We start from the raw sequence: 1,153,433 nt of genomic DNA on the forward strand, positions 1-1,153,433 counted from the left end.
TAAATTAGAGTTTTTGGTAAAAACGCCAAGACGTGTGAAATCTTAATAGTTTTCATGTTCTGGTTGAGCCAGACTGCCTTTAAAAAATCAAATAGTTTTTAAAGTATATTGAATTTTTTCTAAATCCATAGGTGTAGTGAGTGTTAAGTAATGCATTCAGTTCAGTTCAGTCACTCAGTCGTGTCCAACGATTTGCAACCCCATGGACTGCAGCACACCAGGCCTACCTGTCCATCACCAACTCCCAGAGTTTACCCAAACTCATGTCCATTGAGTTGGTGATGCCCTCCAACCATCTCATCCTCTGTCATCCCCTTCTACTGCCCTCAATCTTTCCCAGCATCAGGGTCTTTTTCAATGAGTTAGTTCTTCGCATCAGGTAGCCAAAGTATTGGAGTTTCCAGCTTCAACATCAGTCCTTCCAATGAACACCCAGGACTGCTCTCCTTTAGGATGGACTGGTTGGATCTCCTTGCATTCCAAGGGACTCTCAAAGAGTCTTCTCCAACACCACAGTTCAAAAGAGTCCATTCTTCAGAGCTCAGCTTTCTTTACAGTCCAACTCTCACACCCATACATGACTACTGGAAAAACCATAGCCTTGACTAAATTGACCTTTGTTGGCAAAGCAATGTTTCTGCTTCTTAATATGCTATCTAGGTTGGTCATAACTTTCCTTCCAAGGAGTAAGCATCTTTTAATTTCATGACTTCAGTCACTATCTGCAGTGATTTTGGAGCCCAAAAAAATAAAGTCAGCCACTGTTTCCCCATCTATTTACCATGAAGTGATGGAACCGGATGCCATGATCCTAGTTTTCTGAATGTTGAGCTTTAAGCCAACTTTTTCACTCTCCTCTTTCACTTTCATCAAGAGGCTCTTTAGTTCTTCTTCACTTTCTGCCACAAGGGTGGTGTCTTAGTTTTCTGAATGTGGAGTTTTAAGCCAACTTTTTCACTTTCATCAAGAGGCTCTTTAGCTCTTCTTCGCTTTCTGCCATAAACGTGGTGTCATCTGCATTTCTGAGGTTATTGATATTTCTCTTGGCAATTTTTATTCCACCTTGTGCTCCATCCAGCCCACCATTTCTCATAATGTACTCTGCATAGAAGTTAAATAAGCAGGGTGACAATATGTAGCCTTGACGTACTCCTTTTCCTGTTTGGAACCAGTCTGTTGTTCCATGTCCAGTTCTAACTGTTGCTTCCAGACTTGCATACAGGTTTCTCAAGAGGCAAGTCAGGTTGTCTGGTATTCCCATCTCTTTTAGAATTTTCCACAATTTGTTGTGATCCACACAGTCAAAGGCTTTGGCATAGTCAATAAAGCAGAAATAGATGTTTTTCTGGAACTCTCTTGCTTTTTCAATGATCTAACGGATGTTGGCAATTTGATCTCTGGTTCCTCTGCCTTTTCTAACACCAGCTTGAACATCTGGAACTTCACGGTTCATGTATTGCCTAAGCCTGGCTTGGAGAATTTTGAGCATTACTTTACGAGCATGTGAGATGAGTGCAATTGTGCAGTTATGTCTAAGTTATGACCAACTTAGACAGCATATTAAAAAGCAGACATTACTTCGTCAACTAAGATCCATCTATTCAAGGCTATGGTTTTTTCAGTGGTCATGTATGGATGTAAAAGTTGGACTAAAGAAAGCCGAGTGCCATGTATGGATGTAAAAGTTGGACTAAAGAAAGCTGAGTGTCAAAGAATTGATGCTTTTGAACTGTGGTGTTGGACAAGACCCTTGAGAGTCCCTTGGACTGCAAGGAGATCCAACCAGTCCCTCCTAAAGGAGATCAGTCCTGGGTATTCATTGGAAGGACTGATGTTGAAGCTGAAACTCCAATGATGGATGAAACTTCAACCTGATGCAAAGAGCTGGCTAATTTGAAAAGACCCTGATGTTGGGAAAGATTGAGGGCAGTAGGAGAAGGGGACGACAGAGGATGAGATGGTTGGATGGCATCACCGACTCAATGGACATGGGTTTGGGTGGACTCTGGGAGTTGGTGATGGACAGGGAGCCTGGCGTGCTGCAGTTCATGGGGTCACAAAGAGTTGGACATGACTTAGTGACTGAACTGAACTGAACTGCTTCTGCTGCTGCTAAGTCACTTCAGTCTTGTCCGACTCTATGCAACCCCACAGACCGCAGCCCATCAGGCTCCTCTGTCCCTGGGATTCTCCAGGCAAGAGCACTGGAGTGGGTTGCCATTTCCTTCTCCAATGCATGAAAGTGAAAAGTGAAAGTGAAGTCGCTCAGTCATGCCCGACTCTTCGCGACCCCATGGACTGCAGCCTACCAGGCTCCTCCGTCCATGGGATTTTCCAGGCAAGAGTACTGGAATGGGGTGCCATTGCCTTCTCCGATGAGTGCAATTGTGCAGTAGTTTGAACGTTCTTTGGCATTGCCTTTTTTGGACTTCGAATGAAAACTGACCTTTTCCAGTCCTGTGGTAATGCATAGAAAACTGAATATGTTCCATTTAGGTAAATTCTATTTTGTAGCTTTTCCCCTGATTTTGGTATAATAAAAGCACGTGTATTTACACAGTGGTATATACATAGTGCTGAATAAAAATTTGAAGTGGCTTTAAACTAGCTCTAATATAGAATATAGTTTATATATCAGAAATAAAGCATCTCATTATCTACCTTTTTTGTTATATATTAAGATCTATTTTTAGAATTATTAAGTCTATAGTAGAATTGAAGCCTTAGGCTCTCCTCTGAAACATAGTTACTAATTTTAACACAAATCTGTAATGGGTTGAGCTTAACCTGAAGTTGTCTATAGTTTTCATTCTATATGACAGACTATTAATAACTCAAAATTTAGGCCTTTGTCATACCTTGCTTATACATATTCAGATTAATTTTGGTTTTATAAAACTTCGAGCGTGAAGACACTTATAAAGATTGCTAGTTTGAGATACCTGCACTAGGTCTTTAAAAAAATCTGAAGTTAGAGTTGAAGATGCCGCTGTGCTACTTACTAGCCTTGTGAACCTTTCTATGCTTCATTTTTTATTTAGAAAATTAAGATACTAATGACTTCTTGGACTATCTTAGAGGGTCATTGTGATGATCAGATGAGATAGTGTATCAGAGATGTCTATTAAAGTGTAAAGCAATAAACAATTCTTAGGTAATCTTATGAGTTTCTAAAGCATAAATTGTGGGAGCATATTCTAAATGCAAACAAAAAATGATAAAGGCTTATTAACACTTAGGAATGTAATAAGGGAATCTGAAAATGGTTTCTACTGTAATTCATATCTAAACTCAGGTGACTTGATTTTGGTAGGTAGTGTGCAACCTAGTGATTTAGAACTTCTTGGGGCTTCTTAAAGTGTTTGTTTATAAGGCAAGATCCAAAAAGACTTCCTACTAAGAGAAGACACTTTGGGAAGTCATTGTGGAATGGCAGATGAAACAGACAGTGCTTGAACTAGAAAGTTACAAACCTAGAGACATTGCTTCCCTCCTACAGGCCATGACCCTATGAAGCTGATGGCTCTAGTTTTAATTAAAAGAAAAACAACAAACAACAATATAAAAAAAAACAAACCTGATAATCTGTGTGGCAGGAAGAATTTTTTTTTAAAATCTCAAAAGCAAATAAACACTGTTTAGAAGTTGCTGGCTTCAGAGTTAGTTTTAAGTCCCAGAATGCCTAATCTTAAGTATTTACTACCTATCTCACTTTCAGCACAAACATGCTACTTACAAAACTGTATTGCAAAGAGGTTTTCCACATCTGTCAGTTATTTATAGCTACTAGCTAATCTGGTAGTTTAGATCAGAGAAAATTAATCAAACTAGCTTGTTTATCATGGTATAGCTGAAGCTTCCATTTTTAGGAAAGTGTTTTGTACTTCTGAGTAACCATCAAATCACCAATTCCACCATTTTTACTTTATAAAATATTTTTGAGCTGTTGGATATGTAACTCAGTCATTAATTCAGAGTATCTGATAAAGGATTTAGGTGTTTTTTTTTTTTTTTTTTTTTTTTCTCTACACTTTCTCCTGAATGCTTTTGAGAATTTGATTTGGGGTATTGCCTTTTTTCTTTACATTGAGTTGCTGTTCATTTGGTTTTTTGCTTTCCAATTTGTGGATTTATATGGGGCAGATATTCCTCATAGGTTACTTTTCCTTGTTTCCTAATAAATAAAGAATATAATAAAATAAACTTTGAGGTTATTTAAATTTTGATGTTGTAAAGAGAGAAAAATTATGTATATCTGTATTTCAAAGTAAAGCATAGTAGTCTCTTGTTTTTGTATCTCTTAAAATGTACATCTGCCTTAAATAGAACCAAGAGGCAATTAAAAACTACAACTTTAAAGCTTTTGAAAATGATGAAATTCAGAGGGTAAATATTATATTACTGATATTTATTAGCCAGATATTCCAAATGAGTCAGGCTAAAACTCTGCTGGTTGAAAATTTCTAGACGAATGTGTTCCATTCATTTAGATCCTTCTCACTGTTTTAATTGTGGGGAAAGTGAAAGTGAAGTCGTTCAGTCGTGTCCAACTCTTAGTGACCCCATGGACTGTAGCCTACCAGGCTCCTCTGCCCATGGGGTTTTCCAAGCAAGACTACTGGAGTGGACTGCCATTTCTTTCTCCAGGGGATCTTCCCAACCCAGGGATCGAATCCAGGTCTCCTGCATTGCAGACATGTGCTCTACCATCTGAGCCACCAATTGTGGGGGGTGTGTTTCAAAAACTTTATAAAAAATGTCTCTGTCTTCAGTATTTGCCTCTGTTTCACTTAGACTCTGGTCTTGCAGTCTTTAATGGTGAGATTAAGTGGGAAAGCATGCAGTTCTGTAACATGGGGACTAAGTTCCAGAGCACACATTTAGTGTGGAGGCCTCTTCTGCACTTGTGGGGTACTTTGTATTTTGCTTTGGGTTCTTTTTACAATTTGCTCATATAAGGTCTACCAATTGGCTAACTCTTAGGCTGTCTAATGGTCAGCAGTTGTGGTGGCAATAGGTAATTGACCAAAGGCATATGTGTTAGTATTTATAAAAACTTTGCAGAATATTGGTGGTTTTTAAAGTAAGCTATTAGAATACAGAACATGCAGTTTTAAGCATATTCACTGCTGACCCTTTTAGGTTAGGGTTCTAGTGGCTTTTCTTTTTCCTCCTAGTAAAAATTCCCAGGTGACCCTAGTGGTAAAGAACCTGCCTGCCAATGCAAGAGACATCAGAAATGTGGGTTTGATCCCTGGGTCAGGAAGATCCCTGGGAGGAGGGCATGGCAACCCACTCTAGTATTCTTGCCTGGAGAATCCCATGGATAGAGAAGCCTGGTGGGTCATAGAGTCGGACACGACTAAAGCAACTTAGCATCCAGTAAAACTTTAAGTATAGGAAAGTGCTTTATTACAAATTGGGCACTTTGAAAGTAAATACTATATTTGATTCCAAATGTTCACAATAGTTATTTCATATCTTTTAAGTTCCATGAAATTTGATGGATAAAGTACCATTATTTGTCTTCCAACCAGTACTACTGTTAGGTCTACAGAGAATATTATAGTTTAATTAGCATTTTGTCTCTAGAAAGTATAGCTAAGCATCTGGGGGGAAGGGAGAATAAACTAAAGATAATATCACACTGAAGTTTAACCTATTTTGGCTGCCTAGCTTTTGTATCTGTTGCTCAATATGACTGATTTGTTTTTTGTTTTTGTTTCTCAAGAGAAAACCAAAGCCAAAGTCTCAGCAAGTTTAAATTATAAGTAAAACATCTCAAATTTTAGAGCATTTCTTTCTTACTCTTCTCCTTGGAGAACAGGAAAATATTTAAAGTGCTAATGTTGGTAAAACATCTTGTCTTAAATTATCAAAGAGAAATGCTAAATAGTTATCTATGAATGACTAAAATAATAGCAGGAATAACCAAAATTTCATTTAAATTACACAAACGATGAGTTGATTTTTTTTCCACTTGGAAAAAAATTCACAGCAATTGCACTGTAGAAAATGTTATTATAGTACTTTTAGAAGATTGATCGGTAATGTTTTGAATTTATTATCTATGAATGTATAAAAGTAAATCATCAGAATTACAGTGTAAATAAGGTGGATTTTAATAGACTCTTAGTTCCAAGTACATTTTCACTCCATTTTTGATAAAGAATTTGGGAAGTGAGCCTTCACTCAAGGTTGAATAGCAAGGAGTTTCAGTATTTTTTTGTTGGTTTACTAGTATCTTGATTTTCCATGTTAAGCTACTATTATGGTGAAGGGAAGATAAACATATTAAGACCACAAAAATTAACTAATAATCTAGCAAAGTAAAATATTTTATGGGAAAAATAATATTAAAACAAGTACTTCTAAAGAATTATGATATATTTCTTTGAATAGATTTCTGTATAGACCATTGAAACAGTTACCAAAATGAAATTGAAAAAAAAAAAGAAATGAATCTGTTCCAAAATGTTCAAAGCCAATATCAAAGCAAAAAAAAAAAAAGAAAACTGAGAAACTTGACATAGGCAGTTTGAATTAACTGATATTTTCAATCAAGCTACAAAGACATTGCAATTTTGTTTTCTTTTGCATTTCATAAGGTATGCCAGCACTGGATATATTTTTATATTTTATAATTTGAAATAATGAGTTATGTTTAGACAAAGTAACACTGCATTTGGAGTTGGACCTTTACTTTTTATTTTCTTAGCTGCATTCCATCTGTTTTGTCTAAGGCATATTCCCAGCATTTTCATGATGTCCTTTGTACACAAAGTTCTTTGATGTATGTGAATCAGAGTAGATTTGTTTTGTATTTGACTTACTTTGGAGTCAGTGTAAATAGGTGGATTTTAATAGACTCTTAGTTTCAAGTACATTTTCACTCCATTTTTGATAAGAATTTGGGAAGTAAGCCCTCACTCAAGGTTGATTATAGTAGTAAAAATGTGTAACTTTGAGCCAGAATAGTTGTTTATGAACTATTTGATTTAATTAATTATAATAGATATGTAGATATGACTTCAGTTTTTAGGACTATTAACCATTTTGCACAATAGATATAAGCATGTAGTGCTATGTTAAGCAGACTTTTTTAAATGAAGATAAATCAGAAAAAATATTTTGAGACTAATTAAAATTATTTTATTGTTTTCTAACTGTAAGTATGATATATATACTCACTGTAAAATTCAAATACTAAACATATAAATTAAAAAAAAGAATACAATATCTCATAGGCAGACTGGGTTACATTTTAAAATGGTAAAAGATTGTTTTTAACTTTGTTAGATCTCATGGAAATAGTGTAGATTTTTAAAATGTATATTGTTGATTTCACTATTAATGAGAAAAACGACTCTGATTTCAGCCATTAAAATTTAATATGTGAACATATTTGTGTGGAACAATGGAAGTTTTCCAGTCTTTTATGAAAGAAATTAGGGAGCGCCATATCTTGAAGTTACATTAAATGAGTGCTGAACTTTTACTAATTTATTACTAAGAGAGAATATTTAAGTTAGTTTTAATTTGTAGCATATTTTTTCAACCAGAAAGAATGATCTAAATTATTTGGAATTGCTTTATTTCTGGAAATAATCTGGATTGTTTTGGCAAGATTTTACCTAATGCATTCTAACATGTATGCTCGGTTAAACTTTTATGAGAGGAACATTTATGGGTAGAGGTGCTTCTTAGCGCTTCCCAGGTGGCGCTAGTGGTAAAGAACCTGCCAGCCAAGGCAGGAGATCTAAAAATGTGAGTTGGGAAGATCTTCTCCTGAGTCTGGAAGATTCCCTGGAGGAGAGCATGGCAGCCCACTCCAGAATACTTGCCTGGAGAATCCCATGGACAGAGGAGACTGGCAGGTTATAGTCTATAGGTTCGCACAGAGTCAGACACGACTGAAATGACTTAGCACACAGGCAAGGTGCTTCTTATGTGGAAATTGTTTTTCATTAGCCAGCTTGGTTACCAATAAATTGAAAGAAATACATTTTGAATGATCAAATTCTTTTCCCAAATAAAATTTTAAATATATTTTTATTCAAAATTTGCTCAACTCCCCAATGCATCAAAATGAGAGGGCATAAATAATAACTTAATTTGGTTAGCTTTTTATAATTTACAAAATAATTTTCAAAATATATAATATAATTAAATAAAATTATTCAAAAAGACTTTGTGGAACCAGAAAGACAATCCATTATTTGACACTTTTGTTTAATCATGGTAAGTGCTTATATTGACCTAGTATCCATATCTTTGATTAAAATAACTTTCTTTTATAATCTTGAGTGAATTAATACTATTTTTGTGAAATTTACTTTCTACTGTTAATGTAATGGATGGAAGAGTTTTGCCAAGTTTGTTTAGGTTTTTATCCATTAAAAGAAAAATAATTGTTTGAAAACTTGTTTGCTTATTTTTTCTCTTCTATAATTAAGGATGCTATAGAGACCTGTAGTTGATACTATACATTGTTTCTTATCTTCTGTAAATACTTTTTTATTCTTAATAGGCGGTAAAAGAAATCCTCATATTAGTGTCCAGTCTAGCAGTATGTCTGTACCTTCACAGGTTTTCTTAAATGGAAACTCCATGTATATTACCATTATTATTTTATATTTTATAGTTATCCTTAGTCTTTAAAGCAACAGAAGATAGGTAATGCACTTAATCTACTTTCAGAAAAACCTTTTTAACTTAAACTCTGCAATTTACAGTTGGTAATCATGTGAGTGGAAGTTAGTGTTTCTTAAGGGAGAGTACTCATGAATAATTTATATAATATTATTTTAGTAATATTTGGAGAAGGCCCTGGCACCCCACTCCAGTACTCTTGCCTGGAAACTCCCATGGACGGAGGAGCCTGGTGGGCTAGAGTCCATGGGGTCGCTAGGAGTCGGACACGACTGAGCAACTTCACTTTCACTTTTCACTTTCATGCATTGGAGAAGGAAATGGCAACCCACTCCAGTGTTCTTGCCTGGAGAATCCCAGGGACGGTGGAGCCTAGTGGGCTGCCATCTCTGGGGTCGCACAGAGTCGGACATGACTGAAGTGACTTAGCAGTAGCAGTAAAGAGCTCATTGTGGTGTTGGAGAAGACTCTTGAGAGTCCCTTGGACTGCAAGGAGATACAACCAGTCCATCCTAAAGGAGATCAGTCCTGGGTGTTCATTGGTAGGACTGATGTTGAAGCTGAAACTCCAATACTTTGGCCACCTGATGTGAAGAGCTAACTTATTTGAAAAGACCCTGATGCTGGGAAAGATTGAGGGCAGGAGGAGAAGGGTACGACAGAGGATGAGATGGTTGGATGGCATCACTGACTCAATGGACATGGGTTTGGGTGGACTCTGGGAGTTGGTGATGGACAGGGAGGCCTGGTGTGCTTGCGGTTCATGGGGTCGCAAAGAGTCGGACACGACTGAGCGACTGAACTGAGCTGAACTGAACTGAAAGAGCTCATACAACTTAAATGAACAAGGAACATGACTGTTTCATAATAGAGGAAATACAAATGGTTAAGAAACATATGAAAAAAGCCTCAACCTCAAACATCTGAAAATTATGAATAACAGAGTAATGAGATTATTTATTGCTCAAATAAGATTAGCAAATCCTAAAGATATGTCATGCCAGTAAATGTGAAGGTCATTGTACTCTTGCTAGAAGTAAAACTTGGTTCTACTTTTAACAATATGTAGCAAACAAGCTTTATAAAATGTTTATAATGAAGTATTTTCCCTTTTTGTAGTCTGTGTAAAGAATATAATATAAAAATTTTCACTAAGGCTTATACTCTAGGATGTTTAGCTCAGCCTTTTGTATATAAAGGAAAAATTGGAAACAAACTAAATTCTCAGGGACATGGTTAAGTAAATTATGCTTCATTCAAATGAATGAAGCTCACCACAATGAGCTCTTTACTGGACAAATTATCAATACTTTGTCACATTCATTGCAATTTTATTTTATTAATGAAATGTAGTCATTAACAATAAATAAAAATGAGTTTATTGTCTTATAAAAAACTTCTGATATGTTAGATGAGAGAAATTGGATGCAAAAGTAAATATACAAAATGATTTATGTTATAATGAAAGAAAAAAGACTGGAAGGAAATTTGACACAATGTCATTGCAGAAGGAGAAAAATTATGGGTGTTTTTTCCCTACTGCTTTTTTATTTACTACTACTAACCAGTGAGAAATATCTTATTTTTAAGTTAGGGAGGAGGGACCTTAAAAAGAGCCCATATCCTTTGCCTCAGCTATGTCTATGTCATATCTAGAAATCTGTTCTGAGGAAATAAATATTGACTCAGATTTGTACAACAGCAGTATAGCTTTTTTTTGCTATTTATTAATAATTGCTATTTGAATCAAGCAAGATATTCAGAATATATGAATAATTAAGATATGGTATTTATTTCTATAATGGAATATTATATAGTTATTAAAGTTGTTTTTCTGAAGAAGTTTTCAAATGGGAAGATTTTATGATATATTATGATCCTGTCACTGATTCAAGTTGATGTTCGGCAGAAACCAACATAATACTGTAAAGCAATTATCCTTCAATTAAAAAATAAAATACAACAACAACAGCAGAAAGAAGGCTAGCAAATGTGCCTGTCAGTATGGTTTCATCCTTCTCACCAAATCAAATTCCATCATATCATGGATAACTTTTTAAAATAGTCATGACTATCAGAGATGAGTCTTATTTTGCGTAAAAGTGCAGTCTCATGGGGGCAGGTGTAGAAGGTGGCTGTTTCAGTGTCTTAACTCCATAACACATGGAGATATTAGTGATGTCTACTGTGGTGTTAAAAGTATAGCAAACTCTATTTCAAACAATACAGGATAATGTTGGACCCTTCCTGGTAAATAGGTAGGAAGATAGACCTACCTAATAGCTTCCATAGGTTGCAGCTAGTTACAGAGTCTGAAAAATTTAGATGTTCTTAATAAAAAATAATTCTTCTACCCATCTAACGTGCCAGGGATGGCTGACAAGATCAACCTTTCACAGCTTGTTCACATTTCTATGGTGACAGAATTATCAGAAGTATAATCTTGGAATGTCAAGCACATTAATAAACACATGATTTTCAGAATGTGTCAGTGGTCATATTTAAGAACTAAAATACTTGTGTTTTTGAAAAGATTTAGAAGGGAAATTTGGGCAAAAGGAGTACATAAAATAATTTTGCTTCATTTTAAAAATCCATTTCAAATAAAAATATATAGTACTGTAATAAGCAAGAGGCATCTACTCACATAAAATATCTTAATTTGAAAGTACTATGTCCCTACTTCTTTCTTTCTTAGTCACTCTGTTCATAGATGAATAAATGTATGCTATAAACATGTGTTCATTTAAAATATATAGTCACATAAATTCACATTAGCTAATCACAAGCCATATCTTCCTATCTCATTTCAGAAACATAAAAAAGATTTAAACTACCCATGTTACCTAAATCAACTTTATTTCTTTTTAAAGGAATGACAGATCTGGAAAAGAAAACGTGGTTTCTGATAGGGGGGAACCAAGATTTTTGAGAGCTCACAAATATCTAGTGGGGGAACTTAGAAATACCTGTTATTACATGTCACGGCAATCACAGCATTTTTTTTCTCAAATTTAGTTCCATTTTCTTTCTTTCTGCAAAAAAAAAAAAGAGAGGCCTGAATCAATGTAAAATGTAAAAAGTCCCATCAGTAACTCACCAAAAGCAAAAAACAAAAAAACAATTTTGTTCATATGATATTTCCCTTGAGGTCTTAATCGGTTTAGTCTGTAGGATTTCCTTTTTGGGTGACATTATCAGAAGAAATTACCCTGTACCATTACCTTTGGTCAACGAGATTTGACAGGCTTTCCTTCTCTCTCATCTGCATCTAAGTGAAAGTTACAAGCAATTCCCTGAGACAGGAAGGTGTCGTCTAGACGTGACCCTTTGAAGTTTCTTTTACTTCCATCTTCAGCTCACTGCAGTTTCATTTTGGAGGGTCATCAGCCTTAAACACTCAGAATCTGTGGACGATGCTGCTTTATTTATTATAGCCATTTACTGTAGTACTCTGTGCTAGAGAATAAGTGAGGCTAGCTGTAGAATTTACCTGGAATTCATTCAGTATCACCCTTGCTAACCTTTACTCGGGCAGTGGCTTCAGGTCAGGGAAGAATACAGGGAGAAGCTGGGAAGAGAACTTTGCAAATTGGGAAGGTCCAAGAGAGGGCATCTCAGTCATGCAATAGTAATTTTTTGTTCGTTTTGTTTTTCTGAGGACAGAGCATTCCTTGAAAATTTGCAGTTTAAAACTGGTAATAATAATTACAGAAAAGAATGATGCTTCAGCCAATTTCTTAACTAATTTTAAAAGCTTGCGTTGTTTGTTTGTTTTTCTCCTTACATTACTTCCATAAAGCAATATAGTTAAATTCTCTTGATTCTAGTACATTGGACAAAGTTTCAAAAAATTTGTCACTTTAGGAAAAAATTGCTTATTTCCTACAGTGTACCCAATTTCCGATGGATACAGTAGATTGTGCCTAAAGGGTTGCACAGTCTTCAGCATAGTCCTTGCCTTCCTTGTTCATTGTTAGTACAACATTAAAAAAACGGTAACCTTAATGAACCCTGAGACTCCTTTAGACTTTTACCTAGAAACTAATAACAACTTCTAGAAGTCAGTCTTGCAACTGAACAGTACTTATTGTGAGGGATGGGGGAGACAGGGGTAGCATGGAAATTCTAGACTTTTCTTTTACTGATAAAAGGATTAACTTTACTGTTTCATATTACATACCTATTCTGTTTGTTTTAATATCAGTAACTTCCCTGCCTGTATTCCTCCTACTGTAGGAAAGAGTTTTATTCACTTCTAATTTACATCTGTCTTGTCCGAGTTGCAGTTTTAGGAAAAATGTGGAAGTGGTTAGTTTTCCAAAACCTTTTGTAAGTAGGGCTTTACAGTTACTGTGCCAAGACCTTAATTCCAATAGGGAAACTTGCTAATAAGTAAGACAACATGGTAGGAACAGGTTCTGAGAAAGCTCTGAGAAATGTTCTTACGTTTTTCAGGTAGTGATCTGGGTCTCTTAGTATCTCATAGTGGAATTGATTCCTAAAAATTAGAAAGATGATGTTTTGGATTGATTCCTATCAAAGGGAGGTTGAAAGGAAGAGAGGTTGCAGCATAAATACTGCTAAGCCAAGGAGAGCAGTCTTACAGAGTGCTCTATAGTTTGAAACAGCATTTTACTTATGTATCATCTCACGTTGATTTTGATCCTAAAAATACTCCTTCTTAAATAGGCCATCATCAAATGGCCATTTTCAAATTTCCATTTTTCAAGGTATGGAAACTGAGGCTTTTGCTTAGTAACTTTCTTAAATTCGCATAGTTAATAAAGAACACAATATTAAAACTAGGTCTTCTGATTGTGAGATCTGGCCGCTACACCAAAATTTAATGAGGATTCCTTGGTAAGAAGGGAAATATAGAAGAATTTGGTTTCTTGAGATCTTCCAAAGGCTAAACATTTGCAAGCATCATTTAGCCGGAGAATAAGTAAAATCTGCAAAGTACAGAGCAAATATGCATTGTTTTAAACACCCACAAATTGATATATGAATGCTTTTTACATTCTTTTACAAAGCATTTTACAGTTGTTCAGTTTTAAGTTGACAGACTTTTCACACATTTTTACCCTTCAGTATGTCAAAAATATTCCCCCTAAATTACACCACGTATATTTAGGAAATGGTTTTCCAGCTATTTTTCAGAACCATTGACATGGAGTGAAGGATCAAGTAAAGTTTTAAAATCTGATATGTATGGTTGGGGGACTGAGAAAAGTAGATTCTTAAAGACTCCTGAAAGATGAAAAATTGCACATTATAAATATCTGAAAGAGTTGCTAAAATTATTTTCTTTGTGATTCAGATGGGTAGGTGTGTTTTTATTGTAGATACAGTCATAGATTGAGTCTTCTATTTTTATTTTTTTAATTCATTAGGGCTTAGAAAAATTATTGTATATATACTTTTAAAAACTTACCCATAAGCCCAGTAATGAAGTTTTAAAAAGTAAAATTTTATTATTTGTTGATTAGAATATTATATACCAATACTATGTGGTCACAAATATTTAAAAATAAGACTAAAAAACTGGAAAAAAGGATTTAGTCAGTGGTGAAATTATGTGATTTTTTTTCTTTGAAGAGTTTTCTTTCTAATGTTTTCATAAAATTACTGTGCATAATTTTTATAATAATTTTAAAATAAAAACAAAACACTGGGAAAATAATTTAAAAGCTGGTATCCTTTGTTTAATAATTCTCTTTCTAAATATTATTTGTTTATTTAATAATTTCTTTTCTAGTCATTATTATAATATTTCTGTCCCATTACAACTTACTATTTTCTGATTTTGAAGATTAATGGGATTAGTCATTAGTGCTTTATTGTCTAGCAGAATCAGAGGATTTTCACCAAAAAACAAAAAGAAGAAAAGGATCTCACTGTAAACCTGAATCATACCAGTAATTTTATTCGGCCTCAAAGTGTTCTGAGTCTGGAGGAAACACTCTGTAAAACTTGCAGACTCATCTGGTAGTGATTTGTCCATTTACTATGTTTTGGACTTGCGTCCAGGTCAGCTGTTGCCAAGAGAAGGCAGACAGGGGAATAAAATTATTATCAAGAAAAGGCTTGGAAACACACTGAATGAAGAAAACTGAGATAAACTCAAACAAAATTAAGGATGAAATGGATTCCAAGAAATAAAAGGGGTTAGAAAAAGAAGTGGACTCAGTCCCTCTAGGATAGTTTTCTTTCTTTTTCTTCCTGCCCTTGACATATCAAGTATTAGTCTTTAAATTTATTTAATTAATTGGACAACTAGGAATAGATTTGTCTCTAATATTTTAGTCAAATATATTCTATGTCCTGAAAATTTGCCTTTGTTGTTTTAAAGGCACCACTGCTTTAGTAGTTTTAAATGTAATTTCTAGCAGGTTTATCTTATGAACTCATGATTTCTCAGATTCAGTTAATAAAATATGTAAATAATTAATGTAAAGAAATTTAAGAAAAAGATATAGTTTAAATATAAGAAAAAAACATTATGGGCCAAGGACTTTAAGTGTACTTGTACGTCAAATGAGACCTATAGTTCAAATAAAAAGATAATGAAGATAGAATTAAGTAGATAAATCCCTGTTATATGCAACTCAAAAACATTTGTAACACACTTGAAGTGTTCATAAATCTTTGGATATGAAATGCATCCTTTAGGAGCTCGCCAAACTTCATTAGATCTTTTGATACTTTTAAGTAGAGTAATTGTTATAATCACTATTATTTATTAGGGTACTCTAAGTTGATAATATTTACTAATAGACTGAAGATAGAATTTGTGCATTCAGTCAATAAATTGCAGTTGAACCTTCTGTCTTTGAGGAGCTGTTATTATAAAACAGACAACATTGATGATGACCAAGAGGTAACAAATAGAAGACATTTAGATAATGTGTTTTTTGGTAATTTGTCCGAAATGTACAGAACTCAGAATGATGAAAACAGTTTATATATGCTCAAGTGAAAGTGAAAGTCACTCGGTTGTGTCCAACTCTTTGTGACCCCATGGTCTGTATAGTCCATGGAATTCTCTGAGCCAAAATACTGGAGTGGGTAGCCTTTCCCTTATCCAGGGGATCTTCCCAACTCAGGGATGGAACCCAGGTCTCCCACATTGCGGGCGGATTCCTTACCAACTGAGCCACCAGGGAAGCCCAAGCATACTGGAGTGGGTAGCCTGTCCTTTTTCTAGTGGATCTTCCCAACCCAGGAATTGAACCAGGGTCTCCTGCATTGCAGACAGATTCTTTACCAGTTGAGCTACCAGGAAGATACCAGTAAAATAATTTAGAATGTCAGATTGATTCCTATGTCTAAAATAGTAGTTTGTATGAAATGGACAAATATTTGAGAGAATTGTTTATCCCACTTAAGAAGGTATTGTGTAATACAAGTGGAAAGGGCACTCTCTTGGCATCAGGCAAACCTGGGCTAGAATCCCAACACTACCACTTACAACCTGGATGATCTTGGGCAAATCATTTAAACAATTTACTTATATATAAGTAGGTTATAATTATATCTTACTCACAGAATTCTTGCTGATAATGTAGCTATGTTGTTGCTGTGTCGCTTCAGTCGTGTCCGACTCTGTGCGACCCCATGGACTGCAGCCTACCAGGCTTCTCCGTCCGTGGGATTCTCCAGGCAAGAACACTGGAGTGGGTTGCCATTTCCTTCTCCAAATGTAGCTATAGTGCCTAGAATGACAACGGATACATGAAGGAGTTCAGTAAACAGTGGCCACAATTTTTATAACAGTTCTAGTGATTACTTTATTCTAAGCTTTTAAATTCATAACATTTCATAATTTTAAAAAATATAAGCTTCTTTTGCTTTATTTTTCATGTAAAGTTCTTCTAGGATTTCTTGATCATATTATTGTGCCTAACTTCATCTTGAAATAGGTTGGAGAATGGTTTGGGATAAATTAAAAGAAACTGGAGGTTGGTGTGCTCAAGTTTACCATGCTGACTCTCTGCTATTGAAGTCACATTTATACCTCAGGACTATTGCTACTTGGCAAAAGTATGACCCACTCATAGGAAAGAAAAAGAAAAAAGTGCAACTCATGAATTCCTAAACTGTTCCAGGAGTTAGTACAGTTATTGTAGCCACTGCAATCTGTGGGGTAGGCATGTTTTTTGTTGCCAAAGCCATCTGTCATGGATCTGTTAATCCTATTATTTAGGAAAGAAAAGGAGTAGGAATTTGATGGTTATATTTATAATTTTTATATTAACAAAATATTTTAGAAATCTGTTATGTAGCAATCTTTTAGGGTTCATCAGATCTTACTATTGTTTTCTTAACTGTTCATTAAATAAGAGGTTGTCTTTTATTGCTTTGCATTTAAAGCATGGTGCCTAAGTTAGGGGAGAAGGCAATGGCACCCCACTCCAGTACTCTTGCTGGGAAAATCCCATGGACGGAAGAGCCTGGTAGGCTGCAGTCCGTAGGGTCGCTAAGAGTCGGACACGACTGAGCGACTTCACTTTGACTTTTCACTTGCATGCATTGGAGAAGGAAATGGCAACCCACTCCAGTGTTCTTGCCTGGAGAATCCCAGGGATGGGGGAGCCTGGTGGGCTGCCATCTATGGGGTCGCACAGGGTTGGATATGACTGAAGCGACTTAGCAGCAGCTGCAGCAGCCTAAGTTAGGGCCTTGCATGTTTTTAAAGTTTTTAAATAAAAGTTGATTTATAAATTCCTGTTTCCCCTAAGGCCTTGTCTTTTTCATGAGTTTTTTTTTTTGTTTGTTTGTTTAGAAATGTAGCAATATGGAAAATGGGGTTGTGTAAGTTCTAGGTTAAGGCTTTAAAAAGCCTTGCAGCATTATCTTATCCTGAGACACCCAAACTCAATTGCTTAAAATAACAGTGAGCATTTTTTTTGTCTCTCACAGCTCTTTACTAGGGTTGGAGTATTTACTTCCCAGATGTCTTGCTCAAGAGACTGACAAGTTTATCCCTGTCATTGGTTGGAAGCCTCAGTTCCCCCCTCTCCACAGGACTGGTTGAGTGTTCTCAGGACATGATGGCTGGCTCACCCCCCATCATGTGACCCAAGAACTGAAAGTGAAATCCTGCAGTGCCTTTTATGACTAGCCTCAGAAGTTATATACTGTTACTTCTGTAGTATCATTTTAGTCATTCTGGTCAGCCCTATTCAGTAATATATGTATCACCTTTGCTGAAATATAGAATGATATAAATGACCAGTAGAAATATAATGACTATAATAAAATCTGACAGAATATTGAACCAAAATGGCCATAGGATTAAAATAGTTTTATTGAAATATAACCTTAGGACTTGAGGATTGTATAGCTATGCAAAACAAGGTTTATATGTTCTGTTTGGAAGAAAATTTTGATTTATAATTAAAAATCATCAATGGTGAAGAATAGGTTAATAAGTGAAGAGATTAAGAAACTAAGTTGGATTTCAGTATTTTAGTGAAATGATATATTAAGAAAAATCTTCTGCCATTGAGTTAAAAAAATTCTCTGTTGAAGATTAAGTTATGCAGAAAGCTGAGCTGAAAAGTAACTTAAAACTATTTTAAAAAGCAGTAACATTGAGTTAATGTACATAGTATGAAACTACATAAAGTGAAGTAGAGTTGAGATATTTTCTGATGGATAAAATTAGTTTATAATGTAGATAATCAATCTGGAAAATGCAAGTATTTTCAAAGAGTTATTGTTATGTTTTTAAGTAACAGTTTTCCTTTGTTGCTTTATCCACAAAACCAAAACCGGTTCATGATATCCTGGTAGACTAAAACCGAAGAGTCTTCTCATAATACAATAATTTCTTCCTATAGCTTTTTGATAGATATATATCTTATACTTGTATATCTCTGTTGGGCAATTGTAATTTTTTAAATTTTATTTTTAAAATATTGAGTCAAAATGTAACACGTTAAAATCTATGTATTTCTGTCTTTACAATAGCAAATAGTTTTTTCTGCTTCTCCATGACAGCCTTCAAGTGTCTTCCTTCATCTTGCTTTTTGATGTCATATATACCAAGATCTAGGTTATTCATAGGCAGCATTTATTGTCACTGCCCACTTCTTTAGGACTTCATTTTCCTCTCTGCCATTGTAAAAGCAGTCTCAAAATGTGACTAGAAAATACAGATATACATTGATCTGATAGAATTTAATACTTTACTAGAAGTATAAACCTCATGAAGGCAGGGACTGTATATTTTTACTCATTACATACCTACCACTTAGCAAGTTGTCTAGCACATAATAAACATTTGTTGAATCAATCAATGAATGAATGTGGCTCAACTTAGCATATGTGTCTTTTTGCTAGATCCTAGATTTGTTCCTTTCTTAAAATTTCAGGGTTACTTTACTAGTGGATGATAGTACTTTGTGGAGAAGGAAATGGCAGCCCACTCCAGTATTCTTGCCTGTGAAATCCCATGGACAGGGGAGCCTGGTGAGCTACAGTCTGTGGGGTTGCAAAAGAATCAGACGTGACTTAGTGACTAAACAACAACAACAGTACTTTGCACTTTTTAAAAGTTTATTCCAACATTTCAAAATATCTTGTGGATAAATTAGTGGACCATCCCTATATTTTGTACAATGTCTATTTTCCATTGCACTAGTACTACCCTAGTGCCCTAAAAGCATTTTTTTTTTTTAAATCATGAAAAGGACAAGTACATTATGCCCAGTGGAAGAGGAAGTTGGACAAGATCAATTCTGTGAATTGAAAAAAGATCACATAACAAGGATAGCCTCTTTATTCCTATAAGATTCAACAATGGAATTTTGTACTAATGCCTTTTTGAAAATAACCAAAAAACAAACAAAAAAAACAACCGGAAACCAAAGCACCTCTTTCTTGCATTTGGAAATTATTAGATTTAGATCTGGCTCAGAATGAAGAGCTCTTATTCATCATCTACACATTTGCATTGTCTACACATTTTCTTGAATTTACTGAGGCTGTTTGTCTTAAGTATAGACCTCGCTTGGTTTTATTAAACTTTTAGTAACTGACAGAATCAATGTCAAAGTTAAGAGGTTTACTTTAAATTGAAGCTGTTTATTGAGATAAGCTGGGGTAATTTTTAGCTTTCATGTCAACCTTAAGTGGAATCTACTTACTTGCTCTGGTCATTCAAGAATTACTGTTAAAGTTGCCAAAACACTTGCTTTAGAAAGCACCAACTCCAACTAATCAGGTGTAGTTAGTTTGTTGGAGCAAAATAAGGTGACCCTAAAACTTAGAAACAAGACTACTTTCTAAATGTAAGACAAAAATCATTGAGTTTTATATGAAGTTAGGTATCTGTAGAAACTGTTAATGTGTGCCTGAGGTTGTCCGTGGTTTAGATAAAATACTCTTCCAAACTCAGTTTGCTCAGATTCTTACTTACAAAACTATTTTATGATTAGCAAGTCAGTCTTCCAGATGTTTTGATTTGGAAGGTCTACTTCCCTGAATAATAATAATAATAGATAGACCCGTGTCCATGGTTACTGGAAAAAAATATTCCTCATTATAAATGAATGTGTTGCTCCATGAATCAGCCTCTGGTGAATTTAGCTAACCTAAATCAGTATTTAAGAGCCTATTCAACTCTAGGTGCACTGAGAACACCAAAAAGATACAGGTATTATAGTATTAGCTCTTTTTACATCTGTGTGGATAGCCAACACCTTTCCTTTTATTTTATCCCTAATTTCTCACTTTAAATATTCTAAAGAATTCGATTGTAGTTATTAATATAGTCAGTAGATATCACCACCATCATTATTTGTTAAAATTCTAATTTGAGCAAATAATTTTAGCAGTATGCAAAGTACTAATTGGCTCAGCTCATTAAAGTTTTCTGAGATGTGAGCTGAATTTGACGGTAATAAAGGCTGACTTGTCAGATTGTGTGTTTGCCTGGTATTTTGGCACCATCCACCCAACAATAACTATGTAACAGCATAGTTATCATAATGTCTGTAAAGAATATTTCAGAAGTGTAAAAAATTATCCAGCTCAGAATGTGTATAAGAGATTCACTTTCTATGAGTGAAACATGAAATGTAAGCATTGAAATAGAAGTAGGACTACCAGATTTTACATGAAAAATTCTGGTGTCCTCAGTAAGGAATTTTTGCTGTTTCAAGAGAGTTCCTAAGAACTACTATAATCTATTTATAGAACTATGAAAACTAAAAATATAAATATTTATTCAGATAATATAATGGTGGTAAATTATAATGTGGGTATGGTAGGCAAAAATGGCACCCCTAAAGATATATTCCCTCCATCACTGCTAGATCCTTGAATGTTACCTTATATAGCAAAAGGTATTAAATATAAATATTTAAATATAAAAAGATGTAATTAAATTAATGATCTAAGAGGAAGAACTTATCCTGAATTATCTGCTACTGCTGCTAAGTTGCTTCAGTCGTGTCCGACTCTGTGCCACCCCATAGACGGTAGCCCACCAGGCTCCCCCATTCCTGGGATTCTCCAGGCAAGAACACTGGAGTGGATTGCCATTTCCTTCTCCAATGCATGAAAGAGAAGTGAAAGTGAAGTTGCTCAGTCGTGTCTGACTCTTAGTGACCCCATGGACTGCAGCCCACCGGGCTCCTCCGTCCATGGGATTTTCCAGGCAAGAGTACTGGAGTGGGGTGCCATTGCTTTCTCCGATCCTGAATTATCTAGTGAGCCCTAAATGCAATCACATATTCTTATAAGAGAGAGGCAGAGGGAGATTAAACAGACAGAAGAAGAGAAGATACACTGAGAGCAAGGCAATATGAAGGCAGAATAGAGAGAGATGTGGCCACAAGCTAAGGGATGCCAACAACCCTTAGAAGCAGAGTAGGGAGAGAGCAAATTAGTCAAGATGGCCTGTTCAGGCTCTCTCATCCCGTGTTTTTGTAAATAATTACTATGTAATAGTTGAGATCATTTATGGCACTGCACATGGGCTTCAGGAGGTACTGGCTTGGTACTTGCTACTTTGTGCTTTATGCATGTATGCTGCTGCTGCTGCTAAGTTGCTTCAGTCTTGTCGGACTCTCTGCGACCCCAGAGACGGCAGCCCACCACGCTCCGTCGTCCCTGGGATTCTCCAGGCAAGAACATTGGAGTGGGTTGCCATTTCCTTCTCTAATGCATGAAAGTGAAAAGTTAAAGTGAAGTTGCTCAGTCGTGTCTGACTCTTTGCAACCCCATGGACTGCAGCCCACCAGGCTCCTCCGTCCATGGGATTTTCCAGGCAAGAGTACTGGAGTGGGGTGCCATTGCCTTCTCCGTATGCATGTATGAGCTCCTCCTAAAAGTGTAGTGGCATTACTGCTGAGTCGGCTGTATCCGTTGGGTCAGTCACAAGAGGAGAGAATGTAGTATGTCTGCTGCTATGGCTGCTGTGTCAGCCAGGAGAGAATAAACGGGTCTGCAGTTCCTATGACTCCTTGAGTCTTCTTCCAGTCTCTCAGCTCATGCCTTGCCTACCCTGGATTCAACGAACAGTGTGCACAGTGAGATACAGCAGGACAACTGGCGTACAGGGTCAGCAAAACAAGCTGGAAAAGGCAAAGAATGAATTCTGTCTCCAGAGATCGTGGGGCTTTATGAAACCTTGATTTTGGACTTCTGACCTCCAGAACTCGAAGAGAATAAATTTTTGTTGTTTTAAGTTAGCAAGTTTGTGGCAAATTGGGATAACAGTCAGGGGAACCTAATACAGTAAGTGTAGGTTTGAAGAAGTTTTGTTTCCCTCTCTAACTTAAAAATCATACTACTATTTTTGGTGGTGAGATACAGGTGCAAAGCAAACAGTTAGTTGTACCTTTGATGAAATGCATTTTGGTCTTCTTACACGTTTATATGATATTTTGCTACGTTAAAGTATTTTCTTTCATTTTTTAATAAGGAATGTATACATACTTTTGGCTTAAAAACACATTTGGCTGCACTGATAAACATGTTTATCAGAATGATAAACATTAGGTTGTAGTCTACCTCAACACAATTTGTTTGTCATGATTTGTTGATATGTTAATAAAACCACAATGACAGCACATGATGCTTAGTTTTCTTTGCTCTTTGACTTCCCATGTTCAACAGTACGTATTCTTATGTCAACGAAAGGAGCACTTATCTATTAATAGGGTCTCTGCTTGAGTTTTTGCACTTACAGACATGTCACATAGAGACTCTTTGTTTCCTTTTGCCTTCATTCTCTGAATATTTATTAAGTTTCTGTTGGGTGCCACGTGACTCAGAATGCTAAGAACGTGGCGGTGGTTGGGTCAGAGAGGACCCTTGTCTCTTAGAGTCACTTCTAGCCTGTTAATGCTTTTGCACAAATTAGTAAAAGGTCCTTTCTGCAGTCGCAGCTGCGAGGATACAGGATTTGTCCAGCTAAATAAAGCTGGGTTTAGCCTCACTTGCTCCCTTGGCTGGGTACTTTTGTACCCAACCTGTACTATTATCAGCAGAACCCTGGCTTTGTCTCAAGAAGATTGGTGCGTAGCCATAGCAGATGGTTTTCTCAGTACCTCCAGCACTTCTTTTTACTTTGAAAAAGAGACAAAAAAGTTTCTGGGTGACTGAATAGAGCAGGCTCCATTTCCAAATAAGGTTGCATATACCTATGAACTGAGAAACTGAGAAGGTGAATATTGCTAGTTTCTGCTCCTGTATGCTTTCTCCCATAGAAGCTGGTAGATTTATCTTGACAGGTTTTCATGAGTTTAATTCTGTCCCACAGGTCAGAGAATTTGTTATGTTCTGTGTTTTCTAGAAGGTAAAATGTCGATGAATTAGAGAAGAAACCTACTCCTGTGATGCTGAGGATTATTCTGTGGGCCCTGGACTGCTAAAATTTGTGGAGAGGTGCTAATAGGCTATGAGAAACTATTTGGAAGGATGATATATTGAATGGAAAAATATTACAAGAACAGAAGTGACCAGAGCTACACCATAGATGTGTATGGAGAAAACACTGCTCTTTTTGGACTGCACAAAATTATCGCATGACAAGGATGAAGAAACCTCTTGAATTCTCAGTATAGTCTGTCTTCTTTTTAACAGCAGCAAAGGTACATGTGGATAAGTGGTTCATGTATTTTCCATAAGTAAAGGTAATATTTGCATTGTTCAAAAGAGGAAATTATTAACCACTGGGAAATATGAGAATACTGTGGGATCTAAGGTGTGTGTGTGTGTTAGGGGGAATGTGTGTGTGTGTGCATCTGCGCATGCACATGTGTACATGGTAATTATGTGTCTTTTGCTTTAAAAAGATAATGGGAGATGTTTTGCTTTAAAGAGATAATGGGAAAATAAAGTTTCTTCATCTTTCTCTATCATAGCATAGGGATTTAGGGACAGAAAAATAACTGATAAGTGATCCTTTTTAACAAAAAAGAAAAAAAAAAAAAAAAAAGCCTGAATCAGTAATCTAGCTTGCCAAATGAAGTCTGATATGTAGAAAGATTTGTATTTTAAGGATGGGGCTGAGTGGGAGTGAAGGAAAAGATGTGAAGGGGGAAAAAGTAACCAACAGCAGGCTGCAGATAGTTAGGACAGAGCCAAGAAAGAAAGACAGAGCCAATATCTGGAAGATTCATTCCATTCTAAAATAAGTATCTCTACTGCTTAGTTAAGTGGAGAGAATGGTTTATGTTAAAATTGACTGTATGTGGGATAGCTTACTATAAATATTCTCTTAAGATGACTGTACTACTCATTCAGTTATAATTAAGTTGGTCAAAATATATAGAGTTCTTTCTTTGAGTTCTAACTATTCAAATAGGTTGGTACTACATCTGTACAATTGAGTGTGATATAAAATTGCACTTGACTAGAAAGTGAGGTATCTTAAAAGTAGCCTGATTTTTTTTACTTACTTTTATTTTTGGCAAGGAACAGAAAAATCCCTGTAAAGAGTCATTCCTCTTTCCTTCAATCCATAATTGTATTGAACATGAAAAGCAGAGTGTATCTTCTTATACAGTACCCTCACAGATTAGATAAGAAAGGCCATAAGGTTAAATGTCTCTCATTTATATAACTCTAGTTGTGGACTTGGAACGCAGCTATAAACCTCAAGTGGGTTCCATCCCAAGCAAAACTGACTTTTTTTGTTTTCAGGTACAGGACAATAAGTTTGCAAATCAGACCTAATCTCCTGACTATAACTGACAGCAGATAGATCTGAAAAGACACCAATTGAACCAAACAGAGATATACTTGACCAATGAGTTTTCATTTGAGAGAATAGCTGCATGTGGCAGTGTTGGCTTCAGTAATATACACTATAAACTGTATCTTCCATACCACACAAAGCAGTGACATCCTTCTTTCTTGACTTCTCATGAAGGCCTGGTTCTGACTGAGTCTTTTGATGGTCAGCCTGCATTTGTATTTCCTGAATGCTGACTCACAGTCTCCTTGCTCCCAGCCCACCCAATGGGCATCCTTATAAATAGAAAGATGTGTTCACAAAAGAGGAAGTGGTAAGACCCAGGGAAAGCATTTTGCTGCTCTGGAGAGCTCTTTTTTCTCTGGGAAATTTCTGAAACATGCCAAACTATCAGAAACAATTCCCAGATCCCAGCTTAGAAAGAGTTTAGTATCTACTGGAAGGCAGCATAATGTAGTGATTAAAAATACTAATGTCATATTTCCTGGATTTGCATTTTAGCTCCTACAAGACTACAGAGCTTCAGACTAGTTAGCTAACTTCTCTCTGTTCCTCATTTTCCTCATTATAAAGTGGTGATAATAACAATACCCATCTCATAGGGTTATTGTCAGAATTCAGTTAATACAAAGTGGTCAGAATAGTAAGCAGTCTAATTCTTTTAAAATACAGTGAGCATTGCCAGCAAGATACTATTAATATTTGAAGGGTATAGAGTGATACCTCAAATTATCTGCCCAGTAGAGTTTCCTAATGCTTTGCATTTTGTATTATAAATCACTCTATAAAATATAGTACAAAATTAAGACATATTTGTTACAGGGACAAGGGCCATAAATTGGAAAAAGACCAGTGTTATATTTAATTGTCTGTGATAAAGGGTATGGGTTGCAGGACTCTCTATAGCTCTCCTGATTAAGGGCTAGTTTTGTCTCAGAATTGAACTCAAGACTGAGTTTTCAAATGAGGACTAAAGTTGGTTGGTCAAGCTTTGGTGCTAGGTCTAGCTGCAGTGCCATCCAACCAGGTTAGTTAACCCAAATGACATCATGATGGCAGTTAAAAAAAAAAAAGACTGAAGAAGTATGATTTGGAAGAAATATTGGACTCGTTTATTTCCATAAGGGAAGTAAGGTGAGTGACTGGAGTTTTCATGAAAGCAACTTGGGCTCCATATGAGGAAATAGTTTTCAACCACAACTGTTTTAAAATAGAAAAGGCTGCCTTAGTAGGTAATAAGCTTTCACACTAAAAATGTTCCAGGAGAAACTGGCCTGCCACTAATCAGAAATCTACCTGTATGTTCGTCTGTAAAGTGAGGATACCCAGGGTTGTTATAAGGATTAAAGGAAATAATATGCACATGGCAGTTAGCATGGGGCTCGACACATTGTAAATATTCCATGAATGGTAATTGCAGATGCTACCATAACCGCCGTCATTGCTACTATCATTATTATTATTAATTAGAATTTTAAATTTAGCAAAGATCCTGGACTATATAATCTCTCTAGTTTTTATGAAAATAGATGGTTGGCTTATGCTAACCATTTTAAGGTCTTCTTCCACTCAGGAAGTTTAAAATACTTAGAAATGGGAGACATTTTGTGTTGTAGAATGTGGTGTTACTCTTCATGTGTTTATTATGCTAGCTCCTTTGACTATTCTATTTATTATTCTCTACTTTATTTAGAATGGTTTAACCTGTGTGTAGTTCAGCTGTATTCTTTGTTAGTATAGTAATTATAGACTTTCTTCTGTTTATAAAGATGAAAAGGAGATGGGATAAAGAAACGAAAGAAGTTTCAAGTTTAAATACCAAGGTCTTTTGTTTCTCAGCTGGTGAACAGGTTAGATGAGAATTATTTTAGAGAAAAAAAATGGCACCTTGTTTATTTTCTCCTGAAGGATTCATTTTGTTCTAAGCTCACACTTTGAAAGTTTTAATACTTTTTTTTTGGTGATTGTGTCTTTTCTTGCAAAAAGAAATTGAGTTAGAAATAAAACAAAAATCAGCATATTTCCTTTGAAGGCGAAGGAGCAGAATTTGCAGAAGCAAGATTAGAACAAAAAATTTAAATGAGGTGCATGTTTAAATGAAGGAAAAAAAGTGAAAACTATTATTTTTTTCTTTTGCTCTAAGTATATTCTCTGATATATATAGTATTTTATATCACTACAGAAACCACTAATTGTTCTCATTCTGTATTCATTGATGGTGAGGTAGGGCTCCACAGGACAAATGAAAGATTTTGGATTTATCATATCTACGAGGAAATAGGGGACAAGAAAAAGGAACACAGATAGTGAGGTTATAAAGGGTTCAAAATCATAAACGGTTTTGCTCTATAATCCCTACTCACTTAGCAGATGATAAATGGAAGCCCTGTTGGGGTTTGACTTCATTTTTATTTTTTCTGTCTGTGTGCAGTTTACTTAGATTCTCTTCTCCTTCAGGGATTTTTTTTTTCACCCTTGCCTATAGGCCTACAGAGGCAATCAAGACTGAACAATAGGTGCCTTCTTATTTCAAGTGGGTAATTTGCATTTCTGAGGATCTCCTGACTGGATTAAACACATTTCCCAGAGGCTTCTGCAACTGGGGGAATGCTCCTTCTAGAAATTTACTTCATCTTTTGCAGGGTAGGGTGTTGCTCAGCTTTCACACTCCTGAGAAGCACAAAGCACCTGAATTTGCACAAAGTAATTGTTTCATTTCTGCTGTGATTCAGTTATTCATAAATTCAGAAGGGTTGAGTACATACTCTTTCCTAATTTTCATACTGTTTACTTGAGTGTTTTGCTTAAAATGAAGCAGGCAAGGTATGAAAGAGCAGGAAACTAGAATTTTGAAAACCTGTTCTTGAGTTCTGATTTTAGGTCAACTGCTTTGCCATACTGAGCCTCAGTTTCCCCATTTGTAACTTGAGGGATTGCCACCCTTTAGAGCTCTGAGAGATGAAAAGTCTATGCAATAGATAACACTGACGGACCTTCTTTCCTTTCGGCAAAAACAAAGTACTTTGGGAGCAGGCTTTATAATGGAAGTGGTATCTTAGTTGGTCTAGAATGGAAAGGAAATCAGTAATGAATAGTCCATACTATAATATGAATAGGCCAAAGAGGAGAGATTGGAGCTCTGGACTATTTAGAGGAAGCAGGACTATACAGAAGAAGCAGCACTCAAAATGGAGCCTCAGGGAGGTTGGAGAGATAAGAGGAAAAGCCGGAGAACAGAATCCTGGAGGCAAGGAGGAGGTCATGCCAGATGTCACTAAGGTGAAAATGAAGGTCGCTCAGTCGGGTCCAACTCATTGTGGGCCTCATGGACTATATAGTCTATGGAATTCTCCAGGCAAGAATCCTGGAGTGCATAGACTTTTCCTTCTCCAGGGGATCTTCCCAACCCAGGGATTGAACCCAGGTCTCCTGCATTGCAGGTGGGTTCTTTACCGGTTGAGCCACAAGGGAAGCCCAGGAATACTGGAGTGGGTAGCCTATGCCTTCTCCAGAGGATCTTCCCAACCCAGGAATTGAAGCTTGAACTGGGGTCTCCTGAATTGCATGTGTATCCTTTACCAACTGAGCTATGAGGGAAGCCCCCAGATGTTACTAAGGACCCACTTAAGGCTCACATCTATTAGAACATATAACAGCTGGAGACTTTTTTCATAAAGTTTGTTGCAATAGTGGGACAGAATATTGTGTTGGATTTAATAGTAAATGTGGAGACAAAGTATAGATTATTATTTACATAATAATAAAGAACTATAAAGAAGCTTGGCTATTTGGTTGGGAAAAGAAGGAGAGATATAGGAATAGATATAGAAACATAGGGTCAAAAGATATTTTCTTTTTAAAGGAGGAGAGATATTGATATATTTATATATTAAGGGAGTAAAGACAATAGTGAAGGGATAGTAGATGCAGGCCAAAAAAGATGCCAGCCAAAGCCCTGCTTAAAATTCTCTGGTCTCTTGGGACTGACATATACAGTCCTTTGATTTCTGACTGTTCTTAACTTGCTGGCTTTAACTCTAATCATCCTCTGCATGGTCTTGAACTAACCAGTACAACTGAACGAAGTATGATACTTCCTTTATATCATTGCAGATGCTAGTCAAAATAACCTTCCTTTTTCTCCTTCTCCTCCTTTTTCTTTTTTGGCCTGGCTAATTTTCAGTTCAGTTCAGTTCAGTCACTCAGTCGTGTCCAGCTCTTTGCGACCCCATGGACTGCAGCACGCTAGGCTTCCCTGTCCATTGCCGACTCCTGGAGCTTGATCAAACTCATGTCCATTGATGATGCCCTCCAACCATCTTATCCTCTGTTGGGCCCTTCTCCTCCTGCCTTCAATCTTTCTCAGCATCAGGGTCTTTTCTAATGAGTCAGTTCTTTACATCAAGTGGCCAAAGTATTGGAGTTTCAGCTTCAGCATCAGTCCTTCCAATGAATATTCAGGACTGATTTCCTTTAGGATTGGCTGGTTGGATCTCCTTCCTCTTGGGTACTCTCAAGAGCCTTCTCCAACACCACAGTTCAAAAATATCAATTCTTCAGTTTCAGCTTTCTTTATGGTCCAACTCTCACATCCATACATGACTACTGCAAAGCTTTGACTATATAAACTTTATCAGCAAAGTAATGTCTCTGCTTTTTAATAGCTGTCTAGGTTGGTTGGTCATAGCTTTTCTTCCAAGGAGCAAGCATCTTTTAATTTCATGGCTGCAGTCACTATCTGCAGTGATTGTGGAGCCCAAGAAAATAAAGTCTGTCACTTTCCATTGTTTCCCCATCTATTTGCCATGAAGTGATGAGACCGGATGCTATGATCTTAGTTTTTTGAATGTTGAGTTTTAAGCCAACATTTTCACTCTTCTCTTTCACTTTTATAAAGAGGCTCTTTAGTTCTTCACTTTCTGCCATAAGGGTGGTGTCATCTGCATATCTGAGGTTATTGATATTTCTCCTGGCAATCTTGATTCTGGACTAATTTTCACTTATCCTTAAAGCTTTGTTCAGATGATCCCTTTCTCTGGGAAATATTTCCTGTCATCTTTGTCCTCCACCCTCACCTTAGCCAGGGTTAGTCACTTCAATTGGAATTCCTTTAAAATTCTTTGTAGACTTTTATGTTATTGGCTGGCCGCCTAAGTCACTTCAGTCGTGTCTGACTCTGTGTGACCCCATAGACGGCAGCCCACCAGGCTCCCCCATCCCTGGGATTCTCCAAGCAAGAACACTGGAGTGGGTTGCCATTGCCTTCTCCAATGCATGAAAGTGAAAAGTGAAAGGGAAGTCGCTCAGTCATGTCTGGCTCATCATGTAATATTAAGTTTTTTAAATTTGTCTGCTTCCTGTAGGTGGCCATGAATTTCTGAAGGTCAGACAGCACTACTTGAGAAGTAAGTGCTCAATAAACGTTTATTAAACAAGGCAAGGAGGACAATACTTGAGAATCATGGTGTCAAAATGAACTCTGCTGTGTTTCAAAGATTGTTGATTAAATGTCTCTTTGCTCCCCAGTTCTACTCTAAAATAATTGCAGCTTTCTTGATTGTGAGAAAGAACTACTAGTAAGGCAGATAGTTAGTAGCCATGTTGCCACCTGTTCTAAGGCCAGGACAGAATCCATTAATCAATAACTATACTTGCTCACACAGCTTGAATGTTGCCTCTTTACATGGTAATGGATCAGTGTTGACACTTGGGGAAAAACCTATTTGCTGTTTTGCAGTCTCTTGTTTTTCTTAAACCTTCTCTTTGTTCTTGTTATTCAGTTGTTAAGTCACGTCCTGCTCTTTATGATGCTATGGACTATAGCATACCAGGCTCCTCCCCTCCACTGTCTGCCAGAGTCTGCTCAAATTCATGTTCACTAAGTTGGTGATACCATCTAACCACCTCATCCTTTGACATCCCCTTCTCATTTGCCTTCAGTCTTTCCCAGCAGCATGGTCTTTTCCAATGAGTTGGCTCTTCACATCAGGTGGCCAAGGTATTGGAGCTTCACCTTCAGCATCAGTCCTTCCAATGAATATTCAGGACTGATTTCCTTTAGGATCTACTGGTTTGATCTCCTTGCATTTCAAGGGACTCTCAAGAGTATTCTCCAGCACCACAATAGGAAATTATCAGTTCTTTGGTGCTCAGCCCTCTCTGCAGTCCAGCTCTCACATCTGTACATGACTACTGGAAAATCTATAACTCTGACAGTATGAACCTTTGTGGGCAATGTGATGTCTCTGCTCTTTTTTTTTTATTATTATGCTTTCTAGGTTTGTCATAGTTTTCCTTCCAAGGAGCAAGCGTCTTAATTTCATGGCTGTAGTCACCATCCACAGTGATTTTGGAGCCCAAGATAATAAGATCTGTCACTGCTTCCACTTTTTCCTCTTCTTTTTGCCATAAAGTGACAGGACCAGATACCATTTGATCAGAGTCATTTATTGTTGAGTTTTAAGCCAGCTTTTCCGTTCTCCTCTTTCACCTTCATCAAGAGGCTCTTTAGTTCCGCCTTACTTTCTGCCATTAGAGTGGTGTCATCTGCATATCTGAGGTTGTTGATATTCTCCTTGGAATCTTGATTCCAGTTTGTGATTCATCCATCTTAGCGTTTCATATGATGTACTCTGCATATAAGTTAAATAAGCAGAGTGACAAGATACAACCTCATCATACTCCTTTCCCAATTTGGAATGAGTCAGTTGTTCCATGTCCAGTTCTAACTGTTGCTTCTTGACCTGTGTACAGGTTTCTCAGGAGATAGGTAAAGTGGTCTGGTTGTATGGTCTTCTAAAGAATTTTTCACACTCTGCTGTGATCCACACAGTCTAATGCTTTAGTGTAGTCAATGAAGAAGAAGTAGATTTTTTTTTTTTTTTTTTTTTGTGGAATTCTCTTGCTTTCTCCACGATCCACCGAATGTTTGGCAGTTTGGTCTCTGCCAGATTCCTCTGCCTTTTTTAAACCCAGCTTGTGCATCTGGAAGTTCTTGGTTCATGTACTGCTGAGGCCCAACTTGAAGGATTTTAAGCATAACCTTGCTAACATGTGAAATGAGCACTATGGTATGGTAGTTCTTTGGTGTTGCCCTTCTTTGGGATTGGAATGAAAACTGACCTTTTACAATCCTGTGGCCACTGCTGAGTTTTCTAAATTTGCTGACATATTGAGTGTAGCCCTTTAACAGCATCATCTTTTAGGATTTTAAATATCTCTGCTAGAATTCTGTCACCTTCACTAACTTTGTTCGTAATAATGCTTTCTAAGGCCCACTTGACTTCATACTCCAGAATGTCTGGTGAGTGATCACACCATCATGCTTATCAGGGTCATTAAGACCTTTTTGTGCAGTTCTTCTGTGTATTCTTGGCATCCCCCCTTCTTAATCTCTTCTGCTTCCGTTAGATCCTTACATTTTCTATCCTTTATTGTGCCTATCCTTGCATGAAATGTTCCCTTGAAATCTCCAAGATTATTGAAGAGATCTCTAGCCTTTCCCATTCTACTGTTTTCCTCTGTTTCTTTGCATTGTTCATTTAAGAAGGCCTTCTTATCTCTTCTTGCTATTCTCTGGAATTCTGCATTCAGTTAGGTATATATCTTTTTCTTTCTCTCTTGCCTTTCACTTCTCTTCTTTCCTCAGCTATTTCCACTTTGCCTTCTTGCATCTCTTTTTCTTTGGGATAGGTTTGGTCACTGCCTCCCGTACAGTGTTAGAATCTCTGTCCATAGTTCTTCAGGCACTCTGTCTACTGGATCTAATACCTTGAATCTTTTCATCACCTCCACTATATAATCATAAGGGATTTCATTTAGGCCATACTTGAATGGTCTAATGGTTTTCCCTACTGTCTTCAACTTCAGCCTGAATTTTGTAAAAAGGAGCTTATGATCGGAGCCACAATCATCTCCAAGTCTTATTTTTACTGACTATATAGAGGTTCTCTATTTTTGGCTGTAAAGAATATGTGCTTAGCATGTCTAATTCTTTGCAACCCCATGGACTGTAGCCTGCCAGACACCTCTATCAGTGGGGATTCTCCAGGCAAGAATACTGGAGTGGGTTACCATGCTCTCCTCATAAAGAACATAATCAATCTGATTTTGGTATTGACACCTGGTGATGTCCATGTATGGAGTCGTCTCTTGAGGGTTTGCTGTGACTGGTGTTTTCTTTTGACAAAGATCTGTTAGCCTTTGCCCTGCTTCTTTTGTACACCAAGGCCCAAAGTTGCCTATTTTTCCAGGTATCTCTTGATTTCCTACTTTTGCATTCCAATGCCCCACGATGAAAAGGACATCTTTTTTTGGTGTTAGTTCTAGAAGGTTTTGTAGATCTTCAAAGAACTGGTCAGCTCAGCTTCTTTGGCATCAGTGGTGGGGCACAGACTTGGATGTTGAATGGTTTGTTGTGAAAATGAACTGAGATTATTATGTTATTTTTGAAAATTTACCCAAGTTCTGCATTTTGGACTTTTTTGTTGACAATGAGGGCCACTCCATTTCTTCTAAGGGATTCTTGCCCACAGTAGTAGATATAATGGTCATCTGAATTAAATTCACCCATTCCCATCCATTTTAATTCATTGATTCCTAAGATGTCAACATACATTCTTAATATTTCCTGCTTGACCACATCAAACTCACCTTGATTCATGGACCTAACATTCCAGGTTCCTATGTAATGTTTTCTTTACAGCATCAGACTTTACTTTCACCACCAGACACATCCATCACTGAACATAATTTATGCTTTGGCCAAGATGCTTTATTCTTTCTGGAGCTATTAGTAATTGCCCTCCAGTATTCCCCAGTAGCATATTGGACACTTTCTGAGCTGGGGGCTCATCTTCTGGTGTCATAGCTTTCTGTCTTTTCATACTGTCCATGGGGTTCTTCAGGCAAGAATAATGGAGTGGGTTGCCATTTCTGTTTCCAGTGGACCATGTTTTGTCAGAACGCTTCACAGTTCTGGTAAGACCTTTCCTAGAAATGTAATATAAAATCTCCCACTGCTCTAAAATTATGTTCCCCTTCTCCAGGAATCTATCTGGCCAGGGCATGTATATGTGACCTTCTGGCAATAAAGCTCAGATGGATTTTCATTTTCCTTAGTAATTTATTATAGGAATTATACTCCTATAAATAAACAGTGAGTGTTAAGCCCACTTTTTAGATGAAGGAGCTGGGAATCGTTAACATTTTTAAAATTATAGTAGGGAGAATGTTGAGGGGAGAAAGGTGATATCTATCTATATGGAAAGATTCCATCATATTTACACAGGAAAAAATATGAAAAAGTGAGGGATTCACTGTGATTTTTATATATTTCTTAATCCCCTTTTCTCCATTCCTTACTCCACACCCTATAATGTAGTTTAACAAAAATTTGCTGAGTAAGGATGGCATCACCAACGCAATGGACATGAACTTGGGCAGACTTCAGAAGACAGTGAGGGGTAGGGAGGCCTGGCGTACTGCAGTAAATGGGGTCAAAAAGGGTCAGACATGACTGAGTGACTGAACAATGAATAACTTGTACTAAGTATGCTAAATATGTTCTAAGAATAGGAGATAAAAAAATGTATAGGACAAATCAACTGTCAGGGAGTTTACAATCTTATTAGGGAAGGTGTTAAGAAGTAAAACAGGGATATATAGGATGGGGGTGGGGACTTTCCTGGTGGCTCAGCTGGTAAAGAATCCTCCTCCTATGTGGGAGACCTGAGTTCGATCCATGGGTTGGAAATATCCCCTGGAGAAGGGGAAGGCTACCCACTTCAGTATTCTGGCCTGGAGAATTCCATGGACTGTATAGTCCAAGGGGTCACAAAGAGTTGGACACGACTGAATGACTTTCACTTCACTTCATTTCAGTGGAAAACATGCTAATATGACTTGGTCTGCATTGTTCCATTTATCCAGCCATTGTTGTTAGATGATTTACTAACCTTTTAATTTTAATCATCAAAGTCACAGAATTTTTCTTAATCTTGAATCTTGTTTCTATAAGGATATTTCCTTGAATAATGGAAATTGTATGTGGATAAGAGAGTTTTATGCTCCTATGGATAAAACCATTAAGGAGTATTACATTATAAACATGGTGTATACTTTTTTTCTGGATCAGAAAGTCAGAATTTAGTAAGATGAAGAAAAAAAAAAAAAACCTCAGTAAGACTTAAGAATTAATCAATTTTTTTTTAATGACTCTCCAGACTTTGTTGAGTCTGTAGAATTAGTTTGTTATAAGTGGCAAAAGACAAACATTATTTAGAAAATTAAACACAAAAAAGACATATCCCCCCCCGCCTTGTTTACTTGACTCAAATTGCAGCACAAGCATTAAAGAAAGCCTTGCTAAACTTACTGTTTCTCCAGGGAACATTGAATTAGCACCCATGTGAATATTATAAAAATAAGGAACAGAATGTTCACAGTAAACCTTAGGAAGATTCTGAGGCAGATAAGGCCAAATGTTTAATTTTCATTTTTTAATGTAATGCTGTTACAACTTACTTGCAATGTTCCTCCCTGCATGGCGGCCCCATAATTATTTCATCATGCAGCAGGAAATCCTGGTAGGTCATATATAAACAGCCTGAGGCAGGAACCTCTTCATCTGATAGAGTATGACATCTGACATCTGTGCAGCCGGCTGCTTGCCTGCCACAATTAACCAGGAAGCCTGGGCATTAACTAATGCAAAGGCCACTGGGAGCTTGGGATAATGTGGAGTAGCAAAGGTCTTTCCTAATCCAATAAATTCCTATGAAGATGAAAAAGTGACAGCAAATAGGTGACAGTTTTCTCTGGAACTGAATCTTTGTGGTCTTTTTCCTGATTGTTTTCCAAAAAGCAGCAAGCCATCTTTCTTGTCTCCCCTCCCATTCTACTTCTCATGTATGCATAATTTCCCTTGACTTTGAATGAGACTTAAGTGCACTTAGAGGCTGCTGAATTTTGCTCTTGGTATTGTTTATGCTCAAGTGGGGGTGGGAATCCCTTTCTGGGTTTCACAAACTAAAGGAAACCCAGAATGGAACCTCTGTGTAAAATGTGTTGAGGGATTGAGCCAGCACCTGCTTTACAAGCTAATTGTTTCTACCAGCCATTTATTGTTTGTTATTCTGTTTGGAGGCAAATGGTAAGAACCGTAGATGATTTGCATTGCCAGGAGTTTAACTGGCTTGCCTCCTTTAAAATAATGCACACATATATATATACATTATATATGCGTGCATATATAATTTTTATATTTTATTTCCGTGTTTTTATTAAACAAATACTTACTGAGTACCTACTATGTGTGAGACACTATGCTTGACCCAGGGCTAAATAAGATTATTTCTAATTAGATCTGAAGATCATCTCTGCCCATGAACTTAGTCTAATGAAGGAGACTACCACATACATCAACATACATACAGCAACTAATATGCAATTGTGGTTAGTGGCTTGTAATATGAACTAAGAATTGATAAAGGAGGAAACAGATTCCTTAAGAAGAGAACAGTCAGAAAAGATAGCATGGAGGAAGTGATAGTTTTTCTACATCTTGAGTGCTGTTTTCTAGGTTTTCAAAGTGAGAAGGAGTGTTATAGAGTGAGTAATGAACACAAAGTCACTGAGATATTGAAGATCCAGGGATCTTTGAGAGAATTAAGGGAGGATTAATATTGTGTGCACATAGGATGTGTGGAGGGGTGAGGAAGGAGATCAGGCTAGAAAGACAGGCTGGTACCTTGGGAGCCATGCTAAGGAGTGACTTTGCAGGCAGTAACTAGCTTGATTTTCTTTTAAAATTAAAGGAAAATTATTGCTGGAATGATGTTTTTGGAATCTTGTTCTGGCAGAAGTGTGAGATAGATCGGTGAGGGAAAACATATTTGAGTCAGGAAGCCAATGAGAAAGCTATTTCAGTAGGGACTCTCCACACTTCATTTGTTGATTCCTTCAACAAGTAAATGCATAAGAAGATTAAAAAAAGATACCTTTGAGTTTTCGTGTCTTGGTATTTTACTGGTATGGATTCATAATTAATTTCTCTGCCCTCTCTTTATCTTTACTCCCCTACCCCATTTCCAATTTTCTTTTTTCCATTTCTGAGCCATCTGAAACCAGAAATTACTGAAATCATACCCCTTTGAGGTTAAAGCTCTTGGCCAACATTCCAATCATTTCAACACTATCCAAGTTGAACTCTTTGAAGTCAGTGCCTTGCTAGTAATGATATAGCAGATATTTGTCCAAAATAATCACTAGTTGGTTTATAAGAGAGAAAGAAGCCTAACAGGCAAGTGTTGGAAAATACATATGGTCAATTACAAACTGACTTGAAAAGTAGGCTGCAAGAATCTGATAAGGAGAAATCTGTGGGATTCAGAACATACTGTATTAATTATTATTATTCATTCTATATTGCCACAAGTGTGCAAAATGTTATATAAGTGGTTGACAGTGCTGGAGAAAGAATAATAGCCCAGGCCTGGAGTGCTTATAATTTATGTAAACACATCCTTTTATTTTGTTTTTCTAAGCCATATCTATGAATTGTTATTCGACTTATTTTGCTCATATTTATATTTCATCTCTGGTTCTCATATAAACTAAAAAATAAGTTGTGTTAAGAATCACACATGTTTTTACAAAATGATGGTTCTCATCCATAGTATTGGAACCACCACATTGGGAATTCTGAGTACAAAGCAACTCCTTGGTTGGGGTTCCATGTGTTTATGAAATGAGAAAAGGAGAGTATATTTAAGGCTCTCTGGAGATGAATGGGACTAGAAGACTGTAGTATTATTAGGAGCTTTTCTTAATAGAGTATTAAAAATCTTTGCCTTTGAAAGTGTTTTTACTACTAGGAAAACAGAGGAAGTCGTGTAGAGAAGATTAGTATCAACATTTATTATTACCCTAAATTTCTTGCTAGTTCTGCCTCCCGATCATACTTAGTTTATCAGGTTCATTGGTCTCCACCAATATAAATTCATGCCATCTTATTGCTCTATTTTACCTTGTTGAAGAAATTCCTTAAGCTGTCTTAGTTCAGAAGCAGACAATGATTTATACAGCCTCGAGTTTTTGTTGGATAGCCATAAGCGACTTATGGACAGGCAAATTCAGTAATGATATGAATGTGATAGTAGGGAGACATCTATTTTACTGCAGCTATGCATATTACTTATTTTACTATTTAAAAATATTTGAAAGATACAATGTAAACATTGATGCAATTTGTATTAGCCTCTGAAAAGCTTTTCCTTAAAGTCAGAAATAAAACTTATGACAAGTTTGGAACTTCTAATTTGAAGGTCCTATAAAATATGATTTATAAAATTTGTCTATCTTCTGATATGAAATAACCCCCATCAATAAGAAAGAAATTAATAAACCAATAAAATGACTATTTTAATTTACTAAAATTAATTGAGTCCTCATTGTGTGAGCACTATACTTAGGCACTATTGATACCCCGGTGAATAAAACAGATATGTTCCTTGGTGGGGCGGTCCTAAGATGGCAGAGGAATAGGGCAGGGAGACCATCTTCTCCCCCACAAATTCATCAAAAGAACATTTGTACGCTGAGTAAATTCCACAAAGCAAATTCTGAATGCTGGCAGAGGACATCAGGCACCCAGAAAAGCAGCCCATTGTCTTTGAAAGATGTTTTATCATCAGTGCTGTATAGATGGAGAAGTCTTGAGGCTACTGTAAAAATAAGACTGAAAACCAGAAGCAGGAGGCTTAAGTCCAAATCCTGAGAACACCAGAGAACTCCTGACTCCAGGGAACATTAATCAACAGGAGCTCATCAAACGCCTCCATACCTACACTGAAACCAAGCACCACCCGAGGGCCCACAAGTTCCAGAGCAAAACATACCACGCAAATTCTCCAGCAACACAGGAACATAGCCCTGAGCTTCAATATACAGGCTGCCCAAAGTCACATCAAACCCACTGACATCTCGTAACTCATTGCTGCTGCTGCTAAGTCACTTCAATCATGTCCGAATTTGTGTGACCCCATAGACAGCAGCCCAACAGGCTCCCCCATCCCTGGGATTCTCCAGGCAAGAACACTGGAGTGGGTTGCCATTTCCTTCTCCAATGCATGAAAGTGAAAAGAGAAAGGGAAGTCACTCAGTCGTATCTGACTCTTAGCGACCCCATGGACTGCAGCCTAACAGGCTCCTCCATCCATGGGATTTTTCAGGCAAGAGTACTGGAGTGGGGTACCATTGCCTTCTCCGCATAACTCATTTCTGGACACTTAATTGCACTCCAGAGAGAAGAAATCTAGCTCCACCCACTAGAACACCGACACAAGCTTCCCTAACCAGGAAACCTTGACAAGCCACCCATACAACCCCCACCCACAGTGAGGAAACTCTACTATAAAGAGAATTCCACAAACTGCCAGAATACAGAAAGGCCACCCCAAACACAGCAATATAAACAAGATGAAGAGACAGAGGAATACCCAGCAGGTAAAGAAACAGGATAAATGCCCACCAAACCAAACAAAAGAGGAAGAGATAGGGAATCTACCTGACAAAGAATTCTGAATAATGATAGTGAAAATGATCCAAAATCTTGAAAACAGGTATGTTCCTTGACCTTTTGAGTGTGCATAATGTAAACTAACAATCACAGTACTTTGTGGAAGTGTTTTTATAGGAGAAACAGAATAAACTGTGAATCTCTTTTATGGCTCTAAACTTATACCTAATTATCAGAGAGGATGTCCCAGAGGAAATGATGTCTAAGTAGATGAAAATTGGGGTTGGGAGTCTGGAGAGGATTCCAGGTAGACAGAGGAGAAAAGTCTAGAAGCAAGTGAAATTCTAGTAAGAGTCTATAACTGAAGATAATCTGGTATGGTTTGAGCTTAGATTACAAGGATGGAAGAGGGGGAGGAAAAACTAAAAAGCAAAAATATTCAGATTAGTGTAAGTCAAGATAATACATTAGGACCATATACTAAAAAGGAGGTTCTAAACTCAGTCCCATGGCCATGTGGGGAGTCATGGATGAGCTTCAGGCAATTGCTTGAGGAAATTTTTTGCATAAATATATTCTCAAAGGGTTCCAACCAGTCATTTTTGTTAAGAACAAAAATTTCTTCCTTGTTGTCCCTCCCCCACCAACACATAATAACTATTTGTGATATGTTAGCAATTGGACCTTGGCAACTTCATTCACTCATTCACATATCCATATATTTAACAAATATTTATTGAATTTTTTTGTAAACAGGGGGTACAATGGTGAATAAGAGATGACAGACTTCTAAAGGGGAGGACAGGAAATAAGCAACAAATGAATGAGATTTCATAGTAATAAACATTATAAAGAAACTAAAATAAGAGATGTTGATAGAGAGGAAGGCTTCCCTGAGGAAATAACAGTTGAGCTAAAACTTGAATTGGCTAGAAACTGAAATAGCTAGTGAAAGACTCTGAGACAGAATTGATTTGATATATTTGCTGAATTGAAAGAAGGTCATTGTAACTGCAATATAAATAGTTAGTGGGAGAGTAGTACAAAATAGGATGTGACATTGGAGAAAAGGATAGGAACCAAGTCATATCCATTGTGGCCAGGAATTTGAATTTTATTCTCAATACCATGGGAAATCATTGAAAAAATTTAACAGTAGTATCACATAATCTGATTTATGTTATGGGAAAAAATGTAGAGAAGAGTAGAAATAGGGAGAGACTAGTTAGCAATCTGTTGCAGTAGTTCAAATGAGATGATTTCATTTTAGTAATGGAAATGGAAATTAGTATATAAATTTGAGATTATATTTTGGACCAATACCTAGCTGCCTGTGCATAGGCATGAAAAGATGACTAACTGCAATAGATGAAATTCTCCAAACACAAATACCTTTTATATGGAAAATACTAAAGAAATTTCCACAGAATTTCTTCACAGATCTGACAGACAAAACCAAGTCAAGATATGTGAGTTCAAACTTCAACCCTGTCATTTGTGACTTTGGGTCAACCAGTGATGTACCTTCTCTTGGTCAATTTTCTTATATAAAATGTGAAGTTAATAAAATATGAAATCATCCAATACTCCTGGTTCCAAGTGAATTTTGTTTAGTTCTAAAATGAGCAATAAATACCTTCAGCAACAACCAAAGGATCCTTGAGAATGGATAGCTGAAAAAGGGAGAGAAGAGAATCCTGAGGAAAAACTGTATCATTTTTACCAAAAGCGAAATTGCTACCTTTCTGGTGGTGCTCCACATTGAAAACTTGCTTTTAGGATCCCATTAAACATGGTCTTAACTGGCTCGTTTTGTTCCTGTATTCAGAAGTGTACACACACAGGCGAGGCAGTGAGATTTCCAATGCTAGGTAAACAATGTAGTCTGGCTTCTGAAAATTCATTCCGCATATATTACATGCATTGATATTCAAATATTCACATGAACTTCCCAGGAAGCTCATAGTGATTATGACCTCCACAATCACCTTAATTAGCCCAGGCACTCGCCAAGAGTGTGCCCAGGAGACACTGAGGATGAGCTCAGACTTTTGTGGCTGTGTACTTATAAATCTTCTCTTCCTTTCTCTTTTCTATACACTGTGAAAGCTCTGCAGTTAAAAATAACTCTAGGAAGCAGGTTTGGTATGGGGGGTGTGGAACAGTCTCAAAAGCTTTAATTAGATACCTCCTTCCTTGTGGCTCAGCTGGTAAAGAGTCCACCTGCAGTGTGGGAGACCTGGATTCAATCCCTGGCTTGGGAAGATCCCCTGGAGAAGGCAATGGCTACCCACTGTAGTATACAGTCCATGGGGTTGCAAAGAGTTGGACACAACTGAGTCACTAGGGAAACTGGAAACTAGGGACTAGGATTGTTTATATATATATATATATATATATATATATATATATATATATACATACACCAGTCCATTCTGAAGGAGATCAGCTCTGGGATTTCTTTGGAAGGAATGATGCTAAAGCTGAAACTCCAGTACTTTGGCCACCTCATGCGAAGAGTTGACTCATTGGAAAAGACTCTGATGCTGGGAGGGATTGGGGGCAAGAGGAGAAGGGGACGACAGAGGATGAGATGGCTGGATGGCATCACTGACTCGATGGACGTGAGTCTCAGTGAACTCCGGGAGTTGGTGATGGACAGGGAGGCCTGGCGTGCTGTGATTCATGGGGTCGCAAAGTCAGACACGGCTGAGCAACTGATCTGATCTGATATATATATATATATATTTTTTTTTAATTATTTGAGATATCTTTTGCTCTCTTAAGCAGCTAAGTCAGTGTTAAGTAAAAGTGTAGCTTAGTTAATGTTGTTTGTAGAAATGGGAGTTCTTTGTCATATTGCCATACTGGTATAAAACCAGATAAACACCGTGTGCCTTTCTTCATCCCTTCATATAGAAACAAAGCTCATGAATTGGGGTATGGAGGCAGCTTGGGTGGGAGTGCAGGGACGGAAGGTAGTTGATGGCATACATAAATTTGCCAGTTGGAAAGTTGTTATTCTCACTCTGCACCTAGCATCCTGTAAATGGAGTTAAAGCTTCACTACTATAGTTGATCTGGAAGAAACTTGCTAGAAATAAGCCAATGTTTCAGAAATCTTAAAACAAACGGTTTTAAGATTTTAGAAATCTTAAAGAAAACATGCTTTTAGGTTGTGCCTGTGAATTTTATGGCTTCCCTGGAGGCTCACTAGTATTTGGATGAACTAGGCTCTAGGCAGTGCCTCTGTGGGTAAGAAAAGAGCTGTTGAATTCTAATTTTGATTGTTCTCCATATTGCTGCTCAGCTATCACCCCTTCATTCATGTTGATATATTTTAAGAAAAAAAGCCCTTGAATTCAGACATTTGAGGTTTCTACACTGCTAAAATATTTATTTGAATAGCAGGGCAGGAAATCTTCCTGTCGAGCAAACTATTACAGTAAATGAAGTTTGTCCTAAAGGGGATGTCTCTCCTGCTCTTTTGACATATCCTCTTTCATTTTTTTACCCTACTGAGTTCTAAAAGATAATTAAAAAAAAGTAAGATCATGACTCTTCTACATGATATAAAAATGAATATGTGTTAAAGATTTTATTTAACACATTCAGTGAGGGAACCAGGCAGATGTTATAACTGGTCAAAAGAGAATCTGTAAAACAGAAGGATTTATATAAATTTATTGAAACAAACAGGCAAGTCAAGGCAAAGCTGGTTTCTTTTTTCCCCAGAGTTGGGAAGTCCATGAAATCTAACAGGACAGAATTTGCATCTTTATCAGTTATGTACATTTTACAGAGTTGTAAAATAACTCAAGGACGATGAGGACTAAAGTCAGATAACCTGAAATGGTTTCTTTTAGAAGATGCATAGTTTTCTTGTTGTTGTTGTTTAGTTGCTAAATTGTGTCCAATATTTTTTCTGACCCCCATGAACTGTAGCCCGCCAGGCTTCGCTATCCCTGGATTTCCCAGGCAAGAATACTGGAATGGGTTGCCATTTTCTTCTCCAGGGGATATTCCTGACCCAGGGGTAGAACCCGTGTCTCCTGTTTGGCAGGTAGATTCATTACCACTGAGTCACTTGGGAAGCATAGTTTTCTACTGAAGACCAAAAATTCTTGTACAGTTCTTGTATAAATGTATTAATATTACAGAACAAAGTAAGCATCAAGTAAATATGGCAAGTATCAATTGGAGTGCAGTCATTGGTCAGTTGACAATGCCTGGAGCATTCTCTGAGAAGTCTTTAGGTTCAGCAGGAAAGAGTGTAACAATGGAGTAGTAAATAATGGTATTTGTGGTAGACATTTGATCCTCTGTTATGGAAGAAAGTCATCTGTAAACTAATTTACCCTAGGATATCTTGGACTCATTGTTACTTCTCCCAGAGGATTTACATATAAAAAGAAGAAAGGCACTATGAAGGAAAATATTTAATTTTCTTTTTTTCATATGTGTTACACATGTGAAATTACATAGTTTGGAAAAGTTCAAATGGGAAAAAAAAAATGAAAGCATTACAAAATGGAACACAATGAAAAGTCTCCCACACCTGCTTACTGGTTCATTTCACTGTTTTTCTTAACAAAACAACTGCTGATTACCAGTTTCTTGTGTATCGTTTAAGATATATAAAAAGGCTGAACATAAAGTATATTGCATGTTAGTAGAAATTATTTGTTTGGTCTCATAGTTACTTTTAAGGTCTTAGCTATTAAGTGGAGTTCCTACACATGCAACCAAAAGTGTGAAATTTCTTATGTGCCTTTATTTTTTTTTCTTAAAATGTTTTGCTTTGAATTATGAAATATTATAAGCACATAGAAGTTCAGAAAGTAACATAATAGACATCCATGCACCCTTCACAGATTATAGATTTAGAAATATTGCCAGATCCTCAGAAGAATAGATAAATGTTACTGAATTAAAGTTCAACTCTTCTAGCATTACCTCTTCTTTCTTGCACCAGAGGAAACTACGATAGTATTCTCAGGTTGACATTGATCATTTCTATGCATATTTTCCCTACATATGTATATATGTAGAATACATGTACATAAATGCCCATACTATGCCTGAGTGTGTATGAGCTCAGAGGCATACACACACACACACACACACGTGTATTAACACACACAAACACTATATGCTATTATATTTGTGCAGAATTTACATTATCCTGCTCAGTCAGTTCAGTTCAGTTACTCAGTCCTGTCCGACTCCTGGCGACCCCATGGACCACAGCACACCAGGCATCCCTGTCTACCACCAACTCCCGGAGTTTATTCAAACTCATCTCCATTGAGTCAGTGATGCCATCTAACCACCTCATCCTCTGCCGTCCCCTTCTCCTCCCACCTTTAATCTTTCCCAGCATCAGGGTGTTTTCAAATGAGTCAGCTCTTTGCATCAGATGGCCAAAGTATTGGAGTTTTATCTTCAACATCAGTCCTTCCAATGAACACTCAGGATGGATCTCCTTTAAGATGGACTGGTTGATCTCCTTGCAGTCCAAGGGACTCTCAAGTCTTCTCCAACACCACAGTTCAAAGTCATCAGTTCTTTGGCATCAGCTTTCTTTATAGTCCAACTCTCCTATCCATATGTGACTACTGGAAAAACCACAGCCTTGAAGAGATGGACCTTTGTTGGCAAAGTAATGTCTCTGCTTTTCAATATGCTGTCTAGGTTGGTCATAGCTTTCTTTCCAAGGAGTAAGTGTCTTAATTTCATGGCTGCAGTCACCATCTGCAGTGATTTTGGAGCCCCCCAAAATAAAGTCTGTCACTGTTTCCATTGTTTCCCCATCTATTTGCCATGAAGTGATGGGACCAGATGCCATTATCTTAGTTTTCTGAATGTTGAGCTTCAAGCCAACATGTTCACTCTCCTCATTCACTTTCATCAAGAGGGTCTCTAGTTCTTCTTCACTTTCTGCCTGTGGTATCATCTGCATATTTGAGGTTACTGATATTTCTCCTGGCAATCTTGATTCCAGCTTGTGCTTCATCCAGTCAGCATTTCTATGATGTACTCTGCATATAAGTTAAATAAGCAGGGTGACAATATACAGCCTTGATGCACTCCTTTATCTATTTGAAATAAGTCTCTTGTTCTATGTCCAGTTCTAACAGTTGTTTCCTGACCTGCATACAGATTTCTCAAGAGGCAGGTCAGGTGATCTGGTATTCCCATCTCTTTCAGAATTTTCCACAGTTTATCCTGCTCTATGCATCTTTTGGAAACTGCCCTAATAAATATTACTTTTTGAAATTTATCCCTAGTAATACAGTGCTAAGTTGCCTTGGTTGTGTCTGACTCTTTATGACCCCATGGACACTAGCCTGCCAGGCTCCTCTGTACATGGGATTCTCCAGGGAGGAATACTGGAGAGGATTGCCATGCCCTCCTCTGAGGGATCTTTCTGACCCAGGGATCAGAACCATGTCTCACATCTCCTGTATTGGCAGGCAGATTCTTTACTACTATTGCCACCTGAAGTGATACAATAGATGTAATTAATTTATTTTTATTGCTATATAGTGTTAAAAGATTAAACTGGGGCATATTAAAAAATGTAAGAGTTTATTTGAGCAAAAATTGATTTGAATTGGGCAGCACCAAACCAGAAGTGATTAGGAGCACTCCACCAACAGGAGCTAAGGAAAGACCTTTATAAGGAAGAGGTGGAAACAAAGCAAAGCTATTATTTGATTGGCTGCTGCTTAAGTGGTTGCCTTATTTGGGAAAGCTTAGTTGTCTGTGATTGGTTGTCCTTAGGTTCCAATTTCTTAAGTGTTGACTGAAAAAATAAAATGCATAATGTGAGATTTGTGAGTTTGTTTTATTTGGGACAAAAATGAGGACTGTAGCCCAGGAGATAGCATTTCAGATAGCTCTGAGAAACTGCTCCAAAGATGTAGGGGAGAGGTCAGTATTATACGTGATATTAGTGAAGGAGGCATATGTGCAATTAAGCAGTCATTTTGGCAGAGGCTTGTTGCTCAGTCATGAGAGGTAGGCATCATCAGTAATGATTTTAATGCTTTCCTAGATATAGGAATATGCAGGAATTGGGCTCATAAAATCTTCTCCTGAAAATATCTGTCTGAAGGCCTGTTCTGCCAGTTTTTCCTAGAGTATGGAATGCCTCATTCCTGATCTCCACCTTGAACTTCTTTCAGGGTGTGTTAAAGGTCAGCAGCTTCAGCAATTGTGACTTAATCCTTGTAGAGGTAGACGGCAAGTTCTAATTTTTAGTTGACATCACCTTGAGGCATTTCAGGCTTAGGTCTTGGTTTGCTTAAGTAGGCTACTAAGGCACTGCAGGCAGCTCACTCTAATGGCCACTTTGTTTAATTAGTTTAACAATAGTACTCCATTGTATGAATAAACAGTATATTTTCTGTCCCCAAATGATGGACTATTAGGTTGATATCACTTTTTTGTTGTCAAAAGTATTCCAATAAACACCCATTTTAATGTCTCCGTGTTTTCTATGTCTAAGGAAAAGCCTCAGAGTTTTCCTTCCTCTGTGGAGAAAAACCCAGTTCTTCCCTCTTGTGTGTTCTTCCTTGTGTGTTTCTTTACTTTTACACAGAACACCTTACTTTTGCCATTTATGGTCATTAAATGTGTGGAAGTTTTCCTTCCACAATAAACAGCTTTCTGTGGCACCAGCTGTATAAGTGAAAAGTCGCTCAGTCGTGTCCAATTCTTTGCGACACCATAGAGTCCATGGAATTCTCCAGGCCAGAATACTGGAATGGATAGCTGTTCCCTTCTCCATGGGATCTTCCTAACATAGGGATTGAACCCACGCCTCCTGTATTGCAAGCAGATTCTTTACCAGCTGAGCTACAAGAGAAGCCCAAGAATACTGGAGTGGGTAGTCTATCCCTTCTCCAGCAGATCTTCCCAACCCAGGAATCGAACCAGGGTCTCCAGCACTGCAGATAGATTCTTTACTAACTGAGCTATCAAAGATGTCTTATCAGTTCAGTTCAGTTCAGTCGCTCAGTCGTGTACGACTCTTTTTTTTAATTATTATTTTTGTTTTATTTTTTAACTTTACAATATTGTATTGGTTTTGCCATATATCAAAATGAATCCACCACAGGTATACATGTGTTCCCCATCCTGAACCCTCTTCCCTCCTCCCTCCTCATACCATCCCTCTGGGTCGTCCCAGTGCACCAGCCCCAAGCATCCAGTATCGTGCATCGAACCTGGACTGGCGACTCGTTTCATATATGATATTATACGTATTTCAATGCTATTCTCTCAAATAATCCCACCCTCTCCCTCTCACACAGAGTCCAAAATACTGTTCTATACATTAGTGTCTCTTTTGCTCTCTCGTATACAGGGTTATTGTTACCATCTTTCTAAATTCCATATATATGCATTAGTATACTGTATTGGTGTTTTTCTTTATGGCTTACTTCACTGTGTATAATAGGCTCCAGTTTCATCCACCTCATTATAACTGATTGAAATGTATTCTTTTTAATGGCTGAGTAGTATTTCATTGTGTATATATACCATAGCTTTCTTATCCATTCATCTTCTGATGGACATCTAGGTTGCTTCCATGTCCTGGCTATTATAAACAGTGCTGCGATGAACATTGGGGTACACGTGTCTCTTTCCCTTCTGGTTTCCTCAGTGTGTATGCCCAGCAGTGGGATTGCTGGATCATAAGGCAGTTCTATTTCCAGTTTTTTAAGGAATCTCCACATCGTTCTCCATAGTGGCTGTACTAGTTTGCATTCCCACCAACAGTGTAGGAGGGTTCCCTTTTCTCCACACCCTCTCCAGCATTTATTGCTTGTAGACTTTTGGATCACAGCCGTTCTGACTGGCGTGAAATGGTACCTCATAGTGGTTTTGATTTGCATTTCTCTGATAATGAGTGATGTTGAGCATCTTTTCATGTGTTTGTTAGCCATCTGTATGTCTTCTTTGGAGAAATGTCTATTTAGTTCTTTGGCCCATTTTTTGATTGTGTCGTTTATTTTTCTGGAATTGAGCTGTAGGAGTTGCTTGTATATTTTTGAGATTAGTTGTTTGTCAGTTGCTTCATTAGCTATTATTTTCTCCCATTCTGAAGGCTGTCTTTTCACCTTGCTTATAGTTTCCTTTGTTGTGCAGAAGCTTTTAAGTTTAATTAGGTCCCATTTGTTTATTTTTGCTTTTATTTCCAATATTCTGGGAGGTGGGTCATAGAGGATCCTGCTGTGATGTATGTCGGAGAGTGTTTTGCCTATGTTCTCCTCTAGGAGTTTTATAGTTTCTGGTCTTATGTTTAGATATTTAATCCATTTTGAGTTTATTTTTGTGTATGGTGTTAGAAAGTGTTCTAGTTTCATTCTTTTACAAGTGGTTGACCAGTTTTCCCAGCACCACTTGTTAAGGAGATTGTCTTTAATCCATTGTATATTCTTGTCTCCTTTGTCAAAGATAAGGTGTCCATATGTGCATGGATTTATCTCTGGGCTTTCTGTTTTGTTCCATTGATCTACATTTCTGTCTTTGTGCCAGTACCATACTGTCTTCATGACTGTGGCTTTGTAGTAGAACCTAAAGTCAGGCAGGTTGATTCCTCCAGTTCCATTCTTCTTTCTCAAGATAGCTTTGGCTATTCGAGGTTTTTTGTATTTCCAAAGAAATTGTGAAATTATTTGTTCTAGCTCTGTGAAGAATACCATTGGTAGCTTGATAGGGATTGCATTGAATCTATAAATTGCTTTGGGCAGTATACTCATTTTCACTATATTTATTCTTCTAATCCATGAACATGGTATATTTCTCCATCTATTAGTGTCTCTTTGATTTCTTTCACCAGTGTTTTATAGTTTTCTATGTATAGGTCTTCAGTTTCTTCAGGTAGATATATTCCTAAGTATTTTATTCTTTTCATTGCGATGGTGAATGGAATTGTTTCCTTAATTTCTCTTTCTATTTTCTCATTATTAGTGTATAGGAATGCAAGGGATTTCTGTGTGTTGATTTTATATCCTACAACTTTACTATATTCATTGATTAGTTCCAGTAATTTTCTGGTGGAGTCTTTAGGGTTTTCTATGTAGAGGATCATGTCATCTGCAAACAGTGAGAGTTTTACTTCTTCTTTTCCAATTTGCATTCCTTTTATTTCTTTTTCTGCTCTGATTGCTGTGGCCAGAACTTCCAAAACTATGTTGAATAGTAATGGTGAAAGTGGGCACCCTTGTCTTATTCCTGACTTTAGAGGAAATGCTTTCAATTTTTCACCATTGAGATAATGTTTGCTGAGGGTTTGTCATATATAGCTTTTATTATGTTGAGGTATGTTCCTTCTATTTCTGCTTTCTGGAGAGTTTTTATCATAAAATGGATGTTGAATTTTGTCAAAGGCTTTCTCTAGTCATGTCCAACTCTTTGCGACCCCATGAATCACAGCACGCCAGGCCTCCCTGTCCATCACCAATTTCCGGAGTTCACTCAAACTCATGTCCATTGAGTCGGTGATGCCATCCAGCCATCTCATTCTCTGTCATCCCCTTCTCCTCCTGCCCCTAATCCCTCCCAGCATCAGGGTCTTTTCCAATGAGTCAACTTTTCTCATGAGGTGGCCAAAGTATTGGAGTTTCAGCTTCAGCATCAGTCCCTCCAAAGAACACCCAAGACTGATTTCCTTTAGAATGGACTGGTTGGATCTCCTTGCAGTCCAAGGGACTCTCAAGAGTGTCCTCCAACACCACAGTTCAAAAGCATCAATTCTTTGGTACTCAGCTGTCTTCACAGTCCAACTCTTACATCCATACATGACCACTGGAAAAACCATAGCCTTGACTAGATGGACCTTTGTTGGCAAAGTAATTTTTCTGCTTTTCAATATACTATCTAGGTTGGTCATAACTTTCCTTCCAAGGAGTAAGTGTCTTTTAATTTCATGGCTGCAATTACCATCTGCAGTGATTTTGGAGCCCCAAAAGATAAAGTCTGATACTCTTTCCACTGTTTCCTATAGTGTAACTTAATTGTTGCACTGTCTACCCCAGCCCCTTCAGATCACCTGTTTCTGACCTGACTGGTATAGATCAGAGGATCCAATGACCTCCTCCTCAGGTCCCATTAATTTGCTAGAGCTGCTCACAGAACTCAGGGAGACACATTTACCAGTTTGCTAAAGGATATGATAAAGGAAGCAGATGAACCAGCCCAGTGTGTACACAGAAGAACTATACAAAAAGATCATGACCCAGATAACCATGAAGGTATGATCACTCACCTAGAACCAGACATCCTGGAATGTGAAGTCAAGTGGGCCTTAGGAAGCATCACTACAAACAAAGCTAGTGGAGGTGATGGAATTCCAGTTGAGCTATTTCAAATCCTAAAAGATAATGCTGTGAAAGTGCTGCACTCAATATGTCACCAAATTTGGAAAACTCAGCAGTGGCCACACGGCTGGAAAAGGTCAGTGTTCATTCCAATCCCAAAGAAAAGCAATTCCAAAGAATGCTCAAACTAGTGCACATTTGCACTCATCTCACACACTAGTAATGTTCAAAATTCTCCAAGCCAGGCTTCAACAGTACATGAACTGTGAACTTCCATATGTTCAAGCTGGGTTTAGAAAAGGCAGAGGAACCAGAGATCTTATTGCCAACATGTGTTGGATCATCAAAAAAGCAAGAGAGTTCCAGATAAACATCTACTTCTGCTTTATTGACGATGCCAAAACCTTTGACTATGTGGATCACAACAAACTGGAAAACTGTTAAAGAAATGGGAATACTAGACCACCTGACCTGCCTCCTGAGAAATCTGTATGCAGGTCAAGAAGCAACAGTTAGAACTGGACATGGAACAACAGACTGGTTTCAAATAGGAAAAGGAGTACGTCAAGGCTGTATATTGTTGCCTTACTTAGTTAACTTATTTGCAGAGTGCAACATGAGAAATGCTGGACTGGATGAAGCACAAGCTGGAATCAAGATTGCCTGGAGAAATATCAGTAACCTCAGATATGCAGATGACACCACACTTATGGGAAGAAAGTGAAGAACTAAAGAGCTTTTTGATGAAAGTGAAAGAGGAGAGTGAAAAAGTTGGCTTAAAACTCAACATTCAAAAAACTAAGATCATGGCATTTGGTCCCATCACTTCACGGCAAATAGATGGGTAAACAATGGAAACAGTGACAGACTTTATTTTTGGGGGCTCCAAAATCACTGCAGATGGTAACTGCAGCCATGAAATTAAAAGATGCTTGCTCCTTGGAAGAAGATTTATGACCAACCTAGACAGCATGTTAAAGAGCAGAGACATTACTTTGCCAACAAAGGTCCATCTCTTCAAGGCTGTGGTTTTTCCAGTAGTCATGTATGGATGTGAGAGTTGGACTATAAAGAAAGCTGAGTGCTGAAGAACTGATGACTTTGAACTGTGGTGTTGGAGAAGACTCTTTAGAGTCCCTTGGACTGCAAGGAGATCCAACCAGTCCATCCTAAATGAAATTAGTCCTGAATATTCATTGGAAGGACTGATGCTGAAGCTGAAACTGCAATCCTTTTGCCACCTGATGGGAAGAACTGACTCATTTGAAAAGACCCGGATTCTGGGAAAGATTGAAGGTGGGAGGGAAAGGGGATGACAGAGGATGAGATGATTGGATGGCATTACTGACTTGATGGACATGAGTTTGAGTAACCTCCAGGAGTTGGTGATGAACAGGGAAGCCTGGAGTGCTGCGGTCCATGGAGTCACAAAACAGTCAGACACGACTGAATGACTAAAATGAACTGAACTGAATGTGTATGTTTGCTAGTCAGGAAACTCCCTGTCCCCAGAAATACTGGGATTTTATGGAGGCTTCCTCACATACATATGATCAGTCATAAACTCCATTTCCAGTCACTCTCCACTTTCTAGAGGATTGAGGGGAGAGCTAAAAATTCTTAACATCTTATCTTGACTTGATCTTTCTGGTGACCAGCCCTATCCAGGAGTCATCCAGGAGTCCATCTAGAGTCAACTCATTAAACAAAAGATGCTCCTAGTGCTCTTATCAGAGATTTACAAGGTTTTTAGGATCCCTGTGTCAGGGAAAGTTAGTTGCTCAGTCGTGTGAGACTCTTTGAGACTCCATGGACTGTAGCCTGCTAGACTCCTCTGTCCATGGGATTCTCCAGGCAAGAGTACTGGAGTGAGTAGCCATTCTTTTCTCTAAGGGGTCTTCCCAACCCAGGGATCGAACCTGGTCTCCTACATTGCAGGCAGATTCTTTACCATATGTGCCACACATATTAGAACAAGAGACGCTCCTAGTTTTCTTGTCATCTTGGAAATTGCAAAAGTTTTAGGAACTCTGTGCCAGGAACCCAGTGAAAAATTGCTGTGTTCTATAGTGTATGCAACTTCACATAAACTGAAATTCGCTTTTTCAGAGTGGCCGTACCATCACACCCTTTAACAGCAATCTATCACTAATGCTTGTTTTCAGGTTTACTGTTTGTTTGTTTTTTTGCCAGGCTGGAGGGTATTGTTATTTAATTTTTGTTTTCTGGTATACTAGTAAGGTTGATCATGTTTTCCTTGTCCATTATAGATTTTCCTTCTCTGAATTGTCTATCCATCTGTTGGGTGACTTGGCTTTTTCTTATTGATTTGAAGAAACTTCTAAAATATTAAGGTATGAATATTTTTGTGATTACAAAATTTCAAATTTCTTTTAATATTATGAGATTTATCTTTTAACTTTATCACACCTTTTGACATGTAGAAGCTTATCGTTTTAATGTTGATCTCTCTTTTCTTCTATGGTATGTACCCCTTTTTGGGGTGATCATAATAAATCCTTTCCTAACTGGTGGCATTATAATGTATCAGTTTCAGCAGGCTGAGGTGCATTCCTCAGATTTTCCTTCTGTGTTTTCAGTTAAGGTAGGCCACATAAAGAGATTCTTGTGAGAGATTTGGAGACTGAAGTGAAGCAACAGGCATTTTGTAGCTCAGACACTTTTATTGCATATCTGAAAGATCGCCTAATTGGCATGAAGCAGCAGTCAGGCTGTAACTGCTCTGCCTTTTCCTGAATCTTTCTTTAGTTGCTCTAACGCCTGGGCCGGATGTGTGTGTTTTATAAGCTTCATGAGGAAGAGCCCCAGTTTCTATAGGATACCTATATGTTTCTCGCTTCATGCTTATCTTGCCTTCCCAACTTTCTGCCCCACGGACTTAAAGCTCCAGCATCACATGGGAAGACGCAGCAGGCTCAGGGAAACTGGGTAACCAGCTCCCACAGTCACATAAAGTCAAATTCACATGACAAATCACAAACCATGTGTGCCTATATGATTGAAACTCTGACTGATACAGTATGTTTATGACATAAAGAAAGCCTCCTATAGCTTTTTGTAATAGCTATATTTTTCCCATTTAGGTATTTAGTGCATCTAAACTTTACCTTTTTGTGTGGTGTTGTACACAGACCAAAATAATATTTTTTTAAAATGTTGTTTATCTTTCCTTATTCCAGCAATTTCTCTGTCACAAATAAAATATCCATATGTCCACATCAACTTTTTAATTTATTCTCTTTCATTAGTCCACTTACATGTAGATGGCACACCATCAGAATCACTGCTGCCTCACAGTGAGTGTTAGATAAGCCTTATTTGATTCTTTCTTCCAAAATCATGTTGGTTATTTTGGCTCTCTATACTAACATAGGAATTTTAGTAGAAACTTGCCAAGTTTCACGAAAAAAAAAAAAAGGAATTTTGTCTGTAGTAACCCTTGCTATATAGATCAAATTAGGGAGAATTGCTTTATGTTCAAGACCTCCCATCTAAGGACATGATATATTGCTCTCCCTGCACTTAAAGTCAATAGTCTTTATTTTTAGAGCAGTTTTAGGTTTATAGAAAAATTGAGCAGAAAATAATGAATTTGTTACAGTTTATGTGCCAGTACTTACATAATATTAACTAAAGTCTGTAAATTACTTAGGGTTCACTCTGTGTTGTGTTTTCAGTGGGGTTTGACCCATATATAATGACATGAATTCACCATTACAGTATCATGCAGGGTAGTTTCACTGCATTAAAGATTCTCTGCATTCCACTTATTCATCCCTCCCTCCCATACCCTGCCAACCACTGAGCTTTTTACTGTCTCTACAGCTTTGTCTTTTCCACAGCGTCATATATTTGAAATCATATGGTATATAGTCTTTTGAGATTGGCATCTTTCACTTAGCAATATGCATTTCAGTATCCTCCATGTATTTTCATGGCTTAAAAGTTCATTTCCTTTTATTACTGAATAATATTATGTTATATGCATGTATCAGAGTTTGTTTATCCATTCACTGTTGAACAATATCTTAACTGCTTCAGGTTGTGGCAATTATGAATAAAGCTGCTGTAAACCTACATGTTTAGGTTTTTGTGTAGATGTGAGTTTTCAACTCATTTGTATAAATACTAAGGAGCATGATTGCTGAATTGTATGTTAAGAATATGTTTAGTTTCATAAGAAACTGTCATGTGGTCTTCCACTGTGACTGTACAGTTTTGCATTCCTCCCAGCAATGAATGAGAATTCATGTTGCTCCACCGACTCTGAGGTGGCTCAGTGGTAAAGAAACTGCCTGCCAGTGCAGGAGATGCCGGTTCAATCACTGGGTTGGGAAGATCCCCTGGAGGAGGAAATAGCAGCCCACTCCAATATTCTTGCCTGGAAAACCCCAGAGACAGAAGAGCCTGGCAGGCTATAGGCTATGTGGTTGCAGAGAGTTGGACACAACTGTGCAGTTGAGCTGGAGAAGGCAATGGCACCCCACTCCAGTACTCCTGCCTGGAAAATCCCAAGGACGGAGGAGCATGGTGGGCTGCAGTTCATGGGGTCGTGAAGAGTTGGACACGACTGAGCAACTTCATTTTCACTTTTCACTTTCATGCATTGGAGAAGGCAATGGCAACCCACTCCAGTGTTCTTGCCTGGAGAATCCCAGGGACGGGGAGCCTGGTGGGCTGCCATCTCTGGGATCACACAGAGTTGGACACAACTGAAGTGACTTAGCAGCAGCAGTGCAGCTGAGCACACACACACACTCTCTTGGAGCTGTGTTTTGGATTTTAGCCAGTTGGCATCTGGTCCCATCACTTCATGGCAAATAGATGGGTAAAAAATGGAAACAGTGAGAGACTATTTTTTTGGTCTCCAAAATTACTGCAGATGGTGACTATAGCCATGAAATTAAAAGACATTTTTCTCCTTGGAAGAAAAGCTATGACCAACCTAGACAGCATATTGAAAAGCAGAGACATTACTTTGTCAACAAAGGTTCGTCTAGTCAAGGCTATGGTTTTTCCAGTAGTCATGTATGGATGTGAGAGTTAGACTATCAAGAAAGCTGAGCGCCGAAGAATTGATTTTTTTTGAACTATGGTGTTGGAGAAGACTCTTGAGAGTCTCTTGGCCTGCAAGGAGATCCAACCAGTCAATCCTAAAGGAGATTAGTCCTGAATATTCATTGGAAGGACTGATGCTGAAGTGCATCAGCAATACTGCAATACTTTGGCCACCTGATGTGAAGAACTGACTCATTTAAAAAGACCCTGATGCTGGGAATGATTGAAGGCAGGAGGAAAAGGGGATGACAGAGGATAAGATGGTTGGATGACATCACCGACTCAGTGGACATGAGTTTGAGTAAGCTCCAGGAGTTGGTGATGGACAGGGAAGCCTAGTGTGCTGCAGTCCATTGGGTCACTAAGAGTCAGACACGACTGAGTGACTGAACTGAACTGAACTGAATATATGTATGCTGCTGCTAAGTCACTTCAGTCGTGTCTGACTCTGTGCGACCCCTTAAACAACAGCCCACCAGGCTCCCCCGTCCCTGGGATTCTCCAGGCAAGAATACTGGTGTGGGTTGCCATTGCCTTCTCTGGAATATATGTATAGTGGTATGTTATTAGTTAATTTGCAATTCCATGGTGATATATGATCTGAATTTTTTTGTGTGTATTCATTTGCCATCTGTATATCTTTGGTGAAGTGTCTGTTCATATCTTTTGCTCATATTTTAATTTGGTTATTTGTTTTTTTATCATTGAGATTTAAGAGTTCTTGTATATTTTGAATACTAGTTCTTTATCAGGTGTTTTGCAGAGATTTCCTACCAGTCTAGTACTTGTTTTCATTCTCTTAGTGTCTTTCATACAGTCAAGTTTTTAATTTTAATGAAGTCATGTTTGTCAATTATTTTTTTCATCAATCACGCTTTTGATGTTGTATTTAAAAAGTCATTAACAAATCTAAAGTCATCTGAATTTGATCCTATATTATCTTCTAAGAGTTTTATAGTTTTACATTTTGTATATATCTATGATCCATTTTGAGTAAACTTTTGTGAAAGATGTACAGTTTGTACCTACATTTATTTATTTTTTGCATGTTGATATTCAATTGTTTCAGGACCATTTGTTGAAAAGATTATGGTTTCTCATTGAATTGCCTTTGCTCCTCTTTTGGTCATTTCGAGGCTTTCTATTTTGCCCTACTGATTTACTTGTCTTTTCTTTTACCAATTACTCTACTGTCTTGATAACTGTAGCTTTCTAGTAAGTCTTAAAGTTGGGTATTATCAGTCCTCTGACTTTGTTCTTCTCTTGCAATATTTTGTTTATTTTGGGACTTTTACCACTCCATATAAACTTTAAAATCAGTTGTCAGTATTTACAAAATAACTTGCTGTAATTTTTATTGGGATTGTATTGAGTTTACAGATCACATTGAGAAAAACTGTCATCTGGACAGTATTATGTCTTTCTATCCTTGTACAGGAAAGTCTCCATTTATTCAGATCTGTGATTTCTTTCATGAGAATTTTGTAGTTTTCCTGATATAGATCTTTTATATATTTTTTCAGATTTACATCTACATATTTCTTCTTTTTTGGGGACTAAGTTAATGGTATTGGTTTTAATATCAAAATCCAATTATTCCTTGCTGATATTTAAGAACGCAACTGACTTAAAAAAAATTTTTTTTTAATTGAAGTATAATTACTTTACAGAATTTTGTTGTTTTCTGTCAAACCTCAACATGAATCGGTCATAGGTATACATATGTCCCCTCCCTTTTGAACCTCCCTCCCATCTGCCTCCGCATCCCACACCTCTTGGTTGATACAGAGCTCCTGTTTGAGTTTCCTGAGCCATACAGCAAATTCCCATTGGTTATCTATTTTACATATGGTAATGTAAGTTTCCATGTTACTCTTTCCATACATCTCACCCTCTCCTCCCCTTAAGGGATCCCTGTCTTCTTAAGTCTATTCTCTATGTCTGTTTCTCCATTGCTGCTCTGTAAATAAATTCTTCAGAACCATTTTTCTAGATTCCGTATATGTGTATTAGAATATGATATTTCTCTTTCTCTTTCTGACTCACTTCGCTCTGTATAATAGGTTCTAGGTTTATTCACCTCATCAGAACTGATTCAAATGCATTCCTTTTTATGGCTGAGTAATATTCCATTGTGTATATGTAGCACAACTTCTTTATCCATTCATCTGCCGATGGACATCTAGGTTGTTTCCATGTTCTAGCTAAGCAACTCTGGTATTCTTGCCTGGAAAATCTCATGGACAGAGGAGCCTGGGGGCTATAGTCCATACGGTCGCAAAGAGTCAGGCACGACTAAAGCAACTTATCATTTACATATGTAAAGCTCAACATTCAGAAAACGAAGATCATGGCATCCGGTCCCATCACTTCATGGGAAATAGATGGGGAAACAGTGGAAACAGTGTCAGACTTTATTTTTTGGGGCTCCAAAATCACTGTGGATGGACTACAGCCATGAAATTAAAAGATGCTTATTTCTTAGAAGAAAAGTTATGACCTACCTAGGCAGCATATTGAAAAGCAGAGACATTACTTTGCCAACAAAGGTCCATCTAGTCAGGGCTATGGTTTTTCCAGTGGTCATGTATGGATGTGAGAGTTGGATTGTGAAGAAAGCTGAGCACTGGAGAATTGATGCTTTTGAACTGTGGTGTTGGAGAAGACTCTTGAGAGTCCCTTGGACTGCAAGGAGATCCAACCAGTCCATTCTGAAGGAGATCAGCTGTGGGTGTTCTTTGGAGGGAATGATGCTAAAGCTGAAACTCCAGTACTTTGGCCATCTCATGCGAAGAGTTGACTCATTGGAAAAGACTGTGATGCTGGGAGGGATTGGGGGCAGGAGAAGAAGGACGACAGAGGATGAGATGGCTGGATGGCATCACGGACTCAGTGGACATGGGTTTGGGTAGACTCCAGGAGTTGATGATGGACATGGAGGCCTGGCGTGCTGCAATTCATGGGATTGCAAAGAATTGGACACGACTGAGTGACTGAACTGAACTGAAAATGGTAGATGGTGACTGCAGCCATGAAATTAAAAGATGCTTATTCCTTGGAAGGAAAGTTATGACCAACCTAGATAGCATATTCAAAAGCAGAGACATTACTTTGCCAACAAAGGTTCGTCTAGTCAAGGCTATGGTTTTTCCTGTGGTCATGTATGGATGTGAGAGTTGGACTGTGAAGAAGGCTGAGCGCCGACGAATTGATGCTTTTGAACTGTGGTGTTGGAGAAGACTCTTGAGAGTCCCTTGGACTGCAAGGAGATCCAACCAGTCCATTCTGAAGGAGATCAGCCCTGGGATTTCTTTGGAAGGACTGATGCTAAAGCTGAAACTCCAGTACTTTGGCCACCTCATGCAAAGAGTTGACTCATTGGAAAAGACTCTGATGCTGGGAGGGATTGGGGGCAGGAGAAGAAGGACGACAGAGGATGAGATGGCTGGATGTCATCACTGAATCGATGGACGTGAGTCTCAGTGAACTCCGGGAGTTGGTGATGGACAGGGAGGCCTGGCATACTGCAATTCATGGGGTCGCAAAGAGTCGGACATGACTCAGCAACGGATCTGATCTGATCTGAGTGACTGAACTGAACTGAACTGAAAATGGTATGGTGATATTGGATATACATTTCTCACTCCTGACTATTTTAGTTATTTCAAGCACAATTTAGAGCAAATAAATATATAAGAGCCAGGAGTTGCTGAGTTTGCATATGAAACTATTTCTCACTTAATCTCTCCTGGCTAAAAGCTCTGAAAGTAAGAAGTGAATTGTTGCCATTAGTACAGTAATTAAACAAAGATGCTGTGGAATCTGCTGGCTCTTCATCAGATTATCCAGAGGACCATAATTACTGCTTCACACAGGAAGTTTGAAAATAAGGTTCCAGAGAAAAAAAGGATGTTTCAGGAGGATAATGGAATTCCAGTGCATCTGAAGGGTGGGATAGCTGATGCCTCCCTGTATAGAGCCACCATGATTCTTACAGTTGGTGGAATGGCATATGCCATATATCAACTGGTTGTGACTTCATTTCCCAATAAGCAGGATTGATTCACTTTATCCTTCCAGCAATCAGTTGGTTCTGTTTCATGCAGCTCTCTGTGGACTGATAAATAGCTAGGTTCTTGGGGATCAGTATTTATTGATTTGTACTAACTGCCACCAATAAAGCAGTCTTTACCATAAAAAAGAAAAGAAATGGTCTTAGGACAAAGGTCAAATTCAGGCAACTACCAGTAAATTTCAGGGTAAAAACCAGATCAAGGGTGTAGCTACAGGACCCTTGTTTAAACCTAAGAAAGAATAAAAATGATGCCTCAGAGACCTTCACAGCTAGACAAAAGAGCTCTAAGAATCTTTTTTTTTTTTTTCAGAAGTGTGTTTATTTTTTCTATTTATTTATTTTATTTTACAATATTGTATTGGTTTTGCCATACATTGACTTGAATCCACCATGAGTGTACATGTGTTTCCCATCCTGAACTCCCCTCCCACCTTCCTCCCCATCCTATCCCTCTGGGTCATCCCAGTGCACCAGCCCCGAGCACCCTGTATCATGCATCGAACCTAGACTGGTGATTTGTTTCACATATGATAATTTACATGTTTCAATGCCATCCTCCTATATCATCCTGCCCTCGCCCTCTCCCACAGAGTCCAAAAGACTGTTCTATACATCTGTGTCACTTTTGCTGTCTCACATACAGGGTTATCGTTACCATCTTTCTAAATTCCATATATATGTGTTAGTATGGGAAATAGATGGAGAAACAGTGGAAACAGTGTCAGACTTTATTTTTCTGGGCTCCAAAATCACTGCAGATGGTGACTGCAGCCATGAAATTAGAAGACGCTTACTCCTTGGAAGGAAAGTTATGACCAACCTAGATAGCATATTCAAAAGCAGAGACATTACTTTGCCAACAAAGGTTTGTCTAGTCAAGGCTATGGTGTTTCCTGTGGTCATGTATGGAGGTGAGAATTGGACTGTGAAGAAGGCTGAGCACCAAAGAATTGATGCTTTTGAACTGTGGTGTTGGAGAAGACTCTTGAGAGTCCCTTGGACTGCAAGGAGATCCAACCAGTCCATTCTGAAGGAGATCAGCCCTGGGATTTCTTTGGAAGGACTGATGTAAAGCTGAAACTCCAGTACTTTGGCCACCTCATGCGAAGAGTTGACTCATTGGAAAAGACTCTGATGCTGGGAGGGATTGGGGGCAGGAGGAGAAGGGGACAACAGAGGATGAGATGGCTGGATGGCATCATTGGCTCGATGGACGTGAGTCTCAGTGAACTCCGGGAGTTGGTGATGGACAGGGAGGCCTGGCGTGCTGTGATTCATGGGGTTGCAAAGAGTCGGACATGACTGAGCGACTAATCTGATCTGATACTGTATTGGTATTTTTCTTTCTGGCTTACTCCACTCTATATAATAGGCTCCAGTTTCATCCACCTCATTAGAACTGATTCAAATGTATTCTCTAAGAATCTTAAGAGTGTTCTCCCATAACACCCTGAATCTCAGCTCACGTTAGAGAGAGAGCTGTTTCAAAAAGACAGGTGGGTATATTGTTTGTTTAACTGTTGTTCTGTTGCTCAGTCATGTCCGACTTTTTGCAACCCCATTGATTGCAGCACACCAGGCTTCCCTAACCTTCACCATCTTCTGGAGTTTCCTCAAACTCATGTTCATTGATTCGGTGATGCCATCCAACCATCTCATCCTCTGTCATCCCCTTCTCCTCCTGCCTTCAATCTTTCCCAGCATCACGGTCTTTTCCAGTGAGTCAACTCTCTCTTCAGGTGGCCAAAATATTGGAACTTCAGCTTCAGCATCAGTCCTTCCAGTGAATATTCAGGATTGATTTTCTTTAATATTGACTGGTTTGATCACCTTGCCATTTGTGGGTGGTACTAGATACTGTTGGCTTCAGGAAGTACAAGCCTCATGCCCTTCAGGAGCTGAGCACTACAGAAGTCATCTTAGAGGGCACTGAGGGAAACCATTCACAGGGACGTGTCACATGCATCACACATTTCACATGTGTAATTCTTTAAAAAGACAGAAGGGAGGGAATATATGTATTCTTATAGCTGATTCACTTCACTGTACCACAGAAACTAAACCAATGTAAAGCAACTATACCCCAATTAATAAAAAAAAAACTGTATGCATCTCATTATATATACACTAGATCTGTTTACCTGCCATGATTCAAAGAATCATTAACCACATTTATGTAAAGCTTCATAGAAATATTTTTTAAAAGACAGAAGGGTTTTAGGTGACTAACTTCAAAATTAGATAAATGAAAGAAAAAGGAAAAATGTAGACAGATTCCAGATCCAGATGTCAAACTTATTTCATCTTTAGAGATTCCTCTGGTAAAATGTGCCTTTTGAAAATTGTGAATTAACTTCAGGACTCAGAGGAAAACAGTTTAGTGACTGATTACCGATGTCTTCCATGAGTGTGGGAAGGGGCTATGTCAAGAGAGATAATGGCTTCAACTTTGCCCATTGGCCAGTCAACATTTGTGATATTATGTTCTATGCTGGAAATCACATTAAAGTGTTACATTGAAACAACTGTTTTTAGAGTTTGATGAAAGTTATGGACTTTGATCAAAGAAAGTCCCAGAAGAATCCCAGAAGAATGTACATTGCATATATATGTAAAATTTTGTGTGCAGTTGCAAGAGATTCATGGCATCTAGATTAAGAATTCTTGACTTGGAGGATATGGGGAAGTATACCGTAATAGTAATAGGAGCTATCCTTTAACCATGTGGTTCTGTGTCTCAGAACAGCTCATTGTAAAATGAGAGATAAGATAATGAAAGGGGTAGGATATATATTGGAGTGATACAGTCCACTTTGGCTGGCCAGATAAATGAAGATATCTATTTAGGTACTCTAAATCATTAATTCAAAATATATCCTCTCTACTACTGTAAAGGGGTTCAGAGGTGTACAATTAAACATCTTGCTGCTGCTGCTGCTGCTGCTAAGTTGCTTCAGTCGTGTCCAACTCTGTGCGACCCCAGAGATGGCAGCCCACCAGGCTCCCCCGTCCCTGGGATTCTCCAGGCAAGAACACTGGAGTGGGTTGCCATTTCCTTCTCCAGTGTATGAAAGTGAAAAGTGAAAGTGAAGTCGTGTCCGACTCTTTGTGACCCCATGGACTGCAGCCTACCAGGCTCCTCTGTCCATGGGATTTTCCAGGCAAGAGTACTGGAGTGGGGTGCCACTGTCTTCTCCATTAAACATCTTAACTCTTGAAATTATTTTATGTGGAATTTTATAATTTACAGAGTTCTTTCAAATACATGATATCGTTCATATACATGGTTTGATTTTCAAACCATGCTGCTTGCTAGGCAGACCAGACCTTGTTTATCCTTATTTTAGAAATGAAGACATTGAGGTTCATGGAGGTTGGAAGGGTTCCTCTAGTCACACAGCCTTATGTAGTAGAACCAAGGTTTAAGCCACCAGCTTTCCTGCCCCTTTCCATTAGTAGAGCTGAGAGAAGAGAGTCCAGTAAGTACAAATTAGAATGAGCAGCAGCACTGAAACATTTCAGGATGACTTGCATTTGTTTTTAGAGCTACCTTCGGTCTGTGTTTTAGGACTGTCTGTTTACCTGTTCTGGTGTGGAGCAATCTGATTTTCTTTACTTGTGTTTATAACTTCTCTTAAGAAAAGATAAGGGGGATAAATTGTTCTCATGACATGGGTTTTCGGATGGACCCAGAAATTGTTTTCTGAATCTGTCGAGTGCTACCTATGATTGGGATCTTGGTTGGAGACACTTTTGGCAGTTTATTCACGTGCAACCTTCTTACTTTTCCTCCTTCTGCTTGTTTTTGTCTAGTTAGGGCCTAACTAACATAAGTCTGACTATTTGTTAAGGTCAAGAGTGGAAGCAAAACATGGCATCTATTCACATTTTCAAAAGTAAACCACACCCTTTTCCCTTTTAAAAAGGATTGAAATATAATTGACATAGGACCTTATATTAATTTCAGGAATATAACATAATGATTCAACATTTGTACATATTATGAAATGATCACAACAATAAATAGAGTTAACATCTCTCCCCATACCTAGTTATAAAAATGTTGCTTCCTTATGATGAGAACTCTTAAGATATCTCTTAGCAACTTTCAAATATGCAATACAGAATAATTAGCTATAGTAACTGTGCTGTACATAATATCTTCATGACATTTATTTTAAATGGAAAGTTTGTACCTTTGTTACACTGAGGAATTTCTCATCTATTCCTTGTTTGTTGAGTATTTTTACACTCAAAAAAAGTGTTAAATTTGGTAATTACCTTGATTGATTTTGGGGCTTCCCTGTTGGTTCAGACGGTAAAGAATGTGGGAGGATCCCCTGGAGACAGGAATGGCTACCCATTCTAGTATTCTCACCTAGAGAATTCCATGGACAGAGGAACCTGGTGGGCTACAGTCCATGGTGTTGCAAAGAGTTGGACACGACTGAGCAACTAAAACTTCTATTACTTTTTAGATATTAAAGCAGTATGGATTTCTGAAATAAATCTGACTTGATCATGGTGTATAGTCCTTTTTATATGTGGCTGGATTTAGTTTGCTAGTATTTTATTGAAGAGTTTTACCTGTTTATTCATAAAGGGTATTGGCCTATATATATATATATATATTTTTACTTTTGATGTCTTTTGTCTGATTTTGGTATCAGGGTAATACTGATTTCATAAAGTAACTTGGAAAATGTTCCCTCTGCTTCTTTGTTTGAATAATTTTTGGAGGATTGATATTAATTTTTTGGAAACATTTATAGAATTTACCAGTAAAATCATCTGGGCCTGGGGTTTCTTTTATGGGAAATTAAGAAGTTATGAATTCAGTCTTATTTGCTGTATATTTACTCTGTGTCTTTCTAGGAAATCTTCCATTTTCTCTAAGTTATCTAATTTTGAGGTATACTGTTATTTTTCCTGTATAATTCTTTTTATTCTTTTTTTCCCTTTAATTCTTTTTATTTATCTAAAGTTGGTATAACAACCCCTCTTTCATCTATAACTTTTATAATCTGAGCCTTCTTTTTTATTTGATTATTCTAGCTAAAGTTTTGTCAATTTTTTTGATCTTTAATAGAACCAAATTTTGGTCATGTTGATCTTTAAAATTGTTTTTCTACTCTCTGTTTCATTTGTTTTGCTCTAACTTTATTATTTCCTTCTGTCTCCTTGCTTTGGGTTGAATTTTCTCTTCTTTTTCTAGTTTTTTAAAGAAGTTTAGGTTATTGATTTTAGATCTTATATCTTAAAAAAAAATACTGGCATTAACAGTTTTAAATCTTCCTCTAACCACTGCTTTAGTTGGATCACATAAATTTTGGCATATTGGGTTTTGTTTTCATTCATTTCAAAATTAAATTTACCCTTCTGATTTCTTCTTTGACCCAATGGATATTTAGGAATGTGTGTTTAAATTCCACTTATTTGTACATTTCCCCAAATATCCTTTGGTTGTTGATTTCTAATTTCATCTTCTTGTGGTTGGAGAATATGGTCTATTGTGGAGAATTTTCCATATGCACCTAATAAAAATGTATATTGTGCTGTTGAGTAGCATGTTCTCTTGTTCTATAGGTATCTTTTAGGCCTAGTTGGTTTATAGTATTTTTCAGGTCTTCCATTTCCTTGCTGATCTTCTATTTATCCTATTTATTATTGAAAGTGAAATACTGAAGCCTGTTATTGTTGCTCTATCTGTTTTTCCCATCTATCCTGTGCTTTTACTTCATATATTTGGAGGTTCTGCTGCTTAAGTACATATGGGTTTGTAGTAATTATGTCTTCCTGATGGACTGACCCATTTACCACTATAAAATCTACTTCTTTGAATTAGCAGACATTTTTATCTTAAACTCTGCTTTGTCTGATGTTAGCTTAGTCACTCCAGCTCTCTTTTGGTTATTGTTTGCAATGTATATTCAGTTCTTTTAGATGCAACTTATTTGTATCTATATATTATGAAAGTCTTTTCTAAACAGCAGATGTTTGGATTATTTTAAACTATTATGCTAATTTCTACCTTTTGATAGAGTGTTTAATCCAATTATATTTGATGTAATTTATAATGAGATGATTTATGTGTGACATTTTTCTATTTGTGTTCTATGTTTTGTGACTTCTTTATTCCTTTATTTTTCTATTTTGTATTAAACAGATATATTTTATGCCAATATATTTCTATGCCAATTTAAATCACTTGTTTCTTTTATTATATATATATTTAAAAATTTGTTGCCATGGGCATCACAATTCTCATTTTGTCTTAAAACAATATAGTACAACTTAATACCAACTTAATTTTGATGGTATACAGAAACTTTGCTCTAATAATGCTTCATTCCCTCCTGGTCCTTTGTGTTATTATTATCAAACACATTGCATCTTTATACTAATAAGCTCTTTAACATATAATTATTACTTCATGTAGTTGCCTTTTAAATAATAGAAATAGTTACAAACAAAAATACACTTAATGATCTGTTATGCTTACATATGTAGTTACCTTTACTGATACACTTTATTTCTTTATGTGGATTTGTATTACTATTTGGTATCCATTTATTTGTGCCCAGAGGACTCCTTTTAATATTTCTTGTAGGGCTAGTAACAAAATATCTGTGGTTTTAAAAAATCTAGAGTGTTTTAATTTCTCCTGCATTTTTGAACAATAGTTAGGTGTTTATAGAATTTTTGGTTGGCATTCCTTTTTTTTCAGCGCTTTGAATGAGTACTCCTACTGCCTGCTAGGCTCCATAGTTGCTGATAAAAAGTCAGCTGTTAATTTTATTGAAGATTCTTTGAATGTGCTGAGTGTTTTTCTCTTGCTGTTGTGTTTTTGGTTTTCAACATTTTAACTATGATGTAGTTAAGGGTAGATCTATTTGAATTTATCTTATTGGAGTTCATTGAGCTTCTTGGATGTGTAGATTAATGTTTTTCATAAAATTAGAAACTTTTAGACTTTTTTTCCTTCAAACCTTGTTTTGTTGTTTTCTCTTCATCCTCCCATTGTATGCATCTTGGTTTGCTTGATAATGTCCTGTAGGTCTCTGAGGCTTTGTTAATTTTTTTCCTCATATTTTTTTTTCCTGGTTCTTCAGATCGGATAATTCAATTGACCGGTCTTCAAATTTGTTGATTCTTCCTTTTACTAGTCTTTCCAGTTTTGTATTGAGACCCTCAGTAGATTTTTTATTTTAGTTATAATTTTCAACTCCAGAATTTCTATTAGCTTCTTTTAAATAATTCCTATCTCTTTATTGATATTTTCTTTTTGGTGAGGGATTGTTCCCATAATTTTAATTTCTTTAGTTCTTTAGACATCATTCCTTTAGTTCTATGAGCAGATTTGGTATCTTATTTATAGTCTTTGTTTAGTTAAGTCCAACTTCTGAACTTCTTCAGGTATAATTACTGTTTATTGCTTTTTTACCCCTATGTATGGTCCATACTTTCCTGTTTCTTTGCATGACTCCCATTTTGTTCAAAGCTAGTCTTTTAAAATAATATGATAACTCTTGAAATCAGATCCTCTTCTCTCTAGGATTTGTTATTGTTGTTATTAGTTGTTGTTTCTTTGTTAACTGACTTTTGGGGATGAATTCCCTAAAATTTGTATTTTTTATTGTAGGTTGCCACTCAAATTTCTGTTGACCTGGCTTAGTGGTCAGTGGAAGTCAGTGTGGTTTTTTGTTTGTTTTTTAAATAAAGTCTCCCTGAATTGTTGCAAGCCTTTGGTTAATTTTCAGAGTTCTGAAAAAGTTGATTTTGGCAGGTATTTCCCGTGTTTGCATGATTTTTATAGAAGAGTAGATTATTGGAGGTCTTTACTTCATCATTTCAGAAATGCTCCCTTTTGCATTATTTCCTATTCACTTTTACCAAGGCTGTTGGGAAAATGTAGCCCCATGAAGATGCCTAGCTCTAATTGCCTCACGTCATTTTTTTTAGCAATACTCTTTGAAATCTGTGTAGCTGACCATCAGATTGTCTTCTTGTAAGCAGAAAATCTTATTTTTAATTCATTTTTTATGACATTATTCAAGGATACTAGCTGTTAATCATTAAAAGCAACATTAGACCCAGTGACTAAATCTTATTCCTCCCATCTGTTCTTCTCACTAATATAAATATGTCTCCTCAAGTCTCCTGGGTCACATTGTGTGTGCATACTAAGTTGCATTGGTCACGTCTAGGTCCATGTGACCCTAAGGACTGTAGCCCACCAGGCTCCTCTGTCCATGGGATTCTCCAGGCAAGAATACTAGATGGGTTGCCATGCCCTTCTCCAGAAAATCTTCCTGAACCTGTGTCTCTTATGTCTCCTGCATTGGCAGGCAGGTTCTTTACCACCAGTGCCACCCGGGAAGCCCTGTGGGTCATCTTATAAAGGTAATAATAGAATCTAAATGTAGTTACTATTCAGTTCAGTCATTCAGTCATGTCTGACTTAGTCTTTGCAACCCCATGGACTGCAGCATGCCAGGCTTCCATATCCATCATCAACTCCCAGAGCTTGCTCACACTCATGTCCATCGAGTTGGTGATACCATCCAACCATCGCATCCTCTGTTGTCCCCTTTTCCTCCTGCCTTCAATATTTCTCAGCATCAGGGTCTTTTCTAATGAGTCAGTTCTTTGCATCAGGTGGCCAAACTATTGGAGTTTCAGCTTTAACACTATTCCTTCCAATGAATATTCGGACTAATTTCCTTTAGGATTGACTGGTTTGATCTCCTTGCAGTCCAAGGGACTCTCAATAGTTTTCTCCAACACCACATTTCAGAAACATTTCTTCAGTGCTCAGCTTTCTTTATAGTCCAACTCTCACATCCATACATGACTATTAGAAAAACCATAGCTTTGACTAGTTGGATTATTACTTGTCAGCAGTTTTATTAAGTAAGTGCTTCACTTGCATTATCTTATTTGATGTTCACAATTACTTTATGTGGTCAGTAGTTTCTTTAGGCCAGTTTACAGCAGAGGAAACTGAAGTTGAAAAGGTCAAGCAACTTTTCCAAGGTTATCCAGGTAGTAAGTAATAAAGCTGGTCCTCAAACCCAGGAAGTCTCATTGTAGAGATCATATGCAATGACTGCATTGTGCTGATTTTTATCTCAAAGGGGGCTTCCCTGGTGGCTCAGACAGTAAAGAATTTTCTTGCAATGCAGGAGACGTGGGTTTGATCCCTGGGTCAGGAAGATCCCTTGGAGAAGAAATTAGTAACCCACTCCAGTATTCTTACTTGAGAAATCTCATGGATAGAGGAACCTGGCTGACTACAGTCCATGGGGTCACAAAGAATCAAACACGACTAAGCGACTAACACTTTCACTTTCTTTACATCAAAGAAGTGTGAAGAAATAGGAGGGTCTGGAATGTGAAGGTAGACGTTTGACAGAGACTTTGGGGCACTGTAAATCTATATTCTTTTTCACTTTTGCAAATTTTTCCTTCATTACTGCTGTGAGAAATGTTTGGAGCTGCTTTTTTAATTAATCTGACCATTTATAGAGAGAAACATAGACATTCTGGGCAGATGGACTAAATTATCACATGAAGTTATTTTAGAGATTTAAATGTTAAGATGGAAGGTTGAGGAATTTGTAGACTTAGAATATTTCTATTGGATAGAATAGTTACAGTGACTTTTGGATAAAGAGAATTAAAATGCCAAGTATATACCTTTTACATAATGGATAATATGCTATATGAATGAATGAGGGATGTTTTATAGGGATTTTATAGAGAATATTTTAAATAATTAAAAAATCAAGGTAATTATATTTTCTTGATTTTGTGACATAATGTTCATAAAAAGGCAGTTTACTTTTCTCTAAGAAATTTATCATTTTCTTAGTGATGCTTATACTCACATATTTCTCAGCTTGGAGTTACAATGCTAAATGCAACTATATTTAAATTTTTGATGAAAAATGCTGCACTGTAGAAACCATATAGAAATTTTGTACAAATGATATTCTTTACATTCACTTCAAATAAATAAAGCTAATTTATGTAGCTGAGAAGTCATAAATTGAAATCTGTTGTCCAAGCTCAAGAAAGTAAAAGACAATCATGCAAATTTCATTTCTAATTATATAATATGAATTATATATATTTAAACATAGCAACAAATATATTTTCTTTATTAATGAGTGCATTGATACCATATAGTGGTATTTAGTACTTCAAAGAGTGGCATTCTGAATTGAAATCTTCTCCTATTGATGTTCTTATTTTTCTTTTCACTTGAAGGAAAAATCACATTCATTTTATAGAGAGTTTCAGTTTTCCACAGATGAAGATATTAATAATATTTTATTTAAGGCATCTGTTTTCAGTTGTCCAAGAAGCTTCTCAATAGCTAATGGAAAAGGACCAAAGAGTGAAAGAAATGTTCTGATATATTTCTTCAGGTTAGAGTCACTGGACATTCCACCTGTGGTAGCTGGTTTGTGGTTGGCAATCATACTTCTTGGTCTGGCCACTATGCAGAGCAGAGGAAAGCAATCCTTATAGTCTGGCTGTATGTTGCTACATGTTTGGAAGTCTGGTGGGTGTGCATTTTTGTAAGCAATACAATCCAGCTCGTAAGCTTAGGTACAAGTTGCTTAATTGTTCTCCTTGTCACATGTCCCCAGCCAGTTGGCCTGGAAGTGTCTGGAAAGGCCTTTGAGAACTGCTGCTGACCTTAGAGCATGGGGCAGTGTAGTGTGTCTACTGTGTCCCTCCATAAAAGGGAGATAGTAGAAATCTGGCTACCAAGAAGCAATGCTGCACAGCTGCCTCCCATCAGAACTGCAGTCAGCTAATCCTTCTGCAAGATTAGCTGTTAGAGACAGGCAGGTTATTGGATCAACATTTTCTGGCTTGCAGCCCTGCCAGGTGTTTCAAACTTTGCTTCATTTAGCCAGATTTAACCAGAGATTTTTTTCTTTTGGGTGTTATACCGCCTGTTTAGCTCTGGGGATATGGACTTTGGAACAATATAGCTTACTTCTTATGCAGCCTGTCAATTGCAGGTGTTTTTCTGTTTCAAGCCATAACAATTGGTATTCAGAGACATGGGTCCGTATATGGGAAGGTTTTGTGAAATAGTCAGGAGTATCTGCTGTGGAGTTAAACCAGACTGAATTTGAATCTTGGCTTCAGCACTTTCAAGCTCTGTGCCTAGTGTTCTCTTTTGTAAAGTGGGATAATATCTTTTTTATAGGTTGTAAGGTTTTAGCTAGTCGATACAGAGGAAGAGTTTAATATATTATCTGGCAAATGAAAATCCAATTTGTTCTGGAAAGTTCTAACATGTCCTAGTGACTTGAGAAACAGTACTGTTTGGGATAACACATAACATTTTATCAAAGCTGATGATTAATCAGAATGCTTCATTCCTGATAAATTCCAGTCTTTGAAATTTTGTTTATCGTATCCTTTGTTCAAGCAATAACTGTCCTAGTCCATTTGGGCTGTTATAACAAAATATCATAGTCAGGGTAGCTCATAAATACCAGAAATTTATCTCTTACAGTTCTGGAGGCTGGAAGTCTGAGATATGGGGGGCAGCATGACCAAGTGAGGGTCCTTCTGGGTCACAGACATCTTGTTTTATTCTCACGTGGTGAAAGGGGCTTGAGAGCTCTGTAAGGTGTGTTTTATAAGAGCACTAACTCTGTTTATGTGGGCTCCATCCTCAAGACCTAACCACTTCCCAAAGGTTCACTCCTAACACCATCCACATTTGGCATTAGGATTCTACCATGTGAATTTGGGGAGGAAATAAATCTTCAGATCATGGCCATAACCGTTTGGTAAATTTGTAATGTGTCTCTTGCTTAGGTGTTAGTAGACATACAAAAGAAGCAGAAGAAGACTTGCACTAGAAGAGACTTTAGTCTCTTTTTAGCTTTGTGTGAAAAGTCAGTTAGCTTACTTCTAGCATTCTTTTGGTCTTGAAATTTGGAGCAGTACTTTACTATTACACTGAACTTAAAGCATTATACTTCTCTTGGAGTTATGATTATATATAAAACTTCCACTGAAGGTCTGCCATTCATCTTATGATATCTAAAATATGGGTCTATCACTATGGTTTATTCTTTATTGAAGAGCACTAGAGTACCTTCTAGGATATCAAAATATTTCCTGTTTCTAATGTGACATTCTGAATAGTTACAATCTGTTAAGTTTTCCTCCTCTCGTATTTCTAAAGCCATAGCTGGTTAATGGAATAATGGAATAATTATTGGATAATCCATTGTCCAATAATGGATTGGATAATGGAACATTACCAGACACAGAATTTTTTTAAATAATGGTTAGTGTGTGATACTAGAAAGAAGAAGGAACAATATCTTCAGATTTGTCTCTTTTCTGAGAAAGTGCTCAATTTTTATAAATGCTGACTTTTAGCTTTTTCATTTTGTTATAACTACAGTTTAGTTGGAAGGTGCTATGGCCTAAATGTTTATGTTCCCCCCTACCAAATTTATACATTGAAATCCTAATGCCCATTGTGATAATATTAGGATATGGTGTCTTTTTTTAAACTGAAGTATAGTTGACATTACTTTGCCAACAAAGGTACGTCTAGTCAAGGCTATGCTTTTTCCTGTGGTCATGCATGGATGTGAGAGTTGGAATGTGAAGAAAGCTGAGCACCGAAGAATTGATGCTTTTGAACTGTGGTGTTGGAGAAGACTCTTGAGAGTCCCTTGGACTGCAAGGAGATCCAACCAGTCCATTCTAAAGGAGATCAGTCCTGGGTGTTCATTGGAAGGACTGATGGTAAAGCTGAAACTCCAATACTTTGGCCACCTCATGCGAAGAGTTGACTCATTGGAAAAGACCCTGATGCTGTGAGGGATTAGGGGCAGGAGGAGAAGGGGATGACAGAGGATGAGATGGCTGGATGGCATCACCGACTTGATGGACATGAGTTTGAGTGAACTCCAGGAGTTGGTGATGGACAGGGAGGCCTGGCGTGCTGGGATTAATGGGGTCGCAAAGAGTCGGACACGACTGAGTGACTGAACTGAACTGATAGTTGATTTACAATGTTGTGTTACTGCTTTATAGCACAGTGACTCAGTTATACATACATATATATATATATATATACATACATACATTCTTTTTGAAAATATTCTTTCCCATTATGATTTATCATACAATATTCAATATAGTTCCCTGTGCTATACAAGAGGACCTTGTTGTTTATCCATTCTGTTTATAAAAGCTTACATCTGCTAACCACAACCTCAAGAGGTTATGAATTGGGTTAGTGTGCTTAAAAAAGAGAACCCACAAGCTCCCTGGTCCCTTCTATTAGATGAGAGCACAGAGAGAATACAGTAGTTTGTAACCCAGAAGAGGGCTTTCACCAGAACTTGACCACACAGGCATCTTGATCTTAGACGTCCATCCTCCAGAATTGTAAGAGATTTCAGTTGTTTATAAACTACCCAATCTGTGCTATTTTGTTATAGTACCTCAAACGGACTAATGCGACAGCCAAGTTTTCAGTAATGAAATGAACCAGGGGAGATTTACTGGGACAATGATGGTTGTGCAAGAGTGCTCAGGCACATCCAACTCTTTGTGACTCCATGTACTGTTGCTGGCCAGGCTGTCCTGTCCATGGGATTATCTAGGCTAGAATACTGGAGTGGATTACCGTTTCCTCCTCCACGGGATCTTTCTGACTCAGGGATTGAATCTGCCTCTCCTGCATTGGCAGGTGGATTCTTTACCACTGAGTCATTTGGGAAGTCCCAGCAATGATGGTTGAGTTTCTATGATCAGAAAATCTTGAAGCAATGATCAGAAAACATCAGACTTGTATAGAAGTTGTTAACTGACAGTGAGATTTTTTAGCCTGGTTTGAATGTGGCCGTCTAGAGATTTCCACGTACAAATGCTCCACACTGTTTTGTGCTGTATAGACTGGTCTTAGAAGAGGAAAGGTCTGCAGTTATCCATATGATGTTGTACCTCAATCCTCAAACTGAACAAATTATTGAATTGTCTATAGTATGTATGCAACCAAAGATTCTTATCTTGAAATGCCTAGATAATGATAGTAATTATCTGTGTTTATTTGAAAATTCCAATTTTTCAAAGTGTTCCCCACTTAGCTTATCTTATTTATAAATTAACTTCACTTGATAATAGAAAAAAAAACAACCATGAGAAATTGGGATACAAAGAGGTTAAGCAACTTCCTTTAGGCTGCACAGCACATCAGTGGAGAAAAACTCAAATTTAACTCTGTCTGAAGATCCAGCTTTCTTTGCATTATATAACCCAGCTCAGAAAAGGATTATAGCCACTTCACTCACTGTAAGTTAAGCTCCATTTAGAACATGACTGATTAACACATGCCTTTATAGTAGAATTTTAAAACTTGAACTATTCACTTAATCAGTCTTTTGCTTGGCTGATGCAAAATTCATAATGGAGTTAGCTTGCCTGTCATGTGGAATATAATGGGGACAAATACATTCCATGTTGCTAGGCTTTTTACAGTATACTTAAACTTTATTGGCTACAGATCTGTCTATGAGAAAGGGGGATGTGAACAATACAATGCAAAATGCAAAACATCTGTTAGATTTTCTTATCCCTAAACAAGCATTGTTCAGTGAACATTTTAAGATAAAAAAAATTCTAGTAACAAGTTATGGAAGGTAGAAAACTAACAATTACATGGGTTAGCTTCTGAGGATTGGTTGGTTTTGTGTACTTAAGCTTCTAGATGACCCTTGCATAAAATATATCCCAACTTAATCTAACTTGACTGTGGCTTTTAATATCATGTACAAAGAAAAGTTTAGGCTAAAAATGAATGACTGTAACTTACAAATGGTATAATGGGGAAGCACACAGAACCAACATACTGAAGTGTTTTCTATTATTTATACTAAACAGTTATAGAAATTATATAGATGTAGGATATAATGACTCTAAATTATATACTTTCTGTAATAGTCTTATTCAGTAACCTTTACCCTTCACTATGAATAGATCCTTTTCCAGAAGTGGGATGGCAGTAGGAGAGGAACCAAAACTTAAGCTAGCCCTCAATTAGATGGTACTGGGTACAGCTGAGTAGCCCCCTTATTTTGAGGAAATATGCATTCTTATTCTGCTGTACTAAGAGAGGATGTTTGTGTACCTTACTTTCTCTAAGCCATCTTTCATCATTCTGAATAATGTGAAATTGAATATCAGATCCCCCCCCCAATTCCTTTTTATAGATGGATTGTTATCAATTGGTAGGATGTTTGGAGACCACTAGGATATGGTAAGCAGCTATCATTCCCTATAAAATAGATACTACACACCTTATTGTAAAGCTTGAATTCTATTTGACATATGCACTTGTGAAAGCACATTTATAAACATGCAAGAGGAAAAAAAAATATTTTTTTAGCTTTTTGCAGTCCTTTCGGAATTATACTGATTTTCATATTCCTTGTATAAGGGAACTTATAAATACTGATTGTAAAATAACTCCTAAAGATAAGTAAAACGTAGGTGTTTGAATTTTTAGGCCTACCTTATTGAAAAAGATGGAGGAGAATTGTTGACCAATTTCAGCACAAGTTTTTCCTTTCTTTTTTTCTAATCATGAATTTATACTGCTCATAAATTTATGAAGACTTATGTTTATGTTTTTAGCTAAATATTTTTCATAGGGTGATTTATAGAGTTAGCAATTATCTAGTAAATTTGGGCTTTGCAACCAAAATCATTGTAGGCCAAGATCAGAAACAAAACTAAAAGCACTCGGCTATTTAAATAAGCAAAAGAGTACATACTTGATTTAGCCTTAACTAACTTAAAATTCTGGAGTACTTTTACCTGATTTCCTCAGTAATCTTTGTGAAATCAAAATAAGCCTCTTCCTATTTATATTAAAGGCTTTACTTAAAAATGATGATGAAATAAAGACAATTTTAAGAAAAATATTTTTCATATTCAGAAAGGAAAGTTTAAAGACAAAATAAAAAACATTATTGGCTCATAATAATTTTGTAGGAATAGCATGGTTATGTTTTCACTCAGTCAATGAGTAAAACCACTGAAGCCTGGGTTTAATAAGATGGGTATCTCAGAGCTCAACTGATCGACAGAAGTACTCTCTTTTCCTTATGTATCAGCCTTCAAAGTCCAATGGCTCCTGTACTTTTCTGTACTTTTAAAAAGGTACAAACATTGCTTGAAAACTACTTTTACTACCCATTGTGTCATGTCAAGTTTAAGTCAAGGCATTATTTGTACCATTAATTATACCATTTGGAACATGGTTAATTGTTCAGTCACTAAATTGTGTCTAACTCTTTGTGACCTCATGAACTGAAGCACACCAGGGTTCCCTGTCCTTTGGTATCTCCTGGAGTTTGCTCAAACTCGTGTCCGTTGAGTCGGTGATCCTATCCAATCATCTTATCTTCTGTCATCTCTTTCTCCTCCTGCCTTTAATCTTTCCCAGCATCATGGCCTTTTCCAATGTGTTGGCTGTTTGCATTAGGTGGCCAAAATATTGAAGCTTCAGCTTTAGCAACGCTGAATATTCCTTGGAAGGAACATGCTCAGGATCTATAAAAAATGTAAAATAATCTGAAGACAGTAGTTGTCATCAGCATTAATAAAGATTGATGATCTTTTCTTACCAGTATTATTTAACCTAAAGTCTCAGACAACCTAGGGATAAGTGACAGAAGAGAGAGTCGTCACTGTGAGTGGACTATAACAAGATGGTTGTTAAAGAAGGTCTAACACAACATGTGAGGAAGAAGAGCAGTGCTGTCATGGCTCTGAACATAATTATCATTCTGTTCCAAAATCTTTTCTAGAGGAGCTTTTGTGGTTTTTGTTGCTTGTTTCTGGGTTTATAAAATTGGAATAAAAGAGATCTTAGTTTCAGTCAGCTCTGCCAGCTGTGTGGTCATGGAAAATATATCACTGAAGCTCTCTGGGCTATGATTTTCTCATCTATAAAAATTTGAGATTAGGATTGGAACTCTACAGTCTTTTCTAGCTTTAAAATTCTAGGATTCCAGAAAATAGAAAAGAAGAGAGAAACACATAAGGACTAAAATCGGTTTTTGAGCAACTCTTCAAAACCCCTCCCCTGAAATATCCATTTTAGAAGTCGTGATCTTTAGGTTTTCAAGGTCCTATACATAATAAATGTGTGTGTAAGAGGGAGGGAATAACTATTGAGCACTTGTAAATGTTAGATGTCACTTTCTCCAGGAAGTTTCTCCTAAATACCCACCCTCGTGCACACCTTTTAAAATGGATATTCATTCCCACCTATATGTTTCATTTGCATCTTCTGCTTGCTTCTATTATTATTGCATTGTACTCACTTAAATGCCTGTTATTGCTACCAGATTTTTAGTTCCTTTGATAAAGAACTGTGTTTTAGTGTCTTACTCATCTTTTATTCACAATTTCTCACACAGACCCTCACACATTAAAGGCACTTAGTGATAAAAATCTTTGGGATAAATATTCACTGTTTTATATATGCTATCTCACTGAACCTACACAATATAACCCCATCTCTAAGAAAATGAGCTCAAAGTGGAAACATAAATGTCATACTGCTAATAAATGATAAAGCAAAGATTCTACTTTGGAACTCTCTGACTCCAAATGTGAGTCCTTTCTGCTTGATCAAGCTGCCTTCCATGCAGAGTAATGAGGCCAGTAGAACAGAATTTGGTTCACAGCTTGGAGAGGATAATCTGGTCAAATTTCACATTGTTGAACAACATACATATTTCTTTTGTCTTTCAGTATGGCTGATGTACCTGTTTTCCCTAAGGAAACAGGGTTGACTTGAATGCTTATTTTGTATTTTTAAAGTTTGGGTACTACTGATCTTTGCATTTAAGAAAAAATCAATTTAGCCATAGTTGGGGTTGTTGGAGACCAAGGGGAAAGCAGAATTCACTTGCTTCTCTTCTCAGTCTACGCTCTACAATAGATTCCACATCCTCTATTCTCCTTTCACTTCCACTTATTATTTCACTACCTGTTTTGTTATGTTCATAGGCTATCAGCATTCCCAGAGAAAGTCACAATATCCTTCTCCCTGACTCTACCACAAATCCTTGCTGGATCTCATTGCTGCTTTCATTCCTGTCACATTGATTCCTTATTGCATTCCCTACAACACCAATTGCAAATTTTTTGTACTTTTTCTATCCTCATTATTCCTCTTTCATTTTCCTTCATCCCTTTATCTTCAATTTTGTTGATTTAGATTTGCAATTATTATATAATGGGATGACAGAGGGTGAGATGATTGGATGGCATCACAGAATCAATGGACATGAGTTTGAGCAAACTCCAGGAGATAGTGAAGGACCTAGCATGCTACAGTCCATGGGGATCACAAAGAATCATACACGACTGACCAGCTGAACAACAGCATATACTGGAAATTTGAGCTTTGCTGTTCTTCGCCTTCAGAGAAGGCAATGGCACCCCACTCCAGTACTCTTGCCTGGAAAATCCCATTGACGAAGGAGCCTGGAAGGCTGCAGTCCATGGGGTCGCTGAGGGTTGGACACGACTGAGCGACTTCACTTTCACACATTGGAGAAGGAAATGGCAACCCACTCCAGTGTTCTTGCCAGAAGAATCCCAGGGATAGAGGAGCCTTGTGGGCTGCCGTCTATGGGGTCACACAGAGTCAGACACAACTGATGCGACTTAGCAGCAGCAGCAGCATTCTTCACCTTAATCTTTCACTTTTCCATTTTTTAACTCTATGCCACTGGTCACTGGCCTACCTTCTTCCTCTTCTCTTCTGAAGAGTGACATTTCCCAAGGCTCTGTCTTCCATTGTCCTCCCTCTCTCTCTTTTACTTGTTACTTACCTACTTTATATGTAGTAATTTGCATCTGTTAATCCTATATCCCTAATTTGTCCCTCCCCCCTTGTTGGCTGTTGGTTTGTCATAAGTTCCATTGTCTCCTCCTGACTTGTGCTTTTGTGATCTTGTGTGTCCCATGACTTAAACTATCATCTCCAAAGCCACGACTTTCAAATCTACATCTAGCTCTGATCTCTCAAGTCAATTCCATCCTTATCTTTAAAATGCTATTTGGAAATCTTCACTTAGCTATATTTTACTCAATTCAAACTCAGCATGTCTTTATCCTGATCCTAAATCATCTTTTCCTCACTTTCTTATTTCTGATAATGAGAGTTCTTCCTCCTTTTTTTGAGACTCTTCTCCTAGAGCATAGTTATGATCATGTCATTCCCATTGCTAATTCTGTATTTAACCTTCCTAAGCCTCAGTTTCCTCATCTGAGTGTGTTATGAGTCTTTGGATTGTGGTGATGAAAGTATACACTCATATGAAATAGGCCAAACTTGGCACCTGATTTATGGAAGGCATTCTCTGTTGGACTTTCCCTTATTTAAACACTGCTGTGGCTCTGTATTAAGAAGAAGAGCTAGTGCTTCTCAGCCTGACATGTAAACTCTTATCAAAGTACCTGCTGAAAATGCTCCACTTTTTCTTAACTTTTGCTTATATATTTTTTTTATTTGAAAGTTCACCCTTTACAATTTATACCAGTTAAAATCCTAACCCAGTATAAGTACTTTCTCTTCCACAAAAGGCTCCCTAATGCTTACATTTATAAGTCAACTCCTCTTTTCATTATCAACCTTTTCTCACAATTTACAAATTCTGTCTTGAATTATAGGTAAAGATGACATTTTTCTGTTAGAATTTTACATTCATCATGAAGGTTAGTCTTATTTTTAACTGTTTTTTATAACCTTCACAGTGATAATAGAGGGCCTTCTCCATAACAGACCCCCAAAATATTTTTTGAATAACTTTTGATAGATCATCAGTGTGTTTTGTTTGTACATTCGGATTCCCAGATGCTTCAGTGGGAAGAGCTGATTGTGAAATATGATAGAGTCACGGGTCATGACACTGCACAAGTATGCTAAAACTATATTTGATTAGATTATACAGTAGCCTGATAGCAAAAGCATATATGGTTTGTTCACTTTATGTGGTATTAGGAGAATGGGAACAGGCCTAGACTAAACATTTTCATAATCTTTCGTCGACCTTCCTGGAGATAGAATGCTCAGTCTTTGCCATCTCTAATTATTGTAATTTTGGACTTAGAACACGTGTGTTATATGGAAAGCTTCCTTGCCTGTCCTACTTCCCCATGCCTTGCTGAAGCAGTGTAGGTAGTTGTTGAGGTTCATTTTTGCAAAACCATAGTTAAAGCCATTTTGTAGAGAATTCATGGATCTACCCAAAGTAAAGGGGAAATCAAAACAAGTAACATATCTTATTCATGAAAACAAATTTTCAGTTCAGTTCAGTCACTCAGTCGTGTCCGACTTTGCGATCCCATGAATCGCAGCACGCCAGGCCTCCTGTCCATCACCAACTCCCGGAGTTCACCCAGACTCGTGTCCATCGAGTCAGTGATGCCATCCAGCCATCTCATCCTCCATCGTCCCCTTCTCCTCCTGCCCCCAGTCCCTCCCAGCATCAGTCTTTTCCAATGAGTCAACTCTTCGCATGAGGTGGCCAAAGTACTGGAGTTTCAGCTTTAGCATCATTCCTTTCAAAGAAATCCCAGGGCTGATACCCGTAATATAGCACCATCACTATTGAAGACAAGAAGAAGAGAGTGCGGAGACAGGGATGTGAAACATGAAGAGATGAAAAAAAAAAAAAAACAAAACACTCTTCCAGAAGAACTCTCTACTCTGTTTATTGTTTCTCAGCTCTTAATCTCCCTTTCCTTGGGTATATCTGGCCTTGAGTCACAGAGCCCTTTTACAAAATTGGTGTGTTTGTGGTTTGGATGAGACTTTGGTATAGTGGAAACAATGTTGGCTTTGGCATCAGAGAAACGAGGTGCAAGTTCTGGCTCCGGTGTTACTGTGTGACCTCACTTCACATCTCTGGTGCCTTAGTTTCTGTCTGTAAAGTGAAGCCGTTAGTACCTGCTTCCTGTAATTGTGATGAGGCTTGAGAATAATATTGTAATATTGTAAAAACTTCCAAATTATAAAGTGTTTTGTGAATAATCACTCAGTGAAGGAGCTATGTTGACTTACTCCTGAAACAAGAACAATGTTTGAAGCTTTTAATTCTCACCTCAAGGTGAGAATTTTTTCCCCATGGGTTCAAAAGTGCCTAAGTATATGATTACAAGTGGAAAAATATGGGACAAAAATAAGGCATTGGCAGTTTTTCCATTTTCATTTGTGTGTGAATTTTTAATATAAATTCAGAGACATAAAGCATTAATGAAACTCAAAATGGTGCCGTGAACAAGTTTCAGCAGTTCAACTTTATAACAATTAAACCTGTTAAATTTTTCTGAACAATGCCAGCATTTGGATTTTTTGTTTTTTTAAACAAGTAAATTTCTTATTGACTGCAAAAGTCAATAAAGAGTTCCTCTATTTGGAGCTCTCTTCTATTTTTGTCAGTCTGCAAGTCCTAACTTTAAATATACTCACTTCAAAGAGAGCCTTTCTTTGATCACTGTATTAGTTTTCTTTCTTTCTTTTTTAGTTAGTTTTCTAGGACTGCTATGGGATTCCCTGGTGGCTTAGACGGTAAAGAATCTTTCTATTATACAGGAGACCCAGGTTTGATCCCTGAGTCAGGAAGATCCCCCTGGAGAAGGGAATGGCTACCCACTCCAGCATTCTTTTTTTTTTTTGTAATTTATTTATTTTTAATTGAAAGATAATTGCTGTACAATATTGGTTTGATTTCTGCTATACAACAATATGAATTAGCCATGGGTCCCCTCTCTCTTGAACCTCCCTCCCAGCCTTTGCCACCCATCTAGGCTGTTGCAGAGCCCCAGTTTGAGCTCCCTGAGTCATGCAGCAAATTTCCATTAGCTATCTATTTTACATATGGTAGTGTATATGCTCCTATGCTACTCTCTCCATTCATCTCACCTTCTCCTTCCTCCTCATTGCTTGTCCATTAGTCTGTTCTCTATGTCTGCATCTCCATTCAGTTCAGTTCAGTTCAGTCGCTCAGTCGTGTCCAACTCTTTGGGATCCCATGAATCACAGCACGCCAGGCCTTCCTGTCCATCACCAACTCCCAGAGTTCACCCAGACTCACGTCCATTGAGTCAGTGATGCCATCCAGCCATCTCATCCTCTGTTGTCCCCTTCTCCTCTTGCTCCCAATCCCTCCCAGCATCAGAGTCTTTTCCAATGAGTCAACTCTTTGCATGAGGTGGCCAAAGTACTGAAGTTTCAGCTTTAGCATCATTCCTTCCAAAGAAATCCCAGGGCTGATCTCCTTTAGAATGGACTGGTTGGATCTCCTTGCAATCCAAGGGACTCTCAAGCGTCTTCTCCAACACCACAGTTCAAAAGCATCTCCATTGCTGCCCTGCAAATAGGCTCATTAGTAGCATCTTTCTAGATTCTATATATATGCATAAATATACAATGATTGTTTTTCTTTTTCTGACTTCACTCTGTAAAATAGGCTCTAGTTTATCCACCTCATTAGAACTGATGCAAATGCATTCCTTTTATGGCTGAGTAGTATTCCATTGTATACATGTACCACAGCCTCTTTATCCATTCATCTGTTGATGGACATCTGGGTTGCTTCAATGTCCTAGCTTTGTAAATAGTGCTACAAAGAACAGTGGCACTACAGAGGAGCCTGGCAGGCTATGGTCCATGGGGTCACAAAGAGTCAGACACAACTGAGCAATTAGAATACTGACTTATCTGGGACTGCTAAAACAAAGTACCCCAGGTTGGGTGACTTAACAGAAATTTATTTTCTCATAGTTCTAATAGCTGGAAGTCTGAGATCATGGGATGAGCAGAGTTGGTTTCTTTTGGAGCCCTCTTTCCTTAGCTTACAGAAGGCTATCTTCTTCAGATATCTTCACAACCTCATCTCTCTTTGACTGTGTCCTAATCTCTCTTCTTACAAGGACAACCAATCATACTAGATTAGTTCCCCAGTCATATGACCTAATTTTACCTTAGTGGCCTCTTTAAAGGCCCTGTGTCCAAATGCAGTCACATTTGGAAGTATTGGGGGTTAGAATTCCAACATATGAATTTTGAGAAAGACACAGTTTAGCCCATAACAACCACTTTATCAAAAGTACTTCCCCCATTTTTATTCCTTTTGTGTGCTTATTTGAAATTATTTTATTTGTTTACTCTTTTTGACTGACTTTTTCATTTGAATATAATTGTCGTAAAGACAGGATTAGATACTATTACTTTTGTATCCTCAGTCTCTGGCAAAATGTCTTGCACCTGGTAAGTAGCTGGTTTTATCACTTACCTTGTAACTTTGGGAAAATAATTTAACCCCTTTGTGCCTCAGTTTACTTAGGTGGAGGCGGAAGTGGTGGTGGTTTAGTTGCTAAGTCGTGTCCGACTCTGCGACCCTATGGACTTTAGCCCACCAAGCTCCTCTGTCCATGGGATTTCCCATGAAAGAATGCTGGAGTGGGTTGCTGGTTCCTGCTCCAGGGGATTTTTCCAACACAGGGATTGAACCCGTATCTCCTGCTTGGCAGGTGGATTCTTTACCACTGAGCCACCTGGGACGTTCACTTAGGTGGAGATCTTATGCGTTATCCACTTCCTATTATGTTATCATTTTTCAGTGCTTAGAACAGTATCTGACACATAGAAAATGCTCAATAAATGTTAGCAATTATTCTTACTTTTCCCACACATTTGTTGAAAAACAGAATGAATGAATCAAATGCCTTTTGAAAAACTTAAATATTTCTGAATGATTTCCACATGGCAGTCCACAAAGCAGCTTTTTTTCCCAAGGCAGATTTTTTTTTTTTTTTCCAGTTCAGAATGTGTTATACTTCACTGACCATAGTAACTACCATAATACCCTTTTGGTGTTGGAAGATTGTGATTCTAACTGCATTTTCAGTGACTTCTGCACAGTCACTCTGACTACATGTCTTGGGTCTCTTTGGCGGGTGTGTCATTGTATACTTGCCTTGATTGATGGTTTTTGCGTGTCTGTAGTTTTTATTCAGAGTTAATGGGAAGTGAGAAAACAATCATGTTATACAAAATTAATGACTCTAGATTCCAGGAGAACTAGAGATCAAAAGCATAGCTCCAATGGAAGGAGACATAAATTTGTAAAAGTTGGGTTGCAGAGAGCTGTTGAGCAAGGAACTAAAGGAACAGGACCTTGGCCTAACTGGGCCTGAGAGCTCAGAGACGGCGAGATAAAAACCACTTCTTTAGATGTCTAGCTTGTTCCAGGAGAGACACAGCTGGAAGCTCAAAGAGCTTATGTGATTCTTAATTGAACTTAGACCAAGAATGCCTATACACATCCATGCCAGGATAGATGTATCCAGACTGAGAAATCACAAATGATCTAACAGTTCAGAGATACTCTGTAATTTACTAGTTTTTAGGACTCTATAATTCTCAATTTATACAATACATAGAGGGTCTCATGTCAATCTTCATTCTTATAAGAAAATAAATGAATCTTTTCACTGATTTTCCTGAAAGTGTGCTAAAATATGCTGTCTATACAAGCATTCAAAAAGTAATAATAATAATGGCTAATATATAGAGCATTTTTATCACATTTAAGTATCATATATTATGAGTTAGGTAATATGTCATTCCAATTTAAAGGAAAAAAATTGAAGCTCAGAGAAATTAAACTGGTCAAGGTTGCACAGTTTATAAATAGTAGAAAGAAATCAGGTCTATTTGCTTACAAACCACTGTACTCTATTTACCTTCCAAGTAGCATTTATTGTTTATATTCCCACATAACATTTATTGTGTATATGCTAAGTGGTATGGGAAAGTTATAGCCTTTAATCTTGGTAACATTTTTTGAGTGTGTGGTAGATATTATAATTCCTAATTTTCCAATGTGAATTCTGAGGCCTAGAGAGATTTGCCTAAAGGTTTCACTTTGGGAGATAGGATCATAAGCAAGAATGTCAGGCTTTCAAGTGAAAGAAGAATGATGAGAACTATCATACTTTTAACTAATGTATTAAAAAAAACATATTTGCAGTCCAGATGTAGTTAAAAAAATGCACACATACACTAAACACAGTTCAGTTACCATAAATAGAAGGAGGAGGGGGTCTTTGGATTAAGTGGTAGTAAATACCGCATATTCAGTAGGAAGCATACAGGCTTCCACATAGGAATGCTTCCAACATTAATATAGCACCTGTGCCTCCGAAGCCAGTTCTTTTTCAACAACACCTTTTTCAGAAGAACAAGGTGGCAAAAAAAAAAAAGAAAGAAAGAAAGAAACATACATATGTAAAACAGAGATTTGGCAAATGAACTGTCCAGTTCTTGACATCCTTGCAAATTTATCCTCATTAAAAATAGAAGTTGAGACATATAGCTTTCCCCTTCATTTCTCCTAGGATAAATCTCTGAATTCCCATGTTGAGTAGAAAATGCTAAAATATCACCATCTCTATGAATCACTACCTTATCCCAATAAACCCTGAAATCCAACCTCAAAATTATATAGTTGCAGGCCCACAACAGGAGTGTTTCTTTTAACACATGACAGTATCCATACACACTAACACTGTATGTTCATTCTCTCCAGAGATTGTAAATAACATTATACAATATATGTGGCTTTTTCCCTTCTCTTTCTTTTTTTAGTAACTGCATAAATAGACAAAAAGCTTGGGGAAAAAAGTATCTGCTTTCTTCCCCCTTTACAAAATCTTTAGTCTGATTATTATACCCAAGATAAGCAAAACCCAAGTGTGTTTGCTCTTAATTAAAGCTTTTTTCATAGTGTACCCAGAGGCATCACTTAAGAGTGTGCAAACCAGATGAGATGAATAGTAAGCATTCTGATTTATTCACCAAAGGATTATCTATGCATTTTTGTTTTGAGAAATTGATGTTAGGAACTTAAACAAGAATCCTTAACACTTAGGAGAAAAGTAAGTTTGTATGTCAGTCATTCTCATGTATTTGTGTTTCCATAGTGAGGGCTCTACAAAGAAACTACCAAATGGACTGGGAGTGAGGGAAGGAATAGGAGAGTGTTCTCATCTACCAAGAGGCAAAGCTATGACTCTTGTCTCTTAATTTCCTTACCCTCTCTCAGTTCTCCTGGTTTTCTTGTCATCAAAACACGTGGTTTATGTTCCAAAGAGATTATAAATTCCTAGTCATTTGTTTGTAGTGTGAATAAATGAAAATAGAAAGTTGATAGTGTCCATTCCAGAAAATAGGACACCTCAGCAGGATTTCATAACACTCTAAAGAAAAGTTTCATTTTGCTTTTTTGGATTTAAGAACAAATGGAGGAGGAAAAGCTGCTTGTCTAGAGTTAGTTTCAAGAACAATCAGTATAACACAAATAAGCAAATCATCAAGCATCAGGCTGTAGATTCTGTATTCTAGCCTGCTCTCCTTCTATTTTATAACCTGTCTGTTTGACTTTGGGTTTTTAACTCTCTGATTCTTAGTTTCCTTACCTAGATTAATGCTATGCAATGTTTGTTGTTTGTTGTTCAGTCACTCAGTCACGTCCAACTCTTTTTGACCCCATGGACTGCAGCATTCCAAGCTTCCCTGTCTTTCACTATCTCCTGGAGTTTTCTCAAACTCATGTCCTCTGAGTCAGTAATGCCATCCAAACATTTCATTCTCTGTCGCCCTCTTCTCCTTTTGCCCTCAATCTTTCCCAGCATCAGGGTCTTTTTCAATGGATCGGTTCTTCACTTTAGGTGGCCAAAGTATTGGAGATTCAGCTTCAGCATCAGTCCTTCCAATGAATATTCACGGTTGATTTCCTTTAGGATGGACTGGTTTGAAGAGCCATTGTGTAAAGCTCTTCATACATTATTTGTTTTAATCTTGACAGTAATACCATGAAAGAGAAATTATTCCCTATTATACAGATGAACACCTGTATACAGATATACCAGGCTTCCCTGGTGGCTCAGAGGTTAAGGCATCTGCCAGCAATGCGGGAGACCTGGGTTCAATCCCTGGGTCGGGAAGATCCCCTGAAGAAAGAAATGGCAACCCACTCCAGTATTCTTGCCTGGAGAATCCCATGGATGGAGGAGCCTGGTGGGCTACAGACCACGGGGTCACAAAGAGTCAGACACGACTGAGCGACTTCACTTTCACTTTCTTTCACTTTATACAGATGAGGAAATCTAGGTTTAGAGAGGCAAAATACCTTATCCAATTTGATATAACTAGTAGAAGAGTTATTAATAGTATCAGACTCACGACATTCTGATTCCAGTGCCCAAGCGTTTGACCCCAAATGGTTGTAATGATATACTAAGATAATGGTTACATAAAAAGGGATTAATAAATGATTTATTAATTCAACAAAGGTTTATGGATGCTTCTGTTTTTTGTCATGTACTATTGTATGCATTTAGGTTATAGCAATTAATTATAAAGACAAAGTCCATGGACTTATGAAGCTTACATTATGATGAGGAAAACAAATAATAAAAAATTAATATTCCTGGTAGTGATGACTTTTATGAAGAAAAATGAGAGAAGGTAAGAAATAGAGAGTGATGAAGATGCGATGACTATTCCACAATTTCTCTGCTAAGGTGACATTTGAACAGACACTTGAATAAAATGAGGGAGCAAGGTATATAGAATTAATTGGGAAGAATGTTTCAAGCAGAGAGTAAAGCTAATATAAAACCTTGAAGTAGTCAAGAATCACTACAGAGTTTTGTCTGGCTAGAGTGGAGTGAGCGAGAAGAAACATACTGGGAGATGAAATCAGAAATAGGGGCAACATTATGAAAGGCTTTGTAGACTATAGCAAGAATTTTGGACTTGATTCTGAATGAAATGGGAAGCAATTATAGGATTTTTAAGCAAAGGAGTGATACTGTCTGGTGTAAATTTTAAAGTAAGCCTGCTTATTGGATTGTATGGTAAATTATTAAAATGAAGCCAGATTGAAAGTGGAGTTAATAAGACTTGCTTATGGATTAGATGGCCAAGAGTGGTGTGAGAGAATGTCAAAGAAGTTTTTGATCTGAGCAGCTGAAAAAAATGGAGTTGCTACTTACAGAGTTAATGGAAGGGTGGAGGCAGAGGGTAGAAATAGGAAAATAGGAATTCAGGTTGGGAACTGTTATTTGTGAGATACCTCTTAGGCAGCCAAACAGAGGTGTTCAATGGGTTATACAAATCTGAAATTCAAGGAAGAGGTTGGAGTTCGAGATATACACTTAAGAGCTGTTAGTCTCTACATGTTACTTAAAGTACAGAAGTGGATAAGATCATTAGAGAAGGGAGTTAGCTAAAAGAGAGATCTGAGCCCTGCTGCTGCTGCTAAGTTGCTTCAGTCGTGTCCGACTCTGTGCGACCCCAAAGATCTGAGCCCTAGGGCACTCTCAAAGTTCTGGAAGATTAATCAGAACCAGTAGACAAGATTGAAAAACAGAGCTGAAAGAATTGAGAGAGTAGAAGGAAAACTGAGAGAGTGCTGTTGTGGTTGCCAAGTAAAGAAAATGATTCAGAAAGGAAAAAATGGTCAACTGTGTCAAATGCTGTTTAAAGGACAAGTAAGATGAGCATTGGATTTGATAACGAGGAGGTCCTTGGTGATCTTGACAAAAGTGACTTTCAAACAGGGCCTGGAAGCAAAACAGCTCAGTAGTGTGGCTTCAGGAGAGAATGGGAGGAGGGGAAGTATGGACAATGGGTACAAACAGGATTTTTTTTGGGGGGGGGCGTTGCATTGAATTTTCATTGTGGTGCAGGCTTCTCTTCTTGCATCACACGGGCTCTCTAGTTGTAGTGAAAAGGTTTAGTTGCCCTGTAGCGTATGGGGTCTTAGTTCCCTGCCCAGGGATTGAACCCACATTCCCTGCATTGGAATGTGGATTCTTAATCACTGGACCACCAGGGAAGTCCCTCTAAACAGGATTTTGAAGATTTTTGTTCTAATGGGGAGCATAAAGATTGAGTGATAGTTAAGTGGTAAATGTTCACAGAAGAGTTATTTTTTAAATGAAGTATATATAACAGACTTGATGTTTATGGTATCACTTCTGTAGAGGGAGCAGTAGATGATCAGGAAAGAGAGGGAGCAGTTATTATTGCTATTTTACTGATTTATCATTATTGCTACTAATTATTATTGCTACTGTACAATGGGAACAGATATTTAAAATTCATATTCAAAAGCTCTATAAATGTCTCAATTATACTAATAACAGATATTTGTTGTTTGCTGTATGATTGAGACTCTTTCAAACATTCCAATTGTCATTTCCTTATTTATTCCTCTCAGTGCCACAATAATCATCCCCATTTAACAGATTAAAACCAGTTTAGCAGAGTTAAGAATTTCTCCACAGTCACACAGTCAGGGTTCAAGCCCAGACCCAGGTTTGACTGCCCTCAGACTAGGTTGCTAATCTCTTCTAAAGTGCTTCTGGTCAGTTACTTACTATGCTTTACTCAGGACAAATATTAGATTCTCTGTGGAAATTTCAGCAAAATTGATTATTCTAATCCAGGAATTTTATATTTAGTGAGGCATGGTCTTTATGAAGATTTCCCACTCTATAAAGTTTACTTTCCACTTAAACATAACTATAAATCTGAAATCTCTGTGAGTGCTTCTCGACATCATGTAAATGAAAGGGTTGTTTTAGGACAGCAAGACAAACGGTCACCTATTATTATTGGTGTCTTTAAGGCCAATGTATGGGGGAATTTTAAAGGATCTCTCAAGTTTTGTGGCCTTGGGCAGAATATCTCACACGCTAGTAAAGTAATGCTCAAAATTCTCCAAGCCAGCCTTCAACAATATGTGTACCGTGAACTTCCTGATGTTCAAGCTGGTTTTAGAAAAGGCAGAAGAACCAGAGACCAAATTGCCAACATCCGCTGGATCATGGAAAAAGCAAGAGAGTTCCAGAAAAACATCTATTTCTGCTTTATTGACTATGCCAAAGCCTTTGACTGTGTGGATCACAATAAACTGTGGAAAATTCTGAAAGAGATGGGAATACCAGACCACCTGATCTGCCCCTTGAGAAATTTGTATGCAGGTCAGGAAGCAATAGTTAGAACTGGACATGGAACAGCAGACTGGTTCCAAATAGGAAAAGGAGTACGTCAAGGCTGTATATTGTCACCCTGCTTATTTAACTTCTATGCAGAGTACATCATGAGAAACGCTGGGCTGGAAGAAGCACAAGCTGGAATCAAGATTGCTGGGAGAAATATCAATAACCTCAGATATGCAGATAACACCACCCTTATGGCAGAAAGTGAAGAGGAACTCAAAAGCCTCTTGATGAAGGTGAAAGTGGAGAGTGAAAAAGTTGGCTTAAAGCTCAACATTCAGAAAGTGAAGATCATGGCATCCAGTCCCATCACTTCATGGGAAATAGATGGGGAAACATCTATTTTTCAGGTTTATGGCAAAATAGATAGTGGAAACAGTGTCAGACTATTTTTCTGGGCTCCAAGATCACTGCAGATGGTGACTGCAGCCATGAAATTAAAAGATGCTTACTCCTTGGAAGGAAAGTTATGACCAACCTAGATAGCATATTTAAAAGCAGAGACATTATTTTGCCAACAAAGCTTCGTCTAGTCAAGGCTCTGGTTTTTCCTGTGGTCATGTATGGATGTGAGAGTTGGACTGTGAAGAAAGCTGAGCACCGAAGAATTGATGCTTTTGAACTGTGGTGTTGGAGAAGACTCTTGAGAGTCCCTTGGATTGCAAGGAGATCCAACCAGTCCATTCTGAAGGAGATCAGCTCTGGGATTTCTTTGGAAGGAATAATGCTAAAGCTGAAACTCCAGTATTTTGGCCACCTCATGTGAAGAGTAGACTCATTGTAAAAGACTCTGATGCTGGGAGAGATTGGGTGCAGGAGGAGAAGGGGACGACAGAGGATGAGATGGCTGGATGGCATCCCTGACTCGATGGACGTGAGTCTGGGTGAACTCTGGGAGTTGGTGATGGACAGGGAGGCCTGGCGTGCTGCAATTCATGGGGTCACAAAGAGTCGGACACGATTGAGTGACTGAACTGAACTGAACTGAACTGAGTCTCAGTTTTTCTTATTAGTAAAATGGAGATAAAAAGTATACTTTTCAGGTTTATGGCAAAAATTATATACACACAAGGGATATTATGTGTCAATTACTTAGCACAGTGCATGGCCCAGAGTAAGTAAGCACTTAATAATGCTCACTATTGTTTTTCTTCTTTCAGTAGCTTGGAAAAAGCAATTCTTCATTTCTAATTGAATTCCAGAGAGCTTTGAAATTTACAGGGCCAAGGTAATTTGCTTAATTAGAAGAGAATATTTGGGGGATTGAGTAGGAAACTATATTTAGAATGAATGCTGAGTTCCAAAGAGACTGTCTCATGCTCCAGTTCTACTCAACCCAGTTTTAGCTGGGCACCACATGAAACATGTCCTTTCTGTTACAAGGGTAACTCACCTAGACAGCTGGTTCAGTTTATGTTATGAAATCAACATCTTCATGAAGCAAGCATTTTGAATTGTGCTATGTTGTCAATGACCTAATTCCCGTGTTGTTTAAACTTCCTGTAGCAGTAAAATTTCTTCTTATGAATAAATTTTTACATGGAATTACAAAATAATTTTCATTAGTCTCCCCTCCCCCTTTTTCATTCGTCTCCCCTCCCCACCTCCGATGGTCCCTCTGGCACAGCAGTGGAACTTTAGGATTCTGTGAGATCTAGTTTGAAAACCACTCACCTAAATTGTTTGGATACTAAAAAGTGATAGTTGCTCAGTCGTGTCCAAATCTTTGCGACACTATGGGCTGTAGCCTGCCAGGCTCCTCTGTCCATGAAATTCTCTAGGCAAGAATACTGGAGTGGGTTGCCATTTCCTTCTCCAATCTGGGTACTAAGATTATCAATAAATATATTTTTCAATAATATTTATCATTCAAAAACTATGTTAATGGCACTGTGCTGAGTGGTGAGAAGGAGGATATGGTGAGTAAATCAAACCCAAATTCAAATTATGTAGGCTTTAACTATAGGGACATTTATTGTACCAGATGACTACAAGTCCAGAAACTAGAATGCGGCTCCCTCAAAGTGTCTGTGTAGCATTTCCCCCAAACCTGTGAAATGTTATGTTATGATGCAAAGGAGAATTAAGGTTGCTAATCAGCTGACCCTGTATAGGGAGATTATGCTGTGTTTTTTTGCATGTCTGGTGTAATCATCAGAATCTTCAGAAGTGGAAGAGGAGGCAGCAAAGAGTTAAAGAAGGAGACATGAGGATGGAACAAAAGTTAGAGTGATAATGTGAGAAGGGCTTGATCTACCTTCACTGACTTGAAGACAGAAGAAGGCCTCAAACTGACTTTTATAGCCTTTGTTTTTCATTCTGTATGGTTTAAAGTTCAGGCAATCTCCACTATAAGCAAAGGTTCTGATGGGCAGAGGTTGAGTGGATTCATTCAGTGATTTATGGCTTCATTCAGGCTCAAAGTCATGATGATTAGAGGGCAAAATGGTATATTCTCAGATTGATTAGGGCCTTTGGGATCTCTGGAATATATAATTCAAAGGTTTGATTTTCTTGAGTTACTTGAGAGCCATGATAGTGTCTAAGTCTTAATCCTTTCAAGCAGGATATCTATTATGGGTAAGAAACCTTTGTGTGGATTAGAAAAATGTGTCCGAACTACTGAGTGAGGCAAGCCCCATGCTAGGGCACAAAGCTTGTTGAGCAGAGTTCAGGCTGGATTTCAGTCCCCAGTCAGTTTTGGGTGGGCATCTTTGTGTAGTGAGCAACCTGCAGAACCATATAGGATAGCTGCCTGGCATTTAGAGACAGGACACGAAATTGATCATGATTCACAGATTTTGACAAATGGCACCCCACTCCAGTACTCTTGCCTGGAAAATCCCATGGACGGAGGAGCCTGGTAGGCAGCAGTCCATGGGGTCGCGAAGAGTCGGACACAACTGAGCGACTTCACTTTCACTTCTCACTTTCATGCACTGGAGAAGGAAATGGCAACCCACTGCAGTGTTCTTGCCTGGAGAATCCCAGGGATGGGAGAGCCTGCTGGGCTGTCGTCTGTGGGGTTGCACAGAGTCGGACAGGACTGAAGTGACTTAGCAGCAGTAGCAGTGCATGAAGGAGTACCAAGCTTATCAACAGAAAGTGTTTTGATTAGTTAAATTAATGAAAACAGACCTATTTTTGGAATCCTTATTTTCTTTAAAGTGAAAGTGTTAGTGGCTCAGTTGTGTTCAACTCTTTGCAACTTCATGGACTATAGCCCGCTAAGCCCCTCTGTCCATGGAATTCTCCAGGCAGAAGACTGGAATAGGTTGCCATTCCCTTCTCCAGGGGATCTTCCCAACCCAGGGGTCAAGCCTGGGTCTCCTGCATTGCAGGCAGATTCTTTACAGATTATTTTCTTTAGTACTGACCAATTTTAGAGGCAACATTACTGTGTCCTGGGGAGCATTGCTTTTTTTCCTCCTATTACTATGTAAAATTGATATTTTATTTCAAACTGTTCTTGTTTTATTTCAACTTGTTCAGGTTTCTTTATAAAAGGGGTATGCAAGAAAGTTTTAATTTCTTTTTTACAAACTAACACCTTAATACTTGTTATGAGGCTAGGTTTTGGTTTTTCTTATGCCTGGACAGCCTTAATTTGGGGTAGGTGGGAAGACAAGGAGAATTTATGTGTGGGAGTGGAAGGACAAGTTGAATTTATGGTCAGCTTGGAGCAAATATTTATATCGACTCAGTATTAGGATAAGCGGCTGGAGGAGTTTGTGAAAAATAGAAATCTCCAAAAGAAGTATCTAAACAGATTATAGCATGTAATGCTCAGTTTCAAATAGCATTACTGTTTCTTGCCACCACAGAAGTTTAAAGATGCTCTCTTTAGATGAAGAGTTATTATGACCTCTGCCTGGTATTTTGTTTTTGTATTTTTTTTCTTTGCCTCCTTCAGTTGTTAACTGCTGGTTCACTGATACCATACGTTAGATTGGCAGAATTTATCTTGTTACCGGAAGTCTGTACCCTTTGACCAACAACTCCCCATGTCCCCTTACTACCACCCCATGACAACCATGTCCTCAGGGTCTGACCATGTGGGTGTCGCAAATGGTAGCTTTTCCTTTTCTTATGACTGAATACTATTCAAGTGGGTGTGTACTATATTTTCTTTACCTACTCATCTGTGATGGACACTTAGGTTGTCTTGGCTATTGTGAATAACGCTGCAATGAATGAGGGCGTGCAAATATCTCTTCAATATATTGATTTCGTTTATTTCAGCTATATACCTAGAAGTTTGATTGCTGGATCAAATGACTCATTTGATCCAGCATTTTTGTCTAATTAGAAAAACATAATCTGTCCAGAATCTGTCAGGTGTGTAGTCCCCACGTCATACAATCCAGCCCAGCAGTTAAATATTCATTGCTTGCATTCTCTCTTTGAGGCAGGATGCTAAGAGCTGGAAGTACAGAATTCATCAAAAAGACCAAATTAAGCAAAGAGGAAGCTGCAGTATGGTATTTGTTGCTCTTATTATAGCGTCTGCAATAGTATAGGAGTGGGGTACCAAGCCCAGGTTAGGGAATTGGGAAGCCCTCTTTGAGGAAGTGAAGCAGTAGTACTTAGCCAGGTAAAGATGTTCCAACCCCAGAAGCACGAGGGACCATGGCACATATAGGGAGCTAGAAGTAACTGGGGGAGTGCTCGAACACAGACTACAGTGGATGTAGTGGCAAGAAATGTGGATTCGTTAGGGTAATGATGTCCTGAACTAAGGTAATGACAGTGAGGATGGAAAGAAGTACAAATTCAAAAGACATTAAGGATATAGAACAAAAGCACTGGTGTTTGATTTGAATATAAGAGGGTGAGAGAGGGAGGCATCATATATGGTGCCTTGGTTTCTAACTTGGGCACTTGAGTGGAATTTGGGGATTAGTGACAAGAGGGTGAAATAGGGGAAAGACAGGAGTTTGGGGGCTTCAGTTTCTACATGGTAGCCTGCTTGGTTACTCTTCTTAGTACTCCATTCAGGTCTCCTAGGCATCTAGCACTCACCTGAACCTGGGCTATTGTAAGGTCCTGATAATCTCATTTATCTCCTTGAAAGCTAGAACTGTGTCCTTAGAGATAACCTCACAGTCACCAGTTCCATTGGCTGGAGACCTCTCAGATGTGGACAAAATTCATTGGATCACAGTTATAATATACCAGGCATCAGTGTCAATTCCTGCCTAGATCCCCCTCTGCAGGGCTGAGTCTTATACATGTGCCCCTGGTTCTAACAATAGACCTTCTGTTACCAGGCCGACAACTCCAATAATGATTTTTTTTCCCATGGTGATGCAATACCACAGGTGACCCTGTAGCCTTGTGCCAAACTGGCCTGTGGTAACACTGTGGATCATGCAGTACGGAAGCTTAAACAGCACCCAAAATTCTACTTTGCCAGCACATCTGCCTTTGACAGACGAACTAAAGTTGAATATCAGTGGAGCTGCAGGGAGGGCATGCTTTCCCATTATTTCTTCCAGAGAGCACATAGGCTGAAGGGTGGGCCCTCTGTTAAATATCAGTCACTTTCACCTTCTTAGCTATGATCTGAAGCTAGTTCTGGTCCTGCAAACTTAAAGAGCAACCAACCAAGGAGAGACCTAATGAGAATTAGAAGGTTCTCAAGTAATTAGGTTGCCTCTTAAAATTCTTACCTGTGGTGAGTACACAACATTCAACACCTTCGCTCTGTGTGTAGCCTCTCACTAGGCATTTATAACCAATTACCTCATGTATGGATTTGTCAGAGTGCTTGAGTTAATGCGGCTCATTAAAACCTCATGGAGAGGAGTGATTCACAGATACCTGCTGGCCAGAACATCTCTTCTCCTCAGGTTTGCACTGCCGACAGGTTGTTGACTAAACAGCAAATTTGACAAGGTTTGCTATAACTCAGAAGTTTAAACCTGCACAGGCATTTTATGAAAACCTCATGGGCTGAAATGCTGGAGCATCAGGCCTTTTCCCAAGAAAACGGACATGTGGGGAGGTATTAGAGGTGGGAGGAGCAGAAAGAGAAAACTTGAGAAAAGGAAACTTAAAGAGAAAACTTTGATCATTTTTCTGTATGGAATTGTGATATGTTTCTGGGAACTCTCCCACCACCCTTTTCCATCTCCTTCCTTATACAAAAGTTGGAGGTCATAGAGAGGCAGAGGCATGCCCCCCAGATAAGACAGCATGAGTGGTTGGTGGGAAGGGGCTGTCGATGTCCGTTCTCCTTTCTCAGAGATGATGGATCTGAGTGTTGGAGCTCTCCTGAATGGCTGTTCTGAATGTCTGCTCTATGGGCTGTGCTGCCTCCAGCCATGGCAGCGTGGATGAGTGACGTGCTAGAGCTGAGAGGTACTTGAGAAAGAGCTATGACTTTTTTTTTTGGAAGGCTGAAAGCGCCCTACACTGGTAGTAGAGGAGCCAACTGGATTTTAATTGGAAAAGGGAGGCTCCTGTAAAGTGTTGCTAAACCTCAGTTAACAAGAGCTGAGTCATGGCATTCCCTGCTGTTAGACACAGGCAACTTCTAACTTGACATGTGCTAGAATGGTTCCAGTCTTCAAGTAACCATCATGACATCGCACAAGCCACACACCCTGAGGTGGAGAGTTGCAACTTGTGGTGGAAGTGGTTCCAGGTAACCTCTGCCAGGTGTGCGAGGACCATTTATTATCTCTATAGGGTGCTTGGTGAAGCATTTATCACATAATCTGGAGAGAGATCAGAGGGACTCATTTTGGGAAGGGTTATAGATGGTGACACAGTCTGGCTCTGACTGGTTTGTTGGAGAAAATAAGTATTGAGTATATGAATATACTTATTTCTTATTGAATAGTTATCACTTATTGAACATTTATTCCAGGCACATTACATACAACTTTTCACTCTGTACTCACAATGACCTTGTACAGTATTATTTCCCCAGTTACATAGAGGACATAAAAAAGACTGAGAGAAAAAGACATAATTGGTTTGCTATCCCCAAACATATGTTCCGAATCACTTTTTATTCGGTCCTCCCATTCCTTGTAGTTCTGTTAGGAGCTAAGGACTTCAGTTCTTAGTATTATCAGCTTAACTGGATGAGGAAAATATAACTCTTTTTTTTCAGTTGACCTATTTGTCTCAGGCCATTTATTGTAAACAGACTGATAGCTCAAGGTGAGAATAAAATTGAGTGAAATATGAATGCCTTGTGAGTTCTGTGCATAGGGGGATCATAAGCTGGATTTTGGTGGGATTGAATAAAGAAATAATGCATGTAAAAGTATCAAGCACAGTGCCTGGCACATTGTGGAAGCTTAGAAAAAAAATGTTAGTTTACTTTAGTCTCCATCCTCGAGTTGTATGAATTAATCTTTAACTAGAAAGAGACTTAAAAGGAAATTATATAGTCTAAAGAATATTTCAGATTTTCTTTAAACCTGAAAGACTTTCTGTTTAAACACAGATTTAAAAAATTTATTCCTCTCTCCCTTTTTTTTCAATCACCTCTAAATTTAGGTCTAGACATTTTACCTGTAAGCTATTTGTGTGCTTATACCCTTCCTTATATTAAGACCATAAGCATGGGATAGGGATGAATTAGGGATGGGTGAATCCAGCTGTACTCTTGAGTTCACTGAACATCTCAGATGAGTTTTTGAGTGTTTGGAGCTCACTGAAATCCAAAACAGCTTTCACCCATGCGTATTCTCTGCAGTTCAGAGCATGTGCAATTTAAGGGAAATTTAATCCATATGTTTCTGATTCGTTTACACTTAAATAGTCAAAATATTGTTTTTAATAGTTATTTGATGCCCAAGTAGCCTTTTGAACCATTACAATAAGCTTTTAGAAGCCTGCATTTCTCTTCAAAACAGGAAATCATGTCTTCCCAAGGAGGCAAACTAATTTATACATTTGAAAATTCAGGTTCAGTTGAAAATATCCCAAACCACAGGTTTTTAATGGCCTGTCTGCTTGGCAAATGAACACTCAGCATTAGACTAAATTTTGTTTCAACGTACCTACCTCTGGATATATATTTGGACTGAACATCCATTTCGGTTGATGTTGAGCTGTTTTGTGGGTAGATTTAGCATCCTGAAGCTTGGAATTTACCTGGCTTTTGTTTTGGTGCTATTATTTTCAATTTTTTTTCAAGTTTTAATTCATTTCAGCTCTCATTGTTAATTATTATGGCTACTATTTTCCCAAATATTTCACATGTGATGAAATCTTTTTGTGTTTTTTCTTTTTCTTCACCAGTTATTTTAATAAAAAAATAACGGAAATAGCTGATTTTCAATAAAACTATGATGGACTTCAGTAGAGATATTAACACACTTTTTCAAGTGCATGTCCAGAGACTGACTAACACCTTGCAAAAGAAAAGAAAAACCATAAGGATTAGTGGGGGAAAATGGATTTGAAATTTAATGGATTTAAAAATCCATTTGAAATTTAATGGATTTAAAATTTACTTACTCTGAATTTGTTTTAAAGGGATAAGATACTTGCTTAGAGAAACTGAAGTATGGCTACATGATTTCCATCTCCTACCACACTCTCTTCATTAAATATTTGTTGAGTGAATAAATGAGTATAGTTTTTAGTGTACATATGTGTTTTCTCATGCAGCCATTTCTACTTTGACTTTTACAAATGTTTATTGTTACTAATATGTATGTAGCTTGCTGACATCTGTTTAGTTGCTAGCTGTGTGAACTTGTGTACATCACTAAACCTCTCTGTTCACCCTTTACCCATTTATAAAATGTATATTACTAATAATAGTTTTTAATTCATAGGGTTTTGTGAGGATTAAAAAATATACATAAAGTCCTTATTATTCAGCCTGGCAAATAGTAAATCCTTCATAAATGGTAGCAAGAAAACAAAACACATACACACACATTAAGCAAACTTTGGAAAGAGGATACTACTTACTGTGTATGAGGCTGAGAGCTGTTCTGGAAACACAGTTATATTTCTTCTCTTAAGAAGTTCATCACTGTTACTATATAATTTTAGAAATACTTGAACAGAAGTTCACCTACAATGATACTCAAATCCAGTTGAAGGGCATTTACACTTGGTAGGTCAGAAAAAGCTTGAACTCCCTTGTTTAGGCAAACAGAATTTATTAGCAAAGAAGAAAGGATAGAACAAAATGGTGTGCCAGACTTGGCGGACAGCATGCAGAAAGGCATGGAAGCATGAAAAAGCATGACTTAGGTAGGGTGGTGTAGTAAACTCTGGGTGGTCTGCTATTGCTGAGTCACTGGGCTAAACTAAGATGCTTGCATTTTTCTTGAGTTTCTTATTGAAAATACTAAAAAGAGAAATAATGTTATCAGATTTGGGTTGTAGCTCAGCAGTCATTTGAGAGTTTGAGAGTCAAATGAAGTTTGCTGGAAGTTCAAGGCACAAGAGGAGGAAGTTCTGCGTCTTTCCCGATCTTTCTAGGAATTTGGTGGAAAACCAGGGGAAGAGAAGGGGTTGTTGAATTTCTTAGGCCTTCTGGCTCAAAGTGTCTGCTTCTGCTGAATTAGCTCAATGTATGCATCCTCTTATTCTTACACGTATCCTTAATCTTTATCTTGTCCAACCAAATGCAAAATTTAGCTCATTTCTTCTACATTGTTTCTCTCCTTTTCTTTTAGGAAACAACCACTTCAAATTTATCCTATTTTACCACACATACTATTTGTGGAAAGAGAGAACATTTTTTTGCTTCCTGCCCAAACAAAGTCCTTTGGTGGAAGTGTGGGTAAGTAATGAATTGGAGAAGATCAAGATAGGAGGAAAGCAGACCAGGTGAAAGGCTGTTGTCAAAGAGCAAAATGCTGAGGGTATGGCAGTGGCATTGACAGTGGAAATGGTGAGGGAAGAATATATTTGAGGTATATTTATGAAACAGAATCCACAGGACTGGACTCATGATGGAAACAACCTGGAGCGGTGGTATGCTGCTGCTGCTGCTGCTGCTAAGTTACTTCAGTCGTATCCAACTCTGTGCGACCCCATAGATGGCAGCCCACCAGGCTCCCCCATCCCTGGGATTCTCCAGGCAAGAACATTGGAGTGGGTTGCCATTTCCTTCTCCAATGCATGCAAGTGAAAAGTGAAAGTGAAGTCGCTTAGTCGTGCCCAACTCTTAGCGACTCCATGGACTGCAGCCCACCAGGCTCCTCCGTCCGTGGGATTTTCCAGGCAAGAGTACTGCAGTGGGGTGCTATTGCCTTCTCCGGGAGCAGCGGTATAGGGGAACATAATAGAGGAGAGATGCGAACGGGAATGGTAGGGAATGCAGGCTTCTGTTTATAATTTGGGATTTTGTATGAGTCAAGTGAACAGTTTGGGATGACATTCACTGTTGTTCAAAATATAAAAAGAAATATATATTTGGGGAGAAATTTGAGTCCAGTTTGGCAAGTTTGAGGTAATAAATGGAAATATTACTAAAGTACTTAGTGTCCATATCTAAAATTTAGAAGATTGATCTGGACTGGATAAGCTAGGCTTGGGAGTGAATCATTTAGGGCCTGTGCTCAGGTACAAGTCTGAGAAACCCAGCTATAGGAGCTTAAACAGTCAGTTATTTTTCTTACTAAATAACAAATCTAGAATTAAATAGTCCAGGATTAATGTGATAATCCAAGATTTCACTGATGTTTCTGGCTTTTTTTTTTTTTCCTTTAATCTTTCTGTTTTGTCATTATTAGTATCTTTGGTCAGGTTTTCTAGAAGCTGAGTTGACATGAAAATTCAGGTTATGAGATTCATGAAGGGAATGATTTTCAGGAAAAACCTTCCAGGAAAAGTCTGAGACAGGATAGAGAAAAGGACAGAGCAAGCTGTCTGACCACCTAACTAATTTATTAAAAATGGGCCATGCATGAAGTAATGATGAATGTGTCATGAATCAAGGGTTATGATTAATCTCACTCTGTGAACATGTGGTCCAAGGAAAACTCAAAAGAATGGGTGAAGAAAGGAAGAGAGTCAAGAATATAAAGGTTTTCTTTCAAGTAGCTTAACTTTGAAAGGAGAAGAGTGAAGGGGAGGGGTAGTTAGGGGAAGATGTGGGTTAAAAGAGAATTTTAAAGAATAGGGAATGAGCTAAAGAGGAAGAGCCAATAGAGAGGGAAGATTGAAAATTTAGAAATGGGAGGAATTGTTTGCTGGAGTAATATCTTAGATGTGGGAGGAAGTCCAGAGATAAAAAGATTAGCTTTAGACACAGATAAGGACATCTTTTTTACTGATCCAGAAGGTAAAGACACAGAAATAAGTGGGTTTACAAATGAATTCATGATGGTGAGGAGCTAAGGAATTCCTACATGATTGCATTTAAATTTATTTTCACAGCAAAATACAGAAAAGGTCATCTGTTGAGCATGTGTGTGTGAAGTAGGAGGTGTCAGTGATGGTAGGATGGGGGAGAAGTATAGAAGACTTCAGAGTGGTGAAAGTTTAAAATAACCACTGAGAGAAACAGAAGAGTTATCTGACTGGAGCTTCCTGGCACATTTCAGGCCCAGCTGAGGTTGAAGATAATCATTTTGTAGTAGCATCCCCCTGGTTATGTGATTTTTCTCCAGCAATGCTTTTTAGTTGTGGATAGCATCTGGGTGGGGGGATGAGTTGGGCTATTAAATCAAGAGGCATCACACATGTGATTCAATTTTCTAGCGGTTAAATACCTTTCAGTCGTAAATCACAAAGACATTATGGATATATGTGAATGTCTACACCTACATTTAGGCAGTGGAATGTAACGCTTTTTAACCCAATGTAAACTATCGGTTTAGGAGTCAGCCTAATTTCAAAATTCAGTTTCAAAACTGGTAAAGGAGTATGTGAAGTCTGTATATTGTCAGCCTGCTTATTTAACTTATATGCCAAGTACATTATGCAAAATGCTGTGCTGGATGAATCACAAGCTGGAATCAAGATTGCCAGTAGAAATATCAACAACCTCAGATATGCAGATGATATCACTCTAATGGTAGAAAACAAAGAGGAACTAAAGAACCTCTTCATGAGGGTGAAAGAGGAGAGTGAAAAAGCTGGCTTACAACTCACCATTCAAAAACTAACATCATGGCATCTGGTCCCATCACTTCATGGCAAATAGAAGGGGAAAGTAGAAACAGTGACAGATTTTCTTTTCTTGGGCTGCAAAATTATTACAGACAGTGACTACAGCCATGAAATTAAAAGATAGTTGCTCCTTAGAAGAAAAGCATGACAAACCTAGACAGTGTATTCAAAAGCAGAGATATCACTTTGCCAACAGAGGTCTGTACAGCAAAAGCTATGGTTTTTCCAGTACTCATATATGGACATGAGAGTTGGACCATAAAGAAGGCTGAGCACTGAAGAATCAATTCTTTCAAATTGTGGTACTGGAGGAGAAAGACTCTTGAGAGTCTCTTGCACTGCAGTGAGCTCAAACCAGTCGATCCTAAAGGAAATCAACCATGAATATTCATTGGAAGGAATGATGATGAAGCTGAAGCTCCAGTACTTTGGGCACCTGATACACAGAGCTGACTCACTGGAGAAAACTTTGATGCTGGGAAAGATTGAGGGGAGGAGGAGAAGGGGGCAACAGAGGATGAGATGGTTAGATGGCATCACCAACTTAGTGGACAGAAGTTTAAACAAACTCTAGGAAGTAGTGAAAGACAGGCAAGCTTGGTGTGCTGCAGTTCATGAGGTGGCGAAGATTCGGACACGACTCAGTGACTGAACAGTGAACAAGAAAGAATCAGTTTAGTGGGTAAGAGCATAGGCTTTGCATTTGTGTTTGAATCCTAGCTTTTAAATTACCAGCTATGAGATCTTAATAAATTTAACTTTCTTTGTTCTAGTTTTCGTACCATAACATGGAGATGACTATATATACTTTATAAGATGATGAAGATTAAATGAAATGTGCTTAATACAGTGCCTGGGTTACAGTATATTTATAATATTTCAGTTCTTTATTTAGTTAACTCAATTTACATAGTGTTTTGACACTGTTGTAAACTCATTTCATCCTTATAACAATCCTCTGAAATAGGTAATATTATCCTAATTTTACAGATGAGAAAAGTGAACATAGGGAAATTAATTAATTCTTAGCAGCTGTAAGGTAGTAAAATCATGTTTCAAACTCAGGGAGTCTGTCTTTAAATGCTATGCTTTTAGTCACTAAGACATGTTACCTTTCAATAAATGGCAACTATTAATACCTTACTTATTTTCCCCTAAACATGTCATGTGTATTTCTACTTCCTTGTTACTATTCATATCATCTACCATGCCAAGAAAGCCCTTCCTCCTTTTCTACTCAAAATTTTTTTTAAGTCCATGTTAATGTCTACACTTTCCATCAACCTTTCATTGATTCCTTAGTTATCAGTGATCCTTCTCCTCTCTGAATCCTTGGCAATTATTGCCTACATAATTTAATTGACACTTAAAATATTGTTTAGAGTGTCTATTTTTGTGTGTATATGTTCTTTAATCTGTCCTTGGTTTTCAACTAGATAACATTTGTGATGGTGGGAACAATGTGTTGTTCTGTGTCCTTCAGTTCAGTTCAGTTCAGTTCAGTTGCTCAGTTGTGTCCGACTCTTTACGACCCCATGAATCACAGCACACCAGGCCTCCCTGTCCATCACCAACTCCCAGAGTTCACCCAGACTCACGTCTATTGAGTCGGTGATGCCACCCAGCCATCTCATCCTGTGTTGTCCCCTTTTCCTCCTGCCCCAATCCCTCCCAGCATCAGAGTCTTGTCCAATGAGTCAACTCTTCTCATGAGGTGGCCAAAGTACTGGAGTTTCAGCTTTAGCATCATTCCTTCCAAAGAACTCCCAGGGCTGATCTCCTTTAGAATGGACTGGTTGGATCTCCTTGCAGTCCAAGGGACTCTCAAGAGTCTTCTCCAACACCACAGTTCAAAAGAATCAATTCTTCAGTGCTCAGCTTTCTTCACAGTCCAATTCTCACATCCATACATGGCCACTGGAAAAACCATAGCCCTGATTAGATGGACCTTTATTGGAAAAGTAATGTCTCTTTTTGTCTCTGCTTTTGAATATGCTATCTAGGTTGGTCATAACTTTTCTTCCAAGGAGTAAGCGTCTTTTAATTTCATGGCTGCAGTCACCATCTGCACTGATTTTGGAGCCCAGAAAAATAAAGTCTGACACTGTTTCCACTGTTTCCCCATCTATTTCCCATGAAGTGATGGGAACAGATGCCATGATCTTCGTTTTCTGAATGTTGAGCTTTTTCACTTTCGATGTTCAACTTTTTCACTCCCCACTTTCACTTTCATCGAGGCTTTTTAGTTCCTCTTCACTTTCTGCCATAAGGGTGGTGTCATCTGCATATCTAAGGTTATTGATATTTCTCCCAGCAATCTTGATTCCAGCTTGTGCTTCTTCCAGCCCAGCGTTTCTCATGATGTACTCTGCATATAAGTTAAATAAGTGGGGTGACAATATACAGCCTTGACGTACTCGTTTTCCTATTTGAAACCAGTCTGTCGTTCCATATCGAGTTCTAACTGTTGCTTCCCAACCTGCATATAGGTTTGCCCTTAGCATTGTTTAATGAGAAATTCACTGAATTTTGCATTGGAGAACCTAAATTCAAGTTACAGCCCTGACACTTAATAAATCTTGTGACCTAAGACGTATTGACTTGATCTCTTTGAACCTTAACTTCATCAGCTGTTAAAATGGGGTTAATAACTAATCCATCACAGAGATTTATTGTGGGGATTAAATGAAAAGTATAAGCAAAAAAGTTATGGGAGTCTGTACAAAAATCAGAAGTTTTGTGCATAGTATTCTTTCTCTAATACTTATTAAAGACATGAATAAATGAATTAATGGATGTATAATTGGTGGAAAGAAGACAGAATACCAGGGAATGAACTCTATAACTTTAAATCTGTATTATCTTAAACTAGTCATTTAATCACTCTGACCATTCTTTTTCATCTGCATAGCAGAGATAAGAAGCTAGGTATATCAGTTCAGTTCAGTTGCTCAGTCATGTCCAACTCTTTGTGACCCCATGGACTACAGCATGACAGGCCACCCTGTCCATCACCAACTCCTGGAGCTTGCTCAAACTCATGTCCACCTAGTTGGTGATGCCATCCAACCATCCAACCATCTCATGCTCTGTCGTCCCCTTCTCCTGCCTTCAATCTTTCCCAGCATCAGGGTCTTTTCCAATTAGTCAGTTCTTTGTGTCAGATGGCCAAAGTATTGGAGTTTCAGCTTCAGCATCAGTCCTTCCAGTGAATATTCAGGACTGATTTCCTTTAGAATGAACTGGTTTGATCTTCTTGCTGTCCAAGGGACTCTCAAGAGTATTCTGCAACACCACAGTTCAAAAGCATCAATTCTTTGGTGCTCAGCTTTCTTTATGTTCCAACTCTCACATCTGTACGTGCCTGCTGGAAAAACCATAGCTTTGGCTATATAGACCTTTGTTGGTAAAGTAATGCTGCTGCTTTTTAATATGCTATCTATGTTGGTCATAGCTTTTCTTCCAAGGAGCAAGCTTCTTTTAATGTCATGGCTTCAGTCACAATCTGCAATGATTTTGGCACTCAAGAAAAATAGTCTGTCACTGTTTCCATTGTTCTCTGTCTATTTGCCATGAAGTGATGGGGCCAGATATTATGATCTTAATTTTTTGAATGTTGAATTTTAAGCTGGTTTTTTCACTCTTCTCTTTCACTTTGATGCTGAGAGTAATGAAAAAACCTACCAACCTAAAATTCAACCCATAAAATCACCATTTAAAATGAAGGAAAAATAAAGAAATTTTGACAGAAGTAAAACTGAAATTGTGAGTCACCAGAAGACCCACTGTAGGGGAATAATAGAGGAATTTTTTTTTAAGGCAGAAGGAAAATTATCCCAATTAAAGTATGGAGATGTTAGGAGGAAGAAAGAGCAATGGGAAGAGTAAATATGTGGATAAATAAAAGCAAAAGATAACAACAACAACAAAAAAAAGAGGCTCTTTAGTTCCTCTTTGCTTTCTGCCATAAGGCTGATATCATCTGCATATCTGAAGTTATTGGTATTTCTCCCTGCAATCTTGACTCCAGCTTGTGCTTCATCTAGTCTGGCATTTTGCTTGACGTACTCTGCATATAAGTTAAATAAGCAGGGTGATAATATGGAACCTTAACGTACTCCTTTCCTAACTTGGAACCAGTCCATTGTTCCATGTCTGGTTCTAACTGCTGCTTCTTGACCTGCATACAGATTTCTCAGGAGGTAGAAAGGTGGTCTGGTATTCCCATCTCTTTCAGAATTTTCCACAGTTTGTTGTGATCCACATAGTCAAAGGCTTTAGTATAGTCAATGAAACAGAAGTAGATGTTTTTCTGGATATTCTTGCTTTCTGTGATCCAATGGATTTTGGAAATTTGATCTCTGGTTCCCCTGCCTTTTCTAAATCCAGCTTGAACATCTGGAAGTTCATGGTTCATGTACTGTTGAAGCCTAGCTTGGAGAATTTTGAGCATTACTTTACTAGTGTGTGAGATGAATGCAATTGTGTGGTAGTTGGAGCATTCTTTGGCACTGCCTTCTTTGGGATTGGAATGAAAACTGACATTTTCCAGTCCTGTGGCCACTGTCAAGTTTTCCAAATTTGCTGGCGTATTGAGTGCAGCACTTTCACAGCATCATCTTTTAGGACCTGAAATAGCTCAGCTGGCATTCCATCACCTCCACTATGTTCATACTGATAACTTCCTAAGGCCCACTTGATTTTGGACTCCAGGATGTCTGGCTCTAGGTCAGTGATCACACCATCATGGTTATCTGGCTCATGAAGATCTTTTTTGTATAGTTCTTCTGTATATTCTTGCCACCTCTTCTTAATATCTTTTCCTTCTGTTAGATCCATACCATTTCTGTCCTTTATTGTGCCCATGTTTGCATGAAATGTTCCTTTGGTATCTCTAGTTTTCTTGAAGCAATCTCTAGTCTTTCCCATTCTATTGTTTTTCTCTGTTTCTTTGCACTGACCACTTAGGATGGCTTTCTTATCTCTCCTTGCTATTCATTGGAACTCTGCATTTAGATGGATATATCTTTCCTTTTTTCCTTTGCCTTTCACTTCTCTTCTTTGCTCAGCTGTTTGTAAGGCCTCTGCAGACAACCATTTTGCCTTTTTGCAATTTCTTTTTCTTGGGGATTCACCTCCTGTACAATGTTACAAACCTCCATCCATAGTTCTTCAGGAACTATGCAAATAGATACTCTGTTCATAGTTCTTTATGTAGGTGTATATGATACTTTGAAAGAATGTGGGCCTTCATGGAATTCAACTTTTGACTGAAGTATGAAGAACCTGGTCTTGAGGATAGAAATAAAGGTAAAGGAAGACAGGGTGCAGATGTACAAGAAATGGGAGGTTATAAAACACTAAACTTTTTGCTAAAACTAAGCTTTGTGCCTTTAGCATATGAAAATAGAATAAAATTCTTTATTCATATTTTTATACATGTATATGAATATTTCATATTCAAATACATCACTGACTATCTAAAGTTCCTCTTTTGATTCTAGGGCAAGTAATTCTAGCCAATTTCTCCTCATAAAAATTCAGCTTGAACTTAAATTCCCTATCCACAGGACAAATCTGTCTAAAATTTCATATGACCCACATGTAGCATTTTAAGATTTCTATAACCACATAACCATGAATTTCTAAATAGTAAATGAAAATTCTTGATTCTTATTAGACTTGTATAATTCCAGCCAATTTTCACATTTTTCCCCTTTCCAAAAATTCTTCCAAAATAAGCTGCCAGTTGCTAATTTCTTAGAATTTATGATATGCACTTGTATCTCAGGTATCTGCCACCATTCCACAGTCAGAGTATCCACCACCTAATCCTCCTGTGGTTACTTACTATTTTCCTATCTTATTCTGATGTTACACTTTGTTATACTTTGTTTCCTTCTGGACTCTGTATTATTATGCTTAGAGTCTGCTCAGGTCTTTTTTTCCCACCTTTCCCAGCCCTAACACAAGCAAATTATGTAGGCCACGTGTTAGGGAAATGAAATGATTAATAAGAAAAGACCTCAGCTGCTAATGGAAGAGTTGGAGGTGAGGTGGTTAAGAAAAGTTTTAAAAATAAAAGACATGAAACCACCTCGAAAGAAAAGAATTTGAAGCTGTGGGGAAAGAGTTTTCCAGGTAGCACTTGGCTCAGAAGAAATACTACTATCGTCAGGACCTGCCTGCCCTACTTTCACCCATGGTCTATAATTATGTATGCCATTTGCAGGCTCATCACAATCCAGTGAGATTTAGACTCCCTCCCTCTCTTGCCCTCTTCTTACAAATATGAGATGAAGCATTCCAGGCTTTCTATTACTGTATAAGGGCCTGGAGTATAGTTTGAGGTTACTGTGTTCTGCTTCAGTACCCTGTGTGACCTCCATCACATGTAACTAGTCTGCTCATACTCTGATACTTGGATATTCTATCCACTTTCTCTTTGCTTCTCCTCTCATGGAATATGAGGTCTAACCTGAAATTCCAGCCAGAAAGCTAGAGATTCTGACCTTCTTATTGGGTTTTGGCTAGGTACATTCTCTATAACTGAGTTCTAGTTATTCTTAAATTATTTAATCCCTGAGAGTGACATCAGCAAGATGATGGTATAGGAATTTCTATTACTTGTCTCTCCCAGAAATATAAATTTGAGTAACTATCTATGCAGAAAATACCTTCATGAGAGCTAGAGATTTCAGGCAAGGGTTGACAGAACATGAATGGAGCACAGAAATAAGAAAAGATTCACTGAAGAGAATAAGAATGACATTTTCGCATTACCCCATCATCCCTTCACCAAGCCTAGGCAGCCCAGTGTGGAGAGACACGTTTCTGTGGGGGAAAGAGAGTAAAATGTGTATCTGACATCACCATGAACATCAACACTGATCCAAATCAGCACATGGCCCCATCCCATGGCTCTAGACAGCTCTCATGACCTACTGCAGCACCAGAACAGGTCTATTGGATCTGGACTCCAAAACAACTACTGTGGGCTACTGACCATCCTCAGCAATGGGCTGGGTATCAGAGTCCCAGGCTCCTGGCAAGCCCTAGAACCACAAAGATCATGACTACTCAAAGAAACATGATAGCAGTGAAAGTAACTAATAAAAAACACTTCAATGATAGGCCCTAAAGAAATGATAATCCATGAACTGTCTGACAAAGAATTCAGAATATTCTTCTTGAAAAACTTCAGTAAACTACAAGGAACACAGAGAGACAATCAAATAAAATTAAGAAAGCACTGTTTGAATAAAGTGAGAAGTTCAACAAATAAATAGAATTTCTTATAAAAACCAAACAGGAGTACTAGAATTGAAGAATGCAATGACTGGAGAATTCAGTAGAGAACTTCAACATTAGACTCAACCAAACAGAATTAGGGAACTAGAATATAGGTCATTTAAAATCATCCAGTTAGAGGAGCAAAATGAAAAAAAGAAAGAAAATGAGTAAAGAAAGCCAGTGTGAATTATGGGCTACCTTTGAGAGAAACTATCTATGTATTGGAATCCCTGAGGAGAAGAGAGCAGAAAGCTTGTTTAAAGAAATAATGGCTGTGCATTTTCCAAATCTAGGCAGAGATTTGGACATCCATGTTCATGCAGCTCACTGTCCCCCTGAAATTTCACCCAAAATGGTCTTCTCCAAGACACAGTACAGTAAGATTGTCTAAAAAACAAAGCATTTAAAAAGTAGCAGGAAGAAAACATCCTCTTACATACAAAGGAACCATCATAATGCTATCTGTGGATTTCTCAACAGAAGCTTTGGAGTCTAGGAGAGAGAATGATATATTCAAAGTGATAAAAGAAAAAACTGCCAACCCAGAATACTCTTCCCAGCAAAATGGGTGTGTGGGTGCATGTTCAATTGTATCTGACTGTTTGTGACCCCATGGACTGTAGCCTGCCTGGCTTCCCTGTCCATGGGATTCTCCCAGCAAGAATACTGGAGTGTGTTGCCATTTCCTTCTCCAGAGAGTCCTCCTGACTCAGGGATTGAACCTGTGTCTCTTGAATCTTCTGTATTGCAGGCAGAACAAAACAGTCCTTCAGAAATAAAGTAGAGGGAAACACTTTCCTCAGCAAACATACATCAAGGGAGTTTATCACCACTGGAAATGCCTTACAAGAAACAATGAAAGGAGTTCTTCAACCTAAAATGAAAGCATGCTAATTAGTAATATGAAAACATAATAATATAATTTTCACACAAATAATAAATACAACAAAACCAAACACACACACATAAAAAATTTTCAATCTTACAGTACCTTGAAAAGTACAGTAGTACATTACAATAGCTAGCATACAGGAATTGGCACATATGTTTCCATCTTTGAAAGTCTGCAACTTGAAGGTTTGTATACAGGGAACTTACTATATAAAAAGGTAAGTTGTAATATTGAAAATAAAATAGAGGGGGAGTAAAATATGAGAGAGAGATTTATATGTGATCAAAGTTATCAGCTTAAACAGACTATTATATCTATAAGATGTGTTATCTAAGCATCATGGTAACTTCAAAACAAAAACCTGCAGTAGATACACAAAGTATAAAGAAAGAGAACCAAAACATACCACTAAGGAAAATCATCAATTCAAAAATGAATAAAGTAAGAAAGAAAGAAATAACAAGAAACTCTAAAACAACTGGAATGTAAGAATGATATTATAAAAGATGTTTGAAATATGGCATTAATAAGTTCTTTACCAGTCAATTATTTCTTTAAAATTAAATGACCTGAATTGTCCAATCAAATGGCATACAGTGACTCAATGGATAACACAAGACCCAACTATATAAGAGACTCACTTCAGCTTTAATGACACACATAGACTTAAAGTGAATGAATGCAAATGATATTCTAGGCAAATGGAAACCAAAAGAGAGAAGGAGTGGCCATACTTACATCAGACAAAATAGACCTTAAGTAGAAAGCTATAACAAAAGACAAGGTCATTATATTATGATAAAGGGGTTGATATATCAAGATAATGTAACCATTACATACACACATATAGCATCAGAGCACCTAAACATATAAAGCAAATATTAACTAATCCAAAGGAAGGAAGAGAAAATACAGTAATAGCAAGAGATTCTGCTTACAACGATGATCCTTTAGCAGAAAATCAGTAAAGAAACATTGGGCTTGAACTATATTTAGAGAAAATGGACCTAATATGTATATAACATTCCATCCTATAATTGTGGAATATACATTCTTCTCCATTGAACACAGAAAATTCACAGGTATATATCATACATTAGGCCATAAAACAAATCTTAGCCAATTTAAGAAAATTAAAATTGCATGGTATAAAACTAAATATAAATAGCAGGAGGAAAATTGGAAAATTCACAAATATGTAGAAAGTAAACAATATGCTTCTGAAAAACTACTAAGGAATAACTCAAAAAGAAAAAATTTTAAATATATGGATAGAAAGATGGAAACACAACATACACAAACATATGTGATGCAGCAAAAGCAGTTCTAAGAAGGAAGTTTATAGTGCCTACATTAAAAAAATTAAAATAAACAACCTAACTTTACACCTCAAAGGGCTAGAAAAAGAAGAATAAACTAAGCTCAAAGTCAGTAAAAGGGAGAAAATAATAAAGAATAGAGCAGAAATAAATGAAATAGAGAGACCAAGAATAGAAATACTCAATAAGGCACAGATAGTTCCTTCAGTAGAAAATGTTGGAAAAATTATTCCTTCATGTAAAAGAATGAAATTGGACCCTATTTTATACTATGAAAAAATGTTAACTCAAGTGGTTTAATGATTGAAATGCAAGATCTGTAACCAGTACAGGAAAATATAGGGGGGGGAAGTCCTTGACATTGATTTTGGCAATGATTTTTGGGGTTTGACACCAAAAACACAAGCAATAAAAACAAGAATAAACAGGTGGGACTATATATCAAACTAAATAGCTTCACACAGCAGAAGAAATAATAAATGAAAAGGCAACCTACAGAATGGTAGAAAGTATTTGTAAATCCTATATCCTTATATGATGGCATCACTGACTCGATGGACGTGAGTCTGGGTGAACTCCGGGAGTTGATGATGGACAGGGAGGCCTGGCGTGCTGCAATTCATGGGGTCGCAAAGAGTTGGACACGACTGAGTGACTGAACTGAACTGATAAGGACCTCATACGACCCAATAGCAAAAAACTCAAATAATCTGATTAAAGAATGGGCTGAGGACCTGAATGAATATTTTTCCAAAGAAGGCATACTAATGGCCAACAAGTACAAAATGAAAAAGTGTTCAACAATACCAATCATTAAGAAAATACAAATCAAAACCATAATTATATGTCTTCTCACACATATTAGAATAGCTATTATCAAAAAACAACCAAATAAGAAAACCAAGAAAAATAACAAATGTTGATGAGGATGTGGAGAAAAAGCAACCCTTGTACATTGTTGGTGGGAATGTAAATTAGTACAACCACTATGGAAAACAGTATGGAGATTTTTCCAAAAATTAAAGAGAGTTACCATATTATTCAGCAATCTCACTTCTGGATATATATCCAAAGAAAATGAAATCATTATCTTAAAGAGAAATCAGCACCCCTACATTCTTTACAGCATGATTCACTATAGCCATGACATGGAAACCACCCAGGTGTCCATCAGTGAATAAATGGGTAAAGAAAACATGGGAGATACCCACACACATACATTGTAGAATTATTTAGCCATAGAAAAGGAAATTCTTTTTCATGACATTTGTGACAACATGAATGGGCCTTGAAGGAGAAAGACAAATACTATATGATGTAACTTACACGTGAATTCTACTAAAACCAAACTGACAGAAACAGAGTAAAATAGTGGTTGTCAGGGGCTGGGGGCTTGGGGAAATGGGAAATATTTTAGAAGAGGTAAAAGTTTTGAGATATAAGAGAAATACGTTCTGGAGATCTAATGCACAGCGTGGTGACTATGGTTAATAATACAGTAGGTACATACTTGAAAAGTTGGAAAAAAATGTGGGAAAAAAGTTAAATCTCAAATTTAAATGTTAAGTGATTATTGACTGAGAGATTTTTGCAGGAACTAACAAAATTTTGGCCAACAAAATTAATTCTGTTATTTCACTAACAATTTGAGGGTTACACCTGAAACATCTGAAAAGTCTTCTCCAGCATGAGTTTCACTTTCACTTTTCACATCAGAATCAATCACTAAGGTGCTTTTTTGTTGTTGTTGGTCTTTTTTGTTGGTCTTTATACAATCAGCAAAAACAAGACCTGAAACTGTCTGTGGCTCAGATTTTGAGCTCTTTGTTGCAAAATTCAGACTTAAATTGAAGAAAGTAGGGAAAACCACTATACCATTCAGGTATGATGTAAATCAAATCCCTTAGGATTATGCAGTGGAAGTAGACAAATAGATTCAAGGGATTAGATCTGATAGAGTGCCTGGAGAACTATGGACAGAGGTTTGTAACATTGTAAAGGAGGTGGTGACCAAAACCATCTCAAAGAAAAGGAAATGCAAGAAGGCAAAGTTGTTGTCTGAGGAGGCCTTATAAATAGCTGACGAAAGAAGTGAAGGGAAAGGCAAAGGAGAAACAGAAAAATATACCTAACTGAATAAAGAGTTCCAAAGAATAGCAAGGAAAGGGAAGAAGGCCTTCTTAAGTGAACAATGCAAAGAAATAGAGAAAAATAATAGAATTGGAAAGACTAGAGATCTCCTCAGGAAAATTAGATACACCAAGGGAACATTCCATGTAAACATGGGCACAATAAAGGAAAGAAATGGTAAGGAACTAACAGAAACAGAAGATATTAATAAGAGGTGGCAAGAACACACAGAAGAACTGTACAAAAATGATCTTAATGACCCAGATAACTGCAATGGTGTGATCACTCACCTAGAGCCAGACATCCTGGAGTGTGAAGTCAAGTGGGCTTTAGGAAACAAAGCTAGTGGAGGTGATGGAATTCCAATTGAGCTATTTAAAATCCTAAAGAGTGATGCTGTTAAAGTGCTGTACTCAATATGCCAGCAAATTTGGAAAACTCAGCAATGGCTGCAGGACTAGAAAAGGTCAGTTTTCATCCCAATCCCAAAGAAGGGCAATGCCAAAGAATGTTCAAACTACCACACAATTCTGCTCATTTCACATGCTTAGCAAGTTAATACTCAAAATCCTTCAAGCTAGACTTCAACAGTACATGGACTGAGAACTAGATGTACAAGCTGGTTTGAGAAAAGGCAGAGGAACCAGAGATTGAATTGGCAACATCCATTCGATCATAGAAAAAGCAAGAGAATTCCAGAAAAGCTTCTGCTTCATTGACTACACTAAAGCCTTTGCCTGTCTGGATCACAACAAACTGTTAAAAATTCTTCAAGAGATAGGAATACCAGACCACCTTACCTCTCAGGAGGCAGGTAAAGTGGTCTGGTATTCCCATTTCTTTAAGATATACCCAACTGGTGAAAAGTGAGAGTGAAAGAGGAGAATTTAAAAGCTGACTTAAAACTCAACATTCAAAAATGAAGATCATAGCATCCAAGCCCCATAACTTCATGGCAAATAGATGGAGAAACAATGGAAACAGTGGCAAATCTTATTTTCTTGGGCTGTAAAATCACCGCGGATGGTGACTACAACCATGAAATTAAAAGACACTTGCTCCTTAGAAGAAAAGCTATGACAAACCTAGATAGCATATTAAAAAGCAGAAACATCATTTTGCTGACAAAGGTTCATATAATCCAAGCTGTGGTTTTCCCAGTAGTTGTATATGGATATGAGGTTTGAACCATAAAGAAGACTGAGCCAAAGAATTGTTGCTTTCAAACTGTGATGCTGGAAAAGACTCTTGAGAGTCCCTTTATCTGCAAGGAAATCAAACCAGTCAAACCTAAAGGAAATCAGTCCTGACTACTCATTGGAAGGACTGATGCTGAAGCTCCAATACTTTGGCCACCTGATGAGAAGAACTGACTTACTGGAAAAGCCCCTGATGCTCTGGAAGATTGAAAGCAAAAGTAGACGGTTGTGTCAGAGGATGAGATGGTTAGATAGCATCACCAATTCAATAGACATGAATTTGAGCAAACTTTGGGAGATAGTAAAGGACAGGGGAGCCTGGCCTGCTGCAGTCATGGATATTTGCCCCACGAGGGCAAAGAGTTGGATGTGACTTAGCAACTGAACAACAAATATTGCTAATGTGAATACCTTGTTAATGAAATATTTCTAATTCCTCCCTCCTCTCATTTGTAATATTGTTGTCATTCATTTTGAAATGGAACAAGACCCTGTGGGATCCTCCCAAGTATAAATCCTTTCTTTGTCCTCTATTTCCTGTATGTAGGAGAAAGGCTTCATCCTCCTTGACTTTCTCTGAGTTCCAAAGTATTAGTTGTTCAGTTGTGTCTGACTCTTTGTGACCCCACGGACTGTAGCTCACCAGGTTCCTCTGTCCATGGAATTCTCTAGGCAAGAATACTCAAGAGGGTAGCCATTCTCTTCTCCAGGGGATCTGCACAACCCTGGGTCTCCTGCACTGTAGGCAGATTCTTTACCATCTAAGCCATCAAAGAATCCCAAAGGGTTCCAAAGGGCAGATTCGAACAGTTTTATTTGCTTATCAGGGAAAGGAGGGAATGAAGAAATAAAGGATGAGCAGTCAAGAAACAATAGTGTAGTGATGGGGCAGCATCTTGGTTCTTCCTCAAGGTATATACGTAACAATATCCTTGATTACATTTGTAGGAAGTAAGGCTCTCATCCAAGTAGAGGATAGTAACTTCAGACTGAGAAGAAGATTCCTGGAACACTGGCTTGTTACCTTACTGCTAACCAGTTGAAGAAAGTTTGCAAACAGTGAAAGATAACAAAGACTCTAACCCCTTTCTTGAATGATTTTCCCTTTAAAAACTGTAATGGTGGAACAGAATCTACGGACTTGGTTTTTGGACATGAGTCCACCTTCTCTCAGATTACTGGCCTCCTGAATAAAGCTTTTCTTTTCCAAGCAACATATCCTCTTAAGTATTGGCTTTGGAGCAGCCAAAGCTGAGTTTGGTAACAATTTCGCTTATACAAAAGTGAAATGTATATATGTTTATATGTATATACATAAATTAATTTATATAAGTATACACAATCAAATCTTAATATTGTTGCTATTACTGTTTTGAACAAATTGTTTACTGTTGGATCAACTAGGAGAAGGTAATAGCACCCCACTCCAGTACTCTTGCCTGGAAAATCCCATGGACGGAGGAGCCTGGTGGGCTGTAGTCCATGGGGTCGCTAAGAGTCAGACACGACTGAAGCAACTTAGCAGCAGCAGCAGCAGGATCAACTAAGAATAAGAAAAATTTTGATTTTATTGATACTTTAACTTCCTTCTTTAGTTCTCTTCCTTTATGTAGATCTGAGTTTCTGACCTTTATTACCTTCCTTCTCTTTAAAACATTTCTTGAAACGAATTTCTAGTAGCAACAAATTCCCTCAATTTTTGTCTACCTGAGAAAACTTTTATGTCTCCTTCATTTTGAATAATGATTTCTCTAAGTAAAGAATTCCAAGATGGTGGATTTTTCTCTCAACACTTTAAATATTTCACTTCACTTTCTTTTTGCCTGCATGGTTTCTGAGAGGTTGGATGTAATTTTTAATCTCTGTTCTTCTACAGGTAAGGTGTTTGTTTCCTCTGGCTTCTTTTAGGATTTTTTTTCCTTTACCTTTGATGTTCTGTAATTTGAAAATTATATTCCCAAGTATTTTTTTTTTCTGACATCCTGTTTGGTATTCTCTGAGCTTCCTAGATGTATGGTATGGTTTCTGACATTAATTTGGGGAAATTCTCAGTCATTATGTTTTCAGATATTTCTTCTGTTCCTTTTTCTCTTTATTCTCCTTCTGATATTTCCATTACACATATGTTACACCTTTTGTAGTTCTTCCACAGTCCTTGGATATTCTGCTTTTTTTTTTTTTCAGTCTTTGTTCTCTTTGCTTTTCAATGTTGAAGGTTCTATTGATATATCCCCAAACTCAGAAATTCTTTTCTTCAGCTGTGTCTGGTCTACTAACAAGCCCATCAAAGGCATTCTTCATTTCTGTTACAGTGTTTTTGATCTCTAGCATTTCTTTTTGGTTCTTTCTTAGTATTTTCATTTATTTACTTATATTACCCATGTGTTCTTGCATTCTGTCAAATTTATTCATTATTCATGTTAATCACAATTGTTTAATTCTCAATCTGATAATTCCAGCATTCTTGCTATATCTGGTTCTGGTGCTTGCTCTATCTCTTCAGATTGTCCTTGTCTTTTTATATATCTTGTCATTTTTTCTGGATAGTGAAACATGATATATCATGTAAAAGTAACTGCTATCAATAGACCTATAGAAATGTGTTGGTGAGGTTTGAAGGGAGGATAGCATTTTGTAGTCCTAGGATTGGGATTCAGTCTCTTAATGGGTCTGTACCTCTGGGCAGTGAACTTCACATGTGTTTCTCTAGTTCCCCCCTACCCCTCCTTGGGTGGGAAAGGACGGTTGGAGTGGGCTGAAGGTGGGTAGCTTCCTCTCTCCTGTGTGGAATGCTAGATCTGATTTAAGTTGGATGTTTTCCCTTTCCTAAGTCAGCTAGGCTCTGATAATATCCAATCAGGGCAAGCCTTGTTGGGAAGAACTGAGTGCTCTGGTATATTTCAAAATGGTTTCTTTTTCCCTTTGCCTGCCAGAGGCCCAAGGGGATTTTTCTGATATTTACTGTGGGAATCTGGTCCAGTTTCTGGAGGTAAATCTCACAGTATCTTGAGGACCTCCCCATAACTGGGTCCCTCTGGGTTTTTTAACTCCACAAGTTGTCCACTTTGAGCTGTCAACAATTGATCATAGTTCAGGTTCCCTTCCCCAGTGCAGGTTCTTGAGACAGTTTTTGCTCATGAGTTCTATTGCTGGCAAACTGTGATGCCTGTATTCTCATGTCTCTTCAGCCTTGGGGCAGCAGCTTGCCCTGTGTGCTCCTATCTGTGGATCCAAGAAGTGTTGAGTTTTCAGTCTGTGTAGCTTTTTACTTGTTGTTGGGACGGAGTAGCAACTTCCAAGCTCCTTACATCAAGAACTGGTTAACTTCGAAGTTTCCTCCTTCTCTGATATTTAAAAATTGTTTCCCTGCTTTCTAATTGTTCCATGGTGGTAAGGTTGACCTGAACAGTCTTCTCAGCTGTTGCCATAATTGTAATTCAGCTATACTCTATCATAATAACCCTACTGTTTAACTCCATTTTCAGCCCTAACCTTAACTTTAATCTTGTCTGTTGATACTTAGTTTGGTTCCCTGGTTTGATCCTCACACTTTCTAAAATCAGTGATTTCAATTCACATCTCTGTTCTTCCAATTCTTCCCTGCCTTTAGTAATATACGCCTTATCATCACAGGCATTTCTAGAATCTTTTGATTGATGTTTTTCTTGTCCAACAAAGCTCTTCTTTTTTTATTAATAGAAAATACAAGCCCATTCAAGATGGCCCAAATAAAAGAGTATTGTTGTAAGGATATAATAGATAGTGTTCCGAAGATTTAATTATATGAAATGAGCAACAGCCTGCTTTTATATGTCTTAGTACTGGAAGAAGTATTCTTTTTACCACTGTGATTTTTATCACTGTGCACATACATTCTCTGTTTTGGTTTCTGTCTCTGTTTCTTTGTCCTCTTTGTCATGGTTTCTCAGTTAACATAGGGCAGACAATTCAGTTTCACACTTTCCCTCCTTCTTATATTGTTCATAGAACTTTTAATTTAGAGTTTTAATTTTGCACATACCAATTTTTAAACCTTTAAAAGGAAAGGACCTAGTAAATATTTAAGGATTCAGTTACCTAAAGTCTTAAGGGCTTCCCTGGTGGCTCAGATGGTAAAGAATCTGCATGCAATGCAGGAGACCTGGGTTTTGGAAGATTCCCTGGAGAAAGGAATGGCTCCTCATTCCAGTATTCTTGCTTGGAATGTTCCATGGACAGAGGAGCCTGGTGGGCTACAGTCCATGGGGTCGCAAAAGAGTCAGACACGACTGGCGACTAACAATTACCTGAAGTCTATCCTGCATTTTTTTCTTCTCTCTTAAGAAATTATATAAAATTAATGTTAGTTAAATGAGAAAGTATAAATATATTAATTTTTCTGTAAGTACTATATATCCTTAAATATAGCTTAAACCACACAGAGGCACACGACTGAGGCTAAAGGCCAAAGTAAGGCCCTTGCTTCCTTTTCAGAAGTCCTTTATTTAAAAACAAACTTTTAATTGGAGAATAATTGCTTTATAATGATGTGCTGGTTTCTGCCATACAACAATGTAAGTCAGCCATAAGTATACATATTTCCCTCTCTCGAACCTTTTTCCCACCCTCCATCCCATTCCACACCTCTAAGTTGTCACAGAACACTAGGTTGAGCTCCCTGTCTTATACAGCAACTTCCCACTACCTATCTCTTTTACATGTGGTGATGTATGTTTCAGTGCTACTCTTTTGATTTTCCTACCTTTTCCTTCTCCTTTTGTGTCCCCAAGTCTGTTCTTTATGTCTGAATCTCTATTTCTGCCCTGGAAATAGGTTCATCAGTACCATTTTTCTGGGGTCCATATGTATTCGTTAATATATGATTTTGATTTTCTCTTTCTGACTTACTTTACTCTGTATAACAGGCTCAGGTTCATCCACCTCCCTAGAATAGACTCAGGACTCAAAAACATTCCTTTTTATGGCAATCAATATTCCATTATATATATGTACCACAGCTTCTTCATCCATTCATGTGTCGATGGACATCTAGGTTGCTTCCATGTCCTAGCTATTGTAAATAGTGCTGCAGTGAACATTGGGGTACATGTGTCTTTTTGAATTATGGTTTTCTGCCTGGAAAATCCCATGGATGGAGGAGCCTGGTAGGCTGCAGTCCATGGGGTCGCTAGGGGTCGGACATGACTGAGCAACTTCACTTTCACTTTTCACTTTCATGCATTGGAGAAGGAAATGGCAACCCACTCCAGTGTTCTTGCCTGGAGAATCCCAGGGACAGTGGAGCCTGGTGGGCTGCCGTCTATGGGGTCGCACAGAGTCGGACATGACTGAAGTGACTAAGCAGCAGCAGCAGCAGCAGCAAGGTATATTGAGAATTGAGGATTGCTGGGCCATATGGTAGTTTTATTCCTAGTTTTTTAAGCAATCTCCATACTGATCTCCATAGTGGCTCTATCAATTTACATTCCCAGCAACAGTGCAAGAGGGTTCCCTTTTCTCTATATCCTCTCCAGCATTTATTGTTAGTAGATTTTTTGATGATGGCCATTCTGACTGGTGTGAGGCGATACCTCATTGTGGTTTTGACTTGCATTTAGCTAATAATGAGCATTTTTGTTGTTTTGAAGAGCATTTTTTCATGTGTTTATGAGCCATCTGTATGTCTTCATTGTAGAAATATCTGTTTAGGTCTTCTACCATTTTTTGATTGGGTTGTTAGTTCTTCTCATATTGATCTGCATGAGCTGCTTGTATATTATGGAGATTAATCCTTTGTCATTTGCTTCATTTGCTTTTATTTTCTCCCATCTGATAGCTCAGTTGGTAAAGAATCTGCCTGCAATGCAGGAGACCCTGGTTCGATTCCCAGGTCAGGAAAATCCGCCGGAGAAGGGATAGGCTACACATTCCAGTATGCTTGGGCTTCCCTTGTGGCTCAGCTGGTAAAGAATCTGTCTGCAATGCAGGAGACGTGGGTTCAATCCCTGGGTTTGGAAGATCCCCTGGAGAAGGGAAAAGCTACTCACTCTAGTATTCTGGCCCAAGAATTCCATGTACTATACAGTCCATGGAGTCACGAGGAGTCTGACATGACTGAGCGAATTTCATTTCACTCTCCCATTCTGAGGGTTATCTTTTCACCTTGCTTATAGCTTCATTTGCTGTGGAAAAGCTTTGACATTTAAGTAGGTCCCACTTGTTTATTTTTGTTTTGATTTCCATTACTCTAGGAGGTGGGTCATAGAGGATATAGCTGTGATTTTTGTCATAGTGTTCTGTTTATGTTTTCCCTCTAAGAGTTTTATAATTTCTGGTCTTACATTTAGGTTTTTAATACATTTTGAGTTTATTTTTGTGTATGGTGTTAAGAAGTGTTCAAATTTCATTATTTTACAGGGAGCTGTCCAGTTTTCCTAGCACCACTTATTGAAGAGACTATCTTTTCTCCATTGTATGTTCTTGCCTTCTTTGTCAAAGGTAAGGTGTCTGACAGAGAATGAGATGGTTGGATGGCCTCATGGACTCAATGGACATGAGTTTGGGTAAACTCCGGGACTTGGTGATGGACAGGGAGGCCTGGCATGCTGCAGTCCATGGGGTCGCATGACTGAGTGACTGAACTGAACTGAACTGAAGGTGTCTGAGTCCTTTAGTTTCCTGAAACTTATCTATTCCTTCTCCTTCCTTCTCCCCAAACTGAAGGTGGAATATTTCTTTCTAGAGCAATGACATACATTCTTCAAGATTTATTAATACTTTTTGTTTCTCTTTGCAATACCATGACAGGCTCCTCTGTCCATGGGGATTCTCCAGGCAAGAATACTAGAGTGGATTGCCATGCCCTCCTCCAGGGGATCTTCCCAACTCAGGGATGGAATCCAGGAGTCCCACATTGCAGGTCGATTCTTTGCTGTCTGAGCCACCAGGGAAATCCTTTGTTTCTCTAAAGGTATCCAATTAATTATTTCCTCCCTTTAGCAACTGGCTTTTTCTCTTACTAATTTTTCACATGGCCCAACATGGCTGTCCTCACCTTTCTTATACAATTAAGGTTCTGTCACTAATGACTATAGTCTCAATTTTTTTTCATTATTCATTTTTTCATTAGTTTGTAGCTAAAGCAAAAAAATTGGTCTTGGACCTGGTGTCAATTATTGTCTAATAAGCTGTGGCCATGGTGGTAGTGTCTTGTGGCAAATAAGAATGTTCCTTCCAGGCTCTCTGGGAGATTTATGCTTTCATAAATAAGATTATTTAATTTGGTCTTATTTTATTTTAATTTTAATAGAAGAAAGATTAAGTCGAAACTCCAGAGCCACTACATTTAGTTATTTAGACTATAATATAAATGGTACTCCCTAGAGTTGGGTGGGGAAAAATCCATATAACTGTATGTTGTAGGTCCCTGGACTTCAAATAAATATTTCTACTTAGTAAGAACTATTATTTCAAAAAAACTTCCTCAAAAGTTAGGTATAAAGCTTATGGAAGATAAGTTTTGAATGACATGTTTTCATATTTCATATCCTTCCTCACACTTTCTCTTCTTCTCATAACTTGTATATTATTGCTTATTCATTGTCCAGATTAATAACCTTTAAATCAACCTTCAGTCTTTTAGAATGGCTTCTCCCTTCCTGAATTCTTGATTGACTTACCTTCTAATGATCTAGAGTTTGAGCGATATTTAAACCATGTTACTGTATTCTCTGAGTTCTTCATTTTTGCAAATACCTTTTTATTTTTGAAAGATATCTTAGCTGAATACAATATTTTTGGACCATATTTTCTTTCTCTCAGAACTTTCCAAAGTGTTTTGAAAATCATTGTTGTATGAAGTTTAAAGCCACTGTGGCTTATTTCCTTTTATTGCAGGGAATTCCTGAAGAAGTTTTTCTTCATTCTTAAAATTCAGTAACAATCAGGATATATCTTTATGCTGATCATTGCATTTTATTTTTCCTGGAGCAGAGTATTTTTTGATATGCAAATTTGAGTTACTTCATATCTGGATAGTTGTGTTATATATTTGGATATATTTTGTTCTTCATTTCTGGGGTTATATAATTCAAAACCCCTCGTTATATCTTTACTGTGGTCTTGCCTCATCCTTCAAATCTGTTATCTTTTCTTTTACTGCTTTGTTGTGACTTTTTCCTCTGCATTTGCTCTAATTACCTCAGGCTTTTTCTCTCTGACAGTAATTATGTTTTGTTTCTCATTTCCTCTAATTTATTTAGTTGTTTTTTTTTAAGTTATTTTTTTACTTGATGCTGCAATCTACCATTTATGTCATATTATTGCTTTTTCATCTCATCTTTTAGGTTGATGAAGAATCTATATTATTAACCCTTTTTATTATGCTCCTCTATAGCAACACGCTTACAATGAATTTTTTCCTATCCTTCAGGTTTTTGTTCAAAAACATTATTGAACTACATTTTGTATGCCTTATTATTTTCCCACTGTTTTGTTTCTATACTGCAATATCTGTAGTTGCTATGCTATTTCCCTCACCCAGAATGTTGCTTATGTTTAACATAAGTATCTCTTTTTTAGACATTCTATTCACTTTAATATAGATAAATGTATCTTTATTTTGGTTTACTTTTCCCTCTAAGCTAAATTTTTGGGCTGGATAATTTATATTTTGTCTATTTTTCTTTAAGTTGAGGGTATGCGAGGATTTCTGAAGTTGGTTAGAGGTCAGAAAAAATTGTATGAAGTTTTATTGTAATACCCTGAGCTTTTCTCACCTGAGTTTTTGTAAACTATAGCTTACCAAAATTCACGTCTTATCACAAACATATACCATTCCTTAAGGCTTTAAGTAACTCTCTTAGTTCAATTAGGAGCCCCATAGGCTTTGTTTCAAATACATAACACTAAACACTTCTCTAATTTCACCAGTCTTTAAACCATCCCTCTCCAAATGTACCTCATACCCTTTCTCTCAGCTAATCAGTTAAAAGAGAGAGAGAGAGAAAACTATGTCTTCTCATCTTAGTTTTGTCATTGTTGTTTAGTTGCTCAGTTGTGTCTGATTCTTTTGTGACTCTATGGACTGTCTGCCACGCTCCTCTGACCATGGGATTTATCAGACAAGAATACTGAAGTGGGTAGCCATTCCCTTCTCTAGGGTTCTTCCCAACCCAGGGATTGAACCCACATCTCCTACATTAGCAGTCAGATTCTTTACCACCAAGCCACCAGGGAAGCCCCATTTCATTTTACTTATCTCCAAATTTGGGATGTTTAGTACTCTTGCCTGGAAAATCCCATGGACGGAGGAGCCTGGTAGGCTGCAGTCCATGGGGTCGCTGAGGGTCGGACACGACTGAGCGACTTCACTTTCACTTTTCACTTTCATGCATTGGAGAACGCAATGGCAACCCACTCCAGTGTTCTTGCCTGGAGAATCCCAGGGATGGGAGAGCCTGGTGGGCTGCTGTCTATGGGGTCGCACAGAGTTGGGCACGACTGAAGTGACTTAGCAGCAGTGAGAATTCTCAGAAATTTCCAAGCCACCAGAACTTCCTTTGCAGCATTAGAAGACACCTGGTGCTAGAAATTCACAGTATGTACCAAGACTCCTTGAGGACCTCCACTAAAGAAAGCTATTTGATTTTGCTAAATCCAGTGTTTTCTATATTTATACAAATTCTTTTCTGTAAGACAGTTGCCAGTATTATTTTGGGAACCCTGACTTTTGAAGTCCCCTGAGTTCATATATCCTAGACAGTGATTTGACAGCCAACCAGTAGAATGAAGGTCAGTCCCAGTGTGTGGTTGACCTGAAAATATGTGGGTTGAGGAAGAAGCACACATGGGGCATAAGCCATACATGGGGCATCATGGAAGATGTTCCATGGCTGGAGCTTCACTAACATGATTTTTCTGGAACTGGTTGAGAGTAAGGAAAATCAAGGAATCAGTTCAAGTTGTGTTCTCAAAAGTATAAAGGGTTGAAACTAGAAAAACCAAATTCTCAGGACTAAATTTTCAACCAGGAAGAGAAGTTTAAGCCAAGAAGATTTAAGTGTTGGGTAGATGCAGGAACAGAATAAAGAATGAAAAGCAAGGATGGGAGATAGGAAGTATGAAAAGCATAAAGGATAATTGCCTGGTCTTGAACTAGGGTACCCAAGTCTGATGTCTCTGAGGTCAGTCTATGGTAGAGGCTCTGGAATGTAGTAGTATTGACTGCTAATGGACTCCATTTCAAGTATAAGTTCTGTCTCTGTCTGATGAAGAGGACTATTTCAGTTAATTCTTGGGTATTCAAGCAATATGAGGTTGTCTAATCACTAACTGACCCTGGATGTAACTGTCAGTTGCATAAAAAAGCATTTTCAGTGGCCTGGCATTAATACAGTGAGTGTATATATATAGAGTCACTGGCACAATGCTTTGCCAACAGGAGATTTTTCAGTAACTTTTTGATGAATTCAAGATATTTAATGTTCCTGGAAGCTATGATATATTCAGGTCTCACTCAAACTCATGCAACAGTAAGTCAGAGTCCTCATTCTGTAAGAAAATATTGGTCTAGGTCTTATGCCACATTTGTGTCAGGGTTTTGAAATACACAGTTAAAAAATATACAGGTCCAGCCCTTAGAGAACTATTTTAAATCCTAATGGAGACCACTGTATTGATTAGTTCCATCAAAGTTAATGCCCAGCTCTCCTTATCAATACTTTAAAAAATTTGCTTAGAATTACACCTTAAAGCAGCAGTTCTCAAACTTGGTTTCACATTAGAATCACCTGGGTAGCTGGTGTCTGTGTTCTATTCCAGGCCAATTAAATCAGAACACTTGGGTTTGGACTTTTCATCAGCAGTCTTTGAAAACATCCTAGGTACAGACTGTGTTGAGAACTCATGTTTTAGGGGGAAGACACAAGAGTCAATTGGGAAAAACTAAAACAATGAGGGGACTGTGTACTGTGTTTTAAACACTTAAGCATATCTATAAGTGTGAATACAACAAATTAAGACTATAACACATATAGGTCTTCAGTTTTGTTCTGGTGTTAATTACCAATCTCCATTATGGTAGTGGTAAAAACCAATAACTAGTTTTAACTGAGTTAATGTCTTTGTTCTGGCTTTGTTATTGACTTTGATCCAATACTTTTCTGTTTTCTATTTCTGTTTCTTTTTTTTTTTTTTTTAACCTTTATCATTTCCATTGGTAAGAAACTTTTATGACAAAGTTTTCTCACTTGCTTATTCTACAGCTATTATAATTCAGTCACCAGGAGATATAGCAGTCATTCTTAGATCTAGCTGAATTTTAATCACCTGGAGAACTTTTAAAATGCTAGTGTTTGGGCTTCACTTCAGACAACTTAAATCAGAATCTCTAGAAGTAAGCCCCTGTCATTGTTAATTGTTCAGAAATATTCCAGATGATTCTGTGTGAAGGGATTAAAAATGCGTAGCTGTAGCTGTGCTTAGTCACTCACTTGTGTCTGACTCTTTGTGACCTCACGGATTGTAGCTCTCCAGGCTCTTTTGTCCGTGGGGATTCTCCAAGCAAGAATTCTGGAATGGGTTGCTACGCTCTATTTCAGGGGAATTACCATACTTTTCCGAACCCAGGGATTGAACCTATGATGTCTGCCTTGTGGCTCAGCTGGTAAAGAATCCACCTACAATTTGGGAGACCTGGGTTCATTCCCTGGGTTGGGAAGATCCCCTGGAAAAGGGAAAGGCTACCCACTCCAGTATTCTGGCCTGGAGAATTCCATGGACTTTATAGTCCATGGGGTCACAGAGTCACACACAACTGAGCAACTTTCACTTTCACTTTCACTTTCACTTCTACTCCTGCATTGCAGGCAGAGTTTTTACCATCTGAGCCACCAGGGAAGCCAAAACTCTAGTGTGATTGTTAGACATATAATGGACACCAAAGAGTTATGTCTTTCTGTGTCCACAAACTTTTGCAGTGTGACTTCTCCCATAAACAGGTGGTCTGTTTTCACACCTTGACCACAGGCCCTTACATGACTCTCCAGGTGAATACAGAACATGGGTGAGAAGAGAAACTACCCAACCAAACCCTCCAGAAGAATAATAAGAGTAAGAATTTTTAAAACCACTAGTTTAGGGATGGTTTGTTATGCAGCAAAGTCTAACTGAAATATAGTATATAGGGGACTTTCTATTATAAGTTAAGACAAAAAAGCATTATTCTTGATTTTTTTTTTTTAGTTCTATTTTTATTGCTGTTGCAGGAACCACTCTACCACTCTTTCTGTTCCCTAGGATTTTCCTTCAGACTCTTTTACTTCTGAAAGAATGAGATTTAGACAGAAAAAGAATTTCTTGTCATTGTACAAATGCCTTCCATTTGTCTCTAGGGTACTTCTTCAGTCTGATTACCAAATGTTTCCTTTAAAACTATAAAGATCAAAGGAACCACCTGCCTCAGGGGCCATAGTTTAGGCAGACTTTCATAACACTGCATGTGGATTGCATCAACACGTCCTGAAATTTGTCAAGACTCAGTTTCACAAGTTAAGGTCCAGAATAAAGAAATTCCCTTGTGTTAGCAAGATGGTCACACTTTATCCAGGAACAAATTGAAGTCTCCAATCAATTTGCTTAGTGTGGATCACAAGAAAGAGCTGGAGTTGGTATTTTCACTATACTATCAGTGATGAAAATTACCATACTTCCGCCTTAATAATAGTATCAACTGTTTTAACAAGTCTAGTTAGAATATCTGTCTTGTAAAATCATCAGTGAATGAAAATGAGTTGTCTTGTTACTTGCTAGTTTGGTGGGATGAAATGTTATGTCAAAGACATGGGTTTGACACAGTTCTACCACTTATCTATTATGTAACCTTGCGTAAATCACTAAACATTTTAAAATTCTTAGTTGCCTTATCTATAAAACTGAGATGAAATAAGCATTTTCAGAATATATCTAAGGATCAAAAAAGATCACATATATAATATCCCTTAGCAATCTTTAAAGCTTACTTTAAATATAAGATGTTATTACTCATGGTATAGGTAGCACCAAGAAAGAAAAAATATGGAAGTTTTCTCTGACAACAGCTGAGAAAAGTCATTCATATTCTCACAGCATTAGGGAAAGTAAATACTTTATATGGCTTCACATTTTTCTTTAATCTCTGAATCTCAAAGTACCTTGCAGCATACTTTCATTAATTTATAAGACCCCATGAAATACATTTGTTCCCCCTTAAACTTCTTTCTAAACAAGGTACCTTTTCTAGAATATATAAATTTAAGCCTCACCCACAAAGGGCCCTCAGATTTGAGAATGAATACAGGGGTTCTGATCCTTTTTTATGTTGTAATTTTTTGTCTTATTTAAAATCTGCAAGTCTCTTGATCTTGTCTGCCTTCCCTTGAAGTCTGTCCCTTGATGCTTTGATGTAGTGAACATGCCTATGAAACTCAAATCCTAGACAGGTGGCAGTCTTTTCATTCCTTACATGTTAGGGATAGGGTTTGGAGATAATTTATTAATCTATTTCTTCCTTAAGTGTTTGAAAGATATCCACTAAAAATATGTGAACCAGATTCTTTTATATTGCCCAGGTTGAATTCTGTTTGGAATTCGAGCCCTTGCAGGCTGCATTTGACTCTTCAGCTCCTTGACTAGCATGTAGGATTTTTTTCCTTACTGAGTGGTAGTCTGCTGATGCAAATGAGCTAATAGGGCTTTCAGTCAAAACTTATTGAGAACTAAAAGATGTGGCTATAATTACTCCCTGTATTTCTATGGTTTCTTTTTCAAATAGTTCAGAGAGCCCTGCATGTATTATTGAATCTTTCTAAAGTAAGGTGAACCAGATAAATTATGTTCTTTTATTAGAAAAATTTACCTTTGCTCCAACTTTTTTATTGTTATATCTTTTGGTATCTTTACTTATCTTACTAATATTCAATGATTAGACTTTTTCCATGAACGTTCCAAATTGTTCCCTCTACCTGTTGAAATAAACTTGATTTCTGTCTGTTCCCTCAAACACTGCTCTTGAAGGAAGGGATATGGATGTTTATAGGTGATTAACATATATTAGGGTCTAGTTCAAAAGAAGGACCATTAATGGTGAATTTCTTAGTTTGGTGGCTTCCCTTGTAGCTTAGTCGGTAAAGAATCTGCCTGCAATGCAGGAGACCCGGGTTCATTTCCTGGACTGGGAAGATCTCCTGGAGAAGGAAATGGCAACCCACTCCAGTATTCTTACCTGGGGAATCCCATGGATAGAGGAACCTGGAAGGCTATAGTCCATGGGGTTGCACGAGTCGGACACGACTTAGCAACTAAACCACCACCAGCAGTGCATGAAAGAGGATGATACATTTTGGGGACACACGAATCTTTTGCTCTCCCTGAAAATAAATCACATAGATATTTGTTTATGCATAAAGCTTATGCTGTTTATATCCTCTTTTCGACAGAAATTACTTGTTACAAGCTCTATTTTAGGGTGAGGGAGACTGAAGTACAGTACAGAGTGATAACATGAAAAGAAAACACAAACCAATTTTTGGTAGGTTATGATTTTGATTATTAATGCTTATAGCCTGATAATTGCTTTGACAGGATCTCACTTCTAGAGATTTCCAAAGCCCATGCTGAATCTCTGATCAGATTATTAGAGCACTTGAAATCTGAGACTGTTGGAGGTTTATCAAACTGTTTCTTCTTTATAAATTTCCCTGAATGATTTTCTCTTCAATTCAACACATTTTTATTGCAGAGTTTTCCATATCAGGCCAGTAGAAAGATGAGCTTTTTTTTGAAAAATTTTTTCTGTCCTGAAGATGTACTTTAAAGTCTTGGTTTTGAACTCTGGTAGTTATTAATTCAATGGTGTGAGCAATGTACACGTGCAGGTGATATGAGTGGTTAAAACACCTATACTGTTCACTTACCAACATAGGCTCCTTTCCTCCAAGTCTCAGATCAACTGTCTGTCTAATCACTGAAGGATTGTTTAATATCATTTAGAATTGCACCTCTATGGACATTTTCCAGAACTTATTCAGAGGAGACTTAAGCAGAGGTCATGCTGGCTTTTCTAAATAACTTTCTAGAGGAGAGGAGCCTAATTGCCTCCTTCCAGGAAACTAGCATTCATCAAGAAAGGCTTGCTTTTCATGTCCTCCCTGGTGGCCATCAGGGGGATTTTTCAGGATGTTTCTCAGTCTCTCCAACTCTGTTCTATGTGTTTTGCTTCCTCCTATGCCTTCCTTTGTACTTCATTTTTTCCTGCTTGTTCACACAGGAAGGAAATAAACATTTATAATGAAATGACCCCTTAGCAAGAAAAATAATTTCTTATAATATTGCTATAAAATAAAATCTCTAAATAAAAGATATTTTGGTGTTTGAACTCAACTGGCACTCTTCTCCTTTGCTGGAATTGTTAATTGTAATGAAAACACATGTACAATGGCACAGGTACACCCCAAGAGAAGTTAAAGAGAAGTTTCTTTTGACAGATGGATGTTGTTTAGCAGCGTGATTACATTTTCCTTCAGTGGTTTGATATACTAGAAAGAATATGAACTTTGAAGCGAAAATGGCTTGGGTTTGAATCTGTGTTCTGCCACCCATAATTTTACAATTTTAGGCAAGTTAGTTAATATTTTCAAGGCTATGCTTTTTCTCTATTAAAAGGACATCAATAATATCCACTTATCAGAGTGCCATAAGAAATAAAAGAGACAATGCAAATTAAGACATATGACACATGACAATTTTAGTGAGTTCTAAATAAATACTAGTTACTTTTCCTTCCTGTCTTATGTTGGTCAGAGAGTAATGTGGTATTGTGCTTATCAAGATAAAATTTAAAAATGTAAAAAAGTAAAGGAGGCATTCAATTGTAATGAATTTTTAGAGCCATTTTGTACTTTCCAGGATACTTAGTTAATCTTAGTCAGTTCACTTCAGTTCAGTTGCTCAATCGTGTCTGACTCTTTGTGACCCCATGGATTGCAGCACACCAGGCCTCCCTGTCCATCACCAACTCCCAGAGTTTACCCAAACCCATGTCCATTGAGTTGGTGATGCCATCCAACCATCTCTTCCTCTGTCGTCCCCTTCTCCTCCTGCCTTCAATCTTTCCCAGTATCCGATCTTTTCCAATGAGTCAGTTCTTCACATCAGGTGGCTAAAGTATTGGGGTTTCAGCTTCAGCATCAGTCCTTCCAGTGAATGTTAAGGACTGATTTCCTTTAGGATGGACTGTTTGGATCTGCCGTCCAAGGGACTCTCAGGACTCTAAAGCATCAGTTCTTCAGTGCTCAGCTTTCTTTATAGTCCAACTCTCACATCCATACACGACTACTAGAAAAACCATAGCTTTGACTAGATGGACCTTTGTTGGCAAAGTGATGTCTCTGCTTTTTAATATGCTGTCTAGGTTGGTCATAGCTTTTCTTCCAAGGAGAAAGCGCCTTTTAATTTCATGGCTGCAGTCATCATCTGCAGTGATTTTGGAGCCCCCCAAAATAAAATCTGTCACTGTTTGCACTGTTTCCCCATCTATTTGCCTTGAAGTGATGGGACCGGATGCCATGATCTTAATTTTCTGAATGTTGAGTTTTAAGCCAACATTTTCACTCTCCTCTTTCACTTTCATCAAGAGGCTCTTTAGTTCCTCTTTGCTTTCTGCCATAAGGGTGGTGTCATCTGCATATCTGAGATTAGTGATATTTCTCCCAGCAATCTTGATGCCAGCTTGTGCTTCATCCAGTCAGGATTTCTCATGATGTACTCTGCATATAAGTTAAATAACCAGGGTAAATATACAGCCTTGATGTACGCCTTTTCCTATTTGGAACCAGTCTGTTGTTCCATGTCCAGTTCTAACTGTTTCTTCTTGACCTGTGTACAGATTTCTCAGGCAGCAGGTCAGGTGTTCTGGTATTCCCATCTCTTTAAGAATTTTCCACAGTTTGTTGTGATCCACACAGTCAAAGGCTTTGCAATAGTCAATAAAGCATAAATAGATGTTTTTCTGGAACCCTCTTGCTTTTTCGATTATACAGCAGATGTTGGCAATTTGATCTCTGGTTCCTCTGCTTTTTCAGAACTTACACAGGACTGGGGGAACAGACTCTGGGAGGGCACAAACAGAACCTTGTGTGCACCAGGAGAAAGTAGCAGTGACCCCAAAAGAGGCTGCCCGTGAGTGTCCAGCAGTCTCTGGCAGAGGCTTGGGTCAGCGGTGGCCTGTTGCAAGGTTGGGGGCACTGAGGGTAGCAGTGCGTGCATTGGACCTTTTGAAGGAGGTCACCATTACCTTCATTACCTCCACCATAGTTTGGCCTCAGGTCAAATAATAGGGAGGGAACACAACCCTGGCCCTTCAACAGAAAATTGGACTAAAGATTTACTGAGCATAGCCCCACCCATCAGAACAAGACTCAGTTTCCCCCTCAGTCAGTCTTTCCCATCAGGAAGCTTCCATAAGCCTCTTATCCTTCTCCATCAGAGGGCAGACAGAATGAAAACCACAATCACAGAAAACTAACCAATCTGATCACACAGACTACAGCTTTGTCTAACTCAATGAAACTATAGGCCACACCTTGTAGGGCCACCCAAGACAGCCAGGTTATGGTGGAGAGTTCTGACAAAATGTGGTCCACTGGAGAAGGGAGTGGGGAACCACTTCAGTATTATTGCCTTGAGAACCCCATGAGCAGTATGAAAAGGCAAAAAGATAGGACACTGAAAGATGAGCTCCCCAGGTCGGTAGGTGCCCAGTATACTACTGGAGATCAATGGAAAAATAACTCCAGAAAGAATGAAGAGACAGAGCAAAAACAACACCCAGTTGTGGATGTGACTGGTGATGGAAGTAACGTCTGATGCTGTAAAGAGCAATATTGCATAGGAACCTCGAATGTTAGGTCCATGAATCAAAGCAAATTGGAAGTGATCAAACAGGAGAGGGCAAGAGTGAATGTCAACATTCTAGGAATCAGTGAACTAAAGTGGACTGGAATGGGTGAATTTAACTCAGATGACCATTATATCTACTACTGTGGGCAAGAATCCCTTAAAGAAATGGAGTAGCCATATAGTCAGCAAAAGAGTACGGAATGCAGTACTGGGATTCAATCTCAAAAACAACAGAATGATCTCTGTTCATTTTCAAGGCAAACCATTCAATATCACAGTAATCCAAGTCTATGCCCTGACCAGTAATGCAGAAGAAGCTGAAGTTGAATGGTTCTATGAAGACCTACAAGATCATCTAGAACTAACACTCCCAAAAGATGTCTTTTCATTATAAGGGACTGGAATGCAAAAGTAGGAAGTCAAGAAATACCTGGAATAACAGGCATTTTGGGCCTTGGAGTACAGAATGAAGCAGGGCAAAGGTCAACAGAGTTTTGTCAAGAGAATGCACTGCAAACACCCACTGCAAATGCTGTGCAAACATAGCAAACACGCTCTTCCAACAACACAAGAGAAGACTCTACACATGGACATCTCCAGATGGTCAACACCGAAGTCAGATTGATTATATTCTTTGTAGCCAAAGATGGAGAAGCTCTGTACAGTCAGCAAAAACAAGACTGGGAGCTGACTGTGGCTCAGATCATGAACTCCTTATTGCAAAATCCAGACTTAAATTGAAGAAAGTAAGGAAAGCCACTACACCATTCAGATATGACCTAAATCAAACCCCTAATGACTATTCAGTGAAAGTGAGAAATAGATTCAAGGGATTAGATCTGATAGACAGAGTGTCTGAAGAAATATGGATGGAGGTTAATGACATTGTACAGGAGGCGGTGATCAAGACCATCCCCAAGAAAAAGAAATGCAAAAAGACAAAATGGTTGTCTGAGGAGGCCTTACAAGAGCTATGAAAAGAAGAGAAGTGAAAGGTAAAGGAGAAAAGGAAAGATATACCCATCTGAATTCAGAGTTCCAAAGAATAGCAAGGAGAGATAAGAAAGCCTTCCTCAGTGATCAATGCAAAGAAATAGAGGAAAACAATAGAATGGGAAAAATTAGAGATCTCTTCAAGAAAACTAGAGATACCAAGGGAACATTTCATGCAAAGATAGGCACAATAAAGGACAGAAATGTTATGGACCTAACAGAAGCAGAAGATATTAAGAAGAGGTGGCAAGAATACACAGAAGGACTATACAAAAATGACCTTCACAACCCAGGTAATCACGATGGTGTGATCACCCACCTAGACTAAGACATCCTGAAACGTGAAGTCAAGTGGGCCTTATGAAGCATCACTACAAACAAAGCTAGTGGAGGTGATGGAATTCCAGTTGATCTATTTCAAATCCTAAAAGATGGTGCTGTCTGTGAAAGTGCTGCACTCAATATGCAGCAAATTTGGAAAACTCAGTAGTGGCCATAGGACTGGGAAAGGTCAGTTTTCATTCCAGTCCCAAAGAAAGGCAATGCCAAAGAATGCTCAAACTACTGCACAATTGTTCTCATCTCACGTGCCATTGCCTTCTCCCAGTTAATCTAGGGAACCAAATAGTTAAATATAAAAATGCTACCATATTCTTGTAAGATAGAAAAATAATATTAAGAAATTCATTCATTAAATATCTATTAAGTGCTATTTATTTTTTAAGTACTATGCTAAGTTCTAAAGATACAGTGGTGAGGAGCATAGACATTGTTTTTGGAGTTGGCCCGCTAGATTATATTCAGTTTTTAAACAGGAAAAATTAAGAAGGAACTGATTTAAGGAATATTGATTTTGATTTCAACTGATACATAATCCCTGGTGCATGTGTGCTTGCTAAGTCACTTCAGTTGTCCACTTACTCTCTGTCCATGGAATTTTCCAGGCAAGAATACTAGAATGGGTTTACATGTCCTCCTCCAGGGGATCTTCCTGACCCAAGAATCAAACCCACATCTCATGTCTCCTGCATTCTCAGGCATGTTCTTTTCCACTAGTGCCACCTGGAAAGCCCCATAATCCCTGAAATCATATCTCAAATATGATTTACTATCATCCTGTAGCCAATTTACTTCTCTTATTTTCAGTCAGTAATTGAGAATTTTTCCTTAGACTATGCATGAAAACTCTATGGATGTGAAGGTATTCTAGGTATTTCAACCATTACAAAGAACTTTAACTGATGTTTAGGTCAGTTATAATTCTGGGACCACATAATACAATATTAAAAGAAAAAATTTCCTTTTTTTTCCCTCTGAAGAAAGCAACATTGACCAAAGCCAGTTTAGTACTCCCAGAAGAGAGACAATTCACCATTTTTGCCTCATCCTGAGCCCTGTGAGTAAAGTTTGTCATGAGGGTGGGTTTATGTTTTTTGTGTTACGTTTTGCTCCCACTGGCGCAACGTGCCCCAGCCTTTGGAATGATGAGAATGACATACACATCACAATTGCGGCTTAATCATGATGCCTGTGGGCGATGTCTTAAACCAAAGGATACTTGGGAATAGCCACCAAAGTGATTTTTCTCCCCTTTATGTCTTCTCTCTTCCTTTCATTCTCTCTTCTTCTTTTTTTTTTCATCTTCTTTGTTACTCTCACTTTCTTTCCCTTTTTCTCATTTACTTTCTCTTCACCTCTGATGCCCAGCAACTCAGTTTGTTGGCGTTTTGCTGTTATGTGAGGTTTAATCATGTCCCCAGGAAGAGGGACAATTATTAAATCACTGGAAATTTAATGATGGGTATTTATTCCCCAAGCTTAGTCATTTTGGTGTCTGGGGTTTGGCATACTAGTCACTGGAAACCAAAGTGGATAAATGTCATCAAGCCGCATGTGACTTTCCAGTGATTTACGTGTGTTTGTTGTACAATTGAGCAATTGCCTGATGCCCTGCTCTGGCCTTTATTTGCAAGCCTCTCATGATCAAAATAACAAAGACTTTAAGTTCAGCTCTCCACAGTGGTAAAAAAACAGGTGTCAGTTTCTTCAATATGAAGTCAGTTTCTGAAACTTCTGCTGTCACATTTTCTCTTGGGGGTGCTTAAGTCAAGATCCCCTGAGCTTCTTTTTTTAACATTAGAAGTTGCCCTTCCCTCTGGTTTAAGAATTCTGATTCTTAGAAAAAAGGTTGGATTTTATATTTTTTAATGAATTAATGTTAATCTTCTAACATATGTATTTGCTTACTTATTATGTTTACATTTGTTGTCTATTTCCTCCCACTAATATTTAAATGCCTCAAGGACGGGAATCTTTACCTCTTTGGTTCATTAATGTATCCCATGTGTTTAAAACAGTGCCTGCATGTATTAAGTGCCCTGTTAATATTTGTTGAATAAATGCTGAATGAATGAATACTACTAAGTCCTTAGTGGAAGACTTGCCTGGAATTACCAGTCTCATAGATGGCAGAAACTGGTGTTAAATTAGCCACTTTTTCTTCATATAAGCTTAACAAGTTAATTAACCTTTCTAAGTATGTATTTCTTAATCTTATAGTGTGGATTTTTGAAGATTAAAATGGATTAAATACATAGGATAATGCATGAAAATTTGTTCAACACAGTACCTGGTGTATATATATGGTTTGTGCTCAAGAAATTGTAAATGTTATGAAGGTGTTGCTCTTCCATTTAATGTTGTGCAGTTGTGAGAAATATATTACTGTGCTCATAAAAGAAAATTTTTTTATGATATTTATTTTGATGATATTGATATTTGATGATATTTGTTTTGAAGCTCCACTGGAATATAAATTTAATAAAGTTAGAAATATTGCTTGTTTTTGTTCCTTGATGTATCTTGACAATTAGAATGGTGCTGGGAATATAATACGTACTCAATAAATATGTGTTGAATGAATTATTGAATGTTTAAGATAGGAATTATCTTCACAAGTCTAACCTTCTGAGTCCCTGGGGTAACTAATTGAATTAATGGCAGAGATGTCAAAATCCTGTTGTTAAATGCCTCAGCTTTTTCATTCTGTGGAATGAAAGACAAGAGAGGAGCGTTCTGAGAGCTAAAAGTGAAGGGGAGGAGGAGCTGGAAATTATCTAGATGTTCGGGCCATGCAGAATTACTTTAAGCAATTCAAAATCAAATGGACTTTTAATTTTCTTACTATTCCATTTGACTTTCTGAAACACTTGGATCTACAGCACTTAATTTCAATTCATATTTATAGCTCTGTCTGAAACAGAGCATTTTATTTAATTTTTAGCTTCTTTTAAATAACTGTCTTAGTGGTAGGCATGTCTGTTTAGCAGAAAAGATACTGCAGCCTCATGAATAAATCTACCTTTCTGGTTCCTGCTGCAACCTTGTTCTCAGGAAATGCCGCAATCCAAAGGGCGTACTGAAATGTCGATCGTCTATGAAGTGAAAACAAAACGAATTCTTGAGCCTGTTTCCCATCCTGCTAACTCAAGTTGTTCTGCTAAGTGACTAACTTCTGCTATTATATTTTCAAATGAATAAGGGGGGTCTTCGGTGTTCTACTTATAATTGAATATTTAACAATTGCATTTAAATATTTAATAATTGTATTTTGTTAAAACAACATTTTATAGGATATGAACTAAATTTCTTAGAAGAATCTATGTCAGGCAATTCACATCTACATCATTTTGACATTTTCATGTTTTTTTAATGTCCAAGTTTTGGTTTCATTGTTTTGTATTCTAACTAGTATAATTTTTTCCTATTAAATTTTAGCAATCATAAGTATTTCTATTGCTATCCTTAAAGTATTTTAAATGCATGCTACTGTTTTATTTTTATTTTTTATATATTATTTTAGAGGATAAAGCATTATATATTGAATTTTGCAACTGCTGAAATAAAGCCTGAAACTTTTCCAAAAATAAAGATTCTAAATAATTTAGGTTTTAAAATATGTTCATAACTGCAATTCAACACAATACAAGTTGCACATAACTTTAAGAATACCACGTCCATACCATGTGGATACAGTTAAATAATAGAGATTTATATAGTTTGGGGAAAACCAATATTTTAACAAAAATTTTTTAAAATCCAACTTCTTTTGTAATTGTAGGAAGAATAGTTTCACCAACACCCCAACTGTTAATTCAGTTCAAACTAACTCCTAAAAAACTGAGCCACCAAATATTTTCCAACACTTATATGTTGAGTTTTTTCCCCCCAAAATATATTTGCTTTTAATAAGTACAGGAAAGCATGGAGTATCTCTTAAAAATTTTCAATATATGGAACTGGAGCAGACACAGAAGTATAGAAATAACAGAATTACACTACAGAGATATGACAGTGCATGTAGTTTTGGGGAATATTAATCCTAGGATCAGATACAGTGTGATTATAGCCTGTGATTCCACCAAACCCTTAGTCACTGTCCGGTCCTTATCTTCTGCATTGACAGAAAAAGCAGACAGTGTAGTGACAAGGAAAACAGATTTGTACTTATAAAGTTTGAAAGTTGTTTTTTAAGGAGAACATATCAGCTTTTCTGCCCACCCCCCCACCCCACCCCTTTGCTCTATAAATAGCTCCTGGCAGGCAGAAACAGCCCTGATTGCACCAAGATGAAGGAGAACAAGCAGCAGGCTGTAGTGCGGAATCAGTGGCACAGTGCCAAGAGCTTCATCAAATGAATAATAGCTTCCACTTGACAATCAGTAAAGTGCCTCTTCTCCTACGGATTTAGTTTTTAATGATGATTAGAGAGGATGGGCCCCTAAAATTTCTCTGGTAGAAATGACCTCCTATTAATTTCTATTCCTTGAAATGCTGAATTTCAAAGCTATTTTACAGCTGCAAAACTAAAGGCACTGACATAAAGGAACTATTATCTTTGTAATTGTAGCAACAAGTACTAAATTTGTCATTGATTAACAGAGACTTTTTAACTTTATGATCCTTTGTTGGTTAAGTCCCTTATTTGGACCTTGCTGGTTTACTTGCTTTGATAGTCAAATGTTACATTTTAGATCCAACAGCTATCAGAATAATGTCCTTTGTTTTAATATAATGAACACTTCCTTATAACATCTTACATTGATTATTATGCAATAAAGGTGAAGGTCATGTCAGAGCTTATTAATTCTATATAGTGTTTTGTTTTCTTTGTGGATAACAAAATAGTCTAATCAGATATGCTTAAAATATATGCATAGAAACATGTTATTATGCAAAAAACTTTTTCAGAATTTTAAAATTTTCTAACACATTTTCATCTGTGTTTGTGTATATACGAAGTAGATCTTCCAAGGGGAATTAAATGTAGAAGAAAGCTTATTAAAGAGCAGAAATGTTTATACTAATATTAGGTGATAAGACTATAGGCTTACTTTGTCAAATTAAGTCATTAGTTATGAAGCAATGTCATAGGCATTGGAAATAACCTGTGTGTATCTTAGTCATTTAATATGTGGCATTCTATTTTATAAATAAAAGTTTTGAATGTAAAAATTCAAGAGAAGAAGACAATGGCACTTTCTGTATAATGTTATTAGTAGTTTTTTAAAAAGGCATAATTAAATGCTTACTTCAAAGGTTTTTAAATTTAGGATGACTTTGAAAAGCCACAGAGTCCATACTCTTGAATTTCATGTATTGTCATACATAGAAGATGATAAAACTTGCAGAAATGTTTAAAGTGGCTGAAAAGCTTAGAAGGAAATATTTATTAAGAATTTAAAAATGTTGCCACACTTCTAATTCAGGAGGCTGCTTGGTGATGTTCTTTGATGTTCTTCTTCAGTGTTTCCCAGAGAAATGAGAATGAGTGAATTTGTTGCTTAATTCATTCAGTTAAAAGGATTCCTTCAGAATTAAAATGTTCTTTCCTTTATGAAATATTGTTAGGGAATTTTACTTTTAAATGTCTTTAATTAATAAAAAAAATTGGCAATCATTTGTAGGTTTTATCTTCACTTTAAAAAATATCCTGTAAAATCCAAAATTTATGCATCTACTAACCTAAGAGAATTTGGAAATGAGAGAGCAGACCTTTGCCTTTTATTAGAAAAGCTGACTTGAAAAGTCTGTTATAGCCACAGGTCAACCAATTGCATGAAGAAGAAATGTGTGGAAAAAAAAAATTACCATGATTCTGCTGCTGCTGCTAAGTCACTTCAGTCGTGTCCGACTCTGTGCGACCCCATAGACGGCAGCCTACCAGGCTCCCCCGTCCCTGGGATTCTCCAGGCAAGAACACTGGAGTGGGTTGCCATTTCCTTCTCCAATGCATGAAAGTGAGAAGTGAAAGTGAAGTCGCTTAATCGTGTCCGACACTTCGCGACCCCGTGGACTGCAGCCTACCAGTGAAACCCAAAAGAACAAGAGTCATCAGATACTCCCATAATTAGGTCATACATTTCAGAAAAAAATCAATCAGGAATTAAAGAGAATATAGCTTTTAGGAATAGCTGAATGTCAGAGCTCCAGGAGGAAGTTTGAACACATTACTTCCCTCTGATACTTCTGTTACTTTTTTAGAGAACCTGTAGAACACATAGTCATTTTGTCAGGAGAGTGTGAAATTTCCTTGATTCAGTCTCGGCAACAAATACTTGAAACCTCGACCAGTGTTACAGCTCAGAGCTTTATTTGGTAAATAAAGGATAGTACACCCCAAAGGTGTGAGGGCGGGCGACCCTGAAGGAGTGGTCTCAATACATCTTGGCTCCCTCTTTTTATACTTTTTGTCTCTCGCTCCACCCCTCCAGCCGGCCGTATGCAAATTAGGAATAGTACCCATCATAGATCAGGAAGGGGGTGGTGTTTGTTTCACCTCAATTTCCTACTCTGGGGTCCTCGGATTTTCCCTTTGTTCCCCTTTTGCAGGCTTTCCCCCTTTCTTTGTCTTTTAGCTGCTACCATTTTGGACTCCACTAGGGAGCAATACGTTTGCTACTATATCACTTATTTCCCAGCATAGGAATGAAATAATTTTGTACTTTCTTAAAATATGGCTATCCTTATTTAGTGGGCCTACCAAGCTAAAACTTTTTTTTTTTTTTTTTGAGGAGGTAGTGTTTCCTTTGAGGTATAACTTGATTCCTGGTATTAGTCTTCCAGGGATGAGAGAGGTTTCTTTGAGAGAAACCTAGGAAAATTTAAAGAATTAAGGGCGAAAACAAAACAAAACAAAAAAGTCTAAAAGGCAAGTTTGTGGGGAGGTGAGCGGAGTAGAATGGGCTGATGTGTGGCATGGTTGAATCATAGGTGTCCTAAGAATAAGTCTGCTGTCCTAGGACTATGGTCTTTTTTCTGTCAGATGGACGGTTTCTATTCCTTATGCAGTCTGTGTTTATTTTTCCATTTTCTTTACTATTTAACAAATCCCATTGGAAATTTCTGGCTTGGTTCTGTTGCACTAAGTCACGTAAACAGAACTGCTTGAACCTGCAGAGTAGTGAAGGGCAAAGTATACCCCAGAGGCCAGTGTGTTGTGGCTCTAGGATCCCCAGTGGGAGACCAACAAGAAGATCAGACTCAGAGGAACAGAGTCATATTACTTGGTCAGCTTCTTTTTCCCACCAGGAAGGTTTCCCTTCTAGTACTGATCCTGGAAGGATTTTGGCAGAGATAGCTGCATAATTGATAGGGCCCAGGCCACAGTGAAAGTATGGGACCCCAGCTGGGGTTAGGGAAGTCAATCTCCTTTTCATGCAGAGCTGCTCCTGCCCACTTTACTGTAGATGGGTCCTGAGCCAGGCCTCAGTTGATGCCTGGGTGCGATTCAGAGAAAGATCCTGTGGAGTCATCCATTGAGTGCACTGTCACGCTGTGTGTAGGGTGGTGCATGGCTGACCTGGACCCTGTTGGGGAGCAGGGAGAGCAGTTGGAGGAGGGAGATGTGTCCTCCTCCCGCCAATTCAAACTGTACCTCAGAGAGAAAGTGGCAGCAGTGGTAGACCAGAGCTTGAAGAACTTCAAGATGGCCACTCTAGGGCATTAAACCCCCATCAAAGACCATTAAACCCCCAGCAGGACTTTTCTGGACATGAGACCCCCAAGGACTGCACTAGTTGTAAAGCTGTGCAGCAGACTCTGAATGTAAGATACATTTTATTAAGGAAGATATTTTATAGTTACTCTGTGGTGTTTAGCCTCTTTCCCCTAAATGGTTTGTTCTTGTTGCTATCATTGCTTACAATTTTATACACTTGCTCTAGTAAAGTGAAAACATCAGTGCTTGTTCACCTAAAGCAAAGATTAGTTTTAGGTTTTCTTTTATCAAGGTGAGTGATAGAGCACTTGGCCATTTTCACGGTTGTTGTTCAGTCGCTAAGTCATGTCCGACTCTTTGCATTCCCATGGACTGCAGCACGCCAGGCTTCCCTGTCCCTCATCATCTCGTAGAGTTTGCCCAAGATCATGTCCATTGAATCGGTGATGCTATCCAACCATCTTCGCTGTAGGAGAACACAGATCCCTGCGGTTCTCTAGAACAGAGGGCTTGGAGGGTGCTCTGTTAGTAAGCCAAAGCTGTTTTTTATACTAAGCAACTGTTAAAGTGAGACGCAAGTAACAAGACCAGGTCTGTTTTTGAAAACACAACTGTGGATTCATTTCTGAAAGGAAATACGGTGCTGCTGAACATGGAGACAGTCAGCCAATTTTGACTTGCAGCCATTGAGAACTTTACAGAGCAAGAGTTAGCTGGCTAAGGAGATAGAACATGAAAGGATTCTGATAAATTTGGGGGTGTTTCAGTGATGGAAAGACCGAGCTCCACACTCAGTTCTTTCATTTTCTTAACCCTAAAGACATAGGAGTCTACAATGAATAGGAAAGGTTGTATGTATTACTAGTCTTTTTTTTTTCCCCCAACTTTCTTCTGGTTCTTTTTATTCTCTTCCCAATTTGATTGCCATTTCTTTTTTGGCTTGTTCTTGAGTCAAGGTAAGTTCACTAGAAACAAGATTTATGTTCCTCTGCCTAGGTGATGAAGGAAAATAATACTAGGAACTGATATTAGAATAACTCACATTTTCAGAGGTGATATGCATAACACTTAAACTCCCTTCTTCTCTATCCTCCATATTCCTACTACCCTTACCCTCTAGTCAGCTTCCTAGATTACTAACCTGTGAAAACTAATTTTCGTAGGATTCACAGCATTGCCTATTATATTAGAAAAATACCTCAAGGAGTATGAAAAAGAAGCAATTATATATACATATATATAATAAAGAAAGGTATATTTAATTTTGTAGCAATTTATTTGTATAAATTTTATTATTGCTTTTCTTGGACTTAGAGTGCAGAAGACTAAGTTAGTTATGTTTAGTGCATGGAACACTGTTAAAATTAGTCTGTGCAGTGATCCTTCCTGTTTGTTTATTTATTTTCCCTTTTATCCTTAATCCTCAACCATTTTAATGTGGGGTCCTTTTGTGTGTTTTTGTAAAATACATACTTATTTTACTATTTATTACGCATGTGCACATGCTCAGTTGCTCAGTCATGTCTGACTCTGTGACTGTAGCCTGTCAGACTCCTAAGTCCATGAGATTTCTTAGGCACAAATACTGGAATGGGTTGCTACTTCCTACTCCAGAGGATCTTCCGAACCCAGGGATCAGCCTGTATCTCTTGTGTCTCCTGCCCTGGCATGCAGGTTCTTTAGAAGCCCCTCTATTTATTATAAATGTATATTATTTTCATGTGAATGTATTTTTATTTATATAATCTACTACTATAAATCTCATTCTATTTTTTGCTTATTTTATTCAGCACTCTATTTGTAATAGTTATGTGTCATATGTATTAGAAATCCTTTTTTTCTAATGGCTAAATAGTACTTCACAGTGAACTTACCTGTTGCTTCAATGATAGAGCTCTACAGTGTCTCCATTTCCTTACTATCAGGAACAATCCTGTAATAAACAATCTTTTATGTGTCACCTTTTGGATGTGCATGAGGATTTCTTAGGCTGTCTACTCAGAAGCAGGATTGCTGGATCTAAGAGCCTGTGTATACCTAATTTAATTAAACTTTACCAGATTATTTTCCAGAATGTTTTCTATAACATACCAAAACTGCAAGAATATTCCTGTATTCTTATGTTACATCCCTATATCCTTGGTCCCTGGCATTACTTGGTGTTGGCCAATTTGATGGTTGTAAGTGATATAGCATCGTTTTATTTTTTATTTCTCTAATTACTATTTAGCATCTCCTAATAAGCTTTTTAGTCTTTTGGATTTTCTCTTATGTAAATTTCATGTTAATAGCTTGTGATCATTTCTGATTTCCATTTTTTGTTTATTTGTTTGCTTTAGTTTTTTCCTCTCCTATGTTAAATATTATGCCTTTTGCGTTTTAGATATTGCTAATATATTCTCCCAACTTGTCATCTGTCCACTAATTTTGTCAGTGGTGTTTCTATTATTTAGGAAGTAACTTTGGCATTTGTTATAGAGCCCCATATTAACAATAGCTCAAAAAAGAGATTTATTTACCTCTCAAGCAACAATGTGGAAAGAGGTAATTCTTCTGTCTTCTCGTTTCACCATTTTCAGAGTATTGCCATTTTTAACTTGAAGCAGGGTGACTCTCACCAGCCACAGAGAAAGGGAAAAGAGGGAGAAAAGGATGGTGAGTCCCTTTGTTTTAAGGGCATGAAGTTTGGGAGTTTGCTCACATTTCATTGGCTAGAAAGTAGTCACAGGGTCATATCTAGCTATAAGGAGTGCTGGGCAATATAATCTTTTACCCAGGTAGTCATGATCCCACCTAAAATTTGGGGATTCTGTTAGATTTAGAGACAAGGGAATTTGAACTTGAGGGACATCAACAGTTTCTGTCCCAGTGTCCTTCATTGAACAGAAATCCTTAATTTGTATATTCTCAGATTAATACTTTTGTCTTATTTGTGCTTTTGAAGTTTTGTTTAGGGAAACTTTTACTGCCACTGGATAACTATCTTTTAAAACATTTTAGTTATACCTTTTTAATTTAATGTTAACCTGTCTGCAATTCACCTGCAATTTTGGTATGAGAGAGGAATGCAATTGTGTTTCCCTTATGTGCTAGTTGCTCATTCGTGTCCGATTCTTTACGGCCCCTTGGACTGTAGTCTGCCAGGCTCCTCTGTTATAGAATCTTCCAGGCAAGAATACTGGAATCGTTGCCACTTCCTACTCCAGGGGATCTTCCCAACCTAGGGATCAAACCCTCTAGGAGGTGTAACTTTGGCATGTGGCTGTGGAGAGGTCAACAGTTAACTATGTTTCTCCAACAGAAACTCTGAGTTACACATTTTTATGACTACCACAGTTGGTAGCAACCAACTTTATTATACATAATGTTCTTATATTTGCATGTGTCTGTTCTCTGTAGTCTGTTGATCTGTTTGTCTCATATTGTATCATCTTTTTTACCTACTCTTCTTTTCTGAAGTTGTTTAAACAATCTTGTATTTATTTCAGGAAACTAATTTTAGAGTTTTATCATTAAAAAAAAACTCTTTGGAATTTCAACTGCAATTGCACTTAATATATAAATTAATGTGAAGAAAAACTGGATCTTTAAACTTTTATCATCTCTTCAAGCATATAGAATATCTGTCTACTCACAGTTTTCAATAGAGCTTAAAATTTATCTCTATAAAAATTTCAGTACTTGTTAATTCATAGAAATTTTATGCTATGCTGTATCTGACTTTTTGCAACCCCATGGACTGTAGCCCACCAGGCATCTCCGTCCATGGGGATTCTCCAGGCAAGAATACTGGAGCGGGTTGCTCTGCCCTCCTCCAGGGGATCTTCCCAATGCAGGGATCGAATGCAGGTCTCCCGCATTGCAGGTGGATTCTTTACCATCTGAAACAGTATTGACTAGTGAGAGATTTCAGTAAGGTTGCCAGATTCAAATTCAATACAAAATCAATAGCATTTTTCTATGTCAGCAAAATCAACAGCATTTAACTTTGCTATAACTCTAAAGAAATTTTGTAGAGAAATTTTATAGTTATGGCAAAATCAAATACTATTGATTTTGCTGACATAGAGAAATGCTATTTTATAGGGAAAGTTTATAATTATAGCAAAATCAAATGCTATTGGTATTTATATGCTATTGATTTTGGATCTGGCAACCTTACTGAAATCTCTCACTAGTCAATATGGTTTATATATTGATTTTTGTTTTTACTATGTAGAAGATCTTCAAATAATGAAAATTTTGTCTCTTCCTTTTTAATACCTTACTGTACTATGTTAAACAATAGCAGAGAGAATGGGTATCTTGGTCTTGTTCCTAAACTTAAAGAGAATGTATTGAAAGTTGAGGATTTGTGAATATAATCTTTACTTGGTTAAGTAAATTTTTGCAAATTCATAGTTCAATAAAAGGTTTTATTGTAAGGTGTTAAACTTTATCTCTTTTCTATATTTATTTAAAATCTTAGATTTTGTTTAGTCTGCTAATGTAGTGTATATCATTGATAAAATTTTCTCATGTTAAATATCATTATATTCCCAGAGTAAATTCTACCTGATAATTCTATAGCTAAAAATATATCTAAAGCTGGATTCATGTAGCTAATACTTTATTTTAAATTTTGCACTCATAAGTGAAATGATATATAATTTTCTTTTCTTGTATTATCCTTATACAGTTTTTGAATATTATGTACTGGTCAGTCATCTTTCTCTTTCTACTAAGAGGATTAACAGATCTTTGCAAATTTGATAGAACTCAACTAATAAAACAATATGGACCTGAGACTTATTTGGAATGTCTTTGCTCACCACTAAGTTTTTTAAATGCCAATTTGTCTATTCATATTTTCTATTTTGTCTTATATATAGGTTTGCATTTACATTTTTCCAGAAATTTGTCCATTCCATTTAGGTTTTCAAATTTAGTTGAATAAAATTTTTCATAATACCATTTCATTATTATTAAAAATCTATGCTGAGTTTATAGTTATATCTCCTTTTTATACTATATATTGTTTATTTTCAATCAGTATTTCCCAAGGCTTATCTGACTTATTGATCTTTTAAAATAATGAGCATTTGAGTTACAGTAGGGGAGCAACCCCATGTCCAAGCAGCGGCAGCTGCACGGGTGCAGGAGGGCCGAGAGGAGCTACTCCACGTTCAAGATCAGGAGGGGCGGCCATGAGGAGATAACCCTCGTCCAAGGTAAAGAGCAGCAGCCGCGCTTTGCTGGAGCAGCCATGAAGAGATACCCCACGTCCAAGGTAAGAGAAACCCAGGTAAGAGAAACCCCAGCAAGAAGGTAGGTGTTGCGAGAGGGCATCAGAGGGCAGACACACTTAAACCATAATCACAGAAAACTAGCCAATCTGATCACATGGAACACAGCCTGTCTAACTCAATGAAACTCGGCCATGCCTTGTGGGACCACCCAAGACGGACGGGTTATGGTGGAGAAGTCTGACAGAATGTGGTCCACTGGAGAAGGGAATGGCAAACCACTTCAGTATTCTTGCCTTGACAACCCCATGAACAGTATGAAAAGGCAAAATGATAGGATACTGAAAGAGAAACTCCCCAGGTCGGTAGTGCCCAATATGCTACTGGAGATCAGTGGAGAAATAACTCCAGAAAGAATGAAGGGATGGAGCCAAAGCAAAAAGAATACCCAGCTGTGGATGTGACTGGCGATAGAAGCAAGGTCCAATGCTGTAAAGAGCAATATTGCATAGGAACCTGGAATGTTAGGTCCATGAATCAAGGCAAACTGGAAGTGGTCAAACAGGAGATGGCAAGAGTGAAGGTCGACATTCCAGGAATCAGCTAACTAAAATGGACTGGAATGGGTGAATTTAACTCAGATGACCATTATATTTACTACTGTGGGCAGGAATCCCTTAGAAGAAATACAGTAGCCATCATGGTCAACAAAAGAGTCCGAAATGCAATACTTGGATGCAATCTCAAAAACGACAGAATGATCTCTGTTCGTTTCCAAGGCAAACCATTCAATATCACGGTAATCCAAGCCTATGCTCCAACCAGTATTGCTGAAGAAGCTGAAGTTGAGTGGTTCTATAAAGACCTACAAGACCTTTTAGAACTAACACCCCAAAAAAGATGTCCTTTTCATTGTAGGGGACTGGAATGCAAAAGTAGGAAGTCAAGAAACACCTGGAGTAACAGGCACATTTCGCCTTGGAGTATGGAATGAAGCAGGGCAAAGGCTAATAGAGTTTTGCTGAAAGAACGCACTGGTCATAGCGAACACCCTCTTCCAACAACACAAGAGAAGACTCTACACATGGACATCACCAGATGGTCAACATTGAAATCAGATTGATTATATCCTTTGCAGCCAAAGATGGAGAAGCTCTATACAGCCAGCAAAAACAAGACCAGGAGCTGACTGTGACTCAGATCATGAACTCCTTATTGCCAAATTCAGACTGAAATTTAAGAAAGTAGGGAAAACCATTAGACCATTCAGGTATGACCTAAATCAAATCCCTTATGACTATACAGTGGAAGTGAGAAATAGATTTAAGGGACTAGATCTGATAGACAGAGTGCCTGATGAACTATGGATGGAGGTTCGTGACATTGTACAGGAGACAGGGATCAAGACCATCCCCATGGAAAAGAAATGCAAAAAAGCAAAATGGCTGTCTGGGGAGGCCTTACAAATAGCTGTGAAAAGAAGAGAAGTGAAAAGCAAAGGAGAAAAGGAAAGATATATGCATCTGAATGCAGAGTTCCAAAAAATAGCAAGGAGAGATAAGAAAGCCTTCCTCAGTGATCAATGCAAAGAAATAGAGGAAAACAACAGAATGGGAAAGACTAGAGATGTCTTCAAGAAAATTAGAGATACCAAGGGAACATTTCATGCAAAGATGGGCTCGATAAAGGACAGAAATGGTATGGATCTAACAGAAGCAGAAGATATTAAGAAGAGGTGGCAAGAATACACAGAAGAACTGTACAAAAAAGATCTTCACGACCCAGATAATTACGATGGTGTGATCACTGACCTAGAGCCAGACATCCTGGAATGTGAAGTCAAGTGGGCCTTAGAAAGCATCACTACGAACAAAGCTAGTGGAGGTGATGGAATTCCAGTTGAGCTCTTTCAAATCCTGAAAGATGATGCTGTGAAAGTGCTGCACTCAATATGCCAGCACATTTGGAAAACTCAGCAGTGGCCACAGGACTGGAAAAGGTCAGTTTCATTCCAGTCCCAAAGAAAGGCTATGCCAAAGAATGCTCAAACTACCGCACGATTACACTCATCTCACAGGCTAATAAAGTAATGCTCAAAATTCTCCAAGCCAGGCTTCAGCAATATGTGAACCGTGAGCTTCCAGATGTTCAAGCTGGTTTTAGAAAAGACAGAGGAACCAGAGTTCAAATTGCCAACATCTGCTGGATCATCAAAAAAGCAGGAGAGTACAAGGAAAAAACCTCTATTTCTGCTTTATTGACTATTGCAAAGCCTTTGACTGTGTGGATCACAATAAACTGTGGAAAATTCTTCAAGAGTTGGGAATACCAGACCACCTGATCTGCCTCTTTAGAAACCTGTATGCAGGTCAGGAAGCAACAGTTAGAACTGGACATGGAACAACGGACTGGTTCCAAAGACGAAAAGGAGTCAAGGCTGTATATTGTCACCCTGCTTATTTAACTTATATGCAGAGTACATCATGAGAAATGCTGGGCTGGAAGAAGCACAAGCTAGAATCAAGATTGCCGGGAGAAATATCAATAATCTCAGATATGCAGATGACACCATCCTTATGGCTGAAAGTGAAGAGGAACTAAAAAGCCTCTTGATGACAGTGAAAGAGGAGAGTGAAAAAGTGGGCTTAAAGCTCAACATTCAGAAAACTAAGATCATGGCATCTGGTCCCATCACTCCATGGGAAATAGATGGAAAAACAGTGGAAACAGTGTCAGACTTTATTTTTCTGGGCTCCAAAATCACTGCAGATGGTGATTGCAGCCATGAAATTAAAAGATGCTTACTCCTTGGAAGGAAAGTTATGACCAACCTAGATAGCATATTAAAAAGCAGAGACATTATTTGCCAACAAAGGTCCATCTAGTCAAGGCTATAGTTTTTCCAGTGGTCATATATGGATGTAAGAGTTGGACTATGAAGAAAGCTGAGCGCCAAAGAATTGATGCTTTTGAACTGTGGTGTTGGAGAAGACTCTTGAGAGTCCCTTGGACTGCAAGGAGATCCAACCAGTCCATTCTAAAAGAGATCAGTCCTGGGTGTTCACTGGAAGGACTGATGCTAAAGCTGAAACTCCAATACTTTGGCCACCTCATGTGAAGAGTTGACTCATTGGAAAAGACCCTGATGCTGGGAGGGATTGGGGGCAGGAGGAGAATGGGATGACAGAGGGTGAGATGGCTGGATGGCACCACTGACTCGATGGACATGAATTTGAGTAGACTCTGGGAGTTGGTGATGGACAGGGAGGCCTGGCATGCTGCAATTCATGGGGTCGCAAAGAGTCAGACACGACTGAGCGACTGGACTGAGCTGAACTGAACTGAACTCTATTTTTAAAAAAAATCTGTTTAGTTGAATTTCCTCTTATTTTCATTTATTATTTTCTTACTTTGGAGCATATTTTCTTACCTTTTTTCACCTTCTTGCTTAGCTATATTTTAATTCAATATTTCTTATGCCCAAATAAATATATTCAAAGCTGTGTGTCTCCATAAATATTACTTCAGATTACCTCACAAACTTTAACACATAGTATGAATTTCATTGTTCAATCTAAATACTTTGTCATTTCTCTTATAATTTCCAAAGGTTGTTTGATGAATATTTTGTTGATTTGCAGGACTTGCCTGGTGGCTCAGATGGTAAAGCATCTACCTACAATGCAGGAGACCTGGGTTCAGTCCCTGGGTCGGGCAGATCTCCTGGAGAAGGAAATGGCAACCCACTCCAGTATTCTTGCCTGGAAAATCCCATGGATGGAGGAGCCTGGTAGACTACAGTCCATTGGGTTGCAAAGAGATGGACACAACTGTGCAACTTTACTCACTCACTCACATTGTTGATTTAAGGCATGAGATTGAACATTTTATTAACTTCTAGTTTTATTGCACTACGGTTAAGAAATGAGAACTTTATCTTATTTTTCTGGATCTATGTATTTCAGAAGGTATATGCTACAGTTTTTGATTTATCTATTTTTCCCCCACCCTGCTGTCTATCTATTGTTAGTTACATTTATGTTCATGGTGACTAAATCTTGCTTATTGTTCCCTTTATCAGGCTAAAATATTCCTCATTGTCCTTTATATTTTTCCCCATGGACTTTTGCTTTGTCAGATGTTAAGAGTGCAATTCTAGCTTTCTTTGGAATTTTGAATTGCCAGATTTCCTTTTCTTATCCTTTCTGTAGCCTCTTGTTTGAATGACCCTTCTTATGAACAGGAAGTTATTGGATCTTTTTTCTTTTAATTTAAAAACTAGTATGGGAATATCTGTCATTTAAGTAATGCTAAGCCCATTTACATTTATTCTAATCACTATTATATTTGCATTGTAATAGTTATTATATATTTTAGGATCTATTTTTATGGAACATCTTAATCAATGCTCCATCTTGCAAATACTTTATATTTCTGAGCAGAGGTAATCCCCTTAGGTTATAATCCCACCAGGTGGGAAGTAGGTTAGATAAGGAACAATTCTAGGATTGATTCATGATATGTGACTGGTTGGTGGGAATATAATTTCACTCCAGTAGGATTTTTACCTTAACTAATTACCTCAGTCAAAGTCATGCATTGGAGGAGGAAATGGCAACCCACTCCAGTTTTCTTGCCTGGAGAATCCCATGGACGGAGGAGCCTGGTGGGCTACTGTCTATGGGGTCGCACAGAGTCAGACACAAATGAATCGACTTAGCAGCAGCAACAGCAGCAGCAATTACCTTAGTATTATGCCATGTCAGTGACCTAGACTATTATAAATTCTTTGGTAATATGCAGACAGTGCCTATCCTCAGATAAAAACAGAATTTAAAAGCTTTCCCTAAGCCAGTCCTTAATGCTGTGACGCAGTAGCTTTTGCCTCATGCTGCTGCCACCTTATTGGCTTCCACAGTTTTCTCTGTAGAAGTTTATTCACTGTTTTTATTAGTTATTCAGACCCATATTTCTCTATCAAGCCTGTAGTTCCTCCAGTATTGACTTTGGGAAATGAGCTCATACTCTGTGCTGATAAACCATTGTTAGAAAGACACAGACATATTTTATGAATACTGTATATCAGTAAGAGTGGTAGTACAGAGATATTTTAGGAAAAGTTATTATTATAAATTACCTAAACCCCCCAAACAAGGTGACCTTGGCAAATCATTTAATGAGAATATTAGAAAAGCCCAAGTACTTCACACCTACACCCAATATTTTCTTCAGAACCAAATCGATCACTCCATAATACCCCTAAGTCTTGTAAGATAGCTTTCTCATCCTCTTTCTCCCTTTGAAGATTTCTCTGCATCTATTTCTTTATGATATCCCTGTGACTCAGAATGTTTTTGAAGCTCATTCTTGATACTGCGTCAGTCTCTGTAGACTGTGTGCCGTTCAACTTCCCAGATGGTGAGCTATTTAACAGGTTGAGATTGCCTTCTCTTACTACCAGCAGGCAGCACTGTTAACAGCACTAATCCCCAAGACCCGTTCGTTTGCCCTAATGACACCCTCCTGCACTCGTGTACTCACACGTGTTAATGGATGGCATAAAGGGATATCTAGCCTGGTAGGCTCCAGTCCATGGGATCGCTAAGAGTCGGGCCAGACTGAGCGACTTCACTTTCACTTTCATGCATTGGCGAAGGAAATGGCAACCCACTCCAGTATTCTTGCCTGGAGAATCCCAGGGACAGAGGAGCCTGGTGGGCTGGCGTCTATGGGGTCGCACAGAGTCGGACACGACTGAAGTGACTTAGCAGCAGCAGCAGCAGCAGCAGCCTGCCCCTACCTTTTCCATTAAGTGATCCACTTAACCAAAGACAAAATCACTGCTTTTTTACTGCTTTTCAAGGGAATAACTCTTGCCAGTATTTCTAGAAAAAATTCTTATAGTTCTTCCTCTTCTGTGATAAAGGGATGGCATTGCCAGCCACAAATGAGCAGGGATGCTAACCATTTCAGTTAAATAAGTTATGAGGTGTAATGATTTGTTTTAGAAAGACAATCCTTAGAGGACTGGTTGTATTACATTTTAAAAATGTGTTGTGGTTGTTCAGTCATAAGTCATGTCTGACTCTTTGAGACCCCATGGACTGCAGCACTTGGGCTCCTCTGTTCTCCACCATCTCCCAGAGTTTGCTCAAATTCTTGTTCATTGAGTCAATGATGCTATCTAACCATCTCATCCTCTAACATTCCCTTCTCCTTTTGCCTTCAATCTTTCTCAGCATCAGGGTCTTTTCCAATGGGTTGGCTCTTCGAATCAAGTTTCCAAAGTATTGGAGCTTCAGTTTCAGCATCAGTCCTTCCAATGACTATTCAGGATTAATTTCCTTTGGAATTGATAAGTCAATGTCCAATGTCCTTCTCAATGTCCAAGAGACTCTCAGGTGTCTTCTCCAATGCCACAATTTGAAAGCATCAATTCTTTGGCACTCAGTCTTCTTTATGGACCAGCAGTCACATCCGTACATGACTACTGAAAAAACCATAGCTTTCACTGTCTAGATTTGTCATAGCTTTCCTTCCCAAGTGCAAGTGTCTTTTAATTTCATGGCTGCAGTCACTGTCTGCAGTGATTTTGGAACCAAAATCTGTCACTGCTTCCAGTTTTTTCCCTTATATTTGCCATAAGGTGAGGGGACCATATACCATGATTTAGTATCAGATCCTAAATTCTCCATCTTATTTAGTTGGTTAAGGAATTAGAAACTCTGTGTATAAATTATATTATTTCTTTAGAAGACTGAAACATCAAGTGCTTGATACCATGGATTTAAAATGATTGATCAGGAACTGAAAAATATAAAGATTCGTTCCAGTGAAATGACTAAGTAGCTATGTGACCTTGGGGAAATTAGACAACTTCTCTGGGAATCAGCTTCCTAATCTGTAAAATAACCTTTGAGGTCCCATTCCTCAAAAATCCAAGATTCTGTGAGTATAATATTCTAAGGCATTTAAGCTGAGGACACTTTTGCACCTCTACAGAAATATTAGCAATTAACTTAGGGTTATAAGTGAATGCAGGTAAGTTTTCATAAGAGATTATGAAGAATGGATGTATCCGAAGCTGGGTGGTGGGGAGAACAGACTCAGGCAAACTACTGCTCACTAGAAACTGAAGATCTGGGAATTGCGGAGGCACAGGGGTTGAAAGGAAGGGGCATACCTATAGGAAAGTGAGACCCTCTGCCTCTTACATGCCCAGGACCATGCCAGAGTCCCTGAGACAGATGAGAATATTTTGCATGCTCCTTATATGTAGGCAGTGTATAAAACTCCCTACCACAGACTGATGAAAGACATACACACATGATCTGTAATGTTAGATTTTTAAACTGTAAATCTGCTTTGTTACAGATTTAATGAGTTCTTTTTAGAAAAGAGTTTTCATGGAGAATCTCATTTGCTACCCCCGTCATACCCATCTATTTCCACCCCACCCCCTGCTTCACCTAAGAGTCACACAGGAGTGAAATGAAGTGGTCTAGACATATTTTTAAGATTGGAACATTTTTTCCAGACGGTGATAGGACAGCTCCAAATGCGATGCAGCTGGATTTTCCTTGGGTGGCCTGTGGTGCCTCAAACCCAACCCTAACTCTCTAAGCAACCTAAAATTCATGTTTTTTCAGGTCTTTAATTAAGAAGGATAGAGACAATTTTATAACCTTGCTTACATGAAGGAGAAGTAGTCTGACTCTGTAGAAGAATGTTAAAGGGACTTACCTAATGCTTTTGGTTTTTCAGGACCCCAAATCAGATTTCTAAATTCTCCCATCTTTTTACCTTTCTCATAGCTTAGCTAGGAATAACTCAGAACAGAACAAATTGGCTCTCTGCCTTCCTCAGTTTGCAGTGATTGACTAGTAGAGTCGTAAATGTCTCTCTGAAGTAAGTATGTAAAAATATAAACAAAAACAAGCCCATTAATTGTAAAGTAATGACTTACATTAAATAGTAATTTGGGAGTTACAGAAAAATATTTGGGAAATATATTAGAGGTATAGAAAAGGAAGACACTTTGAAAAATAAATACATTATGACACAACAGACAAAGTCTGGTCTGTCATATTTTAAATAATATAATTAGGTGTTCGCATGAAGATAACTATATATACCTTTAGACACCTCAGCCTCTGGCACAATCATAAGGGGACAAAAATCAACAGCAAATATACCACAGTTCTTTTTTAATGGAATTTATTTATTTAATTTAGATTCCACTCAGTGAAAATAATATTTTAAAATTCCAATCAGTCCCAGAAGGCAGCAGGAGATCTGGGGCCTCCTGCCTAATGATGTAATTAAGCTTAGCTCATCATTATCCAGACAGACACCACACATGCACACATCCACACATCCACACACACTGCTGTGAATTGCAACTGCATTTGGAAGATTATGGGGGTCAGTAAATGACTGGGGACATGTTGAGGCTGAGGAACAAAAAGTCATAAGGGATCTTTAGTTTTTGGACTAAGTACATGTTGATGTGCGTTTACAGTAGCTGGATGAAGGACAGATATTTTGGTGTGAGAATACTGGGAATCTTTATAAGAGACACAATAAAATATGCAATGCTTATTGTTTACCACAAACATATTTACATAAAAATGAAGATTTTATGTACTTAAAGAGTGTGTATCTTTTTAGTTTTCAACTTTTATTGTTTATATTTTATTGTTTTATTGTAGATTAATGCAGAAAATACTGAGTTTCTTTGGAAACTAGAGATTTTAGTTGTCTGATAGACACCTCCTCACTCTTGGCCATGATAAGGAAATATTTCTGTCAAATACTATTTTGGTTTATCTTATAAAGAATTCATGACATAAGAATAAATATGGTATAAGTTATTGGATAATTAAACTAGATATGCCATTGCACAAGAAGATCATTTATCAAATAAAGTTTATCCCTCCAAAGAGAAATTATTTTGAACATAATTTCAAATTTTTTTGAAAAATTAATTATTTTCAAAATAAGGTTTTTAACTGCACGGAAATCAATGTCACTTAATACCTTTAAACACATGCACAAAATGCTCAAACACTAGCCAGTGTCTGTTCTGCACAGTTTGGTTTAGCTTCTGTCTCAGCACATGTGAGACTTTTTAAAAAACATTATTAAAATATGATAACACATTTACAAGAGACTTGGAAAATACAGAACAAAGTTACATATAGTTCCACTATATATTACAATTATTTTTAAAAGTAGATAAATTAAGATTTTTAGTTGGAGTTTTAATACCAAACTCTCAAAAATAAATAGAATGACTATACAGAGAAGTAGGGCTTTCTGGGTGGTTTAGTGGGTAAAGAATCTGCTTGCAGTGCAGGAGATGCAGGAGACTTGGGTTCAATCCCTGGGTCAGGAAGAACCTCTGGAGAAGGAAATGGCAACCCACTCCAATGATCTTGCCTGGAGAATCCCATGGACAGAGGAGCCTGGTGGGCTATAGTCCATAGGGTTGCAAAGAGTTAGACATCACTGAAGCTACTTAACATGTAAGCATGCATAGAGAAGTAGAAGGATATAGTAGACCTGAAAAGCCCTGTGAACCAATTCAACATAATTAAGACTTAGATAGTTTTCACACAACAGTAGGATATAAATTCTATTCAAGTTCAAGTTATTCTAGACTATAAACTAGGAGACACTGAAACATATCCAGGGACATAAGACCAGGTACAAAACTTCATGGCCTAAAGGTATTTGAAGTCATATAGAGTCTATTCTCTTATTACTGTGGAATTATGTTAGAGATCAATATCAAAAGATATTTGAAAATAACTCACATATTTTCAAGTACATCATGACATTTACCAAAAGACATCTTTGACTTAGCCACTGAAAGCCTCAATAACGTGAGATTTTTTTTTTTTAAGCTATTTTACCTGATGGGCACAATGGCTAATTTTTAAGGGAGTAGGACATACAGAAAAGGAATTTCTTACCCAGCTATAAAAAAATCCTCACCCACATGAGTAAAACTGTATTTTGTTTCATTGTTAGATGATTTCATGTCTTAAGGAACCAATTTATTCAGAATAAATAAGGTGCTTTCTAATCTTTTTTTTTTTTTGCATTTCTAAGCACTCCTGAGACACCCTTTTAATACCATGGCTGCAAGTGAAATGACTTTGGGGAGGTCTTGAGGCCTTGCCATTGGCTAACAATAGCTACATTATAGTAGCAAATAATTTATAACACAGAGTGCATTATATTTTAGCTTGCATAAAGGGTAGGCCATAGTATAAACTTAAATCTCTGGACAATTGAGGTGGCATTGGGACTTCATAGCTTTTGAGGTCAAAGCCTTGAAGGAAAAAACAAACAAACAAAAAGAACTGCAGGAACATGTATTATGTGTGACCAGGATAACAAGATGTGGCATGGATTAAAAAGCTAGAAAACATAAGGTAGGATGGATGGCACAGGCCATGCTAATTCTATTTCCCCACTGTTTCCTTTATTCCATTAATAAAAATTTTTTGAGTGACTGCTACCTGCTAGATGTACTGAGGATATAGCAGTACAAACTGATGATTTTCCAGTCCTCATGGATTCATACTCTAGTGAATGAGAAAGATGGTGAACAGATAAATACACAGATACGCTGCGATAAGAAACACTGTATGCAAAAGAAATGTTCAAGTATTACTGTTGAAATGTCCAATTATATTCCTTATGTTTTAGTCTAGCTTTATTAACAACTATGACTTCCTTTGAATATCATATTCTAGACATTCCAGTTCAGTTCAGTCTCTCAGTCGTGTCCAACTCTTTACGACCCCATGAACAGCAGCACGCCAGGCCTCCTTGTCCATCACCAACTGCTGAAGTATACTCAAACCCATGTCCACTGAGTCAGTGATGCCATCCAACCATCTCATCCTCTGTCATCCCCATCGTCCCCTTCTCCTGCCCTCAATCTTTCCCAGCATCAGGGTCTTTTCAAATGAGTCAGCTCTTCGTATCAGGTGGCCAAAGTATTGGAGTTTCAGCTTCAACATCATTCCTTCCAATGAACACCCAGGAATGATCTGCTTTAGGATAGATTGGTTGAATATCTGTGCAGTCCAAGGGACTCTCAAGAGTCTTCTCCAACACCACAGTTCAAAAATACCAATTCTTCGGTGCTCAGCCTTCTTCACAATCCAACTCTCACATCCATACATGACTACTGGAAAAGCCATAGCTTTGACTAGACAGACCTTTGTTGGCAAAGTAATGTCTCTGCTTTTTAATATACTGTCTAGGTTGGTCATAACTTTCCTTCCAAAGAGTAAGTGTCTTTTAATTTCATGACTGCAGTCACCATCTGCAGTGATTTTAGAGCCCCCAAAAGTAAAGTCAGCCACTGTTTCCCCATCTATTTGCCATGAAGTGATGGGACTGGATGCCATGATCTTAGTTTTTTGAATGTTGAGCTTTAAGCCAACTTTTTCACTCTCCTCTTTCAGTTTCATCAAGAGGCTCTTTAGTTCTTCTTCACTCTCTACCATAAGGGTGGTGTCATCTGCATATCTGAGGTGATTGATATTTCTCCCAGCAATCTTGATTCCAGCTTGTGCTTCAGCCAGCCCAGCATTTCTCATGATATACTCTGCATAGAAGTTAAATAAGTAGGGTGACAATATACAGCCTTGACGTACTCCTTTTCCTATTTGGAACCAGTCTGTTCCATGTCCAGTTCTAACTGTTGCTTCCTGACCTGCATACAGGTTTCTCAAGAGGCAGGTCAGGTGATCTGGTATTCCCATCTCCTTCAGAATTTCCTACAGTTTATTGTGATCCACACCGTCAAAGACTTTGGCATAGTCCATAAAGCAGAAATAGATGTTTTCCTGAAACTCTCTTGCCATTTACTACCAATTTAAGTTCCACAAACATTGATTACTTTTCACACTTTGGAAAATTTGAAGATATAGGTGCTTCTTGCTAAAATCCACCTCTTTTGTCTGCTTAGAAAACACCTCATCCATCTAGTTTCAGTAGGGCTAGGATTCTTTCCTCCTGTGTATGTTCTCAGTGGCATCTGACTCTTTGAGATCCCATGGACTGTAACCCGACAGGCTCCTCTGTCCATGAGATTTCCCAGGCAATAATACTGGAGTGGGTTGCCATTTCCTTCCTCAGAGAATCTTCCTGACCCAGGGATTGAACTCCCATCTCTTGTGTCCCCTCTATTGACAGGCAGATTCTTTATCACTAGCGCCACCCGGGAAGCCCCACTAAACGTGTTTATTTCCTTATTATACCTTTTGTTGGCAAGCATTGTGTTTTCATCTTTGTAGCCTTATCTAACACCTGGTTGGTGCTCAATACATATTTGTTAAATGAATGAAAGTTTTTTGTTTTATTCAATATATGTAAGGCCAACATATCTCTGATTCTTTTCTGTTCCTGCAACTCTCGTGGTGACCTCTCATTTCTAGCTGGTAGCTCTCCTTTTTCTTTGTATCTGCACATTTGTGCATTATGTTTGCAGGGCCACTCTCTTCCTCTCTTCCATACACCCTCAAGGCTGTATGTTTTTTAGACACTTCTCCCATAAGTAGAGGTCACAAATCACCTGTTAGGGATTTTTGCTTGGTCCCAGTGTCAGTCACTCAACTCTGCTTTCTTCTGCTTACATGGACCACTCTGGCTGTAGAGATTATATTTGTCCATCTGATTCTAAGGCTTTGCTAGTCACCCATGAACTTTCACATATCTTGAGCTTACTAGTTTTATTAATCACAGTTTTCTCTGAGTCCAACCATAAGTATTATGTCTATCTACAGATACCCTCATTTGAGGCAATAAAGTGTTAGCTTTCTGATAAAGTTATAACAAGTAGTATTTCCACAGGAAATAAATTAATACTATATTTATAAGGATTTCTGTTCCCCTAGTTCACAAACCTCTTCTGATATAATGACACAGCACATCCCCAGTCAGAAAAAACTACTTCCCGTTGAAAAAATAATATAGAACTTTGGGATGCTTTATTTCCCTTCCATTACACAACTGAGCGACTGAACTGAACTGAACTGAACTGATACTTGTTATAGACTTATAGCAAAAAGGAATGGGTAAAAATTGACCAAACTCATTTGAAGGCCTGACATTCTACTACTTGCTTATCAAAAGAGGAAGTAAGCAGACTATAACAGCAAACAAAAAGAAAAACAAAAGCTATTTATTTTATTTCTCCAGCTTACAGTGAGTATGATTTTAACTCTGTGTACTGAGATGATACACTCCTGGGACCGTGATCCTCCAGAACAAGATCAAATTAAGTCTCAGTAGTGGCTAAAGTGGCTCTTTGAATTTAAAAAAGGCACACTATGAAAAACTGACTTTGGCTGTAGACTAGACAAAGTTACTTGGTTCAAGAATGGTTTATTTTGTTTAGTGTTTACTGCTGCCACTTGAGTTGTTTAGTGTTTACTAAGAGGAAGGGAAATGACATTTGGTGAATGCTTACTTGACCAGGCACTGAAATAAGGTTTTTGAATTTCGTGGCTGCCTAGTGAAGTAGACATTGTTACCCTAATTTTGTAGATGAGGAAACTGAGCCTCATATAATTAATACTTTTTTCAAGAATTTCACAGCTAGCAAATAGAAGGCTAAGGAAGAAGCCCCGTTCTATCTGACTTCAAAGCCTATACTTTTCCTACTATTTGGTGAGGGTATAGTTGAGTTAGTCTGGATATTTCTGCCTTCCTCTGTAACTTCTAGGGAAGTCTGGTTCTAAAGTCTGTGCTGTTAACGCCTAACTTAGACCTAGGTGTAGGGGCATTATCTTGGAGAGTAACTGCTGAGGATAAAAGATGGTTGGAAAACTCCTCCTACAATAGGCAGTATTCACATGAATGTTCAGGCATGCTTTTTTGTTTTGCTATTTTATTTCCCCATCTCTATTATCCCTATTTAAAAAAACAAACAAACAACCAAACAAAAATGCTAATTTCTATTTGCTCAGTCTTTATTCTCGGATCTGCCATTGCATCCTCCTTCATCCAACCTTGGTTGATCTTTTTACTTCAGTTTCTTTTTATTTTTCTCTACTTCTTTTTTTTTTTTTTCCTTTCGCTCATCTTTGGGTTATTTAAGCCTATGTCCCTCTTCCCATTTGTAGGACTGTGGTTCCAGAACTCCACCATTCCCACAGGAATTTCCAGGACAAGAGTGAAAAAAGGTTACCAAATTGCAGAGGTTGGAGACAGTTGGAAGCAGAGCTCAATCAAGGGTCAGAGAGTTTAACTCTTCTTTCCCTCTACCCTCTACCACTGCCTCGCCTTGTCATGTCAGTCTAGCATGGCCCACATGCCAGAATGATGAGAGTCCTAAAGAGAGGGTGCCAGCCTCAGAGCCTGTGCCAGGATAGGTTTTGTCTCCCCTGCAACAGTTTTTGTCACCTGGCCAAGCACAGCAGTGGACAGGAGGTAAAAGCTGCACAGGAGGTAAAGCCAAGAGAATCTGGGCATAGTATTCTGGCAGTCTTATCTTAGTTTTCTGGAACTTGAAACCCGAACTTGTCTAGAATTTTTAACTAGGTATCAGAATGGGTGTCTTTGAGTCTAAAAATGGAAGAAAAGAAACAAATAAAAAAGCAATTTCTGATGGAAATGGAACCACTAATTTCAATCCAAGGACTCTAAGTTGGTTGGAATTGCCCAGGTGGTTTTTATTATGTCTCTTTCTGATTGCTGGTTGCCTCCTACAGAAAGAAGGTTAGAGAAGTTTTGTATTATAGACATTGGTTGGGTGCCCATCATGTGTCTTCATTTTACGTAGCACTGAGGAAAAGTATAGGGGGAGATACAAGACTAAAAACAAACAGTCCTAAAATGATATATAAAAATAAGTAAAGTCTACAACAATGTCAAAACAGTAGGAGGCTGAAAGTTACTGCACTGGAATATTTTGAGAAGCTGTTTTTTCAAGAATTATATTCAGAATGATTTGAACTACAAAAGTCAGTCTGACTACTACCTTGCTTACTCATTTAATATAGTACTAGATTTGATGACAGCTACTGACTGTTTTGAAAGTAAATTTGATTTTCAAAGAAAGAAAATTCTTTATTTCTGAGGCTGTGCAGAAGAATGTGCCATAGGCTTCATAGCACTATAAATGGCAGCAGTGTTGAACAGGGACGAATCCCAGAGTGAGTACTTTGAAGAGAACTTTCATCTAGGCATACTGCTTTTTGCAATGCTTGTTCAAAAATAAAGTTGTGCTATTTTGAGGTTATCCTGTGAACACAAGTTCACTGACATTAGGTAGATTAAAATTTTGTGAGACCTATACATTTAAGACTTTTAAAGAATAACTAAAGGCAGAAAAAAAGAATTGTCAGTTTGGTATGTATACACACACACACACACACACACACACACACACGGGATAATATTAACCTTATAAAAGGAGGAAATCCTGCCATTTGCAACAACATGGGTGAATCTGGAGGGCATTATGCTAAGTGAAATAAACCAGACAGAGAAAGACAAATACTGCATGGAAACACTTATATGTTGAACCTAAAAAAGGAAATTGAACTCATTGAAATAAAGAGGAGAATGGGGATTGTGAGGGCCTGGAGAGTGAGGGAAGTGGGGGGAGGTTGATAAAAGGACACAAACTTTAAGTTATAAGATGAATAAGTTCTAAGGTTCTAATGAACAGCATAGTACTACAGTTAATAATACTGTTTTGTATAATGAAAATCTACTAAGAGAGCAGATCTTAAGAGGTTGCTCCAATATAAATAAATAAGCAAATAAAGGTAACTATGTGAAGGGAAGCATGTGTTAATTAACCTCATTGTGGAAATCCTTTTACAATATGTATGTATAAATATATCAAATCATCACATTGCATATGTTAAATGTGTGTAAACCCATTATAATTTCATCAACTATGCCTCCATAAAGCTGGAAAAATTTGTAAAAGAATCTATTATACCAAAAAAAAAAAAAAAAAAAAACTCACAAGAAACAAAACCAAACTGCTAAAATGGTAGTTAAGTTCAAGGAAGGAAGACCATACAGTCTGGAATTCTTAGTAAAGACCATAGAGAAAATGAGACATTTTATACATAAACTTTGGGAAGCTGGAACATAAAAAATTAAGATGTGAGGCTTAAAGCACAGGAGAAGCTTAAATATTATCTTTAAATTAAGCAACTCATTGAAATAATAACCAAGGATATTGGACAATGTTACAGAAATCCTCTAATCAATGTTACAAAAATGATTTACTTAATCCTTATTTGACTTATAAAATAGTGCTAGCTCTTGGTAGAAGTCTTATGAAATAATGTTGGAAACTGCCTAGAACACATAGATGCATTTTCTTGAGGTTGTTCACTTGTCTGGCTAACCCAGAGACTGCAGATGCCTTACAGTGTTGTATTCCTAAAATTCCATAGAATGCAGTGACTAATTAATCTTGCAGAAACAGCTAGGAAAGTCAGTCAGTCTTCCACAGTAGCTAGCAAACTGATTATACATGGTTATCTGTCCAGAATATACTCTCAAATAGTAAATGCAGATTAACAGACAAATATACAGGAAAAAATAAGTTCTGAAAATAAGCGACATATTTGTTTCTCTATTGTGATCTGAATATTAAAAAATACCTAGATGGCTATAGTTTTACTGGCTTTTTGCTTTGTTCCAAATTTGACTTTATCTTCACACAATCATGCAGAGAGCCTACTCAATATATTCTATGGATTTAAGAAAAAGGAATGTAACTTAAAACTTGTCACTAATTTCCACTTATAACCTTAAAGACTTACCTGAAAATACACTATGAGGAAATAGAATCACTCAGAATCAACTCAAATTTCTTGGCATTTAATATAATAATTGGCTATATTTATTGAGCATCAGTTAAGAGCAAAACACTGTGCAAAGAGGTCTCTTTAATCCTTATAACATACCTATGAAATGGGAACTATAATAATCCTTATTTCGTAGATTGAAAAAAAAGGGAGGCATAAACAAGTTAACAAATGGAAAAAGTAAAAGTCAACTCAGTCGTGTTTGAATCTTTTCAACCCTGTTGAGTATAGCCTGCCAGGCTCCTCTGTCCATGAGATTCTCCAGGCAAGAAAACTGAAGTGAGTTGCCATTTCCTTCTCCAGGGGATCTTCCCAACCCAGGGATTGAACCCAAGTCACCTGCATTGCTGGCAGTTCTTTACTCTCTGAGCCACCAGGGAAGCCCTTCCATATCCTAGCAGTTACCATATTATATTGAAACTTGTCAGAATACTGTGTGCTAGAATACTAAGTGCTGCTAGGCTTCTCAAGGTCAGGGTTCATGAAAGTCTGTTAACAGGGCCGGTGCCTGGTATATCATCAGTTCAGTTCAGTTCAGTCGCTCAGTCGTGTCTGACTCTTTGCAACCCCATGAATCGCAATATGCCAGGCCTCCCTGTCCATCACCAACTCCCGGAGTTCACTCAGACTCACGTCCATTGAGTCAGTGATGCCATCCAGCCATCTCATCCTCTGTCATCCCCTTCTCCTCCTGCCCCCAATCCCTCCCAGCATCAGTCTTTTCCAATGAGTCAACTCTTCACATGAGGTGGCCAAAGTACTGGAGTTTCAGTTTTAGCATCATTCCTTCCAAAGAAATCCCAGGGCTGATCTCCTTCAGAATGGACTGGTTGGAGCTCCTTGTAGTCCAAGGGACTCTCAAGAGTCTTCTCCAACACCACAGTTCAAAAGCATCAATTCTTCGGCGCTCAGCCTTCTTCACAGTCCAACTCTCACATCCATACATGACCACTGGAAAAACCATAGCCTTCACTAGAAGGACCTTTGTTGGCAAAGTAATGTCTCTGCTTTTGAATATGCTATCTAGGTTGGTCATAACTTTCCTTCCAAGGAGTAAGCATCTCTTAATTTCATGGCTGCAGTCACCATCTGCAGTGATTTTGGAGCCCAGAAAAATAAAGTCTGACACTGTTTCCACTGTCTCCCCATCTATTTCCCATGAAGTGATGGGACCGGATGCCATGATCTTCGTTTTCTGAATGTTGAGCTTTAAGCCAACTTTTTCACTCTCCTCTTTCACTTTCATCAAGAGGCTTTTTAGTTCCTCTTTACTTTCTGCCATAAGGGTGGTGTCATCTGCATATCTGAGGTGATTGATATTTCTCCAGGCAATCTTGATTCCAGCTTGTGTTTCTTCCAGTCCAGCGTTTCTCATGATGTACTCTGCATAGAAGTTAAATAGGCATGGTGACAATATACAGCCTTGACGTATTCCTTTTCCTATTTGGAACCAGTCTGTTGTTTCATGTCCAGTTCTAACTGTTGCTTCCTGACCTGCATACAGATTTTTCAAGAGGCAGGTCAGGTGGTTTGGTATTCCCATCTCTTTCATAGGTACTTGATAAATCCTGGTCTACTAAATGAGTGGTAAAAAAATTCTCTACTAAGAATACAGTAGAGAAGAAGTAGAAGACTTTGAGTCAATACTGAATTTGCGGTACATTTATGATATAAGGTATACTGTGTTTGGGGACCTGAAATACACTTCCACAACATTATACTTTTTTGCATTAAATATTGTAATATTTAATTACCAATAATTACAGTATATGGGCCTTGTTTGGATCTTGATTCAGTCAAATTAATAAATTTCAGACTACCTGGGAACTTTAAGCAATGACTAGATTATTCATGGTATAAAGAAAATATTGTTCACTTTTAGGTATAATGATATTACTGTGGTTTTTAAAATTTTATTTTTAATTGGAAGATAATTGATATACAATATTGTGTTGACTTCTGCTATACAACAACATGAATCAGCCGTATATATATACATATGTCGCCTCCCTCTTGAACCTTCCCCACCCCTCTAGGGTCACAGAGCACCAGTTGAGCTCCCTGTGTTATCCATCAACTTCTCATTACTATCTGTTTTACATGTGGTAATGTATGTTTCAAGGCTACTTTCTTAATTTGTCCCACCCTCTCCTTCCCTCACTGTGTCTAAAGTCTCTTCATATGCCTGCATCTCTATTTCTGCCCTGCAAATAGGTTCATCAGTATTTTTCCAGATTCCATACATATACATGTTAATATACAAAACTTGTTTTTGTCTTTCTGACTTCACTCTGTATAACAGGCCAATCAGAATGACCATCATCAAAAAATCTACAAGCAATAAATACTAGAAAGGGTATGGAGAAAAAGGAACCCTCTTGTACTGTTAGTGGGAATGTAAATTGATACAGCCTATATGGAGAACAGTATGAAGATTCCTTAAAAAAAGAACTGGTAATAAAACTACCATATGACCCAGCAATCCCACTACTGGGCATATGCCCTGAGAAAACCATAATTCAAAAAGACACATGTACTACTCATGGCAGCACTATTTACAATAACTAGGACATGGAAGCAACCTAGATGTCCATGGACAGATGACACATAGAAATTATGGCACAAATACACAATGGAATATTACTCAGCCATAAAAAGGAACACATTTGAGACAGTTCTAGTGAGGTGAATGAACCTAGAGACTGTTAAACAGTATGAACCTAAAGACTGTTAAAAAGTATATATCTTAATACTCAGTAATATGATAATAAAGTAGAACATATAACAATGGGTCTAGACTGGTGTCTTTCATGCATGCATGCGTGCAGTAAATATGTGTCTGATATGGAAAATAGAGATAGAGGTAGGCCTTATTTAACAAATATTCTAAAAATTCTTCGTGTTTTGGATTAGGGGTTGACATGGGATGTGGGAATGATGGCAGCAGTGGATGCTTTGTTTATAGTTCAATAAAATTTTGAAAAGTCTCTAGATTGAATAGATGAATAGAAACCTCAATAGAGAGATTGAATAGAAATGATGGGCTTCATTTTGGCAAACCTCTATTTAATTAAATGGCATTTTCTTTGGTTGTGTCTTGACTTTGTTACAGTAGTCTAACTTAAAAAAAAGTTGGACATATAATTCTTCAAAAAATATACAATTGCTAGTTCAGTATTAATTAGTGATTTTCAACCTTGCTATCACAAAGGGAAATGTGCAACTAGAGTTAGAGAGATAATTTTGAAAAATTATCAACAAGTTTCATTGGAATCAACAAGTTTCATTATTCTCTTTCCTGGTCATTGATTTCTTTTATGTTTGAGTGAGCACAACTGTCTGATTTTGTTTTAGACACTCCTGAGTGAAATATATGCTGAGCTGTGGACTGCTTTTACTTGTGAACATAATTTCTTCCTTCCATAGTTTTCTAGGTTTTTTCTTATTTTCTACTCATTGCTATAGTGTTTTCCTTCCCTTTTCAATATGCTGCATCTTATTAAATTTAACTCAATATGCTGCATCTTTCCCCAAAATTTAACTCACATTCATTTTATAGCAAAGAAAAAAAGATTCTTATCCATTAAAAAATACATTTTTTTCCTTTTTCATTTCTTCATATGAACGCCTTATTTAATTCCATCACTTTGGGCTAAGGTGTTACGAAGTTGCTTACTTAGACTGTGTCATTCCTTTTTGACTATCAAATGTGTAGTTATTTTTTCATCTACTCTGGCCCTTCAGGCACTTTGTGCATTACTCCAGTTGTGGCCACTGTACTCTCCTCAGCCTGAGTCAGTGCCTCTGTTAGCCACTTCTTTTGCCGCCTCTCACGGGGGTAGGGAACAGAGCCCTGGTGGTGGCCCACACACAGAAGTGGGGCCAAAACCAAAACTGAACTCCAGGGGCAGTGAGACTAAGAGGAACAGAAATTTCTGGGCAGCTGTGCAAGTCATGGATTATATCCCTGTGATCTGCTTAGTAACTACTACACCTGTAGAACATCTGAATAGACGAGTATTCCTACAAAAGAGGCTGGTCTAGCTTTAGCAGCAGTGGACTTGGGGGAAAGTACATGTGGGACTTGGCCAGGTCAGAGCCTGAGTTGCCCCCACAGTGCCCACAGAGACCTACCTAGAGGTATTGGAGGCTCACCTGGAGAGGTGAAGGTTGGCTGTGGCTCACTGGGGACAAGGACACTGATAGCAGAGGCCCCAGGAAAATATTCTTATTATTATTCTTTTTATCTGTTTCATTCAGTTGTTGTGATAGTTTTTTATTATGTATTACTTTTTAAATATTTTTTTAAAAATCTGTTTTTTTTTTGTTTTGCTTTGTGGGTTTTTTTTTTTTTTTTTGCTTTGTTTTTGCTCTGTGATTTTTTGTTTGTTTGTTTTTGTCTGTTCTAGCTTTGCTTTTTTAGTTTGCTTTCCATTCTTGTTTTACTATTTTTTTGTTTTTGTTAGTTCAGTTTTGATTGATTGTTTTCATTTTTAAGTTCTTTGTTCTCTTGTTTTTTCTATTTTGTCTGTTTTTTTTTGTTTGTTTCTGTTGGTTTGCTTTTGTTTTCATCATTTAATTGTCTTGGGATTAGTTTGTTGGTTTGTTTTCTTTTTTCTCTTTTTGTGATGTTTGTTTTTCTTTTTGCTATTTGTCCTATGTTTTCTTTGTCTGTTTTTCTTTTCTTTTCTTTTTCTTTTTGCTCTGGCCCTGCTGCACAACTTGCAGACTCTGGGTTACGTGGCCAGCGGTTGGGCCTGGACCTCTGGAGTGGGAACAACAAGTTCAGGATGCTGGACCACCAGAGAATTCCTGGGTCCATGGAATATTAATTGCTGTACACTCCCCCAGAGATGTCTGTCTCAACGCCAAGATCTGGCTTCACCTAACTGCCTGTGGGATGGTGCCAGGCACCTCACACTGAACAACGAGCAAAACAGGAACAAAGCCCCACCCATCAGCGGACAGACTGTCTAAACTCATACTAAACTCACAGACACCCCAAAACACACGACCTGATGTGACCCTGTCCAGCAGAGGGAAGAGTCCCAGTTCCACCCACCATAACACAGGCACCAGTCCCCCACACCAAGAAGCCTACAGAAGCCCCTAGACCAACCTTACCCACAAAGGGGAAGACCACACAAGCAAGAGGAACTGTGATCCTGCAGCCTGTGGAAAGTGGACCACAAAGACAATAAATTAGACAAAATGAGATGACAGAGAAATATGTTGCAGACTAAGGAGTAAGGCAAAAAACCAATAAGACCAAATATATGAAGAGGAAATAGGCAATCTACCTGAAAAAGAATTCAGAGTGATGATAGTAGAGATGATCCAACATCTCAAAAATAAAATGGAGGCACAGATTGAGATGATACAAGAAATGTTTAACAAGGACCTAGAAGAAATAAGGAACAATCAGTGATAAACAACACAATAACCAAAATGGAAAATACATTAGAAAGAATAAATAGCAGAATAACTGAAGAAGAACAGAGAAGTTAGATAGAAGATAGAATGGTGGAAGTGACTGCCACAGAGCAGAATAAAGAAAAAAGAATGAAAGTAAATGAGAACAGTCTCGATCTCTGGGACAACATTAAACACCCCAATATTTGAATTATAGGGGTCCCAAAAGAAGAAGAGAAAGTTAAAGAGTCTGGGAAAATATTTGAAGAGATTATAATAAAAAATTTTCCCAACATGGAAAGGAAGTAGTTACAGAAGTCTGGGAAGCACAGAGAGTCCCATACAGGACAAACCCAAGAAGAAACATGGTGACATGCAAATTAGCAAAATCATTAAACTAAATTTAAATTAATTAAACCAACAAAAATTAAATACAAAGAAAAAATATTAAAAGCAGCTAGGGAAAAGCGACAAATAACATACCAGAGAATCCCTGTAATGTTATCAGCTAATTTTTCAGCAGAGACTCTACAGCCCAGGAGGAGTGGTAGGATATATTTAAAGGAATGAAAAGGGAAACCCAACAACTGAGGTTACTCTATCCACCGAGGATCTCATTCAGATTTGATAGAGAAATCAAAAGCTTTATAGACAAGCAAAGGCAAAGAGAATTCAACACTACCAAACCAGCTTTACAACAAATGCTAACAGAACTTCTCTAGGCAAGAAACACAAGAGAATAAAATGATACCAAGAAAAAAAAAAAAAAAGCCAGAACAATTAAGAAAATGGTAATAGAAACATACATATCGATAATTACTTTCAGTGTAAATAGATTAAATGCTCTAATCAAAAGGTACAGATTGGCTGAATGGATACAAAAACAAGACTCATATATACTGTCTACAAGAGACCCACTTCAGGCCTAGGGACACATACAGACTGAAAGTGGAGGGATGGAAAAGATATCCCATGTAAATAGAAATCAAAAGAAAGTCAGAGTAACAGTACTCATATCAGACAAAATAGACTTTAAAATAAAGACTAATATAAGAGACAAGGAAGAGCAACACTACATAACGAGCAAGGGATCAATCCAAGAAGATATAACAATTGTACATATTTATGCACCCAGTATAGAAATTCCCCAATACATAAGGCAAATGCTTATAGCCATTAAAGCAGAAATCAACAGTAGCACAATAATAGTGAGGGACATTAACACTCCACCTACACCAATAGATGGACCATCCAAACAGAAAATTAATAGGTAATCCAAGCCTTAAATGATACATTAGGCCAGATAGACTTAGTGGTTATTTATAGGACATGTCATCTGGAAGCAGCAGAATATGCTTTCTTCTCAAGTGCACATGGAACATTCTCCAGTATAGATCACATCTTGGGTCACAAATCAAGCCTTGGTAAATTTAAGGAAACTGAAATCGTATGAAGCATTTTTCCAACTGCAATACTGAGATTAGAAATCAATTACAGGAAAAAAAAAACTGTAAAAAAACACAAGCATATGGAGACTAAACAATTTGTCCATCGACAGAGGAATGAATAAATAAGATGTGGTACATATATACAGTGGAATATTACTCAGCTATAAAAAGGGATGACATTGTGTCATTTGTGAACATGTGGATGGACCTAGAGACTGTCATACAGCGTGAAGTAAGTCAGAAAGAGAATAAGTTTATCATATATTAATTTGTATGCTTGGAATCTAGAAAAACAGTATAGATAATCTTACTTGCAAAGCAGAAATAGAGACGAGACACATGTAGAGAACAAATGTATGGATACTAAAGAGGAAAGTGGGCAGTGGGATGAATTGGGAGATTGGGACTGACATATATGCACTACTGTATATAAAATAGATAACTAATGAGAACCTACTGTTTAGCACAGGGAACTCTACTCAGTGCTCTGTGGTGACCTAAATGGGAAAGAAATCCCCAAAAGAGGTATATATGTATGAATAAGGCTGATTGACTTTGTTGTACAGCAGATACTGACACAGCAGTATGAAGCAACTATACTCCAGTGTTTTTTTTAAAAGGAAGAAAAAGCTAGAATACAGTGAAAGCTGGAAAACTGTGTCTATGGCGAAGAAGATGTAGTGCACATATATAAACCAATGATGTGCAATATATCTGTTGCTCATTTAAAACTTTGGCATTGCCTACATCACCTATATGTTCTATACATCTGTATAAAATCATATTGAGCCTGTATGTAATATTTGGCATTGATCTTGCCAAAGTCCTGATTTGAATTCTTTCCAGAAATGTTCAAGTTTAAGTTTATTGTTTCAAGTTAATGAATATGCCTTTAACTCGAGGCAAAGACAAGGGTTGAAAACAGATTATGTGGCCTTAAACCACACAACTGTTTCCCTTGTGAAATTTTTTGCTGTTTGAGTTTAGTTTGTATAAAATAATCAAAACACTCTGTAGGAATTATAAGCTTCTAAAGTGTTTTATCCCCACAGAGAAGTTTAGTTCATGTGTGGCAGTCCAGAACTTGGAAAGTGGTTGACTTAATTTATTGTAAGCATTAGAAATCAAAATTAGCATTAAAAGTCAACCCCTTGTGACTTCCCCCTCTCCCTAAATTGAGCTTACATAAAGCAATCTAATACACTATAGATTTCATCAGCTTTTGGTGAACTTTTTTTTGGTTGTATAATGGTACAAAATGGTTTGGAATCAAATTTGAATTGCTTCTAGTTAACTCTGGAAATTTTTGAAACAGAGATCTGTACACTTTTATTGATAAACATTTTGATTGCAATTTTATTTTAGAGAACAGTTCTTAATTTCCATGTTTGTGTAATTGTTAGCTTCCAGGAAGATCTTATCAGTCATCTTAATCAGGGATAAACACAGATTTTAAAGTTTTTGTTTTTTTAGTTTTATATTGAGAAGTGAATGTGTTCTTTGTCTTTTTCAATATAAACTTAGTATGTAAGAAACTTGTATATTATGTGAGCATTTACATGTGCTTTGTATATGCATAGAATAATTTAAACTTAAGTTAGCATAGAACAGTGGAAACTTAAAAAGGATGTTTCCTAATAACTTTAGTTTATTCAAAAGACCACTACTTCAAAAGCAAAACAAAACAAACAAGTAAAAAACCTGATTTTATTTCCTACAGTTTTAAAATACCTCAAATCCTCTATAGTAAATAAATTGTATTGTTAGTTAATAAATCATAAAACAGAAGTGACATACAAATGAAATTTACACATCCATATGTGTTTTCGTTTTCTTCTTTGTACATCGCTTTTTCCCCAGAAAAGTAAATAAAAAGACCATCTTTTTAAAAATAAATTGTGGGGGAAAAAATAAGATTGATAACTATAAAGTCAATGAAATATAACTTGAGATGAAAGTGTCTTTGCTTAATATTGATCACTTTTGAGGATCAACTGGCTATTTTAAGGTAACAAATTTAATTATTTTTGGAATATTTTGTTTACTCTATGAAATCTACAACCATTTCTATTTTCCTCAGTACAGCAGTTTGGTGAACTATAATTTACTTCAATTTGCATAAATGAAGACTGTAGATTATATTCTACTATTAATATTCTCAAATACAAATTTATATAAACAAATCCAGAGGTGGCATATGTCCAAATTCAATGACTGATGCTTAAGAAAACAATCGTTAATTATAGTTTTAAAAGGTAGTATGTGTTCCAGCCATTCAAAAATAAAACAGCCTTCCAACAGTAATCTGGGGTTTGTACCAAATGAAAGCATCTTGCTGAAATGTCTGTGGGACCTCTTGAGGCTTAGCTCATTAGGATATACATACAAAACTATTTGGGCTTCCCCACTGGCTCAGCAGTAATGAATCTGCCTGCAGTGCAGGAGGCTCAGGAGACAAGGGTTTGATCCTTTGGTTGGGAAGATCCCTTGAAGGAGGAAATGGCAACCCACTCCAGTATTCTTGCCTGGAAAATTCCACAGACAGAGCAGCCTGGTGGGCTGCAGTCCATAGGGTCACAAAAAGTCGGACACAACTGAAGAGACTGAACACGCATGCAGAGCTATTTATTGTTCAGAGGACCGACTAGAACAGTGTGAAACCAAAGCAGTCACTAATGGCTTAGCCCCTTGAACCCATCTGCCCTCCTCAACAATTCAGACTCTGTATTTGCTAATAGGTTGGGGAGGATAAATGTTCATAGATACACACATTAAATTATGTAACTACAATATGGAGTTAGAGGAAAGAAGAGACGCTTGGTTTTAATGTTTGTTTAAAGGATACAGAAAGGTCATCTCAGTCTCCAGATTGAATCCTGTATCTATTACCTGAATCACCTGACAGTCTTATCATAAAAATCCATCCTATAGGCTAAAACATTATGTCCATAAATAAGAATAACTTTTAGAGGTTTTGAATCACAAGTCAATAATATTTTATATATTTTCCCCAGTACTTTATAATTTACAAAGTTCTTTATGATAATTCTGTTGGCCATTGTCCTTTTTCAGAAATTCTTATGGGGCTTATTTATGCAATAGGGCTTATTTATCCAAGAAAAAGATATATAACATTCTGCAAGTACTCTCTCTGTGAATGGCCTCAATGATATATGTATGAAATTCTGCAAAGTAGGTATTTTCTAAGTTAGAATTATTTCATTATTATCATTAATAAGTACTCTCTTAGAACTGGAGAATCTGAAGCAGATCCTGGTTTAGACTCCATTTCTTACTAGTTCTGCTACACTGAGCAATTTCCTCATCTGGAAGATAAGGCCTTCTAGGTGGTGCAGTGGTACAGCATCTGCCTACAATGCAGGAAACCTGGGTTTGATCCCTGGATTAGCAAGATCCCCTGGAGGAGGGAATGTCAACCCATTCCGGTATTCTTACCTGCAGAATCCCATGGACAAGGGATCTAGGAGGGCTAGAGTCCATAGGATTGCAAAGAGTCAGACATGACTGAGCAACTGAGTATGTGTGCACAAGCTGGTGAGAGTATCTACCTTGTGGATTGTTGTAAGAATGACATAAATACATGTCAAGATCTTAGAACAGTTCTTTGTCAGAGTAAGAGTTCAATGAATTTTTTAGTTATTATTGCAATTTACAGAAAGTTATAATCAGGGCATGCCACAGAAAGTGTAGATGTAATTGAAAGGACTGCCCCAAAAGTTTTGAAGTTTTAACCTATAGTAACTATTAATATTTTTATTAATGTGTACCTTTTTTATTTTATAGTTAATGAATAAAACTTTGGTGAAACTGCTTTTTCTGTCTCATCCTTGAGTAAATAAAAGACAACTCTTTTTGTTTTAAAGACTACAGAATCCCAAGAGAAATATTTATGTAGTAAACTGTTGGAAAGACCAGATATCAGGAGATGTAGGAAATAAAACAAAAGCAAGATTTGAGAGGACAGTTAGAAAAGGGACCTTTGGTCTAACAGAAGGTTCTGGGAAACTCAGACATGAGAAGAAAAATTATCATATTCTTTTGTTTATTTGTTTGGGTCAATTAATTTATTTCTCATCAATATTATATGAAGATAATAGAAGCTATTTAAAATTAGCTAAGAGAAAATAATGCAACTGCCTGGTGCTTATTTATCTGAATTTTTTTTTTTCTGTCTTTCTCTTCCTAGTTGTTTCTGTTTCTTGAACATTTCATGCTCTCTCTTGCTCTTTGGGTACATACTGTGCCCATCTTGCAAAAAATCTCCAAAACAGACTCATCCTTTGCCAGGTTAGCTTCTCCCATCTCTCAAGTCTTTGTGTAAATGTCTCATTCTTGGGATACTTGATATTATCCCTAGGTCGGTTAAATTCCATGTTATATGCTCTCAAAGAACCTTCTGAACCTTCCCTTTGTCACACTGTATTGTGACAAAGTCTTATTGTATGGTACTGTACCTCTCTAATGCTGTCTTCCAGAGAAGGCAATGGCACCCCACTCCAGCACTCTTGCCTGGAAAATCCCATGGATGGAGGAGCCTGGTGGGCTGCAGTCCATGGGGTCACGAAGAGTCAGACACGACTGAGCGACTTCACTTTCACTTTTCACTTTCATGCATTGGAGAAAGAAATGGCAACCCACTCCAGTGTTCTTGCCTGGAGAATCCCAGGGACGGGGGAGCCTGGTGGGCTGCCATCTCTGGGGTCTCACAGAGTCGGACACGGCTGAAGTGACTTAGCTGCAGCAGCAATGCTGTCTTCTCTTTGAGATTGTGAACTCCGTAAGAGTACAGTCTTCATCTCTGGGGTTCTGGAAAATGTACTGTATGTTGATTTGGATAAATCATAAAAAAATTCATTGAGCTGTACATCTAAGATCAGTACACTTTACTCTGTGCAGGTTATGCTCCAGTAAATAAGAATAAAAAAATTAGGCCCTTATCTGGTTATTTAATCTGCACAATACCAAACCTTGAGGTTAAGTTGAACAGTGAATTAGTAGAAAAGTTCTCCCTTTACTTAGAGTTGAAATATGCATTATTGTAATTTTCATCTGTTGACCATATATCTCTTCTCTGAGTCAAAGTTAAATAATACAATCTCTCTTTTTACATGATACCTTTAAAAATATTTGATGAGAGCATTCGTGTTCCAGGCTAATCTCAACCATTCCTCTTCTGACAGTTTAATTTTCTGATCATCTTGGTCTTTCTTCAGTTTATTAATGTGCTTTAAAATATGGTACCTAGAACTGAACACAGCATTCCTAGTATTATCTGACCAATGCAACAAACAGCTTGCCATCACTTCCCTTGAAATGCATATTTTGCTACTATTAAACAGACTAAAAGACTTTCATTAATCCTATTTAGCATTATCTCTTTGCATATTAAGACTCCTTTTCAGCTCCATTTAAAAAATTACCATTAAACTAGATTTCTTCCATTTGTATTTACATAATTCATTTTTTAAACCTGATGCAGGCCACTACATCCTGTTGGCTTTAGGCAATAATAGGTTCCAACTTATTCCACCCCAAATTACATTTTCTCTTCATTTCATAAGTTTGTTAAAAAGATTAAATATAATTATGCCTATAAAATGTTTTATAAAATGCATATTATATGCAAATTTAAAGAAAAATAACTGGAAGATAATTTTAAAACTTAAGTCTTTCATTATTTCATTTTGTTTATTAAGAAGATTAAATGTAAAAAGTGCAGGGACAGAGTCCTGTAGCATAAATCCCTTTCAATTTGACATCCATTAAGACTTTTTGTCTGTATTTGTTTAATCATTCTTAACAGAAATACAGCCTAATGCCATATGAAAAATAAAAATATATTATGAAGAATATAGAAACAAGACCAAGTTGAACAGTTTATGTGTTTTGCTGTCATTTCTTAACATATAATTAACTCCTTAAGCAGTAATCCTATACAGTCCTAATTGCTACAGCTTTATAAGACATTTTCCTATCCAGTAGATCTTTGCTGTTCTTGGCCCTGTGATTTCCATACACTATTAGATATGCTGTTCTAGTCCTGCACATGTGTGTGTACATGCGGATGTGCACATACATACCAACCTATTTAGGATTTTGACTGGGATTGGTTTGAGTCTATAGATCAATTGAGAGAGAATTGACATCTTTAAAATAATTTTCCCAGTTTATGATCAGTGTGTCTTTACATCTATTTAGATTCTCTTTGTCTTTCAGTGAAGTTTGTAATTTTTCTATAACCGTATTTCATATTTTCCTATGTATGCTGTATTTTTGTACTGTTTTAAGAGATATATATGTTAAAGTATATTTTTCTAACTTTTGGCTGCTACTGCTGCTGCTGCTACTGCTGCTAAGTCACTTCAGTCATGTCTGACTCTGCGACCCCATAGACAGCAGCCCACCAAACCCTAACCCATCTACTTACTCTCCCTCCTCCAGACTACCACTCTCCTGAATCTTGTTTTAAATAATTTCTTTAATATTTAAAGATTTTGTTTCATCATTTGTGTATTCTTTTAAAAGAACATTTAAATTGTTTTTAACTTTATAAGAAAAATACTGTATTGTATATAGTATTCTTGGGCTTATCAGTATTGTATTACTTCACATTACTGTGTAAATAAAACATAGGTGAACACCTCCTTGATCTTGGTGTAGGAATATTTTCAGTATGACTATGGAAAAGTAATATCTCTTTTCATCAAAGAAACTTTAAATAAAGTAAAAATATGTATTACAGAAAGCAGGGACTTGAACAGATATTTGTATACCAATGTTCATAGCAGCATTATTCAAAATAAACAAAAGATTGAAATACATTACCATCAACTGATGAATGGATAAATGTGGTATGTATTCAGTGGAATATTACTGAACAGCACGAATGAACCTTGAAAACATTATGACCCATGTACTAAGGCAAGCATAAAAGGAAAAATGTATGATTCCATTTATATGAGTTATCTAGAATGAGGAAATTCATAGAGACAAAAGGAGAATAGTGGTTAGGAAGTACAGGAGAGGAGGGGACGGGGAGTAACTGTTTAATGGGACATAAGTTCAGTCCGGGATAATGAAAACGTTTTAGAGATAAATAGTAGTGGTGCACAACAGTGTAAATATACTTAGTGCCACTTAATTGTACATTTAAAATGGCTTTAAATTTTTTTTTGGTCACCAGTTCCTGTACAATTCATGAACGTCCATCCGTAGTTCCTCAGGCACTCTGTCTACCAGATCTAATCCCTTGAATTTATTCATCACCTTCACTGTACAATCATAAGGGATTCGATTTAGGTCATACATGAACGGTCTAACAGTTTTCCCTACTTTCTTCAGTTTAAGCCTGAATTTTGCAGTAAAAGCTCGTGATCTGAGCCACAGTCAGCTCCGTGTCTTGTTTTCACTGACTGTATAGCACTTCTCCATCTTCGGTTGCAAAGAATATAATCAGTCTGATTTTGGTATTGACGTCTGGTAATGTCCATGTGTAGAGTCATCTTTTGTGTTGTTGGAAAAAGGTATTTGCTAGGGACCAGTGCATTTTCTTGGCAAAACTCTGTTAGCCTTTGCCCTGCTTCATTTTGTACTCCAATGCCAAGTTTACTTGTTTTTCTGTGTATCTCAATTTCCTACTTTTGCATACCAGTCCCCTGTGATGAAAATGAAATCCTTTTTTTGGTGTTAATTTTAGAAGGTCTTGTAGGTCTTTTTTAAACAATATTTTTATTATGTAAAATCCATGAATTATTTAATCTTTATTTTTCAAAATTTATTTATTTTTAATTGAAGAATAATTGTTTTACAATATTGTTGGTTTCTGCCATGCATCAGCATAAATAAGCTGTAAGTGTACACATGTCCCCTTCCTCTTGAATTGCCTTTCCACTTCCCATAGCATCCCACCTCTCTAGGCTGTCATAGAGCACTGGATTTGAGCTCTCTGTGTAATACAGCAATTTCCCACTGCTGTCTATTTTACATATGATAATGAACTGTTCAGCTTCTTTGGCATTAGTGGCTGGGGCATAGACTTGGATCACTGTGATGTGGAATGATTTGCCTTGAAAATGAACTGAGATCATTCTGTCATTTTTGAGATTGTACCCAAGTACTGCATTTTGGACTCTTTTGTTGACTTATGAGGATTTTAGGTTATACATACGTTAGTATAAAAAATATGTTTCAAATTGGGATATGGTATTTACAGCAACTATAACTTTCAAAGCATTAACATCAAGAATATAAAAGAACTTATAAGAATATTAAAAAAGCTATAAGAAAAGGATAAACAATAGAAGAATTAGCAAAACCTGTGAACAGGAACAATTATGGCTGATACGCACATGCAGAGATATTAATCCTCAGTTGTGGTAGGGAAATACAATTCAAACCACAGTGAAGTGTCATTTCATATTCACATGTCACATTCACTTGCAAATATTAAAAAGTCCGACAACCCAAATGTTGAAGGGAATGTAGACTTTATCTCTTAATCATTGCTGCAATATAAAGAATATAACAACTTCAGTTGTTCACAAACCCAACTCTTTAACAAGTCTATCCTTAAATATTTACCCAATAAAACTCTTAAATTTTAGTGCAGAGAAATGTATAATAAAGTCTATAGCAACTTTATAATAAAAACTAGAAAAGTCCAAATGCTCTCTGAAAGAGACTAGATAACAGTATTTTTGATATATTCAGTGACTATCATTTGGCAGTCAAATTAAACAAATTATAGTAACCCTAAAGTACAGATTCCCAGGCACAGTGGTAAAGAATCCAGCTGCCTACACAGGAGATGCAAAAGATGTAGGTTTGATTCCTGGGTTGGGAAGATCCCCTGGAGTAGGATATGGCAACCCACTCCAATATTCTTACCTGGAGAATCTCATTGGCAGAGGAACCTGGTGGGCTACAGTCCATGGGGTCACAAAGAGTCAGACACGACTGAGCGCACATACATGAGTTTTTAGTACTTCATCTTATTTAATATTTAAATAATTAATAATTAAATATACACATTTAATATGTGTATTTAAGGCTATAAATTTCCTAAGTGAAATTTTAGCTGTATCTCATACATCTTGTACTTTTGTTACTGCTTAATTCAAAACATATTTATAATTCTTTCTTTTAATAATGAATTATTTAAACATCTATATCTTCATTTCCAAGCAGTTTTTTATACTTTAAGATTAGCTTAATTGCAAATAACATTGTCTATATGGTTCTGTTCCTTTGAAATGTGCTATGATGTGGCTTATATCCCATTAAACGATCAATTTTCTCAAATGTTTGAGAAGAATATATATTTTGCAGGTCTTTTATGTGGCATTTTTACCTTTTTTTGTTTAATGAAGTGTGCTTGATTTTTTGTTCAGATGACTGACTATACAGCCTCAAAAATCTATTACTGCTACTGACGAATAACATACTGCTATTGATCTTTTTATAAACATAAATATGTTTGCTTATATATTTATAATTTGAATTTTGAAAACTTTAGCTCGGCTCTCAACTTTGGAAGAAGTATCCCAGCTGGTACTATGTTGAGATGATATTGTGTAGAGATTAACAGCCATATTGGTCTGCTGCTGCTGCTGCTGCTGCTAAGTCGCTTCAGTCATGTCCGACTCTGTGCAACCCCATAGACAGCAGCCCACCAGGCTCCTCTGTCCCTGGGATTCTCCAGGCAAGAATACTGGTTGCCATTTCCTTCTCCAATGCATGCATGCATGCTAAGTCGCGTCAGTCGTGTCCGACTCTGTGCGATCCTATGGATAGCAGCCCACCAGTCTCCTCCATCCACAGGATTCTCCAGGCAAGAATACTGGAGTGGGCTGCCATTTAAGCAAATAAAACCCAAGAAAAAAGTAAAATTCTGTTACTATTGTGGTATCTGCCACTGTTTTTTAATCAATTTCTCTATCATCATCTGGAAAGAAAACAGTCCAGAATAATGTCATTAAAAACAGCGCTGACAAAGCACTATTACTACTGTGTATCGTAAAGCAGGTACATGCTATTTTACATTCACAGAGGTATGATACTGTAATGTCTTTCATCTGTAATACTAGAGAATACAATTCAAAAGGCATTATTTGACATTTGATTCTACTTTTGTAGCAGAAATCTCCAAGGATGGTATGACATAGCTCTGTGAAAGAAATGCACCATCTTAGATAAGATTTCCTTTCATTATTAGTGGCACAGTTCTAGGTATTCCTTGCTCTTTGTGAAATTCAGGTAAAAACTATTAAAAACAAACAAAAACAATTACTGAATTTGGACACTGATTTAATTTTTCAAGATTGCCTTAGTCTTCTGTCTTGACTTTAGCAACATTGGCTTTGATATATGGAGACAATATTTTACAACTTTTTGAGGTTTATAATCTTTTTCAAAATTCTGTAATTCTGTACAAGGTCACATATTAATGAAATATGAGAGCAGAATAAATAAAATTTTTGAAAATGCACAACTGTGTAGGAAGTTATGAGGTCCTACAACAAAACAAGGAACAGACCAAGTAATAAAAAATTGTAGTACTCAGGGACTAGTGTACCCACCATAACCATAGGAGAGTTGTGTAAGGAAGCCTCAGTATAATATGGAGTATCAGGCCTAGAAAGTAACCAGTCCATATTGATGGACTACAAAGAAACTTAACTATATGAAAGAAAATGTGTAGCCATCATTTACAGAGTCATAATCATTAACTAAAAACTGTAATACAAATATGTGTGGAGGATAGAGAAGGGTTGATGTATTACATAGTTGACATATTAGATAGCTGCCAGAACAAAAAATCAATGGCAAAGATCTGAATGTGATAAACCAAGAAATCGTAGCATTACTCTAGGGTGAAGGAAAAGAGTCTGATTAGATAAGCAAGAATCCTCCCTTCACCAGTGTCCATGTGTCTTCCATTATGGTCTAGCTAGTATCGTTTTCTGAAGGTTTATCAGTAGGTCTGGATTTGCTCTCATGAGGCAATGTTTGATATCAATTATATAACTCCCATGACACAAAGTGTCTCAGTCTCTTCTATGTTACATTTTTCACTCACTAACTTGATATTCATGTTGATTTCTTCTTCCCTCTCAGAATAATTTTTTGGTGTCTTTCCTGGAAAATTCACTGTATCCTGTAAGAATGCTTCTATCTATATGTAACAGGAAGCGATTTATAGGCACTTAAGCAAATAAGCATTTATTTTCCCCACATTATAAGATATCTGGAAATAAGCAATAGCTTACAGTGGTTTCAAGGTTCTGCCATATCTGTGATGCTCTTGACCTCTTTCTCATGCTGTTAAGATGGCTTCCCAGTTTTAACTCCTGTGCAAGTTCCAGATACTGTATCCCTTTTCAAGACACATAGAGAAGAGTAGTATTCTCTGTTTCTTTTAACAGAAAAGAGAGACTTTGCTAGAATTTATCCCATTCCCACAGACTTCCAGTTCCATCCTAAATGGATAAAACTATGTCACATGGCCAGTACTAACTGCAGGGGAAAATAGAAAGCAGCTAGAAGGCAGCAAGGGCTAGGAATGGATTTGAGATCAACTATTCAATCTTGGAACACATCAGTGTTTTTTCTAAGTAAAATGATAGAGGAAAAGACATATTGGAATGGCAAAGATATCCCTTATCTTTAACCCCTTTTCATCATCTCCCAAGTTAGAAACCAGTTTGCATTGGTAGTACATATAATTGACAAGTCTCTTACACTAAAACAGTTGTATATCACAGTTCTGATATCTTTCCTCATTTCAAGTGCCACTAGGTCATATAGTTGTTCTAAATTACTTTTACAGGAAGCAATTCCTCCTTCCTCTGAATTTTCATATTTCCTTATATGTATTTCTTATGGTACATGTCTTCTTTAACCTTGTATTAAAAAATAATCTTTATATCTATCTGATTAAAAATTAACATTCACAGCATTTTTTACCTTTCTGAAAATTCAGAAGCATAGAAAGAAAATAATAGCAATCCTCAGGTACATGCTTATAAAACATAGTATAGAATGTAAAACATTCTTCACTCTTTAAATTACTTGCTTATTATTTGTATTTTTTATAAACACCTTGAAAGATTCTATTGTCTTATTCATTGCAGATATCCAGCACAGTACCTAACACATAGTAGACATTTAATAAATATTCATCCAATGACTAAACTCAGACTACAATTAATACTTTGTGTATCTGTTTTATTTTTTAAGTGATTTTCATTCATGACTATAAGTTCCTTAAGAATAGAATCTGTCTATCACTGATTACTTGCCCTCCCCCAATCATTAAACATAGGGCTTAATACATAACAGAAGCTCAACAAGTAAATATTTATTGGATGAGTAATAATCAGCCCATTATATGAACCCATAGTAACAAATAATATCTTGTTCCTAGATATTAATTCATCTTCCGCTACTCTTTGGCCCCGTCTCAGAGTAGACCAAGATGTTATAAATCTCTGGCAAGAGAGTCTTCATCACCGTGATTCAGGCTCTAGATCAAAATTTTGAATTTAAAGTAAATCTCTACAATATTCTAGATGTGTAAATTCAGGGCAATCCTTTCAACTATGTGAGCCGATACTTTTTCACTTCCAAAGTGGGAATAATAATACTATTTCACATGATTGTTTTGGGAATTCAGGAAGAAATCATGAAAAAGTACGTCCGGTGCTTTTATAGTATATAGTAAGTAAGCATCCGGTCCCATCACTTCATGGCAAATAGATGGGGAAACAGTGGCTGACTTTATTTTTCTGGGCTCCAAAAATCACTGCAGATGGTGATTGCAGCCATGAAATTAAAAGATGCTTACTCCTTGGAAGGAAGGTTATGACCAACCTAGATAGCATATTAAAAAGCAGAGACATTACTTTGTCCACAAAGGTCCACTAGTCAAGGCTATGGTTTTTCCAGTAGTCATCTATGGATGTGAGAGTTGGACTATAAAGAAAGCTGAGTGATGAAGAATTGATGCTTTTGAACTGTGGTGTTGGAGAAGACTCTTGAGAGTCCCTTGGACTGCAAGGAGACCCAGCCAGTCCATCCTAAAGGAGATCAGTCCTGGGTGTTCATTGGATGGACTGATGTTGAAGCTGAAACTCCAGTACTTTGGCTACCTCATGCGAAGTGTTGACTCATTGGAAAAGACTCTGTTGCTGGGAGGGATTGGGGGCAGGAGGAGAAGGGGACGACAGAGGATGAGATGGTTGGATGGCATCACTGACTCAATGGACATGAGTTTGGGTGAACTCTGGGAATTGGTGATGGACAGGGAGGCCTGGCATGCTGCAGTTCATGGGGTCACAGAGAGTCAGACATGATTGAGCGACTAAAATGATATAGTAAGTACTCATATAATTTTTCAGGAAGTTCAAAAATGTAATTTTCATTTAAATGCAGTCTCTACATGTGTATATGTATGTATAAAGATTTAGCTCATTAATAAGGGAGTCAGCAGGAATAAAACCAATTCAAACAGCACTTGAAGAATTGAGTACTTACAGACATTGAAGAAAGAATATTGGAATAAGATTGCCCAGTCATATCTAAAACTGGCTAATGTCCTGGATAGCGTACCCCTAATCTTTGGATTTACTTTTTACCCTAGACAGAAGTTATTTGAAGTTTTATTGGATTGAGATATGTAAAATAACATGAAACTTCACAGTGTTGGCCGCTTAAAAGAACATGCGCTCTTCTTTTTGCTTTAAGCTTTGGACAATTTCCTTAGTATAAACATAATGATATAATACAAGATATGTTAGAAGATTTAATGAGGAATGAATCCTTTCTCTTATGCAACATTGTATTTTTCTATTGATCCCAGGTTTCACTCTTCAGGTAGAGATGTACTTTTTCTTCTTAATCCTTGAAAGATCAGAGTTAAGGAAAAAAGTTTTGTGAAAGATATGAGATTGCACCTGAATCCTAAAGGATAGATTGAACTAAAGAGTGGGACATTAGAATAAAATAATATAGATCACTATTAGCTGAAATGTGTTAATTTTGTTTTGTCTTAATTGAACTGTCTCATAAGACAAGGTTAGATTTAAATAGAGAAAAGAGCCCAAAGAGAGCAGGGCTGTGAGAATCAAACAGTTAAAGAGAATGGAACAAAATGAAACCAAAATCTAATCTGCCTAAAGGGACTCAGAATACAATATTCATTTATTCAAGATTCAAGAATACATACTCATTTATTCCCATTCTAACAGTATGTCTCAGGGCTGGAGATGCTACATAGGACAGTTCTGTTAGTAACCAGGCACCATGCTGTCCAGTACCCACACTCATGCTTGTTGTCCGGTCTTTCTTAATAGAGGTGCTTGAACTTGATCTGGCCTGAGAAATGTGATCTCTGTGAACAAAGGCAAAATTCAAGGATACCTTAGGAGCATAAGCTTAGTAGATAGAACATGCTGGTGAAGGAAAACAGTAAATTTGTTGTATGAAGAACTGAATGTAAAAATTAACTTTGTCAGTTAGCGGCAGTGATGGCACTGGGCAAGTGACTTAAGTGTTCAGGGTCTTATTTTCTTTATCTGCAAAATGGGAGCCATAATACCTGTATCACAGAATTGGAGTAATAATTAAAGGGAGGTGTCTCAGTCCATTCATGCTGCTGTAACAAGATACTACAAACTAGGTAGCTTATAAGCAACAGAGGTTTCTCACAGATCTGGAGGATGGAAGTGTAAGATTAGAGTGCTAGCATGATCGGGTGAGAACCCTCTTCTGCTTACAGACTTCTCATTGTACTCTCAAGTTGGGGGAAGGGACCAGGGGACTCTTTTGGATCTCTTTTATACGGTCGCTAAATCCCATTCATAAGGGCAGAGCCTCCAACAGGCCCTACCTTCTAATGCCATCACCTTGAGGTTGGGTTGTCAACATAGGAATTATGGGGAGACTCAAACATTCAAGCTATAGCAGAAAGTATGTGAAAGTACTTTGTTAATGTTTAATATAAAGGAAATTTATATAGGTTTTCTTGATCTTACCCTCTATTGGTCAGGAGATGTCTTTTAACCTAATGGAGATATTTTCCTTTTAATCAGATTTATAGAGCACAATGACTGAGGCTTAGAATACCTGTCATTTTCAAGCATCAGACAGGTGCTGCTGATGTTCTCTAGGCTCTGTGCTCTGTATTGCCTTGTAACTTTCACTAAGAAGTTTCAAGCAGCATTCATGAAGAAGTTGGAACAGATTCCTGCCTGTACCTGTGGCTGTTTTATTTTATTTCGTGTTTTAAAGGTCAAGCCCAACACATCTGGACTACGGTGGGATGTTTAGAGACATATCACTTTATGAAAGTCTTGACAGCAGGATTTGGAGCACATGTTGCATGTACTGTCACTTTTTACTTCCATCTGGTAAACAGAAGCCTAGCTGGGGCTCACAAGGGAGAATGATTTATACATTTTAGTGGAGACCCCATTTATAACATTTATAAAACAAGATCAAGTTAGTAGGTTATTTTATTTATTTAAATGCTTTTACTCTGCTTCATTCCACAAAAGATTTAAGAGAAGTTAGATCGGAGGGTTGATTGAGAACTAGTCTATTACTTAGAAAGGCATTAACATTGTAATGAAAATTGAGTTGTATTTTTGAAGTAGAATTTATTTGAGAGAATATATGCTATAGTGGCTATATTCATACGGGGAAAAGTATATAAAGAATTTGTGTATAATTCAAGATAGTAAGGACTATTCCTTTTGTTTTAGTATCTTTGACATATAAATAAATGTTTATGTGTATATGCGTGAATATATACACATGTATATATACATATATGATTTTTCTTAAATTTCCTGAATTTTATGATTATTCTGTTTACTGTGCTCAGCATGAGCAGTTCAGTGACAGGAAATTAGCAGAAAAAAAATTGTATCAGGCAATTTTGTCAGGTATATTCCATTAGTATACAACTGAATAATGAGGACTGTCTGTCAATAAAATGCTTGACCAGAACTTCTCATTTCTTTACTGTCATGTCTTTCTTAAGCAGATGAATTTTGATGAATCAGTACATTCTGTTTTATGTATATGAAACCAGTCTGATGTCATATCTGGTTTTGTGTGTATATATATACCCTTTTTCCTGAGTGGGTTACTTCATCTGCCCTTATTCATGTAAGCCAGGAATCCTTTTTCACTTAGCTCTGTGGATATTTTATCATTTCCAGGACTAGTTTTAATCAACAAGCAGTAAATTTGGGGCAGGGGGGAATTGATTAAGGCCAGGTATTTTTTACTTTTCATTGTTTAAAAAGAAACTGAATTTGGAATACATTGATAAAATGGTCATTCATTAAATATTTCTCAGGAAATAAAGCACAGTTGAAATTAATTATCTTAACATTTGGGGTCTCTATGACATGTTAATTTCTATCTATAATTGTATTTCTTAATTCTACTTTCATTATTTCCCTTCCACTTATCAACTGTGGTGTAAAAGCTTTGATTTTTTTAAAAAATTAGAATAAATAAATTTAAATTCTATTTTGATAGAATTCCAATATAAGTCTTAAAATAATTGGATTATTCTTGACTGTTTAGTCGTTTTTCTTTTCACCAGATATTAATGAGCTTCTACAATGTAGCAGGCCCTTTGATAAGGCAGAGATTTATCAGAGAACAAAATAGACCCAGTCCTTGCCCTTATGGTTTTTACAGTTTAGAGAAGCAAACAAGAGAAAACTCTTAACCACAAAAATATGCAGGTATTTAGGAATTGAGGTAAGTGCAATGAAGGAAAATCGCAGGGTTCTATGACTGAAAATTAAAGGGACACCCAGCTTAGACTGAGAGAAAAGGAAAAAAACTTCTCTGGAAATTTCAGCTAAACTGGTAAAATACTGAAGGATGAGCTGAAGTTATCTGAGGAATAGGAGATAATATGTTTGAAGTATACTGATGGAGGGAGAGAGTGGCAGAAATGATAGATTCAGGTGGATTATACAGGCACCGGAGGCCTTTTTACAATTTTATAATTTGATCTTAAGTGCATTGGAAGTCACTGAAAGGTTTTAAAGAGATCCAAAATAAGCTTAGTATTTTTAATAGATACTCTGACTTCTGGTTGTGTGGAGAATAGATTGCAAAAGAACAAAAATGAAGATGGATGGGCTTTTCAGTGGGGGATATCCTTCAGGAGGTTACTACAAAAGGATAGGTGACGGATGATGGTGATTTGGACCAGGTTAATGGCAGGCAGGGGAGACAAAATAAAGTGGACGTGTATAATGAAGATAGTATAAACTGACCCTGGAGAGGACTTGGGAGACTATGAATGAGTTATTAAGAACGACTTACATTTTCTCTCATGAGGAATCAGGTGAATTGAGGTACCAGGATGTACAGAGATCGAGAAGAATGGAACAGGAGCAGCTTTAACAAAACTGAGGATTGAAAACCCAGAGTTAGGAATCAGTGTTCTAGAGGAGTTGAAAGGAAAGATACAGTGAAAGACAGACATTTGGAGCAGCAAAGAAGTAATACTGAAAACGACAGACCCCTTAATGAAAGTTCAACAGGGATAGATGTTGAGTCTTCCTAATTTAGGAGAACAATGGACCTGGGTGCTTGGTAAGAGCTTCAGGAGAAGACACAAAAAGTCTCGGTTATGGACAACTTGTTTGCCTTTGGACAAATCACTTAACCTATTGACCTCTATTCATTTATCTATTAAATGAACGTGTTGGATGAGAGAAGGTATCTTTTTATTCTAGCATTCTATTAATATGATACTATGCAGTGGGAAACAGCTGGAGTTTTGGAGTCACAAAGGTGAAGTTCAATACTCCAGTTCTCTAATTTCCACATCTACAAAATGGGACTAATATTAATGAGATAACTTACATGTTGGAAATGCCTTTTTTCCTTTATTCCTCTTAATGCTAATCAGAAGTTCTTACATATTTCATTTGGGAATTAGCCATATACTTTCCTAAACAATCTTTTCTAAAAGCTGAGAAAAAACTTGGAGTAGAATACCAGATTGATACATTTTTATGTTACTTTATTTTTGTCATATGATCTTACTTCTCTGAAGCTCTATTTTCTCCTTTGTGGAATAAACATAGTAATATTTAGCTTATCAAGTTGTTATAAGGCTTGCACAAAATAAGACACACTAAGGGCCTAGCCAAGTACCTGGAACATAGTAGGCTCTTGCAAGATTTGAGATTTAATCCTTTCTCTAGATTCCATTCTAAGGCAAAAGTAGGTAAGAAATCTTTAGGCCAGAACTACTTTCTGCAGTTACTGGATAGCTGGTCATTGATATTTATTTCTATATTCAGTAGTTATTCAATTTTTCAGCCGAGCCAGTAAGCATGTTGTCAATACTTTATTGTGACCAGAGGGATTCTGACTTGCTCATTGATGAGACAAAGCTGCTGCAGGAGCCATGAAAGAGCTTCCCTAGGCCTAATTGGCATCTATGGAAGCTTTGTGATATATGTTGTTTAATGCCAATGAAAGCACAGTTTGTATTTTAATGGCAATAATGACCTTTCGAATAAGTAAAAAGATCCTGGAGTGCTGTGTAAAAGAAAACAGCACACATGCCCTTTGCTTTTAAAAATGCAGGAAGCCTGATTCTGGAGCCATTATAATCAGTGAGCTACTCAGTCCTCTCACAGACTGCCCTTTTCAGTTGCATCCACTTTCATACTTCTTAGACCTCAGGTCACCTTAAACGAATTGCTGAAAAGAAGACAAAAGGTGCCTCATGTAATATGCCTAGGATACTTAGGCCAGGTTAAATGGGATCTCTAGCACCTTTGTGTTTCAAGCTCTGATTTAGCTCACAGGTAGCTGTAATTCTGTCTGGCAAGGCCAAGAGCATCTTGAAACTTTGGCCAAAGTGCTTTCTTCACCCAGCCTTTGAAGTCCAGGCATTGGGAGGTCAAAAAATACAAGTTTAATATTTCATCATTGTAGGCTCTGGCTATTACAGTAAAACCCTAACTCTTAGCTCTCCCTCTAATCTCTCTCTGCCACTAGTCTCTCTCTTTCCTTCAGTTCTGACTCCCTTGGATTAATCTTCCTAAAACAGCCTTTGGAGTCTCGCATCATCTTAAAACTTGTCACTCTCTGTTAAACAAAGTGTAAACTCTGTACAGTGGCAAAATCTGACCCTAAGCTACCTGCCTAGATTTTTCTTTTATTATAATCTTTCATAAACCTGACATGCCAGGCATATGTAATTTCTTGGGATCTTGCCAAAGCCCAGTGTTACTGCCAGAAGCAAGGTACACATCCCATTTGATTTTGAGATCCAGGTACTTTTTCCTCATTTCTTCTTCCCTTGCAGGTGGGAATCCTTATATTCTATGCTAAAAAACATTTTGTTTTCATGCATCTTCAGGATAGCTTGTACTCATGAATTCCTTTCTCCGAACTGCTCTTTTAAAAGCAAAAGCCAGTCATTGTTATAGGATCTTTTTATTTTCTCCCCCAACATGTGTTGCTCCCTGCACTAATGCTCTTGGAGGTGATTGTCAACTTGCTAGAAAGTAATTAAAGAGGAGAATGCAGGGAAGGGAAAAGTACACACACACACACACACACACACACACACACTCACTCATCTAGACATCCATTAAATATCTCATTTACTCTTCAAGACAAATCCTAGGAAGTGAGTTTCAGTAAAATACTTTAGAGATAAAGAAACTGAGGACATTAAGTGACTTGTCCAAACATACATATTATTTAGGGCCTTTGTGGCTCAGCTGGTAAAGAATCCACCTGCGATGCGAGAAATCCAGGTTTGATCCCTAGGTTGGAAGATCCCCTAGAGAAGGGAAAGGCTACCTACTCCAGTATTCTGGCCTAGAGAATTCCATGGACTGTATAGTCCATGGGGTCGCAAAGAGTTGGACATGACTCAGTGACTCACTTTCAATTTTTCATACATTATTTAAGGGTGAAACCAGAATCTAAAAGCTGGTCTAATCTGACTTTGTAGTATAGACTTTCATTCAAGAGCATTGATAGCCTCTAGGCATGAATGATATAAAAAGGTCTCTATAGGTTTCACTTGAAATCCTACAGGGAATCAAAATGTGATTCCAATATTCTGTTTTCTGGAAGCTGAAAATTAAAATTTCTACTTTACCACAAAGAGGGTAGGATGGGAACTAATATTACCAGGTAGTGTTACGGATTCTAACTCGTGAAAGTGAACACATAAAATATTGAGAGACCGACAGCTCACTGTATACATTCTGAGGTTGGACCAGAGTGACTGTGGGACTTCAGAGAGCAATGCGACTCTTGAGCACTGTTGGTGAGTTAGTACCTACTGAGGTAATTCAAGTGCAATGTCAAGTGGAGTAGAGAGCAAGAAAGCCCAAATGCCAGTTAGAATTTAGGGATGTTGGATTAACTTTAGGAAACTTGGTCTAATAGCTTCAAGGCAAGCATAGACTAAGTCAAGAACATGGGTGCAAAACAGGTCAGAAAGTCTATATTCAATTAAGGAAAATTTGGCAAAATCAGCAATTATATACCAAGATATAAAGTAGCAAGTGGTTGGAAGATACTTCTAGAATTGTCAGTAAAAAAAAAAAAAAAACACAACTGATGGAGTAAAAGTTGGGCCAGCTAGATGTTTATTTTATCAACAATATCTATGGATGACTGTTGCTTTTATTTTTAAAATAAAATATCAGGTTCCCCTAGACCTCTGGCCTTAATGAGATTAAATGATATTCCAGTTTCCAGTTCAGTCGATCAGTCATGTCCGACTCTTTGCGACCCCATGAGCCGGAGCATGCCAGGCCTCCCTGTCCATCTTCAACTCCCGGAGTTCATCCAAACCCATGTCCATTGAATCGGTGATGCCATCCAACCATCTCATCCTCTGTCGTCCCCTTCTCCTTCTGCCCTCAATCTTTCCCAGCATCAGGGTCTTTTCCAGTGAGTCAGCTCTTTGCATCAGGTGGCCAAAGTATTGGAGTTTCAGCTTCAACATCAGTCGCTCCAATGAACACCCAGGACTGCTCTCCTTTAGGATGGACTGGTTGGATCTCCTTGCAGACTCCTTAAGAGTCCAAGACTCTTAAGAGTCTTCTTCAACACCACAGTTCAAAAGCATCAATTCTTTAGTGCTCAGCTTTCTTTATAGTCCCACTCTCACATCCATACATGACCACTGGAAAAACCGTAGCCTTGACTAGATGGACCTTTGTTGAAAAAGTAATGTCTCTGCTTTTTAATATGCTATCCAGGTTGGTCATGACTTTCCTTCCAAAGAGCAAGGCATCTTTTAATTTCATGGCTTCAATCACCATCTGCAGTGATTTTGGAGCCCAGAAAAATAAAGTCAGCCACTGTTTCCACTGTTTCCCCATCTATTTGCCATGAAGTGATGGGACCAGATGCCATGATCTTAGTTTTCTGAATGTTGAGTGTTTAAGCCAACTTTTTCACTCTCCTCTTTCACTTTCATCAAGAGGCTTTTTAGTTCTTCACTTTCTGCCATAAGAGTGGTGTCATCTGCATATCTGAGGTTATTGATATTCCCCCGGCAATCTTGATTCCAGCTTGTGCTTCCTCCAGCCCAGCGTTTCTCATGATGTACTCTGCATAGAAGTTAAGCAGGGTGACAGTATACAGCCTTGATGTACTCCTTTTCCTATTTGGAACTAGTCTGTTGTTCCATGTCCAGTTCTAACTATTGCTTCCTGACCTGCATGCAGGTTTCTCAAGATATTATGATATTATAAATGATATAAAATATAAATGATATTATGATGATATAATACAGAGTGAGAGACCTTTGGAGTGAGACAGGGCCAATTCAGATCTTAGTTTGTTCACACTGCCTGTTTATGTAAATAGACATGTTTTGTGTTCATTTGCATATTGTCTATGACTGCTTTCAAGCTACAATAGTGTGTCGAGTAGTTACAACAGAGCCTATATAGTCTCCAAAGTCTAAACTATTTACTGTCTGGCCCTTTATAGGAAAATTTTACTAATCCTTGGCTTAAAAGAGCAGTCATTTATTCTTGTTTAGTAGTTGGTAGGTTGGCTGGAGTTGTTCTTTTCCATAGGACTCTAGGACATAACCTAAATAGAACAGTCAGGTAGGGGGAAGACTTTTCAAGGTGATGAAAATTCAAGGAGCAAACTTCTACAGTACTAGACTCAAATAGTCCTACTGTTACTTCTGCCCATATACCATTGACAAAGGAAGTCAAATGGCCAAGCATAAAGTCAGGGGTCAGGGAAGTATGTTTACCCAGGATGAAGCAAGAATATGGATGTATGGAGGGATAAAGAATTGAAGTCAGTTATTCAATCTACTACAAAGTAATGGGCTGTGTGATTATCTGGGGATAATAGCATATCAGGTAAAATAAACAGCCAGTATATACACTCTAAGGTGAGAGCATCTCTGGTATATCCCTGGTATATATGAGAAATATAGATACTAATCAATCCTAAAGGAAATCAATCCTGGATATTGATTGGAAAGACTGATGCTGAAGTTGAAACTCCAATACTTTGGCCACCTGATGCAAAGAGCACCCTCATTAGATAAGACCCTGATGCTGGGAATGATTGAAGGCAAGAGGAGAAGGGGATGACAGAGGATGAGATGGTTGGATCGCATGACCAACTCAATGGACATGAGTTTGAGCAAGTTCCAGGAAATGGTGAAGGACATCTTGGGAAGGGAAGCCTGGCCTGCTGCAGTCAATGGACTCACAAAGAGTCAGACATGACTGAGCAACTGAACAACAACAAAATATTTGAAAAATGGTCCATAATGCAGTGAGTGAGGGGGAGAGTAGTTAGAGTTAAGAGTGGCGACATAATGGGGACCAGGAGTGGGGAGAGGATAGCCATTTGAGTGAGATGGGAAGTCAATACAAATTTATAAAAAGATGACTGATTCATTTTGGCTTATATTTTAAATGAATTACTGTGACTCCTGTGTTGAGAATAGACTTGAAGAGAAAAAATGTAATCAGAACAGTTAGGAAGCTGTTTTAATTAGTACATGTGAGAGATAATGGTGGTGGGTGGCATCTGTGGAGGTGGTGAGAAAGGTTAAATTTTGTATATATTTTGATGTCAGAACCAAGAAGATTTTCTGACAGATTGGATTAGGAGTGTAAGAAAAACAGAGGAGTCACAAATAACCTCAATATCTTTGATCTGAATCGTAGAAGTGATGTCAGTTCAGTTCAGTCGCTCAGTCATGTCCGACTCTTTGCGACCCCATGAATCACAGCACGCCGGGCCTCCCTGTCCATCACCAACTCCCGGAGTTCACTCAGACTCAGGTCCATCGAGTCGTTGATGCCATCCAGCCATCTGATCCTCTGTCATCCCCTTCTCCTCCTGCCCCCAATCCCTCCCAGCATCAGAGTCTTTTCCAATGAGTCAACTCTTCGCATGAGGTGGCCAAAGTACTGGAGCTTCAGCTTTAGCATCATTCCTTACAGAGAAATCCCAGGGCTGATCTCCTTCAGAATGGACTGGTTGGATCTCCTTGCAGTCCAAGGGACTCTCAAGAGTCTTCTCCAACACCACAGTTCAAAAGCATCAATTCTTCGGTGCTCAGCTTTCTTCACAGTCCAACTCTCACATCCATACATGACCACAGGAAAAACCATAGCCTTGACTAGATGGACCTTTGTTGGCAAAGTAATGTCTCTGCTTTTGAATATGCTATCTAGGTTGGTCATAACTTTCCCTGTAGGTACTAGTAAATAAAATGGAAGACTGCAGGTTGAGTAGTTTTGAAAAGAGGAAGCTTGGTGAGGGATACTTTGAGTTTGTGATATCCACTGGACACTAAAGTAGACATATCAAATAGGCAAAAGGATACACAAGACTGAAATTCAGGAGAACATTTGAGAAACATTTATTTGTTAATGATATTTAAAGCAGTAAGACTGGATTCATTCACTAAATGAGTTAGTGTAGATGGAGAATAATGCTTAAGATTGAGTGTTAGGGAGTCCAGTGTTAAGAGGTCTAGGACAAGAGGAAGAACAAGGGAATAAGACTGAGATGGAGCAACCAATGAGATAAGGTGAAAAGCATGGGTGATTACATAGGTATTTTATGGAAAAGGCAGAAATCAAACCTAAGGTGCCTCAGCTGCCTCATTTTCAGATAAGGCAGTTTGGATTTCTCTTCAGCACCACCACTATCTTTTCAGGTGTGCCCTGGTTGTACCGTCAGTACAAGCTGAAGTTGAAGCTTTGACTTAAGAGTTACAGGAAATTTTAGTAATATGCTGTCCCAGGCACTTACTTCCAAGAGCCATAGGTTGGTATGCGTTGAAGAGATAGATTAATTTGATTGTTAGCTTTTCCTGATGAATCTTAATTTCAAAGTTCATTGCTTTTGTTTCTCTGGTGGCTATGTCAGAAATATGCCTTATTGTAAATCTTATATAAACACGAAATTCCTACAGGTCAATTATTTCATCTCACAACTTGAACTCTTCAAAATAATTTCAAAATTTCTTCGACTAATATAAAGGAACCTTAGCAATCTGGGTTCTGATCTTCTCTTTTCCATCATCTTTCATCCCTACTCCCCACCTTCTCCTTGTTCTAGCCGTGTTGACCTACTGTAATTTCGGTTTCCTGAGTGAGACATGCTCTCTTGCCTTCCTGCCTTCATGTGTGACCTGTCCTTGGATGACTTTTTCTCGACCCATATCTGGTTGCTACTTGTTCATTTTGAGGTCTCCATTTAAATGTTTCTTCAGTCTTTCTTGATCCTCAGAATCTGCTATGGAACTGCAAGATTCCCACGTCTTAGCTCTAATTACCAGTATTATAACTTCCCATATACTTGTCAACTTATCCCTCTAGATCAGAGGTTGGCAACTGTTTTTTTTCTGTTTTGTTTTGTTTCTTTTTTCTGTAAGGGACGGGTAGTAAATATTTTAGACTCTATGGGCCAAACATTCTCTGTCACAACTACTTGATTCTTTCATTGTAACAGTCATAGCAAACCAGTCATGGCCAATACATAATCAAATGACTGTGTTTTAATACAGCTATGAAAAAACAGGTAGTGGATTGGATTTGGCCCAGGAGGGTAGGAAATATACTTTTGTTGTTTGTTATGTCCCTAGCACCTAGCACAGTCTCTAAAACACAGTAAGAACTGTACAGACGTTGTTTAAAAAATAAAGGGCAATGTGGGAAACCTGGCCAAGAAAATGGTGTCACTGTGAACATGCAAGAGTTGTGCAACTTAAGTTATTTTATGTGTATTCTTTCAAAGCAGTGCTCCATCCTTAAAATCTTTTCTCCTTTGCTTCTGTCTAAAATTGGCATCCATTTTACTGTTCTGACTCAGATTTCTGAATTTATCCTGGCTGGTGAAGCAGTTTTTACACAGACACTCAAGGGCAGCTGTTGAATCTGCGCATTTCCAGCCACAACCAGGAACCAGCTTTCTCTTTTCATGTAGCTGAGATGGAGTTGTCTCTGAGATTGAATCTGTGTGTTGTGGTTATTGGGAGTCTGGTATTTATTGACCATTCCTGTCTCTCTGCAGTGCATGGAATTTGGGTAAGCACTGATTCATTTGCAGAGATATCATTTATTTAGATTCATTTGTTGGAGTTTCATGTGGTTTCTCGGCCATGGTTTACTTCCCCAAATTATGAACGGGAAATCAGGAGGTTTACGAGAATTTTGGCTTGTACCTTTGCCAGGTAATGAGTAAAACATGGTGTTGGAGATGAGAAACTGTGTTTGCGGTGGTCACATCTTTTAACCAGACATTGTCAGGATGTTGAGCCAGATTTGGTCAGATGAGCAAGTTAATTCCTGGGAAGTCTCATTACTTCTGGGTAATTTAAATGAAGAAGAAAAATAATAGAAAAGATGCTTGTATTTTTAAAGTGGCCTCACAAAACCATAATTATTTCCACTTTTTTTCCCCAGATTTTACTGTACATTACATAGTACCAGGGGATCTTTAGTTGGTTTTGAGCACCATCCAAACCTAGAAGAGAAGGGACTTTAAGACTACATCCACCCTTAGCTGGGTATGTAAGATGCGCGTAGTCTGCCCTAGGTACAGAGATCTGACACGGCTTGTAAGCATGTGCAGAAACTTGCCACTTTCGTGGACTGAAATATTACCTTAGGCCAAAGTGGTATTTCAACTATGTGTCAATTGTAATAAAAGTCTTCCACATTTTAAAGTTAAATACAGACTGAAGAGAGATAAAAAGGGGTTAACGAGAGGTTAGAACAGGAGAGTGAGGATTAGAAAAGAGACCATAAACAGGAGTAAAAATGTTTTAAGTCCTTTTATATTTAGAAAGTGCTTTATTGAGAAAAATTCTGAAAAAACTTTTACATTTGATTCCTTCAAAAGCCCTCTGAATTAGACAGGATTAAGTATTTCCTTTTTGCAAATAAGGAAATTAACTTCAAAGAGATTAAATGATTTGATCATACCCAGTAGAGATCCTCATGGTAAATAAGGGAAAGGGCCATGCTCACTTTTATTGCTACTCACCTGTTCAGTTCTCTGCTTTCTTCCATAGTTGTATTTTGTTTCGTGTTCCCCAATTCTAAACCTTGGGGTTTCAGGGTTCAAAGACTGAGTTTCTGTTGGCTAACATTTTTCCTTTATCCGCAAAGCTGGCTAGGTTTTTTCTTCCATTGTTTCCCATAACTCGTATGGCCCAGTGAATCAGCCTGGGGAGAGATGAGTACAGGGAACAGAGACTTGGTGAAATGGTGGTTAGGAGTGAGGAAAGTTATGTGTATTGAGTTTAAGCAGAGTTAAAGTGAAAACTCTAAATGAAAGGAAGGCCAGCAGTTGCTGTAAAAATATTAATTTCCCAAATAGGAGGAATTAAATTTTTTCTCCTTCTTGATTGTTAGTATAATAATTGGTATTATTTGTGCAGTGGTCATTTTATAAAGAGCACAAAGCACACATCTAATTTATAGTGGTTAGTTAAAGGTATGTAAATGAATATCTTAGTGAACAGGATCAGTTGTACTTTCCATTGAAATTAAAATGTTACAGACATTTTTCTTTTAAGATGGGCCTATGAGCCATATGAATAGATATTTCTCTCTCTCTTTTTTTTTTGATATTTCTCTTTTTAAGTTTTGGAGGTACTTTTGTTTCTACAAGATTTAGTCCTTAATGTTCTCGGATGGCATATACTTCTAGGTGGAAGAAATCTTACATGGAAATATTATCTGCTTTAATTGATGTGGCCTGACATTGTCATCACATATTAACATTGTGTTTGTTTATATGTGTCTTTGAAACATTTAAAATTTATGTCCATTTCCCTCACTAGCAGATTCTCACTCGGGATATCCTACTGAAAACTACCACCTTACATTTATGTAAACAATGATCTAAGCCTGCAGAATGTGTTAGATATGAATCCCAAATTCCCTTGTCTGTGCTGGAGATGGTGCTTCAGAGCTCACTTCAGCCAGACCCAGTTAAACTTATACATATGGAAATGCTGCTCTTTGTTTGCATAATACCTTTGTACTCACATTTTCTGTTCTGTTTTAACACATGGAGTTAGTTCCTCAGACTTCATATCAATCACTGAATAAGGAATTCTTTCATCTAGTGGCAGATATTTAACATTTGTCTTCACATTTTTTTTATGCTGTTCCTCAGTTTCAAAAGAAACTCTAATCCTATAGATGACTGGCCTCTATAATTGCTATTGTCATTGTTATCATCATCCACATTATTTTCTGCCAGTTTTTTCAGGTCACTCCTGGTTCACTATCAGAAAAGGAATCAGACTACAGGAAGTTAAAAGTTAAGTAAAATTTGAAAACACAGATTAAATAATTTGATGCGTTCACATGGAAGAGCAGGGGGAAAAAAAGAAAGGTACAGTCGAGTCCAAGAATAACAATCAGGTTATGGAATGACAGAACTCTGAAACAAGTTTTAAAATGGTCAGGTGGCTACTCAGTTCACCTATTCTTTGGCCTCTGTCATCACCTCCCCAACATCACCACTGTTTTTTCCTTTCATAAGCCAGTGGCTATGGATGTGAGTATTGAACAGGCAAATGGACTAGAAGCCAAGAAACCTGGATTCAAGATCTGACTCTGCTGCTTGGGTAAATCACTTAAAGTCTCTGAGTTTGTTTTTCCAGCTGTAAAATGGAATCAATAACATCTGGCTGCCTCCTCTATGGGATTAAGGTGAAGTAAATATAAGAAAGTGTGAAAGAATTTTTGAAATTCTATACTTTTACATCTATATAAGGAATTTTCACAGTGAGCATTATTTCTATACTCGGTTACTTTAGAAACTTCAATAACTTACTTTCTTTAAAAATCTCACAATTTTTTTAGAATAAGTACTTTACCTGTAAGGGTTATGGACTCAGGGGGACTGAGGCTGCTGTTTTGCAGCAGAAATGTTTAGATTCTGTATATTCATGAGCAAGCACTGACAGAACATGCCCGATTAAAAAAAGAAGAAGAAGAATGGAGGCAGATGTACAAAGTGGAGAAGGTGAGGAACCATGGGATTCCAGAGAATTCTTGATAAAGCATAAACTGAATTTCTTGGCGTAGAGTTTTGAGAATATCCTTGATTCTTCATTATAAATCTCTCTTTACTAAGGCCAGCTTAAATATGGTTCAGTTTTTGTTTTGTTTTTTCTTTTTTTTAATCAGCTCCAAAGGACCTGACTGTGAAGAAAAATGATGTTGGTCAGAGACAGCAGCCAGAAGCAAGGCCACCGACTGTTGTTGCAGGAGATAATAGTTCACAGTGCTCTGGAACTGACACTTAACACTCTTGATGAGTGTTCTCATCAGTGTATCGTCTTTGGTGCCATCTCAATAAGGCTAGTGGAATGCCAAAATTGGCCACTGATTATATTATTTCGAAAATTATTTTGAACTAAAAGGGAAGATCCTCTGCCTGGGAAATCTCAAATAATTATTAAACATATTTCAGTCTCTACTGGAAACTTGAACTCAGTGATATCACAGTGGCATAGTGTCACGGACAGAACATGGACTGAGGACAGAAAACCTCTCATTTTAGCCTGAACACCACATGTGTGATGTTGGATATGAAGCTTCATTCATCAGGGCCTTGATATCCCTTAGAACCCATTTTATTTCTACAAGGTTGTCCTCATTTATTTTTTATTTTAGTTAGTTTCAGTCTTATCTCTTTTTTTCTCAGTTTCGCTAAAAATCTGTCAACTTTGTCACTGGCATTACCTCCTGAACCATCCCTCGCCCCCCACAACCGGGTCTGTGGAAAAATGCTCTTCTGCTAGATCTAGTGCCGAAATGGTTGCGGGCCACTAGTCTAGAGGATATAATCAGTTAGGTTCATATGCTTAATAAGAGCGCTGTGACATACGTGAAGCAAACAGATAGAATTGCGAGAATAAATAAACAGGGAAATCCTTAGAGTCTAGAGCACAGATAGAAAACCTACAGGAATTTTATACATTAGAGCAACAGTACAACCAACTTTGGAGAAGAAAAGGGCAACCCACTCCAGTATTCTTGCATGGAAAATCCCACGGATGGAGGAGCCTGGCAGGCTACCGTCCATGGGGTCGCAAAGAGTCGGACATAACTGAGCGACTTCACTTCACTTCACAACTAACTTTAACTTAACTAACATTTATCAAAGATTCCATCAAACAACAGCAGAATGCACATTGTTTTCAAGTGCATGCAGAATATTTACCAAGATACATTGTATTTGAGTTACAAAACAGATCTTAATAAATTTAAACAATTTAGTTCATACAAAGCATGTTTTCTTACGGTGGAATAAAATTAGAAATCAGTAACAGAAAAATCCCAATCAAAATTTCAGCAGACTTTTTTTTTTTGGTATTTTTGTAGAATTGACAAATTAATTACAAAATTCATGTGGAAATAAAAGGACATAGAATAGACAAAACAATTTTGAAAGAAAAAAAATAAAAGAAGCCCACACTTATATGGACAACTGATTTTTCATAAAGGTGCAAAGCGGTGGAGTGGAAAATAATAGCCTTTTCAACAAATAGTAGTGGAACAATTGAATATTTATCTGTGTGTATGTGTATGTAAAAGAACCTGGATACATATATAACATTATATATAAAAATTAACTCAAATGGATCCATGTAAAACTATAAAATTTCTAAAAGAAAACATAAGAAAAAACTGTGATCTTAAGTTAGTCAAAGATTTTTTAGATATGACACCCAAAACACAGTCTATGTATATAAAAGAACAAACTAGTAATCTGGTCTTAATTTTTAACCTTAAAAAGACTGGAGAAAATAAGCCAAAGCATGGAAGACAATGTTTGCAAATGATTTGTCTAATAAGGGACTTGTATTCAGAGTATATAATGGACTCTCTACGTTCAACAATTTAAAAAACAAAACAAAATTAGTAAATGGGCAAAAGACTTGAATAGACACTTGACCAAAAAGATATCCAGGTGGCAACTACTGAAAAAAATTCAACATTATTAGTCAGTATGAAATTGCATATTAAAACTACAATGGAATGTCATCACAACATGCTTAAATGTCTAATATAAGAAAGGCTGACTATATCATAGTGGAAGTGTATGGAACAACTGGAGCTCTTATACACTGCTGGTAAGAATGTAAAACTGCTACGACAGATAATTTGACAGTTTTTTTACAAGTTAAAAATACACTTAACCATATTGCCCAGTTATTCTATTCATATATATCTCCCCAAGAGAAATAAAAATATTTTTCCACAGATAGAATCAGTCCAAATGCCCATCGAGAAGTGAGTGGATAAAGAAATAGTGGTACAGCCATGTATTAGAATACTGCTCTCAGTAGAAATGAACTATTGATACATGCAACAACATGAATCAATCTCAAAAAATGCTGTGAAAGTCAGACAAAAAGTACATATTATTAATATATGATTCCATTTATATAAAACTTAAGAGAATTAAAACTAATCTATAATGACATAAAGCAGAACAGTGCTTTCTTGGGAATGATGGAACTGAGAGATTACAATGATGCACCAGGAAATTTTTGAGGCGATGGATATATTCAGTATTTTTATTGTGATCCTGGCTTTACATATACATGTGTCAAAACTTTTCAAATTGTACCTTTTAAATATGTGAGGTTATTGTATGTCTTGGCCACCTCATTCGAAGAGTTGACTCATTGGAAAAGACTCTGATGCTGGGAGGGATTGGGGGCAGGAGGAGAAGGGGACGACAAGGATGAGATGGCTGGATGGCATCACTGACTCGATGGATGTGAGTCTCAGTGAACTCCGGGAGTTGGTGATGGACAGGGAGGCCTGGCATGCTGCGATTCATGGGGTCGCAAAGAGTCGGACACGACTGAGTGACTGATCTGATCTGATTTGATTGTATGTCAATTATACAGTAAAGACATTTAAATATATGTGCATAGATATATGTGTGTGTGTATCATATATAGCCTATGTGGTATAAAAAAATTATTTTGGGCACCCTAGAAGCTACCTCAAAGAAACAGGCAGTTATCCTACTGAGCAGCAATAGCTGTTGATTAGTAATCCTATTATTTATCCTGTTATCCTGTCTATATGGGTACACCACGGAGAGTAGCAGCATGAATATATTTAACAATGACATAATTTTAGAGCAATGCCTGAAAGTTGTTGCTGTTCAGTTGCTCAGATGTGTCTGACTTTTTGTGATCTCATGGACTGAAGCACACCAGCTTCCCTGTCCTTCACCATCTCCTGGAGTTTACTTAAACTCATGTCCATTGATTTGGTGATGCCATCCAACCATCTCATCCTCTGTCCCCTACCCTCTCCTGCTCTCAATCTTTCCGAGCATCAAAGTCTTTTCCAATGAGTTGATGGATACTTCCCATCACTTGGCCAAAGTATTAGAGCTTCAGCTTCAGCATCAGCCCCTCCAATGAATATTCGGGGTTGACTTCCTTTAGGATTGACTGGTTTGAACTCCTTGCTATTCAGAGGACTCTCAAGAGTCTTCTCCAGAACCACAATTTGAGAGCATCAACTTTTCGGCTTTCAGTCTTCTTTGTGATCCAACTCTCACATCCATACATGACTACTGGAAAAACCATAGCTTTGACCATATGGACCTTTGTTGGCAAAGTGATGTCTCTACTTTTTTATATGATATCTACATTTATCATACCTTTTTTTTCTAAGAAGCAAGTGTCTTTTAATTTCCTAGATGTAATCACTGTCCACAGTGATTTTGGAACCCAATAAAATAAACCTGTCACTGTTTCTGTTGTTTCCCCATCTATTTTCCATGAAGCGGTGGGACTGGTGGATACCATGATCTTCATATTTTGAATGTTAAATTTTAAGCCAGGTTTTTCACTTTCATCTTTCACATTCATCGAGAGGCTCTTAAGTTTCTCTTCTCTTTCTGCCACTAGTGTAGTATCATCTGCATATCTGAGGTTGTTGATATTTCTCCCAGCAATCTTGATTCCAGCTTGTGATTCATCCAGCCCAGCATTTTGAATGATGTAATCTGCATATAAGTTAAACAAGCACGGTGACAATATACAGCCTTGCCGTACTCCTTTCTCAATTTTGAAAGTAGCTTGTGTGAAATAATAGATATTAACTGATGAGTCTTGTTGGTCAGTTTTAAGGACATAACTGTTATCAAGTGATCATCCATAATCACTTTTTCGTAACATATTATATCTGGAAGTTTTAAGAGAGAAAATGTGAAGAACAGAATTACCCCCCTTTCTCCTCTCTCTGTTTATCATATTTACCTAGAAAAATCCAATTCTGGTTAAACCCAACTATCAACCTAATCATTTCCTATTCTGGATCAACTGCATGATTTTTGAGAAAATCATACAGCCATGCCCATGGATTTTCTTTAGAATTTACATTTTAAAAAAATCAAGTGGGTATTCACTAGAGTCAACAGTAAAAGAGTGCACTGGTAAATGCACTTTCCTGCTTTTCACAATGACCATTTTATATCTTGCCTTCTTTTTTCTCAAATGTTTTGCTTCTACCTCTCTGACCAGTAATGATTTTACTTAAAATATCACTGAGCATATAGAAGCAATCAGAAAAGAACGTCTATATTTCTCCTACCACCAGATTTACTAATCTACCAGTTTATGGATCATGAGCTCTGCCTTTCCTTCTTTCACAGTGGTCTGTGCACCCATCTATGGAACCCCTGGGATTCATTTTTTCCCCTCCTCACATTTAGATGTGAGAACCCCCCAGAGTTCAGTCTTTGGCTACTTTCTCTATCTTTACTTTTAACCTACACCTTTTCTCTGGGTAATCTCACCCAGTTCTATGGTTTTAAATACCATCAACATGCTATCGACTCCAAAATTGTAGCTCCAGTCAAGGCCTGTGCCATGAATTCAGCTACATTTCACCTTTACTTTCACTGCTTTAGTTCAAGCCACCTTCGTATATTGTCTGGACTGTTGCACCGGCCTCCTGTTCCCATTTTTGCTTCTCCTGTTCATCCATTCTCTATATAGTAACCAAAGTGGTATTTTAAAAAGCCTGAGTAAGATTATTTTGGTTCTCTATTTTAAAACTACACAAAGGTATGTACTTCTGTTAGAATAAAATCCAAATTTCTGGCTATGAGTTAGAACATGGGTCAGCAAACTGCAGCTTTACCTGCCAAATACAGCTTGACACCTGTTTTTGTAAGTAAAGACATATTGGAACACAACCATACCTATTTATTTACTTATTGCTGATGTCTAGTTTATGCTACAAGGGCAGAATTGAATAGTTACAACAGAGACTATGTCTTGCAAAGCCTAAAATATTTACTATCTGTCTCATTAAGAAAATATTTGCCAACCCCTGATTTATGACATCTTCATAGGATGGAGAGAAAAAGAAAGGAAAAAGAAAAGGAGCAACAGTTTAAAAAAAAAAAGTTTGATGAGAATATTTCAATTCCGAGTTAAGGAATTTTGAGTGTCTTTGGCTTCATTGGTGAATCTTTAGTTCTGCCAGGGGTTTTGCAGGTCACATGGCAAAATATTTGCTAATAGAACATCTAAGTTTGTGCCTTTTTTCCACTTTATTTTTTTTAATGTAAAGATATTTGCTTTACAGAGTTTTGTGGTTTTCTGTCATACATCAACAAGAGTCAGGCATAGGTGCATGTTCCTTCCCTCCCGAACCTCCCTTCCATCTTCCTCCTTATCCCACCCTTCTAGATTGTCACAGAGCCCCTGTTTGAGTTCCCTGAGTCATAGAGCAAATTCCCATTAGGCTATCTGTTTTACATGTGGTATTATAAATTTCCATATTACTCTCTCCATATGTTTCACTCTCTCCCCTTTGCCAAGAACTTTGTCAATGGAATAGATGCAATTTTGAAACACTGCACATGTAAATGTAATTAGAACACTACTTATGTCTCAGGATGTTTTTCCATAAAAATGATTTTACAATTTTTAAATGTAAGTGAAAAAATTCTTTGCCATTCAAAATTTTGCATTTAAAACAATTTTTTTCAGGAATGCATCTGCTTTTGTACATAGATAAACACCAAATTGAGGGCTTCCCAGGTAACTCAGTGGTAAAGAATCCACCTGCTAAGCAGGAGACGCAGGTTCAATCCCTGGGTTGGAAAGACTCCCCTGGAGAAGGAAATGGCAGCCCACTCTAGTATTCTTGCCTGGAGAATCTTATAGACAGAGGAGCCTGGTGTGCTACAGTCCATGGGGTCACAAAGAATCAGACATGACTTAGAGACTAAACCACTACCACTTAGAAACACCAAATTGGTCTTTCTTCCTAGAATTTGTCTGAGTGATCTTAGGCCATGCAATCCCTATCCAGCTATTTTAAGTTCCTCTTCCTGTGTTGTTGATGCTTCTTGTAAATGCGTTGGCCTTGCAGTCAAGAAAATTGTTTAAAGTGGGGTGTTTAAAGTGTGCATAAAGGCAAGAGGAAGAAATTGACACAGACTTTTCCCAGAAATAGAGAGCATTCCTTTTTCAAGTATTTTTTAGGGGATAGGCCCCAGAAATATGTTGCTATATTTCTAAATTTTACTGTACATTATAATACATTTATTATACATTACCAACTCTCTAGTGTTATTTGCTAAATAAATACCGCCAAAATACTAAATCTGAACATTATATATTATGTAGTAAGCATATAAGCACATTTGTTGAACAACTATAAGCAAAGGAAAAAGGATTTTTTTGTTTGTTTGTTTGTATGTTTGTTTTTTGGATCTTTTTATTGTGTTAAAAATATGTAAAAACCACCATCTTCACCATTTGTAAGCGTATAGTTCAGTAGTGTTAGGTATATTTATATTGTTGTGAAACAATCTCCAGAACTCTTTCATCTTGCAAATCTGAAATTCTATACGCATTAAACAATTTCCCTTTTCTACCTGTCTCTTGTAACCACCATTCAACTTTCTGTTTCTATGAATTAGACTACTTTAGATACCTCATATGGGTGGAATGGACTTACCCGATGGCTCAGCAGCAAAGAATCAGCCTGCAATGCAGAATTCACAGGAGACTCTGGTTTGGTCTTTGGGTCAGGAAGCTCCCCTGGAAGAGGAAATGGCAACCCACTTCAGTATTTTTGCTTGAAAAATCCCACGGACAGAGGAGCCTATTGGACTACAGTGCAGAGGGTCTCAAAGAGTTGGATATGAAAAAGTGAATGAGCAACAATGACAATGAGTGGAATAATTCATAATTTGTGGGGTTTTTTCTTTTTTTTTTCTTTTGTGGCTGGCTTATTTCACTTAGCAGAATGTCCTCAAGGTTTATCCATGTTGTAGCATATGACAGGATTCCTTATTTTTTAAGGCTGAATAATATTTCATTGTATATACATGCCACATTTTGTTTATCTATTTATCTATCCATTGACTTTTGGGCTGCTCCCACATCTTGACTATTGTGAATGGTGTAGCTATGAATACTACTACTACTACTACTAAGTCGCTTCAGTCGTGTCCGACTCTGTGCGACCCCATGGACTGCAGCCTACCAGGCTTCTCCATCCATGGGATTCTCCAGGCAAGAGCACTGGAGTGGGTTGCCATTTCCTTCTCCAATGCATGAAAGTGGAAAGTGAAAATGAAGTCGCTCAGTCGTGTCCGACTATGAATATAGATGTTCAAATATCATTGGAACTCTCCTTCAGTTCTTTTGAACATATACCCAGAAGTATCATAATCCCAGAAGTGGGATTGATGCATCAAATGGTAGTTCTATTTTTTTAATTTTAACAAGTGTTTTTATATAGCAAAATTTAACTTAATAGATTAGAAATTTATTTTCACATCTGTGTGCTTTGTTTCCCAGTTTAATTCAATGAAGACTCTGAGCAATAGAGAAGATAGAAATAGTTTTACGGTAAGTAGAAGAATGAGGTCACAACAGAAACAAGTAAGATCATACTAAAAATGCTAATAAGAGTTGAAACCCCAGTTTAGGTTGGTGATCAGAAATGCATAATAGTAATGTAAGGTGGGTGCTGTATTACAATTTCTACAACGACCACTAACTACTACTACTACACTATGATATAGATTGAGTTTCTTAAAATTTATTTTTATTTATTTGACCATACTAAGTCTTCATGTGGTATGTGGGATCAAGTTCTCTGACCAGGGATCAACCCAGGCCCCCTGCATTGGGAACATGGAGTCTTAGCCACTGGACCACCAAGGAAGTCCCTGGATTGGCTTTTGAGTTGATATCTGGGGCATTTTATAGTAGGCAAGGAGCCTGTACTGTATGAACCATCAAATGTTGAGTTCCTAATTTGAGGCACTTTCTCTGAAATGTACTTCTACTGTTTAGTCACAAAGAACAACAGGGCCCCAGAAGCGACCTGCTCAGAACCACCAATTGAAAATAGTAGTTAGGGAGGCAGCCAGCAGTTCAGGCCTTGAGGTCGTCATCATGTGTAGCCTTTTAAGTTTCTTTCTTAGAGTTCAAAGTCATTAAAGTAATTCCTCAGCGGGGTCTCCACTCATCATGCTTTGTTTTGCAGAGGTAATTACCATCAACACTAATGGGAATTCTGTATTTGACTCCAAAAGTAAGCACAGTACTAGCTCCTGAAACAGAATACAAGAGTTACTGAACTCCATCTAAATTTTCTTCCAGGTTTTCAAAGGAGAGAGAATTCAGTTGGCATTAGAAGGGCACTTAAATAAATCCTTCCTTTCCTTTGCACTTGTTTATATTTTTCTAGAATTTACAAGTGCATAAAAATGTAAGATACTGTTTCCTGAGAATAGAACAATAATCACAAAAGTGCTTATTGTGTGCAAGGAAGTATGCCTAGCATTTTATTTATTTTATTATTTTACCTATTTTTTTCCTCACAGAAACCTTCTAAGTAAGCGTTAAGTGAAAGTCACTCAGTCATGTCTGACTCTTTGCAACCCTGTGGATAAATCATGGAATTCTCCAGGACAGAATACTGGAATGGGTAGCCTTTCCCTTCTCCAGGGGATCTTCCCATTGGCCTCCTTTTAAAAGTGTGGAATCTGAGAAGAGGGACGATCAGTAGTTTTCTAACATTTAGCACGGGTTCTCAACCCTGAGCTAAGGACTATGGGAATACATATAGAGAGGACTCCTTTTAGAGTCTCATCTGAGAAAAAATAAATCTATGTCTGTTATCAGAGAAGAAGGAAGTTATGACATTATGAACAGTGATGCAGTCCTGACTCTACATCTCAGGGTCCCATCTCTGAAAATAAATATGTCTGATACTAGTATCAGCATGTTCAACAATGTAGGCAAAAGTCTACAATTTTCAGGGCCTCGAGTGGGAGTATACTTGGAGGCCCACGTGCTTGTTGTTTAGTTGCTAAGTCGTGTCTGACTTTTTTGGGACCCCATGGACCATAGCCCACCAGGCTCCTCTGTTGATGGGATTTCCCAGGCAAGAGTACTGGAGTGGGTTGCTATTTCTTTCTCTAGGGGATCTTCCTGACCCAGGGATGGGACCTGTGTCTCCTGCATTGGCAGGTGGATTCTTTACCATTGAGCACTAGGGAAGATCACATAAATATAGCTAAATATTTAAGTCAAGCCATCAAACTGTTGATTAAAATATATACTGCCTTCTTATTTCAATAAATGTACTTTTATAGTAACCTGTAAGGCTGGCATTAAATTTAGAGCTCTGACCCTTCAGATTACACACCGAAATGTGACAGAGTGGAGAAAACCACTAGCTTGCAGCTTGCCCTCATTCTCTTCCCACGCTGGTTCTGTCTCACTCTGCAAAGGGCCTAGCCCAGGCGTGTGTGGGTTCCTCACCCCAAACTCAATCCATAACCCTTCCTACTTCACATTCAGCCATCCCTCAGCTATGCACTTGGCCTGAAAGTATGTGCGTCAATAATCTGGCCTACTCTTAGAAAGATGGACATCTATATAGACCATGGGAATGGATTTGGGGCATTTGACACCAAATCTCAAAGTCTTACATGGAGAAGGATCTAGAAGAAGAGGCTGAGTGATGTATCATCTTGGTTCCTTGGAAGCCTCACACTATGGAAACCTCACATTATGACAATGAGTGTGGCCAGGAGAGGGCCATGCCATGGCCCCCTAAAATATGGGCACAGTGAATGGATCTAAGTACTAAACTTGACAAGAAGCTTTAGAGAAAAATTAGCATACAATAGAGAAGTTCCCTCTTAGCTCAGTTGGTAAAGACTGCCTGCAACACAGGAGACCTGGGTTTGATCCCTGTGTTGGGAAGATCCCCTGGAGACGGAAATGGCAACCCATTCCAGTATTCTTGCCTAAAGAATCCCATGGACAGAGGAGCCTGGTAGGGCTACAATCCATGGGGTCACAAAAGTCAGACATGACTGTGACTAAACCACCACCAGAGAAGTTAAAATTTTTCTAGAATCCCTAGTCTTTGGGATTTTCTTCCCAATGGCTTTTTTTTTTTTTTTTTTTTTATCTAGTCTTCACCATCTGAGTAAATGATGTCACTAACCTTACAGTTTCTCTGGCTGAAAACATTGAAGCCATCCTTGATTTCTCTCTTTCACTCATAAATCACATCCGGTCTCTCAGAGCAAATCTTGTCAAACACCATCTACAGAAATTATCTAGAATTTGACTACTCTTCAACACTTCCAGTGCTACTACTCTGGTCCAAGACATCATCACCTCTCTTCTGGTTTAATTTGTCACTGTGTTTCTTGCCTCATGCCTGGTATGTTTGCAACACAGCAGCCAGAGGACTCTGGCACTTACTGTTCTCTGCCCAGAATGTTTTTGTGCAAATATTGGACAACTTGCTACCTTACCTCCTTCTTAGTGAGGCCCTCTCTGTTTGCCCCACCTAAAATTTGATCCTCCTGGTAGTCCATAACTTGTTTCCCTTCTTTATAGTTTTTCTCTTTGGACTTACCACATTCTGACATAAATATATTTTACTTACTTTGGGTATTTTCTATCTTTCTCCCCTATAATATAACTGGCTTCCCTGGTAAAGGTAAAGGCTCAGATGGTAAAGAATCTGCCTGCAATGCAGGAGACCTGGATTCAATTCCTAGGTAGTGAAGATCCCCTTTAGAAGGAAATGGCACCCACTCCAGTATCTTGCCTGGAGAATTCCATGGACAGAGGAGCCTGTCAGGCTACAGTTCATGAGGTTGCAAAGAGTTGGACGTGACTGAGTGACTAACACTTCCACTATAATACAAGTTTATGAGAGCAGGAATTTTTTCTCTGTTATACTTACTGCTGGGAACCTTTGAAGGAGGATCCATGATAATCTGTTCTCTATTCTTTGTTTCTGCTCCCTGGAATACAGATATGATGGCAGGAGTTCAGGCAACCACTGCAGATACTGAGGCAATGCATTGTAAACAGCATAGTAAGACAGAAGAAGGAAGACATTATGAACTATCATACTACTCTTGGACTACCTATCTATGTAATGTTCTTTTAGCATGAAAAATATATATCCTTCTATCTTGTTTATTCCACTGTTATTTTTGGATTTTTCTATTACAGTGTATTCAGTCAAATCCAATTCCAAGTAACAAATGACTATCCAGTAATTTAACATATATTTGCCAATATATTGTATATTGTACAAGAATACATAAGCTATGCCCTCACCCTATCATGCATTATATCTATTTCATATATTCTGTATGAAATTACTCCTTACATTTGACTTCAACTGATCACAGACAGTGGCTTCCTAGGTGGCTCAGTGCCAATCCAGGAGATGTGGGTTTGATCCCTGGGTCAGGAAGATCTCCTGGAGAAGGGAATGGCTACCCACTCCAGTATTCTTGCCTGGAAAATGCTATGGACAGAAGATCCTGGTGGGCTAGAATCCATGGGGTCTCAAAAGTCAAACACAACTGAGCAACTGAGCATGCAAACACATCACAGTAAGGTGAAAGAACTGAAAAGCAAATGATAAAAAAATACAAGTTATATCAAAATGTCTCATCAGAGTTTTAAGAGATTTAAATAGTCAGTATCTCAGAATTGTATACTTCAGAATGAAATTCCACTAGTAAACGATGACTTTTGGATTCATGCCACAACAAAATGTATAAGTGGTACACCATGTTGCTTACTTTGGTTTAAGGGGGGGTGGATGATTTAGGAGAATGGCATTGAAGCATGTATAATATCATATAAGAAACAAATCGTCAGTCCAGGTTCGATGCAGGATATAAGAAGCTTGGGGCTGGTGCACTGGGATGGCCCAGAGGGATGGTATAGGGAGGGAGGTGGGAGGGAGGTTCAGGATTGGGAACACGTGTACACCTGTGGCGAATTCATGCTGATGTATAGCAAAACCAATACAATATTGTAAAGTAATTAGCCCCTAATTAAAATAAATAAATTTAAATTAAAAAAAAAAAAGTCCCATTTAAGAATGTCTTTATAGAAATACAAATGGATGCATTTTTCTGAATCTATCTCAGGACTAGAAAGGGATGAATATGAGCATACAAATATGTATAAGAACAGATCATTTGTTTTGCCATCATTATGAATTCATGCTTACGTATCTGAATAAATCATTTGAAAATTTGCTTCAGGATGGATCAAATATTTATCCATTCAGTGGTATAGGTATCTTAGGAAATATTGCTTCTTAAAGAAAAAAACATTTTATTTTCATATCCTGTCAGTGAAATTTAGATTAAAAAGAACTACTTCAATTCATAATACCTCTGCCTGACCCCAAAGTGTTAATTTTATTTTCACTGTTCATAACATTTTGCAGTTTTTTTAACTTCAAAGTACAATTCTCAGCCTTTCAATGTGCCTAAAAAAATATGTTTGCAGGCCCAGAAATGTCCCCTTTCCATGTTATGTTATGTACATATTTTTTGTACATATTATATATGCAAAAGAACTTTTTGGATGTTAAAAATTAAGAGTTTGCATTGTAGGCTTTGTGGTAAAATTTCATTGGCAAAGAAACACTTCTTAGAAATGCAGCCTGGTGATGAAATGGAAAAGCACTGACTTTGAAGTAAAAGGGGCTTCCCTGGTGGCTCAGACAGTGAAGAACCCACCTGCAATGCAGAAGACCTGGGTTCAGTCCCTGGGTCGGGAAGATCCCCTGGAAAAGAGAATGTCAACCCCCTCCAAAATTTTTGCCTGGAGAATTCCATGGACAGAGGAGCCTGGCAGGCACAGTCCATGGGGGCCTTGAAGAGTTGGACACGACTGAACGACTAACACTTTGAAGTAAAAAATAAAAGCAAATGAACAAAATCCTGAGACTGGGTTCAATCTATTCTTTATAACTGTGTGAACTTAGATAGGTTATTGAACTCCTCTGACTCTTACTTTACTAAGTTGTGAGGAACTATTATTCAGAGGTTAAAATGATAGACATTGAAAGTGTCTAAAATCCAACTGACTGGATTTTAATCCTAATCCTCACTGGCTGTGTAATTTGGGGCAAATTACTTAACCTCTCCAAATGCTTTATGTGTAAACTGGCTATAACAATAGTACTTGTTTCAAAGAGTTATTTAATATTTACATGAAAAGTATTTAGAGCTGTGCCGTCATAGAGTAATTTTTAGTAATGGCTATTCTTATATCTTAATAATTGCTCTCCCCTCATTTCTATTTCTGTCTATAAAATGGAGAAAATCATATTACTTTTTGGAGGATTAAATTAATTAATATATACATAAGAAACCCCAAATGAGGAAGAGTAGCTGCTCAATAAATATCAGCTATTATCTGTAAAATACTATGTATTTTGTAAAGAATGACTGAGAAAATACATTTAAAAGCCCAGCCCAGAGAACAGAACAGAATACGTGCTCAATAAATTTTAGTACCCATATGGAAAAGTATTTTCTTTTTCCACAGATTTAGCTATGAAAAGATACAAAAAAGAAATACTAGAAATGGATCCCCACTTGTCAGGAATACCCCTGTGACTTCAGTGTAACGACATTTTAGGGACAAGTCAGTCCTCATTCATGTTGATGAAGAGAAAACCACCTCATGTCAGTTATGTAAAGAATTACCTACCAATGAAAGGGTGAAGCTGACCTCCCATGCTTGTGATTTTTCCAAACTCTTCTTCATTCTTTGACATCAGTGAGGGGCTTAAAGAGATTTCACACTACGCATCCATCTTCCATGTGAGAGTGCCAATGCTGTTTGCCCCTGAAAGAACCCCATTTCTGCCTTTGGACTTGCAGCAGCCAAAATCACATCACTCCCCAGTACGCCACCAGTACCCTTGAGATATAATCGCTATCCACCTGAGCAACAAATACCTCACCTGGTTTCTGCAAGCATTTAACAGGGAAAACCACATTTGGGACTGAGAATGCTGAGTTATAAGGCCTGGGGGTCAGATGGGGGTGCTGGAAGAGTTCCAGGCAATCTGTTTATTTTTATTTTTTATTTTCTATATGAAAAGCATGTACCTCCCTGTACCACAGGGTAGATGCTGCTGCCAAAACTACTTATGCACTAGCCTCATTTCCTGGGCTGAGAGTCATATTCCTCCATTTACAGTGATTATCAACATTCTTTACACCAAACTGCCCTCAGAGCAAGGGACTTGGCAGGACTCAGCAGCCATGTCAGCAACTTCTCAGTTTTGGGATTTCAGTTTCAGAAATGGAAAGTTTCAGAGCCCAGAACTATGGGTATTTTGCTTGACATCTGCTTGCCTCTGCAGGGGGCTAGAGGTAGACTGAAAGGAGGGCTGGGTGTCTGTTGTGAGTCTTTCTATTGGGTGTCTCAGATACCCAGGGAGGCAGTAGAGTCTAAATGGAAAGAGTCCTGGCTTTGGAGTTAGTCAGACCTGGGGTCACTTCTCAGCTATGTCCTTATGTGTGTACTTAGGCAAATCACTTCAATCTTTCCAGGACCCATTTTAGTCATCTACGCAATGAGTTTCCTGATTACAAAACCTACAGTGTTGGTGTGGATATTGAATGACATTATGGAAAGGCTTTCAAGAGGTTTTTTTTTTTTTTTTTCCCCTTCAGTGGTTGCTTAACCATCATGAGACAGATACATACAACTCTCTTGGCTGCTGCGGGAATGGTTTTCTGGCTACTTCCTGGTGTCAGAAAGCTTGTGTCTGCCCAAGAGCTGTAAGTGAAGTAGATCATTTGCCAATTATCCTTATTTCTACAGGTCACACCAGCCTTGGTGACTTCAGAGGATAAGAGTCTGACATAGTGGTTTTCAGCTCCAAACCCCAGTTTCCTTACTCCCCATAACACGCCACCTTCCTACCCCTAATGGAGGTTGATGACTTCTGGCTACCCGTGATGCAGTAGTCCTCATTCTATCTACTCCTGGCTGTCGTGTTTTGTTGCAGTTATTGCTACTGTCAGAACCCATCAGAAATAACCAGCTCTGATGCTTCAGGTGCGGTTACCCGCTTCGCTGGTGGCCTTTGTCATCATGACTTTTCCCTTCATGCTGCTACCTTTATTGCAATAACTTTTGTCATTCCCACCACCCAGGTCATCTCAGACATGGAGGCCTCTCTCCCTGCAGTAATTACAGGTCTAGTCTAGCCCAAGTTTTCTGGGCTCTGCAGAGAAACCTAAAACCCACAGATTTTCAGAGGTTGGGCTGGTATTGTATGAGAGACTGCTTAGGATCGTGTGTGAACATAGTGTCCCTGAGTCAGATTTAAGAACTGGGCCTGAGCAACTCAAATCCAGGTCCTCTCTATCAAAAAATCTTAATGGTAGTGTCCAAGAGATGACTTCAGCCTCCAAATATCTTTTCTGACTCCCTGGTGCAACTAGTCCATCATGGGCATGAAGAAGTAACTAGCAAAGGTCTCATCCACACAGCAGTGTATCCTGGGTGGACAGCTTTGTACTTTATTCTTGGAATTGTTTTAATTATATATAATTTATATTGCTGCTGATGCCTTAGAGTGGGGGAGAATTGCAAATGAAGGCAAAAATAGAGGGAAGTTATTTTGAGTGATGGTGGAGAGTTTTCAGGCTGGTAAATGTGTCCCCAGATCATGGAAGCTTAGAGTACATTACACATTTCACAACTGGAAGAATTTGGGTTATACACATCTCAGTGATAGCAATTAGTAACTGAAATAAGGCCTAAGACATGTACTTTCTGACCCCTTTAAGGGAGAGGAATAAATATTTATAAGTATATTAATATTGTTACCCAGGAGGGCCAGACTAGTATGGGCCAACTAGGGAAAACAAGAAAATAAGAGAATTCAAATAGATCGCTAGCGGAAAGTTGTTGTATAGCACAGGGAGCTCAGCCAGGTGCTCTGTAGAGTGACCTAGAAGGATGACATGGGGGGAGTGGTAGGGAGGCTCAACAAGGAGGGAATATATGTATCAGTTCGGTTCAGTCGCTCAGTCGTATCTGACTCTTTGTGACCCCACGAACCACAGAATGCCAGGCCTCCCTGTCCATCACCAAGTGCCGGAGTCCACCCAAACCCATGTCCATTGAGTCAGTGATGCCATCCAGCCATCTCATCCTCTGTTGTCTCCTTCTCCTCCTGCCCTCAATCTTTCCCAGCATCAGGGTGTTTTCAAATGAGTCAGCTCTTCACATCAGGTGGCCAAAGTATTGGAGTTTCAGCTTCAACATCAGTCCTTCCAATGAACACCCATGACCCATCTCCTTTAGGATGGACTGGTTGGATCTCCTTGCGGTCCAAAGGACTCTCAAGAGTCTTCTCCAATACCACAGTTCAAAAGCATCAATTCTTCAGTGCTCAGCTTTCTTTATAGTCCAGCTCTCACATCCATACATGACCAATGGAAAAACCATAGCCTTGACTAGATGGACCTTTGTTGGCAAAGTAATGTCTCTGCTTTTTAATATGCTGTCTAGTTATAGCTAATTCTCATCATTGTATGGCAGAAACCAACACAAAATTGTAAAGCCATTATCCTCCAATTTAAAAAAAGAAAAGAAAAGAAGAGAATTCATGCTAAGAGACACCATATCAACCATCTGGGGCTTAAGTAATGTACCCATAAGATGTGTGATCCAAGTTGTGACTTTTCTGAGAATAAATGGGGCACCATTACAAACAAATTTCCTCAGACACAAAATTAGAATGTAAGGTCGCTCCAGGCTTAGGGCCCCACCAGTTGCTAGTGAGGACTGATCAGTAGACACACTGAATGTGGGCCTGCACGTGGCTTATAATTTACTGTGATTGTTTATGCTTACATTAACTGTTGGTGAACTGTTTCGTGCTCACCCCAGAGCAAGGATTCAAGGCATTTGGATTAATCTTATTGTTGTTATAAGTTTTCATGTTAAAAGAACCCCTTTAGGGATTGTTAAGGAGAGGTACTTGATCCTATTTGAAATTTGTAGTCCCTATATTTATGCTCAAAGAGGGCTTAACATTGATTTTATAATTTGAAATGCTAGTTAACCACCAACTTCATTTTACTTCGTGCTCTAAAAACTAGAATAAATGCTGATGAATGACTGAGCTGTTCATTGGGGTAATATTTATATTTATTTTTTAAACATATTTTTTAAACCTATTGCTATTTAAATAGCAATCTCTTTTTTAAGCCTGACGACTGAGATTTAATTCTTTTAGGGTTCTTTTAGTTATGACAGATTTTAATATCAAGTTTATTTACTTATTTTACATGTATTATGCTATCTTGGAGTTAAAAGAAAGTACATTCATCCTTTAATCTGAAGTAGAAAAGGAGCCAAGTTTTGATAGATTTTATAGGTCAAGATGGAGGAGGCAATGGCACCCCACTCCAGTACTCTTGCCTGGCAAATCCCATGGATGGAGGAGCCTGGTAGGCTGCAGTCCATGGGGTCACTGAGGGTCGGACACGACTGAGCAACTTCACTTTCACTTTTCACTTTCATGCATTGGAGAAGGAAATGGCAACCCACTCTGGTGTTCTTGCCTGGAGAATCCCAGGGACGGGGGAGCCTGGTGGGCTGCCATCTATGGGGTCGCACAGAGTTGGACACGACTGAAGTGACTTAGCAGCATAGGTCAAGAAGCCTTACTTTGACCCTGTAGGTTCAAGACAATGCTTATGTCCCTAAGGTATGTTATTTGCTAATATCTACAACATCATTAGGAGAAGGCAATGGCACCCCACTCCAGTACTCTTGCCTGGAGAATCCCATGGATGGAGGACCGTGGTAGACTGTGGTCCATGGGGTCGCGAAGAGTCTGACACGACTGAGCGACTTTGATTTCACTTTTCACTTTCATGCATTGGAGAAGGAAATGGCAACCCACTCCAGTGTTCTTGCCTGGAGAATCCCAGGGACAGTGGAGCCTGGTGGGCTGCCGTCTATGAGGTCGTACAGAGTCGGACATGACTGAAGCGACTTAGCAGCAGCAGCACAACATAATTTACTTAGAAATATTACATTTGGCCTTAGCCAAAGGCATGAGAAATGATATTGCAGAAAGGGCTGGATAAAGGCACATTGATTCTGACAGCATATTACAAAATAAAATTTTGCTGTTGATTTTGAAAGCCACTACTTCTTAAATTACTCAGACGTTGAGTAAGTGAATAAAATGTTCCAACTTTCTTTATTTTCTCAAGTCAGTGGAAAGCTTCCCTGCCCATCCTATTTCAAAATCAATCATGTACTTTAAAGAAATCTTTACCTGAAAGCAGTAAAGATAAAACTCTGCCCATCTCTCCAGGTACTTATAGCAAACAGTGTATGGCCTGCTTACCTCTACCCCTTCTTTATAATTTGAGAGAAGTCACTCTCCATACATGTCTGTGGTTGGCATCCTGACATTCCTTACATTGAATAGATTACTTAACTTGTGGGGCATGTCCTTTTCCCTCTCCTTTCCAGTCTGATTGGCTTCCTGGTAACCTTATTCTTGTATGTGTATAGCTAAAATGAAGGCCTGCAATTCCTCTCTTCTAGCCACATTGTATCTTTAAAAAACTAGAATTTTAAGAAAAAGTCTCTCTCTCTCTCTCTTTTTTTAAAACTAAACACAAGTAGAAAGGAGTAGTTTTCTAACAAAATGACAATCTCTGCTGGTTATTTGCGATGTATTAATGGTTGGGTCGTTCCTGTTCATATCACATTATCTGATGTTGCCTACAACATGTTAGTGGCTAGTTAGTTTCTCTGTCCTCGAGTTTTGTGAGGAACTGAAGAGCTTATTGTTGCATAGTAGTGAGGAGCCTGGTGGGCTGCCGTCTATGGGGTTCCACAGAGTCGGATACGACTGAAGCGACTTAGCAGCAGCAGCAGCAGCAGTGAGTGAAACAGCCTGATTTACCTGGAATTAAGATGAACATATAAAAACGTTCTTATTCCTTTAGCAGGAAATGAAGAGGGAGGGTTCTGTTTCTCACTTATCACTAGTCAAAAAGAATTACAATTCTCAGGAGCAAATTGAAAAGTTAGGAGGAAAAAATATTTTTAAGAGTAGAAGTTCTCCAGGTGCTGAAGAGATTGAGCACATCAGATCTGATGGATAGTATCAATATTGACATTTGTGAAAATGTGCATGAAGAAATATGCATTGATTTTAAAGTGCATGCCACAAAAGTCTAAAAAATGATGCGTGATTTTCCATTTTCTAACTTAGATGGAAAAACATGTGTTTTGCTCACAATTTTGTCTAAGGGAAATGTGAACTTGCAGCCAATTGCATTCACATGCAGGCCCTTTTCCTGAGATTGCTTTCAAATGTAAGCATAGCATATGTTGTTCTCTAGAAAAACAAAAAAGTGAACTTTTGAAATGTGAATTACTAATATATAAGATTATGTAAAAGAGCCATGTTGTTTAAAATAATGCATGGTTTTACCTTTTGGTAAATTCATAGAGATGGGGGTGTGGGGTAAGTGATTTTAACCCTTGCATGTCTTACGTTAAACCGTGGTGCATGCAGGTATGTCAGAACAACTTTCCTCCATCGGGGTATAGAAAGTCAAACTCAATAACCATATTAGGAAGAATAATAAGCCAATGGGAAATGTGTTGACAGATGTTTTTTACCCAGTGGAAAGGAGATAGAGGAAATCAGATGATGGATTGTAAGGCCTGATGCAAACATTGTAGTTTTTTTTTCAAATCTTCAAGTATTATGTTCTTCCTGAGGTCACCAACTATGTGTTGGCTGCCTTTGGTGACACTGAAGAGTCCTTAGAGTCTAAATGAATGAGCTCTGGAATTGCTCCCATGATGAACTGCTAACCAATTTGTCTCAACTGGCACTTGAATGCAAAATTAAAAATGAAGGTCTTCTGGACTGCACTGTGGCTTTATGGAAGACTCTTGAATGATTTATTCTCACTCATTTTCTCCACTTTCCATGCTAAAATATTTTCACATGGTCAATAAATTATGACGGCTGACATTAACATAATGAACTGTGGATGAAAATATGTGAACCTGAATATTTATAAGAATGTGGAATTGATATTTTACTTTTTCTCCAACCAGCTCTGGACTTGTGGGAGTTCCATTAAATGAGGGCATCTAACAATTCAGATTAGTTTAGTAAAAGGCCCCAGAGACTGATGGATCATGGATCATTAATAATGGAAAATGAAGTGCTTAAATACTTAGGACATTTTAATGAAAGAAAGTGACATATTTGGAACAAGTAAGATGAGGTACTCTTGCTCTCTTTTGGGGAAGCCTTTGACACTGGAACACTGAATTTGATTCTGACCTGGGGCCATACATAAGTTCTGATGTGCCAATGATGTCTACTTATCATCCAAAGGATCAGGTTAGCATTTGGCAGAGTTTGTTGAGAGCTAATATTGCAAGCTGTTCCAGCTATGAAGACATGTTCTAAGAAAAAAAGAAGGGAAGTTTAATTCAGGCGTAGTCATTCAGACATTGGAGAGAAGGTAAAATGTTCTACTTAGAGAAGATTCTGACTTACTGCTTAAAAGAAATATTTTGAGAAGTCTAAATAGTGCAAATAGATCATTAAGAAATGAGTTTTTAGGTATATGGCAGGAATAACTGCTAGCGACTAATATTTTGAATTTTATAATGTAATGGGTTTTCTATCCTGGTTATTTTATTTCAGTTAACTCTCAATACACACTATGATATGTGCTTGTCTTAGGGCCTTTCTAGTTTTTGATTATGCACTTTGTCATTTGTAACAGTATTAACAAATATGCATTAAGCCTCTGTAGGGCATCTTATATGTTTGAGCAGGTGACAGCAGGTAATTAAGAAAAAATCAGAAGAGAAAATCATTGCTAAATTTTTCATACTATACTGATTTATACCCAGAGTTCTCATAATCAGTAATTTGAAAGTGCCATGTGTTTTTCAGTTCTGAAGGGGGAAAACCTATTTCCTGGAAACCATTAGGATATACATATTGACTTTTTTTCTTGAGACGCCAACTTCTTGAGCTCAAAGGGACTGACATGACAAGCCCTTGGAGTATATGAGATGCTTGTGACCTCATGAACGTTGAAATGAGAGATGAATAAGCTTATTTTTAGCAGAGTATTTAGAGGGACCTCATGGGCTAATTTTTGCTTAGGGCTGCTCGTATAACGGTTGAAGATGTGCTAACAGGGCATGCTGCCAAGGTCTGTGATTGTTGTTATTTAGCACTTTATTTTAAGAACTTTAAACATCATCCAGAAATATTTATTAAGTGCATGTATGTATAAGGCAAGGCTGTTTGAATGCTGGACAAGCTTTGTAGATCTAAGTAGTGAATAATTTCAGCCTTCAGCACATGATGAGGAGTGGGGCCACTATCCCCTATGCCCTGTTGAATAGAAGAGAGCATGATTTGCTTAATCATTATCTTTTGTTCCACACATGATATCAGAGTTTTGAAAATTTGGAATTAAGCTTTTTATTCAAGTTAACTTCTCACGCACTCCATATTACATATGCAAAATTGAGAAATGAAGAATGCTGCTGCTGCTGCTGCTGCTAAGTCGCTTCAGTCGTGTCCGACTCTGTGCGACCCCATAGACGGCAGCCCACCAGGCTCCACCGTCCCCAGGATTCTCCAGGCAAGAACACCGAAGTGGGTTGCCATTTCCTTCTCCAATGCACGAAAGTGAGAAGTGAAAGTGAAGTCACTCAGTCGTGTCTGACCCCCAGCAACCCCATGGACTGCAGCCCACCAGGCTCCTCCGTCCATGGGATTTTCCAGGCAAGAGTACTGGAGTGGGGGAAATGAAGAATAACTGCATTAATTTAATGAGTGTGGAAAGATAATCTGTGTCAATGGAGGACAAACACCCTTCTTTGCTCTATACAGGTTGTTTGGTGGGTTTTTTTTGTTTTGTTTTGTTTTTGGTGAGATTTGTTGGGTTATATGGGTAACTTTTTACTTTTTAATTTATCTGTGTCATTGTGTATTGTAGGATTTTTCAAATTTGGAGAGCTATCTTATATGAACAGATCCTATTTTGATTCTTTTGATCAGAATGGGATAAAATACTAGGTTGTCCAAAGACAGACTGATCAAAAGATATTTTATATGCATTTAATTTTTTATCATATTAACAGCCTGCAGTATCCAAATAAAATCCATGTTTCTTTCAGCAGTCTACAGAAATGTGGAAATTCTCAGTCATCAGAGTGACATGGATCCCCAAAGCTGATCAAATCCATCAATCCTGAGGATGGGGAAGAAAGGTTTTTAGCCTTTTATGAGCCAGAACCCTGTAGAGTTTATCCAGTGACCTGTTCAAAAGGGGTGGGGTGTTCTGATCACTTGATGATTTTTCCTGAGGAAAAGTGTGAAAGTCTGTGGAAACATTTGATTATAACTTCTTTTTGCCATATTTGGACAGAGGACTGGTTTCTTCTCTTCTATCTGTAATTAAGAACATAACTAAAAAAGAGATAGAACAATTCATAGGCAAGGAACTTTCAGCAAGTTATTTATAGATATTGCTTCTTTTTCTTCTCTGTAAATAACACTTTAAATTTAGAAAAAAAAAATGTAATGACTTCACTATACCCTAAGAATAATGATCTTAACCTAATTAGGCTATGCATTGCCATGAAAAGACAAACTCATGGTATAGGAGTGCCCGGGGTTTAAGGTCCCAGATCTTTATTCACTTCATCTCGTAGGTGTCTCAGCTGAAGTTCAGGTACTTTCTAGTGACCAACAGCAATCAATAAAAGAGTATGTTGCCCTTACTTGATAATTTATTTTTTTTCATCCAGTGATTTAGTTAATTTTCTTCTAATAGAGATTCTTAAAACAGCACATACTGAAAAAATATATATTCCCTGGTGATTCCCAGACAGTAAAAAATCTGCCTGCAATGCAGGAGACCTGAGTTCAGTCCCTAGGTTGGGAAGATTCCCTGGAGGAGGACATGGCAACCCACTCTAGTATTCTTGCCTGGAGAATCCCTGTGGACAGAGAGGCCATGGGATTGCAAAGAGTCACGAAGAGTCAGACACGACTAAGCACATAGCACATCCAATAATTAGCCATGTGAACCAAAAATAAGTATAATACAAGCTTGCATTATTATTTTGCTTGACTCATCTGTTAGTACTATACAGAATTAAAACCAAAGCCATGAATTAAATAATTACATTAGATAATTTTTATAATGGTTAAATAAGATATTTTTATAATCTCATGCATAGTGCTTGGCATATATAGGCACTTAATAAATCTTTAATAGAATGTTTTTTGAAGAAACTGTTGATCACCTAGTAAGGAATGATGAGCTGTTTCCCTTGCACTTTAACATCTATGTCTTCATATATCCAGTACTCTCCAAAGTTGTTTTTTGAAACTTCCCTTGGTATCACATTCTGATAGTTTGTATCAGAATGTATCAGTATATAGAAATGTAACTGACATTTGTATACTGATTTTGTGTCCTGTGACTTTATTGAATACAAATCATCTTAAGGTGTAATATGGGACAAGTAGATATTTTGAGATTTTAATTTCAAATGTTTTTATTCTAGTGTTTTATTCTTTTATTCTAGTTAATATAATTTAATTGGGTAAAGAATTCTAGGTTGAAAGTAATTTTTCTTGTTGTTCCATGACTTTGTTGTGTTCATTCTTTTAGACCTGAGTTGTATAGATGTTTTTTACAAGGCATTTACCGGTATCTTCTGGTATCTATTTACTGATTTATTTACTTCTAAGGTAAAAGAACTTGTCATTATTGAAAAGATACTTTGGTACCATTGTCAATTTGATAGGAATGGGCTTAATCAGCATGGAATTTATCATGTAATCACTATCTAGAGATATTAAACTTCTCAATGAATTTTATACCAAAGCAGAAAGCCATGGAAATTTTGCAGTCATCTTGAACAACTGAGCAGTGAAGTAAGAGTTAAAAGACCTGGAATCCAGTCTTGGATAAGCAGATAACTCCCAGAAAGCCCGAGCTAGTCATTTAGGCTCCTTTGTTGTTTTGTCCAGTTACACAGTAGTATCCAACTCTTTGTGATCCCATGGACTGTAGCCTGCCAGGCTCCTGTGTCCATGGAATTCTCCAGGCAAGAATACTGGAGTGGGTAGCTATTCCCTTCTCCAGGGTATCTTCCAGACCCAGGGATCGAAGCCTGGTCTTCTGCATTGAAGGCAGATTCTTTACCTTCTGAGCCCCCAGGGAAGTCATTTAGACTCCTTAGCAGAACTTCACCTTTAATGAGTGATGCGACTGCTGTACACCCTAAGAGCCTGTCAGCTCTTAAAAGAATATTCATACATCCCACCTTTCTTGCTCCACAGGCTATATACTTTTTTTATTTTATTTTATTTTATTTTATTTAACTTTACAATATTGTATTGGTTTTGCCATATATCAAAATGAATCTGCCATAGGTATACATGTGTTCCCCATCCTGAACCCTCCTCCCTCATCCCTCCCCATACCATCCCTCTGGGTCATCCCAGTGCTTTTAGATAAAAGGCCCACATCATAGATCAAAGCACCACTAACATTTGCAAAAGTAACCAAATGCTACAATATACTTATTACAGTCGCTTCTTTATTATCCATGTTAACAGAAAAAAATAGAGGACAATCTTTTTTATGCAGATGAGCTTTAAAGCATGTACTTAGCTTGAGGCAGCCTCATGCTTAGTAATATTTATGTGAGAATTTTCTTTCCATGTTATGTTTTACTTGGTTAATATAAAAATTGGTGGATATTTCCTGAGAACATAGCAATTTCGCATTGGAAAAGACAGACTTAGAATCAGATAAGTACAAAATGTTTTACACTTCCTGATCTACACCTGGATAAAATTAATAATTAACAATACCCACACTTAGTAACAATTTATGGTGGTTTTAAAAGATGCCTGCAATTTGACATTCCGCCTTTGAATAGATGGAGTGTATGTCCCTTCCTACTGACCTAAGGAGGACTTGGTGACTTTGATGAACACTACGTGACAGTAATGATGCTGTGTAACTTCTGAGTTTGGCTGAGGAATGGTTATGCCTCTTCTGCTGGCTTTTTTGGGAGAGACTAGTGTTTGGAGCTGAAGCCACCATATAGGGAGTCTGACTATCCTAAGGCTGCCTCCATGGAATGAGAGCCTACCTGGAGTGATGACATACGGAGAAAGAGAGGAACAGCTCTATCCCCAGTACTTGTGTCTTTCCAGCCTAGGCACTGTGAGTGAGGAAGAGGTGACTGAACTCCTGATCACCGTCTGACTTCAGCTGCATAAGAGACCATGGGCAAAACTGTCTATCTGGGCCTTATCAAAACCCATATTCATTACTGAAATGAGTAACAGTTATTATTTTAAGTCTGGTTTTAGTGGGTCGTTATGCAGCATTAGATAACTAGAATATACTTTTTTTCTTATTTTTTAGTGAGCCTGTTCTGTTAGGCTGAGCAGGTCAAAAGCCTTTTTTCTTTAAATAAAGTAGTTGATTTACAAAGTTGTGTTAGTTTTAGGTGTATAGCTAAGTAATTCAGTTATTTAGATAGATAGATAGATATGTATATGAATATACATATAAGAATATATATATTTTTTTCCTTAAAGGTTATTATAAATACTGAGTAAAGTCCCCTGTGTTATACAGTAGGTCCTTGCTGGTTATTTATTTTCTATATAGTAGTTCAGTTCAGTTCCGTCGCTCAGTCATGTCCAACTCTCTGTGACCCCATGAACTGCAGCATGCCAGGCCTCCCTGTCATCACCAACTCCCAAAGTCCACCCAAACCCACGTCCATTGAGTCGGTATGTATGTGTTAATCCCAAACTCCTAATTTATCCCTCTGTATGCATTTCCCCTTTGGTAACCATATTTTTTTATATCTGTGAGTCTATTTCTGTTTTGTAGATAAGTTCATTTGTATAACCTTTTTTAAATTCCACATATGTGTTATCATATATTTGTCTATGTCTGGCCTACTTCACTTATTATAATGATCTGTAGGTCCATTTATGATGCTGCAAATGGCGTTATTTCATTCTTTTTATGGCTGAGTAATATTCCACGTCAATGGATTTTTAGGTTGTTTCCATGTCTTGGCTATTTTAAACAGTGCTACGGTGAATATCAGGGTGTGTATATCTTTTCAAATTATGGTTTTCTCCAGATAGATATATGCCCAGAGTAGATATATGCCCATGAATTATATGGTAGCTTTGTCTTTAGTTTTTATTTTTTTTTTTTTATTTTTTATTTTTTTTTTTTATTTTTAGACTTTACATAACTGTATTAGTTTTGCCAAATATCACAATGAATCCACCACAGGTATACATGTGTTCCCCATTCTGAACCCTCCTCCCTCCTCCCTTCCCATTCCCTCCCTCTGGGTCGTCCCAGTGCACCAGCCCCAAGCATCCAGTATAGTGCATCGAACCTGGACTGGCAACTCATTTCATACATGATATTTTACATGTTTCAATGCCATTCTCCCAAATCTTCCTACCCTCTCCCTCAGGAACCTCTATACTGTTTTCCACAGTTGCTTTACCAGTTTACCTTCTCACCAAAAGTATAAGAGGATTCCTTTTTCACCACACCCTCTCCAGCATTTATTATTTGTAGACTTTTTAATGGTGATCTTTCTGACTGGTGCGAGGTGATTGTACTACTCACTGTAGTTTTCACTTGCATTTCTTGAATAATTAGTGATGTTGAGCATTTTTTCATGTACCTGTTGGCCATTTGTATGTCTTCTTTGGAGAAATGTCTATTTGGAACTTCTGCCCATTTTTTCATTAGGTTTCATTAGGGTTTTTTTTTTCCTTTAATTGAACTGTATGGGCTGTTTATATTTTTGGAGATTAATCCATTGTCAGTTGCATCATTTGCAAATATTTTCTCCTGGTCTGAGGGTTTTCTTTTCATTTTGTTTATGGTTTCTTTTGCTGTACAAAGCTTTTAAGTTTAGTTGAGCCCCATTTGTTTATTTTTGTTTGTATTTCTATTACTCTAAGAGATGGACCTCAAAAGATATTGCTGTACTTCATGTCAAAGAATGTTCTGCCTATGTTTTCCTCTAGGAGTTTTATAGTATCGGGTCTACATTTAGGTCTTTAATTCATATTGAGTTTATTTTTGTGCATGGTGTCAGAGAATGTTCTAATTTCATTCTTTTACATGTAGCTGTCCAGTTTTCCTAGCACCACTTACTCAATAGGTTATCTTTTCTCCATTATATGTTCCTGCCTCTTTTGTCACAGATTTTTAAACTTCTGTTTAGTTTTTTATAAGCTTAAAAAAATTTTTTTTGGAGTATGTTTACAATGCTGTGTTCATTTCAGGTGTACAGCAAAGTGATTCAGTTATACATATAGATACATATACACTTGCTTTTCAGAATCTTTTCCCATATAGGCCATAAACTACTGAGTAGAGTTCCCTCTTCTATACAGTAGGTCCTTCTTGTTTTTGTTGTTCAGTTGCTAAGTTGTGTCCAATTCTTTGTGACCCCATGGACTGCAGCATGCCAGGCTTCCCTGATTTTCACTATCTCCCAGAGCATACTCAAATTCACGGGCATTGAGTCGGTGATGTTAACCATCGCATCCTCTGCCACCCTCTCCTTTTGCCTTCAGTCTTTCCCAGCATCTTTTCCAATGAGTTAGCTCTTCAAATCAGGTAGTCAAAGTATTGGAATTTCAGCTCCAGCGTCAGTTCTTTCAATGAATATTCAGGGTTGTTTTCTTTTATGATTGACTGGTTTGATCTTTTTGCTGTCCAACGGACTCTCAAGAGTCTTCTTGAGCACCACAATCCCAAAGCACCGATTCCACAAAAAGTTGAACACAACTTAGTGGTAAAACCACCACCACCACCACCAGCTTTGTAGGATAGTCTGAAGTCAGGGAGCCTTATCCCTCCAGCTCTGTTTTTTCTTTCTAAAATTGCTTTGGCTATTTAGGGCCTAAAGTTTCCATACAAATTTAAAAATTTTTGTTCTCAGTAGATGCAGAAAAAGCCTTTGATAAAATTCAACATTCATTTAGGGTAAAAGCTCTCCAGAAAGTGGGCATAGAGGAAACATACCTCAACATCTAAAGGCCATATATGACAAAGCGTCAGTTAACATCATACTTAATGATAAAAAAACTAAAAGCATTTCCCCCAAGATCAGGAAGCATACAAGGATGTCCAATCTCACCACTTTTATTCAACATCGTCTTGGAAGTCGTTGTTATAGCAGCCAAAGAAGAAAAAAAAATAAAAGGAATCCAGATTGATAAGGAAGAAATAAAACTGTCACTGTTTGCAGATGACATGGTACTATACATAGAAAATCCTAAAGATGCTATCAAAAAACTATTAGAGCCCATCAATGAATTCAGCAAAGTTTCTGGGTACAAAATTAATACACAGAAATTTGTTGCATTTCTATACACTAACAACAAAAAATTAGAAAGAGAAATTTAGGAAACAATCCCATTTACTATAAAAAAGAATAAAATATCTAGGAATAAACCTACCTAAGGAGGCAAAAGGGGCTTCCCTTGTAGCTCAATCAGTAAAGAATCTGCCTGCAGTGCAGGAGACCCGGGTTTGATCCCTGGGTTGGGAAGATCCCCTAGAGAAGCAAATGGCAACCTACTCCAGTATCCTTGCCTGGAAAAATCTCATGGATAGAGGAGCCTGGTGGGCTGCAGTCCATGGGTTCACAAAGTGTCAGGCATGACTGAGTTACTAACACTTACTTACTTAAGGAGGCAAAATACCTGTACTCCAAAATCTATAAGGCACTGATGAAAGAAATCAAAGATGGAAATATATACTGTGTTCTTGGATTGGAAGAGTCAACATCGTCAAAATGACTATACTATACCCGACATAATCTACAGATTCAAGCAATCCCTACCAAATTATCAATGGCATTTTCCACAGAACTAAAACATGCTTATTTATTTATTTATTTAAATATCTATCTGTTTATTTATTTATTTGGCTGTGCTGAGTCTTAGTTGCTATATGCAGGAAGTTTAGTCATGGCATGTGAACTCAGTTGCAGCATGTGGGTTCTAGTTCCCTGACTATGGATCAAACCTGTGTCCCCTGCTTTGGGAGCACAGGATCTTAGCCACTGGACCACCAGGGAAGTCCCCAGAACACATTTTAAGAATCATTTTATCTTTCAGTTTTCCTTTGAAGGCAAGCTTATACTCACATGTGAGGAAATTGAGACTCACATATGAGGAAATTGAGACTCAGAGAAATTAAATGGGTAATTGCATTAGCCTAATTCAAATTCCTCTTTCCATCAGTGTGGAAAATGAGGATCAGAGAAGTGAGATGACTCACAAAAATCATAGACCCTGTCAGTGGAATCTCTGAGACTGTCTCCAATCCTCTTTACAGTAACTCTCTACATGTATGTCCTCTGTTCCATACTGACCAGACTTGCTTCCAGGAAAATAGAAATGTACAGGCTCACTTTCATATTCATGTCATGTTTTCCTTGGACCCATAGAAAGAGTAGAAAAGTATAGACTTTTTGGTGACAGATGGATTTGGTTTCAAATCAACTTCTTGGCTATATGCTTACAGTTACGTTATTTAACTTCTCTGAATCACATTTACAGCATCTGTAAAATGGAAATCAAAGTGTTTCTTTTGAGTATTGTTAGAAAAACAAGATATAATGAATATTAATTGCCTGGAAAAATATAAGTACCCAAAAGATACATCTCATAGAAAGTCTCTTGTAAAATATCTTTTCATTGTCATCATTATTGTTTTTCAGAGGGTCTAAAGTGAGGAAAGTGATAATATTATAGTATAGTAATAATAGTACAGTAAAAATAGTAACTGGGGCGTCCCCAGTGGCTCAGTGGTAAAAAATCTGCTTGCAATACAGGAGATATGACTTTGATCCCTGGGTTGGGAAGCTCCAATGGAGAAGGAAATGACTTCTTGTCATTCTTCCACTTCAATATTCTTGCCTGGAAAATCCCATGAACAGAGGAGCCTGGTGGACTACACTCCATGGGGTTGCAAAAGCGTCAGACACGACTGAGTAACTAAACAACAACTACAAATAATGGCAACTATAGTTTAGCTTATTTAATCCTCATAGCCAGCACATGAGATAGGTTAATACTATTTACACCTTTAGGTGAGGGAATGGGCATGAAGTAGTTAAGTAATGTGCCAATGTTAGTTGGGATTTGGACCTTAGACGATCAGGAAGGGAGAAGAAAATAATTTATTAGCCTGGTGATGAAAAATATATATTGTTACTATTTGACCTCCCTTTAAGGCCCTTTAGGGGAATAAAACTAAGTGTAGTATGTCTGATAACAGCCAAGTCTCCACCAAGCCAGATCATTTCCCAGTCTTGCTGGAAAGTAAATCAGATTCTATATTAAATTCATCTAATGTTAATGTTGCTTTAGAGAAGGTCTTTCTGGGATGTCTGGGATTCATTGTCCAAGGTCTTCAGTGTAATTTTCATGCTCCAGATAAGGCCTCCTCGCCTAAAATATGCATGCTCTAATGATGCTATGCGATGTGTTTACAAACTGAATCACAAAGTACCACCATTAGGGCTATTTTAGTCTCAAGGTGACCTAAAATGTTTGTCTGAATTGCATTATAATGATCAGATTCATGAGTTAAGATTTTATAGCAACTTGTCTTTAGTATAAAGTTACATCTATTCAGTACATGTGGATTTTATTACTTTTTCCAATCTTGCGGTTTTTGTGGTATAAAGAGCCGTATTGGTTATTAGTCACATTGTTCTTTAGCACATAATGTAATACAATTACTACACTGGTACTAATTTCTAGTGTGCAAGTATCTTGTGAAGTTGCATGTTGTCACAAAGTGATTCTAATAGCTGTGATCATTTCTCTTAACAGTTCACTAAGTATTTCTCTCTCAGGAAGTGTCTAGAGAAACATCTCAGATGTTAAAGGTACAAAGGCACATTAAACCTGCAACTTCTTGATTTACTCAGAACTCAGACTATTACAACAGTCAGCTCATACTCTATACTTTTGCTTCTGACATCTGTAAGCATCTTCAGGACCTTTCTTAGCATTGTCTCAGCTCAGATTGTAAATGGGAATGTTTTGCTTAACTAACACAGTGGCTTGTATGCTTTTGAATCAGGAGAGGGGAGCTGATGATTTAGCATCAAGGCCAGCCTCTCACTTTGCTAGAAATGGTTGGTGCTTACATTCTATCATCCAAAAATAGTAGGAAGCTGTGTCCACTCTAAATTTTTTTCCTCCAGCTTTGGTAGTCACATCTAAAATTATACCAGTGGAAATGAGTTCCCTTACTTTTGACAATTCAAGGACATGGAAACACTGAATAAAGTAACTTAAATACATAGACAAGCAAACAAGGAAAAGAACCTATATGTGTTAGAATGAACAGTGAACAATAGCCATAATCGGAGAAGGCAATGGCAACCCACTCCAGTACTCTTGCCTGGAAAATCCCATGGGTGGAGGAGCCTGGTAGGCTGTAGTCCATGGGGTCGCTAAGAGTGGGACTCAACTGACCCACTTCACTTTCACTTTTCACTTTCATGCATTGGAGGAGGAAATGGCAACCCACTCCAGTGTTCTTGCCTGGAGAATCCCAGGGACGGGGGAGCCTGGTGGGCTGCCATCTATGGGGTCGCACAGAATCAGACATGACTGAAGCAACTTAGCAGCAACAGCAATAGCCATAATGATAATCATGTGAGTTCATGAAACCATGGACCAGGGAGACATAGCACTTCAGTTCAGTTCAGTTCAGTTCAGTCACTAAGTCGTGTCCGACTCTTTGCAACCCCATGATTCACAGCACGCCAGGCCTCCCTGTCCATCACCAACTCCCGGAGTTCACTCAGACTCATGTCCATCGAGTCAGTGATGCCATCCAGCCATCTCATCCTCTGTCATCCCCTTCTCCTCCTGCCCCCAATCCTTCCCAGCATCAGAGTCTTTTCCAATGAGTCAACTCTTCGCATGAGGTGGCCAAAGTACTGGAGTTTCAGCTTTAGCATCATTCCTTCCAAAGAAATCCCAGGGCTGATCTCCTTCAGAATGGACTGGTTGGATCTTCTTGCAGTCCAAGGGACTCTCAAAAGTCTTCTCCAATACCACAGTTCAAAAGCATCAAATGGACTTAAAATTTGCTCATGCAAAAAAAAAAAAAAAAAAAAAATTTTCATCAAAAGGTAGAGAAATACAACAAAAAAGAATAATTTTCACCAAATAACTAGAAATGATACAACTACCCAAGAGACATTATAAAAAATATATTTAAAATTGATTAAAGAGATAACATAAAGAAATAGAAATTTAATGAAATTATAATGGATTATAAGTAAAGAACAAGACTGTATGAAAAGGACACTTTAGAAATTAAAGTTAATCATTGAAATTTAAAATCTAATGACCATCCTATAAGGAAAGTACTATCATCGTCTTCTCCATTTAACAGATAAATAAACTGAAATTCAAGTTAAATAATTCATTCAAGTTCACGCAGCTTTACAAATGATGGAGTTGGACTTGAACCCAGGTATCTCTGATTCCAAAATTTAGCTTTTTAACAATTACCCTAAACTGCCTAAGAAAAGTATGAATGCTAAACCTACAATAAGGATATGTGTGTGTGTGTATATATATATATATATATATATGTTTGTATGTGAGGGTGTTTATCTATATAAAGCATATGTATACAAACGGAGGGATATAGTAAGATTAATAGTGGTGAATTATGAAGGCTGACTTATTTCTGATTTCCTCTGTACCCAGAATTTTCTATATTCAACATTATGATGGAAAAATAAGTATACCTTTAAGACTTTGGTAATTACTTTAGATGAAGCAAAGAAAAATGTAAACAAACAAAAAATCTCAATGATAAGGATGAGAAGCAGATTAGACTCAGCTAAAGAGGGAACATAAGGTATGAAACAAGTAGATCTAAAGAAGTTACCTATAATGCAACAAAAAAGAAGTTATACATTCTATCTATAATTTTTAGTGGTTGCCTTTGTATTCTTCATAGGTACATCTGATTTTACATAATTTAAAGTTAATCAATATTTTTAGAATCTTACCAAGCAAAATAGTTTCCAACTTTTAATGTTGATCATCTTTTTGTTTCACATATAATTTTTGCTAGTGTTGCATTTCCATTTGGTTCATATGGCCTCATTATTACTATTATTTACATTTCTTATATATCAATGCTTGTTTAGAGTTTATCATTGACTTTTTTTATATCTCCAGTTTCCATCTCCTTAAATTACACTCTATTAGTATTCCATGGAATTATACCAAATCACCACAAAGTTAGTGGTTTAAAACAACATTTATCTCTATGTCTGTGGATGAGGAATCCAGATACAAACCTTGGGCCCTCTGCTTTCAAAAGGTTGAAATCAGATTGTCAGCTGGGCTGCATTGCTTTCTGGAGGCTCTAGGAAACGATTTACTTCCAAGATTATTCAGTATGTTGACAGAGTTCTGTTTTTTGTGGTTATAGAACATAGATTCCCGTTCTATTGTAGATGTTGGCCAGGGAGCATTCTCAGCTCCTAGAGGCTTCCCACAGTCCCCTGTCATGTGGTCATCTCTCTATTCCTTTACATACTTTGAATCTCTCTGATTTCCTCTGTTTCTGACCCCTATAGCCAAATTTAAAGGTCTCATAATTTCCCTGTCTTAAGAGCAACTTTTTGGGAATGTCAATACATCAGTAAAATCTCTTCATAGCAGTACCTAGATTAGTGGTATACCTAGTAGAAGGTGTGTTTACCACAGGGGTGAGTATCAAGAGGCCATCTTAGAATTCTTCCTAGCACAGAAACTTCTAAAAATGTTTTTTTAAAGAAATTATAAATGATAAAATCTCTCAATATCTTCTTGTCTTAAAATCTTTATATAACTTCACTCTTGAATGATTGTTTAATGGATATAGAGTTTTATGTTGACAGTAATTTTCTCAGCTTGAGATATTATTACATTATGTTCTGACTTCTGTTGTTGTTGTCAATAAGTCTGCTGTCAGTTGAATTTTCAATCTTTGTACCAAATCTGTCCATTTTGTATAGTTTGCGTGCATGCATGCATGTGTACTAAGTCATTTCAGTGGTATCCAATTCTGTGCAACCCTGTGGACTGTAGCCTGCCAGGCTCCTCTGTCCGTGGGATTCTCCAGGCAAGAATACTGGAGTGGGTTGCCATGTCCTCCTCCTCCAGCGGATATTCCCGACCCAGGGATCAAACCCACATCTCTTATGTCTCCTGAATTGGCGGGCAGGTTCTTTACCACTGCTGCTACTGCTGCTAAGTCGCTTCAGTCGTGTCTGACTCTGTGCGACCCCATAGACGGCAGCCCACCAGGCTCCACCGTCCCTGGGATTCTCCAGGCAAGAACGCTGGAGTGGGTTGCCATTTCCTTCTCCAATGCGTGAAAGTGAAAAGTGAAAGTGAAGTCGCTCAGTCATGTCTGACTCTTAGCGACCCCATGGACTGCAGCCCACCAGGCTCCTCTGTCCATGAGATTTTCCAGGCAAGAGTACTGGAGTGGGGTGCCATTGCCTTCTTTACCACTAGCGTCACCTAAATTTTCTCTTAGTTTCTGATGTCCTGCAATGTCACTAAGGTCATGTAGTGTGGATTTAATTTTATTTACCCTGCTTGTTACATTTCCTGAATCTGATGATTCATGACTTTTAACAACTTTGGAAAATTTTCAGTCACTATATTTGAAAGTTACTTATTTCCCTTTTTCCTTCAGAAATAATAATCTTATGTTCTGAAATATTAATATTTATTAAGCAGCCATAATTTTCTTATTCTTTTTTCTACTTCTCTTTATTGTCTTTTAAAATTTTTATCTCTTTATCACATTGGACTGGATTCTGAATAACCAAAGATCCATATTCTAGTATATCAGCTTTTTCATCTGTGTTTAATATGTATTTAATTAATTCATTGGCTTGGTAATTTTGATGATATTGTCTTTCATTTCTAGTCATTCTCTTTGTTTTTCAAATCTGTATTTTTCCTAAGCCCCTCTCTTTTAATGTTGTCACTTCTTTATTTTACATATTAGTTTATAAAAATATACTAATTTACTATCATTTGGCAACTAATGCAGTAATACTATTTTGTGAAAGAATAATCAGTGAATTCTGAAACTAGTGAGTTAAAGTTTGACAAGAAGTAAGGATATTTCCATAGTCTCAAAATACTTTCACACATGAGATTTATTCTTTACAAAGGATAAATAGAAACTTTGTAGTGAAAAATCTGGTACACATTACTTTGTGCTCAAAGTTAACTTCCACAGTGATAGGAAAAATAGACATAATTTTCCTCCTAATATGATGCACTGAGAAGGGTATCTCCATGGTATTTCTGCCAAAAATGTCTAACCTGAATCCATCCATAAGTCTTTGTTACCTATCATTTGTAATTTTCTTTTTAAGAGCTAACAAGTTTTATTAATCTATCATGATGTAATATATATTACCTACTTAATCAGAGTACAGGATTTATAGTTATATATATCTGACTTTGAGATCTGGCGCCATCATCCACCATAAAGATTTAAAAATTTGAAGCCAACGTGGCTATAAGAGGATTATTCTGAAGAAAGCTGTTGATGTTTTGTGTATGTCCACTCCTGTGAGATAAAAGGGGTACTTCCTCCTCCCCCTGATCTAAATAAGAAAGGAGCTCCAAGGAAATTACTTACAGGGCTTGACCTATTATTTCATAGTCTGGAAGTGTCAGGATGGCAAGAGAAGCTGAGACAGATTGGCCCAAGGCAGTGAAACAGAAGAAAGAGGACAACCTTGGAAATAAAATATTCTTCTGTCAACAACTTGATAGGCCAAGGATGCATGAGTCTTTGTTGTGGATCAGATATGGACCATATGGGAGAGAGGCAATACAGAACCACTTTGAATTCCACTCTCCTCCCCCAAGAAACTCCATGGATGGAGATGTAACACCAAGGAGAGATATTACTTCTACATGTTCAAAGGCTGAAGAAAGAATTTTAATAAGCCAGCAGGTGATAAATAAGCACCAAAAAACTTGTAATTGGAAGTATCCAGTGGGCTACTATTGGTGTTCAGTTGCTAAGTCATGTCCAATTCTTTGCAACCCCATGAACTGCAGCACACCAGGATTCCCTATCCTTCACTACCTCCTGGAGCTTGCTCAAACTCATGTCCATTGAGTTGTTGATGCCATCCAACCGTTTTATCCTCTGCATCCCCTTCTCCTCCTGCCTTCAATCTTTCCCAGCATCAGGGTCTTTTCCAATGAGTTGGCTCTTTGCATCAGGTGGCCAAAGTAGTGGACCTTCAGCCTCAGCATCAATCCTTCCAAAGAATATTCAGGTTTGATTTCCTTGCTGTCCAAAGGGAAACAATGACAGATTTTATTTTCTTTGGCTATTATTGAGGAACTCACTATAGCACTATACAGAGGGAAGAATTGGCTTTGGAACACTCGCTGCCACCCTCAGGAGTTTTCCTCATAGATTATTTCCATGCCACTCAAATAAGATCTTTTCTATTGCTTACATTTCCTCCCTCATTATCCCACCTAGAAGCCTGATGGATTCAGAGAAGACCTGAAAATAGTGAGAGGAAGAAAAGATGGAGAAAAGTAAAGAGTGCCCTTTCTGCATTCTGGACTCCAGGTCTAAAGCAATACCAAATTCAGGTAGAAGGATGATGTAAGGGATAGTGGCAGTGATAAGAATAGGGAGCAGTGATTATGACATTTTAGTCTTGTAATAAGATTATGAATATTCATAAAAGCGACTGGAGTACATGCATATCTAAGCATACTTGAAAGTTCCTGCCAAGATTTCACTGTTTATGGTGAGAAAGAAGTAGTCCACACAGTAAGTCTGAAGAGAGAGCAGTAAAAAATAATAAAGTTATCTTATTTGCTTTTTGTTTCATTTTCCTTTTCTGCTTATATCCTATTGAGTTCAGCCCATTCAGCATCCAGGTTTCATGCACAACTTGTCCTAGCTCATCTTGGCAGTTAACTGAAATTCAGGTTCTATTTATTCTATATAATAATGACTTTCTTAAAAGAGAGAGAGGAAGTGGTGGGGATGGGGAGAGAGAATGAATATTTGGTACTTATTTGCATAATTAGAAAGCTTAGTGTTATCTTTGGCCCAAAGGACAAACACATGCAAAGTGCTGAATCTGCAAAATCTTCTCTCCAGGAAGGACAAGTCAAGTCTTGGCTGGTTTGGGTATGGAATTTCCCTGGACATGAGGCTGAGATTTTGAGAGGTCAAGCTTTCCCTGGGGATCCAATGCTCATGGAGAAAGCAGATGGTTTCCAAAGTAAAAACTAGAAAGAGAGCTCCCCAAAGGGGACCAGATCTTAGATTTTTGGCAGAGAAGAGGTTGTTTCACTAGTAGAGTGAAAACATCCCACCCCCTAGTTCACTTCCCTCCATACACACACTTGTAGAACATTTTCTACATCATGACAACACATAACACTATATTCACCACTGAAGGATGATTATATCTTCCTGTTGAACACAGTGGGCTTTTCAAACAGATTATGAGGAGCCTGTGTTTTGTCGATAAACCTCTAGTAAGACCCAGAGGGAAACCAGAACACAGGCTTGGGATGTGACACTGTAGCCTGGCTAGTGACAGGAACCAGGCCTGGGCCGCCCTCCACTGTAGAGGAGCTGGCAGGGAAGGGGGAGGGGAAACCAGGTGCAGAAGAAGGAAGGGGGTTTTGTACAGAATCTGCTTTCAACTCTGCATTAGTAGGAAGCATCACTCTCACTGGAACCTTGTCAATGAATGGCAATTGAAGAACACAGGGTATGCTGTTTTATAATACAGAATTTGTTTCCCAGAGCTGCTGGACCAACTATTTTCATGAAATTTGTGTTTTAATACAGTGTGACCCCAATGTATTGTAAGGGGTAGGACACAAAGCATAAGTTAGATATGAGTTTTCTGCAAGCATTTTGCCGACTCTAAAACTCTGAAAACCAACATATCAGTCTCCAAGCAAAGTATCTGAAGCTGACTGGAAGACTCAATATGGACAGAGACTTTGAAGTTGGATTTATGGTTCCTCCATCTTTTTCTTTTCTTTTCTTTTTTTTTTTATAAAGTAAAAGGTACATATCTGCCTCACTTCTCCAAAAAACACCTGCAAGTAACTTATTTACTTGTAGATATTAGGAACGAAAGAAAGTAAATAGGTGTTTTTTGAAATTTTTGTTTGAAATTTTAAAGCATTCTTCAAGAATACATTATTCCCAGCAATCATTCTTCATTGATAGCAGCTTTAATTATTTGGACATAATTTGTTAGAATTCAATGTTTAACTAAAAATGTTTAGCAATAAAAATGTTAAATTATGAAAATAGAAAAAATTGAAGCATAGGAAATATTGTACTAAATGATAATAAAAATTTTTCTCTTTGAATAATGACCTAAAGTATATAACCTACTTAATCTCTTTACATGCACTTTCATTTCCTGCATAGAACAGAGAATCACCTATAAGAAATATTGATGATATGCTCATCCTTTTTTCCATCCCTGATTCTGCTTTTAATATTAATGTTGATAGTCAAAAATTAATATTCCAATTTATTTAGGTTTAATGTATTTAAAACAGGAGGCATAATGAGGAGGTAGATTTAGGATAATTCCACTGAACTATCCTTCTCTCTCAGACCTGAATTTGGTCTGAACATTGCATAAAACTAAGCACTTATATACATAGAATCACAAAATAGTAAATGTAAAATCCATTTCTTTTCCTTCTCTTCTTCTCTTAGTAATTCTTTGAGGATGTCTACTCTCAGTGGACTGGCCTTCCCTAATTATAAGAGAAATCAGAATAAGTGGCATGCTGATTCAAGAAAATATCTGATGAGAATATAAATTATTTTAATATAATGGGAGATGTAAACACACATAGCTAGCTAGTGAAGTGAAAGTCACTCAGTCGTGTTGGCTTTGTAACCCCATGCTCTGTAGTCCATGGAATTCTCCAGGTCAGAATACTGGAGTGGGTAGCCTTTCCCTTCTCCAGGGGATTTTCCCAACCCAGGGATCAAATCCAGGTCTCCTGCATTGCAGGCAGATTCTTAACCAGCTGAGCCACCATGGAAACCCAAGAATACTGGAGTGGGTAGCCTATCCCTTCTCTGGTGGGTCTTCCCAACCCAGGAATTGAACCAGGGTCTCCTGCATTGCAGGCAGATTCTTTACCAACTGAGCTATCAGGGAAGCCCCATAAAAATGCATACTATTATATAATTCAAGCAGTATTTTTCATTTATATATTCTTTTTAAAATTAAAGCATAATTGATTTACAGTGCTGCATTAATTTCAGGTGTACAGCACAGTGGTTTCAGTTATATATTCACTTACATACATATATATTCATTTTCATATTATTTTCTCTTCTAGGTTATTGCAAAATATTGAGTACAGTTCCCTGTGCTATACAGTTCCTTGTGCTATACTATTTTAAATAGTGCTACAATGAACAATGGAATGCATGTAGGTTTTTGAATTATAGTTTTCTATGGATATATGCTCAGGAGTGGGGTTGTGGGATCATACAATACCTCTATTTTTAGTTTTTTGAGGAACCTCTGTACTGTTCACCATAGTGGTTACATTCCCACCAGGTGTTGAGAGAAAGGAGTGTTCCTTTCTCTCCACACCTTCTACAGCATTTATTATTTTTCAGTCAGTTCAAGTTCAGTTTAGTCGCTCAGTCATGTCCAACTCTTGGCGGCCCCAGGGGCTGCAGCAAGCCAGGCTTCCCTGTCCATCACCAACTCCCGGAGCTTGCTCAAACTCATATCCATTGAGTTGATGATGCTATCTGATCATCTCATTCTCTGTCACCCCTTTCTCCTCTCCACTCTTTATTCTATACCAGCATCAGGGTCTTTTCCAATGAGTTGGCTCTTCGCATCAGGTGGCCAATATATTGGAGTTTCAGCATCAGTCCTTCCAATGAAGATTCAGGGTTGATTCCCTTTAGAATTGACTGGTTTGATCTCCTTGCTGTCCAAGGGACTCTCAAGAGTCTTCTCCAGTGCCACAGTTCAGAAGCATCAATTCTTCGGTGCTTAGCTTTCTTTATGGTCTGACTCTCACATCCGTACATGACTACTGGAAAAAACCATAGCTTTGACTGGACAGATCTTTGCTGTCAAAGTTATGTCTCTGCTTTTTAATATGCTATCTAGGTTGGTCATAGCTTTTCTTTCAAGGGGCAAGTGTCATTTAATTTCATGGCTGCAGTCACCATCGGCAGTGACTTTAGAGCCCCCAAAATAAAGTCTCTCACTGTTTCCATTGTTTCCCCATCTATTTGCCATTAAGTGATAGGACCAGATGCCATGATCTTAGTTTTCTGAATGTTGAGTTTTAAGCCAGCTTTTTCACTCTCCTCTTTCACCTTCATCAAGAGGCTTTTTAGTTCTTCTTCACTTTTTGCCATAAAGGTGGTGTCATCTGCGTATCTGAGGTTATTAATATTTCCCTGTGCGATATTATTATTTTTAGACACAAAAATTTTCAACAAAAAACTAGCACACCAACTCCAACAATTGATTAAAAAGATTATACACCATAATCAAGTGGAGTTTATCTCAGGGATGCAAGGATTTTTCAATATCTGCAGATCAATCAGTATGATATACCACATGAATTTGATAAAATTCAACAATGATTTAGGGTAAAAACTCTCCAGAAATTTGTCACAGAGAGAGCATACCCCAACATAATACAGGGTATATATTGACAAACCCACAGCTGACATAATACTCAATGGAAAAAAGCTGAAAGCATTTCCTCTAAGACCAGAAACAAGACAAGGATGTCCACTCTCATCACTTTTATTCAACATCATCTTGGAAGTCCTAGGCACAGCAATCAGAAAAGAAAAAGAAATAAAAGGAATCCAGATTAGTAAGGAAGAAATAAAACTATCACTGTTTGCAGATGACATGATACTATACATAGAAAATCCTAAAGGTGCTATCAGAAAACTATTAGAGCTCATCAATGAATTTGATTAAGTTGCTGGATACAAAATTAATACACAGAAAGCTGTTGCATTTCTATATATTTACATGTTTATATATTATGTATTTCATCATATTGGTTCCTGACACCTATTAAAAATAGTATGCCACTATCAAATACTTAAGGAAGAAATAATATCAGTCCAACACCATTGCTTAGAAAACCAGAGGTGGGAATATTCTCAACTCATTTTATAAGACTCACATTACTCTGTTTCTAACAGCAGGAAAATAATTAAAAGAAAATCATAAAGCAATATTCCTGTAAAGAGACTCAAAAATCCTTAACAAAATATTAGCAAAAAGCAACACACAGAAAGACACTATACCATGGTTTAGTAGGTTTAATCACAATTATGCAAAGTTAATTTAACATTTGAAAATTAATTTATGTAACTAGTCATATTAATTGAAAATGAAAATATTTTATTAGATACAGAAAAAGCATTCGACAAAATCCAATTTCCATGATTGGTTAAAAAAACTCTGGTTCTTTAACTCTGGCTTAAAAAAAAAATAAAACCTATTCAAAATAGGAACAGAAAAGAAGTTCAAGCATTTGACAAAGCATATTTACAGAAAATCTATAGGTTTTCATACTTAAGAGTGAAAGAGTGAATGCTTTCCTCCAAGGTTCTGTTCAACATAGTATTACAGTTTCTTAGTACAGTAAAGGCAGGTAAGAGCAAGGATTAAAAAGAAAGAAAGAAAACTGTCTTATTTGTAGGCACTATTATTGGGTAAACAGAAAATCCTAACAAAACCAAAGAAAAACTCCTAGAACTTACACATAAGCTTAGCAGTTGTTGGATGTAGTATTCTATAAATGTCAATTTGTGCAGGGTTTTTAATAGTGTTGATCATATCTCCTATATATTTACTGATATTTTCTCCAAACTTTGTTGAGAGGGTTGATGCAATACATATAAGCTGCAGAATGATGCTTAACATGTAGTATGAGTTCAGTAATGTAAGCTGCTTATATTTTCTTTGGAAAAAGGCAAAACTGTATAACCTGGGATGAATATTAGTTCATTTGCTTATTTAGCAAGGAAGTATACATTGATATCAGTCCTAGCTCATAAGGTTGTTATTCATTTATTCACTCATTCATTCAAGAAACATTTACTTAGCACCAGCTCTTTGTGGGAGAAGGCAATGGCACCCCACTCCAGTACTCTTGCCTGGCAAATCCCAAGGATGGAGGACCCTGGTAGGCTGCAATCTATGGGGTCGCTAAGAGTTGGACACGACTGAGTGACTTCACTTTCACTTTTCACTTTCCTGCGTTGGAGAAGGAAATCGCAACCCACTCCAGTGTTCTTGCCTGGAGAATCTCAGGGACAGGGGAGCCTGGTGGGCTGCCGTCTATGGGGTCACACAGAGTCGGACACGACTTAGCATGGAAGTGACTTAGCAGCAGCAGCAGCTCTTTGTGAGCACTATGCTAGATAATGAGGATGTAGTGGTGAACAGGATACAAGTTCCTCCCTTTGTGGGAGATATGGACAACAGACAATAGGCAATAAACATGTAAACAAATAAAGATATATAATTTAGGGTTTCCTGGGGGGAAAACAGCAGGGTAAGAGCATGGGAAGTGACTGAGAGGTACTGGCATAGTTGGAGGATGTCCCTGGGAGGAGGTATCATTTAAACAGACATATGAATGAAGGAGGGGCTTCCCATGTGGCACTATTCCCACCTGCTACTGCAGCAGATGTAAGAAATGCGGGTTCTATCCCTGGGTCGGGAAGATCCCCTGGAAGAGGGCATGGTAACCCACTCCAGTATTCATATCTGGAGAATTCCATGGACAGAGGAGCCTGGCAGACTACTGTCCATAGAATCGCGAAGAGCTGGACACGACTCAAGTGACTCACACATGCATGCATGAATGAAGCAGAGGAGTCAACCATGCCAGGAACTGATGTAAATACATTCTAGGCAGAGAGGACACAAATATAATGGTTCTGAAGTGGGAACAAGCTTTAGGAACAACAGCATGTCAGGGACAGAAAGAAGGTCAGTGTGTCTAGTGAAAGACATGAAACTGGTAGCAGGAGATATTAGAGAGGTAAACAGACCATATAATACAAGGACTTGTAAGGTATTTCTTTAAGAGTGCTCAGTTCCATGTGTGGTTGCACCATTATCTTATTTACAGTGTTAAAAAGAAGTTCATCAAGAGTAGAATGCAAGGAGACTAGCATAGAAGCAAGAAGACCTATTAGGAGGCTTCTGCAAGGAATCCAGTTCAGAGATGATGTTGGCTAAGGATAAATATTATATTAACAATGTAAGTGAAGAGAAAAGATGAAATAGACACATATTTTGAAGATATAGTTAGCAGAACACAATGAGAATCAGGTGTAAGGTGTGAGAGAAGACGAGGAATCTAGAATTTCTCCTCACTTTCCACCTAAGAGGACTTCCCTGATGGCTCAGTTGGTAAAGAATCCACCTGCAATGCAGGAGACCCCAGTTTGATTCCTGGGTCAGGAAGATCCGCTGGAGAAGGGATAGGCTACCCACTCCAGTATTCCTGGGCTCCCCTGGTGGCTCAGCTGGTAAAGAATCTGCCTGCAATGTGGGAGACCTGGGTTTGATCCCTGGGTTGGGAAAATCCCCTGGAGAAGGGAAAGGCTACCCACCCCAGTATTCTGGTATGGAGAATTCCATGAACTATACACAAAGAGTCGGACATGACTGAGTGACGTTCACTTTTACTTTTTCACCTGAAAAATGGGCTTACTCTGATGCCATTTCCAACAAAGAAGATGGGAAAAGAACAAGTTGGAGTGAATAGTCAAGAGTTCTGTTTGGACCTCTTAATTTTGAGTTGCTTACCAGAAATAAAAATAGAAATGTAAATATCTCTTTCAGGAGTCAGAAAAAAATGATAACTTTGACTAGAAAGCTATGGTAGTGGTGATGGTGGTAGTGAACTTGTGAGAAATAGACTAACAAGAGGCATTTTTAGAAGTTGATAAACATTGGTGATATATTGGATGCCAACGTGAAGGATACTGAAATGTCATAGATAATAGCAGTTTCTGGCTTGCAAATCTAGATGGGTAATGGTGCTTTTGAATGGAGAAGGGCAAGATTTGGAGGAAAATCATAAATCCCATACTAGATATTTAAAGCTTCAAATACTTGTGAGATATCCAAGATGTGATGTCAAGCAGGCAGGCAGCTGTGTAGGTGATTCTAGAGATATAAATCTGAGTATCACTGAAATGTACAAGATAACTGAAACATTAAAAGAAAATGTGATCATCTAGAGAGAGAATGTAAATACAAGAGAAAGAGGCCTAGGACTGAGCCTGGAGGGATTTCAGGATTAAAAATTAAGTAAAGTAGATTTACCCTAGAAGAGAGGATGTTGAGAGGCCCAATTCATGTGGAAGTATTTTACAATTCATAGCGGTCCAAGCAAATGACAGTTTTAATAACTAAATTAGGCCAGTACCTCTCAAATGGGGTTAAGAGTACCCCCAGATATAAGCTGATTGAATCAAGGGACACTTAAAACCCCAGGATAAATGATGATGTTTTCCTTGAACATGAATTTTACTCAAGGATAAGTAATTTTAGATATTATTTCTATGTGGAAACAAACAGCTATCTATTATGGAGTAAAATGGAAATTGAAGTCAGTGAAAGATTACAACATAAGAATTCTAATAAATTTCATACTTGACACAGGATAGCTCTGGTTATATCCTCAGAAATTCCTTCCACTGCCTACCTCTTCCTCATCTCTTGTGTTTATAGAGTTGTTTGGTGGGAATGTTTGAGAAACACTAGATAAGTTAGAGGAAAGAGTCTTTATGGCAACGAAGTCTTTGATCACTCTCAGTTCTGTGTGATAGTAAATAAGAAGGATATTGCTGAAAATACACTGTTTTTTTAAATTTTGTACTTTAAAAAAATGCAAGCAATAAACAGAAAAGTGCAGAGGAAAGCCAAAATGAAGAATTCTTACTATTCAGAAGTCACCAGAGTTAATGTTATATAAATATTATTTCTAACAACTCTCTTTGCAAGAATGCTAATAGTAAGGTAAAGATTTAAAGGCAATTATTTTAAAAGATGATGTTGTACACTAAATTTTATCCTCCCAAAATTCATATGTTGAAGCTGTACCTGGAAATAGAATCTCTGAGGTTAAATGAAGTCGTAAGAGTTGGGCCCTTATCTGTTAGGACTGTGTCCTTGCAGGAAAAGGAAGATCTCTCTCTCTCTCTCTCTCTCCTTCCACTCAGTGTTATGTGAAAATAGGTAAGATTTCCATCTGTAAGCCAGAAAGAACCCTCTTCAGAGAGCAGCCATGCTGGAATCCTGATCTTGACTTCCATCCTCCACAATAGCAAGGAAGAAAATTTCTGTTGTCTCAGCCACCTAGTCTATATTATTTGTTATGACAGCTTGTGCTAGCCAAGAGAGGTGAGCTGACATATACTTAGAAAACTTTTTATTACGAGTATAAATTTAATTTTATCTGAATTTAAGAGGAAAAAAGAAAGCATATTGAAATAGAAAGGAATTTTTGAAGTTCCTAGAGGAGGCATTACCTGTTTCTTTATACACAGTTAAATTGTTTGTACAGGTTTACAGTCCCTTCACAAGGAAATGAAAATTCACATTTCACTACATCCTTGCCAAAAATGAGTATGGTAATTTTTTTAATTGCATTTTTTTCAGTGCAATTTTCAGTGCAATTGTACTTTCTCATAATTTGCACTCCTTTGATTCTAGGAGGTATATCACAGTTTTCATTTTGGGAATTATTTATGTTTTTTCTTTTAAATTGTATATACACTCTATTTTCTCTGTTTTGTTATACTGGGGTGTTAGAAATATGTAAACTAAAGGAATGAAGGAATTGGAAAACCTCCTTTCAGCAGCCATGGTAATAATTATTTCTGACAAGACAAGACACATTAGTGGATGCTAAAATTGCTCTCTACTAAAGGGACTGCCTGGCTCAAGGTAATCCTCTCCCAGGGGACAGTCCCCATCCAAAAGCCAGGAGAGTATGTATGGGATTGGATTTTGAGGATGCTGAATCTAGAAGACAGAATACAAAATTGGAGAAAAGAGAGTTTAGAGATAGCACTAGTATGCCTCTAGAATGGTTGTTGAAAGCTTGGAAAAAGTGATAGCTCACATGAAATGAATGAGAAATGTCCAGAATTGCCATGGCAGGTGGTGGAAGAAGAGATTAAAAGGCTCAGAGGTGAGCAGCTAAGGTGCTAGTCAAGTGTGTTTGGACAGCAGATACTCTGTCAAAGCAATAAGGTGAAGGGGCATTAGGATCAGTGAGAAGATCAGTGTTGGCTGTCTGCTGCAGTCTTGGGCTATTCTAGAACTGGGCTCCCTAGTGGCAAAGGGTGGGCTTCCGCAGTGGCTCAGTGGTAAAAAATCCACCTGTGGTACAGGAAGCACAGGAGACATGGGTTCGATCCCTGGGTCGGGACAATCCCCTGGAGGAGGGCATGGAAACCCACTCCAGTATTCTTGCCTGGAGAACCCCATGGACAGAGGAGCCTGGTGGGCTACAGTCTATGGGGTCACAAAGAATCAGATACAACTGAAGTGAATGAACATGCATGCACCAGTGGCAAAAGGTAAGAAAGAATTCTGAAATAATAGAGGCCAAAATGGCAACACGTAACCAGCAGAAGCAAAATGAATACAATGATCATAATGAGGAGCAATTTTAGAGTGACAGCCAAGGGACCTGATCTGCGCAGAGCTGTATAGAGAGTTAATAGAACACGCTATTCTTACAGGCAAAATAATGGGCAGCAAATAACAGCATGCTTTTTAACTGAAAGAAATGCAGATAGATGATCAGAGACTGAGGTCCTCAGCTCCAAACCACAGTTCATGATTTGGACTTGAACTCAGCAATTTTCAGAGTTGCTGAAAAATGAAGCACTGTCCCCATGAAGATCATAGAACAGTATGGCAAGTGTTTATAGTAATGATTCCCCTTATCGTTTTCCAAAGGGGCTTAGGGATTTGTACTTAGGTGAGCATACACTGGGGAAAAGGGAATTTGGAAGACTATTGGACATTGGAAAAAGTGTCACAGTAGCCCCTGCCATTAAAGTCAGTAGGGGCCAGCAGTGAATGGAATCCTAATCTTGGTGTTTTTCACAATGGATCTGCTATGTTCAGAACCCAAAGCTATCCAGTGGCCAGCTCTCCAGGCCTTGAGTGTATAATTGAAATGTATGTACTTGGTAACTGGCAGAACCCTCCATGGGTTTCTTGGCCTGTGGAATAAGGAATAGAACAGTGAAGAAACACACATGGAAACTTCTCAAACTGGCCCCTCCTTTTAGTCAAGTAGTTAAAAATATCATAATCTGGGTTGGATTTGTAATGGCCTGAAAAAGTATGAAGTAATTTTAGAAACAGTGACATTAATTATAACAATATTCCTTCAGTTCCCAGAGAGGTAAATATGCCTTTCCAATTTTTGTTTCTTTTATATTTCAGTAAATGTAGTTTCCTACATGTAAATAGCACATTTCTTGAGAAAGTTATTTCTAAATGTCTTACACATTTAATTTCCATTGTGAATAGGAATGTTCATATATTTTCTGAATGTTGCTGGTTTCTGAACAGCTATTCAGGTGCCATTCTAATTCCTTAATCCAGGATGGGATCATCACCTCCATGATTCAGAAAAACACTCAGTGGAGGGATTTACATAAGGACAAAGCAATTGATTCAACTAATTATTTATTCACCAAGATTTACTGAAGGATTGAGCTTGGTGATTTGTAGGTATACAAAGATGAATAAGTGGGATGTGCTCAAGAAACTTGTCAGTTTGAAAGAGATAATCTCCATATCAATAATAAATATGGTACAACAATCACAACAAGAAGGGTAGAAGGAATTATTACAGCAAGAGGGAAAGAGAGGGAGGAAGGAAGGGAGAGTAAAGAAGAGGGACTGAGAGAGGGAGGGAGAGTGATGGGAACTGGAGGTGGAATTGCAGATGGTGTCTGTGCACAGGGCATAATGTCAGCCTTGGATAGAAGGTTCTCTTTCCCCTGATAAAAAGAGGAGTGGTGTAAGGATGAATTCACGAAAAAAAGAATAGCAAGAGACATTCTAAGGTTATCTAAAGATGGAAACTGAATAAATTCAGCTCAGTTCTCTTGTTATCTGTAAAGAAATATGCAAAGTCATCTGTGGATGGTAGATTTGGGGGTATAAGAAGAAAAAGGTTTTAAATTGGTAACAGGGGAGGTAGAATAGAAAGTAATAAAAGATGATCGAAAACAAGATTTCAGAAGTGTGATCTTAAAGAGCACCCACATCAGAATCACCTGTAGGTGTTTGGTAAAAATGTATACCCAGTCCCACTGTAAACCAAGTGCTCAGGAAACATTAGATGACTTGAATTTGTATGTGAAACAATCAATTAATCTGAATTTTATATTAAGACCAAGGAATAAGAAATAAAGGCAGTCTTCACCAAAAGTGGCCAGTAATAAAAATATATTTGATACTGTGACAAAGGCCAGTTGATGACTTGCGAGAAGGTGACAAAAAATGGGCAGGGGGAGTGTGGATAAGATTGAAAAGTTAAGGAAAGAGTGAGAGAAGAGAAAAGAGAAAAAATTGGAGAAAATGAGAGAGATACAAGATAGAAGAAATTTGAAGCAGAAGGGGAAGAGAAGTATATATTTACACAGGAAGAAATTAAAAATGTGAGAAGGGCCTAAGTAGATTTGGGGGTTGATGTTATAATGAAAAGTGTTTAAGTGTTAGTCGATCAGTCACGTCTGACTATTTGCAGCCTCATGGTCTGTGGCCTGCCAGGGTTCTCTGTCCATGGAATTCTCCAGTCAAGAATACTGGAGGGGATTGATGTTCTCTTCTCCAGGGGATCTTCCTGACCTAGGGATTGAACCTAGATCTCCTGCATTTCAGGCAGATTCTTTATTGTCTGAGCCACCAGGGAAGCCCACTATTAATAGTACTAGTGTGTGCAATCAGTTCAGTTCATTTCAGTTGCTCAGTCGTGTCCGACTCTTTGCAACCTCATGGACTGTAGCCTGCCAGGCTCCTCTGTCCATAGAGTTCTCCAGGCAAGAATACTGGAGTGAGTAGCCATTCCCTTCTCCAGGGGATCTTCCCCAGCCAGAGATCAAACCCAGGTCCCACATTGCAGGCAGATTCTTTACAGTCTGAGCCACCAGGATTTAGCCTTCAGAATAAATTATCACATAGTTTCCACCTTCTTTGGATTCTGATTAGCAACTTTGCTACTCTTTCTCACAGTTAGGTATTTCAGCTAGCAATGTGTTGGCTAAATGGATTATCTCAGGGGAGGATGTTTTTCTACAACATGTTATTTTTCCCCCACAGGATAGCAGATTATACCCAGATCTGATGCTCTTGGAGATTTCCTGTTCTGACTAGCTCTCAGGGCTCAAATAACAGGGAAGCCTGGAAAAATCTGACACAGGGCTGTAGACGGTTATCATGGTTATTAACCTAACCTTTGGTCACATACAAATCATCAGGTCAGTACTTTTCCTGTTGTTAAATAATTACTTATTACCTGGGTAAGCAGTCAACTAACTCTCTAACCTGAATGCTGGATTCCTAAATATATTATCACACCTGATTTATATTCCTCTATACAATTAATTGAAACTAAACTCTTTATGATTACAAGCCCAGCACTCCTTTGTTAGATCTATAGCCTAATAGTGGTTGATGCTCATCACAGAGAACTTAGTACATAGTTGGCCAGTGGAATGGTGACTTTCTTGCAAACTTGTAAGTGAGGGTTTGAAGAGCACAGGTGAAAATAATGAGGGAGAATTATTTTTTCAGGTACTAATATTTGATAAAAATAAAACTGTTTATGTATGTGATGAGCTTCATGGGAGTTGGCTGAGATTTGAAGAGCCATCTATTAGCAGAGAAAGAGGAATTTCTTTCAGCAAGAGCTGGAGGAGGCCAGTGGCTTCTATATGCTTCATAGTCATCTCAACAGTCTTACCCACTCTTACTATCTCCATGACCAACAAGACATTCCCTTCCTGCCCCAAGCCATCATGATGTTCTTTTATGAATTTTCTTCCTCATTTTTATTCTCACTTGATTTAATGAAGATAAAAATGCTTCACATAGAATGGAAAAGATAATGCATTTCTTTTTGTCCCAGAGATGGCTGTTTCTTAGCAGCCCCAGAGCAATGTACTCTGTCAAAAGCTTGTTTTTAGACAGATGAAACACTAAACTATTGTTGTAACTTCATGAAGGACAGCAGTCTTGGACAGAGCTAGATAAATTTTTTTTAAATGAGTCCTAATTGTGTATTGCTATAAAGTTTCTAGGCTTCCCTGGTGGCTCAGATGGTAAAGAATCTGCCTGCAGTGTGGGAGACTTGGATTCGATCCCTGGGTTGAGAAGATCTCCTGGAGAAGGGAAAGGCTACCCACTCCAGTATTCTGGCCTGGAGAATTCCATGGACAGAGGAGTCTGGCGGGCTATAGTCCATGGGGTTGCAAAGAGTCCGACACGTCTGAGCTTTCACTTTCACATTCATAGTTTCCAGGTCTTCCCAGGTAGCTCAGATGGTAAAGGACCCGCCTGCAATGTGAGAGACATGGGTTCAATCCCAGGGTTGGGACGATCCCCTGGAGAAGGGAAAGGCTACCCTCTCCAGTATTCTGGCCTAGATAATTCCATGGACTGTAGAACCCATGGGGTGGCAAAGAGTCAGACACAAGTTAGTGACTAAACAACAACAATAAAATTTCTAAGGACAATTTGAAATTGTATCAATATCCTCAGATCACATTATATGTAAAAATAAAGCTTATAAATAATATGAAACCATAAAAGCATGCATAAGCTTTGGTCTATCAACTCTGATTCTGAATAACTAATCACTATCCAAAGAAAAATGGTATACCACTTTTGGTATACCAAAAATGGTATGACTATGTGTTTACCAATCCCATATCTTTTTCTTTCAGGGCACATAGCTCTTATCTCCACCAGTTAGGTGGAGTTATGTGAGTTAAGTTCTAAAATGAAATGTGGGAAAATGTGATGTAGACCACTTCAAAACCCAGGCTATAATGAAATCTTTGTAGAGGCTCTCTTCAGGCTCCCTCTCTCTCTCTTTCAAGCTCTCTCTCTTTTTCTATGTAGCTAAATTCTGAGGAGAATGAAGTTCTAGAAGATGATTGAGCTATGTGATAAAAGGCACCTGGGTCTGAACAAACCCCCACCAACTAACTCACACAAGAATTCAGTTTTAGAAAGCCACTGAAATGCCTCATTTGTTTACTACTGTATTCAGCCTACTTTCACAAATACACGTACTACCAACATTTTACAACATGGAGGAGGAGTGCATAAAGACTAGAAAGTAAAAATGCAGTGGTTATTTTTTTCTGGTGTGGTAGTCTGTCTAGAATATCCAAGAGAGTGGATAAAAGTATTAGAGAACTGACGAGGTATTAGACACAGCAGCAGAGCTCAGTTATATTGCTTGAAACAAGGTCAATAGTCAAAATTAAATTATGTGACATCTATACTCAAGCATCAGATTGTAAAATAAAATTATAAGAAAGGTATTTATGACACCAATAAAATTATATGATATTCAAGCATGAATCTAATAAAAGATGTAAAAGGAAGACTTATATTGAGGAAAATTAGAAAAGATGACCCAAATAATTTGAGAAATGTGCCATGAGTACAGTCAGAACTCCCCAGAGAAACAGAATCAATAAGGTATATATTAATATGTTATTATATACACAAACTGTGTATATATTATAAGGAGTTGGCTCCACAGTTATGGAAGGGGCAAATCTCAGAATCTGCAGAGTGAGTTGGCAAGCTGGAGACCTAGGGGAGCTCCAAGTTGAGATCTAGTCCAGTGGTTGCAAACTCAAAACCCAGGAAGAGTCAATGTTCAGTTCCAGTCTGAAGGCAGGAAAAAAAATTGATGTCCCAATTTGAAGGCAGTCAGGCAGGAAAGAATTCTTTATTACTCAGGAGAGAGTCAGACTTTTTGTTCTATTCATGCTTTCAATTGATTGGCTGAGGCTCACCCACACTGGGGGTAGTCCACCAATTTAAGTGTTAATCTCATCCAAAAGCACCCTCACTGAGACACTCAGAATAAAGTTTGACCTAATATCTGGGCGAAATGAACACCAAACCATGTTTACGGATAGGCATGGAAATGGCAATTCTTGCCAAATTGGCTAGAATTTAATACAATTCTTCCCAAAATTTCATTTTCCACACAATTTGATAAATCCTTTTAAAAATTCAAGTAGAAGACTGAAGGGTCCAAAATAACTAAGATAAGCTTTAAAACAGCATTTTCCCAGGTGGCACAGTGGTAAAGAATCTGCCTACCAGCACAGGAAACGCAAAGACATGGGTTCAATCCTTGAATTGGGAACATGCCCTGTAGTAGGAAACGGCAACCCACTACTCCTGTATTCTTACCTGGAGAATCCCATGGACAGAGGAGTCTGGCAGGCTACAGTCCATAGGGTTGCAAAGAGTTGGACACGTCTGAGCAACTGCACACACAAGCACGTGTGCACACACATACACGCATGCACAAGCTTTAAAAAAGGGAAACAGTAGAAGAGAATTGCTCTTACATTTGTATTAGTTTTCTATGGCTGCTATAACAAATTACCACAAAATTTGCGGCTTAACTTAACATTTATTTTCTTACATTTCTGCAGATGAGAATGAGCCATTTATCACTGGGCTAAAATCAATGACATATATTAATATTCATTCACATACTCATTATTAGAGGCTCTAGAGGAGTTACTTTCTCCCTCTCATTTTGATGTCAGTGGATAAAGGTTCTCCCCTTTGAAGATTTGTGAATTAGATTGGGCCCAACATAATCCAGGATAATCTCCCCATATCAAGATCCTTAATTTAATCATATCTGTCAAGTTCTTTTTGTCATACAGGATAACATATTCACAGGTTCCAGAGATTAAGATATGAACATCTTTGAGGAGCCATTTTTCTAACTATCACACTACTTATCAAATTTAGAATTACATTATATAAGACCATGTGGCATTGGTAAAAGTCTATAAGGATAAAGATGTAGAAAGAGAACCATGTATATTTTAGAAGCTTAGGCCTTTAACTTTTCATAGAAGCATTAGGCCTTCTATGAGAAAGGAGATTTGCAAATAATAGAGTAAAAGATAAGTTATCTAGTACTTGGCACAGGAATATGCTAAAAACAGATTCCCATGTTATATTTTCTTCAGAAATAAAATTTTAAAATAATATAAGAGGAGAAACTAAACATTTTAAAAGAAAACATTAGAGAATAATTAGAGAGTATCTTTAGGAATCTTTTAAAAGAAGCATTTCTTTAACAGGATTCAAAAAGCAAAAACCATGAAAGACAAGAATGATAAATTAGAGCACTTTAAAATTAAAGCAGTTTTGTGAAAAAGACACTGTGAGTAAAGTGAAAAGACTGACACAGACAGAGACATATTTTGCAACCTGTATCTTAAAAACCAGTAAGAATGAAAGAAGAGAAATGGGTAAAGGATATGAACAGACAATTCACAGAAGAAGTGTAACCAGCTGATAAAAATATAAAAACAGTCCCCAAATCATTAGTAGTCAATGATATAAGAATATTCTAAAATAATTTTTAAAATAAAATCCTGTGAGATATAATTTCACAACCATTAAATTGACAAAGATTAATTAGTGATATTACATCAAGGGTTAGTGATGATGTAAGGAAACATAAATTCTTCTTTATTGCTGATGGTAGTATAAACTGCTATAGCCATTTTAGAAAGCAATTTGATAATACCTGATATGGTTGAAGATAATCATTTCATAGCATCTAGCAATATGACTCCTAGATTTCTCCTCTAGGAAAACTCTTATATATGCTTAGGGGTACATGTGCAAAAAATGTTTATTTCAACCGTGTTTGTAATAGTCAGAAACACATGTGCTACCAGGAGACACATCTTCCTGTTAACTCTCATACATGTGTGTATTAATAAAAAGACTTGATTGAAAAAACAACTTCCCATCCTATTAAGCTGGGCCAGTCTAGCAATTTCTAAGAACTTGGACTGGTCCCTCAGGTGGAAATGGATTACATACACATAAAGGAATGCTATTAAATTGAATGAACTAAGTCTATATATATCAATATGAATAAATCTTTAAAAACTGTTAATTAGAAAGCTGTAAAAGGATAAATACAGCATAATGCCATGTATGAAAATTGTTACATGAAATGATAGTACATAGTATCCAGGAACGCCTACTCCTGTAGTAAAAGTACGAACCTATGCAGAAAAATAATACAAAGCAATTTTAGATAAGTTTTACTTCTGAAAAGGGGTGAGGATAAGAGGATGAAGGGATGAGAATATATCTAGACAACATTTTTTGATTATAAAAGAGTGAGGTATCAAGCATGTGTTGAAAAATGTTAGCATCTGCTTAATCTTGATGGTGGAAAACAGAGGTCTGTTGCATTATGTTCTGTACTTTACTACATGTTTTATATTTCATATGAAATGTTTCATAATTTTTATAAAGAAAAAAAAAAACAGAGATGGGCAAAAGATGAGGAAATGACCAAGCAGTAAAACAAAGCAATTTCTTGAACTGAACATCATTCATTACCTTTTCAATAAGCGTTTATTACAGATTTGCTATGTGACGTGTTTTTGTACTGAGAATTTGAACAACATCCTATTTTTTTAAAAAAAAGACATGCTCTATTAATTATGCCAGTGTTACTTAGCAGTGGAGCACTATGCCTTTTGACTTCGACTTCAACCCAGCTTTGTTTGTTTCCAATAATACAGACCAGTCCAAATCTTTAGTGCCTGCTAGGTTGTTCCTGTGTAATTGGATGGCTGCTGAATCTCTTAAGGACATACTGCTGCTCATTCACTCAGCTTCTTCCTCAACATTCAGTGAAAACTAAACCATCTGTTGTAATGAATGTAAGGCTTCCTGCTCTCAATTCTATCTTCTGATTCCCCCAGTAAATGCTGGTTGTCACTTTCAATTTAGAAAAACATCATTATACTCTCCAATTCCTCCTTTAGAATTTTCCTGTGAGGATCTCAAAGCACTTCCTCCCATTCAAGGGAGGCATTGCAGTTTGTCCAAGGGACTCAGTAGTGGTATTAGCCGCACTTGATATTCTAGACAAAAAAGAGATTTCAGCGAGCTCCAGGATTTTGTACCCGTCAATTTGAAAGTTAGTGCCAGTCAAGAAGTATTAGCTGTTACTCTTAAACTAAAATGTCAACATCGGGCAGTGCTCTGTAGAAAAATTAAAAAAAAAAAATGTTCACAGCATTAGAATCTAACCTGATGGACCCTGCGTCAGCTGCAGCTGACAGGTTTTCAGCACTTTCTCCCTTATAGGCTGTGGGTGGTCTCCCGGTTACGGACCCTGGTAAAGCTGGTTAGTGAATCGGATGGGACCAGTGAAGGAAAAAAGTAGTTGGGGAGGAGAGGGTTATGGATGGTGAACTATGGTAGGAAAACTTTTTCCCAATGAAACTAGACATTAGAGTGGAAAATGTAGACTTTAGAAGGGAAAGTGTAAAATGAGCAATTAATTATGGCAATGTTACTTAGAACTGTCATAGAAAAGGCAGAACTCTTCTTTGGGGCATGGGAAATGGGAAATTTCACCTTAGTAACCAAAAAGCAAAGAGTTTTAAGTATGAGTTAATCAGTTTCCCTAATATACTAGTTTCCTTTCCTTGCATGCTTTCTTCTCCTCTCCTTTTCTTTCCTCTTTTTTTAGAAGCCTCTCCAATATCCATTAAAGATGGTCCAGGGATTTTTGTTTAGAGACAGTCCAGCAGTCTGACCTTCTCAGATCCTGAACCATGAGATACTCTCATTGATTACTTTCTAAGGCTCCATGTAACACAATTAATTTCACTCAATTAGGATATTTAAGTTTTCATTTTCCACTCTGTTGAAAGAGAAGAATCAAGTTTTGGCCATCTGGTATATACTTGGATCTTGAGCACCGAATGCAGCTCATTGTGTGTGTTTGTGTGTGTGTGTGTGTGTGTGTTACTGAGGTATAATTGACATAGCATTATGTTCAGGTATACCACATAAGGACTTTCTATATATTGCAAAATGATTCCAGTAAGTCCAATTGACATCTACCACTGTACATAATTAAATTTTTTTCTCCTTGTAATGAGAACTTTTAAGATGCAACACACTTTTTAAGAAATATAACCTTTATATCATGTTTAGTTGTTAGCTTGACAGAAATGATTAATAATAAGAATATATTAAAGAACAAAACAATTAGTGGTTTCACTGTGGAAGCACAAACTTCTGATTTGTTAATAAAAAAACTTCTTATTCTAAATGACCAAAAACACCACCCTTCTTGTTTGAAGAATATATATTAATCTGGTTTGGGCTCTAAATATGGCCACTCAAAAGAAATGTATGAGGTTCTGGCTTGTCCATTTTATTGACAGATTCAGATCTCAATTTATATCAGGCCTATATCTTAAGTCTCTTTGTTAGGGACCAGCAATAAATTACCTGAGGTCAAGTTCTGTTTATACAGTGGACTGTTCTGAGAGAATTACCTTCTTGACTTAATAGCTTCCTTTTGGGTGACATTTCTCCCTGAAAGAAGACAAATTGTCTAAGGTCAGCCTGCAGATCAGCTCCAAGTGTAGGAGGAAATTGTAGTGGATCAGCCAAATTGCACCATCTCTACCCGCCAGCATTAGGCAGCACGCCGCCAGTCAGAGGCCTGCCCTGAGGGACCCCAGCCACAGCAGCCTCGGGCTGCTCTTGGAAGAGCAGAATTTTCAAATCTTTCTCTTTAGGCTGTTCTTGAATTTTACCCCCCAACCCTTACCCCCAACCCTTTGATTTCCCTGCTCTTATCAACAATGAAATGGTTTAAAGCTGAATTGCTTCAAAAGGTCTTTCTCCATCTACTGTTTCTTCATCTAATTAGGGAGGAAGATTAGAAACTGAGGGTGAATCTGAGACTCAACTTGAGCTTGAATCTGCTTGGTTTCAGCCACTGGAGTGATGGAATGAACTCCAAACCGTCGTTTTAGTAAAATGGAAACTTTAGGAGTTAGAAGTAGACTCAAAGCAATGAGTAGGTTTCAGGACATTAAAAACAGAGCAGTTCGTTCTTAAAGATGGTTGTCTTCTACATGAAGAAATTCAAAAAGATAATTTTTTATTATATATTCACCTTCAAAGGAGCTGGTGACTTTGCCAACTGAGTGGGCATTTTACCCCTCCTTTAAAGGAAAAACACAGAGAAAGGGAGAAAAATAGAAATACAAGTCTCTTTTTAATTAAGCATTTTATCCTTTGAAGTTATTCTGATTTTTTTCACATTGATGATGTAATTTATGTAAATAATCATCTATCTATGAAAGGAGTGTGTCTGTCAAAAGCTGAAATAAAAAACATCCGTCATTTTGAAGTGATTAACATTCTCCAGATGTTTAAATCATCAGATTTCAGGAGTTTCTCTTTGTTGTGATAATGATATAGTATCCAGAACAAGAATGTTTACTTTTTTGTATGGGTCAAACGCAGATTTTTCACAATCCTATTAAGGCATGCAGTTCATTGTAATTGTATGTGCAGATGAAAGCATATCCAGTTATTATTATTCCCCTTAATTGTAAACTGCTGCTGGTAATTTTACTGTAAAGCTCAAACAAAAGGAGTGTACTTGAAAGGACCACCACTGCCCACTTATGTAATCAATTTATATATGTCAAGTTTGTACTGGGATGGTTATCCCCTTCTGTTACCAGACATGTGACATGCTACCACCCTGTAGCTTGGGGCCATGCACGCATGCCACTGGCTCCCTTTGCAGGCTGCTTGGAAATACAGTACATGTCAGTGATAATGTTAAACGACAGTTCCAAACTAGTTCCCTTAGGCCTGTTTGACCCTTGGGTTCAGGGTAAAACAGGAAAGGTTCCGCTTGCCTTGAAGGACTGAGCATCCTCACCACTGGCAGATTTAACTCGGAGGCTTGGAGAAGCTCCCTGGAGGCCCAATTACCCTTGTTAGAGGACCTATTGAAACATTAATGACATGTAGGCACTTCATTCATAAAGTTGGGCTCAACTCATGTCTAGCATTACCCCCCACACCCTTGCCGGCTTCAGATCTGAAATGCTTGTAGGGATTTATTAAAACCGCTTGACTAGAGCACAAACTGACTACACGCTTATTATGTGCTACCTAAATGCAGACAAGGCTGAGAGGGGGGTCTCAGATCCCCATGTGCCCAGCTCAGTTTTGTAGAACTGCACTAATGAAGAACAAGAGATTCAGAATAATTTCTCAAAAGCTGTACATAAGTGATAATGTTTTGGGTCTTTCTTGCCTCTTGGAGCCTTATACATAAGTTCTGGAATTTAATGTGATTTTATTCCATCAATGGCCACACAGTTCTTCTGTGCTGAACATCACAGATTTCTCTTGGCATCAACAGAGGGAGGAAATGTCTTCCTTTACTGTTCTTACAAGAAATCAAAGCATTACAAGGGTTAGATGATGATAATTCAGACATAGAATACCTTCCTTCTTACTGGACTGAAGCCTTGGTAATAGGCTAATAATTAATAGTTACCATCTGCTATCCCTTATGCCCAACCTTCAAATCAGTCTTCATTTGTATTTGAACACACACATTCCTTTTAATCATTCTGTGGCCATTTAAGTACTCTGATAAGCCATGGGTTCCTAAAATGTTTCCAAATCATCCCCATCTGACATAGACCCTTGAATTAGAACTTTATTAAAGAGGAAGTATGTATAATAAGCAACCAAGAGCTGTAGCATTGGGCTGGGAATTGGTAACTTGGGCTCGTTTCCTTGTTATGTTCAAGCATCAGAGCAAGTGCTGGAGCCAGTTCATTAGCGTTCTTGCCCTTACCTTTTCTAAAGAATTTTGATAGCTTCTTTTGTCACATGAAGATGAGTGTTTTTCAACTCTTCTCCCTATATATCCCTCATCTTTCCTTCATTTAGAAGAATTGTTCTTTCTCTAAATTAGAGGAAAAGATGTGCCTCCAGATTTTTATACAAGATTCAATTCTGCTTGCTGTGAACAGCCAAAGGGTCCAAATTTTCCTGGGTAGAAGAAAAAATGTGCAAAGAAATCTGGGGAAATCACAAAAGCATTTTGTATTCATCACCATTATCATGAAGTCAACATCACTAGACTTAGTATTGATAGAGAACATTTTATCTCTTCAAATCAAATTTAAATGAGAATATTATTTATTAGAAATTTAAACCTTGATCCAGATAGTATAAATGACTTACCCGAGGCCCTGTAATTATTCATTCATCTACCCAGCAGCTACAGTTGCTGGTCACCGACCTTGATGCTTGTAATAGAGCAAGAATAAGATCCTCTGTCCTGAAAAAGGAACAGAGCCAGGACTAGAAACTTCAGAGCAGAAAAAACCACCCCTGCTTCCACTTTCTGCATTTCTTTCTGGCACAACTTAAACAGGATTTTATGTTGTGCTATTTTGACAATTAATCCCACGGTATAGATGATAGCCATACTTCTCCAGGCTGTTCAGGGTAGGTGATAGCCATATAGAAGAAAGAATACATATTTATTTTTTGAAAGTGTTATCCTGCCACATAATGATAATTATTTTGCCTGAGATCCACAATTAATATCTTTGTTGGCACTAAAAACCAAATTTGGTCATTGCCAGAACAGCTTTCTTTTAATAAGTCAAAATTTTCTAACCCAAGTTTAGGCTCATTGGGAATTTTGTGACAATTTTCAGAATAGCTCTAAAAAGGCTAATGACAAACTTTTCTCACCAACAAACTAGTATCAGATACCAACAGATCCTAAGGAGCTTCAAAATTCATGAACAAGAGAAGTTAGACAAACAACGGGGAAATTATCAACAAGATGCTCTCAAGACTGGTCAATCCTTCTTGATTTTAAGAAGAAAGGTAGAGAGAGACTGAGACAAAGTTGTTTATTGTTATATTTACATATATTAAACACATTTCTTACCCTAACCTCCGGCTATTCGCTTCTTTGGTTTTTGAAGCTTTTAAATTAATGTACTTGGCATCTTAGGCAAATCTTTCCTGTTTCATTTCCTTGATACAAAAAAATGGCATGTTCAGTTTTAGCCTAAGTATTTTTAAAATTCCAGCGTAAGTAACTGCAGCCTGTTGACAGAATGTTTTTGGAGATTTGTTATGCAAATGAAATCTAACAAAATCCTCTCTCAATCTTATTCTTTCCCTTCCTCATCTTTCTCTCCTTTCTTCTTTTTCCTGCCCGCCATTTGGCTTCTTTGATGTATTGATGTATCGCTCATAGGATCCACTGCCTCTTCCTTCTATATTGGACCTAATTGTTTTTGTTTTCATACCTAAGCCCTAGCAGACACTTCTTAGCTCATACCTTTAAATTCATTTTTTCATCCTCTGCATCACTGTCACATTAACCTTTCACATATTCCATTTTCATATTAGTGAATATCCACTGCTGCTGCTAAGTCACTTCAGTCATGTCCGACTCTGTGCGACCCCATAGATGGCAGCCCACCAGGCTCCCCCGTCCCTGGGATTCTCCAGGCAAGAACATTGGAGTGGGTTGCCATTTCCTTCTCCAATGCATGAAAGTGAAAAGTGAAACTGAAGTTGCTCATTCATGTCTGACCCTCAGCGACCCCATGGACTGCAGCCTTCTAGGCTCCTCCATCCATGGGATTTTCCAGACAAGAGTACTGGAGTGGGGTGCCATTGCCTTCTCCGAATATCCACTAGCTATTATAAAATCTAAACTCTTTTGCTTGATCTTTACAAAGTTTTCTGTTACTTCATCCTCTCAGAACTCATTTCTAAGGAAGTATTATGTAACACCTTACTGTTTCCAATGCATTTTACAGCTACCAGCCCTGAGAGCCTCATAAAAATGTAAATAAAGCCTACAGAAATTAAGCGAGAGTGGGAAGTTGCCTTAGGCCAGAGCATAGGCTCTCTTTACCCCATTTTCTTGAAGTCCTAGAGAAAGTCCTAGGAAATCAGTCCTGAATATTCACTGGAAGGACTGATGCTGAAGCTGAAACTCCAATACTTTGGTCACCTGATGCGAAGAACTGACTTTGGAAAAGACCCCGATGCTGGGAAAGATTGAAAGCAGGAGGAGACGGGGACAACAGAGGATGAGATGGTTGGATGGCCTCACCGACTCTATGACAGGAGTCGATGACAGGGTTTGAGCAAGCTCCGGGAGTTGGTGATGGACAGCGAAGCCTGGCGTGCTGCAGTCTATGGGACTGCAAAGAGTCAGACACGACTGAGTGACTGAACTGAACTGAACTGAATTTCATAGGAGGACTTCCCCAGGGAGTCAAGTCAAGATCTTGAGCAAGGTGGGGAGGGCATTTCTGTGAATGGGTATTCAAACATGAGGTACAGAGCACCAGTGGTATAAGGAGGGTCAGGGTAGGGGTGCGCTGCACTTGGGATTCAGAGCCTTATTGGGACAGGATATTGGCGCATACAAATCATACAAATAAATGTATGATTAGTCATACGAATAAATATATTAAGAATGGAGGGAGCAAAGTTTCTCAACATCAGGAGAGGGATTTGCAAATACAAAAAGGGAAAAAACTATAAAGAACCCTGCGATATTTGATTGGAATTGAAGACATTCATATGGACTCATAAATTTCAGTCACTATAGATATACTAGTAAATATAGATGTAAATATGCATTTAGATACATATATTCCCCAGCTCTGCACACTGAGATTGCCTGAGAACAGACATACCGGTAACAATGAGCACATCTAGCTCTGAGATCGTAGCTTTTAAATATCATTCTCCACTAAAAGGAACCAGGGGTCCTTAAAACAAAACCAAACAAACAAACAAAAAAAAAACCGACTGATTCTAGGAGTGGAGCACAGGAAGTAAAAGATGTGCCAGAACATCTTGTGACAGAAAGCGAAGAAATGACAGAAAGCAATACATGATGAGGACATACCCTGCAAAATAAGAATGGAAGGAAGGAAGGGAGAGAGTGGGAGGGAGGAAATAAAGAAAGGAAGGAAGGACACAAAAATGAGATTAAATAAGCTGCCATTGTTCAAATAGGAGACAAACTAAGCATGAGAATAAATAATATTATTAATGAATTAAAATGGGAATCTATGAGTCCTTAATTATATAAATTTAAAAATCAGAGGTTGATGTAGAACAGGATATTTACATAGTCCCCAAATATCTGCCTACAAAAAAATACTTCCTAATTACAAGTGAGAAAAGAGTAACTTTACAGTGGAGAAACCTGGGAGACACAGCTTTAATAAAGTGATCAAAGTGAACAACTATAAAGCTGACAAATCAAAATCATGAGTTATACTATAGGATGCAATAAGGGGAACACATCACTTTTTGACATTCCTGGCACAGATGCTTAACCAGAATCTAATCATGAAGCATACCAAATGTCAGTTTTGAGAGAAACTCTACAAAATTACTGGCTTATAAACTTCAAAAATGTCAAGGTCACGAAAGCCAGGGAAAGACTGAGCAACTGTTCCAGGACAAAGCAGACTAAAGGGACATGAGAACTGAATTTAACATGTGATTCTGAACTAGGTTTATTTTGCTATACTGTGCATTTTGTGGCTGTTTAGTGGAAATTGAATGGGATTGAGGATTAGATGGTAGTAATGTATCGATGTTATTTTTGTGATTTTAATATGTTATTGTGACTGTGTATAAGAATGTTCTCACTTCTAAGAAATAACACCCTAAAGTTTTCAGGGATGTTGGAGCAAAAGGTTGACAAGTGATTCTCAAATGGTTCAGGAAATAAAATTTCTTTGTAGAGTACTTATAACTTTTCTGTAAATTTGAGACCATTTCAAAAGTAATAAAATATTTTTAAGTTAAAAGAACAAAATCACTTGTGAGTTCCCTGTCTAGAGATATATACCCACTGATAACCTTGTTTTATAGCTTTTCATCTTTTTTTCTGTATAGATATTTTAAAATATTATTTTATTATTTTAGTGATCGCAATTATACATTCTTCGTATTTTATAGTTTTCTTTTTTCACTTAACATTAATCATGAAAATTTTCTTATTTCATTTAATGCTCTTATTACTAAACAAAGTAAACTGCATGCTAGTGTTTCATCTTTTGGATTATAGCAATTTATTTAATCAATTTCTTATCATAGAACATTTACGTTGTTTTCAGTTCACCTCTGGTTGTTTCCTAATGGAAATCTATAGAAATAAAATTACTGAGTTGAAGAATATGGATAATTTTAAGGTTTATGATACATAATGAAAATTATCTTCCAGAAAAATTCAACCAAATTACATGACCACTATCCAATATTTGCTGAAATAATCTATTTTCCCACAAGCCTAACAGTGACAGGTATTTTCTTTTAAAAAAGAATCAAAATAAAGTATCTGGGTTCTCATTTTGATTTTAAATAACATACATTATATATATATATACACACACACACACACAATGGAAGTAAGATACCTACAATATAAATGAAAGAAAAAAAGGTTAATGACATTCTATACAAAGATAATATATAAATATATTCAATCAAAAAGAATAGTGTCACAGAAAATAGAAATAGAAAAGGAACTTCTTTTAAACATTTCCTTTTCTATTTCTATTTTCTGTGACACTATTCTTTTTGATTGAATATATTTATATATTATCTTTGTATAGAATGTCATTAACCTTTTTTTCTTTCATTTATATTGTAGGTATCTTAGTTTCCATTTATATTGACATTGTTTCTGTTTTCATTATTATTAGAAAACAAAAAACTTTTCAATTGTGATTTGTCTTTTTCTGTGTTGCCAAACATATTTATTTTATTTAGAAGTATTTAAATGTATTCTTATTTAGTCAGGTTTAGGAAATCATTTACCACCTGTAGACCATCTATTTATATGCATTATGTTTTAAAAGTTATTTAGTCTGAAATTCTCATGTGATGTAGGGATGTAGCTCCCCGTGCGTGCGTCCTAAGTCATGCCAGTCATGTCCAACGCTGCAACCCTTTAGACTGAGCCTGCCACGCTCCTCTGTTCATGGAATTCTCCAGGCAAGAACACTGGAGTGGGTTGCCATGCCCTCCTCCAGGATAGCTCCCCCAACACCCCCCACCACCCCCCCGCAAAAAAAATCCCAGCAATTGTGAAGGTCCATTGTTAGTCTCAGAAGACAACAAATCTACAATGAGTTTTGCTCACTTTGGTCAGCTCCTCGTCTCTGAGGCTTTCTTTAAGCCTAGGATAACCCTTGTTTTTAGGCCTGGTTTCTTGGAGCTAGAAGAGGAGCAGTTGTCAAGCTCTAGATATAGAGTGTGACTACTCTTGCCTGGAAAATCCCATGGACAGAGGAGCCTGGTAAGCTGCAGTCCATGGGGTCGCTAAGAGTCAGACATGACTGATTCTTGCCTGAAGAATCCCGGGGACGGGGGAGCCTGGTGGGCTTCCGCCTATTTGGTCGCACAGAGTTGGACACGACTGCAGCGACTTAGCAGCAGCATACAGTATAGGGGCCCAGCAGGATGCAATGAGGCTTTTCCGCATGATGGTCCTTGTAGTTTCTGTTTGTAGCTTCTCTCTTGAAAAAATAAAAAGTTATGCTTTTTGCATTATAGCAGAACAAATAGAATTGCAGCATTTACATTATAAAAAGAAAGCATCTATTTAATAAAATACCTGAGGTACTAAGAGGCAAAGGTTTCTAGGTGTATCTACAGTATATTGAAAAATCAGTGATTTACTTTACAAAAACTTACATCTGAATGAGATTTAGAGGAGTCCTAATTTCTGAAACAACTTCAGACAATAATTATGATTAACCCATTTTGAATCTAGATGGCACCTTATTTTCTTTCTTTAATTTAGTTTTTATTTTTATTAAAACATGTCCATAGACTGAACTGTTAGTGTTAGTCACTCAGTCGTGTCTTACTCTTTGTGGCCCCATGGACTGCAACCCACCAGGCTCCCCTGTCCATGGAATTCTCCAGGCAAGAACACTGGAGTGGGTTGCCATTTCTTTCTCCAATAGACCGAAGAGTCAAACACTAATACTAAAAATAAAAAGTGTAGCATCCTTTTTGGCAAACATTTCTATTTCCACTTATGAGTATATGATAAGATTCTATGGCTTTGGTTCCCTTATACTTGCATGGAGCCAGTGGGTGGTAGCAGAAATGGGATGTGTCACTTGCAGGCTGCAGCATTTAATTACTAAAGTGAAACTCTCCAAAATTTTTTTCACTGATACAGTGACAGGCAACATTCAAGCTGGCAGCTCTATCACCCTGGGTCTATGAGAACATAATAAACAGAGAACTGTAAGCAGTGGACATTTAATGTAAGCAAGAAATAAACATTTGTGCTTAAAGTCACTGAAATTTTGAGATTTCTTGTTTTTGCAGCATAACCTAGTCTATTCTGATTGATATAATGATAGCAATATACTATTTAAAAATTATACTGTATATCATAACTGTCTATATTTATATTCTTTCATTTTATTATTTTATATTATGTTAGTTTATATTATTTATTCATATTTACTAGCTTTCATTATTAGAACTACCATAATAGCAAACATATAGCTCTTATTATATGCTAGGCACTATTCTAGTGCTTTATATATATTAATTCATTTAATATTCATAATTATTCACTGAGTACCATTATTATCCCTATTTCATACATGATTATGTAACTTGTTCAAAAGAGTGGCAAGACTGAATTTTGAGTCCAGGCAATTGTTCCCAGAGTCCAGCCTCTCAACCACTAAGGCAGTTCTGTAAAGCTTCTTTAGTTTTCTATTGTGGAATGAATTACCAAAACTTAGTGGCTTTAGTTTTAAAACAACATATGTTTATTATCTCACAGTACCTGTGGATCAGTTATCCATGCTTGACTTAGCTTCATTCTCTGCCTCAGGATCTCCGTAGGTTGCAGTAAAGACTATTGGTGTGGAGGCTTGACTGAGGAAGAATTCACTTCTAAGTACTTTCAGGTCTGTTGGAAGAATTTCTTAGCAGCTATATGATGAGGAATCTGGCTTTTTTTCTGGTTGTAGTCTGGTGGCCGCCCTCAGGTCCAAGAGGCCACCTGCAGTTCCTTGTTGTGTTTAAGGCCAGGAGGAGAGTATCCCTAGTGCGTACTAGCAAGATGACCATAGGGTCACAAAGAGTTGGACACAACTGAAGTGACTGAACACACACACACACATATATTATACATGTAAGCTTCATTTTGCCAGTCTCTCTTTACACGTGTATATGCACGTGATAAAGTAACCGTAGGAATGACATCTTGCTACCTTTACCATATTACCTACCTACTTATGGAAGTGTCAGCCCATCCCCTTTGCCATATTCTCTTAATCAGAAGCAAGTCAACATTCTGCCTACACTCAAAGGGAAAGGATTTTATAGGGTGTAAACCTAGTTAATTTGAGGTCTGTCTCTACAGGTAACATGAGAAAATGGAAGTGTAAGGACAAATAGAAAATATCCATTATATTTTCCAAGTATTACATTTACAGAATTATATAAAAAGGGACAAGATATTTAAAGAATAAAAAGGACCCCTGGATTCAAAAAATATGATTGATTGATAGATAGGTGCTGCTGCTGCGGTTGCTGCTGCTCCTGCTGCTGCTAAGTCGCTTCAGTCGTGTCCGTCTCTGTGCGACCCCATAGATGGCAGCCCACCAGGCTCCCGCATCCCTGGGATTCTCCAGGCAAAAACACTGGAGTGGGTTGCCATTTACTTCTCCAATGAAAGTGAAAAGTGAAAGTGAAGTCGCTCAGTCGTGTCCAACTCTTCACAACCCCATGGACTACATCCTACCAGGCTCCTCCGCCCATGGGATTTTCCAGGCAAGAGTACTGGAGTGGGGTGCCATTGCCTTCTGCGATAGATAGGTGATGAATAGGTAAATAGATAATGGATAGATAGAGACACAGGTAGATGGGTAGATAGATAGGCAGAGAGATAGATTAGGAGATTATTACAAAATATCCAGACAAGAGGTCAGACTCATTTCAACCAGGATGGTGAATGGCAGAGAGAGATATCTCACAGTTCAGAATGCTGGAGGTATTTCTGTAAAGCATAAAGAGATCTCAGGAATCTCACCAGGGCCTAACTGCTACTGATGGGAAAAAAATCTCAATCTTATCCTCAAAACACTTAAAATTAGTCATGAATTGAATTAAACTAATGCTGTAAAAAGACCACAGAAGTAGCCTGGCAGGAAAACAGATGTGTGCTCTCTTCTGGAGGTAAATATTATTTATTTTATTTCATTTAAAAATATCTAGAATACAATAAGATATTACAAAATACACACAGAAGCAAGCAAGTGTGCTGGAGAGGAAGCAGTCAATAGAAACAGACTCAGAGAAGACCTAGTTGTTAGACTTGTCAGACTACAACTTTAAATAACAGTAATACAAAATATGAGAGGATCTAATAGAAAAGGTTAAAAACCTGTATGAAGAGATGATAATCCCACTGCTGGGCATACACACCGAGACCAGAATTGAAAGAGACTCGTGTAGCCCAATGTTCATTGCAGCACTGTTTATAATAGCCAGGACATGGAAGCAACCTAGATGTCCATCAACAGATGAATGGATAAGAAAGCTGTGGTACATATACACAATGGAGTATTATTCAGCCATTAAAAAGAATACATTTGAATCAGTTCTAATGAGGTGGATGAAACTGGAGCCTATTATACAGAGTGAAGTAAGCCAGAAAGAAAAACACCAATACAGTATAATAATGCATATATATGGAATTTAGAAAGATGATAATGATAACCCTGTATATGAGACAGCAAAAGAGACACAGAGGTATAGAATAGTCTTTTGGACTCTGTGGGAGAGGGAGAGGGTGGGATGATTTGGAGGAATGGCATTGAAACATGTATAATATTATATAAGAAACGAATCATCAGTCCAGGTTCGACACAGGATGCTTGGGGCTGGTGCACTGGGATGACCCAGAGGGATGGTATGGGGAGGGAGGTGGGAGGGGGGTTCAGGATGGGGAACATGTGTACGCACGTGGCGGATTCATGTTGATGTGTGGCAGAACCAATACAATATTGTAAAGTAATTAGCCTCCAATTAAAATAAATAAATATAAATTTTTTTTAAAAAGAGATGATAAACTTAAGTACAGACATGGAAACTATATAAAATAGATTCAGACTTATAAGATAGAGAAGCAAATCTGAGTACTAAGTGTGTTAGTTTTTGGCAGGTAGATCCATACCTATCTCCATGGAGAGAGGACTATAAATTAAAAAGGTGGGGGAGGAAAAGGAGGAGGAGGAGGGATAGTGAAGCTTGGTGTACACTTTGGTACCTCATAGAAGCAGCAGTGAAGTCAATAAATGTGCTAACACTCCATGGGAACAGTAAAACAGCAAATATCTCAAGATTACACATTCAGTTTATTCATAAATACATATCTTCTGAGAACTCTCAGGAACAGGGACTGAGAACTTTCTAGAGTCTGAGGTCTTACAGAGCATGTGGGAGCAAAAATCAATGAAGCCTGCATGACTACTGTTCATGTTACTCCACCTATAAAATAAGCTGCTGAGGCCTGCTTGAACTTGGGTTTTGATGAATGATAACATCTATTTCCCTTCTTCTGGAATTTTAATGATGGGGAGAAGTGGATTATTTCCTTCTTGTATAGAAAGTTGCTCGGTTGACATAATGCATTCATGTAAGAGATCAAAGAATATTCATCTTGTTTTAGAATAAATCTTACTAATCCAAACAACAGATGCTATTCTACTAAAAGTTACATTTGTCCCTAGGAGAAACCAACATAGTCTTTCTCTTCTCTTCCCTTCCCTTTCCTTCTCTTCTCTTCTCTCCAGAGCACAGTTTATTGTGTGAGACTATGTCTTTTCTATTTTTATTTAATAAAAGCTACTAAAAAACACTGTAGTTACCTAGCATTTATTAGACTATTTCTTGTTCTCAACTCACTTGTTTTTATTTCCAGTGAAGCTTGACTATATTTAATATACATTTCTATTTTAATTAATTGCTTATTAGCACTGCATAATCAACTAGATAGATTGCAATCAATAGTTATAATTTCAACATCCTTCAGTTCAGGTTTCAGTGTATTAATTTGAACAAATATACCATTTTGTCAAAAATGGATTTTTTTAGACTCAGTGATAGTCTGAGTCTGAATGGAAAGCCATTTTTAAGAAGTCATTTTTTAAAAAAATGAAATCCAGGTGACACATAGTACTATGTTGAGTATAAATATAATAACAAGGATGACTTCTTCTTACTTTTGTGCAACTAATTTGACAGAAACGTTTAGAACACATAACAATTGTCATTTTTAACACAATTTTTGCAACAACATTTATATCTATAAGATAAAATGTAACAATGGTAGTTACTGAATTCTTAGTTATATCCAGAGTTTTGGTTAAAAAACACTCTGGAGTTTACCATAAAGTCAAAGAAGAGTACTTCTCAACATTTTATGCAACTGTATTTGCTTTGTGTGTGTGTACTGGTGGCTAAATCCATGATGGTACAAAGGTGGGGAAGAAGTGAGAGGCACCCAGGGCAACCAGACTGCACAATGGATGTAATATGTTAATCAGATCAGATCAGTCGCTCAGTCGTGTCTGACTCTTTGTGACCCCATGAACCGCAGCATGCCAGGCCTCCCTGTCCATCACCAACTCCCGGAGTTCATTCAGACTCACGTCCATCGAGTCAGTGATGCCATCCAGCCATCTCATCCTCTGTCGTCCCCTTCTCCTCTTGCCCCCAATCCCTCCCAGCATCAGAGTCTTTTCCAATGAGTCAACTCTTCGCATGAGGTGGCCAAAGTACTGGAGTTTCAGCTTTAGCATCATTCTCTCCAAAGAAATGCCAGGGCTGATCTCCTTCAGAATGGACTGGTTGGATCCCCTTGCAGTCCAAGGGACTCTCAAGAGTCTTCTCCAACACCACAGTTCAAAAGCATCAATTCTTCGGTGCTCAGCCTTCTTCACAGTCCAACTCTCACATCCATACATGACCACAGGAAAAACCACAGCCTTGACTAGATGGACCTTTGTTGGCAAAGTAATGTCTCTGCTTTTGAATATGCTGTCTAGGTTGGTCATAACTTTCCTTCCAAGGAGTAAGTGTCTTTTAATTTCATGGCTGCAGTCACCATCTGTAGTGATTTTGGAGCCCAGAAAAATAAAGTCTGACACTATTTCCCCATCTATTTCCCATGAAGTGATGGGACCAGATGCCATGATCTTCATTTTCTGAATGTTGAGCTTTAAGCCAACTTTTTCACTCTCCACTTTCACTTTCATCAAGAGGCTTTTGAGTTCCTCTTCACTTTTTGCCATAAGGGTGGTGTCATCTGCATATCTGAGGTGATTGATATTTCTCCCGGCAATCTTGATTCCAGCTTGTGTTTCTTCCAGTCCAGCGTTTCTCATGATGTACTTTGCATATAAGTTAAATAAACAGGGTGACAATATACAGCCTTGGCGAACTCCTTTTTCTATTTGGAACCACTCTGTTGTGCCATGTCCAGTTCTAACTGTTGCTTCCTGACCTGCATACAAATTTCTCAAGAGGCAGATCAGGTGTTCTGGTATTCCCATCTCTCAGAATTTCCCACAGTTTATTGTGATCCGCACAGTCAAAGGCTTTGGCATAGTCAATAAAGCAGAAATAGATGTTTTTCTGGAACTCTCTTGCTTTTTCCATGATCCAGCGGATGTTGGCAATTTGATCTCTGGTTCCTCTGCCTTTTCTAAAACCAGCTTGAACATCAGGAAGTTCTTGGTTCACATATTGCTAAAGCCTGGCTTGGAGAACTTTGAGCATTATTTTACTAGCGTGTGAGATGAGTGCAATTGTGCGGTAGTTTGAGCATTCTTTGGCATTGCCTTTCTTTGCGGTTGGAATAAAAACTGACACACAGCAAATGCCAGGTGAAAATCTGAACTTGCAAAATAAACCTATCAACAGTTGATTACTTAATTTCTAAAAGATCCTTTGTTGAGTGAGTGAAAGTTGCTGTCATGTCTGACTCTTTGAGACCTCATCGAGTATAGCCCACCAGGCTCCTCTGTCCATGGAATTCTTCAGGCAAGAATAGTGGAGTGGGTTGCAATTTCCTTTTCCAGAGACTCTTTCCCACCCAGGGATCAAACCTGGGTCTCCTGCATTTTAGGCAGATTTTTACCCTCTAAGCCACCAGGGAAGCCCAAATATAGGAAGTGAGTGAGGTGCGCTTTTAAATTGTAGGCCCTGGAAAGTATTGAGTTGTTTGCTACTTTTCCGGCTAAAAGCAAGGTACGTGCACCTGCCCTACTCTGAGCTGTGTGTTAGTCACTCAGTTGTGTCTGACTCTTTGCAACCCCATGGACTGTAGCCTCTGTCCATGGAATTCTCCAGGCAAGAATACTAGAGTGGGTTGCCATTCCCTTTTCCAGGGGATTTTCCCAACCAAGGAATAAAACCTAGGTCTCCCACATTGCATGCAGATTTTTTTTTTTTAAACTGTCTGAGCCATCGGGGAAGCCCTATTCTGAGCTGATCTGTGGGGTATTATAAACAGTTTCTAGGTCTGACTCACAGGTAGGTTTCTTTCTTTCTTTTTTCTCCCCACAAGGAGTTTCTAAACAGACGCATTGTTTGCTAACAGTTTATCCACATCTCTACCAAATTTGCCTGGACAACTTGGTATTCAACAGTGGTTGTAAAGTTGATGCTGCTACTAATCTCTTATGTGGGTGTACCTGAGAAGGCATTTCAAAAATAAGGTAATGGCGTGGGCCTGGGAGGGCAAAGTTCAACATCTCCTGCCTGAAAATAATCTTCTTGTATCCTGATTTTTCTTCAGTCATTTGTTGTTACTGAGAAGTAGAAGCACAAAGAGGAGAGATTGTGGCATCAGGTTCATTTATATGTGAACTTTCTTCATGACCACTTCTGACCTGGGCAAGGGTGAATTTTGCATTTCTGTTACCCCAGTTAAGAAAAGATTCAAATGACCCCCACAAAGTTAGCAATAAAGAGTTTTTTAAGAAAGCAAAAATACTTATCCTTCTAGTGAAAGCTTTTATATTATTTTAAAGGAAATGGATTAGTAAACTATTTCTTCTTTTCTTCTTTCACTACCCAAGTATAATTATTGATTTTATGTTTAACCTTTTACATCTCTTTCTCTCTCTTTAAACAATTACATTTCAGAGCTGATGGAATATTGTGCTCCATTAAGAGTTCAAAAGAGATTTGCTCAAAATTAAAAACTTGTGTTCTTCAAAAACACTATCAGGAAAGTTAAAAGTCAACCCACAGATTGGGAGAAAATATTCATATATCATATACCCAATAAGGGACTTGCATCAAGAGTATGTTAAGAAGTCATACACGTCAATAATTAGAAAACAGCTCAATTTTTTTTAATGGGCAAAGGGTTTGAGTAGACATTTCTCCTCAGAAATGTACAAATAGCTGATATGCACAAGAAAAGATTGTCATCATCATTAGTCATTGGGGACATATAAGTCAAAACTATAATGAGATCCCTTTTTCACCCACTGGAATTACTATAATAATAAAAAAAAGATGGTCAGTAATGTGTGTTGGCAAGAATTAGAATGCATACATTGCTGATGGAAAATGGAAAATGATGAAGCCATTCTGCATAACAGTTTGGCAGTTTATTACATTAATCATAGATTTACCATATGATTCGGCAGTTCTTGCCTGGAGAATTCCATGGACAGAGGAGCCTGGTGGGCTATAGTCCATGTGGTTACAAAGAGTCAGACATGACTGAGTGACTCAGTCCACTTCAGTTCATTCCAGTTCAGTTGCTCAGTCATGTCCAACACTTTGCGACCCCATGGACTGCAGGACACCAGTCTTCCCTGTCCCTCACAAACTCCCAGAGCTTACTCAAACTCATGTCCATCGAGTCAGTGATGCCATCCAACCATCTCATCCAACCTTCTCCTCCTGTCTTCAATCTTTCCCAGCATCAGGGTCTTTTCCAATGAATCAGTTCTTCGCATCAGGTTGCCAAAGTATTGGAGTCTCAACTTCAGCATCAGTCCTGCCAATGAACATTCAAGACTGATTTCCTTTAGGATTGACTGATTTGATCTCCTTGCTGTCCAAGGGACTCTCAAGAGACTTCTCTAACACCACAGTTCAAAAGCATCAATTCTTCGGCTCTCAGCTTTCTTTATGGTCCAACTCTCACATCCATACATGACTACATACAAAACCATAGCTTTGATTAGATGGACCTTTGTTGGTCATGTCTCTGCTTTTTAATATGCTGTCTCTGTTTGTCATAGCTTTTCTTTTAAGGAGCAAGTGTCTTTTAATTTCATGGCTGCAGACACCATCTGCAGTGATTTTGAAACCCAAGAAAATAAAGTCTGTCAGTTTCCTTTGTTTCCCCATCTATTTGCCAAGAAGTGATGGGACCAGGTGCCATGATCTTAGTTTTTTAATTCTACTCCTATGTATCTTCCCTTGTGGCTCAGCTGATAAAGAATCTGCCTGCAATGTGGGAGACCTGGGTTCGATCCCTGGGTTGGGAAGATCACCTGGAGAAGGGAAAGGCTACCCACTCCAGTATTCTGGCCTGGAGAATCCCATGGACTGTATAATCGATGAGGTCACAGAGAGTCAGACACAACTGAGTGACTTTCCCTTTTACTTTCCTATGTATCTAGCCATACAGTTTGAAAATATATATCCATACACAGACTTGTACACAAATGTTCGTAACCAGTGCCAATAAAAAGTATCCCAAAAGTCTAATATAATAGACTTTTTATATTTGAATGAATGAATAGACAGTCTTTGAATGAATGAATGAAAGCTGTCTTTGAATGAATGAGTAGACACGATACAGTATATCTATATAGTAGAATGCTATTCATCAATAAAAAGGGACAGCATGCTTCAGCATGGGTGAACTGCCAAATCTCAGAAACAGCTCAGTGAAAAAGCCTAACATAAAAGAACATGTATTATTTCATTTAAATGAAATGTTCAATAAAAGGCAAACATAGAGACAGAAAAGTAGATAATAACTGGTCACATTAGGCTGGGAGTAGGAATGAGAGTGATTGTTAGTGGGTGCGTTTCTTTTCAGGATTTTGGAAATATTCCAAAATTAGATGGTAGTGATAGTTGTACACCTATAAATATACTAAAATTCATTTAATTGAATATTAAAATGTGTAAGTTTTATGACTGATAAATTATATTTCAATAGAACTGGAGGAAAAAGAAAGATTTCTTATGAGTTCTGATCCAGATCCTAAGGGAGACTACTACTTACCAGATGGTATTCTTAATTTTGGGAGCCTCACTTTATCTTACAGGTTTGTTATGATCCCAACTAAGTGTATTTAGAAAGATAAAAGTATGGTATTTATTTCATGGAAGTTTTCTGGGCATTTTGGTTTGGAGAAACAGGAGCAGAACTAGGATGTTCACATGCATTATTATTTGCCTGTGATTGACAAGATCCAGGAAGTTGCCCACGATAATCAGCAAATTCTAATTTTGAAACTCCAGTTTCTTCCAATGAGTTCCAAGGAATGAGATGTGCTGAACTTTTTAACTCCTAGCAAAAATAATCCTTCACTGTCAACAGCAGGAATAGACTGTGTTAAATTAGAAGAGGTATTAAATAATTTTTAAACCTGACAATAGGACTCCACTTTTAAGAGTTGTTAATACTTTCTTCCTATAGACCTTAAGTCTGGTGAAAAAGTTATGAAATGCTCCCCCATGCCCCAAAGCAAAGAAAAAAACCCTTGTTTCTGTATCATTTCCCCAGAGAACAAAGAGTATGCTAGTACACAAGCCACACATGTCTTCAGATGCCTTAGTATCAGCATTGTACCCCATACCTATTTCCCCCATCCCCCCACCCCAGTGGGATAAATAAAGAAATGGAAAATGTGCTCTCACAAGTTTCAAGTCTCTGTCCAAACTTATTTATTAGGTGTAGAAATCCAAGTTCCAACATTGTTGTTATTCTGAGTGAAAAGTTCTCTCTGAAAATGTAAAATAGGCACATTAAGAAGCCAAATGTACATGAGTTACCTGCTCCCATCCCCCACTCTTTTTTTTTTTTTTTTTAAAGGAGATATTCTGCATGATGGAGGCTAAAAGGTGGCAGCTGTGCCAGAGTAGTGGACCCTAAATCACTGAGCAAAAATGAGAGAGGGGAGGCTCTGATTGCTCACAGTACAGGAGTGAATACGCACTCTCAACCACAAATCAAGCAAGCTAAAAAAAAAAAAAGGCCCAATCAAGGCAGTAATGGCCTCCACTTCACAATCAGACAAGTGCTTCTTACTTGAAAAATCCTACCATTTATAGCTGATTGCTAACCCTGGCCTCATTTCTAATCTAAAGGGCGAGTAATAATTTGGAAAAGGAATTATAACAACTTCCCAACAATTTAGCAAATTGTTATTATTTCAGGGGGAGGGGAGGAGGGTGGAAAGGAGTTGCTTTTGTAATGTGTTTCTCTTGTGGGCTACCATTTACCTGACATCAAATCCCATTGCTGCCATGCTAGAATAGCAACTAATATATATTGGAAATATTTTTTTAATGGTGATATCTTATGCCATGTCACGTGTTTCAATATTGTCAAAGTTATAGGTCTTCAAAGAAAAAGGGAAGAAGAGGAGTTGTCAATTCTTTTGTATACATTTATCTACAATACTCTCAAATAAGTTTGAGTGAATGTCCTCGAGTATCTTTGTTTTAGAAAGGATTTTGACCTTTTGGAGAATTTTATTTCATAAAAAAAAAAAACCACTGTTAAATACTCCATGGGCTTTTTCATTGAGTGTTGCAGTGTTGATGGATTTGGCTCAGATAAGTTATTGCTCATGGAAATATAGTGATATATGGTCACCTTCTACACTTTTATTTTTGAATTTGTACATTAGAATGGATATATATGTAGCAATCATTTCATTAACCTTTTACATTCATAAATGTGTGATACCTTTTACATAGGTACTATTTAGGAGACTAATGTACTAATGTAATTATTTTCTACCAAACAAGACACACATTTTCTTCAGAAAGCAGCTAAGCATACATATTTCATGTAATATTATATGAAAGAGATTTAGACCATGCTGCATTCTGAGAAAGAAAATTATTAGCCTATAAGAGTATGGGACAGAGGAATTATATATATAATCACAATGGCAAAAAGATAGTGGAGTTCACCCTATTCGGCCTAATTATTATGCAAATAAGGAGACAAAGGCTGGGAAAAGGCAGTAACTTCCTAAAGTCACGGGCTACTAAGTGACATTAAATTGAGACTTGAATATCCTTACTCCCACCAATACACCTTTTGCATTATATCTTATTCTTTCAATATCATTCTTCAAAGTGGCTCTAAATTATCTGTTTTTAGTAAAATATGGCATGTTTGCCTCATATAGTACAAACACCAGTGATTTTTGTAATAGGATATGCTTAACATCAACATGCAACTTTAAGCCTATCGTGTGAGCAATAATATTGTTTCTGCATGTTTCTTCATGTTCCATTATCTTTGTAGCAAAACTTCATTGTAGGTTAGAACCCTTTTGTTCCTATGACATAAGATGATTCAAATACCATCAATTGAAAATATACTTCTTTCTCATTTATTCCCCAAATTAAGACCAGTTATCCAAGACAGAATAGAGAATTAGTAGCAGAACCAAAACACACTATTGTTCTTTCATTTCTCTTTCCAGGTGGTAGGCAACCAGCAGAAGAATTCTGTGGGCACAATACAGGCCTTTGCAGCTGTACAAAAGGCAATTGACATGCCTGGAAAATCAGGTCATCATTTTAATTTTAAGTTAGAAAAAGTGGAACTCCCTACTGTTTGAGTCAATGTAAATATAAGCATTTTAAACTTATTTATTCATTTCAGTAGAAAAAAATAACTTCCTTTGGTATTTTCCATATGTCTGGCAAATGCTAGGTATAAAAAAATATATCCAGTTTTTGAATCAAAGGAAATACTTTGATTTTAAATGGAAAATGTTAAACATAATATACTATGTTTTCTGAAGAACAATAGATTTTAAGCAGATCTAAAAAATTAGCTTTAGAAAAACAAATACAACTATCTTTATTTATGTGTATAACTAGAGTAAGAAGGCTAAAATTTTTGGATACCCCAAAATGATTTATAGCTTGCAATTACCCACTCCATTCAATATAAACAGGATCATAATTCATATTACATAATCTGTATCACATTCTAAAATACATAATGCTACTCTGAAAAAAAATTTTTTTATATCATCTCTCACACCCAGCACCATGGCCTTAAAATGAATTTTCTAAAAGAAATAAGGGATTGATATCATTAAGTCCCAGAGTGGGAAAACAAAGTACTTTAGAACAGAGCTTGAAATTTTAAAACTTTTAAGAGTAGGAAATCTGAGATATTGTAGTGAAAGGCATTCATTTTGTTTTGGAAAGGATATCTTCATTCTAATGAATACATTTGCTACACTTGAAAACAGTTTGAAGATTAGCAAAAAGTCAATAAGACTTTTACTGTGGCTCAGGAGTGTCAGAATGTAAAAGCTTGAAGAAAAAGGCCAAGCAAGCCCCAAAGCTGACACGATATGAAGCAGTGATCACAGGCAAAACCATGAAATGAAGCATCATGCTTTCAAAAGTAGCCAAAACATTTTAGTAGAATTAGCAAAAAAGAACTTTAGATAAGAAGCTCAAACCATATTTTTGTTTTACAGTTCTAAAGTTAGATAAAGTAACAAAATCCATTCACAGTCCAACGAGGGGAAAAATTAGGGATCTGAGCCCAGGGAAATGTTTTTCAAGGACAGCACTTTTTTAGGAAACTTCATATTCCTAACCTTCTATTTTATTAAAACTAAACATTTTAGAATATTACAAGCTAAAATGACCCCTGCTGCTGCTGCTAAATCGCTGCAGTCATGTCTGACTCTGTGAGACCCCATAGACAGCAGCCCACCAGGCTCCTCTGTCCCTGGGATTCTCCAGGCAAGAACACTGGAGTGGGTTGCCATTTCCTTCTTCAAAATGACCCCTAGTGCTAGGAAATAGATTCCTTAGGGTAAATCATAAGCACCAATCTTATTTATATATACAGTAATGGTAGCACATACATCTTATCACTGTAATACAATAAGCTGCTTTAGCCAAAACAAAGACATAAAGCATACTATAAAGGCAATCTCTTTTCTTTTGCATATTAAGTATAGGAATATCTAATCCTCAGATCCACCCAAGGAACATTAGATTTTTGTCATTCAGAAGGGACATTTTTCTCACTACAAAATATATGTTTATACTTGTTATAGCAGATGTAGCTATGAAGAGAAAAAAATAAAGAATTTTTTAATAAAAATTCTTGTAGCATTGTCAAGGAGAGTGTGTAGAACAATTTCAAGGCAGGCTTCTTGAGTGGTACAGTTACCTCTGTAGAGGAAATCCTAGCTTATATGGACTAAATGGGAAAGTACTCAAGCTATTTTAGCTGTGTAAATCATTAGGCATTATAATGAAACTTTATAATTTTTAAGTATTTAAACACATTTGTATCATTAAATCTACATGAATGAATCTTGTAGACATTTAACAGTTAATTTTTATATCTTAAAGAGCAAATTTAGGGGGAAAATATAATATTAAGGAATAAAGTTCCCACAAGGTAGCAAAGAAGTGCGACACACACTTTGTAAAGAGATTTCTTTACCTTAGAAAAACAGTACTGAAAGAGGGTTGCATTGATTCAATAATGAATAATTAAACTCTATTATGACTTTCCTATGTTTGTGGCAAATAAATAAAGCTAGTAAAGTCCAGCATGATTTAGAGAAGCAAGGAGGGATTAAAACAAAAATTGACAAAAATCCTGCACTCGTGATAAATAAGTAAATGCAAAATGAAACGAAATACAAAACATAGACATATATTTAAACTTTTTAAAACCTATTGACTGTAAATGATAGATACTTATGTTGAAATAAGAGATTTCGTTTGCACTGCATAATTTATCAATGAACATTAGAAAGAAAGTAAAAGAGCTAGTAAAATACAGATTTATGATACAGATTAAAAAATCAAAATTACTTACCTAAACAACCAAGCACAATGTCATTAATTTCAGAACAAGTTAATATTACACATATTTTGCATGTTAAAAATACACAAGACCACTTTCAAATATATATTCTGAATTTTGTTCTGAGCTTAATTTGAGACATTTCCTGAAAACACCATGCTTCTTCCTATGTGCTTATTGCTGCTGGAATAATTATCTAAGAAGAATATGCCATAATGATAAACTTCATTACTCAATAACATCAGTAAACATTAAAATATTTAAAGAATATTGTGCTGCATTATGGCTTATTCTATTTAAATCTCACAATTATAGCAGCCTTTTCTTCTTGTCTTTGTGGGTTGAATTGCCAGGATTTGATAATCTGCTGCTAATGCAAGCTGATATTACAGTCATATGACCTAATTAAACATCAAGATTCATACTTAAAATACATAATTACCAGAGCATCATTTTTAAAAATGTAATTACTAGTTTCTACTTTAATAGCAAAAATTGATGTTCATGTCAACAGACTGTAAAGTTTTCTGGAAAATGTTTTTCTTCTCTGGTTGTAAAGAAACAATGAAAAAGATCTGTGTTGACCGGCATTATTAATTTTATTTTCATGGAATAAATTCTCTTATCTTTCATCACTGTGGAAATTTCTGCTTCCAGAAGTATATTAGGTATCATTTCTTATTGTCACTTTGGATCCATTCATCATTCTTTATTCATTTTTCTTTGTAGGAATATATTTTCGTTTTCAGCATTTGAGAAATCCATGCACAACACTAGCATAAAAGGTAAGTGAAGCAACAAACTTCTATTATTTTAAAACAAAATAGATGCGAAGATTTGGGGCTTTGAGGAGGAATTTTTCATTTCTGAATTGCACAAAATCATTCATAATTACCTCTTAGTGATTTCAATATCACAAATCCCTTCTGATTAGCTCTCGTTAAAAAAAAAAAAAAGAGGAACCCGCTTCAGAATTGTTTGGCCCTGTTGGAAGCCTTGTCTTAGAGAACAGCAGATTATGTAATTAAATTGAATCGTGTATTTTCCATAGAAACAAGGCATGATACTGGAACTGATGCAAGCTATACGCTCATTTCTATATTTAGACCGCTCAGTGTCCACAGTGCAGCAGTCCCGTGACTGATCAACCAAGAGTTGAAGCATCTTATGTAGATTTCCAATTTAAAAAACATGGAAAGACAGAAAAACATAGTGACTATAGAAATGGTTGATGAAAAGTAACTCCTTTAAGGAAATTGTGCTTCGTTTCTTGAGTGAAAGAATTTCCCCACAAAGAGTATTTTCCTGTTGAGAGGTCTGACTTGCTTAGAGTGCAGTATAGAGAAATCTGGGGAAACGGTTAAGTTTCGGATCCAAAAAGGAGATTCAGGCAAGAAAGCAAAAACGTAAGTTCGCCGAGGAAACATGCCAAGTACCTCCAGAAGTTTGTAAGTGAAAATACAAATGTAGTATTGAAGAAAAATGCTCCTTTGTTTTTCAAATGCAAAGTGTAAATTAGAGATTATAAGGACAAACCAGGTGGTATCAAGACTACATCGAGCATAAAATAGTGAGAAGGAAACAAATCACTGAAGATTTGTCAGCATTTGATGAACTTTATAAGGATACGCTTTCATACTGGGTTTCACAACCACACCACCCACAACTGAGGTCCTAAATACTCAGCTGAATTTTGGAATCCTCAGCACTATGCTCTAAATCGAAAGTGTACCTTTTATATTTTACCTATACATTCAGGAAGAAAATTCAGTGTCACAGAAGTCCCTCAAAATCAAGACATCAAAAAACTCGGTCAGTGCCTGAAAAAAATCTAGAATATGTTGTCATCAGGAATCAGTGAACATCAATCTTAGAATGATTGTTTTAAATCAACAGCAATGGATTATTTATAGACTTAGTGATTGAATGCAGATATTTATATTTGGTAACTGATGCTGCTGTTTAGTTGCTAAGTTGTGTCCAACTCTTTTGCAGTCCCATGGAATGTAGCCCACCAGGCTCCTCTGTCCATGGGATTTCCTAGGCAAGAATACTGGAGTGGGTAAATTTGGCAACTACTTGTTGCCCAAGTATTGAACATTATATTTAATATAAAGAATAAACAGGATTTCATGAGGAATAGTAACATTAAAAACACAAAAGAAAAAAAATTTGACATGGAAATCTATAATCCTGCTGAATTTCATTATAATTACCCACCTTTTTTTCTAGAATAAGTGTATATAGAATACAGATCCACAGAGAGACAGCAGTTTTCTTTGGAGCTTATACATATATAAATATATAGATTTATCTTTTGAATTTGTTAAAAAAAATGTTTATTATGGGATTTCCCAGGCAGGAATACTGGAGTGGGTAGCTGTTTCCTTCTGCAGGGGATCTTTCTGACCTGGGGATCAAACTCAGGTCTCCTGCATTGCAGCCATATTCTTTACCATCTGATCCACCTGGGAAGCATTTTCTTTACACATATACATTACTTATATGCGTGAAAAATATTTAAAGACATGAAGATGATCTTACAATTCTATATAGATTTTAGATTCAAGCAGATAAAAATTTGAAATATAGCTTGTTCCCAGTATTTATTTCATTTTTTGCCTTAGACATAATATAATTGTAATAGCATACTGAAACAACAAAGGTGAAAGCTTATGGATATTTGTTGTTGTTGCTGTTAATCGCTAAATCATGTCCGACTCTTTTGCAATCCTATGGACTATAGCCCTCCAAGCCCCTCTGTCCATGGGATTCCCCAGCCAAGAATACTAGGGTGGGTTGCCATTTCCTTCTCCAGGGAATCTTCCCAACCCAGGGATAGAACCCAGGTCTCCTACATTGGCAGGCAGATTCTTTACCATCTGAACTGCCAGGGAAACCCTCTGGATATTTATCTTCTGTTCTTAAAATACCATATAGTAAAAATATCATTTGACATTATGTGATTTTATTTTTTAGAAGAGTAAATGACAGAGTTATTTTTCTTAGTACCATTGTTTCTTAAAAACAAAAACACCAAAATATTCTCAATTGGTTTTATAAAGAAAATAAAGCAGAGCAAAACTCAGACTTCCCACTTAATTTTAAATGATGCTCCAATGGCTCTGCTTAGCTCCACTGTGTGTGGTACTCTGCCACCTGGTGGCAGCTTGTGAAACATGTAGACCGTGTGCTTGCACCTTCTGTTTCTTTTTCCCTTTACCCTCTCCTTTACAGAACTAATGATTAAACTTCAATTTGACAATATGCCTGTTGCTGTGGGAACACTGGCTACTTCATGTGACTTACTAATTTGCTCTTGCCTCATTTGAAAGCATCAGTACAAATTAGCTGCAAGATTAATAGGAGGCTTGAATAAATTATTGGCAATTGTTAAGTAAAATGAAGTTAGTTAAAATTTCTCCATCTCTGCATAGTGCTTTTCTCCAAGGAGTGAGGAACCGCTTATTTAAATCTTACCATATTCCTCAAAATAGGTAGGGGTATATATTAAATCATGAAAAGCCAAAGAACAAAGGAATTCATTAAATGAATATAATGAGACAGCATTTCCACATATTAATGTGAACATTTCTGCTGCTACATCACATAGAAATGACCTTAGCAGACAGTTTTAGATGTCATTTCTGTCAACACATCTCATGGATGGGGTAAACTGCTAGATCCAACCTTTGAATAATGATCACTTAGTGATTATTATACACTGATGAGTCATTTCATTATTATTTTAAAAAATAGCAACTTTCTGTGATGAACACATGTAGGGTTCAGAATGTAATTTCTAAATGCCAGGAAATCAGATCTCTTTGACTGAGAATGTCACACACACACACACACATACGGGACTATTACTCAGCCATAAAGAAGAACAAAATCTTGCCATTTGCAACAATGTTGATGGAATTTCAGGACATTATGCTAAGTGAAATAAGTCAGAGAAAGACAAATATTGTATGAGCTCACTTATACGTGAGCTTTCCTGGTGGCTCAGATGATAAAGAATCCTCCTGGAATGTGGGAGACCTGGGTTTGATTCCTGGGTTGGCCAGGTCCCCTGGAGAAAGGAATGAATACTCACTCCAGTATTCTGGCCTTGAGAATTCCATGGACAGAGGAGCCTGGCAGGCTACAGTCCATGGGATTGCAAAGAATCAGACACAACTGGGCAACTTTCACTTTCACTCATACGAGAAATCTAAAAGCAAAAACAAAATCCCTCAAATCAAGCTCATAGGTACAGAAAACAGATGGTGGTTGCTAGAGGCAGGAGGTAAGGGAGGGGTGGAGGAAATAGGTGAAGGAGATTAGAGGATACAAACTTCCAATTATAAAAGAAATAAGTCATGGGATGTAATATACAGTATGGTGACTATAGTTAACAATACTGTAGTGCATATTTGAAAGTTGCTGGGACTTCCCTGGTGGCTCAGTGGTAAAGAATCCACCTGCCAATGCAGGAGACAATGGTTCGATCCCTGATCTGGGAAGATCCCACGTGCCACGGAGCAACTAAGCCCATGTGCCACAACCACTGAGCCTGTGCTCTGCAATGAGTAGTCACCACAATGAGAACTGTAGAGTAGCCCCAGCTTGCTGTAACTAGAGAAAAGCCTGTGTAGCAACAAAGACCCTGCATAGCCAAAAAGAAATGTATTTTTGAAAAGAAAGAAAGTTGCTAAGACAGTAAATCTTAAAAGTTATCACAACAACAACAAAAATTTTGTAACTATATATGGTGATGCATGTTAACTAGACTTATTGTTATCATTTCACAACATATATAAATATATAACCATCATGTTGTACACTTGAAACTAATGTAATATGTCAATTAGACATCAATTAAAGGAATCAACTATATTAAAACAATTGGGAACATATTTGTTAGAAACCAACAATGGGCATTAGTGTTTGGGGCATAGACTTGGATTACTGTGATATTGAATGGTTGGCCTTGGAAACGAACAGAGGTCATTCCATTGTTTTTGAGATTCCACTCAAGTACTACATTTTGTACTCTTTTGTTGACCATGAGGGATTCTCCGTTTCTTTTAAGGGATTCTTACCCACAGTAGTAGATATAATGGTCATCTGAATTAAATTCACCCATTCTGGTCCATTTTAGTTAACTGACTCCTAAAATGTCCATGTTCACTCTTGCCATCTTCTGTTTGACCACTTCCAATTCACCGTGATTCATGGACCTAACATTCCAGGTTCCTATGCAATATTGTTCTTCACAGCATTGGATTTTACTTCCATCACTAGTCACATCCACAACTGGGTATTGTTTTCACTTAGGCTCAGCCTTGTCATTCTTTCTGGAGCTATTTCTCCACTCTTCTCCAATAGCATACTGGGCACCTACTGATCTGGGGAGTTCATTTTTCAGTGTCATATCTTTTTGCCTTTTCATACTGTTCATGGGGTTCTCAATGCAAGAATACTGAAGTGGTTTGCCATTCCCTTCTCCAATGGACCATGTTTTGTCAAGGCTGTATATTGTCACCTTGCTTATTTAACTTATATGCAGAGTACATCATGTGAAATGCCAGGCTGGATGAAGCACAAGCTGGAATCAAGATTCCCAGGGGAAATACCAATAACTTCAGATATGCAGATGACACCACCATTATGGCAGAAAGCAAAGAGCCACTTGAAGAAAGTTAAAGAGGAGAGTGAAAAAGCTGGCTTAAAACTCAACATTCAAGAAACTAGGATCATGGCATCTGGTCCCATCACTTCATGGCAAATAGAGGGGGAAACAACAGAAACAGTGAGAGAGTTTATTTTCTTGGGTTCCAAAATCACTGCAGATGGTGACTGCAGCCATGAAATTAAAAGATGCTTGCTTCTTGGAAGAAAAACTATGACCAAACTAGACAGCATATTAAAAAGCAGAGACCTTACATTTCAGACAAAGGTCCATCTTGTCAGAGCTATGGTTTTTCCAGTGGTCATGTATGAATGTGAGTTGGACCATAAAGAAAGCTGAGCACCGAAGAATTGATGCTTTTGAACTATGATGTTGGAGAAGACTCTTGAAAGTCCCTTGGACTGCAAGGAGATCCAACCAGTCAATCCTAAAGGAAACCAGTCCTGAATATTCACTGGAAGGACTGATGCTGAAGCTGAAGCTCCAATACTTTGGCTCCTGATGTGAAGAACTGACTCATTGGAAAAGACCCTGATGCTGGGAAAGACTGAAGCCAGGAGGAGAAGGGAATGACAGAGGATGAGATGGTTGGATGGCATCACCGACTTGATGGACATGAGTTTGAACAAGCTCTGGGAGTTGGTGATAAACAGGGAAGCCTGGCATACTTCAGTCCATAGTGTCACAAAAAGTCAGACACAACTGAGCGACTGAACTGAACTGAACAATGGGCAAGGCATTGGAGATACAAAAATAAGGGAAATATCACTTTCTCCTTCAAGCAGTCAAAGTTCAGTAGGGTGATGGTGGTGGATATGTATGTGTGCGATTAATACATATCAAGCTTCCCCCCTCTCCTTTTTTTAGAAGATATGGTAACTATATATAATGAAATATTAGCCATAAAAAGAAAAAAATGATTCCATTTGCATAAACATAGATGGATCTAGAGACTGTCATACTGAGTGAAGTAGGTCAGACACAGAAAGACAAATGTCACGTGGTATCGCTTATATGTGGAACCTAAAAAAAATGGTACAAATAAACCTATTTACAAAAGAGAAATGAAGTCACAGATGTAGAAATCAAACTATGGTAGCCAGGGAGAAAAGAGTAAGAAGGATAAACTGGGAGATTCGGATTGACATATATGCACTAGGTAATCAGTAAGGACCCTGGGTCAGGAAGATCCCCTGGAGGAGGGCATGGCAACCCACTCCAGTGTTCTTGCCTGGAGAATCTCATGGACAGAGGAGCCTGGAGGGCTACAGTCCATAGCGTCCAGAGAGTCGGACGTGACTGAAGCGACTTAGCACGCACACATGCAAAGACCTACTGTATAGCACGGACAGCTCTACTCAACACTCTGTGAGGACCTACATGGGAAAAGAACATAAAGAAGAGTGAGATATATTTATAACTGATTCACTTTGCTGTACACCTGAAACTAACACAACATTGTAAATCAACTATTCTCCAATAAAAAAAGTTATTTTAAAGGTAAGTAAAGAAAAGTTGTTCTTTGATATGTATTATTAAAGAGAGGAAAACAAAGTGCTATGTAATGTACAGCATTACAGGGTAGTATAGCTACGGCAAAACAGAGATGGAAGGAGTTAATTCTGGTATGGGCTATCTAGAAAGCTTCTCAGAAGAGGCAACACTTGAGCTGGGCCTTGATTGATAAGTAGGATTTAAAGAGCACAGAAGAACCTAGCAACCGCACAACAGTGACCATAACACAAAGTCTTTAATAGTGTTACTGGAAGGAAAACCCTGCGAGGAGAGGGACTTTGTTTTGTCTTTATGTGACTGACACATAGTAGGCACTCGATGTTTTCCAAGTAAATAAATAATAAAACCATTGTGCAGTTGTTGTATACATGTATGAATGGCAAGTAAACAATTTGGTCACTGGCAAAGATTTCACTTTTCCTCTTGAATGACATATTTGGAGGAAGGACTCTTTTCAGTTATCCTTGGAATAGCTAGAGAAAGTAGGCCATTTCTATGATATTCAGCTGTGCGAAAAGTTTTGACAGAAATATCTGGAAAAATGTATATAGGAAAAGAAAGAAATTCCTAGAGTATTTAAATAATCTGCTGCTTATTTCGGAGAAGGCAATGGCACCCCACTCCAGTACTCTTGCCTGGAAAAGCCCATGGATGGAGGAGCCTAGAAGGCTGCAGTCCATGGGGTCGCTAGGAGTCGGACACAACTGAGCAACTTCACTTTCACTTTTCACTTTCATGAATTGGAGAAGGAAATGGCAACCCACTCCAGTGTTCTTGCCTGGAGAATCCCAGGGACGGGGGAGCCTGCTGCGCTGCCGTCTCTGGGGTCGCACAGAGTCAGACACGACTGAAGCGACTTAGCAGCAGCAGCAGCTGCTTATTTGGAAAATGAACCAAAGAGAACATTCCAGAAATAATAAAAATATAAATAAAAATAAATTAATTAAGAATACATTTGAATCAGTTCTAATGAGGTGGATGAAACTGGAGCCTATTATACAGAGTGAAGTAAGCCAGAAAGAAAAACACCAATACAGTATACTAACGCATATATATGGAATTTAGAAAGATGGTAACAATAACCCTGTGTACGAGACAGCAAAAGAGACACTGATGTATAGAACAGTCTTATGGACTCTGTGGGAGAGGGAGAGGGTGGGAAGATTTGGGAGAATGGCATTGAAACATGTAAAATATCATGTATGAAACGAGTTGCCAGTCCAGGTTCGATGCACGATACTGGATGCTTGGGGCTGGTGCACTGGGACGACCCAGAGGGATGGTATGGGGAGGGAGGAGGGAAGAGGGTTCAGGATGGGGAACACATGTATACCTGTGGTGGATTCATTTTGATATTTGGCAAAACTAATACAATTATGTAAAGTTTAAAATAAAATAAAATTAAAAAAATAATAAATTAATTAAAAAACATAGTCTTTAAAATATAAAACTTAGTGGGGCAAGCTAGACTGTAAATTAGAAGTAATTAATTTACTGAAAGATAACCTGAATACATGACACAGAATGAAGCACATAAAGAGATGGGGTGGGAGAGGAGGTAGATGAAAAGGGTGAGAGAGATGGGAAATAGATAAAGTAGGTCCAATGTGTATGACTAATAGCAGTTTCATAAGGAGAGAACAGAGATGAGGAGCAGCATGAAATCCAGACTTTAGTTAATAATTCTGTTTAAAAATTGGCTCTTCAATTGTAACTAAAGCAACACAATAATTTAAGTGGGAAACTGTGCCCGGGAAGGGGGAAGTGGACAGATATATATGAGCTCTCTCTTTCCTTTTTCTTAATTTTTCTGTTAACCTAAAACTACTCTAAAAAAATAAAGCATATTTAAATAAATAAACAGTAACATATGCAATGGGTTAAAATTAAAGTTTAAATTGAACCATTTTAGAGGTGAAAAGAAAAAGGACTGAGAAATAAATACCTAGCAAAAAACAAATACATAAAAATCCAGGACATTGAACATAAGCATGTGTAGGTATTAAAATTCTTTTGCAATAAGAGAGGATGCTAAGGAGAGGGTGGGGTTTCCCTGTGGCACTAGTGGTAAAGAACCCACCTGCCGATGCAGGGGACGTAAGAGCTGTGGGTTCAATCCCTGGGTTGGAAAGATCCTCTGGAGGAGGGCATGGCAACCCACTCCAGTATTCTTGCCTGGAGAATCCCATGGACAGAGGAACCTGGTGGGCTACAGTCCTTAGGGTCGCTAAGAGTTGGATGTGACTGAAGTGACTTATCAAGGCATGGCAAGGAGGGAGTGGGATTCAGTGTCTTCTTGGGCCCAGGGCAGCACCTGGTCTCTCTTCTCTACTAATCTAAAAGGTCCAGGGTAATTCTGTTTCCTTAGATAAAGCAGTTAGGTAGCAATTGTAGACTCTCTTCCAGAGTCTTATGCATATACTGTTTACTGAATCTTTATTTTGTTATTGAATATAGTTGATTGACAATGTTGTGCTAATTTCTGCTGTATGGTAAAGTGACTCAGTTATACACATATATACATTCTTTTCCATTATGATTTGTGCCAGGATATTGAATATAGCTCCCTCTGCAATACGTAGGATCCTGTTGTTTATCAAATCTTTAGAATACATAGTTCCCTCAGGGGGCAGGTTGAATAAGTAAAGGAAAGTCAACGGATTACAAGCCCTTTAGAGAGATTTTTGAACAAGAGAACACATAGTCATTCCACCCCAGGCTGCTGTTCTCCATACACACAGCCTTTTCCTACAATTCCTGTGCATGTAGGGATTATTTTTAAAAATTTGTTTCTCTTCTCTTTCCATCTACCTGCCTGACAAGTATTTCCATATTCTACTCATTAAATTAGAAGAAATGTTCCAGATATTCTGAGGCCGTACGTTTTTTTCTCCCCAAATTCCCTCCTGGCAAGACTGCTGTGTGTGTTAGTATATAAGAATGTGTACTGCGCAGCTTCAAGGAGCGCCATTCACGTTGTCAAATACAGGGAATGCCTCTTCCTCCCGGAGTTTATACAGAGTTCAACTTACACAGCTGTCCATGTGGCCGTTCCTCCTGGCAGCTGCTTTAGACCTAAGGAAAAGGACAGTGACTTAACTAATTAATATATTGGAAACACTGGTCTACCTCCATGCTAGCCCACAAGGCCCTCCACATTTGCTTTTCAACCAGTTTGACTCATTTCATACCACATGTTGTATCTCAGCTTTAATGGAATATTTACCATCACTGAATATATCGTGTTCTTTGGTGTCTCAATTATACAAACATTCCTTCTGACAACAGGAATTTTTCTTGGATTTTTTCTTTCAAGTGAACTTGTTTCTTGGCCTTTAAGACCTAAACAAAATGGTATCCCCTTGAATTGGACTTGTAGTATTTCCTTGCCTAGAATCCATCATTCTTGTCTCTAAGTTCTTTTTTTTTTTAATATAGGATTTAAATTTTTCATTTAAATTTTTATTGGAGTATAACTGATTTATATTTTGTGTTCATTTCAGGTGTACAGCAAAGTGAATTTATACATATATCCATACATATATATTGGAGAAGGAAATGGCAACCCACTCCAGTATTCATGCCTGGAAAATCCCATGGACCGAGGAGCCTGGTAGGCTACAGTCCATGGGGTTGCAAAGAGTTGGACACAACTGAGAGACTTCTCTCTCTTTTATATATATATATATAATATAGAGATATACATGTATCTATACATATCCACTTTTTTAGATTCTTTTCCCATATAGGCCATTACAGAATATTGAGTAGAGTTCCCTGTGCTACACAATAGGTCCTTATTAGTTATATATTCTATATATAGTAGTATGTATGTGTCAATCCCAGTTTTCAATTTATCACTCTTCTCCTTACCTACCAATAACCATAAGTTTATTTTTTACATCTGTAATTCTATTTCTGTTTTGTAGATAAGTTAATTTGTAGCCTTTTTTAAGATTCCACACATAAGCAATATCATGATATTGTATTTCCCTTTGTCTTACTTACTTCACTCTAAGACTTACTTCACTCTAAGTTCTTATAAGAGTATGTATTATAGCAGTGATCTTCAAATATTGTTGGCTAGATATTTACCCCCAAAGAATTTTTAAAACTCTGTACCTAATATAAAAAATTTATTTGCATTGTATAAGTTTAAATCACTACCAATGATATAATTTCTAACACATTAAAACATCAGCTCTTTATAGTAAATGTATGCCATCACTTTCTAAAATATAGCCAAAATACTCCCAATATCTGTCTTAGGTCAGGTTCTTGCAGAAGACACCATTCTGGTGCAAGTGATTTATTAAGCAGGAGCTCCCAGGAGAAATGGGGAAGGGAGTGGGAAAAATATGATAGGGTTCAGGTGAAGTCCAAACCTCAGCCTGATGGGAAGCTTAAATGGCAATTGCACATCCAAGTTTATCCCATTTCTGGGCAACAGAATTGTCTTTTGAAACTCTGCACTTGTCATTATTGGCTGTGAGACAGGGAGTATGTATGTGGTGGGGGTGGAGGGTAAAGGACAGGAAACAGACTTCCAGGCATTTTTTTCCCTCTACTTTAGAATGAAGAGGCTGCAGCAGCCTAAAGCAAGAGCAGTAAAGCATACAAACTGGTAGACAAGGGGCAGTACCAAGTCGAGGGAGATGTGGCTATCTGGATGGGTTCCAAACCTATCCTCAAGAATACCCCACGGTGTGGTATCATCATTAATTATAAAAATACATTAGACTTCTGATTCTCAAAGATAAAGTAGATCCACTTTTCCCTATTCCTTCCATTAAATGCAGCTAAAAACTCTGCACAGGGAATTCCCTGGATATCCAGCAATTAGGACTCAGCAATTTCGCTGCAGGGGCCCCAGGTTCAATCCCTGGTCAGGGAACTGAGATCCCATAAGCCACACAGCATGGCCAAAAAATAAAAACTCTGGACACTACATATAAAACAAACATAAGAAGACTCTGAAAAGTGACAAGGGAAAGGTAGACCAGCTAGGGATTTGGGAACCTAAAGAACAACACAGTCATGAGTTCCCCGGCTTTTCGCGTTACCTCACATATCCCAGACTGGGCACTAGAAATGCCAGCAACCTGGAAATGCAGGTGGGCACAAACAAACAAAAAAACACAACAAAAGTCTGCTTTCTCTAGCCAAAGAACCAGGAAATAGTCAAACAAGAGAAAACTTCTGAAAAGTAATAGCTGTACTGGAGAGGCCCAGCAGTTATTCAGAGTGTAGGAGACAGACCAGGCCAGGAGAGGCAGGAGTCATTGTCTCAGAAGGTAAGGCTCCTGGGATGGACGAGTTTAGCTAGGGTGCAGACAGGAATACAAGACGAAGGCCAAAGACAGAAACTTGGGAATGCCTACAGTGTCACTGGGGCTTCCCAGGCGGTGCTAGTGGTAAAGAACCTGCCTCCCAATGCAAGAGACATAAAGACATGTGAGTTTGATCCCTGAGTCGGAAAGATCCCCTGGAGGAGGGCATGACAACTTACTCCAGAATTCTTGTCTGGAGAATCCCATGAACAGAGGAGTCTGGCAGGCTACAGTCCATGGTGTCACAGAGTCAGACACGACTGAAGCGACTTAGCACGCACACATGCACAATGTCATTATCCTTTGGTTTCCAACTAGAGAACAACTTGGGAGCTTTAAAAAAAAAATGTGCTTATCCCTGGACTTTCTCAGGTCTTTCGTGTTTTTTCAACATTCTAAACATGATTCTAAGGTGCAAGAAATGTTGGAAAATGTTAAAAGTTTGGAGAGAAAAAGAACTGAGAAAGATTATAAATAGGGAAATGATTGAGAAGAAGGCATTCAGGATGCTGATGAAAGGGCAAATTCAGGGATAAGAGTGTTAACAGGCCAAGTGCTACAGGATGGCAAGGAGATGGAGGACTCAAAATGACTAAAGGAGATATTAGTTCTTACTTTAAAGGCCAAAGAGAGAGTTCAGAGCTGTGACAGGAAAAAAAGGAGTAAACCTGGGCATATATCCAGAGAAAACTATAATTTGAAAAGATACAGGCACCCCTATGTTCATAATAGCACTATTTACAATAGCCAAGACATGGAGACAACTTAAGTGTCCATTGACAGACAAATGGACACAGATTCGGTTTGGTACATATAGACGATGGAGTATTACTCAGCCATAATGAATGAAATACCATTTGCAGCAACAGGGATGGACCTAGAGATTTTCATTCTAAGTGAGGTAAAAAAGACAAATACCATGTGATATCACTTATATGCAGAATCTAGATCATGACACAAATGAACTATGAAACAGAAATAGTCTCATAGAGATTCACACTTGTGGTTGCCAAGGGGGAGAGGAGCGGGGGAGGGAAGGACTGGGAGTTTAGGATTAACAGAGGCAAACCGTTACATTTAGGATGAATACAGAAATTAACACAACATTGTAAATCAACTATACTTCAGTAAAAATTAAGAAAGAATAATAATTTTTTAAAAAATAGAAAAGAGGAATAAAGAAAAATCTCACAGTAACTTTGGAGCTTCCTGGATCCCATTCCTGATAAATTTTAGATGATAGCAGATAGTTATCAAGTTGAACAACTTTTAAAATGAGAGTATAAAATGGTATTTGTCAGAAGGAAAGCATCTGTGATGCAAATCTAAAAATAATTTATATGAAGACTTAGATAAATTATTGAAATATTAGGAAATGCCAAAACCACAACTCAGTGTTGACTACCTCATATAATTTTTATTTGATGTCCTGGTGTTTTTGTCTTTCAATTTATTAGCTCTATGACTAACAGTAATTTCTTTTTAAATATATATTTTTTATAATTTGATATTCTGAAAATACATTGTGAAATGTCTTCAATTTATAGTAAAAATAAATAGCAAAATAGTAATATATATACACAAAATGGTCTATTAAGTGCTTTCACATTTTTATTTAACTTAGATGTCAGCACTCCTTTGGTATGAATATAGAAGGGATTAGAATTTCTATTAAGCAGAAGAGGAAATGGAAGCCCTTGGAAACTGATTTGCTCAAGGACCTCCAACTTCTCTGTCGCAGTCAGAACTCAAACCAAGGCTTCTGATTCTTCGCGGTTTTTCACAGCACATTTGTTTATTGAAATTTCTGTGTCTTAAGTTATCATTTCTGACTGAGGATAGTGAAAAGCTATGCCCACCTGTTCCACAGAGGCTGTGCCAGTGGCAAGCTCTGGTTTATGAGAAATAATGGGGAAAGAAGGTATAAGTATTTTGTCCTGAACAAAAAAGATATCAGTTGTTTTATTCACAGAGTCTAAAGAAAGGAAAAATCCTGTCCTTGGACTCCAGGAAAATAAGCAGCAAAGTGATCCCCTTGAAAGCTGTTGATTTCAAAGTGAAAACTAAGAAAAATGTTATGATTTTTACTCAAATATTCCTAATGTTAAGGTTCCCTTGGAATGGTATTATAGTTCTGTTTTGAAGTAGACACCGAAACTTAGAGGCATTAAAAAAATCATAATTTTATTTTTGCAATGACTATGCGATTTAAAAAGATAGTATATAAGAGTAAATATTATACACAGTTGTTTTTAAAAGTTAAGAGTTTCCCTAAAATATAGAGAAAAGTTAAATCTTGCTTTTCTGAAAGTCTGATACACTCAACAAACTCTTATTAAGAGCGGCTTTATAATATCTATTAGAAACATCATTCTACCAAGACATTTTGGAACCAAATCTCAGTAATCTTCAGGGAAGATAGTAACACTGATTCCTGGATCAACATGGTCATTATTTTCAAGTTCTTTATCATGTTCTTCAGTAACATGTTTGCCACTTGCTTTTTCTGGGTTCCTTTTTTTTTTACGAATATATGATGTATTAACTTTTTCTTTAGATTGTGAAGTTGTAGAAACAGTTTCTTTTTCCAAAGCATGTTGTAGGCAGTGGTAAAACCTGTAAAGAAATAAAACACTTCTGTTATGTATCTGTGTGTTCTCAAACAAAATGACTGAAATATACCTCAAACATAAAATTACGTAAATCTGGTATCTCATGTTAACCTTAAGATATGAAATAAATCACAGAAATAATGTGCTTCTTGTTTTTATGATTGCTTATTTCTGAAAAGAAAGGCATTTTCAGTTCTTTAAGAACAGTCTTGAAAACTGGATTGGAATCACCTCTTGACAACCTCTATCCTACCTTAATTTCTATTCCAGATGTAGGAGTCAAACAAAGGTAAAAAAAAGAACAGAAATATTTTTCTTAAAAAAAAAAATCATAACTGTAACAGAAGTCAATTTTAGAGAATGTGGAAAATATATGAAGTTACAGAATGACCTCCACATAATTACCTAAAAATAACCATTCTCAATATTTTTATTTTTTCTAGTTTATGAGTGTATTCTGAATTAATACATCTGTCCATGTATACATATACCTGTCTTTTATACAATTGTGATATTACATACAAAGTTTTACTTTGTTTTCTCAAATTTAATATTTATTGAAAACACTTTCCACATCACTAAATGAATTACAAAATAATACTTTTAAATGGTAGTATAACATCATGTCACTTAAATTGTCCTTTATTTTCAAGTTTTCCCAATATAAACAATGTTATAAACATTTTGGAAATAATATGATCTGAGTCTTTAGCTATTTAGGATAGATACTTTGAAAGTAATTACATGGTTAAAAGGTATAAATATTTAAGGCTCTTGATAAATACTGTTTTCCAGAATGGGTATTCAAAAAAAATATGCTCCTAACAGCAGAACTTGAGACCACTTCATTCATACAGTGAATATTACATCAAAAACCTGCTTTACTTTATAGGTGATAAGGCTCTCTCATTATTTAAGTTTTTATTTCGTTGAAAGTGAATATTTTTTGTTTATTGTTATTTGAATTTTTTACTGTAAATTATTCTTCTCTTTTACTCATTTTTCCAGTGGAGGGTTGTGTTCGTTTTTGGCAGACACCGGAAAGCAGCAAGTGGCTTGGTTTGCTCCGTGTGCTTCACATCAGTGCTCCACTGGGAAAGCTGAGGTTGCTAATTTCAACCTCAGTGAATCTCAAATTCCTCATTCACAAAACTAGCTGTTATCCTGTACCTAGCACAGTTGTCAGAGGGTTGGTTATATATGTAAGTACCTAGCACAGACCCTGGCACTGATTAAGGTCTCAAATGTGACTATTCTTACAGAATATAAACTCCATGACACCAAGGACTCCATTTATCTTGTCATCTGTTCTGTTATATTCTTAGCATGGAGTACAGTGCAGCCACAACTGGTTAAAAATATGCCCAATAAGTGAATAAATAACAACTGAACAAAAAAGGTAAACATCCGAGGTGTTATCCTAGGTCCTAAATAAAATGATCTAAAAGTTGAGAACGCTTCTGCCATCATTGAGATCTTATCATGCTTTTAACAGTTCCGCTCAGTCGTGTCCGACTCTTGGGGACCCCATAGACTGCAGCACGCCAGGCTTGCCTGTCCATTACCAACTCCCAGAGCTTGCTCAAACTCATGTCCATCGAGTCAGTGATGCCTTCCAACCATCTCATACTCTGTCATCCCCTTCTCCTTCTGCCTTCAGTCTTTCCCAGAATCAGGGTCCTTTCCAATGAGTCAGTCCTTCACATCTGGTAGCCCAATGCATTGGAGTTTCAGCTTCAGCATCAGTCCTTCCAATGAATATTCAGAACTGATTTCCTTTAGGATGGACTGGTTGGATCTCCTTGCAGTCCAAAGGACTCTCAAGTCTTTTCCAACACAGTTCAAAGGCATCAATTTTACAGTGCTCAGCTTTCTTTATGGTCCAACTCTCACATCCATACATGACTACTGGAAAAACCATAGCTTTGACTATAAGGACCTTTGTTAACAAGGTAATGTCTCTGCTTTTTAACATGCTGTCTAGGTTGGTCATAGCTTTTCTGCCAAGGAGTAAGCATCTTTAATTTCATGGTTGCAGTCACCATCTGCAGTGATTTTGGAGGCCAAGAAAATAAAATCTGTTATTGTTTACATTGTTTCCCCAACTATTTGCCATGAAGTGATAGGACCAAATGCCATGATCTTAGTTTCTTGAATGTTGAGTTTCAAGCTGGGTTTTTCACCCTCCTCTTTCACTTTCATCAAAAGGCTCTTTAGTTACTCTTTGCTTTCTGCCAAAACAGTGGTGTCATTTGCATATCTGAAGTTATTGATATTTCTCCAGGCAAGCTTGATTCCAGCTTGTGCTTCATCAAGCCCAGCATTTCACATGATATACTCTGCATATGAGTTAAATAATCAGGGTGACAATCTACAGCCTTGATCCTTTCCCGATTTGGATCTAGTCCATTGTTCCATGTCCAGTTCTAACTGTTGCTTATTGACCTGCATACAGATTTCTCAGGAGGCAGGTCAGGTGGCCTAGTATTCTCATCTCTTGAAGAATTTTCCACAGTTTGTTGTGATCCACACAGCCAAAGGCTTCAAGGTAGTCAACGAAGCAGAAGTAGATGATTTTCTGGAACTCTCTTGCTTTTTCAATGATCCAATAGATGTTGGCAATTTGATCTCTGGTTCCTCTGCCTTTTCTAAATCCAGCTTGAAGATATAGAATTTTTCAGTTCATGTCCTATTGAAGCATTGCTTAGAGAATTTTGAGCAGTAGTTTGCTAGTGTGTGAGATGAATGTAATTGTGCAGTAGTTTGAGCATTCTCTGGCATTGCCTTTCTTTGGGATTGGAATAAAAACTGACCTTTTCCAGTCCTGTGGCCACTGCTGAGTTTTCCAAATTTGCTGGCATACTGAGTGCAGCACTTTAATAGCATTGTCTTTTAGGACTTGAAACAGGTCCATTGGAATTGCATCACCTCCACTAGCTTTGTTCGTAGTGATGCTTCCAAAGGCCCTCTTGACTTCAAACTCCAGGATGTCTGGCTCTTGGTGAGTGATCATACCATCGTGGTTATCTGGGTTATGAAGATCTTTTTTGTATAGCTCTTCTGTGTATTCTTGCCACCTCTTCTTAGTATCTTCTGCTTCTGTTAGGTCTATACCATTTCTGTCCTTCATTGTGCCCATCTTTGCATGAAATATTCCCTTGATATCATTAATTTTCTTGGAGAGATCTCTATTCTTTCCCATTCTATTGTTTTCCTCTATTTCTTTGCACTGATCACTGAGGAAGGCTTTCTTATCTCTCCTTGCTATTCTTTGGAACTCTGCATTCAGATGGGTATATCTTTCCTTTTCTCCTTTGCCTTTTGCTTCTCTTCTTTTCTCAGCTATTTGTAAGGCCTCGTCAGACAACCATTTTGCCTTGTTGCATTTCTTTTTCTCTGAGATGATCTTGATCACTGCCTCCTGTACAATGTCACAAACTTCTGTCCATAGTTCATCAGGCACTCTATCAGATCTAGTCCCTTAAATCTATTTCTCACTTCCACTGTATAATCATAAGGGATTTGATTTAGGTCATGCCTGAATGGTCTAGTGATTTCCCTACTTTCTTCAATTTAAGTCTAAATTTTGCAATAAGGAGTTCATGATCTGGGCCGCAGTTAGCTCTTGGTCTTGTTTTTGCTGACTGTATAGAGCTTCTCCATCTTTGGCTGCAAAAAAAACAATCAATCTGATTTTGGTATTGACCATCCGGTGATGTCCATGTGTAGAGTTGTCTATTGTGTTGTTGGAAGAGGGTGTTTACTCTGACCAGTGTTCTCTTGGCAAAACTCTGTTAGCCTTTGTCCTTCTTCATTTTGTATTCCAAGGCCACCCTTGCGTGCTACTCCAGGTTATCTCTTGATTTCATACTTTTGCATTCCAGTCCCCTATGATGAAAAGGACATCTTTTTTTGGTGTTAGTTCTAGAAGGTCTTGTAGGTCATCATAGAACCATTCAACTTTAGCTTCTTTGGCATTAGTGGTTGGGGCATAGACTTCGATTACTGTGATATTGAATGGTTGCCTTGGAACCGAACAGAGATCATTCTGTCCTTTTTGAGATTGCATCCAAGTACTGCATTTTGGACTCTTGTTGACTAGGATGGCTATTCCATTTCTTCTAAGGGATTTTTGCCCACAGTAGTAGATATAATGGTCATCTGAATTAAATTTTCCCATTCTAGTCCATTTAGTTCACTGATTCCTAAAATGTCAAGGTTCACCCTTGCCTTCTCCTGTTCAACCACTTTCAATGTACCTTGATTCACGGACCTAACATTCCAGATTCCTATGCAATATTGTTCTTTCCAGCATTGGACTTAATTCCATCACCAGTCCCATCCATAACTGGGCATTGTTTTCACTTTTGCTCCATCCCTTCTTTCTTTCTGGAGTTATTTCTCCACTCTTCTTCAGTAGCATACTGGGCACCTACCTGGGGAGTTCATCCTTCAGTGTCATATCTTCTTGCCCTTTTATACTGTTCACGGGGTTCTCAAGGCAAGAATACTGAAGTGGTTTGCCATTCCCTTTTCCATCATGCTCTTATATCCTACTATAATGGGAGATTATGACAGGAAGTTTTTGACATCTATAGGATAGATTGCTATCTGAGCCAATTATGTTCTTTATTTTAATTCAATAAACAGGCTAAGTTCCACTTGCAAAAGCTCTAAAACTGCCCTAAGAAAACCAAGTTAACTGCCTCTTCCCAAATACTTCACACAATGCTAAGATATACCTAACATGATTACCACATTTCCTATCCATATTTTAAGAACTTATGTAATCACCACTATACACCTTGATATTCATCACCATTCTTGGCAGATAACTAGGGCTAAATGGTATTTCTAGAATGAATAAAGCAATCTCAAAGAGGGAGGTACAGTGAAAGAGAAAACAGTACTTTAAGAATTAGAGCAAAAGGTTTTGAAAAATTTAAACTGATATTTATTTTAGATCCCATAACATGGTCACAACCTTTTCATTTAACGTATTCCTTCTATCCTTGCTTAACTGAAACCCGGTTCCCCCCAAACACACCACTGCCTGCATTCCTGTCAAGTGGAGAATGCTTATTCTTTCAGTATCCTGCCCACCAGAGAGGTGAACAATAAGGTAAGAATTCACCTGCATCACCAACACTTTTCCAGACTAAACTCCTTTATCAGCTCCTCAGATTATCTATCAATATTCTGTTCAGTCCTTTACACTCATGAAAACTACACTTGGCCTGATCTTTGTCTCCAGGTCTTGCCATTATCCTGGGTGACTTCAATGATTGGTTTTCTTCTCATTTTCCACACTGCCTATATAGCATGGTTTTAAAAAATGCCTCAGTAGAATGACTTGCTTTATCTAAAACAAATCTAAGCATGCTACAAAAGGGTATGAATCACCCTTATCTGATCATAAGAGGCTATTCATGATGTTCAACATTCTCTTCTATCAGTCTCTCCCCAATCCTGCTCTTTAAACTTAGGTAACCAGGTCTTTTCTCTGGATTCTATTGTATTCCTAGAAAATTAAAGATAAGATTAAATTCCTCTTTTATGAGCACAGTGAATTAAAAGCTGTGTAAAATACCTTGTTGACCACACTAAAAAGGTAATTAAAGAGGAATTGGTGCCTTACTTCTAATCTTCCATTAAACAACCTAAGAATTCAAAGCTATAATCCTTGGGGGACCAAAGAAACAAGTGGTAAAAATGAACAAAGACCTTTTCCATGTTGAGAGCCAAGAATACAATTTCAACTACTTTTTTTTCTTTGTTAAGGGAACTTTTAAAATGTCCTTTGGGAAACTATCTTACTCAATAAGTCAGAAATTTGTTTCTCAATTACATGTTCTCTTCTCATGCTATGACCCTTTACACAGCATTCCAAAGCCTGATTCTCAAAGTATAATTTTCTCAACTTTCAAAGGCAACAAAAAGAGCTGGGAGTATAAAAAGAAATATATGCTCAGGCAACTGTTTTTCTGCCCCTCTCCAAAGAAAAGCAAATTGTCTTCCATTTTTCTACCTCTGTAGTCAAGATTATCATGACACAGGGCAACTTGTATATAGTTTTCTTCATGACAGAACTTTTCAGACCAGCCCTGGGAAAATGAATTTTTGTTCTTCAGATCAGTTAGGGGACCATGGGCAATAAAAAGCTGGTATTTCTTACTTCTGAAAGAGGAACATAAAATTAATGAAATCTTAAGCACAACTTCATATCCTTTTGCATGCGTGCATGTGTGTGAAGTCGCTTCAGTTGTGTCTGACTCTGTGAAATGCTATGGACTGCTTCTCCAGGCAAGAGTACTGGAGTGGGTTGCCAGGGCATCTTCCCAACCCAGGGGCTGAACTCGTATCTCCGGTGTTTCAGGTGGATTCTTTAACCCTGAGCCACTGGGGAAGCCCTCACACCCTTTCAGGCTTCTATTATTCACAAATAACAAAAGAAGACTATTCTCATATATTATGTATTTGGATTTTTAACTGATTTTAAACTCTAGCATTTTTATTAAAAAACATATGTGACAGAACCTGTGCCAGGTGCTAAAAACAAGTAAGAGATGGCCTGTACCCTCAGGGAGCTCAGGGTTTGATGGGAGCGGCAGAGCTGTAAAGATACATTCAACATGCCACGAAAAAGCTAAGATAAAATAGGAGAACGTGGGGCACTTAGCTCCAAGAAAGATCAAGAAATCCTCCTTGGGGAAAAAAACCCAAAGCCTGAGCTGAATCGCAAGGATGAATGGGAGCTGGCGAGGTGAATTCCTCCCTCTTCTGGCACAGAGAGGAATTATGAGAGGAAAAACTGAGGGGAGGGGACATCCAAGGAGAAACTACCAGAAAATGTATGTTTTCCCTTTATATTACTTACTTCTCTGACCATAAGTATATAGAGAATTGTGTGAGTTATTTATTTACCAGCTTTATTTCCATTAAAAAAAGTAAGACTTCACTCCTTCTTCTCCTCTACCCTTATTTCTATCTGCTGCCACGTTAGGATTATGCTCTGCAGGATCATTCCCATTCACCTTGCTACTTAGAGTCCTGTTACTTCTTACCCAGACTGTGTAGCAGGTCTATTCTGGTAGCCCCATCAGTAAGCCATCTTACATGTCTTCCAGAATAATGACCTTAAGTCTGTGAAGCCATAAAAGTAGCACTATTTTTTTTTAAGTAGCACTACTGTTAGAACAAGTCTGTCAAATAAATTCAGCAAGCATTTATTAACCACTGTTCTCCTATCAGACACTCAGAAAATGATAAACTGTACTTGCCTTTGGGGAACTCAATATAATGTATTAACTTTTAAGTTCCTTTATTATTTATGATTAATTCAATAAAGTTATTGGGTTTCTACTCTATAATGTTTTAGGATAAGAGATATTTAAAGTGTGGGTATGTATGGATATGTATTTGGTTGGTATCTGTGTGTGGGGGGAGTTAGTCCTATTTAAAAGGTGACCTTCTTGTCGTGGGGAAAAAAGACATACATGCAATTAAATAAGTGTAATTCAATATGGTTCACATTTCTCTTTGCACTGAGGCATAAATAGTAATAATGCTTGTAAATGGTAAGACTCTGAACCAAGGAAATTGTTAAAATAAGATATTGAGGAAAGGCTGATGGGATATTTGGTTAGATATGTTCAATAGATTATTAGATATATGGGCCCAGAACTCGGGAGATATTTGGAAGATCTACCCCAGGTGGCACTAATGGTAAAGAACCCTCCTGCCAATGCAGGAGACAGAAGAGATGTGGGTTCAATCCCTGAGTTGGGAAGATTCCCCTGGAGAAGGGCATGGCAACCCACTCTAGTATTCTTGCCTGGAGAATCCCTAAGGACAGAGGGGCCTGGCATGCTGCAGTCCATAGGGTCTCACAGAGTAGGACATGACTGAAGTGACTTAGCAACCAGTGTCTGGGGAAGCTAAAGCAATGGGCCATGGGAGGAATCCTGGAGAACAACAGTATTTAACCAATAGGTAGAATAACAAGAGAAACCCAGAAGGAAGCTAAGAAAAAGCACCGGAAGGAAATTAGCAAAGTGATGTCACACAAATGCTTACCAACAGGTGTTAAGAAAAATGCTCAATGTCATTAATCATCAAGGAAATGCAAATGAAAATCATAATGAGATATCACCTCACACCTGCAAGGATGGCACTTATCAAAACAAAACAAAACAAAAGACAAGTGTTGGCAAGGATGTTGAGGAAAGGATGCCAATGAACTGTATAATGGCTAAAATTGTGAATTTTATGTTATGTATATTTTACCATAAAAAAGTAAAAAACAAAAAACCAACCATTAGAAATATTTACTTTTTGCTCTAATTTGCTTAATTTTTATCGATATTATATGCCAATATACTTGGACTTTTTATTCTACATTTTATTTAACATTTATTTTCTTATTACACAGTTGGTGAGAAGAGGAACATGGCTAATTTCATCCAATCTAAGTCAGTCTTGATCTCTTATTAACAGCTACAAGCCCTCCTCTTGTAATTGGTAAATAAACCTCCAAACTTCCCATGTTTCACCTGGAAATCATTATAGATGAAATTATCTTACTCTTCCCATGAAGAAGTGGGCTTGGGAATTGTTTTTTACGAAAGAGACTTCTTGCTATTAAAATAATATCTTAACTTTTGATTATCACACTTGAAGAATATTTCTTGTTGCTAGAATGCTACTCATTAGGATTTTGACTTTTAAAACTTCTCTTATTACAGCTGTTTGAATTGTGAAACTTTGGTCCCATGACAAACCAATTTTATACTCAACATCTGATTGCAGAACTCATCACCTCCAGTGTTTAATTTTTCTCTTTTCCACATCAAAAGAGTAGCTCTTTTTCTGCATTTGGTTGAATATACAGCTGTTCCCCAAGGAGCTCCCTAATTTGTTCACTCTTTCTGAATTCACATGTAATCTTCTAATCAGTATCTTAAGACACTTTTTACCCTTCTTTAATTTTTCACTGATTTTATATGATGAGCATGACTCTCTTGATAGCAGCATACACACTATAATCTCAAAACATATTTTTGAGTCAATGGATTTAAAGCATAATTTGATTTTATAGTTGGTGAACGTGGCTCAATTAACTTCACCAGGTGTATAGTTAGTTGATCTTGGGCTATATTTATAATCTTGTTGAAATTCAAGTAAGAAAACAGAGAAACTGATTTCCTACCTCCTACTTTTTCACCAACAGTCTCACAGTTAGAATACTAACAAATGTAGCCAACTTTTGGGATGGTACCAGTAAATACTGCAGCCTGGCACACTGCAGTCCACAGGGTTGCAAAGAGGTAGACACGACTTAGCGACTGAAAAACCACCAATAAATACCTATGTACAGTTCAAACTCTGTAGCCTGGTGGAACGGAGAAGGCAATGGCAACCCACTCCAGTACTCTTGCCTGGAAAATCCCATGGATGGAGGAGCCTGGTAGGCTATACTCCATGGGGTCGCTAAGAGTTGGACACGACTAAGCGACTTCACTTTCACTTTTCCTTTCGTGCATTGGAGAAGGAAATGGCAACCCACTCCAGTGTACTTGCATGGAGAATCCCAGGGACGGGGGAGCCTGGTGGGCTGCCGTCTATGGGGTCGCACAGAGTCGGACACGACTGAGGTGACTTAGCAGCAGCAGCAGCCTGGTGGAATGGCTGGGTACCTTCAGTTACTTTCTTGAAATCACTTTTAATGCCCATAGACAGCCACAATATGTCATGAATTAATTATCTCCAATGTGTCTTGGCTGATATAATTTATATGGCACTGCTGGGAGAACTGAGAAATAGTCACTTGCATAATTTTGTTAATTTTATGGTTCAAATAAGGAGCTCTGGCTGAAAAAGCCTGGATGGTGATACTGATGTAATTATAGGTTTATTCTCTGTATGAGTCAGTGAAGCAGGAGAAAGGCTATCCTAAGAATCATGACATGACACAGATGGGGCCTGTCATTCGATATATGCTGTCTACAATATGCTAAAATTGTTAAGACAGATACAAGAAAACTGAAGCCAAGAGAGTTAAGTTGTGGTGGGTGCAGGATTTGAACTCGGTTCTGCCTCTGGAACCCAATTCTACCTCTTTCCATCATGCCACTCTGCAGCCAGAGTGGCTTCTGGCTTTAGCTGTTTCGTAAAAAATTCTAGGTATTAAAGAATGTTAAGGTATTAAAAAATGTTAAGCAGACGAGTTAAGCAAGAGGATTCCTTTTCATTTTACAGACAGGATTCTGATGGTGATATGGAGAATGGCTTAGCAGAGAGACACCCTGGAAACATTCTACTTTTAGATCAGTGGTCCTGACTGAAGAATGTGGCAGGAAGGGTGGGGAGAGAAGAATGAGTCAGGAGTGATTTCAGCAGTGATTGACTGGTTGTGAGGTGACCAAATGAGTGCTGCTGCTGCTGCTGTTGCTGTTGCTAAGTCGCTTCAGTCATGTCCGACTGTGCGACCCCATAGACGGCAGCCCACTAAGCTCCTCTGTCCCTGGGATTCTCCAGGCAAGAACACTGGAGTGAGTTGCCATTTCCTTCTCCAATGCATGAAAGTGAAAAGTAAAAGTGAAGTCACTCAGTCCTGTCTGACTCTTAGCGACCCCATGGACTGCAGCCTACCAGGCTCCTCCATCCATGGGATTTTCCAGGCAAGAGTACTGGAGTGGGTTGCCATTGCCTTCTCCGGACCAAAGCGGTGGGGAGAAAGCAAAAAGGAAATAATAAATGACAATGAGATGATTTCTTCAATAACTTAGAAATACACATCTTACTGATGGTAGGTTAGTGGCATTTATCTTCATATATAAAAAGCAGCATAATAGTCACTTATTTATATCAAAAATTCTATTCTGAGGAAAAAGTTGAGAAAGAGTAATGTAAAATTAATCAAGCAGAAACAAGGGAAATATAAAGATGTGCATGGACAGCCATAATCCTTCTGACCGGGACAATTATGCCAATTCAAATCTAATTCATGACAAGAGCTGGGTTCTGATCTAGCCAGAGGTATAAAATATTTATCAGATTAAAATTAACCAGGCTGTTCTCCTCAAAAGGAGATTTTAAGTAATCTTCAGTAGGTCCCATCCCGGGGGCAGAGTGTACCGTGTCCCTGGCTGCCTTTGGCTGGATCAGCTATGTCCTTGTGGCTGCCTCGCTCTCACCTGAGTGACTGTTTCTCCTTAGTGCCTGGTGCCGGCAGCTGCATGTCCCCTCTCCTGCCGGGGCTTCCTCCCCTTTGTGCCCCATGTAGTACCCCCTGCAGTTTGGCCTTTATGTGTACTATGTGCTGAGTCTCTTCAGTTGTGTCCGACTCTGGGCAACCCTGTGGCCAGTATCCCACGAGGTTCCTCTGTCCGTGGGGTTTCCCAGGCAAGAATACTGGAGTGGGTTGCCATTTCCTTCTCGAGGCATCTTCCCAAGCCAGGGATTGAACCCGCATCTCTTATGTCTCCTGCACTGGCAGGCAGGTTCCTTACCACTGGCCTACTCTCATCAATTATTTTCATTATCTTTATTATTCATGATAAGGCTACAAATATAAAAGCAGCTGGAAGTATAAACTGGAGATGATGTGTATTAATATTTTCAAAGAAGACCTAGGTATATAAGACTAACATGGAAATATATCATTAACATACCTTTCAATTCTCTTCTTGTTTTCTTCCATTTTTTGATTTGCTATCTTTAATAGGAAGTTGATATATTCCTCTGTCACCATCAGTTTTCCTTGATGGCTTAAAGGAACTTCTAAGCCATGTGTGCTCCGGACAGCCTGCAAGGAACAATTTAGATTGGATGACTTATGTACTAGAGATGCTGAAGATAACTAAAGAATAGTCCACTCAGGGCTGTGATTATATATAGTTTAGCTCCATTATAGCACTTAGGTTTGCACTTTGATACAATTTAGTCAAATACAGTTGAATCAAAGGAGAATAAATAGATTTTCCCATCATATAAAGTCATTTGCAAAGAAAATTGTTTTATACATTGTCTTTCAGAGAAGCAGATATTATCAAAGAGTCCAATAAACTTAATAGTATCAATCTCACTAAATCTAAGGAAGTTTTAATACACCATTTAAATAAACAAAATAAATGAAACCTCAACAGAAGTTTTAAGGGAAAATCAAAATGGCTTGGATGCTGAAGGGCCTCTTAGCACTGCTTCTGCAGGGTGGTTACAAGATAAAGCAGGCCTGTTCCATCACACAAAGTGGCTGCTTTCTTGATGCTTTAGGGTTGCCAATCTTAGTAACCCCATTAAGGAAACAGTCAGCATGTTCCCAGTAAATCCAAACACTGGATATAGGTTAAGAAACAACAGAAACTCTTATGAGGCAGAAAAATTCATTCAATGAGCCTTTACTGAGTGTCTGCAATTTTCCAGGCCCCACGGAAGGTATGAAGGTACAGGATGAATACACATGCTGCTACTACTGCTGCTAAGTCACTTCAGTCGTGTCCGACTCTGTGCAACCCCATAGACGGCAGCCCACCAGGCTCCACCGTCCCTGGGATTCTCTAGGCAAGAACACTGGAGTAGGTTGCCATTTCCTTCTCCAATGCAGGAAAGTGAAAAGTGAAAGTGAAGTCGCTCAGTCGTGTCCGACTCTTTGCGACCCCATGGACTGCAGCCCACCAGGCTCCTCTATCCATGGGAGTTTCCAGGCAAGAGTACTGGAGTGGGGCGCCACTGCCTTCTCCAAGGAATACACATGGTCCCCATCTAAAAGACAGCTAACACGTCTGAACAAAAAACCAAGTGATCACAATCCAACATGGTACTAAGAAGAAACACATAAATGTGCATGTGCACGCACGCATGTGCGCACACACACAAACACAAAATACTAAGGAAACGTATTCAACAGAAGAGGAGTAACTGACTGAGACAGGTGGTGGTTTTATGGGATTTTAAAGCATACATATAATTTCACCAGATGTAAAAATGGGAGAAGGGGAGCATTCAGCCAGAGAAAGAACTTTTCTATAGTAACAGGACATGAAAAGCATAATACATTTGGGAAATGACCAACAGCATTTTATCTGGCTGGAGTGGAAGCATGCTAGTGGAACATGAGCATAGATAAGGTAGATGCAAAATAGTTTATGTATATAAGGTCTTGAAAGTCAGAGAAAATACCAGGTGACCTTGACTTTTATAACCCTGTGTATAACACAGCAAAGAGACACTGATGTATAGAACAGTCTTATGGACTCTGTTGGAGAAGGAGAGGGTGGGAAGATTTGGGAGAATGGCATTGAAACATGTATAATATCATGTATGAAACGAAGGAAAAAAAAAAGAAAGAAACACGCATGGTAGGAGAAAAAAATAAAATAAAATAAAACGGGCATTCTGACACTACTGGCTAGAGGGGCTGAAGGAAAAGATGGGGAGGACGAAGACCAGGCAGGAGACTGCTGTAAAGACAGAGGTGAGAGATGAAGAGGGCTTAAGTAGGGGCAGTGGAAGAGGGCTGGGAGAGGTGGAGTCCGGAGTGAGGACTTAGAGGTAGATGTGACAGATCTGTCACTAACTTAATATAGAAGACAAAGGAGAGAAAGGTGGAAGAGTGGTTCTGTTTTTACTCGGGCCACCAGACGTACATAGTGGGGAGGGAGATGGGGACTCAAATCTGTACCATGAGCTTTGCTTTTCTATTTAGTCATGTTATACAGATGTCTTGTTTCATAAGCCACCTCTTTTTGGAAAGCAGGTTATTTGTTAAAAATAGATAGAAAATTGGGAACTCTAGGGAGCTAGAATGGAAGACAATCTGAAATACTACAAAAGCAAACAATGTGCACATTGCCAAACAGTAAACACAAACAGTAGCTACTCAGGAGAGAGCAAAAGTCACTAGGGGCTGGCTTGGCTAGGAAAGGACTCAGAGAGGCTGTGGGACTTGGAAGGAAGTTTAAAGATCCTCTAGTCCAGGGGATGGCAGAGTTTTTCTGTAAAAGGATAGACAGTAAATATTTTCAACTTTGCAGGCCATATAATGTCTGCCATTGTAGCACGAAAGCAACCTTAGAGAGCAATTAATCAAACAAGGGTACTGGAACTAGTCTCCCGTGGGCTGGATGTGGACCTAGGGCAGCAATTTGATAGATCCCTGATACAGCTGAAAAAGTTCAGTCCCTGATGGATCCCTGTAGAGGACTTTAGGGCCCATCTGTGATTCTTCCCAATACATCATGGTGCTCATTAAATTGGGCCGTGACTATTCAGAATGCGGAGGCCAAAGAGAATCAGGTTAAAAGTAAGTGGTGTATGTGTTAATCGCTCAGTCGTGTCTGACTCTTTTGTGACCCCACGGACTGTTGCCCATCAGGCATTTCCTCCTCCAGGGGATCTACCCAACCCAGGGATCAAAACCAGGTCTCCTTCATTTCAGGCGGATTCTTTACCATCTGAGGCACCAAGGAAGCAGAAAAGTAAGTGGAGGGGAATATTATAAGGCCTCAAATGTAAAGCTAAGAACTCTGGACTTTGCCCTGTACAGAACAGTCAGTCACTGAAAGTTTCTGAGCAGGGAATGGCAGGACGATTTCAGTAGAAGGTTATTTGATAATCTGGATTACTTCATGATCAAAGAATTGCTTTTTACCAAAGATACCTTACCAGCATGGTCTTTCCTCTCTTTCCCACAGTTATGCCGGAGTTCCTGAAGCCAGAATCTACTGCCACTGAATGCTGTAAGAAAATAAATTTGTTAAATTCTGATCATCTGGCTAATCAGATAAACACTTTAGCTCTACAAACTGCTGAAACGTAATATAACCTCAAATCTATAATTAGATAAAACATTAGTTGATTAAACTAGCATTGCATTAATTGTGGTAGAAGTTAAAGTTCAAAACTAAATCTACTCATATACCTATAAATTCAAGTATAATCACAAAATTTTACCAGAATCTGTGCATCCTGCAACTGTCGACACTGCACGTGAAGAACAAGTGGCTCGAATTTCAAAATGGCATCGCCCTTCGCTTTCTGCAGGGCCGCAATCTAAATAGACGGAAAATATTAGGATTAGACACAAATACACGATCCTATTCCTTGGTGACCCTTTATCCTATGTACCTTCAATATTTCCAAGGAACTTTCACACTCATTCTGCATCATTCTTCCACAGTAACTTTTCACTCTGCTTTCTTGGATCTCTTTCTCCAAAACTCATTCATCTGCTTATTCTTTTAAGAGACTTGATTTCTAATCCTCTCATAAACTATATGTGGCATTCTTTCAAACCATACCTCAAACAAGTAAACTATTACTTTATATTTTTAATAAAGGAATATGGAATGTAAAGACTGTACTGCTGCTGCTGCTGCTGCTAAGTTGCTTCAGTCGTGTCTGACTCTGTGTGACCCCAGAGACGGCAGCCCGCGAGGCTCCCCCATCCCTGGGATTCTCCAGGCAAGAAGACTGGAGTGGGTTGCCATTTCCTTCTCCAATGCATGAAAGTAAAAAGTGAAAGTGAAGTCGTTCAGTCGTGCCCGACTCTTAGCGACCCCATGGACTGCAGCCTACCAGGCTCTTCCGTCCATGGGATTTTCCAGGCAAGAGTACTGGAGTGGGTTGCCACTGCCTTCTCTGAAAGACCATACTAGATCTGTCTAAATGCTTTGTTGTTAGATTGAAGATTGGGACACATGTATTATTATGCTTCAGCTAGAATCTGTTATGTGAACCGCGAACTTCCAGAGGTTCAAGCTGGATTTAGAAAAGGCAGAGGGGGGGAGGAGCCAAGATGGCGGAGGAGTAGGACGGGGAGAACACTTTCTCCCCCACAAATTCATCAAAAGAGCATTTAAACGTCGAGTAAATTCCACAAAACAACTTCTGAATGCCGGCAGAGGACATCAGGCACCCAGAAAAGCAGCCCAACTCTTCGAAAGGAGGTAGGAAAAAATATAAAAGACAAAAAAAGAGACAAAAGAGGGAGGGACGGAGTTCCGTCCCGGGAAGGGAGTCTTAAAAAGAGAGAAGTTTCCAAACACCAGGAAACCCTCTCACTGCCGAATCTGTGCCGAGCTTTGGAAGCACAGAGGGCAACATAAAAGGGAGGGGAAAAAAAAAAAAAATAAACAATTAAAAATCGCGGATTGTGAGCCCTACGGGAACTCCCCCAGCGGAGAAGCAGCGCAGACGCCTGCACACGGCATTAGCAAGCGGGGGCTGGGCAGGGAAGTGCGGCACGGGCTGTGTCCCTTAGAGTAAGAATCGGGCCGAATGTCCTGAGCGCTATCTGAGCGAAATAATTTGGGCTAGCAAACCAGACTGTGGGATATCTACCACGCGAAAAGCCAGCCCTAACCTAAGACACCGCCAGGCCCGCGCACAGAACAAAGGACTGAACAGAGGTAGCCGGCTGCAGACCTTCCCCCTCCGGTGACAGGCAGCCAGAGCCGGAAGGGGGCAATCGCAGCCCCAGAGAGACACTATCTATAAAACTGTAAGCAGGCTTCTTTGCTAACTAAAACTTCTTGGGGGTCTGGACGGTCAATATCTGCCTGAGAAGGTGCGCCGGTTTTACACCCAGATAACCGAGTGGCGGGGAGGCGATAAGTCGCAGCATTGGCGCCCGCCAAACACCTCATCACCTGAGCTGCTCGACCTGGGAAGAACACAAAACGCAGGCCCAACCGAGTCTGCGCCTCTGAGGACTACCCGAGTGCCTGAACCTGAGCGGCTTGGACCTGGGAGCTCAGTCCAGGGCCGGCCTCTGATTGTTCCCGGCGGAACAACCTAGAGCCCAAGCAGTGTGGGCAGGGAGGTTACACGCGCCGTGAGCGGGGGCAGACCCAGTGTGGCCGAGGCACTTCGAGCGCACGCCAGTGTTATCTGTTTGCAGCATCCCTCCCTCCCTCCCCACAGCGCGGCTGAACAAGTGAGCCTAAATTAAAAAAAAAAAAAATAGGGTCCTCCACCGTCCCCTTTGTGTCAGGGCGGGAACCAGACACTGAAGAGACCAGCAAACAGAAGAAGCTATAACAGAGGGAAACGCCTTGGAAGCTACAGGCCATAGATTAAAACCCTGTGGTTACTACGGATTACATAGGAAGGGGCCTATAGATCTTGAGAAATATAAGTCGGACTAAGGAACTGCCAAAAATGAACTGAACCCACAATACTCACAACAAAACCAGAGAAAGACCTAGATATATTTTTACTATTTTTACGATCAATCTTTCTTTCTTTCTTTTTTTTTTTAATTAAAAAAAAAAATTTTTTTTTAAGTCCTCTATTGTCCTTTAATTTTCACTTTTATAACTATTACTTTGCAAAAAAAAAAAAAAAAAAGACCCTATTTTTTTTTTTCTCTTCTTCTTCAGCAAACTTCATATATATATTTTATAATTTTTTGACCGTGGTTTTTTTTTTTTTTTTTTTCTTCTTTTTCTTCTTTTCTTTAACATTGCATTTTTGAAATTCCAAACTCTACTCTAGATTTTTAATTTTTGCTGTTTGGTATTAGTTATCAATTTTGTACCTGTAGTTTCTTTATTACTTTCACGACCTTGTTTGTTTTTCTTTGTTCGTTTTTTCTCTCTTTCTTTTCCTTCTCCTTTTCATTAACATCGCATTTTTGAAATTCCAAACTCTACTCTAGATTTCTAATTTTTGTTTTTATGTATTTGTTACCAATTTTGTACCTTTAAGAACCCAATCTTCAGGACCCATTTTTCACTAGTGTACGAGATTACTGGCTTGACTGCTCTCTCTCCCTTTGGACTCTCCATTTTCCCCACCAGGTCACCTGTATCTCCTCCCTAACCCCTCTCTACTCTACCCAACTCTGTGAATTTCTGTGTGTTCCAGACGGTGGAGAACACTTAAGGAACTGATTACTCGCTGGATCTGTCTCCCGCCTTTTCATTTCCCCCTTTTATCCTTCTGGCCACCTCTGTCTCCTGCCTCCTTCTTCTCTTCCCTGTATAACTCCGTGAACATCTCTGAGTGGTCCAGTTGTGGAGTGCACATAAGGAAGTGACTACTGGCTAGCCCACTCTCTCCACTATTGATTCCACCTCATCTCATTTGGGTCACCTCTAACTCCCTCCTCCCTCTTCTCTTCTCCATGTAACGCTGTGAACCTCTCTGAGTGACCCTCACAGTAGAGAAACTTTTCATCTTTAACATAGATGTTTTATCAGTGGTGCTGTATAGAAGGAGAAGTTTTGAAACTACTGTAAAATTAAGACCGATAACTGGAAGTAGGAGGCTTAAGTCCAATCCCTGACTCCAGGGAACTCCTGACTCCAAGGAACATTAATTGACAGGAGCTCATCAAACGCCTCCATACCGACACTGAAACCAAGCACCACACAAGGGCCAACAAGTTCCAGGGAAAGACATAACAAGCAAATTCTCCAGCAACAAAGGAACACAGCCCTGAGCTTCAAGATACAGGCTGCCCAAAGTCACCCCAAAACCATAGACATCTCATAACTCATTACTGGACATTTCATTACACTCCAGAGAGAAGAAATACAGCTCCATCAACCAGAACATCAACACAAGCTTCCCTAACCAGGAAACCTTGACAAGCCACCTGTACAAACCCACACACAGCGAGGAAACGCCACAATAAAGAGAACTCCACAAACTGCCAGAATACAGAAAGGACACCCCAAACTCAGCAATTTAAACAAGATGAAGAGACAGAGGAATAGCCAGCAGATAAAGGAACAGGATAAATGCCCACCAAACCAAACAAAAGAGGAAGAGATAGGGAATCTACCTGATAAAGAATTCCGAATAATGATAGTGAAATTGATCCAAAATCTTGAAATTAAAATGGAATCACAGATAAATAGCCTGGAGGCAAGGATTGAGAAGATGCAAGAAAGGTTTAACAAGGACTTAGAAGAAATAAAAAAGAGTCAATATATAATGAATAATGCAATAAGTGAAATTAAAAACACTCTGGAGGCAACAAATAGTAGAATAACAGAGGCAGAAGATAGGATTAGTGAATTAGAAGATAGAATGGTAGAAATAAATGAATCAGAGAGGATAAAAGAAAAACGAATTAAAAGAAATGAGGACAATCTCAGAGACCTCCAGGACAATATTAAACGCTACAACATTCGAATCATAGGGGTCCCAGAAGAAGAAGACAAAAAGAAAGACCATGAGAAAATACTTGAGGAGATAATAGTTGAAAACTTCCCTAAAATGGGGAAGGAAATAATCACCCAAGTCCAAGAAACCCAGAGAGTCCCAAACAGGATAAACCCAAGGCGAAACACCCCAAGACACATAGTAATCAAATTAACAAAGATCAAACACAAAGAACAAATATTAAAAGCAGCAAGGGAAAAACAACAAATAACACACAAGGGAATTCCCATAAGGATAACAGCTGATCTTTCAATAGAAACTCTTCAAGCCAGGAGGGAATGGCAAGACATACTTAAAATGATGAAAGAAAATAACCTACAGCCCAGATTATTGTACCCAGCAAGGATCTCATTCAAGTATGAAGGAGAAATCAAAAGCTTTTCAGACAAGCAAAAGCTGAGAGAATTCTGCACCACCAAACCAGCTCTCCAACAAATACTAAAGGATATTCTCTAGACAGGAAACACAAAAATGGTGTATAAATTCGAACCCAAAACAATAAAGTAAATGGCAACGGGGTCATACTTATCAGTAATTACCTTAAACGTAAATGGGTTGAATGCCCCAACCAAAAGACAAAGACTGGCTGAATGGATACAAAAACAAGACCCCTGCATATGTTGTCTACAAGAGACCCACCTCAAAACAGGGGACACATACAGACTGAAAGTGAAGGGCTGGAAAAAGATTTTCCATGCGAATAGGGACCAAAAGAAAGCAGGAGTAGCAATACTCATATCAGATAAAATAGACTTTAAAACAAAGACTGTGAAAAGAGACAAAGATGGTCACTACATAATGATCAAAGGATCAATCCAAGAAGAAGATATAACAATTATAAATATATATGCACCCAACACGGGAGCACCGCAGTATGTAAGACAAATGCTAACAAGTATGAAAGGAGAAATTAACAATAACACAATAATAGTGGGAGACTTTAATGCCCCACTCACACCTATGGATAGATCAACTAAACAGAAAATTAACAAGGAAACACAAACTTTAAACGATACAATAGACCAGTTAGACCTAATTGATATCTATAGGACATTTCATCCCAAAACAATGAATTTCACCTTCTTCTCAAGCGCACATGGAACCTTCTCCAGGATAGATCACATCCTGGGCCATAAAGCTAGCCTTGGTAAATTCAAAAAAATAGAAATCATTCCAAGCATCTTTTCTGACCACAATGCAGTAAGATTAGATCTCAATTACAGGAGAAAAACTATTAAAAAATCCAACATATGGAGGCTGAACAACACGCTGCTGAATAACCAACAAATCACAGAAGAAATCAAAAAAGAAATCAAAATTTGCATAGAAACGAATGAAAATGAAAACACAACAACCCAAAACCTGTGGGACACCGTAAAAGCAGTCCTAAGGGGAAAGTTCATAGCAATACAGGCACACCTCAAGAAACAAGAAAAAAGTCAAATAAATAACCTAACTCTACACCTAAAGCAACTAGAAAAGGAAGAAATGAAGAACCCCAGGGTTAGTAGAAGGAAAGAAATCTTAAAAATTAGAGCAGAAATAAATGCAAAAGAAACAAAAGAGACCATAGCAAAAATCAACAAAGCCAAAAGCTGGTTCTTTGAAAGGATAAATAAAATTGACAAACCATTAGCCAGACTCATCAAGAAACAAAGGGAGAAAAATCAAATCAATAAAATTAGAAATGAAAATGGAGAGATCACAACAGACAACACAGAAATACAAAGGATCATAAGAGACTACTATCAACAATTATATGCCAATAAAATGGACAACGAGGAAGAAATGGACAAATTCTTAGAAAAGTACAACTTTCCAAAACTGGACCAGGAAGAAATAGAAAATCTTAACAGACCCATCACAAGCACGGAAATTGAAACTGTAATCAAAAATCTTCCAGCAAACAAAAGCCCAGGTCCAGACGGCTTCACAGCTGAATTCTACCAAAAATTTAGAGAAGAGCTAACACCTATCCTGCTCAAACTCTTCCAGAAAATTGCAGAGGATGGTAAACTTCCAAACTCATTCTATGAGGCCACCATCACCCTAATACCAAACCTGACAAAGATCCCACAAAAAAAGAAAACTACAGGCCAATATCACTGATGAACATAGATGCAAAAATCCTTAACAAAATTCTAGCAATCAGAATCCAACAACACATTAAAAAGATCATACACCATGACCAAGTGGGCTTTATCCCAGGGATGCAAGGATTCTTCAATATCCGCAAATCAATCAATGTAATACACCACATTAACAAATTGAAAAATAAAAACCATATGATTATCTCAATAGATGCAGAGAAAGCCTTTGACAAAATTCAACATCCATTTATGATAAAAACTCTCCAGAAAGCAGGAATAGAAGGAACATACCTCAACATAATCAAAGCTATATATGACAAACCCACAGCAAACATTATCCTCAATGGTGAAAAATTGAAAGCATTTCCTCTAAAGTCAGGAACAAGACAAGGGTGCCCACTTTCACCATTACTATTCAACATAGTTTTGGAAGTTTTGGCCACAGCAATCAGAGCAGAAAAAGAAATAAAAGGAATCCAAATTGGAAAAGAAGAAGTAAAGCTCTCACTGTTTGCAGATGACATGATCCTCTACATAGAAAACCCTAAAGACTCCACCAGAAAATTACTAGAACTAATCAATGACTATAGTAAAGTTGCAGGATATAAAATCAACACACAGAAATCCCTTGCATTCCTATACACTAATAATGAGAAAACAGAAAGAGAAATTAAGGAAACAATTCCATTCACCATTGCAACGGAAAGAATAAAATACTTAGGAATATATCTACCTAAAGAAACTAAAGACCTATATAGAAAACTATAAAACACTGGTGAAAGAAATCAAAGAGGACACTAACAGATGGAGAAATATACCATGTTCATGGATTGGAAGAATCAATGTAGTGAAAATGAGTATACTACCCAAAGCAATCTATAGATTCAATGCAATCCCTATCAAGCTACCAACAGCATTCTTCACAGAGCTAGAACAAATAATTTCACAATTTGTATGGAAAAACAAAAAACCTCGAATAGCCAAAGCGATCTTGAGAAAGAAGAATGGAACGGGAGGAATCAACCTACCTGACTTCAGGCTCTACTACAAAGCCACAGTTATCAAGACAGTATGGTACTGGCACAAAGACAGAAATATAGATCAATGGAACAAAATAGAAAGCCCAGAGATAAATCCACGCACATATGGACACCTTATCTTCGACAAAGGAGGCAAGAATATACAATGGATTAAAGACAATCTCTTTAACAAGTGGTGCTGGGAACTCTGGTCAACCACTTGTAAAAGAATGAAACTAGAACACTTTCTAACACCATACACAAAAATAAACTCAAAATGGATTAAAGATCTAAACGTAAGACCAGAAACTATAAAACTCCTAGAGGAGAACATAGGCAAAACACTCTCTGACATACATCACAGCAGGATCCTCTATGACCCACCTCCCAGAATATTGGAAATAAAAGCAAAAATAAACAAATGGGACCTAATTAACCTTAAAAGCTTCTGCACATCAAAGGAAACTATTAGCAAGGTGAAAAGACAGCCTTCAGAATGGGAGAAGATAATAGCAAATGAAGCAACTGACAAACAACTAATCTCGAGAATATACAAGCAACTCCTACAGCTCAACTCCAGAAAAATAAATGACCCAATCAAAAAATGGGCCAAAGAACTAAATAGACATTTCTCCAAAGAAGACATACAGATGGCTAACAAACACATGAAAAGATGCTCAGCATCACTCATTATCAGAGAAATGCAAATCAAAACCACTATGAGGTACCATTTCACGCCAGTCAGAATGGCTGCAATCCAAAAGTCTACAAGTAATAAATGCTGGAGAGGGTGTGGAGAAAAGGGAACCCTCTTACACTGTTGGTGGGAATGCAAACTAGTACAGCCACTATGGAGAACAGTGTGGAGATTCCTTAAAAAACTGGAAATAGACATGCCTTATGATCCAGCAATCCACTGCTGGGCATACACACTGAAAAAACCAGAAGGGAAAGAGACACGAGTACCCCAATGTTCATCGCAGCACTGTTTATAATAGCCAGGACATGGAAGCAACCTAGATGTCCATCAGCAGATGAATGGATAAGAAAGCTGTGGTACATATACACAATGGAGTATTATTCAGCCATTAAAAAGAATACATTTGAATCAGTTCTAATGAGGTGGATGAAACTGGAGCCTATTATACAGAGTGAAGTAAGCCAGAAAGAAAAACACCAATACAGTATACTAACGCATATATATGGAATTTAGAAAGATGGTAACAATAACCCTGTGTACGAGACAGCAAAAGAGACACTGATGTATAGAACAGTCTTATGGACTCTGTGGGAGAGGGAGAGGGTGGGAAGATTTGGGAGAATGGCATTGAAACATGTAAAATATCATGTATGAAATGAGTTGCCAGTCCAGGTTCGATGCACGATACTGGATGCTTGGGGCTGGTGCACTGGGACGACCCAGAGGGATGGAATGGGGAGGGAGGAGGGAGGAGGGTTCAGGATGGGGAACACATGTAAACCTGTGGCGGATTCATTTTGATATTTGGCAAATCTAATACAGTTATGTAAAGTTTAAAAATAAAATAAAATTAAAAAAAAAAAAAAAAAAAAAAAAAAGAAAAGGCAGAGGAACCAGAGATCAAATTGCCAACATCTCTTGGATCACAGAAAATGCAAGGGAATTCCAGAAAAACATCTATTTCTGCCTCATTAACTATGCTAAACCCTTTGACTGTGTGGATCACAACAAACTGTGGGAAATTGTTAGAGATGGGAATACCAGATCACCTAACCTGCCTCGTAAGAAATCTGTATGCAGGTCAGGAAGCAACGGTCAGAACTGAACATGGAACAACAGACTGGTTCAAAATTGGGAAAGGAGTATGTCAAGGCTGTATATTGTCACCATGTTTATTTAACTTATATGCAGAGTACATCATGTGAAATGCTGGGCTGGATGAATCACAAGCTGGACTCAAGATTGCAAATATCAACAATCTCAGATATACAGATGATACACCACCCTTAGGGCAGAAAGCGAAGAGGAACTAAAAAGCCTCTTGATGAAGGTGGAAGAGGAGAGTGAAAAAGCTGGCTTAAAACGCAACATTCATTTTGATGTTTGGCAAAACTAATACAGTTATGTAAAGTTTGAAAATAAAATAAAATTTAAAATAAATAAATAAATAAATAAATAAATTAAAAAAAAAAAAAAACACAAACAAAAAACGCAACATTCAAAAAACAAAGATCATGGCATCTGGTCCCATCACTTCAGGGCATATAGATGGGGAACAACAGAAACAGTGAAAGACTTTATTTTCTTGGGCTCTAAAATCACTGTGAACAATGAATGTAGCCATGAAATTAAAAGACGCTTGCTCTCTGGAAGAAAAGTTATGACCAACCTAGACAGCATATTAGAAAGCAGAGACATTACTTTGCCTACAAAGGTCTGTCTAGTCAAAGCTATGCTTTTTTCAATAGTTATATATGGATGTAAGAGCTGGACAATAAAGAAAACTGAGCTCCAAAGAATTGATGCTTTTGAATTGTGGTGTTGGAGAAGACTCTTGAGAGTCTCTTGGATTGCAAGGAGATCATACAAGTCAATCCTAAAGCAAATCAGTTTTGAATACTCATTGGAAGAACTGATGCTGAAGCTGAAACTCCAATATTTTGGCCACCTGATGGGAGGAACTGACTCATGGAAAAGACCCTGATGCTAGAAAGATTGAAGGCAGGAGAAGGGGACGACAGATGGTTGGATGGCATCACCGAATCAATGGACATGAGTTTCAGCAAGCTCTGGGAGATGGTGAAGGACAGGAAAGCCTGGTGTGTTGCAGTCCATGGGGTCACAAAGAGTCGCACATGACTTGATGACTAAACAACAACAGAATCTGGACAAGGCAGTTGTTACTTCTGTCTGCCTAACCTACCTGCACTGTTCTCCCTCCTTCATATCATTTGATTCTGGTGCAACTGTCAGTTGTGACCCTGTCACTCATGGCTCCCACTATATAATATCAGACAACGAGTGCCTGGGTCTGATCAAGGAGAGCATTCTATTCTACTGGCAAAGACAACTCATCTTGGCGGAGAACACCTCACCAGGCAGGATGACTCAGAATCCTTTGGAAATAATGCATGGATCTTAAAAGTGAATCTTTTTCTGCTGGGGTTGCTGGCAGCTATCTTTCCTGCCACAAAGATTATCTGCAGCAGAAGAGAAATGCAAACATACAGAGAGAACCAGTACCCAGAGGAGACTGAGTGAGTACTCTGAAGACAACATTTAAGCACCTGAGCCGGTAATGTAAAACGCCTGACTAATATGAATTTATATGAACTCACCTAAACATTTTAACTTAGGGAACTAAATAATCCAGCATAGAGAGCAGTCTCCCACAAATAAAAAAACAGCCATTGTAATGAGTGCTCTTTAGGTCTTGTAATCTGCAGTCATTAAAATTGTGCACATAAATTGAATTTTCTATTCTTTTCATATATATTTAAAGTGACTGTGAATTAAAGTTTATTTCTAAATTTACATATAAAAACTTACCACATCATCTTTCACACAGGCTTTGTGTGTAACCAGTAGCCAGCAACAGTTTTGTTTCTGAACCTCAGAACCATTTACACTCTAAAATGAAAAAAATAACATAATTTAAGTTAGTCACATAATATTTAGAAAATAAGAAGTATAATGTGTAGCATATTTTGTGCTTGTGCTGTTCTTAGTCATTCAGTCATGTCCAACTCTTAGGCGACCCCAGGCTTCTCTGTCCGTGGGGATTCTCCAGGCAAGAATACTAGAGTAGGTTGCCATGCCCTTCTCCAGGAGATCTTCCCAACCCAGAGATCCAACCCAGGTCTCCCACACTGCAGGAGGATTCTTTTCCATCTGAGCCATCAGGGAAGCCCATTTTAGGCTTTCTCCTAAGAATTAAGAATCACTAAGAACAATTGAATAGGTTTTTGGGCAAAATTAAACATAAAACAAAAATGAAATGAAATGATTTGAGATAGAAAGAAACTAATTTGTTTATTAAGATAAAAACACTTAACATTTCCTGAAATATGGTCTTGTTTTTGTTAGGAGAAAAGGTATTATAACAAGGGGTTGTACACTAGTAGCCCGTAAGTTGTACTCTAGCTGTTTTATATGATTGGCAGAACATTAAAAACATTTTTTAAAATTCCTTTTGTAAGAAAGCACTGTTCCAGTCCCACACAGGACCTACCAGTTTTTACTGATGCCTGATCTGTTCATACCTTTCTATGTCCCTAGTCACTATAGGCATAAATTTGTGACCTCTGGATTAGACTTTATACGTAGCACCAAAGAGCACCAAAGAGCTAAGACTGAAAGTTCAGAATTTCAAGAAGGCAAATATTTTACCAGTATACTTTGCTTATTAACTGTAAAAATGTTTATTTGTCAAGTTCTATTAGGTACTTGTATATAAACAGAAGAAAAGCTATGACAAACCTAGACAGCATATTAAAAAGCAGAGACATTATTTTGCCAACAAAGGTCCGCATAGTCAAAGCTATGATTTTTCCAGTAGTCATGTATGGACATGAGAGTTGGACCATAAAGAAGGCTGAGTGCCAAAGAACTATGCTTTCTAGCTGTGGTTTTGGAGAACACTCTTCAGAATCTCTTGAAGAGCAAGGATATCAAACCAGTCAATCCTAAAGGCAGTCAGTCCTAAATATTCATTGGAAGGACTGATGCTGAAACTGAAGCTCCAATACTTTGGCCACCTAATGTGAAGAACTGACTCATTACAAAAGACCCTGATGCTGGGAAACATTGAAGGCAAAAAGAGAAGAGGGCAGCAGAGGATGAGATGATAAGATAGCATTACTGACTCAATGGACGTGAGTTTCAGCAAGCTCTGGGAGATGGTGAAGGACAGGGAAGTCTGGCTTATTGCAGTCCACGGGGTCGCAAAGAGTCTGACTTGACTGAGCGACTGAACAACAATAAATATAAACAGATCCTATCCTCAAGGACAGTTGAGAAAGGATACAGGAAACCACATGCACTTTCTATGCAGTAAACATGGTTTATATATAAACTGTAAATTTTTCCAACTAACTTATTGAAATAATTCCAACAAATTGAAACTGCTAGGACTAAAAATATCCAAAATTTATTGTTTTGAGTCTAAACTATAATAGATTTCCCCCTACTATATAGAGGGGATTTCATCAATCTTGGCTCCCAGTGTTTATGTGGGTATGTTTCCTAAAACTGTACAAATGTTAATATTGGGCTTCCCTGGTGGCTCAGACAGTAAAGAATTCACCTGCAATGCAGGAGGCCCAGGTCAGATCCAAATATGGTATTGTAAAGAAATTGCTTTTCGTTTGCTACTGTTCAACTCAGTCATCTTCTTATGCTTAATCCTTACTAGTCACTCGTGTTATTTCATTTTCTTCTTCTTCTTCTTTTTGTTTTATTTGTCTTGGTTTATCAATGTCTTTGTTACTGGTTTCCAAGAGCTCATTTATGACTAAGGTTAACCATTTGTCAGGCAATGAAAATGAAATACCATATTTTACTGTCAATTTACTATGACATTTTATATTTTGGTTGTGTATTAAAATATAGTCATGCTGTGTTTCATGAAAATAAATCAATCACCATACTTCCACAAGGTGACCTTTATACATTAGGTACACAGGAGACTTTGCCATCTGGCTTTGGAATGGAGAAGAGTTGTGCTTCTCCAAATAACTGATCTGTTTTCATTGAATGACCTCAGTCAGGGACTGATGTTTCTGATCTAATGCTGGCTGCCCTAAATCTTACAACCAAATGTGTGACCCACCTCTAGCAAATTAACAGTCTCATGGTATATTTTGAGGACTAATGCCATTTCTGCTTTGTCTTATCTATGCTCCTTTTATCCAGATTTTCTCACTTTTTATTTTCCTTCTTGTAATGCCTACTTGTAAGTTGATCCAAATTCTTCCAGAAATAAGGCAAAGTGAAACAACGTATAAGGTAACACATAAAATGAAAAGATGTTCAGGAAAAAGTCCTAAAGGTAGTTCAGAAGAAGTAGTCATTGCTTCCAAGTGGATGTGTGTGTGTGTGCTCAGGTAGGAAAGGGGAGTTTGGGGAGGTATGTCTCAGATATGCAAAGATGGGGGTAAACATTTCAGGAAAAATAAAGATGAACAAAGGCAGATAAATGTAAGAGGAAAAGAATAGTTCAGTTTCAGTGATTGGCTTAAGATAAAGAGTCAGAGGGGAAAAACAGCTGAAAAGTGTATTAGAGTATTTCACCAGGGCTTCCCTGGTGGCTCTGATGGTAAAGAATCCACCTGCAATGCGGGAGACCTGGGTTCCATCCCTGGGTTGGGAAGATCCCCTGGAGGAGGGCATGGCAACCTACTCCAGAATTCTTGCCTGGAGGATCCCCATGGACAGAGAAGCCTGGCCGGGCTACAGTTCATGAGGTTGCAAAGAGTTGAACACGACTGAGTGACTAAGCACAACAAAGCACAAAGTATTTCAGCATAGATGAGTGACACACACAAACTGTGCTTTATAAAGGGGAATCTGTTACCAGCGTGTAACTTGGTTTGGGGTAGGGAGACTGGTAGTTCAGTGACCTGTTAGGAAATCACTGCGTAAATTCAGGTAAGACAGGGCAGGAGAAATGAGGGAAGAGAGAGAAAGCAAGCCAAGCAATGGAAGCAAATAAGAACGAATAGACCCTGCTAACTTGGGAGACATTCACATGACCTGTCAGTGAGAGATCTAAAGAATGAGTTTACAAGCATGGTGTCTTGCAAGCTCTGAATTCAATCTTTTTTTTTTTAATTTTTATTTTTAAACTTTACAATATTTTATTAGCTCCGCCAAACATCGAAATGAATCTGCCACAGGTACACCCGTGCCCCCCATCCTGAACCCCCCTCCTTCCCCCCTCCCCACACCCTCCCCCTGGGTCGTCCCAGTGCACCAGCCCCAAGCATCCAGTATCGTGCATCGAACCTGGACTGGCGACTCGTTTAATACATGATATTATACATGTTTCAGTGCCATTCTCCCAAATCTCCCCACCCTCTCCCTCTCCCGCAGAGTCCATAAGACTGATCTATACATCAGTGTCTCTTTTGCTGTCTCGTACACAGGGTTATTGTTACCATCTTTCTAAATTCCATATATATGCGTTAGTATACTGTATTGGTGTTTTTCTTTCTGGCTTACTTCAATCTTAATGTTGTTAAAGTGAACACACAGCTAACTTTTATAGTGCACTTAATATGCCAGGCAGGGTGCTAAAGTTTTAAAGTTGTGTCCAACTCTTTGCGACCCCACGGACTATACAGTCCATGGAATTCTCCAGGCCAGAATACTGGAGTGGGTAGCCTTTCCCTTCTCTAGGGGATCTTCCCAACCCAGGGATCGAACCCAAGCCTCCCGCACTGCAAGCGGATTCTCTATCAACTGAGACACAAGGGCTTCCCTCGTGGCTTCCTAAAAATTACCAGAGTTGTAATAATGGAGTGGGCCACTAGGAGGCAGTGAACTCCTTAACCATAGCGAGCAGCAATCAACTGGTTAACAATGGTTTGTTAGAGCGGTCGACCAGAAGGGAGCCGCCTCGCCAGACTAGAAAATCTTTAAATCTCCTTAGTATTGAAAAAATTAAAATTCCCTTAGTGTTTACAAAAAAGAGTCTCTAACCCTTGCAACTCAACATCATTCCCAGGCTAGTAGTTTCAGCATCATTTGGGGGCTTGTAAGAAATGCAGATTATGCCCTAGCCTTGACGTATAGAATCAGAATATGTATTTTAAAAGTTCTCCCAAGTAATTAATAAACACATTAAAATTTTAGACACATCGGTTTAAGTAACGCTGTCAGTTTAAAGAGACCGAGATCACCGATCAGAGAACAAATTAGGCAAGCTGGGTTGGGGTGTTACATCGGGCGGGTGTAGGAGTTCCCGTCGTGCACACTACAGGGCAGGACTGGAAGGGCACAAAGGGTCCTCACCCCGTCTAGGAGGATGATTCGGCCAGCGCAGGAACTGGTGGTGAAAAACTGTTCTTGCCCATTTAGGAGCTGCACAATCTCTAACACGTCCTCGTCCACACTGCCCTTCCGGCTGAGGTCCGCTTTGCTCAGACACTGCGCCTTCCACCTCTTGAACTCTGCGCTAAGATCCATGCGACGAAAGAGTTAGGGTCTGGACTTTTCACGTTAGCCTTGTTTTCCCTGGAGGCAGCCATATTGACGTCAATGGTGGCCGGGAAGGTCCAAACTCCTTCCTGGGACCCGCCCCTGGGGCGGGGCGGGGCGGAGCCTGAAGCTGCTGTGGTCGGCCGGGGCCGGTCGGGCCCGCCTGCTTTTCCCGTGCAATCTCGGGGGACGCTCGCAAATTTTGATTTTCCACTCTAGAACCGGGTAAGTGGTTTTAAAAGTCCTTCAGTTCAGGATGAGGATTTCCCCAGCGCTCGTCCAAAAGGAACCGAGTTGGATTTTGGCTGCGTTCCTTTCCTGCGCCTCGTCCTCCCGGAGGACGGGGATGAGTTTGTGGCCAAAGTTACTCCGCACCGGGGGCTGCTAGTTGATCAGCCGTAGGTCACCAGGGAAGTTTGACTTACTGGTCCTGAGAGCCCGGTTTTGCTTACTGGCAGGGTCCGCGTTTCGGGTCCCACTGCAGGGCGCCCACCCCGCAGCCTCTGCCTGCCCGCCCCCCCCCCCCCCCCCCCCCCCCCCCCCCCCCACTAGTTTTCCCCTCGGCCTGGGCTCTGGATTCCTGCGGCCTCTCGCGGCTGCTGTGACCCGCGGCCACTCGGGTTCGGGTTTCCTAGGGCTCCTTCTCTCCGGTCTTTCCTCCTGCTTTGATGACATCTTGGAGAGAATTGTGTAGACCCCTTCTACCCCGCCATGACCCTCATCTAGAAGACTCTTCAAAAAACAAAATTCCCTGTTAGCACGTCGTTGGGTATTTACACGTTTCTAGAGGAGACTTATCTCAGTGACCAAGGAAGGTGTATTAATGATTCAACCACTGAAAGGCTAAAGTTTGGACTGATTGTCAGCAACTAGTGGAAATGGCTTCCCACGTGGCACAGTGCTAAAGAATCCGCCTGCCACCATAGGAGAGGTAAGAGAGGCAGTTTTGATTCCTCACTTGGGAAGATTCCCATACAGGAGGAAATAGCAACCCACTCCAGTAATCTTGCCTGGAAATTTCCATGGACAGAGTAGCCTGGTGGGCTACAGTCCATGGGGTCCCCAAGAGTCTGACAGGACTGAGCATAGCACAGCATTAGTGGAAAATGGCTGTGTGATTCCCACTGAAACCTTTGGGACACTCGGTGAGTGTCTGGTCAGCAGTAGTAAATCCCACGGAGCTCTGCTCCCCCAGGGCGGGAAGAGCCTGACCAGTTAGTTCCACCCAATCTTTTCTTCCAGACACCTGTAGGGGGTTAGAATAACTATCTGATCAACTCCTCCTTCCCTCCTAATCAGAAGTGGGTACTAAGAGCCAGGCCCATGAAGTAGTATCCTGACAAGGTCATTCAGCTAAAAAGGGACTTTTCTTTGGCTGCTTTTAATTAAAAAAAATTTTTTTCTGGCTTAAGAATAAATGATATTATGAGTCATTCTTGATCAACCGTAGCACATTTATAATGTTTGATTCTCTTTCCAAGTTTTTTTTTTTTTTCTTGTTAGAAATTCTTGAAAAGTACGAATTTTTAAAAAAATAATATGTCTTTGCTTTGGCTTTGTGAATCGATCTGTTCATTCTATGTGAGAATATATTTCCAACTTTTTCCCTATCCCTTTAATTTTCATTTAAACCAAATGGATTCAAGCATAGCTTGAAAAAGATCAGTGTTGAAGGAAGAATTTTAAATTCTGTATTTCCTCTATTTGCAAAATATGGTTGGCAACATTTCGTAGGTTAATAAGTAAAACGGAACAATAAACCAAGGTGCTCTGATTGAAAGTTTATATTTGATAAATAGAAAAACCTGCTAAAGTACATTTTAATTAAAAAACACAAGCAGCGTGATGAGCCTGATGCTGATTAAATGATTTACTGTGAATAATAGAGCTTATAGCCTGTCAGGCATGCTCTGAAGCACTCCCCATGTGCTGCTGCAGTTCATCTTCACAAGGGAGCATTGGCCCCATTTTATAGATAGGAAAATTATTATTATTTATTATTATTATAGTTTTCCTGAAAGAATCACATTCTGTGTATCTCTAGTAGATCCCTTAACTTATGGGCATTTGAAAAATTTCAGACTCAAAGCAGGTGTCTTAATCATAAAATGTAATGCTACCTCCAGGTTAGCTGAATTTCATATCTCTAGCTCAGTCTGTCTCACTGTCATCATTATAAATTCTATCTCTAAGAAATTAAAAGGTCTTCTCTTCCAATATTTCAAAGGGTGAGATGAAAAGGATTTTACAGTTAGGGGGAAAAAAATGCCCAATAACATTTAAGGTGTTGGGCTTCAGCTCTGCTTCAGTGTGACCCTGGTGAATCTCAACCCCTTAGATGTTTCCTCATCTGTAAGAAGGATGGTGATTTTATTTCCAGTTCTGCATACAATTAAATGGTGGTTTTAGTAACTGTTTTCTTCTCTACCTATTGTGAAAATTCTGTTCAGTTCAGTTCAGTCGTTCAGTCGTGTCCGACTCTTTGCGACCCCATGAATCACAGCACGCCAGGCCTCCCTGTCCATCACCAACTTCCAGAGTTCACTGAGACTCACGTCCATTGAGTCAGTGATGCCATCCAGCCATCTCATCCTCTGTCATCCCCTTCTCCTCCTGCCCCCAATCCCTCCTAGCATCAGAGTCTTTTCCAATGAGTCAGCTCTTCGCATGAGGTGGCCAAAGTACTGGAGTTTCAGCTTTAGCATCATTCCTTCCAAAGAAATCCCAGGGCTGATCTCCTCCAGAATGGACTGGTTGGATCTCCTTGCAGTCCAAGGGACTCTCAAGAGTCTTCTCCAACACCACAGTTCAAAAGCATCAATTCTTTGTCACTCAGCCTTCTTCACAGTCCAACTCTCACATCCATACATGACCACAGGAAAAACCATAGCCTTGACTAGCTGGACCTTTGTTGGCAAAGTAATGTCTCTGCTTTTGAATATGCTATCCAGGTTGGTCATAACTTTCCTTCCAAAGAGTAAGCGTCTTTTAATTTCATCTGTTAATGGATGTGAAAGATGTGCTGTTTAGAAGAAATCAGGTATTGCAAGGGTTTGCTGCTGCTGCTGCTGCTAAGTCACTTCAGTCGTGTCCGACTCTGTGCGACCCCATAGACGGCAGCCCACCGGGCTCCGCCATCCCTGGGATTCTCCAGGCAAGAACATTGGAGTGGGTTGCCATTTCCTTCTCTGATGCATGAAAGTGAAAAGTGAAAGTGAAGTCGCTCAGTGGTATCCAACCCTCAGCGACCCCATGGACTGCAGCCTTCCAGGCTCCTCCGTCCATGGGATTTTCCAGGCAAGAGTACTGGAGTGGGGTGCCATTGCCTTCTCTGTTGCAAGGGTTTAAGAATAATGATTACTATTTTAACAGTTTTTTAGCTTAGCACCTATATTATAAAGCAAATGATGATCCTGTAGGTAGTTGAGGGGGTTCAAAGGCAATGAATGCATATTGGAGCCTGAGCAATCATAGTGGCAAGGGCTCAGCAGGAAATAAGACCACCAGAAGCAAAGTAGAAGTTAGAATTGTCAAGGTCATGCCCTGTTTCCTTATGAGCTCCACAGGTTAAGGGGTAGTACTGAGCAAGACCGGGCTGGGGGTGGGGACTTCTAAATCCAGGATTAAGGGTGAGTCTCTTCCTTTGTTCTTTTCTTCCAACTTAGCAAATGTCCAGATATGAGGGAAAAAATGTATGTACTATATATTTTTGACAGATCCTATTTCAGGGTAATTTTGCTTTTATTCTGCAGTTTTTTGAGGGTACTAGTGATGTCTGTTGGTGAGAAGATAGATGTGAGAGCTTGAAAGAAATAAATAGGGAGGAAGTAAGTAGATATTGAAAGTGGAAAGAGAGCTATACCTCTTAACATGGTGTGTGTGTGTGTGTGTGTGTGTGTGTGTGTATGTATGCATGCGCACAGGCATTGAAGGCAGATAAGGGCAGAATGGGGAGAGTCTGGGGCTTGTTATCCTTGCCTTCTGTGCTCTCTGTGTGTGGCACAGTGCCTCCCTTATAGTTAATGTTCAAAAATGCATGTTGAATGAATAACAACCAATGTTTGGTATTAGTGCTTTGTTTGCATAGTTCTCTGGACTGTGAACTCTTTGAGGTTAAGGACTTGATTTTACAACAGTTCCATAAATATTGTTAAATCAAAGATGACTATAGGATTATAGAACCAAAGATATCTTAATGAATACAAAATTGGAAAGGAGAAACTAAGGGGGAAAGGAATCATGATATCACTATGTATAGAAGTAAACATTTGCTGGGTTCTGTGCTTCATACCTACCCTGGATCTTGCATAGTAACCCCGAGTAGAACTCAGTTTTCAGATGAAGAAGCTCAAAAAAAGTGACTGCCTTGCCCAAGGCCACATGGCTAGTAAATGATAGATCTGGGATTCATACTGAGAGCTGTCAGATTCCAAAGCCCACACTCTTTTCACAACACCATGCTGAAGACAAAAAAGAGAACAAAAGAGCTATGTTCTTATTTTCAGAGTAGAAAACTCTGGTCTGTACAACCTTTTCTTTTTCTGTTTTATTTTCTTTATATATGTTTTCGCTTTCAAGTCTTAAGAAATACTCAGCTTGAGTGAAGATCCAAATAGAAAGGCAGGAGTGAAACTGCTGGGTAGGTTCGGCATGGCTGCCTGTTCCGCTGTCCTAGTTCCTGCACGGGCTTCTTACCCTAGGACTGGTCAGCTGCTGTGCAGTGCGTGAGGCTTACACCTGCTCCTGACCCCACCCCCTTTTTTAGTAAGAATACTGCCCTTTAGGCTATTTCATTGCTAAACAGCCTTTTAGCAATGGAGAGTTTATTTTCGCTTCTGTACTAGGTACTATATTAAATTATTTTGAATAAAGGGTTTTAAAATGGCACAACTTTTGGTTAATTATATCAAGAACTTTCCATTAATAACACCATCAAAGTGCTTTGATTCCCCTCACACATGGAAGGGCATTTTATAGTTAGCATGAGCCTTGTTCCAAGGAGTCCTGTGTTGGGCTTCAGTACAGTGAAAGTCTGAATTCTTTCATCTCAACTCTTAGTTTCTGCAACTATTTTTGATGTTTCAGCTGCTTGTGATTGGTGAATATGATTACTCCAGAAGTTAGCAAAGATGTTCCTGGTGGTGGCAGAGTTTAGCAATATTTGGTGTGGTTAATTTCAAGAAGTTGTCATAGCAGACAAGCAAAATTATGGAGATCAGACAAAGCCCTTTCATTACATCTCTATAGATGTAAGATTTCCAGTTACCCAATTCTCTGTCTATATATATGTTCTTTACCTTTCTAAGCTTATTTTAACTTTGAGTTTTCATTTCAATATTTACAGTGGTAGAAGAGAAAGGGTAACTATAAATTACACTTATGATTTACAGAGGATTACACTTAAAGCAGTTTTTAGCTGTTTATTCTTTTTTGTTAAAATGAACGAACTTCATAAAACTAAATGTTTCAGCATGGATAAATTTCAAAAACTTAATACTTAGAGGAAAAAGCAAGTTTCAGAATTCAGTACAATATGATCCACTATGATTATAAACTTTATTTATAAAGTTTGAAAACATGCAAAATAATAACAATAACACATACTGTTTAACAGTGCAAATACATGTTGCAGTGGAATTATATCCTGCCTGAGAAGTATGAGCTCTGAGTTTATGGGAATAGTTACCTCCTAGAATTGTGGAACAGAAATGGGTTTGGAGACAGTTAGAGGAGGCTTCAGTTATATCTATAATACAACGTTTTAGGTTTTTACAGTGGTAAGGTTTGTTAAAGCTGGGTAGCAGGTAAATGTTTATTGTATGTTTTATATTTCTCTCTATATCTGAAATATAATCTAACAAAAGAAGATCTGTTTATCTAATGTTAAGAAAACTTACATTAGCTCCTAGAATTTCCAAGATGTTATAGCCCAAGCTTACACAAAATGAAACCTAAGATAATTGTATCATGCATCGTCTATCCAGATGTTTTTGTTTGTATGTTTGATTCCCTTGTTGAAAGCACTGAATCCCTACAGGAAATAATATGAAGCATTTTGCTTTGTAGCTGAAGGATTTGTAAGATGAAAGGTCCTTAAACATGAAATGAGATCAGTGGTAAGCTCATGATTTAAATTGTTGTTTCAAAAATTGTTTGATCTTCCCCCTCCAGGGGGGAAAACACAGTGATAGCCTAGATACAATATGACAATATGTTATTTTTTTTTTTTAGTCTCTAGATCACCATGGCAACTGGACAGAAGTTGATGAGAGCTATTAGAGTTTTTGAATTTGGTGGACCAGAAGTGCTGAAACTCCAGTCGGATGTTGCTGTACCAATTCCAAAAGACCATCAGGTGGAAATCATTACTTATAAACAGGCAATAATTATACTGAATGTATGTCTCTAGCACATGAAGTTATTGTTCAAAAGAATGATTTATAAGGACATTGCTTTAGGACGGACCCTGGAAAGGGGAACGGCAACCCACTCCAGTATTCTTACCTGGATAATCCCATAAACAGAGGAGTCTGGTGGGCTACAGTCCACAAGGTCACAAAGAGTCAGACACGACTGAGCTACCTTCATTTCACTGTACTGTTTACACCTTAAGCTCTGACAAAGAGAACATATAATTCTAACTAGTGAAGTAAATGTATAAAAAGAATGAAGTTGAAAATCATCTGTGTAGTGAAGTAATTGGATTTTTCTGAATGGAATCATGATTATTCAGTTACAGTCTTGCATGATCTTTTTATGATCGTTTTATGCATGGGGAGAATAATTTTTTTCTGCATACATGCTTTTTCACATACAAGAGATTTTAAATATAGATTTTAATCATTTCCAATGACTTTAACAATATACTTTTTCAATAAAAATTATATATTTTTATTACTGCACTTTCCATCGCTCCCATGTCTAACTTCCTTAGCAAGCCTTATGAGACTTTTTACAGTTTGGTTATGATTTGGCAAAGATTTATTTCTTATCATTTCTTCTCAGTAGACTGCTGTGACAATACAAGCTTTGTCCGGTTTCCCCAAGAGGTCCTTTCATTCCTTCTGTCTTTGCACATACTGTTCCTTTAACCTGAAATATACTTCTTCCATTCTGAAAGATATCTACTCATCCTTTAAGATCTAGATCGAGTACCACTTCCTTCATAAGGCGTCTCCTTACTTTGATAGCAGAAGTAATCATCCTGTATTAAGGTCAGATGAGCTTCTATAATAGATGTACCCTCAAAATTTCAATGGTTGGCAGCCTGGATGGGAGGGGAGTTGGGGGAGAATGGATACGTGTATATGTATGACTGAGTCCCTTTGCTGTTCACCTGAAATTATCACAACATTGTTAACTGACTATACCCCAATATAAAATAACAAGTTTAAAAAAAAAAAATCTCAGTGGTTCTCATTCACTAAATTCCACAATTCTAAAATGTCAGTGGATCGAGTTCTTTCCAAAGTGATTTAGGGACCTGTGCTTCTTCCCTTGTGTGGCTCTGCCACCTTCAACACCTGTCTTCTGAGGTCACTAAGGAAGGGTGGAAACACTATGGACATTGCCTAGGAAGGACTCTGTGGGTCAGTCCCGGAAGTAGCTTTCGTCACTTATGTTTACATTCCATTTGACTGCTTATAACTCTGAAGAAACCAGGAAGGAGTATTCTTCCTACCTTGCTGTCCAGGAGGAGAAAATAGGTTTGATAGAGGTCTCTGCACACATCCCCTCAGATATCTCCATCACTATTTTCCCCAGATGTTTTTAGTATAGCACATAGACCATTCTGTCTTATCTTTTTATTTATATGGTGATTTCTAAAAACTGGAATGTGAGCTCATTGAAGGCAGGGTTTTCCTCTATTTTTGTAGCTCCCATGATCACTCCACTCCAGTCCTATGAAAATGCTGAATGAATGCCTAACTGCTCTGTGTGAACTGAAGTACACTGTCATTGCAGGTTCTCATCAAAGTCCAAGCGTGTGGTGTGAACCCAGTGGACACATACATTCGCTCTGGCACTCACAATATAAAACCACTTCTACCTTATACTCCTGGCTTTGATGTGGCTGGGATAATAGAAGCTGTTGGAGAGAGTGTATCTGCTTTCAAGGTAGTACATTTTAAATTATTTCTATTTTAGCTTAATATGTATATTTTTTAACATTTTGACATAGCTTTAAAATGTGTCTGTATTTAAGTCTTTAAAAGGCCCTATTACACAATTTCTACCACTTGGGGGACTCCTCTAGTCAAAAAAGAAATTACCTTTTATCCAGGGACCTTGCTTGTTTGCATTGTTGGAAATAAGTGTTGGGTAATTTCTGTGTCTCCACATCCCCATAGAATTGAACTGTGATCCTTTGATTTAACAGAAATACTTAAGGAAAGAATAAAATAAGCAAGGAAATTATACTGTTTCCTAACCCTTGATAATACTCAGCCAACAAAGTTTTTTCTTTTTTTTTCCTTCTATAAAATTTAGTTCCACAAAATAAAGGGAAGGCTAATTCTTTTGAATAATAAGTAAAAGATGAACAAATGCAAGGTCAACTATACATTTTTAGAGCTATGATTCAGACCAAGGTGGCTGAGTCAATGTAGATGTTATGAGTTATGATCAGAGCTTTTGTTATTTATGTACAAAAAGATATAAAAAACCTAGATAGCATATTTATGTTCTAGCATCTGCCCTCATCATTCCTTGACCTGCTCAACTGTGGCAGCACATTTACCAGAATTGAACTGAGTGAAGATTAACAGGGTCTGGCCCAGGAAGCCAGGAGAATTCCTTTTGCTTTCTACTCCGCTGCCTCAGCAGTCCAGCTCCTGCCCCCACCGCCCCACTGAGACGATGTTTACTAATGTCGCTAATGGCCTCTATATTGCTGAAGCTAATGGGTCCTCTTATGTTATTATCTGTCTTGACTTCTCTGGGACATTTGACACTCTCAGCCACTTACTTTTTCTTACCAAAAAAAACACCTTTTTCAGCTTCTGTGACATTATATTCTCCAGGTCTCCTCCCTACCCCCACCTCCCATTCCTCTCTGAGCATCCTTTTTCAAGCTTCTTTTTCTCTAGATGTTCCTCACTTCTTGGTGTTGCCCAGTGCCCACTGACCCTATGTAGACTCTGCCTTTTGTATTCTCTTCCTTCTTCATGATGGGCTCATATGCTCCCTCAGTTTCCATTATCTAGTGTGATATCTTTAGCTTAGAAGCTGGACCTATTCTTTCCAAATACGGTGGTCACTAGCCACATGTGGCTGTTTGAAATTCAAATTCAATTAAAATTAAAAATTCTATTCTTCAATTGCTTAATAGAGCCAAGTGTCCAGTGGCCACTGTTGGACAGTGCAGATGGAGAGCATTTACATCATCACAGAAAGTTGTGTTGCAGGGCCCACATCAGCAAACTCTAGGAACCTTTTCAGTTCATTTCAGTCATTCAGTCGTGTCCGACTCTTTGCAACCCCATGAATCACAGCACGCCAGGCCTCCCTGTCCATCACCAACTCCCAGAATTCACTCAAACTCACATCCATCGAGTCGGTGATGCCATCCAGCCATCTCATCCTCTGTCATCCCCTTCTCCTCCTGCCCCCAATCCCTCCCAGCATCAGAGTCTTTTTCCAATGAGTCAACTCTTCGCATGAGGTGGCCAAAGTATTGGAGTTTCAGCTTTAGCATCATTCCTTCCAAAGAACACCCAGGGCTGATCTCCTTTAGAATGGACTGGTTGGGTCTCCTTGCAGTCCAAGGGACTCTTAAGAGTCTTCTCCAACACCACAGTTCAAAAGCATCAGTTCTTCAATGCTCAGCTTTCTTCACAGTCCAACTCTCACATCCATACATGACCACTGGAAAAACCATTGCCTTTACTAGATGGACCTTTGTTGGCAAAGTAATGTCTCTGCTTTTCTGTATGCTATCTAGGTTGGTCATAACTTTTCCTCCAAGGAGCAAGCGTCTTTTAATTTCATGGCTGCAATCACCGTCTGCAGTGATTTTGGAGCCCCCCAAAATAAAGTCTGACACTGTTTGCACTGTTTCCCATCTATTTCCCATGAAGTGATGGGACCAGATGCCATGATCTTAGTTTTCTGAATGTTGAGCTTTAAGCCAACTTTTTCACTCTCCTCTTTCACTTTCACTCTTCACTTTCTGCCATAAGGATGGTGTCATCTGCATATCTGAGGTGATTGCTATTTCTCCTGGCAATCTTGATTCCAGCTTGTGCTTCCTCCAGCCCAGCGTTTCTCATGATGTACTCTGCATAGAAGTTAAATAAGCGGGGTGACAATATACAGCCTTGACATACTCCTTGTCCTATTTGGAATCAGTCTGTTGTTCCATGTCCAGTTCTAACCTTTGGTTCCTGACCTGCATATAGGTTTCTTTCTTTTTCTCGTACCTATCTTTGATGGCTCATCAGATTTGCCTTGCTTTAAAATTCTCTCTCTCCTTTTTTTCCCTCTTCCTGGAGTTTAAGAAGCTTGAGATTAGGGAGAATTGTCTTGCTATTAATATCCATCACAGAACTAAAAGTACTGCTTTTCATAGTGAATTCTTAAACAGGTTGGGATTATATTCAAATCAATGCAGTGTGTTTTTAAGCTGTAAAAACAGGATTAATCTGATGTTAGTCATACTTGACCATTTGCAGGCAACACTGTTAAGCAGTGATACTTGTCTTTGACTCCTGGGTGCCCTTGGAACCTTTTCTGTCTCTACCTCACCCTATAGTGTTGTATTATAGGGCAAATTTGAGTGTATTGAGAGTTATTGCCTTAATGTTTTGCTTATTCCAAGGACTATTTACTTGTTTTTTTTTAATTGAAGAAACAGGGTTTAGAAAAGGTGCTTGTACTGGGCCGTCTAATTTCCTTGGTGTACAGGTCACATGGAGCCAGCTGTGGTGCTTGCGCGGTGCCTGTCCTTACCCTCAGGTACACATCTGCCCTCCAGTAGTGAGGACCTAGCAGGCGTTTATGGAGAGTTTGTTATATGTTTCTGGTGCTGCAACAGGTCAAGACACTTTTCCTGGCTCATCTTTGTTGTCGGGATCCAGGCAGAGTTGCTTGCCTTTTGGTCCATGCGTAAAAAATGAGGGAAATGCGGGAACAAACCTACAGAAAGAATTTAGAACAGGTGTTTGGAAGAAACCTTACATTGTATTTGTTTCTTCTCCCCAGTGTTTTGGATAAAAAACATTTATGTTAACTACCATTTATTAACTGCTTGATCTGAGCAAATTACTGAACTTATTTACGCCTCCATTTCCTCATCTTTGAAGTGGGGTTATCTAAAGGGAGGTAATGAAAGTTTTCCTCATAGACTGTTGTGAAGATCAAATTAGATAACTAATGCTGTGCCTTGCGCAGCAAGCTGTCAATAAAGGTAAGTTATCATCATAATCTTTAGACCATTCTGGACATTCTCTCTTTTCTTATTTTTCCTGTTTCCCTTGATTTTTCTTCTTCCTAGTTTCCATTAATAAAACATTTAAAAATGTTCCATATTTTGAAGTTGTTTTTATGAGACCTTAGGATGTAGACAACAATATATAAATACCCATTTTATTTCTTGTTATAAATGTTGCATTCTAAAGGGTTACACCCATGTTGACAACCTTTTTAATCCCTGAAGCGTTTATTAATTTATTGCTTTCCGCAGAAAGGTGACAGAGTTTTCACTACCAGGACGATCTCTGGGGGCTACGCTGAGTATGCTCTGGCAGCCGATCACACTGTTTACACACTGCCAGAAAAACTGGACTTTAAACAAGGAGCTGCCATTGGCATCCCATACTTCACTGCTTATCGAGCTCTGCTCCACAGGTAATAACACACTCTGTCAGCTTTATAACCAGCACCAGAGGAGGGCGATATTAATTGGAGGAAGGTAATATATAATTTATGCTTCCTAGCACCGGTCTATCCATTGGTCATTTTTGGTTCCCATTAAGTTACTCTTAAGGTTTATGGAGCAGAAACTCTGCTAATTTGGTAGATTGTTCTAATCACTGAAGAAAAAGACAAGAACAGCAAAACCCCATCTTTGTCTTCAAGATGCTCATAGTCTAGTAAGGGAGAGAGACATAAGAGTAATAATACTGATATATAATGTGGAAAGGACAGTGGTAGAGATGTGCATAGGGATTTACGGGATCACGAGGGACATGCCTGTGGTAATGAGGTCAGGCTTCCTGGCAAGGCATAAGTCTTGGATTATTTTAAAGCCGTGGTTCAAAAATCTTGTTATCCAGCTCCAGAAACTACTTGCTGCAACTTTAAAGTACAGTGGCTCTACCCTAGTCCCCCTGGTCAGTTTCCATGGCTGATACCTGAGAATCTATATCTTAATCATATTCCCTAGGTATTTGAAAAGCATCAGAGGGCGTTATCCTGGGGAAGGGTAGCTAGGAATAGGGAGGGTATTCTAGAGAATGGGAAGAGCTGGTGTGGGGAGCAAACATCGGGGTATCTGGGGAGAAGAGCTTTAGCAGTTTGCTTTTGTTAGAAGATTTCAAGGCAAAGAGTGGCGAAGAATAAAGTTGGAACATAGTAATCTCTCAGTAAATGTTAGCTGTCATTATCAAATAGGTGCACCTCAGATTGTAAAAAGCTAGATTATAGTGCTCACATATTGTTCTGTAAGGACTTGGGGGTCATGTAGTGTTTTATTCAGGAGAATGATATTGTCATATCTGTGTTTCATTAGGATCACCCATCTGCTATGGGAAGGATGGATGTTATGACAGGAGTGGGGAAAGACATGGGAGAATCTTATAGAAGTACCCTCTGGACATTATTAATACTTAAGGGCCAGAGCAAGGCTCATGGTAGAGGTGGAGAGGAAAGGATAACTATTTAGGTGGTAAAATCAGAAATATTTGGTAACTATTTGCATGTGGAAAATGAGGGAGAGAAAGAGCTTAAGAATACTTAACAGCTTTGTAACGGGTAATGTTTGACTTGACAAAGAGAAGGAGGGAAAAGTTTCAAAAGGAAACTGAGTTCAGTTTTGGACATGCACTGAGACAGACATCATCATGGAGAAGTCCAGCAGCTGTCGGATGAAAGAGTCTGAAACTCAAAGGCTTGAGCTTTAAATTTGGGGCTGTCAGCATGTGGTAAGAGCTGACGAAATGAAAGTCACTGAAATGCCTCAGGGAGTGAGAGCAGCAGTGGAGAGAGACTGGAACTGTACTGAGCATTAACATTTAGAATGTGGTCAGAGGTAGGGAACAGTCCTGAGAGAGGCAAAGGGCGTGTAACCCAAGGCCAAGAGAGTCTAGAGGTCTCTGAGTCTGTTAAACATCTGTTAAGCTCATAGGTGTTGAAGCCAGGAAGGCCTCAGTTTTAGTACTGTCTCCACCTACTACTAGTCAAGTTGCTTTCCTGTCTCAACTGTAGTTTACTGACTTGAAAAATACAGATAATAATAGCAAGCACCTTGGGGTGTGGTGGAATTAGATGAGGTAATGCTTATAAAGCTGTTCAGTTCAGTTCAGTCACTCAGTCGTGTTCCACTCTTTGTGACCCCATGAATCGCAACATGGCAGGCCTCCCTATCTATCACCAACTCTGAGAGTCTACCCAAATCCATGTCCATCAAGTCGGTGATGCCATCCAGCCATCTCATCCTCTGTTGTCCCCTTCTCCTGCCCCCAATCCTTCCCAGCATTAGGGTCTTTTCCAATAAGTCAACTCTTCACATGAGGTGGCCAAAGTATTGGAGTTTCAGCTTTAGCATCATTGCTTCCAATGAACACCCAGGACTGATCTCCTTTAGAATGGACTGGTTGGATCTCCTTGCAGTCCAAGGGACTCTTAAGAGTCTTCTCCAACACCACAGTTCAAAAGCATCAATTCTTCAATGCTCAGCTTTCTTCACAGTCCAACTCTCACATCCATACATGACCACAGGAAAAACCATAGCCTTGACTAGATGGACCTTTGTTGGCAAAGTAATGTCTCTGCTTTTGAATATGCTATCCAGGTTGGTCATAACTTTGCTTCCAAGGAGTAAGCGTCTTTTAATTTCATGGCTGCAGTCACCATCTGCAGTGATTTTGGAGCCCCCCAAAATAAAGTCTGACACTGTTTCCACATCTATTTCTCATGAAGTGATGGGACCAGATGCCATGATCTTAGTTTTCTGAATGTTGAGCTTTAAGCCAACCTTTTCACTCTCCTCTTTGACTTTCATCAAGAGGCTTTTTAGTTCTTCACTTTCTGCCATAAGGGTGGTGTCATCTGCATATCTGAGGTTATTGATATTTCTCCTGGCGATCTTGATTCCAGCTTGTGCTTCCTCCAGCCCAGCGTTTCTCATGATGTACTCTGCATAGAAGTTAAATAAGCAGGGTGACAATACACAGCCTTGACGAACCAGTCTGTTGTTCCACATCCAGTTCTAACTGTTGCTTCCTGACCTGCATATATAAAGCTCTTAGTACACGAATAGTACAGAACAAGTGCTCAATTAGTGTGGGTGGTGGTAGGGGTGGTAGTTGATGTTGCTACCAAGGAGGGAAACTAGCTGTCAGTGCAGCAGTGAGGACTGTTTGGGAACAAAACAACAGCCAGGCTTAGTGATAGGAGGTCAGTGGTGGCTTTTGTCAGATCATTTTCAGTAGACTGATGGAGCAAAGCTTGAATGAATGGGTTGAGAAAGGAAGAGGAAATTGATTCTTGAATGGAGACTACTCTTAAAAAGCAAGGGAGACAGGCAGAAAGAGGTAGGAAAACTACTTGAAAAGAGTGGGAACAAAGGGTTTTTTTTTTTAAGATGAACAGGACTTGGTTATTTTTATACCTGAGAAAGGATGTAGCAGAAATAGATAGGAAACTTGGAGAAGAGGGCAGAATAGCAGATGTAACAAGATCCTATGCTGGGCAAGGATTGGATTTAGCACAGAGGTAGAGAGATTGGCTTCTGATCAAAAGGAGAACTCACCTGTCAAACTTGGAAGAGGCAGTGAGAGAGTCAATTCCTAGGGCAGGTTGATAAGAAGTCCAGGGGTCCCCACGGAGAGAGGGGTCTGGAATTCTCAAGGAGGAGGAAAGGACAAACTTTTTTTCCCTCTACATTCCTTGGTCTTAGTCACATAAGTCACGTTTTTATCTTTAAGCTTTGAACTGATGATTACACAACAAACAACTCAGTTTAAACTCTGTACTAAGGGTTGTATAACAACAGTGTATCCTGCTTGAGGACAGTTTCTGGAAAAAACCTTCTGGCTAATCCTGTTATCTTAAAATGTAAATTATGGGAGTGGGTCTAGTAAGATCTTTACAACCTCCAGACATTCTTTTGATTCATTGTAATAACTAATTAAAAAGTATATAATTCCATTGCTAACACTAGTGAGGGGGCAATCTTTCTGCCTGCTTCTAATGTCTGTGTCAGAAGCTTTCTCTATCTCTTTTATACTTTAATAAAACTTTATTACACAAAAGCTCTGAGCAATCAAGTCTCGTCTCTAGCCCTGGATTGAATTCTTCTCCGGAGGCCAAGAATCCCAGCATCTTTTGTGGTTCAACAGCAACCTTTCAGCATTGGTATACTTAATGGAAAGTTTGTGGGCAGGGAGGTGAGGCATTGAAGGAACTCATATGTGATTGCTTCATTTTCATAACTAAATAGGAAGCAAAGTGACCTTTTGAGAATCAGAACTGTAGTGGTACCAAAATGCATGGTCATGTGATTTTTTTCTTAGGTATTTAGCCATTTGGATACATTATCCAGGGAAAGTAGACCATAAAATTAATCCATGGCTGGAATATTAGTGGGAAATTGAAAGCGCACAAAGGAAGTGGGAACACTGGAGAGAAAGAAAGAAGTTGGGATAATGTCCCATGGCATCCAGGCTGATGGGAGTGTGGCAGGAGCAGCAAGAGGGCAGAAAAGGAGCAGACAGCAAGCTCTGTGAAGCCAAAGAAAAGGTTTTGAGGGAATATGGGGTTACAGAATCGGAACAGGAGATCAATACTGGTTATTAGTGTCTGATATTCCTCAGGTAGAATGGTTAGGGATGACTACTAGATGTGGGAAGAGAGTGATAGAAGTAGAGGAGAATTCAGGAATTGTCAGTTTTCTTCCCATGGATGTTGAAATCTCTCAGGTTGGGGCTGGATTTAGGGTAGAAGAAGAAACCTATCGGAAGCTCCAGTACTTTCGCCACCTCATGTGAAGAGCTGACTCATTGGAAAAGACCCTGATGCTGGGAAAGATTGAGGGCAGGAGGAGAAGGGGATGACAGAGGATGGACGAGATAGTTGGATATCATCACTGACTCAATGGACATGAGTGTGAGCAAACTCCAGGAGATAGTGAAGGACAGGGAAGCCTGGCACGTCGCAGACAATAGGGTCACAAAGAGTTGGACATGACTTAGAGACTGAACAACAAGGAAACCTATGAGCCAGGTCCTAGGCTTCAGTGACTAGGAGGGGGTAACACAGCAGCACCGAAAGCCAGGCCACATGCTCCAACCCTGCTACAGGCCCCAGGGGCGGAGGACTATTAGTGTTCTCCAGAGAAGCAGAACCAACAGAATGTGTATATTGATGGATGGAGTCCTGCTGAGTCTAAAATCAGTAGAGAGACCAGCAGGCTGGAGAGCCTGAGAAGAGTAGCTGTTCAAGTCTAGAGACAGTCTGCTGTCAGAATTTCTTCTTGCTCTAGGAGAAGTCTGTCTTTGTTTTGTTAAGACCTTCAAGTGGCCAGGCCAACCCACACTATGGAAGATAATCTGCTTTATTCAAATTCTACTGACTTAAACATTAATCTCATCCAAAATAGCACCTACACAGAAATATCCAGAATGTTTGACCCATATCTAGCACCATGGCCCAGCCAAGCTGACACTTAAATTTCACCATCAGAGTGACTCCACGAGGATAGAAGGATGGTAGCCATGGAGACCCAGTAGACAGTTTGCCTGCTTTTTCTCCACCTGCTGCAGGCCCAGGGGTTTAGGACAATGTACTTAGTGTGTGGAGACTTGTTTATAAGATTTAGAAAAAAATCACTGGAAGTATTTCATGACCCAGAGTATAATATTAGTAATCCTATTCCCTTAAATTTGTATTTTACTTTTTAAAATGTCAAAGTGTTTTGGAATAGCTGTCTCAGTTTATCACTCCAAACCCTCAGTTTAACTCACTGTGCTCAGCCCCCCATCCCCAAGTGAGCATGTTGGAGAAACTTCATTTACTGACTCACAGCTGCCGTTTGTCAGCTGTTGGCACACGGCCTTAAGCAGGACTCTGGGTGACTGTGTTCTCACTCCTAGATTGAACAGAATATCTGTACAGGGTGGTGTGATTTAGTCGCTAAGTTGTGTCAGACCCTTTGCGACCCCATGGACTGTATAGCCCACCAGGTTCCTCTGTCCATGGGATTTTCCAGGTGAGACTATTGGAGTGGGTTTCCATTCCTTCTCCACTCTACAAGGTGACCACCCCCTATTGTCCTTGTAAACAAGGGATCCTCACTGAGAGTCAGATCTGGACCACACGGCCGTTGCTGGCCTGTGACATCAGCATTTGTCCATGTGAAATGATAAAGCATCACTGTGTCTTGCTGCATGTTTTTGCTTTCAGTATAATAGAAAAGGAGTGGGTGAACCAGAAGTCGAAAGAATATGTCATTCTACCAGAGGCTCTGGGCATTTTAGGGGGTGGTAGGGGAACCTGTGTGACAGGACTTGTTACATTTCTTACTCTCTTCCCATCGCTGACTCAGCATTGGTTTCTGAAACAAGGGCTTGGAGGCTGTGCAGCCAGGTATTGAAAGGCATGGAGAAGGAAGAAAGTAGCTGCTGCATTTACTCAGGTGTAAGTCTGAACCATGAAATAAAGACTGGGCTATAATGACCCTTTTTGAGGCACTTTCTGTGGGAATGAATGGGAGACTCCAGTTCTTCTGGGTGAAGCAATTTCCTTTGGCACATCCCCAAAGCCTCTTAGCAGGTAGCACAATTATGATCCTGGCGCCCCAACAATATCTGGCACATGGTTGACTCCCAGTAGACATTTGTTGAATGAATAAATGAATTGAATGTTTTCTTTCATCTGTGGCTCTAAAGAACCATTGTTTGAGTCTGGGGAGTGTGGAGAATATCTCGGGTTGTCTATCAGGATGAGTTTCCTCTTTGGGTAACTGTTGGTTGAAATGAAGGTAGAATTTTCTTAAGAATTATGACAAACACTGAGCTTAATTAGCTCCAAAGTAAGGCGATGAACCTGTGCTTTCTTTTTCAGTGCCTGTGTGAAACCTGGAGAAAGTGTTCTGGTTCATGGAGCTAGTGGAGGAGTAAGTATTTTTTTCTTTTAAGTTTTTTGCTTTTTTTTTAGAGGTTATGTTTGTGGGTTTCTTTAAGTTGCTTTTAAAAAACAAATTTATAAATATAGTCAAGGGTGATGACTTTTTTCTTTTTGTAGTGAGACTTTAGATTCTGTCTTCTGAAGGTGATTCCCCATCATATTCGTTTAGCATTTCTTGGTTAATAAATTCAACAGATTACCCGATCAGAAATGTATGCATTAGGTTTTCCACCTGTGTTGGGTATGAACCAAGATAAACAGGCTTTGTTTTTCTTTTCAAGAAGTGAATGTTATAAGAATATTTATTTAGAATTTTAAACAGTTCTTTAAGGTTAATATAAATTCCACATCCCCTTAGATAAGAAAACTAAGGCTCATTAAAGCTTTACCTCTGTTGCCCCAGACAGCACTGCAAAGCCACACTGTGAGTTCTTCATCCTTTCTAGCTCCCTTCCTGCTCGCCTGCTGCGCTTTGATGACATTCACAGGGTGCATAGTATACAGCTGTGTCCTTCACACCACAACCCACAACTTAAAATGCTAATGGGTGTGTGTGGGGGGGTGGGGGTTGGGGAATGCTCAGAACTTATCAAACCAGCCCTGCAGTGAAATCACCCAACACAGAGCTGTCAGAAACCTCTTCAAGAAACTGGCTGTCAATCTGCCTCCGAGGAGCTTAGAGGAAAAGTTAGAGCTCTGAGGTTGGAATTTAACAAGAAATCCACATGACCTCTATCCTGCATGTAGAGGCTTTAGAAATTTTGGAGACACGATTTCGCTTTTTTAAAATACAGGGCCTGGGGCTGGATGTATGAGGAAGCAGATTAACCCTTTCAGGACACTGTATTCCAGAGAGGAGATGGAAAGAAGTAACCCATTAATGGCAGATTGTTTCCGGCATAATGAGGGGCATCCTGAAAATGCATTTACCTCTAAAAGTGGACAGGTAGTACAGAGAATTCAAACCTCTGTATAATTGTTACTTTCCGTGGATGTATCACGAGGTTTCAAGCCCAGCTTCCTATGTACTTCCAATAGATCAACTCAAGGATTTCACAGATAGACTGTTTACTTAAAAAAACACCAACATCGTCTTTCTGGGGCTTGAGAAAATATGACACATACCCTTGTCAAAAACTCCCGTTGTTTAGCCTCACTGAAGAGGCAGTTTGGGGGTTAAATTAAATTTAGCCCTAAATAAATAAATTTAATGCTAACTAAGGACAGAATCTGTCCAACATGCATTTATTTAAATTGCCTTGGCTTTCACAGAGCTAACCTTGTGATCTGTATCAAAAAGAGAGATTTCAGTAGGAAGGGGAGAGACGAGTTTATAGAAAATCTCTTTTTATTCCCTTTACCCTCTTGTAAAAAGCCAGGTCGCTTCATCATGATTTTTTTTTTAAAGCCAAATCCAGACTGTTCTCCGTGCTGGCTGAGTTTGTTAAATCCTTGGCTGGCAGGGATAGGCTGGCGACCTGGTGTGTGAAGCGCTTCTGATCCTCTCTGCCCATCAGGGGGAAACAGTGCTGAGTTTTGTCTTGCTTCTATTTGTACTTTCTGTCCTCATTTAAATCAAATTCCTTTGGGATTATGTTGTGTATTTAAAACGGTGTAGAATTTGTGAACACAGCCAACATCCTGATATGTTGGTGGGGAGTGCCCTGTTTTATTGTCAGCAAAATAAATAGAAGAAAAAATAGTTGACACATAATGGTATATAATCTATTGAATAAATATTGTTAGTATAATTGTTGACAAGAATAGAATAAACAACTCTTTAAAATAGCTCTTGAGTGCCCCTTTGAAGTAGTTAGATCATAAGGAGATAATATTTACATTATCTCTAAGGTTAAATTGTGGTTTTATTAGAGGCCCCCCCTTTTTTAATTGAAAAATTAAAGTAGCAAAATTCAGCCATGCTAACTCCATGGTGTTATTGGTATTTCGTGGAACTGAATGTCTCTCACACTCAGAGTGAGTTCCCTGTGTTTGTTTTGGTTAAATCAAACAAATCCTCAGCATAACCCAGCTGGGTTCAGGCTCCTCACTCCCATATGCCATACAGTCTTTAAGGTCTTATTTCAGGCTTGGGAGTTTGTGATTCTGTTACAATTTTAATTAGTTTCCATCATCTTTTTCATCTCAGTTCTCTTCTATCTTGCCCAGTCCATAATGACTGTATCTTCCTTTAAATCAGTGGTTTTCAATAAGGAGTAATTTCATGCCATCTCTTCTCCCACTTGGGGACATTTGGTGGTGTCTGGGGACATTTTTGGTTGTCACAACTGGATGAAAGGGTCTGGCATCCAGTGGACAGAAACTAGGCATGCTCCTTCTAAGCACCCTTCACTGCACAGCATAGTCCCCACAGCAAAGAATTACCTGGCCCAATAGTGCCAAGCGTGAGAAAGCTGATTCTAAATGTATGGGCTGACCCTTATCTGTACCATTCATTTGGCATGGGATCAAACATGTTTCCTAGTATTATAATTTAAATGATTGCTTTTATCTATATTCCTAAAATAGTTTTATTTCTCCTTTATGCTAAGCACATTTATCTAGTGCTCTAGTGATCTCATGCAATCCTGTGGCTTTAAGTACTGTCTATAAACTGATGATTCTCAGATGTATGTGTCCAATTCTGAACTCTTTGCAAGTCCATTATCATATTCAACTAATGATTGAGCATCTACAGTTGGGTGAACTCAGTGTGTTCAAAGTGAATTCTTGATGCTGTCACAGACTTGATCCTCTCTCATCTTCCTCATCCAAGTCAATCTACCCAGTTATTCCGGCCTGAGACCGAGGAGACATTCTTGACTTTTCTCTATTCCCCACCTCCCACCTCCAGTCTTTGATGAAGTCCTGATCTTCCTGCTCCCATGTCCCCCTACCTTCTTTTTGCCGCCCATATAATTAGAATGTTCTATTAAAAGCCCAATTCAGATCATATCCCTCTCCTGCTTAAACTCTCCAGTAGTTCTGCATGGCTCTTAAATATAATCCAAAGTCTTTACCTCCAAGGCCTTGTGTGCCTTGGCCTTTCTGTGCCTCTCTGGCCTCATCTTTTGCTCCTTCCACATGTCCCGTCCTTAAGCCTCTTGACCCTCTTTCTGATGTTTGAATGCCCCAAGCTCATTCCCACTTCAGCAGGATAGCCGTGACCATTCAGCCTACAGCACTCTCCAGCAGGCGTCCCAGACCTGTCCCAGATGGTGCTTGTCCCTCTCTCCATTCAGGTCTCTTCAGAATGCCTTTCCTGATGACCTAATTGGCCTGGTTCTCTCTCTCTTTATAACCCAATATGCTATTTTTTTCAAGTATTTTTCATTCTCTGAATTTACTTTATTCGTTTATTTCTTCATGTGTTTATTATCTCCCCCTTCCTAAGAACATACGTTCATGTGTGAAGAACCACATCTTGCACGTCAGTTCAGTCAATTCACTTGCATCCGACTCTGCGACCCCATGGACTGCAGCACGCCAGGCTTCCCTGTCCATCACCAACTCCAGAGTTTACTCAAACTCATGTCCATTGAGTCTGTGATGCCATCCAACAATCTCATCTTCTGTCATTCCCTTCTCCTCCTGCCTTCAATCTTTCCCAGCATCAGGGTCTTTTCTAATGAGTCAGTTCTTCTCATCAGGTGGCCAAAGTATTGGAGCTTCAGTTTCAGCATCAGTCCTTCCAATGAATATTCAAGACTGATTTCCTTTAGGATTGACTGCTTTGATCTTGCAGTCCAAGGGACTCTCAAGAGTTTTCTCCAACACCACAGTTCAAAAGCATCATTCATCGGTGCTCAGCTTTCTTTATGGTCCAACTCTCGCATTCATACATGACTACTGAGAAACCATAGCTTTGACTAGATGGACCTTTGTTGGCAAAGTAATGTCTCTGCTTTTTAATATGCTGTCTAGGTTGGTCATAGGTTTTCTTCCAAGGAGCAAGTATCTTTTAATTTCATGGCTTCAGTCACCATCTGCAGTGATTTTAGAACCCAAAAAGATAAAGTCTGTAACTGTTTCCATTGTTTCCTCATCTATTTGCCATGAAGTAATGGGACCAGATGCGGTGAACTTAGTTTTCTGAATGTTGAGTTTTAAGCCAACTTTTTCACCCTCCTCTTTCACTTTCATCAAGATGCCCTGTAGTTCTTTGCTTTCATAAGGGTGGTATCATCTGTGTATCTGAGGTTATTGATATTTCTTCTGGCAATCTTGATACCAATTTGTGCGTCATCCAGCCTGGCATTTCACATGATGTACTCTGCAGATAAGTTAAATAAGCAGGGTGACAATATACAGCCTTGACATACTCCTTTCCCTATTTGGAACTGGTCTGGTGTTCCGTGTCCGATTCTAACTGTTGCTTCTTGACCTGCATACAGATTTCTCAAGAGGCAGGTCAGGTGGTCTGATATTCCCATCTCTTTAAGAATTTTCCACAGTTTGTTGTGATCTACACAGTAAAGGCTTTGGTGTAATCAATAAAGCAGATATTTTTCTGGTATTCTCTTGCTTTTTTGATGATCCAGCAGATGTTGGCAATTTGATCTCTGGTTCCTCTGCCTTCTAAATCCAGCTTGAACATATGGAAGTTCTTGGTTCATGTACTGTTGAAGCCTGGCTTGGAGAATTTTGAGCATTACTTTGCTAGCATGTGAGGTGCGTGCAGTTGTGCAGTAGTTTGAACATTCTTTGGCATTGCCTTTCTTAAGGATTGGATTGAAAACTCACCTTTTCCAGTCCTGTGGCCACTGCTGAGTTTTCCAAATTTGCTGGCATATTGAGTGCAGCACTTTCACAGCATCATCTTTTAGGATTTGAAATAGCTCAACTGGAATTCCATCACCTCCATTAGCTTTGTAGTGATGCTTCCTAAGGCCCACTTGACTTCACATTCCAAGATGTCTGAGTGATCATGCCATCATGGTTATCTGGATCATGAAGATCCTTTTTGTATGGTTCTTCTGTGTATTCTCGCCACCTCTTCTTAATATCTTCTGCTTCTGTTAGGTCCATACCATTTCTGTCATTTATTGTGCCCATCTTTGCATGAAATGTTCCCTTGGTATCATTAATTTTCTTGAAGAGATCTCTGGTCTTTCCCATTCTTTTGTTTTCCTCTATTTCTTTGCATTGATCGCTGAGGAAGACTTTCTTATCTCTGCTTGCTATTCTTTGGAACTCTGCCTTCAAAAAGGTATATCTTTCCTTTTCTCCTTTGCCTTTCACTTCTCTTCTTTTCACAATTATTTGTAAGGCCTCCTCAGACAACCATTTTGCATTTTTGAATTTCTTTTTCTTGGGGACGATCTTGATCGCTGCCTCCTGTAAAATGTCACGAACCTCCATCCATAGTTCTTCAGGCACTCCGTCTATCATATGTCTTGCACGTAGTAAATAATAAATATTTATCATTTATTCATGAATATAAATTTGCCCATGTACATACCTATCTCTTCTACATAAGTGGTAGATGACTTACTGTTGTTATGTAGTATTTTATGTGTACTGTTAAAGTATGAAGTCACTGAGCATATTTTGACCATCTTTAAACCCTATATCTTCTGCACAAAGCAGATGCTAAGTGAACATTTTGCAGTGTTTCTTATTTCTTTGTTTAGACCCTTAACATTTATTAGCAATACTCTAGAACCTAGAAGAACCTTATTTTAATTGTACGTATTTAATAAATGTTTGCAGAGATGCAAAGTTCCTAAAACTACTGGGCTGTATTTTGTTTTTTAAGGTTGGAATAGCAGCATGCCAAATTGCGAGAGCTTACGGCTTAAAGGTTTTGGGCACAGCTAGTACTGAGGAAGGACAAAAGATTGTTTTGGAAAATGGAGCCCACAAAGTGTTTAATCACAAAGAAGCTAACTATATTGATAAAATTAAGGTAAAATTGTTCTATAATTTTATAAAACTAACATTTTGTTTCATGTTCTTTAGTAAGTTTTTTTTTATCAACTACTCCCTTAAAGTTGTTTGTTTTGCCTATGTGTTTTAAAGCTTTAATTAATTTAAAAGTAGAGATGTCTACTTTTTGAACCTTCACTATCATTTCTGTCTTGTTTATTTTTACTAAATAAAATATAGCCTCTCTAGAGTCTTATAGTTATAAAAATCAGTACTCTTTAATGCAAATCACATTTTAAGTAAAGCCACAGCTTTGTATTTGCAGCTGTGAGGCATTTTTTAAACGTGTATTTTTATATATTGTGAAATGATCACCACAGTAAATTTAGTTAACATCTGTCCCCATACATAGTTATAAAATTTTGTTTCTTGTGATGAGAACTTTTAAGATCTATTCTCTTAGCAACTTTCAAACATGTAATAACAGTATTCCTAACTGTAGTCACTGTCCATTACATCCTCATGATTTATTTATTTTACAACTGGAAATTTGTGCCTTTTGACCCCACCTTTATCCATTTCACCCATGCCGCACCCCTTGCCCCACCTCTGGCATCAAAAAGGTATTCTTAATATAACTTCTATTGGTGTAAATTTTCCATAGAAAGTTGAATTATCCATGGATTACAAACTGGATCTGTCTGGCCTAGGGAATTAAGTTTCTTTGTTTATTGGATGTTTTTGGAGGAGAAACCACTACCTCATCAAAAATAGTGAGGCAGAATTTAGTTGCTGTTACATCTATTCCATTGCTGCAGTGGAATTCAAGCAGGTTCTGGAGTTCTCCATCTTTGCCATAGTAACAATTTACTAAACACTGATTACTTTGCTGATCCTCAAACTACTTGCTCATGTTGAGAAAGAATTAGGATATCCCAGGTAGTAATTACAGTGTAAACAAGGTCATTACAAACTGAGAAAAAAATGAATGTGATTTTGTTTATTACCTCTAATCATCTTGCCAAAAAACTGAATAAAGGCTGTCCTTTGTATATGTTGAGGAATACAAAATTGATTGAGCATGCACTCCTGATATCATTATCAAAGATGAAAATTGGCCAGTTATTTTAAGAATAGGTTTTTGTTTTGCAATATAATTCTAAGACCACAAGACCTTATAGCTTCTATCTCTTATACTGTTTCCTTCTGCTTAAGTCTCTCTTTCTCCAAAAACATTCTCTTAACCTTTTCTCCTCCCCTTCCCTCCTTTACCACACCTTTCTTGAAAAAGTAGGGAGTACTTAAACTTCTCTTACTTCCTTACCTCCCACTGCAATTTTGCTTCCACCCCAGGGCTTTCCAGGTGGCCCTAGTGGTAAAGAACATGCCTGACAGTGTAGGAGATGTAAGAGATGCAGGTTCGATCCCTGGGTCGGGAAGATACCCTCAAGAAGTGCAACCCATCCCAATATTCTTGCCTGGAGAATCCCATGGATGGAGGAGCCTGGTGGGCTACAGTCCATGGGGTCGCAAAGAGTCGAACACTACTGAAGTGACTTAGCCTGCATGCACACACCAGCTACTCACCTGGCTTGTCAGGGGCACTGATAATTCCATCACCAGTCAGCTGCTCTTGGCTCAGTTCTCATTGTACTTGACCCTGACCACACCTCCTGGAAGCTGGCTCTCTTCTCACTTCTCTAACTTCACTTTTAGTCTCCCTCCTCTTCATTTCACTTGGTCTTCCATAGGTCTTTCCTCTTGGTCTCTCACTTTCTCTGGTGCTGCACCTTCATCCTGATCCATCTCATACATGTCCTTAGGCTGCTGGTTTCCAGCACTGTCTCTGGCCTGTTTCATTCCTTCACACCATCAGCCTGCTAGACATGGCCATTCATCTGGTCCCTCAGGATAGACACCCACATTTCATTTCCTGTTCCTGTTTAATCACCTTTCTCCCTCCTGCACATCAAATTGGTCACGTTATCTATCAGTTTCATCTCTGACATGCCTTTCATATATGTCTCTGTTTCTTTCCCCGTCACTGTTGTAGCTTCATTTAGTCCTCATCTTTGCCAGTCTTGACTCTTACTCACAGCTGAGCTAATGCCCCCTTCTGTCTCCTCTACTGTCTCCAGAGTTATTTGGTTCTCTGTCTCAAAGACAGAAAAAGAAAAACATCCTCAGAAATAAACGAGAGCTCCACGAGAATAGGAATTTCTGTTTTCTTGTTCCCTGCTGTACTTCCAGTGCCTAAAACAGTGCCTGGCACAAGAATTAACTAATGAACATCTGTGCCACAAAGTCCAAATCTTTTAATGTGGCATTTGATGTATTTTCGTAGTCTGAACCAATGTGTAGTCTCTTATCTCCTACCTCTCCGCTCCCACCCCCGCCCCCATCTCCTTCACAAATGCATACTCCAGCTCTGCTGGGCCACTTTCCAGTTCCAGCTTTTACTCTCCATCCCTACGTCTTTGCTATTCTGTTTCTTTTGTCCAGACTGACTGCCTTATGTCTAGCTTCTCCTTGCCCCTTATTCCTTCTGTTCTACTTAAGAATTCCTACTTATCCCTCAGGGCCGAGGTCGTCATCTCTGTGGAATTATCTCTGACCTTTACAGGTGATCAGAATTGTAACTTTTCCCCCCCTCTAAAACCTATGGTTTGTTTCCCTGGTGGCTCAGGTGGTAAAGCATCTGTCTGCAGTGCAGGAGACTCGGGTTGGATCCCTGAGTTGGGAAGATCCCCTGGAGAAGGAAATGGCACCCCACTCCAGTACTCTTGCCTGGAAAATCCCATGGATGGAGGAACCTGGTAGGCTACAGTCCATGGGGTCGCAAAGAGTCAAACACGACTTCACTTTCACTTTCAATGCAGTACTTAGCCCATCACATCACACCTTTAATTGTAGTGTTTTCCATTTTCCTCTTTATTTTGGGTTCTCTATGTCCATCTTGACATTCATAATACCTCACACAGTGCTGGGCATAGGTGTTCATTTTTTTCTTAAAATGAAAATGTATAGCTTAGCTTATTTAAGAGCTGGTTTTAGATGTTGGGAATTGACATCAGAAAGCCCAAAAGAAAAGGGGTAGTGTGCCAAGCTGATTGTAGACCACTGAGAACACAACTAAGTGCACACACACACAGAATATTGCAATACCAAAAAGTCAGTATTTTTTTTCTTTTGTTGTCTGTTTTTTAATAAAAATGGGAGCACCAATGCAGTTTTTGATTTTTGATTTGTTGCTTCTTCCTCTATTAAAATACATTTTGAAGACAGAAAATTTTCACCTAAGGAAGAAGTACTTTATAATCAAGTTGAGTCTAAACACATGAAAATTTTGGACAAATTTTATTTCATTATAGCAATTTATTTAATACAGATCTGTCATTTTAGATGTGGCTGGTACCTTGGAATTACAGCATCACTGTATAATTAAATTATCTTAAAATTGGCATTATTACTCTTTAAAATATAGCATTTTGTGTCATTTGAAATATATTTCTGTAATATATGGCATTATGATAATCTTTTTTTTTTCCTAATCTACTCTGCATTCTTTTATATTATATAGAAATCTGTTGGTGAAAAAGGAGTTGATGTGATTATTGAAATGTTAGCTAACGTAAATCTTAGTAATGATTTGAATCTTTTGTCACACGGAGGACGAGTAATAGTAAGTATTTCATTTTTTTTTTTTATCACTTTGCAGTGTTTTCGTAATTTAACACTATTTTGCAGTAATCTTTAACTGTAGACATGTTGTTTTTCATACTAGGTTGTTGGCAGCAGAGGCACTATTGAAATAAACCCACGGGACATCATGACAAAGGAATCTAGCATAAAAGGAGTTACTCTCTTTTCATCCACCAAGGTAGAAAAGTGATTCTGATACATTGTTGTAATTTGCCTAGTCAGGCAGACTGGAAATTTAAGTCGATGTTAAGGTTAGTCATCTAGGTGGGTTAAGGATTAATCCCTGGAAGATAACTAGGGTGACTATAATTTATTTTCCAAGCCAGGGCACTTATGAAGGAGAGAGGAGATACTGTTGGTAATTACTAATTACTCCACAACAATAGGTATTTTGTAAACTGAGACCGCCACAGACAAATTGCAGTGTTGATTAACCTATAGGAAACTACTTTTTTATAGTTCTGGACAAGTTGACAAAAGCCACACATTTATGAGAAAACTCTTACTGCTTTCTTAGACTCTGAAAAATGTTAATGCTTCTGAAAATTGTCATGTGTTCCTCTACTGAAAAAGATGTTTTCTTTCCCTCAGGAGGAATTTCAGCAGTTTGCAGCAGCCCTTCAAGCTGGAATGGAAATTGGTTGGTTGAAACCAGTAATCGGTCCCCAGTATTTACTGGAGAAGGCTACCCAAGCTCATGAAAATATCATTCATAGCAGTGGGGCTACTGGAAAAATGATTCTTCTCTTAAACTGATCAGTCCTTCCATTGATTTCCTGTGTAATTAGAGGTTTCATATTTCAGTTTTATGTACACTGTGTTTGCTCTACGTAGCATTCATTTGATTCAGTGAGTTCCTTAACATTTAAAAAAAAGGTTTGTTTTTAGTGATCATAAGCATTGGAGTACTGTTTATTTTATAGCTGGCAACTTTCTTTATGCCTTCTACTTCTCATCAAGGAATCATTGTAATAGGAAATAGGATGTTAGCAGTCACTTGGCATTGGAGGACATTACAGAAATTCCTAACCGATACTAATCATTAATCCCATACCTTTGACTAAAACATACTAATTCAAAATAGGACTGCTTGATTTCCAAGCCTGCTGCTGCTGCTAAGTTGCTTTAGTTGTGTCCGACTCTGTGCGACCCCACAGACGGAAGCCCACCAGGCTCCACCGTCCCTGGGATTCTCCAGGCCAGAGCACTGGAGTGGGTTGCCATTTCCTTCTCCAATGCATGAAAGTGAAAAGTGAAAGGGAAGTCGCTCAGCCGTGTCCAACTCTTAGCGACTCCATGGACTACAGCCTACCAGGCTCCTCCATCCATGGGATTTTCCAGGCAAGAGTACTGGAGAGGGGTGCCATTGCCTTCTCCATTTCCAAGCCTATTTCTCCTTATAAAGGTTCTTTAATCTCTGATTAGCCCAGAACTATATTGGACTCTGATGATTCTCTGGAGTAAATGAGACCCCTTTCCCAAACTAATCTCATCTAGATCTACAAGTCTCTCAAAAAGGCAAGATAAACAGTGTCCAGAGAAATTTGTTATTTTCCCAATATTCCCAATATTTTATGATGTTCACTAGGTTAATGAGCCACATATTCTGTGAGAACAGCAGCTTTCTTTCTGCTATAATGATACTGGGTGCATAGGTTCCAAATAGATATGTTTTGATTGATTCAACTTCAAAGTAAATTTAGAATTATCTATTTGTGTGATTGGGATCATATATTGTTATTTAAATTAATAATCAAATTAGATGCATTAAGAATGATCTGCTTTTGTTATTATAACATGGTAATTACAATAAATTCTAGAAGCAATTAAAAATGGTGGTTTTCTAGTTTATTTTACATGTAGTACTTGCCTTATATCAGTTTTACATAGCACCAAACTAAGGTTACTTCCTAACAGTGTTCTGTGTTGGAAGTCTTTATCTAAACTAAATAAAAGGATAATTACCTGGAAATCTTGCCATCAATAATACATATGTTAGTCGCTCAATCATGTCCAGCTCTTTGCAACCCCATGGACTTAGCCCACCAGGATCCTCTCCATGGGATTTCCTAGGCATTAATATTGGAGTGGGTTGCCATTTACTTCTTCAGGGGATCATCCTGACTAGGAATCAAACCCAGGTCTCCTGCATTCTGCATTGGTGGTGGATTCTTTACCAGCTGAGCCACTAGAGAAGCCATTAACATTATGTCTCAGGAAATGAGGTTTGATTGTTATTTTTGTTCTTGTTTTTCTTCATGTGAACACAGCCTCCTGTCTGTTGTTGTATGGTTGATTCTCTTGACCTGATTTGTTCTGTTGAATAACAATTGCTAGTTTGAACAGGGAATCCTGCTTTCATAGTAAACAGAAAGCACTGCTAACTTTTATAATTCAGGGCCGTCATTGGCTTCTGGCTCATGTGCCATGCGAAAGTGTTTTTACTATTTGTATTTTCCAAGTTTATTTGTTATTTCTTTTACAGGTTAGTCTTGTAGAGTAAAATAACATTTGAAAAAGTTGTTTAAAAAGCAATGTTATGAATCTAGAGACTAGCATTTTATATACATTTCAAAATGGAAGATTTCTTCCCATTCAAAAAGATAAAGGAATAATTATTTTGTAAAAGTCAGCTTAATCTGTTTTCACATTTGCCTCATCTATTGAATAAGCTAAAGCATACTGCTAACTTAACACTGCACAATTCATTAATACAGTTCAGTTTATTTCAAAGAAAAAACTAGCCACATTTTATGCATTAACTACCATATTTGTGATTATATAGCATCAGAGAAGGCAATGGCACCCCACTCCAGTACTCTTGCCTGGAAAATCCCATGGACGGAAGAGCTTGGTGGGCTGCAGTCCATGGGGTCGCTAAGAGTCGGACATGACTGAGCGACTTCACTTTCACTTTTCACTTTCATGCATTGGAGAAGGAAATGGCAACCCACTCCAGTGTTCTTGCTGGGAGAATCCCAGGGATGGGGGAGCCTGGTGGGTTGTCGTCTATGGGGTTGCACAGAGTCAGACATGACTGAAGCGACTTAGCAGCAGCATTGGACATATTTCCTGTACACATCTCCTTGTCATTCTAGTTCTGTCCTTGTCTGAGTTTTCAGCAAACTATTTTCACAGCACTATTGCTGCTGGTAGTCCCAGGGCTACTACCCCAGTCACCAGTGCTGTCCCTGATACAAAGTAGAGAATAACTTGTAGAATCAACAAGCATTATTTCATGTTTTAACCATCTGAATTTCTGTCCATTTGCTTTGACCTTAGAATAGTATTTGCTTAGAATCATATAATATGTGGTTAAAATATCAAACAGATCAGCCACCCTGAGCCTAAGAAGGTGAACTGTCATGCCAGTGGTCACATGATTAGTAGGGTAAACCTGAGCTGACATTATGTTGGTGGACTGAAATTAAACTCATTTAATTTCCAGGCCTTTGGCATTCCTAGCTTGTAACCCTGGCTACAACACGTGTTGGGCTGCCTGGTTTCCGGCCTCATTTTGCCCAAGATTGTTAGTTCTGACCCTGTTAATCATCTTTGCCTCAGTTGTCACTTACCTTCTGATTCAAGTCTTTTATGAAGGGATTATTCTATTATTTCAAAATATTGAATACATTGAATTTAGAAGGCACTGTGCTGGGATTTGAGGATACAAAGGTATATAAGACATAGTCCGCATTCTTGAGCTTAGAATGGAGTAGAGATGAGAGCTGGGTAAAACACATGGAGTAAAATGTGTGTGTGTGTATATATAGATAGATAGATAGATTTATTTTAAGGAATTTTCTCATACAATTATGGGGCCTGATGAGTTTCTGTATTGAAGTACTAAGGCAGAATTATTTTTCTGGGAAACCTCAATTTTTGTTCTATGGCTTTCAACTGAGTGCATGAGGCCTACCTGCATCATGGAGGGCAATCTACGTAAAACAATCTACTTAAAACATGACACGTTGACACAAAACTGACCATCACAAAAGGTGACCTAGGGACAAAAATGAGGGACACCTAGTGTAGCTTGAGGTTGCCAGCTAAACACTTAATATTTCAGTGCATTTGTTCGCTCCTGCTATCCAAAGTAGCTTTGGCCAGAGAAGTACAAAATAACTTGTATGCTTCAGAAAAGGGAAGAAAAATCAGGTAGCATTTTATAATGTCCTTAGCTCAGCTTTACAGAGGCAAGAAATCCTATGTGTGCCAAGGGGCCTCCACAATTCACAATGTAAAAGCTTTATTTCTGCACAAGATAACTCAAGAACAGCAGGTCACTTTGACCTGGCTCTTTCAGCCTCTTCAACCATGTCTCACAGACAGGAAAACACCTCAGCTCAATCCTTAGTTCTTTTTCCAATGCTACCTTTTCCTTTGGTCCAGTGATTTTTTAAAAAATGTCATTTAAAACTGTCAGAGGACAATTTTGCTAATCCATAGGGCTTAGGAATAGCTTGTATTATGGGAGCTTCCTCCAGCCAAGGAAGGAGTCTAGGAAATGTATCATAGAAAGAAATCTAAATCCACTTTGGACCGTGTCAATGATCGATAGGTGTTGATGGGGACAGTCCATGTATGTTCTTTAAGAGGGAGTCTAACACTGATCCCAACTGATTGCCTGATATAGATGCTCATTAAACATGTGTTAAATGTGGCGATGGGCTTTCCAGGTGGCTCAATAGGAAACAATGCACCTGCCCGTGCAGGAGACATGGGTTCAGCCCTTGGGTTGGGAAGACCCCCTTGAGAAAGGAATGGCAACCCACTCCAGTATTCTTGCCTGGAAAATTCCATGGACAGAGGGGCTTGGCAGGCTACAGTCTATGGCATCACAGAAGAGTTGGGCATGACTGAGTGACTGAGCACAAAGCGCATAAGCAAATGTGGCCACAGATTAGCAGTCTTGATTTTATCTTTTCCCAGCTTCATGTAAAGGTATCCATAAAGAGACAACAGTACTAATAACTAAAGAGGAAACCCCGTGCCAAAGTCCACTGGGAGTATATACTAACTCCAGTGTCAGTCATTTGACATATTGACCCAAATTACGTGCAGAGTAGGTAAAAAGAAAAAGCCTCCACTCAGTCACTACCTCTAATGCAGGCCACCTAGAGTATCAAACCTTATTACACAGAAAGTATCTGAGCCAGCTAGAGACATATGCCCAGGCCTCAGCATTCCTCATCTCCTTTTTATAGACTACAGGATTAAATTTTTGGTACAACTTCAGGTTCAAGGCAAGGGCGACTTGGCACTCTTGGATATACAGTCACTCCAGAGAAAGCCTTGTAAATGGGAGGAGAGTGGCAGACTCAGATTGTAGCAAATGCTGGAGACTACACAGCAGTCACACAACAGACATTTGTCTTTGACTTTAGAAAAGCCAGACTAAGAGCTGTCAATTGGAGGAAAAAGGCACAAATAAAACATGAGAGTTAAAGTTAAGTTTTGGGGGCAGAATGAGGACTATAGCCCAGGAGACAGTGTCTCAAATAGCTCTGAGAAACTGCTCCAAAGAGGTAGAGGAGATGGTCAGTATATATGTGATTTTGGTGAAGGGGAATTACATGCAATCAAGCACATATGTTTCGCAGCATATTGCTGCTAGTTTTGTGAAGGTCACTGCTAGTCATGATGAGCAGACGTCACCATAAATTGGGCTCATAAAATCTTCTGAAAATATCTAATTATCTGAAACCTGTTCTGCCAGGTTTTCCAAGAGTACAAAGTTCCTCATTGCTGATCTTCACGTGAACTTTCACCCCAGGGGGTGTTGAAAGACAGCAGCTGCAGCAGCTCATAATTTGATCCTTGTAGAGGTAGATGGCAAGTGCCAATTTGTAGGTGACAGAGCAGAAGACATTCATGTCTTACTTGAGCAAGTAGTTAAGAGGCCACCTTACTCCAGGTATAGATCTGAGAAGAACAGCTCCTTCATGAGCAGGGAGGAGAGCCAGGGCACATGAAGCCCTCTGGTAGGGTTAAGAGAATGGGTTATGGAGGCAGAAGACCTGGCTTTAAATCCTGGCTCTACTATTGACTAGTTGTAGAGTCCTGGGCAAGTTACCGAGTGATCTGAAGTCTCGTTTTCCTTACATGTAATATGGTAGTAACATCTACCTCAGAGAGTTTGTACAAGTTAAACAAGATAGTGTCTGCTGCTAAGTTGCTTCAGTCGTGTCCAACTCTGTGCGACCCCATAGATGGCAGCCCACCAGGCTCCCCCATCCCTGGGATTCTCCAGGCAAGAATACTGGAGTGGGTTGCCATTTCCTTCTCCAATGCATGAAAGTGAAAAGTCAAAGTGAAGTCGCTCAGTCATGTTCGACTCTTAGAGACCTCATGGACTGCAGCCTACCAGGCTCCTCCGTCCATGGGATTGTCTAGGTGAGAGTACTGGAGTGGGGTGCCATTGCCTTCTCCGAAGATAATATCTACAAAGTACTTATTAACACTCTGTCCTGTGGTTCAGTTCAGTTGCTCAGTCATGTCCAACTCTTTGCAACCCATGAACTGCAGCACGCCAGGCCTCCCTGTCCATCACCAACTCCTGGAGTCCACCCAAACCCATGTCCATTGAGTCAGTGATGCCATCCAGCCATCTCATCCTCTGTTGTCTCCTTCTCCTCCTGCCCTCAATCTTTCCCAGCATCAGGGTGTTTTCAAATGAGTCAGCTCTTCACATCAGATGGCCAAAGTACTGGAGTTTCAGCTTCAACATTAGTCCTTCCAATCAACACCCAGGACTGATCTCCGTTAGGATGGACTGGTTGGATCTCCTTGCAGTCCAAGGGACTCTCAAGAGTCTTCTCCAACACCACAGTTCAAAAGCATCAATTCTTTGGCACTCAGCTTTCTTTATAGTCCAACTCACATTCATAGATGACTACCGGCAAAACCATAGCCTTGACTAGACAGACCTTTTTGGACAAAGTAATGTCTCTGCTTTTGAATATGCTGTCTAGGTTGGTCATAACTTTCCTTCCAAGGAGTAAGCGTCTTTTAATTTCACGGCTGCAATCACCATCTGCAGTGATTTTAGAACCCCCAAAAATAAAGTCAGCCACTGTTTCCACTGTTTCCCCATCTGTGTCCCATGAAGTGATGGGACCAGATGTCATGATCTTCGTTTTCTGAATGTTGAGCTTTAAGCCAACTTTTTCACTCTCCACTTTCACTTTCATCAAGAGGCTTTTTAGTTCCTCTTCACTTTCTGCCATAAGGGTGGTGTCATCTGCATATCTGAGGTGATTGATATTTCTCCCAGCAATCTTGATTCCAGCTTGTGTTTCTTCCAGTCCAGCGTTTCTCATGATGTACTCTGCATAGAAGTTAAATAAACAGGGTGACAGTATATAACCTTGACATACTCCTTTTCCTATTTGGAACCAGTCTGTTGTTCCATGTCCAGTTCTAACTGTTGCTTCCTGACCTGCATACAGGTTTTTCAAGAGGCAGGTCAGGTGGTCTTGTATTCCCATCTCCTTCAGAATTTTCCACAGTTTATTGTGATCCACACAGTCAAAGGTTTTGGCATAGTCAATAAAGCAGAAATAGATGTTTTTCTGGAACTCTCTTGCTTTTTCCATGATCCAGTGGATGTTGGCAATTTGATCTCAGGTTCCTCTGCCTTTTCTAAAACCAGCTTAAACATCTGGAAGTTCACAATTCACGTATTGCTGAAGCCTGGCTTGGAGAATTTTGAGCATTACTTTACTAGCGTGTGAGATGAGTGCAATTGTGCGGTGGTTTGAGCGTTCTTTGGCATTGCCTTTCTTTGGAATTGGAATGAAAACTGACTTTTTTCAGTCCTGCAGAAAATGTCTAAATAATCATCCTTTCATTTTTATTAACCATAAAAAATAAGTTGAGAAAAAGGAGGAATGAAGATGGAACGTCCTGAAAGACACCAAAAAATAAAAGGAAACCTAAATACAAATTCCCATAGGAGGTACAAGTCAGCATTACTGACTACAGTAAACTTCATTGGTCATATGGGTAAATTTTATCTCTCTTCAAAAATGTAAAGAAAAGTGATGAGAAAACAAGTAAGAGCCAACAAAAAACAAATACAAATCCAACCTATGTTTTTGGCTGCGCCAAGTCTTCTTGCCTTGCGTGGGCTTTCTCTAGTAGCGGTGCACAGGCTTCTCCTTGTGGTGGCTTCTCTTATTGTGGAGCACAGGTTCTAGATGCACAGGCTTTAGCAGTTGCAGTGCGTGGGCCCTGCAACTTGTGGTTTATGGGCTTAGTTGCTCTGTGGCATGGGGAATCTTTCCAGACCAGGATTAAACCCATGCCTTCTGCGTTGGCAGGTAGATTCTTGTCCACTGTACCACCAGGAAAGTCCTAAATGCATCCTTTGAATTACAAGTGTGCTCCCTCCAAAGAACCCAGGGGGAAAAAATAGTAATTAAGGAAATCTTTACTGAGCCAACCAAACGAGCTAAGTTTATTCACTGATAGTATATATTTTGTCTATGCAAGATCAATGGAAAGTATGAGTAATATGCATATCATTTAAATTTTTAAAATTTTATGTAATCAGATACTTGAAGAGAGTGTGCAGAAGAATCACTATTTACAGTTCTGTTATTTAAAACCTGGACAATGCAAGAGAACAAACAGAAAAACTATTAATGAGTTCAGAAAAGTAGTTAATTGCATAAAAAATATACAAAATTAATATATATAAATTAATAAAAGTCAGTTGATCAGTTAGAAAATATAATGGGAAAAGACTTTATTCACAATGGCAGTACAACCATTACTAATTCAAAGACAGTGAAATATAACTAACCAAATCTAAAAGAAACATATAGGATCTTAAAAAACAACTATAAAACTTTCCTGGGAGACATAGAAGAACACTCAAAGATTTCTAGTTCAGATTTATGTAAAGATTTTCCTTCCCCTCATACTCTACAAAGTAATTCATACTAAAATCTCAATAGGACTTTTTAGGAACCGAAATCAGATTGATTATATTCTTTGCAGCCAAAGATGGAGAAGCTCTATACAGTCAGCAAAAACAAGACCAGGAGCTGACTATGGCTCAGATCATGAACTCCTTATTGGCAAATTCAGACTTAAATTGAAGAAAGTAGGGAAAAACCACTAGACCATACAGGTATGACGTAAATCAAATCGCTTATGATTATACAGTGGAAGTGAGAAATAGATTTAAGGGCCTAGATCTGATAGATAGAGTGCCTGATGAACTATGGAATGAGGTTCGTGACATTGTACAGGAGACAGGGATCAAGACCATCCCCATAGAAAAGAAATGCAAAAAAGCAAAATGGCTGTCTGGGGAGGCCTTACAAATAGCTGTGAAAAGAAGAGAAGCGAAAAGCAAAGGAGAAAAGGAAAGATATAAACATATGAATGCAGAGTTCCAAAGAATAGCAAGAAGAGATAAGAAAGCCTTCAGGGATCAATGCAAAGAAACAGAGGAAAACAACAGAATGGGAAAGACTAGAGATCTCTTCAAGAAAATTAGAGATACCAAGGGAACATTTCATGCAAAGATGGGCTCGATAAAGGACAGAAATGGTATGGACGTAACAGAAGCAGAAGATATTAAGAAGAGATGGCAAGAATACACAGAAGAACTGTACAAGAAAGATCTTCATGACCCAGATAATCATGATGGTGTGATCACTGACCTAGAGCCAGACATCCTGGAATGTGAAGTCAAGTGGGCCTTAGAAAGCATCACTATGAACAAAGCTAGTGGAGGTGATGGCATTCCAGTTGAGCTATTCCAAATCTTGAAAGATGATGCTGTGAAAGTGCTGCACTCAATATGCCAGCAAATGTGGAAAACTCAGCAGTGGCCACAGGACTGGAAAAGGTCAGTTTTCATTCCAATCCCAAAGAAAGGCAATGCCAAAGAATGCTCAAACTACTGCACAATTGCACTCACCTCACACGCTAGTAAAGTAATGCTCAAAATTCTCCAAGCCAGGCTTCAGCAATATGTGAACCGTGAACTTCCTGATGTTCAAGCTGGTTTTAGAAAAGGCAGAGGAACCAGAGATCAAATTGCCAACATCCACTGGATCATGGAAAAAGCAAGAGAGTTCCAGAAAAACATCTATTTCTGCTTTATTGACTATGCCAAAGCCTTTGACTGTGTGGATCACAATAAACTGTGGAAAATTCTGAAAGAGATGGGAATACCAGACCACCAGATCTGCCTCTTGAGAGATCTGTATGCAGGTCAGGAAGCAACAGTTAGAACTGGACATGGAACAACAGACTGGTTCCAAATAGGAAAAGGAGTACGTCAAGGCTGTATATTGTCACCCTGCTTATTTAACTTCTATGCAGAGTACATCATGAGAAACGCTGGACTGGAAGAAACACAAGCTGGAATCAAGATTGCCGGGAGAATTATCAATCACCTCAGATATGCAGATGACACCACCCTTATGGCAGAAAGTGAAGATGAACTAAAAAACCTCTTGATGAAAGTGGAGAGTGAAAAAGTTGGCTTAAATCTCAACATTCAAAAAACAAAGATCATGACATCTGGTCCCATCACTTCATGGGAGATAGATGGGGAAACAGTGGAAACAGTGTCAGACTTTATTTTTTTGGGCTCCAAAATCACTGCAGATGGTGACTGCAGCCATGAAATTAAAAAGATGCTTACTCCTTGGAAGGAAAGTTATGACCAACCTAGACAGCATATTCAAAAGCAGAGACGTTACTTTGCCAACAAAGGTTCATCTAGTCAAGGCTATGGTTTTTCCTGTGGTCATGTATGGATGTGACAGTTGGACTGTGAAGAAGGCTGAGTGCCAAAGAATTGATGCTTTGAACTGTGGTGTTGGAGAAGACTCTTGAGAGTCCCTTGGACTGCAAGGAGATCCAACCAGTCCATTCTGAAGGAGATCAGCCCTGGGATTTCTTTGGAAGGAATGATACTAAAGCTGAAACTCCAGTACTTTGGCCACCTGATGTGAAGAGTTGACTCATTGGAAAAGACTCTGATGCTGGGAGGGATTGGGGGCAGGAGGAGAAGAGGATAACAGAGGATGAGATGGCTGGATGGCATCACTGACTCGATGGACATGAGTCTGAGTGAACTCTGGGAGTTGGTGATGGACAGGGAGGCCTGGCGTGCTGTGATTCATGGGGTCTCAGGGAGTCGGGCACGACTGAGCAACTGAACTGAACTGAGGAACCTGAAAAAATGTTTATGAAGTTCTTTGTGTGTGTGTCTGTGTGTGTCTGTGTGTGTGTCTATGGGAAGAAAAAAAAAAAAAAGTGGGCAACTAAGCAGAAATCTTCAGAGAAAAAGAGTTAGAAAAAGTCTCACAAGACATGAAATTTTTCCCCAAATTAGAGTTACTAAAGTAGAGACATATTAATCCAAGAATAGCAATAGAGCAGTGGAACAAACAGTCTAGAAATATTTCTCACTTTCGCAGGTGATAAAAATAGCTTTTCAGAGGGGAAAAGTTACTTAGAGAACTGGGTACCCATTTGGAGAAAAACGACTACAATCTGACTTCACATATAGTATCAAAAGACTTTTAGATGGTTAGAATGTTTAAAATGTGATAAATGAAATTATATAAAACAGAAATGTGATAGACTATTTTTACAATCTTTAGAGGTGAAAATTTCTTCCTACTATTATTCAAAAGCTTAGATTATAAAAGAAAGAGCAAATTAGGAGAAGTGAAAAAAGAACTTCAATAACAGATATGGATTAGTAGTGTTCAAGACATAGTATTAAGAATATTAAGTTTAAAGGATAGAGAAGATGCATATTATAATTCCACTTCTATATTGTTATCTGTGTTTACTTAAAGCATTGCAAGTGATGGGTGCGTGCTCAGTCATGTCTGACTCTGTGCAACCCTATGGACCGTAGACTGCCAGGCTCCTCTGTTTACAGGATTTTCCAGGCAAAAATACTGGAATGGGTTGCCATTTCTTCCTGCAGGGGATCTTTCTGACCCAGGGATCAAACCCACATCTCCTGACTGCAGGCAGATTCTTTACTGCTGAATCATCAGGAAGACCATTGCAAGAGATATCTGGTAGTTATTTTTTAAAATGTTTTATCTTAGTGATGGGGTTATAAATATTTTTCCCCAACACGTTTATTTTTCTGACATTTTCAAGTATTTTTTAACAAAATGTTATTTCTGACAAATCAGTAGCTAAATTCTATTTAAGAGAAGTATATTCTAAAATAAAGATCTAAAGAGTTTAATATCAAAATAAATAACTTATTACATCTCAGTCATATATTTATTTTGACTCTTCTATAACTGTATGTCTGCACATTCAGAATTAGTTCTTACCTGTGTTGATAACTTATGATTTATTCTTATGACTTGCTCCATAGAAAATTATAGTGTATTTGTATTAAATTTGTCCTAAGTGGATCATAATGATTTATATATTTTATTCTTGTTTTTTGAAATAATACATTGTCCTCTGAAAATATTCCATTTTCTTTTAAAAAAGATTCTTTTGGTGATAAGAACTACCTGATCTTGAGGAAACTTTGTGTTTACATTCCCAGTAATGAACTCTCAGACTTCACTCATGGTTAATATAAAACCCAAGATGAACTTGGGTTCATCAATTTGTTTTGGATGTTTATTTTGATTGCAGCATCACATTTGAAATCCAACTGAAAGCCTCACTTCTAATCAAAGCAGTTTTAGTAGGTGTGACAAATGTGTTTTAACAAAATTGTACCCTTGCATTATTCGGTGAGCTATTATTTTCTTAGGAATTAACACTGTAATTCTATTTCACAGTTTATCCATGTAATTTGAGTTTTTACATGTCTTGCAGTTTCTTTCATCCTGGAGTAGGTTCTGAGTTTATTAGCTGGTTTCACACATTCTTGTTTATAGATCTATCACTAACTTCTAAGTGCATCTCAGATTATGTTCCTTTTATGTCTATCAAACTACATTTCCACATAAATGAAAACTTTTAAGATGCTGGAATTCTTTGCCTTTTTACCATCAGCCTGCTGGTTAACCAAATGAAGAATACTGTTTTCCAGAGTGTTATTCCACCCAATGGTAGGCAATTTATCTGAAATTTTTTTCTCAATGAAGAAAACACTAACCCTATTCACACTTAAAAATTTATGTGCAGCCTGCTTCCCTGGTGGCTCAGAGGTTAAAGCGTCTGCCTGCAATGTGGGAGACCTGGGTTCGATCCCTGGGTCGGGAAGATCCCCTGGAGAAGGAAATGGCAACCCACTCCAGTATTCTTGCCTGGAGAATGGATGGAGGAGCCTGGTGGGCTACAGTCCATGGGGTCGCAAAAAGTTGGACACGACTCAGCGACTTAACTTCTTTTTTGTTTTGTCTTTATCTCCTGCTTCACTGGAAGTGATAACATCCCTTATTAAGAATAATTTCTCTGTCTTTTCTCTGAATCCCATTGCTCTGGCCTCTTCATGAACTTCGGTCTATCAGTTAGCCCCTCAATCTTGTACCTTCATTATCTCTTTTAAAATACAAACACCTCAATTTCTTTCCCATCTGGTCTTCCAGAACATCATTCTCCTGGTACCCCTGGACCCTTCTCAGTTTTCTAACAAACATTGCTTCTTTCATTCACCTCTTAACTGTGAATGTGCTTCACTGTGTTTGACTCTTTCCTGTATATGTTGCCCTTGACTGGCACCCCTTTTTCTCTATGCATTCCCTTATCCTGAACCCAGGCATTGGTATCACCTTTGAGCTAATGGCTCTCCAACTTTTATCTCCAACCTTCTCTAAGGCCCATATGGACTTCCCCACTGGAAAGCACTTGGATGTTCTGTGAACCTCTCCAAATCAGTATGTCAAGAACTGAATTCTTCCCAGTCACAAACCTGTTCCTCTTCTTGTATTTCCTATCTCAGTGCATGCATATAATTTTGAACCTGAGAACCAAGTCCAGCAATCATTCTCTCTTCTTCCCTCTCCTATGTCCCCAGTCCTGCATCTGGTTGGTCACCAAGTTGAATGGATTCTATTCTCTTTGTACCTACAGAATCTGACTCACTGCCCATGCCTTGGTTGGAACCCTTGGTGCTTCCTGCTTGGAATTCTATCCTGGTGTTCTCACTGGCTGCTCGACTGTTACTCTTGTCCTACTTTAAATCCATTGGCTACACACTGCCAGAATGTTCTCTGTTTAATGTCTGATTAAAATAGCTTAATGCATTTTAGGGAGAACCATGAGCTCCACAGCTTTGCACAAAGGGCCCTGCCTTTGCAGCTTCAGCCTTCACTACATGGGGTCTTAATCAACACATTGTTCCTTTAGACAATACACAATACTCATATCTCTGCTCTGACACCCTTCTCAGAGTTTAAACTGAGTTGTTTGTCATGTAATCATAAAAAAATATTTTACGTGACTAAGACTAACGAATGTAGAGGAAAAAAAAAGGCATTTGTCCTTTCCTCCTCCTTGAGAATTCCAGATTATATAACAACAATGTGTCCTGCTTGAGGACAGTTTCTCCTTCCAGAAAACCTTCTGGCTAATCCTGTTATCTTAAAATGTAAATTACGGGAGTGGGTCTAGTAAGATCTTTACAACCTTGAGACATTCTTTTGATTTATTGTAATAACTAACTAAAAAACGTATATCACTTCCTTGCTAACACCAGCGAGAGGGGCGCTCTCCATCCCCCTTCTGATGTCTGTGTCAGAAGCTTTCTCTGTCCCTTTTTTCACTTCAATAAAACTCTGCTACACAAAAGCTCTTGAGTGATCAAGCCTGGTCCCTGGTCCGGAAGCTAAATCTTCTTCGGAGATCACGAATTCTACACCATTCACCATAAGCTATCAATCTCTTGCCCTAAACAGTGTGAGATGGCCAAACTTGCAACACCCAACACAGGTTGGATAAAATTGGAAAGTGATACTAGTCACATGTACTCACAGTCCAGGGAAGAGGGGCTGAATGCCATCTGGGGTCACAAGGGGGATGTATTCAGAGGCAGAATGAACCAGAAGGAGTGTGAGAGGCAGGCTTTGTAGTAACAAGGGGGTAGAGGACGCTGTGGTTCCTGTTGGGGTGTGATTTGTTTGTTTGAAGAGTTTCACAGGCTGGCTTCCAGGGAAGACTCATTAAACTGAGGACAGGATAGTTGCAGCCAGTCTGACTTACAGAGGAACTAGCTGGGTGGGGAGGCTTTCCTGCCAGGTGAGGGCATATCTGGCAAGAGTAGAGGAATGCAATGGCTAAGCTTTTGGGACCCTGTGAGACTGAAAGAGGTCAAGGCAGCACATGGGATTTCAAGCCTTGCAATATGATAACCTCCTGGACAAAGTCTTCCCTGACCCCCTCTATCTAGTCAGAGTCGGGCACCTTTTCTGTACTCCTAGAGTAAATGTAAACAGTTGCCACCCTGCCTAGACGGTTAAATTCTGTTCTGGAAGGAGATAGGTCTAAACACACACTCACACACACACACACACACACACAGCCCCCACAAACATAGAAGCAAATAAGCACATCTTACGCTATTGCAATCTACTACTTACTTGCCTGCTTGCATAACTACAGTAGTGTAAATGTCTTGAGTGTAGGGACTCTGTCTTTCATTTCCTGAATTCTCTGTACCTCACACACGGAAGGAACTTACCAAGTATTTCTTGAATAAATGAGTAAATATTCATTATGGACTAATTTGTGGAATATACCTTCATTTCTGCATGAAAATATACTCAAAATGCATTTTAAAAGTAAACATTCAGAACACTTTGATTTCACCAAAGATAGGGAATTTGCAACCAGGTGGTCCAAGCACTCTACCCATTTTTCCCCAGGGTAGGGGTATTCAGAGGCTGACTGGGGGACTGGGTTATGCAGTACAGAAGCAACAGCACTCAGGTTCCTGAAAAGTAGACTCTGTCTAGACAGAAATACTTGGGGAAGATTTTTCAGGGAGCTGGGTGCCCTGAGCCCATGACTGAACTCACTGAAATAATAGAATCTGTGTTATTACTTTGGCTGTGACCTCATTTACCTCACTTCCAGCCCCCAGGGTGAGGACCAGGACAATTTAATACTCCTTTCTAAAGTGATTAGAGGGGAGAAATCAGCTTCCAGAGCAGAGGTAGTTTAAAATCCTTTTTCTTGTTTTAATGATTCCTGCTCTTCATCTTCACTTAGTCCCTTTATTCATTTGACCCCTCATTTCTCCCCGGTCCATTGGCCTTAACCTCCCATTCCATCAAGCCTAGGGTGGTCATTAGAAACCCTCAACTGCCTTGAGCCATGTTCCTACAAAAGCCACTCAAGGAAACCTAGCCCTGGATCAAACCTATAATCAATCTTCAACTTCCAGCCTCAGTTTCACTATTTTGCTTCATCCACATTTAAGTTTATCCAATTGCGTGTAGCATATGCTGCTCAGCCTTCCCCTCTGACTTGCCCTTCAAACTCAGACTCTTCCTGCCCTTGCTCCCGTCCACGTCATTTATTTCCCATTTATAACCTTTTCTCCAGACAAAATTGGAAACTCATCATTTAATTTTATGATGATTTGCGTGTATTCCTGTGTGCATGTATTTAGAAGATGAACAAGACATTTTTCCTTCTGAAAGGTAGGTAGAATGTGGGAGCAGCTATTCATCAGATGTCACTTAAACCATTTGTGAGCGTGAATTTCTATAAATTTAAAAAACACAATTGGAAAGAAGATGGAATCACTGAAGCTTAAAATTATTAGCAGTTTTGGATCAGGAGGATTGAATGTTTTCATCTTTCCCTTTAACTTTCTTGCACTAGAACTTAAGCTTCTTGAGGTGAGGAATAAGACCTAGCAGAGTGCTAGCCAAGAGCAGGCACTCAAATATTTGAAGAATGAAGGAGGATAAAGGTGGGTTAGGTTTTCCTACCTGTAAAATTTCTGTCTCAACTAATACACACACACACAATGTATATCATATTTAATTTGAAGTTTAAATTGTGTCTCAGAAGAAAACACAGAGGTATGTATACAGGTTTGTACATTAACTATAAATTACAAAATTGACATTTGGATCAAGTATGAAAAAGTTGACCTTATGTGCTATCAAAGCTTAGCTCTTGTTATCTTACTTCAAAGAAAACCTTACTTTGGATGGTCAACAGAAAAAAAATGAAATTCTTCAAAAAATAAAAGTAAAACCAATCCATCCCTCAAAACATTTATTTCCCTTTATTATTATTTTTTGGATGAAATAAGCATCTAATCCTCTTAATCTCATTTAATTTTTACCTTGAAAATGTTTAGCAGCCTGTTCTTAAACTTATATTCTAAATACAGAAAGTGCATAACGTAGGTCAGTATTAATTTTTAGAATGTCAATTCAACTTAGCAGAAAAAAAAAGCAACTGATGTGCTTCAGTAATAACTTCCACTTGTTTTATTAAAGCTTGCAATTCTATTTAATTGGCATGTAATTTAATTGTCACGTAAGTTATTTAATTATATGCTATAAATGGAAAATGTTGTTTATAGGCAATCATATCTCTTTTGTTAGACTCTGGAATTCTAGATCTTCCTCAATCTCATTTTTATATGTAATTCTTTCATGCTGATTATTTGTATTGCATGATTGATTTATATCACATATTAAGTTGATTTTGCCATTGTTTATAGTGGTGTGTGTGTGTTTTGTAATTCAGAAGGCCAAAATTTAGCATACTTTATCAATGAAAACAGAAACCCAGAAAACCTGTGTTTCTTTCTTCAGGCAAAGTAGACTATCACAATGTTTCACATATGCCATTCAATCAGCCTGGCTTGCCCTACCCTCCAATCTTTGCCTAATTTCAGCATATTACTTTTGGAGGTTTACCTTCAGTGTTCTACTCAGAAAGCTCTTCTGATCTCATAACATATTAGATGGCTTTTTTCCAAGTCCCTTTAAGCAGAATAATAGTATTGAGTCAGACAGAACTAGGGTCTAATCTTTATCTTTCACTAATAGGGCAACCTTGGGCCTCAGGTAGCCTTAGATTTCTTGGTTGTAAATCAGGGACCACAATTACTTACCATATTGGGTTGCTGTGAAATATATTAGATAAATCTTATTGTGCCTTTTCACAATGGTTGGCACATAGAAAGCTTGTGAAAATTTTCTCTCTCTTCTAGTAGGTGCTCAATAAATATATGTTGGATGAGTGAATAAATTACAATTATCTATTCTTCCCAGTTTTATTGATGTATAATTGACTACAATTATCTTTGACTTGTCTGACCCCCACTACCATTTGTCCAGGGACGGGTGATGGTCTTTTGTCTCATGTAAGGTAGAGAATAGTACTTGCCACATAGTAACTGGTTGGTAAATTGTGAAAATCTCTAGCTCTCCCATTTGACTAAAGACTTGCACAGCTACTTTAGCACACACCATTCACTTAATGATTATTTGTTAAGCACCTGCTCTCAGACAGGCATTGTTCTCCAGGCAGGTTATAGGTCAGTGACAATGTCTGTTTTCACAGCATTTGCACTTTAGTGGAAAGAGACAGTGATAAGCAAGTAGACAGCTAAGTACACGGAATGTTGAGTGATGATAAGAGCTATAGAGAAAAATCAAGCAGAGTAAGGGGCAGGAGAGTGTTGGGGGCCATTGCTATTTTATGTAGTGTGATTAAGGATGCCACCCATGAAGGTGATCTTTGAACAAGAGATCTAGAAGAAGTCATGGAGTCAGGCATGCAGATAAAATATCTGGACGTAGGGTATTCAAGGCAACGCGAATAACAGGTGCAAAGCCCTGAGGAAGGAGCATGTGGTGTATCTCAACAAGATCGGGCAGCTGTGACCAAAGTGGAATGAGGAAGAGGGAGAGTAACAGAAGGTGACATCCGCACAGTAACAAGGAGATTACCACGGAATCAGAGATCAGTGAAAATATTTAGATTTTTAATCTCAGTCAGAAGTGTACCAATTAGTGTTTTGATACAGAAAGAAAAGCACTTTGTGAAGCAGGAAGTGGTTTATATACAGAATAAGTGCTTGAACATCACTAGAAGGGAGAGAGGGATGGGGGTCTAGGCTGGACCTCCTGTAAAGACTCCTAGAACAAGTCTTTAAAGCACCTTCCAAGCGGCATTGCTGTCTCTGCTCCTACAAAGAAGATGGGGAGTTAGCTACGATCCAGGGCTAACAAACCACCAGCAGTATGACATCTGGTTCTCGCCACCCAAAGAGTGAGTGACTGGCTATGAGAGCACTGATGCGGAAAATCCTGAGGTCTCCAAGGGGCAATGGCCCAACGGCAGGAAGATGATTAACTCGTCTTCCAGATCTGATTAACTCGTCTTCCAAATGTGGCTTGGGTGTCTGTAGTTGGGGGAACTTATCATGAAATTTGTCTTTCTGGCATTTGTATACAGGAAGGCAGGCTAGAAGGGGCCCCAGTAGACTATCTACCACAGGAAGATGTCAAGGAAATACACGATCTGAATTGTTTCAACAAGACCACTCTGGCTGCTATGTAGAGAATATACAAAGAGAGGCCATCACCATGATCCAGTAAGAGCTATGGTGGTTGGTGTAATCTTGTGTTAGATGAAATATTACAATCTAGGTCCACTCACTCATTGAACTGATGTCATTCATTCACTCAACAGTTTATGCATTTTACCACAAAACAGATTGCATGGCTCAATCCTGGGGAAATGTACTCATGTGATCTTATTGAAAACTGACTAAACATTTCTGTAAAACCAAGAATGAAATGTGTATGGCTATATGAATCAAAGCTTAAAGTCACCTTGCCTATGATGGTTATGTACATCCAAAGATCTCAATAGATATAAATTGTTATCTTTCATTTCTTAATATCAAAAGAGAAATCAGTTTATCCCTTAGTTTGAGTTCACTTGTCTACATGTAAAGCGTGTCAAAACTATGAGAAAGCTGGTTATGGACAATTATTCCCTCCCAGGCATGATGGAGGGCCCAAACACCTTGCACACTTAGCAGCATTGCTTATTTATTTGACCCTCATAAAGGCTCATTGCTTTATAGGTCAGGATATGGTAAACATTCTGATAAACAAATCCAGTAATGTAGCCAAAGCTGTTTTTTTTTTTTTTATAAGAAAGTTAGAGTTTGTCTTTTTTCAATTCTTGTATCTCAGAGCAATGTAAAATTCCAAAACATGGATAAATGCTACCTGATGACATTTAATTTAGCATCTGAAATACATGTTGCTGATATCAAGCAGATGATTCAAAAACAGACCTTATAATAAACATAATATTACTTCTTGATCAAATAATTTTACAGATAAAAATAATTCAGTTTGCCTATTTAGCTACTATAGGATACATGTTCCCAGGTGATGGTTGTAACAACCTTACTCACTTTATGTTGTTTTTATTCTCCTTTGTGCTGCTTTTAATATACTTCATAAATGCTTCGTTTTGAAGAGAATACTGTGTGTAATGATTATTCTTCTGGAACCATGTAAAGTATTAAATGAAACAGTTTTCAAAATGCATATCTTCTGTATGTAGTACTCAAAGAAGTGTGTGTAACTATATATAACTATATATATATATATAAATCATAATCATAACTTTAATAGTCACCTGACTTTTTCTTTTTAAAGTTTCTATAAGCTGTATTTAATGAACCCAATTGAAGGAGAAATATTATATTGGGCTTCTCTGGTGGTTCAGTGGTAAAGAATCTTCCTGACAATGCAGAAGACACCAGTTTGACCCTTAGGTCAGGAATATCCCCTGGAGGAGGACATGGTAACCCACTCCAGTATTCTTGCCTGGAGAATCTCATGAACAGAGAAGCCTGGGGGCTATAGTCCATGGGGTTGCAAACAGTCGAACATGAAATTAGCAGCTAAACAACAACAGCAAGTTGTTGTTAGGTAGTATGATATAGATGGTTAAAAGTGTAATGTATGCTTTAAAGCTGTAAAGTTATGTTTTTATATAAATAAGACCTGAATTAAATAATCTTTTCTCACTCTTCAACTGTCACAGGTCAAATAGGTTTACTCAAGAAGATATTTTTATTGTTTATTTCTAGAATATTTCCTCATACTTTATAGTTTTAAAACTATTGTTTAATGGATATATATGATAAATATGTACATACACATGTACATACATGTGTGCATGTATGCATACATATAGGTGTAGGTAGGATGTACATACAGACATTTTGAAAAATAAATGAAGTATCCATTCATGGAAGGTTAGAGATTTATATTTCAAACTTGTATTTTTCTCGGCAGCTCATTCATCCAAACACTCAACAAATATTTGTAGAAGAAATAAATGTATCAATAAGTGCCTGCTCTGATACTCAATGGACAAAATGTATTCTTTAGAATTACTTTGACAGCAAGGGAAACCATGGTCTCTTTCACATTATATCTGATGTCTCAATTTATAATCATAGCTGTTCATTTAAAAATTTTAAAACTTTTTTGGAAGATATTATGGTGATCCAAATTTCCCAGAGATCGTGGGTGTAGTTTTTATGGTAGTACTAAGGCACTGTTGATACAAATTGCCAGTTCTGGGCCCTTGTTTCCCAATTGCATTCATTAAATGTTTTCAGGTGAGATCAATACTTTTTGAAAGTTTCCAAATTTAGTTTGTAAAATTGCATGCTTGGCTTGTGGAACAATTATGCTCTTACCTGATGAGAAATATTTTAACTCTTTCCTAATATTAGATACAAAGAAAAAGATCTGCTTTGCATTCTTTGTTTAAGGAAAAGAAATGTCCTCTTTTTTTTCTAGCCATATAAGCAAGCATAAAGTGTCTTTAAAAATCCTTCTTTCCCAGAGTCCACATCCAGACACACTCTAATATTGGCTGATGCTCCTTCCTAAAGCACTTTCTTCTCTGCCCATCCCCACATTTCCTGCCCCAGTTCAGGCTCTCCTGTCTCTTGAGCTCTTAAACAGCTTTGAACCTTACCTGCCTGGCCTTCACCAGTCTTCCTGCTTCCCTCCACGCTGCAGTGAGGGTAATTTTTCTAATTAGAAAATCTGATTTTATCACTGTCATGTGTACATCTTCCAGTGGTGCCTGAAGGCTAAACCATCAACCCATACTCCTGAGTTGAGCTTTCAAAGCCCCCTCGGGTTGGGGCCTCTCCATTTCTCCAGGCTCATCTCTCTGCCCGCTCTCTGTGTTCCAAGTGAACCAAAATAACTTCTGATTTCCAACCTGCAGCTCCTTTCCCTCTGTACACCCTACTCATTACTGTGCTTGAATGGCTGCAAGTTGTTGACCATGTTTTGGTGTTAAAGTGCCTTGAACTCTGGAAAAATTAGTGTAGCATTAAGTACTGAGATAGCAAATTCTCAGGTTAGAAGCAAGATTTTAAAATCAGGAGGAAATTTAGTAAGAATTCAAGGCTAAAAGAAAATGTGAATAGAAAAAAAAAAACCCAAAATATTATAAAAAACCTCCCCACCTTGCGTTAGATTTTTAAAAAATGCAACCAACCCTCCACTCCCTTATTTCTCTTAGAAAAGTCACCCAAGGTCACACACAAAGTAGCGTGATTTTCAGATCAGCTCTGGGATTCTACACTGACCCCAGTTAAAAGTTGCCTTAAACTTACTCATCCTTCAGGGCTTCAACATCACCACCTCTGTGGATCCCTCCTGATCCATGAGAGTAAATTGCTTCTGTGACCCCTGTAACATCTTGCGTGTCCCCAACCCAAATACAGTACTGACATACTTGTCATCTCCCTAAAGATAGGTGTGTAGATGGACATTTCTTCCCCAGTATGTGGCCAGATTATTGAATGGAAGGATCATCTCTCTCCTATCAGTAGTTCAAGTGCATGTCACAGAGCTTGAGACCTACCAGGTAGTCGCACTATATATAGGTCTGTTGAAATAAAATCTCTCTGGGAGGACCGTTGACTGAAGTCCATTTTGTTACTGATGACAAAGTGCAGTTTGTTCCTCACCAGTAGGTGTCGCACTAGCTCTATCTTTTTAGAGCACGTTTTGGCTTTTCTGTTCCGCTCTCACATATTAATTGGGTTGTTATGGGAAGGAGATGATAATTTAGGCACTGTTTACAGAATAAAACTGATTTAACCTTCAGTTTTTCTGTGAACATTTTTTCCAAACCTAGTGTTCCAACTGAAATTGCCAAAGTAAAAAAGAAGACTTCAAATTTAAAAGATGATTAGAGTGAAATAAAAATTCAAGATGGGACATCAAGTTAAGAACACAGGAAAAATGTGAAGCACAAAATCAACACCTCAGAATGGTAATGGCATGATAATAGCTGTAGCCACACAACTGTTTCTTTCCATCTCACAAGCAAAAAGCAAATTGTGTTTAGTATCTGAGCAAAAGGGCTCGAAGGAAAAACAAAGCCCAGAATAAAATGTGCTTTGTTTGTAGGGTATCATTAGCTTTAAGGAACTCAAGATCCTGCATAAAGAACCTTTAATCATGCACTTATGAATATTATACGTCTAATACTTGCACAACCTGAGAATCAGGGAAACAGAGAAACAGCAGAAAAGAAAACAAAGGAGATGATAAATGATCCTTGGAAGTGTGAAGACATACAGTGAAAAGAATTTTTAAAATAAGATAGAAAATGGCCAGATACACATTACTAAATACTTGCAGCTTGGAACAGTAGAGGAGAGACTGAGTCTTGGAATCAGAAGATCAGGGTTATGAATTCTAAGACTAGCTGTGTGACCTCAGGCTATATAGATCTGTCCTCTCAGATTGTCTGTGTTTTGAAACATAAAATAAAGCTGATATCCAAACTGTGTTGCAATGGCCAAATAAGATAATGCATATAAATACGCTTCATGTTCTTTAAAATGCTATAGCAACATAAAGTAGTATTGGAGGAGAAACATGAAATTAACATTTATTCAGCATTTACCCTGTTGCAGGTAAGTGCTGGGGAGCACTTGACATAAAAATACCTTTGATTTCTTCCAGTAGGCAAGACTCACCTAGTCACTGAACTGCATTCACAGGTCCCTACACTCACTCCTGGTCATCTCTGTGTTTCAGTGCAGTTAAGTCCCTACATATGAACAAGTTCCATTCCAAGAACATGTTTGTAAGTCCAACAAGGTTGCCTAGGTACCCAAGTAACACAATCAGCTATACATTACTGTAACAAGATTATAATAATTTTTACACAAATAATACATAAAAATAATGCCTTGAGAAGCACAACAGCTGGCATACAGGGGCTGGTATTGAGTGACCATGCAAGAAGAGTTACTGACTGGAGGAGATAGAGGAGGTAGGAGATGGTAGAGCTGAAGGATCATCAGCAAAGGAGACAGAGGGCAAGCCACAGTTTCACTCACCCCCATGTTGATGGCACAGATTCTGTTTCTGATGCTAGACTCAATTCTATCTACCCTCTTGAAAAAATGGTTCAGTGGTGTCTGAGTAGTAGCTCTTTTTTTCTCATCATAGATGACACGGTAGCACTGGATCTTCGTGCAGGGTTCTACGTTCAGGTCCTGAGCCTGAAAAACTAACAGTGCCTCCTCAAATAAAGAAAATCCCCTTGCCGTTTCCTGCATTGTGAATCTCTTCGGTTCATCAGTTACTTCTTCTTTCTCTTTGTCTATCTACATCTTTTATCTGTGCATATTTGTATCTTTGAAAGTTCAGAAGTTGAAGTTTTGTTGGAGGGGACTTACTGTACACATCTCTCACATATGGAAATTACAGATATTACTGCCAATCTCTCAACATTGAGGGATTTTTATGCAGGATGAGCTTTGTCAGAATTGGTAGTCTTGTGGCAGTGGGAGGTAGACCTGGTGCTTTAAAGGAAGCCCTGGATGTATTTGCCAATAAGTTCCTGCTCGAAGCTTCCTTTTGAAGGAAAAAGATATAAAGGAATTTGTCATCAGATCAAGATTGCAGATACCTTTTACACCAGAAGCGGTAGATAGATGAGACTTTTTTCTTCAGTTGGAAGCTTTCTTCTATTATAGGAGAAAACCAGTTTTGGAAGATGACACCTTGAGAGACAACAGGAATAACCTTGCCCCTGAATGTGCTCTCAACAAACATTTACTAAATAAAGATCAGTTTCTATATCTTTCAACGTTAGAGATCCATATTTCTAAGTTTGTTGGTTTCAATACATACATATGATTTTAAGTTGTTTAGTATGGTTTGTCTTTTCCATTCCAGAATAAGTGGATTTGGATAGGCAAATTTGCTTTCTTGAAAGTACACACTTTTGTATGCATTGGTATCAAGAATGTTATTATTCTAACTTACTTCATATGGGCTTGGTGAAAAAGAAGAAGCAGAAATTAAAATAGTAAAAGAGAGAAAGGAAAGTCCAAGATTTAATTCAACTGAAAGCAAAACCCTTTCAGCAGAAAGCAAACCCTACAGCAATTTATGTCCTCAATTCGATTCTAATATTCTCTCCTTTTATTTGTCTTCCACTTTTACATTTGAGCTATTTTCTGCCAAAAGAAACCAAATAGTGCAGGAAATTAAACTTTTCTTCCTTAAAAAATTATAGAAGTTTGGATCAGTATTTTACAAACACTGTTAGAATATTAGCAGTCTATGCAATGGATTATAACTCCATAGATTTTCTTGTGCACTTCTGCAAAACTTCATTATATCCATGACTGTTGAACTGAAACTATTGCCAGTTCCTAAAAAGGCAGGTCAAATATTATGTCAATTGCTGATGAGTAGCTCTATTCCTTGACAAGGTTACCATTGCTGCCATTTGATGTTTTGTGCAGAGTGGAATTAATGTTATTCCAGGAGGTAATAGTAATGAACTAAATTTTACACCCACAAAGGAGATTGGACAGCAGGGCAGTCTTGCACTTTGGTTTTTATCTGTAATCAAATTCTTTATCACCACAAATCCTGTCTGTCAAGTTCCCCCAAGTAAGCTGGATTTATTAAAATGCGTTGTTATTCCTTGTTCCAATAATGAGCTCCGCTACTGGTGACTGTTCAAAGAACCACAGAAAAGCAGAGGAGAGGACCTGTTACTACATAGCAAGGAGACTACATAGGCAGTGGGAATTGAATATGACTTTTAACTCCATGCCATTGATGGTAATTTTTGGTTGCTTGCCCGATTTGCCTGGGGCAACTAAAAACATCACCTTAGTTTTATTCAGGCTAATTGTCAGCCTGTGCAGTGGTGCCAAAGTTGAGAAATGATTGACAATCAGATATACAACCTCAGGTGTATGACCCTGCAGTTCATAGTCATTAGCACTCAGTCATTCAGGGCTGGCCTGCCCTAAAGACATTAGTGGAGGCCAGCCATCTGATGAGACCAGAGAGCTCTGGGGAGGCACAGCTGCACATTCTACCCAGATGTTCACGATTTTTGTTGCATGATTAAGCATCCTTGCGCAGGGAAGCTAGATAGCTTAGGGCCTATTGACGACCTTGTCTGACACCCATTTTTGTGCAGGGGTGGTTCAGGCTGGACGCCATCTGGCCTGACTTGGCTGGCCGTTTCATCATGTGGCTGCCTCTCCACGCTGATGGATTTCTCTGAATAGCTGAGCGTGGTGAGCTTCACTAAGTAAGTGAAAAACAATGTATAAGCCCTGGAGTTACTTACCATGTTTCTTCTCAGTCTGGAAAATTGAGGACTGCCTCTCTGAGGCTTATTATAATCTCTGTATATGAGCTCCATTACCTTTACAATCTAACCGTATCTCAAATTTTGTTCTTTCTCCATTTATCCTTCCTAAACACATTCCCCTATAGAGTGAAACAGAATTATTCTACACCTGTCACTTTTTTTGTTGTTGGTGGTGTTTCTCATGCTTTGTTGCTTAACCAAACTTTTATCAAAACTAAAATCCATATGAACAAGCTGTAAGAGCTTGCATTTAAAAACAGGGCTGTAGTCAGATGTGCTATGAACTAAAGCATTATACCTTAGTCAGGGAAAGACACTTAAAATTACACAGTAAATGTGACTTTTCCCCTAGTCTGAGGAAAAAACATCCAAGGAATTAAAACAGTCTTGAAGATCTCTTGGTGGCCATCCCAATTTCTATCTTTGCTGAACTCCCTAAGATCTCTGCTTCTTCCTAAGAACGTCTTTCTCAGAGTCAAACTTGGCCTGGAGAATTTTCATGTACCCTTTGGGGAAAATGTAGTCCTGGAACTGCCCGAGGGTCCAGCAGTCTCCCCAGATTTGATCTTGAGGGGAGAGAGGAATGCCCAGAAGCTCCAGCAGGGCAGTGCAGGGCAGGATGTAGCCCTGCAGAGCTGCAGGGCCCTGTATCGAACCCTGCGTGCAGCGTCACGTCGGGGAGTCACCCTGAGAGATCCTTCCTTGGATCTGCCCACGGATACAGCCAGGCACACTTCACTTTATCTTCCACCACCCTGCAGAATTCTGCTGGCTCACGTGGAAATGTAACTGCCTGCCCAGACCTCCCACCCACCCTTCTCTGAAGGACAAGCCTTCCTTTCCAGAGATAGTCAACTCCTCATCTGCTGTCATAAACTGAAAGTCAGTGGGCAGAATTCTAACCACAGATAATTTTTGTTTGGCTTGCATAATGTTCTAAAAATCAGAAAATTTCACCGAAAACATCTGGCACTTTAGCTTCTTTGGAAAAACAAGATGTGGCATTTCTACAAGGCATTTCTAGAAAGTAACAAACAACTGAGCTCCCAGAGCCCAGTTTTAGGCAGGCTGTGTGACCACGTCTGCTACAGCCCTGTTGCTCCTTAGTGTCTTACTTTCTCTTTCTTCTTGGGGTTTTTGACTCCTGGTGTAAGGAAGAAGAAAATCATCCTAGATTGGACACAGTGGAGTCAGTAGAACTCATTAACATACAAAGAAGTGTTGGGTTTCTTATTTCTATTCCCACTCCTTTTTCGAATTGTGATTCTTGGATCTTTCAGAAAAGAAAACATACAGCTGCTTCACTAAACTGTGTACTCTCTGTGGCTGTTTGCTTAGTCATAAAAGCCCTGACAGAAACTTTTTAAATTGGAATATAATTGTTTTAAAATGTTGTGTTAGTTTCTGCAGTACAGTAAACTGAATCAGCTATATGTATACATACATCCCCTCCCTCTTAGAACTCCCTTCCAAGTCATCCTACCTCTTTAGGTCATCACAGAGTGCACAGCTGAGCTCCCTGTGCTCTACAGCAGCTTCCCGCTAGCTATCTATTTTACATATGGCAGTTTATATATGTCATAGAAAAAGCAGGAGAATTTCAGAAAAAATATCTACTTCTGCCTTTGATATGTTGATAACAAACTGTGGAAAATTCTTAAAGAGATGGGAATACCAGACCACCTTACCTGCCTCCTGAGAAATCTGTATGCAGGTAGAGAAGCAACAGGCAAAACTGGACATGGAACAATGGACTGGTTCAAAATGGGGAAAAGATTATGTCAAGGCTGTATATTGTCACCATGTTTATTTAACTTATATGCAGAGTGCATCATGTGGAATGCCATGCTGGATGAAGCACAGGCTGAAATCAAGATTGCAGGGAGAAATATCAATAACCTCAGATATGTAGATGACACCACCCTTATGGCAGAAAGTGAAGAGGAGCTAAGGAACCTCTTGATGAAAGTAAAAGAGGAGAGTGAAAAAGTTGGCTTAAAATTCAACATTCAGAAAACTAAGATCATGGCACCTGGTCCCATGACCTCATGGCAAATAGATGGGAAAACAATGGAAACAGTGAAAGACTTTATTTTCTTGGGCTCCAAAATCACTGCAGATGGTGACTGCAGCCATGAAATTAAAAGATGCTTTCTCCTTGGAAGAAAAACTATGACCAACCTAGACAGCAGATCAAAAAGCAGAAACATTACTTTGCTGATAAAGGTCCATCTAGTCAAAGCTATGGTTTTTCCAGTAGTCATGTATGGATGTGAGAGTTGGACCATAAAAAGCTGTGTTGAAAAATTGATGCTTTTGAACTGTGGTGTTGGAGAAGACTCTTGAGAGTTCCTTGGACTGCAAGGAGATCCAACCAGTCCATCCTAAAGGAAATCAGTCCTGAATATTCATTGGAAGGACTGATGCTGAAGCTGAAGCTCTCCAATACTTTGGCCACCTGATGTGAAGAACTGACTCATTGGAAAAGATCCTGATGCTGGGAAAGCTTGAAGATAGGGGGAGAAGGGGACAACAGAGGATGAGATGGTTGGATGGCATCACTGATTTGGTGGACATGAGTTTGAGCAAGCTCTGGGATTGGTGATGGACAGGGAGGCCTGGTTTCCATGGGGTTACAAAGAGTCGGACATGACTGAGCAACTGAACTGAACTGAACTGATATGTGTCAGTACTGCTCTCCCAATTCGTCCCACTCTCCTCATCCCCTCTAGATACCCGAGAGAAACTTCTCAATTGTTGCATATAAGGGTTGGTGAAGGTGAAGGGCTTTTTCTTTCAGGGCTAGAGGATCACAGGAGATTGCCACTATCATGCATTCATCAAGTGAAGATTTCCAAGGAGAAGCCTAATGATCCATTTAGGTCAAATTAACTCACTGTGAGGATCTTCTCGAGAACATTTCTGATTCTTCTCTTTGATTATTTGAAGAGATAATGACCTCTCTATCATCAAACACTGCCTATTGCTTTTATGGACACATCCTCTATAACATGGGTATAAAACGTGTTCTCACCTATAGAGTCATTGCAATAGGATTTATAATTGTTGTTTGGTTCTGGAAGGTTCTTTCTTTTACTTAACCAAAAATTATCTTATAGATTCTTTCCTTAGTTATCGTCCATGAAAGTTCTCAGGCTTTTCCCTCTTTTGCATGAAATCCTTTCAGATATTTAGTGACACTGATACTTTCCAAGTCATGTTTAACTTAGACATCACCAGTTATTTCAGTGGATTTGTCAATGAGATGCTTTCCAGAGTACTCACCATTTTGATAAACTTATACTTGTTATTGCCTTTTTCATGCAACTATTTTATTTTGGATTGTTGAATGTAATACCCAGAAATAAGTGAAACAGTCTTTTTGTATCTTAATTTCAGCAGAGGTCCCCTAGATGGAGAATAAAATAGGTGCCAGTAAGGTTGCCAGTTGCCCAACTGCAGGGAGCACCATTCACATCATGGTCTGTGAACAGAACACTTTGGGATTGTACTTGCTGTGCACAACCTTCGTGACCCTACATGGCTGTCCCAGACACTTCTTAGAAGTGCTGATCACACTTAGAGGATGTGCATTAACCCATCACTCACTCACTACCAGGGTTTAAGAAGGAAGGCAGTTCATTGCCAGAAGGAAGAAGCTGGTGGTGAAGATTTCATTGGAAAAAGCTATACACATGTTGATTTCTCCCTGATTCCACAACTATGTACCACGGATGAGAGGGAAATGCTTTTCCCTTACCTTGAACCAAATGAAGAGGGATTTCAGAATACAACTCAGAGAGCTTGGTTGGGCCTTGCCTCTGAATTTGGAGAATGCAGTGACATAAGCACCTAGAGACAGGACCCTATCATGTGAGCACAGTGTCTAGATGTGACCAGATCAATGCATAATACAGAAGAACTTGTCCACCATATATAAATGAGTATTACATTGATGTTTTTAATTGCCATGTAACAAAATGACTTTGTATTGAGTTTCCAAGCAAACATCTAGGTATTTTTCATATAAACTGCAATTGGGTCATGTATCATGATATTTTACATGGAAAAATAATTTTTTTGAGGTCAAATCAGAATTAACTTGCTACAGAGGCAGCAGCATCAAATGTGGATTTAGATTGCCTTGGTTTGTGTCTCACCTTGTCTATCTGGTTGACCAATCCATGAATCTCCCTGAGCCTCAATGTTCTCCTCCTCTCCTTCCCCTGGCCTACAATTGTGAGAGTTTAATGGGCTGGTATGTGAGGGTGGTTAGCACATTGGAAGAGTTTGATAAATACCAGTTCCCTTCTGCCTTCTTGATGACACCCTTCATTGGTGGATTTGTTCATCCCCAGTCACCCATAGTCTAGTCAAGGCTATGGTTTTTCCTGTGGTCATGTATGGATGTGAAAGTTGGACTGTGAAGAAGGCTGAGTGCCAAAGAATTGATGCTTTTGAACTGTGGTGTTGGAGAAGACTCTTGAGAGTCCCTTGGACTGCAAGGAGATCCAACCAGTCCATCCTAAAGAAGATCAGTCCTGGGTGTTTATTGGAAGGACTGATGCTGAAGCTGAAACTCCAATACTTTGGCCACCTGATGCGAAGAGTTGACTCATTGGAAAAGACCCTGATGCTGGGAGGGATTGGGGGCAGGAGGAGAAGGGGACAACAGAGGATGAGATGGCTGGATGGCATCACCGACTCGATGGACATGAGTTTGAGTGAGCTCCAGAAGTTGGTGATGGACAGGGAGGCCTGGCGTGCTGTGATTCACGGGGTCGCAAAGAGTTGGACATGACTGAGCAACTGAACTGAACTGAACTGAGTCACCCTGCAGGGGACAGTGTAACACAAGGGCTGAGTGCCATTGTTAAGAAAGTGTCACCACTTAAAAGCCTGTGACTTGAGCAAATTATTTCAATTCCCTGCTTCTCAGCACCTTTCTCTGTTAATAGGGGGAAATACCAGTGTTTGAATATAAGATGAAGCATGACATTTAAAGTGTTTAGCACAGATCTTGGCACTCAACACATACTCAGTGATTCTTTATCTTTAATTGTCATTACTATACTGCTACTGCAACTGTAGCTGAGTCGCTTATTTGCTTTGATGATGAGACTGAAACTATCCTCCTGAAACCTGAACATAAGGTCCATTTGAAACACATTTTACTATGCTTGCTCTGGGGATGCCAGGAGCACCTCTAATTTAATAAGTCTGAAAGTGAGTAGCAGGTTTCCAGCAGAGGGAGATGGGGGGAGGGATGGCTACAGAATGCCATTTGATCATCTCTCATTCATTCTGATTCACATTTCCTACAAATATCTCTTGTAAATTCCTCTGAGATGTATCCTCTCCCTAATTCTAGGTGTCATGAGCATATCCCCAAAAGTGACAGGTTACTTTTATTCTGTCCCTTTCATTTCAACCCATCAACTCTTCCTTTTATTGAATTAACTACAGAGGAGTTGCTCCCCTTATGGATTCCTCTGAATCCCCTCCCCTGCTGGTTTCTCTACTAACACTGTAGTATTTGCCATCCTCCTATGCTGGTATCTATGTCTCCTGTTGTGCAGCTTCTCAATGCCTCTCTGGACTCTAGGGGGCAACCTGGGTTATTAGGAGCTAAGAAGCAAAAAGATGGAGAAAAGTAAATTTAGGCTTGTTTGAGTCAAAATTTGAGATTTGGGATATGAAAGTGTTTGCTAAGCTGCTTAAGTCACTAACTCTTTGTGACTTACTCTAACTGACTAACTCTTTGTGACTCGATAGACCAGAACCCGCCAGGTTCCTCTGTTCATGGAGTTCTCCAGGCAAGAATACTGACTGGAGTGGGTTGCCATGCCTTTCTCCAGGGGTCTTCCCAACCCAGGGATCAAACCCATTTCTCTTATTTCTCCTGCATTGGCAGGTGGGTTCTGTAACCCTAGCACCATCTGGGAAGCCAAAATAGAGTTTGACCACCTTTTTATAACCAAGAGCTCCTTGTATATTATTTTTTTAATCATCATAAATCTCATGTTCTGAAAAAGACTACATTTTTATTCAAGAATGATAACAAATATTGCTTCCTTTGAGAAATCTAAATGTGCCACAGTGAGATGATCCATAATTTTTGAGAAAATAGAAAATAAAATGGTGATATTTTTAATTTAGCTTAGCCATGTCACCTGCCAAAACTATATTATTTTTTCTAGACTTGTGGAAATCTTGAAAATAGCTTGAAAACCCACATTATTACTTTAATAAACCTTTAGCAGTTGGCAACCTCAGATTAGGAATTGCTGGTTATGGCTTTAGCTAGAATCATTAAAACCAAGTCTTTGGTGAGAAAGATGTCATGTATGTAAAAGATGATGATTTAAAGCTTTAAATAACTTATTCTATTTTCATTTGTTTTTTAATAAGATGCTTATCATTTAAAAAATTCCTTTTCAAATTCTTTTCCCATTTAGGATATCACAGAATATTGAGCAGAGTTCCCTGTGCTATACAATTAGTCCTTGTGGTTATCTATTTTAAACATAACAGTGTGTGCCTGTCAATACCAAACTCCCAATCTATCCCTCCCCCTCACTCTTTCCCCTGGTAACCATTAGTTCATTTTCTAAGTCTGTGACTCTGCTTCTGTTTTTAAAAAATCTTCATTTGTATCATTTTTTTAGATTCCACATATAAGTGATATCATATGATAATTTGTCTTTCTCTGTCTGACTTACCCTCGTTTAGTATGATAATCTCTAGGTCCATCCATGTTGCAGCCAATGGCATTATTTCACTCTTTTAATGGCTAAGTAATATTCCATTGTATATACATACCACATCTTCTTTATCTGTTCCTCTGTTGATGGACATTTAGGTTATCTCCATGTCTTGGTTATTGTAAACAGTGAACACTGGGGTACATGTATCCTTTTGAAACAAGTTTTTCTCTAGATATATGCCTAGGAGTGGCATTGCTGGATCATATGGCAGCTCTGTTTTTAGTTTTTTAAGGAGCTTCCAACTGTTCTTCATAGTGGCTGTACCAATTTACATTCCCACCAACAGTGTAGGAGGGTTCCCTCTTCTCCACACCCTCTCCAGCATTTACTGTTTGCAGATTCTTTTGAGGATGGCCATTCTGACTGGTACAAGGTGATATCTCATTGTAGTTTTGATTTTTATTTCTCTAAGACAACATTGAACATCTTTCCATGTGCCTCTTGGCCATCTATATGTCTTCTTTGGAGAAATGTCTATTGAGTTCTTCTGCCCATTTTCTGATTGGGCTGTTTGTTTTTATGGTATTGAGCTGCATGAGCTATTTGTAAATTTTGGAGACTAATTCTTCTTTGGTCAAGAGGCTTAATTACTAATGTCTCATTTATGTAGAGGTGAGCTATTTTGAGGGGAGGAGGCATGGTGGGAAAAGTAATAGCTCTGGATCAGAAAGATCTGGTTCCTATTACTTACAAGCTTACTGATCGACTTTTATAAAGCTAGCATACTTCTTTGCACCTTGGTTTCATCATCTATAGAAAGATCAATAACACCTCCCCTATGAGATTGGTGTGAGGATGAGAGATGATGCATGGAAAGGGAAGACATCAACTGGCAGAGTACAAGTTGTTATTAAAGAGTGACTCTTATTATGGGGATGAACAAGCTACCATTCTTTGAAAGCTCACCATATACCAGGCCCTTATTTTCTGATGAGAAAATTGAGGGATGGAGCCTGTCAGTAGCTTTCATAGCCACTCTATGGCTGTATTAGGTCAGCAAACTGTGATAGCTAATAACCCCCATATTTCAGTGGCTTCAAAAAGTGAAAGTTTGTTCCTCTTTTGTGCTCATGTCGAGTTTGCAGGAGACTCTGTTCCGTGCTCTCCTTACTTGAACAATAGGCTAAGGAATGTCGCTGATTGCTGGGGCCAGTGGGTAAAAGGGGATTTCCCTGTGGCTCAGTGGTAAAGAATCCACCCACTATTGCAGGAGATGGGGGTTTGATCTCTGGGTTGGGAAGATTCCCTGGAGAAGGAAATGGCAACCCAGTCCAGTATTCCTGCCTGGAGAATCCCATGGACAGAGGAGCCTGGCAGTCTACCATCCACGGGGTCACAGAAGAGTCAGACACATCTGAGAGACTCAAAAACAACAACAACAACAGAGGATAAAAGATGGAGAATCCTGCAGAGCCCTCAAATGATTCTACCTCAAAGTGGCACACATCATCTTTCACTTGTATTTCCTCAGCCAGAACAAGAATTATGGCCGTGCCTAATGTCAAAGTGACAGAGATGTGCAAGCCCCATCTGAAGCGGACAAGAAGCAGATGGGTGTCACCTCACATGGTGACAGCATTCCAGTTAAACCCCAGTCTCTGATTTAAATCTGGATGAAACAGGGGAGCTAGAAACTCTCACTTTTCTTAAACCTGTTCTTTATAACATGCCCTCATTGGTATATCTGAAGAAAATTCTCACAATCTAAATGTCACATATACATAACCACTTAAGTCTACGTGCAAAGATGTGGTACCAGGCAAAGTGAAGGGAATTTATGTATTTTACTTTTTTGTGATTGTGGATAATTGAAACTAAGTACCTTCCCTTTAAGACTTTGCCTCTTTCTTTGTCACTTAGTACCTTTTAAGTTGCTAAAGCTATATTTCCCCTGCTTGCCAAAAGCATCTACATACCACAGCACACCTTAATGTTAACAGCTTCTTTTTTTCCCCTTTGGCTTACAGCCAGGGAAATAGTCTTGGTTACCGTGTGAGCCTATAGAACATATCGGAGGAATGAGGCCGCGAAATTTCCTGCTCCCGTGTCCAGTGATGTGGAACTCTGGCTCATCAGAGCCCTTTTCCTGGGTCCCCACTTGGGCTGACCATTTAGCTCAGGGACAAAAGCTCCCTATGGTGACAACCCTGCACAGATGCAGACAATAAGCCCTGTGGTCACGGTGCCTCCTCCTCCACCGAATTGTGGAATCTGAAATGGTCTTTATTAAATGAGAGAAAAACTCACTTCAAAAAAAGAAAAAAAAAACTTAGAGCAAGGGAGAACCCCCACAATTCTGACTTTGGGTTGGCTGTGGGGGCTGTGTTACATAATCCAGATTTCAGGGAATCACCAGATTTTTTCTTTCCAAATACATCTGTAGAGCTTAGGAACTCATGGTTTTGCTGTTTTAATCTGCCCACCTATTGATTTATTTTCACTTGTTCTGCGTTTTCCTACACCTAGCTGACAGGTGGATGATTTCAGTTTTCAACTTCCATTCCAGAATGGTATTTTCCCCTTTGTATGTTCTTTGCTGCTTGGTCCACAGGTCCATTTCTTTGATCAGGATAGGAAAGTCTCATTAATTCAGAATCTGTGGTCACTCTAACAATGACAATACTATTTTTTTTTTTTTAACCTTCGTGCTCTTAGGAAGGCAATGGCACCCCACTCCAGTACTGTTGCCCGGAAAATCCCATGGATGGAGGAGCCTGGTAGGCTGCAGTCCATGGGGTCACTAAGAGTCGGACACGACTGAGCGACTTCACTTTCACTTTCCACTTTCATGCATTGGAGAAGGAAATAGCAACCCACTCCAATGTTCTTGCCCGGAGAATCCCATGGATGGAGAAGCCTGGTAGGCTGCAGTCCATGGGGTTGCACAGAGTCGGACATGACTGAAGCGACTTAGCAGCAGCTCTTAGGAAGAAAGTGTTAACTGAGCAGTTCTTAGGGAAAGCATACTCAAACTCCTCTAGGGGTACTTATTTACATGTAACTAATATGTTAATTACCAAAAAAAATATCTTTAGTCAGTATTTGTTTCTCAAGGACCTTATCAAGTATTACCTTAATTTGGGGATTAAGACCTTAATCTAGCTTGAGTTATAATATGAATTTGTAGGTAATAAAGCTATGCACGCATGCATGCTCATGTCCAGCTCTTTGTGACCCCATGAACTGTAGCCCACCAGGCTCCTCTGTCCATGGGATTTTCCAAGCAAGAATACTGGAGTGGGTTGCCATTTCCTCCTCCAGGGGATCCTCCCAACCCAGGGATCAAACCCCATCTCCTGTGTCTCCTGCAGGCAGGCAGTTTCTTTACCATTGTGCCACCTGGGAAGCCCCCCAATAAAGCTATGCTTTTATTTAAAAATACATACCACAGTTCAGATGGTTTGTTTCTCAAGTTTCACTATCATCCACCTCCTATATGAACAATCTTAGTCTTCTCTTTAACACCATGAATCTACTTTTAACCAGAGTTTAAGAAATGCAGTCTTTTTGTTTATACAATCAACTTCATTGTATAGAGTACTATATATACATTCCTCCTTTTCTTCTGGCTAGAGAGAAGAAAATTCAGTCAGCAGTTTTTCTGATGCTGGAATGCTTAAAGTTCAATGCAGTTTGCTCCCATGGAAGAGCCAAGTCCAGTGCCATTTAAATCAAATGAAGCTGTAAAACATTTTAGAGATCGTTTCTTTTAAGGGCTAGAGGATGTGGACCATTCTATTTACTCTGTCAGAAAACAGATGTGCGGTAATAAATGAAATTCCTGCTTGTCGGTTTCTTTTAACCAGCATATTATTGAGACATGATGCATGGGGAAAGCTGGGGGAACAGTTGGTATAATCGAGGACAACTTTCCTTGCAGTCAGTGAACTTACAGCAATTACCTTCCCCATGTGTGGCTGTATTCCTTACCTCTTTAAGGTGGGAGAGAAGAGAGCAAAGCATTTAAAATTGGGGGTTCTAGGATCACAGAAAATGGAATGTGAATCCCAGTTGTGCCATTCAGTAGGTGGTATTTAACTTACCTGAATCTTAGTTTCTTTATCTATAAAATAGAAAGAAAAATAACACCCGCCTTACAGTTGTGAGAACTCAAGGAGTGAAGCACTTAACATAGTGTCTGGTCCACAGTAAAGTCAATGCATATTCTCTGCTGTTAGGTCAAGAGAAGCCAGAGCGGGGTTCTGTGGACTCCAGATATGCTATTTTTCATGGAAAACAGTAGTGTCAGCCATCTGTAGCTGCTTAGGAAACACTGGACCAAATAAGCAAACCTATTGGAAGAAACTCCAATGGAAGAAAGTCTTCCATTGCATCCAGATGTTGTGAGATCTATGCTCATTTCCTCTCCCCAGATTCAATGCCTATGACTTAGAAAGCAGTTTTTGGCTAATGGTGGATAATCACAGACAAGGTGAGCTTGTTAACATCTAACAAATTCACTTCTACATGGTTAGAGCCATAACCTGGGAAATAATTATTATGACTCTTATCACCTGCTTCACATCCTCTCTTCCAAATGGAGTGTCTAGGACAACATAGATTACACCCCTTACACTACTTACTTAACAAATATTTATTAAGGGCTTCCTAAATTCATGGCAATTTGATTGGCTTGATGTGGAGAGAAGAAACTTAGCTTGGGGTTGGAGGAGACATGCATGCAAAACACAGTATATGCCTATGTAGCATGAGCAGTGCAGAAAAAGCCTTAGAAGAGGGGGTGGCCCCAAAGTGGTGGCTTAACATGACTGAGCTCTGTTCAATTCCCATTTTCTTGATAAAACCATCATCTCCTACCTTTTCTTCTCCTCCTCTTCCTTTTTTCTCTTGCAAATCACAACCTCCATTAATGTTTGGGCTGCAGAAATCAGGATTCTACAGACTGGCTGAGTCCACTGTCAGCTTGAGAGGCTTAAATGGGGAGGTCCTGGCTTGGGGAAGACACCCACTTCCCGCCGAAGCCCCATCTTCCTGGCCAACTCCTACACATCTTTTTAGGCTCATCTTAAACACTGCCTCCTCTGTGAGTCCTTCCTTGATCTTCCTAGACAAATTTTGGGATGGGGTGGGAAATACATATATCAGAATTATAATGGTAATTAAAACACACATATCCTTTACTCTCAGATTTCTTATGGTTATGCCTTCCCAACAGCTTCTACGTTTCTCTTCCAACGTAGCCAGTCTTCTCCCTCTCCTGGCATAGAATCCCTGGGAGATGGTGAGGAATAATCAGGGTATTAAGGCTAGTTGAAATAAGAATGTGATTAGTGAGAACTGGTGTTCATCATCACAATGAGTGAGTACCTGACAGGAAATGATGGTGATGGGGTTGGGTGAGGCCATTAGTCAAAAGGCACCCCTGTATTGCCATATCTGTACTTCTATCACTGCACTTTGCACTTACTTTGTCATTCTTCGTCTGCGTGTCTATGTAGCTGATATACTTCAGCTTCAGGGCAGACAATCACTCTGTTTGTCTTTGAGGCCTCAGGTACAGTAAATGCCATTGACTTCCCATGGCCACTAAATAAGTCTATTGAATGTCCATTCCAATCTGTCTGTAGATTCTTTCTAGCTCAGAAATAGGGGTAGAAGGGTTTGGAGACACCTCACCTATCCTGGTTGCTCAGAACTCTAAATTAGGCCTGTCCGCTTGAGTTTGTCACTGTATCCATTGTATATGCCTGCCAAGCCCTTCCTATATAATACCCAATACCATGCTTCACCAAATGACTCACTGGAATTAAGCTAATTAGGGAAGATTATTAGGGAAAGCTGGAAAACAATTCAGGTTTGAAATTAAATCCGTGTACATTTGTTCTTTATTTTCCAACTTCTCAATGCTGAAGTTCTGAAGGACCCAAGCTAATGTTGGAGGATACAAGGTATTAGGAAGCTCTCTTATAAACGTAACCATCTACAATTGTGTCCTGATGAAATGCTTACACTACTTTCTCAATGCTGAAGTTCTGAAGGACCCAATGTTGGAGGATACAAGGTATTAGGAAGCTCTCTTATAAACGTAACCATCTACAATTGTGTCCTGATGAAATGCTTACACTACTTTCTCAATGCTGAAGTTCTGAAGGACCCAATGTTGGAGGATACAAGGTATTAGGAAGCTCTCTTATAAACGTAACCATCTACAATTGTGTCCTGATGAAATGCTTACACTACTTTCTACTGGAGTTTTATGCTCAATCATGTGACCCTCAGTTGTGACTCCATGGACTGTGGCCTTCTGGGCTCCTGTCCATGGCATTTCCCAGGCAAGAATACTGAAGCGGGCTGTTGTCTTTTCCTCCCCCAGAGGACCTTCCCAACCCAGGGGTTGAACCCATGTCTCCTGCATCTCTTGCATTGGCAGGTGGGTTCTTTACCACTGAGCTACCTGGGAAGTCTCACTGGAGTTTTATCAGTTCAGTTCAGTCACTCAGTCATGTCCAACTCTTTGTGACCCTGTGGACTGCAGCACGCCAGGCATCCCTGTCCATCACCAACTCCTAGAGCTTGCTCAAACTCATGTCCATCGAGTCGGTGATATCATCCAACCATCTTATTCTCTGTCATTCCCTTCTCCTCTGACCTTCTATCTTTCTCAGCATCAGGATGTTTTCCAATGAGTCAGTTCTTCACATCAGGTGGCCAAAGTATTGGAGCTTCAGCTTCAGCATCAGTCCTTCCAATGAATATTCAGGACTGATTTCCTTTAGGATTGACAACCTTTGGGATGTGACTGTGCACAAAACCACACACAGTCTTGTGCATGGTTCTGTGTGTATATTTCATAAAATATATTGATTTTTAAAAATAAAATATGTATTATTAAGTAGGAAGCTAATCACACTCATACATTTTAAGCATAACATTTGCTCCCAGGATTCAGATTTATGCACTAAAAGCAAGGGACTTGGACAGTCCCTTGCTGTTCAAGGGACTCTCAAGAGTCTTCTCCAACACCACAGTTCAAAAGCATCAATTCTTTGGTGCTCAGGTGTCTTTATGGTCCAACTCTCACATCCATACATGACTACTGGAAAAACCATCGTTTTGCCTATATGGACCTTTGTCAGCAAAGTAATGTCTCTGCTTTTTACTATGCTGTCTAGGTTGGTCATAGCTTTTCTTCCAAGAAGCAAGTGTCTTTTAATTTCATGGCTGTAGTCACCATCTGAAGTGATTCTGGAGCCCAAGAAAATAAATTGGAGTTATATATAGTGCTGTTAAAAGAAGGTCACATCAGATCATCATGCACGTCTCTTACATCTGAGGAGAAAATCCTGATGAGTTGATCTTTACCTGTGGGAGAAAATAAACCCTTGGGAAAACTTATTGCTCATCTGTTTATGCTTTCCTTCATTTGCTTGTTGAGTATACTTTGTGAGAATCACTGTGGTAGGTACTGAGGATAAAAGATAAAAGATGTGGTATCTGTTCTCAAAGTCCAGGAGGGTAAATTACCTCTCGGACTACAGTGACAATCTAAGCCAGGGGTGGACAAACTCGTTCTGTAGAGGACTAGACAGTAAATATTCTAGACTTTGTGAGCCATAAGGTCATTGTGACAACTACTCACTTCTGCCTTTGTAACACCGAAGCAGCCATAGGCGACTTATGAACAAATGTGCGTCTCTGTTTCAACAAAACTTTACTTATGGATACTGAAATGTGAATTTTATGTAATGTTCATGTATCCTAAGACATTATTTTTCTTTTGCCTTTTTCAAACGATTTACAAATGTAACAACCATTCTGCACTTGTGGAATGTAAAAAAAACCATGCAGCAGCAAAGATTTGACCCTTGAGCCATGGATTTCCCACCCCTGACCTAGGAGATGGTCACTGATGGTTTCGATCTGTGATTTCCAGGTTTAGCTAGTATTCAACCAAAGCAGAGATCCAGTTCTCATTCTAGGAGTAGTTCTTGTGTTTCTTCTCTCCTGCTTCTATCAACCTCTTGTCCACAAAGCACAATTCCACAGGTCTTTGTACAAAACAGAAATCTCTTTGTATTTATGATACTACCAGGGACATATGGGGACTTGCTTCCCTGTGAGAAAATGAAAATGACTCTAGTGACTATTTGGTCTCTGAAACAGTTTAATTTACTGTTTTTTTTTTTTTTTTCTCTTTTCCTTTTTCCCATCTCCATACTAGAAATTAACATAAAAATTCCTTCTGGCTAAATTCCCAATGCATTCTCACAGTGAGCATTTTCTGAAGTGAAAATTAGTAGCTTCCTTGCAGTTTTCATCAGGGATGTGATATTGTGCAGCTTGCTGGCGTAGTGAACTCAAACCCCATTTATGAATTATTACATGCTGCTCAGGGTACCTCACTGTCTGCTGCGTGCCAGATAGTCTTTCCTACAAACCCTGAGTATCTAAATAGTGGATCTTAATTTTCTTTCTCATTCCACCAGTGAGAGAATACCATTTTCTATTTGCACAAATGAATTAATATGTAACAACTAGTACTTACATAATATTATTTTATTTACACCATCCTTAGGGGTTGGTAGCACTTAGGAAAATGATGAAGTCTCTCTGTAGTCCTTCTCTCTCCCTCCCAGTTTTTATCCAGGTGAAATCTTCTTACAGTGAACTTTAAGGACATCATCCAAGGGAAATGACAATCAATAGGAGTAAGCTTATAGGGGGAAAGGTGGGTTCAAGTGCCATTTATGGCTGTGCAGTGATTAGGTATCTATCTATAAGGCTTCCTTGTTTAAACATAAAATGCCACTTCAAATCACATATTTCTTCTTTGACAACCTTGGCCTCTGTCTAGCTGCTCTAGCCATCTGCTCCCCAAAGCAGCTTGGAGTCCTCTATCTCAGGACCTAAGCTATTGAGCTAGAATGCTATTTTGTCTCTACAGAGATGACTCTTGGTCTTTCAGGTCAGAAAACTCTGATAATATAGAAAATTTGACTTCTGCAGCAATGCACAGGAGTTATGGAGAAAGGAATCTGTAATTGTTAAAAACACAGGTTTTGGAATCAGAGTTGTATTTGAATCCTGGTTTTCCCACTTAGAAGCTATTATACACTTCAGGCAAAAAAAAAAATAACTTCTCTGTGTCTTATGAAATGGAAGAAAAAAACCAACTTTAGAGAATAGAGGTAAGGATTAAGTGAGATAATGAACAGTTAGTAACTGCTCAATAAAAGACCAAGGAGAGCATTTAGTAAGTACTCAGTAAAAATGAGAAGGAAATGGCAACCCACTCCAGTGTTCTTGCCTGGAGAATCCCAGGGACGGCAGAGCCTGGTGGGCTGCCGTCTATGGGGTCACACAGAGTCGGACACGACTGAAGCGACTTAGCGGCAGTAGCAGCAGCAGCAGTAAAAATGAAACCATTTTGAAGAGATTTTTCTTTTTGCCTTCATTTATACCCCAAACAATTGTTACACTGCTGTTGGCCTCTGAGACTACTGAAAAATAAAATAGATATACACCATGAAATAGAGAAGCTCAGGTTCAAGTAGGAAAGGCATCCACAGATCAGTAAGTAAGTATGAAACATATATGTCCAGGCAGAGTGGGTCCCCAGAGGCAGGAGTCATCAACTCACCTGGAGATGTCAAAGAAGACAAGAATTGAAGTAAGAGTTGAAGGATGAATAGAAGTTTGTCAAGTTGTCAGGGTAGAAGCATGTTCCCATGAGAGGGAAAGTGAAAATTTGGTCTTGCTAGAGTTTAGGGTAGCAGAGGCGGAGAAAGTGGTCACAATGAGGTTGACAAAGGATGCTGGGGACAGATGATAAAGGGGCTTGAATGTCATGTGAAGCAGACTGGACTCTGATGTTCTTGGTGGGCCTTTAGGACGCATGGGAAAGCAGAATGCCATTAATGAGATGATGCTCTTCATGCTGGTAAGTGTGGCTGAGCTAGAACTGAGATCCATGGAGAACTCAGTCACCTTGAATGTGTCCAACCCTGACTTATACAAGGCAAACCTGAGGCCGGAGGTCAAATTACCCAGCATAGAATCTGACAAAGCAAAAACAGGACTAGGAATAGCTCATCTGAATCCTAGGCTTTCAACTTCCTCCACACCAAGGCCCCCTTGAATAAACCCAGGCTTCTTTGTCTAAGCCTTGCATTTTCCCTACTAGATTCAAATACAAGTTCCAGGTGCCAGCATGCTTCAGTGAGGAACAGCATCTTTCCCACTTTCTGAATATCAGAACCCTCAGCCCTGTCTGCCAGAAGTAGTGACCTCAGTTAGGAGCAAGGTTGGGGGTTTTCCAAGGAGGAAATCCAGAAACAGCAATCTCTGGCAGTTGGAGAAACAAAATCAAAAGCCACAGCTTGAACTAACCCTCCCTTCCCAGGGCCTAGCAGAAAGCACACCAGCATAAGCAGGGCGTGTGTGTGTGTGTGTTTTCATGTCGCAGGTGCCTAGGGAACCTGCCCGCATAGTGGGTGTGTGTGTTCAGATCGCAGGTGCCTAGGGAACGAGAGCCCTCGAGCTACAGCGCAGGGGCCTGGGTATCCTCTCACATCTGGGCCCAGTAAAAGCGCTGGAAGCTGGGCTTCACTTCCAACTTCCCTGGGCTCGGCTCCAGCAGCGCTTGGGCTTCTCTAAATCTTCCCCGTTTGCCTTCCTTCCCGCCTTAGCAACCGGAGGACGTGGATACCGCGGGCGGGTGAGGGCCTGGGAGGCTGCGTGCAGCCCGGGCGCCCGGGGGCGGCGGCCCAGCCCCAGTGCCCCGCGCACTGGCGACCGCAGTGCGGAGCCACCCGGCAAAGGCGACTGTCGCGGCCCCGGCGTGCACAGGTCCCCCGAACCCACCCTCCGTGCCCGCCGCGGGTCCAAAAGGGATCCTGCAAAAATGAGCCATTCTCACCCTGCTGGGTAAGTGACAACTGGAGCTTTTCCACGCCGCGGCAGGTGGCGGCTGCAGCCAGCGGCCCCTCCACCCGTTCCTCCTGCTGCTGAGGGAAGGGGCGAACGGGGAGAGGGGGCTGGGGAGAGGAGGAAAAGAATAAGGATTCTGGGTCGCAGCGAGGATGGCAGACATCCCAGGCTTCGTATCTCCCCTCTCCCCTCCCTCACTTCTTTCCATGACGTTTACCCCCTTTGAAATGTTCACTCAGGAAGGATTTAAAAATGGATGTGAAAAATGCATACATTAAGCAAGGACATTAGTTGAGACCAAGAGGATCCTGCGTGATGGAACATACGTGTTTAAATACAAAAGCAAAGGTCAAAACATGCGCATTCGTTTGGAGAATCAAGGCTTAGAGATAAATTCTCACTGGGGCGTCTTGCATTCAAACGAGTTGTGCCACGCACTGAGGGAGGTTTCCTGTGGGGGTACCCCATATTTCAGGATTTTTATCTGCCCCATCTCAAAAGGATCATAGGGTTTTTTGTTTTTGTTTTTGTTTTTAAATATTGTGACCAGGGGAGGTGGTGTGATGCAGAAAGGCAAGAAGGAAGAAGGAAGAAGGGTGCCTGTGTGTTTACACATGATCTCCTGTTGTGTTGGGCAGGGTGACTCCTCGGAAGACATATTTTGGCAATTATTCAGTCTGTTTTAGAAAGTTAACACAGTCATTATTGGCTGTTGAAAAGAAAAAAATAAAACCAACCCCCAACGGATCTTGGTCCTTTTATTGGAAGAGAGAATATCCAGTTTCCTTTTGAATTAAACAATGTAATGCATATTAGATGTTTTTTTTTATTATGATACATCTAGTAAGCAGATAATATCCTAGTTGATCTTGCAACTAATTTGAAGATGCTTTCCTTTTTAATTGAATTTATTGCACATTTTCAAGAGCAGCAAATTAGCAGAGGACAACATATTTAAGATCATTTGGAGTTTGTGATGTCTGAAATACCACATTAGTCGCTGGGTTCAGGATTTATAGTCAGACTTAAAGATTTTGCTTTTTAATGAATTCTCTGAATGCAAGACATAAATGAAATTGTTTGAAAAAACTAAAGGCCTATAAGGTGCCCTGTTGGAAGTCAGTTTCAGAACTTTTTGGAAAATGATGAAACTATGCCTAAATAAGCTTCCTATTTTATCTTAAATTGAGTTCAGTTTAGGTACGTGAGGGGATCCTCTGGTCGCTCAGATGGTAAAGAATCTGCCTGCAATGGGGGAGACCGGGGCTCGATCCCTGCGTCTGGAAGATCCCTGGATGAGGGCGTGGCAACCCATTTCAGTGTTCTGAAGAATACTGAAGAATCAATGGACAGAGGAACCTGGCAGGCTGCAGTGCATAGGGTCGAAAAGAGTCAGACACGACTGAGCGACTAACACTTAGGTACTTGAAGGGTTTGATGCTGAACTGTGCAGTTTTAGTTGCTGTGGGTCAGTGGGATGTAAATGGCACTATTTTTCTGCAGCTGCTTTTTGTAGTGTCCACATTCAGGAAAATGAATGTGTCAGTCATGGTTGTCTTCCTATGTTTTTCAAGTTTTTGGCTAAGTCAGAATCTGATTAGACCATTTAATCATCTATTTTCAAATGTGGAAAAACCTGTAGCTGCTGACTAAATTGTACATGATTAAGATTTCAGAAGCTGAAGTGAAATTTTTCTGAAGCTCGATTAGTTCCAAGCACATGGGAAAAATAGGAAAATGTGTGATCTAGTGAAAGAGTGTGCTTCATGGTACTCTGCAAGAAAGATAGCAAGATGCAATAATAATCGTGCACTAAAATTGTAGACACTGTGTCTCATTCATCTTTGTGCCCCCTTTGCTTATTCCTATATAAAGTAGTGCTCAACAGATGCTTGTGGAATGAATGATATCATCTGACAGTGCATCCAGTCTAGAGGTGGATGGATTCACAAAAGAAAACCATATAAGAGCTAAATATTTATTAAGTGCTTACCATGTGCCAGACTCTAGTCTACAGTTTTACGGGACGGACCTCATTAATTTTCCCACTCACTTCACGAGGCAGATTCCAGTAACTCTTCTTTTCACACATAAGAAAACTGAGGACTGAGAAGTTTTCAGAGATTTTACAGGTAGGAGCGGGTCAGGGCTCTAATAAAAAGCCAAGGAGTCCAGCTGCAGAGCCTGTGTGACTAACCTTTACACGATCTGCCTCTCATGGTCAAGAGCTGAGATGTGGGGGAGCCCTAAATGCATGAAAATTCTCAATCAGATCAGACCAACCTCTGACAGGTGTTAGTGGTACATAGCTATCAGTATTTTGATATAGAATTAGAAAATAATATTGTGATAGTGTCTATATGTATATATTTTTTGTTTGTACTTCAAAAGTAAATGAAAACAATAAACAGAAAAACTCCAAATGCCTTAAAAGTCACCCAAGAATAAAATTATTCAAATTGCTAAAGTTTTCCCTCAATATAAGTAGTCATTATTTTTCTTGTCTATGCCACCATTTGGAAAGAATAAAAGTTCCAGTAGCAAATAAAATGTTTCATTAAAGCTGAGAAAATTTTCCATCATTACTGAAGCAATTTGTATTTATTACATTTTAAGATTTAAAGTGGTAATAACATGTAGTTTTACAGCAAAACAGAAATTTGAAATTCCTAAAATTCCACCAGTCAATAGGATGCTTTCTCTTGGTGCTTGCTTTGAGTTCCACTGCTTCCTTAATTACAGCAGGAAACACTTGACGTAAAAATTGCAAAGGGCCTGGTGCTGACTTTGTTCCAATAGAGTTTGGAGTAAATAAAAATGGTCTTAAAAACTTCTGCCAAAGATGATAATAGAGACTTTGTTTCTGAGCTGCATTGTAATTTGGGGGAAGTCAACTATAACGTACTGTTTCTGGCAATGCCATCTCTAATGAAATTGTTTTAGAGTCGAAAATTTCAATTGATAGTCCCTCGAATTTGTTCAATTTCATCCTGAGTTGCTATTTGTTTGTGTGGGTGTTTGTGGGTTGTGCTCTAGTCCTGGAGGTGGAATGGGGATTTTATACCCCTCAGTCATGCATGAGGATAAAATGATATGGCTCTTCTGACTCCTTCAAAGGATCATCACTGAATCCATGTGCAGTGGCTCCCTGTGTGAAAGATAAGCTTGGCTCTGAGTAGAGATAGTCACACTCATCTGTAAATTTGCTTTGAGGAACTGGAAGAATGGGAAGCATTATAGTTTATGAGAAAATAAAAATGCAGAAGATGTATGTTTGGAAAGATTATTCCAAGGTTTTGAAACTTTTCTTTTTTGGTTTAGACTTATTCATTTATACCATTTAATGTGAAGATATGTTTCTATAGTAACAGAAGATGCTGAACTGTGATTTAGAAAGAATGATCATATCCTTAGTACTCTCAAATCACTCAGTTCTATTTCATCAAAGGCAGAGTACAAAGTGCTATAGGTAAAATTATCAATTTTTAGATAGTTTATAGTGTATATGTATATCCAAAAGGTTATAAACCAACATGTCATTTACATATGGAATATCCATTGCATTTTGTCTCTGCCTTCTTTTTATCAATCCAGCATGGTATTTCTTGTTCTATTTTTTAAAAAAATGATGTATAATTAACATACAACCTTATATTAGTTGCAGGTGTACAACACAATGATTTGATATTTGTCTACTTTGCAAAATGATCACCACAGATACCAAATGATCTCACTTATATGTGGAATCTAAAACAACAACAACAGCGACATGAACTCGTAGATACATAGAATAGATTGGTGGTGGCCAGGGGTCAGGGGTGGAGGAGCAGTTGGAAAATGGGGGAAGGTGGTCAAAGGTACAATCCTCCAGTTATAAATAAGTCATGTGGTTGTGATGTACGTCAGGGTGACAATAGTTAATAATACTGTATTTTAAATTTGAAAGTGGCTAAGGGAGTAGATCTTAAAAGATATCACACACATACATAATTTGTAACTATGTGTAGTGTTGACTGTTAATGAAACTGATTACAGTATCTTTGCCTTACTAGCAAGTGTAGTACTTTGTAGGAGCATTCTAGTCTCTTTGTTGCTCAGCACTCCTACCACCAAAATTATCTGTGGCACAGAATTTCAGACTTGAAGTAATTAAATATTTGATTTCAAATTGGGTAGTTTCTATTTACCCTCATATTAAATATTAACATGACTTCATGGAGTAAATTATTTCTGGTTAAAGGAGGTGAATTGAACATGCTCATTTGTCTTGGCTTCCTCTCTGATCATTTTGTTACAGAGTTTGTTCTCTTATTTTTTATAGAAGAGATGTCATCTCTTATCCCTTTGCTTAACAAACCTGTTCATATAACTAGATGGGAATGGAAAGGGATTTGTTATTTGTTTTATGCCTGCGTGCGTGCATGCGTGCTAAATTGTTTCAGTCGTGTCCGACTCTTTGCAACCCTGTGGACTATAGCCCACCAGGCTCCTTTGTCTATGGGGATTCCTCAGCAAAAATACCAGAGTTGGTTACCATGCCCTCCCCCAGGGAATCTTCCCGACCCAGGGATCAAACCCCATGTCTCTTATGTCTCCTGCATTGGCAGTCAGGTTCTTTACCACTAGCACCACCTGGGAAGCCCTATTTGCTATACAACATCACTCAGTTCTTTGAAGTTTTCAGAGATATATGACAAACATCACATAGTGATCTATTACCCCTTTTTTTCAATGATCTGCCAAATTACAGCTCAATTAGGTCCTCCTTCAGTTGTGCTGGAAGCAGACCTTGGAAACTATTTGCAATCATATTTGTTGCCCAGTCAAAGCCATTTATTATATCAACACCTACATAATACTTCAAACTGTCCCTTTGTCTCACAAATGTTTTTCTAAGTTCACTACACCCTAAGAAGACACAATATGGTGAGACGTATGCATTTCTTTTGTGAAAGTGGAAAGTTGATTACAAAACGGAAAGGCAGGAGCTGGCTCAACATGGCTTGGAGTGCATTTTTTAGACAGACCAGTATTAGGAGAGTATACGGAGGAAACTTAAGGGTTTAGAGATTGATTCCGTTCAAACAATCCTTGCCTGGGTTCCCCTAGGAAATCTCTGGGTATCCCATGGGAGTACATATCCCAGTTTACAAACTTCTGGTTTAGCACACAGGGTGCTGTCAAATGAAGGCTGCTGTGTAGCAATCCACACTTCTTTCTCTCATTCCCTATTGAACATCGGCATTTCTAAGCTGTTAGAAGTAGAGACTTCCCCCAATTTATTTTGGTTATTAATAACTATGAAAAGATTTTTGGGGAGACAAGAAAATAAAACATTTTCAATGTTCAACTGACTCATTGTGCAATTCTAAAATCAACCTCAAATAATCCTGATCTGGGATGTTTATGTATTTTCAAGATTTTTGGTTTTCACAGATATCAGTTTCAATGAAAACTTCAGATTCTAGAATTTAGTACTGAAATAATCCTTAAGCTTTAGTTGCTGATTTTGGTACAAAACAAAGAAGTAGTATGCACATTGACTCTTTGGATCTTTCCCTCTATGACTTACTCAGTTCCCCATACAAATAGTTGAAAATCGTATATTCTTTGGAATGATTCCATAAATGTCCATCAATTTAAAATAAATTGTCCAATTAGGTGGGCTTAGGAACCAGAGATCAAGTTGCCAACATCCACTGGATCATCGAGGAAGCAAGCGAGTTCCAGAAAAACATCTATTTCTGCTTTATTGACTATGCCAAAGCCTTTGACTGTGTGGATCACAATAAACTGTGGAAAATTCTGAAAGAGATGGGAATACCAGACCACCTGATCTGCCTCTTGAGAAACCTATATGCAGGTCAGGAAGCAACAGTTAGAACTGGACATGGAACAACAGACTGGTTCCAAATAGGAAAAGGAGTACGTCAAGGCTGTATATTGTCACCCTGCTTATTTAACTTTTATGCAGAGTATATCATGAGAAACTCTGGGCTGGAAGAAGCACAAGCTGGAATCAAGATTGCTGGGAGAAATATCAATCACCTCAGATATGCAGATGACACCACCCTTATGGCAGAAAGTGAAGAGGAACTAAAAAGCCTCTTGATGAAAGTGAAAGAGGTGAGTGAAAAAGCTGGCTTAAAGCTCAACATTCAGAAAACGAAGATCATGGCATCTGGCCCCATCACTTCATGGGAAATAGATGGGAAAACAGTGGAAACAGTGTCAGACTTTATTTTTTGGGGGCTCCAAAATCACTGCAGATGTTGATAGCAGCCATGAAATTAAAAGACACTTACTCCTTGGAAGGAAAGTTATGGCGAACCTAGATAGCATATTCAAAACCAGAGACATTACTTTGCCATCAAAGGTCCGTCTTGTCAAGGCTATGGTTTTTCCTGTGGTCATGTATGGATGTGAGAGTTGGACTGTGAAGAAAGCTGAGTGCCAAAGAATTGATGCTTTTGAACTGTGGTGTTGGAGAAGACTCTTGAGAGTCCCTTGGACTGCAAGGAGATCCAACCAGTCCATCCTTAAGGAGATTAGTCCTGGTGTTCTTTGGAAGGAATGATGCTAAAGCTGAAACTCCAGTACTTTGGCCCCCTCATGCGAAGAGTTGACTCATTGGAAAAGACTCTGATGCTGGGAGGGATTGGTGGCAGGAGGAGAAGGGGACGACAGAGGATGAGATGGCTGGATGGCATCACTGACTCGATGGACGTGAGTCTGAGTGAACTCCAGGAGTTGGTGATGAACAGGGAGGCCTGGCATGCTGTGATTCATGGGGTCACAAAGAGTTGGACATGACTGAGCATTTGAACTGAACTGAACATTTGGAAAAAGAGAAAAAAAATTAAGTTTCTGCATTCATACTGATTTGCAAGTGTCTTTTGTCACTTTTATCTAAACTTGAAATCCCAAATGGTACATTATAAACATGATTTATATTTTTAAAGAGGATGGAGAAAGAGGAGAATCAGTTGAGGCATTCAGAGGAAAACCTTTGACACTACAAAAAAGGACATACATTTATGCTTTCAATTAAAATAAGATAAATATGAATGTGGACTTCTGAGGTGGTACTGGTGGTAAACAACCTGCCTGCCAATGCAGGAAATATAAGAGATGCAGGTTTGATTCCTGGGTGGGGAAGATCTCCTGGAGGAGGGCATGGCAACCCAGTCCGGTATTCTTACAGTTTCCCTTGCTTACTTGCCCCCTGAGCTAGGGGTGAGCTTGTTCCTTATATGGGGTGAGAGTAGGGGTTTATCCAGGGGTTGGGTCAGAGGGGTGGCTTAGATAGTTTGCCCACCCCTTAGGTACTGTTGTGTGCAGGGGGCATGTGCACTACCCCGCTGTCCCTCTGGGCTCTTCAAAGCAGCAGTTGGGTTTTTTGGTCTCTTTGTATCTTTTGTCCAGAATTTGACCCAGCTGCTGCAAGCATGTAGTTATTTTTCATCCCATATAGTTTCTTTGTATTTTGTTGCTGGAGGAGAGAGGTGTTCAGGGGCAAGCACTGCAGCACTGCAACAAGGGCTATTGAACAGGACTTGGTTAGTGCCCTCAAAAGTAGGTTATTTGAGTGTTGGACACTGCATTTTGATTTTTTTCCTTAGTTCCTTGTTTTGCCCTAGCTCCTATGGTTCACGCATATGAAGAATTACTGAATAGCATTGGAAAAGACTGATGCTGGGAGGGATTGGGGGCAGGAGGAGAAGGGGACGACAGAGGATGAGATGGCTGGATGGCATCATTGACTCGATGGACGTGAGTCTGGGTGAACTCCGGGAGTTGAGGGAGGCCTGGCGTGCTGCGATTCATGGGGTTGCAAAGAGTCAGACACGATTGAGCGACTGAAATGAACTGATGGTATACAGAAAACCATTATTATACTTTATGAATTAAAATTTCAATGATAATTTTTACTACATAGTTCATTCGTATCTTTTGCTGGCTAAAAATTCAACCCAAATGTGTGTGTGTGTGTGTGTGTGTGTTAGTTGCTCAGCTGTGTCCAACTCTTTGTGATCCCATAGATGATAGCTCACCAGGCTCCTCTGTCCATGGAATTCTCCAGGCAAGAATGCCAGAGTGGGTAGCCTTCTCTTCTCCAGGGGATCTTCCTGACCCAGGGATCAAACCCAAATCTCCTGCATTGCAGGCAAATTCTTCACCATCTGGGCCATCAGGGAAGCCCCAACCCAAATGTAATATGCATTATACCTTTGTTTCCAGCCCAGAAGAAGCCATTTGGTTCTTTCACTAGCCAGAGGCACCAAATCACTCTGTAGGGCTCTCAGTTAGGGAACACATCCTTCATTGACAAGACCATTGCTGTGCCTTGTTGTATCAGAAAATATATTTGAATTAAACTTATCCACCTGGGAGCTTGCCTTTCTGGATTAATGTCTTTCCAGAGAAAAGAGAAAAAGATGTGACAAGTTCAGTAGCCACAGCTTGAAAAATCATGCTTTAGAGAGATTCTGGTCGATATTAGGATTAAAGGTTTTTTTGAGAATTGTTGTCAAATTGTTTTTATAGTAAGCCACAAGAAATGTACTTAACAAGTGAAGAACATTTCAAGTGTAGGTGTATGGATTTGGATTTTTAAATAATTTCTCATTGTCTGCTGGGACCCCTCTCACTATTCCTTTTGTCTCCTGCCCCTTTTGTAAGGTAAATTTTTTTGTCTATGGGCAGATTACTGTGAGGTGCCATTTCTTCTTGTGCCCCATGCTCTGGGGACTGTCTTTGGAGAGTTTGATTATCCTCTTGTCATCCAACCCAGTTCCCTGCACAGATGTGGTGGGACCCAGGAGGTATCTGTTTCCTCTTTTGATGGATCATCAATGATCTTTTCTGTTTGTCAACACGGATAATTCAGAGTCAAAGTGCAGTAGCTTGCATTTCTTTGAACCCAGGAAGCATGTTCTTTTTTACCTTTGTCTAAGTCCATGTTACCTACTTAAAGCGATCACCTTTCTGGTTATAGTTGTGTTTGGGGCTTAATTTTGTCTTTCCCCTTCCTACAAATTTTTATGTTGAAGCCTAACACCCAATACTTCAGCTATAACTATATTTGTAAATGAAAGTGAAAGTGAAGTCGCTCAATGGTGCCCGACTCTTTGCGACCCCATGGACAGTAGCCTGTACCAAGCTCCTCTGTCCATGGGATTTTCCAGGCAAGAGCACTGGAGTGGGTTGCCATTTCCTTCTCCAGGGAATCTTCCTGACCCAGGGATCGAACCCAGATCTCCTGCATTGTACACAGACACTTTACCCTCTGAGCCACCAGGGAAGTCTTTAAAGAGTTAATTAAGCTGAAATGAGGCCAATTGTGTGGGCCTCAATCGAGTATGACTGTGGTCCCTATAAGAAGAGGAGATTAGAATACAGACACGTACATACAGAGAGAAGACCATGAGAAGGTATTGGGAGAAGATGGCCATCTGTAGGCCCAAGAGAAAGGCTGGGGCTTATCCTTCCCTCGTGGCCCGCAGAAAAAATCAACCCTGTTGACAACTTGATGTTGGACTTCCAGCCTCTAGAACTGTGAGACAGTACATTTCTGTTTAAACCATCCAGTCTGCAGTACTTTGTTATGGAAACCCTAGTACTCTTGCCTGGAAAATCCCATGGATGGAGGAGCCTGGTAGGCTGCAATCCATGGGGTTGCTAGGAGTCGGACACGACTGAGCGACTTCACTTTCACTTTTCACTTTCATGCATTGGAGAAGGAAATGGCAACCCACTCCAGTGTTCTTGCCTGGAGAATCCCAGAGACGGGGAAACCTGGTGGACTGCTGCCTGTGGGGTCGCACAGAATCGGACACGACTGAAGCGATTTAGCAGCAGTAGCAGCAGCAGCGGCACAATGATACTACCTGTTTGCAACTCCTGATGCTTTTTTTTTTGTTCCAACTTGGTCCTTCTAAAGCTGAAGATGGTTTTTATGACGTGTAGGATCACTGAAAATAAGTGATTTAACAATATGAGGGTCATAAGGAGTGGAGACTGCAAGCCAGAAATTCAAAAAGGGAGATGAAAATGAAAGCAAACAGAAAATATGATTAAAGGACTAAGTGAAGAGAAATAATTAAGGCAATAAGTCAATGATCTCTACTGGTAAGTGTTGAGCTTCTCTTTTGTTAAGTCTGATTAGTAATCAACTTACTCCCCACCTCTCAGTGTCTGATACTACTTGGGATAGAAAATTGAACATTTGAAGCTGGTGATCCATTTTTCTATGAAGGTTATTATTTTCTTATAATAGTAATAAACATTTATAAATTAATGAAAATTCTTAGGGCAAAATATTGAAACAAGAGAAGACACAGCAGGGAACTAAACAGACAATATAAATTGCACATAGTAGTTATGAAACAGCATTAAAAGCTAAGGATTTTAAATTGAATTGAATCATAATGTTTTATAGTAGCAGTTAATTTGGCATTCTCTATATACCATGGATGATAATATTTCATATTTGTGAATATTATGTGGCTCTCATTTTAAGAAGTTGTCTCTCTTCATAGCTTGCTCCAAGATATTTACAATAATATTGTTTCTGTTGCTTAGATTCAAGTAAAACTAATCTGCTGTAAATTAGAATAATAGACTTAGAAAGGATCTCAAATCTCTTGGTACTAGTGACACAATAGATTTTTTATTTTCCCTCTAATACTTATCTATATTTTGAAATTTTTCTATGTGGAAAAATTCAAAGAGGGAAATGAAAATTGCTTGAAATCCTCCCATCCATAAATAATCATTTTGGTCATTTTCTTCTTCATTTTTCTGTGGAATATTCCTATTTTTAAGTGATACTATCAAAGCTCTCTTTTTTAAAAAAGCTGTTTCTAAGACTCTGCTGTTTTAAAGTACCGTAAGGGCACTGCCCTCATAGTGTTCCAGTTGTCTTCCTACTTCTAACTAAACTGCAAACTCTGTGAGGGTAGAGACCACACCTCTCTATATCTTGTGTTGGTCCAATATCCCTAGGAGTTAGCTCAGGAATTGCTGACATATGTCACCTATTTTAGTGACCATTTATGGTAAATTCCAAGAGTACATTTGCTCATCAGTTCAATTAATATTTGCTGAGTGCTTACTATGTTATCATATTCAGCACATATTTAGTTCCAGAAAGTCATTTGAGTTCTAGAAAAGGCCAGAATGGTACATTTTATTTTTTAAAAAAGATTTAAAAGTCACTGACCTTCCTTAAATTTTGCCATCCTTGGGCAGCAGGGTGATTAGTAGGTATCAGACAGGGATATTTTCATTGGCAAGTAACAGAAAGCCAAATGGGCTTCCTTGGTGGCTCAGATGGTAAAGAATCTGCCTGCAAAGCAGGAGACCTGGGTTGGATCCCTGGGTCAGGAAGATCCCCTGGAGAAGGGAAAGGCTACCCACTCTAGTATTCTTGCCTGGAGAATTCCATGGACAGAGGAGCCTGGCGGGCTACAGTCCATGGGGTCACAAAGAGTTGGACACAACTGAGCAACTAACACTTTCATTTAAAATTATAACAACACTTATTGTTTATTTCACAAGTAGTTGGGAGGTAGGTGATTCTATTTTATCATATCAAGGTCCTTATTTTAAATTTTTTTGGTCTTTTCCTTATAGTACCAAGATGACCATCCCTAGATCCATGTACAATAGCTTTATAAAACCATTCCAAACTGAAAGGAAAAACATGGATGAAAAAAATGACTTTTTCAGTTCTAATGAGGTGGATGAACCTAGAGCCTATTGTACTGAGTGAAGTAAGTCAGAAAGAGAAAACAAATATCATATATTAATGCATATATATGAAATCTAGAAAGATGATACTGATGAATCTGTTTGCAGGGCAGCAATGGAGATACAGACATAGAGAACAGACTTATGGACACAGTAGGGGAAGGAAAGGGTGGGATGAACTAAGAGAGTAGCATGGAAACATATATATTACCATATGTAAAATAGATAGCCAGTGGGAATTTGCTATATGATGCAAGGAGCTCAAACTGGTGCTCTGTGATAACCTAGAGGGGTGGAATGGGGAAGGAGGTGGGATGGAGTTTCAGGAGGGAGTGGACGTTTGTATATCTGTGGTTGATTCATGTTGATGTGTGGCAGAAACCGCACAATATAGTAAAGTAATTATCCTCCAATTAGAAATAAATAAATTTTAAAAAATACAAAGGAAAGTAAAGAAAAAGATGGCTTTCTTTTAATCTGGGAGGAAAACATTTCTAGAAGTTTTCGTTAGACTTTCCTTTATATCTTGTTGCCCAAGAACTGCATCAATGAACATGCCTACTTACCAGAGTGGGAAAGAATAGGTTTGACTTTCCTAACATCTGTGGGCAATAGGCAAGAGAGAATGGTTTGGGAAAGGTTTCTAGGAGCCAGTCAACAGTATCCAGTGCAGAGCCTCAGTAATGAGCTGTCTGGCTCGGGACATGGGTAGTCTGAGTTGAGATTTGGCACATAGCTGCTGTGTGACCCTACGTAAATTCTCTATCATGTCTCTGACTTGTTTTCTTTTCATCCTTGTGGAACATATGTCTGCTTTGTAGGTTTTGTGAGGATTGAATGAAATACTTTAAAGCATTTAGCACAGGGCCTAGCACATAGAAAGTGTTAATGTGCTAACTGAGTGCCTGAGAGCTTAGATGCAACATATGTGAGTAAGCCCAGCTTTCTTTAGGAGAACTACCATACCCAAGTCCCAAGCCAGATGTAGACTTGGATTAATTGGACAAGGTATGCTGGAGAGATTAAATTTGGGGGAAGAGTTTTGAAAGAGGGGAGAAAGGATATCTGGACACATTTTAAAAAAGTAAAAAGTATTCTCTAAAATCAGTTTTATAAGTACAATCATCATTGCCAGGGTAAGAGTAGCCAGTTGTGACTTTGAATAAGTGAAAGAAGACAACATTGTTTGTTTATTTAGTTGACAAACCCTTAGGAGCAGGCAAGGATGCTGTAAAACCAAGCAAAATCTGGCTTACCTAAGATACTTCATATTTGTTTTTGTCTCTTTCAAGACTCTTTTGCTCAAGTTTTAGAACCTTGGATATGATACCAAGTGTGCGCACTAGGATTTCCTTTTTTAACTGAAAGATCTTTGCCTTCAATTCTAAGTAAGAAATTAATTTCTGATTTATCTCTGTTCATCTCCAAAATCTTTTTAAAAGTGAGTTTGAGTGTTTTTTCTCCTTGAAATTAGACTCTCTGTCTCTAACTGCCAGCAAATGACTTTTTCACCACAGTTCATAGGGATTTACATAAGGTTATCACTGTTAAATTCTTTCTTATAAAAACTCTCCTTCCCCCTCAATCAGACTTGAGACTGAGAGCTTTGACCCTGGCTGGTATCTTCCAGAATTGGAAGCAGGTTTAAGGAGTGGGCGAGGCTAATCTCAGGCTACAGTCTGTAGAGAAGGGTTTGAGGTTCTAGTTCTTAGTGAGGATATTGACTCAAAAGGGAAGAAGTCTGGTTTCAGGGCCAAATACAAGAGCAAGGAGGAAGAACTGATCCCAAGGTACCAGGGATCCCAAGTGACAGGGAGCAGGGCAGCTCAAGAAGGAAGCTGGGGTGTGGGACTGAAGAACATTAAGAAATTGTCCTGGGGAGTGTGGGCAGAAGGCTGGAACGTTTCAAAGGGAAAACAAGCAAAGGTTTGAAGTATCTGCAGGATTAGAAGTGTGTGAAAATTGTCCTTATTTTTTTGTGTTTCTCTAAGTGAAAAGCAATGATATTCCAAGAAGAAACTCAATGTTTCATTAAAAAAATAGGAAATAAGCATGTTTGGAGTCAGAAAGATAGAGGTTTGAATCTCAGTTGTGCCTTATGTGAACTCAAGAAAGTCAATTTCCTTTGTGTCTCACTTTCCGCTTTCAAAAAATGGGGTAAATATAAATACCTCCCTTGCAGGAATGTTGGCACATGTTACAGACTCAATGAATGGCAGCTGTTGTGTATTTACTTTGATCTTTGTGCAAAGCATATGCTGCATATGTATTTTTCTCTGTTTGTTTTTTCCTCTAGTTTAATTTTTCAAGCTCTGTTGAGATATAATTGACAAATAACACCGTATAAGTTTAAGGTGAACAATGATGATGATTTTATATATGTATATATTATGAAATGATTATTATAAGATTATCAAATCCTTAAAATTTCATTCTTGAAGTACATCAACCAAAAATACGTAAATATACAGCTCAAAATAAGTAGAAATAGACTAAAGTAACTGAGAGGGAAGATAAGGAATGTATTTCTAGTCCATAAATCACTTTCTTGTTCAGTTAAACTAATTTATTTTAAATGGTAATCTATTTTTAAATTCATGGATTTTTACAATGAAAATTAGCACTGATCCACCTATTCATAACCTTGAAAATGAAACTACCCTTTTAAGGAAACCATGATCTGGACAACTGAGAATTTTTATAAAATGGAAACTCTGGCCCAGAGCATTTTTACTTCTCTAGAATACTTAGTTTTCTTATCTAATTCAAGAACTAAGGACAAACTCAGAAAACTGCGTCATTACATTGACATTGACAAATACTAGAAGGACTGGTGAATTTTATAAGTACTTTTAAAAAAATGATTGATCATTTAAGATTTAGTCAACCTCTTTAACCTTTGACTGGATGTCCTTACTATTTTAAACCTCACTACTGCACATAAGAATTACATTTTAGAGTAATGAGGCAATCTTTAAAGAGGTTGATTATATTACCCTTTCCCACCCAACATGCTTGGTAACTTTATTGGTTTTGCCCTCATTAGTGGCTGGTTTTTTGTTTTATTTATTTTATTTTTTTAAGAAGCTCTTTGCATTGATATGAAGTTATATTCCAAGGTCAAATATAAACAATGACCAGACTTCTAAGCCAAGATAACCCACTGAAGCCTATTTGATGTATAATATGTAACTGACTTAACTGATGATTTAGTAATATTGCAGAACTCAACTCTCTTTGATTGCACTAATTCTATGGTAAATACTTAACAAGTTTCAACTTGAGTACTGGGGATTTGTGTTCTATCTCTTTGGGACATTTTGTATATAATGTTTTCCTTTCTTAGCATGAGTCTGAACAGCGTTTCTGCCCTTGTCATCACCTGTTTACATTTATTTTCTCCCTCAACAATTGACTTGTCATTCAAGACCCAGTTCTGATTTCAGTTCTCCTGGGATACTCATCCTACGTGGGCATAGTTCACTTGTTTGTGAAATGGGGTTAAAAATCTGGTGCATAGGGTGTTTTGAAGATTAAATGAGATCATGTATGCCAAGTATGATAAGCTATTATGATTATAACATATCAGACTGTCCTTCCATTGCAGGCATATCTCATTTTATTGTGTTTCACTTTATCATATTTCAAGGATAGTGCATTTTTTTTACAAATCGAAGGTTTGTGGCAACCCTTCATGGTGCAGTTTATTGGCACCATTTTCTTTTTCCCCCAAAGGATTTGCTTACTACATGTCTCTGCATCACATTTTGGTAATTCTTGCAATGTCTCAAATTTTTCATTCTTATATTTGTTACCATGATGAAAGTGAAAGTGGAGAGTGAAAAAGTTGGCTTAAAGCTCAACATTCAGAAAATTAAGATCATGGCATCCGGTCCCACCACTTCATGGGAAATAGATGGGGAAACAGTGGAAACAGTGTCAGACTTTATTTTTCTGGGCTCCAAAATCACTACAGATGGTGACTTCAGCCATGAAATTAAAAGACACTTACACCTTGAAAGGAAAGTTATTACCAACCTAGATAGCATATTCAAAAGCAGAGACATTACTTTGCCAACAAAGGTCCGTCTAGTCAAGGCTATGGTTTTTCCTGTGGTCATGTATGGATGTGAGAGTTGGACTGTGAAGAAGGCTGAGCGCCAAAGAATTGATGCTTTTGAAGTGTGGTGTTGGAGAAGACTCTTGAGAGTCCCTTGGACTGCAAGGAGATCCAACCAGTCCATTCTGAAGGACATCAGCCCTGGGATTTCTTTGGAAGGAATGATGCTAAAGCTGAAACTCCAGTCCTTTGGCCACCTCATGCGAAGAGTTGACTCATTGGAAAAGACTCTGATGCTGGGAGGGATTGGGGGCAGGAGGAGAAGGGGACGACAGAGGATGAGATGGCTGGATGGCATCACTGACTCGATGGACGTGAGTCTCAGTGAACTCCGGGAGTTGGTGATGGACAGGGAGTCCTGGTGTGCTGCGATTCATGGGGTCGCAAAGAGTCGGACACGACTGAGCGACTGATCTGATCTGATCTGATTACTACTGTACTTGTTTTGGGGTTCCATGAACTGGCCTATATAAGACACCAAACCTAATTGATGACTGTTGTGTGTGTTCTGTGGAGAAGGCAACGGCACCCCACTCCAGTACTCTTGCCTGGAAAATCCCATGGATGGAGGAGCCTGGTGGGCTGCAGTCCATGGGGTTGCTAAGAGTCAGACACGACTGAGCGACTTCACTTTCACTTTTCACTTTCATGCATTGGAGAAGGAAATGGCAACCCACTCCAGTGTTCTTGCCTGGAGAATCCCAGGGATGGGGGAGCCTGGTGGGCTGTCGTCTGTGGGGTTGCACAGAGTCGGACACAACTGAAGTGACTTAGCAGCAGCAGTGTGTGTTCTGACTGTTCTAGCAACCAGAAGGTCCCTCATCTCTCTCCCTCTCCTTGTGCCTCCCTATTCCCTGAGATACGACAATATTGAAATTAGGCCAACTAATAACCTTACAATAGCCTCTAAGTGTTCTAGTGAAAGGAAGAGTCATATATCTCTCAAAAGCTAGAAATTATTAAGCTTAGTGAAAAAGGCAAGTCCAAAGCCAATATGGGCTAAGAGCTAGACCTCTTACACTAAACAGTTAGTCAAGTTGTGAATGCAAAGGACAAGTTCTTGAAGGAAATGAAAAGTTCAACTCCAGTGAACACATGAATGATAAGAAAATGAAGCGGTGTTATTACTGCATAGAGATCTGGATAGAAGATCAAGCCAGCTACATTTCCCTAAGCCAAAGCCTAATCCAGAGCAAGGCCCTAACTTTCTTCACTTTTATGAAGGCTGAAAGAGGTGAGGAAGCTGCAGAAAGTTTGAAGCTATTATAGCAGAAATTGGTTGATGAGCTTTGAGAAGCCATCTTTGTAACATAAATGTACACAGTGAAGCAGTAAGTGCTATTGTAGAAGCTGCAATAAGTTATCAAGAAAATCCAGCAAAGATAACTAATAAAGGTGGCTACATCAAATGACAGGTTTTCAGTGTAGATAAAAACAGGCTTATATGGGGAGAAAATGCCATCTAGAGCTTTCATAGGTAGAGAGGAGAAGTCTATGCTTGGTTTCAAAGCTTCAATGGATAGGCTGATTCTCTTGTTAGTGGCTAATGCAACTGGTGACTTTAAGCTGAAGCTAATGCTTATTTACCATTCAGAGAATCCTAAAGTCCTTAAGAATTATGTGAAATCTACTTGATGTTTGCTGTATTAATGGGACATCAAAGCCTGGATGACAGCACCTCTTTGACAACATGGTTTACTGAATATTTTAAGCCCACTGTTGATATCTACTACTTAGAAAAAAAAAAGATTCCTTTCAAAACATGACTGCTCATGGTCAATGTACCTGGTCACCAAAGAGCTCTAATAGAGACGTAAAAGATTAATGCTGTTATGCCTGCTAATATAACATACTTTCTGCAGCCCATGGACCAAATAGTAATTTCAGTTTTGTCATATTATTTAAGAAATATATTTTGTAAGGCTATAACTGCCATAGATACTGATTCTTCTGATGGGTCTGGGCAAAATAAATGGAAAACCTTCTGGAAAGTATTCACTACTCTAGATGTCATTACAAATATTTGTGATTTATGGGAAGAGTCAAAATACCAACATTTACAGAAGCTTGAAAGAAGTTGATTCCAACCTTTGAAGATGACTCTAAAGTGTTCAAGACTTCAGTGAAGAAAGTCACTGCAGATGTGAAAATAGCAAGAGAACTAGGATTAGAAGTGTGGCCTGAAGAGGTGACTGAATTGCTGAAATCTCATGGTAAAACGTTAATGGCTGAGGAGTTGTATCTTATGGATGAGCAAAGAATACTGTCAAACAGCATTACATGCTACAGAGAAATTTGTCATCAAAAAGTCAGTTGATCCAGCAAACTTCATTGTTGTCTTGTTTTAAGAAATTGCCACAGCCACCACCTTGCAGTCAACATCAAGATCAAGGCAAGACCCTCCAATAGCAAAGAGATCACTCTCTGAAGACTCAGATTATGGTTAGAATATTTTAGCAATAAAATATTTTTAATAAAGGTGTTTTTAATATAATGCTGTTGCATACTTAATAGAATACAAGTTGTAAACATAACTTCTTTATGCACCAGGAAAGGAAAAAAATCATGTAGCTCACTTTATTATAATACTGTATTGCAATAGTCATCTTATTGCAGTGATTCGAAACCAAACTGCAATATTTCTGAGGTACGCTTGTATTTCCTCAGTTGGATTTTAAGTAGTTTGAGGGCAAAGACCTCAAAGATCCCTTGTAACCTTTCAACAGCCTGGGCCTATTACCTAATAAGCACCCTGTTGCATAAAACTGTATGAACCTCAGAGGTGTACTAACCAGCCTCCTCTCAGTTTTATCCTCTGGCCTTGGAAACAGTGAAATCCTCCATGCTTCCCATGGAGGCTCTGGAAGAATGTGTGTGTGTGTGTGTGTGTGTGTGTGTGTGTGTATACAATGGATGTGGAAATGGAAGCTCCATTTGGGGCAGGAGGAGAACCTGGCAGGACCACAGGGTAAAGTCTGGGACCAGGGTGCTCTCTCATCCCTGAGCTTTTGCATATATTCCCTCTCCCTAGAACAGTCTTGATGTGAATTCCTTCACCCTCTCTTCACATAGCCTGGCATTTATTAGACTTCCTTCTACTGGCTCAGACTTTATTTCACCCCTGTTTTTTTTAAATTGTCCCTCTACTCTCAACTCTTGATGTACCTCCTCTGTGATCACAAAGCATGGTGTGTGTACCCCTACCTGAGCACAGGTGTATATGTGGTTCCTTTAAGAATAAAACATTGCTAAACACTACAGCAGCAAACGATGCCATGCCCTGTACTAAGTGCTTTATTGGCACTATCTTATTTAATCTTTAACCTTGTAACCTTTCAAAGTTTAATCTTTAAGTTCTATGGGTGAGGCACTATTATTTCCCCCCTTTTACAGATGAGGAAACTGAGGATAATTGTGATTAAACAACTTATCAAAACTCAAAAAGCAAAAGTAGCAATATAAGACTTAAACTGGATATTTCTGATTCCAGATGGTGGGGGTGAGTGGACAACTCACTGGTGACATCGTCTTGAAAATGATTAGAAATAGCATGACATTTTAAAAAGAAACCCAGCCCTTGTGAAACTGACTTAAACTTTGGGGGACATAAACAACAGAAGTTTTGCAGAAATTCTTTAGTACAGTTTTAGTCTTTTCCCTCATACGATATTCTTAAAAGTACATTAGAGAACACAGCATTTTTTTTTTTTTTTTTTTTTTTTTTTGGCCAAGTGCACAATGGCTTGTGGGACATAGCCACAGATGTCAGTTGATTGCTCACTGATTGGTCCGTCCCATGCCTAGAGCTGTCGACTGTGATTATCACTGACCCAGCAGAGGGACTGAATAGTAAGTGCAAACATACAACTAGCTTTGGAAAATATGGACATCCAGAAGCCAATAGAATCAAAGTTCAGTATTCTTTTAGTGAATTTTAATACGTAATTTGAATGAGAGTTACTATAGACAATTTCAGATTAAGGGAAAAAAGAGGCTTCCCAAATGTAATCATTTATGACATCAAGGAGTGGCAATATACTACTTGCAATACTTTGTATCCTAACTTGGATCAGTGGATTAAAGCAAACAGGATATTAATGAAATAGAGGAGACAATTACCTCCATACTGGATTTTAGAAACTATTCCCCACTCCTGAAAGTTACCTCTTTGACTTGGGTTTCTGGTTTCTATACAAATGGAATAACATGAAGGGTTTTCAGATCCTTCCTCTCTAAAAGACTAGTTTTATGACTTCTTAACTCAAAATGGGTATTTACAACTAGAAAGAATTTAAAGAGATACAAAAAGCAAAAATATTTGTATATTCAAAAAGTAGTTTCCATTGTATCTTGTAACCAGAACACTAGGTCCTAGTGAGTAGGACAAAGTTAATGCTTTCATGGAGTTTTAATACAGAAAAAGGACAATTAAGGACTCTGGCTTTCTCACTTCAAAAATATATTGTTTAAATTTATGGAACCCATTCCAGAGAGGATAACGATTAACCACTTTTTGAGGAACAAATAGGGATAAGTAGATTTTGAGCATAGGCTCCTTAAGGAAGATTTTCCTGCCAATGTACATGTGTATTTAGTCGCTCAATCATGTACGACTCTTTGCAACCCCATGATCTGTAGCCTGCCAGGCTACTCTGTCCATGGGATTCTCCAGGCAAGAATACTGGAGTGGCTAGTACCCATTCCCTTCTCCAGGGGATCTTCCTGACCCAAGGATCGAACCCAGGTCTCCTGCACTGCAGGCAGATTCTTTATCATCTGAGCCACCAGGGAAGCCGTTCCTGCCAATGGGGAAAGTTAAATATGGGAAGAAAGTACTCGTGTTGGAAGTTTTTAAGAAGTAATTAGATTTAACCCATGTAGTATTATTTCAGTTTAGGTTTAAAGTGATGATGAGAGGGGATGAGTATAACCAATGGTAACTTCTAACATTCATTGAGCATTTTCTGTGTACTGGGTAAATGCTATGTAAAGATTGAACAATATGATGCTCTGAGTTTCTGAAATAACACTATTACTATTTCCATTATTTAACCCTTGCCTGTGGTGTTGGAACGGAGAAGGCAATGGCACCCCACTCCAGTACTCTTGCCTGGAAAATCCCATGAATGGAGAAGCCTGGTAGCTGCAGTCCATGGGGTTGCTAAGAGTTGGACACGACTGAGCGACTTCACTTTCACTTTTCACTTTCATGTATTGGAGAAGGAAATGGCAACCCACTCCAGTATGCTTGCCTGGAGAATCCCAGGGACGGGGGAACCTGGTGGGCTGCCGTCTCTGGGGTCACACAGAGTCGGACACGACTGAAGTGACTTAGCAGCAGCAGCAGTGGTGTTGGAAAAGACTCTTGAGAGTCCTTTGGACTGCAAGGAGATCCAACCAGTCAATCCTAAAGGAAATCAGTCCTGAATATTTATTGGAAGGACTGATGCTGAAGCTGAAGCTCCAATACTTTGGCCACCTCATGTGAAGAACTGACTTACTAGAAAAGACCCTGATGCTGGGAAAGATTGAAGGCAGGAGAAGGGGATGGCAGAGGATGAGATGGTTGAATGGCATCACCAACTTGATGGACATGAGTTTGAGCAAGCTCTGGGAGTGGGTGATGGACAGGGAAGCTTGGTGTGCTGCAATCCATGGGGTTGCAAAGAGTCAGACACGACTGAGGGACTGAACTGTACTGTACTGTAACCCTTGCCTCTGACTGCTAGTCTAGTAAGGTTCAAACTCAGGAAAACAGACTAGAGAGGTCAGACTCTTAACTGCCTACTGCACTCTGCCTCCTCAAGACACAACAGGAGCAATTCGGTGTTAAAAGGAGGGTAGGGTAATCTGGTTGTGCCGTTTCCCTGGTAAAACTCTTCACTGCTGTCACAAAACCATCCAGTCCTGGAGGCGTGGGGCACACCATCTTACAGGCCCTTCCTTTGATTTGTAAACAATTTTCTTTTTACTGAGGTAACATATCCTCCCTGAACTTTCACTCATCACCTGTCACAGTCCTGCTTTCTTAGCACCTTTTACAGGATGACTGTTCACTTACCTGACACCCTACATGCCTTTCCTTCTCCAGGCTGAGCTCTGTGGGGCAGTTGTACCTCATAGAGCACAGTTCAGTTTAGTGATTAAAGCACAACAGCCCCTTGTTTGATTTCAGAATATGCCTTTTAACTAGTTGTGAGCTAATTGTCTATAATAACTACTCTACATCTCAGTTTATTCATCTAGGAAGAGGGAGGATAATAGTACTTTGCAGGATTGTTTTGAGAGTTAAAGTATACAGTGCATGTTACACAGAGAGTTTGGGCTTCCCAGATGGCTTGGTGGTAAAGAATTTACCTGCCAATACTGGAGACACAGGAGATGTGGGTTAGATCCCTGGGTCTGGAAGATCCCCTGGAGGAAGACATGGCAACTTACTCTAGTATTCTTGCCTGAATCATCCCATGGACAGAGGAACCTGGAGGGTACAGTCCATAGGGTCACAAAGAGTGACCAAGCAACAACAACTAATATAGAGACTTTACTGTGCACTACAAAAAAGGAAATGATCAATAAATACTAGTGATAAAAATTCTTGGTTTCTAGAACTTTCCTGTTGGTCACCTTTCCTCCAAACAGCCTAGTCCTCTCCCTTAGTTTGGATATTATTCTTCTACTAATGAATAGAAGTGTTTTGTTATTAAAAGATATACAATTCTTAAGTCTCCAGAGAGGAGCTTGGTGGCTCAAGTCAGTTCTTATAGACAGTTAGTCAACCTTAGTGTGTCTCAGCCCTGCTGACTCCCCATGACCTGTTTTTCTCTTGCCTCGCCTGTGAACACTGCAAAAACTATCTTACCAGCAGTCAGCATAGTTTGGAGACTACTTTGTTTTTACTAGTCACTATGTGTAGAGAAGACTCTACACATGGACATCACCAGATAGTCAACACTGAAATAAGATTGATTATATTCTTTGCAGCCAAAGATGGAGAAGCTCTATACAGTCAGCAAAAACAAGACCAGGAGCTGACTATGGCTCAGATCATGAACTCCTTATTGCCAAATTCAGACTTAAATTGAAGAAAGTGGGGAAAACCACTAGACCATTCAGGTATGACCTAAATCAAATCCCTTATGATTATACAGTGGAAGTGAGAAATCGATTTAAGGGACTAGATCTGATAGATAGAGTGCCTGATGAACTGTGGACGGAGGTTTGTGACATTGTACAGGAGACAGGGATCAAGACCATCCCCATGGAAAAGAAATACAAAAGAGCAAAATGGCTGTCTGGGGAGGCCTTACAAATAGCTGAGAAAAGAAGAGAAGTGAAAAGCAAAGGAGGAAAGGAAAGATATAAGCATCTGAATGCAGAGTTCCAAAGAATAGCAAGAAGAGATAAGAAAGCCTTCCTCAGCAATCAATGCAAAGAAATAGAGGAATATAACAAAATGGGAAAGACTAGAGATCTCTTCAAGAAAATTAGAGATACCAAGGGAACATTTCATGCAGAGATGGGCTGGATAAGGACAGAAATGGTATGGACGTAACAGAAGCAGAAGATATTAAGAAGAGATGGCAAGAATACACAGAAGAACCGTACAAAAAAGATCTTCATGACTAAGATAATCACAATGGTGTGATCACTGACCTAGAGCCAGACATCCTGGAATGTGAAGTCAAGTGGGCCTTAGAAAGCATCACTACGAACAAAGCTAGTGGAGGTGATGGAATTCCAATTGAGCTATTTCAAATCCTGGAAGATGATGCTGTGAAAGTGCTGCACTCAATATGCCAGTAAATTTGGAAAACTCAGGAGTGGCCACAGGACTAGAAAAGGTCAGTTTTCATTCCAGTCCCAAAGAAAGGCAATGCCAAAGAATGCTCAAACTACCGCACAATTGCATTCATCTCACATGCTAGTAAAGTAATGCTCAAAATTCCCCAAGCCAGGCTTCAGCAGCACGTGAACTGTGAACTTCTAGATGTTCAAGCTGGTTTTAGAAAAGGCAGAGGAACCAGAGATCAAATTGACAACATCCGCTGGATCATGGAAAAAGCAAGAGAGTTCCAGAAAAGCATCTATTTCTGCTTTATTGACTATGCCAAAGCCTTTGACTGTGTGGATCACAATAAACTGTGGAAAACTCTGAAAGAGATGGGAACACTGGACCACCTGACCTGCCTCTTGAGAAACCTATATGCAGGTCAGGAAGCAACAGTTAGAACTGGAAGTGGAACAACAGACTGGTTCCAAATAGGAAAAGGAGTACGTCAAGGCTGTATAATGTCACCCTGCTTATTTAATTTATATGCAGAGTACATCATGAGAAATGCTAGGCTGGAAGAAGCACAAGCTGGAATCAAGATTTCCGGGAGAAATATCAATCACCTCAGATATGCAGATGACACCACCCTTATGGCAGAAAGTGAAAGAGGAGAGTGAAAAAGTTGGCTTAAAGCTCAACATTCAGAAAATTAAGATCATGGCATCTGGTCCCATCACTTCATGGGAAATAGATGGGGAAACAGTGGAAACAGTGTCAGACTTTATTTTTTGGGGGCTCCAAAATCACTGCAGATGGTGACTGCAGCCATGAAATTAAAAGACACTTACTCCTTGGAAGAAAAGTTATGACGAACCTAGATAGCATATTCAAAAGCAGAGACATTACTTTGCCAACAAAGGTCCGTCTAGTCAAGGCTATGGTTTTTCCAGTGATCATGTATAGATGTGAGAGTTGGACTGTGAAGAAAGCTGAGGGCCAAATAATTGATGCTTTTGAACTGTGGTGTTGAAGAAGACTCTAGAGAGTCCCTTGGACTGCAAGAAGATCCAACCAGTCCATTCTAAAGGAGATCAATCCTGGAATTTCTTTGGAAGGAATGATGCTAAAGCTGAAACTCCAGTACTTAGGCCACCTCATGTGAAGAGTTGACTCATTGGAATAGACCCTGATGCTGGGAGGGATTGGTGGCAGGAGGAGAAGGGGACGACAGAGGATGAGATGGCTGGATGGCATCACCAACTCAATGGACATGAGTTTGGGTGAACTCCAGGAGTTGGTGATAGACAGGGAGTCCTGGTGTGCTGCGATTCATGGGGTCTAAAGAGTCAGATACGACTGAGCGACTGAACTGAACTGAACCACACTATTAATATTAAGGCCATAAATAAAATAACCTGATGGATCACATCTGGATGCCTAATTAGAATAAACTAAGAGAAATTGTAAATCAATATTTGGCATAATTGCTGAAATATGGCAGATTTGGATGCAAATAAAAAAGAATGAAGAATGTAACACAAAATCATTTATATGATATCAGTCCAATCACCCTCTACAAAGGGGCAGGCAGCAGAAACTCACTGTTTAATTTTAGCTGGCAGAGTTTTCTTACAAAGGGTTGGAAAATAATTGACCCTATGTCAATTGCTCTTCTGTCCTGGTCTTTCTTCAAGTTTCCTCAAAAGGTTTTTTTTCCTTGCCTCCCTGGGAACTTCTCTTCTAATGTAACTTTGAAGCACACCACAAAGGCACTTATTTGACAAAACCAAAACAACAAGACTTACACTGTCAGCAATGTGTGCTCATCCACACTGAGCATTCTGAATTAAAAAAAGTCCAAATATGTAAAACATGCTCTTCAATCTCTTTTGTTGTAGACTGTTTTCAGTTCTTATCCTGAAGCAGAAGAAATGTTATGATTCTTCCACATGATTTTTTTTAAAGGTTATACATTGATGAATTGGACTAATATATTTGATTTCTATTAACTGATTGACCATTCATTCAACCAGTTTTGGATGGGTATTTACAGTGGACCTGACTCCATACTACAACAGATGAAAAGTGTACATGGAAGAATCTTGTTAAGAATCTAAATGGAGTAATTAAACATGGATGAAAGAAATTCTGGTGGAAGGCAAGACAAAGACCGTAGGAAAGGGATAGGAACAATTTTGTGGGAACTCCTGAGACATTCTGCATTTTCTTTGTGAGGACATGGATCTAAGTGTTCTAAGGAATCATGCCTACTTTTAGAACCTCAGTTTCCTGAATACAAAATGAGGGAGTTGACCAGACCTTTTCACATATGAATTTCTGTAATCCATTGATGTAATATGCTGTACTAAGTCACTTCGTTCATGTCTGACTCTTTGCAACCCTATGGACTATAGCCTGTCAGGCTCCTCTGTCCATGGGATTTTCCAGGCAAGAAATACTGGAGTGGGATGCCATACTCTCCTCCAGAGGATCTTCCTGACCCAGGGTTCAAGCTGGTGTCTCTTATGTCTTCTGCATTGGCAGGTGGATTCTTTACCACTAGCACCACCTGGGAAGGGCTCCAGGTAAATCTGTTTCCAGACCCATAAGCATAGATCATCTACTTCAGGAAGCAGTCACTGCATTTTACTTCGTGGTGACAATAATTGTAAAGGGAAGAAGATTGAATTCTCCAGGGCCAGACATCTTTTAAGGGGTAGAGTTATTATTTGACCTCAAGCCTTCTGGCTCCCAATCTTTTCCTTTTTTTAAATCTCATTAAATTTACTTTGGGCAGGAAGTGTTATAGATGCATTTGCTTTAAGTAATTGCAGAAAAATCATTGCACCTCTTAAGAGTTAAGATGTCAGGTCACATATTTCTTAAATTTCCTACTCTTAAATAACAAACTTGCAGTTTTAATGATAGAAAGCTTTTTCTAGTTATTAGTGCTGCTTTCAAATATTTCATTTGGGGAAGTTGTTTCCATCTAGATATTATTAACTTTCTTTGCTAAGACTCTTACTGTGATTCAAAATCTTTGATTTGGTTGGCTGGCTTGAGTGTGATGAGTTTCTTCAGTGGGAATTCAGTGGATTCTTGAAAATTTTCTTCTGATGGACAGAAAGAGAGACATTTGGATTGGTGCACTGTACTCCATTCTTCATGAACTGTAACGTGAAGGCAATCAAGCTATAATATCCTGTGGTTTGTTTAACTTGCTTTCCTAGTATAAGCACTTGGTATGTGAGTTGAGGAAACATTTTATCTGGCTGAAAGCCTACTTTGGCAGTGGAGATTTGATATAGGCCCCCCCTTGGACACCATCAAAATCTACAAATTGCAGATTTAGTGACCTCTGAAATCCAAAGCACTTCTTGATTAGGCTTCTCATCCTTAGTAATAAAACTGTGCTCATTCACCTAAGTCTCACTTGATTCTGTTGAGCATACAATGGTGTAATCAGTTTTTCCAGATTGGTAGATGAGTTGAATCTTTCCATTTGTGGCAATGTAAAGAGATATCTTGCATAAAATTTCCTGATTGAAATGCTGCTGAAAAATGTCAGTGTATTTGTTGGAGTCCTTATGTTTTTTGTTGTTGTTGTTGTTGTTAGGGATAGGAGAAAGTTGAATAGGAATATGAAGCCATTTGGTCAAATATTAAATACAAAAGATCAATTTCTGAATTAAAAGTATATAAAACATATTTCTATATTTTTGCTCATATAAATAATCATTTTATTTATCCCATGTTATATATCTTGCTACTTATTTTTAAATTTAGTCAGTGGTGTGATGATAAACTGGGTTTTCAGAAAGAAAAAAAGAGACTTGACTTGTAGTGTTTGCCCATTTCTGTGGTGTAAATACTCCTGGCAATCTTGATTCCAGCTTGTACATCATCCAGCCCAGCATTTTGCATGATGTACTCTGCATATAAATTAAATAAGCAGGGTGACAATATACAATATTGTTATACTCTTTTCCCAATTTTGAACCAGTTGTTTCATGTCCGGTTCTAACTGTTGCTTCTTGGCACACATACAGGTTTCTCAGGAGACAGGTAAGATGATCTGATATTCCCATCTCTTTAAGAATTTTCCACAGTTTATTGTGATCCACACAGTCAGAGGCTTTAGCATAGTCAATGAAGCAGATGTTTTTCTGGAACTCCCTTGCTTGCCCATGATCCAACAAATGTTGGCAATTTGGTCTCTGGTTTCTCTGCCTCTTTGAAACCCAGCTTGTACATCTGGAATTTCTTGGTTAATGCACTGCTGAAGCCTGGCTTGAAGGATTTTGTGCATAACCTTGCTAGGTCACCATGCTGTGTGTTAGATTCCCAGAACTTACTTACCTTATAATCAGAAGTGTGTACCTTTAATCAATCTCTTCCATTTCTCCCACCCCTGAGTCCCTGGCAGTCACCATTCTGTTGTGTTTCTATGTTTGGATTTTTTAGACTCCATATATAAGTGAGATCATACAGTGTTTCTTTTTCACGTTCTGGCTTATTTCACTTGACTATCTTCAAGGTCCGTTTGTGTCATAAATGACAGGATTTCCTCTTTTATGGTTGAATAATATTCAAGTGTGTGTGCATGTATTACATTTTCTTTATCCATTTTTCTATTAATGGATACTTAAGTTGTTTCCATGTCTTGATTATTATGAATAATGCTCCAAATGAACATGGAGGTACAGATACCTTTTTGAGATAGTGATTTTATTTCCTTTATATATGTACCCAAGTATGGGATGCTGGATCATATGGGAGTTCTATTTTTTAATTTTTTGAGAAGCCTCCATACTGTTTTCTACAGTGGGCACACCAATTTAAATTCCCACCAACAGTGCACACAGATTTCCTTTGCTCCACATCCTTGGCAAAACATGTTATCTCTTGTCTTTTTGATAATAACCATTTTAACAGGTGTGAGATAATATTTCAGTGCGTTTTTGATTTGCATTTCCCTGGTGGCTAATGATGCTGAGCACCTCTTCATGTTCCTGTTGACCACTTATAAGTCTTTGGAAAAATATCTATTCAGGTGTTTTTCCCATTTTCTAATCTGATTATCTGTGTTTTTTGTTTTTTTTATTTTGTTTGCTTTTGCTATTGAGTTGTATGAATTCTTTATATAATTTTGATATTAACCCCTTATCAGATAATACGGTGTGAAAATATTTTCTCCTAAAGGGGCTTTTAAAGGTAATTCTCATGAGGACTCAAAGAAAAGGGAGCAGGAGAGGAAGCATCTGCCTTCCTACACAACACATCACAGTAGAGAACACTGGTAGAAATACAGATGGTAACGGCCATTCTGATGGAGTCTTAGACAGAAATGAGGAATATGTTATCGGAAACTGAAGGAAAGGTGATCCTTGTTGAAAGTAGCAAAGAACTTGACTGAATTGTGTGACTGTTCGAGTGTTTTGTGGAAGGCAGAATCATCAATGGGGAATTTAAGTCATGTGCTCCCAGCTGTGGACCCAGTAACGGTAAAACCAGATTGGATTGAAGCTGCAGTCTTCACCACTACATCCCTCTCCCTCCCTACATCCCTCTTTCTACAGAAGTAGAGATTGTGGGGGCTGGCATGCTGGGAGTAGGTGTTGGGGTTTAAGAGATTCTTCTATCAGTGTGGTCCAGGATACCTGACTCTCATCATGTTTTATTTGGACTGACTCACCTTAAGCAATAATCCTGTTTTGGAGCTTTTCCATTTCAGGAAGATGGAAGAGCTGTAACAGATACTGCTCACATCCCAGAGGCCTGGAAGCAGACAAGTGGGACTATGTATGTGAAAGTGTAATCTGCAGAATGGGACAGAGATTCCACACTCCTTCCCCAGCTGAGGGCATGGTGTCTGACATGGGGACACTCAGTAACTATTTGTGAAAGAATTAGCCTATGACATGGGAAGAAATCAAGCATGCGCATGCGCACACACACACACACACACACCTATGTACATGCATAGCCCCCCATTGGAGCTCCATGAGTACAGTGTCTGTGCCATCTCTGGGTCCCTGGGGCTGTACAGAATGCCCTGAAAACAGTCAGTACTCAGTAAATGGTCTGTGATGCATATTATAGTGACTTTCCTTTTAGTCTGGATTTCTATGGGATAGACTCTCTAAGGGGCAGATGGAGGGATTGATAGGAACTGACCTTTTTAGTTCAGAGCCCTTATTATATCATCTACATGGTGGGAGGCAGGAGTCAAGGGTTGAAGGGTCAAATGTTGAAAGGCTGCAGCTGGGAAGGCCGCTGTCCCTGTGACTCAGCAGCTGCTCGTTAATACTCAGCCACAACAGGAATGGGGAGGTGCAGACTGAAGCGGGGGAAACAGGAACCATGGTAGAGTTGCTTTGTTTTCTGGGGGGCAGTTTTCCCAGTGCGTTGAGCCAGAAAGTGGGTCGTTCCCCACCCAGTGTACTGGGGTTGGGTAAAGAGTCTTGTCCATCATGTAAAGAAGCCAACAAGTTGATTTAGCCAGTTAGTTATGGGCCTTTGTGTAAACAGCATGGCGTGTGAGTGATGTGGTCACAGTAGCCAGGTGGTCACTGTGACCAACACAGCTGTTGATCTTATGGATAGGAGCAGGAGAGGATCACAGGGCTGATGTCGGTGACCAGGAAGTCCAGCTTTGATGGATGCCGACAGTAACTTACAAGAGAATGGAATATTCAAGATGCAGCACAATCCCAAGCCGGGCAAGGTGACCTCATCTGGTCCAGGGTTGTGCTGGGTGCAAGGAAACAACGTGTGTGTGTGTGTGTTGGGGAGGAGAAACAGTGGCAGTGAGTGGAAAGAACAAGGCAGAAAGATTGAAAGAGCTCTACTAAATCTAAGTGTGGCTGTAATTGTAAATCTTATAATTGAATACATGCAAAAGGAAGCTGCAAATCATACCAAGACCTGTGAAGAGAAACAGAGTGGAAAGGATGAGACAGATCATGGCTGTGACTGAGCCATGGGATTGCTACCCTCTCTGTGTGAAGGGGGCTTGATGGTCACAATGGGGGTGACATTTATATGTTGACTGTGGAAATGTTTGCATTATTTGCTGTCTCTGTTCAGTCTGTTGTACAGAATACCATAAACTGGTATTATGACAGCATAAACCACAGAAATTTATTTCTCACAATTCTGGAGGTTGGTAAATTCAAGATCAAGGCACTAGCTGATTTAGTGTCTGGTGAAAACTTGCTTCCTTGTTCGTGGATGGCCATTTTGCTGTGTCCTCACGTGGTGGAAGGGACACGGGAGCTCTCTGGGGTCTGTTTTATGCAGTGTTAATCTCATCCATAAGAGCTCCACCCTCATGACCTAGCCACCTCCCAAAGGCCCTCCCTCCTAATACCATCACATGGGGGAATAGGGTTTCAACCTGTGATTTTTTTTTCTTTTTTTTGGCAGCACCACTGGGCCTGTGGGATCCCAGATCCCTGACCAATGCTCCCTGCATGTGGAATCTCAGAGTCCTAACCACTGGACTGCCAGGGAATTCTTCAACCTATGAATTTTGGGGGGAAACATACTTTCAATCCATAACAACCATTTTACTAAATCTGTATATAATTTAGCATAGTTTCTTGTTAGCAAACAATTCATTTATCTAAAATTTCAGTTAAAAAAAATTAAGGCATTGTCTGAAAAAGAGATGACTGAGCCTGGGGGGACCCAGCTGGTTATTATTCATAGTCATGGAAAGAGATGCTTTACACATGGCATCCCTACCAGGGGCCCTCAATCTTTCCTAAACAGTAGAAGGTGAGAAAATGTATGTGTGCAAAGATTTCAACTTGCCTAGATCTATTGCACCTCTCAGTAAGATTGGAGGGGCCTCACAGACACATACTCATTCAATAGGAGCCTGAGAGAGCAGAATTAGAACGAGATGGTGCCAAACCTGGCTAAGCTTTCCTATTAAGACCTAAATATTAAAAATGTTTCAAAGTCTAAATGAAAAGAATGGGATATTTTACTGTCAATAAGGAAATTGAGGTTCACATTATCTTAACATTTTGACCCTACTACATTTAATCAGGGTTTTAGCACTCACAGTTATTCCAAAACTATTGATTTTTAAAAATGTGAGCCTGAAAAACAGACAAAAGACTATATATGATATCAGTCTAATGATTTATCTTAAGAATCTGTGAACTGTGGAATCATGATTGTTAGGACTGAGAGACACCTGCTCACCTTTCTGAAATGAGTTACTGAAAAGGTATTCTGAGATTCAGAAAGGGTAAGGGATACAACGTTGACCTTTTGGAGACAGGAAACCTTTGATGAACTATAGAACACCAAGACAGTTCATTTAAAAGATGATTTCAAAGCATTACCCAGAGCTGGTTTTGTGTGTGCATTACTGAAGCCCTCAGGTTGTCTTTTTACGTAAACCCAGTGAAATAATGGTTTCCGCAGTTGTTCATGCATCTGCAACTCTCGTGTGGCACCTTGGCTTCTGAGCTTTGTAAATGCTTTTCACTGTCTTTTGTGGACGAAATTAAACTTTCCATACTATTCAACAGCATGGAACTTTCCTGAGGTGGGCATTAAGGAGAAGAGACAGGAAAAGGTCACCAATACCATCTCCATGTAATTAAGGCAGTGCAAATAGCTAAATAAAATAGTTGCTAATGACATTTACTTCATTCTATAATAAGTGTCCCTGCTCTGGTCTCAGAATAAGTTTAAGTTAAGGATCAGCTGTTCATTAAACATATAGATTATTAATCTTTATGGCAGGTAATAGGGCATGCATTTTTTAGGACAGCTTTATGTTAGGGCTGTGTTTAGGCTTATGTGTTTTCTTTCACTCCCTATGTCTCTCTATGTATATACACACAGTCATATTTATGTGTATGTATATATATGTGTATGCACATTCATGCATATGTGTACATGTATAGTGTACCTGCTTTTGTAAGATAACAGTTAATGAAAGATAGGCTAAAACTTAGAAAACATAGTTTCAAACTTTGATTTATACCCTTATTTTGACTATCTACCAAGGTGTAGCATATGACCAGGGAACCAATTTGTTCTCTTTTAAGTGAAAAACCCTAAAAATCAACTGTAATTCTATGAATTTCTCTTTTTTTTGGTTCTGGATGTGGAATTAATGAAATTGTCTGGCTATATATGTGGAAGTTAACATTTCTAAATTGCTGAGCTTAAGCTAGTTAGAAACTTATACCAATAAGAATGTGTCACAAACAAAATTGTATCTTCATGTGTTGAACACATCATTATTTAAATACATAATAAATAACATCAGTCAGATCAGATCAGATCAGATCAGTCGCTCAGTCGTGTCCGACTCTTTGCGACCCCATGAATCGAAGCACACCAGGACTCCCTGTCCATCACCAACTCCCAGAGTTCACTGAGACTCACGTCCATCGAGTCAGTGATGCCATCCAGCCATCTCATCCTCTGTTGTCCCCTTCTCCTCCTGCCCCCAATCCCTCCCAGCATCAGAGTCTTTTCCAATGAGTCAACTCTTCGCATGAGGGGGCCAAAGTACTGGAGTTTCAGCTTTAGCATCATTCCTTCCAAAGAAATTCCAGGACTGATCTCCTTCAGAATGGACTGGTTGGATCTCCTTGCAGTCCAAGGGACTCTCAAGAGTCCTCTCCAACACCACAGTCCAAAAACATCAATTCTTCGGTGCTCAGCCTTTTTCACAGTCCAACTCTCACATCCATACATGACCACAGGAAAAACCATAGCCTTGACTAGACGAAACTTTGTTGGCAAAGTAATGTCTCTGCTTTTGAATATGCTATCTAGGTTGGTCATAACTTTCCTTCCAAGGAGTAAGTGTCTTTTAATTTCATGGCTGCAGTCACCATCTGTAGTGATTTTGGAGCCCAGAAAAATAAAGTCTGACACTGTTTCCACTGTTTCCCCATCTGTGTCCCATGAAGTGATGGGACCGGATGTCATGATCTTCGTTTTCTGAATGTTGAGCTTTAAGCCAACTTTTTCACTCTCCACTTTCACTTTCATCAAGAGGCTTTTTAGTTCCTCTTCACTTTCTGCCATAAGGGTGGTGTCATCTGCATATCTGAGGTGATTGATATTTCTCCCAGCAATCTTGATTCCAGCTTGTGTTTCTTCCAGTCCAGCGTTTCTCATGATGTACTCTGCATAGAAGTTAAATAAACAGGGTGACAGTATATAGCCTTGACATACTCCTTTTCCTATTTGGAACCCGTCTGTTGTTCCATGTCCAGTTCTAACTGTTGCTTCCTGACCTGCATACAAATTTCTCAAGAGGCAGATTAGGTGGTCTGGTATTCCCATCTCTTTCAGAATTTTCCACAGTTTATTGTGATCCACACAGTCAAAGGCTTTGGCATAGTCAATAAAGCAGAAATAGATGTTTTTCTGGAACTCTCTTGCTTTTTCTATGATCCAGCAGATGTTGGCAATTTGATCTCTGGTTCCTCTGCCTTTTCTAAAACCAGCTTGAACATCAGGAAGTTCATGGTTCACATATTGCTGAAGCCTGGCTTGGAGAATTTTGAGCATTACTTTACTAGCGTGTGAGATGAGTGCAATTGTGTGGTAGTTTGAGCATTCTTTGGGATTGCCTTTCTTTGGGATTGGAATGAAAACTGACCTTTTCCAGTCCTGTGGCCACTGCTGAGTTTTCCAAATTTGCTGGCATATTGAGTGCAGCACTTTCACAGCATCATCTTTCAGGATTTGGAATAGCTCAACTGAAATTCCATCACCTCCACTAGCTTTGTTCTTAGTGATGCTTTCTAAGGCCTACTTGACTTCACACTCCAGGATGTCTGGCTCTAGGTCAGTGATCACACCATGGTGATTATCTGGGTTGTGAAGATCTTTTTTGTATAGTTCTTCTGTGTATTCTTGCCATCTCTTCTTAATATCTTCTGCTTCTGTTAGGTCCATACCATTTCTGTCCTTTATCGAGCCCATCTTTGCATGAAATGTTCCTTTTGTATCTCTGATTTTCTTGAAGAGATCCCTAGTCTTTCCCATTCTGTTGTTTTCCTCTATTTCTTTGCATTGATCGCTGAAGAAGGCTTTCTTATCTCTTCTTGCTATTCTTTGGAACTCTGCATTCAGATGTTTATATCTTTCCTTTTCTCCTTTGCTTTTCGCTTTTCTTCTTTTCACAGCTATTTGTAAGGCCTCCCCAGACAGCCATTTTTCTTTTTTGCATTTCTTTTCTATGGGAATGGTCTTGATCCCTGTCTCCTGTACAATGTCACAAACCTCATTCCATAGTTCATCAGGCACTCTATCTATCAATAACATCAGTAAGGATACGAAAATATTGTGCCATCCTGGTCTTCAAATCTAGCAGAGGTATTGAATGAGGTTATTGAAAGCATATGGACCTGGGTAATCAGAGGCTCCTCACCCCCGACTCCCCATCCATGGAATGTATGCCCCAGACTTGAGAGAGCAATGTGTTGTTGAGACCACTGGGACCCTGTACATGACTGAATCCAGTTAAGGCCTCTATATAAGCTTTTAAGATTCTGATGGGCAGGTGTGGAGAGATACTCATCTTGCAACCGCCCAAGACAAGTCTCTTAAGGAAGGTCTTAGTTGCCTGGTGGCATGTGGATCCATGTGGACCAAGGATCAGGCCCACTGGTGGGCAGACTCCCCACCACCGGACCACTGTGGAAGTTCTAAGAAGACTTTCTTGACAAGAGGAGTTGCTGATCTCCTTCTCTGTGTCCCCATGTTTTTTTGTATTTTTCTGTTATTGGATTTTTCACAACCAATTTAATAGTTCACATCTGATTTCCATACTTGTCTGTGGGATAAAATGGCATCAAGCTGTCTCCCAGTTCTTATCATCAAACCTAGAAAACAATAGGTGCTTGTTGTTGTTCAGTCACTCAGTCGTGTCTGACTTTTTGCAACCCCATGGACTACAGCACACCAGGTTTCCCGGTGCATCACCATCTCCCAGAGCTTGCTCAAACTCATGTCCATTGAGTTGGTGATGCCATCCAACCATCTCATCCTCTGTTGTCCCCTTCTCCTCCTGCCTTCAATCTTTCCCAGCATCAGGGTCTTCTCTAATGAGTTGGCTCTTTGCATCAGGTGGCGAAAGTATTGGAGCTTCAGTTTCAGCATCAGTCCTTCCAATGAATGTTCAGGACTGATTTCCTTTAGGATGGACTGGTTTGATCTCCTTGCTATCCTAGGGACTCAAGAGTCTTCTCCAACTGGAGTGGGTTGCCATGTCCTCCTCCAGGAGATCTTCCCAACCCAAGAATTGAACCCAGGTCTTCCAAATTGCTGGCTGATTCTTTACCATCTGAGCCACGAGGGATGCCCCAATAGGTGATTAACACCTGTTTATTAAACACATACACGAATGACTGGTTGGCTGGATGAATGAAAGATAATGCACACTTTGGGGATGAGAGTCAAGAATTCCTTGGTTATCAAGTAACACTTCATAAAACCTTAATGGTTTCATTTTTCTGTTCCAGATTACTTGCTGCATATAATAGTCTCACGGATAAACACCTGGCTGGATATTTTAACAATACAAGGATAAGGCGGCATCTCTTAAGATCAGGGCTGGTAAGATTTGGTTTTGTTTCTACCTGCCCCCTTGTTTCATTAAGTCCAATATTTCCCTATCTTTCCTAGTTTCCTCTTTGAGCTTAACAATGACTCCTTTTCCCTTCCCTCATTTTAGAATAATTACTTCCTTTCCAAAGCTCTGATTTATCTATTTGAGTCTATCTTTCAAAAGATAAGAAGAGAGGTCAGGAGGGCTGCTAAGGCAATTTATAAATTATTAAGGAAAATCCCTGTAAGTGTCTAACAACATATTTCATTTGTTTATTCACTCATTTATTCAGCACATATTTATTGAACATATTGTATAAACCAGGAACTATTAGGGAGTTAGGATAGAGAAGTCTTTACTGTCTTCAGGAAAAAATATTGTTTTTAATAATCACAGGATATGATGTGGAAGATATCAACAGTTTAAAATTTTCCTCTAAATTTTTAAAAACTCTTTCATTTCATGTGACAGTTTATTGATACATTAGTGTCTTTCATTAGCTCCAAAACTATCATTTCCAGAAAATTTCCACTTCTCTAAATGTCTATAATGTGAAAACCTTTAAAAAATACTATAGTTTTTCATTTAAAGTAAAGAGTGTGGTTATAAAAAGTGTGACTAACGATTTTAGCTATTTACTTTCTTAAAAGACAGTGAGTTTCCTTAACTCTCGTTGCCATGGTGTTGAAAGGATATGCATCGCATTTCTAATTGTTGTTTATGTGCTTGGCACTCTGTCTGGGTAGATCTCAGCGAGTTTGCTTTTTGTCTCCTGGGGCTTTGTTATCAGATAGACCTGGCTGAAACCTGGCTCTGCCATTTACAAGACAAAATCTTCAGCAAAACACTTAAGTTTCTCAGCTCCAAAGTGTTCAGTTGAAGAAAGATAATGAAGATAATGATACCCAGCACTCAGAGTTGTGACAATCAGAGATGTAGAAAAAATGGTTGTTGTAATTACTGTGGTTGCTATTAACACTGCTTCTTTGGATAACAGTCCGTGAGCTTCCTATGAAATGGGAAGGACTTTGTATTTCTTATCAACATCATTAACAAGCACTTATTGAATACCAATTATATACATGGCAACTCAAACAGCAAAGACACAGCCCTTTCTCTAGAGCAGTCGTACAAATACAGTCCCTAAATCGGGAGTGTTCAGCATCATCTGGGAACTTATTAGAGCACCACTCCAGATCTGCTTCCCTGATGGCTCAGATGGTAAAGAATCCACCTGCTAATGCAGGATATGCAGGTTTGATCAGGGAAGACCCCCTGGAGAAGGAAATGGCAACCCACTTCAGTATTCTTGCCTGGGAAATCCCATGGACAGAGGATGCTGGTGGGCCACAGTCCATGGGGTTACAAAGGATCAGACACAACTTAGCAACAAAACAACAACACTCCAGATCTATTAAGTCAGAAACTGGAGGAGGGCCCATCAGTCTTTTTTAGCTTGTCTTCCAGGTGATTCTTCATCTCAAGTTTAAGCACTTCTGCCCTATAGGGGCTTCCAGTCTAACTGGGGAGAAATAACAACGTTAATTGCTGAGGGAGGGGCAGTACAGGAAGTTCTCAACAATTTTTCCTGATTGGATAAACAGGACATGGTATCCCATGGACAACACATTTCAAGGTCTGTAACTGATTTATTCACAATTCCAAGCACACTTTCTATAACTACACCCCTTTCTTCCATTAGAAAATGCATTCATGAAAAAGATGATCAATAACCAATCACTTGTAGCACAATTCTAGTTGATCTCAATACTTCAATATGTTGCAACAACAGTGCTAAAAACCTAGTTATCAGTTAAGAAATATGTGGACTTGAATTAGATGTGAAGAGAAGAGCAGTATTTAAATAGAGGAAAAGGAAGAAGATGAACATTCTAGTAAGTATAACATCCTCAGTTTAGGGAAGATATTAAAAATAGAACAAATACGCCCATAGGACATAGGAAGGAATAAAATAAAAATCAGAAACTATCACTCCTGGGACTTGCAATGATGTCTCTTGAAACCCGTCTGGAATACTTTGTATCTGTAGTACTGTATAATCTGAAAATATCTGAATCACAGCAAATTAAATTACATTCTGGGCTGGAAAGTAGAAGAAGAAAAGCAGTGTGAAAACAAAGTAATGAAACCAATTATTTTAAAAACAAATTGATGAGATCCTCTGTAGCTTACATGTTTTGCCCTTCAAAGTATTTCCTGTGAGATCATCAGCCTTGTGATCACTGCTCCTATTCATTGTTTCAAGGTAGCACTCCACCCCTTCTTCCCCAATGTGTTCAAAAAAAGAAATGAAAAGAACACCTGGGTTCTATCAAGGGAAAATTGTTACGCTAATGAAAACCTTGTTTTAAACATCAAGTGCACCACCTGTATGTGTTTTCCCAATGATGAGTTTATGAGACTGCCTTTTGCTTTTTTTCCTCTTATGAAACGTTCATTAAAAGTGAAAGTTTATCAACCATAGTACTATACTCCGTAGGCTTTAAAGATGCTGCCTATTTCTCTTTCTGATTGACTGACTGTCCATCTATTTCTCTGCTTTGTGTTTCTATGTATGTTTTATTTATTCATGACAGATCACAAGAAATGGAAGAATACTTTCTGAAAAGGAATACAAACTAAACATCATGAAGAAGGATCACCAAAAATATATCCGGGAGTGCTTAGCCCAGGCTATTTTCCATAAGGTTCTTGATATGGAGGTACAAGTATTAACTATTTCCTTCACAACTGATACTTTCTAGTAAGAAAATTAATACTTTCTGTACCCAGAATCAGGGAGAATTATTCCTGTATTTCGTTAAAAATGAATGAAACAAGGTGACCTGAGAAATATTGTATATCTCTCTAGGTAGTGAGAGGAGGCAAGACACCAAAGTAAGCATTTCTTCATTTCAGTTAGGGAAAAATATGGACATTGTTGTATAATTTGTGATATTTAATTTAACAAATGTAGATTTTTAGTCCATAATGGCTACTTTAAAACATACCAGTCCTCACCATCTGTACCTCAATTTCCATTTACTAAAAAAAAGTGACATCTGTTTAAATATCAGTAAGTCTACTGCCATGAATTATTTCAGATTTGTTATTCTTTGAAGGCTCCAAAGCTCAGCCGTATGCTAAATTTCAGGGAACAGGCATTGGAACATCTGCCGTCCCTCCCACTTTAGGCTACATTGGTCAGCATAGATTCACAACCCAAGCATCAACAACTTTTTTTTTCCACTCTGACATGGCATTTTTAGAAGGATATCTAGCTAACTTTATAAATCATTTTAGCCTTGCTCCAAGGAACTTGTAGTTTCAAGCATCAACATCATTTTAATGTCTGTGAAAAAGCATGTTACTTCTCTGCTTGACCAAGTAGCAGTAAATCAGAAAACTTGGCTCATGAAACCATTGACCTGTGGGCGCACCATACGATTATGAGTAACTGTAGAATCAAGAGTAAACCAATACTAAGTGTGAAGTGAAGTGAAGTGAAGTTGCTCAGTCGTGTCCGACTCTTAGTGACCCCATGGACTGTAGCCTGCCAGGCTCCTCCATCCATGGGATTTTCTAGGCAAGAGTACTGGAGTGGGTGTAGTGTCACTGAAAATATTTATTACTATGCTGCTACTAAAGTGAGCAAGTGTTATGCTCACTTCAGATGTATATGATTTGTTCATTTAGGAATTCATTTTGTGATTTATGGGCTTCCCTGGTGGCTCAGGCAGTAAAGAATCTGCCTGCAATGTAGGAGACCAGGGTTCAAACCCTGGGTCAGGAAGATCCCCTGGCGAAAGGAATGGATACCCACTCCAGTATTCTTGTCTAGAGAATTACATGGACAGAGGAGCCTGGCAGGCTACAGTCCGTGGGGTTGCGGAGAGTCAGACATGACTGAGCGACTAAGTCATGACTGAGTCACTTTGTGACTTATATCATGTGCATGAATTATATAGAATCATTGTTTATGGCTCTCAAATTCACTTCCTTGTAAAAGTATTAGTTGGAATTCTACAACTAATGTTGAAAAAACAGTACAGTGTAAAATTAACCTATACATAATTTCAAACTTAATCAATAAGGACCAAGTTCTATATTAGTCTTGATCCTTGAACTTTGGTTTTCTAAAGTTTCATATAATGCACACATCATAACCATTAAATGTGCAATTATTAAAGTCTTTGTGTATTCTTAAAGTTTGAAATAAATAGTTCAGATAAATGTTAATGTGTAATATATAATTTTATATTATACACAATATATTAATATAATTTAAAATAAAATATTCAGTATTTCTAAATTGTCACCTTTGTCTCACATTTAGTTTATGCCAATACTGTTTACTAATGTTGTTTTAATATTCATTTATTCATTCATGCAAGAAAAGTTAATTGCAAGCTTACCATGTACCAGTATGGGGTTACATGATGTAGCTGCGAGATAAATTTTTTTTAAATGCTGTAGAAAGTGATCACATGCTAGACGAGAGGAATAAAGAGACTGAGCCCGAAAAGCAGGGAATGATGACTTGCCTCTGTGAGAGTAGGAAGAAGCTGAATAGAGGTCCTGCCATTTGAACTGAGCCTGGAGGACTGAATGCGACTTGACATGAAAAGATCTAAGCAAAGCATTCCTGACATGAAAAGATCTAAGCAAAGCAGATGTGAAGTTGCAGAGGTGTGAGGGGACATTGTGGGTGGAAAAGAAAGCTCACTGAGGCCAGACTGCACTGTGAGTTGGCTGAAAGAGTGGCAGCAAGTGACACTCTCTAGTAAGTTTGGGGCCCTGTTTCTTGAGGCCTTCAATTCTCAGCTAGGTTAGGTGTGTAGGTGATGAGGATGAAACATTTTTCAGCAGGGGAGTGAAATTAATGAGCAGAGCTGCTTTAGAAAGATGATGTTGCTAAAAATGTGGAAGATGGATTAATGAGCTGGAAAAGATTGGAGGTGGGAGGTCAATTAGGAAGCTGTTGCCAGAGGGTGTGGGCTCACAGCAGTAGTGGAAGTGCCGGGGAGAAGCAGCTGTCCATGGGGATCTGGAAGAGGGAGAGAGAACAGAGAGCCCGACTCTGCCTGGACCAGGAGAGGGAGGGAGGCACCTGAGCCACTCTGAGGTTTCTAGCATGGTGGTGTGTCCCTTGCAGGAAATTGGGAACAACGACATGGACTAGATAAGAACCTCCAATTGGTGGGAAAACCTGATAGAGTGCTGACCCGGAAGCCAGCAGGGTCTTACAAGCTACAGAATGGTTCTGTAAGAAGACTACTGGGGAGAAAAGGAAATCCTGTTTGACCTCAAGGGTAAAGACATAGGTAGCCTTGGTGAAAGTGGATTCAGAGATGGTAGAAAGGAATGGGGCTTCCCGGGTGGCTCAGTGAGTGAAGAATCCTCTTGCAATGCAGGAGACACTGGTTTGATCCCTGGGTCTGGAAGATCTGGAGGAGGGCATGGCAACCCACTCCAGTGTTCCTGCCTGGAGAACCCCATGGACAGAGGAGCCTGGCAGGCTACAGGCCACAGGGTTGCAAAGAGTTAGACAGGACTGACGTGACTGAGCACTCTCACATGCACAGATAGGAGTGAGGATGGGAGAGGGGGACTGCAGTGAGGTGAGAATAAATGGAAGGTGGAAGTGGTTGATAGTAAATCTAATGAAGTTTGGTGATAAGTGGGTGAGATAACAGAAAGAGAAGAAAGGCTTTGAGAAGAGGATTGATGATACTTAGAGAGGGAATGATTGAGTCTGCAGGGTCTTAAAGGCAGCCGGAAGGGATCAAGAGCAGTTAAAAAACATTTTTTAAAAGCGACAGAATATCAAACACTCTCAAAGGTATCTGAATGATTTCAAATTGAATTATAAGCAGATTATTTTTACATGAAATTTATTTTTAAGTTATATAACTAATATACTACCAAAACTTTGGAAAACATAAGAAAGCATTAAAAAAGGAAAAGAACTGTGCATAATTTCTCCTCTCAGAGATAACTGCTGTTAACAGTCACATTTCCTTTTTGTCTTTTGTCTATTCATATATAGACATTAATAAACCCATATCATGGTGTGAGAGAAACATGGTTTCTCCAAAAAAAAAAAAAAGACAAGCCAGGAAGTTAAGGTCAGAAAGAAAGTGAAAGTCGCTTAGTCGTGCCAGCTCTTTGCAACCCCATGGACTATACGGTCCATGGAATTCTCCAGGCCAGAATACTGGAGTGGGTAGCCTTTCCCTTCTCCAGGGGATGGAACCCAGGTCTCCAGCACTGCAGGTGAATTCTTTACCAGCTGAGCTACCAGGGAAGCCCAGGACTAGGATTCAAATTACAGTTCCACCACTGACTAGATGTGTGACCTGGGGTAAGTTCATGGTCCTCTGCCTCAGTTCCTTCATTTGTGAAACTAGCTGCTGCTGCTCCTAAGTCGCTTCAGTCGTGTCCGACTCTGTGCGACCCCATAGACAGCAGCCCAGCCAGGCTTCCCCATCCCTGGGATTCTCAAGGCAAGAACACTGGAGTGGGTTGCCATTTCCTTCTCCGATGCATGAAAGTGAAGAGTGAAAGTGAAATCGTTCAGTCGTGTCTGACTCTTAGCAATCCCATGGACTGTAGCCTACCAGGCTCCTCCGTCCATGGGATTTTCCAGGCAAGAGTACTGGAGTGGGGTGCCATTGAGACTGCTTAGCAATTGGGATTGTTCAAGAAGAGACGATATTCATGAAGCACTCTCCCAGCACTGGGACAGGCACACGATGTGAGCTCGATCAACAAAATTACATTTCCACGCAGTTCAGCTTTGTACTTTTATCAGCATTACATGCATTTTCCATTTTTAAAGCCAAATCTTTTGGAACCTTATTTGAAAAATTACATTCTGTCCCGTTTATATGGATGTGCCTCAAACTTAAACCATTCTCTTTAAGGTTTATAATGCTTCTGAATTTTTGCTTTGAAGGAAAAAAAACTTTCAGACAGCATCTTTGTGCATAAAACATTTTTTTTTTTAATTATTATTTAGATTTCCCCCTAGGTTTAGAAGTGAAATTTATGGGTTATCAGTAGGAGCACTTTTAACTGCCTAATGTATGTTAGGAATTGGCTTTCCAAAGAGTTGTACCAATTTATATTCCCATGTGCACACTTATGCACATGATTCTTCTCCATCTCAGTGACAAGAGGGGTAATTGAGAATACCGTTAGCTAGTGGGGTTATTTTCCTCTCAAAAATTCTTTACTATAATTGATATGATGCTTTCCTTCACTCTTTCCTCTTATTTAGCGTTACCATCAGCTTGAAATAAAAAAGAAACTGGAGACCTTAGCTAGGAAGGAGCGAATTCAGAGATTTAAGGTAAGGAGTTCCATAACTATTTTACTTCATAATATTATTTCATAATTTTGAAGGTCAGTGGTACTATTATTGAAGCTCTTTGGAGTCACTTTATTTTGGGGTAACTCATAACTGACATCAAATGGTTCCACCATATTTGAATCTTGGCCACTGTTATTGTGGAAGATCATAACAAAATAGTAGCTACTGTACAAGAGAAACTGTATAAGGCACAATTAATTCAAAGAAAAACTTGAAAATGTCCTCAAGTTTGAAATTTTGCTTTTGTATTTCCTTGATTGATTTGTGATAGAGGCCAAAAGATTTGTTTGTCATAAGAAGATAAAAATAGATGGTGATGTTCTCAATGTTATCGAAAATGGAGCATTTTAAGAATTATCCAATGGTGCTTTTTCATGTGAATGTGACCTTTGAAAATATATGGTAGGAAAGATCTATATTAGCAAACAAAACATAAGATTTAGAGGTTTTGTGAAGTCATTTAAAAATTCCTGTTTTCTACTTTTGCATTTGATATTTCTTGTTTGCAGTCAACTTAGGAAATGTATAAATTTAAATTAAGAGATGAGAGATTCAATTAGGCATGTTTGAAAGGTTTCAGTTTAGGTTGGCAGTTTTACTCAATTTGTTGAGTCATTCAAGCCCACATGTTGTTCTTCATTTTCAGTGTAGTGCTACAAATGTGGGACTTAAGACACATTTCACAAACTGATGAATATTCGTGAAGCTTCTGTGGAATAACTTGCAGTAGGAAACAGTCATTTTCCCTCTTGCCTGATGGACTCAAATCTGTCTATTTTATCTTGGTCAAAACATACTATTGTTATAAAAGTGTTGTTAAATAACAGACAATAGGTCAGTTTCTCCGGATCAGAAAAGTTGGTGTGGAAAGATTTGTAGTTAAGTCAATTTTGCCAATAGTGTTCTCTGTCAAGGAATGATAGATTCTACAGTTTATCTGCTGAAGTGTTGATGGAGAAAATAGTTACTGGAAATGGTTTCTGAAACAGTGTTGTATTCACTCTTGCCTGTATGGCCAGACACACTAAACAGGTACATGGGCATGTTGCAACATTGGCAGAAATTCCTGATAGACACTTTATTTCCTCCTTGTACAGTTTTGATTCATCACAATTTTCACCTGTAGCTGCACTTGGCAAAAGACTTATATTTTAGGCCCCCATTATGTCATATATAACCTTTTGCTTATGGCATTATTTAATTTTTTTTAAGACAGAAATGTAATACTTTGTGGTAGTGTCTACTGATCAGAGTAGTGAGGAACATTGTGCTTCTTTAGTGATCTGCTTCAAGCAAATTAAACATTATGCTAAAACTAAGGATACATTGCATCTGTGGCTATTACCATGAGCACAGCTATTCCTTTAGGTAAAGCATACTCAATTTCTTGCCTTTCACTACCATACCCAACTCTCTAATACAGCTGTGAAAACATCTCCTCGTTATTATGATGGTCCTCGGATGGAGTACTTTTGAAAAGCACGAGAAAGAACTTCTCTACTCATATAACATTTCTTCTCTGGCAGGTATTAATTTAACCTAGATGAGTAATTATGCATTGATTTGTTAAATCACTTTCTTATTCTAGGGAGAGCACACAAGATGGACCATAGAAAATAACATAGCCCTCCTGTCTCCCCGCCCCCCTGTTGGCCCCAAGACTAACCGTGGCCATAGTGTTCTGGTTGATGAAGGGCATTCCAGTCCAGTAACACCGGTGAGTCACGTCAATCATGCTGACTTGCACCATGCCAATAATTAATTCATGATTTCTTATAACTCTCAGGAAGAATGCTCTCGGGGTACATGGTTGTATCATCCTTATAGTCTTATATCCATTCAAGTCTGTGCCTACTGAATGTCCCACCTTCATCCAATGTCACCACTCTTAAATCCATTTTGTTACTACTAGATTAGTTTTCTTGAAGTGCAGATTATTTGTTACTTACATGCCCAAGTACCTTCACTGGCTCTGTGTCGCCTATAGAGAAATCCAGACTCTTGCAATTGACATTTAAGACCCCAAACCACATGACATCAATTTAGCTATCTTAATATTTTTCCTCACCATTACCCTTTAGCACCCTATGTGCGAGTGTGCCAAGTCAGTTCAGTTGTGTCTGACTCTTTGCAACCATATGGACTGTAGTGCAGCACAATTGAGCTGTTGGTTGTTCCATACATGTTCTATATTTTCTGACTTCTGGATCTTGTTCTTGCTATTCTCTCTACTCTTACCTTATCTGTAAAGGTTTTTTATGCACACAAATTCAATATACTACAGAACACGAACCGGATACTTACATCTGAGCTTCTTTTATCAGAAGTATATGTCATAATCTAAAAGAAAAATAATTAAATGCACAAAAATTCTATTAAAGAAATCACACACCCCTACATTTCATTCTAGTTCAATTCATTTACAACCTAGGGGTGGTATTTGCTTGAAGGAATAGGTAGCTTGAAATAGTATAAATACAGGAAGAGATTTGCAAAATATTTGCTGGCAGATGATGGTTTCAGCTTTCAACAAATAGCTTTGATGACATCTTTATTCCTGCTTTCTGTGGCCTAATATATTTCCTTGTTAGCATGAACATTTTTTGGATTGCATAGTATTTATAGAGGTATTGCAGTGCTTTCACAGATTATTGAAGTAGATTCATCACATATAGTGTTAAGCTTTGACATTTTTCAAAGGTAAATATGTTTTGACATTTACCGATGAACAGCTCAAGTTATAAAAAGCAACTGTCTTTCCTTTGTTGTTACAGAATTTCCAGGCTTCATTTAAATGTATATGTACATAAATATTCTTTCATTGGGTGGCAGATTCACTAGAATCCCAAAAGCTTATCCTGGGTGAAACAAAAGAAATAATCAAGTTCCGTTTTCTATCTTCCCACCTGTTTAGGGAGAAAAAAAACCCTTGAAAGGCTTTCTTTTCAATTTTCCAGCTGAACAGCCTCAATAAGTAGTTTATGATACATCCAGGAGATCTTAATGTGGCAGGAGTGAGAAAGTAATTTAAAAATTACAGGAAACACTGACACCAGCACTTTAGCAGCCTTTCTATCTGGTAAGCCAGGATCCCTCACTTGATCATCCCCTGCTGTGCTTCTGCCCTGGAAGGGATACCTATTGTGATCTTGGAATTGTACTTTGCATTTTACAGAAATTCAAGTCCTTCTTTTTTGTTTTCCTGACTTGCTTACATATCCTCTAAACTTGACTCCTGATCTCTAGGTGCTATTGGGATGAAGATAATCCTTTGGGGATACTGCCATCCCTTTTTCTCTTTGAACTTTCTTGAGTGAATAAGGAAAGCATACAGTGAATAGTTACTACACTTGATCACTAATTGCACCTGGACTTTCAAAATAGCATGTAGCTTTTAGCTGCACCGTGCCATTAAAACTGTGGAGAGTCATTCAGGTAATTTTGTACATGCATGGAAAATTCACCCCCAGAGATCTTCTTAGAAGAATTAGAAATGCTCAGCTATGCTGAGTAATCACCAGGTAGTGAATTTCAATTCACATTCTGGTACAGTTTTGAAAATGTTAAGCTACAGTGCCATATTTATTCCCAGAAAATACATTATGAACAGTTTAAAGTGTAGCAAATTTAAGGTGGCTTCTGATGTGGACTATAACAGTTTGTAGCTCACAGCTGTTAGTTGAATGGTACAGATTTGTTTTTTAGAGATACATGTAATCAGTTAAACATTTGACTGCCACATTCATCTAACTGAATGCAAATGTGGGGAAGTAACATTTAGAGCACAGCAGCAAATAGATCATGTTTTAGTTTATAGTAACCTGCTTTCCAAATCCTACATTCAGTGTTTCTGTATTCAGTTTGATTTTTAGACAGGAGTGAGTCTTAAGGCATATTTCTTTCACAGAGATCAAAAGAATTCTTTTGGATAATCTGATTCCCTTTTTCAGAAAACATCTAGTTTGATTTCTCTTTGTGGGTTTTAAGACCTTGCACCTTTCGGCTCATAGAGGCTTATGTCCTATTTCTTTAAACTAAATGTTGTTCTAGTCAATCCACTTGGTTTCCTGTCTAGATTTGTGTGCAGAGACCAAAATAATGACTTTAATGTGAGGATATGCTCCCTACCTTAAGTTTCAAGTCCTGTGCTATCTCTACTTTCTCAGTCATAAAAAGCTCAGACTCCTTTTGTGTCACTGATCTGCCATATTTAGTGTGTTGTCTTCATCCACTCAAGCCATGATGGCATATTTTTGTTGTTCAGTTGCTCAGTCATGTCCAACCCTTTGTGATCCCATGGACTGCAGCATGCCAGGCATCCCTGTATATTACCATGTGGGTATTTCAGCCCGAAAGAAGAGGATAGGGTAAAGTGAAGACATTTTTTTTTCTTTCTAAGAACATGATCTGGAAGTTTCATATATCACTTCTACTCATATCTTATTGGACAAAACTGAGGCATACGTCTATATAGAATTGGAAGAGATGCTGGGAAATATAGTTCTTATTTGTTATAGCCATGTTCCCTAATGGGCTTCCTTGGTAGCTCAACTGGTAAATAATCTGCCTGCAATTCAGGAGACCCCAGTTTGATTCCTAGGTTGGGAAGAACTCCTGGAGAAGGATTAGGCTACCCACTCCAGTATTTTGGGGCTTCTTTGGTGGCTCAGTCAGTAAAGAATTTGCCTGCAATGTGGGAGACCTGGGATCGATCCCTGGGCTGGGAAGATCCCTTGGAGGAGGGCATGGCAATCCACTCCAGGGTTCTTAACCTGGAGAATTCCCATGGATAGCAGTCCATGGGGTAGCAAAGGGTTGGACACGACCGAGCAACTAAGCACAGCACACATGTTCCCTAATAAATGTTACATTACATAAAGAAAGGAAAGCAGATCTTGGGATATATTACTTTTGCTGTCCTTCCCATGTTTGGTTCACAACTGATTCTTCTTACTTGGATGTCCAAATTCACCATCCCTTTTTTCTATTTAACATTATCCTTTATTGCTCATTCATTTGGATAAAATGTAACTACTTCTGTGAAACTTTCACTTTTAATACTTGTCTCATTGGCTTATTCCAAATAACTTTTAGTTCTAAGTTTGTTAGTTCGCAGGTATTTTGTTATTATTATTTCTTTGGTAGTATTTGTGTGGTTCATTTGGCACTAATTGTCTTGTGTTGCCAGTAGATTACTGTTTCATCTCCTCACAGTGACTAGAGTTGGAATTCAATAAGTGCTGACTTAACAAAAGCAGAGCTTTAGCAACGTATAACATGCTTGTCAAGATGGTACTAAGATCAATTTTTGGTGGTGGGAGCAGACCTATCACCATTTTTTATGTATTTATACAACACTTTTCCAGAGTTGAATATTTGTGGTCACTATTAGAGTCAATGTAATAAACCTTTTTTATAAATCATTTACATACTATCTTTCTTACACCCTCTTACCTAAATTTGCATGTATTATTCTTAACAGGTTTACCAGTATTTTATTGTAATAGAACAACTGGGCCAAACATTTTGTTTTTTTCCATTTTTGAAACATTGCTGATCTTTACGCTAAGGTTACAATGTTCTGTCAGTGCTCCCACAGGCATATCTAATGCTCTGAACTGGCACTTTTGGTGTTCTCTGCAGTACATTCTTGATTAGAAAATGCATCAGTCAGGGTCTCAGCAGGAAACAGATGGCTCACACAAATAGGGTAATTAGGACGAGTTTAATAAAGAAACTATTTAGAAAGATGTGGGCAGGGTTAAGGAAAACCAACTAGGGATGTAAAGCATGCTGGGGTGAACACAGTGGGAACCACATCATGTAGGGCTAAGGGGAAAGGGAGGTATTGGATACCAGAACCAGCAGGCAGTTTCTGGAAGAAGACTTCCTGAAGAGCTGTGGACTTTGGTGGAGGGACCCAGTTGGCCCATCGTGACCTTGGCAGGAGGGTCCAGCAGCATTAGGACCCCAGTCTCCTTCCCTCCTGTCTTTGATCTCCTGCCAGTGTCTTTCACTGGCCAAATCCCACTGGAAACCTGAGGTTAGTTGATATGGTCCATTAAGAAATGACTCCCAGCAGCCAGAGCAAAAAGGAGAAGGCAGAGAAGAGGAGCAAATGGAAACCATCTAGCTTGGAAAACATCTCTAAACATCTACATTTTGATAGTATTTTCCAAAGTTGCAAGTCACTAGTTCTCATTTTTGTTTTCCTAATAGTTCAAGGAAGAGATTGAATAAATAAATGGTAATGCATTAGAGGTAAGCATTCGCCTTCCCTCATTTTGAATCATATTGTCTGCTTTTACTTCAGCACTAGTCTTAAGGCTTAAAACCTGGAATGAGTTCATTCTAATCATATGCCCTAGGTCTCTAAAATCGGAACATTATTCAACTTAACATTTAATTGAACAAAGGGCTTCCCAGGTGACTCAAATGGTAATGAATCTGCCTGCAGTGTGGGAGACCTGGGTTTGATCCCTGGGTTGGGAAGATCCCTGGAGAAGGGCATGGCAACACACTCCAGTATTCTTGCCTGGAGAATTCCATGGGCAGAGGAGCCCGGTAGGCTACAGTCCATGGGGTCATAAAGGGTTGGACATGACTGAGCGACTAAAATTTTCATTCTATGTACAGCATCAACTAGGCATTGTCAGTGAGTTTACAGTATGAATAAAATACAGGAACCTAACAGAGAACATCTTTATCTAAAATACTCTATTGTGGCATTTAGGTATGTAGAAGACTTCCACACCATATGTTTTAACAAATACATTGGGTCATAAGGGTATGTATAATGGAAGGACATAATTAAAGTTTAATCTGTTCAGTAAAAAGGCACCATTAATTACTCTAGGCAATTTGTTGAGTTATTAATTGGTTCTGGAAACATGTCAAGATACTAATTTAAATGGAATTTTTTTCCCCTAATTGTCTAGACAGCCCCTCGACCATACACTGCTCCTGGAAATATGCAGCCTCCATTTCGATTACAACCTCTTCCCAGTAATTCTGCAGTACGAACTGTTCCAAAGATAACTTTGGGATCCAGATCAAAAACCTCATTGCTGGAAACTGAAACTCCATTTCCCATTGGGGTAAATGCTTTTTCTTCTCAGTTTTTAAGATGCTAGATTCAATTAATCTGATCAATGAAATTTATATTGTGTACTTATTAAACACTTGCTCTGTACTTCTGTTTAATTATATTTTACTTTAATTGGAGGACCTATAATTTCTGGGTTATTGGGAAAAATAGTAAGGAATAGACTTGTAATAATATAAGATGATCTCTCATGAACTTGAAAGGTTGTATAAAAACAAAGAGGATCTTTTTATGGCTAGATATGACTTCTAACAGAATAGACACAGTGTTGACTGCTTCCAAATTTTAAAATGCATGAAACCTGGAAAATGAAAATTTCCAAGAATAGGTTGGCATTTGCATGCTGACTTACTTTACCATCAGTGTATGAAATTGCTTCAAGTTTGACTCTGGAGAAGGTTGGATATAGAAGGAAAAGAATGTCTGTCTTAAAAAAATCCTGAATTAATCACACTCGGAAGCTTGACTATGCTTCTTTTTCAAGGTTATGTCTCAGGTAATTTTCACTTATTTTAAACAGAGCACAGGAAGGAGGCAGGGAAGTCATAAAACATGAGTTACTCTAACAGGGAAGGACAATTGGGACATTTAGTAATTAGAAAAGGTATTGTTTGTATTTCTAAGGCCAAGAAGAAACATTTGCCAGCTTAAGAAAGAACCTGTGTTATGAGTACAATTGTACTTATGCTCAAATGGGTGAATTTAGTTCCATTTATTATTAGGAAACATAAGACATATGAAATTAAGATGTTTTTACCTAAAACTGACAGATGACCTTGTCACTAAGAAATTAATTGAAATAAATTATCTTTTACATTAAAAGTATAAATATAACCCCCAAATGATAAATAATATTTTAATCCAACTAATATGTTTTTTAGCTGGTGAAGCACTTTTCACAAACCTTACTTTAGTTAATTTAATAGTACATTCTTGAAAAGAAGGATAAATTAAAAAGTGGTGGCATTTTGTCTAGGGAATACTACTTAGAGCTGGGCAGAAGTTATTGGGTCATAAGCCAATTCGGTTGACACTTTCTAGGATCTGATCTCCACTTTAAATGTCCAGAGATTTCCCATTTCAAGCTAGTGTCCAGGAATGGTCAGGTCCTGAGATATTGTCTCAAGCTAACTAAACTAAGACATGACAAGCCCATTTTTGTCACTATTGTAAATCAAAATAGGGAGTCAAATCATAATTAGGGGCCATTAATTCACCACATATCAAATAAATCAAAGCTTATAGAAACAGTACATTTTCCCCTTGTAGGCAGACCTAGATGGGAAGCCAGATAACAATAAGGTTGCCTAGTGAGTACGGAACCAGAATGAGGGGATAAGGTAGAATGGAATGTTAATGGCATCAGGCTGTCTTAGCCTGATGCATCTGTCTCATCTTAGGAATGGGCTTGCCAAAGGTACCAGAAAGCTCAAAGGTCTTTGGCTAAAGCCCTCTGAATCCTCCAGGGATAACTTTGCCTTTAGGACTGGAAATATTCAAAGTCCAATGGGTGGGATTTCCTCTCCCTTAGATAGTACTCAGATGGGCACTCTCCATGTTTGCCAAGGTGATTATATTCTTTTCTAAGTTCCTATTATCTATTAACTCTACTTGATCGGACCCACTTTCTGTTAGATATGTGACCATTATCAATCAGGTAATATTCAATTTCTTCTGACTAGTAAATGATTTTTCTTTTAGGTGATTTTCCAAATCTGCTCTGAGGCACTGGGTAGATTTATTAATTAAATCTTTACAGGACCTTTTATTTTACCATTTCCAAGTTTGGGAATGTGAATGAGTAAGGGTTAGGTTTAGGGTTAGGGACCCTAACCCTAACCCTAACATTTAATGGTAGCTTATGATTCATGTTGAGGTTTGACAGTAAACAACAAAATTCTGTAAAGCAGTTATCCTTCAGTTAAAAAATAAATTAATTAAAAAATGGTGGCTCATATGTGCTGACAAGGTTGAGATCAATTCCATGTTAATTTCAACCAGCTAAACTTAACATTTTTCATACAGTGGAATTTAATTGGGTACTTACTATTGACTGGGTCCTGCTCTAGGCATTAGTAACATATCAATTATCAAAGCAGACAATGTTCTCTGACTTTTTGGAGTTTATACTGCGATGTACACAGTCAAAATATACCGCCACGAAAGACATGTAATTCTTTCAATGGCATTGATGATGAAAATTACTTAATATAAAATCAGACAAGAAATTCCTAAAGAATAATAGTTTGCATGACTTCTGAGTATGTAGTAAGCACCCACTAAATAGTAAAAGATATGTATAGGGGAATAGTTTGAAGGTGTGACATACTTAAGTAAGTTGAATTTTCCAAGTATTAGGAGCAAGGATCTTTGATTTAGGCAAAAGCAATTTGGTCAAAACAGATTGGATGAGATGCTGTTGAATAAATTAATGACATGACTGAAAATGATTATACTTGGAATGAGAGTTTCTTATACACTATTGATAAGAACAGAAATTGGTACAACTATTTGTGAAGGCAGTATGGGAATATTTATCAACATTTTAAATGAACATGCTCAAGCATTTTAGCATATTGGAATTTATTCTAGGAACATACATGCATGTGAAGAGAAATAGATTCAGGAACTTTAGAATTATAATATTTCCAATAGTGAACGTTTGGAAGACACCTAAGAATTTATTGTTTAAAAATGTTGTAGCATATTAAATAATATTTAAAAATAAGGTAAATTATTTATACTGCCATAGGGAGATGTCCAAGATTCTTTGGGCTAGGAAAAAAAGAAAGTTATGGAGTAGAAGTTTAATTTTTAAAAAATTTACTAAACTTCATTACCAAATAAGGCATGCCAATGATGGATAACTACTTAGAAATTAAAAGTAGAACCTCTCAAGACCAAAAAGTTCTGAATTTATTGATTTTATTGTTTTATTATCTTATTTTCACTTCTTTAATTTATATTTGTTATTACAATGTCAGTGCACACCAGCAGAGAAAAATTGGAAAATGTAAGAAAAAAATGAGAGCATAAATAATACCTGCAACATCAAGCAATCTAATAATTCTAAGCCCCTTGGTGAATATCTATCTAAATACCTTCTGTTCATATAAATGTTGATTTCAATCAAAATATGAAGTACCCATGCCTTTATTTAATCTGCTTTTGTTTAATAGCAATGAGAATGTTTGGGGAATGACTTCTCTTTCTTAAAAATAACTTTTTACAGTTTAAGCATCTCAAAATAAAAGATAAATTGGCTGAAAATAAATTTAAAACAATACTAAATAAATTGGTATAAGACAGATTTAAATGATTAAAGATAATCTAAAGTTTGAAAACTACCTCAGATATATAAAAATTATCAATATGCGAAAATTCAGAGGCTCAAATACATGTGAAACTAAAATTTTTGATTATACATTAGGTACTTTTTAGTCATTAAGGTACTAAATGTTGACTAAATTTATATGCTCCACCCCCACAAATAATCCAAATCCTTAAAGGCAACCCTGTGTTCAGAGTCTTCCAGTCATCCCTGATTTTATCAAAATCCATATATAAATTATTTAAATGAAATGTATGACCATGCTGCATGGAGCTTTTTATGTCAGGACTCCGAAAGAATAGATTAACAATATTCTTTTTAAAGCTTGATGAGAATCTTTTATAATAAAGCAAATTATCCTTTTACTGATGGACTTGGTAGTTCAACTAAATTTTTTTTCTCTTTTTGTCAAGAAAAAGCATTTTATTTTATATATTGCAGTGTGTACATGTCAATCCCAAGCTGATCAATTAAATTTTTTAGACATATTTGTGTGTGTACCTGTGTGTGTATATCCTATTACACACTTACATAAATGTACTTGAGCAGTTAACTGGGTAAAATTTGTTCTTACAAGTTAAATTTCTAGGTAAAAATAACTTGACTAGAGACTTTGGGTCAGAGTCAAGGTTTTAGATTCCTTGAAACCATATTATCAAGAAATGTTGTAACACCTGGATGGGTGAAATCAATGTAAAAGAAAAAGTGCAAATATCCCATCATTGAGTGGACTACCCAATCCTGTCTTGAAGTACAACACTTCAAACCTATTGATTTTAAATTGTTTCACTGTACTGGGTCCTTGTAGATTTAATGAATCACTGAGGTAAAATCCTCAAAGAGCTATAAAAATGCCATGATTATATGTTTGGTTTAAAATATATACTTAAATAAGTTTATAAATCCATGAAAATTGATTTCCTATGGATACTGCAAAATGCCATTTTTTAACAGATTGAGGTGTCTTACATTTGCCTATTAATATCAGTTGTGTTTGTATATAATGTCAATGCCTGTAATTTTGAGTTTGTAATTTTGAATTATGTTAGGTTACCACTTCTACTTCATGCATTCTTATGTCATGAAATGTGATTCAGTTCAGTTCAGTCGTTCAGTCATGTCCGACTCTTTGCGACCCCATGATCTGCAGCATGCCAGGCCTCCCTGTCTATTACCAGCTCCCGGAGTTTACCCAAACCCATATCCATTGAGTCAGCAATGCCATCCAACCATCCCATCCTCTGTCATCCCCTTCTCCTCCTGCCTTCAATCCTTCCCAATATCAGGGTCTTTTCAAATGAGTCAGCTCTTCACATCAGGTGGCCAAAATATTGGAGTTTCAGCTTCAACATCAGTCCTTCCAAAGAACACCCAGGACTGATCTCCTTTAGGATGGACTGGTTGGATCTCCTTGCAGTCCAATGGACTCTCAAGAGTCTTCTCCAACACCACAGTTCAAAAGCATCGTTCTTCTGCACTCAGCTTTCTTTATAGTCCAACTCTCACATCTATACATGACTACAGGGAAAACCATAGCCTTGACTAGACGGACCTTTGTGGGCCAAGAAATGTCTCTGCTTTTTAATATGCTATCTAGGTTGGTCATAACTTTCCTTCCAGGGAGTAAGTGTCCTTTAATTTCATGGCTGCAATCACTATCTGCAGTGATTTTGGAGCCCAGAAAAATAAAGGCAGCCACTGTTTCCTCATCTATTTGCCATGAAGTGATGGAACAGATGCCATGATATTAGTTTTCTGAATGTTGAGCTTTAAGCCAACTTTTTCACTCTCCTCTTTCACTTTCATCAAGAGGCTTTTTAGTTCTTCTTCACTTTCTGCCATAAGGGTAGTGTCACCTGCATATCTGAGGTGATTGATATTTCTCCTGGCAATCTTGATTCCAGCTTGTGCTTCATCCAGCCCAGCGTTTCTCATGATGTACTCTGCATAGAAGTTAAATAAGCAGGGTGACAATATAGAGCCTTGACATACTCCTTTTCCTCTTTGGAACCAGTGTTGTTCCATGTCCAGTTCGAACTGTTGCTTCCTGACCTGCATACAGGTTTCTCAAGAGGCAGGTCAGGTGTCTCAGTTTCCCATCTCTTTCAGAATTTTCCACAGTTTATTGTGATCCACACAGTCAAAGGCTTTGGCATAGTCAATAAAGCAGAAATAGATGTTTTTCTGGAACTCTCTTGCTTTTTGAATGACCAGCGAATGTTGGCAATTTGATCTCTGGTTCCTCTGCCTTTTCTAAAACCAACTTGAACATCTGGAAGTTCACAGTTCACGTACTGCTGAAGCCTGGCTTGGAGAATTTTGAGCATTAGTTTACTAGAGTGTGAGATGAGTGCAATTGTGCAGTAGTATGAGCATTCTTTGGGATTGGAATGAAAACTGACCTTTTCCAGTCCTGTGGCCACTGCTGAGTTTTCCGAATTTGCTGGCATATTGAATGTAGCACTTTCACAGCATCACCTTTTGGGATTTAGAAAAGCTCAACTGGAATTCCATCACCTCCATTAGCTTTGTTCATAGTGATACTTCCTAAGGCCCACTTGACTTCACATTTCAGGATGTCTGGCTCTAGTGAGTGATCACACCATCATGATTATCTGGGTCGTGAAGATCTTTTTTGTATAGTTTCTGTGTATACTTGCCGCCTCTTCTTAATATCTTCTGCTTCTGTTAGGTCCATACTGTTTCTGTCCTTTATTGAGCCCATCTTTTGTATCTCTAATTTTCTTGAAGATATCTCTACAGGGCTATTAAGTGGGGCTCCCCTGGTGGCTCAGAGAGTAAAGAGTCAGCCTGCAGTGCAGAAGATCCATGTTTGATTCCTGGGTTAGGAAGATCCCCTGGAGAAAGAAACAGCGACCCACTCCAGTATTCTTGCCTGGAAAATCCTATGGATGGAAGAGCCTAGCAGGGGTTCACTGGGTTGCAAAGAGTCGGACACGAGTGAGCGACTTCACTTTCACTTTGTTTGCCTGTTAATATCAGTTGTGTTTGCCTGCAATGTCAATCATAGTCTTATCTGTAATTTTGAGTTATGTTGGGTTACCAAATTTGTTTCACTCATTCTTATGTCATGAAATCTAATTATAGGGCAAGAAGGCAATGATGAAGTTCAGGAACTCCATGGACAATTCACAGGGAATGAATCGATACCAATTTCCGAGCATTAACCGTTACATTATACCTATTCCTCCTCCACTTCCTCCCACCAGTGGAAAAATCACAAGAGAAAATAGACCTGAAACATGGAGAAGGAGAAGATTTCGTCCAACCACTGCTCCAAATGGCTTAGAACCTGTCTTTACTAAGGTGATTATGGAATCAACTTTTCTTTCATTAATTTAGTACCGATTACATTGCACTATTAGATTTCTAGATGTGCAGTAACAGAATCTAGGGAAATTGATACCAAATGACTTGCATAAAAAATATAATAATTTTGTAAATATAGTAATTGTAAACTTGAATGAATCCTAAACCAGATATTTGAGTAATCCAGTTGAATAATTTAGCATAATTGACAAAAAAATTAAGTAAATCTTATACTCAAATTTAGTTTGTACTATACCCATTTCCAAATCATTTATGTCCTTCAATTTGCCATTAAATCATGTCAGAAAGTATTTAACATTTAATTTGTGAATATTCAGTAACATATTGAAAACTGCAATGTGCCATATAAAATAATAATTAAAACTCACTTTTAATAATTTTTGGCAAATTACTGTATAATATTTCTAAATATTTTCCTTTCCATGTCCTTAAAATATATTGTTTTGTTGTAATCATTCTTCAAAATACTGATAAAGAATGTAGCTCTAAGGGCATTTACACTTTTACAGATACAGGCTAGTATGAAGGTCAAAAATCTCTTACTTTATAGTGTAAATACACAACCAATAAGCTGTTATATGCAGTTTTTGTGGTTACTGGCAACTGGCTGGGTCAACATTTCACTGTTGGAGAATCAGGGAGTGAAGTTCCAACCCTGCACATTGATAGTATGCTGGCTCCTCAAAACCAGCCTAGTTCAAGCGCTTTATTTACCCCCATCCACATCTCTGTCCTAGCAGCTATCCTCACCAGTAACCTTCTCTAAAAATTGTGACTATCTTCCTCTTGCTTCCCTGGTGGCTCAGATGGTAAAGCATCTGCCTGCAGTGCGGGAGACCTGGGTTCGATCCCTGGGTTGGGAAGATCCCCTGGAGAAGGCAATGGCACCCCACTCCAGTACTCTTGCCTGGAAAATCCCATGGACTGAAGAGCCTGGTGGGCTACAGTCCATGGGGTCGCAAAGAGTCAGACACGACTGAGAGACTTCACTTTCACTTTCCTCTTGCTTGCTTAGGTTTCCTTCTTTCAATCCACCTTTCACCAATTCCCTATCTTTGTTACGGTCTCTGACAGAGCATTGTATCCTTCATCCTGGAGGTTCCCTCCCATTCCTCCCCCAGCCCTGTTCCTTGAGTGTATTTTTCCCATTACATGGCACTTTGCACTGTCTGTCATTCTTCTCTCCTATTTGGATGTTTATTCTTTCCTCTAATATCCATCTGTCTCTCAATATACCCAGGCCTTATATAGAGTAACTAAATCCTTTCCTCATATTCTGTAGCCTGGGACTTCTGTTATCTGCTTTCCTACTACAGAGTTCTCTGCAGTCTAGTTTACTATAGCTTCCGTCTAACAAACAACCCCAGGTGACTCAGATTACAGCAGCAACTTCTTTTTATCATTATTGTCTGTTGGTGTTCAGTGGCAATTCTGAGACCCAGACTGGATGAATCATCCCTGCCTGGGGTGTGTTTGCCTCATGGACAAACAGAGTCATGGAATGCTTTGTAGATTCCATTCAGGAGTGATACTTGTCACTTACACTTGAATTCCATAACCAAAGCCTGACATAGAGTGTAGGTATCATCCTCTTATAAAGAGGTGGCAGTGAATATTTGGAGCCATGATATTAGAATCTACTAATCCACAAATTTACTATGTATTCTTTGAATGCTGGCATTTGTCTCCACCAGGCCAACAAACATGCTGTCTTAAAGGCTGTGGCCTCCATTTGCAAGAACTGTAATTTCTTCATCGTCCTTACTACTACTACTACTACTACTAAGTTGCTTTAGTTGTGTCCGACTCTGTGCGACCCCATGGACTGCAGCCTATCAGGCTTCTCTGTCCATGGGATTCTCCAGGCAAGAACACTGGAGTGGGTTGCCATTTCCTTCTCCAATGCATGAAAGTGGAGAGTGAAAGTGAAGTCGCTCAGTCGTGTCCGACTCTTAGCCACCCCATGGACTGCAGCCTTCTAGGCTCTTCCATCCATGGGATTTTCCAGGCAACAGTACTGGAGTGGGGTGCCATTGCCTTCTCCCTCATTGTCCTTATTTGGTGGCAAATTTGATGTTCTAATGTTAAAAATATATTACTGGGATGAACTCAACCCAGTCCTACTTTTCTAAAAAATGTTTAAATATCATATAAACCATAAGAATATGTAAAATCTTTATGTTCAGGTTAAACAACAATTAAAAATCTATATATATACCATTACTTCTCAACAAGTAGCAGACTTTTGTCATATGATAAGCCCCCTATTTCCTGCCTTGTTACATCCCCGACTCTTCAGAGCAAGCAGTATACTGACAAATGTATTGAGTCCCTGCTTTTCTTTGGAGTTCTATTATTTATATGCATAAAAATTCAGAAAAAAGCTCAAACTTAGCATCGTAATGAAAGGCTAATATTTCCAGGAGAAAATAAGCTGAATAGAGCTGTGGGTCACCATCTAGGTTTGGCTCCTTACAGTTTTAAGAGCTCCTGGTGTGGAAGTAAGAGAGGTCAGGTCATGAGTGTTCCTAAAAAAATCAGTTCAGTTCAGTCGCTCAGTTGTGTCCAACTCTTTGCAACCCCATGGACTTCAGCATGCCAGGTTTACCTGTCCATCACCAACTCCCAGAGCTTGCTTAAACTCATGTCCATGATGCCATCCAACCATCTCATCCTTTGTCATCCCCTTCTTCTCCTGCCTTCAATCTTTCCCAGCATCAGGGTCTTTTCCAATGAGTCAGTTCTTTGCATCAGATGGCCAAAGTATTAGAGCTTCAGCATCAGTCCTTCCAATGAATATTCAGGACTAATTTCCTTTAGGATTGACTGGTTTGATCTCCTTGCAGTTCAAGGGACTCTCAAGGGTCTTCTCCAACACTGCAGTTCAAAAGCATCAATTCTTTGGCACTCAGCTTTCTTTACAGTCCAACTCTCACATCCATACATGACTACTGGAAAAGCCATAGCATTGACTATTACGGACCTTTGTCAACAAAGTAATGTCTCTGCTTTTTTAATATGCTGTCTAGGTTTGTCATAGCTTTTCTTCCAAGGAGCCAGTGTCTTTTAATTTTCTTAGAAAAATGGGACTCACCAGAATCAGGGCATCTAGTGAAGTCCTCATGTGAGGCAGATGCTGGATGTCCAGCAGGAATATACTGAGGCAAATGGGCTTCTGTAGCTGTGCACAGAGGAGAGAGCAGCACTTCTCCACCCTGTGGTCATGACCAGTGAAGCATAGATAAGCATCTGAGCGAGCTTCCCCTGGGCATTCTACTTCAGGTTAGGAACACAGCGGGTATCAGCAGGCATCCTGGCTCTGACAGACCTTGGTGTGTCTGGCTCTTGAGTTCACAAGGCTTCAGTCTGACTTGGTCTTTTTTTTTTTTTAACTTCTGTTCTCTCTTTTTGGAAATCTTATTTTGAGAATGTTGGTACCACTAGACTGATGCTCTAATATTCTTAGCTTTTCTCTCATATTTTCTACTTCTTTACCTCTTAGTTCTACTTGCTGGGAGATTTCTTCAATTTTATCTTCCACACATTCTATTGACATTTTTCTTTTTTAAAGTTTTATGGAAGTATAGTTGATTTAGAATGTTCTGTTAAATTTCTACTGTACAGCAGAGTGACTCAGTTATATATCCTTTTTCATATCCTTTTCCATTATGATTTTTCACAGGATATTGCATCTAGTTCCCTGTGCTATATATTGGACTTCCCAGATGGCTCAGGGGTTAAAAAAAAAACCACCTGCTAATGCAGGAGATGCAGGAGATGTGGGTTCAATGTCTGGGTCAAAAAGATCCTCTGGAGAAGGAAATAGCAGCCCATTCCAGTATTCTTGCCTGGGTAACTCCATGGACAGAGGAGCTTGGCAGCCTATAGTCCATAGGGTTGCAAAGAGTTGTACAGGACTGAGCACACGTGCACGCTAGACATCAGGGCCTTGTTGTTTATCAGTCCTATGTGTGATAGTCTGCATCTGCTAATCCCAGACTCTCAACCTTTCCTTCCCCAACCCCCTTCCCCTCCGCAACCACAAGTCCGTTCTCTAGATCTGTGGGTTATTGACATTTTTCTTTTCCTGCCATATTTTAAATCCTAGAACTCCTTTTGTTCACTGAATGCTCCTCTTAAAAAGCATCTTGTTCTGTATGATTTTGATCCTTTGGTACTTGTGGAGATTTGCTTTGTGGGCTAAGATAGGTTCAATTTTTGTAAAGAATGTGCTTTTCTAATTGTTGGGAGCAGAATTCTTCCAATAGGTAAGAAATGTCCAATTGTTTTACTCATAATTTTACATCCTTATTATTCTTTTTATCCACGTGGTCTCTTAGTTCTTGAGTTCTAGTGAGAATTAATTCTCTGTAGTTGTGGATTTGTTCGTTTCTTCCTGTAGTTAATTGAGTTCTGTCTTGTAAATATTGAGAATACTTGGTTATATGGCCTCAGATTTAGGATACTTTAACTTACTGGTGAAAATATTCTTTATTATTAAAAAAAGATCCTCTTTGTTATTACTTTTGGCCTCAAAATCTATTTGTCTAATAGTACTTCTCCTTATTTTCTTTACATTATATATTGTTGTTCAGTTTCTAAGTTGTGTCTGACTCTTTGAGACCCCATGAACTGCAACACACAAGGCTTCCCTGTTCTTCACTATCTCCTGGAGTCTGCTCAAACTCATGTCCATTGTGTCAATGATGCCATCCAACCATCTCATCCTCTGTTGCCCGCTTCTCCTCCTGCACTCAATCTTTCCCAGCATCAGGATCTTTTCCAATGAGTCGGCTTCTTGTATCAGGTGGCCAAAGTATTGGAGCTTCAGCTTTAGCATCAGTCTTACCAATGAATATTCAGGACTTATTTCCTTTAGGATTGACTGGTTGGATCTCCTTGTAGTCCAAAGGACTCTCAAGAGTCTTCTCAAGCACCACAGTTCGAAAGCATCAGTTCTTTGGCACTCAGCCTTCTTTATGGTCCAACTCTCAGATCTGTACATGACTACTGGAAAAACCATAGCTTTGACTAGGCATATCTTTGTCGGCTAAGTCATATCTCTGCTCTTTAATATGCTGTCTGGATTTGTCATAGCTTTGCTTCCAAGGAGCAAGCATCTTTTAATTTCATGGCTGCAGTCACTGTCTGCAGTGATTTTGGAGTCCAAGAAAATAAAATCTGTCACTGTTTCAACTTTTGTCCTATCTATGAAAACCACAATCACAGAAAGATTATTTATATATATATGAATATATATATATTTATATTCCTTTTACTTTCACTCTTCAATGTCTTTAAAGCTTTAGACTTTAAATATGTTTATGTAGCATATGTGTGCTTTCTGTTTATTTCAACTGAGAATCTGTCCATTTAATTAGTGAGTTTAATTACTGATTTATTTTGCAGTATGTTTAGAATTATTTCTACCATCTTAGTTTATATTTTCTACTTACCATGAGTTTCCTTTGATAGTAGTATCTTATGTTATTACTGCCTCCTCCCTGAAGCTTCTCTCTCTTGCCTTGTGGCACTCTACTTTCATGGTTCTTTGCTCTCTCCTTTTACCTGTTGTCGTGCTCCTCTACATCTCTTTCATCTTCACCCCTAAACCTGGACATCACCATAGGCTTAGACCTTGACACTTGTCTTTCTATTCAAAATTCAAGATGTGATCATCTTCTCACATGGCTTCAGTAGTTTTCTAGATGTCTCTTGGATTTGTCACTAGCTCCTAGGTCCTGGGTTTAAGAATGAAATTGGCACAGTGGGGTAAATCATGTATTTTCATTTAAATATTTGGATTTATTTTATATTTGATCTAGAAAAGACTCATTTAAGGAAAGGTGGCTCTCATGATTAATTTACACATTAAATTCATACTTTCATGACTACCATCCCAAAGAAAATGCTCTTAAAAGAAAGAGGTAAAAGAAAGAGCCAAAGAAATATGGCTTGCTGGTGGCCCATCACCTGTTCCTCTGTGCATATGTAGAACAGAATCCCTGGCTTCTTTGGTCTCTGTCTCTAGGCCATGATCCAGGAAGCCAAATGACATGGTGTAAATTTCACAGCCCAGCACATTGCTTCTGTACCCTGTTGCTTTATAATGTAAATATATAATACCTAGAGAGCTTATAATGCTTTTATGGAATCTCTGTGACTAGTTAGATTTTACTCTGAGTTTTACCTCACCAATCTGCAGATTTTTGTGTTTCCACTCAGGACTGCCTATCACTTATTCTACACAGCCGCCTACTGAAAACGTGGATGTCCTATATAGTGTTTATAGATGTCAATAGTGTTTACAGATGTGAAAATAAAGGCTTTCAAATAAGAAATTTCATGCATGCTAAGTTGCTTCAGTTGTGTCCTACTCTTTGCAACCCCATGGACTGTAGTCTGCCAACCTCCTCTATCCATGGGATTCTCAAGGCAATAATAGTGGAATGGGTTGCCATTTCCTACTCCAGGGGATCTTCTCACCCCAAAGATCGAACCCATATCTTCTACATTGCAGGCTGGTTCTTTACCACTCGAGCCACCAGTGAAGTCCAAATAAGAACCTACTTAAACAGTATGTTTATCAATTAAAAAAATGAAACATAGTTTGTCTTAATTTCTTATATGTTTTATGAAAAAGAGGGCAAAGAGTTTCTCCAGGCTTGAACTAGTCTGGGGCTTTCTCCTATTTGCCTGAGGTCCCCTGTCCACCTTCCAGACTTCAGATAAGCCCTATGCAATTACAGATGCCTGAAAGGTGGGTAGGAAGTTAGCAAACAAAATCAGGAAGCAGAGAGTTAAAGGCAGGAATGGGAGAGGAGTGTAAGCAGAGTCCATCTCAGTAGTAGTAGATTCTATATAATGGTGTTAAAATTAAACTTTGTAGAATAGCTCCCAACTTTTTTCTTGCCTGCTTAAAACCTTTCACTAGCTTCCGCTTTCCTAATGAAAGTGAGGTAGTCTGCCTGCTTTAAAATGTCACATTATTATTCACCTATGTTGTGACCTATAGATCAGGATACTTGCCTTTAAGTTTGTCACTTATAGTTCTCAAGAGGAAGGGACATCCCTGTTTGTTTTAATCAGGCTTCCATCTAGAATATTGTTTGACCACATATTGGTACTATGGCTCAGCAAAGTTGATAGATAAAATTAACCATCACACCAGGCCTTGTAGGGTCACCCAGGGAAGCACCAGGACTGTCAGGAGTGAGGGTGGGAGGAAAAGGTGGGAAAGAGCATCTGTTGTGGTTTCTGAGGAAGGATCAGGCAACGGGGGGTAAGCAGGCTTAGGACAGGATGGTATGAATGATTTTGGCAGGCGTCGGTGTTGGGCTGTCCTCAGTTGTCTGGTGCCTGGTAAGGGTAGCGGAATATGGGCCCAGTTTGTTAGAGACTGGGGGAAGGTGGATATAGGCTCTCAGTTGGTTAGTTTATATGTGATAAATATTCTCCTAGACAAGTCATTTATTATGTCTATTGGTTTAGTCACAAAGTTGTCTCCAACTCTTGTGACCCCATGACGGTAGCCTGCCATGCTCCTCTTTCCATGGGATTTCCTAGGCAAGAATACTGGAGTGGGTTGCCATTTCCTTCTCTGGGGGATCTTCCTGACTCAGGTATTGAACCAGAGTCACTTCCATCTCCTGCATTGGGCAGGCGGATTCTTTACCAACTGAGCCACCAGGGAAGCCCATGTCTAGGAACTGGTTAGTCTTGGGTGAGCTATATCCCAGGGTCAGCAAGGACCCAGATGTCAAAACATCGGAATAAAGGGGCATGCTTAGTGTACTAGCATTTAAGGGCTTCTGATTTTGGCCCTTTTCCAGCTTTCTCTCTGCTCATAGCCAAGCCAGCTGAACTATTTTCTATACCCTCAACTGGTTGGTCTACTACTTCCCCATCTCAGGTATATACTTTTTAAAAATTAGTTTATGCCAGATATTCTATGAATTGACTGAGAATGCATAACAGATAAGAAGAATGTGTTTCTCTACCTATCTTTCCCTGATCTTCTCAAAGACTTTATGCTCTATACTGTATTTCTGTACACAGTAATAGGATTCCATCTCTTCTTCCCTTCAAAAGGACTTTGTTACTTTTCCTATGTTCTTTAATATTTTCTGCTTAACATAAATATTCATGTACCCTTATTCTTAATTCTACTCCCAGGTTATAAAGCTTGTTGAGAGCAGGTGTTTGATTTTATTTACATTTAGTCACATGTTTATTAGCAGTGTGTTCATAAATGGGTATTGCTTTATTATCCATGCAAAGATTAAGTTTTAGTTATACCTTTTAGCTTAGGTAAATATTGTAGATGACAATTATGCCTTTCAGGTATAGATCCCTTTTCTCCAGTAACAAATAAAGCCTAACAAATATTAGCTTTGTGGGGAAAGCACGCATTTCTTTTGTTTGACTTAATTTAAGTAATATTTTTAAAATTTAAAATAGTTTAAAAATTTCTTCTAGCCAGTGCATTACCTTGGTATTTTTACTCTTAGTTTTTCTCATCAGTAGACTAAGATTTGAGAATGAAAAAGGAAAAACATCAGCATGATTTTAATATATTGTAATTCAACATATTTCATGGTAGGCTTGATTTATTTTAGGCAACATTTTCTTTTAAACAATGCTTTTGCTTAAAATTAGCACTGTAGTTTGGTAACTACATAACTAAAAAGAACTTAAAAACAGTATAAAAAAGTCAATTCAACAATTAAAATATCTTTGCAGCTGGCATTGTGTAACAACACCCTAGAAGAAAGGAAGAACCAGAAATGCTTCTAGGAGTCAGGGCAGACCACTACTAAGAGGGTCCAATTTGGGGGCCTTCTCACCAAAATCAAAATCCAATTGGATAATTTCTGGTCTTAACAGACTTAATGAATTCATTCTGTTGAGGGAGATGAGGAAGTAAAGGATCCAGTGTCAGTTCAGCGTCCTCAAAATCTGGAGCTGAGATTCTTCCAGAAGTCCAGAAGGACCAAGGCCTTCGGGGTTAGGTCAGGAATTTGCATGAGATATAGGTCATACAGTAATAAGAAAAACAGGCAGGGATAAAGTGCAAGGAAGATGCATAGTAAAAGCAAAGGAGGGAGAAGGAGAGAACAAGTTAAAGCCAGTGAGAAAGAGAAGGGAAAGAGCAGAACTAAATGAGGAGATTGAAGACAGGTTTCCATCACAACCAGCAACTTTCTGAAACATTAGGATATGAACACTGCAGCACTCTTCCTCTAGCTCAAGTCAGAATTTCCTCTCCTAAAGACTTGAATAGGGCTTCCCTGGTGGCTCAGTGGCAAAGAATTTGCCTGTCAGTGCAGGAGACATGGGTTCAATCCCTGGGTCGGGAAGATCCCTGGAGAAAGAAATGGCAATCCACTCCAGTATTCTTGCCTGGGACATCCCATGGACAGAGGAGCCAAGCGGGCTGCAGTCCGTGGGGTCGCAGAGTTAGGCTTGACTTAGTGACTGCACAACAAGACCTGAATCAAGAGTCAACATGAAGACTGTCTGCCGCTCTTTATGGCCAGGCTTTTTATCAATATCCAGACTTAATCAACAAAGGTGGTGTCTTGTTTAACAGGACACCATGAATCACTTTTAATGCTTTAATACCTATTGAATTCCTGTAAATGTAGAAAGCTTCTGATTTTGGGTGGGGTCAGCCTGCTTTTGTCTCAGCAAAGGTCAGAATGTGGAATCTCTAATTGTTCTATGGCTGTGTCCAGTCAGATCAATGTTTATTGGGCTTTTACTAGGTGTCAGTGGGCTTCCCTAGTAGTTCAGCTGGTAAAGAATCTGCCTGCAATGCAGGAGACCCCGGTTTGGCTCCCGGGTAGGGAAGATCCCCTGGAGAAGGGATAGGCTACCCACTCCAGCATTCCTGAGCTTCCCTGGTGGCTCAGATGGTAAAGAATCCACCTGCAATGTGGGAGACCTGGGTTCGATCCCTAGGTTGGGCAGATGCCCTGGGGGAGGGCATGGCGACCCCTCCAGTATATTTGCCTGGAGAATCCCCATGGATAGAGGAGCCTGGTGGGCTGCAGTCCATGGGGTCGCAAAGAGTCGGACATGACTGAGCAACTAAGCACAGCACAGCACGGCTGTCAGCACTGAGGAGACATGGGGGTGGGGCATAAAGATCGGTAAGATACTGTCCTTATCTACTGAGAGAGAGGAATACAAGGAAACAGGTCAATGCCATGCGACTCATACAGTTACATAGGCCTTGAGATTAAAAGCATGTTGGTCATGTGTGGACCCCTATACAATTAGTTCAGTTGCTGTACCTTTAGGTGTAACACAAGAAATTGCAATAGTTGAAAGATAGTAGGAGTTAGAGAGGAATACTGTCTGAGGAATACTGAACCTTATCCCATGGATATTGGGGATCATTGGAAGACTTTAAGCAGGAGTCACATGATCTATTTAGTGACAGTAGATCACTCTGATGGAGAAGGCAATGGCACACCACTCCAGTACTCTTGCCTGGAAAATCCCATGGGCAGAGGAGCCTGGTAGGCTGCAGTCCATGGAGTCGCGAAGAGTCGGACACAACTGAGCGACTTCACTTTCATTTTTCACTTTCTTGCATTGGGGAAGGAAATGGCAACCCACTCCAGTGTTCTTGCCTGGAGAATCCCAGGGACGGGGGATCCTGGTGGGCTGCCGTCTATGTGGTCGCACAGAGTCAGACATGACTGAAGCAACTTAGCAGCAGTTAACAGCAGCAGCAGATCACTCTGATATCCAGGAGGAGGGAGAATTTGAAGGACAATAGGATAAAAGTGTGGGGGTCAATTAGTAAGGTAATCATACATCCAGATTTCCTGGAACAGCTCAAATTTATGCTCTTTTTTTTCTAGCATTCTAACTGCAAGTTAATTACAGTGGTCCAGGTACGATTTGATGTTCAGAGTTCATCAGGGCTTGTCTTAGAGAGGAGGGGCTGCCCAACACATCGACAAGAACAGGAACTTTGACACTTATTCAGTCTTTAAAATCCACCTATTATGTAGACCTGGGCAGGGATAAAGAGATGCCAGTGAAAATTTAATATATCCACTGAATGCTAAGTATTACAAATATATAGTAGCTGACTGGTTCACTACTCAGTAGGCTTGCTTTTTGTCAGTTCAGATTATACTTGCTTGAGAAATCGGAAAAGAAATGAGAAGGAAAGTCATAAGCAACTGGTCAAGGAAGTAAGAGAGATAATCCTTAGATGTACAGAAGCTTGAGACTTGCTCCTGTTCTTGAAATGCAACTGAATTTTCTATGGATTTTCTATGAATTTTCCATGAATTTTCATGGAAGCTTCTGATACTTGCTTGAGGACCACAGAAAGGGCCATGAAACCTTGTTAAAGTTTCATCAGTCTGAGTTCATTATAACCTGGGAAGATTGTAAGTTTAGAGGCAGTTTAGTCAACTGCAAGAAACAATCGTTCATTTCTTAGTGGATGTATTTAATCATAAGCTGTCACTTAGGCCTCCTATTAGAACACAGAAGGCATTACTTGGTGGCAATGATTGGGGAATATTTTAAAAAGGAATGAAGCAACCAGACCCAAGAGAAAAGAGATGTTGCTATCAGAAATATACTTTAGCAGAAAAAATATAAATATGAGTAAATGAAAAGGGTGAAGGGCTGTCCTTGATTTTATTTTTAAACATTCTTCCATCCAGGTTTTCCTTTTGCACTGACGAGGCGGGCCCTTCCTCCACTCTAATCCCACTATTACCTTGTATTTATGTAGTGCTTATCTCCCAGAAGCTCTCAGGACTACTTCTGAATCCATGCCACTTCAGAAAGTATTGCTTAACGAAGTGGGATGTTCTTATTTAATCCTCCACATCATTAAATGCTCTGGTGGGAGCTTGGAGCTGGATTTGCCTTAGGCTGGTGATTGTGGGTTGGGCTGCACACGTGCGTGTCACAGCTCCATAGTTGCTCAGGCAAGAGGAAACATGGGATGACTTTGCAACTAGGAGCTGGGCCTGCCATCATACCTATGCCTTCAACTGTGATGCAGAGTGAAGTTTCTAGTCTGCAGAGAATTATCCAGTTTGCTGATTTGCTGTCATGGCTCCTGAAGTCCCTGAAATAGTTCCCTGGATTATCTCTCTATTTGGGAGCTCTGTCCACAGGCAAGACAGTGCACTCAAATTTTAAATCTCAGACTGTCATTTGCAGAATTTCATCAAATTTACCTCCTCTGGTTTTTGTTTCAAAGAAATAAAAGTGAATGAAAAAAAAAGAAAGTATACTCCAAGGTAGAAGGAAATGGATTTAGAGATAGAAGTATTATAGTAGTTCCTTCAGAATTTTTTTTTTTTTTTTGAGCTTTGTCATTCTCGATAAAATGCACGTTTCCAAGGCATCTGTAAGTCAATGAAATCAAACTCAGATCATTGCCTTGGATTCACTGAAAGCTGGTCTCTTCACATTTTTCATTTAGCTAAAAATTGACTTTTAGAAAAGTGAAGTAGATTAAAAGTAATGCCTTGTATCTGTATAGTTCTAGCAGCCTACAATATTCTTACTGGGACCTCTTGAAGTCTTTCAAGGAGCCATTCTATTTCACTGCCTCTTCTTCCTCTTCCTTTTCTTACTTCCCTCTCCCTGTCTTCCTCTTAGAGGTTAGGCAAATAGTGTGCTTGTTCACTACTATGAAAAAATACTTCAGAATATAAACCAGGTGGCAAGGCTTTGGATATTTAATCTCACATTTGAGTTTATTGTTTATTTTATACATAATTTAAATTGGTCAGTGCCATAGAATATCAGATAGGCTTATGAGGTGATATTTTTAGGTTGGGTATATTGTTTGCTATTTAAGGCTAATATTGATAGTGTTGGTTTTTCATTGAACTGAATGTTTCCTATTAAACTGGATAATCCCAAATATCTGACATATATTATTCCTGATCCTCAGGGTGACTGCAGGAATAATCAAATGTATGCCTCTCCCTCTCACATAGAATAAACTCAGGGAAGGATATCTTGTCAGTGCACAAACATAAAAATATAACACTCAATTATAAAAACAATTGCTAAATCATAGTTAACGTCAATTTGGATTAGAAGAAAATTATGTCACCAATATTATTTAATTAATTTGATTTAAATTTTTATTTGGGAACCAGCTAAAAGAACCAAGAGTAGTTTTCCTCTTTACATCATTGATGGTTTTGTTGCATAAAAAAAGACACATACGTGAGCTAAAAGGTGACAAACTTTGTCCAGATCCCCAGAATTTACATTAAAAATACAAAGCCAAAGTGTATGTATAATTGTTAAGAGTATTTATTTTGTAATGGGGTTGACTTTTTGTGCACTGTATATGTTGACATGTTATAAAGGTTTTTTTTGCTAGGTACCTAAAAATAGCCTTTTGTATTCTTTGTATTACAATGTCATCACATTCTGATTAGAAGGAGATTAGTTAATAAGTCCCCCTTTTTGTTTATTCTAGGATTCAAGGAGGATTCATAAAACACCACCACATAGTAATGCCGCCATTACAATGATCTATTTGGGGAAAAATGTGCACCTAGCTTATGATCACTCAGATTTCCGGGATGAAATAAAAGTTTTTCAACAGCACTGTGGTGGAGAAAACCTGTGTGTCTACACAGGCAAGCTACTTGAAAAAGGTACACATAAAATGTGAATTTTTTTAATTGCTTGCAGTTGATGCTATAGATAAGCTATTGTTGATATAATATCAAAATGACTTCAATCACTCTATGAAATTATGCATATCCAGGGACTTATAAACCAGCTGCCTAAAAGTAAATCCAGATTTACTGCTCCATGATTGAAACTGAAGCAGCAATTACTCTTGCAGATTGTGGAAGAAAGAATTTGGAGTGATTTAACCCAGTAACAGATTAATCTTGAGATATAGATATATGATCATTAAAATGTTGCACGAATAACTGTCCCCCAAATTACAAGTTAACTATTTGGCTTGCCATAGTGAATTATATCATACATTATCCTAAGAGAAAAATATTAGATTGACAATTTGTTCTTTAGAAGTATGCTGAGATAAATCACAAATCCAGTAACATTCAGGGTGGACCACACCTAAATAATGCAGTACAAAATTTGGCTAAATGCTTTTATTACATTTTCATTTCCCTTTGATTATAAATCCATGTTTGTTAGCATAAGATAATTTTTATATCCAATATCAGTTCAGTTCAGTTCAGTTCAGTCGCTCGGTTGTGTCCAACTCTTTGCCACCCCATGAATTGCAGCACACCAGGCCTCCCCATCCATCACCAACTCCCGGAGATCACTCAAACTCATGTCCATCGAGTCGGCGATGCCATCCATCCATCTCATCCTCTGTCGTCCCCTTCTCCTTCTCCCCCCAATCCCTCCCAGCATCAGAGTCTTTTCCAATGAATCAACTCTTTGCATGAGGTGGCCAAAGTATTGGAGTTTCAGCTTTAGCATCAGTCCTTCCAAAGAAATCCCAGGGCTGATCTCCTTCAGAATGGACTGGTTGGATCTCCTTACAGTCCAGGGGACTCTCGACTCTCGAGTCTTCTCCAACACCACAGTTCAAAAGCATCAATTCTTCGGCGCTCAGCTTTCTTCACAGTCCAACTCTCACATCCATACATGACCACTGGAAAAACCATAGCCTTGACTAGACAGACCTTTGTTGGCAAAGTAATGTCTCTGCTTTTGAATATGCTCTCTAGGTTGGTCATAACTTTCCTTCAAAGGAGTAAGCGTCTTTTAATTTCATGGCTGCATAGGATTTCACATATTATACCAAAGTGGTTTTTGGTCAATATTTAGTTCTGTGGAATTGCAATTAAAAGGAAGTGTTTTTATAGGATTGTATTTGTTATTTCCTTTCTTAAGAAGCTCTTTAGAAAGTAATAGAGTTTTTACTGATTAAAAGAAATATTTATATTTGGGTAATCTAGATATAGACTTAGAGATTGAAAGGAGGAATTGGGAGCAAGCATGGTGTTGTTACTTTTGACTTTCTGATTTCCCTCATCAATCAAAAACAGTGACTATTAATTTAAAAAAGTTTTAGAACTTAAAAAAAACTATACATATTTAGGGATGAAATATTGAAAACTTTCCAACATAAGAAAGGATAAACATTTGAATGTTGGTTTTAACTTAGAGTAAAATATTATATATTATAATTAATTATATACATATCAAATTATATAATGAACTATATATATTGTTTTATAATGAAAAACATTTTTCTTTATAAAAGTGTAAAAAATTTCTTAAAAAAAATAATGCTAGAAGTTATTTTTCCCATTTTATGTACTTGCCTGAAATAGAATTTACTTTATTTTATTTTGTCATAGCATTTGAGAATTCGTTCCTTTTATTGTGTAGATGAGAAGAAGGAGAGGCATCAGAGGTACAGACCTCCCCGAGGTCACACTCCCAGCTCTGACCAGGGTTGAGAGCTGATTCCAGCCCTCCCTGCCACTAGGTGCAGGGCCCTTGTTTAGTATTAAATACTATCTGGCCCCAGTTAGCTATTCTCAGTAGCAAAGGGTTTCAAATATTTTTATAATATGAGGGCTATGATAAATGATTGCACTTATTTTTTGAAAGTGTCATTTTCAACTATTAATTTAGAATTTCTAAAATTAGCTATAGCCTCAAATTGGAATTAACATAATGAAACTTTTCTGGGTCTTGGATCACACTTTATTCAACAGAATTCATATAGAATGGCTTTTTGACTGTTGGAAAATGTACATACAATTGAAAAAAGAACAAGACGGCTGAAGGATTTTCTGGGAGATGATATACACTGTGTGATAAGATTGCAAAAGGTTACTGGAGAGTGTTACTCAGCTAAGTGTTATTTTGCGTGCATATTGATCCTAGGACTGACTTTATGTTATGTCATTGGACAATCTTAAATAATAGGATGGAATGGGGACTTAAATAATTGAATCCTGTCCACACAATAATTTTATCTCAGCTTGCCCTTGATTGCTAGGAAAGTTCAAACCTGAAAAAGTTGGGTGGCTTCAAGTTGACTTGTAGTTCAGCAATCTTAGCAATTTAGCTGGACTGAAAAGAATCTGCCCATCTGCCCTTTTACAAATCAAAGCTGTGTGTGATTCAGTGAAATGTGAATAGGTTTTTAAAAGATTTCTGCTTTAAGAAAAAGGGCCTTTAGCATTATGCTTGGAGCAGTAAACTCATTAAAAATGTGGCATTTGTTAATTTGTCTTGCTTTTGGATGAGCATAACAATACAATTAATTATTTAGGAACATAGCAAGTGCATCTTTTATTATCATAGTGATTCATGATGTCTTGCAGTTTGATTTTAGACATCAGGCCATAGATTGATTGTGTATTATGTACACCTGTGAAGTCACAGAATATTTTTGCTACTTGTAAAGAGTACAGTTCTTCACAGCAATTTTATTTACCATTCATCCTTTCAAATAAGGCAGAAGTTGGTCTCCTGGGTTCATGTAGATATCAAGAACAAAGTACCTTTTTTCTGGCTCTCTTATAATCCCCTTTCTGCCCCATTTTCTTGTATTTCCATAACCCGATCCTGTTCTAACTATTTGTGCATAGCTCACTACTTTTTCACCAGCACAGGAACTGCTTCTCTGGTCCCCCTGCCTCCTCCTCCCACCCCCACCACACACTGTTATCTGATCTTTTCCTGTGCTCTTTTCTTTGTAACAGGACAAAGAATTTTAAAATCAAAATTGTATTTTAAATTCAAATCTTACCCATCTTTTAAGATTCAGATTAAGGTTGTGAAGTTTTCTCAGCTGACTTCTATTCTGTTTTATCCCTCTCTCTTGATTGGTCATGGTTGTTAGTCTGTACCTAAAACTGAAGTATCTTATTGTACCTTGACTTATGTTAACTGTTTTTTTTTCCTTTTACTTGTTATTATATATTGATTATTTTTTTAATTTAAAAATAGGTGTAGCTTGCATTCCATAAAGTTCATCCACTGTTAAGTGGACAATTCACTGATATTTAGGAATTTTATAGGGCTGTGCAGTCATTATCTCTGTTTTCCTTTGTGCCCACACTTTGACAATGAATCCTCACTCTCATAGGCAGCCTCAGGGCAGCACTGATCTGCTTTCAGTTTCTACAGGTTTGCCTTCTCTGGACATCTTGTAAATGAAATCATACAATAGGTAGGATTTTGTATCTTGCTTCTTTCAGTTAGCATATGGGGTTTTTAAACTTATTGTATATAATTTTTTTAAATTTAATTAATTTATTTTTTGTTGTTGTTTAGTTAATAAGTTGTGTCTGACTCTTTGCAACCCCATAGACTGTAGCCCACCAGGCTCCTCTGTCCATGGGATTTCCTAGCAAGAATACTGGAGTGGGTTGCCATTTCCTTCTCCAGGGGATCTTCCTGACCCAGCGATCAAACCTGTGTCTCTTTGATTGGCTGGTGGATTCTTTACCATTGAGACACCTGGGAAGCTGGAGGATAATTGCTTTACAATACTGTGTTGATTTCTGCCAAACATCAACATGAATCAGCCATAGGTATAGTATTTTTGAGAGTCATCCATTGTAGCATTTATCAATAGTTGCTCTCTTCTCATAGCACTGAATATATTCTATTTTGTGGATCTACCACATTTTATTCATTTACCCAATTGGTGGACATTTGTATTGTTTCCCTGGTGGGCTTCCCTGGTGGCTCAGACAGTAAAGAGTCTGCCTGCAATGCAGGAGACCTGGGTTCGATCCCTGGGTCAGGAAGATCCCCTGGAGAAGGGAATGGCAATACATTCCAGTATTCCTGCCTGGAAAAGACCATGGGTTAGCTACAGTCCATGGGGTCAGAAAGAGATATGACTGAGTGAGTTCACTTCACTTGCACTTTTCCCAGTTTGGGACTATTATAAATCATGCTGCAATGATTTACAAAGACAAGATTTCTGTGTAAACATCAGTTACCATTTCTCTTGAGCTACGTCCTAGGAGTGGGTTTGATGGCTTTCACTTCCTGAGAATGGGTCACACCCTTTCCAGTTTCTTTTTGAGTTTTTTTGCTGCTGTTGTTGAAAACTTGACATTTTAGATCATGTATTACAGCAGCTGTGGATTCTGAATTCCACTTTCCCTCTGGAAAGTTATTCTTGGTTTTGTTGTTGTTTAGTAGCTTATCTAGAACAAATCTGAAGTTCATGCCCTCTTTCATTGGTATATAGCCATTAATGTCTCTGCTCTGATTATTTTTAATTTTGTTTATATTTTTTAGGCTAATCTCTTAGGCTTGTCTCTGTATTTTCATAGTTTAGTGATCATCCAATGATTTGTCAGAGTAAACACTTTGAGGCAGTATACCCTCTGTCTTCTGCCAATGAATTGCTCTGTACATTTATTATCTTGGGGCTGACATAGAAAATGCTCCTAAATTTGGTGGCTTAAAACAATAGAAATTTATCATCTTGTGGTTCTGGAGGCCAGAAGTCTAAAATTAAGATCTTAGCAGGGTCATGCTCCCTCTAAAAGCTTAAGGGGAGAATCTTTCCTTGCCTTTTCCAACATCTGGTGATCCTTAGCAAAATCCTTGATGTCTTATGGCCATCACTTCAACCTGTGCTTCTATCCTCACGTGTCATTCTTCTCTGCTTATCTGTGTGTGTGTGTGTGTGTGTCCTCTCCTCTTCTTATAAGGACATCAGTCATTGGATTTAGGACAAAACAAATTCTGGATAATCTCATCTTGAGCTTTCCCTGATTATATCTACAAAGACCCTATCTCAGAATAAGGTCACATTCTAAAGTTCTGAGTACTTATGAATTTTTGGAGGGCAATATTCAACCCACTATAGTGGGTTCAGGAGTACATTCAAAGTTCAGACAGTTTTCAGGTCTGTTTCAACTTTTATTTTCCACCAGGCTCTCATATTTCCTTTGTACACAGGTGCAAGCTCCCAGTAGGACAGGGATGTGTAAATAGGTTGGGCCTACTATAATCCATGCTGCTTCCAGTTAGCTGGGGATGTGTGGAAAGCCTATTGAATGTGTCTGTGACTGCCTTATTGCCTGTATCTCCCTGTTAAATTTCTGGCTAGTCTGCTGACCTGTTGCTTCCTCTAATTAGAACTACAATCTCATGGTTAGAAGAACCTCTGACCTTCCCTGTTAATTTGCCTCTGAGATTGTAGATTATTACTCATAATGCCACTGATCAAAGTTTTTTAGTTTTTTTTTTTTATCCAAATCAAGTCATCTTCCACTGACAGTGAAACTGCAGTTTACTTATGGCATGTTCTTCCCTGCTAGAGGGCTTCCAGGTAGTTCTAATGGTAAAGAATCTACCTGCCAATGGAGGAGACACAAGAGATGTGGGTTTGATCCCTAGGTTGGGAAAATCCCCTGGAGGAGGAAATGGCATCCCACTCTGGTATTCTTGCCTGGAGAATTGGGTTTTGGAATGTCTAGGGTGAGACTTCTTCAAAGAGCACATGGAATGATTAAAACCTGTTAATTACAAGCAGTGGTTCTTAATTTATTGGTGAGACTTTTGGGTGGGTAGGGGATCAAGAAGGGATCTCAAATCTAGGCAGAACTGAGAATGGACTAAGGATAGAATGATTCTGCCTCATCCATATATGTATCAGGATGTTTTGAGTCACCGCTAAAAAATAAATTTATTTAAAAACACTACTGAATTAAAAGCTAGTCATATAGAAGCATTACTGAGCTCATAGTCACCTTTCATTATGTGCTTTATTGGTGGATAGCATAGCAACATAGAGGTGTGGAGTCCAGAGAGATGTTTGGATTCAAACACTGACTCTCCCACTTACTGTATGATCTTGGCTAAATTACTGAATCCATCTAAACTTAAATTTCTGCATTATAGAAACTGATGATGGTAGTATCTACACTTCATATGGTTGTCTAGAAATAATACATCCAAAGTAATCAAGTGTAATGTCTGGCTATATTAAGTGTTCATATAATTTTAGGTTTTATTATTTTATTATAAGTCAAAGAATTTTATAATACCTTGGAGTATTTGTTATACTATATATATGTAATAGAATGTGTTTTTGTGATTAAAAATTGTCCTCAAGTAAAAAAAAAAAGATCTAGAAAATAATATTGTACTTATCTACCAGAAAAATGTGATTTAGAACACATTAGTTCAAGGTCAGTTGCTTTCACTAATGTATTTCCTTTTTAAATTCCAGAGACCTTTCAGTTTATTTCCAAAAGGCACCAAGGTTTCCCGTTCAGCCTCACCTTCTTCCTGAATGGGATACAGGTGAACAGGTTAAGCTCCTGCTGTGAATATAAGCATCGAAAAGGTTCCAGACTTGGAGGCAAACGAGGCTACTTCGGGTTTGTGTGTGTCGAGAGATCATCGCCTTGTTACAAGTATGGAAACAAATGTCCTCTGGGAGAGGGCAAGTTTTGCTACATGGTCCTTTGTATGCTTTTACTGATGTATTTCTCAGCACAATTTGTTAAGAATCATATTAATGTAGATGAGCCTAAAATATCTAGGGTTAAGGTTGTTTATCACAATCCTGTGTGTTGTTTTTAAAATTATAAGATGAAAAGTAGATTTTCAGTTGTATTATATAGTGCGGATAAAAGCTGGTGGTGTTTCAAATTCTATTTCTTTTCTACCTCTTCCTTTCCTCATGATGCTTAAGTTCTGTTTCTAAAGGGAAAGAGGGAGGTTTTTTTCCCACCTCATTCCTTGTAGTAATTGATTTTGGGTTGAGCTCCAGAGCATGTGTCAAGCATCCAGCTTATACAATTGGATATTATAGGTTGTGTATATTAGAATTATGCCTGCATTATTGTGTAGCCCAATGATCACTTTCATGCCGCTAGTTTCAATCTCAGGCATAAAAAAATACATGTAAATAGGTCAGTTCTGACTACCATTTATCAGTTTTCATATTGGACATTCTATTTGAGATCAGTACATTTTCTTGCAGGCTTTGTTTAACTTTCTCCTGAAAGTACTCATGGAGAATTAATTGATTCTGTGCCAAGATAGAACATGGGAGTAAACCAACCAAAGAATCTGACCCATGGAGCATCTTCTGATTGGGGAAGTGCAATATGCCAATAAATCAATGCCAATATACCAATAGTACACCAACCAATTAATGTATGTTATTCAGTCATCCAGTCATGTCTGACTCTCTGTAACACCATGGACTACAGCATGCCAGGCCTCTCTGTCCCTCACCATCTCCTGGAGTTTACCCAAGTTCATGTCCATTGCATTGGTGATGCCATCCAGTCATCTCATCCTCTGATGCCCACTTCTCCTTCTGTCCTCAATCTTTCCCTGAATCAGGGACTTTTCCAATGAGTCAGCTGTTTGTATCAGGTGACCAAAATAGTGGAACTTCAGCTTCAGCATCAGTCCTTTCAAGGACTGATTTCAAGAATATTCAAGGTTGATTTCCTTTAAGATCAACTGGTTTGATCTCCTTGCTGTCCAAGGAGCTCTCAGGAGTCTTTTCCAGCACCACAGTTCTTCGAAGGCAGCAATTCTTTGGTGCTCTGTCTTTTTTTAATATATATGAGATGGTAATAAACATGATAAACACAAGATAAGGTAAGGGAGATAAAAGGAATGGCAAGGGGTAAAAGGGTCAGAAGGCAGTATTCTATTATGTAGGATGGATAATAAAGGCCTCTCTGATGTCTTTAAAGCAGAAACCAGAAAAAATGTTTCCTTTTTTAAATAGTTTTTCAGGTAGAGGAAAAGCATAGACAAAGTGTGTGAGACAGGATTATGCTTGGTGTATGTAAGCTTGTGTGGTCAGAGCACAAATGAGGAATGGGACAGTGATAGAAGATGAGGTCAGAGAGACAGTGGGGTCAAGTCATGCAGAGTCCTATGGTCACTGCAAAGACTTTGACTTTTATTCTGAGGGGGATGGGAAGCCTCTAAGGTAGGTTTTGAGCAATGGCCTGTCATGATCTGACAGTAGCTGTTATGGAAAAAATAAACTAGGGAGGGTGGGGAAATGGTGGAAACTACTTTAATCTAAAGGCAAGAGAATGGTGGAAAGAGTTATAAGAAATTAGGTTCTAGATGAATTTTAAAGGTAGGCTTTACAGGATTTATTGATGGATTGGATGCAGGGCATGAGATAAAGAGCTGAGTCAGAATGATTGAAAAGTTTTTAGCCTGAACAACTCGAAAGATGCCCAGTTAACACAGGAAAGACTGGAAGATGTAGGTTTGGGAGTGGAAGGAAGGCATTTTGGTTTTAGATACATTGAGTTGGAGTCAAGTAGAAATGTTGAATAAGTAGTTGGATCAGTTAATCTGGTGTCTGGTGAGATGTCCAGGCTGGAGATATAAATTTGAGAATGGTTTACATATGGATGGCATTTAAAGTCATAAGATGGGATAAATCTGCTTAAGAATGGAAGGCAGAAAGAGAATATGTCTGAGTAATGAGCTCTTGTCACTTTCATTCAAAAGGAAGGAAGATAAAGAGGAACCAGGAAAAAAGCCTAGGGAAGGAAGGCCAATGATTAGACAGAGAACCTAGAGAAAGCAATGTCCTGGAAATGAACAAAATGTTTAAAGAATTAGGCATGATCAACTGGGTCCAAGGTGTGGCTAGGTGAAGCAAAGTGAAGACTCCGGATTGAGCATGGTTTGGTAATGTGTTGGTTATTGGTGATCTTGACACAAGTTGCTATAAGGGAGTGGTAGGAATGCACGTTTGATTGGAGTGGATTTAATACACAATTGGAGAAGAGCTGAGGCCAATGATTATAGACAGCTCTTATTAAAGAGTTTTGCTCTGAAGGATGGAAATTGGGTGGCAGCCAGGAGGGAGGATGCAGGGGCCCAAGAGGGACTTATTATTTTTTAAGATTGGAGATATTATAATATGGTTAAAAGCTGATAGATAGGGTTAATACCTGAGGAAGGAAAGCATTGATCAGGCATGATATAGAGGGAGATATTTAGTGCTTGAGTAGATGAGAAGAGATGGGATCTGGGGCTCAAATGGAGGTATTGGCCTTAGATGAAGTAACAAGAAGAAAGATGGCTGTAGGGCAGAGAGAGATGTAAACTGGTGGATGTTTTTGGACCACCTTGAAGTTCTCTGCTGATTGTTTCTATTTTCTGGTCAAACAAGAATTTATTAACCAAGGTTAAGGCTAAGGGAGGAAGAATCTGGAAATTATAGGTGAGAGAAGAGGTACAAGTGGCACAGTGATTGGTCTAGGGTAAGTAGTAGGAATGCTGAGGTGTACTTAGGCCATGCCTGCAGTTGCTTTTCTGTTCCAAGTCAAATACGCATTCTCCATATTTGTGGGCAAGTCATTTAACACATTTCTGTTTAACTCACAGGAAAGCTAATGAGTTCTCATACAATCACGCATGTGTGAACACGTAGAACTCACTGGGAATTGCTGTATAAATCCATGCTATAAAATGTTTGGTCCTAAATACTTTCTATGAAGGTTTAATAATCAGTACCAAAATCTGATTGATGGCATCTACTCTCCTATTCAATTCTTAGGAGCATCTGTACAATTCTTTATATGATTTCACTTGGTTTCCTCTATCTTCTGTCTTTGCAATGTTCAAGCTGGAAAAGATTGAAGGCAAAAGGAGAAGGGCATGCAGAGGAAAAAATGGTTAGAAAACATCAGACTCAATGGAGTCCAATGAAAACATGACTCAATGGAATCAATGAAAACATGACTCAATGGACATGAATCTGAGCAAACTCTGGGAGACAGTGAAGAATAGAGGAGCCTGACATGCTGCTGCAGTCCATCAGGTCTCAAAGAGTCAGAAACAATTTAGAGACTGAACAACATCAACAAATAAAAAGGTTTTGATATTTAAGAGTAAAGTCTATTCAGTCAGTCAGTTCAGTCACTCAGTCATGTCCGACTCTGTGATGCCATGGACTGCAGCATGTTAGGCTTCCCTGTTCATCACCAACTCCCGGAGCCTAGTCAAATTCATGTCCATCGTGTCAGTGATGCTATTCAACCATCTCATCCTCTCTTGCCCCCTTCTCCTCCCACTTTCAATCTTTCCCAGCATCAGGGTCTTTTCAAATGAGTCAGTTCTTCATATCAGGTGGCCAAAGTATTGGAGCTTCAGTTTCAGCATCAGTCCTTCCAATGAATATTCAGGGCTGATTCCTTTAGGATGGACTGGTTGGATCTACTAGCTGTCCAAGGGACTCTCAAGAGTTTTCTCCAACACCATAGTTCAAAAGGATCAATTCTTTGGCACTCAGCTTTCTTTAACTCTCACATTCATACATGACTACTGGAAAAACCATGGCTTTGACTAGATGTACCTTTGTTGGTGAAGAAATGTCTCTGCTTTTTAATATGTCTAGGTTGGTCATAGCTTTACTTCCAAAGAGCAGGCATCTTTTAATTTCATGGTTGCAGTCACCATCTGCAGATTTTGGAGACCAAAAAATAAAGTCTTTCACTGTTTCCATGCTGATGCATCTATTTGCCATGAAGTGATGGGACCAGATTCCATGATCTTAGTTTTCTGAACGTTGAGTTTTAAGCCAACTTTTTTACTCTCCTGTTTCACTTTCATCAAGAGGCTCTTTAATTCTTTTTCGCTTTCTGCCATAGGGGTGTTGTCATCTGCATATCTGAGGTTATTGATATTTCTTCCTGCAATCTTGATTCCAGCTTGCACTTCATCCAGCCCAGCATTTCTTATGATGTACTCTGCATATAAGTTAAATAAGCAGGGTGACAGTATACAACCTTAATGTACTCCTTTCCCAATTTGGAAAACTATGTTGTTCCATGTCCAGTTCCAACTGTTGCTCCTTGACCTGCATACAGATTTCTCAGGAGGTAGGTCAGGTGGTCTAGTATTCCCATCTCTTGAAGAATTTTTCACAGTTTGTTGTGATCTACACAGCCAAAGACTTTGGCGTAGTCAATAAAGCAGAAATAGATGTTTTTCTGGAACTCTCTTGCTTTTTCTATGATGATGGCAATTTGATCTCTGGTTCCTCTGCCTTTTCTAAATCCAGCTTGAACATCTGGAACATTCACGGTTCACACACTGTTGAAGCCTGTCTTGGAGAATTTTGAGCATTACTTTGCTAGCGTGTGAGATGAGTGCAATTGTACAGTAGTTTGAGCATTCTTTGGCATTGTCTTTGGGAGTGGAATGAAAACAGACCTTTTCCAGCCCTGTGGCCACTGCTGAGTTTTCCAAATTTGCTGGCATATTGAGTGCAGCACTTTCACAGCATCATCTTTTAGGATTTGAAGTAGCTCAAATGGAATTCTGTCACCTCCACTAACTTTGTTCATAGTGATGCTTCCTAAGGTCCACTTGACTTCAGACTCCAGGATGTCTGGCTCTAGGTGAGTGATCACATCATCATGGTTATCTGGGTTGAAGATCTTTTTTGCATAGTTCTTGTGTGTTCTTGCTACCCCTTCTTTATATCTTCTGCTTCTGTTAGGTCCATACCAATTCTGTCCTTTATTGTGCCCATATTTACATGAAATGTTCCCTTGATATCTCTAATTTTCTTGAACAGATCTCTAGGCTTTCCCATTCTACTGCTTTCCTCTATTCCTTTGCATTGATTCCTGAGGAAGGCTTTCTTATCTCTCCTTGGTATTCTTTGGAACTCTGCATTCAGATAGGTATATCTTTCCTTTTCTCCTTTGCCTTTTGTGTCTTCTTTTCTCAGCTATTTGTAAGGCCTTTTCAGACAACCATTTTGCCTTTTTGCATTTCTTTTTCTTGGGGATGGTTTTAATCACTGCCTCTTGTACAATGTCACAAACCTCCATCCATAGTTCTTCAGGCACTCTGTCTCTCAGATCTAATCCCTTGAATCTATTTCTCACTTCCACTGTATAATTGTAAGGGATTTGATTTAGGTCATACCTGAATGGTCTAGTGGTTTTCCCTACTTTCTTCAATTGAAGTCTGAATTTGGCAATAAGGAGTTCATGATCTGAGCCATAGTCAGCTCCTGGTCTTGTTTTTGCTGACTGTATAGAGCTTCTCCATCTTTGGCTGCAAAGAATATAATCATTCTGATTTCAGTATTGACCATCTGGTGATGTCCATGTGTATAGTCTTCTCTTGTGTTGTTGGAAGAGGGTGTTTGCTATGACCAGTGCTTTCTTTTGGCAAAACTCTGTTAGCCTTTGACCTGCTTTGTTTTGTACTCCAAGGCTGAATTTGCCTGTTACTCCAGGTAACTCTTGACCCTCAACTAAAATGCACAGTTCTCATAGGACATTGGTTTCCAGCATTTTGTTAGCTTCATAATAATTTCTCCAAATGAAATCTGTGAATGTCCCAAGTAGAACATGTGGTGTCATTTGATGTGTCCCTGCTGCAGCTCAGGTGAAAGTCAATTCAATGCAGATTGGTTTAAATGGGGCAGGGATGGACAAGTGAGGGCTACAGCCTTGCTTGTTTGGCTCTACTCTACTTGAGATGACTTTGTTTATTCCAGAAGCACCAACACTGCAGAACTCCAGTAAAAGTTAAAACTATCCCTCAGGAGATTGATATCACTTATAATATTCTGTAACTTTTGTCACACCCGTAATAATACCTTTCTTTAGTTACTTTGAGAGATGTGCTTTCCTTCTCCCAGTTTGTTAAAAATGAAGTTCATTTTAATTCATTTAAAAAATACTGGTTCCTTGAGCTTTTATTATGAGAAGGAGGGCAACTAAAACAATAGGGAGTTCTATTTTTAATAAGTGATTTGGAATTACCTGTTTTGAGGTCCTTAGAAAAGAAGAAAAGTTCAGCAGTGTTCATTACTAAAGTGTGGAGGTTCCACACTGGTACCCATCCCTCAATCATGGGACCTCTTTGAAGAGGCATGGTAGTTATTTTCAGTTGCTAAAGTGAAACACAGGAAGAAAAATTGCCTAACCAAGTAGAATGCATACTGCTTTGCGCTTCAGTAATCAGAATCAACACCTCAAATTATACTCAGAAGTCAAATAGGTAGTCAGTGACGAGGAGAGCACAGATGTTACCCACTTTGTTTCTCTAATTCCCTTAAGCAGATGGGCCATAAAATGTCTGCACAGGCAGTAGGGAGGCATCAAAGCCTCTACACAGTCACAACATAAACTAAAAGTAACAGCATATCAGAGGCTCCAAATCAATGGATTTGGTGTTGCCATTGATAAGGGAAGAACAGCTTGAACAGAAGGCAATGCTAGTAATCATAGTCTTTGAAGATTCATGACACCTTTATTCCAAGGAAAGCAATGTACTAAGTATATCATCATTATAGTTGAAATACTTTATCATGCTAATATGGGTGAGGTAAGTGTGTTCTTATTATCCCATTTTTCACAGCCCCTGATAGTTGCTTTGAGTGCCTATCCATTTAGCCTTATTTTATGGGGAGATAGTGAAAGGATAAGTGATTAACTAAGCCCTCATATTTGCTACTGCTAGCCTAGGGATGGCTGAAATTTAGCGCGATCTTCATTTGAAGAGATTGCCATTAGTTTTGATTCACACTGAGACGATTTTCAGATTTTTACATATTGTTTTGATTCTTCCTGGACTGATAAGTCTTGACTACATTCTAATCCCACTCTAATTGGCTCAGTTCACCGTGAGTTGTGTGACATGGAGAGAAATAACTGGGCAAAGTTCTAGAGGAGGAGTAGGGAGACCAGTAACTACCAGGCACCTGTTTGGGGTTACAGATTGTCTCTAGGCCTTGGTAAAAACTTCTCCACTTTGTGTTAGTCTCTGGTGAGAGTGTGAGTACTTGCCCTGGTGGTAAGCCCGGCCGTGTGACATTTGTCTGTGTAAGCAGTCATCTGAGAAGACTGTGAGGTGGAGTCTAATAGTCATGAGCTGAAATCCAGTTTCATCACTGACCTGCTGGGTGAAACTGGGCAAGTCATGGAACCCTTAAAGCCTCAGTTTCCTCATTTGTAAAGTGATGATGATAATTCTTAATTGGTCTGTAGGGAAATGTATCCTATAAGGTCATGTATACAAAGTACTTAGCAAAGAGACTGGCACAGAAGGAGCGCTTGATACTTTTATTGTTATCATAGCCACCATATTTATTAATGTGTATTATCATATTTACAATTCCTATTTTGATATTATCTTGAGAAACAGGAAAAAACTATAGAAGAATTTCTTGATCTTGACTTTTTTATGACTGATTTTTACAAATATTTGTTAATGTCTTAATACATTCATATCACCTGCTGGCTCCCCAGATTTGAATGACCATATGACCTCTAGAGATCACTGCCATTTTCAAAGCACAAAAACTTATTGCAAACAGAAATCAACAAAAGATTGTGGTACAGGTTTCAAAGTCGTTATGTGTTAGTTGCTCAGTTGTGTCTCTTTGCAACCCCATGGACTGTAGCCTACCGGGCTCCTCTGTCCATGGAATTCTCTAGGCAAGAATACTGGAGTGGGTTACCATTCCCTTCTCCAGAGGATCTTCCTGACCCAGGGATTGGAACTCAGGTCTCCTGCTTTGCAGGCAGATTCTTTATTGTCTGAACCACCAGGGCAGCCCACAGGCTTCAAAAGACCAATTTAAAAGTAATGATGACAGTTCTATTACAATAAGCGTTCAGGCTCCTGAAGTAGTTGTTTAAAGGCCGCGAAAATATTTGACTGTGTTTCTTAAAAAAAAAAGTCAATTATTTAGATTCAACTTTATATATGTCTTTTTTTGATTGTGATGTTGGAATAATACATTATCAAAGACTGAATGACGTCTTCTGATAACTATTATCTCAGCTTCCTTTTACTGATAAACCTGAATGTCCATTTATCACATAATTCTAATTTAAAGACTTAAATTTCTATCTCTCTCTCTACCTGACTCTGTTATAGAGCCAAAAATATACTTTAAGGCACAAAGCTTAGTTTGAGACTATAATTCGTAGTTTTTAAGTTGCTTCCTTTTCTTTTTTATTATTGTAGGTTAAACTAAGAATTTTTTTGTGTTTACTTATAAGATTGTTATATTAATAAGGAAAAAGTAGTTAATTTGTAATTAACTATGTACACTATGATAAATATGTTTCTTGTAACATTTCTTACTGGGGTAAGAGAAGTAGTTTAAAGATCTTTGCGGTTCTGCTGTGCATAAAGATTAATCACTCTTTATGTTAATGTTTTTCCTAGGTGCATTATTGCAATGGGCCTTGACAAAAAAACAACTTCTCCAAAACCCAGGAAAGAAAAGAACACTGAGAAAAAAGAGGGACAGAAGAAGGGTGAGGGGAAACTAAGAAAGGATAGAGAGTACCTGATACCAAGAAGGAGAGAGATGGAGGGGAGCAAAGCCTCAGCTTCAGCCATTGTTTCAGCTCAAGAACTACACACAGGGCTCAGTGAAGTGAGAACTGCTGTGGAAGAAATGGAATGTAAAGAAAAACCAGGGCAAGATGTCTGGGAAGATGACCAAGAAAACATATTTAAATACGGTAATGCATGACACGGTTTTCTTTTGTTGTTGCTGTTCTTTTGTTGAAGTCTTTAGAATGTAATTATGAAAATTTGCAAAAATATCCATTAAATGTTGTTACTCAGTTTTGATCCTTAGGCAACTCTGTTGCAAGGAGGACTCTCCCTGATCACCTTCCTCCACTGTTTTGTGAGGAGTTCTATGTGAGTTGGGCTCCCCTTGTTGAGTTGGGCTCCGCTGGTAAAGAATCCGCCTGCAATGTGGGAGACTTCTGTTCTATCCCTGGGTTGGGAAGATCCCCTGGAAAAGGGAAAGGTTACCCACACCAGTATTCTGGACTAAAGAATTACATGGACTGTACAGTCCATGGGGTCGCAAAGAATTGGACACAACTCAGCGACTTTTCACTTTCATTCTGTGTGAGTTGTCTCAGAGGAGGGCTGCCTAACTCCAGGAGGTTGGAGGTGCTTGTAGGGGAGGCAGGGAAGAGTTTGTATCTGTGTGGGCAGAGGCTCTGTTCACTTCTGCAGGGAGAGACCAGAATTTCGCCTATTTTTTTTCAGTATCTGATGTATTTGAACTGTGGTGTTGGAGAAGACTCTTCAGAGCCCCTTGGACTGGAGATCCAACCAGTCCATCCTAAAGGAAATCGGTCTTGAATATTCATTGGAAGGACTGATGCTGAAGCTGAAACTCTAATACTTTGGCCACCTGATGAGAAGAACTGACTCATTTGAAAAGACCCTGATGCTGGAAAAGATTGAAGGCAGGAGGAGAAACGGATGACAGAGGATGAGATGGTTGGATGGCATCACGGGTTCAATGGACATGTGTTTGAGTAAATTCCGGGAGCTGGTGATGGACAGGGAGGTCTGGTGTGCTGCAGTCCATGGGGTCACAAAGAATCAGACATGACTGAGCAACTGAACTGAACTGAACTGATGTATTTGCTCTGATGAAATTGATACTTTGGCATCAGGAAGGCACAGCCTGTATGATTATACAATGAAAGAATATTCCATAACTGAAAACATTTGAGAATATAGGCCTGGGGTCCTGGAGCCTGTCTGCATTTCTTGTTTTTTTTTTTTTTTTTATTTTTTTCTTCCCTTGCCTTCCCTCTCCTCCCCTCTCCTTCCCTCCTCTCTTCCTCTGCATCTTCTTCCTTCTAATCCTCCTCTTCTGCCTCCTTCTCCTTTCTTTCCCCTCTAAACATACACACACACACACACACATACATATGTATGTGTGTATATATATATCTCTTTACCTTATATATATATATACACACACACACACACACACACACACACATCCTCATCTTTTGATGTTGTTGCTGTTGTTCAGTCACCAACTCATGTCCAACTCTTTGCAACCCCATTAACTGCAGCATGCTAAGCTTTCCTGTCCTACACTATCTCCCAGAATTTGCTCAAACTTGTGCCCATCGAGTCAGTGATTCCATCCGACCATCTCATTTTCTATCACTCTTGTCTCCTCTTGTCCTCCATCTTTCCCAGCATCAGGGTCTTTTCCATCAGGTGGCCAAAGTATTGGTGCTTCAATTTCAGCATCAGTCCTTCCAATAAATATTCATGGTTGATTTACTTTAGGCTTGACTGCTTGGATCTCCTTGCTGTCCAAGGGACTCTCAAGAGTCTTCTCCAGTGCCATAGTTCAAAAGCATCAATTCTAAGACATTTCAGACTTCTTTATGGTCTAACTCTCATATCTGTACATGACTATGAGAAAAACCAAAACTTGGACTATATGGACCTTTGCGGCAAAATTATGTCTCTGCTTTTTAATACACTGTCTAGGTTTGTCATAGCTTTCCTTTGATGTAGTAGATATTATTACTCTCTTCATTTTAAGAAAATAAGGCTCAGACATACAGAGAGAAAGTAGCAGAGCTAGGATTCATACTGTAGGAAAGGAAAAATGGCTTTCCCTCTACCCGTCTTAGGTTCATTAGCTGTGTCCATGTAAATAAAACCAGTAGGAGATCAAAAAGGGAAAACAGAAGTTTGTTAGCAGGTGCATTGTGCATATGGATGGGAGCACTCAAAGCTGAGTAACTCAGAGTGGTGGTTAGAACTTGGGCTTATGTGGCATCTAATAGAAGAATAATACATTTTTTCAAGAAGTGACAGGGCAAAGGAAAAGAACTTTGAGCTTCCAGGGACAGCAAATTGTGGGAAAGCAAATATTATGTGGAAACTAACATTATATAAGGGCTAGTTTCAGTGAAATTTATGTTGATTTCTCTGGTGCCATCTCTGGGCTGTTAAGGATCAGAGTTGCCTCCTATGATTAACTTCCATCCTTCCTGGGAGAGAGGAAAGGGGAGACACCTTCAAAAATTTATGTCCTGGGATTCCCTGGTGGTCCAGTTGTTAAGAAGCCACTTTCCAATGTAGGGTATATGGTTTGATCCCTGGTGCAGGAAGATCCCACATGCTTTCAGGGGCAGCTAAGCCTGTGCATCACAACTACTGAAGCCATGTACTCTAGAGCCCTTGCTCTACAATAAGAGATGCTACCGCAATGAGAAGTCTGGGCACCACAACTAGAGAGTAGCCCCTGCTCTCGGCAGCCAGGGAAAGCCCTTTCACAGCCAGGAAGACCCAGCACAGTTAAAAAAATAAATTAATTAAGAGAAAAATTTATGCCTTGCTTTTAGGGAAATAGGATGAGGGCTGAGAGCTCTTCTATTTACAACTTCTCAGTTGCCTTCAGCTCAAAATAATCCTTATGCCCAAGTGGCATAGTGTGTGGTGGCATACTCTGCTACCTTTAATACCCAGTAAGTCAACTGCAGTGAACATTCAGGGTTGATTTCCTTTAGGATTGACTGGCTTGATCTCCTTGCAGTCCAAGGGACTCTCAAGAGTCTTCTCCAGCACCACAGTTCGAAAGCATCAATTCTTTAGAGCTCAGCCTTCTTTATGGTCCAACTCTCACATCAGTACATGACTACTGGAAAAACGATAGCTTTGACTATATGGACCTTTGTCGGCAAGGTGATGTCTCTGCTTTTTTAATACACTGTCTAGGTTTGTCATAGCTTTTCTTCCAAGGAGCAAGTGTCTTTTAATTTCATAGTGCAGTCACTGTCTACGCTGATTTTGGAGCCCAAGAAAATAAAGTCTGTCACTGTTTCCATTTTTTGCCCATCTATTTCAGGACATATAGGTATGTTTATTTGGGCCATGTTCAATTTCTGTACTTTTTTTCTTAAACCAAAATGGTGCTATGAGTAGCATACTTTATGCCTATAATACAGCTTTTTTTCAAGATCTTTCTAATGGATTTTAAATGCCCATTTCCATATAAAAGAAAGAAGAAAAAGCTGATAAAGTCTTCAGCTCTCTGTAAAACAGTCACTGATGGTCAGGGCAGCAAGAAGCCTGTGTGGAGGTCAGCCAGGCAGAGTTGCGGCTGGATTGATGTTGACCTTGCACTGACTTGCTTCCTCATTAGTGGGGATGGTAAACAACAACCTAATTACATTCTCGGGGAGAATAAAGATGAAATGGAGAAACAGAAGAAATTATGAAAAGGGATCCAGAAAGCATGCCACTAGTTCATTCATACTGAAAACATGAGTAGATAGATGAAGGAGTTGTTTTGAGCTCTGATGCTAATGCAGAGCTCCTGGTTAATAGAAGACTAGTATTTAACTGTGATGATAGAACAAAGCTGGGGCAGCCTTGAATTTTCCTATTTGAGAGAAAGCACTGAAGCCCCTGCCAAAAAGGGTGCAGGGATTTTTCCTCTGCTTCAATAATATGACTGCAATTGTGTCCTAATTGTGGACACTGTACTTCTCTCATTTTAATCGGGTGCCATCATTACAGTGTATTGCTGTCAATATAGCGCATATTGTGTGTGATTTCTCCTGTGCTACTACCAACTCCCTCCACTCCCCAGTCAATCACAATTGCTACTGATCTCTAATATTTATTTGGGTTTCCCTGAGAGCTCAGTGGTAAAGAACCCACCTGACAGTGCCAGGAGACCAGGGCTTGATCCCTGGGTGGGCAAGATCCCCTGGAGAAGGAGATGACAACTCACTCCAAAAATTTTGCCTGGGAAATCCCATGGACAGAGGAGCCTGGCAGGCTCCAGTCCATGGGGTCACAAAAGAATCAAACACCACTTAGCAACTAAAACAACAAAACAATATTTGTTAGGTACCTACTTTCCTTGGCACTATACTAAACACATTTTAAGCATTGTTGCTTTTAATATTCCCCAGTTTTGTGAGGCAGGTACCACTCATACCATAAATGAAGAAACTGAAACTTAAAGATGTTCAGCAAATTGAGATCACACAGCTGTGTTTGGTACCTGGACATATGACAGTGTGACTCCAAAACCCTCATATTTCACCACTCTGTAATAGTTCATGAAATTGAAGCAATTTATTCATGTACTATCTGTCTCTGCTTATCCTATGACCAGCAGCAAATACCTGTTTCTGATGTGTTTCTGTATGTGTGTGTGTTCTGTGGCTAACTTTAGCTGCTCCCTAGGAAGTCTTCCACAATCTCCGAATGACTTTCCTCTCTTAAATTTGACTCTATTCCACTTGTTTGACATTATTTCACATTATTAATCAAGAGTCCTATATAAAAAATCTACAGCAATAAGCCCAATAGTGTTAAAACTAGACTTACTGAGGGTCATGTATAAAAACTATTCAAACATGAGTACAGTATTTCTTGTGTATCTGTGTCTTATTTCCTCTACAAAAATTGGAGATCCATTGATAGGCAGGGGCTGTGTTATTGTAATGTCTTTAATCTTGCAATTTTATCCTCTTCCACATGGGAAGTTCTCAATAAAGAGAACCTTACTGGACCAAGTGAGGAGTTATCCTCTTACTTGGCCTGAAATATTTGAATCAAGGTATTTGTTTTCATTAGTACTTTCTGTTTGTATTATGCAATATAAACCAAATTTTTCATTTTCTTGCTTATTTTATAATTTTGTCCTACTGATAATTTGCATTTCTCTTTTTACATATTAACTCTCTTTCATGAAAATATTCTCATGAGTTCTCTTTGTTTGCTTTCTTGTTACAGTTTTTGATTTCACTTTTCTTCTAACATGACCCTCGTACCTTCTCTGCATTAAAAGAGCTTTCTACATATGCACAGGGCATGCATTTCTGAATTAAATTTCTCTCATTGTGGCAGAGTGGACCACTCTCAAGTAATTACCCAAGAGGCCCCCACCACTGGAAAAGAAACCAGACTATCTAATAACTAAAACACAGAAAAAGCGAAACCTTTATTTTCCCTGTAATCTTTATTTTAAAGATAATTGTTTATTTGCTTAATTGGTTCTGCATGAAATCCTTTTGCTCTCTATCCTTGGCATGTTGTCACTTCAAGATTCTTAGTTTTTGGTGGAAGAAAAAGGGGAATAATTAAATATGAAAGGTGAAAAATTATAACCACAAGGGACAGATGGCGTTTATCTGATGTGACAGATTCCTTTTCCTGCTGCAGATGTGTTACACTTCTGTAGGGAATGAAGCAAATTCATGATTGTGACAAACATATTCTATTTTATAAGAATTTTTATCCTTGGAATGTAATTATTTTATTGATTGTAGGAATGAGTAATGCATATGATTTCAGTTCTAGCCCAGGTATAGAATCCTTCATAATGCCTTTTTGATGTCCATTTGGTACTCTCAAAGAATTTACTATTCACAGTGTTACTTCTCAGGGCCTTTGGGCTTGATTAATTGAATTTTTCTACTTCACTATTCATTAACTTGATATCCAAATATTTTGAACATTCTTCCTATAAAATATGACCTCACTGGGTCTCCAAATTAACTTTCATTATTATAATCCTGTTCTCTTCATTTTTAATTTATTTCTAATTTATTGTTTTCTATCGAGTTCTTCTCTTGTCCATTTTGGTTATTGTAGATGATGATGTCCATTTGTAAATGAGCTTTTATTAGGTTTCAGGCTTGTCATTTGGAGCTTCATTTCTTTAGTGCTCTTGTATATGTAACTGATTGCTATCTTTGATCATTTGCTATTAGTTTTCCATGTTCACTAATTGTGTGAAAAAGAAGTGCAGAAAGGCCTAGAGAGCAGAGGATAATGGAGTCAAAGTCCTCATTAACTGAAATGGGCTCAGTATTAGGGATTCTATTTTCATTCTCATAGTGGAGATGTTCTTTTCTCAGAATATGAAGAAGATTTTGAAGCAGACGAAGAGAAACAAGATGGGAAAGCTAATGAAGAAGGACAGGCTGATGATCAAATGAATGAAATGTCAAAGTCACCCTCAGATGATGAAAAAGATCATTTAGACCCTGAAAGGGAAAGTGAAACCTCTTTGTGGAAGGCACCAGATGCTGATGACAATGTGAAAGATGAGGGTGATGGATGCTCGGAGAGTGAATTGGAAGATGATAAACAAGGCAAGTTGTTTAGCTTATCATGTGACATAGCCTGTTTAGCAAGTGTCGCTACTTTCCCTTATATTTAATGAGATAATCCTCTTTTAAGACTGTTTAGAACATGGTACCATTACCAGAAGATGCTGGTCAACCCATCTTCCATAGATACCCACTATGGAATCCTTTCTTTTTAATTTGCTGGGATTTTTCAGCAAGGTGTCAGGTAAAACTTGTAGTGACACGTCTCCTGTTTACTTAGAAAGTTACCTCATTAAAAAATTTTTTTTTCAGTGTTCTCTTATGTGCACACACATATAGACCATTTCTTTTGGTTTTGGAAAATGAAAAGTGGTTCCTATTCAATGAAAGGAAAGTTGAAGTTTTCTCCCTTATTTATGCTCATTTTTTTAAATTTACTTTGAACACAAGATGCTGGTATATCAGTTTATGGAAAGATTGATAAAATTTCCCCTTTACAATATTCAAGCCTAAAATGACTCTGAATTTCATAGGGAAAATACATAATATTTCAGGTAGATTAAAAAAAACCCTCATTATATGTGGAATATCTTGAATTTTTAAGATTTTTAAAAACATGTCAAGTTACTAAGATAATATCCAAAGAAGGAATCTATTTCTGGCTTTGTCCCTTGAAAATGTTTGGCCAAGGCTATGATATATCTTCCCTGGTACATTCTGGGCATTTTATCAGTGATAATAATAGCCTCATATTTAAGTGTGTGTATGTCTATGCAGTTTGCTTTAAACTAGAGAAATGAGGTCACATTATGATGAGTTTTTCAATTGCTGTCCATTTTCTCCATTTTTCACCTCTCAAATTTTTTCCTGTATAAAAATATCAAAAGTTTGAATTCAAGGGATATATTTGAATTATACAAAATAAGAGTAAATTAAGTAATGCAGTAATCACAAGAACAAATAGTTTGTCACTTTGTCCTCTTCAAGAAAGAATTTAAGAAAACTTATCCTAAAATTTCATGCAGACATACACAGGGCAATAAAATAAAGAACAGAAATTATTTAGAGTAAGAGAAGATAATTTTGCTAGGAGCTGCATAGGGGATCATGACTACCCTTGAGTTAAAATAATCCTGAACTTTCTGATAGTCAAAGCAAAGAGTGAAGCGATGTGAAAAACACCATGTGACAACACATTGTGAAAAACACAATGTGAAAAACTAGAATGACTTTAACTTTCAATACATTTGAAAAGATTTGCTGCCATTTAAATTACAGTTGAAAGAGCTACTGTATACTAATAGTCAGGTGTTGAAAATTTTTAGTTAAGTCTTAAATTAAGCCTTTTAAATTTCTCAATACTTAACATTTTATATTTCTAGGCATGCCTAATATATGTTTCTTTTCTCATTTTGAATGTAAATGTTGAATTTAATTCATATTCCTATATAATATAGAAAAAGTTAAAAGAATTGTATGGAAAAGTGATGTCACCTGAATCCTATTTTAAAGAAACTATACTTGAACCTGGAAAACAGTTTGAAAATGTGTTTGTGTATAAATATAATCTCGTCAAAACAAAGAGGAACTCAATTTTTTATCTCTTCAATGATGGTAGGGAATTGTCATCTATTGATTTTATAAAGAGTCAGTACATTATTTCAATATATGGTCATCTGAGGATTATTTTTGTGCTATGTTATCAACTTCCTTCCTGGGATCAAATGAATTTCTTCCAAGATCGAATAATTTTTTAATGTTCAAGCAGACAAAGATATATGCAGTACTTGAATTTTACTTGGAGGGAAAGCTTTAATCATTTAGACCTGTGATTATTGAATAGCTGACAATGATGGGTAAGCTTTAACACTGAATACTGCTTGCAGTTAAATAACTGGAATCCCATGTTTAGGAAAGAATCCTATAGGTATTGTTTATAAGACTCTATTTTGTGCCGAGCTCATATTAACTATTTTACATGAATTATCTGATTTACCTCAAACAACTTATAAAAAAGCAGGTACTTTTTGCCTCCATTTTACAAGTAAAGAAACTTGGAAACAATGAGATTAAGTAACTCACACAGCTGGAAAGTGGTGGAGCCAAGACTCAAAATTCAGAGCCTGGATTTTGGAGAAAAACAATGTAACATTTCTCCAAATCAGTCAACATCTACTTGTCTAAAATTAATGCAAATTCCTCTAATAAAAGGATTTTGTTTCCTTAAGAATGTATATTTTAAAGAGGCATTTATCTTGAGCTCTTCATCTTATTCTATTTTTTAGCTTCTGTTTTGGGGTTTTGTTTTGCTTTTAAACAGAAGAAAATAAAATGGAAAAATTTTAATTTTACCTACATTTACCTTTCTCTTCCATTGATCCACTCCCCGGCCTGTTGCTCATTTCCAGTTCATTGCCCTCCTCTTCCATGAGACTCTCCTACTTCCACAGCCTTCACTGAGCTCTTTATTTTATGAAACTTTATCATGCCATAATTCATTTTCCACTTACAGTTCCATGTGTGTTAAATTTTGCCTTTCAAATTAATCACCCAAATTAATAACACACAGATTAATATACTACAAAAGCTAGGACTGTGTTGTTTTTGTTATTTCTCACAGAGGCAATTTCCTAAAGGATATTTTGTGAATATTAAGAATTACTTGATTAACACCAAGAGTCCCAAAATACTTTTGTCAGTGCCATGCTATCTAGTTACATTTACACTATGTGATTATTATTAGAATTTTATTCAAAACATTGTGTAGAGTTAGCTGCATAAGGTAGGTATAGAATATATAATATTTTAAATAGTTATGTAATGAAAACTATCAGAACATATAGAATCTAGTCCACAATGTTGGGACATTTAAAAGCCCCAAGTTAAACTGGTTAACTATTTTTCTTTCAGTAATGACATTTTTTAACAATCCTTTTTAAGAGCTCCTTTGCATTCTTGAGATTTACATTTAAACTTTGCCATTATTCTGAAGTAAAAATCTCATTGCTTATTACCATTTCTTTCTTCCACCTACAGGCTCTTTTATTTTCCATCCCATTATTTTGATAACCTGACCCTGTGTTATTCAAAAATATTCTTTTTAGCATGCAGAGTATCAGAATTAGAGATTTCATCCGGCAAACAAGAAATGTGTATTAAAAATGATAATGACATAATAGATTCCTTGGTATGCTCTATTGAAAAGCCAGACAGCATTTCATCTTCAAAAGTCTAAGAGGCATATTGTGACCACTGCATCCTAGACACTGGTACATCCTTTTTATTGACATGATTAAGAATCTTGCTGTTAGTGTTTGGATGCGTTTCATTTGAACCTGCCTGCACCTGTTCCCAGAGGGCAAACAATTGCTCAGGCTGTCACTCCTGTGACAAGTCGGCCCCATTTAAACTGCCAGCAAACAATTGTATCGGCCTGCCTTGATAAATACCCTGTGCTGAGCGGCTCACAAGTGATGGAGTGCCAGGGACTGAGCACCCACTAAGAGAAGACCCTACTTTGAGAATGATGTGTGAGACTTCCCTTCATTTAAAAAGAATGACGGCTTCCTTTTCTCTGTGTTTGTGTTGACAACCCTGGGAGCTAATTCACCACTTGAAAATATATTGTCATAGATAAATGTTATAAGGTTGAGGGGGAAAGTGTCATGTTGCTGAGAATAGACTTTTGTGGACAGTTTGGCTGATAGTACCTATGAGTAAGAGGTAAAGACTAAGTAGCTCCTTATGAGAAAGAGAACAGGGGGGAAGCAGAGGGAGAGAGAGAGAGAGAGGCTGCATCTGTTCCCATAACACAAAGAAAGGAACAAGAATTAAAGCAATTTTTTTCTAGTAAAAAAGATAATATTTCACTTGTGCTGTTTTTCACTCTATTGAAGCAGTCGGCCTTAAATACTTTAAAAATCTCAGTGTCACAAAAATATTCTCTTTACTTGACATACTTCAGATATCTCACTCTTCCTTTCTGGGTCTGACTATAGGCTTGAAGAGATGGATATGAGGGAATGATGCTCCTTCTATGTTGAAATTGCATATGCTCTGGAACCACACTCTATGGACTTCAGTAATCCTTAGACAACAGAGGGTTAGGGGAAGATTGTAGGCAGCTTTTGGTCAGAAATCTGCATTTTTTTGCATGGTTAGTCACATTTTAATTTTTCTTAACTGTAAGAATTCTTCATTTTATCTTCACTTTTGGATCACTGAAGTAGGAAGTCATGGCTTTCAGATGGATACTTAAATACAGCATCATCTTTTAGTTCCCATAAATTACTTATCTATGAGGTGCTTCTCTATAGTTTTGAATCTGCCTTGTACATGGCAGTGATATTATTGAGACACTCAATAAAATCTTATGAAATGCATGGCTGGTGGACTACATTAATGGATAAATTGAAAAAGACTTAAGCAGCACAATGTGATACATGATTTGATTATATTCTCAGTATTTTAAGTATTCATATTAATGTTTAGAAAACCCAATTAAAGTTAAATATGGAGGAACTTTTAAGCTTGCTTATTCTCCTCCTGCTACATCTGAATTTATTTTAGATATTTACCCTTACAAAGTAATGTATATATTTATCTTACTGATGCATTGATAATGAACTCATTTCATTATCAAGAGAGGACATATGTTCTCCCTTACACCAAATACAAACATGTCATTGAAAATGTGAAAGTGTTAGTTGCTCACTTGTGTCCAACTCTTTGCAACCCCATGGACTGTAGCCCACCAAGCTCCTCTGTCCATGGAATTCTTTAGGCGAGAATACTTGAGTGGGTATCCATTCCCTTCTCCAGGGGATCTTCCAGACCCAGGGATTGAACTCGGGGGGAAACATCTCATTACAAAAGCAGTATTTTACAAAAATTGTTCCTTTATAGCTAATGGACAGTGGATATTATTTAACTTCTGTAGTTTTTACCTTCTAAATCAAGAAAAAGAAGATAAGTATTCCTTGGGATTAAATGAATTGCTTGTAAAGTGCTTACCTCATTGCTTGGTGTAGAGTAGGTGCATAATCATGATCAAGTTTTGTCTTATTTTCCTCATCAAATGGTGACTGTGACTATTATTCATAATATAATGTACAGGGTGAAATCACAAGAAAGATTTATTAGAATGTTACTTATCATGCCTTAGGAAGCATCACTACGAACAAAGCTAGTGGAGGTGATGGAATTCCAGTTGAGCTATTTCAAATCTTAAAAGATAATGCTGTGAAAGTGCTACACTCAATATATCAGCAAATTTGGAAAACTCAGCAGTGGCCACAGGGCTGGAAAAGGTCAGTTTCATTCCAATCCCAAAGAAAAGCAATGCCACAGAATGCTCAAAGTCTACCACACAATTGCACTCATCTCACACGCTAGTAAAGTAATGCTCAAAATTCTCCAAGCCAGGCTTCAGCAATATATGAACTGTGAACTTCCAGATGTTCAAGCTGATTTTAGAAAAGGCAGAGGACTGTGGCTTTGTAGTAGAGCCTGAAGTCAGGTAGGTTGATTCCTCCAGTTCCATTCTTCTTTCTCAAGATCGCTTTGGCTATTCGAGGTTTTTTGTATTTCCATACAAATTGTGAAATTATTTGTTCTAGCTCTGTGAAGAATGCTGTTGGTAGCTTGATAGGGATTGCATTGAATCTATAGATTGCTTTGGGTAGTATACTCATTTTCACTATATTGATTCTTCCAATCCATGAACATGGTATATTTCTCCATCTGTTAGTGTCCTCTTTGATTTCTTTCACCAGTGTTTTATAGTTTTCTATATATAGGTCTTTAGTTTCTTTAGGTAGATATATTCCTAAGTATTTTATTCTTTCCGTTGCAATGGTGAATGGAATTGTTTCCTTAATTTCTCTTTCTGTTTTCTCATTATTAGTGTATAGGAATGCAAGGGATTTCTGTGTGTTGATTTTATATCCTGCAACTTTACTATAGTCATTGATTAGTTCTAGTAATTTTCTGGTGGAGTCAATGGAACAAAATAGAAAGCCCAGAGATAAATCCACGCACATATGGACACCTTATCTTTGACAAAGGAGGCAAGAATATACAATGGATTGAAGACAATCTCTTCAACAAGTGGTGCTGGGAAATCTGGTCAACCACTTGTAAAAGAATGAAACTAGAACACTTTCTAACACCATACACAAAAATAAACTCAAAATGGATTAAAGATCTAAATGTAAGACCAGAAACTATAAAACTCCTAGAGGAGAACATAGGCAAAACACTCTCTGACATACATCACAGCAGGATCCTCTATGACCCACCTCCCAGAATATTGGAAATAAAAGCAAAAATAAACAAATGGGACCTAATTAACCTTAAAAGCTTCTGCACATCAAAGGAAACTATTAGCAAGGTGAAAAGACAGCCTTCAGAATGGGAGAAGATAATAGCAAATGAAGCAACTGACAAACAACTAATCTCGAGAATATACAAGCAACTCCTACAGCTCAACTCCAGAAAAATAAATGACCCAATCAAAAAATGGGCCAAAGAACTAAATAGACATTTCTCCAAAGAAGACATCCAGATGGCTAACAAACACATGAAAAGATGCTCAACATCACTCATTATCAGAGAAATGCAAATCAAAACCACTATGAGGTACCATTTCACACCAGTCAGAATGGCTGCGATCCAAAAGTCTACAAGTAATAAATGCTGGAGAGGGTGTGGAGAAAAGGGAACCCTCTTACACTGTTGGTGGGAATGCAAACTAGTACAGCCACTATGGAGAACAGTGTGGAGATTCCTTAAAAAACTGGAAATAGACCTGCCTTATGATCCAGCAATCCCACTGCTGGGCATACACACTGAGGAAACCAGAAGGGAAAGAGACACGTGTACCCCAATGTTCATCGCAGCACTGTTTATAATAGCCAGGACATGGAAGCAACCTAGATGTCCATCAGCAGATGAATGGATAAGAAAGCTGTGGTACATATACACAATGGAGTATTATTCAGCCATTAAAAAGAATACATTTGAATCAGTTCTAATGAGGTGGATGAAACTGGAGCCTATTATACAGAGTGAAGTAAGCCAGAAAGAAAAACACCAATACAGTATACTAACGCATATATATGGAATTTAGAAAAATGGTAACAATAACCCTATGTATGAGACAGCAAAAGAGACACTAATGTATAGAACAGTCTTATGGACTCTGTGGGAGAGGGAGAGGGTGGGAAGATTTGGGAGAATGGCATTGAAACATGTAAAATATCATGTATGAAACGAAAAAAAAAAAACGATCAAGCATGTATATTTTTATAAACTTCCCGAGTTATTAAAAAAAAATAATAAAATAAAAAAAAAAAAGAAAAGGCAGAGGAACTAGAGATCAAATTGTCAACATCCACTGGATCATGGAAAAAGCAAGAAAAACACCTATTTCTGCTTTATTGACTATGCCAAAACCTTTGACTGTGTGGATCACAATAAACTGGAAAATTCTGAAAGAGATGGGAAACTGAGACCACCTGACCTGCCTCTTGAGAAACCTGTATGCAGCTCAGGAAGCAATAGTTAGAACTGGACATGGAACAACAGACTGGTTCCAAATGGGAAAAGGAGTACGTCAAGGCTGTATATTGTCACCCTGCTTATTTAACTTCTATGCAGAGTACATCATGAGAAATGTGGGGCTGGATGAAGCACAAGCTGGAATCAAGATTGCCAGGAGAAATATCAATCACCTCAGACATGCAGATGACACCACTCTTATGGCAGAAAGTGAAGAGGAACTAAAAAGCCTCTTGATGAAAGTGAAAGAGGAGAGTGAAAAAGCCCAACATTCAGAAAACTAAGATCATGGCATCCGGTCCCATCACTTCATGGCAAATAGATGGGGAAACAGTGGAAACAGTGGCTGACTTTATTTTTTGGGCTCCAAAATCACTGCAGATGGTGATTGCAGCCATGAAATTAAAAGACACTTACTCCTTGGAAGGAAAGTTATGACCAACCTAGACAGCATATTAAAAGGCAGAGACATTACTTTGCCAACAAAGGTTGGTTTAGTCAAGGCTTTTGTTTTTCCAGTGGTCATGTATGGATGTGAGAGTTGGACTATAAAGAAAGCTGAGCACTGAAAAATTGATGCTTTTGAACTGCGGTGTTGGAGAAGACTCTTGAGAGTCCCTTAGACTGCAAGGAGATCCAACCAATCCATCCTAAAGGAGATCAGTCCTGGGTGTTCATTGGAGGGACTGATGTTGAAGCTGAAACTCCAATACTTTGGCCACCTGTTGTGAAGAGCTGACTTATTTGAAAACACCCTGATGCTGGAAAAGATTGAGGGCAGGAGAAGGGGATGAGAGAGGATGAGATGATTGGATGGCATCACCGACTCAATGGACGTGGGTTTGGGTAAACTCTCGGAGTTGGTGATGGACAGGGAGGCCTGGTGTTCTTCGGTTCATGGGGTTGCAAAGAGTCGGACATGACCGAGCAACTGAACTGACTATCATGTATGATATTAGGGAAGAAGACTGAAAATCATAAAGAAATTATTATTTGATTTGGTGGGATTAATTTTATCATGTAATTTCTGTAATTATTTATTGAGAACAATAGGTAGAATTTACAGCCAAGAAAACAGAGGCTTAGAGAAGTAGCATAACCAAAGTCGTAGGTAATGAGTAGCTTAGTCATGATTGGAGCACCTAGGGTTGTTTTACAGAAAAACATAGTGTTTTCTCTCAATCTTATGTGCGAAATAGTGATGTAAAAGAAGAAATTATTATCACTGTGTAGTTATGATTACATGAAGAGAAAAGATAGTGAAGGGATTTGGGGTTGATTGAATGTGGAGAGAGACAAGTTAGGGATCCTTCTTAGGAGGTAGAGCTGTGGGACCAAATATGATGGTTTTGGCAGAGGACTTAGGGAATGCGTGCAAGTCAGGTCACTACCATGGAGACCAAGGGTAAATTCTTAGCATCAGTACCTAAAGGAGCATTGAAGAGACTAATGGAATTTTGGTAGGAGGCAGTGCATGCTCAGTTGCTCAGTTGTGTCTGACTCTTTGAGACCCCATGGACTGTGTAGCCCACCAGGCTCCTCTGTCCATGGAATTTTCCAGGTAAGAATCCTGGAGTCGGTTGCCATTTCCTACTCCAGGTAGGAGACAGAGCTGTCTCCTAACATGCCTCCAAGACAAATTTTTTCTCTCCTGATGAAAAAAATTACAATTTACATGTCTGCTCTCAAACTTCCTTTATATAAAAATTTTTACATAAAAACTTTATTTCTAAGAGAATAAATAAAATTAGTGTTGAAAATCCCATTCCGTGGCCCTAAAGCATCTTGAGCTTTTTTGTAGGCAAAGCCTTGCCCCAGCATCTGTATGAAGATGAAAATAAGAAATGAGAGTGAAACAAGATTATGCAAGGAGGTTGGAGAGAAATTTGAAAACTGAAATGAGTTTATAAGGGAGGTCGGATAGCCTCGCCATTCATTCTGCTGATCTTTCTTCTCTTAAGGACTGACTCAAAAATGAACCATAGCTCGTTTCAGCCTTTGAAATAAAATAATTAATAGAAGCTGCTAAAGAAAGAGGAGCCCTCATTTTTTAAATTATATGAACAACACTCAGAGCTAAAGGAAATGACAACCCACTCCAGTGTTCATGCCTGGAGAATCCCAGGGACGGGGGAGCCTGGTGGGCTGCCGTCTACGGGGTCACACTGAATCGGACACGACTGAAATGACTTAGCAGCAGCAGCAGCAGAGCCAAAAATGAGCATCTTCATGTCAACATTCAGACGATAGATATGGATATTTTTGGATGTATAACAAGTATCAATATAACATTGTGTCCTAGCTAATTGTGCAGTTAATGAAAACCACTGATCAAACCACTAGCAAACAGGAGTTGTTTTTCTTTTCTTAAAAAAAAAAAAAACAAATGTGAGACACACTGAAGAGAGGGGGAGATCATAGTCCTTGAAGTTTCTCAACTAGTACAAATAAGATAGAGAACGTCTGTCCTTGATCGGTACATTCCCTACCGAGAAACTGCACATCTAGATCTTATACAACAGAGATAAAACATGAGCCGCTGAAGTATGTGACTCCTTTGAGAAACAGTGGTCATCTGGTGCCTGTCAAGGTAGTTGAGTGATAAGAACAAATGGAATTGTACTTAAGGGGTTCTGTTGCTTAAAGGCTTTTTGGAGTTTGTTTTCTACTGCTGTGTAGCATCTCTGAAATCTTTGTGGAGATTCTGATATGTCTCAGTGACTATACTTAAAATGCTAAACCTTGTCATGGAGAGCCGTTGGGGCTGGAGGAAAGAGGATAAGAGTAAAGACAGGTATTTCTTCCCTTAAACTCTGCCTCAGCTGCTATAGCCATCTGGGTAGCTGCCAAGCAGAAAAGAAATAAACAGAAAAAAAGAGTCCAGAGCACACAGAGAAGAGAAAAACAAGAAAGCTAAGCAGCTTGTAAGTGTGGGCTCTTTCATTTGGAAAAAAAAAAAAAAAGTATTTTGTAAAAAACAATTATAACGTGGATCTATTTGGTTAAAAAAATCAAAGGCAGTTTGTATTTTTCTGGCCCATGGCAGTGTATGCCATGACATTGAAGCAGCACGTCTTCCTTATAGAGTCAGTGTGTGTGTGACTGTCTTGGAGATACTTTAAAGTGTTTGCAGGTAGCAAATGCTAAACCATTTTTGACTGTGGTAAGTTTCTAGACTGGGTATCTGTAGCATCACATCAGCATACTTCATAAATCTCCTAGAATCTCTTTTATTGATTCTGTGTGCCCATTTCCAGCTCTGCGTCCTCTGTCTTCTTCAGAGGACAGCCCTGGGCTACTGGATTGGCTTCACGCTAAGGCACAAAGAGCTTGGAAGTGCCAAGGAGTTTATGTCCCCCCAGGGCGGCCTGTAGCCATGTCTAACTGGAGCGGAGTGTGTGAGCCCAGAGTCCTCCAGGGAGGAAAAATTCTAATATAATTTAGACTTCAGAGTTTCCCCTGAGTTTGGGCTGAGGCTGAGATGTTGCTTGAAATAGCTCCCTTGATTGACTTCTTCCCTTCCCTTCCCTGCTTCCCCCATGCTGGAAGAACTTCTCCTGAAGCATATTCTTATTTCATCACTTGTCTGTGCATCCTCATCTCAGCATCTGCTTCTGGGGAACCCGAAAAAAGACATTTCCTTCTACACACACACATGCGTGTGCACACACACACACAAGCATTATTTCAAAATATTTATTAAGTATCTAGGTATTATGCAAATACAAAGATAACTGATGCTGGGAAAGATTGAGAGCAGGAGGAGAAGGGGGTGACAGAGGATGAAATGGTTGGATGGCATCACTGACTCAGTGGACATGAATCTGAGCAAACTCCAGGAAATGGTGAAGGATAAGGAAGCATGGAATGCTGCAGTCCATGGGGTCACAAAGAGTTGGATACATCTGAGTGACTGAACAACAACAACGATGGATATTTTTACCATACTCAGCTACCAGATTATACTAGTATGGTAGGTGTTGCAATAGATAAAAATATAAACTTTATGTACAGAGAATACTATGACTACCCAAGACGATAATGAAATAAGTGCTCCTGCTGAACAAGTAAAAGATTATTCCATTTCTTCTATAACAAAACAGATAGTTTTTTTCCAATGATATGGCTCTCAAAAAATAAATACTATTTGTTTTCAAATGTGACTTTCTACTAAAAATTTTTATAGACTCACAGATTACATAGATTTTTCTTTATCATGATAAGTATGTGGAATATATGGGAAAAGGGAATCAAATCTACTAAACTATATTTAAAATGTCAATATGATTAATTATGAACATAATTCCCACAATAATTATTAAATTTCCCCTTATGAAAATACAGTGATAGCATCATTTTTATTTTTCATAGATGGAAAAACTGCTTCATCAACCTCATCCAGAAGTCACCCATATTCTAGTTCTAGTGAAGATGAATCTGCACTGGGAGACCAGGAGACCAACGCTGAAAACAGTCCAGATGAAAGTGTCAGAAGTCCATCTTCTCAAGAGTTGAGTGAAAATGATAAGCCAGGAAAAACCCACCTTCCAACTGAGGATTCTCCAGAAATTGAAGAACAAGAAATAATAAAAACAGATGTGGAGACCAAGCCTCTGCTGATAGAGGAAAATTGGGAGAATGTTCTTGAACAAGAAGCAGAGAAAGGAACTGGAATGATTGCAGAGAGCTTATTTGAGAAGTCCAGGGAACATGTTTCCAAGGAAGAAAAGGAAAAGAGTAAGAGTAAGCTTTGGGAAGAAAGCACTGCTAAGGTGAAGGACAAAAAGGCAGGTCCCCATAGGGTGGATAAAGGTGGTAAGTACGGCCTTTGAGTTGACCTGCCATTGTCCCTGTGCATGGAACCTGATCTTGATCACTGCATTCTGCCAAAGCTTGGGAAATACTGTTGTGATAATGCCAGAAGGATTCAATTTTTTCCTATTTCTCTCTATGTCACATAACCATACATGTATTTTCAGCTTGCTGTTTTCCTTCTACTGCATTTAAAAAATTACTTGATAATTCTTATATAACTTGTCTCCTATTTTCTGTAATTCCTTCCTATGGCAGTTCTATCTCAAAAATCAAATAAAATACAATACATGTCTGAAGGCAAGGGTATGCATGGCTTCTTAGAGGTTATTTAATATTAGCAATGCTATTTGTTCTTTTCTAAATATGCAGTCATCTGTATATATAGCTAACACTGATAGATGATTTCTATGTAATAGTGCTAAGTACTTAGATATAGAAACTTGCCTAATCCTCACAATGGTCCAATATCCCCATGAGTTAGGTTCTCTTGTCATTGTCTCTTTTTTTAACAGAGGACAGAATTGTGGTTTGGAGAGGTTAAGTAAGATGTCAAGGATCATGTAGATAATAAGAAACATTCCTAGAATGTGAATTTAGGGAGAATGGCTCCAGTTTCTGAACATCTCCTATTGCATCTGTGCAGTAGGAATTTAGAGTTAAATGAAAATTTAAAGATTTCGTAGAAATCTCCAAATTTCATTTTGAGTAATCTGAAGCTGAGTAACTTTCTGATCCAGGGGTTTCCTGGGTGTATAGGAAGTTCAATTTGACATTGAAAGTCTTAAGACGTGTCCCAGGATAATCAGGCCCTGAGACCACAGGCAGTGGAAGGTCTGATAATTTTCTCAACTCTAGGAGGACAGTTAAAGGACCGAGTTGTGTCCTGTGGATATTTGGCTCTCACATAGCACCCCGTGCCTTATATCTCTCCCATCTCTCCATCTGTCTTCTCTACCAACATGGTGAGCATTCTTTTTGACTCCAACGTAAAATTTGTTGTCACATTTTAATATTGCTAAAATCCATCTATGTTTTAAATCTTATGAATACTTTTAATGTCTATAATATTTTTTTAGAAACTTAAAAGCTGTTATTAAACCACGGGGGCCCATATCCAGGAATTGATGTCAAATAGTTATCTTTCCATTTGACCATCATCATTAACCTTCTGCCATGCACCATGGTCAATAAGAAATGTGTAAGAGAGGGTTTCATTTCAAAAGACCCTGATTCTGGGACAGAATTGAAGGCAGGAGAGAACAGGAACGACAGAGGATGAGATGGTTGGATGGCATCATTGACTCAGTGGACATGTGTTTGAGTAAACTCTGGGACTTGGTGACGGACAGGGAGGCCTGGCGTGCTGTAGTCCATGGTGTTGCAAAGAGCTGGACATGACTGAGTGACTGAACTGAACTGAACTGGAGTGGGTTTCATCCACAAAATGTTAAGAGGAAGGCTTGGCATATACATAACTGGACAAGGTCAGTAGTCATGTATAAAAACCAGAGAAAGTACAAATGAAAGTTTCAAAGGAAGAGAAGGCCCATTTGATAAAGAACACATAGAAAGTTTTCATGAAGGACATATTTGAGGACTTTAAAGGTTAGATAGGATTTTGAAGGTGGGATGGAGGAGGATAAAAGCATGCTGAATATGGGGAAGTAGCAAGGGATATTAGCTTAGAATAAGTTAAAAACTCTGATGAACAGTTTGACAAACTTCAGCCCACAAGCTGAATCTGGTCTACCACTTTTCTTTTTGTATTGCCTGTGAGATAATATTTTTTTTGTTTTTAAATGATTGGAAAAAAAATCAAAGGAATATATGATAACTTATGAAAATTATATTAAATTCATATTACAGTTCCAGAAAATAAAGTTTCATTGAAAAGAGTCATGCTTATTTATTTACATATTCTCAGTTGCAGCTTTTGCTCTACAAGAACAGAGTTAAGTAGGTGCAACAGAGACTTTATGACCCACGAAGCCCTCAGGATTCACTGTCTGGCCCTTCACAGAAAAAGTTTGCCAACCTCTGCCCTAAAATTATAACATTAAGACCCCCTACATTTTCAAAATGATTTTACCATAAGTGAGTTAGGACTCCTATTAAAATACATTTGACGCTCTTTAATAAAATAATTTAAAAGTTTGATCTTGGATTTCATTGTTCAATTCTGGTACATGAAATATAATCTAGAATATTTGTACAATTTAGCAAACTGCTGACCCAAAAGGTAGAACGTTAAAGTTCAGTAGCAACATTGACATTATTATTTCATTTATTTCCACATCAGAAAACAAGATTGTTTACTTGGATTTATGAAAGTAGACAGCTTTCTGTAAAATAATCTGCACATAATATGGGCTCTAATTAGGTGATACATGGACTAATAGAAGCATTCAACTAGAATCATGTCACTTGGAAAAAAGTGGATTTTCCCTCTGGATTTGTGAAATGAAAAGTGTACAGGTTTATTGTTTTTCTCAAGTATTATGGGAAATCTGTGTTCTTGACTTGATCAGATCTATAATTTTAAAACATTTTGTTATCTTTTCATTCAAATGGGTTCAACATTAGATGGCAAGGTTTATGACTTTCTTATGATCTAATATATGAAGAACTATGGCTGGAGGTTCGTGACATATTACAGGAGGCGGTGATCAAGACCATGCCCAAGAAAAAGAAATGCAAAAAAGGCAAAAAGGTTGTCTGACGAGGTCTTACAAATAGCTGAGAAAAGAAGAGAAGCTAAAGGTAAAGGAGAAAAGGAAAGATATACCCATTTGAATGCAGAGTTCCAAAGAATAGCAAGGAGAGATAAGAAAGCTTTCCTCAGGAATCAATGCAAAGAAATAGAGGAAAACAATAGAATGGGAAAGACTAGAGATCTCTTTAAGAAAATTAAAGATACCAAGGGAACATTTCATGCAAATATGGGCACAATAGAAATTATATGGACCTAACAGAAGCAGAAGATATAAAGAAGAGGTAGCAAGAACAGAAGAACTATTCAAAAAAGATCTTCATGACCCAGATAACCACAGTGATGTGATCACTCACCTAGAGCCAGACATCCTGGAGTCTGAAGTCAAGTGGACCTTAGGAAGCATCACTAAAACAAAGCTAGTGGAGGTGATGGAATTCCAGTTGAGCTATTTCAAATCCTAAAAGATGATGCTATGAAAGTGCTACAAAATTTGCTGGCTACTCAATATGCCAGCAAATTTGGAAAACTCAGCAGTGGCCACAGGACTGGAAAGGTCAGTTTTCATTTCAAACCCAAACAAAGGCAATGTCAAAGAATGTTCAAACTGCCACACAATTGCAATCATCTCACATGCTAGTAAAGTAATGCTCAAAATTCTCCAAGCCAGGCTTCAACAGTATGTGAATTGTGAACATTCCAGATGTTCAAGCTGGTTTTAGAAAAGGCAGAGGAACCAGAGATCAATTTGCCAATATCCATGGATCATAGAAAAAGCAAGAGAGTTACAGAAAAACATCTGCTTTATTGACTTCGCCAAAGCCTTTGACTGTGTGGATCACAACAAACTGTGGAAAATTCTTCAAGAGATGGTAATACTAGACCACCTGACCTGCCTCCTGAGAAATCTGTTTGTAGGTCAAGAAGAAACAATTAGAACTGGACATGGAACAACAGACTGGTTCTAAATCAGGAAAGGAGTATATAAAGTCTGTATATTGCCATCCTGCTTATTTAACTTCTATGCAGAGTACATCATGTGAAAGCTGAGCTGGATGAAGCACAGAGTGAAATCAAGATTGCTGGGAGAAATATCAATAACCTCAGATATGCAGACGACACCGCCCTTATGGCAGAAAGTGAAGAACTAAAGAGCCTCTTGATGAAAGTGAAAGAGGAGAGTAAAAAGTTGGCTTAAAACTCAACATTCAGAAAACAAAGATCATGGCATCCGGTCCCATCACTTCATGACAGATGGGAAAACAATGGAAACAGTGAGAGACTTTATTTTGGGGGGCTCCAAAATCAGTGCAGATGGTGACTGCAGCCATAAAATTAAAAGACACTTGCTCCTTGGAAGGAAAGCTATGATAAATCTAGACAGCACATTAAAAAGCAGAGATATTATTTGCCAAAAAAGATCCATCTAGTCAAAGCTATGGTTTTTCCAGTGGTCATGTATGGATGTGAGATTTGGACTATAAAGAAAGCTGAGCACCGAAGAATTGATGCTTTTGAACTGTGGTGTTGGTGAAGACTCTTGAGAGTCCCTTGAACTGCAAAGAGATCCAACCAGTCTATCCTAAAGGAAATCAGTCCTGAGTATTTATTGAGAAGATCCTGATGCTGAAGCTGAAACTCCAATACTTTGGCCACCTGATGCAAAGAACTGAGTCATTGGAAAAGACCCTGATGCTGGGAAAGATTGAAGGCTGGAGGAGAAGGGTAAGACAGAGGATGAGATGGTTGTATGGCATCACCCAGTCAATGGACATGAGTCAGAGCAAGCTCCAGGAGTTAGTGATGGACAGGGAGCCTGGCGTGTTCCAGTCCATGGGGTCGCAAAGAGTCGGACACGACCGATTGACTGAATTGAACTGTATGTATGTACCAGACCTCTTTTGGAGTTTATTTTTCATTAATAGTTTACAAAATTACATTTAGGAGATTGTGAAAAGTGGTCTTCAAAATATCTGTGGATTTATCACACAAAAAAATCACTTTCAACATTTGGTCAGGTTTTTATTTCTAAAGTTAGAGTTTACAAATCTATGTTGTCATCTGTCTATAAAATGTTGTATTTTGCTTTTTATTCTTAACTTTATACCATAAACATTTTTGTGTTATTATGTAATCTTCATGAATATGTTTAATGTCTGTGTATTATTCCATCCTGTGTTTTTTTCATAATTTTACCATTTCCATAAGGTTTTCCCTATTTTCACTACTGTTAATAGTACCCTAATATCTTATTACCTAAGATAATTTAAAATTAACAATCATTTTCTTAGGCTAGTTTCCAAGAAGTTTAATTTCTGGATCAAAGGTAATAGACATTTTAAAGTTTTTGAAAAAAAAAATTTTTTTATTAAAGATTGGTTGAAAAGTTTTCATAACACAGAATGGATGAGAATAAGATGAAAGCTAGGGTTTTCCTTGCCTGGCCTTTTTTCTATTTCCTGAGCAAAAACTGTGGATAAGTATTTTTTTGTGTGCATGATTTCAGAAAAGTTTCTATATAAACATATCTAAATGTATCATATTATATATTATATATACAGATGCATTTTTATATGCAGATAGAAGCATGATACATTTGTTTTACAAGTTGTTGTTTTTCACTTAACACTATATCTTGAATATCTTTTCATATCTGCATATATAACTGTACTTTTATTCTTATTTACTGTACATTTTATGCCATTGTATTGCCTTAGTATCCTATAACTTTGCAAGTTTTCTTAAATATTGCTTTCTGTGTAAGAATTGGTAGATTTGTTTTATGGCCTATCTTCCACAAAGGAATAAAATTTCTGGGTTAGAGAGACCTAAAGGCAGAGAGATTAAAGGACAGTGGAAAATGAGACATTTATAAGCAAAATAGCACAAGGACCTTGTAAAATACTCAGGATAATGTAAAAGAATTATGGTATCAAAACCTCTAAGGATTAGTAGATTAATGACAGATGGGTACTGATGTTTTTAAAATAAACCCCAGGAAACGATGCAATAAATTTGTAAATATTTAAAATAATAGGTAATGACAACTATTCTCAAAGTCTTTATATGAGTAAACATTCCTAAGAAAATTTCAGATAAAATAAACCAGGTCTTGAATGCATCATGTGTTATATTGATACCAAGCAGAGAGGTTATGATGGTTCCTTCTCCTTAATTAAATCTTCAGTTAGGTGGCTGAGGGAGAAAGGGATGGAACCAAAGTTATGTGCTTGAAATGAAGGTCATTTAGGTGACTCTGCTGCAAAACATAGCTTATATAAATTAAACCAGAAGCTAGTGAAGACTGAAATGTGTATATTTTAATATTTTACTTAGCTCCCTGATTAGAACCTTAGGTTGAAATGAAATGGGGGCTGAGATAATGTGTAAAAGATTCTATCTCATTTTGCATAGCACTGAATTAATCATTTTCCACTAGACTTCGAATAAAAATTGTGATTATGTTAAGAACGTCTCTGTGCCAAAAAGTCACACACAATTAATGATGTTTTGTTGTGTCTAACTTAATATAACTTAATCTGAATTGTTTTCACTTATAGCAATGGATAAATTTGTAAAGTACTGCATTTAATGCCTTCATACCTTTCATGTTGATAACATAAAGTGATAGCTTCCTTCTAAGTATTTTATAATATGTCACACTTAATTAGGTTTTGTCCAGTCCACCAAAAAATCAGGTGAATTTATAGAAAAGATAAGTCGTATGCAGTGAAGTGGGTAAAGTAAAAGATTATAGTTGCTAGTTACAATGAGATAGTGTCCTTGGGAGTTAATTCAGTATTAAAGAGCATAGTGTTATTTAAATGTGTTTAGTTTTCTCTGTTATTTTTAGTTTAAGCTGTCTTAATGCATTGTGACACATTGTATTCTCATGGTGGAATAATTCATGTGCCTTAATTTGTGAAGTTAATATAATTTATACATTATGAATATAGATAAAATATTAATAAAGTTTTATATAATGTAAAATGTATATAGAAGTAGACATTTTATACTTTCATATTTGAATCAGAAGAAGTCATAGTGCTTGGCCAAGTAATATAAACCTAAATAGTAGGATTTAAATAAAATGCAATTTTATCATCATGTAGGCAGGATAGAATGGTCTTGATGAAAGAACAAGAAAATCATGCATTAAGAGTTACAGTTCTAAATACAATTTCTGAGTGAATTGTGAAAGCATATAGCTATTTGTTTTCATAGATTCCTTCTGAAATATTTGTTAGGTATCTGTTTATGGCACACTGTTCTAGGTGTGAATGTAACAAAGTGCTTGCCTATATTGAAGTTTATATTCTGGGAAGAGATATGCCCAATAAGTGAAAAACAAACATGTAATCGGGCATATGGGCTAAGTGCTAGCAGAAAAGAAAATCAAGGTAAGGAGATAGAATGATGGTTTGAGGAAGGGGTAGTGTTTTTTAGGGCTGGCCTCTCTCAGTGAGGGGACATTTGAGCAAAGAGGGAAATGAGATGCAGGGGTCAGTCACTCTGTCATTTGAAGAAGAAGCACAAGAAGCAGAGAGCCCAGCAAATGCAGAGTCTACATTGGGAGCATAGTTTTTGAGTGAAGAATTTGGAAGGAGGTCATTGTGACAGGAGCAGAATGGACAAGCTGAGAGTGGGAGATGATGAGGCCAGAGGGAAAAAAACTTTTATGCCATTAGGAGGATTTTATTCTGCGATAGGAAGTCACTGGAAAAATCAGAGCATACAAATGACATGAGCGGAAAGTTTTGAAAAGATTATTCTCACCACTGTGTAGAGGATAGACCTTAGCTTTCTGAATCTGTTATCTTTGAACAGGTGTGGTCTTGAGTTGTAATTAATCCTGGGTTTTTGTAAGCCATGTTTCAATGCCAGAGGTAACATATGAACATCTTCACTGTTGTAGGTAGATGATGTTAGTCATGAATTTTGTTCAGGGGAGTTGCTGGGAAGATAATTAATTGGCGACACAAAAAATGATCAAAGAACAGTCATAGTTTTCAAAGTGACCGGGAACTTGGAATAAACCTGGATATATATTTACTCTGTTTTTATGGCCTTCTTAGGCTCTTAAAATTCAGATAAACAATTCTTGGCAAAACTTTCTTCTGATACAGAACTGCTGGTTTGTTTAGCTTCAAAAGAAGCAGAGGAAAGGGAATGAATTTAGAAAGCTTGCCTACTAATGTTGAAAACCATATCCTTGCCACCACTTTTCAATGACTAAATTATCAAATTTAGAAGGAATTGGTGGAAACTGAGAAGCTGTCAGCAATAGTACAGGGACATAAGACCCCTTATCATTAGAGGTGAAATTATGAATTGACCTCATTTTTTGAAGAACATAGAGAAACATATATCAAAAGCATCTAAATGTTATCATGCTCTTTGACCCAATAATTCCAATTCCAGGAATTTATACTGAGGCAATAGTCAGAAATAATAAAATAATTATGAGCTATATTTGAAGTAGCTTTATAATCACAAAAAATGGAAACAATTCAACATTTAACACCAGGCAATTGGTCAACCAAATATTAGTAAAACTTTATTAGAATATTCTGTGCAGTTATTGAAGAATAGTTCTTATTAAATGATACATGGAAACAGTCACAATATTTTGCTAAATGAATAAAATGGGATACAAAATGTTATGTATAGAAGTAGTAAAGTAAAAAAAAAAAATACTTAGAAACCTGCCAAAATGTTGACTAGTAGTTGTTTCTGAATGGTGAAACTAGGATATTGTTGTTGTATTTAGTTGTATTGTCTCTGTATTTTTTTATTATTATTATTTCAAGCTTCAAGTAGTGAATATGTACTCTTTTCATACTTGGGGAAAGTAACATATATTATTTTTAAATTAATTGTTTTCATAATAGAAAGCTAATACTGTAATGTAATAATATTTTGGTATTTTAAAAATATCTTGAAATATCCTATAACATTTGAGTGGAAAAGATGTTTTCCTATGAAATTCTCTGTATGAGCTTCTTCCATTTTGCTGCAGATGCTATGGGAACTGACAGTTCTCTTTGCTTTTAACGGTCATCTTTATAGCAAGGTGAAGGAGCAGAGCCTTGAGGGATGAAGGGCTAAATAGATAGAGGAAACAGGGCGATGAGTCACACTGCTGACATGGGAGTCTCAGCATGCATGGTCCTCCCTTACAGTAGGTGGGAAATGGTCAAGGTTAGACGCTGGCTGAGGTCTTGCTTTTCAGTTTCAGTTTCAGAAGAACATCTGAGAGAAAAGTGACCAAGTGAGGCCTTTTCTGATCTCACACCTAATAAATCCTTGATGCTCAGGCCAGTGTCCCATTTTTGCTAAACCTGAATCAGGCAGCACCTAACTGTACAGGCTCTCATCAACTTCCAAAGCCTAACCCTCCTGGGGGAAGCTAGCTGACGTGGGCAAGTGGTGATTACAGTCCTGAGAAAGAAGGACTACATGCTTCAGGAAATTCTGAGTGAGTCTGTAATTTACAGATTATGCTAGTACTGTTTGGCTTCTTAGAATAGTCTTTTGGTTCAATAGCTGCTAATTGTTTATTTTAGTTATTATTATTATAAATCATATTAAATATTTTATTAAGATAACATTGACACACGACATTATATTAACTTCAGATATACAACATAACGATTCTGTAACTATAGTAAACCATATTTCTTTATAGCCTGTGGACTACTTGGGGAAAAGCCTAGATGTCCTGTTGGCTCTGATGAAACACAGCTTCAGTAATTGATACCAAATCAGATTCCCCCCCACCCTCCTGTCCATCCAACCTGTTGCTTAGTGGATCAGGCAGATTTATACACAAAGACCTAAAACACTGTTTATCTAGACTCTCTAGTTAAACAGTGCCAGCATCAGTGTCGTGGGAAAGATGATATCTAACTTATATACTATGTTATAAAGTTACTAAAATAAAGATTGACTTGATTTAAAAAAAACAATGATAACCTAATGTCATGAGTTGATGTCATCTCTAAACTATATTATTATAAAAAAAACCAAACCTTTTTGTATTTGGTGGATTGGATGAGTGAGGAAAACTGATGCTCAAAGACTTCTTACAGAGAATACATTTGGCCAATGTGAAGCACTTCTTTTCACTTCCATATTTTTTTCTCTTAAGATTAATGTAGTTAAGTCATTCCATTTTTTCCCTGAAAGCAATGTGAACCAGATATCTCACTATTTGTTTCCAAACAGAGAGGGATGAGTGAGTAACTAACTGGCACCCCACTCCAGTACTCTTGCCTGGAAAATCCCATGGACGGAGGAGACTGGTGGGCTGCAGTCCATGGGGCCGCTAAGAGTCAGGCACGACTGAACGACTTCACTTTCACTTTTCACTTTCATGCATTGGAGAAGGCAATGGCAACCCACTCCAGTGTTCTTGCCTAGAGAATTCCAGGGACGGGGGAGCCTGGTGGGCTGCCGTCTATGAGGTCGCACAGAGTTGGACACGACTGAAGCGACTTAGCAGCAACAGCAGCCTCTTAGCAACTCACCTTAAACTGAGCAAGGGATCACAATCTAGTTCTGCTTTTTTTGAAGTACAATCTTTGGATCAACTGCATCAGCCTATCTGAGAGGAAAGAAAGCAAGGAAGTAAGAGAGAAGGGAGGCAAGGAAAGAAAGGGAGAGAAAGATAGAGAGGGAGGATATTTTGGAGAAACCATGTTTTTATATAAAAGGGATAATCTAGGTCTAGTATTCTTTTGTGAGCTTTTGTTAACCAGGAAGTGGTGTAATGATAGCTGTCAGAGATTAGAGACACAGGTCATCAGATGATAAGCAAGGGATGTAGACAGGGATGTGCCAGAAACTAAAGACAAACTTAACAGATATTACAGGGTTGCCTAGAATTATATGAAAGTGGGAGATAATACTTGCAATAAACATGCTCATCATTTCATCTATTATTATGTATTAGGTGCTTGTGCTCAGTCACTCAGTCATGTCCGACTCTTAGCAACCCCACAGACTGTAACCCGCCAGGCTCTTCTGTCCATGGGGATTCTCCAGGCAAGAAGACTGGAGTGGGTTGCCATGCTCTTCTCCAGGGGATCTGCCCAACCCAGGGATCAAACCCAGGTCTCCCTCATTGTAGGCAGATTCTTTACCAACTGAGCCTCCAAGGAAGCCCCATCAGGTACTTAGGCATTTGTTAATAAGTTAAATATAAACATGTTCTACAGGTATTATTTCATTTAATGCTCCCAATATAATCACTAAGATATCTCTTTTTGACAGATGAGTATACTGAAGTTGAGGCTGAGCCTTAGGCCAAAGAACTTACCCAAGGTGACACAGTTAGTATGGAACTTGAACTCTTTAGGTCTTTGCATTCCTAAAGCTCAGTGCTAGTAATCAGTGCAGGTAAACAGAAATGTCTACAGCAGCTTTTACTGTCAAATTTATAGGAATTATGCAATATCTTTTCTGCTTTGTCCACATGGAGTGTTGGAGTCACATCACTGAAATATCTACTAATGGATGAAATGCTTATAGTATAGTCAGTCCTGGTAGTTTTAGAGATCTAAAAGAATAGTGATGATTGGGATTATAAAAGCCATAACACGTTTCTAAAAAGGAAAAGGCAACTAAATTCCTTTACAGTCATTTCATTGCATGTGCCTTTGGCAAATCTGTCACTGCTTCTGGCTGTTGCCTTCTTTTTTTTTTTTTTAATGTAAGTATCTCTCTGCATGGATTTCTTCATGATTTCCCATTTTGTTTTCATTTTGAAATCATAGCTTGAGCATTGTTTAATCCTGACATTTTAAAAACAGGATCTTAATGTGAATGCTTTTAAATTAACCCCACTTGCTGCTGTTTCATTTACAATGTTTCCTTGACCTGCTTTTAATACCTTTTGGTATTTTATGTGGTCTCCAATCAGTTGAACAGGAAGTAGCTGAAGCTGTGGACTCTAGCCTCCACTGCCACTATGACTCCAAGTCTGGTGTTAGCAGCACAGATGAAGGAGAGGAACTCTCAAGGAAGCTGGAGACTGACACAGGTGCAGGTAAGGGTGCATCATTACCTAGGAAAGATCTTCAGAAAGCCTCTGCAAAAGGCAGTGACATTCCCATCTTTCATCTTCTTATCCTTCTTTCCGTCTTTATTTTCTTTTTGACCAGTGAATGTAATGGCAGGAGGTGGTTGAGAGGCATTAAGGGGAGCTTTGGAGCTGACATCAGATATGAAAGTTATCATTCTTTTTTTGAAAACATTGGTGCCTAGAGTTTGTTTTTTAAAAAAGGATTTCAGATAATAAAAAAGGACTGCAAATAACAGAAAATATTGGTAGAGATTTTCAGACCAATATTATTTCTTAGCATGTCTCCCAGTTGGGTGGATGTGCCTAACTGACCCATTGGAGACTTGAAGAGCCCAGACACATTTCATGATGATTTATTTGAACTCCTTATTTTTTAAAATTAGGCAAGAATTCATTGCCATCATCAAATGACCTGGCTTTTGATGATGAGTATTCCAGCTGCAGGAGTGCCAATTAGAGTGACTCAACAGACCATGACACATATATATCTAGTCACACAGCCTGTGTCCTTGAAATCAGGTTTCCCTGTATTTAGTAAATAATTTTTTAAAAATACTCCGATTTAAATACATGTATGTGTGTGTGGAAGTAGGGGGAGGGAGAGGGGGCTTCATTGTATTCATCATGTGGTCACATTACCCCCCACATCCAATTTTTAATGATGGGCATCAAGCCCTCTAAGGTATTTGAGATTTTACTCTATTTTCAAGCAGACAAATTAGCCAGTTTCATAGATGCATCAGAAGATACAAGATTCCTGGCTCAGAGAAAAGGACTTTGTTACTCAAGACAAATAGTAGCAGCCAGATGATTTGCACTTAGGCTGGCTCCCTGAGCTCAAGTTCCCCCAGGGAACGTGGAGATGGCCAGGTGACACCTGAACTTGAGTGGACTGAGTTGCAGAAGGTCTCTGGGCTTCAAGAACCCAAGTCTTTCATAGTGGGCATTCAACCAGAGGAGTTCTAACATACCTCCTCAACAATGCAGGCAGAGTAGTTGTTGTCTATTAAATCTGATTCAAGCAAGAAAATATCACATATTGTATGCAGTGAGAGGGGAATGTGGAAGGAAGATTTGTTAGGGCTCTCTGTGTGCCAGGCACTGTGCCAAGCATTTTATGGTTTGTTCTTACAAAGATTCTGTGAGTCAAGGATTGCTATTATCTCTTTATGGATAAGAGAATGAAGGCTTAGAGATATGTTTCCCAAGTTCACACAATTATGTGGCAGAGCTGGCATTCTCACCCAGATCTGTCTGACTCCCAAGTACATACACAGTCACTAAATCAAATTGCCCATTTTTGAATATTGCTTGGTTTCTTATATTCATTTTTTTTTTCAAAAGCCCATGAGGTTACTAGCAAAAACACATCATGTTTTTGTATTGATATTTCTTAGAAGGGCTTCAAGCTTTCTCCCTTGCTTCAGGAATGTCATGTCTGACTCCCCTATGTGTGTGTGTGTGTGTGTGTGTATGTGTGTGTGTAATAACTCAGCTAGATGCCACTAGCACTTTTTCTCTGAGAATTTAGGCACAATATATTATTACATAGTGGCTAGGCAATTTTATTACCCTGCTGTATTCCTGAATGCGCTTTAATTAATCCATAAATTTGAGGTCAACTTAGCAAAACAGAGGACTTTCCTTAAATGTTTTTTATAACTGACTATTGAAGTATACTGTCATGCAGGAATTTGAATAGTAATAGATATACTATTAAAGACACTTGGTATGTTGTTTCTCATGGCTTTCATTTAATTTTGTTTTAAATCTAGTAATCTGTAAGGAAATAAAACAAACCATATTCTTTCAGGTGAACTGGCTCCATGGAAGCCCATTTGGCTCTACATTTAATATAATAAATAACTGCTGTGGTATGCTGAGGACCTGCTATAAAAGTTAACAGCACCCTACTGATAGACCTGAGCTTTCTGTTGTGCTGAGTGCTTAGTTGCGTCTGACTCTTTGCGACCCCAAGGACTGCAGCCCCCCGGGCTCCTCTGTCCATGGGGATTCTCCACGTAAGAAGACTGGAGTGAGTTGCCATGCCCTCCTCCAGGGGATCTTCCCAACCCAGGGAGATTGAACCCAGGTCTCCTGCATTGCAAGTGGGCTTATTTACTGACTGAGCCACCAGGGAAGCCCAAAAAAACTGGAGTGGGTTTAGCTTATCCCTTCTCCTGGGGAAGTTTCTGTTACTCCTTTGAATGAATATATCAAAAGTTACCTTCCAAATACATTTTTAAAGGAAAATTTAATATCAGCTGTTATTGTCTAACTTCATAATGGCTTGTTTTAATAGCTGGTAAGAGGCCAAGAGGAGGAACAAAGGACAGCCATGTGTGGTGTTAGGAGAGGAACTGCAGTTATAGGACAGTCCCAGAGGGAGTAACAGAGTAAGGATGAAGTGAGTAAGATCAGGGCTTTCAGTTTCTGGGAGATTGTTGGTGATGGGGTAGGGGTGAGATGGTTAGCCAAAAGGGCAAGCAAGAGAAAACCATGAGGAAGACACACTTGCCTACATTATACATTTATACCATTTGGAAGTCGGCATCCTGGCATTATAACTTATTTTGTAGAATCTATTCCAGTGTCCTCTACAAACAAAGAAGATTAGATTGATAGAAAACATTGAGAGGACCATTTGAGAAGCTCTAATCTCCCTAAGTATTATTCTGCAGTTGAAAATTTTAAATGCTTTGGCCTTTGGTCTGGAATGCTTTTATTTATTTTGCATGGATCACTGCAACAGAAATGCACATATTTGCTAAAGGATAAGAAATCTATCTGGAACCTTTTAAGAAACACATTGAACTTGTATTTATTGAAGTATGATAACTAACACACCCAGATTTGCAGGAAAGTATGGATAAGAAACTTATGAAATGCTTCAAGTAGGTTATTTATGTTGAAAATTGTCCCAGACTACAAAGTCCTGTCTTGCTCTGTGATCCTCTTTTGCCAAAGGCAAATCAAATTCTGAAGGTAGAGGGGAGGTATTCTGACCTACAACACAAATTTGTATCTATAGTAAAAAGTCTTACCTTGAGCTACGAAGTTATTTGATGACTAAATTTAGCTTTAATGGGCAGAGAAGGCAATGGTACCCCACTCAAGTACTCTTGCCTGGGAAATCCCATGGACAGTGGAGCCCGGATGGCTGCAGTCCATGGGGTCGCTGAGGGTCGGACACAACTGAGCGACTTCACTTTGACTTTTCACTTTCATGAATTGGAGAAGGAAATGGCAACCCACTCCAGTGTTCTTGCCTGGAGAATCCCAGGGATGGGGGAGTCTGGTGGGCTGCCGTCTCTGGGGTTGCACAGAGTTGGACATGACTGAAGTGACTTAGCAGCAGCAGCAGCTTTAATGGGAGCAATGTATGGGATAATGATCAGTTCATATTGTATTATGATTCTGTTGCTAAATGCTCACATGAATACAAGAAACCTAGGCTGAGAACAAGCATATTATGGTCCTGTAGGGAACAATGATTGCTAAAATGAAATCCTCACTATTTTCCTTGTTGCATAATTTTTTCTGCAAGTCTTAATATTTCATTTGAAAGTGGGATATATGTATGTGTGTATGGGGTGTGTGTGTGTATAAGAAAGAGAGGGAGGGAGAGAGATTTTATTATTCTAAGGCATGGATTTTTTTGTTTGTTTGTTTTCAACAGTTCTGATGTTCAATTTCCTTTAATATCAATGTGTGTCCATTAAATTTGATAGCTCTTTTTTTTTTCTTTTTTCATCACGAAAAGCCATTATTAAATCATGGTGCATGTTACAGCTGATGGCATCCTAGAATTGAGGAAATGAAATATAATATCAGTAGCCCCTTGATATTATATATAAATATCTCTTATATATAGAAAATTATATGTAATGTCTCCTCCTGCACTTTGATTAAAGTAACCTTGATTTCTAACCTTATTTCATAGCACTGGATAGGAATCTAGTGGTGGAGGAAAGGACCGTACTCAGCTCAAACAAGAAATCCAAGCAAGTTGCATCAGAAGAGCATAACCTGGAAAGGAAAGAAGCAGTGGAGGAAGGTGAAGGTCCTCAACACAGGAATGCTGACACAGAAGGAAAAGGGGATACAGCACTGCAGGGAAAAGCCAGGGTTAATGAGGTTCCCTCGGGGCAGGGGAAGCCAAAAGTAGAACAGCTGGCATTAGTAGGACGGTTTACGGAGCAAAGAGAGCTCTCTCAGGGCATAGCAGTTGAGGCAGAGGCAGAAGCAGAAGGGGAAAGAAGGCAGGATAAAGAAGGGTTAGGTGCCAGAGAAGGAGAAGCAGCAAAAGACTCTGGAGGTCGGAATGAAGGTGAGGCTCCTGAGGCACGGGCCCTGATGCAAACAGTGCTGGAGACAGAGCAGGCAGCTTCTGAAAGTGGGCAGGCTTCAGAGAGGGCAGTGCTGGCAAGCCAGGCAGCAGCTCTGAACTCAGGGTGTGCTCAGGAGACAGCGGCCCTAAGAGAGGCAGTGAGACCAGAGAAGGGAAAGTCTGAGAGCGCGGCAGTGAGTGCGGTTGGGTCCGCAAAGCCAGGCGTGGAGGACAGTGAAGAGGAAGCATGTACAGACCTAGAGGACGGGGGACCCATGGAAGACGCGACATCTGACAGAGAGGAGGGTTTAGAAGAGGCAATGCTGGGGCGAGACGAGCCGACCAAAGAGAGAGAGGCAGTCACGGGAATGGAGACACCTTTGAGCTCCTCCACTTCTGAGAAGGTTGAGGCTACTCAGATGGGGAGTTCAGTGGACAGCCTGGAAGGACTTCGTAAGGACCAGGTGGAAGAGGAGGGGATGGTGATGGAGTCAGAGTCTAATAAAGATGATGATAGGAAAAAAATGTTACCTGAGGAATTAGACTCAGAAAAGAGAGACAGGAGGAAAGCTGAGAGTTCAAAAACACCTCTGGGGGAAACTGAATCTGAGAGAGAAGAGGTGACAAGGGCAAAGGCGCTTCAGGATGAAGACACTTTAGAAGAGGAACAAAATCTTAAAGGGAAAGCAGGGGAACCTGTGCAGGAAGAAAGACCAGAGGAAGAGACACAAGCCTCCCCAAGTGAAACGGAGTGGGATGCCGAGGATGAAGCAGCCATGGTGCCATCTGAGGTGACTGAAGACTCAGGGCAACAAGGAGAGGACTCACTGAGAGACAAGGAGGTTGACATGTTTGAAGCGGCCCCTGGATTTGAAAATTCCCTAGAAAACACAATGGTTTGGGGGAAAGGGGAAGAAGGGGAAAGACTGAGAGATGCCGGAACCACAGAGCACAGAGGCTCAACAGAGCTGCTTTTTAGTGAGAATGTGGCCCACGAAAAGCAGGAAGAGGAGTTTACCCCTGCAGGAGAGGGGGTGTCAGGAGCTCCTGAAACCAAGTCCACAGGGAGGGCGCAGACTCCCAGGGGTGCAGGTGAGGCCCAGGGGTCTGCAACCAAAGATCAACACATGGTCACCGACCAGGATGGGAGGAATAAAGACGGGCCTTTACAGGGGCCAGAGGGAGTAGCCGTCACAGCCTTGACCCAAGATGTTCCTGAGGGAGATTCCATGATGGCAGGAAAACTCAGTGAAGTGATGGATGAGATGGCAGAGGAGGAGGTGGATAAAGAGTGCACCCTCGGGACAGCAGTGCCAAAGAATGGGGCCCCTAAGGGGGACGGGAGCGCGCATGGCGTGGTTATGACTGTGGAAGATCCCCATCAAGGAGGAGGAGCCTCAGAAGAAGCTGCAGAGAGGGAGGACGATTCTGCTGAGGGGAAAATAGAAGCAAATAAAGTCTCCTCCTTTTCAGATGTTGCTGGGGAGGAAGCTTGGCACACAGTGGATGAGATACCAGGAGAAACGGCAGCTGCAGAGAAGGTGGCTGTAGAGGGGATAGTGCTGAGCGGGGAGGATGTACCAGTGGCCGAGGAGATGACTGCAATTTCGGCATTGGAGGCTGAGGTTGAGGCTCCAGAGGAACCTTTTAACCTGGAAGGGAAGGTTCCAAAGCCAGGGCCAGCTGGGGAGGCAGAGAAGGCTGAAACAACCCTGGGGGCTAAGTCTGAGTTGGTGGTAGAGGAGGCAGGGAAGGGGAGTCCTGATGGGGAGCAGGAGTCAGGGGAAGCTGAAGAATTTAGACTGGAATTATCCCAAGAGAGCAGGTCAGAGGCCAGGAGAGAGAGTCCACAGAATGCAGAAATACTCCCTGAAAAGCCCAACTGCAGGGAAATCCAAGAGAAGCAAGAGCTTTCAGTTCAAAGAGGAAGTGAGGACCTGGATGTTTCCTTGAGTCCGGGGAAGGCCTAAGAGACTTCATGGCTGATGGTGAGTTTGAGCTCAACCTGTTTGCAGGATTACACAGATCTCCCACCTGGGGTCTCTTCTCCTGTGGGCTGTCTTATCCCTTTATCAGTGCCTGCACACACAGGCTTCAGTTCCAGGTGCTGCTGAGCCCATCAGGATAGGGGCTGGGTGAGATGGACAGGCAGACCAGAGGCATACAGGGACCCATTTCTACCCCCTGTACAACTCTAAATCCCAGCCTCTGCCTTTGCAAGCACAGCTCTCAAGCAGTGAGATCCTCCTCCTCTCCCTTACAGGGCCAGGAAGATGGATACAGAGGAGAGCATGTGCCATGGGGACAAAAGGAAAAAGGCTTACTTTGCCTTTAAATGGGCTCTCTGTCTTCATTTCTGAAGTTCTGTGAAGTTTAATAAATATATATAGCATAAATTAGTAAAATATATTAAAATATTTGAAGCCTGTTAAAAAAATATATCTGTAAAATACTGATGATTGTAACTAAAGACCAAAATTATTTCTAGCATTTCCTATGTTTCTACTATTTGCATGATATATCCTTAATGCCTGGTTTCTACTATTCTGAGTGATTATATTCATAGTTCTATCCTTTGTATTGTCTTTCAGGATATTTTCAAGACGTCTTCCAGAAGACTTGGAGTGGAGGAGAAGGATTCACCCAAATATCTCACCAGGACTTTTTTTTTTTTTAATCCCTGTGCTTGTCTGAGCGATTCCCAATCTGCCAGCTGGTCTGTAGCACCTCACACACCTTGAGAAGAGGTGCTCAGCTCCTTTCTAGAGTGCTGGTTTCTGATGGAGGACTGGAAGGCTCTTACCTAATTCTACACAGTTAACATGTCTATATTCAAATCAAACTGATCATTTTCAAAAGCTTGACTTTTACCAAAGATTACCTGAAAGGCCCAGTCCTGATATCTGGGGTTTCTTTAAATTCCTATTTATTTAAAATCACATATTAGTCCCAGCTTCACACATGAACATTTGATTTAAAATCTTTGGCTTTGTCTGTAAAAATGAGCTCTAAATGCTCTTCCAGGTACCTTCAGTGCTAAAGATTGCTCCAGACCTGTAAGTCCTTCCAGAAAAGGGTTCCATGGCATGTCTATTTACTTATAAATAGTCATGCTTTCTATTTATGCCAGATCAGTAATTTAATGTCTAAATCTTATTTCAAAATGCCCTTTCTTTTTGCATGTTTCTATAGTCTTGCTTTCTGAGGTGAACTGGTAAATGCTTGCAGCATTTTATCCTTGGGGGACTTATTTATAGGGCCACTCAAATTAAATTAATGTAGTAAATAATTTAGCTGAGTAAAATGAGTAACAATCATTATAGCAGGTAAACATTGCACATCAGCCTGTTTGCCGACATTCTAGACTCTAGACTCTGGTTGGTGTCATTCAGTGGAAAAGAAACTTGGATTAATTTAGCATGCTGTTCACCTTCCCAGGTTCTGTTATTTCAAACCTGTGAAACTAACCCTGCAGAGCACTGCAAATCAACGGTCATGACTGCTTTCTAAATTACCCCTGCCCCCCATATCACTAGAAATAGTTGTGTAGCTGTGTCTCTTGGGGATTTCAACTTCCTTGTGACATCTCTGTTCATACACCAGTGTCCCGAAGGGCGCATATGTTTGGCTATCTTTTCATTATGTAACGAGGTGAAAGAAGATGTCCTAAAGCAGTGATTCTCCAGTTACACTACACATTAGACTTTCATGGGGCACTTTCATGAATGAATCAATCCTTGATCCTACCCCAGGGATTCAGATCTAATTAGTTTTAGATAGGTATAGGCATTAGTTTTTTGTTTTGTTGTTTTAATTTTTCAGTTGATTTTACTATGTAGAAAAAGTTGAGAATTGTTGCCCTAATCATTATACAGCCCACACTGGTTGCCCTATGTCCCTAAAAATCAGGCATATTATCTTTATTTTTTTGTATCTTTAGAGGTGTGTTTCATTTTAATAAAGGAGTCATTCAGTGAACAAAGGTATTAATATAATGGACCAGTGGTTCGCAAAACACGGCCTTGATCAGGATATCAGCATTACCCAGAACTGTTCCAAATACAAATTGCTGCCTTCATCTCATACCTATTAAATTGGAAACTCTGTGGGTGGGGCAGAGCAATTGGTGTTTTAACAAGCCCTCTGGGTAATTCTGATGTACACTATAGTCTGAAAACTGCTGTCACGGACTATTGATTGTATTGAAGATTAGTCTCAGTTGGAAAATGGATTGCAGAAGTATTGTGAACTTTGTCTCTTTCTGTCTCTTCTACCCTCTGTGTCTCTTCTCTTTTCACTTGAGGAAATGATGGTCACTATAAAAGTGATGACCTCAACTTTAAACTCACTTTTATTATGACTATAATGATACATATGTGAAATCCTTCAGCCCCACCCCCTTTTAAGGATGAACATCACTCATGGCACATCATAGATCTCCACTGTCTTACATTATAAAATAGGTTTCCTCTCCATTATATCCAATTTCATTTATTGCTAAGCTGCATTTGTGTGGAGTTCTACAGTATTTTTTCTTTGATCTCAACCTCGTTGCTACAGAGCATTTTGAATACATAGCACCTTATGGGAGAGATTATGAACTTGTTAATTCCATTGAAGAATTCATTTTGTACAATGTGCTAAATGGAAATTGCATTGGATTATTTTATATTTAACACATTCCATCAAAACACATTCTGTAAAATTATCCTACAATCTGCATGTGGGTTTAACTGTGAAATTCAGTGTTGTGATAGTTCAATGAAGTGAATTCTTTCTCTGAAAATACTATGTTGATAAAATTATTTATGTGTTCAACTGAACTGATTTTTTCCCTAGTTTCATTATTAAAAGCATAAATAAACCATATGTCTATATATGACATAAATGACCCTTTATAAGTAAGACTAGACTTTTAAAATCTTCTTTGTCATTTCCTTAAAATTTAAACTCCACAGAGTAGAGCAGAGAGAATTATTTTCATTGGTCTGTACTTTTTGAGTATATATGTTTACATTCACTCTACATTCACACATGTCTTTCACATACATGTAATAATGTCAGAGAGTAAAATTGTTATCATTATTTCATAGATAAGCAAATAGAAGTTCAATTAAGTGGCTTGTCTAAAATCATAATCAGTCTCAAGTCTTCTCACTCCAAACTCTGACTTTTTAAAAAATCACATACACTTTCTTCTAGGAAGAGGAATATTGCTGCTGCTGCTGCTAAGTCGCTTCAGTCATGTCTGACTCTGTGCGACCCCTTAGATGGCAGCCCACGAGGCTCCCTCGTCCCTGGGATTCTCCAGGCAAGAACACTGGAGTGGGTTGCCATTTCCTTCTCCAATGCATGAAAGTGAAAAGTGAAAGTGAAGTTGCTCAGTCATCTCTGACTTTTAGCGACCCCATGGACTACAGGCCCTCCTCCGTCCATGTGATTTTCCAGGCAAGAGTACTGGAGTGGGGTGCCATTGCCTTCTCCGAAGAGGAATATTAAATAAATACTAATGGCAGAAAGTGAAGAGGAACTAAAAAGCCTCTTGATGAAAGTGAAAGTGGAGAGTGAAAAAGTTGGCTTAAAGCTCAACATTCAGAAAACGAAGATCATGGCATCCGGTCCCATCACTTCATGGGAAATAGATGGGGAAATAGTGGAAACAGTGTCAGATTTTATTTTTTGGGGCTCCAAAATCACTGCAGATGGTGACTTGCAGCCAGGGAATTAAAAGATGCTTACTCCTTGGAAGGAAAGTTATGTCCAACCTAGATAGCATATTCAAAAGCAGAGACATTACTTTGCCAACAAAGGTCTGTCTAGTCAAGGCTATGGTTTTTTCCTGTGGTCATGTATGGATGTGAGAGTTGGACTGTGAAGAAGGCTGAGCACCAAAGAATTGATGCTTTTGAACTGTGGTGTTGGAGAAGACTCTTGAGAGTCCCTTGGACTGCAAGGAGATCCAACCAGTCCATTCTGAAGGAGATCAGCCCTGGGATTTCTTTGGAAGGAATGATGCTAAAGCTGAAACTCCAGTACTTTGGCCACCTCATGCGAAGAGTTGACTCATTGGAAAACACCCTGATGCTGGGAGGGATTGGGGGCAGGAGGAGAAGGGGACGACAGAGGATGAGATGGCTGGATGGCATCACTGACTCGATGGATGTGAGTCTGAGTGAACTCCGGGAGTTGGTGATGGGCAGGGAGGCCTGGCATGCTGCAATTTTGGGGTCGCAAAGAGTCGGACATGACTGAGCGACTGAACTGAACTGAAGGTATTATATATGAATCTTTACATATTTTTGTTTACTTTGTAGAGATAAAAATCAAACCTCATTAATATATAATGTATCAATAAGAAAAGGGTTATTTACTGTTCTAGTCAGTATCAACCAAAGAATATGATAGATTATTTAAATAATTCAAAAGAAAAATAGACAACCAAAATAAAGATAGGAAGAATTAGGTTTTGAATTTCTTTCTTTTTTTAACAATTTTATTTTTAAAAATATTTATTTATTTGGCTGTGCCAGTTTTTAGTTGCAGCATTTAGGATCCCGAGTTTGGCATTTGAACTCCTAGTTGCGTTATGTGGGGTTTAGTTCTCTGACCAGAGTGGAACCTGAGCCCCCTGCATTGGAAGTTTGAAGTCTTAGTCACTGGACAACAAGAGAAGGGCCTGAATTACTTGAGTGAAGCTCTTTCTATGACTTTGTAAACTCTTGTGTTTTAAATTTAAATTATAGTTGAGTTCTTTAAAACTTTAAGATCAATAATTTAGATTGCAATGGGAAATCATTGTTTGAGAAAAGAAGACTTTAAAAAAGATTCATCTAACATGTGAAATATTCCAACAGCTTCAAGGACTGTGGCCCTTGAGAGGACACTTCTGACCTTAATAACATTTTCTTCTAGTCTCTTAAACCACCTGATTGTGTCATTTGAAAGATGTTCCCAGTTATGAGGCCAGAAACAAGAGGTACAAAAGAACAGGGAATAAATACAACTGGAATTCTTTAGAAGCTGCTCTCAAACTCACCCTTTTTCCCCTTTTATTATGTTTTATCCTTCCCTCTAATATCATGCCTTGTGACGGGAAAGCTATGCTTTTCAAAATAACAGAAAACATAAGCTCTACAATAAAATGCTAGATGTTTGAGAATGCACACTCCCTTTGAAATTCCAATCAGAAGTCTCAGACTATTTAATAATCTGTTCAACCGTGTCATATTTTGGAGTGATGCAAACCTCCATTTTTATTAGAGAAAATGAGGTACATAGAAATACCTGAAACAGGTAAGCTGATACCAAAGAATATAGAAGAACTAACTCTCTGCCTCCTTTGTCAAACATTTCCTGGTCTTATTAACATCTGCTTATAATCAAAGGGTATAGGAAGGACAAAACTATAGGAGAAATCTCACATTGTTCAGGAGCTTGGTACTAATGTGACAAAGAGACCCTCAAGCTAGTGTGGTGTTCTTCTGAGGGGAGATGAAGTTTTTCAAAGGGTGCATGAAGGCTACTTTGCAGATGTCAACCTCCATATACACTTTTGTCATAAAATGGACCTGCCTGAGATCTAGCCTGAGTCAAGGTCTTCCTTTTGCCAATCTCCCACTCTCATTCATAATAGAAGCCAGCAATTCATCCATTTACCAGTTTTACTGTGTTGCCTCTGGGATGACACAAAATGACAAAGAAATGATTTGAAATATGGTGCAGGTATTGAGAAAGGGAATGACCTTAATGGGTGGTTAATAAATCCTTCTGCAATTCAAGTGGTTTTCAGTTGTTTTCAAGAAAACTAAATGAGAACCTAATTGACTTGTCAGCTGATAAGCCTCTTAAATCATCTTTGGTATTTTATCAGTCCTTCATTTTTGGTAAATCACTCAGGAGTTCAAAGTAGAGCATTGCTGCACAATACAAGCAAACTACCTCCATTCCCATTTGTTTCTATATGTGACATGCACAGATACTGTACTTGTGTTAGTGTTAGTCACTCAGTCGTGTCCAACTCTTTGCAATCCCATGAACTATAGCCTGCCAGGCTCCTCTGTCCATGGAATTCTCCAGGCAAGAATACTGGAATTGGTAGCAATTCCTTCCCAACCCAGGGATCAAACCTGGCTCTCTCGCATTGCAGGCAGATTCTTTGCCATCTGAACCATCAGGGAAGCCCCATTGTATATCTTAAAAACAACAACAATAACAACAACAGAATATGTAACAGAAATGATGAACACTATCATTGTAGCAGGAAATAATATTTGTTCACAGATACACAAACTAATTAAACATAGAAATCACTACCTTAAACACACATTTCTACGTTTACTTTTCATGTATAAAGTTTATCAAAATTTATGTGTTATTTTGATCAGATGTACATTACTAATTATTGCAATGGTCAGCTCAGTTCAGTCACTCAATTGTGTCTGACTCTCCGTGACCCCATGGACTGCAGCACACCAGGCCTCACTGTCCATCACCAACTCCCAGAGTTTCCCAAACTCATGTCCATTGAGTCCAATGAGTGATGCCAACCAACCATCTCATTCTCTGTCATTTCCTTCTCCTCCCGCCTTCAATCTTTCCCAGCATCAGGGTCTTTTCCAATGAGTCATCTCTTCGCATCAGGTGGCCAAAGTATTAGAGTTTCAGCTTCAACATCAGTCCTTCCAATGAACACCCAGGACTGATCTCCTTTAGGATGGACTGGTTGGATCTCCTTGCAGTCCAAAGAACTCTCAAGAGTCTTCTCCAACACCACAGTTCAAAAGCATCAATTCTTTGGCACTCAGCTTTCTTTATAGTCCAATTCTCACATCCATACATGACTACTGGAAAAACCATAGCCTTGACTAGATGGACCTTTGTGGTTAAGGTAATGTCTCTGCTTTTTAATATGCTGTCTAGGTTGGTCATAACTTTCCTTCCAGGAGTAAGTTTTTTTAATTTCATGGCTGAAATCACCATCTGCAGTGATTTTGGAGCCCCCCAAAATAAAGTCTGACACTGTTTCCATTGTTTACCCATTTATTTACCATAAATTGATGGGACCAGATGCCATGATCTTAGTTTTCTGAAAGTTGAGCTTTAAGCCAATGTTTTCACTCTCCTCTTTCACTTTCATCAAGAGGCTCTTTAGTTCTTCTTCACTTTCTGCCATAATGGTGGTGTCATCTGCGTATCTGAGGTGATTGATATTTCTCCCAGCAATCTTGATTCCAGCTTGTGCTTCCTCCAGCCCCGCGTTTCTCATAATGTACTCTGCATATAAGTTAAATAAGCAGGGTGACAATATACAGCCTTGATGGACTCCTTTTCCTATTTGGAACCGGTCTGTTGTTACATGTCCAGTTCTAACTGTTGCTTCCTGACCTGCATACAGGTTTCTCAAGAGGCAGGTCAGGTGGTCTAGGTTTCCCATCTCTTTCAGAATTTTCCACAGTTTATTGTGATCCACACAGTCAAAGGCTTTGGCATAGTCAATAAAGCAGATATAGAAGGTTTTCTGGAACTTGCTTGCTTTTTCTATGATCAAATGGATGTTGGCAATTTGATGTCTGGTTCCTCTGCTTTTTCTAAATCCAGCTTAACATCTGGAAGTTCATGGTTCATGTATTGCTGAAGCCTGGCTTGGAGAATTTTGAGCATTACTTTACTAGGGTGTGAGATGAGTGCAATCCTGTGGTAGTTTGAGCATTCTTTGGCATTACCTTTCTTTTGGATTGGAATGAAAACAGACCTTTTCCAGTCCTGTGGCCATTGCTGAGTTTTCCAAATTTGCTGGCATATTGAGTGTAGTACTTTTACAATAGCATCTTTTAGGATTTGAAATAGCTCAACTGGAATTCCATCATCTCTACTAGCTTTGTTCATGGTGATACTTCCTAAGGCCCACTTGACTTCACAATTCCAGGTGTCTGGCTTTAGGTGAGTGATCACACCATCGTGATTATCTGGGTTATGAAGATCTTTTTTGTACAGTTCTTCTGTGTATTCTTGCCACCTCTTCTTAATATCTTCTGCTTCTGTTATGTCTATACCATTTCTGTCCTTAATTGTGCCCATCTTTGCATGAAATGTTCCCTCGGTATCTCTAATTTTCTTGAAGAGATCTCTAGTCTTTCCCATTCTGTTGTTATCCTCTATTTCTTTGCATTGATCACTGAAGAAGGCTTTCTTATCTCTTCTTGCTATTCTTTGGAACTCTGCATTCAAATGTGTATATCCTTCCTTTTTTCCTTTGCTTTTAACTTCTCTTCTTTTCACAGCTATTTGTTAAGGCCTCTTCAGACAGCCATTTTGCTTTTTTGCATTTCTTTTTCTTGAGGATGGTCTTTATCCCTGTCTCCTGTACAATGTCATGAACCTCCATCCATAGTTCATCAGGCACTCTGTCTATCAGATCTAGTTCCTTAAATCTATTTCTCACTTCCACTGTTTAATCATAAGGGATTTGATTTTGGTCATACTTGAATGGTCTAGTGGTTTTCCCTACTTTCTTCAATTTAAGTCTGAATTTGGCAATAAGGAGTTCATGATCTGAGCCACAGTCAGCTCCTGGTCTTGTTTTTGCTGACTGTATAGAGTTCTCCATCTATGGCTGCAAAGAATATAAACAATCTGGTTTCAGTGTTGATCATCTGGTGATGTCCATGTGTAGAGTCTTCTCTTGTGTTGTTGGAAGAGGGTGTTTGCTATGACCAGTGTTCTCTTGGCACAACTCTGTTAGCCTTTGCCCTGCCTCATTCTTTATTCCAAGGCCAAATTTGCCTGTTACTCCGGGTGGTTCTTGACTTCCTACTTTTGCATTCCAGTCCCCTATAATGAAAAGGACATCTTTTTTGGGTGTTAGTTCTAGAAGGTCTTGTAGGTCTTCATAGAACTGTTTAACTTCAGCCTCTTCAGCATAACTGGTCGGGGCATAGACTTGGATTACTGTGATATTGAATGGTTTGCCTTGGAAATGAACAGAGATCATTCTGTCGTTTTTGAGACTGCATCCAAGTACTGCATTCAGGCTCTTTTGTTGACTATGATGGCTACTCCATTTCTTCTAAGGGATTCTTGCCCACAGCAGTAAATATAATAGTCCTCTGAGTTAAATTCACCCATTCCAGTCCATTTTAGTTTGCTGATTCCTAAAATATCAATGTTCACTCTTGACCTCTCCTGTTTGACCACTTCCAATTTGCCTTGATTTATGGACCTAACATTCCAGGTTCCTATGCAATATTGCTCTTTACAGCATTTACTTCCATCACCAGTCACATCCACAAGTGGGTGTTGTTTTTGCTTTGGCTCCGTCTCTTCATTCTTTCTGGAGTTATTTCTCCACTGATCTCCAGAAGCATATTGGGCACCTACTGACCTGGGGAGTTAATCTTTCAGTGTCCTATCATTTTGCCTTTTCATACTGTTCATGGGGTTCTCAAAGTAAGAATACTGAAGTAGTTTGCCATTCCCTTCTCCAGTGGACCACAATTTGTCAGAACTCTCCACCGTGACCTGTCCGTCTTGGGTGGCCCTAGACAGCATGGCTCATAGTTTCACTGAGTTAGACAACTCTGTGGTTCATGTGATTAGAATGGTTAGTTTTCTGTGATTGTGGTTTTCAGTCTGTCTGCCCTCTGATGGAGAAGGATAAGAGGCTTATGGAAGCTTCCTGATGGGAGAGACTGACTGAGGGGGAAACTGGGTCTTGTTTTGATGGGCAGGGACATGCTCAGTAAATCTTTAATCCAATTTTCTGTTGATGGGTGGAGCTGTGTTCCCTCCCTGCTATTTACCTGGGGCCAAACTATTATGGAGGTAATGAAGATAATGGTAACTGCCTTCAAAAGATCCCATATATGTATTGCTACACTCAGTGCCCCCAACCCTGCAGCAGGCCACCACCAACCCATGCCTCTATTTGAGATTTCTGGACATTCACAGGCAAGCCTGGGTCAGTCTCTTGTGGGGTCACTGCTCCTTTCTCCTGTGTCCTGGTGCACAAGGTTCTGTTTGTACCCTCCAAGAGTCTATTTCCCAGTCCTGTGTAAATTCTGGCAGCTCTACCGTGGAATTAATGGCGACCTCCAAGAGGCCTTATGCCATACCCAAGTCTGCTGCACCCAGAGCCCCTGTCCCTGTGGCAGTCCACTGCTGACCCATACCTCCATAGGAGATGCTCAAACAGAGTTCTGTCTCAGTCTCTGTGGGGTCCCTGGGTCCTGGTGTACACAACGCTTCTTTGAACCCTCTTACATCTCTGGCAGGAATGGGGTTTGATCCTAACACGAATTCGCCTCTCCTACTGTCTTGCTGGGGCTTCTCCTTTGCCCTTGGATATGGGGTATCTCCTCATATCCGCTCTACCGCCTACCATCTTACTGGGTTTCTCTGACCTTGGACGTGGGATATCTCTTCACGGCGGTCCAGCGAAGCGCAGCTGCCGCTCCTGACCTTGGATGTGAGGGTGTCTCCTCTTGGCTGCTCTCCGCTCCAGCACCACAAATGCAATGGTAGCTCAGTTCAAAAGAAATTCACCATATAGGACATTATGGTCATAGAAATATTTAAATAAAATTTTATATAATAATTTAGTAGCAGAGGAATATGACAGGATGATCAATAAAAGACTTTCAAACATAAAAAATATACAACGGTAGGCTAAAATTCTGTGGGCAAAGTGGAATGGAAATGTAAGCATATTAAGAAAAAAACCATGTGAGATTTCCTAATGCTAAAGAAAAGCTTATGTACTTTTAAAAATGGTCAAGTTCCCCAGGAAATGCTAAAGAATAGAGGTTTTTGTGCGGAAGGCTTATTGGGTTGTACTTTAGGATGGGCTTAAGCTTTGGGGGTGGGGGATAGGAGAGGGAAGCAGGAATGGGTTGAAAGGAAAGGTGGGTTGTGGTATAGTTGCCCTAGGGGCTGTATCCATCCCATGGGTGCTCTGGAGCTCCGATGGAAGAGTGAAGGCAACAGGGCCATGTCTCTGAGTCCCCACAATGGACCAGTCACTGGATGTGGCTGCCTTCCCAGGAGGGACCACGACCTTTGAGTAGGTATCTGCCTTTCATCAAAACCACTTCCGGTGGAAGACTCAGATGTGTGCCAGCAGCAGACCCACTCCAGGCAGAATAAATGTGTCGGCTGTCAAGTGTATACCAGGGTGGCATGACATAGCATCCATTACATGGATAAAGGTGCTATCAGATTGGGATGGCATTTCAATTTTTAAAATACATTTAGGAAAGAGATGTAACCATTTCGTCTTAAAACTGTCCATTTTATAACATGCTAAAAATTACGTCTGTATCTATTATTCAGATTTATGAAAATGCCTTGTTGTCAGTGTAAAAAATGTGTAAGAGGGGACTGACAGTTTTTCAAAGCTCCCTTAGTGGTTAGTGAGCAAAAATATTTAAAGAGCACTGGTGTAAAGGACAAGGCAAGGAAGCCATCACAAGTGATTGCAAAAATCTCTATTAATGTGTAAAATGTGTTTTGGTTACATGCTACAACAGTGATGATGTCTGTCTCAAGGAAGGAGTCAGAGTCCTAGGACAATGCCTACCTGTTCCTAGGGAAGGAAGTATGCCTCTTGAGTGTGTCCGAGTACACAATTATGGAAACAAGTGTGCTCCCATAGCAATTTAGTGCTAAAGAGCAGTTTCAGCACAATTTTTCCAAACAGATAGTATGTATTTCAGGTTCTGCAGGTTCTGAGTATTTCAAAACTAGTCATCAAATGAGTGTGGGTACTCAACAAATGGGTGTGGCTATGTTTTAATAAAGCTTTATTTACAAAGAAAGGTGGCCTGCCAAATTTTGCCTGAGGACTGTGTCTTGAAAAGCAGTCAATATCTATAACTATGTAGACTAATCCTCATGGAAACTCCCTAAATCCTCACTGCCCCATATACCACAGATATTTTAGTTTTCAAAAATATGGCTTAGGCAAAACACTCTCGGACATAAATCACAGCAGGATCCTCTATGACCCACCTCCCAGAATATTGGAAATAAAAGCAAAAATAAACAAATGGGACCTAATTAAAATTAAAAGCTTCTGCACAACAAAGGAAACTATCAGCAAGGTGAAAAGACAGCCTTCAGAATGGGAGAAAATAATAGCAAATGAAGCAACTGACAAAGAATTAATCTCAAAAATATACAAGCAACTCCTGCAGCTCAATTCCAGAAAAATAAACAACCCAATCAAAAAATGAGCCAAAGAACTAAACAGACATTTCTCCAAAGAAGACATACAGATGGCTAACATGAAAAGATGCTCAACATCACTCATTATCAGAGACATGTAAATCTAAACCACAATGAGGTACCATTTCACACCAGTCAGAATGGCTGCGATCCAAAAGTCTACAAGCAATAAATGCTGGAGAGGGTGTGGAGAAAAAGGAACCCTCTTACACTGTTGGTGGGAATGCAAACTAGTACAGCCACTATGGAAAACAGTGTGGAGATTCCTTAAAAAACTGGAAATAGAACTGCCATATGACACAGCAATCCCATTGCTGGGCATACACACTGAGGAAACCAGAATTGAAAGAGTCACATGTACCCCAATGTTCATCGCAGCACTGTTTATAATAATCAGGACATGGAAGCAACCTAGATGTCCATCAGCAGATGAATGGATAAGAAAGCTGTGGTACATATACACAATGCAGTATTACTCAGCCATTAAAAAGAATACATTTGAATCAGTTCTAATGAGGTGGATGAAACTGGAGCCTATTATACAGAGTGAAGTAAGCCAGAAAGAAAAACACCAATACAGTATAATAACGCACATATATGGAATTTAGAAAGATGGTAATGATAACCCTGTATGCGAGACAGCAAAAGAGACACAGATGTATAGAACAGTCTTTTGGACTCTGTGGGAGAGGGAGAAGGTGGGATGATTTGGGAGAATGGCATTGAAACGTGTATATTAGCGTATGTGAAATGAATCGCCAGTCCAGGTTCGATGCATGATACAGGATGCTCGGAGCTGGTGCACTGGGATGACCCAGAGGGATGGTTTGGGGAGGGAGGTGGGAGGGGGGTCCAAGATGGGGAACACGTGTACACCTGGGGCGCATTCCTGTCGATGTATGGCAAAACCATACAATATTGTAAAGTAATTAGCCTCCAATTAAAATAAATAAATTTATATTAAAAAATATAAAAAATAAGGCAAATATTGCAAAAAAAAAAAAATACGCCTTAATAGAAAAAGTTAGGAAACAACTAGCACAAAGGACCTAATTTCCCTTTAACTCCTCTGTGGAGTAAGATGATTTATTACAATGGTCCTCTCTTTTTAAGACTATTATTAAAAAGCTTCATTTTAGCCAGGTTTTCAAGCCCTTCTTCCACACCATTGCCATCTTCTCTGGTACATCTGTTAGAATACAAATATGAGATGTTGTGAGGAAAGGGAAAGGAACTGTAGACTTGTGATAATTACATTTCCTGTAACATAGGCTGACTTGTTCTGCAATAGAATGTCAGCTCCATGAGTGAACAGGCGTGGTCTGCTAGGGTCCATGTTCAAATCCCTGTGCTAGAAGCAATGTCTGGATATGGTGCACATTCAAGAAATATCAGTAAAAGGATGACTAACAGACTAAAATGCAGAGGTAATACTGTTACGTGTTATCCTGAAATTTTTAAGTCGAAATTTAATTGACATTGCTAGGATGCAGGGAGAAGGAAATGGCAACCCACTCCAGTGTTCTTGCCTGGAGAATCCCATGGACGGAGAAGCCTGGTAGGCTGCAGTCCATGGTGTCACACAGAGTCAGACACGACTGAAGCGACTTAGCAGCAGCAGCAGGATGCAGGAGTATCTGAATTTGTGGACTGAAGAAAAAATGGTTATTATCTTCATAAAATATTAGAGGTAATAGGGGCCCAAAAGAGCAAAGGTTCCTCCAGCACCTCTGTAGATACCAGACTGAGGAAACAGAGACCCAGTGGGTCTGAGGATTAGGCTACACCCTGGTGGTGGTGGTGGTTTAGTTGCTAAGTCATGTCTGACTCTTGTGACCCCATGGACTGTAGCCCACCAGGCTCCTCTGTCCATGAAATTTTCCAGGCAAGAGTACTGGAGTGGATTGCCATTTCCTTCTCCAGGGGATCTTCCCGACCCAGGAATCGAACCCAGGTCTCCTGCATTGCAGGCAGATTCTTTACCAACTGAGCTATGAGGGAAGTCCATAGGCTACACCTGGTGAGGGTCAAAACAGGATTACAACTCCCATCTTTAGAGCTTATTTCACTTCACAATGCTGCCCCTCGTTAGTCAGATTTTCTTGTTAGAGATGCAGAATCCCACTTTCTAATCAAATTCACTCTCTAAAACTTGATGGTTTTTTTTTTTTTTTTTTTTTGGTTTTTAGAGCAGCTAATTTTGCTCTTGCTTTGCAAACCCTGAAATACAAGTTTTCAAATGCAGCTTATTTGAAACATTTTGGTTGTCTGAATTACAGATGTCCCAAGATCTGTCATTGCCTGTTTACAATCCCCACTGAGAATACAAAGGTCTATGGTTAGGGATGGCAGAAATACCACGTACTAGTTATTTTATGCACACACATGCATGCTCGCACACACACACACACACACCTCTCATTGATTAAAGAAGAGAAAATCTTTGAAAATGAATGGAAACTCTCCCCATTGAACTAAGCATATTATTAGTGACTCCCTACTAAGCACAGAACTCTGCAGTAGAATTCAATAAATTATAAACCTATCTATGCATATATAAGTCAGCTTAACAAACTCACGTCTGAATCACTGATTCTCAAATTTGGCTGCACATTAGAATTCCTCCAAGGAGAATTTTTAAACCTCCTTGTGAGACTCGGGGATGAGGACATAAAAAAGTCTCCCAAGGTGATTACTATTTGGACTCAAGGCTTAGCCCCACAGATCTCAGTTCTGAGGAACTATTGACTTTAAAAGGTAAACTGTAAATGTGATTTCAGAAGCATAAATTAAATCAGTATAACACAGCTTAACACATTATACGTTTACTACTTTACTCATTTTCTTCTTTTACTCTTCAATTTTTTTTACTCATTAAGCCTCACAATGCTATGAGGAAGGTACCATCAGCCCCATTTTATAGATGATGAAATGGAGACACAAAAAGAGGAAGTAACATATTCAAGTCATAAAGCTGGGAAGTGTCACAGATGGGGTCTAACCCAGGAAAAAGATGGCTCCATCTGGAGCAGAAGTTCTCAGAGTTTATCTTTGAATTACAATCACCTGGAGGGCCTTGTAGTTAGAATTTTCTGGGTTCCACTCCTAGAGTTTTCAGTTCATTAGAGCTGCAAGGCACCTGAAAATCTGTATTTCTAACAAATCCCCACACGATGCTGAGGTTGCCAAACCGGGGACCAGTCTTTGTGCCCAGAGTTCAGATCGTGTTTTAAAAAACCCACCAGGCGACACGGATGCACATTGAAGTATGAGAACCACCGTTCTCAAAGGCTCTCCACCTGGGCTGCGTATTAGAACCCACTGGAGGGTTTCAAAAGCTCCTGATATTCAGGCTGCCCCCCCAGACCATTAGATTCTCTGGGGAGTAGGAATGGGTGCCAGTCTCTTAAAAGAGACTCCCCATGCAGCTGGGGTTGAGAACCATTGCTTTTGAGTCTACTCTCTGAGCCAGAACTCTGTATCCTAACCTCCACACCACAGAGAAGAGGGCTTCTGACACACAGTACTACTATAATTGTGAGCATAATGCTGGAATCACCAGAGGCTGTATTTGAGTCATACCCTATTAGTCTACAAGTCCTTCCCTTCACCGCTGAGGCCTCTTCTAGAGGGGATTGCTTCTCAGTAGCAATTAGCTTCTGTTGTTTTCAAATGTTAATCTCTATTTGCAAACTGCAAAATCTGTGAAGCTGAGTCTCCAGAGATTTTTGTGGCTGATTTTAATCTTATAGACAGAGGAGCCTGGTGGACTGCAGTCCATGGGGTCGCAAAGAGTCAGGCACGACTGAGCGACTAACACTTCCTTACTTAGCCTCTGGACAGTCATGGAGAGCTGAGTGCCGGTTCTTAGTAGGAGAACCAGTGCTCCTGGCAGTACCTAGCCCATGTGTCTCCTAAGGCTCAGTGTGAAAGGGTCGACCCCAGCCAAGGGATCACCTCTCAACTGAGTGCCTCTAACCAGTATGATAAAGAACTCCATATCTGTCCAGTCCAGACCTGGAAAACAGGTAGTCATGGGTGCTACATTTGTGGATTCACTCAAAGACAGATCAAAAATATACATTTTTTTTAATTCTAGAAAGTTTCAAAAAGCAAAACATAAATTTGTCATGCACTGGCGACTATCTACACTGCATTTACATTTTACTTACAATTATTTACATAGCATTTACATTGTGTTAGGTAGTATAAGTAATCTAGAGATGATTTGGGCTTCTCTGGTGGCTCAGATGGTAAAGAATATGCCTGCACTGTGGGAGACCTTGGTTGGGATGATCCGTGGGACAGGAAGATCCCTCTGGAGGAGGGCATGGCAACCTACTCCAATATTCTTGCCTAGAGAATCCCCACGGACACAGGAGACTGGCAGCCTACAACCCATGGAGTCGCAAAGAGCTGGACATGACTAGCATATGGGAGAATGTACATAGATTATATGCAAACACTATAACATTTTATATAAAGGAACTTGAGCATCCTTGGATTTTGGTATCCAAAGGAGGGTCCTGGAACCCCAGATACTAAGGTATGACCGCATTTTATAAATTGAAATAACACTAATTTATAACATTATATAAGTTTTATAAACAAAAAGAGCAGAGTGTTGCTCATCATCCAATACACAAAGGGTTAAGTCACAACCCATTGCAGTCACCCACTGACAGAACACCCTAAGGGGAATTCATAGTTAAGATGCATATCTAAGGAAGAACTTCAGTGACCCCAGATTCTTTCAGCTTCTCATACATAGAAAAGCACTAAAATAATTAAATTGAGATGAACTGGTCTCTGTAATTAGCAGTAACCTTTTACCAAAACGTATGCTTGATTATGGGCTTCCCAAGTGGCTCATCAGTAAAGAATCCACCTGCACTGCAGGAGACTGAGGTTCGATCCCTGGGTGGGGAAGACCCCCTGGAGGAGGGCATGGCAACCCACTCTAGTATTCTTGCCTGGAGAATCCCATGGACAGAAGAACCTGGCAGGCTATAGTCCATCGGGTGACCACTGATGTGACTGAGCGTGTGTGAGCACACACACACACACACACACACATGCTTGATTATACATATTTCCCAGCTCCAAACTTCATATATATACTGACTTCAGCTGTATCTTCAGAGTGGTCCTCTCAGAGCTACTGAAAGACTGTTTCCTGGGCTATAGTCCTCAGTAAGTACCCTGGATAAGACTTAACTCATAATTTTTACACTGTGCATTTTTCTTTAAGGTGATAATGTTATATTTTTACTTTTTGCATATACCCTATAATACACTCACCTCTAAAACTTATCCATCCAAAAGGATAAAGTTGAGTCCCTTTATTCATTCCCTTCCTCCCCCACCCCTTCCCCTCTGATAATCACTACTCTGTATCTATGTTTGTTTTTGTTTGGTTTGTTCATTTTTTGTGTGTTTATCTATTAGTTTTTATGCAGCCACTGTTGAAAACAGTATAGAATCTTCAAAAAATTTAGAACTACCATATGATCCAGCTATTCCACTTCTAGGTACTTATCCAAAGAACATGAAAACACTAATTGAAAATGATATCTGCACTCTTATGTTCATCACTGTATTTACAACAGCCAAGATATGGAAACAACCTAAGTATCCATCAACGTGAATAGATAAATAAGATGCAATATATATATGTGTGTGTGTGTACATATATATATATATATATATATATATATACACACACAGTGAAATACTACCCAGCCATAAAAAGATGATATCTTGCCATTTGCAGCAACATGGATGGATGGATGGACCTCGAGGAATGACTGCAGTTTAATTTTTATTTTATAGATGAGCACAAAAGTTTTGAGATTTTTCTACCTTTTGTTCCTTAAGGTTATATTCTGTGTAATTTCTTCAGAGCTATCTGCCAGCTCTTTTCTGTTTATCTAATCTTCTATTTAATGCATTCACTGTACTTGTCCATTCAACAATTTTATTCTTCATTTCTTAATGTTGTATTTAGTCTTTAATCCAAGTCTACCTGTGCATTTTTTTCCACAAAAACTTGTCATCTGTTTGTTTTATATTCCATGTAAAGTCCATCAGTAAGCCTTATTCATCTCTCTCTCTCTCCTTTTTTTTCTACATCTTTTTTTTTTTTTTTTTTTGCTGAGCCACGTGGTGTGCAGGATCTTAGTTTCCTGTACATCCCTACTGAGTCACGCAGTTGTGTCTGACTCTTTGCCACCCCATGGACTGTAGCCCACCAGCATCCTCTGTCCATGGAATTTTTCTGGGTTGCCATTTCCTCCTCCAAAGGATCTTTCCCACCCAGAGGCTGAACCTGAGGTCCTGCATCTTGTGTGCTGAAGGCAGTTTCTTTACCTCTGTGCCACCTGGGAAGCCTCTTAGTTCCCTGACTAGAGATCAAATCTGTGTCCCTTACAGTGGAAGCACAGAGTCTTAACCACTAGACTACCAGGGAAGTCCAATCATCTCTATAGTAAAGCATATTGAGAAACATTGAGTTATAACAATAGATACTGATTTTGAAATATTCAAAATGAATTGTTTAAGCTAACACTAGCTAAAAAGTGATATGAAGTTGTGAAAACTAACTATTTAGTATAAGTCACTGGTATGCACAAAAACTATTCTGATGTTTTTCTGTAATAGGCATAAAATAAGAATGAAACGCAATTGACTACAGGGCAGGGAAAAAAAGAAGTATAAAAACAACTTATACAGAAACTAAATTGAATTTCGAAACATGCCAAAAAACCTAAGGTATATATATTTATGTGACCTCTATCAACATTTAAGAGGAGAAAGCATCTACGAAACTCCATGATAAAACTCTGGGATAATACTACAGTGGCAATAATCATCAATAGTATTAAGACAGCAAACTCCCTTATAACAGCAAAGCAAATTTAAACATACATGAAAAGACAGATGCACAATGATATTGTCATTTATTATTCAGTGTATCTCCCAACCCACCAGACGTTTCCTACCAACATTACACCTATTTCTTCATTTTACCACGAGGCATGTGATTGTACTATCTACTTCAACACTCTCTCCTTTAACTACAAAACTGCAAATCTGTCTATTTATTTTTGATGGTCTTATGCTGCTTGCTAATTTTTTCACTCTTTGTGTCATTTTATTTTTAGGATTTTTTTAAGTACCAACCAGTCCATTCTGAAGGAGATCAGCCCTGGGATTTCTTTGGAAGGAATGATGCTAAAGCTGAAACTCCAGTACTTTGGCCACCTCATGCGAAGAGTTGACTCATTGGAAAAGACTCTGATGCTGGGAGGGATTGGGGGCAAGAGGAGAAGGGGATGACAGAGGATGAGATGGCTGGATGGCATCACTGACTCGATGGACATGACTCTGAGTGAACTCCGGGAGTTAGTGATGGACAGGGAGGCCTGGCGTGCTGCGATTCATGGGGTCGCAAAGAGTCGGACAGGACTGAGCGACTGATCTGATCTGATACACATAGTTACTTTGTATTCTGAAATGGATTCTTCTAACATCTGATATCTTTAGTGTCTGCAACTATTAGTTTATTATTTCTGTTAATTTTTCTTCTTGGTGGTTTATTTCTCATTTATTTGTCAGTACTGAGTTAATTTTAGTTTGAGAATAATTCTTTCAGGGTCCAATTTAATGTGCCAATTTTTAATAAATTTCCCCCTCATTGGTACAAGGCTTAATCACCAATCTTAGTACTAATATCCCACTGCTCTCAGGGCATCCTTATTTTCCCATTTTGCTTACATGATCACTGAAGTTTTTTGCTCACCTTTTTCTAAAGTGTTTCCTTATTCCCTGCAAGTTCAGCATTACAGTAAAAATTTTAATTTAATAGGTTTCAGTTGTACTGTAGTGAGAAAGTCCTTTAAAGAAGCAAGTCCCTATATTACAAGAGGCAGACTTTTGATATAATCTTCAAATAATTATACCATCTAATTGTGATGTAAGAGAATACATTTTTTCAAATATGCATAGTTACAAATTCCCAAGAATCAGATTTGGGTTGACTATGAAGATACTAGCAATTGAGACTAAATTTTTCTACAACTATAGCTTCTTAAATGATAGCTTAACACAATTGTCTTAAAATGGTTGTGAAGAGATTTTTAAATCGCAATGCTCTTGTTATTGGCATTTAACATTGTAATGCTCTTTTTAGTGGCATTTAAAATTGTAATGCTCTTGTTAGTGGTATTTTTCCCCCTATTTCAACTTCAAGGAAGAGTTCACAGATGGGTCAAGGAAACAACTAAGTTGTATAAAACTTCCTAGTACAGAAGCAAAGAAGTATTCTACCTTTTGAGTACCTCAGCTTTAAATTTTTTTTCACTCTCTTGTAATTTGTCTACTGGCTGGTAAAAGGAGACAAGCTCTGGCCTCTTTCTACTCAGAGTTAAGTAACAGGCCCCTTTAAAAAGGGGGTAGACCTTGCAGCCTATTCAGCCAACTGTGCTGTTTTGTCCAGACCAAGTTCAAGTTCTGTGGCAGAAACTTGGTGGCAGAAAAATGGCTCAACCTGGATGACTTTGGAGTCAAATACATCCCCTGGTCAAACGGCAGGTCCTGCACTCAGGAAAGCCTTGGCACTGTCCCCTTCTTACTCATACCCATCAATAAATCTTACTTTCCTGTCAAGAAATAAAATAAAATAAAATTAAAATATTTTAAGAACAAAAAGGGGAATAGACCAATGTCTATTTCCAGGTTTGATATTGCACTGTGGTTAGCAAGATATTTCATTGGGGGAGACTGGGTGAAGAATATATAGGACTTCCCTGTACACTGTTGTGTAAATTCAAAGGAATTGATCACTATCTAAAATAAGTTAAAAAATAAAAAAAAATAGCAGAGTGGAAACTAGGGTAAGGCCTAGAGACCACAGGGTGTGAAGGAGGATGTTGCTTCTGTCTCTGACCAGGCCTTAAAAGAGTGGGAGGGCTTCCTGGATGGCTCAGTGGTAAAGAATCCACTTGCCAATGCTGGAGACACAGGTTTCATCTCTGGTCCAGGAAGGTCCCACATGCCACGGAACAACTAAGCCCATGCACCACAACTATCGAGCCTGTGCTCTAGATCCCAGGAGCCTCACCTACTGCGTCCATGTGTGGCAACTGCTGAAGCCTGTGTGCCCGAGAGCCTGTGCCCCCTAGAGCCTGTGCCCCACAAGAGAAGCCACCGCAGTGAGAAGCCCACACACACCACAACTAGAGAGTAGCCCCCACTCTTCACAACTAGAGAAAAGCCCATGCAGCAGCGAAGACCCAGCACAGTCAAAAATACACAGTTAAATAAAAATGTTTAAAAACCTGGGGAAAAGGGGCTCTGTGTGGCACCCTCAAGGCTTATCCTAGTTCTCCATAGGCAATGTGCAACAAAGCCCTAAGAAATGATTCAAAACAAACAAACAAACACTCATTTGCCTGCTTTATACTCTATCATAAAACCCTTGAGTGACCCAGCAGGGTGACAGGTAGCTGCATGAGGGGACAGAAAAGCAGGCATCTTCTCTTTGGAGAGACAACTAACAGCTCCCTTTATGCAAAGTGGGTTTTTTGATAGTTATTAACGGCAGGTTTACAAATAAACACCATAAATTAGCACCACAGGCAAAATGAACCCTATAAAATGGAGTCTGTAAAAATGAGAGAAAACATGACTTTTAAGGCAGATCATTTAAAATTATAAGGAGATAGAGGATCTGTTTTTTAACCAAGTTAAGAACTCTGAGAACATTTGTAAACACTCCTGTTTGCTGTGCATATGGCTTTGATTAATTGCAGCATATGCTTGTACTATGGATAATCATTTTTGATACAGTAGTAAGACATCTGACAGAAAAATTGCAAATAAGGAAGTGTTTCTCTGTGATTCTTGAACTCTATTAATATTTTAAATCAATTAACAGCTTAATGGATAGTGCAGGAAAAAGGAACAAGCTAATTTAGCTTTAGCAAGCAACTTGAACAGTTTTCACAACTCACTATTTTACATTTTGCAGAATTTCCATTTGTATTAATAACTTATTACTTCTATTAAACATATATTTTCCCTTAAGCCTAATGTTTCTTCAGTGGAGACCAATTAACTAGGACAGTCTTTTCTTAGCTAGCCAATTATTTTAATTGCTGGAATTAAAAAAAAAAATGTGCTTACTTTGCACAGATTTGATAAGTTGAATTTGCCCCCAAAATGCATTGCCTTTGTAACACGGAGATAGAAGATTTTTGGTGAAAATGTGGATGTCAAAAAACCTGGACATTTGGGGTTCTGCAGAGTGGAGTGGTAGACTAAGAAGCCTATGTCTTTATTACATTGCTATTCATCTCGGTCTTTGCCTTTAATCTGGTGCCATTCTCAACCAGCCGTATTTTGTTCATTTTTCATTCAACTTCCATGTTGTCTATGGCTTGAAGGATGGGCAGGCAATCACTGTACTAAAGCGGGAACTATAATCTGGTAGATGGGATTCTGCAATAATGAAAATCTGAGCTTTGCTTTCTTATTCTTTTGGGACTGGTATTGAAAAAATACATGAAGTCCATTTTTAATAAGCATTGAAGAGTTAAAAGGAAAAACAATGACAGAGCATTTCATTCATTAGATCTCCAAGCAAGGGGTTCGAGGTGCTTAAACTGAAAGAACAAGAAGCACCATAGAGACAGAGTTTGTTTTGGAGGTTAGTACCCTCCTGACAATGCCAGGAGGCTGGTCATTTTCATGTAAAAGACACAAGTCCCAGAAGGTCATGTAAAAAGTCACTTCCAGCTTGCAGAGACACAAAACACACAACTAGGGAGGAAAAAGAATAGCAGTAATGAAGAGAAGGCTAAATAGTAATATACTAATAAAGTAGAAAAATTAGTAAGCAGATTGGTAGAATGAGAGAAATAATAACAACCAAAGAGGGAAAGGGAAAAAAATCAGCTTACAGGAATTTAGAGGGAAGTTAGCAAATCCCTAGCAACACAGTATTAGTTTTGCTGATGACAGGGTTACTTACAAAGGGCATAATCAAACATAGTAGTGCTAAGTACCACATCCCACACATTAAAAAAGAAACTGTGACAGAGTGAAAACAGTGTTAAATTAATTAAACAAGGAAGCCACTAGACTTAGGTGGTTCTAATGCCTTAGCAACCTACTTAAGCAATCCAAAACCTAAACCTGTAAATGCCTCAAGGTTAAGAAATCAAAATCTAAGGACAACCTATCACAAACAACTGGCTAGGCTTTCCTAACCAAGGCAATCACTTGAGCTGAAGCCAATCAAACAATTGTTTTTCTTTATTCCTGTTTCTTTTCCATAAGTCTTACCTCTGGTTCCTGCAGATAGAGTACTCCTGCTGCTGCTGCTGCTGCTAAGTCGCTTCAGTCGTGTCCCACTCTGTGCGACCCTATAGACGGCAGCCCACCAGGCTTCCCCATCCCTGGATTCTCCAGGCAAAAACACTGGAGTGGGTTGCCATTGCCTTCTCCAATGCATGAAAGTGAAAAGTGAAAGTGAAGTCGCTCAGTTGTGTCCGACTCTTAGTGACCCCATGGACTGCAGCCCATGAGGCTTCTCCATCCATGGATTTTCCAGGCAAGAGTACTGGCGTGGGGTGCCATTGCCTTCTCCGAGAGTACTCCTAACTACTCCCAATTGGTCACTGCCCACTGTGAATGAATTTTTGCTCAAAGAAATGTTAAATTCTTTTTTAAAGTATTGTTGGCCATTTCTCTGTTTTTATTTTTATTTTATTTATTTTTAAATGTTTTTAGCCACACCTGGCAGCAAGTGAGATCTTAGTTCCCCAAACAGGGATTGTACCCACGGCCCATGCATTGAAGGCGGAGTCTTAACCCCTGGTCAGCTGGGGAAGTCTCTCTTAAAATTTTTTTAAATGCCTTGTTTTATCTTTTAACAGAGATAATATAATAGGAGAGTCAAAGTAGCTGAAAGAAACAGGCTAAAATAATGACCTCACTCCAGCAGACTACTGAATCCCTTTACTCCTTTGTTAATTTCATTCTCACTCACATTTACTTATCCAATTGCTCACTCCATCATTCCACAAACCACTCCTTACTAAGAATAACTAGCAGTCAAAATTCATTTATTTGCATGCTGTCTATCCTACCTTGGTCACTCTAGAAAGCTATTGTTGTTGTTCAGTCACCAAGTTGTGTTCAACTCTTTGTGACCCCATGGACTGCAGCACACCAGGCTTCCCTGTCTTTCACCCTCTCCTGGAGTTTGCTTAAATTCATGTCCATTGAGTTGGTGATGCCATCTGATCATCTCATCCTTTGTCACCCTTTTTCCTTTCTGCCCTCAATCTATCCCAGCATCAGGGTCTTTTCCAATGAGTCAGCTCTTTGCATCAGGTGGCCAATGTATTGTGGTTTCAGCATCAGTCCTTCCAATGAAGATTCAGGGTTGATTCCCTTTAGGGTTGACTGGTTTGATCTCCTTACAGTCCAAGGGACTCTCAAGAGTCTTCTCCAACACCACTGTTCAAAAGCATCAATTCTTTGACACTCAGCCTTCTTTATGGTCCAACTCTCACATCCATACATGACTACTGGAAAAACCATAGCTTTGACTAGATGGACCTTTGTGGTTAAGGTAATGTCTCTGCTTTTTAATATGCTGTCTAGGTTGGTCAGAGGTTTTCTTCCAAGGAGCAAGTTCTCTTAGTTTCATGGCTGGAGTCACCATCTGCAATGATTTTAGAGTCCCAGAAAAAAAAGTCTGCCACTCTTTCCATTGTTTCCCCATTTATTTGCTGTGAAGTGGTGGGACCAGATATCATCATCTTAATTTTCTTAATTTTGAATTTTAAGCCAGCTTTTTCACTTTCCTCTTTCACTTTCATCAAGAGGCTCTTTAGTTCCTCTTCACTTTCTGTCATAAGGGTGGTGTCATCTGCATATCTGAGGTTATTGATACTTCTTCCTGAAATCTTGATTCCAGCTTGTGCTTCCTCTAGTCCAGCATTTCACATGATGTATTCTACATATGAGTTAAATAAGTAAGATGACAATATACAGCCTTGATGTACTCCTTTCCCAATTTGGAACCAGTCTGTTGTTCCACGTCCACTTCTAACTGTTGCTTCTTGAACTGCCTACAGATTTCTCAGGAGGCAGGTAAGGTGGTCTGATATTCCCATCTTTTCCAGAATTTTCCACAGTTTGTTGTGATCCATGCAGTTAAGGCTTTGGTGTAGTCAGTAAAGCAGAAGTAGATGTTTTTCTGGAACTGTCTTGCTTTTTCAATGATCCAATGGATGTTGGCAATTTGATTTCTGGTTCCCCTGACTTTTCTAAATTCAGCTGGAACATCTGCAAGTTCTTGGTTCATGTACTGTTGAAGCATCACTTGGAGAATTTTGAGCATTGTTTTTTAGCATGTGAGATGAGTGCAATTGTGTGGTAGGTTGAACATTCTTTGGCGTTGCCTTTCTTTGGGATTGGAATGAAAACTGACCTTCTCCAGTCCTGTGGCCACAGTACCAGTAATCTTCCAGCTTGTGATTCATCCAGCCCTGCATTTTGCATGAGGTACTCTGCATATAAGTTAAATAAGCAGAAAGCAGAGCCCAAGCCTAAACCTCAGGTAGTACTGTTTCTTTAGGAAATACAATTCCATGGAAGCAAGAGTGAGGAAGGGAAGCTGGGAGGAAGAGCCAATTCTACAGTGCAGTTGAGTTGACACTGTCTGTAATCAAGGGCATCTGATGGTTAGTCTCATTGAATTGTCCTCTGAGACGCAAAGACTGGCAGCGCCTCAGGACATTTGTGATGTGGTGGAGAAGGGAGAACTTATTCCTTGGCACTGATCCCTATTAGTCAAAAGTTTACTCCATACGTCCTCAAGTGTTGACTGCCAAGGTGACCTGCAAAGACCTCAAGAACTTGGAACATCTCTCCTTTGGGTAAGAGGCGTGTGCCATGGCAGTGATCTGAGGGGTACAAGGCAAGGTATGGTCAAGCTGTGCCCACATAAAGTTGGCCATGGTGATGGATGACACAGTAGCCAATGGCATAGGTGGGACCAAGATTTGAGGTAACACAAAAGAGGAGCCTAATACATGTTCCTTGGAGACATTAGTAATTAATTGTTTACATTTAACTTAACTGCACTTTATAATTGTATTCATGTTGTGCTTTTTATATTATTTTCATATTCATTTTGTTATATAGCCTTGATTATAGGATGCTTATTTAGGATTTACTTGTCTCATAAACACTTAAATTCTCTCAAACCATAATCCTTTAATTAGCATCCAGGAAGTAAATGATTCCCCCTTGGTGCTTGGTTGATTTCTCTCTCAGTCATGTTATATTAAGCATGGCCAGTTGCTATGGAACAGTTATTATGTGCCTGGCACTGTGATGTGTGACTTTCCTGCATTATTTTACTTAACCCTCTCTTTGAGGTAATAATCATCGTCTCCACGTTATAGATGGGGAATCTGAAGATCAAAGGGACAGAGTAACCTGCCTATGGAAGGTCACACACATGGTGAGGGATTGAACTAGACTTTCACCTATGCTTGACTCAAAAGCTCATGCCCTTTACCACAATGCCAATGCTTCTCAAAGCATCATCCTGGCACCAGCAGCATCAAGTTTCCAGGGAACTTCTTGGAAATGCATGTTTCAGGGTCCCACTCCAAGACTTCTGATTCTAAAGCTCTGGGTTGGGGCCCAGGAATCTGCATTTGAACGAACCCTCCACTGATTCTGACAAACACCAAAGTTTGAGAATGCTCTGTGCTATTCAGGTTCCTGCAATTTCATACCTGGTAGAGGGTAAACATACATCATCCAGTGTCCCATTTATGTTTATTCTGCTCATCTCAAATTATCCTCAGTTCTGACACTGATTCTTTTCCCTTTGACTAATTTGAGTTTAAGGAAGGCCAAAAAAAAAAAAAAATTTTCCTCTGAAAGAAGAACCTGACACTCTTCACCGTGGATTAATTTCTGAAGTGTTGTTAAGCAGACCATGGATTATTATGAGTAAAAACTGAAGGGCAAACCAACATTCAAATTATTTTTATTGCATTTCGTGGTCTTGCTGGAATCACCCCTTCCTGATTAGTTGAGATAAAAGAAGAGATGGAAGTTTGTGAAATTAGTGAGCTTCAAAACCTTCTTTAAAGATGGTGAAGATACCTTTTCCTGCATATGAGTCCATTGCTTAAAAGATAGATATTTGAGATGGTATTCTTTTTATCTCACTAATTAAACATAAAGTTAGACTGAGTGTGCTTTGGAGACCTGTCCTCGTCAGCAGGGCCTGGCACCCGTGGCAGCATTTTAATTCAAGAGGCCTAATTTAATTAGCACCCTGCCACTGGGTCGGCTGCTTGCTGCCTTGGATCTCGGGCCTGAGGAGAAATGTACAACCCCTGCTTTTTTATATCTAGTTAGCCTTCTAAAAGGTAGGATATCCAAGGAGGGAGAGGAACTTTGCTTCTCCATCATGTTTTGCATATGGTGCTAATTGAGCTGACAGTCTTGGACCACTGTCGGTTACAGCAGCAGCTGAGCCTTCAACTGATCCCCTGTGAAGGGATTGCAAATGTCAAATGGCTCATCTTTGCCCTTGTGGCTCTTGAAATATGGAAGGGAATTGATCAGGGGGAGCTCTGCGGTCTGCATGCTTGAGTAACTACAAGCAACACAAAACTAGGAAGGAATAAAGTATTCAAATCTTACTGGTAATGGCCATACCATCTCGCCTCACTTTCCCTACCCAGTGTGCTAATGAGGAGAGGAAAATGTGAAACTCCTTGGCTTCCCTAATTGCTGTGCTTTGCCCTCATAACTTTTTTGTTCCTGCTTATCGTGGTGAGAGTCTTGCTTCTGTCAATCATTTCTGGTTCTTTCTGCCTAGAAAATAACAATGTATGTTTTTTGAACCTTGAGATTATTCCAGCCCTCTTTTTTCCATAATTAAAACAGAGAAAAGGATGATGATTTTTTTTTTCTTTTTTTGGCTTGACTTTGCAATCATAAGCTATAGTAATCAAGAAAGGTTTGCTTTTTTATTTTTCTGGGTCCATGCAACTTCTCCTGGGTAATTCCCAAATTTTCCTCAGGCCTGCAGAACTGCAGATTTGTTTGTTTTTACCACAATTTTGGATTGTGAATGTTGTTATTTTGATTCCTTTTTCTCCATCACAGTGGAGGCAGTACTATGTAGTGAAAAACTCATGGATACTAGTGCAAGACAAGCTGAGTTTTGAAACCTGATTCTGTTCTATAGAAGCTTAGATTCATTATTTACCTACTTCAAAAATAAGGAAGAGCATTCTCCCTTTCCAGAGATATTCCAAGAACTATTACTAATTGTAATAATACCCTTAAAATCATCTAAAACAGTTCTTGTCACACAGTAGATAATAACTATATATTCTTCCTACATTTAAAAAGACTTTTATTGATTTATTTATGGAGGTACTGGGTCTTGGTTTCTTCACACAGCCTTTCTCTAGTTGTGGCGAATAGGGCTGCTCTCTGGTTGTGGTGCACGGGCTTCTCGTTGTGGTGACTTCTCTTGCTGCGGAGCACAGGCTCTAGAGTGCTCGGGCTTCAGTGGTGGTGCATGGCTTAGTCACTCCAAGGCATGTGGAATCTTCCTAGGGATTGAACCTGTGTCCCCGGCATCAGCAGGAGGACTCTTAACCACTGCACTATTGGGTTCAGAAAAATAGATTTATAATTATCAGCCCCCTTGTTTGGGAAATTCTTTCTGGTTCTTATATTTCATTTAAAGAATTTCATTTCTCTTCAGCTTTATTTCAAGTATAAATAAGACATCACTGTCTAAGGCTGATGGATCTTGACTCCAACTGCCTCAGAAACCTGAAGCTCGGCAGTTTGCTGTTTGCAAAGGTGGGTTTTTTAGGAATGTCGATGGTTATTGACAAGAGAGAAAAATCTCTACCCTTCTAATGCTCTTCTACTGTAGAACAGCTCTTTGGCTGCATGATGAACTATAACAATAAACAACATTTACAATATTGACTATGGTGTGGCAGGAACTCTGCAATGCAGTTTATATTCTATATTTATATCCTATATTCAATGCAATCCTTCTAGCAACTTTACACCATAATTTGTATTATCACCATCAAACAGATAACAAATGAGCTTGGGTAGGTAAAGTGACTTGCCCAAGGTCACACAACTTTTGTAAAATATCGGAGTGACTCCAAATTTAATGCTTATTGTTGGAGGGAGAGAAGGAGGAAGGGAGGATGGAAAGAAGGGAGGAAAGAAAAAATTAAGGCAAGAAAGGCAGAGAGCATAAAGAGAAAGAAATCGGATATTTCATTTCAGATGGATTATCTATCACTAGCCCTTTTCCCTACTACTGGCACCCATTTTTCCCTCTTTCTCAGGGAAATGTCAGCTTTGGAAATAATTTAACCCAAATAATCACTGTGTTGGAATAACTCTTTCCTGGTGCTGCTGTAATTTGGCTTACAATTATGGCTAATTGAACATCTTCTAAGTGAGCTCAGTGCTGCATGCACATGGAAAAAAATTTTTAATGTGCTAAGCATGCAAAAACATGATCATAGAAGTCCATTTTTACCAGCATAGAAAGAAAGCAATTAGTGAGACATTTTTTTCCAGCAAGGAGGAAAAAAAAAAAAAAAAAAAAAAACCATGATCTCGAGAGAACTCTGAGATAATCCCTGGGCCCCATTAAAGGCACAGTAATGAAAAGGTTTTGTGAGTTATAGGTTGGCATCTGTGAAAAGGTCCCCCTTCCCAGAAATCAAGATACATTAGTCTCATTATTTGCAGATACTTGATAAGACAAGAGCCAGAGGGAAGCAGCAACATGAGATGTAATCTGGAGAGAGGAGGTGGTTAGAGGAAACAAAGAAAGGGAGCTTGACAAATTTGTTCTAGAAAATCCTTCTCTGAAAGAGGGGTATTTCAGAAGCGAACAGTCATTCCTCTGGATCTGGCCTCCATTCCATGGGAACCTGGGAGGATGCCCGTTTTACTCAGCACAGGTCTGATCAGACCCACATCTGTCATTACCCCTACTGCGAATCTTTTAGTTAAAATTGGTATGTACGTATATATTCAAAACTTTTTAACTTTCAAAGGTACTCCTTTCAACTCAACTCATAAAAGCCCCAAAGTTTCCCAGGCTGGTGCTGGCTCATTTCCTAAAGCAGCTAGAGCCTAGGACGAGAGGGAGAGCTGTGGAGACAGGTGCTTTTTAACCAGCCCTCTTCCTTTCCTTCCTTTTTTTTCTGTCTTTGCCCTAAAGTATTTTGCCTGTATGGCCACTTCAGGCTCCTTGGGTCCTGCTTATTATTAAGCCCCTTGGCGACTTGGTTGGTGGGATAGAGTATGAGAGACTCCAGAATAATTGGGTGGGAAAATGAAAAGGCTGGGGGCTAAAAAAGGATAAATCTAATTGGAAGTACCATGGTTTTTACTTCCTCCTCTGGATTCTCTTTGGGCTGTCACCAAGCTCTTCAGTACATGTAGGAGCTTTCATCTTTGCGACCACAGGTCATAAGAAAATGTTCAGAAGGATTTAGAGGTGGGGTTGCTGTTCTGATAGAAATTGCCCGCAAGCAACATAATTTCTAGTTCTTAGGGGGTCGGGGAGGATGGAACAGCTTGCCACACACATAGAAGGAGCAATCAGTGCTTATTCAGCTCTGTTTGTCTATGATTGCACATTACTAAGGAGGAGGAGAAAGCAGTTTTGCCTAAATGCAGCCAGCCAGAGTCAGGATCTATCTTCTCATTTCTCTTCAGGCTCCTAATCTCAAGATTGAGGGCACTGGCTCTTAACCTGGGGCAATTTTGTCCCCCCAAAACACATTTAGAAAAGTCTGGAGACATTTTTTATTGTTGTGACGTAGGGAGCTCTTACTGGCATTGGGGGGGAGAAGCCAGAAAGCTATTAAAAATCTCCCAGTGCATAGGATAGCCCCCACAGAGAGTCAGTTCCTCCAATAATTCTGAGATCCAGTAACCCTGATTGAGAGAGTGCCCAATCTTCCTTTACTAATGTTATTTCTCTTACCAAGGTGCAAAGCAGTCATTATAACACTGAATTTTCATTGTTTCCTGCTTGATTTTGCCAGGTCTGTCTCTGAATGGCAAAACTATTTTGTTTGGTGGAAGTATTCCTGTCCCCCTGGTTGGGAGACTGAAGGGCAGATTTCTTATTTTCTGAAGGCAGCAGGCATCTTAGCTATCCTCCCAGTGCACCATGCCAGACTCTGGTATGAATGACAGCCTTGCATTTGTGGGTTGCTTTCACAATGGTACCGATGGCATTTGCGACACCTTGGTGATGACAGCAGCAGGTCACTCGGGCAGATCACAGAGCACTTGGCACCACGTAGAGAGTAGCCAAATAATTGCGCTATATATTTGCAAGCTTCTTAACCTGAAGATCATTACTTCTTTTTATCAGTATGTCTAAAAGAAAGGTGTACCTCGTGTAAGTCTTGTTGGAATGAAATACATTCTGAATCAATTTTGTATGCCACTAAAAATCTTTAATCACAGAACTGGGCACTAGAAGTAACATAATGAGATAAGAAAATGAACAATTCTAAGAAATCAATCGTATGACTTTCAAACACAAGTCTACTTAATTCAGTCTAGGAAGACACAATAATTGTTAAGTCCACACCATGGACTGAGGCCCCATCTCCAAGCAACAATGTGAATTTATTTTTTTAATTTACAAAATTAAAAAAAAAATTCTTCAAATACATTTTGTTTTGGTTCTTTCATTTCATTCCTCAGCCCCAAATCCAAAGCCCAATTTGTGGCAGGGAATTAAATAGGACCAGTATGAGCAAGCCAATTTAAGGAGACCTTAGAGGGTAAAATATTATAATTGGAAGCAAGACTGCCATGGTTGGAATTGTTACTGTCAGTTTGGAGGAAAACTCTCCTTAGGTAAATGTGGAATGCTGTCAGCTGCTATCCTCAAAGCTGCCACAATTCCGGCAAGAATGAAAATGCATCGGGCTCATGGGATCAGACACGTAGCCTGCATCAGGAAAGAAGTTCAGATGTTACTTATTAGCCTTTCAGCCCATCTCCCCATTTTTCTTTTCTTTTTTTGTTTTAAATGTTTTGGCCATGCCATGCAGCATGTGGGATCCTAGTTCCCTGACCAGGGATCGAACCCAGGCCCCCTGCATCAGGGGCTCAGAGTCTTGACCACTGAACTGCCAGGGAAGTCCCCTCCCCATTTTTCTTAACAGCTTCACCCAGTGTAACACATAGCTGCCAAGCAGCTTCTCCTGGCTTATGTGAAGAGTCTGCCTTCTCATTGCTGGCAAGCAATTATAAAACAAAAGCAAAATTTACAATGATAACAGAGAGCTGAGACCAGAGGAACATCAATGATGGGAGTTTGATGTGAACCCAAGCTGGCCAGGTGACAGTTTGGAGTAAAGAAGGGTACAATGCAGGAAGGTGGTATATCATGATGGCTAAAAGGATGAGCTTCATGTCAGGCAAATCTGGGTTTGAGCTCTGGCTCCACTATTACCAGTTCTGTGATTTTTGTTAACCTTTCTGAACCTCAGTTTCTTCATTGTAAAGGGGAGAAGTAATAGTACTTAGCCAAAAAGTTGGTAACACACATAAGACAATTAGCAGTGTCTGACACACAGTGAGTGAGAAGCAGATGATGACGGCTGGAAAGGGGAGATATAGACGGCGATAGAGAAAAGCAGAGTATTCTCTATATCAGATTGGCTCTGATTGTTTTTTCTTTTCTCTCTGAGCCTCCAGTTTTTAAGTGTGCATTAATGCTTAGGTCTGAATTCTAGTGGCATTTGATGCTCAGTGAAGCACTAGTCCTGGGTGTGTCCAGAAAATTGAGCTGGTGCCTCAGGATCTGGCCGCGGTCCCAGAGAACGTAGGACGTGCACAGGGAAGCAGTGCTACCTTTCCACTCTGAGTAGGGAAGCCATTCGTTGTTTCTATGAAAATGGGCACATTTGTCAGTAGCTAATGCTGCTTTTGCTCTCTTTTGATAGCTGAGTTTTCAAAATCAACTCAGCCATCCACATTTTCATTAAGACATCTGGCGATACACAGTTCAATGGGCATATTTATTTTCATGAGAAAGGTCTCCATCAGCATCTCTCAGGCAGCACATAAACTCTCAGGAAAGCCAGAGCCACCATGCTGATGCTGCTTGAAGGGCTCCTTTTGCTAGTGGGGCGGGCCCTGGCCAGCTGCATCTAGGGGAAGCGGGAGTCACATTGCTGAATCCTAACTCTGGGTGGACGAAAAATCTGTATCTTGGAGCAAAAATATTTCCTTTTGTTCAGCCTGAAGCTGCAACTCCATCCCAGGCATAGATGGATGCTTTAATAAGCTCGTAATTCTCTCATTCCTGTATAATCAACTGTCTAATGTACCACATGCAATTTTACTGGTCTACAATACTCCATGCCTCTCTCTCCATAGGGCTCCAGTGGAAATCTGATTGTGAGCATCCTTCGTGCTAGTGTGGGCAGGCTTGCCTTTGGGTATGGGTAGCAAAATCAGCAGGACATAGATGCTGACATTTATTATTGATACCATAATCACCAGAGTTGAAGGGACAGTCTTTGTGCAATCAGTTGACTTAAGAGGGACCAAATGAAATTTGACCATGGCTTTAAGAAAAGACTGAATCATGTTTGTGTGTTTTGTTTCTTAAGGGTGAAAGGTCTCAAGTACAGCTATGTACTTAATTTTATCTGCATTCTCTAGCCCTGTTCTTTGGGGAAGAAACAGTTCATAAAGTTGCTGTTATATACCACAAGTGGTTTATGAAGTGGAAATGGAAGGCAATTAAAGGGTTCTGTCTTGTACAATGTGATGTTCCTAGTGGGAGAGATCGAAAACATCTTTTTCATCAACTGGGACTCTCATTCCATTTAAACACCCTAATGTTTCCTTCTACCTCTGGTACATATACACATAAGAAAAACCTACTTTTGTATTATTACATCTTTTTTTGTCTAACTTTTCCATCTTGAGGAATTCTGTTCAATGTATTATCCCTTTAAGAAACAGATCATTAAGAAGTGCTTCATCTTGAAACTCCACCAAGAAAGGATAGACTCCTGGTCAAAGCACACACTTCAAAGGGTGCCCTATATTTTGTGGTTGTGCAGTCACATCTGTAAAGGTTTGAAAAAACGATATTATATCTATAAAAAAATGTGATGATGTGACACTTAGCACATATTTTCCTCCGTTACTGGAGTGGCCAATTATGTCATAAAGTCGACGATGAAAAGCACTCGGCTGCATTCTAGACATGTACTGGGAGTCAGAAGCACAAAGGTTTCTTTCTTTAATGTTCCCAAGTAGTTTGTCATATCTATCCAGAACATTTTTCCCCTTCATTTCTTAAAGGCTTCCTAATGCCTTAGGTACTGATACTCTACAGACAAAGTGCATTGGTGAGGATCCCAAAGCTTCAGGGTCTACTGGCATCAGTAACACAGAGCCAGGAACATAACATGATTTATTCTTCCACAAACCCAGTTCTTGTAATAAATCTGATCTATTTAACTGACATACATTTTTTTTCAGTTCTACATATTGTCAAAGGAAGGTCCCATGAATAAATGAGCCCATTGTGCTAAAATTCCAATAAAATATAGAGCCTTTTAGGCTTAGAGGTTGGAGAAAGGACATCACAGGCCTGGCACTTTAATATGGGAGCTGATGATAATGGTTATTGCCCATCCTCTGGCTTCCAGGGGAAAGAACAGAACTGTGTTAACTATTTCAAAGAGCTCTGTTAATTCTTTCTAAAGTAGTCCTGTGCAAAATGGATCCCATCAGTGAGACCCTCACCTCCTCTCCAGCTTTTTGAGAGAATAGCTGGGGTCACATTTTACCCATGGGTACTTGGTAAAGAGGAAACACTTCCCTAGGATATGGTGCAATTGTGGAAACTCATCTCTTGTTTTCTCCTCTTCCCTGTATGTCTGTGATGTGGGGCTTCGAGGCAGTGAACTCAATAAGGTGGCAGCAAGATGTTTGGAATGTCATGAGATGTAGATTATTTTCATAAGAGTTGTACTTTTTCCACATGTACACACACTCCCATATACTTGTACATACACTTACAAACTTATGCACATATTATTAAATGCAAAGATAACTAGACTTATGACTTACAAGAGCAAATTTCCCACTTTTATAATGTTTTTAAAAGCACCCTTCATTTCTACTTATTACAAAGTAGAATCTTCTCTCCCTCATTATCAAACAGATATCACCTTCCCAAGGGTAGTTTTCTTAGTCAATCTGATGAATCTGTATACTTACCATATTTGTCAATGGTTGAGAACTGAAGACTTCTCTTCATGTCATCCAAAGACAGGCCTTGAGTGGAACATTGTCCAGCACTAGAAAATTCCATGAGACACTGTGAAAACTGCAATGGCGTTTGCTAATAACATTTTTATAAAACAGAATTTATTCTCTCAGCATAGATATCAGAGAACTGGCAATGTGATACAAAGGTACTTTTATCTTACACTGACTTGTTGGGGAAGAATTCAGAATTATTTGCAGCAAGTTGATCTAAGTGTGTCAGATCTAGGTAGGCTCCAATTCCTAGCTGTATAACCTTAGACATAGTACCCTTTCTGAGCCTTAGTGTATTGATCTGTAAATCGGGGAAAATACATAAATAATATGCAATTTGTCTTGATGATTAAATATAGCAAAAAGAGTTGAATATAAAATCTGAGTTAATATCCTTGCAAGTCTTGCTTAAAAGGAACTAATGACCAGAATGTTATCATCTTAGTCATAATCAACAGAAATGAAACACATCCCAAAGGTAATGTTATTTTTATATTGATATTATTATAACACGAATTATAAGAGATAGTGATAATGGTATTTATTGAATGATTCTTATGTATTAAGTATTTGCATATATCATTATATTTAATCTTTATCATTATTATTTCTCTCATTTTCTAGATCAGAAGGGCTTTCCAGGTGGTGCTAATGGTAAAGAATATGCCTGCCAATGCAGGAGATGTAAGAGACTTGGATTCCATTCCTGGGTGGGGAAGATGCCCTGGAAGAGAAAATGGCACCCCACTCCAGTATTCTTGCCAGGAGAACCCCATGGACAGAGGAGCTTGGCAGGCTACAGTCCATGGGGTTGCAAAAAGTTGGACATGACTGAGTGTTTCTGAATACATAGATTAGAAACAGAGGCTGGGGCAACTAAGAAACTTGTTACATACATTTGGTAAATGGCTCACCTAGGATTCAAACCCAAGTCTTCCATATTCTAAGGCCTATATCCTTGCCCAGTATTCAACTGGGAATTTTCTCATGATTCCTCGGCTTAATCCTTCTCTTTGCCAAACTTCTACTTTACCATGTAGGTTAATGGAATCGCTTCTTTTCTACTTTTTCAGACTCAAAACCTGAAGTTATCAGAGCTTTCAACCTAATATAAATCACATCTGTCAGTCGTGTATCTGTAATTCCTCTTGTATCCATTTCTCTCATCCATACTTTAGCATCCTTAAAGAGGCAACCCAAGTCACCCCCAGAGCTGTCCCACTATGTCCGCTGTAGAACTTGTAACTCCCTCTGTCCCCAAGCCAGTTCTCCCCAGCTCATCACTGGCACTACACCATTCAGTTACTTAACCCCAAATTCTGGGGTCATTCTTGGCACCTTTCTTTTTCTTTTATCTTCTACCTAATTCAAATCTTTTTAACTTTGCATCCAAAATGTAACCCCAATCCATCCATCTCTCCTCCTTCAAGGTTTAGGCCATATATCTTTCTTGTCCGGACTGCTGCAGTTTGCCTCCTAATTGATTTTCCTGCTTTTATTTCTGTCCCCTTATAATTCATTCTCCATATATTACCCAGAGTGGTCTTTTCAAAATATAAAAGCATAAGCCATTTACTGACTCATTTGAAAAGACCCTGATGGTGGGAAAGATTGAAGGCGGGAGGAGAAGGGGAAGACAGAGGATGAGATGGTTGGATGGCAACACCAACTCAAAGGACATGAGTTTGAGTAAGCTCTGGGAGTTGGTGATGGACAGGAAGGCCTGGTGTGCTGCAGTCCACGGGGTCGCAAAGGGTCAGACATGACTGAGCAACTGAACTGAAGTCATTTACCTACCTAAGACATACTTAAGGGCATCCCTGGAAGCTTAGTGGTAAAGAATCCACCTGCTAATGCCAGAGACACGGGTTTGATCCCTGATCTGGGAAAGTCCCACATGCCACAGAGCAACTAAGCCCGTGTGCCATAACTACTGAGCCTATGCTCTAGAGCCTGGGAGCAGCAATTACTGTGCCCATATGCTGCAACTACTGAAGCCTGCATGCCCTAGAGCCCATGCTCCACAACAAGAGAAGCCACTGCAATGAAAAGCCCATGGACCGCAACTAGAAAGTAGCCCCTGCTCACCACAACTAGAGAAGTTTGTGCACTGACAAATACCCAGCACAGCCAAAAATAAATAAATGAATACATAAATAAATAAAACGTACTTAAAACCTTCCAATGACTCCCCAGTTCATTTAGAATAAAACACAAATACTTTGCCCTCAAATACAATGCTCTCTCAAACCTTGTTTCTCACCCCTCTCACCATCTGTGCTAAGCACTTCTTTTGTCATTCTTTCTGTCCTTTGAACCTTCCAAGCTTTCTCTCAATTCACAGCTTTTGCATTTGTGAAGTCTGCTTGGAATACTTTTCTTTTTCTCTTCTTTTTTTTTAAATTTTTATTGGACTGTAGCTGCTTTACAATGTTGTGTTAGTTTCTGCTATACAGCAAAGTGAATGAGCTATGTGCATACACATATCCCCTCTTTTGGGGATTTCCTTCCCAGTTAGGTCAACACAGGACTGAGTAGAGTTCCTGGTGCTATACAGTTCTCATTAGTTATCTATTTTATACATAGTAGTATATACATATATGTCAGTCCCAATCTCCCAATTCATCCCACCTCCTCCTTTCCCCTCTTGGTATCTATATATTTGTTCTCTGTACTGGTATTTCTATTTTTGCTTTGCAAATAAGTCCATCTGTACAGTTTCTCTAGATTCCACATACATGTATTAATATATATTTGTTCTTTTCTTTCTGACTTACTTCACTCTGTATAGTCTCTAGGTCCATCTATGTCTCTGCAAGTGGCACAATTTTCATTCCTTTTTATGGTTTAGTAATATTCCATTGTATATGCACACCACATCTTCTTAATCTGTTCCTCTGCTGATGAACATTTAGGTTGTTTCTGTGTCCTGGCTATTATAAATAGTGCTACAGTGAACATTGGGGTGCATGTACCTTTTTGAATAATGGTTTTCTCTAGGTATATGCCCAGGAATGGGATTGCTGGGTCATATGGTAGTTCTATTTTTAGCTTTTTAAGGAAATGCTAGACAATACTCCATAGTGGCTGTACCAATCTACATTCCCACCAACAGTATAAAAATAAAGTAAAGTAAAGTAAAATGAAGTTGCTCAGTTCTGTCTGAGTCTTTGTGATCCCATGGACTGCAGCCCACCAGGCTCCTCCATCCATGGAATTTTCTAGGCAAGAGTACTGCAGTGGGTTGCCATTTCCTTCTCCAGGGGATCTTCCCGACCCAGGGATTGAACCATGGTCTCTGCATTCCGGGTAGATGCTTTACTGTCCGAGCCACCAACAGTATAGGAGGGCTCTCTTTTCTCCACATCCTCTCCAGCATTTTTGTTCAAAGATTTTTTTGCCTATGGGTACTCTGATCGTGTGAGGATTTACCTCATTGTAGTTTTGATTTGCACTTCTCTAATGACTAGAATAATTTGTGATACTGAGCATCTTTTTATGTGTTTCTATGTCATCTCTATGTCTTCTTTGGAGAAATGTCTGTTTGGGTCTTTCACCCATTTTTTGATTGGGCTGTTCATTTTTTTATATTGAGCTGCATGAGTTGTTTGTATATTTAGGAGATTAATCTCTTGTCAGTTGCTTTGTTTGCAAATATTTTCACCCATTCTGAGTGTTGTCTTTTTGTCTTGTTTATGATTTTCTTTGCTATGCAAAAGCTTTAGATTCCATTTGTTTATTTTTGTTTTTATTTTCATTACTCTAAGAGGTGGGTCAAAAAAGATCTTTGTGTGAGTGTTCTGTCCATGTTTTCCTCTAAGAGTTTTATAGTGCCTGTCCTTACAGGTACTATAATTTATGTGAGTGTTCTGTCCATGTTTTCCTCTAAGAGTTTTATAGTGCCTGTCCTTACATTTAGGTCTTTAATCCATTTTGAGTTTATTTTCGTGTATGGTGTTAGGGAGTGTTCTAATTTCATTCTTTACATGTAGCTGTTCAATTTTTCCAGAACCACTTACTGAAGAGACTATCTTTTCTCCACTGTATATTCTTGCCTCCCTTAAGAATGACAATAAGCCTTCTGGTGCAAGACTCCTGAATTTGAGTATTCACTCCACTGTTTATTAGTTCTACGGCCTTTTTGGCAAATTGTTTAACTGGCATGTGCCTCAGTTTGTGCAACTATAAAATGGGAATTACAACAAGACTTCGCTTATGATGTTAATTTCAGAGAATAAAAGAAATATTTATAAGTTTTAAAGTATTTTGAACAGTTCTAACATTTAGTAAGCACTCAAAAATGTTACCTACTTATATTATTTATCAAGTTCCAACTCAAAGCATTTCCTCAAAGTCCTCTTGGATACTCCCAGTTGGAATTCCATATCCCTCTAGTACTTTTTACTCCAGACACAGGGCTTATCAGAGTCTGCCTTGGCGTAGAATGATCTGTATTTCCATACTGCTGCTGCTGCGAAGTCGCTTCAGTCGTGTCCGACTCTGTGCAACCCCATAGACGACAGCCCACCAGGTTCCCCCGTCCCTGGGATTCTCCAGGCAAGAACACTGGAGTGGGTTGCCATTTCCTTCTCCAATGCATGAAAGTGAAAAGTGAAAGTGAAGTCGCCCAGTCGTGTCTGACTCTTCGCGACCCCATGGACTGAAGCCTACCAGGCTCCTCCGTCCATGGGAGTTTCCAGGCAACAGTACTGGATATTTCCATACTAATACCCCACTAAACAGAATGCCTGTGCAGGTCTGAGATCCTAATACCTGTGGGTCTTCTGCAGGACCTAGCTGGTACTTTGTAAATAGTTAAAATAATAAAAGTGTGTTAAATTATTACAAAATATTCATTTGGAGAAGTTTAGACTTTTCTAAACACTTGCATGAATTCACATAGATTAATTCACTTAGCTGCCTTAAAAATGATTACATATTTGGTTACTTTCTTAAGCTATAAAGTGAAGATACTGTTTCTTAGAGAAAAACAATGATTAAAAAAAGGAAGTATTAAACTAAAGTGGGACTTAGTGTGATCTCAATCAACATTAAATGGCAAATCACACATTATGTTTTGGACAACATAATCTCATTCAAGATATTTTTCAAAATCAAAATAACCTTACTAATTCCTGTAACCTCCTTAGCACTCAAGCTCCTTTTAAGAAATGAGCCATAAGCAGTAGTCTTGGCAACAAGAAGATAATAGGGAATAAATATTTTATCATCAAAAAGGCTATCTGGTTTCCTATGAATAAAAGCCCATCTCCAAGTTGTCTTATTTATTTAGTTGCTGAATGCAATCCGTGCCAGGGGACTTAACCTTCCTGCCCAAGAGATACCACATAAGCTGTCTCTGGCTGCTATTCTAGGATGACAGACAGATGGAAGCTAAGCACAGTCAAGGTAAACAAAGCAGAAGAAACCAGACCTTGATCAGTGGAACTAACTGTCCTCAACCCATGGGTATCCAGACTTCAGTGGGAGTTTCACAGAAGCTCAGAGTTTCAGAGACACACCAGGACCTCTGTTTGCTGAAGTCATGGCCAGTGTAAATAGGCATTTCCAGGATGCAGCTGCCCCATGAATTCAGTGAAAGTAAATCTGAACCAATGGCAGGTAAGTAAAACACTCAATTTTGCAGCATTTCATGTTACTGGTCACCTAGGAGGCTTTCTTTATGCTAAAAGGATAATATGTATCATATATAAGCATATATATGAATGATATATAATGTTATAATGATAATTTTATATATACCTCTTATGGGAATGGAGTGAAACTTTGTCTTTTAAAGAGAATAAGATAGTCTTTAGGTTAGTTTTTGCATACTACAACATTATATTGATATATCTTAGTGCTAAAACAGTTTCAGTCATTTTAGGCTAAATAGTTCATATTAGCTCTGTGATGGATATACAAAGATAAGCATAATCATCAGTCATTTTCTCTTATAAAGATATACTGTGTGTGTGTCTGTTCAGTCCATCAGTCATGTGTGACTCTTTGTGGTCCCCACGGACTGTAGCCCACCAAGCTCCCTCTGTCCATGGAATTTCCCAGGAGAGAATACTGGAGTGGGTTGTCATTTCCTTCTCCAGGGGATCTTCCCGACCCAGGGATCGAACCCGCGTCTCTTGCGTCTACTGCACTGGCAGGCGGGTTCTTTACCAGCTGAGCCACTATACCCAAAAGGTACACTAGGGAATGAATAATTTATCCAACGCAATATAGCCTGCTTGCAAATAGTCACTCAAGTACCCTGAACCAAAATTCAGAAGTTATTTTTTCCTTCTCAGTCCACATGTTATGTTATAGACTACCTAGTTGATTGGCTGCTAACGAGGCCAGTTCACACCCAAATCCAAATAATACAATTTGTATTTTTGTGTGTACACACCATTCAGACTGTGGCTTGTCAGTGCAACATAGCCTGCTTGCAAATAGTCACTCATGTACCCTGAGCAAAGACAACAAGGACATTCAAAACTAAAATATGAGGCTATGTTGGCTGAAATGAATGCAGAGATAATGACTCTCATGACAAGCACATTAAGCAAAAATATTATCCAGGGAGAAGTAAATCAATATGTACATAAGATACAGAGGAACCGTGAAGAGTGGGAAAAGCAGTAGCAGATAGAACACACCCAAATATAGATTCAACTCGCCAAAGCAGGAGTTAGGCAGAGTCCACAAACTAAGCTGGTGGGTTAATGTGTAGTACGGGCAAAACTCCCCAAAGGAATATGAAAACAGTTTTTCTGTACACTTACAGACAGTTCTGATCACTAGAAGCTAGCATGGCGTCAGTAAGAAAAAAAATATGCTAGATTGGCTTTATTTCTTTTCAGTAAGGATAAACTTAAAGGGGCAATCCATAGGTTAGAACATAGAGCTAGACTCATATCATGGGCAGAACTTCGCCTGATTGCTTTATGAGTAATGAGGGGAGGTCTGTGCCAGGTAACAATGGTTAGATTGGATTGTCACTGGTTGAATATTCAGAATCGAAAAAGACCTCAGGTAGGTGACATCTCCTACAGTTTAGACACTGGGAAAAGTTAAAACAAAGTACTGCATTTCCTAACATTAGAACTGTCCATAAATAGATTGGGTTGTTCTAGAAGCAGGTACCATCCCATCTCCAGGCATATTCCAGCTGTGGTTGGAACATCTTGTTCCAACTAGGTGCTACAGAGGGATCCCGGTATTCATCTGGAAGTCACATGACCTCTATTTCTTACATTCTATGATTCTTTAGAAGGTATCTGGTAATGATGTAGTCTCTGAAACTAGCTTTGATGTATTGGAAAGGCAGAGTGAAATTACACAGTTCCTACTTAGGCAGAAGATTTTTCTCTTCCTTATCTGCACTGACTGACATTTGGCCAGGGCTGAATGCCTGATTCCCACACACACACCACCGCATACCTAGCTCTACATTACCACTTCTGCTCAAGCTGGTGTTTGTAGCTTTTTGTCTATATACATTTCATTTGATATAGTAACTGAACCATGCTATTTGCCTGAAGGAACCATCTTCTTGAGTGCTTTTTTTCTTCAAAGGAAGAACCACGCTGCCATCTAAGATGAAGCAAAGGAAAGTGTAGAGAAGTCACTTTCACATAAACCCATCATTAAGGATTTGAATGACAGGCTGTGTAAGGTTGGCACTGAAAAATTCTGAGCTGCTTCACAAGGGTTTTTATATAAGGCACATTTATAGAATACTCATATCGAACACCTGAGGGGTGGAGAAAAACCCTAAAACACTGTCACCTCTTAATCCAGAAAGGTATATTGTTAAGGTCCACGAGGAAGGAAGAAAAAGATTGTCTGAAGAAATCCCGGGGAATCTGGGTCCCATCTCTCCCGAGTGGTGGGAGCAGGCAATGCCTCAGTGGGTGCAAATGGCCCCATTTAGATCCTCAAAAGCAGCCAGTATTGTGGCTTCCCAGGTGGCACAAGTGGTAAGGAATCAACCTGCCAATGCAGGAGATGTAAGATGCGGGTTGGATCCCTGAGTCAGGAAGATTCCGTGGGTCAAGATTCCCTGGAGGAAGAAATAGCAACCCACCTCAGTATTCTTGCCTGGAGAATCCCATGGACAAGATAAACCCGGAGGGCTATAGTCAACAAAGAGTTGGACAGGACTGAGCAGGCGCCCGCACACACACACACACACACACACACGCACCACATTGTGGCTTCCAAATCACAGCCTGCCAAATGCGTCTGGTATTGAAGCAGCAAATCATGGCTTTGGCTGTGGGATTCATGAATTCTCGGAATACCTGCTAGTGCCATAATTGCTTCTGAAGGAATTACATTCCAAAGAAGACTTCAGATGGGCATACAATCCATTTTTATCATATTCTTCCAAATGTGGCTTATGCCGAGCCGGGGATTTTGCCTTAGTGAATTACAGCGCACGTATACAGTCTACATGACTTGCAAGCAAGAGTAAAATTAAAACAACCAGATAAAAATAAAGCAACCTAGAACATTAAGTTCTGTCACAGTGACATAAAAATAATTTCTTATATTTGCAGAGGGCTTTATAGCTTGCACATACTTTTCGATTGATTAAAGAGTTTAAAACCTCCATGGAGTTTAGCTTAAAACCTCCATGGGTGTCCAAGAAGGCATCAATCCCATGCAGGTGGAAAGCCAGGCTCAAGAAGTTTGAATCCCCTGCATAAACTCACAGAACTAGCAAGAAGCAGAACCAGAACTTAATCAACAGGTCTTTATACTTCCAGTGCATGCTTTGTCTTCTAAAATACACATCATTTAACAGCAGTATGGGCTTCCTAGGTAGTTTAGAGGTAAAGACTCTCCCTGCCAATGCAAAAGCCACAGAAACATGTGTTTCATCCTTTAGTTGGGAAGATCCCCTGGAGGAGGGCCTGGCAACCCACTCCAGTACCCTTGTCTGGAGAATCCCATGGACAGAGGAGCTGGCAGGTTATAGTCCATGGGGTGACAAAGAATCAGACACGACTGAACACGCGCACACGCACATAACAGCTGCTGCTGCTGCTAAGTTGCTTCAGTCGTGTCCGATTCTGTGCGAGCCCATAGACGGCAGCCCACCAGGCAGCACATGTCAAATTGTTGATGTGTTACCCCATGGGGAGCTCACTGAATGAGTCATGAGTTATAGAGTTTTGGACCCTTTGCATGCAAAAGTGATCAAGAAAATTCTTATGGAGAATATGCCTCCTTATCATAGAGAGACCAGAATCAGCTTCTCATGTCTTGCTTTGTTAGACCTTTTAAACAAGTATACTTTCCACTGTCTGACGATGGCTTTCCCGTCCCTGAGCAGTAATGTCAAAACATGAGACACACACACCAAACTTTATAAATGAGATGTTTATGATTCTCCCCAACTCTCTGAGCTTGTGTAAGGTTTCCTAAGCTGCACACATGGATTCATCTTCCTAAACACTGTCCTAAGTTGAAAAGAAAACAATTAGGCTACCAGTGTGATTAAACACTTCAGGCAAAATTTTCTTCTTTCAAGGGGTTCCAGTTAGTTTTATGCAGCTAAAAAGGCCCTCCAGGGCGGCCTGTAACCTGGAAGATTTAGCCATTTGGATTTTGCATAAAATAGCACCATCTAAGGCCTCACAGCTTTGCAAATATGCTTGGTGATTTGTTGGATCCTTTTGCCGTCTGTCTGAACCCTGTTACCTATCTAAGGATATTAGCCCAAGGATCGGCGCCATATGCACCCTCATCCCCTTCCTTCAGAGGAATATATCCAGGTAAGGAGTCATTTATTTCACTCAAAAGGAAACAAAGACAGGCAATATTTAACCAGAATTTCAGAGCTTTGACACTAATCTAAAGGACTAATACAAAGAAAAAGTGAAGAAACAGCCTGCTGAGATCCCTAATAAAGGTGTTTACACAAAGAAAATAAATGCCTTGCCATAGAAAAGGCTACTAGAGTCATCTGGCTATTCCTTTTGGCATTTAGCTGAAAACAAATACATCTATTTAAAACAGATCTGTCAGAAGGGATAAATGCCGCTGTACACTTTGCAATTTCTCTCTATGCCACACACCTTTTCTTTGGCCTAAAGAGAAAGACGACATTTCTATTAGAAACAGAATCACCTTTGGCCTAACTTTGAAATAGTCCAGTCAGATTACTATGAATAAACCTTTGTTAATTTATCAGCTAGATTCAACATATTTATTTATTCATGATTTCCCTCTGGCTGTTTTGAAAACATTGTTTTGTCTTTGTCAATATTCCCTACTTGATAATGTCCTAAATTAAAACAAATTTATTGCACCCATTACAGTAAATGGGCAATGGCCAAAGTATTTAATGGGGTCAGAGGTCAGTGCAAAGTATCTTTTTCAGGAAAATCAAGCCCATCAGCTTTCTATCAACGGCAAATGTCCCCGGGCTATAAAAAGACTGAAAGACTTGGCAATGGGTCATGGCTCTGTTTGAGCCATTAGGCAAATAGCCAAGGTCTCAGCTCCCTTAATTTTAAAGGAAAAAGCAATTAGGTAAAGAATTATGAATAAGGAAAAATGCAGTGAGAACTGAAAGTGTGCATTAATTCCTTGATGGTTTATAAATTATTAATGTGCTCAACAGTAACCTGACAACACTACCACCTCTCAATTTACCTCTGCTTTAAACAGGTATAAATGAATCAGCTGTACAATCTAGCAGGAGGTGGACTTTGCCTGCTAAACTGAGGAAGATCCTTTAAATATAGCAGAATCTTTCTTATTCTTCACTGTTTGTATCCAAAAAAGGGAAATCTTGTTAAATACAGAACTGTGAGATCTTGGTAGCATGAGAGTTATTAAGCCCACTCCTCATCCCTCCATTTATCCACCTCCCATTTTACTGAGAAGTACACTGAAGCCATGTAAAGTGAATTAATGTATTCAGGTTCATATGCTAAGGTTAGAGTAAAGTCAAGAATATAAGCTGGAGTTGTAAACCTCTAGTTTTCTTTGATGATTTTTATTCTTGTTTTTAAGTGGAGAGGGAAACTAAAATTTGCAGTGTATCTGCTGAGCGCCAGGAACACAATCAGATGCCTTACAATCCCTGTAATCTTTGCTCCACCCAAAAATTCACTTTACATGCAAGGAAACCAAGGCTTAGAAAGTCTAAATCTTGTCCAGGGTCACACAGTTGTTAATTCAAACCTCAAGGAAATCAACCCTGATTATTCACTGGAAGGACCTATGCTCATGCTCCAATACTTTGGCCACTTAATGCCAAGACCCGATTCCTTGGAAAATACCCTGATGCTGGGAAAGATTGAGGGCATGAGAAGAAGCAGGTTACAGAGGATGAGGTGGTTGGATGGCATGAAGCATCAATATGAACAAAGCTAGTGGAGGTGATGGAATTCCAATTAAGCTGTTTCAAATCCTAAAAGATGATGCTGTGAAAGCACTGCACTCAATATGCCAGAAATTTGGAAATCTCAGCAGTGGCCACAGGACTGGAAAAGGTCAGTTTTCATTCCAATCCCTAAGAAAGACAATGCCAAAGAATGCGCAAACTACCACACAATTGCACTCATCTCACATGCTAGTAATGTTCAAAATTCTCCAAGCCAGGCTTCAACAATACATAAACCGTGAACTTCCAGATGTTCAAGCTGGTTTTAGAAAAGGCAGAGGAACCAGAGGATCAAATTGCCAACAGTCGCTGGATCATCGAAGAAGCAAGAGTTCCAGAAAAACATCTATTGCTGCTTTATTGACTATGCCAAAGCCTTTGATTGTGTGGATCACAATAAACTGTGGAAAATTCTGAAAGAGATGGGAATACCAGACCATCTGACCTGCATCCTGAGAAATCTATGCAGGTCTGGAAGCAACAATTAGAACTGGACATGGAACAACAGACAGGTTCCAAATAGGAAAAGGAGTATGTCAAGGCTGTATATTGTCACCCTGCTTATTTCACTTATATGCAGAGTACATCATAAGAAATGCTGAGCTGGAAGAAGTACAAGCTGGAATCAAGATTGCTGGGAGAAATATCAATAGCCTCAGATAAGCAGATGACACCACCCTTATGGCAGAAAGTGAAGAAGAACTAAAGAGCCTCTTGATGAAAGTAAAAGAGGAGAGTGAAAAATTTGGCTTAAAGCTCAACATTCAGAAAACTAAGATCATGGAATCTGGTCCCATCACTTCATGGCAAATAGATGGAGAAACAGTGGAAACAGTGACTGACTTTATATTTTGGGCTCCAAAATCACTGCAGATGGTGATTGCAGCCATGAAATTAAAAGACACTTACTCCTTGGAAGGAAAGTTATGACCAACCTAGATAGCATATTAAAAAGCAGAGACATTACTTTGCCAACAAAGGTCCTTCTAGTCAAGGCTATGGTTTTTCCAGTGGTCATATATGGATGTGAGTGAAAAGTGAGTGAAGTTGTTCAGACGTGTCCGACTCTTTGTGACCCCAGGGACTGTAGCCTACCAGGCTCCTCCGTCCATGGGATTCTCCAGGCAAGAAAACTGGAGTCGGTTGCCATTTCCTTCTCCAGGGGATCTCCCCGACCCAGGGATTGAACCCCGGTCTCCCACATTGCAGGCAGATGCTTTAACCTCTGAGCCACCAGGGAAGCCATGGATGTGAGAGCTGGATTATAAGGAAAGCTGAGCACCGAAGAATTGCTGCTTTTGAACTATGGTGCTGGAGAAGACTCTTGAGAGCCCATTGGACTGCAAGGAAATCCAACCAGTCAATCCTAAAAGGAAATTAGTCCTGAATACTCATTGGAAGGACTGATGTTGAAGCTGAAACCCAAATACTTTGGCCACCTGATGTGAAGAGCTGACTCATTTGAAAAGACCCTGATGCTGGGAAAGGTTGAAGGCAGGAGGAGAAGGGGACAACAGAGGATGAGCTGGTTGGATGGCATCACTGACTCAATGGACATAAGTTCGAGTAAACTCTGGGAGTTGGTGATGGACAGGGAGGCCTGGCGTGCTACTGTCCATGGGGTCGCAAAGAGTCAGGCACAACTGACTGACTCAACTGAACTGAACAGAGGATGAGATGAATGGATGGTATCACAGACTCAATGGACACGAGTTTGAGCAGACTTTGGGAGATAGTGAAGGACAGGGAAGCCTGGTGTACTGCAGTTCATGGGGTTAAAAATAGTTGGACATGACTTAGCAGGTGCTCAGTCGTGTCTGACTCTTTGAGACCCCATGGACTGCAGCACTCCAGGACTGGGTGTTCATCACCAACTTCCAAAGCTTACTCAAACTTATGTCCATTGAGTCCGTGATGCCATCCAACCATCTCATCTTCTGTCGTCCTCTTATCCTCCCTCCTTCAATCTTTTCCAGTAACAAGGTCTTTTCAAATGAGCCAATTCTTCACATCAGGTGGCCAAAGCATTGGAGTTTCAGCTTCAGCATCAGTCCTTCTAATGAATATTTAGGACTGATTTCCTTTAGGATTGACTGGTTTGATCTCCTTGCAGTCCAGGGGACTCTCAGGAGTCTTCTCCAACACCACAATTCAAAAGTGTAAATTCTTGGGTGCTCAGCCTTCTTTATAGTCCAATTCTCACATCCATACATGACTACTAGAAAAACCATAGCTTTGACTAGAAGGACCTTTGTTAGTCAAGTAATGTTGGCAATGCTTTGTTGGCAAAGCTTTTTAATATGCTGTCTAGGTTGGTCATAGCTTTTCTTCCAAGGAGCAAGCATCTTTTAATTTCATGGCTACAGTCACCATCTGCAGTGATTTTGGAGCCCCCCCCCCCCAAATAAAGTATGCACTGTTTCCATTGTTTCTCCATCTGTTTTCCATGAAGTGATGGGGCCAGATTCCATGATCTTAGTTTTCTGAATGTTGAGCTTTAAGCCAAATTTTTCACTCTCCTCTTTTACTTTCATCAAGAGGCTCTTTAATTCTTCTTCACTTTCTGCCATAAGGGTGGTGTCATCTGCATATCTGAGGCTATTGATATTTCTCCTGGCAATCTTGATTTCAGCTTGTGCTTCATCCAGCCCAGTGTTTCTCATGATGCACTCTGTGTATAAGTTAAATAAGCAGGGTGACAATATACAGCCTTGATGTACTCCTTTTCCTATTTGGAACCAGTCTGTTCCATGTCCAGTCTAACTGTTGCTTCTTGACTTGCATACAGGTTTCTCAGGAGGCAGGTCAGGTGGTCTGGTGTTCCCATCTCTTGAAGAATTTTCCACAGTTTGTTGTGATCTACACAGTCAAAGCCTTTGGCATGGTCAATAAAGCAGAAGTAGATGTTTTTCTGTGACTGTCTTGCTTTTCAATGATCCAGCAAATGTTGACAATTTGATCTCGGGTTCCTCTGCCTTTTCTAAATCCAGCTTGAACATCTGGAAGTTCAGAGTTCATGTACTATTGAAGCCTGGCTTGGATAATTTTGAGCATTACTTTGCTAGCATATGCTGCTGCTGCTGCTGGTGCTAAGTGGCTTCAGTCGTGTCCAGCTCTGTGCGACCCCATAGACGGCAGCCCACCAGGCTCCCCCGTCCCTGGGATTCTCCAGGCAAGAACACTGGAGTGGGTTGCCATTTCCTTCTCCAATGCATGAAAGTGAACAGTGAAAGTGAAATCGCTCAGCCATGTCCGACTCCTAGTGACCCCATGGACTGCAGCCCACCAGGCGTATGACATGAGTGCAATTTTGGGGTAGTTTGAGCATTTTTTGCATAGCCTTTCTTTTGGATTGTAATGAATACAGACCTTTTCCAGTCCTGTGGCCACTGCTGAGTTTTCCAAATTTGCTGGCATATTGAATGCAGCACTTTAACACCATTATCTTTTAGGATCTGAAGTAGCTCAACTGGAATTCTATCACCTCCACTACTTTTGTTGTTAGTGATGCTTCCTAAGGCCCACTTGACTTTGCATTGCAGAATGTTTGGCTCTGGGTGAGTGATCACACCATCTTGGCTATCTGGGTCATAAAGATCTTTTTGTATAGTTCTTCTGTGTATTCTTGCCACCTCTTCTTAATATCTTCTGCTTCTGTTAGGTCCATAATATTTCTGTCCTTTATCAAGCCCATCTTTGCATGAAATGTTCCCTTGGTATCTCTAATTTTCTTGAAGAGATCTCTAGTCTTTCCTATTCTATTGTTTTCCTCTGTTTCTTTGCATTGATTACTGAGGAAGGCTTTCTTATCTCTCCTTGCTATTCTTTGGAACTCTGCATCCAAATGGGTATATCTTTCTTTTTCTCCTTTGCCTTTCTGTCTTTTCTTTTCTCAGCTATTTGTAAGGACTTGTCAGACAAACATTTTGCCTTTTTACATTTCTTGGGAATGGTTTTGAACACTGCCACTTGTACAACGTTCATATGTACCTCCATCCATAGTTCTTCAGGCACTCTATCAGATCTAATTCCTTGAATCTATTTGTTACTTCCACTGTATAGTTGTAAGGGATTTGATTTAGGTCATCCTTGAATGGTCTAGTGGTTTTCCCTACTTTCTTCAATTTCAGTCTGAATTTGGCAATAAGGAGTTCATGATCTGAGCCACAGTTAGCTCCCAGTCTTTGTTTTTGCTGACTGTATAGAGCTTCTCTATCTTTGGCTGCAAAGAATATAATCATTCTGATTTCAGTACTGACCATCTGGTGATGTACATGTGTAGTCTTCTCTTGTGTTGTTGGAAGAGGCTGTTTGATATGACTAGTGTGTTCTCTTAGCAAAACTCAGTTAGCCTTTGACCTGCTTCCTTTCGTACTCCATGGCTGAATTTGTGTGTTACTCCAGGTATCTCTTGACTTCCTACTTTTGCATTCTAGTCCCTTAAAATGAAAAGGATATCTTTTTTGGGTGTTAGTTCTAGAATGTCTTGTAGGTCTTTTAGAACCATTCAACTTCAGCTTCTTCAGCATTATTGTTGGGGCATAGACTTGGATTACTGTGATAGTGAATGGTTTGCCTTGGAAACAAACAGAGATCATTCTGTTGTTTTTGAGATTGCATCCAAGTACTGCATTTTGAACTCTTTTGTTGACTATGATGGCACTCTATTTCTTCTAAGGGATTCTTGCCAACAGTAGTAGATATAATGGTCCTTGGACTTAAATTCACCCATTCCAGTCCATTTTAGTTCAGTGATTCCTAAAATGTCAGCATTCACTCTTGCCATCTCCTGTTTGACCACTTCTAATTTGCCTTGATTCATGAACGTAACATTCCAGGTTTCAATGCAATATTGCTCTTTACAACATTGGACTTTACTTCCATCACCAGTCACATCCAGAAGTGGGTGTTGTTTTTGCTTTGGCTCGGTCTCTTCATTCTTTCTGGGGTTATTTCTCCACGGATCTCCAGTAGCATATTGGTCACCTACCGACCTGTGGAGTTCATCTTTCAGTGTCCTACCTTTTTGCCTTTTCATACTGTTCATGGGGTTCTCAAGGCAGGAATACTGAAGTGGTTTGCTATTCCCTTCTCCAGTGGACCACATTTTGTCAGAAGTCTCCAGCATGATCTGTCTGTCTTGGGTGGCCCTATAGGACATGGCTCACAGTTTCATTGAGTTAGACAAGGCTGTGGTCCATGTGATTAGATTGGTTAGTTTTCTTTTCTTTTTTTTTTTTTTAGATTGGTTAGTTTTCTGTGACTGTGGTCTTCATTCTGTCTGCCCTCTGATGGAGAAGAATAAGAAGCTTATGGAAGCTTCCTGATGGGAGAGACTGTTTGAGGGGGAAACTGGATCTTGTGTTGATGGTCAAGGCCATGCTCAGTAAATCCTTAATCCAATTTTCTGTTGAAGGGCAGGGCTGTGTTCCCTCCCTTTTGTTTGACCTGAGGCCAAACTATGGTGGAGGTAATGAAGATAATGGTGACCTCCTTCAAAAGGTCCCATGCAAGCCCTGCTGCGCTCAGTGCCTCTAACCCTGCAGCAGGCCACTGCTGACCCAAGCTTCCGCTGGAGACTCCTGGACACTCATGGGTGTCAGTCTCTTGTGGGGTCACTGCTCCTTTCTCCTGGGTCCTGGTGGGCATAAGCTTTTGTAAGTGCCCTCCAAGCATCTGTTTCCCCAGTCTTGTGTAAGTTCTGGTGGCTCTATGGTGGGGTTAATGGTGACCTCCTCCAAGAGGGCTTATGCCATACCCAGGTCTACTGCACCTGAACCCCTGCCCCTGCAGCAGTCCATCACTGACCCATACCTCTGCAGGAGACACTCAAACACAGTTTTGGCTCAGTCTCTGTGGGGTCTCTGGGTTCTGATGCACACAAGGTTTGTTCGAGCCCTCCAAGAGACTGAACAACAACAAATCTCCTGCTTTCCCCACTTAGCCTTGTTGGCTCTGGGAATGTTTCCCAAATTTATACCATAATCTTGCCTCTATCCCTCTGCCCATGGTTGTTCATCAAGCAGATGCCAGGCACTATGAGTAGGATGGATTCAGATATGAGCGTGTTGGGCATGGACCCTACCCTCTGTGGTAGAAATGTGAGCTTGGACAGGTAAATGTTAATTCTGGGAACATGGTACATATTCTAGAGGGTACCCTCTCTACACAGAGGGAAAAACATGACATGACAGACAAACAAAGGTTTCCAAGGGGAGGGGACTTCTGGGGAAAGGACTGAATAGGGGTATGTGTGAAGACCCAGGAAATTAAATGGCTAAAGTCAATGTATATTTTTTTAACTTTTCATTTTGAAGCAATCTCAAAATAAAAAAGGTTGCAACTACAGTACATTTTTTCCTGAACAATTTAAGAGTAAACTGCCAATCCGATACCCATGATCTCCCCAATATATTAGTGTACTCCTAAAATAAAGACATTCTCTTACATAGTCACAATAGAAGCATTTCATTCCACCATCTCCCCTCAGACTCCATTTGTCTGTTATCTCTATAGTGCTCTTTACAGCAAAATGGTCCAGTTCAGAATAACAGTGTTATACTTCTTTAATCTCCTTCAATCTTGAAGAGTTCTCAGTCTCTACTTGAATTTCATGACACTCTCTGAAGATGATGAGCCAGTTATTCTGCAGTGCCCTTTGTGCACGTGTGCGTGTACAGTCACTTCAGTCGTGTCTGACTCTTTGCGACTCTGTTGACTGCGGCACACCAGGCTCCTCTGCCAAGGGATTCTTTAGGCAAGAATACCAGAGTGGGTTACTGTGCCCTCTTCCAGGGGATCTTCCTGACCCAGGGATGGAACCTGTGTCTCTTATGTCTCCTGCATTGGAAAGTGGGTTCTTTACCACTAGCACCACCTGGGAAGCCTGAGTGTCCTTTAATTTGGCTATATTTGAGATTTACTAATAATGAATTTAAAATTATGCATCTTTGGTGGGAGGTGTCACAGATATGATCCTGTATTCTATTCACTGTATCTCACTGCATTTGATTTATCCTATTATTGTGCTCAAATAATAATTTAGATTATTTGATCAAGGTGGTATCTGACAGGACTCTCCAATATAAAATTCCTCCTTTTCTCTTTGTAATGAGTAGATATTTTGTGGGGGAGATGTTCTATATCTCAACCAAATTTCATGATCTTTATTTATTTGTATCTGTATGGATTTAAAGTTACTATTTCATTCATTGGATTATGATATTATGATCACTGTTTATTTTGATGCTTAAATTTTCTCACAGTTGATAGGCAGGAGCCCCTAAGCTGTCCCTTTGCCATATACCCATCTTTCTTTGAGTACCACTTTACTTCTTGGCATAAGATGTGCTAGGCATTTTTGTACACTCCTTGTCCCAGACTTGAAATCTGCCATTTCTCCAAATCATTCTATTTCCTTAGGAGGAAAGTGAAGAATAGTATTTAAAAATCAAGATTCAGGTGCTTGTTATGATCCTAGGACCTGTCACTGAGCAGGCAAAGCTAGAAAAACATGTATGTACACATGTTTATACACATTTGGACTCTCCTCCCTCAACTCTAACTCTCAAATAATAAATTCATACCTATATCTCCAATTCAAATCAACAGGGTCTCTCCTAGTTTTCCCCCTTTGCATATCTATAATGCCCTTTTCTGACAGTGAGAGATTCCCATCACCCTTAATATCTTTACCTATTTGATCAATGCCCCTGAATGTATAAAATCTCTGGCTGCTGTGGCATGCCAACCCCTCAATGCACACAGACACCCTCCTTTACCCCATGTGGACTCCAGCATTCCATGCCCACTGTTGTCCCCATAAGGACGCTCTCCTTACCATCCTGTGTTCTGACACCCTGCTCTGGGATTTCCCCACCTGGGTGCCCCAACTGCATGTCCCCTACACTCTGCTTGGATTCCAATCAGTGGCACTATTACTGCCTGCCTACACTTACACCCTCATGCCTCTCATGCCCCAACTTATTCACACCAGACATCTTCCTGTGCAGACACCCTTTCAATCTGTGTGGGAGCACAGTGGCCACAACTTCCCTGTGTCAATGTCCTTCTCACTGTGCATGGGCTCGGACATTCCACGTGGCTCCACTGCTTCACCGCCCCTTCTCACGAGGGCTCCCTCTCAGACGTGGACTCTGATATCTATGCTAGATTTCTCTACTATGTGGACACCTTCCTCCTCATACCTGGGCTCTAGCATCTTGGCAGGGCAGCCCCAACCCCTATGGAAACCCCCTCGTTCTTCCACTCTGGCTCCTACCCTTGTGCCAGGCAGCTACTGCTCACCACTGCCGCCATCTGCGTGGACATTCTCTGCAACCTACTTGGATTCAGACGTCCTGCTCCACCTCCATGGGGAAGTTGACCTTGCTAAGTTCTGTCGAATGGCTTTTGGTATTAAACATTCAGGAAAGGAAGGGAAGGGAAAATAGAGAAGACAAGTAACATGGATGAACATTTAAAAATATTAATCAGATCATGTCATGTTCTTGCTTAAAAGCCCTCAGTGACCACCCAAGTGCCATGTCCTTGCTGATAAAGCCTTCATGGCCTGACCTCTGCCAACCTAGGACTTCATCCTGTACTACTCTCTCCCTGCACCCTATCTTATGTCCACCACAGAGAGCTTCTATTCCTCTCCTTTGTTTCTGTCTTGTAAACTGCACTTGCTTTTTATCTCTGCTTAATGCTGTTTCCCAGGGTCTTCCTTGTATTTGCTATTCTAAGTGTTGCATTTAACGTAGCTTTTCCAGTCATTCTTTACCCTATCAACCTGTTTCATTTGCATAGCACTTATCACCATCTCAGTTTTATTGAATGTTTATTCATTGTTGGTCACCTGGATAGGTAGCTATAGTACTTGTATCTACAAAATGCCTTGACCTACCTGGGAAGTACCTTCAGATGTTTTTATACATGCTCACAGTCTCCTGTGTCTCTCTATCCTTAAGTAGGGGTTAGAGCTAATGTTCCTTCCGACACATTCAAATAACCCTCAGTCAATGAGGAACAAAAGTTGTTGGATCAATACTCTAGCTATCTTGCTGCTCACGGGGAAAATTCTGAGGCTATTCATTATAATTGTACACAGCAGTGATTTATGTATTAACATGTTCCTTATTTATTTTCCTTCCTTCCCCTTGTTTCACTGTACTTCTTAAGATTATGTTCAAGAAAAGCAGTTTACACTCATATCCTTGTTTCATGGTCTGTTTTGGGGAAATGCAAACTAAGATGGCCTGCCTCACCCAACTGGAATGTAAATTCCATCGGGCAAGGACTTGTATGTTCTTAGGTATTTCTCTGTCTGGATCTGTAGTGCCTTAAAATCACTGTCATGTATTAGACAAATAAATAACTATAAAATGAATAATTGAACAAATGAATGAATGATGGTGCTTTCACAATTTCATTCATTTTCAACTTTGTTTGCTCACTGCTGATTCATGGGCCAACCTCCTTCCTTTTCTTTAGCCACCGCTCAAGGATAAGCTGTATTCCCTTGACGGTTCATGTATGAGAGCAGTAGCCTTTGCAGAAGGTTTCCAAGTTTCTATTTCCTGCTCAGCCCATCCCACCCCCCACCTCATTGCCAGAAAAATCTGAGAATGATTCTGTCTGGTAGTCCTCATCCTTTTGGTGGCACTCAGTACTCTTCTATAGACAGGAAAGTGAGATGGAGGACAACAGAGGGCCTCTGTTCAAAATCCACCTTTCTGTGTAATGGAGCTGATGGCCATATGGAAAAGAATAACAAACCACGGTGGCCTGAGTGTTGCCCCAGCCATCTGCTCTGATCATTGGCACAGAAATCTGTCTCACTGCATATTCACCTGATTCCCAATCAGGGCACTGGGATTCTTCATGCGAAAGGACCCTCCTTGTGAGTCTTCTATCCGCAAGAGCCTTACACAGCACCAAGCGAGGTGAAGTAAATATGCTGGCTTCCTGAAGGTAGCCTTTACATTTTTCCATGAAGAGATGAGTTTCCAATGTATGCAGTTTCAGAGTTATGTGACTTGGAAAAATTGGATTTTTTATGTTTTTAGAGCAGGGGTCAGAAAACTTTTCTTGTAAAGGTCCAGATACTAAATATTTTAGGCTTTGTAGACCACATAGTTTCTGTTGTAACTATTCAACTACTTCTGCTATTTGAGCACAAAAGCAGACATAGACAATATGTAAACAAATCAAGTACGACTGTGTTCCACTCAAAGTTTACAAAAGTAGACAGGAAGTTGGATTTGGCTTGTGGGTCATTTTATTTCCTAACCTTTGTTTTAGAGCAATAGTGAAGCCCTATATGTGTTGTTCCCCTAAGCTACCTTCTACCTTTGGGCCAATCAACACAACCTCAGTAAAAGTAGAAAATCCACTCATCTTTCATTTCAATAGTTCATCTTAGAAGTGGAATGTTCAAGACTAAAACACATGAGCTAATGAGAAAAAAATACAGAGTTTACATTTATTCAGTGCTTACTGTACATGTATAAATTGTATTCTCACTTAACCCTCATGGCAACCCAGGAAGAAGGGGATATTCTTATTTTCATCCTATAGATGAGACATTTGAGACTTGGAGAACCCAACTAGCCCAAGATCACATAACTTATAAGAGTTAGAACTTGAATTTGAACTCAGGTCCACCTAAACCCAGGCTTTTAACCATTACTGGATGGGTTTGTAAATAAAAATCACAAAACCAATTTTATTGATAGAAGATGAAAGGAGCAACTACACAAGCAAGCGCCTACAGAGCAGTACATATTCTTTTCCCCTTCTGGATTAAGGAAAGTTCAAAGGCCAGCTTTGTTGATTTTACATCTCTAGGCTTCATCCTACAAACTCAGATCCCTGCAAGAAATTCCATGTCCCTTTGTTCTTTATGACAGGCCAGTCTGAATGGAAAGATTTTAAAACTCCCTAAACTCTTTGAACATGCAGAACATTGATCTTCACAAACCATTTGAAACACCCTAAGGAGGTTACAAAATTACAAGCAATGTTTTTTTTTGTTGTTTTGTTTTGTTTTAAGTGAATGTACACCAAACCTCTGGGACCTTTTGCTTCATCACACAACACCAAAGCTTTCCATTCCTCCTCTGTGTATCCTGTGCTGTCAGACCCTGAATAACAAAATAGTGTTAGGCTGCTAGGGTGCCTTGTTCTCATTGAAAAGCTCTTCTCTTGCCAGTAATGTGGGGGCTCTTCCCCTACTCTGGTGTGATGTGCTGTGATGCTTCTTTGAATCCTAGGGCTGCCCGGGGTTTGACATTTCCTGCTGGGCCAACCACTGCTCCTGCCTTCTGTGTTGGCAGGAACGCAACTGTGGATTCTGTAAGGAAGGCTCGGTGGCCATCTGCACAGCCAGCTCTGCATGACCATTTTTATATTGTTATTTATTAAGCCTTGATGTGTGACACAGCAGACTGCACCCCCCTTCAGTACAGGAGCCATACTTTGTTATTTATCTCTGAAGTCCTGGCATTTGGGACCTGGCACAGAGTATGCTCTCAACATGTATTTAAAAAGTGAATTTGGTAGAACTGAACTCCTGCGGCTGCATCTCTCAGTCTCAGTGCTCTGTGCAGGTGGGCTGAGTGGTCAGCAGCCTCAGGTCTGAGTCAAACAGAGTCAGGTTTCCAGTCCCAGTGCCTCCTCTTCCTAGCTCTGGTCCTTCAGCAAGTAGCTTCATCTTCCTGTGTCTCACTTTTCTTCTGTGCAATTGAGCATAATGATATAGTAACTATCATAGTCATAGGGTCATTGTGTGGATTATATGGTGCTATATGTGAAAGGAGGTAGAAGAATCCCTGATACATACCATCTTCATTCTCATGACCACTTCTGTCTCTAGCATTCTTGCCTTCTCCTCTCCCATTGGATAATGTGACACAGCTTTCAAGCCTGGGCTTCCCTCGCCAACACTTGGTTAGCTGCCCTCTTTGTCACATACTTTATCACATTTTTATCATTGCTTTTTAAACTTGTATGCCTCCCCCGGTACCTAGCTCACAGTCTGTGCTAAATAAAATGTTTATTAAATAATTGTATAAGTGGAAAGCAGATATAAAAGAGTAAATTAACTGCGGCCACCATGGAAAACAGTATAGAGTTTCCTTTAAAGCAAAAAAATAAAGTTATCATATGATCCAGCAATCCCACTCTTGGGCATATATTTGGAAAAGATGAAAACTCTCATTCAAAAGATACATGTACCCCAGTGTTCATATCAGCACTATTCATAATAGCCAAGACATGGGAGTACCTAAGTGTCCATCAGCAGATGAATGGATATAGAATATGTGGTCTATATATCACAGACATACAATGGAATATTATACAACCATAAAAAGAATAAAATATTGCCATTTGCAGCAACATGGATGGACCTAGAGATTATCATACTGAATAAAAAAATTAGATAGAAAGGCAAATATGATATAACACTTACATGTGGAATCTAAAGAAAAATGACACAAATGAAGCTTTTTACAAAACAGAAAAGGACTCATAGACATAGAAAACAAACTAGGGTTACTAAAAGGAAAGAGAGGAAGGAAGGATAAATTAGGGGTATGGGTTAACAGATATATACCACTATATATAAAACAAACAACGAGGACTTACTGTACACCACAGGGAACTATTTTCAAAACCTTGTAATCAACTATAATGGAAAAGAATCTGAAAAAAGAATTATATATATATATATATATATATATATTTATCTGAATAACTTACTTGCATATCTGAAACTAACACAATATTGTAAACCAACCATTTTTCAATTAAAAAAATCAAATTAATTGACCACCATTCTTCTTGGGACAATAAAGCACATCACATAGGGTGATCCTTTTAAGAAGCAGCCTAATCACAACACTTCTCTGCTCAGTCCCTGCACTGGCATTGGCCTGTTAACATCAGGAAATCCCAAGTCCTCCTAATGGCCTACATCCCCGTGAGGACCTGGCCCCCGTTATGTCTCCACTTTGTCTGCTACTGCTTTTCCCTATGAACAATTTGCTCCTTTTGGTTTCCTGGCTGTTTCCTGAATTCACAGACATGGTCCTGCCTCAAGGCATTTGTACTTGCTGTTCCTACAATCTGGAATGCTCTTCCGTGGGGGCCTGTGGTTTCCTTGACCACTCTGTTCACAGCTTTGTTGTTCAGTTCTTAAGTTATGTTCGGCTCTTTGTGAACACAGGGGTTGCAGAATGCCAGGCTTCCCTGTCCTTCACTATCTCCTGAAGTTTGCTCAAACTCCTGTTCACTGAGTCGGTGATGTCATTGACCATCTCATACTCTGTCACCCGCATCTCCTCCTGTGCTCAATCCTTCCCTGCATCAGAGTCTTTTCCAGCGATCTGGCTTTTCACATCAGGTGGCGAAAGAATTGGAGCTTCAGCAGCTTTGTTCCAAGGTTACCTCCTAGGTGAGGCCTTCCTTGACCATCCTATTTAAATTAAAAACCACATCTCTTTCTCACTGTCTATCCCTGCTTTAATATACCATATAATTTACAAAAAAAAAATGTGTCATTCTTCTCCCCCACTAGAATAAAAGCCCCATAAGGGAGGGGGTTATTTTATTTGCCATAGTATCCACAGAGCTTAGAAGTCTAAGCCCTGGAAAACATTTGCTAAATGAATGATTAAATTGAAGAATGCTCATAGTCCTCAGAACTGAGACAAATGGGAAATCTTTTATGAAACTCTTCTTGCAAAAAAAAAAAAAAAAAAAATTATGTGACCTTTTGTTAATGCATTTTCCTGTACAATATTTGTATAGCGAAGGGTTGTATGGGGGCCCTGTAGGGAGTTACCAGTTGGCTGTACCCAGATCTGGCCGCAGCCAGTGCGATTAGGCAGCAGCCCTGGATCCATATAGTGCCAGGGGCAGAGGGCTGGCACCTCACTATTAGAAGGGCCAAATCCGCCCCCTCCAGGCAGGCCCACAGAGGCAGCCCCTCTGCAGGTTTCCATGGCCATCTGAATGGGGCAGAAGCCAGGCTGTTGAAACACCCAACAGGCTCTTCTGAATGCTTCCAAACAGTATTAATGCCAAGTACCACATGGTGACTGTGTGTTTTAAAGACTTTTCACATAGAAGAATTCACTGAAGCCTTTGTGGACCCTGCAGTAAAAATCACTTGACTGAGTTTGTGGCTGGCCGCAGCTGAGCTGTTACCAAATGCCAACGTTTAACAAAAACACTTCTCTGTTGAAAGCATCCTCGCCTCTGGGACTGTGGCTTGGGAGAACTGCCTTATTCTCTTAGACACATGACAGAGAGAATAGAGCAAAACACAAATATCATACAATTCTGTGATACGTGTCTTTAGCTATTAAGTTTCACAGAAGTATCATTGAGGATAATATCTATAAAAGCACTTTTTAAAAATCTTGTTGTTGTTGTTCAGTCACTCAGTTGTGTCCGATTCTTTGTGATCCCATGGACTGCAGCACGCCAGGCTTCTCCATCCTTCACCATCTCCCAGAGCAAACTCATGTCCATTGAGTTGGTGATGTCATCCAACCATCTCATCCTCTGTTGTCCCCTTCTCCTTCTGCCTTCAATCTTTTCCAGCATCAGGGTCTCTTCTAATGAGTTGGCTCTTTGCATCAGGTCTTGTTAGAACATCTACTTCGCATATATATTTAATTTCTCACTTCATATGCCCAGCAACCATGGGGGTGGGTGGTCCTACTGTTACTATTATTGTGATTTGAAGAAACTGAAGGGCAGAAAGGTCAGGTTGTTTGCAGAGGTGAGTGACCTGGCCAGTAACAGGGAGGGGAAGGATGGGCACATACGCTGTCGCCCCTTGTTTTTCTGCCCTATGATGTTGCTGCATTGGAGAGAGCTTTGTGATCTGCTGGGGTGAGAACACATGGGGTTCTTCCTCTCATTAACCATTTGGATTTTTCAGTTTCCAGTGAACAACTGGGTTTGGTGCTAGAAATTCGGGCTTCTGGTCATGAACCTACTGAAGTTTAGATCATGCAGCGCTGGGTTTTATGTGCTCACAGTCTAATCTCGAATTCCCTCTGCAGGCAACGTTTCCACTAAAGTCAGGGGCTAAGGTAAAAAGACGATTTTTGAACCTGAAACAAACACCAATTTTAATCCAGATTTGAATCACACAATCAGTACTCCAGTCAGAAAATGTATAATGTTATTCTGAGATTACTTCCTTAGATATTTCTCTCTCTCTCTTTATCTTTCTCTCTCTCTCTCTCTCTCTCTCTCTCTCTCACACACACACACTTGCACACTTTAGGGACTTAGAAAAACAACCACTTATATTTTTGGAATATGTGGAAAAAAGAGAGTCCCTCTTTTTCATGCTACTTTTAAAATGTATACTATCCTTGAGAATAAGTCTTCTATACTGTGTTGTGATAATCAGTTGGGCCACTCCCACTACAAATATCCCCCAAGAACTCCTATGGGAGTGTATCCCTTGGTCCCCCTTTTAATATGAGATGCCACGCTGAAAGGAGAGTGCCTCTGGGGAATGGGTAACCTGAGCTGCTCAGGTTCCCATAGAAACGCCCCCTTAATTTATACACTTTTGCAGCAGTTGCCTCTATTGGAGTCTGGCCCCTAGCAAATGCAAGCAGGAGCTCCAAGTGCACAATGGCCCTTAATGTCTCTCTTTGAAACCCTTAAGTCCACAGCCTTCTGTTTGTGTCTGGCCCTGATTCATGGACTGCAAGGAGATCTAACCAGTCCATCCCAAAGGAAATCAGTCCTGAATATTCACTGGAAGGACTGATGTTGAAGCTGAAACTCCAATACTTTGGCATCCTGATTTAAAGAACTGACTCATTTGAAAAGACCCTCTTGCTGGGAAAGATTGAAGGTGGGAGGAGAAGGGGACGACAGAGGATGAGACGGTTGGATGGCATCACCAACTCAATGGACATGAGTTTGAGTAAACTCCGGGAATTGGTAATGTACAGGGAGGCCTGGTCTGATGTGGTCCACGGGGTTGCAAAGAGTCGGACATGACTGAGTGACTGAACTGAACTGAACTGATTCTTCATGGGCCTAAATGCTTTACCTGCCATGATAAGTTTCCAATACAGTCTGAACCAGGCTGTTAAAAAAGAAAAATCCCTTGCCAGTGCATCTCAGCATGAGAGCTGGAAAGGGGAGAAGTGTAGGAACTGAGGCAGACAGTAATTCCTTCCCAACATCTATCTTTGGAAGGATATTGAAATATCTTCCTTACTTGAACTTTTTGCTCTACTTGGATCCCAGCTACCTGGGATTCAACAGCAATTGAATGCAGACCCCAAATCATTCTGGGCTTTGGATCAGTTGTGATAAACAATTTTAGAAATTTCATTATAAATACACTGCCTGTGTGCTCAGCTGTTCAGTTGTGTCTGACTCTCTGAGACCGGTGGACTGCAGCCCCCCAGGCTCCTCTGTCCATGGGATCAGGCAAGAATACTGGAGTGGGTTGTATTTCCTCCTCCAGAGGATATTCTTGACTGGATTGAACCTGAGTCTCCTGCGTCTTCTGCATTGGCAGGCGGGTTCCTTACCACTGAGCCACCTGGGAAGCCTTCCTGAATAAACTGGCACAGGTTTTAAAGAAATTGTTACTTATTCTCTGGGATCAAAACACTTAACATTAAAGTAAAAAATAACTAGAAACATTCATCCTCCATTTATTCATTCAGGTATTCACTTCTTGGACTCTGTGCCCCTCTTGGACTCTGTTCCCTTCATGAAAAGTCACGAAGCTTTTCATCTACGAAAATCCTGAAATGGCCCATTCACCAACTCTGGAGGACAGGGATTGATTTGGTCTTGATCACTGTACCCCCTGTGCCTGGAACAGAATGGGTCCCTACCAGCTATTTGCTAAACAAAGGAAAGAAGAAAGGAAAGAAATGAAAACATTTCCTCATTTTATAGATAAGGCAGCAAATAGAAATGTTAATTTTAATTAGCTTGGACAACATCACACAGAGGAAAAGCCATTGCCAGAACATGAACCCAGCCAGTCTGACTCAAAGAGTCTGTTTTTAACCACTACTATACACAACCTCCATACACATCACTTCACTCCAGCAAACTCCCAGCGAAATGGAGAGAGGACTGTTTCCAAAGATGCTCTGGATTTGAAGCTGAGGGTTGGGCTATTGCCCAAAGGAGAAATACCTGTAAGAACACTGTCCCATCAGCACAGCCAGAGCACAGAGAAAGTGGATCTGCAATGCCACAGGCAGGAGCCCCACTCTGCCGAGTGACTGCTGGGGACTCTCCAAGTTTCTCTTTATCTCTTGTCTCATATCACCACTATTCACACCTGAACAAATTACAGCCCCCAAGGAAACACTCCAAGATGAACGAGCTACACATGGAACTTCCAGGTCTGGTTTAGTGAGGGGCTCCCATGCCTTCTGTTAGCCTGACTTCAAGTCCCCGCAGCACAGCTGCTTACATATACTTCACTTCAGAGGGCCTTCTTCTTTTGTCACCCTGAGGTGGCATGCATGTGTGTGCTCAGTTGTGCAGTCATGTCCAACTCTTTGAAACCCTATGGACTGTAGCCCACCAGGCTCCTCTGTTCACAGGATTTTCCAGGCAAGAATATTGGAGTGGGTTACCATTTCCTTCTCCAGGGGATCTTCCCAAAGCAGGGATCGAACCCAAGTCTCCTGTGTCTCCTGTATTGGCAGGCAGATTCTTTACCACTGAGCAACTTGGAAAGCCCCTTCCTGAAGTGGACCACACCTAAATATCTCTTATTACATCTCAGAGTTCCCTTCCTCCTTTCCACTCTTTTGCTATCACTATATCAAAAATGGAGATGGATCAATAAACTTGTCTCTTTTTTAAAGTTGTGAGACATCAATTTTAATGAGGAAGGAAGAAGTTGAAGGTGGAGAAGATAAGGAGGGCCTGCGGGAGAACGAATCAGAGGCAGAGGAGGTGAGGGGACACTGGTGCAGGGAGCAAGCCTGGGACCGTGGGAGGTGCCATCTACAGAAAAAGCAGCACTGTCTATCTGAAGGTAAAGAAGAGTATTCATGAGGTTTCTGAGAGGTTTGCAGGGACTAAGGAAGAAAGTTGGTGGCAATCATGGGAGATGGACTCAGATTTTTAAGAAAAGTAGGTGAATTCTGTGAATGTATTTAAATGTCATGAATTTACATTTTCACATTAAAGATCCTGGTTCAGTCAACTTTTTGAAAAAATGAATCGCCATTCATAATCAAAACGTAGACAACAAGCATTTCACACTAGATAGTGAACATGATAAATGTTGACCTTTGGCTCACTTTAGAAAAATTCCATGTGTAAAATCCAATTTTCTTTTAAAGATATACTCTGTGAGATTGGTTTTTAAAATTATTTATTTTCTAAAGAGATTCTCAGAAGTTTTCTTTCCTATTATTCTACCTTCTCAATTATTTTAGTTTAGAAAAATCAATTTAAAGACTTTTAAAAATTGTACTTTTAAGGTAAGGTAATTTGTTTTAAATTGAAGACTAAATACTCCCTCAAGGATGCATATTTATAAATGGGATTTTTAAAATTCATTCTTTATTCGTGGAAAAGCAATTACATAAAAGCAAAATGCGAGCGCCTAAAACCAATACAATAACTTTGAACTTATAAACAGACATTATTTTGAACACCACTCATGATGGATTATGAGGACTCTGTCACTGACCGTTTGTTCCCAGAATGGGTTGCAGGTAAAACACAGAAATCATAAACTCAGTCATGATTAGTAGAATCCATTAAGATCCTTGCACAAGGTGTGAGCTATACTACCAACTATAAAGGAAGAGCTGACGGCGGGTGGGAGAATCCGAGGTCCTCTGGAATAGGAACAGCAGTTTAGAGGAGAGTAAGAGCCTACAGTTGCACTTTGGATCAACTGGCCCTATAGGTAAAGGGAAGGAAAGTGTTTTGGAAATCTCATAAATAAAAAGAGTAAATAGACAGAAAATGGTAGGAAGCTATGTGGAAATAGGAGATGAAATACACCAGCATGGAGATCTCCCTCTGTCTTCTCAATTTCTAGTAATGGTGCAACAATTCATCTGGCCATTCAGACCAAAAAGTAGAGGGTCACCTCAGGTGACTCCTTTATTACTGTCTCTCTGTTTCTATTTGTCTTAGCTGGGAACCTCCTGGTCTGCCATCTGTCCTCTGTGTGCTTAGTCACTCAGTCGTGTCTGACTCTGCGACCCCAGGGACTGTAGCCTGCCAGGCTCCTCTGTCCATTGGGATTTCCCAGACAAGAATACTGGAGTGGTTTGCCATTTCCTTCTCCAGGGGATCTACCTGGATCAGAACCCAGGTCTCCTGCATTGCAGGCAGATTCTTTACCACTGAGCCACCTGGGAAGCCCATACATAGCTGCCAGATTAATCTTTTAAAAGCAGAACTCTGGCCAGGTCATGACTTGTCCAAACACTTTGAATGGCTTCCCACTATGTGCTATAAAAAGTCAAAGATGCTTGTAAGTATTGGTTAAAGCAGTGGTTCTTCAAAGTGTGGAATCTGGATCATCATCTTCAGCATCCCCGGGAAATGGTTAGAAATGCAAAATTTTGACACCACATCATACCTACCCAAGCATAAACTCTGGGAGAGAGCTCAGCAATCTGTGCTTTAAGAAGCCTTTCAGGTGATTCTTATGAATACTAAAATTTGAGAACTATGGGCTTAGTGATTGAGACCATGAACTCTGGCTTCAAATGGTCTAATCTCAAATCCTTTTTCTGCTTAGTAGCTGTATTTCATACACAAGTCACTCTCTGAGCTTCCATTTCCTCATTTAAAACATGGAGTCTAATCAAGGTGTTAGTTATAAGCAACAGATCACCATATAATGCTCAACCCAGAGTCCACACATATGGAGCCCTCCATAAATGTCACCATTGCTAACTATTTTTATTAAAGGCTACTCCCTACATTGATCCTAAACTACTTTCTGCAGGCTGGCTCACTGACCCGCTCATCACTTCCTGGCAGGTCTTGTATCACTTTGCTCATATATGGGCTTAACTTATATGAGTATCAGTGAGGAAATGCCAGAAAATTCTTGATACTAATTGAGCGCCTTAGGGAAGGAGCTTAGTTTGAAATTGAATGGAGTGAAAATTCTAATGAACATTAAGGAAGAGTTGATTTACTATCTGATCAGAACAAATATAAGCCAGTTGCTTTTATTCCCATCTGTAAAATGGGATTAACATTATTCAGTTCAGTTCAGTTCAGTCGCTCAGTCGTGTCTGACTCTTTGCAGCCCCATGAATCGCAGCACACCAGGCCTCCCTGTCCATCATCAACTCCCGGAGTTCACTGAGACTCAGGTCCATCGAGTCAGTGATGCCATCCAGCCATCTCATCCTCTGTCGTCCCCTTCTCCTTCTGCCCCCAATCCCTCCCAGCATCAGAGTCTTTTCCAATGAGTCAACTCTTTGCATGAGGTGGCCAAAGTACTGGAGTTTCAGCTTTAGCATCATTCCTTCCAAAGAAATCCCAGGGTTGATCTCCTTCAGAATGGACAGGTTGGATCTCCTTGCAGTCCAAGGGGCTCTCAAGAGTCTTCTCCAACACCACAGTTCAAAAGCATCAATTCTTCGGTGCTCAGCCTTCTTCACAGTCCAACTCTCACATCCATACATGACCATTGGAAAAACCACAGCCTTGACTAGATGGACCTTAGCTGGCAAAAAAATGTTAACCTCCTTTAAAAGAATTACCTCTATAGATTCACATGAAAAGTGCACATGAAAAGTGCCCACAGGTGTTGAGAATGAGTCCTGTGATACATTATAATGAATCCTAGGTGCTGAAATGGGGACATGCTATGAATAATCTAAATCAGCAGAGCCAGGGACGATGGTGTTTCTGTTTTGATTTGAATTGTTATCGGTGTTTCCTTTAATTCTGTTTATGAGAACATGCGCTACAAATACTTCTTTTAGGCTTCTGTCACATTTGGAGAGAGGATGCTAAAGAAAATATTGCCTGTTGTGTGGTTAACGATTACTGCTATCATTTGTATGAATTGTCAGTAAGGACATATCATCTAAGGATATTCTAACACTGGAAAATTCCAGGAATAAGCTGCCTTGCTGCTGCTGCTGCTAAGTTGCTTCAGTCGTGTCTGACTCTGTGCGACCCCATAGACGGCAACCTACCAGGCTCCTTCATCCATGGGATTTTCCAGGCAAGAACACTGGAGTGGGGTGCCATCGCCTTCTCCGATAAGCTGCCTTAACCTGTCATAATAACAACTGGGGAAAGAGTATAGATATGGAGGGCACATATCCATTATTAAACTACTGGAGAAATAAAATGCTTGAATTAGTAACACCATCTTTTATATATATAAAAAAAAAGGTACCATTCTATTTGTAACCTATAATACTCCCCAGGTCTTATCTTTCCTCTTTAAAACCCATCAAGTTTAACTAAAGTCTGTTTCTGACAATATTATAGCTAATTTCCTCTGCCATTAGGCAGCCCCTTCCCCCGTCTAGGTCTCAGCAGAACTGTGGAAATGATCTTCCTATAAAACACGGCTGACCATGCCATCTACTGCTGAGGCCCCAAGGCTCAGGTCCCCAGCACAGATCAGGTCTACTTCTCCACCCAGCAGCTTCCAGCCTCATAGAGGCTCCACCCCCAACGAACTTTCCTATGGTTTCCCTCACACAGATCTCCATAGTGGAAGGATTTGCTGTCTTGATTACAGGCACTTATTGCATTGTAGTTTGCAATAATGGATTTGATAATGCTTTCTGACCAAACTGTTATCATCTTAAGTCAGAAACCAGCATTTATCAACTTATCTGGAAGTTAGGAACCCTCTCCCATTCCATTAAATTCGCTTAACCAAAACCGTGAATGAATGAGTGTGTATGTATGTGTGTGTGCTTAGTCGCTCAGTCGTGTCTGATTCTTTGCAAAGCACTCCAAGCTCCTCTGTCCATTGGGATTCTCTAGGCAAGAACACTGGAGTGGGTTGCTATGCCCTCCTCCAGGGGATCTTCCTGTCCCAGGTCTCCCACATTGCAGGCAGATTCTTTGCTGTCTGAGCCACCAGAAAAGCCTGAATGAATGAGTGGACAGCAGCATTCACTGACTAGTCTTAAACTCACTAATTTGTTTCTCAATAATGGGAAAGTTTAAAATAAACAGAAATAGGCAGATTTTTAAAAAATCTTGAAATAGCAAAGGTATCATCAGTCAAAAAAAAAAAAAAAAGTATAGATATGGACGATTTGCACTTGAAGTCCACAATCTCAGCCTAGTTCTGGCTCAGAGATGCCCAGAGGATGACTGCATCAGGAAGTAAGTGGATGATCTCTCCTTCATCTTCATGAGGCTCCTCAGGACATGGATATTTGTATACTCCATTCACATTTTCCACAGAAGGCAAATTCCTCCTTCTCAACTGAATCTGATGGTCAGCATTGCAAAGGAATGAGGGAGGTAAACTGGCTGCATGGAGCATTAGATTGGCATAGATAGGGGTACAGTCCTTTTAACAACCAAAGATCTCCAGACTAAAGAAAAAGCCAGTTGAGAGAGGCTACATTTCTGAAGATGTAAACCTCAGAACTTACCTTAGATTCTGTCTTATTTACTGTTTGACTTAGCTCGGATGTCCTTGTCAGAGCCAGCTTTTAATGATTTCCATCAGTGTTCAGTCTCCAGTCCTCACCTGTTGTCTCTGCCCGCCTCAAACCTTGATCCCCTTAGTTTGGCTACATCGGATGTCAGTCACCTGCCCGACCTCGGTTGCATTTGACCTCAATTACCTGCAATCTCTTCTTGACTCCTGCCCTAATTAGGCCTTCACTTTTAGGATGGGTTGCCAACAGCAACCATCAGAGAGACACCAGTAAAACTTCAGCTAAAACACATCCACTCCCAGTGTCCTTGAGACGTGTGTGCATGCGTGCTCAGTCACTCAGACTTTGAAACCTCATGGACTGTAGCCCCCCAGGCTCCTCTGCCCATGGGATTTCCCAGGCAAGACTACTGGAGAGGGTTGCCACGTCCTACTCCAGGGTATCTTTCCCACCCAGGGATCAAACCCACGTCTCCTGCATTGGCAGGTGGATTCTTTACCACTGAGCCATCTGGGAAGCCTTGGGACATGCATGGGCATTATAAAATGTTATAATTTAACCACAGTTTCAGTTAGTCATATATTTTTGTTTTCTGAGAAGTCACCAAAAGGATGTATTTCAAATCTCATCCTGGGTTAGGGATGGGTTTTCTGTACAGCCACAAGTGATGAAGGGGAAATGAGTGACTATTACTTCTCAGGCAGTGCATCAGCCTAACATCAAATCTTAGGCTGGCAAATCTCTGTTATCCCTTGTGTTAGGGTCCTAGGGCCCTGTAACAAAATTCTACAAACTAACAGCTTAAAACAACAGAAATTAGTTTTCTCACAGTTCTGGAGGCTATAAGTCCAAAGTCAAGGTGTTGGCCGCATTGGTTCCTCCTGAAAACTCTCATGCCTGTGTCCAGCCTCTGGTGACTGCTGGCAGTTCTCAGAGTTCTGGCTTGTAGATGCCACCATCTCTGCCTTGTTGTCCCCACATGGTATTCCCCTGTGTGTGTCTCTCCCCTTCTTATGCCAACAAAACTCATTTTGTATTAAGGGCCCACCCCACTCCAGTATGACCCCATCCTAAATTATTACATCTGCAACAATCCTATTTCTAAATAAGATCACATTCTGAGGTACTGAGGGTTAAGATTTCAACATATCTTTTTTGGGGACACAACTCAACCTAGGACACCCCTCTCACATTTAAAACCATGGCCTCAACCTTGTTTTCATCATGAGTTTCAAAGGGAATTTCTTACGCTATCCCTGGAAAGAACACACATGAGCTTTGGGATGTCAGAACAGCTGAGGTCAACCTCAGCTTCCCTACTCACTGTCTCAGGGCATATATCCTGTTTGGATCAGCTTTGTCATTCACCGTGGACATACATATATAAGGCAGCTAGGAATATTACATTAGTCCATAGTAAGTTCTCAATAAATTCCGTTGAGAATTTCTTTCTTTAATGACAGATTATTAAATAGCAGAGAGAGAAAAAAAGCACTTTCTACTAAAAATGAATAATGAACATTTCAGTACAGCTATACACACAATCACACCAATTGTCAAAAGTGTGATAAGCCCTTTTGGTTTGTCAACCAGTGAACCTTAAAAAAAATAGAGTTGTGAATAAATGCTTTAAAACACTCACTCCTGACATTTTGGCAAGAATGCATGTATTAGACCATATCTCATACTTGATTGTGAAAATACAACAGGGACCTAAATGGTCTGGTTTTATGTGCTCTATAAAATCTGCTTTGCAGTACTCTGTTCTCTGATTCAGAAAGGAAACTTCTATTTTGGTGTGCCTGGGTAAATCTGGCCATGTAAACTTTGAAAAGCCTTTGAATTAAAAAAAGACGTGGTTATGGTTTACTGCTTGAATATCTTTTTCAAGGGAGAAGAGGCAGACTCTGTGTCACCAAGATAACTTTATTTAAACTTAATTAGTTACTGGAAGATTATTTACTCCCTTTAGTCTATAAAAAAACAAAGGTCTGTCAGTACCAGATGCATCTGATTTTTGCAGATGTGGTGTGGTTTCTGAAATCTTTAAAGATTCATCTTAAATATGCTTTCAGGTCTCCCTTTTGTGAGACTTTGACAGGATAATAGAATTAGATTTGCTGAATTTCACTAAACTGTAAAGTAACGTGTCATCAGCTTCACTTACTTCTCAAAAAATATTTCTCTCTGGTAATGCTCATCAATCTAGCTTTTCAACCTCTACACACGAAACTCTGAAACAAAAAGGATGACTCCATCAGTTTTGCAAGTGACAAGATGTTAAACATTTAACATCCCCACATTGTAGCACCAGCTGCCTCTGGATAATGTAGACTTGCTTAGGTTTGGTTTAGGAAAAAAAGTGGGAAGAAAAGAAGAAGGAGGGACAGAAAAGGAATTACTCTTGCAGTGAGAATGCAAAATTCTCTGCAGATGTGGAGGGTGTGGAAGAGGCCCGTGCCTGCTGAACAAAGCTCTTCTCCCAAGGGAATGTTGTCAGAGAGTCTCTGTCAGGTTCACAGGTGCTCAGTGCCCCTGCGTCTCCACCTTTCCATGGACTCACTCTGACAAGGGTACTTAATGCATTGGATTAAAATCTTCTGTTCACTGACAGAAGGGATGGGGCGTTAGTCAAGTAGGTTCCCCAATCCCATTATAAGTGCTCAATAAATATTGGCTGAGTACATGGAAAAGCATATGGGGCCCTGCCAAGGGTCATGCCAACTCTCTCTCTAGATCCAGTTCCTCATTTTAGGCACCTCTGCTGTGATCTCAGGCCAGTCAAACCATACTGATAGAGCAACCTGTGTGGTCAGTTGATCTAACAACAAAATCCTTTGGCAAAGCCAGTGTTAACCATCCCAAACTAGCATCAACTTTAAAGAGTCAAGAGTCTTTCCTGCTTCTGGTGTCTTGTCATGAGTAATGATCATAAGATGGCAAAGTCATCTATGGTGCTCCACGGTGAGCCATCTTCCTGGATGAGAGGCAGGAAAGGCTGACTCTGGCCTCTTGCAGTCTGCCCAGTCATAAGGCTTGTGAAGAGAAAAGTTTTCCATGTGGAGTGAGGCCTGCTGCAGCGGAATGCCCATTTTGAAGGACATAGTATGAAGCTCCCAACAGGGAACACAGAACAGTATAAATAGCACTCTCAGTGGTAGGTGTTGGTTCTTTCACTCAATGAACTTTTGATGAGGAACTACCATGTGCCAGGTGCTATTCTAGGCACTGAAAGGATGAAGGCAGATGGAAGTAGTGTGGGAGTAGAGAGGCATATAAAGAGGACTAAGGCATATGGCTGAGACGCTGGGCAGCTAACTCAGTAGGTCTCAGTTTCATCATCCACTTTTCAATGTGGAGATGAAACAACTACAAGCTATGGAACCTTTGGGTAAGTTAATTTCTCTCTTTTTTTTTTTGAATCATGATGCCTGGATCCTTGCATCGTCATTTCCCGTTCCTCACCATTTAAGGAGACAGTCAGACTTCCCTGGTGACTCAGACGGTAAAACGTCTGCTTACAATGCGGGAGACCTGGGCTTGATCCCTGGGTCGGGAAGATCTGCTGGAGAAGGAAATGGCAATCCACTCCAGTACTGTTGCCTGGAAAATCCCATGGACAGAGGAGCCTGGTAGGCTACAGTCCACGGGGTCGCAAAGAGTTGGACACGACTGAGCAACTTCACTTACTTACTTACTTACTCACAAACAGATGATCATGTGTGTGGTGTCATCAATACAGGACTAGCTGAGTGCCAAGAGCCACTCCTGCAGTGCTGACTGGTTTGTATAGTCCCAGGGCCCACTCTTGGGTTCATGGTGGCACTTTACTCTGTCTATGTCACTCATATAGCATCTGTATCAGCACATTTTCTCTACCCACCTGAGTCTTTCCAATGACCTATTCTACACACAGCAACTGAAATCATGTTCATTCAGAGTCACTTGGAATTTAAAGACATGCTCCAGTGTAATCTCAGTGAGGACTGCTGGTTGCTGTATCCAGTCCCTCCCAAAGCCGTATATGCTCACTGTCTGGATGAAGAGTCTGAGGTCTTAGTGACTGAAAGTAAAGCTACACAAAGGAAAGCTGTTCTCTTCCTTCCAATATTCCTTGGATAATGAACTTCTCTGTCTCAATGTTCATATTTCTATTTCTGCTCAATTTAACTCTCCATGTATCTCTTCTGCTCTAATCACACCCAATTCTGAGCTATTTTCCAAATGCATCACACAGCTACTTTTGTCCCTACCTCTTCCTTTCCCTACTACACATTTTCTTCCCTCCTCTGCTTGACTGATTCCCCCAAACTCAAGGTCAATAGCGTTAGCTTCAGCAAACCTCCTCTGACCCTTCCCAGACTCCCAGGGCATCCTACACCTGGTTCAGTACTTATCTTCCTATTTGTTTCTCTGACCTCATTATTAGACTGAATTCTCTCAGGACTAGTAAGATATGTTACCTGTCTTTTCTTCTGCAATGTCCATTACAGAATCTGGCACATAGCAGATGCTTAATAAATGTTAGATGAATGCATCTCCAATGGAATACCTAGACAAAGAGTAATAGAGTCAAGCCCTATAAATGAAGAAGCTAGATAAATAAGGGAACTTGACACATGCACTGGGTTCTTTTAGTCTGTGTAAAATATTGTTGATCCTTTAAATAAAGAAAAAAGGGAAAGACAATGAGGGGGGAAAGAACAAATGATAATGTATTCAATTTGCCGAGCGTCTGTATACAAATCTAGCTGTCAAAATACTGGAGGTTCTCCAGATAGGACCAGATGTAGTTCTGTGTACCTAATAGGAGCCCAACACATATTTGTGAATAACAATAATTCCACGAATTTTCCAATTCTAGCCATATTCAATTAAACCTGGTACACTATTCAAGCATCTTTATCTGTTTCTCTAAGATAAAGAGGCATTTAAACAAATGTAACACACAGATCTTTATACTTCAGGACAAATTATACTTTAAGATGCTGGCCTAATTTAGTGGTCAGCAACTGAAAAACAATACAAGAAGCCTGATAATATTTCAATTATTTCTCCTTTCTCCTTGCAGTCAGCTATAAGAAATGGATGAGAATTTATTGCCCTTTGTGCTAAAGATCTCGGGAAGTAAAAATCTGGAGGACAATAATGTAGCTTAACTTTTATAAGTGGTCTCTAAACTCTAACTGCCCACGATTTAAAAAAGAAGGTAAATAGTAAAATGAACAAGCAGCAGAAGCGTTGTTTAAAAAAATGAAATTCAGACCACTCAATATCAGAGAGTAGTTCACATGTATCTTTCACAGTCAAGCGCTCTATTCCTTAATATTCATCAAAAACAACCAACTTTTTGACACAGTGTTTTGTCATCAATTTTTGTCTTACTTATTTTATAATTCCATAATTGTATTTCTCTATGTTTATTTGGTGAAATATTATTGAAGAAAAAAAGTATAAGTCTCATCTTGCCCTGAACAATAAGATTTTTTTTAATATAGAAAGAAAAATGCTTATTTGCATAGAAACAGTATATTTAGATGTGTTGTTTTTAAAGCATTTTAAATCTTCTCCATTTTCATGTAGTACTCTAGTGTTTAGCAGGCACTTTACAATTAACTACAGTTTTCTTTTCAGGGATTTCAAAGAAAGAAAAATTGAAATCCTTATTTCTGTCATTTCTTGTAAATAGCTGTTGGCTAGAAAACATTCAGAAACCTTGACTTTAATCCAAATGGCAACTTGACTAGGAAATGGTCAACACTGTTAAATTTGACAAACAAGTAGTGTAGAAGGAGAAGAAAAGCTATGAGAAATTTATGGGTAAAGCTGCTATTTAATGAGAAAAAGAACTGTTCTACTATCTCAAAGAGAATAAGTGATAGAAAGGAGAAGAGGGTGCTTGAATTATAATTCTGAATTCCTGGCAAACACAGGCTTTCTCTTCTCAGCCACAGAAAGGTTTATCCATCTCTGGGTAGAACTATGAAAGGGAACAATTATCTCTAGTTTAAAACAAACAACACAAACTTCGCATGGATGATATAAAATGTTTTGTAGTATCTTCTCCTATCCTTGCAAAAACCAGGCAAGGTAACTCTTTTGGTAAACCCAGGCCCAGGTTCACACTGTGTTTAGGAGGCAGAACTGAGATTTGACACAGGTATCTCTGGCTCCAAAATGCTTGCCCTTTTCTAGCCTAGCACACAGCTTCCACTTCCATTGTCAGCAAATCATCCTCTTCCTCCTGAGCGTCTCCTCCACCTGACACCTGTGCCGGGCCAGATTCTCACCATGAACTAACTGTCAATGTTCCGAAGGCTTTTCATTTCCTGCTAAAAGGGTATAGGACAGAAAAACATGCTGGTACAAGCTAGCTCCCCAAATGAAGGCATGATACCTGGAGCTGTTGCAGTCATTTTGTGACCAAGGAGCCACAAATATGAAAAAGACAGGTTAATGTGCTGAAGATGATGAAGGAGAAAAAAAGTAACCTGGGTCTTTGAAGGCCCGTCAAGCAGCAGTATCGTTTCCCATAACAATCTCCTTTCAGACTTCTTGTTATGTGTGAAAAATGAACCCCTGTTTTATTAAACGACTATCACTGAGTTTTCTGTTATCTTCAGTTGAGAGTGTTCCTGTTTGATACATCAGTGTGAGCAGAAAGCTAACTAACTAGGTATTAGGTAACCAGTGATGCATTGAGTAGGCAAGGAAGAATATCACCTCTTGTCCTTTCCACTTCGTATACGTTATCCAGACGCCACTTTGAGGAGAGACAAATCTGGTGCGTTCTGAGACTTTTCTCTTTCCCCGTGTGGAAGCTTAGGAAAGGTCCATCTTTCTAGGGCCAAGACAGTGGTCAGCTCCAGACAGTTTCCCTTTCAAACAAAACCTTTCTCAGGTCAGAGGGGATACTTTCCCTTTCAAACAAAGCCTTTTCTCAGGTCAGAGAGGGGAAGTTTCATCCTTAAGTAGTCCCCCAGATATTCCCTGTTTCATTTTTCTTTTAAATATTCAGAGAGGAAAAGCATAGGATCCTTCTATAGAGTTGATCATTTTGAGGGATAACATGAGCTCAAGGGACTATACACTTGGATACTTCTCTGTCTATAATATTTTCCTACCAGCCCTGTTTCTTTTTCTTTCATTGAAATATAATTGACATACAATATTATGCTACTTTCAGGTATACTGAATATGATTTGGCATTTTGCATACATTACAAAATGATCACCTTGGTAAGTCTAGTAACCATCTCTCCCCATCCAAAGTTATTATAATATTATTGACCACATTCTTCAAGATGTATATTATATCCCTGTGACTTATTATATAGCTAGAACCTTGCACCTCTTAATCTTATTCAATAACTTCGCCCAACTCCCAGCCCCTCCCTTCTAAAACCATACCTCTGTCCTCTGTATCTGTATTTTCGTTTTGTTTTGTGTTGTTTTTCTCAATTCCATGTAAAAGGGACATAATGCAGCATTTGTCTTACTCTGTCAGACTTAATGTCACTTAGCATAATACCCTCCAGGATCCATTCTTGGTATTGTAAATGACAAGATTACATTTTGTTTTTGGATGACTGAGTAACATGCCATTGTGTGTATACACCGTGTCTTCTTTATCTATTCATCAGTGGACATTTAGGTTGGTTCCACATATTGGCTGTTGTATATAATGCTGCAATTAACACAGAGGTGCATATATCTTTTTGAATTAGTGCCTTTGTTTTCTTCAGGTAAATACTCAGAAGAGAAAATGCCAAACTGTGTGGTAGTTCTACTCTTAATTTTCTGAAGAAACTCTGTATTATTTTCCATAGTTGTTGTTTAGTTGCTAGGTCATGTCCAACTCTTTTGTGACCCCCTGGACTGTAGCCCTCCAGGCTCCTCTGTCCATGGGGTTTTGCAGGCAAGAGTACTGGAGTGGGTTGCCATTTCCTCCTCCAGGGTATCTTCCTGACTCAGGGATTAAATCCACATCTCCTGCATTGGCAGTCAGATTCTTTACCACTGAGCCACCTGGGAAACCCATAGTGGCCACATAAATCTACATTCCCACCAACAGTGTAGCAGGGCTCCCTTCTCTCCATGCCCCCTCCAGTATTTACTGTTTGTGGATTTTTGGATAATAGCCATTCTGACAGGTATCAGGTGATATCTCATTATAGTTTTGATTTGCAATTCTCTAAGAATTAGCTGTGTCCCAGAGATCATTGTATTTCCATTTAAATTTGTCTCCATGTATTTTTTATTTGCTTTTTGATTTCTTCAGTGCTGCATTGGTTATTTAGTAGCATACTGTTTAACCTCCATGTGGTATTTTTTTGTTTGTTTTCTCTTGTAGTTGATTTCTAGCATCGTATGTTATAGTCAGAAATGATGCCTGATATGATTTCAATCTTAAGTCTACAGAGACTTATTTTGTCCAGCATGAGATCTCTCCTGGAGAGTGTTCCATGTGTACTTGAAAAAGAATATATATTCTGATGCTTTTAGATGGAATTTGATTTATATATAGTAAATCCATCTGGTCTAATATGCTCTTTAAGCCACTATTACCTTATTCATTTTCTGTCTACAAGTTAGGTGATGCTGAAGCTGCTGGTCTGTAGCCCACACCTTAGCAAGGTCCAGTTCACATGCTTAGAATAGATGAGAATCCTGAAACTCAGGGCAGGAAGGGACTTGCCCATGCCACATAGCTGATTAGTATGAGGGCAGCCCTCTGTCTCACACTGCAGCAGCTCAGCAAGTAGTGAAAAGATCATAAGACTTGGAGTCAGGCTGATCTAGGCTCAATCTTGGCCCTGCTGTTTACTTGTTGCAAAGCCCTGGTAAGATCATTTATGTTTTCTGTGCTCCAGTCTTCTCATTTGTAGAATACTGATAAATAACTCCTAACTTGTAGAAGAGTTATGATGTGACTGGCATACAAAAAAATGTACAACAGTGTCTGGAACATAGTGATCAAAGCACACAATGTGTCTTCTTTTGCTTTTTTGACCAGGTTACCACTGCTATCAGTGCACATGGCTTTATCCCCATCATCTCTCTCTCGGGGCCTAGGCTGTATTAGCATCCAGTGACATGTAGGGGGGCCGTTAACACAGGTTGGCTAATAGATGCCTGATTAAGGCTAAAAACAGAGGATTTAATTTTGCTTTGTTTTGTTTTGCTGTCTCTTCCCTTGTGGCTCAGCTAGGAAAGAATTTGCCTGCAATGTAGGAGACCTGGGTTCGATTCCTGGGTTGGAAAGATCCCCTGGAGAAGGAAAAGGCTACCCACTCCAATATTCTGGCCTGGAGAATTCCATGGACTGTATAGTCCTTGGGGTCTCAAAGAGTCAGACATGATTGAGCAACTTTCACTTTCATTTCACTTTGTGAAAGGATTAAGAGGGTAAATATATTCTACTTGTGCATTTTTGGTACTTCTTTGCATCTAAGGTCTTTAAAAGACGGTAAAGCATCTGTCTACAATGCGGGAGACCTGGGTTCAATCCTTGGGGTTGGGAAGATCCCCTGGAGAAGGAAATGGCAATCTACTCCAGTACTATTGCCTGGAAAATCCCATGGACAGAGGAGCCTGGTAGGCTACAGTCCATGGGGTCGCAGAGTCAGACACGACTGAGTGGTTTCACTAAGCTCATTAGAAAAAGCTTAGATAATATCACAAATATTAATGGTAAATATTTTTCATTCCACTTTGGTTAACATAGGAACTTTTTCTTTTCCTAGGTTACGATTTTTTCAGGTTAACTGCTTAACTAAATACTAAGAAAATCTCAATCTCATGGTTTTCAAGGAGATAATAAGAAACAATGACTTGTGAGATGTTTTCTCTAGTGAGAAATTTTCTGTTTCAAATACTGGCAAGCAGAAGGAAGGATATTTTTGCATTATATGAGGGTTAGATTCAGTCCACCTGGAAGAAGGTAAAGGTGAAAAGAAAAAAAAAAATCTGAGGAATTAAACCTGTTAAATTGTGCAGTGTCAATGAAAGAGCTGCTTCAGAAATCTATTTAGAAATCACTGCTCTTGTATCTGAATCATTACTGAGATACCAGCATCACGCACTTCTTATTACTGCAAACATAGCAACAGTTGCCATGCTAGCAAGAGATTCGGAGCACAAACACTGGAGTCAGGAGGGAGCAGGGCGGGGCTGGAGCTGGAGTCAGGGCTGCTGAACAGTGCACAGAGCTGCCTGTGCAGATTTAATTAGGCTGGTTTTTCTCTTTGGCCCTTGTGCTGTGTCCTGTCAGACATTTCAGTAGAGCAGCAGCAGTCTCAGAAGCAGCTTTTTGGGGCCAGGTCTTACTACAGGTCGTGCACAAACATCACAGGATCTGTGTGCTTTGGTGAAGGCAAGGATGAGTCTGGGCCCTCCTTTTGTTTATGAATGGAGGAAGGACCAGCATTCCTCTTCATTTCCAGGAATGAAAAACTCATAAAACTCTTATCATTAGGAATCAGGCCGTTCACTGTCCCAATATGTCATTTCATCTAATTGAAAACTGAGAAATCTGTCACCATTTATTTAGCAGTTTGCCTCGGGCGGATCTTTACAGGTTCCCTTCCTGTGGCTGGGAATTAGTTAATTAGTATTACAAAACGCTTGAAGAGGGACACACACTCTGGATCGCCCTTTGGGTTACGGGGGAACCCATTTTAGGTTGCTAACTAGCACTGCTGAAGGAGAGAAAAGAAAATGAGATTACAGCATCAGAGTTGCCGTGGTGCGAGCTACATCTTTCTCTCTTCAGTGCATACGTTGTAACCTACATATGTCACTCCCTCACTCTTTTCGTGCAAATCTTTTATGCTTGACAATAATTCAGGTCCTTAAAGCTTATTAAAAAAAAAAGCTTATATGCCAATTTGACATACGTAGGGCTCTTCTCATATCTTCACTTTTATTAATTTCCTGTTTTTCATCACTTCCTCTTTGGAATAGTATATTTTGTCTGATGTTCTTTCTTTTACATTTTTTATGGAGAAAGGCTGTTTCAAACTATGGGTGGTTTAAATTCAAGGCACTGAGGGAAGGACTGACATTTTTCACGTGCTCCTAACTTTAAAGCTGAATGCCTCTGGTGAAATCTCGAAGCCTCTTCAGCACAGCAAGTCGGAAGGCCGAAGGCCTCACCCGTGCTTTGTCAACTGAATGCTAGGTGGCGCTAAAGAGCAAGGCAACTAGAACAGAGCTACGAACACAACCGCTGTAGGTGCACAGAAGCTGAAAGGAAGTTCTTACATTGAGATCTGGCACATTTCAGAACAGACTGTTTCCATTTTTGATCGATGGTAGGATATCAGCAGCAAGAGATTCCGAGGACACCAGCAATTTAAAGTCTTCCATCTTTCATTTTGTGTGTGTATGTTTTCATCTGGGAATTGTTTTATTTCACTAGTGTTTTCTGGGTGTGGCCCTTAGGGCTGTGGTGAGGAGATTTTCTGTAAATATAAACAAATGGATGTGCTTATTTTTTGACATTTATGGAAACAGTTTTAACTTCCTGCAAGACCTCTCCGCTTTCTTTAATTCCCCCCCTTTATTAGGTGACATTCAGGGACATAATGAGAAGGTATAACAAGTGTGTTCACACCCTCACATCAACGTGCATAGCTATATATTTCCTCTCTCAACCCCATACCCCATGACATTAAGAAATTTTCTGCTTTTGTTAATTAGGAAAAAATGTATGGGCAGTTTTGAGCTTAAAAAGAAAGAGATAAAAGGCAACTGACAGGCATCATGGCACGTGCTTAGATTCCAGCTGCTCTCCTTTGCCTTTTATATTTTGCCAGCACAGACCCTTAATGAGCTTGATATCTGACCTTCAGCAAGTGAGTGTCACAAAAATTATACATCCCAGAGGTGAGAACCATCCTGAGGAAAAAACTTGTCTCGTACCTAGATTAGGCAAGCAACTTCTTACTCTAGTCATTATGCAGACAATGTGAGAAAGGCCCATAGAATTAAGTCAAGTGAGTTAGGCAACTCTTTCTACAAGCTCAGAAGATGCTGGTGAACTGAGATGGTTTGATATACACTGAGTTCTTTTGTACACACAATGTTTAATAAGTAAAAGTTCAGAAAGTCAAAGATGCTATCTTTTTATTATTTCCTTAAATTTATAAATCTTGAAACTGATGTGTAGAATCAGCTAAAAGATTCTGGGCCTTCACTGTATTTACGAGTGAAAGGGCAGTATTTCTTTTCATTTCTAGGATTGAAAAACTCATGGAAACCCTCATCTCTGAATAGGTTTTTTATTGCACAAAAATGTCAGCTAAAGGATTTTTTTTTTATATAGTGAATTCAATTGACTACTGTAATAGAGAATACATATAATGAGAGAAAATGTCTGGTTTTTACAAGGCACTTAATTCAATAAACAAACCATATTGAAGTAGAGTTATCTTCAAAACTGGTCCCCAAATATTTAGAAGGAAGGAGTTTATCTTTTCGTATGTTCTGATTAGTTTTTGCTGCTACTAAAAATGTGGCCAGGGAGTTGGGCTGGCTTCCAGAGACATGACTAAAGAAGATAGAGGGCAGGGTTAGGCCATGACCTGCTGGTGAATGAGGCAGCAGATGTGGAATTTGTTTGGTTCAGGTTAGGTATGTATCAGTGCAGGCAGCTGAGTATAAAGGATTGTTATGAGCAGACATAAGCTGAGATAGAGTGGCTATTATCAGAGGTAGTCAGAGTGAGAAGGGAAATTTTTCCTTCAATCAAAGGCTGTATTGGCCATGGACTGAGAGTGTGCTGTGTGCCATTGAAGCTGGCAGAGCATCTGAGGGAGGTAGTTCAGTACTCTGGATAGCTCCCTGCTGATCATCCTCAAAGTGCAAACCAGAGGTTAGAAGTTTCTGCTTCTTAAAGATAGTTCAAACATGTTGGCCAAGCAGAGCCTCAGAGACAGCATGATGTAATGGAAACACTACATTATACTACAGACAGACCCAGGTTCAACTATTAATTACCATTTTCTCACTATACAGTTTCATTCAAATTACCTAAATCATTGGAGTCTCAGTTTGTTTTATCTGGAAAATGGAAACCAGGAGGCCAACTTTATTAAGATAATTCTAAAGATGAAGTGGAATAATATTGTGAGATCTGTCATGATCATTCATTAATTCCACAAGTAGGTATTTAGCACCTATCAGACCTTGTTCTAAGTACTGGAGACACAGCATCAAAAAGGAGAGAAGTTCATGCTCTCATGATGTTTACATGACAAAATAAAGAGCAAAAATTATCAGAAACAATAAGCTACATACTTATATCTAAAAACTTCATATATAGAGACAGAAGTTATTCAGATATATGATAGAATATAAAATAAGTGTGTGTGAAAAAATATAAGTGTGTGGAAGAAACGGATTTTCAAAAGAGTCTAGTCAAATTGAAAAAAGCATACAATTTCTAGGATTGAAGTAGATATTAGAAATGAATTGAATCAGAATTGCAATGAAGAGAGCAGCATGCTAGATCCAGCTACCAAGGGTACTAGATAGATTTGAAGAAGTTACCAGAGAGCAGCACAGAGAAAATAAAGGGTGGAAAATATATTTAAAAAAAGAGTGAGGAATGTGGAAAACAGAGTGAAAAGATCTAAAATACATCTAATTAGAATTCCATAAAGAGAGAATAAGGAGATGGGGTAAAGACATATAAGAGGTGGTGAATAAGAGTTATTCAGAATTTATACAATATATCAATCTTCATATTCTAGACACCTAATAAGTTCAAAGCAAGATAAATTAAAAAAAAAAATCCATACCTATATACAACATAGTTAAACTGTACAATACCAAAGACAAAATTCTAACAGCAATTAGAAAGTCCAGATTAAAAATAAAAAAAATGATGATTAAGTTCACAGATGATATTTTAGCAGCAGCAACAACAAAGGTGTGGAAACGCATCTTAAAGGTGCAGGGGAAAATTAATTAAACACCTTAAATCCTATATCTGCTAAAATATCTTTCAGGAGACAGGGAAAACAAAGGTGTTTTCAGATGTTTACTTCTATTAATAACAGAGTCATGTTAAAAGAATTTTAAAAGATGTGTTTGAGAAAAAGGAAAATTATCTAGGAAGATGGTGTAAGATGTAAGCATAATGAATAGTGAAAGAGTATAAATAGGCAAATCTAAATAAATCATAGCTATGTAAAAACCAAAATAATATTTAGACTGCAGAATCAGAAAAACCATGATGAAAATAAAATAATGGACAGAAATATGTAATTCAGGAGGGAATGAATGAGACTAAAATTCTCTAAGATCTCTCTTTTTTTTGAGAGTATGAAAAATAGATTAACATAAAATTTATTAAGTTTAATATGCTCAAGTTTCTAGGATACCCCCTAAGGAATAGAAAACCAGTGTGTCTATTCAAATAATCCAAAAGAAAACAAGAAAAGGATAGAGTGAGGAAAAAACCTAGAGAGAATAAAGTAATATGGTAGCAATGAATTCAAATTATTTCAGCAAAAACAATGAATTAATATGGCAAAAGGTATAAGAACCTCACACTGAAGATTATAAAACCTAACTAAAAGATATTAAGGAATATCTAAATAAATGCAAAAACATTACGTTCAGGGCAACAGAGACTCAATATCATAAAGATGTACTATCTTCCCAAATTGATCTATAGATTTAAAATACTTATAATCAAAAGCTTATGATTTTGAGAAAAATGCAAGCTGATTATAAAATTTATATGGAAGAGAAAAAGTCAAGAATAATCAAGAATAGTCAGGATGGGATGTACCTTATCAGATATCAAGTATTTAATAATGCTATTGTAATTAAAATTGTATATAACTGACACAGGGATAAACAAATGTCCCCATGGAAAAGAACAGATAAACTGAAAACAGACCTATCTAAATATAGACCTTTGTTATGTGAAAAAACTATTATTACAGGTCATTAGGAAAGAGATGGTTATTCTTTTTAGAAAAGAGGAAAAGAAAGTTCATGGTCATCATTTCACATTTGTTCATCCTGTTTTGTTTTTACCTGAACTATATTTCCATCATCTCTCTCTTCAGTGAAACCTTTCCCAACTACCTCAACTTAAAGAAATCTCCCCTTTTTAAACACAATGGGAATAAAAGTGTTAATCCCTTCTCTCTTCACTCATTTCCAGCACCCAGTTCTTCTTTGGTTTATTAAAAAGAAATAGGCAGACATTTATTGCCCTAATATTGAGGGGGTGGGATGGAAAGAAGCTTGAATCAACTGGTGGTTTGTAACTTTTGGACAAAAACAAATTTGAATTTGATAAGAAAGTAAGGGTCAAAAACTCTGAGTGTTGCAGTTGTACTCAAATTTGAGAAACACAAAGCATGGTGTTCATAACCCAATTAATGATTCCTCTAATTTATTATAGTTAAAAATATTTAACATTCATCATATATAGTTCAATTATAAATGAGATACTGTAGGCACCAGAAAAAAAAAAATCCTGCCTTTAAGTAATTATGAGCTAACGGGAAATTAAAAATAATCATAATACATTCTTTCAAACTGTGGTGCTGGAGAAGACTCTTGAGAGTCCCTTGGACAGCAAGGAGATGAAACCAGTCAATCTTAAAGGAAACCAACCCTGAATATTTACTGGAAGGATTGATGCTGAAGCTCCAGTACTTTGGCCACCTGATGTGAAGAGCTGGGAGAAGGGGAGAAGAGGAGAAGGGGACAACAGAGGATGAGATGGTTGGATGGCATCACCAACTCAATGGACATGAGTTTGAGCAAACTCTGGGAGACAGTGAAGGTCAGGGAAGCTGGCATGCAGAAGTCCATGGGGTCATAAAGAGTTAGACAGGACTGAGCAACTGCACAACAACAATCATAGTACAAGACAATATAGAAATGCATTGTCTAGTCAAGGCTATGGTTTGTCCTGTGGTCATGTATGGATGTGAGAGTTGGACTGTGAAGAAGGCTGAGCGCTGAAGAATTGATGCTTTTGAACTGTGGTGTTGCAGAAGACTCTTGAGAGTCCCTTGGACTGCAAGGAGATCCAACCAGTCCATTCTGAAGGAGATCAACCCTGGGATTTCTTTGGAAGGAATGATGCTAAAGCTGAAACTCCAGTACTTTGGCCACCTCATGTGAAGAGTTGACTCATTGGAAAAGACTCTGATGCTGGGAGGGATTGGGGGCAGGAGGAGAAGGGGACAACAGAGGATGAGATGGCTGGATGGCATCACTGACTCGATGGACATAAGTCTGAGTGAACTCTGGGAGTTGGTGATGGACAGGGAGGCCTGGCATGCTGTAGTTCATGGGGTCACAAAGAGTCGGACATGACTGAGCGACTGAACTGAACTGAGTGGCACAAACTGCCATGGCCATTTATAAGGCATGAGTGGGAAGGAGTTAGGTTCAGTAAAGCCTCTTACATGACATAGTGATCAAGCTGACTGAGATACTACTGATGGCTGATTCATATTCTTATAGACTTGGTGGAGGGGGAGCTGTCAAGGTTAAAGACTAGGATATGGGAATCAGTTGACAGTTAAACATAGGGTGTGCATGGGAAACAGTAGAACTTCTAGCTGTCTGTAATGTGTGTCACCAGGATATTGTTATTTTGTGCAGGATAATTCTTTATTTTGGGGGGCTTTCTAAAGCACTGTAGGAAATTCAACACTTGCCCTGCCCACTAAACATCAGTAGTACCTCCCTAGTCACTGGGAAATATAAAAAATACCAAAACACAAAAAAATATTTCCTATAGTTCCCAAAACTCTAGACTATTTTTTGAGAAGTGATGGGATCATTGTCTAGAACCACTGGAACATCTGATGTTCAGGGAGAGGTAGAATTGGAAATGTGTCTCACTGGTCATTTTGGACTCTGGATTCATGATAACATGACTTCACTTAATTTTAGAGGCCATGTGGAATTGGTGGTGATTTTAAAGTAGGGTAGTGATAAAGCTGGAGGTCTACAGAAGGAGGATTGTGCTGGCAGTAGAAGGTTGAGTAGATTAGGGCATGGAGAAGCTGGAACGGGAGTGAGAGAAATTAGAGACATGCATGACAAAGGAAGCCCAAGTTTGGACAAAGGGACTGGGGACTAACGTTTCGTGTGTGTGTGTGTGTGTGTGTGTGTGTGTGTGTGTAAGAGAGAGAAAGAGAAAGAGAGAGGAAGAGAGAGAGAGTTTAGAAAGAGAAAGAGTTGGAGCCATGGGTTGAAATGATTGTGGTGAGCTGGCAGGAGAGAGAAATTGGGGATGAAGAAGGGATTGAAAGAAAATGAACATTTAAGGAGCTTGAGGGAAATTTTCAGTACAAAAAAGCATGTAGGAGCAGTGGTAGACTAAAAAGGGGCATATTTGCCCTTCAGTAGTGAGGAGGAGACACAAACCATGGCTGTTACTGGATAAACATCTTGCTCCACAGCGGTGAGTGGACATGAGCCCTTCACTACTTCTTTTTTTCATTCCTCCGAGGTTTCATGGTGCTATCATCTTATACAATTGCTGCATTCTGGAAAAACTATGTGTAAATTAAAAATTTATACCTTATATTCAACTTCTGTAAATTGAATTGCATTCTAAGTGCACTAGGCAAGCTGTCTATTTAAAGGAATCCTCTGATGGACCCTTTTATAATGTGAAAAATTAATTCCAAATGAATCCGTTTCACAATTCCAGTCTCTGTATCTCTGCTTTTCTTCTCCTGGACAGCTAACTAGGTCATAGCATTCTATTCTCAGAGCCCAGCCCCACACAAACACTAATTGGTTTTCACATCTGAAAGGTTGTGTATCACTTTGTCATTTCTAAATTTACATGATGCAATCCATGTACAAGATGGGAGATTTCATACCCTGTGGGAGGAGCAAGTGCCACATGCTTAGATTTCCAAATATATCTAGAGACACAAAATATTTTTAAAAAGGCAGAACTTCAGGAGTGCCTTCCTTAAACTCAGATTTCATCAGTTTGGGGTTTCTTTGGGAATTAATGAATGCCTATTACCCGTGGAGAAAATATCTGACATAGTTTCCCACCTTGATACTTATTTTATAATGGAAGATAATAATTAAAAACAAATGTGGAAACAAACAAAAACCAAAACCCCCACCTAATCAAGAATTACAAAACTACAGACTGTAAACTTTATAACCCCAAAATTGAAAAAAAAAAAAAAAAATGCACCATTTTAAATAAAATGTTGAGGGCTCTGGAACCCAAAATTGGGAATGTACATTAGTCAGCATACGGGTCAAACCTTATTGCTACTTAAGAAAAAAATCATGCTGGGCTAAAAATCATACCTTGTGTGATTGTAATTAATTAGTTAGGCTGTCTCTTAGATCAGAGGTTGCTAGAACCTTGCAAGGACTTTTGGGAGAGACCACACAGGCATTCAGGCTTTACTGGTGGCTCAGCGGTGAAGAATCCTCACCTGTTTTGCAAGAGCTGCAGGAAACGCACATTCGATCCCTGGGTGGGAAAGATCCCCTGGAGGAGGGCATGGCAACCCACTCAAGTGTTCTTGCCTGGAGAACCTCCCAGGGACAGAGGAGCCTGGCGGGCTACAGTCCATAGGATCACAAAGAGTCAGACACAACTGAAGCAACTATGCATGCACACAGGCACTCAGCCTTCAGAATAGTCTCCTTTGGTAGCAGCTGCTGTTTCACCTTGGCTCTCAGGTTCCTCTTTTGTTTATCCTATCAGCTGCATCAGAGTGACTGGCAGGTTAGATTGTAGCATTCTCTTCCAGAGTGTTTCTCATGCTTGGATGTATATTGGACTCAACTGGGAAACTTTAAAAGCTTCCCATGTCTGGGTGACATTGCCATGGATTTTGGTTTAATTGGTCCTGGGTGCTGGCATTTGTCAGAGTTCCCCCAGGTGATTCTAATGTGCAGCCAAAGAGCCACAGAATTCCAGGCTGTTAAATTCATGGCTCTGCTGGATCCTTGGGCTCTTGGACTTTAAGAACCTACTGATCTCTGGTCTCATGTGCTCTGTCTTTCATATACACATGCTGAAAAGACAGGCTTGGGAAGAGTAGTTGAATTCTTTCCCTGACCAACTTCCAGGAGGCACTGGAAGAAGTTCAACAAATACAAGTATTGGCAAAATACATCAAACTTCTGAAAAGTGACACCTCCTGTGCCAGAGAAAATCAGAAAGCATAGGAGCATCCTGGGTGAGATTTCCAATTCTGCTTCCTTAAACTTAGTAAAATTACTTACCCTTTCTCAGCCTCAGTTTCCTTATCTATAAAATTGAAATACTTCCTTTCTAAGGTTTACTTAAATGACTATCAAAGTGTCTAAAATAGTGCTTAGCATGCCGTAGAAGTGCATAGTTATAGCTGTTTAAACAGAAAGAATACAGAAAATAATTAAAGCTTATCCACTGATTATGCTCCAAGATAATAATAATTAAAAATTATTGAGCCAGTTTATTCAACTATTTATCCGTGGAACAAATATTTATTACATACTGACTTCATTCCAATCATACTGCTAGCTACTAGGGACACAGATATGAATTTAACAGACATGATTCCTATCTTGGTACATCTTACAACTCAGCTAAGTATTTTATTTCTGGAGGTGATTTCAAGCAGTCCAAAGACTGAGCTTTCTAGAGGAGTGGTATGACTACAAACTGACCTTCAACCACACCCTCACAACAAATATTCAGAGTGTACTAGGCCGTTAAGAAATTTGTACCAAACAGACAGACAAACACTTTATCAGGGTTCCATAACTGTCTTGAAGGGCCAGGGAGATATAAAAACCCTTATGAGACTATCAAAGGGAGCATCTCAGATCACCTGACGATTTGTGCCCACTCTGTTTGGGCAGTTTTAGGAGTAGTGGTGTACCTTCTGGTACCTTCTGGGTTCTCCTAGGCCAGAGAAGCTGTGTTCCCTCCACCCCCAGCTCACCCAGTTGGGAGTGCTGCTCACCCAGCTCACCCTAACCCTAACCCTAACCCAGTTGGGAGTGCTGCTGTGCCTCCCTTCCACACAGCCGTCTAGGTGTTGTAAGTTGTGACTTACCTACATTATGGGAACTTGCATCTTTTGTTTGGGTCTGTTAGCATTTTTCAACCAATCACTTTCTCTTTTGACAATACTGCCTCTCCCAATCACAATCCTAACAGATAGTATTATTATCTGTGTATTACACATAAGGGGCTTCCCAAGTTGCTCTGTGGTAAAGAATCTGTCTGTCAAGCAAGAGATGGGGTTTGATCCCTGGGTTGGGAAGATCCTCTGGAGAAGGAAGTGCAACTCACTCCAGTATTCTTGCCTGGAGAATCCCATAGACAGAGAAGCTTGTGGGCTACAGTCCAAGGGGTCACAAAGAGTCAGACAGGACTTCATGACTAAACTGCCACTCACTATTAGGTGTAAGACTTAGGTAATTTGCCCAAGGTCACTTATCTGAGCTGTTAAGAGGCAAAACCAAGACTGAACCTCCGATCTGTCTGACCCAAGAGCTCATTGTTTTAACCTCTGCCTCACTGGAGAAATCTCAGGTGAGTATGCTTTAGAAATACAAAAATATGGCTCTTGAGAGAATTAATTTTAAAACCACAAGTAAAGAAAAAGGAGAGCAGGTGATGCTGGGACTCAACCTAATCTAATATTGGCCTATGAGCTCCTTATGAAATGATGTGAGACTGGAATCCAATAAAGAATTGTGTCCAGTTTGCCTTGTTATCAATCAGACCTCCTGATACTTAATTTCATGACATTCCATAGATTAAAGTCTAAATGATTAAGGTTCCCACCTCTTCAGAGCTGTAGCTGCAACCCTTTTGTCAAACCAGGAATGTAATAACTATGGCTAAAAAGGCAATAGTAACAATTTGTAGAGGGTACAAGACCCTTGCTAAAACTAGATAATCTTTCCCCACCTTCAGGATAAAAATTTTGACAGAATGTGTGGATGTGCATATGTGTGTGTAAGTGCACGTGTGTAATGGCTTATGTGCAAGTACTCTTGGGTGCATGTAGACGGACAGAGATTTTAAGCTAGCCTTTTCTGATTCTCCATAGGTTGCAGTATACACTTTGAAAGGTTTCTATCCAGCTCACTGTAACTGCTTTTATTGGTCCCTATCCCAATCAGGTCATTGTCAACTATGCTTACTGAATGAAATATGACCCCCATCTCCATTTCAACCACGTTTATTTAGACTAGAGGTGGTCATATGATCCAAAGGGACCAATCATATTTTCTCTCATGACTAACTGTACTTATCATTCTGCTTTTTGTGTTTATGCCCTTTGCCATATGACTTTGTAGGACCTCCCACTAGAGGGTGAGTATATTTTCTCTCCCTATCAATGTCAGACTCAGCCCTGTGACTTGCCCAGGGAATGCCAGAGGATACAGGAGACCGTCTAGTGGGAACTGGGGCATGTAAATGGCAGTTTGTTGTGGAAGAAGGCTGAACTCATCTTTCCTCTTTTTCTGACTTGCCCTTTTGCTTATACTTATTTGTGGCTTTTTTCTTTCATTGAGGTGAAGTTCACATAACATAAAATTAACCATTTTAAAGTGAACAAGTCAGGGGCATTTAGTACATTCACAATATTTTGCAACCACCACCTCTATCTAATTCCAAAATATTTTGATCGTCCCCAGATAGAACCCTGTATCCAAGAAGCAGTGTTTCCTGATTTTCCCCTTCTCTACCCAGATCCTGGCAACCACCAGTCTTTTCATTTTTATGGATTTACCTATTGCTCTTGACTGAATTGTGTCTCCCTCCCTCCAATTTCATATGTTGGAGCCCTAACGCCTCATGTGACTGTATTTGAAATAGGGCCTTTACAGAGGTGAATAGGGTGAAATGAAGTCAAAAGAATGAAGCCTTGATCTGACAGAATTGGTGCCCTTATAAAAAGATAAAAAGACTCCAGAGCTCTCTCTGCCATGTGAGGGTGAGGTGAGAAGGCGACCATCTGTAAACTAGGAAAATGGCCCACTGTAAGTCCCATTGGAACCCAACCATGCTGGTACCCTTGTCTTAGATTTCTAGCCTCCATGGTAAGAAAATAAATTTCTGCTGTTTAAAACATTCAATCTATGGTATTTTGCAATAGCCTCTTAAATACACTTTACTCTGGATATTCGTATAAATACAGTCATACAATATAGGATCTTTGTCCCTTTCCTTTATTTAGCATGTTTTCAGAGTTCCTCCATGCGGCAGTATGCATCCCTACATCATTCTTGTTAAGACTGAGTAATGTTCTAGTGTATGGATACCACTTTTTTAAATCTATTCTTCTGTTGAGGGATATTTGTGTTAGTTTTCTCTTTTCTCTCCCCACCTTTTGGCTACTGCGAATAGTGCTGCTATAAGCATTTGAGTACAGGTATTTGAGTATTTGTTTTCAATTCCTTTGGGAATATATCTAAGGGTGGAATTGCTGGCTCATATGGTAATTCTCAGAACACTGAAATTTTGGTGCTCAGATTTTCAGAGCTATTTCCTGATTCCCACACAGAAATTCTTCCTTGAATTCCATAAGAAACTCTTAGAATACTTTCAACAAATTCCTTTTGCTGCTGTAGCTAGACAATTCTTGCTTCGGCAATGAATTAAAGCTTAGAGAACGTAAACTAATAGACAACAAAATTTCTACATTTTGGTCAAAATATTAGAAGAAAACAGGCTCAAAACTCCCTTTTTGAAGTCTGTCACAGGGGTTGTAAATCCCTTGAAGATATTAATCAAGTCAGGTGACTATGTTGGGAAGACCCTGGAATCTGACTTGACTGTGTAACTGTTGCTTCGATTACCACATACCTTTGTGACCAGGCAGCATAGGACCTTGCATTTAGAGCATATTCCAGTTCAAAACGACTTCGTAGAGCTGCCACATGGCTCCGGCCAGGCCCTCCGCGGTTCACCAGACAATCAGAAGAAGAGGAAGGTGAGAGAGACCCGCTGCTGTTACTTGAAGCAGGAGACATCAGCTGAATGAAGGAGGGGCCATTTCAATCATTTAATAAATCCAACAGGCTTAAAAGCATAGTATTATAAAATGTATATTTATTTTAGCTTTCTATTCTAGGATTTCTCATATTTTAATTTCTATTCAGCTCAGCTTGCTTCAGGCCTTTCCTTTCAGCTTCTGATGGCAACACTTGGCTAGGTTAATTTACTTTTTTTGACCCAGTTATATGCTGAGAACTGACCCATAAAACTTATGCTTTTCTTTCTCAAAACACAGTAGGCTCAAGTCAGATTCATAAAACAGATAGAAGATCATTATTCAATGGTTAAAAGATTCTCTACATTTTCACTATAGTGATAAGATTCATGGCAGAGTTCCTTAAAATTGGAACTTATGATTATTCCCTTTTTACATGAAATGATTCCCTTTACATGAACTGAATTTATACACTTTTCCAAGGATACATCCATTTTATAAAATGAAGGATGCTTTAATTTCCAGCAAGGATGAGGACTAAATAGAGTTAATGTAGAGAGTTTTTAAAAATAATTACACATAGCTAAGTGAATCGTGAACTTTCAGATATTCAAGGTGGTTTTAGAAAAGGCAGAGGAACTGGAGATCAAATTGCCAGCATCTGCTGGATCATGGTAAAAGCAAGAGAGTTTCAGAAAAATATCTATTTTTGCTTTATTGACTATGCCAAAGCCTTTGACTGTGTGGATCACAACAAACTGTGGAAAATTCTGAAAGAGATGGGAATACCAGACCACCTGACCTGCCTCTTGAGAAATTTGTATGCAGGTCAGGAAGCAACAGTTAGAATGGGACATGGAACAACAGACTGGTTCCAAATAGGAAAAGGAGTACATCAAGGCTGTATATTGTCACCCTGCTTATTTCACTTATATGCAGAGTACATCATGAGAGACCTTGGGCTGGAAGAAGCACAAGCTGGAATCAGGATTGCTGGGAGAAATATCAATAACCTCAGATATGCAGATGACACCACTCTTATTGGCAGAAAGTGAAAAGGAACTAAAAAGCCTCTTGATGAAAGTGAAAGAGGAGAGTGAAAAAGTTGGCCTAAAGTTCAACATTCAGAAAACTAAGATCATGGCATTGGTCCCATCACTTCATGGGAAATAGATGGGGAAAAAGTGGAAACAGTGTCAGTCTTTATTTTTTGGGGCTCCAAAATCACTGCAGATGGTGATTGCAGCCATGAAATTAGAAGACACTTACTCCTTGGAAGAAAAGTTATGAACGACCTAGATAGCACATTAAAAAGCAGAGGTATTACTTTGCAAACAAAGGTCCATCTAGTCAAGGCTATGGTTTTTCCAGTGGTCATGTATGGATGTGAGAGTTGGACTGTGAAGAAGGCTGAGCACCGAAGAACTGATGCTTTTGAATTGTGGTGTTGGAGAAGACTCTTGAGAGTCCCTTGGACTGCAAGGAGATCCAACCAGTCCATTTTAAAGGAGATAAGTCCTGGGTGTTCATTGGAAGGACTGATGCTGAGGCTGAAACTTCAATACTTTGGCCACCTCATGCGAAGAGTTGACTCATTGGGAAAGACCCAGATGCTGGGAGGGATTGGGGGCAGGAGGAGAAGGGGATGACAGAGAATGAGATGGCTGGATGGCATCACTAGTCAGTGATGCACATGAGTTGGTGTGAACTCCAGGAGTTGGTGATGGACAGGGAGGCCTGGCATGCTGCGATTCATGGAGTCGCAAAGAGTCAGACACTACTGAGCGACTGAACTGAACTGAACTGAAGTAGAGTTAGAAAATAGAAGAGTGTGAGGGAAGAAAATGAGAAAGAGAAAACAAAAAATAAGATAATAGTTTTCTTGAATTTTTTTTAATAAACTTGCTGTTGATGCACTCTGTGGTTGTGGTTTAGTTGCTAAGTCATGTCTAATTCTTGTGACCCCCCTGGACTGTAGCCCACCAGGCTCCTCGATCCATGAGATTTTCCAGGCAAGAATACTGGAGTGGGTTGCCATTTCCTTCTCTAGGGGATGTTCCTGATCTAGGGATTGAACCCTGGTCTCCTGCACTGCAGGCAGATTCTTTACCAACAGCGCTATCAGAGAAGAACATTAATTCTTTGATATAATAATTTCATGAGACAGTAGATTTTTATTTAAAAAATAATATATGTAAATTTTAGGCTCTTCAAGTAGACAAGACATTTCTCAGTAAAGAATCATGCAATGTTGAAATAAACCTTCAGACTTTCCAATGATTCAATCTCATCCTTTTCATCCTTATGCAGTCTGAAGGGGTACCTACTACATCCAGATCCATTCATTTATCTTAGGATGGCTTTGACCATTGTAAAGTTTCTTCCTCATAATTAACCACATCTAATACTGGACTTCATTTCCATCTGTTGGCCCACAGAGAACTAGGCCAATCCCTTTCCTGTATGATATAGTTCTTTAGATGTTTATAAACAGCTGTTGACTTATCCTAATTGTGCCTTCTCCAGGATAAGCATCCTTGATTCCTCTAATTGGTTGTCGATCCGTTCACCATTTTGATTTCTATTCCTTAAAATTTGTGTTCCAGTTTTAATAATCCCTTTATAAGAATATGTGCTCAGTCACTCAGCTATGTCCAACTCTTTGTGACACCATGAACTGTAGCAGGCCAGGCTCCTCTGTCCATGGCATTGTCCTAGCAAGAATACTGGAGTGGGTTGCCATTTCCTCCTCCCTTGTAAGGATATATGTTGGGTACTATTTTGTTTGGCCATCTCAGAAGAGAGAGGAACGATCACATTCTTTATTCTGATGTAAGACAGATATTTCATATTCTAACTCCCCCAAGTTTTATTATCCACTAAGCATGGTGCTCCAAAACCATTATCTCCATTGTTTGATTCTTCTACTGTTGTTTCCTTGACTCTAGTGCATGATGATATATTTATTCCTGTTAAACTTATTCTTATTAGATATATCCTACTACTTTATCTTTCAAAATACTCTAGAATCCTGCTTTCAAATATTTGTTCTGTCTCAACTTTATTATATCTGCAACTGTGATGAGCAGAGAGACTTCTTGACCAAGATCTAAACCACTGACCAAAAGTCGAAGAGTGGAGAGAATGGAGCCTTATGGAACTCCACAAGTTAAATCCCTTAAAGATGATCCTAGTCCATTATTTAGTGCAACCCACTCCAGCAACTTCTCTTTGCATATAGCCTGTAGTTACTCATCTTCTCTACTAGGGGAGACTGTGCTAAGAGGCTTGGTCAGTTTAGTACATCCTACCATTATCTCTGTTTCTGGAAATCACTCTCTAATCTAACTGGATATATCCCATGCTTGGCACAACCTTGCTCTTTCAAACACAAAGATTCAAAGTGAGAGGATACTTGAAACTGAAGCCTTAAAAGTGCTTCTCAACATCCCAGGCCTCTGGTAGATGCTCTTGTTTGTAGGGGCTACTGTAGCCCTACCAAATATGCCTTTACTTCTCTCTAGTTTGTATGTTTCAGGATTGAAGAGAAGGGAAAGGAAGCTTTATGTCTAAGACCAAAGTTTCATTCCATAGGAAAAACTTCCTCTTTATAAATTCCAGTAAAGAGTCATGAAATAGAGACACTCCCTGCAGGCTGTAGTTGCAGACCTGGGGCACTTCTACAAAAGATTGCATTCAGATCACTCTTGGCTAAAATTTTTAAAAAAGAAAACTTTTGTTGGATGGTTTCACTCTGGGATTTAGTTGTGCAATCTCAGGTTGATGCTGTCTTTCTCCATTTTTGCCCCTACACTTCATACACTTATTTATACATGAGCCTGTATGTGTAATGTCCATCTTCCTCTCTTGTAGCACTTACCTGCATTGGGGAATATATTATTATTTTTGAATTAGTGCTCATGTTCCAGTTCCCTTGCCTATTTTCAAATGCTATCTCCTGAACAGGTGTATAGAAGATTAAGGCAATTATAGAGAAAATTAAAGCAAACAGCTCCTTAATATTAAGGAAAGAAAATTCCATTAGCCTCATTACCAACACATATCTTTTTATGCAACATATGTGTGGTACACAAGCAATGCCTCCCGATTAACTTAACGTGCTAATTTTAGTAACAATTTTTTTCTGTTCTTACTGAACATAAATGGACAATGGCTTAATGTTTTAGCTTACATTTCATTGTATGTAAGAATTTTTATATAGAAAAAATTGATTTAAATCATCTTCTAACATTTGTTATATTTTAAAATTTTTACTTATCAATTTTTTAAATTATGCATTTGCTTGCCTGATCATTTCTTGGAAGAGCCCAAATTCACTCTGAATTTGCCTTTGTCCCTATAGATGCAGTTATTAGAACTTAAGTGACAGGGTAAAAATATGAATGGAGTTATGGACACTCACACTTATATTCTTTCCATAAGTACCAGCAACATCCATCCCCCAAGAATTCTGTGTATCCAAGCCTTATTAATGGACATATTTCAGAAGGTAAATTTCTTACCTCGATGTTGCAGAGACACTCTTCTAACTTGGTAACAACTTCAGAAAATTCAGGTCTTCCCTGTAAATAAAGAAAAGACTTTTTTCCCCCAAAGAATAAAAGAGAGGCAGCTCTCTTTGGATTTTAAAATTTAGTATTTGCATGTATAAAGAATGAGATTAACCATCAAGTATATTTTTATTTAAAATACACTTGTATTGAAGTGTTAATTGAATGTTCATTTGCTGTTCAGGGAGGAATGTTGAGTCTCCCTCTGATAAGAGTTTTAAGTCAGCATTTGCAACTACATTCAGATAATGAAATAGTGGAAAAGCTTTAATTAGCTTTGCATGCTTTTAAATGGCAGGTTTTCCTCTTCAAAATGAAAGAATAAAAGTGAATACTAAAAACTATTAACTATCTCTGTGCCTTATAATACACTATACAATGTGTCTGTAAGGAAAGTACTGCTACAGCTAATTTTATAATTAGGTTCACTTTTGAAAATAGCATCTCAGATTCAAAACTATGATCAATAGCAACCGCACGACTATGCCCTACTTTAGAGGTTAAGATAAGCTTTTTATCTTCAAAAAGTGTCATTAAAGGTATTGTCTACTATGAATCTTCCTGTCAGATGAGTTTGGTTAAATAAACAGTTCTTGTATTCTGATTATACTGTAAGCTTTGTTCTAGTTGCTAGGGATATATAAGCGAGTATAGATCTGGGGGAAAAATTCTTGGGATTTTAGAAAATGTCGGTCTCTTTTGAAGAAATTATATGCCTCCTTTTGTCAGGTCCTAAGGACTACATAACCTATCATTTCTCCCTTTATGAAACTTTCACTGCCAGGAGGTGGATAGCCCAATTTAACATTCAGGTGCTGTAACCAACTAATTTAGATTCTTAGTAGAACAATTTCTCCCTTAATATCTAGCCCTCTCCTGAGGACACTGCCTCCCCGGAGCTCTCCAAGAGGAAGCTGTTTTCTCTTACATGTTCCTGTACCTCCAGGAGTGTGCGGGTGATGGTGGGGTAAGCAGGGGTCTGTGTCTTTCCCACTGACTTTGCAAATTCCGAATGGTTTCTCCTTGAAAAGGTACCAGTTTATCAAGCTTTTCCACAGAGCCACTCTCCTTTGGTCAAAGATTTTGCATCTGGCTCGCTGTTATGTTCTCTAGCATGACTCTCAGGATTTTTATTATCCAAGCAGATAATCACAAAGGTGACCCCTGACTTCCGGGTTCCTTTGTCTCCTCTTCTTCGATGATCTTATCCTCTACCTTCCCTTAGTTAATTAGCTTGCTGGTCACTCATACCCTAGACTCAATTACTAGCGATGCTTGCAACTTCTCCGAGCTATTCCACCTCACACTTTCCACCAGATCACACTCAGGGCTCTGCCTCCTTCCTATCTAGCTCACTTCTTCCAGAACCCTGACTCCAGCAAACTTTGACCACATAAATCATCTCACCACTTAAGAAAACCCTGCTTTTTATTGTGATGATTTTCAAATATACCCTAAAGCAGAAGAAAACAGTGCAATAAACCAATACCCATGTGTGTGTGTGTGTGTGTGTGTGTGTGTGTATAGTGTCTGTGTGTGTGTGTTTATTACTCAGCCTTAAAACCCTTATTCTTGCCAATATTACTCTATCTTCTATCTATCATCTAATATGTCTCCCCTACTTTCTGTTCCTGTTACCATCTTTTCACTGTCACAGGGTCACCGCATCTCCTCCCTGATTTAGCTTGGATTTCATTGACAATCACTCCCTTCCACACAGCCTCAACTTCCTTGCCCTATTGTGTAATTGTACACAATTGGAAAAATCCTAGTCTTGATTAAATCATCCTGACAGGTCTTATTTCAAAATTATGACCCTCTAATCTGAAGTGGACTCTTAGTACTGCTCAGAGAGCCTAGCTCATTCTGTTTAACGCTCTATGTGGCTATTTTGCACCTTCTCCTCTTTCCTCAAACCTTCAGTGATCAATGCAAAGAAATAGAGGAAAACAACAGAATGGGAAAGACTGGAGATCTCTTCAAGAAAATTAGAGATACCAAGGGAACATTTCATGCAAAGATGGGCTCGATCAAGGACAGAAATTGCATGGACCTCACAGAAGCAGAAGATATTAAGAAGAGATGGCAAGAATACACAGAAGAACAGTACAAAAAAGATCTTCACGACCCAGATAATCACGATGGTGTGATCACTGACCTAGAGCCAGACATCCTGGAATGTGAAGTCAAGTGGGCCTTAGAAAGCATTACTATGAGCAAAGCTAGTGGAGGTGATGGAATTCCAGTTGAGCTATTTCAAATCCTGAAAGATGATGCTGTGAAAGTGCTGCACTCAATATGCCAGCAAATTTGGAAAACTCGGCAGTGGCCACAGGACTGGAAAACGTCAGTTTCCAATCCCAAAGAAAGGCAATGCCAAAGAATGCTCAAACTACCACACAATTGCACTCATCTTACACGCTAGTAAAGTAATGCTCAAAATTCTCCAAGCCAGGCTTCAGCAATATGTGAACCGTGAACTTCCTGATGTTCAAGCTGGTTTTAGAAAAGGCAGAGGAGCCAGAGATCAAATTGCCAACATCCACTGGATCATGGAAAAAGCAAGAGAGTTCCAGAAAAACATCTATTTCTGCTTTATTGACTATGCCAAAGCCTTTGACTGTGTGGATCACAATAACTGTGGAAAATTCTTTAAGAGATGGGAATACCAGACCACCTGACCTGCCTCTTGAGAAATTTGTATGCAGGTCAGGAAGCAACAGTTAGAACTGGACATGGAACAACAGACTGGTTCCAAGTAGGAAAAGGAGTTTGTCAAGGCTGTATATTGTCACCCTGCTTATTTCACTTATATGCAGAGTACATTATGAGAAATGCTGGGCTGGAAGAAGCACAAGCTGAAATCAAGATTGCCGGGAGAAATATCAATGACCTCAGATATGCAGATGATACCACCCTTATGACAGAAAGTGAAGAGGAACTCAAAAGCCTCTTGATGAAAGTGAAAGTGGAGAGTGAAAAAGTTGGCTTAAAGCTCAACATTCAGAAAACGAAGATCATGGCATCCAGTCCCATCACTTCATGGGAAATAGATGGGGAGACAGTGCAAATAGTGTCAGACTTTATTTTTCTGGGCTCCAAAATCACTACAGATGGTGACTGTAGCCATGAAATTAAAAGACACTTACTCCTTGGCAGGAAAGTTATGACCAACCTAGATAGCATATTCAAAAGCAGAGACATTACTTTGCCAACAAAGGTCCTTCTAGTCAAGGCTATGGTTTTTCCTGTGGTCATGTATGGATGTGAGAGTTGGACTGTGAAGAAGGCTGAGCATCGAAAAATTGATGCTTTTGAACTATGGTGTTGGAGAAGACTGTTGAGAGTCCCTTGGACTGCAAGGAGATCCAACCAGTCCATTCTGAAGGAGATCAGCCCTGGGATTTCTTTGGAAAGAATGATGGTAAAGCTGAAACTCCAGTACTCTGGCCACCTCATGCAAAGAGTTGACTCATTGGAAAAGACTCTGATGTTGGGAGGGATTGGGGGCAGGAGGAGAAGGGGACGACAGAGGATGAGATGGCTGGATGGCATCACTGACTCGATGGATGTGAGTCTGGGTGAACTCCGGGAGTTGGTGAAAGACAGGGAGGCCTGGCGTGCTGGGATTCATGGGGTCGCAAAGAGTCGGACACGACTGAGCGACTGAACTGAACTGAACTGAGTGATAGCTCCTACTACTATTTCAACCACCTACCTATGTCTAAACTCACATACTCTGCCTTCACTTCCTTTTCTATAGATGAACTTGGCCTGATTCTATCTAAGGGCAGTTCCTCCACTGTGTGCTAGATCTTATCCCTGCTCATCTACTCAAGGACATTGCTCTTAGGATGATTCTTCCTTCTGTTTTTTGCATCACTTCACAGGTGGCTCAGTGGTCAAAAGAATTTGCCTGCCAATGCAGGAGACACAGGAGATGAAAGTTTGATCCCTGGGTTGGGAAGATCCCCTGGAGTAGGAAATGGCAAACCCCTCCAGTATTCTTGCCTGAAAAATCCCATTGTCAGAGGAGCCTGGCAGGTTACAGTCCATGGGGCTGCAAAGAGTTGGAAACAACTGAGCACACATAAAGTTGCCTAAAAAATCATAAAAAATTCCATGGTTTAAAATAATGCCAATTTATTAGCTCACAGTTTCTGTGGGTCAGAGTTTAGTACAGGTTAACTGGGTCCTTTGCTCGGGGCCTCAACAGATTAAAATTATGGCATCAGTGCACTCCGTGAATATCATCTGAGTCTTTTCCCAGCTTGCTGGTACAGGAAGAACTCATTTCCTTGTGGATGTATGACTCAGGTCCTTATTTTCTTGCCAACTGTTGTTCAGCGGTGACTGTCAGCTTCCAAAGGATGCCCACAGCTCCCTGCCACACAGCCCCTCTAAGCAGTTCACAACATATCCATTTGCTTTCTTTCTGGCCAGCAAGGACATGTGTCTCTAAACTTCACCCCCTGTAACCAACTGAAGAAAAATTCTTTGCTTTTAAAGGGGTCATTTGAGTAGGTCACACCTACACAGGATAATCTTTGTTTTGCCATATAAGAAAACATAATTATGTGCTTAATTGTTCATCATATGCATAGATTCTGCTCACACTCAAATGAAGGGAGTTATTCCTGGCATGTATACCAGGGGGCAGGAATCTTGAGGGGGCAACCTAAAATCCTCTTTATTAAATGTTAGCACTAAAAATGGGGGGGAAATCCTGGAAGAAAAGGGTCTGGGAGAGGGAGCCCCATTATTTGGATTTGTATGCATGCATGCTAAGTCTCTTCAGTCGTGTCCAACTCTTTGCGACCCCATGGGCTGTAGCATGCCAGGCTCCATTTGTCCATGAGATTCTCCAGGCCAAAATACTGGAGTGTGTTGCTATGACCTCCTCCAGGGGATCTTTCCTACCCAGGGATTGAAACCCTGCCTCTTATGTCTCCTGCACTGGCAGGTGTGTTCTTTACCACTATGGCTACCTGGGAAGCCCATTTGTATATAGACTTTGCCTAATTCTCTGGCTGACCTCTGAAACACATATGCATAGGGCAGACTCTAAGCAGTCCAGGGAGGCTAAAAGAGGGGAACTTGGATCTTCTGCTCAGTGCAGAACATTGTTCTTACTATTTTTTCAGTCTAGAATTATCTAACTCTTATTCTCTGCCTGTGGAAACCCTTTGCCCTCTTCAAGTCCAACTTACAAGATACATCTTTTTTGAAAGTATCCAAGGACTTCACAAAATAATTTTTCACTTTCACTTTAGTTCAGTCAATTCAGTTGCTCTGTCGTGTCTGACTGTTTGTGACCCCCATGGACTGCAGCACTCCAGATTTCCCTGTCCATAACCAACACCTGGAGCTTACTCAAATTCATGTCCTTAGAGTTGGTGATGCCATCCAACCATCTCATCCTCTGTTGTCCCATTCTCCTCCTGCCTTCAATCTTTCCCAGCATCATGGTCTTTTCCAACGAGTCAGTTCTTCACATCAGGTAGCCAAATTATTGGAGATTTCACTTCAGCATCAGTCCTCCCAATGAACATTCAAGACTGATTTCCTTTAGGATGGACTGGTTGGATCTCCTTGCAGTCCAAGGGACTCTCAAGAGTCTTTTCCAACACCACAATTCAAAAGCTTCAATTCTTCGGGGCTCAGCTTTCTTTACAGTCCAACTCTCACATCCATACATGACTACTGGAAAAACCATAGCTTTGACTAGATGGACCTTTGTTGGCAAAGTAATATCTCTGCTTTTTAACTTGCTGTCTAGGTTGGTCATAGCTTTTCTTCCAAGGAACAAGCATCTTTTAATTTCATGGTGGCAGTCACCATTTGCAGTGATTTTTGAGCCCCCAAAATAAAGTCTTTCACTGTTTCCACTGTTTCCCCATCTATTTGCCATGAGGTGATGGGACCGGATGCCATGATCTTGGTTTTCTAAATGTCGAGCTTTAAGCCAACTTTTTCACTCTCCACTTTCACTTTCATCAAGAGGCTCTTTAGGTCTTTGCTTTCTGCCATAAGGGTGGTGTCACCTGCATATCTGAGGTTATTGATATTTCTCCTGGAAATCTTGATTCCAGCTTGTGCTTCATCCAGCCCAGCATTTCTCATGATGTACTTTGCATATAAGTTAAATAAGCAGGGTGACAATATACATCCTTGACATACTCCTTTCCCTATTTGGAACCAGTCTGTTGTTTCATGTCCAATTCTAACTGTTGCTTCTCGATCAATGCAGATTTCCCAGGAGGCAGCTCAGGTGGTCTGGTGTTCCCATCTCTTGAAGAATTTTCCACAGTTTGTTGTGACCCACACAGTCAAAGGCCTGAGGTAGTCAATAAAGCAGAAATAAATGTTTTTTTGGAACTGTCTTACTTTTTCAATGATCCAGTGGATGTTGGCAATTTGATCTCTGGTTCCTCTGCCTTTTCTAAATCCAGCTTGAACATCTAGAAATTCACAGTTCATGTATTGTTGAAGCCTGGCTTGGAGAATTTTGAGCATTATTTTGCTCGTGTGTGGTAGTTTGAGCATTCTTTGGCATTGCTTTTCTTTGGGATTGGAATGAAAAACTGACCTTTACCAGTCCTGTGGCCAGTGCTGAGCTTTCCAAATTTGCTGGCATATTGAGTGTAGCACTTTCACAGCGTCATCTTTTAGGATTTGAAATAGCTCAACTGGAATTTCATCACCTTCACTTGCTTTGTTCGTAGTGATGCTTCCTAAGGCCCACTTGACTTCATGTTCCAGGATGTCTGGCTCTAAGAGTGAGTGATCCCACCACTGTGGTTATCTGGGTCATGAAGATTTTTTTTGTATGGTTCTTCTGTGTATTCTTGCCACCTCTTCTTAATATCTTCTGCTTCTGTTAGGTCCTAACAGACAACATTCACTCCCTTGTTTGCATGAATTGTTCCCTTGGTATCTCTAATTTTCTTGAAAATATCTCTGTCTTTCCCATTCTATTGTTTTCTTCTATTTCTTTGCACTGATCACTGAAGAAGGTTTTTTCTCTCTCCTTCCTGTTCTTTGGAACTCTGCATTCAAATGCGTATATCTTTCACTTAGATTTTTTTGCTTTGACTTAGATTTTTAAAAGTCTTTCTTGTGTTAAAACTGGATATTTATATGTATATATCATTAGCTGAAACATGATTTGAGGGTAAGTGAAGGTCTGTTTACTCCTGTATACCTAGCATGTTCCATTGCACAGAACAGCTTCAGTTCAGTTCAGTCGCTCAGTCGTGTCCGACTCTTTGCGACCCCATGAATCGCAGCATGCCAGGCCTCCCTGTCCATCACCAACTCCCGGAGTTCACTGAGACTCACGTCCATCGAGTCAGTGATGCCATCCAGCCATCTCATCCTCTGTCGTCCCCTTCTCCTTCTGCCCCCAATCCCTCCCAGCATCAGAGTCTTTTCCAATGAGTCAACTCTTCGCATGAGGTGGCCAAAGTACTGGAGTTTCAGCTTTAGTATCATTCCTTCCAAAGAAATCCCAGGGCTGATCTCCTTCAGAATGGACTGGTTGGATCTCCTTGCAGTCCAAGGGACTCTCAACAGTCTTCTCCAACCCCACAGTTCAAAAGCATCAATTCTTTGGCGCTCAGCCTTCTTCACAGTCCAACTCTCACATCCATACATGACCACAGGAAAAACCATAGTCTTGACTAGACGAACCTTTGTTGGCAAAGTAATGTCTCTGCTTTTGAATATGCTATCTAGGTTGGTCATAACTTTCCTTCCAAGGAGTAAGTGTCTTTTAATTTCATGGCTACAGTCACCATCTGTAGTGATTTTGGAGCCCAGAAAAATAAAGTCTGACACTATTTGCACTGTCTCCCCATCTATTTCCCATGAAGTGATGGGACTGGATGCCATGATCTTCATTTTCTGAATGTTGAGCTTTAAGCCAGCTTTTTCACTCTCCGCTTTCACTTTCATCAAGAGGCTTTTGAGTTCCTCTTCACTTTCTGCCATAAGGGTGGTGTCATCTGTATATCTGAGGTCATTGATATTTCTCCCGGCAATCTTGATTCCAGCTTGTGTTTCTTCCAGCCCAGCGTTTCTCATGATGTACTCTGCATATAAGTGAAATAAGCAGGGTGACAATATACAGCCTTGACGAACTCCTTTTCCTATTTGGAACCAGTCTGTTGTTCCATGTCCAGTTCTAACTATTGCTTCCTGACCTGCATACAGATTTCTCAAGAGGCAGATCAGGTGTTCTGGTATTCCCATCTCTTTCAGAATTTTCCACAGTTTATTGCGATCCACACAGTCAAAGGCTTTGGCATAGTCAATAAAGCAGAAATAGATGTTTTTCTGGAACTCTCTTGCTTTTTCCATGATCCAGTGGATGTTGGCAATTTGATCTCTGGTTCCTCTGCCTTTTCTAAAACCAGCTTGAACATCAGGAAGTTCACGGTTCACATATTGCTGAAGCCTGGCTTGGAGAATTTTGAGCATTACTTTACTAGCATGTGAGATGAGTGCAATTGTGCAGTAGTTTGAGCATTTTTTGGCATTGCCTTTCTTTGGGATTGGAATGAAAACTGACCTTTTCCAGTCCTGTGGCCACTGCTGAGTATTCCAAATTTGCTGGCATATTGAGTGCAATACTTTCACAGCATCATCTTTCAGGATTTGGAATAGCTCAACTGGAATTCCATCACCTCCACTAGCTTTGCTCGTAGTAATGCTTTCTAAGGCCCACTTGACTTCACATTCCAGGATGTCTGGCTCTAGGTCAGTGATCACACCATCGTGATTATGTGGTTGACCTTAAATTTGTTACATTAAATTGCATCATGATAATAAAAAGAATTATACAGAATCTGACTACCTCTTATCCTTACCATCATCTTTTGCTAGTTTTATTATAATTTCGTTCTAGCTGCTTTTGCTGCTTCTAATCTCTGCCTATTAAAAAATGTGTGTTCTCAACATGGTAGCCAATCCAAAGCTACCATCATACTCAATAGTGAAATATTGAAAGATTTTCCTTTTAAGATTAGGAATAAGACAAGGATGCCCACTCTCATCAATATAGTATCGGAAGTTCTAGTCATATCCATTAGTCAAGAGAAAGAAGTAAAAGGCATCCTACTTGGAAAGGAGAAAGTAAGTACAACTCACTATATGTGGATGACTTGATGTAGAAAACCCTAAAGACGCCAGCAAAAACTCTTAGAACTAATAAACAAATGCAGTAAAGTTGCAGGATATAAAAATCAATATACAAAATCTTGTTTTGTTTTTATGCTATTAACAAGCTATCAGAAAGAGAAATAAAGAAAATTATCTCCTTTATAATTACATCAAAAAGAATTAAATACCTAGGAGTGTACTTAACCAAGGAAGTGAAAGAGCTGTACACGGAAAACTATACAATACTGAAGAAAGAAATGGAAGACAGAAATAAATGGAAAGATGTTCTATGCTCATGGAGAGGAAGAATTAATAATGTTGAAATAGCCATACTACTTAAGGCAATGTAAAACTATACTAGAAATGAAGTAATGCCACTCAAAAAGCCTCCAGTTACTCTCATTTTATATCGTATAAAAAAAACAAAGTCCTTGCTTTCCTCTCTAGGCCATGCACAACCTGTCCCTGCTACTTCCTGGCCTCTGCATTCTCTTGTACACCAGATCACGTTGACCTTCTGAGAAAAGAGCATACCATGCCTTCAGGGATTTTGCCTTTTTCATTCTTTCCACCTGGACAGACCAGAGCTATCACCTTTTCCAGGTCTTTGTTCAAATGTTACTTTTTTTTCTTGTCTACCATTATTGTCCTTTATTCCATAGAACTTAAACCATTAGATGAATTAATACATATTAATACATATTGCATACTTTTGTCTGTTGTTTACATCCCTTCCTAGCAATACTGGAGTGGGTTGCCATTTCCTTCTCCAGGGCATCTTCCTGACCCAGGGATCGAACCTGCATCTCTTGCATCTCCTACATTGGTAGACAGGTTCTTTACCACTAGAGCTACTTGAACTGAACTGAACTGAATATGTATTTATTGAAGCACAGTTTATTTACAATATTATATTACTTTTAGGTGTACAAAATAGTGATAAAAATGCAGATGTAGAGAACAGACAGGTGGGCACAGTGGGGGAAAGGAAGGGTGGGATGAGAGTAGCATTGATAGATACACACTAACATGTAAAAGAGATAGTAGGGAGAACTTGCTGTATAGCACAGGGAGGTCAGCTGAGTGCTCTGTGATGACCCAGGTGGGTGGGATGGGAATGGGAGGGAGTGCCAAGATGGAAGGGATATATGTATACATATAGATGATTCACTTTATGTACAGAATTGTAAAGCAACTACTTGTGCTCAGCCACTTCAGTCATGTCCAACTCTTTGTGACCCCATGGTCTATAGCCCACCAGGTTCCTCTGTTCATGGGGATCCTCAGGCAAGAGTATTGGAGTGAGTTGCCATTTCCTTCTCCAGGGGATCTTCCCAACCCAGGGATCTAACCCATGTTTCTTATGTCTCTTGAATTGGAAGGCAGGTTCTTTACCACTAGATCCACCTGGGAAGCCCAAGATTGTACTCCATTTAAAGTTATTACACAATGCATACACATGATGGAATATTACTCAGCTATTAAAAAGAATGCATTTGAATAAGTTCTAATGAGGTGGATGAAACTGGAGCCTATTATACAGAGTGAGGTAAGTCAGAAAGAAAAACACCAAATCAATATATTAATGCATATATATGGAATTTAGATAGATGGTATTGACGACCCTATATGCAAGACAGCAGAAGAGACAGAGATATAAAGAAAAGACTTTTGGACTCTGTGGGAGAAGGTGAGGGTAGGATGATTTGAGAGAATAGCATTGAAACATGTATATTACCAGATGTGAAATAGGTGACCAGTCCAAGTTTGATGCATGAAACAGGGCACTCAAAGCCGATGCACTGGAACAAGCAGAGGGATGGGATGGGGAGGGAGGTGGATGGGGCATTCGGGATGGGGGATACATGTACACCTGTGGCTGATTCATGTCAATGTATGGCAAAAACCACCACAATATTGTAAAGTAATTAGCTTTCAATTAAAATAAATAAATTTACAAATAAAGTTATTACAAATTGTAGCTATATTTCTTTGCACTGTCCAATATATCCTTGTTCCTTATAATGGTTCAGTTTAAATTCTATTCAGATTAAGGATTCTTGCCAGTTATCTGGCACCATATGAGAACTCACGTTGCTCATTAGAAAGGAGAAATCACCAAAATGCCTCCTGAATTGAATGTACTGAAATCCTTGGATAATAAATGCTGACATTATGACACACATTGCCCTCTACTTTCCTTTCAGGTGGATGGCTCATACTCTTTGCCATCATGCTGCGGCTGGTGGTAGCCTGCCCTGCGTCGTGTGCCGTGTGCACCAAAGATGTAGCTCTCTGTCACCAACTAACCTATATAGTAGGTAATAAAACCCGTCACTCTAAAAATCAGTGTTCAGTGTACTTGGAAAATTCATTACTATGCTCTTCTTTGTACTGACTGATCTGTGGGCTCAGCCTGAAAGAGGTAAACATTTTTAAAGAGCAAGCCTTCTTTAGTAACTATATATTGATAATATTATTTTATTTTCCTGTTAGTTCCTGGTGGTCTCAACCAAAACTATGTTAAGACCTTTAGAGGTAATTGAGATATCTTGCTATCACAAAAGAATACCATCATTTCAGTCAGTTGCACACTTATTTAATAAATGAAAAAAATAGATCACTTTAATTATATTTTGTCCATACTTTGTGCAGATTTGAAACCTACCACAGGGTGAAAGGAATATCAATGAATCAGAAACCTGAACTGCAATTGTTCAGCATTAGTAAGATTAAGTGATGTACCAGCAAAACAGATTATTATCAAAGTGCATCTAATTTTGAAAGTGTAGTCTTTTTTTATTGGTGGTAAATGAGCTGTAGAAATGCTAACAAGATACACTGCCTGTATTCATTACATATTGCTTGCTTAAGTCAACAATTTAATAAGATACCTTATTAACAAATTTGAGGAGAATGTGATTTACATCCTTATATCCAAGAAGAGATAAACAAGCTATAAACTCTGCCAATCGAAAAACTTCAGAAAAAAATCTAAGATGGAGTAGAAGAAAATGAGTTCTTTCATTTCTAAAATCCTATGACTCCATGAGAATTAAGGGGAAAATAGCATTGTCCTTCCTGACAGGGAAGAGACAGTTTCAAGGCTAGTTGGTCGTACACTGTTTCCAGTCTGTGTAGAAAACACTTTAAAAACACTAAATTCCCATCCACTCAAATAAACTTCACTACATTTTTTTTTTTTTTTGATCAGAGATAGCTGATGTCTGTAAGAAACAAATATTGCTCATCTACATACTGCACCTCTATATCTTCCTTCTCATTTACAGAATGCCACATTTGTGAAGTTAGATTTCATAAACACAGAGAAGGAAATGGATGACTTGTGAGTGGAGCCTGTCTGGTCCTAGACAAGAAGTAACTGACAGAAACAATAGCTTGCTCCCTCAGAGTCAGAAATCTCTAGGGGACTGAGGATTCTTAAAAAAAAAACAAAAAACTCTCTCAATCCATATCAAAAACAATAATGAAAGGAACAAAATGCCAGCCTGGCCAGAATTAACAGAATTCAAATAATCAGTAATAAATTCTAAAAAACAGCACCCCCCCCTCAACCAAAACCCCATGACATAGACTTGCTACTGCTACAGAAATGAGAGCAATTCTTCCAAAAGAAGGCGCTGTGGAAATCTTTTGTCTTTTACATTCTTTTTTCCTCTCTTTGTTTCAATGCTATGGTCGGAATTTCATAAGGGAATTATGATTTGCTTCCCCCATGGCTGATTGTTCTAATATCACCTGTAGACCTCCCAGGGACAATGGACTTTTCCATCCTTATGACACTGTCATTGGCAGTCAAAACAATTTTAGCATGATAAAGATGTGTTACAATAACTCTTGATTATAATACATCTTTATTGAGTTAAAATGCTTTGATTTCTAATGACAGAGCAGTGATAGCTCTGGGGTGATTATGGTGAAGGGATTTAACAGTTGGAAACCCTGAGTACCACCTGTCATCACATGATGGACTTCATTGGAGGGAACAGATATTAGACAGGAGGCCAGGATGGCCCAGAATATAATGAGAACCCCACTGACAGATCCTCGGCTTGTCTGGAGAGAATATAGATCCTTACCAAGTTGCCGACTTTTAGCCTGGAGCTAAAAAGCAGAAACCAGCACTCCTTCTCACTTCCCCCACCCCAACCCACACCTTTATGTTTGAGAAAAAATATGACTGGCTTTACAGTATAAATATACATTGCTTGCAGAAAACTGGTTAGGAACTCAGACACAGGCTCAGCTCTTGACTGAATCTGTCTTGGGCCAGCAGGGCTAGAGTAGGTTGGTACACAGCTTCACATACAGAAAGCCTGAGAAGCCACTTTCAAAAAAAAAAAAAAATTCATGATGATAATCCCAAACAATGAATTAAATTTGACATCTAAAGGAACAGATGGGTTTAGGTTTTTCAAATAAACATGTCATGGTAACAAAGAATATAAAAATCCATCATTCTGATAAAGAGCTGCCTTCCCCTTAAACTGAGAAATCAGAGGATCATTTTCATTTTCTTTATTGTTCTTACCCAGGTGATAAGATTGCTCAGAGGGTATTGATTATCTCTGCTCTCCGCGGTGCTCCCCTCCCACGTGTGTGTACTTGCTTCTAGTCTGTGCTTTTCTTCCCCACAGCAGCCCCTGTGACCACGAGGGTTTTAATCATCACTGATGGATATCTCTCCTCTATAGAGTACAAATCTGTCCCTCTTGTTTAATCTCGCCCTGCTCTCTTTGAGCAGAAATGGCATCGAGGATGTTCGGGAAAATGCCTTGCACAGCCTTTCAAAGCTGCAGTCGTTGTTGCTGGGGCACAGCCAAATATCCAGCTCTTCGCTCACGGATCACACCTTCAGCAAGCTTCGCAGACTGCAGGTGCTGGTGCTCAGCCACAGCGCCCACCACACCCTGCAAAGGTCTTGGTTCCGAAACACCAGGGGCCTGAGTTGGCTCCAGCTGGATGGGAATCAGATCACTAATCTGACGGACAGTTCTTTTGGAGGCACACGTCTCCACAGTCTCAGGCATCTGGATTTATCTAACAATTTTATTTCCTTTATTGGGAAAGATGCCTTCTGGCCCCTGCCTCAACTACAGGAAGTAGACCTTTCTCGAAATAAGTTGGCCCACATGCCGGATGTTTTTATTCCCTTGAAGCAGTTAACCCATCTGAGTTTAGATAAGAACCAGCGGAGCTGCACTTGTGCTCTCTACCCACTTGCCCGATTCTTAAGAAACTACATAAAGTCTTCTGCTCGCACGCTCAGGAACACCAAGGACCTAAGTTGTCAGCCGTCCACCATGGCTGCGGCCACTACAAACAGTGTACTAAGGCTGTCTGAGACCAACTGTGATTCCAAGGCTGCCAACCTCACCCTGGTTCTAAAGGACAGAAGTCCCCTCTTCCCAGGGCAGGATGTGGCCCTGCTGACTGTCCTTGGCTTTGCAGGTATGACAGGGAGAAGTGTATCCAGCTCTTCTCCATATTCTTGAAATTCACTAAATGATGTCTTTCTCTGGCAACTGGGGAGCCTTTTCAGAGCTTGTAGAAGACAGACATTGTCATTAGTGTGGGAAGATGCTAGCTGATTTGGCATAGGTTGCAAACATTTCCTGTTGCAAAGAAACTGTCTAACACAGAGGAAAGGGCCTTGAGCCAGAATTCAAGAGCTCTGTGTCGATGTGTGGGTGTGTGCTAGCTTCAGTCCTATCTGATTCTTTGCGACCCTGTGGATCATTGCCCACCAGGCTCCCCTGTCCATGGCATTCTCCAGGCAAGAATACTGGAGTGGGTTGCCATTTCCTCTTCCAGGGGATCATCCCAATCCTGAGATCAAACTGGCATCTCTTACTTCTCCACATTGGCAGGCGGGTTCTTTACCACTAGCGCCACCTGGGAAGTCCCAAGAGCTCTGGTCCTGGTATAACTAGCACTGCGATCTTCAGTACTTTGCTGTTCAGACTTTAGTTTTCTTGTATGTAATGAAGGAATACCCTATATTTCAGTCATCCATTACTGATATGTACTGATACATTCATTAAGATATTAGAGGTTTCAAAAAGCCATGAGACCTAGTCTCTTTCTTCAAGGCACTCATATCTGTGTGCCTCTCTGTGGTAGTAAGAATCAGTGGGCTTTACCAAGTACAGGGGGAGGCTATAATGACAATCCATTGTGTCCTGCTTTATAGCGCTTGTGTAAGTGATGATTGGGCTTCCCTCCTGGCTCAGTGGTAAAGAATCCACCTGCTAATGCAGGAGATGTAAGTTTGATCCCTGGGTTGGGAAGAGCCCCTGGAGAAGGAAATGGTAACCCACTACAGTATTTTTGCCTGGGAAATCCTATGGACAGAGGAGCCTGGTGGGCTATGGTCCAAGGGGTCACAAAAGAGTCAGACATGTCTAGGGACTAAACAAAAACAAATAAATGATGATTAAGGGCATGAACTCCACAGTTATGTTCCCCAGGTTGGAAATTTGGTTCTGCTCTTACTTGCTGTGTGACTTGGACAAATTATTTAGCTGCTCTGTGCCTTGGTTTCCACCCATTTGGGGATTTTGAATTTTTTAAAGATTTCTGTTTATCTAACTTGTTCATATACTTGGCCCATTACCACACCCACTCCCAACTAAGGAAAGGATACCATCCAACCCTTTAATTTTTCTATAGTTGTTTTAAATTTTTTAAACTATTCATCATTACATTTCATTATATATCATTATAATATAGTGTAATGTTTCATTGTGATTAGTCAAAGACCAAATATGCGTGAGATTTGTTGAGTTATCTAGATGTTTGTATGCTTTCAGTGCATGGTAAGATCCTTTGTATTTGTGGGTACCATGGTGATGAAAAGTGTGTGAGTGTGTTTGGGGGATTTTTAGCTCCTGACACTTATATTTTAATCAGGATAGATGGAAACCAGTATCAGGTCTAGACACTGAAACTACCACCAGCAGTAATCAAATTCACTTGAAAGTGAGTTCAAATCCTTTCAGAAAGATAAATTGTTTTAGAAATTGTGTAACCATCTCAGTAATTTTATGTGCTAAGAAACAATTTACTACAAAAGGCAAAAACACTAGGGCAACAGAGTTTTTCCTTAAATGTGTTTCTTATCATAGAATCCTACTTCAAGGGGAAAATTAATAGACATTCCAATAAAAATACCAAGAAGAGATGCCTATATAAACAATATGTTGTCAGGTTCAAATAGATTTGAGCAATTGCTGGATTAAAGTGAAATAGGCTTCTTTACCACAGCATTTCTTGTATCTTTCATTTTTCTAATAAACATTATGAGTCTCTAAGAGGAAGATATACTATGGAGCATTTCTCAGACTTATTTGACCTTTAACCTTTTTTTCCCCCACAGAGGAAATTTTCATTGAACTTGTATTTTGTAGGAGGTTGCTTTGGAAATATTACAATAGATACAATTTTTAGTATCTCCTAGATATTTTTGATATATATTTTTAGAAAAGATTTTGCCGAGTTAACAACTCTGCATTAGTGTAGAGATACATAAAAATTCTGGAAGATTCCAAAGGTTTTATCAAAATGATAGGAAGCTAAACATTATAAATATTATTATATGCCTGTTAAGTTATAGCATGTGAAATTACCAGAAAAATGTACCCTTCATTGATTAACTATTACAGATGCTGTTTTTAAGAGAGATTTATCTTTAAGACAACTCTTGACTTTTGATATTAATTTACTCCTTTTAAGGTGCTATTTCTCCTAAAGCAAAAGTGTGATCAATAATCTATATCTCTAGATTGTGGGAAGAAGACTTAGAACTAAAATTTGGCCTCTGATTTTATTTTCTTCTTTGACTATAGATAAATCATCACAATTCCAAAGAATATATAAAATCATATCCTGTGAATTTAAACCAATAAGTGGCTAATTGGCACCTAACCTCTTGACCCTTCCTATTCTGTGAACTAGAGGATAAACAAAGAAAGTTTTCATGAAGCTGTAACATTGCCAATACTTCGATGAGATTTTTATCATTAATATTGCATTTTTCTAACTCAGAAGGATTGTTAGAACACTTTTTAAAAAATAGCAACAATGCCCATGGCAATGAAAATTCAGCCATCTTCTTGACAGCAGGTTCAAACTGCCTACAAGCTTCATTTGCTGCTTTTGCTCTCTGTACTAATAGAGAGTGACCATACCTGAGTGGTAACATGATACAGACATAGCTCTAGCATCAATAGTGGGAGAGTGAGTGGTTCCTCACTGTTTGGACACAATTACAGAGAAACTTTATCCCATAATCAAATTATATGTACTTTCATTTCAACGGCTGAATCATCTGTTTAATAAAATTGAGGTCTTTTCTTCCTTTATTATGGCTTAGTAACTGCATCAGTCATACAAAGTGTTCTCTTAATAATCTGTTTTGGACTTTTCTCCCTAATAGCTGAGGCTTCTAGGATCTAATAGAACAATACAAAGCCTACTTTGGTAGCACCAGCAATTATAACCACAATAATACATAACAATGACCACTCACTGAATCTCACTATGTCAAAGAACTGTGTTAAACATGTCACATATATTGTCTCACTTTATCTCTGAGTGGTATTAATTATTTCTGTTTGATAGAAGAGAAACAATAAGGCTTAGAGAGGTTAGAAAATGTGCCCAAGAAAAGTATCCGAACAGAGCTTTGAATCCTAAGCTTTCTTACTCCGTGTAAGAGATATAGAGATGTGTCTAAAATTTTATTATTTTCATACTTTTGACATTTAAAAATCAAAACTTTTATTTGGAATAGCCCAGACTCTAAGATCTTGCAATTAAAATGTTCTGACCTAACTTCGGCTACTACTTTAAAAAAAAAATATGTTGTGTTTTTATTAGAGATTTAATTATTTCAATATGTTATAACATTCTCCAAGAGTGTATTCTTGTCAGATAAATTAAAATGGGGTGCAAAACATTAAGATCTGGTAAGCTACGCAAAGGTTAGCAGATTTTTGTTTTTGATTTTTTTTTTTTTTTACCAGAAAGTGCTATTCTATTTGGTTAATCTTCATCTTTAACAGAAAAAATGAAACAACTATGCTTGATACCTTCTCTTTTCTTGAAAGTTTAAAAAAATATCATCACATTTTCACTAAAGTTATCTGCCATAGAGAGAACCAGGCAAAGTGCTATCAAGGAGTCTAGAAAGCTGATAACATCTCATTCACTGCCTTTTTCTTCAGAGTCAGGGAACTGAGTTTACAGGGCAACTGACTTGCTCAAGGTCACACAGCAAGTTATAGATAAAGCTGGATGCAGAACACAGAGCTCCAAACTCAGTCTATACTGACAACATGTTCTCCTGATTGCGGTTCTGGAGATTTGCAAGATAGATCACTCTGCTTTTCATTATTAGAATTCATAAACAGAATTCTTTCTGTTTACTTAAGAATATTCGATAAATATTTCTGGAGTGCCTCCTCTCTGCCAGTGTTGTGGTCACTGGAGATACAATGTCAAACAAGACTGAAAAAAATCCATTTCCTCACAGTGCTTAATTCTAACAGGGGAGGACAGACAGTGAACAAGCAAATGAATAAGTGAACAGAAAACTTTTACATTGTTATAAGTGCTAAGAAAAAGAAATCATTGTGTCAGAGGAAGAGCTGGGTGTAACTGAGACTTTGGTTTGAGCATCTAGGTGGCTGAGGATGCCATTTGTCAAGATGAAAAACTGTGAGGCAGAAAGAGGTTAGATTCTACACTCGAGTCTGAGAAATTCTGCCCTTTACTATTATATTTAGACGATAAGCTAGCCTACAGAGAACATGAAATGACAGTACCAGGAATTCTGAGATTAGATGTCAATCATTTTATTGTGGGAGTTCATAGAAGGGGGTGATCTTTGCAAGATAAAAAAAAAAAAGCAAAACGATCAAGAAACCATGAGGTATTGGTTTAGATTTTAAAGGATAAATAAAATTCAAATAAGCAGAGATAGGAGAAAGTATTATAACCATGAGTAAGAGAATACACAAAGGCTTAGAAGGACATTTTAAGACTAATGAAGAGTTTGAAGCATAGTGCTTGAATGTGAAAAATAATTTAAAAAATAAGGCTAGGAAGGAAGGTTACGGCCAAATTAGAGTCCTGAATGCCAAGGAGTTTGACCTTTATACTAATAGAAGCCAATGATGTATTCTGAAGTAGGGGATAAATCTTTAGGGATGATTAAAATATGGCAATAGCTTGTAGAATCTTTTTTTATTTGGGGGAGGAGGTTATTGTATATGAGAATTTCAGGGTATATGCTAAATATTGTCTATTTTTACTAACTATGGGATTAATAAATGGAAGTTTCAGTTCCCTTAGGCAGAAAAGAATGTTAATGTAGGAATTATTTTAATCTGAATGAATTTCAGTCCATGAAAAAACTTTCTGTCAAACACATTCCAGATGGTATTGTTTCTTATAATTTTTAATAGATACAAAGAAAGATCCAAATTGGAAAACAGAACAATGTTGATTAAATAGCCTCTATCTGAACTAATATTTTCCACATGGTGATAGATCACCCACCCATTTCAATGCCCTCTAAGCCATTAACCTTGGTACTTGTGGATTTCACATTTGACGATTTATGTTTCTTTCTATGATGTTATCTTTTAATAGTCTCTCTATTTGTCACAGGAGCTGTTGGTCTCACTTGCCTAGGTTTAGTTGTATTTAACTGGAAACTTCAACAAGGCAAAGCAAATGAACACACATCAGAAAACCTTCCTTGCAGAACCTTCAATGAATCCCTGTGTGATCATGAGGCAAGAAATTACCACGCTCAGGGATACTGTAACTGCCATTTAACTCAGGAAAACGAGATAAAGGTCATGTCCATTGTGGGGGCCGGAAAGGAAATGCCACTTTCACAGGAAAGCAGCCATCAAGCAGTACAGGCCTCTGGCTCCACAGCCCTTGACGGATCATTTAGAAACCTGAAAGGGAAGGGCCATGGGGCAGACAGCACTTTCTTCTGCTTTGGTGGCAGATTGCTGCAGTCAGAATGTTCAGAGCCTTCTGGGAATATGGCAGCTTTTAATGAAGCTGGTTTACTTACAAGATATTGTCCACAGAGAGTTGAAGGGTGGAGCAATCATGAGCCTGGGGAAGGCCAACCTCAAACTTTGCCACAGCATGTAACAAGAACGACAGGTGAGTTGTCTTGCTTGAAAAGTCCCACTTGGTTTAAATCTCTTTTGATTTCCTCGAAAGAGTAATGCCATAGAAATCACCATGGCACTAGGTCATTCTTCTCCTAAAGATACTGGACCTGCATGTTTGGGTGTATGTATGCACATGTGTGTTTACAGTGAGGTGTACATGGATGCTTCCCACCCTCAGGAGCTGAGAGTACATTTTGTACCCCTTGGAAAGTGAATTTCATGACCCAACACCTAAAATTTTTTTTTTTAAAGAAGACTTTTCAATAGTAATAGCACTGTTAAGTGGAAAAGGAAATGGCAACCCACTCCAGTATTCTTGCCTGGAGAATCCCAGGGACAGAGGAGCCTAGAGGGCTGCCGTCTGTGGGGTCGCACAGAGTCGGACACGACTGAAGTGACTTAGCAGCAGCAGCAGCAGCACTGTTAAGATTTATGGGAAGCCGAGTATTGGCTTCTGTTCCAACATCCGTCGAGCTCTAATGCCAGTTCTGCAGTAAGCAACCTTCCCAGAGCATGACATGTTAGAAGAATGGGCCTTCTAATGCTAGTGATTCATTTCAGGAATGATGTCAAGACACACACTATGCTTGCTGAGCTGTCAGGGATGATAACTTCCCAGTTCAGGGAAAGTCAGGACTTAATTCATTGTCCCATGTTGGGAGCCAAGTGAATCTGGCCGTGACACTACCCACTGTACATGGGCGATGTCAATATTTAGGTGGAAGCAATGAATTAAATGTCTTCCTTTTTCTCCCTGAATAGTAAGGCAATGCTCTCAGGCTCAGTGGTGAAAACTTTGACAGCCGCTCTGTAAAGAGGTTCCTGTCATTTATTTGAATTGGTTTACAACAAGCAGAGCTTTCTCTCAGAACATGAATGACAGAGGTGCTGCACCAAGAAATTCTTACCATGGGGATCTGGCCCTAAGGATTTAGGGACAATTGGAGATGAATAAAATTGTATATTGTTTCACATGTGATATAAAGTAGGGTGTGAATTTATGCCACTGCATCCCTCAGACTTCAGATCTTACCAGTTTTGGGGTCATCATGATTTGATTGAAAAGAGAAATGGCCAAGAAAGGAAACATCTGCTGTAGAAACTCAATCCGATTAGTTTTATTTTATAAAGGAATAAGCACTTAACCTTTCCATAAAATCATACCTTAGGCAGATGTTTCATTTTAGCTTTGTCGAGAGCCTTCGCATCTCTGTGGGAAACTCCTATACTGAACAGAATGTTGTCTCTTAACCATTTAAAACCCAGTCTTTTGTTTCACACAGAGAAAACTGATTTGTCAAATCAACACAATCACTTTAAGAAAGACTTGAAATTCTACATGCCAGGCATTGTACTGCATCCAGAAAAAGAGAAAAAGAGTCAAGACCACACCTGCTCTGAAAAAGAAGTCTGTAAGAGGCAATGTCACTCTGATTAGGCCTTCTAAGTCAGAAACACAGAATTACAGTATTTCAGGGGTAGAGGAGACTTTGGAGATGATCTGGTCCAAAAGCTTTTAATATTTATCTTTGAGCCATGGAGCCGTCTTAGAATATGATAAAGGCTAGAAATTCTCTCCCCAGAATAATTTTATAACTGCAAAAGTTCCCTTCTAGTCTAATCTCCTGATATTCAGTGAGTTAATGACTTCTCCAAGGTCATTCTGAATGTTGAAGGCAGATCTTAGATTAGAATTGGATGCAAGCTGGGGCTATTTCACCTGTTTCTTTCTATCGCTCCAAGAAATACTTCTTTGGATAAAACAATTTCACAGACCCAGAGAAAGAACACTGATAAGATGTAATTTTAAACTTAATATGCATTGTGGAAGAGGATAGGGTTTAGTATCAGATAGATTGGGTCAAACTCTGCCCATATCATTTAGCTGACACATGACTGGGGGAGACTATTCAGCTTCTCTAAACTTTTCTTTCTCTGTAACTGTGATAGGATAATAGAACTTATCCAATGGATCAGGTCTCTTAAATGAAATAATGAATGTACACTATTTTGTACAATGCTGACCTCTTAGTATATACTCAATTAATGGTGAACTATTACTATTATTTTTGTCATTAACATTATTTAACATGGTTCATTAATATTATATTAATGCAAACCATTTAAAAGTCTTCAACACAGACCAGGCCACAGTCCAAAACACATTCATTTAACAAATATTTAATGAATACACTATTAAGTGAAGTAAAATAGATATGGACTCCACATGAATGGAGCCAGTAATATCACAAGTATATCTGTTGTTGCTGAGGTTACGGAGAAGGCAACGGCACCCCACTCCAGTACTCTTGCCTGGCAAATCCCATGGATGGAGGAGCCTGGTAGGCTGCAGTCCATGGGGTTGCTAAGAGTCGGACATGACTGAGCGATTTCACTTTCACTTTTCACTTTCATGCATTGGAGAAGGAAATGGCAACCCGCTCCAGTGTTCTTGCCTGGAGAATCCCAGGGACAGTGGAGCCTGATGTGCTGCCGTCTATGGGGTCGCACAGAGTCGAACAGGTCTGAAGCGACTTAGCAGCAGCAGCAGCAGCAGCAGCAGCTGAGGTTATCATCTGCTTGAAACCTGTTACTCGATATTGTATTACATTCTTCTTAATGATTTAATTCCAAGTGGTAAATGAGTTAAGAAAAAGTTACTATAGCTATTTGGAAAGAATTTAAACATTATTCATATTTAAAGCTAACCTAACTGACAACTAATCTAAAGATTTACAACTATGAATATTTTTATTTCTAATTCCACAACTTTTACATCAGCATCGATCACAACTGATTAAAATGTGTCCATAAAGAGTGTCATTGCAAACACACCAAACTGCTAAATGTCCCTTAAGTATTTGGCTAAAATATCAAGGAAATATTCAAGAATTGCCATAATCGGAAGAGTCCTTTTTGTACCTTTCATAAGATTTCTAAGCATCTGTTTGGTTGGGGTAATAAAACTATGCTCAGTGCTAAATTCCTGCATTTATTGTTCAGCAGATATCAGCAGTGACACATTTAGTAGAAGATATGCAACATCAGCTTCAGCCTTGGCAAGAGGAAGTCTTGAAAAGCATTTAACAAATGAATCATGGCAGCCTCCAATGGAAAAAGGAGACAATGGCTTACAACCTCACAGGCAGAGACATTTTATTACAGGCTCATCATCCAAGCCTTGTGAGCCTGAGGAACACTCTGTACAAAGGATCTTGCAAAAACACAGGTCAAAATATGATGATCCTTGTAGACTGTTAACACAGAGCGGTCCTGGGTATTTTCAGCCAAACAATTCTCTTATCTGTAAATATGTGCCCTGTGATCAATTTCAAGATTACATGAAAGAAAAGAAGCCAAATCGTCGAAAACGTTCAAAGCCCAAGAAAGAGCAAATCCAAATTAACAGAGCAATAGAAAAATTTCTCATGAGTGAGAACAACATGGAGTTATCAGGGTTATCAACAAAAATCAAGAAAACATATTCTCCTAAGAGGGTTAGCTTCCATCATCCTGATTTAATAGAAAAAAATAGTTTGGTGATGTCATCCAAAACATCAAGCCATTGGAAAGAAGAGAAAAATGAGAGTAATCTGACCAACTTGGATCTCAAAAAATGTAGCAACCCTCGTGAGATAAACAAAGGAGAAAAGGGGCTTACCGATCCACAGATTCTGAAAAAGAAGAGAACCAATCCAGCTGACTTCAAAGGGAAAATTAAAGGACAAAATTTAAGGATAAAATTAAATTTAAGCCCTTTTAGAAAAGTCAGAGTCCATCCAGAAAAATCCTTGCCAGATCTTCCAAAGAAACTCAAACGAGCATCATTACCTCCTGATAAATTCTCCACAGCTTCTGAGAAAGAAGCCAGAGTAAACCTTGAGCGCTCTGCAGATTTTCGCCAACAGTCAGAAGGTAACAACTATGTTAAATTCACTGCAAAGAGGCTGCCTCTCAAACATGCCCCCAAGCAGACTCCATATTACAGAAAAGTCATGAAAAATCCTTCTCTGCTCAGTGTTAACGACTTGTATGTGGCCAACCAGAGCTCTATGGAAGGCACCTGTCCCCCTACTGGTCATATTCCCGATGGAGACCCATCAACACTGACTCAGCCCACACCCACTGTTGCTGAACACGGGCATTCACACTCCTCCTTCTTAACTGAGCACGTGCGAGGTACAGCTTGCATCGTAATGGGCATCCCAAGTTATTTACCAGCAACTTTGGAAAACATAGGAAGGGATGTTTTACCATCCCACCATTCTAGGGGGGCTACTGACCAAGGGGCAACAGAGCCCACTGAACACATGGAGCAGGACAAATTGAAGACCAGTGAGCTAAGCCAGTTTTCTATGTCCCTAGGGAATCAAATCTGCAGGACTGACACCTATGAGGAACATACTTTAAATCAAAAGCAAACCTTAAAACATACAGAGCAACTCTCAAGTCACGAACAACTTGGAAATGAGAAAACATTAATGACAAAACCCAAAATATCACATCCAATTGTGGAAAGCTGTGTTATGGATGAGGGAAATGATGTAGAAACAAAACTTCCTAAAACAGAAACTTTTGATTGCTCTCCTGTTCCCCAGACACAATCCAAGGGCAACTTAACATTTATGAAGACAAATTTTATTCCATACCAAAATAGAATAGTGCTTCCCAAGGATATCAGTACCTCTCTGAGTACTCAAGCCATCTGGCCTCTAACCAATAGTAGTGAAGAAGGAATTGACAGCATAAATGCATTGCCCAGAGATGACGGAGCTGAAGCACTGGAGATAAAAATAGTAGGGAAAGATGAGAAAAAAAGGCTCGATGAAAGCACGGCAGATTCTAGTATGTTAATTAGGACCACACAGATGACCTTAAATGGCACCAGAGAAGAAAAGCAACAAACTTGGGAAAATGGAAAAAGTGAAAACCATGTATTATTTGATTCAGATTCTGCTGAGGCAACTAAAGATTTAAGAATGATGAGTTCCCACGAAACCCAAAATAGACTACCTTGTAGTGAAATAGATCTTAAAATTAACAGTAATATGCATTATTTGAAAGAAGTTCAAAATATTCAACCAGATACAGATGATAACAGTACACATAAAAAAGGTGCAATGACAGGGGAGACGTTACCAGAGTTAAAAGACATTAGTTTTGAGGCAGAAAATGAGGTGCCTCTAATTCCTCGATGAATAAATGAAGCTGAAAACTCTGCTCCTAAACCTACACTGTATCCACCAGCTGCTGAATATGTTAATTCATCACCTTTAGAGGCAGAACAAAGTGAACAAAATAACTCAAATAATAATCCTTTTCTACTTCAGCTTTCTTGAAAAAGACACACAAACACCCCCTAGCCTTTGCATGCATTTCAAATGCATTATTTTGAAGGAAGAATCCTCAGTGACTCTTTGTTATCAATCAAATAAAAGTACATCGTTGAATATAACACAAAAATCAAAGACAGAGCCATAAGATATGTTTGACACAATTAATTGAGTTTGCATCTCTAAGGAATGGGGAAATGGGAAAGAAGAATTGGGCCTCATCCTGGAAAAGAAAGCAAACATTAAAAAAAAAAAAAAAGCCTTAAGCAAATGAAAGATTAAATAGGAAAAAGTGCTTGAGCAGATTTATACTTGATGATTATTTTATGGAAATTACTATACACATCTCAATTAGTGGTATTACTATATTGTTTTCTACACAGATGATTATATATTCATATTTGTGCCTGATCTGTTTTCCTAATTATGGTATGAAAATAAAAATTGAGCTTTGTTAACTATAGTCTAGCTGATATGCATATTGGCATGTTTCAACCATTTGCAACTGTTCTGTTAACAATTATGCTAGGTCCTAAGTAGAAGTCTTTAAAACCTGTTATTTCTCAAAGGGAAAAACATTACAGATTTCCAGAGGTAGTAGGCCATTTCTATAAAATCTGTTAAATCCTATAAATCCACTAGGTGGAGATCTCGACTTCAATCATTTTAGAACAAATGGGGCTTCAAAATCAACACAATAGCTTCAGAACAAAAGGCATCTTAACAGGCTTTATTGCCAGTTGTTATTAACTTAAGATTTTGAAAACTAAATAACCCATTAGCATGTAAGCTTTCAAGGCCTTGAGCTCTTGAATTTAGCATGCCACTACTGTTTGGTGTGAGTATTCCTCCTTGTGCACAGAGATTAAATGTCTTCATAAATATTAGATTTCAAGCAATGGTAGAATAAGCATTTCTTATTCAAAGCCACACTTATTTCAAAGTTAGAGGTATACTCAATTTTATTAATGATATCCTAGTAAAATGTTGAAACCATATCTTCATGGTATAGAATAGTATATTTCACATTTCCTAGTGGGAAAAAAAGGTTGCAAAGACAACTTTCTTTTCCCTATCTCCACATATAAGTCTCTGTATCCTTGTAATCTACATGTGGCAATATTATAAAGCTTAAAAGCTTTTAGAACAATGTAAATATTGCTTAGAAGGCCACCTGTCTCCCGTTTTTTTTCCTATTCAGAATTGCTAGCAAATGACAAACTTTTTATTTTGAAAAGTCCCTAAACTTATTCTCTTTCTTTCCCATCTTACCTGGGTTTCAAAATTTTCTTGCCTTTAATTCCTATTCCTCTCCCCTCTCTGCTTGAGCTCAACTCCTACGCCATCTGTCTGCCTTGCCTGATCCCACTTAATTTTGTCAAGTACCTTGAAGGTAAGAAGTTTGCACCTACGCAAACCCCTTGCACAATAAGTTTACTGTATTCTAATTCCTGAGTTTCTCTGGTGGCTGAGTGGTAAAGAATTTGCCTGCTAATGCAGGAGACAAGGGTTCAATCCCTGGGTCAGGAAGATCCCCTGGAGAAGGAAATGACAACCCACTCGGGTATTCTTGCTTGGGAAATTCCATGGACAGAGGAGCCTGGTGGGCTACAGTCCATGGGATGGCAAAAGGGTTGGACACAGCTTACAGACTAAACAATTCTAATTGCCAGCTCTCTCAGTTTTGTAGAGCTGGTTACACTTTTTCTCTGTAGCTATCTTTCTCTTTCCTTTTCCCACTTTTAAAACACCTTCTTCTTACTGCAGACCCCTTTGTTCTCTTGTCACTGCCAATAATGCCCCTAGTACATAAGGGCCTAAAGTACTCTGGTCACTAGCTTTCACTCAGAGGGCAGGGATGATGGTTTTCCTGGACTCTTTCTCCTCATCTATTTCCTAAATGCAGTCTTTGACCTCCTCTGTTTCCTTTGAAGAAGTTCTCGGGTTTAGCCCTGCTCCTGAATCCCCATGGTAACCATTGTAGTCTTTGTGTTGTAATCAACTGGATTACTACTGAAATGGCAGCCCAGTCAGAGGCTCTGACTTCAATGTCTTTTGCTTCTGTTTCAACCCACTAGTCCTCTGCCTTTATTCGGAACAAATCACCTGAGGTACATGTTAAAATGCAAAGTCGCAGGCTCCATCCCAGAGATTTTGATTCAGTAGATTTAGAATAGGGTCCCAGAATCTTCATTTTGACAAACATTTCAGGGTAATCTGGAGCATGTAATATATAGCCTATACTAAGAAACAATGCTTAGCTATTCCAGGGCACACTATGAGATAATTCAGTGACTGCCTCACCATAGGAACTACATACAATTCTCTAAGTGAGCAAATCTTTCATACTAAACTCCAGTGAACTTTCCAGAGAATTACGTTTTGTCATATCTTTCACTACTTTAGAGAAAAAATATAACTGTCTAAAATTTCATGTCCAAATTCTCTATTCTAGTTTCCGAAGCTTTCCAAAATCTGATCCCATCTAATAATCAGAACACTTCCCCCTTCTCACTGTTTTCCAACAAGCATCCTCTATCTCTGATAGGCTAATGTTTTCATTGTCTTCTTCTTTTGTTAAATGTCTGGCTGTCTGAGCGTCAGGTGCGGCATGAGAGATCTTCGTTGTGTCAGGCAGGATCTTTCTTTGCAGTGCACGGACTTTCTAGCTGCGGCGCAGGTTCCAGAGTACATGGGCTTTATGTTGTCACACGTGGTCTTCAGTTCCTTCACAGCATGTGGGACCCTAGTTCCCTGCTCAGGGATCAAATCTACGATCCCTGAATTTCAAGGCAGATTCTCAACCACTGGACCACCAGGAAGCCCCCTGCACTCTACTGTCTTTATGGGCCTTGGCTAAGAAGACATGCGCAGGAGACAACAATGTGCTTCAAATTTAAGGAATGAAGCAAAGTCAGATGTAAAAGAAAGAACGTGAAGTGAAGCTGATAACCTAGCAAACGCTGACCAGACAGTGTGATGTTGGTGTCTTACATCTAAAGATGAATTTGTTTCAAATGAGGGTCTGGGACAGTCCCTCAGTAGCTATTAATACAACATTCCAGTGACTAATAAGTCTCTCGTGTGTCTTTTCTCACAAAGAATTTGCCTTCGCTCTCTTTGTTCCCTACTTGCTGGAACTCCTTTAGCATCCATTCTCATCTCATCTATTCCTGGTTTCCTTCATTTTTGCTTGTAACTATAAAACCATAAATGTGTATATGATATTAATCTCCATATGACTGCTTAGGCCTTTAAATGCTATGAAGAGCACATCTCCATTGATCTCCTCACCCATCCCTGAGGCTGTATTCAGTAGAGATTCAATAAATAATTGTTTAAGGAAAGAGTGAAAACTAGCCCATTGTTCCCTTTCTTCTTACCACTTAGCTTACTGACCAGCTGAAGACCTTGCTGGGCAATGCAATGATGACTTAGGCATATCACTTACAGAGCCAGCTCAAATTTAGACTGCTGAGATGGATACCACAGCCAAGCCAGGACCCACCTGACTGAGTGACTGAGAAGCCCAGACTTTGCCAGCCAGTCTGAGACTTGGCCTTTCCTACTATACTTTCTCTCCATCCTCCTCTAGAAGAACCACATCCCCGGAGCCCAGAGTTTGTACTGCCACCTGCTTAGCAGTTAAGAGTCTTCTACTAAGCACTCGATTTTTGGCCTCTTAGTATTTTTATTTTTAATCTTTAATAGTATTTTCCTTTGGTCCTATTCTGGTTTCTCTTTCTCATTCTCCAAACTGTTACTTGGGCACCTATCCTATGCCCGCAAAGAACGATAAGCCTGCATGCTGCGACTAGAGAAAAACCAATGTACCAAGGAAGACCCAGTGTACCAAGGAAGGCCCAGCACAGCCAGAAAATTTAAAAAATAAAATAAAAAAAAAAACAAGCACTGGTCATGGAGTCTTTGCTTGCAGGCCTGCCTCATGGTGAAAGGCCCACACAAATCCATCTTGTGCCAAACTTCTTTCTTAAAAAAATGACTAAGTATGGCTCAAGCGTAGTTAATAAAATTGCAGCTGAGATGAGACTGAGTCATCTGTCATACCCTGGTCTCTCTTTTACTAATCAGTTGTGAGAAACATTTCAGAACCAGAGAGCAGCAGCAAAGAAATATGAGATGCTCAGACTTCTCGAGGCAATTAGAGACTAAAGAGCAGAAGGCAAATCAGTCTTTCTGCCTTGACAGCCTTAAAATACACATGGAAAGTAGACTTTGGAGCTACACTATTGGTGACAGATTTTGACCATAACACATTTGCTAAGAGGAAATAAAAATTACTCACTTCAGGACACGCATTCCACCCTCGCATAAGCAGAGATGCTATGGGCTTTGGGATGGAATAGCCGATGGGAGGTCTGATGTGGTGGTAAGCCATGTCTGCTGCCGCAGCCGCTGCAAACCAAATGGTCATGTCAGTTTTGAAATTCACATATTTATTTCAAGAAACATATGAACAGACAACAAAGAAATCATTAAAAATCAATCTGTGCAACATCAGCAGAGATTCAAAGAGGGCTCTATGATATTTTTTTAAATGCCTAAGCAACACAGTGGATAAATTGCTACTGTAAGTTTGGAATTGTTTATTTTTTCGGTTGTTCATTCAACAAATGGTGAGCAGAGGGGGTTTATACAGGAACAAAGAAACAAAGGAGCATATAAGCAGCAAGTAGTATTGGGTATGTACATGATGTTTTAGGAAGTAAAGACTGAAAGGCAGATCGGACCAGGCTATACGATGCCATAAATCCCAGGCTAAAGCACTTATATTACACATAGTAAGATGAGGTACCACTGAACTTTGCACCCCTGAAAGCACTTATATCATTTGGGCAAAATAGGTTATTTTTTAAAACTTAAATCTGGTTACTGGTTACAAGAACTTTGGCATTTTAATTTTTAATGTTTATAAAGTAGTTATTTGTTTGCTGAACTCAGATACTCCAATCCATCATTTTAGCTAATACTGCTCATTGATTTAACTCCCTAGTGTTGCCTGCTTGCTTAGATTTCTGAATATTGCTCATCACAAAGTCCTCATCACTGTTTTGTGATTCTTGGGACTTCTTTATAGATTCATTATTGCTGATTATTTTTTCTGTTGTGCAACCAGTGATTTCTGTACTCCCTTGGAAACTAAACTTATAGTTACTTTTATTGAACACATTTTACATTAAGTATCATAGAGTCCCTTGGACTGCAAGGAGATCCAACCAGTCCATTCTGAAGGAGATCAGCCCTGGGATTTCTTTGGAAGGAATGATGCTAAAGCTGAAACTCCAGTACTTTGGCCACTTCATGCGAAGAGTTGACTCATTGGAAAAGACTCTGATGCTGGGAGGGATTGGGGGCAGGAGGAGAAGGGGACGACAGAGGATGAGATGGCTGGATGGCATCACTGACTTGATGGACGTGAGTCTGAGTGAACTCCGGGAGTTGGTGATGGACAGGGAGCCCTGGCATGCTGTGATTCATGGGGTCGCAAAGAGTTGGACACGACTGAGCGACTGATCTGATCTGATCTGATCATAGTAGATACATACATAAATTATTTCAATCCTTTAAAACTATTCATGAAAGGTAGGTGTTACTGTTACATGTGTTTGTGTGTGTGTATATATGTGTATGTGTATTGCGTGTATGTGGGAGGGTGTATGTGGGTAGTTTTTAATTTATAAAAATTTTACTATAACCAGTAATTAGCACAGCCTCTTTTTTCCCCCAGATTTCATGCTCTCTTCATCCACTTCACATTGAAAGTACTTCATAAACAACACACAAAGCTCTTTTATTCCTCTGAAAAATTGCTCTGCACCCATGGGAGGCTAAAGTTCCAGGACACTGCTTCCTGTGTTCTTATGATGTCACAAGCATCTGTCTCTATCTTAATGACTTTTGAGATATGACCCACACCCACTACCTGTCTTTTACCAAAGTTTACTCAAATTAAAATCTGGGTATGGATCTACGTGCAGCAGATGTAATGCAATTATATGCAATGTCACTTAACATTTTGCTTTATGGATCATTCAGAATTACTACATAATTTCCCAACATGTAAAATTAATACTTGTTTTTCATACAAGTTTAGAAAATTAAAATAATTAGAAAGATTATAATCTTATTATTCAGAGGAAACAATTGTTAAAGTATTTGAGCATTTCTTATATATTCTTCATATCATTGAGCTCATGTCCAATATAAAATTATGGAATATTTTTCTCCTAAATTAAATATAAGCATTTTCTCATGCTATTAAAATTCTGTGTTAACATATTTTTAATGACTGCATTTAATGTGATTTACCTAATTATTTCTCAGTTTTAAGTTGTTCAAATTTGGGTGTAAACACTTCAAAGAATATGTTTTACAGTATAACTTTCCCAATTTCACAGATCATTTTTGAGGTATTTTGAGGAGTGAATTTATATGTCAAAGACTATAACCATTTTAGAGACTTTTGATACATACTAATGAACACTTTCCCCAAATAGTTGTAATAGTTTATGCTCTCAATAAGAACTGTGTGAGAGCATTGTCATTATACCTGCATCAGAGTTAGGTTTTCTCATTTTATAAAATATTTTGCTAATATGAGAGGTAAATATATCCCAGGTGGCACAGTGGTAAAGAATCCACCTGCCAATGCAGGAAACGCAAGAGACACAGGTTCGATCCCTGAGTTGGGAAGATCTCTTGGAGTGAGGAATGGCAACCCACTCCAGTATTCTTGCCTGAAAAATTCCATGGACAGAAGAGACTGGCAGGCTACTGTGCACGGGGTCGCAAAGAGTCGGCTATGACTGAGTGACTGGGCATGCACACACACACAAATATATCTGCTCATTCGTTGCTGTTTAAATTTTGTTCTTTGATAAGTAGTTAGGCTTAATATTTATTGATTAGTTATTTGTGTTTGAAGTCTTAAGTTCATTCCCTTTGCCCACCTGGAACTTCAATATTTCCTTCCAATAGCCATCTAACTATACAGTGGTTCCAGGCTGAAGGAAGAGTCAGCAATTTCATTCCTGCTTTTGTCTTCAATGCCCTTTGTATTATATTTATTACATTTTCACTCCATTTCTGGCCACTATCAAGTAGACTTACAGTTGCTGATACTAAGAAAACAAAGAAACAAAAGACTGCTTATAACATATTTAGCAAATTTAAAAACATGACATAAAATATGTCTTCTGTGTCACAGAAAACTAGGCTTTTTAGCCTTAGCGGCCTTAGCAGAGGCCGCTGCTGCTGCTAAGTTGCTTCAGTTGTGTCTGACTCTGTGCAACCCCAGAGATGGCAGCCCACCAGGCTCCCCCATCCCTGGGATTCTCCAGGCAAGAATACTGGAGTGGGTTGCCATTTCCTTCTCCAATGCATGAAAGTGAAAAGTGAAAGCGAAGTCACTAAGTTGTGTCTGACTCTAGCGACCCCATGGACTGCAGCCTACCAGGCTCCTCTGTGCATGGGATTTTCCAGGCAAGAGTACTGGAGTGGGGTGCCGTTGCCTTCTCCGCCTCCAGAGGCTACTCTTGACTATTTCTCATTCATTTTAGAATGACGTAAATAAATAAGCAAACAGATAAACTGATACTTAATGATCATTGGTCTTCTAACCCTGCTTTTTCACCTTATGATCATTTGGATATTGTTGAGCTGGTACAGCTATAAGCACATAAACCAGTGTAGAGAACACATTTAAACTAATTATACATCTCCTAATGGGTGGGGAGGGACCATTCATAAAGTGAGTTAAACTCAGATGCAGGTGCCAAACGTCTCCTCTGAAACTCTTTTAGACTCTGACACCAAGTATATAAAGTTACTTGTTTGCTTCTTGGCAGTGTGTCTGAAAAATCAGTTTAAGATGAATGATATTTAATTCTTCATTATTCAAAGTAGATTCTGCAAGGCCTTGGCATCTGCTTCTCCCTTTTGCTTTATGCATTGTTGGCAGTGATACTACTCATTAGCACCTATGCCAGAAAGTGGGCAATGCAACGTGAGGGCCATGGAATTGAAATTTGTCACCTTTGAGATTGCTTTGCTTTGTCAATCTTGCCTAAGTGGCCATGCTACACTAGCAGCCAGGAACTTTCTGGTATTCCAGATTCAGGAAAGAGAACTGTCAGCCCATTAATCGAATTTTTTACCTTGATTGCTACATAAAATATGTGAATTGACTTACATAAACATTGGTTTCCACTTTCACAACTGAAACTTTGCTATTAAAGGAGAATAAGAATACATTTGAAAATATCAATAACTTTTTATTGAGTGCCTTTTATTTCTTCAGTACTACCCTGATATAGTTATCAATAGTTTGGCAAATTTATAATCTAGATTCTAGAGTAGGACTGTCCAATAGAACTTTCTGCAATGATGAAAATGTCCTTCTGTCCTGCTCAATATAGTAGCATACGTCTATTTAGAACTTTAAATGTGGCTAGTGTGACTAAGAATCTTTTTAATTTTACTTGGTTTCTATTATTTTAAATTTAAACAGCCATGTATGTCTTGTGATTTGCATACTGTACAGCACAATTCTAGAGCACAGTTCCTATTATCCTGAGTGAGACAAATTAAACACAAATTTGTGAGTCAACCTCAGGTGTTCTCATAACCACAGTTTGATTTGTGGATTCAAGTTCTTTGTTACCAAGAAAAGAAAAGATATGAAAGGAGATTGTGAATGTTGTCTCTCTAAAGAGGCTAGTAACAGAAGAAGCATTCAATACGACATGCGTTAACCTTCATTCATTTATTCAAAATGTTATTGCACATTCTATGTGAGTGATGACAGGCAGAAAAAATGAAGTGTTATGCTTTTCAAAAAATTACTAAATGAATAATAATGAATTACTGTAATTTTCACTGCTTTAATAGTTCAACCATAAGTTCCGAAATGTGACTCTTTTTGCCTCTGATTCCTTTTTCCCTATCTTCTTTCCCTGTATTACATCTACTGTCCTTTGCTGCCGCTGCTGCTGCTAAGTCTCTTCAGTAGTGTCCGACTCTGTGCGACCCCATAGATGGCAGGCCACTAGGCTCTGCCGTCCCTGGGATTCTCCAGGCAAGAATAATGGAGCGGGTTGCCATTTCCTTCTCCAATGCATGAAAGTGAAAAGTGAAAGTGAAGTCACTCAGTCATGTCCGACTCTTAGCGACCCCATGGATTGCAGCCTACCAGGCTCCTCCATCCATGGGATTTTCCAGGCAAGAGTACTGGAGTGGGGTGCCATCGCCTTCTCTGACTGTCCTTTAGTTCTTAGCTTAGATAAACTCTCTCTGGGGTCCCTTCCTATGGATTCCCATAGCACTCTATACTATAATAGCAATTACTTAATTGCCTAGTTACTTGCTTGTCTCTACAAATAGATCACAAGCTCCTTGAGGTCAGGACTGTGTCTTTTCACCATTGTCTCCTGTGCTTAGCACAATGATTGGCATTTAGCAGGCATTCAATAGATATGTAATGATAAATCAATAAATGTGATAGTTCAAAATATGATTTCATTGGAAAAAATATAGATCATGGTATATAGGACTCACTATGCATTTATTATACAAATGAATGAAGATGATGGATTAATGCCAATTAATATGTTGCTCATTATTATGCTTTTAGGACAGAGCATAATGCTTAGCTATCAAGAAATGTAGAATGAATATTAGGTTTTGTTTGATGTGAAATTAAAACATACTTATCTCATGACATATTGTTGGACAAGGAAATGGCAACCCACTCCAATATTCTTGCCTGGAGAATCCCATGGACAGCACAGCCTGGCAGGCCACAATCCATAAGGATGCAGAGTCGGACACGACTGAAGGGACTTAGCACTAGCATGTGACATATGGAGTCCATGATGTTATTTTTTGTTCAAACATGTTGGGAAGGGGCTTCAATGAACGGAAGCAGTATGAAGAGTAAGAAATGCCCTTAACTAGGATATCTGGAGGCCTAATTTTCAGTCTGGCTTTGCTTTTAATTCTCTGGGACATCCCAATTAAGCCAGTTTGCCTCTGTGAGTATTAATTTCTCTAAATGTAAGATGAAGCAGGGAGGGCACACTGTAATGGTGACAAGCATGGGTTCTGGGGACAAGAATTTAAGTCTTGACCATACCTGTTAGTAGCAGATGATATTGAGCATGCATCTTATCCTGATAGAACCTGATTTGTGATATACACTTAGAATTAAATAGAAGCAAGTCTACATAGAGCATCTGTCACATTGTTGACTTTCAACAAAAGTTAGTTGTTGTTGTTGCTATAATCATTACCTACAGATCTAAGGCTCTTACTGCTTCTTTTTAGTCTGAGCCTAGAGAACCAGATATCAAAAAACATTATATATTTTCTATTCTCTTTAGACCCCAACACATTGCATTGAGTTACTGCAAATCACAAGGCTAAAAACCACCTCATCTGTCATCAGCTCCAGTTCATAACATGACACAGCCATTGTGGACAGGATGACTATGCAATAATCCATGATGAACTTAATTAGCTTTACATTGTTTATGGATAAACTGGTACAATATTCTGAATTCCTCAAGGAACCTATCACTTCCTGTCTTATGTTTTATAAAAGTAAAAAAGAGAGCAATAAAGTACAGTATTTTGTTTGTAAGTTTTGACTAAGATAAAAATTGCCAGAATTTTTTTTTTCTGGTTTGTGTGTATATGTGTTATAAAAAACACAATTGATTCTACTTCATTGTTTTTTAATGGGCAGGGATGTGGTGAAACAAAGAAAATGCAGTCTACCATCCCAGCAAGAGCTAAGACACATTCTTTGTTAAACTGACACTTTTCAGTGATGTATCACCAGAGCATACAGCATCTGAGAGAGACCATGAGATTGCAATCTTGAGATTGTACTAAGAATGGCTTAATTTTTTAAACCACATCCCATTCTCATTACAGGCTGTCAGAAGAATAGATTAATTTGCACCATTGTCTGTCCTCATTGCAATCTTTGTCAGTGTAATGAAGTATTGGAATGTTAATATCAGCTATATTCATAGAAATATCACCATCCATTGGACCGATTTGATCTTTCCTGTGATCTGTGTAGTGACTGGCTGGCATTACTCTTCTGAGTGATAAACTGATAGGATTAGCACAGCAAACATAGGACTTCAGAACTTTAGTTCACTCCTATTTTCCTATCACTGCCAAAGCACTGTCCACATCTGCAATGTGCTTCTGCCCTTTGAGGTTATTCTGTATCATGCCCTTTAGGATCCAAATCATATATGGAGCAGAACATAGTCATCTAATTTAAGCAAGGGTAGAAAAAACAAATGGCTACAAATATATGAGATCTGTGACATATGGGTCTCTAAATTACATTAATTCATATTTTTTAAAACCACATGTGACACACAAAAAGTTTGCAAGCCATATATAGCTACTGGACTATAGGTCTGCAACTCTGACGTAAAGCCTCAATATAAAGTTTCACCAAAATTTGGCTAAATTGGATAAATTATCAGTTGTTCTCAATTTGCTGCCATATCCCAAACTTAGTTAAGAGTCTAGCATTAAGGGATCCCAGGACACTGAGTTGAGTCCCCTTGCGAACCAGATGGCAGCATACGTGGAAACAAAAGGAAAATAAGAGGCTCTTTTCTTGGCTCCAAACTATAATCCAAAAATGACCAGCAAAATTGAGTACCTGGTTATAAGGGAATGGGACTGGATAAAATATGGACTGATGAATTAATTCATCCCAGACTTCTCCTTTAGTTTTTCATGATATATGAGAGGAGACAGACCCAGGAGAGAGATAAAATCTGGGAAGCAGGTGTTGGTTTCCTTCTTTAAAATGTATCCAGGACAGGTCTTGTTTGCCAGGTCATACCAGCTTCTTTTTCATCTTGCCTGATTCTTCTCTGCTTGGCTTCATAGCTTGGCTCCTCCTCCCTCCCATCTCATCATTTCTGTCAGAGATCTTCTCTCTTCCTGTGTCCGTCATCTTCCAGCTGGCTAAGTCAGAGGCCCAGAGGCAGTCCAGGACTTCTCCTTCTCCTTCGTGCTCTCACCTCAATCCGTCGGCGAGTCCTGTTAAAAATCTCAAAACCAGCCTCTCCTTTCTCCTCACTAGTGAAATCTTAGTTAAGATTTGATACATTCTCTTCTGGATTACCTGGTTTCCTTGCTTATTTTTCAAACTTCTCCAATCTACCCTTTGTTTTCAAGCAAGAGGGAACATTCTAAGACAAAAGAGTTGTACCACTGCCCTGCTTAAAATCCTGCAGTGACTTCCACTATTGACAAAGAAGGCTCTTTACCCTGAAGCTCTAGCTTTACGTTTAGAGCATGTCTCTTGCTGCTGATTCCCTTATATGCTCTGATTCATCCCTCCCGAAAGATGCCCCTGCATCCTGGCCAGGCTGCCTTCTGCAAGCATACTTTGTCAATCTCCCCATTATTTACCTATTAAATAGTACTCATCTTTTAAATATGAAGTTCAGTATCATCTGTCTAAGAATCCTTCCCTGATATCCTATTGCACCACCATTCTGGGCAGGAGAGCCCTCCAGGGAGCATTCTTTGCACTCTCTGATTCCCTCCAGTTGGGATATACTCTGCTGATTGTTCTTTTTCTCATGCTCCCTCTACACTACGAGGTCCTGAGCAATGCTGTTTTCCTCTTTGTCTTCCCTCTTACTTTAGCACAGGTTCTGGCCAGAGGAGTACTTAATGATGACTTATGATAATATTTATTGAGTGCTTATTATTCCCAGCCATCATTCCAACCCTTTGAGGCAGGTCCTACTATTATCCCCATTTAAAAAATACAGACACTGAAGTACTCAAGTATAGCTTGTTTAAGCAGCTTTGAGTAAGATTACAAGACTCATGCTTTTACACTTATGCCAAGTCTCTTTAGCCTGAAAAATATTTTCTAAAAAATTGAGTTAATTGCCAATGTTTAAAAATCTTTAGATTTCTGAAGAAGCACACAGAAGTTAGTTGATATGGCAACAGTGATCAGGCATCCCTATGTTTCTTTCCAGGCACTGTTTGGCTGCAGCTAGGTAGCAGCTGTCCCCTTGAGTCAGAGCTTGTGATTTCCTGTCCATCACACTGCCCTGCATCAAGCATTTACTTGCTTCCCCTGATCGTGTGGGCATTTGATCGTGGGATGCTGGATGTGATGGCTTTTTCAGTTTTTTCTGAACCTGAGATTATTAGGTTAATTTGAATATACTTTGTGTAAAACAAACTCTAGCTTCAAATTCTTCTAAAGGCACACTCATCACTTGTATCACTTGTAGTCAGTGCTAATATTTGCATTCTATTTATATATTCCTCCCAGGAAGTAGGATTCTGTTAAATCCAGAAGGATGAGCCATGTGTAATGTTGCTGTTCCCATAATTGATAATGCTGTCCCACACTGTAGTCATGGATTTGTTCCTCATTGTAAATGGCTAATATGTAGCTTATATTGAATCTGATCCTTCACATAATTTATTGCTGAACATTTGCTAGACTGCCTAACCACTGCAATGATTTTAACAGTCTCAGTTCTTGATGCATGGTAACTGTCTAACTTTAAAAAAATCAGCATCTATCATAAACAAACTCTTTTTACCAATAAAGTACTATATATTCTAATATATGAGATATTGGATTCAAGTTATCTTTGGTGAGACTTCTGTTTTATTATATAATATTCTCCCTCCAAAAACAGTAAATATTTCTGAGGGCCCATGAGAGAGGGAATCTTTATCTTTTTGAAATATTCATTTTATAATTAGCAAAGGGTAAAAGAGTAGAGAACATTGCAAAAATGTATAAGTAAAATATGATAAATATGATAATAAATGACAACCTAGGGCATGGAAGAGACTGCACTTAACTGAATATTGAAGAATTCAGGAGGCTATTTTTGGAAGAAGTAATATTTAAACTAAAACCTAACAGTAAATTGGAGTTAGTATGATGAAAAGTGGGGAGGAGTGTGTCTGACAAACAACTCCCATGTGCAGGGACATGGAAGTGAGAGGAAATGTGTCATGTTGGGAAAAGGAAACAGTTCATTATGACTGAGCATAGAGAGGCTGCAAGTGGGAGGCATCGGGCCTGGAGAGGCAAGAAGAAGCCTAACCACAGGGGGTTTTAGATTGTTTTAAGAATTTTTTTTAATCTTAAGAACAAAGGAACATATTGAAGACTTTAAGTAAGGGGAGCTAGATGATCAAAAACGAGTGTCTAGAAAGCTATATCTAGGGCTTCCCTGAGGGTTCATCTGGTAAAGAACCCACCTGTAATGCAGGAGACCCTGGGTTGATTCCTGGGTTGGGAAGATCCACTGGAGAAGGGATAGGCTACCCACTCCAGTATTCTTGGGCTTTCCGGGTGGCTCAGCTGGTAAAGAATCTGCCTGCAATGTGAGAGACCTGGGTTTGATCCCTGGGTTGGAAACATCCCCTGGAGAAGGAAATGGCTACCCACTCCAGTATTCTAGCCTGGAGAATCCCATGGGCTGTACAGTAAACTGTTACTGTGATGTTTTGCAGCAGTTACTTTACATTGTAATTTTTTTTCCTTTAGTCCATCAGGATGTACTTTTTGGGGGAAGAAACCCTGGAGCCTAAAGAAGAAAATATCATGGAAGCTAAGCACATTTGTCAGTGCTCCTGTAGGAATTGCTTTAATAGCTGGCACTGCCATCCCTGCCATGATCACTGGCACTCCTGTATACCAATAGATTGTTTTAAAAATGTTTTTTTTAATCTTAAGAACAAAAGAACATATTGAAGACTAAGTAAGGGGAGCTAGATGATCAAATTTGAGTGTTTAGAAAGCTATATCTAGTTATAATATGGAAATTGGTGAAAAGAAGATGGGGAGCAAAACTGGAGACATTTAAGACAGTTAAGATACTCTGCAGAATTCTACTTGTGAAATAAGGAAGTAGCCATGGAGAGGGAAGTAAGTGGATATATTTGAAAGATATTTAGAAAGAAGGATTGAAAAATAAGAAAACAAGTGAAAAACAAAAGGTAAATAAGGAAGGAAGGAAAGAAGGATGGAAGGAAGGAAAAAGGAAAGAAAGAAGGAAAGAGAAAAGTCAAGGATGATTTTAAAGTTTTTATATGGTCTCCTGGTGAATGATAATTTTACTCAAGCCCAGAATCATAGAAAGCCTTGACCCTGCATTACAATTTGCCCTTATCTTTTATCTTACAGTTGCAGAAAGATTTCAATTTATAAAATTTAGTCATAGAATCATCTCATTTGATCCTCAGAGTAATCTCTGTGGAGTCATCATTAATTGCATTTACTGAAGAAACTGAGCTTGTGAAAGATACTAGAGGCCAGATGAAATGCAACACATTCAAGAAAGCAAAAGAAGGTTTGAGTGGCTGGAGCACAGAAGTGAAATAATATGAGCAAGGTCAGAGGTCCTGAATCATGTAGAGTGTTGCAGGACATATTAAGAATTTTTAGATTTATTCTAAAGAACAAGGGAAACCATAGGATGATTTTAAGCAATGGTAACATAGTCACGTTGACTCACTGGAAAAGACCCTGACTGGGGGCAGGAGGAGAAGGGGACAACAGAGGATGAAATGGCTGGATGGCATCACTGACTCGATGGACATGAGTTTGGGTAAACTCCGGGAGTTGGTGATGGACAGGGAGGCCTGGCGTGCTGCGATTCATGGGGTCGCAAAGAGTCGGACACAACTGAGCGACTGAACTGAAATGAACATAGTCACATTTATATTCTTAAAATAACATTGTAGTGGATGTGTAGAGATTGGGGAGGAAGAGAAGAACAAAGAGAGAATGGGCAAAGAGCTATTGCAGTAAAGTGATAAAGATAGCACTTGGAACTAAGGTGGTGGTGGATAAAATTTTAGATGAAGATAGGGTATATATACTTCACTAATTCTATTCAGTATTGTACCAGAGACTCTTGCCTGTGTGAGAAAGCAAGAAAAATATATGAAAAATACACATATTTGAAAGAAATAAGTAAAATATTCTTTATTCTGAGATGACATAATCATCTGTTTAAAATCCCCCAAAATGTATAGGAAAGCTACTTGAACTGATAAGTAAACTTAGCAAATTTATAGGGCACTAGGTTGTTAAAAATTAATTATATCTCTATACTTACAAAAATCAATAAACCTTTAAAATAGCATCAAGAAACACAAAATACATAGAAATAATTCTAAAAAAATGCGTGTAAGGTTTCTGTGATGAAAACTACAAACACACTGATGACAGAAATCAAAGACCTAAATGAAGGGAGAGATATATTGCTTATCGATTGGAAGATTCAATGTGTGTAAGTTGTCAGTTCTTCCCGAATTGCTGTACAGATTCACTGCAATTCAATCAAAATACCAGCAAAATTTTGCTGTAGAAATATACAAGCTGGTTCTAAAATTTATATGGAAAAACAAAAACTTTACAATAGCAAAAGCAATTTTAACAAAGAAGAGCAAAGTTGGGGGATTTGCATTATGTGATTTCTAGATTCACTATAACTTATCAATATAGTGTGGTATTGGCATAGGGAAGCCTTATATTGATGGAACAGAATAGAATCTATATGTGTGGTCAATTAATTTTTGATAACAGTACCAAAATAACTTAATAGATAAAGGAAGTGTTTTAAATAAATCATGCTAAAAAAATGGGCATCCATATTAAAAAAAATTAACAAAGAATACAAATTCAACTCTTACCTTATACTATTAAAAAGTAATTCTAGTAGATCTTATAAATATAAAACCTAAACCTATAAGGTTCCATAAGTAAACACAGGAGGAAATATTTGTGGTCGTGAGTGTAGCAAGAATATTTTAGATAGGATACATAAAAATATAAGTTTGATAAGGTAAATTTCACTGAAATTAAAAGAAAAACTTTTGCTGTTTGAAAGGCATTGGTTAGATTATGAAGAAGCAAGTCACAGACTATAGGAAACTATTTGCAAAATACATAGCAGATGAAAGAGTCTACCTAGAATCTAAATACTTTTATTAGTATATAAGATAATTTAAACAAATAATTCACCAAAGAAAGAGATATGAACAGCAGATAAACACACAAAATTATCAATATTATTAGTCATTAGATAAATATAAAATAATACCACAACTATTTACCATAATATACCTACTCAAATTGTTAATAATTTATTTTAAGTGGACAATAAAAAGAGTGCTGGCAAGGATGTGTATCAACTGAAATTCTCATACACTTCTCATAAGAGGCATACTGGTACAGATGCCTTGGAAAAAATCTTACTGTAATATCTAGTAATTATCATATATATTTGTCCAAGAATAATTAAAACAAACACACAAAAACCTAAATGGTTTTGGTAATTACATGCATAATATCACCAAACTGAGAATAACTCAGATGATCATCAACTTGTGAATGGATAAATAAAACCAAGGTACATCAACACACCTCTTCATAGATCACAGCCTTGTGATGAAAGCTTGCATAATTCAATAAAGCTATGAGCCATGCCATGCAGGGCCACCTGAAATGGACAGGTCATAGTGGAGAGTTCTGACAAAGCATGGTCCACTGGAAGAGGGAATGGCAAGCCACTCCAGTATTCTTGCTGCGAGAACCCCACGAACATGAATGGTATGAAAAGGCAAAACACATGACACTGGAAGATGAACCTTCCAGGTCAGAAGGTATCCAATATGCTACTGGGGAAGAATGAAGGGCAATTACTTATAGCTCCAGAAGGAATGAAGGCCTGCACCAAAGCAGAAAGGATGCTCAGTTGTGGATGTGTCTGGTGGTAAAAGTAAAGTCCGATGCTGTAAAGAACAATATTACATAGGAACTTGGAATGTTAGGTCCATGAATCAAGGCAAACTCGAGGTGGTGAAGCAGGAGATGCCAAGACTGAACAATGATACTGTAGGAATCAGTGAACTAAAATGGATGGGGATGGGTGAATTTAATTCAGATGACTATTATATCTACTACTGTAGGCAAGAATCCCTGAGAAGAAATGAAGTAGCCCTCATAGTTAACAAGACATGCAGTACTTGGGTCCAATCACAAAACAGATTGATCTCAGTTCACTTCCAAGGCAAACCATTCAATACACAGTAATCCAAGTCTATGCATCAATCACTGATGCCAAAGAAGCTGAAGTTGACCAGTTCTATGAAGACTGACAAGATGTTCTAGAACTAACACCAAAAAAAAAAAAAAAAAAAAAAAAAAAGATGTCCTTTTCATCATAGGAGATTGGAATGAAAAAGTAGGAAGTCAAGAGATACCCGGAGTAACAGGCAAGTTTGGTCTTGGAGTACAAAATAAAGCAGGCCAAAGGCTAACAGAGTTTTGTCAAGAGAACACACTGATCATAGCAAACACCTTTTTCAACAACACAAGAGACGACTTTACACATTGTTGTTGTTGTTCAGTCACTCAGTCGTGTCTGACTGAGCGACCCCATGGACTACAGCACACCAGGCTTCCCTGTCCTTCAGTCTCTCCTGGAGTTTCTTCAAACTCATGTCCATTGAGTTGATGATGCCATCCAACCATCTCATCCTCTATACCTCCTTTCCCCCCCATCCTCAATCTTTCCCAGCAACAGGGTTTTTTCCAACGAGTCAGCTCTTAGCTAGGGGGCCAAAGTAGTGAAGCTTCAGCTTCAGCATAAGTCCTTCTAATTAATAGTCAGGGTTGATTTCCTTTAGGATCGACTGGTTTGATCTCCTTGCTGTCCAAGGGACTCTCAAGAGTCTTCTCCAGCACCACAGTTCAAAAGCATCAATTCTTTAGTGCTCAGCTTTCTTTATGGTCCAACTCTTACATCCGTACATGACCACTGGAAAAGCCATAGCTTTGACTATATGGACCTTTGTGGGCAAAGTGATATCTCTGCTTTTTAATATGCTGTCTAGATTTGTTATAACTTTTCTTCTAAGGAGAAAGCATCTTTTAATTTCATGGCTGCAATCACTGTCTGCAGTGATTTTGCAGCCCAAGAAAACAGTCTGTTACTGTTTCCATTTGTTCCCCATCTATTTGCCATGAAGTGATGGGACCGCATGCCATGATCTTAGTTTTGTGAATGCTGAGTTTTAAGCCAGCTTATTTATTGTCCTCTTTCACCTTCAGCAAGAGGCTCTTCAGTTCTTCTTCACTTGCTACCATTAGGGTGGTATCATCTGTGTATCTAAAGTTATTGATATTTCTCCCAGCAATCTTGATTCCAGCCTGTTATTCATCCAGCTGGGCATTTCTCACCAAATGGTCCATACTGAAATCAGATTGATTATATTCTTTGCAGCTGAAGATGAAGAAGCTCTATACAGTCAGCAAAAACAAGACCTGGAGCTGAAACTGTGGCTCAGATCCTGAGCTCCTTATTGCAAATCTGAAGAAAGTAGGGAAACCACTGTACTATTCAGGTATGACCTAAATCAAATCCCTTAAGATTACACAGTGGAAGTGTTAAATAGATTCAAGGGATTAGATCTGATAGACAGAGTGCCTGAACATCTATGGACAGAGATTCATAACATTGTATAGGAGTCAGTGACCAAAATCATCCCAAAGAAAAAGAAATTCAAGAAGGCAAAGTGGTTGTCTGAGGAGGCTCTCAAATAGCTGAGGAAAGAAGAGAAGTGAAAAGCAAGGGAGAAAGGGAAAGATATACTCAACTGAATGCAGAGTTGCAGGGAATAGCAAGGAGAGATAAGAAGGCTTTTTTTCAATGAAAAATACAAAGAAGTAGGGAAAAACAATAGAATGGGAAAGACCAGTGATCTCTTCAGGAAAATTGGAGATATCAAGGGAAATTTTCATGTGAGGACGGGCTTGATAAAGGACAGAAACAGTAAGGACCTAACAGAGGTAGAAGACATTATGAAGAGGTGGCAAGAATACAGAGAAGAACTGTACAAAAAAGGGCTTAATGACCTAGGTAACCACGATGGTGTGGTCACTCACCTAGAGCCAGACATCCTGGAGTGTGAAGTCAAGAGGACCATAGGAAGCATTACTACAAACAAAGCTAGTAGAGGTGATGAAATTCCAGCTGAGTTATTTCAAATCCTAAAGGATGATGCTTTTAAAGTACTGCACTCAATATGCCAGCATATTTGGAAAATTCGGGAGTGGTCACAGGGTCATTCCGATACCAAAGAATGGCAATGAAAAGAATGTTCAAACTACTGGGCAACTGCACTCATTTTGCATGCTAGTAAGGTAATGCTCAAAATCCTTCAAGCTAGGCTTCAATAGTACATGTACTGAAAACTTTCAGATGTATAAGCTGTGTTTAGAAAAGGCAGAGAAACCAGAGATCAAATTACCTACATTCGTTGCATCATAGAGAATGCAAGGGAATTCCAGAAAAAAAATCTACTTCTGTTTCATTGACTGTTCTGAAGCCTGTGACTGTCTGGATCACACACACACATACACACACATCAACACAATGGAATATTACACAGGAATGTGAAGAATAAATAGCTGATAAAAGTACTAACATGACTCCATTTATTTGCCATCTGGAAAAGGCAAACTTACAGGGACATAATTCAGATCAGTGGTTGCTAGGGGCTGGAGGTATGAAAGGTGAATTGATTCCAAAGAGGCATGGGGGAACTTTTGAAGTATTGGAACTCCTGTTTATCATGATTGTAGTTGTGATTATATAACTGTATATATTTGTTAAAACTCCTTAAATTATTAGCCTAAAATGGTAAGTTTTACTATACTATAACTTATAGTATAAGTTGAGATATAAGTTATATCTCAACTTATACTATATAAATTAAACATAATTTTTTTAAAATGACAATTGCAATAATTTAAATGATGAAGATGGTGGCTTGAGCTAGGATGGTGGAAGATGATGATAAGTAGTGGATAAATCTAAGATGTTCTTAGGAAGTAAAATCCACAGGAAGAGGTGAACTGATTGATACAGGAGATGAGAAGAATGGAGACATGTGAAGTGAAAGTTGCTCAGTTATGTCAGACTCTTTGCAACCCTATGAACTATACAGTCTATGGAATTCTCTAGGCCAGAATACTGGAGTAGGTAGCCTTTCCCTTCTCCAGGTGATCTTCCCAACCCCAGGATCAAACTCAGGTCTCCCACATTGCAGGCAGATACTTTATCAGTTGAGCCACAAGAGAAGCCCAAGAGAAGCACAAGGGAAGAACAAGGGAAGCTCTGATAAAAATACTACAATATGTCTAGAATTACAGTGGATTTTTTAATATACTCATAAATCTTACCAGAAATCATATTCTAAGAGGTAGAGAGATAATAACAGATCAGAACAAGAAATAAACAGTAATTCTTGTCCAGTTCAAAATAGAGTCCTCTTATCCACACTATAATAAGGGCCCGATCCCATCATTTAAAACTCTGAAAGCATATAGAGAAAGGTTAGGACAATTATGTACAGAGCATATCATTTGTGAAAAGCTCTTGGTTAGACAGTATGCAGAGTGTAATTAAAGACCATATGGTTATTAGGAGGAAAATATCTTGAAGACAGTATGAGATATGGCTATTGCTCTGCACATGAGTACTAATAAATATTGTGATCCTGGTTAAGACTTTGAACTTCTGTGAATATCCACATTTGTAAGGTATGTCTTTCCCTAACATCCCTTTTGACTTGATCCTTCTGACGTATTTGTGCTTCCCTGGTGGCTCAGACAGTAAAGAATCTGCCTGCAATGAGGGAGACCTGGGTTTGATCTCTGGGTTGGGAAGATCCTCTGGAGGAGGGCATGGCAACCCACTCCAGTATTCTTGCCTGGAGAATCCCCATGGACAGAGGAGCCTGGCAGGCTGCAGTCCATGGGGTTGCAAAGAGTTTGGACACAAGTGAGTAACTTTAATTTCACTTCTGATATATTCTGATAGGGTGACCACTTAAAGAGCTTACACTATAGTTCGTTATAAAATTTATTTATGATTTAATTTGAAAACTACTTTTGAATCATGGTAAGTTTTGGGGATGCAAAGTCAAGGGGTTTTTAGACTCATGGTGAATACAAGTAAGTAAACAGTGTGACCAGACAAAAAGAGCAGAGCAAATAAAATGGAGAGAAATGCAAATCAAATTTACTTCAAATATTTGTACATTTTCCCCTGTGATTAGATTCCCTACCTCCATCTTCTGCAGTTACACAGAGTATAATGTATATTATCAAATATAATCAACAACAAAATTATAGGCTCACCCACAAACTCCCAGTTTTCAAATACATCTATATGTATTTAATACAAAATTAGAAAAAGCCATTCTGCTTTGTACAAGGTGAGACAAGCTGAAAGCAGACCTGATAGATAATTTTTATGTGTTGCTACTTTCAGCTCACCCTTATATGAACACCAAAAAGGCACTTCTAAATCAAATCTCAAAAAGTAAATATGGCATTATTTACATGATTTGTACCCACATTCTACATGGCCTAGTCATCTGCTTGTTTTTATTAACAACAGATAAATCAAAACCTTAACCTTTAATAATAAAATATACCTACCCTTCTGTGTGTCTATGTCCAAAATCATATAGTTATAGGCCATTAAGTCTTCTGGATTGGGCACATACCTTGAGACCGTTTCTTTACTTCTCACCTTGCCAATCCACCAAGAACTGTCATTTTGGGGGAACGATGTTTCTTGAATTTGTGAAAATGCAGAGAACTCTGGAAATCAGAGAAACTTTTCTTTTTTCCTGGCTGTACCCTGCAGCTTGTGGGATCTTAATTCTCCAAGTAGGGCCCTCGGCAGTGAAAGCATACAATCCTGACCACTGGACCACCAGGGAATTCCCTCAGAGAAACCTTAACTGCAGCATGGCTTACCTGGCTTGAGATGAGCGAAGGGAATTTCTCCAGTGAGAAGTTCCCACAGACACAGAGCATAGCTGAAGACGTCGGCTTTGATCGTGTAGCGTGTACACTGTGTGAACACCTCAGGAGCCATCCAGCGGAGGTTCTGCAGGTCAAGAAACATCCACAAGTCATTGACCAAGTGTTTAGTTCTTCTACTGTAGGACAGTGTTCTTCTTAGCGAGGATTTGTTAAGTATTCTATGTTCTCAAAAGTATAAACGTAAAATAACATCAATACTGCCCTCAATGTGTGCAATAATAAACTGGCTTGTTTACACAGAAATGGTGTTTACTGCTGCCTTTTCGTTTTTCAAAGGACGTTTTTTTAATCATTGGAAGATCATGAAATCCATAATTCTTCCAAATATACTGCAACAATATTAATTGCCAAGTAAAATGGTGAGCACAGCAGCGGTACTGTTTTGCTTATCTCTGAGTATCTTTCCCTTGGAAGCCTTGAAAACTTCTGAATAGCCATCCATGGATTCATCCAAGAACTCTATGCCTCCCTGTGTGTGAACCATGCACTCTGGGGGGAAGCATCTCCCCTTTAGAGCTTCAGGTTGTAATTTAGGAAGTCACTAAATTAGACCAATAAATAGTGCCCTGATGACTGAGGAGAGACAGTCTCAGGGGAGTGCCCAGAATATTCGTGTGAAGGAGGTGTCTCACTGGCAGGATCAGGTCTGTCATATCTCCTTTGTTTGCCCAGTGGTGTTATTTCTAAATGCTGTTTGTGCAATATTCCTGAAAGCAAGCCCATAAAACATGACAAGTTTCTCCGTACAAAGTTCTACCCTCATGTTTTGATGGCATCATTTACATTCTTTTTATTTGCAATTGTATATTTTTTCATTTTTAAATATAAGTTTCCATTATGGGATGCAACTGCATAAATTTGGTTTATGTGTGGTTTAGGAAAAAGAATACTAGAGGTAGGGAAGGAAAATTCTAGTCCTGGGCCTACTATCAACTATTTGGGTGGTTCTGAGAAAGTCTCCTATGCTTCTTGGACCTGAGATTACTCAAGGGTAACACAGGACACAGGTCCTTCTAGCTCTAAAATCTCGTGGCTTCATAATCATATCAATGAACTTCGCCAAATACCTTCTGTCTTTGTATTTCCCCTGAAAGAAACTAGTATTCTCTTATTACTCTTGGTGATATTCTGTGTGTAGTGCTGCCTGCTGATAATTCTTTTGAAGTGTCTACATTATTTTGAAGTCATGCATAATTGCAGCTTTCCAAGAATGTCTTTATTTTGATTATGGTGCTTATATGCAATCCTTCCACATGAGCTTTCACATTCCAAGTAGCCTCCAATTATATAGCAGATTATGAGTTTTGTCACAACATTGCATCAGCAGGAGTAAGCATACAATATGCCCATTTTTTTCACAGGAGGTAATAGAGTAATTAGCGAACTTATACAAGGCCACATAACTAATAAGAAATAAAATAGCCTTCAAAATAAATCTTGAGTAGGGCTGTGCTTAAAGACTCCACTCCTAGGACAGAAGAATGTTACTTGCTTTGCGGAAATTCAATTCAATTTCATTCAACAAAAGAATATTTAACCAGAGTCTCCATTGGCTACATTTTAGAATCTCCTGGGGAAACTTTTAAAAGATACATGTACTCAAGATGAACCCTAGGACAATGAGATCAGAATTTCTGGGGGCTGGATTCAAGTTGAATGCTTTTACAAACGTTTCCAAAGTGATTTCAATGCGCAGCCACGGTTGAGGTCCATCCATTGTGTTAGCTATCTCTATGTCAAAGATGCCAGATAAGATCTGTATTTCCTGTCAAAAAAAGGACCCACTTTTCCCACCTCTCTCATGTCTTACAAAGGACTTTCCTGCTGCAGGACCTTTGCACTTACTGTTCCGTCTTTTACACTGCTCTTCTCCTCTTATGGATAACTCCCACATAGGTCTCTTATCAAATGCTATCTTTCTATTTCACTCTTCTAAATAACACCCCTTATCACTTTCCATTCATCTGCTCTGCTTTGTTTTTTTCTTCACAACACTTATCACTACCTGATATATATTTTACTAATTTCTTCAATGTTTATCTTCTTCCATTAAAATATTAGCCCCATAAACATAAGAATTTTGCTTTGTTCATAGTAATAGTCCCAGGTCCTTGAAAATGTCTGACACTTAGCAGGTATTCCATGTCTGTCTGTTGAATGAATGAAATTTAACTGGGGAAACCAGCATAATTAATCCTTAATCCATGATGTGGTTCCTGCCTTCCTCTTTAACTCGTCTCTCACTTTGTCTTCTCACACAGTGCATGCCAACAATGCCAAGCTATTTAAAGTCCCCAAGGAAAGCTAGTGTTTCTGCCTCCCTTGTGCCTTTGCACATGTGTTCATTCCGTTTGAATTGATTTATTCCTGTTCATTCTACCTGAGCTCCCATGAGGCTTTGCCACATCTCTATCATTGAGTGTCCATACTGCCTTCACCCTTACTTGCATATAGCTTTTCCCACTACAAAATGAGTTACTTGAAATCAAAGACGAGTTTTTATTCACATTTTGTATTCTTGGTCCTTTGTACAATGCCTGACAACATTGTCAGTTCAGTTCGGTTCAGTTGCTTAGTTGTGTCCTACTCTTTGCGACCCCATGAATTGCAGCACGCCAGGCCTCCCTGTCCATCACCAACTCCTGGAGTTCACTGAGACTCACGTCCATAGAGTCAGTGATGCCATCCAGCCATCTCATCTTCTGTCGTCCTCTTTTCCTCCTGCCCCCAATCCCTCCCAGCATCAGAGTCTTTTCCAATGACTCAACTCTTCGCATGAGGGGGCCAAAGTACTGGAGTTTCAGCTTCAACATCAGTCCTTCCAAAGAAATCCCAGGGCTGATCTCCTTCAGAATGGACTGGTTGGATCTCCTTGCAGTCCAAGGGACTCTCAAGAGTCTTCTCCAACACCACAGTTCAAAAGCATCAATTCTTTGGCACTCAGCCTTCTTCACAGTCCAACTCTCACATCCATACATGACCACAGGAAAAACCGTAGCCTTGACTAGACGGACCTTTGTTGGCAAAGTAATGTCTCTGCTTTTGAACATGCTATCTAGGTTGGACATAACTTTCTTTCCAAGGAGTAAGCGTCTTTTAATTTCATGGCTGCAGTCACCATCTGCAGTGATTTTGGAGCCCAGAAAAATAAAGTCTGACACTGTTTCCACTGTTTCCCCATCTATTTCCCATGAAGTGATGGGACCGGATGCCATGATCTTCGTTTTCTGAATGTTGAGCTTTAAGCCAAATTTTTCACTCTCCACTTTCACTTTCATCAAGAGGCTTTTAGTTCCTCTTCACTTTCTGCCATAAGGGTGGTGTCATCTGCATATCTGAGGTTATTGATATTTCTCCTGGCAATCTTGATTCCAGCTTGTGTTTCTTCCAGCCCTGCGTTTCTCATGATGTACTCTGCATATAAGTGAAATAAGCAGGGTGACAATATGCAGCCTTGACATAGTCCTTTTCCTATTTGGAACCAGTCTGTTGGTCCATGTCCAGTTCTAACTGTTGCTTCCTGACCTGCATAGATTTCTCAAGAGGCAGGTCAGGAGGTCTGGTATTCCCTTCTCTTTCAGAATTTCCCACAGTTTATTGTGATCCACACAGTCAAAGGCTTTGGCATAGTCAATAAAGCAGAAATAGATTTTTTTTGGAACTCTCTTGCTTTTTCCATGATCCAGCGGATGTTGGCACATTGTCGACCCTTCATAAATGTTTGTCGAGTGAGTAAGAGTACTACCTAGCAGTGTGAAAAAAGTGCTACAAAAGCACAGACAGAAAAGTGTGTGGGAAGGAGGTGGAAGGGGCAGTTTACAGGACGGAAGATACTTAAAATGGGTAAACTTTTCTTGGCCATGCAAGATAATTAGACTTTCTCGAGGTGGGATGCAATGAAAGGTTTTTTAGGCAGAGAATATGACCCTGGGAGAGTCATAAATCTGTGAAAGTGAATAAAATATTTGGGGAATAGCCAGATGGCTTGTATGTATGTTGCACGAAGCATTGGGGACTTTAGAAAATGTCTAGTGGAAAATGAAGTCACAGAAGAGTCTTGGGTTCAGACTGAGGGGAGAGTGTTATAACATTTTAATGCTTCCCAGGTGGTGCTAGAGGTAAAGAATCTGCCTGCCAGTGCAGGAGACGCAAGAGAAGTGGGTTTAATCCCTGGATCAGGAAGATTCCCTGGAGGAGGAAATGGCAACCTACTCCAGTATTCTTGCCTGGAAAATTCCATGGACAGAAGAGCCTGTGGACTATAGTCCATGTGGTCTCAGAGTCGGACAGGACTGAATGTGCACACACACACACACACACACAACATTTTAAGCATCATCGACGATTTACAGGAAGAAGCGAATTGTCAGAACACAACACTTGGCTGATATTGCAAAGAATGAACTGGAGGAGAGGACTGGAATTAATAGCCTAGAACAATGGTCCAGAAAAGAAATGGGGAAGACCTGAACTGAGGCAGTGGTAAATGAAAGTTTGGGATGCACTAAAAAAGAAAAGAAATAGAAACAAACATAAAAAGTGATTGAGCAGTGTGTAAGCAGAAGCAGGAAAAGGAAGGAACAGAAATTAGCCCAAGCTTGGGTAATTAAATAACTAAGTCAGTTATATAATTAGCTAAGTCAGAAAGAGACGTACACTCCTTCATGGGGAGGTGAGAGGGAAAAGCAGATAATGAATCTAAATGCAGACATTTTGAGTACAATTTATGTTTGCTTCAGATGTTATAATTTATGTTTTTCTTAAACATTAATGCTTGACTGTATCACCTATTGCCTTACAATGTTAAAATGGAAAACTATAAATTGTTAATAGATGCAGGTAAACTATGGATTTTATGGTTACCTATTAAATTTTAACTCTACTACTTAATAAGGAGATCTAAACATGAAAGTCAATTATCCATGCCCGCCATGTACTTTTCAATTAGATTTGAAACAAATTCTGCTACTTTTTCTGTAACATTTTTCAAATATATATCTAATCTATTTCTCTAACAGAGCCTTGAAATAGTTCTTTTGGGGGCTTACTAAAAATAAAAACATAAAACATTATCCTGCCTCTGGGACAATGACATTTCTTCCAGTTAAAGCTGCTTTCATCTCCTTTTCTCTCATGCTGAGTTTACACATTCTAATTGTTTCATAATTATAGGGAACATGAGCAGCAACAAACCCCTGGTTGTTTTGTCATGTTGTCTTCATCCAGAGACTGCAGAAATCTTGATTCTGGGGAAAAGAGAAAACAAATTCATGTCAAAGGAAATCTTTTAAAACCAAGGTCAAAGATTATAGCTAAAAGTTTGAAATCCCAAGGAAAGCTCTGTCTTATTTAAATTTTTACTTCCATTTTTTTTAGCTGAGGATATATAAGAGGAAAAACTGAAAAGAAATGACATACTTTTAAAATTCATTGAAAATTTTAAAAATTCATTTGTTTTTAAATCGGAAGATAATTGCTTTACAATATTGTGTTGTTTTATGCCGTACAACGACATGAATCAGACATAGGTACACACACGTCACCTCCCTCTTGCTAATTGAAAACTTCCCAGTACCCCTCCATGACAACTTGAAATGTGAATAATTGAGAGAAATATAGCTGTCAGGGTGATGACCATTTTCAGGTTTATCATATAATATCTCCACCGATGAGGAAGGAAGAAAGAAACTGATGTCACCGGGGGCATTATTCATAGAAACCTCACCTCCGAAATCTGCCACCACAGCGTGCCCATCCTCATAGAGAAGAATATTGTGACTGTAAAAAAATAAAACGTAGATTTTGAGTAAAGTTTACTATTTTCAGTCTGAATGGTCTCCCAAGGAAGAGGATGACAATCATCATTTGTTTACCCCAGAAGTTAAACAACTCCCCAAGAGTTAACAGACATCTCAGGTTAGTGACTCTGATTTTCTTAGTTTACTAATCTGAAAGGAATGTTTATATAATGTGATCATCTTATCTTTGACTTTGAAAGTATTCAAAGTATTTTACTTTAGGTATACCTTCTAAACTTGTCAAAGACCCATTAGCTGAAGATAAGTTTTTCAGCTCTTTGAAGTTCAGTTGCTAACAAAATTTGGTTACAGGCAGTAGTAAAAAGTATCTGTGAGCATATCAGAGTCAGAGCAAGTGAACAAGTTTGCCAGAACTCTAGGTACAAGGGCAGTTCAAGGGAGGACCTGACATGAATATAGGAAAAGGACTCTGTATGGAAAATGTCTTGGTCAATATGTTCTAGCTGGTATCCTAGAAAAAAAAGTGTTTGTAAGGCCTGTGAAATGAGGCCAGCTAAAGTACTTTTTAAGCTCTTGGAGAGGAAAACATAGAAAGGTCTTCAAAGTCTCCTTTCCAAACTAGAATTCAAGCTAGAACAAGGCTGTCCTTTTCAAGGACAACTCTCTGTGACCTCCTGGACTGGACTGTAGCCTGCCAGGCTCCTCTGTTCGTGGGATTTTTCTAGGCAAGAATATTGGAGTGGATTTTCTAGGCAAGAATATCTCCTTCTCCAGGGGATCTTCTTGACCCAGGGATAGAACCCATGTTTCCTGTGTTTCTTGCATTGGCAGACAGATTTTTTATCACTGTGCCACCTGCGAACAGAGACGTAAGAGGATGACAAAATGAAAAGCCCCCTGAGATGTTATCTTTAACTGTAAATTACCAATTAATGCATTCAGTGAGAATGACACTGACATGATAAAGAACTCTCCAGTATCAGGAGCTCTCTGGAAGTTCAAGGGCAACAAGAAGAATGAATAAAAAATGCTGTACTACTAGATTACTTGAAGGATTTAGGTGCATTGTTATACCACAGTCCCTTAATCTATCAAAGGGTAATGAGGGTCACAGTCCATAGATATCATTAAAACATGAATTACCAATTGAATTAAATGATTATATGTATAGTATCCTATCCATTAATTTAATTTTAATTCAAATTAATAATGTAGAACTATGGTTATCAAAATAGTTAGCAGCATATTCTCAATACAAATAACAGATATATAAATGAAATTGCCCTAGTTGAACACCAGAAAAGGCTGACAGAAACCCTACTTAATCTTCACCTGTTTCAAAATCACGGTTCTTGGGGCAACAGCTTAAAATTTTGGATGTTGTGTGTGCATGCCTGTTAAGTCACTTCAGCTGTGTCAGACTCTGCAATCCTATGGATGGTAATCCACCAAGCTCCTCTGTCCATGAGAAGCCTTGGGCATATTTTGTTTATTCATTTGCGTGTTTAAATTTCTTCTAAATTATTTATGTTACTAAAAATAAGGATGATAATGCCAGGTAACTGGAGTTGGGATAGTTTAGCATAATTTTACTCTTCAAGCAAAAGAAATGGCTTCCCTGGTGGCTCAGTAGTAAAGAATCCATCTGCAATGCAGGATACACAGGATCTTCCCTGGGTTGGGAAGATCCCCTGGAGAAGGAAATGCCTACCCATTCCAGTATTCTTGCCTGGAAAACCCCAAAGACAGAGGAGCCTGATGGGGTACAGTCTATGGGGTTGCAAAGAATCAGACACAGCTGAAGTGACTAAACAACAGCAAAAGAAACAAATGAATTTGATCACTGGGCTGCCCTGTTCCTCCTGGTATGAGGGGCAGGATGTCTCAGGATACAGGGATCATGCTGATAGTTGAAACTACAGCATTTTTAGCATGTGCTTATTTTGGGCACACTGCTTACACTCCTTATCACATTTGATTATACTCATAAACGTTTTTTAAACACATAAACTTAAAATAGAAAGTCACAAGATTGGTAGCGTAAAGATCACATTAGTTAATAAGCAAGTACTTATTGACTCATGTCCATTGAGTCAGTGATGCCGTCCAACCATCTCATCCTCTGTCATCCCCTTCTCCTTCTGCACTCAATCTTTCCCAGCATCAGGGTCTTTTCCAATGAGTCAGTTCTTCTCATCAGGTGGCCAAAGTATTGGAGTTTCAGCGTCAGCATCAATCCTTCCAATGAATATTCAGGACTGATTTCCTTTAGGATGGACTGATTGGATCTCCTTGCAGTCCAAGGGACTCTCAGGAGTCTTCTCTAACACCACAGTTCAAAAGCAGCAATTCTTTGGTGCTCAGCCTTCTATATGGTTCAGCTGTCATATCCATATATGATACTGGAAAAACCACAGCTTTGACCATATAGACCTTAGTTGGCAAAGTAATGTCTCTGCTTATTAATATGCTGTCTAGGTTGCTCATAACTTTTCTTTCAAGGAGCAAGTGTCTTTTAATTTCATGGTTGCAGTCACCATCTGCAGTGATTGTGGAACCCAAGAAAATAAAGTCTGCCACTGTTTCCACTGTTTCCCCATCTGTTTGCCATGAAGTGATGGGACCAGATGCCATGATCTTAGTTTTTGAGTGTTGAGTTTTAAGCCAGCTTTTCACTCTCCTCTTTCACCATACAAAAGGCTCTTTAATTTCTCTTCACTTTCTACCATAAGGGTGGTGTCATCTGCATATCTGAGGTTATTGATATTTCTCCCAGTGATCTTAATTCCAGCTTGTGCTTCATTCAGCCCAGAATTTTGTATGATGTAGTCTGCATATAAGTTAAATAAGTTGGGTGACAATAAACAGCCTTGACATACTTCATTTTCAATTTCAATTGGTCCTTTGTTCCATGTGCAGTTCTAACTGTTGCTTCTTGACATGCATATTTCTCAGGAGACAGGTAAGATGGTCTGGTATTCCCATCTCTTTAAGAATTTTCCACAGTTTGTTGTGATCCACACAGTCAAAGGCTTTGGTGTAGTCAATAAAGCAGAAGTAGATGTTTTTCTGTAACTCTCTTGCTTTTTCGATGATCCAATGGATGTTGGCAGTTTGATCTCTGATTCCACTGTCTTTTCTAAATCCAGCTTGAACATCTGTCAGTTCTTGGTTTATGTACCATTGAAGCCTGTCGTGGAGCATTTTGAGCGTTAGTTTGCTAGCATGTTAAATGAGTGCAATCGTGCAGTAGTTTGAACATTCTTTGGCATTTCCCTTCTTTGAGTTTGGAATGAAAACTGAGGTTTTCCAGTCCTGTGGCCACTGCTCAGTTTTCCATATTTGCTGGCAGTTGAGTACAGCATTTTAACAGCGTCATCTTTTAGGTCTTGAAACAGCTCAGCTGGAATTCAGTCAATTCCACTAGCTTTGTTCGTAGTGATGCTTCCTAAGGTCTATGTGAATTCACGTTCCAGGATGTCTGGCTTTAGGTGAGTGATCACACCATTGTGATTATCTGGGTCATGAAGATCTTTTTTGTATTATTCTTCCATGTATTCTTGCCACCTCATCTTAATATTTTCTGCTCCTGTTAGGTCCATACCATTTCTGTCCGTTATTGTGCCCATCTTTGCATGAAATGTTCCTTTGGTATTTCTAATTTTCTTGAAGAGATCTCTAGTCTTTCTCATTCTATTGTTTTCCTCTATTTCTTTGCATTGATCACTGAGGAAGGCTTTCTTATTTCTCCTTGCTATTATTTGGAACTCTGCATTCATATAGGTATATCTTTTCTCTTTTGCTTCTCTTCTTTTTTCAGCTATTAGTACGGCATCCTCAGACAGCCTTTTTGTATTTTTTTTTTCCTTTGGGGAGGTTCTTCATCACTGCCTCCTATACAATGTCATGAACCTCTGTCAATAGTTTTTCAGGCATTCTGTCTATCAGATCTAATCCCTTGAATCTATTTGTCATGTCCACTATATAATTGTAAGGGATTTTATTTAGATCATACTTAACTGCCTAGTGGTTCTCCCTACTTTCTTCAATTTAAGTCTGAATTTGGTAAAAGGAGTTCATGATCTGAGCCACAGTCAGCTCCGGGTCTTGTTTTTGCTGACATATAGAGCTTCTCCATTTTTAGCTGCAAAGAATATAATAAATCTGGTTTCAGTATTGACCATCTGGTGATGTCCATTTGTAGAGCCATCTCTTGTGCTGTTGGAAGAGGGTATTTGCTATGACCAGTATAACTTGGCACAACTCTGTTAGCGTTTGCCCTGCTTCATTTTGTACTCCAAGGCCAAACTTGCCTGTTACTCCCAGTATATCTTGATTTCCTACTTTTGCATTCCAGTCTGCTATGATGAAAAGGACATTTGTTTTTTTAATTAGTTCTAGAAGGTCTTGTAGGTCTTCAGAGAACTGTTCAATGCCAGGTTATGTAGCATTAGTGGTTGGGGCATAGACTTGGATTACTGTGATAATGAACATTTTGCCTTGGAAATGAACAGAGATCACTCTGTCATTTTGAGACTGCACCCAACTACTGCATTTCAGACTCTTTTGTTGATTATGAGGGCTACCCCATTTCTTCTAAGGGATTCTTGCCCACAGTAGTAGATATAATGGTCATCTGAATTAAATTCACCCATTCTGGTCCATTTTAGTTCACTGATTCCTAAAGTGTCTATGTTTACTCTTGCCATCTCCTGTTTGATCACTTCCAATTTGTCTTGATTCATGGACCTAACATTCCAGGTTCCTATGAAATATTGTTCTTTACAGCATCTAACTTTTTTTTCACCACCAGACACATCCAAAATGGGGTCTTGTTTCCACTTTGGCTCAGCCTCTTCATCCTTCTGGAACTATTTCTCCACTGACCTCCAGTAGCATATTGGGCACCTAGTGACCTGGGGAGTTAATCTTTCTGTGTCATAATCTTTTTGCCTTTTCATACTGTTCATGGGGTTCTCAAGGCAAGAATGCTGAAGTAGTTTACCATTTCCTTCTCCAGTGGACTATGTTTTGTGATGTATTTTGATCTTATTGAATATCAGTCATCACCTTATAAATATTTAAATTTTATATACTTGTAAGATTGGAAGATAAACTAGAACTAACCTAGTTTAACCCTCTTAGCTTCAGAAGTGAAGCCCAAATCTCAGAGAATCTAAGTATATCGGCAGATGTTATATAAGTAGCTTGGGGCAGTGAGGATTCCCAGGTGGCACAGTGGTGAAGAATCCCCCTGTCAATGCAGGAGATGCAAGAGACATGGGTTTGATCTCTAGGTTGGGAAGATTCCCTGGAGTAGGAAATGGCAACTCTCTCCAGTATTCTTGCCTGGAAAATTCCATGGACAGAGGAACCTGGTGGGCTACAGTCCATGGGGTTGCAAAGAGTCGGACACGACTGAGCACCTGCACCACCACAGGGGCAGTGAAGATACTGAACCCAGTTCATTGAGGCCAGCATCTCAGATTTTAGAAAAGTCTCTGGAATATGGTAGGTGACAGTGAATTTTATGTTTCATATTATGGACCTTCCCCCAAAGCATGGTATTTACTTTCTTCACATTATCAAGACACACTGTTGGTGGGAATGTAAATTGGTACAGACACTATGAAGAACACTATAGAGGTTCCTTAAAAACCTAAAAATAGAGCCATCATATGATCCAGCAACCCCACCCCAAGGCATATATCCAGAGAAAACCATGCATGCACCAGAGAAAAGATACATGCACCCCAATGTTCATTGTAGCACTGTTTACAATAGCCAGGACATTGAAGCAACCTAAATGTCCATGAACAGCAGAATGGATAAAGATAATGTAAATATATACAATGGAAAATATCACTCAGCTATAAAAAGAATGAAATAAAGCTGTTTGTAGCAACATGGATGGACCTAGAGATTGTCATACTGAGTGAAATAAGTCAGACATAGTAAGACAAATATCATATGATATTACTTATATGTGGAATCTAATAAAAGGTACAAATGCACTTATCTACAAAACAGAAATAGAGTTCAGTTCTGTTCAGTTCAGTCTCTCAGTCATGTCCGACTCTTTGTGATCCCAGGGACTGCACTACACCAGGCTTCCCTGTCCATCACCCGGAGCTTACTCAAACACACTAATGGTTAACAGGGGTAAGGAGCAGGGAGGGACAAAAATGAGAGATTGGTGTTGACATATATACACTACTATATATAAAATAGATAACTAATAAGAACCTACAGTATAGTACAGGGAACTCTACGCAGTAGTCTGCAATGGCTTATATGGGAAAAGAACCTATGAGTGAATATATGTATACCAATAACTGAACCATTTTGCTGTATACCTGAAATTAACACAACATTATAAATCAACTATACTCTAAAAAGTTTTTAAACATTTTTTGTTAAGTTTGTAGGACATTCCCAAGAGGGGTTTTTCCTATATCTATATTTTAAGTCAAAATCTTATATAACTAATTTAATTTTAGGATAACAGAAATTCAATAGCAAAGTTATATGAACCCTGCTAACTTGACTTTGCCTTAGAAACCTCAGCCTTTTAAGCACCACTTTTTTGATGACCTGAACTTTAAGAGAAGAATAATGACAAAACATAAAAAGAAGAATAACTCAAGTTTATTAAGATTTAGTTCTTCTTTTCTTATTTCTCCAGTGGCTTTCAAGTAATAATGGTTGCATTTGCTTGGGTTTTTCAGCAAAGAGAGATCAAACCATATAAATATACGCAAACATTGGACTGATTTAGCAATCATACAGCAAAGTGATGATGGAGACAAAAAGCAAAGTAAACCATTCAGAAGCCAATGACTGTCACAACTTCTGGAAGTGGAAAGAAGCCAGGAAATCAATCTCTCTACTAGAGGCTGCATAAGGTACTGTCTCTGATGATTTTTTGAGGTTAGCCCAGTAAAACTGATTTTGATCCTCTGACTTCCACAAATGTAAAATAATAAGTATATGTTGTTTTTAAAAAAGGACACTATGAGAGATGCTAAGTGATGCACATTATAGATTCCATCTTCAAGGACTTTATAATCGATTGATGAAAGCTTAGATGAGTGTTGGTATTCAAGAACTTAATGAAAATAGTGTAATTATAAAAGAAATTAGTTTTTAAGTGAGCCTTGAGGGGCATTGAAAGCCTACAAATATTGACTGAGATCTGATGATGTGCTAGAAAATTTCCTGTACCCTTGGAATAGTGGTGACCAAAACACACAAAGACCTCATGAGCTTACAGTGAAGTGAGGAGAAAATGAGGCAGAGACAAAGAGGGAAAGAAGCGTAGGTCAGGGAAAATCTTGGTAAATGCCAAGGATTGGAAATGTGTGTAGTCTTTAAGGGGAATAAAAGAAGAATGTACTTACTAAATTGGAGACCACATGCTAAAGAATAATGAGGGGAAGGGGGGAACTGACTGGCGGTGGTGTTAGATTACAACAGAATTTAAAAGTCAGAGAGGGAGTTCCAGACTTGATACAAAAGGTAGCAGGTTTTTATGTAGAGGGTGCAATACTCTGAAAGCAAGGGACTAGTGTTCAAACATAATTTGAGGGTTTTGGTACTGAAAGACAAAAGCAATAAAGTAAAGCGGAAAATAAAACAAACAAAAAAAATAGTATGAATCCATCAACATATTTGAAAGAGTCTAGGTCTTGGGACAGCATAGCTATAGAGAACAAAAGGAAACAAAAAACTTAGGATAACCTTCAAGTTTTCTAGTTTGGAATTCTTAGGCAGAAAGCAATAACATATCCAACTAGAAATGGCTGTCTTACTAAATATCCTATGACTTTTTTAATGAAAAAAGATAGTGAATGACTTTGGACGCTGTGGAACTTGACTAAAGTGATTTCTGCACTTGGCAATATTGGACTTACCAGATAAATAGCTATCATTTTTATTAAACTGAAAAAACATTCAAAGTGAACTCTTGTGTCCTTAACAATAGCAAATTAAAGAAAACAAAGAGGCAGTGACAATTTAGGAACCTAAAGGCAATGTGTGTTCATAGCAGCAAATGGGGCCAAATGTCAAAAAGAATGCTATGAAAATGTCATTGCAGAATGAGAGCACTTTGGGAAGTGCTGGAATATAATGAAATGATTTTTCCACCTCAATATAGTCTTTTGGATTTGTCCATTTCTTCTTTAAATGCTCAGTAACAGAGAAAATAGAACTACCTTTCAGTCCAGTTGCTAAGTCGTGTCTGGCTCTTTGCGACCCCAACGACTGCAGCACACCAGACTGCCCTGTCCAACAACTCACGGAGTTTACTCAAACTCATGTCCATTAGTCGGTGATGCCATCCAACCATCTCATCCTCTGTCATCCCCTTTTCCTCCTGCCTTCAAGCTTTCCCAGCATCAGTGTCTTTTCCAATGAGTCAGTTCTTCACATCAGGTGGACAAAGTACTGGAGTTTCAGCTTCAACATCAGTCTTTCCAATGAATATTCAGGACTGATTTCCTTTAGGATGGACTGATTGGATCTCCTTGCAGTCCAAGGGACTCTCAAGAGCCTTCTCCAACACCACAGTTCAAAAGCATCAATTCTTTGGTGCTTAGCTTTCTTTATAGTCCAACTCACACATCTGTACATGACTACTGGAAAAACCATAGCCTTGACTGGACAGACCTTTGCTGGCAAAATAATGTCTCTGTTTTTTAATATGCTGTCTAGGTTGGTCATAGCTTTTCTTCCAAGGAGCAAGTGTCTTTTAATTTCATGGCTGCAGTCACCATCTGCAGTGATTTTGGAGCCCCCCAAAATAAAGTCTGCCACTGTTTCCATTGTTTTCCCATCTATTTGCCATGAAGTGATGGGACCAGGTGCAATGATCATAGTTTTCTGAATGTTGAGTTTTAACCCACTTTTCACTCTCCTCTTTCACTTTCATCAAGAGGCTCTTTAGTTTTTCATTTTCTGCCATAAGGGTGGTGTCATCTGCATATCTGAGGTTATTGATATTTCTCCTGGTGATCTGATTCCAGCTGTGCTTCTTCCAGCCCAGCGTTTCTCATGATGTACTCTGCATATAAGTTAAATAAGCAAGGTGACAATATACAGCCTTGACATACTCCTTTTCCTATTTGGAACCAGTCTGTTGTTCCATGTCCAGTTCCAACTGTTGCTTCCTGACCTGCATACAGATATCTCAAGAGGCAGGTCAGGTGGTCTGGTATTCCCTTCTCTCTCAGAATTTTCCACAGTTTGCTGAGATCCATAGTCAAAGGCTTTGGCATAGTCAATAAAGCAGAAGTACATGTTCTTCGGGAACTCTCCTGCTTTTTTGATGATCCAATGGATGCTGGCAATTTGATCTCTGGTTCCTCTGCCTTTTCTAAAACCAGCTTGAACATCTGGAAGTTCACGGTTCATGTACTGTTGAAGCCTGGCTTGGAGAATTTTAAGCATTACTTTGCTAGCATGTGAGATGAGTCCAATTTTGCGGTAGTTTGAGCATTCTTTGGCATTGCCTTTCTTTGGGATTGGAATGAAAACTGACCTTTTCCAGTCCTGTGGCCACTGCTGAGTTTTCCAAATTTGCTGGCATATTGAGTGTAGCACTTTCACAGCATCAGCTTATAGGATTTGAAATAGCGCAACTGGAATTGAATCAACTCCACTAGCTTTGTTCATAGCGATGCTTTCTAAGGCCCACTTGACTTCACATTCCAGGATGTCTGGCTCTAAGTGAGTGATCACACCATCATGATTATCTGAGTTGTGAAGATCTTTTTTGTATAGTTCTTCTGTGTATTCTTGCCACCTCTTCTTAATATCTTCTGCTTCTGTTATGTCTATACCATTTCTGTCCTTTTTTGTGCCCATCTGTGAATTAAATGTTCCCCTAGTATCTCTAATTTTCTTAAAGAGATCTCTAGTCTTTCCCATTTTATTGTTTTCCTCTATTTCTTTGCCCTGATCACTAAGGAAGGCTTTCTTATTTCCTCTTGCTATTCTTTGGAACTCTGCATTCAAATGGGTATATCTTTCCTTTTCTCCTTTGCTTTTTGCTTCTCTTTTCACAGATATTTGTAAGGCCTCCTCAGACACCATTTTGTCTTTTTGCATTTCTTTTCCTTAGGGATAGTCTTGATCACTGCCTCCTGTACACAAACCTCCATCCATAGTTTTTCAGGCACTCTGTCTATCAGATCTAATTCCTTGAATCTATTTGTCACTTACACTGTAAGGGATTTGATTTAGGTCATACTTGAATGGTTAGTGGTTTTCCCTACTTTCTTCAATTTAAGTCTGAATTTTGCAATAAGGAGTTCTCAATATGAGCCACAGTCAGCTCCAGGTCTTTTTTTTTGCTGACTGTATGGAGCTTCCCCATCTTTGGCTGCAAAGAATATAATCAGTCTGATTTCAGTATTGACCATCTGGTGATGTCCATGTGTAGAGTCTTCTCTTGTGTTGTTGGAAGAGGGTGTTTGCTATGACCAGTGCATTCTCTTGGCAAAACTCTATTAGCCTTTGCCCTGCTTCATTCTGTACTCCAAGGCCAAACTTGCCTGTTATTCCGGTTGTTTCTTGACTTCCTATTTTTGCATTCCAGTCCCCTATAATGAAAAGAACATCTTTTTTTGGGGGGTGATAGTACTAGAAGGTCTTGTAGGTCTTCATAGAACTGTTCAACTTCAGCTTCATCAGCATTACTAGTGAGGACATAGACTTGGATTACTGTGACATTAAATGGTTTTCCTTGGAAACGAACAAAGTTCATTTTGTCCTTTTTGAGACTGCATCCAAGTACTGCATTCCAGACTCTTCTGTTGACTATGATGGCCACTCCATTTCTTCTAAGAGATTCTTGCCCACAGTAGTAGATATAATGGTCATCTGAGTTAAATTCACCCATTCCAGTCCATTTTAGTTTGCTGATTCCTAAAATATTGATGTTCACTCTTGCCATCTCCTGTTCGACCACTTCCAATTTGTTTGATTTGTGGATCTAATATTCTAGGTTTCTATGCAATATTGCTTTTTACAGTATCAGATTTTACTTCCATCACCAGTCACATCCACAACTGGGTGTTGTTTTTGGTTTGGCTCCATCTCTTCATTCTTTCTGGAGTCGTTTCTCCACTGATCTCCAGCAACATATTGGGCACCACTCACCTGGAGAGTTCATCTTTCTTTCTTTTTTTTTTGGCAGGGGGAGTTCATCTTTCATTGTCCTATGTTTTTACCTTTTCATACTTTTCGTGGGGTTCTCAAGGCAAGAATACTTAAGTGGTTTGCCATTCCCTTCTCCGGTATACCACATTTTGTCAGAACTCTCCAGCGTGACCTGTCCGTCTTGGTTGGCCCTACATGGCATGGCTCATAGTTTCATTGAGTTAGACAAGGCTGTTGTCCATGTGATCACATTGGTTAGTTTTCTGTGATGTGGTTTTCAGTCTGTCTGCCCTCTGATGGAGAAGGATAAGAGGTTTATGAAAGCTTCCTGATGGCAGAGACTGACTGAGGGGGAATCTGGGTCTTTTTCTGATGGGCGGGGCCGTGATCAGTAAATCTTCAGTCCAATTTTCTGTTGATGGGTGGAAATGTGTTCCCTCCCTGTTATTTACCTGGGGCCAAACTATGGTGTAGGTAATGAAGATAATGGCTATCTCCTTCAAAAGGTCCCATGAATGCACTGCTACACTCAGTGCCCCCAACCCTGCAGCAGGCCACTGCTGACCTACACCTCTGCCAGAGACTGCTGGGCACTCATGGGCAAGTCTGGGTCCGTCTCTTGTGGGGTCACTGCTCCTTTCTCCTGGGTCCTCATGCACACAAGGTTCTGTTTGTGCCCTCCAAGAGTCTGTTTCCCCAGTCCTGTGTAAGTTCTGGTGGCTCTATGGTGGGGGTAATGGGGACTTCCTCCAGGAGGGTTTATGCCACACCCAGGTCTGCTGCACCCAGAGCTCCTGCCCCTGCGCAGTCCCCTGCTGACCCGTACCTCCACAGGGGACTCTCAAACACAGTTGTGTCTCAGTCTCTGTGGGGTCTCTGGGTCCTGGTGCAAACAAGGTTTGTTTGAGCCCTCTGAGCATTCTGGTGGGTATGGGGTTTGATTCTAAATGCAATTTCGCCCCTCCTACCATCTTTCTGGGGCTTCTCCTTTGCTCTTGGATGTGGGGTATCTCCTCAAAGTTGCTCCAGAGTCATGCAGCTGCTGCTCCAGTGCCTACTGTCTTGCTGGGGCTGCTTCTTTAAGATTCATCTATTTTTTAGTTAGTTATTGCTAAGTCATACTTCCTATTTGGAGTGAAATAAATGGAGGGGCAGGTAGGGATGAAATTGATGGGATCTGTGCTAATCAGTCACAGCACCAAGGCCTCCTGATAGGTGTTATGTCAGTGAGGTCATCTGATGGGTCACCAGCATCAGAGTGGAGGGTTCCTAGGGAGAGGGAAGACCTTGGAGTGACACAGCTGCTATAATAGAAGTGGTATGATAATTATTAGTGATGAACTCAAGGTTTATCCTGAGTTTTCTAGGAGAAAACCTTCAGGAGAAATTTTCTAGGATAAACTTTCTAGGAGAAGCTGACCCTTGCATCGAGATGGACCCTGAGGAGCCAAAAATTGCTATGTCCAGATGTTTGGACAGAAATTCCAGAAATTTTGTTTATAGGTAAAGAACCTGCCTGCCAATGCCTGAGATGCAAGAGACTTGGGTTTGATCCCTGGGTCAGGAAGATCCCCTGGAGTAGGAAATGACAACTTGCTCCAGTATTCTTGCTGGAAAAATTCCATGGACAGAGGAGCCTTATGGACTATAGTCCACGGCGTTGTAAAGAGTCAGACACAACTGAGCGACTAAATACACACACACACACACACACACACAGGTCTATGAGGACTTCCCTTGTGGTCCAGTGTTTAAGACACCATGTTTCCACTGCAGGAGGTTGCAGGTTCCATCCCTGGTTGGGGAACTAAGATCCTATATGCCATATGTTATGTAGTATGGCCAGGAAAAAAAAAAAAAAAAAGAGAGAGAGAGAGAGGTCTACCAACTAGTGTTCAAAATACTTGTGCTTGATGTATGACTGTAAGGTAATGAGACTAAAGTCAACAAGCTACATGGAATGTAATCTAATATACCTCTGTACCAAGACACAGCAGGCAAAGACTAACCTTCCTCCCTTTCAGAGTATGATTGATGGCCATATGTAGGAATGAAGCACAGTCGCTATGAACTGGGCCTTGCAATCTGACCTGAGGAGTAAGCCAGACACGGGAAGAATGCCAGTGCCTTGAATACTATCATCAGAATCAGAAGAGAGAAACAAAACAACAGTGATGGGAATCCTGAGACTTCCTCTCCCCTAGAAGACCATTTGGGAGCTTCATTTTATCTCTTTGCTTTTGCCGAAGGTTCTGCGGAGAGGCAGTCTGTGGTTACGTTGATGCTTTACAGAGCACCTTCACCACATGGTAACATCTGGTGGAAACAGTCCTGTGAGTCAAACCCTTTTGATTCGAACTTGATAGATAAACAAACCAGTCAGTAACTGCTGGCGCTAGCACCTTAGCTCAAATCCTTCCTCCTGGGAAAGTAATCCAGGCCAGGTAAGGGGCACATGAGATAGGATGCTCTGAGAGGAAGGAGGAAATGGAGAAGGGCCACTGTAATATACCAATCTGTACACACGATAGCACCCATGTCTACCAATAGACATGCTTGTCTCCTAAATTCTCAAGACATGTGGTTTAGGGTGAAGTGCCACCAAGGAACACTCTCTAAATAGCGGTGAGTTTGGCAAACCACTAAAACAAGTAGATAAAGGTCCATGTTAAGTCGTTTCAGTCATGTCTGACTCTTTGTGACCCCCAAGGACTATAGCAAACCAGGTTCCTCTGTCCATGGGATTCTCTAGGCAATAATACTGGAATGTGTTTCCATACCCTTCTCCAGGGAATCTTCCTGACCCAGGGATCAAACCAGCATCTCTTACATCTCCTGCATTGGCAGATGGGTTCTTTGCCACTAGTGCCGCCTGGGAAACCTCAGATAGAGGTCCACAAGTCCTTAATTCTTACAGTAATTTTTGGCAGTTCTGGATTTATCATTTTGATTTAATCTAAGTGAGTACAATTTTAAAAGTCCATGTTATTTGCTAACTTTTGATTTTGTTGTGACAAGCAAGGCTGAAGCTCAGAAGCAAGCTGCTTGCCTGACCACCGGGTCACCCTGGCAGTGTCAGCAGCTCAGAACGCTTCCTTGTCGCCATGGGTCATCTTGCATTGTAGGAGAAATGATAAGCTGTAATGATGGTCACCCCTGTAAGCACCGCTCAGCTTCACTCTTTCTGCTCTAAAGGCTTAGTTTTTTGTGCTAGAAACTGCAGTCTCTGCCTTCAAAGAGAAGGCAGTCTGATTGGAAATGCAATGCAGACTCAAAGAGATAAACTTTATCACCACAAGCTAGAATTTAAAGCAGTGTTCATTGTGAAAGACCCAGAGAAGAATACAGTAACTGTAAGAATTAATTCTGAAAAAGATCATTAACAAAGGAGAAGAAAGGAACTTAGGAATAGGAGGGGTAAGAGGTAGTATGTAGGACAAGGACCCATATTCAGGATGCCTGGTTTTGCTGTTTCTAGTCCTGTGAGTAAATTATAATACATAACATCAAAGTTAATAATACTTAAACTTTTTGAGTCTTCCTTTCCTATCTTTAAAAATTGTGAGGTGAATGAGGAAATTAAAAAGAGATAACACATGGGATTTTGTAAACTGTAAACTTCTAAATAGGTTTTGTTTATTATTAATAAACATAAGACCTAGCTTACAGAGTATTTGTATGATTTAAATGCAAATGTGCTGTACAAGCACTACACAGCCATATAGGAGTCCTGAATCAAAACCACAATAGAAACTGACTTATGAAATATTTCAACTCACTCTTAGCCTTAGAATCTCTTCTCCTTCCATTCTCATTGTCTAAGTCTACAAGACTGTCACTTCTTGACTGAATGATGGCATTTCAAATAAAGGCATCTTTGTTCCCCTGACTATGTTGATACTGCAGTATTTGGACTTGGCTCTAGCTTTGTCTTTCATCAGAAAGCAAATGATTTGGGTCAATTGTTTATGTAACAGAACTGAGTATTTATCTCTTTGAAGTTCTATCCCTTACAGATCACTCCACAATAATGTTCTTTTAACCTTAACAATGCATGCACTTAGCAAAATACAGAATATAACTGAGGGCAAGATTTACTTCATACAAATAAGTGATGTGAATACAACTGATGCTCTGACCTTCACTTCTGTCTTCTACAGTAACACAGTTCACTTTTGGAAAAGAATAAGCTGTTTTCAACGTGATATGTGTATCCCTGAGTCTATGTGTTTATGTCGTTTGAGTGTTTTCTTCAATTTTCTTTTTAACACAAACAAATGGAAGTTAAATTTTGCTGGTTCCATGCAACAAAAGAAAATTTTCTCTAACTTCATAACTGAATTAATTTAATGAAGTCATTATGTAAGCATCATGAGTCTTTTCATTTTAATTGCCTGTATTGAAAATTTACCTAAAGTGCTCAAATGATTCATAATCAGTTGGTTATGCACTACAGTCCAATACTAATTGTCACTATTAATCAGACTGGCCTGATTATTAGACCATTTTCCAATTCTGACTTTCTTCCAGAGCCAGACTGAGGTTCATAGTGGCTTTAGAAGGATCAAGGTGACTTGCAACTCTCACTCCACTGCCATTAAGAGTTTTTTTAAGTCACTTTTAAAAATCGCATAAATATTAATTCATTTTTTTCTGAATTATAGAACCATGTAATTGCCTATGTCAGTTGCTACTAACAAATACTAGTTTAAGGGCACCATGGCCAACCTCTCAGTGTCCTTATTTGAAGAGATGACAGCCCAGAACTGTAAATCTAATAACAGAACAGAAATGCATCCCAGACTTCCTAGAAGCCACTGTTTTCTGTTCTATGCCTGAAGGTGATTAACTTACATGATTAAAGACACATGGCTATCGGCATGCCTGGAAGCATTCCAAGGGTTAAATCAGTGGAAGCAATTAGGCTTCATTTTCAGTCTCATCACACTGTGAAAGTCATTAGTTTACAAACACATCTGTTTGACAAGCAATCACTCAGACCTGATGCTGAGGAGTCCTGGAACTGCCTGCTGTCACATTTTGCCAGTGGCACGGTGGTACTACATGATGGCCCAGGACCCTCTTCCTGCTAAAGACCGCTCTCTGGGGAGCACTGCCCTCTTGGTCTCCAGCACAGGCAACCACATTATTACTCTCTCCTCACCAGCCATTCTTGAACCTTTACCACTGCCAAACTCAGTGTGGCTCCTTTACCTCTGAATATGTGACCCCCATACTTTGAGCTGCTTCCAATTCGTTTCAAGTGTAATCCAAGGTACTAACTAGACTCTTGAAATGCAGTGCAACTCACATTTACTTGCTTTGGAGCCTTGTACCCTTTCCTAAAAATATACTTCCAAGTCATCTAAATTAGCTTCTTGTAGTCTAGACATATTCTCATAGTCACCCTTTTTGGGGGAATATCTTTCTACCTGTACTTCTTACTTCATTAGATAACAACAACTAATCAAAAACTCACTATTTTCATGAGTGATAACTGCTGGAAGTCTTGGGTTTGAGCCCCAGATAATGGGGAGAGCACATTCGGGTTCAGAGAAATTACTGATAGTCACTTAGTATGTATGTTATGTGGTAAGAGGACCCTCATCAACCACCTGAGAGTCCCACGATTTAGGCTTCATGTAGAAACCTGGTAACAATCATACAATAACATCAGAAATCACATACTCGGCTTCATAGCCAAATAAAGTCTCTACAAATATTTGTTATGCTTCCTTTGTACTCTGGGGCTCAATAGAAACTATTCTGAGATGCCTACCACAACCATGAAATTCTGTTTTCAATCTTCTTCAAGAAGTACGAAGCCTCTGAAACCCAATTTTTAAGATTTTATTTCATCAGGGTACCCTCCTTGCCAAAGGCCAGAGAAGTCTAAGCCTATATTTCTCTATTAATCTCTTTGAAGGTGGTTCTTCACTAAAAATAAGAACTGTAATTTTATTTTTTCATGCTGCCAAAAAGTGACCCTGGTTTGACTTTATACAAACTGACTTGTATCTACCCTTGATCCTTTGGAAAAGGCATGTAGGGAAGAACCATGTTGACAGAACAACAGCCCCTCAAGCTAATTCATGAATAACAACATGCTGATCTTGAACATAATCAAGGTAAGAGAGAAGGACTCACTAAAGTCCCATATCATGAACTTCTAAACACTGAAAGCCTAATTTCAGTGAACTCTTGGAAACCATGGAAACAGAAAACTCCAATAAACGCAGAGGACTGCAGAACCTTGACTTTTCTTAAAACAAGCTCCAGTCTGTCAGTAGAAGTATATTTGAAGGCTTACTTCTAAAGCTACTGGATTTGTCCCATTGCCAGTGGGATTGAAGAGGTGGATTATAAGATTTGTATTGTAGTTAAACCCATTTATTGAGGGTAATGTGAAAAAAACTCCATACTTTTCACTCACTGTTTGCTCAGCATCATGAAAAACAAGTGGAGCAGTGAGAATGACTGAATAAATCTAACCACACAGACACAGACACACACACATACACACAGACACACACACACACATACACACAGACCCACACACACTATTGATGTGATGTTTCTGCAAGCTAGTGCCCTAGAATAACAATGAAGTATGATTTACATTTCTATGTATGGCTAACCATACTGCTTATCAGCTTCTTAACAGGGCATAATCTTATGAGGAATCTGAAGTATGTGAACTGGAAAATGGAAACTTTTTAAAGGAGAAAGTGACAATCAATATCACAGGCATCAACAGCTGTGTGTTCATTATATATCATTTGTTTTATTTTAATTCAAAATTGAGAAAGGGAAAATTGGAAAACATCATATTGACTACATTTTCTCCACAGAGTCTAACATTTTCCTAATGCACTGGGACCACGGATGAGCAGAAGGTTTTGCCTTCAGACAGTTGGTTGTGAAACCTATGTGTTTTTTTGGGGGGTGGGGGGCGGGAGGGGGTCACAGGACAGTGGGGGACACTTTCTCCCACAAAGCACATGGTCAAAATTTTGAGGAAGGATTAAAATTCAAAGATGTATGATATCAAAGAGTTAATTATTACTTAACAAAGAGTTAGACAAGTAATAGTTAACTAACCTGATCATCAAAATAAAACCAGAAAACCAAAAGCATTGAAAAATTTCCAGCTTTTGCTACTTCTACTATCATTTAAATACTGCTTTCCAGTCACTTTTCTGAACACACTGATTTTTTTTTAACTTTATTTTATATTGAGTATAGCGGATTAACAATGCTGTGATAATTTCAGGTGGAAAGTAAAGGGACTCAGCCACTGAAACATACATATACATGGAGGCATACTCCCCCAAACTCCCCTCCCATTCAAGCTGCTATGTAACATTGAGCAGAGTTCCCTGTGCTATACGGTAGGAACTTACTGGTTATCCACTTTGAACACTCTGATTTTTACAGTTTATTTGTTTTTAATTGAAGGATACTTGCTTCACAATGTGGTGCTGGCCTCTGCCATACATCATTAGTCGGCCATAGGGATACATATGTCCCCTCCCTCTCGAACCTCCCTCCAGCCTCTCATCGCTTTCTACCCCTCCACGTTGCTACAGAAGCGCAGTTTGAGTTCCCTGAGTCACACAGCAAATTCCCACTGGTTATCTATCATACATAGGGTAGTGTATATGCTTCCATGATACTCTTTCCATTCGTCCTGCCCTCTCCTTCCTCTTGCCCATGTCTGTAAGTCTATTCTCTATGTCTGTGTCTCTATTGCTGCCCTGCAAATAGTGAACACTCTGATATTTAATAATACCCAAAACTTATAAGTCCATATGCAAATCCTACTTTGTATGAAAACTCTGAAATGCACTGGACATTTATTTATCTGTGAGGAGAGAACATGAGTCTGTCAAAACAAAACATAGACTATAATATGGAAACAAGAACTAGGGTACTTAGGACAAGCAAGAGATATAGCACGCAGTATTTTAGAATTTGAAAGGATATGAGAAACTATTAAATGATATATTCATAAAGGAAGAATTTGAAGTGTTGTTTTCTGTCAAAGTCACTATTGGATCTCCTGACTAATAACTATTCATATTCTTGCCTCACTTACTTCATTTTTCCTGATCTCTAAGGATCCAAGCAAGTCTCCAGTTCATGTTAAATTCAGAGATGTAGACCAACTACAGGTAACCCAGACTCACTTGTACCCAAAGTGTCACAGGACTCTTCTCACCCATGTTTAAGAGAGCAGTGAAAGTGAAAGTGTTAGTTGTTCAGCCATGTCCTACTCATTGCCAGCTGGTGAGTCTCCTCTGTCCTTGGAATTTTCCAGGTGAGAATACTGGAATGAATTGCCATGCCCTCCTCCAGGGGATCAGTGCCAACTCTTTGAGAGTGTTGGGCCTTTTGAGCATCTATTCAACACTCAGACACAAAAGAGCTGTGAAAACCCTCTATCTCTGCATGTTAAAATTAGATCCTAGACACTGATGGGGGGAAAAAGAAAAGGCCAGAGAGAGGGCAGAATAAGAATGGAAATATATGAAAAAGTAAGAGAAGAAAAATCTCTGATTTTGGCATGCACACACCATCGATTATGTGCCAAGTTTCCTGTTAAAATACCCCGAAGTAGGTGTACACGTGTTGAGCAGAGGAGAGCTGAGCTTAAAAATAACAGCTGAGAGGAGAGCTGGGCTTTATCAACAAATAAGGCTCCTTGAGAGCAGGCGAAGAGGCTCTATCTCTGACAAACAGAGGTGCGCTCCTGCAGAGCTCGACCTCTGAGTGTCTCTTTCTAACTCTCAGAATGAGCCACAGATGAGTATTTAAACAAGTGTGGCTCCAGGGGAACTTGTTTGTGGTCCTCCAGGAAGCAGGGATTTGTAGCTAAGTCAGGAAAGGAAACCTCTGACCTGCCGGACTAATCGGACGCTATGGGTTTTACTATGGTATCTTCATCCCTTTCCGTGAGGACAGGGAGACTAAATATCCGCATCTCTGCAAAAGGGCAGGTTAAAAATGTACTTAATCCTGTGTGCCTTCCTTCAAGGACACTTTGAAAATTCAAAAGAAATGAACGAGTCCATTTTTTTTTTTAAACTCGCTGAATCGTTCTGCTCCTCTTCCCTTGCTGAGAAGAGGAGCCGTTAGTTTTTTTCAAGACACTAAATGGTCTATCCCCGTGGGTTAGAGTATTAGTCACAGATAGGAAACTCATCAGCCATGAAGGTTTGGGGATATTTTAGTTCTAACCCTTTGTCAATGCTGAGTGGCTGTCCCCACATACCCCTTGGCCCTTCCTCCCGCTCTCCTTCACTTTGTTTCTGTTGTCTCTTTCAAGTTTGAATTCACTTCTAACTTTTCCTCTAAATAAATAGCCCCATTTTCCAGCATCCAGTCCAGTGATTTTTTTTCTCATCCTGGTTTTCCTAGCATCTGACCCCAGTATGACTATAAACTCCACAGGCACAAGATCCATGAACCAGGGAAATTATTAGTGATCAGTAAACTCTCATTGAATTACATTTTCTTTTTGATACGAGAGAACTAATGGTAAAGAAAGAATTACAATGACTGGAGATTTTATGGGGTGGTTATATTCAGCAGTGACTTTTCCTAATTTTCATAGAATTGATTCTGTAGGTACTCTGACCATATTGTCATTGCATATTTCCATATTTGTGACTCAGAATAAGTTCTCTGAGACTTAAGACCTTGATTTCACTTTTTAGCCTTATTCCAAAAAAATTCTTATTTGTCAGTTTCCTATAAAATCTGCATTTACCAAATATTTGGTCAATATTTATTTGGTATCTACTATACTGCTGAACACAGACAAAGCTTTAGAACAACCCACCTTTCTGTTAAAGATAAGGAGATGAGCTGAACAAACACTTCTCACTTTATCCCTCTGACTGCTCTGCCTGACACATTCTTCACCTGGTTGACCCCTTTCTCCATGCCCCTGATTTATTAGCTGCTTCAAGAACAAGCTTACCCAAATATTCTAGCCCACATCAGTGACTCTGACACTGAATGCCTATAACACTATTGTTCAGTTCCATATATCTGGCATTTAGTATTTGCTCTTTTCTTATTTCTTCTATATCTTATTTCCCTAAGATATATTAAAACTATTCTTAAGCCATGTTATTATACTTTGCTCCCTAGGACTTGACAGATTATAGCAGTTCAAGAAATATGGTTGTGAATAATCAATATAAACACTAATGCAACATCCTGATTTTTTCAAAGTAACCCTCTAGACAAGATTCTATTTCTCTCCTCTCTTTCATGGTACATATTCTTAAATGGTTTTCTTAAATTTACTGCTGCTGCTTTTTTAATGACTATGCTCTCTTCAATCCACTAGTCTCACTTTTACTCTGCCACTCTAATAAACCTTCTTTCCACCGTAAACTTCTCTTCTGCTAAATGCCATGGGCTGTTAGTTTTTGTATCATATGCTATCTTAAACTCTCCTTGGCCAAACTTGCTTCTTTTCTCTTAGTGAAAGATATCACCATGAATTGAGCTACCCAACTAAAAACCAGGGAACCAACCTTGATTGCTTCCTGTCCTTCAGTCCCCTCATAAAAGTCAGTCATCATGTCCTATCAATTCTGCCTTTCTAATATGTTCCCTGTCTGCCCAGTTATGCTTTCTACACTGGAGCACCTATTCCCTTTGGACAAGTCAATAATATTTACTAGCATCCCATTTGTAGAAAAGAACTATTTATAGGAGATCTTTCAATGTTAGACATGGTGTCAGGCACTAGGTAATAACAGTAAGTAACACTTAAATATAACTGTGCACTAGGCATAGATCTAAGTAATATTTGTTAACCTATCTAATTGTTACATAACCCACTGAGGTCGGTATAATAATTATACCATTTTAAACATGAAGAAATTGAATCATAGAAAGGTTAAGTAACTCCCTTAAGGTAACACAGCTAGGAGCTCTGAATTCCTCATTTCATTATGTTTCTGTAGTAGCCTTACATGGTGGTATTAACATTTCAATTTATAGCTGAGGAATTAATGCTGAGAAACTTAAAATAATTTTCCTTAAGGCTATACATTTGGTAAAAGTGTCAGAATTATGATTGGAATCCACATCTAGTTGCTTTGCAAATTCGTTTACTGTCTTCCACACACACTTTAACAAGGTCACAGGGAAGAGCTCAAGAAACATTAAAAGGTACAGCCTAATTCCTAATCTGTCGTATTAATTTAGGAACATTTATCCCTGGTGGCTCAGAGGTTAAAGCCTGCAATGAGGGAGACCTGTGTTTGATTCCTGGGTTGGGAAGATTCCCTGGAGAAGGAAATGGCAACCCACTCCAGTATTCTTGCCTGGAGAATCCCATGGACAGAGAAGCCTGGTGGGCTACAGTCCACGGGGTCACAAAAGAGTCAGACACGACTGAGCAACTTCACTTTCATTTTCATTTTGAATATTGTTTTAATGAAAGCAAAGAGGATGAGCATCAAAATATTGAAGTTTATAAATTAAAGAAAGTAAGTGCAATAAAGTACAGAAAATAATGACTAAAGGGAAAAGACGACATGGAAAGAGGAGGAAAGCAGAGGGGTGAAGCAGAGAGGTGAGGTGGGAGTGTGGAAGAGTGGAGGAGTGGGGCAGCAGGAGCTAAGCTGGATCATGAGAGGATGAACTGCCTTGATAGTGTTTAGAAAATCTAATGAGAATGTGTTAATAGAAAATGTGACATGTGACTAAATAGTTCAACAACATGCATATTTCATGATTCTGGCTTTATGTGACTGGGTTACTCATGAATCCACCAGCTGAAACAGAGCCAAAAGATACCCAGTGATTTTATGCAAGTTTAACGTCTACCAGGTCTTTGCATGCAGTGTGGAAGTGACACATGATTGGTATTCTAAAAACAACGTCTACAAGCTATCCAGCATATTGTGGATACTTTGTATTCTGTACTTATGCAGCACTGCAGAACATTTTGTTCCTAAAGTATTTAGTGGTTTTTTGTTTTGTTTGTTGCTTTTGGCTTTGGTTTTGATTTGTGTATAGCCCTTCTATTTAACTTGATGATGGAAACAACAATCCTATAAATGTTACCCATAAACCCTGTGTAGCCAAGGAAACAAATGCAAACATCTATTTGAATGTCTGGTTTCCAGAGGATGTGATGATTTGAAGTGAACCTCTATTTAGGCCCTTGAAGTTTGGGTAGAGGACATTTATGGAACATGGGAAAAGGAAGGCACTGGGAATCAGAGCAATTGGGTCCAAATATCAGCTCTGCCATTTAGTCAACTGAGTGACTTGAGTGAAGAAGTTAATTTACTGACCTTCAAGTTTCTCTTCTTTAGGATTGTTTCTTGAAAACAAAGATTAAATGAAATAATACTTGTAAAAACTTCATGTAACATAAACCTGACACAAAGATGACAATGCAAACAAATAAATGATACATTCTGAGATAGGTTGGGGGACCTGGGACCCTTTGCTGCAGTGCTGCAATGCTTGAACCTGCATAAACTTGTCCTCCGGTAAGAAAATACAAACCTGTCCTCCAGAATGGAAAAAAAAACAAAAAACAAAAAACAAAAAACAAAACCGTGCATGCGCAATTGAGGCAAATTCTGGACGAAAGATACAAAAAAGACCCAAAATCCCAATTGCCACTTCTGAAAAGCCTGGAGCAAAAATAGGGTACTTTTTTTTGTCCCAAGCAAAGCAGGGTACAGAGTTTGCTCCTTGCACTCAACACCAGCAGAGGGGTGGGCAAACCACCAAAGCCACCCTCTGGCCCAATCCCTGGACACACTCCTACCCTTACCCCATTTAAGGTATAAGCTTGCTCCCCTTCAAGAAGTGGCAAAACTAATACAATTATGTAAAGTTTAAAAATAAAATAAAATTAAAAAAAAAAAAAAAAAAAAGAAGTGAGCAAGCAAGGAAAACTGTTGTTTGTTCTCACCCCCCTGCCACTTTAGCACGGGCCCCAGTAAAGCCTTGCCTGAATTTCTTGTCTGACCACTAATCAATTTCTATTTATTGGAGAAGACCAAGAACCCTGGTTGGTATCAATTCCTCATAGAATCCCCATGTGAATGGGGATGTATGATCAATTTTAAATTGTGAGCAAAAGAACAAATAACCTTGAAATCACTTAAGACATTAAGTGGCCCCAAAGATTACAAGTCATTGCATATCTCAGAAGGGTTGATTTAACCCCCAGATTTAGAAAACTCATTCTTAGGAGGAGTAGCTCCTAAAAAGAAGCTGCTGCTGCTGCTGCTGCTAAGTTGCTTCAGTCGTGTCCGACTCTGTGCGACCCCTAGACGGCAGCCCACCAGGCCCCACTGTCCCTGGGATTCTCCAGGCAAGAACACTGGAGTGTGTTGCCATTTCCTCCTCCAATGCATGAAAGTGAAAAGTGAAAGTGAAGTCGCCCAGTCATGTCTGACTCTTAGCGACCCCATGGACTGCAGCCTACCAGGCTCCTCCATCCATGGGATTTTCCAGGCAAGAGTACTGGAGTGGGGTGCCATTGCCTTCTCCATAAAAAGAAGCTATTGCACTGAATAAATTAAAAAGCATAACAATCTAGGTCTCTTGTTTTTTCCTTGACTCTCATGTTGCTCTTGGTTTTTCAGATTTTGCTCATCTGGGGAAGACTCTTTCAGAAGGTTGCTAAATAGAGTTTGGTGGTCAGGAGCGCATTCCATACAGGAATGTTTATTGTGGTAATCTGCAGAGTGGGCCCAGTGAGCACCCACCTCTATGACATGACTCATGTCTACTCCTGCCAGCTTTTAGGTGATATTAGTATTCTTATCCTTAGCAGTTAGACCTCTCCTGTGAAGTCCCTACAAATTTCTTCTTCCTATAAGCATCTTTGTTCCTAGTTTAAACTCTTACAGCTATAGCATTAATAGAAAGAAGAGTAGATTTAGAGAAACGAGACTTGGACTTTAATACAAGTTTCCCAATAAGGAAGCTTTTTTGGAAAAAAAATTATTCAAATTATTTATGTTACCTGAAATTCTCTTATCTTTAAGAGCTATTAATATCTTTTCAGGTTATGGTAAAGATAAAAAAAAAAAAACAAGTTTCTATGACTTTAGTAATATGCAAAACACTATAAAATGTAACCATTCACCACATAGGTGTATTTCTGCATCGTTCATGAGCACTTTACCAACATGAGCCCTCTTTTTTATGTATTTGAATCTTCAGGGATTAGAACTTGGTGAAGTTTTTGTTCTTGTTTTCTGCACGCAGGGTAGATATGGATATCTGTAGATATCCATGCTGGCAGTGTTGTAGGAATTGTCAAATAGCAGGCAAAACCTTTAAACTTCATAGGAACTCTTAAGAAAGTTCTAGTAATTTCTCTCCCATCTAGAAGCTAATAGGTAACTGATAATGACTATAGATAGACATAAAATATGTTCAAAATAAGAAAAAGAGGAAAACTCATTAAAATTACAGACAGTACAAGTAAGAACAAACTATCTTTCCCAATTTTAAGGTGGCACATAAACTTGAAGTCAAACAATTATTTTCAAAGATGGATAAAAGTCACATTGCTAACTTGAAAGAGCTACCATGAGATAATGTTTCCTCTGACACTTATTACAGCTATTGCTTAAACTGGCATCTGTGGAACATTATGTCTTAATGCCAACATTGCTTTGTTATAGCTTGAGAGGAAGCATTGCAGTTTGGCTGCAGCTGCTTAATGACATGAAAAAGAATTTTGAAAGTTGAGATGCTGTTTGCAGTGTCTTTTCCTGATAAAGTAATAGTGTTGGAGATGTATGTTGATGTTTGATACTTTTGAAAGCTTTGAGAAAGCTACGACAGCTTGGCAAAACATGGATGGCCAGAAAACTCTGAAGTATTTCTGGAGTCCTATGCCTAACTTCAATGTTACTGGTTGGGGCACAGACTTGGATTACTGTGATATTGAATGGTTTGCCTTGGAAACGAACAGAGATCATTCTGTCATTTTTGAGATTGCATCCAAGTACTGGATTTTGGACTCTTTTGTTGACCATGATGGCTACTCCATTTCTTCTAAGGGCTTCCTGCCCGCAGTAGTAGATATAATGGTCATCTGAGTTAAATTCATCCATTCCAGTCCATTTTAGTTTGCTGATTCCTAGAATGTTGACGTTCACTCTTGCCATCTCCTGTTTGACCACTTCCAATTTGCCTTGATTCATGGACCTGACATTCCAGGTTCCTATGCAATATTGCTCTTTACAGCATCGGACCTTGCTTCTCTCATAAGTCACATCCACAACTGGGTATTGTTTTTGCTTTGGCTCCATCCCTTCATTCTTTCTGGAGTTATTTCTCCACTGATCTCCAGTAGCGTATTGGACACCTACTGACCTGGGGAGTTCCTCTTTCAGTATCCTATCATTCTGCCTTTTCATACTGTTCACGGGGTTCTCAAGGCAAGAATACTGAAGTGGTTTGCCATTCCCTTCTCCAGTGGGCCACATTCTGTCAGACCTCTCCACCATGCCTGCCTGTCTTGGGTGGCCCCACAGGGCATGGCTTAGTCTCATTGAGTTAGAAAAGCCTGTGGTCCTAGTGTGATTAGATTGACTAGTTTTCTGTGATTATGGTTTCAGTGTGTCGCCTCTTGAGAAACCTATATGCAGGTCAGGAAGCAACAGTTAGAAATGGACATGGAACAACAGACTGGTTCCAAATAGGAAAAAGAGTACATCAAGGCTGTATATTGTCACCCTGCTTATTTCACTTATATGCAGAGTACATCATGAGAAATGCTGGGCTGGAAGAAGCACAAGCTGGAATCAAGATTGCTGGGAGAAATATCAATGACCTCAGATATGCAGATATGCAGATGATACCACCATTATGGCAGAAAGTGAAGAGGAACTAAAAAGCCTCTTGATGAAAGTGAAAGAGGAGAGTGAAAAAGTTGTCTTAAAGCTCAGCAGTCAGAAAACTAAGATCATGGCATCTGGTCCCATCACTTCATGGGAAATAGATGGGGAAAGAGTAGAAACAGTGTCAGACTTTATTTTTGGGGGCTCCAAAATCACTGCAGATGGTGACTGCAGCCATGAAATTAAAAGATGCTTACTCCTTGGAAGGAAAGTTATGACCAACCTAGATAGCATATTCAAAAGCAGAGACATTACTTTGCCAACAAAGGTCCATCTAGTGAAGGCTATGGTTTTTCCTGTGGTCATGTATGGATGTGAGAGTTGGACTGTGAAGAAGTCTGAGTGCTGAAGAATTGATGCTTTTGAAGTGTGGTGTTGGAGAAGACTCTTGAGAGTCCCTTGGACTGCAAGGAGATCCAACCAGTCCATTCTGAAGGAGATCAGCCCTGGGATTTCTTTGGAAGGAATGATGCTAAAGCTGAAACTCCAGTACTTTGGCCGCCTTGTGCGAAGAGTTGACTCATTGGAAAAGACCCTGATGCTGGGAGGGATTGGGGGCAGGAGGAGAAGGGGACGACAGAGGATGAGATGGCTGGATGGCATCACTGACTCGATGGATGTGAGTCTGAGTGAACTCCGTGAGTTGGTGATGGACAGGGAGGCCTGGCGTGCTGCAATTCATGGGGTCACAAAGAGTCAGACATGACTGAGCGACTGAACTGGACTGAACTGATGCCTAACCTCAAAGGCAAAGTGAAAGTCAAGAAAGGCACTTCACAGAAGCAAATTCCAGCACCTGCCTCTGGCAGCCTTGCTAGAATCCTTTCTTTTTCTTTTCTTCCTCTTCTTTGAGCAATTAGATGCATAGAATGGAATATATGAGATCTAAAATGTTTATTTTCGAACAGCAGCTTTTAAATCCATAAATTTTAAACATAGAAAACATCCAGCAACTGTTTATTTGCAGTTTTACATTAGAATTTCTTCCATATAATTTCTGCTTTACACTTACACAGATTTCTACATCTCTGGTAGTTATACATGCATAAAATGCATGCTAATCTATTTATTCAATCATTTCATACATATGTGGTAAAAGAACAAAACGCACATCTCAAAACCAAATGCTGAAGCAACAGGAACTCTCATTTATTGCCAGTGTGAATGCAAAACAATACAGCCATTTCGGAAGACAGTTTGTCAGGTTCTTACAAAATCAAACATAAGTCTTACCAAAAGATCCAGCAATTGCATTCCTTAGTATGTATCCAAACGAGCTGAAAGCTTATGTCCACACAAAAAACATGCACATGGATGTGTATCACAATTTCTTAAACATTATTCACAGTTTTTAAAACTTGAAAGTTGATGCATGGATAAATAACTGTGGTTCATCCTGGCAATGGGATACTTTCAGTGCTAAAATGAAATGAACTATCGAGCCATAAAAAGACACGAAGGAGACTGAAGTGCATAGTACTAAGGGTAAGAAGTCAATCTGAAAAGACTGCACATTCTATGATGCTCTCTGTATGTCCAACTATATGACACAAACTATATGAAAAGGCAAAACTATGGATACAGTAAAAATATTAGTTGCCTCAGTTAGTGGAGAGGGAGGGATGAATAAGCAGAGCACAGGGGATTTTTAGGGTAGCGCAACTACTCTCTATGATACTATAATAGTGGGTACATGTCATTATAAATTGGGCCAAACCTACAGAATGCAAACCCCAAGAGTGAACCCTAATGTAACTAATGGATTATATGTGATAATGATGACATATAACGTAGATTCATCAACTGTAACCAAGGTACCACTCTGCTAGGGGATGTTGACAATGTGGGACATCAATGCACTTGTGGGGAGAAGAAGTCTCTGTGACTTCCTCTCAACTTTTCTGTGATCCTAAAATTGCTCTAAAAATAGTCTATTTTTTTCTAATGCACCTCTTTCCTAAAATGTTTGTCTTTTGTCTGTCCCTGACTCCCATGCCACTTGATTTCTTCTTGGATACTTACTATTTTCTCTTTTGATATATAGACATTTATATTATATCATACTCTTCTAAGATATTGTGGAGTCTTTGTTAACTTCCTGTATACATTGTGCTTGGTATCTAGTAGTCATTTAGGAAATGTGTATTGAATGAACAAATAAAATAATACTTAGCTTTTGCCATCAGTTTCCATATATTATGCTACTTTGATAATATTCTATGTAGGTTATCAAGAATTTCTATCTTTTGGAAGAAAACTGGGGTGAAACTTTTGCCTGAAAAACTACCAGGTCATTTAATTAGGTCCTGATTACCTAACTTGTATACACTTGTTACTGGGTAGCCCTGAGCTTCTTTATGGAATAAAGACACACACAAACACACATAGTGCCCACACACATCACAAATATATATAAATACACACACATACACACACATACACATTCCACAACAGCACTGTGATATACACATAATACACAATGACTCAAATCAGTGATTTGCTTATCTTTTGAAAGAAATTCCCTTAACTGTAGAATGGATAGTGTTGAATGGTGTGTTGAATGGTGGTCTCAAAGAGATATGTCCATCTTCTAATCCCCAGACCCTGTGAATAATACCTTATTGGTAATCTTACATTATTATCATCTTATTTGGATCTGGGTGGGTCCTAAATCCAATGACAAGTGTCTTTGTCAGAGACAGAAAAGGAGACTTAAATACACAGAGGGGAAAGTGATTTAAAGACAGGCAGAGGTTGAATGATGTGGCTAAGAACCACCAGAAGCTAGAGAAGGCAATGCAGGGAATTTCCCCTAGATCCTCAGGAGAGAATGAAACTGATTTTGGACTTTTAGCCTTGATTTTGGAATTCCAGTCTCCAGAATTGTGAGGTAATCAATTTGTGCTACGAAGCCACTGAAAGTGTGACAATTTGTTATGGCAGCCATAGGAACCTACCATAGATGGGACTGGATAGAAATTGATTCCCTGCTAAATCAAGCACAGAATTTTCACAGAAGACCACCAGAAACAAGGGAGGAACTAGGAGAAGGCATCCACATTCTCCTTAATGATCATCACCTATCTATTATGTAGGACCATTCAGATATTGATACATCTAAATGTATCCTGATAAATGATTAAAAATTTGATCATTGACGATACCCTATAAGCATCCAAGAAAGAAACTGAGTTAAGAAAAAGGGATAAAAATCATATCTACTTTAGGCTTTTTTCTTGACAACCTGTAGGCCATAAGGCAATAGAATACTGTTCTGTAGTGTTCTGGGATAATAGGATTTTAACCAAATAATTCTATCCCCACCCATTTACTAAAAATTATTTTTTGAGACTCTGCTATGTGCTAAACACAATTAGAGTCACTGACAGAAAATCAGTTAGAGAACAGAGATCTTAAGTGACATAATAGGTTGTTTATCTTCGGTAAGTAGTGCTCGAAAAACTGGACAGCTACATGTAAAAAAAAATCAGATTAGAATATTTCCTCACACTATATACAAAATAAACTCAAAATGAATCAAATGTCTAAATGTGCAACCTAGACACATAAAACTAGAAAAGAACATAAAACATATGTCAAAGAACACACTTTGACATAAATCATAGCAATATTCTATTAGATCTCTCTCCTAAGGCTAAAGAAATAAAAGCAAAAATAAACAAATGGGACCTGAGTAAACTTAAAAGATTATACACAGCAAAGGAAACCACAGACAAAATGAGAAACCCACTGAATGGAAGAAAGTATTTGCTAATTATATAACCAAAAAAGGGTTCATATGCCAAAATATATGAACAGCTCAAACAACTCAATATCAAAAAACAAACAATCCATATAAAAAATGTGCAGAACTGAATAGACATTTTTCCAAAGAGGATATACAGATGGCCAATAGGCATATGAAAAAATTCCATATACACACACACATATATATACATGTATACACACATACATATATACATGTATATATATATATATATATACACACATATATATATATATAATGGAGTATTACTCATCATAAGAAAAAATGAAATTCTGCCACAGATGGACCTAGAGAACATTATGCCTACTGAAATAAATCAGACAGAGAAAAACAAATTCTTTTTACTTATATGTGGAATCTAAAAAATAAAACAAATGAATGTAAATAAAACAAACAAAAATAGATTAAAGAGAACAGACTAGTGAGAGAACAGGCTACCACCGGGAAGAGGAAAGGGGAAAGGGGCACAATGAGGGTAAGGTAGTGAGAGATACAAACTGCTATGCATAAAATAAATAAGCAACAAGGATACAGCACATGGAAGTAAAGTCATTATTCTATAATGAATTTAAATAGAGTATAATCTATAAAAATATTGACTCACTATGCTATTTACCTGAAACTACAATAATATGGAAACTATACTTCAGCAGAAAAAAGTACAGAGTTTTAGAAGGTATTTCTCTTAAGGATCAAGAAGAATGGACTAAGAAGAATGTTGATTTTGGAGTGGGGATGGAAATCAAATCTTCACCTTTGAGTGCTATGTTAATTTAAATTAGCTGTCTAAAGAAACTCAATAACAAATAAGTTCTTTAACTAGATAGGAATTTGTTTCCCTCTCTTGTTAAAGAATCCTGGAAGGAGAAAGTCTAGGGCTTCTGTGCTAACCGCAGACATTAGGAATCCAGACTCCTTTCTTTTCTGCTATGCTCTCTCTGATGTGTTGTGTCATGGTTTAAGAACACTGCTTGGAGGTGGAATCATAAAAACGGCAACTAGAGCAGTAAACTATGCTCCTACAATAGAAGATCTGAGCAGCACATTTTCATCGTTGCTGTAACGTGTAATAGTTCATTTTGTTCCTAAGAACTGAAATATTCTCCTACCATTGTCATTATTAGGCCCTTGAAATTTCCATGCTGACACAGTTATCTAATATATTCTGAGATATCTTTTAAATGTTCAAGTGGAGATGACCAGTGGACAGTTAACTACTATAAGCTTCTGGAGTTCAGTGCAGAGTTAAAAGGTAGAGGCAACCTAGCCAAAGTTTTATTAATATCTAAAAGTACTAGGACGGGATTATCAGATATTCAAAGGTTCAAATTATACACACATCAGTCTTTCACACAGATATACTCTAGAAGAAATGAATAGAAAAAAAAAAAAAGGATAGAAATGGAGAAATTGTGACATATCAGAACTTCAGAAAACATTGCTACCAGCAAAAATAGGTATGATTTTCCAAGTGAGAGTGGGGAATACAACAAAATTAAATTGCAAGAGCTAAAATTATTCTTCAAAGACAAGATATTTAATAAAAGTAGAAAGATGTATTAATAAAAATTAGTGTATCTAATTTCAAATAATGTTAGAAAATATTAAGAAGTGGAAAAACAAAAGCATATTAGAGTCCTTGTTTTCAAATAGGGGAGTCCAAAGTTACAATACGGTTATTCACTTTATATAAGCCCTCTTTCCACAACCCCACCTATTAAGATGTCTATCTCCTGGAAAAATTTACTCTAATAATTTCTAGGGTGCTGAGAACTATGTCATGTGTGCTAACAAATTCTTCTTTTCAGTTGCTCCATGCCTGCTCAACAGGCCCTGCTGCTTCAGCTCTGCCTGTTATGCTTTGTCATTAGCGCAGCTCTTCCAGGGCACCACACCATGGTACCTTTTGGTAGGACCCACTGTGACGTCCTAGGCAATTATCACCAGAGGCTGCTGCAGATCATCCACTGAAAAACTGACTCAGCTCTTTGAATTCTTCTGGCCTTTGAATTCTAATCTATGCTGTTTCATATCAAAGCGGGAAAAATTCCCTCTCCCAATTATGTGCCATATTGGACATCTGAGATCCAGACATGCTGCTATGAAAATAGTAACTGTTACTCTAGTGTAGAGCCCCTTAAAGATTTCAGAACTGAGACTCAGAGGAGTCTGGGACCAGATTGAGCTTGATCTATGCTAGTTCTCCCCTTTCCACACAGACACTTCTTTGTGCTCTTTCTGTACACAGAACTCCTCAAGCAAACCATCTAAAATACAATCTTGCCTGAAAGGAAAACCAGAAATGGCTACACATCAGTAGTAGTGACTACTTGGCCAAAAGCTAGGACTCCCACCTCCCCTATAAAAAACATAGAGAAAAAGTTCAACAGTGGTTTGTAAAAAAGTAAAGATGACTACAACCTACAAACAAGAACAGGGTGTATATTGTCCAAATCACTGGGGAAAAGAAATACAAAGAAATCTTATTCTATATACAAAAGACATACTGATATAGCAAGGAAACATTACAAAAATTCAATAAAGCAGCAAAAGTATAGAAACCAGGAACTACTGGGTTGGCCAAAAAGTTCTTTCAGGTTTTTCCATAACATCTTACAAAATCTGAATGAACTTTTAGGCCAACCCAATTAGTAAAGTCTAACTGTGTGGATCACAATAAACTGTGGAAAATTCTGAAAGAGATGGGAATACCAGGCCACCTGACCTGCCTCTTGAGAAATTTGTATGCAGGTCAGGAAGCAACGGTTAGAACTGGACATGGAACAACAGACTGGTTCAAAATAGGAAAAGGAGTACATCAAGGCTGTATATTGTCACCCTGCTTACTTAACTTCTATGCAGAGTACATCATGAGAAATGCTGGGCTGGAAGAAACACAAGCTGGAATCAAGATTGCCGGGAGAAGTATCAATAACCTTAGATATGCAGATGACACTACCCTTATGGCAGAAAGTGAAGAGGAACTGAAAAGCCTCGTGATGAAGGTGAAAGAGGAGAGTGAAAAAGTTGGCTTAAAACTCAACATTCAGAAAATGAAGATCATGGCATCTGGTCCCACCACTTCATGGGAAATAGATGGGGAAACAGTGGAAACAGTGTGAGACTTTATTTTTCTGGGCTCCAAGATCACTACAGATGGTGACTGCAGCCATGAAATTAAAAGACGCTTACTCCTTGGAAGCAAAGTTATGACCAACCTAGACAGCATATTCAAAAGCAGAGACATTACTTTGCCAACAAAGGTCCATCTAGTCAAGGCTATGGTTTTTCCAGTGGTCATGTATGGATGTGAGAGTTGGACTGTGAAGAAAGCTGAGCGCTGAAGAATTGATGCTTTTGATCTGTGGTGTTGGAGAAGACTCTTGAGAGTCCCTTGGACTGCAAGGAGATCCAACCAGTCCTTTCTGAAGGAGATCAACCCTGGGATTTCTTTGGAAGGAATGATGCTAAAGCTGAAACTCCAGTACTTTGGCCACCTCATGTGAAGAGTTGACTCATTGGAAAAGACTCTGATGCTGGGAGGGATTGGGGGCAGGAGGAGAAGGGGACGACAGAGGATGAGATGGCTGGATGGCATCACGGACTCGATGGATGTGAGTCTGAGTGAACTCTGGGAGTTGGTGATGGACAAGGAGGCCTGGCGTGCTGCGATTCATGGGGTCGCAAAGAGTCGGACACGACTGAGCAACTGAACTGAACTGAATAGAGATTATGATAATAAATGTGATTGTACTTAAAGCCAGTACTAAAAGACAAAGATTTTTACAAAAAAGACTTTTTTAAAGTAAGGGAAGATTTATCATATAAATAAACCCAGCAAAAACAATCAAAGAACGTGTGGAGCCCTATACCAAGGTCACAGGTGCCAAGCCTTGTACCAAAACCATACACACCAAGGTCATCTCCAGAACTGACTGAGTCCCATAGCAACCATTGCCATGAGCCCCCTAGGTCTAAACTGGCCAGCTCCCTGACCCTGTACTAGGTAAAAATACCTACCCTATTACTCACCAAACAGCCCCTTAACCAATCACCTCATGGCACCTTTTCATTTGGAATTCTCTTTGTCTTGAGGCTCTAAAAATTGGCTAGTAACCCCTGCTTGGGGTCTGCTCTCCCACGAGCCAGACTACTGTTCAAATAGCATCTCCTGCACTAATAAACTCTATTTTCTTCTCATTCTGCCTCATATTTGGAAATTCTTTTCTAATCTGTGCACAGGTCATGACAGAAGGGATAGTAAAAGTTAAAAAAAAATAGATACTATATCAAGAAATAATCTGTTGTTGTTATTTTTCAGTCACTAAGTCGTGTCCAACTCTTTGTGACCCAAGGACTGCAGCACACCAGGCTCCTCAGTCCTCTGTTATCTCCCAGAGTTTGCTCAAGTTCATGTCCATTGAGTTGATGGTGCTATCTAAGTGTAAAAAACATATAAGTTGCTACAGTCATGAATTTATGTACAGTGGGATAAGTAAATTAACGTTTAGCAAACCACTGATTTAAATAAATGAAAGTATGAGAAGGGATGTGTAGGAAAACCCAGCAGAGTAAGGAAAGCAGGAAAAGTGGGGGAAGAAGGTTTTGGGCAGATGGAGCAGAATGTGTAAAGTTCTGAGGTTGAGTTTGGAGTGTTCAAGGAACAGCAAAGGAGTAAACCAGGGGGAGAGTACTAGTGTTCACATCAGAGCATTAGCTGGGATCAGAAGATGTAGGATCTCTTAGGTAACTGCATTTTGACTTTTATTGCAAGTGACCTGGGGAGTTACTGGAACATTCTAAGGGTAGGATTGACATGATCTGGCTTTTTTTTTTTAATGCCTTATTTGCTTTGTTGAAAATAGAATGAAGAGTTGAAAGGATCAAGAATGGAAAGAGGAAGATAAATTCTAGATTGACTATGATAGTCCAGGTGAGAGATGAGAGAGGTTGGGATAAGACAGTGGTGATGCACAGAGTGAGAAATGGTCTAATCTGGACATGTGTTCAAGAAAGAGTTGACAGAATTTTCAGATTGGTTAGATGCCTTTTGTAGCTCTTGATTTGCTTGTTTGTCTTCCTTACAAGAATTTAAGTTTCACAATGACAGAATAAATGTATTATTTAGCTTATAACCTTTGCACTAACATAGTATTTGCCCTATAATAAGCAATCTGTATTTTTTAACTTAATTTAATTTTTATATACAGATCGTTTAAAATGAGCACTGTCAGATGATATTAGAAGCAGCAAAACATAAAATGTACTCAATGTCACCCAGGAATTATGAGCCCATTACTCAATGTAAATCATGAGAATAACAATCTACCGTAGAACTAAAAGAAAGGCTGAGATTCATTCGCTGGACCAAATGGTCATACGTTTCATTCATTGACATAATTTTTCATGCAAAACTCCATGCATATTTTATTCTTTAAAATGAACGGCTATTAGAATCTTACAGCATAATGTCAAAACATAAATTTTAGAGAAAAAGCACAATACATTTAGCACTATATAATCAAAGTAAAATAACCAGCATAGATGGTTATGTACAGTTGGAACATTTTCAAGTCAAAACTTCAAAAGACTTTTAATAAGTGGTAAATTCAGATGCTACAAGTACAGTAATAATAAACACAACAGCTCGATTATAAAATCATTAACTCTCAGAGCACTCAATGAGCTATTAATTCAAAATTTTTACAGTAGGCTTTGATGGGACTAAAACTAGCAGAGTGTTCCTATTCTACCACCACGTAGCAAACAGTCACTGAAAATGAAGGGCTTGTCGTTATGTAATCCAATAGATAGTATACATCTTAAAGCAGTCTAAGTGCGAAATAAATACACCCACTTTAAATCCTTTGCCATCATGCAGCTGAAAAAACTGATTACAACTGATTTCACTATAATCTATATATTGTTCTAACTTTACAGATTCTTTTCTATTCTCTTTTAAAAAACATCTTGAGCATATTTAGGAATAACACTAAAAAGTAAAGTAATCTGGATGCACACTGAAAAACCAAGTACATTATCCCACTATAAACACATTTTTGGTACTTCCTTGCATTCAAATTAGGCAGAACTCTCAATATTCTTCATATAGAACATAAAGGGCCTCCAATTAATTTCCATTAAAGCTGGATCTTCAAAATTATGTTAAATGCAATGACTCATATAATTTGCATTAAAGACATTTCATCAGAGAAGCTCAGTTAATTTCTTGAACATTATCAAATCAGATTTTATAATACTCTGAAATTTAGGAAGAATATGTGTCTCTCCTGTGACCACTCCTTTAAAATTGATTACCACTATGTTAGACACTGAGCTTCCCAGGTGGCTCAGTGGCAAAGAACCTGCCTGCAAAATGCAGGAGAGATGGGGTCAATGTCTGGGTTGGGAAGATCATTTGAAGAAGGAAATGGCAACCCACTCCAGAATTCTTGCCTGGGAAATCCCATGGACAGTGGAGCCTGGCGGGCTACAGTCCATGGGGTTGCAAAAAAGTCAAAAGTGCGAAAGAATCAGATGCGACTTAGTGCCTAAACAATGACAACATGTTAGAAACTACTATAGCTCAGAATTGTTTAGGATGAAGTATGAAATACACTTTCTACAGTGAAATGTATTGTGTTGGTATATTGGGAAGAGGCTAGAAAAGTTTAACAAAGTACATCTTCTAGACCCTGATGCTGGGAAAGATTTTAGACAGGAGGAAAAGGGGGCGACAGAGGATGAGATGGTTGGATGGCATCACCGGCTTAATGTACATTAATTTGAGCAAACTCCTGGAAATAGTGAAAGACAGGGAAGCCTGGCATGCTGCAGTCCAGGGGTGGCAAAGAGTCGGACACAACTTAGCGACGAACAACAAAGTGACTACCTAATACTAACTAGGATACACTTATGAATGTAACCAATATTCCTATCTTGTTGTTATACAGTTGCTATCTACTTATTATTTAGTGCTATGTAGAAGGAAATGGCAACCCACTCCAGTATTCTTGCCTGGAGAATCCCAGGGACAGAGGAGCCTAGTGGGCTGCTGTCTATGGGGTCGCACAGAGTCGGACACGACTGAAGTGACTTAGCAGCAGCAGCAGCAGAAGAGCCTGTCTTATTCCTTTCTCTGCTCCTACAATGCCTGACACATGGTAAATATTTAATAAATGTTTAAATAGACAGTTATACAAGTAAAATAAACAGATGAATGAATTAGTTAACTGACCAACTGATTAAACAAGGCATTGTTAATTGGACATCACTGATATAATCCTTACATTGGATTGCTTTTCTAGCCATAATGAGTATCTTCTCCTGAGTTACCTACATTTGCTTTTCTGACTCACTTAGAATGCATGGCCTATGTTTAAGGAACAGGGAATTAAGATTGAGTGTGACCAAAAAACTGTACAAAATCACGTGGCTTTTATTATTGGGACAAGGTAAGACAATGTTTAGAAAGAATCTCGAATATCCTAAATATTAAAAAACAACAACAATAAAACACTGGCTGCCTCCACTTTCCTCTCCCATGTTCGAGCTGCATCCAGCTTCTTCTCCCTGTTCTTAGCATGGGTTTCTCTACATGGTTACAGCAGTGTTCCCAAGGGCAAATCTCAACAAACAAGCACTTATCAAACCTCTGTGTGTGTCATGTTTCCTGATTTCCCTTTGGTCAAATTTAATCACTTGTCCACGCCTCAAACTGGGGTAAGAACAGACCTCACAGGGAAATGGATACCCAGAAGGCATGAATTATTGGGGTGGGTGGGCTTAATATTACAATGTACCAAAGGATAATATAGTTCATTATATATTCTGGAACAGCACCCCAGACACAAAGTAGAGGACAGATAAATGTGAGGAAGATGAAATTTGGGAGGGCCTGTTCAGAGCCTATTTCAGCCACTAAGGGAGAGATATTAGTAGCCCAAACTGAGAGGGTGGCATGGGGACACAGAATAGCAAGTAAATTTGAAAGCTATTTATGAGTTAAAAATCAAAGGACTTGGTAGGATTGGATATGGCAATGAGAAAAAGGGAATTATACAGAATGACTCTAAAACTTTTGGTATGTGTACTTGGGTAAATGGCAGAAAAGAAATATTGGATAAGAACACTGCTGTGATCACATGTTTGTTGCTGGATATCTTGAGTTTGAGACTCCTTTCAGTTATCCAAGTGAGAAGGCCAAGGACATAGTTGGATATTTAGATCTTAAGCATAGAAGAGAAGTTGGCACCAAAGAAGAAACTGAGATCATAACTAAAGTCACAATTAAAGTCATGGCTTTGAATATTTCAATGGGATAATCAAGGTAGAATTTCAGATTAATGAGTATACAGTAGGTAATGGGAGAAGTAATAGTAATAGCTTGGTGTTTCTAACTTTCATTAGAAGCTTGCTTGTGATGGGGAGAGAACCTATGGAGATAACTGAAGGGAAAAGTGGAGTAACAAACTCTTTTTTTTCCCCCCACTAATTCTCTAAAGACAGGGAAAATGTGAAAATTTAAAAATTTTCACAGGTAGAAACTTAAAGAAAGATGAAGGCATGAGCCCTTCTTGACTCATATCCTTGTTTTATTGTTGAATCTAGTATAAATAAATCTTAAGAATCACCTGCTATTAATTGGTAAGAATACGTTCAAGAGGTGTTTGGACATTAATAGGAAACAGTTTCCTAACTTATCTAATTCTCTCAACCTGGAAAGCCAGTTCTTCATGTTTCTATGTGCCCAAATCCTGACCATCCCTTAAGGTCAGATTCAAGCACACATTCTCTATTAATTCTTCCCTCATGCCCACTCCTCCAACAGTTAGATATTATTATTTCCCTACTTTACCTGTATCCCTTATGTTCTTCTTTTTTTGAATGTTTTTTCTTTATCTATCCTACTATCTTCTTGTGAGTAGTGATTTTTCTATTCCCTCAGTGCAAGACACATAATAGGCAATGGAGAATGATTTAGTGAATAGGTGTGTTGGCAGAATTTCAGGCAGCAGTCAGAGTTCTTTAAAGCCATTATTTCTGGACAAGAGGATTGCACATGTGTACGTGCAGTGAGGGGAAATTTTTTTCAATGCACACCATAGTGTTTGTTACCTATTTGACATACTCATTAGACCCCTTTATGCTGCATTTGTACCAAGAGAATTTCTAATTGAGGGTTGTCTCAGGTTGATATGCCAGCGAGTTTTACCCATGGTTATTATCCTCTCTTTTAGATAAAAAGTTTTATCTCAGGGTATCCACACTTAGTTGCATCCCAAATGGTTTATAATGATGATAATTAGCATTTAAATAGAACCTTACCTGTTCAGGGGCCTTACGGTCATGCTTATTATTTAATGGAATGGTCACACTATTATCCTTCATTGAGAAGTCTTCAAAAATAAAAACCTACAGTATATAGATATCATAAAAGCCTAGCAGCTGATAGAGTTAGTGATGCTATGCATTTTGCCAGAAACTTCAATTTTATGGTATAAAATTGAAATGCAGGAGACCATTAGAACTCTTCCAGCCTTGAAACTTAGCATGCAATGTATGCTCTAAGGTACAACTACATAAAAACAAAACAAAACAAAACAAAACAAAAACAACAATTCCACAATGACCCACCATTTGTCATGGAGAGAAATCTTTTCTTTATAACAACCTCTTAATCACCACAGGACATGCGTGAGCACTGAAAGAAATCAGTCTGTTTGAAACTCGTGGTGGGATCATTCAAAGCCAGTCTCAGGCTGTGATTACTCATAAGATACTACTGATTTTGAGAGCACCCTAAGAGGATAGTTAGGCCTTCAAAGAATAAATCTCAATTCAAGAAATCTATTGGCATTTGACGGTTATCTCATCATCTTGGCTATTATACTATTATATCTTGGAAGGAATACTAGGGTTTTTTTTCCCATTCTCCTCCTACGTCAAATTTATATCTGGTCTTTCATGGCTTAATTTTACAGCTGGTAAGCTCTTAAGAGAATACAGGACAAGGTCTAAAACCCAGTTGATGAAAGAACTGTAGTATAACTTGAGGTTAGGGGTGAAATGCAGATAAAAATAGAAATTTCTTATTCTGCTAGAAATTAAGTATACTTGTCTATTTCTTAAGAGATACAACATTTATACTGTCATGAAATTTGGGAAATTCAAATATTGACAGAGACTAAAGTAGTGGAAGGAGAAAATAGGATTAACAGTCAGACTTGAGGCACAGTTCTAATTTCCACTTATATTAATTTGTTGGGTGATTGGACGGGAGCATTAAAGAAACCTCTCTAGGAAGTATTAATTTATGTGTGTGTGTGTGTGTGTACTCAGTTATGTCTGACTCTTTCTGACCCCATGAATTGTAGCTCACCAGGCTTCTCTGTCCATGGAATTTTCCAGGCAAGAATACTGGAGCCAGTTGCCATTTCTTATTCCAGGGCATCTTCCTGGAAGCTGCATCTCTTGCTTTGGCAGGTGGATACTTGACCACTGCTCCACCTGAGGAGCCAAGATAGTCATAATGGGACTTTGCTGGTGGGGAAGTGAATAAGAATTGACCTGCTAATAAGTAATTGTAAGTTAATTGTTACTCTAATTGTATATTTTGAGGTGAGAGTCTATAGATGGAAATATATGATTAAAAAGTAGAAATTGCCTTTACTGATGTGATTAGGAGCTTGGGTCCTCTAATATCTATCCAGAATTAACTAATCATACAGAATCCCATTATCATATTCATCAGTTAAGAATTATTTTAAAACAAAATTGTTTTCATATGTGCTTTAAATTACTTCTACTAAGACAACTTTATGCTCAGGCATCTTTAGCAGAAGCCAGTTGTTGAGGAATTTCTGAAGAACCTGTGTTTTTCAGAGTATCTAGGAATAACCACTGAATCAGTTGGAATACTCTTTCAGATTCACTCACTGGCTTTCATAGTAAAGTTACTATACTATCCAAGTGCCAATAATACTAAAATATTATTTTCAAAAGTTCTACATAAAGTTTTGAGATATACACAAATACAATCAGAAATATTAAATAAAATATTTATATGCTATAGAATACATAGTTCAAAGCATTATGTATGGGACCTTAAGAAAAACCAAAGCAATAAAGAACCCCTTCATCATATTTCAAAATAATGACAAAAAATGGACAAAACAAATTAGAGCAACCTAACCTCTCAGAAAAGGAAAGATATAAGCATCTGAATGCAGAGTTCCAAAGAATAGCAAGGAGAGATAAGAAAGCCTTCCTCAGCGATCAATGAAAAGAAATAGAGGAAAACAACAGAATGAGAAGGACTAGAGATCTCTGGAAGAAAATTAGAGATACCAAGGGAACATTTTATGCAAAGATGGGCTTGATAAAGGACAGAAATGGTATGGACCTAACAGAAGCAGAAGATATTAAGAAGAGGTGGCAAGAATACACAGAAGAACTCTACAAAAAAGATCTTCATGACCAAGATAATCATGATGGTGTGATCACTCACCTAGAGCCAGACATCCTGGAATGTGAAGTCAAGTGGGCCTTAGAAAGAATCACTATGAACAAAGCCAGTGGAGGTGATGGAATTCCAGTTGAGCTATTTCAAACCCTGAGGGATGATGCTGTGAAAGTGCTGCACTCAACATGCCAGCAAATTTGGAAAACTCAGCAGTGGCCACAGGACTGGAAAAGGTCAGTTTTCATTCCAATCCCAAAGAAAGGCAATGCCAAAGAATGCTCAAACTACCGCACAATTGCATTCATCTCACACGCTAGTAAAGTAATGCTCAAAATTCTCCAAGCCAGGCTTCAGCAATATGTGAACCGTGAACTTCCAGATGTTCAAGCTGGTTTTAGAAAAGGCAGAGGAACCAGAGATCAAATTGCCAACATCTGCTGGATCATGGAAAAAGCAAGAGAGTTCCAGAAAAACATCTATTTCTGCTTTCTTGACTATGCCAAAGCCTTTGACTGTGTGGATCACAATAAACTGTGGAAAATTCTGAAAGAGATGGGAATACCAGACCACGTGACCTGCCTCTTGAGAAATCTGTATGCAGGTCAGGAAGCAACAGTTAGAACCGGACATGGAACAACAGACTGGTTCCAAATAGGAAAAGGAGTACGTCAAGGCTGTATATTGTCACCCTGCTTATTTAACTTATATGCAGAGTACATCATGAGAAACACTGGGCTGGAAGAATCACAAGCTGAAATCAAGATTGCCAGGAGAATTATCAATAACCTCAGATATGCAGATGACACCACCCTTATGGCAGAAAGTGAAGAGGAACTAAAAGCCTCTTGATGAAAGTGAAAGAGGAGAGTGAAAAAGTGGGCTTAAAGCTCAACGTTCAGAAAACGAAGATCATGGCATCTGGTCTCATCACTTCATGGGAAATAGATGGGGAAACAGTGGCTGACTTTATTTTTCTGGGCTCCAAAATCTGCAGATGGCGATTGCAGCCATGAAATTAAAAGAAGCTTACTCCTTGGAAGGAAAGTTATGACCAACCTAGATAGCATATTCAAAAGCAGAGGCATTACTTTGCCAACAAAGGTTCGTCTAGTCAAGGCTATGGTTTTTCCTGTGGTCATGTATGGATGTGAGAGTTGGACTGTGAAGAAAGCTGAGTGCCGAAGAACTGATGCTTTTGAACTGTGGTGTTGGAGAAGACTCTTGAGAGTCCCTTGGACTGCAAGGAGATCCAACCAGTCCATTGTAAAGGAGATCAGTTCTGGGTATTCGTTGGAAGGACTGATGCCAAAGCTGAAACTGCACTACTTTGGCCATGTCATGCGAAGAGTTGACTCATGGAAAAGACTCTGCTGCTGGGAGGGATTGGGGGCAGGAGGAGAAGGGGATGACAGAGGATGAGATGGCTGGATGGCATCACTGACTCGATGGACATGGGTTTGGGTGAACTCCGGGTGTTGGTGATGGACAGGGAGGCCTGGCGTGCTGCAATTCACGGGGTCGCAAAGAGTTGGACATGACTGAGTGACTGAACTGAACTGAACTGAACGTCTCTTAGCCTCAATTTCCTCAGGTGTAAATTGGTGATAAATGTGTCTTTCCTGACTATTTTACAAGTTGTTGAGAAGATCAAATGAGTAATGGATGGAAAGGTATTTATAGATTTCAAAGTGCTGTGCCAATGTTATTTTATTTAATGGAGCAGTAGCTAAACTGGCACTAAGCAGAGCCTTTGTTCTTCTGGCTATGTAGAGGCATTAGATCAGTGTCAACTTTCTTGAAGCCTTCTATATTTACATATAATGAAGAGAAAGATTTTTCTAATTAATGGGTATTTATGATGAGTTAAAATAAGTTTTCTACAAAAACATACAACACCACAAAATAACTTACACAGATTTGGGTTATGAAATTGTCAAGTTGAACGTCAAACTGCAGCCTTAGCCTGAAGGACTGCAAAATTTAACACTATGCTGTATTTGGATTTGAAGCAGGGACTTTTGATTTGTTTATCAAGACACACCAAATAGAGAAGGATTTAACATTCTAGGCCTATGACCTGAGACTAACTTGAGTTTACTTGATTAATAAGGAACACAAAATTAGGGGTCTTTATTTTCTAAATTTGATTTGTGGGAGGATAAAATATGAAGGGTAGATGTATAACTGCATACAGAGAATGAATGACTGGAAAAATAAGAATGCATACTTGACAAATGTAAGAAAGAGAGAACTGAGGAAAGGAGACATATTTGTTATATATCTGTTACATGCTTGGCAGTGTGAAAGGTATCTTAGAAACATATCCCCAATCAGTCTTCACTGAAACAGGAATGCTGGGCAAATGGCAATATTAATTTCAATTTTTATAGAAGAAGAAAGTGGGAGTGAATAAAATGGAATACTTGATATTGCCCACGAACACTAAGTGGCAGAGATAAAAGCATTTTGGTGATAGCTAATGGACATGAAATTAAAAGACGCCTGCTCCTTGGAAGAAAAGCCACGACAAACCTAGGGAGTGTATTAAAAAGCAGAGACATCACTTTGCCAACGAAGGTCCATGTAGTCAAAGCTATAGCTTTTCCAGTAGTCATGTATGGATGTGAGAGTTGGACCATAAAGAGGGCTGAGTACCAAGGAATTGATGCTTTCCAACTGTGGTGCTGGAAAACTCTTGAGAGTCCCTTGGACAGCAAGGAGATCAAATCAGTCAGTCCTAAAGGAAATCAGTCCTGAATATTCATTGAAAGGACTGATACTGAAGCTGAAGCTCCAATACTTTGGCCACCTGATGGCAAAGAGCTGACTCACTGGAAAAGGCCCTGATGCTGGGAAAGACTGAGAGCAGAAGGAAAAGGGGATGATAGAGGATGAAATGACTGGATGGCATCACTGACTCAATGGACATGAGTTTGAACAAACTCTGCAAGATGGTGAAGGACAGGGAAGCCTGGCGTGCTACAGTCCATAGGGTCGCAAAGAATCAGACACGATTCAGCGAACAAAAAAAGGGCCTTTCTAAAGTCAATACATCATAAGAAAGACAAACCATACTGAAAAATTGTCATCAGCTTTGTACTCAGAATCCCACCCACATACCCATAGAACTTTTTGGTAGGAAGCAAGTTTGACTGGTTACTATGAAGTATAAGGCTCTCATGTCTAGCCATTACATGTGTGGCGGGTAGAGAGAAAATCACCTTGTTATTCAAGTGGTAAAAGAGGGGTTTTTAGGAATCTAGGGATTTCTTAGAGACAAATGGTTATAATATTGGCCATGACGGGTGGTGGGGTACAAGCGGAGACAGGCAGAGAGTAAAGTAGCTCACATGTGTGAACAAGATCTATGAGGATGATTGACATCATGGAACAGAGACAAAAACTTGGTACTAACCATGGGCACACCCAACAGGGTCTGCACAATAAGTAGGTGGCTACCCAAATGCCAGAGTTCCATCCTTCTCCTTATTTAGGCATCATAAGAGGTGTCTCCTTATATTAGCCTCTAGTAGATCTAGAGAAGCCAAAAGCTCCAACATCTTCTCTCACTGGGACCTAAGAAGAGGTTCTATTTTGTACCATCCTGTACAATTCTTAATACAGAAAGGGAATGAAGGTTAGAGACCAGAGAGAGTTGTCAGGTATCCGAAGGCATAGTCTTTTCTTGGATTGTAACAGTCTCTATACTTAGAGCACACTGGTTTTTTATGTTGGAGATAGTACTTTTCAGCTCCCTGGCATGCTAAGTATTTCTTTCAATCTCTAACACTAAAGGGTTTAGGTTTACAGAAAATAAATTTCTTCTCTTCTAGAGATTTAAAAATGAGAACGAGAAAAATGCTGGCAAAGATGAGAGAAATATTCTGATAGTCATTTGTCTTGCTGAATTCTTCCAAATCACCAAGGAATGTGGCTTTGAGCTTCCTTTTTTTCTGTAACACTGAAAGAAAATAACGAAAATTCAAGTATTTCAAAGTGAAGACAGGTCATGAGTCTGGAGAAGATATAGGATCCAGCTAAACTCTACGCCAATATGTATTTTCAGAAAAAACAAAATAACAATAAAACCTGTGATTGTACCAAATGCAAAGTTGCAAATCTTTAATCATAAGACCTTGAAAATGTTAATCACTCAGTCAAGTCCAACTCTTCATAACCTGAAGTACGACATGACAACCCAGTCCAGTATTCTTGCCTGGAGAATCCTATGGATGGAGAAGCCTGGTGGGCTATAGCCCATGGGGTCACAAAGAGCTGGGCATGACTGAAGCAACTTAGCACACAATTATAAGACCTAAAAAAATGGTTCCTTCAACAAAATTTTATAATTATATAATAATTTATAAAATTTATAAATTTATAGTTATAAAATTATAATTTTATAATTGTAAAGCAATATAATACTAATTTAATTTCCTATTGATTCCTGCCATCACATTTCCTTTTCACATTAGGTACCAGAATTACATTTCCGTGTATCTGATATGGCAGAAATCCCTGCTGGAAGACAAAGCAACATAATAACAGCAATAAAGGATATTATACAATTACATCTTCCAAGGAGTTCTGAGTTAATAGCATATTTAGAAGCCCCTGGTAGACTTTCTAGCGTAGATTAACTGCATCATCAATAGTTGAATTATTTGTCATGCAATATTGACTTTCAGTGGAGAGGGGGTGGCAAAAATGTGAGCAAATAATCTTCACTGATTCTCTCATTAACTCTGGTTTTCATCGAATACTATGCCTTCAAATATACATACTAATATTGTGTGTTCATTAGCTTAAAAAGAGCTCAAATCAACAACTGATTTATTGTATGCAGCTTTGACAGAAATGCATTTTCACTGATACTAAAGATGCTAACTTTGACAAATGGAGTGACAAAAGTGGAGAAGAAAGAAAGAAGAAAAAAGGTAATTATAAAGCAGTTAGTCTGATGCAGCCTATTTATGGAAACTCTTTGTGTCAAGAGGAGAGAAGCAGAGAAATTCTGCACTGACAATGGTAAATGGCACAAGCCATTCATACTGGACCACAATTTCTGTTTACCTTAGTAAATGCAAAGGCCTAATAGGAGTTGTGGTAGGCAGAATAGGCTGCCCAAAATGTCCACACTCTCATCCTCTTAATTGTGACTATGTTAATTATTATATATGTGACAAAAAGGACTCTGCAGATGTAATTAAGATTACAGACATTAAAATAGATATTATCCTGGACTGACTGCTGCTGCTGCTAAGTCGTTTCAGTCGTGTCCGACTCTGTGCGACCCCATAGACAGCAGCCCACCAGGCTCCCCCGTCCCTGGGATTCTCCAGGCAAGAATACTGGAGTGGGTTGCCATTTCCTTTTCCATCCTGGACTGACTAGAAGAGCTCAATGTAGCCACCAGTTAAAAGTCCAGAAAATTTCTCAGCTGGAAGCAGAAGAGATATGGCAGAAGTCAGAGAGCTCCCAGGTCATGAGAAGGATTTGATGTGTCTTGTTGCCTCTGAAATGTAGTGGTTAACATATCAGGACTAGAGAGAGGTCTCTAGGAGCTACAGGAAGCTTCTGACTGACAGCCAGCAAGTAAGCAGGCACTTTAGTCCTACGACCACAAGGATTGGGTCTGAATGACTCTGGAAATGGTTCTTCCCAGAGCCTCCCAATAAAAGCCTAATTGACTGGCACCCTTTTGTATTTTTTTTTTCTTTTTCCAAAAATAAAAAGCTCAGCCAAGCCAACCCAAATTTTCTCCCATAGAACTGTGAAGTAATAAGTTTATATTCTTTTAAGTTAATAAATTTGTGGTTATATGTTATAGCAGCAACTAATTAGCAGAAACTAATTAATGAATATAAGTAAATGTGAAGATGTCAATGTATAGTAGAAACCAACACAATATTGTAAAGCAATTATTCTTCAATTAAAAATAAATTCATTAAAAAAGAAAAACGTCAACATCAGATGTAAAAAATCCAAATTAGCACTCAGTTTACTTTTTCAAAATCATAAGGGAATAATACTACATTAGTTGGCTCATTCTAATATTACTCAAATCTTTATAGGGAACTTAACAGTTGATCACAAAAAAATCATGTTTCTTTCTTTTCACTTAGAAAAAATATTTTGTAACCTTATGACTATACAGTGGAAGTGATAAATAGATTTAAGGGACTAGATCTGATAGAGTGCCTGATGAACTATGGACAGAGGTTTGTGTCATTGTACAGGGAGAGGGATCAAGACCATCCCCAAGAGAAAGAAATGCAAAGAAGCAAAATGGCTGTCTGAGGAGGCCTTACAAATATCTGTGAAAAGAAGGGAAGTGAAAAGCAAAGGAGAAAAGGAAAGATATAAGCATTTGAATACAGAGTTCCAAAGAATAGCAAGGAGAGATAAGAAAGCCTTCCTCAGCAATCAGTGCAAGGAAATAGAGGAAAACAATAGAATGGGAAAGACTAGAGATCTCTTCAAGAAAATTAGAGATACCAAGGGAAAATTTCATGCAAAGATGGGCTCAATAAAGGGCAGAAGTGGTAGGGACCTAACAGAAGCAGAAGATATTAAGAAGAGGTGGCAAGAATACACAGAACAGTACAAAAAAGATCTCATGACCCAGATAATCACGATGGTGTGATCACTGACCTAGAGCCAGACATCCTGGAATGTGAAGTCAAGTGGGCCTTAGGAAGCATCACTATGAACAAAGCTAGTGGAGGTGATGGAATTCCAGTTGAGCTATTTCAAGTCCTGAAAGATGATGCTGTGAAAGTGCTGCACTCAATATGCCAGCAAATTTGGAAAACTCAGCAGTGACCACAGGACTGGAAAAGGTCAGTTTTCATTCCAATCCCAAAGAAAGTCAATGCCAAAGAATGGTCAAACTACTGCAAAATTTCATTCATCTCACACGCTAGTAAAGTAATGCTCAAAATTCTCCAAGCCAGGCTTCAGCAATACATCAACTGTGAACTTCCAGATGTTCAAGCTGGTTTTATAAAAGGCAGAGGAAGCAGAGATCAAATTGCCAACATCCGATAGATCATCGAAAAAGCAAGAGAGTTGCCAAAAAATCTCTGCTGCTGCTTTATTGACTATGCCAAAGCCTTGATTGTGTGGATCACAATATACTTCATTGTGGAAGTTTCACTGTGGGAAATTCTGAAAGAGAAGGGAATAGCAGACCACCTGACCTGCCTCTTGAGAAACCTATATGCAGGTCAGGAAGCAACAGTTTGAACTTGACATGGAACAACAGGCTGGTTCCAACTAGGAAAAGAAGTACGTCAAGGCTGGATATTGTCACCCTGCTAATTTAACTTATATGCAGAGTACATCATGATAAATGCTGGGCTGGAGGAAGCACAAGCTGGAATCAAGATTGCCGGGAGAAATACCAATAACCTCAGATATGCAGATGACACCACCCTTATGGCAGAAAGTGAAGAACTAAAGAGCCTCTTGATGAAAGTGAAAGAGGAGAGTGAAAAAGTTGCCTTAAAGCTCAACATTCAGAAAACGAAGATCATGGCATCTGGTCCCATCACTTCATAGCAAATAGATGGGGAAACAGTGGAAACAGTGGCTGACTTTATTTTTCTGGGCTCCAAAATCTGCAGATGGTGATTGCAGCCATGAAATTAAAAGACGCTTACTCCTTAGAAGGAAAGTTATGACCAAACTAGACAGCATATTCAAAAGCAGAGACATTACTTTGCCAACAAAGGTCCATCTAGTCAAGGCTATGGTTTTTCCAGTAGTCATGTATAGATGTGAGAGTTGGACTATAAAGAAAGCTGAGCACTGAAGTATTGATGCTTTTGAACTGTGGTGTTGGAGAAGACTCTTGAAAATCCGTTGGACTGCAAGGAGATCCAACCAATCCATCCTAAAGGAGATCAGTCCTGGGTGTTCATTGGAAGGACTGATGTTGAAGCTGAAACTCCAATACTTTAGCCACCTGATGCGAAGAGCTGACTCATCTGAAAAGACCCTGATGCTGGGAAAGATTGTAGGCAGGAGGAGAAGGGGATCACAAAGGATGAGATGGTTTGATGGTATCACTGACTCAATGGACATGGGTTTGGGTGGACTCTGGGAGGTGGTGACAGACTTGGAGGCCTCGAGTGCTGTGGTTCATGGGGTGGCAAAGTGTTGGACACGACTGAGTGACTCAACTGAAATGAACCATCATTCCTTTATCTAACTAGCCTGTTCAATTTTTCCTCCTGATGTATCTATTGGTTCTGCCATAGATAGCGAAATAGTCCTTGAGAGTTTTCTTTTTTCTTTATGAGATATTTCATTAACAGTTTTTAAAAATCTCTTTAGTTTGTTGAATATCAGTTTTCATCATTTTGGTTTATTTGCTCACTATTATTCACTTAGATCTTTGCTTATTTCCCTAAGAGTAGTACTTTTTACTACTTTCTAATTCTAAATAGGTTTTGAGGATCAGATCATCTACCTGATTAAAATCCAATGACTCCCTACAGATCCATACTCCCTGGCTTGACCTCAGCAACCTCGTATATTTTAGCACATGCTTATTTCTTTAGCCTCATGTTCTTTTTAGACTCATATCTAATACTCTTTGATTAATCACACTGAGATTATTAAGTTTTTCACAGTTATTTGTAGATGTTCCACCCTCTCTGTGTGTCTTGACTTTATCCATCAACTGGATAACTCCAACTGGTACCTCAGGGCACAACTAAGGCAACTTTTCTATCTAGAAGTTTCTTCTGCTCCTGTGTAGTCAGAGTTAGATCTCTCATTTATGTGTTTTTGTAGAACTTGAGCTTAACATTATCATAAAATTTACTGTATTGTATTGGCATCAGCTTTTTAATGATCTCTCCCTCTTAAACTATAATATTCTTTATAGTAAAGCAGCATTTTCTCATTTGCATAGACAATGACTATAACATACTAGGCATGAAATAATATGTGATGATCATGGAATGAATTAATAGTATGAATAATGAATTAAGTTAGCAGAGCTCTGGTTGTTCTTCAGGTCTAAGAAAACCAAAGCCAACCAACCACCCAAACATACAGATCAAAAGTTAGAATTGGGAGTTTAGTTAGCAGGCATACAGTGGGCTGTAAATACACATAAGAATTAGAGCCCAAAACATAAGTGATTCATATAAGTGAACTTAGAATGAGTCAAAGTTTAGGGGATTGGCATAGGCCAGTGATTCTCAAAGTGTGGTTAATAAACCAGCAGCATCAGTCTCACCTGGGAACTTGTTAGAAATGCAGTTTTGGCTCTAACCCAGACTTACTGTACTGGAAGCTCTGAGAATGGAGTCTAGAAACAGTACTTTAATAAGTCCTCAAGATAGCAGTCTGAGAACCACTGGCATAGGCCAAGATAATAAGATGGGGCACTTGGAGCTTAGCAAGCAGTGTCAAATATCTAAAGGATCAAAATTGCTGGGAAGAAAGGTTGGAGTTAAGAGACACTAGATATAAAAAGTTAAGGTATCAATCCTGATGGAATTGAACAGATATAGAGAGATAGAGAAATAATTACAGGGGGAAAGAAAGTAAATAAGACTGCAATATTGAGCCAATATTTCCTAAGGTGGTAAGTCTCAATAGGTTAGTGGCAATGGTAGGTATGGATTCTGATACACCCTTGGGGGTGATGAAACAGACAGGAGTAAGAACTCATATTTAATAAGATCTTTCTAGGTGACTCAGATATGTATTACCCTTTGTTCCTCGGTGAGAGGCATTAGCTTCTTATAATCCTTATCTAAACATCCTGACTTGGAGCACAACTAAAGCATAAGCATGGGTAGGAAGCAGTGGATCTAGTTCATATAGTAGGATATTGGGGGTAGGAACCAGCTTTTTGACTGACATACATCCTTAAATAGATTAAACATAAATAAGACCAAACAATTTTCAATTCCTTACTCAAATGAAGGTAATGAGAATAGGATGTAGGCAAAATGAAGCACAACACTTGAAAACAAATACTCAGCTTGTTTTCCATCATTCATAGTAATGTAATTAGCATGGACTTTAGCCAAGTCTTTCAACTATGCTTTTCATTAACTATGCCCAAGAATTCTTAACAAGAACAACAGTTTCCATGTGGCTGTGTATGTGATGCCAAAGATTCACATAAGAATGAAAACCCAGCAGATGATTTAGAAATTTCCCCAAATCTAAATGTCTGGTGTTGTATAAACAAAGCCACTGATCTATTTTCACTTGTTAGCAGGTGTTCTGATAGCTATGGCCAGTACAATGTTTTTTGTTTTTTACTCCCTTTGGTAACTTGCTATTGTTTTGAGTCTATTGATCAAATGTCTATTGAATCCAAATATATGTTCATCAATGCTTAAATAAATAAGCAATGAGATATCCAAAGTTTGGCAGTAATACAGGAGAGAAGAGAAACAAATGTTATTTCAGAACCAAGAAAATTCAGAACAAAATACAATCCTATCTGCTATATGGAATTGAACATGAAACTTGATGTTAACAAATTAAAAATCAGTTAAAAGAGGCTGTGCCTTTAGAGTTCCATTTCTGGTGATAGCACCTCAAACTTCATTCTGATAGGATCTATGCTGTTTAGTGTCTCCGTTTTGGCCAACTCTTTGCAACCCTATGGACTATAGCCAGCCAGACTCCTCTGTCCATGGGATGTCCCAGGCAAGATTATTTGGATGGATTGCCATTTCCTTCTCCAGGGAATCTTCCTGACCCAGAGGTTGAATCAGTGTCTACTGCTTGGCAGGCAGATTCTTTACCACTGAGCCACCAGGGAAGCCTGAGAGGAGCTCTACAAAGCATTTAAAAAAATCTATTTGAAGACATAAAATGGTTAAAAATCAGTGTAGAATTAAGGGGATAAGATAAGGAGGAGAAGGAAATACAGAGATGTGACACTAGAATTGAAGGGTCAATTTCCTGCTTTGAGAATTTCCCTGTTCTATTCCCAAATAAATAATGAACAGAAGTACATGCATATGACCACCAAAAGACATGTAAAGAATGTTCAGCACAGCATACTCTTATGCTATGGAAATAGCCCAGATACCCATCAACACTAAAATGGAAAAATAAGTATATTTGTAGAATAGAATACTACTGTTTTAAATGGATGAATTCATAAAAAGACTGTGGAACAAAGGAAGCCAGATATTTTCAAATAGTGTCTATAATCTAACATACAATGCTAAGAACCAGGCAAGATTAATTTATGGTGTTACACATCAGGACCAGGAAAGGAGTGATGCTTAGCCATTCAAGCTTGGATCTGATACTCTATTGTTTAAGACTTCAGAGTATATCTTAGAATGGGGGAAATGAGTTTTCCATATGGTTCACAGCAGAAACAAGTTTTTCAGTAGGTTTTTGGAGCCAAATTCTGAGCTAACAATTCCTTACTATTCCTTCCTTTGTCACAGTTCTCTGTACTAAAACTTCCTCAGGGACTTCTAAAGGAAGAGCAGTATAATCACCATTAAGGCAGGCTTTAGGCTTACTGGATTGCCCACTGAAATTTCATCTTAATACTGCTCCGTTCCTTTACTTCCAAGAGTCACATAAATTACTGTCAAGAGTTGATATAAAAAGTCTGGTCAGTTGATCCAGTGCTATTTTGATTTATATACATTTGGATAACTATGATGAAATAAAAGTTAGTTATTAAAATACAAAGAAATAAACTAAAAATGTGAAGGATGCAGCTACTCAGATTATTCCATTGTGAGTTTATCATTCAGGGCTCAATATATACCAATATAAATTTTGTATCATCTTTATGAATATCATTTAGGATGGCAATAATAGGGATAGATCCAAAATTGCATTCTTTCCTCTTAAATAATGAGCTCCCCTCAAAATGCAAATAGTAATGGATGATCCAAAGTCCAAATGTACTAGCAAACCATTGCTTGAAGAATTTAATATTGAAAAATAAAATAAGCAAAGTTTTAAAATAATTACACAGCCATCTTATTGTTTGAATTTATATGGCAAAGACAGATCTGATTATATTTGACATCTTATTTCTTTTGTTATCTCCTTTTGTGTTTAGCTGTTATTATCTCTCTTAACTCCCTATTGGGAGAATTATATTTGAGCAATTGCCTCTCCAGCAACATTTATGAAAATGAGTGTAGTACTCTGAAAATACCTCCCTCCATAGCTCATTAAATGCTCTTTTCTAACTTGTTCACATGGAGTGTGGATTATTTAGCTTTCCCGTAACTGAGCAGTAGAATTTACCAAACAATGTCAAGCTATTTATATATTTTTCCTTTTTGTTACAAAATGCACACAGGTACATGCCTTTTCATTGATAGTGTTATTAAAGATTCAATATAACTTGTGAATTACAAAGGGCTGGATTATATAGTTAAGTATTAAAACTGATAAAAAAGTTTTTAGAAGATCTTTTTCCTACTGTGAATGCATTAAAAAAATCTTTAGCTCATCACAAAGAAATGTACAAAGTACCAGAATTGCTATGACCTGAAAAAAATCAACAAATATGGGCATTTAGTGTATCCTATATATGTGTGCAATGGATTTGAATATGTTATAGAAGGAAACATATGTTTGTCTCTCACATAGCTATATCTGCATGGAAGTAAAAAAAACCCTTTGCTGGTCCAGAACAGCTACTTAAAAACTTACTTTTAGTACAAGGCTCATAATCAACTTTGAAAAGAAAGTGAATCTTGAATTTAAGACTTTAAAACTTTTCAATATTCCCGACATCCTATCTCTAAGTGCTACTGAGGTCAGCTCTATCTTAGATTGTAAAAATCACACAAAACTTTTCTGATATTTTCTTATTTCCTCATAAGATGAGAATTGAAATGGTTCAGTACTCTGCTCCCAAAGACATTGCTGCAATAATCGGAATTTCTTCCTATTCCTCTCTCACCAAGAGGTGCTGGTAAACTCTTTATTCCTCCCTTTTTAAATTGACTTCTCTATTGCTTAACGGGGCTTCCCTCATGGCTCAGGGATAGAAGAATCTGCCTGCAATGCAGGCGACATGGTTAGAGACATGGGTTCAGTTCCTGGGTTGGGAAGATCCCCTGGAGGAGGAAATGGCAATCCACTCCAGTGTCCTTGCCTGAAAAATCCCATGGACAGAGGAGCCTGGTGGGCTACAGTCCATGGGGTCGCAAAGAGTTGGACATGACTTAGCGAATAAACATACACACACCCCACACTGCTAAATAGCTCTTGAGAAAAGCTGTCTTATCAAGTAGTGGTCTGAGATGTTGTATAGGGTTTTTCTATAAATGCTCACGACGTTTTAAACTGCTCCCAACCTTCCTTATCTCATTGGTGTTTGTGTTTGTGGTATGTGTGAATACTCAAAGTTTTCCCTCCTGACCTTCATGTACCTATTCTCTCAACTCATAGAGCAGTAAGAGTTTAGGAATCCCTCTTAAGCATCAAATTACCCTGGCTTATTTTAGTCATTGCTGTTTTACTTTTTGTTCTAGCATAAAATTCTTAGTCTGTTAAGTCCTACCTCAAATATCATTGTGCCTGTGAGCTCTTTCATATTCTCTGTATAGAGTTGGTTATACTTTCCTTTGTACTTTCCTAACAATTGGTTGATTGCTCATCAATTTTGTCAAGGCCTAGAGCTCCTTGAAATGGAAATTACATCTCAGTTAAATCCGAATCTCTTGGTATAAAACATAATACACAATAGACTCTCAATTAATTCTTCCTGGATAAAGGAGTAAGCTGAGGCTTCCCCGGTGGCTTAGAGGTAAAGATTCCACCTGTAGTTCCGGAGACACAGGACACGTAGGTTTGATCCCTGGGTTGGGAAGATTCCCTGGAGGAGGGCATGACAACCCACTACAGTATTCTGGCCTGGAAAATCCCATGGACAGAGGAGTCTGGTGGGCTACAACCCACACAGTTGCAAAGATTCAGACACGGCTGAAGCGATTAACCCCAGCAAATGAATAAGCCAATTACCTGTAAGAACAAGGCAAGCCTATACAAATATCTTTCACTGTATAATCTTTATAGGAGTGATGTCAAACACATATGCCATCATTCCTAGTGGCAATGGAGTTATCTCATAGGGATTACATTGTTGGAAAACTGTTATTTTTGTTTGTTTAGCATGCATTCACACGTCTTAATTTTCTTTTAGGAATTTCTCTCCCTCTTCAGTTTTAGTTCATGAGGTTCATGTACATCTAGGATTCTAGGAGTGGTTTATGAATTATCTGGCCAATTAGAACATTACATTCTCCTTTCTATAGAGATTGGCTTGGGAATAAACATGAGGCCACAGCAAAGCCAGTCAGAGCCAATGATACACAATTCTAGGACATGTGTTGGTGATGTGGAACCAGAGGATTAATTTGCTCTGCAGCAGGGGCCACCAGGTGAAGATTAAGAATAAAGCCAAGAATGAGTAAGTCAACACGGAAAAAAGCCTAGACGTGGGGAAAGACAAGTCTGATGATATAATTTGAAATCCTTGGTTTAGCCATGGTTAAAACACATCTATTTGTGGACTTTTCAGTTATGTAAGCAAAAATCATTTCCTGTTTTGCTTAAGCCAGTCTGAGGCTGGGTTTTCTGCAATTTGTAACTTTAAAAGGCTAACCTTGTTGTTTAGTTGCCCAGTCGTGTCCAACTCTTTGCCACCCCATGGTCTGCAGCACACCAGTCCCTCACCATCTCCTGAAGTTTGCCCAAGTTCATGTCCATTGCATTGGTGATGCCATACAAGCATCTCATCCTCTGTCCCCCTCTTCTCCTTCTGCTCTCAATCTTTCCTAGCATCAGGGACTTTTCCAATGAGTCAGCTTCGCATCAGATGACCAAAATATTGGAGCTTCAGCATCAGTCCTTTCAATGTGTATTCAGGGTTGACTTCCCTTAAGATTGATTGGTTTTATTTCCTTGCTGTCCAAGGGATTTTCAGGAGTCTTCTCCAGCATCATAGTTCGAAGGTATCAATTCTGTGGTGTTCTGCCTTCTTTACGATCTAGTTCTCACAATCATATGTTACCACTGAGAAGACCATAGCCTTGTCTATATGGACCCTTGTCAGCAGAGCAATGTGTCTGCTTTTCAACACACTGTCTAGGTTTTTCATAACTTTCCTACCAAAAAAAATCGTCTTCTGATTTCATGTCTGCAGTCACCATCCGCAGTGACTTTAGAGCCCAAGAAGAAGACATCTGTCACTACTTCTACCTTTTCCTGGTCTATCTGCCATGAAGCAATGGGGGCAGATGCCATGATCTTAGTTTTGTTTTTTTTTTTTTAATATTTAGTCTGAAGCCACTTTTTCACTCTCCTCCTTCACCCTCATCAAGAGGCTCTTTAGTTCCTCTTTGCTTCCTGCCATTAGAGTGGTATCATCTGCATATCTGAGGTATGGTCAGTCACCCAGAGCCAGACATTTTGGAGTGTGAAGTCAAGTGAGCCTTCCTTAGGAAGCACTGCGGCTAACAAAGCTAGTGGATGCAATGGAATTCCAGTAGAACTATTCAAAACCCTAAAGGATGATGCCACCAAGGTTTTGCATTCATTATGTCAGCAAATCTGGAAGACCCAACAGTGGACACAGGACTGGAAAAGGTCCATCCTCATCCCAATTCCCAAGAAGGGTAGTACTAAAGAATGTGCTAGCCATCAGACCATTGTACTCATCTCCCATGCTAGTAAGGTCATGCTTAAAATATTGCAAGCTAGGCTTCAGCATTATGTGAACCAAGAACTTCCAGACATCCAAGCTAGGTTTAAAAAGGAAGAACCAGAGATTAAATTGCAAGATTTGCTGGATCATAGAGAAAGCAAGGGAATTCCAGAGAAATATCTACCTCTGTTTCATTGACTATGCTAAAGTCTTTAACTTGTGGACCATAACAAACTGTGGAAAGCTCTTAAAGAGATGGGAATACCAGAGCATCAGACCTGTCAGCTGAGAAACCTGCATGCGGGTCAAGAAGTGAACAGTTAGAACCCTGTATGGAACAACTGATTAAGATTCAAGATTGAGAAAAGAGTATAACAAAACTGTCTGCTGTCACTCTGTTTGTTTAACCTATATGCTGAGCACATCACAAGAAATGCCAGGCTGGATGAGGTACAAACTGGAATCAAGATGGGTGTGAGAAACATCAACAACCTCAGATATGTGGATGATACCACTCTAATGGCAAAAAAAGGCTAATACAGCCTATCAATCCAAATTTGCACTAAGCCTTGTCTAGTGATTAAATATGTAAATGTACATGTTCCACACATATACATATATGTGTGTATACATATTATTTGCATATGTGTATATGTATGCTATTATTTTTCAAATATATGCAGTATCACTGTAATAAATAAAAATTGTTTATAAGTGTTACTGATATTGTGCCAACTTGGTTGTGCATTTTCTCACTTGATGGACTCTAAAGGTAAGAACATCATCCCTGAGGTCTGTCCAACTTTTAACACTCAAAGAGATTATCATACTCAAAATCATTGTTACCACTGATTTGGAACATTTGGGGAGGTTCTGAATCTGTACTCCATGTTCAGCAAATATATATTGACTGATTTCAGTTATAAAAGACATTTTCACTATTAAAGATAGTATTACCTTGAATCATATGATATTGTCAGTTTGCAACCACTCTGACAGAAAAAAAAAATTTCATATGGTTCAACCTAATAGAAGCCCAATAAGTATCTATTGAATGAATGCATCAATCATTTTTACTATTTTTAACCTGTAGCTATAGAATACTATTCCAAAAGAAGCAGAAAAAAATCAATTTTGTGAGTACTTGCTACTTGACTCACCTTCAGTTCTGTTCTGTTCAGTTCAGTTCAGTCGCTCAGTCATGTCCAACTCCTTGTGACCCCATGAACTGCAGCATGCCAGGCCTCCTGTCCACCACCAACTCCTGGAGTTTACCCAAACTCATGTCCATTGAGTTGGTGATGCCATCCAACCATCTTATCCTCTGTTGTCCCCTTCTCCTTTTGCATTCAATCTTTCCCAGCATCAGGGTCTTTTCAAATGAGTCAGCTCTTCGCATCAGGTGGCTAAAGTAGTGGAGTTTCAGCTTCAAGATCAGTCCTTTAAATGAACACTCAGGACCAATCTCCTTTAGGATGGACTGGTTGGATCTCCTTGCAGTCCAAGGGACTCTCAAGAGTCTTCTCCAACACCACAGTTCAAAAGCATCAATTCTTCAGTGCTCAGCTTTCTTTATAGTCCAACTCTCACATCCACACATGACCACTGGAAAAACCATAGCCTTGACTAGATGAACCTTTGTTGACAAAGTAACGTCTCTGCTTTTTAATATGCTGTCTATATTGGTCATAACTTTGCTTCCAAGGAGTAAGCGTCTTTTAATTTCATGGCTGCAATCACCATCTACAGTGATTTTGGAGCCCCTAAAAATAAAGTCAGCCACTGTTTCCACTGTTTGCCCATCTATTTGCCATGAAGTGATGGGACCAGTTGCCATGATCTTGGTTTTCTGAATGTTGGGCTTTAAGCCAACTTCTTTACTCTCCTCTTTCTCTTTCATCAAGAGGCTCTTTAGTTCCTCTTCACTTTCTGCCATAAGGGTGGTGTCATCTGCATATCTGAGGTTATTGATACTATTTTTATTCAAACAGGCATCTGTGTTTAGACTTTGTCTAAGAGATTGAAATTGCCTGGGAAATTTTCATTTGCATTTCTTGGTCTGAAATAGCCATTTCAGGGGCTGCAACACCAGTAGCTCTTTCTCCATCACTATTTAAAGTAAACTCTCTATTCCCCCCCTCTTCATTCTTGATGGGTGAGCCACACCTCTGTGTGTGTGTCTATTTTTTCTTTTTTTCATTAAAAAAATAATTATGTGGCAGGCTGATCCAGAAAAGTGCTTATAAATAACTTTTAAATTAAGATTTCAAAACTTCTCTGTGCTCAAATTTTCCCCAGAAGTCTTTTCTATCCTATTTGTATGTCCATCTGATTCACTGTTCCTTTCTCTCCTCACTGTTTGAAATACCTGAGAGATCATCTAGAATGAAATTGAAGAAAACTGCCTTGCAATTATGAGAATAAAAGAAATGTAAAACCAGTGCCCATTCCCGTTCACCTCCACCTCTCCCCCATTTTCTGTTTTCTACTATTTGTCACAATAACAACTGTGCATTTTGCTTGCCACCTCTATGAGGACTATATGTTGTGTTTCTTCTGCCAGGCACTTGTGTCGCAAAGAAGAGCGGCCCTAAGAGGTCTGTACTTAAGTAGAAAATGTTCTCAAAATTCTAGATACAAAATAGTTTATTTTGTATTCCCAAAGACAGTTAGGTACTGCCTGAACCTGAGTTATGCTTCTCAACACTCACAAAATTAAAGCCTCAAATTAAACATCTTATCGGTGTAGCCCCTTTGCAATTCATCTATTTGTTTCAGAAATGATAAAGGAGGAAAATGATGCATTTTAGGAGGTACTTGGTCACAATACAAACACATTTATTTGGAAGTCTCAGAAATAGAAACTGGAAAGCCTGTTGAGGGAAGAGTGTGGAATAAAGGAAGTCAGCCAAGTGAGTAAACATGAAATGGAGGATTATCCTTATTGGTAAAGAATCCATTACAGCAAGAAATTGAAACAGGGTATTCTGCATCTAAAACAGTGAGACTACTGACAATTTCCAAATGCCCTATACCGTATTTCTCACAATTTTACATAAAGTATTGATGGTTATTTCATTGGCATTTCAAACATACATGGTTGAAACTGTTTTCAACACACTTATCTTAATGTACAAATCATCATCTCCCCAGTTACCCACAGTATCTTGATAGCTTTCAATTTTTTCCCCTCTTGATCCTCACTTCAGATCAGTTACCAAATCCAGTCAATTTTATCTCCACCATAGATCTTTAATCCTTTTATTCCTTTACTTCCCCACTGCCATTGCCTCAATTCAGACCCTTATTACTTCTGGCATGGGCTACTTTAACTCTCTAGTAACCTATGCTTGATTCATGGACTTAACATTCCAGGTTCCTATGCAATATTGCCCTTTACAGCATCAGATCTTGCTTCTATCACCAGTCACATCCACACTGGGTATTGTTTTTGCTTTGGCTCCATCCCTTCATTCTTTCTGGAGTTATTTCTCCACTGATCTTCAGTAGCATATTGGGCACCTACTGACCTGGGGAGTTCCCCTTTCAGTATCCTATCATTTTACCTTTTGCTACTGTTCATGGGGTTCTCAAGGCAAGAATACTGAAGTGGTTTGCCATTCCCTTCTCCAGTGGACCACATTCTGTCAGACCTCTCCACCATGACCCGCCCATCTTGGGTGGCCTGACATGGCATGGCTTATTTACATTGAGTTAGACAAGGCTGTGGTCTGTGAGATTAGATTGACTAGTTTTCTGTGATTATGGTTTCAGTGTGTTTGCCCTCTGATGCCCTCTCGTAATACCTACCGTTTTACTTGGGTTTCTCTTTTCTTGGATGTGGGGTATTGGAAGTGTTCAAACAGGAGATAGCAAGAGTGAACACTGACATTCTAGAAATCAGCGAACTAAAATGTATTGAAATAGGTGAATTTAACTCAGATGACCATTATATCTACTACTGTAGGCAGGAATCCCTTAGAAGAAATGGAGTAGCCATCATGGTCAACAAGAGTCCGAAATGCAGTACTTGAATGCAATCTCAAACGCGACAGAATGATCTCTGTTCATTTCCAAGGCAAAGCATTCAATATCACAGTAATCCAAGTCTATGCCCCAACCAGTAACATGGAAGAAGCTGAAGTTGAACGGTTCTATGAAGACCTACAAGACCTTCTAGAACACCCCAAAAAAGATGTCCTTTTCATTATAGGCGACCGGAATGCAAAAGTAGGAAGTCAAGAAACACCTGGGGTAACAGACAAATTTGGCCTTGGAATATGGAATGAAGCAGGGTAAAGGCTAATAGAGTTTTGCCAAGAGAACGCACTGGTCATAGCAAACACCCTCTTCCAACATCACAAGAGAAGACACTACACATGGACATCACTAGCTGGTCAACACTGAAATCAGATTGATTATATTCTTTGCAGCCAAAGATGGAGAAGCTCTACAGAGTCAGCAAAAAGAAGACCAGAAGCTTACTGTAGCTCAGATCATGAACTCGTTATTGCCAAATTCAGACTTAAATTGAAGAAAGTAGGGGAAACCACTAGACCATTCAGGTATGACCTAAATCAAATCCCTTATGATTACACAGTGGAAGGGACAAATAGATTTAAGGGACTATATCTGATAGATAGAGTGCCTGCTGAACTATGGGCAGAGGTTTGTGACATTGTACAGGAGACAGGGATCAAGACCATCCCCATGGAAATTCAAAAAAGCAAAATGATTGTCTGGGGAGGCCTTACAAATAGGTGTGAAAAGGGAAGCGAAAGCAAAGGTTTAAGGAAAGATATAAGCGTCTGAATGCAGAGTTCCAAATAACTCTCTTCCAAAGGAGAGATAAGAAAGCCTTCCTCAGCGATGAATGCAAAGAAATAGAGGAAAACAATAGAATGGGAAAGACTAGAGATTTCTTCAAGAAAATTAGGGATACCAAGGGAACACTTCATGCAAAGATGGGCTCAATAAAGGACAGAAATGGTATGGACCTAACAGAAGTAGAGGATATTAAGAAGAGGTGGCAAGAATACACAGAACTTTAAAAAAAAATCTTCATGACCAAGATAATCCCAATGGTGTGATCACTCGCCTAGAGCCAGACATCCTGGAATGTGAAGTCAAACGGACCTTAGAAAACATCACTATGAACAAAGCTAGTGGAGGTGATGGAATTCTAGTTGAGCTATTTCAAATCCTGGAAGATGATGCTGTGAAAGTGCTGCACTCAATATGCCAGCAAATTTAGAAAACTCAGCAGTGGCCACAGGACTGGAAAATGTCAGTTTTCATTCCAATCCCAAAGAAACAGAATGCTCAAACTACCACACAATTGCACTCATCTCACACGCTAGTAAAGTAATGCTCAAAATTCTCCAAGCCAGGCTTCAGCAATACGTGAACCGTGAACTTCCAGATGTTCAAGCTGGTTTTAGAAAAGGCAGAGGAACCAGAGATCAAATTGCCAACATCTGCTGGATCATGGAAAAAGCAAGAGAGTTCCAGAAAAACATCTATTTCTGCTTTATTGACTATGTCAAAGCCTTTGACTGTGTGTATCACAATAAACTGTGGAAAATTCTGAAAGAGATGGGAATACCAGATAACCTGACCTGCCTCTTGAGAAACCTATATGCAGGTCAGGAAGCAACAGTTAGAACTGGACATGGAACAACAGACTGGTTCCAAATAGGAAAAGGAGTACATCAATGCTGTATATTGTCACCCTGCTTATTTCACTTATATGCAGAGTACATCATGAGAAATGCTGGGCTGGAAGAAGCACAAGCTGGAATCAAGATTGCCGGGAGAAATATCAATCACCTCAGATATGCAGATGACACCACCCTTATGGCAGAAAGTGAAGAGGAACTAAAAAGCCTCTTGATGAAAGTGAAAGAGGAGAGTGAAAGCTCAACATTCAGAAACGAAGATCATGGCATCCGGTCCCATCACTTCATGGGAAATAGATGTGGAAGCAATGTCAGACTTTAGTATTTTGGGCTCCTAAATCACTGCAGATGGTGACTGCAGCCATAAATTAAAAGACGCTTACTTCTTGGAAGGAAAATTATGACCTACCTAGATAGTATACTGAAAAGCAGAGACATTACTTTGCCAACAAAGGTCCATCTAGTAAAGGCTATGGTTTTTCCTGTGGTCATATATGGATGTGAGAGTTTGACTGTGAAGAAAGCTGAGTGCCGAAGAATTGATGCTTTTGAACTGTGGTTTTGGAGAAGACTCTTGAGAATCCCTTGGACTGCAAGAGATCCAACCAGCCCATTCTAATGCAGATCAGTCCTGGGTGTTCTTTGGAAGGATTGATTTTAAAGCTGAAACTCCAATACTTTGGCCACCTGATGCGAAGAGTTGATTCATTGGAAAAGACTCTGATGCTGGGAGGGATTGTGGGCATAAGGAGAAGGGGACGACAGAGGATGAGATGGCTGGATGACATCATCAACTCGATGGACATGAGTTTGACTAAACTCCAGGAGATGGTGATGGACAGGGAGGCCCGGAGTGCTGCAGTTCATGGGGTCGCAAAGAGTCAGACACGACTGAAGTGACTGAACTGAACTGAAGTGAACCTATCCCTCCATACTAAGCCACCCTCTATAACACTGCCAGAGGTATGTTTGAAAATTCATCTTATGGTGTCCTGAATCTGTGGTCTGTCTTCTTGCCCATTAAGCTAACAATGAGATGGGTTATGCTGTCTGAACTCAACAATGTTCTTACAGTGGTATGGGTGCTTTGAGGATGGCTAAACTTCTGTATTAGTTGCCTGCGGCAGGCACCGTGCAAATGTTACAGACAGAGGAACAAGGATTCCTAGCAAGAATGGCAGCTTCTGCACTGTCCTGGACTTACCAGCTCTTGTCTCATTTCAAAGCCTAAAGGAGAGAGATCCCTGAGAGATGTTTGGGCAGTGTGAAAGTTTTGAATGGGATCCTGTGCCTATGATTTGATGGCACAAAATACAACAGTAAAAAGGCCTGAAAATGTCTAAATATGACAACCATTTACTTTGTTCTTTTTTTCCTCAGATAAGCCAAAAGATGTAAGCTATGATTAAACAAAACATAAACAAAAAAGTAGGGTAGTGTTAATTCTCAGTTATCCATCTATGAATTACTTATGGTGATCCAATGTTTCCTTTTTACCTATTGACATCTCAGGGGCTTTATTAAGGTAAGATCTGACACTACAGAAGAGAGGAGAAAGAGACTGACTCTTTATGGTTTTTAATAATGAGCTTTAGGCTATTAGTTCTTTTTGCTATTGCCTCTGCACATTTTTGATATGGACCATTTTAAAGTTGTTACTGGATTTGTTACAATATTGCTTCCGTTTAATGTTTCAGTTCTTTGGCTGTGAGACATGTGGGATTTTAGCTCCCCGACCAGGGATAGAACCTACACCCCCTGCACTGGAAGACTAAGTCGCAACCACTGGACCACCAGGGAAGTTCCTTCATTGTCATTGTTGTCATCCCCCTCTTTTCTTCCTCTTCTTTCTATCCTCCTCTTCCCCTCCTTTTTTATTCTCTCTCCCTCTCCACACTCACCCACCTCTAATTATTCAACAGTTAAGAACACCAGGAATTTTGGTTGAGTGAGACAGTAAGAAGTCAGAGCAATAGTTACTAAGTTTTTTCCTTGAGAAATATTCCTTACAATTCTTATTTGTAGCAAATATATGAGTTGGAACTTGAGTAAACATCCAGGCAAATAAATTACATGTGAAACCATTTTAGGAGAAAGGAACAAGTTGTGCCAAGACCTGGCTATAAGGTAGATATCTTGCCTATTTTATAAATGAAGAGACAGATGCTTAGAAATAATTTATTAGGGAATGGCAGATTAAGCCTTGATATTTCTGATGAAAATACTCAGTCTTTCTGCCATATCTGGAATATATGTTCTCTTTGATACTAAACTGCTCTTAAAACTGCTACTTTAATTTTTAATTTTTCTATTGCTGGCCCAAACCTACAGTAACTTTCTTTTTGTATAAGAAATGATATTGTAAGCTAGTGTGGGCAAACTAATCCCAGCTTTTGAGAGAAGAGCTTTAATTTTAGAAGACTTAAAGGTTTTCTTGTTGCAACAAATCACACTTCTGAGTGTTGGCCTTCAGAGCAGAAACTTCTTGTGTATAAAGTTCTGTAAACTTACTGGTTATAACAGCACTTCATTGATTAAATGCTCAAAATATAAATTTTAATTAAATTTATGACTTGGTTTCTTTGGGGGGGTGTACTTTCACCAAGAGTATATTCTCTTAGTTCTTGCTACAGTAGAAGCTTGTTTTTTATTTACCAAAAAAGTCCTAAAGACAAAAAACATACTTTCCTTTAAAACATTCTGAAAAATACAAAGTAAAAAATATATATAATACATATATAAATGATATGATACTTGCAATATCCATTTATTGAGACATTTGACCAAAAGAGGTCTAAACTTTTAAACTAGACAATCTAAGTTTCCTTCAGTAATTCAGTAATTGTTTTTGTAGCAAAAACTATTTGTTAAATGTATTCTCTAAATTAGAATAATACCTATAGTTGATACATTACCATGTAGCTTATATATAGAAATTTTAACATTTAAAGTAAGCAAATGGCTAGCTGAAGTGACTAAACCTGCCTTGAAGGCAATGGCACCCCACTCCAGTACTCCTGCCTGGAAAATCCCATGGATGGAGGAGCCTGGTAGGCTGCAGTCCATGGGGTCGCTGAGGGTCGGACACGACTGAGAGACTTCACTTTCACTTTTCACTTTCATGCATTGGAGAAGGAAATGGCAACCCACTCCAGTGTTCTTGCCTGGAGAATCCCAGGGACGGGAGAGCCTGGTAGGCTGTCCTCTATGGGGTCGCACAGAGTCGAACATGACTGAAGTGACTTAGCAGCAGCAGCAGCCCTCATAACAAGTAGAGTAGCTTAGTATCCTGCTAAATTTAGCAAAATAAATGAACTACTGCTCAACTGAGAACCATCCAAACCATACATTTCTGAGTCATTTACAGTCATAAAGAGAAGATTCTGTTTATCACACCTTCATTGTGCTTGTTGTTGAAGCGTAAACATTCACACTGATCACGTAATGTCCCAACTAATTTTCAATTTTCTGACCCAATGTTCTGAATTTGGGCTACACTGACCTCAGATTAGAGTGCAAATGGGAACACTTTTCACAGAGCAGGTATTTGGCATGTGCTTTTTCATTTATTGACACTTGTATAAAAGTGTTTAACAATTCTAATTTTGAAGAAATCTGATTTTATATTTCTTGCACGTGTTATTTTGTTTTTCCAACCTCACTTCCATAATCTTGATTGTAAATTAATTCTTTCATTGTATCTTTCCTGAATCACAACATCAATTTTCATTAGACACCTTAGATGTCTTCTCTCATAAATGACATTTTTAAAACTGAAAAAACCAGTTGGCTGCATCCCCATGATCCACAGTTTCATGCTGCAGATCTAGGAGCACATTGCTTTTAATCAACTTAGTGATATCAGGGTCGTTTTTTTCTTTCCAGATACTGTATCTGCCAGTTTGCAATTTTTGAGATCTAATGTCTTCATTCCATCAGTTCTTTTTTATGATATATAAATACTTAGGGCCTTTTCTTTGCCATTCAACGTATGCACTTTCACATTTGGCTGAGGAGTAAATTCTGGTACTGAATATCATTTGCATTAGACCAGAACCTACAAGAATAAATAGAGGGTAAGTGCACAGTCTCAAAGACACTCTCTCATCTTCCTTCCTGTCAATGTCTACAGTCCTCTGACTGAACTCTAACATTTGCAGACAGCTAACTTGACCTCATGTGATACAGATTTGTATTCAATGATGGCATCTGGGTAAACCTTTTTTCTTCCAATTCAGTTATGTTGATTCTTCTTCTCCAGCCAGAATTGATTTTGATATCCTCAGTGAGATTGGAGAAGGCAATGGCACCCCACTCCAGTACTCTTGCCTGGAGAATCCCATGGACAGAGGAGCCTGGAAGGCTGCAGTCCATGGGGTCGCTGAGGGTCAGACACGACTGAGCGACTTCACTTTCACTTTTCACTTTCATGCATTGGAGAAGGAAATGGCAACCCACTCCAGTGTTCTTGCTTGGAGAATCCCAGGGATGGGGGAGCCTGGTGGGCTGCCGTCTAGGGGTCGCACAGAGTCGGACACGACTGAAGTGACTTAGCAGAAGCAGCAGTGAGATTATTTGGTAAATGTTTATTTCTCCTTTTTAAGGTTTTAAAAAGAGTGAATAAATACCTTTTGTTCATAATAAGAAAGGTACAATTCATATTACCTTACCTATCTCTTTTTAAGGATTTCACTTTTAATATTTACCACTTACATTAGGGAATTCATTTGTATTCATATTAGAAGGAAGAACTTATCTATTTAAAAACAACAATTCAATGAATTTTGAGAGACATATACTCCTGTGAAATCACTGTCTCAATCAAGATACAAAATATTTCTGTCACCCCAACAGAATTCCTCAGTCCCTTTGCAGTTCATTCCTCTCTCAACTCAGCCCTAGGTAACCACTGATCTGCTTTTTGACGCTAGAGATTAGCTTGCATTTTCTAAAATTGTATATAAATGAAATCTTATGGTAGGTACTCTTTAATGCATGCCTTCTTTGATATGGCATAAGTTGAATGTAGACAGAGAATGCAGACCATATTTGAATCCATATTTGGGATAATTCTGATCAATTAGGAGTGAAGAGTAACTAAGAAGTGAAAGGATAATTTAGGTAATTTTTTTGTGTTAAATCGTTTTTTGTGTAAAAAAAAACAAGGGAAACAAATCTTAATATGAGTAGATGACATACTATATTTGTACTGTTGAAATTACAAAGAACATTTTAAAAAGGAACATAAATCCTTACCAGAAAACAACTTCTGGGTCAGTTAAAAATTAAAACTTTTCCATTAAGGCGTCCAATAATCACTGTATTTAAGAAGCTGAACATCAACTTAAAAAAATTGTGAAATGATTAATTTAGACACAAAAATATAACAAGTTCAGGAAATGTCACCACTGGTTTTTCAGGTTCACATGCATCTGATTTTAGTTTCCACATACTCTTTTCAGAGGATATTTAAATAATTTGACTGTGACAAGCCAAACTGTTTTGAGACCTCATTGAAAGTCAAATGAAAACATTAATCAAATGCAAAAATATTCCAGTCAGGCATAGACGTGCTTCAGGTTAGAAAATAAAATGTTGCCTATGAGAAGGAAAATCAATCAATTTAGAAAAAGGAGGTATTGGTTCAAATCTACATGGTCAGTAGTGACTAGAAATCACTAGAACTTCAGGGGATGGTATTTTTCTTAAGAATCATCAGACAGTCTTCAATTCTTTGTTTGGCTAACTTTTCACCTGTGTAAATTAGAAAATCAGAGCAGTCAAACCGCTGATTACATTTTCTTTTCTTACTGTCTTCACTGTTTTTTGGACAAGCTTTAGAGACTAGCACGTGAATAATTATCTATGGCACAAAACAGCTAGGTAAGTGACCTGTGGGATAGCAGTCTTAATTGAGCACAGGAATAACTTTCATATTATTAAATGCTACTGAATTGTTCAATATTAACTAAAAATTACCCTCTCATTTCTGCTATGAATTCTATAAACTACACCTCCCTCGGTAAGGCAATCTTTCAAACACTGCTTTGCTCTTCAGTCAGGGCTACTCCTGGTTTGAGGGACTATATGACTATATATCTCTATGTATTAGACTACATGAGTATACAGTATGGGGAATAACCTTAGTTCGTCACTTACTAACTCTACCACCTTCATAATTCACTTTCTTTAAGCATTTCTGTAACATATTTTTAAAAAAGCTATCATACAGAATTATGAATATTTAATAAGCTAATACCTAGAAACACTGAGCTCAGTGCCCGGCACAAAGAAACATTAATATATGATATTCTCATATACCTTTAAAGTGAAAGTAAAAGTGAAGTTGCTCAGTCGTGTTCGACTCTTTGTGACCCCATGGACTGTAGCCTACCAGTCTCCTCAGTCTATGGAGTTTCCAGGCAAGAATACTGTAGTGGGTTGCCATTTTCCTTCTCCAGGGGATCTTTCCAATCTAGGGATTGAACCTGGGTCTCCCGCATTGCAGGCAGACGCTTTACCATCTGAGCCACCAGGGAATACAAGTATACCTTTAAATGTTATTAATTAATTCATGCAATTGATAAATATGATTTGAATTTTTATTAGGGCCCAGTCACTGTGCTAGGATGGTAAAGAATCTACCTGCAATGTGGGAGACCTGGGTTTGATCCCTGGGTTGGGAAGATGCTCTGGAGGAGGGCATGGCACTCTAGTAATCTTGCCTGAAGAATCCCCATGAACAGAGAAGCCTGGCGGGCTTACAGTCCATAGGGTAGCAAAGAGTTGGACATGACTGAGTGACTAAGCACAGCCTGCACTGTGCAAAGCATTTGGGAATAAAATGGTATAAAATCCACAGCCCCTGTCCTGAGTGTATAGCAGGAAAGGTATTGAAATACATGAGAAATTTTAAGAGTGCTATCCTGAGATAAGTAGGATGTGCTGGGGGAACACCTAGGAGTGCTTCTTGGAAGAAGGAGCAGGAATTAGACAGGAGAAAGGTGTTATTGAAGGAGGTGAGAGAAGGGGCACTAAGAAGAAGAAAGGAAGGAGGTTTGGGCAGGGGTGGGTATTTTCATCAGCATGTGTTAACTCCTATATTAAGTTCTATATTTAAGAGCATATAGATGCAATTCAATGGACAAAGCCAAAAAAAAAAGAGAAAACTCCAAACAAAAACAACAAAAACCCCATAACAAAATAAAATAATAAAAATAAACCCCCAAACTTTTGTTTTCTCTCTACTAGTTACAATTCTGGGGAAGAAGCTTAGTAAAAAGGAACTCTTTAGCCTCATATTTAGGAAGAAAAAAAAATAATAATTTTTGTCAAACCCAGTAGAGGTTAATAAAAGTTCAATGCTAAAATGTCTGCCCTAAAGGCCAACTATATCTCAATAGAAGGAAACTCAGAATATTTTTCTCATTCTTTGTATGAAATGGGAAAAAAGAAATTAAAGAAAGAGAAAGAATTAGAGGAAGGCTGTAATCAATTCTTTCCTTTACAAATCCCAGCAATTCAGGAGGCCTGCCAGCGGCTAAATCTTTCTGGGACCACAGACAGGAAAAAGCCTATTAAAATGTGCTCCATTCCCAAAGAAAGGGGTCACTCAAGATCCTCAGACCCTTAACTCTGAATAGATTTAATGAAAGCCAACTGCTATTTTAAGAATTTAGAAGGGGATTTCCCTCCCCAAAGAAAAGAACCAGACATCATCAATGCTCTAACACTGTTTCATCTATGGCACCAGGCACGCTTTTCACTTACTTTCTGTAGGTTGTTAAAGCCGCTAAAAGAGGGTTTAGTGACAGAATACAGTTCTTCGCATACAAGGCTTAAAATGTAATTGATACAAAGACCATCCCTCCAGGATTAAAGAGTTCTAATCATTCTGTGAGGCTCATGTGCTCTTTTCTCCACGCTGGTCAAGGTAATAGTAAGCCTTTCAGAAAAGGAGTATGTTGTCTCTCATACCATTTATTAACCACAGCAGCTTTCACCTTCGGTGGAAGGAAGATAATTCAGACTACTCTACAAATAGTAGAGATCCAGCAGTTGGATGCAAAATGAGTCTTCCTTTGAGACGTTCTGGCAACCCAGTACCATATGATTAATAAAAATGTTATACTGATTTTTCTTGTAGAGTATTTCTCTAAAGTGCTCCATGTACCTTTGTCCTGACACCCCTATTAACTGCAAAGATATCTCTGTGAACAGGTAGACACAGACATCATTATCTTCATTTGCAAATGAGGAACCTGAGGCAGAAAGAAGTCAAATGACATAACAAGGGTGACACGATGAGACCAGAAATAGAAAGGAGAAAAATGATGGTCTTCTGGGAATCAAGAGGGTGTGATAGGATGAATTTTTTTTCTTTTCTTTTACTACTGAAGGAAGAGCAGAGGCAACCTTCTCAATGTTAACTTTGAAAACATTCTCCCCTTCTCCTTAAAGTGAGAAGGACAGTGTCTTAGCTGGGTGGCCTGGTGAGCTAACTGGGTGCAAGGAAGGGAAGATGCCTACCTACCTAGATGCCCCACCCCATACATCCTCTGCAAAATCAGGGTTTTTCCTACTTGACCTTTTTACCTGCATGAACTCTGGGATGTGTCTTCCCTGTCTCTGACATTGTGCTCCCAAGCAGTGATTATTGAATGACTGAATGGCAGTGTTTAAACTGTATGTTTAAGTTGTGTGAATGAGCCCTAGGAAGAAAAATCACTGAGAAGGGTATCAGATAATCAAATAACCCTGTCAACCCTTAGCTATGTTTTTATCCAAATTCTGTTCTACATCTGCATCAACCCAATGTGACAGACTGAATCCCTGCTGCAAGTTTGAACCATGAAGGGATAGAGAGCTGAATCCCTGCTGCAAGTTTGAACCATGAAGGGATAGAGAGGTCTCAATGAAGGAAGTAATATGGGATGAGACTTCCCTGGCCCCGTCTTTATATATATAAACAGTTGTTATTTAGTAGCTAAGTCATGTCCGACTCCTTTGCAACTCCATGTACTGTAGCCTGCTAGGCTCCTCTGTCCATGGATTTCCCAGGCAAGAATACTGGATTGGGTTGCCATTTTCTTCTCCATACATAAAGAGATCTACAATCAAACAATCCAGTTAGCTCTTACATCTTTATGACAAGAAGAAACAAGGCATCTGAGATATCATTAACAAAATTTGTGGCACTATAATAAAAAAGGGAGCCTGGTCATTTAATTAAATAAAGAAATTTGGGCATTCAAGAATATTAAGTAGTGAAAATATTCCTTCAGAAAAAATAAATAAGAAAAATAATGATAATAATATCTAATGTGTTTTCTCATTAAAACCCAGTAAGATAGGTATTATTATTGCCATCCTGCAAACTGGAAAACTGTTATTTAAACAAATTGCAGAAGGACACGGGTAAGATGTAACAGAGTTGGTACTTGAACCTGCACAGGCTGGTTTTGTGGCCTGAAATCTCAATTACTCCATCCTATAGCCTTCTAATAAGGTGGTAACTCACAGCAATACAGATTGCCAGAACTTTCCATGCTGCAAGCTCAAAAGAAGACTAATATTACTGGAAAAGTTGCTTTCTCACAAGGCTGACAAGGAGGATTTTGAGATAGAAAATATTAAACAAGGCAAGAACATTTATGATTTTCTGCATCTCTTTTTTCTAGATCAAATTCAAGGTAGAGCTATTGGAAATTCAATCAATAGAAAAATAAATATCCACCTATTTTGTTCCTCATTTATTAGCTAGAAATTCTGGTTGTGGGCCCTGAATCAGGTCGGTCTCTATTAAACTCCAGGATCTTAAGAACACAACCTCATAAATGAATCTCAGCAAAAAAAAGGTTGAAAATGATGAACTGAGAAATAGATAACCACAAGGCGGCATTATTATTATTGAAAGGTTAGCTGCTTAGGAAATCGACAAGGTGCCAAGAGGAGCCCGCACAGTGCCTCCCAAGAAATGAGAGCAGAGAAGAAAGGAGACCGACTAGAGAAAAAGCCTTTGTTGACATTTTCAAAAGCTAACTTTATACAGGCCGTATCCCCGAAGGATGGAAAATGGCAATGTGAGGAACCAGCAACACTAGAAAATTGCAGGCCAGTAAGTTCACTGCCTGGAACAGGCAAGCACTGGAAAGATTTTGTCAGGTCAGGAGGGGTACTGCTTTCCTCCAAGCTCCAAACTAGGTGAGAGAAGCTAGCCTTGCTCCAGGCTCTCCTGCTTTGGGAATTCCCAAGGTATGGCTGTGTATTGAGCAAAGAAGCAGTGGACTGAACCAGCTCACCACAAAAAGCACTGATGTAAGAAAGCCCGAGGCCAGGTTTCATTGTGGGGCAGTAGTATTTTTATGTCAAACCAAAAGTGAATTTTGGAATCACAGAATTTCTGTGTTTGGCCAAACCATGACCTTTTACGTTCTCTTTAAATATACATTATTTTGGGTGCACACATAATCTTGTGTATTGTGTCACATGGTGTAGGGTGGCTTAGATTCTACCTCTATGATGTAAGATTCAGGGTTGTGTCTAACTGGGAGGACCAAGGCAAGGATTCTGATGGAAGTTACAGTGAAAGATGGCAGGTTCCACTAGGTTTGTGTTAGCAATATGATAGTGTGGGCAGAAGGAATAGAGCTTTCCTCTGATTTAAATATACCTGCTTTAATTTAAAGGAAGTATGTTCCTAAGGGAATTTATTTAATGGGGTGTTAAGTACGAACACTATTTTTAGAATTAGTAGATGCAGCCAAAAATTAAATGAGAGGTTCTAATGGAGGCAGCTGAGAGAGGAAGGACATTTTAACTGGGCCTCTGAGGAAACTTTCTATTTCCACTGGAGTACAGAGAAAGGACAACTCAGGGCTAAGAGATATTATAGGATAGAGTAGGGGAGGGGGGAACTGCTAATTTGGTTCAGGATGAGGAACCAAAATGAAATGTGCTGAGAATGTTTGGGACACTGCCGACCCTCTGGGAACTGTGAGAATCAGGTAAGAGGGCAGGGCTAGATCAACTATCAGAGAAGAGGAGGGTGCACTGGGTGATGAATTCTATTGAAACAACAGGTAGAAAGTCAGAGGGAACTGTCTGCTTCTTCTGGAGGTTCATGGAGCTGAGGACAGACAGACTGACTTTAAACATGTCAGAAATGGGAATGGAAAATACGACTGAATATCAACCTCTGAGTGAAGCTCCGACATAGGATCAATTTGTAGAATTAAATGTTTGAAGAACCCTTTCATATGGATATGGTATAATAAGTTTCTTTGAATACCATGATCAGAGCCTGTGTTTTAATTTTCACTTTTAAAGAAAAATGTGTGTGTGTTTTCACTGACACAGCGAATGGAATTGTGAGATGTTTTTGAATTTATATAGCCTATTTCATGCTGTTATATCTTACTACAGTACATGTTGCTACTCTTGAACCATGTTTTGGTTCAGGGACAAGCCCCACCATTTCCAAAGCTATTCTTATATTTTCAATGTAACAAAGTGAATGAAAATTATTTTTAAATTAATACATATATAATATGCTTTTCTGAGTAGCTTTCACTACATTTCCCAGTTAGTGGTATTAGTTTATACATTGTGAAAATATGTTTATAGACTAAAAATATTTAGTATGCAGTTAACATTATGTTTGTGCAACTAGTTCATGCCAATCTAGACCACCTTTCTACCCAAACCCTAGTACCTGTTATCACTAGTGCAAAGAAGGTGAATGTAATCCAGACTGCTGGCTGTCTACCAAAGCTCATTTCCTCTTCTGGGCAGACAGCTAGACTACATTTCTAAGAACTCCTGGCAGTCAAGCATGGCTATTTGATTGAGCTGTGGCCAACAACATGTGACTGAAGGTGATATATGCCACTCTAATGCCTGGTCTGTAAAACATTTCATGCACATCTCACATATTCTTGTTCCATTGATGCTCACTTGAATGGAGCTGAAAACGAAGGAGACCGCAGACACCACGTGTTGAAAATGGGTCCTGAACAACTACATGGATAAGGGACAATCCCAATAACCTATTCACTCACACAATCATGATACAAACTTCTATTGTTTTTGAACCATTATGCATTTTGAGGTCTATTATTGCAGTAGATAACCTACCCAATGTAGATAACCTATTCAAACAAATCCAATGTTCATCTTGGAAAGCTGTATAGTTTAGAATTTTTCCTCATTACTCAGAGTAGTAATGAAATTGAAACAGACTGTATCTGATTACTTAATTGATAGATGAATAGATATAGAAGTTGTGGTACATATATGCAATGGAATATTAGCCATGATAAAAAGAAACAAATTTGCATCAGTTGTAGTGAGCTGGATGAACCTGGAGCCTATTAAACAGAGTAAAGTCAGAAAGAGAAAAACAAATATATATTAACACATATATATGGAATCTATAAGAATGGTACTGATGAACCTATTTGCAGGGCAGGAATAGAGATGTAGATATAGAAACAGACTTGAGGACACAGTGGGGGGAGGGGAGGGTAAGACGAATTGAGAGAGTAGCACTCATATATGCACACTTCTGCTGCTACTGCTGCTAAGTCACTTCAGTCGTGTCCGACTCTGTGCGACCCCATAGACAGCAGTCCACCAGGCTCCCCCATCCCTGGGATTCTCCAGGCAAAAACACTGGAGTGGGTTGCCATATCCTTCACCAATGCATGAAAGAGAAAAGTAAAAGTAAAGTCGCACAGTCGTGTCCAACTCTTTGCGACCCCATGGACTACAGCCCACCAGGCTCCTCTGTCCGTGGGATTTTCCAGGCAAGAGTACTGGAGCGGGTGGCCATTGCCTTCTCCATATATGCACACTACCATGTGTAAAATAAATATCTAATGGGAAGCAGCTGTAGAGCATATGGAGCTCAGCTTGGTGCTCTGTGATGGCCTAGAGGGCTGGGATGGGGTAGAGGTGAGAGGAAGGCTCAAAGGGGAGAGGATATATTTATACTTCTGGCTCATTCACATTGTTGTATAGGGGAAACCAGCACAACATTGTAAAGGAATTATCCTCTAATTAAAAAAAAAAGCTTTGGAAAATCTTATGTCACCTTACAAATTTGGATATAGACATTTCACAACTATAGGCACCCCTTAAGCCCTTAGGCCTTAAGCCCTAAGCTCCAAGGCACCCCTTGCATGTAATGAATTAATTTTTCCTCTATAAATCCCAACTGGTGATAGCTATGTCTCATCCTTAAACTGTGAAAAATATCTCAAATTATTTTTCTCAGGGCTTAATTTCCTCAAAACTGCAGATGATAAAGAATGGAAGCATCACAAAAACATAAAAATGTGCATGCTTATTTGTGTACTGATTTATAATATTAACATACATATTTATGCACATCTTTATATATGTGTATATTAATTTATTATATGCAGGTCTGTATCCTTCCAGGGTTTTTATTGAATACCTATATGAACTCTGTACATTGCAATTGTCCAAAATTGAAACTCTTACTTCTTTTTGGCTACTGGTGAAGATTCTACACTCCTGGGAACTTTCTAGTATTAACTATGGATTAGAAATTAGATGCTCTAGAATGCATTAGTATACACAGCACAATTCCCATGATTAACTGATGGATTTTGGAACTTACTCTGTAGCAAAGGCATCATAAGCATGTGGATCTGTCTTTTGTATTAGTTGTTGAATGAGTGAATGAATGAATGATTATACTGTATTTGGGGCAATGATTCACAAACTATTTAGAATTACATTGTAACTTGATTCCCCAATATTCCTAGCCCACCCTGGCAGTGGAGAAGGATGAAATTGTATAGCAAATGGTTAAGAGGAGTAACTGGTATTAGACTAGAAGGTAATTCTCATTGTTGCCTGTATGTTTGATTTGCTTATAGTGGTCTCTGAAAATATGACACTTGGGCATAGACCCTGAGATTCTGATTTAAGCAGCATCAGAGTTTCCTTGAACTTTTCCTACAAATTCTAGTGTTAGTCACTCAGTCATGTCCAACTCTTTGCAACTCATAGACTGTACCCCATCCAGCTCTTTTTTCCATGAAATTCTCCAGGCACGAATACTGGAGTGGGTTGCCATTCCCTTCTCCAGGAGATCTTTCCTACCCAGGGATAGAACCCAGGTCTCTTGCATAGAAGAAAGATTCTTTACTGTCTGAGCTGCCAGGAAATGTGCAGCCAAATTTTAGAACCACACTAACTAGAACAATATTTTCTCTCTTTGCTTGATTATAAGAATTATCTGGTAATCTTTTTAAAAGTATCAGTTCTCAGGCCAATTTAGGATATTCTCAATCTGTGCCTTCAGAAGGGGTTTCTGAATTTGTTTTCTAAATGAGGGCCTGTAGATGATACTTATGACAGGGAAATGCTGGGAAATAATACTTAGGCTCTAAGCTTTGCCGGAAAAGGGCTGTTGGTCCTTCATTCTAAGCCATTCTTCCAGGCATTGCATAGACTCTAGCTCATATCAATCATTCAAATACTGGATACTAATTAATTAATTACTTTAATTTTTAAGTCCAAGTAAATGAAAAACTTTTTGACAGAATTAAAAATGCCACTTGTGACCGGTTTTTTACTAGAGATTTACACAATTTACTAGAATTGTGAAAAATGTCATGAGTTTCAAGGGTTCTCTTTTAAGACTTACTATAAATATTGAAGTGTAATCAACTAATTGGACTACATTCAAATATTCAGAATTCTCTGCAAGATGGTACCTGCCTGCCTGCTGCTGCCTGCCAAGTCGCTTCAGTCGTGTCCGACTCTGTGCGACCTCATAGACTGCAGCCCACCAGGCTTCTCCGTCCATGGGATTCTCCAGGCAAGAACACTGGAGTGGGTTGCCATTTCCTTCTCCAATTGGTACCTGCCAGTGAACACTAAATTCTATTCGTATAACCACTTATTAGAAAAGTCACAAGTGAAAGGACTAGCTAAGAGTGAACTCTATAATTCAGGTTAATCAAGGAATACAATTGTAACTAATAGGTAATTAGAAAAACAATAATTCATTAATGTGTACTTAATTACTGTTTTTTTAATGCATGGTTTTTATATTTTGTATTCAACAGAAAGACAAATGCATATGTCAACTTAAAATAATTATTAAAAATTATAGTCAATATTTACTTAATACTTTCTGAAATCTTCACTAATTTAGTTAAATCCATTTTCAAAATTAAAATTCTTTTACTAGTGCTGTCATTTTAAATTATCTGTCATTTGCCATCAGCAAGTTGGCTGTTTTTAAATCATCTCTAATTATTTTTCTTTGTAGTCACTCAAATAAGCTGACACTCAAAAATGTCCTCACATCTAGACCTAGAGCCCCAATTAATTAGTTGTGTTATATAAGAATACATATTCATATAAATGAGAATATTGAGGAGTGTCTTTCCATCCTCATAAAGGAACATGTAAGGGATAATTGCAATAACAACTGATGTCTGTATAGGGCTTCACAGTTTACAGGCTTCCCAGGTAGTGCTAGCGGTAATACTAGAGGCTTTCATTTATATCACTCTATGGAGCGTCATGGCCACTCTGTTGGAAATGTCACTATTTTGTTGGTTACAGTGTTGTTATACTATATACAAACTCCAGGAATTGGTGATGGACAGAGAAGCCTGATGGGTCGGACACGACTGAGCGACTAAATTGAACTGATTCTATATAATTATATAGGGGAAAGACCATTTATTTGATGTTTGCAGTGATGTTTGGTTTCAACATAACAAATTTGGAAAATGTGCTTTTCCAAGAAAACATAGCTGCTGGTATAAAGTAAAAACATTAAAATGTGTAGCTGTAAACCATATTTTTCAAGCTCCAATGCCACAAAGTGAATATATAAATTGGACCAGATATAAAATGATAAGTTGGTAGGTGGTGGGATCCATGATAAATTGAAAAGTACATTCCTGTCTAGAGCTACACATTTAAAAATATTTAAACACTGCAGATGGTGACTGCAGCCATGAAATCAGATGATTGCTTCTTAGCAGGAAATCTATGACAAACCCAGACAGTGTGTTGAAGAGTAGAGACATCACTCTGCCAACAAATGTCTGTATAGTCAAGGCTATGGTCTTCCCAGTGGTCATGTATGGTTGTGAGAGCTGGACCATAAGGAAGGCAGAACACCAAAGAATTGATGCCTTTGTGGTGCTGGTGGTGCTGGAGAAGACTTCTGAGAGTCCCTTGGACAGCAAGGAGATCCAGCCAGTCAATCTTAAGGAAAATCAGCCCTGAATGCTCATTGGAAGTGAGAGAGTCATTTCCTAGGCAGGTTGATAAGAAGTCTAGGGGTCCCCAAGGAGAGAGGGGTCTGGAATTCTGAAGGAGGAAGAAAGATCAAACTTTTTTGTCCCTCTACATTCCTTAGGGTTAAATAACAATAATGTATCCTGCTTGAAGACAGTCTCTGGAAAAAACCTTCTGGCTAATCCTGTTATTGTAAGGTGTAAATTATGGGAGTAGGTCTAGTGAGGTCTTTACAACCTCCAGACATTCTTTTGACTCACTGTAATAACTAATTAGAGAGTTATGGCTCTCTAATTAGTTATTAAGTAATAACTAATTATTTAACTCCATGGCTAACACTAGCAAGGGGGTACTCTTTCTGATGCCTATGTCAGAAGATTTCTCTATCTCCTTCATACTTTAATAAAACTTTATTATACAAAAGCTCTGAGTGATCAAGCCTCGTCTCTGGCCCCGGATTGAATTCTTCTCCTCTGGAGGCCAAGAATCCCAGTATCTTTGAGTGGTGCAGCAACAGCCTTTCAGAAGGACTGAGGCTGAAGCTGAAGCTCCAGCATTTTGGCCACCTGATGGGAAGAGCTGACTCACTGGAAAAGTCCCTGATGCTTGGAAAGATTGAGGGCAGAAGGAGAAGAGGGTGTCAGAGGATGAGGTGGCTGGATGGCACCACCAATGCAATGGACATGAACTTGGGCAAACTCTGGGAGATGGTGAGGGATAGGGAGGCCTTGGTGTGCTGCAGTCCATGGGGTCACAAAGAGTCAGACACAACTGGGTGACTGAACAACAACAGTGTACACTATGGGACAAAGAAAACATCCGTGTGCCTCATACGCAACCTCTGCTCCATACTTGCAGAACATGGGGTATAGAAGAAGACATAAAGCAGAAATAAAGAAGCACAAGGAAATGATAGGAGAAGTGATTTGGGTCACAGGAATTTAGCCTACAGGACTGCGGTACAAAGAGCAAGGTTGATAAATATGGCTGATGCTCATCCAATATCACCAGCTTCTTTCTATCTCTCTCTACTGAGTTTGGTTTTGTTGTTGTTGGGACAGCACAATATGTCTATAAGGATGTGGCTCTGGGCATAACACCTTTAGTCAATTTCCTTACAGTAAAATGACATAATAATAATTATATTAGCTAAGAAATTAAATGAAACTATACATGACAAAGGTGTGGCAGAGCTTTTTCACATTGTAAATACTAAATAAATTATTATAATCACTGAGAAGAACTACCTCCTTAAGCACTCCTTGAATTTCTAATATGTACTGAAAATCGAAAATAACATTCAGATTTAAATGGTAAGAAACTTACAAGGGAAAAGGCAAAGTTTTTTCTTTCACTCAAATAAATCAATAACCATGAAACCAAAGATACAAGTTTCCCCTCTGTGTGGGTTGATCTGTAACCAAAAACATCGTCTTTCCTTTAGAACTATAAAAGCTACTGGGCAAATTATTCGGACTCTATCTACAAGTAGTCATACTTGTACCAACTAGATCACTGCTTTCTGAAATGTTGTTCATAGAAATGCCTCAGGAATTTGGTTCCGTTAAAAATGCATTGACTGAACAGCACTGTGTGAGACGCTATGCTCAGTTTTGTAAATCTGAGATGAAGAGAGCAGGATTGCTGATCCTGAAGCCCTGACCTGCCCAGAATAAAGAAGAGAAACATGGAAGAAGGTTATTTCAATACAAATGCAATGCCTGAGTTTTTCACTCTGTTTTATATATTTTTCCTTTCACCTATTTCAGTGGGAGGGGATTTGTAAGCATTGTGCAAATGCAAGGATCAGTATGTTATGAAAAGATTGAGGGAAGATACATGCCTAGCTTTCAAAGTCTAGTTTTAGCTCTATATCCTCCAGGAAATTTTCCATTCTACTGTGATTTTTAATTTACTAAAAATCCTTTGAAAATGGCTGATTAATCATTCCCCATTAAATGGCAATTAATTTGCTTCCTGAGCATATGTTTTACGTACCTAACCAGATTGTAGTAAGCCCTCTGATGAGAGGACTGTTTTGGGCAGTATGCATGCTACATAATCCTGAAAAGCTGAATGTTTTATTGTCACTAGACTAAGAGCTGGACTAGACAGATGGACCTTTGTTGGCAAAGCAGAGACATTACTTTGCCGACAAAGGTCCATCTAGTCAAAGCTATGGTTTTTCCCATAGTCATGTATGAATGTGACAGTTGGACTATAAAGAAAGCTGAGCACCGAAGAATTGATGCTTTTGAACTGTGGTGTTGGAGAAGACTCTTGAGAGTCCTTTGGACTGCAAGGAGGTCAAATGAGTTAATCCTAAGGAAATCATTCCTGAATATTCATTGGAAGGACTGATGCTGAAGTTGAAACTCCAATACTTTGACCGCCTGATGCGAAGAACTGACTCACTGGAAAAGACTCTGATGCTGGGAAAGATTGAACGCAGGAGGAGAGGGGACGACAGAGGATGAGATGTTTGGATGGTATCACTGACTTGATGGACATGAGTTTGAGCAAGTTCCATGAGTTATGATGGACAGGGAAGCCTGATGTGCTATGGTTCATGGGGTCACAAAGAGTTGGACATGACTGAGCAACTGAACTGAATTCAGACTAAAGAGCAGTAGAAAAGAATGTCCATAAATAATAAATATAATAATTTGGTACTCTATTTATATTGAAAGCTCCTATGAGCTTTCATAAGACTTTTTGGTACAATTTAAGTATTTAGGTTAGAGACAGAAAAAATGGTAAATATAAACTTCTGCTATATAATAAATGTTCTATTGAAACTTTTAACCAACAACATTTATATTTTTGGTCCTGCTTTATTACCTGGTGGTAACAATTTACACTTACTCTCAGGGCGCCAGAACACACATTCAACTGCCCCATAAATGAAGAGTTGCAGCCAGAGAAAACTCAGTGATCTCTCATTTGTTTTAATGACACATGGCAAAGGTGGTTGGGATGAAAAATAATATACCTAAAACTCACAAATCACCAGTTTGAATTTGATAATTTATCACCTAAATTTAAATTTCCTAACTATTGCTACTGAAACCCATAGAAAAAATATGCTTATTAACATAAATATTTTTGAAAGAGACGTAAAGAAAATAATGGGCTTCCCTGGGGCTTCAGATGGTAAAGAATCTGCCTGCATGTGGGAGACTCAGGTTTGATCCTTGGGTTGGGGAGATCCCCTGGAGAAGGAAATGGCAACCCACTTCAGTATTCTTGCCTGGATAATTCTATGGACAGAGGACCCTTGCAGGCTACAGTCCATAGGGTCACAAAGAGCTGGACACGACTGAGCTACTAACACACAAAGAAAATAATAACAGGAAAGAAATTAATTTTATTTGAAAACTAGTAAGTAATTATAAATAGATTGAGTCCTATATGTGTTTACTTCCAATATCTAAGATTCGGCCACTGCTCATATCTAATTTTATCACTCCTATATTTCATATCTGTCTCTTCCTTTCATTTCCTCTGCCATTAGTGAAAATCTGCTTTTCGTTACTTATCTAGATCACTGCAACAACTGCTTCACCATTTTCTTGACTTTCTGCTCAAGCTGATCTTTTATAAAGATGCTGAATTAATCTTTCCATGATACAGTCCCAAATTTCTGACTCCTTGCTCAAATATTCTCAGTGCCTCCTTCTTGCTTTTAGAGTGACGTCTAAACTGCTTTACTCTAGCATTTAATAATTTCTGGCTCTTGTTTCAATTTATTTTTCTCTCCCAACAGTCCTCTTCATACATTACATACACTAAATACATTTATACATTTCATCCACTGAAGTGAAACTATTCAGTACTCCTATAACATGCCTTTAAGTTTCTAACATCTATTTTTTTCACATCTTCCTTAAGCCTGGGATGCTCTTCCAAACTCTATCCATCCTTTAGGGTCAAGCTCAAATGTCACCTCTTCTATAAAGTTGTTTCTAAATTACTCAGAAATAATCTTTATTCTTCTTTCTGAAATATTACAGAAAATATTTCACTATCACCTTAAAATAACTTATTGGTTTATACCTAAAGTACATTGAGAACTGGAGTCTGTGGCAGTTTTACCTGGCTCTGTTGTGCCAAGTATAAAGGCTTCGAACATGGTAGATACCTAAGTAGGTGTTGAACAAATGACTGGCACAATTAATAAATATTTAGTAGTTTTAGAACTGTGGACTTTGTATAAAGGGTCATCAGTTCAGTTCAGTTCAGTCGCTTGGTCGTGTCCGACTCTTTGTGACCCCATGAATCGCAGCACACCAGGCCTCCCTGTCCATCACCAACTCCCGGAGTTCACTCAGACTCATGTCCATTGAGTCAGTGATGCCATCCAGCCATCTCATCCTCTGTCATCCCCTTCTCCTCCTGCCCCCAATCTCTCCCAGTATCAGAGTCTTTTCCAATGAATCAACTCTTTGCATGAGGAAGCCAAATTACCAGAGTTTCAGCTTTAGCATCATTCCTTCCAAAGAAATCCCAGGGCTGATCTCCTTCAGAATGGACTGGTTGCATCTCCTTGTGTCCAAGGGACTCTCAAGATTCTTCTCCAACAGCACAGTTCAAAAGCATCTATTCTTCAGTGCTCAGCTTTCTTCACAGTCCAACTCTCACATCCATACATGACTACTGGAAAAACCATAGCCTTGACTATTTGGACCTTTGTTGGCAAAGTAATGTCTCTGCTTTTGAATATGCTATCTAGGTTGGTCATAACTTTCCTTCCAAGGAGCAAGCATCTTTTAATTTCATGGCTGCAATCACCATCTGCAGTGATTTTGGAGCCTCCCAAAATAAAGTCTGACACTGTTTCCACTGTTTTCCCATCTATTTCCCATGAAGTGATGGGACCGGATGCCATGATCTTCATTTTCTGAACGTTGAGCTTTAAGCCAACTTTTTCACTCTCCACTTTCACTTTCATCAAGAGGCTTTTTAGTTCCTCTTCACTTTCTGCCATAAGGGTGGTGTCATCTGCATATCTGAGGTGATTGATATTTCTCCCGGCAATCTTGATTCCAGCTTGTGTTTCTTCCAGTCCAGCGTTTCTCATGATGTACTCTGCATATAAGTTAAATAAGCAGGGTGACAATATACAGCCTTGACATACTCCTTTTCCTATTTGGAACCAGTCTGTTGTTCCATGTCCAGTTCTAACTATTGCTTCCTGACCTGCATATAGATTTCTCAAGAGGCAGGTCAGGTGGTCTGGTATTCCCATCTCTTTCAGAATTTGCCAGAGTTTGTTGTGATCCACATAGTTAAAGGCTTTGGCATAGTCAATAAAGCAGAAATAGTTTTTCTGGAACTCTCTTGCTTTTTCCATGATCCAACGGATGTTGGCAATTTGATCTCTGGTTCCTCTGCCTTTTCTAAAACCAGCTTGAACATCTGGAAGTTCACAGTTCACGTATTGCTGAAGCCTGGCTTGGAGAATTTTGAGCATTACTTTACCAGCGTGTGAGATGAGTGCAATTGTGCAGTAGTTTGAGCATTCTTTGGCATTGCCTTTCTTTGGGATTGGAATGAAAACTGATCTTTTCCAGTCCTGTGGCCACTGCCGAGTTTTCCAAATTTGCTGGCATATTGAGTGCAGCACTTTCACAGCATCATCTTTCAGGATTTGGAATAGCTCAACTGGAATTCCATCACCTTCACTAGCTGTGTTTGTAGTGATGCTTTCTAAGGCCCACTTGACTTCACATTCCAGGATGTCTGGCTCTAGATGAGTGATCACACCATCGTGATTATCTAGGTCATGAAGATCTTTTTTTGTACAGTTCTTCTGTGTATTCTTGCCACTTCTTCTTAATATCTTCTGCTCCTGTTAGGTCCATACCATTTCTGTCCTTTATCGAGCCCATCTTTGCATGAAATGTTCCTTTGGTATCTCTAATTTTCTTGAAGAGATCCCTAGTCTTTCCCATTCTGTTGTTTTCCTCTATTTCTTTGCATTGATCGCTGAGGAAGGCTTTCTTATCTCTTCTTGCTATTCTTTGGAACTCTGCATTCAAATGCTTATATCTTTCCTTTTCTCCTGTGCTTTTCACTTCTCTTCTTTTCACAGCTATTTGTAAGGCCTCCCCAGACAGCCATTTTGCTTTTTTGCATTTCTTTTCCATGGGGATGGTCTTGTTCCCTGTCTCCTATACAATGTCACAAACCTCATTCCATAGTTCATCAGGCACTCTATCAGATCTAGGCCCTTAAATCTATTTCTCACTTCCACTGTATAATCATAAGGGATTTGATTTAGGTCATACCTGAATGGTCTAGTGGTTTGAGACCTATCTGAACCTTATTGACAACCATAAATAAACATATTGATTTTGAATAATCTGACTTCTTTCATAAACTAGTGATTTATCAGATTTTTCTGCCTTTTCTCCTTAGGATCTCTGGAATTACAGAGAGATGGCCCAAGGAGCTCCCTCTTTGGCAGTGAGAAATGAACAGTAGAGAAATTAATTCTCTACTGTATACTCAGCCTCCGACTAAAGCTGTTACATTTTGTGTATCAACCTCCCTGTAAGACTTTGCTTAGAGAAAGCATTCACTAAAATAGACAAACAAACAAACAAAAAGCCTTGGGATTCCACCACTGAGACACAATAATTCTCTATTTGTTTGAAGTCTCCATTCCATATGAAAACATCTTCATGTGATAGTGAGGTAAATGAGCTGCTGTGTTTTGGCTGAGTTTGTTTTTATAAGAAAAATATCAAAATGTTAGCACAATAGTAGTATTTCAGACAATTTTATATCAGGTCCTCCTACAGTACTTAACTTTGAATGAGACATGACATTCTATAATGGTCATTGATCTCAATCCTTGATCTGACTCTAGTGGCCTGAGAACTAGCTAGCTGTTGAATTTTACAGATGTTATCATCTTTCTGGATATTTTTCATAGATTTGAAAGACCCCTGAGAAGCAGTTATACAGCTTTATATTTCTGTAAAAGACAATGGTGCGACATTCTGTTGCCTAGGCTAATGTTAGCCCATCCCCTCACCCACAGAGTAGAAAATTGTATTCTACAATAAATATAAAATGTATCTTCACTGAAATCTATCTTAGATTCCTAGTCAGTTACAGAATTTCAGGTTCATTATTTAAGGGGAAAAATACCTGTTTAAGTCACGGTGAATAATTGGCTGTGTCAAGTTGTGAAGGTACTCCATACCTTTGGCAACATCTACTGCAATGATTAATTTTGACTGCAAATCAAGTATCCTAGAATTTAAAAATAAATTTAATGAGGATGAAATGGTCAAATCCAATACTACATCTTTTACAAGAAATCAATAGTGTGTGTAATTTGTTATTCTGTACAATTTCAGCCTTTTTTACTTGATTGAAGGTTAAGCTAAAAACTCAACAAATGCGGAAAAATAGCTTTTTCTACACCTGATAATGCTTTACTATAGATCAATTCAGATACCAACCCCTCTTATTTAAACATTCAACTTGATTTTATAATATTTGTAATATTACACTTAATTTCTTTATAATAACATAAAAAGGAAATCTAATTACTACGTAAAAACCACATTCTAATTATCATATGCATAGATCTAGAAAGTTAATTCAAATTAGACTTGTACAAGATTATTCTTTCTTAAAACTTTTAAAAATAAATACTGCGACCCCTAGTAATTATTTTATTCTGAGCTTACACATATCTGCTTTCCTGGTACATCAAATTTAGCCTAATTATTCAGTTACTAATTTAAATTCCTTGAATTTGTTATCTTAAATTGGATTCTTGTTAAGAGAACATAGAAGTCTTTCTATTCATTAAAAAATAATTATTGGGCATAAATTATTAGCCATCTTTAGAATGCCCCATTTCCTAGAACTCAGAGATTTCAGAAAGCAAAGGCTCATCTAAGCAGAAAGCATATGAGGTGTTGTAAATGTAATTCCAATGACATGCAAAATGATGAATCAGTGACCATACCTCTTCTGTTCATGAAGGAGGGAGAACAGGGAACCCCCTGATATGTACTGAGTGACGATGGCAAACTGGCTGGGGTCATTCAAGCAAGCACCCACAAACTGAACGACACATGGATGATTAAGCCGGCAGAGAATGGACACCTCTCGGCAAAACATATCCACATCTGACTTGGAGCAGTAGGTGTTGGCTCGGTAACTGAAAAACACAGCAACGGGAGTCTTCAGTCACCAGATGAATCAAAACAAGGGGCTCACCATGCATATACTTCTCAAAGTTTACTACTCAGATGCTAACATTTCTCATTTGCTTGCTTACCGTTTTATAGCCACTATTTTATTTCTGCATCGTCCTTTATACACTTTCCCAAAAGAACCTAAAATTGTGTAAGACAAACAAGTAAACACATGTTAACATATGGAGCTCATTAAACTAAAACAGACTAGTATTTTCTTAAGTTACCTGAGCCGATGATCTCATGGAACTCAATTTCTGAGAGCTGAAGATGGAAATGTGAAGGCAAGCCAGCCCTTAAGAGGAGAACATCTGCCTTCTCTGCAAACAGGAATTGTTATTTTATATTTTTAAAAAAATAAACAGCAAACATGTGGATGTTTAAACACACATGCACATATATGCTTAACCAAAAATATCTTTCCCTAGTACCATTTAATTTTCCAACTGTAACTGACTATTTGGACATACAAAAACCTTATCATAAATGATCCCTATTCCCGTGCATTAAAAACATGTTAGCTCTCTGCCTTTGCTACCTGACCTTTGTTATCAAGGCTGAGAGTTTATACCTGATTTGGCCAACCACTACTTGCTGTATGATGTGGCAACTCTAGAATACAGTTCATATCACATCATGATAAAGAGTCTTATCTGGTCAATCCCTTCAACCTGTCACAAAAAGCTTAGTCAAATAGCCATAAATTCAACCTTAAAGAGATGCCAATTAGGAAATAAGCATGTGAATCATTCAGAAGACACATTCAAAGCCAGAAATAATTTTTTAAAATTTCAATCTCTAAATAGTTCAATATAAATTTACAGTTGTATATGTTTTACTTCCCTGATTCAGTGGTATTAATTTCTGTGATAGTATACATTCAAAAAGTTCCCAAAGTTATTACTTACTTGGGATCTCTTGAAATATAATTTATTTTTTTTCAGTTTTTTCCCTATGACAAACCTATTACCAATTCTTATGAAAGATATTAATAGTTACAACTTAACTTTCATTAAAAATACAGAAGTCTATGAGAATTTGATCTTCTTTTAATATTCATATGGAATTTTCACTTCATGAACTAAGAGGACATATGCAAAATAACAGCAGATGAGGTTAATCGTGGAAAGAATGATCTGCTAATAATATTACTTATGCCTGCAAAATAGTCATTTGTAATATGTAAGACAAAATAGGAAGTTATCATATTTGAGGCAGTAATTACTCAGTAATAAAATATAACAATTGTCCCATATTAAAATACCTTTTGTCATGCTTTTAATCTTCCCCAAAGGAGATGGAACAGACACATAGGAGCCATCTGAAATCAAATTATATTACAGAGTTAAAAGTAGCAAATGATTTTTCCTACATAAAAGTTAAACATTATACAAAGAAGCACATAACAAAAGAAAACTTGCTAATAACACCAAGTGAGAGTGTAACTTAAGCCCAGATCTTTCTCTGGACACTGAAACTGTATAGCAAGTATTTATTTAGAGTGTACATAAAATGATTAAAAATAAAAATCCAAGGTCTAGCAGACTCCAGCAAATTTAATTTGTGTCTGCATATGAGTATTCTCTGTCCTATCTTAATAGATTGCTGAAAGGGAAAATGACTGCTCAGCTTACTAGGCCTTCCCAGGCATCTACCAGCCTCATAAACATCCAGTCCAGGGGATGTAAAACTTGGAGGAACTGCAGATGGGTGAGTTAGAAAGTAGCCTAAGTGGGGGCTTCTTTATTTTCAGCCTTACTCAGACATCAATTTTATTAAAATAAAGCTAATCTGATAAGCCTTCCTCTTGAACCCTAAAATGTTGCTAAGAGAAACACAGGCTTACCTCTAGCCACAATATCACTATAACGAAAATTTAAAAAGAAAGAGGGTACCTCCTCCAGGCTGAGAATATTCATTACAGGGCAATTCATCCTGAGGTCTCTTATAATGTTTCAGAAGTGTGACAATTGCATCATGTCCTTTATGAAAAGACAAAGAAGGGCAAAGGGTCTTAGTTCTTATTTGATCTATTCAGCTCACCATCTAATTGCAAAATAACCAGAGGTAGCTTGAAACAGGATGAATATTAAGAAGCAATACGCTGCAATAGGAATTGAGCACTTTCATTCATGCATTCATTCAAAAGAATTCATTTAGACTCCACCATCATTTTGTAACATATAAAAACATCAAATCACAAAGTCATATACCTGAAACTAATATAATATTGTAAGTCAAGTACACTTCAATTAAAAAAAAAAAGACTGCTATATGTGAGGCACTATCTCAAGCACTATGTTGGGTATGGGGGATGCAATGAACAAGGCAACTGTGGTCCTACTCTCAGGAAGTTTAGTGTAATTGAACAAACAATAAGAATTGTAGAATTTCTAAATGAGCAAACATCAAGTGCAATGGTAAGGATCATGATTATAAGAGTGAAAAGTACATTTGGTAACCAGGAAGGAGAGATTTATTTGCTGTGACTGAGCATTACATTTGACTGGCAAGTGCAGTATAACAGGGCATTAAGATAATTTCCATAGATTCCTGTGGCTGAAGACAGCTGGCTGCCTACCAATATTTGTAGTTCCCATTCACAGAGTGAATCTGTCAGTGAGAATGGCTACCCATCCAGGGACAAAAACTCTGTATTCCCATTGCATCTAACTGTGGCTTTGTGACAGATACCCATCAAGTAAATATGAGCAAAAGTGATGTCATTTCCAGGTCTGGACTTTGAGAAATAAGTGAGTCTTCTCTCCTCTCCCTATTTGCTAGCTGGATGTGGAGAGCTCTGAGACTATATGGGAGGGGAAAAAGCAACCCACTGACCAGAAGTGCCTCCCCTGAACTGTAACATGACTGAGAAATAAATTTCTATTACATAATACCACTAAAATTCGGGAACTTGTTAATTGTACTATGAACTTACAATTACAAAGAATAAAATGCCAAATGCTCCTTGAGTAGACAGACAATTTTCAATAGAACTAAACTTTGATACTATTTTATGCTTTAACTGTGAAAATAATCTACTGTAGCTAATTTATACAAGAAGAAAACAAAGTCAGCCTTAAAGACCCTGCCAAGAGACTTGTGAATTGCAACAAAACTCACTGTATAAAGGGCAAAATTTAGAAATTGAAAAAGTATAAATGCTTATCTATCATGAAGGGTTCATAGTTAACATGGCTTCAGATACATTTAGCTAGAATATAGAGAATATGCTGTGAATTGTACCTGCTTATTAAATCCTCCCTTCAGAAAAGAATTAAAATTAATAGAGCATGAAGGATCATGAGATGAAATGATTAAGATATTTATCAGCACTAAAAGCTTTTTAAAATGCAACATTTCAGATCCATATTCAAGTTAAAAAAAAACAAAAACAAAAACAATTGTAACTGTGATTGTTTAAACTTGTAGAAAAACATATCTACAGTTAACAACTAGTGTCCATTATCTTATCATCTGTAGCAGATCAATGGTTTTCTCAAATCATCGACACAGGTAAGGAGGGCATGGCAAACCACTTCGGTATTCTTGCCTGGAGAATGCCATGGACAGAGGCCTGGTGGGCTACAGTCCATGGGGTTGCAAAAGAGTCAGACACGACGGAAACGATGTAGCATGCACACATGGGTGATGAAATAATGGGAAACTAGTACCATCAATATTCTTTTACTGGACTCTCATGTGCTCACAAACAGGAAAACTGCAAAACATGAAAGGCATAAGCCAACAGGTAAATTTCTAAAGAAAGTCTATTAATCAGAAAGAAGAGATAAGGTAAAGAGCCCCAAATGGGAGAAAGCATGACATGTTCAGAAAATGAAAGATGGCCAGTTTGGCCGGAGCATCACAAGCAAGGATGAGTGGCCCAGATTTAGCTGGAGAAGTAGATGAATGCACATCATGTGGAGGACTTTTCAGACTTAGTTGTGTGTACAAGAATCCCCTGGAGGACATGTTAAACCACAGATTCCTGAGCCTACTCTCAGAGATTCTGATTGAAAAGGTCTCTAGCGGGATCTGAGAGTTGCTTTTCTAACAAAGTCCCAGGTGAGGCTGATCAGTAATCCACACTTTAATACTACTGATGTGGAGCTTTACAGCTTATAGGTGAGGATAAGGAGTCTGGATACTAACGCAGAGAAGATGGGAGACTGCTGGAAGATTTTGATTAATTGAAGGGCATGATTTGTTTTTACTTTTCAAAAATATCCTTGTTTACAGATTAGAGGTGATGAGACTTCTTCATAAGGCTGTCGTAAAGATTAAGAGAGGCAATAGATGTAATATGCCTAACAGTTCTAACACATAAATATGCCTTTTGGATTTTTTCACTGCTTTCTTGCCTTACTATTTTGCTTCAAGAATTGTAAATGAACTTGGAAACTCTATTTTTGGAACCTCAGATAAATTTTCTAAATCAGTCAGTTCAGTTCAGTCGCTCAGTTGTATCTGATTCTTTGTGACCCCATGGACTGCAGCACACCAGGCCTCCCTGTCCATTGCCAACTCCTGGAATTTATTCAAACTCATGTCCATTGAGTCGGTGATACCATCCAACCATCTCATCCTCTGTCGTCCCCTTCTCCTTTCACCTTCAGTTTTTCCCAGCATCAGGGGCTTTTCAAATGAGTCAGTTCTTTGCATCAGGTGGCCAAAGTATTGGAGTTTCAGCTTCAACATCAGTCCTTCCAATGAATATTCAATAACAGTATATTCATTTTCTTTGCTACTGTTAATTACCACAGATACAGTGGTTTAATTCAACTCTACCATGTTGTAGTTCTGGAGGTCAGAGTCCAACATGATTCTCACTGGCCTAAAATCAAGCTATTGGCAGGCCTGCATTCCTCCTAGAGGCCCTAGGGAATATCAGTTTCCTTTCCTTTCCTATTCCAGTTTCTGAAAATGAAAGTGAAGTAGCTCAGTTGTATCTGACTCTTTGCAACCCCGTGGACTGTAGCCTACCAGGGTCCTCCCTCCATGGGATTCTCCAGGCAAGAATACTGGAGTGGGTTGCCATTTCCTTCTGCAGGGGATCTTCCTGACCCAGGGATCAAACCCGGGTCTCCTGCATTGTAGGCAGATGCTTTAACCTCTAGAGGCCACCAAAATTCCTTGGCTTGTGGCCCCCTTTCTATATCTTCAAAACCATCACCAGCTGGCTGAGTCCTTCTTACATCCTATCACTCTGGCTTCTGCTTACATTTTAGGAGCCTGATGTTACATTAGGCCCATCTGGAAGATCCAGGTTTCTTTTCTCTCTTTCAAAGTCAGTTAGTCAGCAGCTAGTCTACAATTTTAATTCCCCTTAGCCACTTGCTATGTAAGGCAGCATACTCTCAGGTTTCAGGGAACAGGACTTCAGCATCTTTGGGGGCCATTGCTCTGCCTACCAAATCAAATCTCAATGTGCTTATGTTTGCATGTTGGTACTGCTTTTCTTTCTTCTCCACTGCTAATGACCATTTGAGCCTCAAGCAAATTAGCACCACCACCAAGAATTTTCCACAGAATTAAAACACCCCTTCATCTGTCCCACTGCTAGATTCTTAGGCTCTAAGGTTTTATCTGCTCCTATCCACACTATCTGATCCTACTTAAATAAGACCTGTGATACTCTTGAAATTGTTATTTTACTTAATTTGATTTTTAAGTGTTTGGGACCAGGAAGAACAGAACAAATCAAAAACAAATCTTTTTTCTTATTTCTGTTTTTCCTAAGAGAGGCTCCTGCGGGGAAAGAAAAGAACCCAAACCACAAGCACTTACCCAAGCACAACAAAGCTTGTATCACAGAGCCCACCTCCTCACCAGTCTCAGCCCCTCTGTTGGACTGACAGTGGCTGACAGCTGAGAGGGCCTCCTGCTTTCCCTAGTGAAGCAGAAAGCCACATCTTGAATCTTGAATGCCTGTGTGAGTCCGTGATCACACCCTTGATGTTACCTTTCATCTCAACAGCTCTCTTGGCTCCACTTGCTCTGAGCAGTTTTAATTTCCTGCCAGCACAGTGGCACAATTTGCTGGCATTTTCCTTAGGATGCTTTTCATCAAGAGCCTAATGAGTGCCTGGGTTCTGGCGGATGATAAGCACGAGGCTGCCAGGGAAATGCCAAGAGGCCCCCTTGGCTCTGGAAGGCATCTCTGCCTGATTTCCCACCTCCTGCTACATGTACGGGCAATTCTCCTCTACTAGCATTGCTCTGACAAACTACCAGTGTATGCAAAGAAACCTGAAAACCACTAGAGCCCAGTACCCTGATACTTGGCTGTGAGGGGTTAAGCAGAAAAAGGCCTTGATGGAACTCACTAAATGGACTTGTGAGCCAAACTCCTGATAATGGATATACCCAGATAACCAAGGTACACTAATGGAACACATCCAGAGATAATCGAAGTTCCACTAATTAAATAAAATGTTTTCCCATATCTAAGAATTTACTATCTACATCCAAGTGTTTTACCCAAATAGGAGGTTGCTATGTTATTAGCCTAATGCAGTTATAATAATGATTTGCACTTTCAGACTATTACTCACAGGTGCCCTTGAGGGTTTTGGCATATGGGACTCTTCCCTGCTGGCTTGCAGTCACTTTCATTTCCAGCTCCCTGCTCTTCTAGTCCTGTCTTTATTCCCCAAGCACCAGGCTTCCCCTTTAATGTCTTCTTCTTATGTTCCTTTATTCCTTACATTAGGAGTGATTTCCCCCACAACCCCCCGCCCCACACACACACCCTCACAACTTTCTGAATAGCTCTTTATTTTAAAACCTAAGTTGTCCATTGAGGCTACAAGTCCATTCAAAGGGCTGGACAATTTAGTATCTATATTGTGGCCACATACACAAAAGAGGATTCACAATTATTTGAGAAAGGAAAGTACAAATTTTATTATTTCCCTATAAGGTTGTCTGTCAGTCCCTACCATTTCGTCCTAGAAACAATGAATGTTGTTCACTGCTATGAGAAATTATTTTAAGAACACAGAAGAAAGCTTGCAATGAAAATCATTTTAAAACCTAGATCTAAAGATTAATGGTGAATGACACCAGTATTAAGACCTTCTCTCTGACTTTCTGACTGTGAGGCCCTGTGGGTCTGAGATTAAGTAGAAAACATGGAGATTTGATCTTGATAAAGAAGCCAAGAAATTCTTATTGATCTCATATGTACCACATGTCCAGGCCATCAAAAAACAGTTTGGACCTTCTTTATACCTGCCTCAAAAAATACAACTCTCACAGCAATGATATAGATGGGGCTTTGCTCAATATTTTGCTATTCCCCCTTATATTCAGGTTAAAAACCCATTTTCCAGAAACACTGAAAAGTGAGATCAGAGGATGGCTCCTGATGTTTGTTTGCCCTTCAATGGCTCATTTTCCTCCTGACAATCCTGGTCCCTCATAAAATCAGAGAGAACAAAAATTTCAGACTTGTGACATGGTCTTCTGACATAAATCTGAAAACTGATTTAATTTGATATCATGAGAAAGAGAACACACTCCCTGCTTCCCCCATGATTCCTGTTCCTTATCAAGAATTCTTGTTCCTTGTTCACCAGGACCAGATAGAATGTCGCTAGTCTTCCTTCATCTTGAGATAAGACTCCACAAGGATGAATACTTTTGGCAAAAGAACATTGATACAAACCATTTAACATTCCTCCTTCCTCTTTTTCCTCCCTTTGCACTTTGCCTTTATTTCTCCTTCCTTTCTCTTCCACACATATCTATTGAGTGCCCATTAGAGACCAGCTCAAACAATATCTTTCAAGGGAAGCCCTCTGTGACTTTTTCATTTTAAATAGTGTCCTTGAACTTTTTACTTGCTATCATGTTTCCTTTTTATTTTATTCTTAGCATTTATTATTATCTGATAGTTTCTATTTGTTATCCTTCTTATGACATGTCTCTTCTACTAGAAATGCAAACTTCTTAAGTGCAGGGAGATATCTCTTTTGCTCACTATTTTACCTCAGTTCTGAGTATACTGTCTATCACATATTAGTTTTGTGACACAGATTTTTGAATGAATGAATGAATGGCACAAAGTATAAGAGTATAATGTTGAAACAGAAATGCCCCTTACTCTTGTAATGTTGTGTAGTAGAAAAACATATATGTATATATATTCACTGTAAATTTTGTGTATGTTGTATAGTATATATATATCTTTTATATGTTTTGTTTAGAATACAAATATTTTGGTTTAGTCACTAAGTCGTGTCCAACTCTTTTGCAATCCCATGGACCGTAGACCGCCAGGCTCCTCTGTCCATGGGATTTCCCCAGGCAAAAATACTGGAGTAGCCATTTCCTTCTCCAGGGGTCTTTCCCACCCAGGGATCAAATCCTGCATTGGCAGGCGGATTCTTTAGGAAGGAAAGGTAGAAGATGCTGTGAGTGTGCATAACGATGTTATTTTACAATAGGCTGGAGGGGTCAGGGAAGTGTTCCTTGAGGAATTGTCTTTTAAGCTGAACTTGAAAGATAAGCGTGAGTTATTAAGCAAAAAGGGAGAATAAGAGCATTCTAGCCAGATTAAAAAATTCTGCAGTTCCAATGAGAAAGAGGAAGTTTATTTAGAATATTCTTTAAAATCTTTTGCCTATTACTTTGAGTATTAGAATTGTGCAGTTAATACAAAAACCTACAATATTAAAAAAAAAAATCCCCACAGAGAAAACAGATATCAGTAATTAGCGTTCTTGAAAAGATCAACTATATTATGACTGATTGTATGCCATGCAGTGAGATACCTGATAGAATGTTATGACTGAAATACCTCCTCATTCTCTACTTCAGCAAATGTGTATTGAGCAGCTATTAGGAATCAGCCATTGAATTAAGGTTTTGGAAGACAGAGATTAATAGCCCAAATGTTTGTCCTCAAAAAGTTATGGGGAATGATGTTTCAACCAGAGACAGAAGTATGAGTATGGCACAATAAAACAAACGGACATGTGTACTAGGCTGGAACGTCAGGGGAGACTTTCTAGAAGATAGGATCCATAAACTGGGTCTTGAAGGCTAAGTAGAAATCAGAAATTTAAAGTGAAGTGGAGTAGGCAATGTGGAAGGGTATAGCGAAAGAGAGAATGGCATGAGAAAAGATTTAGAAAACTGGAATAACAGGACATGTGTAGGGAGGAGCAAGCAATTTTGCATAGCTATAGTGTGAATGGGTTTCCCTGGTGGCTCAGCAGTAAAGCATCCTCCTCACAAAACAGGAGATGCAGATTCAGTCCCTGGGTTGGAAAGATCCCTTGGAGAAGGAAATGGCAACCCACTCCAGTATTCTTGCCTGGTGAATCCCATGGACAGAGGAGCCTGTGGACTACAGTACATGGGGTTGCAAAGAGTTGGACACAGCTGAGCAACTGAGCATGCACGCATGTACATATGCATATGTAATAAGGTATTAACGAGTGTAAAGTTCTCTTCTACTAGTTGTATTAACATATACAGTTTCACATATAGTTATTATGTTTCAAAATTTTTTGTATTATTCCCCTATTAGAATAAAGGTTCTTCCTATTCTAATGAGAGCTGCCGCTGCTGCCGCTGCTAAGTCTCTTCAGTCGTGTCCGACTCTGTGCAACCCCAGAGGGCAGCCCACCAGGCTTCCCCATCCCTGGGATTCTCCAGGCAAGAACACTGGAGTGGGTTGCCATTTCCTTCTCCAATGCATGAAAGTGAAAAGTGAAAGCTGGTATTATTTTATTTATTTTTTAAAGAGAGTTAACTAAACATGTAGAGAGATAACCAGAAGACAGAAAATTACACATAGAATTTTAAACACCACCTAAACATTTTGTTTATTCCTTCCTTTACCTCATCCCAATCCACCCTGACATAATAAACTATGTTTATTAAACTAAGTAACTAAACTCCAAGTAGGTAAGAATTCAATATAGAAAAAGACTGGGAGTTTATAAACCAAGGATGAAGATTTATCAAAAAATTTAATGAAGTCACTTCTCCTTCCTTCTACTCCTCCCTCACCCTTATCTCTTAGTTATTTTTTACTGGCTGAAAACTGTAGAAACTCACAACTATAAGACTTCATTACTTTTAGAGAATACACTATGGTACATTTACTATAAATAATTCACACCATACTACACTTGTCAAAAGGAATGAACAAAGTATATATCATGGTACAGGAGCCTTGATTTTTATTGTTTTTGCTCACTTACTCACTAATTTTCCAACTGCAGCTCCCTGTCACTGTGAATTAGAGTAGTTCTGCTGTATACAAATATTGTATTCTGGGTAATTAGATATTGGAATAGGAGCCTCTGTAAATTACTTTAACTGGTGTCAGTACTGAAGCAAATAAGAAGTTTTTAGTTCTGTTTCTGGTTTGGGTTATTTTCTGACCCTAAACAGCCTGACATAAAGGAGTGCTTTTCTTTATCAAAGGCAGCCTTTTCAAATCTAACTGCCAGGCACACTATTGAGCTATGTGTTCAATTCTAATTGGCTGAGATCTTTTCAATTCAGCAGTTTCATCTTTAATGCAATGGATGTAAGATTATGTGTGGCTCTTTTCAATGAGTTTTCCATACTGGTGATTAGGGCAGAGGATTTGGACATAAGCAGGCTGCTGGCTATTTCTTCTGGCCAATTTAAATTGATTCATACAAGTCCTTTGTACCCCAGGGGAAGGGCAGAACAAATCCCAGTGAGTAAGCCAGATATGGCTACTCTCAGAAGACTAAAAAAGAAGAGGGAGGACAGACTGGGGAGAGGAAACACTAAGTATTGTAAAATTGGAGGTCTGAGCAGTCTGGCAGAGAAATATTGAAACTTAACCAGTAGGCTTCTGTATAGAACCAAGGTCACTGGGAAAATTATTTCCAAAATTGATTTTGATATATTTAGGTTAAAAGGACTATGTAAATAGAAAATATTCTTCATACTTGATCCCACAGGGAGCCATAGTGAGCAAACTCTTTTCTACAAGTATTTAAAAGACAGTAGATAATTATTTCAGAACCCCAAAGCAGCTGTAAATATGTGATAACAGAATAGCAGAGTGGGTCAGCTAACAATTTTGTTTGGGACAGATGCAAAATTGGCCTTAGAATCACTCAGAGATGAGTGCTGTTGAGAAAGTCGCCTGGTTTTCTGTTTCGAAGCTACACTAGGAGGAGCTATTCAAACAGGGCACATCCCAAAGTAATCCTTTTCAAACAGATAGACTCTGGTTATAAAGCTCTCTTCTGGGTTTTCTCTTTTAAGGACTGGATAGGGTATAGGCAAACCATGGTGGGGGGGTCACTTCTATTATACATCATCTCTATTTCATGAAGAAAGAACTCCAAGTTAAGTTTTAGTGCTTTTTCAACTCCATTTCCAAGCAGCTCAGAAAATCCTTGGTAAGCCAGATCAATTAATTTGGTGACTCCCTCTCTGAAGGAGAATGTAAACTATTTATCCAAAGGAAACAGGGACAGTGCACTGCTGATAATATTTTAACAAGGACATTTCCATCCTCCCTGAACACATGAAAACAAAGAAACGTTTCTCTAGCAAGAGAAAATAGCAATAGTTTTATTTTGTTGCTTTGACTTGCTTTGCCCTAGAACATATGCAAAACATCCATCTGTCTCCTGAGTGTTAACATTCAATTTGTTAAAATTCATAGTAATAATGAAATGCAACACTGATGCCTGCCACATTAGTTGAACAAATAAGGGTGACAAAGTATGGCATATGTTGCAGAGACCAGTGGGTAAGTCCTCTAAGCTAAAGGATTTTTGTTGTTGTCTTTTGGTAGGAAATCTTAGGAGCTTGCACAATGATTCAAGGTTTTATAAAGTGTAGAACTCTACAGAAAATAAAAGTAAAGCCAGTTTTCAACCATCATTCTCAATCAACTAAAAACAAACAAAGCCAAACCCTGTGAAGAGCTGGCTGCAGCAGCTATTTCTGAGCTGTCTGCCGGAAGACTAATGCTTTGTAAAGTCTTTCTCTGAAACTCAGATTTCGTGAGAGAATTAATGCAACATAACTAGAACTTAGTAAGGCCTCTTGAAGTTTCCAACTGACACATAAATACAAAACTACCTGGACTTCCCTTTATACAAATTAGAAGGCAGTTATACCTAACAGAAATGTGCACAGATATTCATCAAAAGATATGTATGTGATATGTACATGTATAACAGCTGTGTTTCTAATAGTTCTCAATTATCCAAATACCCTGAAACAGCAGAATAAATAAATTGTAATATAGTTAAAAACAATACCATAAAATAAGAATGAATGATCTGGAGCTACATTCAACAATATGGATGAATCTCAGAACTCATTGGGCTAAACAGGTCAGACATTAAGACGTATACATCACAGCATGCCATTTATATTAAGTACATGTGTGTATGTTCAGTTGCTTCAGTTGTGTCCGACTCTTCGCGACCCTATGCACTGTAGCCTACCAGGCTCCTCTCTCCATGAGATTCTCCAGGCAAGAATACTGGAGTGGGTTGCCATGCCAGGGGATCTCCAGGCAATCTTTCTAAACCTGGGATTGAACCTGCATCCATATTAAGTACAGAAAGAGGTAAAGCTAATCTATGCCTCAAGAAGGCCGTGATACCATTTTTGGTGAGTGAGCTGAAGACAATGTCAGTGGGGCTTCTTGGTATGGATCATTCTCAGTTTCTTCATCTGAATGCTTCGTGAGTTCAGTTAGTGAAAATTCTTTGAGCTATAATGTGCAGACATGTGTTTATGTGTGTGTGTATCTGTATTTATACAATACTCAAATAAAAAGTAAAAACATAACAGGCCTATATCTTACTCATGCCTTGTTATTCCATGTCTTTTTACTTTTCTTTTTTGTAAAGTAATTTGTATATCATTTCCTCACTAGCAGTCTTCAGACCTATATGCTTTTCTTTCTCCTTGTCTATGTGCTTACAATAGCTCTCTATTTCTATCCATCAAACCTCATCTCTCCTTTCATTAATGGACTTTCATGTCCTACTTCAGACAGAAAATATTTTAGATCACCTTGACAGCCTAAGAAATCTTACAATTTAGTAACTGTTCTTGTAAGCATGGTGTTCTAAAACTTAAAAACATAAGAATACTTCTTTACATACTTTGAACATCCTAATAACGCAATGCAGACATCAAAATCTGATATATTTTATAGTATTTAGTTGTATCTCTCTGACTTCAATACTGTTCCATCTCACCTAAAGATTTAAACTCTGTTTGAGTTTACGTGGTTTATGTAGAGCTCGCTTAAGAGGTATAATATATCTCAATAAAAATGACAAATGATATTTTACCTTCTGATTGTCTCTAGTTTCCTTTCCCTTAAAAGGAAAATTTATTAGTTTTCATTTTCATTCTTTATTTATGGACTACTACTATAACCACTGCTATCATTGTGAAAATGCCAAGTATTATGTATTTATTTTGTGCCAGTCACTGTGATATCAATTTGCACATATTATCTCATTTAATCTTTACAATCTTATGAAGTTGCTACTGTCTTCATTTTTTCAGATGAAAAAACTAAAGTTCAGCAAGTATAAATAACTTGCTCAAGATTAGCATTATAGTTTGATTTAAACCCCATGTTCTTCCAACCCAAGCTTTCACCACTTTAAGCTCAAATAAATGTATACTTAAGCACTGAACATTGGCTCCCTTACTTTATCAAATACAGGCATTGTTAGCAGGGTTAGATGTGACAAATATGCGTTCATTCTTTCTTTGCATTAATTTAACTTTGATAATTCAAATCCACATCCAAATTCTTCCATATAAGAGGTAAAGACTAGCTCTACATCTCCAACAAAGTAATTAACGTGGCCTATCACAATTTTGTTTCTCTAGGAACTAGAAATGTGACAGCTCCTTCTCTCTTCAAAATGCCAATGCCAAAAGTGCCTTCAGCTCACCTGCAGCCCTGAAGTTGCCTTCCCTACTGTACTCTTTGATCCACATTCCTAGTGATTCAAATACAATCTCCAAAGGAAATGGGAGTATACAAGTCATGGAAGCAAAAGAACTATTGATGCAGTGACATCAGCAGTGCTCACAGTTCAGTGTTATCACTACAGCAATGCAATGGTGAAAAATATACCTTTTTCATAAGCCCACATCAAACACGTCTGCTCGTCTTTTTCGCCACTAGATCTGCTTGGATCACAAGCTACCAGATTCATATCAGCTCCATTATCCAGTAAGAACTGAACCAGGCGAATGTGACCATGGTAGCAAGCAGAGTGCAACCCTATAATAGAATAAGAATGAAAATATGAAAGGAGAAAAGGGGAAAATGAACCCCAGTTTTCAAAAGATAGTCATTACCACATAATAGCATTGTTGCCAGAGATATATAACAAAAGCTGAGTTCTCTGACAGATAATTAATTCTCTCTTTGAGAAAAAAAGACATACTTTAAAGAAGTATCTGTTTGATACATAGAGAGACTACTTTTGCTTAAGCACACTTTTTAGTATTTTTACATCCACTGTAATTACCAGAACAAACATTAGCATCTTTGTATAAATCAAAGAATAAAGACCTCATACAAACAAAGAACATTTGTTTCAGCAGCAAACCGAGGGTAAGACAGTGTGATCAGTGTGTTCCTGATGCAGGTCATAATGGACGCATTGACTATAAACACTTTTGCACAAAAATGAAACTGACCAAAGGTCAGTCTGCTTTCTATTATCACCACGCATCATCAATTTAAAAAATGTCACTGATAAAATATTCCTCGTCACTGGGGTTGACCACTGCCACTGCTCCCCTCCCTCTTGACCATACTTCTCTTGAGCATTGATATGCATCAGAAACTGTTGTTCTCACCACAGTCTTACCTGTGTGTCCGTCCCTTCCTTGGTGGTTGATGCTTATGACATTCTGATCAAGAAGAAATTTAACCAGGTCAATGCTCTTGCCATAAGTACAAGCACTGCAAAGATATAACACAGGGGAAATAGAAGGCCTCTCTTATGGACTGAATGTGTGCTCTCCAAATTTAATATGTTGAAGCTCTGACTCCCATAACCTTGCAATGTGACTATAATTTAAAGAGGTATAATTTACAGAGGTAATTAAGTGAAAGTGGATTAATTAGGGTCAGCTGGGCCTTCATCAAATATGATTGGTGTCCTTATAAGAAGGAAAGATTAGAAGATTAGGACAGGGACAGAAGGACAGCTCATGAAGAGACAGAAAAGAAGGTGACCATTGGCAATCCAAAGAGAAAGGTCTCAGGAGAAACCAAACCTGACACCTTGATCTTGAGTTTTCAGACTCTAGAACTATAAGAAGATACATTTCTGGTGTTCAAAGCACCTAGGGCATGGTATTTAGTTATGGTAGCCCTAGAAAATTAAAGCAGCCCTGATTTATCCAGGCTATTTTAGATGCTGGTGTTTACATAAGAGTGCCAAAAAGCCAGAAAAGAGAGAAGGAGGAAGGGAGAGAGAAGCAGAGGTGATAAGAAAAAAAAGCACAGAAAGCAATACAATCCTGAAGGTTCTCAAAGATGAGCCTTTAAGAAAGGAGCTGTATAAAATTTCTAGCATTTTCTTATTAATTATTAAATAGTTCTTACGATATGACTTCTTTTCTAGGCATTCTGCAGGGAAACTGAATGGAATGAAGAAACCCAGGAAGGTTCTGAGAAATTTAAATGAAACATTACACTTGTGATTACATCTGAAGCAGGAGAGACAGCCCTGTGACATCTGATGCTAATTCCAGGTAGGTAGTGTCAAAAATAATTTGAACTGGAGGACACACATTCAGTGACTCCAGAGAACTGGAGAACTGTTTGGTGTAGAAAACCCTTATATGCAGCTGGTATCTTGTGTTTGGAAGTGAGGTATTGTGTGTTATGGGATAGTACAGAAAAACAGGGTTTTTTCCTTCCAGGTTTGTTCCAGAAGACATTGACTGAGTCTTACTATTTCTGCTTCCTGGAATGACTTTGCCTAAATCCTTCTTCTATTGTAGAATTTTATTATTTTCTTTAAATAAATGCCACTATTTATCTAGTTGAACTGATGTTCCCTCTATGAAGTCTTCTCGTGGACCAAAAGTTGAGTTCATTGTTATCTCCTCTGCTTCCTTGTTAGTTCAGTTTATGGTGCCTTTCATATTGTGTTATGGTAATGGATACACCTGTGTGTGCTTTGATGCCTTACAACAGAGTTCCCTTAAGGAGGGAAGGGATTGTGTCATGTCAATGTTCCTACCAGTGACAACACAATATAGGTCCTTAATAAGTCTTTCTTGAATAGTTGAGTGAATAAAGTCACTATCAGTGTAATAGATCCTATCACCATTAGTTATTTGTATTACAAATAGGACTCTTAACACTATACTTTTAATGTTTGTCTGAATTCCCTCATTGTTTCCTTTCAAAGTAACTATTTACAGGAAATTATAAGTTCTGAACATACATACATGTGTATATATATATATATATGTGAGTGTGTGTATACAAATGTGCGTACATATAGCATATGAGAATAAAAACAGAAATGTACCGAGTGCTATGTGCAAAGCACTGTGATTTGTACATAGAAAAAACCATAATTGTAGTGAGCTCTTCATGTAAAAGGAGTGTTTTTTTTATAAATATATACTTAAAATGAATAGAATAAAAATAATATGTTGTTCCTAGTAGCCACAGGTTTGCACAAAATAAAACAATTGAGTACATACTTTTAACTCACTTCACTAATCTCCTTATATGCAGAGTACATCATGGTGAAATGCCAGGCTGGCTGCAGCACAAGCTGGAATCAAGACTGCCAGGAGAAATATTAATAACCTCAGCTATGTAGATGACACCACCCTTATGGCAAAAAGCAAAGAGGAACTAAAGAGGCTCTTGATGAAGGTGAAAGAGGAGAGAGTAAAAAAGCTGGCTTAAAACTCAACATTCAAAAAATGAAGATCATGTCATCTGGTCCCATCACTTCATGGCAAATAAATGGGGAAACAGTGGTGGATGTTCTTTCCTTGGGCTCCAAAATCATTGCAGATGGTGACTGCGGCCACTAAATTAAAAGACACTTGCTCCTTGGAAGAAAAGTTATGACCAACCTATGCAGCATATTAAAAGGCAGAGACAATACTTTGCCGACAAAGGTCTGTCTAGTCAAAGCTATGGTTTTTCCCGTAGTCATGTATGGATGTGAGAATTGGACTGTAAAAAAAGCTGAGCACCGAAGAATTGATGCTTTTGAACTGTGGTGTTGGAGAAGACTCTTGAGAGTCCCTTGAACTGCAAGGCCATTAAACCAGCCAATCCTAAAGAAAATCAATCCTGAATATTCATTAGAAGGTCTGATGCTGAAGCTCAAGCTCCAATACTTTGGTCACCTGATGCGAAGAGCCAATTGATTAGAAAAGACCCTGAGGCTGGGAAAGATTGAAGGCAGGAGGAGAAGGGGATGACAGAGGACTAGATGGTTGGATGGCATCACCGACTCGATGGACGTGAGTTTGAGTAGGCTCTGGGAGTTGTTGATGGACAGGGAAGCCTGGTGTGCTGCAGTCCATGGGATCGCAAAGAGTCGGACATGACTGATCAACTGAACAACACCACTAATATTCTCCTATGGACAATCTTCTGAAGGTGATGATAATCCTCAGATTATAACTGGTTTCAGTGTGTGCACAGAGTAGCAGAATGATTTGAAAACTAGATTGAGGTGTCAGCCTCCATAAGAATGACCTATTGGAAAAAGTGGACTTAAGTACCTCACAAATATCAGTTCTCCCTATTGCCCCCTTTAGGGACAAATTCCATAATCCACTTTGACTGAAGGCATGATCTAAAGAATCTGTGCGTCTGTTCTGTGACAGAATGTGTAGAAAACAGGCAAAATATTTTGGTTCAAAATGTTCAAAATAATATGAACATGAAGATACATAAAAACACAGGATTTGGAATTAGGCATTTAATCAGAGCAGGCAATGGCACCCCACTCCAGTACTCTTGCTTGGAAAATCCCATGGACAGAGGAGCCTGGTAGGCTGCAGTCCATGGGGTCGCTAAGAGTCGGACATGACTGAGCAACTTCACTTTCACTCTTCACTTTCATGCATTGGAGAAGGAAATGGCAACCCACTCCAGTGTTCTTGCCTGGAGAATCCCAGGGACAGGGGAGCCTGGTGGGCTGCTGTCTATGGGGTCGCAGAGTCAGACATGACCTAAGTGACTTAGCAGCAGCAGCAGCAGCAGCAGGAGGCATTTAATACATAATTTTCTAGCCATAAGAATCTTTGGCAAGTTAGTTTTCTTGAGCCTCAATTTTCTCACTGGTAAAAAAGGGATAGTAAATCCAACTTCATAAAATGGTGATGAGGATTAAATGACATAATGGATGCAAATCATCCAGCACATATTCACTATTCCATAATTGGAAGTTGTCTTCACCTCCCCTTTGGCTGACCTCTTTGGCTGGTAAGACAAATCTGGAAATCCAAGTGAAATCTGACACACTGATGCCTGAGGCAGAAGTATAAGCTTAATTTTAGTTCAGTATTAATCAGTAGTTAGTCTCTCATTTCTATTATTCACCAGTAAGGTACAGACACTATATAAATAACACAGTAGTGTCAAATACATGTTCTAGGTGTTACAAACCAGCCGGGAGATCTGCAATATGTGGGTGAATGTATCTTATATTCAAGGTTTACTCAATTTGAATGACTATGCTTTTATTTAACAGGCAAAACAGTAGCCTGTTAATGAGGGTTTTAAATTATATGAATATCTGCCTTCCTTTGGGACAATTTAGGGACCTATGCCTCTTGAGTTTTTATCAGCCCTTTTCTTCCCTCTCTCCTCCTCTTTTCTTTCTTTCTTAGTCACAACTTTTCCAAACCTAGATGCTCCTCCAGTGTGCTTTTCCAGAGCTCACTCTAAAGGACTCTAATGGATTCCTAGCAAGGAGTTAATGCCTTCTTATGTATCTCGGTGGCCACCCTGACTAAGCTCTTACAGGCTGACAGATGGATGTCTTAGATAGGTAGATACATTTGCACATAAGGTTTAAGTGGCAAGGAAAAAAAATGTCACTTTTGATGCTGATGAATCCTAGTAATGAGATTCTTGTCGGAGGAGGATTATGGGCACTGCTCCTTTTGGCAGCTTTCTGCAGAGTGGAATGGAATAGAAGCAATATGCTTACAGATGTTGACATGCCTGTTGCCTTGGCAACATCAGCCCCTGTCTTTGTGGCTGCTGCCAGCAAGGCAGCATCTGGCTCCAGCCCCATCTGTTGTACTGACTGCAGCATCTGCCTCTACCTTTTCTTCCGTGCATCTAGCTTGGACTGCCTATCCTCTGCCCACCCTCTGCTCTTGCTCTCGAATTGTAACATCTGCCACTATTCATTCTTGCTTTACGTACATGACTTCTGGTGTCAAAGAGTACTCACTTAGTGGCAATTGTGCTTAAATATTCCTTTACCTGTGAAAAGCTGTTTCACTGAAGATGTTTTCTTTAGTCAGACTTTCTATTCCTGATATTTGAATGATTTCCTTGGCAACTTCAAATTTGCCATTGTAGCATGCCCTAGAGATAAAGAAAATATTTTGAGAATAGTAGGAAGGTACATACAATATACCTGCAGTACCTATGGAACAATACATAATACTCACAGGTGCAAAGGGGTGTCTCCATAGATATTGACAACATGTGGCTGAACTTCTAAATCACTCTGGAGCAGGTACTTCACTATATTGTGATGTCCAAAGCGAGAACAGAAATGGAGTGGAACGTGATCTTCATTGTCCTGAGCATTTACTGTCATCAAAAGAAAGATATGTTTTCTAGAATTCTCTATTTCTCAACCTCCTCATGTGTAGTATCAGGAACTTTTCTAAGTACCTAAGAGACTCCTGAGAATTGCCAATTAATGACAACAATAAAGAAAATTAAGTGCAACCGATTAAAAAAGTTATGATTCTCTTCTATAGCCTATTACCACATGAAGCAGGCTTTCTTCTAGCTCCCATAAATCTATGGAACACTTCTAATCAAATCTGGCTTGCACAATGAAAGAGTTCAGGAAACTAGTAAGTATCTAAAAGGCACTCATGGCCTTATTTCCACAAGTATCACTGTTCAAACTGATTATCCTTCCATCCCCCATGAAAGATGTTAAAAAGTTCAGACTCTGGACAGAGCATCATTTCCCCAAATTTTGGCCCAATATATTAGCATGAGGCCTAGTATGCTGTATGTTTATGGTGCTATTTAGGAGGTTCTGATGTTCCCTCAACTGAAAAATGTTATACTGTAGTACACAAAGCATGGTATAATGAAAAGGCAACAAGTGATTCAGACCTCATTAATTGTGTTACCCAAGACAACTGTTTAACATTAACTGCAGTTTAAAATTGTCCAATCGGTAATGATCATTTGACTTTTTCTTTGTCCAATCCAGCCTTATAGCCTCTTCTGACATTTAGGGAATTCCCTATGTTGAAAGTGCTAACTAGATAACAAAATCACATTTTATCATAGAAGCTGCAAAAATGTTTTCCAAGTCTCCTTTGCAGTTAGGGCACAGGATTATCACAGGGTGACCATATGTCCCAGTTTAGTGTTCTTACGCTAGCATAGTTTTTAATAGCAACACTTTCGCTCTCAACCATGCCATGGTTGGGTGCTTATCTGCAGGCTTTTCTATTCAAAATGTTACTTCAGACTCTTACATCAGAGCTCATGACATACAAAAGCAGAGTCTCATCTGTTTTGGGAAAGTAGCAGAGGTGGAATAGCTGCATCTAATTTCCAGTAGTAGTGTTTCCAGCCAGACTGGGTACCCTGCATTGTTGGTGCCAGAAACACAAGTGCTGGTGTGTATGTTAGCAGGGGTGGCAGTGTGCCTTCAAAGGATTAATATGGGGGGTGTGGTTCCGGACACCATTTCTCACTGTGAGAATGCCAAACCCAGTTTTCTACTCTGTTCTGGGGAAGATTCTATGATAATTGATACAATGTAATATATTTCCTTCATGTTTAAATTAGCAAGCATTAGTTTCCAAATCTGGCAAATAAGAACACCTGACTGACACAGTCATTCCTCAACAAGTAATAAATGATCAATATGCACCGGGCACTGTGCTAGGTGTTGTGGATATTGATTTCTTATCAGTTGATGGAATAACATTGTTGGGCAGCGGAGATGCTGAAAGGATTAAAGGAGATAATTTCGGGAAAGTATCTAGCATGATGGCTGTCACATATTAGACATCTAATAAAAATGTCTACTTTCCCTTTTTACTAATTTCCCTCTCAGAAATTTACCAAATGCTAAGGCCAATAAGGTATAAATGCATAGAGTCTATGCCCTCAAATAATTTACAATCTAGTTGAATAGTCAGCAATTATAGGCCTGAAGTAATACAAGTCAACACCAAGCTGCTAAATTTTGGATTTGCTTTAGCACAATTTTTAAAATTAAAAATAATCAGTGATCTACAGCCACTTTTTATTATTTTATTACTCTGTCCATCTGTATAGAGGGCTTTATTCAAAATAGAAAAAAAAACAGCCCTTAACATTCATTTTCATTATTATATGTAATAGAAATCATCTGTTGAACCAAAAAAGTTTATGGAAAGATTTTCTTTTAATAATAAGCAATAGGAAGGAAAAGAAAGGCAAGATACTAGTTTATTTTTTTAAAGTTCAAATAGAATAGTCATTTAACATCTAATAAGCACTGTAGGCCTTATAGCTGCTATATTTGTAGACAATGATTCTTATTTTATTGTTCTATAAGATCTTAAGCCAAAAAGAAATCTTTAACAAAGTTACTGAACTCCTCCTCTCAGGGTTGTTATTGAAAAATGAATCTTTGAATCTTTTATATTAATGAGTGGCTCAGAAGGACACTCTTCCTTCAGAAGAATGTGCCTGGGTGTTTTGATTATCTTCCTTTTAAAGATTCTTTTTCTTTGTTCATATTCTGTTGGAAGTCAGGGAAAGTCAATACCATGAGTCAATGCTTGAGAACAGTAGGGAGCCCAGGGAATCAGGAGGTCATATGAGGATTCTTGAGGTCCAGAGGGGACATTGTAAAACAGAATAAAGCACAATATTCCATTAATTCATGATTTTCCTTTGGCCATTCTGGTCCCACCCAACATTGTTCTCTAGTTGAATCAATAAACTTCAAAGCAGATTATTTCCTTGATAAATTATCCTCAGTAGCCTGGACATTATTCCCATCAAAGAAGATATTAATACCAACCAAAGGGATAAGCCAGGAGAAATCTGGATCAGATGCAGAGTTTATATATTATATATAACTCCATTTCTGCTTCAGCCATCCTGATACCTTAATTTTGTCATAGACCAATTTGCAAAGATAAAAAAATACATATATTATTATTATTATCTGAGGAAAACTGAATGTATGATAGTCTGTTCGCTCTAACTTAATACATAATTTAGAGGTCTAAGTAAAGGAAAATTTTAAACAAAGGAATACATGTAAATCATTATTAGAAAAATATGTGGTCACTAGTCCTCTACCTTGAAGAGCATATGTGTTCAGCAGTGTATTTTGAAAGGAAGAGTAGATGAATATGTAGGTAGATGGATGCTACTTCCTGCTTAATTCTGCTCATTGATCTTAAAGATAGAATAAATGCTTCCATAGTAACCCATTAATGTTAGCACATCCCAATAACTTAACTTGCAAATGTATCTTAAATAAATTTTCAGTGTGATAATAAATCTGTGTGATAGTTCTGACAAGATATATTTTTTAAAATAAATTACTTCTCTTTACTGACCATGTCCTAGAAACTTTTGTGACTTTTTCTGATATCCATGTCCATGTTAACAAAATTATATCTTCATCAGATGACAGAAATTAATAGTTTCTAAACTTAAAATTTTCCATTTTTAACTCTGTATCTCTATTTTTACAAATACAAAAAGAATTTAACTTTGTATCTATATTTTTACAGATACAAAAAGAACTGTATCTCTATTTTCTTCTTATGGAGTCCAGAAATATTTGATCTTTTCAATCTCAATCAACAAGCATTGTATTTCTCCTTTTTCATTTCTCTACAAGGTATAAAGAAGACTAGGGACTTAGAACATATGTGACTGAATAGGTCAGTCTCCCAAACATGCTGAACATGCTTTTGGAATTATATTTTGGTTAATTTTATAACCTTAATTTATTTTCATTTGTGATGTTCTGTTACCATGGAAACATAATGTAAATACCAGATTTCAAATTGCGCTTCTTTTGGGGTCATTCATTTACTCCTCCCCTTATGTCCATTAACCACAGGCAAGGTTTAAACCTAAAATAAATCATCTGAAGGCTTAGATATATTTTAGAGTAAGTGAACTAGCTGATAATAAATCTTGTGCAGCATCCACTAGCACTAAAGATTTTCTGGTTTATTCTTTGCAATTGGTTTAAGTGCAAAAGAGACTTAAATATCAATTGTGTATTAGAAGGAAATACAATGCTTAAAAATCTGAGTCATGTCTCTTGATTTTTTTTTTTTTTTAATGATTGAGTAGGAGGCATTAGAGTGCTTCTGTGAGTCAGAAGGAAAATGCTAAAAATTATATCATATGATGCCGGTATGTACTGGGAATACGGGTGCAGCACACATTTCAATGCCTTTTGTAGAAGAGTCCTTTGATCCTGGAGACATGCTGATCATAAATGACACTCATTTTGACACCACTGAGCTTTGGAGTTGTTCAGAGGAATAAAAGGCTGAGGTTGGCATTGATAATAAAAGGAAGAATGTGAGCAGTTCCTGACCCCTTGGAAAAGTGAGGCAGTTTCAGAAACAATTACGTGCTCAGTGATTCACACTGGTGTACTTCTGACTATTCTAAAACAACAGAATCAAAGAGACTGCTTAAATAAGGTCCAAGGAACAGCGCTCCTTGCATCCTGACAACACAGGTTGTTTATGATAATGCTATAGAAAAATTCCTGAGTTACTGTACACTGGCTCAGAAAATGATAGAAACTACATTTCTCAAACATTGCCAAATAAAACGGTCCTGTTTCCAACATGGAAATGAAACTGCCTTAGCCTCTTGCCACAGTTGTCCCTGGGAGCCTTTGTGTTTTCCTTATGAGTAGACGGAAACATCGATTAGTTTTATTAACTGAATATCAATCTCAACCTTGGACCAAGAAAATGGCAGTTCTAGAGCTTTGACAACCTTGTGCTTTTGGAAATGTGCATCATTTCTGCTGCAAAGGCCAGCAGTTCTTACAGCTGGGCTTTTAATTAGGTCTCTTGAGGGTCAGTGGAAGAAGACTGGATATGCCTGAGAGAATTTAACAACAAGATGTAACTCTGAGTGAATCTGTGTCAAGAAATAAAGTTTGTGAGGAAGATAAAAAAAGAGAAAGAAAGTGCTTTTCTTTAAAACTTTCAATTTTCCAAAATACATTTTGTAATTAAAAAATTAAAAAAGTTGCAGAAAATTTTATTCTATTAAATGCATCTAAAATATTTCTGTGTATTCTAAAGCTTTTTTCCAAAACTGGTCACAATCTAACTCTATTTCCATTTAAAATAATAGTAGTCTCACATACTGAGGTGGATGTGGGGAGTAACATGGAATGCTCATATATAGCTTTGGGAATGAAAAATAGTGTAAATATTTTGGAAAGCTGTCTGAAATTTCTCCCAAAGTTAAACATGTATATGACCTTTGATTCAGCAATTCTCTCTCTATATCTATCTATCTATCTTCATTTTCTAAAAAACAGAAAAAAATTAACCTATGGGAATAATAGAAGCCAGAATATTGATTACCTTTGGTGGTGAAAGCTATTTACTAAGAAGTGGGCACAAAGGATCTTTCCAGGTGAAATATTTGCAACCTTCCAGATAAAAATACTATATCTTGGTCTTGGAGGCTTTTGTGTGGGTGTATTCAAAAGGAAATATTCACTTAATACTCAGTTAGGATTTGAGAATTTTGCTACATGTAAGTTTTACCTCAATTAAAAAAAGATTAGTGAGTAACAAGAAGTAGGAAAAGCTTAAGAAAACCCCTTACTTTTATGGTTGTACCTAATATATTAAGCTGAAATAAAATATGCAAAGAAGGATTAACATATAGGTTTAATTAATATATTTAAAATAATAAATTATGACTTGAGGTACAAATTAGGACATGAAAACTAGAATAAATCAACTTCAAGATTATTCTCTAGTAAATAAGTAAAGTAGAAGAAAAAGCAAACATAAAGTAAAAGACTGAAAAATTCTTCTTCTAACCATAATCTTACCATCTGCTTTGCTGCCTTCTTCCACCAAGAGTTTCACAATATTAAAGAATCCTTTTGCAGATGCTAGGTGCAGGGGCCTATCTCCAACTTCACCACTTACATTTACATCAGCACCAAATTTCAAAAGGAGGCGAGTTACCTAAAGGATCCAAGCATTTGAGATTAGTGTCAAATGTCAAATAATAATGCATAGCTTTCAGCAGTATGGAAGGAGACATATCATTAAGATGTTCTTCTGGTTAATTTTTGCATGAAAAAAATCCTAATTCAATTGGCCTAAACAATACGGTATTTATTATTATATCACCTAGCAAGAAATTAAAAACTGGAGCAATTTCAGAGTTCAGTCTTCACTGTACATAAACAGTCTTCTCTAAAGTCACCCATAATAATCTCTAAACAATTCTTCAAAATCTTCTGGCCAGAGTCAGCAGTGTTTATGTGATTCTTCATTTTCATAGCGACTCCATGCATAATAGGTCACCAATGGTCATCTTGTGACTGGGATTCTAGGTCCTGTTTTGATTTGTGAGTAAGCAGGAGATAGCCACACTAGCTTTTAGCATCTTCCCACACTGGTTGAGATTCACAGCTCAGGAGTCTTCCAGGGGTTGTTTCTGGTAATTTACGGGATTTGTCCAAATTATTTACACATCCACTTAGGAATCTTTCAAATACTTTTTCTAAACTTGACATTGTCTCCTCTGGGAATTTCAGAAGTCATCACAGTGATCCCAAGAGATAAGTTAAGATGTATCTGTGCCATTAAAATATCAGTTATGGGAGGACTCCTCAAAACTCTTGACCACTGAGGGCCTTCTGCTGTGGTCCTGGGGTTAAGACTTTGCCTTCCAATGCAGAGGGTGTGGGTATGATCCTTGGTCAGGGAGCTGAGATCCCACATGCCTTGCAGCCAAAAAACCGAAACATAAAACAGAAGCAGTATTGAGACAATTTCAATAAAGACTTTAAAAATGGTCCATATCAAAAAAATCTCTAAAAACAAGTCTTGACCACTGACGCATCAGCATAAATGTGAATTCAAGCTCTGAAACTATTTTGTGGCAGCAAATAAATATATTTTAGGCAGAAGCCTCTCAAGAATATGGTATACATTTGATAGAAATCTAGGTGAAAAAAATAGCTGGTGGAATGTGGGAGAACTTCTTATTGTGTGCAGTGGGTAAAGAAGAAAGGTTCTGAAATTAGGCTTCTATTTATTAGTTATGTCACTCTGAGTAAATGATTTGGCCTTTTCAAAATTCAGTTTCTTCATCGCTAAGATGGGAATACCTCATAGGGTTGTCATGAGGATTAAATAAGTTATTACACGTGAAACACTTAGAAAAGTGCCTGGTACTCAATAAATGATACCAGAAGAGGTAGTACCAATGTGGAATATATGTTTTATCCATTTGTTGGCTAATGGGCATACCAATGCTTAACTCAGGAGAAAGCTGAACAGCAGTAGACATTTAGTTTCAGGAACCTTGCACTCCTAAGCAGATATTTCCACTTATACAGACTCCATAAATTCTGATTATGTGACTTTATAATGGACAGATTTAAACTATCGTTGAAATCGATTGTCTATTAAGCACTATTATTATATACCTAGGAAATATTGCTCTTGGTACAAAACATCTACTCTTCCACTTAAAAATAAGTAAATAAACAAATGCCAAGGAACATGGCATATCAGGCACATTTATAAACCAAATGTGCCATTACTCTGTCAGCATATTTTAGTAAGTGACAATAGCATCCATAAATTACTTATGTGCTGTTTTTGCACATAGAAAGTGAGCCCCTTATCATAAAAGGGCCATCCACATTTTAGCATAATTTTATAATACTGTGACTATATATTCAGGGAAAGTAAACAAATTTAACACTCCACATAACATGCAGAGAAGCTCTTTATGTTTCTGCTGGGTGATGAGGTTAATCGCCAAAGAGGATGACTTAACAAACAACGTGCATTGTGTATACCCTGCCTGTGCCTGAAATCAGAAAAAGTTTGGAGTTTTTCATCACTTGAGCTTTGGACCCTGTACTTTCAGAAGCATTTTCAGTACTCAGCTCTCCAGTGCACTCCAGTGCACTCTGAGCAGCACATCAATGAAATGAGCAATCTTCCCTAGCTAGAGGTCACGCTTCACAGGCTTGAGAGTGTCCAGGCATATGCCAGCCAGCAAAGAAATAAAGGCACAATGATTGGAACAGCACAGAGACAAAAATAAGTTTGATTTTCAACTTGGGGTCCTCAGGAAGTGCAATAGCATGACCTCTACAAAGGTGTGATTCTGCTGCATAACTGAGTAATACTAGAGATCTAGGGAGATAAAATGAGGAAGAATGAAAATGGTCAGTGAAAATGAACAACTTGGTAGCTGCTATTTTTCTGTGGATCTACAAAAGCTTTTCAAGGGTAGAACTGATGAGAAGATGGCAAAAATGATCCAGAGGATATCTCAAGTAGCCTTTCTTTGAATATAGTACAGTTCAAGAAAAGCATGGAACACTTAAGTGATGCCCCAGGCTTTGGACTTACCTACATACTTACTTACTAACTTACCTGTTCATGCCCGTAGTATGCTGCAATGTGCAGTGGAGTGAAAAAAACTGCATCTTGAACATTGACATTAGCTCCATGTTGCAGAAGCACATCAGCAGCCTGGATAAGAAAGAGCTAGGTTAGGAGATTCACTGGGGGCATCTGTCCAACAAATTTATTTTACAATTAAAATGTATTAATACAACTAGTCTCTAGGAGTCACCATTCTAAAACACAGTATTTTTCCATCTCCCTTCTCTGAAATCTCCAATGGCTTGCTTTTGCCTAGAAAATAAAAGCCAAGCTGCTTACTATGGTATTCAAGGTTCTCTCAATCTGATGGTATCCTTTAAAATGTACTTTCCATGACTCTCTTTCATAAACCCAACTGTACAATCAAACTGCACTCCATTTTCCACTTCTCTGAGTCTTTGTTCACATTATTTCCTCAGTCAGAAGTTCCCTTCTGCCCAATCTACAGATATTTAAACCCAAGCTAAATGTCATCTCCTCCAATATTTCTTTACTTTCCCTCCATTTGTTGCCAAATTATTTGCTAAAATTGTCTTTCTTCCTTTTACATCTCACTCAACTTTCTTTCATACTATTTAGAACATTTACAAACTTATATACATGCCTTATCACCCTTATTAAAGACCAAATTCTTTAAGGACAAAATGTGTACCAAATTCATCTATATAATCCTACTCTAGCATGTTGCCATGAAAATAGTAATCATTCAATAAAAATTTGTTGAATGAATGAGTGATTAAAACAAACAAACAAAAAAAAAACTAGCAGGAGCCATCGATCAACTGCCTTCCTGGAAAGGCACAGACTGCCAACAAATCTGCTGACCCTTTAGATTGATTCTATCAAAGACTCATCTCCAAGCCTCTTTTCTCTAGAAAACTGATTGAAGTCATTTCCTCCAGATGTGTTCTTTTTCACTGTAAATTTTTCTAATGTACTCTCTGTTCTTTAGTTGGTAAAATAATATACATTTGGGGAAATTTTCAAAAGTCTGTTAGTCTTAGAAGAGAGAACATGAAGCTGGGATCAAAGAGCTCAAGGAACATCTGTTCCCACACCTCTTCTCTTCTATGCCTCCATCCTAAGTTGAAGGCATAAATGGTAACTGGAGTGCCTCTGTCTCACTCCAAAACATAGAAAGATAGGTTCCACTCTCCCATTTTAAAGGTAAAGACACTGAGCCTCAAGGAGGCTTTTTAACCTATCTGAGGTCATACAATTAATAAGAAGCAGAACTGGAATTCAAATTTAGGCTTCTTTGAAGTTTCTTTGCATCAGATCCTTCCTGTGACCTTATCACTTTAACACTAACCTTTAAGCAAATGAACTAGCTGAATCAATCTCAGGTAAAATGAAGCTTTCTGTCAGTAGAAGCTTGTTAGATTCAGCTTTGTAGATTCAGCTTGGAATTTAATGCTGGAACCATTTATATCAAATGTCTGCTATCTTAGACTTCATATGCCTGTGAGTTCAATCTTGGGAACGTTTAAAGGAGGTCACATGTGATCAAGGTAAATGGAGCTTTTTACAAATTCTCTTATTTTAAACATAGCATAAAATAAAGTAGACAGCATGAATTTTTATTGTACAAAGGATTCTCAAATGTTAACATATAGACCCAATTTCTTAGGCATAGTTCCAGAACTTACTTTCATTCTAAAAGATAAGGGCTCTTAGTCCAATGTAATTTTTTCCTAAGTTTGCACTTATCCAGTTATTCAGAAGGTCAATCTTTTGGCTCAATATTCATTAATTATGAAGTGTTGGCCTTCTGAGAAACTGTCAAAATGTAAGATTTAATGAAACCACACAGAGTCATTATTGAACTGTAGGTTTTAGTTAGTTTGTTTTAAAATTCAAGAAAATAGTTAACCATTGAGAGCAATGTACACTGGAATTATCTGAATAATTTCACGGGCTATTTATATACATTTAATGCATCTATTGGTTCTTATGATATTTCAAGTCATGATAGGGAGTATATCTCCTACCAATTTTATAGGGATACAATGTATCATGATATACAAATATGCTTGTCATTGTGGTGAAGATAAACACACTCATATTAATGCTTAGGCTGGAACATATATCTATTAAATAATTTTAATCATGCTTCCCCTAATCTAGAACCTGAAAGAGTGGGTAGATCAATTTCATCTCCTTTCCACTACATGAAGTCCCATGAAGTCCCAAACTGAATTGCTTTTATTCACCACTATGCTAAAAATATAATAGGCATCCAGATAATTATTGAATTGGACTGTATTTCTAGTTAAAAAATAAGAATATATATCTACTAGTCATAAAGGAATTTAAACATTAACAATAGGACCCAAATATATGATAGAAAATTTTTAAATAGTTCAACGTACACATTTATTGATCCTTTACTCTGAATTAAACTTTAGCAAATCCCAAGTGTCTGCTCCATGCCAGGAACTGTCACTGGCATTTTTACATACATTGTCTCATTAAGTTTTCTGCTGGCCATAAAATTCTGTTGTATTAAATAATTTTGAGAAAATCCATAGTTTTGATTTTTGTCCCCCCAAAAAATAACAAAACTACTAGTGAAACTGTATACTAGAAAAAAGTCTTATCACAGAAAGGATGTCTTAATAATCTTTAAATTAAAAAAAAGAACTTTATCATACTTATATTTGTATAAATTATATATATATATATATATATATATTATTAAAGAACCAAGATTCAAAATTCAGTTCAGTTCAGTCGCTCAGTCGTGTTTGACTCTTTGAGACCCCATGAACCTCAGCACACCAGGCCTCCCTTTCCATCACCAGCTCCTGGAGTTCACCCAAACCCATGTCCATTGAATCAGTGATGCCATCCAACCATCTCATCCTGTCTTCCCCTTCTCCTCCTGCCCTCAATCTTTCCCAGCATCAGGGTCTTTTCAAAGGAGTCATCTCTTTGCATCTGGTGGCCAAAGTATTGGAGTAACAGCTTCAACATCAGTCCTTCCAAAGAACACTCAGGACTGATCTCCTTTAGGATGGACTGGTTGGATCTCCTTGCAGTCCAAGGGACTCTCAAGAGTCTTCTCCATCACAATAGTTCAAAAGTATCAATTCTTCAGCCCTCAGCTTTCTTTATACTCCAACTCTCACATCCATACATGGCTACTGGAAAAACCATAGCCTTGACTAGGTGGACCTTTGTTGGCAAAGTAATGTCTCTGCTTTTTAATATGCTGTCTAGGTTGGTCATAACTTTCCTTCCAAGGAGTAAGCGTCTTTTAATTTCATTGCTGCAGTCACCATCTGCAGTGATTTTGGAGCCCTAAAAAAGAACATCCACCACTGTTTCCAGTGTTTCCCCATCTATTCGCCACGAAGTGATGGGACCAGATGCCATGATCTTAGTTTTTTGAAGGTTGAGGTTTTAAGCCAGCTTTTTCACTCTCCTCTTTCACTTTCATCAAAAGGCTCTTTAGTTCCTCTTCACTTTCTGCCATAAGGGTGGTGTCATCTGCATATCTGAGGTTATTGCTATTTCTCCCGGCAATCTTGATTCCAGCTTGTACTTCTTCCAGCCCAGCATTTCTCATGATGTACTCTGCATATAAGTTAAATAAGTAGGGTGACAATATACAGCCTTGATATTCGGTTATTCTTTATTGATGAAACGAATAAGCATGACAGTGTCTGTCACAAAGTCATTGTTTTATGAGCACAAAAAATGGGTTACAGCTCTTTGTTTTGATAGGAAAAGAATTACTATACATTACACACTAAAAATATTTCCATTTGCTAGTTGACTTCTCAAAATATCCAAGTAGAATCTCTACAATTTCCAGGTTGTAATTTAAATACTTGTTTGAACATTCTGCTCTTTCTTCCTAGAAAGTTTCTGTTTTCTTTCTTTGACTGTAGTATACCTAGTCTCAAGGCCAAGCTCAGTTCCCAGGTCCTCTGAGAACTTTTCACAAATATTTTACTGTATTAAACATTTCTTTCTCTAAATGCTTATATTATTTATCCTCACAACTTAATCTTTTCATTAATTATCACTGTGTGTAAACCACTATTATACAAAAATTAATTAAACTATTTTTATCATGTTCTGAACTTGTCTCAATGAAGTATAGGAAGTTTTGATTCCGGATTAAGAAGGATTTTTCACCTGAGACACTGGGATTTAATCCTTCTAACTAAAAGAGTTATACCTTATCATTTTAAATTCCGGAGATTTAAAAAGTAATGCCTACAAGAGAAAGGTCCTCATTGTTCTTATTTGCTGAATGTTTCTGCTACAGTATGACTTTAACTTATTGACTTGCACTCAACTGACTTCTGACTCTGAACTTCATCTTATGAAAATCATTGACAATGATGAAGAAGAAAGAAATGACTACATCAATAGGAGCTAAATATCTCATGAAAGAGAAAGTAAAGTAAGGTAAATTCTATATGGGATAAAATGGCAATCAATCAGAGCTGAAATTCCCAAAATTAAATATAAGTGTTTTATACCTAGTAGACTTTCCAATAAATATCTACACTTTGAAATTAAGTTTTTCTTTGCTTTATTTAAAGTGATATCTCATTTCTTGTGACTTCTTTGGGGTCTCCCTCAAATTCATACTTACACTGATGTTTTCCTTAGGATTTATAGTTTGTTTAAAGCCACAGTTTTCTCTTCTATAGATCTTTATCTAACCTTTACTATTGAGACTTATAGAGAACAGAATAATGAATCTCTTTTGGGATAATACCCACTTCCATTTAGTAGAAAATCTGTATTAACAAAGTTTTAGAAGAAAATGTTTTTGAAAGATTATGCCTCAGGAACTCAAAATGATCCCAAAGATTTTAATATGCAAGTTGATTTAGATCTGAAATTTTTCAATGCTTCCAGTTCTAATTTTCAATGTGTGTGCTCAGTCACTCAGTCGTGTTCAATTCTTTGCCACCCCATGGGCTATAGCCTAAAAGATTCTTCTGTCCATGGAATTTTCCAGACAAGAATACTGATCGGGTTGTCATTTCCTTCTCCGGGGGATCTTCCTGACCCGGGGACAGAATCCCCATCTCTTGTGTTTAACTTTCAATAACCCACTCTAATTGTGTCCCATTGAACAATTACCCTCTCTTCTAAACTTTTCATTGTTTTTCAAGAGTAGTCTACATCTTTTATTGACACATTCTCACCTCTTAGTCACTACTCAGCCCACCTATAGTCTGGCTTCAGATCAGAATTTCCAAACTTCAGGGAAATTTCTTTGGAAAATGACATCAAAGATCGCCCAACTGTCAATTCCAATGTATATCCTTGGGTCTTTTCCTTATTTTAATATTTCTCCAGCATTTCTTACTATTTGTCTTCTCCTTAAGTTCCTATCCTTCCTTAGACTGACTGACATAATGATCTTTGAGTTTGATCCCTACCTCTCTGCCAGCTTTTTATTGTCCTTCTCTAGAGGTGACTCTGGAGAAGGAAATAGCAACCCACTCCAGTGTTCTTGCCTGGAGAATCCCATGGACAGAGAAGCCTGGTAGGCTGCAGTCCATGGGGTCGCACAGAGTCAGACACAACTGAAACGACTTGGCAGAGGTGACTCTCTGTTTATCTCTTAAGTGTTTCTTCGGTGTTGCTTTTTTATCATTAACATTATATTGCCTCCTGATTTCCTTTGTCTGCTTTAATTGCCTTGAATTAATTAAGATAATACATGGAAATCATTTAGGACAAAACTTGGTAACCTAAGAGGAAGTGTTCAGTGGTAGTTATTAGCTATCTTGCCTTAAACATTCTCTAGTTGATTTTATCTATCACGATTGCTACTACTGCTGCTACTATTACTAATACTGGTACTATTTCTACAACACACATACACAAACAAACACACACACACTTCTCTCTCCAGATGCATGTATTTTACCGATTCCTCCAATATGGGGTCTACCTTACTTAGCAACTCAGAATTTGATTATATGGGCACTTCTCAGGTGGCTCAGTGGTAAAGAATCTGCCTGCCACTGCAGGAGATGCAGGAGATGTGGGTTTGATCCCTGGGTCAGGAAAATCCCCTGCAGTAGGAAATGGCATTCCAGTATTCTTGCCTGGAAAATTTCATGGAGAGAGGAGCCTGCTGGGCTACAGTCCATGGGGTTGCAAAGAGTTGGACACAACTGAGCAACTGAGCAGCAGCAGCAGACTGCTTATATATTTCCCCTGTTTCCCAATTACTTTTACTCTGGGTTCATTTCAATGATTTCATCTTTATCACTTGCCCTTTGCTTTTTGGTAATGTGAATGAAGTATTAGAATGTGTGCTTTGAGAATGTTGTTATTTAGTTGCTCAGTTGTGTTTGATTTTTTTGCAACGCCATGGACTGTAGCCCAGCAGGCTCTTCTGTCCATGGGCTTTCCCAGGCAAGAATACTAGAGTGGGTTTCCTTTTCCAGAGGATCTTCACAACCCAGGAATTGAACCTGCGCCTCCTGTATTGCAGGCAGATTCTTTATGACTGAGTCACTACGGAAGCCCATCTATGAGCTAAATAAGGATATCTCATTTAATTCTCACAACAATCTCATGGCACTGTTACTAATAATCCCATTTTAAAAATAGGAAAAATAAAGTTAAGAATTACACAGTCTTAAGGAAAAGCACCAAAATTTAAACTTGAATCTATAGAAGTCCAAAGAATCATACTACTCCACAGTGTTTTTCTTCTTACATGTGCTATTATTTGGGGGCAGCCTATAATTCCTTGACACCTCAGACAGTTCTATACAGGATATAGTCCTTGGCTGATGTTCTTCAAGGATTTTCAAGGACATCTGTGTAGCCAGTATATCAATAAGTATGATTCTGACTTTGTAATTGCTTGCAGATGACTGAAAAAAATAAAGTTAAAAGTTATTCTAAGTAGATGTTATATGGTAGGTATCTTGAAGAGTCATATATACTATGACAAGAATTTTAGAATTTTTCCTGAATTTTTTCCATAGAGGGTTTTACCAACAGATTTCCAACAAGAGCAAAGTATATTCTGATTTGCACCTTAAAAAGATCCTTCTGGTAACAGTATAGCAAACAGACTGAAGAGACAGCAAACTAGAAGCAGAGTGACCAGCTAGCAGGGCTCAGCAGCCAGCTAAAAAGACAGGGATAAGGATAAAAGTGATCTAGCAGATAAAAATGAGGTGGTAGTAGTATCCAAGAGATGGAGAATGGGTTTTAGAGATATTAAGATGATACAATTGCATGACTCAGCATATTGGGGGTGGGCAGAGATGATGGAAGTTATTAACAAATGATGACTATAAAAGAGGAAGACGATAAGGGGAAATAAGCATGAGGGTAAAACTGTGTCTAATTTGCGAATTTAAAAAGTAGGAACATCACCCATGGTTTCTCTCAGGTTAATCACTTAACATATTTAGTTTCTTCTAGTTCCCTTTAGCAATTCATTGTGAGCTTATCCAACACCACAGCTGTTTCAGCTGGGGTTGATCCCTCAATCAAAATGCAAACATATTTCCTGAGTTTTTAAACAACTACCAAAAGCTATGTCAATTAAAAATACCAATAATTGCTTATCCATTTATATTTAAGGCTTCATTACCTAGCATTTTAGATCATAACATTACTTTAGATTTAAAATAAGCACTTCTTTTGATTTTATGCTCTATTTTCTGTAAAATTTTTTAGCTGTATATATACTGACTTCTCTATACCCATTACAACTGTTAAGTGAGAGCTCCCTATCATATAGTTACAGAGGTTTATCATTTAAAACACTAACTGAATATTTTTGTAAAGACTTTTTATTTTACCTGACATAGCTCTAATTAAATATTTGAGTACAAAAACTTACTGGAAAATAGTTTCTTCAGGCTGTCACGGAAATGAGGTTCTCTTATGTAATCTTTCTCTTATTATCTCAGGTTAAAATTAAATCTGGTCTGAAAATTACTTGGAAAATGATTCCACAAGATAACATTATTAAAGAAATTAAAGGGACACTCCATATTCTTCATATGTTGTAGAAATAGAGCTTAAAGGTATATCAACTTATATACATAAAGTAAAAGAATTCCATTGATTATATAAATCTATAGCTTCTCAGGAAATTGTAATAATATAAATAGAAAAGCTGGTGGATGAAGAGTGATGAGAAGTTGTGAGGTCAAGGCTGGAGCTACAAGTGGGATCATTTTAGAGAAGTAATAATTGAAGTTAGGCGATAACACCAGTTCCATCGGTAAAAGGAGATACTTGAGGGATATTTATGGCTAAAAAGTGGGAAATAATGGAGCCAGCAAAGGAAAGAGAAGAGTCATCCATGAAAGAAAAGGAGAACAAAGGAATGCTTGTTAAGGAAGCCCATGGAAGAGAAATTCTAAAGAAAAGACAGGCTAAATTTTCTGAGCCTTCCAGCTAATCGTCATCTTGCTGTGCTATTTTCTTTCTTACATATATTCTTTTTTGCAGCATTTCCTTATGTGAGGGTCTTATTTTAAAATCCCTGGCTGAGAAAACAGGCTTTCAATGTTTATGTGTTATGAATACATCATGTTCTATGCATTTCAAAAGCCACAATTTTTTTCCTTATGAGATTTATTTTTATAGCTTGCCAAAGGTCCAGCATTTTTTGGCTATACTGCAATTGTAGAGACTTGAAAATTGTAGTACAAGTTAGGCTCCCTCTCATGGATGGTTTTCCTTATACTGCCTATACCCTGGACATTGTAATCTGACAAAGAATTTTCTCATGACCTGTCCTGCAGCCCAAGACACCTACTGAAATCATGTAATTTGCCTCTACTTGAAAAATAAACTTCTAAATTACAGTTTGAAGGTGATTTGCAGTCAACTAATAGAACATAAAACCTACTCCTTAAAACAAACAAACAAACAAAAATAAACTATTATACTTGAAAAAAAAAAAAAAAAAACTAATAGAACATAGTTCAGTTCAGTTCAGTTAAGTCGCTCAGTCATGTCTGACTCTTTGCGACCCCATGAATCGCAGCACGCCATGTCTCCCTGTCCATCACCAACTCCTGGAGTTTACCCAAACTCATATCCATCGAGTCGGTGAAGCCATCCAGCCATCTATCCTCTGTCGTCCCCTTCTCCTTCTGTCCTCAATCTTTCCCAGCATCAGGGTCTTTTCCAATGAGTCAGCTCTTCACATGAGGTGCCCAAAATACTGGAGTTTCAGCTTTAGCATCAGTCCTTCCAATGAACACCCAGGACTGATCTCCTTTAGGATGGACTGGTTGGATCTCCTTGCAGTCCAAGGGACTCTCAAGAGTTTTCTCCAACACCACAGTTCAAAAGGACCACATAAAGATTTTGGCTCTTAGATAAAAATGATTAATAAGAATCTTCCTAAAAATTATTTCAAAGATCAATTTATTTCCACCAGCAGGGATTTAAAAATTAAAAAAGACAACAGCTAACTCTCAGGTTCAGGGGTTAGTCCTGTTTCAAGCACATTCTACAGAATGTTTAGGGCTTCCCTTTTTGAGCTTCCTCATTAAATAAGGCAGAAAACATTATTTGATGAACTGCGAGATATGAACTTAAGTAATCAATTATATCCTATAGGCTCTGTATTTAACAACATAATTAAAAATGTTGGTCTGCAATAACTTAGAATAAGTGACACAATAATATTGGTAAATCCAGTCATAAAAATATTTTAGCCGATTATGAAACAGTATGTATTGACTGGTATACAGATCAATTATAGATAATTTTCTTTCTAGATAAGTTTATTAAAAGAATATCCATCATTCAGTCAGAGACCTATTATCAGGACAGAAAGCAGAAGGAATAATGGCGGTAACTATTAAAGTAAGTTAAACTAAGATAAACACACGGAGACTAATAATTGAAGCCTACAATGAAAATGAAAAAAGTATAATACCAAGTATGCCTGTCAGTTTCAGACACAGAAAGGGCTAAGGAATAATGTGGGTGAGACTCAAGCCCAGACTTCTAATTGTTTCACATGGGTAGTAAATAGCAGAACCTGGATACAAATAAACCTAGGCAGTTTGATTCCAGAGACCACATACCTAATGACTAGTCTATATATTATATATTGATATCCCTCGAAGCTCAGTTCGTAAAGAATCCATTTGCAGTGCAGGAGTCCGCCTGCAATGCAGGAGATCAGGTTTGATTACTGGTTTGGGAAGATCCCCTGGAGAAGGAAATGGCAACCCATCCCAGCATTCTTGTCTGGAGAATCCCATGGACAGAGGAGCTTGGAGGGCTACAGTCCGTGGGGTTGCAAAAGTTGGACATGACTTAGAAACTACACCACCACCACATATATTATACTGCTGTAGCCAAAAAACATTACTCTAGAATCCCAGTTTCTCTAACATTTCAAACATTTTTCAAACTTTTACTTAATGAACTCAGCACAAGTACTCAGCAGGGGCACTATGATAGAATTGGCTTGGGTGGCTCCTGGATGTAGGAGGCATGAGCTTATAACTCCTTCCTTTCTCCTTGAATAAGCTCCAAGATACCTCTGGAATGCTAGACATCCTGAAAGTACATACTGGAAATAACTGTTCAACAAAAGAGTTGCTAGTTTGGGGAAAATAGAATTGTCACCACATTTACCTGCTAGTCATCTTTGATTCTAAGCAAAAGACAGGGTCAAATAATATAAGTATAGAATCATGCCAAGTTTCCTGGGTTAATAGAGCTCTTCTCTTCCAGACATAATTTATAATCCCCCTATAAATCCATCTACGTATACATTTGTTATCATCTTCGAGAAAATATAAGTGGCATTGCTATCTATGAGGCTAACTTGTTCCCTTGAATGTGGGAATGATATTTCTCATGAATATTAATAGAAAATGACAAAAGTTATGGAATGTCACTTCCAAGATTAGGTTACAAAAAGACTGTGACTTCATCTCACTTACCCTACCTTGATCTCTCCATGACTCTCTCTGATGGAAACCAGATGTCTCATTATGAGCTTTCCTAAGAATAGCATCACATGGTAAGGTCCTGGTGTCTCTAGATAATAGCCAGAGAGGACCAAAACCTGCCAACAGCTACAAGAGTGAGCACAAAAGAGGACTCTCTTCATTCAGTCCTTAAGAAGACTGCAGACCCATTAGAAACCTTGTAAGAGATACTAAGCCAGGGGACCTTACCTCTCAGCTAAGGTATCCTGAGATTCCTAAGCTACAAAAATGGCAAGATAAAAAATGTTTACTGTTTTAAGCCATAAAGTTTTGAGATAAATTTTTTATGCAGCAAAAGTTAGCTGATATATGGTTGTGTCTCTCAATTTATTACTAAAAAATCCAAGTCACAACTGACATCGATATTAAATAGTTAAATAGGCCACTTCTGAATATCAAGAGGAACAACAGTTCAAATCAGCAAATATTTATGAGAGCCTAAGTTTTCTAAGCACTGTGCTAGTTTCTGGGGATCAAAGATAAATTAATTTTTCAAAAGTAATACATAGGTCAGTGGAAGAAACAAAACAAAATGATTATGATATAAAGCAGAATAAAAATAATTTGATATGAGATAATACATGGACTAATATAACAAAAGAAAGGCTCTATCAAAAAAAAAGAAGTTATAAATTAGTTCTGTAAAGACAGAGAAACCTATATCTGGGAGGGTACCTGGAAACTGAAATAGAAGTTGCTAAGTGGAAAAGGGAAGATAAATTAATTCATTCATCCCTCAAACTTATTTGATCATCCAGTAGTAACAGGCACAGAACATATGTTTGCCAAATTCTACTATTTCTTAAAATCTAGTTCAAATTCTACTCACCTCTTGAAATCTTTTTAGACTTCCACATTCATTGAATTCATCACTGAGACAAATTATTACATACCCCAATATCTTTAGAATTACCTTGAGGCTTTATAAGAATGTATTACAGATACCCTCTTAGGAATTATTGAATCCGATTCCCTAGATACTAAAAATTCCCTAGATACTAAAAACTAAAAAAAAGCTTCTTAGAGATTTTCTCTTGCATCCAATATGGAGTAACAAGGAGTATTCCAGAGAAGCTAAGGTAGCTAGAGTTCACAAGAGAGAGTACCAGAAACAAGAGAGTTGAATAAAGAGAGAAATACAAAGACCTGGAGAAGGTTCCCTTAGAGGATAAAGCTGAGCACTGAGTAGTGTGTGCTTGTGAGGCAACTACTGCTGACTGGGAAAAGAACCAATGAAGATTAGTGATAATTATGCCCAGTGCTCACACAAGTCCAGGGATAATGCCTAGGCTCATCACCCAGACTGGAAATGCTCCTGATTCATGGGGCACTGAGCAAAATACTCACAAGAGACTTCTCTCAGTAGCTGGTTGTTAACCTTACATGGATTATCTGGGTCATGAAGATATTTTTTGTATAGTTCTTCTGTATACTCTTGCCACCTCTTCTTAATATCTTCTACTTCTGTTAGGTCCATATCATTTCTGTCCTTTACTGAGCCCATATTTGCATGAAATATTCCCTTGGTGTCTCTAATTTTCTTGAAGAGATCTCTAGTCTTTCCCATTGTATTGTTTTCCTCTATTTCTTTGCACTGATCACTGAGTGCTTTCTTAACTCTCCTTGCTATTCTTTGGAACTCTGTGTTCAAATGGGTATACCTTTCCTTTTCTCCTTTGCCTTTCACTTCTCTTCTTTTCACAGCTATTTATTTGCAAGGCCTCCTCAGAGAGCCAGTTTGCTTTTTTGCATTTCATTTTTGGGGATTGTCTTGATCCCTGTCTCCTGTACAATGTCACGAACCTCCATCCATAGCTCATCAGACACTCTGTCTATCAGATCTAATCCCGTGAATCTATTTCTCACTTTCTATGTATAATTGTAAGGGATTTGATTTAGGTCATACCTGAATGGTCTCGTGGTTTTCCCTACTTTCTTCAATTTAAGTCTGAATTTGGCAATAAGGAAACAGTTCCACTTCATGGCAAATAGATGGGGAAACAGCAGGGGAAACAGCAGAAACTGTGGCTGACTTTATTTTTCTGGGCTCCAAAATCACTGCAGATGGTAACTGCAGCCATGAAATTAAAAGACGCTTACTCCTTGGAAGGAAAGTTATGACCAACCTAGACAGCATATTAAAAAGCAGAGACATTACTTTGCCAACAAAGGTCTGTCTAGTCAAGGCTATGGTTTTTCCCGTGGTCGTGTATGGATGTGAAAGTTGGGCTATAAAGAAAGCTGAGGGCTGAAGAATTGATGCTTTTGAACTGTGGTGTTGGAGAAGACTTTTGAGAGTCCCTTGGACTGCAAGGAGATCCAACCAGTCCATCCTAAAGGAGATCAGTCCTGGGTGTTCATTGGAGGGACTGATGTTGAAGCTGAAACTCCAATACTTTGGCCACCTGATGCGAAGAGCTGACTCATTGGAAAAGACCCTAATGCTGGGAAAGATTGAGGACAGGAGGAGAAGGGGACGACAGAGGATGAGATGGTTGGATGGCATCACCGACTCGATGGACATGGGTTTGGGTAGACTCCGGGAGTTGGTGATGGACAGGGAGGCCTGGCGTGCTGTGGGTCATGGGGTTGCAAAGAGTCAGACACAACTGAGTGACTGAACTGAACTGAACTGAACTGAAACAGTTTGTAAGCTTCTTAAAAAATTATACATAAACCTACCAAATGATCCAGCTTTTCTACTCTTAAGATTTGTTAAAAGTAAATAAAAGCACATATCCATATGAAGACTTGTACAGAAATCTTCCTTGCAGCTTTACTTGAAATTCCTAAAAACTGGAAACAACTCAGATGTCCATCAACAGGTAGATAAACACTGTGGTATATCCAAACAATGCAATACCACCTATTGACTAGACATCTTATTTGATCATTTATCATGTAATTGACATTTAAACTTTACACATTTAAGGATCTTCAACCCTCCACTTCCAATTCTATACACACACATAATATTCCCCCATTGTTCCCCATCACAATGAACTGGAAATTATTTATCCAGTTGCTGGTACCAGAAACCTATGAGTTTTTGTGGACACCATCATCTCCTGTACCCCCTCATATATAATCCATCAGTAGATTAATTTAATTTTACCCTTTACATTTTTGCAAATCTGCTCTTATCTCTGCATATCTACTAATACCACCCGTACTCAAGCAATAATTATAGATTATTGACTCCAAATACATCTGCTTGCATAAATTCTTCAAATTCAGTTGATTTTAAACATTGTACCTAGAATTATTCTATCAGAATGCAAATTTGATCATGTTACCACTTCTCAAAGGCTTTTCATTGTTCTCAGGAGAGAGAGAGAGAGAGAGAGAACTCCTTGACACAGTTTGTCATCCAACCCAGGGAGATTTTGGGAGTAAAAGAGGTATTCACTTAAAGAATAAAGGGAGCTTAGATCAACAATATGATCAGGGATTTTCCTGAAGAATCAGGAATATAATATCACTCTACAAATAAGTCTATTGGGCACCTGACCCATAACCTTTTTCTCCTTGTTTTTCGTTTTCCACCCATCCCCTAGGTCTCTTAGCTCCATACACACACATTATGGTCTTGTTGCTGTACTTCCTATAGTCAGACAGTTTTAATATATATGATTTCCTCTTCCTGGAAAGCTCTCTCTGTGTCTCAACTCCTCATCTGTAAAGTGGAAATGAGTTTGCCTATTTTGAAGGGCTTTTTAAAGGATTAAGAGTTAATATATGCAACACTGAAAGTAGGAAGTCAAGAAATACCTGGAGTAATGGGCAAATGTGGCCTTGGAATACAGAATGAAGCAGGGCAAAGGCTAACAAAAGTTTTGCCAAGAGAATGCACTGGTCACAGCAAACACCCTCTTCCAACAACACAAGAGAAGACTCTACACATGAACATCACCAGATGGTCAATATCAAAATCAGATTGATAATATTGTTTGTAGTCAAAGATGGAGAAGCTCTAAACAGTCAGCAAAAACAAGACCGGGAGCTGACTGTGGCTCAGATCAAGAATTATTGCCAAATTCAGAGTTAAATCGAAGAAAATACGGAAAACCACTGGACCATTCAGGTATGACCTAAATCAAATCCTTTATGACTATATAGTGGAAGTGACAAATAGATTAAAGGGATTAGATCTGATAGACGGAGTGCCTGAGGAACTATGGAATGAGGTTCATGACATTGTACAGGAGACAGCGATCAAGACCATCCCCATGGAAAAGAAATGCAAAAAAGCAAAATGGCTGTCTGAGGAGGCTTTACAAATAGTTGAGAAAAGAAGAGAAGTGAAAAGCAAAGGAGAAAAGGAAAGATATATGCATTTGAATGCAGAGTTCCAAAGAATAGCAAGGAGAGATATGAAAGCTTTACTTACTGATCAATGCAATGAAATAGAGGGAAACAATAGAATGGGAAAGACTAGAGATCTCTTCAAGAAAATTAGAGATACCAAGGGAACTTTTCATGCAAAGATGGGTACAATGAAGGGCAGAAATAGTATGAACCTAACAGAAGCAGAGGATATTAAGAAGAGGTGGCAAAAATACATGGAAGAACTATACAAAAAAGATTTCCCGATCTAGATAATCATGATGGTGTGATCACTCACCTAGAGCCAGACATCCTGGAATGCAAAGTCAAGTGGGCCTTAGGAAGCATCACTACAAGCAAAGCTAGTGGAGATGATGGAATTCTATTTCAAATCCTAAAAGGTGATGGAATTACATCTATTTCAAATCCTAAAAGATGATGCTATGAAAGTGCTGCACTCAATATGTCAGCAAATTTGGAAAACTCAGCAGTGGCCACAGGACTGGAAAAGGTCAGTTTTCATTCCAATCCCTAAGAAAGGCAATGCCAAAGAGTACTCAAACTTCCGCACAATTTCACTCATCTCACACGCTAGTAAAATAATGCTCACAATTCTCCAAGTCAGGCTTCAACAGTACATGAACTGTGAACTTCCAGATGTTCAAGCTGCATTTAGAAAAGGCAGAGGAACCAGAGATCAAATTGCCAACATTTGTTGGTTCATCAAAAAAGCAAGAGAATTACAGAAAAAATATCTATTTCTGCTTTATTGACTATGCCAAAGCCTTTGGCTATGTGGATCACAAAAAACTGGAAAATTCTTCAAGAGATGGGAATACCAGACCAGCTGACCTGCCTCCTGAGAAATATGTATGCAGGTCAAGAAGCAACAGTTGGAACTGGACATGGAACAACAGACTGGTTCCAAATAGGAAAAGGAGTATGTCAAGGCTGTATACTGTCACCCTGCTTATTTAACTTATAGGCAGAGTAAGTATGTCATGAGAATTGCTGGACTGGAGGAAGTACAAGCTGGAATCAAGATTGCTGGGAGAAATATCAATAACCTCAGATATGCAGATGACACCACCCTTATGGCAGAAAGTGAAGAAGAACTAAAGAGCCTCTTGATGAAAGTGAAAGAAGAGAGTGAAAAAGTTGGCTTAAAACTCAACATTCAGAAAACGAAGATCATGGTATCTGGTCAAATCACTTCATGGCAAATAGATGGGGAAACAGTGGAAACAGTGCCAGACATTCTCTTTTGGGGCTCCAAAATCACTGCAGATGGTGACTGCAGCCATGAAATTAAAAGATATTTGATCCTTGGAAGAAAAGTTATGACCCACCTGGACAGTATATTGAAAAGGAGACACATTACTTTGCCAACAAAGGTCCGCCCAGTCAAAGCTATGGTTTTTCCAGTAGTCATGTATGGATGTGAGAGTTGGACCATAAAGAAAGCTTAGCACTGAAGAATTGATGCTTTTGAACTGTGGTGTTGTATAAGACTCTTGAGAGTCCCTTGGACAGCAAGGAGATTTAACCAGTCCATCCTAAAAGAAATCAGTCCTGAATATTCATTAGAAGGACTGATGCTGAAGCTGAAACTCCAATACTTTGGCCACTTGATGTGAATAAATGACTCCTTTGAAAAGACCCTGATGCTGGGAAAGATTGAAGGCAGGCAGAGAAGGGGGTGACAGAGGATGAGATGGTTGGATGGCATCACCAACTCAATTAACAATAATTTGAGTAAACTCCGGGAGTTGATGATGGACAGGGAGGTTTGGGGTGCTGCAGTTCATGGGGTCACAAAGAGTCGGACACGACTGAGCATCTGAACTGAATTGAACACTGAAAGTAGCCACTATTGCTCCCACAGCTACTGTCAGGTTTATTTCCTCTCTTTACTTGCTAAGGAGACTCAATGGAAAAGACCCTGATTCTGGGAAAGATTGAGAGCATGAGAAGAAGGGAATAACAGAGGATGAAACAGTTGGATGGCATCGTCGACTCAATGGACATGAGTTTGAACAAACTCTGGGAGATAGTGAAGGTCAGGGAAGTCTGGCGTTGCAAAGAGTTGGACATGACTGAGTGACTGAACAACAACTTGGTAAACATTTACTGAGGTCTTGGGTTATAAGCCAAATTATCAGTTCCTCAGAGATTCTCTCCTAACCTCAACTGAGTATGGGCATATTCATTTAGGAAATGCTAATTGTGTGTCTCCTATAGGCCAGACAGGCCTTGTGCTCAGAATTGAGGACAACAGAGAGAAAATGAACAGCTACAAAGACTATGTTTTTTTGAGCTTAAAATTTAGCACAGGAGACATACAGTAAACCAAAGGAGATAAAGATAGGCTATTATATAGTGACCAGTGCTGGAAAGAGATAAAGAAGTAAATAAAGGAGTGCCAGAGCTTTGAAAAAACACATAATCTGGGAAAACCTTATTGAGAACATTACATTTAAACTAGGATCTTAAGAAGATAGGGAGTAAGATATTCGGTTAGTAAAAGTTAAAAAAAGCGGTTTAGACCTGACAGAGCAGTGCAAAGGACCTAAGGCAGTGCATGATGCCTTGTATGTCTAAGGAACTTAAAGTTGAAAAACAACAAATAAGAAAATGATGAAAATTACAGTTTTTGAAATTCTAAATGAAATAAAATTTAAAAGGCTCACTCAGGCTTTCTTGTCTGAAAAGGCTGAGAGGGAAAGGACAGAGGGAGGGGGATCAAATTACCCTCTTTTAGTTAAAGATCCAGGCTGACATTCACAGCTTTTCTCACAGAGGCAATTTTGTTTGTGTGATTTTTTTTGACTGCCTGTGTTTTCCACTAGACTGCAAGCTCTGTGAGGCTAGGTTTTACACATCATTAAATTACCAGTGTCAGATACAAACCTTGGAATCTATTACTTCCTTCAGATCAGATCAGATCAGTTGCTCAGTCGTGTCCGACTCTTTGCGAGCCCATGAATCACAGCACGCCAGGTCTCCCTGTCCATCACCAACTCCCGGAGTTCACTCAGACTCACGTCCATTGAGTCAGTGATGCCATCCAGCCATCTCATCCTCTGTCATCCCCTTCTCCTCCTGCCCCCAATCCCTCCCAGCATCAGAGTCTTTTCCAATGAGTCAACTCTTCGCATGAGGTGGCCAAAGTACTGGAGTTTCAGCTTTAGCATCATTCCTTCCAAAGAAATCCCAGGGCTGATCTCCTTCAGAATGGACTGGTTGGATCTCCTTGCAGTCCAAGGGACTCTCAAGAGCCTTCTCCAACACCACAGTTCAAAAGCATCAATTCTTCAGCACTCAGCCTTCTTCACAGTCCAACTCTCACATCCATACATGACCACAGGAAAAACAATAGCCTTGACAGGTAAACCTTTGTTGGCAAAGTAATGTCTCTGCTTTTGAATATGCTATCTAGGTTGGTCATAACTTTCCTTCCAAGGACTAAGCGTCTTATAATTTAATGGCTGCAGTCACCATCTGTAGTGATTTTGGAGCCCAGAAAAATAAAGTCTGACACTGTTTCCACTGTTTCCCCATCTATTTCCCATGAAGTGGTGGGACCGGATGCCATGATCTTCGTTTTCTGAATGTTGAGCTTTAAGCCAACTTTTTCACTCTCCACTTTCACTTTCATCAAGAGGCTTTTGAGTTCCTCTTCACTTTCTGCCTAAAGGGTGGTGTAATAGATAGTAACTGGATAATTGAGTGGAAGAAATAATGAATGTACACTGCTGCTGCTGCTGCTAAGTCGCTTCAGTCGTGTCCGACTCTGTGCGACCCCATAGAGGGCAGCCCGCCAGGCTCTGCCATCCTTGGGATTCTCCAGGCAAGAACACCAGAGTGGGGTGCCATTTCCTTCTCCAATGCATGAAAGTGAAAGGTGAAAGTGAAGTCGCTCAGTCGTATCTGACTCTTAGCGACCCCATGGACTGCAGCCTGCCACGCTCCTCCATCCATGGGATTTTCCAAGCAAGAGTACTGGAGTGGGGTGCCATTGCCTTCTTCTGAATGTACACTATTGTATACCAATTTTTTATTTCTTTACTAGATTGCAAGCCCCTAGTATGATACTTAAAGTTACATTTTATACTTCTGTCAATTTTTACCACAACTAGTCTACATTCTTGTGTGTAAATGCCCAATAAGCATTTACTGACTTGAATTGTTTTTCCCTAGTCATTTTTTACATCTTCTACATTATAAACATCCTTGAAGAAAAATCTGTAGAATAACAGAAGTTCTGTAAGCCAAGATAAGCCTTAAAAACTCTAAACAGGGAACATGAACTCTTAAGGTTTAAACATTGCCAGAAACTAAGAAACTTTCACAAGGGAGAACCAATGATGAATTTTTTTCCTGTCTTTTGGGAAATAAGACTTTATAATAGAAATTTATTTATAATCATAGCTGCAAAATTGCCTCTAGGAAAGCAATAATAATAGAGCAAGCTATCTTGTTTTCTTACAGATTCAATTAAAAAAAAAAGAAACTAAAATTCGGTCATATTTGTCAAAAATACACTGAGAAAAATCAAAGCTACAGTATTTACCAATCAAGTCTCAGTCCAGTTTACTAACATTGCAATAAACAAATGTAGGCATCCGTTGACTGAAGTATGCAAAAATAATATATTTTTGTTTAGGAATACTCGATACATTTGAAATATATAATAAATACATTATTCATTCTCTAGTGGTTCTTTGCTGGGCTGAATATATACAATGTTTTTAAAATATCAGCTTATAATAGGATTTAAACTAGGCCAATAACGGAGTCTTCACTGTCTCTGATTTCTTTTTCCTCTCTAAAGTTACCTTACTTGTAAAATTGCTGTTACGAGCTCTCTTTCTCTATGTCACAAATCCCCATGACTAAATCAAGGCAAAACCTAATTTCTTTCTATAAACACTCTGTATGCAAATCATGGACTATGCAGCATTCGTATGGAGAGAAATTTCAATGAGTTGTGGCTTCTTTCCAGAAATATATTTCCATATGCTTGTGTTTTGGTCACAGCTAGTGGAGGTTTAGTAAAAGACATTTTGTGACTCTTTTATGATTGGACAAGCAATGAGGTAGAGACCTAAAACACAAATTTCCAATTGCTTTTATTTCCCTTGTCCAATTTCTTAATTATAAACTATGAATAACCCAAATAATTTTCCTAAGCTCTAGCAAACTATAACATATAGCTTAAGAGGCTGTGGAGTGTCATTATTAACCAAGTATGCTTTCCCCCTCTCAATTCTAGTCAAACTAAGGAGAACAGAACCATTTTTACATGTAATTTTCTACTGTCAGTCTTCCATTTAATTATAATTTTGATAATTTTCCTGCTGAAATATTTTCAGCAACATTTATAAATTGTAAGAGAAGTAGGGCCAAATCATGCTGTGCAACCTATACAGTCACCCAGGATTCCATGCTTAAAATAATCTCCACACTCGTTTTAATGATCTGCTGCTGCTACCCTGAAATTAATCCCTATTTTTAAAACAAGGGACTTCATATATTTTTCGTTGAGATCTGCAAATTATGTAGCCAGTAAAGATATGAAATGAACTGACTAGTCCAATCTTTAAGCAGAGCAATAATAGAAGCTTTTCTGAAAAAGAAGAAAGCTACATGTGGAAACATAAATCTTTAGGTTCCCAGGTAGCAGCTGAAGCAAAAGATACAGAAACAAATGAGATTTTAAAAATGACTAAAAAGTGACATGTTCTCTGTTGAAAATATTTTAAACAAAATTTTCTTTTTAACTGAGTTAAAAAATAAAAGTTAAAGGATGATAGGAAGTATAATGTTCAAAGATTTACCTTATTAGTAAGGAATTTTGAGAATCATTTTTTAAAAAGAACCAAATTTAGAAGTAGAAATACTTAAGAATATATACCTTTTTCCTATTAGTTTCACTGAGACAATATTTCCAAAAGTCCTCTCTCTTTGGCTCTATAGAAAATTAAGAGCTCAGTTTTTGGAGCAGACAGCCTGGGTTAGAATTTGCACTGTTGATACTTAACAGCTATGTCATTTGGTGTAAACTAGTTCATCTCTTTGAGCTTTCGTTTTCTCATCAATAAAGTTATGTGAGAATTGTGTCATAATAAAATAAACAAAAGACCTGACTAAAGGAAATCCTTCATAAATGTTCATTTCCTCATCTCTCCTGTTAGAACATCAGCTCTACTGGCATCTTAGAGAGAGCAGCTTCCAACTAGGACAGAATACTCAGTGAGATGGCACGGGATCCAAATCACGCCTGATGCCATGTCTAAAGGGAAGGCAAGTTTAGCTCCAATGGGGCAACTCCGAGGGCTGAATCTGTGCAGGAAGCCCAATAGTTGTGTGTCCTGAGTGCACTAATATAGTTCAGCAGGGAGATAATTATCTTCTGGGCAATCTGTTAACTTCAATTCAGTTCAGTCACTCAGTCGTGTCTAACACTTTTGCGATCCCTTGGACTGCAGCATGCCAGGCTTCCCTATCCATAACCAACTTCTGGAGCTTGCTCAAACTCATGTCCATGGAGTCTGCTTCAGAAACCAGCACTCCAAGCTTTGGGAAAAGTCTGTTAAGATGAAAATAGGAAAGGAGGAACCCAAACAGAGGCCAGACCTGGGAAGTTCTGTGAGAAAATTGTGACTCCAGGGCAATTTCAGACTGAGTCAACCAGTCATTCATTTACAAGCATCTCATTCCTATTCTGTGCCAAGCACAGGAGACAGAGAGATATGACCAATACTGTAATTAATGAGATTATTGTCTTAGGTGAGAGACAAATAAATATATGATAAAAACATAATGAGAGTAGTATGCTAGAAAAGAAATGTAGTGCTATAGGGCAAAGATGAGACACTGGATAGGAGAAGTGGCTCCCCTAAAAAGATAATGTATTATAATCTTGCTTTCAAAGATGCAAGGGAGTTATACAAGAGAAGGGTGAAAGAAGTTCCAAACACATAAAACTAGAGGAATCCCAGGTTCTACAGTCCAGGACAATGAATCATTCTCAATTTCATAGGAAGGGACCAGGTAAAATGTGGCTGATTATCTTTGAATACTGTCTGCTTAGGTTCAGATTGGTCTTCAAACAAAACTGAGTCTTCTTAGGAGAATTTCCTAATAGGATAAACCAGGAAGGTTGAGGCTAAGAAATTGGGGCAAGGGGAACAGAGAGAATAATAGTAGAGAGAATAGCAGAGTTGGGAATTATACCAGGAATCCCTGATTCTCATTTTAATTAAGATTCACCCCTTCTCCTCTATGGAACTTTTAATTAGTGTCTAGTGACAAAGGCAGATGTCATAATCTCTTCTTTTCCTAAGCATCTAATCAAGGTGATGATGAAGACAGAAATGGCCAAAAAGATCATTTGGTAAGGCTAGCTAGAACACTTTACCAATTAGAAAATTGTTCAGAATAATAAGGAATTGACCTCCTGATCTAAGTCCTCTTCATAATTTAAATTCTTTATGTTTATTTAGATTGAAAATAAAAGAGACCTCATCACCACTTCTAGTAAATCTGCAAAGACAGGATCAGTCTTCAGCAGACTGAGCTTCAGAAGACACCCTGGTTTTTTGTCCTTATGTTTTGTTTTTCCTTAACTCATCCTTGCTGCAAATTCATGAACATATTCTGTGATACACCTTGTATCTTGTGTTACCCTAGATCCAAAACAGTCAATGCCATATACTCTTGGACACATAAATCTTGGAGTAGAGGATCACTGAGAAGACAAAAGGAATTCCATCTGCTGGCTTCTTAGGCAGGTGACTGCATATACCAAATGGGATTGATGTTGATTTATCCTATTTTTGGTAATCTATAAAAGAGACATTCTACTGTTTCTTTGTATTTATATCTCCCTCCTGACTTGCTTTTTATGACCATATGCTTCATAAATTAAAAAGTAAATAAGTGAATAAACATATGCAAATTTCAACACAGGAAGTATAATAATCAGATATCCCCAGAAAAGCTGTTTTTCTTTTAAAAATCAAGGGAATAGGGAACTCATAGAAATGTTAATACATACAACATGAAGTGAAAATCACAGAGGTGATCACAGCCTATTAAGCTTACAAAGTTAGGCAAAACACAAAGATTTATAGTTTACATTTTAATCATTCATGATTAGGCTAAAAAGCTGTGAAGTTGTAAGTTCCTCAAAACACACACCTACACAAAATATAGTGGATCTATCATTTAGCATATAGCTTTATATAAAAAGTAGGGAATTTTCTCTGCACAAAATTTCAGTATTCAGAGGACAGGCAGAGAGAACAAAGAGAACAAAATTTCATTTTCAGACCCATGGCAAGATTCACTCCCATTTACATGGTAAAATGCTCTAAGAACAAAGAAATCTCAAATTTGGTCCAGATAACAGAAATTTCCGAATCATCCTAAAAATAATTTACTGCTCTTGATATCACCATAAATGTGCCCTGGGAGTCTATTATAGAAAGAAAGGGCTTGCATCTGCTTTTGTCATGTTTCAGGTATTATATTCTTCTATGTTAATATATTTACAGCTGTTTTCATATAAAAATAGGGGGTGTAACATATCTAATCCTACTTCATTGGAATCAAGGGAATTTATAATTGGACTAATGACTATCTTTACTAAAAGATAAATTAATTAAGTAATAATTTAAAAAATCCTCCATTGTATATAACAGATTTATTTTTCCTGACAGCTAAAAACCAACAACTTCTGAATTAATATGTCTGCTTATGATAATTAAAATCTTATTAGTGTAACTCACTTTAACTCCTAAATTCCTCCATATTTGTGAAATGATTCACAAATAATGACTAAAAGTTATATTTTCAAATATCAAACAGCTCTAAATTTATCATATAGTATAGTTCAAAGTCAGTGAATCTTGTACTTTAAGATTAATTGTGGAAAAATTAAAAACGTACTTATCCAACAATAAGCAGAACTATAATTTGAAATCTCTGTCCTGAAAGAAATAATGTTTAACTGGGGACGAAGTGACTTAGAGCTGTCTGAAGTTTAGTTCTGCTTTGTTTATAAGTACGGAGAGGAAAGCGCAGTGTAGAGGTAGAGATGATTGTACTGGATCATCCTCTATCCTCTTGAATGAGGTACCCCATCAGTGAAACTAAGTGAACAAAAGGTGTCATGTCACCAAGTACAAAAAAGAGACATGGCAGGTACTTGTGGTCAGACAGGAAGGAGTTGATTTCCCATCACATTACATGTAGTCAGCTGCATTCATAGAAGCAAGGCAGATTCAGCATCATGAAGAATCATCTGGGAGTGATATCAGCAAAATGATAGAGTAGGACATACCAGCCTTTGTCCCTCAGTCAATAGAAGAATGATCAAACTACAGTTCATGAAGGAAGATGGCCCTGGGAGGGTCCAAGAGGCCAGATAAGAACCTGCAGCAATACAACGGAGCAAAAAAATGGAGAATAACCACACTCTTAGGATTTCTGGAGAGATGTAGATAGCTGAGATGTCTGGAGATGGCTAGGAAAAAGAGGGGTGAGCACAATCAGTATCAGCCACACTAGGTACCACATGGTCTTCAGTTACCTCCTCTGCAGAGGATCCCAGCAGCCTTTTCTTTGAAGAGTCCAATAGCCTCTACATAAGATAGCAGCTTTCACTGGAGGAGTGTGTTGCAGTGTCCACTGGTGTGGACCAGTGGCCTGCTCTATAGAGGACATATATATATAAACCTTTTAAAGATTTCACAAAAAAAAAAACCTGCTAAAATCAGTAAGTAAATTCAGTAAAAATGCAAAACATAAAATAAAATCGAAATATAAAAATCAATTGCACAAATAAACCAAAGAGACACGTAAATGGAAAGATATTTCATGGTCATGAATTAGAAGTATTATAATTGCTAAAATGTACATACCTCGCAGTATACAGATTCAAGGCAATCTCTATCAAAATTCCAATAACATTTTTCACAAAACTAGAACAATTTACATGGAGACCACAAGAACCCAAATAGCTAAGGCAATCTTGAGTAAGAACAAAACTGAAGGCATCACACTTACTCAATTCAATTAAAACAATATGGTAGCAGTTTGAAAATAGACATTTGGACCAATGGGACAGAATAGAGAGCTCAGAAATAAAACCAAGCATACATGTTCAACTAATCTTTGACAATGGTACCAAGAATACACAAAAGGATAGGATAGCCTTTTTAATAAATGATATTGGGAAAGCTGGGTATCCATATGCAAAAAATAAAATAGGATGCTTATTTTATGCTATGCACAAAGTCAATTCAAAATGTATTAAAGACTTAAAACATAGACATAAACATCCTAAAAATATAGGAGAAAGCTCCTTGACATAGGTCATAGTAATGATTTTTTGGATTTGACACCAAAAGCACAACCAATAAAAGTAAAAACAAACTGAGACTCTGTCACACTTAGTAGTTTCTACACAACAACAACAAAAAATAACAAAATGAAGGGAGAACTCAAGAAATGGGAGATAACATTTGTAAAGCATATGTCTTGTCAGGGGCTAATATCCAAAATATATAAGGCGCTCATACAACTCAATAGCAAATGACAACAACAGCAACAACAAGGTCAATTTAAAAACGAGCAAAGGATGTGAATCGAAATTTTTACAAAGAAGATACACAAATGGCCAATAGGTACATGAAAGATGCTTAATACCATTAATCATCAAAGAAAGAAATGCAAATCAAAACCACAATGAGACATTACCTCAACCTGTTTGTATGGCTACTACCAAAAGTCAAAAATAAGTGTTCATGTATATGTAAAGAGAACCCTTGTTTACTGCTGATGAGAATGTAAATCAGAACATCAACTGCGGAAAGCAGCATGGAGGTTCCTCAAAAAATTAAAATGTATCTATCATATTATCCAGGAATCCCACTGCTAACCATGTATCCAAGGGAAAAAAAAAACCCAAATTGTCTCAAACTGGTATCTTGACATTCATGTTCATTGCAGCATTATTTACAATGTAGCCACATTATGGAAACAACCTAAGTGCCATCAACAGACTAATGAATAAAGAAAATATAGTATATAATGAAGTATTATCTAGGCTTATAAAAAGGAAACCCAACCCTTTGCAACAACATGGATGAATTTAATGGCAACCCACTCCAGTATTCTTGCCTGGAGAATCCCATGGACGGAGGAGCTTGGTGGGCTACAGTCCGCAGGTCGCAAAGAGCTGGACACGACTGAGCGACTTCACTTTCACTATGCTAAGTGAATTAAATCAGACACAAAAAGACAAATACTTCCTTATCTCACATATATGGACTCAAAAAAAAAAAAATTCAAACTCATAGAAACTGACAGTAGAGTGGTAGTAACAAGAGACTAAGTGGGGGAGGAAATATGATGTTGGTCAGAGGGCAAAATTCTGTTACATAATGAATAAGTTCTGGAGACCTAATGTATAGCTTGATGACTATAATAGTAATAATAATGTATTGTACACTTGAAATTGCTAAAAGAGTAGTTTCCCAAATGTTCTCATCACACACACACAAATATAACCATACGAGATGATGTTTATGTTAAATAGCTTGATTGTGGTAATTATTTCACAATACATATGTATATCTAAAACATCATGCTGTACAACTTAAAATATACAATTTTAATTTTTCAATCATGCCTCAAGAGAGTTGATAAAAAATAGGGACAGCCAATGAGAACTGGAGTGGGAGCTTATATAGCCTGTCCCAAAGTGATTGCTACTTATCTAGTAAAACAGAGGCTGGTGATATATTTCTCAAACATTTGCAGCTGGTAGGTCTCTTTCAAGAACTTCACTTCCTCCAATTTGAACCATCTGCTTCCCAAAAATCAGTCATATTTCATCCCAAATTTGATAATGCTAGTTTACTTGTTATTTTATGTATGTAATTTATATGAGTATTAATGAAAACTAACCAGATAAAAATAGTGATAAAGCAGGAAAGAGGATTCTGAATACCAACCGAGTGATCTGCATTTAACGTAAAGGCCTTGGCTTCATATCAAAAGAATGATGAATAAATGTGTATTTCTATGTCAAATTAAAACAACATAGTCAAATACAGTATGCATTTTAATATAAGTTCTTTTTTTAATCAATGTGTTTTCAATTAATCAGTTAAATTTGGGTCCTGATGACCTGAGATAAGAGGTTTGTAATGTCTGAGAAGGTATGACCTAAGCTGCCGGACCAACAGCACGGTCCTCAGCTGGTTGGCTTCTCTGGGGATTTCCCTTGGCTAAAGAGAGCTGCCTGTAACCAGAATCTAATGATAGGTTATTCTGCCAGTATAAAAGCTGAGCCAACTCATTCCAACTTGAAAAACTCTCAAAGGTCATCCCAGCTTCAGAGCTCTCTATGGGATTGACTGAGCTTTTGTTGAAACTATATCACAGTCCAGTTTCTCCCCAGCTCAGTCCTACTTTCCCCCCTTCACTATAGGTGCTGATCCTGAAAGCGGGCTCCGATAAACACCCTGAACTTAATGTCTGTGTGCGTCTGCTTCTCATGAGCCCTGCAATAGGCTTCCACAGTGCTTTCACTTTAATCTGGCTCTCAGAGAACATCTAACCGCTTGCACCCTGCCTGAGAATCAATGTCAAAGTTGACAATCTGACTTAGAAACAACCCAGAGATACAGTCTTCAATTTCTTTCCATCCATTTATCTCTTTCAACTCCTCTCTCCATGCCTCCTCCTTCTCCTGCGTAGGCCCACAAAAATGAACAGCAGATTTCCTACTTCAGTGTATTGTAACTTTCATTATATCCATCACCATATCATTATAATTAATAACTATAATATGGTAACATCAGCTACTGCAACATACAAATTTATGTCTCAAACCCAATAGAAGTACACATTTAATCATTTACCAATAATCAATACACAAACAAATTGGCATTATAGCCCTCTTCCACACAGTTGTTTGGATGTTTCTGCTATTTTCACTAAGTGGTTTCCAAGGTTCCTCTGAGAATTAACTTCTTTCTAGTCAACTAAAAGGGGCAAAATATATGGAGGAGTAGCTAAGGGGGTTTTGGGTCTAGACCTAGAAATGGTGTACCTTGTTTTCACTGAGTCCGCAGTTGAGAGGCCACACCAAACTGCCAGAAAGACTGGGAGATGAAGTCATTTTGAATATCCAGGAAGAACGAAAGAACATTGATTTTGCTGCCACACTTGTTCAGTAGCTCAGTCATGTCCGACTCTCTGTGACCCATAGACTGCAGCATGCCAGGCATCCCTGTCCTTCACAATCTCTTGGAGTTTGCTCAGACTTCTCAAACTTATGTCCATTGAGTTGATGACGTCATCCAACCATCTCATTCTCTGTCACCACCTTCTCCTCCTGCCCTCGGTCTTTTTCAATGAGTTGGCTCTTTGTATCAGGTGGGCAAATTATTGGAGCTTCAGCTTCAGCATCAGTCCTTCCAGTGAATATTCAGGGTTGATTTCCTTCAGGATCAACTGGTTTGATCTCCTTACTGTCCAAGGGACTCTCAAGAGGCTTCTCCAGCAGCACAGTTTGAAACCATCAATTCTTTGGCACTCAGCCTTCTTTATGGTCCCCACTAAGGTCATCCAAAGACTTTAACTCCCAGAACAAAGGGGGTCACTCTTCTGCACTAAATTTTCATTATGTTTTGGGGACTTGTGACTATCCTGTGAATCTGAACTATTCTCTGTTAGACTTTCTCCACCTAAGCATTTAATATGACTGTTGCTGTTAATCTTTTTTTTTTTTTTCTGTTCTTTTCTGGAATTATCTAGGTTACTTCCAAACTTCCATATTACTCCTTACTAACACACACAAGAGAGAAATGTGTACATATTTTATTTTTAAGCAGTTTTATTTAAGCATAAGTTTTATACAAAGAATTGCATATATTTAATGTGTATGATTTGATGAGTCTGGGTATATGTAAACACTCATGGTATCATCACCACAATCAAGGCAATAAATATACCCAGCACTAACTCAATAGCAAAAATACAAACTACTCTATTAAAAAATGGGCAAAGGACTTGAACAGACATTTCTCCAAAGAAGACATACAAAGAGCCAATATGCATGTAAAAATTGCTTAATGCCATTATACAGAGAATGCAAATCAAAGCCACAATGAGATGTCACCTTACACCTGTTAGGATAGCTATTATCAAAAAGAGAGAGACAGAACAAGTGTTGGTGAGCTTATGGAAAAACAGGAAACCTTGTATACTATTGGCAGGAATATAAAATGCACAGCAGCTATGGAAGTACAGATATTCCTAAAAATTAAAAATGGAACTACTGTCAGATTCAGTATCCCCACTTCTGAATATATATTCAAAAGAACTGAAATCAGTATCTCAAAAAGATATTATCTCTCCCATGTTCACTGTAGCACTATTCAAGATAGCTGATATATGAAAATAATCCAAGGGTCCATCAAATGATGAATGGATAAAGAAAAATTGGTATATACTACAGTGAAATATTATTCAGCCTTACAAAAGAAATTTTGCTATATGCGACAATGTGCATGAATCTAGAGATCATGCTAAATGAAATAAGTCAGAAGGACAAATATTGCATGATTCTTCTCATATGAGGTATCTAATAAAGTCAAATTCTAACAAGTAGAAATACAACAGTGGCTGCCAGGGCTGGTGTATGGGGGAAATGGGGAGTTGTTTTCCAATAATTATGAAGTTTCAGTTGTGCTAAATGAATACATTCTAGAAATTTGCTGCACAGTATAATGCTCATAGTTAATAACATGCTGCTGTGCACTTCAAAATGTGAAGAGGACAGCTCTCATGTTAAGTGTTCTTACCACAAAGAAAACAAAACAAAAGGAATGTTTATGTATTTTATAATCATATCTTTTACAGAATCTCCAAATACATCTCCACTTGTGCTTACACAAGCACACTTTATCAGCATCTTTTTGTTGAATGAAGGGAACAGAACATGCATTTATCAATATCAGGCATGGTTCTAGGCTCTTACATTATATTTATTTTTCACTGTAATCATAATTAGGTGAGAGAAAAAGAGATTTAGGGTTAGAGGTAAAGCAATATCCCTACTATACACCAAGGCCAGCTGGTTAATAAAAGTAACATTGACACTTGAAACCTAAATTTGTCTCCAGAGCATAACCACACTTTACACCAATAGGTATATTGCCTCATGACTGGTGTCTACTCAAAACTAGGATAGAAATTATGAATTTGTTATTTGGTTACTAAGTTGTTCCCACTATACAACCCCATGGACTGCAGCATGTCAGGCTCCCCTGTCCTTCAGTATCTTTGAGAGTTTGCCCAAATTCATGTCCATTGAGTCCACCATGCTATCTAACTGGCTTATCCTCTGCTGCCCCCTTCTCTTCCTGCCTTCAAACTTTCTCAGCATTGGGGTTTAAATATATTGTATATATACATATGAGCTTCAGCTTCAGCATCAGTCCTTCCAATGAATATTCAGAGTTGGTTTCCTTTAGGATTGACTGGTTTGATCTCCTTGTTGTCTGAGGGACACTCAACAGTGTTCTCCAGCACCACAATTCAAAAGCATCAATTATTTAGCACTTAGCCTTCTTCATGGTCCAATTCTCAGATCCATGCATGACTACTGGAAAAATCATAGCTTTGATTATTTGGACATTTGTCAGCAAATTGATGTCTCTGCTTTTTAATATACTTTCTAGGTTTTCCTTCCAAGGAGCAAGCATCTTTTAATTTTGTGGCTGCGTCATTGTCCACAGTGATTTTGGAGCCCAAGAAAATAAAATCTGTCACTGCTTCCATTTTTTCCCCTTCTATTTACCATGAAGTGATGGGACCAAATGCCATGATCTTAGCTTTCTGAATGTTGAGTTTTAAGCCATCTTTTTGACTCTCCTCTTTCACCCTCATCAAGAGGGTGAAAGGTTCTTTAACTTCTTTAAAACTAAAGGTTATTTAATTTCTTTAAAATTAAAGGTTCTTTAATTTAAAGAGGTTCTTTAATTTCTCTTCACTTTCTGCCATTAGTGTGGTATCATCTGCAAATCTGAGGCTGCTGGTACTTCTCCGTGCAATCTTGATTCCAGCTTGTGATCCATCCAGCCCAGCATTTTACATGATGTTCTTTGCATATAAATTAAATAAGCAGGGTGACAATATATAGCTCTGTTACACCTCTTTCCCAATTTTGAACCAGTCAGTTGTTCCATGTCCGATTCTAACTGTTGCTTCTTGACCAGGAGACAAATTTCTCTGTCAACAGGTCAGGTGGTCCGGTATTACCATCTCTTTCAAAATTTTCCACAGTTTGCTCTGATCCACACAGTCAATAATTTAACACAGTCAATGAAGCAGAAATAGATGTTTTTCTGGCATTCCTGTCCTATCTCCATGATCCAACGAATGTTGGCAATTTGACCTCTGGTGTAATATCTTAGTAGAAGTGTGGTCTTTATTAAACAAAGTGCACCACTTCTCTGGGTTTAAGATTTCAGTGTTCCATGCTCCTCTCCAGGCACTCTCCTGACTTTCACTTTGCCCTCTGGCAAATCATTTATGTGTTTCAATTCAGCTCTAACATTGAAATGAAAATTCTCCAATTCCACTCAGGAATAGTAACTAACAGTTGGAGGTCAAGTATGAGTTGCTTTTAAAAGAAAATCCTTAGAAATGAGGCACTGATATAGCTGTATAAATACACTGTGAAATATTTGACTTGGTGAAATTTCTAGGTCTTTCAAATACTAACTTTTTATATAAAAACAACTCTTGTGGTCCACATCCCAGATTCAACACATATCTAGCCAAATAATTCTTTTCAGAAATGTTTCTCTTTCTTAGCATGTCCCTATGTGTCTAATGAATTGCTCAGGTTTTGTTTTGTGGAAGTTATGATGAATTCCATTTAATGCTTCCCCTATAATTGATAAGGCAAAGAAGATAGTCCTATAGCCATAAGTGAGGACTCAAAATGAAAACAGATGTGTTGAATTCTTGGTTATAAAATGAGCTAGAAATTTTGGAAAGCTTTTTGAATGTGAAGAAAAAGAGTAAAAAATTTCTTTGTTATTTGGTACCTCTTTAACTTAATCAGTTCAGTTCAGTCACTCAATTGTGTTCGACTCTTTGCGACACCATGAACCGCAGCATGACAGGCCTCCCTGTCCAACACTAACTCCCGGAGCTCACCCAAACCCACGTCCATTGAGTCGGTGATGCCATCCAACCATCTTATCCTCTGTCGTCTCCTTCTCCTCCTGCCCTCAATCTTTCCCAGCATTAGGGTCTTTTCAAATGAGTCAGCTCCTCACGTCAGGTGGCCAAAGTACTGGAGTTTCAGCTTCAACATCAGTCCTTCCAATGTACACCCAGAACTGATCTCCTTTAGGATGGACTGGTTGGATCTCCTTGCAGTTAAAGGGACTCTCAAGAGTCTTCTCCAACACCACAGTTCAAAAGCATCAATTCTTTGGCGCTCGGTTTTCTTTATAGTCCAACTCTCACATCCATACATTTGTATGTTTATTTATATGCCAAAATCAGCAAATTATTCAATTTAATACAATATACAATACAATATTTTTTTTAATTTAATTTTATTTTTAAACTTCACATAACTGTATTAGATTTGCCAAATATCAAAATTAATCCGCCACAGGTATACATGACTTCCCACTCCATAAGGTGACATTCAAGTCCCATCATAAAAGCCACTGCCTGCTTCTCCAGCATCATCTTTCCAAATCCCCTTATTTTAAACTTCAAAGTCCAGACACAGAATTGCTTGTATTCCCCTACATACCCCATTATGCTTCTTGCCTCTGTGACTTTATTTATACTGTTTACTCCATCTTAAATGTTCTCATGTAAAAAGGGTGACTTAGTTTCCACATCTATAAAATGAGGATAATACCACCACCTATCTTATGGTGTTATTACAAGAATATAAAGAGATAATCAATGCAAACTGCTTTGAAAATAACTGGCATTTTGAAAACACTCAATAAAAGTTGTTTTCACAGACAGGTGGCTTAATCTGTGTTATATTTAACTTCCCAATAGTTTAGGCAATGACATACTGTTAGTATGGAAATCTACTATATCAAGATTTTTCTTTCAAAATTGCTAAAGTCTCTACTTAGGTAACTGTAAATATTGGGCTCACACAGCATAATAAAACAGCAAGATAAACAGGATTACATACAGATATATTGATAAATTATCTAAGTGAAAAATAAACCTCAGTGTTCTGTCATAAAGGTGCAAGAGCCAGTCACCATAAGCATCCAAACATATAAAGTCACCACCAGTCCGCACATTTCAGGTTCGAGGCTGCTATCGTTTTGGTGGCAAATATTTTGACATGTTTCACAGAATCAATAATTCAAGAGTTCTTTATTTCTGTCCCCCCCCCATTGAAGAAAAGGACCTCACTCTGTCTCTTTCCACCTCTAATATAATTCAAAAGAATAACATCAAGTTTAAATTTAAAATGAGTGATATAGCACAGAGTTTCAGACAAAATATATCTTCAAAGCTGTCAGATTCCTTTCACTACTCTTCCTATATTCCAAAAACAAGTTTAAATTAAACATTGATCAATAATAAATCTGCCAGTTGCTGTCTTATTTATGGCATTGTTAGAGGAGCTACTAATGTTCTTTTATAAGCCAAGATGGACACTTTCTGATTCCTTAGAATTTAAATTAAAACAACTAAAATATTTTATGGACTTTCATTAAACATGAAGTGTCTACTATTCTGATGATCTTAAGTATTATTACTTCATGCATCTCTCATATAAGGTAGAGGGAAGTTTGTTCTATATAATATATGAGAGAAGAACCTCACTTGATAGGTATAAAATTATGATATGATTTGAGGATTTAAAAGGACAGTAGAAGATGATTTAACCTAATACCTAGGACTTGATCTATTGCAGATTTATGATACCTCTAAAAATTTAGATGATTTAACTCCAAATCGAATGATGACATATTATTACAATAAAAATTATAGTTATCAATTTTCAGTTGTACACTTACGTTTAAATGCAACATACACACAATAATTCATTACTTTAATGTTTACTTTCAAAATTGTATAAATGAACAAGAGTTCTAACTATAATCATTCATTACTATTTGTACTCCCTGACTATACTGTTTTGTTTGGGTCTTTGTGACACAAATCTCGGGTTATCTGTTGTGCACCTTCATTTTCTACTTTTTGAACAGGTGTCTACTGTGATAATATATGCCTAGTTCACCACTATATGCTGGGTGTCTTCTTAGAGACAGATAATTTGCCTCTTTCATTCACAGGAATTCAGATTGAGATAAAGCATAGTAGAGACATTGAACTCAAGGATTCTCATCCACACTTGGACCTAGTTCACTTTATGAGATCCTGGAATCTGAGTATGATGAAGTAATGAAATATGGCTTTTGTAGAGAAGTTGGAGAGGTAAGTATATTTTGAATATGGGATTAAAGTAAAGAAGTGAAAAACAATACAGTTACAATATCACAGAAATTAACAAACTGATTTTTAAATTTATAATGGATGCCAAAAGCCAAAAATGGCAAAGAAAAATCTTAAGAACAAGATTAGCACATTTATACTTCTGGATATGAAAACTCATCATAAAGCTTCAGCAGTGAAGACACAGTGATTCTGACATCTGTAAAACAACTAGATCAGTAGGACAAAACAGAGTCCAGAAACAGATTGTTATGAATACAGACACCTAATTTTTGGCATAAAACAAGACAGAACAAATGGAAGCACAAAAAAATATTGGCAGATTTAACACTGAATATGTAAGTAATAACATTCAGTGCGAATGGATTAATCTTTAAAAGAATGAATATCTGAGAAGGATAAAATAAAATTCAATTGTATGCTATTTGTAAACAATATCTCAAAAGTATAGTATTTATAAAGGCTTAAACTAAAAGGATAAAAAATATATATGCCCAATAAATTCTAAGCAGGAATAGTTAGTATTGGTATATTGATATGAGAAAAATTAGACTTCTTAGGTAATGAAAAGCACTGCTGGAGATAAAGGTCAATTCATTGTAATGAAAGGATCACTTTTTCAGGAAACTATAATCATGTTAAATTTCTGCATACCTAAATAGCACATAGCACCAAAGTGAAAGTGAAGTCGCTCAGTCGTGTCTGACTCTTTGCAACCCTATGGACTGTAGCCTACCAGGATCCTCAGTATGGGATTTTCCAGGCAAGAGTACTGGATTGGGTAGCCATTTCCTTCTCCAAGGGATCTTCCTGACCCAGGGATTGAACCTGGGTCTCCCGCATTGTAGGCAGATGCTTTACCGTCTGAGCTACCAGGGAAGCTTGGTAAAACTTTACAGAATTAAAACAAGAAACAGATGCAGAGTCATGGTTGGAGATTTCAACACATAGTTGATAGAATAAGCCCCTCTCCCACAAAAGGATATAAAAGATATGAAGGACAGAAACATTTGACCTAATTGGCAATAAAAAACATGTAATAAACAACTGTAGAATGCATATTCATTTAAAGAACACATGAAAGAGTGACAACCAATTGCAGATTTACAATACCTCTAAAAATATACTGGTCCATATAGCAACACTTAATATATTTGAAATATTGGGAAAATTAATGATAAAATTTTCTGACCATGGTGCAAATTAATTTAAAAATCAATAAGAGGTTAAGTTAAAAAATAATACTGTGTTTAAAGTTGGAAACTTACTTCTAAATAATTTGTTGGTCAAAAAGAACTCAGAGTAGAAAATACTTTGAACTGAATAATAAAATATGACACATCAAAAGCTGAAAAATATGTCAAAATAGAATACTGAAATGCATCTCTTTAAAGGGTATTAGGAAAAAGGTTAAAAAATCAATGAACTAAGCCCTGCACCTACCTTAAGGAACTGGAAAACAAACAGTAAAAGTTAACCAAAATAAATTTAAAGGTAAGATAAGAAAGGTTTGAGCAAAAAATTGGTGAAAAAGAAAACAAACATAATAAACAGCAAAGCAAGAAACTGATTCTTTGAAAAGACTCACAAAAATGCTAGGCTCCTGATGAGACTGACAAGTAAAAAGAGAAACCACTATAACTAGTATCAGGAATGAAAATGAATATAGTGCTATTGACGGTGTGGAAAACTAAAAATCCTAAGAGAATAGTGTAAGCAATTTTATGTGATGTTTGAATATTTAGATGAAATGTAAGATTTTTTTCCTATGGATAGTAATTAAGATAATATGATAATGTTCTATGGATAGACAAATTGACTAACTGAACATAATAAAATCTAGAAAAGAACTTACAATAAAATAGATATTTAATATATCACAGAGTTTATATTATAGATCATCCATAAGGGAAACACAGGGTTTTAAATAAATGTTGACAACATAGAAAAAAATTAAGTTGGACCCATATCTCTCACCATAAACTGCAATCAATTTTAGATAGCTGAATCACTTAATATTAAAGACAAACCACAGAACTTTAAAATGAAAACAAAAGAAAACAGCTTCATGAAACTGTGTTTTGGGGATTCTTAAAAGTGGAGAGTGAAAAAGTTGGCTTAAAGCTCAATATTCAGAAAACGAAGATCATGGCATCCAGTCCCATCACTTCATGGGAAATAGATGGGGAAACAGTGGAAACAGTGTCAGACTTTATTTTTCTGGGCTCCAAAATCACTACAGATGGTGACTGCAGCCATGAAATTAAAAGATGCCTACTCCTTGGAATAAAAGTTATGACCAACCTAGATAGCATATTCAAAAGCAGAGACAGTACTTTGCCAACAAAGGTTCGTCTAGTCAAGGCTATGGTTTTTCCTGTGGTCATGTATGGATGTAAGAGTTGGACTGTGAAGAAGGCTGAGTGCCGAAGAATTGATGCTTTTGAACTGTGGTGTTGGAGAAGACTCCTGAGAGTCCCTTGGACTGCAAGGAGATCCAACCAGTCCATTCTGAAGGAGATCAGCCCTGGGATTTCTTTGGAAGGAATGATGCTAAAGCTGAAACTCCAGTACTTTGGCCACCTCATGTGAAGAGTTGACTCATTGGAAAAGACTCTGATGCTGGGAGGGATTTGGGGCAAGAGGAGAAGGGGACGACAGAGGATGAGATGGCTGGATGGCATCACCGACTCAATGGACGTGAGTCTCAGTGAACTCTGGGAGTTGGTGATGGACAGGGAGGCCTGGCATGCTGCGATTCATGGAGTCGTAAAGAGTCGGACATGACTGAGCGACTGATCTGATCTGATCTGAACATATATGCAAGCTTTAACCATAAATCAAAGAAGCCAATTATAGAACATATGACCATAAAGAAGAAAGGATAGGCTGTTTAAAACAGTGATTAAGGAAGGTCATGGATTATGAAGTCATACAATCTAGGATAGAATACCACCTATATCACTTACTAGCTATGTGACCTATATAAAGTTATTTCACCTTTCTACGTGTCAGGTTCTTAATTTTTAAAACAAGACTAACAATTAAGTCTGTCCCCTAGAAAAAATAAAACAATTTGTATAATGTACTTACAACATTACCTGGCACGTAATACATATAAATGTTATTATTATTATTCATAAAACACTGAAAACAATTCCACTGAATCAATTAGATTAACAATTCAATGAAAAATACAAAAAGGCACTTCACAAAAAGAAGAAACTTCACAGAAAACAACAAAATTCTGTAAAGCAATTATCCTTCAATTTAAAAAAGTATTAAAAAAGAAGAAACTTCAATAGTCACATACATGTAAGAAATGTTTAATCTCAACAATAACCAGATAAATGTAAATTAAAACCAAAACACTCCATACCCACCAGTTTTGGGCAAAAATAAGTCTTCTATACAAATGTCAGTGACAATATAAAGCAAGAAAACACTCAAATATTCAGTCATCCACTGGTGGGATAGTTCAATTCCTTGAATATTTGCATCCTGGATAACCTAGCCATTCTAATCTTAGATTTACATTCCAGGGAATATCTTAAGATAATACTCCAGGAAACATATACAAAAATTATCATACAACCTGTCTATAGTAGAAAATTATTTAATCAATTCAAATATCAATTCATGAGTAAACTGGATGAATAAATTGTGGAAAAGTAAATAATAAATGAATTACAGCTCTACAAATTAACAGGGACCTTACATTTTTAATGTTGAACAAAATAAACTAAGTCACAAAAATTTAATGTGTGTGAGTCCATTTACACAATGCTCAAGAACATGAAAATTAAAAAGAATATGACTCAGGATGTTATACATGCACACATACATATACATAATATCTAGTAAAGCAAAAGAATAGTCACCATAAGTCAAAAGAGATGGAGTGATGACTCTAGGGAAACAAGATGAAACCGGAAGGTCACATAAAGCTCATACAAGGAAGCCCTTATATGTTTATATATATATCCTTTTATATGTATGATACTTTACTCAATAAAATATATATTTTAAAAGAATAAACAATGTATTGTGCAGTTGGAAAGGTGTCCAAGTATTTTTAAATACACAAAAGATGCTTTAGAAGCATTTAGTATGATTCCATTTTTGAAAAAAAAAAATATATATGTGAAAAAATCTGGACGAAAACCCATTAAAATATCAACAGCAGTTATCTTTGGCTAACAATGAGTGCAAGAGGTATGTAGTCATTCAGTCAGTCAGTTCAGTCACTCAGTTGTGTCCGACTCCTCACGACTCCACGAACTGCAGCACTCCAGGCCTCCCTGTCCATCACCAACTCCCAGAGTTCACCCAAACTCGTGTCCATTGAGTCGGTGATGCCATCCAGCCAATTCCATCCTCAATCATCCCCTTCTCCTCCTGCCCCCTATCCCTCCCAGCATCAGAGTCTTTTCCAATGAGTCAATTCTTCACATGATATCTCTGTAAAGTTTTTTTTTAAGAAAATGTATTCACTCTAGTGAATACATTGTACACTAGAGACCTATTCATGACATTGTACAGGAGACAGGGATTGAGACCATCCCCAAGAAAAAGAAATGTAAAAACGCAAAATGGCTGTTTGAGGAGGCCTGACAAATAGCTGTGAAAAGAAGAGAAGCAAAAAAAAAAGAAGAAAAGGGAAGATATACCCATTTGAATGCAGAGTTCCAAAGAATAGCAAGGAGAGATAAGGAAGCGTTCCTCAGTGATCAGTGCAAAGAAAGAGGAAAACAATAGAATGGGAAAGACTGGAGAGCTCTTCAAGAAAATTAGAGATATCAAGGGAAGATTTCATGCCAAAATGGGCTCAATAAAGGACAGAAATGGTATGGACCTAATAGAAGCAGAAGATATTAAGAAGGGGTAGAAAGAATACACAGAAGATCTATACAAAAAAGGTCTTCATAACCCAGATAATCACAATGTACAATCACTCAACTAGAGCCAGACATCCTGGAATGCAAAGTCAAGTGGGCCTTAGGAAACATCACTGTGAACAAAGCTAGTGGAGGTGATAGAATTCCAGTTGGGCTATTTCAAATCCTGGAAGATGATGCTGTGAAAGTGAAGCACTCAATATGCCAGCAAATATGGAAAACTCAGCAGTGGCCACAGGACTGGAAAAGGTCAGTTTTCATTCCAATCCCAAATAAAGGCAATGCCAAAATATGCTCAAACTACTGCATAATTGCACTCATCTCACACGCTAGTAAAGTAATACTCAAAATTCTCCAAGTCAGGCCTCAGCAGTACGTGATCCATGAACTTCCAAATGTTGAAACTGATATTAGAAAAGGTAGACAAACCAGAGATCAAACTGCCAACGTAGTTTGGGGACAGATTATCGAAAAAGCAAGCGAGTTCCAGAAAAACATCTATTTCTGCTTTATTGACTATGCCAAAACCTTTGACTGTGTGGATCACAACAAACTGTGGAAAATTCTTAAAAAGATGGGAAAACCAAACCACCTGACCTGCCTCTTGAGAAACCTGTATGCAGGTCAGGAAGCAACAGTTAGAACTGGACATGGAACAACAGACTGGTTCCAAATAGGAAAAGGAGTACATCAAGGCTGTATATTTTCACCCTGCTTATTTAACTTATATGCAGAGTACATCATGAGAAATGCTGGGCTGGATGAAGCACAAGCTGGAATCAAGATTGCAGGGGAAATATCAATAACCTCAAATATGCAGATGACACCATCCTTATGGCAGAAATAGAAGCAGAACTAAAGAGCCTCTTGATGAAAGTGAAAGAGAAGAGTGAAAAAGTTGGCTTAAAATTCAACATTCAGAAAACTTTGATCATGGCATCTGGTCCCATCACTTCATGGCAATTAGATGGAAAAACAGTCTGACTATTTTGGGGGGCTCCAAAAATCACTACATATGGTAATACAGCCATGAAATTAAAAGACACTTACTCCTTGGAAGAAAAGTTATGATCAACCTATACAGCATATTAAAAAGCAGAGACATTACTTTGCCAAGAAAGGTCATTCTAGTCAAGGCTACATTTTTTTCTGTAGTCATGTATGAATGTGAGATTTGGACTATAAAGAAAGCTGAGTACCAAAGAATTGATGCTTTTGACCTGTGATGTTATTTAAGACTCTTGAGAGTCCCTTGGACTGCAAGGAGATCCAACCAGGCTATCCTGAAGGAAATCAATCATGAATATTCATTGGAAGAAATGATGCTTAAGCTGAAACCCCAATCCTTTGGCCACCTGATGTGAAGAACTGACTCATTTGAAAAGACCCTGATGCTGGGCAACATTGAAGGCAGGAGGAGAAGGCATGACAGAGGATGAGATGGTTGAATGACATCCTTGACTGAATGGACATGAGTTTGAGTAAACTTCTGGAGTTGATGATAGACAGGGAGGCCTGGTGTGCTGCAGTCCATGGGATTGCAAAGAGTCGGACATGACTGAGTGACTGAACTGATGTTTATTCATTTGCACTTGATCATCCAGTTTTCCTAACACCGTCATTAAATACCTGTCCTATCCTCATTGTGTATTTTTGGCACCTTCATTGTAAATTAACTACCTGTATATGTGTGGGTTTATTTCTGGGTTGTGTGCACTCTTCCATTGATGTACATGTCTTTTTTTATGCCAAATGATTGCTATTTTAATTACTGTAACTTTGTAGTATATTTTGAAATCAGGAAGTGTTTTGCCTTCAACTTTGTTCTTCTATTCCTTGAAAATTGTTTTTAGCTATTTGGGATCTTTTATGGTTAAATAGAAATTTTCAGATTGTTTGTTCTATTTTTGTGAAAAATGCTATTGACATTTTGCTGGAGATTGAATTGAACTTGTGATTTCCTTTGTGTAGTATGGACATTTAACAATATTAGTTCTTCTAGTCCACAATATGGAATATCTTTGATGTATTCCTATTTCTTTTATTAATTTCTTTTAGTTTTCAATATACAGGTTTTTCATTTCCTTTGTTAATTTATTTCATTGTGTTTTTATTATTTTTGATGCAATTTTAAATGGAATTGTGTTATTGATTTCTCTTTCTGATAGTTCATTATTAGTGTATAGAAACACAACAGACTTTTCTGTATTGATTCTGTATCCTACAATTTCATTGGATATATCTATTTTTCTTATGATTTTCTGATGACGTGTTTTAGGGTTTTCTATATATAACATATACCAGACCACCTGACCTGCCTCTTGAGAAACCTATATGCAAGTCAGGAAGCAACAGTTAGAACTGGACATGGAACAACAGACTGGTTCCAAATAGGAAAAGGAGTATGTCAAGGCTGTATATTGTCACCATGCTTATTTAACTTCTATGCAGAGTACATCATGAGAAATGCTGGGATGGAAGAAGCACAAGCTGGAATCAAGATTGCTGGAGAAATATCAATAACTTCAGATATGCAGATGATACCACCCTTATGGCAGAAAGTGAAGAGGAACTAAAAAGCCTCTTGATGAAAGTGAAAGAGGAGAGTGAAAAAGTTGGCTTAAAGCTCAGCATTCAGAAAACTAAGATTATGGCATCTGGTCCCATCACTTCATGGAAAATAGTTGGGGAAACAGTGGAAACAGTGTCAGACTTTATTTTTCTGGGCTCCAAAATCACTGCAGATGGTGACTGCAGCCATGAAATTAAAAGACACTTACTCCTTGGAAGGAAAGTTATGACCAATCTAGATAGCATATTAAAAAGCAGAGACATTACTTTGCCAACAAAGGTCTGTCTAGTCAAGGCTATGTTTTTTCCTGTGGTCATGTAAGGATGTGAGAGCTGGACTGTGAGGAAAGCTGAGCGCTAAAGAATTGATGCTTTTGAAGTGTGGTGTTGGAGAAGACTCTTGAAGAGTCCCTTGGACTGCAAGGAGATCCAACCTTAGGAGAGTCCATCCTAAAGGAGATCAGTCCTGGGTGTTCATTGGAAGGACTGATACTAAAGCTGAAACTCCAATACTTTGCCCACCTGATGTGAAGAGTTGATTCTTTGGAAAAGACTCTGAGGCTGGGAAGAATTGGGGGCCGGAGGAGAAGGGGACAACAGAGGATGAGATGGCTGGGTGGCATCACCGACTTGATGGACATAAGTTTGAGTAAACTCTGGGAGTTGGTGATGGACAGGGAGGCATGGGATGCTGTGATTCATGGGGTCGCAAAGAGTCAGACACGACTGAGTTACTGAACTGAATTGATTCACTCTAGTAAGAAAATCTTTCACTCTGGTAACAAGCTAAAAAGAAAAAAAAAAAAAGTAAATGTAGTAAGGAAGCTTAACTCACAATATATACTTCACAACACCTTGTTTACCTCTTTCCATGTCAATGTATAATCTTGCACAATGTCACATTTATTGCACAGTACTGCACAGTTGCAAGGTATCCCACTGTGCCCATGTACCTTGTTGATTTAGTCAATGTTTATTGCTGGGCATTTAGCTTGTTTTACAATATCTTCAGGGTGACTCTTATAATTTAACTGATAATTCCATAAAACAAATTTCTAGAAGTGGATTTTCTATGTCATAATGCATGACAAATTTTAAGGCCAAAAATGCAGAAAGTTTCCATCATAATTTGACAGCAGTATTTAAAGATAAATTTGTTATTCACATATTGGTCCTGTGTTTTGTTCAATTACAAATGTTATATAAGCTTATGGAGATTTGAAAAGTTTAGTTACCAAAATTAGACACCATTGCAACAATTTCAGCAGCTCCAGTGAGAGCTCAGACTTGATCTCTTGCAAAAAGAAAAGAAATGTAGAATGGCAAAATACGTACCTGTAACCCCAAACCTGGTATATTACCCTATATGTGGAAATGTTCAAAAAGTTCTTTCTTAGCTGGAAAGTCTAAGTTTTCCTGGTTGACAGAGGATTTCCAGGGTAAACCCAGAAAAGTTAGAAGCAACTATCTAAAGAAACAGCAAGACAACAAGCTAAAAACATTCAGAGGCTTTTACAATAAAATATTATAATGCAGAGCCTTTTGAATGGATTTTTAAGGACTTATGCTGTCATACTTGCTCATGGGAGTCCCACCATCTAAACTAACTTACTGTCCTTATTGGAACATCACATTTCAACCCTTCTTAGCATCATCAGTGTAAAAGCTGTGCATTCACTTTGGCTACAAATTACACTAAAAGATATAAAACAGAACTGGTGAGTATGTGTGGACTTTGTTGTTCACTCATGTCCAACTTTGCGATCCCATTGACTGTAGCCCACCAGGCTCCTCTGTCCATGGAGATTCTCCAGGCAAGAATACTGGAGTGGGTTGCCATGCCCTCCTTCAGGAGATCTTCTCAACCCAGGGATTGAACCCAGGTCTCCCACACTGCCGGCGGATTCTACCGTCTGAGTTACTGGGTCTCCTACATTGCAGGCAGGTTTCTTACCAGCTGAGCTACCAGGGAAGCCCAAACTGGATAGGGATTAGACAAATAGCAATTCTCTAATTATTAGATCAGTGTTGGGGGGGAGGGGTGTTAGATATAAATAATCCAAAGATCTTTATTTATCTTGACAGTTCACAAATGGATCACAGGCTACCAACGTGGAGGCTCTGTGATAGCATGGGAGAGTGAGTCAGTAACTGATTTTATGCTAGAGAACACAATTCACATGTTGGATTTGAGAGAACATTATTGATTAGAATGGAGATTAAGGAAAGTTCAGCCAAGTCATAGAAAGAGACATGCAGATCTAACTGTGAGCACTCCCTTTTGGGTATGCTGATTTCATTTTGTTGAGTAGAATTAAATTTAAACTCTATAATTTTTTTTTTTTTAGGGACAAGCTTAATCATTAGATTAATTTTAAATTCCTCACTTATTTGTTAAATAGGTTAAAAGATATATTGAATGGACAGATAAAAAATTTTAAAGATGAAACTTGATCATTAGTTTGTCTGCATAGTCTGTACACTTCATTTTACAGAATTTATAAAAGTAATTTGTATGAAACTATTCAGAAAAATCATTGGTGACTTTGTAAGCTATTTTTCTTATGGAAGTTATCATTAGAATCTCTTCTGCATGATGTTCAAGCTGGTTTTAGAAAAGGCAGAGGAACCAGAGATCAAATTGCCAACATCCTCTGGATCATGGAAAAAGCAAGAGAGTTCCAGAAAAGCATCTATTTCGGCTTTATTGACTATGCCAAAGCCTTGGACTGTGTGGATCACAATAAACTGTGGAAAATTCTGAAAGACATGGGAATACCAGACCACCTGATCTGCCTCTTGAGAAATTTGTATGCAGGTCAGGAAGCAACAGTTAGAACTGGACATGGAACAACAGACTGGTTCCAAATAGGAAAAGGAGTACGTCAAGGCTGTATATTTTCACCCTGCTTATTTAACTTATATGCAGAGTACATCATGAGAAACGCGGGACTGGAAGAAACACAAGCTGGAATCAAGATTGCCGGGAGAAATATCAATCACCTCAGATATGCAGATGACACCACCCTTATGGCAGAAAGTGAAGAGGAACTCAAAAGCCTCTTGATGAAAGTGAAAGAGCAGAGTGAAAAAGTTTCCTTAAAGCTCAGCATTCAGAAAAAGAAGATTATGGCATCTGGTCCCATCACTTCATGGGAAATAGATGGGGAAACAGTGGAAACAGTGTCAGACTTTATTTTTCTGGGCTCCAAAATCACTACAGATGGTGACTGCAGCCATGAAATTAAAAGATGCCTACTCCTTGGAATAAAAGTTATGACCAACCTAGATAGCATATTCAAAAACAGAGACAGTACTTTGCCAACAAAGGTTCGTCTAGTCAAGGCTATGGTTTTTTCTGTGGTCATGTATGGATGTGAGAGTTGGACTGTGAAGAAGTCTGAGTGCTGAAGAATTGATTCTTTTGAACTGTGGTGTTGGAGAAGACTCTTGAGAGTCCCTTGGACTGCAAGGAGATCCAACCAGTCCATTCTGAAGGAGATCAGCCCTGGGATTTCTTTGGAAGGAATGATGCTAAAGCTGAAACTCCAGTACTTTGGCCACCTCATGCGAAGAGTTGACTCACTGGAAAAGACTCTGATGCTGGGAGGGACTGGGGGCAAGAGGAGAAGGGGATGACAGAGGATGAGATGGCTGGATGACATCACCGACTCGATGGACGTGAGTCTGAGTGAACTCCGGGAGTTGGTGATGGACAGGGAGGCCTGGCATGCTGCGATTCATGGGGTCGCAAAGAGTCAGACACGACTGAGCGACTGATCTGATCTGATCTTTTTTTTTTTTTTTAATTTTATTTTATTTTTAAACTTTACATAACTGTATTAGTTTTGATCTGATCTGATCTGCATGGGGAACACGTGTATACTTGTGGTGGATTCATGTTGATATATGGCAAAACCAATACAATATTGTAAAGTTAAAAAATTAAATTAAATTAAAAAAAATAAAGTAGAAAAAATTTTACTCATTTTGCATAATTTTTTAAACAACACTTGAATAATCATTAATATAGTCATTTGACAAACATTTATTTAAAGTATATACTATATGCAAAATCACAAACTTTTACCTGTGAGGGCTGTAAAGATTTTAACATGCAGTTCTGATGTACAAGAAAAATACATAATAAAGCAATCAAATAAAACCATGTTTATCAAACAGGCAGTACTAAATGCTACAAAAAAGTATAAAGTGCTGTGTTGTTGAGAGCATGGAACCATCTCAAGTTGGAGGGATCCAGGAGGTTAAAGAAGGTGGGATTTTAGCTGATCTTTGAGTGTGGGTGGAATAGGCAAACTATAAAGAGGCTGTGATGTAATAAAAATCATAGGGCATATAAAAGGGGGCATTTAATTTAATTTAGAGCATGGGTTGCAAAATTAAGAAAATGAGGATCCATGACTGAAAAGGTAGCTGAGCTGGGTCATTACCACTCTAATCCCTTTCAGGGTGTATCTTGTGTCACCAAGGTTCTTGGTCAGAGGAATGATTTTATCAAAGTCATGCTTTAGAGAACCCAGTACATCTTTAGGAATTCTTAGGATAAAGTGAACTGTAAAAGATTGGAAGACAGCCTTATAAGTCAGAGTACTACCACAAGAAGTCCAGGAGAATGATGACAGTACAAATGAAGAGAAGACTGAAGCAACATATTGACTACTAGGAATATTCTAGATAGTTCCAGACAAATGATGTACATCCATTGCCCTTTGTCTTAATTTATTTGGAATTTCCTCCAAGTTTCCCAGACAGTCAATGTATACCTTTTAAGGAGGGAATTATGAGAATGATTCTTCTACTCCTGGCAGGATATGTTCAGGTGTGGAGCTTTGTAATAATTATGGGGCAGCTCAGCCCAGAGATTTGGGAGTTAGTTAGTAGCCTGCTCCAGGCACAGAAACAGGGAAATGGGCAGAGAGGTTAAAGTTGCTTCAAGGGGTTCCACTTGAATTGCTTCTCAGGGTAACTACTGAAGGCTTTATGTACCTTTTTGAATTGATCTGTGCTTTATAATAGCTATTTTGGTCTGATAGTTGTGCAAGGATACATGATAAGAAGTAGAGGTGCTGAGTGCCTTTAAGGGGCATCTCAGAAAAGAGATGAGAGAGGGAAATTGTTAGAACCAGTCATGGGGTTTTTAGTCTCTTACTTCCGCTTAATCTCAACAAATTTCTAAAGGTTTTTTTGAGAGCCACCAAAGGAAGTCATCCGGAGAAGGCAATGGCACCCCACTGCAGTACTCCAGCCTGGAAAATCCCATGGAAGGAGGAGCCTGGAAGGCTGCAGTCCATGGGATCGCTAAGGGTCAGACACGACTGAGCAACTTCACTTTGACGTTTCACTTTTATGCATTGGAGAAGGAAATGGCAACCCACTCCAGTGTTCTTGCCTGAAGAATCCCAGGGATGGAGGATCCTGGTAGGCTGCCATCTATGGGGTCGCACAGAGTTGGACACGACTGAAGTGACTTAGCAGCAGCAGCAGCAAAGGAAGTTATCAAGGAAAATAACACACAATATTCAGAGAAGATAAAATACTTAAAGGTTTCTACTCCCTAAATACCATCCCAGAACGAAAGATCACCGAGAGAAAGTTAGTTAGCACCCAAAGTCTACTTTACTAGTATGTATTTACTGTTGGATTTGAAGGTCAGGTAGAAAATATTGGTCTACCAATGTATCTGTAATTGAGGAGATAATAATGTTTGGCCCTCCTGAGACACAGGATGCCTGGGGGTCTGAAACTCTGGGGATATAACTTGAGCAAGCTATAGAAACCTCGATTCAAAACTCAGCTTTCAAATACCTGCTAGGGAGTATAGCATGGAAAAGAAACTTACATGCAGATGTATCAAAATATACAGCTGTTTCTTAAATGCCTAACAAATAAATTTCTATAGCTGATATACTGTATAATACAATTTATATATGAATGATACATATAAATCCTTACAGCTATCTTTATATCCATCTATCTATCTATTTTTTAAATGCGTGAAGGAACTAGGGTGTTGGAATCAATTCAGTGTATAAGAGGGTTGGCATAGAGAGGCAAATTCACAAAAACACTGAATGTTAACAATGGGATTTCTAATTCAGATTGATTTGATTAGTAATAATCTTTGAATGTAATTTCTCAAATAATGTTTCTTTCATCATTTTCTAGGGTAGCAAGCTGATGAATAGCTCATCTAAATTTTTATTAGCCTATAAAGCTTTCCTTGCTTATGCTATTTTACCTTATCCTGAATCCCCAAATGCAATACTTAATGTTTAATAATATCCTATAGAATCAATGGCAAAGACTTAAGTGCCAGAAAGAAAAGTGATACTCAGCTAGTATCCCCTTACAACTCTCTGACACTTGATACATGCTTAAGGCATTGCTTCTGAGACCATAATATTACTGGTTATGATGCATGATCTATGATCTTGTCTCAATCTCCAGACCAAAAGCCTAGACAGTAGGAGACTGCCTTCAGGCCTTTAATAAACAGTATTCTGCAACACAGGGCACATTCAGTAATTGGAGCATAGAGTTTCTAGTTTTGGCTTCTGAGAAAACCACTTCTGAAAGCCACATAAAATACAGTGTTCCTAAATCAAGTCTAGTTATTTAAGACTGTGTGTTGAGTTTCGGGCTTAACCAATTTGACTTGAAGCTTTCTCAAACTTTGGCATCATGGAACCGCAAATGACTGTTCAGACAAAGTTTAGAGTTAATGGCAATGAATGGTGATAAGAATACCTATCAATCATTAATGGCATCAGTAGGGTGATATTTAAGCAATAATTTATAATGATGTGCATTGACTGGTATAGTTGACCCTTGTTTATGCTTTTTGTACCTGAATTGTGGTTAGCCCATGATGTTCACATAGGATTTATTCCTGTCTGCAAAATTTTGGGTGAAATCAGAGATAAGATAATAGTGCTGCATACCATGAAATCACATAGTGTTATATACCAGAATCTCAGAGAAAGAGAAACAGACAGACATAGATGAAGTTTGTAAACTCTTTCTACAAATCCAGCATTTATTCCAAAGCCTGACAAAGATAATTGGAATGGATTGAGTGGGGACCCTCCTGAATGCTGTCAGATTTATACGTTGAAGCCCCAAACCTCAGTCCTTCAGAATATAATTCTATTCTGAGATAGTACCTTTAAAGATATAATTAAGTTATGGTGGTCCCTAATCCAATACAACTGATATCCTTATAAGAAGAGATTAGGACACACACACACACACACACACACACACACACACAGAGACACCAGGTATGTGTACACTGATTCAGCCATATCCACATGTGCAGAAGGCCACCTGCAAGCCAAGGAGAGAAGCTTAAGAAACAAAACATGCCTACACTTTGATCTTGAATTTTTAGCTTCCAAACTGAGAAAATAAATTGTGATTTAAGCCATATAGTCTGTGGTATTTTGTTATGGAAGACCTAGCTAACTAATATAACAATACAAAAAAGAAAACCACAGACTAACCTCACTTATGAATATCAGCAAAACAAGTTCAGTAGCAAGCTAAGAGAATAATATGTCATGACCAGTTATGTCACTGTGCAAGTACAAAATCATTCAGCAGAAGAATGACAATTGTTCTGGGAGAATCAGCCAATGAAATTAGGAAAGAGAAAAACAAGATTTTAATAACTGAAGGAAGCAAAATTATTACCACATTTGGAGAATATAACTGTCAATCAGGGATATACAAAAGATTCACCCGAGATATCTATTAGAAACAGTAAAATAAATCAGTAAGTTCAACGGTTATAAAATAAAAAATCAATAATCAACAAGTTTCCTATAAACAAATTGTAACAAATTAAAAAATACACTGTTATTTACATTAGTGGCAAAAAAAACCACCTAGCAATAAATTTTAACAAAACCACAGGGAAAATATTCTACAGAAACTTTAATAAATGGAAAGAAACATATTGTTCTTGAATAGGAAGACCCAATATTATGGGATTATTAATTTTTCTTAAATTAATTTATAAATTAGGATTTATATTACAATTTAAATAATCCTAGTTAGGATACCGTCATATTTTTCCTTAGAAAAAAATCAAATAACAATAAATCAAAAACAAATAAAACATGATAGCCAAATTTCTTAGCACTTTATGTTCTAGACAGTGCCTAAAATTTAAAATATATTAGGTCACAATATAATACACACACACACACAAAGCCAATAAGGTAGGTGCATAATAATATAATCAGTTTTCTAAAATTAGAAAACTGAGACCCAGACAGTAGAAGTGTCTTTCCCAATGGTATGAAACTAGTAAGTTGTAGATATTTTCTGAGATTTAAATTCAGAGAATCTAGCTTTGGAGTTCATGCTCTTACTATTGTAATCGAGTGCTTCTGAAGGTCATTTAAAAATGGAAGAAAAGTCAGAAAAGTTCTGTGAGAAAAAAAATAGAAGAAAAAGGTGCCAGGAGAGAGTACTTGCACTTCTAGGTATTAAAACATAACCTAAATATACACTAACTAATAAAAGAGTTGTGTTTGCTATTAGCATTGGAATACACAGATATACCCAAGTATTTAAGACGGGGCGAAAACAAGGAGAATTCAGTAGACATTGATTTAGAATACCTGGATAATTTTGCGGGTAGAAAACTAAAAACTGGATTCCTATATCTTATCATATATTGAAAAACATTACAGATATAATCAGCATATGGAAGGAAAAACAAAATTAAAAGTACTTGAAGAAATATTTAGGACTTCCTTTTTTTATACCATGTTTAAAGGACCAAGTCTTTCTAAGCAAAAGACTAAAAATCTGGTCATAAAAATTTGAAAATACACATAAAAATTCTGAAAGGGGAAACTAATAAAATAGGCTGCAACAGATATGACAAAACTTAATTCCTCAAAATACTTAATTCTTCCAAGTCAGTAAGAAAAAACTTAATACAAAATAGGCATCAATAGAATAAGGAATATAAAAATCAATATATATATATATCAGTTAAAAAACCCTCAATCCCTTATACTTAACAAGATTTTATTATTTAAGTTGGAAAAGATAATAGATATTGATATTTTATGCAAAGGAAAGAAGGTATTCATACTGTAAAAAGTAAATAAATCTACTTTTTGAAAGGCTTTTCACAATAATAAAAATATAAAATTCACATTCCCTTTCGCTCAGCTATACATATAAGCCTAAATAATCATGGATGTTCAAAGCTAGATAGGTCCATTGCACCCCTCCTACCGTAGCAGCATTCACAAGTCAATGGCATTTTCAGGGTTCATCTATGTTGTAGCATATCTCAGTACTTCATTCCTTTTTATTGATGAAGAAAATTCCATAATAGGTTATACCAAATTTTACTTATTCCACTCATCATTTGATATACATTTGTTTCTACTTTTTGATTATCATAAATAATAATGATATAAACATTCATGTACAAATTTTTGTGAGTCTTGGGTATATACCTAGAGCGGAATTAGTGGGTCCTATAAGTAACTCTATGGTTTCACTTCTTGAAGAACTGCCAAACTGTTTTCCAAAGCAGCTGCAACATTTTATATTTCCACCAATGATGTATGAGGGTTCCAGTTTATCCATATCCTCACCAGTCCGTGTTATGGTCTTTTTAAAATTATATTTATCCTGTTGGATATGATGTGGTATCTCACTGTGGTTTTGATTTACTTCTTCTAATGACTAATGATGGACAACTTTTCATGTGCTTCTTGGCCATCTGTATATCTTCTTTGGAGAAACATCAATTTAAATCCTTAGTTAATTTTTAAACTGGGTTATTTATAATTATAGCTTCCCTGGTAGCTCAAATTATTGTGTTGCATCTCCATTATATTTAAAATTTTTTTATAGTAAATACTGCTCTTATAAGATTTATATCTCAGAAAGGAAAATAGAAGTTAACATGCACAGAGTGCCTACTATGTGTCATAGTATTAGGTATATGATATACATAGTGAATGGTTATGATCCTGGGCTCTGGAATAAGCTCTGATAATGTTGCAAAAGCTACTAAAATAATTCAAGTCAGGGTTAGCAAGAAGCAAAATTATAAAACAAATGAAGATAGTACTTCTTTGTAATTATCCGTAATAGTTTCAAGCTATCCTTCTCTCACAGATATTTCCTTTAAATCTAACTTCTAATATTTTTTCAGGGAAGTGCCTCTTAAGTTTGAGTATGTATATCAATCACATGGGAATCTTGTTAAAATGCTGATTTTAGGTAGGTCTAAGATTCTATTTTTTTTAACTAGCTCCCTGACAATCCTACTTTGTTGGTCAGTGGATCATAGTTCAATTAGTGAAGTTTTAGGGTATGAACTGATTAGTAAGATTTTAACCACAAGAGCTAACTTCAAGAATTAGGGAATTTTGCATTGTTAGAGATGTTTTAAAATTTACAAGTGCTTCAAAATCTAAAGAATGAGCCTCTGTTAGACAGGGGAATTGATCACCTTGAACTGGGATCTTGTCTAGTACCCATGTAAGAGGTGGTATGCCCATTCAGAAACAGGCCTTACTTGGCCACTTTCTTTAATGGAGGTGTTCCTAGCCTGACAACTTGAGCACATGCTTTTGACTACATAATATAGTTTGAGCATCTGAAGGTTTAGTTGAAATTTTTCTTCCAGCATCAATTTATAATGAAAATAGAGGAATAGCTTAAGAGAACTGCAGTTACACTATTGGTTGAACTATATACCTTTTGATAATTTGCTAAGTAAAGGCATATATAATTATAACATGATTCTGATATAAACCAATCCTGTTGCACTAGATAAACCTTGAAAATGTTATGCTAAGTAAAAGAAGTCAATGACAAAAGATCACATATTTTATGATTCCATTTATATGAAGTAGCCAGACTAGACAAATCTATAGAAATGGACAGTAGATTGGTGGTTGTCTAGATGGGGGCCATGAAAGGTAGATGGGACTGATGCTATTGCATATTACATTTCCTTTCAGGGTGACAAAATTTTTCTAAAATTAGATTATAGTAATTATTATACAACTCTGTGAATTTGGTAGAAAACCACTGAATGTCCACTTTAAATAGGTGAATTGTGTGGCATATGAATTATATGTCAAGAGAACTGTTTAGAAATACAATGCAGAAATATAAGAAATTAGGAATAGAGCTTAGAAGAATGCGGTTCATATAAAAAGGGACCAAAATATCTTGATGTGCTTAGTCTTTGAGACAATTCAGAACTGAGAATATAAGAAGTTTCCATGACATTTGAATTCTGAGCTTCTGAAGCTTAAATTCTGGTCAGGTGGACTGAGAGGTTTTGCACAGATTAGAAGAAGGGTAGTATAGCACTATGAGTGCTGGTTCTGACACCACACAGCATGTAAACATCTACTCTACCAATCATTAGCTCTGTCACCTTGGACAAGCTACTTAACTTCTCTGCACCTCAGTTTTTTTAATCTGGAAAATGAAGATAAAATCTCAAATGAGGATTAAGTCAATTGCCTGATTGCAAATGAAGTTCATAAGGAATTACTGCCTAGTCATAAATTGGAGGCACATCTGATACTTTTTAGCTATAAAACTCATGAGTACAATATCTCTTAGAGAGAGAAACCATATTTTATAATTCCAAGCATTCACTTGTTGTGCCTTTGGAAAGAAAACTTCAGCCATTTTAAAGAAACAAGAGTCAGAAGATTTTTAGCAAACAAAACTCTTTCCTGAAGCATTCAGAAGATTTAGTTAAAAATGAACTGGAAAAACATCAACAACATTTCCTTGAAATGAGATATAAATTACAAAAGAACTGAGAAGTATTTCTGAAGCAGGGTTTTCAACAGTCCCCAAAATAGGATAAGGTAGGACAGAATAAATTCAACTATGAAAATAATATATCACCTGCACAAAGTATACATGAAACTATAGCTTTCTGTGAAAAATAAAACACTCCACAATTCCTGTACATTATACATTGCATCATCCCAGACATGCTTTTCTCATTGCGATTCAGTTTTCTAAAGCTACACATAACTGATTTTTCTCCTGATAACTGCAGAAACAACTGCAAGAAACATCAAAATGTAACAGGTTTTTAAAGAGATACTTGACTAAATATAATGTGTTTTCACTTGGGGTATGCGTGTGTGTGTGCATATGCGTGTGAGGGGATGTGTATTTACTGAATGCTCACATACATGCATTATATACCCATGGGTTCTTGTGACCATTTACTAAGCATCATATAAAGTTATACTTGAATCAATTAATATTGCTTTAATTGTACTCATAGCAATATCTGGGCCTCAGATAGTAACATATTCAGTTTCCATTTTGTTTTCTGAATACTTGTTTTGTGCCTTATGGCTGTAAGCCCTGTTTTAGCAATATATACAAGAGTCGTCATCTGATACGAACAGCCAACTCATTGGAAAAGTCCCTGATTCTGAGAAAGACTGAGGACAGAAGGAGAAGAGGGCATCAGAGGATGAGATGGCTGGATGACATCACCAATGCAATGGACATGAACTTGGGCGAATTTTGGGAGATGGTGAGGAACAGGGAGGCCTGGAGTGCTACAGTTCATATGGTTGCCAAGAGTCAGACAACTGAGTGACTGAACAAGAGTCATAAGGGAGTAATTGTCTTTTTATTTACAAAATCAGGTATTTGGAGTCAGATAACCAGGCTTGAGTCTTATTCATCTCATTTATTTATTATCTGCATGATCCTGTGGAAGTCACTTAACTTCTGCAATCCTCAGTTTCCTCACTGGTAAGCTGAGTCTAAGGATAGCTACCTCAAAAGAACCGAATAACAAATATATGAGAATGATAAAACACTACCACATGCTAGGCAATAGTTCTCAATTTCCATGCTTTAGAGAGCATATGATTCGTGTACCCTCTGGACTCAAAGAGGAGAAAAGGGCTTAATGCTTGTTTATTGATTGCTGACGGGATCTTAGCCTTGTATACAGCAGCACATGCATATGCACTGATAGATGGATAAATCACTCAGGGAGAAGTAGTGAGACCCAGGACAACCAATATCTGCCTGCTTTTCAAAGCACAGTAAATCTAAATCTGAGTCTCAAATTGCAGTCAGCATGTCTCAGAATCTGCAGCACATGTTCCCTGTTATTGAAGGGGACAGCTGCTTAGTCAATGTAAATTTTATTGCAAAATTGTTTAATAGAATTCACAATTATGGGAGAACCAAAACACTTGAGACAGTAATGGAGGGTCTGAATTTGATATGCGTAGACAAAGAGGGCTGTCAGACAGCATCAGTCATTGTTTCACAGAAAAAAAGGTAGGCAATAAAGGAAAGCGACTACTAATGAAAGGAAACTCCCACCCATCCACTGCCACCGTTCCTGATAACCAAGAGTAAAAACTAGTAACTAAAACTAATGCATATTCCACTCCTATTATATATATATTATTCTCTTACATACAAATTTTCTCCAACATTTGATACCCAGAATACTTTATCTATTGAAACTCTCCATCCCCCTAATTACTGTGAGGTTACAACATGCTTGTTTCCCTCATACCACTCCAACCAATCCTTCTTTGCTTCCTCAAAGGCTGTTAAGTAACTCCTAAAGTTTCTGTAGATTGGCTTAGTTCTCAGCCACATTTCAGCTACTGATATGCCTGCAAATATCCCATATAATTTCTTAAAACTTACATTAAGTCCCAAATTCTTCACTGTATACTAACTGTATATTTTTAAATTATTAACAAATGTTTCCACTTGAAAATCTGGGTATTATCAGCAAATCTACATGTCTGGAGATAAATAGTTTTTCCTCAGAATTGAATCCTCTACCCAGTTTGTCTTTATCTATTTAATCATCATATTATCACTCTGGAATCAATACAAAACACTGAGGTCAAAGAAATCCTCTTCAACACATTATATATCATGCATCCAATCATTCTCTTGCTCAGTAAGATTTAATGTCTTCTCATTTCTTATTGGAAAACAATCGTATTTGTTCTAAGTATCTTGAAGAGTGGGAATTTGTATGTTCTATTCATCTTTTTATCTACCATACCATCTGGTCTTGCATATAGGACGTCATGAATTATATTTGCTTATTGAATTAAATTAAACTCCTTGGACTCCCATTTTTAGTTTCCTTAATCTGGTCCATTCCTAACACCCAGATTTACTTAAAGGGACTCTTCACAATCTGTTTCATGCTATCATTCTATTTACTCTCCCCTAAATGTACTTAACTCATTTTTCTTTCATAGTTTTAGACATAATTCCTCTTCCTTTCTCTGTCCAGTTCTACCCACTTTTCAGCCTGATTTTAAACCACTTCTCAGAAACCCTTCCCTAAATCTTCTAATCTACCTTGATCTCAGTTCCCAGTGAAATCCTCACACTTTTCTCTGTTCTTTGCACATATTATGCAATGATCATGTTTCTAATTATTCCTAATATCAAACTTGCTCTGATCTTTGACTCTTTCCTTTCCTGTACATATGACTACATTGCTATTTTACTTTTGAATTCTTTATATAAATTTTCCATTTTCTATGTTTGGCTATGATTTAAAGTCTTTAGGGGGAGAAACTATGTCTTATTTTCTTGTATCATTCCCATATTCTAACAAAAGACTGGAAAAAGTAGAGGCTGAAAAATATTTGTTAAATGAATGAATGAATGAATATAAAGTCGGTACTGCAATTACTATGAAAGAAATAATTCAAAGAAAAAATCTGTATTTTGAACATGATGCTTTCAGGTTTTTTTAAACACAATTTTCCTACAAGATCTGTAACTAAATTAGTCCAATAGATAAGAGAATAAAGATTAATGTATATACACCTTATTATGGCAGTATTCATGATTGACTATAAAATCATTAAATATTACACCAGAGCTAGTGAAGGAAGTTGGAAAACTTGGAGAATTGCACCACAGGAGTAGATGCCTATTTGGAATTATTTTAGTAAAATTTGACCTATGGCTGGCAGAATCAATGTAATTCTTACTTCCCTACTATGATTTAGAAAACAAGAAAACAGTTATTTGAATAGGTGTCTTATTCAAACAGTTATTTGAATAAGACACCAAACTCTTAACCATCTTGCTTTTGACCCTGTTATAATTCTATCACTCACAAATGTAATCAGTTCAATGTTAAACAAAAAGGATTTTGTTTTGCAAAATGTTTCCTGTCATTAAAAGGTTGAATGTATTTTACTGGGACTTAATGTCTACCTCATCAATTCTTCTACCCAGATTTCTGTATATTTACCTTCCATTTAGTTCATCACTGATCTCAGTCATTTTCTTTTTTGGATAATATTTATATTTAAGTGATTCTAATGGGATTTCTCTTCTCCTAATAAGTAATACAAATTCATTTATATTTATAATGAATATCATCAGAAAGCTTTATATTCTGGGAAATGAGATAATCTATTTTCAGGGAAATACAGTAAGGAGTGGAAATGTCAACACAAAGGAAATTATTTTTCCCCCAATGAGATATGTTAATATTTATTGAATGAAGAGACCTTTGAATTGACACTGTTAAGAGGGATGACACACACCTATTTTACAGGTTTTATGTGTGATTTTACATGCAGTTCTATTTGTTCACAATTGTGCCTGTGTGTTAGTGAGGAAGGTACACCTTAAATTGCAACATGATTAAAAGACAGAAATAGATAAAGACTTAATAATGAAGACACAAGACTGCTCATTTATTACAATGTTGCATTTACATGGGTTTCCCTTGTGGCTCAGCTGGTGAAGAATCTGCCTGCAATGTGGGAGATCTGGGTTTGATCCCTGGGTTGAGAAGATCCCCTGGAGAAGGGAAAGGCTACTCACTCCAATATTCTGGCCTGGAGAATTCCATGGACTATGGGTTGCAAAGAGTCAGACAGGACTGAGTCACTTTCACTTTCTCTTTGGGCTTCCCTCATAGCTCAGTTGGTAAAGACTCTGTCTGCAGTGCAGGAGACCCGAGTTTGATCCCTGGGTCGAGAGGATCCCCTGAAGAAGGAAATGGCAACTCACTCCAGTATTCTTGCCTGGAGAATCCCATGGACAGAGGAGCCTGGCAGTCCATGGGGTTGTAAAGAATCAGACACGCTTCATGTGGGTACCACAATTAATAGCATGTGAAAAGTTTGAGTAAAATGACCAGGATTCCAAACGTGGCTTTTTTTTTTCTTTCTCCATGGCTTTGTAATCTGTAAAGATAATTACTGTATAACAGCCTTGGTTTTATGTCTATTAAATGGCAGTGATGATAAAAACTATTTCATAAGGATTTCTGCAATAAATTAAATAATGCAAATTAAAGTGTTTCTCATATATAAAATAATATTTCCCCAATTAAATTTTAGATAAGAGCCAGAGTCCCTTCTATGGCCTTTAAAATGCTTTGCGATCTTATTTGTAACCGTCACCTGACCTCAAGTCCATTACTCTACCTCCAGCTCATATATACTAATGACTTTGGCTTACTTGTGCCCTTCAAATACACTTAGCTATCTCTGCCTCAGGGCTTTGCAGGTACTATTACATATATTAATCATAGCTTCACTACATAGCTTGTTTAAAATGGTGCCTACTTCTTCATGCTGTTTTCATTTTACCTCATTTTATTATTTTTCTTATATTCACAACTAACATTATATAATAATTTTTTCCTTATTGCTTGTTTTGTTCTCTAAAACTAAATTCCAAAATATTTCTTGTCTTACTTGTTACAGTCACCTCAGCAACTAGAACAATATCTGGTATACAATAGATGCTTAATAAATAAAATAATGCATGAGTGAATGAATTACTGAATAATTTTTCACTGAGTCCTTACCTTGAGTGAAGCAATCTGCAAAGTCTTTTATATGGATCATCTAATTTAATCACTATGATGGGCCTATCATTTCTATTTTATAATGAGGAAAACAGATGCTTGAAGGTACAGTAACTTGCTTGAGGTAAATATAGCAAGTGGTAGCAACAGTTGCCTGACTCCAATATCTATGTTTCTAATAACTGCTATATGCTGCTACTTAGTTGCTCAGTCGTGTTCAGTTCTTTGCTGCTCTATGGACTGTGTCCATGGAATTTTCCAGGCAAGAATGCTGGACTGGGTGCTATTTCCTTCTTTAGGGGATATTCCTGACCCAGGAATCAAACCTGCATCTCTGATGCCTCCTGCTTGACAGGTGGATTTTTTACCACTGCACCACCTGGGAAGTCTCTCAATGCTATATAGCCTCTATGTATCTAGCCATCTTTATATTAATTAATATTTGATTACACTGTTACAAAACAGACTGAATTTACTATCAAAAGAACATCTATACAGCTTATTTTGGTCTCCCTCAAAATGTGTGGATTCATTAGCTAAAATTAAACCAACTCCTAGAATTTCAAAAGTCAGCATTTGAAAACAGTTAAAAACAAGATTCCAAAGAGGCAGATTTGTTTTTGCAGGTGACCAAGGTGTGACTTACCTCTAGGTGACCAGCAATTGTAGCAATATGCAGGGCGGTGAGGCCACCATACCCAACCTGCTGTATATCAGCTCCACTGTGAAGCAGAGAAGTGATCAATTCCACACTATCCTGCAAGGAAACACATCTTTAGTGTTACTTTTCTCTTAATACCAGGTTTGAACACTGTGCAACAGGATATATTGATTCCCTGACTGTCAGCCAGTTATGCACCCAAAGAAAACTTAAGTGTGATTTCTTCAACAGAGCACATGAAAAAGCAAAGAGCAACTCTCAGATGTTTGAAATGTAGGAATACACGACAGACTGTTCAGTTATAATCAATCTTCTACCACTTGACCATGAAAGACAGAAAGGACATTTACCTATAGTAAGACACTTGCAAACTCAACTCAATCTTACTTGTAGGTCACTCAAATAAATATGCTTTTTCCAGCAACTGCACTATTGAACTGGCTGCAGTGGACCATTTCATGGTAGTTCAGTAATTGATTCTCCTCTAACACATATGTGTCATGGGTCCAATACATAATTAAAGCACAGTGTCATGGACTCTATATATAATCAATCAGTGGTGGTTTTCTTATTAATAACTTGACTCACTAAAATATTTTCACTCAGTGAAAATGTTTGAAGCATTGTTTGAGCATTTAAGTTAGAGTAATTTATGTGATGACCAAATTATTTTCTTCATACTATTATTTGCATTGTACTCCTCTCCATTGTCTTTGGAGAGACATGACACTTTTTAATAATATTAATAGAAATGAACATTCATTGAATTTTTATTATGTAATTAAACTTTCATATGCACTAACATTTAAACTGGCACATGGTGAGACTTCAAAGATAGTTGTTGACAAAAAACACATTAAAAATAAAATTTATCTAAATGATCCCAAGAAAAATTACTATAAACCTCATTTTATAATTCAGAACTTTCAAAAGAATAATGTGGAGTGTCACATAGTCACAGAATTCCAGATCTGGAAGTGAATGTGAAGAAAGGTCTTCATGTTTAACTCTCTCCCTCAAAGGGAGAATTCAAACTATACCTTTATAATACTTGACCATCAACATGTCACACACCCAGTGAGAAGAAAGCCAAGTCTTCATGGGATAGGCCATTGCATTTATGCATTTAATTTCAAATACTGTCAGTTAAGAAAATCCTCCCATTAGAAAACAAAGTCTGATTTCTTAATGCTGTCACACATAAGCGAAGGTCTGGAAGTCGTAAAAATTGAAAAAAAAAAAAAAAAAACTTGGACAAAGTACTTCAAATAGCAAGATTAATGTTATATTTTCCAAATCTTTCACTGTTTACCTGCTCTAGAAAGAAAGTTAAATAAAAATTTCATCTTCCTTTACTATTCCATTGGCTCCTTCTGCTCAAGTTACAGACTTTATGTTTCTTCCACTCTAAAACAAAAACAAACCAAAAAACCCCACCATTTTTTCCACTGAAGTAAGCTAATTTTAATAATATCCTTTCTGTCTCCAAAAATCGAGTGATTTTGGAGTGTAGCCCCAAGCTATTTTCTCATTCTAACTGCCACCTTTGATTATTCTTACACAGTCCAATAACTCCATTTTCAGTCCTGACTTCTCTGCTAAGTCCAAATTCCATATATCCTGACTATCAGTGCCATCTCAAATTAAAAACTCAAAAGTACTGTTGTGAAAACCATTCATAATTTTCCAAGTGTTTTCCAACGGTCATCTCCTAGCATTCCTTATTTACATTAATGGCACTTTCTCATTCCAAATGACCTTGAGTCCCTCTAACTCAATCAGTTTCAGAATTGTGCTGGTTTTGACTCACTAGTACCTCTCACACTTTTTCTCCTTATTTCTAACATCACTCTCCACAGAAATAAGATGGAAATAAGCTTAGAGTATTTAAGGTCAGTGCTGAGTACAAGGTTAAAAAAAATAAAAGAAAGAAAGAGTATTGCGCAAGATGAGATCAAAGGCATCTGATCTTGTATGGTTTGGCAGGCCATTGTATTAAGTATTCAAATTTTTCCAAGTGTAATAGCAGTAAAATGATATGTCACTGATACAGAGAAGAACAGGAAAAGGCAGTTTCTGAGGTAGAAATAAAATGTTCTGTTTTTCAAATATTAAATTGGGATACTTACAATGCAGGGTTAAGATTGTGTTAGAATTAGCCTCCCTAGTTAGAATCCCAGATCTGCTAATGACTATATAAACTAAAGCAAGTTTCATAAGCCCTTTACACTCATTTCCTGCATGAATAGTCTCTGAGATAAATGGGAGAGATATCATCTTAAAACGTTTCCTTGCAGATGAACAAACACTTAAATGTAAAGAGATGAAGGTGACATTTTTAAGCATAAAATAATATTTTTAATAGAGGGAACACAAGCAAATGAAAGCGCGAGGAAAACAATATTGTAAGAAAATGACAAATTGGAGAAAGAATATTCACAACATATAAAACTGACAAGTGGTTTGTATATTTAATATATGAAAAACTCATATAAATCAGTAAAAAGATGGATATGCTTTAATTCAATGCATATTTATTAATGGATATATACCTTATGACAAGTACCATACTAAGCTAAATTAAAATAAATTATATGAAAATCATTGAGCATATGAAGTATTTATCTATTGGGCAGATTCTTGTAAACACACATTCATCTTTTTCTCAGCTGACTTTGTATGTCCTCTTATTTAGCTGGAATTTGTGGATTTTAAGAGAAAGTATGTTATGATTCCTTCAGAACAGATAAATAGTGAAGTTAAAACTTAAAAGTAATAAATCACCCTTTCATATATCGGCTGGATTTCTCAAGCTGACTTCTGATTGATCCAAATATATTTTTATTAAATACTATAAAAATAGAACTCCAGTTCTATCAAGTTATGCTAAAATGTAATAAAACAATCATTGCTACTTTTACATAATTTTCTATGAGCTAAGTACCAAGTAAAATGTTTAATCTACACCTCTTTCAAGCCTCACAATTTACCTATGAGAAAAATATTATTATCTCTACTTTACAGGGATAAAGAATTGATGTTTTTGAACTGTGGTGTTGGAGAAGACTCTTGAGAGTCCCTTGAACTGCAAGGAGATCTAACCAGTCAATCCTAAAGGAAATCAGTCTTGAATATTCACTGGAAGGACTGATGTTGAAGCTGAAACTCCACTACTTTGGTCACCTGATGCAAAGAAATGACTCATTGGAAAAGACCCTGATGCTGGGAAAGACTGAAGGCAGTCAGAGAAAAGGATGACAGAGGATGAGATGGTTGGATGGCATCACCAACTCGATGGACATGAGTTTGAGCAAGCTCCAGGAGTTGGTGATGGACAGAGAGGGCTGGTGTGCTGTAGTCCATGGGGTCACAAAGAGTCCAACACAAATGAGTGACTGAACTGAACTGAACTACTTTATAGTTTATGACAGTCAGGCTCAAGAATTTAAAGTTCTTGCAGAACCAGAAGTACATTGTCTAAGTGTTGAAGCTAAATACAAACTCAGGTCTGTTTGATTCCAAAGTCCATGCTTAATTTTTGACTATCCATAGCGTTTTCACTGATTTTTCTTGGTTTCAATCTCAAGGAAAAAATTGAGAGGATTTACTTTTATTGCATTTTGTTGTATTTAATTGACACATGACAAACATTTCTCCCTACTCTACAGGAATATTGTTTCCTGATGGAATAATTTAAAAATTCAGCAATCTGGTGCACATCTTCCGGAAAGGAAATTCATAGAAAATAAAAATATCAGGCAAATTTTAAATATTATAAAGTTGACCTCACTTCCTGCTTGTATTCTGTAATATATAAAAAGTGTCTGAGGGCAAGTGTTTTAAAAGAAAGACTCAAGATATGGTTTGGGAATATTATTCTGGGGAACTGACAGGCTTTGCCTTAGGTTTTCCCTTTCAGCCAAATTTACATCATTATTATTTAGTGGGATACACAGAAGCATTCTAAAGTATGTGATAAATAAGCCTTTGTAACACTTTCATGTGTGAAATGCTTATGATTTTTAAACAAAGGAAAATCCTTGTATGAAAAACAGAATAAAGGGTACAATAGACCTTTGAAGATTTATTAAACCAATGAAAATTTTTTATAGTGGTAGCAACTTCAACATTTTCCTATGCACAAAACTCGAATACAGGATCTACTATCTTGCCTTTTATTAACCCTACAATTATTATAGATAAATCCAGAAAATGTAGGTATTAGTATGAGACAGCTCAGATTTTCTACTACCAAATTACATAAATTAAAAATACACACACACACACACACACACACACACACATGGGTTTTTGCCAAATCTGTTCCATAATAAAAATTAAACTGGGATTGTTTAATATCTAAATTTTACTTTTTTCTGACTATGCAAATATGTCCTCTAGTGCGTGCATGATAAGTTACTTCAACTGTGTCTGACTCTTTGTGACCCTATGGACTGTAGCCCACCAGGCTTCTCTGTACTAGAATTCTCCAGGCAAGAATACTGGAGTGGGTTGTCATTTCCTTTTCTAGGGGATCTTTCCGACCCAGGGATAGAACTCATGTCTCTTGCTTCTCCTGCACTGGCATGTGGGTTCTTTACCACTAGTGCCACCTGGGAAGCCCCATATCTTCTGGATGTTTTATTAATTAAATATAGTAAGCATTCATTTACAATCTTTCCATTTAGATGTGAAATCTATATTCCTTCCCCTCATATCTGGGTGGATTGTGATCAAAAGAGCATGGCAGAAATGAGCTACATTTCTTCCAAGGCTAGGTCATAGAAAACCACATAGCTTTCTCCTTGTTTTTTGGAAAATTTGCTCTTGAAGCTCTGAGCTACCATTTAAGAAGTCTAACTTGAGGCAGCCATGCTGTACGGAATCCAAGGCCACATGAAAAAGTACACAGCATATAAAGGTTCTCCAATCAAATGACCCACTTAAGACCAACCTTATAGTCATCCCAGCCCAGGCACCAGACATGTGAAATCTCCAGAGGATTCCAATTCCTCAGTTGATGGAGTAACTCCTAGTCATTCATGTCTTTTCAGCTAAGGCCCTACACATGGTGGAGCAGCATCAAGCCATCGCCACTATATCTTGTCTGAATTTCTGAAATGATCGCTGAATGATAAAAATAAGTTTGGGGTAGTTTGTTATGCCTCAATAGATAACCAAAGTATCTCATGGTAGAAAATGTAGAAAATAAAGGAATAAAAATTTTAATAACCTGCATCCTGCCATATGGGCTTTCTCGATGGCTCAGTGGTAAAGAATCCACAAGTCAATGCAGGAGACATGGGTCTGGTTCCTGGGTCAAGAAGATCCTCTAGAGAAGGAATGGGCACCCCATGCCAGTATTCTTGCCTGGGAAATCCCATGGACAGAGGAGCCTGGCAGGTCACAGTCAATGGGGTCACAAAAGAGTTGGACACAACTTAGGAACTAAGCAACAACAAACCTACCATATAATCACTATCACCATTTATGTGTGTATTTATTTCCTTTCATTCTTTTTCCTATGTATGCTGCTGCTAAGTTGCTTCAGTCGTGTCCAACTCTGTGCAACCCCAGAGACAGCAGCCCACCAGGCTCTCCCGTCCCTGGGATTCTCCTGGCAAGAACACTGGAGTGGGTTGCCATTTCCTTCTCCAGTGCATGAAAGTGAAAAGTGAAAAGGAAGTCGCTCAGTCGTGTCTGACTCTTAGCAACCCCATGGACTGCAGCCCACCAGACTTCTCCATCCATGGGCTTTTCCAAGCAAGAGTACTGGAGTGGGTGCCATTGCCTTCTCCTTTCCTATTTATGTACCTCCATAAAACTAAATAGAGCAGAGACTAGTACAGCAAACAAACCTGTGCTTGCATACTGAAGGCCACTTCCTGCATTTTTTTACCTCTTGAGCTCTGGATAAATTTTGTCCTGTAAAATGATGTTAATAACAGTACAAATCTCATAAGAGTTGTGGGGATTAAATCAAATAATGTAATAAATCTATCATAATGTTTGAAACATAATTTTTATTATCAATTATTAGGTACACGATTAAACTGATATTACATATAGAGGTAAGTAATCTCTTTTTCATTTAATATAAAATCAGGAGCATTTCCCCATGCCTGACAGATGCAGAGATGTACCACTCAGATCCCCCTTCAAAAAGATTGTGCCAGGAGAGTGGTTAGCTGGCAGCCTCCCTCAGCTAGCTATTTCAGGATTCTCTGTAGCATTTGAGCTGAGATTATGATTTTTTTCAAGGTGGCCCCAAGTCAATGACTGAGAAAGGTGGTAGTAAAAGAGCCTAGCCATTTCCACTCAATGAGACACTCCTAAGCCAAAATTTGCTCTGGAGATCCCACGGGGCTGGTCGAGATTCCAGAAAGTCTGCACTGTGGTCTGAAAGCACCTCCAGACCAATCCTACCTTCTTTTTCCTTTTATTTTTAATTTTTTAATTTTTTGCTTTCATTTGTCACTTTTATTTTTTATTAAGATATAAATGACATATAACATTAGCTTTAGATGTACAACCTAATGATTTGACATATCTATATATTGGAAAATGATTACCATAGTAAATCTAGTTAACATTCATCCCCACATAGTTATCTTCTTTCGTGTCTGTGATGAGAATTTTTCAGATCTATTCTCTTAGCAATTTCATCCTTTCCCTATCTTTTAAAATAAAACATTCAGAATATAATCCAAGATTTTCTTGATGATTTTAGAGTCTACTTCAACACTTTATCACTTGACAACTCTAATTCTCCAAATCTGCCCTTTACTTTTAGTAAGGAAAAAAAAAGAACCTTGCTAGTATCTCTGAATGCCATAATGGTGCCATATAGTATTATCACTGTAGAAAAAAAAAAAAAAAACAACAACATTGCTCAAAGAGGTTTTATTAACTTGTTTAAGTTATACAGAGCAATATGGCTTCAATCATTGCTACTCCCTGGGCTAAGACAGTAGTTATCAAATTTGAGTGTGCATCAGATGCACTGAGGGCTTACTAAAACACAATTGGCTTGGCTCCACCACCAGAGTTTCAGATTTAGTAGGTGGAAGCCTAATCATTTTCATTATATTTATTTATTTATTTTTTCGTTTGTTTGTTATTAGCATAAATTTATTTAATTGGAGGCTAATTGTATTGGTTTTGCCATACATTGACATGAATCCACCAAGGGTGTACATGCGTTCACCATCCTGAACCCCCACTACCACCTCCCTCCCCATATCATCCTTCTGGGTCATCTCAGTGCACCAGCCCCAAGCATCCTGTATCATGCATCAAACCTGGACTGGAGATTCGTTTCACATATGATAATATACATGTTTCGATGTCATTCTCCCAAATCATCCTACCCTCACCCTCTCCCACAGAGTCCAAAAGACTTTTTTTACATCTGTGTCTCTTTTGCTGTCTCGCATACAGGGTTATCATTACCATCTTTCTAAATTCCATATATGTGTGTTAGTGTACTGCATTGGTGTTTCGCTTTCTGGCTTACTTCATTCTCTCTGTATAATAGGTTCCAGTTTCATCCACCTCATTAGAACTGATTCAAATGTATTCCTTTTAATGGCTGAGTAATACTCCATTGTGTATATGTACCATTGCTTTCTTATCCATTCATCTGCTGATGGACATCTAGGTTGCTTCCATGTCCTGACTATTATAAACAGTGCTGCGATGAATATTGGGGTACACGCATCTCTTTCAATTCTGGTTTCCTCAGTGCGTATGCCCAGAAGTGGGATGCTGGGTCATGTGGCAGTTCTCTTTCCAGTTTTTTAAGGAATCTCCACACTGTTCTCCATAGTGGCTGTACTACTTTGCATTCCCACCAACAGGATAAGAGGGTTCCCTTTTCTCCATACCCTCTCCAGCATTTATTGCTTGTAGACTTTTGGATCGCAGCCATTCTGACTGGTGTGAAATGGTACCTCATTGTGGTTTTGATTTGCATTTCTCTGATAATGAGTGATGTTGAGCATCTTTTCATGTGTTTGTTAGCCTTCTGTATGTCTTCTTTGGAGAAATGTCTGTTTAGTTTGTTGGCCCATTTTTTGATTGGGTCGTTTATTTTTCTGGAATTGAGCTACAGGAGTTGCTTGTATATTTTTGAGATAAACTCTTTGTCAGTTGCTTCATTTGCTATTATTTTCTTCCATTCTTAAGGCTGTCTTTTCACCTTGCTTATAGTTGCCTTTGTTGTGCAGAAGCTTTTAAGTTTAATTAGGTCCCATTTGTTTATTTTTGCTTTTATTTCCAATATTCTGGGAGATGAGTCATAGAGGATCCTGCTGTGATGTGTCAGAGAGGGTTTTGCCTGTGTTCTCCTCTAGGAGTTTTATAGCTTCTGGTCTTACGTTTATACCTTTAATCTATTTTGAGTTTATTTTTGTGTATGGTGTTAGAAAGTGGTCTAGTCTCATTCTTTTACAAATGGTTGACCAGTTTTCCCAGCACCACTTCTTAAAGAGATTGTCTTTTCTCCATTGTATATTCTTGCCTCCTTTGTCGAAGATAAGGTGTCCATAGGTGCATGGATTTATCTCTGGGCTTTCTATTTTGTTTCATTGATCTATATTTCTGTCTTTGTGCCAGTACTATACTGTCTTGATGACTGTGGCTTTGTAGTCAGGCAGATTGATTCCTCCAGTTCCATTCTTCTTTCTCAAGATTGCTTTGGCTATTTGAGGTTTCTTGTATCTCCATACAAATTGTGAAATTATTTGTTCTAGTTGTGTGAAAAATACCATTGGTAGCTTGATAGGGATTGCATTGAATCTATAAATTGCTTTGGGTAGTATACTCATTTTTACTATACTGATTCTTCCAATCCATGAACACAGTATATTTCTCCATCTATTACTGTCCTCTTTGATTTCTTTCACCAGTGTTTTATAGTTTTCTATATATAGGTATTTTGTTTCTTTAGGTAGATATATTCCTAAGTATTTTATTTGTATTCTTTTTGTTGCAATGGTGAATGGAATTGTTTCCTTAATTTCTCTATTTTCTCATTATTAGTGTATAGGAATGCAAGGGATTTTTGTGTGTTGATTTTATATCCTGCAACTTTACTATATTCAATGATTAGCTCTAGTAATTTTCTGGTGGAGTCTTTAGGGTTTTCTATGTAGAGGATCCTGTCATCTGCAAACAGTGAGAGTTTTACTTCTTCTTTTCCAATTTGGATTCCTTTTATTTCTTTTTCTGCTCTGATTGCTGTGGCCAAAATTTCCAAAACTATGTTGAATAGTAGTGGTGAGAGTGGGCACCTTTGTCTTGTTCCTGACTTTAGGGGAAATGCTTTCAATTTTTCACCATTGAGGATAATGTTTGCTGTGGGTTTGTCATATATAGCTTTTATTATGTTGAGGTATGTTCCTTCTATTCCTGCTTTCTGGAGAGTTTTCATCATAAATGGATGTTAAATTTTGTCAAAGGCTTTCTCTGCATCTATTGAGATAATCATATGGCTTTTATTTGTCAATTTGTTAATGTGGTGTATTACCTTGATTGATTTGTGGATACTGAAGAATCCTTACATCCCTGGGATAAAGCCCACTTGGTCATGATGTATGATCTTTTTGATGTGTTGTTGGATTCTGATTGCTAGAATTTTGTTAAGGATTTTTGCATCTATATTCATCAATGATATTGGCCTGTAGTTTTCTTTTTTTGTGGGATCTTTGTCAGGTTTTGGTATTAGGGTGATGGTGGCCTCATTGAATGAGTTCGGAAGTTTACCTTCCTCTGCAATTTTCTGGAAGACTTTGAGTTGGATACGTGTTAGCTATTCTCTAAATTTTTGGTAGAATTCACCTGTGAAGCCATCTGGACCTGGGCTTTTGTTTGCTCAAAGATTTCTGATTGCAGTTTCAATTTCTGTGCTTGTGATGGGTCTGTTAAGATTTTCTATTTCTTCCTGGCTCAGTTTTGGAAAGTTGTACTTTTCTAAGAATTTGTCCATTTCTTCCAAGTTGTCCATTTTATTGGCATATAATTGCCGATAGTAGTCTCTTATGATCCTTTGTATTTCTGCGTTGACTGATGTGATCTCTCCATTTTAATTTCTAATTTTTTTGATTTGATTTTTCTCCCTTTGTTTCTTGATGAGTCTGGCTAATGGTTTGTCAATTTTATTTATCCTCTTAAAGAACCAGCTTTTGGCTTTGTCGATTTTTGCTATGGAATAGAGGAAAACAACAGAATGGGAAAGACTAGGGATCTCTTCAAGAAAATCAGAGATACTAAAGGAACATTTCATGCAAAGATGAGCTCGATAAAGGACAGAAATGGTATGGACCTAACAGAAGCAGAAGATATTAAGAAGTGATGGCAAGAATACACAGAAGAACTGTACAAAAAAGATCTTCACGACCCAGATAATCACGATGGTGTGATCACTCACCTAGAGCCAGACATCCTGGAATGTGAAGTCAAGTGGGCCTTAGAAGGCATCACTACAAACAAAGTTAGTGGAGGTGATGGAATTCCAGTTGAGCTATTACAAATCCTGAAAGATGATGCTGTGAAAGTGCTGCACTCAATATGCCAGCAAATTTGGAAAACCCAGCAGTGGCCACAGGACTGGAAAAGGTCAGTTTTCATTCCAATCCCAAAGAAAGGCAATGCCAAAGAATGCTCAAACTACCTCACAATTGCACTCATCTCGCATGCTAGTAAAGTAATGCTCAAAATTCTCCAAGCCAGGCTTCAGCATTATGTCAACCGTGAACTTCCTGATGTTCAAGCTGGTTTTAGAAAAGGCAGAGGAACCAGAGATCAAATTGCCAATATCCGCTGGATCATGGAAAAAACAAGAGAGTTCCAAAAAACCATCTACTTCTGCTTTCTTGACTATGCCAAAGCCTTTGACTGTGTGGATCACAATAAACTCTGGAAAATTCTTCAAGAGATGGGAATACCAGACCACCTGATCTGCCTCTTGAGAAATCTGTATGCAGGTAGGAAGCAACAGTTAGAACTGGACATGGAACAACAGACTGGTTCCAAATAGGAAAAGGAGTACGTCAAGGCTGTATATTGTCACCCTGTTTATTTAACTTATATGCAGAGTACATCATGAGAAACGCTGGACTGGAAGAAACACAAGCTGGAATCAAGATTGCAGGGAGAAATATCAATAACCTCAGATATGCAAATGACACCACCCTTATGGCAGAAAGTGAAGAGGAACTCAAAAGCCTCTTGATGAAAGTGAAAGAGGAGAGTGAAAAAGTTGGCTTGAAGCTCAACATTCAGAAAACAAAGATCATGGCATCCGGTTCCACCACTTCATGGGCAATAGATGGGGAAACAGTGGAAACAGTGTCAGACTTTATTTTGGGGGGCTCCAAAATCACTGCAGATGGTGACTGCAGCCATGAAATTAAAAGACGCTTACTCCTTGTAAGGAAAGTTATGTCCAAACTAGATAGCATATTCAAAAGCGGAGACATTACTTTGCCAACAAAGGTTCGTCTAGTCAAGGCTATGGTTTTCCTGTGGTCATGTATGGATGTGAGAGTTGAACTGTGAAGAAGGCTGAGCGCCGCAGAATTGATGCCTTTAAACTGTGGTGTTGGAGAAGACTCTTGAGAGTCCCTTGGTCTGCAAGGAGATCCAACCAGTCCATTCTGAAGGAGATCAGCCCTGGGATTTCTTTGGAAGGACTGATGCTAAAGCTGAAACTCCAGTACTTTGGCCACCTCATGTGAAGAGTTGACTCATTGGAAAAGACTCTGATGCTGGTAGGGATTGGGGGCAGGAGGAGAAGGGGACGACAGAGGATGAGATGGCTGGATGGCATCACTGACTCGATGGACATGAGTCTGGGTGAACTCCGGGTGCTGGTGATGGACAAGGAGGCCTGGCATGCTGCGATTCATGGGGTCGCAAAGAGTCAGACACAACTGAGCAACTGAACTGAACTGAACTCAGTATTCTTGCCTGGAAAATCCCAAGGATAGGGGACCCTGGTGGGGTACAGTCCATAAGGTTGCAGAGTTGGACATGACTGAACATGAGTGAGTGAGTTCAAAGGTTATAAAATGGCTGTAATTTGAGGAACAGGGAAACTGAACAGAAGAAGAAGTTGCACAGAGAGAGGACTGTAGAAGTCTGCATGGATTCAATATAGGTTCCTCAGTTGGGCTACAGAGAAAGATTCTTGGATGTAGGAATCATCACTTGATTTATGGCCAAATGGTGAATGGTAAGCAAATCAGAGGTTATGATAGTTCAAGGAGATTATAGAGTTTCAGTCAGTCAGAAGGGTGAGATGTTATCGAGTATCTTGGGCATTCAGGTGAGATACTACAAATCCAGGCCTTAGAAATCAGAACCGTATTCATAGGTCATTCTCAAATCAAGGCTAACTATAAAACGTGAATCCACCAATATAAACTAACTGCCAGAAACAAAACAAACTCAACATCTTTAAGGGAAAATGGCATAATGAAGATTTCTTGCAACAATCAATACACATGTCTAATATGCAATAAAAATTGGTATGCAAGGAAAACAAAAAATGCAATATGTAGTCAACAGAAAAGTATTAAATAGAACAAACACTGCAATAATCCAGGTATTAGAAACAATATATAAAGCATTTAAAGCAGCCATTAATGAAAAGCTCAAGAATTTAAATGAAAATATGGAAACATATTTCCCAAATGGGGAAAGGAGTACATCAAGGCTATACATTGTCACCCTGCTTATTTAATTTCTATGCAGAGTACATCATGAGAAATTCTGGGCTGGATGAAGCACAAGCTGGAATTAAGATTACTGGGAGAAATATCAGTAACCTCAGATACACAGTTGACACCATCCTTATGGCAGAAAGTGAAGAAGAACTAAAGAGCCTCTTGATGAAAGTGAAAGAGGAGAGTGAAAAACCTGGCTTAAAACTCAGCATTCAGAAAACTAAGATCATGGCATCCAGTCCCCTCACTTCATGGAAAATAGATGGGTAAACAATGGAAACAGTAAGAGACTTATTTTGGGGAGCTCCAAAACCACTGCAGATGGTGACTGCAGCCATGGAATTAAAAGACACTTGCTCCTTGGAAGAAGAACTATGACCAACCTAGACATCATATTAAAAAGCAGAGACATTACCAACAGAGGTCTGTCTGGTCAAAGTTGTGGTTTTTCCAGTAGTCATGTATGGTTGTGATTTTGGACTATAAAGAAAGCTTAGCACCAAAGAATTGGTACTTTTGAACTGTGGTGTCAGAGAAGACTCTTGAGAGTTCCTTTGACTGCAAAGAGATTCAACCAGTCAATCCTAAAGGAAATCAGTCCTGAATATTCATTGGAAGGACTGAGGCTGAAGCCAAAACTCCAATACAATACTTGGCCATCTGATGGAAAGAACCGACTGATTGGAAAAGACCCTGATACTGGGCAAGATTGAAGGCGGGAAGAGAAGGGGATGCCAGAGGATGAAATGGTTGGATGGCATCACTGACACGATGGATATGAGTTTGAGCAAGCTCTGGGAGTTGGTGACGGACAGGGAATCCTGGCGTGCTGCAGTCCATGGGGTCGCAAAAAGTTGGACATGGCTGAGCAACTGAACTGAACTGATGGAAACATAAATGAATAGAAGTGTAATCATAGCAGAGAATTTGAAATTATATTTTAACACTAAGTGGAAATTCTGGAACTGAAAATTACATCTTAAATGAATAATTCTTAGTAGATTAATATCAGATGGGGGATGGCAAATAAATGGTATTAAAAGTTAAATTCAAATAAACAGCAATAATCAAAATTTGAAAACAAAGAGAAAGAGGATCAAAAAACTGAACAGAGACTTGGTAATCTTTGGAAGTTTATCAAACAATCTAACACACATGTTTGAAAAAATAATGGTCAAAATTTCTAAATTTGATGATAACAAACTTACATATTTAAGAAATTCAATGGTCAAAAAGCATTGTACAGAGAAAATCATACATGGGATTATTATAACCCATCTACTCAAAACCAAAGATATTTTCTCTTCTTTTATTTTCTTAAAAGATATTAATGCTTAACAGGAAAATTCTAACAACATATTGGAGATTATACATGTATAGATGTAAGACATATAGCAAAAGTAGTATAAAGAATGAAGATAATATGGAACTATACCATTGAAAGGGTGTTACATTTACAGTGAAGTAGGCCAATATTAGGGCTTCCTTGGTAGGTCAGCTGATAAAGAATCCGCCTGTAATGCAGGAGATCCTGGTTTCATTCCTGGGTCATGAAGATCTCCTGGAAAAGGGATAGGCTACCCACTCCAGTATTCATAGGCTTCCCTGGTGGCTCAGATGGTAAAGAATCTGCCTGCAATGCATAAGATCTGGGATCAATCCCTGGGTTGGGAAGATCCCCTGGAGGAGGGCATGGCAACCCACTCCAGTATTCTCACCTGGACAATCCCCATGGACAGAGAAGTCTGGTGGGCTACAGTCCATGGGGTCGCAAAGAGTCAGACATGACTGAGTGACTAAGCACAGCACAGGCCAATATTAAGAGAAAGTACCTGTGATATATTAAGGATCACAGTGTAATCACTTGAGTCCTCAATTAAAAAATAATGCATGTTACTTTTTTCTCTTTAAATGGCACTGTTAAATGAAAAAGCAAGTCATAGAAAAGGAGAAACTTTTTGCAAAATGTATATCCAACACAGAATCTGTATCCAGGATATATAAAAGTCTCTTACAAGTCAAGAAGACAATAAACCAAATTTAAAAATGGGGAAAAATAATTGAACAGACACTATACCAAAAAACCTTTCAGCGACAAACACATGAAAATCTTTTCAACTTCATTAGTCACTGGGGAAATTCAAAATATTCATAATGATATAATATAACATACATCTAATATAATGGCTAAAACAAAAACATATTTACCACACCAAATGTTGACAAAAATGTGGAACAACTAGAATTCTAATACATGGCTGATGGAAATGGAAAATGATACAGCCAGTTTGGTAAGGAGTTTGACATCTTATTAAAATTAAACATGCACTTAACTATGTGTGTATGTGCCCAGTCACTCAGTAGTGTCCAATTCTTTGGGACCCTATGGACTGAAGCCTTCCAGGCTCCTCTGTCCATAGGATTCCCCAGTCAAGAATACTGGAGTGGTTGTCATTTCCTCCTCTAGGGGATCTTCCTGACCTAGGGATCAAATCTGAGTCTCTTGCGTCTCCTGCCCTGGCAGGCAGTTTGTCTACCACTGAGCCATCATGGAAGCCTGTGCATATGACCCAGCGATTTCGCTAATGGGTATTGTAGCAAGAGAAGTAAAAACATATGTTCAAACAAATATTTGTATATGAATGTTAATAGCAGGTTTATTTATAATAGTCAAAATCTAAAAACAATTATCAGTAAATCCTTCAACAGGTAGATTGTTAAACTGTGGTATATCCTTGTAAGGGAATACAACTTTCCAATAAAAGAAATGAATTACTGATCACACAACAGTAACATTATGATAAACCATACATGAAATAAAATTAACTGAATGGACTGCATTCATATAAAATCCTAAAAAGGGGGAAACTGTAGGGGTAGAAAAGGCATCAGTGGTTTCCAGAGGCCATGTGACATGGAGGAAGGAATTAATTGCATAAAGGTATGAGGGAACTTTTGTCTATGATAGAAAAGTCCTATATCATAAGAATGATGTACACGAATATATACATTTTCAAAAGTCATCAACTATTACACTTAAAATTGTGAGTTTTATTGTATATAAATTATATCTCAATAAATCTGATTCCTTCAAAAAAACAACCAAACAAAAACAAAGAAAGAAAAGTATGGCATCTAACTATTCACATGGCTTTTAAAAGCTAATTATCTTCTCGTCTCTTATTAATGAAAGCAGACATGCCCTCACCTGTGAAAAATACTTAGCTCTGAGGCAGGCCCAGCACTGGAGGATGTATAAGTGAATGTGGCCAATAAAATGATTTGAAAATTAAATTATTCTTTTTGTGAATATTAAGAATAAAATAAATTTCAATTGTAACATTTCTAAAAATCAAAAGAACCATATAACAATTATTGTTCTGTACGCATCAAAAATACTCACATCAAGAAAGGCAAGGCAAATCAGAGAAACTCCTTCAGATGAAAGGAGATTACAGAGACAAGAAAACAAGAAACATATGATTCTGGACAGAATGCTAATACAAAAAATTAATAGCTATAAATGACAGTATTGGAATAGCTGACCAGATTTAAATTTGGAGTACAGATCAGATAAAGAGTATAGTGTCAATTTACATTTTCTGATTTTGATAACTGTATTGTGATTATATAAGTGAATTTCCTTTTTCTTCAGAAATAAAGATGTCAATAGATTTTAGTAGCTATGGGGAATGTTGTCTTCAATTTATTTTCAAATGATTCAGAGAAAGAACAGACTGATGATAGAGATGGGACAAAATGTAAACAATTCATCTGGATAAAGTGTTTCTTGTAATAGTCTAGAAGTCATTTTATTTAAAATAATTGTAAAATAGAATAAAAAATTATATGGGGGAAGAAAACTACAGCCCCAAATGAATCAGAGGTCTACTGCAGTAGTCCAGGGAAGATACAATTAGAACTACATATAATACAACATTAGTATGAATAACTAATTTATATTGTTTCCATATTTACAGTGGAATGGTAAATTTCATTTGTTTTTATCTTTGTTAAAAAATAAGTAATCATGCATTCTATTATGGCTTCTTAAAATTTTTTGCCTACCTTGTGTCCTAAGATTCTAAATTTGTTTAAATTTGTTATTGAAAAGTTGTAGTCCATATATCCTTTGGTAAAATATAAGAAAACAGAAAAACTAGAGTAAGGGAAACTCTAAAAATGGAAATTTAGGTTTCATAAACAGAGGTGGAAGAAATATATTTTCTTAAGATTGTAGTACTAAATCATTCAGAAACCGTTTGGGTGGTTGTGTCATACTGTCTTAGGAAAATGAACTAATATAGAAGACTCTTCCAGACAGTCAGATTCAGCGTTGCACAATACTGACTTGACTGCCCATCTCCAGCTTCCTATTCCTTGGAGCACTTCTACTGTCACATCCTGCCATTTAGCAGAAAAGCTGGTATCAGACACTGTTTCCAATACCCTGAACTCAGTTTTCATTCAAGTTCTGTAGGATGATTCAGTTCAGTTCAGTTCAGTTGCTCAGTCATGTCCAGCTCTTTGCAACCCCATGAACCGCAGCATGCCAGGCCTCCCTGTCCATCACCAACTACTGGAGTCCACCTAAACCCATGTCCATTGAGTCAGTAATGCCATCCCACCATCTCATCTTCTGTCATCCCCTTCTCCTCCTGCCCTCAGTCTTTCCCAACATCAGGGTCTTTTCAAGTGAGTCAGCTCTTCGCATCAGGTGGCCAAAATACTGGAGTTTCAGCTTTAACATCAGTCCTTCCAATGAACACCCAGGACCGATTTCCCTTAGGATGGACTGGTTGGATCTCCTTGCAGTCCAAGGGACTCTCAAGAGTCTTCTCCAACACCACAGTTCAAAAGCATCAATTCTTCTGTGCTCAGCCCTCTTTATAATCCAACTCTCACATCCATATATGATCATTGGAAAAACCATAGCCTTGACTAGACGGACCTTTGTTGACAAAATAATGTCTCTGCTTTTTAATATGCTGTCTAGGTTGGTCATAACTTTCCTCCCAAGGAGTAAGCATCTTTTAATTTCATGGCTGCAATCACCATCTGCAGTGATTTTGGTTTTAAAGACAACTTAGCACTTACTGACACTCTCTTCCAGAAGGAATTGGACAAATTGACTAAGCATTGATTGAGCTTGAAAAAGAATGAAGATTAGAGTATTTGCATGATGAATCACAAGAACATATGTGAATGTGAATCATGGGAATATCAGCTCTCTCCCCACACACCTTTGAGATAAACTCTCTAAAGGTTGGCGGAGGGTTGCAAAACAAAGTGAAAGTGATCCAGATACAAGCAAACAGCTGCCCCATCTCCACCCCCTGCCCCAGCCACTACCACACCTGCACATACAAAACTGAAATAAAATCCTGTTACAGATTCATACGACATTGAGAAAGAACAATATATACAATAAGAGCCAACTGTACTTGATACTAATCATTTGTTGTTGTTCAATCGCTCAGTCATGTCCGACTCTTTGCGACCCCATGGACAGCAGCATGCCAGGCTTCTCTATCTAGATATCCAACTGTAATCTTCAATTTCCTTTTCCATAAAATAAGTACTAACAGGAAACCCACTAAAGTCATTTTAATGTTAAAGAAATAAAGTATATAAAACCTAGTGAGATATTTAGCTTATAATAAGTACAGAATAAGTAGAAGCTTGCTACAGTTGGAAAATGAGCTTTTATGTTTAATTTATATGTTGAATAAATTCATATTTATGACAGTCTCAAGGATCTACCCCAACACTGAGTATCCCAGTTTATCCACTCCACTTTTTTTTTTTTAAAGGTACTGAAATTATATTAAAACCAAGGTCTGATGCAAAGGAAAGAAAAAAAAAAACACAACTGAAGCATAAATATGATAAAAGAAAGAAATTAAAGGGAGCCCTAGAGATATTTGTTTATTAGGAAAATACACAGAAAAATGCAGCTTCAACGTGCTTCTTTCATCCTCAAATGCAGCCTCATCATCTTCTACAATGAGGCAGCTTGGGCTCCTTGGAAGGAGCTCTGGCAAGAAAACCAGGCTGTCAGATCTTAAATTCTGGCTAACCACTAGCTAACCATGTAACCCTGAGATAATAATGTAATTTATTCCCAGGGTTCTTGTGAGAATTAAATGAGATAAAGATGGAAAGCAATAAAGTGAATATGTACTGATGATATCTGCCCAACAAAGAAGTATCTAGAACTCTATCCGGTAACGTAATGTTCTCATCACCCTGCATATTTCCATGATCACTAATTTGAAAAATCAGACAAAAACCAAAGCCCATCATCTTTGGTTCTAATATATAAAACTTGTGTACCTTATAAACTGCCAAATGCAAGGCTGTAAATCCATTTCTTGTCAGTCGAGATGGGCGGAGACCTTTTAACATAAGGGTTCTAATATGTGACTTGTTGCCTTAGAGAGAAAAAAGTTGAGAAAAGTCAAATTGTGGAGATAGACTAAAGGACTTAAAAATCTTTAAGTTAATCTGTAGTGGAATGATAAACATCACACCAATGTATGAAAATGCTAGACTGCTGTTCTGCAGGCCATTTGTTAAGTTTTCAGTTAATCAACAGCCTTACTTATTAGTGAACATTTCTACTACTACATTTATAAAACTTTGTATCAGTGCTGTGTATTTTAATGAATTTATGCTACATTTTTTATTTGGTGCTCTTCTAATAGTACTTTAAAAAGTAAAAACATGAAAACATTCACCCTAGTAAATGATTTAATATTTGTGAAAAAGCTTAGATAGAAATCAGAACATCACTATACCATTAGTTTATTTAGATCAGAGAAATATGGAGGAAATGACTAAGGTTGGAAAGGTGTGTTTACATTTGGGAAGATATGTTGTTTGGGGAGTGGTGATGGGATATATTTAGAGTCAATACTTATACATTAGTTTTCTTTTAAAAACTGAGTCCAAAGCATACTAGCTTGGATTAACAAAAAAAAGTATTCATTTACCAATTCAGTAAATTTACTGAGTACCTACTATATGCCAGGGACCATCCTAGATGCTTGGGATACATTAATGAATGGAACAGAACAAGTTATGAACCAAATTTCACTTAGTCTTCACTTTGACTAATTTTCACTTTGGGATTTTGTCTTTGGCATTTATTACCTTCTATATATTTTACTGCAGATTGTGAACCAATTGCTAGATGATGTTTTGGGGAATTCTTTAAGTGCATCTGAACTTAACCTAATCCCTGACTAGCATGCCTGATACTGAAAAAATGTCTTTAAAAATTTTTCCAAGCATACCTGATTCAAGGTAGGAACACAATGAAACTTAAATTTGGAGCTAAATCAATTGGAATATCTGTCTAGAAGTTAGTTACTTCTTCACCTGAAGCAAAGCAAAATAAAAAACTGAGTACGAATAGAATTCTCTTGTAGACTATCAAGCAGCTCAAATCACTGACCATGTATACATATAACTAGTTTACAGAGTATTGAGTTCCAAGCACTCACCTCCACAAATGCAACATAAATGAAGTAGAGACAGACCATTTTCTGTGCGGTAATTTAAATTGACTTTACTGAAGGCATCATCAGAGCTAAAAAAAAAAAAAAAAAAAAAAATTTACAGATGATTACAAATTTCAGCTTTTAGTTTATCATTTTCTCATTTGAAAAATTATAATATGAATCTTGTTACTACAAATTCAGAAATATGTCTTTTATAGGATTCTTATGTACCTAGAAAAAATAATTTTGATTATACCTCTAGATGAAGAGGGGCTTCCCTAATGGTTCAGCAGTAAAGGATCCGCCTGCCAATGCAGCAGATGTGAATTCAATCCCTGGGATGGGAAGATCCCCTAGAGAAGGTAATGGCAACCCACTCCAGTATTATTGCCATGGACAGAGGACCCCAGTGGGCTACAGTCCACGGGGTAGCAAAGAGTCAGACATGACTTAGTGATCAACAATAACTAGCTGAAGAACAATTAAAATAATGAGAAATAATATTAGAAGTTTGAGATATCAAGTTTAAATTAATGATTCTCATACAAGGTATGTTCTATGTATAATTTGAACTTCTCAGGGCACCCTGATGAATTAAAATTTATGTATAAGTAGAAAACACAGATATTTGAAAGGAAACTCATTTCTCTTACAATCAACACCTTATATAATACTTATGGAGAAATTCAAGAAATTCTCTCCAAAAAGAAAAAAAAAAGTAGCATTAGATAAGATTCTGGAGACAGGAATAGAGTCCCAATGTATTACAAATTCTGCCTGAAGGAAAATTTTCTTATACTCTGACTGGGTCAGATTTCACAGATAAAGAAGGTCTAAACTCTGATAGGGTACTATGATACAGTCCCAGGTGAAAAGAGAAGTAGTGTTACTGATTCAATTAATGAAATCCTTGACTTTGTCTGAACAAAGACCATTGCCCCAGCAGGGCCCTAGAGAGCCATAGGTAGCCTTTGAAAAAAATGTAAAGCTAAAATTCTTGACCTCTTGAGGTCACTGGTACTGCCAGGACATTTTTTCAGTAGATATGAGATCACATCTTTGGCCTCCCAGTTTAATTCCAGGCTGCCTCCTGCCATTTAAATATCCAGCAGCTTTAGTGAGATAGCAAAGTCTTTAGTGAATAAGCCTTCTATTATCATTCGTAAAGTACGTACACTTGAAAGGTACTATGAATTCAGAACATTATTATCAAGGCATCCAGTTAAAAACTTCAAAAGCTATTGAAATTTTAAAACAGAAAAAGAAAAGGTGCTATTCTCCAGAGTGCTGCTAAAAAGAGAAGGCTCTAATTCTAGGGAATGTGAAGGATCTCAGTAAAATGGTTTAATTAGCAACGGCAAGTCCAGTGGTTTGTTTTCAGAGACAGGAGTATATTCCAGAATTTTCCCACCCCCTTAGCCTTCTTGCTTCAACTTCTCAGTAGCAAAATCCATAGACATATTTCCTCATATGGAGAAACATACTTCAACTTACTTTGGAATGCCACACATAGAAGTACAATAAATTCCAAGTCATTTTTACTAATTGTTAATATAGCAAGGAGCCCAGGATTTCATGAAAAATAGTTAAGAATTTAACTTGCTTCTATTTGCACTTTCTCCTACCTCAATGAACAATGCAAAAAAAAAAAAAAAAAAAAGTCAGATGAAAACACCACTATTTAAATTGTCTACCCAAATGAGCCTAATTGTAAATGGTATACCTATTTCATAGTATGAATGGAAATTTTACGAAATAATTTGGTTCTTGGAAATATATGGCTTTAGGCTGAGCTATACATCTAAATTCTGAAAGTTAATTGTATTATAGATGTGTTGGAGATATTTCATTGATAGGTAATCCTAAAAAAAGTGCACTCAGTAGCCCAGACTTGGAAATGCATTCACAGACATCTTCTCTATAATTATGATTTCAAATAACACTGGTTTTCTGAAGCACTGAACTCAACTTTCAAAGCTAGGTAGATTGGACTTTTCTCTTAAAATCTGTAGGAAATTAGTGCCCATAATGGGCTTCCCTGATGGCTCAGATGGTAAAAATCTGCCTGCAATGCAGGAGACCTGGGTTTGATCCCTGGGTGGGGAAGATGCCCTGGAGAAGAGAATGAATGACTCCAGTATTCTTGCCTGGAGAATTCCATGGACAGAGGAGCCTGGCAGGCTACAGTCTATGGGATCTTAAAGAGTCAGACAAGACTGAGAGACTAACATTTTCACTTTCAGTGTCCATAATAAAAAGGAAAAGAAAACTGTAAGTAGCAACTGAAGATTGCTCTGAACTGCTTTGGCTTTTCTTCCTTGGTCCTGTCATCATCCAGCAAAGGAAACACACAATAAGAATACAAGACAGAATACAGAGCATTGGAGTGGGGCAGGAGAGGGAAGCCTTCTGTTAAATGTAAAGAACTATATAAAATCTTCAGCCTAAGAGAGAATGGGAGAAAGTACTTTCTTGTGAGCTAACTATAATGGAATATATGACAAATGCTGAAAGAAGATAGAACTTGAGAGTTCCTCTGGAGTACTAAACCCTTAAGTAAATTAGTTTGTCAGTGTGTATCTCTAATATTATGCAGCAATACCTACCATGTTTTGATGTTTTAAAAGTGGAAGAAATCATTTCAGCAGTGTAAGTATTTAAATCATGGGCCTTGTATATACACCAGGATTGAAATCCTGTTTCTGTTTTTTTAAGTAGTATTTTTTCCCCCTCCAATTAGAGCAAGTTATTTAACCTCCTCAAGCTTCGTTTTCTTTAGTTACAAAATTATTAAAATGATTCATATGACATTGCATTGTGAAGAAAATGAGATTAAGTACTTACTACATTATTTGGTACATGATATGTTATTAAATATTATTTTGATTTTTAGCAAGTTTACTGTGAATATGTGACTTTCCTTTTGTAGTCTAAATCTTGAGAGAATTTTAGTACAGTTTTCAAACTGAGTTTGACCTTCTTTGACCTCTCACATTTGACAACCTGTAAGTTTCCCTATTTTGACTAAGTTCACTGTCGCGACACCTAGCACCTATCAGTGATTCAGAGCAACACTCAGTGAATCACAGTGCAGACTATCACGGTTTTGTGATGCAAGTCCAGCAGCATCATTATTATGGGAAAGGTATTAACACTAAAGCGATTAAAAGAACAACAAAATCCAAAGGAAAAAAGGTTGTGCTGAAAATCATTTTACTGAGAAGATAGACTTAATTGCTTTCTTTTTCCATGATCTAGCTTTGATGATATATTCAATCAGTCTGGCACAGCATCTACTGAACATCAACTGTGTGCTCCACTTCTGTTCTTAATGCTTGTTTCAGGTTGTTTTCAACAGTCTATTTGATAGAAACTACTCACTAATTCCCAGATCATTTAAGTGCATCATTCTTGGGAATATGTGTACTAGATAGAATCCTGCAACTGATCTTAGCATTAATCCTGATCTCTAATGCTCCAAGCCACTTTGCAAAGGAAGTACATATTGAATAAACAGAAAAGTAAAGTGCTAACATCCAGTGTTTTATTTTTTAAAAATACCAAATGAATGTCTATTTACATAAGACTGAAAATATGAATTAATTAGAGACTTTTTATTTACCAATCATTCTTTAACTTATTAAATCGTATACTAGACTTGACCATTCATAAGTGAATCAGTACTAGTGGTGGTCTAGTCGCTAAGTTGTGTCCTACTCTTGCAACTCCATGGGCTGTGACCTGACCCAGGAATCAAACCCGCACATCCTTCCTTACAGGTGTGAATCAGTATACAGTGCTAAATAGCATTCTGTCAAAACTGAGCTGTAGTCTCTTACTTTTGTTTTCCTCTTGAATTCTTGAATTCTACTCTCCCTAAACTCATGCAGCTTCTGTGAATGCCAACAAAATGAATAAGCAGAAAATAGACTCCCACAGTGGCAGTCAAGTGCAATTTTAATAGTAAAATTTTAATCTAAATTTTAATGACTGGAATGTAATTTTTTAATGAGAGTAACTTTGGGGCTATATTTGAATTCTAATTCTTACTTCCCACTTGCTTATAGTCAAATATTTCTGTTTTGACACATGCAATTAAAGTATTCAAGATTTTAAAGCAATCATTCCTGGGATAGATATTTCTTTTTCTCTTCTTCTGCTTCTTCTAAGGAACTGTATATGTCAAATTTGCTGCCAAATGAATATCACTTACATATTCTAATATTCTAAGCTCAATTTATTTTTTAATTCTCCCTTACATTTTTCATCACCTGCCATGCCATACTGTAACTTAACATATCCTAATAAGTTCACAATGCTTGCTGGGGCATGAATGAAGTTCCTAATTATAATGAAGTCACTATTATGAATATACTTCTAATAATAAATTCTGTCCTTAATCATTAAAAATGGTTGTTTTGTGTCCAAAGGTTACTTTCTTTGTTGTAACATAATGAACTCTTTCCTTAGCCTTTATCTTTTATCCTGAAAAGTAGTAGTTTTGTGATCCAATTAAACTTCTTCTCATGATCCCATCCTTTCAAGGAAATATGTGACATGATCACAAATGGAAACTTATTAAAATTTAACATTTGAACACTTGGCAAAGGCAAAATCTAAAGATAGGTAGATACATTTCTTAAATTAATTCATTGGCTGAAATGTAGGTAAAGGCAAAGAAGGTAGAAAGAAGGCCAAATTTTGTTATGGGCCATCTAGTTTCCAAAATTGATCATTTAGGTTTCAAACGGCTGGTTGTAACTTCTTGTGTAGTTTTTAATGGATGCTGCTGATACCCACCCACCCAAAAAACCCTAATAAAAACAGAAAAGTCATCAATAAGACCTATTCCCAGGATGTATATCCAAGAAATACACATAAACGTATTTCTCCAGTATCTCCCAGATCAAGTTTGCAAACTAACACTATGAAGCATATTCATTCTTTCATTTATACATTAAAAAATTATTGAGATATGGTGGTAGATAAAGAAGAGTTGGGGATTCCCTGGTAGCTCCGCTGGTAAAGAATCTGACTGTAATGCAGGATACCCTGGTTTGATTCCTGGGTTGGGAAGATCTGCTGGAGAAGGGATCACCTACCCACTCCAGTATTCTTGGGCTTCCTTAGTGGTTCAGCTGGTAAAGAATCTGCCTGCAATGCGGGAGACCTGGGTTTGATCCCTGGGTTGGGAAGAATCTCTGGAGAAGGGAATGGCTACACACTCCAGGATTCTGGCCTAGAGAATTCCATGGACTGTAAAGTTCATGAGGTTGTAAAGAGTTTTTGACATGTTACTGTATTCCTGGAGCTAAATGATATCAAAGAAAAAAAAAAAAAAAAGGACAGAATGGTATGGACCTAACAGAAGCAGAAGATATTAAGAAGAGGTGGCAAGAATACACAGAAGAGCTATACAAAAAAGATCTTCATGAACTAGATAACCACAATGGTGTCATCATTCACCTAGGGCCAGACATCCTGGAATGCAAAGTTAAGTGGGCCTTAGGAAGCATCACTATGAACAAAGCTAGTGGAGTTGATGGAATTCCAGCTGAGCTATTTCATATCCTAAAAGATGATGCTATGAAACTGCTGCACTCAATATGCCAGCAAATTTGGAAAACTCAGCAGTGGCCATAGGACTGGAAAAGGTGTTTTCATTCCAGTCCCAAAAAAAGGCAATGCCAAAGAAGGTTCAAACTACTGCATAATTGCACTCCTCTCACATGCTAACAAAGTAATGCTCAAAATTCCCCAAGCAAGGCTTCAACAGTACATGAACAGTGAAATTCCAGATGTTCAAGCTGGATTTAGAAAAGGCAGAGGAACAAGAGATCAAATTGCCAACATCCGTTGGATCACAGAAAAAGCAAGAAAGTTCCAGAAAAACATCTACTTCTGCTTTATTGACTATGCCAAAGCCTTTGACTTTGTGGATCGCAACAAACTGTGGAAAATTCTTAAAGAGATGGGAATACCAGACCATCTTACCTGTCTCCTGAGAAATATGCAGGTCAAGAAGCAACAGTTAGAACCGGACATGGGACAAAAGACCGGTCGAAATTGGAAAAGAAGTATGTCAAGGCTAAATATTGTCACCTGGCTTATTTAACTTATATGAGACTACATCATGCAAAATGCTGGGCTGAATGAAGCACAAGCTGGAATCAAAATCACTGGGAGAAATATCAATCACCTCAGATATGCAGATGACACCACCCTTATGGCAGAAAGCGAAGAGGAATTAAAGAGCCTTTTGTATGGTGAAAGAGGAGAGTGAAAAAGTTGGCTTAAAACTCAACACTCAAAAAACAAAGATCATGGCATCTGGTCCCATCACTTCATGGCAAATAGATGAGGAAACAGTGGCAGACTTTATTTTCATGGATTCCACAATTACTGCAGATGGTGACCTCAACCACGAAATTAAAAGACACTTGCTCCTTGAAAGAAAAGTTATGAGCAACCTAGACAGCATATTAAAAAGCAGAGACATTACTTGCCAACTAAGGTCCATAAGGTCAAAGCTGTGGTTTTTCCAGTATCATATATGGATGTGACAGTTGAAACATATAAAAGGCTGAATGCCTAAGAATTGATGCTTTTGAACTATGGTGTTGGAGAAGACTCTTGAGAGGTCCTTGGACTGCAAGGAGATCCAACCAGTCCATCCTAAAGGAGATCAGTCCTGGGTGTTCATTGGAAGGACTGATGTGAAGCTGAAGCTCCAATACTTGGCCACCTGATGAGAAGAACTAAGAACTGACTCATTGGAAAATACCCTGATGCTGGGAAAGATTGAGTGCAGAAGGATAAAGGGATGACAGAGGATGAAATGGTTGTATGGCATCACGACCTTGATGGACATTAGTTTGAGCAATCTCTGGGAGTTTATGATGCACAGAGAAGCCTGGCATGCTGAAGTCCATGGGGTCACAAAGAGTTGGACATGATTGAGCAACTGAAGTGAAATGAAAGTAGTTAAGGAAAATAAAATGGATATAATAAGAATTCTTACCTCATAGGGTTATTTTGAGGTTTAAATGAGTTAGATCTTTTAAGACTTTTGTAAGTACTAGTGCTATAATAATTATTTTTACTAGAGTGTTGAGACTATTGGTATTAATTATTTTAACCTTTTTCTTATTTTGCTTTGCATTTGAGAAGAGGGATAGGAAAGTAGAAAGGGAAGAAGAAGGTAGCATGGGATGGGAGGGAAGATCGGAAGGAGGATAAAATGGAGAAAGCCAGTAAAACTGAGTGAAGTACGAAGTAAAGAGAAAGAGGCAGAGAGAGAGAGAGTGAGTGAGAGTTTGAGATCAAGCTGCTTGAGTGTTTTTGCACAATATTCCTGTAAAACTATTATTCATAACAAGTTTTACTTCATAGTAGTAGTGTTAGTTGTTCAGTCCTGTCCAACTCTTTGCAACTCCATGGACTGTAGCCCACCAGGCTCGTCTGTTCATGGAATTCTCCAGGCAAGAATATTGGAGTGGGTTGCCATTCCCTTCTCCAGGGGATTTTCCTGACTCAGGGATTGAACCCGGGTCTCCTGCATTGTGAGCAGATTCTTTACCATCTGAGCCACCAGGAAACCCCACTAAGTTTTATGTAGACAAGCAAGAAAGTATATAGTGAGGTAAACAGTCTTGGGACAGTGTGAATTCTCTGCTTTTTGGTTTGCGATCTTTTTGTTTGTTTGTTGTTTGTTTTCTGTTTCATTGTTAATTAACACAATGCACTCACCAAACATACCAAATAATCTTTCACTCAATTTTATTAAGATGCAATTTCCTCCCTCAACACTCTACTTAGCGCCCTGATAGAGAATTTCACTCTTTTTAGGCAAGATCAGCCTGTATTGTTTCTGGAGCTATTCATTTTATAACAGCTAAATTTCATAATTGTTTATAGTTCTGAAAAAGTAGATTTAGGGGGGATATTTCATTTGTTGGATAAGTATGGTGGACTGCAGCTGGGCCCAGAGGAACTTTTCAGGAAGAAAAGAAGCAGGAAGATACAACTCAGAAAATGCCTTCATTATTTTTCTTTCCTTTTTTTTTTTTTTAATTCCTCTTAACATTGCAACTGCTTTCTCATGGGATAAACTTTTGACTATTTTTATTTATTAAACCTAATCAATTTCAAAGTGAGACAGTTCACAATTTCAAAGTGTTAATACACTATTGACCAAAGTATATCTATTCAATGTCAAAATAAGGTTAAAAATGAGAAAAAAAATAGGGTTCTTCTGATTATGTTGAAAAGTGATAGCACTGAAAAATTATAACTTCTTTGGGGATCTCTTTATAGATATATTACAGATTAAGCAGGTAAAAAGTAGGCTTGATGATGAAATCAGAAAAACATAGTTCTAAAATTTCTAAAGACTTAAAAATGTTGAAAGAAAACAATTAAATTGGAAGTCTTTCAAAAGTTGCATGTGGAAAGCCAACTTATAAGTGGTTTACCAAGATCGTGGAAGAAGTCCATGTATCACCAAGGGGTGGGAGTGGGATTGTAAATTATATTCCTCCGCTACCACATGTAGCGACAGTACTAATACACAGGACATAGCAAAACTGTACAGTGGCATTGTGAAGGTGAAAAGTTTTCAAATATAATATTATCCATATTTATTTTCCCTCCAGTATGGGATGGGAGAGAAGAACAGAGGGAGGGAAAAAGAGGGAAAGGTAGTGAAAGTGAGTAAGGTACTAAGTTAGAGAGAACTATGTGTAACCTGGTTCAAGCCAGTTTCACTTGATTAACCTCATTTTCTTCAGTTATAAAATGGTAAGTGCAATACATAACCCAGAAAGATGTGAACATAAATAATGATGATTAGTTTTTAACTAACATTTTTGAGTGTTGTCCATGTGACAGTTACGGTGCTCAAAGCACCTTACATGTATACAATTACAATTATATGAGTTCAGTTCAGTTCAGTTGCTCAGTCGTGTCTGACTCTTTGCGACCCCATGAATTGCAGCATGCCAGGCCTCCCTGTTCATCACCAACTCCTGGAGTTCACTCAAACTCACATCCATCGAGTTGATGATGCCATCCAGACATCTCATCCTCTGTCGTCCCCTTCTCCTCCTGCCCCCAATCCCTCCCAGCATCAGAGTCTTTTCCAATGAGTCAACTCTTCACATGAGGTGGCCAAAGTACTGGAGTTTCAGCTTTAGCATCATTCCTTCCAAAGAACACCCAGGGCTGATCTCCTTTAGGATGGACTGGTTGAATCTCCTTGCAGTCCAAGGGACTCTCAAGAGTCTTTAAAATACCTAGGTGCATGCCTGACAAATGGTAGGCATTAAACTGTCAATTTGTTTTCAAGTGATATACAAATAGGTATTACAAATAAATGCAACTATAGATAAAGCTGAATACACAAAGAAGCTGTCTTTAGTGAACATATATATTAATAGCAGTTAATAGACAGACCTGTAAATTGATAACACCAAGTAGTAAGTGTTATTATATTGATAAACACAAAGAACAGAAATGGTGCAGAGGAGGAAATAACCACACAATGTACTTCAGGGTACCACTTTAGTCTTTCCTTCTTCTGCTTCTCTATTTACTCATCTTTTCCAGTCTCTCATCTATTATCTTAAGAAATGTTCAATATTAAGAGTAAATGCAACTTTATTATGGAAGATGAAGGAACATTCAATTTCCATTCCTCTTCTTTCCCATATCAAGTTCCCTTTGCAAAGCTGCTATAAATTAGCATAATCAATCATCTTTTAGCTCTTTTTGTCTTTTTTAAGTTTAGCACTTATATTGCTTTGTATTATGTTGTGAGTGAAAGCTATACTGGAGATTGTATATTTGATGTGACATAAGTCAGTAACTGAACTGAATTCTTGCTTTATGAGGCAGAAAGTCTCTTTTAATGAATGGGATTAGTTGCTATAAAGAAACTTCAACAAATGAAAACAACCAAAAAACTGCAAAAACAAAACAAAACAAAAAAACACCAGACAAACTTATGTTTGCACTAGTGATCCTTCATCTATGACTCTAGTATTAAATGATTCATTTTAGGTACTTGATAGTTTTCCTGCCATCTGCCTGTTCAGAGGAAGCCTGATGTCAAGCAGCATAACAGAGTTGTCCATCACTGAAGCACTCCTTATATTACATAAAGCATGAATCAAAATGAGAAAGAGTCTAAGATTTAACAGCTAAAATGTCCTAGATGCTCAATTAAATATGATCTCATACAATATTTGCTGTCAGTCACTCATTTGTGTCTGACTCTTTGCAATCCCATGGGCTGCAGCCCGTCAGGCTCCTCTGTCCATGTAATTCTGCTTAAACTTAATTACTTTTAAAATTTTGGTGTGTGAGCCAATGGGTAAGACAATTTATAATATATTCTCAATACTCCATTTTTTTCTTTGCTTGTCATCTATCATTTTATTCTAGAGAAAAGAAAAAAAATCTCAGAACTTTGCCTTAGGCAGGACTGACTTTCTCTCCCTCTGATGCTGTTTGCCTTGATAGCAGAGCAGAGGACTCATGTTTTGTTTGTTTGCTTCCTTGTCTCTCTATAGACCATACTAGTTGCCTTGCTTTCTGTTTTCATGTACCTCATCCCTTTATCAATATCACAGAAAGCAGAGTTCTCAGTGCAACTTAGATATTTTTCTAGAAGTGTCGTTTCCAAACCTTAGCTGAAGTATCATTTTTCGTATGCAAAGGTATTACCTGGGAGAGCTTGTTAAAAGTTCAGGTCTCTGGAAATCAGCCCCAGAGATTCTGATTCACTTGATATGGGATAGAATGATGGAATCTAAAATTTTTGTTAGAAAACTGTGGGAGGTCCTTAGCCCTTGGAGAGACATAATTCTAGGCTGTGGGTAATCCTGGCCTCAGCCTCATTATTACTTCTGGATAATGGGACATTTCTACAGCTTCTTTAACAGCTTCAGCACCAGGCTACCAATCTTCCTTTCCTCAAAATGCCCTACCATCTTTGACATCCATTTCGATGAACTTTCTAATACTCTAGTCCGAAAAATGTTCTAATCCCTCTTGATCGCAAGCTTTAAAAGTTATATATCAGATTTTGGCACTATTTTGAATTGTTTCAACATTTTACATTTTTATTTTTGAAGATGTCTTCTTGATGTAAAAAACACTTTATCCTAATTTTATCACTCTTTAACTTTGAATAAACTTGTCAAATTTACTCCTACTTGTCAATAAGGTGTTCAGTCTTTCAAACTGCCCTTATTTATCCAATTAATCATGATAATCAATACCTCCAATTATTCAATGCATACTGTGCATTAGGCCCTGTATTCATAATTTGACATCATTTTTTAAAGTCTTGTGAGGCTGTAATTACATTTTACAGTGTAAATGAGGCTCAAGGAGATAAAGCAATATAACCAAGGATACATTGCTTGTAAATGCTGACTGAAACAGCTAAACACAGTAAAAAAAAAAAACAGCTTTTTTACTCTACTTAGAGAAGATGGCCAAGACATAAAGTTTTCTTGGTTGTAGTAGACTTTCCATGGTACTCATCCATTCTTGCCTACATATACTTACTTAACTCTGCCTTTTATCTGGAATGCTTTATAAAAACCAATGAATAATAAAGACATCAAACTTAATATTTTTTATATTTGGAAACTGTTCTGTTTTTCCTTCCACTTTGTGCTTGTCATAGACTGTCTTCTGTGAGATATCTATATATGTGTTTCCCCTCAACAAGATTGTGAACTCCTGGAACAAGAATCAGGATGTGGTAGGAAAAGCTCTCTCTATGGAGCCGGGTAGACCTCGCTACAAATCATAGTTCCAATACTTGACCAAATGATCTTGACAAGATCCATCGTCTCTACTCCTTAGTTTATTATCCACCAGAATGAATATTTCCTATCACACAGGGTCATGGTGATGATTTAATAATGAATGGTTCATATTCGATGTATCTGGAATATCACCTTGAATATAGCTGGCACAATAAATTCTGAACTATAAGTTATACTGATTCCTGTCTTTCACCTATGCCCCCTACAATACTAATCCGCAAAAAGGAGGTCACATTCATCACATATAGTAGAAATATAGGAGAAAAGTAGGCCAAAACAGGACCTGTAGAAACAGCTACTTATTGTTGATATGATTTGAGAGAAAAAGTACATTTCAAGCTTAATCCTTAGATGGATATGTCTGTTTAAATTAGCCTTGACATATTTGCATAATACTTCCCAAATTAAAAAAAAAATGACAAATAAAGTTGAGGAAAATCTCCAATTTAATCACATCTTATTCAGCATATTTATCTGAGTCAATAAGAACTAGAGGACTTATGATTAAGTTCTATATTCATAGCTTTTTTCCAACAAAATTAATATGTATGCATAAATCTGTTGTACCACAGTGTCAGTCACATCTCTATAGGAATTTCAAATGTTTTCCCCTAAGACCGTATGTGATAATACTTGCAAAAGCCATCCCAGGGTATCTCATCAAAGTGTCAAAATGGATTTAATCATTTTGGGCTAAATAACATAGAGAATTAACTATTTCCCAAACTATAAACTGAATACTTGTGAAGGCCTTATTAAACCACTGACAATTTTATATCAACTATATTATACATGGGTAGTTTTATTTGCCAGTTATGTGAGCTTTGTATGTTTACTGTATCTTAAATTTTTCTTAAAAATATGTCATTTGGTCATTGCTTTATTACCTTTATTTTCCAAGTAAAATGGATAGAGTTCTTTGTTATAAAAGTATTATATGATTAACACAACTATAAGTGAACATGGCTAATTGGCCTTCATGGAACTTTTCCTCAGTCAGGCAGCTAACTCAAATTGACTCTCCAAAATATATTGTTTCTCAATGCCACATTCAATTTCTCCAGAAGGTTGCTAGTGTGTATAAGGGCTCTGCCCCTCTTTTCTGAACATTTTGTGTCTTACAAGGTTGTGACACTATGCCAGATTATTTTTATCTTGTTATCATGGAACAAAACCCAGTGAAAGCCTGAAGCCAATATTACACATTGTTATATGATTGTTCAAGGGCAGAGCGATACTCAGTTTCATTAAGAGACAGCCTTTCAATGTCAAGGGACCAAAGGGTTTGATAAATCTGGAGTTCTCCAGTAGTCCAAAAAGAAAAATGTGGCCAGTATTCCATCACCATTTGAGAAGAGAAGTCTTAGTGTTTGTTGATGGCATGGCTTATAAGAGTGATCTAATTCTAGAGATTATTCAGATCAGCAACAGTTTGTTTTCAAAGGCTAACCTTCAGGTTCCTCTCTCTTAAACTTAAGTGATGGGAAGAGGCAAGGCATATTTTAAGGAGGCAAGATATTTGTATTTTAGGGACTATATGAATGGTCAGGGGCTATATGAAAGGTTAGAATATAACCTTATATTCTAAGGTTAATGTTGAAGGTTATGTGAGTTGCATTTTTAAACATAGGTATAGCTAAAAACTAGATCAACAATGAAGACACATACATAGAAATAATAACTCTGACAACTTTACCCAAATATATGCCTCAGTTCTGTAAGTTCTTTTTCTTTGATCTGCAGATCATCTTCTAATCTTTCTATTACAATAACATAAGATTCACTGACTTTCTTCTTCCATTCATCTAGTAAAGAAAAACAAAAAGGGACTGATTCATAGCTGTGCTTTGCAAAATGTAGACACAGCTCATAACATACAAGTGATTAAAACTCTGTTCTTACTCTGAATTAAACAATACTTAATTTAAATTACTGATTGGGTTTAAAATGCAGATGTTTATATTTAAAAGGCAATCATATAGAATTGTAGTAATTAAAAACCCATTCAATACTGGATAATATATTTATATAGAAGAATATATTTGACTTATTTCATTTGATTTTATTGCATTATAATTATAGCAATCTCTAGTTGCTAGACAAGAGTTTTTAGGTTTTAAGTACTAGATACTTAAGATGTAATCCTAAAATCCCTATATTCAACAGCATTCCAAATTTTTTTCTATAGCATTATACCTAGGAACTAAAACACTATAGTATTATAAGAAATTTTGTTTTTTTTCTAAAGATCTTTCAGAGAAAAAATAATTTGAGTTCAGATAATCTTAACACTTTTGCATAAATTTTGTCTTGTCCTCTTGCAAAAATTAGCAGATATTCCAGCGAAATGTTAACTATATATAATACCTACTGAATTATATTACATTTAAAGATATAGGAATAATTACCAGTACAAGTTTGCGTTGGTCTGGATTTATAATTTCCCATTTGTTAGAAGTTTCTTCTTTTCCCCAGTGCAGTTCCTGAGGTTGCAAGATTCCAAGTTCAAGTGCAGTGACAGTCCAGTTGAAAAATACTTTGATAGTCTGGCTAAAAATAAGCTGACTGCCAAATGGAATGTCATGAACAATTACAAAGAACTAAATAGTTTGTGGTTTCAAGGGTGAAATCATGAAAGGAATTAATCAGTCTATTTAAAAGAACTATAGCAAAGATAAAGAGTAAATGTTTCCATATGATTATTTGCCTCCATCCATTGATTATCTATCCATATGTACCTTGATGGGCATTTCTTTTAATCTAGAAAGTCATTCTGTTACATCTGAGGTTCAGAAAGAGCTATTAAAACTACCTAGATCATCTTTCAGGATCATTTTCTCCTAAGCCAAAGTAAAGATTGTTGGAAAATGGTGACTTGTGATAGAATTTGTCTTGATAGAATATAAATAATGGAAATCAACATCCTATGGCATGCTACTAATAGAAATGAATGTGAATTTGGCCTAAAGCAGAGCTACAAAATTATTTTTCTAGGAAGAAATTCTCAACATAGACCATGATTAATTTATACCACTTGTTGATTATATTGACCATGAGTCACAGATAAGGATCTAAGACAGTGATTTCTACAAATAGCAATTCATAAAATAACAATGACAAGAACAATAAGATTACAGATAATAAGATGGAAAGCTTAGCATGCCAGACACTAGTCTAAGTGTTTTATATGCATTTTGTCATTTATACCTTATACAATCCTGCAAGGTGTATAGTATTCTCATCTTATAGATGAGAAAATCCAGATTTGCTAGCAGGTAGAGGAATCTGAAATAAATTCTGAGTCTATATGATTCTAAAGTCCAAGTTAGATATTACACTTCACAGCGGCTTTTCTCTTTGTACATGCATATTTCTATTGATATAAATGAACTCAGGGTATGATGGAGAATAAATGGGAAACCCAGAGATTTTCAACTATATATTTCTTTTGGATAATGTAATTATACCTAGAATACACACACGTCGATCTTGAAATCCTCCTTTAGAGGCTATACTTTCAATTTCCTATTTATTGAAATTGAGTGTTCAAATAACTTCTTCTTTTTGAAGCAACTGCTTAGACAAATTAATCATTTCCCACAACTTTTTCTCAGCAAAGGTAATCTAAGTTCCAGAGGGACAGTCTCTATACTGATCAGATACAGTTAGAGAAGTCGGTATCTAACCTCTGTCCTCCCCTGGATATAATTCTGATTTCTCCTGCCTCAGTATATGCTGCCAGGGCCACTGATGTCTGCTACACTGTGGTGGCCTCTGATTACTTCATCCACGCACTCTGCATTTTCCTTGTTTGAGGACTTCAGCTATACCAGCTTTCAGCACTTGTGTGATGCCCATCCCTTTAGGTCAGAAAGTCCTTCCTTTCCCCAGACATGCTCTTCTCAGGCTCACTGGCCTAGGCACCTGACTTCCTAAATGCTTGGTTCTGGTCACCAAGCATTCAGTCCCGTCCTGAAGTCCTGAAGACCAAACTAGATAGTCTTTTTAAAGAGGCTGGCAATCTCCCAGAGCTACACCTTGGAATGCAATGTACAAGTTCCCGTCTCTCAGATTTCCATGGTTTTCATACCATGAATCGAGAGGGACAGGGATGGGAGCCAGGGCTTTTGACCTTCTTGAGGATGTCTAAATCTGTTTTTTCCCAATCTTCTTTCTTATTTCTCTCTCCACTATTTCAAACCTAATAGCTCTGTGTATAGTGGGTGTGCATTGCCTCTACCAATGAAGGAAAAGCTAATTCTTATATCATCTTACACTGTCTTTTCAAATTCCCCTTCGGTACATAAATGTAATGCATTGATCTTTAGGATTTTTCCTTTTAATTTTTGCAAATATTTTTATTATCTCAGAAAGCTTGGCTCTTACAAATGAAAGCTTTGACTTTCAAAGCTAAAATTTTTGCACTAGGTTTTAAAACCCAATCAACAACTCAATTGAATTTTTCTATACCCTGAGGCAATAAATTTTGCTAAAAATGGTGAAAATAATCATCTCGATACCTAAAATATTAAATGTTATTGAATTTCCTGCTTCCAAAGGAACACTATCTATTAGCCCTCTTGTGACTGTGAGTCATGGTCATGAGTTGAGGGCAATACAGATGCTTTCAGGGACATGAAGAAAAGGCTGGAATAAGCAAATGATCGAGGATAACAATCCTGTTTTACCTTCCCAAGGAATCCTGGAGGGAATCCACACAGAAGCAGGAAATATTTCCTTCATTGCACTGTATATCTCTGTAAAAATTACTTCTTTTTACCTTGAGTTGATAACATGCTCTAAATTGAACTCTGAGATTTTCACAATTCTGAGATTTTCACAAGTGCAGAATGTCAAATATTATAAAAAATAAAACCCAATTACAAAAATGACTCTAGTCATTTTTCTCAACTTCTCAAACTTTAATGAGAGTAAACACTACCTGAGAAGATTTGTGAAAACATAGAAACCAGGGCTCTTTACCCAGGCATTCTGATGCAGTAGAATTTCTTTATCCAGAAATACAGGAGTAGGGCTTAGAATCTAATTTTAATAGGCATCCCTAGTGATTCTAAAGTAGATGCTTACTTGAAGCTTTGAGGAGCACTATTTTAAGATGGCTTAAAGTGAGATGCATACTCACCAGGAATTTTCTGAGTCTCTGAATTCCGTGTATGGGAAAAGAGGAGAGAAAATTGAGATAAAGAGAAAAAGAAGATTGTTTCAGATTTTCAGTGGGTTCTATCCTATGGTAATCAGTGAGGCAATATGTGATTTGGCTATACATCTGTAGACCCATGGGTTTCCCAGGTGGTGCTAATGGTAAAGAACCTGTCTGCCAATGCAGGAGAAATAAGAGAAGCAGGTTCAATCCCTGGGTCAGGACAATCCCCTGGAGGAGGTCATGGCAACTCACTCTAGTATTCTTGCCTGCCACAGATGGAGGAGCCTGGTAGGTTATGGTCCATAGGGTTGCAGAGTCTGACACAACTGAAGTGACTTAGCATGCACACATACATATACTCCTGTACTGTAAAACTGGATCACAAAAGTGGAAACAACCAAGATGCTTTTACAGGTGAATAAACAAATGTGCATGTACATTCATACAATGGAAACTTATTTAGCAATTAAAGAAAGGAGCTACCAAGCCAAGAAAAGTCATGGAATAACTTTAAATGAGTATTGCTAATTAAAAAGCCAGTCAGATAAGGCAGTACACTACATGATTCCAACTACATTTTGGGAAAGGCAAAACTATGGTGACAGTAAAAAGATAAGTGGTTGCCAGGGGAGCAGTGAGAAGGGGAGGGAGGAATAGGTGGAACACAGGGAAACTTGAGGGCAGTGAAATTATTCTGCATGATATTCTAAGGGTAAATATATGCCATTATATATTTGGAAGAAACCACAGAACTGTGAAATAGTAATGTAAACTCTGAATTTTAGTTAATAATGTATCAATATCAGTTCATCAATGGTAACAAATGTACCAAACTAATTTAATATATTAATAATAGGGGAAACTGTTCTGGGGGAAAGGAAAGAATGAGTATATGAAAACTCTATACTTTCTGCTCAGTAATTCCTGTAAATCTACAACTGCTTTAACAAAAGGGTTTTATTAATTTTTAAAAATTTTTTATTGGAGTATAGTTGATTTACCATGTTGTATTAGTTTCAGTTGTACAGTAAAGTGAATCAATTATACATAAACATATTGTTGTTGTTCAGTCGCTAAGTCGTGTCCAACTCTTTGTGATCCCATAGACTGCAGCACACCAGTCTTCCCTGTCCTACTCTATCTCCCAGAGTTTGCTCAAACTCATGTCCATTGAGTCAGTGATGCTGTCTAACCATCTACTCCTTTTGGGGGGGGGTACTTCCCAGGTGGCTCAGTGGTAGAGAATCTGCCTGCCAATGTAAGAGATACAAGAGATGTGGGTTTGACTTCTGGGTTGGGAAGATACCCTGGAAGAGAAAATGGCAACCCACTCCGGTATTCTTCTCTGGAAAACCCCATGGACAGAGGAGCCTGGCAGGCTACGGTCCATGGGGTCACAAAGAGTTGGAAACAACTGAATATTCACGCATTCTTTTTTAGATTCTATTCCCATATAAGCCATTGCAGAGTATTGAGAAGAGTCTCTTGTACTATATAGTGGGTTCTTATTAGTTATCTATTTTATATATAGTGGTGTGCATATGTCAACCCTAATTTCCCAGTTTATCCTTCCCCTTTACTCCCTGGTAATCATAAGTTAGCTTTCTACATATGCAACTCTACTTCTTCTGTTTTTGTCTCTTGTTTTAAAGATTTTTTTTCCCCCATGTACGCCATTACAGAGTATTGAGTCGAGATCCCTGTGCTATACAGGAGGTTAGTGTTAGTTATCAATTTTATATATAGTAGTGTATATATGTCAGGCCCAATCTCACAATTTACCCCTAACTCCTTCCCCTAGTCCTCTGGTAACCATAAGTCTGTAGAAAAGGTCTATTATTCTTTTTTAATTCAGGAAAATATAAAACAATAAATAAACATGAACAAAAACAGTAACTCCTTAGCAAGACCACTTGAATTTTTCCAGGCGTGTCTGTTTATAACTCATAAAGAAAGACTATCTCTAAGGAATACACAACTAAGAGTATTTGTTTTTCTTTTACACTTGCTTGTATGTATGTGTTTTTTCATTCAAAAATGTCAGGGTAGATTTAGTAAATACCTTATTTCTTCAACTATTCCTTTTTGACTAACACTCATGTTCTACTGAATTGCCTAAGTCTAATGTTAATGCCTTCATCTTTTCAACTGATTCATCAGAACACTTCAGAACATACATAGATATTCTAATACTTCTGTAATAAGCCTATCTACATTCTTTTTGAATTCCTTTATTTTTGGTTATATGATTTATTTATCCCAATCTATGCTTGCGCATCTGCTATTTTTATTTTATACTAGTCTCTTCATAAATATTTTAAAGGATGCTTTCAAGATGAAAAATATAAATTTGACCTTGACACTTCTATCTTTATGATTCCAACAGAGAAATTATACAGAACATGTACATCATGAAATCAAACCAATGCACTTAAAACAATTTTTTATCATATTTAGGACTGTGAATTCACTTACATTTAAACCTAGATGATTCCTCCATTGTTTATATGAGTTCTTGTTAAGATGTGCCCAAGTTTTAAAAGTTTAAATTTTTGATGTGTTCCATCTGGTTGACAAGCAATTTAAAGAATCATAGCTTTAAAAATAATAAGCCAGAATTACTAATTGATATATATTTAGGTTTTTGCCTTCTTTTAATAAACATTATGCATATTGAAAAAAGGTATCTAAAATAAAAACTGAACACTAAGATGTCTATACCTATTCAATTAAAAACATTCTTTGATTAATTTCTTTTCAAACAACATACTTTTACATTAGACAAGCATAATTTATAAGATTATCATTGTTAAACAAATTTCCTTTCTTTTCCAATAGAATATCTAAATTTACAGTATTTTGGGTGGAACTATAAATCACCATTAGGAATCTGAACATTGTTGAGGTAATATTCAGATTAATCCTCAAAAATGAATAGGACATGCTATATAATATTTAAAGTAACTATCATATAAAAATGAAAGCAAATGTGAAAAAAATCAATATCACAGTAATTTTAACTGGTGCTCTCAGTATCTCTAACTGTGAAAGTATATTAAAGAAAGAAAAAAATCACTATTTTTGTTTCTAATATACTGCAACTGAAAATGAAAATATTTTAATCTTTCTTGTACCTTCCTTTGTTGCTGATTGAACATGTAGTAGAGTTAATTAAAGAATCTAAATTAAACAGTATATCTCTGTCAGTGTCTAAAACTTTCTTTCCCAAATTGATAGGACTTCTTTCAGTTGTCAGCTCAGCTCTTCATTGGTTGACTGATTCATTTATTCCCTCAATAAGCATGAACAGTACCTAGCACTCCAAAGAGATCACGGGGCCAGTGACAGACATGGAAATAGGCAATTGTAATATAGTATCTGTCTTATGATGGATATATATATGACTCATAATGAGAAGGTACATCTAATAAAGCCAAGCTTTCAATTGGAAAATATTTCTTTGAGGTATTAAAACCATCAGACCAATCTAAACTTCATGACTCAGACCACTTTCATTCTTTCATCATCCTATTTCTCTCCTCCTGAGAGTCAGATGGCCTGCTAAGGAAATATTGTTTTACAATTATAGTTCAGTTAATAACTACTTGGGCTTCCTTCATAGCTAAGTCGGTAAAGCATCTGTCTGCAATGCAGGAGACCTGGGTTCAGTTCCTGGGTTGGGAAGATCCCCTGGAGAAGGAAATGGCAACCCACTCCAGTATTCTTGCTTGGAGAATCCCATGTACAAAGGAACCTGGTGGGCTACAGTCCATGGGGTCACAAGAGTCGGACACGACTTAGTGACTAAACCACCACCACCAATAACTACTTATTATCTTTGGGCAAATACCATTTCCATGTCTGAGGTTCTTCATTTAAAGACAAAGGGAAAAAAGGTGGACAAAGGAAAAAAATGGTTTTACTTAATTGAAGTTTTTCTTTATCATTTATCCACTTGTGTCTGTCTCAAAATGAAAACTAATTTGATGTAGGTAAGATAAATTACTTAAAGCTTCAAACAATGGATCTATGTAACATGTGGTTGTTAAAGAGCCTGCTGAGTGATCATATATGACCAGTTCTTTGCTTAGACCCTCCAAGCAGAAACAATCTCAGTAAGTAGTCTGTCCAAGCATAGTTATCATTATTTTTGTTACATGCCCTATATTGTATCTTCTTAGTGGTAGAGTAGTGATAATGGTTACCATGCCGTACAGTTTCATGCCATCTTCCTTTCAATTCGATATCATATCAGTGTTAGAAATAGCATCATTCATTGGCATGTACACAAAGTTCCTGATCTCCCTTCTGTTTAAACTTCCACCTCAGTATTCCACCAATCCGGAGAAGGCGATGGCACCCCACTCCAGTACTCTTGCCTGGAAAATCCCATGGACGGAGGAGCCTGGTGGGCTGCAGTCCATGGGGTCACTAAGAGTCAGACAAGACTGAGCGACTTCACTTTCACTTTTAACTTCCATGCATTGGGGAAGGAAATGGCAACCCACTCCAGTGTTCTTGCCTGGAGAATCCCAGGGACGGGGGAGCCTGGTGGGCTGCCGTCTATGGGGTTGCACAGAGTTGGACACGACTGAAGCAACTTAGCAAGCAAGCAAGCAATTCCACCAATCAGAACTGACATTGACTCAATTGTTAAATGTATTCTATCCATGTTATACTATAGTAGAAGAACTAACCTGGCTTCCTTCACAGTTGAATTTTACAACACATAATCTTGAATATAAATTAAAAGCAGTGTTATGGTTAAATTGGTGTAAAGTTGTTGGGGGTACAAAAAAGTCAATTTTTACCCACAGCTCCATTAACAGATCAATACTTTGGTTGGGTGGATCAACAGAAAGTCACAGTTTATAGGTCTACACAGTATCTGATTTCTTCTTGCAGAGGCTATTGTCTCTGAGGCCAATTATTAGGGGACCTATTATTACATGTAATGTTTTAGTATATGTTTAATACCAGGCAGTCTTTTGATAATAAACCCAAGTTCAGTGCTTCCAATTTTATAGTCAATATATGTCCTGTTATACTTATACCTAATTTTACTGGCATTCAAATAATATATCTTTTCCATCCAGAATTTAATAATCTAAGTATAAATTAAAAAATTATGTTTTAAATTAGACTTTGTGAACAGTTATATACATTTTCTTCATAATTTTATGTCTTTTCTTTAATTTAGATTATCCAGAATAGACTGTAATTGGGAACTGCAAGACAATTTATTTTCTATTAAATCTGGACATGCACTAATTCACAAAATCATCTTAAAATCAGGGAAGCATCCTTTAATGTTATTAAGGCTGGTTATTGTACCTTTTCAGTGGTCAAATATATTTATATTTGACAAGTATGTACTATAACTATATATGTGTATCCATACAGATTATATATACATACATAGGCATAAATTACATACATATATATATATATATATATATATATATATATATACACACTTTTCACAAAAACAGTAATATAACAAACTGACATTGTGAAGTCCTACCCTGAGTAAAGCCTGTATGAAGGCAACATCTACTTCTATTAAAGCACTTATTACAGATGATAGAACTAATGCCTTCATCTCTCCTGTTAGGCTGTGAGCAGCTTAAGAGCAGAAATTATGTCTTACTCACTTTTGCATTCCCAACAGCCTAGCATAGAGCCAGACACCACAGATATAAATGTAATTGTTTTGGTTTGAATTGAATTGAACTAAGCTGAACTAAGCTGTATTAGATTGAAACAATTAAATTGAGTAGACTCAATCTCTTCAGTAAGGGAATTATTGCTCAGAGGTAAAATGAGTAGAGATGAAACCATCGCCAATTCTGTAGACAAATATGGCAGCATTTTGAAATTCCATGCAAAGATAAATAATTCTAATCTCTTTATGTTTTCTCATCTTCTCTTTAAAATTTTATCTATATCTTAAGAAGTTTTTGCATTACTTGGAGTTGTTAACAATAACCATTTTTACAAGATATATGATGTTCTAGCAATAGTTTACAAATCAGACTTCATGGAAAGTTTCTAAACCCTACAATTACCAGGACCTGATCAACTAAATCAGAATCCACTGGGATCAGGCCCTTGATTTGTGGGGGGGGGGGGGACTTCCAAAGTGATTACGACACTGTTTGTCTATAAAATAAGTATACAGTAGGGTCCCTGTCTGCTGCATATATATGTCTGAATATAACCTAATTTTATATTCAAAAGTATCACTTACCCTACAAAGTAGTTTTTGATGTACATTAATGAATGGTGCAAAAAAACCTCCATGATAAATAAATTAAGAAGAGGAAAGGGTTACATCAGGCTGGTTCAGTTCAGTTCAATCGTTCAGCTGTGTCCGACTCTTTGCAACCCCATGAACCACAGCACGCCAGACCTCCCTGTGCATCACCAACTGCTGGAGTCTACCCAAACCCATGTCCATTGAGTCAGTGATGCCATCCAACCATCTCATTCTTTGTCATCCCCTTCTCTTCTTGCCGTCAATCTTTCCCAGCATAAAGGTCTTTGAAATGAGTCAGCTCTTCACATCAGGTGGCCAAAGTACTGGAGTTTCAGCTTCAACATCAGTCCTTCCAATGAACACCCAGGATTAATCTCCTTTAGGATGGACTGGTTGGATCTCCTTGCAGTCCAAGGGGCTCTCAAGAGTCCTCTCCAACACCACAGTTCAAAAGCAGCAATTCTTCCATGCTCAGCTTTCTTTATGTCCAACTCTCACATCCATACATGACTACTGGAAAAACCACAGCTTTGACTAGACGGACCTTACAGATGGATTTCTGAACATAGCAAGCCTTAAATAGGTCTTGTTTCTTATGGCATTTTTAACATCTTGGAACAGAAATAACTATTTAAGCTTGAACATATGATAAATTGAGAACTTGGACACAATTTAAATCATTGTATCAAGAGACAATTCAGATAAATGTTAAGAATATATTCATTAAAACATCTACTATTGTTCTACAGAGTAAAACAAATTAAAACTGATGGGATCAAAGTGAGGCTTCCCTGGTGGCTTAGGCAGTAAAGAATCTGCTTGCAATGTTGAAGATTCGGGTTCAATTCCTGGGTGGGAAAGAGACTACCCACTCCAGGATACTTGCCTAGAGAATCCAATGAACAGAGGAGCCTGTTTGGCTACAATTCATGTGGTTGCAAAGAGTTGGACATGACAGTGACTAAGCATTCAGGCATGCATGATGGGATCAAAGTAATTTAAACTTAATTTTCATTTTTTCTTGAGACTAACAGAGGATGAGATTAAGTTAGGAAAAGTCATAATTACCAAATAATAGAGCAAGTACATAAAGTGGTAGCAATGGTATAAAACAGGAACAGGAAAGACAAGAGTTTCAAAAGGAAAAAAGTCAAATCAAGAGATCTTAGAGGAGGTTAAAGAGGGAGGGGACATACATATACTGCGACTGATTCACGTTGACACATAGCAGAAACCAACACAATCTTGTACAGCAATTATCCTCCAATTAAAAATAATTATTTTTAAAAGGAGAAAGCTTAGAAAAGCTAAGACAACCTTAATTGTCAGAGGAGAGCATCTGGGCAGAAGCATAAGCCAGTGTCTATCAATGAGAGGACTATGCAAACTATATTTGAATTCAGGGTACATTATGGCAAGAAATACTGAGGAAGTTGAGGGGTTTAAACATTGGCATAATTTCTTAAAGAGGATAATAAAATTTTGCTTGTTGTAAGTCTCTTGAGATTACATTTGAAATGTAGTATTCAGTATCTACTCATGATCATGAAAGAAAAAACAATCAAAGAAAGAAAATTTTTCTTGGAAATGCAGAAATGGGTTATGAAATGTATTACTGGCTCAAGAGAGTAAGTAACTATACATATTCTCTAAATGTTCCTTTAATAATTCCATTAAATTTCCCTAGATATCATAATTGAATGGGCTGTACATTTTTACCCATTTAGAAGGTGTTTTGTTTTAAATTTAAATTTGCAAAAGGCTTTCCAGTAAATTATATCAAACCATTTCAGACTTACACTGCCTAGTGGCCTTTGGTGTTCAGATATCTTAACTTACGGTCTAATGCAGATCACAGAGAGTTAAGGGTAGCATTAGGAACCAATCTAAAGCACTGTCCAATCTTTATACTTTGCCCTATGCTGAATTTTATGCTTAACTAGAAAATTACAATCTGTTATTACTCACTAGAAAACTTAGAAGATGCTTTCACTGCCTTTACTAATATCTGATTATGGACTATAAAATATGCATTTATGTAAGTATTTTGGTTATGGTGGATTCTATTTTTCCACTGTGTAGCTTTCTACTATGTATCTAACTACAGAAACGTAATCTTTTTGCTCTTTAAATCAAATTACTAAAATACATCATATGTGGTATCATTTCTATATTAATAAAAAAGCCACCTGCATATTGAATTTTTAGTTCAGCAAAGATGATGATAACATCTTATAAAAACAAAAGGTAACTATTTGTGTCTAAACAAAAATATTCTCCAGAAATATGTGTTTAAAGAGAAGATAAAACACAGGATTAAGGTGAAAGAGGAGAGTGAAAAAGTTGGCTTAAAACTCAGCATTCAGAAAACGAAGATCATGGCATCTGGTCCTATCACTTCATGGCAAATAGATGGGGAAACAGTGGAAACAGTGACAGACTTTATTTTGGGGGGCTCCAAAATCACTGCAGATGGTGACTGCAGCCATGAAATTAAAATACGCTTGCTCCTTGGAAGAAAAGTTATGACAAACCTAGACAGCATATTAAAAACCGGAGACATTACTTTGCCAACAAAGCTCCATCTAGTCAAAGCTATGGTTTTTCCAGTAGTCATGTACAGATGTGAGAGTTGGACTATAAAGAAAGCTGAGTGTTGAAGAATTGATGCTTTTGAACTGTGGTGTTGGAGAAGACTCTTGAGAGTCCCTTGGACTGCAAGGAGATCTAACCAGTCAATCCTAAAGGAAATCAGTCCTGAATATTCATTGGAAGGACTGATGCTGAAGCTGAAACTCCAATACTTTGGTCACCTGATGTGAAGAACTGATTCATTTGAAAAGACTCTGATGCTGGGGAAGATTGAAGGCGGGAAGAGAAGGGGACAACAGAGGATGAGATGGTTGGATGGCATCACCGACTCAATGGACATGAGTCTGGGTAGGATCTGGGAGTTGGTGATGGACAGGGAGGCCTGGTTGCTGCCATTCATGGGGTTGTAAAGAGTCGGACACAACTGAGAGACTGAACTGAACTGAAAATACAGGATTAAACACTAAAAGTGTTGAAATCAATCAACTTTTTTTTTTCCAAGTTCAAAGCAAACACACTTCTGTGAAATATTACGCTATGTGAATGTGCTTGTGAACTTTTCTTTCCCCCAGTTTCTTCTTTTCTGTGTCATTTCTACACAGTTCAACATGCAGTACTCTCACGTGAAATCACCACTTTCCCATTATCAATTCACTAGGAAGTGATATGTGGGGATACACTGGATATTTTTTAAACTTCTCCATTTTTCACTGTTCAACAGAATCTCATGTCAATTTTGTCACTTGGTAGTCAAATACTGGGATGATTACCCTCACCCATCACACACACTATTGCTAGTACTATTATTACTACTACTTCTACCACCTCTGCTAACACTACATCACTTCCTTCCTTTTATTTTTGGTCAGCATTTTAATTTCTAAGAAGGTACCCGGACACTTTCATAAACGAGTATAAGTTAATGTAAAGAGTAGATATTTCCTTAAACCAGTCTTACTCTCACACACTACACTTCAGGCTGGGCCTCTTTTAGACCCTCCTATCTTGCCCGGAAAATCCCATGGACGGAGGAGCCTGGTAGGCTGCAGTCCATGGGGTTGCGAAGAGTCGGACACGACTGGGTGACTTCACTCTCACTTTTCACTTTCATGGATTGGAGAAGGAAATGGTAACCCACTCCAGTGTTCTTGCCTGGAGAATCCCAGGGATGGGGGAGCCTAGTGGGCTGCTGTCTATGGGGTTGCACAGAGTCTGACACAACAGAAGTGACTTAGCAGCAGCAGCAGCAGCAGCATGACCAGGCACTCCCTCCTCCCAATCTTCACAAATACTGCTCCCACTGCTAAAATACATTCATGCACTCATTCTCTCTCCTCCTACCCTCCAAAAAACAATCAAAGAAATATAAATAGGCTAATCTTACTTGTCTCTCAAGGTCTAAGTATAAATGTCATATGTCCTGAGAGGCTTTTCTTAATCACATAGTCCCTTAAGCTGGATGACATCCTGTAGGTTGCTTATTGTAGCTCTAATCATAAATTTCAGACTTCCCTGGTGGCTCAGACGGTAAAACGTCTGCCTACAATGCAGGAGAACTGGGTTCGATCCCTGGGTTGGGAAGATCCCCTGGAGAAGGAAATGGCAACCCACTCCAGTACTCTTGCCTGGAAAATCCTGTGGATGGAGGAGTCTGGTAGGCTACAGTCCATGGGGTTGCAAAAAGTCGGACACGACTGACTTCACTTTCACTCATTAGTTACTGCAATGGATTCCTTTTTCCATCTGTCTTATCATTTGCTAAACTGGAAAACCCTCAGAGTGTCTAGCAAAGGCGCTGACACATAGTTAACATTCAATATATGTTTGATACTTTGAAGTCAGAGAGGGCCTAACAGTGGCCTATATTATTTATCTGTTTAAAACTATAATCTTATTTTTGAAGGAACCATGTAGATTCATTTCCTACTTTAAATACATACATTGAACACATTTTTGTTTGCTTATGCATCCTCTGACTTCCTCTGTGAAGAGTTAAGGTAGTTTATCATCTCTAACATACCGTCTCATAAGAGACACTATGCTAAGCGCTGGGTTGTTTGCCTCAAAATATGGTTTCCTTAACATGGCCTAAAAAGGGATGAGATTCTAAATGTTTACCTTGTCTCACTTTTTCCTTTTCATACTTTCCTAAATTTAGCATTTCAATGATCGTTATATTCCATGACCATGATATCCATTATAAAAATATAACATCTACTTGTACCATCCCCTCCACTTATATACTATGCCCTCTACTATTAAAAACATGCCATCACTAGGGAAAATGTTAAATAATAAGTCAATAAATGAAAAATGATAATGTATGCTTCATTGAATGATAACAGATGACTGATTTCTAAATTATAAATAAAATATTTAAGTAATAAACACAAATACCTGAGGAAATAAAAATAATAGCAGAGTATATAAAAACCATTTTAGGGCAAAGTTTGAACCCAGAAATGTAAATGGAAAATGGAATATGTTTTTGCCTTGAGGAATTAGCCAAAACTACACATTTGGTCTTAATCAGAGGGCGGCCCAGTGTTCCCACATGTTAGAAATTCTTAGACGGGATCATTGATAGATTAAGCAGGAACTCCTCCCTCACCTGCCAAATGTGCCTTCAGATTAAAAATCAACTAAAAGTAAAATCTGTCATACTATACTCCAGACCAAAATGATTGTGGAAAAGGCTGCTTTGGCATTGAGCAAAACAGGGGAAATGAAAAAGAAAGTAAAATAATATCCCTGAGAAATTCTGGCCCTAAATATGCTCAACATGGACTTCTCCTGTGGATATGCAGAGCTGCGTGGGCTAGAGAACCTCAGCTAAACATAATTTAAGATTGTAATACCTCTTCAGTCTCCTGACAGAAGCAAATGCAAAGCCCTGGGAGGGGTGGGGGGGGGGGGTCCATTCATCTTAGGCCATGGGGAACTTCTACAGATACTTTACCAAGGACAATGAGCCACAGTTAATGCTAATCAGACATAAGAGAAAGCATGGTGATATGAGCTGAAAAACTAGAATTAGAAGCTAGTGGAATTATCAAATACAGTCTATAAAACAACTGTGCTTGCTTACCACATTTAAAGGAAGAAAACAAGAGTAAGCATGAGACATGACAGCAATAAACATATCTCTAGAGAATAGGAAACTCTCAAGGGAAAAAGCAGACTTCAGTGAAAAGGAAACCCATGAATTAAAAAATATTTAAGAATCAGAAATTTTTCATCTCATTTTTTCAAAATATTTTTAGGAAACCAACTAAATTTTGTTTTCAGTTTACATTCAAATATGGAATTTCATATTGAAAATAAAAAATACACCCTCCAAAAATATTGATCGATTTAATAAAAAATAGTTAACTATTTTATTAAGTGTTATATGTTTGAATTTTTAGAGGCCCTAGCAAATTATTTTAAAAAAATCCTGGCAACGTTTAACTTTCTTCTTTACCTAATGCTAGCCATTATTGCTGAAACATCTTTATTTCAGATTGCTGATATTTCAAAGACCTTTGGGAAGTTACTGTATTTATTTTGCCTTTTTAACTCTAACACACATGGACTCAAAGCTCACCCTAAAATATGATAAGTGTACTGGCCACCTATAATTCTTTGATTCCTTACTGAAATAAACTTATTAGGGGTCCCTCCTATAATGATGGTGTATTTTATGTATTTCTTTGGAATAAATAATATACAGGAATCATTTAAATGCATATTCAGTGGGCAGCCATCTGGCTCCATGTGAATTTATGAATATTTTAGCTTGCTCAGTGAGTCAAAAGTAGAATCTGGCACTTGGGATTATCATGTAGATTTGTGACATATATCATAAAAATTTGCTTCTATAAATCAATGATTGACATATCTACTAAAGCATAGTTTCTTTTTTTCATCATTGATTGAGTCCACTTAAACTATGTGTAATATGGCATGTTTAGTTTGGAAGTCATGGCAATTCAACTTGAATCAGGACATGCAATGTTTTATTAAAATAGTTGCATATAAAAAGAGAATCTTGGATTGGGTTGAACTTTATAGGTTACTGTTGTGGACACTGTGATGTGGCCTCCACATTTTTCTTCTATGAAGGGCTTATTACTTCGGTTACTTCAGCTACTGGGAGTGCTGTCAATAGATATATTTAGCTGTCAACCTCATTCAAAGATTGCCTCAGCCACAGAGAGTTATCTTGCCCAAAATGCTCCTTCCCAAGATAGCTATATCCAGTGATAGTTGATGAGTGCTATAAGTTGTGGCCACTAAGGTCCAACTCAGGATAGCACTAAAGTGCCATTCTGGCACCAGAACTCCTCCTTGGATTAGCCAAACAAGACTGTCATTGGGCCTACATCACAGCTTGACTTCTCCCTTCTGCTCAATCCTGCTTCTGTTGCATTCCTTGAGAAATTATTAGTCTCAAAAGCATTTCTGAAGAAATGCACTGCACTCTAGACTCCATCTCAGATCCTGCTCTCCAGAACACTCAACCAGCAGCCATTTTCTAATCCTACCTCTTATCAAAAAAAAAAAGGACTTAGTGGGAAAATTCTTGGGTAAATTGTCTTCTAGTCTTCTAGTCACTTTGCTTCAATATTTCTGGCATTAGGAAGCTTATTATCTAATAAGACAATTTACTGTATTATTGGGAAAAGTTATTTCTAATACTATATGAACACTTTCTTCTTTGTAATATCTCAAACAATACAAAACCAAATTCATCAGTCTACTGATTTAATCATTAATGAATTAAATAGAATTCTGATGAATGTTCACAATTTATAGAACAATTACATTCTTAACATTTTTGAGAATTATACCTTCATAATTAGAAATATAGATTCTAGAGGTGATAGTACACAGATGATATACAAATGAATGAAATCCCAAAGGAATGAAAGCGGGTAGAGAAACTTGAACACAATGACTTGTGATCTTCCAGTAATATGAGGTAAGAGTGATGATGAGGAACAAATTATTGACACCTCAAAGGAGAGTGAATGAACCAGGAAAAGAACTAGTACTATGGGATTCCCTGAAGCCAAATGAAGAATGTACTGTAAAGGCATGATCACTTGAAACAAATGCTGCTGACTTGGCATAAAGATGAGAACTAGAAAGAATACCACATTTTTTTTTCTAGTTTAATTGAGACATAATTGATATACATTACTGCATAAGTTTAAGGTGTACAGCATAATGATTTCACTTATATACATCAAAAATGACAATCACAATAAGTTTAGTAAACATCTATCATCTCATACAGATATGAAATGAAAGGGAAAATATTTTTTTCCTTCTGATAAGAACTCTTAGGATTTACTCTGTTAAAACATTCATTCTTAACTTATAACAGGGTTAATTATATTGTTCATGGTGTACATTACTTTCCTAGTACTTACAATTGGAAGTTTGTACTTTCTGACGACCATCATTCTATTCCCTTTCCCCTTACCTCTTGCCTCTTTTTTTAAACTTGTATTTAAATGTTCTTAGCAGCTTTATTTATAATTACCAAAAACTGGAAATAATTCAAATTTCTATCAAGTTGAATGGATAAACAGAATGTGGTATATCCACACATGAACATATAACTTGATAAACTGTAACATGTTCAACAACATTATGCAGAGAAAAAAAATCCAGGTGCAAAAGTATACACACATTATAGCTCCATTTTTTATTAAATGCTGTAAAAGATAAATCTATCATAACAGACTGATGATCAGTGTTTGCTTGAGGCTGGAATAGAGACTGACCAGGAAGATATGCACCTGGAAAGGTCACGTGTAGGTGATCCAGTCAACAGACTCAGTTGAGCCCAGATTCTAGGTCACCCCAGCATCCATACCAGATTTGTTAGAGAACCCTTCAAGAGGATCCCAGTTACTAAGCATTTCAGTATTCCCAGGTGAGACTACAGAAATCCTGGGAAGAAACCACACAATCTGGATGTACTGTGTTCAAATTCCTGACCTCCAGAATCTCTAAATATAATAAAACCGTTGTTGATTTATGTCACCAAATACTTTTTTTAAATATGTTTATTTAATTGGAGGTTACTTTACAATATTGTATTGGTTTTGCCATACATCGACATGAATCCGCCACAAGTGTACACGTATTCCCCATCCTGAACCCCCCTCCCACCTCCCCCAACATACCATCCTTCTGGGTCATCCCAGTGCACCAGCCCCGAGCATCCTGTATCATGCAATGAACCTGGACTGGCAATTCGTTTCACATATGCTATTATAAATGTTTCAGTGCCATTCTCCAAAATGACCCCACCCTCTCCCTCTCCCACAGAGTCCAAAAGACTTTTCTATACATCTGTGTCTCTTTTGCTGTCTTGCTTACAGGGTTATCATTACCGTCTTTCTAAATTCCATATATATATGCATTAGCATACTGTATTGGTGTTTTTCTTTCTGGCTTATTTCACTCTGTATAATAGGCTCCAGTTTCATCCACCTCATTAGAACTGATTCAAATGTATTCTTTTTGATGGCTGAGTAATACTCCATTGTGTATATGTACCACAGCTTTCTTATTCATTCATCTGCTGATGGACATCTAGGTTGCTTCATGTCCTGGCTATTATAAACAGTGCTGTGATGAACATTGGGGTACACGTGTCTCTTTCCCTTCTGGTTTCCTCAGTGTGTATGCACAGCAGTGGTGTTGTTGGGTCATAAGGCAGTTCTATTTCCAGTTTTTTAAAGGAATCTCCACACTGTTCTCCTTAGTGGCTGTACTAGTTTGCATTCCCACAAACAGGTAAGAGGGTTCCTTTTCTCCACACCCTCTCCAGCATTTATTGCTTGTAGACTTTTGGATTAGTTGTTTGTCAGTTGCTTCATTTGCTATTATTTTCTCCCATTCTGAAGGCTGTCTTTTCAGCTTGCTGATAGTTTCCTTTGTTGTGCAGACACTTTTAAGTTTAATTAGGTCCCATTTGTTTATTTTTGCTTTTATTTCCAGTATTCTGGGAGGTGGGTCATAGAGGATCCTGCTGTGATTTATGTCGGAGAGTGTTTTGCCTATGTTCTCCTCTAGGAGTTTTATAGCTTCTGGTGTTACGTTTATATCTTTAATCCATTTTGAGTTTATTTTTGTGTGTGGTGTTAGAAAGTATTCTAGTTTCATTCTTTTTATTTATTTTTCTTTATTTTTAAACTTTACATAATTGTATTAGTTTTGCCAAATATAAGTGGTTGACCAGTTTTCCCAGCACCACTTGTTAAAGAGATTGTCTTTAATCCATTGTATATTCTTGCCTCCTTTGTCAAAGATAAGGTGTCCATAGGTGCATAGATTTATCTCTGGGCTTTCTATTTTGTTCCATTGATCTACATGTCTGTCTTTGTGCCAGTACCATACTGTCTTGATGACTGTGGCTTTGTAGTAGAGCCTGAAGTCAGACAGGTTGATTCTTCCAGTTCCATTCTTCTTTCTCAAGATTGCTTTGGCTATTTGAGGTTTTTTGTATTTCCATACAAATTGTGAAATTATTTTTTCTAGCTCTGTGAAAAATACCGTTGGTAGCTTGATAGGGATTGCATTGAATCTATAGATTGCTTTGGGTAGTATACTCATTTTCACTATATTGATTCTTCCAATCCATGAACACGGTATATTTCTCCATCTATTAGTGTATTCTTTGATTTCTTTCACCAGTGTTTTAATAGTTTTCTATATATAGGTCTTTTGTTTCTTTCAGTTCAGTCAGTCGCTCATTCATGTCGGACTCTTTGTGACTCCATGAATTGCAGCACAACAGGCCTCCAGAAAAACATCTATTTCTTCTTTATTGACTATGCCAAAGCCTTTGACTGGGTGGATCACAATAAATTGTGGAAAATTCTGAAAGATATGGGAATACCAGACCTGCCTCTTGAGAAACCTGTATGCAGGTCAGGAAGCAACAGTTAGAACTGGACATGGAACAGCAGACTGGTTCCAAATAGGAAAAGGAGTACATCAAGGCTGTATATTGTCACCCTGCTTATTTAACTTATATGCAGAGTACATCATGAGAAATGCTGGGCTGGAAGAAGCCCAAGCTGGAATCAAGATTGCCGGGAGAAATATCAATAACCTCAGATATGCGGATGACACCACGCTTATGGCAGAAAGTGAAGAGGAACTAAAAAGCCTCTTGATGAAAGTGAAAGAGGAGAGTGAAAAAGTTGCCTTAAGGCTCAACATTCAGAAAACGAAGATCATGGCATCCGGCCCCATCACTTCATGGCAAATAGATGGGGAAACAGTGGAAACAGTGTCAGACTTTATTTTTGGGGGCTCCAAAATCACTGCAGATGGTGACTGCAGCCATGAAATTAAAAGACGCTTACTCCTTGGAAGGAAAGTTATGACCAACCTAGATAGTATATTCAAAAGCAGAGACATTACTTTGCCAACAAAGGTCCGTCTAGTCAAGGCTATGGTTTTTCCAGTGGTCATGTATCAATGTGAGAGTTGGACTGTGAAGAAGCTGAGCACTGAAGAATTGATGCTTTTGAACTGTGGTGTTGGAGAAGACTCTTGAGAGTCCCTTGGACTGCAAGGAGATCCAACCAGTCCATTCTAAAGGAGAGCAGTCCTGGGTGTTCTTTGGAAGGACTGATGCTAAAGCTGAAACCCCAATAGTTTGGCCACCTCATGGGAAGTATTGACTTATTGGAAAAGACTCTGATGCTGGGTGGGATTGGGGGCAGGAGGAGAAGGGGACGACAGAGGATGAGATGGCTGGATGGCATCATCGACTCGAGGGACGTGAGTTTGGGTGAACTCCGGGAGTTGGTGATGGACAGGGAGGCCTGGCATGCTGCAATTCTTTAGGTAGATATATTTCCAAGTATTTTATTCTTTTCATTGCAATGGTGAATGAAATTGTTACTTAATTTCTCTTTCTATTTTCTCATTATTAGTGTATAGGAGTGCAAGAGATTTCTCTGTGTTGATTTTGTATCCTGCAAATTTACTATATTCATTGATTAGTTTTAGTAATTTTCTGGTGGAATCTTTAGGGTTTTCTATGTAGAGGATCATGTCATCTGCAAACAGTGAGAGTTTTTCTTCTTCTTTTCCAATTTGGATTCCTTTTATTTCTTTTTCTGCTCTGATTGCTGTGGCCAAAACTTCCAAAACTATGTTGAATAGTAGTGGTGAAAGTGGGCACCCTTGTCTTGTTCCTGACTTTAGAGGAAGTGCTTTCAATTTTTCACCACTGAGGATAATGTTTGCTGTGGGTTTGTCATATATAACTTTTATTATGTTGAGGTATGTTCCCTCTATTCCTGCTTTCTGGAGAGTTTTTATCATAAATGGATGTTGAATTTTGTCAAGGCTTTCTCTGCATCTATTAAGATAATCATATGGCTTTTATTTTTCAATTTGTTAATGTGGTATATTACATTGATTGATTTGTGGATATTGAAGAATCCTTGCATTCCTGGGATAAAGCCCACTTGGTCATGATGTATAATCTTTTTAATGTGTTGCTGGATTCTGATTGCTAGAATTTTGTTAAGAATTTTTGCATCTATATTCATCAGTTATATTGCCTTTGGTTTTCTTTTTTTGTGGCATCTTTGTCAGGTTTTGGTATTAGGGTGATGGTGGCCTCATAGAATGAGTTTGGAAGTTTACCTTCCTCTGCAATTTTCTGGAAGAGTTTGAGTAGGTTAGGTGTTAGCTCTTCTCTAAATTTTTGGTAGAATTCAGCAATGGAGCTGTCTGGTCCCGGGCTTTTGTTTTCTGGAAGATTTCTGATTACAGTTTCAATTTCCGTGCTTGTGATGGGTCTGTTAAGATTTTCTATTTCTTCCTGGCTCAGTTTTGGAAAGTTGTAGTTTTCTAAGAATTTGTCCATTTCTTCCACGTTGTCCATTTTATTGGCATATAATTGCTGATAGTAGTCTCTTATGATCCTTTGTATTTCTGTGTTGTCTGTTGTGATCTCTCCATTTTCATTTCTAATTTTTTTGATTTGATTTTTCTCCCTTTGTTTCTTGATGAATCTGGCTAATGGTTTGTCCATTTTATTTATCCTCTCAAAGAACCAGCTTTTGGCTTTGTCGATTTTTGCTATGGTCTCTTTTGTTTCTTTTGCATTTATTTCTGCCCTAATTTTTAAGATTTGTTTCCTTCTACTAACCCTGGGGTTCTTCATTTCTTCCTTTTCTAGTTGCTTTAGGTGTAGAGTTAGGTTATTATTTGACTTTTTTCTTGTTTCTTGAGGTATGTGTATATTGCTATGAACGTTCCCCTTAGCACTGCTTTTACAGTGCCCCACAGGTTTTGGGTTGTTGTGTTTTCATTTTCTTTCGTCTCTATGCATATTTTGATCTCTTTTTTGATTCTTCTGCGATTTGTTGGTTATTCAGCAGTGTGTTGTTCAGCCTCCATATGTTGGAGTTTTTAATAGTTTTTCTCCTGTAATTGAGATCTAATCTTAATGCATTGTGGTCAGAAAAGATTCTTGGAATAATTTCAATTTTTTTGAATTTACCAAGGCTAGATTTATGGCCCAGGATGTGATCTATCCTGGAGAAGATTCCATGTGCACTTGAGAAAAAAGGTGCAATTCATTGTTTTGGGGTGAAATGTCCTATAGATATCAATTAGGTCTAACTGGCCTATTTTATCATTTAAAGTTTGTGTTTCCTTATTAATTTTCTGTTTAGTTGATCTATCCATAGGTGTGAGTGGGGTATTAAAGTCTCCCACTATTATTGTGTTATTGTTAATTTCCCCTTTCATACTTGTTAGCATTTGCCTTACATATTGTGGTGCTCCTGTGTTGGGTGCACATATATTTATAATTGTTATATCTTCTTCTTTTATTGATCCTTTGATCATTATGTAGTGTCCTTCTTTGTCTCTTTTCACATCCTTTGTTTTAAAGTCTATTTTATCTGATATGAGTATTGCCACTCCTGCTTTCTTTTGGTCTCTATTTGCATGGAATATCTTTTTCCAGACGTTTACTTTCAGTCCGTATGTTTTGAGGTGGGTCTCTTGTAGACAACATATATAGGGGTCTTGGTTTTGTATTCATTCAGCCAGTCTTTGTCTTTTGGTTGGGACATTCAACCCATTTACGTTTAAGGTAATTATTGATAAGTATGATCCCATTGCCATTTATTTTACTGTTTTGGGTTTGAGTTTTTGTGTTTCCTTTCTAGAGATTGTTTAGCATTTGTTGGAGAGCTGGTTTGGTGGTGCTGAATTTTCTCTACTTTTGCTTGTCTGTAAAGCTTTTGATTTCTCCTACATATTTGAATGAAATCCTTGCTGGGTACAGTAATCTGGTCTGTAGGTTTTTCTCTTTCATAATTTTAAGTATCTCCTGCCATTTCTTCGTGGCCTGAAGAGTTTCTACTGAAAGATCAGCTGTTATCCTTATGGGAATCCCCTTGTGTGTTACTTGTTGTTTTTCCCTTGCTGCTTTTTCATATTTGTTCTTTGTGTTTGATCTTGTTAATTTGATTACTGTGTGTCTTGGGGTGTTTCGCCTTGGGTTTATCCTGTTTGGGACTATCTGGGTTTCTTGGACTTGGGTGATTATTTCCTTCCCCATTTTAGGGAAGTTTTCAACTATTATCTCCTCAAGTATTTTCTCATGGTCTTACTTTTTGTCTTCTTCTTCTGGGACTCCTATGATTCAAATGTTGGGGTGTTTAACATTGTCCTGAAGTCTCTGAGATTGTCCTCATTTCTTTTAATTTGTTTTTCTTTTTTTCTCTCTGATTCATTTATTTCTACCATTCTATCTTTTACCTCACTAATCCTACCTTTTGCCTCCATTGTTCTACTGTTGGTTCCCTCCAGAGTGTTTTTGATCTCATTTATTGCATATTCTTTTAATATTGACTCTTTTTTATTTCTTCTAGGTCCTTGTTAAACCTTTCTTGCATCTTCTCAACCCTTGTCTCCAGGCTATTTATCTGTGATTCCATTTTGTTTTCAAGATTTTGGATCATTTTCACTATTATTATTTGGAATTCTTTATCAGGTAGATTCCCTATCTCTTCCTCTTTTGTTTGGTTTGGTGGGCATTTATCCTGTTCCTTTACCTGCTGGGTATTCCTCTGTCTCTTCATCTTGTTTATATTGCTGTGTTTGGGGTGGCCTTTCCATATTCTGGCAGTTTGTGGAGTTCTCTTTTTGTGGAGTTTCCTTGCTGTGGGTGGGGTTGTAAGGCTGGCGTATCAAGGTTTCCTGTTTAGGGAACCTTGTGTTGGTGTTCTTGTGGGCGGAGCTGAATTTCTTCTCTCTGGAGTGCAATGAAGTGTCCAGTAATGAGTTATGAGATGTCAGTGGGTTTGGAGTGACTTTGGGCAGCCTGTATATTGAAGCTCAGGGCTATGTTCCTGTGTTGCTGGAGAATTTGCATGGTATGTTTTGCTCTGGAGCTTGTTGGCCCTTGGGTTGTCACCAAATACTTTTAAAAACCTGAAAAGTGCCACAAGTCCAGTCTGTCTCCCTTCAGAGCCATTGGCAGGCCATGGACTATGCTACCAGAGAAAGTAGCAGCCCACACAACTTCACAGCAACTTCTCAAGGGAATTCTACATTTACCCGGCTCCTCTGTGCATGGGATTCTCTAGGCAAGAATACTGGCATTGGTTTTCATGCCCTTCTCCAGGGGATCTTCCCAACTCATGGATGGAAACCAGGCCTCCTGCAGTGCAAGAAGAGTCTATTAAGACCTTTCTTTAAAAATCCATGGCATGGTAGTTGTGCAAGAAAGCAGATAGAACCTCCCTTGGTAATAGACATACAGTTGGGGCCCTCTTGCCCTTAGTAACCACAAACCTCCTCTCTTTTCCTATCAGCTTGTTTATTCATCTGAAGTATTGGGTTGGCCAAAAAGTTCATTCAGATTGTTCTGTACGATGAGAACACTGAATGAACTTTTTGGCCAACTCGATATGTTCTTCTAACAGTATGCTGGCTTTCTCAGGTAGCACAGTGGTAAAGAATCCACCTGCCGATTCAGGGACAAAAGAGACACGGGTTTGATCCCTGGGTTAGGAAGATACCCTGGAGTAGGAAATGGCAACCTACTCCAGTATTCCTTCCTGGAAAATTCCATGAACAGAAGAACCTGGCAGTTGACAGTCCATAGGGTTGACAAGAGTCAAACACAACTGAGTGACCAAGCACATATCCAACATTATGTTAGTTAATGATGTACCATATAGAGATCTAATATTCCTATGCATTATAAAGTGATCAACATGATAAGTCTAGTTAATATCTGTCATTGTATGAAGATATTACTAGATTTATTAAAATGGAGAGACCTGGAAATCCTCAGAGGAACAAGCTCAGTAGAGTAGAAGTATAGAGGGTAAGACTGAACCATGTTGGAGAATGAATGAGAGAAAAGATATTGGACAATGCAAGGGCAGATAGCTTAGTTTAAGATTTTCAGTGTAAAGGGAGCAGAGAATAGCTGAAGAAAGTGGAATTAAGAAAAATTCTTTTTATCCTAATTAGAAAAGTAACAGTATTTTTGTGTACTGATGAGAATGATCCAGTAGAGAGGGAAAACCGTTGATAAAAGAGAGAAGAGAGAATTGCTGGTGTACCATCCTTGTTCACCAGCTGGTGTACTATCCTTGTTCACCTCCTTCCTGTATCCTTGAAGGCAGGAGGAGAAGAGGACAACAGAGGATGAGATGGTTGGATGGCATTACTGACTCAATGAACATTAGTTTGAGCAAGTTCCAGGAGTTGGTAATGAAGAGGGAAGCCTGTCATGCTGCAGTCCATGGGGTCGCAAAGAGTTGGACACAATAGAGAGACTGAACTTAACTGATCCTTGTTCAAAAGAATGTGAAATTACAAAGAAAATCACATTTAAAGATCTTAATGCTAAATGATGGTGATTCAGAAAACTCAACATATATGTTCATTTGAGAGTAGGCAAATTTAGGAATAATATACTATATTCCTAAACCCATTTCAGAAGTCATAGCTTCTTTGGAGTCACTAGAATACTACAGAAAAGACACAGACAAGATTACAGAGCCTTACAGGGCATTCTAGAGAGTAGAAAATAAAATGCTTCAAGTTCAGTTGATAAGAGTAAGAGATACTAGTTTGTATAGTCAAAAACTCTCCTTATATACTATTTATAGCATCTTATAAGCTTTCAGCCTCCTCCCATAATCACAGTAAATCAATATCCAAAAATATGTAGCAGGCTATTACTTAGAAAAGTTTTATAGTAATGACATGTACTCAGTCAGTCACTAAGCACAGGGAGACTTTTTGGTTGTACTAGTTTACCTTATGCTCATACTGTTCATGGGGTTCTCAAGGAAAGAATACGGAAGTGGTTTTCATTCCCTTCTCCAGTGGACCACATTTTGTCAGAACTCTCCACCATGTCCCATCTGTCTTGGGTGGCCCTTTACCTCATGGCTGATACTTTCATTGAGTTAGACAAGGTTGTTGTCCATGGGATCAGTTCAGTTAATTTTCTGTGATTGTGGTTTTAATTCTGTTGGCCCTCTGATGGATAAGGATAAGAAGTTTATGGAAGCCTCCCGATGGGAGAGACTGACTTACTGGGAAACTGGGTCTTGTTCTGATGGACAGAGCCATGCTCAGTAAATCTTTAATACAATTTTCTATTGATGGGCAGGGCTGTGTTTCCTCCCTGTTGTTTGACCTGAGGCCAAACCATGGTGGAGGTAATGAAGATAATGGCAACCTCCTTTAAAAGGTCCCATGTATGCACTGCTGCACTGAGTGTCCCCTGGGTGCACTAAGTGGCAGGCTACCGCTGACCCATGCCTCTGCTGGAAACTCCTGGACACTCTTGGGCAAGTCTGGGTCAGTCTCTTGTGAAGTCACTGCTCCTTTCTCCTGGGTCCTGGTGCACACAAGGTTTTGTTTGTGCCCTCCAAGAGTCACAAAAGGATAGGACACTGAAAGATGAACTCCCCAGGTCAGTAGGTGCCCAACATGCTACTAAAGATCAGTGGAGAAATAACTGAAGAAAAAATGAAGAGATGGAGCCAAAACAAAACCAACACACAGTTGTGGATGTGACTGGTGATGGAAGTAAAGTCCAATGCTGTAAAAAGCAATATTGCATAGGAACCTGGAATGTTAGGTCCAAGAATCAAGACAAATTGGAAGTAGTCAGGAGATAGCAAGAGTGAATATTGACATTTTAAGAATCAGTGAACTAGAATGGACTGGAATGGGTGAATTTAACTCAGATGACCATTATATCTACTACTGTGGGCAAGAGTCCCTTAGAAGAAATGGAGTAGCCATCATAGTCAACAAAAGAGTCTGAAATGCAGTACTTGGATGTAAAAACAACACAATGATCTCTGTTTCCAAGGCAAACCATTCAATATAAGAGTAATCCAAGTCTATACCCGACCAGCAATGCTGAAGAAGCTGAAGCTGAACAGCTCTATGAAGACCTATAAGACCTTCTAGAACTAACACCCCCCAAAAGACATCCTTTTCATTATAGGGGACTGGAATGCAAAAGTAGGAGGTCAAGAGATACCTGGAGTAACAGGCAAATTTGGCCTTGGAGTACAAAATGAAGCAGGTCAAAGGCTAACAGATTTTTGCCAAAAGAACTCACTGGTCATAACAAACACCCTCTTCCAACAACACATGGGAAGATTCTACACATGGACATCACCAGATGGTCAGTACTGAAATCATATTGATTATATTATTTGCACTCAAAGAAGGAGAAGCTCTATACAGTCAGCAAAAACAAGACAAGGAGCTGACTGTGACTCAGATCATGAACTCCTTATTGCCAAATTCAGACTTAAATTGAAGAAAGTAGGGAAAACCATTAGACCATTCAGGTATGACTAAAATCAAACCCCTTACAATTATACAGTGGAAATGACAAATAGATTCAAGGTATTAGAGCTGATAGATAAGAGTGTCTGAAGAATTGTACAACAGGCAGTGATCAAGACCATCCCAAAGAAAAACAAATGAAAAAGGCAAAATGGTTGTCTGAGGAGGCCTTACAAGTAACTGAGAAAAGAAGAGAAGTGAAAGGCAAAGGAGAAAAGGAAAGATATACCCATTTGAATGAAGACTACCAAGAATAGGAAGGAGAGATAAGAAAGCCTTTGTCAGTGATCAATGCAAAGAAATAGAGGAAAACAATAGAATGGGAAAGACTACAGAGCACTTCAAGAAAATTAGAGCTACCAAGGGAACATTACATGCAAAGATGGGCTTGATAAAGGACAGAAATGTTATGGACCTAACAGAAGCAGAAGATATTAAGAAGAGGTGGCAAGAATACACAGAAGAACTATACAAAAAATATCTTCATGACCCAGATAGCCAGAATAGTGTGATCACTCACCCAGAGCCAGACATCCTGGAATGCAAAGTCAAGTGGGCCTTAGGAAGCAACACTATGAATAATGCTAGTGGAGGTGATGGAATTCCAGTTGAGCTATTTCAAATTCTGAAAGATGATGCTGTGAAAGTGCTTCACTCAATATTCCAGCAAATTTGAAAAACTCAGCAGGGGTACAGGACTGGAAAAGTTCAGTTTTCATTCCAATCCCCAAAAATAGCAATGGCAAAGAATGTTCAAACTACCACATAATTGCATTCATCTCAGTTCAGTTCAGTTCAGTCGCTCAGCCGTGTCCGACTCTTTGCGACCCCATGAACCGCAGCATGCCAGGCCTCCCTGTCCATCACCAACTCCCGGACTTCACTCAGACTCACGTCCATCGAGTCAGTGATATCATCCAGCCATCTCATTCTCTGTCGTCCTGTTCTCCTCCTGCCCCCAATCCCACCCAGCATCAGAGTCTTTTCCAATGACTCAACTCTTCGCATGAGGTGGCTAAAGTACTGGAGTTTCAGCTTCAGCATCATTCCTTCCAAAGAAATCCCAGGGCTGATCTCCTTTAGAATGGACTGGTTGGATCTCCTTGCAGTCCAAGGGACTCTCAAGAGTCTTCTCCAACACTACAGTTCAAAAGCGTCAATTCTTCAGTGTTCAGCCTTATTCACAGTCCAACTCTCACATCCATACATGACCACAGGAAAAACCATAGCCTTGACTAGATGGACCTTTGTTGGCAAAGTAATCACATGCTAGCAAAGTAATGCTCAAAATTCTCCAAGCCAGGCTTCAACAGTATGTGAACCGAGAACATCCAGATGTTCAAGCTGGATTTAGAAAAGGCAGAGGAACCAGAGATCAAGTTGCCAACATCTATTGGATCATCGAAAAAGCAAGAAAGTTCCAGAAAAACATCTATTCTGCTTTATTGACTATGCCAAAGCCTTTGACTGTGTGGATCACCACAAACTATGGAAAACACTTCAAGAGATGGGAATACCAGACCACCTGACCTGCTTCCTGAAAAATTTGTATGCAGGTCAAGAAGCAACAGTTAAAATTGGACATGGAACAACAGACTCCAACAACAGGTTCCAAATAGGAAAAGAAGTACGTCAAGGCTGTATATTGTCACCCTGCTTAATTAACTTACATTCAGAATACATCATGTGAAATGCCAGGCTGGATGAAGCACAAGCTGAATCAAGACTGCTGGGAGAAATATCAATAACCTCAGATATGCAGATGACACCACCCTTATGGCAGAAAGCAAAGAAGAACTAAAGAGCCTTTTGATGAAAGTGAAAGAGGAGAGTGAAAAAGTTGGCTTACAACTCAACATTCAGAAAACTAAGATCATGGTATCCAGTCCCATCACTTTATGACAAATAGATGGGGAAATAAAGAAAACAGTGAGAGACTTTATTTTTCTGGGCTCCAAAATCACTGCAGATGGTGATTGCAGCCATGAAATTAAAAGACACTTGCTCCTTGAAAGAAAAGCTATGACCAACCTAGACAGCATATTAAAAAGCAGAGACATTACTTTCCCAACAAAGCTCCATCTAGTCAAAGCTATGGTTTTTCCAGTAGGCATGTATGGATGTGAGATTTCGAGTATAATGAAAGCTGAGTGCCAAAGAATTGATGCTTTTGAACTGTGGTGTTGGAGAAGACTCTTGAGAGTCCCTTGGACTGCAAGAAGATTCAACCAGTCCATCCTAAAAGAAAGCAGTCCTGATTTTCATTGGAAGGACTGATGCTGAAGCTGAAACTTCAATACTTTGGCTACCTGATATGAAGAACTGACTAATTTGAAAAGACCCTGATGCTGGGAAAAACTGACTGTGGGAAGAGCAGGAGACAACAGAGGATGAGATAGTTGGATGGCATCACCTACTTGATGGACATGAGTTTGAGCAAGCTCTGGAAGTTGGTGATGGACAGGAATGCCTGGCATGTTGCAGTCCATGAAGCTGCAAAGAGTCAGACATGACTGAGTGACTGAGCTGAACTGAACCTTACACTCAACTTTCAAAGTTAAAGAAAGCACCTGTATTACAGGGGACAATGTCTACTTATATATATATAAAACCTTCTAATCAAAATATATCTTGAAAATGAAAGGCCGTTAGGTTTGTTAAGTATCCTGATATGTCTGAATGTGTGGAGATCAGCAGTGTTTAGAATACAGTCTGGAGAGAGAAGAACTGGGAAACTTATTAGAATGAAAGGATTCCACTTCCCGGAGATAATCTATGTGATTTATGTACATATATAATGAGGGGAAAGGGATTTTTCAGGGAACTGAAAACATACTTTTTGTACTAAACTCAGGACAAATATTTATTTTGTATTTAAACAGATTCAGTTGTAACAAGGAAAAAGAGAATTTCCATACTTTCTCCCTTCCTTCTCATAGACCAGCTTCCAAAAATAGTTTCTGATTTGACTGGATAATGGTGAATTATAAACTGCATTAACTTTAACCAATTATAATGAGTGATGATCTTTATTGTTAAATTTCATTAAGAAAGATCCCACTGATATATAAGCAGTGAATTTCATAAGTTAATTTATGATCTTGTCAGTGCACCTGTACATTTAAATCTGTACTTGGACCACTTGCTATGATCATAATTATTTCTTTGTGTAGCAAAACTTTTCTAGCTCTAGATTTTATTAAAAGTGCTTGAAATTTCTCAAACAATAGCATATTGGTGGGTATAATTTACTTTCTCAAACCCCAAGGGTTTGTTTGGTCTATTTCTGTGAAATATGCCATTGGAATTTTGATAAGGAGTGCACTGAATCTGTAGACTGCTTTAGGTAGAATAGGCATTTAAACAATATTAATTCTTCCAATCCACAAGCATAGAATCTTTCCATTTATTTGTGTCTTCTTAAATTTCTTTCATTAATGCCTTATAATTTTCAATATACAAGACTTTCAACTCTGTTTAAATTTAATATTAGCCATTTTATTCTTTTCAATGCAACTGTAAGTGAAATTATTTTCTTAATTTCTCTGGTAGTTTCTTACTAGTTTATAGAAAGCATATTTTTGTGCTATGATTTTCTATACTGCAACTTCACTAATTTTTCATTAGTTGTAACAGTTTTATTTTTTTCTGTGGAGTCTTTAGGGTTTTCTATATATAGTATTATACCATCTGCAACAGTGACAGTTTTACTTCTTCCTCTCCAATTTGGATGCCTTTTCTTTCTTTTTCTAGCCTGACTGCTCTGGCTGGGACTTCCAAAACTCTGTTGAATAAAACTGACAAAAGTGGGCATACTTAACTTCTTGCAGTTAGAGGAAAGGTTTTCAGCTTTTAACCACTGTATAGTATAGGTTTTATACTATTCTTTCATCTGGACCATATTTCTCTTTCATTTTGCTTAACTCTCTGCATTGGCTTCTACACAGTAGATGAAATCATCACCTCACTCTGTCTAAAGGAGTGATCTCATGTAGGAGATGAACCTTGTCACTCAACCCACCCTAGCTCTTGTCCTTCAAATATTTGTGTTTGTCCAACAAGCTATTATATTTTAATAGCTCCTAGAACATAAAGATGCTCCAAGACCTGTCAATGTCTCAAAGGGGAGGATATCATTATCTAGATTCATGCTGACTGGAAGCCAGACCTTCACTCAGCAGCTTTGAAAGTATGCAAACACATACTGTTTTGTAGGACCACAAACCCAAGTCTCACTAGCCACCAGAGTCAGGTAATCTAGGTGTCCCATATGTAGCAACTGCAAAAATAGGAGCACTAGACAAGTCATGTCTGACTCTTTGTGACCCCATGGACAGTAGCCTGCCAGGCTCCTCTGTCCATGGGATTATCCAGGCAAGAATACTGGAGTGGATTGTCATTTCCCTCTCCAGGGGATCTTCCCAATCCAGGGAATGAACCCATGTCTCTTTACATCTCCTGCACTAGCAGGCAGGTTTCTTTACCATTAGTGCCAACTGGGAAGCCCAAGACAAGTGAGTGAGCTCATTGTTTTGGAGATGCCAGAGAGCTGGTGCAAGGAAATGCAGAGTACCAAGGTGGTGCCCATAGCCAATGTTCCTTAAGAGCAGTTTGGAAGGCCACAAATCTGAAGCCTGCCCCTCACGCCAAATTCTCCAGGACAAGCAAAGAAACATGTCTATTCAGATTCTCTGCTCATTTTCCAGTTAGACCCTTTATTCCAATTTTCAACTTAATCCAAAATTGTGGTCTATTAGAGTACACCCAAACTGGCAAGTCTGAATGATTTGGAATATTTGGCTTGTTGTGGCTCATGTAAATAGCTCTGTCAGAGAGAGGAACTGGTTGTTTCCCACCAGAAACTGATGCAATTTACTCTTGATAATACTTTAAAAACAAATGAGCTCAAAATTTCTGTGAATATAGACAAATGGGAACATGAATACTAGCATACTGGAATTGAGCTTATCAGTACTGAAAGGAAGGAGAATGTGACTTGTGACAAAGTTCAGTACATGAAATATTAATAATATAATTTCACTAAGTATAAATAAACAAAGTTGTATTCCTCAACCACAACAGAAATTGGTTTTATCTAAACATATTTTATAGGAACAAATGATTTTTTAATATAAATTTATTTAATTGAAGGTTAATTACTTTAAAATATTGTATTGGTTTTGCCATACATCAGCATGAATCTGCCACAGGTATACACGTGTTCCCCATCCTGAATCCCCCTCCCTCCTCCCTCCCCATACCATCCCTCTGGGTCATCCCAGTGCACCAGCCCCAAGTATCCAGTATCATGCATAGAACCTGGACTGGCGATTCATTTCATATATGATATTAAACATGTTTCAATGCCATTCTCCAAAATCATCCCACCCTCTCCCTCTCCCACAGAGTCCAAAAGACTGTTCTATACATCTGTGTCTCATTTGCTGTCTCACTTACAGGGTTATCATTACCATCTTTCTAAATTCCATATATATATCATTAGTATATTGTATATATATCATTAGTATACTTTCTGGCTTACTTCACTCTGTATAATAGGCTCCAGTTTCATCCACCTCATTAGAACTGATTCAAATGTATTCTTTTTAATGGCTGAGTAATACTCCATTGTGTATATGTACCACAGCTTGCTTATCCATTCATCTGCTGATGGACATCTAGGTTGCTTCATGTCCTGGCTATTATAAACAGTGCTGCGATGAACATTCAGGTACACGTGTCTCTTTCAATTCTGGTTTCCTCAGTGTGTATGCTTAGCAGTGGGATTGCTGGGTTGTATGGCAGTTCTATTTCCAGTTTTTTAAAGGAATCTCCACACTGTTCTCCTTAGTGGCTGTACTAGTTTGCATTCCCACCCACAAGGTAAGAGGGTTCCCTTTTCTCCACACCCTCTCCAGCATTTATTGCTTGTAGACTTTTGGATCGCAGCCATTCTGACTGGTGTGAAATGGTACCTCATTGTGGTTTTGATTTGCATTTCTCTGATAATGAGTGATGTTGAACATTTTTTCCTGTGTTTGTTAGCCATCTGTATGTCTTCTTTGGAGAAATGTCTATTTAGTTCTTTGGCCCATTTTTTGATTGGGTCATTTATTTTTCTGCAATTGAGCTACAGGAGTTGCTTGTATATTTTTGAGATAAATTCTTTGTCAGTTGCTTCATTTGCTATTATTTTCTCCCATTCTGAAGGCTGCCTTTTCACCTTGCTTATAGTTTCCTTTGTTGTGCAGAAGCTTTTAAGTTTAATTAGGTCCCATTTGTTTATTTTTGCTTTTATTTCCAATATTCTGGGAGGTGGGTCATAGAGGATCCTGCTGTGATTTATGTTGGAGAGGATTTTGCCTACGTTCTCCTCTAGGAGTTTTATAGTTTCTGGTCTTATGTTTAGATCTTTAATCCATTTTGAGTTTATTTTTGTGTATGGTGTTAGAAAGTGTTCTAGTTTCATTCTTTCACAAGTGGTTGACCAGTTTTCCCAGCACCACTTGTTAAAGAGATTGTCTTTTCTCCATTGTATATTCTTGCCTCCTTTGTCAAAGATAAGGTGTCCATAGGTGCATGGATTTATCTCTGGGCTTTCTATTTTGTTCCATTGATCTACATTTCTGTCTTTGTGCCAGTACCATACTGTCTTGATGACTGTGGCTTTGTAGTAGAGCCTGAGGTCAAGACAGGTTGATTCCTCCAGTTCCATTCTTCTTTCTCAAGATTGCTTTGGCTATTTGAGGTTTTTTTTTTGTATTTCCATACAAATTGTGACATTATTTGTTCTAGCTCTGTGAAAAACACCGTTGGTAGCTTGATAGGGATTGCATTGAATCTATATATTGCTTTGGGTACTATACTCATTTTCAGTGATTCTTCCAATCCATGAACATGGTATATTTCTCCATCTATTAGTGTCCTCTTTGATTTCTTTCACCAGTGTTTTATAGTTTTCTATATATAGGTTTTTAGTTTCTTTAGGTAGATATATTCCTAAGTATTTTATTCTTTTCATTGCAATGGTGAATGGGATTGTTTCCTTAATTTCTCTTTCTATTTTCTCATTATTAGTGTATACGAATGAAAGGGATTTCTGTGTGTTGATTTTATATCCTGCAACTTTACTATATTCATTGACTGATCAGCTCTTTTCTGACCACAATGCAGTAAGATTAGATCTCAATTACAGGAGAAAAACTATTACACATTCCAACATATGGAGGCTGAACAACATGCTGCTGAATAACCAACAAATCACAGAAGAAATCAAAAGAGATCAAAATATGCATAGAAACGAATGAAAATGAAAACACAACAACCCAAAACCTGTGGGGCACTGTAAAAGCAATGCTAAGGCGAACATTCATAGCAATGCAGGCATACCTCAAGAAACAAGAAAAAAGTCAAATAAATAACCTAACTCTACACCTAAAGCAACTAGAAAAGGAAGAAATGAAGAACCCCAGGGTTAGTAGAAGGAAACAAATCTTAAAAATTAGGGCAGAAATAAATGCAAAAGAAACAAAAGAGACTATAGCAAAAATCAACAAAGCCAAAAGCTGGTTCTTTGAAAGGATAAAAAAATGGACAAACCATTAGCCAGACTCATCAAGAAACAAAGGGAGAAAAATCAAATCAAAAAAATTAGAAATGAAAATGGAGAGATCACAACAGACAACACAGAAATACAAAGGATCATAAGAGACTACTATCAGCAATTATACGCCAATAAAATGGACAACCTGGAAGAAATGGACAAATTCTTAGAAAAGTACAACTTTCCAAAAGTGAACCAGGAAGAAATAGAAAATCTTAACAGACCCATCAAAAGCATGGAAATTGAAACTGTAATCAGAAATATTCCAGCAAACAAAAGCCCAGGTCGAGACAGCTTCACAGCTGAATTCTACCCAAAATTTAGAGAAGAGCTAACACTTATCCTACTCAAACTCTTCCAGAAAATTGCAGAGGAAGGGAAACTTCCAAACTCATTCTATGAGGCCACCATCACCCTAATACCAAAACCCAACAAAGATGCCACAAAAAAAGAAAACTACAGTCCAATATCACTGATGAACATAGATGCAAAAATCCTTAACAAAATTCTAGCAATCAGAATTCAGCAACATATTAAAAAGATCATACACCATGACCAAGTGGGCTTTATCCCAGGGATGCAAGGATTCTTCAATATGTGCAAATCAATCAATGTAATACACCACATTAACAAATTGAAAAATAAAAGACATGATTATCTCAATAGATGCAGAGAAAGCCTTTGACAAAATTCAACATTTATGATGAAAACTCTCCAGAAAGCAGGAATAGAAGGAACATACCTCAACATAATAAAAGCGATATATGACAAACCCACAGCAAACATTATCCTCAATGGTGAAAAATTGAAAGCATTTCCCCTAAAGTCAGGAACAAGACAAGGGTGCCCACTTTCACCACTACCATTCAACATAGTTTTGGAAGTTTTGGCCACAGCAATCAGAGCAGAAAAAGAAATAAAAGGAATCCAAATTGGAAAAGAAGTAAAACTCTCAGTGTTTGCAGATGACATGATCCTCTACATAGAAAACCCTAAAGACTCCACTAGAAAATTATTAGAGCTAATCAATGAATATAAGGAACAAAGATTTAAGTTAAACTATGCTTAAAAATAATGGGCCTCCCTCATGGTTCAGACAGTACAGAATCTGCCTGCAATGCAAGAGACCTGGCTTCTATCCCTGGATAGAGAAAATCCCCTGGAGAAGGGAACGGCTACCCATTCAATATTCTTGCCTGGAGAATTCCATGGACAGAGGAGCCTGGAGGGGGGAGGCTAGCCCATGGGGTCACAAAGAATTGAACATGACTGAGGTACTAACATGAACAATACAGCTCATGGTAGCTTAAAATATTTCTCCTGAAATATTTAACATTAATCTATAAGAATAGTTATTGACATAAAGACTTGCGTTTCATTTAGCTAAACAAAAAGAACACCTGAAATGCTTGGCAATTGTAAGCAAATTGATAAATGCCTTTTTTTTTTTTAAACCCTTTCAGATTACATCAAGGTTCCTAAATTTTAGGTCTCCAAGGTTCTCAAGTCCAGAGGTTATTTTGGTGTATGTGAATGGCAGGTGTACCATGCTAGTTATCAGCCATGATAGCCATGCATGTATTTTGTAGCAGGCAAAATTTGATTTTGGTTCTGTGCTAATCTGGTAATCTTTAATAGAGGTAATATTGTCTAGACTCAGAAGATGAATGGATCATTGCTTGTGAGAAGTGATTCTGGACTCATTACATCAAATTTTTGTGACAGTCAGCATTACTTGGATTTTTGAAAATTTATTTCCACTTAATATAATTAATACACACTCTTTACTTGTTTTGTTTAGTTTGGAAGATAAATGCCCAAGATAGAAGATCAGTATCAAAGCTGTATTTTTTTCTATGCCTGTCTTGGTCATTATTAATTCATCAGTAAGTTTACAGAATATATTTATTTACAAACAGTAGTTGTCCTTTACAAACCTTGAAAGCCTATGATTTAAAGGCTGTGACTTTATGAAGTAAAAATGATAAAGCAAGAGAAAATGTTCAATTTCTTACCTATTCATGCATGTGATTATCACATAGGTTAAGTTAGGTACAGTGCCGGTGGTACATGTGTGGTACTATACACCAAGGCATGCATATTAAAGGAGACACTGACAAATTCTTGGAACAGATAACATTTCAAAGCAATTAGCATTCATACATCATGCAGAAATATGATTAACCTGGTGACCGCCAACTTCTCAGAAATCTCCCACTGATATTAAATAGAAGCCAACCACCTTCAAGAGATGTGATTAAACTAAGGCAAAAGTGAAACAACTTCATCAAGTAATAAAGCATCAGCATCCAACTTGCAGAACAAGTATCTGGTGGCCATGGCTTGAAGGTCAATCCAGGCAGCAGTGTGGTGGTGGCACTTGAAGAATATGCAGCTTTATCAATACCTTTGATAGCACAGATGGTACTAGGTGGAAACACATGGATCAACCACTTTTAAGTTGAATACTGCTTTAGAAAAGTTTGTCTCTAGATGTGAAGCTATGGAAAAGTTTTGACTGTTTTTTAATATTTCATTTTTTGTTTCTTTACATGTATTTGCAAAAGGGTTACATGAAACAAATCTATGTAAGTGCTTTTCAAAAAGATTTCCAATAAATAAAAACGTCAAGTAATGAGAAAAGCATTGCATCTTATTTTATTGGCAGTTTTCTTTTTCAATGAAACATAAATGATTCTTAATAACTGATGGTACCTTAAATCAATTAGATTAGAAATATAGCAATGAATTTTTAATGAATGACACATAAAATCCTGTGAAATCTCTCCAAGTAAATCAGTAATTGGTAAACAACAGCTACAGTATATCTTTACTTTCCCCTTGAGAAGAAAACTTGGAAAAAATACACATAATTACCATAATTGAGACTTGCTGATAAGTCACTTCTGGTTTACCAAACAATTATTTTCATATTGATATGCTAATTTTATATTGACATATAAATAATAGAGGCACAGACCAGTTCTATTTCAATTTATTCATGTTAAAACACAAAACTCTTGACAAAACTTTTCTCTATTATTAGACTTTGGTATGAAAACATTTCAAATATGTGCCTATACCAAAATAAGAACACCATGCTCAGAGTTCCAGCCAACTTTTATTGTCTTGAAGCTGTTTATCATCTATATATTTTCACAGTCATTCTATTTTTCTGGCTCATTCCTGCTGTCTACCTTTTGGCCATTTACTGCTTCTCAGTGTCATTACCAGTGCATGGTCAGAAAATTAAAAAATGAAAAGTAAAAATCTGTCCATCTGGTAATTTTAATATTTCTGTTAAAGGATTAATGAGGGAGGATGAAGATAATGTCCAAAATGAACTTATATGAATTATCAGGGAATCCCAATTATTCTAACATTTTCCTATACAGATTCTTGAGTTTTATGTGTATATATGCTTTCCTATAGATGAAACTTTGGGGAAAATTTTTAAGATACACAAACACAGGTTCAAGTTTATAAGGATAAAACAGCACACATATCTTTTTGGTTTCATTTTGATAAGATTAATAAGAGATTTTTATCATCAATTTCAGAACAGTTTGTACTTCTTAAAACTATCATAATAGTTTAAGCATTGATTTTATCTAACTGTCTGCCACAGATTTGTTTCTGCAAAAGTACTTCCACATCATTTCTACAGTGTTTTGAAGACCCTATAGTATGGCACACTTATAACAGTTCACCAGAATAGGATTAATGCACTTGAGGAGAAAACTGCCAGTGAATACTTAGAACTTCATTGTAACCAAAGTCCAAAAGAAGATGAAAAACTTTAAAGGTATATTTATAAAATCACCTTTAAGACTGCTCTACTACTCTGAATAAATAACATTCCACAAATCCATCTTTATAAGAAAAGTTAAAATAGTGATAAAGCTTTAAAAACTCATTTTTCTGAACTTACAGCACTACAATATTAATTTTCATTAAAAAGCTTTATATTTTTGTGTTATTAATGTTATGCTACATCATGTTAATATAATTCTCATTAATTCACTTCAATTAAAAACAAACTGTCTACAGAAAACTCCTGCCTTTGTGATCTTGCTCAATCAAGAAAGGCAAAGTATACAATATTTGTGTTCCGAAATTCAGTCGTGTCCAACTCTTTGCAACCCCATGGACTATAACCCATGAGGCTCCTCTGTCCATGGGATTTTCTAGGCAAGAATACTTCAGTGAGCTGCCATTTCCTTCTCCAATACAATATTTAATAAGATGTCTCTAAATCAGATTGCTTCCTATTCAAAGTAATTTCTAGAAAAATTTGCTCCCTATAAGTTATCATGTCTTCTATATCTTTGTAGAAAAGCATTTCTTCAATGGACAACAGCTTATAGTTATTCAGGCTGAATGCTGACTTGTTCTGTACAGCATTTAACATCTTTAGGGATGTTGTCACTGAATCACTCAAAGAAGAACAAACTGGGAAAATACGAGCATTCCACAAGCTCAAACATGTCTTGTTTCCAGAGAATAGTTCCTCTGTAACTTTGAGATTCCAAATGTCTAAGCATGACAGGAAACAGACCCCAAAGAATTGAAGTAACTTTACATCTGACAATGTTTTAACATTCTTTTTCAAGTTGTCTTGCACTCCACATGCCATTGTTGAATACTTTAAGTGTCCATTCATCTTCAAGCTTAAGGAACACACAAAAGAATATGCAGGCAGGACAGCTGTCGTTTTGACATAAGCACCACTAATGATGCAATTTTCCCCAACTGAAACATCAGGCCCCAATCTGGAATACTCCACAACTGAGCCAGGTGTCACAGAACATGTTGAATCCAGTATACTTTGGATAATACAGGGTTTGTTAGTAGAGCATTCTGGTATCGATGGAAAGAGGCTATAAGCTATAGACTGTAAGCCAAGCTCCGACTTCAAACTGCTATCTGCAGTAAAATGAAACAAATATTCTTCTGTTGTTCCAATGTGATAAAATTTGGAGTTATTAAGAACAACAACATTTAATGGTGTTCCTTTAAGAAGATGAAATATTCTCTGCCTCATGTCTACCAACTCTGACTCTTCTTTAGTAACATTTGATGTGTTTTTGGTGTACTCCACAGTTGCTCCAGGTCCCAAAGCCTGAAGAAAGTCTCCATAGGCATCTATTTCACAGTGTAGTGTACCTATTTTTTCATAAAAAGCAAGTAACTTTTTTGCTGTTTTATGGTCCATGTAAAATAGGCTGTCTGTGTAGACATACTCAGGCTCTAATTTAAGAGAGGGTATGTCACTCCCAGCAAATTCCTGTTGAAAAAAATTTCTAGGTCTACACACAGCATCAAACTCATACATTTCTCCTATGCTGGGCTTATGAAGGAAACGATGGCAACTTCTGTATTCGAGGTCTCTATATTCTAAATGGTTAAAAGGTTCTAAGACAAACACTCCATGTGTTGTACCAACAGTCAAACTAGAAGGATGAGCTAAAGCAGTAAAGCCAGGTTTGTCAAACCTAATAAACTCAGATTCTCCAATACTATAAAGTTCAATATCGTCTGCACAGGTAATCAGAATCCCAGGATTCATATGTGAGGGGAAATCAATGTACATGGCTAGTTTTAATTCCAACATCTGATAAATGGGGCTACCAAAAGGTAAAGCAGTGAAAATTTTCCCCAAAGCACTCGCACTTGGAAGGCGTTGACTGTAGCCACCTATATAGAATTAAACAAAATAACTGTTTTAAAATGTTTGTAAGATTGTTTGTAAGATTTAAAATTGTAGGAGCATCAGTTACAACTCAAAATATCTCTAAAGATATTTAAAATATATGCATTACTATACCCCAGGAAAGAATAATAAATTTCAAATTCAAAGAGCAATTCTCCTGTAAAGATTTGATATAATGCAGTTCTAGACTAGGAAAGAATTCTAAATATGCTTTACAGGCTATGACACTTTTTTGAATCAACTGTAGAACAAGTAAAAAGGAAAATGAGCAAAAATATGATCTTGTATCTACATTTTAAACAGTAAATTTCAACCATGTGTAAACTACCATATTAAAAATCCACTTCATGGGGGAAAAATGTAACCAAAAAACCAGTATACATAATTATCTATTAAAGACTAATTTCCAGTTGCAACATTTTTCATCAAATTATTACCTACATTTAAAAGCAGTAAAGGTGCATTTATATAAAAGCATTTTACAATATATACTTGTTTTTAATTTAAAAAGGCTTTTCCCTCAATGATGAGCCATATGATTTAATTCCTTGAGAAGTATGTTCTCTTAAATACATTAAATACACTATAAATTGTTACATCATTTTATGTAACTATGTCACTAATTATAGTGAGAGACATAGTAGAAAGAGTCACATAAAAATGGGTTTAAATTCTGGTATACCATTTTTTAATTGTTTATCTTTGGATTTACTCTAAGACAGCAGATGTGGAATAACGCTTTCTTTATCATTATTATTATTATATAATAATTATTATAATAAGATTAATAATAGATGTAAAATACTCATCTCAGAGTACATTGTACAGAGTACAACCAACAAGAGTTAATACTTTCTTTTTCATTTTCCAAATACTAACCAACAGTAAAATTTCACATTACAAGAATTACCTATTTTAATTATACTTGACCCTGGAAGACTAAGGGTTTGAAATACACCAATCCCTTTATATGAGGATTTTTTTCAATAAATTCTGTAAGACTGTATGACCCCAGGTTAGCTGAATCCTTGATGAGAAACTGTGGATATGCAGAGTGGAACTACCTCTATAGAAGTTAACTACGAAGTTACATGTAGGTTTCAGACTGTGTAAGGGTTAGCACCCCTAAACCCTGTGTTATTCAAGGATCAACTGTATACATTTTCTGGTGTCTAACTTAATTTTTACTAAATTGGTAATAATAATAATGTTCTGGAATAAAACTCTAAGCCTTTTTTTTTAACCTTTTAAATTAACCTTAAAATTACAACTTGGATGCTTTACTTGATATCATCTTTAAAAAGAATTGTTCTGTGTGTGAATCATAAGAAATGAAAAGTCCCTTGGTAACCATGTGGACAAATGGTTCTAAAATATCTGTAACTGAACAGTGCAGGTCCATGACAAAGTTTCACCAGCCCTCAGTTCACAGAGGGAAAGTAACAGAGGTTTCTATTATACAACCAAAATTTTAATACAACCAAACTTGTCCAATTTGAAAACTATCCTTTATTCTGAGATTATTTCTTTCTTATATTTCTACCGCTTTATTTGTATGGGAGTTCCCCTCTTTTATACTTTGTAAACTCTATGTTCTGTCATCACCTTTTCTTTTGTTTTTAAACTCTTTAAGGATTATAGACTTTGGCCACCAGTAACTAGATAAAAATGTGTAACAGAAGGTTTTGCTTAAAGTCTGGTAATCATAGTACTAATGCAGCCTCTCCCCTAAAGCAAGAATCCTTTCTAAAGCATTATCAAGAAATGTTCATATTTTGATGAGTTCTGTCTTAGGAAAATGGAACAATATCCATGAAAAGTTGATAATGTACATGATCCATGATTTTAAAGTTAAATTTTGTGAAAGATATTATGTTACTAACAACCTAACAATATCAAGAAATACATGAAATATTTGCTTCCAAAGCAGTATTAACTTCAAAACAAAAGAACAAAATGAAAGAAAGAAGTATTAGTAAGGGAGAAAAATGTCCCTGAGATATCAAGGGTAAAATACTAAAAGAAAATGTAAATTAGTAAAGTGTAACATTACCAGAGTGAATTAATAGGATGGTAAAAGAATTCCATTTATCTCCATAAAGCTTTTCCAAACATCGAAGGGCACAAAGGGTTGATCCTCCATTTCCTTAAAGTTAAAAAGCAGGGTTTATTTTATTACAGTAAATTTAGGTGTTATAACTTTGAGGATAAGATCCTTTGGCTAAAATTAACTAGGCAGAGAGCAAAGGTACAGGCAAAAGAATCAAATTAAATACACATTTCCTGGCAATTAAATAATTAGTAATAAAACCCAGAGATCAGGCCTCGGTAATAAAAGTTGAGTTAATCCTTTCATGAAAATAGTAATATAAAGAAAGAAATGATAAATTAGGCACTAGAAGACTATAAATTTGCACATTCACTTGGACTTAAGAACCATAAAAGTCATTAAAATAATTCTCCCATATGATCAAATTAGATTTGATTTACTAGATTTACTCTCCAAAAAGGTTTTTAGAACCTGATTTCCTAAAAATCATGTAAGTTTCCTAAAAATTTACAAATGGAAGTAAATGTAACTTCCATTTACTAGTTACCTTGGACAAGTTACCTAACATTTTGTACCTAAATCTCATTCAAACATCAGACTCACAGAAGTACTGACCACATTTTACAAAGGTTAAAACATCAGCTAATTAGGACATGCCAGTATCAGATACAAATACCCTAATTCTGGTATGAAGGGGCTTCAGCTTTAAGTATCACATGGAAAATGGCCCCCAGAAAAATGGCATGTATTTTTATTTATAAGGGAAGGTCAAAAGGCAAAGCTGACAACTTGTTTTTAAAAGTAAACATCTTACAATACTTATGCAATTAGACTGTGTTCTTTCACATTGTGCATTGTGGTCTCCAGAGGCAGTATCTATTTTTCCTGACTTGCTCCCTTCATTTTATTTCTGAACAAACTGTGGAGTTCGGAGGGAACTTAAGAGAACTACGGATAAGGTTCAAAGGAATGTTTACCATTAGAATAAATTTTACTAATAAATTTTATTTTAACATAGAATAATATTCTGGAAGTTTTCCATGGTATGTCCACAATGTGCAAAAACACCTGCCATCCCTTTTATATTTCTTAAAAACTGAATTTACATTAAAAATTTTTATATTTGTAAAGACTACAGGTGGAAACATACATAGTCCCTAAACTGTAAGCCACAGGAAAACTTTTCTTCAATGATTATTCTACCCACAACTTATGATATAAATCTAACCATAAATGCATACCAATTTTGGCTCCAGCAGGATCAACAAAAACATGATATTGAACTCCAAGGGGTAACTCCTTTTTTTTCAGCTTTTCTGAAAGCTGTTGCTTATAAGCAAGTTCCTGTTTTTCATCAGCTGCTGTAATTGCAACAATGTCCCAGAATTCTCCAGCTGCCATAGATTTGCCTATGTGCAAAAAGAAAGAAAAAATAAATATTATTAGAATTCTCTAGCTGTTACAGGTTTTACCTATTTGGTAAAAGGAAGAAACAGGTAGCAATATCTCCAAAAATGTATCTTCTTTTGAGAATTTGGGAATAATGAGTGTCCAGCTAGCAGGATTTAAAATAGTTCTAATAAGGAATGTTGACAAATTCTTTTTCTCTTGTAAGGACTGTTGACAAATTCTATTTCTTCCTCTCTTTTAGATCACTTATTCCTTTTTTGGTCTACCATTCCATTTACTTAGATATTCTGAGAGTTAAAATGTTTCTTGATTAAGAGAAGTACTTTTGATTTGCTAAAGATGGGCTCAATTCCTAAATAAAAAGAGGAGCCAAAGCAATCAATGAATCTCCAGCTTTGAAAATCAATTTTCACATATGGGTACGACTTAACGTTTGTTGGCTAAGAAAGATTAAACCCATGGATCTACTGCCACAATGCTGGTGTTTATAAATATGGGCACATTAATTTTTAATTACCTTAAGCTGAATAATGCAAGCTTACAAAGGTTATTGGACAATGATACCAAATTCTGGATAAAAGAAAAGTTCCCAGGTCCTTGAACTCAACAAAAGATAGACTGAACTTTTGGCTGATGGTGAGGTTATCTAAGTACTATTTTCTGTATTTTTAAGAGCAGTAATGTTGATAAAAACATAACCTATTAGATAGTTATACAAGAAATGACAAGTGGTATAGTCTTTTAAAAAAATTAAATTTTTTTTCTAATCCTTTAAATATTTTGTCCATAATTCCTCCATATTGTTTGGCTTTTCACTTAGTAAGCGTTCACATTATGGAACAAATTGGTGAAATAGGTAGGGAGTGGAAGAAAGTTAAAATTGTATTTATAAGCGTCAAAACAGTATGCTTTAGATCTTCCAGGTTTATTTGAAGTAATTTTTGTTAATGAACTAACCAAATGTTTAACTTGTATTTATAGCTTCACTAGTCAAGCCAATAAGTGTCTTTCTTCTCCATCCTCCTCACACATATGCAATAAGAAGTAAACTTAAAGGAGGAAAGTAACAAGCAGAACGTAAAGAAAGCAGAATGACAGAAGAATAAAAAACAGGAACATTAGCTCCGCCTGGGCCAGTGTCCTAGGTCCGCAGGTGATTAGTAAAAGGAAGTGGCAGTCCAGTAAATATCCCAGCACGTAAAGCACTCCTTCTATCCATTGCAGGGAAGGTGCTAGGGTTCCTCCTTTGGTACCTCTAAGCTCTGAAAACCTCCGCAACCTTCGCTGGGTGGCTTCTCGCAAAGATTCGCCGGCAGGGGCACTTTCAGCTTCCATAGTTTCACCTTACGAAAGGCCGCCGACGACTTCCAGGTAGGCGGCAGGCAAGCACCGCACGCATGCGCCCTGGGACATAACCTGGTCTTTGGTCCGGTTTCGCGTCTGTCCCGCCCCCTGCGTGCGTCCTTCACGTAACCACGCCCCCGAGGCTCTCTGGCCCGCCTAGGCAAAACCGCGATGGGGTCAGCGCAGAGCTTCGCCCCGTTCCCTTAGTAACGGTCTCCGGAACGGAAATGGCCACCTAGAGATTTGTCGGACAGTGCCGGGTCTGGGCCGCTAGTTCCCAACTCATAAGGCATTGCAGCCCGCTAGACCCGGTAAGGGGTTCAGTTTGGGCGACGGAATTTCGAGAATTCACCAGTTTAAGGAGAAATCGAAACTTGTAGCTTTCTGTTAAAGGCGATTCGTCCTTTCTAACGCGTGGTTTCTTTTAGCCAGAAGCAGTTCCCAAGGATCTCTTGAAAGATAACCCTAATCCTTGGATCGTCATCTGAAGCCATCTGCTCCATCCCCAATGTTCAGATACACATTCTAAACTTTTAAAATCCTTATTTATTTAGGAAGCTTTGTGGCTTCTTTGTCTTGCAGTTACTAGAGAGTGAGCCTCACCACCCCTCTCAGTTTTGAGATCACTAAATAGGCTTTGGAAATTGTAAACTTATGCAATGAGGCCCTTAACATTTGTGGTATTTTTGGCATCCTTTCGTGTACGAAGATTAATCTAGAACTTTCAGTAGCATCCATGGGAATAAGTCGGTTCCATTGGATGTGTTTCTGTTAGATACCGATAAATAATAGGTACCAATAAATAAGTTTATTCTCTTGTAAAGCACGAATTTATGATGAGTTTTACAGATTCTTCTATTCATCTTTATACATGAGAAAGTTATGAATCGGAAAGAATAGTGACTAGTTAAGGTCTCACAATTAGCAGTAGAGAGAAGATTTAAGCAGGATATTTCAATTCCAAACTCAGAAATCATTCTACTGCACGATACAATTTAAGAAGACTGTCCTCGTTAAAGTTTTCATAAACATTCAAGGGCTTACAAGTTACTACCACGAACTTAACTTACTTTTTTATTCTTAAGTCTTAACCCTGTTATTCAATTCTGTACTTAGAAAGTATTTGAGTAAAAAGGGAAATTACTCTCTTGTCGTTTTATTGTTTAAAAGCTTTCTTTTCTGTTAATAAAAAAAATATGCATTAAGAATGTTTAGAAAATACAGAATACTTAACGAGGTCAGTGAATGAAAGGAAAAAAAATGGCAAGAGAGAAGGTCAGAGAGATGACAACAGCCTAAATAAAGGATTTTCCTTTACTGAGTGAAACAAAGCCATTGCTGGGTTTTTATGCAACTTCCTTAATGGTTGAAAAGAGCATGTAGAAATGTGAAAATAGACTGTAATGGAAGATGAGGCAATGATGGAAACAGGGAGACTTGTGTAGAGGCTTCTCCAGCAAAACACCTGAGAGTTGGTGAAGTCTTGACCGGTATGGTAACAGTGGGGGTGATGAGAACTTGGTTAGATTCTGGATATATGTTTGAAAGCACAATTGATACAATTTGCTAACGGAATAGCTCTGAAATGTGAAGAAAGAAGAGTTATAGATAACTGCCTGAAGGCCAGAGGGACAAGTGAAATGGGAAAGGCTATGGATTAGGAAGTAGAGACAGTTATTGGGATAGCATGGAGAGTTCAACATTTGGTTTTGGGTGCATAAAATACCCAGATGTATATGTATGCAATGCATATGTAATGGGCACTTGTGTGTGTATGTGTTTGTTTGCATTATACATGAATTTGGACTTTGTGAGACAGGTCTGGGCTGGAGATACAATTTGGGGAGTTGTCAGCAGATGGAGTTAATTTTTAAATTATAGAACTAAATAATCATAGCCCTAAGGAAAGAAAAATCAATAAAGCCTATTAGTTGAGGGATTGTATTAATACTATATCAGCTATGGTTTTTGTCCTTCCTCTGCCTTTTCTATTTTCTTCAAATTTTTACTAATATTAATTTTTAAGTAAAAAATGAAATGTTATATACTGTGTGATTGGGAATAAATATCTTTGGCAGTCGATTATACTGGTTAAAAATGTTAATGGATTTTATTTATGTTTTATATAATCAGTGTGATAGAGTTGTTTAAACAGTCATAAGCTACAGTGACCAGAATAAAATAAATCGATAAAAGATTAGTAGTAAGCCATTATTCTGTATAGAATGGAAATGATGTGATTGATCTTGAGTTCCATATTTTAAAAGGGACATCAGACAAATCAAACTATAATAAGTTGAAAAAAAGATATTTTTTTGAGGCATTTGGGATTTTTTTTTTTTTCCTATTTGAAGAGAGTATCTGAAGAAGTGCCATAAAAAGAAGTGAAATAGACTTTTGAAGAACTTTTCTGAGTTATAGTTTACATACCATTAACTTTACCTGTTTTAAGTGAGAAGTATTGTGATTTTCAGTAAATGTACAGAGTTGTGTGACCACAAACCAGGTACAGATTTCCATCGTCCAAATAAGATGTTTTGCTTTGGCCACCTCATGTGAAGAGTTGACTTATTGGAAAAGACCCTGATGCTAGGAGGGATTGGGGGCAGGAGGAGAAGGGGACGACAGAGAATAAGATGGCTGGATGGCATCACCGACTTGATGCACATGAGTTTGGGTGAACTCTGGGAGTTGGTGATGGACATGGAGGGCTGGCATGCTGCGATTCATGGGGTCACAAAGAGTCAGACATGACTGAGCGACTGAACTGAATTGTGCTTATTAACAATTAATACCAGTTTACTTATTTTTATCACTATAGGCAAAACTATGAAGGTTGTGTGAAAATTGTTGCGAGACATTAAATTTTTATTCTCCTTCATAAAAAGAAACTGAATCCAAATGAGGTCTTGGATTACGGACCATGGAGCTCAGGTTCATGGCTTGGCCAGTTTATGCCGGGGTTCTCATTGTTTCTATTATTTGAGTATCATCTCTCTGTTTAACCACTCTTCCTCCTCTTACCCTTCCTGATTGGAGTGGAAAGCAAAAAATCTCTCTCTCTCTCTTTTTTTTAAACTGTTTTCTTTCTTTGGATTTTAATACTCAGCTATTCTGGTCTCAAGCTATTCACTACTTTTTTCCCCACTGTATCCTATTGAAGAAATCTTCACCCTGTTTCTGTAGGGCAAAGGGAAGCCTTCCCCCCTAACTTGTATTTTGCTTTCTTTATTTTTTAAAGCAGTTTTAGGTTCATAGCAGAATTTAGAAGATGGTACAGAGGTTTCCAATATACCCCACACATGCATAGCCTCCCTTATTGTCAGCATACCTACCAGAGTGGTACATGTGTTGTAATTGACGAACCTACAATGACACATCATGATCACCCAAAGTCTGTGGTTTCCCTTGCAATTCACTCTTGGTCTTTTTATTTTATGGGTTTGGACACAGTATAAGGATATGTATACATTGTTATAATACTATTCAGAGTAGTTTAACTCTTCTAAAAATCCTCTGTGCTCTGCCTATTCATCCCTCTCCCCAAATCCTGCATCTGCTAATATTTGTGCTTTCATGTTTTCCTTTCTTCAGAATATCATATGGATAGAATTCTAAGTATGTAGCCCTTTTAGTTGGCTTATTTCACTAAGTAATATGCATTTAAGATTACACCATGTCTTTTCATTGCTTGATTAGTTCACTTCAGTTCAGTTCAGTTGCTCAGTCGTGTCCGACTCTGCACGCCAGGCCTCCCTATCCATTACCAACTCCCGGAGTCCACTCAAACCCATTTCCATTGAGTTGGTGATGCCATCCAACCATCTCATCCTCTGTCATCCCTTTCTCCTCCTGCCCTTGATCTTTCGTAGCATCAGGGTCTTTTCCAATAAGTCAGCTCTTCGCATGAGGTGGCCAAAGTATTGGAGTTTCAGCTTCAACATCAGTCCTTCCAACGAACACCCAGGACTGATCTCCTTTAGGATGGACTGGTTAGATCTCCTTGCAGTCCAAGGGACTCTCAAGAGCCTTCTCCAACACTACAGTTAAAAGCATCAATTCTTCTGGGCTCAGCTTTCTTTACAGTCCAACTCTCACATCCATACATGACCACTGGAAAAACCATAGCCTTGACTAGACAGACCTTTGTTGGCAAAGTAATGTCTCTGCATTTCAATATGCTATCTAGGGTGGTCATAACTTTCCTTCCAAGGAGTAAGTGTCTTTTAATTTCATGGCTGCAATCACCATCTGAAGTGATTTTGGAGCCCAGAAAAATAAAGTCAGCCACTGTTTCCACTGTTTCCCCGTCTACTTGCCATGAAGTGATGGGACCAGATGCCATGATCTTTGTTTTCTGAATGCTGAATTTTAAGCCAGCTTTTTCCACTCTCCTCTTTCACTTTCATCAAGAGGCTCTTTAGTTTTTCCTCACTTTCTGCCATAAGGGTGGTGTCATCTGCGTATCTGAGGTTATTGATATTTCTCCCGGCAATCTTGATTCCAGCTTGTGCTTCCTCTAGCCCAGCATTTCTCATGATGTACTCTGAATATAAGTTAAATAAGTAGGGTGACAATATACAGCCTTGAGTATATACATACTCCTTTTCCTATTTGGAACCAGTCTGTTGTTCGATGTCCAGTTCTAACTGTTGCTTCCTGACCTGCATACAGGTTTCTCAAGAGGCAGGTCAGGTGGTCTGGTATTCCCATCTCTTTCAGAATTTTCCAGAGTTTATTGTGATCCGCACAGTCAAAGCCTTTGGCATAGTCAATAAAGCAGAAACAGATGTTTTTCTGGAACTCTCTTGCTATTTTGATGATCTGGCGGATGTTGGCAACTTGATCTGTGGTTCCTCTGCCTTTTCTAAAACCAGCTTGAACATCTGGAAGTTCACCCTTCACGCATTGCTGAAGCCTGGCTTGGAGAACTTTGAGCATTACTCTACTAGCGTGTGAAATGAGTGCAATTGTGCCATTGTTTGAGCATTCTTTGGCATTGCCTTTCTTTGGGTTTGGAATGAAAACTGACCTTTTCCAGTTCTGTGGCCACTGCTGAGTTTTCCAGATTTGCTGGAAAACTGAGCACATTGCTTGATAGGTAATTTATTTTTAGTGCTGAGTAAATACTCCCTTGTCTATATGTACCATAGATTATTTATGCATTCACTTACTGAAGTATTTCTTGATTCTTCCCAATTTTGATGATGAGTAAAGCTGCTATAAATATCCATGTGCAGAGTAATATGTTAAATAAGTTTTCAACTTCTCTGGGTAAATACCAAAGAATGCACTGCTGGATTTTATGCGAAGAGTATGTTTAGTTTTTTTGAGAAACCAACAAACTCTTTTGCAGAGTGGCTATATGATTTTTCATTCCTACAAGAATGAAAGAAAGTTCCTGTTGCTCTGCATCCTTGTCAGCAGTTTGGGTTATCAGTATTAGGCTTTTGGCCATTCTAATTAGATGTGTAATGGTATCTCATTCTTGTCTTAATTTTCTTGTTCCTGATGACATGTGATGAGAAGCAACTTCCATATGATTATTTGCCACCTTTCTATCTTCTTTACTGAAGTTTGTATTAAGGTTTTGCCTTATATTTTTAACCTAGTTCATTTTCTTATTGTTGAATTTTGAGTTCTTTGTACATTTTTAGTGAGTCCTTTATCACATGTGACTTTTACAAAAGATTTTCTCCCAGTCTGTGACTTGTCTTCTCATTCCTTTGGCATTAACTTTTGCAGATCATGTCTTTGATATTAAAAAACTGTAGGTTATAATATATTTCTTTCATGGATTATGTTTATGATATATCTAACAAAATCATCATCATCCCTAATGTAATCTAGGTTTTCTCCTAAGTGATTTTCTAAGAGTTATATAGTTTTATGTTTTATATTTAGGTAATATAGTCTAATTGGATTTAATTTTCTTGAAGGTATAAAATCTGTGTTCAGATTCCTTCTTTTTCCCATGTGAATGTCCAGCTGTTTCAGCACCATTTGTTGGAAATATGTCTTTGCGTCATTGCAATTGTTTATATTCATGTCTCTCTGTTTCTTAGTTCTCAATTCTATTCCATTGATCTACCTTTTTCTTCGCAGTACTATTTTGTCTTGATCACTATAGCTTTATAAAGAGTCTTAAAGTCAGGCAGTGTCATCTTTCTAACTTTGTTCTTCTTGTTACATATTGTGTTCGGGGGATCTCTTGCCTCTTTATGTAAAATTTAGAATCAGTTTGTCAATATTGATTAATAATTTGCTGAGATTTTGACTGGGGTTGTCAATCAAAAGATAAATTGGGAAACTGACATCTTGACAGTACTGAATCATTCTATCCATGAACATTAAGTCTTTCTGCATTCATTTATTCTTTGAATTTCTCATTAGCATTTTTGTTTGTTTTTCTTGTGCATTTTTTTCATTTACACAGAAATATTTTATTTTTGGTAGTGGTAAATGAAAATGATGTTGTGTTTTTAACTCATTCATTGCTGGTATATAGAGAAGTGTTTGACTTTTGTGTTTTAACCCTCAATCTACAACTTTGCTATAACCACTTAGTATTAATAGTTCCAAGAGTATTTGTCTAGTCTTTGAATTTCCTACACTGATGATCATGTTATCTGTGAATGAGATGTCATCTGCACATTTTTCTTTCTTTTTTTTTTTTTTTTTGGTCTCATTGTATAAGCTAGTACTTTCAGTACAATGTTGGGAAATAATGGTGAGATGGGACATTTCTAGTCTTGGACTCTTAGTTGAAAAGCTTCTTTTTTTTCTGATCACTAATTATGATATTAGCTGTAGATTTTTTTAAAAACAATCTTTATCAAGTTGAGGAAGTTTTTTCTATTCCTAGTATACTTAGAGTTTTATCATGAAAAGGTAATAGATTGTGTCAGATGCTTTTTCTACATCTGTTGTTATGTTATGCTAAGTCACTTCAGTCGTGTCCGACTCTGTGCGACCCCATAGACGGCAGCCCACCAGGCTCCCCCATCCCTGGGATTCTCCAGGCAAGAACAATGGAGTGGGTTGCCATTTCCTTCTCCAATGCATGAAAGTAAAAAGTGAAAGTGAAGTCGCTCAGTCGTGTCCGACTCTTCGCAACCCCATGGACTGCAGCATGCCAAACTTCTCTGTCCTTCACCATTTCCCAGAGTTTGCTCAAACTCATGTCCATTGAGTCAGTGATGCTATCCAACCATCTCATCCTCTGTCATCCCCTTCTCCTCCTGCCTTCAATCTTTCCCAGCATCAGGGTCTTTTCCAATGAGTCAGCTCTTCCCATCAGGTGGCCAAAGTACTGAAGCTTCAGCTTCAGCATCAGTCCTTTCAATGAATATTCAGGCTTGATTTCCTTTAGGACTGACTGGTTTAATCTCCTTGCAGTCCAAGGGCACCACACTTCAAAAGCATCAATTCTTCGGCACTCAGCTTTCTTTAGGGTCCAACTTTCACATCCATACATGACTATTGGAGAAACACTAGCTTGGACTAGACAGACCTTTGTCAGTAAAGTAATGTCTCTGCTTTTGAATACACTGTCTAGGTTTGTCATAATTTTCTTTCAAGGACCCAAGAGTGTTTTAATTTCATGGCTGCAATCACCTTCCTCAGTAGTAGATGTATGATTCTTTTTGTACATTGTAGGGTTTGATTTATTAATTTTTTTTTAGGATTTTTATATCTGTTTTAATGAAAAATACTGGTCTGTAGTTTTGTAATGTTTTTGACTGACTTTATGGCACCCCACTCCAGTACTCTTGCCTGGAAAATCCCATGGATGGAGAAGCCTGGTTATGCTGCAGTCCATGGGGTTGCGAAGAGTCGGACACGACTGAGCAACTTCCCTTTCACTTTTCACTTTCATGCATTGGAGAAGGAAATGGAAACCCACTCCAGTGTTCTTGCCTGGAGAATCCCAGGGACGAGGGAGCCTGGTGGGCTGCCGTCTATGGGGTTGCACAGAGTCGGACACGACTGAAGCGACTTAGCAGCAGCAGTATCAGGATAATGGTGGCTCATTGAGTTAGAAAGTATTCCCTATGCTTCTATCTTCTGAAAGAGATTGTAGAGAATTCATATAACTTCTTCCTTTGTATTCGTTATTGAACCTATCTGGGCTTGGTGTTTATGTTTTGGAAGGTTATTGATTATTGACTCAATTTCATTCTTCGATATACACATATTCTGAATTATTCTTGTATGAGTTTTGGCATATTATTTCTTTTAAAGAATCAGTTCATTTCCTCAAGGTTATCAAATTTGTGTGCATGGAGTTGTTCATAGTATTGTCTGTGGGATCTGTAGTGTTTTTCCATTTCTCATTTCTGATATTGGTTATTTCTGTCCCTTCCACCCCCTATCTCTTTCTCTGGCTTGGCTGGAGTCTTATTAATTTTATTGATCTTAACAAAGAACTAGTTTTTAGTTTAGTGGATTTTCTGTATTGATTTCCCGTTTTCAATTTTGTTGACTTCTGGTCTAATTCATATTATTTCTTTTCTTCTCTTTGATTTAATTTTCTCTTATTTTTCTAATTTAATAAGATAGAAGTCTAGATTGTTACTTTTAGATCTTTCTTCTTTTGCAGTATATGCATTCAGTGCTAAAAATTACCTTGAAGCACCAGTTTTGCTGCATCTCACACATTTTGATAAGTTGTATTTTTTATTTTTATTTGGTTAAAATATTAAACAGTTTATCATGTGATCATCTTTGAGCTTTGCATTATTTAGATATATGTGTTATGTAGAAATGTGTTGTTAATGTCCACCTATTTGGGGGATTTACAAGCTATCTTTCTGCTAGTGATGTCTACTTTAATTTCATGGAAATATGGAATGGATATTGTATAATTTTTTTAAGTTTGCTAAAGTTTATTTTATGATCCAGAATGTGTTCTATCTTGACAGATGTTTCATGTGATCTTTTGATGAGTGTATATTCGACTCTTGGATGATTAAGTAGTCTGTAGATATTAATTATAGTTGATAGTGTTTTTGAGTTCAACTATATCCTAAACTGATTTTTCTGTCTGCTGGATCAGTCCGTTTCTGTAGAGAGGTATTGAAGTCTCCTGCCATGATAGTGCATTCATCTGTTTCTACTTGCATTTCTTTCAATTTTGCTTTAAATAGTTTTACCCTGTTTTTAGGAGGATAAACTTTATCAATTAGTATGTCTTCTTGGAGAAATGACTCCATTGTCATTATGTAATGCCCTTCATTGGGATTCTCCGGTAGCTCAGCTGGTAAATGGTAACCCACTCCAGTACTGTTGCCTGGAAAATTCCATGGACAGAGGAGCCTGGTAGGCTACAGTCCATGGGGTTGCAGAGCATCAGACACGACTGAGCTTTCTCACTTTCAGCTGGTAAAGAATCACCTGCAATTCTGGAAACCCTGGTTCAATTCCTGAGTTGTGAAGATTTTCTGGAGAAGGAAACAGCTACCCACTCGAGAATTCTGGCCTGGAGTATTCCATGGACTGGATAGTTCATGGGGTAATGCCCTTCATTATCTCTGCTAACTTTCCTTGGTTTGAAATCTGCTGTCTGAAGTTAATAAAGCCACTTCTGCTTTCTTTTGATTAGTATTAGCATTTTATATCTTTCTCAATCACTTCACTTTAATCTATATGTCTTTATCTTTAAAGTGAGCTTTGTTGTAGACAACATATAGTTGAGTCTCATCTTTTTTTTTATCTCCTTTGAGAATCTCTTGTCATTTTGTCAATTTCTTGTCATCATTGCATTTTGACTACTGATCATTATGATTATTGCTATACTTTGATTAATATCTGCCATATTCACTACTGTTTTTTGTTTATTGCCACTGTTTTTTGTTTCTGTTTTTGCCTTCCACACTTTTTCTGGCCTTTGTGGTTTTAATTGAACATTGCATATGATTCCATTTTCCTCCATTATTAGCATATTTGTTATAGTTCTTATTTTACTTTTTTTATGGTTGCCCTAAAGTTTGCAATACACTATTATAACTAATCCAATTCCAATTTCAAGGTAGTCTGAGTACCTTATAATAAGAAAATAAACCTAATTTGTTTCTTCTGTGTCTTATTATTACTGTGATTAATTTCATATATATAAGCATTCATAATTTCATGTGTTTGCTTTTAGTATTTTGACAAATTGGTATCTATTAGAACACTTAAGAAGAACAAAACTAAAAAGTTTTATTTTACCTACACCTTTTTATTTCTCAGTGCTTTTCCTTGCTTTCTGTAGAACTGAGTTTCTGAACTACAATATATTGCCTTTCTCTAAAGAACTTCTTTTGATATTTCTTGCCAGTTAATTATTGTTGTTTAGTCACTAAGTCATGTCCTACTCTTCGTGACCCCATGAACTGCAGCACACCAGGCATCCCTGTTCTTCACTATATCCTGGAATTTGCTCAAGTTAATGTCCATTGGCTCAGTGATGCCATCCCACCATGTCATTCTGGGTCTCACCCTTCTTCTCCTGCTCTCAGTCTTTCCCAACATCAGGGTCTTTTTCAGTGAGTTAGTTCTTCATACTAGGTGGCCAAAGTACTGGAGCTTCAGTTTTGGCATCAGTCCTTCCAATGAATATTCAGAACTGATATCATTTAGGATTGACAGGTTTGATCTCCTTGCTGTCCAAGGGACTCTCAAGAGTCTTCTCCAGGACCACAGTTCGAAAACATCAATTCTTTGTCACTCAGCCTTCTTTATATTCCTACTCTCCAATTTGTACATGACTACTGGAAAAAGCCTAGCTTTGACTGTACGGACTTTTGTCAACAAAGTGATGTCTCTGCATTTTAATATGCTTGGTTTTTTTTATGTTTTATGTTTGTTTTAATATGTTTGTTATAGGTTTTTTTCCAGTGAGCAGGTGTCTTAATTTCATGGCTGCAGTTACTGTCAGCAGTGATTTTGGAACCTAGTAAAATAAAGTCTGTTACTTTTTCCAGTTTTTCCTTGTCTATTTGCCATGAAGTAATGGGACCAGACTCCATAATTTTTGTTTTTTGAATGTTGAGCTTTAAGCCAGCTTTTTCACTGTACTTTTGCCCTCATCAAGAGGCTGTTTAGTTCCTCTTCTCTTTCTGCCATTAAAGTAGTATCATCTGAATGTCTGAGGTTGTTGGTATTTCTCCTGGAAATCTTGATTCCAGCTTGTGATTCATCCTGCCCAGCATTTCACATGATGTATTCTGCATAGAAGTTAACTAAGCAGGGTGACAATATATGCTCCTTTCCTAATTTTGAACCAGTCTGTTGTTCCATGTCTGGTTATAACTGTTGTTTCTTGTCTTGCATATAGGCTTCTCTGGAGGCAGGTAAGGTGGTCTGGTATTTGCATCTCTTTAAGAATTTTTCAGTTTGTTGTGATCCACACAGTCAAAGGCTTTAGTATAGTCAGTGAAGCAGAAGTAGATTCCTTTCTTTTTTTCATATTCCCTTGTTTTTTCTTTGATACAATGGATGTTGGCAATTTCTGGCAACTTATTCTTTCAATATTTGCTTGTCTGTGAAAGTAATTATTTCGTCTTCACTTTGAAAGGTTATTTCAGAGGTACAGAAGTCTAGGTTGGAGAGGTTTTTCTGGAAACACTTTAAATATTTTACTCTCATTTTGCTTGTGTGGTTCTGAGGAGGACAGCTATAATTCTTATCTTCTTATCTGTGTTCTTATGTTAGATATTTTATCTTCTGGTCTATTTCCAGAATTTTTCTTTATCTTTGATTTTCTGTAGCTCTCTTAGTTTTCTTTGTAGATTATTTCAAATGACTCCTGAGTAGCAAAATCATCTTATACCTATCTCAATATTAGCATGACTTTTTTTTTCTGGGGCATAGAGAGGGCATGTGGTAAAGAAATAAATGAGCAGAATCAGTAACTAAATTTCAGTTTGTAAATATGCTATCTATTATGTTTTTAGAAGTATGTTAATAACCCAACTTAGAATAGTCAAACTCTGTTTCTCAAATGCTAACCAAGGTTTTTTAAGCTACAATAAATATTGCTATGCTAAATATCTCCTATTTTTAAATTTTCTGTTCATATATTTTTTCTGGATATTTTAATTATCAATAATTTTCATTGTTTTATATCTATCTCTGGCTCATCACAATTTAGTTTTTTCAGATTTATAGGTTTAGAGTCTGAGAGTATGAAAAAAAACTGAAAACTGAAATTTTCACATAAGTTTTTTTTACTAACAGAAATATATGTAGCTTCCTAAATTTCAGAAAGCAAATGCGTTTATAGGGGAAAAATAGCATGTCCTGATTACAAGTGAGTCTTGATTTCTTGCTCCAAATTGTATTTTATGTCATTTGAAATGAAAATGCGATGTTTCAAAGAATTGAACATATTTATATTAATTTATAAACCAGCTAAATTTCATTTTCCAGAAGAAATGGAATATTTTGACTATTCTAATAACACCCCTCTTTAGTTTTTAAAGTACATTTTATCTGTGGTGCAAAATTATAGCAAGTCTTCTTCAAAACAGGATAGATTCAGTAAATTTACTAGCTAAATTTAAAAAGTATTTTAAAATATAATTACTATATATGTTATGTATTTCAGTCTTCTGCAGATATTCTACACTGCAAATAGTTTGCAACCATGATATATATAAAATATTGCTAACTATAATCCTTATATTTTGATTTTCAAAAAAACTTTGTTTTTCTTCTATGATTTTCTTTTATATACAGAATCTTATCAGCTCTTGTGAAAATTCTAGAGTCTATTATCCAGCATTCCACTTGTTTATAATATCATAACTAAGGTTTATAAATAAGTTACTATACCACAGATCATCAAAACTAATATATTTTCATACACTTTTAACTTAAAATAATGTATCTGTATTTCTAGCATTCAAAGTTGCAGGGAATGAGTGTGATGTCTAAAGGTCGTTAACACAGTTAACAAAGAATTTATTTGAAAAATACTTAAATATTTTTATATATACATTTGAAATTAAAATAAATACACAGAATACATTTTTTTTTTTTTACTTTTCAGCTTTTAACTTAGGTATTCATCAATCATAACCACTTATACTTTCATTATGTGTATTTTCCACCAATTTTTTAAATGGAAATATTTTAGAAAAATTAAATTTATAATTGATATAATATTTATTGTATAAAAACATGGTTTTTATAATTATCTGATTTAAAAGTTGTGATTTTTTAATTTATAATGTATGATAACTGAAAAGTTAGTATTGCAATCAACAGAAACTAGTGAAAGCTTACTGACAGTGGTACTGATATCTTTATATATATACATACACCCATATGTATTTTTTAATTGAAATGCAATTGATTTACAATAGTATGTTAGTTTCAGGTCTATAGCACAGTGTTTCAAATATATTCTTTTTTTGATTCTTTTCCCCCTTATGTTGATGCTGTCATTCAGTCACTAAATCATATCACACTTTTTGTGACCCCATGAACTACAGCATGCCACGCTTCCCTGTCCTTCACCATCTACCAGAGTTTGCTCAAACTCACGTCCATGAGTTGGTGATACTATCCTGACATCTTTTCCTCTGTCACCCTCTTCTCCTCTTGCTCTCAATATTCTACAGCATTGGAGTCTTTTCCATATTATGTGGCCAAAATACTGGAGCTTCAGCTTCAGCATCAGTCCTTCCAATTAATATTCAGGACTGATTTCCTTTAGGATTGACTGGTTTGATCTCCTTGCTATCCAAGGGACTCTCAAGAGTCTTTTCCAGCACCACAGTTCGAAAGCCTCAATTCTTTGGTGCTCAACCTTCTTTATGGTCCAACTCTCACATTCGTACATGACTACTGGGGAAATCATAGCTCTAGCTATATGAACCTTGCAAGGTTGGCAAAGTGATGTCTCTGCTTTTTAATATGCTGTCTAGGTTTGTCATAAGTTTTCTTCCAAGGAGCAAGCTGTTTTTTAATTTCATGGCTGTAGTTACTGTCTGAAGTAATTTTGGAGCCCATGAAAATAAAATCTGCCACTATTCCACTATTCCCCCCTTATAGTTTAGTAGAAAATATTGAGTATAGTACCATGTGCTATACAGTAGGTCCTTGTTGATTATCTATTTTAGAGTAATGTTTATATGTTAATCCCAACCTCCCAATTTATCCCTCTCCCACCCTTTTCCTCTTTGTTAACCATAAGTTTGTTTTCTGTATCTTTTGGTGTGTTTCTGTTTTGTAAATAAGTTCATTTGATATTGATTACTTTTTAATTACAGAGCTTCTTTGAAACTGTAACTAGACCCAGATGCTTTCTCCATTGTATATCTATACTTAAATTTGCCTTTTGAATATATTTGAACTTAATATTATACACATTTGAACTTACTAATATTATTGTTTGAACTTTATTTACACATTTGTATGTATGTTTAGCAAAATAATTTTAAAATTATTAAAGTCTATAAGGAACCAAAGACTTCTTAAATTTTCGTATTTAAAATTAGCAGCACTTGTTACATAGGGTTTTAACTTGGTAGAGTAGGAGCAATCAATTGTAGTACCTACTGAGGTACAGTTGATATATAGCATTATGTTAGTTTCAGGTATAAAAATAATGATTTAATATTTGTATATATTGAAAAATTATCACAACAATAAGTCCAGTTAATATCTATCACCATACCATTCAAAATATTTTTGCTTTTGGAGAAAGCTTTTAGGGTGTACTCTATTAACAGCTTTCAAAGTGAAACAGTATTATTAACTATAATCACCATGCTGTATGTTACTTCTGTGACTTATTTATTTCATAAATTGAAATTAGTACCTTTTGAACCCTTTACCCTATTTGCCAGACTTGTACTATCCACCTATGGGAACACCAATCTTCTCTGTATTTATGAGCCAGTTTTTCATTTTTACTTTTTTTTTTCAAGACTCCATGTATAACTAAGATCATACAGTATTTGTCTTTCTCTGACTTATTTCACTTGCCATAATAGCTTCAAGTTCCTTTCTTGTTCTCACAAATGACAAATTTCATTCATTTTTATGGCTGAATGATATTCCATTGTACCACACACAGATACATCCCACATCTTCTTTATCCATTCATTCATCACAAGACACATAGGCTGTTTCCATGTCTTTACTCTTGTAAATAATGCTACAGTGAAAAAGTGGGGTCTAGATATATTTTCAAGTTAGTGTTTCTGTTTCTCTAGAGAAGTACCTTGAGGTAGAATTGCTAGATCATATGGTTTTTCTATTTTTAGTGTTTTTAAGGAACCTCCCTACTGTTTTCCAGAGTGATTGTAGCAATTTACATTTCTACAAACAGTGCACAAGGATTGCCTTTTCTCCACATCCTTGCCAACCCTGGTTATTTCTTTCGTGATTATAACAATTCTGATGGGTGTGAGGTGATACCATTTTCTGGTTTTGATTTGGATTTCCCTGGTGATTGGTGATGTTGAGCATCTTTTCATATACTTGTTAGCCAACTCTATGTCTTCTTTGGAAAAATATCTATTCAAATCTTCTACTCATTTTTTATTGGAATTATTTTTTCCTGTTGAGCTGTATGATTATGTACGTTGACTGTTAATCCCTCATCAGATATATGATTTGCAAATATCTAATAGGTTGTCTTTTCATTTTGTTGATGGTTTTCTTTGCTGTACAGAATATTTTTAAGTTGATGTATTTCCCTTTTTTAATTTTTTTGCTTTTTTTGTCTTTGCTTTTGGTGTTCAGTTCATTTCAGTCGCTCAGTTGTGTCGGATGCTTTGCAACCCCATGGACTGCTGCGTGCCAGGCTTCCCTGTCCATCACCAACTCCCGGAGCTTGCTCAAGCTCATTTCCATTGAGTCAGTGATGCCATCCACCCATCTTATCTCTGTCTTTTGATGTTAGATCTGAATATTATCACCAAGACCAGTGTCAAGGAGTCTTCCACTTATATTTTCTTCAAGGAGTTATATGATTTCAGGTATTACTTTTAAGGCTCTAATCCATTTCAGTTTATTTTTGTGTATAATGTAAAATAATGCTCAAGTTTCATTCTTTGGCTTGTGTCTGTGCAGTTTTCTCATCACTGTACAGTGAGGAGACTTTTTTCTCATTGTATATTATTTTGTTTTTTGTTCTAAGCCAATTGACTATATATGAATGGTTTTGTTTCTGCACTGTCTACTCTGTTCCATTGATCTATGTGTTTGTTTTTATGCCAGTATGATACTGTTTTCATTACTATAGCTTTGTAAGGCAGTTTGAATTAGGGAGTATGATGGCTTCAACTTTGTTCTTTTTTCTCAATATTTTTTGGCTATTTGGGGTCTTTTGTGGTTTCATCCAGATATTAGGATTGTTTCATTTCTGTGAAAAATGCCATTGGAATTTTGATAAGGTTTATATTGCACCAGTCTGATGGACATGAATTTGAACAAGCTCCAGGAGTTGGTGATAGACAGGGAAGCCTGGCATGCTGCAGTCCATGGGGTCCCAAAGAGCCGGACACGACTGATCGACTGAACTGAACTGATACTGAACTGTAGATAACATTGAGTATTTACATGGATATTTTAACATTATTAATTTTTGCACTTCATGATCACAGAATATCTTTCTTGTCTTCTTCAATTTCTATCATTAATGTGTTTACTTTTTAGTGGATAGGGTTTTTACTTCCTCAGTAAAATTTATTCCTATGTATTTTATTCTTTTGAGACAATTATAAATATGATTGATTCTGTTTCTGGTAAGTTATTATTAATGTGCAAAAATGCATCAGATTTTTATGTATTGTCTGTATCCTATAATGTTACTGATACTTTAATTAACTTAAACAGTTTGTAGTGTGTGTGTATGTGAAATCCTTATGATTTTCTATATGTAACATGTTGTCATTTGCAGATGGTGACAGTTTTCCTTCTTTTTTTTTTCAATTTTAATCTTTTACCTCTCAGTCTTGCGTCAGTGTTCTGATTAAGACTTCCAAAAGTATGATGAGTAAAAGTGCTGAGAGTGGGCATCCTTGTCTTGTTTCTATTCTTGAGGGAAAAGCTTTCAACTTTCAGCATTGAGTATGATGTTAGCTGTGAGCTTGTAGCTTATGGCCTTTATTATGTTGAGGTATGTTCTGTCTATACCAAGGTTGAGAATTTTTATCATAAACTGATTTTGAATTTTGTCAAATGCATTATCTGCATCTATTGAGATGATTGTATAATTTGTATTGTTTAGTTTGTTAATGTGGTATGATTTTTAATAGAGCATTGTATATGATTCTGTTTTCTATCTTTTCTTAGCATATCCATTTTACTTAAAAAATTTTTTAAACCATTTCCCTAGAGATATCAAAAATTCCAATCCACTCTCAATTAACATTATACTACTTCATCTATGGCATAAATATCTTATAAATATATCCCTAATTCCTCTGTCCTGTTCCTTGTATCCTTGCTGTTATCCATTTCATTTGTACATAAACATAGTTACAGATACAAAAATGTGCAGTTGACTTTTGAACAATATGGGTATGAACTGTTGGACTGATTCATGGATGTTGAACCATCCTTGCATCTCTGGAATAAATCTCACCTAATGTGGTATATAATCCTTTTAAAGTGTTGTTCAGTTCTATTTGATAATTTTTTGTTGAGTGTGTATATATATATATATATATATATATATGTTTATCAGGGATATTGATATGTATTACATTTTTCTGTAATATCTTGTTTTTTTTAAGGTGATAGAGTCATGCTGGCCTCATAAAATGAGTTTCAGAATGTTCCATTATCTTCTATACTTTGGAAGAATTTGAGAAGAATTTATATTAATTCTTCATTGAATGTTTAAGGAGTCACCTCAATCATTTTACTTTTATTCTACCTTTATCTTTATGTAAAAAGTGGCTTTCCTGTAAACAACAACATATAGTTGAACTACTTTCTGATCCACTCTAAGTTTGATCCACTCTATATTTTTTTGATGCTTACACTATTGATATATTTAAAGTGATTAATTACATACTTGGATTAATATCTATATTTGTTAATCTTTCTATTTATTGTTTTTGGTACACAAAAAGCCTTCTTCTTTTCTGCCTCTTATGATTTTTAATGGAGTGTTGTATATGATTCTGTTTTCTATCTTTTCTTAGCGTATCCATTTTACTTAAAAAATTTTTTTAACCATTTCCCTAGAGATATCAAAAATTCCAATCCACTCTCAGTTAACATTATACTACTTCATCTATGGCATAAATACCTTATAAATATATCCCTAATTCCTCTGTCCTGTTCCTTGTATCCTTGCTGATATCCATTTCATTTATACATAAACATATTTACAGATACAAAAATGTGCAGTTGACTTTTGAACAACATGGGTATGAGCTGTTGGGTCCGTTCCTATGCTATTTTTTTTTTTTTTCAATAAATGTTCAGTTCAGTTCAGTCACTCAGTCATGTCCGACTCTTTGTGACCCCATGAATTGCAGCATGCCAGGCCTTCCTGTCCATCACCAACTCCCAGAGTTCACTCAAACTCACGTCCATCAAGTCAGTGATGCCATCCAGCAATCTCATCCTCTGTCATCCCCTTTTCCTCCTGCCCCCAATCCCTCCCAGCATCAGAGTCTTTTCCAATGAGTCAACTCTTCGCATGAGGTGGCCAAAGTACTGGAGTTTCAGCTTTAGCATCATTCCTTCCAAAGAACACCCAGGGCTGATCTCCTTTAGAATGGACTGTTTGGATCTCCTTGCAGTCTAAGGGACTCTCAAGAGTCTTCTCCAACACCACAGTTCAAAAGTATCAATTCTTCGGCGCTCAGCCTTCTTCATAGTCCAACTCTCATATCCATACATGACCACTGGAAAAATCATAGCCTTGACTAGACAGACCTTGTTGGCAAAGTAATGTTTCTGCTTTTCAATATCTACAAAATCCATGGTTGGTTGAGCTGGACATGGAACAACAGACTGCTTCCAAATAGGAAAAGGAGTACGTCAAGGTGGTATATTATCACCCTGCTTATTTAACTTATATGCAGAGTACATCATGAGAAACGCTGGGCTGGAGGAAGTACAAGCTAGAATCAAGCTTGCCAGGAGAAATATCAATAACCTCAGATATGCAGATGACACCACCTTTATGGCAGAAAGTGAAGAAGAACTAAAGAGCCACTTGATGAAAGTGAAAGAGAAGAGTGAAAAAATTGGCTTAAAGCTCCACATTCAGAAAACGAAGATCATGGCATCCGGTCCCATCACTTCATGGCAAATAGGTGGGGAAACAGTGGCTGACTTCATTTTTCTGCGCTCCAAAATCACTGCAGGTGGTGATTTCAGCCATGAAATTAAAAGATGCTTACTCCTTGGAAGGAAAGTTATGACCAACCTAGACCGCATATTGAAAAGCAGAGCCATTACTTTGCCAACAACAGTCCATCTAGTCAAGGCTATGGTTATTCCAGTGGTCATGTATGGATGTGTTGGACTATTATAAAGAAAGCTGAGCACTGAAGAATTGATGCTTTTGAACTGAGGTGTTGGAGAAGACTCTTGAGAGTCCCTTGGACTGCAAGGAGATCTAACCAGTCCATCCTAATGGAGATCAGTCCTGGGTGTTCATTGGAAAGACTGATGTTGCAGCTGAAACTCCAAAACTTTGGCCACCTGATGTGAAGAGCTGACTGATTTGAAAAGACCCTGATGCTTGGAAAGATTGAGGGCAGAAGGAGAAGGGGACGACAGAGGATGAGATGGTTGGATGGCATCACCGACTCAATGGACATGGGTTTGGGAGGACTCTGGGAGTTGGTGATGGACAGGGAGGCCTGGCGTGCTGCAATTCATGGGATCACAAAGAGTTGGACACAACTGAGCAACTGAACTGAATGGAACTGAAGCCAAAGATGCAGATCCTTGGATAGGCTGAATTTGTGACTTGAGTATTCATGGATTTCCTTATCTGTGGTGGATTTTGGAACCAATTCTCTGTGGCTACTGAGAGACAAATGACTTTTAACTGTGTGAGTGTTTTCACCCCTACCCCCAGCCGTGTTGTAGAAGCATCAACTGTATATAGGTATGCATATATAATCAAATACATTTTTGCTATTAATATCTGAATGAATTTTATCTGTTATATATACTAAAAATAAGAAAAATAAGAGATTCTTATTTTACCTTCAGTTGTTCCTGCCCCAGAGTTCTTTCTTTTTTTACATAGATCTGAGCTTCTGAACTGTACTATTTTCCTTCTCTCTAAAGAACCAGTCTTTTAAGGCAGGTCTGCTGACTAGAATTTTCTTGTTTTTGTCTGTGATTCTTTTTTTCTCATCTGCTTTTTTAGAATAATTTCACAAGGTATAGATTTTTTCCTCTCAACACTTTACTCCACTATCCTCTTGTTAGGCTGGTTTCTTAGGGAAAGTTAGATAAAATTCTTATTTTTTCCTTTCTGTGGACAAAGGTTTTCTTCCTATGGCATCTTTCACATTTCTTTCTGTATCCTTAATGAAATTTAAAAATGATATATCTAGTTGTATTTTTTTTTTTTTTTGGATCTTTTTCTTGCTTGGCATTTTCTGCTTCCTTGTCATTGGGGTGTATCTAACATTAATTTACATAAATTCACCAGTATTATTTCTTCAATATTTTTTTATGTTCCTTTCTCTTTTAGCACTTTCTTCTCATTCTGGTATTTCATGTATATGTATTGAATACTTTTTGTAATTATCCCAGTTTTGGGTTATTCTGATCTGCTTTTCTCAGTCTTTGTTTTGTTTGCTTTTCAGGTTTTGAAGTTTCTATTGTCATATTTTCAAGCTCAGAGATTCTCTTGTCAGCCACTCAGCCATATCCAGTCTACTAAATGAGCCCTTAAAAGGCATCCATCAATTCTGTGATAGTATTTTGCATCTCTAGCATCTCTGTTTTATTTCTATCTGTCTACCTTATACTATCCATCTGTTCTTGTTTATGATCTACTTTTCATTCAATTGATTAGCATGTAAATCTTATATGTTTTAAATTTCTAGTCTGGTGTTTTCAACATCTTTGCCAAGGCTGATTCTGATTCTTATGCTTACTCTGTGTTTTTGCCTTTTAGAAGAGTTGACTCATTGGAAAATGATGCTGGGAGGGATTGGGGGCAGGAGGAGAAGGGGACAACAGAGGATGAGATGGCTGGATGGCATCACTGACTCGATGGACGTGAGTTTCAGTGAACTCCGGGAGTTGGTGATGGACAGGGAAGCCTGACGTGCTGCAGTTCATGGGGTCACAAAGAGTCGGACACGACTGAGCGACTGATCTGATCTGATAGTATGTCTTGTTATTTTTTGTTGAAAGACAGACATGATATACTTGTGAAAGGAACTCGTAAAATAATGCTGTTGTGTAGTGATGAGGTGTGGGTAGAAAGTAGTATTCTACAGTTATATCATTAAGTCTTAGTCTTTCAGTGAGCCTATGCTGTTGGGTTGTGGATTTCACAAGTATTTCTTAGTTTTCCTACCTATTAGGTGGGCAAGAGGGTAAGAGTGGTCTAGAGTTGGATATTCCCCTTCCTCTAAATGGAATGCTATAGGGAGATGGAATTGAGTATTTTTCTTCTTCCACTAGACTTTAATAAAACCTCAATCATGTAGGGTCCACTCAACAGTTTCCTTTGAGGACAGGCCTTATTAAGAGCAGAATGCTCTGGTGTATTTGAGAATTATTTATTTCCTCTCCCCTTTTTAAGCATAAATGGATTTTTCTCCAGTGTTCACTTTGAGGACGTGTGAGAGCTCCTAGGTGTTAATCTCACAAAAGCAAGGAGGGTTCCCTTCATTGACTCCTGGAGTTTTTAATCTCTTGTCAATACAGTTCAGTTCAGTTCACTTGCTCAGTCATGTCTGACTCTTTGAGACCCCATGAACCACAGCACGCTAGGCCTCCCTGTCCAAAATCAACTCCTGAAGTCCACCCAAACCCATGTCCATTGAGTCGGTGATGCCATCCAACCATCTCATCCTCTGTTATCCCCTTCTCCTTCTGCCCTCAATCTTTACCAGCATCAGGGTCTTTTCAAATGAGTCAGCTCTTCACATCAGGTGGCCAGGGTATTGGAGTTTCAGCTTCAACATCAGTCCTTCCAATGAACACCCAGGACTGATCTCTTTTAAGATGGACTGGTTGGATTTCCTCGCAGTCCAAGAGACTCTCAAGAGTCTTCTCCAACACCACAGTTCAAAAGCATTAATTCTTTGGCACTCAGCTTTCTTTATAGTCCAACACTCACATCCATACATGACCACTGGAAAAACCATAGCCTTGCCTAGACGGACCTTTGTTGGCAAAGTAATGTCTCTGCTTTTTAATATGCTGTCTAGGTTGGTCATAACTTTCCTTCTGAGGAGTAAATGTCATTTTAATTTCATGGTTGAAATCACCATCTGCAGTGATTTTGGAGCCTAGAAAAATAAAGTCAACTACTGTTTCCACTGTTTCCCCATCTATTTGCCATGAAGTGATGGGACCAGATGCCATGATCTTAGATTTCTGAATGTTGAATTGTAAGCCAACTTTTTCACTCTCCTCTTTCACTTTCATCAAGAGGCTCTTTAGTTCTTCCTTACTTTCTGCCATAAGGGTGGTGTCATCTGCATATCTAAGGTTATTGATATTTCTCCTGGCAATCTTGATTCCAGCTTGTGCTTCCTCCAGGCCAGCATTTCACATGATGTACTCTGCATTTAAGTTAAATAAGTAGGGTGACAGTATACAGCCTTGACATACTCCTTTTTCTATTTGGAACTAGTCTGTTGTTCCATGTCCAAGGGAACATTTCATGCAAAGATGGGCTCAGTAAAGGACAGAAATGACATGGACCTAACAGAAGCAAAAGATATTAAGAAGAGGTGGCAAGAATACACAGAAGAACTGTACAAAAAATATCTTCATGACCCAGATAATCATGATCGTGTGATCACTCACACTCACCTAGAACCAGACATCCTGGAATATGAAGTCAAGTGGGCCTTAGGAATCATGACTACAAACAAAGCTAGTGGAGATGATGGAATTCCAGTTGAGCTATTTCAGATCCTAATAGATGATGCTATGAAAGTGCTGCACTCAATGTCAGCAAATTTGGTAAAGTCAGCAGTGGCCACAGGACTGGAAAAGGTCAGTGTTCACTTCAATCCCAAAGAAAGGCAATGCCAAAGAATGCTCAAACTACCGCACAATTGCACTCATCTCACACGCTAGTAAAGTAATGCTCAAAATTCTCCAAGCCAGGCTTCAGCAATCCTGGAATCGTGAACTTCCAGATGTTCAAGCTGGTTTTAGAAAAGGCAGAGGAACCAGAGATCAAATTGCCAACATCCACTGAATCATGGAAAAAGCAAGTGAGTTCCAGAAAAACATCTATTTCTGCTTTATTGACTATGCCAAAGCCTTTGACTGTGTGGATCACAATAAATTGTGGAAAATTCTGAAAGAGATGGGAATGCCAGAGCACCTGACCTGCCTCTTGAGAAACCTGTATCCAAGTCAGGAAGCAACAGTTAGAACTGGACATGGAACAGCAGTCTGGTTCCAAATAGGAAAAGGAGTATGTCAAGGCTGTGTAATGTCAATACAGAGCATGTCATAACCTGTCATTTATAGATTTTCCTATTGGGAGACACTGTTTTCTTGAGAGACCTTTGCTGGTGAATTTCCACTCCCATAGGTTCTGAATCTCTTTATCTGCCTACCTGTCTCTGATTTTGGGGGTATTGATTCTCCCTGTGACCTCCCTTCTTTGATGAATCTAAGAAGACTTGTTGATTTTTCAGTTAATTGTCCTGCTTTTATTTGCTAAGATGGTGTGACAACTTCCAAGCTCCTTACATGATGGACTGAAAACTGGAAATACCCTCACTTTTTGTAGACATTCTATCTTGAATTGTTAATTCAACTAGATATTTGCTTTATAAGTAATATTCATCTTATAGTGCTTGCTATGTGCCAGACATTGTTCTAAAGCCTTTATGCAGACTCGTTTAGTCCTCATGACAATTATTTACATCAAATACTGTTACTATCCACATTTTATAGGTGAGGAAATTGAGGCACATAATTTTGATATACATTGAACAGAAGATACTTAACTTGCCCGAGGTCACCAAGCTCAGAACAACTTTTATTTTTGTCTTTATTTAACTACCTTAAAGCTGGTTCAAACCATCAAAATAACTTCCTCTGAGCAATAGAACATCAAAGAGTTAAAGCTGTGCAAGTTGGACGTAAACCTTTAGAAGGCCTGACATATTCTATGTTTATACTTTTTGGAGCCCTGATTCAACCATATAGAAACCTTGCTTCCTTATTAACAGAGAGAGATGAATATACATGTGAGAAGATGACATCATGAGTACTGCTATAGTTAGAGAGGCCTTGGTATAGTACAGTGAGAGAGACCCATACATCCCAGCATCCTAGCAAAACCTACCTTCCTGCTGTCCTTGCCAGTGTTTCACATATGTAAATTAGCCACCTTAAAGGTATTTGGATGAGTCCTGCAAGATTGACTCTCAGGTCAACATCACTTGGAAATGAACTGCCATTTGATTAAGTCATCCCACAGACCTAACAAAGAATAAATGTTGATATTTTTTAAAACACAGTAGGTTTGGGGGTGCTTTATTACACAGTGGAAATATATGAAAAAAATGTGCACTTTTAAAAAAAGACATTGGATATTGGTTGTAGAGAATTCAAACTGAAGGATTTCAAAGAATTAACAGATTTTAATCTAAATCAGAGAAATGCATTAGGAATCTTCCAGGTTTTTTGTGATATAGTTTATATATAACATTGCACAAGTTTAATATATATGATGTGATACTTTGATACACATATACATTGCAAAATGATTACTGTGATAAGGTTCCTTAACACATCTATCACCTCATTACCTGATTTTTTGTTTGTTTGTTTTTTTATTGTTTACAAGGACATTTAGCACCTACTCTCTGCTGCTAAGTCACTTCAGTCGTGTCCAACTTTGTGTGATCCCAAAGATGGCAACCCACCAGGCTCCCCCGTCCCTGGGATTCTCCAGGCAAGAACACTGGAGTGGGTTGCCATTTCCTTTTCCAATGCAGGAAAGTGAAAAGTGAAAGTGAAGTCGCTCGATCATGTCCGACTCTTAGATACCCCATGAACTACAGCCTACCAGGCTCCTCCGTCCATGGCATTTTCCAGGCAAGAGTACTGGAGTGGGGTGCCATTGCCTTCTCTGACCTACTCTCTAAGTGACTGTTAAGTATACAATATAGTATTTTTAACTATAGTCATGGTGTTGTAGGCTTCCCAGGTGGTGCTGGTGGTAAAGAACCTGCTTGCCATTGCAGGAGGCATAAGAGACAGGAGTTTGATCCCTCGGTCAGGAAGATACCCCTAGAGGAGGGCCTGGCAACCCACTCCAGTATTCTTGCCTGGAGAATACCTGTGGACACAGGAGCCTGGGGGGAAACAGTCTACAGGGTCACAAAGAGTCAGACACGACTGAAGCAACCTAACACACCCTTGTGGTGTTCTATATTGTATCCCCTGAACTTGTTCATTTTATAACTGGAGTTTTGTTCCCTTTGTCTAACATCTTCCCATTTCTTGCACCCCATTTTGGCTACCACTGGCAACCACCAATTTAATTTCTATCTGAATAAAGTTCAACTGTTTTAGATTCTACATTAAGCAAGATAATAGAGTATTTATCTTTCTCTGTTGACTTATTTCACTTAATATAAAGTCCTCAAGTTTCATTTATGTTGTAGAAAAGGGATAAGGAGGGGCTAGGGATAAATTGGGAGATTTAGATTGACATAAACACACTACTGTGTATAAAATAGATAACTAAGAACATGCACAGGGAACTCTACTCAATACTCTGCAATGGCTTATATGGGAAAAGAATCTTAAAAAAATGGGTGGTTATATGTATTTGTATAACTGATGCAGTTTTCTGTATATGTGAAAGCATACAACATTGTAAATCAGCTATACTCCAATAAAAATTTAAGAAACACTCACAAAAATGCTTTGAGATGGAAGATTTTCTGGAAATTATATTTTTAGTAATTTTAACTTTTCTACCCATTTTATTCTTACTGTTAGAAAATATTATTTTTAGACACATTTATTTGAGAAAAACTTTCAAAATTTCTCATTTTTCTTAGATGTTTCATGGAACAATCATAGAAGAGCTAACTAATCACAGAGAATGGAGTCACTATAATGAAAATATAATAGAAGATCAAAAAGATTTTGTTTTTGTGAAGTTCAGTGGCCTTCATTTAAAATCTATGGAAAATCTTCAGTCTTGTATCTCTCTTAGAGTATGCATCTTCTCAAACAATTTTATTACAGATATTCGTCCACTTCAGAGTTGTATGAAATTAATCAAACTTGATCTCCATGGAAATCAGGTAAGCAATAGTCATTTCACTTGTTTGCATGTAAATGAAGCTGATATCTAATAAGCTCTTAGGTTATCGATACACAGTGTTTCTCCCAGGTAGTCTTTTGTGTGAAATATAAACAATTCAGAACTAAATAAAAAAACATATAAACACAAATATAAGCAAACACTTACATTAACCATTTAATAAACATTTTAAATATAATCAAACATTTGTCATTTAAAATATGTAAACCCAACAGTGTGTGGTTTGGTTTATTTTGCTTCTTAAATCCATAGTCTTGATTAAGACTACTTCTTGACTGCTTAATTTTTTTAATAATATATACTAGACATACAGCATTATATTAATTTCAAGTATACAACATAATGATTCAGCATTTGTGTATATTGCAAAATGATCACAATAAGTCAAGTTAGCATCCTTCTCTAAAGAATTAAAATTTTTCCCTCATGATGTGAACTTTTATCATTATTATCTATTTTCTTAACAACTTCCAAATATATAATCCTGTATTATTAACTATACTTGCCCTGCTGAATATTATTGAATATATCCCTGGGTCTCATTTATCCTTTTTTTTTTGTTAAGATCAGTTTAATCATTAATAACATTATATAATAAAGCAAAAGGAACACATGTTGTTAGATGTGATCCCTGACCAATACCCTCAAATTTATATCAGAATAAAGCTGACAATTCTACCAGGCTTTGAACCCCTAGTGCCCCTATCCCAATCCTGGAAGCAAAGACTATGCCCTGTCACACAACTTTGTACAAGCTGTAGTAAAACAAAGTCTAAATTTTCTTACCTTTCTATAGGAAACAGTCAGTTATTTGATAAATACTAAAACACTTCTAAGACTTAATTTTATGAGTTTGTTTACCAAACACATTGTGCAAGAACTGACTACACAAAAAGTTCCTTTGGAATTTGGTCCACAAATTCACTTACGCAGGTTGGAAATTTAAAACCTGCAAGGGAAAGAAGACATGGGGAATCCCTAATTCAAACATATTGCAGTTACTACAGGGATATTCACACATACTAAAAAGTTTTGCTCACAAAAGGCACAAACTATATAAGGGATATTTTTTCTGAATAAAAACAAAGAACTACTTAATACCCTTCTTTGTTTTGTGAGCACCATAGCTAAGATGAAGTTAGACTCAAATTCACTGTCTACTCCCGTGACCAAAAAAAAAAAATCTTTTTAAATTGAAGATAAAAAAATTTAATTTGTCTTACTACATACTTTCCAGCCATTAACTGAGATATAATTATGAAACATTAAAATTGCCTTAAAAGGGGGTTGTGATAGCAGCTATCAAAGCAATATTCAAGCATGACTTCAAGGATGCTTTCGGGTTCAGAGTTAGCCTTCTTTGTCAAAAATCTTCACAACTTCATCAAAAACTTCATCAACAGATTTAGAAGCATCTATTTTCCTGACTTTCCCCATTTCTTCATACAAGTCAATAATTGGCTTTGTTGACTGAAGATAGGTTTGAATTCTCTTTTCCAAGCTCCCTCTGTTGTCATCACTTCTACCGCTACTCTTTCCCCTCTCAAGACATTGTTCAATACAGATCTCATTATTACAGTCAAAAAACAAAACAAAAGATATATCAGCTTTCCCATCCATGGTCTTATTCCAGCCTTGAAGGTTGTCCTGATTTCTTGGAAACCCATCAATCAAGAATTTATTCTTCTGAGCATTTGCTGCCATTGTCTGATCCATTTCCCTCCTTAACAAACCGATGGTTATCTCAACTGGCACAATCTTTCCATCTTTAATGTACTTTTCAGTGAGTTCACCATACTGTGAATCTGGGTTTTTCCTTTCATCACGGAGAAGTTCTCCTGCAGAAAGGTGTATGTAGCCATATTTCTCAACGATGCGAGCACACTGGGTCCCCTTGCCGGCGCCGGGACCGCCGAGAACGAACACGACCTGCGGCTTCATGAAGCGATGCGGGAAGAGGAAAAGTGGCCGGCCGGTCAGCAGCGGAAAGCTAAGGCCTAGGACGTGCAGCAGCCGGCGGCCGCAGCGGCTAAGCATGCACCGCGGCTGTGTTGGACGCTGAGAGAGCTAACCTCTCATTTATCTTATAACTGAAAATTTGTATCTTTTTTAGCACCTTCACATTTCCCCCTCCACCTCTGCCTCTGAATCACTGATACGTTCTCTATAAGAGTCTGTTTTTTTGTTTTTTCAGATTCCACCTGAGTGAGATCACATGGTACTTGTTTTTCTCGCTTATTTTATTTAGTGTAATGCCCTGAAAGTGCACCATGTTGTTTCAAATGGCGTCATTTCATTCTTTTTTTGTGAGTCAGTTATATTACACTGGATGTGTATATCACATTTTCTTTACTTACTCTTCCATAGACAGCAGCAGACAGACATTTTGGTTGCTTTCATGTCTTGGCTATTATAAATAATACTGCAGTGAACATGGGAATGTATGTGTCTATTTGAGCTAGTATTTTCACTTCCTTGTAATAACTTTCCAGAAATAGAATTGCTGGGTCATATGGAAGCTTTACTTTGAATTTTTTGAGGAACCCCTGCTGTTTACCTAGTGACTACACCAATTTACAATCCTCCAAACACAGCACAGGGTTCCCTGTTCTCCACATCCTTGCCAACACTTTATTTTTTGTCTTTTTGATAATAGCTAGTCTCACAGCCATGAGAATGGTCCTGTGGTTTCAATATGCATTTCCCTGATGATTGGTGATGCTGAATATCTTTTGATGTACCTGCTGGCCACCGGTATGTCTTATTTGGAAAAAACATTGTCTTAGATCCTCTGCCTATTTTTTAGTTGGATTTTTTTTTCCTATTGTTGTATGAGTTCTTTATAGATTTTGGATGTTAGCCTCATCTCAGATGTGGTTTGCAGATATTTTCCCCCATTTAATAGGTTCCCTTTTCTTTTTATTGATGGTTTCCTTTATGTGCAGAAGCTTTTTAGTTTGACATCATTTCACTGTGTTCAGTTTTGAGTTTTTTGCCTTTACTTTTGGTGTCAAATTGAAAAAACTATAGCCAAGACCCATACCAAGTTGCTTACCACCAGTGTTTTCTTCTAGGAATTTTATGGTTTCAGATTGTGCCTTCAAGTCTTTAATCCATGTTGAGTTTACTTTTGTGCATAGCATAAGATAGTGGTCAAATTTCATTCTTTCACATGTGCATGTCCCATTTTTCCAACACAATTTATTAAAGAAAATGCTCTTTTCCTAGTGTATGCTCTTGACTCCATTTTTATAAATAAATTGATCTTTACTGTAAATCAGTTTTGTAAATAAATGTGTGGGTTTATTTATGGGCTGTGTTTCTGTTCCATTGACCTTTTTTTTTTTTTAATGCCAGTACCATTCTGTTTCTTTCTTTCTTTTTTACTGTAGCTTTCTTTATATTATGCTTTGAATTCAGGAAGTGTGAAAGCGCCAGCTTCATTCTTTCTCAAGGTTTTTGACTATTTGAGTGTTTTTTAGTTTTGTTTTGTACAAATATTAGGATTATTTGTTCTACTTATGTTAAAAATGCCACTGGAATTTTGGCATGGCTTCTGCTGAATCTCTAGGTTGCTTTGGGTAGTATAAATGTTATAACAGCATTAATTCTTACAGCCCACAAGGACAGAATATCTTTCAGTTTATTTGTATTCTTCAATTACTTTTCAATATGTCTAATAATTTTCAGTGTATATGCATGTCTTTCACCTCATTGGTTAAATTTATTTCTAAGTATTTTTACTATTTTAATGTAATTATGAATGAGACTATTTTATTAATTTCCTTTTCCAATATTTAATAGCTCAGGCATAGAAAGACAGCATAACTTTGTGTATTGATTTTGTATTCTGAAATGTTAATTGATTTTGTTTATTCTGACAGTTATTTTTTGGAGTATTTTTGTATACAGGCATACTGTATTTCTGTATACAGAAAAAAACTGTATACAGTTTTCTGTATACAGGCATACTGTATTTTAGTGGGTATCACTTTACTGCACCTCACAAGTACTACATTTTTTACAAATTGAAGATTTGTGGCAATCCTACATTATCAGATGATGATTTGCAATTTCTAGCAATAAAGTATTGGAGAAGGCAATGACAACCCACTCCAGTACTCTTGCCTGGAAAATCCCATGGACGGAGGAGCCTGGTGGGCTGCAGTCCATGAGGTAGCGAAGAGTCAGACACGACTGAGCGATTTCACTTTCACTTTCCACTTTCCACTTTCATGCATTGGAGAAGGAAATGGCAACCCACTCCAGTGTTCTTGCCTGGAGAATCCCAGAGACGACAGAGCCTGGTGGGCTGCTGTCTATGGGATCGCACAGAGTCGGACACGATTGAAGTGACTTAGCAGCAGCAGCAGCAATAAAGTGTATTTTACATCAGATGTATACTTTGATTTTTTTCTAGACATAATGCTATTGCACACCTAATAGACTGTAATATAATGTAAACAATTTTAATATGCACTGGGAAACCAAAAAAAATTCCTTCTTTATTGCAATATTTGCTATATTGCAGTAATCTGAAACCAAATGCACAAAATCTCTGAGATGTGAATGTAGGTCGTTTAATTTGCAAAAAGTGACAGTTTACTTTTTCCTTTCCAATTTGGATGCCTTTATTCCTTCTTGCCTAATTACTTTGACTAGGACTTCTAGCTCCCAGTGCCATGTTGAATGAAAATGCAAAACTGGGCATCCTTGTCTTATTCTTGCTGTTAGAGGGAAAGATTTTATCTTTTTACCATTGAGAATGATATTAGTTGTAAGCTTGTCATATATGGCCTTTATTATGTGGAGGTAAATTCCTTCTATACTCTTTGTTGAGAGTTTTAACTAAAAATGGATGTTGAATTTTGGCAAATACCTTTCTTGTATCTATTGAGATGACTATATGATTTTTATCCTTCATTTTTGTTAATGTGGAGTATCAGTGTGATAAGATAGTGGTCTTATTGATACTGGTCACTTATTGATAGTGGTCACAGTGATACTCCACATTACACATTTGACTCCTTAAGTTTTTCGAGTAAGGAAAATATTTTAGAAAAGATTAAAAAGTCTACTTATTACAAAGGAATTTTTATTGAATGGATTATATGTTTGTTTGTTTAATTACACTAGTAATTACAGGCACCTAATGTATTTTAGTTTACCCCAGTCATCCTTTGGATAATTAGAAATTCCATTTTTGTTTACTAAGGAGAAATTTGCTATTTGAATTGAAATTTGCTATTTTGAATATTGAATTATAGAAGATGTTTAATGTTTTTCCTTTTTTCCATATAATTCAGGGATAATTGGTATTTGTATTTAAGGTATTACTATTATTGCTTCAGATAAAGAGTCTACCAGATACCAAATTTTGGAGTGGATTGAAGAACCTAAAACTTCTCTATCTACATGACAATGGGTTTGCAAAGTTAAAGAACGTATGTATGTTATCTGCCTGTCCGAGCCTCATTGCCCTCACTATGTTTGATTGTCCAGTAAGCCTTAAAAAAGGATATAGACATGTTCTTGTCAACAGTATATGGACTCTCAAAGCACTGGATCATCATGTGATTTCTGATGAAGAAATAATTCAAAACTGGCATCTTCCTGAAAGATTCAAGACATATAACCACCGACTTCTCTTTAATTTCTGCTCTGCTTTGAAAAAGGTAGTTGGCTTCATTTGAGTTTCATTTTAAATAAATGAAGTAAAACCTTAACTTCTAATTTCTATTACCTAAGTTATATAAATCAGTATTTTTATCACTTGCATGAAAAATCAGAAACTAGTGAATATGTTATCATACTAATGTCTTAACAAAATTTATAAAAGCTTATGTGCCTGCTGTTAAAAATTACTGATCATGGGATTATCAAATTGTGGAGAAACAAGTATTTAACATTTTGAGGGGTCTCCATTATGTTTAATAGCTTTAAGAACGTATAGCTTACATGCTATAAAATTTACCCATTTTACATGTATGAGTCCATAATTTTGGTTAATTTGCATTTATATATAACTATATAACTGTCTTCACAATCCAGTGTTAGAGATTTCCACCACTCCCAAAATTCTCCTTCTTCCCATTTGCAATTAACCCCCACTATTACCTTGGTCTTAGGTAACCATTTGTCTGTCTCTGTAAATTTGTTTCTCTAAACATTTTATTTATTTTTTAATTCAAAAGACATTTATTAAACATCTTTCTACAGCACACTAGACAGTATAAGGAAATACATATACAAAGATGAATGTAGAATAAAATATTTCCTTACTGGGAGCTGATAGACCACATGGGATGAAAAATAATTACTAAGAAAATATAATAGGGCCCAATTACTGGGCCTGTTATTGAGGATCCCAGAAAGTTTTTGTTTATACAGATTATATACATATATATTAATGTATTAAAAATTAAAAGAGAATTTTCAAATATATACTTAAGTCATTTGAAATAACAAACCCATTTTATATCAACATAAACACATTTTATGAAAAAATATACTTTCCTAAATAAAAATAATTAAAAGAATGACATTATTTTACATTTTTGTACATCTCTTCAATATCTGTGTTAATAAAACATTTTCTCATATCTACTTCTGCATTCAAAGTATTGTGATACGTTGTTTTGACTGAAGTAAATAAAGAAAATATGGCCTCATACAGATATGTAATTAGAAAAAGAAGGCCCTCATGGGTTCTTAAAGGGTCTTGGGGCCTCCCAAGGATTCTAAAATCACATTCTGAGATTTACTGAAATATAAAAAAAAAAAAAAAAAAAAAATTCTATCAAATCATGTCAGTTATAATTCTAAAAAGAAAGTAGTTAGATCGAGCATCCCCTGTCTGTATTAAAATGCTAAATGAGAATTAGTCTAACAACTTAATTCTTATACTCAGTAACCTAAATGCCAAAGGATTCTATATCTGGAATCCACAGTATTTTCTTTTTTTTAAGTAAAAGATCATCATATACTACAGTTGTTTTTAAACATGGCTGCTCATTAGAAACACATCTGGAGCTTTTGAGAAAAATATCAATACCTGGGCATTTGTATTTTTCAAAAAATTCCACGATAATTCTGATATGCATCTGGATTTTAAAAAGTGATTACAGGATTTGTATTAAATGGTAGATTTAGTGACATAGAATTCTATTATTTTCTGTTTATCAATCATGATACAATGGTATTAAGCAAATAATAGTTATATAATAACAATAATAAATTATATTTATCAATTTTCTTAATAGCCAGATAGAAAATAAAAGATAATTACATTTGCAAGCCATAATGGAAACATGATTAACCTAACAATACAAAATAATTGCCTACAATTTGGGGGGTCTATTGGAGTGATTGGTAAGTGGAAATGCATACATACACATGTTTTCACCTGCCCAGCCAGTCTATGTATTTGGGTTGAGGCATTTAATCCACTTACATTTAAGGTGATTATCAATATATATGATCCTACTACCATTTTCTAAATTGTTTTGGGTTTATTTTGTTTATTTTATTGTTTTGTTTTGTCTTTTCCTTATCTTGTGTTTCTTGTTTAGAGAAGTTCTTTTAGCTTTTGTTGTAAAGCTGGTTTGGTGGTGCTGAATCTCTTAACTTTTGCCTGTTTGGAAAGCTTTTGATTTCTCCATCAAATCTGAGCAAGAGTCGTGCAGGGTAGAGTAGTCGTAGTTGTAGGTTCTTTCCTTTTATCACTTTAAATATCCTGACCTTCTCCTCTGATATGTAGAGTTTCTGTGGATAAATCAACTGAAAACATGGAAGTCCCTTGTATGTTACTTGTCATTTTTCCCTTGTTTCTTTTGACATTGTGTCTTTATCTTCAATTTTCATCAATTTTATTACTATGTCTTAGTGTGTTCCTCCTTGGTTTTATCCTGTGTGGGACTCTCTGCACTTCCTGGACTTGGTTGACTATTTCCTTTCCCATTTTTTAGGGAAATTTTCAGGTATACTTCTTCAAATATTTTCTCAGGTCCTTTCTCTGTTCTCCTTCTGGGACCTCTATTATGCGAATGTTGGTGCATTTAATGTTGTCCCAGAGGTTGCCAAAGAATTGATGCTTTCAAACTGTGGTGCTGAAGAGAACTCTTGAGAGTCCCTTGGATCGCAAGGAGATCAAACCAGTCAATCCTAAAGGAAATTGACCCTGAATACTCATTGGAAGGACTGATGTTGAAGTTCCAATACTTTGGCCACCTGATGCAAAGAGCCAGCTCTTTGGAAAAGACCTTGATGCTGGGAAAGATTGAGGACAGGAGGAGAAGGGGATGACAGAGGATGAGAGATTGGATGGCATCGCTGACTCAGTGGACACGACTTTGAGCAAACTCTGGGAGATATGGAGGACAGGGAAGCCTGGTGTGCTGTAGTCCATGGAGTTGCAGAGTCAGACATAGCTGAGTGACAGAACAATAAATCAATTACAAGGGAAAACAGGAAAACTCACAATTATGTAGAGATTAAAAAACTTACAACAACCAATGTATTGAAAAAAAAAAGTCTTAAATGAAAATAGAATGACAACTTAACTAATAGGATATAGTAAAAGCTGTTTAGAGGGCAGTTTATAGTGATAGATGCCTACATTAAAAAAAGAACTCAAATGAACAATATAACTTTATACCCCAAGGAACTAGAAGAAAAGAACAAATTAAACCAAATTTTGTGGGAAGAAGGAAATAAAGACCAGAAATAAATGGAATGGAGATTAAAAATACTACAGAAAAGATAAAGAGATTTATTTTTTGAATAGATAAAATAGACAAACTCTTTGTTATACTTGAGGGAGAGGATCCAAGGAAGTAAGATTAGGAAGAAAGAGGAGATATCACAGTTGATACCACACAAATACAGAAGATTATGAGAGACTGCTATAAGCAATTGTATGCCAACAGACAACCTAGAAATGGATACGTTCCTAGAAACATACAACTTACTAAGACTAAATCATGAAGAAATTAAAAAAAAAATTAAGGCACTAATTAGCAGGGAGACTGAATCAGTAATCAAAAGTCTCCTAACATAGAAAAGTTTAGAACCAGATGGCTTCACTGGTAAATTCTACCAAACATTTAAGGAAAACTAATACCAATTTTTCTCATACTTTTCAAAAAGAAATAGAATCTAAAGGAACACTTAACTGAGACTATATGAGGATACTGGAAGAAAAATACAGATCAATATCCATGATGAATATGGATGCAAAACCCTCAACAAAATGTTAGCAAACTGAGTTCACTAATATATTGAAAAGATCATACATCATGATGAGGTGGGCTTTATCCCTGGGATAAAAATATCCCTAGTGAATATAAACACAGAAATTTTTAACAAAACCTTAGCAAGTATAATTTAGCATATGTAAGAAGAATTATATACCATAGCAAGTAGAACTTGTTTCAGGGATGCACAGCTGGTTCAATATTTGAAAATGAATTAATGTAATCTCCCATATCAAAAGACTCAAGAATGTTTTCTTCCTAAGACTGGGAACAAAACAGATTGCTGTTCTTATTCCTCTTGTCAACATGCTGCTGGAAAATCTAGGTGGTGCAATAAAGTGAGAAAAGGAAATAAAACATACCGATGAGAAAAGAAGAAATAAACTATTTGCAGATGAAATGATCACCTATGTGGAAAATGCCACAGAATCTACCAAAAAAAATCTTAAAACTAAAAAGTGAGCAGGGCTGCAGGGTGCTAGGTAAACAAAAATCAATCCTATTTCTGTGTACTAATAGTGAGTACATGGTCACCAAAATTAAATACATATTGTCATTTATAATCACTCAAAAATGAAATACTTAGATGTAAATCTAACAAAACATGAACAGAACTTGATGGAGAAAATATAGCTTTTTCAATAAATGTTACTTGGAACAGTTGGACATACATACACATAGACACACACACACAAGAAATGAACTTCCTTAAGTTTTACACTAAAAAAAAAAAAACAAAACTCAAATTGGATCTTGGAGTTAAATGTAAAACTGAAAACTAAAAAAACTGTTAGAAGAAATAAAATTGAAAGAAATCTTTAGGATCTAGGCTGAGGGAAAGACAGACCTGATACTAAAAGCACAATCTTTAAAAGAAAAATGGTAAAGTGAACTTCATCAATTTTTAAAAATACTCTGTAAAAGACCCTATTAAGTGAATGAAAAGATAAGCTCAGGGTCAGGGAAAGTATTTGGAAGTGAAATTTTAAAAATGACAATAGGGGTGGTCCTAAAATGGCAGAGGAATAGGACGGGGAGACCACTTTCTCCCCCACAAATTCATCAAAAGAACATTTGAACACTGAGCAAATTCCACAAAACAACTTCTGAATGCTGGCAGAGGACATCAGGCACCCAGAAAGGCAGCCCATTGTCTTCAAAAGGAGATGGAGAAGTCTTGAGGCTACTGTAAGAATAAGCCTGAAATCCAGAGGCAGGAGGCTTAAGTTCAAAACCTGAGAACACCAGAGAACTCCTGACTCCAGGGAACATTAATCGATAAGAGCTCATCCAAAAGCCTCCATACCTACACTGACCCAGGAGCCAACAAGTTTCAGAGCAAGATATACCACACAAATTCTCCAGCAACACAGGAACATAGACCTGAGCTTCAATATACTGGCTGCCCAAAGTTACATCAAACCCACTGACATCTCAAAACTCACTACTGGACACTTCATTGCACTCGAGAGAGAAGTCATCCAGCTCCACCCACCAGAGGACCAACACAAGCTTCCCTAACCAGGAAACCTTGACAAGCCACCTGTCCAACCCCACCCACAGCAAGGAACCTCCACAATAAAGAGGAACCACAGACTGCCAGAATATGGAAAGGCCACCCAAAACACAGCAATATAAACAAGATGAAAAGGCAGAGAAATACTCAGCAGGTAAAGAAACAGGATAAATGCCCACCAAATCAAACAAAAGAGGAAGAGATAGGGAATCTACCTGAAAAAGAATTCAGAACAATGATAGTGAAAATGATCCAAAATCTTAAAAACAAAATGGAGTTACAGATAAATAGCCTGGAGACAGGAATTGAGAAGATGCAAAAAATGTTTAACAAGGACCAAGAAGAAATAAAAAAGAGTCAGTATATAATGAATAATGCAATAAATGAGATCAAAGACACTCTGGAGGGAACCAACAGTAGAATAATGGAGGCAGATGATAGGATAAATAAGGTAGAAGATAGAATTGTAGAAATAAATGAAGCAGAGAGGAAAAAAGAAAAAAGAATTAAAGAAATGAGGACAACCTCAGAAATCTCTGGGACAATGTGAAATGCCCAAACATTCGAATCGTAGGAGTCCCAGAAGAAGAAGACAAAAAGTAAGACCATGAGAAAATACTTGAGGAGATAATAGTTGAAAACTTTCCTAAAATGGAGAAGGAAATAGTCACCCAAGTCCAAGAAATCCAGAGAGTCCCAAACAGGATAAACCCAAGGTGAAACACCCCAAGACACATAGTAATCAAATTAACAAAGATCAAACACAGAGAACAAATAGTAAAAGCAGCAAGGGAAAAACAACAGATAACACACAAGGGGATTCCCATAAGGATAATAGCTGATCTTTCAATAGAAACTCTTTAGGCCAGAAGGGAATGGCAGGACATACTTAAAGTGATGAAAGAGAAAAACCTACAACCCAGATTACTATACCCAGCAAGGATCTCATTCAAATATGTAGGAGAAATCAAAAGCTTTACAGACAAGCAAAAGTGGAGAGAATTCAGCACCACCAAACCAGCTCTCCAACAAATGCTAAAGGATCTTATCTAGACAGGAAACACAGAAAGGGTGTATAAACTCGAACCCAAAACAACAAAGTAAATGGCAATGGGATCATACTTATCAATAATTACCTTAAACGTAAATGGGTTGACTGCCCCAACCAAAAGACAAAGACTGCCTGAATGGATACAAAAACAAGACCCCTATATATGTTGTCTGCAAGAGACCCACCTCAAAACAAGGGACATATACAGACTGAAAGTGAAGGGCTGGAAAAAGTTATTCCATGCAAATAGCAAAAGAAAGCAGGAGTAGCAATACTCATACAGATAAAATAAACTTTAAAATAAAGGCTGTGAAAAGAGACAAAGAAGGACACTACATAATGATCAAAGGATCAATCCAAGAAGAAGATATAACAATTATAAATATATATGCACCCAACATAGGAGCACCACCATATGTAAGGCAAATGCTAACAAGTTTGAAACGGGAAATTAACAATAACACAATAATAGTGGGAGACGTTAATACCCCACTCACCCTTATAGATAGATCAACTAAACAGAAAATTAACAAGGAAACACAAACTTTAAATTATACAATAGACCAGTTAGACCTAATTGATATCTATAGGACATATCACCCCCAAACAATGAATTTCATCTTTTCCTCAAGCGCACATGGAAACTTCTCCAGGATAGATCACATCCTGGGTATAAATCTAGCCTTGGTAAATTCAAAAAATGTGAAATCATTCCAAGCATCTTCTCTGACCACAATGCAGTAAGATTAGATGTCAATTATATAAGAAAAACAGTTAAAAATTCCAACATATGGAGGCTGAACAACATGCTGCTGAATAACCAACAAATCACAGAAAAATCAAAAAAGAAATAAAAGTATGCATAGAAATGAATGAAAATGAAAACACAACACCCCAAAACCTGTGGGACAGTGTAAAAGCAGTGCTAAGGGGAAGGTTCATAGCACTACAGGCTTACCTCAAGAAATGAGAAAAAAGTCAGCTAAATAACATAACTTTACAATGAAAGCAACTAGAAAAGAAAGAAATGAAGAACCTCAGGGTTAGTAGAAGGAAAGAAATCTTAAAAATTCAGTTTGGTTAAGTTCATTCACTTAGCCATGTCCAACTCTTTGTGACCCCATGAACCACAGCACGCCAGACCCCCCTGTCCTTCACCAACTGCCAGAGTTCACCCAAACCCATGTTCATCGAGTCGGTGATGCCATTCGACTATCCCATCCTCTGTCGTCCCCTTGTCCTCCTACCCTCAATCGTTCCCAGCATCAGGGTCTTTTCAAATGAGTCAGCTCTTCTCATCAGTGGCCAAAGTATTGGAGTTTCAGCTTCAGCATCAGTCCTTCCAATGAATATTCAGGATTGATTTCCCTTATGAGGGACTGGTTGGATCTCCTTGCAGTCCAAAGGACTCTCAAGAGTCTTCTCCAACACCACAGTTCAAAAGCATCAATTCTTCAGCACTCGGCTTTTTTTATAGTCCAACTCTCACATCCATACATGACCACTGGAAAAACCATAGCCTTTATTAGACGGACCTTTCTTGACAATATCTCTGCTTTTTAATATGATTTGTAAGTTGGTCATAACTTTCCTTCCAAGGAGTAAGCTAAATGCAAAAGAAACAAAAGAGACCATAGCAAAAATCAACAAAGCTAAAAGCTGGTTCTTTGAGAAGATAAATAAAATCGACAAACCATTAGCCAGACTCATCAAGAAACAAAGGGAGAAAAATCAATAAAATTAGAAATGAAAATGGAGAGATCACAAAAGACAACACAGAAATAAAAGAATCATAAGAGACTACTATCAGCAACTATATGCCAATAAAATGGACAACTTGGAAGAAATGGACAATTCTTAGAAAAGTATAACTTTCCAAAACTGAGCCAGGAAGGAATAGTAAATCTTAACAGACCCATCACAAGCACAGAAATTGAAACTGTAATCAGAAATCTTCCAGCAAACAAAAGCCCAGGACAAGACGGCTTCATTGCTGAATTCTACCAAAAATTTAGAGGTGCTAACACCTATCCTACTCAAACTCTTCCAGAAAATTGCAGAGGAAGGTAAATTTCCAAACTCATTCTATGAGGCCACCATCACCCTAATACCAAAACCTGACAAAGATGCCACAAAAAAAGAAAGCTAGAGGCCAATATCACTGATGAACGTAGATGCAAAAATCCTTAACAAAATTCTAGCAAATAGAATCCAACACCATATTAAAAAGATCATACATCATGACCAATTGGGCTTTATATCAGGGATGCAAGGAATCTTCAAAATCCGCAAATCAATCAATGTAATACACCCACATTAACAAATTGAAAGATAAAAACAAAATGATTATCTCAATATATTCAGAGAAAGCCTTTGACAAAATTCAACATCCATTTATGATAAAAACCCTCCAGAAAGCAGGAATAGAAGGAACATACTTCAAATAACAAAAGCTATATATGACAAACCCACAGCAGACATTATCCTCAATGGTGAAAAATTGAAAGCATTTCCCCTAAAGTCAGGAACAGGACAAGGGTGCCCACTTTCACCACTGCTATTCAACATAGTTTTGGCCACAGCAATCAGAGCAGAAAAAGAAATTTAAAAATCCATATTGGAAAAGAAGAAGTAAAACTCTTACTGTTTGCAGGTGACATGGTCCTCTACTTAGAAAACCCAAAAGACTCCACCAGAAAATTACTAGAGCTAATCAATGAATATAGTAAAGTTGCAGGATATAAAGTCAAACACACAGAAATCCCTTGCATTCCTATATACTAACAATGAGAAAACAGACAGAGAAAATAAGGAAACAATTCCAGTCACCATTGCAGAGAAAAGAATAAAATACTTAGGAATGTATCTACCTAAAGAAAACTATAAAACACTGGTGAAAGAAATCAAATTGAAAAATAAAAGCTGTATGATTATCTCAATAGATGCAGAGAAAGCCTTTGACAATATTCAACATCCATTTATGATAAAAACTCTCCAGAAAGCAGGAATAGAAGGAACATACCTCAACATAATAAAAGCTATATATGACAAACCCACAGCAAACATTATCCTAAATGGTGAAAAATTGAAAGCATTTCCCCTAAAGTCAGGAACAAAACAAAGGTGCCCAGTCTCACCACTACTATTCAACATAGTTTTGGAAGTTTTGGCCACAGCAATCAGAGCAGAAAAAGAAATAAAAGGAATACAAATTGCAAAAGAAGAAGTAAAACTCTCACTGTGTGCAGATAACATGATCCTCTACATAGAAAACCCTAAAGACTCCACCAGAAAATTACTAGAGCTAATCAATGAATATAGTAAAGTTGCAGGATATAAAGTCAAACACACAGAAATCCCTTGCATTCCTATACACTAATAATGAGAAAATAGAGAAATTAGTAACAATTCCATTCACCATTGCAACAAAAAGAATAAAAATAAAATACTTAGGAATATATCTACCTAAAGAAACAAAAGACCTATATATAGAAAACTATAAAACACTGGTGAAAGAAATCAAATAGGACACTAATAGATGGAGAAATATACCGTGTTCATGGATTGGAAGAATCAATATAGTGAAAATGAGTATACTACCCAAAGCAATCTATAGATTCAATGAAATCCCTATCAAGCTACCAATGATATTTTTCACACAACTAGAACAAATAATTTCACAATTTGTATGGAAATACAAAAAACCTTGATTAGCCAAAGAAATCTTGAGAAAGAAAACTGGAACTGGAGGAATCAACCTGCCTGACTTCAGGCTCTACTACAAAGCCACAGTCATTAAGACAGTATGGTACTGGCACAAAGACAGAAATATAGATCAATGGGACAAAAAAGAAAGCCCAGAGATAAATCCACACACCTATGGACACCTTATCTTTGACAAAGGAGGCAAGAATATACAATGGAGAAAAGACAATCTCTTTAAGAAGTGGTGCTGGGAAAACTGGTCAACTACTTGTAAAAGAATGAAGCTAGAACCATTTCTAACACTATACAAAAAATAAATTCAAAATAGATTAAACATCTAAACGTAAGACCAGAAACTATAAAACTGCTAGAGGAAAACATAGGCAAAACACTCTGACATAAATCGCAGCAGAATCCTCTATGACCCACCTCCCAGAGTAATGGAAATAAAAGCAAAAATAAACAAATGGGACCTAAATAAACTTAAAAGCTTTTGCACAATGAAGGAAACTCTAAGCAAGGTGAAAAGACAGCCTTCAGAATGGGAGAAAATAATAGCAAATGAAGCAACTGACAAAGAATTAGTCTCAAAAATATACAAGCAACTCCTTCCAGAAAAATAAACGACCCAATCAAAAAATAGGCCAAAGAACTAAACAGACATTTCTCCAAAGAAGACATACAGATGGCTAACAAGCACATGAAAAAATGCTCAACAACACTCATTATCAGAGAAATGCAAATCAAAACCACAATGAGGTACCTTTTCATGCCAGGCACAATGGCTGCTATCCAAAAGTCTACAAACAATAAATGCTGGAGAGGGTGTGGAGAAAAGGGAACCCTCTTACACTGTTGGTGGGAATGCAAACTAGTACAGCCACTATGGAGAACAGTGTGGAGATTCCTTAAAAAACTGGAAATAGAACTGCCATACGACCCAGCAATCCCACTGCTGGGCATACACACCACAGTCCCACTGCTGGGCATACACACCGAGGAAACCAGAATTGAAAGAGACATATACCCCAGTGTTCCTCACTGCACTGTTTATCATAGCCAGGACATGGAAGCAACCTAGATATCCATCAGCAAATGAATGGATAAGAAAGCTGTGGTACATATACACAATGGAATATTACTTGGCCATTAAAAAGAATACATTTGAATCAGTTCTGATGAGCTGGATGAAACTGGAGCCATTATACAGAGTGAAGTAAGCCAGAAATAAAAACATCAGTACAGTATACTAACATATAATTTAGAAAAGTAGTAATGATAACCCTATATGTGAGACAGCAAAAGAGACACAAATGTATAGAACAATCTTTTGGACTCTGTGGAAGAGGGGGAGGCTAGGATGATTTGGGAGAATGGCATTGAAACATGTATATTATCATATGTGAAATGGGTCACCAGTCCAAATTCAATGCATGGGATAGGGTGCTTGGGGTTGGTGCACTGTGATGACCCAGAGGATGGGGAGGGAGGTGGGAGGGGGGTTCAGGATGGGGGGAAAAGATGATAATAGGTACTTCAAGTGGTGGAAATTTGTGTAAAGTTTTTTGTTCTTGTACTTTCATCTGTCCTAAAAATTTTAGTGTTTTATTATTATGGTTCTAAATTTTTTTTTTGTTATTTAATGTTACTCAATTCAGGTGAAATTTTTTAATTGGTCTATTGTCTAAAGTTTGTTCCCAAAGTGTTTACCAGTGATCCTAAGAAATGTTGATTTAAAATAATATAAAATCTTTCTAACCTTGTGGGGAGTTTCATAGATACTCACCATTCCATGTGAATGTTAAAGTGAATATATTACAGATGGAATAAAAAGGTGAATACTGCATGTGTTTATTCTATGTGAAATAAATACTTCTGGGAGTAGCATGATTTACATTTTTCAGTTATGCTGAGACGAATGTGTCAAATCAGTAAATTCTGATGGAAAAAATTACAAACAGAATTTTAAAAGAGTATAGGGAATAGATACATATAAAAGAAATAAAAACGGGGGAAAGGAAGAAAAAATAAGTACAGGTGTATTTAGAATATCAGATTAATTGGGAATCTCTTTGTGTAATTATATACAATCTGAAAAGAATGTAGTTTGAAAATTTGTTTTTTAAGCTACACTTCATGTTAGAACACAGAGTGCTATCTTCCATATGAATCATGTTTACAAAATTCTTACCTTTCTTGGAAATGCCTTGTTATGCTTTATGCAAAGATTTGCAGTAGCCATTTTTTTCATTCCAAGATTACAATGGAAGTGGGAGAGTACAGATATTTCATTATTTTATCATCTGTTTTTTGATTGTTGATAATACTTTCTGTAAATGTGTGTCATCCTTTGGCAAGCTTTTACTATAATTCTTTAATTCATTTTATTGGGTTGAAAATATTAGTTTACAGTTAATTTCTTAATTTTGTTATGTTTAAATTGCTTAGTAAATTCTTATACTAATTTGTTAGGTATCAAATAGGATAAGGTATACAGAAGTCTTTAAGCTGTTGACAGATGACCTTATTTGGATGCTTGAAATGTTTTAGCACTGTTCTATGTGCTTTACAAATATTTTCTCACAAAACCCCAATGACGTTTTCTCTATTTTACAGATGATTAATAGGGGACAGGTGGGTTACTTACCCTAGATTGCATAGTTAGCAAGTGGTAGAAATGGAATTTAAACCTAGGCAGTTTTTCTTTAGAGTCATTACTCATGTAGTAGAGGAAATATGCATTAGTTTCCCTTAGAAGATACATCCATTTGTCCTCAGCTATCAAATGGTTTGTGGCATTTGTACAAGTTTGCAGTGATGTCTTTTTTGTTGTTGTTGTTAATTTGGAGTGTAGTTGCTTTATAATGTTGTGGTAGTTTCTGCTGTACCTCAAAGTGAATCAACTACACATATACATATGTACCCTCTTCCTTGGATTTTCTTCCCATTTAGGTCACCACAGAGCATTGAGTAAAATTCCCTCTAGTATACAGTAGGTGATATCTTTATTGGCATTTTACAGTGTAATTGTTTTAGGACATCATAAATCTTGACTATTGTCTAGGGGTTTCTTGTCTTTTGGCAGAGACTCCTATCCCACCCACAGCTGATGATTCTCTTTATTGCTTAAAAGAGAGGGATTATCCATACCTTGGAGGTAAGCAAGACTCTGCTGTAAACTGCAGTGTGAGCTTGATGGTTCTCTGCCGGTGAGAACTGCAGAGTCTGACCAGGACCACTTAAACCTAGCCATCTAAATTATTTCCTGTATTATTCTTCCTCACTTTCAAACTAGAGGAGGAAAAACAATTTTCCCTCTACCATTCTGAGCTCTTGGCTGAGACCCTGTAATATAAGGTTAACAAGAGAAAACCAAACAGAAGCTTATTAACATTTATATCTCATGAGTACTGAGAAGATGCTCAGGGAGAACTGAGTATCACCTTGAGATGGGAATTCATTCTTAATACCATCTAAATAGAGAGTATAAGCCTCTTATGAGACAGTAAATTATTTTTAAGAAAGACGAATGGGTCTCTAGGAGAATAGATGGGAATTTGTGACAAAATTCATTTGGTTGTGATGTCTTCTAATTTTCTCCCCTTCTAATCACCTAATCTCCTTTCTTGTGATGAGACTCCTTTCCTGGTTGATAAAATATGACAATTGAATGCCTTTGGGGGAATCTGTTTTTAGATAGATAAAGTTCAGAGAGTGCCTCTCCCTGCATTTGCTGTTTTTCAAATGCCTATGACTCAATAATCAGTATATGGAGCACATTTGAGGTGGCATACTTTGTTACTCTAAACACACATGCACATACATACATACCATGAGCTCAAATGCAATGAACAAAAAACTCCATGAAGATTGGAGGAAATCATATCTTTACTAGAAGCCAGTAAAGGATAAGAATTAAATAATAGATTGTATCATAGATGTACTTTTATACATAATGAAGAATTTTTGATATAATAAAGATATGATTGAATTAAAGGTAGGGAATGAATGGGTCAGCCTGACTTTGAACTATTCTTCCTGACAGGTAAAACAAAATGACAGGAATTAGAGGAAATTCTGCAAATCTCCCTATTTGTCACAGTTGATAGTAAACTAAATAACAGTTGGGATCTCTTGCTAGAAATCAGAGGATACATTTCATAGAGAGGCCCTCATACAAGCAGGGTTATAATAGCAAACTATTATAGTTTGTGAAAGGACTCGTCTGTGATAGGGCAGACAGGAGTTTCAGAAAGGAGCTTAGGCTCAGCCACATAACTGAAGTAGTTGACAAGCTATTAAAAAACCTCAGTATGAGAAAGCTAACCTTTGACAGCATGGCTTCACCAAATTGAGAAAAAATAACTGAAAATGATGAGAAAAAAAATGTAAAACATCAAGGTGAGCTCTAGAATACCTACTATACATGAATAGGAATTAGAGTAGAGAAAATAAAGAAAATTAAGAAGAAGCACTAATCAAAGAGATGGGAATGAATACCAGACCACCTTACCTATCTTACCTATCTCATGAGAAACCAGTCAACAAGCAGCAGTTAGAACTGGACATGGAACAAATGACTGGTTCAAAATTGGGAAAGGAGTGCCACAAGGCTGTATATTGTCACTCTGCTTATTTAACTTGTATGCAGAATGCATCATATGAATTGCCAAGCTGGATAAATCACAAACTGGAATCAAGATCAGTGGGAGAAATATTAACAACTTTAGATATACAGATGATAACCACTCTAATGGCAGAAAGTGAAGAGGAACTAAAGGACCTGGTGATGAATGTGAAAGAGAAGAGTGAAAAAACTGGCTTGAAACTCAACGTTCAATAAACTAAGATTATGGCATCCGATCCCATCACTTCATGGCAAATAGATGGGGAAAAAGTGGAAGCAGTGAAACATTTTATTTTCTTGGGCTCCAAAATCACTGCAAATGGTGACTGTAGCCATGAATTTAAAACATGCTTGCTCCTTGGAAAGAGAGATATAACAAACCTAGACAGTGTTATTAAAAAGGCAGAGACATCCCTTTGCTGACAAAGATCCATAGAATCAAATCTATGGTTCTTCCCATAGTTGCGTATGGATGTGAGATTTGGACATTAAATTTAGGATGAGCGGCAAAGAATATTGATGTGTGGTGCTGGAGAAGACTCTTGAGAGTCCCTTGAACTTCAAGGAGATCAAATCAGTCAATCCTAAAGAAAATCCACCTTGACTATTCATTAGAAGGATTGATGCTGGAGCTGAAGTTCCAAACTTTTGGCCACCTGATGTGAAGGGCTGATTCACTAGAAAAGGCCCTGATGCTGGGAAATATTGAAGGAAAAAAAGAAGGGGGTGGCAGAAGATAAAACTGTTAGATATCATCACAGGCTCAATAAACATTAATCTGAACAAACTCCAGGAGATAATGGAGTACTGGGGAGCCTAACATGCTGCAGTCCATGGAGTTGCAGAGTTGTACATGATTTAGCAACTGAATAACAGCAGCAGTAATCCAAGAAATAATGAGAAAAAATATAGTTCTGAATATGGGACAAAATCTGTGAAAGATCTACATATATTTTCTTTAAATTTTTGAATTTCATGCATATTGTCATGGGAAAAAAGCAAAATCAAAAATATTTATACTTCAGATGAGGTTGTTTTTTTTTTTTTTTTTTTTTTTTTAAATAAGTCAAGTAGGTAGAGGTGTTGGCAATTGTGGAATGTTGAGGTAGAGTAAAAAGCATGGCAAAGGCACAGAGGTGATGCTAAATACAGTTAAGTGACAACAAGTGATTTAGTGTTCTTGGGGTTTAGAAGACATTCTTGGGCATGACAAAGGATGCTGGAATCAAAAATAGGATTAATAGAGCAAAGGGAGTTACGTGTAATACTACGAATATAGCACAGTATGTTGTAAGATTTGGGGGAAATATTTAAGGATTTTAGATGACCTGATTTTTATTTTAGAAAAAAAGTCCTATATTCTGTAATTTGGGAGTGGAGGGAAATTGAATGTAGGGAAATTAGAGGAAAGTCTATAGTTTGGACCCCAGTATATAAGAGCTGATTTAATAAATTGGTAGTATGTATAGATTATAGGGAAAAGATTGAAGAGAGATGTTTTTGATAAAATTAAGTGATTTAGTAGATGGAAAGGAGGAGAGAGAAAGAAGAATGTGAGTTTATTTGGTTGACAAGGTGGAAAATAATTTTAATGACTATCTGTAATGTGGTGTGAAGTATAGATTGTGGGTGTTTTCAAATAGGGGGAAGAATTATTTCAGTTTTTGACATGTAAGGAGACAAATGGAACTAGAAGTTCCATTGGAATTAAATAATTCCAAGAATTATCTCAGAGATAATTCTTGCTAGGAGATATATAGGATAATCAGCATATGTGAAATAGTAAGATATAGCAAGGAAGGTGCTCATTGAAAGAAACTTAGCAAAGAGAAGTGAAAAAAGAAGCAAATCTAAAATTATACTCTATTTAAATAGTTATAGAAAAAGAGCAAACAGGAAAACAGACTGAAAAATAAAAATCCAAAAGGTAGAAAAATTAGTATGTTACTACAGGAAAGTAAGAGTTAAGTTATAAGAATAGATTGACATTGCCACAGCAAGCTTGGACACCAATATGACAGTGTATAAGTGTCTGTACTTAGTGATTTAATAGTCAACTGATATTTGAATGCCAGTTACAAACTAGATAGCTTACTTACTCATAGAGATTCAGTATAAAGAAAGAGGTGTTACACTTGGTGAGTTTATGTTGCAGTGGGAAGGGCAGACCAATAATTGCTTTATAGCATAAGCTTATCAAATAAAATAACAAATCAGAACTTAAAAGACTTTTACAAAAGGATTATCTCAATGGAGGGATAAGGGCTATTGCAATAGGCAAATGAATATTATTGCAATAAGGAGAATGCTTCTGTTAAGGTCTATAGCATCTTAAAGGTGATATTTTGCCTTAAGGCTAAAAAGAAGTTTTCTTTTAGAGGAGGGATTAAGGCTAGAAAGAAATGGTGTGGCTAAGTAGAATGGAAAGACCCTGATGCTAGGAAAGATTGAGGGCAGGAGGAGAAAGGGGTGATGGAAGATGAGATGGTTGGATGGCATCATTGACTTAATGGAGATGAGTTTGAGCAAACTCTGGGAGATAGTGAAGCACTGGGAAGCCTGGTGTGCTGCAGTCCATAGGGTCACAAAAAATCTGACACGACTGAGCAACTGAACAACAAAGTAAGGTAAGGGGAAGTGACATGATCTGACAATAGAACAGAAAATATTTTTGCCTTCCCTTAGTGGTTCAGTTCACTGCAGATGGTGACTGCAGCCATGAAATTAAAAGACGCTTACTCCTTGGAAGGAAAGTTATGTCCAACCTAGATAGCATATTCAAAAGCAGAGACATTACTTTGCCAACAAAAGTTCGTCTAGTCAAGGCTATGGTTTTTCCTGTGGTCATGTATGGATGTTAGAGTTGGACTGTGAAGAAGGCTGAGCGCCAAAGAATTGATGCTTTTGAACTGTGGTGTTGGAGAAGACTCTTGAGAGTCCCTTGGACTGCAAGGAGATCCAACCAGTCCATTCTGAAGGAGATCAGTCCTGGGATTTCTTTGGAAGGACTGATGCTAAAGCTGAAACTCCAGTACTTTGGCCACCTCATGTGAAGAGTTGACTCATTGGAAAAGACTCTGATGCTGGGAGGGATTGGGGGCTGAAGGAGAAGGGGACGACAGAGGTTGAGATGGCTGGATGGCATCACTGACTCGATGGACGTGAGTCTGGGTGAACTCTGGGAGTTGGTGATGGACAGGGAGGCCTAGCATGCTGCGATTCATGGGGTCGCAAAGAGTCGGACACGACTGAGCGACTGAACTGAACTGAACTGACTGAGTGTTTCAGTTGGTAAAGAATCTGCCTGCAATGCAGGAGACCAGGGTTCAATTCCTGGGTTGGGAAGATCCCCTAGAGAAGGAAATGGCAACCCACTCCAGTACTCTTGCCTGGAGAATTCCATGGACAGAGGAACCAGGCAGGGAATCTTTGTGTCCATGGGCTCACAGAGCCTGACATTTTACCCTGAGAGGAGTCCCTTTCATGATAAACTATTAAGGAGGGGTTATGTGCTGGCTCAGGCAGAAGGTGGGACAAAGTTCAAGCTACTAGGAGAAAGTGTCTTACCCAGAAGGCATTTTATTCAAACTGCTCAGTGTAAATAAAGTAGTTCGACTAATTTTTAATAGGCAAAGAGTGGGAATTTAGAGAATGTGTGTCAGGGCCTTGTCAAAGATGAACGAGAGGGACATCCATGGGTATAATCTAAGTAATATAATGGAAGGATTCTTCTTTATATTACATTTTCCTGAAACAAAGGGATAAGTAGGTTTCTTAACCTTCATTGTTTTCTAGGAACCCTGGAAAACAACGCTGTTTTACAGGGCTTACGTAAAATTCAACATTGTCAAGTGTAACAAATAACACAGGGTAATATTGTAGAAAGATATTAAAGTCAGATCAATGTCAAGAAAGGCTTCTTGAAGGAAAAGACTGAGTCAGCAGAATACTAAGATAATGAGACAAGAAATTGAGAAGTACAGTCAAGAAACGGGAATGGCATGCAAAAATCATGGAGGTTTATCAGGCCATTTTCAGAAATATAAGTGGTTGGATTTTGCCAGTATGGACGGAACTATATGTAGTATGAAGGAAGATAATACTGTGAAGGTAAGAAGGGACTAGATCAAGGATTTTGTATGCCAAGTCAAGAAATATGTAATTCATCTTTCAATACTAAACATTGAAATATATTAAGCAAAAATGCCGTATGATCAGTTTTGCATTTTGAAAGTCATACTGCAATAGTGCATATTATGATTTGGAAGGAGTAGGGAATATGGATTATTTCTGCTATCAGGACATTTTTAGTAGATTAGAGAAGTGATAAAGAGATTCAAAAAAACAATGGTGGAGGACAGAAGAAGAGAGAAAGATCAGATATTTGGGATATTGAATATACTGGAGCTAGCAACATTTGGATATGAAGAAGTAAGAGAAAAAGAGAGCCTGGGATGGTTCAGGGTTTCTGGATTAGGTTTGTATGGGCAGTATCACCATTCACTAAGAGCATGTGAGAAAGCAAGTTAGGGAGGACGATTCATATTTGGGCAAGTTGAGTTTATAGGCATATCTCATTTTATTGTGCTTTTTTATCACAAATTGATATTGGTGGCAACCCTGCATGGAACAAGTAATAAGTGCCATTTTTGGGGGGTGGCCAGCATTTACTCACTTCATGTCTCTGTGTTGTGTTCTGGTAATTCCCATAATATTTCAAAATTTTTCATAGTTATATTTCATTATCATATATTTATGAAAATATAAGAGTCTGTGCTTCCAAAATCTAAAAATATACAGGACCAATATCTTAGAGATAATTTTTTTAAAGATAATATAGAAGTCTTTCCCCCAGGGAATGTACTGTCTTCCTGTAAAGTATCTAGTTAAGATGCAACAAAATTTTGAACTGCTGCAAGTTGTTATAAATCCAACATATATCAGTTTCATCTATGATGATTCACAGAATACTTTTAAGGGTCTTTGGATATCTATTCATCCCCCTACCTTTCAGAGATCAACATGATTATGGGAAAAATTTTATACCTATGATAGCAGATAGAAGAATCTAGAATGGAAAAAGTTATCTTCATTGATCTTGAATTTTGTGTAAAGATTTGAAATTATTTTGTGCTACTAATTCTTGATCTTATGATCTAATAAAAATAGATTTGAAAAATGTATATGTTACTTAAGTATTATGTGTATAAGACACCTGTGAATGTTTTAATAGTTTATACCATCAGACTAGCAACTTAAAATATCTTTTGGAAATACTTTTATGAGATATGAATATTAAGTAATTTTCTTTATACAGGGATCAACCTATGAAGATGAAATTGATAATATCAAATACATTATTTCAAAAATTAATGAAATTCTGGCTCATAACTCACCAGTTTTGATTATTCAAAGATGGACACGTGGTTTCTTAGTTCGGAAAAAAATGAGGTATGTTTTATTTTATTCACTATTTAAATATTAAAAGATAATTGACAAAAGTCATTTCTGTAATAATATGCATTTTTGTATTCCCTATCAACCTGGTAATTTATAGACTATTTAAAATAATTTTGAGAAAAACATCACAGACTCTCCTTTTTTCTTTTAAAATGGCCATATAAATAACTAGTCAATAATGTTTTTATTAATCTTGAGTAATTCTGATAGTGTTTTAAGTTAAACTTAAAAGCATTAGTATAAAATGTAAATTAAATTTCTCTATGTAATGGGACATAATGGAAATATGAGCCATGTACAATATAAGAAAAAAGTACAAACCATTAATATATGAGGATTTTGTATTTGTTTGGATATGAAGATAGTTTTGCCAAAAATCTGCTACCACCTTAATCTACATTATCCTTTGATTAATACTTTTTCCTCTCTCTTTGTTCCGTGCATCCCTTTTCAGTCACAGACATTTTACAAATACAGGAAAATTTTTCCTATAAGAGAGAGGGAAGATAGGACACTGTGTCATCAGTGTATTTGTGTTAGTCAGGCAAAACACTAAACTCATGAAAAAGAAATGAGCTTTCTCCTAAAGCTTATTTTCAGATGCTAAATGGTAGAGTTCATAAGATAGAAACAGAACATGTCCCTGAAATACAGGTAGGATTAAATAGATCTGGAATTGGGAAACAGACATTCCTTGAGAAAGAAAGATTAGGAAGTTTCACTGAAATGATATTCAGCATTCTGTGGTAAGGCAGAGACAGTGTTGTCCTGTGTTAGCCTGCATGTACTACATCATAGATGGCAATAACCCTGATAGAGATCAGTAGGAAAGACAAAACTGAACATAATACAGTGCCTGAAACTTCTGACGATGAGATTCCATATACTTCTCTAACAAAGGCCAAACTGCAGGAGAGACTGGGCTTATGAATGAAGAAAAGTAAAGTGATTTGGAGTAAAAGATGTGAAAAGAATGAGGCAGTTGCTAACACGTACATATTTATTTAAAATATTTTTTCTATCTCATATGTTTCAGTTAAATTGTATGTATTTTATGTGAAATAAACATCTAATTAAATGGATTTGTCTTTAATTTATGCACCTGGGGTTGAGTTTTTCCCTCTTAGAATCAAGGTTTCCTTTGATATTCATGTACCATGAGATAATAACCTTCTACGTGGAAACAATCTGAAAATTCAACAGGCAAGAAGAGAGTCTGAAGTAGCTTTGTGGGGAGAAATGTCAGTAGTAAAAATATATCACAGTGCTTCAAGACAGACTGATTTTAATTCTTTTTCTTTTTAAAATGCTGTTCCATTAGGTGTATCACTTACCTACTCTGGGCCTGAGTTTCCTGATACATTACTAATAAATGGTAGAGAGCAGGGGCTAATACCAGTACTTAATTTTCTACTTGCTTGTGAGAATTGAAGTCATGAATATAACCCACATAGTATCTGGCAAATGTGAATATCCCATTCTTAACAGCTGATATTTTTTAATATCATTATTATTGTTGTTGTTCTACCTCATATTCTCTGTGCTATTTGTTTGCATGGGAAACAATCTTTCCTTGAATTTCTTGCTCCCTTCCAATTACATTTACTACAGCATTCACAGAGTAATCATTCAAAATTACAAATCAAATCTTACTCACCAACTTAAAATCTTCTGGTTGCTCTTAATTCGATTAGGGCAAAGTATTGGGATATCGGCCCCTACAATGGACATCACATACTTGAATTATCAACATTTGTAATACTGTATTGAAGTTGTCTGTATAATTATCTATATCTTATATCTACAAACATGTTCAGTTCAATTCAGTCACTAAGTCGTTTCCGATTCTTTGCGACCCCATGAATCACAGCACGCCAGGCCTCCCTGTCCATCACCAACTCCTGGAGTTCATTCAGACTCATGTCCATCGAGTCGGTGATGCCATCCAGCCATCTCATCCTCTGTTGTCCCCTTCTCCTCCTGCCCCCAATCCCTCCCAGCATCAGGGTCTTTTCCAATGAGTCAACTCTTCGCAAGAGGTGGCCAAAGTATTGGAGTTTCAGGTGCAGCATCAGTTCCTCCAATGAACACCCAGGACTGATCTCCTTTAGGATGGACTGGTTGGATCTCCTTGCAGTCCAAGGGACTCTCAAGAGTCTTCTCCAACACCACAGTTCAAAAGCATCAATTCTTCAGTGCTCAGCTTACTTCACAGTCCAAATCTCACATCCATACATGACCACTGGAAAAACCATAGCCTTGGCTAGACAGACCTTTGTTGGCAAAGTAATATCTCTGCTTTTCAATATGCTATCTAGGTTAGTCATAACTTTCCTTCCAAGGAGTAAACGTCTTTTAATTTCATGGCTGCAGTCACCATCTGCCATGATTTTGGAGCCCCCAAAAATACAGTCTGATGCTGTTTCCACTGTTTACCCATCTATCTGCCATGAAGTGATGGGACTAGATGCCATGATCTTAGTTTTCTGAATGTTGAGCTTTAAGCCAACTTTTAAACTCTCCTCTTTCCCTTTCACTTTCATCAAGAGGCTTTTTAGCTCCTCTTCACTTTCTGCCATAAGCGTGGTGTCATCTGCATATCTGAGGTTATTGATATTTCTCCCGGCAATCTTGATTCCAGCCTGTGCTTCTTCCAGTCCAGCGTTTCTCATGATGTACTCTGTATATAAGTGAAAAAGCAGGGTGACAATATATAGCCTTGATGTACTCCTTTCCCAAATTGGAACCACTCTGTTGTTCCATGTCCAGTTCTAACTGCTGCTTCCTGACCTGCATATAGGTTTCTCAAGAGGTAGGTCAGGAGGTCTGGTAATCCCATCTCTTTAAGAATTTTCCAGTTTGTTGTGATCCACACAGTCAGAGTCTTTGGCATAGTCAATAAAGCAGAAGCAGATGGTCTTCTGGATCTCTCTTGCTTTTTCTCTGATCCAACAGATCTTGGCAATTTAATCTCTGCTTCCTTTGCCTTTTCTAAATCCAGCTTGAACATCTGGAAGTTCATGGTTCACCTGAACCTGTTGAAGCCTGGCATGGAGAATTTTGAGTTTCTTTGACAAAGAAATTTGGCTTCTTTGACAAAGGCTAAAAGGATATATTTGAATTGGAAGGTATTTACCAGTTTTTGTCAAAGTGTATTTGAAAGGAAAAGGTGTAATTATTGCCTGCTGCTAAGTCGCTTCAGTTGTGTCCGACTCTGTGCAACCCCATAGATGGCAGCCCACTAGGCTCCTCTGTCCCTGGGATTCTCCAGGCAAGAACACTGGAGTGGGTTGCCATTTCCTTCTCCAATGCATGAAAGTGAAAAGTGAAAGTGAAGTCACTCAGTCATGCCCGACTCTTAGCGACCCCATGGACTGGAGCCTACCAGGCTCCTCCGTCCATGGGATTTTCCAGGCAAGAGTTCATATATAAGGAAAAAAAGTGTTGGCATATTAAGGATCTGGGACTTTCGAGGTGACTCAGTGGTAAAGAATCTGCTTGCCAATGCAGGAGAGATAGGAGACACTGGTTTGATCCTTGGATCAGGAAGATCTGGTAATGGAAATGGCAACCCACTCAAGTATGCTTGCCTGGGAAATCCCATGGACAGAGGAGCCTGGAGGGCTATAGTCTATGGGGTTGTAACCTAGTGACTAAAGCATCTGTCTCATAAAGATTGAAAAGTAGCAAAATTTATACCCAAAGAGAGTAAAAGGGAAGGAATAATAAAAATAGTATCAAAAAATGATGAAATATAAAACAAGGATACAAAAAACATGAGAAAATGTGCAGGAATATCAATAAAGCCAATAATTGGTTATTTTCAGGGTAATTATATTGATAAAGCTCCAGTATGACTGTCTAACAAAGAGACAGAAGGAAAATTTCAATTTACCATGATAAGGAATGAAAAAACAACATTGCTGCAGATCCACAGAAATTAAAGTGAACACAGTGAATAACTTTATGCCAAATAATTTGATAATCTATGTGAAATGGACAGATTCTTTGAAGCAACACAATTTTCAGTCTGACAGAAGAAATCACAATGCTGAATAGTCATTCATACATTAAAAGAACTGAATCCATTATTAAAATCCTTCCTATGAAGATACTTCAAGTCTAGGTTACTGGTGAATTATCCTCGACATTTAAGGAATGTTTAACAGCATCTTAAACCAAAATTTCCAAAGAGTGGAAGAGAATACTTTTCAGGTTTTGAGAGATCAGCATAACTTGAAAAGTAAAACCTGACAAGAACATTATATGAAAGGAAACTTCAGGCTGTCTTATGTATGCACATGTAAAAATTGTAAGTAAAATATTAGAAAATTAGATATAGAGGTATGCAAAGTGGTTAACATCCTATAGCCAACATAGGTTTATTCCAAGAATAAAAAGTTAGTTTAACATTAGGAAACCAATAACATTAATAGAATATGAGTCTCAGTGTTTCTCATTTTGTTATCACATTAACTAAAATTTGTGCATACTTTGAATGTACTCTTATTTTTCAAGCTTCTAAAGTAACTGAGATTTGATCTCATCTAATTTGTGATAGGCAGAATTCCAAGATGGCCCATGTGATCTTTGTTCCCTGGTGTTACTCCCATGATCATGTTATATTGCATGCCAGATGGTATTTTGCAGATGTCATTAAGATTCTTTACTAATAAATTGACCTTAAGATAGATTTTCTGAATTAGTTTAACCTAATCAAATGACCTCTTTACATTTGAATCAGTTCTAATGAGGTGGATGAAACTGGAGCCTATTATACAGAGTGAAGTAAGCCAGAAAGAAAAACACCAATACAGTATACTAACGCATATATATGGAATTTAGAAAGATGGTAACAATAACCCTGTGTACGAGACAGCAAAAGAGACACTGATGTATAGAACAGTCTTTTGGACTCTGGGGGAGAGGGAGAGGGTGGGAAGATTTGGGAGAATGACATTGAAACATGTAAAATATCATGTATGAAACGAGTTGCCAGTCCAGGTTCGATGCATGATACTGGATGCTTGGGGCTGGTGCACTGGAATGACCCAGAGGGATGGAATGGGGAGGGAGGAGGAGGAGGGTTCAGGATGGGGAACACATGTATACCTGTGGCGGATTCATTTTGATATTTGGCAAAACTAATACAATTATGTAAAGTTTAAAAATAAAATAAAATTTAAAAAAAAATAAAAACAGAGTGTTTTCTGACTGATAGCAGAACAGGATATCAGAGAAAGTTGAAACACAAGTAGGATTTGATGTACTGTTGCTGTGTTAAAGGTAGAGTGGACCACATTCAAATGACCTGAGAGTGACTGTATGAGCTAGGAGTAATCCTCCACCAACAACCAGCAAAAAAATGGGACATTGGTCCTACACAAGGAACTGGATTCTACCAACTACTTGAATGAGCTTAGAAGCAGATGTTTTCCCCTAAGCTTCCAGATAAGAAAGAATGCAGACTGCTCATAGTTTGTGCAATTTGTTACTCAGTAATAGAAAAAGTAATATGCAGTAGAACTGTGCAAAATGACAGTATAGTTCTGGTATGCACAGGGATTAATTAATGTAGTTCTGTGTAAAGTGAGGACTGCCTGAATACAATCATCTTAATGTCTACACAAAAAATATAAAATTCAGCACTTATATAAGGTTAAAAAAAAGAAGAACACTTTTAGCAATCTAGGATTAAAAGGAAACTTTCTTAATCTGATTATGCATATTTTAACACATTTATTAATACTTAGTGACATCTTGGAATTATTTCCCTGAGATTAGGGTAAAACAACAAGGGTGTCAGCTGTTAGCACTTTTGTTTAGTATTGCTCTGGAACTAAGTGGAACTATTCTGGAACTATTGCTAGTGGAACAAAGTAAAGAAAATAAAAAGATAAAAGATTAGATAGGAAGAAAGAATTATAATTTCTTATAGCTGTTATAATTTTGAATGTGAAAGCTAATAAAAATACAAAAATCAATGTTTAGATATATAGTACCAATCACCAACTTGAAAATGAAATTAAAATCTACCATTTATAATAGTATAAAAACCCCACTACTTGTTGGATTGATCTTCAGGAGGCAGACACATAAACTAGATTAGGTGTACAAGAAATTTATTGGGAGTAATACCTTTGACAAACAAAAGAGGAGGAAGTAGGAATAGGCGGGAAAACATATTCATGCTTTTATGCTAATCTGTGAAGGGAGAGAGACAATGAATTGGGCAGAAAGAATTCAGCAGCACAACTCTGAAAAAATCTAGGCCAGACCAGTGGGGGATCCTTGAGCAAAGCTTGACCATTGGAGGAATCCTGCATCAGGTAGAAATGGGCCAGTTCTATTACAATTCCTCAGTCAATGACTGGGAATAGCCTTGGCAAAAGTGTAGTGATGGATCTAAAAAAAAAAAGGCAAGAGCTGGGGCTGTCAGTCAGCTGTGCTCCTTGTAGTGGGTCTTCTTCATGGAGATCTGAGCAGTACACTTCCATAGCTGTCATAAACCGTGTACTAAGGATACATGAAAGGCAAGATGTGAATTACGTCTAGAAAGAAACCTACCAAACATTACTGATAGAACAAGATGGAAATAAATATAAGACTATATCATTTTTATGACATTGAATGAATCAGTGTAATAAAAATGTCAGTTTTTCCTAAATTGATTTGTATGTGCAGTGCATTCCTAAACAAAATTGTAGTTTTCCTTTAAAACACATACTTTGAGAAATAATATTGTGCTGCCCTTTCAGTTTGCCTCTGCTCACTCTCTAAATCCCATTTAACTGATAATGTGAGGATTTAGAAAGGCAAAGGGCAAGAGAAGTGCGAAGAGAAAGACAGCAACAAAATTTTGCAAAGTAAGAAGCAAATAGGTATATATAACTGACCTTGCAGATCTTAGAAGTCTACAACTAGAGATCAGAAAACTATGGTCCCTAGAACGGCAGCCTGATTTTGTAAATAAATTATATTGGAACACAGTCACACACCCATTCTTTTATATATTGTCTGTCAATGTGCTTTTTAAGCTATAATGGAAAAGCTGAATAGCTAAGATACAGACTGTAGTGGTCACAAACCTAAAATATTTACTATCTGTATTTGGCTCTTGAAGGAAAAATTTGCCAACGTCTGCTATAGCTTATCCTGACTATATCAGAAGCCCAAGAGTAAAGCTGTGATTCATATTGCAAAACACAGGCATAATTAGAATTTAACGATACTAGGAACCAGTGCTGCACAAATAGGAACATTTATTAAATCCCTGTTTAGAATCAGTTAAACTCTCCTAATTTTATTCTAAAGTGAGATATTTAGTGTTTTATTCTAGAGATGAAATTATAGCTGACCATCACTAAATATTATTTAATCACTCTAAAATTATAGACTAAAACAAACAAAAGATTGGAGATAGGGAAATTTTTTCCCTCTATGAAACTTGATATATACTTTTGAGATTCTAATTTTAGGCTGATAGATATTTTCCTTTAGCTCACTGAATATAATTTCACTATTTTTGGCTTTCATTGTTGCTGTTGGAAAGTAAACTATCAAGCTAATTTTTCCTTTACAGGTTATCTTTCTTTTCCCTCGTACTACTTTTAAATCTAAAGTATTTCTGATATTTTTCTGAAGATGTTTTCTTTGACAACTCTAAAAATCACTTTATTTTCATTATGCAACTTAATATTTGCTGGCTTTATGCATCTAGGGATTGGTTTCTCCTTTATCAATTCTGGATGATTTCCAGACATTCTTTTATTTATTGATAATCGATTCAAAACATCTATATTCCCCATTTTTCTTATGATGGGAAGTTACCCTCTTTACAGTGGTGTCTGTAAGTAAATTAACAGGTAGACTGGAACAGAGATCGTGGTCACAGACTAACTTGACGTTTGGTAATGCCCTTGGGCTTAGGATTTCTTCCTATTGATCCCAGAGTCTAATTGGAGATAATAATCAACCCTCCATTAAGTTTTGTTCTGATTTTATTTTCTAATCTCTAGCTTGGTTTCTTCTCTACTCTGTCTTCTGGGTAAGTTTTAGTGGTTCTCTTATATCAGGGACTCTAATATATTGCTTTGATTTGAATGTTCATTTGTGAAGCAAGATCTTGTTTCTCTTATAATTTATTTAGGATGCCTTTTAATTGTATCCCATTCTTACTGCCAGCTGTAGTGGTGGAAAGTTACCTAGATGCTATGACAGCCTCCAAGTAAGTTACCAGGCAGGCTGTTTCAGAGCTCACAGAATAAAAAACCTCAGAGATCAAATTAAGATGCTTGAATCAGATTATTTAATCTACTTAAAAACATATAGCAAGAAACGAGGGAGAAAAATGGAATAGAAGTGAGTACAAGTGGGGTGAAATGATTGCATTATCTGAATCATGTATTATGCAGTGTTCATTTATCCTGTTTCCCACTTTGTTCCATCAGGCTTTCTCTGATGGTTGGGTTATAAGAGTAGAGGTGAGTGAAGGTCTTCAACAGCCAGAAAATGATTGGAGCCACCATACTCTTGACTTTTTAGAGAGATGTAGGAACAAGTATTCCTCACCATAGCTATGAACCAAGTAACTGACAACCTGCCAAGAAGTGATGAGTTTTATTTGCATGTTTTGGGTATAGCATGCAGGAGGTTGTTTTAGGTTACTGATGGATGATTGATTTGGTAGGAGCCATAGCTGTGCCTCTGAAGATGATGTAATAAATGCTTTATGAATGTTCTAAAATGTTATTTAGTCCTTCCATACTTTATTCCTTCCTTTATGGCAGTATTTTTCACACACTTGTTTCATTTATTACATAGTGTTTTTCAGGTTGCTACCTTACTATGTATACCTTAGACACCTTATGAATCTTACCTGTATCTCTCATTTGCTTGTTCAGTATCTATACTTGACATCTTATGAGCTATGCCTGTTCTAAATGTTTGTATTCTTTCCCTTTAAAATATAATTGAATATTCTTAAGTCATACAACAAATACAAATTTACAATGTCTGTTAATATTTATTTTATAATTATTTCTATTCTACATCCTATACAGAAGATCCTTAGATTGATCTTCTAGTTGAATAATTTTCTCCTTAGTGATATATAATCTGCTATTTAGCCATTGAAATTTTCATTTTAAGTATTATATATTTTAATAGGTAGAAGTATTGTTTGGTTCTCTTTCAGATTTTGTTTTCTTATTAGCTCTTTTCTCCTATTTTTAATCTCCCTTTATTTTTAAAAACACATTAAGCATACTTATTTCAGTAGTTCATAATTCTAGTAGTTGCTGTCTTTATGGGTTTGATTCTGCTATCTGCTTTTACTATGGATTTCACCTACTGTGCATCATTCCTTTGTCCACTCTAATTTTGAAGGTCAACTCATATTCCTTGGAACTTTTTCTAAAGTCTTTGATACTCTGTTATGAAGATTGGTTTTTCCATAGAGGATGCTTTGATTACTTTTAAATGTCTATTGAAACTGAAAAGGATCATCTCTAGTTTTTACAGTTTACTCAGGTCATGTGAGGAATACATTGCTTTTAAAACTTTTCAGTAAAGACTGTTTTCCTTTCTTTGGACAAAGTAGGTCCATGATGGAAACTTTCTTCTGGAAATTTTTAGAGTGAGGGGAATAATGATGTTGGTGCACTGGAGGTGCACTTCATTTGATCCTAGATTTTTTATGAAAGTTTCTCATTATAACCACCTTCCTGGTGAGATGCTACACTCTTCTCTATTTGTAATACCCAAGCCTACGAGTAATACCAAAAGTCAAGATTATCTGAGTGAAGTAAATGTCCTGAGATTGAAAGTTGGGTTTAGGTTTATTTCTTATCTCTTTGCACTGAGGCTTTAGTTTGTGTTTAAATTTGAAGGAATGTAAGAATTTTTTAAAATAAGTAAAATTTTAAAAAATAAATTGACATAGGTTTCTACATTATGAGAAAGATAATTGCCACATAGTTTACCTCTCTACACTTTACTTAACAGTAAAAAGACTCTTATCAAGCATCCATTCTCATGCATTCTATATTCTTAAAATTTATGTTTCTTAATAATATTAAAAATAAACTCGCATAAATAAACAGATATTGGTAATTCCAACAATGTTAATGACCTATTGTGAAATATTTTATAGTTGACAAGATTTAAGGAGTACTTATTTATACAAATAACACCAGTGTTCCTATATATTATCAGCCTTTTACTTGTGTCCTCTGTAGTTAACTGTTCCCAATATGTGTAATATGATTTGGGCTGATTTGACTATACACATCACACCCAGATGAGTAATTTCTGACATAAGGAAGTTTGTTTTTATCAATACTAAGATTTATTTGATTATCTTAATAAAAGAAGTAGAAGATCAAAAACATTTTGTATTAGGGTATAGCCAATTAACAATGTTGTGGTAATTTCAGATGAACAGTGAAGGGACTCAGCTATACATATACATGTATCCAAAATAGTTGAACAGAAAAAAAAAGAAGAAATAAAAGAATATCCAAGACAAACTAGTATAAACAATGAAGATATATATTAGTTTATGTGACTGAGCAGACCTACAGAAATTGATTTGGAATCCCAAATAAAACCTGAATCCTACCCTAACCCTGATATTACCCTTGAAGTTTGTACCAGTTTGAGCTTTTTACTGTTACGTGTAAAAAGAAGTTGATACTATAAGGAAGAGATTTCAAATTGTAAAATTGGCTAAACTGAAAAGAGAATGGTGATAAATTGTTTGTCCTGAGCTGGGCAGTTGGTCATTCTTTTTATGTAGTTGAGAAATAGTTGGTTAAATTTTTATTTATATTATAGATTGACTTTTGCCTACAGAAGGTATGAAATTAGGAGGATTAGTAGGAAAAAATAACAGGTATTAAATATTTTGATTGCTTTTGTGGTCCTATGTATCATCAACATTTTGCTTATCTCTTCTCTAACTCTAATAGTAGATTACTTTAAGAAATATGCATATAATAATTAACTTGAAATGTGTATAAATGAAATCAATGAAGGAGGAAAATACAACTTTGCTAAGAACAGTCTTTTTTGCCCATGATCTGGGATTCAATTTGATAAAACATTTGCCATTTGAGAGTCTTATCAAATAGAAAAGAAGATGTATTTACCCCAAGATAAAGTTAGGACTTAGAAAGGTAAGACATTAGAAGAAACTAGTATCTTCTGTAAAGCATTCTCTTTCTGAGTCAAAGACTAGTAAACCTCAATAGAAAGGTAGAGCCTTTGATTTGATGATAAATAAATATTAGTGGACCCCAAGGCAGAGCCTAGCTGAAGTAAGTTGTTAAACTTAATTCTGTCAGGGAGGGCAAAGAAGAATGTCTTCATCCTGGCAGAAAGGTTTTTTTACATCGAGAAAGTTGTTTGTTTTAAAGGGTGGGCATTAAAAATATGAACTTGCTTACTGAGTGTTTAGGGAATGGAGTGGCCAGATAAATCTAGAGCTATTTTAAAATGCAGATTTTCTTAAGCCCTTTGGCACATTCAGTGTTCCAGTTCTCAGGACACAGTCTTCTGCTACACTAACATCTTTAAGATATCCTTATAGTTCATCTCAAGGAGAGGACAATATTCAAGGAAGTGCCTATATGAAAGCACAGTGGAACGCTTTTAACTATACTTGCCAGGGATAAACTCTGTTGCCCCAGCATAAAGTCCTACCTATTCTTGTTTGTCAGGATATGATAATATGTTTTGGTCCAGTAAACCACTTTATATTCATCTGTAGTCACTGTGATTTTTTAATATGCATTTATATATTGGGTAGGTAGGTTGGGGGTGGATAATATTTATTCAGACTTGTTGTACCATGAATTGTCAAGGATCCTTAACTTACACCCAGATTCAGTGTTAGATGTGTTTTTGAATTCTCTCCTTTTGAGGAGGCATAGATATATTTCATGTACACATTGATGATTTGGTAGATATATGTATGAGAAAGTGATATTGATGTTGATATCTAAATAGGTACTCAGTTCAGTTCAGTAGCTTAGTCATGTCCAACTCTGTGACCCCAGGGACTGCAGCACACCAGGCTTCCCTGTCCATCACCAACTCACAGGACTTGCTCAAACTCATGTCCATCAAGTCAGTGACGCCGTCCAACCATCTCATCATCTGTCATCCCCTTCTCCTCTTGCCTTCAGTCTTTCCCAGCATCAGGGTCTTTTCCAATGAGTCAGTTCTTCACATCAGGTGGCCTAAGTATTGGGCTTAAGCTTCAGCATCATTCCTTCCAATGGATATTCAGGACTGATTTCCTTTAGGATTAATTGATTTGATCTCCTTGCAGTCCAAGTGACTCTCAAGAGTCTTCTCCAACACTGCAGTTCAAAAGCATCAATTCTTTGGTGCTCAGCTTTCTTTATGGTCTAGCTCTCACATCCGTACATGACTACTGGAAAAACCATAGCTTTGACTATATGGATCTTTGTCGGTAAAGTAATGTCTCTGTTTTTTAATATGCTGTCTAGGTTTGTTGTAGCTTTTGCTCTGAGGAGCAAGTATCTTTTAATTTCATGGCTGCAGTCACCATCTGCAATAATTTTAGAACCCAAGAAAATAAAATGTATCACTGTTTGCACTGTTTCCCCATTTATTTGCCATGAAGTGATGGGATTGGATGCCATGATCTAAGTTTTTTGAATGTTCAGGAGTTTTCTTGTGTGTTTGTTTTTAAATGTTTTAACTGAAGGATAATTGCTTTACAGAATTTTGTTGTTTTCTGTCATACATCAACAAGAATCAGCCATAGGTACATGCATGTCGCCTCTTTCCCAAACCTCCCTTTCATCCCCCTCTCCATCCCACCCCTCAGCCTGTCCCAGAGCCCCTGTTTAAGTTCTCTGAGTCATATAGCAAATTCCTGTTGGCTATCTATTTTACATATGGTATTACAAATTTCCATGTTACTCTCTCCATACATCTCCCCTTGAATGTTAAGTTTTAAGCCAGCTTTTTCACTCTCACTCTCATCAAGAGGATCTTTAGTTCCTCTTTGCTTTCTGCCACAGGATGGTGTCATCTGTGTATATGAGATTATTGATATTTCTCCCTGCAATCTTGATTCCAGCTTGTGCTTTATCCAGCCTGACATTTCACATGATGTACTCTTCCTGTAATTTAAAGAAGCAGGGTGATAATACACAGCCTTGATGTACTCCTTTCCTAAAGTAGTTGTTGTTTTTCCTTTGTTGAAATTTGCCTTTGATATTGAAATACGTTCTTAATAAATGTGGTTATGTTATACATCATTTGAATGCACAATTCTTGCTTTATATTTTTTTTTGCTAATGACTTATTATTTGCTGTTTCTTTTATATGTACTTCAGACTGTGAAAATTATGTTAGACAAAAAGCAAACTCGAGCAGTTTTCTTATTCGAGTTCAAAATGGGGCATAAAGGAACAGAGACAACTCACAACATCTAAAACACATTTTGGCCGTGGAACTGATAACAAATATACAGTGCAGTGTTGTTTCAAGAAGTTTTGCAAAGGAGACAAGAGCCTTGATGAATAGGAGCATAGTGGTCAGCCATTGTAGATTGACAGTGACCAATTGAGAGTAATCACTGAAGCTGATCCTTTTACAACTACACGAGATGTTGCTAAAGAACTCACAGTTGACCATTCTTTAGTCATTTCACATTTGAAGCAAATTGGAAAAGTGAAAAAGCTCAATAAGTGGGTGACTTTAGGAACTGACCTAAAATTAAAAAAAAATCTTGTTTGGAAATGTTGCCTTCTCTTATTCTTTACAACAACAATGAACCATTTCTCAATCAGATTGTGATGTGGGACAAAAATGTGGATTTTACATGACAACAGACTACCTCTTCTTCAAGCATCTTCACAACATTTTGCAGGGAAAATGCTTCCACAACTAGTAAAATGGAGAAAATGCTTTGCAGAGTTTGTTGAATCCCAAAGCCCAGATTTTTATGCTACAGGAATAAATAAACATTTCTTGTTGGCAGAAAAGTATTGATTGTAATGGTTCCTGTTTTGATTAATAAAGAGAGATGTTTGAGCCTATTTACAACAATTTGAAATTCACAGCCCAAAACCACAATTAAGTTTGCACCAACCTAATATATTTTAATGGACCTTCTTGTTGTATACCTAACACCTACTCCACCCCTCACCATTGTGAAGAGCAGGATAAATCAGACACTCAGATACAAGGGTTGGACCAGATCTTTCTGAGCAGAAGAAAATTTTGCCTACAGGGATTGGTAGATTTACACTGCCTAGTCCATACTAGCGGAGAAGGCAATGGCAACCCACTCCAGTACTCTTGCCTGGAAAATCCCATGGACAGAGGAGCCTGGTAGGCTGCAGCCCATGGGGTCTCTAAGTCGGACACGACTGAGCGACTTCACTTTCACTTTTCGCTTTCGCATTGAAGAAGGAAATGGCAACTCACTCCAGTGTTCTTGCCTGGAGGATCCCAGGGACGGGGGAGCCTGGTGGGCTGCCATCTATGGGGTCACACAGAGTCGGACACGACTGAAGTGACTTAGCAACAAATCCATACTAGTTCCATGCCCATGGGAGTTAATTTGGGTTTAACCCAAAGTAGCATGAGGTACAAGCTTTTTGTTTTATTTTTGGTTATCAGGTATCATTGGAGAAGGAAATGGCAACCCACTCCAGTATTCTTGCTTAGAGAATCCCGTGGACAGAGGAGCCTGGTGGGCTGCTGTCTATGGTGTCGCATAGAGTCGGACATGATTGAAGCGACTTAGCAGCAGCAGCAGGTATCATCTATTCTCTGCCTCCTGGATTATTATTATATTTTTTCCAGTGTAAGACACACCTGATTGGGGAAGTATTGACACATAGCAGAAGAGTGAGCCAAGTAAACTTGAGAGAAATGGGACTGGGTTCCAAACAAACCAAGCCTGGCACCTTACCCCTGCGTTTTTAAGTTTTGCAAGTCAATAACTTCTCATATGGGCTTCCCAGGTGGCTCAGTGATAAAGAATCCACCTGTCAATGCAGGAGATGCCAGAGACACAGGCTCCATTCCTGGGATGGGAAGCTACCCTGGAGAAGAAAGTGGCAATTCAGTGGTTTGAGTATCTATACACAAACTCTTTCTGATTCTGTGGACTGTAGCCTGCCAGGCTCCTCTGTCCATGGGGATTCTCCAAGTAAGAATACTGGGATGAGTTGCCATTTCCTTCTCCAGGGGATCTTCCTGAACCAGGAGTTGAACCCAGGTCTCCTGCATTGCGGGTGGATTCAATACTACTGAGAAGTAATTGTGAGTGGATTCATTACATCCGGGAAGCGTGTGTGTGTGTGTGTGTGTGTGTGTATATACACATATGTATCTATATTCTAATATATATATTAGAATATATATATATATATATATATGTATATGCAGTGCTGCGATTCATGGGGTCGCAAAGAATTGGACAATGACTGAGTGACTGAACTGAATTGATATGCAGTTGTTTTCAATACTCCCCAGAAGTCTCTAAGCAAAATAGAAGTGTGTGTATGTATGTTTTTCTGAACATATATATATGTTTCAGAATGTGATATAGATCAGGGGTCTGCAAAATACAGGCTATAGGTAAAATCTAGTATGGCCTGTAAGCCAAGAAGAATTTTTTTTAAAGAGTTGTGAATAAAACATGAAGAATTCCAGAAAAACATCTACTTCTGCATCATTGACTATGCTGTAGTCTTTGTATGGATTACAACAAACTGTGGAAAATTCTGAAAGAGATGGGAATACCAGACCACCTTACCTGCCTCCTGAGAAATCTGTATGCAGGTCAAGAAGCAACAGTTAGAATCAATGGACTGGTTCCAAATTGGGAAAGGAGTACATCAAGGCTGTATATTGTCACCTAGCTTATTTAACTGCTCTGCAGAATACATCATGTGAAATTCTGGATTGGATGAAGCACAAGCTGAAATCAAGATTGCCGGGAGAAGTATCAATGACCGCAGACATACAGATGACACCAGAAAGCAAAGAGGAACTAAGGAGCCACTTGATGAAACTGAAAGAGGAGAGTGAAAAAGCTGGCTTAAAACTCAACATTCAAAAACTAAGATCATGGCATCACTTCATGGAAAATAGATGGGGAAACAACGGAAAGAGTTGAAGATTTTATTTTCTTGGGCTCCAAAATTACTGTAGATGGTGACTGCAGCCATGAAATTAAAAGAAGCTTGCTCCTTGGAAGAAAAGTTATCACAAACCTAGAGAGCATATTAAAAACTAGAGACATTATTTTGCCAACAAAGGTCCATCTAGTCAAAGCTTTGGTTTTTACAGTAGTCATGTATGGGTGTGAGAGTTGGACCATAAAACAAGCTGAGTCCTGAAGAATTGATTCTTTTTAACTGTGGTGTAGGAGAAGACTCTTTAAGAGTGCCTTGGACTGCAAGGAGATCAAGCCAGTCAATCCTAAAGGAAATCAGCCCTGAATATTCATTGGAAGGAGAATGCTGAAGCTGAAGCTCCAATACTTTGGCCACCTGATGCGAAGAACTGACTCATTGGAAAAGACCCTGATGCTGAGAAAGATTGAAGGCAGGAGAAGGGGACGACAGAGGATGAGATGTTATATGGCATCACCGACTCAATGGACATCAGTTTGAGCAAGCTCCAGGAGTTGATAATGGACAGGGGATCCTGATGTGCTGCAGTCCATGGGGTCACAAAGAGTCAGAGACAAGTGAGTGAATGAACTGAACTGAACTGAGGTGCCTGGCAGGCTACAGTCCATTGGATTGCAAAGAGTTGGACATAACTTAAATCACCAGGGAAGCCTCTCTGAAATAGATATTAAAAGCCTATAGGTCACAAATACAAATCTGAGTGTAAGAGTAGCTTAAGTGCCATGTTCCTCAGGTGATTTGTTTTGAATTATATATTTTTAAAGGATGCTTGTTTCTCGAATGTTCACACACACTTGTTAATAAGAGTCAGAACTGTACACATGGAAGTGACAAATTGATTCAAGGGATTAGATCTAATAGATAGAGTTCCTGAAGAACTGTGGGTGGAGGTTTGTAACATTGTATAGGAGGCAGTGATAAAACAATCCCCAATTTAAGTCTGAATTTTGCAATTAGGAGTTCATGATATGAGCTACAGTCAGCTCCTGGTCTTGTTTTTGCTGACTGTATAGAGCTTCTCCATCTTTGAATGCAAAGAAGATAATCAATCTGATTTCAGTATTGACCATCTGGTGATATCGATGTGTAGAAGTCATTTCTTGTGTTGTTGGAAGAGTGTGTTTGCTATGACCAGTGTGTTCTCTTTGGAAACCTCTGTTAGGCCTTCCCCTGCTTCATTTTGTACACCAAGGCCAAACTTGCCTGTTACTCCAGGTATCTCTTGACTTCCTACATTTGCATTCCAGTACCCTGTAATGAAAAGGATATCTTTTTTGGATGTTAGTTCTAGAAGGTCTTGTAGGTCTTTTAGAACTGTTCAACTTCAGTTTTTTCAGCATTACTGATTCATACAAAGGGGATTCTTCTATGAGAGCTTGAATCATCAGGGCATGCACCAAGGTCACACTGTCTTATTACGTCTCTTGAATCTGTTGATTGATGTGCTAGGGTAGGGTGTTAAACACAATCAGTCTCATTACCATTAAGCTTTCTTTTGGGTGTACTGGGCATAGATCAATTTTGCTTTTGGAAAGTCAGAGAATACTTTCAGTAGGAGATCATGCCTAAACTGAAGCTTTAATAATTTTGGAGGGATAAGTGAATTTCCTTATTTCACTTAGTAGAACAGCTAAGAACTTGAGAATAAGCATTTTTAAAAGACTAGAATGAGAATGCTTTTGAGGAGAAAGTGAAAGTGAAGTTGCTCAGTCGTGTCCGACCCTTTGCGACCCCATTGACTGCAGCCTGCCAGGCTCCTCTGTCCATGGGATTTTCCAGGCAACAATACTGGAGTGGACTGCCATTTCCTTCTCCAGGGGATCTTCCCAACCCAGGTCTCCCGCATTGTAGTCAGATGCTTTTACCATCTGAGAAAGTATTCATTCTTAATTTACTCTCTCTAAGATTAAATGATAAAACTGCTTTTGAGTTTATATATTGCCTGTCTTTGTTAATGAAAACAGTAATGGACTAGGCAAATCTTTCACAAAGCAAGAAAATGTACCCAGAATTTTCCAAAATAACTTACTATTGTTTATTTAAGACAAGAAATGACTGAGGAAAAATTTTCTGAGCTCAAGGACATATCAATAGAAAACTCTAAAACTGAAAAGCAAAATAAGACTGAAAAAACCCACAACAGATTATATAAGAACTGTGAGACAACTACAAAGGGTATAGCACACACAGTAAGAATTCCAGAAGGAGAAGAAGGAATGAAAAAGAAAAAGAAAAAAAAAACAAAAACAGAAGTAATATTTCAACAAGAAGAATGGAAAATTTTCGCCCAATTATTGTCAGACACCAAATTGTGATCTCAGAACATCAGAGGGACACCAAGCAAGATAAATGCTAAAAACCTCCCCTTAGGTATATCATATTCAAACACAGAAAAATCAAAAGAAATTTAAAAAATCCATAAAAAAGTCAGAACTTAAATATACCTTAATATAGAGATGCAAAGATAAAACTGACTTTTCCTAGGAAATCCCGCTATAAAGAAGAGGGGGAAGTGAAAAATTCAAAGTACCAGCAACAAAATAACAACCTAGGAAAAAATTCAACCTAGAATTTTAGTCATTGAAGAATTATCCTTATTAAGTAAAGGAAAATAAAAACTTTCTCAGATAAACAACTGGGAGAGGGGCTTCCCTGGTAGTCCAGTGGCTAAGACTTCATGATCCCAATGCAGGGGGCTGTGGTTCAATCCCTGGTCAGGGAACTAGATCCCAACTAGTTCCCTGGAACAACTAAGATCTGGTGCAACCAAATAAACATTTAAAAAATAAAACATAAATAAATAAAAAACAACTGGGAGAATTTGTTGCTGGTACAGTTGAATGGCAAGAAATGTTAAGAGGAGTTGTTAAGAGAGAAATAAATGATTTAGATCAGAAACAAATCTACATAGAAAAAGAAGAACATTTGGAAAGGTATAAGTGACAGTAACCTTTTAAAAAAATTGAGAAATCATTGATTTGCAATATTATATAGGTTTCAGGTATAAAAACATATTGATTCACAGTTTTTAAAAATTATACTTCATTAATAGTTAGCATAAAGTGTAGATTAAGATTTACTGAGCATGGCCCCACCCATCAGAGAAGACCCAGATTCCCCCACAGACAGTCCATCTCATCAGAACACTTCACAAGCTTCTATCCTATCCATCAGAGGGCAGACAGAATGGAAATCACAAAATAGAAAACTAACCAAATTGATCACTTGGATCACAGACTTGTCTAATTCAATGAAACTTTGAGCCATGCCATGTAGGGCCACCCAAGATGGATGTGTCATGGTGGAGAGTTCTGACAAAATGTAGTCCACTGGAGAAGAGAATGACAAACGACTTCAGTATTCGTGCCTTGAGAATGCCATGAACAGTATGAAAAGGCAAAAAGATATGACACTGAAAGATGAACTCCCCACTTCGGTAGGTACCCAAGATGCTACTGGAGAAGAGTGGAAAAAAAAAAAAAAAAAAACCTCCAGAAAGAATGAAGAGGCTGAGCCAAAGCGAAAATAACACCCAGTTGTGCATGTGACTAGTGATAGAAGTATAGTCCAATGCTGTAAAGAACAGTATTGCATAGGAACCTGGAATGTTAGGTCCATGAATCAAAGTAAATTAGAAGTGGTCAAGCAGGTGATCTCAAGAGTGAACATTGACATTTTAGGAATCAGTTAACTAAACTGGACTGGCATGGGTGAATTTGACTCAGATGACCATTATATCTACTACTGTGGGAAAGAATCCCTTAGAAGAAATGGAGTAACCCTCCTATTCAACAAAACAGTCCTAAATGCAGTACTTAGATGCAGTCTCAAAAACAACATAATGATCTATGTTTGTTTCCAGGAAACCATTCAATATCACAGTAATCCAAGTCTATGCCACAACCAGTAGTGCTGAAGAAGCAGAAGTTGAATGGTTCTAAAAGACTTACAAGACCTTCTAGAACTAACATCCAAAAAAGATATCCTTTTCATTACAGGGTACTGGAATGCAAATGTAGGAAGTCAAGAGATACCTGGAGTAACTGGCAAATTTGACCTTGGTGTACAAAATGAAGCAGGGGAATGCCTAACAGAGGTTTCTGAAGAGAACACACTGGTCATAGCAAACACACTCTTCCAACAACACAAGAAATGACTTCTACACATAGATATCACCAGACGGTCAATACTGAAATCAGATTGATTATATTCTTTGTATTCAAAGATGAAGAAGCTCTGTACAGTCAGCAAAAACAAGACCAGGAGCTGACTGTAGCTTGGATCAGGAACTCCTTATTGCAAAATTCAGACTTAAATTTAAGAAAGTAGGGAAAACCACTAGACCATTCAGGTATGACCCAATTCAAATCCCTTGCGATTACACAATGGAAGTGACGAATTAGTTCAAGGGATTAGATCTGATAGAGTTCTTGAAGAACTGTGGATGGAGGTTTGTAACATTGTATAGGAGGCAGTGATAAAACAATCCCCAAGAAGAAGAAATGCGTAAAGGAAAAATGGTTGCCTGAGGGGGCCTTACAAATAGCTGAAAAAAGAAGAGAAGTGAAAGGCAAAGGAGAAAAGAAAGATATATCTATCTAAATGCAGAGTTCCAAAGAATAGGAAGGAGAGATAAGAAAGCCTTCCTAAGTAAGCAGTGCAAAGAAATAGAGAAAAACAATCGAATGGAGAAGACCAGAGATCTCTTCAAGAAAATTAGAAATACCAAGGGAATATTTCATGCAAAGATGGGCACAATAAAGGACAGAGATGGTATGAGCCTAACAGAAACAGAAGATACGAAGAAGAGCTAGCAGGAATACACAGAAGAACTATAGAAAAAAGATCTTCATGACCCAGATAATCATCATGGTGTGATCACTCATCTAGAGCCAGACATCCTGGTGTGAGAAGTCAAGTGGGCCTTAGGAAGCATCACTACGAACAAAGCTAGCGCAGGTGATGTAATTCCAGCTGAGCTATTTAAAATCTTAAAAGATGATGCTGTGAAAATGGTGCACCAAATATGCCAGCAAATTTGGAAAACTCAGCAGTGGCCACAGGACTGGAAAAGGTCATTTTTCATTCCAATCCCAAAGAAAGGCAAACTACTGCACCATTGCTGTCTTCTCCCAGACTAGCAAAGTACTGCTCAAAATTCTCCAAGCTAGGCTTCAACAGTACATGAACCGAGAACCTCCAGATGTTCAAGCTGGTTTTAGAAAAGGCAGAGGAACCAGAGAACAAATTGCCAACATCCGTTGGATCAGAGAAAAAGCAAGAGAATTATAGGGGAAAAAAAAAGCCTATTTCTGCTTTATTGACAATGTGAAAGCCTTTGACTGTGTGGATCACAGAAAACTGTGGGAAATTCTTCAGTAGATGGGAATACCAGACCACCTTACCTGCATCCTGAGAAATGTATATGCAGGTCAAGAAACAACAGTTAGAAATGGGCATGGAACAACAGACTGGTTCCATATTGGGTAAGGAGTACATCAAGGCTGTATATTGTCACCCTGCTTATTTAGCTTATATGCAGAATAAATCATGAGAAATATTGGACTGGATGAAGCACAAGCTGGAATCAAGATTAACGGGACAAATATCAATAATCTCAGATATGCAAATGATACCACCCTTATGGCAGAAAGTGAAGAGGACTAAAGAGCCACTTGATGAAGGTGAAAGAAGAGAGTGAAAAAACTGGCTTAAAACTCAACATTCTCAACATTCAAAAAACTTAGATCATGGTATCCAGTCCCATCTCTTCATGGCAAATAGATGGGGAAACAGTGCAAACAGTGACACACTTTATTTTCTTGGGCTCCAAAATTACTTCACATGGTGACTGCAGCCATGAAATTAAAAGACGCTCCTTGGAGGAAAAGTTATGAACAACCTAGACAGCATATTAAAAAAAAGAGGCATTACTTACCAAGAAAGGTCCATATAGTCAAAGCTATGGTTTTTCCAGTGGTCATCTATGGATGTGACAGTTGGTCTATAAAGAAAGCTGAGCGCCGAAGAACTGATGCTTTTGAACTGTGGTGTTGGAGAAGACTTTTGAGAGACCTTTGGAGAGCAAGGAGATCAAACCAGTCAGTTTTAAAGGAAATCAGTCCTGAATATTTATTAGAAAGTTGGATGATGAAGATGAAGCTCCAATACTTAAGACCATCTGATGCGAAGAACTGACTCACTGGAAAAGACCCTAATGCTGGGAAAGGTTGAAGGTAGGAGGAAAAGAGGATGACAGAGGATGAGATGTTTGGATGACATCACTGACTTGATGGGCATGAGTTTGGCCAATTCTGGGAGTTGGTGATGGACATGGAAGCCTGGCATGCTGCAGTTCATGGGGTCGCAGGCCTGGACACGACTGAGCAACTGAACTGAAAGTATGGGCTATATTCCCTATTATGGGCTATATATCCTTGTTGCTTATTTATTCTATACATATTATTTTATACCTCTTCACCCCCTACTTCTGTCTCCCCCCAACTTTCCTGTTCTCCCTGATAACCACTAGTATGTTCTCTCTATCTGTTAGTCTGTTTCTTTTTTGTTATGTTCATTCATTAGTTTATTTTTTAGATCACTGATATGAATGATATCATATGGCATTTTTTTCTCTGTCCGATTTATTTCCCTAAGCATAATATCCTCCAAGTCCATCTGTGTTGCTACAGTGGCAAAATTTTGTTCTTTCCTAAGTTTTTTATGGTAGTTTAATTTTTAGGTTTTTTTTTTTTTTTTTTTTTTTTTGAGTAGTAGCCATACAATTTCCCACGGTAGATGTACTAATATAAATTCCCAACAACAGTGTAGAAGCATTCTTTTTTTCTTTCCATCCTTGCCAGTATTTGTTATCACTGGTCTTTTTGGTGCTAGCCATTCTGGCTCAGACAGTAAAGCATCTGCCTACAATGTGGGAGACCTGGGTTCAATCCCTGGGTTAGAAAGATCTCCTGAGAAGGAAATGGCAATCCACTCCAGTATTCTTGCCTGGAAAATCCCATGGATGGAGGATCCTGGTAGGCTACAGTCCATGGGGTCCCAAAGAGTCGGACACAACTGAGCAACTTCACTTACTCACGTTCCATGTGAAACAATATGTCACTGTGGTTTTGATTTGCACTTCTCTGGTGATTAATGGTGCTATGCATCTTTTCATATGCCAGTTGGCCATCTGTATGTCTTCTCTGGAAAAATATCTATGCAGTCCTTCTGTCCATTCTTAATTGGGTTGTTTGATTCTTGATATTAAGTTGTAGGAGCTGTTTATATATTTTGGACTAACCTCTTAAAAAGGACGTTTATAGCAATACAAGCTTACCTCAGGTAATAAAAAAAAATCTCAAATAACAACCTGACCTTACACCTAAAGGAAATGGGAAAAGTAGAACAGTGAAACCTTCGGTTAGTAGAAGGAAAGAAAGCATAAAGATCAGAGCAGAAACAAATAAAATTGTGACAAAAACAATTAAAAATTCAAAGAAACTAAGAGCTGATTCTTTGAAAAGATAAATACAATTGATCAACTTTTAGCCAGACTCATCAAGAAAAAGAGAGAGGGCTGAAACTAATAAAATCAGAAGTTAAACGAAGTTAAAACTAACACTGTGTGTATTTGTCTGCTTAGTGGCTCAGTCACATCCAACTCTTGCGACCCTATGGATTGTAGCCTACCAGGCTCCTCTGTCCATGGGATTCTCCAAGCAAGAATACTGGAGTAGGTTGCCATTTCCTATTCCGGGGATCTTCACAACCCAGGGATCAAGCCCAAGTCTCTAGCATGATCTGCATTGGCAGGCAGATTCTTTTCCACTGAGCTACCTGGGAAGCTGAAAACTCAGAAATACAAAGACTCATAGGAGAATACTACAAGCAACTATATACCAACAAAATGGACAACCTAGAGGAAACATACAAATTCTTAGAAAGGTACAACCTCCCAAGACTGAATCAGAAATAAATAGAAAATATGAACAGACCACTTACAAATGAGAAGCAAATGAATCAATTATTTTAGTGGGAAAATCAACTCTGGTTATTAGAAGTAAATCTAGCAGGCAGAAAATCAGATAAAACATAGTTGACCTCAAAATCATCAATCAACAGAATAAAAAGGATGCTTATGCAACACAGTAACAGAATACAGATTCATCTCAAGCTTACATGGAACATTCACCCAAATAGACCACATTCTTGGCCATGAAGCACAACTTTAAAAGGATAAAAAACACAGTGTGTGCTCTCAGAGACAATGGAATGAAGCAAGACATCAGAAACAGAAATTTAGCTGGAAAATTCCAATTTGCTTGGAGACTAAAAACTTCTAGCACTTCCAAATAAAACATGGATTGAAGAACTCTCAAGAGAAATTTTAAAACATTTTGGGCTAAATGAAAATTAAATCAAGACTGATCAAAATTTGTGGGATGCAGAGAAAGTAGTGTGTAGAGGAACATTTATAGGACTAAATGCATGTATTAGAAAGGAAGAAATGTCTAAAAACAGTCATGTAAGCTTCAACTTTAGGCAGTTAGGAAAGGAGAACAAATTAAGGTACACAGAAACATAATAATTAGAGTAGAAATCAATGAAATTTAAAAAGAGCGTACTTTTGCCATATGATCCTTGCCATATGCTTCTTGGTATTTACCCAAAGCAGTTGTAAATGTATGCCTACACAAAAACCTATCCATGATTGTTTATAGCAATTTTATTTGTAATGGCAAAACTTTGGAAGCAACCAAAACATCCTTTAGTAGGTGAATGGGTGAATAAATAATATAATGGATCCAGATGATAGAATCATTTTAGTGATAAAAAATGAGCTATGAAACCATAAATGAGATGGAGGAAATTTAAATGTATATTACCAACTGAAAGAATTGAAAAGGCTACATACTTTGTGATTCAAACTATTTGACATTTTGGAAAATGCAAGACTCTTATGATAATACAAAAATCAGTGCTTGCCATAGGCAGAGAACAGAGGATTTTTAGGGCAGTGAAATACTCAATATCATATATAATGATGATTACTTGTCATCGTACATCTGTGCAAATCCACACAATGTACACTACTGACATTCAACACTGATATAAACTATGGTCTTTGAGTGGTAGTAATGTATCAATGTATATTCATCAATTGTAATGTACCATTCTAGTTGGGGATGTTAATCATGAGGGAGGCTACACATGTATGGGAAAAAAGGATATATAAGAATTCTCTCTACCTTCCTCTCAGTTTTGCTATGAATCTATTACTGGTCTATAATGTAAAATCCATTAAAAATTTTTAAAATTAACACAAAAATTTGCACACAGTGGGTGTCACCAAAGATGTTGGTTTAAGGGATTACATGAATAGCAGGCAAACCTTACGCAGTCCTCCCCTCTACTCTGCTTTTCCCTTCTCTTGCTCCCTTTCTTGGCAAGTTGAAGTTAACTTCTACCTGTTTAATAGCAATCACAATTCCATATTTGTTAAAATTTTACATGTATATTTTTATACTTTAATCAAAGTTGTTGATTATATGAAATCTGCAGTAGCAAATAATATGCAGACTATTGTGTCTTGTTGAGGTTTTTGTTGTTTAAAATATTAAATATCAAATATGAATGAATAGGAATTTTAAATAAAGGACAATTGTTAATTTTTGACCACTTTTTTTCTATAATTATGCTAGATGTATAGTCTATTAAACAGGTTATAGGTTATTTTTGTGCTGATAGTTGTGAAGACATTCCTGGCCTGTAAGATAATTGTGAAGACCTTCCTGGCCCATAAGAGCTGAAAACCAAAGAAATTATAGATGAAAGAAAGTCATAAATTTATAGCATTTTAGAAATACTTGAGATTTTTTTTTTAACAATAACTGGAAAACAATAAACTTAATTTAGTACTTGAAACTAAGGTAAATAAGGATCCAGGGTAAAATCTGGAAAACAAGACTAAAATTTTCCTGTTGTAATTGTTTATGGTTTGAGTTTCAGTATGAGAATGAACTGAAATGTCCCTCCTTCAGCCTTCACTTCTGCTGAAGAGAGGAAACAATAAATAGAATGAGAGAATTCTTTATTCACAATGAAGAAAAATAAAGACTAAGAAAGGCTTCCCAATGTGCCTCTTAGAAAATGACTAGAATAACCAAAGTAAAAAAAATTATGAGTGGTGAGCGAAGATCGATAGAACTCATTAGTTCTCAAAATAAGGAAGAGTGCCAAACAACCAAAAATCCTGAGGAATTTTTGTCATTTCTAATATATATTGAGTTAGATATATGTATTCTTCCTGGATGCCTGTGGAATTCTTTATTTTTGTAATTGCTGGTAAGCTGGGGGTGAGAAGTGACCTGACCTAGACATTGAGAGACCTGGTGTGCCCATTCTGTAGCTCTTGGCACTTGAGTGAGTATGTTTCCTCTGAGTCTCAATATATAGGGACAGTAATGTTTGTGAGCACAGACTGAGGTAATACCTGTTAGGGGCTCAGAATTGATTAGCACATAGGCAGTGCTTTCTGGATGTTAGTTATTAGAAGCAGTATTATGATTCCATAGTTTGTTACTATTTTGTATCTAAATCACTATCTTTCTGATAATGGAATCAGCAAGGGAGTTGGATCCTCTAATTTTAAAAAATAATCTTTCCTATTACTTCTAAGGTAATCTTGCTAGAGCAAATGACTTCACACTGGCAACCTCTGTATTACAAAGGATTTTTCCATTCCTTTTATAAAAAAAGAAGAATCTGTCACTGTCTGGCATGCTGGCAAAACTCCCCCTGGAATCATAAAAATATATTGAAAAATGTTCCCCCCATTATTTTCTGAAAGAGTGGAAGAGTTTGTGAAGGATTTTATTTTTTCCTTAAATGTTTGGTAGAATTCACCATGAAGTTATCTTGGCCTGGGCTTTCCTTTATGAGCATATTTTAAATTATTAATTCAATGAGGGTTTTTTTTTTTTTTTTTTTTTTTTTTTTTTGCTTGTTAAAAGTCTGTTTAGGTTTCCTGCTTCTTATTAAGTTAGTTTTGGAAATTTGTATCTTTGGGGGAATTTTTCCATTTCATCAAAATGTCTACTTGTTTGACCCAATGCTGTTCTTTTGTGCTTGGTGTGGGCCAGAACCCCGGCTATAGAGGTCTGGCCTGGGCAGGGACCTGGATGACTTCAAGGCACTGTTTGTGTGAGCACCAGGAGTGGTTGCCCCTGCACTGCTCAGTTGCTGCTTTGGGTCTGAGCCTTTGTCCTTTGTTGCTCAGCCACAGTGTGGAGGTATATCATGTCCCTTACCCCAGTGTGGAGGTGCATCATAAGTGACTGCCCTTCTTAGGTTGAAATGCAGGCCAGGGTGGTTGTGGGAAACCAGCCAACCACCCTGCAATCTTACTTCTCCCTCTCTGCCGTGTGTCGGGATCAAGTGAGTTTGTGCATGCTTCTTACAAGCAGGCTTCCCCAGTCCTGCTGTTAGTCCCACTAGCCCTGGAACCAGTGAAGTGGGCTCATCTTCTCAGTGTCAGACTCCAAGGCTGGGTGCTCAGTGTGTGATTTGAACAGCTCATTCCCCAAGGAGGGTCTTCACCTGTGTAACATCTTTTTTCCTCTGAGTCTCCCTCCCAGGGGCACAGGTCCTAACCTGATCCCATCTCTTCCCTTCCTACCTGATTCTGTGTGAATTTTTTCACAGGTTTGGTCATGCAGGAGTATTTCTTCAAGTCTCTGATTACTTTTCTGGATTGTTCCATATGTAGATGTATTTTTGATGTGTTTTCATGGGGGGAGGTGAGTTCCATGTCCTCCTATTCCACCATCTTGATCTTCTCTGAACTTAAAGCCATGCTTCTGCTCAAAACTCTGCAGTGACTATCCATTTCAGTGACCTTCTTCACATTCTTCAAACATGTCAAATGTGTTCTGGCCTCCTTAAGCATACTTTTGCCTTTTGTATTTTCTTGTTTGCTTTACTCGAATGTTTTTCTAATATTCTTACTGTATCTTATGTCCTTGTACCAATACTATCTAAGTTCAGCCTATGTGAAAAGCAATTCACTTGTTATATATTTAGTCTTCTATTTCTCTGTTATCTAATTTTACTTATCAGAGAATGTCAGCTTCATGGTATTACAAACTTCTGTTTAGAGAGAAGTTACTGGTCATTTTCAAAATACTAATTTTTTCTTGAAAATCCATTGTTTTCTTTTTCTTTTAGTAGTTAAGTAACTACTAGATATTTATTAACCAATTTTACTTACAGTGAGTGTTCATCTGACCATATTTTTGTTAGATTTGAACAGAGTTAATGCTGCAATTGTTGCTTCAAATACTTAAATGGTAATTGGATCCCCTTTGTTTTCATGCCTCTCACTTCCCATGGACTGAAATGCATTAGTCATGTGGGTCAATTACAGTGTCTTCGCACATGGCTTCCCTGGTGGTTCAGTGATGAAGAATCTGCCTGCAATGCAGGAGACCTGGGTTTCATCCCTGGGTTGGGAAGATCCCCTGGAGAAGGGAATTGTCTACCCACTCCAGCGTTCTTGCCTGGAGAATACCATGGACAGAGGAGCCTGGCAGGCTAGAGTCCATGGGATCGCAAAGAGTAGGACATGACTGAGTGACTCACACTTAAGCATGGTGAGAAAAGACGAAATTATTTTATTGAGCAGCACTGCTCAACCAGTGTAGACTGCATGCAAGCAAAGTAGACTTCTGTCTTAGTTGAATCATTGTAAATTTTATTCTTTTAATGTACTTCACCCTAACTGTGGTGCTGGAGAAGACTCTTGTGAGTCCTTTGAACTACAAGGAGATCCAACCAGTCCATCCTAAAGGAGACCAGTGCTGGGTGTTTATTGGAAGGACTGATGCTGAGGCTGAAACTCCAATACTTTGGCCACCTCATGCGAAGAGTTGACTCATTGGAAAAGACCTTGATGCACGGAGGGATTGGGGGCAGGAGGCGAAGGGGACGACAGAGGATGAGATGGCTGGATGGCATCACCGACTTGATGCACATGAGTCTAAGTGAACTCTGGGAGTTGGTGATGGATAGGGAGGCCTGGCGTGCTGCGATTCATGGGGTCACAAAGAGTTGGACATGACTTAGCGACTGAACTGAAGTGAACTGAAGTTTTAGTCTTTTAATGTATTTCACCATAATTTTTAGATCATCAGTGAAAATATTTAAGTGAAGGAATAAATTGATAGAGCCCACTTAAAAAATTCCAGAAATGGAAAAATTGCTTTCCTTGGATAATTTTTTCTTTAGCTGTTTAATAGTAATGGTAGCAGTAAGCTTCCTACCTGTTTCATCATTTTAGTTCAAATGATTTTGCTCTTTCATCACATATAATAAATATTACCAGTTTTTGGTGATTTGTCTATATGATATTGAAGTAGCTTACTTTGATATCTTCTCTTAGAAAATTTTGAATAATGATTGGTTACTGAATTTTATCTTGTGCCTTTCTGCATCCATTTATATATTTTTACATTTGCTCTCTATTATTTATGTAATGAGCTTTGTAATACTTAATCATAGTGTTCTTATTATTCTTTGCTTACATTGCTGGATTCTTTTTACTCGTGTTTAGAATTTTTGCATCTGTTCTCAAAGATTAGACTGGGTATGATTTTCTTCTTATTGCCTCATTGGACTGATCAGGGCTTTGAGTACAATGCTGAATATGTTGAATAGGTTGGGTGAGAGATGTTATCCCTTGTTTTTGATCTTATAGAGCTAATGTTCAGTATTTTATTATTACAATATTAAGTTTTTGATGTCATTTATCTAGTATTATTTTGAATACATTAAGTTAAATAAAACATAATATAGTCATCTTTTTATCTGCAAGAGGTTGGTTTCAGGACCTGCTGCAAGTACCAGAATTTGCAGATGCTCTAGTTATTTACCCTTGGTCCTGTATAGCTGTGGTTTTCGCAGTGTGATAGTATAGTACTTTTTTAACTGAAAAAAAATTCATGTATAATTGACTCATGTAGTTCATACTTGTGGTGTTCATGTGTCAACTGTATTAAAATTAATCTCATCTATTTATTTTCACTGTTTTTTTTAGTGTAGCTAGTAGAAACTTTTAAGTTATTTTATGGCATACATTACATTCTCTTGGACAGTATTGCTGTAGAGTAGTATTCCAAGGTGGAAATAAGTTATTTATTAAATGGAGAAGGAAAGTAAGAAGAGCTCACATTGGTTATTTTATATCCCTATAGATAATTTAGTCATGTTCTAACATTATATTATAAAATGCATAGCCGGGTGTAGTTTGATAATTGTTTGGGCATTCATATCACTAGAGATTTCTTAGCACTCATTCATCCTTTGATGAATGTTGATGAGAAAGTCCTAGAGTGCCTAAATAGTTTTATATAGTAATAATATGAAAACAAGTATATTAAATTTACCACTATGTTTTCTAAAATGTAAGTGAACTCATAAGTAGTTTTCTCCCACTTTTTTTGGTAAAAAGACTAAACTGCAATTCCCTCTTCCTCCCTTGTATTCAGCCACTTGTTCTTGTATAAAAAACATGAAAAATCTATTAGTGAATGTGAAAAAAGATGGATTTACAAGCACAAAGGATTTGATAGTAAACTCTTTAAGGAACTCTTTTTTCAGCCTGGAACTAATATAACAGAAAAGTTTTCACGCTGGAAACATGTAAGTGTAATTATTTTATTATGCTTCTTTTTTATTATTATTTTTATTTCTTTATTTTTTATTATGTTTCTTTGATATATTGTTAAGATACTATAGTTATAGTTCATATTATATTAATAATTTATTTAATCTCTTTTAATATCTTCTATTATCTTGTTAATATTCTTGATATTTTTGGGATGTGATAAAAGTCATATAATATAGTATAAATATAATTTTTGTGGCATATTAATCACTCCAAAACTAATTTGTGCTTTGTATATATGTTTTCTCTTATTAATTATTGCAAGTAATTATTAACAGTGATATAAAATCTCAGTAGCTGAAAACATAAAGAAATATTTAGTTTTTCTAAATATTTAGAAAATATTTAGATATTTAGATATTGTACAATTTTGATAATTGTACATATAGGAAAATATTCACTGAGTGATTTATGCTAAATTATGTATTGCTTTAAGGACACAGTAAAAATAGAAATAAATTTGTATTTATTGAGTGCCTACTATGTACCGGGCACTGTGCTAGGTATTTTGCAGGTGGTAGGTAGTTTATTCTTCACAATACTGTAATATAGGTACTTTTACCTCTTTTTAATGAATAGGGAAACTAAAGCTCAGAGGGGTCAATTAACTTACTAAAAGCCAGACAGTTAAGTGACATTGCTGGAACTTAACTCAGAGATCTTCTGACCTCAAAATTTGTGCCTTTTTTTTATTTTTTAGAGTTTTGCTTTGAACACTAGGTAATTGTAAAAATGAAAACTTGGCATTATAGTATAATTAACTGAAATGAACTTTTTGTGAATTGTAAAGCACTGTTTTTGTATGTAAACTCTTTCGTATTTGCAAGTGTACCTGAGTAGCCTGAGCTACAAATGTTTCTATTACATTAACATAATTAGAAGGAAATGCAAAATATCCAGACTGCAATTAGTCTGATTTCAGTGTAATTGAGGACGTGTGTTCTAGACACAGTAGATATAGTAATGTCCTCAATCCCTTAAATCCCACCAAAGTTTTTTCATTGAATAAAAGGATAGGTTTTAAAAAGCAACTATTACAGGTACAGAAATATGAATAGTATATATTATAAAGGTTATGTTATTTAATACCTATGAAGATACGTAAAATATACAATTTTGGATCTTTGGAAGTATTTTGAATATTACAAATATTTTCTAAAATATATTAATTATAAGGAGTTTTCTAAAGCTCCTTGATGTTAGTGATTCTATTAACCACATCACTACTAATGTCATTTATTAAAAGCTATTCTTTTCTAGTCTTATGTTTTTTTCACTGCTTATAGCTACCATTCATGGACCATTATTCATAGAACATTATTGAAGTTGTCTCCAAAGCTCACTTTCTTTTTTAAATTTATTTCTTGCTGTGCTGGTTCTTCATTGCCGTGTAGGCTTTTCTCTAATTGCGGTAAACCAGGTTACTCTTGCTTGCAGTATGTGGGTTTCTCATTGCGATAGCATCTCTTGTTGGAGAGCATGGGCTCTGGAGTGTGTGGGCTTCTGTAGCTGTGTCATGTGATGTGAAATCTTCCTGGATCAGGAATCAAACCTGTGTCTCCTTCATCGGCATGCAGATTCTTTACCATGGAGCCACCAGGGAAGCCCAAAGCTCACTTTCTTAAAGTAACTGAAGTAATTTTTCTCTGAAAGATTCATCTTTGAATCTATGTCTTTTATATAAAATTGCCATTCCATCTTATGTTAGTTTCATTTTTAGTCTTTTCTTCAGCTCACTCTATTGATGTATTATTCTTTTATTATTTTTACTACTCACTTGTCTAGTCTTTATTGACTTGGTTTGTTGGAAACTATAGTGAGAATAATTAATACCCTAGATGCATAAGACAACCTAGGATCCGAAAACACTAAAGAATTTAGGGAGTAGGGAAGGGGAAGGCTTGAGAAAATATCAGCATTTAATAATGGAAGCTCATTAGAAAAATACACTGTGAGCAAAGTAATAGAGAGGGTTAAACAAGAATGGAATTCAGGTTTCAGTAATTAGATAAAGTAATCGTTGTCTGAATCTGCTCCTGTTTGGAGATGAAATGTGCTTAGTCTCCTAAGGACTTAGAATTTCTGATATTTATGGTAACCTAAAATGAAAAGAGCCAGAGGAGTGAGTTCAAGACACATTCATTTAGGAAATGATGTGTTTAAAAGCCAAAAGTCCCTATAAACATCCAGAGTTCATGGTGCAAGAATAGACTGTAAATGAGATGCAGAACCCAAAATCAGAAGCCATGATGAAAGAATCTGAAAAAAAAAAATGTATTGACATAGAAGAAATTGAGAATCTAAAACAATTGCTATGGACATTATTTGTCCCTGGCTTAAAGATTTTCATCAGAGGGTGGTTGTTCTCCTGTTACTGAATAGACTAACATAAACATAGAATTTGGTGGTAATTAGATCAAGCTATAGGGACATTTATATATTACTATGGAGGATTTTTTGGAAAATCTAGATATTATGATGATGAATTTTGCTGGGGAACCCACAAATATTTGAAATCTGCTTTGGCACAGTCAATCCTTTTACTCAAAAGGTTACTCAAAAGTTACCAAAGAGAATATATATATATATAGAAAGTAATAACAAACAAAGCAGTTCCTAACTGAGGCTTTGGTCTAAAATTCAATTGCAATATTTTAGTAACCTGGGCTACACTATGAGATATTTTTTGTTACCTATGCTTTTTTATCTTGAATAGTTATTTTCTATATTGCAAACATGAATTTTAGAAGGGATATAGTGTAAGAGAAAGTCACACTCATTCTAACCTAAAGGATAAAGATTTGGAGTCAAGGAAAGCAATTTGTCATGTATTTCTTTCAGAGTAGCTTTGTTTGTGACTGAAAGACTGCTCTTTCAGAGTAGTGACTCTTTGTGACTGAATGGACTGCAGCACAACAGGCTTCCTGGTCCTTCAACATCTCCTGGAACTTGCTCAAACTCATGTCCATTGAGTCGGTGATGCCATCCAACCGTCACATCCTCTGTCATCCCCTTCCTCTCCTGCCTTCAGTCTTTCCCAGCATCAGAGTTTTTCCAGTGAGTCAGCTCTCTCCATCAGGTGGCCAAAGTATTGGAGCTTTAGCTTCAGCATCAGTCCTTCCAATGAATATTCAGGGTTGATTTCCTTTAGAATTGACTGGTTTGAGCTCCTTGCAGTCCAAAGGATTCTCAAGAATCTTCTGTAATACAACATTCGAAAGCATCCATTCTTCGGAGCTCAGTCTTCTTTATGATCCAGTTCTCACATCCGTACATGACTACTTGAAAGCCATAGCTTTGACTATTCAGACCTTTGTCGGCAAAGTAACATCACTGCTTTTTAATATGCGGTCTAGGTTTTCATAGCTTTTATTCCAAGGAGCAAGCATCTTTTAATTTTATGGCTACAGTCCCCATCCACAGTGATTTTTTAGCCCAAGAAAATAGAGTCACCACATCCATTATTTCCCCATCTATTTGCCATGAAGTGGGATGGGAGCAGATGGGACAAGAAGATGGGACAAGATGCCTTTTCTTAGTTTTTTGAATGTTGAGTTTTAAGTCAGCTTTTTCACTCTCCTCTTTCACCTTCATCAAGAGGCTCTTTAGTTCCTTTTTGCATTGTTCCATAAGATGGTGTCATCTGCATATCTGAGATTATTGATATTTCTCTTGGCAATCTTGATTCCAGCTTATGCTTCATTCAGCCTGGCATTTTGCATGATGTACTCTGCATATAAGTTAAATAAGCATGGTGACAATATACAGCCTTGATGTACTTCTTTCCCAATTTGGAACCAATCTGTTTTTCCATGTTCAAGTCTAACTGTTGCTTCTTGAGCTGCATACAGTTTTTTTTCAGGAGATGGGTAAGGTAGTCTGGTATTCCCATCTCTTGAAGAAATTTCCGCAGTTTGTTGTGATCCCCACAGTAAAAGGCTTTAGCATAGTCAATGAGCAGAAGTAGATTATTTTCTGGAATTCGCTTGCTTTTTCTATGATCCAACAGATGTTGGCAATTTGATCTTTGGTTCCTCTGCCTTTTCTAAATCCAGCTTGTACATTGGGAAGTTCTCAAAACACACATTGTTGAAGCCTAGTTTGAAAGATTTTGGGGAACACATGTATACCTGTGGCGGATTCATTTTGATATTTGGCAAAACTAATACAGTTATGTAAAGTTTAAAAATAAAATAAAATTTAAAAAAAAAAAAAGAAAGATTTAGAGCATTACCTTGTAGCATGTGAAATGAGTGTAATTGTTCGGTAGTTTGAACATTCTTAGCATTGCCGTTCTTTATGATTGGAATGAAAGCTGACCTTTTCTGGTCCTGTGGCTGAGTTTTCCAAATTTTTTGGCCTATTGACTGCAGCACTTTAACAGGATCATCTTTACAATTTGAAATAGCACAACTGGAATTCTATCACCTTCACTAGCTTTGTTCATAGTGATGCTTCTAAGGCCCATTTGACTTCACACTCTAGAATGCTTGGCTCTAGATGAGTGATCACACCATCGTGGTTATCTGGTAAATGAAGATCTTTTTTGTATAGTTCTTCTGTGTATTCTTTCTACTTCTTCTTAACATCTTCTGTTTCTGTTAGGTCCTTACCGTTTCTGTCCTTTATTGTGCCCATCTTTGCATGAAATGTTCCCTTGGTATCGCTAATTTTCTTGAAGAGATCTCTAGTCTTTCCCTTTCTATTGTTTTCTCTATTTCTTTGCATTGTTCACTTAAGAAGACTTTCTCATCTGTCCTTGCTATTCTTTTGAACTCTGCATTCAGATGGGTATATTTTTCCTTTTCTCCTTTGCCTTTTACTTTCCTTCTTTTTTCAGCTATTTTTAAAGCTCCCTCAGACAACCATTTTGCTTTTTTGAATTTCTTCTTCTTGGAGATGGTTTTGATCACTACCTCCTGTACAGTGTTATGAACTGTTTGGTCCATAGTTCTTCAGGCACTCTGTCTATCAGATCTAATCTCTTGAATCTATTTGTCACTTCCACTGTATTATCATAAGGGATTTGATTTAGGCCATACCAGAATGACCTAGTGGTTTTCCCTGCTTTCTTCATTATAAGTCTGAATTTTGCTGTAAGGAGTTCATGATCTGAGCCACAGTCAACTCTCGCTCTTGTTTTTGCTGACTGTATAGAGCTTCTCCATCTTTGAGTGCAAAGAATATAATCAATCTGATTTCAGTATTGACCATCTGGTGATGTTCATGTGTAGATTCTTCTCTAGTGTTGTTGGAAGACTGTTTTTGCTATGTCCGGTGCATTCTTTTGGCAAAACTCTGTTAGCCTTTGCCCTGCTTCATCTTGTACTCAAAGGCCAAACTTAAGGCCTATTACTACAGGTATCTCTTGACTTCCTACTTTTCTATCCCAGTCTCCTATGATGAAAAGGGTATATTTTTTGGGGGTGTTACTTCTAAGTTATCGTAGGTCATCATAGAACCATTCAACTTCAGGTTCTTTGGCATTAGTGGTTGGGGCATGTACTTGGATTACTGTGATGTTGAATGGTTTGCCTTGGAAATGAACCAAGATCATTCTGTCATTTTTGAGATTGCACCCAGGTGCTGCATTTTGGACTCTTTTGTTGACTTATGAGGGCTAGTCCATTTCTTCTAAGGGATTCTTGCCCACAGTAGGAGATATAATGGTCATCTGAATTAAATTCACCCATTCCCATCCATTTTAGTTCATTGATTCCTAAAATGTCATTTTTCACTCTTGCCATCTCCTGTTTGACCACTTCCAATTTACCTTGATTCATAGGTTCCTAATGCAGTATTGTTCTTTGCAGCATTGGGCTTTACTTCCATCATGTCACATTCAAAACTGGGCATTGTGTTTTCTTTGGCTCCATCTCTTCATTCTTTCTGGAGCTATGTCTCCACTCTTCTCCAGTAGCATCTTGGGCACCTACCGACCTGGGGAGTTCATCTTTCAATGTCATATATTTTTTCCTTCTCATACTGTTCATGGCTTTCCCAAGTCAAGAATACTGAAGTGGTTTGCTATTCCCTTCTCCAATGGACCACATTTTGTCAGAACTTCCCACCATGACCTGTCCATCTTGGGTGGCCCTACATGGCATGGCTCTTTGTTTCACTGAGTTAGAGAAGATTGTGATCCATGTAATCAGTTTAATTAGTTTTCTGTGATTGTGGTTTTCATTCTGTGTCTCTTCTCTGTTTGATAAGGTAAGAGGCTGTGGAAGCTTCCTGATGGGAGGGATGGGCTGTGTGGAGAACTGGGTCTTACTTTGGTGGGCAAGGCCATGCTCAGTAAATCTTTAATTTTTTGCTGATGGGTGGGTTTGTGTTCACTCCATGTAGTTTGGCCTGAGCAACCTCCTTCAAAAGGACTTATACTGGCAAGTCCTACTCAGTCTCTTGTGGCGTCACTGCTCCTTTTTCCTAGGTCCTTTTGTGTACAAGGTTCTGTTTGTGCCTTCCAAGAGTCTGTTTCCTCAGTCCTTTGGAAGTTTTGTAATCAAAATCTCATTTGCCTTCAAAGTATAATTCCCCAGACGTTCTCAGTTTCTTTGCCAGATCCCCGGGTCCGGAAATTTCAGTTGTGGGCTTACAACTTTCATAGCAGTGTGAGAACTTCTTTGGTATAATTGTTCTCCAGCTTGTGGGTCACCTGCGTGGTGACTGTATGGTAGAGCTAATGGCGACCTTCTCCAAGAGGACTTATGCCATACTCTGCCCCTTCCAGGACTGCTGCTACCTTGAGAACCCCTGTGGTAGGCCACGGCTGACCTATGCCTCCACAAGAGGCACTCAAATACTCAAAAGCAGATCTGGCTTAGTCTCTTGTGGAAGTCACTGCTCCTTCCCCTGAGTCTTGATTCTTACAAGGTTTTGTTGCTCCCTTCAAGCAACTTAGTTGCCTCCTTTCCTGTTGCCCTCATAACCTCACATCTGAATCTTCCTTCAGCTGGTTTAGCAATATGTTGTTCAGTAGGAAAGGAGTCACCTAAGAGGTAAGAAAATGTGATGGCCTGGAACCTTTACTGTTAAAACCTCCTGGAAAGGAAGAACATTCTATGTGTTGTGGATCTCTATCTTCGTTGGCAGCCCAACTCCTAGAATCATATTCTAATTTTTTCTTAGGACTTCAGCAACAGTCTCCTTCCTTGAGGCACTGATATTAGAATTTCACACCCTTTATCTTGACTCATCTTCTGGAGAAGGTGCATATGTTCTCCCTAGTTATAAGCAAACAAGGAAAAAAATCAATAGGGCAATCCAATCAGTTTCTCTGGAACAAATTTCTTACTTTGAACCACTTCTAACACAATGAATGTTCACATCTTGTCCTCCTTTATGGCATTATATAGTTCCTGGAAACATAATATAATATAGGAATCATCTATACTAAAGTAAGATTTGCTTTAGAACTGCTAATTTGTTTGAATTCTAGGATACTTTTATTGATTTTCCTTTGCTTCCAAAGATTTATTTTTATCATAACTAATACAGATGAAACTATTACATTTCATGTTGAATACCATTTCTGTAAAATAAAATAGAGCAAATTATACTCAAATTTAATCCTCCTGTGAACCCTTTCCATTGATCACTGTTAAATACAACACACACATACACACACACACACACACACACACCCCTGAGGTTGTTTAATGTAATTTTTAATAGGGTTCAAAAATATAAACTGACTTTTTAATTATATCACATATGCATTCAAAATACATGAAAATCCCAACCATCAATATGTTAATTGTGGTTATTTAAGAGGCAGAATGTTATTATTCCTTTCTTTCTGACAATTTTGTATATTCTTTTTTCTAATTGAAATCATATTTTATTTATATAATAAATACAAAGTTTTTGCATTGTGGATAAAAACATTTTGTCTCCATTTTTTATAAGTATAGAAACATTGCTTTCAGGAACCTCTATTTTGTGTTATATTCCACATTAACAATTCTCTTTTTTTAGTTAAACATTCTCTTTAGAGCATTTTTAGGTCCATAGTAAAATTAGCAGAAAGTAAGGAGAGTCTCTATGTACTGCCTGTCCCCACATATGTACAGTATCCATTATCCACATCCCATACCACAGTGGTGTATTTGTTACAGTCAATGAACCTACATTGATACAACTTTATAATATTATAAGCCAAAAAATGCTGAATGTACTTTTGACCTTTTATTTGTTTAGTTTAACAGTAAATTATATTAAAAAGTATTAAGAAGGTTGATCTTATATCAGATTTAGAAAATATGGAATAGGTCACTTTATTTTATTAAGTGGGCTGTTTAAAAAACTTATGGATAGATACTTCATTTTTGCATTTCATTGTTTTGTGAAGAGACTTTCCTTACACTAGGAACTGACCTTTGTTATCATGAGCTTCTGGGATGTTGTACTAACTCATGTAAGTCTTAAGAAAAAAGCTTTGTAATAACTTCCTCACATCTTCTCTAAGAACTGCTCTTTGTTATTGCCTAATAGTCATTTTCAGGCCCCGTCAGCAAAACAGCTCATTTCAAATGGGTGTTTTTTGAATACTTAGAATGCCCTTAGCACTATAAAAATTCTAAGAACTTAAAAATTGCCATCAAGCAGTTACTATCCGGAACTTTTAGGGAGTTGGGAGGAAATAGGAGAAACTTAACTGGGTAGGGACTGATAATATAATATTTAATTGAAAGGTGTATGCAGACTCAAAGCAAGTTTCATCAGTTGCCTGACTGACATCTAAGGGTATGATCAGAGGAGTTGGAGTTTTGGGAAATAGTGGCTTTTAGGGTAAGATACAAATATGAGATATTTATCAGAAGAGTCTCTTAAAAGTAGATACTAGGGCTACCAGGAGTTAAGGACAGTTTAAGCTTAATTCACCCTTCTTTTGGGACCCAAAGAAGGAAAAATGATAACTTACAAGTGAAGCTATAGCTTACGGACTTAACACATAAGCTCTAACTTTATCTTTTTTTTTCTTTTCTCAGTGAAGTATTTATTTATATATATAGATTTATTGAAGTATAGTTGACTTACAATGTTTCAGGTGCACAGCAAGCTGATTCAGTTACACAAATACACATATATTATTTTTGAAATTATTTTCCATCATAAGATTACAAGATATTGACTATAGTTCCCTATGCTATACAGTAAATTTTGTTGCTTGTTGTGTATCTATTTTTTAATTAGAAATTTAGCATTCTAGTCATACTAAGTCAAACAAGTAGAATCAAAATGTCATAATATTTTAATCAGGCAAAAATTCATAAGTTTTCTAAAATATATATACATATTTTTATACATATGTATATGAAAGTTCTTCTACTGCACTTGATAAAGACTTAAAAAAGAACATCAAAAAAATGAGATGGAGAAATTTTAGAACATAAACTAAATGAAATGGGAGCACTAAATATGAAATAGAAAAAGTGAAACAAACTAGATAAAAGTGAAAGATCACCATATAGTCCAGTTGTTTTTAAACATGACTGCTCATTAGAAACATATCTGGAACTCTAGAGAAAAAAAAGCAATACCTGAACATTTGTATTTTTCAAAAAATTTCAATATAATTCTGATATGTATCTGGATTTTAAAAAGTGATTACAGGTTTTCCTGTTAGATCCTAGTTTTGGTGATATAGAGTTCTATTATTTTTCTGTTGACCTATCATGATACAATGGTATTTAGTGAGTAATAGTTACATAATCACATTAGTAAAAGATGTTTATCAGTTTTCACAATCAATAGCCAAACAAAAAGTAAAAGATAATTACAATTGCAAACCATAAGGGAAACATGATTAACAATATAAATGATTACATACAATTTGGAGGGGGGTCAAGCAGAGTGATATGGTAAGTGAAAGTGCATACATGCACATGTTTTCATCCACCCAGTCAGTCTATGTCTTTTGCTTGGTGCATTAATCCATTTTCATTTCAGGTAATTATCAATATGTATGATCCTGTAGCTCAGATGGTAAAGAATCCGCCTGCAATTCAGGAGACCCGGGTTTGATCCCTGGGTCAGGAAGATCCCCTGGAGAAGGAAGTGGCAACCCACTCCAGTACTCTTGCCTGGAGAATTCCATGGACAGAGGAGCCTGGTGGGCTATGGTCCATGGGATCACAAAGAGTCGGACACGACTGTGTGACTAACTTTCACTTTCATGATCCTGTTACTGTTTTCTTAATTGTTCTTGGTTTATTTTCTACAGGCCTTTTCCTTCTCATGTGTTTCCTGCCCAGATAAGTTCCTTTAGCATTTGTTGTAAACCTGATTTGGTGGTGCTGAATTCTCTTAATTTTTGCTTATCTGGAAAGCTTTTGATTTCTCCATCAAATCTGAAGGAGAGTTTTGCTGGGTAGAGTATTTTTTGGTTGTAGGTTCTTCCCTTTCATGATGTTAAATATATTGTGACATTCCCTTCTGGCTTGTAGAGTTTCTGTTGAGAAATCAGCTGATCAACTGATGGGAGTTCCCATGTATGTTATTTTTCATTTTCCCCGTGTTGCTTTTAATATTTTATCTCTGTCTTTAAATTTTGTCAGTTTGATTACTATGTGTCTTGGTGTGTTCCTCCTTAGGCTTATCCTTCCTGGGACTCTTTGTGCATCCTGGACTTGGTTAACTATTTCCTTTCCCATGTTAGGTAAATTTCAGTATTATGTCTTCAAATAATTTCTCAGGTTCTTTCTCACTCTCTTTTCCTTCTGGGACTCAAATGTTCATGTGTTTAATGTTGTCCCAGAGGTCTTAGGCTGTCTTCATTCCTTTTCATTCTTTTTTCTATATGCTGTTCTGTGGCAGTGATTTCCACTGTTCTGTCCTCCAGGTCAATTTTCCATTCTTCTGCCTCAGTTATTCTGCTTTGGCTTCCTTCTCATATATTTTTCATCTCTGCTTATTTGTTCTTTATTTCTTTTAGGTCTTTGGTAAAAATTTCTTGCATCTTCTCAATATTTGCCTCCATTCTTTACCCATGATCCTGGATCATCTTCGCTATCATTATTCTGAATTTCTTTTTCTGGAAGGTTGCCTCTCTCCACTTCATTTAGTTGTTTTTTAGGGGTTTTATGTTGTTCCTTCATCTGACACATAACTTTCTACTTTTCCATCATAATTAACTTTCTGGAATACGGTTTTTGTTTTAGCTGCTGTGGGATTGTGCTTCTCCTTGCTTCTTCTGTCTTCCCTCTAATATATGAGGCTAAAAGTTTCCTGTAAGCTTCTTGATGGGAAGGACTTGTTCTGGGGGGCAGGGCCTTGTTCAGTAAAACTATTACCAGCTGATGGGTGGAGTTGCACTCCCTCCCTGGTAGTTGTTTTGCCTGAGGCGATCCTGGGGTTTTGATGCTGTGAAAGTGCTGCACTCAATATGCCAGCAAATTTGGAAAACTCAGCAGGAGTCCTGGCCACAGGACTGGAAAAGGTCAGTTTCCATTCCAATCCCAAAGAAAGGCAATGCCAAAGAATGCTCAAACTACCGCACAATTGCAGTCATCTCACACGCTAGTAAAGTAATGCTCAAAATTCTCCAAGCCAGGCTTCAGCAATATGTGAACCGTGAACTTCCAGTTGTTCAAGCTGGTTTTAGAAAAGGCAGAAGAACCAGAGATCAAATTGCCAACATCCACTGGATCATGGAAAAAGCAAGAGAGTTCCAGAAAAACATCTATTTCTGCTTTATTGACTATGCCAAAGCCTTTGACTGTGTGGATCACAATAAACTCTGGAAAATTCTTCAAGAGATGGGAATACCAGACCACCTGATCAGCCTCTTGAGAAATTTGTATGCAGGTCAGGAAACAACAGTTAGAACTGGACATGGAACAACAGACTGGTTGCAAATAGGAAAAGGAGTACGTCAAGGCTGTATATTCCCTGTTTATTTAGCTTACGTGCAGAGTACATCATGAGAAACACTGGACTGGAAGAAACACAAACTGGAATCAAGATTGCCAGGAGAAATATCAATGACCTCAGATATGCAGATGATACCACCCTTATGGCAGAAACTGAAGAGGAACTAAAAAGCCTCTTGATGAAAGTGAAAGTGGAGAGTGAAAAAGTTGGCTTAAAGCTCAACATTCAGAAAACGAAGATCATGGCATCCGGTCCCATCACTTCATGGGAAATAGATGGGGAAACAGTGGAAACAGTGTCAGACTTTATTTTTGGGGGCTCCAAAATCACTGCAGATGGTGACTGCAGCCATGAAATTGAAAGACACTTACTCCTTGGAAGGAAAGTTATGACCAACCTAGATAGCATATTCAAAAGCAGAGACAGTACTTTGCCAACAAAGGTCCGTCTAGTCAAGGCTATGGTTTTTCCTGTGGTCATGTATGGATGTGAGAGTTGGACTGTGAAGAAAGCTGAGCGCTGAAGAATTGATTCTTTTGAACTGTGGTGTTGGAGAAGACTCTTGAGAGTCCCTTGGACTGCAAGGAGATCCAACCAGTCCATTCTGAAGGAGATCAGCCCTAGGATTTCTTTGGAAGGAATGATGCTAAAGCTGAAACTCCAGTACTTTGGCCACCTCATGCGAGGAGTTGACTCATTGGAAAAGACTCTGATGCTGGGAGGGATTTGGGGCAAGAGGAGAAGGGGATGACAGAGGATGAGATGGCTGGATGGCATCACTGACTCGATGGACGTGAGTCTGAGTGAACTCCAGGAGTTGGTGATGGATGGGGAGGCCTGGCGAGCTGCGATTCATGGGATCGCAAAGAGTTGGACATGACTGAGCGACTGATCTGATCTGATCTGATCTGACGGTAGGGTTAGATGTTTCCCCATCCATTTGCCATGAAGTGATCGGACTGGACGCCATAATCTTAGTTTTCTGAATGTTGAGTTTTAAACCAGGTTTTTCACTCTCCTCCTTCACTTTCATTAAAAGGCTCTTTAGTTCTTCATTTTCTGTCATAAGGGAGGTGTATCTGACATTATTGATGTTTCTCCTGGCAATCTTGATTCCAGCCTGTGGTTCCTCCAGCCCAGCTTTTCCCATGATGTATTCTGCACATAAGTTAAATAAGCAGGGTGACAATATACAGCCTTGACCTACTCCTTTCCTAATTTGGAACCAGTATGTAGTTCCATGTCTGCTTCTAACTGTTGCTTCTTGACCCGCATACAGATTTCTCAGGAGGAAGGTAGGTCTGTTATTCTCGTCTCTGAGAATTTTCCACAGTTTATTGTGATCCACTCAGTCAAAGGATTTGGCATAGTCAATAAAGCAAAGTAGATGTTTTTCTGGAACTCTCTTGCTTTTTTTGATGAGCCAGCATATGTTTGCAATTTGATCTCTGGTTCCTCTGCCTTTTCTAAAATCAGCTTGAACATCTGGAAGTTCATGGTTCATGTACTGTTGAAGCCTGGTTTGGAGAATTTTGAGCATTACTTTTCTGCATGTGAGATGAGTGCAATTGTGTGGTAGTTTGAGCATTCTTTGGCATTGCCTTTCTTTGGGATTGGAATGGAAACTGACCTCTTCCAGTCCTGTGGCCACTGCTGAGTTTTCCAAATTTGCTGGCATATTTAACAATATCAATTTTCGGGATTTTAAATAGCTCAACTGGAATTCCATCACCTCCATTAGCTTTGTTTATAGTGATGCTTCCTAAGGTCCACTTGACTTCACATTCCAGGATGTTTGGTTCTAGGTGAGTGATCAGACATACCATCATGATTATCTGGGTCATGAAGATCTTTTTTGTGTAGTTCTTCTGTGTATTCTTGCCACTTCTTCTTAATATCTTCTGCTGCTGTTAGGTCCATTCATTTCTGTCTTATATTGTGTCCATCTTTGCATAAAACTTGGTAGAATAATAATTAACAAATAGTGTAGTAATAATTTAATTGCCATATATAAAAATATAAAGGATTTTTCTTTTCCTGTAAAATTAATTTTTTTCAAAAAATTTAAGTATAGTTAACTTATAATATTAAGCTAGTTTCAGGTATATAGAATAGTGATTCAGAGTATTTTTGCAGATTATACTTCACTATCGGTGATTAAAACATAATGGATATAATTCCATGTGCTAAATAGCATATCTTTATTGCTTATCTCTTTTATATATAATAGTTTGTATCTGTTAATCCTATATCCCTAATTTGTCTCTCCTCCCTTCCCTCTCCCCTCTGATAACCACAAATTTGTCTCTGATAACTGTGGTTTTGTTTCTGTTTTGCATACACTTTTATTTGTTTTAGTTTTTAGATCCCATATATAAGTGATATCATATAGTATTTGTATTTTTTTTGTATGACTTACTTCTCTAAGTATAATATTTTCTAGGTCCATCCACATTGCTGCAAATGCCAGTATGTCATTAAAAAATATAAAGTTATATCCTTACTACAACCCCAAACTAAATAATCTCCAAATGGAATAAATATTTAAAAGTAAAAATACAAAAGCAATAATGTTAGAACAAAATGATTTATCTTTTTATAATCCTAGAGTTGGAAAGAATTTTTTTTAGCATTGTATAAAGAATAGAATCCCCAAATACTTACTGGTTTGATCACTTTAGAATTAAAATTTTCTGAACAGAAAATGACACTAATAAATAAAAGTAATACACAAAGGATAAGCTGGAAAAAAACATATGATAAAGAAAAATTCACTGAAATTATTCCTGCCAAATTAAATGGAGTAAAGTTCTATATGGCAAATCCATACCAACAGAATAATGAAAAAATAAAAAGTTAATAAAGATAAGTCACAAAATGTAAAGTAAAAGTTGTCACTATAAAGAAGTTGTCTTTTATTAATGATAAGTCTAAGTCAAATTTGCATGTTTCATAATACAACTATATTATCTTACTTGTTTAGAGATTTCCAAAGAGTTTAAGGTTTACAAAGTCATTTGAGTTTATAAATTTTTAAAATTAATTATCAAACTGTGACATAATCAGAGGTAAGTGCAAATGAGCCATAGGATATCATTTAGAAGGGAACATTAATAATTTTGGAGCATAATGGAAATAAAAATTACGGTAATAGGTCAGGAGCTTATTAGGAAAGGGGCCTGTAGCAAATTTAGCTTACTTCAAATGAAGAAGAGAAGAAGCAAAAGGACATCTGTCTGAAAGTGTGCAATAAGACTATGGTTTCAGAATGACAGCAAAAACCATGATCATGCCAGAAAACCTATCCTAAGAAATGGTGATATAAGTGCCTATAGTATGGAAAATGAACTGGATGAAAATAACTTAAGGACATAAATTTGAGCCAGTTTTCTTCTTGTCATAAAATCAGTATTCACCTCTGAGTCAGTTACCAAAAAAAAAAAAAAAAAAGGGACCAAGAAACTTTGAATACCAAAGGGAACTGAGCTGAAGGGTGTGTGTTCTCAGCTGCTCAGTCATGTGTGATTCTTCGTGACCTCATAGACTATAGCCTGCCAGCCTCCTCTGTCCATGAGATTTTCCAGGTAAAAATACAGGAGTGGATTGCCATTATTTCCTCCAGGGCCCATGCCAACCCAGGGATTGAACCCACAGCCCTTGCGTCTCCTACAGGGTACCAGGTATATTTCTAGCCTTTCCATGATATAATTCAGAGAGGAATACTCCTTGCAGTCCTTGGAAATGTGGATACATACAGTATCTTTATACACAAAGCAAAAGGTAAATTCCATATTGTGTATTTTAACCAAAGAAGTTCTGTGGTTACAGTGCCAGCTGTTCTCTAACTGGTGCCAGAGGGTCAGGATAACATGAAGATATATGAATATGAACAGCTGAGCTGGAAATATGATTATGAAAAACATTTTTCAATAAGAGAAAAATGGACACTTCATTGAATAATATTAAGAATAAAGGAATTTTTACTTACATTTGTATTTCTATTTGTCTTATAACCCTTAGGAGAAAGTCAACATATTGTATATTACAGTTCTTAGGTATGCACGTGGGATCAACAGAATTGACATTTGCAAGGAGATGTTAAATCATGCCGAGAGAGTGACCATCTGGCATAATTTATAGGTATCTCCCTTATAATTTTTTCCTAATTTCTATCTGTCTCAGGTTTAAGTCACTTCATTCTCCTTTATAAACCTCAATATACAAAGTATTTGCTGAGCAGTACGGTCTTCCCAGGTGGCCCTAGTGGTAAAGAATGCATGCCAGTGCAGGAGACATACGAGATGCGGGTTTGATCCCTGGGTTGGGAAGATCCCCTGGAGAAGGAAATGGCAACCCACTCCAGTATTCCTGCCTGGAGAATCCCAAGAGAAGACCGGTAGGCTCAGTCTATAGCATCGCAGAGTCATACACAACTGAAGCGACATAGCACACATACTCTACTATGAGCACTTCATAGTTCTAGTCCCTGTGCCTTTTCCACATGTATTATGCTATTAGGTAAATCATCTGCTCAGTTCTTTCATTTCCTAGTGAGCTCTCTGGTGACTCAGGCAACCCTCACAGTTTTCCAGCTTAAATTATGTATTAATATAGCATTCACTTGCTACTTTTTAAAAATAATTCTGAAATTTCTGGATATTAAAAATTTTCTTATCATGTCTATGGAGTCAAGCACAGTTTGTGATATCACAGGTTTTTCCAGAAAGGAAGTATCATGGCAGTTAAGTGTACAAAAGTTTTAATGGGAAATGACAACCCACTCCAGTATTCTTGCCTGGAGAATTCCAGGGAGGGGGAAGCCTGGTGGGCAGCCGTCTATGGGGTCACACAGAGTTGGACATGAATGAAGCGACTTAGCAGCAGCAGCAACACTCTTTAAGGGCTTCCTGGATGGCACTAGTGTTAAAAGAGCCCACCTGCCAATGCAGGAGACATAAGAGACATGGGTTTGATACCTGGGTTGGGAAGATTCCCTGGAGAAGTACATGGCAACCCACTCCAGTATTCTTGCCTGGAGAATCCCATGGATAGAGGAGCCTGGTAGGCTATACTCCATAGTATCACAAAGAGTTGGACATGACTGAGGAGACTTAGTGTGCACACAGAAATCACTTTAAAGGAAAATGGAAGAAATGGAGAATCAAAGTTTCTGCCAACCAACCAGGAGCTCTGAAGCAAAGTCCGTCTCTATCTGAAAGTCTAATAATGACCAGTAATGGCCAGGTCCTTGTAACACTGCCTTATTCAGTAATCGCCTGAAGCTGGCCCAGAGAATAATATGACCTCAATTTGAAAGCAGGGGTGAACACTGAACAGCTAACAGCTGGAGCTGTCAGCTAGCCACACCCCTTGCATCTGAGTAGCCACAAATGTTGTCTAATATTACCCTACTGTGGCTCTACCTCAGTTCAATTCAGTTCAGTCACTCAGTTGTGTCCAATTCTTTGCGATTCCATGGACTGCATGAGATTACTTTGCCAACTAAGGTCCATCTAGTCAAAGCTACGGTTTTTCCAGTAGTCAGGTAAGGATGTGAGAGTTGGAATATAAAGAAAGCTCAGCACCAAAGAATTGATGCTTTTAAACTGTGGTGTTGGAGAAGACTCTTAAGAGTCCCTTGGACACCAAGGAGATCCAACCAGTCCCTCCTAAAGGAAATCAGTTCTGAATATTCATTGGAAGGACTGATGCTGAAGCTCCAACACTTGATCACCTGATGTGAAGAGCTGACTCATTGGAAAAGACTCAGATGCTAGGAAAGATTGAAGGTGGGAGGACAAAGGCATGACAGAGGATGGGCTGGTTGGATGGCATCACTGACTCGATGGGACATGAGTTTGAGGAAGCTCTGGGAGTTGGTGATGGACAGGGAAGCCTGGTGTACTGCAGTTCATGAGGTCGCAAAGAGTTGGACATGACTGAGCGAGTAAACTAAACTGATTTAATTATGTGAACTTATGTACATGTGTATTCACTTATGATGGTTATGTGTAAATATAACTAATGACAGCAATGATACAAAACATAAGAAGGAGAAATTAGGATTACTTTCTTATGAAATGGCACTTAATTGTACCTGTGAAGCTGTATAGTGTTAATTTAAGTGAATTTGGATGAATTGGAAATTTATATTGCAAACTGTGACAATGATTAAAAAGATTTTAATAAAGGATTAAATGGTATGCTAAGAAAGGAGAGAAAATGGAATTATATAAAAATGCTCAATTAGAATTACAGAGGTCAGAAATAGTATAGAATACAAAAATGAGAATAGAAGAAGAAAGGAATTCGGTAACAATTAGGATAAATATTAATCCAACTGTATATAGCCACTTTGAAAGACGATCCAAGTACATGTTATAGATAAGAAACTCACTTTAATTATTAAAGGCATATGTAGATTAAAAGTAAATGGTTGGGGAAAGATATACCATGTTCAGTTCAGTCACTCAGTCGTGTCTGACTCTTTGCGACCCCATGAATCACAGCATGCCAGGCCTCCCTGTCTATCACCAACTCCTGGAGTTCACTCAGACTCACGTCCATCGAGTCAGTGATGCCATCCAGCCATCTCATCCTCTGTCGTCCCCTTCTCTTCCTGCCCCCAATCCCTCGCAGCATCAGAGTCTTTTCCAATGAGTCAACTCTTCACATGAGGTGGCCAAAATACTGGTGTTTCAGCTTTAGCATCATTCCTTCCAAAGAAATCCCAGGGCTGATCTCCTTCAGAATGGACTGGTTGGATCTCCTTGCAGTCCAAGGGACTCTCAAGAGTCTTCTCCAACACCACAGTTCAATAGAATCAATTCTTCGGCACTCAGCGTTCTTCACAGTCCAACTCTCACATCCATACATGACCACTGGAAAAACCATAGGCTTGACTAGACGGACCTTTGTTGGCAAAGTAATGTCTCTGCTTTTGAATATGCTATCTAGGTTAGTCATAACTTTCCTTCCAACGAGTAAGTGTCTTTTAATTTCATGGCTGCAGTCACCATCTGTAGTGATTTTGGAGCCCAGAAAAATAAAGTCGGATACTGTTTCCATTGTTTCCCCATCTATTTCCCATGAAGTGATGGGACCAGATGCCATGATCTTCATTTTCTGAATGTTGAGTTTGAAGCCAACTTTTTCACTCTCTACTTTCACCTTCATCAAGAGGCTTTTGAGTTCCTCTTCACTTTCTGCCATAAGGGTGGTGTCATCTGCATATCTGAGGTGATTGATATTTCTCCCAGCAATCTTGATTCCAGCTTGTGCTTCTTCCAGCCCAGAATTTCTCATGATGTACTCTGCATATAAGTTAAATAAGCAGGGTGACAATATACAGCCTTGACATACTCCTTTTCCTATTTGGAACCAGTCTGTTGTTCCATGTCTAGCTTTAACTGTTGCTTCCTGACCTGCATACAGATTTATCAAGAGGCAGGTCAGGTGGTCTGGTATTCCCATCTCTTTCAGAATTGCCCACAGTTTATTGTGATCCACACAGTCAAAGGCTTTGGCATACATAGTCAATAAAGCAGAAATAGATGTTTTTCTGGAACTCTCTTGCTTTTTCCATGATCCAGTGGATGTTGGCAATTTGATCTCTGGTTCCTCTGCTTTTTCTAAAACCAGCTTGAACAACTGGAAGTTCACAGTTCACATATTGCTGAAGCCTGGCTTGGAGAATTTTGAGCATTACTTTACTAGCGTGTGAGATGAGTGCAATTTTGTGGTAGTCTGAGCACTCTTTGGCATTGCCTTTCTTTGGGATTGGAATGAAAACTGACCTTTTCCAGTCCTGTGGCCACTGCTGAGTTTTCCAAATTTGCTGGCATATTGAGTGCAGCACTTTCACAGCATCATCTTTCAGGATTTGAAATAACTCAACTGGAATTCCATCACCTCCACTAGCTTTGTTCGTAGTGATGCTTTCTAAGGCCCACTTGACTTCACATTCCAGGATGTCTGGCTCTAGGTCAGTGATCACACCATCGTGATTATCTGGGTCATAAAGATCTTTTTTGTACAGTTCTTCTATATATTCTTGCCACCTGTTCTTAATATCTTCTACTTCTGTTAGGTCCATACCATTTCTGTCCTTTATCGAGACCATCTTTGCATGAAATATTCCCTTGGTATCACTAATTTTCTTGAAGAGATCTCTAGTCTTTCCCATTCTGTTGTTTTCCTCTATTTCTTTGCATTGATCGCTGAGGAAGGAACTCTGGATTCAGATGCTTATATCTTTCCTTTTCTCCTTTGCTTTTCGCTTCTCTTCTTTTCACAGCTATTTGTAAGGCCTCCCCAGACAGCCATTTTGCTTTTTTGCATTTCTTTATGTTAACATTAATCAAAAGAAAATGAAGTAGCTATGTTAAGTTCAGACAGAGCAGACTTCACAGCATGGGAAGTTGTCAGGCACAGAGAAGAATATTTGTTGTTGTTGTTCAGTTGCCAAGTCATGTCATGTAGACTGTTGGACTGCAGCATGTCAGGCTTCTGTGTCCTTTACTATCTCCTGGAGTTTGCTCAAACTCATTTCCATTGAGTCAGTGATGCAATCTTCTCATCCTCTGTTGCCCCCTTCTCCTCCTCTTCTCAGTCTTTCCCAGTATCAGGGTGTTTTCCATTGAGTCGGCTCTTTGCCTCAAGTGGCCAAAGTATTGGAGCTTCAGCTTCATCATCAGTCCTTCCAGTGAATATTCAGGGTTGATTTCCTTTAGGATTGACTGGATGAATCTCCTTGCTGTCCAAGGGACTCTCAAGAGACTTCTTCAGCACCACAGTTCGAAAGCATCAGTTCTTTGGTGCTCAGCCTTCTTTTTGGTCCAACTCTCACATCCGTACATGACTACTGGAAAAACCATAGCTTTTACTATATTAACCTGTGTAGCAAAGTAATGTCTTTCCTTTTTAATACACTGTCTAGTTTTGTCATAGCTTTTTTTCCAAGGAGCAAGCAACGTTTAATTTTGTGACTGCTGTTACTATCTGCAATGATTTTGGAGCCAAATAAAATAAATTCTGTCACTGTTTCCATTTTTTCCCCTGTGTGTTTGCCATGAAGTCATGGGATGGGACTGGATGCCATGATCCTCGTTATTTGAATGTTCAGTCTTAAGCGAGATTTTTCACTCTCCTCTTTCACCTTCATCAAGAGGCTCTTTAGTTCCTCTTTGCTTTCTGCCATTAGGGTGGTCTCATCTGCATATCTGAGGTTATTGATATTTCTCCTGGCAGTCTTGGTTTCAGCTTGAGCTTTAGCTAGCCTGGCATTTCACATGATGTACTCTGCATATAAGTTAAATAAGTAGGGTGACAAAATACAGCCTTGATGTACTCCCTTCACAGTTATGAACCAATTCATTGGTCCATGTCCCCTTCTAACTGTTGCTTCTTGACCTGCATACAGGTTTCTAAAGAGGCAGGTAAGGTCATCTGGTATTCCCATCTATTGAAGAATTTTGCAGTTTGCTGTGATTCACACAGTCAAAGGCTTCAGTGTAGTTAATGAAACAGAAATAGATGGTTTTCTTTTCCTTTTTTTTATTTTTCTTGCATTTTCTATGATCCAATGGATGTTAGCAATTTGATCTGGTTCCTCTGCCTCTTCTAACCAATCTTGTACATCTGGAAGTTTTTGGTTCACGTACTGTTGAATCCCAGCTTGAAGGATTTTGAGCATTATCTTGTAGCATGTGAAATGAGTGCAATTGTTCTATAGTTTGAGCATTCTTTGGCGTTGCCCTTCTTTGGGTTGGAATGAAATTGACCTTTTCTATTTTCTGTGGGCATTCTGAGTTTTCCAAATTTGCTGGTATACGGAGTGCATCACTTTAACATGATCATCTTTTAGGATTTGAAATAGCTCAGCTGGAAATCCATCATGTCCACTAGTTTTGTTCGTAATAAGGCTTCCAGTGGCCCACTTAACCTCACCCTCCTGGACGTATGGCTCTGGGTGAGTGATCACACCATGATGGTTACCCGGGTCATTTAGATCTTTTTTGTACAGTACTTCCATATATTCTTGCCACCTCTTCTTAATATATTCTCTTTCTAATAGGTTTTTACCACTTCTGTCTTTATTGTGTGCATCTTTCCGCTAGACCTTGTATTCATTCCTAATTGATACAGATTTATTTGGCTTTCTTGTTTCTTTTCCAAACTTTCCGTTTTATTTTTTCCATTTTCCTTTTTTCCTGTAACTATGACAAGCTTGATTTTTCTTTTTAAAAACCTAGTAAGCAAAGTAACTCTATAGCCTACATCAGTTTAAATAACTCAGGTCTTTTGTACTGGTCACTGTATTTGAAATTTTATTTGTTGGAATTTTGGACTCTAGAATTAAGATAGTTTCCTCCAGATAGTATTTTCATTTTCTGTCACCAAGTACCATCAATACTGGTCTAGCTGAAAGTTCAAAATTTGAGATTTTAAGAAGTATTCAAGTTTCATTTTTGTTTACAACTGTTCACTTACATTTTATTATATAGTCTTCTTAATTCCCAATTAAATGTGGACAACATCCTCTCCTTGGGTGGACTTGGGCTTTGATATTTGACTCTCAACCTCCTGAGCCACCAAATCTGTACTTTAGTTTAAAAGTTGTTTCTCCAAGTAATCTCAGAACAAAAGCTGCTTTTAGTGCTGGGCTTACCTCGCTGGGGTTTTCCTTTCTCTTAAATTTTGACCTGATAAATCCTGACTTTCTTGATAAATCTCTCCTGTTTTTCAGAAGAATTTTTAAAAATTCTTTTATCTGGAATTTTTAAACTTCAGAATTGGCCCAAATTTCTGTTCTACCAATTGTGAGTGTGTCTTGACTCTACATATTCCCTTTCTGTTATTAAATAACTGGAACAATTTTTTTTTTTTTTGGTCCCAATAGCCATTATCTTATTCTCTTAGAGTGTGTTTTAAATCTCAAATCTAATTTACTTTACATTGATTTTATAATTTAAAGTGTTAAATTTATTACTCAGTGTTTCTTTTTGCATTCACTGCCACAATAGTCTGTATCTTATACATTATTGTTTGCTATTGAGTAACTATTGTGTGTTTGGTGGAATATGTACTCAATAATTGTCATTCTTTTATTTTACAGTTGAATTCTAATAATGTTTTATCTCAGCCTTAAAATAAATGGTTTTGTAGGTTTCTCTCTCAGTTTTAAGTAGTATAGCTTGAAACTTGATTCATTATGACTTTTTAAATGCCACTAATAATTTGTGCTGGAGATTCAAAGAGTAATAAAACATATTAAAATTCTATTAATGAGTTCAAATGAAAGTTCTTCAAGTGTATATGCTTCAGTTCAGTTCAGCTGCTCAGTCGTGTCCGAATTTGCGGCCCATGGACTGCTACACACTAGGGTTCCCTGTCCATCACCAACTCCCGGAGCCTACTCAAGCTCATGTCCATTGAGTCAGTGATGCCATCCAACCATCTCATCCTGTGTTGTCCCCTTCTCCTTCCACCTTCAATCTTTCCCAGGATCAGGGTCTGTTCCAATGAGTCAGTTCTTTGCATCAGGTGGCCAAAGTATTGAGTGTCAGCTTCAGCATCAGTGCTTCGAATGAATATTCAAGACTGATCTCATTTAGGATTGACTGGATTCATTTCCTTGCATTCCAAGGGACTCTCAAGAGTCTTCTCCAATGCCACAGTTCAAAAGCATCAATTCTTTAATGCTCGGCTTTCTTTATACTTTCACATCCATACATGACTACTAGAAAAACCATAGCTTTGACTAGATGGACATTTGTTGGTAAACCATTGTCTCTGCTTTCTAATATGCTGTCTAGTTTGATCAAATTTTTCTTCCAAGGAATAAGTGTCTTTTAATTTCATGGCTGCAGTCACCATCTACAGTGATTTTGGATCCCCCCAAAATAAAGTCTGTCACTGTTTCCATTGTTTCCCCTTCTATTTGCCGTGAAGTGAAGAGAAAAAACATGGTCCCTGGAGAAGGGAATGACAAACCACTTCAATATTCTTGCCTTGATAACCCCTTGAAGAGTATGAAAACACAAAAATATAGGACACTGAAAAATGAACTCCCCAGGTTGGTAGGTGCCCAATTCACAACTGGAGATCAATGGATAAATAACTCCAGAAAGAATGAAGCGACGGAGCCAAAGCAAAAACAACACCCAGTTCTGGATGTGACTGGTGATGGAAGTAAACTCTGATGCTCTAAAGAGCAATATTGCATAGGAACCTGGAATGTAAGGTCCAGGAATCAAGGCAAATTGGAGGTGATCAAACAGGAGATGGCAAGAGTGAACATGGACATTTTAGGAAACAGTGAAGTAAAATGGACTGGAATAGGTGAATTTAACTCAGATGATAATTATATCTACTATTGTGGGCAAGAATCCCTTAGAAGAAATGGAGTAGCCATCATAGTCAACAAAAGAGTCCAAAATACAGTACTAGGATGCAATCTCAAAAATGACAGAATGAACTCTGTTAATTTCCAAGGCAAACCATTCGATATTACAGTAATCCAAGTCTATGCCCCTTCAGTAATGCTGAGGAATCTGAAGTTGAATGGTTCTATGAAGACCTACAAGACCTTCTAGAACTAACACCCCCCCAAAAAAGATGTCCTTTTTATTATAAGGGACTGGAATGCAAAAGTAGGAAGTCAATAAACACCTGGAGTAACAGGCAAATTTCGTCTTGAAGTACAGAATGAAGCAGGGCAAAGGCTAATAGATTTTGTCAAGAGAACACACTGGTCATAGCAAACACCCTCTTCCAACAACATAAGAGAAGACTCCACACATGGGCATCACCAGATGGTCAACATCGAAATCAGATGATTATATTCCTTGCAGCCTAAGATGGAGAAGCTTAATACTGTCAGCAAAAACAAAACCGGAAGCTGACTGTGGCTCAGATCATGAACTCCTTATTGCCAAATTCAGACTTAATTGAAGAAGTAGGGGAAATCATTAGCCCATTCAGGTATGACCTAAATCAAATCCCTTATGATAATACAGTGAAAGTGAGAAATAGATTCAATGGATTAGATCTGATAGAGTGCCTGAAGAACTATGGATGGGAGTTTGTGACATTGTGCAAGAGGCAGGGATCAAGACCATCACATAGAAAAAGAAATGCATAAAGGCAAAATGGTTGTCTGAGGAGGCCTTACAAATAGCTGTAAAGAGAAGTGAAAGGCAAAGGAGAAAAGGAAAGATATACCCATTTGAATGCAGAGTTCGAAAGAGTAGCAAGGAGAGATAAGAAAACCTTCCTCAGTAATCAATGCAAAGAAGTAGAGGAAAACAATTGAATTGGAAAGACTAGAGATCACTTCAAGAAAATTAGGGATACCGAGGGACCATTTCATGCAAAGAAGGGCGCAATAGAGAACACAAATGGTATGGACCTAATAGAAGCAGAAGATATTAAGAAAAGGTGGCAAGAATACACAGAAAATCTATACAGAAAAGATCCCCATGACCCAGATAATCATGATGGTGTGATCACTCACCTAGAGCCAGACATCCTGAAATGTGAAGTCAAGTGGGCTATAGGAAGTATCACTATGAACAATGCTGGTGGAGGTGATGGAATTCCAGTTGAGCTCTTTCAAATCCTAAAAGGTGATGCTGTGAAAGACCTCCACTTGATATGCCAGAAAATTTGGAAAACTCAGCAGTGGTCACAGGACTGGAAAAGATCAGTTTTCATTCCAGTCCCAAAGAAAGGTAATGCTAAAGAATGTTCAAACAACTGCACAACTGCACTCATCTCACACACTAGCAAAATAATGCTCAAAATTCTCCAAGCCAGGCTTCAGCAGTACATGAACTGTGAACTTTCAGATGTTCAAGCTAGATTTAGAAAAGGCAGAGGAACCAGAGATCAAATTGCCAACATCCATTGCATCATCAAAAAAGCAAGAGTATTCCAGAAAAACATCTACTTCTGCTTTATTTACTATGCCAAAGCCTTTGACTGTGTGGATCATAACAAACTGTGGAAAATTCTGAAAGAGATGGGAATACCAGACCATGTGACCTACCTCCTGGTAAATCTGTATGCAGGTCAAGAACCAACAATTTGAACTTTACATGGAGCAACAGACTGGTTCCAAATTGGGCAAGGAGTACATCAAAGCTGAATTTTGTCACCCTGTTTATTTAACTTACATGCAGAGTACATCATGTGAAATATCAGTCTGAATGAAGCACAGGCGGAATCAAGATTGCTGGGAGAAATATCAATAACCTCAGATATGTAGATGACACCACTGTTATGGAAGAAATTGTAGAAGAACTAAAGAGCCTCTTGATGAAAGTGAAAGAGGAAAGTGAAAAAGGTGGCTTAAAGCTCAACATTCAGAAAATTAAATCATGCCATCTGGTCCCATCATTTCATGGCAAATAAATGAGGAAACTGTGGAAACAGTAGCAGATTTTTTTGGAGAGGGCTCCAAAATCACTGCAGATGGTGACTGCAGCCATCTAATTAACAAATTTTGCTTATTGGGAGAAAAGCTATGACCAACTTAGACAGCATATGAAAAAGCAGAGATGTTACTTTGCCAACAAAGGTCCATCTAGTCAAAGCTATGGTTTTTCCAGTAGTCATGTAAGGATGTGAGAGTTGAATTCTAAAGAAAGCTGAGCACCAAAGAATTGATGCTTTTGAACTGTGGTGTTGGAGAAGACTCTTGAGAGACCCTTGGAATGCAAGGAAATTAAACCAGTACTTTCTAAAGGAAATCATTCCTGAATATTCATTGGAAGGACTGATGCTGAAGCCAAACGTCCAATACTTTGGCCACTTGAAGCAAGAACTGACTCATTGGAAAAGAACTTGATCCTGGGAAAGATTGAAGGAGGGAGGCAAAGGGGATGACACACAGGATGAGATGGTTGGATGGCATCACTGACTCAATGAACATGAGTTTGAGCAAGCTCCAGGAGTTTGTGATGGACAGGGAAGCCTGACGTTCTGCAGTCCATGGCATCACAAATAGTCGGACACAACTGAGTGACTGAACTGGACTGAACTGATGGGACCAGATGCCATGATTCTGATTATTTGAATGTTGAGTTTTAAGGCTCCTTTTATCGCTCCTCTTTCACTTTCTCTAAGAGACTCTTTAGTTTTTCTTTGCTTTCCGCCATAAAGCTGGTGTCATCTGCATGTCTTGGGTTGTTGATATTTCTCCCAGCAATTTGATTCCATCTTGTGCTTCATCCAGCCCAGAATTTCACATAATGTACTCTACATATGAGTTAAATATACCAGGTGACAATATGCAGCCTTGATGTATGCCTTTCCCACTTTGGAACCAGTCTGTTGTTACATGTCCAGTTCCAACTGTTGCTTCTTGACCCGCATGCAGATTTTTCAGGAGGCAGGTCAGGTGGTCTGGTATTCCCATTTCTTGGAGAATTTTCCACAGTTTGTTGTGATCCACACAGTCAGAGGCTTTGGCATAATCAATAAAGCAAAAGTAAATATTTTTCTGGAAACCTCTTTCTTTTTCTATGACCCAGTGGATGTTGACAATTTGATCTCTGCTTCTTCTGCCTTTTCTAAATTCAGCTTGAACATCTCTAAGGTCACAGTTCATGGTTAGTTTTTGATAAATGTGTTGTTTTGCACAGGTAGTTTGCATTTCAGTTTCAGCGTATACTAAAAAAAATGATTCTGCATGTTTATTTGACTTTTTGTTTACATTCTTTAACTATTATGAAGAACCCTTCTTTAGTTTTTTGAAAACTTGAATCCTAAACACCTGGAAAATCATGTCTCTTAGTATTCTGTTAATAATTTTGATACTTTATAATTTTAGCATTTCATTAGAATTCTGACAAGCACTACTGAAACTATTCTCTACACAGTTTTTTTATAATATCTCTACTGAGATATGACTTACATAACACAAAATTCATCCTTGTTAGGTATATAACTCAGTGGTTTTTAGTCTTTTCACAAACATTCCCAACCCCACTATCTAATTCCAGAACATTTAGTCAAAACCAAAAATATCACATACCTATTAGCAGTACTCCCAACAGGCCTTCGGTTCAGTCACTCAGTTCTGTCTACCTCTTTGTGACCCCATGAATCGCAGCACACCAGGCCTCCCTTTCCATCACCAACTCCTGGTGTTTACCCAAACTCATGTCCATCGAGTTGGTGATGTCATCCAGCCATCTCATCATCTGTCATCCCCTTCTCCTCCTGCCCCCAATCCCTCCCAGAATCAGGGTCTTTTCCAATGAGTCAACTTGCATGAGGTGACCAAAGTATTGGAGTTTCACCTTCAGCATCAGTCCTTCCAATGAACACCTAGGACTGATCTCCTTTAGGATGGACTCCTTGGATCTTCTTGCAGTCCAAGGGACTCTCAAGAGTCCTCTCCAACACCACAGTTCAAAAGCAATTCTTCGGCACTCAGCTTTCTTCACAGTCCAGCTCTCACATCCATACATGACCACTGGAAAAACCATAGCCTTGACTAGACAGACCTTTGTTGGCAAAGTAATGTCTCTGTTTTTGAATATGCTATCTAGGTTGGTCATAACTTTCCTTCCAAGGAGTAAGCGTCTTTTAATTTCATGGCTTCAGTCACCATCTGCAGTGATTTTGGAGCCCAGAAAAATAAAGTCTGACACTGTTTCCACTGTTTCCCCATCTATTTCCCATTAAGTGATGAGACCAGATGCCTTGATCTTAGTTTTCTGAATGTTGAGTTTTAAGCCAACTTTTTCACTCTCCTCTTTCACTTTCTTAAAGAGACTTTTTAGTTCCTCTTCACTCTCTGTCCTAAGGGTGGTGTCATCTGTGTATCTGAGCCTTAGCCACCATTAATCTATTTTCTATCTCCATGAGTGTGCCTCTTCTGAAAATTTAATATAAACCGAATGTAAAATATGTGATCTTTGAGTGGCTTCTGTCACTTAACGTAATATTTTAAAAATTTATCCATATTGTAACATGTACTGAAAGTGAAAGTGAAGTCGCTCAGTCGTGTCCGACTCATTGCGATCAGTGGACAGTAGCCCACCAGGCTCCTCCGTCCATGGGATTCGTCCTTTATTTTTATAATTTAATAATATTTCACTATAAGAATGTACCACATTTTAAAGTCATTCATTTTTGGATTCCTTCCCGTTTATGACTGTTATTACTAATTCTGCTCTGAATAGGCATATACAAATATTTGTGTAGACATGCTTTTCCATTTTATTGTGTATATATCTATTAGTAGAATTATAGGATGATGCAGTAATAATGTTTAACTTTCTGAGGAACTGCTGACTATTGTCCACAGCAACTGCACCATTTTGCATTTATATTATCAATATACAATATATTGATATACAATATACAATAAATTCTAATTTCTTCAAATACTCACCATCACTTATTGTTTTATGTATTTTTAATTATAGGTATAGTGAGTATGAAGTAGTACTTCACTGTGATTTTTATTTGCATTTTGCTAGTGGCTAATAATGCTGAGAATCTTTTCATATATTTACTGACTATTTGTATATCTTCATTGGAGAGCTATCTATTAAAATCCTGTGATCATTTTATTATAACTTGTCTTTTCATTGTTGAATTATAAAAATCCCCTATATATTTTTGGATACAAGTCTCTTATCGTACATATTATTTAAAAATAGTTTGCCATAATGTATGTTGTCTTTTCACTTCCTTAATGGTATCCTTTGATGCACATAATTTTCAACTTTGATGAAATCCAATTTACATGGGTATTTTTGTCACATATTTTTCTGGTGACATCTAAGAAACCATTTTCTAAACCAGCGTCTCAAGGATTTATTTTTATGGTTTTTCTAAGAGTTTTCTAAATTTAGCTCCTAAATGTAGGCATATGATTCATTTGAGATAATCTTTATTTAGTATGAGATAGAGGTTCAAAATCATTTTTTTTAAATTAAATATCCAGTTGTCTCACACCATGTTTTCTGGGGGGAAAAAAAAGAGAAAAACTTAACCTCCTCCTATTTAATTATCTTGGTACCCTTGATTGACTATATATAAAGATTTATTTATGGACTGTAAGTTTTATTTCATTGATCTATATGTCTATCCCCCACAATCAATTTTTACTCTGGAATTTTTAGTATTTAAATAATATGCAACTGTAAAAAAAAAAAAAAAGCCCAATGTCTTACAAATATCTAGCAAATCTCTAGCTATTTTGTTATGCTTAAGATTTAAATTTATATCCTCAGATTTGTGTTTGATATCACCATACTCAAATTCAAAGATGAATCAATATGGAAACTCCTCTCATGTGTTCCAGTGATATATTACTTACTTCCAAGTTTTTGAAAAGTTTTGCAATCTTAAGATTCATGGATAGATAGAAAATTTGATGTGGGGAGAAAGTTTCTAAGAATTGACAAGTGGAAAGAATATTCAAGACCTTAGAGACAGAGACTGCTTGTATCCATAGAATTTTTGTTTATCCCACTAGGAGACCACACGGTATATTGAAAATTTTGTGGCCTTCATAATCACAAAATCAACTTTGCCTGCACACTTTAAATATAACTGATATATATTAGCATATATATATATATATTTATTTATATGAATGTTAAAACCTGGTTTTATTAATTTTTATTGGATTTTACCTGGAGAGGGAAATGGTAACCCACTCCAGTATTTCTACCTAGAGAATTCCATGGACAAAGGAGCCTGGCAAGCTACAGTCCATGGGGTTGCAAAGAGTCAGACACAGTCATGTCTGACTAGAAAGTAAGCATGCACTGGATTTTAATTGCTTAACAATGTTGTGGTAGTCTCTGCTGTACAGCAAAGTGAATTGGTTATATATACACGTGTATCTACTCTTTTTTAGATTCCTTTCCCATTTCAGATCGGATCAGATCAGATCAGTCGCACAGTTGTGTCTGACTCTTTGCGACCCCATGAATCGCAGCACGCCAGGCCTCCCTGTCCATTACCAACTCCCGGAGTTCATAAAGCATGTTTCAAGTGCTATGTTCTAACCTTAGTGCTTATTTTCACCTCAGCATACTTTGGGAAAATCAGAGGGGTAGAATTTTTTGTTCTTTAGGAAATTGTCATTTAGATGGGGTTATAAAAATGACCAATACATCTGTATAAATAAACACAACATGTGATAGAAATATTAAAAAATGAACATCAAAAATGAATAAATCAAAGGTTCAGTTCAGTTCAGTCGCTCAGTTGTGTCCAACTCTTTGCGACCCCATGAACAGCAGCACGCCAGGCCTCCCTGTCCATCACCAACACCCGGAGTCCACCCAAACCCATGTCCATTGAGCCGCTGATGCCATCCAACCATCTCAAGCTCTGTCATCCCCTTCTCCTCCTGCCCTCAATGTTTCCCAGCATCAGGGTCTTTTCCAATGAGTCAGCTCTTTGCATCAGGTGGCCAAAGTATTGGAGTTTCAGCTTCAACATCAGTCCTTCCAATGAACACCCAGAACTGATCTCCTTTAGGATAGACTGGTTGGAAGATCCTGGGGACAGGGGAGCCCGATGGGCTGCCGTCTATAGGGTCGCACAGAGTGGGACACGACTGAAACGACTTAGCAGCAGCAGCAGCACTCCAAGGGACTCTCAAGAGTCTTCTCCAACACCACAGTGCAAAAGCATCAATTTTTGGTGCACAGCTTTCTTTATAGTCCAACTCTCACATCCATACATGACCACAGGAAAAACTATAGCCTTGACTAGATGGAGCTTTGTTGACAAAGTAATGTCTCTGCTTTTTAATATGCTGTCTGGGTTGGTCATAACTTCCTTCCAAGGAGTAAGTGTCTTTTAATTTCATGGCTGCGGTCACCATGTGCAGTGATTTTGGAGCCCAGAAGAATAAAGTCAGCCACTGTTTCCACTATTTCCCCATCTATTTGCTATGAAGTGGTGGGACCAGATACCATGATCTTAGTTTTCTGAATGTTGAACTTTAAGCCACCTTTTTCACTCCGCTCTTTCACTTTCATCAAGAGGCTCTTTAGTTCTTCTTCACTTTCTGCCATAAGGGTGATGTCATCTGCATATCTGAGGTTATTGATATTTCTCCCAGCAATCTTGATTCCAGCTTGTGCTTCCTCCAGCACAGCGTTTCTCATGATGTGCTCTGCGTATAAGATAAATAAGCAGGGTGACAAAATACAGCCTTGACGTACTCCTTTCCACAGACTGTGGAACCAGTCTGTTGTTCCATGTCCAGTTCTAACTGTTGCTTCCTGACCTGCATACAGGTTTCTCAAGAGGCAGGTCAGGTGGTCTGGTATCCCCATCTCTTTCAGAATTTTCCACATTTTATTGTGATCCACACAGTCAAAGGCTTTGGCATAGTCAGTAAAGCAGAAATAGATGTTTTTCTGGAACTCTCTTGCTTTTTCAAAGATCAAAGTTTATGTTGAAAAAAAATGTGAACAAAATTGTGGAGGTAAAAAATAGCTTCACAGATGTGTGAATGGGAAGGGAACTATGAGAGGAACTATGCAAACTGAAGTTGGTTAGGGCTGTTAATGGACATTTTAGTCTTCACTTAAGTGCTTAAAATGATTATTTGGCAAAAAAAAAGTCTCTCTATTCATTTTAATACCATATGTACAGCTATATATCTATTGAATTACTTAGAATAAACAAGTTACATTTACTGTTGAACTTTGTATAGGATAATGGGCAATTAAATCTTAGGATGATTATTTAATTGTTTTATTTATGTTGTAAAGGAGAGGGTAAAGAGTGAAATCTTATAGTTAGAAGGCTAAATTTGTCTATATGTTAAAATGTCATAAAAATAAGAGAATGTAGAAATGTTTCCAGAAACTGGATGAAAGAGCCTTGTTGTTGAGTCGCTCAGTCGTGTCCAACTCTTTGTGAACCCATGGACTGCAGCACGCCAGGATTTCCTGTTATTCACCATCTCCCAGAACTTGTTCAAACTCATGTCCATTGAGTCAGTGATGCCATTCAACTATCTTGTCCTCTGTGGTCCCCTTCATCTCCTGCCTTCAATCTTTCCCAGCATCAGACTCTTTTCTAATGAAACAGCTCTTCATGTGAAGAGCATAATACAGGCCATAGATTCTAATACTTTGTGGGAGTTTTATAATTTTGAATCCATTTATGCTTGCTCCTTGGAAGAAAAGTTATGACCAAACTAGACAGTATATTAAAAAGTGGAGACATTACTTTGCCAACAAAGGTCCATCTACTCATAGTTATAGTTTTTCCAGTAGTCATGTATGGATGTGAGAGTTGGACTACAAAGAAAGCTGAGCACTGAAGAATTGATGCTTTTGAACTGTGGTATTGGAAAAGACTCCTGAGAGTCCTTTGGATGGCAAGGAGATCAAACCAGTCAATCCTAAAGGAAATCAGTTGTGAATATTCATTGGAAGGACTGATGATGAAGCTGAAACTCTGGCCGTCTGAAGTGAAGAACCAAATCACCGGAAAAGACCCTGATCCTGGGAAAGATTGGAAGCAGGAGGAGAAGGGGACAACAGAGGATGAGATGGTTAGATGGCATCACTGACTCAATGGACATGAGTTTGAGTAGGCTCCGGGAGTTGGTGATGGACAGGGAAGCCTGGCGTGCTGCAGTCCATGGGGTCACAAAGAGTCAGACATGACTGAGTGACAGAACTGAACTGAACTGATGTTTTCAATGTTTCTTGCTTCCTATTCTATTATACACAATATGCTTCAAATGGCTCAGTCATTTCTGTTCAGTCTCCTATTTGCCCCATGCTTTCCTTATGTGAATTAAGCATTATCACTTATTTTACATGTGCCTGATTCATGTTGCCAGTTTCTTCAAGATGCTTTCCAATGAGCTCAATCTTATGATAATATTTCATGTTCAAAAATATCATGCAGATTTGAACTTTAACATGCATTTTATCTCGTGGTTCATGGCAAATGGTATATTAATTAAAGCAAAATTGTTTAGGCTAAGAAAGAAAAGATCTCATTTCATAAGAAACATCTTAAGGGAGAGTAGAGGTAGAAGAAAATATTTAAAAATTATGCTTTTTCTTTTTAGTTTTAACTTGTGAGTTCATTGAAGTGTGAAAAACCTATCATTCATATTTTTAGATTTCTTTTTATTAATTTTATTGTATTAAATAAAACAATAAAATCCCTGATGTGGTCCAGAACAGAGATTTCTTCTCTTTTTATATTAGAGGAAGTTAGTTTCTCTCAGTTAAAATATTGTTAGTAATATTTTTCTTATGTCTACTTCTATGTAAAGTTATCTACACCATACTTCCTTAGAAGGTGACTATTTTATGTGAATATCTTTATTCTAGGAATATAAGCCACTTTATGGCAGATTGTAATTTATTTGTTTTTCCACCTTTTACCTAGCACAGTAATATGCACATAGGAGGCACTCAACAAATATTTACTGATTTAAAATTCTATTATCTGCATTTACAAGAAGTTTAAACTTAACTCATTTTGAGTCATAATTTATAACTCATGGTGTGATTTTGGTATATTTTCTGAAAATATTAATGCACTGTGCTAACATGAAAAGAGTAGCTAATAGAATTCTGCTTATCATTGAAATCTTTGTGTGGGACAGGAAGAATTAAGGTTATCATTGAAATAAGATAGATTAAAATAAGATGCAAGTCAAAAATAAAATATAGAGTGCAAAAGGATCTTACAAAGTTTTGAACTATGTAAATAAAACAGATTTTCTTGCTGGGCCTGTTATAAAAGAACTCAGAACACCTTTCAAAGATAAAGCAGGAAAAGGATTACCATACTGTGATAATTATAATAAAACTCATTATTCTGGAAATGCTATAGGCCAATGATATAAACAAACTAAGTTATATAGATAAATTAATAGTAAATCCTTAATGGGTTGATAAAGTAAATGAGAATACTTTGTTGGATAGCCTTGACTGTTCACAGCATTTCTTTTTGCTACTGTTAGAGGTAGGATATTTGATTTAGGGGCAATTGATCTGACTTAACTATACCATGTCATTTCTCCCCCAAATCTTAGGAATGCTGATATAATTTTGAAAATACTAGTTGTATACAAGATCCACACATTTTTAATTTGGTGGCTAGTCTTTATGTGTAAAATCATGTATATTTTCCACTACTAAATATTTATAGAAAATACATACACTCATTTCATAAGAAACATCTTAAGGGAGAGTAGAGGTAGAAGAAAATATTTAAAAATTATGCCTTTTCATTTTTAGTTTTAACTTGTGAGTTCATTGAAATGTGAAAAACCTATCATTCATATTTTTAGATTTCTTTCTATCATATAGAAAACCGTGATTATTAGAATTCATGAGCACCTGAAAGCAAATCTGGAGCTCACTGTCCTCAAGGCAAAATGTAATGTTTGCTTACTATTGTTAAATAATGGTACACCTCAAGAGTTTTAACTGTATTTTTTTCCATCTTTAAACTTTATTACCTGTATTTTTCTTCAGGGTAAAAAAAAATTATGGGTCAATTTTCACTGAAGTGGGCTGGATTTATGTATTCACCTCTCATCAGTGTCAAAGGAATTGTGCCCATCATTCCCTGGACAACAGGATGAAAACCTGTCTCTGATTGGACACTAGGGATATCAGCTGTACACACAAGATAAGTGTAAAGTTGAAAAGAGAAATACACTTAATAATCATCCAAGCCTGCATGTTTTAGCTATTTGAAACTTGCATAAAAATGTTCATGAAATTATTTACTTCCTCATGCAAGAAAGCTAATATTACCATTTTTAAATCCAGTGAAATGTACTAGCAAAAAAAATTGGCTTTGCAAAGACTGCTAATGCAAAACTTTTCAAGCTGTCCATCTTTTTATAATAAATGGAAGCAAAGTTAATAAAATGACCATTCTTTACCACTTACTTAAAATGAATTTTTATTTGTTCATGGTAAGACAGAGTAGCTATTTCAGTGTATTTTAATATTGGTCTAAGCTTTGAATGACAAAGATTTGTGTATTATGACTCATCTGTAAATTGATAGGACTGAATTTTCTCAAATCAAATTTAGCACCATGACTTGGAAAATATTAATTACTGAATCACATTGCTGCTCACTGATCTATTAAGATATTTTTAGAGACATTCCATCTAAGCATGGATTTAGTTGATTATATCCATCTAGAAAGCCTGTAGAGACTCATGGTAAATTGCAGGCATTTCTTTATATTTAAGTTTTTGCTTTACAAATTATAATGATTCTGACAATACCTACTTTATTAGCTTAAGAACTGCAAATAAACCTGTTTGCTTTTGAAAGTTTTAGTAGCCACAGTTTTGAGCCGTTTACCTAGCCACAGGAGCATTTGACTTCCTGTAAATAATAAACATTTGGACCATGGCTGAAATATTTTCTACTGGAAATAAGAGCAGTAGGACTGAGGTTGTTTAGGAAGCTGTGCTGAATACATTGTGAAGTTGAATAAACTGAGGTTTATACTGAAGCTGTAGAACTTACAGGCTGGCAATTCAGGGTTGATTGAAGCACTTGGTTGAGGCTTTCTATTTATCTGTCTCATGAGTGTATGTACATATACTGTTTTACACACACACAAACATATATAGACATATATATTATAAATCCTGACTATTATATAATCCACTTTTTGCTCAAAGCATTCCCCACAGTTCATTTTATATATATATATATATATATATATATATATATATATATATGTCATTCGGAGGGATGAAGCATGATTATACTGCATTTAAAACAGTTGTTTTAGTCCTTGGTATAGTAATAAAATCTTATATGAAGCAACATTTACAAATATTCTGAATTCCCCAAATGAGTATATCACTGCCAGGTGCAGAAGTCTAAATCCTCAATTCTAGAAAATATTATCCAAGTAGTTGTTACCAAGTCAATTTAATATTTTATCAATATGTATTTATAAAGCACATTTAAGTTGTATATAGTATGCTTAGCTCAGTTGGTAAGGAATCTACCTGTTATGCAGGAGACTGGGGTTCAATCCCTGGGTGGGGAAGATCCCCTGGAGAAGGAAGTGGCAAGCCATTCCAGTATTCTCCTGGCATTCCAACCCATGCCAGGAGAATCCCATGGACAGAAGAGCCTGGCAGGCTACAGTTGATGGGGTCGCAAGAGTCAGACACAACTTAGCAACTAAACAACCACCACTTTAAAACACAATTATATCTATAGCTACTATGTTAATTTATTGAGATCTTTATGGTAAATATAAACCCTTTCTCAGATTCTAAGCCAATTTCAAACTTTCTATAATGTTATATTTGCTTAAGGTGTATAGGTTAAGGACTTCTCTTGTGGCTCAGCTGGTAAAGACTCCGCCTACAATGAGCAAGACTGGGTTCGATCCCTGGGTTGAAAAGATCCCCTGGAGAAGGGAAAGGCTACTCACTCCAGTATTCTGACCTGAAGAATTCCATGAACTGTATAGTCCATGGGGTCGCAAAGAGTCCTACATGACTGAGTGGTGTAGGTTAAAGGACAACAACCTAAACATCATAAAATATTGGCAGTCTCAATTTTTGCTCTTTTCTCCTTTTTTAATAAATACAAACACTGTTCAAATATACCTAGAAATATAGATTCTTGAGCTATGTATTTTACTGTTAATTAAAAGTTGTTTTTTTTTTTCCCTAAAAAGTATTTCATTGTCTGTCATTAAATTTTACCACCAGCGTGTTGTTAGTGATCTCATTTAGGGGTTACTGAAGGAAATGGCAATCCACTCCAGTACTACTGCCTGGAAAATCCCATGAACAGAGCAGCCTGGTAGGCTGTAGTCCATGGGGTCTCAAAGAGTCGGAAACGACTGAGCGACTTCACTAAGCAGTATTAACTTATATTACTAATGCATAGTATGTCCCTTTCATTTCAAAATGATTATATTTAAAAATTATTTATTTACTAAACATTATTTTAACCAATTGAATTAATACTTGGGGTTTAATAAAATGCAGATTTTTATCAGGAATGTGTTTAGCAGTCAGCCTGTGCTTTCTGCTATGCTTTTTGTCACTTTCAATATTTTTATTTTTCTTCAGATGTTTTCCATATCTATATAGAGGGTTAATCATTAAATCATGCCATATTTTGAGAAGTATAGAATTTAAATATTCACAAAATAAAAACTTTGTACCTTTGCCTAGCATGGTACCATGGATATAGCTGGCACTCAATACATATTTGTTGAAAAACTAATCAAATGTCTCAGTTCTTTTTTGTTATTTGTGAATTGATACTGCAACAGAGGTTGAAGAATCCAGGCAAAATGGTGCAGGGATATTGAGATAAGTAAACTATGGCCCCAGTTCTCAGAAAGAATAATGTCTTCTAGGGATGAAAAATGTACTTAACTATTATATAAGGTAGAATGCAATAAGTGCTTGAAAGATATGAAAAAATGATATTGATTATGTAGAGTTATACACTTTTAAAATGTGATTCTTAGATAAATCAGATACAGAATTATTTTCAATTACTACTATATAATATGTTGGCTATTAGACAATGTAAAAATGTCTTAAAAAAGGATTATGAATGGAATTGCATTGTCATGTGAATAGTAATTAATCAAACATATTTCTGGAGAGATTTTTCAAAGAAGCATAAACCTGTGTACTCTGAAATGTCCTCATGCCCTTTACTTCTGTTCTATAGTATCAATTATTATTATTGATGAACTACCATTGTATTCTCTGAACTTGAAATTATAACTTACTTTGAAATCTGGAAGTTTGCAATATCTCTTTTTACTGAGTTTTTGACAACTGCTGCTACCAAGCAGTTGCTATATTACCAGTGTCATATAGCACACTTAAGAGTGGGCCTCAATGATTTGCGCATTGGCACCTCTGATCTTGGTAAGGATAGACCTTAGACTTTAATCATTCTTCAATTGAGGGAGCATAACTTCCTATGATGCTTTTTTCATGTGTTCTTTAACTGGACAATTGCAGCAAAATATAATTTCAGCCATCCTTATTTCTGTGGCTATTTTTTGTATAGCCAAAAAATGTCGCATTTCATTTTATATCTACTAGGTTTCTCCTGTATTTGTTTATCCAGGTTTGTGAAATCTCTTCCCCATTTATCAAGAATATTATCACTTCATTTCTAGTCTTTTTTTGTTATGATAAAGTAAGATTAGGATCAAATATAAGGTAGTAGCAATTTTTCAGCTAGCAGTTAAACCTGCCAGTTGCTTAAGGGGAATATCTTAAAAAGTAACTTTTTCTCATAAAACTTTTATCTTAAATCATGCCCCTTCCTCAATGGCTTTTCCTGTTAACCAACACTTATTCTTGAAAGCCAAGGTCAAGTGGAACTCACCATGCATGGATCACTATGCATTATCAAAGGTTTTGCTTGCTAAGTTAGTAACAGGATGTGTAGCCAAACACTAGAGCTACTAGTTATCATTCAGACAAAAGAGAACAACTTTTTTAGTTTGGATTTTAGCATATTTCTAAAGTTTTCTGAGTAGTATATGGAATACCTAAGATCTGGATTAGCACTTTTAAAGATCATGTTTTGGCTGAGAAGATGAAAGGCAACAGAAACAACAACAAATGGGGCAGGACACCAGGGGCTGGTATCTTGGCTGTGTTTCTGAAGAGGTTTTAGAATCATTAAAATGGAGACTACTTACATTGAATAATATATAACATAGTCAAAGCAAATGCTTGTTCAGGTATAGGATACTACAGATAGTATAGGCATAAAAAGATAACAATGAGTCTTCATTAACAATCTGCTTTAATCAAAGACATAATTTCCTTTAAAGTCAAAGGGCTCTTATTTGCATAATATATATTGTGAAAACAAAGCCAACAATCTTCAGAACATATAACTACACTAAATTTAGAACTCAGATCACTAAGGATTGGAAATGAATCTTGATTTTCAGAGACAGAAAGTTTAACTTAAAATATTTACCCTTGATCTAGAAAGAAGACTGAGGAAATTGTTACCACTGTCACCATTCTTGAGAAGGGAAATTAAATAGCTAGTAGAGTCAACCACGGAGAAGGCAATGCCTACCCTCTCCAGTACTCTTGCCTGGAAAATCCCATGGACGGAGGAGCCTGGTAGGCTGTAGTCCATGGGGTCATGAAGAGTCGGACACTTACTGAGCGACTTCACTTTGACTTTCATGCACTGGAGAAGGAAATGGCAACCCACTCCAGTGTTCTTGCCTGGAGAATCCTAGGGACGGCAGAGTCTGGTGGGCTGCCATCTGTGGGGTCGCACAGAGTCGGACACGACTGAAGCGACTCAGCAGCAGCAGCAGCAGAGTCAACCATCTGATATTTTACAACCATGTACGTGTGCAGTTTGTCAATTACAAGAAACTCCATGGATCCTCAGTTAATCTATTCTAATTTTCCTTAACACTCTGAGTTTTTTCCTCATTATAATTGAATGAGATTTATTCATATATAGATTATCTTTTCCTATTTTAACACTACTTACAGATGATTTTTTTTTTTCCTTGGCTTCTCTACTCACAAGGAAGAACTCTTTCATTGTGATTTTTGTTCTCTGGCTTATTGTGATGTAGAAATCAAAAGAACAGGTACATAGAGAGATGTATCTGAATCATATATGTGTGTGTGTCTTTTTTACCATATGGTTATGTTTTTCTGTGGGTAGCATATTGAGAAATGGTAAAGTTAAAGAGCCTTCAGGAAATTTAGAGAGTTTCTGTTGATGTATATGATAAAATGCTTAGAAGAAGGGAATAGGAGAATTGTAAAGAGTTGCTCAGTGAAATGCTTTGGAATAGACCTAGAGTATGAAAAATTTCAGGAATTAAAGAACAGATTATTTTAAAGTATTACTTGGGTAGAGTCCTTTAATAAATATAAACTAGCAATTTAGGAAAAGGTCAGTTTTCATTTCAGTCCCAAAAAAGGCAGTGCCAAAGAATTTTCTATCGTATTGTTGCACTCATTTCACATACTAGCAAGGTAATGCTCAAAATCTTTCAAACTAGGCTTTCACAGTATATGAACTCAGAACTTTGAGATGTTCAAGCTGGATTTAGAAAAGGCAGAAGAACCATAGATCAAATTGCAAACATATGTTGGAGCATAGAAAAAGCAAGGGAAACACCATCCTCTTATGTTTCATTGACCATGCAAAAGCCTTTGACTGTGTGGATCACAACAAACTATGGAAAATTCTTAAAGAGATGGAAATACCAGACCATGTTACCTGTCTCCTGAGAAACTTATATGCAGGTCAAGAAGGAACAGTTTGAACTGAACATGGAACAATGGACTTGTTCAAAATTGGGAAAGCATTACATCGAGGCTATATATTGTCACCCTGCTTTTTTAACTTCTATGCAGAGTTAATCATGTGAAATGCCGGGCTGGATGACTTACAATCTGGAATCAAGATTGCCAGGAGGAATATCAACTTCAGATATGCAAATGATATCACTCTCATGGCAGAAAGTGAAGAGGAATTAAAGAGCCTCTTGATGAGGGGAAAGAGGAGAGTGAAAAAAGCTGGCTTAAAACTCAGCATTCAAAAAACAAAAATCATGGTATCCAGTCCCATCACTTCGTGGCAAATAGGTGGGGGATAAAATGGAAGCAATGACAGATTTTATCTTCTTGGGCCCCAAAGCCACTGTGGACAGTGATTGCAGCCATGAAATTAAAAGATGCTGCTTCCTTGGAAGAAAACCTATGAAAAACCTAGACAGCATATTAAAAAGAAGAGATTTCACTTTGCTGACAAATGTCCATCTAGTCATAGCTATGGTTTTTCCAGTTGTCATGTATGGATATGAGAGTTGGACCATAAAGAAGGCTGAGTGCCAAAGAATTTATGCTTTTGAGTTGTGCTGCTGGAGAAGACTCTTGAGAGTCCCTTGGACTAAGGAGATCAAACCACTCAATCCTAAAGGAAATCAGCCCTGAATATTCACTGGAAGGGCTGATGGTGAAGCTGAAGCTGCAATACTTTGGCCACTGAAGTGAAGAGTCAGCTCATTGGAAAAGACCCTGATGCTGGAAAAAAAATTGAGGGCAGGAGGAAAAGGGGGCAGCAAAGGATGAGATGGTTGGATGGCATCTTTGACTCAGTGGACATAAATTTGAGCAAACAGTGGGAGATAGTGAAGGACAGGGGAGTCTGGCATGCTGCAGTTCATGGTGTCACAAAGTGCTGAACATGACTTAGCGACCAAACAGCAATGTCTAGTTGTTAGACTATTACCAAAAAATGGAGTTTGTATTATGTTAGCCAATGTTCCTAAACCTCCACTCATTGCTTCTAGCACTTCTCTTTAATGCTATTCATTCCACATGTAACAAATAATTATTGAGTATGCTGAGTGCCAAGGGCCACTCTTTACTTTGAGTAAACAAGATAAGCAAAGTTCTTAGTGCTTTGTGGACTAGATTCTAAGAAAAAATATATAACCTTAGTAAACAAATAAAATTGTGATAAATTTTATGAATTAAATAAGGTGCTGAGGTAGAGAATTGAGAAGAACGAGGTAGAGAAGTAGGCATCCTCATAGGATTTTCATAACATGTTTTTTTTCTGAGGGGATAATATTTAAAATTAAGACATAAAGGATAAGAAGCTAGTCATGAAAAGTGTAGGAAGGAGAGTGTTCTAGGCAGAGGAAAGAGCTTACACAAGGAACTGAGGCATGCAGTAGCTTGTTTTAGTTGGATTGGGTTCAAGGGACTGAATGAAATACATATGGTAGGAGTATAATTGACCAAGTTGAGTAGCACAAGATAGTTTGATTGTGTATTTGAGGGCCATATTTTACTGAGTTTTTGTGTCTCATAATAAGGATTTGGACATAGTAAGGACCTTGGACGGCCATTATGGGATTTTAAAGCCAAAGAAAAACAATGATCAGAGTTACCTTTTGATAAATGTAAATATATCTTGTGAAAACAAGGGTTATGGCAGAGACCAATAGGAAACCATTGATATTTCTGTTTGGAAGAGATGTTTATAGATTATACTAGAGGAGTGAAGTGAAGTCAGAGAGAAGCAAACAGATTTGAAATAGATTTAGAAAGTAGAATTGCCGAGATTTAAAGTGTTTCAGAAAGAGCATAAAACAGAGATGAAATTCTAAATTTCTATGATTTGAATAAGAGAATGGTATCCTTTTAGAAGATAAGGAAGATGGAAGTTGGAGGACATGAGAAGCCTGGATCTCTATTACCTCTTCTCTATACTTATGCATGGCTTATTTATGTAGGTCTTATTTTAAAAATAATTCAGTAGGTAGGCTCCTTTCTTTTCATATTCCAGGGTATCTTTAATCTGAAAATCTGTTGCCCTGACCTGACATAGTACTTCAGCTATGGTTCTGATCAGAAATAAATATGGTAAGACTGTCATTTCCCTCATTCTAGATAGAATACAGCATAAAAGTCATCACACAATAGACTTTTACTATAGTCTTAATTAAAATATTTTTTATCATTCATGTTTTCAATAATATTATTTTAGTGATTAAATGTACTTTCCCAACTGCAGTATTTATTCCTATTAAAATTCATCTATTCCAATTTGACCCATTGCTCCATCTATTTGTAATCTTTTAAATTTGTCTGATCTTAACTGATTTTGTTCTTTTATCACCTCCTTTGAAAATTTGATAAGAATTTTCCTTATAGTTTTATTCACATCACTCAGATAAATATTGATCAGCATAGGGCTAAGAACATGTCCATGTATCATGACATTAGAGAGCTCCCTTCATTTTACTAATCCTTACTCTTTTCCATATGATAACCCGACATCGCTGATCTGTACCTAATCATATTATCTTTCTATAAACTAGTGAAAGTATTTATCAAACGTTGTTGAAATTCAGGTCTATCTTATAAAGGGTATTTGAACCTGATTCTGACTCCGTTAAAAATAAAATTATACCTGATGTAATTAATTTGTTTTCAATATATACTGCTCCTTGGTGATTATTTCTTTTCTAAATGCTACCAAAAATCCTTAAAATATTTCCCTAAGTTATTGAAGACCAATGTTAAGGTTAAGGTACTTTAGTTAATAGAATATCCTTTCAGTTATTGAAAACAAGATACTTATTATATTATCTCCCGTGGTATCATGACTTGCTTTCTCTGTGATTTTGAAGATCAATCAATAAATGGGTACATCCTTCCTTTTTTTAACTGTAGTTTATAAAACAAAAATACAATTTTCTTTATATTAACAGCTTATATAAGTCTCAGTTCATTTGAAGTTTTAGACTCTGATCATCTTTCTATAGATTTGTTTCACATCACGTATGCACCCTGTGTCGTGGATTCTTCTTTTATAAAATCCAAGGAAGGGAAAATTATTTTAAATGACAAACAATGATATGTGAATTATATATGAAAAAGGATAAGAGGGCAAACCAATATATATATATTGATTTGACTTGAGGGCTTTAAAATTTCATGATTCTGCAAATAAACTTTGTGATAGAGTTTGGCTATTCAGATTTGACAAATACATACACTAAAATTTTTTTATTCTTCTAGAGGGGTAAAGGAATAAGTACTAGTAGAAAAAGAATTGTTGAATGTACCATTTCATTCTACTTTTATTATTTTCTTATAAGGAGAATGTGTGAGATCTTTTTTTTTAAAATTTTATTTTATTTTTAAACTTTACAAAATTGTATTAGTTTTGCCAAATATCAAAATGAATCTGCCACAGGTATACATGTGTTCCCCATCCTGAGCCCTCCTCTCTCCTCCCTCCCCATACCATCCCTCTGGGTCGTAGAAACAGTCCATTTCTATCACTGAATTAGAATTTGAATTGATTTTTAACATATGATGAATTACATTGTTAAGAGGGAGAGACAGAACGTGGTTACCAAAATAAAGCAAAATTCATAGAAGTAAAAGGATACAAGAATGATAATATGGCATGAAGAAGATTGATGGACAAATTTGAGATTGAAAAAGACTTTGAAGTTGATTGTTAAGATTTGGTTGCAAAACAGTAGTCTACATTTTTCTGTCATACTTTGTTTAGTGGAAAGAGTTGAACTCAAATGAAAATAGAAATAGCATTACTTAAAATATTGCCATTCTTTGATAATGTGTTACTATGTATTACTATAATTATTCTTGATAACCTTAAGAAAAATTTCTAAATATAGAGAAAATAGGTGAGCTCAAAAGTAGCTACCTGTTTATCTTTCTAGCAAAAAGTAGTACTTTTGTCATGTAAGAAATTAAAGTAGTATTGTGTAAAAGTTATGAGGGAAGGATTTTTTAGAGCAGAATAAAAATTGAGATTCATTCCAGCACCAGATAATACCGAGTACCTAACACAAACATTAAAAAAAAAAAAAAATCCTTGCATAATGAGTCACTGCATAGAGACTGTGTTTTCAAAAAATAATTTAGAGAACATATAAAATTTAAAAGATAAAAAGAAATTCAAGGATATTTAATTAAATATGTCTATTACATGGTGTAGAAATTTGTTCATAAAGTTGTAAATGCAGGGGACTAGGACACATATCCAAGAGTTCCTTCTAAATTGTAGAGTAAAAGAGGTTTTGACAACCAGACAGTTGAGGCAAGGGACTATGAAAAAATCTGTTTAAAAATTCTATCACCTATCATATGTTAGAGAATTTTTGTGAGGTTTCTCCCCTTGGATGAAGGTATTACTATTCCCAAGAACTAGAAATAAGTACTAAAAGGTTTAGAGGAAAGATAGGACATCAAAACTCTTGAGTATGTTGTGTCTGTGAGATTTCCCAGGGCAAAAGAGCTCAGTTAATAATTGTTATGAGTGTCACATAAATATCTATAAAGAGTATACAATAATGGCAAATATGATAAACACTATACAAGTATTCGATAAACAAATATACAGAACCAAATCTCAGAAAAGAGATCTACCTGAGAACACACACACACCCACATATATATATATATATATATAGCTGTGTGTGTAAATATATATATTTACAAATTCATAAATGTATTTACAAATTACAAATATATTTATGATTCACAAATATATATATATATATATACACACACACACATATAAATATATATGGCTAATCAAAATTTAGACCAGTGAATTGTCAAAATTTAGACCAGTGGTTCTCATCAAGGAAAGCATAATATCCTGGGAAGGTGTTTTCAAATACAAGCATATGTCCCTTCCTAAAATTCTAATTTTTTTTTTTTTCTGTAGCAGTGTGTTAGTTGCCTACGAATGTCTGTCCTTCTCTTCTTTTTTGGTAACAGACCCGCCATTTCACTCCAGGAAGTAAAGTCCATAGCACAAAGGCTGCATTTCTTGCCCTCTCAGTTTTAGTTGTGGGAAGTCAATGAGATGTGAACAGAAGTTACTGGAAGGGCCTCTAGGAAAGTTCCTTAAGACAACGTGGCCTGTACCCTTTTATCATTTTATCCTTTGCTCCATCTTGCTGACTGAAATATAGATATGATATTTGATGCTCAAGTAGTTATCTGTACCAATCCTGAATGGACTGTGAAGAAAGAGATAACACAGTATCAATTATTAAATCATTCCCAACCAGTTTACAGCGATTGTATAGTTAACATCTGAGAGTGCCTCCGCTCTCCACAGAGCTCCTTATCAGTATGCTACTTATTATCCTTTCCACACATACTTTTAAGGCTTGTGATAATTCTGGCCCCAGTTATTTCTTCTTGTTTTACTGTCTTTTAGTGTTCTGTGAAATAATTTTGTCCCTTCTTTCTTAGAATCTTCCTTCAAGCTCTCTGAAGGAAAGCTTCTTGCTTCTTTTGTTTATTCTTACTCCTTCTCCCTTGGAATTCCTTTGTCATGTCACCCTCCTGACAGATCCCCTTTCCCTTCCCCTCAATCTCTGTTAGAACACTGTCTTAAGTATATCATCAGCTCTTAATAGGAGGGCTGTTTATCAGAATCATACATAATGGAACTCTTTTCATCTTTTCTAAACTTTGCCTACCTCATAGGTTTTGCTGTTGTTTTTTAAAATAAAAGTCAATCATGATAATGTATTATAATACATGTGAGAGTTCTTTGAGAACTCTAAAACATATATGAGATATTATCATTGTTGTCATTGCTTTTATTTTCTTTCCACAGAGTATATATTCTCCTGTTGATTTAAAATATTCTACTGAAAAGAGAAAACATGTTTCTTCTATTTTATACGAATTAAAAACAAGAAAACCAAGATATCTCATTCAAAAAGGTTAGTTATATGAATTTTTAAATTATATTTAATGAACATATTTTGATGAAGAGTAATTATATTTGTTAAACATTGGGCATGCTAATATGAACTATAAATATGACTCCATGAAATATATGTTGAGACTTCTAGATAAAATATCTATATCTCATATAATATTTTATAAATATATATATATTCAGAAAGTTGTTTTATGAATATGAAAGCCCTGATTTTGACTAGAAGTTGGGAATTAGAAATAAGTATTATCAAGAAGGGTTCCCTCAGTGGATCGGCAGTAAAGAATTTACCTACAATGCAGGAGACGCAGGAGATGTAGATTTGATCTCTGGGTCAGGATGATCCCCTGAAGGAGGGCATGGCAACCCACTCCAGTATTCTTGCCGGGAAAATCCCATGGAAGAGGAGTCTGGCAGACTACAATCCGTGGGGTTGCAAAGAGTCCGACACACTGAGCAACTGAAAACACACACACATATTAGCAAGAACCATACTGAATTTTTTGGTTACTGTATGACTGTGTCAGCATGATACATCCTTCAGGAAATCTGTCAATTATCAGATTAATATAAATCATTTAAATTAAAAATGATATAAAATGTCTTTCAGACTTTGAAGATAATTATTTCTTATTACACAAAAACTTTTATCTTAATAACATTTTGGTCATCATATCTGTGCATACATGCTAAGTCACCTCAATCATGTCTGACTCTTTGCAACCGTATGGACTGTAGCCCACCAGGCTTCTCTGTCCATCGGTTTCTCCAGACAAGAATACTGGAGTCGGTTGCCATGCCATTGTCTAGTGGATCTTCCCAACCCAGGGATCGAACTCTCATTTCTTATGTCTCCTGCATTAGCAACTGAGTTCTTTACCCCTAGCATCACCATCATATGTGTACTTGTATTTATTTTGCTTTTGAAGAATTTCTTCTGATAAAATGTTGTATTCAAAGCAGATGACATTACTTTATCTCTGTCTTTCACAGAAGACTAAACAAACCAGTTCTGTAAAATAATTAGAAGGTCTTATAATTTTTCTCAGTTTCTCTTCAGTTTAGTTCAGTTCAGTCACTCAGCTGTGTCTGACTCTTTGCGACCCCATGGACTGTAGCGCCAACTCCCAGGGATTTTTCAAACTCATGTCAATTGAGTTGGTGATGACGTCCAGTCATCACATCCTCTGTCGTCCCCTTCTCTTCCCACCTTAAATCTTTCCCAGGATCAAGGTCTTTTCTAATGAATCAACTCTTCTCATCAGTGGCCAAAGTATTGGAGCTTCAGCTTCAACATTAGTTCTTCTAGTGAACATGCAGGGTTGATCTCCTTTAGGGTGGACTAGTTAGATCTCCTTGCAGGCCAAGGGACTCACAAGAGTCTTCTCCAACACCACAGTTCAAAAGCATCAATTCTTCGGCACTCAGCTTTCTTTATAGTCCAACTCTCACATCCATACATGACTACCAGAAAAACAATAGCCTTAACTAGACGGACCTTTGTTAGCAAAGTAATGTCTCTGTTTTTTAATATGCTTTCTAGGTTGATCAGAACTTTCCTGTCAAGGAGTAAGTGTCTTTAATTTCATGGCTGCAGTTACCATCTGCAGTGATTTTGGAGCCCCAAAAAATAAAGTCTGCCACTGTTTCCCCATCTATTTCCCATGAAGTGATGGGACCAGATGCCATAATCTTAGTTTTCTGAAAGTTGAGCTTTAAACCAACTTTTTCACTCTCCACTTTCACTTTCATCAAGAGGCTTTTTAGTTCCTCTTCACTTTCTGCCATAAGGGTGGTGTCATCTGCATATCTGAGGTTATTGATATTTCTCCCAGCAATCTTAATTCCAGCTTAGCTTTATCCAGCCCAGCATTTCTCATGATGTACTCTGCATATAAGTTAAATAAGCAGGGTTACAATATATAGCCTTGATGTACTCCTTTTCCTATTTGGAACCAGTCTGTTGTTCCATGTCCAGCTCTAACTGTTGCTTCCTGACCTGCATACAGATTTCAAGAGGCAGGCCAGGTGGTCTGGTATTCCCATCTTTTTCAGAATTTTCCACAGTTTATTGTGATCCACACAGTCAAAGGCTTTGGCATAGTCAATAAAGCAGAAATAGATGTTTTTCTGGAACTCTCTTGCTTTTTTGATGATCCAGTGCATGTTGGCAATTTGATTTCTGGTTCCTCTGACTTTCTAAAAGCAGCTTGAGCATCTGGAAGTTCATGGTTCACGTATTGTTGAAGCCTGGCTTGGAGAATTTTTGAGCATTACTTTACTAGCATGTGAGATGAGTGCAATTGTGCAGTAGTTTGAGCATTCTTTGGCATTTCCTGTTGTTGGGATTGGAATGAAAACTGACCTTTTCCAGTCCTGTGGCCACTGCTGAATTTTCCAAATTTGCTGGCATATTGAGTGCAACACTTTCACAAAATTATATTTTAGGATTTGAAATAGCTCAACTGGAATTCCATCACCTCCACTAGCTTTGTTCGTAGAGATGCTTCCTAAGGCCCACTTGACTTCACATTCCAGGATGTCTGGCTCTAGGTGAGTGAGCACACCATCATGATTATATTGGTCATGGGGATCTTTTTTGTATAGTTCTTCTGTGTATTCTTGCCACCTCTTCTTAATATCTTCTGCTTCTGTTATGTCCATACCATTTCTGTCCTCTCTTGAGCCCATCTTTGCATGAAATGTTCCCTTGGTATCTGTAATTTTCTTAAAGAGATCTCTAGTCGTTCCCATTCTATTGTTTTCCTCTATTTCTTTGCATTGATCACTGAGGAAGGCTTTCTTATCTCTTCTTGCTATTCTTTGGAGCTCTGCATTCAAATGGGTATATCTTTCCTATCCTCCTTTGATTTTTGCTTGTCTTCCTTTCACAGCTATTTGTAAGACCTCTTCAGACAGCCATTTTGTTTTTTTGCATTTCTTTTTCTTGGGGATGGTCATCATCCCTATCTCCTGTAGCATGTCATGAACCTCCATCCATAGTTCATCATGTACTGTGTCTATCAGATCTAGTCCCTTAAATTTCTTTCTCACTTCCACTGTATAATTGTAAAGGATTTGATTTAGGCCATACCTGAATGGTCTAGTGGTTTTCCCTACTTTCTTCAATTTAAGTCTGAGTTTGGCAATAAGGAATTCATGATGAGCCACAATCAGCTCCCGGTCTTGTTTTTGCTGACTGTATGGAGCTTTTCCATCTTTGTCTGCAAGGAATATAATCAATCTGATTTCAGTGTTGACCATCTGGTGATGTCGATGTGTAGAGTCTTCTCTTGTGTTGCTGGAAGAGGGTGTTTGCTATGACCAGTATGGTCTCTTGTCAGAATTCTATTAGCCTTTGCCCTGCTTCATTCTATACTTCAAGGCAAAATTTGCCTGTTACTCCAGGTGTTTCTTGACTTCCTACTTTTGCGTTTCAGTTTCCTATAATGAAAAGGACATCCAATTTGTGTTTTACCTCTGAAAGGTCTTGTAGGTATTCATAGAACCATTCCTCTTAAGGTTCTTCAGTGTTACTGATTGAGGCATAGACTTGAATTACCGTGATACTGAATGGTTTGCCTTGGAAATGAACAGAGATCATTCTGTCGTTTTTGAGATTGCATCCAAGTATCTCATTTTGGACTCTTGTTGACTATGATGGCTATTCTATTTCTTCTGGGATTCTTGCTCACAGTAGTAGATATAATGGTCATCTGAGTTAAATTCACCCATTCCGGTCCATTTTAGTTTTCTGTTTCCTAAAATGTCAGAGTTCACTCTTGCCTTCTCCTGTTTGACCATTTCCAATTTTCTCTTAAACCCTTTAAAAAGTATTATGATAAGAACACTTAGCATTAGGCTTACCCTTTTAACAGATTTTTTATGTGTACAATAAATTTAGCTATAAGCATAGCAGATCCTTCTGACTTTTCCATCTTGTATAATTGGATATGTATAATATCTAAACAGTAGCTCCCCATTTTACCTCCCTCCATCCTTTTAATTCTTAAATATTTGATTATTTTTCTTTTTAAAAATTCATGGTGGTGTCTTTATCCTTACTGATTTTTTTGTCCTCTGTGTACATGAACTCATCAAACTTTACTAGATTCTTGTCAGTGGCTTTGTTTGTTATTTCATCACGTGTCTATTAAGTTCATGTACTTCATATATTTCCTAAAGCTCTGCATCTTTTATTTAAAAGTAATGTTATTTTAATCCAATTATTTAACTCCTAGGTTTACAAGCCAAAACGAAATGAAGGAAATATAGTAGTCCATGCTCCATACCCTCCTACTCACTTTTGTTGCTTCCTAGAGCAATAATCTTTTAATAATTTTTGATGACTCTTCTGTTACTCACTTTCATATTTCCAAGTAATATATTTATTCTGTTAAAATTTCTTTTTTAATTTTAGATTTTGTATGCAATTTCTACTGTGAAAGACGGAGATTTAATTATTTATAAATCCTCCCTAATACACATTCTTAACATATCCCCTCCCCTTTTCTCCCAATAGAATTATATTATCACTATTTGGGGATTAATTAATAATTAACATTTTAATTATTATGGCTATATAAATAGCTATTTACAGCTGAGTCACACAATATACTAGGCTATGTTTGCCTTCTTATACTATTATTTAAAAACTGGTTTGGAAACCTCATAAGAGTCAACTCTCACCAAGCACATCCATACATATATATTTCTTCAATATACTTCTGCTTGAGACCTTAATTTGCTAATTTAATCAGGATTACTTGCTTTCTAAACTTGTTTTTAACGGACATCACTTCATCTTGGTGCATTCATTCAGTACTGTGATCCTGAGAATTCATTTGTCTCATATACTGAGTTATGACCTGTTTACAGGGTTGTATATCTTTTTTCTTGGTTTATTTTCTTATATTACTACAATACTTTCTTACTAGTTTACAGAGAAATTATACATTAGAAGTAATTAAAAAAATTAAAAGCCTAAAATACTTTTACACTACATATATATTTAATTGATGATTTAACTGTGCAGAATCTTCATAGTTTTCTCAGAATTGCTTCATTGTCTTCTAGCTTCCAGTGTTACCTTTGAGAAGTCCATTGCCATGTAATTCTCATTCTGATGTGTGTGAACTTCTGTTTGTTGTTTTTGTCTTCTGACTAGAAACATTTAGTAGTTTATCTCTGTACCAGGTATTCTGCGGAGAAGGCGATAGCACCCCACTCCAGTACTCTTGCCTGGAAAATCCCATGGACGGAGGAGCCTGGTAGGCTGCAGTCCACGAGGTTGTGAAGAGCCGGACACGACTGAACGACTTCACTTTCACTTTTCACTTTCACGCATTGGAGAAGGAAATGGCAACCCACTCCAGTGTTCTTGCCTGGAGAATCCCAGGGACGGGGGAGCCCGGTGGGCTGCCGTCTATGGGGTCACACAGAGTCGGACACGACTGAAGTGACTTAGCAGCAGCAGCAGCAGCAGCAGGTATTCTGCAATTTCACAGTGATTTGGCTCAGATATTTGTTTGCGTGAATATTTTCTTTTGATTCAATTTATTGTGACTTTTCAATCTGAAAATTTATAATCCTCATTTGTCAGTATTTCTCTTGTCTTATTTAAGGTAATACACATATTAAATATAACACAGAACATACCATTGTAACCATCTTAACTGTACATTAAGCATATTTATATTGTTGTACAACCATCTGCAGGAGCTTTTTATAAACTCTTTCAACTGGAATGCTATATCCATTGAACACTAACTTCCAGTCCTCCCATCCTCCCCTTTTCTGGAAATCACCATTCTACTTTCTGTCTCTAGAATTACTATGAGTGCAATCACTACAGGTATTTTTATATAAGTGGAATTATACAACGTTTGCCCTTTATTTACTGGCTTATTTTAATTAGCATAATATCTTTAAAGTTCACCCATGTTGCACCAAAATTGTTTTCCTTTTAAGGTTGAATAATGTTCCATTATAACTAGGTACCATGTTGTTATCCATTCATTTGTCAATTGGCACTTGGGTTGCTTTCACTTTTTAGCTGTTGTGAATAATGCTGCTATGAACGTGGATGTACAGATATCTCTTTGAGACCCTGTTTTCAGTTGTTTTGTGTGTATACACAGAAGTGAAATTTCTGGATGATATAATTTTATTTTTATTTTTTTGAGGAACTACCATACTCTTTCCACAATGATTATACCACTCTACATTCTCAATATTAGTGCACAAGAATTCTAGTTTCTCCACATCCTGACCAACAGATGTTATTTTCTGTTGCTGTTGTTGTTAAGTGCCATCCTAGTGGTTGTGAGGTCATATCTCATTGTGGTTTTGATTTGCATTTCCATAATCATTAGTGATGTTGAGCATTTTTATTGTGTTTATTTATTATTTGTGTATCATCTTTGGAAAAATATCTATTCAGATCATTTGCCAATTTTCTCATTGGTTTGTTTGATATTTGTTGTTGAGTTATATGATATATATATATATTTTCTAAATATCAGTCCCTCATCAGATATGTGATATGCAGATATTTCCCCCATTCTGTGGATTGCCTATTTTTGATGCACAAAATTTTAATGAAGTTGAAGTATTTAGGTTTTTTTGGAATATAATTATTTTGCAATGTTATGTTAGTTTCTGCTGTACAATACTGTGAATTAGCTGTATGTATACACATATCCTCTCCCTGGGCTATTTGTTTTTGTGTGTGTTGTATGTGCTTTTGGTGTTATAACAAAGAAATCATTCAAAATCCTGTCATGAAGTTTTTTGCCCTGTGTCTTCCTCTAAGAGGTTTATAGTTTCAGTCCTTATATTTAGACTGTTGATCCATTGGGGCTTAATTTTTGCATACGATGCAAAGTAAGGGTCCAGTTTCACTATTTTGCATATGGAATGCAGTTTTCCCAACATTTTGTTGAAAGGTTGTCCTTTCCCCATTGAATTGTTTTGATACCCATGTTGAAAGTCACTTGACCATACCTGCAGGGGTTTACATCTGGGCTCTTATTCTGTTCCCTTGATTTGTGTGTCTGTCTTTATATCAGAGGCATGCTGTTTTGATTACCAAAGCTTTGCAGTAAGTTTTAAAATGGGGGCTTATGTGTGAGCACAAGTGGATTTTTATATGGATTGCATTGAATTTGTAGATTACTTTGAATAGTAGCCTAACAATATTAAGTCTTCAAGTTCATAAACACAGCATGTCTTTCCACTTACTTGTGTCACCTTTAATTTCTTTCAACAGTGCATTAAGGTTTCAATGTACAGTTTCCTCACCTCTTTGGTTAACTTTATTCTATGTATGGTAGTCTTCTTGATACTATTATAAATGTAATTGTTTTCTTAATTTCCTTTTTGGATTCTTTGAGAATGTGTAGAAAAACAAAAGATACTTGTGTATTGGCTTTGTGTTTTGTAATTTTGCTGAATTTGTCTATTAATTCTGACAGGATTTGGGGCATGTCAGAGTATGTGTGTGTGTGTTTAAAATCTTCAAGATTTTTCCAAATATAAGATCATGTCCTCTATGAAGAGAGATAATTTTATTTCTACCATTCTAATTTGCATGTCTTTTAATTCATTTCCTTGCCTAAATGGTCTGGCTAGGACTTCTAGTACTATATTAAATACAAGAGACAAAAGTAGGCATCCTTGTCTTATTCATGATCTTAGAGGAAAATTTTTTCAGTATTTTACATTGAATGTGATGTTAGGTTTGTTATTTTCATTTGCTAAGTTTTGTCTGACTCTTTTGTGACTCAGTGGACTGTAGCACATCAGGATCATTTGTCCATAGGATTTCCCAGGCAAGAATATTGGGGTAGGTAGATTTTTCCTTCTCCAGGGGATCTTCCAACCCAGGAGTCAAATCGCTTCTCCTGCATTGGCAGGTGGATTCTTTACCACTGAGCCACAAGGGAAGCCCTTGTTATTTTCCCATATGGTGTAAATTATGTTGAGGTTTGTGCATACATGCATGCTCAGTCATGTCTGACTGTTTGTGACCCCATGGACTGTAGCCCACCAGGCCCCACTGTCCATGAGATTTTTCAGGCAAGAGTACTGGAGTGGGTGGCTATTTCCTTCTCCAGCTGATCTTCCCAACCCAGAGATCAAACCTGCGTGTCCTGCATTGACAGGTGGATTCTTTACCACTGAGCCAACAGGGAAGACCTTGTTATTACCCCGAGTTCAGTTCAGTTGCTCAGTCATGTCCAGCTCTTTGCGACCCCATGGACTGCAGCACACCAGGCTTCCCTGTCCATCACCAACACCCAAGAGCTTGCTTAAATTCATGTCCGTCGAGTTGGTGATGTCATCCAACCATCTCATCCTCTGTCGTCCTCTTCTCCTCCTGCCTTCAATCTTTCCCAGCATCAGGGTCTTTTCCAATGAGTTAGTTCTTCATATCTGGTGGCCTAAGTATTGGAGCTTCAGCTTCAGCATCAGTCCTTCCAATGAATATTCAGGACTGATTTCCTTTAGTATTGATTGGTTTGATCTCCTTGCAGTCCAAGAAACTCTCAGGAGTCTTCTCCAACACCACAGTTCAAAAGCATCAATTCTTCTGCACTCAGCTTTCTTTATAGTCCAACTCTCACATCCATACAGGGCTACTGGAAAAACCATAGCTTTGACTAGACGGACCTTTGTCAGCAAAATAATGTTATTTTCCTATACTAATTTATGTTGAGGTGTGTGCATGCATGTGTTCTCAGTGATGTCTGCCACTTTGTGACCCCATGGACTGTAGCCCACCAGGCTTCTCTGTCTGTGGGATTTTTCAGGCAAGAATACTGGAGTGGGTTTGCTCCTCCAGGGGATATTCTCAACCCAGGATTAGAACCCAACTCTTGTGTGTCTCCTGCATTGACAGACAGATTCTTTATCACTGAGCCACTTAGCAAGCAAGGTAGTTTCCTTCTGTTCCCTGTTTGTTGGGTATTTTTTATCATCAAAGTTTGTTGAATTTTGCCATTTTTTATCCTGCATTGATTGAGATAATTGTTTTTTTAATTCATTCTGTTAATGTATATTATATTGATTTTCATATATTGTACCATTTTTTGGATTTCAAGAATAATTCCCACTTGGTCTCAGTGTGTGATATTTTTAATATGCTGTTTAATTGAATTTTGGTGAGGGTTTTTATATCAATATTCATAAAGTATATTCATTTTCATTATTTATAGTTTCTTTGTCTGGCTTTGGTATCAAGCTAATATAACCTCATAGGAGTTAGGAGACAATCCTTCCTCTTCAATTTTTTAGAAGAATTTGAGAAGTATTGTTGTTCATTCTTCTTCACTAAGGGAGCCATTAGGTCTTCAGCTTTCTTTGGGAAAATGTTGGGAAGTCTTTGATTATTATTCAATCTCCTTATGAATTATAGATCAATTTAGAATTTCTGTTTCTTCATGATTCAGTGTTTGTAGGTGATATTTCTAGGTATTTGACCATTTCTTCTAAGTTTTCCTATTTAAATATAACTGTTTATAGTACTCATAATATTTTTTATTTTTGTAATATTGATTAGTCCCCTTTGATTTCTGATTTTAGCTATTTGATCCTTATCTATGTTTTTCTCTTAATCTTTCCAGATAAAATTTCGCCAATTTTGCTTACCTTTTTGAAGAAGCAAATCCCGTTGTCTGTGTTTTTTCTGTTGTTTTTATAGTTCTGTTTTGTTACTTCTATGCTAGTATTTATTTCCTTTTTTTCTGCTAGCTTTGAGTTTAGTTCCTTCTTCTTTTTCTAATTCCATAAACTATATAGTTTGTTTACTTGGAATCTTTCCTTTTCTGTAACGTGATCACTTTACACTTTATTCTTGCTTCTTGGCACTGATTTTGCTGCAGCCCATAAGTTTCAGTATACTGTGCGTCAATTTTTATTTGCCTCAAGATATTTTATACTTTCCATTGTGATTTCTTCTCTGACTTATTGGCTCTTTAAGAGTATGCCATTTAACGTTCACGGATTTATGAATTTTCCATTTTTCTTTATGCTGTTGATTTTTTCATTCCCTTATGATTTCAAAATACATTTGGTATGATTTCAGTATTTTAAAATTTTTTAAAACTTGTCTTATGGCCCAACATATTGTGTATCCTGATTATGTCCCATATACACTTGAGAAAAATGTATATTCTGCTGTGGTTTACCGAGTGTTTTGCATATGTCTGTTAGGTCCAATTGATCTTTAGTTTTGTTTGAATCTTCTGTTTACTTTCTGATCTCTCTGTTGTTCTATCCTGTCTTGAAAGTGAGGCACTGAAGTCTCCTACCATTTATTGCAGAGATGTTTATGTCTGCTTTCAATTCTGTAAATGTTTGCATCATATATTTTGTGCATCTGAAGTTTGACACATGTGTGTTCATAATTATGTTTTTTTGGTTAACTCACCCTCTTTTATGTAATGCCTTTATTTTGTTATATAACATCTTTATTTCATTATATAATGTCTTTCATGTCTTTATTTTATTATAGAATATCCTTACTCAAGGTCTACTGGTTAAGTGTTAATTTTGTCCAAAATTTACCTTCATAGAAACATCTGGAATAATGTGTGACCAAACATCTGAGTACCATGGCCCAAATTGTCACATAAAATTGACTATCAAAGATAGTTTTACTAAATATAAAATTCTCAGTGGACACCTTTTTTTTTAATTTCAGCATTTTAAATATATCATCCCACTGCCTTCTCCATTGTAAAGTTTCTGCTAATACGTCTTCTGGTTGTCTTATTGAAAATCCTTTGTATGTGATGACTCACTTTCTATTTTGGCTTTCAAATTTCTCACCTCGTTTGGGACTTTTGACAGTTTTTTATTCTGTCTTTCAATATGAGTCTCATTTTGTTTATCTTCCTTGGCATTCATAGAGCTTCTTTGATTTGCAAATTCATATATTTCCTCAAATTTGAGAGTTCAGCCAATTTTTCTTCAAATAATCTTTCTGTTCCTTTCTCTCTTCTTTTTCTGGGAATTCCATAATGAATATATTAGAACATTTTATGGGATTTTATAAGTTTCTTAGTCTCTGTTCACTTATCTTCATTCTCTTTCATTTTGTTCCTCAGGCTCAATTATTTCAAATGACATCTTTAAATTTTGCTGATTCTGCTTTCTTTTTTAAAGGTCTATTTTTGAACCCTTCTCGGGAACTTTTTGGGCTTTCCTGCTGGCTTCAGATGGTAAAGAATCCACCTGCAATGCAGGAGACCTGAGTTCAGTCCCTGGGGTGGGAAGATTCCCTGGAGAAGGGACTGGCAATGCATTCCAGTATTCTTGCCTGGGGATTCCCCATGCACAGAGGAGTCTGGCGGGCTATAGTCCATAGGCTTACAAAGAGTCAGACACGACTGAATGGCTAAGCACTGCACAGTAAACTTTTCAAGTTGGTTGTTTTATTTGTATGCAACCCCCCCATTCTGTTTCTTTGATTATTTCTATGCCTTCATTGATATTTTATTCATGGATTGTTTTCCTTATTTCCTTTAGTTCTTTGTCTATATTTTCCTTCATATCTTTGAGCAAATTTTAAAAGAATTGTTTTAAAACTTTTGTCCAATAAAGCTAATATGAATGTTTCTTTGGGGAAAGTTTCTGGGAATTTATTTTTTGTCCTTTGAATGGGCCTTGTTTCTCTATTTCCTTTGTATGCCTTGTTGAAAATATGACGTTTGTAAAATAGTCACATGTTCCAGTCTTTGCAGACTTGCATGGAAATCTCTTACTAATTGCTACTGCTGCTGCTAAGTCACTTCAGTCGTGTCCAATTCTGTGTGACCCCATAGATGGCAGCCCACCAGGCTCCCCAGTTCCTGGGATTCTCCAGGCAAGAACACTGGAGTGGGTTGCCATTTCCTTCTCCAGTGCATGAAAGTGAAAAGTGAAAGTGAAGTCACTCAGTCGTGTCCGACTCTTCACAACCCCATGGACTGCAGCCTACCAGGCTCCTCTGCCATGGGATTTTCCAGGCAAGAGTACTGGAGTGGGGTGCCATTGCCTTCTCCCTCTTACTAGTTAGTGAACTCCTTAAACTTGAGTTCAACCCAAGGTGAATATACTTAAGGTTTTCTTGTGTCTTTTCTGGACACGCATCCCATCTGGGTCAGTGTATCCCACCTCTTCCACCTTTTTCCCTTTGGTAACCTTAAGTTTGTTTTCTATGTCTGTGAATCTATTTCCATTTCCTAAATAAGTTCATTTGTGTCATTTTTTTAGATTCCATGTATAAGTGATATCATTTGCTGTTTGTTTTTTTGGTCTGGCTTGCTTCATTTATGATAATCTCTAGGTCCATCCATTTTGCTACAAATCACATTATTTTATTCTTTTTTATGACTTAGTAATATTATATTATATATAATTTTATATATATGTATTTATATATATATATATATAATATACATGCCATATCTACTTTTCAATTCATCTGTTGATGAACACTTAAGTTGCTTCCATGTCATGACAATTTTAAATAGTACTTCAATTTACACTGGGTTGGATGTATCTTTTCAGATTATGTCTTTCTCCACATATATGCCTAGGAATGGGATTGTAGGATCATATAGTAGCTCTATTTTTAGTTTATTAAGGATCTTCCATACTATTCATAGTGGTTTTACCAGTTTACATTCCCATAAACAATGTAGTGGGTTGTTTTTTCTCCACACCATCTTCAGCATTTATTATTTATAGACTTTTTTATGTTGGCTATTCTGACAGGTATGAGATGATACCTCACTGTAGTTTTGATTTGAACTCTAATAATTGGCAGTGTTGAATATCTTTTTAGGTACCGTATGGCCATCTGTATGTCTTCTTTGGAGAAATGTCTATTTAGATCTTCTACCCATTTTTTTTTTTTGCACTCTAATCCTAGGTTTATTCAACACAATTATTTTATTCTACACAACAAAATGGAAACACAGCATTATCTAAAATGCTGCAAAGTTAAAAAACTCAAAACAGAAAATTAATAATACTGACTGTACAAGAAAAGCCAGAAAAGAATGTACATGTTGCCAAGGTAACCTGCACAACCACCATGAATACCAAAACAACAGGGGGTTTTGTGATGACCTATCAGAGCTGGTTTCCAACTTACTCACCATTTCGGAAAGAAAGGGAGATGTGGGTGTGTTTGTGTGCACACATGTGTATAAATGAGTACATGTGAAAAGAATCATTTTGGGCAGATAACAGGCAGTATTTGACCCTAAAGATCAGAGGACTCAAGCAGGGAAACAGGGCCAGGCTAACAGGAAAGGCCATTGTGTAAAAGCATTCCCTTTCCTGTAGAACTCTGCAGGCCAGCAGGTTAGGGCCTGACCAGACCACCAGAGGGGCCCCAGATCATCTGTGGAATGGCAAAACAAGCTCCTACCTGGAGCTGTAACACCACCTGAAGCCCTCTGTTCATCCCTGCTGACTTTGCTGCTAAACTGACTCTCAGGAACTAGAAGTGTGAAATCTTTCTAGCCAAAAAACTAGAGGTCATCCTTATAAGCACTACCCCAAACCAACAACACACCTGCAACCTGAATCATGCTGACAGAGGAAATATCTCAGTTGGTTGCTTCACCTTCGAAGCCTGCCCCCAAGTGAGGGATTTCTTTCCTGGAAATACTCATTCAACTAGAAAAGTGACATGAGTGTGTTAGATGGGATACAAGTCAAAGGGGCAGGACTTCAGTGGCCCTGCTTATAGGGAAGAGTCAGAGCTGGAGTGGCTCCTTTGGCGGGCCACAGGGGGAGCAGGCTTGCCTTTGCAAAGAAGCCCTGTGCCAAGGGGAAAGTGACCTTCTCCTCATCCATGGCAGTGACCTGTGCCATGTGAGAGGTGGTTCTCCTGAGAGGACTGATTGGAATTGCCAGTGGAGCTGGCCGAGGCCAGGGGGCCAGCACAGCGCGGGCAGTGCTCTCCTGACCATCGATTTGTCCTCCATCCATGTACTTCAGTGCCTTTTCCACCTCATCTGGATTCTCAAACTCCATACATGTGTTGTCTTTAGACAGATGGGGCTGCATCCTTTCCACAGACGTGTCAATCATTAATTTTCCCAGAGTTGGAGTGTATCTTCATGATGTGATCCTTGGTCACATTCATGGTGAGCCTCCTGATGTGCACTTTGGTGGGTTTGGGGGAAGGTCTCTGCCTTTTCTTTTTGTTTTCATCTCTTTTGGGAGGTTTGAATTTGGAGGGGAAGCCCTACCTATTGTCATATTTGCCCTGAGAAGGACTCTGAGAGCCAGAGGTGCTGCTGGAGCTGGAGCTGCAGGATATGCTGCAACTTCTGAGAGGCTGGATGCTGAGGATGAGCCGGAGCTGCTGCTGGAGCCCATGCTGGGGCCCGAACTAGAGATGGAGCCAACTTAGACCTGGTGCTGCTGCTACCACTGGAAGCACTGCACCACTTTTGAGTTTCACACCAGTCATGATCCTTCTCTCTTGACTCCTTGGTGGTCACTTTATCTCTAAAGCGATCCTTGGAGTTTTATCAGAGTGATCTTTGCATTTGGTAGGAGAAGGAGCAGGAGCCCTAGTGCTGGACCTTTTATTATTTTCTTTGACTCCTAGCAAACTTCTCTTTCACCTCTGATAAATCCATTCTCCCCTTCTGAGGTGTTGAAAGAAGCATTGGGGACCTCACTTATCTGAGCTCTCACTTCTAACTTGAGTCTGAGAAATGATCCCTGATCAAGTGAAATTTACACCAAAGTGCAGAATCTTCCCACCTCTATAACCTCCTCCTGCTGTACTCAGCCTCTAGAGCCAGCCATTTCTCTGTTCTGCCCATTTTTTGATTGGATTGTTTTACTTGTTTGTTTATTGAGTTGTATGAGCTGTTTGTATGTTTTAATTTGAGATTAATCTCTTGTCAGTTACATCATTTGCTAATATTTTCTCTGATCCTGTAGGTCTTTTTGTTTTATGGTTTCCTTTGCTGGGCAAAAGCTTTTAAGTTTAATTAGGTCCCATTTGTTTATTTTTGTTTTATGTCCCCAAGTGAAATGTCTTGATTTCCCAAAGTTTCTACCCAGCTTTATTTTGGGATCTCACATTTTCGATTTGTATTTCTCAGTCCACACTGCTTTCCCCTGGGGTCTGTGGATCAGCAGTTCCCTGCAGTTTTTACAGTGTTCACCACTATTTCTTTGGTTTCTATCCTTGATTCTTTATTTCTATTTCTCTTCTGATCTTTGGGTCAGGTGAGAGACAAACTAGTCCTTCAGGCAGCCCCAAAACAAGGTAGAACATTCCAAACAAATTCTACTCTGTTCCTTCCATCGAAAGTAAGAGAACTGACAATGGCCTGATTTCTCCTGACTCTGCTTCACCACACCGGGGAAGGAATCAGTTGCTATTCCTTGCTATTCTTTGGAACTCTGCATTCAGATGCTTATATCTTTCCTTTTCTCCTTTGTTTTTTGCTTCTCTTCTTTTCACAGCTATTTGTAAGCCTCCCCAGACAGCCAATTTGCTTTTTTGCATTTCTTTTCTATGGGGATGGTCTTTATTCCTGTCTCCTGTACAATGTCACGAACCTCTGTCCATAGTTCATCAGGCACTCTATCTATCAGATCTAGGCCCTTAAATCTATTTCTCACTTCCACTGTATAATCATAAGGGATTTGCTTTAGGTCATACCTGAATGGTCTAGTGGTTTTCCCCACTTTCTTCAATTTAATTCTGAATTTGGCAATAAGGAGTTCATGATCTGAGCCACAGTCAGCCCCCGGTCTTGTCTTTGCTGACTGTATAGAGCTTCTCCATCTTTGGCTGCAAAGAATGTAGTCAGTCTGATTTCGGTGTTGACCAGCTGGTGATGTCCATGTGTAGAGTCTTCTCTTGTGTTGTTGGAAGAGGGTGTTTGCTATGACCAGTGCGTTCTCTTGGCAAAATGCTATTAGCCTTTGCCCTGCTTCATTCTGTATTCCAAGGCCAAATTTGCCTGTTACTCCAGGTGTTTCTTGACTTCCTGCTTTTGCATTCCAGTCCCCTATAATGAAAAGGACATCTTTTTTGGCTGTTAGTTCTAAAAGGTCTTGTAGGTCTTCATAGAACCGTTCAACTTCAACTTCTTCAGCGTTACTGGTTGGGGCATAGACTTGGATTACTGTGATATTGAATGGTTTGCCTTAGAAACGAACAGAGATCATTCTGTCGTTTTTGAGATTTCATCCAAGTACTGTATTTCGGACTCTTTTGTTGACCATGATGTCGACTCCATTTCCTCTAAGGGATTCCTGCCCACAGTAGTAGATACAATGGTCATCTGAGTTAAATTCACTCATTCCAGTCCATTTTAGATCGCTGATTCCTAGAATGTCGACGTTCACTCTTGCCATCTCCTGTTTGACCACTTCCAATTTGCCTTGATTCATAGACCTAACATTCCAGGTTCCTATGCAATATTGCTCTTTACAGCATCGGATATTACTTCTATCACCTGTCACATCCACAACTGGGTATTGTTTTTGCTTTGGCTCCATCCCTTCATTCGTTCTAGAGTTATTTCTCCACTGATCTCCAGTAGTATATTGGGCACCTATCGACCTGGGGAGTTCCTCTTTCAGTATCCTATCATTTTGCCTTTTCATACTGTTCATGGGGTTCTCAAGGCAAGAATACTGAAGTGGTTTGCCATTCTCTTCTCTAGTGGATCACTTTCTGTCACACCTCTCCGCCATGACCCCCCTGTCTTGGGTAGCCCCACACGGCATGGCTTAGTTTCATTGAGTTAGACAAGGCTATGATCCATGTGATTAGACTGAATAGGGAACTGCAAATAAAGATGTTATGAAATGTCTTACTTTTCTGTCAATTTATTAATACATATTTTAATTAAATATTAAAAAGTATTATCATCCTAATAAAATATATTTTCTGCCATATGTTTCTACATCTACACGATCCCTTGATATATCTGACTCTTTTGAATGTGGCTTTTTCTGGATTGAGTGCTTATTTAGTTGCTGTAAATCATTGACTCATTTCCAGAGCTTATATAAAGCTGTTTTAGCCATTCTGTAGTTATTTATTTGATATTCCTGTGAAAGATTGAGGATATGGGTGGTACTCTCATAGATTCCTAGTCTACCATCTTTCTGATCCATTATTCTTGTATTTATTTCATCCATTTTATCTATTTCATTTTCTCTTTCTAGAATCCCTATTATTCAGACAGACCTCTTGGACTGATCCTCTTACTTTTCTACTTTTTATAACCTATTTCCTCCTTTCTTAATTTTCCCTTTTTTATGGAATATTTACTAAGTTTTTCCTTCTAATTCTATTTTTTAAATTATGTAGTCAAAATTCTAAAATGCACACTAAAATATACAACAACAGTTCTTAGATAATAGATGCAATTTAGTTAATAGATGTAATTTATTCTCCTTTTCTGAGAATACTAATATCACATAGATTTGATGTTTTTTATGGGAGTATAGTTGCCTTACACTTCTGTGTCAATTTCTGTTGTACAGCAAAGTAAATCAGCCATACTTATGCATATAGCCCCTCTTTTTTGGATTTTCTTCCCATTTAGGTCACCATAGAGCACTGAGTTCTCTGCAAAACTTGGTATGAGGACCTTCATTTCCCAATTTTTCAATCAGGTAGTCCTGAATCCTTAGCTGTACTTATGTCCCTGAATATAAAATCTCTCTAGTTTAACTTTTCTGCAAAATAAATCTTTAATCTCCCATCTCCTACAAAGAGGTGGAAGAGTCACTTGGTTACATATGGTTGCCAAAAGTTCTGTTCACATAATTATGCCTTTAAAACAATTATTTAAGTCATGTTTCCAATTCTCTGCCTTTTTAGTGTTCTATATTGTGAATCAGCTTTCTTGTTTCCTTGCAGTAAATTTCAACTTTATGATATTTGTTGTCCATTACCTTTTATTCATCTGCTTTCCTGCTTCCATTTTTTTTATATGTCACTGCTATTTTCTTTCTTTCTTTCTCATTGTCTTTACATGGTTTTTTCATTTTTTATTATGGTACTCAGTTGCAGGGAGGAAGCAAAAAATTAATATGTTGAAACAATTTAACTTATTCTTTTTAATCTGAGGTAAACATTGATATTTTAAATTGAGCTGACTAGTATTCACAATATATATTAGATATGTGAAAAGAAGGTAAGATAAGGTGAAAAGTAGGCAATATGCAGTTTTGGAACATATATTCTGTTAGAGACAGGGGAGTTTTAACCCTTGGAAAATGTCAGTTATAAATCATGCTGAATTCTGATTGACTTCCCTCTCAAGTGAATACTTTTTGTAGCCATCATCAGTGGATCATGAAGATTAAAATGTGTTAACCATCCCAGATAATGTCACAGTGTAACATTTAATTTAATTTATTGTTTCTCTTTTATAGACAAGGAAAGTGAGTTTAAAGAACTAAGATAGTTTACTCAAGGTCATATAATCCATAAGTGCCAGAGCTTTGCCATTCCCAGGCTGTTTCCTGAATCAAAGTCCAGTGCCTTTTCTATTTTGCCATGATGCCTCCTGAGTACCATAAATGTGTCACTATGAAATAATTAAAATCATATGCATCGGAATATGGTTGTATTAGATTAAGCTATCTGAATCCATGAAACCTAATAACATCTGTCACTCCGTCATTCCAAATATTGTGGGACCACCCATTTTATATAAAATTTTATTAATTATTTCCTATTTATTCTAATATTCCTGATGTTTATTTTAAAAAAAGCCATGAGAGTTAAAGAGTATCTTACTTATCTAAAATCATTATACTTATCTAAAAACATTGGAATTAGAGTAAAAAATAACATTTCTCCCTATATTTTTAAATTTAAATCACAGACAATTGACTTATACTTGCTTTAACAAATTGGTTAATTTTAAGCAGCTAGAAATTATACTGATGTTACTTCAACAGTTTAGTATTATTTTTTTTTGCATAAGATTTTATCAGTTCAGTATTAAAGATCACTATTATTTTTTTTAACTAAGTAGTATTTTCTGTTGCTTTGCAATTATTGCATTTTTATATTTATGATTATCTTAAACCATTATACCAATTTCTATACAATAATATATTCAAATGTATAGTCAAAGTGATATAGGATGAGAAATACTTTCTGCTGAGCAGTGTTTCTCCTTTCTTCTCTATAAAGATTTCCTTTCAGAATGATTGGTATAATTTCTTTCTCTTACAATATTCAAGTGTAAGTTCAACAAACCTTAGTTTGAAAGATTAGGAAGTTTGACAGTCTCTTTCTACTATTTAGTTAATATCAGGTAATACCATTGTGTTTGTGATGCAAACCTTTCTGCACTAGTTAATTCATTTCCTCTAAAATGAAACATGAGCAATTCTGGGAGTACTGAGTGAGAGGAGTGCTTTTGCAATCCCACAGGAAGTAGCATCTTTTAACTTTCATGATTTTCATAAGAATAACCTTTTTCAATCCCAGCTTATACCAACTCTTTGGTATTTGTAAAAAAAAAAAAGTAGTTATGACAAATTCTTAAATCCATTGGATCAAACTTTGCATAGTTATCCAAATATTCTATTTTTATTATCCAATTACTTCTGCCTGCTGATTTTTCTTTTGTCTACTTAACCAAGAATTGAAAGAGATATATTGAAATCTTCCACTATAATTGTGAATTTGTTTATTTCTCCTTAATTCTGTCAAATTTTGTTTTCCTCATTTTGAGGTTATTTTATTACCTGATTATAATTGATATGTAGTGTTTTTGGTAAGTTGAAACTTTTATTATTATATATTTACCTTCTCCATTCCTAATAATGTTTTTTTCTTCATATTTTCTGTTGTCTGATGTTAGTATATATGCTCAACTATATTTTAGTTTAAATTTTCCATAGATACTTTTTCATACACACACACATATATATATATATGAAAATAGGAAATTGCTGGTCCAGTTCTGTAGTCCATTTATTTTTACTATATTTATTGATATAACTGGACCTATTTCTAGCTTCTACTTTTTCCCAGTTCTAATCTTGTTTACTTTCTGTTTTTTCATAACAAATATCTATATTTTTCCTTTCCTTTGACTTATTATTTTGAAATAATTTCAAATTACAGAAAAGGCACATATATTACAAATTATTCCTAAATACCCTTCACCTATTCCCCAGATGTTATCGTCTTATATAATCATAGCACAGTTATCAAAACAGGAATTTAATTAACATTCATACCATACTGGTATCTCAGATGGTAAAAAATCTGCCTGCAGTGTGAGAAACCCAGGTTCAGTCCCTCCAGTCAGGAAGATCCCCTGGAGAAGGAAATGGTAACCCATTCCAGTATTCTTGCCTGGAGTATTCCATGGACAGAGGAACCTGGTGGATTACTGTCCATAGGGTTGCAAAGAGTCACGCAGGACTGAGTGACTAACACTTTCACTTTCATCAGTTCAGTTCAGTTTAGTTCTGTCGCTCAGTCATGTCTGACTCTTTGCAACCCCATGAATCACAGCACACCAGGCCTCCCTGTCCATCACCATCTCCCGGGGTTCACTCAAACTCACGTCCATCAAGTTGGTGATGCCATCCAGCCAACTCATCCTCTGTCGTCCCCTTTTCCTCCTGCCCCCAATCCCTCCCAGCATCAGAGTCTTTACCAATGAGTCAACTCTTCGCATGAGGTGGCCAAAGTACTGGAGTTTCAGCTTTAGCATCATTCCTTTCAAAGAACACCTAGGGCTGATCTCCTTTAGAATGGACTGGTTGGATCTCCTTGCAGTCCAAGGGACTCTCAAGAGTCTTCTCCAACACCACAGTTCAAAAGCATCAATTCTTCGGAGCTCAGCTTGCTTCACAGTCCAACTCTCGCATCCATACATGACCACTGGAAAAACCATAGCCTTGACTAGACAGACCTTTGTTGGCAAAGTAATGTCTCTGCTTTTCAATATGCTATCTAGGTTTGTCATAACTTTTCTTCCAAGGCGTAAGCGTCTTTTAATTTCATGGCTGCAGTCACCATCTGCAGTGATTTGGGAGCCCCCAAAAATAAAGTCTGACACTGTTTCCACTGTTTCCCCATCTGTTTCCCATGAAGTGGTGGGTATTAATCTATCTGTGAGCCATATTCATGTTTTACCAGTTGTGCAACGTTTTTGATTTGTCCAGGATCCAGTCCTAATATTGCCTAGGTTTTAGTTGTGTCATTTTGTGTTTGATTTTAATTTTAAAATCTTTTTTTAAATAAACTACAAATCTTGTTATTTGTTTGACCTTACTTTCCATATCTTTTGTAGAATCTCCTTGATTTATTTCTTAACTTGGCTGCACCTCACTTTTCTTCAAAAGTATTTATTACATGAGGCTATAGTAGAAAACCTTTCACCTTTTATCCTAGACACTAATTTTTTACCTCACATTTGAATAATAAGTTGACTAAATTTTTAAGTCTATGTTTAAGATTATTTTCTTTCTATACAAGCATACCTCAGTTTCTTTTTTTTTTCTGTTTTGTGAATATGCATTTTTACCAACTGAAGATTTATGGCAAAACTGCATCAAGCAAATCTCCTAGCACTGTTTTTCCAACCACATTTGCTCTCTTTGTGTCTGTTTCACATTTTGGTAATTCTTGCATTATTTCAAACTTTGTAATTATTGTATTTGTTATGGTGATCTGTAATTATATTTGATGTTGCTATTGTAATTGCTTTGGGACACCACAAACTGTGCCCATAAAAATGAATAACTTAATCAATAGCTGTCATATGCGTTCTGACTGCTCCACCCACCAGCCATTCACCCATGTCTCTCCCTCTCTTTGAACTTCCCTTATTCCTTGAGACACAAAAATAATGAAATTAGGCCAATTAATAACCCTACAGTGGCCTCTAAATGTTCAAGTAAAGGAAGATTCACACGTCTCTAACTATAGATCAATAGCTAGGAATGATTTAGGTCACCACAAAGCATTGAGTAGAGTTCCCTGTGCTATACAGTAGGTTCTCATTAGTTCTGTATTTTATACATAGTATCAATAGTGTATATACATCAATCTCAATCTCCCAATTAATCCCAGCCCCCATTTCCCCTTTGGTATCCATATGTTTGTTCTGTACATCTGTGTCTATTTCTGCTTTGCAAATAAGATCATGTATGCCATTTTTATAAATTCTACATATATGCATTATCCAGAAAAGAGGTGGTATGCACATATGTAGAGCTGATTTGCTTTTCTGTGTAGTAGAAACACAACATTGTAAAGCAAGTATACTCTAATTAGTTTTAAACAGAATATGAAAAAGATATCTGTGGGGCTTCCCAGATGGTACTAGTGGTAAAGAACCTGCCTGCCAGTGCAGGAGACATAAGAACTGTGGGTTCGATCCCTGGGTAGGGAAGATCCCCGGGAGAAGGAAATGGCAACTCACTCCAGTATTCTTGCCTGGAGAATTGCATGGACAGAAGAGTGTGGTGGGCTACAATCCATGAGGCCACAAAGAGTCGGACATGACTGAAGCAATTTAGCAGCAGCATCTAAATAACTTTGCTGCACAGCAGAAACTAACACAACGTTGTAAATCAATTATATTTCAGTTACAAAAATTTAAAACTAGAAATGATTAAGCTTATTGATAATGGCAAGTTTTGCTGGGCATTTTACACCAGTTAGCCAAATTGTAAATTAAAAGGACACATTTTTGAAGGAAATTAAAAATGCTACTGGAGAAGGAAATGGCAACCCACTCCAGTATTCTTGCTTGGAGAATCCCATGGACGGAGGAGCCTAGTGGGCTACAGTCCATGGGGTCTCAAAGAGTCGGACACGACTCAGTGACTAAACCACCACCACCATCACCACCAAAAATGCTACTCCAGTGAACACATGAATAATAAGAAAGTGAAACATCCTTAGTACTGATACTTAGAAAGTTTTAGTGGTCTGCATAGAAAATCAAGTCAATAACAACATTCCCTTAAGCCAAAGCTTAATCCAGAGCAAGACTCTAACTCTCATCAATCCTGTCCATGACAAGAAAGGTGAGGAAGCTGCAGAAGAAAAGTTTGAAGCTAGCACAATTTGGTTTATGAGGTTGAAGGAAAGAAGCCATCTCTGTAAAATTTAAGTGCAAGATGAAGCTGCTATAGAAGCTGCAACAGGTTATCCAGAAGATCTTGCCAAGGTAATTAATGAAAGTGGCTACACTAAACAACAGATTTCTAATGCAGACAAAACAGCCGTATATTGGAAAAGGATGCCATTGAAGACTCAAAGTTAGGAAAAGTCAATGTTTGGATTCAAAGGACAGGATGACTCTTTTATTATTGGCTAACACAATTAGGGACTTTAAGTTGAAGCCAATGCTCATTTACCATCCTAAAAATCCTAGGATTCTTAGAGTTACAACCTTAAATCATCTCTCTGTTCTATTACTAGAACAATAAACTTAGATGACAGCTCATCTGTTTATAACATGGTTTCCTGAATATTAAGTCTACTGTTTAGACCTACTGCTTAAAAATGAAAAAAGATTTCTTTCAAAATTTTACAACTCATTGACAGTGCAGCTGGTCATCCAATAGTTCTGATTGAGATGTACAAAGAGATTAATGTCACTCTGATGCCACAGTATTCTGTGGTCCATTTATCAAGAAGTAATTTTGACTTTCAAGTCTTATTTTCAGAAATACATTTTGTAAGGCTTTAGCTACACTGGTTAGCAATTCCTCTGATTGATCTTTTCAAAGTAAATTGAAAACCTAGAAAGGATTCACCATTCTAGATGCTCTTAAGGACGCTTGTGATTTATGGGAGGAGGTCAAAATACCAACATTAACAGGAGTTTGAAAGATGTTGATTCCAATCCTCCTTGATGACTTTGAAGGGTTCAAGACTTCAGGGAAGAAAGTAACTGCAGATTTTGTGGAAATAGCAAAAGAATTAGAAGTGGAGACTAAAGAGCTCACTGAACCGCTTCAATCTTACCATAAAACTTGAACAAATGAGGAATTGCTTCTTAGAGCTGAGCAAAGTGATTTATTGAGGTGGAATCTACACCTGGTGAAGATGCTGTGAAGATGGTGGAAATGATCAAAAAGTATTTAGAATATTACATAAACTTAGTGGCTAATGCAGCAGCAGGGTTTTAGAGGATTGACTTCAATTTGGAAAGTTCTACCATGCGTGGTTCAGACATAAAGCATCTGCCTGCAATGCAGGAGACCTGTGTTTGATCCCTGAGTTGGGAAAATCCCCTGGAGGAGGACATGGCAACACCACTTCAGTATTTTTGTATGGAGAATCGCCATGGACAGAGGAACCTGGCAGGCTACAGTTCATGGGGTTGCAAAGAGTCAGACATGACTAACTGACTGAGCACACCGATTGTGGGAAAATATGTTATAGAGAAATTGTTTGTGAAAGGAAGAGTAGATTGAAGAGGTAAATTTCATTACCATCTTATTTTAATTGCCACAGCCACACTGACATTTAGCAACCACCACCCTCCAGCCAACAGCCATCAACGTCAGGGCAAAATCCCCTGTGACTTGCTGAAATCTCAGATAATGGTTAGCGGTTTTTAGTTATAAAGTACTTTTAACAAAGATATATACATTTTTCAACATGATACTTTTGCACACTTAATAGACTATACTACAGTGTAAATATAATTTTATATGCACTGGGAAACCAAAACTTTGTGTGTCTCACTTTATTGTGATACTTGCTTTATTATCATGGTGGTCTGGAACTGAACCTGTAGTATCTCTGAGTTATGCCTGTACTTCCAAACTGTTACTCCATTGTCTTCTTGCATTCAGTGTTGCTGCTAAGCAATGTGATGTCATTTTATTCTTGTTCCTTTAGAAGCTTTTAAAATTGTCTGACTATGGCCCTTAAATTTTATTAAAATATTGTTATATATATATATATATACATACATATATAATTAAAAGTAAACATGGCTATATGTATATTTTACTCTTTCTTCTACTTAGCATATCTTATATTTATTTGTTCATATATTTTCCACTCTCCATTTTTCTTTTTCTCATCTTCTGGGAAACCAGTTACCTCAGCACTTTTACTTCTCTATATCTTTCCATTTCTTTTTTAATTTTATATTTCTTCATCCTTCCCAGAATTCTTTTGGGAAATTGTTCAGTCTGATCTTTAAGCTCATGAACTATTCTTTAGTAACATCCATTTTACTATTAGTATCATCCACCTACATAAGATTTTCACTTCTATACTTTATTACTATTTTTTCTCATTCTTATTTTATTTTATATTGTTTTTATTCCCCCCTTTTTGGTAAGTTCAATATAATGAATTGAAATTCTTATTCTGTCTAATATTGCTTCTTGTAGCACCTCTTGTCCAGCTTGTTATCTTTTTCTTGATATAGTTTTATTTTAACCTATGAGGACGTATTCCCAGAGATTCTCTGATATCTCAGTGCTTATTCTTCTTACCAGGTCTATGTTCTAGTTACATATGAAGTGCTACTTACAATTCCAAGAAAGTAACATTTTGCCTGTGCTTATGTTTTTTCCTCCAACTGAAAATACGTACATTTTTGCCTTTTGAAATCCATTTGTTCTGCAGTACCTTAATTACATTTGTTTTCTACACTAAGTTTTTGTTCTCCTTAATAATTACAATTAATGCCTTCATCTTGTACATTCCATAACACTCTATACGTACTTTTAATTGTGGTTGTTTTGAGCAATCTTCCCCTTGCCAAAATATGAATTTATTGAAAACTATGGATTTTCTGTCTCTGTGTCTTCCTTAACATTTGGCAGCTTATCATATCCACAAGGAATACTCTTAAGAGATCTTAAATCAATATATAAATGAAGTTTACATTTATCTGAGCAAGGTAAATTACATGGCAACAAGTATGGAAATGGATAAATAGAATGTGGGTAAGCAAACTATCCATAAGGATAATATATGATTTTTTAATGTTTAATTAGAAATGACATATGTCATACTATGATTTTTCTAATCCTTATATTGTTACTGTAAGCCCAGACAGAATAATTCATATTTTATATATGCTGAGTATTTTAACTCCTACATAGGGCCATATTTCCCTGTTTACTTTCTCACTGTGATATTTCAAGTAGCCAAAACTTTTAAAATATTTGCCAGATAAACAAATACACTAGTGAATGAATGACCCATGGCTGTTTATACCATGACCATGTACTTATTGCTCTGTAAAGTCTCTATTAGTGCCTGCTGTCTTGGTATAATTATTAATAATAGTGCCTTTAAATCTTGAACATGTTCTAATTTGAATAATATATGATTACATAAATTAAATGCCATACTGTTTCTGTCATCAATAGATCAATTAAAACTTTACTAATAATTTCAAGGATATAAATAATTGTGAGGTTCAAATGAGGCAGGGATAGGTCTGGGACATCAGAGGTGGCTTTCCAGGTTTTTTCTTCCCTTGAAGAACTTGCACCTAGGGCCCAGCAAAGTAGATATCTATGAGTTTTATCAGTTTACCTCACACAGAGGCAAGTGTTTATTTCTTTATGAAATATTTCTGTTTTCTTTTTCAGAAAGTTGTATAGTTTCTATGACTTTCTCCAGAGAGTGTAACCTTATAGATTCTGAGTTTATTTAATATAAGCAATCCTTTAGCCAGGTATCATCCTGCTAAGGGCATTTGATAGATAAGATCTCTTCCTCCTAGAAAGTATCATTTTTTTTTTTTTTTTTGGAGTGCCATTTGACATAGGGATTAGATCAGATCATGCGTATTCTTTCCTTTCCCCCTGGGCACTTTACAAACAGAATGAATGGGTCACCGTCCAAATACTTTAACTCCTTCTTCCCACACCTCCAACAGGTTTTGAAATTTAGAGAGCATTTTATTACACTTAGTTTTTTTTAACTACACTTTAGATTATTATTACATATATATTGTTAACAGCTCTAGGTATTCAAAATCCAACAGTAAATAAGGCATATAAAACTCTATCCTCATGAAGCTAGTATATTAGTGGTAAAGATGATATTATATATGTCAGTGGAATTTCTGTAAGATTATGAAGTTATAACATATGCTTAAGGGTATATACTATACTGTTTCATTTATATTAGCAAATAAATCAATTGAATTACACATGACAGCTTAACTACTGATTATTTTTGTTGTAAACATTATCTAAAATTCCTCTTTCTAGGTATTAACTTGTAATAAATATATGTTTTATTTTATTTAAATTAAACCTGTTATCCCTTCTAGTTTTTATTCTAAATTGCCTAACCAAATATTTTTTTTTCTTCATAAAATACTGCATGTCAGATATTTTAAAGAGATATAATGTTTCAGGGATACTTATTCTATCTTGTATTTTGAATTTTTTCCATTGTTAGAAATTAAACATATAAATTTCTTTATTTATACTGAAGGGATATGGCATACCAAGCAGACATTGCAACCCTACAAGTACATGTTAGTGTTTTCTTAACCTTCTGTTATAAGTATAGCTGAAAGATGGGACAATTGCAGTTATTTCAACAAAATTTATACAGATGCAGTTATGAAGAAGCAAATTCAGATATTTTTCACAAAGTGCCAGCTGTTATATAAAAGACATTTCTGAGAACAAAACTGCTATTTTCAATTCAGAATATAAGGTCACAGGATTAATTATTTGAGGGTCATTATTATATCCAAGTGCCTGTGATCAGATTTATACAATCTTTAGTTATTTTATCTCCATTATGTACTTTGTCTTTCTCTAAATCCATTTATGAGTCTGAAATGAAGACTCTCAAGGAGATTTTAGGGTTTCCATTGAAACGCATTCCATTTTCTGCCTCCAACATTTTTCTTCCAAATTCATCCAATTTATCATATCTTGCTGATTTCAGTCCACTTGTGCATTAGGCAGTTCTATCAGTGCTTTTTTTTTTTTTCCCTCCTAAATTGTTTGCTGGAATGACTGAATTTTAGTCCAGGATATAAAACAATATAAACTAAATTACTTCAGATAAGTAATTAGAGCATACTCAAGCATGTAAAACTAGAAATGTTTGTTGCTGGATTTAAAATTGAAAACAAAATTTAGTTTGTATCAGTATAATAGTTCAAATTGCTTTTTAAGTATTTTTAATATTCTTACTAACAGGAATAGAGAGGAAGAAGGTTAAATTCAAATGAAAGTAAGTATAGCTTAATGGAAAGAAAATAGGCTTTGAATCAAATACATTGCTTTTACTTTCTAATTCTAAGCCACAATATGATTATATTCCAGTCCCATATTCCATATACCCCCCTGCATTGTCCAGCTTCCCATGCACTAAAGGATTATATGATTATTTCTGCCTACTTGACTGTGAGCAAAAGTGAAACTTATCACTTCCGAGTAAAAGCAATTAAGAGTTATCATTCTCTTTCCCCCCTTGTAGATCTTGGAGGCCATGTGTTCCATTAGCATATTTAAAAGGTACTACTGACACACATTGGTTCTTAGATGAGAAATGGATAAATCTTTACTCTGCTAAGCTACTGGGTTTATAGAGATAGAAGAAATTAAGGTTAATTATGCTGATAAATATAGACATTGATACATAAGAAAACCCTTAAATATGGCCTCATCTTAGTGTCCAGATACGAAAATTGGGAAAAATTGGCAGGCTAAGTTTTGTAGTAGCAAAGCATTTCCCTGTTATAACTTGGAAGGCAAACTGTATGTCTGCTAACTTAATGGCTTTAGGGGAAAAACAGAGTATTGATTTTGTGTGTTGGTTGTACTGTACTGTGTTTGGAAAGTTATCCTATAGAAAAAAGAGGAGCTCAGCAAAGTAGGGGCTTCCCTGGTGGCTCAGAGGTTAAAGCATCTGCCTGCAATATGGGAGACCCAGGTTCGATCCCTGGGTCAGGAAGATCCACTGGAGAAAGGAATGGCAACCCACTCCAGTACTCTTGCCTGGAGAATCCCATGGAGGGAGGACTCTGGTAGGCTACAGTCCATGGGATCGCAAAGAGTCGGACATGACTGAGCGACTTCACTTTCACTTTCAGCAAAGTAGCTGGTTTTCCAGGCAAAATAAAGAGAATGAAGAGTTCAGAAATTTAGGGCTTTGGAAAATCTGTCTGCTTCTATAATCCCAAATAGTAAAACAAAACAGGAAATTAAAAAAGGCTTTGAGACAAAGGCCCAAACCTCTTAGTTGAAGATGATGACTTAGGACAGAAGTTAGATTAAGTGTGTGGGCTTCCCACCTACTGTTGTGAATAGCTTTATAGTAACTTCCATTAAATTGGTAGAGTAAGAGAGATTGGAAGAAAGAAAAAGAAAGCAGATCTGAACACTATATGTGACTCCAAAAGACTTTTACATGCGATTACTGGTACATAGAACTGAGAGAAGAAATAGATCAACAGCTGAAAGTTTAATGGAAAGATATTACAAGAGTATCTTAGTCTGAGATAACTTTGAGCATTCAAGACTTAAATATACACTGAATCTCCAATCTTTAGCAACAAGAAATACACTGAGAAAGCTGTTGTACCCTTCAGAGTAGGCAATTCACCCCATCTGAGATGTGACAAAGAAGGATAATGAAAGACAGGACTTCTCACAGAGAGCAATGTGAGAGACTAATCCAGGACCCATCCACACCTAAAGGTAGGAGAAGTTCACAGAGAAAACCAGTAACTAGTGTGTCCTTCCTGTTCTCCACATTTGTAGTTGACTTTCCCTATACCAGTGTGTGTCTGGGTGGGTGATTTGGGAGATGACTTGTCTTTGTAATTCATGTCTTTAGACAAAATCATATTCAGGCCTGATTGATAGACTCTTAAAAAACATCTAGAGATTCTGGACTTGATGGCACTTTCAATTGTTTTTCTTCAGGAGTATGTTCTATATGTAGGGAAAAAGGATCAAATGATCTGTGATGACTTGTGGCAAGGATTTTGTGCTTATAAAATATTCCAGTTATTTGTCTACAATTCCAAGCCTCTCTCAAAATTTAATTGGGAGGCCATAGTTTAGTTCTAGTTGATAGATTGTGACTCAAAGTAAGTATATTACTTCTAGGGTAAGGTATTTTAGTGTACCTTTCCCTCACTTCTTTCCTGCAGAGTCCTTGGAGAGCTCACATTTTCAGATGGTTTAGCTACATTATAGAAGATGGCTAGCCTATCTACTTTAGATTTACATGAGCAAAATCAACCTTTATTAACCATTTGACTTTGTTTTTATCTGTTACTACAGCTAGAATGAAGGGCTTCCCTGGTGGCTCAGTGGTAAAGAAACTACCTGCCAATGCAGGAGCCACAGGAGACACAGATTCAATCCTTGGATCAGAGAGATCCCCTAGAGGAAGAAATGGCAACCCACTCCAATATTCTTGCCTGGAAAAATCCCATGGACAGAGGAACCTGATAGGCTACAGTCCATGTGATCGTAAAGAGTCAGACACAATTGAGCGACAGCATGCACGCGTGTGCAGTTAGTGTTAATTATTCTAACCACAGTGATCACATCTTACTTAGTCAAAAGGGTATACTAAAAGGATGTATTAAAAGAGTATTCCACAATAAAACATATGTATAGTACTTGGCATGAAGCTTATCGCATGGCATATACCCATACAGTAAACTGTCTAACATGTAGTAAATGTTCAGTAAATGTTTGCTGCTGTTATTATTTCTATTGTTATTGCTAGACCTCATGTTCCCACAAGTGTTAAAACAATGATAGATAATGTCTATACAGTCTATCTTGATTTCAGGAATATCTTTCAATTAAAAGAGATTCTCATAAGAATATTTAGGATAAAGTGGAAAATATTTAGATGATGGCTCAAGTGGTAAAGGATCCGCCCGCAATGTGGGGGACACAGGAGATGTAGCTTTGATCCCTGGGTCGAGAAGACCACCTGGAGAAGGGAATGGCAACCCACTCCAGTATTCTTGCCTAGAGAATCCCCATGGACAGAGGAGCCTGGGAGGCTACAGGCCATAGGGTGAGAGTCAGACATGGCTAAAGCAACTTAGCATGCATGCATGCACTTTCAAGCTATTAGTCCCTGGCTTCAGTTCAGTTCAATTCAGTTCAGTAGCTCAGTTGTGTCTGACGCTTTGCGACCCCATGGACTGTAGCATACCAGGCCTTCCTCTCCAACACCAATTCCCAGAGTCTACTCAAACTTATGTCCATTTAGTTGATGATAACATCCAACCATCTCATCCTCTGTCGTCCCCTTTTCTTCCCACCTTCACTGTTTCCCAGCATCACAGTCAGTTCTTCGCATCAAGTGGCCAAAGTATTGGAGCTTCAGCTTCAGCATCCGTCCCTCCAATGAATATTCAGGACTGGTTTCCTTTAGGATGGACTGGTTGGATCTCCTTGCAGTCCAAGGACTCTCAAGGGTCTTCTCCAATACCACAATTCAAAAGCATCAATTCTTTGGCACTCAGCTTTCTTTATAGCCCAACTCTCACATCCATACAGGACTACTGGAAATACCATAGCCTTGACTAGACGGACCTTTGTTGGCAAAGTAATGTCTCTGCTTTTTAATATTCTGTCTAGGTCGGTCATAACTTTTCTTCCAAGAAACAGGTTATCTTTTTATTTCATGGCTTCAGTCACCATGTGAAGTGATTTTGGAGCCCAAAAAACTAAAGTTTGTTACTGTTTCCACTGTTTCCCCATCTATTTGCCATGAAGTGATAGGACCAGATGATCTTGGTTTTCTGAAGTTTTCTTAGATTTCTTAGTCCCTGGCTCAACCTTGGTCAAAAGCAAAATATATATATATATATATATATATATATATATATATATATAAATTATGATAGCAGTCTCCAAAAACCACACACACACAACAGTAAAATTTAAAAACCTTAATTGAATAAGGGGATAAACACAATCCTTAACTGGTAAGTGGCTGTGCTAAACCAGAGGCTGAACTTGACTAGGTGGCTAAACTAAAAAAATTGGAAAAAGAGGAAGAGGACCTGACCAGGTATGCGTGACTTTGCACTGAGAGGGAAATAGACTTCAAAGAGGTACTTCAGTCCTGTCATTGAATAAATTAGAAAAATGACCAAGCAAACAGCATCAGCTTTTTTCTTTTAATTTTAATATTCAACCTCTATTTCTCCTGTCTCCCTCCCTTCATCTTTCCTCCCCTTTCTTTTCCTTCTCTCCTTATTTTAATTTTAATTGACTTGTACTTTTTGTTTGATATTTAAAACATCATTTCCTGAGCCAAAGTTATGAAGAACTACCTCAATGTTTTCTTCTAAAAGATTTTTAGCTTTAATGTTTACCTATTTGTCTATGATCCATTTGAGTTGATTTTTACATTTGATGTGATAAATAAGGATCCAAGGTCACTTTTTAGAATGAGTTATTTAATTGTACCACCACCATTTATTGAAAAGACAGTACTATTCCCCCGTTGAATTGTCTTGGCACTCTTGAAAAAATCAATTGACCATAAATGGACTTATTTTTGGATTCTCAATTCTATTAAACTGATGTTAATGTTTATCTTTATGCCAGTATCACCCTGACTTAAATATTATAGGTTTGTAGAAAGTTTTTGAATAAGGAAATGTGAGTCCTCCAAATTTTATTGTTTTGGCTATTCAGAATCTCTTGCAATTTTGTATGAATTTTAAGATATCAGGTTTTTAATTTCTTCAAAAAAAGTTCCTTGGGATTTTATTAGGGATTGTTTGACTCTCTAGATTTCTTTGGGTATTATTGCCATTTTTAACAATTTTAAGTCTCCTGATCCAAGAACATGAGGTTCTTTCCATTTCTTTAGATCATCTTCAATTTATTTTAGTTTTTTTCAGTTACAGTATACAAGTCTTGCAGACTTCCCTGGTGGCTCAGTGGTAAATAATCAGCCTGACAATGCAGGAAATGTGGGTTTGATCCCTGGAAGATCTCCTGGAGAAGGTAATGGCAACCCACTCCAGTATTCTTGCTTGGAAATCCTATGGATTGAGGAGCCTGGACTACAGTCCATGGGGCTGCAAAAGAATCCTAAATGACTTAGTGACTAAGCAATAACAACATACAAGTTTAGTATTTGTTTTACTAAATTTATTCCATAGTATTTTTCTTTTGATGCTATTATAGATGGAATTATATTCTTAAATTCTTTTTGAATTGTTCATTGCCAATGTACAGAAGTAAAATTGACTTTTGGATATTGCTGTCATACTGAACTTGTTAGTTGTAATATTAGTAGTTTTTTTAATTTAGTCCTTAGATTTTCCATAGAGTATATCACATAATCTACAAGTGGAGGAAATTTTACATCTTCCTTAGTAATTGTGACCCTTTTTTCTCTTTTTCTTGGTGATGTGCATTGGCTAGAGCCTCCAGCACAATGTTGAGTAGATGGAGAAAGAAAAGACATCTTTGCCTTGCTCCTAATCTTAGAAAGAAAGCTTTAAATACATTGTTAGGTGTAGGATTTTTATAGATAATCTTTATAAGATTGAAGCCGTTCCTTCTGTTCTGAATTTGTTGAATCAAGAAAGGTTGCTGAAACTTAACTACTTTTTCTCCATTTATTGAGATGATCATGTAGTTTTTGCCCTATATTCTATTGATTTGGCATACTGCATTAATTACTTTTTATGTTAAATAAACTTTGCTTTCCTAGAATAATTCAACTTGGTCATGATGTATATAATACTTTAATATAAGGTTGGATTCAGATCACTAGTATTTTGATGTTGGTCTATAGATTTATTTTGTTGTCTTTGGTTTTAGTATCAAGGTACTACTAACCTCTTAGAATGAAATGAAATGTGCTTCTTCCTCTTCTGTTTTTTGAGAGGGTAATAATTTGTGAATAATTGGCATAAATTCTTTTTTAAATGTTTGGAATAATTCCCCAGTGAAGACATCTGGTTGAATGGTGTTTCCTAAAATATCAGGGTCCAATCACTATAATCTATTAATGTGACCTTGTTAGAAAAAGGGTCTTTGCAGTTGCGATTAAGTATCCTGAGATGAGAACAGATCCTAGATTATCTGTAAAGTCCATGGATGCCATCACAAATGCCCTTATTAAAAAAAAAAAAAAAAGGTAGCATGAGATTCCACATACACACAAATGGGAAGAAGAGAAGATAATGTGAAGATGGAGGCAGATAGGAATGCTGGCAGCTATCCAGAAGCTGAAAGAGGCAATAAACAGATTCTCTCTTATAGCTTCTGAAGGGAATGCAGCTCTGCTGACATCCTGATTTCAGCTTAACAAAAGTAATTTTGAATTAATGGCTTCTAAAGTTGTAAAGAGAATATTTTTTGTTGTTTTCAGCCAACAAGTTTATGATAAGTTTTAAAATAGTCACAGAAATCTAATATACCACTTATACCTAGGGTTTTATTTGTATGAAAACATTAAACTACTGACTTGATTTCCTTACTTGTTATAGGATTATTTAGATTTTCAGTTTCTTCTTGGGTCAGTATGAGTAGTTTTCCACTTTATAAGAATTTATTCATTTCACCTAAATTATATAATTTTCGCATTTGTTATTCATTGTATTTCTTTATAATCCTTTATATTTCTATAAATTTGCTTATGTACTTTCATTTTTTATTTTAGTAATGTGAGTCCATTCTTTTTCTCTCCCTCTCGCTTTTTTCATGGGGAAATCAATCTAAAATTTTCTCAATTTTGCTGGTCGTCTCAAAAAAATCAACTTTGTTTTTGTTGATTTTTCTCTATTTTTCTATTTCCACTTTCATTTACATCTACTTTAATCTTTATTACCACTTTTTTTCTTCTGGGTTTCAGTCAGTTCAGTCACTCAGTCATGTCTGACTCTTTTCAACCGCATGGACTGCAGCATGCCAGGCTTCCCTGTCCATCACCAGCTCCGAGAGTTTGCTTGAACTCATGCCCATCGAGTCAATGATGCCATCCAATGGTCTCATTCTCTGTTATCCCCTCTGCTCCTGCCTTCAATCCCTCCCAGCATCAGGGTCTTTCCAATGAGTTAGTTCTTCTCATAAGGAGGCCTAAGTATTGGAGCTTCAGCTTCAGCATCAGTCCTTCCAATGAATATTCAGGACTGATTTCCTTTAGGATGGACTGGTTGGATCTCCTTACAGTCCAAGGGACTCTCAAAAGTCTTCTCCAATACCACAGTTCAAAAGCATCAATTCGGTGTTTAGCGTTTTTTATGGTCCAACTGTCACATCTATACTGGAAAAACCATAGCTTTGACTATGTGGACATTTGTGGGTAGTGTAGTGTCTCTGCTTTTTAATATGCTGTCTAAGTTGGTCATACCTTTTCTTCCAAGAAGCAAAAGTCTTTTAATTTCATGGCTGCAGTCACCATCTGCAGTGATTTTGGAGTGCAAGAAAATAAAGTCTGTCACTATGTCCATCGTTTCCCCATCTATTTACCATGAAGTGGTGGGATCAGATGTCATGATCTTAGTTTTTTGAATGTTGAGTTTTAAGCCAACTTTTTCACTCTCCTCTTTCACTTTCATCAAGATGCTCTTTAGTTCTTCTTTGCTTTCTGCCATAAGGCTGAGGTCATCTGTGTAACTGAGGTTATTGATAGATCTCCCAGAAATCTTGATTCCAGCTTGTGATTCATCCAGACTGGCATTTCACATGATGTACTCTACATATAAGTTAAATAAGCACAGTGACAATATACAGCTTTGATGTACTCCTTTCCCAATTTGGAACCAGCCTGTTGTTCCATGTCTGGTTCTAACTGCTGCTTCTTGACCTGCATACAGATTTCTCAGGAGTCAGATAAGGTGGTCTGATCTTCCCATCTCTTTCAGAATTTCCCACAGTTTATTGTGATCCACACAGTCAAAGGCTTTGGTGTAGTCAGTGAAGCAGAAGTAGATGTTTTTCTGGAACTCTCTTGCTTTATCTATGATCCAGCGGATGTTGGCAATTTGATCTGTGGTTCCTCTGCCTTTTCTAAATCCAGCTTGAACATCTGGAAGTTCTTGGTTCACATACTGTTAAAGCCTGGCTTGGAGAATTTGAGTATTTGCTAGCGTGTGAGATGAGTGCAATTGTGCAGTAGTTTGAACATTCTTTGGCATTGCCTTTCTTTGGGATTGGAGTGAAAACTGACCTTTTCCAGTCCTGTGGCCACTGCTGAGTTTTCCAGATTTGCTGGCATATTGAGTGCAGCACTTTAACAGCAGCATCTTTTAGGATTTAAAGTAGCTCAGCTGGAATTCCATCATCACTAGTTTTGTTTGTAGTGATGCTTCCTAAGGCCCACTTGACTTCATATTCCAGGATGTCTGGCTCTAGATGAGTGATCACACCATCATGGTTGTCTGGGTCATTAAGACCTTTTTTATACAGTTCTTCTGTGTATTCTTGTTACCTCTTCTTAATCTCTTATGTTGCTGTTACGGCCTTACTGTTTCTGTCCTTTATTCTGCCCATCTTTGCATGAAATGTTCCCATGGTATCTCTAACTTTCTTGAGGAAATCTCTACTCTTTCCCATCCTTTTGTTTTCCTCTGATTCTTTGCATTGATCACTGAGGAAGGCTTTCTTATCTCTCCTTTCTATTCATTGGCACTCTGCATTCAGATGGGTATATCTTTCCTTTTCTCTTTTGCCTTTCACTTCTCTTTTTTTCTCAGCTATTTGTAAGGCCTCCTCAGACAACCATTTTGCCTTTTTGCATTTCTTCCTCTTGTGGATGGTTTTGATCACTGCCTCCTGTACAGTGTTACGGACCTCCATCCATAGTTCTTCAGGCACTCTATCTCTCAGATATAATCCCTTGAATCTATTTGTCACTTCCACTGTATAATTGTAAGGAGTTTGATTTAGGTCATAGCTGAATGGTCTAGGGGTTTTCCCTACTTTCTTCAATGTAAGTCTGGATGTGACAATAAGAAGTTCAAGACCTGAGCCACAGTCAGTTCCCAGTCTTGTTTTTGCTGACTGTATAGAGCGTCTCCATCTTTGGCTACAAGGAATATAATCAATCTGGTTTCAGTATTAACCATCTGGTGATGTCCAAGTGTAGAGTCATCTCTTGTGTTGTTGGTAGAGGGTGTTTGCTTTGACCAGTGCATTCTCTTGGCAAAACTCTGTTAGTCTTTGCCCAGCTTCATTTTGTACTCCAAGGCCAAATTTGCCTGTTACTCCAGGTATCTCTTAACTTCCTACTTTTGCATTCCAATCTCCTATGACGAAAAGGACATTGTTTTTTGCTGTTAGTTCTAGAAAGTCTTGTAGGTCTTCAGAGGACGGTTCAACTTGAGCTTCTTTGGCATTCGTAGTTGGAGCATAGACTTGGATACTGTGATATTGAAGAGTTTGCTTTGGATTTACCTTGGGTTACTGTTACATTGAATGGTTTGCCCTCTCTTGGGTTTTGATTTACCTTATTTTACTAGTTTGTTGAGGTGGAAGGTTATCTATTTGAGAACTTTCATTTTAATATAGGTCTTTACAGTATAAATTTTGTTTTGACCAATGCTTTTGCTGAATCCCATGATTTATTTTTCTTTTCTGTCATCTTATATTTTTCTAATGTCGCAGGTGATTTCTTCTTTGATCTATTAGTTATTTGGAAGTGTATTTAATTTCCACATATTTGTAACTGTTCAAAATTTATTTCTACTACTGATTTCTAATTAAATTACATTGTGGTAAAGGGCAGGCTTTGTATGATTCAGTATTTCTAAATTCATTGACTATTGAATATCATTGACTATTGTTTCATAGCCTTGCTAGGCTATGAATGGTCTATTCTATAAAATGTGGGCACTTGAGAAGAATACGTTTATTCTGTCATTGGGTAGTCTCTTAGGATTGATTAATTTATAGTGTTAGTGAAGCCTTGTATACGATTGTAGATCTTCTGCCCAACTCATTTATTTTTGTTGTTTTTCAGTCACTAATTCATGTCCAATTCTTTGCGACCCTATGAACTGCAGTATACTGGGATTCCCTGTCCTTCACTAACTCCTGAAGTTTGCTCAAACTCGTGTCCATTGAGTCCGTGATACTATCTAATCAATCTCATCCTCTGCCGCCCCCTTCTCTCCTGCTTTCAATCTTTCCCAGCATCAGGGTCTTTTCCAATGAGTCAGCTCTTCCCATCAAGTGGCCCAGGAGCTTTAGCTTCAGCATCAGTCCTTGCAGTGAATATTCAGGATTTATTTCCTTTAGAATTGACTGGTTTGATCTCTTTGCTGTCCATGGGACTCTCAAGAGTCTTCTCCAACACCACAGTTCAAAAGCATCAATTCTTCAGTACTCAACCTTCTTTATTGTGCAACTCTTTCATACGTATATGACTGCTGGAAAGTCCATAGCCTTAACTATATGGACCTTTGTCTGCAAAATGATGTCTCTGCTTTTTATTGTTTTTTTTTTTTTTCAATTAATTTATTTTAATTGGAGGATGATTACTTTACAATATTGTGATGCTTTTTGCCATACATCAACATTAATCAGCCACAGATATGCATGTGGTTCCTCATCCTAAACCCCCTTCCACCTCCCTCACTTCCTATCCCTCTGGATTGTCCCACAGCACTGGTTTGGGTGCCTTGCTTCATGCATTGAACTTGGACTGGTCATCTATTTTGCATATGGTAATATACATGTTTCAATGCCATTCCCTCAAATCATCCCACCCTTGTCTTCTCCCACTGAGTCCAAAAATCTGTTCTTTACATCTGTGTCTTTTTTGCTGCCCTGCATATAGGATTATCATTACTGTCTTTCTGAATTCCATGTATGTGTATTAATATACAGTATTTGTCTTTATCTTTCTGACTTACTTCACTCTGTATAATAGATTCCAGTTTCATACACCTCATTAGGACTAACTCAAATGTGTTCCTTTTTATGGCTGAATTTCTCTGCTTTTTAATATACTGACATGGTTTGTCATAGCTTTTCTTCCAAGAAGCAAGTGTTTTTTAATTTCATGACTTCAGTCACCATTCCCAGTGATTTTGCAGTCCAAGAAAATAAAATCTGTCACAGTTCCCACTTTTTCACCATCTATTTTCCATTAAGTGATGGGACTGGGTGTCATGATCTTAGTTTTATCAACATATTCCTTTGGGAAGATATATACTAAGTCACTCAGTTGTGTCCGACTCTTTGTGACCCCATGGGCTGTAACCCACCGGGCTGCTCTGTCCATGGGATTCTCCAGGCAGGAACACTGGAGTGGATTGCCTTTTCCTCCTCCAGGTGAGCTTCCTGACCCGAGGATTGAACCTCCATCTCCTACATTGGCAGGTGGATTCTTTACCACTGAGCCACCTGGGAAGCTTCTCTGTATATACACTTCCACTCAGTTATGAAGGACTTCTTGGTTACTTCTAAGTTTGTGGTTATAAGTAAACTTGCTATAAATATTAATGTGCAGGTTTTTGGATGGACATAAATTTTCAATATATTTGGTTAAATACCAGGGAGCATGATCACTAGATCAGATTGCATAGTAAAACTATGTTTGGTTTTGTAAGAAACTGCCAAACTACCTTCCAAAGTAACTGTTGTTGTTGTTCACTCGCTCATCATGTCTGACTCTTTGTGACCCCGTGGACTATAGTCCTCCAGGCTTTGCTGTCCTTCACTTTCTCCTGGAGTTTGCTCAAACTCATGTCCATTGAGTTGCTGATCCCATCCAATCGTCTCATTCTCTTTTGTTCCCTTTTCCTCCTGCCTTCAGTCTGTCAAAACATCAGGGTCTTTTTCAGTGAGCTGGGTTTGCTTCTACATCTGGAAGTTCTCAGTTCACGTACAATTGAAAACTAGTTTGAAGATTTTCAGCATTAATTACCTTGCTCACATGTGAAATGAGGGCAGTTGTGCAGTAGTTTGAAAATTGTTTGGCATTGCCCTTTTTTGGGATTGAAATGAAAGCTGTACCATTTAATATTTCTACCAGCAATGAGTTAGATTTCCTATGCTCCATATCCTCCCCAGCATTTGTTATTGTCATTGTTTTGGATTTTGACCATTCTGAAACAAGTGTAGTATATCTCCTTATTGCTTTTATTTTCATTTCCTTAATGATATATGGAGAGAAATATCAATAACCTCAGATATGAAGATGACACCACCCTTATGGCAGAAAGTGAAGAGGAAGAGCCTCTTGATGAAAGTGAAAGAGGAGAGTGAAAAAGTTGGCTTAAAACTCAACATTCAGAAAACTAAGATCATGGCACCTGGTCCCATCATTTCCTGGCAGATAGATGGGGAAACAGTGGAAACAGTGATAGACTTTATTTTGGGGGGCTTCAAAATCACTGCAGATGTTGACTGCAGCCATGAAATTAAAAGACTCTTGCTTCTTGGAAGGAAAGTTATGACCAACCTAGACAGCATATTAAAAAGCAGAGACATTACTTTGCCAACAAAGGTCCATCTAGTCAAAGCTAAGGGTTTTTCCAGTAGTCATGTATGGATGTGAGAGTTGGACTATAAAGAAAGCTGAGTACTGAAGAATTGATGCTTTTGAACTGTGGTGTTGGAGAAGACTCTTGAGAGTGCCTTGGGCTGCAAGGAGATCCAACTAGTCCATTCTAAAGGAAATCATTCCTGAATATTCATTGGAAGGACTGATGCTGAAGCTAAAACCTCAATACTTTCACCACCTGATGCGAAGAACTGACTAATTTGAGAAGACCCTGATGCTGGGAAAGATTGAGGGTGGGTGGAGAAGGGGACGACAGAAGATGAGATGGTTGGATGGCATCACCAACTCAATGGACATGAGTTTGAGTAAACTCCGGGTGTTGTTGATGGGCCGGGAAGCCTGGCATGCTGCAGTCCATGGGGCTCACAAAGAGTTGGACACAACTGAGTGACAGAACTGAACTGAACTGAATGATATATGGTATTGGATATCTTTTCATAGGTTTATTTGCCATCTAAGAGCAATATTGCATAGGAACCTGGAATGTCAGGTCCATGAATCAAGGCAAATTGGAAGTGGTCAAACAAGAGATGGCAAGAGTGAATGTCGACATTCTAGGAATCAGCAAACTGAAATGGGTGAATTTAATACAGAAGACCATTATATCTACTACTGCGGGCAGGAAGCCCTCAAAAGAAATGGAGTAGCCATCATGGTCAACAAAAGAGTCCGAAATGCAGTACTTGGATGCAATCTCAAAAATGACAGAATGATCTCTGTTCGTTTCCAAGGCAAACCATTCAATATCACAGTAATCCAAGTCTATGCCCCAACCAGTAATGCTGAAGAAGCTGAAGTTGAATGGTTCTATGAAGACCTACAAGACCTTTTAGAACTAACACCCAAAAAAGATGTCCTTTTCATTATAGGGGACTGGAATGCAAAAGTAGGAAGTCAAGAAACATCTGGAGTAACAGGCAAATTTGGCCTTGGAATATGGAATGAAGCAGGGCAAAGACCAATAGCGTTTTGCCAAGAAAATGCACTGGTCATAGCAAACACCCTCTTCCAACAACACAAGAGAAGACTCTGCACATGGACATCACCAGATGGTCAACACTGAAATCAGACTGACTATATTCTTTGCAGCCAAAGATGGAGAAGCTCTATACATTCAGCAAAAACAAGACCAGGAGCTGACTGTGGCTCAGACCATGAACTCCTTATTGCCAAATTCAGACTTAAATTGAAGAAAATAGGGAAAACCACTAGACCATTCAGGTATGACCTAAATCAAATCCGTTATGATTATACAGTAGAAGTGAGAAATAGATTTAAGGGCCTAGATCTGATAGAGTGCCTGATGAACTATGGAATGAAGTTCGTGGCATTGTACAGGAGACAGGGATCAAGACCATCCCCATGGAAAAGAAATGCAAAAAAGCAAAGTGGCTGTCTGGGGAGGCCTTACAAATAGCTGTGAAAAGAAGAGAAGTGAAAAGTAAAGGAGAAAAGGAAAGATATAAACATCTGAATGCAGAGTTCCAAAGAATAGCAAGAAGAGATAAGAAAGCCTTCTTCAGCAATCAATGCAAAGAAATAGAGGAAAACAACAGAATGGGAAAGACTAGAGATCTCTTCAAGAAAATCAGAGATACCAAAGGAAAATTTCTTGCAAAGATGGGCTCAATAAAGGACAGAAATGTTATGGACCTAACAGAAGCAGAAGATATTAAGAAGAGATGGCAAGAATACACAGAAGAACTGTACAAGAAAGATCTTCACGACCCAGATAATCACGATGGTGTGACCACTGACCTGGAGCCAGACATCCTGGAATGTGAAGTCAAGTGGGCCTTAGAAAGCATTACTAGGAACAAAGCTAGCAGAGGTGATGGAATTCCGGTTGAGCCATTCCAAATCCTGAAAGATGATGCTGTGAAAGTGCTGCACTCAATATGCCAGCAAATTTGGAAAACTCAGCATTGGCCACAGGACTGGAAAAGGTCACTTTTCATTCCATTCCCAAAGAAAGGCAATGCCAAAGAATGTTCAAACTACCACACAATTGCACTCATCTCACACGCTAGTAAAGTAATGTTCAAAATTCTTCAAGCCAGGCTTCAGCAATATGTGAACCGTGAACTTCCAGATGTTCAAGCTGGTTTTAGAAAAGGCAGAGGAACCAGAGATCAAATTGCCAACATCCACTGGATAATGGAAAAAGCAAGAGAGTTCCAGAAAAACATCTATTTCTGCTTTATTGACTATGCCAAAGCCTTTGACTGTGTGGATCACAATAAACTGTGGGAAATTCTGAGAGAGATGGGAATACCAGACCACCTGACCTGCCTCTTGAGAAATTTGTATGCAGGTCAGGAAGCAACAGTTAGAACTGGACATGGAACAACATCTGGTTCCAAACAGGAAAAGGAGTACATCAAGGCTGTATATTGTCACCCTGTTTATTTAACTTATATGCAGAGTACATCATGAGAAACGCTGGACTGGAAGAAACACAAGCTAGAATCAAGATTGCCGGGAGAAATATCAATAACCTCAGATATGCAGATGACATCACCCTTATGGCAGAAAGTGAAGAGGAACTCAAAAGCCTCTTGATGAAAGTGAAAATGGGGAGTGAAAAAGTTAGTTTAAAGCTCAACATTCAGAAAACGAAGATCATGGCATCTGGTCCCATCACTTCATGGGAAATAGATGGGGAACCAGTGGAAACAGTGTCAGACTTTATTTTTCTGGGCTCCAAAATCACTGCAGATGGCATTGCAGCCATGAAATTAAAAGACGCTTACTCCTTGGAAGGAAAGGTATGACCAACCTTGATTACATGTTCAAAAACAGAGACATTACTTTGCCAACAAAGGTCTGTCTAGTCAAGGCTATGGTTTTTCCTGTGGTCATGTATGGATGTGAGAGTTGGACTGTGAAGAAAGCTGAGTGCCAAAGAATTGATGCTTTTGAACTGTGGTGTTGGAGAAGACTCTTGAGAGTCCCTTGGACTGCAATGAGATCCAACCAGTCCATTCTGAAGGAGATCAGCCCTGGGATTTCTTTGGAAGGAATGATGCTGAAGCTGAAACTCCAGTACTTTGGCCACTTCATGCGAAGAGTTGACTCATTGGAAAAGACTCCGATGCTGGGAGGGATTGGGGGCAGGAGGAGAAGGGGACGACGGAGGATGAGATGGCTGGATGGCATCACTGACTCGATGGACGTGAGTCTGAGTGAACTCCGGGAGTTGGTGTTGGACAGGGAGGCCTGGCATTCTGCGATTCATGGGGTTGTAAAGAGTCGGACACGACTGAGTGACTGATCTGATCTCATCTGATATCTTCCTGGTTGAAGTGTTCATTTTGTGTTTTACCAGTGTTTTTATCTGGATTGTTGTTTTCTTATTGTTGAGTTTTAGGAGTTTTTCTATATTTTGGATAATAGCTGCTTATCTGGTATGTGTTTTGCACATGTTTCCTCCCAGTTTGTGACTTGTCTTCTCATTATATTAGTGACATCTTTCTCAGAGCAGAAATTTTTGATTTTAATAATGTCCAATATATCAATTTTTTTTCAAGGACTGTGCCTTTGGTGTTACATCTGTAAAGTCATTTCTTCACCCAAGGTAATCTAGGTTTTCTTCTGTGTTTTCATATAAGAATTTTCCTAGTTTTGTTTTTTACATTTAGGTTCATGATCCATTTTGTGTTTTTTTTTAAAGGGCATAAAATCTGTGTTTAGATTCATTTTCTTGCTTATGATGTTCAGCATCACTGATCAAAAAGACTGTTTTGATCCCTTGTGTTGCCTTTGCTCCTTTGTTAAAGATTAGTCTACTGTGTTTATGTGGATCTATTTCTAGGTTCCTTATTCTGTTCCATTAATCTATTTGTCTGTTCTTTCTCAATACCACACTGTGTTGATTACTGTAGTTGTACACTGTAAAAGATATATTCTCTGGTATGTGAATTATATCTTAATAAACATGTGATTTGAAAAAAAAAATCAGAAAGAATAGTCAACAAGTAAATGGATAAACAGTTACCTTTAAACTGAAACTTAATTGCAAACCTGAATTAATAACAGTTTTAAGATTCACACAATCAAGAATTTTGTTTTAAGACACCCAGGTGTGACAGATCTATGAGACTAAAACAAGTGTAGTTCAAGTATATTATAAAGAGAGAACAGTTCAAGAAGAGATTTGTAATTATTGTATAATAAAATGTTAATCACAGTTTTTTATCTCACTTATAGTAAATGCATATCAGTTCATAGTGTACTCTGATTAGTTGCAGCAATCTGCCTAAAGTACTGTTTTTAGATTCTGAAAAAAACATCTGGGAATGTGAAAAAAGGCTTTTGGGTAAATTAGTAATGTTTGCTATCATCAAGGAAGTGAGAATTTATAGTGTTCAAAGTGAAATTAATAGTTGAATTAATAAAATTGAGATTTAAAAAATTCATCCTATGCACAAAGTGTTTCACTCAACAATAATGTTTCACAACTAATCTATAAAGAAAGCACTTTTGTTCTTCAGTTTTATAGATGAAGAAACAGTGGCATAGGAAATTAAGTGCCTTGCTGAAAGTTACTTTCTGGAATGCTAGAATATTTCTAGTTCCTGTTTTTATATTCCTAATCATCATCCAGTAGTAGCTGTTATTGTCCAGTGATTCAGAATCAACAGAATGGTAGAGTCAAAGCATTTTTTCAGTAGAATTGGACTAATATGATCTGTGTCATCAGTGTGGTCCAAGTTATACACATATTTGACAGATTTCAAGTTAAGAAGTTTAGATCCTCAAATTAAGATACAATAGTTAGAGGAAAAAAAAAAAACCAAAACAGAGCCATCATGTTCCTTAGAAGATTACAGAAATGGTGAACCTGAGTAAAGGGAAGTAATATAATCATCAAAAGACTGAAAGGAATTGAAAGCATTAATCATTCATCATGTCTAACTCTTTGCTACCTCATAAACTGAAGCCCGCCACACTTCTCAGGTCATGGAATTCTCCAGGCTAGAATACTGGAGTGGGTTGCCGTTTACTTCTCCAGGGGATTTTACCTACCCAGGGATCGAACCCAGGTCTCCTGCATGACAGGTAGATTCTTAACCATCTAAGCTACCAGCAAAGCCCATATCAAAAGACTGGTTGATAGTAATTCAGGAACCTATAGAAAGTTCCCTGATCAAAAATTTGTGGAGAGTTGATTATGTTGTTCACTGTTTATGGCTAGGTGTAGAATTGGTTTGAATATTTTGTTGTATCTAAAATTACCAAAGTAGAACTATATAAAACTATGCAAAAGGCAAACTTAAAGAGGAAAGAAATCTTAAAGCTGCAACTGACTTCTTTGAAATAATGAAACTCATCACAAAAGGCCACATATTTTACGATCCATTTGTAATAAATGTTGAAAATACAGACGTCTATAGGGATATGATGTAGATAAGCCATTGGCTAGGGTTGGGGAGATGGTGGAGGCTGGGGGATAGAAAGTAACTCTAATGGTTATAGCATTTATTTTTGGCATAATAAAAAATGTTCTAAACGTGGTGATGGAGGTACAACTCTGCATGTGTCATTGTATTATACATTTTAATGTTTCAATGGTTAATTATTATGATATGTTAACTATATCTTAATAAAGATCTTTTAAAAAGTCACTGAGAACATTTTTAAAACACATGAATGTCAACAATGGTGATGTTTATCTGAGATGTTGCTGTCATTAACAGGAGCAATTGAAACAGTTATTTGTAATCAACCTTACTAGTTGATGATCATATAACAATATTTTATTTATTTTACTTATTAGTATGTAAGGTGCTTGTAAATATGTTTTTTTTACTGCTATCATGTTTAAAGAATTTGGAGGGGATTATAATGTTTTGTATTTAACTCGTAATGCATTACAATTTCTTCCATGTAGAATATACAGATACAGGTTCTTGGATAGCATTTCCACATAGAATGTTTAATTTTCAGAAATATATTCATGGTATTAAGTGGAGATATAATTTCTCTATCCTACTGTAATCAGTTTTCAGTATACCTGTTTCATTTGAGATATATGATTTTTGGTAACATTCATTATTATGGCGATCGTGAATCATACATAGGCTGTCTATGTGTGAATGTGTAATAGGATAGGGTAGGGGAAGCCCTCAGACACTTTTGTATTGTTACCAAGAAAACTGATGGCCACTGTAATTTCAGTGACATTTATATGCCTAACAAATCAGGAAAAACTCAGTGCATGACAGAAGTCAATGTCACTGCTTTTTCCTTTCCATTTACTTTCTGTTTCCCTCTCCCCCCTATTCTTTGCTTCACTTGAACTCAAAGCTGCCTCAAAGCTTGTTTACCATGAAAGCCATCCACTTGTGCTGAGACATCAGACACTTTTGTTGAAAACAGCAGCTGCTTCAGACCCATTTTTGACCATTCAGATCATAGCTACACTGATTTTAAATAGTCTTAGACCATTTGTTTCTTCACAGATAGCTCATAAATCTATAATCCATTTAGAAGGACCAGATAAGCTCTGTTCACTGCAAATGGTACTGGCTTCTATGTTCATATGAAAGGTTCATGTGACAGTAAAACTATCTATTGAGACAATTGAAAATAAATGAGTTATAATGTGGTCTAGTTGTTTTGTTCTCTAATAGAAAAATTCATATAAAGTACAAATATAAGGATAATTTCCTTTTAGCAAATAGTTATTATTCATATGATAAACTATAGCTAAAGAAATTGTATCACCCTTTTTTGAATAATTCAGTTTCTGAACATTATAGTTGTACCTCAAAATTCCCTAATATTATTAAATAAAAAGTATAAAAAGGTGTAATTTTCCTCAATTTTTATCTGAGTATCATTAGTAATCATGTAAATTGAAACAAATAATATGAGTTCAAAATTTTTTTTCTTATTTTTAGAATAAAATCTTAAATGACATTGTATAGCAAAAATGATGTTTTAAATTAAAGAAGTTAAATGTGACCTTATTAAGGAAGTGTTAGCTTGTGTTTGGGTATGAAAGCTGTGAACTTTAGAAAGAATAATATGTATAAGCATATTTAATCTAGTTCACCAAATCTGATTTTCCTCCTGTATTTCCTGTCTCAATACATGGCATCACTGTCTATCTGGCCCCTAAGCCCAAATGCTAGCATTTATCCTTAATTACTTTTCCCCCTCTCCTCTATGATCTGATTTATTGTCAAGCCGTATTGGCCTTGCTTTTAAAACATATACCTGTGGCGGATTCATTTTGATATTTGGCAAAACTAATACAATTTTGTTAAGTTTGAAAATAAAATAAAATTAAAAAAATAAATAAAACATATCTTAAATCTTTCCTCTTCTGTGCAACTTCATTGCTTTCACTCTAGCACTGCCTGCCATCAAATCTTATTTGGGCCATTACAGGAGCCTTGTAAACAAGTTTCCTTCCTTTATCTTCTTGTGGTCCACATTCAGATCCATTTTCTTCATGGTAAAATCACACATCATATCACTCACCTACTTAAATGGCTCTGAATCTCAGAATAATATCCAAGTATTCCATCCAGTTATTCTATGACCTGTATTGTCCCATTTAATCTGACTCCTGCCTTACTTCTCTGACACATCGCGCACCACCCTCCTTTTGCTCACTGTGTGCTAACAAAAGTGGCTTTCTTTCTGTATCCCCAACAGACCATGTGTGTGTTCCTGCCTGGTTTCCTTCTGATAGCTTCTCATTTCTCCTGCCATATGCTTTTCCCCCAAATTCTGCAACTCAGTTCAGTCCAGTTCAGTCGCTCAGTCATGTCCGACTCTTTACAACCCCATGAACCTCAGCACGCCAGGCCTCCCTGTCCATCACCAACTCCCAGAGTTCACTCAGACTCACATCCATCAAGTCAGTGATGCCATCCAGCCATCTCATCCTCTGTCGTCCCCTTCTCCTCCTGCCCCCAATCCCTCCCAGCATCAGAGTCTTTTCCAGTGAATCAACTCTTCACATGAGGTGGCTAAAGTACTGGAGTTTCAGCCTTAGCATCATTCCTGCCAAAGAAATCCCAGGGCTGATCTCCTTCAGGATGGACTGGTTGGATCTCCTTGCAGTCCAAGGGACTCTCAAGAGTCTTCTCCAATACCACAGTTCAAAAGCATCAATTCTTCGGCACTCAGCTTTTTTCACAGTCCAACTCTCGCATCCATACATGACCACAGGAAAAACCATAGCCTTGACTAAACGAACCTTTTTTGGCAAAGTAATGTCTCTGCTTTTGAATGTGCTATCTAGGTTGGTCGTAACTTTTCTTCCAAGGAGTAAGCGTCTTTTAATTTCATGGCTGCAGTCACCATCTGCAGTGATTTTGGAGCCCATAAAAATAAAGTCTGACAGTTTCCACTGTTTCCCCATCTATTTCCCATGAAGTGATGGGACCAGATGCCATGCTCTTTGTTTTCTGAATGTTGAGCTTTAAGCCAACTTTTTCACTTTCCACTTTCACTTTCATCAAGAGGCTTTTGAGTTCCTCTTCACTTTCTGCCATAAGGGTGGTGTCATCTGCATATCTGAGGTTATTGATATTTCTCCCAGCAATCTTGATTCCAGCTTGTGCTTCTTCCAGACCAGTGTTTCTCATGATGTACTCTGCATAGAAGTTAAATAAGCAGGGTGACAAGGCCTTGACATACTCCTTTTCCTATTTGGAACCAGTCTGTTGTTCCATGTCCTACATATACTTTATTATCTTTCATATTTGAGATGAAATTGTATTTCCTTTAAAAAATCTTTCTTGTCTACCTAAAATAATTACTAGACTTGCTGTCGTTTTAACCTGATTGATTTCCACCAAAGCACTTATTTCGTCATATTTTCTTGTTTATGATTTGGTTATGTGTTTCTCCCACTAGGAGTTCAATGAGACTGTACCTCTCATAGTACCTCTTCCCCTTGTGTATAAGTGTCTTACACATAGCAAATGTTCAATGCTAAGTTTATACTTTTGATGAAAGTGAAAGAGGAGAGTGAAAAAGTTGGCTTAAAGCTCAACATTCAGAAAACGAAGATCATGGCATCCGGTCCCATCACTTCATGGGAAATAGATGGGGAAACAGTGGAAACTGTCAGACTTTATTTTTAGGGGCTCCAAAATCACTGCAGATGGTGACTGCAGCCATGAATTTAAAAGGCACTTACTCCTTGGAAGGAAAGTTATGACCAACCTAGATAGCATATTCAAAAACACAGACATTACTTTGCCAACAAAGGTCCGTCTGGTCAAGGCTATGGTTTTTCCTGTGGTCATGTATGGATGTGAGAGTTGGACTGTGAGTAAGGCTGAGCACCGAAGAATTGATGCTTTTGAACTGTGGTATTGGAGAAGACTCTTGAGAGTCCCTTGGACTGCAAGGAGATCCAACCAGTCCATCCTGAAGGAGATCAGCCCTGGGATTTCTTTGGAAGGAATGATGCTGAAGCTGAAACTCCAGTACTTTGGCCACCTCATGTGAAGGGTTGACTCATTTGAAAAGACTCTGATGCTGGGAGGGATTGGGGGCAGGAGGAGAAGGGGACGACAGAGGATGAGATGGCTGGATGGCATCACTGACTCAATGGACGTGAGTCTGAGTGAACTCCTGGAGTTGGTGATGGACAGGGAGGCCTGGCGTGCTGCAAATCATGGGGTTGCAAAGAGTCAGACGTGACTGAGTGACTGAACTGAACTGAACTGATACTTTTTATAGGTATTGTATTTGTTATTTGATTGTTTTGTTTAGCAAATAAAAACATTTTTTATTAAAGAAAGGTTGAAAATATACATAGAAAACAAATATTTCTCAAACCATTATAAATGAAAATAAAATTTAGAGGAAAATCTAAGAAAATTAAGACCTAGAAGGAGTTTAAATAAAAAATTTCATACTTTTGTTTTCTGAATTTCAGTTGAATTTTCAAGCTCCTAAAATATGAGTGGATGGATGGAGGAATGGATAGATAGATGAATTAATAGACAGATAAATCAAAATGATTTTAGGAAGCTTGAAGCTGTTAAATTCTTCATTGAGACCATATGTAATTTTAAGTAGCTGCCATTGCAAGAAATTGGTGTCTATTACATTAATAAAACACTGAAATTGAGAGTTGAGATCTGAGGCTGGATAAATCTTCACAGAAGCTTGAACTTACTAGGTCAATTATCCAAAAAGAAATTAAAATAAAAGAATCATTAACATATCAGAATGAATTATAATCTAAATGAAATAGAAATTAATAATTTAGGAATGAGAAAAAGAGAAAAATGAATTCTAATATGACCACAAGCAACAATTAAAGTCTTAAATAGCTATATTGTAGTGGAGTGTATATAGTCTCTGAAGATTTTTTGAGGTTTCTGACATTTCATTTCTGTTTGTTGATTTATACTTTGAAGCTTGTATCATTGGAACTTATAAAATTAGATCCTTTAGAGGTTATTCTAAGAATTACTTAAAGGGACTTATTTAAAAAACACTTAAGGTCAACTGTTCTGGCTTCTCTAATTGCTGAACTGGAACTTGGCAATATCTTTTGGTCTCTACATGTTTAAAGTGAAGAAAGATATAAAAGAAAGGGTGAAAGCAGGGAGTGAGGAAATATATCTCTCTTTGTTTGTATTACAGACACTAGTTAAATTCAAGATGGAGAGGTGCATTTTGTGGATTAGGCCTAACTCTATATTTTTATAAAAAATTCTTTTTGGTATGGTAAGAACTCTTAACATGAGATCTTTCCTCTTAACAAGTTTTAAGTGTACAAGACAGTATTGCTGACTACTGATCCAATATCGAAAAGTCTCCCCCCCAGAACATTTTTCAATATGTCTGCTGGCCATTTTGTATATCTTCTTTGAATAAATGTCTTTTCATGTCTTCAGTACATTTTTAAAATTGGAATATCATTTTTTATTGTTGTGTTGTAGGAGTTCTTGTTTTATTATGATTTGCAAATATTTTCTCCCATTCCGTAGGTTGTCTCTTTATTCTATTGATCATTTGCTTCGTTGTGCAGAATCTTTTTAGTCTGTTGTAATCTCATTTTCCTTTTTTTGCTTTTGTTGCCTGTGCTTTTAATGTCATGTCCATTAAATCTTTGTCAAGACTGATGTCATGACATTTTCTCCTGTGTTTTCTTCTAGGAGTTTTAGTAGTGTTTCAGAATTAAGTCCTTAATCCATCTTTAGTGATTTTTTAAATATTATATGAGATAACTTTTCAATTTCATTCTTCTGCATGTAGAGATCCAGTTTTCCTGCACAATTTATTTAACAGACTGTGCTTTCTCTGTTGTATATTCTTGGCATTCTGGTCAAAGATCAGTTGACTGTATATGCATGGATTTATTTCTGGGCTCTATTCTATTCTCCTTTGGTCAATATATCTGTTTTATGCTAATACATTAGTGTTTTAATTAATTACTGTAGCTTTGTAATATATTTTAAAATCAGGAAATGTGATCCTTCTAGCTGTGTTCTTAAGATTGATTTGGCAATTTGTGGTCTTTTGTGTTTTCATTTCAAGTGTAGAGAAATTTTTCTGTTTCTGTAAACAATGCCATTAGAATTTCGATAGGGATTGCACTGAATATGTAGATCCTGTATAGTATGGACATTTTACCAATATTCTGCTGGTCCTTGAACATGAGGTATCTTTGTGTCTTCATTTTATTTTATCAGTGTCTCAGTGTTTTCAGTGTAGAGCTCTCTCTTACCTGCTCGGTTAATTTTATTTCTTAGTATTTCATTGTTCAGTAAATGTGACTGTTTTATTAATTTCTTTTCAATATAAGTTGTCGTTAGAGTATGGAAAAGAAACTGATATTTGTATGTTGATTTTATAACTTGCAACTTTACTGGATATATCAGTTTTAATCATTTGTGTGTGTTGGGGGAAGTCTACAGTTTTTTCCTAGATATAAGATCATGTCTTGTTGCAAACAGGGAAAATTTTACTTCTTCCTTTCTGATTTTAGTGCCTTTTATTTCTTTTTCTTCTCTAACTACTCAAAGAACTTCCAGTACTATTTTGAACAGGATAACATCCTTGCTATTTCCCTGATACTATAGGAAAAGTTGTGGGAATTCATTACCCCTAACCCTGCCTATAGGAAAAAGGCTAAAGGGAGTTCTTCAACTTGAAAGAAAAGAATACTAAAGAGCAAATGATAAACTATGTATTTTTAAAACAAAGAGTAAGACATTTTAAGACACTAAGCCAGAGACCTATTTTATGCCCTCTATTATCTACCAAAACAGTTTAAGCCATTTCATCATTTTGTCTATATATGCACTCCGTTTACCCTCTGCTTAAGAAACAGCAAAAAGAAGGAAAAAAAAAAAAAAAGAAACAGAAAAGTTTCTGAGTATAATTGTACCGTAAGTGTTTTTTGCTAATTTTATTTTTTTTTTAAATTGGAGTGTTGTGTTAGATATAAAAGACTTCCTTGAAATGGAGTTTCTCTTTCTAAGTGTGGAGGTCTTCAGACCATTTTACAACATATTTTCAAACAGAAATCATTGGCAAGGATGACATCCAAACATGACTCCATTATTTTACTCAAAGATTGTTTAATGGACAAATTACAGTTTTTAGTAGCAACATTAAAAAAAAAAATAAAATCAGCCTAACATGAATTTTGCTTGGGTTTCAGATTTCACGTTATTTGCTTACTTTTTGTATTCAGGAAGTAGAAATAATCATTAATTTCCTGGTGAATGTTAAAGAGCTTCTCAGTCTCAGTCTCAATTCATGTCCGACTCTTTGTGACCCCATGGACTGCAGCACGCCACGCCTTCCTGTCTATCACCAATCCCAGAGTTTACTCAAACTCATGCCCATTGAGTCGGTGATGCCATCCAACCATCTCATCCTCTGTCATCAACTTCTCCTCTCGCCTTCAATCTTTCCCAGCATCAGGGTCTTTTCCAATGAGTCAGCTCTTTGTATCAGGTGGCCAAAGTATTGGAGTTTCAGCTTCAGCATCAGTCCTTCCAATGAATATTCAGGACTGATTTCCTTTAGGATGGACTGGTTGGATCTGCTTGCATTTATAAATTCAGCCAAAGGTTTCCAAGAACATCTGTGTATGTACCCAATTATGATTCTGATAGCCTGCTCTTGTCTTTCAGATTAAATGTGCAACTGGAAGCTATGTTAATACCTTATTTACTTCCATCTATGACAGCTCTTTAAATCAGTGACCAAGTAATTGTCATTTCTAAGCCTGCAATTCAAGTAGTCAATTCTATGTGTTTTTTTTTTTTTTCCTGGAAATTAAAAAAAAAAATGCTATGCAAAGGAAGAGTGTTAAATAGGATTATATGAATATTTTCTTAAGAGATTCAGTAGTTTAGGTAAAGGATTAATATCATAGTAGTGTCAAGCAATGTTTGGGAAATATGCATCAGTCCATCTGTCAGCATTTTCCTATGGTAAGCTTGGGTCAGAGATGCAGTACCAAAACTACCTCATGTCACATTTTTCCTTTTCTATTTGAACAGTGTTTTGTTTGCAATATTTTATGTCAATGCCCTTCATATTCAAAGGTGATGCTCCTTATTGTATTGCTTACCTTGTATATATAGATAGGTGACCTTCGGGACTTTTCATTTGGATTGCATTTATTGTCAATTCCCAGTTCACAAAAAGGAATGTCATTTTGGGGCCTATTGTTATTGAAAAGTTTTTGCCGGATATCAAGTCGCTCCAAGTCATACAGAAGCTGCTTACATATCAGATCAAAAATCTACCTCAAAGATTTGAACTTGTATAATAAAGGAGACTTTGTGATTATTATTTTTGTTTTATAATATAGAAGAAGCAGAAAACAATGTCACCAATACAAAACTGTTATACATGTAGACCTTATACTTGCTTGTATAGAAAGTTCACTTTGTAACCTCCTAGATTATTATAGTCACTGTTTTGGTCCCTAATGCTGTCAACTGGATCTGATAAAGACCCTTGATACCATTGTCAGGAAACACGTAGTTGAAGCAAAAAGACTGTTAATCAGGAAAAGATGCCAGTAGAAGGGAAAGTGGAGTGAAAATATAAGTTAACAGGATGAGGCAAGTACATATCAAATAATTCAAATTGTTCATCCATCTGCTAGTCTTAAATCTTATAGTGGAACTCTTTGACTTCTTTATGAAACACAGACTGCCTTTGAGAAAAATCAATATATTTAAAGTTCATTTCACACATATATTTTTTAATCCCAGTTTTGTATATTAATACTTATATTCAATAAATAGCTGAGTTTTTAAAATCATATACCAAAAATGGAAAATATGATTTTAACTATAGAAGATATAAAGAGATATAAGACATAGTCCTTATAGAAAGAGTTAAGATGGATAGTTATTGCACAAGCAGAATTCTCTATGAACTATATGAGTGGATTTTGTCCCAGTTTTATAAGACAGTGCTTCCAGTTATGGCACAAATTAATACTAATAATATTTATAAGTTTGTTGTGTTAAAATCAGAGAATTTGTAATTAGTAGAAAATGTATTGTTTATATTATACAATTACAGTAATAAAAATAGAATATAAATGATTAGATATCAAATTTTAAATTTATATAAAACTTATAAGTAGTCTTCAGAACCATCTCATTGATGGACTTGAGCCTGAATCCCATGAATATAAAATATTTACATCAGATGTAGTGATTTTTAAAATGTCTACAAACCCATTGATACTCTTCTCTTCAAAAAGTAGACCCTAATTCTCCTCCCTTTGTGGAGTAGACTTCGTAACTTAAATATAATGAACAGCATATGACAAAAGAGATGATATGTGACTCACAAGACTTCATCACAGAAGATGTTGTGTCCTGTTCTGGGCTCTCTCTGTTAGATCACTTGATCTGGGGAAAGTCAACTGCCATGTCAGAAGGATACATATATATGCTACAACTGTTGCTTAGTCATTCAGTCTTATCCAACTGTTTGTGACCCCATGGACTATAGCCTGACAGGCTCCTCTATCCATGGAGTTTTCCAGGCAAGAATACTGGAGCTGAATGACATTTCCTCCTCCAGGGGATCTTCCCAACCCAGGGATTGAACCAACATCTCTTCTGTCTCCTATATTACAAGCAGATTATTTACCTCTGAGCCACTGGGAAAGCCCACACATATGTATACCAAGTAATTATTTTGAAAGGCTCACAGACAAGGAACTGAGGCTTTTATCCAACAGCCAGTAAGAAACTTAGACCTTTGTCAATAATCATGTTAATGAGCAAGCTTGAAATGGAATCCTCCAACTCCAGAACAGCCTTTAATTGTCTGCAACCCTAGCTGACATCTTGATTATAATATCGTTGGGAAACTCTGAGCCACAACCACCCTGCTAGGCTACTCCTACATTTTTAATCCAAAGAAACTGTGAAAAAATAAATATTTATTGTTTTAAAGCCTTTGTGTTTAGAGTAATTTGCTAAGTAACAGTAAGCATCTAATATACCAATTTTTAATGATAATCATTTTTAAGTCTTCATAGTCTCCAATAGGAAGTAATTTAGGCTGAATAACTGATAAAAAATATAGTGTTTATAATAATTTAGACATTTCCAATAGTTGAAATATTCTGTGCAGGAATTTATTTTCCTATTTCTTTAATTGACAGATATAACCTTGATTGTGTATGTGTGTATGAAAATGTGAATGGACTTCAAATCTAGTTGAATTTGTATATCATCTTACATTTCAAAATTATGATGAAATTCTAATTTACAGAAGAAAAGCCATTTTGCTTCTAGGAAGTATATCATTAAAAATGTGTATCAACCAAGAATGGATTGAAGTATCTGATATATCTGTACAAGTCACCCCTCTATATCTGAGGGCTCCACATCCACAAATTTAACCAACAGGATCAAATATATATAGGGAAAAAAATCCAGAAAATTACAAAATAAAAAGTTTGAATTTGCTAGTCACAAGCAACTATTTTCATAGCGTTCACACTGTGTTAAGTATTTTAAGTAATCTATATATGATATATACAAATACTATACCATCTTATATAAGAGACATGAGCATCTGTGAATTTTGGTAACCACAGGGCCGGGCAGGGTAGGGTGAGGGGTTGTCCTGGAACCAACCCCTTGTGGATACCAAGGGATGATTAGTCTGGATTTGGGAGGCCCTACCCCAAGTCAGCCACACCTTGGGCTATGTGCCATGTTAAGAACCTATTTCATGAGTCTTTTGTCAATAGTACAGCACCACACGCAGTAACTCACAGCTCAAGCACATTTTCAAGTGACAGAAAGCCTCCTGAGCCCCTTTCTATTGCCATGACTGTAGAATAGTGTCAGACAACATATGAACTCGAAAGGCTTTATATAAAATTTATGACAAAAGGGAGCCTAATGGCTGTAGAAACTCCAGTCTGTACCAGGGTGATCAGCAGACCATTTCTAGTGAGACCTCTCATTCTGGTTTGTACATGCCAGCCATCTTGCTGTGTGCTCAGTGTGGCCCTTTTTGAGCATGTGTGCAAGGAGAAGTGGTGAAAGCAAGCTCTCTGGTGTCTCTTCTTTTAAGGACAGTAGTCCTCTTAAAGTGGGATTCCCAGCCATTTTATTTGTTTTTGCTCTGCTTTTTATAGGTCCTTAGTTTTTGTTTCTGTTTATTTCTTCCTATTTTCTTTTTGATTATTCAAATAATTTTTTTAATATTCCACTGTAATTTATCTGTTGGATTTTTAATTTATCTGTTGGATTTATTATAATCTCTAGAGATTAATATAAATACTAAATTTAGCACAATCTATGTACAAAAAAGATCTTAATGACCAAGATAATGGTATGATCATGATGGTATGATGACTCACCTAGAGCCAGACATCCTGGAATGTGAAGTCAAGTGGACCTTAGAAAGCATCACTATGAACAAGGCTAGTGGAGGTGATGGAATTCCACTTGAGCTATTTCAAATCCTGAAAGATGATGCTGTGAAAGTGCTGCAATCAATATGCCAGCAAATTTGGAAAACTCAGCAGTGGCCACAGGACTGGAAAAGGTCACTTTTCATTCCAATCCCAAAGAAAGGCAATGCCAAGGAACGATCAAACTACCACACAATTGCACTCATCTCACATGCTAGCAAGGTAATGCTCAAAATCCTCCAAGCCAGGCTTCAGCAGTACATGAACCGTGAACTTCCAGATGTTCAAGCTGGTTTTAGAAAAGGCAGAGGAACCAGAGATCAAATTGCCAACATCCGCTGGATCATCAAAAAAGCAAGAAGAGTTCCAGAAAAACATCTATTTCTGCTTTATTGACTATGCCAAAGCCTTTGACTGTGTGGATCACAATAAACTGTGGAAAATTCTGAAAGAGATGGGAATACCAGACCACCTGACCTGCCTCTTGAGAAACCTATATGCAGGTCAGGAAGCAACAGTTAGAACTGGACATGGAACAATAGACTGGTTCCAAATAGGAAAAGGAGTACGTCAAGGCTGTATATTGTCACCCTACTTCTTTAACTTCTATGCAGAGTACATCATGAGAAATGCTGGGCTAGAGGAAGCACAAGCTGGAATCAAGATTTCTGGGAGAAATATCAATCACCTCAGATATGCAGATGACACCACCCTTATGGCAGAAAGTGAAGAAGAACTAAAAAGCCTCTTGATGAAAGTGAAAGAGGAGAGTGAAAAAGTTGGCTTAAAGCTCAACATTCAGAAAACGAAGATCATGGCATCTGATCCCATCACTTCATGGGAAATAGATGGGGAACCAGTGGAAACAGTGTCAAACTTTATTTTTTTGGGCTCCAAAATCACTGCAGATGGTGACTGCAGCCATGAAATTAAAAGATGCTTACTCCTTGGAAGGAAAGTTATGACCAACCTAGATAGCATATTCAAAAGCAGAGACATTACTTTGCCAACAAAGATTCGTCTAGTCAAGGCTATGGTTTTTCCTGTGGTCATATACAGTTGTGAGAGTTGTACTGTGAAAAAAGCTGAGTGCTGAAGAATTGATGCTTTTGAACTGTGGTGTTGGAGAAGACTCTTGAGAGTCCCGTGGACTGCAAGGAGATCCAACCAGTCTATTCTGAAGGAGATCAGCCCTGGGTGTTCTTTGGCAGGAATGATGCTAAAGCTGAAACTCCAGTACTTTGGCCACCTCATGTGAAGAGTTGACTCATTGGAAAAGACTCTGATGCTGGGAGGGATTGGGGGCAGGAGGAGAAGGGGACAAGAGAGGATGAGATAGCTGGATGGCATCACTGACTCGATGGACATGAGTTTAAGTGAACTCCGGGAGATGGTGATGGTCAGGGAGGCCTGGCATGCTGTGATTCATGGGGTTGGAAAGAGTCAGACAGGACTGAGTGACTGAACTGAACTGATATAATGTTGTACCACTTCACAGAGACTACAGAAAGAAGGTATCTAAATAGCATGTATGGTTGCATGAGTTCTGTAGTTTATTTGAACTGCTAGCTTTCATGAATCTTTCATAATATAATTTTTATGTGTTTTGGGCTTCCTTAGTGGCTCTGATGGTAAAGAATCTACCTGCAATGCAGGAGACCCAGGTTCAATCCCTGGGTTTGGAAGATCCCCTGGAGAAGGGAATGGCAATCTGCTCCAGTATTCTTGCCTGGAAAACACCATGGACAGAGGAGCCTGGTTGGCTACAGTCCATAGGGTCGTAAAGAGCAGGACACAACTGAGCAACTAACACTTGGGTTATATTGTTGGCATTGCAAATATTGTGTTTAATTCTCTGGATTGTGTTTTAAGAGTGTTAATATTTTTGTTTTAACATACCTTTAAATATACTTGCTTCTGATCTTTTTCCAAAGTCTTCAGGCCTCTTTTTTTTTTTTTTTGCCAGATGTTAAGTTCTTACTCCAATGTATTGACTACTTCTTTCAGCCTCAGTTTCTTTATCTGATAATGGGAATAAAAGTAGTATAGTACTTACCTCATAAGTACTCCAGCTGCACGGCACTGGGTTGGCTGTGAGGAGATACCCCATGTCCAAGGTCAGGAGCAGCGGCTGTGAGGAAGTACCCCACATCCAAGGTCAGGAGCAGCGGCTGTGAGGAGGTACCCCACATCCAGGGTCAAGAGTGGGGCCTGCACTTCGCTGGAGCAGCCATGAATAGATACCCCATGTCCAAGGTTGGAGCAGTGCTGTGCTTCGCTTGATGACTGTGTGGAGACACCCCACGTCCAAGGTCAGAGAAACCCCAGTAAGACGGTAGGCACTGGAGCAGCTATGAGGAGATGCACCACATCCAAGGGCAAAGGAGAAGCCCCAGCAAGACAGTAGAAGGGGCGAATTTGCATTTAGATTCAAACCCAATTCCTACTGGAGACACTCAGAGGGCTCAAACAAATCTTGTGTGTACCAGGACCCAGGGACCTCACAGAGACTGAGACAGAACTGTGTTTGAGCATCTCCTGTGGAAGTATGGGGCGGCAGTGGTTTTCCACAAGGATAGGAGCTCTGGGTGTGGGTATGGCATAAGTAAGTCCTCTTTAAGGAGGTTGCCATTAACCCCACCATAGAGCTGCCAGAACTTACACAGCACTGGGAAATAGACTCTTGGAGGGCACAACAGAACCTTGTGCACCAGGACCCAGAAGAAAGGAGCATTGACCCTACAAGAGACTGACCCAGTCTTGCCTGTTGGTGTCCGGGAGTTTCCGGCATGGGTTGGTGGTGGCCTACTGCAGGGTTCAGGGCATGGACTGTAGCAGTACATGCATGGGATCTTTTGAGGGAGGTCACCATTATCTTCATTACCTCCACCATAGTTTGGCCCCAGGTAAACAATAGGGAGGGAACACAGCTCCACCCATCAACAGAAAATTGGATTAAAGATTTACTGAGCATGGCCCCGCCCATCAGAACAAGACCCAGTATCCCATTCAGTCAGTCTATCCCATCAGGAAACTTTCATAGGCCTCTTATCCTACTCCATAGGAGGACAGAGAGACTGAAACCACAATCACAGAAAACTAACCAATCTAATCACATGGACCACAGCCTTGTCTAACTCAATGAAACTATGAGCCATGCCATCTAGGGCCACCCAAGACAGACAGGTCATGGTGGAGAGTTCAGACAAAATGTGGTTCACTGGAGAAGGGAATGGCAAATCACTTCAGTATTCCTGGCTTGAGAATCCATGAACAGTAAGAAAAGGCAAAAAGAAAGGACACCAAAAGATGAACTCCCCAAGTCAGTAGGTGCCCAATATGCTGCTAGAGATCAGTGTAGAAATAACTCCAGAAAGAATGAAGAGAGAGAGCCAAAGTGAAAACAAAACCCAGTTGTGGATATGACAGGTGATGGAAGCAAGGTCCAATGCTATAAAAAGCAATATTGCATAGGAACCTGGAATGTTACATCGATGAATCAAGGCAAATTGGAAGTGATCAAACAAGATATGGCAAGAGTGAACGTTGACATTTTAGGAATCAGCAAACTAAAATGGACTGGAATGGGTGAATTTAAATCAGCTGACCATTATATCTACTACTGTGGGCAAGAATCCCATAGAAGAAATGGAGTAGCCATCACAGTCAACAAAAGAGTCCAAAATGCAGTACTTGGATACAATCTCAAAAACGACAGAATGATCTTTGTTCATTTCCAAGGCAAACCATTTGATATCACAGTAATCCAGTAATGCTGAAGAAGCTGAAGTTGAATGGTTCTATGGAGACCTATAAGACCTTCTAGAATTAATTAACAGCCAAAAAAGATGTCCTTTTCATTATAGGGACTTAAATGCTAAAGTAGGAAGTCAAAAAACACTTGGAGTAACAGGCAAATTTGGCCTTGGAATATGGAATGAAGCAGGGCAAAGGCTAATAAGAGTTCTGCCAAGAGAATGCACTGGTTATAGCAAACACCCTCTTCCAACAACACAAGAGATGACTGTACACATGGACATCACCAGATGGTCAACATGAAAATCAGATTGATTATATTCTTTGCTGCCAAATTTGGGGAAGCTCTATACAGTCAGCAAACACAAGACTGGGAACTGACTGTGGCTCAGATCATGAACTGCTTATTGCCAAATTCAGACTTAAACTGAAGAAAGTAGGGAGACCACTAGACCATTCAGGTATGACCTAAATCAAATCTCTAATGATTATACAGTGGAAGTGAGAAATAGATTTAAGGGCCTAGATCTGACAGAGTGCCTGATGAACTGTGGACGGAGGTTCATCACACTAGGAGACAGGGATCAAGATACTCCCTAAGAAAAAGAAGTGAAAAAAAGCAAAATGGCTGTCTGAGGAGGCTTTACAAATAGCTGTGAAAGGAAGAGAAGCAAAAACCAAAGGAGAAAAGGAAAGATATACCCATTTGAATGCAGAGTTCCAAAGAATATCAAGGAGAGATAAGAAAGCCTTCCTCAGTGATCAGTGCAAAGAAATAGAGGAAAACAATAGAATGGGAAAGACTAGAGATCTCTTCAAGAAAATTAGAGATATCAAGGGAACATTTCATGCAAAGATGGGCTCAACAGAGGACAGAAATGGTATGGCCCTAACAGAAGCAGAAGATATTAAGAAGAGGTGGCAAGAATACACAGAAGAACTGTAGAAAAAAAGATCTTAACAACCCAAATTATCACGATGGTGTGATCACTCACCTAGAGCCAGACATTCTGGAATGTGAAGTCAAGTGGGCCTTAAGAAGCATCACTACAAAGCTAGTGGAGGTGATGGAATTCCAGCTGAGCTATCTCAAATCCTGAAAGATGTTGCTGTGAAAGTGCTTCACTCAATATGTCAGCACATTTGGAAAACTCAGCAGTGGCCACAGGACCTGAAAAGGTCAGTTTTCATTCCAACCCCAAAGAAAGGCAATGCCAAAAAATGCTCAAATTACCACACAATTGCACTCATCTCACATGCTAGTAAAGTAATGCTCAAAATTCTCCAACCGAGGCTTCAATACTATGTGAATTGTGAACTTCCAGATGTTCAAGCTGGTTTTAGAAAAGGCAGAGGAACCAGAGATCAAATTGCCAACATCTGCTGGATCATGGAAAAAGCAAGAGAGTTCCAGAAAAACATCTATTTCTGCTTTATTGACTATGCCAAAGCCTTTGACTGTGTGGATCACAATAAACTGTGGAAAATTCTGAAAGAGATGGGAATACCAGACCACCTGACCTGCCACTTGAGAAATCTGTATGCAGGTCAGGAAGCAACAGTTAGAACTGGACATGGAACAACAGACTGGTTCCAAATAGGAAAAGGAGTACATCAAGGCTGTATATTGTCACCCTGCTTATTTAACTTATATGCAGAGAACATCATGAGAAATGCTGGGCTGGAGGAAATACAAGCTGGAATCAAGGCTGCTCAGATAAATGTCAATCACCTCAGATATGCAGATGACACCACCCTTATGGCAGAAAGTGAAGAAGAACTAAAGAGCCTCTTGATGAAAGTGAAAGAGGAGAGTGAAAAGGTTGGCTTAAAGCTCAACATTCAGAAAACGAAGATCATGGCATCCGGTCCCATCACTTCATAGCAAATAGATGGGGAAATAGTGGAAAGAGTGACAGACTTTTTTTTGGGGGGGGGGGTGGGGGGGCTCCAGAATCACTACAGATTGCAATTGCAGCCATGAAATAAAGAGATGCTTACTCCTTGGAAGAAAAGGTATGACCAACCTAGACAGCATATTGAAAAAGCAGAGACATTACTTTGCCAACAAAGGTCCACCTAGTTAAGGCTATGGTTTTTCCAGGATGTGAGAGTTGGACTATGAAGAAGACTGAGCACCGAAGAATTGATGCTTTTGAACTGTGGTGTTGGAGAAGAGTCTTGAGAGTCCCTTGGACTGCAAGGAGATCGAATCTGTCTCTCATAAAGGAAATCAGTCCTGAATAGTCAGTGGAAGGACTGATGTTGAAGCTGAAACTCCAATATTTTGGCCACCTGATGCCAAGAGCTGACTTATTTGAAAAGAGCCTGATGCTGGGAAAGATGGAAGGTGAGAGGAGAAGGGGACAACAGAGGATGAGATGGTTGGATGGCATCACCGACTCAATGGACATGAGTGTGAGTAGTCTCCATGAGTTGGTGATAGACAGGGAGGCGTGGCGTGCTGCAATCCATGGGGTCGCAAAGAGTCGGACATGACTGAGTGACTGAACTGAACTTACCTCATATTGGTAAATGAGATAATTTGTTTAAAGGACTCAAAGCAGTTTGACATATAGTAATCATTCAGTAAATATTAACATATTCTTATGATTACTGGTCAGTAATATCTATCTTATGAAGTAATCAATGTAAGTGGTAAAAATATTGCATAAGAAAGTAAGCCCAGCATGTACACATAGTAAGGGCTCAATAGATGATCACATTTATGTTACTCAAGATACAATCTTTTTATAGGTGTTGACTCACATGGGGTCTTTTGAAGTATTGGAAATAGCAGGAGAAGAAGATAAGAAGTGTCTAAGTCCTGTTCAGAAGTTGTAACTTTTATATTTTAAGTGTAGGTTTTTTAAAGGGAATAATGAGAGATATGGGGAATACTGAAAGGAAAATGCAGTAAGAAGTAAGTGCAAATTTATTGTCAATAGCCTTCAAACCAAACTGGAGAGTGTCCTTGAGCTGGCCTGTCCCTAGAAAAAATAGTAGATACATATTTATTGAAAGAATGGACCAGACATTCTTTAAAGTGCTTAGTATAAATTGGTAAACAAAATAGGCATGGTTGTAACTTTCTTGAAGCCTCAGGGGTTTCTTAACCTAAGTTTTAACAAAAATATTTATTATATTTCTACTAAGTCCTAGGCATTGTACTAAGATCTGTATTTAACTTAAACAATGAAGATCACACAGTGTTACTATCCTACTTCTTGTCTATCATTGGGCAGTATCCATGTAGCTAGGGTGGCCATATAATTTTCTTCCAAACTAGGTCACTTCTGAAGCTAACCTTCACTAGGATGGTAGGCATAAAGTGGGACTATCCATGGCAAACCAGGGTGCATACGTATACAGGTTTCCTTTACATATAGTGATTTCTTTAGAGATTTACATACAAAGAGTCTGGGAAACATTTTTCCTCCTTAATGTTTGGTTTACCTAGTATATACTTGATAATTATTGATTTTCCAAGATTCTATCTTTAGCTGTCTTGTCTTCCCTTGATTATGTTCATTCAGTTCGGTTCAGTCGCTCAGTCGTGTCCGACTCTTTGCGACCCCATGAATCGCAGCACGCCAGGCCTCCCTGTCCATCACCAGTACCCGGAGTTCACTCAGACTCAAGTCCATCGAGTCAGTGATGCCATCCAGCCATCTCATCCTCTGTCATTCCCTTCTCTTCCTGCCTCCAATACCTCCCAGCATCAGAGTCTTTTCCAATGAGTCAACTCTTCGCATGAGGTGGCCAAAGTACTGGAGTTTCAGCTTTAGCATCAATCCTTCCAAAGAAATCCCAGGGCTGATCTCCTTCAGAATGGACTGGTTGGATCTCCTTGCAGTCCAAGGGACTCTCAAGAGTCTTCTCCAACACCACAGTTGAAAAGCATCAATTCTTCGGCACTCGGCCTTCTTCACAGTCCAACTCTCACATCCATACATGACCACAGGAAAAACCATAGCCTTGACTAGACAGACCTTTGTTAAAGTAATGTCTCTGCTTTTGAATATGCTATCTAGGTTGGACATAACTGTCCTTCCAAGGAGTAAGCATCTTTTAATTTCATGGCTGCAGTCACCATCTGCAGTAATTTTGGAGCCCAAAAAATAAAGTCTGACGCTGTTTCCACTGTTTCCCCATCTATTTCTCATCAAGTGATGGGACTGGATGCCATGATCTTCGTTTTCTGAATGTTGAGCTTTAAGCCAACTTTTTCACTCTCCACTTTCACTTTCATCAAGAGGCCTTTTAGTTCCTCTTCACTTTCTGCCATAAGGGTGGTGTCATCTGCATATCTGAGGTGATTGACATTTATCTGAGCAACCTTGATTCCAGCTTGTGTTTCTTCCAGTCCAGCGTTTCTCATGATGTATTCTGTATATAAGTTAAATAAGCAGGGTGACAATATACAGCCTTGATGTACTCCCTTTCCTATTTGGAACCAGTCTGTTGTTCCATGTCCAGTTCTAACTGTTGCTTCCTGACCCGCATACAGATTTCTCAAGAGGCAGGTCAGGTGGTCTGGTATTCCCATCTCTTTCAGAATTTCCCACATTTTATTGTGATCCACACGGTCAAAGTCTTTGGCATAGTCAATAAAGCAGAAATAGATGTTTTTCTGGAACTCTCTTGCTTTTTCCATGATCCAGCAGATGTTGGCAATTTGATCTCTGGTTCCTCTGCCTTTTCTAAAACCAGCTTGAACATCAGGAAGCTCATGTTTCACATATTGCTGAAGCCTGGCTTGGAGGATTTTGAGCATTACCTTGCTAGCGTGTGAAATGAGTGCAACTGTGTGGTAGTTTGAACATTCTTTGGCATTGCCTTTCTTTGGGATTGGAATGAAAAGTGACCTTTTCCAGTCCTGTGGCCACTGCTGAGTTTTCCAAATTTGCTGGCATATTGATTGCAGCACTTTCACAGCATCATCTTTCAGGATTTGAATTAGCTCAACTGGAATTCCATCACCTCCACTAGCTTTGTTTGTAGTGATGCTTTCTATGTCCCACTTGACTTCACATTTCAGGATGTCTGGCTCTATGTTAATTAGTTAATTAGTTAGTTCAGTCACTCAGTCATGTCTGACTCTTTGTGACCCCATGAATTGCAGCACGCCAGGCCTCCCTGTCCTTCACCAACTCCTGGAGTTCACTCAAACTCATGTCCATCAAGTCAGTGATGCCATCCAGCCATCTCATCCTCTGTCGTCCCCTTCTTCTACTGCCCCCAATCACTCCCATCATCAGAGTCTTTTCCAATGAATCAACTCTTCTCATGAGGCGGCCAAAGTATTGGAGTTTCAGATTATGTTCATAGTTATACCTAAAAAACTCTGTGCTATTGATTCCCAAATGTTTATCTCCCTATCTTTCAGCATTTAGATTCTGTTCATGTACCTTCTTGCTTACTGGACATTTCTAGCAACTAACTTCTGATAAAAGCTGCTGACCTTATATTTTGTAAAAGCAAATTTCATATTTCTTTTTTTCACATCTGCATCTTTGATTATGAAATTATTTTTTCCTGGGAATGCCTCGTTTCCTATTCACTTACCTATACATTTTGCAAGTTCATTATATTTTCCCACATACCCAAAACATGAGCTTTATAATAATACAAATATAAAATAATGTCTCTCCTTAAGAGTAAACTGTTACTTTCTCCAGAACATTTTTGCTGACAACCACCTTCCTGACCCAGATGTCTTTCTTCAGTGATTATTAGGCTCCTGTGTATACTTTTGTTTTAACACATGCAAGAGTCCTTAGAAGTTGTCTCATTTATGTATTTGCCTTCCCCGCCAGACTTACAATTTTTTCTTATACTGTAGAATTCTTGAGAGTCAGCATTATTTTCATTTTTTCAAGACCCTGGATCATAGTACCCACATATTTATTTAACTAAGTCAAATTGAACTTTCTATTTGTAAAACTATAGTCAAAGGACCTGATCTTGTTTTCTCTTTTATAGTTCTGGCACTCAAAAACTGTGCCTGGAAAAAATTCCACAAATCATTCATGTCTTGCCTATAGCAGTTAGAAATGCATGTTAGAAATAGTTGGAAGATTATATTGGGTGAGAAAACAAGTATAAAATCATGCAAGGTTTTGTAGGCTATGGCAAGGAACTTGAATTTTATCATGAAGGCATACATAAGTCATAGATCTTTAAACCCACAATTTTAAGAGATTACTCTGGCTTGATCACTGTGTGGGATGTATGTTGAAAAATGCAGAGACTACTTAAGAAGACATTGCAAATAGTCAAAGTAAGAGTTAATAAAAACCTGAAGTAGGGTGATAGCAAGTAAATGAAGCAAAAAATCTGTTAATTTGAGCTATATTTTTGAGATAAAATCTATAAGACTGATTGATAAAACTAAATAAGCTATTAGGTATTATTTGTTGAGATAGGGAGGGTTAATTTTTAGAGGCAATTGATTACTGGTAGCAAATGAGATCTTTTGAATGTGTTTTGAATGTGCCAAGTTTGAAAAATACATATAAGACTTTCAACTTGAAATGATAAAATTGAGAGTTCTCAGCATAGAAGCTGATATTTAAGGCCATGAGTGATTCACTTCAGCATAGAAAGTGGAGATGGGAAGGGGACATAGTATTAAATCTTCAACCACTCCAGAAATTTGATGAAAAGTAAGAGTCTGCAAACAAAACTAAGAAGAAGTTATCAGAAAGCTAGAAGAAAAATCATGAGAGCTTTAGACAATATAAGGGGGGACAAGATATCTTCATGATACCAGGAGAGTTTTAGAAAATCTAGAAATCATAAAATATGAAAAAATGTTTTTCAAAAAGGACAAGTGATCAACTCTGTTAAATGCCATTGAAAGTTCAAGAAAAATTAGAACAGAAAAAAAAGGTGTCCTTTATACTTACCACCATAGAAGCTTTTGTTAGGGAGAGCTTCAAGTGAGTGAGAACAGTAGAGTTAAATTCCATATATAAATGAAAATGGTAAATTGACGAGTTACTAAAAGGTGAATACAAGAACATAGTACAGGGAGACAACTTTCTCAATAGTTTTCATTCTAAAATTGAATAGGAAAAATGGAATGGTAACTAGAGGGCCATGAGGGTCATTTGTGGTTTTTGCATTGATGGTGATAGAGGTGGTTATGGTTGTTTAAACATGGCTGTGAATGATCCAGTAGAGAGGGATGATAAAGGAGAAAGCTAAGATAATCATAGAAGCAAAGCTACTGGGGGATCGGTCCAAAGCATGTGTGAAGAATTTCAGGGTAGAAGAAGATGCATGAATATACAGACAAGTTTATATATTTGGTTATGGAAACATGAGAGCACTTTTATCACTTGACTTCTATTAATATTTTTCCTATAATGAGTGAGATGAATTATACAGTCTCGAAATAAAATACATATACAAAGAAGGTTTTCCTGTACTTTCTATGTTAAGTGTCCAGTGGATGTTGAGGGGTGTGAAAAAGTACCTTGCTGTCTTTTCCCTATTCATTACTAAATTATATGGCTATTTGAACATAATACCATCGATGGAATTAAAGAGATAAGATAAACTCCTTTTTTTCCATATAAAATATAATGAAAAATAAAAAACAAAAAACAAAAAAACACTCTAACATTGTTCTTACTCTTTGTCAGGCATTGTTCTAATAATTATACATACCTTGTTGGGCTTCTTTATCTTAACTCATTTAATCCAGTTAGAACCCTATAATTGGGAACGCTATAAATTGGGTATTATTATATCCATTCACAGTTATCATACTGAAGTCCAAAGAAGTAAATAACTTGCCTACACCTAGTAAATCCTTGGTGGCTCAGACAGTAAAGTATCTACCTGCAATGCAAGAGACTTGGGTTCAATCCCTGGGTCAGGAAGATCCCACTCCAGTATGCTTCCTGGAAAATTCCAAGGACAGAGGAGCCTGGCAGGCTACAGTTCATGGAGTCACAAAGATTCAGACATGACTGAGCCACTAACACACACACACACAATTTCATAGGCTAGAAGTGAGAGGATTAATACAACTATTTGGGGGAAGGGGAGGAAATTTCCAGAAATTGGGCCACCACTCACTTTTTGGGCTTTTATGATCAGCCTCAGAACTATCATGGTGCCTACAGGAGTGTCATTTAGCTTACTGATGTATTACAGTGAAGGTATAATAAGGCTCAAGGTCTGCTAGAAGTCGAATCTTCAGCCATCTTGGGCCTAGTAGGTTCTAACCAGTTTTTATGTTTCCTCCTGAGCTATGTCATTCTTTTAAAGATTGTTCCCTGCCCCTTTCTCTCCTGTGATAGACTTGCGATTGGTGTCCGGAAGGAGGCAGACAGCCTGGTAGGACTGAGCTCATAACCTGTGGGATCTGATCCTATCTCTAGGTAGATAGTGCTAGAATTAAGTTGAATTGTAGGACACCCAGCTGGTGTCAGAGTATTGCTTGGGAGTATGGGAAAACTCCACCACACACAAATCAGAATTGGTAACCAGAACCTTTAGGAACATTGTGTTTTCTAGCCCTGACCTTTAATTCTTTGCCAACTTTCTCATATCAAGCTATCCACATAAAATTAAATTTATGCGTAAAAGTGCCTTTTCTAGGTAGTCATTCCAGACCATACCCTGCTTGCTCTAGACTTGAAATTCTGGCTTTCATCCCTCTGAGTCTCTAGTGCCTTGCTATGGACTCAACCCTTAATACTTATTTCTGGACACTTTGGCTTTGTATCCTGGTGGATTACTTTTTCCACTTGCTAGCTCTAGAATCTGCTTCCTTTTCTAATGTTAATATTCCTGAGGCCTTTAGTGACAATCCTACCTGTCCGCTTCTTTCCTACTGCCTGACTAGCCCACAGGCTCTGCCATTCTTCATGGCCACCTTAACTTCCATAAATGCTCCACCATAAAATTTGGCATTATGACATATGAAACTTTAAAAGAATCTTCTATTAGAAGATGAAAAGATTAGAAAAGATAGAACCCTCATAGATGAGAATAAGCAATGATGCAGTTTTAATAGAGAGCAATAATCAATCAAATATGGGAAACATTTTTTCTGAAGATTAATCAGCATTTTTTTTCACCTTTTTCACATTTTTTTCACCACCTGAGCCTCACTTCATCCACCAGCTTGTCATAAAATAAATAATGAACAATAATGTGACTCATTTAGATTGATATATTGGATGGGTTGGCTATGATAAAAAAAATAAACCTAGAAATGTATGTTGATCAAACATAATTGCCTTTTATTTCTGGCTTCCATAAGAGTCTAAGTTGGATAATCCTGGTCACTGAGTACTTCTTTGAAAAATCAGATATTCAGGGAGCCAGAGTCTGTTGATCTACCATCTTCTAGCACTTTATCCTCAACTCTGTGCAGTGGGTCAGAAGCAGAAAGAAAATACAGAAGAAGCACATTTATGTCTTAATAGCCTTGGTCCAGACATTACCCATATAACTTCTATGCACACTGTCCTGGAGAAGACTTAATCTCGTGGCCACACATAAGAATAGAGGAAGCTGAGAGATTTTGTTTCTTTGCATGTTCAATGAAGAGAAAAACAATTTTGATGGCAGCTATTAGTTCTCACTAGAGTTAAGAAAAATAAGGTAAAATGAATGACAAAGTCTTTTACAAATGTGAGATAGTAATTATTGTTGTTTGGTTGCTAAATCACATCTGACTTTGTGTAATATCACAGATGGCAGCCTGCCATATTCCTCTGTCTATGGAATTCTCCAGGCAAGAATACTAGAGTGGGTTGCCATTTTCTTCTCCAGGGGGTCTTTCTGATCCAGGGATTGAACCCACATCTCCTGCATTGCAGGTGGATTCTTGTACTACTGAGCTACCAGGGAATCCCAAGATAATAATAACTATATGTAAAAATGATATGTATAATTACATACTTAGTATAAGATAAAATGCTGCTACTGAGTCAGAGCAAGTTAAATAATTGTGAGAAATAATAAAGGAAATACAGTAATCTCTGTATTTCTTTGTTAAAATGTTCCAATAGTGATTTTTCTCTCCAAAATCATGATTAAATCACAAACTGAAAAGGAATATCAGTTGGGGAAATGTTTCTTAATAAGGTAAATAGGTTCTTTTCAACTTTATTAATGTAGCTTTCAAAACATTTGGGACAGAAAATAAACTGTGCTTAACACTTGTGTAATGGATTATATTTGTCTGTTGTGTGATGTAGGTCAGAAAGAGTCTGAAGATGAAACTGAGGATGAAGAATTGGATGTCAGTTTTAGGATATCAGTGTTCAAACTACCCATACATACTTTAGATTCATTGAGATATGCTGCACTATTGAGAGCAAGAGAACAAGATTATTTTCCTACGTATGCCCAGCCATTTTCTCCTGATCATCAAAAACCAGTAGTTAGAATAAAAGACATGCTGATGGGAAAGAAAATAAGAAGAGAGTTTTTGGCAACACACAGAGCTGGTATGAAACTCCAACCACTTTGTGATGTTGATAAATATTTCTCAGAACAAAAGAAGCAGGAAAGCAGTAAAAATAAAGTAACAGCTGTAAGCATGGCACAAATGGCCCAAGAACGAAGTAGAATAAATATTAGAGAAAATTTAAATAATAAAATATATGCTACACATAAACTGACTGCAAGAGATGATGAGATAATTCAGGATGGTTTACAACAACTTTATCAGGATAGATCCAGCTACCTTGAGAAACTTAAAGAGAGAAGAGCTCAGTTCCTGGAAGAAAAAAAACAAAAGGCTAAAGACCGCTTATTAATTCAGAACCTAAATAATGAGCGCACTCTTTTGACCAAAGGAATGATTGCAATTGACAGATTGAAGAATAAGCAGGCTGCCTTGAAAGAGAAAAGTCTGATTGTTCAGCAAAAACTGGCAACTGAAAAGTACCAAAGGGATTTACTTAAACAAATGAAGGAAATTAGGTAGGTACAGTTTTTATATAATAGTAGCTTTCAAGTTGTCAGGGAGGAAGAAATTTGCCTCTGCCTTCTAGGTTCTCCTGGCTGGTTTAAGAATTAAATTGATATAAAGACAGAGTAATGGGAGAAAATCAAACAAAAGTTTAATAACATCTATACATGGGAGAGACCCAGGAAAACTGAGTACCCCCCAATAGCTGAAGCCATCACCATAAATATCATCTTCAGCTAAATATAAAAGGAGATATTGGGGACAGAGAACCAATTATGAGAGGTAACCAGGAAAAGCACAGTTAAAAAAGGTAAGGTTGACAGATCTCAGTCATTGTCTTGGCCATTAAGTTTCTAGAGGTTTGGTCATCCACCTCAACTTAGAGTTGTAGGAAAGCTCAAAGAGATGGAAAGACACATATAATACTAAAGGGTACACAAGACAGGACCCTGGTGATTTTTTTTACCCTTTCTTACCCTTGTATATTCTTCACACAGGTTTGTTCATTTGTTTTTTCTGATATTAGATTGAGGCTTGTCAGCCATTTTTATCCTGGTGATATTTTAAGTGGCCAAACCATGAATACATATGTTTAAGGCTTATCTAGAAATACATAAAGATCATGAAAGTGAAAAATGAAAGTGTTAGTCCCTCAATCATGTCTGACTCCTTGCGTCTCCATGGACTAAGCCCTCCAGACTCCTCTCTCCATGGTATTCTGCAGGCAAGAACACTGGAGTGAGTCGCCATTTTCTTCTCCAGGAGAACTTCTGGACCCAGAGATCAAACTCCAGTCTCCTGCATAACTGCTTATTTCATTTACATTTTTAAATGCTATTGTTTTCAAAAGTCGTCTGTACTACAAAGAAGTATAAAATAAAAAGAAAGCATTTGTCTTTTCCTCAGTTCAGTTCAGTTGGTCAGTCATGTCTGACTCTTTACAACCCTATGAATCGCAGCATGCCAGGCTTCCCTGTCCATCACCATCTCCCAGAGTTTATGCAAACTCATGTCCATCGAGTCGGTGATGCCATCCAGCCATCTCATCCTCTGTCGTCCCCTTCTTCTCCTGCCCACAATCCCTCCCAGCATCAGGGTCTTTTCCAATGAGTCAACTCTTCACATGAGGTGGCCAAAGTACTGGAGTTTCAGCTTTAGCATCAGTCCTTCCAATGAACACCCAGGACTGATCTCCTTTAGAATGGACTGGTTCGACCTCCCTGCAGTCCAAGGGACTCTCAAGAGTCTTCTCCAACACCACAGTTCAAAAGCATCAATTCTTCGGCACTCAGCTTTCTTCACAGTCCAACTCTCACATCCATACATGACCACTGGAAAAACTATAGCCTTGACTAGACAGACCTTTATTTGCAAAGTAATGTCTCTGCTTTTGAATATGCTATCTAGGTTGCTCATAACTTTCCTTCCAAGGAGTACACATCTTTTAATTTCATGGCTGCAGTCACCATCTGCAGTGATTGTGGAGCCCCAAAAAATAAAGTCTGACACTGTTTCCACTGTTTAACCATCTATTTGCCATGAAGTGATGGGACCAGATGCTGTGATCTTAGTTTTCTGAATTTTGAGCTTTAAGCCAACTTTTTCACTCTCCCCTTTCACTTGCATCAAGAGGCTTTTTAGTTCCTCTTCACTTTCTGCCATAAGGGTGGTATCATCTGCATATCTGAGGTGCTTGATATTTCTCCCGGCAATCTTAATTCCAGCTTGTGCTTCTTCCAGCCCAGCATTTCTCATGATGTACTCTGCATAGAAGTTAAATAAGCAGGGTGACAATATATAGCCTTGACATACTCCTTTTCTATTTGGAACCAGTCTGTTGGTCCATGTCCAGCTCTAACTGTTGCTTCCTGACCTGCATATAGGTTTCTCAGGAGGCAGGTCAGGTGGTCTAGTATTCCCATCTCTTTCAGAATTGCCCACAGTTTATTGTGATCCACACAGTCAAAGTCTTTGGCATAGTCAATAAAGCAGAAATAGATGTGTTTCTGGAACTCTCTTGCTTTTTCCCTGATCCAGCAGATGTTGGCAATTTGATCTCTGGTTCCTCTGCCTTTTCTAAAACCAGCTTGAACATCTGGAAGCTCACGGTTCACATATTGCTGAAGCCTGGCTTGGAGAATTTTGAGCATTACTTTACTAGTGTGTGAGATGAGTGCAATTGTGTGGTAGTTTGAGCATTCTTTGGCATTGTCATTCTTAGGGATTGGAATGAAAACTTACCTTTTCTAGTCCTGTGGCCACTGCTGAGTTTTCCAAATTTGCTGGCATATTGAGTGCAGCATTTTCACACCATCATCTTTCAGGATTGGAAATAGCTCAACTGGAATTCCATCACCTCCACTAGCTTTGTCTTTTCCTAGTTAGAAGCAAATTTATAACTATTTACTGAGGTACTTTATATCTTTTTAAGTATGAAAAACATTTTATATTTTCTCCTCCAAAATTTACAAATATTTTCCTTAATGTATACCATGTTGGGGAGGAGGAGAAAGATTTTGGAAACAAATTTTTATAATTTAATAGAAAATATATTTTGGAGGAACGAATGAAAAGAGAATGAAAGCTAGTCTATTATATCAAAATACAAGTCTAGCACAAATCAGTGTTAAAGAAAATTTAATCAACTTAGTTTTATTACAGAAAATTTAATATCTGGCCATCATTAATTTGTAGAAGATATAGAGTCAAGTAAGCTTCCTGATGTGTATTAACTGAATTATCTCTTCTTGTAAGCTGCTGCAAGGATATCTTTGAAAGCACACAGGAATAAGGCAATGTTCTGATTATGTCAGTAATGTTTCCTAAAAGGCACTATGAGTCTTATTATAAACATTTTCAAATAAAGATTGAGTATCAATGTGCAGAAAAGAGCTGTGACTCAAAAAAGTAAAATCTGTGTAAAGATTTCAGAAGTTTTTCACTTCTTTTTTTGCCAGTTGAGTCTTCATTAATGTATCAAACACCACTAAAAGCATTCTAATGAATCTCAATAGCTAGCAAAGTCATTACTGGGAATATAGCTTCATGATCCTGTTCTGGAATGAGGAAAAATGAATGAAGAAAGGGGAACTGCAAAGTCTAGTTTAGGAAGTTGATAAAATACCCACAGGAGTGTTAAGAATGAATTTAAAAGAGTCTTTAAAATGAAAGAAGTTCTGTATCAGGTAAAAGCCTGGTCATAAGTTTCCCCAAATATTCTTGTCCCTACTCTAAAAAAAGTGATGACACCGCTCAGGGCAGATCAGTGTTGTGCCCTTTTTAGAGTAGAGTACCATTTAGCTTGCAAGATCTGGAACCTAAGGCAGTTATCCAGTTACATCATCTTCTTCTTGTCCTTAATTTTTGTCATCAGTTGACCTCCTGTCATTCCCTGTAGTCTTTCTATGTTGATGCATGAAGCTTTCCTTTATCCAGCTTCTGCCTTTATCACAGTTAACTTTGGAATTCATAAGAACAATTCTCTTAATTGCCTAACCTAAACATTTTTGAATCCCAACAGCCTTTTAACTCATTTCCACAATCATACAAGTGCCCCCTTATCTCTTGGAACTGCCCCACCTCTTAAATTTTAAATTCCTGTATATTTATTTATGACTAAAATCTTTTATATTTTCAATTCTTTTTTTCCTTTCCTTTCCCCACATGTATTCTTCAAATATATTATGACACTCACCCCTCAAATAACCCTTCTTATAGACTTTCTAATGTAGCTTCCTGGAATATTACATTGAATTCTTTTCCCCATTTCATCCAGTGTCTCTGATGTCCTTTCCTTTCATTGCCTCCACCAGGCTAACTACCTCAGCCCGTACGTTGGAACAGTCCAATTATGTCTCTTCATTTTTTGTATTCAGGTAAAAATGGCTGGAAGGCATCAGTGACTTGTAAATTTATGCTGATTTCAATTCTGTGGCCTCCAACTTTAGCAGTTCTCTCAAGTGCTTGCTCTTTGTCTCATTACCCACAAAAGATTTCAAACTTCATCAGCTATAGAGCTTCCTATGCAAATACCACCTCTGACCTTTCCTCCGCAGCAAGTCACTCACTTTATCCCAAAGGAATTTTAGTCCTTCAAGCTTGAATTTGTTTCACTTTCTCTTGCACTATCTATAAAATTCTGTGTGCATGCATCCTAAGTCACTTCAGTTGTATCACAACTCTTTGCAACCCTATGGACTGTAGCCCACCTGGCTCCTCTGTCCACAGGATTCTCCAGGCAAGAATACTGGAATGGGTTGCCATGGGGATCTTTCCAATCCAGGGGTCAAACCCACATCTCTTAAGTCACCTGCATTAGCAAGCAGGTTCTTTATCACTGGCACCACCTGGGAAGCCCATAAGATTCTATATATCCTATATTTATCATTTCATTTTGTACTGTCTCAAGATTAGGTTCCTATTTTCCTGTTAATAATTCCTCTATTTTTGCTCTTAGTTAGTCTTGAAATGGGTAATGCAAGACCTCTGTGCTAGGCAGAATTATGGCCCCCAAGAAGATACCATGCCCTGATCCCTAGGACTATGAATAGGATAAGATACGGGAGTGGGTAGCTATTCTCTTCTCCAGGGGATCTTCCCATCCCAGGTCTCCTGCATTGCAGGCAAATTCTTTACCATCTGAGCCACCAGGGATGTCCACTGTTGTGGGGGGAGATGGAATTTCCTCTTTCCCCATTAGTTCCTTTTGGCTGGCGATTAAAATAGCATAAGACAGATTGACAGGAGAAAATCAAATTACATGTACAAAGGGAATCCACATAAGTATGAAGAATTCCAAAGACATCAAGGCAGATACACCATGACTTGCCTTGATGTCTTTGGAAATCTTCGTGTGTGTGTGTGTGTGTGTGTGTGTGTGTGTGAATACACATATACATACTCTAGACTGAGGAGAAGAAGGTAGGGGCTGAGGTTTCAAGGAAGTAAGGTCATTCACAGGAAGAGCCAAAAGAGTTAATGTTTGATAAAAAATGTTTACAAGGCCATCCAAAAACAATAGTTGCAGACTAAATTTTGATCAAATGGGCTTTGCTAGGTTCCTCCCTGTCTACAATATATAACACTTTATTGTAGTTATCTATGGTGACAGCTTCTTCCTGGAACATACCCTCAATTTTAAATTCTTTTAGGCAATAAGGGGAAAGTTCAAAGATTCTTTTGGGCCTAGATGGTTTTTAGCTCAAAATAATTCTGGTACCAGAGTGGCACATCTTGGGAAACCTGGCTTTGTCCCCATCAATACTATACTGTGGATGTGCTACCTTATGTGGGAAAGGGACTCTGCACCTGTAATTGAGGTTTGACCTTAAAATAGGAAGATTATTCTGGATTCTTCAGGTGGGCCCAATATATCTCATGAGTCTTTAAATGCAGAAGCAGAAAAGAAAGTCAAGAAACTCAAGTAGAAGGAAGATTTGACACGACATTGCTGACTTGAAAATGAGAGGAATCATATAGGAAGAATGAGAAGGAAATGAATTCTGACAACTAGCTATCTTGGAAAGACGACCCCAAGACCTGAATGAGACCCATGGCCATGGTTAACACCTTATTAAATGTTGGGTACACCAGGATTTTAAATGCATTAATTCATTTAGCCCTTCACTAAATCCTATGAATTGAATTATTCCCTTTTAAAAGATGAAGAAAATGGAAGTAGAGAGAACTTAAGTAATGTTCAAAATCATGTGGTCAATAAGTTGCAGACTTTCTAGACTTAGGCCTCTCTTCCACTCTCCAAATCCACATTTCTGAGTATACCTAAAAACAAATATATGTATAATGATATATATTTCATTTATATATTCATATACCTTTATTTCTCTTTACCTTCTGTAAGTGTCTCATAATTATACCTTATTTATCTTTGTTTCAAGCATCTAGGGATAGTGCCAACCCTTATAGTATATAACTCTTGAATGAATGAGTATTAATGAAATAATTCTCCTAAGGCTGATGGCATTTCTCAGGTTTGCCTGAGAAATCTGGTTCACATTTCTCTAACATAGTAAGAGTCTTTATTGGTCTGCTAGGGCTGCCATAGCAAAATATCTCATATTAGGTTATTTAAGCAACAGCAATTTGTTTTCTCAAGTTGTGGAAAGTAGAAGTCCAAGATGAAGATGTTTTTAGGTTTGGCTTCCCCTGAGGCCTTTCTCCTTGGTTTGAAGATGGCTACCTTCTCACTGTGTCCTCACATAACCTTTGTTTTATGTGTGTGTATCACTGATGTCCCCTCATATTCTTATAAGAACACCTCTAAAAGACCTTTCTTCAATTACAGTCACATTCTAAGGTACTGTGGGTTAGTATTTCAACATGTGAATTTGTGGAGTACTGTCCACAGACAGAGTCCTAGATAGAGCTTGGATTTAGTGAGGCTTAAGTAAAAATTCTGCAAATCATGCTAGAGTCTATTTAGATGCCACTTTGGGAATCTAAGCCAGTGTTTTTAAGAATTCTCAGTTACAGCTAATAGAAAAGTTAGAAATATTAGCCAAAAATGAATATTATTTAATGATATAATAAAATTTTATTCAGTAAGTGGAGCTTTATCTTTCTCCCATTTGTATGTATCTATTTTGAAGATCTAATTATAGTTACAGTTTGATTGATTGTTATGGTTTTAGCTGTTTAAAAGTATCTCATTCTGTTACCTTTCTTTTTTCTTAGGGCTCAAGAAATACATAAAAGACACTGTGAAGAAAAGTTTGTTTATGATATGATTGCCTTTCAGAAAGCTTGTGAAAGACTTCAAGATGCTAGAACAAAAGCTGCAATTGTGAAAAAGAATTTAGTCACTAAGGTTCCTGATGGAATGACAAAGTGAACTGAAGCCAGATCACATTCTGTGGTCATTTTGAATTATTGCCATTGTTTAGTTAAAGGACTTTGAAATAATGCTGTGAAAGAAAAAGTGCTTTATGTCACAAGATTGATTTGTATGTATATCTTCTAAAATATAAAGAAAAATTAAAGTGTATATCTTCTTGATCATAATTTAACTTAAATTACGTTGACTTGGCACACCTAAAGATTCCTTATATATCTCGATATCCAGGGAACAATGAAAGCTGACTTAATTTATTGCAGGAATTATTGCAAAGCCATTACTTTTATTATTTCATATCATGAGTTCAGCAATTTGTAATCTATTTACAGCTTCTATGGCAAACTTTGAATAGTTTTTGTGGTCCCAGCTGTTGACTTTTATTAAGACACTGTATTCTTTGATCAGTTTCATAGCCTGCTTTCATATATTAAATTATATTTCATGTTTATTTTATTAAAACAATTTCTTTTTTCAAAATAAAAGTTTCACCATTATATTGGTGACTTGTGTTCTTATAAGAATTCAGAAAATATAAATTGAAAAGGAACATTAAATATTTGTAATAACTTCCTAGAAGACTGTAAGATTTTGTATATTTACTTTTGTTGTGTTAGCCTTCACTTATATAGGGAGCAAAGGAGAGAGTTAGAGAAAGGACACATATAATTAAGTAACTGCAATTATAAAGTATCCAGAAATGGTATATAATCATTTTAAGTGTATGTAATATATCAAGATTTCCGGGAGAAATATCACTGCAGATGGTGACTGCAGCCATGGAATTAAAAGACACTTACTCCTTGGAAGGAAAGTTATGACCAACCTAGATAGCATATTGAAAAGCAGAGACATTACTTTGCCAACAAAGGTCTGTCTAGTCAAGGCTGTGGTTTTTCCGGTGGTTATGTATGGATGTGAGAGTTGGACTGTGAAGAAAGCTGAGTGCCGAAGAATTGATGCTTTTGAACTGTGGTGTTGGAGAAGACTCTTGAGAGTCCCTTGGACTGCAAGGAGATCCAACCAGTCCATCCTGAAGGAGATCAGTCCTGGGTGTTCATTGGAAGGACTGATGCTAAAGCTGAAACTCCAGTACTTTGGCCACCTCATGCGAAGTGTTGACTCATTGGAAAAGACTCTGATGCTGGGAGGGATTGGGGGCAGGAGGAAAAGGGGACGACAGAGGATGAGATGGCTAGATGGCATCACTGACTCGATGGACATGAGTCTGAGTGAACTCTGGGAGTTGGTGATGGACAGGGAGGCCTGGTGTGCTGCGATTCATGAGGTTGCAAAGAGTCGGACACGACTGAGCAACTGAACTGAACTGAACTGAATATATGGTTAGAATTTAAAATGTAAAGAACAATATAAAAATACATGCAAAGTCTTTGTAAAATTTTAGATGATTTTCAATAATATTTTCAATCTAGAAAAATAAATCTCACTATTATTATGACATTGTTCATTTTATACAGTAGAGCTAATACCATTCAAAATTTCTCTTTACTGCTCATCAGTTATATATGCAGGGTTTTGTGTTTCTTTTTTTAAATTCTCTAATTTTCTTAATCTATGTTAAAGTTCCAAAAATTAAATATTTTTCAACAGCAGTTATTCATTGTGCTTCTTTGCTGGACTGCTAATAAATCCTAGTAGCATTTCCCTAATTTTCTGTAAAATCGTAACTGTCTATTTAAATCCATGGCACCAGCTCTCTGTTTTCTTGTTAATTTGCAGAAAGCTAATGAGCAAGTCATATTGGTATTTTTAATTATCCTTCAAAAAGAACAAAGGGGGATACTGTGATGTGGTAAAAGTATGACAGATGTAGAGTTCCATAACAAATTAGATAATCTCTCGGTTACCCCATTTTTCTGTTCTGTATTTAGAACAATACATATCTTCTGGAGACTTAATTAAAAATAATAGTCCATGTCACATAGCATTGTTATAAGACTTGAATGAAAAAAACATAAAAAGCAACTTAGTGCATTCCACAGAGTAAGCACTTAATAAAGGTAAGTGTATAGTAGTGGAGGCAGGAATCTTTTCTGTGTAGTTGTAGGAGGTTTTGTCAACTATGCAAGTAAGAGCTGTGAGACACTTTATCAAGGAATGGTAGAATTTTGTATCATGTATTTGAATATAATTCTTTCAATATTTACTATTTGTTACCCTTCCTATATGCTCCCATTCTATACTACAGATCTTTCATAACATTTTAGTTCAGTTCAGTTCAGTCACTCAGTCGTGTCCGACTTTTTGCAATCCCATGAATCGCAGCACACCAGGCCTCCCTGTCCATCACCAACTCCTGGAGTTCACTCACTCACGTCCATCGAGTCAGTGACGCCATCCAGCCATCTCATCCTCTGTCGTCCCCTTTTCCTCCTGCCCCCAATCCCTCCCAGCATCAGAGTCTTTTCCAATGAGTCAACTCTTCTCACGAGGTGGCCAAAGTACTGGAGTTTCAGCTTTAGCATCAGTCCTTCCAAAGAAATCCCAGGGCTGATCTCCTTCAGAATGGACTGGTTGGATCTCCTTGCAGTCCAAGGGACTCTCAAGAGTCTTCTCCAACACCACAGTTCAAAAGCATCAATTCTTCAGCACTCAGCTTTCCTCACAGTCCAACTGTCACATCCATACATGACCACCAGAAAAACCACAGCCTTGACTAGACAGACCTTTGTTGGCAAAGTAATGTCTCTGCTTTTGAATATGCTATCTAGGTTGGTCATAACTTTCCTTCCAAGGAGTAAGTGTCTTTAATTTCATGGCTGCAGTCACCATCTGCAGTGATTTTGGAGCCCCCAAAAATAAAGTCTGACACTGTTTCCACTGTTTCCCCATCTATTTTCCATGAAGTGATGGGACCAAATGCCATGATCTTCATTTTCTGAATGTTCAGTTATAAGCTAACTTTTTCACTCTCCCCTTTCACCTTCATCAAGAGGCTTTTTAGTTCTTCTTCACTTTCTGCCATAAGGGTGGTGTCATCAGCATATCCAAGGTGATTGATATTTCTCCTGGCAATCTTGATTCCAGCTTGTGCTTCTTCCAGCCCAGCATTTCTCATGATGTACTCTGCATATAAGTTAAATAAACAGGGTGACAATATACAGCCTTGATGTACTCTTTTTCCTACTTGGAGCCAGTCTGTTGTTCCATGTCCAGTTCTAACTGTTGCTTCCTAACCTGCATACAGATTTCTCAAGAGGCAGGTCAGGTGGTCTGGTATTCCCATATCTTTCAGAATTTTCCAGTTTATTGTGATCCACACAGTCAAAGGCTTTGGCTTAGTCAATAAAGCAAAAATAAAAGCAGAAAACTGAAACCATACTCACAGAAAACTAGTCAATCTAATCACACTAGGACCACAGCCTTGTCTAACTCAACGAAACTAAGCCATGCCTGTGGGGCCACCCTAGACGGGCGGGTCATGGTGTGACAGAATGTGGTCCATTGGAGAAGGGAATGGAAAAACACTTCTGTATTCTTGCCTTGAGAACCCCATGAACAGTATGAAAAGACAAAATGATAGGATACTGAAAGAGGAATTCCCCAGGTCAGTAGGTGCCCAATATGCTACTGGAGATCAGTGGAGAAATAACTTCAGAAAAAATGAAGGGATGGAGTCAAAGCAAAAAGAATACCCAGTTGTGGATGTGACTGGTGATAGAAGCAAGGTCCGATGCTGTAAAGAGCAATATTGCATAGGAACCTGGAATGTCAGGTCCATGAATCAAGGCAAATTGGAAGTAGTCAAACGAGATGGCAAGAGTGAACATTGACATTCTAGGAATCAGACAATTAAAATGGACTGGAATGGGTGAATTTAACTCAAATGACCATTATATCTACTACTGCGGGCAGAAATCCCTCAGAAGAAATGGAGTAGCCATCATGGTCAACAAAAGAGTTCAAAATGCAGTACTTGGATGCAATTTCAAAAACAACAAAATGATCTCTGTTCGTTTCCAAGGCAAACCATTCAATATCACAGTAATCCAAGTCTATGCCCCAACCAGTAATGCTGAAGAAGCTGAAGTTGAATGGTTCTATGAAGACCTACAAGGCCTTTTAGAACTAACACCAAAAAAGATGTCCTTTTCATTATAGGGGACTGGAATGCAAAAGTAGGAAGTCAAGAAACACCTGGAGTAACAGGCAAGTTTGGCCTTGGAATATGGAATGAAGCAGGGCAAAGAATAATACAGTTTTGCCAAGAAAAGTCACTGGTCATAGCAAACTCCCTCTTCCAACAACACAAGAGAAGACTCTACATGTGGACATCACCAGATGGTCAACACCGAAATCAGATTGATTATATTCTTTGCAGCCAAAGATGGAAAAGCTCTATACAGTCAGCAAAAACAAGACCAGGAGCTGACTGTGGCTCAAATCATGAACTCCTTATTGCCAAATTCAGACTTAAATTGAAGAAAGTAGGGAAAACCACTAGACCATTCAGGTATGACCTAAATCAAATCTCTAACAATTATACAGTGGAAATGAGAAATAGATTTAAGGGCCTAGATCTGATAGATAGAGTGCCTGATGAACTATGGACAGAGGTTCGTGACATTGTACAGGAGACAGGAATAAAGACCATCCCCATGGAAAAGAAATGCAAAAAAGCAAAATGGCTGTCTGAGGAGGCTTTACAAATAGCTGTGAAAAGAAGAGAAGTGAAAAGCAAAGGAGAAAAGGAAAGATATAAGCATCTGAATGCAGAGTTCCAAAGAATAGCAAGAAGAGATAATAAAGTCTTCCTCACTGATCAATGCAAAGAAATAGAGGAAAACAACAGAATGGGAAAGACTAGAGATCTCTTCAAGAAAATTAGAGATACCAAGGGAACATTTCATGCAAAGATGGGCTCTATAAAGGACAGAAATGGTATGGACCTAACAGAAGCAGAAGATATTAAGAAGAAGTAGAAAGAACACAGAAGAACTGTACAAAAAAGATCTTCACAACCCAGATAATCACGATGGTGTGATCACTGACCTAGAGCCAGACATCCTGGAATGTGAAGTCAAGTGGACCTTAGAAAGCATCACTATTAACAAAGCTAGTGGAGGTGATGGAACTCCAGTTGAGCTATTCCAAATCCTGAAAGATGATGCTGTGAAAGTGCTGCACTCAATATGCCAGCAAATTTGGAAAACTCAGCAGTGGCCACAGGACTGGAAAAGGTAAACTTTTCAATCCAATCCCAAAGAAAGGCAATGCCAAAGAATGCTCAAACTACCGCACAATTGCACTCATCTCACATGCTAGTAAAGTAATGCTCAAAATTCTCCAAGCCAGGCTTCAGCAATACGTGAACCGTGAACTTCTGATGTTCAAGCTGGTTTTAGAAAAGGCAGAGGAACCAGATATCAAATTGCCAATATCTGCTGGATCATCGAAAAAGCAAGAGAGTTCCAGAAAAACATCTATTTCTGCTTTATTGACTATGCCAAAGCCTTTGACTGTGTGGATCATAACATTTATCACACCACAAGTAATCAATAACTTGATTTCCACTCAACTTTTTTAAGGCAAAGACAATTTTCATCATCTTTTTGTTTCTCTTTCTTTGTAAAAATGCAGATACATATTATATTACACACAATGCTTTTTCTGTCTATAGCTCTGTTTTCCTGTTTATGTGTAGTCTCAAGTCAATCTCATGACTTTTACTGCTGCTTACTATTTATATTTTGAAGAATCAAAATTCTGTGTCTCCGGGTTATATCTTAAATTTAATATAGCTCCTATATTTCCAAATGCATGCTAAATACTTCTGCTTTGAAGGCCTAAAATCTTTTGAAAATCATACATTGAAATGGAACTTATTATTATTTTTTATTTGTTTCCCTCCCTTTCCAATGTTGCTTTTCTTTCTATATGCCCAGGCTCCCCTAGGTTCATAGCCATCTGAAGTTTCCCATATTAAAATTTTAGAACATATCTTTGATTTTTTTTTCTCTTACCTCACTACATATTATTAGATCTGAAGCCCCAAACTTTATCTGCAATATCTCTTTGGCAGAGACTGGCTCGCTTTTCACCAAACCCATTTTCTGTTTCTTCAGGACACAACTAGCCTATATTTTCCAGCCTCCTTACTCAGTTAATTGAAGCAAAAGACTGAATTTTGATCAATGGAATCTGGGGAAAAGTGATTGGCAGCCCTTCCAGGTATATACCATGCATTAAACTCCATGATTTTTCCTCTTCTTTTGCTATCTTGGAAAACACATGTTAAAGATGGCTGAACCATAAGATGGTTCTGGTTGGGAACCAGAGTCCTGGTTACCAAATCACGGCGGTAGGATGAACAAGAACACACATTTTGTTCCTTGGCAAACTTTCACTAAAGCCAAGATAGTAAATATTTAATATTTTGTGGACCATATGGTATCTGTTGCAACTGCTCAATTACATTTTGTAAAACAAAGGCAACCATAGATAAGATGAAAAATAAATGAGTATAGTTGTGTTGCAATAAAAACTTATTTACAAAATAAGAACTTGGTCAGATTTGGCCTGTGAGTGATAGTTTTCCATAGAGAATTAGACTTGCAGATTTTTATACCTTATATACACAAGAGTGCTAGATTCTTCTAACCCAAAACAAATGTTAGACATAGCAAATTTCTCAAACAAATAAATACTTATAACATTCCTTATACAAATAAGGCTACTCTAAAGCATTGTTACAGGTTAAAATTGTTTACACATTGTAATAATACTGAAGTACTTAAGAATAAATCACCACTAAAACTAATATACAGGACTAAATAATGTCCTGGTGTTTACCAGGACAAAATTTGCTTAAATAAGAAAGTGCTATACCAAAGCCAAGGTTAATAGGAAGAAATAGAAGTTTATGCTAAAAAAGACGGTGATGGAAAAAAGTGGGATTGGAGTCAAGAGGTGACATATTAGGAGCACTTTCTTTGAGAAGTGATATACTGATAGAAGAAGAAAAGCTTTCTTTTCTCTTCTTCCCAGAGATTTCTTAACAGAAGCAGTAACCACCAAGGATTACAGGAGCAGCGTTTCATCTTAAAAGAAAATTAAGAGGTCATTTAGCAACTTTTCCTTCTTTTTATTTCTTAGAACCAAGAGTAAACTTGTATTTTCTGTCTGATAATTAATCCACTAGTCCAAATTGTATAGTAAGAGAGTACAATGATTAAGATCACCAACTTTGAAATAAGAAATATTTAAGCTTAAATTCTTTATTATTTTATTAATTGCTTGACATAAATAAATTTTTTGAAGCTCAGTAGAAATTTTGGTTTCTTCATAGATGAAGTATGTAAAGCATTTAGGATATTACTGTATCACAATAAGCACTCAGTTCATGGTAGTGATACTTATGTACAAAGACAATAGAGATTCCATGAATTCACAAGGAATGACTCATTCTCCTGAAATTCACCTGATGTTTTTTTAATACCTTTGTATTGTATTTTGAAGAAAATATTTCCTAAAGTTGCACATTTATCTGCTAACAGGAGTGAGCCTTGTAATTACAGAAGCTAAAAATGCCTATCATTTGCTGGGCAGGTGAAAAGGATGAACAGAACAGAAGCAAGAGAAAGGAGCTATTATGCAGATATATGTTCTTTCACATAATCACACAAGGCAAGCATAGACAGAGACTCAAAGTGTTCCCAGATAAATTTTATGCATATTATTTTGACTATTTATTATTAACTACAGTGATTTGTTATTGGATACACAATATTAAAAAGATGTATTTTGTAATATCAATAACCTAAAATGTGAGTGAAGGGGTAAGTATAGTTTCTGTATGTTATCAAAGTTAAGCTGTTATAATGTTAACATGTTAGCATAGCATGTTTTAACTATAATAGATTTTATGTTAACCTCATTGTAATCACAAAAGAAAAACCTGTAGTAGATAAACAAAAGATTAAAATAAAGAGATCAAAGTATACCACCACAAGAAGTCATCAAATCAAAAAGGAAGACAGCAAGAGGAGAAGAAAGGAACAGAGAAATTGTGAAACAGTGAACAGTTAACAAAATGGCAATAGTAAGACCTTAACTATCAACAAGTACTTTAAATGTAGATGGATTAAGTGTGCCAATGAAGAAATAGAATAACTGAATAGATTAAAAAACAAGATCCACTGATACTGTTGCCTACAGTAGACTCACTTTAGCTTTAAGGATAAAGTGAAGGAATAGAAAAAGATACTGCAAGCAAATGGTAATCATAGAGAGCAGGGGTAGTGATACTTATATATATATATATATATATATATATATATATATATATATAAAATACACTGTAGGCTAAAAATGGTGAAAAAAGACAACAAACTCATTAAATAATGATAAAAGATCAATTCACAACAAGATATAATGATGTTAAATATTTATGCACCTCATGCTGAAGGACCTAAATATATAAAATGCAGAACTAAAAGAAGAAATAAGCAATAGTACAATAATAGAAGACTTTAATACTTGACTCACAGCAGTGGAAAAGTTATAAGACACAATTAATAAGAAACTATATTTGAATATTTTAGACAAAATGGACCTACCAGACATATATACAACATTCCTTTGAGTCACAGCAGAATACACATACTTATCCAGCACATACAGAAAATTCTCCAGGATAGATCATGTGTTAGGTCAAAAAACCTGTCTCAACAAATTTAAGAAAATAGAAATCGTATCAAGTATCTCTTCCAAACACAATGCTATGAAACTAGAAATGAATAGCAGGAATAAAATAGAAAGTCATATTTCTCCATACCAACTAGCCAAAATGGGTAACCAGTATCTCTCAGACTCTCTCACCCTCTGTCCCTCTCTGCCCCACTCTCTACATATATGTATGTATTGTGCATGTATGTAATATCTGTTTGACAGCTAGAGAGCTGTAAATGAAAACTAGAAAACTAATTCTTAATAGAAAGAAGCCCTTCCTAGGTAAGGAGAAATGCCAAAATCTGGGATGGGTACGATAAGACTTGGGCTTGTCTGGCAGAGAGATTTTACTGGGGTAATTGAAAATTTATAGTTTCATAAGTTATAAATTTCCCACTCCAGTACTCTTGCCTGGCAAATCCCATGGACGGAGGAGCCTGGTAGGCTGGAGTCCATGGGGTGGCTAAAAGTTGGACACGACTGAGCGACTTTCCTTTCACTTTTCACTTTCATTCATTGGAGAAGGAAATGGCAACCCACTCCAGTGTTCTTGCCTGGAGAATCCCAGGGACGGGGGAGCCTGGTGGGCTGCCATCTATGGCGTCACACAGAGTCAGACACGACTGAAGTGACTTAGCAGCAGCAGCATCAAGTTATAAATTTACAATGATTTTTGGGCTAGTGTGATGGATTAGAGTCTTTAAAACCCTCAGATAGAGAACTAGGTCTTGCTAAATTTCTCCAGTGGAACTCCTGCTGAGTTTTTAGTATTTCAGGAAGGCTATAATTGAAAGCAGAGAGAGAGAGCAATTTATAACCATCATGCTTAGATTCCAAAGACCTGCTAGAATGAGGAATTGATAATATGCATAAGGTTGATTTCACCCTCAAAACCATAGAACAAGAACCTGCCAAAGCTTCAGCATATTCCCCCATCCAACTCAATCTCTAACTGGACAAAAGTGGTCAATTCCTTACTCTTAGGGTCCTGAAAGGTCTTGCCCTCTTTAAGGGAAAACAAAATGTACTCTATTCTCTCAATTTATTTTAAACACATTGTCTTACATATAAAATAGAAAGCTGTGAGACATATGAAACATAGAAAAATATGACCACAAATGCCCCAGATGTTGCAATCATTAGACAAGAAATTTATGTAAAATAAATGACATAAATATTTAAAGAAATTAGATGGAAAATCACTTAAATGGATTAAAAGATGGAGAATTTTAAGAGGGAAATAAAACATCTAAGAGAGAACCAAATCAATTTCTAGAAGTTAAAAAATGCCATATAATGACACCAGTTCAAGATGGTGGAGAAGGATGTGAGCTCATCTTCCCCTGTGAGAGCATCAAATTGCAACTAGCTGTTGAATAACCATCAACAAGAGGACACGGGAACCCACCATAGATGATACCCCATGTCCAAAGACAAGAAGCTGCAGCAGGACGGTAAAGGCTCAATCATGATCAAATCAAATGCCATACCCACCTTGTGGGTGACCTTCAAACTGGAGAACAATAACACCAAAGAAGTTCTCCCACTGTTGTGAAGGTTCTGAACTTCATGTCAGGCTTCCCAGCCTGGGGATCCAACCAAAGGACTGGGAATCCCCAGGGAATCTGGACTTGAAGGCCAGGGGGACTTAATTATAGGACTTCTACAGGACTGGGGAAAACAGACTTCACTCTCAGGGGGCACAAACAAAGTCTCGTCTGCACCAAGACCCAAGGGAAAGGAGCAGTGACCCCACAGGAGACTGGACCAAAACTACCTGCAGGTGTTGAAGAGTCTCCTGTGGAGGCATGGGTCGGCAGGGGCTCACCACAGGATGTGGGGGACTGGCAACAGCAGTCTGGGAAGGGCCCCCTCCCCCCCTTGGTGTATGCCTTGGAGGTTGTCATTAACCTTACCATAGAGCCCTTACACCCCCGGGGCTGTCAACTCAGGCCACAAACTACCAGGGAGAGAGTGCAACCCCACCCATCAGCAGATAATTGGATTAAAGTTTTACTGAGCAAGGCCCTACCCACCAGAGCAAGACCCAGTTCTTCCCAAAACCAGTCCCTCCCATCGGGCCTGTTAGCATTCTTCATCAGAGGGCAGACAGAAGCATGAAAAACCACAGTCCCACAGGACTAAAACAAAAACCATGTTATAGAAAGTTAATCAGGATGAAAAAGCAGAAAGTTATATCCCAGAGGAAAGGACAAGATAACCCCCCAGAACAAGTAAATGAAGTGGAGATAGGTAAGTCCAGGAAGCACAGAGAATCCCAGGCATGATAAACCCAATGAGGAACACACTGAGACACATAGAAATCAAACTGACAAAAATTAAAGACAGAGATAAAATATTAAAGGCAATAAAAGGAAAATGACAAATACTGTGTAGGGGGACTCCTTCCAGGCTATCAGCTGATGTCTCAACATAAACTCTACAAGCCAGAAGGGAATGGCAAGATATATTTAAAATGATGAAAGGGAAGAAACTGCAGCCAGCGATACTCTACCCAACAAGATTCTCATTCGAATTTGATGGGGAAATCAAAAACTTTCCATACAAGCAAAATTTGAGAGAATTCAGCACTGCCAAACCAGCTTTACAACAAATGCTAAAGAAACTTCTCTGGGCAGGAAACACCAGAGAAGGAAAAGACCTGCAGAAAATAAACCCAAAAGAATTAAGAAAATGATAGTAAGTTCAAATGCACCACCCAAAAGACATAGACTGGCTCAGTTCAGTCATTCTTTGGGACCAACTCTTTGTGACCCCATGGAGTGCAGCATGCCGGTCTTCCCTGTCCATCACCAACTCCCGGAACTTGCTCAAACTCATGTCCATCGAGTTGGTGATGCCATCCAACTATCTCATCCTCTGTTGTCCCCTTCTCCACCTGCCTTCAATCTTTCCAGGCATCATGGTCTTTTCCAATAAGTCAGTTCTTCGCATCAGATGGCCAAAGTAATGGAGTTTCAGCTTCAGCATCAGTCCTAATGACTATTCAGGACTGATTTCTCTTAGGATTGACTGGTTGGATCTCCTTGCAGTCCAAGGAACTCTCAAGAGTCTTCTCCAGCACCACACTTCAAAAGCATCAATTCTTCGGCGCTCAGCTTTCTTTATGGTCCAACTCACATCCATACATGACTACTAGAACAGTAGACTAGACAGACCTTTGTTGGCAAAGTAATGTCTCTGCTTTTTAATATGCTGTCTAGATTGGTCATAGCTTTTCTTCCAAGGAGCAAGCATCTTTTAATTTCATGGCTGCAGTCACCAACTGCAGTGATTTTGAAGCCCGAGAAAATGAAGTCTGTCACTGTTTCCATTGTTTACCCATCTGTTTGCCATGAAGTGATGGAAACAGATGCCATGATAGACTGGCTGGGTGAATGTAAACGTGTGCATGGATACACTTCCACTTACCACATCACTCTGCTTGACTCCCCAAATTGTATGTAATTATTTTATATTATTGAGTTAAACATGTTCCTATTATGGCTTGCAACTGTAATTATCTTTTTTGTCTGGCTATTGATTGTGATAAATTAATAAACATCTTTTATACTGTGATTTAAAAAAAAAAAGGAATCAGTCTTGCAAGCAGACACCAGTTCTGTCCCTGGTCTGGGAAGATCCTACATGCATCAGAGCAACCAAGTGCCGTTACCACAACTGCTGAGCCTGCACTCTAGAGCCTGATAGTCACAGCTGCTAAGCCCACATATAGCAGCTACTGAAGCCCAAGGGCCCTAGAGCCTGTGCTCTGCTATGAGAGATGCCCCTGCAACAAGAAGCCCTTGCAATGCAGTTATAGAGTAGCCCCTGCTCACCACAACTAGGACATGGCACAGCCTACATAAATAAATAAATAATTTTTTAAAACTATATAATAAATTGAGAGTATACTGGAAGGGCTTAATAGCAGACTTGTCAGAGCAGAAAAAAGAATTAGTAAACTTGAACTGTTTACTAATTTACTAATTTCAAGAGAAATTAAAAATTACCCAAACTAGAGCATACAAAGGAGACTCTGTGTGTGTGTGTGTGTGTGTGTGAAGTATTTGAGGCTTTTTCATCTAAAAGTAATGAAGAATTCATAACAAACACCTGTTTCTTATCCATCACAAATAATTACTGAAAGCCATGTGTTACTGGTGTTACTAGTGTTTGTGTTACCAGTGTTAGACCCCTCCCCTGCCTTTGAATCTCAGTATTTTCAGATTGCTTATATCTAAAATCAACAGAAAGTTTTTATCAAACTGAAACAGTAATATTGTATATTATATATGGAAATGTAAATATATATATATATAAATTTTCCCTACTTCACTCTTTCACCCAATTCATTTTTTAAAGCTTCTTAGAATTCTGTTGCAGTATTTCATAGAATAACTCTTGCCTTCAATGTAAATTCTAGACTTAATCAGGATGATATTTTTATATCTCTACCCATTCACAGATACAGATCCCATGTATGTGCATGCTGCTAAGTCATTTCAGTCGTGTCCGACTCTGTGCGACCCCATAGACAGCAGCCCACCAGGCTCCTCCGTCCCTGGGATTCTCCAGGCAAGAGCACTGGAGTGGGTTGCCATTTTCTTCTCCAATGCATGAAAGCGAAAAGTGAAAGTGAAGTCGCTCAGTGGTGTCTGACCCTCAGCGACCCCGTTGACTACAGCCTTCCAGGCTCCTCCGTCCATGGGATTTTCCAGGCAAGAGTACTGGAGTGGGGTGCCATTGCCTTCTCCATGTGCATGCATAGACAAAATAAAAAAATCTTTTTTTTTTTTTTTTCTAAGAATTATATAATTTTTTTATTTTTTTTTTATTTATTTTTTTTAGTTTCATTTTATTTTTAAACTTTACATAACTGTATTAGATTTGCCAAATATCAAAATGAATCCGCCACAGGTATACATGTGTTCCCCATCCTGAACCCTCCTCCCTCCTCCCTCCCCATTCCATCCCTCTGGGTCGTCCCAGTGCACCAGCCCCAAGCATCCAGTATCGTGCATCGAACCTGGACTGGCAACTCATTTCATACATGATATTTTACATGTTTCAATGCCATTCTCCCAAATCTTCCCACCCTCTCCCTCTCCCACAGAGTCCATAAGACTGTTCTATACATCAGTGTCTCTTTTGCTGTCTCGTACACAGGGTTATTGATACCATCTTTCTAAATTCCATATATATGCGTTAGTATACTGTATTGGTGTTTTTCTTTCTGGCTTACTTCACTCTGTATAATAGGCTCCAGTTTCATCCACCTCATTAGAACTGATTCAAATGTATTCTTTTTAATGGCTGAATAATACTCCATTCTGTATATGTACCACAGCTTGCTTATCCATTCATCTGCTGATGGACATCTAGGTTGCTTCCATGTCCTGGCTATTATAAACAGTGCTGCGATGAACATTGGGGTACTCGTGTCTCTTTCCCTTCTGGTTTTCTCAGTGTGTATGCCCAGCAGTGGGATTGCTGGATCATAAGGCATGTCTATTTCCAGTTTTTTAAGGAATCTCCACACTGTTCTCCATAGTGGCTGTACTAGTTTGCATTCCCACCAACAGTGTAAGAGGGTTCCCTTTTCTCCACACCCTCTCCAGCATTTATTACTTGTAGACTTTTGGATCGCAGCCATTCTGACTGGTGTGAAATGGTACCTCATAGTGGTTTGGATTTGCATTTCTCTGATAATGAGTGATGTTGAGCATCTTTTCATGTGTTTGTTAGCCATCTGTATGTCTTCTTTGGAGAAATGTCTATTTAGTTCTTTGGCCCATTTTTTGATTGGGTCATTTATTTTTCTGGAGTGGAGCTGTAGGAGTTGCTTGTATATTCTCGAGATTAGTTGTTTGTCAGTTGCTTCATTTGCTATTATCTTCTCCCATTCTGAAGGCTGTCTTTTCACCTTGCTAATAGTTTCCTTTGATGTGCAGAAGCTTTTAAGGTTAATTAGGTCCCATTTGTTTATTTTTGCTTTTATTTCCAATGTTCTGGGAGGTGGGTCATAGAGGATCCTGCTGTGATGTATGTCAGAGAGTGTTTTGCCTATGTTCTCCTCTAGGAGTTTTATAGTTTCTGGTCTTACGTTGAGATCTTTACCAAATTCCCTGATTTGTTTTGTGTATTTACCTTCTAATACTATTCTTGGTTGCTTATGTTCCAATCATGCTGAATACCACTGATTCTTGAAAATGCCATGATTTTCTGCTTTCCTCCTTTGATGTCAATATTTCTCCCTCCCAGCTACAATGCTCCATATTGCAAACACTACCAGGATAATTTCTCAAGAAATGTCCCAACATTGTGGTCTATTAAAATTTGACTAATTCTTTCAATTGTTGCTGTTCAGGAACTAAATTGTGTTCAATTCTTTGAGATCCCGTGGACTACAATCCAGGCTCCTCTGTCCTCCACTATCTCCCAGAGTTTGCTCAAATTCATGTCCATTGTGTTGGTGATGCTATCCAACCATCACATCCTCTTCTGCTGCCTTCTCTTTTTGCCTTCAATCTTTCGCAGCATCAGGGTCTTTTAAACGAGCTGACTCTTCACATCAGTGGCCAAAGTATTGGAGCTTCAACAACATTCTTCCAATGAATATTCAGGGGCTAATTTCTTTTAGGATTGACTGGTTTGATCTCCTTGCAGTCCAGGGGATTCTCAGGAGTCTTCTCCAGCACCACAAATCGAAAGCATCAATTCTCGGGTGCTCAACTTTCTGTATGGACTAATTCTCACATCTGTTTAAGACTACTGGAAAACCATAGCTTTGACTATATGGACCTTTTTCAGCAAAGTGATGTCTCTGATTTTTAATACACTGTCTACTTATGTCATAGCTTTCCTTCCAAGGAGTAAGGGTGTTTTAATTTCATATCTGCATTTACCATCTGCAGTGATTTTGGAGCCCAAGGTAAGAAAATCTG

At 38.0% G+C, this 1,153,433-nt stretch overlaps 9 protein-coding genes and 1 pseudogene across 11 annotated transcripts; 5 read left to right on the forward strand and 5 right to left on the reverse strand.

Annotated features, from left to right (window-relative positions):
* The first annotated feature begins 59,608 nt into the window (after positions 1-59,608).
* On the forward strand, positions 59,609-59,860 carry LOC123334257 (cytochrome c oxidase subunit 7A2, mitochondrial-like). Its single transcript, XM_044945482.2, has one exon. The coding sequence runs from the start codon at positions 59,609-59,611 to the stop codon at positions 59,858-59,860; it is 252 nt and encodes an 83-aa protein (XP_044801417.2).
* A 234,138-nt stretch (positions 59,861-293,998) lies between these two features.
* Positions 293,999-324,983, reverse strand: TYW3 (tRNA-yW synthesizing protein 3 homolog). The gene is made up of 6 exons (XM_006046235.4): positions 324,723-324,983; positions 320,259-320,339; positions 309,400-309,498; positions 309,112-309,183; positions 306,120-306,253; positions 293,999-294,451 (listed from the first exon to the last, which is right to left on the reverse strand). The coding sequence occupies exons 1-6, from the start codon at positions 324,894-324,896 to the stop codon at positions 294,235-294,237; spliced, it is 777 nt and encodes a 258-aa protein (XP_006046297.3). The 5' UTR covers positions 324,897-324,983; the 3' UTR covers positions 293,999-294,234.
* A 7-nt stretch (positions 324,984-324,990) lies between these two features.
* Positions 324,991-353,720, forward strand: CRYZ (crystallin zeta). Its single transcript, XM_006046237.4, has 9 exons — positions 324,991-325,133; positions 331,140-331,263; positions 332,874-333,026; positions 336,592-336,755; positions 343,191-343,242; positions 349,012-349,161; positions 352,702-352,803; positions 352,906-353,001; positions 353,415-353,720. The coding sequence occupies exons 2-9, from the start codon at positions 331,153-331,155 to the stop codon at positions 353,577-353,579; spliced, it is 993 nt and encodes a 330-aa protein (XP_006046299.2). The 5' UTR covers positions 324,991-325,133; positions 331,140-331,152; the 3' UTR covers positions 353,580-353,720.
* Positions 353,721-396,642: 42,922 nt separating this feature from the next.
* Positions 396,643-523,798, forward strand: ERICH3 (glutamate rich 3). 3 transcript variants are annotated; one of them, XM_025288445.3, is made up of 15 exons: positions 396,643-397,114; positions 433,278-433,371; positions 435,961-436,086; positions 440,646-440,717; positions 442,327-442,455; positions 447,677-447,835; positions 454,283-454,501; positions 468,012-468,192; positions 474,750-474,936; positions 483,722-484,023; positions 490,222-490,458; positions 502,348-502,791; positions 514,425-514,550; positions 518,530-520,904; positions 521,508-523,798. In XM_025288445.3, the coding sequence occupies exons 1-14, from the start codon at positions 397,092-397,094 to the stop codon at positions 520,884-520,886; spliced, it is 4,656 nt and encodes a 1,551-aa protein (XP_025144230.1). In that variant the 5' UTR covers positions 396,643-397,091; the 3' UTR covers positions 520,887-520,904; positions 521,508-523,798. The 3 variants fall into 3 exon arrangements, with proteins under 3 accessions (XP_025144230.1, XP_044800780.1, XP_025144231.1); XM_044944845.2 differs by lacking the exons at positions 396,643-397,114; positions 433,278-433,371; positions 435,961-436,086; positions 440,646-440,717 and having other exon boundaries at positions 447,681-447,835; XM_025288446.3 differs by lacking the exons at positions 396,643-397,114; positions 433,278-433,371; positions 435,961-436,086; ... (1 more) ...; positions 442,327-442,455; positions 447,677-447,835 and adding an exon at positions 449,244-449,410.
* Positions 523,799-552,704: 28,906 nt separating this feature from the next.
* On the reverse strand, positions 552,705-883,706 carry LOC102397960 (serine/threonine-protein kinase TNNI3K). The gene is made up of 25 exons (XM_045166126.1): positions 883,054-883,706; positions 882,342-882,450; positions 868,809-868,894; positions 867,637-867,734; positions 848,558-848,668; positions 788,693-788,791; positions 786,115-786,253; positions 780,470-780,614; positions 780,279-780,383; positions 775,660-775,754; positions 774,915-775,064; positions 762,679-762,765; positions 762,048-762,104; positions 761,011-761,103; positions 760,867-760,924; positions 760,552-760,746; positions 759,720-759,824; positions 672,550-672,602; positions 672,018-672,070; positions 666,756-666,888; positions 648,171-648,280; positions 618,100-618,159; positions 613,450-613,619; positions 556,513-556,592; positions 552,705-553,213 (listed from the first exon to the last, which is right to left on the reverse strand). Exons 1-25 carry the CDS (start codon positions 883,091-883,093, stop codon positions 553,137-553,139), a joined length of 2,508 nt encoding a protein of 835 aa, XP_045022061.1. The 5' UTR covers positions 883,094-883,706; the 3' UTR covers positions 552,705-553,136.
* Positions 562,044-644,322, forward strand: LRRC53 (leucine rich repeat containing 53). The gene is given in 6 exon segments (XM_006061506.4): positions 562,044-562,176; positions 629,517-629,630; positions 631,968-632,025; positions 632,027-632,781; positions 638,005-638,520; positions 641,538-644,322. Coding segments are annotated over 6 exon segments (3,825 nt in total). The 5' UTR covers positions 562,044-562,127; the 3' UTR covers positions 643,871-644,322.
* A 37,068-nt stretch (positions 883,707-920,774) lies between the features above and the next one.
* On the reverse strand, positions 920,775-928,726 carry FPGT (fucose-1-phosphate guanylyltransferase). Its single transcript, XM_006069356.4, has 4 exons — positions 928,569-928,726; positions 927,147-927,314; positions 925,909-926,001; positions 920,775-923,839 (listed from the first exon to the last, which is right to left on the reverse strand). The coding sequence occupies exons 1-4, from the start codon at positions 928,648-928,650 to the stop codon at positions 922,380-922,382; spliced, it is 1,803 nt and encodes a 600-aa protein (XP_006069418.3). The 5' UTR covers positions 928,651-928,726; the 3' UTR covers positions 920,775-922,379.
* Positions 928,727-928,797: 71 nt separating this feature from the next.
* LRRIQ3 (leucine rich repeats and IQ motif containing 3) lies at positions 928,798-1,072,269 on the forward strand. The gene is made up of 7 exons (XM_045166224.1): positions 928,798-928,970; positions 954,870-955,118; positions 960,469-960,813; positions 980,609-980,742; positions 1,011,488-1,011,641; positions 1,022,265-1,022,329; positions 1,072,173-1,072,269. Exons 2-7 carry the CDS (start codon positions 954,870-954,872, stop codon positions 1,072,267-1,072,269), a joined length of 1,044 nt encoding a protein of 347 aa, XP_045022159.1. The 5' UTR covers positions 928,798-928,970.
* On the reverse strand, positions 955,926-957,238 carry LOC102410671 (UMP-CMP kinase-like). Its single transcript, XM_044944846.2, has one exon. The coding sequence runs from the start codon at positions 957,173-957,175 to the stop codon at positions 956,489-956,491; it is 687 nt and encodes a 228-aa protein (XP_044800781.2). The 5' UTR covers positions 957,176-957,238; the 3' UTR covers positions 955,926-956,488.
* A 306-nt stretch (positions 1,072,270-1,072,575) lies between the features above and the next one.
* On the reverse strand, positions 1,072,576-1,128,127 carry LOC123465920 (annotated as a pseudogene).
* Between the last annotated feature and the right edge of the window lie 25,306 nt (positions 1,128,128-1,153,433).

The sequence above is a fragment of the Bubalus bubalis genome, chromosome 6 (genome assembly GCF_019923935.1).
Source record: "Bubalus bubalis isolate 160015118507 breed Murrah chromosome 6, NDDB_SH_1, whole genome shotgun sequence".
Taxonomy (NCBI): Eukaryota; Metazoa; Chordata; class Mammalia; order Artiodactyla; family Bovidae; genus Bubalus; species Bubalus bubalis.

What these genes read in the sequence shown, in the direction of transcription:
- LOC123334257 (XM_044945482.2), top strand. Translation starts at nt 59,609, where the DNA reads ATGCTGTGGAATCTGCTGGCTCTTCATCAGATTATCCAGAGGACCATA.
- TYW3 (XM_006046235.4), bottom strand. Translation starts at nt 324,896, where the DNA reads ATGGATCTTAGCGCAGAGTTCAAGAGGTGGAAGGCGCAGTGTCTGAGC. An exon ending in CCTGTGTGAAAGATGATGTG is followed by an intron (nt 309,499 to 320,258) that starts GTAAGTTTTTAT and finishes CCGTCTATTTAG; the next exon opens with ATTGCGGCCCTGCAGAAAGC. An exon ending in AGAGAGGAAAGACCATGCTG is followed by an intron (nt 306,254 to 309,111) that starts GTAAGGTATCTT and finishes TGTTCCTTGCAG; the next exon opens with GCTGTCCGGAGCACACATGG.
- CRYZ (XM_006046237.4), top strand. Translation starts at nt 331,153, where the DNA reads ATGGCAACTGGACAGAAGTTGATGAGAGCTATTAGAGTTTTTGAATTT. An exon ending in CAATTCCAAAAGACCATCAG is followed by an intron (nt 331,264 to 332,873) that starts GTGGAAATCATT and finishes CTGTCATTGCAG; the next exon opens with GTTCTCATCAAAGTCCAAGC. An exon ending in ACTATATTGATAAAATTAAG is followed by an intron (nt 349,162 to 352,701) that starts GTAAAATTGTTC and finishes TATATTATATAG; the next exon opens with AAATCTGTTGGTGAAAAAGG.
- ERICH3 (XM_025288445.3), top strand. Translation starts at nt 397,092, where the DNA reads ATGAGCCATTCTCACCCTGCTGG. An exon ending in AGCCATTCTCACCCTGCTGG is followed by an intron (nt 397,115 to 433,277) that starts GTAAGTGACAAC and finishes TTTCTGTTCCAG; the next exon opens with ATTACTTGCTGCATATAATA. An exon ending in TAGAACCTGTCTTTACTAAG is followed by an intron (nt 454,502 to 468,011) that starts GTGATTATGGAA and finishes TGTTTATTCTAG; the next exon opens with GATTCAAGGAGGATTCATAA.
- LOC102397960 (XM_045166126.1), bottom strand. Translation starts at nt 883,093, where the DNA reads ATGGGAAATTATAAATCCAGACCAACGCAAACTTGTACTG. An exon ending in AGTGAAACAGCTTTTCACAG is followed by an intron (nt 775,755 to 780,278) that starts GTAAAGGAATAT and finishes ATATCTTTGCAG; the next exon opens with TGCTTGTACTTATGGCAAGA. An exon ending in CTCAACCATTGACAAATATG is followed by an intron (nt 553,214 to 556,512) that starts GTAAGTATACAG and finishes TTCCTGATGCAG; the next exon opens with GCTACGTGTCTGATCCCATG.
- FPGT (XM_006069356.4), bottom strand. Translation starts at nt 928,650, where the DNA reads ATGGAAGCTGAAAGTGCCCCTGCCGGCGAATCTTTGCGAGAAGCCACC. An exon ending in GAGGTTTTCAGAGCTTAGAG is followed by an intron (nt 927,315 to 928,568) that starts GTACCAAAGGAG and finishes TTTTGCACATAG; the next exon opens with GCAAATCTATGGCAGCTGGA. An exon ending in TCCTGCTGGAGCCAAAATTG is followed by an intron (nt 926,002 to 927,146) that starts GTATGCATTTAT and finishes TTTAACTTTAAG; the next exon opens with GAAATGGAGGATCAACCCTT.
- LRRIQ3 (XM_045166224.1), top strand. Translation starts at nt 954,870, where the DNA reads ATGTTTCATGGAACAATCATAGAAGAGCTAACTAATCACAGAGAATGG. An exon ending in TCTGCTCTGCTTTGAAAAAG is followed by an intron (nt 960,814 to 980,608) that starts GTAGTTGGCTTC and finishes TTCTTTATACAG; the next exon opens with GGATCAACCTATGAAGATGA. An exon ending in TTAGTTCGGAAAAAAATGAG is followed by an intron (nt 980,743 to 1,011,487) that starts GTATGTTTTATT and finishes CCTTGTATTCAG; the next exon opens with CCACTTGTTCTTGTATAAAA.
- LOC102410671 (XM_044944846.2), bottom strand. Translation starts at nt 957,175, where the DNA reads ATGCTTAGCCGCTGCGGCCGCCGGCTGCTGCACGTCCTAGGCCTTAGC.